At 42.3% G+C, this 1,153,433-nt stretch overlaps 6 protein-coding genes across 9 annotated transcripts in view; 2 read left to right on the plus strand and 4 right to left on the minus strand.

Moving 5' to 3' along the window:
• Positions 1–36,596: 36,596 nt before the first annotated feature.
• On the minus strand, positions 36,597–592,160 carry MYO16 (myosin XVI). Of its 3 annotated transcripts, none has more exons than XM_077482903.1 (35): positions 591,548–592,160; positions 419,638–419,901; positions 416,446–416,516; positions 408,095–408,238; positions 382,536–382,644; positions 369,903–370,027; positions 368,773–368,898; positions 366,446–366,521; positions 362,618–362,768; positions 339,075–339,225; positions 330,155–330,265; positions 320,517–320,582; positions 303,526–303,653; positions 284,754–284,859; positions 280,970–281,087; positions 251,397–251,544; positions 239,421–239,523; positions 235,467–235,584; positions 230,017–230,088; positions 226,866–227,007; positions 195,288–195,360; positions 187,245–187,397; positions 164,229–164,429; positions 145,996–146,071; positions 143,014–143,186; positions 140,947–141,027; positions 140,616–140,821; positions 129,785–129,887; positions 115,955–116,051; positions 102,932–103,172; positions 100,091–100,401; positions 97,495–98,643; positions 87,644–87,790; positions 71,574–71,659; positions 36,597–38,152 (listed from the first exon to the last, which is right to left on the minus strand). In XM_077482903.1, the coding sequence occupies exons 2-35, from the start codon at positions 419,861–419,863 to the stop codon at positions 38,000–38,002; spliced, it is 5,541 nt and encodes a 1,846-aa protein (XP_077339029.1). In that variant the 5' UTR covers positions 419,864–419,901; positions 591,548–592,160; the 3' UTR covers positions 36,597–37,999. The 3 variants fall into 3 exon arrangements, with proteins under 3 accessions (XP_077339029.1, XP_077339028.1, XP_077339027.1); XM_077482902.1 differs by having other exon boundaries at positions 591,544–592,160; XM_077482901.1 differs by lacking the exon at positions 591,548–592,160 and adding an exon at positions 483,209–483,595.
• A 69,905-nt stretch (positions 592,161–662,065) lies between these two features.
• Positions 662,066–683,073, minus strand: LOC143983338 (inosine-uridine preferring nucleoside hydrolase-like). The gene is made up of 7 exons (XM_077482904.1): positions 682,949–683,073; positions 682,802–682,865; positions 675,782–675,975; positions 674,676–674,855; positions 671,427–671,538; positions 669,884–670,020; positions 662,066–667,816 (listed from the first exon to the last, which is right to left on the minus strand). Exons 3-7 carry the CDS (start codon positions 675,962–675,964, stop codon positions 667,469–667,471), a joined length of 960 nt encoding a protein of 319 aa, XP_077339030.1. The 5' UTR covers positions 675,965–675,975; positions 682,802–682,865; positions 682,949–683,073; the 3' UTR covers positions 662,066–667,468.
• Positions 683,074–772,087: 89,014 nt separating this feature from the next.
• Positions 772,088–812,384, minus strand: TNFSF13B (TNF superfamily member 13b). The gene is made up of 6 exons (XM_077482905.1): positions 811,907–812,384; positions 810,685–810,772; positions 802,751–802,807; positions 786,826–786,938; positions 775,837–775,987; positions 772,088–773,506 (listed from the first exon to the last, which is right to left on the minus strand). The coding sequence occupies exons 1-6, from the start codon at positions 812,222–812,224 to the stop codon at positions 773,394–773,396; spliced, it is 840 nt and encodes a 279-aa protein (XP_077339031.1). The 5' UTR covers positions 812,225–812,384; the 3' UTR covers positions 772,088–773,393.
• Positions 812,385–823,336: 10,952 nt separating this feature from the next.
• On the minus strand, positions 823,337–857,719 carry ABHD13 (abhydrolase domain containing 13). 2 transcript variants are annotated; one of them, XM_077482908.1, is made up of 3 exons: positions 857,577–857,719; positions 852,839–853,000; positions 823,337–830,210 (listed from the first exon to the last, which is right to left on the minus strand). In XM_077482908.1, the coding sequence occupies exons 1-3, from the start codon at positions 857,581–857,583 to the stop codon at positions 829,180–829,182; spliced, it is 1,200 nt and encodes a 399-aa protein (XP_077339034.1). In that variant the 5' UTR covers positions 857,584–857,719; the 3' UTR covers positions 823,337–829,179. The 2 variants fall into 2 exon arrangements, with proteins under 2 accessions (XP_077339034.1, XP_077339035.1); XM_077482909.1 differs by having other exon boundaries at positions 857,551–857,698.
• A 216-nt stretch (positions 857,720–857,935) lies between these two features.
• LIG4 (DNA ligase 4) lies at positions 857,936–870,313 on the plus strand. Its single transcript, XM_077482906.1, has 3 exons — positions 857,936–858,049; positions 863,188–863,260; positions 867,257–870,313. Exon 3 carries the CDS (start codon positions 867,265–867,267, stop codon positions 869,998–870,000), a length of 2,736 nt encoding a protein of 911 aa, XP_077339032.1. The 5' UTR covers positions 857,936–858,049; positions 863,188–863,260; positions 867,257–867,264; the 3' UTR covers positions 870,001–870,313.
• A 255,638-nt stretch (positions 870,314–1,125,951) lies between these two features.
• Positions 1,125,952–1,153,433, plus strand: part of NALF1 (NALCN channel auxiliary factor 1) — a 648,204-nt gene continuing 620,722 nt past the window's right edge. The window contains exon 1 of the mRNA XM_077482910.1: positions 1,125,952–1,127,551. Within this exon, the coding sequence (XP_077339036.1) occupies positions 1,126,814–1,127,551 (738 nt within the window). The 5' untranslated portion in view covers positions 1,125,952–1,126,813. The remainder of the gene's footprint in view (positions 1,127,552–1,153,433) is intronic.

Raw genomic sequence — 1,153,433 nt, forward strand, 5'->3', positions numbered from 1 at the left:
AAATTGTAATTTTAAATACTCAGCCAACGTCATCTCATGAAGTTTCATTGTGATCAACCTCTGGAGTAGTTTCTTTAGTTTACGTGTAAGCTGTAGCAATGAGTCTTGTGTCAAAAAGTCTCTTAATCCCATTGTACCTGTGTAAATCCGGGAAGTATCTGCCTCTGTGAAGGAGAAGGAGCCATTTGTTGCCATCTTGCTGAGGGTTCCCAGTAATGCCGTTGCACGTTCACATAGGCATATAAAGGTATACAGGTGAGGCAAACGACATTCAGATGTCTTCCTAGTACATGCAATCAGCCCTCCCACAGGCAACATATAAGAAAAAAGCCTGGGATTGCTGTACTCGAATTTATTGAAAAATAAAGAAAAAATAAGTACAAATATACAAATATAAAGCCGTTCCATATGAACAGTTTCAGGCTTAGATTGTGCCAATCATCTTTTTTTGTTTATATTATTAAACGTCCATGTGGCTTTTTATATGTGGGGGGGGGAGACTACACAGAAAGTGAAAGACCGAATAGCTAGACACACAGAAATTATTCCATACATGATAAATTAATCCAGCTTCCATTAGCAAGACATTTTGTACAAATGAAACATACAGTGGCACAGCTCCGCTTTATCTCTATGGTTATAGATGCAGTTCCCCATGACAGACGGGGGGACCGAAGATTTCAATTACAGAAACGTGAGGTTCAGTGGATAAATCGTCTGGACACATTACAGCCCAGGAGGTTAATTTCCAATTATGACTTACATCTATTTCTATAAAAAATGTATAGTTTTGATACCTTTTTTCTTTTAGCAGACTGGTAATTTAAGTTTGTGTGCAATGTTTTTATTGAGATTTTTCGTATAGGGATTTGCTATAAGAGATGTAATTTTGTACCTGTACCTATTTAATGGTTACTTGTTTTTTAACCAAATGTATGTATTTTTATGGTAGGTTTGAGACAGAATTTCTTCTCTAATATTGTGGAGAGTGAACACAGCTTATTCAGCCACTGATTTGATATTAAGGATACTAGAAAATAGAAGGCTTTTGTTTGTTTGATTTAATTTATTAATGAGTAAATGAGTAAATGCTTAATTAGTTCCCGGTGTAAGATGATTTTATATTGAAAATGAGAATTGTTGGTCATTTATGTGTGTTCCTACCTGAAGAAGGGGGATTTAAAGTGGTTGTATAGTACATTTTTTGACTTTAACCTACAGGAAAGCCTATAATAAGGCTTACCTGTAGGTAAAAAAAATATCTCCTAAACCTGTACAGTTTAGGAGATATTCCCCTCGCAATGTGCCGCTGACTGCAGCGGCACATGCGCACAGGGGATTCTCGGCTGAAAGTCCGGCAGGCGCCGGACCCTGCTGGAAAGAAATCGTGGCAGGGTGCGGAGCCTCGATACCCAGAAGAAACGTCGATGGGAACATGTAAGCTCCCTTGGCGTGGATCGGGCCAGATGTCGGTGCCTCGTTCTAAGGTAAGTATTTCATAATGAGCTAGTATGTAGTATGCGGGGCATACTAGCTCATTATGCCTTTTTCTTTGCAGGTCAGGAAAAAAAACAACTTCAGCGGGTATACAACCGCTTTAAGCCCAAAACTGTTGATATGGAACAACTTTATATTTGTTTCTATGTATATATTTTTTTCTTCTATTTTTCAATAACATTGAGTGCAGCAATCCTGTTTGTCTCACCTGTATATATATAGGGCTGTTATTGATAAAAAAAATTAACGTTCGATTAATAATTTTTTTTAATCGATTAATCGACTAATTTCGATTAATCATAACGCACATACAGATCCAACTACTTTTAGCTGATCTCCTTGCATTGCAACTCTGCATTAGTCAGTGGTAAATGTTGTATACACTATATACAATCACCCGACACTAGTTAGTTTCAACAATCCATGACTTAACTTCACAGTTCACACAAATATGTTTTAAATTCAAACTGTAGCACTAAAGTAATTTTTTTTCCACAGTAGCGTGCCAATCCATCCACCTCCGGTCTAACTAATCATTCTCACCTTATGGCATGGACCCCTGTGCAAAAAGGTGGACATGCAAGCAGGTTTCAAAAGGGTTAACATGGACCATAAACTTCTCTCATGTCTCCTTAGATCTCAGCAGGGACGCCAGATCATGGGTAGAGAGAAAAGATTTAAGTGCTCACCGCTTAAGTATAAGATTTCATTTTTGTATTCAAACACAAACTACTCACATAAAGATGATAAAAACACAGCATGTAAAGCCGACAATCATGTTAGTTCCGTAGGGCAGCAGCAGGTGACGTCATGCATAGCTCTTCCACTCAATCAGAACTTCAACATCACTGGACTTCTCCCCCCTTCCCTTCGTTAGCAGACTGAGGTACTTGGGGAAGGGGGAGGAGTCCAGTGGCTTCAATTCTGTGACGTCACCGGAGATCTCCGACGGAACTCCCTGAAGACCCAGAAGCCGGTGGAGAGGTGACTACCAATCAAAAGAATTTTGATCGCTCAAAAAAATGAATAGATTAATTGAGGAATTAATATTTAATTTCCACAGCCCTAATATATATATATATATATATATATATATATATATATATATATATATATATATATATATATATATATATATGTATGTATATATATGTATGTATGTATGTATGTATATATATATATATATATATATATATATATATATATATATATATATGTATATATATATATAAATATATATATATATATATATATATATATATATATATATATATATATATGTGTGTATATATATATATATTTATTTATATTTATGGTTCAGATCCCTATGACCGATACGTATAACGATGACAAACAGGGTTAACATAAACTTACCACTTGAAATAGACCTGAAGGTGTGCCCTGGTCTAACGTACGGTATACCAAAATAAGGGGGCAAAAACATACTGGTAGGGAATTGCTCTTTAACGATTGAGTTTGACCACTGAGTGAGTTTAACAGATGACTGAGCTATTTCCACCTGAGGATTGTGGCTGTACTGGGTGAAGCAGGCAGACTCCTACCTGCCTAGCTATTCAATGACATTGTCTGGGGACCCGCTGTTACCGATTCTGTAAAAGTGATCTTTGTATCAGGCTAAGTAGCGTCTACATAGCTCTCGGCCTGCTGGATTACCGCAGGTAAACTCTCCAGGTCACAGGAACCTGTAGTAGGCCAACACCTGGCTGCTTGTAGGACCATGCTAGGGGAGAGAACAACGAGGGGATAGTCAGGATGGTCGGAATACCCTTAAGGATGTCGCCCGTTTGGGTAAGCATTTGTCACCGACCATCGGTTGGATTTCCTGGACTTCACAAAGCACGGTTCAACCAGCGTGGGACATGAATAAAGAAGGTTTGCGGGGTCCGGCAAGGACAAGAAATGTTGCCTGCCGGCTATGGCCGAACAGTGTTATGGGATAGGCAGCTGGGTATGACAGTATGACGGAAAGGCCAGTAACTGCCGGATGTAGGAGGTTTCATAGGAGTGGTGTGTCCGGAATTTCTGAAGGCCCTCCAGGCCGTCTGGTAGTTTGAGCATGTTGCGAGAAAGTGAGATGTTTACGAGTTTGGTCGCTGTTTGTAGATATCGTACTACACCGGGGTTTAGGTGAGACCGACCAAGGACAATGGCTGACACTGGATCGGCTCCAGTCAGATACGACAGCGCATCTGCTACGAGATTGCTCTAGGCCAGGAACAACGTATAGTCAACTTTAAACTGAATTACAACGACAGCTGTACCAGCCTACCCAGGCAGGACATGACTGCTAGGGATTTAGACCTATCTTGCAATAATCTCTGCTGGTTGCCTGATGGTGGCCAAAAATTGCAGCGATGCCTGTGATGGTCGCTTACATCTGTCCCTAGCTGGGGTGATAGGGGCGAGATAGACAGTATAAACATGATATACCGATCTACGTAGTACGGAACCTCTGAAATTGAAAGATCCGTGGCATCCAGATTAAGGGTCTGACAGGGGCCCTGAATCTGGGAGGGGAAGACGAGGATGCATGACATAAAGACCAACCCTGGGGAATGAACATATGCAGAACTGAGCATACCCGAAACAGACTGAAGCTGCTTCTAGGTATACCCCTGTGTGTGGGTGAAGTGTTTGAAAAACTGACCTGATAGGGTCAGCTTGTCAAGGGGGAAACTGGCGTGCGAGGATGTTCTACATGTCCCTAAAGATGGCAGTTGTGATGGGCAAGCGTCTAGCGTTGGCTACGGGCCGATGTTTCTGGATACCCGTTAGAGGGGATCTTACTGTATGGGCCATCAACAGACGGCTCACCGGGGTCCTGTAAGGATAGAAATGTCGGGTGCTGGCTAGATATAGCCTGACCGTGTTACGAGAAGAAGCCAGCTGCGTGTGGCAACTCAACCTCTGGTGTAGGACGGAAGCTGAACTCAACTGCCCAACGGGAGGAATGAGCGTCAGGAGTGGCGTAGTCACTGGGGCTAAGTGGCCGAATGAGTACCGCTGAAAATGATGTGTGGCTGAGTGCCAACAAAATGCTTGCAACGATCACAAGTTATGCTAAGTTGCACGCCTAGCCGTGATAGCAAGTGTTGCGCTTAAATGTGTGCACACAATGATAGCAAGGGAGTTAACGTCACTGGAGATGTGTTTGTGGTGGCTGGACTCGGTGGTGTCGCAGACGTCCGGACACCGGGCTGTGAGCAGTAAGACCTGAAAAGGCTGAATAAGTTATGCCAAGATGCGTGCTTGCTGCGATTGCAAGAAGTTATGCTAGGATGCGTAGTTAGCTAGGTTGAAAAGACAAAGTCCACCCAGCCCACGACAAAATCAACAATTTAGACAAACATTGCACAACCCGACACACCCAATGCTAACCCCACAGCTGATCCAGAGGAAGGCAAAAAACCCCCGCAGAGCATGCTCTAATTAGCTACAGCAGGGGAAAAAATTCCTTCCTGACCCCTCGAGTGGCAATCAGATTTCTCCCTGGATCAACCTACCTATGATATAGCACCCCATTATACTACGTACGTTAGGAAGATATCCAGGCCTTACCCAGCAATGCACTGAGCCAGCCAGAACTGCCTGCCAGCAAGGATAGTACTACATTTGTGCCTGGGGCTTGCTGGCGACAACTGCAAAGTTTGTGCTAGGATGTGTGCTAGCAACTATTGCCAGAAGTCTATGCTTGGATGCGTGTTTGCAACGATTGCAAGAAGTTTATGCTTGGATGTGAGTCTGCCACGATTGCAGGGAGTTATGCCTAGATGTGCTTGTGGTGACTGCAGGATGTTTGTGATTGGATGCGTGCTAGCAACGAGCTTGCACAGAGTTGTACTTGGATGCGTGCGAAATGAATCCGATATGAACCCGGATGTAGGTGTGAAATGAATCCTATGAATTGGTTATGTGATAATCCGACCCAAACGATCGTGGAGTAGATGACAATGAATCCGATATGAATTGCTGAGTTATACCCATAAGGCTAACAAGACGGGTGCGGATTAATGCGTTGCTGGTTTGAGGGATTTGAGTTGGTAAGCGATGAATATGTGGAATGAAATAAATTAAACGTTTGCCGTGATATAGACAAGAATTGGTATGTTTATGATTAATGATGAGTTGGAACTGCGGAGCACAGAACGAAATGAGGTCAAGACACCTGGGGCATGCCTAGATGAATCAGTGCATGGAGTGTGCTACTGGACTTGACTGAGCTGTAAACACAAAGGCAAAACCAGTTGAGGATTCCATACCTGTCATAGACAACTGGCCAAATGGTGACTCCTAATGGGAGTGGTGAGCTTTGAAATGAAACGAAATTACATAAAATAAAATGAAACGAGACAAACAAACAACGAAATGTTTTTTTTTATTTTTTTTTAAGATATACATTTTTTTTCCCTTTTCCTATTATTATTATTTCTTCTTTCCCCCCCCCCCCTTTTTTTTTTTTAAATGAAATGAAATGAAATGAGACGAACAAACATAAACGAAATGTTGCCTTTGATGAGAACCTGCCATGGCAGAAGCGCAGCTCGGTCGTGTCACAGGGGCCACTGACAGCGAGCCGGACTCTGGAGCATGTACTGAAATGAGGCAATTAGTGAAATGAGGCCAAATGAGCATGGCCCCCTGTCCAGAACCCGAATTTGTAAAACAACTGGGTTTGAACCGAGGTGCAGGAGGTGACAGTGAGATGAGTGAAATGAGTGAATCCGCCATGACAGAGGCCCGAATCGCCATGCCGTAACTTTGCGACTGAGCACGAAACGGACTCTGGAGCATGTACTGAAATGAGGCCAGTCCTGGGGCACGCCGAAACGAATTAGCACATAGGTGGGACTATTCGTGTCGGAGCGTGATAGGTGAAACCAAATGATACCCATGACAAAGACAGGGATCAACGGCTGCGCTCAAGAATCGACAGTGACCCTGTTCTCTGGAGCATGTACTGAAATGAGGCCAGCCCTGGGGCACGCCGAAACGAATTAGAACATAGGTGTGACTATTCGTGTCGGAGCGTGATAGGTGAAACTAAATGATACCCATGACAAAGACAGGGATCAACGGCTGCGCTCAAGAATCAATGGTGAACCCTGTCTCTGGAGCATGTACTGAAATGAGGCGAAGCAGCTGGGCACACCGGAACGAATCCGTGCATATAACTGCGACAGGATTCGAATCGGAGCGTAATAAGTGACATACCATGACAGAGACCGGAATCAACGAGTAGCCCACCGATTCGGTAAAGAATCCGTCTCTGGAGCATGTATAGAAATGAGGCCAAACAACTGGGCGTACTGAGGCGAATCGGTGCATCGATATAATGCGACTGGATTCGTAACGGGGCGTGATAGGTGACCAGAAATGATATGCCATGACAATGACAAGAATCGAAAACCGTGGCTGAACCTGCAAATGATTCTGTCACTGGAGCATGTATTGAAATGAGGCCGACAACTGGGGCACACCGGAGCGAATCGGTGCATCGGAGATGCGACTAGATTCGAATCGGAGCGCGACTCGTGACCGAAATGAAATGAAATGATTGAAATGATCGAAAATGATTGAAATGATCGAAATGATAGAAATGATCGAAACGACTGAAATGATTGAAACGATTGAAATGATTGAAACGATTGAAATGATTGAAACGATTGAAATGATTGAAACTCTCCGGTTAGTTAGAATTTAGGACGTCTGATTGGGAATTTCCGAAATGATCCGAACGATTCGGACGTAGGGACCCGTGATTTGGTCGGTATGCGGAAGGTTTGAAAAATGAAACGCTCGATGTGGTGTCATGAACGAGTGACCACGACTTCTTTCGAGAAGAATGAAATGAAATGCCATGATTAAAATGATTAAATACCCCTCCGTGCTCCTCCCATAAATTCCGGCCACCGTACTGGCTGATAAGGAACACAGCTGAACGGGCTGATCAATTACTCCTCCGGGCTCCTCCCATAAATACAGGCCACCATACTGGCCTTTCAACATATATGTGTGTATATATATATATATACACTTTATATTGTAGCAGGAGGACCACGTGCTACTCTGTAAATGGATGGTTTAGATTCCCAGATTCCTGAACATTCCCAGATTTTGGGAGAAGCAAGCACACTGATTACTAAGTGAGGGAGCTCAGTGTATTTGAGGGAAGCTATGCAAGATGTTGTTGTGCATCAAGGTCAGGTTGGGACAGAGGAAGGCCCAATCCTGAGAGGAAGTCCAGGAGGGACAAGTGCAGCTAGGGAGCAGCAAGGAGAGACCCAGAGCCAAGTTCAGTGTCTGCGCATATCACTGGGATATGTTTGATGTTCAGGAAAACCGAAAGGTGTTTGATGGTCAGGAAGATCCTGCAAAGGTACTCGATGCAGACAAGAAAGCCAGGAGGCTGACTGTTATTTTTTCTCAGTGATGGTGAGAATCCCCCTGCAGGAATCCCCCTGTGGGAAAATATATCTGTATGAACTGTGGCTTGCATTTAAATAGAATTGGGCTGTCAGGCCCTTAAAATACAGTGTTGAACTGGTGCAACTCATTGTAAATGTGCCTACAGCTTGAGTCTAATCACCCCAATCTTACTATATATATAAATATATATATATATATATATATATATATATATATATATACGCTGTACATACATGGAATGTTCAAATATTTCATTCTCAATTTTTAAAGGAAGTCAGCAATGACAGACCGTATAATACCTTTAATACATGTTTTATGTAAGGTATCTGCATATTATTTTTTGTATGGATGCTGGTTGTACAATGTACAATTCAGCTGCAGGAGGTATTTCTAATGAAAGATTAATGTACAAGCAAGCGCATTTGTATTTCTTTTTCTGTACTTCTTATTAGCAGAAGCTCATTTACGTTAATTTATTTTAAGACCTGTGTCAACAAGCTATTTTCCATTCTTAATATTGATTAACTAATTCATTTTTACATGGATTTATCATGACCCCTTGGCATGCTTAATCCATATTTTTCATCAATGATAACATATTGTCATTGCTATATATGATATTCTTAACCAGTTCAATACAGGACACTTTCCCCCCTTCCTTTCCAAGCCAATATTCAGCTTTCAGCGCTGTTGTTGTTGAAATGACAATTGTTGTTGAAATGTCATGCTACACTGTACCAAAGCAAAAATTGTATCATTTTGCTCCCACAAATAGAGCTTTCTTTTGGTGGCATTTGCTAAACAAATAAAAAAAGACCAAAAATGTTGAGAAAATATATTTTTTTGTTTCTGTTTTAACATTTTATAAATAAGTAAGTTTTCTCCTTCACTGATGGGCACTGATGGGCACTGGTAAGGTGGCACTTATGAGCATGGATGAGGTGGCACCAATGAGGTGGCACTGATGATCATTGATGATGGGCACTGATATGCAACAATGATGGGTACTGATAGGTGGCACTGATATGCAACACTGATGGAAACTCATAGGTGGCACAGATGGGCACTCATAGGTGGCACTGATGGGTACTGATAGGCGACACTGATGGGCACTGAAAGGCTGCACTGATGGGTACTTATGGGTGGCACTGATGGGCACTCATAGGCAGCACTGATGGGCATGGATGGGCAATGATAGGTGGCAATGATGGACACTGATGAGTGGTACTGATTGGCACTGATTGATGGCACTGATGGGCATCACTGATTAGGAGGTACTGGCAGATATTGCTGGTAGGCACTGATTGGCATCATGTGTGGGCACACATTGGTATCATGTGTGGGCCCACATTGCCACCCATGGACACCAGGAATGCCATACCTAGTGGTCACCAGTAGTGGCCATCCCTGGTGGTCCTGGTGGCATCCCTGGTGGTCCTGGGTGGGCATCCTCAGGGACCTGTGCTGATAAACAATCAGCACAGACCCCCCCTCAGGAGAGCAGCTGATTGGCTCTCCTCTACTCTCGTCTGTCAGACACGAGTGAGGAAAAGCCGAATAACAGCTCTTCCTGTTTACATCATGATCAGCTGTGATTGGACACGGCTGATCACATGGTAAACAGTCTCCATCAGAGACTCTTTACCTAGATCAGAGTTGCAGTATGTCAGACATGCCACAACAATGATCACCACAATGCGCGCCCCCAGGGGGATTGTTATCCTGATCACATCATATGACGTCGATCAGGATATCACAACCACTTTGCCACTGTCATTTTGCTATATGGCGGGCGGGAAATGGTTAAAAGACATCTTAGAAGACACTGGGCCTGTAAGTATAAAGCACTGTGTTCTATGCTTTACAGCTTATTCTAATTATTTGTGTTTTCATGCAATGGAATTAACATATTTAGCATATATATATATATATATATATATATATATATATATATATATATATATATATATATATATATATATATATACAGTATATATATATATATATATATATATATATATGATAAATTAAGAAAGGAGAGTTCTTTATGGACCCAACAAATGTGGGTTGATTTACTAAAGCAGTAGTGAACTTTTGCTTTGCAAGCGTGCCTATTCACCTAGGTAAGGGATTAAAGTAAAGCTTTAAATACCCAATTTTGTGCAAGTAAAATAAAAGTATTTTGCTTGCACGTGATTGGTTGATTAAAGTAAACATAAACATAAACATTTAGCTGCTGTGGCGATGAAGATTAACGTTGTACACACAATACAATTTTCCAACAGGAATTGTGTGGTGACACTCTGTTGGCGGAAAATCTGACCGTTTGTATGCTCCATCGGACAATTGTTGTCGGATTTTCAGTGGACAAATGTTGGATGGTAGGCTGTAAAAGTTTCCGTGGACCAATGTCTGTTGTCAGATTTTCCAAGCGTGTGTACACAAGTCTGTCAGACAAAAGTCCAAAGTACAAACACGCATGCTCAGAAGCAAGGACGAGCCAGAAGCGATCGGTCTAGCGTTCATAATAGAGAATTAACATTCGTGACGTTGCAAATTATGAAATCTCGAAATGCAGAGCACATTCTCTTCTTCTTTAATGGGATAATATTGAAGCTGCTTTGCTGGTGATACTGATGGAGTTATTGCAAAAGAATTTTCAAAGGCTTTTTTTTTCTAGTATATCAAGAATAATATTATTATGCTTGCTATTTTATTTTTTGGGTGCAAATTACCACAACACCATTATCCTATAGTTTTTAAGATCAAAGATACAACTATGTTGGTGTCCCTTGTTAATTTTACATTGTATTTTTTTTAAATGTAACTGCCTACTCCCAAACTGTCATTTGAAGTAAAACACATAGCCAAGTATAATTCTCTACAATTTTTTTTGTTGTGCATTAAGAAAAGAAAACAAATAAAATTAGACATGCTATCTGCCAATAGAACTTAACCAAAAAGTGCAATCTATGCATCCAAAAATATAGAAATTAAATCAAAATATTATTCAACCCAAAAATTCAATAAAAGCCTCATGCATGTGTCCTGCATCTTAATAAAGGAGGTCAGCAATACCAAAAAAGCAGGAGTCCATCATCCAGAGATAATTATGAAAATCATCTGGATTATTCTCCAGAAGCTCTCCTGGAGCTTATGCCCTATGCAAAGGCATAGGGCATAATTGGTCATGATTAATAAAGCAACCAATTTTTGGTCCAAGAAATCTTCCTCCTGTTGCTGGACTGGATTTGGGTCAAAGCAATAATGCCAAGGCCAATAATAAATAACACATTATCTCCTCTGATTCCGCAACATGGCTGGTTGACGATTGGCCGTTCAGAAACAAACTGAAAAGCGTGAAATGAAAAGCGCAAAATGAAAAGCGCAAAATGAAAAGCGTGAATCAACACTCACCAAACTTCTATTAACATGAGATTAGCAGAAGGAGCACAAAGTTTGATGCTTAAGAGCTGAAAAAACACGTAGTACATCACTACATTTGGGTTTGTTGGCCGACAATTCCTTGCCATTTGTATGCAAGACAAGTTCCTGGCCAATGCCCTTCGGACAAAAGTCCAAGGTTTTGTCTGCGGAAAATCTGATCATGTGTATGAGGCTTAAGAGTTTGAATTGGCAGTGAGTCGCAGTCAATGGTTTGTTATTAAGGAGAGCTACAGTCAGATCTGGGATTATGGGTGTATAAAAAAGAGTTGATAGGATCTGGAACACTTCAGTCCAGAAGGCTTGTACAACGGGGCAGTCCCATCAGATATGTATGTGAGTATCTAGGGTTTGACAGCCAAGAAAGCAGTGTGCAGAGCATTGGGGAAAAAATTTGATGATCATGGCGGAACCCAGGTACCTTCTGTTAAGCACCCTGTAGTTGGTTTCCAGGGCTAAAATGGTGGGAGCACTGGATTTAGTACCCTGCCAGACATATGACCAGTTGGGTAAGATTGAGGTCTATTTTCCACTTGATCACATACGCTAGAGGTCAGGTTATGGGTATACAAGGAGTTGGGCATATAGATCAGAGATAAGACCTCTTCTATATGGGTTTATTTTTAGGCCCCTCTAATTCTTCTGACTGTTCTTTTTTTATTGGGTATATTTTTTACAATCTGCTCTCACTTTGGTATTCCTTTGGCTTTTGAAAAGACGGCTTGGCCCTCAACTTGTTTGGAATTTTTGGGTATAACTATTGATACTAATTTGATGGAGTTTCGACTACCTGATGAAAAAGTAAACACGCTTAAGGCTTTGTTATTGGTTGTAATTTGCAAAAAGAAAGTATTTTTAAAAGAAATGCAGTCACTTCTAGGTCTTTTGGCTTTTGCATCTAGGAATGTGCCAGTTGGGAAAGTGTTCTCTAGAAGATTATATCTTGCAATTTCTGTTTTAAAATCCCTATTTTCTCATATTAGGATTACACATGATATGAGGGGAGATCTACTAGTTTGGCTGTAATTTCTTACTCATTTTAATGGTAGGGTTATGTGGCAGGAAGAATTTAATTTAGACAAAGACTTTTTCTATTCACTGACTCCACTGAGTCTTTTTGTTTCCCTGCAATCTGGCAACCCTATTGGTACGCGGAATGTTAGAGTCCCAAATGGCAAGTGAAAGGTACTGTCACAACAATCACTTACCGAGGCCGAGATGCCGAGAGTGGTTAGCCCTTGCAACTACACGCACCTCGTCGGGATACAGGGAGCGGGTGGCACGCAGAAGCACTGGCCACCAGCAGACATGGGTTCCTGAAGAAGCTGAGGAGCTGAGTAGTGGGTTTACTGGGAATCAGGAACTGGCTGATGATCCTGTGCATGCTAGTAAACAGTCCCGGAGGTAACAGGGAATCGGGTAACAGAATAGCAAGTCCCTGAAACAGGCCAAAGGTCAGATCAGTGAAATCAGGCAAGGAAGGCAGAACAAGGGTCAAATCTGGGTAATCAATCAGAGAGTCCGTGAGGCAGATCAGGAGAGATCCGTTAAGCAAGCCAAGGGTCAATCGAGGATGAGAGCAGTATAGTCAGGGACAGTCCGGGTCAAAAACAGGTAATCAGGCAAACAGCAGGTAACAGGCACAAATGGGAAGCTGACAACAAACCAGCAACCCATTTGGATGCCAGAGCTGCCTAAAATAGCCACGCCATAGCGTGTGCGCCATCGTGCACACCCATGCGCCATCGCGCACACTCGTGGGCCACTGCGCGCACATGTATACCATTGCACACATGTGCACGCCGCACCATTGGGCCGGGCATGTGCATGCGCTAAACCGCTACTCTGCCACGCATGCGTGCAATAGCATGGCGAGCATGGCCGGCCAAAGTCCTTTTCTGACAGGTTATTTAAAAAACATAGTTCTTTTAGAGTTATTCCTAATTATTGTGGCCTTGGAGATTTGGGGTCTTTATTTTAAAAATACGCGAATATTGGTCAGAACTGATAATAAGAGAGTTATGTATGCCATTAATTGCTTAACATCTAAGTCCCCACCAGTCATTGTCCTGTTGCGACATTTGATCTTCAAATGTCTTAGTTTGAATATTTGGTGACTGCCATTCATGTTGCTGGAAATTACAATGACTCGGTGGGTTCATTATCTTGCCTCTCCTGGGTCTCATGTGCCAGCCCTCAAAAATCTAGTTAAATATGGATGTAACTGGCCCCTGACAGGGCTATAAAAAGGGGGTTCCATCCCGTCAGGCTCAATCACCACAGAATATGTAGCTGTAGTGTTCCCCTCCCCCCTTTTTGTCAAGGCTGTAGTTATGTGGTGGCGTCACCTTTTTATAGCACAACATACATGCAAAAGGGGGCAAAAATGTGTAAATGAATTAAGTCAGATGATATATTTATATTGTGTGGAAAGTTATAAAGTTGAGAATATATTATATGCAGCCTGAGCCGTAGTGGCTAGGTTGCTTAAAGTTTATGTGTTTAGTCTGTATATGATGAATTAATATATTGTTTTTTTTAAACCAATAATAAACAGTCACGGCCTTATAAAATCCAACTCTTGTCTGTGTTTCTTTTATCTTAAATATAGTTTGTTGTTTAGGGTTCCTGCCTGCTGTCCCATGATGCACACAACCACTATGAATCCTCTTTGACTATTTATTTCTATAATTTTAATTCTTAGTCAGATCTGATTTACTGAAAACTGTACGCAGTCTACATATGTTACCGAGATCTTCTTTTCAAAATGTGCTAATTGGGGAATGATTCCAGTGACAGATACCCCTTTAATGACAAATCTTCAAATAGTAGATACAATAATACAATATATAACAGCAAGCAAGAAAAATGTGTAAATTCCGTTGATACAATTCATAAAGCCTGGGAGTGAAAGTATCAACTTTTAGAATGCATGTGAGACACTTTTGTAAAATGTGTGCCAATTTCTCTCTCTCTCTGCATGCCAAAAGAGAGTTGGTCTTAATTAGCTCAATTTTCATAAGATACAAACTGTTGGTATGTTATTTTGAATTTGGTGCATTGTAAAAGTGTCACATTGTAGTATTACCTAGATTTGGTGCGCAAGTCGCTGTCAGAACCAAAACAGTCACAAGTGCTTCATGAATTGAAAATAGGTTACACTGTTTACTCTGTTATATTTCTATGTAACACTAATATCAATAAAAACATTGAAATAAAAAAAAATATCATATCATGCATATCGAACCAATGTATCCTATGAGCCTATCTTTCATGTTTACCCTGTTGATTCTGTTTACTCGGTTATATTTCTATGTAACATTAAATAGGTTGCACTCAGGTCCATAGCAAATATATTAGGATAATTATAAGCAAATCCACTGAATTTTGCTGCAAGATTAAAACAGGGCCCCTATTATCCCTTAAAAATTCATGCATGTTTCTTCTTCAAAATTTAATATATGAATTACCCATTTTTCTTTTTTAAAGGAAAAAAAAATCTATATACATTTGCAAAATATAAATGAGATAATGTTTGGTAAGCTTAGTAGTGCCTCAAATGTCAGATTATATTAGAGAGGATAGCTTCGTTCTGTACAGGATGTGATATGAACCTAAATTATAGAATAGCAGTCAGGTAAGGACACAGTAACCTCATAAGTCATGTTAAATGTGTACCTTTTGTACCCCCTGTAGAGATTCTTTAATAAAATAAAATACCAAATTGTGTGCAAGGTACAGTATTGTTTTTCCATATAAATCATTTTTGGCCATCTAGTGAGTGTTATATATTTGCATCACGGAATATTTATAAAGATATGATTTATCCTGTCAGGAAAAGGTTATCAAACACGTTCATGCTGGTATTAATATAAAGCTGTCTGAAATCAAAGTGTGTGCTAGAAGGAACATTTGGTGAAGGGTTAGGCTGTCTGGGTAGGGTTTTAGAAATTTCTATTTAACAACATGCCCTCCAATATCCTTTGTCAGAATGCCAGCTCTTATTATCTGTCTGAAAATGCACTAGATTTTCTCCTGTCCTGCAAGGATACACAAAGATGAAGCTGGAGATTATCTGCTCTAAACCTTTTCATCACTGGGGCTATTTCATACCTAGGTGATGAGAGTATATTTTACCATTTTGCAGTATGTAGGCTCTACTGCTAGTAACTTCTTAACTGCTTTGTAATTTAAACAAAAAAACGATTTTTTTTTCTTTGAGAATGGAGTTGTAGTTCTTTTGGTAGTTTACACCAAAACGTTTTTTTTTTTTTTTGTAGAAGATACTGGATTTTGCAATCAGTTATTTTTCCTATCCTGGCACAATGCTAAGCAGATTTTCATATTTTTTCTGTATGCTATTCACATCTTGTATTATAAACAATAAATAAAAATACCTCTGTGCTGCCTCTGTAGTATGTGAATGAAATAATGTATATACTAATAGGTGCACAAAAAATATTCTGGTGCGGTTGCTGCAAACACCACACTGTGCTCCTACTAGTAATAAAATATTAAATATAAATAAGTGTTGCGCAAACCAAAAAAAAATGATATTTAAAACCATTAACCTCAAATTATCCGAGATATAAATAAATAATCAAATCATCAGACAGATAAATTCACACAACAGTGCATAAAAGTGATACAATTTAAGTAAAGTGTATGTGTTAAAAAGTGCAAAATAGTCCTTATCAGATGATAAATAAGGTGCACAGTTTTCTTCCTTCAGTGTAAGCAGCTTCAGTACGACAACATAAAGACAAATGGTGTACTTCCACCCGATAGTGACACCTCAGTACTCCCAGTATTCTCACCTTAACCCTTTAACGTTCTACTCCACTGCTTGGTAGAGCACATTTTGAGTCACGCTAACTCATTGAAAAATGTGGACTTTAAAGGGTTAATGAGTAATGAAATAGGCTTTTCTTTACATGACAAAATCATCCTCTAGTGATGCTACCCCACTTGTTGTCCTTCTCAGTTGATTTGCCTATCCTATGGTGGTGGTCCCTTTAAGAATCCCTCACATGCGCATATAGTGTAATATTGCTAATAACATTTAAATTTTTAATAAAAGAAAAACTCTTACATCAACAGCAAACAGTAAAAATGCCTTTGGTATCATATACAGTGGTACCTTGGATTACAAGCATAATTCATTCCAGAAGAATGCTTGTAATCCAAATCACTCGTATATCAACGCAAGTTTGCCCATAGGAAAAACTCAGATAATTCATTCCAGTGTCACTGCTAGTGTATGCAGTACCACATGTGGCTAGAATTGGGGGGGAAACCGGAGACATTCACAAACATTCGGAGACCAATCAGACACTCAGAGGCATGCGGAGACACTCAGAGGTGCTTAGAGACACTTGGAGATGCTCAGAGACACTCAGGAACTGAGTGTCTCTGAGCGGCTCTGAGTGTCACCGAGCGTCACCGGTGACCCCGGACCTCTGGCCACATGCAGTACTGCACATCGTAGAGGCTTCAATCCTGCTCGTCTTGCGAGACAAGGCTCGCGGACCAAGTCAAGATTTTTTTTTCTCAAATAGCTCATGTTGGGAAGCGTTCGTAAACTGCGTTACTTGCTATCCAAGGTATTACTGTACTCAGCAGGAAAATGCTCTCCAAGCATCACTTTCGGGATGCCCAAAACTTTTTCTTTTTCTTAAGAAGATACAGGATTTTGCGATTAGTTATTCTTCCTATGCTGACACAATGCTAAAGATATTTTCACATTTTCCTGTATGCTATTCACAGTTTGTATTGTTACTTGATTTCACCATTTGGATGGCTGATATGAGAATTAATGATGGAGCAAGTGTTTGGTTTGAACATAGGTTTGGAATGAAATTTTTCATGGTGAAATGCTCTGCCAAGCATTTCAGAATGAATTGCCAAATCCATCATTGGCCAAACCCTTGCCCCTGACCTCAGTTGTAATATTTTAATTAATGATGGTTTTTGACCTAAGTTCCATCCCAAACATTTTCACACTATTCACTTGCTTTCCCAGTCTGCCATTTGTCAGCGTGTTGGAAGTTTATTAAGGGGCAGCTGACACTGTTTTTAGGGAGAGAGAATTATTATTATTTTTATTATTATACATTATTTTTAGTACAGTTTGTATAGTATAGTGGCAACAGTTTGTACAGCGCTTTACAACATTAGGGCAAACAGTACAGTTACAATACGATTCAATATAGGAGGAATCAGAGAGCCCTGCTCGGTAGAGCTTACAATCTAAAATCTAAAAGGATTGGTTAGAATAGTGTGCTAGTTTGCTTTGTTCTTCATACAGTAGTCATTGCTATATTGCTATTTGCAGCACATGGGCTTCCTCATGCAGCGAATGCAACATCTGGTGAATTCGCACTACTGAGAAACCTGTGTCATTCATTTCCAGAGGCTGGCAGGATAATGTTTCATTGAGAAGGTATTTCTGAGCCTCCAGTTAGTGAAAGGAGGAGCGGTGGTGGGGGTGGCTGCCTGAGTGACCCCTTTAAAAAATGTTTTGAATTTTAAAAATGTTTCACCCAGAACTGTCTTCTGTCAGCACCTATGAGCAGTGTCTGCATCCCATGGTGGCCGATTATCTGGAAGCAAAAGTAGATGTAGAGCACCTCTAAACAGATGACTACCAGGTCACAAGGATGGACCATTGGCCAGAGCAGCTGCGCTGCTGGGCTGTACTGCAGCCAGTGTGGTCTCGGAACATGCATTCAGTGCTGTAGGTCACTCACCAAAGTCAGGAAGTTACTTCCTGAGGACGGCCAATCTGATAGGCCGAAATGCATAGAGGTTGAGTCACTTTATCGCGGCACACTTCCGCCCACACATTCAATCCGGAAATCAAGCCTTCACTGAGCCAGCAGATGTATGAACTAACCAGGAGGATTTCATGGATTTACGTATACCTGCTGTTCACTCCGGGTGCCAGGACAAAAAGCACTCATATATGTGAGTTTAATACCTTTATTTTTTTTGGAATAAAAAGCTCTTTATCAACGGCACTGCGCAATGAGGCTTTTTCTATTATATCTATTTATATGAGGAACATTCACCGCTGCCAATCATTGGTCCAGAGGATATCCAAAGGGGTCGCCCCACAGGCACATTTGACCTAACTAGCGATAGTTGGTCCACTCCCAGGGGTGAGTGCACATCTATTAGGGGGGCACCCTATTTAAAGCACTTAAGAAGCACGGAATTATCCATCTATTATTCAAGTCACAGCACTGGATATTGTTCCACTAGCACGAGCACCTTTTTTTCACTAGGGACTGTTTGATTAATTTTATTAATTTTTACCAATGTATCATTTATTACCTGTATGTAATTTTTTTTAGCATTTAGCACGGTATACTTTTTATCATTTAGTAATTGTTCACACCAATTTCACACTGCAGCTGCTTTAATTATGTGGTAAAGCAATTCATTTTCTTTATCCATATTAACACATACATTAGGTTTTTTCACTTACTTTCATCCTTTGGTGCTTTGGTTCATTTTCATATTTTTTAACAGACATGTTATACTTACCTCCTCTGTGCAATAGGTTTGCACAGAGCAGCCCAGATCCTCCTCTTCTCATGTTCCTCTTCAACACTCTTGACCCCGCCCTCCTGTTAAGTGCCTCCACTGTAAGCAGCTTGCTATGGGGGCACCCAAGCTGAGCCACAGTTCTCTGTGGCCATTCAGACACAGAGCCATGGCCCGGCCCGCCCCCTTTCTATTCTCATTGGCTGACTTTTGCTTTCTGCTGTCTCAGCCAATGAGGAGGGGAGTCCTAGGCAGGTGAGATATTCCTACAACATCACTGGATCTAGATGGGGCTTTGGTAAGTATTAGGGGGGCTGATGGAGGCTGTTGCACATAGAAGGCTTTTTATATTAATGCATAGAATACATTAATGGGCAGTGAGAGATGAATTGACTCTCTCTTTATCAACTCTTCCACTGCCAGACCCTGCGCTACACATTTAAACTCAGTTGGCCAGACCATTTTTGCAATTTTTCCATTGCTTTTTTATTATAAATTATAAAAGACCCCCAAGCACAGTAGAAAAAAAGAAGGTGCTACTGATTTTTAAGGCTCCACAATATGTGCGCAAATAATTATCAAATTAAATTTTTTGCAAAAAATACACTAAGATCATTATAGGCAGATATGAACACAAATTTTTACAAAATTCCTGTGAAACTGCTAATAAATATAAAAGCCTTACCTGTATTGAGTTAATAAACAACAAATATTTGTAAATTTAAAATTGTGCTTTTTTTTGCAAAATTATGAAAATCGAATGTACACAAAACTACATTTCTCTAAACATCTGAAGGTTTTCATTGTTCACTTACAGCTTTCAACATTTGTAAAATGTTTGGCCTAACTTGTGACTATTTTGTTTAATCTCTGACGATCTTGTTCTCTTATCTAATATCCTATGAGGTATGGGTGACTGGTCCTCTATCTGCATTGGTTGGAGGGATTTCTGGGGAAATGTTTTCTTATCCTCCTAGTGGATAATTCAAGATTCTTTATGGATTGCTGATCTCCCATATTATATGATGCTGGTCAAGTTTTCTGATGATATTTGACACTGTGCTGGAGATGATTGATGATTGATAGTGGAACCTGTGCCTCCATGTGTATTACCTTCCTGTGATGGAGCTTCGTGATTGGATGATGATTCCAACGGTAGAATACTCATCAGTATATTTTGAAAAAAAGTACTCAAGGGTTGCAGCATCAGCTGATTTGACTGGCATGTACTCCTGAGGAAAAAACTTTTGAAACATGTCAAGTTTGCATGTGGAGCTTCTTTATATATTTTCATTCAATATGAACCATGAATAGACATATTCTACATTTCAAAGTGTTTTTTGTTTGTTTAATTTTTAATCAGCTCATAAAACCATACCGTATATACCACATGACCCAATCCTTGCCGGTATGGTATTCAGAGTTTTACTTCCATGAAGCACAATTTCTACATACAGAATTCAGGATGCAATGATGACATTATATGATATCATGTGATACATAAAAAGGTGGCACCTTCTTATGACATATTTCTAAATAGGACCTAAGTTCCCACTTATGGGTGTATACATTCGCCCCCACAAGTGCCACCCTATCTATGTGTTAATATTACTAAAATATCATTATATTCTTACAAACAGTATTACTTTTACTGAAAACATTCTGCAAGCTTGTTCTTTGTGGTTTAGCTAGTGCAGGAGGAAACTTCCCCTTTCTCATGTTAGCTAGTTGTCTACAAAATACAATTTCATGTCTGCTTATTAGCAAGTTCAGCCTTTTCAATTTAACAACTGCAAGTAGATTACCAATATATATATATATATATATATATATATATATATATATATATATATATATTATATATATATATATATATATATATATATATATTCAAACTATTCATAAGCCTGAAGAATAGAAAAGCCAGATTAGACTTTGTCAAAAAACATCTAAAAAAAAAGCCAGTAAAGCTCTTTTTTGAACCTTTCAAGGATGACAATTTTTCCATATACTGTATTGTAAAGCAAGACAATAAATAGTAGTAAACAGTACATATGGGGGTGGATGTTGTAAAGACTAAATGTTCTTTCCTGAAATTGAAAGCATTCATTTTTAGCGTCACAAAGAGGTTCTCATAAAGAACGTCCTCACCTGCAGAAAAACTGTACTTTCATGATGTCACTTGTTTGTTTTAATGTTCTGTTAGTTGGCATTTAACCACTTCAATACAGGCACTTTCACCCCCTTCCTTCCCAGCCCAATTTTCAGCTTTCAGCGCTCTAGCGCTTTCAGTGACAATTGCGCGGTCATGCTACACTGTACCCAAATGAAATTGTTATCATTTTGTTCGCACAAATAGAGCTTTATTTTGGTGTTATTTATTCACGACTCCGTTTTTTTTTTTTTTTTGCGATATAAGCGCAAAAAAAGCGGAAATTTGGGAAAAAAACAATATTTTCTTTTTTCTATTTGAAAAGAAATCCAATAAAATCAAATTTTGTCATAAATTTAAGCCAAAATGTATTCTGCTACATGTTTTTGGTAAAAAAAATTCCGTTAAGTGTATAATAATTGGTTTGTGTGATCACGGACATATGTACGCAAATGATCATGTACATATGTGTGCAGGTGATCACGTACATATGTGTGCAGATAATCATTGGGACATGTGATTTTAGTGGGACATATGTGGGGGACAAGTTTTTATTATTAGGGACATGTGTTTTTATTATTTGGGGACATGTATGTTTTGGGGACATGTGTGTTTTGGGGACATATGTGGGGACTGTGTTTTCACTGTGTGGTGTGTTGTGTGTTTACACTACACTGATGATCAGTGAGTAAAAAGCTGTGAAAAGCAGCCCATACTCACTGATCATCAGCCGGCTGCAGCGATCTGCTCTCCTCTCCTCAGCGGTGACTTCCGTGTGAGGAGAGGAGAGCCGATTGCCTAGCAACCGGCTGTTTGTTTACATCACATGACGGCCGTGATTGGACACAGCCGTCATGTGATCAGGAGGGCCAATCACAGAGCCCTCCTGCCGATCTGAGATGTGCCGTGTCCGGGTGACACGAGCACATCGGGATCGCGCCGCTGCGCGGGCGCGCGCGCGCGCAATCCCGCTACTCCTGAAGGACGTTCCTGAACGTCCTATCAGGAGCAGGCGGCTCCCACCCGGCCGTATATATACATTGGCCGGGTGGGAAGTGGTTAAGGATGAGCCGAACACCCCCCGGTTCAGTTCGCACCAGAACCTGCGAACAGACCTAAACTTTGTGTGAACTTTAGAACCCAATTAAAGTATATGGGACTCATAGAGACTTGGAGCTGTATTAGCCACAAAAGGTGGCTCTGCAAAGTATTGACTTTAGGGGGGTGAATAGTTATGCACATTGACTTTTTCTGTTATTTTGTCCTATTTATTGTTTGCATCACAATAAAAAAAAACCTTCAAAGTTGTGGGCATGTTCTGTAAATTAAATGATGCAAATCCTCAAACAATACGTGTTAATTCCAGTTTGTGAGGCAACAAAACACAAAAAATGCCTAGGGGTGAATACTTTTGCAGGGCACTGTATAATAAATAAATTAGAATGCCAAATTTCCTCACCTGTCCCACAATTGCTTTTTGAATATTTGCAGTTTACTTACAACTGCACCAGCCTATTGTCATTATCCAATCTGCCACACAGGGTTGTCCTCAGGTTGTGATTTAAGGTCAAGTTTATCAACATTACTTATCCCTTGATAGCACTAAAGAAAAAAATAAATTTTATCTAAGCATCGGGCATATAAAGCAATTTGAAAATGAAAAAAAAAACACTAGTTTAAATCTAATTTAAGCATATACAGCAGCATTTACCAACCTGGCTGTGATGTTTAGCAGTTTTATTTTTTATTTTTAAGACAAATTCTTTAGCAGGTAAAATAGCTTCCATATATGTATTCCAACTTTGTATTTAGATGTTTGCCTGGAATTCAGCTTTACTCACTAACATTTAGTAGCATTTTGATGGCAACGAGCTCAAGGTTACAAGCTGTAGAGCTGACATATGTTATTTGAAGTGAATTCCTTCTGTAACAGACTCACAAAAGAAAACTCTTTGTAAATGCCAAATATTTAATTGCTCAATCAATATTTATTACAGAATGATAATTTTTAATCAAGAGCTTTTAAAAACAATATGCACTCCTTCCAGGAAAGTTATTGATTTTGCTTTTTTCAGAGGAGATTGGAATAATGTAACAATAAATAAACTAGTGGTTTCTGATAAATAACAGCAGTTCTTGTAAAAGCATTAAGGCGAAATGTGTCCAGACGGCAATCTAAACGGACTATTAAAATTAAACAATAAATGTGTACTGCCTTGGGAAAAATATATGACTGCTTCTCATCTGTGGAGGACTATTGTTCCTTTAAATGAGCTGATAAAGTTGGACCTTGTTTGACTTACTTTTTGCACAGAACTGTAGACTTTTAATTAAATGGGTTAATACAATCTTACAAATACATGTTTACATATACAAATGTCTGCAGCCATTAAAATACTGATGCAGCCTCTGGACAGTTTGTTGATGAAGAAATCATAATAAAGAGCAGGTATACATTTTTTTAACATTTCTGCTTAGTTTATTCTGTGCTAGCTGTATTTTTTTTTATTACATTTCATTATTTTGCCTTCCAGTACTACATGTTGTTGCAATGATTAATATTTCTGTGTATGACCTCCATCCATTTTTTCCCCTGAATTATTTTGTTTTTTTTGGTTGCTCTTTGGGGATTGGCTTATTTACAATGATTTGTTCATAAAAACAAAAGAGAAGAAATGAGGAAGTGGAGTTGTTGCCCATAGAGAACATTCCGATTTCTCTTTTGATTCTACAAATTAATAAAAGATAAGACCTGAATGATCACTATGGGAAACAAAACCATATAAGTTCCTTTTATCCTTTTTTTATTTAGCCTACATATACATAGACAAAATCTCCCTTGGTATCACACAAACTGGCTAGTTTAGCTTAGGAGAGAAGCAGATTCCATAGAGACATGTCGGTGTGACAATGTGAGCGGTCTGTATTAAGAAAGCTGCACAATAAAAAAGTACTGGAACACCAAAACACCAATAGCCTAAACAATAATACAATTATGTATGTTATGCGTTTAAATAACAAACACACTAATTAAAGTGCATATATGTGCAATACTAAACTATCCCAAAAAAAAAACATAAAACAAATTTCAATATAAACATAATGTGCTAAAAGATCTGTGATCTGTGAAAAAACTGAAAACGTGAATCCACTGCAAGCTAGTGTCATCAGTGAAAAGGTAAACCTGTGTATTCACTGCAGGGTATTGACATCTGCTTTGCAGAACAAAAAATCTCTTTAAAAAGTCAAAAGCGCTTGTAATCAATGGAGACAACAGCCACTGTTTCTCCCAGGATCAGTATTCACATACACTTCATATACCAGGATCCTCACTGTGGCGACTCTTACCCGCCCTGCAAAGTATAGTGGAGGTAATAGACAATGCAGTAAAGAGACTAGAACACACTATAGTGCATTACTAGTATGCAACATCTTTTATTAATAGACAATATTTAAAGTGGTTCTAAAGGCTGAAGGTTTTTATCTTCATGCATCCTATGCAAGAAGGTAAAAAAAAAAAACTTCTGTGTGCAACAGCTCCCCCCCCCCAGCGCCTCTAATGCGCACCTGAGCTCCATCGTGATCCAGCCATGTGCACGAGTGTCTCAGCTCTCCCTCCTCATTGACTGAGACAGCAGCGAGAGCCATTGGCTGCCACTGCTGTCAATCACAGCCAGTGAGCCAATGAGGAGAGAGAGGAGGTGGGATCGAGCCATGGCTCCATGTCTGAATGGACACGCAGAGCAGCATCTCGGGGGTTTGCCTGCTTGGGTGCCCCATTACTGTTTGCTCTGGGGAACACATCAGGAGGCAGGATCCAGGAGCACTGGCAGCGGACAAAACCGCTGCACAGAGCAGGTAAGTATATGTTTGTTTGTTTTTTTGTTTTTTTACAATCTGTGCCCTTAATATCACTTTAGCAACTCCATTTGCTTACATTGTCACTATGCAGGAAAGGTATTCCAAACTCACCCATTGCAGTCCTCTTGCTGTCTCCAATATACAGAAAGCATTATCACAGGCCCACCAAAAACAGGTAAGAATCTGTGAGCTATCTGGCTTCAGTGATTTACAGAGAACACATATAACATCTATATTGCTGCTGGTTTACTTTGCAAATTTGATCCATAAATAGCACTGAAGTCATTGGGTCACTATAACAAGCAGACAACTAGCGTTTTCAGAAGATAAGAAATGGTATTTATCAAATATTTCCAGACAGGATGTATTGTATTATGCACAAATTAACTGTTTATTGAACAGCATTAGCAGTTCCTGCGTTTTAAATTTCACAAATGTGAATAACAACATAGATTCAGATTCAGTTTTATTTACTTAGCCATTGCTTCAGGTCTATATTAATTTTGTAGTGTATTACTTAAGCCATAGCAGATGGGAGGCTGAAGTCATATTCTTTCCAAACTGTTTTCTGATCCTAGGAGCTAAACCGAAGATGATCATGGAAGCATCCAGTCAAAGGTGTACTGTACATTAAATTCATAGAGGATCAATTGAATGATTTGCATCATCAACCAGTGCAGTTTTTGAAAGTCTACAGCTTCCATAAATCTGCAATCATAAAGCAAAAGTCTTGTCTGTAGACCATTGAGAGATATTCCTGTATCTTGCGCTAGATTATATGAACATTATAGTAGTGCTGACAGTAAATGATTATTATTCCTCATTTTAGCTTTGATACAGTTTGTAAGGGCACTCTGAACTTCAGGACAAAGCAAAAACCGATGTCTTTATGAACCAGAAAGTCTATAATAGGGTATCTTCCCCACTTAGGGCTGCACTTATGGAGAGAAGCAATCTCTGAATAGGAAACAGAAAAACAAAGAAAAAGCACCTCTAAGTGTAGAATTAAAATCTGTTTAATTTCCCCCAAAAAGGGTTAAAAACCACTTACAAGATATGTAGACTGGCAGAGCATATCATTAATATCCATGTAGGTGGTCCGGCATGAATACAGTGGTCACTGGCATATACAAGTTCTTTTGGCTGTGTGTGTCCAGTAGCGGGGGGTCCAGGGGATGCCAACGGGAAAACCAGCAGGGAGCTCCAAGAGAACTGACAGGCCAGCCCGCAATCACAGTCTCAAAACACAAGGATCCCGGAAGTGATGTCAGCGGCAGGAGACAATAAACAGCAACCAGCGTACACCACAAACAGGAAGCAAAACAGGAAGCAGTCATCAAAGAGGGGCGGGTTTTGGAACATCTCATTGGTTCCTTTATCAACCTTCCTTTATAGCTTTAACTGTTGTCTGTGAAACCCCAGGACTGACAGACTTCCTCTTGTTACATTATATGTCACACAGAATATACTGTGCCTATCTGCGGTATTTTAGCTTTTACAGTTTTTTTTTAAGTTAGGCAATTGAAATCAGGCCCTGTAAAGCAATGCAGACAGTTCTAAGAAAACAAACTGTAAGTGGTTCTCAGGTAAAGAAATATAGCACAACAGAGGCAAAGAACCCTTTTAGAAGAGCAGGTAGTTACATATCTCATTCCATCACATATCCCCAAAAAAATAAAGGGATTTTTTTTTCTCTTTCTAGGATAGTGGACAGACCCCTACAGATCATGGCTTTGTTCCCCATGGCTAACTTTACACCCAGAACCACTGTTGTATGACATGCATAGAGCTTAATGTTTTATTGCCATTTTTTCCAAACTGAATACAGCTGTCTCAAGCTTGTTGGCCTTCAGCTGTGCATTGTATGGAGGTAAAAAAAAAAACTTTTGCATGCTGTGTACTCTGCACCCCCACTTATTCTTACCTGAGCACAATCTCAATCCAGTGATTGAAGCACAAACGTTGCACTGCTCCAGAGGAAGTATGAGATCTATTGTCAGGTCACCTTGAGGCGAGGTGACAGATGCACACCGAAGGGATCAGGAGTGCACCGCAAGGTTGTGGACCCTAAGGCTGACTGCTGCGTATGGGAGACAGATCCCACCTAGGTTAGAGCGTAAGATTCCCTGGGGCGCGGAGTCTAAGAGCCAGCAGGTGTTCACCAGAGCCTCTAGTGGTGAGCATGGACTTGGCTGCAACTGACTCCAGGTCGCGACCCCCAGGGTCCCCCAGCTCGCACCCACAGTAGGCAACAGGAGGATAGGGATAGTGAGGTATAAAGCCAAGGTCGGGACCACAAGCAGACAGGAAGAGTCAGGGACACGCCAATAGGTCAGGATCACAGGCAAACAGGGATAGTCAAGGACACGCCAAAGTTGGTAACGGAACAACAGAAGAGCACACGGCAGGTAACAGGAAGCTAAACACACAAAGGAATACACAATGGTTGATCAGCAGGGTTGGCCTACAGTGCACAGGTTAATATAGAGTTCTCTGATAGGAGCTAGGGTGGAGTCATGCCAGAGGATGGATTACAAAAGCAGTCAGGTGAGGGTCAGCTGGTCTCTAGAGATGAACACATGGAAACAGGTAAGCAGACAAACACTATTGCAAAACCATGACAGTACCCTCCCTCTTACGAGGCCTCCCCCTCCCCCCCCCCCGGGTCCAGGCTTAAAGGGAAACTCCAGATGGAACCTCCTCAACAGACTAGGAGCAAAGACCTCAGATGCAATGATCCAAGACCTCTCCTCAGGGCCAAACCCTTTCCAATGTACGAGGTACTGAAGAATGCCTTTATGGAGCCGGGAATCCAAAACTTGACTAACCTCGTATTTTAGATTATCCTCAGAGACTGGAACCGAGGTAGGGAGAGGACGAGAGGACTTGGGGATTAAAGGCTTTTTAGGAATGGGTAAGGGCATGAGAAGATCAGGAGCCTGAGCAGGGTCCCCCAGACCCTTAAAGATGAGCTGGGCATCCAGAACAGGACCACCAGACTGGGCAGAGGTCAGTGGATCCCTGAGGTCAGGTTGGTTAGGAGGTGACATGTCACAAGAGTCAAGCTGGATAGCTCAAACACAAACAGAATGCAGAGAACCCTACTGACATCTTAACAGGAAGGGTCTGGAAGCGGATAGGGCCCCCTGGGAGAACAGTGCCATCAATCACCAAGGCCACCAATGGCGTTGTAAGGGGCAAAAGGGTAAAGCCCCATACACACTATCAGATTTTCTGCTGATTTCTTCCATCAGATTTACCAAAACCATATAATATGAGGTCAAACCTTAGGAGTTTCAATGTGTATGCAATCAGGCAGGCCCTTGCACTACATGGTTTTGGTAAATCTGAAGAAAAAGATCAGCAGAAAATCTGATGGTGTGTATGGGGCTTTAGTCTCATGGAGGATGCAGTTTCCCAATCCATGAAATTGGCAGCGGCTCTGGAATCCAGATGTGCTGAGACCGAAAGAGAGGAAGCACCGACATCAAGCAACACAGAAAAGAGAAGACGAGAAGGTGAAGGTGATATTTCAGGGTCTAATACTCCACCTTCCAGATGTAGTAGCCCTGAGCGTTTTTCCGGACGAAGAGAACAAGTGTCACGGAAATTACCTTTGGCCCCACAATAGAGGCATAGGCCCAGTGTTCTGCGCCTAGCACGTTCTTCGGGAGATAACTTAGTCCAGCCCAACTGCATAGGTTCCTCAGTAGGCAGAGGGTGCTCCTCGGATCGAAGAGAAGGGACTGGGGGCTCAGGCTGCCTAAAGAAAGGGAAGTGCTGGCGTCTTTTTTCCAGGGCCCTCTCCTGAAAGCGAATATCAATCTGGTTACACAAGGTGATGACACTGTCCAGATCAGCAGGAAGGGATCTTCCTGCTAATTCATCCTTCACTCTATCAGAGAGGCCATGTAAAAAGGTTGCAACTAGGGCCTCATTATTCCAGCTCAATTCAGCTGTAAGGATACGGAACTGAAGAGCATACTGTCCCACAGAAGCGGACTCTTGACGGAGACGTAAAAGAGCGCTAGCCACTGAGGAGACACGACCCGGTTCCTCGAAGATATTCTGAAAAAGTTTCAAGAAATCAGACAGGCTAGAAACCACTGGATCATTCAGTTCCCACAGAGGGGCAGCCCAAGCTAGCGCCTCGCCGGACAGGAAGGATATACTATATGCTACTTTCGCCCGATCGGACAGGAAGTTTTGGGGCTAAAGTTCAAAATGAATTGTGCACTGGCTAAGGAACCCCCTGCAAGCCTTGGAGTCCCCAGAGAAACGGGCCGGAGCTGGAAGTTGTAATGAATGTGTGGCTGCGACTGATGCAATAGGTGCAGAGGCAGATATCGGTTGAGGTTGAGGTTGTCGAACCAAGGGTCCTAATGAGGCCTGAACCTGTTCAACACGGGATGCCAAATCCTGAAGGAATCACATCACCTGGGTCTGATGCGATTCTTGGGTCTTAAGTCTGCAAACTAAGCCCTGCAATGGGTCATCTGTGGATAGCGGCACATCAGCTAGGTCCCTGGCTGATCAAACTGTCAGGTCACCTTGAGGCGAGGTGACAGATGCACACCGAAGGGATCAGGAGTGCACCGCAAGGTTGTGGACCCTAAGGTTGACTGCTGCGGATGGGAGACAGATCCCAACTAGGTTAGAGCGTAAGATTCCCTGGGGTGCGGAGTCTAAGATCCAACAGGTGTTCACCAGAGCCTCTAGTGGTGAGGATGGACTCGGCTGCAACTGACTCCAGGTCGCAACCCCCAGGGTCCCCCAGCTCGCACCCACGGTAGGCAACAGGAGGATAGGGATAGTGAGGGATAAAGCCAAGGTCGGGGCCACAAGCAGAGAGGAATAGTAAGGGACACACCAATTGGTCAGGATCACAGGCAAACAGGGATAGTCAAGGACATGCCAAAGTCGGTAACGGAACAACAGAAGAGCACACGGCAGGTAACAGGAAGCTAAACACACAAAGGAATACACAATGGTTGATCAGCAGGGTTGGCCTGTAGTGCACAGGTTAATATAGAGTTCTCTGATAGGAGCTAGGGTGGAGTCATGCCAGAGGATGGATTACAAAAGCAGTCAGGTGAGGGTCGGCTGGTCTCTAGAGATGAACACATGGAAACAGGTAAGCAGACAAACTCTATTGCAAAACCATGACATCTATCTTGCTAAGATGATTGCTGGGTGCCAGCCTTTGTCTGCAACCAGAGCATGTGAAAGAAAAAAGGAAGTGGCAGCACTGACCAGCATTCAAATATTGGTTTTATTTCAAATTCATTAAAAATGAGGACACCGCCTGCACACACACCTCATGTGGCTTCAGCAAACATGTTTCACATACCTGTGCTTAGTCATTGTGCATTTGAGCATTTTTCTTTCAATCCAGCGATGTTCATGAGAGTTGAAGCTCTTTCAGCTCTCTTACTCCTCATTAGCTTAGAGAAAGAAGTGGGAGCCATTGACTCCTGCTGCTGTCAATTATGGCCAGTAACGAGGGGGCATGGGTGGGGCCAAGATCAGGAGCGAGCATTCATGAGTGCCCCCATAGAAAGTGGTTTGCTATAGGGGCACTCAGCGGGGAGCAGGATCCAGGAGCACTGGCAGGGGACCCCGAGAAGAGGAGGATTGTGTCTACTCTGTGCAAAACCATTGCACAGAGCAGATGAGTATAATATATTTGTTATTTTAAATAACAAAAAAAACTGAACATTTAGTATCACTTTAAGGTATGATAATTTATAACCCAGAAGGTTATAGTGAGGAGGGGCTAAAGAATCAATGGAGTGTTTTTTTTTTCCTTTAGTCCCTCCTCACCATAATCAACTGGATTATACTTGCTATATAGGGCTATGTAAAAGAGATATGTACATTACATTTACTGTGTACAAAAATGCTTTTCCTGGTGCCTCCATGGCAGCATACCTGTGACAAGCTCCGCCTTGGCTCCTCCCTCAGGACTAGTGAATATTATAAAAGAAATCGTTAGCACAGCCCCAGCATTCTCCTTTTTTTCCTCATACCTCATGGCAGTGAATCCTGGTCGGCGTCCTTACCTTCTGCATTCGGCAGCTTCCGTCCGGGTTCAAGCCTCTCCCGGACGCAGTTCCTTCTCTTGGGCAGCTAAACGCGCTTATAAGGTTGGAAGTCCCTTCTGTAGTATCTTTTGGGACAAGCAGTTTGTCTCTTAAGTAAGAGCTTTATCTGCAAGTTGATCAGGCACCAGCTCGTTCATGGTAACAGAGGCAGCAGCTATTTCTACATTTCTTTTTTTCCCTCCTTCTTTCCTTCCCCTTTTAGGTTTTACATCTTTGTCTTTTTCTCTCTCTCCCCTTCATCCTTTCTCTTTCTTCTTCCCTCTCTGTCTTCCCCTCCTCAACTTTCCATTTCTGTCTTTCTTTTGACCTCTCATTTTTCTTTTATTTTTCGTTGCTGCTTTTAGAGGAAAAACCCCTCTCCTAGCCCCTGCCATTGTTAGCTCCGTAGGAGCCGCGCGTGCTCAGCCCCGGCACTTTATTGGCCCCCTCGGCGTTCCCCGCGGTGCTCTGCGCATGCGCCGGCGGTGCGAGGCTTCCGGGTTTCCGTTCCGCCGGTCGGCGCATGCGCAGTAGTTCCCGGGGGCCGCCGCGGCCATTTTGGATAAGGGCATGGTGACAACTATGCCATTAAAACATTAAGGACAGGATAGAGGCGTGCCCTGCCTCTCCTGTTTCACTATTTATCTCCCTGTCGGCCTCAGTGGGACACCTGTGGCTGCAGGGAGTACTGCGTCTGAGAGCTCCAGGGAGCAAATACCCATTCCTTTTAGGTAAAATAAATAAATAAATAAATGTAAAAAAAAAAGAAAAGGGGGAGCGATTAATTAAATAATTTAAGATAAATATATTAAATTATTATATAAACAAAATTAATAAAAATTATTTAAATAGATGTTCATCTGGGTTTAAAAAAAAGACAAAAGTAGAGAACCCATTATTTATAGAGGTAATTTCACTTTTACCAAGTCAAGACATGGTGGGTTGATCTTTCTTCTCTAAAACTCTTTTCTTAGCTGCTGCTTCTGCTAATCCGTCTAGTATGAGCCATTTGCCGCCCGCACAAGATCCTACTCTACACCTGAGGTAAGGACCTACGTCCAGGTAAGTCGATACACTTTTTCAAAAAATGGATAAAAGAGTGCACTGTGGCTGGTACTTTTATGTATTTCAGTCCTGTATGCCAGAAGACGTCTAAGAAGACCTCAAGGCAACATGGAGACGATGATGACTCTCATCACAGCAGGTCATCCAGGGGAAAGCATCGGCCCAAAAGCGCCGTCATTCATGCTCCCCGAGACTTAGATCTCCAAGATGTCAGCCCGGTGGGGCTACCCCACTTCCAGACAAACTGATCTGTCGAAATTGCATCAGGGACTATGCAGCGGACAGAGACTCTGAAAGTCTCCAAGTGGCGGACCTACTTAAGAAAGCAGTAAATGATTCCCCTGCAGAATTGGTAGCTACAATGCCGACGCAGCCAGCATCTCCTCCTCAGGAGCAAACGGCTGAGGCTCCCATTCCCGGGCCGTCCACAAGTGGAATTTTCTTGTCCGACCCTTGCATCTTCCTCTAAAAACATCAGGAAGAGAATGCCATCTCAGTGGAATCATCTGATGACCTAGATGCCTCTGGCTTTGCTTTCGCCATGGTACAGCTTTCTGTACAGGCAGTTAAAAAAGAGATCGGCTGGGAAGAGACCAACACAGAGGTTAAAAGTCTAAATCGTACTTCCCCTTTCTCAAATGCCAGATATCCTTTTTCCCTCTCATGGACGAGATCAGGGATGTTATTGAAGAAGAGTGGAAAAAGACAGAGAAAAGATTCTCCATTAATCAGTTGGGAACGTTATACCCTCTCTGAGGCTAGTTCCGCAATGCTGGAGGGTTCTCCAGTGGTCGATGCAGCAGTGGTAAGGTTGGCAAAGAATGTCACGTTGCTCCTGGAAGACTCATCGTCTTTAAGGTCCCACTGGACAGGAGGATGGATCTCGATCCAAAAAGGCTTACCAGATGGCAGGCAACGCCTGTAAATCTGTGATAGCTCTGACATCAGTGTCAAATGCACTACGTGTCTGGATTAATAATATAGATTCGGCAGGCCAACAGGAAATCCCAAAGGAGGATGTAATCAAGGCCTTGGATGAGCTGAAGCTCTCAGCAGACTTTATTGGTGAAGCCGCCATTGATTCAATTCGTTGCTCCGCAAGGGCAATGCTCTTGGAAAAGCACACAGTCTACGTTCCTCAAGACCTGAAGGCAGAGACCAGTGCCTACCCCACAGGATTCCACTAAATCCTTTGGACGCCAGGCCAGCCCAAGCTATGGGGGCCAGGTTAAAACACTTCTCAAAGATCTGGGAACAAAAGTGCAGGGATCCTTGGGTAGTCTCCACAGTCAAATACAGCCATTTCTGGTTGTCCCTAGACAAATCTCCCAAGGACTTCTTCTCCCCGAAAAGGGTGTCAAGGTTCCCTCCAAATAAAAAAAAAAAAAAAGAGTGGAGGCACTACAGCGATTTCTTCTCTCCTTGCAAGAACAGCAAGCAGTAGTCCCAGTGCCTCCATCAGAGAGTTTTTCGGGTTGTTACTCCTGTATTCTAGTCCCCAAGAGAAATGGAGGGTGGAGACCTGTGATAGGCCTAAAGAGACTAAACCCCTTTATCTTCCTAGAAAAATTCAAAATGGAGTAACTACAGATGATTATTCATGTAGTCCAACCAGGGGACTGGTTATTGTCAATAGGCTTGCAGGACGCTTACCTGCGTATACCCATACTCCAGTTCCAGAAGTATCTGAGATCCATTTGGCCTCGGCACGTCGCCAACAGTCTTCACAAAGACCCTGATTGCCATCATAACCCCTCTGAGGGAATTGGGGCCTCAGGTATGCCATTACTTGGACGACACTCTACTCCTGGCGGAGGATCCAGCCCAGTTAGGGGAACACAGGAACATTCTTTTGACAACTCTAGCAGAATTCGGATGGAAGATAAACCAGGAGAAAAGTCACCTTTCTCCAACCTAGGAGATGGTTTATTTGGGTGCTCTGTTCAATAAAAGGAACAGAACAGTGGCTCCCCCACCTCAGAAGGTGACATCCATTATTCAACAAATGAAGAAAGTGAGTATGAGATCCTACCTGACAGCCTCAAACTGTTTGGGCCTGATAGGCCAGATGTCGTCATGTATCCCTATGGTCCCCTGGGCCCATTAGCATTTGAGACATTTCCAGCTGGAGTTCTTGAGACTGTGGAACAGGCGGTATCTATCCCAAACCATACACTTGACGACCTTGATGCTCAGGAGTCTACGTTGGTGGATGAAGAAACAGACACTTCTGATTCCGCGCCCATTAGGGCATGTCGACTGGATCACAATTACTACCGATGCCAGTGCAGCAGGTTGGGGAGCACACTTCAACCAGATTTCAGTGCAGGGAAGACGGTCCTTCCATACAGCAGGCTTGGTGTCAAATGTCCTGGAGGTCAAGAATGGCCTACCTTGCAATTCTATCCCTAGAGTTCAAGATTACAGGGAAACTAGTTCTCCTCCAAATGAACAACAGGGCTGCAGTATCTTATGTACACCGGCAAAGGGGGACACACAGCAGGTCCCTCTTGAAGGAGGTGGAACCCATAATTCTCTGTGCAGAAAGGAATCTAAAGGACCTGAGGGCAGTCTATCTGCCCGGTCATCTCAACTCGAGGGCCAACAGCCTTTTCCACAGGTTCATTGATGCCAACGAATGGTCTCTACACCCGGAGATTTTGACTGGATAGTGAACTAGTGGGGTCCCCTCGAGCTAGGCCTATTTGCAACAGCATTCAATACCAAACTCCCAAGGTTCATTTCAGGGCTTCCTCACCCCCAGGCGGAGACAATAGATGCCCTCTCAGCCCCCTGGGCATGCAACCGGGCCTATGCCTTCCCTCCACGGCCTCTCATTCCAAGATTCTTGTCAAGACTTATGACGGAAACCACGACGGTCATAGCGGTCATACCGTACCGGCCAATTCCCCACAGCAATGTATCTGAGTACCCGGCCTCCAGTCAAGGTTACAATAATACCTCTTCTCCTGTCGCAAGGATGTCATACCCATCCAGGCCCCCGCAGGCTGGACCTTCACATCTGGCAGCTGAAAGAGAAAGGTTCCAATCCCTAGGGTGTTCCAATAAAGTGATCGCAACCTTGCTCAAGGCAAGAAAACCACCCACAAACGGCATATACGATAAAGTGTGGAACAAGTTCAGGGCCTTCATGCTTGGCAGAAGCTGTGATCCAGGTTCCCCATCATCCTCTCAAATTCCTGAGTTTTTGCAGGCAGGCCTAGACCTAGGCCTTGTAAGAGGTACACTAAAGGTACAGGTATCAGCGATTTCAGCAGCAACCAGTAGAAGATGGGCCGAGGATCCTTTAATAATCCAGTTCTTCAAAGCTGTCAAAAAGATCCGACCGCCAACAAAACAATCCTTTCCCACTTGGGACCTTGCTATCATCCTTATCGTCCTTAGCCAATCCACCTTTCTGCCCCTTCGGAGTCAGCATCACTCTGGAATCTAACCTTGAAGCTAGCCTTCCTGATAGCTATAACCTCTGGCAGACGGGTTTCAAAGCCCCAAGCTTTAGGAACAGATCAAATTCACATGATATTCTATCCGGTCAGAGTAGAACTCAGAACAGTGCGAGGATTTATTCCCAAGGTTGCATCATCCTTGAACATGTCGGAACCTTGGGCACTCCCAACATTTTCTGAACAGGACTCTGGCTCTTTTCATGAGCTGGACATTGCCTCCACTTTGAGATGCTATCTTCAGGGGATCCATCAGGCTGTTTATAATTCCCTGGGATAAAAAAAAAAAAAAAAAAACAAAAAAAAAAAAAACAAAGACAAGGAGGCATCAGCAAGAACGATTGACTCATGGATCGTTAAACTCATCCACAAGGGGTACAAGACAAATGGGCTGGAACCCCCTTCGGCGGTCAGGGCGCACTCCACCAGAGCGGTTTCTGCCTCTTGGGTGGTAAGAGCGAATGTGTCAATTGAAACTATTTGTAGGGCAGCGACTTGGTCGTCCCAACATACGTTCCGAAACATTACAGGGTGGACCCAGGGGCTCTCTCATCAGTGGAGTTTGGCATATAGGCAGTCACATCAGCTTTTGCTTCTTATAAATAATAATTTCTTTAAAATAAACTTCTAAGCATCATCCCACCCATCTTTAGCTAGTTATTTGTCACAGGTATGCTGCCATGGAGGCACCAGGAAAACAGAAAATTGTACCATACTTACCGTAATTTTCTTTTCCTGGTGCCTATCCATGGCAGCATACAATCCCACCCTCGGTATTCTATATTACGGAGAATGCTGGGGCTGTGCTAACGATTTCTTTTATAATATTCACTAGTCCTGAGGGAGGAGCCAAGGCGGAGCTTGTCACAGGTATGCTGCCATGGATAGGCACCAGGAAAAGAAAATTACGGTAAGTATGGTACAATTTTCTGTTTTTGTGAAATGCAACTAAGAAGTAAACTTTTCCCTATAACAAAATGTTTCTCTTGTAAACACCGCAGCAGGGAACGCAAGATAAAACATAACAATACAAAATTGAATACCAGCATTTATTAACTGCATCATTAAGGAAGAACAGCAGCACCATTTCTCAATAGGTATAAAATCTGGCAGTAAACATGGATAGTGATTGAAATTGTACTTGTTTTTTTTTTTTGCATTTTCAGGTAATACACAAATTAACAGTGGAAAGTATGTAACATGTTCTTCTTGTTAACGTCTGTCATCATGGAACTCATTCTATATATCCTGGAACTCTTCTAATATTATTATATTCTAATGTATCAGTAAGTCATTTTTATAATACATAGGTGTTTCTAATTACTACTAAAGTGATGATGTCAATGAAAGGCAATATTACAGGTGATGGCATCACCCAGAACCATTTATACAGATAATATTTACAGCGATTTATACATATATTAATTTTACTTGTACATTATTTAGTAATCAAACAAAGCCCTCTGTATGTGGTAGAAGGTGGATATCTTTTTGACAGAGGTGGATATCTTGTTGAGCTGAATTGTGCTTAAAAACCAAACATAAAAAAAAAACTGTGCTTTGATTTGGTGAATAAAAACACTCAGCCTCCTTATTTTCACCTCTGATGTTCCTACAAAAGTGGATCATCATACCAGTGTCCTGCAAGTGTCATTGCCCCACCCCTACGAGAACCAATTGTATCCATGATATTATCAGTAATAGTGATTCAGGTGGTTTTCAAAATACTGAAGGTAGCATGAATGAAACTGAAGATCCAATTGTGGAAGACCAGAAATGTTTAAAAAGTGTAAAAGGATGCTGAGGGCATTTTCACCACATTTTCATTGTTGAGTTAAATTTTATTACAATACATTATGGGTGAAATGGATATATACTATGTGACATATTTACTCACTTAATTCCCAAAGAGTAACAACATTTATTTTAAACTTCCTCCTGTTTGCTAAGTGAGTGCATAGAATCTTTTTCTGTTTTTTTTTTCCCGTGTGCACAGGGTACAGACACACAGGCACACTCACATCAATTATACAGTGTTCATCTGTATTGAGAACAGCACATGATTCAAAATTTTAATGATATAAAAACAATCATTGAAGACATTCACCCTAACATCTGAGAACTATTCCATATATTGTCCTTTTACATATTTTTTTTTTTGCTGGGAACCTCTCACTTTAGATTATATCTGAAACACAATGCACATTGAGTATATCACCATATATATAAACACACAGATTAACACCGAGGCATTGAACTAATTCATGCTTTCCGTTTTCAAAGATTGTTACACCGATTTAAAAACATGTTTTATATTATATAAAGTGAACAGTCTTTATTGGAACATGGATATTCACGTAGACAAAGCCCTGACAGATAAAAAGTTTCTTTATCAAAGGAGGTGGTAGCTTTAATCTTCACTAGAGTACAAATTCCACCTAAGAGGATTGAGTAGAAGCAGCATTTGTCTGTTCAGTCTTTGTCAAGTCTTTCTGCCACTCCTCCGAATCTTCACAAAGCTTTCGTCTCCAATCCATTAGCTCTTGTAATGCAGCACTCTCATTCTCAGACAACCTTAACTGATGAATAACCTGGAGAAGAAAAATCCAGTTTAGCTTTTTACTTAACCAAGTCTACATTGTTAATACATCTGTATTTAATCTGAGAAGATTGAATAGTTAAAGTTCCAAGAAGAAAACAGACCAGACAACTTTACACTTTGTGAGTGTTGACTGTTCTTCCCCCTATGTTAAATTCTTTGTTGGCTTTAGTTGTACCCAAATATATGAAAGGCTTGTTGCTTGAGCTTACACTCATGTCTATGGTCATCAGCAACACGGTCATAAGTCTTTCAAGAAATTATTCTATTTTCCTCAAAGACAAAAATTGGCAGGGGTGTCTGCTTGCTCCTCCTAGCCATAACAGATGTATTTGTGATTTTCTAAACCTTTAGACCTTTCAGGAATGTTAGTCTGCATAAATAAATCTTAACATATTGCAATATATAGAAAACAGTATAATTAATTAATCCACAGTTCATGAGCTAAAGATGCATTCTTTTTCTAGGTTGAGATGTGGTCATCAGCTTTCTCCAGTCAAGCAGAAGAAATTGCTCTATCTACTCTTCACTGGTATAAGACTGCAACATAGTAACTTTGTATTAAGTGATGAGGATAGGCAGCAGTTGGAGCTGATCTCTTTGAGATGTGAACACAACAAAGAACTGCGCAAGCATCAGGATTTACATGATAGTGTAATTTCTGAGCCAACATCTCTTTGCAGGAAGTAGAGGGTGACTTTAGATAATGCCTGAACAATAATTTTTCTGTCTTTCTGGTGTGAAAAAAATAAATAAAGTCATTGTCAGGGGAGAGCTGTGATCTCTGTGAATGGTAATAAATACCTGGAAGTGTTATACTTATATAATATTTAGCATGCATGTTTATAACATCGTATCCCATCCATTGCATTCATTTTTTAAGATCGTCCATTTTTAAGATTTTTTTTGCAGTATACAGCTAACTTAACTCTCCCCAAATTGCTCAGCAGTAAGGATGATAGGAATAATTTCATTTAATTACAGATTTTGACAGGTGCAAAATTTCACCAAAACCCAAACCCATACATTTGCTCACTCAGCTGCTTATGTAAAATTTGCTCCCATAATGTTTAGTAGTTGTTTAAGGTCAATTGCTCTCTTGAAAAAAAAAAACACCACAACATAGCATACTTTTATCTAACTAATTGACTGCAATGCATTTGCCCAAAATGGCAGAGTAGGGGAAACGAAAACTCTTGATTCTTGCTCAACGCTACTACAGTTTCATTTTACAGCATGTGCACACTGTGTTCCGTCAAATGGAATGGAAATGGAAATGAGGGATTGCTGATCAATAGCTACTTGGGCAAAAAGCTCAGAGAGGCTTTAACCAGTTTCTATTTTGTAAGGTATCTTTATTTTACTACATTAATGTCCTAAACCATTAAATGTGAGTGGCCTGTGTGATTATTATAGCAGGCATTTAATATTGTTTCATGCATGGATGAGTTGCAGTAAGTTTCAGGCCTCATTCCAACTGGGAATTATGGCCAGAATTGGCGCTATTCTTCCAGTGACTGCAAATGACACTAAAATTATGGAAAAATGTGTGGCACATATCTGGGTGCTCTATGTTCCTTAAAGGCACCCCAAATGTGGTGCATTTTGCCGTGATTGTTGCTTGGCAGAAGCATGCAGCAATCGTGGAAAATTACACAAATCTTGTATCCCCAAAAAGGTGCAGGAGCTTCTTTTTGCGCATAGGGAAGCTCATTCAAGTGAATAGGCTGCTCTGTAAGCGACATATGGAAATAAGTGTAAATCGCCCACACAAAATCATTAGCAGGAATGCGCATTCCTACTACACAAAGTGTGAATAGGGTTTTAAAGAAGCACTGCTTGATTAATATTGTATATGCATCTTTAGGCTTCTTGCACGCAATCACAAGAAGCCATACAGTGTTGGAGTATAAACAGGTAGTGTAAGGGATCCATACAGTAGGTGTAGTGTTTAACCTTCCATTGCATTGAATTCCAAGGTTGCACGGCCATGTACATTACCAAGTTCATGAAAGTGTTGGTGTAGGTCATCATATAGCAGTGTATTCATTGGAATGGGAGGCTGTTTGCTGCACCATAGCTGCCATATGCCAGCTGTTTACACTCCATGCATGTTGCACTCTGTCTTGCGGCCATGTGCAGTCCATACACTATTGTGAACATCTCTCTTCATATTTTAACTACTATGAAAAAATAGATCTGTCATTCATAATGAATGAGGAGCCAGTACACGCTGATCATTTCTATGCATTTGTATACAGCACAAATTCTGATGCACAGTATGTAATGTTTGTACACAATGTGCTATTCTGAATAAATAAAAATCAATTGTAACTTCTAGCTTGAAGAAGACAAGAGAACAGCATGACTCTGTTTAAATTAATACAATCATTAATTACAATATATTGTTTTACAGCCAAAACGTGATACAGACACAAAGCCCTTTATATCCTAAAATATGCAAGAACTAATTGTAAGTGGTGAAAAACACGAAACAAAATAAGTATATTGCCTTTCATGGAAACATATGGTTTTACATTTTAAGTTCCAGAACACTTTTAAAATTTTCTTCCATCAACATGCACATTTGGATTGGTTATATACTGTATATAATTGATGGCTATGAAGGAATTGAAAACAGGAGGTTTTGCCTAACACTAGCTTATCCTAAAAAGACATGCTTAACTTGCCCCTTCAAGGGAAACTTACAGTTTCTTTGAAAGGGGGCACCCCCACCCACGGATACTTACATTGCTCTGTCTTCTTCTTCTGTTACAGCTGGAAACAATAATCAGTGCTTGGGTCTAGGAACCATCTGCAAAGCCCTAGCACTGTCATCTGACAGAGGAAACACTGTGACTTTTATTGCTGGCTGTGACAGGTGAAGAAATGTGGTTGGTGCACTGGCAAGGTGAGTATCTCTTGGTCAGGATGGAGATGGGGGGACTTTCCAAAGACACCCTGAATGTTTGATTTGACAGTGTCTTAATAAAATTTCAGGCCAAAATAATACCAACATAACTCCAACAGGGACTGTAGCTTATTCCCCAACAAACTGGTCAGCTAGGGATATTTGGTTTACTGCAGGGGCCTACAGATATGGGAATAATGATCTAATCTAGGCAAACTGCCTCTGCCGACTTGCCTTCTTATACAGCATCCTGGTACCATTTCTTTCCCATGTAAGTGATGCATACGCATCTGGCCATCCACATAATGTAAAAGAAAATGTGATTCATCAGACCAGGCCACCTTCTTCCAATGCTCCATAGTCCAGTTCTGATGTTCATGTGACCATTGTAGAAGCTTTTAGCTGTGGACATGGGTCACCATGGGCTTTACAGCCCCATACACAACAAACTGCAATGCCCATTTTCTTGTTCTGCTTTCACCACATCAACTTCATGGACAACAAGTTCACCTACTGCCTGATATATCTCACAAATTTTCAGATGTCATTGTAACTAGATACCTTTACCTGTCAGTGGTCATAATGTTATGGCTGATCGGTGTATTTATATAGCACCAACAGTTTGTGCAGCACTTTACAACATGAGGGCAGACAGTACACTTACAATAAAAATAAATACAGGAGGGATCAGAGGGCCCTGCTCGTTAGAGCTTACACTCTAGAAGATTAATGCTCTCCTTGCCTGGCCTGTCAGTTTAGGTGGACGGCCATGTCTTGATAGGTTTTCAGTTGTGCCATACTCCATTTTCAGATGATGGATTGAACAGTGCTCCGTGAGATGTTGGGACAATTTTTTTAAAGGGTTTCACAGAACAGCTGTATTTATACTGAGAATAGATTATACACAGGTGGACTCTATTTACTAATTAGGTGACCTGTGAAGGCCATTAGATTTTAGTTAGGGGTATCAGAGTAAAGGGGGCTGAATACAAATGCACGCCACATTTTTCAGATATTTATTTGTAAAAAAAATTGATCAAATTATCTTTCCACTTCACAATTATGTGCCACTTTGTGTTGGTCTATTACATAAAATCCCAATAAAATACATTAAGTGCTAGTTCACACCAGACGCAGTTCCGTTCAGTTCCGTTCAGTTCCGTGTGCTTTTTTTCTGCACTAAAAATGCATGCACAGTGTTTTCCATGTATTCCAATGGCTCTAGTTTACACCATGCAGTCAGTTTCCGCTGCAGAAACGGACCGGAAACTGACCGAAAACTGACTGCATGGTGTGAACTAGAGCCATTGGAATACATGGAAACCACTGTGCATGCATTTTGTGCAGAAAAAAAGCACACAAAACTGAACGGAACTGTGTCTGTTGTGAACTGGCCATAACATTTTTGGTTGTAACATGACAAAATGTGGCAAATTTCAAGCGGTGAATACTTTTTCAAGGCACTGTAATATAAACCACTAAGGGCCAATTCACACCAGATGCAGTTCTGTGCAGTTCCATTTTTTCTGCACCAATACAGTCAGTTTTCTGGTGCAGAAACTGACCAGAAACTGACTGCATGGTGTGAACTAGAGCCATTGCAATACATGGAAAACACACTATGCAGTCAGTTTCTGGTAAGTTTCCAGTCAGTTTCTGGTTTAGAAACTGACTGGAAACTGACCAGAACTGACTGTATTGGTGCAGAAAAAACAGAACTGCAAGGAACTGCATCTGGTGTGAACTGGCCCTAAGGCTGGATTCACACCTATGCATTTTTTGTGCTTTTTGCATTTTGCAGATTTGCACTACAGAACGTGTTCCATAGGAAATCATGTTAAATGGACTGTAGTGCAAATCTGCAAAATACGAAAAGCACAAAAAATGCATAGGTGTGTATCCAGCCTAATAGAGAATTAAACAAGACTTTGTTATATTGTTTTGGTCTCATATCCTCATTTTTATTGTCAATGAATACATTTGAAAAACTAACATTTTCTTAAAGAAGACAGGCAGAAACTTTCAGCTGCTTTTTCTAGACTGAATTAAACAAACCATATGTTCCTAATCATGCTTAGATATCACGATTAGATTGAATTCTATTACAATAATTAAGCACGTATAAAATAAACTTAAGAGAATGGCTCTATAGAGAGTTATTTCATGCTCTAAAGAATGTGCCTGAAGATATATGGTTGTCTTCCAGGCTCCCATCAGTACTATAAATATAATGAATGTTTTATCGACTATTTTGGCAGTACAGATACACAGTGGGCAATTTATTTATTTTGTCATGCTGTAGTTTCTATCCATATCTCATGTAGCTATTTGTAAAAATAAGTGGCTGCTCCAAGCCACTTCTTAAGTTACAGGGAAGAAGAAGGAAGGAAGATGCCCCAGCATTTATTTCCACATTGGAACACAAACACCTCAAATTCAATCACCATGGAATGTGAAGATGTTGATTGTCCAAATACAAGAGGTGTGAACATCATAGAACCACAGTGTTCCAGCTAAATAATTATTGGCATGGGTTGTTTTAAATTGTTGTTAAATCGCAAAGGTAGAACTGTTAAACAGTATTATATGTAGAAGGCAGATGGTGTTGGAAGCTCTCACCCCTGCTCAGGAATGATTGTTCCAGTGAGATGTAAATGGCTTCTTTCATTTGTCTTGTTAACTTGATGCCCTCTCTGTCAATAGTTTTTACCTCACTGTCCTAGAAAGACTGTCCTTAAAGTGGACCTTCCTCCCCTGAGTGACTTAAAGTTTCAGCACTCCTACCTCCTCTGCAATGTAAAATGGTGATTAAAGTTTAATATTTTTGCTTTGCTACTCTTTTATGTGTTTCTTAGTAGCATTGTCCCTTACCACCATTCTTGCCTACATGAGAATGGAGTGTCCCTGCTCCAACAGCTTCCTGGGATTAGCCAATCACATATGCTAGGAGGCTTTGGAAGTAAGGAATCATAGTGACTGATAGGCAGAGTTGGTGGGTCAGATGCTTAAACCCAGAGGGGGAAGCCAGATCAAGACAACCGAGGAGGGCCAAGATGGCAGTGTGGGACTCAGGGCTGTGACACCAGAGCAGCAGATCACAGCAAGGCAATATTGTATCCACTGAGCAAGAGGGGGTTAAAAATAAAAAAATGCAGGATGGGGGGTGAAGTTTCTCTTTAAGATGTAGTGGACTGTTGAGTCCTGGCCTGTGGAATTTGCAGCTGATTGTGACTAACTACTGCTAGCTTTTCTTTTGTCTGTTAATTGCAGCCTGAGTTACTGAGACTGTAAACAAAAGGATTTTTTTCAACAGTTAAAAAAAGAGAAAAACATTTGAAAAGAAACCTAAAGTTCTACCAGCTGACTGAATAAAAGGCTATGTAGTATTTTTATGCAATAATTCTTATTTACCTGGATAAAAAAAAATTATAATAATTTTATTTCTAGTTCCCATCTTAACAAATAAATACAATTATGTACAAACCAATTATATATATATATATATATATATATATATATATATATATATATATATATATATATATATTCACACACACAAACATACATATATATATATATATATATATATATATATATATATATATATATATATATATATATATATATATTCACACACACACACACACACACATACATACATACATACATACATATATATATATAGATATATATATATGTTAGAAGGCCAGTATGGTGGCCTGAATTTATGGGAGGAGCCCGGAGGAGTAATAGATCAGCCCGTTCAGCTGTGTTCCTTATCAGCCAGTATGGTGGCCGGAATTTATGGGAGGAGCCCGGAGGGGTATTTAATCAGCCCATTCTGCTGTGTTCCTTGTCGGTTCCTGTGTGCAATAGTTGCTACGTCACAGATCTAGGGCCGACTATTCAAGACCGTTCGATAAAGTGAGTGCAGTGTTCGTGAGTTCCGTCTTCATTGGAGTCCTGTCTTCGTCCCCGTGTTACAGTCTGTTTTTGCCGTTGTGAGCGTTTGTGTATTTGTCTGAGTCGCAATACTCGAAAACTTGCCGGTGTCATGCAACGCATCTGGTCCGGCTGTCGCAGGTAGGGCTTCGGCTCCCATTTCTCATTTCATGTTATTTCATGTCACTAAACTGTGATGCGTTGAACTCACGTACCACTCACTGAAATGTCACCTTCGTATTTTTCCGATATTGTTTCACGCATCCGTTACCTCTAAACATTTGTGCTCCTTGCTTCTCGAAAGAAGTCGTGGTCACCCGTTCGTGACACCACATCGAGCATTTCATTTCACAAACCCGCTATACTGACCAAATCACTGGTCTCTACTAAAACGTCCGAATCGTTCGGATCATTTAGAAAATTCCCAATCAGATGTTCTAAGTTCTAATTAACCGGCTCATTTCAATTATTTCAATCACTTCATTTCATTTCATTTCATTCTTCTCGAAAGAAGTCGTGGTCACTCGTTCATGACACCACATCGAGCATTTCATTTTCAAACCTTCCGCATACCGACCAAATCACGGATCTCTACGTCCGAATCGTTCGGATCATTTCGAAAATTCCCAAACAGACGTTCTAAGTTCTAACTAACCGGAGAATTTCAATCATTTCGATCATTTCAATCATTTCAATCATTTCGATCATTTCAATCATTTTCGATCATTTCAATCATTTCGATCATTTCAATAATTTTCGATCATTTCAATCATTTCATTTCATTTCGGTCACGAGTCGCGCTCCGATTCGAATCTAGTCGCATCTCCGATGCACCGATTCGCTCCAGTGTGCCCCAGTTGTCGGCCTCATTTCAATACATGCTCCAGAGACAGAATCATTCGCAGGTTCAGCCACAGTTTTCGATTCTTGTCTTTGTCATGGCATATCATTTCTGGTCACCTATCACGCCCCGTTACGAATCCAGTCGCATTATACCGATGCACCGATTCGCCTCGGTACGCCCAGTTGTTTGGCCTCATTTCTATACATGCTCCAGAGACGGATTCTTTACTGAATCGGTGGGCCAGACGTTGATTCCGGTCTCTGTCATGGTGTGTCACTTATTACGCTCCGATTCGAATCCTGTCGCAGTTATATGCACCGATTCGTTCCGGTGGGCCCAGCTGCTTCGCCTCATTTCAGTACATGCTCCAGAGACAGGGTTCACTGTTGATTCTTGAGCGCAGCCGTTGATCCCTGTCTTTGTCATGGGTATCATTTAGTTTCACCTATCACGCTCCGACATGAATAGTCACGCCTGTGCACTAATTCATCTCGGCGTGCCCCAGGACAGGCCTCATTTCAGTACATGCTCCAGAGAACAGTGTCACTGTAGATTCTTGAACGCAGCCGTTGATCCCTGTCTTTGTCATGGGTATCATTTCGTTTCACCTATCACGCTCCGACACGAATAGTCACGCCTATGCTCTAATTCGTCTTGGCGTGCCCCAGGACTGGCCTCATTTCAGCACATGCTCCAGAGAACAGGGTCACTGTCGATTCTTGAGCGCAGCCGTTGATCCCTGTCTTTGTCATGGGTATCATTTCGTTTCACCTATCACGCTCCGACACGAATAGTCATGCCTATGTTCTAATTCGTCTCGGCGTGCCCCAGGACTGGCCTCATTTCAGTACATGCTCCAGAGTCCGTTTCGTGCTCAGTCGCAAAGTTACGGCATGGCGATTCAGGCCTCTATCATGGCGGATTCACTCATTTCACTCATTTCACTGTCACCTCCTGCACCTCGGTTCAAACCCAGTTGTTTTACAAATTCGGGTTCTAGCCAAGGGCCGTGCTCATTTGGCCTCATTTCACTAATTGCCTCATTTCAGTACATGCTCCAGAGTCCGGCTCGCTGTCAGTTGCGCCGGCGACACGACCGAGCTGCGCCTCTGCCATGGCAGGTTCTCATCAAAGGCAACATTTCGTTTATGTTTGTTCGTCTCATTTCATTTCATTTCATTTCATTTAAAAAAAAAAAAAAAAGGGAAAAGGAAAAAAAATAATAATAATAGAAAAGAGAAAAAAAGGGGAAAAAGAAAGGAAAAAAAAAATAAAAAATATAGGAAAAAAAAATATAGAAGAAAAAAAAAAAAAAAACATTTCATTGTGTTTGTTTGTCTCATTTCATTTCATTTCATTTGATTTCGTTTCATTTCAAAGCTCACCACTCCCATTGGAGTCACCATTTGGCCAGTTGTCTGTGACAGGTATGGAGTTCTCAACTGGTTTTGCCTTTGTGTTTACAGGTCAGTCGAGTCCAGTAGCACCCTCCATGCACTGATTCGTCTAGGCATGCCCCAGTTGTCTTGACCTAATTTCGTTCTGTGCTCCACAGTTCAAACTCATCGTTAATCATAACATACCAATTCTTGTCTATATCACGGCAAACATTTCATTTATTTCATTTCACATATTCATCGCTTACAAAGTCGAATCCACTCAAACCAGCAACGCATTAATCCGCACCCGTCATTTCAGCCTTACGGGTATAACTCAACAATTCATATCGGATTCATTTCATGTACTCCACGATCATTTGTGTCAGATTTATCACATAACCAATTCATAGGATTCATTTCACACCTACATCCGATTCATATCGGATTCATTTCGCACGCATCCAAGTACAACTTTGTGCAAGCTTGTTGCTAGCACGCATCCAATCACAAACGTCCTGCAGTCACCGCAAGCACATCTAGGCATAACTCCCTGCAATCATGGCAGACTCACATCCAAGCATAAACTTCTTGCAATCGTTGCAATCACGCATCCAAGCATAGACTTCTTGCAATGGTTGCTAGCACACATCCTAGCATAAACTTTGCAGTTGTCGCTAGCAAGCCCCAGGCACAAACGTAGTACTATCCTTGCTGGCAGGCAGTTCTGGCTGGCTCAGTGCATTGCTGGGTAAGGCCTGGATACTTTCCTAACGTACGTAGTATAACGGGGTGCTATATTGTAGGTAGGTTGATCCAGGGAGAAATCTGATTGCCGCTCGAGGGGTCAGGAAGGAATTTTTTCCCCTGCTGTAGCTAATTAGAGCATGCTCTGCGGGGGTTTTTTGCCTTCCTCTGGATCAGCTGTGGGGATAGCATTGGGTGTGTCGGGTTGTGCAATGTTGTTTGTCTAAATTGTTGATTTTGTCGTGGGCTGGGTGGACTTTTGTCTTTTCAACCTAGCTAACTACGCATCCTAGCATAACTTCTTGCAATCGTAGCAAGCACGCATCTTGGCATAACTTATTCAGTCTTTGCAGGCCATACTGCTCACAGCCCTGTGTCCGGACGTCTGCGACACCACCGAGTTCAGCCACCACAAACACATCTCCAGTGACGTTAACTCCCTTGCTATCATTGTGAGCACACATTTAAGCGCAACACTTGCTATCACGGCTAGGCGCGCAACTTAGCATAACTTGTGATCGTTGCAAGCACTTTTGTTGGCACTCAGCCACACAACATTTTCAGCGGTACTCATTTGGCCACTTGGCCCCAGTGACATTTTTCATACGTCACTCGCCATTCCTGACGCTCATTCCTCCCATTGGGCAGTTGAGTTCAGCTTCCGTTCTACACCAGAGGTCGAGTTGCCACACGCAGCTGGCTTCTTCTCATAACACTGTCAGGCTATATCTAGCCAGCATCCGACATTTCTATCCTTACAGGACCCAGAGGAGCCGTCTGTTGATGGCCCATACAGTAAGATCCCCTCTAACTGGTATCCAGAAACATCTGCCCGTAGCTAACGCTAGACGCTTGCCCATCACAACTGCCATCTTTAGGGACATGTAGAACATCCTCGCACGCCAGTTTCCCCCTTGACAAGCTGACCCTATCAGGTCAGTTTTCCAAACACTTCACCCACACACAGGGATATACCTAGAAGAAGCTTCAGTCTGTTTCGAGTATGCTCAGTTCTGCAATATGGTCATTCCCCAGGGTTGATCTTTATGTCATGCATCCTCGTCTTCCCCTCCCAGATTCAGGGCCCCTGTCAGACCCTTAATCTGGATGCCACGGATCTTTCAATATCAGAGGTTCCGTACTACGTAGATCGGTATATCATGTTCATACCGCCTATCTCACCCCTATCACCCCAGCTAGTGACAGATGTAGCGACCATCACAGGCTTCGCTGCAATTTTTGGCCACCATCAGGCAACCAGCAGAGATTATTGCAAAGATAGGTCTAAATCCCTAGCAGTCATGTCCTTCCTGTGTAGGCTGGTACAGCTGTCATTATAAATTCAGTTTAAAATTGACTATACCATGTTCCTGGCCTAGAGAAATCTCGTAGCAGATGCGCTGTCGTATTTGACTGGAGCCGATCCAGTGTCAGCCATTGTCCTTGGTCGGTCTCACCTAAACCCCGGTTTAGTACAATATCTACAAACAGCGACCAAGCTCGTAAACGTCTCACTTTCTCACAACATGCTCAACCTACCAGACGGCCTGGAGGGCCTTCAGAAATTCCGGACACACCACTCCTGTGAAACTTCCAACATCAGGCAGTTACTGGCCTTTCCCTCATACTGTCATACCCAGCTGCCTATCCCATAACACTGTTCGGCTATACCTAGCTGGCAGGCAACATTTCTTGTCCTTGCCGGACCCCGCAAACCTTCTTTATTCATGTCCCACGCTGGTTGAACAGTGCTTCGTGAAGTCCAGGAAATCCAACCGATGGTCGGTGACAAATGCTTACCCGAACAGGTGACATCCTTAAGGGTATACCGACCATCCTGACTATCCCTTCGTTTGGTCTCTCCCCTAGCATGGTCCTACAAGCAGCCAGGTGTTGGCCTACTACAGGTTCCTGTGACCTGGAAAGTTCACCTGCGGTAATCCAGCAGGCCGAGAGCTATGTAGACGCTACTTAGCCTGATACAAAGATCACTTCGTACTTCACCTAGCGGTTTCAAAGAGCAGCAAGTAAGCTCCAGCGTAGACATCCACTTTACAGAATAGGTAACAGCGGGTCCCCAGACAATGTCATTGAATAGCTAGGCAGGTAGGAGTCTGCCTGCTTCACCCAGTACAGCCACAATCCTCAGGTGGAAATGGCTCAGGCATCTATTAAACTCACTCAGTGATCAAACTCAATCAATAAAGAGCAATTCCCTACCAGAATGTTTTTGCCCCCTTATTTTGGTATACCGTACGTTAGACCAAGGCACACTTTCAGGTCTATTTCAAGTGGTAAGTTTATGTTAACCCTGTTTGTCATCCTTATCCATACCGGACATAGGGCTCTGAACCATAAGTTAGAAGGCCAGTATGGTGGCCTGAATTTATGGGAGGAGCCCAGAGGAGTAATTAATCAGCCCGTTCAGCTGTGTTCCTTATCAGCCAGTATGGTGGCCGGAATTTATGGGAGGAGCCCGGAGGGGTATTTAATCAGCCCATTCTGCTGTGTTCCTTGTCGGTTCCTGTGTGCAATACCCACCCTCCCATCCCCTTTTTAGGGCATTTCTCAAGGCATCATACTCCTCACAGAGTACTCATTTCACTTCATTTCATGTTCATTTCATTTAATCCTCATTTCTTATCTGGGGTATGCCCCCTTATTTTGGTATACCGTACGTTAGACCAAGGCACACTTTCAGGTCTATTTCAAGTGGTAAGTTTATGTTAAACCTGTTTGTCATCCTTATCCATACCGGACATAGGGCTCTGAACCATAAAAAAAAAAAAAAATATATATATATATATATATATATATATATATATATACACACATAGTACTCTGCAAAAAAATATATATATATACTGTATATTTTATTTGTTATTATTATTATTATACAGGATTTATATAGGGCCGTTAGCTTGCGCAGCGCTGTACAACATTAGGGCAGACAGTTCAGTTACAATACAATTCAATACAGAAGGGATGAGAGGGCCTTGCTCGTTAGAGCTTACAATCTAAGAGGCAGGGTTGAGTTATACAAAAGGGTAATAGCTTTGGGGGATGAGCTAATGGAGAAAATAGTACAGTTGTTAGATGAAGGCAGGATAGGCTTCTCTGAAGAGGAACGTTTTCAGGGATTGCCTAAAGGTGGATACATTTGGAGACAGTCTGACAGATTGGGGAAGGGAATTTCAGAGGATGGGCGAGGCTTGGGAGAAGTCCTGGAGGCAGATATGGGAGGAGATGATGAAGGAGCTAGAGAGCAGGAGTCTTGGGAGGAACAAAGGGGGCAATTAGGTTTATATTTTGAGACTAGACTAGTGATGTAGCTGGGGGCAGAGTTATGGATGGCTTTGTAACCTATTGTTAGTTTTTTTAATTTAATTTGTTGGACGGGTGGCAGCCGATGGAGAGATTGGCAGAGAGGGGCAGTAGACACTGTGTAGTTTGTAAGGTGGATGAGTCTGGCAGCAGCATTCATGATGGACAGAAGAAGGCATAGTCTATTTAAAGGTAGGGCAATGAGGGGGGAGTTGCTGTAGTCAAGGCGAGAGATAACCAGCAGTTTTGTGGTTTCATTGGTTAGAAATGGACGTAGTTTAGAGATGTTGCGGAGGTTGAGGAGGCAAGCTTTGGAAAGTGATTGGATGTGGGGCCGAAAGGAGAGTTCAGAGCCCAGGATAACACCTAGCACTCTCACATGTGGGGATGGGTGGATGGTTGTGCCATTGCTCTTGACAGTCAGGGGAAGCACGTAGGGAAGGAAATGTTATAAGCTCAGTTTTGGACAAGTTGAGTTTGAGGAAGGGGTGTGACATCCATATAGATATGTCTGTTAGTAAGTATGTGATGCGTGAGGAGACTGATGGAGTGAGTTGAGGGGTGGAGAGATAGATTTGGGTGTTGTCAGCATAGAAATGATATTAAAAGCCATGAGAGGCTATCAGCTGACCCAGGGAAGAGGTGTAGATTGAAAATAAGACCCCAACAGAGAATGGAAGAGGCGCGGAGGAAGTAGAATTGTAAGTGACACTGAATGTGCGTTGGGATAGGTAGGATGAGAGCCACTGAAGAGCACAGTAATGGAGACCGATGGAGTAAAGTTTTTTGAGGAGGAATGGGTGGTCAACCATGTCAAAGGCAGCTGAAAGGTCCAGAATTAGGAGTACAGAATAGTGTCTGTTGGTTTTTGCAGTTAGTAGATCATTTGTGAGTTTTAAAAGAGCAGTTTCTGTGGAGTGCTCCAGATTGAAGGGGATCAAAGTGAAAAAATTGTAGCTGGATAGCCGCACTCCAAAGTATTCAACTTTATTGCAAAAATATGATTAAAATCATGGCATCTAGGCTAATGTACAGACTAACTGCACAGCCGCTGACATGTTTCACACCAGACTTGGTGCTTAGTCATAGATATTGAAGGGGATCAAGAAGTTATTTTATCAGTTTACAAACTGCAAAGTGAGCAAACAAAACAGAAATATAAATCAAATCAATATTTGGTGTGACTACTCTTTGGCTTCAAACCAGCATCAATTCTACACTTGCTCACTTTGTACTCTTGCACAAAGTCAGGGATTTTGTAGGATTAGAGTTGGGTGTATGACTAATCAATTATACAAAGCAGATACTAATGATCATCAATTTTATATGTAGGTTGAAACACAGCAATTAGCTGAAACAGAAACAGCTGTGTAGGAGGGTTAAAACTGGATGAAAAACAGCCATACTCTGCTACTAAGGAGGAATCGTGGAAGACAGTTTCATGTCACAGATCATACACTATTGCAAGACTGAGCACAGCAACAAGACACAAGGTAGTTATACTGCATCTGCAAGGTATATACCATGAAATGATTTCAAAGCAGACTGGCTTTTCGAAATGTGTTGTTCAAGCTTTTTTCAAGAAGCACAAAGAAATGGGTAACTCTGAGGACCGTAGATGTAGTGGTGGGCCAATGGAACTTTATGCTTTAGATAAAAGACACACCATGCTTACTTCCCTTCATCAATACAGATATGGCAGAAACCAGTGGGATCCAGGTACACCCATCTGCTGTCTGAAGACGTCTGTCCAGGAGTGGTCTTCATGGAAGAATTGCAGCAAAAAAGCCACACCTCTAATTTGCTAACAAGGGTAAGCAACTCAACTATGCATGAAAACATAGGAACTGGGGTGCAGAAAAAATGGCAAAAGAAGCTCTGGACTGTTGTGTAATATTTGGCTGTAGCAGGGGGTAGGTATGAGCCCGCGGTTTGAGTTGAATGTAAATTTGACTCGAACATCGGGTGTTCGACAAATACCGAACATTATGGGGCATGCGCGGAAAATTCAAGCGCCTGCGGAACGCACCATAATGAATGGTGAGATTGTCAATGCACTGCGAGATCACGCACATTTTTTGCCTGTTCGCAAGTTATGGTGTGAACCAAACTGGGGGATGTAAGGCTCATCCCTAGCAGAGGGCAGTTTGTTCACCAATGGGCTCGAGAGGGGTACAATAATGAGTGTCTACAGGCAACAGTGAAGCATGGTGGAGGTTCTTTGCAAGTTGGGGGCTACATTTCTGCAAATGGAATTGGAGATTTGCTCAGGGTCAATGGTGTACTCAGTCCTGAGGAATACAGGCAGATACTACTTTTCCCATCATACCATACCATCAAAGAGGTATTCCGTATTCTGCAGCAGGACAGCAACCTCAAACATACAGCCAATGCCATTAAGGACTGCCACCAACGTAAACCAAGAGTACTGGAAGTGATGGTTTGACCTCCACAGAGCCTTGATCTCAAAATCATCGAGTCTGTCTGGGATTACATGAAGAGATGGAAGTTTTGAGGCAGCCTACATCCACAGATGGTCTGTGGTCAGTTCTCCAAGATATTTGGAACAAGCTACTTGCCGAGTTCTTTCACAAACTGTGTGCAAGTGTACAAGAATTGATGTTGTTTTGAAGGCAATGATTGGTTACACCAAAATAATGACAGGTATTGGATTTCTCTGCTGTTCATTTGTTTTACATTTTGTTAATTGATAAATTCTTAATTTACAGCATTTTTTCACACTTGCCTAAAACTTCTGCACAGTAGTGTGTATATATACACTCATCGGCCACTTTATTAGGTAACCTGTTCAATTGCTTGGTAACACAAATTGCTAATTAGCCAATAACATGACAGCAACTCAATGCTGGGGAAAGGGGATTTAAGTGGCTTTGAACAAGGCATGGTTATTTATGACTCTCTGAATGTAAAAAGAATTGTATTTTGAAGGTTGCAAAAGAATATGTTAGACGGGCTGGGGGTTTATGTAAGGAAAGGGAATGTTCTGAGAACACCCTACTGAACAGATCTCTAGCCAGAGAACATGGCAGTCAGCACGTTGACTCCAAACTTGAAACAATCCTATTAAGGTGTACAAGTTGTAACTAAGGGTGAACAGGAACCTTTTTCTTCAGTACCTGGAACGTTACTGCGCCTCGGACCAGCCGGTACCGAGACTCGGGAACAGACGGATCCCTGCCCCAGACCAGACGGGTCTATTAGGGGCATCTAACAGGAACATGTTGCGGGATGTCGAACACCCCGTGACTGGGACTCCTCACGGGGCTACACCGGTCCTGGAACAACAGACCACACGGGCCTCACAAACTCCTCTCTTGAACACGTGACCCACACATCTTAAGTACGCCTTCCCAGACTCCCCAGCGGGGCCCGGCACTCCCACTGATTGGTTCCAAGAAGGTTGATATTCAACACGTCCAACCAGGCCTGGTTGTAGCCTGTCATGTGCACCTCACTGTTCCCATGACCAGGCAGAACTTCTATCATAGCCCAGCCAGACTGATTTCAAGGCCAATTTACATAATTAACCCTCAGAACCCCTACTGTTCTGAGGCAAAAACTACATTTTCATCTGTATGACACTTTGCCCAAACTGTCATCTGCTACACCTATTATTTCCTTTCAGATGGGGGCTTGACCGGGATAGGACAATCATCCATGTTGGGTAGACCTTTGTCTATTTTGGCAAATTCTTCCTTACCCTGACTTTGATAAAGTCTTAGCCTTTTAAATTTAAAGAGAATGGAGAGACAGAACACACAAATAGACACCCTCACAGGAGTGTGACATTGTAGGGTCTTTGGGAGACTCGAGTCTTTAATTAAGGCTCAGTTCAGTAGCCTTTTGGGAAGGGTATTTAGGTAACCAACAGTGCCCACTAAATCTTTGGATAACTTGTGATTGCTGATATTGTTTTGTTGTAGCAGCTTGGGGTTTCTATAATGTTATGCCCAGGTTGGCTTTAGGCATTTTGGGAACGCTGTAGAAACGTTTTTGGAATGCTATGAAAAAATGTATTTGCCCATTGGAAGCTTGGTGCTCATGGGAATAATGGTGATTGATAAGGTAGGTAGGAATTTTAGTCAGAAATAGGGAAAAAGTAAATTATAAATTTCCCTTGCTTATATCCAAAATATTGTGAAAGTGGTGAGTACTTTTGTATGTATGTTCATATAATCTACTAAGTTTTCTTTAAAGAATGAAAGAAGGTATGGGGAAAATTCAAATGTGTGTATGTCATTACTTACACCCCTTTCACACCAGGGCGTTTTGCAGGCGCTATAGCGTTAGAAATAGCGCCTGCAAAACGCCCTAAAGAAGCTGCACCATTGTCTGTAGTGTGAAAGCCAGAGGGCTTTCACACTACAGCGGTGCGCTGGCAGGACGTCAGAAAAAAGTCCTGCCAGCAGCTTCTTTGGAGCGGTGAAGGAGCGGTGTGTTTACCGCTCCTCCACCGCTGCTCCCCATTGAAATCAATGGGGCAGCGCTGTAATACCGCCGGCAAAATGCCGCTATTGCGGCGTATTGCCGGCGGTTTTAACCCTTTCGCGGCCGCTAGCGGGGGTAAAAGCGCCCTGCTAGCGGCCGAAATGCGCAGCAAATCCGCCTCAAATCCGGCGGGAAAATGCCGCTAAAAATAGCGGCCTTTTACCGCCCACGCTATCGGCGGTGTGTTGTGAAAGGGGTCTTAAGATGTTAAAAAGAAATTAAGAAATGTTGTTTCTGTGGTGCAGATGAAAAAAAGGGTTTTTTTGGCTATGCGATTTAAATTTGAAATGGGTATTTATATTTTTGCTGAGTGTCAACAAATATCTTAAGAGAACAAAATAGACATACAGTGTATAAAGAGAATGAATATAAAATGGCCAGTCAGTACAGTAAAGATACAATAGTATATGAATAATATGATGTCTCCCCTTTGCTAATATTTGTTTATAGAATTGTAATTATAAGTGCTTAATTTTGTATGAAAGATTGTAATTTGCTTGAAGTACATGTTTAACATGTTTGATGTCTCTTTGAATGTAAAAAGAATAGTATTTTGAAGGTTGCAAAAGAATGTGTTAGATGGGCTGGGGGTTTATGTAAGGAAAGGGAATGTTCTGAGAACACCATACTTTATGATGAGGATAAAGGTGTTTTTAATGAAAACATCATACATTGTATAGGGTAAAGCAAGTTAAGTTTTAAAAGGGTAGCATAAGAGAGGAGGTATTTATTAATGAAAGTATTACGATCTTGGGATTGCAGTAGAAAAGTTAATAGAACTTACCACTCCTGGGGCCAGGTAGAGCTCACATCTAGAAATTTAGGAACACTGTGTCTGCAGTTAAATCCATTATCGAAGGTGAATTAGTATGCTACTTATATTTCCGCCATATAGTTCAGAGACAAGATACGCAGGAGTAAAATTTAGTTTTAAAAACAGGAAGTGACATTACAAAGCTTTTAGGGGTTTAAAGAGACAGCGGAGAACATTAATGGCGAAGCATACCAATCATGGCAAAGTGTCCATGTTTGCTGTAGCATCGCAGTAAAATTCATTTTCATGTTTATTGATTATTAAAAATATTTGAACCAAAAGCATTCGATAGACTCGGTTGGCCTTACATGTTTGCCACACTAACGTGTTTTGGTTTTTCAGGCTCCTTTATATCGGCCCTTCAAGCCTTATATTCTCGACCCACATCCCAAGTTCAACTGGCATCTTTTATATCTCCACTGTTCACTCATAGCAATGGCACCAGACAAGGTTGTCCCCTCTCCCCCTTGTTGTTTATATTATGGCTTGAACCCCTAGCTGCAGTCATCCGAGAGAACCCTGGATATAAGCAGGGTCTCCCTGAGACAGAAGGAATACAAATTGTCTCTTTTCGCAGACGACATACTTCTCACTCTAACGAAACCACACGTTTCGCTCCCCAACCTCCACGCTATATTAGACACATTTGGCAAACTCTCGGGCTATAAAGTCAATATGGCCAAGACGGAAGCTCTCCCTATCCACATCCCCCCACGCTTCTTGCCTCCCTACAAAATAACTTCCCCTATCCTTGGTGCCCTGTGTCTCTCAAATATATTGGCATACATTTAATGGCGTCTTATCACTCCCTATACCAAGCTAACTTTCTCTCCCTAATCTCGGAAACACATAGCTTACTCCATAAATGGATGGACTGTCCCTTGTCTCTTCTGGGTAGGATAAACGTCCTCAAAATGGCTATACTCCCAAAATTCTTATATCTTTTTGAAACCTTGCCAATTGTGCTCCCAATGCCGCAACTTAGGAATATCCAACGGGCCTTCACTAAATTCATATGGGGAAACAAATCACATAGAATTGCTAACACAATTGTCTTCGCTCCACGCTCCCACGGAGGACTGGGAGCACACGCTATTGTAAAGTATTATTATGTTGCCCACCTCTCAGCGACCATCTCCTTGCAACAAGTAGATGATCAGAGCTGGAGATGAGTGTTACCAGCCCCGTTCATCCTTGTTCCGTGCTCTGGTCTGACTTGACCTCTTCCATGGCACAACTTAAACACATAAGCCTAGGACCAATGTTATTTACTCTATCCATTTGAAAAAAAAATGTCACAGGAGGTTCTCTCTCTCTTCTCCCCTTTTAAATGTTATTTTCAATCCAGACATGCCAGACAGTCTTTCTTATGTGAATATGTCTCCATGGTCTCAAGCGGACATCTTTCAACTCGGCCACTTAGTCCATCCGGGGACCCGCAAGCTACTATCCTTTCCAGATATCCAAAAAAAATCGATATATCAAAGAAGTTTTTTTTTACTTACCTTCAATTCAAACACTATTTTCACTCCATATCACCTACCATGGCCTTAGAAAAACCTAATGCCTTTGAGGCTTTATGTACCCATGGCCCTTACCAGAAGGGTCTCATATCCTCTATATACAAGATCCTCCATGACTCATCATCACCCACGTTAGAATCGCATCTATACATGCAGAGATGGGCCAAGACTTTACCTACTCCTTTATCTCTTCCTCAATGGAAGGAGATCTGAACTTCCATTTCTAAGGCTTCCAGGTGCGTGGAACAGAGAGAAACAGCCTATAAGGTTTTGATGTTTTTGTACAAAACCCCTGAAGTTTTGCATAAGTATGACCCCTCATTATCCCAGCTATGCTGAAGATGTTTCCGTGATGTGGGCATGCATTACCATATCTTTTGGGATTGTCCGTTAATTATACCTTTCTGGTCCTCGGTTCAATCACTGCTCCAATCGATGTTGGAGATAGATTTTCCGATGAACCCAGCACACTACTTATTGGGCCTCCCGGTCCTGGGTATACTTAAACATGCCAAGAAGCTGATGTCTTTCATTCTTTTAGCTGCCAAGAGAGTAATACCTACCCACTGGTTGTCTTCTGCTCCTCCTACTCAAACCCAGTTAGTCTCAACCATTGCGCAGATATGCAGAATGGAGCATATGACAGCAGTGGTCCAGGACTCCTTGCCCCAATTCTCAAAGATATGGGATTCCTGGGACAACTCCTCATTTAATCCAGAATCCATATCCTGACATGCTGCCGGATGCCCCTTGGGCAATTTACTGCAGTTACACCTTAGAGTTTATATTGCATACCTCCATTACATGTTTTATCATTATGCAGTTACTGTATCCAGATCCGTGGTGTACCTCCCCCTTCCCCTTATTTTTTGCAACATGAAGCTCACTTAAGGATGATTCCTGTGCTGTGATTATGATGACAGTAATGATTGTTTGTATCGTATTTGCTTTCTTTATGTCTTGCAAATTTTTTTTCAATAAACACACATTTAAAAAAAAAAATATATATATTTTAACCAAAGAATGGTCAGGAATTACATTAAATTGTCAAAGACTGTCTAGATTGATAACCGGTTTAATATGACAATGTTATTTTTTTTGCAGCCTGTCTCAAATCTATGCAGTAGATATTGAGACATTTCAAGATATGTGTAAGCCCATGTATTACTATAGAGAATATAGAAAAAGAATGGGGAACTTTCCATTCAGCATAATAATTGTTACTTGTTTTAAATGATTAGCCAAATACAGACGTGAGTGTTTTAAAACATATAACATATAACATTGCCATCTTTGTTCTGATAATTCAATGATAACGTTTGGAATGGAAAGGTAAGAGTTAAGAGGTTAACCCGAACATAGCTTAAATGTAAGCCCTTGTACACATGGTCGGACATTCCGACAACAAAATCCATCAGATCTTTTCCAACAGATTTTGTCCGAAACTGGTGTTGCATACACATGGTCGGACAAAGTTGTAAGAAAATCCGATCGTTCGGAACGTGATGACGTTATTTAGTTACGACGGGACTACATTCCGGCTAGTATCCAATAGCTTTGGTCTAGGAATCTGATCTGAGCATGCGTGGCACTTATCCGACAACGCGCGCCGATCGGACATTTTCCGTCGAAATGTCCAACCATGTGTACAAGGGCTAAGAAGTATTGTATATCAGAGCTTTGGAGTGTGTATGTGTGCAGGGCACACACAAGTGGTATCACTGGTAAAAATTTTTGAAGCTCGTGAACTACTGGGGAATTACTGGTTAGGTAAGGGAAAGTTGTTTTTAATAGAGAGAAATGCTTAATTGTATGTGTATGTGAATTTTTGTCTTGTCCTGAAATTCCAATTTAGAGTATAAGATTGTTTTTTCTAAATGCAAATAGATTGTTAGGTAGTTGATATTTGTCGTATGATCCTACGGAGAGCGTTTCTAAAGTGGGCAGGTGAGAGGGACAGAGTAGGGTATTCATCTGTGCGTGGTGCTTTAAGAGGATTGAATCACAGATTTGGACATGGACAAGTTACTATTTGAGTGATTTCTCCTATCCAAAGTATTGTTTACCCAAATACATGTACATGGTACATGTCCGCTTGCACTATGTTGCTTAAGGTGAAAAAAGGGGATCAAACTGCTGACCTTCGCCACCGCTTTTGCATTACATATTCAGTGAGTTTGACAGACTTGCTGAGGTGGAAAGTGAATATTAAAGAAGGATTTGATTCAGAAAAGTTATCTATAAAAAGACATGTTTATTGTTAAAATGTTGCAACTATTGTCAGTCTATTAATGAAATGTATTGGGCACATATTAAGCCAATGCTTAGTTAATTGGGAAAATTAAAAGGGGAATGTGACATATCACTGTTAAATTACATGTATGCGCTGGTACCAAATGTTTTTCTTTGCGGAATCTGATCAGATACAATTTTCAAATAGTATTTCAATTTATGTATAGGGTATTTTGATTATTTCAGTTGGAGTCTGACTTTAAGGATTGTTTTAGCCGTAATTGCCTATCCTTACGTTATTGAAGTTAAAAGGTTTTTTTTTTCAATGGCAGCAAATGTGCTATATTTGTGCAAATGGTTTTAATTGTGTTTGGGCTATATTAACAAGGATCAGGGATTTTAAAATGTTTGATTTTATCTTTTTTTGGTTAAATACAAGTTTAGGAATATTTTATAATTAGGAAGTATATATCTATGCTATTGAAAGAATAAGGAAGTTATGTATTCCAGGTTCTACACCAGAGGAATTGTGGTTAGTAGAGAAAGAGAAGTGACTGTGTTGTATAATCCTATGCACTGGGGAAAACATATACTTCGGGTGAGATAAGGATTTAAAAATATGGAAAAAGATGTTCAAAGGTGTTCGAGGGAAAAATAGGGAAAACAGGTCTAAATGAAGAATGAATGGAATGGTCAAATGAATGTGGAATGAGAAAGTGGTTGTATTGTGTTTAATAAATGCACAGGGTATTATTATCTTAAAGTGTTTGTTTAAAATGTACTCAAAGAGTTGTCTCATATTGTGTTTTCTTGTTTTGGGCCTAGAGGTTATTGTTCCTGATAATGTATATTTCCCTAAAATGTTGGGGTTAAATTAAAATTGATAATGGCATTTTGGTAAAAAAGAGTGAAACTATAAATGTTTGAAAAGTTACTAAAATTAAGTAACCAGGACCAAAATAAATTGCTGCATGTATTGAGTCCATAAGATACTAAAATATTGAGGGGAAAGTTTGTTTGAATAACAGTCAGAGTGACTATTCTGGATATATTTACCTTTTGAATTCCCAGAGTGTCAATCGCAAAGTGTTAATGATGTAATGTCGTTTATCCATCAATGTTTTGTTTGTTGCTGATGATCAGATATATTTGCAAAGTTGGGAGGCTGACTTCTGAGTCAGAATATGAGTTTGGGTAAAATGTTCTGTTCGGAGACCTTTGGGTCCGCTTGGGTCCCAAGGACAGAAGGAACTAAAAGATCTTTAAGTTATGTTGAAATACTGGATTTGAAGGAAAAAATGTTTAGATAAATATATGAATCTATATAATGAAACCTCTTGCTGATAATTTTTATTTATTTATCCATGCTTTACTTATGTATGAGTCAATAAGGAATATTATTTGTAATACAATCACATCCAATGGTTAAGGCCCGAATTGATCAGGTAGATTCTGTGATTATTCATGTTGAATGAGGAGTATCCGCCCCAGTCAGCCAGCATTCACCCCTAGCCCCATGCACATGAAGAAATGCCTACCCCATTCATACCCTGTACCCCATTCATAACCTGCTCTTTACCCTATTCGGATGAAGTATCTCTTCACTACAGCTTTTACATGGAAATCTTCATTGTTCATCTTTGTAGTTCAAATACCATAGGAGGTGCTTAAAAATGAGTAAAGGCAGACTTATGCTGGAAAATGTTCTTGGGAATGACACCTTGAGGGTTAGCCCATGACATACACCCAAGGTCTACGGAATTCCAGTGTGCATCATAAGGGAGAGATCCAGATATGCCAGCCCAAAGACCCAAGTCTAGCCCATTGCATCAGTTCCAGTCTGTCTGTGAATAATGAATTATATCCTTACAAAGAGAGGCAGGGTTTTTGGGGTTGAGGATCTCTGTAAAATATGGGTGAGCACAGAATCGAACCATACGTTTTGGGAAAATTTAGGAGAATGAGAATTATAATGTAGACATTTCCTTTTCGTTCCTTTTTATGAATTTAATGGACATTCAGAAGCCATACAAGAGACTTTTTTGTGCTTTTCTTTGGGACTGTTTTTATTTGGCCTAAGGGCTGCCATGCCCCTCCCATTTGCTTTTATGGATTGTCATGCCCCTTCCCCCTTTATATTTTCATGGACAATTGCTATGCAGCTGAGATTATGTGTTTATCTATTTTTACATGCATAGTGTGGTTTTAAATTTGTGGGAAAGTAGTCCAGGGGAATGTCGGGGGCACATTGGGTTTGTGTTTGTCACGGTTGTGACTAGGGATGAGCCGAACACCCCCCGGTTCGGTTCGCACCAGAACTTGCGAACGACCCCCGCGTTCGGTACGAACGTTAGAACCCCATTGAAGTCTATGGGACTCAAACGTTCGAATTGGAAAGTGCTAATTTTAACGGCTAATATGCAAGATAGTGTCCTAAAAAGGGTTTGGCGACCTGCCTCCTGCCTCAGGGGACATGGGTCACTGCAAAAAAAAGTTTTAAAAACTACCGTTTTGGCGGGAGCACTGATTTTAATGACGATTAAAGTGAAAAAAAAAGTGAAATATTCCTTTAAATATGGTGCCTGCGGGGTGTCTGTAGTATGCCTGTGAAGTGCCACGTGTTTCCCGTGTTTAGAACAGTCCCTGCACAAAATGACATTAAACGGAAATGACATCATTTAAAACTGCTTGCGGTTTTAATGTTATATCTGGTTCCTGCAATATGGTTGAAAATCATTGAGAAACATGGCATGGGTAGCCCTCCCTGCCCATTACCAGCCTATTTGGGTCTTGTACGCATATTAAGGGGAACCCCGTACCCATATTAAAAAAAGGAAATGCGTGTGGCCCCCAGGCCCTATATACTCAGAACAGCAGTATACAGGCAGTGCAAACAAGACAGGGACTGTGTAGGTTTGTTGTGTTAAGTTGAATCTGTTTGTCATTTTCAACCGGTACATTTTTAAAGTGTAGCTCCAGTCAAAAAAACTATCTTTAAGCTTTTTGGAAAACATAGGGAAGGGTTATCACCCCTGTATAATTTGTTTTGTCGTCCATCTTTTTTCATCTCACTTGCTGCTGTCTCCTTGCGTTTGCAAGTAGGAGATGTTTGTAAGTTGGATGTTTGAAAGTAGGGGCCTGCCCTATATTATAGCGGTATGTACTGGGTACAGAGCACGCAGACAGCACGCACTATCTCCTAACACTACTGACTGCAAGCTCTATTATTAACCACTTGTTAGCCCAATGTTTGCATAAAGTGAAAGATGAAGTTATGCTGAGTAAATAGATATCAAACATGTCACTCTTCAAAATTGCACATGCCCGTGGAATGGCGCCAAACGTCGCTACTTAAAAAATCCCCATAGGCGACGCTTTAAATATTTTTTTACTGGTTACATGTTTTGAGTTGCAGAGGAGGTCTAGGACTAGAATTATTGCTCTCGCTCTAACATTCTCGGCGATACCTCACATGTGTGGCACATGCGAGCACATGGGGACATGGGCGCTTTAATTTTTATTTTATTTTTTTATTGTTCATTTTACTTTATTTATTTTAGTTTGACATTTTTTTTCCCAAAAATATATTTTTGATCACTTTTATTCCTATTACAAGAAATGTAAACATCCCTTGTAATAGGAATATGGGGTGACAGGTCCTCTTTACAGTGAAATCTGGGGGGTCAATATGACCCCACATCTCACCTCTAGGCTGGGAAGCCTGAAATAAAAAATAAAAAAAAGATTCTGGCTTTGATCGTACTGGCGAGTTGGTAGAAGCACCGGAGGGCGGTGAGGGGTGGGGGGCGTCTATGGATGGGTATTTCAGGGTATCACCGAGTATGGCTGGGTATCTCTGAGTATGGCTGGGTATGGCAATTTATGGCAGGGTATTACAGAGTATTGGCGGGGTATTGGCGGGGTACTACAGAGTAATAGCAGGGTACTGCAGAGTATTGGGGGTACTGCAGAGTAATGGCGGGTACTGCAGAGTATTGGGGGGTACTGCAGAGTAATGGGGGTTACTGCAGAGTAATGGGGGGTACTGCAGAGTAATGGCAGGGTACTGCACTGCAGAGTAATGGCAGGGTACTGCAGAGTAATGGCGGGGTACTGCAGAGTAATGGCGGGGTACTGCAGAGTAATGGCAGGGTACTGCACTGCAGAGTAATGGCAGGGTACTGCACTGCAGAGTAATGGCGGGGTACTGCACTGCAGAGTAATGGCAGGGTACTGCACTGCAGAGTAATGGTGGGGTACTGCAGAGTAATGGCAGGGTACTGCACTGCAGAGTAATGGCAGGGTACTGCACTGCAGAGTAATGGCGGGGTACTGCACTGCAGAGTAATGGCGGGGTACTGCAGAGTAATGGCGGGGTACTGCAGAGTAATGGCAGGGTACTGCAGAGTAATGGCAGGGTACTGCACTGCAGAGTAATGGCAGGGTACTGCACTGCAGAGTAATGGCGGGGTACTGCACTGCAGAGTAATGGCGGGGTACTGCAGAGTAATGGCAGGGTACTGCACTGCAGAGTAATGGCAGGGTACTGCACTGCAGAGTAATGGCGGGGTACTGCACTGCAGAGTAATGGCGGGGTACTGCACTGCAGAGTAATGGCGGGGTACTGCACTGCAGAGTAATGGCGGGGTACTGCAGAGTAATGGCGGGGTACTGCAGAGTAATGGCGGGGTACTGCAGAGTAATGGCAGGGTACTGCAGAGTATGCACTGGTATTGCAGAGTATTGGCAGGGAATTGAGGGGTTAAATTCGGTGAGCAGCGATGTGGGCACTGCAGATGCAGCCCACATCGCTGCTGACACCGATCTCTTTCCCCTCCGCTGTACCGATCGGTACAGAAAGGGGAGGGAGGAACAGGCGTCATAACATGACGCCGGTTTGTTTCCAAGTGATCACTCCGTCATTTGACGGAGCAATCACGTGGTAAACGGCCGCTATGAGCGGCCGTTTACCGTGATGCGCCGGGTCCTATGGACCCGGCGGTCACAGATGCTCTCGAGTGCGCACACCTCGGGGCACGCGAGAGCAGAATTCTGGGAGGCCGTTAATTAACGGCCTCTCAGAGTTAAACAACCGCCCTGAAGCCGTTAATCGGCAATGGGCAGTTGTTAAGTGGTTAAAGCTAGATCACTAGCTATATAGGTGAGGTGAATATAGTGGTGTATACTGCAGTCAGGGCACAGACAACAACCACTACACAGCAGCAAGATAGGAAATCAGCCAAAAACAATTGGTGTGTACTGTGTTGAAGGTACACAGAACACCCACTGCTTCAGATGCAAAGTAACACACTACAGGAGGCCGCCTTAAAGGCGGCCTTATATAGTGTGGGGCGTTCACTACACAGCCTGAGCTATGATTGGCCACAGGCATCCTGCCATCCATGTCGGGAAACTAAACTTTAGAACACTTGTAGGATACTTGGATCTTTCAGCCTGCTTGGCGATATCCACAAGACGGGATTCTCTCAGTTACTTCAACCCTTCCAGGCTCTTGCTAAGAAAACCAACCTGTACGTGTTCTTCTTCTGAAGAGTCCTCCCCTGGAATGCTCGAAGTACACTGGTTCTCTCCCGAACCAGAGACGGCACCCAACCACCTCAGAATCCTCCTTTAGTTTCCTTGCCTTGGACTAGCCAGCTCCAAGACATTAAAGTCAGGTGGATCCGCACCCCAGGCCATAGCCTTCATGGGGGCTGGTCAGGAGGACCAGGACCATGTAATTAGCACATCATACTGGACCGGGACCCCGAACCACGTGACATCCGCATCTTATATACCCTCTCCCAGAAGCACAGCAAGAGCGCCACTCCCACTGGGTGGGCTCAGAGAGAGATTAAATTACGCGCCTGACCAGACCACAGTTCCATGCCTGCAAGAAGAGACAGTGCCCCCTGTGGCCAGGCTGAACATCTCACAGTCCAGTCAGACTGATGCTGAGGCCCAATTTAGATAATTACACCCAAGCCAAACTGCAGTTTAGGCAACTTTAATTTTAGAAAAACCGCATAGCGCGTGCTCTTCAGGAACCGCCACTATATAGAAAGATAGAGAAATATATATATATATATATATATATATATATATATATATATGCACACACACAGTATATACAGTTGTGCTCATAAGGTTATATACCCTGGCAGAATTTATGATTTCTTCACCATTTTTCAGAGAATATGAATGATAATACCAAAACTTTTCTTTCACTCATGGTTAGTATTTCGCTGAAGCCATTTATTATCAATAAACTGTGCTTACTCTTTTTAAATCATAATGATCAGAAACTACCCAAATGACCCTGATCAAAAGTTTACATACACCAATACTTAATCTTGTGTATTGCCCCCATTACCATCAATGACAGTTTGAAGTCTTTTGTGGTATTTGTGGATGAGGCTCTTTATCTTCTCAAATGGTAAAGCTGCCCATTCCTCTTGGCAAAAAGTCTCCAGTTCCTGTACATTTTTGGGCTGTCTTGCATGAACTGCATGTTTGAGATCTTCCCAGAGTGGCTCAATGATATTGAGGTCAGGAGACTGAGATGGCCACTCCAGAACCTTCACTTTATTCTGCTGTAGCCAATGACAGGTCGACTTGGCCTTGTGTTTTGGATCATTGTCATGTTGGAATGTCCAAGTACGTCCCATGCGCAGCTTCTTTGCTGATGAATGCAAATGTTCCTCCAGTATTTTTTGATAACATACTGCATTCATCTTGCCATCAATTTTGACCACATTTTCTGTGCCTTTGTAGCTCACACATCCCCAAAACATCTGCGATCCACCTCCATGTTTAGCAGTAGGATTGGTGTACCTTTCATCACAGGCCTTGTTGCCTCCTCTCCAAATGTAGCATTTATGGTTGTGGCCAAAATGATCAATTTTGGTCTTATCACTCCAAATGACTTTGTGCCAGAAGGTTTGAGGCTTGTCTGTGACATTGGCGTAGTAATGGCTTTGGTCTGGCGACTCGACCATGCAGCCCATCTTTCTTCAAGTGCCTCCATATTGTGCATCTTGAAACAGCCAAACTATATGTTTTCAGAGAGTCCTGTATTTCAACCGAAGTTATTTGTGGGCTTTTCTTTGCATCCCAAACAATTTTCCTGGCAGTTGTGGCTGAAATTTCAGTTGGTCTACCTGACCGTGGTTTGGTTTCAACAGAACCCCTAATTTTCCACTTCTTAATTAGAGTTTGAACACTGCTGATTGCCATTCTCAATTCTCAACCTTTTCCCAGAGATCCTTTGACAATTCTTTTACTTTCCCCATGACTCAGAATCCAGAAGCATCAGTGCAGCACTGGATGAAAGATGCAAGGGTCTGTCAGGAGTGTATATATATATATATATATATATATATATATATATATATATATATATATATACAGTTACTTGTGCTCATAAGTTTACATACCCTGGCAGAATTTATGATTTCTTGGCCATTTTTCAGAGAATATGAATGATAACACAAACATTTCTTTCACTCATGGTTACTGTTTGACTGAAGCTATTTATTATCAATCAACTGTGTTTATTTTTTTTAAATAATATTTACAACATAAACTACCCAAATGACTGATCAAATGTTTACATATCATGGAATGTTTGGCCTTGGTACAGGAACAGAAAGTGGCACACACAGGTTAAAATGGCAATTAAAGGTTAATTTCCCACATTTGTGACTTTTTAAATCACAATTAGTGTCTGTGTATAAATAGTCAATTAATTTGTTAGCTCTCACATGGATGCAGTAAGCAGGCTAGACACTAAACCATGAGGAGGTAGAAAAGAACAGTCAAAAGACCTGCATAACAAGGTAATGAAACTTTACAAAGATGGAAAAGGATATAAAAAGACAGCCAAAGCCTTGAATATGCCAGTCAGTATTGTTAGGAGCTCTTTTGATACCAAGCAAAGGTCATGTAGACCAATAAAAATTGCAGCCACAACTGGCGGAAGAATTGCACAGGGTTCAAAGAAAAAGCCACAGGTAACCGCTGGAGAAATACAGGCTGCTCACCAAAAATACATTATGGTTGTTTTTAAGGAGCACAAATCAACGATACTTGAACAAAAAAAGAGCTGCATAGTTGAGCTGCCAGAAGGAAGTCTTTACTGCGCCAATGCCACAAAAAAGACAATGAGGCATGTCAAGGTATTGTTGGGCATATTGTAACCAGACTTTTTTTGGAACTTGTACAGTAAATGCTTCTTTCTGGCAACTTGACCGTGTAGCTCTTTTTTGTTCAAGTATCATCGTATTGTGTGCCTTAAAAATAACCACACCATCTTTTTTCCAGAGCAGCCTGTATTTATATTTAGCAGGTACTGGGGCAGTACGGTGGCTGCCCAAGGTTAGGGAGCTGAAGCATTAAGGACAGAACAAACCCCTGCAGGGGAAAACTTTAGTCACTCATCTCATGGATACAGGTGAAGATTCTCGGGCTGCCATCTCGGCTCCTTCTCCCAGTGCAGTCTTTTGCATTTTCAGCCAGGGAGGAGTTAGCCACACCCCCATCCCCCACCATCTCGATCAGCCTGGGAGAATCTACAAGCTGCCAGCTCTACGAGGCTAATCGCTGGGTACTTCAGCCGAAGACCAAGTAAGAAGCTGCTCCTGCTAGTCCCTTTTTGACCCGACAGAATGAAGGACTAAGCACCCACCTGGCACTGCCCCTGGCCCAGGGAGAGGGGAGGGATATGCCTGCTCCTTCTCTCCGCCCAGCTACTCTGTACCAGTAAGAAGCCAGATAGAGCCGTGGGAGCTGCCCCTCTTTCTGCTACCCTCCGCACCATGCTACAACCTACCGGGGGGGTACTGATCCTCTGGAGGGGACCCAGGAGCCATGGCAGCGTAACTAGGTGGCTGCCTAGTGGTAGCGCCAGCCCTGCCACCTCTTGGGGAAGGGTGTAACATTTTTTCTGTTCTTTTTTTTTTTTTTACATTTAAAAGTTTTTATTCAAAAATATAAGCAATACAGGAGAAAGTACAGACGGGTAAATAAGGCACAAAAAGTTAGACACATTAGACCAAAAGTTAGCGTAAACTGCCAACAATAAAGTGCAAAACTACTATTACCCTTCGGCCCGATTCTATACGAATGTGCAGACTGGTTACAGAAAAACAACACCAAATGTCACACGAGAAGTGGTAATACCAAGCTGCGGGCAGCAACTGTACTTCTTGGGGAGATGGAAATTCAGAGGAAAAAAGATAGAAAAAATAGAGAGAAAAAATAGAAAAGTGAAGACCGTAGATGGAGTGTGAGATTTTTATCGCATGGGTGCTGCACCAGGCAGCCTATAGTAAGTAGCGTGTAGGTCGGTTCTGTCAACCTGTCAGTTTTGGCTATCCATGCCCACTTTTTCGGTGATCAGATCACCCAACCAGTGACCCATATTCTTGAGAATACCGGTACTCGAACCAGGGAGACCAAGTTCTGTGATACCGTGCTACGGTTTCTTCTGATTGTGCCTTAGTATCCTCCATTTCACATATGTAAGAAATCTTTAGCAACCATTCTTTCAGAGAGGGGGTGTGCGTGGTTTTCCAATAGAAGGGGATAAGCGATCTAGCCGCATTTAGCAGGTGTCTCGATAAAGAATTTGCATACTTCTTCAAAGAGAAATCAGAAATGTTAAGAAGGCAACATGCAGCGTCTAAGGTAATATTGGTCTCCGTGATCCGATGCACCAACCTCTTCACTTCACTCCAATATGTACTTATTTTATCACAACGCCACCAGATATGAAGCATAGTGCCCCTTTCTTTGAGACAGCGCCAACACAAGTCACTGGACTGGGGGTACCATTTATGAGTCTTGTCAGGTGTGACATACCAACGGGTAAGTACTTTATATGCAGTTTCCTGCAGTTTCTTGTACTGATAGAGCATTTGTGGGCTAATATACAGGCCTTCTCCCACTGAGCATTTGTAAAATCTATTTCCAAGTCTGCTGACCATCTCTCTCTAAACCGATCTCTCGTCCCCGTCGCCAGGTGTTGCAACCAGTCGTATGCCGTGGAGGTAGTTTTTAATACCTGTTCCCCTTTGAGGCACACCGACTCCAACTCCGTGAGTTCTCTAATAAAATGTTCCTTACGCGGTGGTTTGTTAACGAATGATCGTATCTGGAAGTACGTCCACAAGGGCAAGGAGGGGATGTCGTTGTCTGACTTCAACACTGCGAAGTCTTTCATCACTCCATTATTAAAGCAATGTATTGCTAGAAGTGGGGGTCGTTTATCGGTAGGTCGTAGTGTTTGATTCCCCATTCCTGGAGCAAAGTCAGGGTTGTGTTGTAATGGAGTAAGTGGACCCACAGGGGAGGAGAGCATGTTTTGCTTAGACAACTGATGAAAAATTTCTAGGGTGGTCCCTATTAAAGGGTGTTCCGTCAGTGTTGGAGGATATGTGGATTTCGGAATCCACGGGGAGAAAAGCAGGGGTGTCGGGACTGAATCCCTCTCCAGCATCACCCAATCCTTCATTGCAGAATGACAATGCCAGTCCATAATTCTCGCAATGTGGGTTGCTCGGTAGTAATTCCGGAAATTTGGTATCCCCAGCCCACCCAGACTCTTGGGTCTCATCAATAAGGAGAATTTAATACGAGGTGTTTTACGAGCCCATATAAATCTCAACAATATAGCCTGGAGAGACCTAAAAAAACTTTGTGGAATTCTGATGGGTAAGGCTCGAATCAGGTATAGGACCCTGGGCAGGATGTTCATCTTACAGGTTGCCGCCCTTCCAAACCAGGAAATAGGCTTAGTATGCCAGTGCTGTAGATCTCTATCAACATTTTTTCTGTTCTAACAGTAAAGAACCCTCGCCACAATCTAAGGTTAATTTTCTTTCTTATATATATATATATATATATATATATGTATATGTATATATATATATATATATATATATATATGTATATGTATATATATATATATATATATATATGTGTGTGTGTGTGTGTGTGTGTGTGTGTGTGCGCGTGTGTGATTGGTGCAGTCAAAGTTCCCAAATGCATGTTTGTGGTTTCTGGCCCAACATCTATATGAATAGCTGTTTTGCATATAATTACTGTATGCTAAAACAATAGCATACTTACTTTATATCGGGAGAGAATGAACATGTAATGTATGTCTTCCAATACTTGACAATCTATTTACCTGGCTACTGTAGTTTTCTTTGTTCCTTGGTACTGAAGCATTTGTTGTGCTGCTACGATATTTACAGTTCAAATCTTCTTCTAGACCTAAAGCAAATAAAATACACAGATATGTTTTTCAACTCTACTCATAAAATAATCACATAAAAACAAAGCAAAGCTTTTTGGCAATAAATGACCAATTAAATATATAACTGCCATTTACCAGAAATATCACATTACAGTGTATTATAGTGTTTTAGATGAAAAAGACTTAAAGCGGAATTCCACCCAAAAGTGTGACTTGCGCTCATTTGTCTCCTCCCCCCTCCGGTGCCACATTTGGTACCTTTCTTTGGGGGTTGGGGAGGGCATGCCTGTCTTTGACAGGTACCCTATCCCCACTTCCGGGTGTCTGGGCCACGGCGCATTACGTCAGCATCTCAGCTCCCACCTCCTCCCTCCCGCTGCCATGCCAGAAGGAGAGCACAGCGGTGGCTTGCGTATGCGCAGTAGGGATCCTGCTTGAAGCCATAATTCTTCACTACTGGGTTCCCTTACTGGCAATGGCAGTGGCAGCACTCAACAGCTGATGGAAACATCAGCTGCGGTGCTAACATCAGTGGACTCCAGAACAGGTAAGTGTTGTAATATGTAATAAGTCAGCAGCTGCAAGATGTGTAGTTGCTGGTTTTTCATTTTTGCAGGGGTGGGAGGACCTCCGCTATAAGGAGGATGTAGTCTACAGCATTGTCAGAGTTAACCCTAGTACACGCTATATTTTTTTTACCTTCAACCCTGCAGGGCTAAATGCAAAAAAACTGACAGCTCAGGTCAGAGCTGCTCTACTAACAATTTGATGCTAGTAGAGTGAACTTCCCCACTGAGCTATTATGTTCTGACAAGGGGACTGCCCCCTCGCCAGAACACTCCAGTCAGCACTTTCCACCATTGGTAGTCAGCAGACCTTTTTCAGTCATGCCCCTGCAACAGAAGCTAGGAGTGGCTAGCAGTGAGAAATAGAACTCCTGGAGGTTTGGTGCTGGTTTTGTTGCCAACAGGGTCATGTGGCAGTCCAGTGTCCAAAACAGGATGAGCCAATGGAATGTGACATGGGTTGGCATTGTTCCAACAGGTGGGTGTCATCTGTGAGCATTGTGATCTGAAAGATTATTCATTGGCCTGTGTAACCTTGTGCTCCACCAGGAACTGCTACGCTTAAAATTCTGGTGATCCTGGGATTGCCACATGAATGATCGGACAAGACTGCCCCTTATTTTGGGACTTGTATGAACAAAATCTGAAAGGGCCAGAAGCCTCCCCTAAAAAGGAGGAAAAGAAGTATGAGGTAGTTCATACCATACTCCAGCCTATAAATAAGGATGATAAGTGTCAGGAGATGTGTGAACCTGCAGAGACTGACCCATATTTCCTGGTGGTGTTTCTGAGATTAAAAGCAGAGACTTCCTCCTCTGAGCCAGAGCTGTCAGATTTTAAGGGTTACTGGGAAGATTTTCCTAGTAGTCTAGTTTCCTAGAAGTTTCCTAAATTGCCCCATATATCCACATCCGTGATCAGGTCTGTATTGTTGGTAATCAGTAGATCCAGTAACGCTTTATTTCTAGTTGGTGCGTCTACCAACGCTTTATTTCTAGTTGGTGTGTCTACCATCTACCATTATGTACATGTGATTTTTTATTTTGAATACATTTGCAAAGATTTCAAACTTCTTTCCTATTGTCATTATGGGGTATTGTTTGTAGAATTTTGAGGAAAATAATGAATTTAATCCATTTTAGAATAAGGCTGTAACATAATAACATTTAGAAAAAGTGAAAGACTATGAATAATTTCCGGATGCACTGTATATGGGCCAATGGAAGTAAACCAACTTGCGTCTATGTACATCACATTATCTCCAAAACAGTGGCGGCCCATCCATTAGGGTCACCCAGGTTTCGTCCCCTCTTTCCACACCGCCCCCCTATATGCAGTGGTTAGATTCATGTATAGCATGAATTTATCCATGTCCGCCCCCTGTTCATGCATCCAGCCCCTTTGAGGGCACTGGGCACATGAATTACAGCGGCCAGGGTTTATTTTGAAGCACCTGGTTAGAGCCAGAGGCTCTAATAGGCTTCAAAATAGGGTGGGCTTGAGTCGCAGAGGATGCGCTCCGATGCCACTCATGTGTGCTGCAACAGCGAATGAACACTAATCCTCCTCCCGGCCAATCAGGAAGCAGGTATGAAACCCATTTCCTGACTGGCCAAAAACATCAGGCAATCCTATTGGACGCCTAGTGCTGGGAGGAGCAGAGAGGAGACGCACCAGGAAAGGACACCGGAGCAGCTTTCCCTGAGCCCTCCACACAAGGACAGGGGCAACCTCGCTGGAAGATGGCCACATCAGCTCTGACCGCTACTCTCACACCTGCATCCAGGGTGAGGACAGCGGGTTGGGAGGTTGCTGGGGGTGTTAGTGCCACGCCATATGTGGGGGGTAAGGGCAGTTGTGCTAGTGCCTCTCCACCAGAGGCCGGGGGGGTTCATTGCCACCCCCCCCACAAAAAAAACACCAGCCACCACTGCTCCAAAATGTCAACTTCAATTCTGAAAAAGCAGAACTGGCTGCAGATCTTTTTATATTTTCCTCTGGAACTGAACAACAGGAAATGTGAAAGATAAGAAATAGTTAGACATGAGCAGAAGTTCAGTTCACTTAACAATAATGCACACATGACCTTTGTACAATAATCAATATTTTAGACCATGTGATCATTATTTTCAGCTGTCACTGGCAAAAAAAACACAATTGTTATAGCTTAGTGATTTAAGAATTTCACTTATGGCCAGGCTGTGTTTACATTCTGTAGTATTCCAGAAATCCTATGTACGTACTTTTCCTGTAAGACCCCTTTCACACATGCGGACGATATGTCCGTATTTCATCCATCCGTTTGCGGATGAAATACGGGCATACATTCATCCCTATGGGATAGCGGGTGTCTGCGGATGAACATCCGCAGACACCCAATATCGTCCGCCTCCGTTACTGTCCGATTCTGCAGACGGAGGAAAATCCTATTTTTCTATCCATTTGCAGAGCGGATCGGATGAACATGGACAGGCGGTCCGTGCTCATCCGATCCCCATAGAGGAGAGCGGAGAGCTGACAGGGCGGTCCCTGCACAGTATGCGGAGACCGCCCTGTCCGCCGCCGGCTTAGCGGGGACAACGGAGCGATCCCCGCTGAGCGAGTGGATCATCACGGGGCGGATCATTACTGATCCATCCCGTGTGAAAGGGGCCTTAGTTAAAAAATATCATCCATAGTGGTTTGGTGCATTATTATTACTACCGTATATACTCGAGTATAGGTCGATCCAAATATAAGCCGAGGCCCCTAATTTACCACAAAAAAATGGGAAAACTTATTGACTCAAGTATAAGCCGGGGGTGGGAAATGCAGCAGCTACTGTAAGTGGCAAAGAGGGTCAACAATGCCCATCTGCAGCTGCATGTCTCACTGTGTCTATTGCATGCCTCCCTGTGTCCTGTGCAGATCTGCCTACCTCACTGTGTCCTGTGTATGCCTCCCTGTGTCCTGTGCAGATCTGCCTACCTCACTGTGTCCTGTGTATACCTCCCTGTGTCCATTGCAGCCTAAATGTGCTAATCTTCATCCTTTGTGTCCTGTGCATGCCTCCGTGTGCCCATCTGCAGCCACCGATCAGCGTGTCATAAAAACATACAGCGGCCATTCCAGTATTCAAAAGCCGCGCCTCCTCTTCGTCTGTGATAGGCAGAACACTCAATTTCCCAGCAGTCAGTTTTCAGCCTATCACGGACATCCCCTCATCCTCGTCTGAGGTATGAAGATGAGGGGATGTCCGTGATAGGCTGAAAACTGACTGCTGGGAAATTGAGTGTTCTGCCTATCAGACGAGGAGGAGGAGCGGCTTTTAAATACTGGAATGGCCGCTGTATGTTTTTATGACACGCTGGCCACCGTCTGTCTACATGACATGCCTGATCAGGTAGGCAGACGGCGGTGACTCGAGTATAAGCCGAGGGGGGCACTTTCAGCCTAAAAAAAAGGGCTGAAAATCTCGGCTTATACTCGAGTATATACGGTATTTAAAATGTATTCTGGCACAGATTAAAGCTATTCTTTACATAAATATAAATTCACATTAAAAAATATATTTCCAAAACTAAATTTCACAATTGAACATAGTTTCCCATCATATACAGTATATGTGTTACTAAAATTATAGAAAAAAAAAGTTTAGAAAAAAATTATTTCTTGTTGCTTTCTGTGGTGGTTTTCTGCATCAGTATTTTTTCTAATGTCCTCCTGTACAGAATAATGAATTAAATTCACCACATATTCCACAGTGAGGAAACACCTAGTGGGGTAGATTTACTAAAACTGGAGAGTGCAAAATCTGGTGCAGCTGTTCATGGTAGCCAATCAGCTTCTAACTTCAGCTTGTTCAATTAGGCTTTGAGAAAAAACTTCCTCAGCAGCCATTCATCTGAAGGCTATAGAAATCCTGAGGCCCCGTACAGCCTACCTGACGGGGCCCCCTTTAGCCCCACACCTGGTCCCACCCCTGGTCCCTCTATCAGCCCCACCCCCTATACTGAGAGGCTAGGGTATATAGACAGGCCAGAGTATATAGGCAGGCTAGGGTATACAGAGAGGCTAGGGTATACAGAGAGACTAGGGTATACAGACAGGTTAGGTATACAGACAGCAGACAGGTTAGGGTATACAGGTTAGGGTATACAGAGAGCACACCCCCCACCATTTTAACACAACAAGAGGATGATCGAATGAACTGGAATCAGTATACACAGGTTTACTTCTTCTGAGAGATATTAAAGGAACACTCTAACCACCATGACCACTTCAGTGATTTGAAGTGATCAAAGGTGGTAGGAGACAGTATGTGGGATGGCATGAATATACTAAGGGCTACACAGAGATCAAAATTTGGCCGATACCTGCTACATTGAATTTTGATGTGTGTGTGCACCCAGCTTTATCTAATTCCTTGCTTTAGCTGGCTTCTTCTAGCGCTGACTGATTCCCCACAGTGCCTGTGTATGTTTTACTGACTATCCTCAGTTGCTCACACATCAGCACCCTTATCATACCATACAGGGTTAATGTTCCTGTATGGTATGTGATGAGGCTGAGGTTTTGGTGGAGGGAGAGGGCTCTGCAGCTGGCTCGAGCATGGAAATGGGTAAGTGAAAGAGTCTACCCCCCCCCCCCCCCCCCCCCACACACACACACACACACACTGAAAGCTTGGACTTTATTTAAATTCCTGGAGATGGGCTATATTTTATATATATATATATATATATATATATATATATATATATATATATATATATATATACACACACATTCTTTGCTGTCAATACTCAACTTTATGAATATGTTAAGAATATACTGGCACTTTTCAGGTGCTACATAAATATATTATACATACACATATATTAAAGAGAATGATTTTGTGAAATGCATCTGTATGTAGTACCTGAAAAAAGGCCCATTATATTCCTAACATATTCAGGAATTTTGCTTTCACTTTGACCATATCTGTCCTGCTGAGGTACAGGGCAAGTTTACAGCACACATTTGTAGAGATGGCAGAACAATGGTGACTCATAGGAGAAGAATGCAATCAGTCATCTGTTATCTTGCCTTGAGGAGAGCTCCAGTGTGTTGTCCTCCTCTTCCAGAGGAGGGGGAAGGAAGCTCTGGTGCTGACAGGAACATAAGTCCACTCCTCTCTTATCCATAGACCCGAGGGGTGTCTTATCTGAGCGGTGGCAATATCCAGGCTCCTGGGTTGACGCTCTTCTCCTCCCTCGGTAAGCCCCATGCAGTCACAGACTTTTTTTTTTATTCTAAACTCTGTTCCGATTGACCGCCCCCCCCCCCTCCCCGCTGACCGGGCCCGGTACAACAGGGCCAGTTGTGCTGGCTTATCAGTGGCCTTGGCTATAGATACAGTATACTTTAACACTTTAAATGTGAAAGCTAAATTAAAGATACTATGCTTTGCAACCAATATATGATAGAAGGTTCTGCTTCCCATAAGGAAACTGAAGCTAAATAACTCTTTTTTTTGATCTGTAATTGTAGCACGTTTTTTTTTTATATTATTGTAAGTACATTTTTAATAAATGCTCATTGATCATGACAGTTTCTACTCTCTTTCTGAGGCATTTTTAATAGAGTAACCACTAGCTCAAAACTCTGCAGAATGGATGTATGGCTCCTTTGGATGGCCTACGCATGCTCTTCTCAGTATTTACATTTGGTATCCCTGACCCCAAGTGATAGGGTGACTTGACTGTACTGCTGCTGTAGTGGGTCTTCATTCCCAATCACATTTTCTTCTTACTGGTTACATGGGGAAGAGAATGAGAGCTGTTGGAACAGGAGGGTATATACCTTACCAGTAATTCTCACTCCCTTTATCCTGCTACACCCCCCCCTTTTTGCTTTCTTCTCCCCTACATCTTCACCGGGAATAAATATACCAATGATTATATAATATTTTGGGATCCTCACTCCCCCCACACCACCCTTGTAACTTCTTCCTAATATTATTAATGAGAAAAACCTTTGTGCATTATGTTGATTCAACCATATTTTTCCTTCATTAGATCCAAGGCAAGTAATACCAGTGTATGGAAGCCACATCTGGTCTTGGACTGGTTATGTATATCCCCTTGTTGGGAGGTATACATTAGCTAACTCAGTTGTAAATTTCTGGAAGCTCTACCGCATGTATCAGTGTTATATACATGTATTAACCTTCTGATATTGGTAGTATTTTTCAATATAAATAAATAAATGCCCATAATGAAAAAAAAAAAAGACCCATAAGTTGTTTGGGAATGTGAATCATTGCCAGAGAGTTTTTTTTTCCTAAAAAATGTACACATTTCTAGTAAGAATGCATGCATTTGTTTAAATGCAGGTTCTATTTTCTCTTTTCTTTCGACGTTTATATTTACTTATATATTTTCTGATGTTTTCCCTAAGATAAAATTATAGTCATTTGTAGTATGTAAGCAAGGACTGCACAGTTAATGTTTAATCTACTAGTTAAACTCTGTTAAATTTAAAAATGATTAGTTAGTGATGTTTATTTGAAATTATATTTTTAATTACAATAAAAGAAAATGAGTGAAATGTCAAATACTTTGACAAAAACTGTTTCTTGCCTAGATGTAATTTTCTGAATTATTACAAAATCAGCTGTGAATTTAAAAACCAGAAGATATTTTATTGTATCATATTTCTCATAGATTCTGAAAGAAACAAATATACTGTACAGTATACATTTCTGGGACTTATTTGAGAGTGAACCTGTGTCGAGAAATAAGTTACAAAACTAGGAGCTGACGTATACAGCTGAAACCAGAATGAATGTACTGCAAAGTATGTCTATGTGCCAAATACTGTGTGTAATGCACCACAGCGCACCAGAAAGTTGTGAAAGGAGGTTTAAAATAACGCAGGTTCATAGTAGATCAGCTGACTGCCATCTCAAATCTATGGTAGCAAGCCTGTAATGAGTAAATAAAGAGGTTGATATTGCCGATCTCCTCTTTTTAACCACTTCAGCCCCGGACCATTTTGCTGGTCAAAGACCAGACCACTTTTTGCAATTCGGCACTGCGTCGCTTTAACTGACAATTGCACAGTCATGTGACGTGGCTCCCAAACAAAATTGGTGTCCTTTTTTCCCACAAATAGAGCTTTCTTTTGGTGGTATTTGATCACCCCTGCGGTTTTTATTTTTTGCGCTATAAACAAATAGAGCGACAATTTTGAAAAAAACGCAAATGCAATTACTTTTTGTTATAATAAATATCCCCCAAAAATATATAAAAACATTTTTTTTACGTCAGTTTAGGCCTATACGTATTCTTCTACATATTTTTGGTAAAAAAATTGTAATAAGCGATTATTGATTGGTTTGCGCAAAAGTTATAGCGTTTACAAAATAGGGGATCGTTTTATGGCATTTTTATTAATAATTTTTTTTTACTAGTAATGGCGGCGATCAGCGATTTTTATTATGACTGCGACATTATGGCGGACACATCGGACATTTTTGACACATTTTTGGGACCACTGTCATTTATACAGCAATCACTGCTATATACATGCAGTGATTCCTGTATAAATGACACTAGCAGTGAAGGGGTTAACCAGTGGGTGGCAGTGTAGGGGTTAAGTGTTCCTAGGGGTGTTTTACTAACTGTGGGGGGCTGGGCTTTCATTTAGTGAACACTGATCTCTGCACCAATCACATGGAGCAGAGATCAGCGTCACTAGTTGCTAGGCAGAACGGGGAAATGCTGTTTACAACGGCATTTCTCCATTCAGCCGCCCCGTGTGACGATCGCGGGTATGCCCGCAGCGATAGAGTCCGCGTGACCCGCGACCGGACTCACAGGGGTCCCGACCAGCTCGCAATGGCAGGGTGGCATTAAAGATTGGACGTACCTGTATGCCAATATGCCTGCCTGTACATCAGCGTGCGCCGGTCGGGAACCGGTTAAGCACTGGTGGTTTGTTATGCTGATTCACAGGTTTTAATATTTTCTGAATCAATGACCAAAAACAAGAAAGGATTTCTGAATTTTCCTTTGCTTCACTAGTGTAATAGTTTCTGTTTGTCTGTGACTCAAAATATTGAGGTAAAAAAAGCAATTTTCCTGAATAAAGTCAGCCATGGCTACTTTTATAGTTCATCTAGTTCAGTTTTCTTTTGAATGTCATTGTCCAAATAAAACACATAAAATAAAAAAGAATACTGTGCACTGTCTACAAGTTTCGAAAGACTTCAAAACATCATTTACACTTACTACAATACTCACATATCAATGAAAGCCTTGATCTAAGGCCACAGCATCAGTGATTCATCTGCTCATTTCTATGAACGGCAATATGATAAGATGCCTTATCAAAAAAGTAAAGTTTCCATGTGCTCAAAAGTTCATTGAAGTACGTCAACACAGATAAGTGACTTGAAGTCAGAGCCAGTACGGTTTGGAAAGATAAATTAAAACTGTTGATTATATTCTGAAAAATGTCCTTTGCACACACTTGTGTAAACACCATGCTATCACTATCACAACTATGTACATAAAGAATCTTTATAAAGGTACATGTAAAATCATCTGTGACATACTTAATTTGATAATATGATTTTATAAGCCTTAAAGGTAACCTACACATGCCCTTTGAAGTTCAGGGGCATCACTGCTTTAGCAAGCTTAAAGTAGTTGTAAAGTTAATATATTTTTACAATATAAAATATTTAAATATAAAATATTTAAAATATATTTATATTTTTTAATACATGTTATACTTACCTCCACTGTGCAGCTCGTTTTGCACAGAGTGGCCCTGAACCTGGTCTTCTGGGGTCCCTCAGCGGCTGTCTCAACTTCTCCCACCTGCAAGTACTTCTCACATTAATGCGAGCTCCCGTGTTACAGCCGGTCGGCTATAGCCGCTCACTGTATCACTCGGCCCCGCTCCCGGAGCGCCACATCATTGAATGTGATTGACAGCAACGCGAGCCAATGGCTGCGCTGCTTTCAATCCATCCACTATAGCCAATCAGCGGCCAGGCTGAGCATCGCAGAGGATGTCGGGGGCGAGAGCGGGACTTTCGATGGGTCAGGCAAGTAAAACGAGGGGGGGGGGGGGCTGAGGGGGGCCAACACTGTCAGATGTTTTTTCACCTTAATGCATAGAATGCATTAAGGTGAAAAAATATTTACCTTTACAACCCCTTTAAGTATATATTTTAATGTTTATGTTGCAATAAGCAAAGACTTTGATCCAAGTTACAGCTTGGCTGACTCTGCAGAATTATATTTATCCACTCAATGGCTAGTGAATGTCTATTAGTAGGTATTTTCTATAGAAAAGTGCAATATCTTCAATTGGCACTTTACTGGAGTGGAAGTTTATTGAGAGTTTACCATTTATGGGGAGTTCATCTTTTAGATTAGACCTAATCTGTTCAGCTCATTATTGTTCAATGCACCCCTGCAGCCAAACATTACCTATTTGAATACTGAATAGATAGAATGGAAAGCCCAGTAGCAATATTACCACCCATGTCATTGCTTCTGGTCAACGTACAGCTCTTTTTTCTGTACTGTCATGATCTGAAAGTTTGATTAAATAAATGAAAGATCCATCCAACTATTTCATGGATTACCTTCAAATTATGTCATGTTAGGATGCTTTAATATACCAAAATACCAAACTGCCTGAACATCAATATGTCAGAGCACAGAACTGCCAAAAATGTAATTATTTCTGAACATACAAAATGTTACCAAGTAAGACCTTGCCTATATGGCCAACAGTATATACTGTATTTAGCCAGAATGCACCTTCCCTTACAAATTTTAAATATAAATATATTATTCATGCTATGAGTGGATTATCAGTTTAGAGGAAGTTCTTAGATCAGGTGAGTGGTTATGGCATAAAGGTGGGTGTGGATGATTTTTAATCTGAAGGTATAGGTTGTTATGCTGGCCATACGAAGCTCAAATTCAAGCCATGGATGGCCCTGTTGGCACCACTAAACTCAACAAATTTTGGTCTGAAAGTTGAAGGAGTTGGGAGCAGAACAGTGACCACAGCCAGTCAGATTCAGTTACTGTTTGGGCATTCTCGCAGCTGTTTGTTCTGCAGCTGTCTGAATACAACAGCCAGCGGGGGTAGACTCTATGACCCCTTTCACACAACTGTTCTGATCAGGTACATCCATCAGTTTTTCAGGTGGACCTGATAAGACGATCTATTCACCCACTGGCAGGTGTAAACAGAAGTAGATGTACACCCACCTACTTCCAAACCGATCTGGTCTGCTAAAAACAGAAGGTGGATCAGATTGGGGATGGTCTGGTGGAAACTGTTTTGGGAGTCCATTTATACACAGCTGCACAAAGTGCAAGGCAGACTGTGTCTGTGTCCACTCTGAATAAACTGAGCAGATATGGACTTGTCATCTGCCCACTCTGACCTGATCAACAGGGGTTTATCGGCAGACAGATCCCCTGCTAATCACACCAGAAGCTGCCCCTGTGAAAGAGGCCCCAGACTCTATATAGTGATTGTACTCAGACCTACATTGGTCTAGGGCAAATGGTTATGATAGCTAGAGTTAGTGTTTGTAAAAAAAAAAAAAATCCTCAATTTTTGTATATACTAAAACTATTTCCTAAACCTAACCAAATTCTTGAACCAAAAAGAGATCATCATAGCTTTTAGCTAGAGATATATGCATTTTGGAAAGTCTATGTATATAACCTACTACTGCCAATATTCTATAACTATTTGTTCTTTCTGTTTCAATTGTTTTTTTGTTTCTTTTGGTTTTAACAAGTGGTTAACATGCAAACGTGCTGCCCACATAGGGGCTAGCATTAAAGTTGGAACAGGTATTAGCTCATAAAAAGGGCAAAAATAAAGCGAGAAAAACAGAAAAAGTGGTGAGAGCTAACTCAACAGTTGTAAATTTAAGTGTGAATGATACCGTCAGGATCCAGGGGTCCCACAAATCACTTTCCGTGTTTGATGATGGATTTCCCCACAAATCACTATCGCTCAATTCTGCAAGTGATTCTAATTCATCATCGTTGTTTTCTAGCTGGTCTAAAACTGCTTTTGATGTAAAGGGACGGTTTTGGTTACTATGGACAATCTCCAGTTTCCAGGCATAAAGAACAGTATTTATTATATAAAACTGCATACATGGCACTGGAGAAGCCACTAGGGACAAAAGGGATGTGAAATAATTTGATACAGTAATGTAATCTGTAAGATTACAGTGTAATGTGTGTTTCACTTTTTGAATTTGGTGCCGTGCTCCGTCCCCGTGCGTCACAATGCTCGCAGGGAAAGGAGCCAAACAATGTTATAAATTGAGCTGAGGAGGGCTTGCACACACAGAACGGGAAGACATCGCAGGATCCTGGGGACAAGGTAAGTAAGCTTTTGATTCTGAAAACCCACTCCGAGCCACACTTGGGAATACCGCCAGGGAGGTTAAAATAAAATTACAACATTATAAAAATATGTCAATATATTACAAAATGTTGATGTCAACACACAGCTCTATTTCAGAATATGTGCCTTCTATATGTACAGTGGGGCAAAAAAGTATTTAGTCAGCCACCAATTTTGCAAGTTCTCCCACTTAAAAAGATGAGATTGGCCTGTAATTGTCATCATAGGTATACCTACCTATGAGAGACAAAATGTGGAAACAAATCCAGACAATCACATTGTCTGATTTTTTAAATAATTTATTAGCAAATTATGGTGGAAAATAAGTATTTTGCCAATATCAAAAGTTCATCTCAATACTTTGTTATATATCCTTTGTTGGCAATGACAGAGGTCAAATGTTTTCTGTAAGTCTTCACAAGGTTGTCACACACTGTTGCTGGTATGTTGGCCCATTCCTCCTTGCAGATCTCCTCTAGAGCAGGGATGTTTTGGGGCTGTCGCTGGGCAACACGGACTTTCAACTCTCTTCAAAGGTTTTCTATGGGGTTGAGATCTGGAGACTGGCTAGGCCACTCCAGGACCTTGAAATGCTTCTTATGAAGCCATTCCTTCATTGCCCAGGCGGTGTGTTTGGGATCATTGTCATGCTGAAAGACCCAGCCACATTTCATCTTCAATGTCCTTGCTTATGGGAGGAGGTTTGCACTCAAAATTTCACGATACATGGCCCCATTCATTCTTTCATGTACATGGATCAGTCGTCCTGTTCTCTTTGCAGAGAAACAGCCCCAAAGCATGATGTTGCCACCCCCATGCTTCACAGTAGGTATGGTGTTCTTTGGTTGCAACTCAGCATTCTCTCTCCTCCAAACATGACGAGTTGTGTTTCTACCAAACAGTTCTACTTTGGTTTCATCTGACCATATGACATTCTCTCAATCCTCTTCTGGATCATCTAAAGCTCTCTAGCAAACCTCAGACAGGCCCTGACATGTACTGGCTTAAGCAGGGGGACATATCTGGCACTGCAGGATCTGAGTCCCTGGAGGCATGGTGTGTTATTGATGGTAGCCTTTGTTAGTCCCAGCTCTCTGCAGGTCATTCACTAGGCCCCCCCCCCCCCCCGTGTGGTCCTGGGATTTTTGCTTACTGTTCTTGTGATCATTTTGACCCCATGGGGTAAGATCTTGCGTGGAGCTCCAGATCGAGGAAGATTATCAGTGGTCTTGTGTGTCTTCCATTTCCTAATTATTGCTCCCACAGTTGATTTCTTCACACCAAGCTACTTGTCTATTGCAGATTCAGTCTTCCCAGCCCGGTGCAGCTCTACAATTTTGTTTCTGGTGTCCTTCGACAGCTCGTTGGTCTTCACCATAGTGGAGTTTGGAGTGTGACTGTTTGAGGTTGTGGACAGGTGTCTTTTAAACTGATAACAAGTTTAAACGGGTGCCATTAATACAGGTAATGAGTTGAGGACAGAGGGGCCTCTTGAAGAAGAAGATACAGGTCTGTGAGAGACAGAAATCTTGCTTGTTTGTAGGTGACCAAATACTTATTTTCCACCATAATTTCCAAATAAATCCTTTCAAAAATCAGACAATGTGATTGTCTGGATTTGTTTCCACATTTTGTCTCTCATAGAAGAGGTATACCTATGATGACAATTACAGGCCGCTCTCATCTTTTTAAGTGGGAGAACTTGCACAATTGGTGGCTGACTAAATACTTTTTTGCCCCACTGTAAATGAGGTCGTACCGACATAACATTTTCCTGGCATTCTTTAACCACTTCCCACCCGGCCAATGCGTATATACGGCCGGGTGGGAGCCGCCTGCTCCTGATAGGACGTTTGGGAACGTCATTCAGGAGCAGCGGGATCGCGCGCGCGCGCGCCCGCGCAGCGGCGCGATCCCGATGTGCTCGTGTCACCCGGACACGGCACATCTCAGATCGGCAGGAGGGCTCTGTGATTGGCCCTCCTGATCACATGACGGCCGTGTCCAATCACGGCCGTCATGTGATGTAAACAAACAGCCGGTTGCTAGGCAATCGGCTCTCCTCTCCTCACACGGAAGTCACCGCTGAGGAGAAGAGAGCAGATCGCTGCAGCCGGCTGATGATCAGTGAGTATGGGCTGCTTTTTACAGCTTTTTACTCACTGATCATCAGTGTAGTGTACACACACAACACACCACACAGTACAAACACAGTCCCCACATATGTCCCCAAAACACACATGTCCCCAAAACATACATGTCCCCAAATAATAAAAACACATGTCCCTAATAATAAAAACATGTCCCCCACATATGTCCCACTAAAATCACATGTCCCAATGATTATCTGCACACATATGTACGTGATCACCTGCACACATATGTACATGATCATTTGCGTACATATGTCCGTGATCACACAAACCAATTATTATACACTTAACGGAATTTTTTTTACCAAAAACATGTAGCAGAATACATTTTGGCTTAAATTTATGACAAAATTTGATTTTATTGGATTTCTTTTCAAATAGAAAAAAGAAAATATAGTTTTTTTTCCAAATTTCCGCTATTTTTGCGCTTATATCGCAAAAAAAAAAAAACGGAGTCGTGAATAAATAACACCAAAATAAAGCTCTATTTGTGCGAAAAAAATGATAACAATTTCATTTGGGTACAGTGTAGCATGACCGCGCAATTGTCACTGAAAGAGCGAGAGCGCTGAAAGCTGAAAATTGGGCTGGGAAGGAAGGGGGTGAAAGTGCCCTGTATTGTAGTGGTTAAAGAGACATTGGGGTTGATTTACTAATGGCAAATAGACTGCGCACTTTGCAGAATGCAGTTGCACTCTGTGAGAGCAGTTGTTCCAGAGCTTTGTAAATGAGCAGAAGCTCTACTGACTTCCATGTACAAGCAAAAATTCAGTTTTTTTTTTTCTTGAATTTGATTGGGTATTCTTTATAAAGTGAAGCTTTACCTCATTTACTAATCTCTGCAGCAACTGCACTTGATGATGCACAGTCTATTTTCCTTTAGTAAATAAACCCGATTGTCTTCAAAACACCGCTCAGGCTATTCACATAGAGGAAATGTTTACAGTTAGCAATTGCTGGTGCTGACCACGCAAAGCAGTTCCTTATCCTTGTTTACAGTGATGGATATGTTGTTTTCATCCTCCAACACTTCCAGTCATTGCTGCTCCCTCCTTCCTGGGCCACCATGGTGTCCACCTACAACCCTTAAAGCCTCCAGTGCTTTGTGAGTGATATTGGGGTACAGGATGAGTTTTTTTCTGCATGTGCAGATCATCTGTTCTTAATGCTGCCACTGATAATGTGCAGACATTCTCCCATACACAGCCTCAGGTTCTGGAAGCTTTACAGCCAACAGACAGTTAGCTTAGTGACATCTAGGCCAGCACAGGGCCTAAAACAGAAAGTCTGTGACACTCCTAAAAAAAGTGGCAGAGTGTGAAGAAAACTACATGGCTATTATGGACAAAAGACATAATGAATTGCTATAGCAAGTGTAGGATCAGTGAGTGCAAATTTTAAATATTTTATGTGCACGAGTAGCAAAAATGTGTTGCCTGATAACAGTGTCACTACAACAAATGTTTACAATTAGATATACTTGCAATAAGCCCACAACATGCAAAAAAAATAATTTGAAGGTCACATGTGCATCATTGATGGAATTGGACTTCTGTTCCACTGAAATGATTGCTCTGCAAAAGTGTGGGAACTTTTTATATACATGGAATCCTTTTGTTCTAACAAAACAATGATTTTTCCATAGTGATGTAAAGGGACAGGTTGCTGTTGCTTATTACTAGCTGACTGTACATCTTCTAAAAGCAGCAAATCCCCTTTTTAAGAAAAGATAGAGATAGAGAAGTACAAAATATACATTCAAAAGAAGTTTGAAACTAACAAAAGACAAGTTTTTTTTCTTTTTAATGAGGTGCATACATGCAGGTTTCTTCCTTTTCTTTCAATGTTAACTTACCACTAGAAACAGAGTTTCCATTCTCACATGGTTCACATGTAGATAAAGTGCTTAATGGCTGGTTATCTTGATTATTTGCATTTGTATCTTGAGTATCTGGCATTGCAGTATCTTCCCCAGTGCTCGTATTCAGATTCACCTCAACACCTTGGAAATGAAAAGAAGTTGCTGAATGGGTGCACTGTACTGGCAGCCTGTCTTTCAATACATAAAATATCTATCACAATTTTACAGATTATGAACATCAGATGACAGATATTTGGCTTTTGTCTATTTTTTCCATAGAATGTTGCAACTGAAATGAAAAGAAAAAATGCTATAGATAGCATTTATAACAGGCAAATTGAATGCCCTCATTCCCTTCCCATAAAACTACTAAGGGATGAAAAATACATTTTAGTCTCTAGCATGATAAATACACTATTGCTAATCATTCAAATATTCAACATACTCTTTCAATGAGTTTTATTTAGCTTTTATTGATCCTTTTATTATTAAGCTACTCAGATTGTGTTTGCTATCAGGCGTAGTAACCATGTCTTTTCTAGATATGTGCAGAGTGAAATTTTTTGTTTCGGAAATTTCGTTTTCGTCCGAAAAATTAATTTATTTAACTACTCCTGAAATTCGTTTTTATTTATTTCGTTTTTCGTTCAAAAATTGCATTTGTCTTAAAATCCACATGCATTACAGTTGAATCTGTCTTTGAAGGCTTATGGTGTCTGTCGAAAGTATAAAGAAGATTCGATGGAGCTGCTAAACTCTATATAGCCTATAGGCGGAGCATTTGACTCTGGAAATGTACGATTGCAGCGCCATACAGTTTCGATGCTCCGTTGAATATTATTATAAACGTGTGTGTTTTTCGTTGATTTGTTGAATCTCCATCATTCATGTTGAATGAATGGTCTAAGTCTCACAGTGTCAGGTGTCAGATAGTGAGTGACTGATAATAACCAATATGGCGGCAACCCATTGTGAGAGTGACATGGAGGTATTGGAGGACGTTCCTGGGCCATCTACAAGTGTTTCTGTATACATATTATATACTCGTTCAAACAGAAACAGGTGGACTGGGGAGAGCGATCACTGATCAGACAAGTAACAAGATTCTATAATAATAAATCCTCCCCCACAACACATGCAGCCTCTGAGGCTATCACAACAACACTAGCAGCAACACTAGTATCACTATAAGGTTCTCACACTAACACAATAGAAGCAGATTATCAGGAAAAAGCTAAGTTGAACTGTAGCTTGCTTCACTATTGTTCTGCCGCTGTGCTTATGCTTAATAATAATTCGGGTTCTCTGACAAGTGACAATTCAAAGGGACCAGCTAAGATTGACTGTCTTCTGAAATGATTCAGTGTGTGTGTCTCTCTCTGCTAGCAATCGTAAGTGAAAGTAAGTTGGCTGTATGTGTGTACTTAGTTCTAGCTATTTTACTGCTCTTCCTCTTTGGTTACAATCAGCCAATAACATTCATCAACATCATTATTTTTATTTTACTTCCCCCACCTAATTCCAGAATCTTTTCTCTCTGTCAAATCTTTTCTCTCTATGTTGAATATTTTCTCTCTGTCAAATCTTTCTCTATATAATCTTGGACTAATAGAGGTAAGGTTAGGCACATTCGACCACAGGTTCAATAGACACACATTGTTATTATCAAAGTCAAGTCGAATCTCCTATTCTATATCGAACTGTTGTAACAACGGAAGTGAAAATAAAGCATTTATTTATGTTGGATTTTTCGTTTTTCGTATTCTGCACTTTCGTTATCATTTGTCTAAATAAAAATGAAAATACCTGAAATTTGAACAAAAATGCATTCGGAAGAAAACGAATGCACATGTCTAGTCTTTTCCTACACATGACTGTATGTGAAATTGACTTCTATATAATGTATGTTTTATATGTATATAAATATATGTGTATATATGTATATACATGTATATAGTTATATATAACTTATGTAAGTTGACATTGTGAATCCTACAGTATCCTATTTTTTCCACATTTCATTTCTTTCATGCATTTCGGGTACTTTACAGAAAGTTTCTATGAAGTAAAAAAGTAAATTAGCAATGTAAAAAGAAGGAAACAACCTCTGATTTCAGGACTGAATTATAAGCCCGTGGCAGAAATGTCACTTGCAGTAAAAGTAAATTATTTTAATATCCAAGAACTAGCATGAAGCCCAGGACTCAACAAACAGTAATTCCCTAGAAACCCTAATTTGTGACAGGTTCTTTTTAAAGGGTTCATGTACTTTCAGAAAGTGCAGAAGCTTTCAGTGTTGGAAATGCCCCAAAAAGGGAATGTTTTGCAGTCTGCTGCAAGCATATGCAGACATCTCTAGGTTGTTGTGCTTTATATTTGTATTGATTTTTTTATTTAATTGTAATGCTGTTTATGTTCAAACATGCATAAATACTGACACTTAAAAACATCTCAAAAATACATTTTATGGAAATCTAACTTATAATAATAATATAGGTTAAGTGAAGGAGATTGCTAAATGCTATATTTGAACAGTACACACATACACAGACGGACAAGGAGAGATTTCCCTCCATAGTATTTCCAAAGTTTCTTGGAAGATATACTCTGTGAAGTTGTTATTATTATTATTATTAAGTCAAGTATTAACTAGAAAGAATTGTATGATAGTATATTCTTTGCCAAGCTGTGTCTTCTTAAGAAGCTGTCATCAAGGTAATTAGAAGTTGTCATGCTCAAATCAAAGTGCAACGTATTTCAGAAGACCTGGTTCCAAATGTGGAATTTGAATTGGATTGGATTAGGGGCAGCATAAAGATACAACATCTCACAAAAGTGAGTACACCTCTCACATTTTTGTAAATATTTTATTATATCTTTTTAACAAGAAATGACACTTTGCTACAATGTAAAGTAGTGAGTGTACAGCTTGCATAACAGTGTAAATGTTCTGTTCCCCTCAAAATAACTAAACACACAGCCATTAATGTCTAAACCACTGGTAACAATAGTGAGTACACCCCTATGTGAAAATGTCCAAATCGGGCCCAAAGTGTCAATATTTTGTGTGGCCACCTATATTTTCCAGCACTACCTTAACCCTCTTGGGCATGGAGTTCACCAGAGCTTCACAGGTTACCACTGGAGTCCTCATCCACTTCTCCATGATGACATCACAGAGCTGGTGGATGTTAGAATCCTTTCACTCCTCCTCCTTCCGTTTTAGGATACCCCGCAGATGCTCAATAGGGTTTAGGTCTGGAGACATGCTTAGCCAGTCCATCACCTTTACCCTCAGCTTCTTTAGCAAGGCAGTGGTCATCTTGGAGGTGTGTTTTGGGTTATCATGTTGGAGTTCTGCCCTGCGGCCCAATCTACAAAGGGAGGGGATCATGCTCTGCTTCAGTATGTCACAGTACATGTTGGCATTCATGGTCCCCTCAATGAACTATAGCTCCCCAGTGCCAGCAGCACTCATGCAACCCCAGACCATGACACTCCCACTACCATGCTTGACTGTAGGCAAGACACGTCTTTGCACTCCTCACCTGGTTGCCACCACACACGCTTGACACCATCTGAACCAAATACGTTTATCTTGGTCTCATCAAACCACAGGACATGGTTCCAGTAATCCATGTCCTTAGTCTGTTTGTTTTCAGCAAACTGTCTGCAGGCTTTCTTGTGCATCATCTTTAGAATAGGCTTCCTTCTGGGATGACAGCCATGTAGACCAATTTGATGCAGTGTGTGGCGTGTGGTCTGAACGCTGATAGGCTGACCCCCCCACCCCTTCAACCTCTGCAGCAATGCTGGCAGCACTCATACGTCTATTTCCCAAAGACAACCTCTGGATATGACGCTGAGCAGGTGCACTCAGCTTTTTTGGTTGGTGAGGCTTGTTCTGAGTGGAACCTGACCTGTTAAACCGCTGTATGATCCTGGGCACCATGCTGCAGTTCAGTTTCAGGGTCTTGCCAATCTTCTAGGCCATCTTTATGTAGAGCAACTCTTTTTTGCTCAGAACCTCAGAGAGTTCTTTACCATGAGGTGCCATGTTGAACTTCCAGTGACCAGTATGAAAGAGTGAGAGTGATAACACAACAAATTTAACACACCTGCTGCCCATTCACACCTGAGACCTTGTAACACTAATGAGATGTATGACACCGGGGAGAAAAAATGGCTAATTGGGCCCAATGTGGACATTTCCACTTGTACTCACTTTTGTTACCAGCGGTTTAAACATTAATAAAACAACAAAAATCTCCTGTTTAAACATTAATGGCTGTGTGTTGAGTTATTTTGAGGGGACAGCAAATTTACACTCTTATGCACGCTGTACACTCACTACTTTACATTGTAGCAAAGTGTAATTTCTTCAGTGTTGTCACATGAAAAGATATAATAAAATATTTACAAAAATGTGAGGGGTGTACACACTTTTGTGAGATACTGTGCCTACTGTATAAACAATCAAGCCGGCACAAGAAGGGGATGTATAAAATCCATTGCAGCCCAAAATATTTATGACAAAGACTAAAATTAGGACGCTAAAACCGCATTTAATAATTCACACCTCTGAAAGGTTTAATGGTTTTCATAGAACACTAAACTACAGAGGGCTTAAAGTGGAATTCCAGGCATATATAAAATGTCCATACCCCCCACTTCCCCAGCTGATGCATAAAATAATATTCATTATATTATGAAGGATGTAATACAAAGGATTACTGTTTTGCAGCAACCGGCTGTGCATTCACTCTACAGCATCTTAATGTGGGTGGGCACTCCTAAGTCAACACATACAATGCAAAACCAGCAGTGACTTCTGGTCTTGCACTTTATGTGAAAACACTTACGATAGAGGCTACAACAAAAAAAATTGAAGAGGCAGACTGTGGAACAGTGGTGGATTAAGGTAGGTGTTTCTCAATGTTACATCATTCATTACAAAATTGCCATTATTTTCTGCATAAGCTGGGGGGAGGTGGGGGGGAGACAGTTATATTTATATATAGTTAGTCTTTAGAGTTTATATTTTTGTTGTGTCTTTAGGGGTTTGTTTTATTTATTTATTTTTTATTACACTGATATACAGAAATAGACTATTTACACTATTCTAAAGTGAAAACATATCTCTACAAAGTAATTTAAATGAGTTACAGTTAAAAATCATAGAAAATGCACAGGCATATGTTTCACATATCTAAACACTGAAACTATCCCATTTTCCGCTTTAGAAAACTGCCAAAGCTTTGTCAGGTTGCATAAGGATTGTAAAAAAAAAAATATATTTTTTAATCCAGCCACATATTTCATATTGGATTGTGCTCTGGACCCTGACTTGCATATTCCAGGACATTAGCATTGGTATTATTACAGTATATATAGAGCCATACATTTTTTCAGTTTTGGATGAAGTAGGGAATGATGAAAAGCTCTGTCATGCTATTTTTTGCCATGTGCCCAATTGGGAAGATTCCACTTCAAAGTGAGAGAAATGCTAATCTTGTACATTTGTCACCCAAACAGGTTCAGCCTCGCATGTTCTGGTGACAGCTTAAAAATTTTGAATTTCCTCTTTTTGTTTTAGTGATAGTGGCCACCAGGATAAAAAAAAAGGGGAGGGGGGTGATAGAATATTCAACAAACTTGACTTTAGGTTCTCTTAGGATTTTTCTTATGGCAAACTAATGTCATGTATGTTTTAGTAGACAATGGATTTCATTTATTTTCTCCTCCATAAAGCTGCAACTGGTGAAGTAGCCAGGCAACAGTTGTATGCATAGTCTAACCTAGTGGTTCTCAACCTCAGTCCTCAAGTACCCCCAACAGTCCATGTTTTGGGAACTTCCCTTAGATAAAATAGCTCTTATCAATACCAAGTCATTGATATTGATATAAGACAGCTATGCAAAGTAAGGTAAACCTTAAAACATGGCACGTTGGGGGTACTTGAGGACTGAGGTTGAGAACCACTGGTCTAACCAAGTTCAGCCATATAGGTATATATTTCTTTCAGGGATTTCACATGCCTCTTTATTGTCTCCAGCACTAACCTCCTTATGATTTCTTACTTAACTTACTACTTTACTATCTGTTCTTTGCAGCTTTAGAGTTGTGTCATACTCTTTCCACCCCTTAACTATGCCACACTCTATCCATCCCTTAACCAGCGATTCAACTAAATTTCAAGGTTTATTTGATAACTTTTGATAAACATATTTAATTCCATTTTGTACTTCTTAATCAGATCTTCACATAGATGCTTAATGTGTTCTTTTATCTTCATTGTGTATGCTATACCTTGATTCTAAGAGGGAGTCAAGTGCAGAAAGTAAAACAAGGAGCCAAAGTAATTATAAAAGTCACACTGACCACTGCTACCACACTCAGGTGACCAAATGTGAAACAGACAAAAACAACAGAATTGGGAAGCTCAGAGCCAGGAGGTGGCAAGAAATCAATTTGAGATCCATGTGAAATTTAAAACAGTTCATTGCTGATAAAATATGTAACGAATACACAGTACAAATTGGAAAAATCACCACAATGGCCAAACTCATGGTGATAGTGCCCGCAATGGAGCCAAAGATGGTAGAGAAATGTCTGTCCCGCTTCTGTGAGAGCTGTGGACAGAGGGGCTGCAGACCAAAAATGTGAAGCCTGAAAACACTTTCCAACAGCTGGGAGTGGTGACCATAACTACATCAGGGAGGGGAAAAGCTGAGCACAGATCCAGGAAGCACAATCACTGTATGACCAGAGTGGAAGATGGCAGAGCCGCTGATCATATACTGCTTAAGCTCCGGCACCTGCTGTGATACACATCACATCCCCTGCTCTAAACCATTTGATCCATCAGGCTTTGCCAGTGTCTGCCTGCGGTCGTAGTTTGTGACGCGGCTGGGGAAAAGTCCTGTAGTGTCTGAACACATTGCAGCTCAGCCTCATTCCCGCTCCTGCTGCCCCTCCAGCATCCATCTCTGGTCTTACCAGCCGCTGCAGTGGCTCTGCTATCTTCCACTCTGGTCATGAACCGATCATGCTTTCTGGATCTGTGCTCAGCCTTTCCCATCCATGATGTAGCCCGGCTTTGGTTATGGTCACCGCTCCTACCTGTTGGAAAGCATTTTCAGGCTTCCCATTTTTGGTCTGCAGCCCCCTCTGTCCATAGCCCTTATGGAAGTGGGGCAGCCTTTTCTCTACCACCTTTGGCTCCATTGCTGGCACTATCACAGTGAGTTTGGCCATTCTGACGATTTTTCCCATTTGTACTGTGTATTGGTTGCATGTTTTATCAGCAATACACAGTTTTAAATTTCACATGGATTCCATCTCCAATTGATTCCTTGTCACCTCCTGGATCTGTGCTTCCCAATTCTGTTGTGTATACCTTGATTCTGACTCACCAGCAGGTGGACTATAAGATCCAACTTCTGGTGAGTCAAAATCAAGGTAAATGTATATTTATACTAAAATCACTGGAAACCCCTTAACTACATACAATAATCTCACTTTAACTAGCTATGGGGGTTATTTACTAAAGGAAAATCAACTTTGCACTACAAGTAAAAACTACAAGTGCAAGTGCACTTGAAATTTCACTTGGAAATGCAGTCACTGTAGATTCGAGTGGGACATGCAAGGAAAGTAAAAAACACCATTTTAGCTTGCACATGATTGGATAATAAAATCAGCAAAGATGTATTTGTATGACAGTTATTTTGTGTTTTTCATTGTAATTCATTTAAACAATTTTGGAGAGATCCGTTTTCACTTTCACAGTTACAAGTTTGTGTCTACTGATCTGAGTAAACAAAATATTAAATCCAATGTGAGTCAATGAGGTGTTGTTAACATTGATTCAAAGAGAAATGGACACAACGTTTACCCATTTTTCAACCAATTTTCCACATTCTCTGTATCAATAACAATGTTTTTTGCTAATTTTAAACAGGATTCACCTTGTTCCATTACCATTGTTGCCTATATTTGGCCTTGATCCAATATGGATAGGTAAACATTAGTTAACAAAGTAATAAGGAAATTATTTAGTGTACTGTGGTTTTATTGGTTATGACTAAGCAAATAAATTTGTGAAACGCGTCAAAAATGCTCTCCTCCATGTATGTCATGATGCTGTTGTAAAAATATTTTTTGATGTTTGATGATTTTATGCAATAACGCATTTTCCTTGCATTTCTGGAGTGCGGTCACTTAATTTGCTATTGGATTACAATTATTCTCAATTTATGGTACAGAACTGTGTTTATACAGTTTCAGAACCATGGATAGCAGTCATCAGCAAGTGAATAAATGAGGGCTTAGGGTCTGGGCACAAGTTTTCAAGGAAGTCAGGGGTTTTGAGAAATTGATGAATGTCACATTTGTATGGCTCACCATCTCATTAGAGGGGAACCATTTTTTGTATCTCAGATATGAGTCATGGGGACCCTTGGGAGACAAAGTCTAACTGTGTTGCCAGTTGTGCATACAAGGGGAGACATCTGGTTTATCTATGACTGGTGTCATTAGTGAAGTATATAAATGATAGAGACAAAAAAAGTTAATTGCTTGTACTACCTTTAGTGTTGTGCCTATCAGACAGGGGAGTTAAACTGCAAGAGGAAGATTTTTAAAGATCTATGTAAGGATGACAGAGGGATGTCGGAGGCTTCCTGTTCTATAGCTACTCATTTGTTAAACGTTGCATGTTTACAGCAGTGAAACATTTGGGCAAGGTGTATGGCTCGATCATAGCGCACATGGCAAGCAATGTAGTGTGCTATGTTGGATGTTTTCTTTTTTGCCCCCAAAAAATGTATCAATTCATTTTTAATAGAGTGGAGAAAAGTAGGATGTATTGTGATAGGGGAGGATTTGCAGCATCAAGGGGCATTATATTAATTTGCAGCATGTTGCCTTTGTCACACAAAGTGCATATCTCCATTTCTCCATTTTCCATCTCTTAAGGTCTTGTTTTATTGTTGTTAAGGGAGAGGGATTTCACCTGAAAAATGTATGAAAATGCCAGGGTGACATGGACTCCAAGGTATTGCTTTTTTTCTGAATTGTCATATTAAACTGGAAGTTTGGAAGTATGGTGGGCAATCATTAGGTGGGAATATTAATGTTCAGCAATTTAAATTCAGAAAGACTGATTTTGCAATTTACCAGGCTGGTATTCCTCCAACACACTGGGCTCATCCAGTCAATCAGTCTAGATAAATATGTAGAACAAAACCTATAAAGTCTAGTGTAATGATTCATAGATACCCCTGCAAAAGTTGATATGGAGCAGAGGGGCTATCTCAACACAAATTCAATCATTATTAATTTTGTGTTTGGCAAAAAGCATATGAAAAGCATCTACAGCCAGCCATACATGTCTATCCAACTTGTAAACATTTTATTAACCCCGCCTTCCTGGACATTGGTGGGAACAAAACGTCTTGCAGTTGCTGAAATACCTAGCACACTAGGTCTGGGATACAGGTGTAATTTTTAAATTAAAGAGTAACTGAAAGACTGAAAGAACTTCTAATGGAATATACAGTATAATATAAAAAATATAATTTACCACAGCAAACAATACATTATCAGGGCTAGATTTGTGTCACTTGAGCCTGAAGGCACACAACCAATGGCACTCAAAGAATGTAATAAATTGTATAACTATGAAATTACAAACATTGGAGAAAACTATAGTAAAATAATTTACATTTTTTTTGCTTTATATGAAAAACGAAACCTGACTATCTGCATTGCGCAACTGCTGCATTATTTTTTGTGCATTAATATCAAAATTTTACAAAAAAGTCACTGTATTTCTTTCATACCTTCCAGTTCACGAATTTTCCTGCCAGCTGCCGATTTTCTCAGTAAACTCCTCCCTGAGTTAAAGAGGGTTGTTAACTCATCCAGAGGACTTGTCACATTGCTAATGTTGGTTACACTGGCTGGAAACACAGAAGGAGATTTAGTTTGAATAGTCCTTGGAATTTTTACCGGTGAAGAAAAGGGCAATTTGGTCACTGTGCTAGAAGAAGTATCAGTTACAGAAGGACTAGGTCTACAAAGCGTTTTTAGAGTATCTGTATGAAGAGACCTCTTTGCAGAGTTAACTAACAAGGCATATGGAGTCTCAGTGGGAAAAGTAAAGTGTGTAGTCGAACTGTAAGAAGCTGATGTTGGTTGCAATGGAGGCGTAGAAGGTGGGGACATCTTGCTTGTAACACAAAGTGCACTCTGTGCTGGTGATGATGGTCTTTCACTGTCCCCTTTTTGATATTTTGCACACTGAGGAGATATTGGACTTGAGCATTCCGGCTGTATAGAAAAGTTTATGTTGGTTTCAAGTACAGGAAGTTTTATTACTTCTAATGGAGTCAAAGGGGACTCGTCAGATGCAGGAGAACAAGTAACTGGGGCAGGAGGAAATACCAACAGAGGAGGTCGATGAGGAAGGAGGTTTGGAAATGGAGCTGGTATGTCATACGTTTCCCTGCACTGGCCATTCACATTTTTACTTATGGCACAGCCATCAACTAAGTTCATATTTGCCAAAAAAGTTTGTGAGGCACTGGTCTGCACAGTGTTTCTATTTATTTGATCAGGATTGAAGTATTTCATTTCCTCATATACAGCTTCTCCTTGTTCTGGACTGCAGGCTTCATGTGGACAACTCTTCTTAGCATTACCAACCATTTCTATATACACAGGTTCATTATCATCTTCCTCCTGTGACATATATACAGATAACATCCCTGGATGTGGTCCATCTGCAGAGGCGGCTCTTTGCATGATTCCCATGTCCCGACTGCATTTTCTGACTAGCACACTTAATGATTTCACTTCACCAAATCTATGGACAGATATCTCCTCATAGGAGCCACTCAGCTTTGTATTGGGACTTCTCTTTGGTTTTGGTGGTGGAATTTTTTTCATGGTGCTGTAATCATCACTATGTGGTCTTGGCCGATAGAGAGCTAAAACAGGAAAACAATATACTAGTTTAAGAAAGAGGGAGGAAGAGAATATAAAGAGGAGGATAACAGAAGAAATAGAACAGAAATAGAAGAACAGAGGGGGTACGAAAGAAGGGGGAGGATTATAGAGTGTGGAGAAGAGAGGAAAAGGGAAAGAAAGAAGGAGAGAGAAAAGGAAGACGAGAAGGAGAAGAGAGAATGGAAGAGAGGACAGATGATAAGCAAACATTAAAACATATATTAAAATGTGTCTAAAACCAAAACTTTTTTTTTTTTAATAATAAAATCTCCTCTCATTTCTTGTTGGCTGTAGAAGGCAGGGTGCAAAGACAAATTTCCTAAAAGAGACACAGATTAAAAAAAACAAACAAACAAAAAAAGAAAAGTGTGTTTTAACCCCTTCCCGACCAACCGCCGCAGTTATACTGCGGCAGGTTGGCTCCCCTGTGCGAGTCATCGTAGATGTACGTGGGCTCTTTAAAATGCTGTAGCAGACACGTGCAATTGCTCATGACAGAGCAAGAACCGCGATCTGTGTGTGTAAACACATAAATCCCGGTTATGTCAGCAGAGAGGAGAGAGATCATGTGTTCCTACCTAGTAGGAACAACAATCTCTCTCCTCCTTTAGTCAGCCACATACCCCCCACAGTTAGAACACACATGGGGGAGCACACTTTACCCCATGATTGCCCTCTAGTGTCAACCCCTAGTGTTGTAACTGTCCAGTTATCAGTGGCTATTTTTAGCTCTGATCACTGTATAAATGTCACTGGTCCCAAACAAGTGTCATAAGTGTCCAACAAGTCCATCGCAATGTTGCAGTCCCGATAAAAATGGCAGATCACCATAAAAAACAATAATAAAAATGGCATAAATCTATCCCCTTTGTAGACACTATAACTTTTGCACAAACTAATCAATATACCCTTATTGTGATTTTTTTTTTACCAAAAATATGTAGAAGAATACATATTGGCCTAAACTAATGAAGATATTATTTATTTATTTTTTTGGGATATGTATTATAGCAAAAAGTACAAAATATTTTGTTTGTTTTGAAATTGTCACTTTTTTGTTTATATTGCAACAAATAAAAACTACAACATTGCATGACCATGCAATTGTCAGTTAAAACGACGCAGTGCCATAACGCAAAAAATGGCCTGGTCAGGAAGGGGGTAAATCCTTCCGGGCCGACATGTTTAATTATGCTATAGTATATCCAAAGTGCTCTTCCAGTCAAACCTTACCCCAACCCTTTATTTATATGCATACTTGAAAAACAACTTATCAAATAATTACATTACTTTCAAATTAACATTTTATTGTTCTAAAACACACATAAATTGTGTAAAAAAACCATACATTGTATTTCAGCAGTTTTATTGATGCTACGTGACTACTTGTGCTGTATATACTTAAAAGTCCATAGAAATAGTTCTCACCATCATTATCAAGATCCTTAGCTGCAGCAATAAGACACGCACTAACAGCTTCATAAGAAGCACTTAATCTTGTAGTAGGGTTTCTCTTTGGTTTTGGAGGAGGTTGTTTTCGAGGTGACTGTAGATTACCACTGTCATCTAAACTTAAAACTGTGTGCAGAGACATGGATCTGCCAGATGTTCCAGGTGCAGACTGTGCCAAGCTACCCACACTTAGTGGAATTGTAATGGAATCTGAATGAAACAAGTTAGGTGTAGAACGGTATCCTCCAAAGGTGCTTTTCAACATCCTTTTACCCATGTCTTCATTTCTAAAATAAAGAGAATTTCCAATGGTATTGCTTACAAAACTTTAGAATTTAATTCTGGCAAACAGCTAACTAGACAGATGAAATACACCTATGAGAGTTGTTGTAACTGTCCAAAAGATTTTGATGTTTATCTATCCAGCTACATCTACAATCTTGTCTCCAAATATCACCCAAACCATAAAGACCTCCTGTTCTCTAGCTCCCTTATTTCCTCCTCCCATGCTCATATTTAGGACTTCTTCAGAGCCTCTCCAACCCTCTGGAACTCCCTACCCCAATATGTCCAGATATCTTCTACTCTATCCACTTTTAGGCACTCCCTGAAAACTAATCTCTTCAGGGAAGCCTATCCTGCCTTCAGCTAACAACCAAATCTCCTATTTCTCCCATCAGTTCATCCTTTACAGTTACCTTTTGTTCCCCCAGCCCCTCTCTATTCGACTGTACGTTCCCAGGAGCAGGGCTCTCCTAATCCTTTTGTATTGAATTGTATTTTTGCAGTTTTACCTCCCTTTATGTTGTAAAGCTCTACGCAAACTGTTGGTGCTATATAAATTCTATATAATAATAGTAATTCAGCCCTGATATTTAGACAGATCTGCCACACCAGATAGTCCTATCTGGCGTGGAAGTGGACCTATTCATTGCAGTTTCACTTTCACTTAACTGGACAATGAAAGGAGAAGCAGAACAGTAATAAGCACAACTCTCTGTCAACTCTGCTCTTTCCTCCTATCATCACCTTTCTTGCACTGCGACAGATCTGATTAGTTCCCTGTGCTAATTTTTCCCCTACCTTGAGCTTTGCTATACAAGTACTGTAAGAGGCTGATATCAAGTCAAATTAGGAACCTTACACTGCTCACATGTTAAATAAATACAATTTATCAAGTTATTTTTTGCAAAGGTGCTTTCATTTTTATTTGCCCAGAGTTCAGCTTTCAAAAAATGTAATTATAAATGTAAAATCTACACCTATCCCAGCTCAGCAACCTGGGTGTCTCGTTTGTCTCCACTTCAACACAGTTCTCAGGATTGCCACTATAGAGACCATTATTAATACCATTGTTTCAATCTGTCTTACTTGACAAAGACATGTACTTAGCTAAAATGATTGAGAATGATCAGACCAGATCTTTATGTGGCTAGCTAAGAAATTCCCTTTCCCTTTTTGTCAATGGTATATAAGTGTAGCCAAATAAATGAACTCCCCTTAGATGGTAATGAAATAAATTGATTAATGTCCCAGTATGGGCACCCCTATGAAATAGGAGCCATGCTTCTATTTAGGCATTGTTATTTAGAGCTAACTTTGTTTTTATTATTTTTGGATGATTTTTTTTAATATTTTTTATAAATGCTTTATTTCCTTTTTATAAGAGCACTGAGTAGAGAACACAGGCAGTTACAATAGAATTACAGAAAGGTAATAGCCAAGACAATATGTAATTAATATGCTTTAGCTAGCCTTGTCCTTGTCTTTGCTAGTTTTTTTTTTTTTATGTATGTCCTAGGGTAACAATGATATCCGAGGCTTTGTTTTTAAACTTTACTGTTTTTAATTGAGCTTTTACCTAACCTTTTACCATCTGCCATTCAAACTTTTCACTTTATTTGAACAGAAAACTCAGCTTATAATTCGTGATCAGTTGACTGTACCTGAGTTTGGTTAGGGACAGGTTCATTGAACATGACTAAAGTTCAGGTGCCAAATCCAAATTCCTGTGAAGTCAATTGGAGCTGAAGGTTAAAAAACAGTAATGGCCATTTTCTGGACCAATATGTAGAGGATTGTCAAAAATGGCTTGGTACTGCCCTGAGGGACATGTAACAAAGTAATACATTCTTTTAAAATTTGAATTTGGCGAGGAGCAGGGAATTTTAATAACGCTTAATAAATGTTATTAATAATTAATAATAATAATACAAAATAACATGCCTGGGGGGTGCCATGAACCTGTCTGTGAAGTGACAAAACCTTGCAATGTGTACAACGTACTACAGAAACAATTAAATTTATGAAGAAATAAAGTGTGTTAAAATTTCCAGCAAAATTAAAGCTTCCGCTGATTTGTTATGTTTGTGAACAACATGCAAACATGACTGAATTGCAAGTGCCAAATCCCAATGAAGTCAATGGGAGCAGAATATTAAAAACAGTAATTTCTGAATCTTTTTTAAAGCCAACTCTTATTTAATGCTGATTATCCCCAAATTTCAAAGAGATTCTGTGGACAGTGATATAGATATAATGGAACCCTAGAATACAATTTCAGTAAGGGCATTGCTGTAACATTTAATGTAAAGAAAAGGTGAACCAATGAAAATGTCTTTGATGCTTGCTTTGTATATTAGAAATGACTTGTCATAATTGCCAAACTAAAATATGGGCATATCCTTACAATGTGCTTGGAGGTCAAGCAGCCACATTTCCAATAAACTGATTTTAAAATTTATGAATAGCAAATAAATATTCTTCTTTATTTTTATCTACAGGTGTTGTGTACTTTCATATCCTGTAACCATTTACCTGTTTGGATTGACTTCCTTATCCAAAGCCAGTACTGTTGTGTTGCTAGCGGCCTCTGAATCAGAGTGAAGTCTGTCTTTTTCTCGAGCAGTGTCAGCTGCATTTTGTATAACCAGGGAATTGTAGGTTTGTTGCCCCGTCTGCTCTACAGACAGAAGGAAGTCTTCTATGCAAGTAACTTCATTTTGTTTAATATTCATTCTATGCCGCAGCTGATGGCGAGCTAAAAACATCCTTATAACTAATTAAAAAAAAGAAAAGGAAATTAGAACTAAAATGATACTTGCTAGTGTTGTCCTTTACTTTTAACATGTCTACAGGTGGCCTGCTTCTGCTACACAGTGTCAGTCAGCAGGTTTGCACAGCCTTGCTGAGGAAAGAAAGAGCAGGTTTGCACAGCCTTGCTGAGGAAAGAAAGAGTCTACATTAAAAATTTCAAGACACTACCAAATAAAAAATACTCAAATATTGATAATATAGATAGAATGATAGAAAAGAGAAGCTGCGCTAATATAGTCCAATATAAAAGTATTTGATTGTAGGAAATATCATCATCTCTCTATAGGCAAAAATGTGTGGAATGATAGACCAAATTCTTCTAATGTTGCCACCACAGTGAGTTCATTCAACAAAGTGTGCCACCACCTTTAGAAAAACTCGCTTACCAGATGGCAAGCAAAGCCAGCATGTGGCTATAGCCCAGCCAAGGCCTTTGCTTGCACAGAAGATTGGGGGTATGGACTCTGGATGGATGGCTGCATGGATATCCCAGACTGATAACATCACTCAACCAGGACCTTTAGTTCAGCTACCCACTCAGAAGTAAACCCAAAAAAGAGAGAACCACTATAGTGTAATATTGCCTCACTAAGTATTTAGTTAAGTAAAAAACAGTATTGCACTTACAATGTACAGCATTAAAAATTTGCGCATAAAAACTAAGCCGTCCATCTAACAAGACAGCGCGGTAATGTCAGCAAGGATCTTCCTCCAGACGCGTTTCATCATATGTGACGTTGTCAATGGGGAATTTATATTTGTCAGTGTGTGCAATCAGGGCCGCTGATAGAAACCATGGGGCCCCATACAGCCTACCTGACGGGGCCCCCTTCAGCCCCACCCTTAACCCCACCCCTGCCCCCCGTCCCCTGCCTTAAGATCCGGCGAAAGGGCTGAGATGGGTGGGAAGAGGTTAATGATGCCAAGAGGTCATCTTGCTGTGCATTGGCATGTGGGATCATGTACAACCAGTACATCACTGCAGTTATGCCTACTCAACACTGATTGACATTTAGCAGACATTATGCCTATCTAAACTAATACATACAGCCTTGATTACATTTGAACAGTAGACGACAGTGGATGACAGTAAATCAGATGCTGTCTGTTATATTTGTTTGCAGTAGAAATCACATTGCACAGTACAAGACACTAGTCTAAACATTCCTTACATACCCCTTTCTGTTCCTGTATAAGTTGCTAATAAAACATACAATATCACCTCATCCACTAAAGCTGCGTACACACGTAGCCGTCTATCCGACGGACTTAGTCTGGCGGACTTCCCGCCAGACTGCTGGTGGACCTTCCGCCAGACTGTGCGCCGTACTTTCCGAACGGGCTACTTGCCCACACACGGCACTTTTTCAGCAGACTAATACGGCGTACTGAACGGACTCGCCCACACACGCGGAGGAAAGTCCGCTCATTTCGAGTGCGTCTCCAGGTAGGCGGGGCCCGTGGAGGAGACGCCGCTGGCCCCGCCACCTGGTATGGACTTAAAGGGGAACCCCAACGCCGAAAAAAATCGGCGTGGGGGTCCCCCCAAGTCTACAACAGACCCTTGTCCGAGCACGCTACCCGGCCAGCCAGGAAAGGAGGGACGAGCGAGTGCCCCCCCGCGCCGTACCAGGCCGCGTGCCCTCAACATGGGGGGTGCCTTGGGGAAGGGGGGGCCGCGCGGCCCCCCCTCACCCCAAAGCACCTTGTCCCCATGTTGATGAGGACAAGGGCCTCTTCCCAACAACCCTGGCCGTTGGTTGTCGGGGTCTGCGGGCGAGGGGCTTATCGGAATCCGGGAGCCCCCTTTAATAAGGGGGCCCCCGGATAACGGCCCCCCACCCTATGTGAATGAGTATGGGGTACAATGTACCCCTACCCATTCACCTGTAAAATAAAGTACAAAAAAACACAAGATAAAATAATTTATTGCACAGCTCCGGGGGTCTTCCGTCTTCGGGGGTCTTCTCGCCGGACTCCTCCGCTATCTTCTTATAGCTCTTTTGCTAGCGAAGGAGCCCGGCATTCTTCTTCATCGCCGCGGCCTCTTCTTCCGACTTCGGGGGTCTTGTCCCCCTCTTCGGTTCTTCTGCCGGGCCACCGCGCCTTCTTATAGCTCTTTTACAGGCGGTGGCCCGGTCTTCTGTCGCCGCCGCCGCTGCCTTCCTTTCTTCTTCTTCTTCTTCTCCTGGAGATGTTGACTCAAAGCTCTCTCCGGCCGCAATGCCAGGGACGCGCTGCGCGGGGACTTATATAGGGACAATGGGCGGGGTCATCGGTTGATGTCACATGGGTTGATGTCACGTGGTGACCCCGCCCCCGTACGATGTCACAGTCCCGGGGGATGCTGGGAATGTCGCCATGTGACATCAACCCATGTGACATCAACCCATGTGACATCAACCGATGACCCCGCCCCTTGTCCCTATATAAGTCCCCGCGCAGCGCATCCCTGGTATTGCGGCCAGAGAGAGCTTCGAGTCAACATCTCCAGGAGAAGAAGAAGAAGAAGAAGAACGGAAGGCGCGGCAGCGGCGGTGGCGACAGAAGACCGGGCCACCGCTGTAAAAGAGCTATAAGAAGGTGCGGTGGCCTGGCAGAAGAACCGAAGAGGGGGACAAGACCCCGAAGCCGGAAGAAGAGGCCGCGGCGACGAAGAAGAATGCCGGGCTCCTCCGCTAGCAAAAGAGCTATAAGAAGATAGCGGAGGAGTCCAGCGAGAAGACCCCCGAAGACGGAAGACCCCGGAGCTGTGTAATAAATTATTTTATCTTGTGTGTTGTGTTTTTTTTTGTACTTTATTTTACAGGTGAATGGGTAGGGGTACATTGTACCCCATACTCATTCACATAGGGTGGGGGCTTATTAAACGGGGCTCCCGGATTCCGATAAGCCCCTCGCCCGCAGACCCCGACAACCAACGGCCAGGGTTGTCGGGAAGAGGCCCTTGTCCCCATCAACATGGGGACAAGGTGCAAGGGTCTGTTGTGGACTTTGGGGGGGACCCCAACACCGATTTTTTTTGGCGTTGGGGTTCCCCTTTAAGTCCATACCAGGTGGCGGGGCCAGCGACGTGTCCTTCGCGGGCCCCGCCTACCTGGAGACCCGCTCGAAATGAGCGGACTTTTCTCCAGGAAAAGTCTGTTCATTTCAAAAGTACGGCGGACTGGCATACACACGGCCGGATTGTCCGCCGAAATGCGAGTCCGGCAGGAAGATTGGAGTGCAAAACTACTTTCTAAGTCCGCCATACTTTCGGGTCAAAAAAGTATGCTGGAGGCTACACACGGGGGGATTGTCCGGCGGACTTCAGTTTGCCTGACTTTTCCACCCGCTTGTTTGATCGTGTGTACGCGGCATAAGAAACACAGCGAGTCAGTTCTACTCACTGAGAAGCAATACTGCATTCGCATTTGGAGAGCAACACAGCAATGTACAATAAACTGTCTCAGGCCCCAGATTTAGTATGCATAGGGGGTGGGATCTGCAATAACTGTTTCTATCCAGATGAAACTGGCTCTTTGGAAATCGTGTGCACCACATAGGATAAAAAAGCAGAGATTAATATCCTCTAAAGCCCTGGGGGCATGTCCAAGATACAGAGTACAGGCATACCCCACTTTTAAGTACACAATGAGGTTTATTTACTAAAGCTGGAAAGTGCAAAATCAGGCTCACTTCTGCAAAGAAACCAATGAGCTTCTAACCCCAGCTTGTTCAATTAAGCTTTGGTAATAACACCTGGAAGCTCGTTGGTTTCTATGCAGAAGTGAGCCTGATTTTGCACTTTCCAGCTTTAGTAAATAAACTCCATTGTGTATTTAAAAGTGGGGTATGCCTGTAATTCTTGTGGAAGACAACTTACAGACAGGAGGTGAGCCTGTTCCAATGCCCTTTAATAAAAATTCAGAAGCTCATATTGTGAAAGAAATCAAAAGAAAATTAAAAAGCAGCACCATTTTTTTAACTAAGCACCAGAGGCAGCACCAGATAGGTTAGAAACAGGTGCTGCTTTAAAGAACAACTTTGCCACTTTAACAAATCTAAATGAATGTGTTCAGGAGAAAAGATCACTGACAGAAACTTTTGCTAAATTCAGAGGACAGCAGTGTTTAGCAGACTGATTGGCTCACAAACCATGGATCAGCTAATGAAGTGCAGCACACAACAGATATACAATAAATGAGGAAACATAAAAATATAAGGACCGTCTGAAACAGAAGTACGTTGCCTTTATAATGTTAAAGTCATTACAAATATCATCTGTTATACATCACTTAAAATATCATTATTTACCTAGAGAAATTAGGACTACCATGCAACCAAATATCCAAAACACCAATCCAAATGGAAAATCTTTATCACAACAAAGTAAAAGAAAATAGTTTATATGCACCTACATATAAAAACCTTTAGGAATAGTTTATGCAGCATATACAGTACATAAAAATGAATACCATCTTCAACCCAGAGGCCCTACAAATATTGTACTTAACCAAATACAGTAGGTTTAATATTTCTCTATGCACAGCATAAAATATCATAAAATGAATTCACTTCCTCAGGTAATTAAGGATGAATAATGTGTGATGAAATACTAGTACCATACAATACATATATATATATATATATATATATATATATATATATTTTTTTTTTTTTTTTTTTTATCAAATCATAAATAGCAAGCACCAGTATTTGCTAACATTTATGTTGGATAGAAGATAGACCTTTAATAAAAAAATAGCCTCCTAGATTTCAGCAAAGCGTTGTGTATCATCAAAGGACACAATATTTTAAGAGGGAACCAAATAGGTTACAAGACAGTACGACTGCAAAGAACTCCCACAGAGACAAACTATCTGTAAAAGTCAATGTACATATTTGCCAGCACACCACAGATCATCCAATGTCATCTGAAAAGTTTATTGAAGAATGATTATAAAGCATAAAGTACAAATTTTTGGAGATGCACAGGAACCCTTCGTCAGGCATGTGAAGGGGTCCTGTGCAGCTAAGAAAATGTTGACATTGACTTGTGATGTCTCCAGTCTACACCTGGCTGTTTCTGCAGCACCCACTACCTCTGAGTCTTTTCCAGGAAAGTTTGTGATGGGAATATTAACATTACTATCTGTAAAAGTGTCAGAACATATTTTTAGTTAGTCCATAGAAGGATTTAAAAACAATGTAAATATAATGGTATAGTACTTAGCTAATACCTGTCATCCAATGGTACTAAAGATGATATTGCAATCTCATATATGGAATTATAAACTAAACACTATCCTATGTGGAAGTATCTGATATACAGAAAAATGTAGTATTTACAGCTCTAGTACAATACAGTTGCCCAGCCACTGTTAACGGATCAAGCTAGAAATACATGCTTATAATTATAACATATGAATGATTCCATAGGAGGGCAGAGTATAAATACCCAGTCAGGCTGGTGTCTTTTGAACAAAAGGGATCTCATGATCCATAACAGGCCTATGTTATGGGCCAGGTGAATGCAGGCTCTTCCCCTGGGTGGTGATGTGTGACCATTGGATCTGTTCTTGTGGTAAGGATGTCTGACGTTGCAGTTATTCTGTAATATTATGACATCAGAGTGCTCAGGGGCTGTGGTCTTGGTAGCTTGGTTCAGTGCCATGGGCAGGACGGGGGTATAAAGTAAAGCCATAATCTGGCCTGGAATCATTAACCACTTGAGGACCGCCGTATTGCCATTGTACGTCAGCACAATGGCACAGGCAGGCACAATCACGTACATCTACGTGATTGCCTTCCAGCGGGTGGGGGGTCCGATCGGACCCCCTCCTGCTGGTTACGGTGGTCCGATTCGGTCCAGGAGCGCTCCGTGATGAGGGGATGGCCGTTGGTTTTCGGCCACCCCCTCTGGATCGCTCCTGGCCAATGAGAAGCTTCCTCCCCTGTGTATTGTTTACACAGGAAGGAGGAAGTGATGTCATTCTCCTCGGGGCGGTCTTTTTGACCGGACTACGAGGAGAACAGTAAAAGTAAGTGTGCACCAACACTACACTGACATGTAGGTACACACAGGCACACAAACCCCCCCGATCCCCCCCCCGATCGCCCCCCGATCCCCCCCCCCCCCCCAGTCACAGTGTCACTGATTGCATTGATCATTTCTTTACTGATCAATGCATTCAGTGTCAGTTGTGACAGTAAAAACTGTCAGGACAGTTAGTGTTAGGTCCAGGGTAGCCCCCTATCACCCCCCAATAAAGATTTAACCCCCTGATTGCCCCTAGAGTTAACCCTTTCACCCCCTTTTGCCAGTGTCACTAAGCGATCATTTTTCTGATCGCTGCATGTGTCGCTAGTGTCGCTAGGTAGCTAGTAATTTTTTTAGGTTCACCGCCAGGTTTTTATAGCGCTAGGTACCCCGATATACTACCCAATAATGTTTTTAACCCCCTGATTGCCGCTAGTTAACCCTTTCACCCCCTTTTGCCAGTGTCACTAAGCGATCGTTTTTCTGATCGCTGCATTAGTGTCGCTACAGTCGCTAGGTAGCTAGTTATTTTTTTAGGTTCACCGCCAGGTTTTTATAGCGCTAGGTACCCCGATATACTACCCAATAATGTTTTTAACCCCCTGATTGCCGCTAGTTAACCCTTTCACCCCCTTTTGCCAGTGTCACTAAGCGATCATTTTTCTGATCGCTGCATGTGTCGCTAGGTAGCTAGTTATTTTTTTAGGTTCACCGCCAGGTTTTTATAGCGCTAGGTACCCCGATATACTACCCAATAATGGTTTTAACCCCCTGATTTCCGCTAGTTAACCCTTTCACCCCCTTTTGCCAGTGTCACTAAGCGATAATTTTTCTGAACGCTGCATCAGTGTCGCTAGTGTCGCTAGGTAGCTAGTTATTTTTTTAGGTTCACCGCCAGGTTTTTATAGCGCTAGGTACCCCGATATACTACCCAATAATGGTTTTAACCCCCTGATTGCTGCTAGTTAACCCTTTCACCCCCTTTCACCAGCGATCACAGTATAAGTGTCACTGGTGACGCTGGTTAGCCAGTTAGTTATTTAGGTTCCCCGTCAGGTTTTTATATAGCGCCAGGGACCCCCATATACTACCTAATAAAAATTTGAACCCCCTGATTGCCCCTAGTTAACCCTTTCACCACTGATCACCGTATAAGTGTTACGGGTGACTCTGGTTAGTTTGTTTTTTATAGCATTTTATATTCAAATCCGGAAGGCAGTGCTTGGTTTTCGGGGTCCCGTACGTGGCTAGGCTCCCAAAAAGTCCCCCACATGTGGTATCCCCGTACTCGGGAGAAGCAGCAGAATTTATTTTGGGGTGTAATTTGACTTCTGCACATAGCATGTGTGAGCAATATATCATTTAGTGACAACTTTGTGCAAAAAAAAAAAAAGTTTGTAATATTCCCGCAACTTTTGGCAAAATATAAAATATTCCATGGACTCAACATGCCTCTCAGTAAATAGCTTGGGGTGTCTACTTTCCAAAATGGGGTCATTTGGGGGGGTTTTGTGCTATTTTGGCATTTTATGGCCTTCGAAACTGTGATAGGTAGTGAGGAGTTAAATCAAAAATTTGCACCCTTAGAAATCCTGAAGGTGGTGATTGGTTTTCGGGGTGCCGTGCGCGACTAGACTCCCAAAAAGTCCCACACATGTGGTATCCCCGTACTCGGGAGAAGCAGCAGAATGTATTTTGGGGTGTCATTTCACATATGCCCATAGCATGTGTGAGCAATATATCATTTAGTGACAACTTGGTGCAAAAAAAAAAAAGTTTGTAATATTCCCGCAACTTGTGGCAAAATATAAAATATTCCATGGACTCAACATGCCTCTCAGTAAATAGCTTGGGGTGTCTACTTTCCAAAATGGGGTCATTTTGGGGGGTTTTGTGCTATTTTGGCATTTTATGGCCTTCGAAACTGTGATAGGTAGTGAGGAGTTAAATCAAAAATTTGCACCCTTAGAAATCCTGAAGGTGGTGATTGGTTTTCGGGGTGCCCTGCGCGACTAGACTCCCAAAAAGTCCCACACACGTGGTATCGCCATACTCGGGAAAAGTAGCGGAATATATTTTGGGGTGCAATTCCACATATAACCATGGCATGTGTGAGCAATATATCATTTAGTGACAACTTTTTGTAAAAAATATTTTTTTTTTTTTTTTTTGTCATTATTCAATCCCTTAGGACAAAAAAAATAAATATTCAATGGGCTCAACATACCCATCAGCAATTTCCTTGGGGTGTCTACTTTCCAAAATGGGGTCATTTGGGGGGGATTTGTACTGCCCTGCCATTTTAGCACCTCAAGAAATGAGATCGGCAGTCATAAATTAAAAGCTGTGTAAATTCCAGAAAATGTACTCTAGTTTGTAGACGCTATAACTTTTGCGCAAACCAAAAATATACGCTTATTGACATTTTTTTTACTAAAGACATGTGGCTAAATAAATTTTGCCCTCAATGTATGACTAAAATTTAGTTTATTCGATTTTTCTTATAACAAAAAGAAGAAAATATCTTTTTTTTTCAAAATTTTCGCTCTTTTTCCATTTATATCGCAAAAAAAAAAAATCGCAGAGGCAATCAAATACCATCAAAAGAAAGCTCTATTTGTGGGAAGAAAAGGACGCAAATTTCGTTTGGGTGCAATATTGCATGACCGCGCAATTACCAGTTAAAGCAGCGCAGTGCGAAATTGCAAAAAGACCTCTGGTCCTTAAGGTGTTTATTGGTCCGGAGCTGAAGTGGTTAAAGTGCCAATGACAACATCATGAGTGATTGTACAGTGTATGTGACATTCAAAAAGGTATGTTACACTTTGAAATTGTGTTACTGATAGATAGGGAATAGCATACCCTCACAATTAAACTAGGAATCTACACTCTATACCACCATGGAATCATTCATGAGTCATAACTATAAGCATGTATTTCTAACTTGATAGATAGATAGTGGCTGGCCAACTATTTTATTACTAAATGACATACATGGGTTTTCAATATCATCCTTAATACTCCAGGGGGACAGGTATGGGCTGAGTACTATACCATTATATTTACACTTTGTGGGATCCTTTGGGAGACTGACCGAAAATAGCCTGTGGCACTTTTACTGATAGATTGTTTGCATTGGTGCATTTTGGAGCCTTGTATCCTGTTTGGCTCTCTCTTAAAGTGGTTGTAACCCTTGCTAGTATTAACACCATACAACACCAAATCAAGCTTATGTACTGTGATCTTTGTTTTTTTTTAAATGCACTTCATACTGGACTGAACTCTGCAGCCTCATACCTGTAGGTCATGTGATCGCAGTGATGCATGGTTGGCATGTTCAGTGTCAGGTTATTTACGTCAGGACAGGAACTGATATTGCCGACCAGTGTCTGCGGTTCAATGGCTATGGAACGATCTCAGACTACGCAGCAGACATCACTTTCTCTTTTCCTCATCCAAGAGCAGGAATGCAAAGGGAGACGGCTCTGCACTGACTACGGAAAATACAGGCACACAGTGCTTTTACACAGCGCGCCTGTATCATAAGCGGGATTATGCAAGACACAAACTGACCATGGCAGCCTGGACTGCCTGCCATACTACCGTGCTCAGTTTACTTGTAAGAGGACCGACACAGGCATGATCAATCAGGTATATCAGAACATTTGCAGCCAGAAATGAAATACCAATAAGAAAAATCACATTAAACTCATTTTAATGAGACAGTGCAGTATTTTTTATTTTTACCTTTACAAAAAAGTTTAACCATTGTGTTCTTTGATGCTATACATAGCTTTGCAGCAATTTAGGAGGTTCTTTTTATTATAGGACTATCTTCTATGCAACATGAATGTAAGTAAATACTGGTGCTTGTTACTCATGTTTTGATTCAAATATATATGTTAGATACAAATATTTCATAATACAGTATTCATTCATATTCTCTTGAGGATGTGAATGAATTTCACAAAATGCACACATAAAATATAGTCCCACTACAATATATACTGCATTAAACCTATGTGGTTAGGTACAGTGGTGTGAAAAAGTGTTTGCCCCCTTCCTCATTTCCTGTTCCTTTGCATGTTTGTCACACTTAAGTGTTTCGGAACATCAAACCAATTTAAACAATAGTCAAGGACAACACAAGTAAACACAAAATGCAATTTGTAAATGAAGGTGTTTATTATTAAAGGTGAAAAAAAATCCAAACCATCATGGCCCTGTGTGAAAAAGTGATTGCCCCCTAAACCTAATAACTGGTTGGGCCACCCTTAGCAGCAACAACTGCAACCAAGCGTTTGCGATAACGTGCAATGAGGATTTTACAGCGTCCTGGAGGAATTTTGGCCCACTCATCTTTGCAGAATTGTCCTAATTCAGTTACATTAGAGGGTTTTCCAGCATGAACGGCCTTTTTAAGGTCATACCACAACATCTCAATAGGATTCAGGTCATGACTTTGGCTAGGCCACTCCAAAGTCTTCATTTTGTTTTTCTTCAGCCATTCGGTGGTGGAATTGCTGGTGTGTTTAGGATCATTGTCCTGCTGCAGAACCCAAGTTCGTATCAGCTTGAGTACACGAACAGATGGTCGGACATTCTCCTTCAGGATCTCTTGGTAGACAGCAGAATTCATAGTTCCTTTTATCACGGCAAGTCTTCCAGGTCCTGAAGCAGCAAAACAGCCCCAGACCATCACACTACCACCAACATATTTTACTGTTGGTATAATGTTCTTTTTATGAAATGCAGTGTTCCTTCTACGCCAGATATACTTGGACACACACCTTCCAAAGAGTTCCACTTTTGTCTCATCGGTCCACAGAATGTTGTCCCAAAAGTCTTGGGGATCATCAAGATGTGTTGTGGAGAAATTGAGACGAGCTTTGATGTTATTTTTGCTCTGCAGTGGTTTTCTCCTTGGAACTCTGCCATGCAGGCCCTTTTTGCCCAGTCTTTTCCTGATGGTGGAGGCATGAACGCTGACCTTAACTGAGGCAAGTGAGGCCTGCAGTTCCTTGGACGTTGTTGTGGGGTCTTTTGTGACCTCTTGGATGAGTCGTCACTGCGCTCTTGGGGTAATTTTGGGCGGTCGGCCACTCCTGGGAAGGTTCACCACTGTTCCATGTCTTCGCCATTTGTGGATAATGGCTCTCACTGTGGTTCGCTGGATTCCCAAAGCTTTGGAAATGGCTTTATAACCCTTTCCAGACTGATAGATCTCAATTACTTTCTTTCTCAATTGTTCCTGAATTTCTTTGGGTCTCGGCATGATGTGTAGCTTTTAAGGATCTTCTGGTGGACCTTACTGTGTCAAGCAGCTCCTATTTAAGTGATGCCTTGATTGTGAACAGGTGTGGCAATAATCAGGCCTGGGTGTGGCTAGAGAAATTGAACTCAGGTGTGGACAACCACAGTTATAGTATGTTTTAACAAGGGGGGCAATCACTTTTTCACACAGGGCCATGATGGTTTGGATTTTTTTTCACCTTTAATAATAAACACCTTCATTTACAAATTGCATTTTGTGTTTACTTGTGTTGTCCTTGACTATTGTTTAAATTGGTTTGATGTTCCGAAACACTTAAGTGTGACAAACATGCAAAGGAACAGGAAATGAGGAAGGGGGCAAACACTTTTTCACACCACTGTATAATGTCTGGAGAGACTCTGGGTTGTAGATGGTAATCATTTTTATGTATATGCTGCAACAACTAGGGCTAGGCCTATGCATTTTTATATGTGGATGCATATAAAACATTTCCTTTTATTATGTTGTAATAAAGATTCATACTTTCAATTTGGATTGATGCTTTGGATATTTATTCAGTTGCCCGGATAGTCCCAATATCTCTAGGTAAATAGTTGTAACCTTAAATAGGGATGTCGGCACCCTCTTGATACTTACCCATTAGAGTGACTTTCAGTATCATTTTATAAAATGGGGCTTATACCAATGCTAAACAAAGAATATAGAATTAAAAATACATTTCCTAATATGATTGGGTGGGAGGTTACCACTGCAATATGACCAGGTTTGTGATTCTACATAACCAATTTCAAAGCATGTAAAAAATAAACCATCAAATGTTATATACAGTTGTGCCTGTCCTTACTTGCTTCTAATATTACAGACTGTGCATACAGTGCAATACAAAGTTTCCATATTACCCATGAGCTAACATATAGGAATTATGGGATTTATGAATATTAATTCAAAGGGGTGCTCATTCCAGAGCTTAACAGGAATTGACAAGTATATATATTTTTTTAGATAAATAGTAATTTAGTACAGTAGGGTAAAAACCTAATTACTTTTGCCCCATGGGCTGTGTATATTGCAGCAGAAGATATAGTTGTGTGAAATGGTTGTCATGGAAACTATCTACCAATACACTTCTGTGCTTACTGAGGAAATCATACAAACGGATGCCTTTAAAAATGTAGCTGCATTTGTGTTGAATATCTAACACTAGCTCCCGTAGTTACTAGTTCTTTGATATCATGTTAAACTCATTTTGCAAAATGTATTTCAAAATAATTGTCTAAAAATAACTTTTGCAAGGTTACATTTACATCATATAATTTGGTATCCAGTAAATCAGTACAAAATTACCATTTAGCAAATTAATGGGTGGTGGTGATTACATGTAGTAAGTTACACGTGGAAATCAGCTGTTTGGTAGTAATAATAAAATGAATATGGAAAACAATCTTACCTTTCTGACACAGTATAATTTTTCTCTGCAGCTGAACACACATGTCATTAAGTTGATCAGCTTGCCAATATTTCATAAACACTTTGCGAGTTCCAATCTGCAACATGTAAATATATGTGTTACTGCTACAAATCCTCTAATAGTAGTATATGTCCATAGATAAGAAAACCCAACAGCATGACCTTGACTTGATTTGAGAGAGATCTTTGTAGAAGACAAATACGTCTCCATTTCTGTGGTTTTGGTGACTACTATGGCATAAAATAAGTAATACTTTATCCAGCTGTGCTGGTCAATTTTCTTCTTTGATGCATGGTGAGATTTTGAGATAATCCTTGCTAAATTGTACTGGGAGTGTTCTCTAAAAAATGTTGGGTTGGTTATGTTTGCTTTTTTCAGTAACTGACTTTAGAAGAGCCATATATTGCAAATCCTTCAACCATGATGCAAGACAGGGTATTTGACACTCTCTACTTATCACTCAGCACCCATATGGACAAAAGACAAATTCATTTGCACCTGTGTTATATTTGATTTTATTATATTGCTTTCTGGGCAGACTCAGTTTCTGTATATATATATATATATATATATATATATATATATATATATATATATATATATATATATATATATAAATCAGACAATTAAACAAGCTTTTTATTGTTGGTATTTTTTTTTCAGTGAGCAAAAAGTTTGTTTGTAGCTTTATAAAAGTGAATGCCTTGCATTATTTCTTAGTGATCAAAACACTTATAGAATTTTAATTTTTTACAAATGTTTAACCTCTTCCCGACCGGCACACGACGATGTGCATTGGCAGAATGGCACGGGCAGGCAAATTGACGTACAGGTACGTACATTTAAAATTGCCCTCGTGGCATCACGTACGCACCGCTGCCGGCGCACAGGCGTGTCGGCCGGGACCCCCATGAGTCCAATCGTCTCACGGGGAGGGAGAACGGGGAGATACCGATGTAAACAGCATCTCCCTGTTCTGCTAGGACACAATTAACCCCTACACTGCCACCTCCTGGTTAACCCCTTCACTGCCAGTGCCATTTTATAAATGACAATGGTTCCAAAAATGTGTCAAAAATGTCTGATGTGCCCGCCATAATGTCGCAGTCACAATAAAAATCGCTGATTGCCGCCATTACTAGTAAAAAACAAATTATTAATAAAAATTGCATAAAACTATCCCCTATTTTGTAAACGCTATAACTTTTGCGGCAACCAATCAATGATAGCTTATTGCGATTTTTTTTACCAAAAATATGTAGAAGAATTCGTATCAGCCTAAACTGAGGGAAAAAAAAATGTATATATATTTTTGGGGGGTATTTATTATAGCAAAGGGTAAAAAATAATGTGTTTTTTTCAAAATTGTTGGTTTTTTTTGTTTATAGCACCAAAAATAAAAACCGCAGAGGTGATCAAATACCACCAAAATAAAGCTCTATTTGTGGTAAAAAAAGGGTGTCAATTTTGTTTGGAAAACCATGTCGCATGACGGTGCAATTGTCAGTTAAAACGACGCAGTGCCAAATCTCAAAAAGTGCTCTGGTCTTAAGCCAGCAAAATGGTCCGGGGCTTAAGTGGTTAAAACTTTCACAAGTATAATGTTCTGGCACTGGGTCGGAACTCAACCCAGGAGCACAGGTGTTCAGATATCCTAATTGCTCGATACTACAGTGACAAAACATTCTGGTTGTATATACATGTAGGGATCTTCTGCACTCTACTGTTAGCTGTGTTATGCATAATTATGTATTAGCACATCTCATCTCAGAGAGGTTGGCTTTGAAACCCCAAAGAAGAAGGAAGTGAAGAGACAGACAGAGAACTGAACACCATTGCCATATACACACATGAGCACAGACTATTATGCTAGTATTTCAATGTTCCAATCAGTGGCGTAACTAGAACCTTCAGGGCCCCGATACAAGAAACCATGAAGGGCCCCCTTGACAGGGCCCTTTACTCCAAGTTTGGTGGCGGAACAACAGGACCCGGTTGCAAGTGGGTGGCTACATGTAAAGGAACCAATTTCTCCATTTGCCGCCGCTTCTCCACCTCTCCCTTCCACAGGCATTAAGCGGCTGCAAGAGGAAAATGGAGAGATGGGTTCCTCTATGTCGGTGTTTCTCAAGCTTTTTCCAGTCAGGGCACCCTTTAAGTACATCCCTAGGTGAATGGGGCTGCACTGCAACCACCCTGCAACTGTGTGCATTGCATGCAGTTGCAGCATAGTGATGATGCATTTAAGGGGTTGTAAACCCTCGTGTTTTTTCACCTTAATCCATCCTATGCATTAAGGTGAAAAAACACCTGGCAGTCACCGGAACCCCAGCCCCCACCTTTTTACTTACCCGAGCCCTGGAACTTCACCAGTTGGAGATGCACTCTTCCTTTGCCCGGGGTTCTCGGCTCCTGATTGGATAGATTGATAGCAGCTCAGCCATTGGCTCCCACTGCTGTTAATAATATCCAATGAGGCGGGCGTCGGGGGCGCCTGCAAGGTAACCCCCCCCCCCCGGGAGAGTGCTTCTCCTAGGGGGTTGTCTGATAAGAGGAGGAGCCACGAGAGCCACCGAGGGACCCCAGAATACAAGGTTCGGGGCCACTCTGTGCAAAACAAGCTGCACAGTGAAGGTAAGTATAACGTTTGTTATTAAAAAAAAAAAAAAAAAAAAAAAAAAAGCAAACCTTTACAATCACATTAAGGGATTAAAACAGGTGGTCAGGAGGCAACATATTGCCCCTTTACCAGCTGTCAAATGCCTCTGAAAAGCGATCTGAGCACAGATCGCTTTTCAGAGTAATAGCATTTTGTTGCTGCTACTTTGAACAAGCAAGAAAAAAAACACAGTTCTGATTGTACACATATGGGGTAGGGCTGGGGAAAAAAAATCGATTTGAATCTTGAATTGAGTTGAGAGGTCAAATCGATTAAAATTTTCAGCAAATAGTTTTTTGTAGATATTTATTTTTTTCACCAGGATCAGTGCTGACACCGCACCGGTCCTGAGGAGCTGCATGCAGGAGTTTTTAGGTGAGGCCGTGGCTTCGGCCTAGCCCGCGAGGCCGGACCTGCGGACTAGTACGAAGCCATGGCCTCACCTAAAAACTCCTGCCCGCAGCTCCTCAGGACTGGCGCGGTGTCCATAAAAAAAAAAACTGGATTCGATTTGTGAATTGAGTTTTTTTTTTTAAATGACAACATTTTTTTTTTTTGAAAATCGCCCAGCTCTAATATGGGAAGGGGGGGCAGGATTAAACGCAGATACATAAAATGTGCATACATACATCTAAACAGCGGTGGCTGGTGCTCAAAATTTTTGGGGGGCACAAAATTTTTTATAAACCAAATCATCAAATGCAGCCACTGTGCCGTCAAACGCTGCCACTGTACCCTCAAATGCAGCCACTGTGCAATCAATCGCAGCCACTGTACCCAAACGCTGCCACTGTGCCATCAAACGCTGCCACTGTGCCATCAAACGCTGCCATTGTGCCATCAAACGCTGCCACCATGCCAAACGCTGCCACCGTGCCAATTTAACACTGCCACCATGCCCATTTAACACTGCCACTGTGCCCATTTAACGCTGCCACTGTGCCCATTTAACGCTGCCACTGTGCCCTCAAATGCTGCCATTGTGCCATTAAAGGCTGCCACTGTGCCCATTTAACGCTGCCACTGTGCCATTAATTGCAGCCACTGTGCCATCAATTGCAGCCACTGTGCCATCAAAAGCTGTCACTGTGCCATCAAACATTGCCACTGTGCCATCAACTGCAGCCACTGTGCCCATTTAACGCTGCCACTGTGCCCTCAAACACTGCCACTGTGCCATCAAACGCTATCACTGTGCTATCAATTGCAGTCACTGTGCCAAACGCTGCCACTGTGCCACATGCTGCCACTGTGCCCTCAAATGCTACAACTGTGCCATCAATTGCAGCCACTGTGCCATTAAACACTGCCAGTGTGTCATCAAATGCTGCTAGTGTGCCCTTGAATGCCGCCAGTGTGCCCCCCCTGCCCGCTCGCCAGCTACACACATGCACATACACATACGCACACATACACGCACGCATACACACACACACAACTACACACACACATACACACACAAATGCACACACATAAAGTCTTTTCAAAAACGGCAGTGCTTTATCTTACCTCTTCCTGCCGGGTACTGCACTGTAGGGGGGGACAAAGAGCACACACTGCTTTCACTTTAGTTACAAGCAGTGTGATGACTCCGAGCTCCCCGCAGTGTCGATTACACTTCGGCTGAAGATCGGGGAGCTCGGTCTCAGCCGCCCACTCCTTCAGATATACAGGGGGGCCCTCAAGGCCCCCCTGCAGCACGGGGCCCGGTCGCCTTGGCGATCTCAGCGACCCCTATAATTCCGCCACTGGTTCCAATAGTTTAACTGCAATTGCCCATAGCTCCTTGAGTGTATTTCTGAATCCCTGTGACATACAAGTCTGTAGCCTATTGTTGTTATCTCACATGCACAGTGCCAGATAGTTAGGTCTGTGCTACTGTATGTGTATAGTGATGCATAATGGTCACCTTCCGATATATTAGTAGATGAACCTGTTTATTGCAATATCATTTTTGTGCAGATTCTGTTATTCTAGTTAACCCTGTCCCTTCTGGTCTGGGATTCTATAGCTAATTTTAGATTAGGGCTCAAAAACAAGCACACGCTAAAGCCAAGTTAGGAATCTGATGACCACTTCTAGTAGTTAGAGGTCCGGTTGCATGTCAGGTTAGAAACTAATATGGAGGGTCTAAAGTGCAGATTATGACTGTTCCAGTGCCACACCACATTTGCTGCCAGAATTAAAGTGCAGAGGATGACTCTGAGTTCCGATGCCATGCCACAGTCCCTCCCGGCCACAGTCCCTCCCGCTTTGAAGCTGCTTAGACAACAGTTAGAGGATTCCCGGTGCCGGCTGATCTTGTCTCCAAGTCTCTGACACAAAGACAGATGTTGCATCATCCTCAGGTGCCCCTGCAACTAGATTTTTCTGGAACATTCATCTGGAGGTATCTCTATTAATAACCGTATATATCTCACAAAAATGAGTACACACCCTTACATTTTTGTAAATATTTTATTATATCTTTTCACGTGACAACACTGAAGAAATTACACTTTCTACAATGTAAAGTAGTGAGTGTACAGATTGTATAACAGTGTAAATTTGCTGTCCCCTCAAAATAACTCAACACACAGCCATTAATGTCTAAACCGCTGGCAACAAAAGTGAGTACACCCCTAAATGAAAATTTCCAAATTGGGCCCAATTAGTAATTTTCCCTCCCCAGTGTCATATGACTCGTTAGTGTTGCAAGGTCTCAGGTGTGAATGGGGAGCAGGTGAGTTATCTCTCTCATACTGGTCACTGGAAGTTCAACATGGCACCTCATGGCAAAGAACTCTCTGAGGATCGGAAAAAGGGAATTGTTGCTCTACATAAAAACAGCCTAGGCTATAAGAAGATTGCCAAGACCCTGAAACTGAGCTACAGCACAGTGGCCAAGACCATACAGTGATTTAACAGGACAGGTTCCACACAGAACAGGCCTCACCATGGTTGACCAAAGAAGTTGAGTGCATGTGCTCAGCGTGATATCCAGAGGTTGTCTTTGGGAAATAGTCGTATGAGTGCTGCCAGCATTGCTGCAGAAGTTGCAGGGGTGGGGGTCAGCCTGTCAGTGCTCAGACCATACGTTGCACACTTCAAAAAATTGGTCTGCACGGCTGTGGTCCCAGAAGGAAGCCTCTGCTAAAGATGATGCACAAAGCCTGCAAACAGGTTGCTGAAGACCTTCAGACTAAGTACATGGATTAGGACCATGCAGAGTGTATTACTAATGTTCAAATAAAGGAATACCTGGGTAGCAGTGAATATAACATGATTTCATTTGATGTTAGCTGTTAGCAAAAATCACATACGGGAAAGATAAAAACACTTAATTTCAAGAGAGAAAATTTTCCAAGGATGAAGGCTGCTCTCCAGGACTTAGACTAGGAAAGAATATTGGCATCAATGGGCACAAAACAGAAATGGGAATTCTTCAAAAAGAACGTTTGTGAACTCACTGAAAAGTATTATCAAATTGTGGTCCAGACTACTATATAACACCCATAAGACATAGGCACCTCATCTCCTATACATGCTAAATTTGAAATGTAGAGAGAGAAAGAAAGGGGGATCTTTACGGTGCCGTAGTACAAATTGAATACATCGAATATAATAAAAAATATTTTTTTTGTTTATTAAGGTACAATTAAAATATCGCATATGATGCAATAACACAGAAATATGTACAAACAAATTATACATAAGAGGGGTCCTTAACCACTTAAGGACCGCCCTATTGCCATTGTACGTCATCGCAATGGCACAGGCAGGCACAAGCACGTACATGTACGTGCCTGCCTTCCAGCGGGTGGGGGGTCCGATCGATACGGATACGGCGGTCCGGTTCGCTTCAGGAGCAATCCGAGATGAGGGGATGGCCGTTGGTTTCTGGCCACCCCCTCTCGATCGCTCCTGGCGAATGAGAAGCTTCCTCCCACTGTGTATTGTATACACAGGCAGGGAGGAAGTGATGTCATTCTCCTCGGGGCGGTCCTTTTGACCGGACTACGAGGAGAAGACAAAGTAAGTGTGCACCAACACTACACTGACATGTAGGCACACAAACCCCCCCCCCCCGATCCCCCCCGCCCCCCCCCCCCCCCCCCCCAGTCACAGTGTCACTGATTGCAGTGATCATTTATTTACTGATCAAGGCCTTCAGTGTCAGTTGTAACAGTAAAAACTGTCAGGGCAGTTAGTGTTAGGTCCAGGGTAGCCCCTACCACCCCCCAATAAAGGTTTAACCCACTGATTGCCCCTAGAGTTAACCCTTTCATCCCCTTTTGCCAGTGTCACTAAGCGATCATTTTTCTGATCGCTGCATTAGTGTCGCTAGTGTCGCTAGGTAGCTAGTTATTTTTTTAGGTTCACCGCCAGGTTTTTATATCGCTAGGTACCCCGATATACTACCCAATAATGGTTTTAACCCCCTGATTGCTGCTAGTTAACCCTTTCACCCCCTTTTGCCAGTGTCACTAAGCGATCATTTTTCTGATCGCTGCATTAGTGTCGCTACTGTCGCTAGGTAGCTAGTTATTTTTTTAGGTTCACTGCCAGGTTTTATAGAGCTAGGTACCCCGATATACTACCCAATTATGGTTTTAACCCCCTGATTGCCGCTAGTTAACCCTTTCACCCCCTTTTGCCAGTGTCACTAAGCGATAATTTTTCTGATCGCTGCATCAGTGTCGCTAGTGTCGCTAGGTAGCTAATTATTTTTTTAGGTTCACCGCCATGTTTTTATATCGCTAGGTACCCCAATATACTACCCAATAATGGTTTTAACCCCCTGATTGCTGCTAGTTAACCCTTTCACCCCCTTTTGCCAGTGTCACTAAGCGATAATTTTTCTGATCGCTGCATTAGTGTCGCTAGTGTCGCTAGGTAGCTAGTTATTTTTTTAGGTTCACCGCCAGGTTTTTATAGCGCTAGGTACCCCAATATGCTACCCAATAATTGTTTTAACCCCCTGATTGCCCCTAGTTAACCCTTTCACCCCCTTTTGCCAGTGTCACTAAGCGATCATTTTTCTGATCGCTGCATTAGTGTCGCTAGTGTCGCTAGGTAGCTAGTTTTTTTTTTAGGTTCACCGCCAGGTTTTTATAGCGTTAGGTACCCCAATATGCTACCCAATAATTGTTTTAACCCCCTAAATGGACCTAGTTAACCCTTTCACCCCCTTTTGCCAGTGTCACTAAGCGATCATTTTTCTGATCGCTGCATTAGTGTCACTAGTGCTGCTAGGTAGCTAGTTATTTTTTTAGGTTCACCGCCAGGTTTTTATAGTGCTAGGTACCCCGATATACTACCCAATAATGGTTTTAACCCCCTGATTGCCCCTAGTTAACCCTTTCACCCCCTTTTGCCAGTGTCACTAAGCGATCATTTTTCTGATCACTGCATTAGTGTAGCTAGTGTCGCTAGGTAGCTAGTTTTTTTTTTTAGGTTCGCGCTAGGTACCCCAATATACTACCCAATAATGGTTTTAACCCCCTGATTGCCCCTAGTTAACCCTTTCACCCCCTTTTGCCAGTGTCACTAAGCGATCGTTTTTCTGATCACTGCATTAGTGTCACTAGTGCCGCTAGGTAGCTAGTTATTTTTTTAGGTTCACCGCCAGGTTTTTATAGCGCTAAGTATCCCGATATACTACCCAATAATGGTTTTAACCCCCTGATTGCCCCTAGTTAACCCTTTCACCCCCTTTTGCCAGTGTCACTAAGCGATCGTTTTTCTGATCGCTGCATTAGTGTCACTAGTGTCGTTAGGTAGCCAGTTAGTTATTTAGGTTCCCCGTCAGGTTTTTATATAGCGCCAGGGACCCCCATATACTACCTAATAAAAATTTGAACCCCCTGATTGCCCCTAGTTAACCCTTTCACCAGTGATCACCGTATAAGTGTTACGGGTGACTCTGGTTAGTTTGCTTTTTATAGCATCAGGGCACCCACCATTTATTACCCAATAAAGGTTTAACCCGCTGATCACCCGGCGGGTGATATCAATTAGGTTTTAGGGTCAGGGTCTGCGTCGCCCCAGGCAGCGCTAGGTTAGTGCCAGTACCGCTAACACCCACACGCAAAGCATAAACCTCCCATAGTGGTATAGAATCTGAACAGATCAATATCTGATCTGATCAGATCTATACTAGCATCCCCAGCAGTTTAGGGTTCCAAAAAAACGCATTGTTAGTGGGATCAGCCCAGATACCTGCTAGCACCTGCGTTTTTCCCCTCTGCCCAGCCCACCCAAGTGCAGTATTGATCGATCACTGTCACTTACAAAACACTAAACACATAACTGCAGCGATCGCAGAGTCAGACCTGATCCCTGCGATCGCTAACAGTTTTTTTGGTAGCATTTTATATTTAAATCCGGAAAGGCAGTGCTTGGTTTTCGGGGTCCCGTACGTGGCTAGGCTCCCAAAAAGTCCCCGACATGTGGTATCCCCGTACTCGGGAGGAGCAGCAGAATTTATTTTGGGGTGTAATTTTACTTATGCCCATAGCATGTGTGAGCAATATATCATTTAGTGACAACTTTGTGCAAAAAAAAAAAAATTGTAAAATTCCTGCAACTTGTGGCAAAATATAAAATATTTCATGGACTCAACATGCCTCTCAGTAAATAGCTTGGGGTGTCTACTTTCCAAAATGGGGTCATTTGGGGGTTTTTTTTGTGTCATTATTCAATCACTTGGGACAAAAAAAAATATTCAATGGGCTCAACATGCCTCTCCACAACTTCCTTGGGGTGTCTACTTTCTAAAATGGGGTCATTTGGGGGGGGGGGGTTGTGTTATTTTGGCATTTTATGGCCTTCAAAACTGTGATAGGTAGTGAGGAGTGAAATCAAAAATTTGCACCCTTAGAAATCCTGAAGGCAGTGATTGGTTTTCGGGGTACCGTACGCGGCTAGACTCCCAAAAAGTCCCACATATGTGGTATCCCCGTACTCAGGAGATGCAGCAGAATATATTTTGGGGTGCAATTCCACATATAACTATGGCATGTGTGAGCAATATATCATTTAGTGACAACTTTTTGTAAACTTTTTTTTTTTTTTGTGTGTCATTATTCAATCACTTGGGACAAAAAAAAATATTCAATGGGCTCAACATGCCTCTCCACAACTTCCTTGGGGTGTCTACTTTCCAAAATGGGGTCATTTGGGGGGATTTGTACTGCCCTGCCATTTTAGCACCTCAAGAAATGAGATAGGCAGTCGTAAATTAAAAGCTGTGTAAATTCCAGAAAATGTACTCTAGTTTGTAGACGCTATAACTTTTGCGCAAACCAATAAATATACGCTTATTGACATTTTTTTTACTAAAGACATGTGGCTGAATACATTTTGCCCTAAATGTTTGACTAAAATTGAGTTTATTCGATTTTTCTTATAACAAAAAGTAGAAAATATCATTTTTTCTCCAAATTTTCGGTCTTTTTATCGCAAAAAATAAAAATCGCAGAGGCAATCAAATACCATCAGAAGAAATCTCTATTTGTGGGAAGAAAAGGATGCAAATTTCGTTTGGGTACAACATTGCATGACCGCGCAATTACCAGTTAAAGCAGTGCAGTGTGAAATTGTAAAAAGACCTCTGGTCCTTAGGCTGTTTATTGGTCCGGGGCTGAAGTGGTTAAGGAGGGGTCCTTTAGGACCCTTCTTATGTATAATTTGTTTGTGCATATTTCAGTGTTATTGCATCATATGCGATATTTTAATTGTATCTTAATAAACGAAAAATTATTTTTTATTATATTCTATGTATTCAATTTGTTCTAAAGCACCGTAAAAATCCCCCTTTCTTTCTCTCTCTACATTTCAAATTCACTGAAAAGTATATTCCCATGGGCAGTAAGTTTAAAAGGCTAAAAATAAAACCTAAGTCAAAATTAAAAAGCTATAAACTTGTCCCTATATAAGTCGCCGCACAACGCGTCCCCAGCATTATGGCTGCGGCGACTTATGTAGGGACAATGGGCGGGGTCACCGGGTGATGTCCCCACCCATTATGATGTCACAGTCCCAGAGGATGCTGGGACTGTAACATCATAATGGGTTGGGACATCACTCGGTGACCCCACCCATTGTCCCTATATAAGTCACCACGCAACACGTCCCTGTCATTACGGCCAGAGACAGCGTCGAATCAACATCTCAAGGAAGAAGAAAAGAAGAGAAGAGAAGGCGGCGACAGAAGACCGGGCCTCCACCAGTAAAAGAGCTGGAATAAGGAGCGGAAACCCAGCAAGAAGAACCGAAGAGGGGGACAAGACCCCTGAAGTCGGAAGAAGAGGTGGTGGCGGCGACAGAAGACTAGGCCACCACTAGTAAAAGAGCTAAAGGAAGAAAGCGGAGGCCCAGCAAGAAGAACCGAAGAGGAGGACAAGACCCCCGAAGTCGGAAGAAGACCTCAGGGCGGCGACGAAGAAGACAGCCGGGCTCCTCCACTAGTAAAAGAGCTAGCAAAAGATAGCAGAGGAGTCCGGTGAGAAGACCCCCCAAGACGGAAGAAGACCCCCGGAGCTGTGCAATAAATGAAACCCTTGTGTGTTGTGTTTTATTTAAATTTTTTTCACAGGTGAATGGGTAGGGGTACATTGTACCCCATACTCATTCACATAGGGTGGGGGCCGGTATTTGGGGGCCCCCCTTTTTAAAGGGGGCTCCCAGTTTCCGATAAGCCCCTCGCCCGCAGACCCCAACAACCAAAGGCCAGGGTTGTCGGAAGAGGCCCTTGTCCTCATCAAGATGGGGACAAGGTGCTTTGGGGTGGGGGGTCGCACGGCCCCCCCTTCCCCAAAGCACCCCCCATGTTGAGGGCATGCGGCCTGGTACTGCTCAGGAGGGGGGCCGCTCGCTCGTCCCCACTCCCTTTCCTGACCGGCCGGGCTGCGTGCTCGGATAAGGGTCTTATATGGACCTTGGGGGGACCCCCACGCCTTTTTTTGGTGTAGGGCTTCCCCTTTAAGTCCATACCAGGTGATGGGGCCAGCGACGTGTCAATCTCGCTGCCGAGATGATTTGGGTCAAACAGATGACTGCATGGGCAAAAGTTTGGGCATTTATCTGAATGCGCAAACAGCCAAAGTTCAGGCTGAACCTAGGTTAGGCTAAACCTTTGGCTCATTCCTAGTTACAGGCAGAAAAACCAAGGGAAAATAAAGCAGAACAAAACTAAAGTAGTAAACAAATCCATCTATCGTATCTGCTAGTAAGCTGTAATATATCAAATGTTTGTTTTTGGTTTTACAGGGTTGTGCTGTGTGATAGGGCTATGTAAATTTCAGAAATTGATGAGGAAAATTACAGTTCAACTAAATATTTAACTGTGCGTCTGGAGTTCAGCTTTAAGATAATCAGAATTTGAATCAATTATTCATCACTGATCGCATTAATCTTGCATTTCAACACAATCATCAGAGCAGTATTCTTTGACAACATGATGGAGGGTTTTAGTGTTACATCTGGAGGAAGTCTTTACCTATAAAACCACAGAGAGACCATGGAATGCAACATAATTATTAATAAAACTCATCCTTAGCATTTTTTTTAGGTGTCAAATTAGGAAAAGCAGTTGTGGGAAAATTTTCCAGTTCTACTCTTAAAGTGATTGTAAAGACAGATTTTTTCTTTTTATCTTAATACATTCTGTGCATTAAGATAAAAAGCCTTCTGTGTGGAGCCGCCCCCCTTATGCCCCATACAGGCAGTCGGACATTCCGACCACAAAATCCGCCAGATTTTTTCAGACGGATTTTGGCCGAAATTTGTCTTGCATACACATGGTTGCACAAAGTTGTTGGAAAATCCGATCGTTCGAAACGAGGTGACATTCGTAAAGTACAATGGGACTACGTAGAGGCCAGTAGCCAATAGCTTTCTTCTCCAAATTTTTTATGAGCATGTGTGGCACTTTGTGCGTCAGAATTCACTACACATGATTGGAAAAAGTCAGTCGGAAAATTTTAGATCCAGCTCTCAAACTTTTTCCGTTGGAAATTCCGACAGAAAAAGTCAGAGCCCACACACGATTGGATTTTCCAACCGCATGTATGGGACATTATACTTACCTGAGCCCCATCTCTATCCAGCGATGACCACGAGTCCCTCAGCTGTCTCTCCCTCCTGATTGGCTGAGACACAGCAGCGATGCCAGGCGAGGCCGAGCCATGGCTCCATGTCTAAATGGACACATGAAGCTGCGGCTCAGGTGCCCTCATAGCAAGCTGCTTACTGTGGGGACACTCAACAGGATGGAGGGGTCAGGAGATCTAGCCAGGCACCCGAGAAGAGGAGGATCCAGGCTGCCCTGTGCAAAACCATTGCATAGGGCAGGTAAGTATAACATGTTTGTTATTTTAATAGCAAAAAAAATAGACTCTAGTATCACTTTAACCCAGCCATAGATGGATTGAAATGTGGTCAGTTCAGCAGGAACCGAATTGTGATCCATCTATAGACAGGCTGCTTTTACTGAAGTCAGTTTATCAATCAACTTGAGTACAACCAGCCTGTCAGGCTTTTTTTTTGTATGATCACTGCCAGAAGTTATAGCCACCAGCAGTGATTATTGCATTCTGAAGGCAGGGAAACCTCCCGATGTCAGAATACAATAGCGCAGCTGACTGTGTTGATGGGGGAATCGAGTAATTTTCTTACCAAGGAAAGAAAATTGCACAGTCTATGGCCAACCTTTATACCACAGAGAAACCCTTGAAATAACTTTAGGTCTTAGGAAACTCTTTGCCAATAACTAATTATATCTACCACTTACTGTACATTACTGTGTTGGTCAGTGAGAAGAATGCTTCTTACATTGGCAATCAGTGGGAAAAAAAATCCCACTTACTGATAGCTAAAATGATAACCGGTACATGAGAGGTGGAAATGTCTCATTGCTTAAACAAACCCCTACCATCCTCTGGAGGAACCCTAGGTGAGAATGTCTGGTCTAGACACATTCTCAAATTAAACTGATTGAAAAAATGATTTCCCAATGGGCAGCACAGAGCCTTACCTGGAAAAGATGACCTCCATGGAGATACTGTACACTAAAAAGTATGTGACCTAGAGCTAAGAACAACATGAAAAAAGAATGGTATATGCTAAATCGATTTACCATGCATAAATATATTTTCATTATGATTTACCTGCCATCCCTGCTGTTTGCATTGCTCAAGAACATGGCGACATTTCTCTTCTGGTGATGCTTTGTGTTTCTCTCTTGTTAACATTTCTGTTAAGTGCTTATACCTGCAATTCAAGTGAAGGGTTAGTATGTAAGGCTGATGGCAAATAAGGATCCATTGGTAGAAGCAGTTCAAATATGAACTACCATGCATTTAATAGTATAAAACATAAAGGTTAGAATCACAGTATAAATATGCTCAATGTACTTAAAAAAAAAATACATTTATAAGCACATGATCTTAGGCTTATACACTATTTTGACATGATTTTTTACTGTGGATGAGACTTTGAAACAAATCCATGAAAACCTGAGAGTAATATCCAAAATATATGTAAAGAGGAATGCAAAAAACTAAATGAATACCAGAAACCAGGTCTTCAGTGCTGCAAGGCAAAAGGGCTAATCACTGCATAGTCAGAAAACATTATGGGTATGATTTTAAATCAAGGATACTGATGAAAATACTAGTTTCAGCACATATTGCTATGAGATAGAATGTGTTATCTTTCTCCTTTTAGAAGTGAAGCAAGCATTCTCCCAACACAATACGGAGGAGAACTTTATAATTTATGTGGGTCAGGTCACACAATCTCTAGTATATAATTTCTACACAAAATTATTCATATGAGTAGTTGTGTCAGCAAATTATCATTTATGATTTGTATAGTCAAATATTATTTAATAAATCATCCTTGGTTCTCTTTTTTTAAATAAACTCTTATCAATCGCAGACATTCATATAGTGTTACAAAGATGACTGGGAAATTAATCTGAGCCATGAATTTCTTAACAGCTATATTTATAGGCTTAGCCAATTGTCCACTAGCAGTGATAGCTATATGCTGACTTAGGAAAAAAAGAAAGACAAAATACATCTAAAAAAGATACGATGAATAATTGTAATCTGTTATAATCTTCTACACCCACACATATATTCTGTATATTTTTCTTGACAAAATGTTCGTAAAGAGAAAGTATATATTTTTAAGTTGTTTTTTTTTTTTGCTTTTAAAAAAACATTGTATTAACACCCTTGTTTCTAAATGTATTGTGAAATTCTCTACATATTGTGGCCTGCAATGTTTACTCATTACATATTCAGACTTTGTTTTCTGCTTTGCATAAGTAGAATTCTAAGTCAGACAACGCCATGAAAAAAAATTTACTCACTATGTTAGTGTTATTTCTAACACCAGAGTTGATAGGACTAAGCCCTTCACAGGTTATACTAGTGGCTAATCTATAAGTTCCTCTATTTATTATAGTAAGGAAGGAGGAAAAAGGAAGACAAGAGTGCAGATTTCAGAAGAAGAAAGAAGAAGAAACGGGGTTCAGGGGGTTCAGTAGCATGCATAGATTAGTGGTATTTGCAGGGGTTAGAAGTATGTAAGGCAAAAAACAGGGGTCAGTAGTATGAAGGTCAGAGTGCAGAAGTTAGTAGCTTGTAAGGCAGAGCACATGTGTCAGTAGTGTGTAAGACTGAGTACAGAGGGTGAGTGATATGTAGGGCAGAGTACATGGGCCAGCAGTGTTTACAGCAGAACACAAGGGTTAGTAGTATGTAGGGAAGGATACAGGGGTCAGCAGTATGTAAGGCAGAGTACAGGCATCTTTGGTCAGTGGGAGAAAACTGCCCAGCATCATTGTCATTGGTCATTTGGAAAAAAAAATTCCTGCATCATTGGTCACTGGGAGGAAAGAAATGCCATAAAGCTAGGGGGAGAAAAAAAGTACTTTGACATTAACAAGAGTTAACAGATTAACACAGAGTACAGGGGTCAGGAGTAAGTAACACAGAGTCCAGGGGTCAGTAGAATGTAAGGGAAAGCACAGGCGTCAGTAGAATGTAAGGCAAAGCACAGGCGTCAGTAGTATGTAAGACAGAATACAGAGGGTCAGTAGTATGTAGGACAGAGTACAGGGGTCAGCAGTGATTAGGGCACAATACTGGGATTAGTATTTTGGAGGGCAGGATATAGGGGTCAGTAGTATGTAGGGAAGAGTACAGGGGTCAATAGTATGTAAGGCAGAGTACAGAGGTCAATAGTATGCAAGGCAGAGTACAGAAGTTTGTAATATGTAGGGCAGAGTACAAAGGTCAGTACTGGAGATGTCAGTAGTATGTATGATAGAGTACAGGGTCAGTAGTATATAGGGCAGAATACAGGAGTCAGTAGTATGTAGGGCAGAGTGCAATTTCAAGTAACCCCAACTCCCCCCCTCAAACCTCAGCCCTATGCAGAGTGGAGCAAGAAAGCAGCAGAGAGACAGAAATACCTTTTCCCCACATATCCATCTCTTACATCCAACCCAGGAGCTTGTATGGTGAATGTGTTTGGAAGCAAGCACTTATGCATATGTGGAGAACAGCAGCAGCTCGCCCATACGGAGTGCACAGTGCCACCCCTCCATCCATGCATCCATGTGGGGCACCAGACACATGGATTCCAATCTAATCCATTCAAAAAAGGGTGGGCACTGTTTGCCGCCCCCTCACAGAAATGTACCACCAGATGCCACTGGTCCACTGGGGAAGAGCAACCCTGTCCTAAACAGAAGCTACTAGTCAAATTTAGCTTTGCTAACTTGTAGACAACCTAGCTGATTTATATTATTATTATTATACAGGATTTAAATAGCGCCGACAGTTTACGCAGCGCTTTATATTAGGGGAGACAGTACAATTACAATACAATTCAATACAGGGGGGAATCAGAGAGCCCTGCTCATTAGAGCTTACAATCTAGGAGGGAGGGTCAAGTTATACAAAAGGGTAATAGCTGTAGGTAGGGATGAGCCGAACACCCCCCGGTTCGGTTCGCACCAGAACTTGCGAACGGCCCCCACGTTCGTTACGAACGTTAGAACCTCATTGAAGTCTATTGGGGGGGGGTACTACAGAGTAATGGCAGGGTACTGCAGAGTAATGGGGGGTACTCCAGAGTAATGGCAGGGTACTGCAGAGTAATGGCAGGGTACTGCACTGCAGAATAATGGCGGGGTACTGCAGAGTAATGGCGGGTACTGCAGAGTATTGGGGGGTACTGCAGAGTAATGGCAGGGTACTGCAGAGTAATGGCAGGGTACTGCACTGCAGAGTAATGGTGGGGTACTGCAGAGTAATGGCGGGTACTGCAGAGTATTGGGGGGTACTGCAGAGTATTGGGGGGTACTGCAGAGTAATGGCAGGGTACTGCAGAGTAATGGGGGTTACTGCAGAGTAATGGGGGTTACTGCAGAGTAATGGCAGGGTACTGCAGAGTAATGGCAGGGTACTGCACTGCAGAGTAATGGCGGGGTACTGCAGAGTAATGGCAGGGTACTGCAGAGTATGCACTGGTATTGCAGAGTATTGGCAGGGAATTGAGGGGTTAAATTCGGTGAGCAGCGATGTGGGCACTGCAGATGCAGCCCACATCGCTGCTGACACCGATCTCTTTCCCCTCCGCTGTACCGATCGGTACAGAGAGGGGAGGGAGGAACCGACGTCATAACATGACGCCGGTTTGTTTACAAGTGATCACTCCGTCATTTGACGGAGCGATCACGTGGTAAACGGCCGCTATGAGCGGCCATTTACCGTGATCCTGTGGACCCGGCAGTCACGGATGCTCTCGAGTGCGCGCCCCAGGGGGCGCGCGAGAGCAGAATTCTGGGAGGCCGTTAATTAACGGCCTCTCAGAGTTAAACAACCGCCCTGAAGCCGTTAATCGGCAATGGGCGGTTGTTAAGTGGTTAAAACTCGATCACTAGCTATATAGGTGAGGTGAATATAGTGGTGTATACTGCGGTCAGGGCACAGACAACAACCACTACACAGCAGCAAGATAGGAAATCAGCCAAAAACGATCGGTGTGTACTGTGTTGAAGGTACACAGAACACCCACTGCTTCAGACGCCAACACACTACACGAGGCCGCCTCAAAGGCGGCCTTATATAGTGTGGGGTGTGCACTACACAGCTTGAGCTATGATTGGCCACAGGCAGGATGCCTGTGGCCAATCATGGCTCTCCTCGCTGCTGGCGCTGCGATTGGCCAAGCATGCGGGGTCACAGTGCATGCTTGGCCAATCATGAGCCAGCAATGCACTGCGCCAACGCAGTGCATTGTGGTCCGTGCGCGCCACACGAATTTTGACGCGAACGGACCAAGAGTTCGAATTTCGTCGAACGGACGAACAGCCAATGTTCGAGTCGAACGTACGTTCGACTCGAACACGAAGCTCATCCCTAGCTGTAGGCGATGAGCTAATAATGCAGTTGTTAGATGGAGGCAGGATAGCCTTCTCTGAAGAGAAATGTTTTCAGGGATCGCCTAAAAGTGGATACATTTGGAGACAGTCTGACAGATTGGGGTAGCGAATTCCAGAGGATGGGCCAAACTCGGGAGAAGTCCTGGAGGCGGATATGGGAGGAGGTGACAAGGGAGCTAGAGAGCAGGAGGTCTTGGGAGGAACAAAAGAGGGCAATTAGGTTGGTATTTTGAGACTAGACTAGTGATGTAGCTGGGGGCAGAGTTATGGATGGCTTTTTTACCTATTGTTAGTTTTTTTAATTTAATTTGTTGGGTGAGTGGCAGCCAATGGAGAGATTGGCAGAGAGTGGTAGCAGACACTGTGCAGTTTGTAAGATGGATGAGTCTGGCAGCAGCATTCATGATGAACTAAAAGGGGGATAGTCTATTTAAAGGTAAGCCAATGAGGAGGGAGTTGCAGTAAGGCGAGAAATAACCGGGGAGTGAATCAGGAGCTTTGTGGTTTGATTGCTTAGAAAGGGATGTAGTTTGGAGATGTTGCGGAGGTTGAGGTGGCAAGCTTTGGAAAGTGATTGGATGTGGGGCCGAAAGGAGAGTTCAGAGTCCAGGATAACACCTAGCATGCTGACATGTGGGGTTGGGTGGATGGCTGTGCCATTGCTCTTGACAGATAAGTCAGGGAAAGAGGCACATGGGGGAGCAAATATTATAATTTTGGTTTTGAACAAGTTGAGTTTGAGGAAGAGGTGTGACATCCATATAGATATGTCTGTTAGTAAGTTAGTGATGTGTGAGGAGACTGATGGAGTGAGTTGAGGGGTGGAGAGATAGATTTGTGTGTCGTCAGCGTAGAAATGATATTGAAAGCTGTGAGAGGCTGACCCAGAGAAGAGGTGTAGATTGAAAATAAAAGAGGTCAAAGAACAGAACCTTGGGGGACCCTGATGGAGAAGGGAAGAGGAGTGGAGAAAGTTGAATTGTAAGTGACACTGAAGGTGCGTTGGGATAGGTAGGATGAGAGCCACTGCAGAGCACAGTCACGGAGACCAAAGGAGTAAAGTTTTTTTTTGAGGAGGGGGTGATCAACCATGTCAAAGGCAGCTGAAAGGTCCAGAAGTAGGAGTACAGAATAGTGTCAATTGGTTTTTGCAGTTAGTAGGTAATGTGTGAGTTTTAAATGAGCAGTTTCTGTGGAGTGTTGAGGGCAAAAACCAGATTGAAGGGGATCAAGAAGGTTAATGAGGTGGTCATTCAGTTGGTTGTAAACCAGGCATTCAAGGAGTTTAGAGGAAAAGGGGAGTAAGGAGATAGGGCACAGATTGTTAAGATTGGTAGGGTCCAAGGACGGCTTTTTAAGTATGGGGGTGACCAGTGCATGTTTTAAAGCTTTGGGGAAAATGCCATAGGTGAGGGAGAGATTAAAGATGTGGGATAGAGTCAGAGGGCGACGTAGTGTTTGAAAGGGAATAGGGTCCGGGGACAGGTGGTTAGGTGGGCGTTAGAAAGGAGTTTATCAACTTTGTCTGTAGTAGCAGATTTGAATAAGGGGAGAGTCAATTGTAACTGTTGATAAGGGGTCTTAACTGGGGGAGATACCTTTCATCATGGATTGTATCTTGTTTTTGAAGTGATTAGCAATCTCCTGGGCAGTGAGTGAGTCAGTGGGTGGAGGCGGTGGAGGACGACGTAGAGAGTTGAAGGTAGAGAAAAGTTTACGGGACTGGATCAGAAGGTGTTAATAAGAGTTGTAAAATAGGTCTGTTTGGCAGTGTGGATGAAATAATAGTATTTTTGGAGGGCAGATTTGTATTGGCTGAAGTCTTTGAGAGACTTAGTCTTGTGCCACAGAGGCTCAAGAGTGCGACTACGTTTTTTGTGAACTTTAGTGTCATCTGTTTGCCAGGGTTGTAGGGGTCGAGGCCTGATTTTGCATGTAGTGAGGGGAGCGAGCTTGTCCAGGGTGGAGGACAGGGATTTATTCTAGATGGAAGTGGCTTGGTTGGGGCAGGACAGAGGAGAGATTTTGTCATAGAGGTGGTCAGTAGCAGAATAGAAGAGAGAAGAATTGAAGTTGTGAAGGTTTCTATGGGTGATGGTTAGATGATTGGAGGGAAAGGTGGTGGAAGACAAGGAGAGAGAGAAACTAATAAGGTGATGGTCAGAGAGAGGAAAAGGATTGTTTGAGAAGCTGCGTAGAGTGCATAGGTAGGAGAATACAAGGTCAAGGGTGAGTGAGTAGAAGCCTGTATCCATTGCTTCAGGTCAAATGAAGAGGTTAGACTAAGGAGTTTAGAAGTAGCAGGAGTGTTTGTATTAGCAGGGGGGGGGGGGGGGGTTGTTGAAATCACAGAGAAGGATTGTGGAAATTTCAGAAGAGAGAAAGTAGGGTAGCCAAGCAGAAAACTCATCAAGGAAAGTTGATAATGGTCCAAGGGGCCAGTAGATCGCAGCAATTCTTAGGGAAATTGGAGAGAATAGACATATACAGTGAGCTTCAAATGATGACAGGGAAAGAGGGAAGCTGCTTTAGGGGGATAGGAGGTGTCCCACTCCACCTCCCTTACAACCATTAGGCCTTGGGGAGTGAGACCAGTGAAGGCCACCCTGGGAAAGGGAAGCAGGAGAAGGGGTGTCAGATTCGTGGAGCCAGGTTTTTCGATGAGAGCAAGTAGATTAAAGGAATTAGTGACAAAGAGGTCATGAACAACGGTCAGTTTGTTGCAGAAAGAGCGAGTGTTCCAGTGGGCACAGGAGAGGGGGAGGCTGGCATTGGGAAGAAGAGGAATGGAGACTAAACTGCGTAGATTGCGACTACTGCCAGAGGGTGTAGGGTGATTGTGATGTGTGTGTTGTCTACAGTTAAATAAGGGAGGCCCAGGGTTTGGGGAAATATCTCCAGTGGTTAGGAGAAGCAGAAAAGTAAGGGAGGTAATATGAGAATACGATTTGTATGAAGGAACATTCTTCAGTATACTGGGGGCTTTGTTAGCAAGTGGGCTTAGAGCTAGAAAGAGGTGATGAGTGCAGTAATAAGGAGAGGGAAGAACTGAGGGTGATATGTACAAATTGTGGGGTGGAGCAGAGGGGCCTGGGGTGGGTGTGAAAGAAGCAGATGAGTGGTTAGGCCTGAAGCCTGTACATGTGCTTGGAGCAGAAGAAATCTGCTCTGTGGGCTTAAAGCCTGACCGAGCACAGGAGAGGAACAGATGATGTCTGAAATGAAGTACCAGAGGTCACTTGGCCACAAGTCCTGGGTGAGCTCTCCACAAGTCCTGGGTAAGGAACTTGTGGAGAGCTCGAGAAAGCATCAAGATAAAATAATACTTCTGCTGACACTTGGAAAGATTTGTTTGCTAATGGAGATGGCTGCTATTACATATGTACAGATTGCTGGAATCAGCTTAAAGGCTCTTTCCTGTACTGGTGTCTCTTCTTTTTTGTGTTATTAAATCTGAAGGCCAGTATTGAGTGTTCTGAGCTCCCTACCCCTTTCTTCCAGGAGTTTTGAGTGAGAGCCAATAGACTCCTTTTTGAACGTACTTTAACCACTTCAGCCCCGGACCAATTGTCAGCCTAAGGACCAGAGGTCTTTTTACAATTTCGCACTGCACTGCTTTAACTGGTAATTGCGCGGTCATGCAATGTTGTACCCAAACAAAATTTTTGTCCTTTTCTTCCCACCAATAGAGCTTTCTTTTGATGGTATTTGATTGCCTCTGCGATTTTTATCTTTTGCGATATAAATAGAAAAAGACCGAAAATTTCGAGAAAAAAATATATTTTCTACATTTTTTTTAAGAAAAATCAAATAAACTCAATTTTAGTCATACATTTAGGGCAAAATTTATTCAGCCACATGTCTTTAGTAAAAAAAATGTCAATAAGCGTATATATTTATTGGTTTGCGCAAAAGTTATAGCGTCTACAAACTAGAGTACATTTTCTGGAATTTACACAGCTTTTAATTTATGACTGCCTATCTCATTTCTTGAGGTGCTAAAATGGCAGGGCAGTACAAAACCCCACCAAATGACCCCATTTTGGAAAGTAGACACCCCAAGGAAAATGCTGAGGGGCATGTTGAGCCCATTGAATATTTTTTTTTAAGTGATTGAATAATGACAAAAAAAAAAAGTTTACAAAAAGTTGTCACTAAATGATATACTGCTCACACATGCCATAGTTATATGTGGAATTGCACCCCAAAATATATTCTGCTGCTTCTTCTGAGTACAGAGATACCACATATGTGGGACTTTTTGGGAGTCTAACCGCGTACGGCAGCCCGAAAACCAATCACTGCCTTCAGGATTTCTAAGGGTGCAAATTTTTGATTTCACTCCTTACTACCTATCACAGTTTCGAAGGCCATAAAATGCCAAAATAACACCCCCCCCCCCCAAAAGACCCAATTTTGGAAAGTAGACACGCCAAGGAAATTGCTGAGGGGCATGTTGAGCCCATTGAATATTTTTTTTGTCCCAAGTGATTGAATAATGACACAAAAAAAAAAAAGTTTATAAAAAGTTGTCACTAAATGATATATTGCTCACACATGCCATAGTTATATGTGGAATTGCACCCCAAAATGTATTCTGCTGTTTCTCCTGAGTACGAGGATACCACATATGTGGGGCTTTTTGGGAGTCTAGCCACGTACGGGACCCCGAAAACCAATCACTACCTTCAGGATTTCTAAGGGTGCAAATTTTTGATTTCACTCCTCACTACCTAGCACAGTTTCGAAGGCCATAAAATGCCAAAATAGCACAAAACCCCCCCAAATGACCCCATTTTGGAAAGTAGACACCCCAAGCTATTTACTGAGAGGCATGAAATATTTTATATTTTGCCACAAGTTGCAGGAATATTACATTTTTTTTTTTTGCACAAAGTTGTCACTAAATGATATATTGCTCACACATGCTATGGGCATAAGTGAAATTACACCCCAAAATAAATTCTGCTGCTTCTCCCGAGTACAGGGAGACCACATGTGGGGGACTTTTTGGGAACCTAGCCACGTACAGGACCCCGAAAACCAAGTACTGCCTTCCGGATTTAAATATAAAACGCTACCAAAAAAACCTGTTAGCGATCGCAGGGATCAGGCCTGACTCTGTGAATGCTGCAGTTATGTGTTTAGTGTTTTGTAAGTGACAGTGATCGTACTTGGGTGGGCTGGGCGGAGGGGCAAAACGCAGGTGCTAGCAGGTATCTGGGCTGATCGCGCTAACAATGCGTTTTTTTGGAACCCTAAACTGCTGGGGACGCTAGTATAGATCTGATCAGATCAGATATTGATCTGTTCAGATTCTATACCACTACGGGAGGTTTATGCTTTGCGCGTGGGTGTTAGCGGTACTGGCACTAACCTAGCACTGCCTGGGGCGACGCAGACCCTGACCCTAAAACCTAATTGATATCACCCGCCGGGTGATCAGGGGGTTAAACCTTTATTGGGTAATAAATGGTGGGTGCCCTGATGCTATAAAAAGCAAACTAACTAACCAGAGTCACCCGTAACACTTATACGGTGATCACTGGTGAAAGGGTTAACTAGGGGCAATCAGGGAGTTAAAATCTTTATTAGGTAGTATATGGGGGTCCCCGGCGCTATATAAAAACCTGATGGGGAACCTAAATAACTAACTGGCTAACCAGCGTCACCAGTGACACTTATACGGTGATCTAACACCCATCTGTTGACATCACACTATTGCCTAAGTAATCCACAATCTGAGATAAAATATCAGCCCATCGTGTCTCCAGGTTACCAGCATGCTTCCAGGGTACATGTGTTTTAAAGCAAAATTTGATTTCTGTGAGATGTACATATTTGCTTAAAACAAACATTGTTAAAAAAAAAGAGAGAGAGAGAGAGAGAGAGAGAGAGAGAGAGAGAGAGAGAGAGAGAGAGAAAGATACTGCTTATTTTGCACACATTAAAATGTTAATTGAGTGAATGTTACCTTTGGAAACTGTAAGCTCACTGTTAGTGAAGCCGTGAATACCTAATCATGTATGAGGGGAAAAACAGGATTTTTACTAGCACATGGTTGGATATTCAATAAACATCTTCCAAATTGAATGTACTTTGCTATTTTTTCACAAAGCTCATTTTTATCAATTATATGTTATATAATAATATATTCCAAAATAAAAAATATGTGTTCTACAGGGGGAAAAATAAGAATATACTAACATACACGTGTGCACACATACTCAAATGCACAAAATACATAGTGCCAATGCATGGAACTTGGAATTTAGTTGTCATAGAAACAGAGAGGTTTTGATAAGTCTACAATGTTGATAGACTCTTCATTTGCTGCAGTTTTGGACCCATGGCACAATTAATAATATTATATTCAGTGTTTCAGATTAGTCAAATTGTTATTTCTATTCGTGACTGCTAGGATATGAGAGATGTAAAAAAATATATATGAATATATATACACACACATATACAGTACATATACATATATATATTATTGTCCTATTACTAACAACAAAATACATTTTAAATCTCACCTTGACAGAAAGTCAGGGAAAGCCAAACGTACTGGATAACCATGACGTATAATTTTCACCATCTCCAACACTCCTATATATTGTAGTTGAGCTGACACATAAAAATTGTCAAAGGTTTCTGCCAGTTTAGAACTATTAGGCTTAATACAATGCATAAGATGTAGCGTGCTGCCTTGTAACTTCCCGATCAATTCTGTGAGAGATTTCTGCATAATAAAGACATTAGAAAGATTAATAATGTATACAGTGTACGTATAATCTTCCTTTCCTTGCCATCAAATAGAAGGGAACACTCTGATTTTACAAAAAAATATTTTCTGAATTTGCTTACCCTGAGTTGTATAGTCACAGTAGTGGGGCCTCCACGTTCCAACTTTTGAAGAAATGAGTATGATCCTTTTTTTTTCAACAACTGAAGGAAACAGTAAGTAATATATATTTTATTTTCATCCACTATTAAGTAACAATATATTCCTCAGTACTTTAGGAATATAAAAATGAATGTTCAACACAATGTTCTATAAACTATGGATCATGACCCAAATAGAGCTGTGAATGTGTTTGGGATAAGACACCACTTGAATGCAAATGCCCCACCTGCCATATTACTTGTGCATGACACTGTCCTTTCTGCAGTTTACAGTCCTGGATCAGCCCATGGATGATGGTGGACATAGGATGACACTATCACCTTGTCATTTTATTCCACCACCAGCACTCCTGCAACTGCATGTATTCAAATAGGCAGAAACTGGAGTCCTATAAAAAGACATTTCTTGATCCTGCACAATACATGACCATATCAGCCAGGTCATGGCCTGCCAACATCTTTAGCTTTTGTGAGTCACTATCACTTTTAAGGAAACAAGCAGGGAAGGCCCGATGGCTGCATACAGGGTGCAGCTGTGTTTGATTTCTTCACTTAAAATTATTTTGAAAATGTACCCTTCTAGGTGTTTGTTTAGAATAGGTCTCAGGCAGACTGCAAGCTACTCTGAACAATTTGACATGAGAAGAAACTGGATCTGTCCCCAGCATATATAAGGCAGCGATGACTGCCCCTATGTACATATTCATTTACTTTGACTATATATACAGTAACAAGGTATTTATTGTTTATATGAAAATGCTATTAAGCTAATCAAAGCTACAGTATGTATTGAGGTGCAAAATGGTAAAGAGACTATAGGATCTCTCTACATATTTAATACTTTTGTATAGAGCCTACTGGATTGTAGAGTTCTGCAGAAAACCCTCATGCAGCCCATCTTTGGTAACTGATAGTTCCAGCCCAGCACTGAGAATATGTGTTGAGGTGTGATAATATTAGGGGAAACATTGTCCAAGCCGATGCCATGAGTTAAGAGAAAGTTGGTTGCTCTTCTAACCCATACCTGGGCACTCATACTTCCTGAAGAAAAGGTGGAAACAGAATATGGGCAAGTTATTTAGTGCTAAGATGCTATGCCACATCTCTGCTGATGTGGTTAAATATTGTTAGTGGGAAAAGCTTGCAGTTTGGATTAGTAAAGTAAAATGTTATTAAAGTGGGGTGTTTTTTTTATTAATTAAGTTTTATCCAATGCTCTGCCTATCTTCTTTCTGCCCATTCCCACCAGAATAATGGTCTCACTTGACTAGCCTAAAGATTAATGCTATAGTAAAAGCGAATTTCAGACTTGGGTTTTGTGACCTATGTGAAAAGGTCTATAAAAGTTGAAGAGAGTTACACTCTGCATTCAGAGACCAATGTGTTAGCAAAGTGATATTAAAGCCTTAAAAAATAAAATAACAGACATGTTATACTTACCTTCTCTGTGGAATGGTTTTGCACATAGCAGCCCAGATCCTCCACTTATCGGGTCCCCTACTGGGGATCCTGGCCCCTCCCTCCTGCTAAGTGCCCCCAGAGCAAGCAGCTCGCTCCTGAGCCAGGACTCTGCATGTCCATTCGCACAGGGGTGACTTGGCCCCGCCCCCTCCCTCTCCTGATTGCTTCCTGGCTATGATTGACAGCAGTGGGAGACAATGGCTCTTGCTGCTGCCTCAGCCAATAAGGAGTGAGATTCTCTGAACGTTGGATTTAGATGGGACTCAGGTAACTATTTGGGGGGGGGGGGAGGGGCGCTGCACCCAGAAGGTTTTTTACCTTCATGCGTGAAGGTAAAAAACCATGAGCCTTGAGACTCACTTTAAAAGAAAAAAATGAAATTAACCCAAAACCATTATTTTATTAAGGATAGCCTTGGGTATGTGTTTCTATGCTTGCAATAGAAATTAATAATAAAGCATAGCTATCTGCTATACTGTTGCAAGTGTAAGCAATAAACATCATGCACTGATGCATACAAAACTTATAGGAAATATTATAACAGCACATAACCTTGTTGGCTCTTACCTTACTAAGTTCCAGGATCTTTTTGGTCTCTCCATTTGATGTGGTTAGTGTTCTTTTAAAAAGTAAGGCTGCTTTGGGTCCTCTGAGCTTCAAAGGCGGATACGGGGGTATAAGTGATCCTGTTTGAGTCAGCTTTGACTGAAACATCTGGTTGATTATCACATTTTCACTGGCTATGAGAAAGCAATAATAATTAGTAATGTATAAAGGGTATGCGCCTCAGTACTCTTTATTACAGTAAGTAAATAGTTGCAGGGCTCAGGCTTTCTGTGAATGCATGTTTTTTGGGTTAATGTACATACTCTTCTGTCAGCTATTAGTGGCATATAGTACAATAAGAAGGATGAAACATCCTGTGTAGTCTTGTATGTGGATGGATGTTGGTACTGTGGGTGAGACATATGGCATTTAGGGGGAAAGGTTACATTCAGACACAGCAAAGACAGCGATGATGGCTCAGAACTGGGCAAAATTTGGAAGAACTGATCTAAATCATAATAAAAACAAAATCCTTTCTAAGGGCTCATGCACACTGCTGCTCAAAAAAAAAGAAAAAACTGCTTTTTACAGACATTTGCAATGATATTTCAGCTTGAAGAAGCTTGTACTTTTTGGGTCCTTTTGCAAATTTGTATTGAGTTTCTTTGAGCCCTTTTGAGCATGTGTTTTTTTTTTCACAAACCCTCCCCTCAGCTCTTTTTTCCTATTTCTGTTGTGTGTTTTCGAGCTTCTTTGAGCTTTTTTATGCTCTTTTTCTTTTTTCAAGCATTTTCGTGTGTTTTTGGGCACTTGGGCATCTTTTCTGCTTGAAAGCTCCTCTCAAAAACATGAGTTTGGTGATTTTTTTTTCTGCCTGTAAGAGCATATCCCTGTAAACTCATGAAAAAGCTACAGTATATATGGACACATTGGGGGTCATTTACTATAGCGCCGCTGGCTAATTAGTGATAATTAGCGTTAATCAAGCTAATTAGCGCTAAAACAGTATTCACTATAGTGCTGTTAAAAAAAATACTCCCAAAATCGAACTATAGTTCCCTGAAAACAAATAGCACCCAAACTCTTACACTGCTAAAACCTGGAGTAGTGCACATGGAAATAATGTTTAGAGCATGATATATTTGCTTTCACATATATTTGCTGTCACAGTCCCAGCATCCTCTGAGACTATGACATCATAATGGGCGGGGACATCATCCGGCGATGTCCCTATATAGGTTGCCGCACGCTGCGTGCCTGTCACTGTGGCCAGAGACAGCGACGAGGCAACAGCTCAAGAAGAGAAGAAGAGAAGAACAGAAGGCGGCGACAAAGCAGCGACAGAAGACCAGGCCACCGCTTGTAAAAGAGCTAGAAGAAGGCGCGGTGGCCTGGCAAGAAGAACCGAAGAGGGGGACAAGATCCCCGAAGTCGGAAGAAGAGGGTGACGGCGGCGAAGAAGAAAGCCGGGCTCCTCCGCTAATAAAAGAGCTAGCAGAAGATAGCGGAGGAGACCGGCGAGAAGACCCCCGAAGGCGGAAGAAGACCCCGGAGCTGTGCAATAAACTTTAAATGTTAACCCTTGTTTGTTGTTTTTTTTTACATTTTTTTCACAGGTGAATGGGTAGGGGTACATTGTACCCCATACTCATTCACATAGGGTGGGGGGCCGGTATCTAGGGGCCCCCTTATCAAAGGGGATCCCGGATTCCGATAAGCCCCCCGCCCTCACACCCTGACATCAACATGGGGACAAGGTGCTTTGGGGTGGGGGGGAGCGCGGCCCCCCCTTTCCCAAAGCACCCCCCCATGTTGAGGGCACGCGGCCTGGTACGGCTCAGGAGGGGGGGCGCTCGCTCGTCCCCACCCCCTTTCCTGGCCGGCCGGGTAGCGTGCTCATATAAGGGTCTGATATGGACTTAGGGGGGACCCCTACGCCGTTTTTTCGACGTAGGTATTCCCCTTTTAGTCCATACCAGGTGATGGGGCCAGCGACGCTTCCTTCGCTGGTCCTGGCTACCTGGAGCCGCGCTCAAAAAGTCCCATGTGTGGGCAGGTCCGCTCATTCGGACAGTCCGGCGGACAGTCCGTTGGTTTTATCCGCCAGACTAAGTCCGCCGGATAGTCTGACCATGTGTACACGGCACAACTATCATAATGTCAACTGAATCCCACTAAGAATTGCAGTGGGTTTGAGAGGGTTTATGTACTGGGAGATGCCTAACTGCATGTTGTCAGTGAGAAAACTATCGATCTCCAGATCATTTATAGAAAAATTCCAGGTATGTACATTTTATACATACTTACATTGGCCTAGCTTGAACCAATGTAACTTTGTATATACCACACCCGGGTGATGCCCCTGTAAGCTGGAAATCACTGATGCAGACATAGCTTGTCCAGTGCTCTCCACTTTTTCCAGATCCTATGTTGAGTGGCTGGCCGGATGCATTCTGAACATAGTTGGTCTGCCTCTTGCCACGGGTGTCATTCAGAGAATGCTTTGCATTTTTTGAATGAATGCAAGGTGTCCTTTTATTGGACGAGTTGCAGAGGTGGGGTGGTGACATCAAGTTCTCCACATTGTTCAATCAGAGAATTCTTTGCATTCATTCAGAAAATGCAAAGCATTGTATGGATGGTATTCCTACAGTGGGGTGGTGACATCAAGCTCTCCACGTTGTTCAATCATAGAACACTTTGAATTCATTCAGAAAATGCAAAGCAAAGCATTGTATGGATGGTTTCCCTGCCTAGCCACCAACCTCCTGTATTCAGAATGTAGCAGGGCAGCAACTCAGCATGGGACTTGGAAGCTAGTGGGGGTCACTAGAGTAGCGGAGTCTACCAGTTTCCAGGGGCATCTCGCAGGTATGGTAAATACATAGTTACATTAGTCCAAGCTGGACCAACAGCTACTGTATGTAAAAATATAACATACCTGAGTTCTTCTTTAATTGTGTGAAAACAAAACGAGAAACACAATGAACATTATTAACTTACTTTTCATGACAAAAAGAAGATTCTGAGATAGTACATCTTTGTTTTTCTCAATTGCTCCAAAAATATCATAAGTTACCTGAAAACACAAAGTCACAATTATTACTGCTTACAAATGTGTGATTCATACCTTGAACAGTTTTTTTAATCATAATGTGTACTATTGCAGTCACAGTGTATCTGTTTACATGTAGATATTACTATATAGGCTAAATTAAATAGTGAGAATTACATGGACAGTGAAAATCTAACTATATCTGTCTGTAGCTCTCAGGAGATACACTACATATATGAGTCATTACTGAGAGAAAGACACATATCTTTACTACACTTATTAACAAGTTTTGCACTGTATCTGTTGCATGGAGAGAAAACCTAAGGAGGCAATGTAAATGCCTTCTCATTTACAGTGTACATATTTATGTTGGACTCCTTTAGAAGATATCAGATCAATAAGTTCTTAGAATACTATAACATATGAAAAACTGCTGTTTGTAAAATTTCCTGAGCAAGAACATGAATAAATATGCAATATAGTTTTCTAAATCCAGAGCCTTGTTTTTTTCTAGTTTAAGTTTCACTGGGATTAAACAAATTGACAGCTAACATATAACTTATAAATTTATATAATTTTCACATGCATATGAACTATTTTATTCATTAAAAATAATTACATGTTACAAGCATATTCAATAAGTCTATACAAACAATACTGTCTAGTGCGGGATTCTCCTCTCTTGCCTGATCACTGAAAAGACAGTGCCTAATGCACTTAGCTTAATGCTCGTGTCACATGCTGTAAATCTTTTAATATTAAAAAGTCAACAAAATCTACCTGTTGCAAGAGACAGAGTGAAGTGTTGGTTTTATGATATTGCCCCAGCATCAAGCCATTTATGTAGATCAACCCAATGTATTTTGCTTTTTAAACAGCATACTTGTTTGTGCATTGTTTGAGTTTGCAGGTAGGTGTTTGGCCACTGCAACCTTTATCCATCCGTGAGAGTGCCCCTTGGAGCACCCTTGAAGTTCCCCTGGACTGGACATATCACTATTTGGATCATACATCAACTGTTCTCCTGGGTTTCCTACACCTCCATGTGCTGTTTACCTTTTTGACACTGAAAATCATCATGTCTGTCAATGAGAAGGTATCTGGGACTCTCTGGGAAGAACGGCAAGACAATTAGTTGTAGAAGAGCCGGTATTGCAGTTAAAGCCAGCAAAAAAGACCAGGCGTTCTCACGGCCCAGTACTTCCCTGATGAATACACTGCTGTACGGTCAACCTGTCAGCACTGCAGGAGGGATCATTGGATCACTAGATCTCCCTAAATAGGAGAACGCTGGATCTGGCATCGTTCCTACAGGGGGGCTACAACAGATGGAGACTTTCACCACCCGAGACTGGGAGACAAGCCTTTTTAACTGGCTATCTAGTAAGCCTACATCTATTAAGGTGGTGGATACACATTGTTGCACATCATATGAGGAGTCATCATTGGGTGTCTTATCAATATCAACACATCGGGTTGACATCAACTGTCGTGGATTTTTCCTGTGTTTGTGCACATTGAACTCTATTATTTAGACTTTTATTTTGGAGAGTGTATACATCACGGTATATTGTGGTGTGATATACCCACTTGAATTTTGTGTATGTGTTAGCTATCATCATTTCTTTTATTTACACACGTTTCATTTATATATATAATTTATTACAGCGCAGCTCCTTATGTTTTATTTGTTTGTGCATTGACTAAGCACAATCTTGCCCTTTTAGTTATAAATCTCTTTTATGAAACTTTTTTTATTAGTTATGCTAGCACATGTCTCTTCTCCTTAAAGCTTTCCTGACATTTGCTTTCTCACCCCTTTTTCATTTGCTTTCTTATCCCTTTCTTCCATGCTCGCCTCCAGGACTTTTCCATAGACTCTCCTATCCTCAGGAACTCCTTAACTCGAGCCATAAAAGGTATTTTCTACTATGTCTGTCTTTAGGCGATCCCTGAAAGCTCATGTTTTTCAGGAAAGCCTATTCCACCTAACAACTGGAAAGCATATTTCTACCTAACTTTTACTACCTCCATCTGCTCATCCCTCACAGTTATTACATTTGTATCTCTTGCCATTCCCTTTTAGATTATAAGTTCTCATGAGATTGGCCCTCCTTGCCATTTTTTCTTGAATCGTATTGTAATTGTACTGTCCCCCTTTATTTCTTAAAAAGTTCCACAAGCTGTTAGTGCTATATAAATAATGTACAATGTTATTAAAATAATAATAATAATAATAATAGCTTTCATTAGCAGTGTTTCTCCACTCTGATAATGTAGGGATATAACTTGTATTGTTTTCTCTGTGTTCATTCAGTTATGAAATACATTGGACTAGGTTTCTGAGAACAGTACTCCATCTGCTAAAAAATCTCACTGAATAAAAGCTTTACAGAGATTAACTAAAAAGATTACATGCAAATGAGATTTACAGTGGTGTGAAAAAGTGTTTGCCCCCTTCCTCATTTCCTGTTCCTTTGCATGTTTGTCACACTTAAGTGTTTCGGAACATCAAACCAATTTAAACAATAGTCAAGGACAACACAAGTAAACACAAAATGCAATTTGTAAATGAAGGTGTTTATTATTAAAGGTGAAAAAAAAATCCAAACCATCATGGCCCTGTGTGAAAAAGTGATTGCCCCCCTTGTTAAAACATACTATAACTGTGGTTGTCCACACCTGAGTTCAATTTCTCTAGCCACACCCAGGCCTGATTATTGCCACACCTGTTCACAATCAAGGCATCACTTAAATAGGAGCTGCTTGACACAGTAAGGTCCACCAGAAGATCCTTAGAAGCTACACATCATGCCGAGATCCAAAGAAATTCAGGAACAATTGAGAAAGAAAGTAATTGAGATCTATCAGTCTGGAAAGGGTTATAAAGCCATTTCCAAAGCTTTGGGAATCCAGCGAACCACAGTGAGAGCCATTATCCACAAATGGCGAAGACATGGAACAGTGGTGAACCTTCCCAGGAGTGGCCGGCCGCCCAAAATTACCCCAAGAGCGCAGCGACGACTCATCCAAGAGGTCACAAAAGACCCCACAACAACGTCCAAGGAACTGCAGGCCTCACTTGCCTCAGTTAAGGTCAGCGTTCATGCCTCCACCATCAGGAAAAGACTGGGCAAAAATGGCCTGCATGGCAGAGTTCCAAGGAGAAAACCACTGCTGAGCAAAAAGAACATCAAAGCTCGTCTCAATTTCTCCACAACACATCTTGATGATCCCCAAGACTTTTGGGACAACATTCTGTGGACCGATGAGACAAAAGTGGAACTCTTTGGAAGGTGTGTGTCCAAGTATATCTGGCGTAGAAGGAACACTGCATTTCATAAAAAGAACATTATACCAACAGTAAAATATGGTGGTGGTAGTGTGATGGTCTGGGGCTGTTTTGCTGCTTCAGGACCTGGAAGACTTGCCGTGATAAAAGGAACTATGAATTCTGCTGTCTACCAAGAGATCCTGAAGGAGAATGTCCGACCATCTGTTCGTGTACTCAAGCTGAAACGAACTTGGGTTCTGCAGCAGGACAATGATCCTAAACACACCAGCAAGTCCACCACCGAATGGCTGAAGAAAAACAAAATGAAGACTTTGGAGTGGCCTAGCCAAAGTCCTGACCTGAATCCTATTGAGATGTTGTGGTATGACCTTAAAAAGGCCGTTCATGCTCGAAAACCCTCTAATGTAACTGAATTAGGACAATTCTGCAAAGATGAGTGGGCCAAAATTCCTCCAGGATGCTGTAAAAGCCTCATTGCACGTTATCGCAAACGCTTGGTTGCAGTTGTTGCTGCTAAGGGTGGCCCAACCAGTTATTAGGTTTAGGGGGCAATCACTTTTTCACACAGGGCCATGATGGTTTGGATTTTTTTTCACCTTTAATAATAAACACCTTCATTTACAAATTGCATTTTGTGTTTACTTGTGTTGTCCTTGACTATTGTTTAAATTGGTTTGATGTTCCGAAACACTTAAGTGTGACAAACATGCAAAGGAACAGGAAATGAGGAAGGGGGCAAACACTTTTTCACACCACTGTAACAGCAGCTTTGGGGAGAACTAATCTAATTTTGCTAGAAAGTATGTATTTGTTAATTATCATTCTCTGTGGAAAATGTTAATATTTAGCTGACTTGAAATAAGCAAATGAAATATATTTTACAGAAAGAAGATACGGTAAGCAAAAAGTACTCAGTAAAAAAACAAAAAATGTACATCTATTATGGAACCTGTCCTGATAGCATTATACCTTTTATAGCTGAGACTCCGAATACTGAATGTGGTGATTGGACTGCCCAGGGACAATTATATCTCCTGGAAGTTATTCAGAGGTACTCTCCATTATTTAAAGAAAGAGGGTGATATTGCGCTATGGATTACTTACAGTGGGTAAGAGCTGCCTCTACCTTATATGTCCACCCAGTCAGGGTGGACCTATGTTAGTATAAAAATAAGTTAAGTAGAATTGGCACTATACCTTTAAATGGAACAATATTTCCAACCAATAAAAAATATTAAAACTAAAAAGTTATTATTTATGTTCCTTTATACTGTGGAGATGCTACTCCTATAATGTGCTACGTTGGAAATCTCAGTGAAAATGTTTAATCAGTCAGGGCCCTATGCCCTCTAAATTAATTTAATGCCATGAGTGCATCCCTTTTTTTTCCCTTCATTTGTGAGTACCTTCTCCAAGGTTGAGGGGAAGCACATAATTTGTTAACAATACATTTATATGAAACACCCAGTAGTGGGGTGCACTCATGGCATTAAATTAATTTAGAGGGCACAGGGCCCTGACTGATTAAACATTTTCACTGAGATTTCCAACGTAGCACATTATAGGAGTAGCATCTCCACGGTATAAAGGAACATAAATAATAACTTTTTAGTTTTAATATTTTTTATTGGTTGGAAATATTGTTCCATATAAAGGTATAGCACCAATTCTACTTAACTTATTTTTATACTCTCCATTATTATTTGAGAGTCTCAGCTGTGACAAGTTAGAAGAGTAATGACAGGCTCCACCTAATACATTTTAAGTTAGAATTAGACCAATTGCCTTTTTTTTTTTTTTTTTATAAATAGTCATTACCAGCATTTTTTTCCACTTATCATCTTTGGCAATTCAGTATACATTTTGCTAATCAATTACTTTTAACACAACTTTTAAAGGATAATTGTAATTTTGTAGAGTTATCCTTTACCTAGCTCCTAGCACCTGCTACCTGCCACAACCTGCCTCCTAGCACATCCATCACCCTCAATGTCTTATATTTACCTGTTGTCCTTGGCCCTGTCAAACTCAAATGCCTCATACATTGACCCCTCTGACACATGCACTGATCCCCCTAACATGTACACTGATCCCCCTGATACCTACATTGACCCCCCTGACACATACATTGATCCCCCTGACAAATACAGTGAACCCCGACACATACATTGCCCCCCGACACATACACTGATCCCCCTGACACCTACATTAATCCCCCTGACACATACACTGACCCCCCTGACACATACACTGACCCGTTGGCACATATACTGACCCCGTTGGCACATATACTGACCCCCAGCACATACACTGACCCCCTGGAACATACACTGAACCCCCTGACACAAACTGACCCCCGACACATACATTGACCCCCCTGACAACTGCACTAACCCCCCTGACACATACATTGACCCCCTGTGACAGATGACCCCCCTGACACATACACTGACCCCCCCCCCCCCCCCGAAAACTGCACTGACCCAAATGACATACATTACCCCTCGTAACACTCCTGCAGCTCAGCCTTACCTGTCTAATGTAGCCCATCTCATTCTGACCACACCACAGCAGGCTACATGCACCAGGGTCAGAGAGCCAGAATAGGAGAGCCACTGCCCACCCATTTACACAGAGCAAACAGGGATCTCCCTGTGCTCCGTGCAGCCGCAGTGTCATTCCCACCTCCTCCTGGACCCGGCGGCACCTATGATGGACGTCACACATCCCGCGGTCTCGGCATTAGACTAGTGGGACGTCCATCATAGGAGTTGGGTCCCGGAGGCGGGACTTTATGTACGTCACTTGGTCTCGCTGGATAAGTGGGAGATCGTTCCCTGTTGCCTATGGAAATGGCTAGGGGCTAATAATGAATTTAGTACTATTGAGACCCGGGGCTTTTTGGGTGCACACTCGGGGCTCCAGCCCCCGTCAGCCCCCTCTCCTGATGCCACTGCTTTCTAGTATTTCTTTAAAAGGGAACCTCTCATTATAGGTATCTGGAAGCTGACATTTTTAAAAAGCTTTTTTCAAAATAAATCTTGAAATGCCAATAAGAATTTCACTTCATATAAACTGTTACCTTACTGTAGTGCCAAAGAGTTAGCTGTAATTAAAATTACTTAATGCAGCCTTGATTTTGGTGGGGAACCTTAAAGAGGGATTCCACCAAAAAAAAAAAATATTAAAAGCCAGCAGCTATAAATACTACAGCTGCTGACTTTTAATAAATGGACACTCACCTGTCCCGGGTTCCAGCGATGCCGGCAGCCGAGGCCGATCGATCGCTCGGCCCTCGGCTGCTGCTGCCACCATTCTAGGTGAGGGAATCAGGAAGTGAAGCGAATCGGCTTCACTTCCCGGTTCCCTAATGCGCATGCGCGAGCCGCGCCGCGCAATAGGAAATCTCCGTGCTGTCACTGGGACCCGTGTGTGTCCCAGCAGACAGCGCGGCAGGGCAGGAAATGGCTTGGACTCCCGTGGTAGTCTATGCCTGGAAGTGGGTGAAAATACCTGTCTTTGACAGGTATCTCCACCCCCCTCCCCCCTGAAAGGTGTCAATTGTGACACCGGAGGGGGGGAGGGATCCGATCAGCGGAGGTTCCACTTTAGGGTGGAATCCCGCTTTAAGCAAAAACAAAACAAACAACAACAAATGACAAGGGGTTCCCTCCAAAAAGGAAAGGGAGATGTCATAAGAATGCCCCTTCCTTCTTGATTCATACCAGACTATGCCCTCAACGCTGATAGGGACGATGGCCTTATTTCTACATCCCTGGTCAGTAGATGCAGGAATCTGCAAGGGGGACACGTAAACAAATTTGGAAGCCCCCTTTAGAATAAGGGAGGGGGAGCAGATATCCAGCTGCCCCTATGCAAATGAATATTAGGCAAAAAAAACACAATGTCATCGATCACATCATGCAGTGATGTGAATCTATTGTCAATAACAGTGAAAGACTCACCACTGACACAAACACAACAATAACCCACACCGATGAACGTTTGCTGTGTCACATCCTTTAATAAAAGACTGGCTTCCTCAAATATATATTTTGTTTTGAGTCCCCTCTGGCAATTTCCAGATACGAATGCCCTGTTTTACTAAAAACCTTAAAAATAAGCTAAAAAAAAAAATACAAGATGATTTGGCTGTATAAGGCTGTATAAGGCTTCATGTACATGGGACGTTTTTTATGATTACTCCTGAATGATTTAACTTGACAAATAGTAGCCAATGTTTAAAACTTTTGTTTTGCTGCATTTTGCCGCATTTGTGTTTAGAATTTTTTTTTTTTAAATAGCCAAAAATGAAAAACGCCTGTAAACGAAATGCAGCTAAATGCAAGTTACCGTGTTTACACACATTTACAAGCTGTTACAGGCATTTGACGTTTCAAATGCTTCTGAACATCCGTCCTAAACACATTTTTTTTGTGTTCCAAAACATGCTTCTAAACTCAACTGCCTAGAAACTACTATAAACGGCCCTGTGTACATGTACTCATAAGATAACAGAGGAGAGTTCAAGGGCAGCTGAAAAAAATGCCCAACTGCTCTTAAACATCCATTTACTAGAAGCAGTGTACATGAGGCCTAAGAGGTTCATGATTTTCAGGCTAGGGTTTGCCGATCCTTCTGTAAACCAAGCCATAATTGAATTCCCTCCAAAAAATTGTCTGCTTTAAAGAAAAAGTTGGGCAGAAAATGGTACATTGATAAAATCATGTATATATTACATTGTCCAAACCTTGTTTGTAGAGCTTATAAGCATTTTATAGATTAATCAAAATTGAATTAAATTAAAACAAATTTTTATTTATTTATTTACTCTTTAATGAGAAAATTTGAAGAGGACAACACTTAAAGCTCTGTGATCAAAACATTCATTTGAAGGGCTTGTAAAAATAAGAAGACACAGGCTGACTAAAGAAGGTCTTGCCTGCATGCTCAAATAAATAATTGCAGTTATTGATTGCATTATAGATTCATATGCATTCCTATTTGGTCATTTCAAAAAAATCTTTTTTTTCTGCAGAAACACATTCCTAATTTATGAACACACTTTGATTTCTCATCACAGATCAGAATAACAAATATCCATTTGGTTGCTTCATTGATACAATCAAACTTCCTCAAGTATTTTGTTTTTGAGATGTTGTATCTCATTCTTAAGAACCTGATTAATTAGATCTGTGAATGTCATTGGTAATATTATTTTCATAAACTTGTTTACACCATAGTACTGCTTGCACTATGTTTAAAAAATGCAAATCACAGTATACTTCAGTTTGCACAGAGGGATAAGTAGGCTTTGGTGTTAGTCCTGCTGGCAATTTACTCTTGCTAGAAAGACTAATTCTGTTTATACATAGGAGAGAATTTTGATGTAAGAAAATAATCTAATTCTTGATTGAACAGTACCCTAAACATCCCCAGTTCTGCTTTCTCCTGAAGATGGCACTAGTAAATTTCTGAAGTAGTACCTACACTGCTTAATCACTTTCTTAGTGGTGTCAGAGCTGACAGTATGTATATAAGTACAAGCCATTTTTATGACACCACAAGCCTTCATTTGTATTTCATGGAATTTGTAGAAGTTTAATTTTATTTTCATGGTCATATCTTAATAACAGACCGATACCAGCTGAAGTATAAGGTCTTTTAGGCCCCATGGGGGCAATAGTACGCTCCACTTTTCTTCACATTGGGATCACTACTAGTTTTCCACTTATGTAAAATAAACTTATACACAAGTATAATTCTCTAGTTATCACCCAAATTCACACACCCACAGATATGAAATGAAAAATGCTAATTCCAATATTTTCTAAAGGATCTGTTCCCAGTGGATCCTTGGGAAAACAAGCAGGTGTGCTAGAAAGCTTGTCCCAGTTGCTATTAACCCCTTGCCGACCGGCTCACGTTGATATACTTTGGCAGAAGGGCACATACAGGCATATTAATGTATCTGTACGTTGCCCTTTAAGATGCGGCATTGTGGGACGCGTGCCCGCCGCAACCTCCGTGAGTGTAATCGCGGGTCCCGCAGACTCGATGTCCATGGGGATACCCGCGATCATCTCACAGAGAGGAGGAATGGGAAATGCTGATGTAAACAAGCATTTCCCAATTCTTCCTAGTGACAGGACACTGATCACTGTTCCCTGTGATCGGGAACGGTGATCAGTGTTGTGTCACACATAGCCTACACCCCCACAGTTAGAATCACTCCCTAGGACAAACTTAACCCCTGCAGCTCCCCCTAGAGGTTAACCCCTTCACTGGCAGTCACGATTACACAGTAATGCGTGCATTTTTAATCGCACTGATCACTGTATAAATATGAATGGTCCCAAAATAGCGCCAAAAGTGTTCGATCTGTCTGCCATAATGTCGCAGTCATGATAAAAATCACAGATCGCTGCCATTACTAGTAAAAAAAAACGTACCAAAAATATGTAAAAGAATATGTATCGGCCTAAACTGAGGAAAAAAACATTTTTTACATTTTTTTTGAAGATATTTATTATAGTAAAAAGTAAATAATATTGCGTTTTTTTCAAAATTGTTAAATAGTTACATAGTAGGTGAGGTTTAAAAAAGACACAAGTCCATCAAGTCCAACCTATGTGTGTGATTATATGTCAGTATTACATTGTATATCCCTGTATGTTGCGGTTGTTCAGGTGCTTATCTAATAGTTTCTTGAAACTATCAATGCCTCTCGCTGAGACCACTGCCTGTGGAAGGGAATTCCACATCCTTGCCGCTCTTACAGTAAAGAACCCTCTTACAGTAAAGAACCCTCGTAGTTTAAAGTTGAAGCTTGTTTCTTCTAATTTTAATAAATGGCCATGAGTCTTGTTAAACTCCCTTTTGTGGAAAAGTTTTATCCCTATTGTGGGGTCACCAGTATGGTATTTGTATATTGAAATCATATCCCCCTCTCAAGCGTCTCTTCTCCAGAGAGAATAAGTTCAGTGCTCACAACCTTTCCTCATAACTAATATCCTCCAGACCCTTTATCAGCTTTGTTGCCTTTCTTTTATTCACTCCATTTCCAGTACATGCTTCCTGAGGACTGGTGCCCAGAACTGGACAGCATATTCCAGGTGCAGCTGGATCAGAGTCTTGTAGAGCGGGAGAATTATCGTTTTATCTCTGGCGCTGATCCACTTTTTAATGCATGCCAATATTCTGTTTCCTTTGTTAGCAGTAGCTTGGCATTGCATGCCATTGCTGAGTTTATCTACTAGGACACCCAGGTCCTTTTCCATCCTAGATTCCCCCAGAGGTTCTCCCCCCCAGTGTATAGATTGCATTCCTATTTTTGGCACCAAATGCATTATTTTACATTTTTCTACATTGAACCTCATTTGCCATGTAGTTGCCCACCCCATTAATTTGTTCAGATCTTTTTGCAAGGTTTCCACATCCTGTGGATAAGTTATTGCCCTGCTTAGATTAGTATCATACAGAGATTGAACTGTTTACCCCATCCTCCAGGTCGTTTATGAACAAATTAAATAGGCGATAGCATTATAATATATGAGTTAGCTTGATTAAAACATAATAAAAAAATATAAATAAATTAAATAGGCTTGGTCCCAGCACAGAACACTGGGGGACCCCACTACTCACCCCTGACCATTCCGAGTACTCCCCATTTATCACCACCCTCTGAACTCACCCTTGTAGCCAGTTTTCAATCCATGTACTCACCCTATGTTCCATGCCAACGGACCTTATTTTGTACAGTAAATGTTTATGGGGAACTGTGTCAAATGCTTTTGCAAAATCCAGATACACCACGTCTACGGGCCTTCCCTTATCTAGCTGGTAACTCACTTCCTCATATAAGGTTAGTAAAATCTTGTATATAGTCCCTTATCATCCCCTCAAAGAGTTTACATACTACTGATGTTAGGCTAACTGGTCTGTAATTCCCAGGCATGTATTTTGGGTCCTTTTTAAATATTGGTGCTATATTGGCTTTTCTTCAATCAGCTGGTACCATTCCAGTCAGTAGACTGTCAGTAAAAATTAGGAACAAGGGTCTGGCAATTACTTGACTGAGTTCCCTAAGTACCCTCCATTGCAAGCCATCTGATGCCAGTGATTTATTAATGTTAACGTTTCCCAAGTCTAATTTTAATTCTGTTAACCATGGAGGTGCTTCCTGTGATGTGTCTTGAGGATAAACACTACAGTTTTGGTTACTGAAGCCCCACGATTCCCTCATGAAGACTGAGGAGAAGAATAAATTCAATACCTTCACCATCTCCCCATCCTTTGTAACCAGATGTCCTTCCTCATTCTGTATGGGGCCAATATGGTCTGTCCTCTCTTTTTTACTATTTACATACCTAAAGAATTTCTTGGCATTATTTTTGCTCTCCTCCACTATGTGTCTTTCATGTTCTATCTTAGCTGTCCTCATTGCACCCTTACATTTCTTGCTGCATTCTTTGTAAAGTCTGAATGCTGATGATGATCCCTCAACCTTGTATTTTTTGAAGGCCTTCGCTTTTGCTTTATATGCATTTTTACATTGAAGTTAAGCCATCCAGGACTTTTTGTTTGCTCTTTTAAATTTATTACCCAATGGGATGCATTGGCTAATGTCCTTATTTAATATGCTCTTAAAGCAAACCCATCTCTCCTGCGCGATCTTTGTTCCTAAAATGTTATCCCAATTTATGCCTTCTAGTAAGGTTCGTAATTTAGGGAAGTTGGCTCTTTTGAAATTCAGTGTCTTTGTATTCCCCTTATGTTTGCTATTTGTGTGATTTATACAGAAGCCTTGTTCCCTAAATTGTCCCGTATTTCCACATCTGTGATCAGGTCTGTATTGTTGGTAATCAGTAGATCCAGTAACGCTTTATTTCTAGTTGGTGCCACTACCATCTGACCCATAAAATTGACATTTAGAAACTGGCTAGCCTTAGATGAATGCGCGGTTCCTTCTGCCCAGTCTATGTCTGGATAATTAAAATCCTCTATTATGATAACACTTCCTATCCTTGCTGCTAATCCAAATTGTGTTAGCAGATCAGGCTCACCTTCCTCCCTCAGGTTAGGGGACCTATAGCATACTCCCAGTATTATTTTCCCCTTAGCTTCATCCCTTTGGAGCTCTACCCATAAGGATTCCACCTCCTCCCTAGCTCCCTTAGTGATGTCATCTCTAACATTCACTTGTACATTATTCTTGATATATAGGCATACCCCTCCCCCTTTTTTACCCTCTCTATCCTTGCGATAAAGGGTATACCCTTGAATGCTTGCCAGCCAATCATGAGAGCTGTTGAACGAGGTCTCTGAAATTCCCACAAAATCCAAATCCTCCTCATACAATAGTATCTCTAGTTCACCCATCTTGTCCGCTAGGCTCCTGGCATTGGTGAACATGCCATGTAGTTTAGACCAGTCACATATTATCCTCTTATTGGGTGTTCCGAGATTGCAACTAGGACTTGCTACTATACTTACCTTGGGTTTATGTGCTTTGGTCAACCTACCACTAATGCCCCCAATAATACCCTCTGGAATATGTTCTAAGCTGACTATCTCTACCTCTGCACCCTCCCCCCCCATTGCCTAGTTTAAAAAACCCTCTATCTTTTTGGTCATCTTCATTCCCGGCTGATCTGCACCTCCTCATTTAGATGCAGTCCATCCCTTCTATAGTACCGTTTATCAACTGAGAAGTCGGGCCAGTCCTCCAGGAACCCAAATCCCTCCTTACTACACCAGCTCTTCAGCCACTTGTTTACTTCCCTAATCGCCCTCTGCCTTTCTGGTGTGGCTCGATGTACCGGTATTATTCCTGAAAATACTACCTTGGAGGTCATTTTCCTTAATTTAGCTCCTAAGTCCCTAAAATCGTTCTTTAGGACACTCCATCTGCCTCTGACTTTGTCATTGGTGCCAACGTGCAGCCCCTCCCAGTAATCTGTCCACCAGATCCGTGATGTGCCGAACCCAAGTGCCCGGTAGACAAAATACTGTTTGACGCTTCGGGTCTTTGTTACAGATTGGCCTCTCTGTCCTTCTAAGAATTGAGTCCCCTACCACCAGAATCTGTCTTTCCTTTCCCTTCACTTCCCCCCACTCTCACTGGAGGAGTTCTTTGCCCGGCAGCTAGGAGAGTCCCTCAGCTCCAGCAGTGCTGGTCCCTGACTGGGATCACCAATGTCACTTATTGGGATGCTCCAGCCCTGGATCGGCCTCCCTGGCACTTGCCCCTCTACCCTTCCTGATTGTCACCCATATACTCTTTGCTAGTGCCTGCACCTCTTTGTCTCCAGCCACCTTTGTGCTGGCCCCTCCTTTAGTATGGAGGGACTTCTCAGTGGTGACAGTTGCTTCCCCAGATTCAGAACCTGGGCTTCCAGGGAAACAATGCGCTTACATTTTGCACAGCAGTATTCACCCTCGATCAGATGATCAAGGAATGCATACATGCCGCAAGATGTACAACAAGTTGCCTCTCCACACCCATCGGGCATCGTACCTATTAAATTTAATGAGGTTTGGGGATTATACCCTGATCAAATTACCTAACAACTAGCTTCCTGACACTAATATGCAAGACAATACACAGGTACTTAGCAAGACAATACACAGGTACTCGCAGACCTACGTGCACTCTTGTGGCTCTTTTTTTATAGCGCAGTAAATAAAAACTGCAGAGGTGATCAAATACCACCAAAAGAAAGCTCTGGGGAAAAAAGGACGCCAATTTTGTTTGGGAGTCACGTCGCTTGACCGTGCAATTGTCAGTTAAAGCGACACAGTGCCAAATCGCAAAAAACGATCTGGTCTTTGGGCAGCCAAATGGTTCAGGGCTGAAGGGGTTAATCATCTTTACACAAGCAGCACCAGCATCATCTATTGGCAATGGTCAGCTCCCCATCCCACCATAGACACAACCCTGATGCTTGGCCAAGCACAATCACACTTACGGTATGTCTACACCAGATGAAGATATTGACTGTGGAGAACTCCCCATGTATGTCTATCAGCAGTTTAAATTTCCTTGAATATAAGACTAGATTATTCATGATAGTTCTGCTTACAATTTACATTTTCCAGATTTAGAAGGCCATCAAAACAATTCTCGTTTCATAACCATGGGCTCTAGAGTTCTTCACAGAATATTTAAGGAGCATCAGGGTCAGCCTGGACATATATAATCCATCCAGGATGTTTTAAATCATAATCTGAGACAGCCATACTGATTACTCAACCGACAGAAATGTGAGATTGCTTCAGTGCTTACAAACAATAAATGCATTACTTATTAAAGAGCACTTCCCCACTACATATTTTGAAGGTATTAATAAATACATTTTGCTTTAAAAACAACCTTTAATATTATATTAAATAAGATCTCTTATCAAGTTTATAACATTAGTTTAACAATGAAAGCATGCCAGAAACTGAAAAGAGTATTATTCACTTTCCAAGAAAACACAAAATAGCTTAAGTAACTGTGAATCAAAGGCAAAGACAAGGTTGAACAGCAGAAGTCTGGAATGTACCTTGTGACTGTCACAAGAACCCAAGAAAAAATAATTAGCAGCGCTTACACGTGTTTGAGAAAATGGCAAATCTCCTTGAAGCTAGGTATTTGCTGGCATTCGCATGTTTCAAAGTTAAAGGAAACTACAATTAAACTGGAAGTTGCTCCTGGGAAAAAGTCAAGCTTCATAAAATCCTAAACAGAATATTGCTGTGCTTATATGTGCAAAATTATGCTAAAAAAAAAAAAAAAAAAAAAAAAAAAACATGATAGAGAAGACAAACACTGGATAATTTCATGTAATGTAGGTGGAAAGGAGCTCGGCTGGAATGCAGGATGGGCCATCAAGTAAAAAGAGGAGGTGGTTCACAAGTTGTTGCAGTAATATTGTAATTGTTTATGCCAAAAAGCAATAATAGTTACTTTAAAACTTACAAGTAATCATAAAACTACTCTGAGAAATTTCTTGGCAGTAATCAAGTAGCAGGAGCCAACATCTCATTTTAATACCTGATATACGGTCAGGGCTAAATTAACCATTAAGCATATTAAGCACATGCTTAAAGGCAACAAGGCAACAACCCCTAGCTATCATGCTTCTAAAGGATCGATTAATTTAAAAACAAAGTGTGCTTATGCTTTTGCCCCTTTGTCCTGATCTACCCAATCCCCCTCCATCAATGTATATTTATCAAGATCTGACTCTCAAAGGCTTCATTTGTTACTTACATTTCATGCTGTAGGATATTTTAAGAAGGTAGTACTTTTTTAACAATGTCCAAAAAATAGAGGCTTTATGCACCTGGGTCAAAAGTAATACAGTTTAACTTTTACCCTGGGTTTTTCTTAGGAATGGGACTACCAATTTTTTGGGGATACTGGAGTGAATAAATATAGTCAGTATTGATAAGGTTATTTCCTTGATATGTATGGCATAACACTTGGGAATTAACGTCACCTGGAGAGATTTACCTTGTTACATAGGTGCTATTTTACCATATGCCATGTTATTGAAGTCCTGAATATCACACTAATAAGGTGGTATTTAGGTAGTATAATATATAAACGCCATGTTACTATATGCCATGTTAATGAATTGTTATGTTAGACAAGTGTCATATTTCTCGATACCATGTTTTGAGAGGCAATATTATTCAGTGCAAATTTGCCAGAAATCATAATATTCTTTCCCCACAAATGTATTCTACCACAACCAGTGTAGAATCCATATTAATCCCAAGGAGAAAGGGGTATCCTCTACCGAGCAGCAGCATATAGCATTCCATCTAACTCTGGACTTGAATTATTTGAGTTGTGTGTTCACTTTTAAAAATGAGTTACAATTCTGCAATGAAACCAATCAGTTTCCGGGTTTTATTGCTAAAGCTTAATTAAACAAGCTGAGGTTAGAAGCTGATTGGTTGCTCTGCAGATTTGTGGCTAATTTGAATTATTGAAGTGGTTAAGGGGAGCCCTATGAGAGAATTCAGAAAAAAAAACATGGGTTCCCCTCATCCATACCAGGCCCTCTAGGTCTGCTATGGATTTTGGGGGGGACCCCCATGCCATTTAAAAAAAAAAATTGGCATGGTGTTCCCCTTAATATTGATACCAGACCCAAAGGGCCTAGTATGGACTGGGGGGGACCCACGCTGTTTTTGTCAAATATTTTTTTTATGTATATTGCCAGGATCTGACAATACATTACAGCTGTGAGCAATTTTAAATTACATTTTTTTCCTTTAGAAATTTCCTTTTGCTGCGGTACTGTTCCAAACATGGGTAAAATGTGCTACTTCACAGGCAGATTAAGGGGACCCCCCAGGCACAATATTTAAAGGAGTATTTTATTTTCATTGTTTCACTTTAAGCATTCTTAAAATCCCTGCTCCTGAAAAAATGTCCGTTTTAACAATTATTTTCTGCATTGATACATGTCCCCTGGGGCAGGACTCGGGTTCCCAAACACTTTTTATGGCAATAACTTGCATTTAAGCCTTTAAAATTAGCACTTTTGATTTTTCATGTCCGTGTCCCTTACACTTTAACAGTGTAAAAAATGTGTAGCACTGTGCAAAAGGGGGGGTAAATGCCATTCTAAAAAGGAATGTCCGAAACTATACTTTCTTCTGGTTTCTATGCTATGTTACCTGATGTGGGGTTTACAAACCTAATATATTCATTTCAATGAATGCGTAAAAACACATGAACATTTATCCAGGGAGAGCAGAGCTCTGGATGCTAGTTTCTTGTGAGCAACAGGCATACAGTATATACTAGTACACAAAAGCACAGGCATATTTTGCATCATTACTCTTGTATGAAGAGAAGAGTGCAGGAGCAGTTTCATTAGCAAGGCTAGTGAGTAAGCTGGAATTCCGAATGGCACAAGAATAGTTAATATGACTACCCATTTAAAAAACAAAAAAACAAAAATAAATGAAAATAAAATACATGAAAATAAACACCCCCAAAAAATAACCTTTAAAATACACTTTAAGTGCAAATGTGCACTAAAAATATTGTATTGGTTCCTAAACTAATTGGGGACATTAAAATATGAAATAGCACACAAAAAAGAGTTGCATATGGACTTTTTTTTTTTTATTTCAACAGGATTTCAGGAAAATACATCCTATATATAGTTAATAGTATTTTCACTACTCAGGTTTGTTTACTCTTATGGTTTCTTCTTGACCTGAAATAAGAAATGTACTCATACATGGCTCATAAATTCTGGTTCCAAGTATATGTGGACATTAGTGGACATCAGCTTCAAGAAAGGCCCAGTTTATAAAAGAAAATTATAATAAATAATAATTGGTGTCGCAGTTTTTTCGGATTGGCTCATCTGGCATATCATGACACATATTTCACTAATGATCTGAAGACATGTTGTGGCAGTAGCATCATTATGGAGATGGAAATGCTGTGTGTTCATACACTCTCCTGCCACTTGCAATGCTTTAATACCATGACAATTTTGAGCAGCTTAAAATGCAGAAGCTAATCAAGTTCAGAGGCTGCAGAACTAACAAGGATCCAGTGAATGTCACCCTAGTGGTTAATTAGGTCTTTTCCCCCAAGCCAGGGGCTGTGCCATCAAAATGAAGCGAATACATTTATGCTGCCTCTAAATGAATGATGATATTATTAAGAAAGTAAATCAATATTTCAGCACCATGACACCCTTTGATAAATCTTTCAGGGGCTGGGAAATTGAAATTAGTATGATTGCAGAATAAAGTTGAAATATTCATATAAAAAGGTAGCATAAACTATAACATAGGTATATGTTACAAAGAAACATTCTTTCTTTAGTGCAGGATCCTGTTTACACAATTCATACTTCTTACCCTTCCTGCATAATGCATAATTGTGAAGACGGGACCTTGATCCTTAGATGTGACATTGCCATTGCCGTCCTTTGCTGATGTGTACACTGTATTTGAATTTGATGTTTCCAAGAGTGACTGCAGTCGCTTGGAGAGGCTTTGTTCCATGGAATGAATGGACTGACTTTCCTCATCTAGAACAGACAGAAAACCTAATGGCTTCTGAAAAACAAACACATTTTATTTGGTTTTATTAATATAACAAAGTATTTTGTGTAAAGTTATTTTATACAATTGTTGCAATCTTATATAGTATTATATACAGTTATATATAAATAAAAAAAAACATTGTTACTTAGCATTTTGTATACCTATTGTCTGTAATACATATCATTAGCAAATTAGTAAGGAGTCATTTTGAAGGAGGAAAGGCTTGTATGGATAACAACAGAAAAGCTCTAATATTTTAGAAGTACTGCCTACCTACTGTATTCCTGCACAATACGCCTGAGATACAATAATATCTACATTTAGTTTTAGTGGAAAGCAAGCTGGGATTTACTGTCCATCAGATCTTAGCAACCACAAATCACTTCTGCTTTAAATCCATAAACAATATCTGATGGATGCAATGCGCTGATCACATTCTAGCGTTAGAAATAGGGTTATGCTGTGAAATATCTGCAAGACTGATTTTGCTGTTGTTGGAATTTCAGTAAAATGCACCTCCAATTTACTCCAATGCATTTCACAGCAAATGTCCCAAGCTATTTTTTCATTCCTAGAGGGATGAGGATAAGTGCAGTTCTTTTTAGGTGAAATTTGTCAGAAATGTGCTTAAATCAAGTGTACAATTAGCTTCATTCTAATGTATAAGTTGAATGAATCTGTAAAAATATATCTAAATTACACATCATGGATCCATTTGCAATGTTATTAGTATTAAAGTGGTTGTATACTCTTTTTTTTTTACTTTTACCTACAGGAAAGCCTATAATAAGGCTTACCTGTAGGTAAAAAAAATATCTCCTTGCAATCTTATATAGTATTATATACAGTTATATATAAATAAAAAAAAAACATTGTTACTTGGCATTTTGTATACCTATTGTCTGTAATACATATCATTAGCAAATTAGTAAGGAGTCATTTTGAAGGAGGAAAGGCTTGTATGGATAACAACAGAAAAGCTCTAATATTTTAGAAGTACTGCCTACCTACTGTATTCCTGCACAATACGCCTGAGATACAATAATATCTACATTTAGTTTTAGTGGAAAGCAAGCTGGGATTTACTGTCCATCAGATCTTAGCAACCACAAATCACTTCTGCTTTAAATCCATAAACAATATCTGATGGATGCAATGCGCTGATCACATTCTAGCATTATATAATAAAATATATCTAAATTACACATCATGGATCCATTTGCAATGTTATTAGTATTAAAGTGGTTGTATATTCTTTTTTTTTTACTTTTACCTACAGGAAAGCCTATAATAAGGCTTACCTGTAGGTAAAAAAAATATCTCCTAAACCTGTACGGTTTAGGAGATATTCCCCTCGGTATGCGCCGCTGACTGCAGCGGCGCATGTGCACAAGGGGATTCTTGGCTGAAAATCCGGCAGTGGCCGACCAGCCGGGATGAAATCTCCCACGCGCATGCGCGGGAGTGACGATATCGCAGCTCCGGACGATCACAGCGCCAGAGCCGCGATGCCCGGATGAAACGCAGAGGGAGCATGTCAGCTCCCTCGGTGTGGATCGGGCCAGATGTCGGGGCCTCGTTCTAAGGTAAGTATTTCATAATGAGCTAGTATGCGGTGCATACTAGCTGATTATGCCTTTTGCTTTGCAGGTGGTAAAAAAAAAAAAAAAAACATTAGCGGGTTTACTACCGCTTTAACTACTTAACCTATTATAAGAGGTGGCTGTTGATTTCTCATTTTGAAAATTCCAACTTCTATATTGCCTGGCTTACCCCTCTGGATTTTAATACTTTAGATCACATAACGTAGGACAGATATGCAGATAAGTACAGGTGCATGTCAAAAAAATTTGTATATCATCAAAAAGTTTATTTATTTCAGTAATTCAATTCAAAAAGTGAAACTCATATATTATATAGAGACATTAAACACAGAGTGATATATTTCAAGCATTTCTTTCTTTTCATTTTGATGATTATGACTTACAGCTAGTGAAAACCCAAACTTCAGTATCTCAGAAAATTAGATTATTGTGAAAAAAAATCAATATTGTAGACTCCTGGTGTCACATTCTAATTAACTCAAAACCCCTGTAAAGGTTTATTTAGTCTTTAACCAGTTGCCGACCGCCGCACGACGATGTACGTCGACAGCATGGCACGGGCAGGCATATGGGCGTACCTGTACGTCCCTGCCTTCCCGCGGGTCGGGGGCCCGATCGGGCCCCTGCCCGGTGCCTGCGGCGGTCGGTTTTCGTCCGGGAGCGATCCGGGACGAGGGGGCGGCCATTCATTCATGGCCACCCCCTCGCGATCGCTCCCGACGAATAGAAATCCCCCGTGACATCACTTCCTCTCCTGTAATGTAAACACAGGAGAGGAAGTGATGTATTCTCTCCTCCGTGTCGGTATTTTTCGTTCTGACACGGAGGAGAGCGGATCGGTGAGTTGCACCAACACTCTACACACACAGTAGAACATGCCAGGCACACTCACACCCCCCCGATCACCCCCCCCAATTACCCCTGCCCCCCAGTCACAGTGACACCAATGTCATTTTTTTTTTTTTTGCATTGGTGTCATTTGTGACTGTAATAACTGTTAGGGCAGTTAGGGTTAGCCCCCTTTAGTTCTAATGTGCCCCCCTAACCCCCCCAATAAAGGTTTAACCCCGTGATCACCCCCCGTCGCCAGTGTCACTAAGGCTGGGTTCACATTGCAGCGGTTTATGAGAACGAATGTGATTCGCACCGCACTGCAGTGCAAATCACATCCGATCTTTGTGCGATTCGAGTTCAGCCATTCGCCGCACCCGCCACACCCGCCGCACCCGCCGCAAATTCGCACGGGACCCTTTTTTTGGCCCGCAGCAGAATCGGATCGCATGGGTGTTCACACCATGCGATCCGAGTTTGCAGATCGCACTGCGATATGCGAACTGATCTGGGGGTGTCAGTAACATTTCACTGACACTCCCAGCAGTTCGCATAGGGCAGTGTGAACTGCCGCCGGGAGGCATGCGATGCGGGAACCCGCCGCGGATTCGTGGCGTTTCCGCATCGCTCCAGTGTGAACCCAGCCTAATAAGCGATCATTTTTCTGATCGCCGTATTAGTGTCACAGGTGACGCTAGTTAGGCAGGTAGGTATTTAGGTTCGCCGCAGCTTTTTATAGCGCCAGGGACCCCCATATACTACCGCATAAAGCCCCCTGATTGCCCCCTAGTTAACCCTTTCACCAGTGATCACCATATAACTGTTACAGGTGACGCTGGTTGGTTAGTTATTTTTTTATAGTTTCAGGGCACCCGCCATTTATTACCTAATAAAGGTTTAACCCCCTGATCACCCGGCGGGTGTCATTTGTGACTAATAACTGTTAGGGCAGTTAGGGTTAGCCCCCTTTAGTTCTAAGGTACCCCCTAACCCCCCCAATAAAGGTTTAACCCCGTGATCACCCCCCGTCGCCAGTGTCACTAAGGCTGGGTTCACATTGCAGCGGTTTATGAGAACGGATGTGATTCGCACCGCACTGCAGTGCAAATCACATCCGATCTCTGTGCGATTCGAGTTCAGCTATACAGATAGTATGGCTGAATTCGTGTCGCACCCGCCGCACCCGCCGCAAACTCGCACGGGACCCTTTTTTTGGTCCGCAGCAGAATTGGATCGCATGGGTGTTCACACCATGCGATCCAAGTTTGCAGATCGCACTACGATATGCGAACTGATCTGGGGGTGTCATTAACATTTCACTGACACTCCCAGCAGTTCGCATAGGGCAGTGTGAACTGCCGCCGGGAGGCATGCGATGCGGGAACCCGCCGCGCATTCGTGGCGTTCCCGCATCGCTCCAGTGTGAACCCAGCCTAATAAGCGATAGTTTTTCTGATCGCTGTATTAGTGTCACAGGTGACGCTAGTTAGGCAGGTAGGTATTTAGGTTCGCCGTAGCTTTTTATAGCGCCAGGGACCCCCATATACTACCGCATAAAGCCCCCTGATTGCCCCCTAGTTAACCCTTTCACCAGTGATCACCATATAACTGTTACAGGTGACGCTGGTTGGTTAGTTATTTTTTTATAGTTTCAGGGCACCCGCCATTTATTACCTAGTCTCACTAGTGTACCCCTAAATTTAGGGGTGTCTACTTTCCAAAATGGGGTCATTTGGGGGGGGGTTTGTGCCATCTTGGCATTTTATGGCCTTCAAAACTGTAACGCCCTTAGAAAGCCTGAAGGCGGTGCTTGGTTTTCGGGGCCCCGTACGCGGCTAGGCTCCCAAAAAGTCCCACATATGTGGTATCCCCGTACTCAGGAGAAGCAGCAGAATTTATTTTGGGGTGTTATTTCACATATGCCCATGGCATGCGTGAGCAATATATCATTTAGTGACAACTTTGTGAAAAAAAAAAAAAAAAAAAAGTTTGTAATTTTCCCGCAACTTGTGGCAAAATATAAAATATTCCATGGACTCAACATGCCTCTCAGCAAATAGCTTGGGGTGTCTACTTTCTAAAATGGGGTCATTTGTGGGGGTTTTGTGCCATCTTGGCATTTTATGGCCTTCAAAACTGTAATAGGTAGTGAGAAGTGAACTCAAAAATTTACGCCCTTAGAAAGCCTGAAGGCGGTGCTTGGTTTTCGGGGCCCCGTACGCGGCTAGGCTCCCAAAAAGTCCCACATATGTGGTATCCCCGTACTCAGGAGAAGCAGCAGAATTTATTTTGGGGTGTCATTTCACATATGCCCATAGCATGTGTGAGCAATATATCATTTAGTGACAACTTTGTGTAAAAAAAAAAAATATTTTTTTTTTGTCATTATTCAATCGCTTGAGGCAAAAAAATAAAATATTCAATGGGCTCAACATGCCTCTTATCAATTTCCTTAGGGGGTCTACTTTCCAAAATGGGGTCATTTGGGGGGGTTTTGTACTGCCCTGCCAATTTAGCACCTCAAGAAATGAGATAGGCAGTCGTAAACTAAAAGCTGCGTAAATTCCAGAAAACGTACCTTAGTTTGTAGATGTGACAACTTTTGCGCAAACCAATAAATATACAATTATTGACTTTTTTTTTACCAAAGACATGTGGCTGAATACATTTTGGCCTAAATGTATGACTAAAATTGAGTTTATTGGATTTTTCTAATAACAAAAAGTAGAAAATATCATTTTTTTTCAAAATTTGCGGTCTTTTTACGTTTATATCGCAAAAAATAAAAATCGCAGAGGCAATCAAATACCATCAAAAGAAAGCTCTATTTGTGGGAAGAAAAGGACGCAAATTTTGTTTGGGTACAACATTGCATGACCGCGCAATTACCAGTTAAAGCAGCGCAGTGCCAAAGTGTAAAAAGACCTCTGGTCATTTACCAGCAAAATGGTCCGGTCTGAAAGTGGTTAAATGGTCTCAGTCTGGTTCAGTAGGTTACACAATCATGGGGAAGACTGCTGACTGGACAGTTGTCCAAACTCCAGAAGACAGTGATAGATACCCTCCACAAGGAGGGTAAGTCACAAAAGGTCATTTCTAAAAAAACAGTGCTGTATCCAAGCATGTTAATGGTAAGCTGAGTGGGAGGAAAAAAGTATTGGGGAATAAGGTGCACAAATAACAAGGATAACTGCAGCCTCAAAAGGATTGTGAAGCAAAGAGCATTCAAACTTTGGGGGAGATTTACAAGGAGTGGACTAGGGCTAGTGTCAGTGCTTCAAGAGCCACCAGACACAGACATATACAGGACACAGGCTACAACTGTTGCATTCCTTGTGTCAAACCACTCCTGAACCAGAGACAGAAGTGTCTTACATGGGCTAAGGAGAAAAAGGACTGCACTGGTGGCCCAAAGTCCCCTTTTTGGATGAAAGTAAATTTTGCATTTCATTTGGAAATCAAGGTCCCAGAGTCTGGAGGAACAGTGGAGAGGCACAGAATACAAGTTGCAAAGGGTCCATTGGAAAGTTTCCACAATCATGTTATCTGCTGGTGTTGGTTCACTGTATTTTATCAAGTCCAAAGTCATGCAGCCCTCCACCAAGAAAATTCTAGAGCACTTCATGCTAACCAGCTGATGCTGATTTCATTTTCCAGCAGGACTTGGCACTTGCCCACACTGCCAAAAGTACCAATACCTGGTTTAATGATCATGGTATAATTGTGTTTGATTGGCCAGCAAACTCGCCTAAGCCCCATGGAGAATCTGTGGGGTTTTGTCAAGTTTGGGTGGCACAGTGGTGTAGTGGATAGCACTTTCACCTAGCAATAAGAAGGGTTGCTGGTTCGAATCACACTACCTGCCTGGAGTTTGTATGTTCTCCCTGTGCCTGCATGGGTTTTCTCTGGGTAATGCAGTTTCCTCCCACACTCCAAAGACATGCTGGTATGTTAATTGGATCCTGTCTAAATTGTCCCTAATATGAATGTGAGTTAGGGGCCTTAGAGTATAAGCTGCTTAAGGGTAGGGACTGTTGTGAATGTACAATGTGTATGTAAAAGCGCTGCCTAAATTGTGCTATATAAGTACCTGACATAAATACATAATGAGAGACACCAGACCCAACAATGCAGACCAGCTGAAGGCCACTATCAAAGCAACCTGGGCTTCTGTAATACCTCAGCAGTGCCACAGGCTGATTGCCTCCATACCATGCTGCCTTGATGCAGTAATAATTGCAAAAGAATCCCCGACCAAGTATTGAGTGCATATTATACTGTACACGGACATACTTTTCAGTAAGCCAACATTCCTGTATTAAAAATCCTTTTTTTTATTGGTCTTATGTAATATTCTAATTTTCTGTGCTAATAAATTCTGGGTTTTCATTAGCTGTAAGCCATAATTATCCAAATTAAAAGAAAGAAATGCTTGAAATATATCACTCTATGCTCTATACCCTCTAATGTATCTTTATAAGTTTCACTTCTTTAATTAAATTACTGAAATAAATTAACGTTTTGAAGCTATTCCATTTTTTTTAAGATGCACCTGTACTTCATCTTTCTTTTCTTTTAAACCATTGAGACCAAAGGTCAGCAAAGCTTCCAGACATCTAGCAATTTCTGGGCAGCAATGCAGCCTTGCACAGAATTGAAAGATAATTGGTTCCTGCATATGCCTTTTTGAATAGGTCTGATAGAAATATGAGAAACAGTTCTGGGTGGTTCATCTTAATCAAAGTATTTAAGGCAATGTTCAAGGACAGCAAACCCCAGCTTTTACATGAAGCTCCCAGTCTGTGCACCTTTCTCCAGTTGTTTCTCTTCACTTTTCTATAGCAAAAAATAATGACAAAAAATATATAATATACACCAGGCAACATTCAAGAGGCAGAAATCTAACTGAACAACATGAAAGAGATCAAAGATTACCGAGGTTTGATGTCTTTTTTTTTTTAAGAAAGTAACTAGCTAAATATTAAGGAAATAAAAGAAATGTCACTGTAAAAGTATAATGGTTTTTTTATGCAGACAGCGCTACGACCACTATATGTACTGTGTAACATTAGAAACAACAGAAAATAATGTTCTGTAATTTACATATCTTAAATATATTAAAAATCAAACAACAATTCATGTAATATCTTCAAATAAAGTGTCCCGTGCATAAAAAAAGTGATGTTCTGTAATTTGCATATCATATGTATAATAAAAATCAAACGACTATTTATATAATACCTTCAATTAAATAAAGTGTCCTGTGCATTAAAGTTTTTTTCAAAAAATCCACATCCAAAGTGAAAGAAAGAGCTGAGAATCCCGTCTCTAATCAAGCAAATGACATGCTCCACCTTCAGTGTTGAAACCACCACCAAAATATGCTAAATCACTCACCAGAACTAATGACTGATAATAAAATCAGCATTTATATCTATATGCATTATTCATGGGCACCGGGGATCTTTCCACTAAAAACATTTCATATAATCATTCAACAACGATGAAACTCCATACTCCAAAAACTTTTATAAACAAAAGAGGGAGCTCTGTATAAAACTATAAAAACCTTTTATTTAATAAATCAACTCAATCCACTTACACTGGAATCACACAACCCACTGGACTGTTTTTTTTTTCTTTCTTTTTTTATGCTTGGCTTTGTGTGTGGTTATTTGTTATTTTTTATTTAAATGTTTGCAAGGATTGATTGATAGTCACGTATATTCCTTTTACAATTTTTTTCATATATGAACTAATTAATATCAGCATAAATTGTTGGGCTACACTAATTTTGTTATAATTTATAATGATGACACTTTATTTAGCTGAAGATATTATATGAATGGTCGTTCGATTTTTTCTATATTTATGATATGTAAATTACAGAGCATTATTTTCTGTTGTCTCAACTAGGGATGGGCCAAACTGTTTGCACCAGAACTTTCAAACACACTAAAAGTTTGGACCCGAATAACGAACCCCATTAAAGTCAATGGGACCTGAACATCAAAAGTGCCCATTTGGAAGGCTTATATGCAAGTAATTGGGCATACAATGGTTATAGGGGTCTGCACTGGGGGACATGTATCAATAAAAAAAAAGTTTGTGAAAAATGTAATTTTTAAATGAGCGGGGATTTTTAGATTTCCAATATAGTGCCTGGGGGGCTCCCTTAGTCTACCTGTAAAGTGGCAGATATGTGCCATGTCTAGAATCTGCTGCAGCAATAATTACATTGATAAAGCCAAAGAAAACAACATTTTCCCTGAAAGCTGCCTTTATTTTGCTCAGCAACAGCTAGGGAGCCAGTGTGTATGATGAGACCACAATGTAGTGCACTAGGAAAAATATTGGAGCTTTTTTGGATACATTCTGGTGTCACTTTGACTTTGGATAGAAGTAACAGGTGTGTAAAAATTGGTCTTTGAGTGTTGGTGGCACCTTCCCACCGTAACCCTATAGAGGTAATCTGGATGAAAGCAAGAATTGGCCTTGCTGTGGAAAAATTGCAATGATATGTACCTGTCAAACAGGTGCAGAAAAATTGGTCTTTGGGTGTCGGTGGCACCTTCCAACCATAACCCTATAGTGGTACTCTTGATGAAAGCCAAAAAAATTGCAATGATATGCACCTATCAAACAGGTGCAGAAAACTTGGTCTTTGGGTGTTAATTGTGCCCATTAAACCTATACCAAAAACATTCTTCCAGAGGAAATGATTGAACACCCTCAAATCTAGGTAGCCTCGAAGTCCTGCAGAGATTCCACATCCCAAAAAGACTTAATCAGTGACTTTGGCATCAGAGGCTTCATAGCTAATGATCCAGCACTGATTCATTTTTATAAAAGTCAAATGGTCCATGAAGTCTGTGGACAGTTGTGTTCTATGATCAGTAATGAAACCTCCTGCAGCACTGAATGCCCATCCTGAAAGCACGCTGGATGCAGGGCAGACCAACAACTCAGTAGCATACTGGGCAAGTTCTGGTCAGTGGTCTTTTCTCATGACCCAGTAAGTCAGTGGATCATCAGCTGGAAAGCTCTCCATCTCTGTTTTGGCCCCGAGGTAATCGCCCACCATGTGATCCAGATGCTGCCAATGGGATTTGGAAGCTGATAGCCCCGGGCGGTGAGGACTAAATAAATTCTGAAATGCCTCACTTAGGCGGACGCCTTCTCCAACACTCCTCTCTTGACCAACAGAAGATTCAAAACTATGTTTTCTACAACACTGTAACCTACTGGAGTCAGGAAAAACGTTCAATAAAATCCTCTTTAACGTGTCCTCAAGAGATTTTATCTTCTGCACCCTCTGTGGGGATGGGATGAGTTCTGAGACCTTCACCTTATAACGGTGGTCAAGGAGGGTTGCCAACCAGTAATCATCCTTTTCCTTTATGCCACGCAGGCTTAGAAGCATGAGGTTGCCCATGCTCCCCAAATTTGCAGAGGCTTGAGAAGCAGACTCCTCTGGGTCACTCAGGATGACAGCATCTGGAACTTCCTCCTCCCAGCCACGAACTACTCCCAAGTTGATCCTCCTTCTCATCCTCCTTCCCTCTCTCCTCCTGTGTGTTCTGTGACATAGGAATGATGGTGTCTGGATAAAGTGGCCCTTGAGAGGAAAGGAAGTTCTCCTCTTCCTCCTGCTGCTCTGCCTCCAGTGCCCTGTCCATAATGCTGCAGAGTCTGCTCCAGCAGGAACACAACAGGGATTGTGTCACTGATGCATGCACTGTCACGGCTCACCAACCTTGTGGCCTCCTCAAATGGTGCCAATACAGTGCATGCATCCTTAATTATCTGCCATTGGCGTGGGGAAAAGCTGAGGCAGCTTGAGTCGGTCATTGTGCCGTACTTGCACAGGTACTCATTGACGGCCCTCTGCTGCATGTATAGCCGCTTCAGCATTGCCAAAGTCGAGTTCCACCTGGTGGGCATGTCACAAATCAGGCCGTTTATGGGCAGATATAATTCCTGCTGAATTTCAGCCAACTGAAAACTGGCTGTGTATGACCACCTTAAATGGCTATAGACTCTTCTAGTGAGCTTTAGCACATCTTGCAGTCCTGGGGACATATTTAGAAAACGCTGCACCACCAAATTGAGGACATGTTCTAGGCATGGGACATGTGTCAACTTTCCCCGTCTAAGGGCAGACAGGAGGTTTGAGCCATTATCGCACACCACCATTCCTGGCTCCAGCTGGTGTGGTGTGAACCACCTCAGGGCCTGTCCCTGCAGAGCTTCAAGAATCTCGGTTCCGGGGTGGTTCCTATCCCCTAAACACACCAGCTGAAGCACTGCATGGCACCTTTTAGCTTGACTCATGGAATAGCCCTTTGAACGCTTAGGGGGTACCTGATATTCATAGAACTATTCTGCAGAGACGGGCATGGAGGTGGCAGAGGAGGAGGGGGGGTAGAGCTCACAGGTCTGGCATCATCACCACCAGCTGTATGGAGACATGGGGGCACAACAAGCTACAGCACCAAGCCCTGTCCTGCATCCTTTTGAGTTGCAAGAAGCATTACCCAGTGTGCTGTGAACTAACTATATCGTCCCTGTCCATGCTTGCTGGACCACGTTGTCAGCAGTAATGTGATTTTATGGCTGACTGCCTTGCCCAACGATGCCAGAACATTTCCTTCCACATGATAGTAGAGAGATGGAATGGCCTTACGTGAAAAGTAGTAGCGACTGGGAACCTGCCATTGTGGTACAGCACATTGTGCGAATTCACGGAAGGGGACAGAATCCACCAGGCTGAAAGGCAGAAGTTGGAAAGCCAACAGCTTTGACAAGCTTGCTTTTAGACGCTGGGCATGTGGGTGGCAGGGACTGCATTTTTTTTTTCGGCTGCAGCAAACGGGGCAGAGAAATTTGCTGGATATAGTCTACAGCTGATGGTGTGCTGCTGGCAGATGTGCTTCTAGGACCTGGGACGTGGTGTGGTGTTTGGTGTTTGGTGGTGTTTGGTGCACTTTAATTCAAGTACTTACTACAGACACACTCCACGGATACACTATAATATACTGCAATATAATGCACCAAACATACAGTAACGCACACAGAACTATATGGAGTTAAACTGGCAGTAATGCACACTGAACTATATGGTGTTTAACTGGCAGTAACGCACACAGAACTATATGGCGCTAAACTGGCAGTAACACACACAGAAGTAAATGGCGTTAAACTGGCAGTAATACACACAGAAGAAAATGGCGTTAAACTGTCAGTATGGCAATCAAATAAACGGTGTTCAACCATCACTACACTGACGCTATCTGAACTGTCCCTATTCTAGCCATGCACTAATGTAAAGATTACATTTGTGTATTGGGACACGGTCTGACTACACTACAGTGAAACTATTTGCACTGTCCCTACTCTAGCTGCACACTATGCAAAGTTTGTTGATGGACCTCCTCACTACACTCACACTATCCCTAGACTAATGTTGCGTACACACAGTCGGATTTTCCGATGGAAATGTTGGATGTGAGCTTGTTGGCCAACTGTGTGTATGCTGCATTGAACATTTTCTGTCGGACTTTCTGCCAACAAATGTTGGCTAGCAGGTTCTCAAATTTTCCGCCAACAAAACTTTGTTGTCAGAAAGTCCGATCGTGTGTACACAAGTCCGGGCACAAAAGTTCATGCATGCTGGGAATCACATACGACCAGGAAGCGTGCGGTCTTGTAAAACTAGCGTTCACAATGCAAATATCACATTCGTCAAGCAGCAAATTATGAAATCTCTCAATGCAGCGCATCCTCTTCTTCTTTATAAGGCTATAATAATGAAGTTGCTTTGCTGCTGATATATACACAGAGTTCTGAAAAACTGATTTTTTATTCTTTATAGTGATCTCCTGAATAATATTTGTTTTTGTTGGTTTCTTTTACTCGTGATCTCCAGAATAATCTTTTTTTTTCTAGTGATCTCCATAATTTTGTTTTTCGTTTTGTGTGTCAAGTTACCACAACACCATTATTATCTTGTATTTTTTAATCTCAAAGATACAACTATGTTGGTGTCCCTTGTTAATTTGTCATTGTATTTTTGAAATGTACCTGCCTACTGACAAACAAACTGTCCCTTTAGAAGTAAAACATATAGCCAAGTATTTTTCCAAACAAAAATTTGAAATTTAATAGGGGGAACAAGGTCAATAAAAAAATAAAGAGGAAGGCAACGCTGGAGAAACAGTTGGAATTGGTGAAGCCTTTGTACCCCAGGGCAGACTTCAATTATTTGACCAATAAATTAATAAAATCTAAATTGGTAACCTGAGGAGTCCTTTTAATAGGGAGCACAATACGGTCAAGGACTCCAAGAGATCTGGAGCAGCAGCAGATGAAATATATGTCCTGAGGCTGTGGCCTTACAACAGCCTGAGTTTTTTGGCAGACCACACCAAACCCAGGCCATCACTCTCAACACTTCCTTCCATGCTTCCTTCCATGCTGCTGTGGTGGGTCGGGGGGCTGTTGTGTTGGTGGGGTTGCTGGAGGTGGTGGAGGAGCATGGTCCAACTCACACAGGTGGGTTTTAGTTGTGAGTTCACCCCTCATACCCTTGTTTAGGGCCTTCAAAATAATTTCTTCACAGATTGTGCGTTGGCCCTCCTCCATGTGTTCCAGTTTGCTTGCAGTGACAAGTCCAAATGCCTTATGGCCACCAGAGATCAAGTTAAGTGTCGCATTAACCTGTTTTAATAAAGCAGCCACGGACTCTTGAAGATTCCTTGCCTTTCTGGTCCTTTTGGTTTATGGGTGGAGGGAAGGAACTTGGGATTCCATCAGGCTGCTTGCCACAGTCTCCTCCTGGGTGAGACTTTCCTGTGTATGAAAATAGTACATCGTTTTAGGTTTTTGGTCATCATTCACACACAATTTTGAGCTCATGACTGTTGCAAATTGAATGTTAACAAATAGAAAAGACTATCATTCTGGCCCCAGCATTTTTCATTCTTGTCCCAATAATTTTTGACTATTACTGTCTATTGATATGTAAACCACTTTGTTAAACCAGAAATTAGTGATCAATAACATCTAGTTAACATCATTCAATTTGTGACAAAAAATATGTTCAACAATGCTATACCTTGGTCAAGATGGGCTTCTCCACATCTTCTTCCTGGGGGGAAGGCCCAGGTTGGACTTCAGGAGCCTCAGCTGATGTGTGAATGAAGGAAGTGTTGATAGTGATGGCCTGGGTTCCGTCTGGTCTGACAAAAAAAACACCCTGTCATAGTACTGCAGCCTGTGGACATATACGTCATCTGCTGCTGCTCCGGATCTCATGGAATCATGAACCTTCTTGTGCTCCTTATTATATGTGCTCCTCAGGCTACCAATTTTGGCCTTCAAATAGTTGATGTTTGCCATGGGATACACAGGCTTCACCAATTCCAACAGTTTATCCAGCGCTGCCTTCCTTTTTTGCTTGTTCGAATAGGCCCTGCATTGGACTTACCAGTGACATGGCAGCTCCCTGTAATTGTATATGATGTTGGGCAGGAAGTCAGGGTCTGTGAATTTATCCACCATTTTATCTGGAAGACACAACACAAGAAAAAACCCTAATGTCAGGCTAAACTCTCCTAATCTTGTCCCAATGTAGACCTCAATCTCTAAGCAGTATAAGCCACTGACCACTGATGGCCCAAGTTACAATTGTACCTTCATTTGAACGATCGGCGCTAACGATCCTCCGTCCTCCACTCACAGATCCTACGTATGTCGCCTGCATGTTCTACTTTTTATACACTGCTCATGCATGAAACTCCATCCCTGTCTTTCTTTCTAGTGTATTCCCCGCCTCTTCCCTTTTGAGGTAGTGGGAGGGCACATGGCAGAGACACAGCAGGTGTGTGCTGTTCTCAGCAACGATGAGGAAAGCCTGGAGCAAGGCAGTTCTAGATCCAGGAAGAGATATATGTCCTCAAATATGTCCGTTGAAGAGATGGTGGACATCTTTAAGAGGACAGACTATGATGGAAATCATGGACTATACAGAAACCCAAATGTGAGAAAGGCCAAGATCATGACCACTTTGCACTACAAGTGCAATGCAAGTGCACTTGAAAGTGCGCTTGTAGGGCAAAGTGGATTGTCCTTTCTGTATTAAGGCCCAGTGTGTCAACATGTGCTAGCTCCCATCATGGGGGATCAATGGATGTGTGCAACTCCTTCCTCTCACCTACTTTAGTTTTGAGGAAGGGGTTGCACCCACAAAATGCATACATTGATATCCCATGATGGCAGATAGCACATGTTGACACACTGTGTGTTTTGTGGCTTTAGAAAAATAGAAGTAGGGAAAAGACACACATTTTAGTCATGGGATCATGAGAGAAATGTACATTTTGAGTCACAATTTGCGTGCATCTTCAAAATGTGGCTTTTACAAGGCTGAGATCACCCCATCTGATGAAGGCAAAATCAACACAGCTTTGACATACTAATGTCTCATATGGCATTCACTTTAGCAAAGTTGAACTTTGTAAGTTCCTGAGTTGGGGATGTGTATGTTCTGGTTTCAAACAAATCCACCTATGCAATACAAGTGCATTGCAAGTGCACTTTCAAGTTCACTTGCAGTGCACTTGTAGTGCAAAGTGGATTTACCTCTAGTAAATAACCCCCATTGTGCTGTAAAATTTGCCAAAATCAGGCCATTTTAGGGACTACAAGCAATTAATTCATGGAGTTGAAAAGGATGATTATTTGTATCATTAATGCATTCCATACATTAACAACAAAAAACATTGTGTGTGTGTAGCAGGCCCACAGCACAGCATATTAGTTAGCTGAAGAAGAGATTGTCACCTCATGTATCAAATAAGTTACATGTGCACTATTGAAGAAAACGGCCAAAAATAAAAGGCCATTGGAGAATCTAGGAGACAGATAAGAAAACAAGCAGTAAATTAAATGAAATATGAGTTTAGTTTAAATTTTTTCTTTTTTAAGATCTTCCACATTCTCTGGTAAATCAATTGCCCCCCTGCCCACAAAGTATTCCACATAGCTTTGCCGTACTTGCGGGCGCTTCGGGGAGGCAAGCCAGGACGGACAGTTTCAAGCGCCATCATTGTTTGTGCCGATTAAACGGCCTCAGTTGCAACTGAGGCCAGATAGTCAGCTGCATTCTTCTGTAAGAAATTATGAAGAATGCAGCAGCTCATAATGATATGGTTGAGTTTGTATTCACCATATTGATGGCCATTTGGAAAAGCCGCAACCAGCTGGCCATTATGCCAAAGGCATTCTCGACCACTCTTCTGGCTCTGGCCAGCCGGTAATTAAAAACTCTCTGCTCTGGGGTCAGGGTCCTCATGGGGAACAGCCTTATCAGATGGTCCCCCAGCGCAAAGGCCTCATCTGCCACAAAAACAAACTGGAGGTCCGCCACGTTATCTCCTGGAGGTGGCAAGCCCAAGCTGCAATTCTGGAGACACCTGTAGAATTCCATCTGTATGATAACTCCACCATCTGACATACGGCCATTCTTCCCGACGTCCAGATATAAGAACTCATAATTCGCCGTCCCCACCGCCAACATCACAATACTACTGTACCCCTTGTAATTAAAGTAGTATGACCTCGAGTTAGGGGGTGGGATGATCCGGATATGCTTCCCATCTATCACACCACCGCAGTTGGGAAAGTCCCACTGTTGGTCAAATTGGGAGGTTGGAAGGAAACAAGAAAAACAATGGTACTTGTGCACATAACGTTGCAAGCAGATTAGACACAAACATTCTTAGACAACATAAGTAGAATATTTATTGAAATTAGTATTTAAAGACAAAAGCATAAGGTCCACTTATCAGAATCCTCACTCGCTCTGATGGTCCATTGTAAAAATTTTATGCTGGGGGGATGTTTTGGACAGGTACTCTCTCCACTTCATTGAGAGCTTAAAGTGGTTGTAAACCCTTACAAACCACTTTGACCTACAGGTAAGCCTAGAATAAGGCATACCTGTAGGTCCAAAAAATATCTCCTAAACCTATACGATTTAGGATATATTTACAAAAAGACAGCCACCGCTGTCTATGGCGCATTGCACCGTAGACAGCTGCGCGCAGGCTCACTGGGCAGGCCGCAGATCGTGGCGATATGCCACTCGTGTCGGCTCCCGTGCGCATGCGCGGGAGTGACATCATCGTGGCTCCGGCAAATCACAGCGCCGGAGCAGCGAGACCCATAAGTCACTCCGGGATACGTGGCAGTGGCGAACAGTATACGTGGCAGCGGCGAACAGCTAGTATGCTATGCATACTAGCTCATTTTATGCCTTTGCCTTGCAGGTTGCTTTTTTTTTTTTTCAACTGCCTTTACTTCCTCTTTAATGCATAAATAATGTGTGTTACTTTGGCCAGCCCCTGCTTACTTACACTATTGGCTACCCACTGGACAGGTGAATTTAGGACAACAATAACATTTGGACACATTTTAGGGGGTGTTTAGGGTAAGCACTACAATGAAGCTAACAAAATACATTGTTAAGTGACTAGGCTAGGTATGTATGGGCCCAGGATAGCATGCTGAGGAGGTTAGTGAAGGCAAATATGCATGAAGGACAAAAAAAGGAGCATTAAAAACTTACAGGATGCATGAGGACAAAGAGAACATTCACAGCATATTACAATCATGGTAATTATGGATTGATGAAATAAATACAATACATTAGCAAACATTAAATACATAGAATGTGTTGTTAAAGGATAAAACTTATCTTAATATAGTCCTTCTGCAGGACTTGAATGATGGCAGGTCTCTGGAATAATGATTCCCAGAGCCTGGGGGGAGTTCCCAGACGTGAACTTGATATCCTGGAGACTCCTTTCCGTCGCCCAGTACCGCAAGGAGGTGACGAGCCTTTGTTCAGGAATGATGACTTGCCGCACGCAAGTGTCCTGCTTCATAATATAAGGGGACAGCAAAGCCAACAGACGGTGAAAGATGGGGTCAGTCATCCGGAGATAATTCCTGAAATCATCAGGATTATTCTCCTGTTCTCTTGGAGCTTCCGCAACAAAGGCATGTGAGAGAATTGGTCACGATTAAGAAACCAATTCTTGGTCCAAGAACTCCTCCCCCTGTTCATGGACTGGACTTGGGTCAAAGCAATAATTCCAACACCAAACCCAACAACAGCACAAACTTTATGACAAGTACGTAACTGCAACATGGCTAGAAAACAAACGGCTGCTCAGAACGAACTGACAGAACGCAGTGAAAAATCAGAAAGGACCTGAGAAGAACAAGATAAAAATCAGAAACGAGAGGACAAGAAAGCACTGAAAATTAGCAATGAACTATAAACAGAATGCACTGAAAGACAGGAATGGATTGACCACACGCACTGAAGAACAGATATGAACTGACAAGCACAAACTGAAAAGCAGAAATGAACAGAAAAGCATGAGGCTGAAAAGCATGAACCGTCTCTCACCAAACTTCTACTAACATGAGATGAACACGAGATTAGCAGAAGGAGCCCAAAGGGTGGCACACTGGCTATTACACTTCCTTTTTATCTGCTCGTCATACGTGTTGTATGTCACCACGTTCCCATGTTCGTAATTGGCACAAGTTTTTAAACTTAACCAGCCTTTAAAATGGACAGTGCCAGTCAGTAGAATAGTGGACGGTGTGTGGATAGTGTCCGTAGGGTAGTGGGTGATGTCAGTAGGGCAGTGGATGGTGTCAGTAGGGGAGAGGACAGTGTAAGTGGGCAGTGGATGGTGTCAGTAGGGCAGAGGTTGGTGTCAATTAGTAAATAAGCAGACGGTGTCAGCCAGTAAAGCAGTGGACGGTGTCACTAGAGCAGTGAACTTTGTCAGTAGTGCAAAGAATGGTGTCGGTAAAGCAGCAGATGGTGTCAGCAGGGCAGAGGTTGTGTCAGATGGGCAGTGAATGGTGTCAGTAGTTGTTTAGTTATTTTTTATTTTTTAGCCTCGCTGTGCCCATTTGCAGCCTCACTGTACCCACCTTTATCATCAATGCCCATCTGCAACTTTATTGTGTCAATCTGCAGCCTGATTGTGCCCATCTGCAGCTTCACTGTGCCCATCTGCAGCCTCACTGTGCCCATCTGCAGCTGTACCTGTGATAACTAAAATAGCGTGTTTCTCCCACTGTGTCATGCAGTCTGTTCGCCGGCCGTCCATTTTAACAAAGCCCTGTCCCCTCCTTATCCATGATAGATGGAACACTGATACAGTTTCCAAGAATTGTATCAGTGTTCTGTCTATCACGGACAAGGAGGAGGCGGGGCTTTGTTACAATGGATGGCAGCACAGACTGTATGATACAGCAGGAGACACCTGCTGTTTTAGTTATCAAAGGTACAGCTGCAGATGGGCATGACAGCAGGAGACGCCCACTGTTTTAGTAATCACAGGTACAGCTGCAGATAGGCACCCTCACTCGAGTATAAGCCGGGGGGGGTTCAGCCTAAAAAATATGCTGAAAAACTCGGCTTATATTCGAGTATATACAGTATTATTTTAGCGGGTCTGTTGGGGGGGCTTTGGTGAAATATCAGAAACTCGATTGAGGACACAATACTCAATCTCTATCTCTGCAGCCTCGGCTGCACAGTAAGAATGAATAGCAAGAGCTACCGGTTCATTCACAAACTGAAGTACAGTAAACACAGTTTACTATGCTTCCTTTATGAATGAACACAGTGAGTGCACTACGTACTTACTGTGTTCATTCATAAAAGGAAGGGGCTGGTAAATTACATATGTACTGTACACCTCCCCTGCTCCCTGCTCTCCATTCTGAAACGATCACCAGCAGAATCCAGCAGGATGGAAAGGAGAGAAAGCCAGCAGTGTTGTGCGGGGGGAGGGACCAGAGAAGCACACGGGGGGCCCAGACAGCAGAAGGCAGGGGAAGCTGGGTAGGAGGGATGGCATTTACTGAAACTGATCCCCTGTATTTTCCTCCTGCAGCAGCTGAATTCTGGTGGGAATGAGATAAGGAGAAGCAGCTTCTGTCCAGGTTCTGGGAGTTGGAAAGGAAGGCACACAATTTACCTGTCACCTCGCTGCGATCGGCGGGTAGATCACAATTGACGGGTTGCTGACCCCCGGTGTAAAGTTTATCACTGTTTCATTTGTGGGCTCCTTGAGGGTAGGGATGTGTGATGTGAGTGTGAAATGTACAGGGATAGGGGCAATTGTTGAACTGGATGGACTGGTGTCTTTATTCAACCTTACTAACTATGAAACTATGAAACTATTTGATTATGTGTTTTTCACCATTTATCCCAGTAACAAAGTGTCTACAGCTTTAGTGAATATTCAGGGTCAAATACTAAATGCATAGCAGACACACATTGAACAAGTTCCTACACAGCAATGTTTAAAATACTGCATATCTACAGTCAAAATATGTTTCATATTGGATAGAGGAGAGAGTCAATCCCACTGTAATTTTTTTTTTGCCATCTGTGTGTGTGCTTTTGTTTCCTGTAGACTCAACAGGAAGTATGGTAAGAGGTTATATTTCCAATGTGAGGGAAATCCCTGCCTAGATATTTTTTATGAGAACAAGTGGTGCCCATTTGAAATTTTCCAACCCATTACTATTCTGGTAGCAACTCAAAATTGTGGTATAGCCTAAATTTTATTCCTGGTATCATTGGTGAATACGACAATCAGAGCGAGTACAGCTCCCTAACAGAGAAATAAGCAATATATACCTCACAGTCGTTCAAACCCCTCACCACTCTATCTGAAAAAACAAAAACTTTGCCTTTAGCTATACTTTAAATATGTGTAGCCCAAAAAAGCACACAGAGAAAGAGGCATGCTCTTTCTCAATGAAATATCCTTCCCATATTCTGAACAGCAATATTTAAAAACTTGGGAAAGGGGCATGCTCTTTCTCCCTGAAACATCCTTCCCATATTCTGAACAGCAATATTTAAAAACTTAGTAACATATTAATTCCTTTATTTCTTTTTAGTCTGCTTTATCCAAAAATAGTTTTCAATTACAGTGCAATTATACACACAGGTGCATTTTTTAAGTCTTTTGTATTTTAGGTCCTCATAAGACTTTATGTAAAAACCCCACAAAAAAACTCTGACTACCGCTATACAATAATGTATTACCAAAAAAAAATCCTCACGAAAACATCCCATTAAGATTATGCAGTCAGGAAACAGGAAGAACCAATCAGTAAAAGAACAGCTGGCACCCTCCTGTGCAGAAGTGTGCCCTGCTAAATACTATTATACTAGGAGTCGCTTGTAACCTCCAACATTAAACAGGATCTGTCAGATAGGAGCTGGAAAATGAGACCACAGTCGGCAAGGGATAACTCAAAAAGAATAATTGAAAGTTGCAACATTGCCAAGTCCTTAATCATTGGTTCAGATGGCGATGGGGGTGGCAAATTCTTGATGCACAAATATTGTCTTAAAACAGACCCAAACTAATGCAGCCTAATCTCTACTATTAAACCATTTATTTAATATGTATGCCTTAATACATGGTTCTTACCATGCACTAACCTTTGCTAATGCAATGCAGCAAAAGTAATCCATCAAGATTTCCCAGCCATTTCCAACCCACTGGAGCCACAGTGAGGTCCTTCTGGCTTTGGGATACCAACCATTGATGCTGTAACTTAAACAAAATTATACATTCCTGGCACCCCCTGAGCCTGCATCTTCCCATGTATCCCATTAAATGTTTAATACATTTAACATGGTTCTAAAGTCAAACATTTTTTTACCTTAATGTATTCTCTACATTAAATTAAAAAATTTCCCAGTAGCAGTATGCCACCCTCCTTCTCCAGCCAGGATACTTACACAAGTCCTCACGTGATCCTGCACTGTGCCCATCTGTAGCAGCTCTTTCCTCTCTCTGTGCATTCACAGAGGCAACAGCAGGATCCATTGAATCCTGCTGCTGTCAATCAAATCCATTGAGCAGGGAGTGGGGGGTGGGGCTGAGCCTTGTTGTGCATGTGTGTGTCTATGAATGCACACAGCCTGACTCAAGAGCAAGCCTGCATGTCTGTCCCCTTAGCAAGACACAGAAGAGGAAGAGCAGAGAGTGCAAGTGAGGGACCCCAGAAGAGGTGGTTCAGGGCCATACAGTGCAATACCATTGCAAAGAGAAAATATAATGGGGTTGATTTACTAAAGGTAAATCCACTTTGCACTACAAGTGCACTTGGAAGTGCAGTCCCTGTAGATCTGAGGGGAAGATCTGAAATGAGGGAAAGCTCTGCTGATTTTATCATCCAATCATGTGCCAGCTAAAATGCTGTTTTTTATTTTCCTTGCATGTCTCCCTCGGATCTACAGTGACTGCACTTCCAAGTGCAGTTTCAGTGCAATTTCAAGTGCACTTGTAGTACAAAGTGGAGTTGCCTTTAGTAAATAACCCCCAATGTGTTTTTTATTCTAGTTAAAACATGCTATCTTTTAGAACCACTTAAAAATATTGCTAAAAGATGTTGTTTTCAAACCCTTACATTTAATACATTTAAGTTGGGCAACATGAAAGAAGGCCCTTTCCTTGCCAGTATGATTTACAAAAGTAGGGCAGAGAAACTGTATAAAGATGCACCATTTGATACAGTCAGGATTCCTGAGAAATTATCTTACAGTCAGGGTATTCAGACATTTATGAAAGATGCTTTCCTGTGAAGGTAAGACTTGTCTGCACAGGTCAAGGGGGAGAAGAGAGATGTCAATTTTCCAAGGCTTTTTCAAAATCCGTTGCATTGCTTTGGATATTTACATTCACTGAGAATTGGTTGAATTCCACTGTGTGACATGTAAAGTATATTTAAAACATCTGTTGGGAATGTGACTGGCATTTGAGTTTAAAAAGCAATAGTAAATATAATATTGTATATAAGAAACAAGGTTAATTGAAATAGAACAAATTTTACATAATATTTTTTTTTAAAACTGACTGGGGTGCGACAACAAGTGTTGATAAATGGACAGGTTGAGTTTTATGATACAGACACTGGAGAGCAATTTAGCTTCTAAAATATAAAGCAGGTTAAATATTACAGACCTTAGCATGTAGGTTGGCTTACAACAAAAAAAAAACATTGATCCTCCTGCTCAACCTTATGTTAGTATATTTTAATATTATTTATTTACACATGCATCATATATGTATGCCATGAGTACAGAAATCAAATCAATAATGTACAGTCAGATTGAGGATTTTTACACAATTGTAAAATTAAGGTAATCTATTGTTATTGAAATAAAGTAAAGTACCATATTGCGTGAAAATACAAAGCACACAATTTCATATGGGTAGCTGGAGACTGTCTGCATAATATTTACAGTTGTATATAATGAAAAGAGAAATACCTGGAAGAAAAAATCCAGAACTGTTGTGTGGTTTCCAGGACAATACATGGTTTCCATGGAAACTCCCTCTTGTGCACATTCAGTTTGTTCTTGCAGGAAAAGCAGTTCATTCATATACTGGTGTATTTTTTCATTGGCCAGATTAATGCACAGCTGTTGATATAAATGAAAAAAATTCAAGTAACAAAATTACTAAATAAAATATTATTTTTTTCATTTTACGTGCGTGTGTGCATGTGTTGGTGTGGTTGTATATGCTTTAGACCATTTTATCTATATAGTGTTAACTAATTATTTTATTACTTAATTATGTAACTTTTTCCTAGATTATTGGGGTATAAAAATGTGTGTAGGACTACATCATTCGTAACCTCTAACGAGCAGGGCCCCCTGATCCCTCCTGTATTGATTTGTATTGTAAGTGTACTGTCTGCCCTCATATTGTAAAGTGCTGCGCAAACTGTTGGCGCTATATAAATCCTGAATAATAATAATAATAATAATAATTAATGATAAAGTATATCTTGGTCTGATACAGTCTTCCGACCTCCTGATTTTTTCAGTTATGACACATGCTCCTGATGTTATGGACTGGTGATCATCTGCTTTAAAATAAAGATGTGGATGTCAAAGTTAAGTGTTTTGTGACCAGTTCTCTGTTTGTTGAAATTGCTTATGTAACATACAATATGTATAGAGAAAGAGAAAGAGAGAGCAACAAGTATTGTAGGTACTCAAGGAGCTTCTACAAGTGAACAAGATGTAATAGCTTTATTGCACTGAAATTTGTCAAGTCACAGACTGTATTTCTTAAGGCAAGAAGTAGAAAACACAATGCCACATACGACACCACAAGGGCTAACAAATGTATAAACAGTGAACATGACATAATGCATACTACAGAGCAGATGTCCCAATGTACTATAAAAAAAGGCAAAAACACTTACCACACAGAGGGGGCATATATTCCAGCTAGCCACCCAGCATAAATTGTGCTGGCAGCCAGAAACATAGTAAATCAGAACAAGGTTTTGATGAAAATATAAAACATATGTTTTACATAAGATAAAACAAATACAAAAAAGTGGAAATAGTACAGTGACTCCCTTGCAAGGTACCCTCCCAATGAAATGCGGCCTGGTGAGGTTCAAGATCAGGGGGGTGCAAACTGACTGTTCCTTATTTTTTATGGTTAGCCAGGCTGCATGCCTGAATAAGGGTATTTTATTGTTTATTAGACAGAACCCACACTGTGGAATAACCCCTTCATGGTGTTACCTCCCAGTCCTTTAAGAGTTTCTAAATGCAGAAAGGGGAAGGCAGACGTTCAGGTCATGTGACCGCTATGATTGGCTGTCACATCAGTCACCTGATTGGAAAGTTCCTGATTCGCAAGTGTGCATCAGGAGTTTTCCAGTCACCGGTGGTGACTGTGCTGGGATTGCTCTCTCAGCACAGAAAAGTGTTTACATAGCCAAAAAGATGCAGCCTCTCACCATTAAAACCAACCCACCAAAAGGCTGCATCTCTGCATCTCTGCACCACGTAAGTGCGAAGAGGTTAAATGGGTCAGTACATGAGATAAGCCCTAAAAATTCATAAAATAAATATTATCCAGACATGCGGTCTGGCTGGTCAGGAAAACTGGGTCAGCAATTGTACACCACACCTCCTGAACCATATCAGGCTACCTTCAACACTGGCAAAATACCTTGCTGGGGGGGGGGGGGGTGTAAAAAGCTTCCATCCCTTGCAAGACATCTTGTGGCCATGTTAATAAAATAAGATATGTGGGGTTTTGTGGGGGCCTTAATGGAATCTGTATACACCCTTTAGAATAAGAGGGCCCTAAGATACCTATCCCCATATGGATGTACAATATATGGGGTACACAGAAACCCTTGTTCCTTATTCAAAAATAAAATGTAAATAAGAAAAAAAAACACCCATGACATGAAAAGTCCTTCATTAGATAAAAAACAACAATAAACAATGTTCCTCAATGTAAATCCAAGTGCAATCATTTTGTCCAGTGGTGGAGATCAAAGTCAATCCTGATGAGCAATGCCCAATGATATTGACTCACCGACGCAATGACAAACATGCCTGACATGCCTGATAGTGTTTGCCTGCCACTCAAATATGGTCATGACCAGTATATCCAACCAGTTTGTTTACAAAGAGAAGATGGATAAGGATCTGTAATTTTGAGAAGGTAGCTCTACTGCTGCAAAATAACACATCTCCTAGTTTGTTTATAAAAAGAAGCCAGCCAGGGATCTTTAGTGGTACCATTGATAATGACAGATCCCCGCATGCTGATTACAAGAATGCATTTTTCAAGGAGTACATCCAGCTGCATCCAACTTCCTGGGCGGGTTTAAGGTATCCCTAAAGAATGCTATTTAAAGAATTAGCGTATTTTTCATCTTTAAGCCACAAAAAGACCCTCTCCCTGCTGAATGGTATTTTTTTTTAAAGTTTGCATTGGTACAAGATCCTCAGTTTTGTTAAATTATAGGTGTATGTTTCTAAAGAATAATTATCACTACCTTCTAAAAATCGAAATCCATGTAGCGCTTGGTTATGCTTTGATTTGAGGCCCTGTTGTGTGTTTACTTTTTAATTCTGTTTGTGATGGCTGTAGACCCAGGCTAAAATTAAATTTGAGAGTATGTGGCAGCTGCAGCCAGTGCTGTAGCTACCAACCTTTTCCTTTACAGATGTGATATGCCACTTCTCCCCTCATCTAATGTGACAGAATCATTTGTATAACTTTATAGAGAGTCTGCAGAGCAAGTTATACAAACTTTACTGTCATAATCAATGCTGGGCGGGCTGTGTGATCAACAGCTGCTTATAATCATTTGATGTCCTCTGTTGCCAAAGTAGATCTTCTGCCACAGTCAGTGCAGTCTACGTTTGAAATAGCAGCTGATCACACAACCCTGCCAGTGCTGCCTTTGGCAGTATAGTTTGTATAACTTCTTCAGCATCACAGTTGCCTGGACTTGGGGAAGTTACATAAACTATTCGCACTTGCAGGGATGTGTAATCAGTGCTGCTTGTAAACATAGGCTGGGCTGGCTGTGTCAAACTAGTTTGTATTTATGTTTTCCATTGCAGGTAAACTTTTTTTGTTAATCACCATTATTGTGGCAAATTCACTTTAGGTTTGTCAGAGTGATGTATTGTAACAGATGTATTACTGGCCTGAGGAAGACAAGCTTAAAACCATTGCCAAAAGGAATGTTGTGCTAAACTACATTTTGCTGAAAACACAGATTAATACATTTTCACTGTGAACCCATTTGGATCACTTGTATATACTGGACCACTGGGCCTTTTTTTTTTTCTAAAGTAAACATTGTGCTCATTGTGTTATCATCAACCACCTTATCAAATCCATATTGCATCTGTGCTACAGAAACATTGCACCATTCTCCGCCAGCCAGCAGGGGGAGAGCTAAAGCCAAACCAGCCAATAGACTTCTATGCAGAATGCTAAGGCTCCTGGGAGTTGTAATTTGAGATGGCAGGGAGGGAGTTAGATCATCTCTGTCAGAATATTCACCTGCCAGAAGAACATACCAGCAGAGATCCATGAGACAGGGAGTAAGGACACCTGGGGGCAGCACAGAACCTCCTACATCACAGCACCTGCACTTTTGCACCAGGGAGACTGCTGATCACCAGAGCCATTTGGGGGGAGACTGAGGAGGCACCCACGTCTACAGCAAGAGGTCAGAGTAGCATCTGAACCTTTACCCCATCTGAACCACATCTACGCATCTGTGCCAAGAATATATTGTACCAATAATGCAGGTTAACTGGGACTTTCATTAAGTTCACTGACTCTCTTAAAGTGCCTCAACGATAGCCGGCCAAAGAGCATCTTAAAGTACTGCCCTACCATAAATATTATTCTGCAAGCCCCCTTTGTTCCTCTGCCCCCTCTGCTACCATCCACATTTTTGTTTTTTTGGACTGTGCATTCCTAGTTCATCTAGGACTAGCCTCATCGCTATAATTGCACTCTGTCAGTGTAGTCCAGCACTCAGTAGATTAAACTTTACTACTGCTCACTGTTGCATTTGAGGTGGCCTTGGTACTGTTTATGCTGATCTGGGCACCAAATGTCATCTTACCTATTCCCTGCTGTTAGTCACCCTGTATGCTAAATTGTGTTATTATCACTATTAATCATAATATATTAATTTTAATATATAATTTCTAATATAAATATATAATATATATAATATATAATAATTTTATGCTCACCTAGTTACCAACCATATTGAGTGAAAATATATTCAGTTTGCCTTCACTACCTGATTTGGTGTCTGTTCTCGGTGATATGCCAATACATTTTGGTACTAAGTGTTATTTTCAGTGAATTCCTGTGATAGTGTACATTTGTACACTTAATATGGTGTGTTGGAGGGGCTGAGGTTCTTGAGAGGACCCATCCTATCCAGCAGCTCCTACAGGGGCAGCAAGATTATATATATATATATATATATATATATATATATATATATATATATACACCGTATATAGAAATATATACAGTGGTGTGAAAAAGTGTTTGCCCCCTTCCTCATTTCCTGTTCCTTTGCATGTTTGTCACACTTAAGTGTTTCGGAACATCAAACCAATTTAAACAATAGTCAAGGACAACACAAGTAAACACAAAATGCAATTTGTAAATGAAGGTGTTTATTATTAAAGGTGAAAAAAAATCCAAACCATCATGGCCCTGTGTGAAAAAGTGATTGCCCCCCTTGTTAAAACATACTATAACTGTGGTTGTCCACACTTGAGTTCAATTTCTCTAGCCACACCCAGGCCTGATTATTGCCACACCTGTTCACAATCAAGGCATCACTTAAATAGGAGCTGCTTGACACAGTAAGGTCCACCAGAAGATCCTTAAAAGCTACACATCATGCCGAGACCCAAAGAAATTCAGGAACAATTGAGAAAGAAAGTAATTGAGATCTATCAGTCTGGAAAGGGTTATAAAGCCATTTCCAAAGCTTTGGGAATCCAGCGAACCACAGTGAGAGCCATTATCCACAAATGGCGAAGACATGGAACAGTGGTGAACCTTCCCAGGAGTGGCCGGCCGCCCAAAATTACCCCAAGAGCGCAGCGACGACTCATCCAAGAGGTCACAAAAGACCCCACAACAACGTCCAAGGAACTGCAGGACTCACTTGCCTCAGTTAAGGTCAGCGTTCATGCCTCCACCATCAGGAAAAGACTGGGCAAAAATGGCCTGCATGGCAGAGTTCCAAGGAGAAAACCACTGCTGAGCAAAAAGAACATCAAAGCTCGTCTCAATTTCTCCACAACACATCTTGATGATCCCCAAGACTTTTGGGACAACATTCTGTGGACCGATGAGACAAAAGTGGAACTCTTTGGAAGGTGTGTGTCCAAGTATATCTGGCGTAGAAGGAACACTGCATTTAAGAAAAAGAACATTATACCAACAGTAAAATATGGTGGTGGTAGTGTGATGGTCTGGGGCTGTTTTGCTGCTTCAGGACCTGGAAGACTTGCCGTGATAAAAGGAACTATGAATTCTGCTGTCTACCAAGAGATCCTGAAGGAGAATGTTCGACCATCTGTTCGTGTACTCAAGCTGAAACGAACTTGGGTTCTGCAGCAGGACAATGATCCTAAACACACCAGCAAGTCCACCACCGAATGGCTGAAGAAAAACAAAATGAAGACTTTGGAGTGGCCTAGCCAAAGTCCTGACCTGAATCCTATTGAGATGTTGTGGTATGACCTTAAAAAGGCCGTTAATGCTCGAAAACCCTCTAATGTAACTGAATTAGGACAATTCTGCAAAGATGAGTGGGCCAAAATTCCTCCAGGACGCTGTAAAAGCCTCATTGCACGTTATCGCAAACGCTTGGTTGCAGTTGTTGCTGCTAAGTGTGGCCCAACCAGTTATTAGGTTTAGGGGGCAATCACTTTTTCACACAGGGCCATGATGGTTTGGATTTTTTTTCACCTTTAATAATAAACACCTTCATTTACAAATTGCATTTTGTGTTTACTTGTGTTGTCCTTGGCTATTGTTTAAATTGGTTTGATGTTCCGAAACACTTAAGTGTGACAAACATGCAAAGGAACAGGAAATGAGGAAGGGGGCAAACACTTTTTCACACCACTGTAAACAGTATCTCACAAAAGTGAGTACACCCCTCACATTTTTATTATATCTTTTCATGTGACAACACTGAAGAAATTAAACTTTGCTACAATGTAAAGTAGTGAGTGTACAGCTTGTATAACAGTGTAAATTTTCTGTCCCCTCAAAATAACTCAACATACAGCCATTAATGTCTAAACCGCTGGCAACAAAAGTGAGTACACCCATAAGTGAAAATGTCCACATTAGACCCAAAGTGTCAATATTTTGTGTAGCCACCATTATTTTCCAGCACTGTCTTAACCCTTTTGGGCATGGAGTTCACCAGAGCTCCACTGGAGTCCTCTTCCACTCCTCCATGACGACATTATGGAGCTGCTGGATGTTATAGACCTTGCGCCCCTCCACCTTTCATTTGAGGATGGCCCACAGATGCCCAATAGGGTTTAGGTCTGGAGACATGCTTGGCCAGTCTATCACCTTTACCCTAAGCTTCTTTAGAAAGGCAGTGGTCGCCCTGGAGGTGTGTTTGGGGTTGTTTTAAATGTTGGAATACTGCCCTGCGGCCCAGTATCCTAAGGGAGGGGATCATGCTCTGCTTCAGTATGTCACAGTACATGTTGGAATTCATGGTTCCTTCAATAAACTGTAGCTCCCCAGTGCCAGCAGCCCTCATGCAGCCCCAGACCATGACACTCCCACCACCATGCTTGACTGTTGGCAAGACACACTTGTCTTTGTACTCCTCACCTGGTTGCTGCCACACACGCTTGACACCATCTGAACCGAATAAGTTTTTCTTGGTCTCATCAGACCACAGGACATGGTTCCAGTAATCCATGTCCTTAGTCTGCTTGTCTTAAGCAAACGGCTTTCTTGCGCATCATCTTTAGAAGAGGCTTCCTTCTGGGACGACAGCCATGCAGACCAATTTGATGCAGTGTGTGGCGTATGGTCTGAGCACTGACAGGCTGACCCCCCATTCCTTCAACCTCTGCAGCAATGCTGGCAGCACTCATACGTCCATTTCCCAAAAACAACCTCTGGATATGACGCTGAGCACATGCACTCAACTTCTTTGGTCGACCATGGCGAGGCCTGTTCTGAGTGGAACCTGTCCTGTTAAACAGCTGCATGGTCTTGGCCACCGTGCTGCAGCTCAGTTTCAGGGTCTTGCCAATCCTTATATATATATATATATATATATATATATATATATATATATATATTAGCAATAGTGTATCTAATTCAGTGATGGTATATCACTGAAAATACATTATAGCTTCCCTTTAGGTGCAGAAACCTCAACAACCATATAGCTACACAGAGCAGACCACTGTATGTGGCACCGGACTCTTCCACAATCAAATATCCTTAAAGTTGCCATATACAATCTGATAAGAGCTTATTAATGCATCCCTCCTCTGCAGAAAATGCATGTCTTCTTTTCAAAATTCCTAGTAATCTATTCAGGTATCCTTGAGCAAAATGAAAAGCTCCTTATTAACTATGAAAAGCCAGAGTTGTAGCTTACACAGGGCCAATGATGTTACAGTAATAATAGGTCCAGTCGCCTACTACTCCATGTCACCTATTTTCTTCAGTTCCTGGCAATGAACTGTGTAACAGGAGAGTGAAGAAGTTCAATCTGTGCTGTTGGAGTCAAGGAGAGATATACCTATAGCTTTAACCTGAATGGGCAAAGCACAGGCTAACTACAATGGTAGGGGAGACAAGACTTTATTTGGGGCAGTATTTTGTGTTCTCCAAAATTATAGAATAATTTACGGTAACTTCTGACACCAGTAGTTTGGCTTAATCCTTTAATAAATAGAAATACATTAAATACATTTATTTAAATAAAACACACTTACTTGTTCAAATGAATTTTTTTGAAATTCTTCAAAACCAAACATGTCCAACATTCCAATTGTAAGGGGTGGATAGCTAAAATGTAAAAATAAAAAAGTTATCTGACAACAATATGCAGAAATAATTGTTATATTTAGGGGGACTTAAATAATAATAGAGCTGCCAAGAATGAGTTGCTCAACGGGTCAAAGCAAAATAAACTGAAAGATCACTGTAGCAACACAAAGGATGTTGGTGCACCAATCTCCCTCACTGTGCTATTGTATTCTGCCCCCCCCCCCCCACCCCCCACAGCAGAAAACACTGGTCAGCGTTCGCAGCCATTGGCTGATTTTCCAGCATGTCCCTCTGACAAAAGCTGGTCGGTCAGACAGATTGCTGACACACTGACTGAACCAGCCAATTTTTGTGTACCCAGCTTAAGTGTTCAAAATGTTAGACTTCACTGTCTGTATACTTGTTCTACGGTTGTAACTCACTACGTATTGTATTGAATTTAAAATATGGATGATGGTTAACCAACTTACCTCAACAGTCTTTTAGGGATGGATAAATAAAAAGGAATAAAGGGTTAAAATATTTTTCTTTCAAAAGAAATTGTGCTTGATCCTGCACTGGTCACATGAAGCAAGGCCTAGATGTATGGTCATAATATCCTATGCCCCAAGATATGCGATCATCAGCCAATGTATTAAATATTTTCTCCAGGAAGGAATTTCAACCATTTTATTACTTGATATTTATATATATCAGTAGAGCTTTTAATATAACTTTATTATTAACATTTGTGTATAGCATAACTTGTACAACTTGAATTGTAAACCACAAAGCTGAATATCTTCAAATAAAACCAAAATATTGAATATCTCTAGCTAATATATTTTCAAGTCATAGAAGACTTTTTGAAACGGAAGGGCAAAGATCTCTACATTTTTATTTTATTCACAGGATTAATATCAAGAATAAAAGGATATTACTTTTTACATATAACTGCTACAACATTCTATTGAAAGAAAAAACAAATCTGAATTTTTATTTGATGCATCATGAATGAAAAGACTATTAGATTACTGTTACTTCACAAGCAATACATTAGTTTGAATTTGATCATTATCATGAATGAAAAGAAAATCAAAGGATCGCCATCCATTAGCAAAATTGTCTTTTTGTTTGCAAGAATGCTGCAAAGGTTCTAATGGTCTGTTGTAATGGAAATTTGCCCTACTTTAAACCATTAGGGACCTTGTTAAAGAGGGTCTTACTACAAGTTTTATGCATAATGAGAAAAACATTATAATGTCATTCTAAAGTATGCATGCTTTTGTTTTTTAGCTACTTTTTTCACAATGAATTCACAAACAATATTACTTAAAAAATAAAACCCTTTCACAACAAAATGTAGATATGGCAGTGTTGCAGATATAGTGGCACAAACAGATTTGACACCATCAAAAAACATTTGACATTTATTTGTGGCACCTGTCACATATGAAAATTTTATGTCCTCTGCTGAATTCTTGCTCTGCCTTACAGGCTATATAACAAAATATATATGATAGGTTAGGCATATATATCTTTGTCGTCGGTGTATCTTTAATGTTGCCCTATAAAATGTGTCACAAAGCAATGGGAAACACAAACCTATTAACTATGTGATTTATCATTATGGTAAATTGTATTATTTTTCTTATTATTGCATAACTGATACTGACTGCATGATTATTAATTGCCACTGATTTAATGTCATACAGTTCTCTCTAAATGCATTGTTTTGTTTACTGCCTACATTAAACAAATAAATTGATTATGGGTATATAGTACATGATGGGATCCATTTTTATGTGTTTAGTGCCCTCTGCAGTTGTGTTGCTAATAAATTTAGAATTTGTTACTAGGATGTAACAAGCCTGGGCTGAGTTTTACCTTTTATTGGTTCTGCATGTTTTCCCCAAGCTCAGGGGATAGATTGCTTGTGTCTGTTATTGGGAGAAGGCTGTATTAATTATTTTGGGATAATAATGTTTACCAGACCTAGGTAATTTCTGGGCAACTATATTTGAGGTATAATCTGGGAAGATAAGAAAAATTTCTGGAAAGGTGTCCCCAAAACTTTCCTCCCTGGGAGGAGGACAATATTGCTGTCCGTTCCTGGTCTCAGTATGAGCCATATGCAGAGGGTCCTGAATACCAAGCCAATTGCTAAAGTTCACATCTGAAGAGAGCGGGATTGAACAGAGACACTCTTTTCTGAAGAGGGTCACAGAAGAGCTACTGTAGGTAGGAGCTGCTGCCTTGTTTTTTGAGAAGCCTAAAAACACCCTAGTGATTGGAGCCTGATTATTGTCATCGCGCTCTGTGAATGGGTGGTGGAATGACAAGATTCCACCACCCATTCACAGAATGTGATGCATTGTGTGAGGAGACACAGCAGAGGAGATTTTTAGCACAAGTAGCAGTCTACTGGTTTAGGGGGATACACACAAATACACATAAACTGTGTTACTTGTTTAAACGCATGTAGAATGTCCTTGCTAGCTATTGTCTTCTACCTACTAGAACACCATGATGATTTGCTATTAATACAGATGGTATGCATCTTAAGAACTACTTAACCTCCATGGTGGTATGATTATTTCAGATTTTAGGTGCTGAAAGCAGTACTATTACTTTACATGGAAATTTGTCATTTTATATTGTAGGCCTGTAATTCTTAGGAATAACTTGCTTAAATCTGACCAAACCAGAGTCTAATAGATATCTCGGGCAAGTTTGAAACACAAAATCATAAATTAATAATAATATAATAATAATACTTTTTATTCAATACATTTTAGTAAATAAATCAAAAACACTAACATTTTTTTTGCCAAACAAGGGTGCAATATTGGTAGTCATATTACTTTCATAAACGTCCCAGGTATCGAACATTTTAAAACATGGTACAGCACAAAGTCCGACGTCACAGTCAGGACAGTAGAACCTGGTTTCTTTTCTGATTTTCCTTCCAGTGTCATCATGCTTAGAGCAGCAAACCACACACATCCTTGTGGGTGCTGCCTTCTTTTCTGTTGGTGGAATGTGGTCCAAAAAGTGACAACCAGTCAGGCATTCTGAGTTCGCAATGCCAGCAGCACGACATCCAGATCTATTTACAGTCACTGTTTGGTGCTTGAGAAATATAAGTTCGGCAACTTTCCAAAAAAGTCTGCATGAACCACAGGCTTGTCACTTTTTTTTAGAATGAAAGCATTCCACGGGCACTGCTCCAGAAGGTGCCTAAAGATTTTTTTGTAATATTTTTTTTGTTGCTTTCTCATGGCTGGATAAAAAGTCATGGCCTGGTCAGCTCAGTCAACACCTCCCATAGTATGGTTGCAGTCCATCACGACTTGGGGTTTCATTAGGGCTTTTCCACCTTTTGTGTGTACCATGACAGTAGAGGTGTTGTGAATAGTACTCATTAGGCACACATCTTTTTTGTCATGCCATCTCAGTGCCATCATTTTGCCTTTCTGCTGGGCAACTATTTCTCCTGCCTTGAGCTTTTTATTGCCAAAGGTTGGTGGCATGTCACGCCGGTTAGCTCTAAAGGTCCCATATGCATCTGTCTTATGCTGTAAAAAAAACTTATAGAGTTCTGGAGAACTGTAAAAATTATCTGTGGTTACACAGTAGCCCTGATTCAGCAGTGGTTCAATCAAAGTAAGAACGGAAGCAGTTGCCATTCCATAGTTACTGAATCTTTCCTTGAACTTGGTTCCTTTCCCGGTGTAAAGGATCAAATTCCATATGTAATCAGTGCTGGATTCACAGAGCATGAATGATTTTATGCCGAATTGTGCTCTCTTAGATGTGATATACTGTAATCAGCTGAGTCTTCCTTTGTAGGCCATTAGACTTTCGTCAATACTGATGTCTCTATCTGGTACATAGGTCTGCTGGAAATTTTTCTGAATAATTTGATAAACCTCCCAAATCCTTTTCAGTTTTGGTGCTGGATGAGAAGTCTCATCAAATTCTTCATTATTTTGAAAGTACCAATATTTCATTATAAGTGAAAATTTGTACTCCGACATGACGATGCAAAAAAAAAGAATGGCTAGTAATTTGTTGGTTGTCCAATACCACTTCTGCAGGAGTTTCTCCACCACTCCCTGAAGAATTATGAGGCCCAGAAACTTCCAAATGTCCTCTTTGGTCACTGGTTCCCACTTTCTGCTCCTTGCAAACCTCTGATGCATAGCAGCTTGTTGTTCCTGGTACTGATTTGTCTTCGTAACAATTTTTTTTATAACCTCATCGGTCAAAAAGAGTTGGAGGTATGCCAGTGGGTTGTCATCTTCCACATCCACTTTGATACCAGGTGCTCCAGTAAATGAGAATCTTGGGGGTGCTGTGTGCTCTGTACTGCAGTCAATCGAGCATCGAGTCCGCACATCAATGGGCACAGTTGCAAGATCATCGCTGAAATTGCTTTCCATGCCTGATGACGAACTTCCCCACGAATCACTATCACTCAATTCTGCAAGCAATTCTGTATCACCGTCACTGTTTTCCAGCAGGTCATATGCAGCTTTTGACGTAGAGGCACGCTTTTTTGATGCTATGGTCGCTCAGCAGTTTCCAGACAGAAAGTACAAGCAAGGGCACTGGATAAAGCACTGAGGGCAAACTAAGGTCAATTTTACTTTATTTAGTAATGTAATCCAATAGTATTACAATGTATCAGTGTGTTTGTGTTTTACACTGTTTGAATTTGCCGCTGGTTCCACCTCCCTGTGTCGCGACACCCTCAGGGAATGGAAGCCTGGGCACACAGTGCATCAGACAGAAGATGCAGAAGATCCAGCCGCCATACACAGTGGGAATACATCGCGGGATCGCGGGGACAAGGTAAGTAACCTCTTCCAGGATCCAGCGATGCGATCCCGAGTGTGGCCCGGGGTTACCGCTAATGGTACTGAAATCTCACCCCGAGTCATACTCGGGAATACCGCCAGGGGGGTTAAAGACACTTTTATTGCACAAAATATTCTTAAAAACATTACTTTCCCACCAACATCTTATGATCCTTCAGGCTAAGTTCTTCCTTGGAAAATGTTTCCAAGCCCTCTCTTTTATATACGGTAATTGAAGTTTAGAACAATTGTTTACAAAACAGATTAAGCTTTTCCTAAAGAAAGTAGAGTACAACATTTACTAAGCATTCAACAACATCCCTAAACTTATATTGTTGTTAATATCTGTGACAGTTGCCTATATTGAAAAAAATTCTTCTCAAAGAAAGAGTGACCATATGAAACCCAATACTGTATATTAAAATAAGTTTAACTAGCGAACGGTTTCCAGTGTCCTAGGACAATAACAAGCTTCCCTGGCAGTTGTCATAATGTCATAATTTCACACTGAGGTTGATTTACTAAAACTAGAGAGTGCAAAATCTGGCGCAGCTTGTTCAATTAAAGTGATATTAAAACCTTGTTTTTTTTTAAATAACAAACAAGTTATACTTACCTGCTCTGTGTAGTGGTTTTGCACAGACCAACCCAGATCTGCAAGCGCTCCTGGCCCCTACCTCCAGCTGCTTGCTGTGGGGGCACCCAAGCAGGTGTGCTCTTGAACCACGGCTCTGTGTGTCTATTCATACACGGAGCCACGATTTGGCTCCGTTCCCTTTGTCTCCTGATTGACTCACTCGCTGTGATTGACAGCAGCGGGAGTCAATGGCTCCTGCTGCTGACAAAAGCCAAACAGGAGTGTGAGTCCCTGGAGAGACAAGGTACTCGTGGACATCACTGCATTGAGAGGGGGCTCAGGTAAGTATTAAGGGGCTGCTGCACACAGAAGGATTTTTTATGTAACACTGTACCCAAACAAAATTTTTATCATTGTTCACACGACTAGAGCTTTTTTTTGGTGGCATTTAACCACTTGCCGATCAGCTAATGCCGATATACATTGGCAGAATGGCACGGCTGCACAAAACAACGTATGGGTAAGTTTTTCCCTTTAAGAGTCGCCAGAGGCATGTGCATGTGCCTGTGGCACAGGGGGGGACCCCATGCAAGTGGCTGGAGGGCGAGATCTCCGCCGGTCACCCGCAATCGCATGCATGAGAGCCAGCACAGGGGTTTTGTTCTGTCAGGGGAGAAGAGACATATCGTTTGTTCCTACTAAGAGGGAACAATGATATGTCTCCTCCCCCAGTCACTCCTATCCTCATACGGTTAGAAACACTAACTAAGGAACACATTTAACCCCTTGATCGCCTCCTAGTGTTAACCCCTTCCCTACCAGTGCCATTTACACAGTAATCAGTGCATTTTTATAGCTCTAATTGCTGTATAAATGTCAATGGTCCCAAAAATGTGTCAAACGTGTCTGATCTGTCTGCCACAATGTCGCAGTACCACTAAAAATCACAGATCACTGCCAATACTAGTAAGAAAACAAAATAAAAAATAAAAATTCCATAAATCTTTCCCATAGTTTAACTATACTACTTTAATTTACTTTTGCGCAAACCAATCAATATATATATGCTTATTGCAATTTTTTTTACCAAAAATATTTAGAAGAATATATATTGGCCTAAACTGATGAAGATATTTGTTTTTTAAAAACATTTTTGGGATATTTATTATAGCAAAAAGTAAAAACAAATATATATATATTTATTTAAAATTGTTGCTCTTTTTTATTTATAGCGCAAAAAATAAAAACCACAGAGGTGATCAAATGCCATCAATAGAAAGCTCTATTTGTGGGGGAAAAGGGACGCAAATTTCGCTTGGGTACAGTGTCGCACGACCGCGCAATTGTCAGTTAAAGCGGCACAGTACCAAATTGTAAAAAGTGCTCTGGTCAGGAAGGGGGTAAAATCTTCCGGGGCTGAAGTGGTTATTCAAAGCTGGGAATAAAAGAGTGAAAATTTTTGAAAAAAATACCCTGTTTTTCTTCATTTCTGTTATAACATTTTGCAAATAAATAACTATTCTTCACAGATTTAGATCAAAATGCATTCTGCTATATTTATTTGGTGAAAAAAAACCAAATCAGTGTATATTATTTAGTCTGTAGGAAAGTTATAGAGTCCACAAACTATGGTATATATTTGAAAATTGATTGATGTCATTTCTTGAGGCCTAAAAACAACAGGACAGTACAAATATCCCTCAAATGACTAGTTTTTGGAAAATAGTCAGTCCAGGGTATTTAGTAAGAGACAAGATGTGAATTTGTGTCTGGTGGACACAGTCGGTGACAGACCGTGCCGCTGTGCAGTCTCGCAGTGGCGGCCTCCCCGGACACAAATGCACAAATTTTAGACAATACACAATATTATGTAGTCCTAACACACACCCTATTTTAAGGTGACAATGCTACGCAGTTTGGTTGTCATCCTAAGGCAGGAAGGGAATTAATGGCTGGATTACCAGATAAAATTAAAAGCAAAAGGTGGAAAAAAAAGAAAACAAATTAATTTAGCACACCTGAGGCACCATACTGCAATGCCCCTAGTAAAATTTTATAAAATGTACTTGCCACTTTAATGAAATGTATTTCTATATTTAATATGTGTTAATGTGTGTTGCTTTCTTATGAGATGTTATATGTGTCCTTTTTTTGTTAACAGATTATTAGATCTGTGTACACAAGACATGGGACTTCTATACATGAATAAAAATTACATTTTTTGGGGAAAGGAGGGGATCACAGACAAATAGGGTTAAAGCAACTTTTATTTATAAATAGAATTAGCTTCTTTTTTTTTTAAGTACTTTGCAAAGCCAAAACTCCCCCTCTGACAACCTTGTTATTACCCTCCAATTGTTTATCTGCCAAATATATGCTACAGGGTTTATTCCCAAAGGCATGTCACATAATTACCCCTGTATACAGAGATATTGATCTTTGATGGAGTAAAGCCACATTTAAATAAATATGGGGGGGGGGGGGTCTATGATTTCAGTCACATGTATCTAAAAAAAATATAGAAGCAAGTATGGAAACAGAATTATACCCAAGACATGCAATTTATTAAAGGCAAACAGATAAAATCTGAGAAACTGCCATATACAGAGGCTGATCTGAAATTCAACTACTGTGATTAAACTAAAAGGAAACCAAGATATAAAAAACAATGGAAAATATGTGAATGTACCAGATTTTAAGATGGCAGAAAAAGAGATCTGTGGGATGTATAATAAAACACTGGAAATACAGTATCATTTGATGTGGTCCATACACCTGGGAGACAAAAAGATATGTGCAGATAAACCACAGAAAGAAAATATGACCTTGATGAATTCATTAATACCTCCTATTACCTAACACTGCATAATATTATCCAAAGGTACAGATATCACTGTGAATTTAATGAATTTTCATGCACAAGTAATGAATTCTCTGGTCTCTCTTTTTCTACAGATATTAAAATCTATCGCAAAGGAATCTAATAACTATTTGTTCCTGAATACAGAGAGTATGCAAAAACATTATAACTTACTAGTATAATTTTAATATCTTCAAATTTGGAACACACAGTATAATCAAAATATAATATATAAAAATATATATTTAAAAAATATCAAACATAGTATGCACCTAAGTAAAGTAGCACTGTGTAATGATATATACAATACAAAAACAACACATCTCAGTTTATGAAAACAGCAGTACAGCAGGGCTGAGACTTTAAAGAAAGAAGCAGTGCAAGATGTCATTCTGTTCATGCCCTGGCAATGGCTCACTGTGCAGTTGTCACAGGCTGGGAACAGGTTCAGGATGACCTGGGCTGAGAGAAAGTGGCTTGAATGATGCTGCCCATTAGAGATGAGCCGAACACCCCCCCCCCCCCCCGGTTCGCACAAGAACTTGTGAACAAGCAAAAAAATTGTGCAAACACCATTAAAGTCCATGGGACACGAACATGAAAAATCAAAGTTGCTCATTTTAAAAACTTTTATATGCATGTTATTGCCATAAAAAGAGTTTGGGGACCCAGGTCCTGCCCCAGGGGACATGTATCAATGCAAAAAAAAGTTTTAAAAATTGACTGTGTTTTCAGGAGCAGTGATTTTAATAATGCTTAAAGTGAAACAATAAAAATGAAATATTCCTTTAAATATCATGCCTGGGGGTTGTCTTTAGTCTGCCTGTAAAGTAGCACATCTTTCATGTGTTTATAACAGTACCACAGAAAAATTATATTTCTAAAGGAAAAAATGTAATTGAAAACTGCTTGCTGCTGTAATGTATTGCAATCCCTCAATGCATTGACGGTTTTGCCATTCATTATGGGTCGTTCGGACGGGCGCTTTCATTTCCCACAAACGCTCCATAATGTTCTAAATTCAGTGAACATCTGATGTTCGAGTTGAACTTATGTTCGACTTGAACATCGGAGTCATCCCTCAGCCAAAGAAATCTAGCTTACGGGGGGGGGAGGATCTAGTTTTCTGGGGGGGCGAATGTTACTTCAAATGTTGATTTTTTTTATTTTCAACTTTCAATAGAATATTTCTATTTATCTTTTATTTTTGTGTAAAAATGTTAGGCAGGTGTAAACCTACCTGCCGAGTTCCTTAAAGCCAGCAGCTACAAATACTGCAGCTGCTGACTTTTAATAAATGGACACTTACCTGTCCAGGGCACCCGCAATGTCTTTAGCCGAAGCCGAGCAATCGCTCTTCTCTTGGCTGCCCCGCCGCCATCCTCGGTGAGGGAATCAGGAAGTGAAGCGCTGCGGCCTCACTTCCTGGTTCCCTCCTGCGCATGCACAAGTCACACTCTGCTTCCTCACTGGTCCCCACTATGTTCTGGGATCTGTGTGTTTCCCAGAACACAGCAGGGGGAGACACAACGCGGCATGACTGCCGCAGGAGTCTATTCCCGAAAGTGGGTGCAGATACCTGTATTATGCAGGTATCTGCACCCCCATGAAATGTGTCAAATGTGACACCGGAGGGAGGTAGGGGTCTGAAAAGTGGAAGCTCACTTTTTGTGTGAACATACGCTTTAAATTACTGTGTGCAAGTGTACCTAGAAGAATTGATGTATTGATACTGCTTTGAAGGCAAAGGGTGGTCACACCAAATATTGGTTTAATTTGGACTTTTCTTCTTTTCATTTACTTTCCATTTTGTTAATTGGTTAAAAAATAAACGATTTAGAGTCCATTCACACAGGGGCAACACGACTTCCAGCGCGATTTTTAGAGGCAACTTGGACACGACTTGAGTATGAACAACAGTGCGACTTGGAGCAACTTCAACACGACTTGGGGCTACTTACAATGTGACTTTAAGTCGCCCCAGGCCAGGCGACTTTGGATGTGGCCAATCAGAGAATAATCAGCTCTCGGAAGGGAATTCCCACCAAATTTTAAATAAAAAAACGGCATGGGACGGGGGGCGTGACCGGATGTGATTGCGGCAGCCAGCTTTTCTCCACAGCTCCGCTCATTCTGCTAGAATTCGCAATCTTGGAGCACAGACAGCCGGGAATACTAGGCACCATAGTCCGGGGGAAGGTGAGCAGACTCGGGACATGCGTTCATCGGCCTCTAAACAACAGCGCAGGGCCCAGAAAGAGCAACGCCGCACTCGCTCCACGAAGGGCACGGATGGAAGTCCCGCCCCCGCCATCTTGTCTTCACAGAGGGCTGAGCAGCGTGCAGCGCGGCCGTGGGACGGGATGGAGCAGCATGCACATGCGGCGGAGCTGGGTGCAGATGGTGAGGGAGCTGAGGACCATCCTGTGGCGGTAGACACAGAGGCGATCACACGGCCTATATTGGAAGCCATAAATGCCAGCAAATCTGAGCTGATGGGGCGCATTGATCACTTGTCTTCAGAATGTATCCTGATAAGGCACGACCTAGACAAGATCCGGGGCAGACTCACCACGGTGGATGACCGGGTGTCTGGAGTTGAAGATACCATGCACACGCAGGAAGCCCATATAGCTGAACTCCGCGACATGGTGCGGAACCTCCAGCGCAGAGCAGATGACGCCGAAGACCGTCAAAGGAGAAACAACATAAGGGTGGTGGGCCTGTCAGAAGGATCAGAAGGGGACAGGCCGGTGGAATTTGCAGAGGCTTTGTTCAAAAAATTATTTTCTTTGGAAGAATTACCCCCCACATATGTGGTGGAAAGGGCGCACAGGGTCCCGACGGGCAGGAGGCCACCGGGGGCGTTCCCGCGACCTTTTCTTGTAAGATTCCTGAACTACAGGGATAGGAGGGACATGATCCTGGCCAAGTCTAGAAGAACACAAGAGCTGTTTTATGAAAACTCCAAGTTGATGCTCTTCCCTGATTTTTCAGCAGCCACGCAACAACAATGTCGCTCCTTTACTGATGTCCGCAAGAGGCTCCGTGCAAACGAGATTCAATACAGCATGCTGTACCCGAGCAGGCTCAGAATTCAATACAAAGGCAGTGTGAAATTCTTTGACAACCCTGCAGAGGCCTGTGACTGGATGGACAAGGAATTGGCTTAATGGCACAGGACTTTGGGCGCGGGGATGCTAACCTGACACGTCTGCTGCGGTATGTTGTGCCTGTTGCACAATTCTGAGAAAGTTGTACAAGACGAGGACCGGCCTCCTGAAGCCTTGTGAGTTGTTCCGCCACTTGCCAGTTGAGACACAGACATGTGTCGGGGGACCCCCGGTGGCGCAGCCCCACCAGATGATAGTGGATTAGAGCGGGAGCCTCCCGTTTTCCCCGGAACGTTGCTAGACATACTCGCTGCAAGGGAGGAGGACGCTCATGGCGCATATTGCGGTATTCTGGGGTTGCCCGAGGGGGGGTGGGTTTTTCCCCGGAGCAATCGGGGAGCCCACTGCCCCTTTTTTTTCTTTTCTTTCCCTCAGTTTTTATACTCATTTTTACCCATTGATATTCCTCATTGTTATTTTCATTTTTCTTTTTCTTTTTTCCCTTTCTCACTCACTTGCCCGGAAATCTGTTGGCACGAGTCTGTGCCCTGGTGCTTGCTGTGCTCCAACTGTTTACTTACTTCCTGGAGCTTAGGACTGAGGAAGACATGACGGAGGAGACATTGCCAGACTTTCGATTGCAGCGGTTGGACCTCACCGCAAGTTTTTGCTGTTTTAGTTATGGGAGGAAGCTTAATATCAGGACACTTTGGTTTGGTTCTAAAATAGGTACTGGTATAAGAGCAGGGGGGGGGGGGGATTTCGGTTTGTCACGACTCAGAGTCTCGGGGATGAGGTATGGTTCCTTATGTTAAGGTATTCTGGCGTGGTACCGGTAGTCCGGACTGCGAGGGAAAGGTATATCCTGAACAATCTATGTGTTAACCTGTTGTGGGATAATGGTGGATAGATTGGAGATTGTGTCTTGGAACGTCCGAGGCCTGAACCACAAATTTAAAAGGGCCTTGGTTTTCCAATATTTGAAACAATACAAACCGCATATAATACTTTTCCAAGAAACCCATCTAGATGGAGCCAAAGTGTTGACTGTGCGGAAGCCGTGGATTCAGAAAGCTCTACATTCCACATACTCTACTTATGCAAGGGGAGTGTCAATGCTTATTAGCAAGGCCATTGCATGCACGGTACATCAGGTTATTACTGATCGGGGGGGACGGTATGTGGCGGTGGTGATGGAAGTGTATTACCAGAAGCTACTGTTGGTCAATGTTTATGTACCCCCCCATTTCAGGTTCAACTATTATATGATATGTTTGCCTGCCTGGCGGAATTTTTACATTTACCCATGGTGGTATTGGGGGATTTCAATGCTACACTGGATGCGGTGTTGGATTCCTCCAACCCAAGTAGGGGAGGTTCAACGGAACTGGTGAATTGGGCTTCGGTGGTGGGGCTGACGGAACTGTGGAGGTGGAAGTATCCAACGGCCAGATGTTATTCTCACGTGTCATCCGCCCATGGGTCAGCGGCGAGAATTGATCTGGCCTTTGGCAATGGTAGGTTGATGCACAGTGTGGAAAGGGTGGAATATTTGCCGGGGGGCCTGTCGGACCATAATCCTCTCTCCCTCACCCTGTCCTTTCCGACCGGATCCAGGAAGAGGGGATGGAGGTTATCTGCAAGTTGGTTACAGAAGGAGCACGTGCTCTCCCAGCTTGAACCTGCCTTTAAACATTACTGGTCAGAGAACATGGACTCCTCGGACCCACCCGTGGTCTGGGATGCCTTTAAGGCAGTTGCAAGGGGTGAATGTATATCAGCCATAAAAACGGCTCGGGTTAATGATATGGTAATCTTCATATTAAGGAGTTGACTAGCGCTGAATGGACTAATAATGCCCATAGAGTGTTTGCTGAAGGGGATAAAAATGGAAAGCTCCTGGCTATGTTGGTGGCTGATTAGCCACCCCTGGTTCACATTCCCAAAATTAGAACTATCTCCGGTGACTTGGTTACTGACCCGACATTAATAATGCAAGAGTTTGTGGCCTTTTTCTCGAGATTGTACCAGCCCATCCCTAGGTATGACCCTGGAGCTCTGGATTCCCTATTAGGGGGACTGCCCATCCCACGACTGGCGGAGGAGGACTGCTTGACCCTTGATTCCCCTATTAGGCTTACGGAAATTCAGAAAGCCATCTTCTCGTTTCCACCCAATAAGGCCCCGGGCCCAGATGGTTTTCCCATAGAATTTTACAAAACCAATGTAGAGTTGCTGGCCCCTCGTTTTAATTGGCTGCTACAACACTGTCTTGACGTGTCCTCCCTGCCGCCTTCCATGATGGAGGCTTATATGATTCTACTGTTGAAACCGGGGAAGGATCCTACAGAGTGTGCATCGTATCGTCCCATAGCTCTTCTAAACACGGATCTTAAGGTCCTCACGAAAATTCTAGCGACCAGACTGGCCAAAGTTATTCAGACGATAGTCAATAGTGACCAGACGGGGTTCATGCCTGGCAAATCGACGGACACGAACATAAGGAGACTTTTTACACATCTAAAACTTCCGCCAACGGACTCTGACAGTAGAATTGTAGTGTCCATAGACATAGAAAAAGCATTTGAATCTATTGATTGGGAATATATGCTTAAAGTGCTAAGAGTCATGGGCTTTGGGCCGCAATTTTGTAAATGGGTATCCATGTTGTACACAAATCCTAAGGTGGCCGTTAGAATAGGAGCATGGACTTCTGAGTTTTTTGCGGTGGGCAGGGGCACCAGGCAAGGTTGCCCGTTGTCTCCCTTTCTGTTTGCTCTGGCCATGGAGCCCCTGGCCATCGCACTCAGGTCGGCGGAGAGGGTACAGGCCATCAGGGTGGGGTCTATTAGAGAAACATTAGCCCTCTATGCAGATGATATGCTGTTGTTCCTTAATGACCCAGAGGAATCGCTGAAAGAGGTGTTGGCTGTTTTCGACACGTTTGCCATCTATTCGGGTCTTAGAGTGAACTGGACAAAGTCGTCCATCCTGCCGGTGGATGAAAAGGCCAAGAGCAGGATGGATCCAGACTTGCCACTTCAATGGGTGGAATCTATTAAATATCTAGGTGTAACGGTCACTCCCCGGGTGCAAGACTATTTCTCCCTGAACCTACTTCCCTTAGTGGGTCTCCTTAAGCATAAAACGCAGGCCTGGACCAGACTGCCCCTGTCCCTTATGGGCAGAATCAGTTTACTTAAAATGAAACTGCTTCCGGTAATCCTATATTTTCTCCGGCATGCGCCGGTCTGGATACCAATGTCCTTTTTCTAACAATTGGAGGGGGTTATTAATACATTTCTATGGTTGCCAAAATCACCTAGGATAGGGTTAAAGGTCCTACAGGAACCAACGGATGGGGGTGGCCTAGCAGTACCGGATTGGTTCAAGTACTACCTAGCGGGCCAGATGGTGTTTGCGCGCCGGTGGCTAATATCCGACGAGGGTGATGCGGCTACTGTACTGGAAGTCACCCATCTAGGATCGTACGAAAGCCTACGTCTGGCACTTTTTCGGGGAACCAATTCGGATTTGCCCATCACATTAACCATGACTGCCACAATTAGGGCGTGGGAGAAGGCGCACAACTTGGCTGCCCCTAGCTATAAGGGAGTATCCCCATCCACCCCACTGTGGATGAATAGGAAGCTCCCCCATTTCTATGGTTTACCTGATCCCATGCTATGGGCGATTAAAGGCATAAAGACGCTCGGGGACATCACAAACCTAGGGGACTTGCAATCGTTTTCGCAGCTACAAACTAGGCATGATTTGCCTAACTCGTATTTTTTCAGTTTTTTCCAAATTCGGCACGCGTATCAAGCTCAATTTGAGGAGTTGAGGGTGGAATCTCTACCCTCGATGCTCAAATCATTGCTGTCCTGGGAGGACCTGTCTAAAACGCTCTCCGTAACCTATAAGGAACTCTTTAAACGTTTGCCTAAGGCGGTAACTAGGTGCAGGACTAAATGGGAAATGGAAGTCCCTGATATTCAGGCGGAGGACTGGGATGATCTCTGGACACAGCCCTTTCAGCATCTTGTATCAGCCAGGGATCGATTAATACAATTTAAGTTCTTACATAGAAGCTACTACACACCGGCCAGAATAGCCAGGATATATGGACTGACAACGGCAGAGTGTTGGAGATGTGCTTTCTCTCCAGCCGATGCTGACCATGTATTCTGGAGCTGTGCACACATTAGGGGGTTTTGGCAGGAGGTTATCACGTGTATCTCGGATGTAGTGGCGGTACCGATCCCCCTGACGGTGAGGGTTTGCTTATTGGGACTGGTAGAGGAGGTGGTTCCGTCCAGGGCACTACGAACGCTGATCACCATCCTGCTATTTTATGGTAAAAAGGCCATACTACTTAAGTGGAAGAACAAACAGGCCCCGGACATTGGTTTTTGGAAACATCTAATCAATTCTATGTTGCTGTACTATAAAACAACATACAGGGTGCGAGGAACTGTGAAGAAATTTGATAGGGTCTGGAGAGCCTGGTACGAAACGGAAGGCACTGTGGGCTAGTCCCGGGGGACATGATGTGACAGGGATGGAAATGGCAACAAGGTCCTGTTGATGGCAGCGTGAAGGTAGCTTAGAGGAGATGAAATGGGGAGTGTAAGCAATGTAACGAACTGATGCCTGTAATTTGTATTATATTGAGGGTTGCTGGTATGTATGCACATGGATATAGTTTTTGAAGATGATGCGGGAACCTGGAACTGAGGTAACAGTCCGAGAATTTGGAGGGCTGAGTCGTGACAAACAGGGGGATGGGGAGGGGGGGGGAGTAGATAGTAGAAAATGTTATTACTAGGATGTTAGGCCCTGCGAGGCCAATGGTTGGGATACTGTTATGTTAACAGGGCCCAACTTGTGTTGTATATGTTCTTATAAAATTGAAAATTTCAATAAACAGAAGTTATAAAAAAAAAAACGGCATGGGTTCCCCCTCCAGGAGCATACCAGACCTAAGGGAACCCCCCTACACCAAAAAAACTGCGTGAGGGTCCCCCCAAGATCCATACCAGACCCTTATCTGAGCACGCAGCCCGGCCAGTCAGGAAGGGGGGTGGGAGCGAGCAAGCACCCCTCCTCCTGAACCTTACCAGGCTGCATGCCCTCAACATGGGGGTTGGTGCTTTGGGAAAAGGGGAGCCCTGCGGCCCCCCCCACCCCAAAGCACCTTGTCCCCATATTGATGAGGACAAGGGCCACTTCCTGACAACCCTGGCCATTGGTTGTCAGGGTCTGTGGATGGGGGCTTATCAGAATCCGGGAGCCCCCTTTAATAAGGGGACCCCCAGATCCCAGCCCCCCACCCTATGAGAATGAGTAAGGGGTACATCGTACCCCTACCCATTCACCTGGGGAAAAAAGTGTCAATAAAAAAAACACAATACAGGTTTTTAAAGTAATTTAAATAATCAGCTCCGGGGGTCTTCTTCCGACTTCTGGGGTCTTCTTCCAACTTCTCCGCTCTGTTCGGCCTCTTCTCCCGGTGTCCGGCCTCTTCTCCCACTCTCCGGCGTCGTCTCCCACTCTCCTGCTCTTCTGCCGGCTCCTCCGCTATCTTCTTCCAGCTCTTTTACTAGCGGAGGAGCCCGGTCTCCTCCGTCCTTCTTCCCTCTTCTCTCTTCTTTCCTCTTTCTTCTTCCGATGTTGACACAATGCTCTCTTCTGATGTAATGGCTTGTGCGACATGCGCGGTGACTTATATAGGTATGGGGCGTGGTCACCAGGCGATGTCACACTGTGACCCCGCCCCTTATGACGGTAAGTCCCGGGGCATGCTGGCGATGTGACGTCATAAGGGGCGGCGTCACCGTCACAGGTGAATGGGTAGGGGTACCCCTTACTCATTCACATAGGGTGGGGGCTGGGATCTGGGGGTCCCCTTATTAAAGGGGGCTCCCGGATTCCGATAAGCCCCCCTGCCCGCAGACCCCAACAACCAACGCCCAGGGTTAAGAGGCCCTTGTCCTCATCAACAAGCACCCACCCCCCCATGTTGAGGGCAGGTGGCCTGGTACGGTTCAGGGGGGATGCTCACTCATCCCCACCCCCTTTCCTCACTGGCCAGGCTACGTGCTCGGATAATGGTCTGGTATGGATTTTCGCCATAGGGGGGTTCCCCCTAAAATCCATACCAGACCTAAGGGCCTGGTATGCTCCTGGAGAGGGGACCCATGCTGTTTTTTTATTTAAAATTTGGCGTGGAATTCCCCCTCAAGAGATGATTATTCTGTGAGAGAGGTGACATTGTCGCTTCAATAAAGATGGAGATCCGACTTGGAGGCTACTTCCTTTGAAATCAAAGGGTACAAGTCGCCTAGAAGTCGGATTGAAGTAGTATAGGAACCTTTTTTGAAGTCGGAGTGACTGCTGTAGTGTACATTAAGATGGCTCCATTAACTAACATTGATTTTATCAACAGCGCGACTTGGGGGGACTTGGGGCGACCTGAAGTCGGATCCTGAGTTGCCCCTGTGTGAACGGGCTCTAAACACCTCTATTTCTGAAAGCATTCTTAATTCACAGCATTCTTCCCACCTGTCTACGACTTTTGCATAGTACTGTACATTCTTAAAGCTGAGGTTTAGCTAAAATAATTCTATAACTTTAGCCACATCACTTACCTGTAATGAAGTATGTCCCACATTGTGCAGAGAGTTTGATCCTGAAGAAACCTTCACTGCACTGGTGCTCCACCCCCTTCCTGTCTCTGAACTTCGAGAGCTGCAATGGTTTACAGCTTCGGGTCTTCAGGCAGTACAGACGGTTCAACAGGGACCCCCCCATCCTTCTCCATTGTCAAAAGCTCTTTCATTGATTACATTACGTGTAACTTGATCTATGAGGGAGAATCTGATCAGTCACATGATTCCCTCATTCACAAATTATGTTATAAGCAGTGCAATCAATGAAATAACTTTTTTTTTTAATGGAGGAGGAGGATGGTGAGGGTGGGATTCCATTGGAGCATTTGCAGTGATGTTCTGCCTGACTACCCAAAACTGTTAACCATTGTAGTGCCAAAAATTTGGAGACAGGAAGAGGACAGACATTTTTGCAGTGAAGATTTCTCCAGGATCCAGCTGCCTGCACATCATGGAATATACTTCATTACAAGTAAGTGATGTGACTGGAGCTGCAGGGATTTTTTTTAACCTAAACTTTGGAGAGGCATGACCTAATAATAAAATTATATATACAGTATATCCCTGAGTTGATTTTATGCTTTCCGTTTTCAGTGAATTTTGTTTTTCCAGAATGCATGATGCAATAAGCCGATGTTTATTATCCATCTTTTGAAAAATATTTACTTCTGTTTGTGCTTTGAAAATTTTGATCAAACGAGACAAGGCTGCACTGTAATTTTACAGTAAATGACAGTTGATGTCTAAGCTCTATTTTTTGGCAGCTAAGTGTCAAGCATCCATGACTTACAGTAATATTCCCTAGTAAGGATACAGAGAAGCCTGCCAGCCTGGAGAGGATTCCCTCATGACTGGTACTGCTGTAGAGCAGTGCGTTTCTCCTGGCTGTGTTCCTTGCTGCAGGGTTCACTTGAGGATACTGTACTGTTTTTGCAGGTAAAACCAAGTTAATGTACTATATCAGTTAAAGGAAACCTAGGCCTGAATTGTACATTGCTTAATATAAAACATTTCTGCCACATCTTGCTTTGAAAATGGGTACTTGCTATTAGACATATTTAAAGAAAAAAATTACCTTTCTTAGTAAAAGAAAAATGAAGCGTTGTTTCTGATACCAGATGGATTTGATTCCAGCAGCCTGAAATCATGATTTTTAAAACACTAGCTTCCTTAAAGTATGTTCAGAAACAAAAGTGGTAATGGAAAAGAGCAAAGAGCAAAGATAATTCAGTGTTATATAAAAGTAGGCATTCCTAACATTTCTTTATTACAGGTATTTAGATGGCAATGTATGCAACATATATATATATATATATATATATATATATATATATATATATATATATATATATATTGTATATTGACATCAGTCCCTGCCTCAGGGAGCTTACAGTCTATGATCCCGTAATCCCGATGTCTGGTGCATACACATACTAGGGCCAGTTTGAAAAGGAGCCAATTAACCTACCAGAATGTCTTTGGAGGAAGATAGGAAACCCAGGCAAGCACAGGGAGAACAAGAAAACTCCATGCATATACTGTCCTGACAGAGATTAATACTGTAAGGCAAAAGTGCTAACCACTAAGCCACTATGTCTCATTGAACTTTCATACTTTCCGCTAATTCCTAACAGACAGGGTCCATTTGGTTTTGTTGCAGGCTAGCTAGTAAGTAGGGAGGAGCTCGATGTTCGGGTCGAACATAAGTTCAACTCGAACATCAGGTATTCACCCATTTGCAGAATAGCAAACATTATGGGGCATTTGCAGGAATTAGAGCACCGTGAAATTCCCCATAATGCACTGCGAGATCGCAGTGCATTGCTGTAGGATGATTGCCCAAAGCATGCACCTGACCTGCATGCTTTAGCCAATCACAGCGTGCTCTGCTGAGAGAGCCATAATTGGCCAAAGGCAGGGTGCCTTTGGCCAGTCATGGCTCAGGGGGATTAAGTCCACGCTCCACACTATATAAGGCTGTTTACACAGTGGCCATGTGTAGTGTTCTTGGTGTAGACAGAGAAATAGCTTGAGTTAGATTAAGCAGGCAGGTTATACAGTTATGCCGCGTACACACGATCAAACAATCCGGTGGAAAAGTCCGGCGAACTCAAGTCCACCGGACAATCCCCCCGTGTGTAGCCTCAGGCGGACTTTTTTTTACCCAAAAGTATGGCGGACTTAGAAAGTAGTTTTGCACTCCAATCTTCCCGTCGGACTCGCATTTCGGTGGACAATCTGGTCGTTGGTATGCCAGTCCGCCGTACTTTTGAAATGAACGGACTTTTCCCGCACGGAGAAAAGTCCGCTCATTTTGAGCATGTCGCTAGCCCCGTCACCTGGTATGGACTTAAAGGGGAATCCCTACGCCGAAAAATCGGTGTGGGGTCCCCCCCTAAGTCCACATCAGACCCTTGTCCGAGCACGCTACCCGGCCGGCCAGGAAAGGAGGGGACGAGCGAGCGCCCCCCTCCTGAACCGTTCCAGGCCACGTGCCCTCAACACCTTGTCCCCATGTTGATGAGGACAAGGACCTCTTCCCGACAACCCTGGCCGTTGGTTGTCGGGGTCTGCGGGTGGGGGGCTTATCGAAATCCGGGAGCCCCCTTTCATAAGGGGGCCCCCCGATCCCGGCCCCCACCCTATGTGAATGAGTATGGGGTACAATGTACCCCTACCCATTCACCTGTGGAAAAAAGTAAAAAAAAAAACACAACACACAAGGGTTAAAATAGTTTATTGCACAGCTCCGGGGGTCTTCCGTCTTCGGGGGTCTTCTCGCCGTACTCCTCCGCTATCTTCTGCTAGCTCTTTTGCTAGAGGAGGAGCCCGGATTTCTTCTTCACCGCCGCCGCCCTCTTCTTTCAGCTTCGGGGGTCTTGTCCCCCTCTTCGGTTCTTCTTGCCGGGCCACCGCACCTTCTTCTAGCTCTTTTACAGGTGGTGGCCCGGTCTTCTGTCACCGCTGTCGCCGATTTCGCCGTCTTCTATTCTTCTCTTCTTCTCTTCAGATGTTGCCTCGTCGCATCCTCCGCTCGCAATAGGACGGACGCGACGCTCGGCGAATTATATAGGGACATCAGTGGATGATGCCCCCGCCCACTATGGTGTCACAGTCCCAGAGGATGCTGGGATTGTGACATCTCGCTCCCTCGCTCGTCCCCCCCTTTCCTGGCCGGCCGGGTAGCGTGAAGGGTCTGATGTTAACTTAGGGGGGGACCCCCACGCCGATTTTTCGGCGTAGGGATTCCCTTTTAAGTTCATACCAGGTGACGGGGCCAGCGACGCCTCCTTCACTGGCCCCGGCTACCTGGAGACGTGCTCAAAATGAGCGGACTTTCCTCCGCGTGTGTGGGCGAGTCCGTTCATTTCAAAAGTACGGCGGATAGTCCGGCGGACTTAGTACGCCGTATTAGTCCGCTGAAAGTGCCGTGTGTGGGCAAGTAGCCCGTTCAGAAAGTCCGACGGTAAGTCCGACGGATAGTCCACTACGCGTGTACACGGCATTAGTGGCAGTGTATTTGATATATATATAATATTTATATATATATTTATTTATTTATGTATATATATATATATATATATATATATATATATATATATATATATACTCTGCATTAGGCTATATATTCAGTGTTTGCTCGGTATTCAGTCAGTGCAGGCAGCGTATAAATATATATATATATATATATATATATATATATATATATATATATATATAATACATACAGTCTTGTGTGTACTCTGCATCCAGTGTAGCCTATATCTACAGCAGTGCATTCAGTGGTGTACTGTTTCTAATACACTTCAGGCGATGTATTAATTATATGTATATATATATATATATATATATATATATATATATATATAAACAACAACAGGTATATTTTAAACGGCCTATCATATACCTCTCTGCGCCAAACTAGGACCTTCACACACCTCCCAAAATTATATATATATATATACTTACGTATATGCGCTCACCTAAATGGAGAGCGCACACACGTGAACAAAAAAAAAAATATATATATATATATATATATATATATATATATATATATATATATATATATATATATATATATATATATATATATACTTCTTTTTATGCAGATTCCTGCATATATAATAAACGCTAGAACCACAATATACTAAATAACTGCTGAGTATATTAAGACCCAGCAGTACGGACAATAATAGCAGCCATTAAACAAATTTTATAGTAAAAATATATAAAAAGTCATACAAACAATTCATCAATATATATGTGAGAATATCAGTATAAAAACAGTGCTTTTTTAAAAAAAAAGTCCTTTGTAGAAACCATAATATACGAAAAATCACTAAAAAGTCCCAAGTGTGCAGATAAAGTGTCTATAGTGATCTAATCAGCGTGGAGGAATAGGATAGTCAGCATAGGCAGTCTTCAAGGGATTCCAGATCCATAGCAAATTCAATCAGCTACATCAGCATCAGGTGCTTGATAGCTGCTGATCCAAGATTGATTCATTTTTATGAATATGGACCTATCAACGGAGTCTGTGGACAGGTGCACTATTTGATCCGTTACAAACTCTCCATCAGCAGTGAATGTGCATTCAGAAAGCACGCTGGACAATTGCATTTTGAGCAAGTTCTGGCCAGTGGTCCATCCTCAAGACCCAGTAACCCAGTGGATGCTCTGTTGGAAAGGTTTCCAAGTCTGCTCATGCCCCTAGATATTCCTGCACCATATAATGCAGACGTTGGTGATGGTTGCTTGAACTCATCAGACCTTGGCGCTGAGGACTGAAAAATAGTTTAAAGGCATCGGTCAGCCAGCCACCTTCTCCACCGCTCTTCCTCTGACTGAACAAAGCCTCAGCAACATGTTGCCCAACACCAGGAAATGGTAACCTTCCAGGGTCTGGAAATGCGTTACACTAACCTTTCTTTAAGACCTCCTTAAGATGTTTCATCCTCTGCTCCCTCTGCAAAGGCAGGATGAGTTCTGCAACTTTACCCTTGTAACGTGGATCAAGAAGGGTTGCCAGTCAGTAATGATCCCTCTCCTTGATATCACGAGCCCTAGGGTGTTAGGCTACACTGCAGAGTATATATATATAAATAAGAGACTGTGTGTGTATATATATATATATATATATATATATATAAAAAGTCATACAAACAATTCATCAATATATATGTGAGAATATCAGTATAAAAACAGCGCTTTTAAAAAAAAAAAAAATCCTTTGTAGAAACCATAATATACGAAAAATCACTAAAAAGTCCCAAGTGTGCAGATAAAGTGTCTATAGTGATCTAATCAGCGTTGCAAGGTGATCAAAGTGCTATCAACCTTTCTTCCACCATGAACCGGGAGTGCTTCACCACATGCGATGCATACCCCCCTCGGGGGTTAAACTCACCAGACACTGCTGATAAGGTAAGCCTTAAGGAGTAGTCACTTCATTGGATATAGTAAAAGTCATATATATCCCCCTTAGCGTTGCAGTCCCAAGCAGTCTTCCAAGTTTATCATGAAAAATTAAACAAAGTGTGCTCATAGCATAATACTGTTTAATTTTTAAAAAATTTCACACAGATCCATAAAATCCCCCACTTCAATATATGCGTACATTATCATAAAACAACATCAGCGTTACAAAAACGTGTACTTCACCGAGTTTTCCGATCCCAGAACCATTCGTCAGTGTTCCACTGTGTACCCTGTGTACCACTTCCTGGTCTGTGGTCAGCGGTGGAGCGCACACCTCACTTCCGGTAGCGTCGTGTAGGCCACGCCTTGACGCGTTTCGTCACTTCCGACTTCTTAAGGCTTACCTTATCAGCAGTGTCTGGTGAGTTTAACCCCCGAGGGGGGTATGCATCGCATGTGGTGAAGCACTCCCGGTTCATGGTGGAAGAAAGGTTGATAGCACTTTGATCACCTTGCAACGCTGATTAGATCACTATAGACACTTTATCTGCACACTTGGGACTTTTTAGTGATTTTTCGTATATTATGGTTTCTACAAAGGACTTTTTTTTTTTAAAAAGCGCTGTTTTTATACTGATATTCTCACATATATATTGATGAATTGTTTGTATGACTTTTTATATATATATATATATATATATATATATATATATATATATATATATATATATATATACACACACAGTCTCTTATTTATATATATATACTCTGCAGTGTAGCCTAACACCCTAGGGCTCGTGATATCAAGGAGAGGGATCATTACTGACTGGCAACCCTTCTTGATCCACGTTACAAGGGTAAAGTTGCAGAACTCATCCTGCCTTTGCAGAGGGAGCAGAGGATGAAACATCTTAAGGAGGTCTTAAAGAAAGGTTAGTGTAACGCATTTCCAGACCCTGGAAGGTTACCATTTCCTGGTGTTGGGCAACATGTTGCTGAGGCTTTGTTCAGTCAGAGGAAGAGCGGTGGAGAAGGTGGCTGGCTGACCGATGCCTTTAAACTATTTTTCAGTCCTCAGCGCCAAGGTCTGATGAGTTCAAGCAACCATCACCAACGTCTGCATTATATGGTGCAGGAATATCTAGGGGCATGAGCAGACTTGGAAACCTTTCCAACAGAGCATCCACTGGGTTACTGGGTCTTGAGGATGGACCACTGGCCAGAACTTGCTCAAAATGCAATTGTCCAGCGTGCTTTCTGAATGCACATTCACTGCTGATGGAGAGTTTGTAACGGATCAAATAGTGCACCTGTCCACAGACTCCGTTGATAGGTCCATATTCATAAAAATGAATCAATCTTGGATCAGCAGCTATCAAGCACCTGATGCTAATGTAGCTGATTGAATTTGCTATGGATCTGGAATCCCTTGAAGACTGCCTATGCTGACTATCCTATTCCTCCTCAATCTTTATGATGCTAGCTTCCAACAATATTTTTGATTTAGGGCACCACCACCACCACCCAAGGCCCAATTTTTCTGCCCCTGTTTAATAGGGGCATGTAATTTAAATTTTTGACATAATATTTCACAGCAGGGCCCATTCCTGTGCCCAACAAGAGTATCTGTGAGGGGTTATAGTGTTGTGGCACCACCACCCAATACCAAATTTCTGCCCCTGTTTAAGAGGGGCATGTATTTACAATTTTTGATATAATGTTTCACAGCAAGGCCCATTCCTGCTCCCAACAAGAGAACTTGGGGAGGTTACAGTGTTTTGGTACCACCAACACCCAAGTTTTTCTGCAGATTATATAGGGCAGGCCATATAGTATATATAGTATATATACTGGTGTTCAGAGTATATAGTGCCTGGGGGCCTGAGGGACATTTAAAAAAAAATTGGTGTGGGGTTCCCCTTAATATCCATACCAGACCTGAGGGGCATGGTATGGATTTTGTGGGCAACATACATGCCTTTTTTTGGTATTTTTATCTATATTCCCGAGATCCAACAATACATTACAGGCACAAGCAGTTTAATTACATTTTTCCTTTTAGAAATGTAATTTTTCTGTGGTACTGTTATAAACATTGTTTTTGATGTGCATTGCCCTTCCATGCGCTCCTTACTGCAAATGCTAGTTATAGGTTGGGGTGGTTGCCATTTGTTTGCAAAGGTTGTGAACTGTTATGGGCACGCACATGATACCATCAGTTGCCATTGTGCTCTTGCTGGGTTTCCTGTGCAACCCTATGTCTTTAGGACTTGTTCACACCATATGTGCGTGAAAACTTATGGAAATTGATGGGAAAACCATGCAGATTTCACTTGCAGAGACATCCATTTCAGTTTTTATGCATGTTGACATCAGTTTTCATGTTCATCAGTTATGTGCTCTATTCACACCAATGTTGATGTCTGCATACACGTTGCAGATTTCTGCACAGAAAAAATCTGCAGTGTGGTGTGAACAGGGAACAAAGAGAACCGTTGTTTTTTTTTTTGGGCCCTTGCAGAACGCTTGGCGAAAAACTGATGTCTCTGCACCATGATGTGAATGAGGCCTTAAAGGGGTTGTAAACGCTCGTGTTTTTTCACCTTAATAAATCCTATGCATTAAGGTGAAAAAACACCTGCCAATGACTGGCCCCCCAGCCCCCCCATTTTACTCACCCGAGCCCTGGAATTTCACATGCTGGAGACGCGCTCTTCCTCTGCCCGGGGTTCTCGGCTCTTGATTGGATAGATTGATAGCAGCGCAGTCATTGGCTCCCGCTGCTCTCAATCAAATCCAATGACACCGGCGCCGGGGGGGCAGGGCCGAGTCTGGCATTCGTGCCTATGGACGCAAATGCTGGACTCGGGAGTGCACCCGTAAGGTAACCCCCCCCCCCCCGGAAGAGCGAGCTACACAGTATGTATGATATTTTTGTAAAGGCTAGTTTTTTATTTATTTTTAAATACCAATCACTTTAAGGAGGTGTGAACTCCTTGCAAGCAAGCCTGCTTTTAATCTATCCTACTACTATGTATGTGCTCCAATTTGGGGCGACTCAAAACAATAGAGTTAGGACTGCAGTAAATTGGGGTTCCTTAACATGACCACTGCAGCTTACACATATGTGTGCGACTAAACCCCTTGTTTTTAACTTGAACTGTTAGACTGGGACAATTCAGTTTTGTCATAAGCTAGCTGGTTAGTGAGCTGGGAATTGTTGTTTGTTTTTGATGTGCATTTCTATAACTCCCAGTATTTATTGGCCTCTGGGATTTCATGTTTTGAATTTGAACAGATATGTCGTTCATCGCCCAGGAATAAAGGCACAATCTATATTATCTTTAATCATTGTAATGGGCTGGGCCTTCCTGCTAAATCCTCCTGGATGATTCTTTGGGAAGCTGAGACTGGCCAAGAGTTTCCCTCAGGCCGCGTACACACGGGCGGACTGTTCGCCCAACCTTGTTCGTCAAACAGTTTGACAAACAGTCCGCTCAAAATTAGCATGAGCGGACTTGACCACACACGATGAACGAACAGTCCGCTGAAACCGTGCGCGATGACGTGAACGGCACGTACGACGGGACTAGAAAAACGACGTCCTATACACTGCAATGCAATCTTCGGCCGTGTAAATCCTTTCTGAGCATGCGCGGAACTTAGTTTGACGAACAAGCCTACACACGAGCGGACCGTCCGCTCAAACCAAGTTTCAGCGGACAAAACCAAGTTTCAGCGGACAAAACCAAGTTTCAGCGGACTGTCTTACGGAAATTCCGAAAAACTTTGTTCGTCAGACTGTCCGCTGAAACTGTCCGCTGAAGCCCACACACGAGCGGACTGTCCGCTGAAACACTGTTCAGCGGACAAAGTTGGGCGAACAGTCCGCCCGTGTGTATGCGGCCTCAGATTATTGGATGGATATGCTCTCTAATATACATAAATGTACATGATCTACAGCAGTCAAAGAGATGGTTATTAACCACATCTGATGGAGGCTCTTTACCATGTGATCAGCAGTGTCCAATCATGGCTGAGAGAGAGAGAGGGAGAGAGAGAGTCATTTATCGGCTTTTCCTCATTCGCTTCTGACATGCACAAGTAGAGGAGAGCGGAATGGCAGCTCTCTTGAGAGGGGGGTCTGTGCTTATTGTTTATCAGTGCAGCCCCCCCCATGGATGCCCACCCAGGACCAACATAGATGCTGCCAGGACCACCAGGGATGCCCACAAAGGACGCCCACCAGGTAGGCCATGCTGGACCACCAGGGATATGCCAATCAGTGCCCAGGCAGATGCCAATCAGTTCCCAGGCAGATGCCAATCAGTGGCCATCAGCAATGCCTGCCAGTGCCACCCATCAGTGCCCATCAGTGCTGCCTATGAGTGCCCATCAGTGCCCACCAGTGCCACCTATGAGTGCCCATCAGTGCTGCCTATCAATGCCCACCAGTGCTGCATATCAGTGCCACCTATCAGTGCCTAACAGTGCCACCTCATTGGTGCCACCTCATCGGTGCCCATCAGTGCAACCTCATCAGTGCCCACCAGAGAAGGAGAAAACTTACCTTTTTACAAAATTTGATAACAGAAACAAAGAAAACATATTTTTTTTCAAAATGTGCAGTCTTATTTTTTTTTGTTTATCAAAAAATAAAAAATGCAGAGGTGATCAAATGACACCAAAATAAAGCTCTATTTGTGGGAACAAAATGATAATAATTTTGTTTGGATACAGTGTAGCATGACCGCACAATTGTCATTTAAAAAGTGACATCGCTGAATGCCGAAAATTGGCTTGGGCAGGAAGGGGGGAAGTGGCAGGTATTGAAGTGGTTAAACTTCATACCAGATGGTACTATACTCCAGCTAGGTTACATATGTTCTTCCCATTGGTGCTGGAAGCCTGCTTTAAGGGCTGTCCAGATAGGAGAATGCTTTTTTTTCACATATTTTGGAGCTGTAAGGAGCTTAGGCCACTTTGACAAAGGGATTCCACTAAGGTAGCTCACATCACAGGAATCCAACTTACACTGCTTATTCTTTTTAATGTTACCAGATGTATCACTGCTGTGCCAAAGATTAGTTCATACTTCATTTAATGCTATTCACTGGGCTATAGCCTGGAATTGGCACTCCCCTACTGTTGTCTCATCTCAAGTGTTACAAAGAATGGGTGCCATAAACCTTGTGGAAAGAATTCACCGTACCATCATGGATACCATGCATATCTTTGAATGCAAATGGGAATCTTGGTCATCTTATTAAAGTGCTTGTACTTTTTGTAGTTGACTGTGATATGAATTTCGGTGAGATAATGTACCCTTTCATTTTCTATCCTGGATACCTTGTAACCTTTTACTGTATGAGGTCTAATTGGGACATTTTCTCTATTTTATATATTTGTTTCTATATCCCCATTGGGATGTGGTTTCTTGTTTTCTCTACAATTTATGACTTACAGATGGAGAACTATGATACCACTTGACTAGGCTTTTATGTACTATACAAGGAATTATTCTTTTTGCTCTATATTTGAGTGTAATTGCATCATATGCTCCAATAAAAAGGAACATCCTGCATATTTACAGTCATCTAAATTTATTTTTGTTTACCAAGTGAACTTTCAGTATTCAGTGATATCTACTATGTTCACTGGCCCACATAATGATATATTTACCTGTGTGTCATGACACCATAAATATGCCATTTAATCTATGTGATATTTACATCTTTTAACAACTCAACAATGATCCTATAAGATATAATATTAATCATGTTGCACTACAATCGTTTAAATAAAGGAGAAGTGTGGGATTAAAAAAAAAAAACAACACACACACACATACTCACCTTCATGCTGCAGCATTGATGTGATGCTGTTCTATCGGCTTTAACACTGAGAAGTGATCAATCACTTCACCACGGATCGCTCAGTTCTCGATCAGTCAAAGCTCTCTTTTCTGCTCCACTAGCGCTCATGGGAGTGTCAGGCTGGACAGAGGTAGGAGCAGTTGGCTCCAGCTCTCAGCGGTGAGCTGAGAGGCTGAGCAAGCTCCCCATTAGGCATCTAGGTGGATCTGACAATGTTATCAGGATCCTTGCAGAGCCTGGGGTGGCTTCGCCAAGTTCTCTGATAATCAATATAGTCTTATTTTTGCTGACCCTGGGTCACAGGAGAGCCAAAATAAGTGTACTTCTGTGACCCACAAAAGAAGTATGGTCAAAAAGCTTTGGTTATACTTCCCTTTTAAGCATTCAACTTAAATGATACAATCAGAAGATATATACAGACCCTCACTTCTAGCAAAGGGCACAAAAAAGAACTTAGTTTCTGCATATCGGTATTGGAGCAAAGTCATACAAATGATATCTTTTTGCCTCTTTAAGCCAAATGAATATCTAGAACCACTAGTACAGATATATCGTGTTTAGCACAGATGAAGCTATCAATTTATAAGAGACAGTATTATCAACTTTTATAAAGCTATTTAAGAGTCCAGGAGAACAGTACAACCACTATTGTCACTGTGAGGCAGTACAATAGGAGCAACAAATCCCAATTCTAAAGTGCTGTGTGTCGCAGCATTGTCTTCTTATAACAGATGGTATATACACATCCTCATTTCTGGCGCAAAGCCCAAAAACAATGGCTAAAAGAGGCAAAAAAATAATACTTTGAATGACTCTGCCCATCTACCCATAAACAGTGACTGAAAGACTCTGAAGTTGGGTTTAAGTTTGTTTCTAACATTGGCAGATTGCTAAGATCTGTTCTCAAAACATAGTGCATGTGTTGTGAACTTTAAAGTGATTGTAAAGCCTTGTTTTTTTCTTTTCATTAAAAATAACAAACATGTTATACTTACTTGCTCTGTTGCAGTTGTTGGATTTGTACATAGCAGCCCAGATCCTCCTCTTCTCGGGTCCCTCTTCGGTGCTCCTGGCCTCTCCCTTCTGTTGAGTGCCTCCACAGCAAGCAGCTTGCTATGGGGCACCCAAGCCGAGCCACAACTCCTTGTGTCCATACAGACACTGAGCAGTGGCCAGCCCCCACCCCCTCTCTCTCTCCTGATTGGCTGATTGACTTTGATTGACAGCTTCTGTGTCTCAGCCAATCAGGAGGCAGAGCCTCGGACTACCGAGACACTCATGGACATCACTGGACAGAGATGGGGCTCAGGTAAGTATTAAAGGGTGCTGAGGAGGCTGCTGCACACAGCAGCCTTTTTATCCTAATGCATAAAATGCATTAAGATAAAAAAAAAAAAGTTTGACTTTACAACTCCTTTAACAATTCATTTCTACACAATACTTATAGGTGCAAAGATAAATTAGGGCTTGTTTTAAAGGGCTTTTCCTGCTTGTATAGAATCTTTAAATATTTTTAAATCTTTAGTGTGTATGTTTTGGTGCATAGATCACAGGTTCACTTTAAGTATAAGAAACAAAAGGATTAGTAAAATCCACCACTCATCATTTGACTACCGTATATTAGACATAGCCAGGCTTTTACTACAATACTGAAAGGCATGAAATGATATATGTTAAAAGTCTTTCATACTAGCATTTATTACGTGTATATGGTTCTAGCAAAGCTGCCTGGAAGGAAAATGTCAGAAAGATGTTAGTAATGTTCTGATCGCTGTATATATGTTTTTCTTTGTTATATTTTCCACAGACATACACATTGACTTACATGCATGCCCTATAACAATGCATTTAATGTACATATGCTTAACAGACATCTTTATCTAAAACAATATATTGACATAATACTTCTGCTTGGATGAATGTCTTTTTGAATTCCAAGTTGTGCTTCCAAGACTGTCTGCTGAGATTGGAGGATACTTGCAGACATTTTGATAGCCAGAGGTCCACGGCAGGGCAACAATCACCTTTTTACTTAGAATAATTTAATGGGCAAAGTCATAATTGGCATGCTCAGCTGTCACATGATATGTTTGCATTCATAGTATTATGGGCTGCGCAAATCAAATGCTATATGTGATCCTGCTATATCTTTTATTTTTCTTACCTGCTTTGATCATTTTGATTTTGGAGGTAGAAATTGGCATTATTTACTAAATAGCTAAACAGACGACAATACAATGATTTTGCAAGTAGGTCCCGATAGAATTCTGCAGTTTCCACAGAATGTCTACGTGTAATCATATCTCCTGTATATTGGACAAAGAAGTACAATTCATTGATATATCCATACTACTATCATTTGAGATATACATTCATGTGCTACTCATTTCATCCTTTTTATTGATACAGTCCAGTCTCATGTATGCTCTATTATTAGTACCACAATTTAGCCTCCCTGGCGGCATGATTATTTCCGATTTTTGGTGTTGAAAGCGGTACAATTATTTTGCGTGGAAATTTGTCATTTTATATTGTAGGCCTGTAATTCTTAGGAATAACTCACTTAAATCTGTCCAAACCAGAGTCTAGTAGACATCCCGGGTATGATAAAGTTTGAAAAATGTATCATAAATGATAATATAATAAATAACTATAAATAATTATAACAAATAATAATATAATAATAATACAAATGATTCAATAATGTAATCAAATCAAAAACACTGAAATTTGCTCAGTTGCAGAATTGTCGCTGTCATTAGATTTAGTGTTTGATGACGGATTTCCTCACAAATCGCTATCGCTCAATTCTGCAAGTGTTTCTAATTTATTATCACTGCTTTCTAGCTGGTCTAAAACCACTTTTGACATAAAGGGACACTTTTTGGTTGCTATGGGCAATCTCCAACTTCCAGGTAGAAAAAACAGTATTTATAATATAAAAGCCAATGCAGGGCACTGGACAGACCACTAGGGACAAAAGGGATTTGTAATTTTTTTTATACAGTACTGTAATCTGTAAAATTACAGTGTACTGTATATGTACTGTGTTTTTACTTTTTGGAATTTGGCGCCGTTCTCTGCCCCCGTGCGTCGAAAAGCTCGCAGGGAACGGAGCCCGGTGGCACTTGGCACTGTGTGAATCGAGCGAGGAGACAGCTCGCACACACAGTGGGGAGACATTGCAGGATCCAGGGGACAAGGTAAGCAACTTTCCCTGTATCCTGTGATGCGATCCCGAGTCTGGCTCGGGGGTTACCGCTAATGTTACTGAAATTCCACCCTGAGCCAGACTCGGGAATACCGCCAGGGAGGTTAAAACAGGGAACATTTTAGGCATTCCTACCAATTGATACTGCAAAACCATTTGAGTCTACACATTAATACATTTAAATTCCTCTTATTGTAGCTTAATTTTTTTCTATGGTAGCAAAACAATATTATAAAGATACAAATATATAGTATTTACATGTATTACAATTACATTGTATATACAGTGAAAATATATATATTTTAGAATTTGAATGATTAGTTAAAATCTCTGTTAGAGTTATATTTTTTTCTCTACCAAGAGTGCCCTATTGATGAGATTTCCCTCCACTTCCTGTCCTGTAGAAACAAAAAAAACCTAAACTCTGAGGTCCACCCTAAAGTGGAAGCTCCGCTTATCTGCCTCCCCCCCCCGTGCCACATTTGACACCCTTTCGGGGAGAGGGGGGTGTGGGCACTTGTTTTTGACAGGTTTTTGAAGTCCCCACTTCCATCAGATCTTGCCATGGCGAGGTACGTCAGAAGTCCAGCCCCCTCCTCCTCCCTCCCTCCTTCCTTCTCCTTCCCCCACCACCGGGCCAGTAAGAGAATGCAGCGCGCTCTGCACATGCACATTAGGGAACCGGCTGTGCTGGTTTCACTTACCGGCTATGGCGGTGGCAGCACCTGGGAGCCGATGGAAACATCGGCTGGGGTGCCCACATCGCTGGACTCCAGCACAGGTAAGTGTCTTATTACTAAAGGTCAGTAGCTACAGAATGTGTAGCTGCTGACTTTACATTTTTTGTTGACGGGGGGGGGCACCACTTTTGTCCATGGAACAAGTGCCCCTATTAGAATCTGTCCAGTGATTCCCTGCTGGGCAGAGCAGGTGGATGACAGGTCTGGAGCTGTTCAGTTTCTGCAGAGTGGAGAAAGACAGACCCTGCTCTACTCTATGGGCAGCCGGGAGTAAATGGACTGTCTATTTACACTCAACTACCCTCCGATCTGATCCACCTAGACAGAAGGTGGACAGATCCCCTTCCACTTTTTGTTCTTTTAGAGGACCGGATTGGAATGGAGGTAGACGAGTGTGAATTAACTTAAGTCCTTTACACCCACCACTCCATAGGAGTGAAGGAACTGTCTGATCAGGTTTGCCTAAAAAATTGACATGTGAACCTGATTGGATCCTTTGTGTGAAAAGGGTCTTAATGAACATGTTTCCTGTAAATTACTAACAGATTAACATTAGATAATGCATCTCCTTAATAAATAGCAAATATCCACTAGTCAAAACATGTACAGTGGAACCTTGGATTACGAGCATAATCCGTTTCAGGAGAATGCATGTAATCCAAAACACTTGCATATCAAAGCAAATTTCCTCATAGAAGTCAATGGAAACTAAGATAATTCTTTCCACATTGACTTCTATTGCATGCAATACCACATGTGGCCAGAGGTGGGGGGTGCCGGGGAAACTCGGAAACACTCAGAGATCGCTCTGATGCACTCAGAAACCCTCGGAAAGGCTCGGGAGCTGAGTATTTATGAGTATTTCCTCGTGTTTCTGAGTATTTCTGATTGGTTCAGAGTGTCACCAGTGCCCCTGCACCTCTGGCCAAATGCAGTACTATACACCGCAGAGGCTTGAATCCTGCTAGTTTTGCTAGACAACACTCACAAACCGAATCAGGATTTAAAAAAAATAATAGCTTGTATTGAGAAACACTCGTTACTCGTGTTACTCGCAATCTGAGGTTCCACTTTGCATATAGCAGGAAATACATCCTATAGCTGTATACCAGAAATTCACACTTTGCAGATATTTATGTACAATATATATATATATATATATATATATATATATATATATATATATATATATATATATATATATATATATATATATACACACACACACACGCATATGCTGTTGATAATACATGAGATTTTCGTTTACAGCTAAGAGGCTGGATTCATCATGCAAAGTAACCAAGTACAACCACACTTCTGTTATTATACATACATAGATTCCAAGATTACTACTGGCTACTTACCTTTAAAGTATTGCACATCTGTTGTTAAGGCAGTAGATAGCTCATCTGGTAATAACTGCAGCATTCCTGCCACTGAAATGAAATAGGATAAAAACACAATTACCTAATATTTGTTCTGCCTAGTTGTAACGATATCACACAATTTTCTATACATGTATCACATATGTTTAATCAACGGTAATGCAAAATTCTATAACAGATCCCTAGTGGAGATGTAAACACACCATCTCAAAGCTATAACTCGACTGATATTGATATATAGTACTGTATGTGTACTATAGTGCCAAGACATACATTTACACAACCACATTGTAAGACATTTCAATGCCCAATTTGCAATAAAAATATTCAAAGGCAATATGTGGCACTGTGAAATTATCAATTTTCCACATGCAGAAAAAAAAAAAAAAAACAGTGTGACGCGTTGCAGTGCCATTCATTCGGCACTCTACACACTTTACACAACACACTAATGTGCATGAAAAAAAAAAGTTGCAATTTTGGTTTAAGTGTTTAAGCTTTGGCAATTCATAATAAATGATCTGTCTAACACAAGGCACATTAAAAGCACAATAGTAAATGTTAAATATAAGTGTGCTACCTCAATGCACTGGTGTGAACGACCCTTAAAGCAGTACTAAACCCAAAATCAAAAATGTAGTATATTTCAGTTTACTAATTCCTAAATGTGGTGACTGCACATTTACAATAGCATTTTTTTTCTTCTTGTGGGATAATGATTTTACATACCTGAATAAAAGCTGATCATTGTAAGCTGCTCTTTTTTTCAGTACAGCTCAAAAATAACAAACTTACTGGCTGGATCACCAGGTGAAATTAACAGAAAAAGCCCCCAAAAAAGAGAAAAACTTATTGCAAACACCACATTTAAGAATTGGTAAGCTTCATTATTTATTATTATTTCATTTTTTTTGTGGGGTTTAACACCAATCTAAAATCAAGAAAAGGAGTCAGATGATAGTATAGTAATCACCCCGAGGACATGGGAAGAAGATACCTTCAACATAGACCTAAGTGAGAGCTGCAGGTTCTTTTATAAAAGATGTACAGGTAACATTTAGCAATTTAATCTGGAAAATAAATTGGAGCCTGCTTAATAGCAAATAAAGTTTGGGCACAGGCACTAAATCATTTTTAACCTTTAAATTCTGATTCCCCCAGACATCCTTGGTGTAAATAATTTGATAAAACCGTATTTTAATAGATAGTTCATTTAAAACTGTCTGCTTTTGGCCCAAGTGACAGTGTGTTATTAACCAGGTCTGAAAAACAGGTAGAAAGTACTCTTCTACAGCATAGGAATAAAATATGTGGATTTTCAGCACCAAATTATCCCATTATAGGCACCAGGGTGGCATACAACAGCAGTGCAAATACTAGACGCTTTCCAGGTCAAGATAGATGAGTACATAAAAATATAATCAGAAATAAATTGAAACAAGAGCTTAGTAAACGAGTTTGGGAAATAAAAAAAGCTTTAATAGTGGAGGTTTTGTGTCTAATAATAAAACAAAAAATAATAAAACAAATACCACAATTTAAATAAATGTTCTGAACACAAAATACATTTGAACAATAAAATACAGTATGTATTACGGTGAAGCATAAAAACATACAGAGGGGCGCATGTGCGGCTTTCGGTCATGGCGAAAGTGTAAAAGCTGAGCTCCAGATCCCATCTGCTCTCCAGGCCCCCGCACTGCTTCTAACCTACTCCATTCACCACTGGGGTAAGCACAAATACTCCTTGTATGCTTTCAGAACCCCTATGGGTAACATTGGCCAGCAAAAACACTGCTACAGGCCGCTGCTGGACCCACGCTATCAAACTGCGATGGACAGATACCTCACTAGGCCGCAAACTCCATTTTTGCCTACGCTCGCAGACCCATTCGCCACTATTGATCCCTCGCTGGGGACCGATGATGCGGACAATGGCGCATCCCTCACACAAGACACCCCTGCAATGTCCCTCCGAGCTAATCAGACTGTTTTAACCCCCGAATTACTGGACGAGAAACTTCAGGCTCTTCTCCATCAATTGACATGCAACATTGCTGCAGAGGTGGGTGAACTATCACAAGAATTATGGGGGAAATTGCCCAGAACGAGCAGAGGCTTTAGAGACTAAGTTTGATAATCTCATCCAATATGTACAGGAACTGGAGGAAGAATCCTCTTCATTGAAACACCCTGTGTCCCAGCTACAACTACAACAGCAGGACCTGGAGAAAAGGGAGAGACATCAAAATCTGCGTTTTCGTGGCATACCAGGGAATGTGGGTGATAATACTAATACTTCTACCTGCTGGGCCTTTTTAATACACTGGCCCCAAAAATTGCTAATATTGATTGGAGACTGGATAGGGCCTATAGATTCCTGGGCCCCAAACCACCCTCTGGAGCTAGGCCTAGAGATGTCAAAGTCTGCTACCCTTTTAATGACAGCAAGGAGACTCAGACCCTCGCTACATGCAATAAATCATCCACTGAGTTAAAGGGGGAAAAAATCCAGATATACAATGATCTCTCTCCTATTTCTCTTGCTAAACTGAGAAATTTTCATCCAATCACCTCCCACTTGCAAAACCATCACATTCAATATTTCTGGGGCTTTCTGTTTTCCCTGATTGTCCCCCGCGATGGTTCTCAACACTGCCTTTGCAGTGTTGAAGGAGAAGCATTAATAAAAATCTTGGGACTACCTCCTCTACCCGAAGATTATCTGCTCCCACCTACTGTTCCATCTGGTCATCCAGCTCCTACTACGCCTAACCGGATCTGGACCCCTGTTCAAAGTAAACAAAAGAAATCCTTCTCCACTCCTTAATGCTCTCAAACAACCAGATGTCCTCCTAGACATGATGAAAGTTGTAGATGGCTTCAAGTTTACTCACTCTTATGGCGCAGTTATACAAAAACCTGGTAAGGACCCCTCTATACCTGACAACTACAGACCTATAGCCCTATTAAATTCTGACTATAAGATATTTACTAAAATCCTGTCATCTAGGCTATCCAAATTTATATCCAACCTCATTAATAAGGATCAAGTTGGTTTTGTGCCGTCCAGACACAATCTGGGAATAACACAAGGCACAATATAGATCTGATTGACCTATTGAACAAATTCCCTCACCCGGGGATTAGATTAAGTTTAGATGCCCAAAAGGCATATGATTGATTAAGCTGTCCCTACATGTTTTCTATGCTTATAAGATTTGGGTTCAAGGGTCCCTTCATTAAAGCTTTACAGGCTTTCAATTCTCAAACATCTCCTTGTTTTCCCATGTCAAATGGTACCAGTCAGGGATGCCCTCTGTCCTCCCTCCTTTTCTTCCTCTGCCTGGAGCCTTTGGCAGAAGCAATCCGAAGTCACCCTAATGACTAGGGTGACTTCGGATTGGAGGTATTGATGAGACAGCGGGAGTACAAGTTATCCCTCTTCGCTGATGACATTCTTTTGACACTGATGAATCCTATCATATCACTCCCTTACCTGCATGCTCTTCTACATTTCTTTGGGTCCATATCAGGCTATAAAATTAACACTGCTAAAATTGAAGCCCTCCCCTACACATATCAGCAGATTCATTAGAGCAACTTAAAAGTATGTACCCTTATAAATGGTGCCCTCAGTCTCTTAAAGACCTAGTTATTTAACTCACTTCCTCATACTTTAGCATTTACTCAGCTAACTATCTGTCCTTATTTCAGGGCATCTATCAATATCTCCACTAATGGGCTACATACCCTGTCACCATGTTAGGTAGAATTAATGAAATGAAAATGTCAGTGTTACCAAGTTTGCTATATTTCTTTGAAACTGTACTGGTTGCTGTACCTATTAGTCAGTTTAAAGCTCTTCACAGAGGTTTTTTGAACTTCATATGGAATAACAAGACACATTGTATTGCCAGCTCGATGGTCTTCTCTCTAAAAACTCTGGGTCTAGGAGCACCTGATGTCATTAAGTATTATTATGCCTCCCAACTCCGGGCTGTCGTTTCCTGGTCCTGTCAGATGGCTCCAAATCGGTGGCCAGAGATTGAGCGAGGTGCTCTCTATCTGGAACACCCATGTTCCTTGGTTTGGTCCCGTTCTCTACTAATTGACCCCATATTAAAGCACATGTGTCTGGCACCAATGCTATTCACCGTGTCCATATCGTGTAAATGTGTTCTGAAGTACTCTCTCTCCTTACCATGTCCTCCTCTATCTAATGTATTGTTAAATCCAGTCCTACCAGATAGTTTGTCCTTTGGACACCTGTTGCCACGGATGCAGACCCCTCTCTTCCAATTACAAAATCTGGTAAATCCAGTCACTCGCAAACTACATACTTCTGCGACACTGGAGGAAAAGTTCTCTATCACTCAAAGCTTATTCTGCTTTTACCTACCGGTCAGACATTCTTTTTTTCACTGTCCCCATCTCGCACCCTAGATGTACCTACCCTTTTTGAATACTTATGCGCTGAGGGTCCACACCAACTACATTTAATTTCCACAATATATCTTATACTACACGCCAATGTACTAGATGACACCCATTTACTAGATGATACCCATTTATACATGTGTAAATGGAATGTACTATTGGGGTGTTCTATTCCATTGCAAATATGGGCAAAAATCTGGTCATCAACTTTTAAATCCTCAATGTGTGGTGCAGAGAGACAGCTGTGAAGATCCTAATGTTTTGGTACGGGGCCCCAGAGCTTATTCATAGATCATACCCTTTCAGCTAAGTGTTGGAGGTGTGGGATGGAGACTCGCACTTGCATATTTTTTGGACTTGTTCTCTTCTTTGGGCATTCTGGTTAGAGATAATGCAAACACTTCAGTGTGTGGCAGGCTTACCACTCCCCTTAGACCCTATCCATTATTTCCCAATTACAATTTTTGCAACTTGTAGTAGAGATCAGATGGATAGAATACGTTACAGCCACTATTCATGAAACGGTTTCCCAGTTTAACAAAATGTGGGAGCCCTGGGATCAATCTGACTATGGGGATCACATAGATTGACCACATTACTGGAGTCTACTGTCTTGTTGTGGATCGTTTATGCTTTTATTTATTATGCTCTCCTGGAGGTCCCTCTATTATAAGACGACGTTCTAATATATATGCCCTATACTGTGTACTTCTGCCTTTATTAATCTTTAATATCATTAATTTCAAAGTACGTTTGAAATGTTCTGATAATGTTTTACGGCTATCTGTTCTCATACCATGATATTTTGTGATGTATGTTATATACGATGCTGTATATCTGTTTTTCTTTTTCCTTCTAAACTAATAAAAATACACTTATAAAAAAAAGAAAAGCATACAGTATATTCTGGCTGAGATCCCTGCTATGTATATCAGTACAATATGATCACCATCTAGTGGACAATATCATGCATTACATCACTTACTGACCTTGTTCCAGAAGCTGCAGGTCAGACACAAAGGCTGTTTCTGCATCCGTTAGAGCTGTAAATCGGATGTCCCCAATGTGCAGAATAGCTGACAGAATCATGAATATATTCTCCACTTCCTAAACAAAAACAGATATATATGTATATATAATTTATCATCATACATTGTATAATCTTTAACTCGCTCATTGTTTTGGGTTTGCATTAGCGAGGCTAATGTCAGCTGAATGGATGTGTAGTGAACAGAAAAAGTGGCCGCATTCTGATGACACCAGTATTAACAAAGCTTTACTGTTCTGGATAAGATCACAAAAGATTCCCCTAGACCCTGCTCACACTAATGCATTTCAATCAAAAAGGGCTTAATTGTAGAGATAAGGGAAAAAAAACTATTTATGCAGCACTCATTATTCAAAAATGACCTCAATTCACTAGTCAATAAATAAAAACATGGGCTACAAAAAATGAAGCCACAAAAAAAAAACCTAATACAGATCTGATAGGGATGGGAGGAGAAGAAAAGGGAAGGAGCTTATTCATAGTAGTGGGTTACTGCCTATTCAAAATGCATCCCTCTAGTGTCTAACATGATCCAGTAAACCTCCTTTAAGATCAACATAGAAGAACAATCCCAACCTGCTTTGCTTTGTGTTTCCTACCTGTTTAGCCCTTGCTTTTCCACCATACTAGTGTGTATGTGAGAATTAGCCCCCTTTGCCAGTATAAATAATATATGTTGAGTTGGTGGCCATGAAACGAGATACTCCCCCATTTAAATGGGATCTGCAGTTAGTGACAGCTAATGGCATTATAAAGCTGACTGTTGCATGTTCAGACCTGTAATCTCTGATGTTTTTCAGTATTGGCAGTTATGTGATGTTATGTGACTGAATGTAGAGAGATGCAGTGAATGTCAATGCTGGAAAAATGCAAAACTATGAAGTGTGCTGGGCTCATTTGTTAAAGGAAGCTGGATAATGAATATTTGTGAAGACAGTGCATTATTTTATTTACTATTTTTTTTAGACTAGTCCAAATCATAGGTGTGCGCAGCCTATTGCATTAGGCCGTGCACCCCAAAGCTCAAACACACACGCCTTCCACTGTAGCCCCAGCTGCACTGGACACTGCATGAATGGGAAGTGCTCTGTGCTGAGCGGCTTCCTGTTCATTCATAAACTGAAGCATAATAAACACGTTCAGCTCTGGCTCACTAAAACCTCTGGCTCTTAACCCTTGATTTTGGTTAAAGAATATTACTTTTTATGCTATGTTCCTGATCCCAGCCTCACTGATCTAATGAAGTAGTTACCAGATTGACAGGTTTTCTTGAAAGAAAATATATGGATATCCACCACCTTTCCTGTTATCTCCCACCTCTCTGTATCCAAACTGGCATGTCACTAATGGGCAAAATGACATATTATCTTTAAGGATTATTCTCCCTACTATCTCCAGTGCCCATCCACCGGTGTATACCCAGTGTATGCCAAGACTACACTCCCAGTGCTGAACAGGAAGAGAACATTTCTAACACGATGTGCACTTTCTAAAGATTATATCAAGCTGAAGACAGCAGGTATGCATGTAAAATTTATGTACCGATATTTGTTTCATCCCTGTGTATCATCTAAGGGTGTTCACTTCACTGGGTATATGTGGGGGTTTATGGCCACTTGAAGGCTAGAGATAATTAAAGCAGTAGGATTGCCAGTTCATCACTTTTTGATTCCCCTGACCTGCAGAGATTTATTGGATTTAGGAATACAGGAATAGTGATTTGAAGTTGATTGGATTGGACACATTTCTGTTTAGGAGAATCAAAAATAAGCACAATGTACAGATTCACCTTTTAGTTTGATTTGGTTTTCAATCGTTATTTAAGAGACTGTATTTTTATTTATCTGCTTAGTGTAATATTGAAAGATGTAATATTAGAAAGAATACATGAGGGTTATGCAAACAATGATCAAAAGTTGAGCCAGCATAAAACACTATTACTCAAGAAATACATATTACAAATGTTAACAGAACTTAGTATACTGCCTTCTCTTGAGTTTTATTTGCCTTTAAGTAATAGAAAAAAATATTACTATTAATATATCATTAAATTATTTAACAAAAAATGTGTCAACACGGAATGAATTCTCAAGCTTTCACACCAGCTTCAAAGTGGGCTGTGGATTCACTCACATTAAGAAATAAATTATACACTACATCCCTCTCTGAATATTTAAAGAATGTGTTGCTCCTATCAATCTATTTGTCAGATGCATTCTGAATGTTTTCAGAATGTAATTGTCATACGATTCAGCTTTCTCGTAATGAGATTATAATGTGATAGGTGTACGGAACAAAGAGATGTAAATCGTTTGGTGCTGCAGTAAAAATATACCACACATAAGTACATAAACTGGTGTTATTATTTTGGCAATATATCAAAACAGTTGACATTCGGATGCTTTATACAATAATCGCATTACAAAAAAGAAACAGTTAAATAACTCATTAAAAAAAAAAAAACATATACTGCACCTGTTGTAAAAAGCTACAAAGCCCATCCATTACAGCTGAACTAAAGTATCTTTTTAAAAGCAAAACGCTCAAAAATGTTTAAATTAAAAATGCACAGCTGTGTTATATTTTGCTTAATCCATATTTACTGTATGCTATCTATATGCCCTTAACAGATGTTGTTCCATTGCTTCAGCATAGTGAATGTTCATGAAGGTGGTGATGAAGTGTCTTAATCATTCCCGTAAGGTAAGTTTTCTGTTGTAATTACCTAAATTCTTTGCCAGAAACCAGGTGTGTAATAGGGTGGTTCCAGCCTTATATATTCAAGAATCAGTAAGAGAAAACACAGATCCACAGAATTAATAATGCATAACCAAGGAGGTGCTTGCATTGCAGATCCTTTGTTACAGATCCCTCTCCAGCAAGGAGAACAGTGAGCACCAGAGCATTACCATCACCAATTCTTACCCCAAATCCCATGAGACTGGCTTTAGGATGCAGCTGTATCTTAAAGTGGTTGTAAACCCTTACAAACCACTTTGACTTACAGGTAAGCCTAGATTAAGGCTTACCTGTAGGTCCAAGAAATATCTCCTAAACCTACACGGTTTAGGAGATATTTACTAAAAGACAGTGACAGCTGTCTACGGCGCATGCGCCATAGACAGGGGCACGCAGGTGCACTATCGCTGTTAGCAGCATGTCCTGCTAACGGCAGGACATGCTGCTAACGGCGATAGTGCGCCTGTCCTGCTAACGGCGATGTGCCGTTAGCGGCAGCTTCCGTGCACATGCGCATTAGTGATGTCATCGCTGCTCTGGCACTGTGAGTGGCCGGAGCAGCGATACCTGGAAGAAGATGGATGCTCCGGACTACAGCAGACAGCGGTGACATCGCTGGCTCCTGTGCCAGGTAACTAACACGTAATGGGCTACTATGCGATGCATAGTAGCCCATTATGCTTTACCTTTGCAGGGAGACAAAGAGGAAGTAAACCCATCAGGGTTTACTTCCTCTTTAAATAATCGTATTTCTCTCACTAAAGCTTCATAGCAGATTAACTACTATGAAGCTTTAGGCAGAGAAATGACTAGGCACACTAGGGACAGCCACATGCCAGATAGTACATGCTTTGTTTTTTTAATTTTAGTCCACTTTGATTAGCTGAAGCTGGACTTATTAGGGGCCTTGATAGTCAAGGCCAATATACCTCATAGTGTAATTTTAAGCTAAATCAAGCAAAATATAAGCATGTATAAAATTCATGAAATACATAGGTTCTTTAGCTCAGGTCAACAGAACTGCAGCTGGTCTTTTCCTACCTTAAAAAGAAAAAAAAACTGAACACTTCAAAGCTAACACCTGATTAATGCAGACTCTTTTATATACATCATTCGTTTTCATTTATACATTAAGAGTCATACAAATATCACTTACAAGACTATTGAACCCCAGAGCATTTAGCGCTTGTTTGAAGTTAGCAAACTTCTCTCTGTTTTGTGTGCTGTGCAGCTCCTCTGGCTTAGTCTGATTCAGATACCTGTGCAGAGATAAATTGCATAATGAACATCTTTGAATTACAATCAAGATAATGTGGTTATCTGATATACTTACTACTATATGAGACAAATGTATGTTTTTACATTCTGCACACACTGGTCTCTGTCCCAAAAAGCGATAGAGAATAAAAGCAAACAATTTATTTGTTTGACCATGTATCCTGAATAGGGATGAGCTTGATGTTCTTCGACTCGGACAGCGGGTGTTCGCCCGTTCCCTGAACAGTGAACATTATGGGGCATTCGCGGAATGCCCCATAATGCACTGCGATATTGCAGTGCATTGCTGTAGGATGATTGGCCAAAGCATGCACCTGACCTGCATGCTTTGCCAATCACAGTGCACTCTGCTAAGAGAGCCATAATTGGCTAAAGGCAGGGTGCCTTGTTTGGTGTTCGCTAGAATATCCGAACAACCAAACTTGGGCCCGAACTTATTCTCGAGCCGAACCATTTGCCCATCCCTAGTTTAGCGACATGGCACTGCCTCTGGTGTTACCTAGTCCCTTAGGACCCATGTAGTGATTATGGACAGTTGGGCTGAATCACTGAAAACTAACTCATACTTGGTACCATTAGGCACCATTTTAAATATGACATCACCACCATTTAGTAATACTAGCATTTAAGGCTGAGGCGACAAATCGTTGGCAATATTCGCTAACTTCTTGCTCCCACCTTTTCAGCCTACAGCAAGTGACTTTGCACTTCTGCTCCTGCCTTTGCAGTGCTTTGTGGATTCACCATTCTCTGGTCTTATGCCACTACCTACTTTCAGTGTCTTGGTCACTTTCTGCCATCTACAAACCTCCTCACCATCAGCTGCCTGGGCTTGTGAGTAAGTAGGACATTGCCTTTCTTGAGGCATATGTACAAAAATGTATCTTACAGAGGATAGGTTCATGGCATCTGGTTACCTCAGGTTCTATTATTCCATTGTGGATAGGTGCGATTCCTCAGTATCCCAAGAAAGGTCCAATATTAATCCTGGGACCCCTATTCATTTATTATAGCGTTGTCCTCATCAAAACCTTAAATAACTCCAAAGCATGAAGCTGATTCCGTGTACACATCACCGGACTTTCCGGCAGACTAGGTCCGACGGTCTTCCCGATGGACTTTCCAAACTAATGGATCACACAATCACACCAAAGTGCGACGGATTTGAACGTGATGACATATGACTGGACTAGAATAAGGAAGTTCATAGCCAGTAGCCAATAGCTGCCCTAGCGTCGGTTTTCGTCCATTGGACTAGCATACAGACGAATGGATTTTTCGACCGGACTCGAGTCCGTTGGAAAGATTTGAAACATGTTCTAAATCTAAAGTCTGTCTGATTTTTAGACAGTAAAGGTCCGATGAAGCCCACACATGATCGAATTGTCTGGCGAATTCGTTCTGTCGGACCTTTGCTGTCAAAAAGTTTGGTCGTGTGTACACGGCATGAGTCTTCCCAGCCACAAGACCTTTAATATCCAATTTGGATTGTTTTATTGGTTAATGCTCAATTAATGTAAAATGGGGGTTCCCTATGTGCTCTGACGACTACCACAACTAAAAACTTTTTTTATCCCAGTGGACCTCTACCTCCGAGTGTGCCTGAGGCCCTTATTGCTATCTGATTCAGACTCAAGAGTCTTCACATCCTTCTCCTGAGAAGCCTGTGTTTCAAAAATTCCATACAAATCAAGGATCAGCCAGCTGTTTCAGGCATAGGGTTTTTTAGAGCTGTTGCTTCTAAGAGCTTCACTCTATATAAAAACGTTTTTTTAAATCTTGGCGTGGGGTTCCCCTTAAAATCCATACCAGACTTGAAGGGCTTGGTATGGAATTTGGGGGGAACCCACACAATTTTTTTTTAAATTTTGGTTCTGGTTTCCTCTTAATATTCAGACCCAAAGGGCCTGGTATTGGACTGGGGGATCCCATGCTGTTTTTTTCAATGACTTTTATCTGTATTGTCGAGACCCGACAATTCACTATAGTCGCTATTACTTTTAAATTACTTTTTTTCCTTTAGAATGTCATTTTGTGCAGGTACTGTTCAAAACACGGGAAAAATATGCCACTTTACTATACTATAGACACCCCCAGGTACGAAATTTTAAGGAATATTTCACTTTTATTGTTTCACTTTAAGCATTATTAAAATCACTGCTCCCGAAAAACAGCCGCATTTAAAACTTTTTTTGCATTGATACATGTCCCCTGGGGCAGGACCTGGGTCCCCAAACACTTTTTATCACAATAACTTGCATATTAACCCTTAAAATCAGACTTTAATGGTGTTCGTTAAAAGGGTGTGAACTGGTGTGAAAGTTGAAATATGTATTAACCTGGTCACTGAGAGTGCCAAAAACCCAGGTATTTTGAATATGTTGACAGGAGGCAAGAACAGGATAAGCAAAGGGATGACCTCATTAGCCTGCTCCTAGCAAGCTGACAAGGTATGACTGGGTTATTCTGTAGTCCTGTAGGGACAATGGAGGTTTCACACCTGGCTAAGCTGTGTGACAGTGGTGCCTGGATCAAAAGGCTGGCTGCAGAGTAATACAATTATTCTTTGGAAGGTACATACACTGTAAATGTGTTTCAACCATGTAAAGCATTTTTTCTAGAGATTAGCTTTTGTGCTGAAATAGTGTAAAAGATAAAGCAACAAAAGCTCACCTGCTGGGTGCAAGTGGTGAAGAATAAATTTGATATGCATAAAACATAATGAAAATGTTTATGCATATTTCAGAAAAATAAAAATAAATACAAAAATACATATTTTTTTATTTGAATATTCACCCAAAGTCACTGACAATGCACATGTACAATTTTATAAATAAAACACATGAAACTAAATGTTTACACATGTATCCTTATATCTGAATTGTTTACTTTTTGTAAATGGCTTTTCATCTTATTTTGAGGTTTTTTGCTTTGCCGAAATCTTCCCAGAAACTGGGCATTTTAGCAATATAGACAATGGAATGAAAAATTAAGGTGGGTTTTCAATAGTACAATGGATTCTATGGGGTTGTTTAACTAAAAGTAAAAAGACTGTGCACTTTACAAGTGCAGTTGAGCTCAGTTTCCCCAGAGCTGAGTGAAGCTCTGCTGATTTCCATCATCTAAGCACATTCAAGCAAAAAAACTTATTATTTTCTTCTTCCTTGCACCTGATAGAGAGGCCCGAGTCAACCCCTAAGACATAACAGAGGTCGGCCCATTGACAACGGGGACGGGGACATCGCCTAGTTTGCCACAGACAGCCCCAAGGGCGGCAACTTCCTCAGGAGCAGCGGCGGGGCAGATGCCCCCAGTGAAGGATTGTGGTGTGGCTGACAGCGGACAAGTTAAGGCAGTGGATAGGGAGGTGGATCGGGTTAGTTGGTGGACTCAGCAAAATGTGAGGTTTACGTTTGTTTAGAAGGGCCGCTGGGAATGCACTTCAAGCCGGAGGGTTGAGTATGTTGAATTTTTTTTCCTTTTTTCACTGGAAAAATTTAATCTGGAAAGAGGTAAGTTGGATGATAGCAAGAAGGAGGAGGAAGAGAAAAGGCACTACAAGCTCATTCCCAGGTCGTTTACCAATTGGCTTCAGGCATTTGCAATTTTGGCCAGCGTTATAGTTGAAAGGGCACCGGAGAATTGCTCCGCTCTCTTCTGTTATTTGGATGAGATCGTGGAAGCGTATCGAGTCTATAGGGGTCTGGCAGTGTAAGGTAGTATGTCCTTCCTTGCATTGGGACCACAAAGACATTAGTCTTTGGATGTGGCTTATGACCTCGGCACGGGCTGGGACTTAGTTTTTTCAGTCAGGGGGCAGCAGCTCTTCTTTCTCTGGACAGCCGACCAACAAGAGAAAGGAGTGTTGCTGGGCTTTTAATGAAGGGACTTGCAAGTTCCGAGCGTCTTGCAAGTTTAAGCATGCATGCTCTGGCTGCGGGAGCTCACACTCCCTGAATAGATTCATGCAAAGAGGTAAGGGCAGAATCGGGGAGCTTGCGGGAAAAAGGGAAGACTCCAGTGAGCATAGCAAGGATGCAAACATTTCTAGGTAGGTTTCCAAACCGGGAGGTGGTAGACCTGCTAGTGGCTGGATTAGATGAGGGCTTTTGTATTGCGAGTAGGCTCCCCTGTCTCCCCCAATCTGTGGACAATTTGAAATCGAGTTGGCTCGACAGGTGGTGGTGTCTGAAAACTGGTGAAAGAGGTTGAGCTGGGCCGCATGGACCGTTTATCTCTCCGCCACTGGATAATCTGGTGGTTTCTCTTTTTGTAGTGGTCCCTAAGAAGGAACCCAACAGGTTTAGGTTGATATTGCATTTGTCGCACCCCAGAGGGGGTTCGGTGAATGAGTTCATAGATCCAGGCTTGTGTTCCATTTAATACATGTCTTTCAATGCGGCAGTGCGTTGGGTTCGTGTTTATGGTAGGGGGCCTTATTGGCAAAAATGGATATTGAATTCACTTTTTGCTTGTTGCCGGTGCACCTGGACAGTTTTCACTTGCTGGGTTGTAAGTGGCAAGGGCGCTATTTGATTGATCAGTGTTTGCCTATGGGGTGCCCCATTTCCTGTCCCTTGTTTGAAACGTTTAGTTCATTCTTTGAGTGGGTGGTCAGGAAAGTGTCTGGGCTTCTGTCGACCACTATCTGGATGATATTCTGTGCATTGGGCCGGCTGCTTCCAATCAATGAGGGTGTTGTTGGCGATGGTTCAGGACATGGTGGAGCACTTTGGCATTCCACTGGCGATGGACAAAACGGAAGATCCAGCTATGGTTCTGAGTTTTCTGGGTATTTAAATTGACACAGTGGCCATGAAATGCCGCCTCCTGGGAGACAAGCTGATGGACTTGCGGGCAGCGGTGGTTTCAGCGGTGGAGGGGTGGCAAGTTGGGCCTGCGTCAACTTCAGTTGCTTCTGGGGAAGCTCAACTTCTCAACTTTGCATGTCGGATTATGCTGATGGGCAGGGTTTTTAATTGCCAGGTGGCGGCAGCCACTGCGGGGGCTCGGGCACCCGGGCATCACATTTACTAACCCGGGAACATAGGGCAGACCTGCTAGCTTGGGAGTCCTTTTTGGATTCTTATAACGGACGGTCAGTTTGGATGTCCAATTTTGATTTGGAGCTATTTACGGATGCCACAGGATCGGCGGGCTATGGGGCATACTTTGGGGGGCAGTGGAGTGCGGCCCCATGGTCTCTGGAATGGAGGGAGGCTGAGTTTACCAGGAATTTGGCACTGTTGGAACTGTTTCTGATTGTGCTGGCAGTTGAGCTTTGAGGTTCTCAGGTTAGCAATAAGAAGATACATTTTAATTGTGATAACATGGCTATTGTACAGGTAATTAATAGTGTGTCAACTTCATCCAGGGTACAGGTGAATCGGGAGGTGGCACGCTTTCTGATGCGCAATGGGGGCTTGGCATTAAGCCATCATGAGTTGGAAGTTGAACCCTGGCGATATTTACGAGGGGACAGCATTCATTTGAATGACATCGGTATCAACATGTGGTGTCTGGGGTTGGAGGAAGGTATCCAGAGGGTCCTGAGGGTGTGGAGGTCCGCTAAAACCTAAGGTGTCAGATTTGAGAGGTGGTGGCAGAGTGCAAGATCCTTTTAGGTCATGTGGACAATTAAAAGGTATGGTGTAGGAACCCATCTGAGGTACAGCTCCCAGTTGGTATGATTCTGGCTTATGCCATTGAGACCTTGGGCTCCATTTTTGTTAATAAAGCTGTATGTTATGTTTAAAAACTCTTGGACCCACAACAATCAGGTTTCCACCCTGGCCACGGGACAGAAACTGCACTCCTCAAAATCTGGGATGACACCCTCGAAGCAGCAGATGAAGGAGAATCGTGTCTCCTGGTGCTACTGGACCTCAGTGCAGTGTTCAACACAGTAGACCACAAAACCCTGCTCACTCGTCTCACAGAAGTAGCTGGAGTTGCAGAGTCAGACTTGGCCTGGTTCACATCCTTCCTAGAGAACCGATCTCAGAAAGTGAAACTAGGAAGGTTCACTTTGGAAGCACAAAAAATTACATTCGGAGTCCCTCAAGGATCCCCCCTGTCACCCATGCTCTTTAACCTCTATCTCCACCCACTCCTCAAAATCATCAGCAACCAAGATCTACTTTATCACTCCTAAGCAGATGACATCCAACTCTACCTATGCATCACCAACAAAAAAGACTAATACCCAGCATTGGAAAACTGTCTCTCATTGATTGACGATTGGATGATGGAGAGCTCCCTTAAACTCAATGGATCCAAAACAGAACTACTCTTCCTTCACGCAAACTAAACAAAAACCCTGGCACGATGTCCACAGGACTCACCATCCTCGAACAACCCATCACCCCCAGCACTAAAGCCAAAAGCCTTGGAGTCATCTTTGACTCAAACATGATGATGGATGCAAAATAAAGGATCAGTAATCAGTGGATCCCACTACCTTCTTCGCCTACTGCGTAGACTCATCCCCTTAATCCCAGAAGGAGATACCGCAGCAATAGTTGGAACAATCAATTCCTGACTCAACTACGAAAATTCCCTCTACCTAGGACTTCCAAAATACCAAATTTCACACCTACAAACCATCCAGAACACAGCAGCCAGACTGGTAACTGGAAAAAAAAAACCATGGGAATCAATCACCCCATCCCTGAGGACCCTCCATTGGCTAGCCATGAAGGATCGTGTTACATTCAAGACCCTCTGCCTCACTCACAAATGTACACAAGGCAAAGCCCCACAATACCTTTGCGAGAAAATAAAGGACTACACCCCAGGTCGCACTCTCCGGTCTACTAACCAGAACCTCCCCAGAACATTCCCAAGACCCGTTACAAATTAAAAGGCGAACGAAGGTTCACAGTCTAAGGCCAACGCTATGAAATGCTCTAACCGTGGACATTCACTCAGAGGAAAACTATCTGGCCTTCAGGAAGAAGCTCAAGACCCATCTCTTCTGAAGACCCAGACGGACACTGGCAGCAAAAGCGCCCTGAGGTGATTTAGTTTGCATATGTAGCGCTATACAAGTTATTAATTCATCCATTCATTCATTAAAAAGGTTATTGATATGTTAATTATTGGATATTTACATATTTGGTTAATAAAATGGCTGCTACAGCCAATTTACCCCAGTTATGTGTGGCGTGGTCATTAGAGGTAAAGGGGGGTGGGTCATTGGCATAGCAGGTAACAAGCCATGGTTAATACCATAGTCATGAGTATTTATTACAAAGGGAAGCGTTACCACATTAACTAAGCTCTGGGGAAAAGGAGTGCATCTGCACAGTCTATTTGACTTTAGTATTTTTACAGTTATGCCAAAGATCTGTAGAATAGGAATTGCTGCCCACATCCCAACAGTGTTGTAAACATATTTATATTTTATTTGGAAAGTTAAAATCATGGAAGTATATCATGATAAAAAATCAAACTTGTATACATATACAACTAAAGTGCAATATCAAAAAATATATACAGACAACCACAGGACTCTGTCAAATATGAAGATAGGACAGAGGATGGCCTATCTTCATATTTGACAGAGTCCATTGGTTATCTCTATATATTTTTTGATATTGCCCCTTAGTTGTATATGCATCCAACTTTGATTACCTCCATGATTTTAACTTTCCAAATAAAATATAAATATGTTTTCAACACTGTTTGATTGCTAAGGAGTTTCCGCCCTTTCCCATAGAGGAAATTGTCTCTGTATTTGACTTTAGTAAGTCAATCCCAAAGACTCTAATGGACTCCTATCTACCCTGAGGGATAAGAAAATTAATTTTAGCTACTCGGGGCCTGTCATACTAAAAAACAGCTCCACATTAGCTGGAAACATGACACAAGACACTGTAAAAACAACTGCTTGTTTGTTATCTGTGTATTTTAACAATTGCCTGTTTGTTGCCTACATAATGTAACAATTTTCCATTTCTTGCCCACATGACATGTACCTGTTTGTTGTGTTTTTAGTGTAAAATTGCATATTTCTTTCCTAGTATTCTCACGATTGACAGTTTGCTTTCCACATATTGCATTGGGGTGACCACAAGTTCTAACTGCTCACAGTTCACTAAAAGATAGAAATAAAATGCAATTTTCCCACCCACGCTACTCCCCTGTTTATTTAGTGACAAAAAAAACAAAAAGTGGCCTTCCATAAATCCATATTAGACTCATATCCAAGCATGCAGCCTGGCTGCACAGGAAGGAGAGGAACTTCCCAGCAAGGCACCTACCTATGATAATGGGGCTTTATTTTCCCCATTTGTAGCCCAGTAGATGTTAGGGCTCTTTTTTTGGGGTGGGGATATCAGGATTTTGAAGCTCCATTTAAAATAGGGGAATTCCCAAATATATACCACATGGATGAGTGTGTTTACAAACAGGAGCAGACAAGGGAATAACTGTCATTTAGTGGCAATTGTTTTCTTTTTTTATGTCAATTTTGCAGGAGTATGCCAATTCATATGCAGGTTTAAGGCAGTCCATGAGCTTTTTATTTAAGGACTCATCCACAATGCTGATGTGCTAAAACTTCATTTTAACACGTGGGCAGCTGTCAGTTTTACCGTGCAGTGAGCTGTAGTCAGGCATGGGCATTTCAGCACATTGAATTGTCTACTCTTCTCTATACTTTCTATGTGCCCTTGCAGAAACCACCATTTATCCAGTGTGGGATAACACTGGTCACTGCATATAGTGTAAACAAGCCGCCAAATTATTTGTGTATTTTAATGTTGCTCTTGAAGCTGCATTATAAGACGTGCTCTTCACTAAACTGTATTTTTTTTAAAACTTGTTTTACATCCGTACATATCCCTCATGGCAGTGCCTAGCTACCCATACCCTTTATTACCAAATGCTTGCAAACTGGCCTTGAAATGTCCAGGAAAGAAATTACGAGATTTGCTTCTATAGACTTCAATGGGGTTCAGCGCTATGTTTGAGGTTTGTGGTTTGTGTTTTTTTTTTAATGTTCAGCAAATGTCAAGTGAACTAAGATTTTCCCAGTTCACTACCCATACATTGCAACTACTGCCCATCTGTTGTCAGCATATTGTGAGGATCAGCTATTTATTTGTGTATTTTAAAAATTGTCAGTTTATCACCTATGTATATTGTAGCAAATGCTCATTAGTTGCCAGTGTACTTCTCACACTTGCCCATTTTTTGCCACATATTGTTACATTTGCCTGTTTGCCTTATTGTCATGATCACCTGTCCTCTTGCCTGTGGAGTGTAATAATTCCTCATATGTTGCCCTTACATTGCCACTATAGCACATTGCTTGTTCACATGCTGTCTAGTTTGCCCATTAATTGCTCATGTACTGTAATGTACCATTTTTGTTTTTCAGGTTTTTTTTGTTTTTGATTTTTTAAAGTGTTTTTCCACTTTTGCAGTCAAATTTGAAGGAAAAAAAATAAATAAAAAAAAAACTATATGGTATCACACAGCATAGCTCTGTGAATAAGAACATATAACAAACATAAGGTAAGTATCAATGCTGAATTGTGTCCCCTGAATGTTTAAAGACAAAAGCAGAATAATGATAATTGAATATTAGAGATGTTCACTTACCACAGCTGTCAAATACATTTAAACCTGTCCTGAACAATAACTTAAATAATAAAGTCTGATTCTGATTAGTGGATATGGGGTAGTACTGATATCCATCTACTGTATATGAATTACTCTTTTGTCAATTCAATTATTATTGATGCATGCTTTATTTTCCAACAATTATTAACTGTTGTATATAGAAACCTGTGTCTGTAATTTTATATCTGTGCAGGAATCTTAACCTAAAAAAAAACTGGAAATGTAAAAAAAAATGCTTTTTCTTGCCACCAGTAATCTATTTCCTTACATCCATGGCTGAGCACGCTTTTGCATCACACAATGATTTTCTACAAATTATCCCTGAATAGTGATGTTTAGCTTCTGCACATATGACGCGTTGTTTACAATACGTACAATTTTGTGCATAAATAGAAGCAGCCAGTGATAGCCGAATGCTACACTAATTGCATGCCTGCCTAAATAAAGAAAATCATAGGTTCTAAGCTGCAAAGTTCTCTGTTTTGTTTAGTTTTCACATTTGTCATGCTATTACGAAAGGCCAGGGGAACAATGTAATCGGTATAACAGGCACTGCTACCTTGTAGTTAGAAGTGTTTGATGTGAAAACACAAACTCCGTACAGATAACAATACACTTGTCTTTGGTACAAATCACAAGATGTACTGGCTGGTTATTTATTTATTTTTAATCATGTATGCAAGTCATTTTCTCCTGTACTTGTAAGAAATGTGAAACTGAAACCTCCAACAGGAATAAACTCAGAGCACAGTATGATAAAAATAAACCTGCATAGTGATTAGGAATTAGCAAAATGTGTAAGCCCTTGTACACATGGTTGGACATTCTGACAACATAATCCGTCGGATTTTGCCCAACGGATTTTGTCCGAAACTGGTGTTGCATACACACGGTCGGACAAAGTTGACGGAAAATCCGATCGTTCAGAACGTGATGATGTTATTTCCTTACGACGGGACTACCTTCAGGCTAGTAGCCAATAGCTTTGGTCTTGTAATTTGATCTGAGCATGTGTGGAACTTTGTCCGATCGGAATTCTCTACTAACGATCGGACAAAGTCCGATCAGACCATGTTGGCGGAAAATTTTATAGCCCAGCTCTAAAACTTTGTTGGTCGGATATTCCGACGGAAACAGTCCGATGGAGCCCACACACGGTCGGATTATCCGACAACACGGTCCGATCGGACATTTTCCGTCGGAATGTCCGACTGTGTGTACAAGGGCTAAAAGATGTGGTTATCTACAGCAACCTTAATGTTGACCTGTTCTTCAAGGAAACTTGGACCTAAATGTGTGGGGCCATTTCTGGTGAAAAGGAGGATCAATGATGTGGCTTATGAAATAATGTTGCTACATTCTTTCAGGCTTCCCCCTGTCTTCCATGCAACATGCTGAAGCCTGTAATCCCGATCCTTTTACTAACTGGAATACTGGGCCACCTGAGCTGCTAATGATTAAAGGGGAAGAGGAATATGAAGTTGAAGCAATTCTGGATTGTAGAAAGAGAAGCAATCAAAAATACCTGAATAAATGGAATGGGTATGGACATGAAGAGAACTCTGGGGGGCCTGAAAAAAATATATATCCATAACAAGAGACGTATTCAAGCATTCAGTTGTGCCCACCCAGAGAAGATGATCCAGTAGGGCATCTGGAGGTTGCCTATTGGGAAGGGGCAATGTCAGGAAGGGCATGCTAGCAGACTATATGGCTCTTCTAGACATTTCATGTTCCTTTACACGAATATAGGAAATGTGCACGCGCTCATGCACATATGCACACACATATTCATGCTCACATGCGTGCATCTGTAGCTCGCAGTGGCACTAAGTGGGCTATTTAATCTAAGCCTGTGCTATGCTTCAGTGCTGTCTTGTGTACAGCATTCCCATGCATATCTCCAACCTGTTACACTGCATCTGACTACTGTTACTGACCTGGCTTGTCTTGACTACTTTTGAACTACACCTGGACTGACCCCAGCTTCTGACCTTGCTTCTGCCTGTGCCCCTTGCTGCTTCTCCTTTGATCTGTTACCTACCCGGCCTGTATCTCCAGCCCTGCTGCTATCAAGACCAAGAGGCACCTGTGCCACTCTGTACTCATGCACCACCTGTCTGCTCTATCAGGGGCTCCGAGTCAGAGGTGTAAGAGAGGCCTTCCTCATCATGTCAGGCTCTTCTACAAGGTATGTGACAAACATGAAGAGGCTGTACATTACCTGTGTGCTGATGTGCTCCTGAGATACAGGTTATATTTCTCTTCAGCAGACAGGCCATCCATCATTAGGTAGAATATTAAGAAGTTGCTTTGGCCTTGAGCTTGATCAATGAGACGGGTCTTCTCCAGCATATATGTGTACAGTCTGGCTAGAATTGGAAAAGATTTGTGTGAGAAACCATTTTAGACTTTTATTCAGAAAATGAACTGCCATACTCAGGTAATTACTGAGTGATAATTATCCATCAGAATGACACGGATCATATTTACATTGTACATTAGGGTTCATTTTATTTCAGAATATGTAAAGAGATACATTTGAGATATAACACAATAAAACACGCTTTTAGAAAAAAATTGTTGGTTAAATGGAATGTATAGTGGTTTGTACATATTTTCTATGGTCAGGCAAATATAAAATACTGCTTATCAATAGATAGGTGCAATGAAGCAATGGTTTTGGAAATTAGCAAGAAGCCAACATGTTCAAGTTTTCCTGTAAATGTTCAACAAGTCTGCTATCAGCTATTTACTGACATCAGCCTTTCCTTCAAATTAGGCAGATCATCACTGCTCCAATGTCGAGGAATATGCGATTTTGTTAAATTGAATACGTGAATAGTTAGTGCTTTATTTGTAGGTGCATGTTTGATAGGAAGTGTCATGTAAAAGAACAGTCTATGGGTCGTAAGGGGGAATTGTTCTGTTATCTGGTGGATCAAGTTTCTGACCAAGTTCCAGAAAAGGGTCATTTTGGGACACTACCGGCATATATGTAGGACAGAGCCAGGAAGATTCAGAGGCATGGTGGGAGAGTTGGTGAAGTATCTGTGAAGTACTGTACCACGCAGATAACAGTTTACAGGCAGACTTTTGGTATCTGGTGCTGATAAAGCAAGTATAAGTTAAAATGCTTATTTTTCCTTATTGGGAATAGGTTAACTGAGTCATGTGTCCGTTGTTTCCTAAAGTAAGGTGTAACTTTACTTTTATGAATGAGAAAATGTTTGCTATGCAATAGGCAAGCCAGTGAGACATATTTGTACCAATTGTGTGACAGGGTTGAAAAACATTGCTTATATTTGTAGTTTTATTTTATTATTCATATCATTTTTATAGAAAAAAAAATGGTTTTACAGTTTACAAGACAAAGGAATATAAAACAATTCATCTTAAAAAAGAAAAAAAGAAAAAAAAGAAGGAAAAGGAAAAGAAAAAGGAAAAGACATGCCAATCTCAGGTTAGTAATGCGATTTCCAGGTTGTTATTTAGGACTTTTCAACATATCAATAAGTTATATATATATTTTTTCTGCCTTTCTTATTATGTAGCACTAGTGGTGTTATATATCACTCAGGTATATTTAATTAAGCAGATACATCTCAAGTGTATATATATATAGAATATATATATATATATATTCAAAGGCACAGATCTATCCCACTTTTAGTTTCTACAGCATCAACAGTTTATTCAGCAAATTACATAGACAGATTGGAGTCTAGTCAAATTTTCTGAAAATTTTCAGGGCATTTCCTATATTTATATGTTAATTCCCCCTTTCTTAAATTATATTTAATTGCATCAGTCCATTGAGCAGTTGTTGGTAGGGATTTTGATATCCATTTCTGTATTATAAGTTTGCAATCTGTGTACATAGACTGCAACCACATTTTGTGCATTTCGAATGGGAGTATATCTTCCAATATAATCTATACCTAGTATAATAAAATATACCTAGTAAAGCTATTTTTTGATCAAAATGGAAAACGCGTAAAGCATAAAGTATTTAGAATATTAAATATATTCTCCCAATGCAATTTAGGCCATTGCCACATCATATGTATGAGTGTTCCCATATCAGTAGCACATCTTGGGCAATTTCGTGTGGTTGCTTTACCCCAGGAACGCAACTTTAGAGGAATAGAGTGAGATCTATGAATAATAAATAACTGGGTCAACCACTGTGAGGAGGATAGGGAGACTCTGGTCAGATTCTTAAGAGCTTGATCCCACTCCTCCTCCTCCATACTCCCACTCCTCCTCCACCTCTCGAGACTACTATCCTGTGTATTTATGCTAGCTGTTATTTGTAAAGAAGAATATACAGTATCTCACAAAATTGGGTACACCCCTTACATTTTTGTAAATATTTTATTACATCTTTTCATGTGACAACACTGAAGAAATGTCACTTTGCTACAATGTAAAGTAGTGAGTGTTTTTTTTTTTTTGTGTTTTTTTTTTTTTTTCATGTCTTGTTTTGTTTTGTTTTTTGTTTTTGCCTGAAGGGAAATAATGCTGTGAAGTCAGATAATTGTTAAAATTATGAAGGATTGACTGTACCCTTGACGATCTAATGGTTTCTTTTTTTTTATATATATGTTTAAAATTTTGATATAATATGATATAAAGATTGTATTTATGAAGAAAATGAATAAAGAATACTTTAAATAAAAAAAAAAAAAGTAGTGAGTGTACAGCTTGTATAACAGTGTAAATTTGCTGTCCCCTCAAAATAACTCAACGCACAGCCATTAATGTCTAAACCACCGGCAACAAAAGTGAGTACACCCCTAATTGAAAATGTCCAAATGTCCAAATTCGGCCCAATTAGCCATTTTCCCTCCCCGGTGTCATGTTACTCATTAGTGTTAAAAGGTCTCAGGTGTGGATGAGGTGTGTTAAATTTAGTGTTATCGCTCTCACTCTCATACTGGTCACTGGAAATTCAGCATGGCACCTCATGGCAAAGAATTGTTGCTCTACATAAAGATGGCCTAGGCTATAAGAAGATTTCCAAGACCCTGAAACTGAGCTACAGCATGGTGGCCAAGACCATACAGCAGTTTAACAGGACAGGTGTCTTTGGGAAATATACATATGAGTGCTGCAGGCATTGCTGCAGAGGTTGAAGGGATGGGTGGGTCAGCCTGTCAGTGCTCAGACCATATGCTGCACACTGCATCAAATTGGTCTGCATGGCTTTCATCCCAGAAGGAAGCCTCTTCTAAAGATGATGCACATGAAAGCCCACAAACAGTTTGCTGAAGACAAGCAGACTAAGGACATGGATTACTGGAACCATGTCCCGTGGTCTGATGAGACCAAGATAAACTTATTTGGTTCAGATGGTGTCAAGCGTGTGTGGCAGCAACCAGGTCAGGAGTAGAAAGACAAGTCACACAAGACTGTAGAGAAGTCACACAAGACAAGTGTGTCTTCTCTACAGTCAAGCATGGTGGTGGGAGTGTCATGGTCTGGGGCTGAATGAGTGCTGCCGACATTGGGGAGCTACAGTTCATTGAGGGAACCACAAATGCCAACATGTACTGTGACATACTGAAGCAGAGCATAACCCCCTCCCTTCAGAGACTTGGCTGCAGGGCAGTATTCCAGTATGATAATGACCCCAAACACACCTCCAAGACAACCACTACCTTCCTAAAGAGGCAGAGCGTAAAGGTGATGGACTGGCCAAGCATGTCTCCAGACCTAAACCCTATTGAGCATCTGTGGGGCATCTTCAAACAGAAGGTGGAGGTGCGCAAGGTCTCTAACATCCACTAGCTCTGTGATGTCGTCATGGCGGAGTGGAAGAGGACTTCAGTGGCAACCTGTGAAGCTCTGGTGAACTCCATGCCCAAGAGGGTTAAGGCAGTGCTGGAAAATAATGGTGGTCACACAAAATATTGACACTTTGGCCCCAATTTGGACATTTTCACTTAGGGGTGTACTCACTTTTGTTGTCAGCATTTTAGACATTAATGGCTGTGTGTTGAGTTATTTTGAGGGGACAGCAAATTTACACTCTTATACAAGCTGTAAACTCACTACTTTACATTGTAACAAAGTGTCATTTTTTCAGTGTTGTCACATGAAAAGATAGAATAACATATTTACAAAAATGTGAGGGCTGTACTCACTTTTGGAGCATCTTGTGGACACTGCCATAGTCAAGCTCGGGGAGGGATTGTATTTAAATGGAAAAGTTGCTGCCTGGATCTTCAGAGCATGCTATAACTGCAGGTACTGATAGAATAGTTTATTAGACAGATGATATTTCTCTGCTAGTTTATTAAATGGTTGCTAATCCTCATTGTCGAAAAGCTGATGAGGAAACATAAAGCCAGCCCTTTTCCATCAATCAAAGTTTTCAAGCTTTACTACCTCAGGTAACCGCAAGTTATTCCATATGGGCATATATTGGGTATATCCCTCGTGGGAAGTACGTTTTTGGACAATAGTCCAGACTTTATTAATTTAAATAAAATGTGGGAAAACAGCTTTTACTATAAAAATTATGAGCTACTATTAGCTGTGCAATTGGCTCCACCGGAAATTGAGAAAGTGGAATTTGTTGCATGGGTTCCTCGGAATTTATAACCTTCCAGCCACATAATTGCTGAATTTGTGGTGCCAGGTAATACAACTTGGTATTACGAACACCTAAACCTCCTCCATCCTTGGACAGCTGCAGGACTTCCAATCTAATTTGGGGGTGTTTATATCACCAGATAAGATCCCTAAAATGGTATCCACCTGCTGAAAAATTCTGAGGTGGCCATATTGGATAATTATGTAGAAGATAAAGCAGTTGTGGCATCCCAACCATCTTTATCAGATTGGCACTGCCAACTATCGTTAAAGGTGTCTTACTCCATATTTTCCCCATTTGTTTAAATCACTTAATCAATGGGTCTAAATTCCTTTCTACATATGTCATCACTTCTTTTATTTGTAGTTAACTATAAAAAGTCTACATTGCAAATAATGCTAGTTAGAAAGCATACACAATAAACCTTTTTTTTTCTAAGCCTACTTTGTCACAGAGTTTACCCCTATCTATAAAGTCACTGACTAATACATGTCTGTGAAAACAGTTTTTGAAGGATAGCTCTAATTGAGATCCTGTAGGAAATTCAGGGTTGTCTATTAAGGTGAAGACCAGTCTGAAACTAAAATCTCTAAATCTACTTGCAGGCATAGTCTAAGGTTAAGCTATCTAACCCAGTAAAGCAAAACTTGCTGGGATGGCAGCGGGTGACATTAGAATGTAACTCCTCCCCTGTATGCATTATGTTCACAGGAACTTTGTCCTTTTTTTATGTTCCCCACCATTGGGGGTTTGAGTTCGCTAAAAAACCTTCATCCCGTTCCTCTATCATATAATGATGTAAACCGATTAGTAATAGGCATAGGGGCTTCCTGGTGATAATTAACTTTCCAGCCAGGATATTGAGGAGTATTTTGATAGTAACCTTCTATCGGCTTATATAATTGAATACTCCACCCCTTGACAAATGATCATTCTTTTGGTCACAGTTCCAGTTTGGTGGGAAAGGAACCAGATAGGGGGGTGGGAGATAAGCATAGCACATCCCCCCACCCCCCTACCAATGTTCCCTCCTCCCCTCTGTTGATAAACTGGATGGCCATAATTACTCCCATAAGATGGAGTGTGGGGTTTAGGACTAGGTCTAGGTCACAGGACAAAGTTCTTGTGCATGTAATGCATACGGGGGAGGAACTACGTTCTGACATCACCTGCTGCCACCCTGAAACTATATGCAACTCAGATCACTTAGATCTCTTCATTTATCCATTTATCTTTGGGGGAATTGTTTTGGAGATCTGGATTTCCAGTTCCTGCTTTACTTCACCCTTTTTGGGACATGCGCTGTTGACCAACTGTTAGGTCAGGGGTCCATTTCATGAGGTAAGTGAAGCGAGTGTCTTGGAGGTGGAGGGATTGTCACTTGATGTCTATGTTCTTGGACTTTTTTTCAACACGTGGATACTCTTTGTTGGAGCTATCTGGTCTTTGTAGTTCAACTACTTATTTATGGACTTTTTTTATGTTGGTTGCATTTTGATTGAATTTTATTGTGCTGCACTTCCCTTTTTATTGTTGCATACTATATATACTGTACACACACACAAAAGCATACAAGCCAGTGACACACCACAAGCAAAAAAATAAAAAATCCTGGCATTCTAATTACATGTGCATCACTGCTTGAAAAAAAAAAAAAGGCTGATCTTACTATACTTATCTTGCTATACTGATCTTATTACCTTTTGCATTGCGAAAGTACTAATTTAACCTGTATCCCTCATCCCTATATCCCTCCCCTGTTAAAGGTACAAAATATGGGGAAAATCCATAGCCATTTAACACTTCTTCTGTACTGCCCTCCTCTCCCAAGTCTATTTGTGTTGGTTGTTACTATTTAATTGTCTTTAGTGGCTCTTTATTATATTTGCTTGTTAATTGGTCAGGGCATGCTGTTAAATGTTTGTTCCATTTATACAATGTAGTATAAGTCAATTTAGGTCTCAGATGTATAATGCTTTGTCCTTTAATAATGAAGAGCTCACACTACTGTTGACAGTCTACTGGCCTTGACCCTGCCATGCTGCCAATAAATGCTATTGAACTGATTGTACTAACAATCCTGAGGTGTAACTGCACTGTTAATGAGCTCTGTTTTTTTTTTGACAAGTGTATTCCATAACACACATTATAATCTTTAAATTTGTCTGTACCTAAGAATCTTTTCAACGTTTTCATAGTGGATTTCTGAGTAAGGCAGTCTTAATAACACAATCATTCATAATATATCATATTTATCAGGTATATATTTAAACTATTGTATGTAGCAAGGGAGGGGTCAGCCTTTTTCCTTGTCAAATTTGTTTATTGTTTTAAAATAAAATAAAGGAGAACAATCAGAATTTTACAAAGAGTGTGGTACATATTCACAGGGTAACAAACAAATTACTTCAATTGGAAAGAGACAAAGAAAAATTCAAATGCAATATCACACTATATAAGCATCAAATAGACCATCAAAGTCAAATGTCATATAATTGAAAAGAAAGAGAAAGGTAAATTGTTCACAGTCAGTCTGATTAAAAACAAGGTGGTTAACAATAGGGATGAGCCCGATGTTCGAGTCGAACGCCAAATAGAGAACAATTTAGGGGGTTCGCTGCAAATTTGAAAGCCATGGAACACCCTTTAAAAGTCTATGGGAGAAATCAAAAGTGCTAATTTTAAAGGCTTATATGCTTGGTATTGTCATAAAAAGTGTTTGGGGACCTGGGTCCTGCCCCAGGGAACATGTATCAATGCAAATTTTTTTTAAAAACCACAGTTTTTTAAGGAGCAGTGATTTTAAAAATGAATAAAGTGAAACAATAAAAATGAAATATTCCTATAAAATTCATACCTGGGGGGTGTCTATAGTATGCCTGTAAAGTGGCGCATGTTTCCTGTGTTTAGAATGGTCCCTGCACAAAATGACATTTATAAAGGAAAAAAAGTAATTTAAAATTACTGGCGGCTATAATGGATTGTCTATGGGAGAAATCAAAAGTGCTACATTTAAAGGCTTACCGTATTTGCCGGCGTATAAGGCGACTGTGCGTATAAGACAACCCCCTATTTTTCAAGTGAAAACATAGGTTTTGGGCAATACTCGCGGTATAAGACTATCCCCCTTCTGAGGTAACACCATTTAAAAAAACCATTAGAACCATTAAAAAACACAAAGCAAGAATGCCAACTACTCATCCGCCATGCTGTGATATGTCATAAAGTAAATCAAACAATAATAACACAAACAGAGATCTATTGAATGCCACAACTCTGGAAAGTAGAATTTTTCACTAACCAAACCTATACCACTTTTGGGTTACATTCTATGGGAATTGTCCACCAAAATGCATTTAATAACCCCCCTGTCATATTTCCCAGATATACCTGTCCCTCTTGGGTGCCTGGGACCTCAAAGGCAAACAGCAGGATGTATAGTAGTAGGAGATCAGTGAATGGATTTACCCAGGGAAGTATGGTGAGCGGTGTATTATTTTAACCACTTCAGCTCCGGACCAATAAACACCTTAAGGACCAGAGGTCTTTTTGCAATTTCGCACTGCGCTGCTTTAACTGGTAATTGCGCGGTCATGCAATATTGCACCCAAACGAAATTTGCGTCCTTTTCTTCCCACAAATAGAGCTTTCTTTTGATGGTATTTGATTGCCTCTGCGATTTTTTTTTTTTGCGATATAAATGAAAAAAGAGCGAAAATTTTGAAAAAAAAAGATATTTTCTTCTTTTTGTTATAAGAAAAATCGAATAAACTAAATTTTAGTCATACATTGAGGGCAAAATTTATTCAGCCACATGTCTTTAGTAAAAAAAATGTCAATAAGCGTATATTTTTTGGTTTGCGCAAAAGTTATAGCGTCTACAAACTAGAGTACATTTTCTGGAATTTACACAGCTTTTAATTTATGACTGCCGATCTCATTTCTTGAGGTGCTAAAATGGCAGGGCAGTACAAATCCCCCCCCAAATGACCCCATTTTGGAAAGTAGACACCCCAAGGAAATTGCTGATGGGTATGTTGAGCCCATTGAATATTTTTTTTTTTGTCCTAAGGGATTGAATAATGACAAAAAAAAAAAAGAATTTTTACAAAAAGTTGTCACTAAATGATATATTGCTCACACATGCCATGGTTCTATGTGGAATTGCACCCCAAAATATATTCCGCTACTTCTCCCGAGTATCGGGATACCACATGTGTGGGACTTTTTGGGAGTCTAGTCGCGCACGGCACCCCGAAAACCAATCACCACCTTCAGGATTTCTAAGGGTGCAAATTTTTGATTTAACTCCTCACTACCTATCACAGTTTCGAAGGCCATAAAATGCCAAAATAGCACAAAACCCCCCAAAATGACCCCATTTTGGAAAGTAGACACCCCAAGCTATTTACTGAGAGGCATGTTGAGTCCATGGAATATTTTATATTTTGCCACAAGTTGCGGGAATATTACAAACTTTTTTTTTTTGCACCAAGTTGTCACTAAATGATATATTGCTCACACATGCTATGGGCATATGTGAAATGACACCCCAAAATACATTCTGCTGCTTCTCCTGAGTACGGGGATACCACATGTGTGGGACTTTTTGGGAGTCTAGTCACGCACGGCACCCCGAAAACCAATCACCACCTTCAGGATTTCTAAGGGTGCAAATTTTTGATTTAACTCCTCACTACCTATCACAGTTTCGAAGGCCATAAAATGCCAAAATAGCACAAAACCCCCCCAAATGACCCCATTTTGGAAAGTAGACACCCCAAGCTATTTACTGAGAGGCATGTTGAGTCCATGGAATATTTTATATTTTGCCAAAAGTTGCGGGAATATTACAAACTTTGGGCAGAAGTCAAATTACACCCCAAAATAAATTCTGCTGCTTCTCCCGAGTACGGGGATACCACATGTGGGGGACTTTTTGGGAGCCTAGCCACGTACGGGACCCCGAAAACCAAGCACTGCCTTCCGGATTTGAATATAAAATGCTACCAAAAAACCTGTTAGCGATGGCAGGGATTAGGCCTGACTCTGCGATCGCTGCAGTTATGTGTTTAGTGTTTTGTAAGTGACAGTGATCGATCGATACTGCACTTGGGTGGGCTGGGCAGAGGGGCAAAACGCAGGTGCTAGCAGGTATTTGGGCTGATCCCGCTAACAATGCGTTTTTTTGGAACCCTAAACTGCTGGGGACGCTAGTATAGATCTGATCAGATCAGATATTGATCTGTTCAGATTCTATACCACTACGGGAGGTGTATGCTTTGCGTGTGGGTGTTAGCGGTACTGGTACTAACCTAGCGCTGCCTGGGGCGACGCAGACCCTGACCCTAAAACCTAATTGATATCACCCGCCGGGTGATCAGGGGGTTAAACCTTTATTGGGTAATAAATGGTGGGTGCCCTGATGCTATAAAAAACAAACTAACCAGAGTCACCCGTAACACTTATACGGTGATCAGTGGTGAAAGGGTTAACTAGGGGCAATCAGGGGGTTCAAATTTTTATTAGGTAGTATATGGGGGTCCCTGGCGCTATATAAAAACCTGACGGGGAACCTAAATAACTAACTGGCTAACCAGCGTCACCAGTGACACTTATACTGTGATCGCTGGTGAAAGGGGGTGAAAGGGTTAACTAGCAGCAATCAGGGGGTTAAAACCATTATTGGGTAGTATATCGGGGTACCTAGCGCTATAAAAACCTGGCGGTGAACCTAAAAAAATAGCTAGCTACCTAGCGACACTAGCGACACTGATGCAGCGTTCAGAAAAATTATCGCTTAGTGACACTGGCAAAAGGGGGTGAAAGGGTTAACTAGCGGAAATCAGGGGGTTAAAACCATTATTGGGTAGTATATCGGGGTACCTAGCGCTATAAAAACCTGGCGGTGAACCTAAAAAAATAACTAGCTACCTAGCGACTGTAGCGACACTAATGCAGCGATCAGAAAAACTATCGCTTAGTGACACTGGCAAAAGGGGGTGAAAGGGTTAACTAGCGGCAATCAGGGGGTTAAAACCATTATTGGGTAGTATATCGGGGTACCTAGCGATATAAAAACCTGGCGGTGAACCTAAAAAAATAACTAGCTACCTAGCGACACATGCAGCGATCAGAAAAATGATCGCTTAGTGACACTGGCAAAAGGGGGTGAAAGGGTTAACTAGCGGCAATCAGGGGGTTAAAACCATTATTGGGTAGTATATCGGGGTACCTAGCGCTATAAAAACCTGGCGGTGAACCTAAAAAAATAACTAGCTACCTAGCGACTGTAGCGACACTAATGCAGCGATCAGAAAAATGATCGCTTAGTGACACTGGCAAAAGGGGGTGAAAGGGTTAACTAGCGGCAATCAGGGGGTTAAAACCATTATTGGGTAGTATATCGGGGTACCTAGTGATATAAAAACCTGGCGGTGAACCTAAAAAAATAACTAGCTACCTAGCGACACATGCAGCGATCAGAAAAATGATCGCTTAGTGACACTGGCAAAAGGGGGTGAAAGGGTTAACTCTAGGGGCAATCAGGGGGTTAAATCTTTATTGGGGGGTGATAGGGGGCTACCCTGGACCTAACACTAACTGTCCTGACAGTTTTTACTGTCACAACTGACACTGAATGCATTGATCAGTAAAGAAATGATCAATGCAATCAGTGACACTGTGACTGGGGGGGGGAGGGGGGCGGGGGGGCGATCGGGGGGGGGGGGGATCGGGGGGGGTTTGTGTGCCTGTGTGTACCTACATGTCAGTGTAGTGTTGGTGCACACTTACTATTAGTCTTCTCCTCGTAGTCCGGTCAAAAAGACCGCCCCGAGGAGAATGACATCACTTCCTCCTTCCTGTGTAAACAATACACAGTGGGAGGAAGCTTCTCATTGGCCAGGAGCGATCCAGAGGGGGTGGCCGAAAACGAACGGCCATCCCCTCATCACGGAGCGCTCCTGGAGCGAACCGGACCGCCGTAACCAGCGGGAGGGGGTCCGATCGGACCCCCCACCCGCTGGAAGGCAATCATGTACATCTACGTGATTGTGCCTGCCTGTGCCATTGTGTTGACGTACATTGGCAATACGGCGGTCCTGAAGTGGTTAATGAATACAACGCCTGCTTGGATTGGCAGAGGCTGTAGCATCATCAGCCCTTGCCTCTCTCTCTCTCTCTCTCAAAGCCAATCCGAGCAGGCTACTCTATGTAGCCTGCTCGGATTGACAGAGGTTGTTACTCCAATCCAAGCAGGCTCTGTATTCATTAATAGAATACATTGCTCGCCGGGATTGGCTCAACGGCGTATACTGTTTGTAGCTGAAGCCACATACAGTATTAGCAGACATTTGGGGGCTGACATCCATCGGGCAGCATTGCATACCCGGCGTATAAGACGACCCCCGATTTTTGGGCATTTTTTTTAAGTGTAAAAGGTAGTCTTATACGCCAGAAAATACAGTATATGCATGGTATTGTCTTTTATAACTGAGGGCGGGGCCAAACGGTGACGTACTCAGGTGATCCCACCCCCCTCTGATGCATGTTAAAGGGGGCTTCCAGATTCCGATAAGCCCCCCACCCGCAGACCCTCACAACCACCAGGTAAGGGTCGTGGGGATGAGGCCCTTGTCCCCATCAACATGGGGACAACGTGCTTTGGGTGGCTACCCCAAAGCATCCTTCCCATGTTGAGGGCATGTGGCCTGGTATGGTTCAGGAGGGGTGGTGCTCTCTCATCCCCCCTCTTTTCCTGCGGCCTGCCAGGTTGCATGTTTGGATAAGGGTTTGATATGGATTTATGGGGGGGACTCCCACGCCATTTAAAAAAAAAATTGGTGCGGGGTTACCCTTAAAATCCATATCAGACCTAAATGGTCTGGTATGGATTTTGAGGGGGACCCCTACGCTATTTTTTTAAAATTTGGCGCAGGGTTCCCCTTAATATCCATACCAGACCTGAAGGGCCTGGTATGGAAATTGGGGGGACCTCACGTTTTTTTTTTTGGTTCGGGGTTCCCCTTAATATTCATACCAAAGGGCCTGATAATGGATTGGGGGGATCCCTTGCCATTTTTTTCAATGACTTTTATCTGCATTGCTGAGACCCGACAATTCACTATAGCCACTATTACTTTTAAATTACTTTTTTCCTTTAGAAATGTCATTTTGTGCAGGGACTGTTCTAAACACGGAAAAACTGTGCCACTTTACAGGCATACTATAGACACCCCCAGGTATGAAATTTAAAGGAATATTTCACTTTTATTGTTTCACTTTAAGCATTATTAAAATCACTGCTCCCAAAAAAACTTCAGTTTTTAAAACTTTTTGTTGCATTGATACATGTCCCCTTTGGGCAGGACCCAGGTCCCCAAACACTTTTTATGAAAATAACTTGCATATTAACCCTTAAAATTATCACTTTAGATTTTTTACGTTTGTGCTCTATAGACTTTAACGGCGTTCGTCTGTTCAAACAAATTTTTTTTGTTCTGCTGCGAACCGGGGGGTTTTCAGCTCATCCCTAATTAACAAATCAGTAAAGCAAAAGTACATTTCAATGGGTCTGGAGAATAACCCTGTGAGTACTTTTTTTAAAATAACAATAGTTTTACTCACATTTGCAATAAAAAATACGATCAATGTAAAAATGAGCACGGCGTTCATTTTTACATTGATCATATTTGTTATTGCAAATGTAATTAAAACTATTGTTATTTAAAAAAAAAAAATACGGAGTTTTTAAATACTACACCTAGAAGGCTCTATATATCCTCTTTTATATGCGGACCTGTGTATATCTGAGCACCATCTCCTGGTACTATACTGGAAAGGAGGCTCATACACACACTGAGGATCCATAGGAGGGACGCGCAGGAACTCCCCACACTATTCCCTGAGTGATTTGTTCCACAACTCTCAATGCTGTTTACCTTACAGCAGTAAGGTAACGATTTAGCACACCTACGGGTGTTACATACACTGAAGATTCACTTGACTTGCCACTGAAAAGTCACGGAAGATTGTGTATTGCTACTGGATGCTCTTGTAGAACACCATCACTCTGCACTTTGCACTTTACCCACTATATGGACACTTTATACTTCATGCCACTGATTTATTTTTAATATTTTTAGCATTACATCTATGAGAGAATTATTGATTGATTTATAACTGTATGTGTCAAATCGCACCAATTACCCTCTGGTTAGAATTGTGGATTTTAGCCATTTTTAGATGTATTGCTTGGCACAATCTGCACTGTGATACTTATTGCACTTTAACATTTAAAATGTGTTTATTTACACTACATATTTTATATATACTTGTAAAACTGTTTCCTTTGTACATAATTTTATCAAGAAGCGCAACACCAACCTTTTTTTGTATTCATGACACATCCTTACCTCTAAAGTGCCCATCAATGTTTCACAAAAGTGTAATAGGTAGTCAAATTAGATTTGAAATGTATGTCCCTGATGGTGCTCCCTGCATGTTTGGCCTCTGTATGTGGCCAGGCTGTGCAAAAGTCTCCCACATGTGGTATCTCCATTCTCAGAAGGAGTAGCAGAATATATTTTGGGGTGCCATTTTTGCTATGTACATGCTATGTGTTAGAAATATCTTAGAAATGTACAACTTTGTATAGAAAAAGCATGCGTTTTCATTGTCTTTCCACATTTTCCAAAAACTTGTGGAAAAAAATGACAAGTTCAAAAGACTCATTATACCTTATAGAATATACATTGGGGTGTTTACTTTCCAAAATGGGGTCATTTCGTGGACGTTTCCATGCTCCTTGCATGTTGGGTCTTTGTATGTGGCCAGGCTGTTTTACTTACATTTGCAATAACAAATATGATCAATGTAAAAATCAACACCGTGCTCGTTTTTACATTGATCGTATTTCTTATTGCAAATGTGAGTAAAACTATTGTTATTTAAAAAAAAAAAATACAGAGTTTTTAAATACTACACCTAGAAGGCTCTATATATCCTCTTTTATATGCAGACCTGTGTATATCTGAGCACCATCTCCTGGTACTATACTGGAAAGGAGGCTCATACACACACTGAGGATCCATAGGAGGGAGGGACGCACAGGAACTCCCCACACTATTCCCTGAGTGATTTGTTTCACAACTCTCAATGCTGTTTACCTTACAGCAGTAAGGTAATGATTTAGCACACCTACGGGTGTTACATACATTGAAGATTCACTTGAGTGCCACTGAAAAGTCACGGAAGATTGTGTATTGCTACTGGATGCTCTTGTAGAACACCATCACTCTGCACTTTGCACTTTACCCACTATATGGACAATTTATACTTTATGCCACTGATTTATTTTTCGTTTCAAATATTTTATTGAAAAGTCAAGTAAGACATATAGAAATAAGCAGAACAGTTTACATTAATAACCGTGACAGAATATAATTAAATGAGCTGCTACTAAATTTTGCAAATGCAGATATTCCAAACAATGTTAAAGCACGCTCACGGGTCCTTCGCGTAAGAAAGCTAGCGAACAAAAAGCATCCAAGAAGGGGGTCAGAATAAAAAAGAAAGCTAACAATTTCCAGAGGAGGAGAAACATGTAACAAACATTGCTGTAGTGGCAGCTATTACCACAGATGATGCCGTAGAATAAAGTTCCGCTAGGTGAATTTTACACATATAATAGAGAGAGAGAAAGGAGAAGAGAGAGAGAGACAGGATGAGAGGAAGGAAGAAGAATAGGAATAGAGGCACAAAATGAGAAAGGAAGCAAAGAAAAAGAAGTAAGAGGTATGGTCGGAAGGCCCGGAGGAGCCCCAGATCCCAAACCAACAATCAGCGTGGGCTAAGGAGCCATAAGACGTGTATCAAAATCTTTTGGTAGAAAATGGTCCACCCAAGGTTGCCATATTCTATTAAATAATGGGATTCTATCCAGCACAACTGCTTCTATTTTAGCATGGATCATCGCCTGTGTGATTCTATGTTTAGTTTCAGTTATATTCAGGGATGGTGTCCTCCAGGCTTTCGCAATCGTTTGTTTAGCTGCAGTTGTCACTTGAAGGAAAAGTCGCTTTTGGGCTTTATTAAGATCTTGGGGCAAACAGTTCCGCAAGGCTGACGCTGGGTCCGGGATCACAGGGTATTGCAATAATGTAGTCAGCAAATGGAAAACCGAGGACCAGAAATTTGCCACGACGGGACAAGTCCACCAAATGTGGAGGTGGGTGCCCCGCTCCTTACAGCCCCTGTAGCAGTCAGGCGAATAGCTAGCTACAAATTTGGAGATTCTAGAGGGGACCAGGTACCACCGCATCAGGACCTTGTAATTTGCTTCAGACGCCACAACATTTTGCGATGAATTTTTAGTATTGGTCCATATATCAGTCCATGATTCTGCGTCAAGGTTAAGTGACAAATCTCTGGCCCATGCGGTAGCATAAGGTGGGAGGTCCTCAGATGTATTGGAGAGGCAAGAATATAGACATGAGATAATGCCCGGGGCATGTGGATCAGAGGAGCATATGGATTCAAATGGGGACATGGAGTTAAGATTAGAGTTAGGGGTAATATGTGCTCGGAAAAAGTGAATTATCTGTAGATAGTGAAAACATTCTCCGGGGGGTAGATGGGCTAGTGTCTGTAGATCAGAAAATGTTGCAAGGGATCTTCTCGAGGAGAAGTCACAAACTCTGGTAAGGCTTGCTCGGGACCAGGCTGAAAAAGTGCCCGGCTCTGCAAAGGCCGGATAGAAATTTGGGTGACCCATAAATGAGAGCAGGGGGAGATGTGGGGATAGAAGTTTGAAGGGGGTACGTACCTTGTGCCAAATTTTAAGGGAGTGACTCGTAATGGGGTTCGTAAGTGATCTACATGCCTGCGGGGGAAGCCAAAGTAAATTGGAAACAGAGATAGGATGTGCCTCCACTGCTTCCAGACTGACCCACAGTGGGATTTTGGACACGGCGTGGTATAAGGTCAATTGCGATATCTGAGCTGCATAATAGTAATTCCTAAAGTGCGGAATTCCCAGGCCCCCATGAAGTTTATGTCGGAAAAGAACAGCCTTAGAAACCCTGGGTCTGATATTACCCCATATGTATTTGAAGGTTCGACTTTGAATAGCCTTATGAAAGTATAATGGAACCATGACCGGGAGCACTCTATATAAATATAATAACTTGGGTAACAGAGACATTTTAACAGCCGCAATGCGACCAAGCCAAGAGACACATAAGGGTTGCCAGGAATTAAGGAGGGATGATAATTTACGAAGCATGGGTAAATAATTAATTTGGTATAAGTGGGCTGGGTTACTGGTTAATTTCACACCTAGATAGGGAATATAGGAGGTGGACCACTGAAACATGTAATTCGTGCGTAAAATTTGAAGCGTCTCTGTAGGAAGGGATACCGCTAGAGCCTTGGACTTAGCCTGATTCACCTCGAGGCCTGAGATTTGCGCAAACGAGTCAAGGAGTTTAAACAAGTTAGGTAAAGTAGTATGGGGTGAGGTTATAAATAATAGGGCATCATCTGCAAAAAGACATAGTTTATGGGTTGTGGAGGCTATCTCTAATCCTCTGATGTCGGGGTTAGATCTGATCAAAGCTGCCAGGGGCTCAATGGCAAGGGCAAAGAGCAGGCGTGACAAAGGGCACCCCTGCCGAGTGCCTCGCTGGATCGGAAATCTATTAGAATTAAAGCCGGAGTATCGAACGAATGCCTGGGGATTGGCATATAAGGCTTCAATCCAACGAAGGAAGTGAGGGCCAAAGCCCCATTTAGTTAAAATATACGTAAGATAAGGCCAGGAGACGGTGTCGAACGCTTTTCGAATGTCGAGAGACAGAAGATGCATAGGGACACCCCGAGCTCTCGCTAAATATTGTAATAGAATGACCCGGCACACGTTATCACTGGCTTGACGTTTGGGAATGAATCCTACCTGATCTCTATGAATCAACCCTCCAATATGTGGATTCAGGCGTGTGGACAAAATTTTTGCTAAAAGTTTTACGTCTAGGTTCAAAAGTGATATTGGCCTGTAGTTGGACCATACAGAGTGGTCAGCATCGGGTTTGGGTATCATAGAGACTGAGGCCGTAAGCGTCTCGCTACCGAAGACTCCCCCTTTCAGCAGAGCATTAAAGGAGTTCGCCAAGAGAGGGGCCAGGACTTCCATATATTTTTATAGTATAGCCCTGTAAACCCGTCAGGGGCAGGTTGTTTATTAGGTTTAAGCAATTTGATGGCTTGAATTACCTCAGAAGGCGAAATCTCTTCCTCAAAGGCATTGCGAATAGGGGTAGGGAGGGAAGGAATCGGTAGATTACAAAATAAAGCCTCGGCCTTATCATGAGGAAAGGGGGCAGGGGATTCATACAATTTAGCGAGGCATTTAGAGAATTCATTTACTATTCTGGCCGGGTTACTAGTGTGGGTCCCATTGTGGAGTTTAAGTCTAATCGGTTTATGGGTACGCTCCGGTTGTCTAAGGCGAAGAGCTAAAAATGTGTCAGGTTTGTTAGATTTTGTGTAAATAGAATGATAGGCCCTGCGCAAGGATTTGTCAGCCGCTTCAGAAAAGAGCAAGTCCAATTCCAAACGGATGTTATCTAATTTAGACTTGTTCGCTTCCGAAGGTGTAGCCTGAAACAGCAGGAATTGGCGTTGATATTCGGATTCTAGGTGCTGTATACGTTTTAGGCCTCATGCACACGAGACGCAGTTAAACGCGCGTTCAGATGCAGTTGGACAGTTTTTTCAACTGCCCCTGAACTCATTCAATGTTATCCTATGTGTCCATGCACACAGTCTCGTTTTTTTCCGTTTTTATGCAGTTGCGTTTAATCTCGTTTTTCCAGAAGCAAAAAAATGCGTTCAGAAGCAAAAATTTCCACGTTTCAGACGCAAAACACGGCAAAACGCGGCAAAACGCCGCTACCGCGTTTAGACGCGTTTGCGTTTATATGCGTTTTTAAAGGTGACCTTTTTTTTTACATTAAAAATCTCAAAAATGATTGCAAATGATGAAAAACCATTAGAAAAATATTTTAAACAATTGCATTTGCAAGTGGACAATCCACAACTTGTGGCAAGTGACATGGCAGGTGGCAAGTGACATGGCAAGTGGACAATCCACAACTTGTGGCAAGTGACATGGCAGGTGGCAAGTGATGTGGCAAGTGGACAATCCACAACTTGTGGCAAGTGACGTGGCAGGTGAAGTGGCAAGTGACGTGGAAAGTGGACAATCCACAACTTGTGGCAGGTGACGTGGCAAGTGACCTGGCAGGTGACGCGACAAGTGACCTGGCAGGTGACGTGGCAAGTGGAAAATCAACAACTTGTGGCAGGTGACTGGCATGTGACGTGGCAAGTGGACAATCCATAACTTGTGGCAGGTGACGTGGCAAGTGACGTGGCAAGTGGACAATCCACTTGTGGCAGGGGACGTGGCAAGTGACGTGGCAAGTGGACAATCCACTTGTGGCAGGGGATGTGGCAAGTGACGTGGCGAGTGGACAATCCACAACTTGTGTCAGGTGACGTGGCAAGTGGACAAGCCACAACTTGTGGCAGGTGATGTGGCAAGTGATGTGGCAAGTGGACAATCCACTTGTGGCAGGTGATGTGGCAGGGGACGTGGCAAGGGACGTGGCAAGTGGACAATCCACAACTTGTGGCAGGGGACGTGGCAAGGGACGTGGCAAGTGGACAATCCACATCTTGTGGCAGGTGACGTGGCAGGTGACGTGGAAAGTGGTGTGGCAAGTGGACAATCCACAACTTGTGGCAGGTGATGTGGCTGGTGACGTGGCAAGTGGACAATCCACAACTTGTGGCAGGTGGCATGGCAGGTGACGTGGAAAGTGGACAATCCACATCTTGTGGCAAGTGACGTGGCAGGTGATGTGGCAAGTGACGTGGCAAGTAGACAATCCACAACTTGTGGCAGGTGATGTGGCAAGTGACGTGGCAGGTGATGTGGCAAGTGACATGGCAAGTGGACAATCCACAACTTGTGGCAGGTGATGTGGCTGGTGACGTGGCAAGTGGACAATCCACAGCTTGTGGCAGGTGATGTGGCAAGTGATGTGGCAAGTGGACAATCCACTTGTGGCAGGTGACGGGGCAGGGGACATGGCAAGGGATGTGGCAAGTGGACAATCCACAACTTGTGGCAGGTGACGTGGCAGGTGACGTGGAAAGTGATGTGGCAAGTGGACAATCCACAACTTGTGGCAGGTGATGTGGCTGGTGACGTGGCAAGTGGACAATCCACATCTTGTGGCAGGTGACGTGGCAGGTGACGTGGAAAGTGGTGTGGCAAGTGGACAATCCACAACTTGTGGCAGGTGATGTGGCTGGTGACGTGGCAAGTGGACAATCCACAACTTGTGGCAGGTGGCATGGCAGGTGACGTGGAAAGTGGACAATCCACATCTTGTGGCAAGTGACGTGGCAGGTGATGTGGCAAGTGACGTGGCAAGTGGACAATCCACAACTTGTGGCAGGTGATGTGGCAAGTGATGTGGCAGGTGATGTGACAAGTGGACAATCCACATCTTGTGGCAAGTGATGTGGCAGCTGACGTGGCAAGTGACGTGGCAAGTGGACAATCCAAAACTTGTGGCAGGTGATGTGGCAAGTGACGTGGCAGGTGACGTGGCAAGTGACGTGGCAAGTGGACAATCCACAGCTTGTGGCAAGTGACATGGCAGGTGGCAAGTGATGTGGCAAGTGGACAATCCACAACTTGTGACAGGTGACGTGGCAAGTGATGTGGCAGGTGATGTGGCAAGTCACGTGGCAAGTGGAAATCAACAACTTGTGGCAGGTGATGTGGCTGGTGACGTGGCAAGTGGACAATCCACAACTTGTGGCAGGTGGCATGGCAGGTGACATGGAAAGTGGACAATCCACATCTTGTGGCAAGTGACGTGGCAGGTGATGTGGCAAGTGACGTGGCAAGTGGACAATCCACAACTTGTGGCAGGTGATGTGGCAAGTGATGTGGCAGGTGATGTGGACAATGCCCAACTTGTGGCAGGTGACGTGGCAAGTGACGTGGCAAGTGGACAATCCACAACTTGTGGCAGGTGAGGTGGCAGGTGACGTGGCAAGTTGACAATCCACAACTTGTGGCAGGTGACGTGGCAAGTGACGTGGCAGGTGATGTGGCAAGTGACGTGGCAAGTAGACAATCCACAACTTGTGGCAGGTGATGTGGCAAGTGACGTGGCAGGTGATGTGGCAAGTGACGTGGCAAGTGGACAATCCACAACTTGTGGCAGGTGATGTGGCTGGTGACGTGGCAAGTGGACAATCCACAGCTTGTGGCAGGTGGCATGGCAGATGACGTGGAAAGTGGACAATCCATATCTCGTGGCAAGTGACGTGGCAGGTGATGTGGCAAGTGACGTGGCAAGTGGACAATCCACAACTTGTGGCAGGTGACGTGGCAGGTGATGGGGCAAGTGGACAATCCCCAACTTGTGGCAAGTGACGTGGCAAGTGACGTGGCAAGTGGACAATCCAAAACTTGTGGCAGGTGACGTGGCAAGTGACGTGGCAGGTGATGTGGCAAGTGGACAATCCACAACTTGTGGCAGGTGACGTGGCAGTTGGACAATCCACAACTTGTGGCAGATGACGTGGCAAGTGACGTGGCAAGTGACGTGGCAAGTGGACAATCCACAACTTGTGGCAGGTGCCGTGGCAAGTGGCACGCTAAATACACGTACACTGCAGCTCTCACAGCTGCTGCTACTCACTCTGGTCTCACAAAATTGCTGAAATAGTTAATAATACTGTTTTTTTGAGCTGGGGAGGGTCTATGATGTTTAACTAAACGCTTCTAGACGCAAACGCGGTAAAACGCGGTAAAACGCAGCTAAATCGCGGTAAAAATCGCTGCAAAATGCGCGTTTCTAAACGCGGGTTTCAACATGTGTCCAGCAGCGTTTGCATCTGCGTCTCGTGTGCATGAAGCCTAAGGCCTCTTTCACACTGATGTCCCGTTCAGGCCCGCCTGTCAGTTTTTCAGGCGGACCTGAACGGGTGCTCCATAGAGGTCTATGAAGCGTCGGATGTCAGCGGTGACATGTCCGCTGACATCCGACCCGCTCCGATCCGAAAAAGTGTAACGGAGGAAAAAGCTATTTTTCCATCCGTCTGCGGATCGGATCGGATGACGACGGGCACTGCGGTCCGTCGTCATCCGATCTCCCATAGGGGAGAGCGGCGCTGTGACAGGTCCGTCCCTGCGCAGTGTGCAGAGACGGAGCTGTCATCTCCCTGCTCAGCGGGGATCGGCGGAGTGATCCCCGCTGAGCAAACGGATATCCACGGGGCGGATCAGAACTGATCCGCCCCGTGTGAAAGGACCCTAAGTCTATCTTTTTTGAGGAAAGAGGCGGTAGAAATGCATTTGCCCCGTATGACAGGTTTATGCGCTTCCCATAAAAGAACAGGGGAAGTGCCTGGGACGGCATTGTGCACGAGATAATCACGTAATGCTACTTCGATATCAAGCCGAAAAGATTCGTTCGTGAGATATTTATCGTTCATACGCCAAAACCTTTCATTGGATTGCGGTATAAGTGAAGAGATAGTGGTAATCACTGCACAATGGTCGGACCAGGTGATTGGGTGAATAAAAGATTTAAGCAGGACAGGGGAAGATGCTACAGGGATAAATATGTGGTCTATTCTAGAAAATGAATTGTGGGGGTTGGAGTAAAAGGAGTAATTTTTCTTTGTAGGATTACATTCCCTCCAAGTATCTAATAGGTAATATTGTTGGAGTAGAGATCGGAACTGAACCGATAATGATAGGTGGTCCGGTGCATAGGGAGATTTATCAATAGATGGGTGTATGACTAGATTTGAGTCCCCACACATAATCAAGGTGCCCCTAAGATGAGTTTTAATTACCTGGAAAAGGTGAGAAAAGAAGGGGATGGGATTGGAATTGGGAGCATAGTAGGAAACTAGGGTTACTTCAGATTCTTGAAGGGAGCCCGACAGGATAATATAACGCCCCTCAGGGTCCTGGATAACTAAGGCAAAGGTAAACGGGAGGGAACGATGGAGAGCCAGGAGGACCCCTCGTTGCTTTGTAGCCGCAGAGGCTGTATACACCAAAGGGTAACTGCTGTTGAAGAATTTAGGGGTACTACGTGTAGAGAAGTGTGTCTCTTGTAGGGCTACTATTCCTGCTTTTAAGGACACGAAAGAGCGGAATGCCTTGACCCGTTTATTGGGGGAATTAAGACCTTTTGCATTAAGTGACAATATATACAAGGGGGCCATGGGTCAAAACATGGGTGGAAACTATAGTGAAACCCGGGGTCCCCCCAGGCCAACCGACCATAAGTAGTAAGAAAGGCATAAAAAGAGAGCGAAGTGGGAGCAAAAAGAGTGTAGGGAAAGAAAGATAGAAAAACATCAGAGTAAGTATGTAAGGCGAAAAATAAGTAAGTTGGTACGAATCGGAAAAATCCGTATCGCCCGACTCTAATGTGCGTGGTCCTGACGGCAGACAGTTCCGCCATGGGGAGAGCGCACCAGGTAGGGGGGAAGCAGTGGCTGTCCCCCGCAACATACCGGGACAGGAAAAAGCCTTGTAGGTATTAACATAAAACATGCCAAGACAGCTTAAAATCACTCTATTAAGGGTATAAAGCATACACTTACAATGAACTTTATAGAACATAGTGTAACATAGGAATATAGATAACAATATTAATGTCAAATCCTGTGTGAAGGGGAAAGATGGGGGGTGGAGGAAAGGGGGGGATGAGGAAAGGGGAGGGGGGAGAGGAGGGGGGGAGGGGAAGGGAAGGGAAGGGGTAATTCACCTATGAAGGTGACACTGAAGAAGGTCATTAAACACAGCAGGTGAACTCTCCTTGGCTAGAGATGGCTCATGTTCCATGGACCTTAATGATAAGCAGAAAATCAGCATAACAGACAGGAGGGTCCATGGGTGTAGTACAGGAAAAGGAGAGAAGACCTGCCGCAGTGCGTAGAAGTATAACCAAAATCAAAAGCAAAAAATCAAGAATCAAAAATCAAAAATCAAAAAATCAAAAATCAAAAATCAAAAACCAAAAACCAAAAACAAAGAACAAAGTCAAAAGTTTTCCGAACACACAGGTGACTGATAAACGTAACAAGCTATTCAAGCCAATGGGCTAAGGCTCAGAACACCCGCAACAAGGGTGAAAATAAGAAAGTAATCGATGAGGTGGTAGAAGCCGTTCAACGAGGCACAAACACTCTAGGACTATAGAGGTTTGAGGCAGAGGTTTTCGCTGGTGTACCCTTCCGGATAGATCTTGGAGAATGCATGTCCCTGGGATCTCGTTTGGGGGTCGCTGTGTGAGGATAAGGGGTAAGACGAGCAGGGGTGCGTGGAAGTGAAGCCTCAGATTGTTGTTCTGGAGTTGTTAGACATAGAGACTCAAGGAGGCGTTGGAGAGCATCTGGGGAGGCACAGGTGTACTGTTGACCATTATAAGTGAAGTGAAGAGCAAAAGGAAAACGCCACATGTATTTGATTTGATGATGGATAAGCACCTGTAGCTGCGGTTTCATGGCCCTCCGTTTCGCGATTGTAAGAGGGGCTAAGTCAGTAAATAACTGATACGTGTGACCTTGAAATGTGAGGGTATCTTCTTTGCTGCGGGCAGCTGCGAGAAGTTGCTCCTTAGATCTGAAAAAGTGAAGTTTTACAATGATATCTCGCGGGGGACCGTCAGGTTGGCGGCGCGTCAGGGCTCTGTGTATCCTATCAAATTCCAGGCGTTCAATCGGGATCGATGGGGAAAGCTCTTGGAATAGGGCTGTAGTAAAAGATTGTATATCTTGCACCGTTTCCGGAATGCCGCGGAGACGCAAATTCGCCCTCCTAGAGCGATTCTCGGCATCTTCAAGCCGAGAAAGAAGCATTGCGTTTTCCTCACGAAGGGCTAGATGCTCCTGAGCATGATCTTTAAGGGTCAGTTCCATGTCGTCCGCCCGGGTTTCAAGGTCAGCAGTGCGCTGTCCTAACTCACGTATCTCACGTGTCAATTTGGTAGTTATTTGCTCTGAGGTCACTTTCAGGGCCTTATGGAGCATTTTTTCAAAGTGGGCAAGAAGGTCAGCTTGTGGCATACCTGGAGATGGGAGTGCAGGGAAGTCCTCCATGCTGGGTCCACCATCCTCATCAGAATCGTCGCTGCGAGGGTCAGCTGTGTCAGCGGGAGAGCTGGGGCGCTGTGAGAGAGCCTGAGCTTGTGCCTTCATGGCCATCTTGGACGAGGCCCGCGCGAGCGCTTCCTTGATCGGCTTCGGCTTCGTTTTACCCCGGTGTCCCGTTAGGACCATCCCGGGGGGTGCTCGGCGGTATCGGCAATCCGTACCGGCGGGATGCCTGTTTATTGTGCTGGCGGTGGCTCAGTAAAGTCCCGGAACCGCTGCGGGGAGTGCGGAGCTCTAATGGCAGACGTCCATCACGTCGAGCTGCGCGCATGCGCCCCCCACTGATTTATTTTTAATATTTTTAGCATTACATCTATGAGAGAATTATTGATTGATTTATAACTGTATATGTCAAATCGCACCAATTACCCTCTAGTTAGAATTGTGGATTTTAGCCATTTTTTTGATGTATTGCTTGGCACAATCTGCACTGTGACACTTATTGCACTTTAAAATGTAAAATTTGTTTATTTACACTACATATTTTATATATACTTGTAAAACTGTTTCCTTTGTACATAGTTTTATCAAGGAGCGCAACACCAACCTTTTTTTGTATACTTTATCTCTTACGGGTAGTGTTTGACCCCTACGGTGTCTGCAGCAACCTTGTCTTCACCCCCTTTTTTTGTGCTAGCGCAGGAGTACCCCTTCTTTACAAGGATGTGTCATGGATGAGAACGGATGTGGCATGGATGAGCACTGATGTGGTACGAATGAGCACTGATTTGGCATGGATGTGGCAAGGATGAGCACTGCTGTGGCACGAATGAGCAGTGATTTTGTAATGGATATGGCAAGGATGAGCACGGCTGTGGCACGAATGAGCAGTGGAGGAGGCAAGGATGAGCACTGTTGTGGCATAGATGAGCACAGATGAGGCATGGATGGGCATAGATGAGCACAGATGGAGCATGGATGAGCATGGATGGAGCATGGATGAGCCAGGGATAAATGGTATGGATGAACACTGATGGAGCATGGATGAGCATGGATTGAGCACGGATGGAGCACGGATGAGCCAGGGATGGATGGAGCATGGATAAGCACAGATAGAGCACAGATGACCCAGGGATGGCTGGAGCATGGATTAGCGTGGATGGATGGAACACAGATGAGCAAGGGATGAATGGAGCATGGATGTGCCAGGGATGGATGGAGCATGGACGAGCAAGGATGGAGCAGAGATTGAGCATGGATGAGCAAGGGATGGATGGAGCACAGATGAGCCACAGATGGATGGGGCATGGATGAGCCAGGGATTGATGGAGCATGGATGAGCCAGGGATGGGTGGAGCATTGATGAGCCAGGGATGGATGAGCATGGATGAGCCAGGAATGGAGGAGCATGGATGAGCCAGGGATGATTGAGCATGGATGAGCATGGATGTAGCACGGCTTGAGCATGGATGATCCAGAGATGGATGGAGCATGGATGTGCCAGGGATGGATGGAGCACAAATGAGCCAGGGATGGATGGAGCATGGATGAGCCAGGAATGAATGAAGTATAGATGGGCACATATGTGGCATGGCTGGGTGCATATGAGGCATGTATGGAGCATGGATGGGCATGGATGGATGTTACATGGATGAGCACAGATCAGTACTATGGGCACTCCAGAGACAGCCCACAGAGCTGCTGCCCCCTGCTTCCTTCTCTCCTCGCACACTGTATCGATCAGTGTGAGGACAGAGGAGGAGCTGCACCAGACAAGCTCCAGTTTGTTGACAAGTGATCACTCTGTCATTGCATGGATCAATCACGTGGTAAAAGGCCTCTGCCGTGCTCCATCTGTGCCCTTTACCCCGTTCTGAGTCCATCACGGGCATTCTCGGCTGCGTGCTCAGGGAGGCGGGGGAGCGTGATAAGCCAACAATGCTGTAGCCTTCTTTCGGCTATGGCCCAGTCGGCATGTGGTTAAGGAATGCTCTCTACATTTGTGGTCAGTGTGGTAAGAATATCCTTCTTACAGATAAGCAGGGAAGATCATTGTTGCCAGTGGTGACTTATCTAAAGGATGACATTTTTAGTTTCTCAGAGAATCCATAGCACTCTCTCGTTGAACCTAATGCCCTGTACACACGATCGAAATTATGGTCGGAAAAAGGTCTGATGGTTTTCCCGACGGAATTCCTACGGAATTCCTCTCAAGCTGTCTTGCATACACATGATCACACCAAATTCCGACTGTCAAGAATGCGGTGACATACAACACATACGACGGGACTAGAAAAAGAAAGTTCAATACCCAGTAGCCAATAGCTTCCATCACATAGTTGAATCTGAGCATGCGTGAGTTTTTGTGCTTTGGAATTGCATACACACGATTCGAATTTCTGATTTAGAACATGTTCTCAAATTTTTGCTTGTGGGAATTCGGGCAGCTAAATTCCAATGGAGCATACACACGGTCCCATTTACCGATGAAAAGCTCTCATCGGTCTTTTGCTGGCCGAAATTCCGATCGCGTGTACGCAGCATAAGAGTTTAATCAAAGTCAGGCTGCTCTAGGTGTTTTGTTTTTTTAACCTGTTTTAGGTAGGGTTGGAACATACTCTAAAGAATGTGTTTTTGCATACATTTTCTTTTTTAGAACTATAAGATAATGTAAGACTGATTTAAAAAATATGTATTTTTATTATTTATGTATTATCAATTTACAAAGTGCAAAGTGAGTGAACAGAAGAAAAATCGAAATCAAATCAATATTTGGTGTGACAACTCTTTGGCTTTAAACCAGCATCAGTTCTTACACTTGCACACCTTGTACACTTACCAGGATTTTGTAGGATTAGAGTGAAGTATATGATTAATCAGTTATACCAAGCAGAAAATTCATATGTAGGTTGAAACACCTGGTCATTAATTGGAACATAAATGGGTGTGTAGGAGGCTTAAAAAACAGCCAAGCTCTGCTATTAAGGTGAGGTTGTAAAAGATAGTTTCATGTCATGGGTCATACACCATGGCATACTGCATCCACAAGGTCTCTCTCAGGCATTGATTTCAAAGCAAAGCAAAGTAAATCATTATTTACCCCCATTTTTTCTTATAATTGATTTCAAAGCAGACTGGAGTCTCAAGAAGTGGTGTTTAACCTATTTTGAAGAAGCACAAAGAAACAAGTAGCATTGAGGGCTGCAGATGCAGTGGTCAGCCAAGGAAAGTTAATGCAGTAGATGGACACATCATGCTTACGTCTCTTCGACATCGAAAGATGTCCAGCAGTGCCATCAGCACAGACCTGGTGGAAACCAGTGGGGCCCAGGTATATCCATCTACTGTCCAGACAAGTCTTGCCAGAAGTGGTCTTTATGGAAGAATTGTGGTCAAAGAGCCATACCTGTGATGTGGAAACATGGCTAAGCAACTCAGCTATGCATAAAAGCATAGGAACTTGGGGTGCAGAAAAATGACAGCAGATTCTCTGAACTGATGAGTCAAAATCTGAAATATTTGGCTGTAGCAGGAGGCAGTTTGTTCATCAAGGGGCTGGAAAGAAGTAAACCGTAGTGGAGGTTCCTTGGAAATTTGGGGCTGCATTTCTGCAAACAGAGTTGAAGATTTGGTCTGAATCAATGGTGTCCTCAATTCTGAGAAATACAAGCAGATACTTATATATCCTGCCATACCAACAGGGAAGCATGCCCCAAATTTATTCTGCAGCAGGACTAGGACCGCAAGCATACAGCCAATGTCATTAAAAACCATCTTCAGCATAAAGAAGAACAAGGAGTCTTGGAAGTGATGGTTTGGACCTCACAGAGCTCGGATTTCAACATCATCAAGTCTGTCTTGGATTGCATGAAGAGATAGAAGGATTTGAGGCAGCCTACATCCATAGAAAATCTATGGTTAGTTCTCAAAGATGTTTGCAGAGTTCCTAAAAAACTTTGTACAAATGTTCCTGGAAGAATTGATGCTGTTTTGAAGGGAAAAGGTTGTCACACCAAATATTAATTTGATTTGGATCTCTCTTATATTCATTCCATTTTGTTAACTTATTAAAATAAACTAGTAACACTTCTATTTCTGAAAACATTCTTAATTTAGAGCATTTTTTCACACCTGCCTAAAACTTTTGTACAGTAGTGTATATACGAGGTCTGCCTGGAAAGTATATATTAATATATGAAAAATAGAGGCATTATTTGAAGAAGATACAAGGAACATTGTACATAGGGCAATAATGCCTTAGTCCCCTTTAAAGTAGGCACCTTGGGACCTGACATAGTTCTCTCAGCATCTTTTCCACAAGATCCTGCATCAAAATCTTGGACAAAGTCATTTTTGGAATCCACAAATCAGCTTCTAGTTCTCGCACTATCAGTTGCCGATCTTAGTTGAGTGCAGCCTGTACATGTTCAACATTTTTAGGGGTTCTCCTCGTTGAAGGCCTTCCAAAATATTGATCTCTTTCAACAGATTCCCAACCATCTATGAAGCATTTGTGCCACACTCTTATTTACACTGCACTCATTGCATTGTCACTGACAGCCGAAAACCTTCTGGATCAACCTGAATAGCTTCCACAAAGGAATGTTCAAGCTTAATGCAAAATTTGATGCAAATTTGTTGCTCTACGCATACAGTAATTTTTAATGCGATAGCCACACAAAAAAAACATGCTCACTCAACTGTGTCTAGTGCCCCCACCGACTAGTACAGGAAAGTTGTCATTGTTCATGTGTGCGCATTTCAGTCCACTCTCCTTGGTTTCCAGGTTACATCGATATCATGCAAACTGTTCTTATTGTAGTAACAAAGGCTGGACTCTTTCAGACCTTCTATATACAAAACTGATTACCTTTCTCCAATTTTTAACTGAAGGTAAAATGCCCTTTTAATTCTCAAATAGAGTCAACAGTTCTGAAAAACTTGAAAGCAGTATTAAAAACAATTATTTCAAGTAGATGATAAATATATTTTACCTCCCCATAAAGTTGATGTCCTTTCACAAAACTGTAGCTCAAGAAATTTTATGAAACGACTAGAGGAATTATTAAGTGTTGTTTTGGCATGCCCAAATGCTTCTAGGATTGTGTTTACCTGTAATGTAATAAACAAAAACAATTATAGTTTCCTCTACTATCAAAAAATCTCTGTCATAGCAAATGTACAGAACTAGTAAAAATATTACTAAAGCATAACAGACAATGGGGGAGATTTACTTTAGAATCTTAGTGCCATTTTGTGCATGGTAGCAAATTAAATTCTAATGCAGGCCATACATGGGTCGAATTGCCCAAAAATGTATTTCAAAATTGAACCAACCAAGCTTTAATTTCACCTCATGTTGCTACAGAAAAGAATGTTTGTGGCTGAGAATATTCTTTCCCTTCCAAGTCACAGCTCATTTCTTTTTCGATTATATTTCTTGCGTGATTCTCCCATCCCATTTCTTAATTAGAAATTTGTTAATTTTTCCCAAAATTTCCAACATGCCTGATCACTCAAATTTGATGGCCGCGGCGGAAATCAGCCATTGCTGTAGCCCACTAATGGTGCAAAATTCAAACAAAAATTTTTAGTTACGATTTTCTAAAAAAAAATTCAGTTGGAAAACAAGCCATATGTATGGCCAGCTTAACTTCAGCTTGTTCAATTAAATTTTAATAAAAGCTGGAAGCTAATTTTTACACTCTCCAGTTTTAGTAAACTCCATGTTGTGAAACAGAATTTATTTTATGGTGACTTTGTGCCTCTGAAGCTGGCTACAATCATTAAAGGAGAAGTACAGCCAAAGCTCGTTTGGCTGTACTTCTGTGGATCACAGGAGTGCAGTTTGTTTGTTCTGCACTCCTGTGGCCCATTCTAGGCAGACAACAGGCTGAAGCACGTCGGTTGACGTTACAGTGCTGGTTCAGACTCCGGCAAGATTGTGGCAATGAAGATGGGATCTGCACACATGCCTTGACTGGCACTCAGCTCAGCCTCTCAGCGAGCCGCTAAGAGTCTGAGCTTCCCGCTTCTGCCCCCTCCACAGTCCAGCACTCCAGTGAGTTGGGGGGGGGGGGCAGAGCAGACAGCACTAACAATCACCAGTTCTCTGCTCATGGAGCCCTGAGAACCGAGCGATCAGTGGTGTTTGATCATTCAGTTCTAAGTCTTAGCCCTTGTACACACGGTCAGACATTCTGACAACCAAATCCATGGATTTTGTCCGACTGATTTTGTCCGAAACTGTTGCATACACACAGTCGGACAAAGTTGTCGGAAAATCCGATTGTACATAACGTGATGACGTTATTTCGTTACCACGGGACCACGTTCAGGCTAGTAGCCAATAGCTTTGGTCTAGGAATTTGTTCTGAGCATGCGTGGCACTTTGTCCGTCGGAGTAGGCTACACATGATCGGAGTATGTCCGATCGGAGCATATTGTAAGTAAAATTTTATAGACAAGTTGGAAAACTTGGTCCTTTGAATATTCCGACGGAAACAGTCCGATAGAGACCAGACACAGTCGGATTATCCGACAATACGGTCCGATCGGACACATTCCGTCAGAATCTCCGACCGTGTGTACAAGGGCTAAGAGCCTGCTGGGGACAGATGAAGAAGCGGACCGATGCTGCATCCACCTAGGTAAGTATGAGTTGTTGTTAGTAAGTTGTTGGACATACAGGTGCCATCTAAAAACCTTAATATTTTAGGTGCCTTCTTATTGCATAACATAGATAAAACCCTCCCCCTGAAGAAGATACAAATTTCCCTTGTATCGTCATGCGCAGGGGTGGGACAGGACAGTGCAGGAAGCAGCTGATCTGCTTCACAGAGAACGGACATACAACCTCAACCAAAACCCAGCGTTTTAAGGCACATTACAGATTGGTGTACTTAATGCACTTAACCCATGTGAGTACCCTGTACTGGGGCTTTTTGTTTGTACAATAAAATTGTATTAAACTGTATCACACTATGGAGTCTCTTTCTACTGTTTGTATATGAGGACGGTGAATGGCCATTGCCCGAGGGTGGGGAGCACCTTAGTGTTGACACCGCAACACATTGCTTTCATGTTTTTATGAAGTCACCATTATACCTTTAATAAGGACTATATACCGATTATGTTGGACTGATCTGCATTTGATTAGAACGTCACTGTTATAAGCACTATAGCACTTTATGATTCACATTTGTGACACCATATATATAACTTTTATAAGTTTGCTTAGTATTTTTATTTTGTCTGTGGAATGTGACATTTAACACAGAATTTATCATCGCTGCACTCAAAGGACTCTATATACAGGTTTGGAATATATTATAATTTTTGTCAGTTTATCAAATTTTTTTATTCTTTTTCTCATTATTGTAAAGTTGGCACTTTAAAATTATTGTTAGAACTAATATAGCACATCATAGTAGTTTTCTATTTATATTGTTTTCACACAGCTTTATGAGACATGATCAGTGCTAGTAGCTGCCGATCATTTTTATATATACAGTATCTCACAAAAGTGAGTACACCCCTCACATTTTTGCAAAAATGTTATTATATATTTTCATGTGACAACACTGAAGAAATTACACTTTGCTACAATGTAAAGTAGTAAGTGAACAGCTTGTATGACAGTGTAAATTTGCTTTCCCCTCAAAATAACTCAACACAAAGCCATTAATGTCTAAACCGCTGGCAACAAAAGTGAGTAAACCACTAAGTGAAAATGTCGAAATTGGTCCAGTTAGCCATTTCCCCTCCCTGGTGTCATGTGACTCATTAGTGTTACAAGGTCTCAGGTGTGAATGGGGAGTAGGTGTGTTAAATTTGGTGTTATCATTCTCACTCTCTCATTCTGACCACTGGAAGTTCAACATGGCATCTCATGGCAAAGAACTCTCTGAGGATCTGTTGCTCTACATAAAGATGGCATAGGCTATAAGAAGATAGGCTTTACATTGTAGCAAAGTGTAATTTCTTCAGTGTTGTCACATGAAAAGATATAATAAAATATTTGCAAAAATGTGAGGGGTGTACTCACTTTTGTGAGATACTGTATATATTTTGTCACTTTCAAAACAGGTAGCTCGCAAGATCCTCATAGTTTGTTTTATAGATAAAAGTTGCTATTTTCTAATTCCAACTATTCCTTGTTTCAAAACAATATCTTGCTTTTTAGTTAGACAAGAACTATTTACAGATCATTTTCAAATCTCTAATCATGAACAATGGGCAATGAAATATCTGCCCATCTTAAAAAGTCACAGCCAGGAGTACTTGTCCATGATACATTTTTACATTTTCAGGACAAGCTTTCAGGGTGCTCACTACTTTTTGGTCCCAGCATTACTGGCAGTCCAAGCTCCAATAGGAGATCATTATTTATGAGGTGTGTGTACAAGCACTCATTTTTCAGTACCTGAAGCTAGGTCTGAACAGACACAACATATAGCTGAACTTGTGGTACAGCAACAGCAGGATAAAACTATATAATGCTTTCTCTAGCCACCTTTGCGCCTGTCTCTATAAAGCTACAATCATCAAGGCATGCACATATTCACTGTAAGACTGAGGTCTGTTACCAGCAGCCCCAGCCTGTCCCACAACCTTCTGACTGTCTTGCAATGGCTAGGTGCAACACAATGCAGTTCATGCAGTGGTACACTTTGATTTATGTGGTGATGATACGTGATTAGGTAAATGTATACACTCTGTGGGGCAGATGTGTTGAGAAAAAAAGGTGGTGATAATCATATCACTGAATTAACTTACGTGTTTAATCTTTGAATTAAAGGAGTATTTGCGAGAACTACACCTGAGGGCCAGATGTTTAATAATATGCTTGTAGGCTTCTGTCTTCCCAGAACCACTTTCACCACTAGCAATGAAACAGAAATGATTTAAGTTAGAGTAAAAACTTGCATTTTAGAAGGCATCACAATTAAGCTTGGATTGTATATAGTGAGGTTTTGTATTCAGAATAAGTTTTGTGTAAAATGACAATCGTTAACACTGAAATGTGCTGCTCACATTTGCTTCTATGTAATGAAAATATAGCAGAACAACAGAGCCACCTTGTGGTAAAATACCAGTAATAGCTTTTTTATGCTATGAAGAAACTAGCATTTCCTTTCAGCTATGTACATCAAACATGTGGGGAAAAAAATGAAAGGCGCTTACATGAAGTTCAAAGGGTATACAATCCAAAATCCAAAATGTAATATTTTGTAGCTTACCAATCATTAGATATGGTGCCTGCGGCCCTTTTCTTTTTTTGCCTTTTCCCCTCTGTTTTCACCAGGGCTGGACTGGGACAAAAATTTGGCCCTGGACTTCATCCAGACCAGCCCACATTAATTTTGTAAACAAGCACAAAAACAGTATATAAAACTATACGCAATTGTGCAAATAAACATAAGTAGCACAACATAAGGAGTCCTCAGTAACCTCTTTTATTATTTCACTTATTCTCCTCTGTATTTTTCTCATCTTTCTCACATCACTGCGTGAAGTTGAGGGCGAGCTGGGCAGCCATTACTTTGTCACTGAAATTGGCCCACTGAGCCATCGGCCCACCGGGAAACTCCCTGCACTCCCATTGGCCAGTATATGCCTGGAATTCACCTGATGATCTGACCAGTAACCAGACATCGCAACCTGCAAATCTCATTTCAGGGAGGTGGCGCTCCGCGCCTGCAACTTTTTCAATATTTTTTCACAGTGCTTATGGGGAAGGGGGTGAGGGGTATGTGGCAGTGGAAAGTGTCAGTAGTTTTTTATTTTTACATATTGATTTATTTACGATTTAATTTGTTTTTATTTATTTTTTTCATAATGCTTTTTGGGGGGAAGGGGTTGTGACAGTGGATAGGTTTGATAGGGCAGGAGGGAGTGGTGTCAGTAGTTTTTTTATTTTATATATTTTTTTACACTTAAATGTTTTAAAAATTTTTTACAATAATTTTTTTTTATATTTTTTGGGGGCTTTGGTAACATATCAGGGGTCTAAAAAGAACCCTGACATCTCCCCTTTTCTCAGCACTGAAGATGAATGAATAGGATACAGTCTCCTGTCCAGTCATAAACTGAAGAGTAACACACAGTTTACTCTGCTCAGTTATTACAGGACACAGGAGCGAGCTCACTCACTGTGTCCAATTCATAACAGGAAAGGGCCGGTAAATTAAATTTTTACTCAGCCCCTTTTGGTGACTAGCATAAGGCTGTCTCCCAGGGGCCACACATCATTGTCTTAATATTCAAATTTTGCTGAAAAATTGTGGAAATCTCTCAGTCTCATATTTGGACTATTTTCCCGTTGGGTGCCCACTTTGATTGGTGGGCTTTTTAGCCAATATTTGGCTCCCCTCTTTGGCACTGAATCCACTCTTTGTGCATTATTCTGCCCCTGTCCCTGGAACCATCTGGCTTTTCATGCTCTTCACTTACTAGCAGATTAGGCTGGCCTGATCTATCTGTGCATAGATCCTGACGGTGGTGTAGTAGAACCAGTTTCCAGTAGGATGGTACCCTCTGAACCAGTTTCCAGATACTTATAAGTGAGACTTATCTCTTTGTAAGACAGTGAGGTCCATTCTCTTTATTTGCTATCTATAGAACCTTGAATGTATCCTGAAGAAGCCTAACGGTGAAACACGTAAATACACAAGGGCTCACGGCACATTATGTATTAGTAGACATGATTTTTAATTTTTCTGTACTGTTGTATTCATGTTGTGTATTTTTAAATATATAGTGTTTATTTTCATACCTCTTCATTGTTACCTATGCCTTCAAAGTCCATCCTAGGTTTACTGTTATAGTACACCTTTTTCTTGTTTATACCCAGCCCCTTCCTCTGCTCTCCATCCTGACAGATCCCCCCTGCACCTGGTAGGACAGGAGAGGAGGGAAGCTGGCTGCGGAGGAGAACACGGAGGGGGCAGAGAAGAACACAAAGGGGACCGGAAGAGGAGCACACAGGGAGCAGCTGGGAATGTTCAGTGCAGGGGGAACAGCTGCGAAAACCAATCTCTCTGTATAGCTTTTTAGCCAACAGCCGCGGGAGGGAGAGAAGAAGAAGCGTTTATCGACTAAAAAGCTATACAGGGAGATTGGTGTTCACAGCTGTTCCCCGCCGCACAATCATTCCCGGGATATAGCAAGGCACTTGTGGGTGTGCGGGAGCAGCAGCAGAAATGCGGGAGACTCCCGCACCTTGCAGGAGACTTGGGATGTCTGAGTAACACATCTCTTGTATTAGAGTGCCCCCACTCTGGATGAGGGACAATTGGGGCACATCTGGACAGCATTGGGGCACATCTGGACAGCAGCATTGTCAGTCTGGGGGCAGTGTAGTGTTATACTAGTAGATATAGATACACTAAAAAATGGAAGCCAGACTCCAGCTAGCACTTTTTAAGCAGTTACAGCAAAAGTTTTGTTCCTTTCGAGATAAAGGTTTTACATCAATAAAAGCTGATCACTGTAAGCACCCCTGTTAATGTTAAAGTGGTATTAAACCTGGACATGTTTAAAAAAAATGTAAATCTGCAAATTAAAGATATAATGAAATATTTACATTAGAACAAAGCCCTCTACCGGCACACTGTCAGTGTTGACAGGGTTTCCATCTTCATCTGGTCTTCCTTCCGGGTTCGCGTGCTCTGGCCACCTGACTGGCCAAGCCGCGGTTACATTACTGCCACGCATACATGTGGGAGTCATGGGAATTGCACACAGCTCTGAAGGAAGGTCATGGATATGCCAATCTTTGACATCATTGGCTGCATGCTGTATGAATATATCCTGAACACTGCAAGTTTAGGAGATATTCACCGTACTTACAGGTAAGCCTTATTATAGATTCAAAAAAGAAGTTTACTACTGCTTTAAATAATCTGTCTCAACAGTCAGGGTCTAATCCTTTAGTAAATCAACCCCTTTGTCTAAAACTGCAACATCTGCAGAACATTTCGTTCTGTTGAAAAACAACAGACTTCGACCCCATACACACTATTAGATTTTTTGCAGATTTTTGTCTTCAGATTTACCAAAACCATATAGTGCAGGGACCTGCCTGTTTGCATACACATTGAAACTTTTATATCACGTACACACGGTCAGACTTTCCGTCAGGAAATGTTCAATGTGAGCTTGTTGTCGGAAAGTCCGACCGTGTGTATGCTCTATCGAACATTTGCTGTGGGAATTTCCAGCCACAAATGTTTGAGAGCAGGTTCTCAAATTTTCCAACTTCACTTGTTGTCAGAAAGTCCAATCGTGTGTACACAAATCCGTCGCACAAAAGCTCACGTATGCTCGGAATCAAGCAGAAGGAGCCGCATTGGCTATTGAACTTACTTTTTCTCAGCTCATCATACATCTTGTACGTCACCACGTTCTTGACGTTTGGAATGTGGGACCATGTGTATGCAAGACAAGTTTTAGCCAACATCCTTTGGAAAAAAATCCACGGTTTTGTTGTTGGAAAATCCAATTGTGTGTAAGGGGCATAAAGGTTTGACCTCATATTATATGGTATTGGTAAATCTGAAGACAAAAATCTGCAGAAAATCTAATAATGTGTATGGGGTTTAAAGAAAGAAAGCCAAAAAAGAAAACAAACACAACCATCAAATCTAAGAATTGGTAAGCTACAATATAATAATAATTGTTTTTGGGTTTAATACCATAATTAAGCCGATTTCTCATACCTTTATCTGATTTATTCTTACCAAAAAAAAATGTAGATTTAGTTTGTATTTTATTTTTTTTTATTTTTTATTTCTAAGCATTTAAACATTTTTACTCCCTAAAACATAGCGACTCAGTAATCCAAGAGCATTTAAATTGCAAAATTTTAAAGAAAAAATCGTATTTGATTCTCAAAAGAAATAAGAGGAAGTGCAATCAGTGAAAGCAGTAGGCTTACACCTTACAATGTTTAGGAGATATTCCCACTGGATGCACCCGGTGACGTCACCAACGCATGCACTCTCAAGGTCCGGCATACTCTGCCAGACCCTCAGAGCTCCATATCGCAGCCCTGGCCAACACAGCCGGATCCCGTAAACTTGGAAGGAAGACCATGTGAAGATGGAAGCCCTGTCAGCGGTGACAGTGTGCCTCTGGAGGGCTTCATTCTAAGGTAAGTATTTCATTATACCGTATATACTCGAGTATAAGCCGAGATTTTCAGCCTCTTTTTTGAGGCTGAAAGTGCCCCCCTCGGCTTATACTCGAGTCATCGCTGTCTGCCCGCTCGATCAGCGTGTCGAGCAGACAGACAGCGGCCATTCTATTCAAAAGCCGCGCCTCCGGCTCCGCCTTCGCCTGTGATAGGCGGAACACTGAATTTCCCAGCAGCCTGTGTTCCGCCTATCACGGACATCGTATCATCCTCGTACTACGGACGAGGATGATACGACGTCTGTGATAGGCGGAACACAGGCTGCTGGGAAATTCAGTGTTCCGCCTATCACAGGCGAAGGCGGCGGCGCAGCTTTTGAACTTTACAATGGCCGCCGACGAAGAGGGCACGGGACGGAGGCAAGGGAAGGCACGGCACGGGACGGGACGGGACGGCGGCGGCAAGGCACGGCACGACACGGGACGGATGCAAGGAGGCAAGTCACGGCACGGGACGGAGGCAAGGAGGCAAGGCACGGGACGGAGGCTCGGGACAAAGGTAGGCTGGACACACACACACACACACACACACACACACACACACACACACACACACACACACACACACGGATGGAGACACACACAGGGATGGATGGATGGATGGATGGATGGAGACACACACACACACAGGGATGGATGGATGGATGGATGGAGACACACACACACAGGGATGGATGGATGGATGGATGGAGACACACACACACAGGGATGGATGGATGGATGGACACACACACACACACAGGGATGGATGGACGGACACACAGGGATGGACGGACACACAGGGATGGACGGACACACAGGGATGGACGGACACACACACAGGGATGGACAGGCATGTCTCACCCTCGGCTTATACACGAGTCAATAAGTTTGCCAGTTTTTTTGGGGGTAAATTGGGGGCCTCGGCTTATATTCGGGTCGGCCTATACTCGAGTATATACGGTATCCTAAAATGTGATGTATACTAGCACATTTTTTCATTGCCTTTGCAGGGGATTTTTTATTTTACCAGCTGCAGGTTACTACTGCTTTAAGGTCATGATGCTATGTTCTTGATTCACATGTAAAATACTGCCCTCATGAACCTTATTGACACCTAACATATTTAAAGGTTTTTGATCGTGTCTTCCCATCTTCCTGTCTGTTATGCTGTTCAAACTTAAATTAAAAAATGTATTTCCCTTATTTCCAAACCCCATCTGACTATATGCTTTCTTAATTTGATTCTTTCCCACATTATTATCCATTAATCGTACCCTGTAATTCCTTATAATTGCCTAACATCTCATCTAAACCTATTCCTTTCCATGGGCAGTTTAAAGTGTATTTTTCCATACCATTTCATATTTCTGATACATGTATGTGGTACCATGTACTTAAAAAAGTGAAAAAAAAAAAGTGTTAAAAAGGCTAAAAAGAGTCCTGTTCTTTTTTATCTCTTCCTTTGTGTGAAATATCTGGTGATCCTGACAGTTACCCTACTGTCCTATTTCGAACTGACCACACTAGACACTAGAAGCACATCCATCTCAGAGTGGTCAGTTTTCTGGCAGTGCTGAGAGCATAACCAGCCTGTCCTCTAATGGCCAAGACTTGTGCTGACATGACCCCCCCCCCCCCCAGCAGTCTTCACCCAAACTCCCTAAGCCTCTTAAGCAGCTGAGAACAGAGATCATGTGATCTCTTATAAAAAAGAAATAAAGAGGTATTTATAAATGTTTTATATATTTACACACACAAATGTTTGCCTTGCACTTTTATTTTAAACGGAATGGGTTGTTTTACAAGATGAATGTTCACATATACTTTAAGTTCACCATTCAATGTAGAGCCACAACTTAAAAAGGCATCAGAATCATTCAGCTCCCTTCAACTCCTGCACTGTCTCATTTCCCTTTAAACCCTGATTCACTAAATTACAAATTTTTTCAGAATTAGAAAGTATTAGATTGATTTGAATGAATGAATGAATGAATGAAAGAATGATTTGTATAGCGCTGCAAATGCGAAGTGAATCGCCTCAAGGCGCTCGATCTGTCCTGTGTTGTCTAGCTTCTTAGAAGAGGTAGGTCTTTCATTTTTTTTCCTGAAGGCCTGATGGTTTTCTTCCATGCGGATGTAAGTTGGTAGAGCGTTCCATAGCCGTAGTCCTTGGACTGCTCATCTTTGTTCTCCCTTTGATTTGTAGCAGGAATTGGGATCGAGGAGGAGGTTTTGGTTAGATGATCAGAGATTGCAATTGGGTGTGTAGTGTGTTATCTTCTCACATAGGTATTGAGGAGAGTTTCCTTGTATGTATTTGTGGGTGAGGCAGAGGGTCTTGAATGTAATCCGATTCATTACAGTTAGCCAATGTAGGCTCCTCAGGGCGCGGGGAGATGGATTCCCAGTTTTTTTTTCCTGTTATCAGTCTTGCCAACGTGTTTTGGATGAGTTGTAAGCACGCAAGTTGATATTTGGGTAGTCCTATGTAAAGGGAGTTTGCGTAGTCGAGTTGGGAATTAATGATTGTTGGAATGAAGGGGATGAGTCCATTTACTAATGGGAAGTAGACTGTTCACTTTGAGAGGGAATTCTTCCCAGGGCTTAGTAAATGAGGTGCAGCTCTTTTGACTTGAATCATGCAACCGTGTGCAAGCAAAAATGCTGTTTGTTTATTTTCCTTGCTAGGCAATGGATGTTCTTTGCCAGTTAAAATGTTATCACATTCACTAAGTTCAATCCATTTACAAATTGAAATTTTTCAAGCCTAATGCCCCATACACACGGTCGGATTTTCCGACGGAAAATGTGCGATCGGATCATGTTGTTGGAAAATCCGATCGTGTGTGGGCTCCATCGGTCTTTTTCCGTTGGATTTTCCGATAACAAAATCCGATCATTTAAATTCTGATCACGTGTAGATAATTCCGACGGACAAAGTGCCACGCATGCTCAGAATAGACTAAGAGACAAAAGCTATTGGCTACTGGCCTCTTTATAGTCCTTTAATACGTGTTATACGTCACCACATTCTGAATGATCGGATTTTCCAACTTTGTGCGACGGTGTGTATGCAAGACAAGTTTGGGCCAACATCCGTCACAAAGAATCAGATGGATTTTGTTGTCGGAAAGTGCCAGCCACGTGTATGGGGCATTAGACTTTAACTTACACATTAACTATGTGCGGGAAACTGTGTTAAATGCTTTTGCATAGTCTATGTAAACTATATCCAGAGCCACTTGGTTGCTTACTTTCTCATAAAAAAGAAAGCAGATTTGTTTGACAACTTCGGTCCTTTGTGAATCTATGCTGCCCGTTGCTTAATCACTTCAATACCAGGCACTCTCCCCCCTTCGTGCCCAGGACAATTTCAGTGCTGTCACACTTTTAATGACAATAACGTGGTCATACAACACTGTACCCAAACTACATTTTTATAATTTTCTTCCCAAAAATAGAGTTATCTTTTTATCTTTTGGTGGTATTTGATCACCACTGGGTTTTTTATTTTTTGCTAAACAAACTAAAGAAGACCAGAATTAGAAAAAAAATAAAAAATCTTAGTTTCTGTTATAACATTTTGTTTTCTCCTTCACTGACAGGCACTGATGAGGTGGCACTGATAAGATGGCACTGATGAGGAGGCACTAATATGTAGAATTTATGGGCACTGATATGCAGCACTGATATGCAGCACTGATGGGCACCGATAGGCTACACTGAGATGCAGCACTAATGGGCACTGATAGGCAGTACTAAAGGGCAATTATAGGCGGCACTGATGGACACTGATAGGTGGCACTGATAGGCAGCACTGATGGGCAGTAATAGGTGACACTGATAGGCAAAACTGATGGGCATTGATAGGCAGCACTGATGGGCAATGATGGGCACTGATAGGTGACACTAATGGGCACTAATAGATGACACTGATAGGCAGCACTGATGAGGAGGTACTGACAGGCATTACTGATGGGCATCTGTGAAAGGCACTGACTGGCAGCTGACGGGCACTGATTGTCATTGTGGTGGACACCTCTAATGGGGACAGCACTGAAAATCAATGTGCTGATTATCAGTGCACACCCCCCCCCCCCTCTGAGAGGTAAGCAACTGATTGGCTGGATTGAGATGGGCACATCTAAGTATCAGGGGTACCACTTCTGGCCGTCATTTTGCTATAGGCCGGGCGGGAAGCGGTTAAAAAATAGCTTTCTAGCAAAAACCCTTCTATGTGATCTTTTACCAAAATGTCAAGTATCTTCCTGACTATAGAAGTTAAAATAAAATATCTGTAGTTACTAGTTAAAACTTTAATCCCTTTTTAAATATAGGCACTATCCTGTGCTAATCTTGGGGCACCAAGCCAGTCCTTAAGGTAGACATGTGCATTTTGTTTCGTTACGAATTGAAATTCGGACGAATTTTCATTATTCGGACATTCGGACGCATCCGAATTACCGAATTGCAATGTTAACGAATTCAAACGAAATTCGAATCAAATTATAAAAAATGACATTTTGCGACCCGACTTTGGGGCCATGTATCTCGGGGCCACTTATAGCTAGGAACCCCAATTTGGTATGCAAACACAGTAGAACTAGCACTACAACATATCCAAATTTGGGGTTGCTAGCTATAAGTGGCCCGAGATACGGGGCCCCAAAGTCGGGTCGCAAAATGTCATTCTCTGCTTCAGAAAAGTGCTTGACATTTTGCGACCCGAATTTGGGGCTCCATAACTCGGGTTCACTTGGAGCTAGAAACCCCAAATTTGGTATACAAACACAGTAGAACTAGCACTACAACATATCCAAAATTTGTGTCATTCTCTTCTGCATAAAAGAAATATAAATGAAATAAGATGTGGGTGTTTTTTTGCATTGGTACACTGCAAGTATGAGAAGTTGATTTGACAGATGTATATAAGTAACTAACCATCTTCCAAAATTTCTAATTCAAATAGAAAAGATTAGAAAAAAATATAATTTAATAGAATAAAATAGAAAGAATACACAACCATCTTCTGAAATTCAAATTTCAAATAGAATAAATTTGAATTTCGAATAGTATGAATTCAACATTTTTAATGAATTACTATTTGTTTCCATACGGTCTCCTGCAGACTATTAGCATCTATTTAAATTTTTTGCAGATCTCCTGCAGACTATTAGTATCTATTTTGTTTTCTAATCAGATCTCCTGCAGACCATTAGCATCTATTTTTTTTAGCAGATCTCCTGTAAACTATTAACAGCCATTTCACTTCTTTTTTTTTTTGCAGATCTCCTGCAGACTGTTAAAATCAATTTCATTTTTTTTTTTGGAGATTTCTATTTATTTCCATCAGATTTCCTGCAGTATAATAGCATATATTTAATTGTTTGCAGATCTCCTGCAGACTATTAGCATCTATATCTAAAGGAAATGGCTGTTCTAATGCAAAAAAATAAAAACAAAAGTGAAATAGATGCTAATAGTCTGCAAGAGATCTGCAAAAAATGAAATATATGTTAATATACTGCAGGAGATCTGATGGAAATAAATAGTAATCTGCAAAAAAAAGAAAAATGAAATTGATTCTAACAGTCTGCAGGAGATCTGCAAAAAAAGAAGTGAAATGGCTGTTAATAGTCTACATGAGATCTGATAAAAAAGAATAGATGCTAATAGTCTGCAGGAGTTCTGCAAAAAAAATGAAATAGATGCTAATAGTCTGCAGGAGATCTGGTGAAAAAATGAAATATATATTAATTGTCTGCAGGAGATCTGCAAAAAATGAAATAGATGCTAATAGTCTGCAGGAGATCTTATTAAAACAAATGGTAATCTGCAAAAAAAAATAAAAATGAAATAGATAGTATCTATATTCTATTCTGTTCTATTGTGTTCTATTGTTCTAGTCTATTCTCTATTTCTAATCTTTTCTATTCAAATTCGAATTCATTCTATACAAAATTCAAATGTCGGAAATATATATATATATATATATATATATATATATATATATATATATATAAAACCATCTTCCGAAATTCGAATTTAGTATATAATGATTTTGATTTTAATAGAAAAGATTTTAATAGAATATAAAAGAATAGACTAGAAAAACAATATAACAGAACAGAATAAAATATAATATATTCTATTCTGTTCTGTTCTATCGTTTTTTCTAGTCTATTTTCTATTTTATTATAATCTTTTCTATCAAAATGTAAAATTAATTCATTAAAAATTTTTAATTCATACTATTCGAAATTCAAATTTATTCTATTCAAATTTGAATTTCAGAAGATGGTTGTATATTCTTTCTATTTTATTCTATTAAATTTTTTTTTATTATTCTGTTCTAATCTTTTCGATTTGAATTAGAAATTTTGGAAGATGGTTAGTTACTTATACTTACTTATATACATCTGTCACATCAACTTTTCATACTTGCAGTGTACCAGTGCAAAAAAAACACACATATCTTATTTCCTTTATATTTATGGTATCAATGAAGTTGTCAGCATTCCTGATTGAAGAAGTCACGGATGTCGATCGCAAGGCAAATGCATATGCTGTATGTCATTGTCCACTTGCCAAAAGTTATGTATTGTATTTGTCCACTTGCCACATCACCTGCCACAAGTTGTGTATTGTCCACTTGCCACGTCACCTGCCACAAGTTGTGTATTGTCCACTTGCCATGACACCTGCCATGAGTGCCACGTGACCTGTCACATGGCCGGACACGAGTGCCACGTGACCGGCCACGAGTGCCATGTGACCTGACACGAGTGCCACCTGACACGAGTGCCACGTGACCTGACACGAGTGCCACGTGACCTGATACGAGTGCCATGTGGCCAGCCACGAGTGCCACGTGGCCTGACACGAGTGCCACGTGACCGGCCATGAGTGCCACGTGACTTGACACGAGTGCCATGTGACCGGCCATGAGTGCCATGTGACCAAGTTGTGGATTGTCCACTTGCCACGTCACCTGCCACCAAGCGACCCCAGATATGGGCAATATGAAAGTACTTTTCTGCAGCAGAGAATGACATTTTGTGACCCGAATTTGGGGCCACATATCTCAGGGTCAAATTTAGGGTTTCTAGCATCAAGTGACCCCGAGATACATGGCCCTAAAGTCGGGTCACAAAATATTTTCGAATCCAGTTGAAATAGTTTCGAATGCGGTTGAAATAATTTTGAATCATGTTGAAATCATTTCGAATTCGACAGAAATATTTTTGAATTTGGTTGAAATATTTTCGAATGTGACAGATTTTTCGAATTCGGCAGAAAACTAAACGAAATACAAAAACGAATTTAACAAATTTAACGAATATAACTAAACAAAATTAATTAATTAATGAATTAAAACAAAACGAAACTAAACACATTTTTTCCTTTTGCACATGTCTACCTTAAGATGGTTCTAACAGTAAAAGTTTTTTTATCTTAATATATTCTATGCATTGAGATTACAAAACCTTCGGTGTCCGGCAGCCCCCCTCAGCTCCCCTAATACTTACCTGTGCTCATCTCGATCCAGCAATGTTGCACAAAAGGCCTGGCTGTCCGGGACTCCCCCTCCTTATAGAAAGTAGGTGCCATTGGCTCCTGATTAGGGATGGGCTCTATGTTCGGGTCGAACATGAGTTCGACTCAAACATTGGCTGTTCACCCGTTCACCGAATAGCGAACAATTTAGGGTGTTTGCAGCAAGTTTGAAAGCCGTGGAACACCCTATAAAAATCTATGGGAGAAATCAAAAGTGCTAATTTTAAAGGCTTATATGCAAGTTATTGTCATAAAAAGTGTTTGGGGACCTGGGTCCTGCCCCAGGGGACATGTATCAATGCAAAAAAAGTTTTAAAAATGCCAGTTTTTTCGGGAGCAGTGATTTTAATAATGCTTAAAGTGAAAAAATAAAAGTGTAATATTCCTTTAAATTTCATACCTGGGGGGTGTCTATAGTATGCCTGTAAAGTGCTGCATGTTTCTCTTGTTTAGAACAGTCTGAGAGAAAAATTACATTTCTAAAAGGAAAAAAAGTAATTTAAAACTACTCGTGTCTATACAGACATACCCCACTTTTAAGTACACAATGGGGTTTATTTACTAAAGCTGGAAAGTGCAAAATCAGGCTCACTTCTGCATAGAAACCAATGAGCTTCCAGGTTTTATTATCAAATCTTAATTGAACAAGCTGGGTTTAGAAGCTCATTGGTTTCTATGCAGAAGTGAGCCTGATTTTACACTTTCCAGCTTTAGTAAATAAACCCCATTGTGTACTTAAAAGTGGGGTATGCCTGTAATGAATTGTCGGTCCCGGCAATACACATAAAAGTAATTGAAAAAAATGGCATGGGATTCCCCCACATATATATATTGTTTGAAGGATCCAAAGAATTTTCTAGCGATGTTGATTTTAACATGTACTCATAAAATTAGAATTAGAATATCATCAAATAGTTCATTTAGTTTAGTAATTGAATTGAAAAAGTGAAACTCATATATTTTATATAGATGTGTTACATACAGAGTGATATATTTCAAGCATTTTTTTTCTTTTAATTTTGATTATTATGGCTTACAGCTAGTGAAAACCCAAAATTCAGTATCTCAGAAAATTTGATGACATCAGACCAATAAAAAAAAGGATTTTTAATACAGAAATATTGGCTTACTGAAAAGTATGTCCGTACAGTATAGTATGCATTTAATACTTGGTCGGGGGGCCCTTTGCATGAATTTCTGCATCAATGCGGTGTGGCATGGAGGCGATCAGCCTGTGGCACTGCTGAGGTGTTATGGAAGCCCAGGTTGCTTTGATAGCAACCTTCAGCTCGTCTGTATTGTTGGGTCTGGTGTCTCTCATCTCCCTCTTGACAATACTCCACAGATTCTCTATGGGGCTTAGGTCAGGTGAGTTTGTGGTTAAACAAGCATAGTGATACCATGATCATTAAACCAGGTATTGGTACTTTTGGCAGTGTGGGCAGGTGGCAAGTCCTGCTGGAAAATGAAATCAGCATCTAAATAAAGCTGGCCAACAGAGGGAATCATGAAGTACTCTAGAATTTCCTGGTAGAGGGCTGGACTGACTTTGGACTTGATAAAACACAGTGGACTAACACTAGCAGATGACATTGCTCCATCATCACTGACTGTGTAAAATGTTGCATTTCATTTGGAGATCAAGGTCCCAGAGTCTGGAGGAAGAGTAGACAGGCACAGAATCCATGAGGTTCAGTGTGAAGTTTCCACAGTCAGTGATGATTTGGGGAGCAATGTTATCAAAAAGTTATCAAAAAGTAATAAAAACACAGAGATAGTTTTTGCCAATTCTTTTAATAAAAAAAATCAAAAAAACAATGTCCCCTGATGCAGACCCATTGTCAATCATGACGTTGCTGCTGCCACCGCCAACCTGAAAAAAAACAAAACAAAAAAACGGTCCACTGTCATCTAAGACAAACCGCCGAATGCCTGGTTTGACAGTTCTTATATAGGTAAGGGACAGAGTCACCTGGTAATGTCACCTGGTTCTCTGATGAGTCCATACTATGTACCCCATACTCATTCACATGGGGGGGCCAGATCTGAGGGCCCCCTTGTTAAAGGGGGCTCCCAGATTCCAATATGCCCCCCATCCACAGACCCCCAAAACCATAGCCCAAGATTGTGAGAAAGATGTACTTCTTGATGGGGACACAGTGTCTTGGGGTGGGGAAGCAGAGCCCCCCTGCCCCAAAACACCCCCTATGTTGAGGGCACAAAGGGGGGGCCAGGATACTTGGTGTAGGGTTCCCCTTAAAATCAATACCAGACCCCAAGGGCCTGGTATGAATTGGGGGGCACCTATACCGTTTTTTTAAAAACATTTTTCTGATTCTGGCAATGGTATTGTATTGCCGGAAATTTAAATGTAATTTCATTCATTTTTTTTTTTTAATTCAGCTTTACTGCAGTAGGTTCTATCCATGGAACAGATGTGTCACTTTACAGGCAGACTAAGGGGACCCCCCAGGCACTATATTTAGAGGATTTTTAAATTGTTATTGTTTCACTTTAACCACTTCAATACATTTCAATTCAATACATACCACTTCAATTTATTTATTCACCCTTCCCTCCCAGATCAATTTTTTAGCTTTCAGCGCTCTCACACTTTGAATTCCAATTACTCAGTCATGCAACACTGTACCCAAACAAAATTTTTATCATTTTATCATTCTTTTTCATACAAATAGAGCTTTCTTTTGGTGGTATTTAATCACCACTGGGTTTTTTATTTTTTGCGACATAAGTGAAAAAAAGAGCGAAATTTTTTTTTAAAAACTATTTTTTTTAGTTTCTATGATAAAACTTTGCAAATAAGTAATTTTTGTTCATAAATTTGGACCAAAATATATACTGCTACATCTCTTTGGTAAAAATAACCCAAATTAGTGGATATTATTTAGTCGCTTTGAAAGTTATAGAGTATACAAGCTATAGAGAAAATCATTGAAAATTGATCACATCTGATCACACCTGATGCATCTCATTTCTTGAGGCTCTGAAATGTCAAGAAAGTACAAATACCCCCCAAATGACCCCTTTTTGAAAAGTAGGCAGTACAAAGTATTTAGTAAGAGGCATGGTGAGTTTTTTGAAGTTGTCATTTTTTCCCACAATTCTTGGGAAAATTAAGAATTTTTTTTCACAAAATTGTCATAATAACAAATTATTTCTCACATACAACATATGCATACTTCCAATTACACCCCAAAATAAATTCTGCTACTCCTCCCGAGTATGGCGATACCACATGTGTGGGACTTTTACACAGCCTGGCCACACAGAGAGTCCAACATTGAAGTAGTACCTTCAGACGTCCTAGAAGCATAAATTACATTTTTGAAGGCCCTGGTTTTGAAGCACCAGGACAATGGAATTACCCACAAAATGACACCATTTTGGAAAGCAAACACCCCAATATGTATTCTATGAGTCATGGGCTGCAAACAGGAATTCGGATACTCTGATGGGCTGGAGACAGGTACTTGGTTACTCCAATGGCCTGGTGACAGGTACTCGGGTACTCCGATGGGCTGGTGACAGGTACTCGGGTACTCAGATGGGACGATGACGGGTATTCGGATACTCAGATGGACTGTGACAGGTACTCGGATACTCAGTCGGACTATGACAGGTATTCGGGTACTCAGATGAACTGTGACAGGTACTCAGATGGACTGTGACAGGTACTCAGGTACTCGGGTACTCAGGTGGGCTTGTACAGGTACTCGGGTATTCAGATGGACTGTGACAGGTACTCAGTTACTCGAGTACTCAGATAAACTGTGAAAGGTACTCAGGTATTAAGATGGGCTGTGACAGGTACTCAGGTACTCGGGTACTTAGATGGACTGTGACAAGTACTCAAGTACTCGGGTACTTAGAGGAACTGTGACAGGTACTCAGGTATTCAGGTACTCAGATGGGCTGCGACAGGTACTTGGGTACTCAGATGGGCTGTGACAGGTACTCAGGTACTCAGATGGGCTGTGACAGTTACTCGGGTACTCAGATGGGCTGTGATGGCTGATGACAGTTACTTTGTGGCTGGTGACAGGTCCTCTTTATTAGGGGGGGTAATCAGTGTGTGTTGGTGTACACTAAGCAGTAACGAGATGTTACCCCAATCACACAAGCGGACTGGGGATGGGCTGTGTCCGAGGGACATATCTCATCCACGATCGCCATGCTGCAGGCCCCTGGTGGCCCGCAGGAGCGGTGAGATACCGAGGACGTCATATGACGCCCACCCATGATGGGAGATCCCATCTGTGGACATCATTTGATTATGGCCCTTTATTGAAGTGGTTAAGCATACTTAAATTCACTGCTCTTGAAAAAAAAATGTTTGCATTAATTCATGTCAAGATTCAGGGCAGTACCCAGATCCCCATACCCTTTTATGGCCAATAACTTGAATATAAACCTTCAAAATGGGACTTTTGATTTTTCAAGTCCCATAGACTTTAATAGGGTTAGCTGTTTGGGTCAGAACTTTTTCTCTGCTTGGAAGTTCTGGTGCGAATCGAACGGGGGGTGTTCAGCCCATCTCTATTGCTGGCCAGTGAATTTAGGTACATTTTAATATTTTACAATTACCATTTATATCTGTCAAAGTGCCCCCATAGATGAAGGTGTGACCGCTTTTGTGGCCTTGGCCCTGGACTTCAGTTTGACATGCCTTCCCTAGACTAACCCCTTATACCTCTATATTTTTTCCATTGTAACTTGCTTTTCTATCTTGCTATCTTGCTTTTTTGTTTTTTCTATACAATTGGATGTTGTATAGACAATTGTTTGAAACACATTTGCATTGCATGTATTATTCTTGTTTCTATCAGATACATTGTACACTGCCGGGCTGCCCGAAGTAAATTATTAATGCTAATAATTATAATACCAATAATACACATTCAGTTTACTGTATTTTTAAATTTTGTCTGGAATATTCAGTCTGGTACATGGAAAACACACAAATCTCTAGAGGAATGTTACACTGATGAAGCCAATGACAGCTGAGTAAATACAATCTAAAGTGCATTCTGAATAAATAGTGAGAGAGCAGTTTGACTATAAAAGTGAGTGTAAATATGTATAAGATATTAGCATAGCAGGGGATGAATGGCACGCTAGCTCAGCAATTATATGGGGAATTGTAGAGAAAAGTATAAAAATTGCATGAGGCCCCTCAAGAGAACAAGGAAGAACTAATCTCCTGGCAGAACATTTTATACAGTGCACCGACCTATTAAAGCAGCACTACACTCCTCCCTCCCATCCCTCTTTGTTATCTCCTAATCCTATTTTGTAGTATGCAGTAAGTTGGTTTTCTTTTTTTCGTATTCAAATTGAGATACCAAAAGTCTGTCTTCTGTTTCCTGCCAAAACTTAGAATTTGGTCTGAATGGCAGTGACCGGCATTACAATGTGATACCTTCATTGGTGGCTGAAGTCTTTATGAAAGCTGATAAAGTCCAATGTGGTGTGTACTGTAGAATTCCCAATCCTACCCAACAGGAAAACTTGTGCAGTTACTAATTAAAATGTAAAATAGTGGAAGAGTTAATAGATAATTGAGCATTGATGTTTTATGAATGCATTATAATTTTATATAAAAATGTATATTTATTTATTAATATAAAAATTTGATAAAAATTGAAACTAATTAAAGGGGAACTATATTGTTTAAACTTTTACATTTGCACATGTGCACTCCTAAAGTAAAGCCCAACAATGAATATGTATTTTTCGCTCTCCTTGGTCTGTTAAACATACCGCAGAAAATAAATTATTTGTATCTGTGTATCAATGCAGAAAAATACCCAATGATCCAGCTATTGAGTTGACAGCTTCCTGTGCTCTCTACCTCTACTGCAAGGTTATCTGTTAGCTTTGTTCCCAGCTTTCTCGATAGACAACACAACCCCCCCCCCCCATCATATAGCAGCTAAGTGGGGGAGATGTTCTGCAGTATTAGAACACTTCTTGTTCTAAGAGATACAGTACAGTAAATTAAGGCTGTCATCCCAAGGCTGGGAGGGATATTTGAAAGGATCACAGGGCAAAATAGAAAAAAGGCATGAAAAAAGAAAAAAAATGCAGCCACCATATCTAAGAACTGGGAAGCTGCAATATATTACATTTTGTCCTTGGGTTTATATACATGTTAGAAGACCCATACACATAGGATGTTTTATTAATTTTATCTACAATGTTAGACAATAGGTGGGAAAAGTACCAAAGACTGCAAGGTGTAATCTCTGCATACCTTGCATAGGAGATGGAATAGATGTTTTTTTCCTTGTTCCCCTTTAACAGTTCTGAAAATAACATGAAATCACAGTGCGTGGTACACTCACAGTTTGAGAGTTTATGCAAATAGGTGTCTTTATGAAGGAGAATCTAAACATATGGCCAGCTATAATCACCTTTATAAAGTCAGTTCCATAATGTTCACTTAATTATGCAGAAGCAACACAAAGAGTTCATCAACAGAACACTACACACACCTAAATTCTGAGCCCAATCTGGAATTGCTTCGCCAGAGTAATTTTATGATATTCTAAGTGTCAAGCTAGTATTGTAAACTATAAAAATAAAATGTATGTATTGACAAGCTACAATGGTACAAACATTTCTTATTATTCTGAATTACCGCAATAGCAAGCAAACCACCCACCTTTCTTTCTTACCGTTTCTGTTGTCATTCTGCTCTAACAAGGCATGGTGATAATGAATGCACAATGTCCAATACAATCCCTTTCAGTGCACACAGAAATTAAATATGCTAATACCAAGCAGACGGTACCTTAAGATAAAGCACTGCGGTCTCTTCTCTTGGAAAACCATATGGTAAGCTCTCTCCGAACAGGCAAATATGTGAGGAGGAAGAGAGGAACATAAGCGGCCAGAGATGTTATAATACAACTGTGTAACCTAAAATGATGGAAAATAAAGTTGGTTTGTTGCATTTCATTTTTTTTTTCTGCACGTTAACATTGTAAAAAAATGCACATTTTACTATTTTGTTACTTGTTTTACAGTGTGTCCACAAAATTCCACACCTGTGAGTTATCGGGTTACATTTTGCATCATTCGCTACCAATCAGGCCTAACCATGTTATAGCGAAGTACAGTGAAATGAGTCTGTGTGTGCTTCAAACATCCAGTCATGGCTGAGAGAGGATGTTCATATCATTACAGTTTATCTATCTTTGGTAAGGCAGACCTAGAGAGAGGGCAGCATTGAACTACTATAGAATGATACACTGAAGAGATAAAATACTCTTAAAGGACAACTATACTTTTGGAACAAGTTGTCTTTTAAAACATGGCCCCACCCTCTGAGTGATGCCCACCTGGCCTGATAATTACCCCTGTTTTCACTCCAACAATATTCACTGTGCAGTCCTGCCAAAAGCCTCACAACCATTCTTCAGAAAGCATATTTCCTGAGACTTCTTCCTCTGGCACATCACACCATGGTGTCACTTATTCCAATGAGAAGCTGTGCACATGGTGGCCTCCAGTGCCCCTGCGGAATGTAGTTCTTCCCACAGGAGTGAATAGGGAGGCAGCATACATACACAGAATAAGGGAAGCCTGGTGAGGGCCCTTTCTGAAGCAAGGCTCTTCAGTAGCAGAGTTGCACAGTAAAGATTGCTGCAGGGCGGGCAAAGGTAGGTATGAGGCAAGGGGTGAGGCCATGCCTTCAATGACAACTTGTAGCAAACATTCTTTTTTGGCAGGGCTCTAATATGTTCCATATTCACTCCTTATATAAATGTAGTTGCAGGATAAAAATCAGGAGACTTAACGTGGCACTTTTTTTCTCTTTCTTTTTTTGTTGTGCTTCACCAACATACAAAGAGAGAGGTGGCCAGGGTAGCTGGAGGGGGAGAAATGGGGGTGTGGGGCACGGGGACCAGGGGTTAGGCGGGATAATCTGACATCCTCTGGATTAAAGGCTCATACATACTATAAGAAAATCAGGTGAACTTCCCTGAGGACATATGAATTATAACTCACCATATTGTTCAATTCAGATTTCACTATCTAGACTAATGATCCCCTCTGGAAATATTCCTCACTTCTCACCCTCTCATCGCCTTACCTCTATACTCATTTAATTTACTCCTCCTTTATAAACTAGTTTCTCCTGTTAAAGTAAGGGTCATTCGGCATAGTCGGGAATATTGCTTTATCTCCAGATAAGGGCATGCCACACTGCAGGAACTTGGCCCTGGAAAAGTCTATTTCCTTCTCCTAACTATCCTGTACCATTTTTGACCCACCATTTCAAGCATATTTTAACCCCCTTCAAACTCTGACATTGGGGCATCCATTTTGTTGGTGGGGTCTCGCAGCTCCGCCGCTGTCATTCGGCAAAGCTGCGATGTCACTCCCGCGCATGCGCACGGGAGCCGATACGCGCGGCAGCTCCGTCACTGAGAATGCCGCGCTCAGTGCGCCTGCGCGCCGCTGTCTACAGTGCATGCGCCATAGACAGCGGTGCCCGTTTTCGGGCAAATATCTCCTAAATCATATAGGTTTAGGAGATATTGCTTGGACCTACAGGTAAGCCTTAATCTAGGCTTACCTGCAGGTCAAAGTGGTTTGTAAGGGTTTACAACCACTTTAATAATTATGTTTGCTGTTGCTGATAGCTGAAATCACAGCCTTAGACACAGTATATTATATCTTGAATGCTCTTTACTTGAGCTCTTTATTCATACTCTTCACCAGAGAAGCTTTACTATTAATTCATTTTCTCATGTGGATGTGGATGTGGATGAAAGGTGCTGGTGGGGATATGGCCAGAGGGGCACTTTTCTTCATTTATGGTGGTAATGCCCTTTGATTAGAAAGTTTTGGCAAGAAATTGCTACGTGGATTGAAAGACTGTCCCAGGGAAAGATGGAATTAACACTTTAAACTTTCTCTTCCATGGATTAAAGATGACACGTAGACTATATAAGAATAGCATAGTACCATATTTGTTAAACACAGCAAAACTACAGATACCTAGATTTTGGAAACAGATGAAATGCCCAACCCTGTTGGACTGGAAGAAAGAAGTCAATGTAATTATGGAGGCCGAAAGATGGATACACAAAATTAAGAATAGAAAGGAGAGGTTTGTGCAAATCTGGATAGATTGGGAAGGTTGCTTAATAGAGATTGAATAATAAGTAGAGTAGTAAATATTCCACGAAAATGGTCAAAAGAGAGGGGAGGCGGGAGGGTAAGAGAGGAGAGGTTTAAGAAATTGTACTTATTTTTCTCTCTTCTCTCTCCTCTTTCATTTTCTTCCATAAATAAGAAGGGAGGTGGAAAACGATGCACTAGGGTTATGGCAATAAGGAAGGGGGTTGGGGGAGTGGGAATTCGGGGGAATAGGTTAAAAAGGGATCATGACTTTATAGAAGCCTCATACACTAAGTTTGATGTGTTTTTTTTTTTTGTGGTTTGTTTTTTTTGGTTAATTTTATATAAGTCACATAGGAGGTGGGGAGGGTTATAAAAATACTCTATTATATAGGGGAGGGGGTGGTGGAGGGGGGGAGATCGAAGGAAAGAGAGAGGAAACCTCTAGGAAAAAAAAATAATAATTCATTTTCTCATTGCATTGTATTACCACGAATGATATTATTTTATTGTTGATATTAAACCTTGAAAAACATAATAAAAATATTTAAAAAGAAAATAAGAGGAACATTTTCATTTGAGGAACTTTTGTATGATTTTCATATAGTGTGTATACAACTTTCGACAGCTGATTCCCGACTTTTTGTATGAAAATTTTCGAAGGAAAAAACTCCAAAAATGTTCTCGTACGGGAACAGAATGAGCGATTATTGTTCAATGTGTACCATTTTTGTATGATCTTGATCCAAGAAAAATTTGAAAAGAAAGACTGCGCATGATCAGAAATGTCGTACGAGAATTTTCATACAAATTTTCGTTCAATTACGTTTTGCTGTGAAACAATGAGGAAAATCAGGCGATCGTTCGCCCGGTTTTCTTATAGTCTGTACCCCACATAAGAGTATTAGTACTTAGAAGAGGTATGCTTCCACCTCTTGCATGTCATCTGCCTCCTTTCTTGGGGAAGAAATATGATATCTATGGCTATAAGGATAAGCTCATCGGGGATACACCTTTAGTATATATTACAATCTTTTTTTGGTGTCTATAAAACCCACATGGTTTTCTATTGGGCTTTTTTATTTTGCTTATTTTTATGAAGGTTGCTTAAGTTTCTGATTGTGTTGTATTGTTATGGATACTTTATAAATGAATAAAAATAATTTATACACGTAACGTGGCACTGAAAATTGTTATTCTCCAAACAAAATCATCCACTTCTTATTTTCATGAAATTGTTTTTTACTGTGTTTTTCTACCTCCTTATAACATCCCCCAAGAGCTCCTAAACCTCTCCTATCCCTCCTACTTTTATTTGTTTGGAATGAGCAGTAAATATTAGCTGCAATCATGTGTACTGCTTTATGCACACTATAAATCACACAGTCCATAGTTCGTAATCCCTCTCAGGCGTAAACAAGAGAGGGTAGCTATGTTCCTGCATACACTGGGACCAGGAAGAATGAACATAGCTACCCTTCAAGACCCCTTTCACAGTGGGGCCGTGGGCGCATTAGCGCTAAAGCACCGCTCATTTTATCAGCGCTTTGGTGCTGTTTAAGGCCTGATTCACACCTATGCATTTTTAGTGCGTTTTTTTGCAGATTTGCACTATAGTCTATTTAAAATGGTTTCCTATGGAACACGTTCTGTAGTGCAAATCTGCAAAATGCAAAAAGCACAAAAAATGCATAGGTGTGAATCCAGCCTTAGCGGTGCTTTTCAGCTACTGACAGGGTGCTTTTAAACCTAAACAAGGTGTTAAAAACACCTGTATTGCGGCGCTTCCGAAGCTGTTTTTAGGTGCTTTGGAAGCACTGCCCATTCCTTTTAATCCAAACTGCCCCAAAGATGCTGCTTGCAGGACATTACCTAATGTCCCGCAAGCGCACTGCCCCAGTGTGAAAAGTCACACTGAAATAAATGAGAAGCAGTTATTAGGCACATTACAGGCGTTATTTCCAGCACTAAAATGCCTGAAAACCACCTCAGTGTGAAAGGGATCTTACAGGTAGACAGACCACAGAATAAAAAAAAAGGAATTTGGAGGAAAGAAATAGAATGCATTTTTTTGAGTTAAGAATACATACTTAAAAATAGAAAACATATTTAAAAAATAGAATTCTCTTTTTTAAGCTGTACGTTTGTTTGGCGGTGTCCAAATCCATAGTGTGCACTGTGCAGTTGGGCTTGGTTTAATATGATTAGGAGAAATGGGCTGCCCCCAGCCATATTGGCCCTTAATTTATCCATTGCTCTATATGCTCCAACTTGGAGACTTTCACAGATAAAGCTTGGTACACACTACAGTAATAGTTTATTTTGGGTTGAACGAAAAAGAAACTGACAGCTCCGGTCAGAGCCACTGTAATCTAATGATCTGACGTGAGCACAGCAATCTTCCCCGCTGAGCTGTTGTGTTCTGACAGGGGGACAGCCGCCCCCGCCAGAACACTCCGATCAGCGCTCTCTGCCATTGGCTAAGAGTGCTGAACAGGAGCCAGTCAGTTGCTGGTTTTCCAGCTTGCTCGTCCAATAGAAGGTGGCTTATGTTGGATCGCCTGACATACACACTTACATTATGTGGAAGCCACACTGCCTTATGGAGGCTCCTCCGAATGTCAGTTGGTTTTTATTGGACTGGCCAATGTCTCTGGACATTCAGCCTGTTTTTACTAGGCATAAGAGTTAGAGACACTTTTTACATAGGAGCCTCAATAAGGGCAGTGTGGCTTCCACATAATGTCTATTTGCAAATGTGTGCAACTAAATCCTCTGATTTTAAAATTGTTAGACAGTGCCATTTTGTTAGACAGTGCCATTTTGTTTTGTATTTTGTTTTGTTTCTTTTGGGGGGGGGGGGGGGGTTAAGGTTAGCTGGTAAGTGTGCTTGGAAAACTGTTGATTGTTTGTGCTGTGCAAAGCCCTTCTATGTGCACCTTCCTTCAAAGGCTAGTTCTAAATTGGGGTGGTTAGCTTGGGGACACATTGGATGCCTTCAGCTGCCATTGTACTCTACTGGGCTTCTAATGTGTCCCGGAGATATGAGCTCCCTCCAGGCATGCCCGTCCTTAATTTATTCGCCATAAATGCTCCAATAAGGAGACTCTAAAATATAGGAGATAAGACCACACTTTAAAGAGGGGTCATGAGAGGTAGTGCAGCTTCCACATATATTTTCAAAAGTGTGCAACTAAAACAATTTAACACAAATTGGTAGATATACTGTATATACAGTGCCTGGAAAAAGTATTCACACCCCTTGCAATTTTGTCATGTTACAAACAAAAACGTAAATGTATTTTATTGGGATTTTATGTGATAGACCAACAAAAAGTGACACATAATTGTGAAGTGGAAGAAAAATGAAAAATGGTTTTCAACATTTTCTACAAATAAATAGGGGTGGGCTTTATGTTTGGGTCGAACATGAGTTCGACTCAAACATTGGCTGTTTACGTCGAACATGAGTTTGACTCAAACATTGGCTGTTTACGTCGAACATGAGTAATTTGGGGTGTTTGCGGCAAATTCAAAAGCCGCGGAACACCCTTAAAAAGTCTATGGGAGAAATCAAAAGTGATAATTTTACGGGTTAATCTGCAAGTTATTGTCATAAAAAGTGTTTGGGGACCTGGGTCCTGCCCCAGGGGACATGTATCAATACAAAAAAAAGTTTTAAAAACTGCAGTTTTTTCAGTTGCAGTGATTTTAAAAATGTTTAAAGTGAAACAATAAAAGTGTTTATAGTATGCCTGCAAAGTGGCACATGTTTTCCATGTTTAGAACAGTCTGAGAGCAAAATGACATTTCTAAAGGAAAAAATGTAATTTAAAAGTACTCACGGCTATAATGAATTGTCGGCAATACACATAAAATTCACCAAAAAAAACAGCATGGGATTCCCTCACAGGAGCAACCGAAAAAACAACCGTTTTTAAAACTTTTTTTTTGCATTGAATACATGTCCCCTGGGGCAGGACCCGGGTCCCCAAACACTTTTTATGACAATAACTTGTATATAAGCCTTTAAAATTAGCACTTTTGATTATTCATGTTCGTGTCCCATAGACTTTAACGTTGTTTGCGTGTTCGAACAAATTTTTTGCCTGTTCGCATGTTCTGGATGTGAACCGAAATGGGGGGTGTTCGGCTCATCTCTACAAATAAATATGTGAAAAGTGTGGTGTGCATTTGTATTCAGCCTCCTTGAGTCAATATTTTGTAGAACCACCTTTCACTGCAATTACAGCTGCAGGTATTTTTGGGTATGTCTCTATTTTTGACCATTGTTCTTTGCAAAATAGCTCAAACGTTGTCAGATTAGATTGAAAACGTCTGTGAACAACAATTTTCAATTTTCAAAGTCTTGCCAAAGATTCTCAATTGGATTTAGGTCTGGACTTTGACTGGGCCATTCTAACACATGAATATGCTTTGAGCTAAACCATTTCGTTGTAGCTCTGGCTGTATGTTTAGGGTTGTTATCCTGCTGGAATGTAAACCTCCGCTCCAGTCTCAAGTTTTTTGCAGACTCGAACAGGTTTTCTTCTAAGATTGCCATGTATTTGGCTCCATCCATCTTCCCATTAACTCAGACCAGCTTCCCTGTCCCTGTTAAAGAAAAGCATCCCCACAACATGATGCACCATGTTTCATGGTGGGGATGGTGTGTTCAGGGTGATGTGCAGTGTTAGTTTTCCGCCACACAAAGCGTTTGGCTTTTAGTCCAAAAAGTTTAATTTTGGTCTCACCTGACCAGAGCACCTTTTTCCACATGGCTTAATGCAAACAGCAAATGTGATTTCTTATAGCTTTCTTCTTGCCACTCTTCCATAAAGGCCAGATTTGTGGTATGCACATTTAATAGTTGTTCTGTGGACAGATGCAACCACCTGAGCTGTGGATCTCTGCAGTTCCTCCAGAGTTACCATGGGCATCTTGGCTGTTTTCTTGATTAATGCTCTCCTTGCCTGGCTTGTCAGGTTAGGTGGACAGTCATGTCTTGGTAGGTTTGCAGTTGTGCCATACTCTTTCCATTTTTCGATGGTAGATCGAACAGTGCTCGATGAGGTGTTCAAGGATCTGGATATTTTTTTATAACCTAACCCTGCTTTAAACTTCTCCACAACATTATCCCTGACCGTTCTTGTTTGTTCCTTGGCGTTTATGATGCTGTTTGCTCACTAAGGTTCTCTAACAAACCTCTGAGGGCTTCACAGAACAGCTTTATTTATACTAAGATTAAATTACACATGTGAACTTTATTTACTAATTAGGTGACTTCTGAAGACAATTGGTTACACTGGATTTTAGTTAGGGGTATCAGAGTAAAGGGGGTCAAATACAAATGCACACCACACCGTTCACATATTTATTTGTAAAAAATTTGGAAAACCATTTATCGTTTTCCTTCCGCTTCACAAATATGTGCCACTTTGTGTTGGTCTATCACATAAAATCCCAATAAAATACATGTATTTTAGTTGTAACATGACAAAATGTGGAGAATTTCAAGGGGAATGAATACTTTTTCAAGGCACTGTATACAGTATCTCACAAAACTGAGTACACCCCTCACATTTTTGTAAATATTTTATTATATTTTTTCATGTGACAACACTGAAGAAATTATACTTTGCTACAATGTAGTGAGTATACAGCTTGCATAACAGTGTAAAATTCCCATCCCCTCAAAATAACTAAACACACAGCCATTTATGTCTAAACCGCTGGCAACAAAAGTGAGTACACCCCTAGTGAAAATGTCCAAATTGGGCACAAAATGTCAATATTTTGTTTGGCCACCATTATTTTCCAGCGATGTCTTAACCCTCTTGGGCATGGAGTGCACCAGTGCTTCACAGGTTGCCACTGGAGTCCTCTTTCACTCCTCCATGACGACATCACAGAACTGGTGGCATCTAAGGATGCCCCACAGATGCTTAATAGGGTTTAGGTCTGGAGACATGGTTGGCCAGTCCATCACCTTTACCTTCAGCTTCTTTAGCAAGGCAGTGGTCATCTTGGAGGTGAATTTGGGGTCCTTATGTTGGAATACTGCCCTGCGGCCCAGTCTCCAAAGAGAAGGGATCATGCTATTCTTCAGTACCTCACAGTACATGTTGGCATTCTTGGTTTCCTCAATGAACTGTAGCTCCCTAGTTTCGGCAACACTCATGCAGCCCCAGACCACACTCCCACCACCATGCTTGACTGTAGGCAAGACACACTTGTCTTTGTACTCCTCACCTGGTTTCCACCACACATACTTGACACAATCTGAACAAAATAAGTTTATCTTAATCTCATCAGACCACAAGACATGGTTCTAGAAATCCATGTCCTTAGTCTGCTTGTCTTCCGCAAACTGTTTGCAGGCTTTCTTGTGCATCATCTTTAGAAGAGGCTTCCTTCTGGGACGATAGCCATGCAGACCAATTTAATGCAGTGTTGTGCGGCGTATGGTCTGAGCACTGACAGGCTGACCCCCCCCCCCCCCCCCCACTCCTTCAACCTCTGCAGCAATGCTGGCAGCCCTCATACGTCTGTTTCCCAAAGACAACCTCTGGACATGACACTTAGCATGTGCACTCATCTTGTTTAGTCGACCATGGCAAGGCCTGTTCTGAGTGGAACCTTTCCTGTTAAACAGCTGCATGGTCTTGGCCACCATGCTGCAGCTCAGTTTCAGGGTCTTGGCAATCTTCTTATAGCCTAGGCCAGGGGTGCTCAACCTATGGCTCTCCAGCTGTTGCAAAACTACAAATCCCATCATGCCTCTGCCTCTGGGTGTCATGCTTGTGGCTGTCAGAGTCTTGCTATGCCTCATGGGACTTGTAGTTCCGCAACAGCTGGAGAGCCACAGGTTGAACACCCCTGGCCTAGGCCATCTTTATGTAGAGCAACAATTCATTTTTTCAGATCCTCCGAATGTTCTTTGCCATGAGGTGCCATGTTGAACTTCCAGTGACCGATATGAGTGAGTGAGAGCGATAACACCGAATTTAACACAGCTGCTCAACATTCACACCTGAGACCTTACAACACTAATGAGTCACATGATACTGGGGAGAGAAAATGGCTAATTGGGCCCAATTTGGACATTTTCACTTGGGGGTGTACCCACTTTTGTTGCCAGCGGTTTAGACATTAGTGGCTGTGTTTTGAGTTATTTTGAGGGGACAGCAAATTTACACTATTAAACAAGCTATACACTCATTACTTTACATTGTAGCAAAGTGTAATTTCTTCAGTGTTGTCACATGAAAAGATATAATAAAATATTTTTAAAAATGGGAGAGGTGTACTAATTTTTTGCTATACTGTATATATATATATATATATATATATATATATATATATATATATATATATTGGCTGGCTAGCTGGAAAGTGTGCTGGGGAAACTTTTGTTTGTTTGTGCTTTAATATTGTTAAAGCTGTATTTTCTCACTTTATATACTGGTGCAGACAGTCTATGTGCAATTTAAATGAGTAATATAAAAAAGAAAGCACAGCCACTAACATATAGCTGTACATGAAGCATTTTTATGACTGAGTTTTTGTGTTTTATCTGCTTGTTTAACTAAGAGTATACTTCTTGGTAGTAGTTGTAAAAGGAATTTATGTCTACCTGCCAGCACTTAATAAATCATAGTAGATGATTTGTCATATTAAATAAAAATAAACATCCTCATGCCTCCAATTCAATAGCTCTTAACACTGACACATGTAGAAAGCCCTAAGCTTCACTCAACAATTTATATTTATGCATGGTACATCATAAAATACTGCAAGCAAACACACTATTTACATGAAATTGTAGACATTCCAAATAGAATAGAGAGATCTATTTATTATACCAATCCAACACACAAAACAGAAGCTCGTTGTGGCCTATATAATAAATGGTTATAAAGAAAATGGGCCCATGACAAATGAACAAGATACAGCATCTATGGATAGATTAAAAGCTGAGTTCACCCAGAACAAAGGTATTATATATTTGTAGACATTACTGAGGCGAGTCAATCACTGTATTATTTTGTGAAACTTTATTTTTTTATTTATTTGATTAAATGTAATCTGCTTTTTGTCAATAATGTAGCTATTATTATAAAGAAGAATATTTAAAAGTTTTCCCTTTAGAATGGGAAGCTTTGGGATTACAGTAAAATCTTGGATTGTGAGTAACTTGGTCTGCGAGTGTTTTACAAGATGAGCAAATGTTTTTTATAAATTTTAACTTGATAAACAAGCAATGTCTTGCAATATGAGTAGCAACTGAATAGATGCCTGCGGTCACACTAAAGTAGTGCAATTTAAAGCCCAACCTCAACCACTACTTTAGCACTACTTCAGCACTACTTCATTGAGATTTGTAATGATTTGATATGACTTCAGTGTTACTTCAATGAGAGGGGCTGTCCATGTCACAGGGAGGAACAGTGATGTTATGAAGAAAAGTTTAACTAGCAAAGGGTTAATATTTAAATTCTTTCAGGCTCAAGTAAAAGAGGTGCCTCAGCAATATGGTTACATTTAATGAAGATACAACATTTAGCAAATCACATGCTTGATGATTAAAATGGGCACATCTAAGTATACAGGCATCTGGGGTAAAGTTGTCCACATAGACCGCCCTCCTCACCACCGGCTCTCACTGCTGTCTGTCTGCAATCATGACCAAGAAGATTACCCTGCAGTAGAGCAATCTGAAAGCAAGGCTTGAAGCGCTCATGGAGCTCAGCGTGGAAGGGATGACATAGATGGCAGTGCGGAGGATGAGCTATGTGGACAACTTTACCCCAGATACCTGCATACTTAGATGTGCTTATTTTAATCATCAACCATGTTACATAGATAACTAATATCCTCCACACCCTTTATTAGTTTAGTTGACCTTCTTTGCACTCGCCCCATTTCCAGTATATCCTTCCTGAGAACTGGTGTCCAGAACTGGACAGCATACTCTAGGTGCGGCCAGACCAGAGTCTTGTAGAGCAGGAATTATCTTTTTATCTCTTGAGTTGATCCCTTTTTTAATGCATGCCAATATTCTGTTTGCTTTGTTAGCAGCAGTTTGGCATTGCATGCCATCGCTGAGCCTATCATCTACTAGGGCCCCCAGGTCCTTTTCCATCCTAGATTCCCCCAGAGGTTCTCCCCCCAGTGTATAGATTGCATTCCTATTTTTGCCACCCAAATGCATTATTTTACATTTTTCTACATTAAACCTCATTTGCCATGTAGTTGCCCACCCCATTAATTTATTCAGATATATTTGCAAGGTTTCCACATCCTGCAGAGAAATGATTGTCTTGCTTAGCTTAGTATCGTCTGCAAATACAGAGATTGAGCTGTTTACTCCATCCTCCAGGTCATTTATGAACAAATAAACGGGACTGGTCCCAGCACAGAACCCTGGGGGACACCACTACCCGCCTCTGACCATTTTAAGTACTCCCCATTTATCACCAGCCTCTGAACTCGCCCTTGTAGCCAGTTTTCAATCCATGTACTCACCCTATGGTCCATGCCAACGAACTTTAATTTGTACAGTAAACATTTATGGGGAACTGTGTCAAATGCTTTTGCAAAATCCAGATACATCACATCTACGGGCCTTCCTTTATCTAGATGGCAACTCACCTCCTCATAGAAGGTTAATAGATGGGTTTGGCAAGAACGATTCTTCATGAATCCATGCTGATTACTGCTAATGATACCATTCGCGTTACTAAAATCTTGTACATAGTCCCTTATCATCCCCTCCAACAGCTTGCATACTATTGATGTTAGGCTAACTGGTCTGTAATTCTCAGGAATAAGCCAACCAGGACTTTTGTTCCCTCTTTTAAATGAATTACCCAATGGGATGCATTGGCTAATGCCCTTATTTATTATGCTCTTAAAGCAAACCCATCTCTCCTCCGTGTTCTTTGTTCCTAAGATTTTATCCCAATTCATGCCTTCTAGCAAGGTTCGTAGTTTAGGGAAGTTGGCTCTTTTGAAATTCAGTGTCTTTGTAATCCCCTTGTTTCCTATTTGTGTGATTTATACTGAAGCCAACTGATTGCTGTTTTCTAAATTGCCCCATATTTCCACATCTGTGATCAGGTCTGTATTGTTGATAATCAGTGGATCCAGTAACGCTTTATTTCTAGTTGGTGTATCTACCATCTGAACCATGAAATTGTCCTGCAAGACATTTAGGAACTGGCGAGCCTAAGCTCTTGTACACACGGTCGGAGAATCCATCGGAATGTGTCCTATCGGACCGTGTCATCGGATAATCCGACTGTGTGTGGTATGCATCGGACTGATTCCGTCCGAATATCCGTCGGACCCAATTTTCCAACATGTTGGAAATATTTCCCGACCCACTGGTTCGATCGGACATACTCCAATCATGTGTAGCGAATTTTGATCGGACCAAGTGCCACGCATGCTCAGATCAAATTCCTACATCAAAGCTATTGGCTACTAGCCTGAATGTAGTCCCATCGTAACGAAATTACGTCATCACGTTCTGAAAGATCGGATTTTTCGACAACGTAGTCCGACCGTGTGTATGCAACAGTTTCGGACACAATCCGTCAGACTAAATCCGACGGACAAAATCCGACGGATTTGGTTGGCAGAATCTCTGACCGTGTGTACAGGGGCTTAGACAGGTTTGTGGTTCCCTCTGCCCAGTCTATGTCTGGATATTTAAAATCCCCCATTATGATAACACTTCCCATCCTTGCTGCTAATCCAACTTGTGATAGGAGATCCGTCTCCCCCTCCTCCCTCAGGTTAGGGGGCCTATAGTATAATCCCAGTGGTATTTTCCCCATAACTTCATCCCTTTGGAGCTCTACCCATAAGGATTCCACCTCCTCCCTAGCTCCCTTAGTGATGTCATCTCTCACATTCACTTGTACATTATTTGCGATATATAGCCAACCCCTCCCCCTTTTTTGCGATAAAAGGTATACCCTTGAATGGTTGCCAACCAATCATGAGACCTGTTAAACCATTTCCATAAAATTTCCACAAAATCTAAATCCTCCTTGTACAACAGTATCTCTAGTTCACCCATCTTGTCTGCCCGGCTTCTGGCATTGGTGAACATGCCACGCAGTTTAGACCGTTTGACTATCTCTACCTCTGCCCCCCCCCCCCCCCGACCATTGCCTAGTTTAAAAAAAATGTGCCCACCCTCCTCATTTAGGTGCAGTCCGTCCCTTCTATAGTACTGGTGATCAACTAAGAAGTTGGCCCAGTCCTCCAGGAACCCAAACCCCTCCGTACTACACCAGCTCTTCAGCCACTTGTTTACTTCCCTAATCTTCCTCTGCCATTCTGGTGTGGCTCGATGTACCAGCAATATTCCTGAGAATACTACCTTGGTGGTCCTTTTCCTCAATTTAGCTCTGAAGTTCCTAAAATTGTTCTTTAGTGGACGCTACATCTACCTCTGACTTTGTCATTGGTGCCAATGTGCAGCTGGGTCTTCCCCAGCCCCTCCCAGTAATCTGTCCACCAGATCCGTGATGTACCGAACCAACATACCGTTTGGCGCTTCAGGTCTTTGTTACCGATTGCATTCTCTGTCCTTCTAAGAATTGAGTCCCCCTACCACCAGAATAGTTTTTTCCTTTCCCTTTGTTTCCCCCCAGTCTCACTAGAGGAGTTCTTCCCCCAGCAGCTAGGAGAGTCCCTCAGCTCCAGCAGTGCTGGTCCCTGACTGGTTTCAGCAATGTCACCCAATCGAGCGTACTTATTGGAATGCACCAGCCCTGGATCGGCCTCCCTGGCACTTCCCCCTCTACCCTTCCTCACTGTCACCCATCTACTCTTTCCTAGTGCCTGCACCTCGTTGTCTCCACCGCCTCTGTGCTGGTCCCTGCCGCCACCTGCTGTGTACGTTCCTGGCTCTCCTTTTGTATGGAGGAACTTCTCAGTGCTGACAGTTGTCTCCCCTGATTCAGAAACTGGGCTTCCAGTGAAAAAATGTGCTTACATTTTACACAGCAGTATTCGCCCTCGATCGGATGATCAAGGAACGCATACATGCCGCAAGATGTACACATCACATCTCCAAGTCACATCTCCACACCCACCGGCATCGTATCTACTAATTTAATGAGGATTGAGGATTATACCCTGTCCAAATTATCTAACAACTAGCTTCCTGACACTAATACTCAACAAGACAATACACAGGTACTCAACAAGACAATACACAGGTACTCACTGACCAACATGCACTCGCTGACCATGTGAGTTCCTACATTTTGTACCTTCATCAAATGTCACCATATTGCTACACTTAGAGGTGCCTCTCCTGTTTAATACTCTGTAGCGCCTGCTGGATTCTGCTTTATATATTACCTATTGACACTTTTTTTGGGGTTTTGGAACAAATCATATTAGTTTTCTTTATTTCCTATGGGTAAATTCGCTTTGATATATGAGTGCTTTTGACAAGAATGTTTCCAGAATTAAATATTTTTGCAATCCAAGGTGTTACTGTATTTGTAGAGTTGCAAAGTTAAAAAGGAAATCTTAAGAGAAACATATTTTTAAGCATAACATAAAGGCCAGGACATATGTGAAAACAATCAGGGCAATTCAAAACAGTCCTAATGACAGATTCCATCAGCAGCTCCCTTTAGAACTATCTGCATCTAATTCAGGCAAGAATTTGTGTCAGTGTCAGTACAATTACCAAAACATGCAAATTCAGGTAGTTCTTAGCACTGCCATTTTAAGAACTTGACGCTATGGCAGTGACAAATAATGATAGAATTACCACCAATTCTAAAATTAATTAGGACCAACTCTGAGCTAGTGTAAACACATGCTCAAAGTGATTCAGGTCTGTGCTGGGAAGCTGTGATGTATGTGACAGCTTCCTGTACACATATCTGTCCCATTTAGCTATCAGCTAGAAGATTCCCTGTCCAAACACTAAATTTAAACATGGATACAGGTGATGTCATTATTTGGGAAATGTCTTGTCACAGGGTGGGTGGAGCTTAATGGGGAACGGGGAGAGTAGTTTCCCATCAGGTCCACTTTACTTTTGATTGATAGGGCACTACAGTGGGCAGATTCAAAATCCACGAATGGAATTTTTATTATTATTTAAGGTACTTATATAGCGCTGTCAATTTACACTTCGCTTTACATATACATTGTACATTCACAATTGTACCCTACCCACAAGGAGCTTACAATCTAATGTCCCTAACTCACTTCATATACTAGGGCCAATTTACCTACCAGCATGTCTTTGGAGTGTGAGAGGAAACTGGGGGAAACCCATGCAGGCACATGGAGAACATGCGACACAGATGGTGTCGTGGTTGGGATCCAAACCGGTGACCCTTTTTACTGCTGGTCAAGAGTGCTACCCACTACACCACTGTGCCACCCAATAATCAAAAGTACAGATGACTGCAACTAGTCTCCCACTTCACCATCAGGCTCCACCCAGCCCTATTACAAAAAACTCAGCAGCCAAGTGTCTGTCAGTGTGACAGATACAGAGATGACTAGGAATGCACTGAGGAAGGAATGTTCTGTATGAATGATCCTTGCAGTGCAGACAATGAACAGGTTCATGTAGCTACAGTATCTGTGACAGGTACATGAATTGGGCTCAAAGACCAATACTTTCAGTGCTGCTCCCTGACAAAAATCGAACCAGTGTATACAACATTGTTTATGAATTCCCCTGATTGAATGTTTCTGTATAGCCATGATTGGTTCTGTAAACCATGTGTAGTATTTCTGCTTTGCGTTAAAATCTAAAGGTAATATTGCCAAATGTATATGTGGTGAGATTCACCTCTCCTTCAATAAACGTAGACACCACCCAGACACTCCCAACCCTAGAAATAGAATGCTGATTCAGCAGCAGAATGAAGTGACAACAGACTAGAATACTAGTAAAATAGTGCCACTTTTCCTATGTTCCCTAATTTTAGCCATTTGTGTGCCACTGCAAATGCTGCAGCTTTTTTGCAGGTGTTCAAGAAATTCTTCCAGGCCGTTTATTACTGTCTCATCTGTTTTGCTCTCTTCATATATCTCCATGCTTTTGGAAGCCATATCTGCAAGCAATTGTAGTGTAAATATGATCACGCCTCAAAAAGTTAAGAAATTTGTCTTTCAAATAATCAGTAAATATTGGGGTGTAACCTAGTGAGGAACTCTAACAGCAGGCATTGTAAAGGTGGCTATGTTGCAATTTCCACGTTATAGTTATACCCAAGCAATATCGTGATAACCATTTAGGGGTCATATGGGCAGTGACAAGTAGTTGGAAGCACTTGTCTTTGCCTGTTGATTTTTTTAACTTAGAAAATGTATGCAATGCAGAAAAAGGACCTATTATTGCATTGTGCTGTCATGTGGCAATATAATTGTAGCTGTCTGTCTTCTGTCATGTAGTGAAGAAAACATTCATCCACTTTTTGTATTCATACCAAACTATAACAATAGTAAAATAAACATCTGCAGTTATAATAAGAACTTGAGGACAAGAGCAGTAAAGAGATGTAACTCTGTGGCATGCTGAGATAATGGTAAAAAAAATGATACAATTTATTAAATAATAATATTGTACACATGTATAGGAAAGCAAGCTCTTACCAAGGATGAGTAGATGGGAAGATCTTTGTATGGGTTAACAAGCAGCAGAATATTTCCAATATAGGTCTGGAATAAAAATTAACAGGCCGTGACATGTGAGAGACCATTCTACAGTATTACATATGCAAACTGCTGTTATACACAGGCAAAGGCCAACACTTCTAGTTGTAAAAAATCTGAAGTGATCTTGTAAATGGTGACATTGTAAATAGCCTAAGTAGACTAGACATACCACACTAATAATAAAATATAAAAAATATACTCATATAAAAAAGGAGTATATTAAAAAAATATATTTCTAAAGCATATAAAAGGATATGCTTACGTGCTGTCATATCCAACCTATAACAGTCAACTAATACAGCTAGAATGCACCACTCCGTTGGCAGGTATAAATACACATAAAATAATTTAATAAATACATGTTTACATACTGTACACACCACCTTGTGGCTTAGTATATCCATGTATCAGACTCATTATTTTTAGCTGATCGGAGGGAAAAAATCCTTGGCTCTGATTTATATTAATGCAATATAAGGAAAGCCTTATGTGGCTTAAAGCATGGTAAAATGGCCTACGATTGATAACATGGGTTAAGAGGCCATTTTTTTCATGCCTTAAAGTGGTTTTATAGTCAATTTTGGTACTTTAACCTACAGGAAAACCTATAATAAGGCTTACCTGTAGGTAAAAAAAAATCTCCTAAACCTGTACAGTTTAGGAGATATTCCCCTCGCAATGCGCCGCTGACTGCAGCGGCGCATGCGCACAGGGGATTCTCGGCTGAAAGTCCAACAGACGCTGGACCCTGCCGGGAAGAAATCGCGGCTCCGGCCACTCACAGCTCCGGAGCCACTATACCCGGAAGAAACACTGAGGGAACATGTCAGCTCCCTTGGTGTGGATCGGGCCAGATGTCGGGGCCTCGTTCTAAGGTAAGTATTTCATAATGAGCTAGTATGCGGTGCATACTAGCTCATTATGCCTTTTTCTTTGCAGGTGAGTTAAAAAATAATAATTCAGTGGGTATACAACCGCTTTAAGTAGATCTAAACCCAATCACTCAAACTCATGTCATCGCAAAATCTTTTAAAATCTGCAGCTTTTATTAAAACAATATTATGTCACCCTGCCTTCTCCAAGTTGGGTTTCTACATTGCCACCCTCTCAAATGCACAGGAAATGCCCAAATACACAGGCATGGTCTATTGTTCTACCATTAAGAAACCAGTCCAGAATAATGATATTCAGCTGCCAGTAAATAGCTGAAAGGGGCTGCAAAGATATCATTAACACTGATATGCAAAAAAGGATGAATAAAAGATTAAAATAGTATAACATTAAAAAATGTTTTTTAACAAAATGTATTACTTGCTCCCATTTAAAGAGTAGTGCTATCGCCATTGCTTTATAAATAGCTCTGCATATTTCTAAAGCACAACAATTGCTTTTAGAAATGAGCACTGCTCTACACTGGCTTTAGGAGTCCAAAGCCAGCGATGCACAGAAAAAAATAATTATGGAGTAGCAGGAGTAAAAAAAAAAAAAAAACACCTTTGGCTTAAAATTTCTCTGTTGTCATATCTAAAAGACACAGACCACCAGCCTGGCCCACAATGCAATACTGTGTGCCATAGCAATCCTCCTGCAGGTTTAGAGATTGTCAGGCAGTCTAAAGCTACATTGCCCATGACTATGTAGAATGATGTTTTAAAATAAACCCATCAATCACAAACCTGGGCACACTTAACTGGGCATATGATGAAATAAAATCACAAGCAGAGGTTAACATCAATGAAGGCCACATATAAAAATGATCAGAAGATCCAGAGAAATAGGCAATATTCGTCATATACATTCATTTAGAACAACATTGCCTTAGTGTAATTGTGATTATACAGATGTATTCATCTTCGAGAGCAATGTAGCTGACAACTGGGAAAGAGGAAGTACCACACCACGCTGAAGAAAAGAGGATCTGTTAAAAATGTAAGTCCTTTCTGGTAATGAATAAAGAACATTCTACAGATCACAAAATCATTTTTACATATTTACAGACATCAGTTGTGACTGCACTAAACTGATGTGTAATTCTGAACTTTCTGCCAATTGTTATTAGTCTCAGAGTCAGTGGTGCAGCATCCATATAGCTGCCTGAATGATAATCCTGGTAACAACTAGAGAAAATCATGTCTCAGTTGGGAGGAATAAAACTTTCACCGAGCCATATTTTGTTCTATTGCTTTCTTGCAGTTGTCAGATCACATCAATCATTTAGAAATCGCAGGCATGTTTTGCTTCATTTGAAACTGTACAGTTATAAAATTATTAGGATTTCTGACAGTGACATACAGTAAAATAAGCCTAATACATTCAAACCTGCATGCAGATAAATGATATGAGAAACAGAATTACATCTACAATATAGTCTAGGCAGAATGATATTCAGTACTGCCAATTTAGTTATATTTCGCATAATTATAATATTATGCTGCTATTTTTATTTCTCTGCGGTTCTTTAGTATACAACTGTATATTTTTTGTCTTAGGGTGGGCAATGGTCATTATTCAGCAATGATTCATTAAAGTGGAATTCCAGGATAAACCTTCCCCCTTCCTAACACCTATGCTGACTTACCTGTGTAAGAAAGATGCAGAGGCGGCTCTTCAATTAGGCAAATTAGGCGATTGCCTTAGGCCTCGCCCTCAGAAGGGCCTTGCGGGGCGCGAACGCCTAATTTGCCTGACAGGAAACAGTGTGCGGACTCGGGAGTGGAACGGTCAGTGTGTGTTGCGGGGTGAGCGAACGGGCGGGTGCTGCACATAGACACCACGCCGCCTGTCTGAGCTGATAAACCTCCGCCGCCGCGGACGAGTTAGATGACATTAATCATCTCGGCTCAGTCAGGCTGCATCCAATAACAGGCTCCACCGCTGAGGCGCTGTCCTCCTAGCCTTTCCCCAGTCGGCGGCCCCAGTGCATGGCGGGAGTTGTAGTTCTTCACAGCACAGACAACAGACTTGGGCCTCTGGTGCCTGTGCTGTGCAGAGACTACAACTCCCAGATTGCACTGTATGAGGCCAGGGAGCGCAAAGACAACATCACCTGTCACCGGCTTCATTCTTATGCTGCCTTTAGTAGTGTAGAAGACTGAGGAGCAGGTACAGTACATACATCATCATGCTGTCAGCTGTCTGTACATAATACATTACCCGGTCTTGCTATGGTCTCATGGCCAGTACCCTGACTGTCACAGTCTCATGGTCTGTCTCTGTCTCACTGCCTGCCCCCGGTACCCTGTCTGTCTCACTGTCTGCCCCCAGTACCCTGTCTGTCTCACTGTCTGTCCCTAGTACCCTGTCTGTCTCACAGTCTGCCCCCAGTACCCTGTCTGTCTCACTGTCTGCCCCTAGTACCCTGTCTGTCTCTCACGGTCTGCCCCCAGTACCCTGTCTGTCTCTCACTGTCTGCCCCCAGTACCCTGTCTGTCTCTCACTGTCTGCCCCCAGTACCCTGTCTGTCTCACGGTCTGTCCCCAGTACCCTGTCTGTCTCACGGTCTGTCCCCAGTACCCTGTCTGTCTCTCATGGTCTGTCCCCAGTACCCCGTCTGTCTCTCACGGTCTGTCCCCAGTACCCCGTCTGTCTCTCACGGTCTGTCCCCAGTACCCTGTCTGTCTCACAGTCTGTCCCTAGTACCCTGTCTGTCTCTCACGATCTGTCCCCAGTACCCTGTCTGTCTCTCACGATCTGTCCCCAGTACCCTGTCTGTCTCTCACGGTCTGTCCCCAGTACCCTGTCTGTCTCTCACGGTCTGTCCCCAGTACCCTGTCTGTCTCTCACGGTCTGTCCCCAGTACCCTGTCTGTCTCTCACGGTCTGTCCCCAGTACGCTGTCTGTCTCACGGTCTCATGGTCTGTACCTTGTCTCCATGCTGTGTCTTGGCCTAGGCCGACAAGGCCCAGGCCTAGGGCAGCACTTTGCAGGGGCACCAAAATAGCCGCCCCGCACAGTGGCAACATTTGACGGGGCACAGTGGCACTGCATTTGATGGGGCACAGTGGCGGCTGCATTTGATGGGGCACAATGGTGGCTGCATTTGATGGGGCACAGTGAGGCTGCATTTGATGGTACAGTGAAGCTGCAATTTGTTTTTGTTTTCTCATTTTCTTTCAAAAATTTTGAGCACCAGCTGCTACTGGGTGGGATCATCATTGTGCCGCTTTTCCTTACTCACACAGTCTCTGACTGTCTCCTGCATCATTGTCTGCACAGTGTCTGACCGTCTCCTGTATCATTGTCTGCACAGTGTCTGACCGTCTCCTGTATCATTGTCTGCACAGTCTCTGACCGTCTCCTGTATCATTGTCTGCACAATGTCTGACCATCTCCTGTATCATTGTCTGCATAGTCTCTGACCGTCTCCTGTATCATTGTCTGCACAGTCTCTGACCGTCTCCTGTATCATTGTCTGCACAGTCTCTGACCATCTCCTGTATCATTGTCTGCAAAGTGTCTGACCATTTCCTGTATCATTGTCTGCACAGTGTCTGACCATCTCCTGTAGCATTGTCTGCACAGCGTCTGACCGTCTCCTGTATCATTGTCTGCACAGTCTCTGACCGTCTCCTGTATCATTGTCTGCACAGTGTCTGACCATCTCCTGTATCATTGTCTGCACAGTCTCTGACCGTCTCCTGTATCATTGTCTGCACAATGTCTGACCATTTCCTGTATCATTGCCTGCACAGTGTCTGACCATTTCCTGTATCATTGCCTGCACAGTGTCTGACCATTTCCTGTATCATTGTCTGCACAGTGTCTGACCATCTCCTGTATCATTGTCTGCACAGTGTCTGACCGTCTCCTGTATCATTGCCTGCACAGTGTCTGACCATTTCCTGTATCATTGTCTGCACAGTGTCTGACCATCTCCTGTATCATTGTCTGCACAGTGTCTGACCGTCTCCTGTATTATTGTCTGCACAGTGTCTGACCATCTCCTGTATCATTGTCTGCACAGTGTCTGACCGTCTCCTGTATCATTGCCTGCACAGTGTCTGACCGTCTCCTGTATCATTGTCTGCACAGTGTCTGACCGTCTCTTGTATCATTGTCTGCACAGTGTCTGACCATCTCCTGTATCATTGTCTGCACAGTCTCTGACCGTCTCCTGTATCATTGTCTGCACAGTGTCTGACCATCTCCTGTATCATTGCCTGCACAGTGTCTGACCATTTCCTGTATCATTGTCTGCACAGTGTCTGACCATCTCCTGTATCATTGTCTGCACTGTGTCTGACCGTCTCCTGTATCATTGCCTGCACAGTGCCTGACCATTTCCTGTATCATTGTCTGCACAGTGTCTGACCATCTCCTGTATCATTGTCTGCACAGTGTCTGACCGTCTCCTGTGCACAGTCTCTGACTGTCTCCTGTATAATTGTCTGCACAGTCTCTGACCATCACCTGCATCTTTGTGGTTTGATTGTCTGTCAGCACCCTGTCTGGCTCCAACATTTGTTACCGTGTTAGCCAGGTAAGAGTTTGCTTGTCATTACCATAATAAAACCATCTCCTGTATCATTGTCTTCAAAGTCTCTGACCTTAAAAAAGTTTACTACTATTATAACCTCACAGGAGGTTTGTGTATGAGCCTCAACTATAGTTAGCACATATATTGTGGTATTGTATTAATATTGTTGTATTTTGAAGCAAAGTGTTTTTTTTTTAGTTGGCTTTCAGTAAGTGCCTGAGAAAGGACCCTGGCGTAAGTCTTTGCTAATAGGATACCCTTACACCAGGCTGTTTTCCTGCAGGCACCTTAAATAGACACCTGTTCAGAATTGATAGGTATTTGTTGGAGCAGCACCATGGTATTTGTAGATCAAACAGAATCATCTTCCTTGGCTGTAAAGGATAGGAGAGTTTAATTCCACTTTAAGGCTGTCAGCAGATTGGCCTCTACAAACTGTAGAGTGAATGGGGCCTCATGCCTAAGTTTTGTCTAAGGCCTCACAAAGTCTAGAGCCGCCTCTGAAAAGATGTATATAATTAACAACTTTTATGCCGCGTACACACGGTCGGAGAATCCGTCGGAATGCGTCTTATCGGACCGTGTCGTCAGATAATCCGACTGTGTGTGGTATGCATCGGACTGATTCCGTCCGAATCTCTGTCGGACCCAATTTTCCAACATGTTGGAAATATTTCCCGACCAACTGAGCCGGTCGGACGTAATCCGATCATGTGTAGAGAATTTTGATCGGACCAAGTGCCACGCATGCTCAGATCAAATTCCTACATCAAAGCTATTGGCTACTAGCCTGAATGTAGTCCCATCATAACAAAATTACGTCATCACGTTCTGAAAGATCGGATTTTTTGACAACTTAGTCCGACCGTGTGTATGCAACAGTTTCGGACACAATCCGTCAGACTAAATCTGACGGACAAAATCCGACGGATTTGGTTGGCAGAATCTCCGAACGTGTGTACAGGGGCTTAGGCCTCTCCAGTCAGTCAGGTGATGCAGAGGCAGTATAACGCCTCTTCACTGTCTGTCAAAAGTTCTGAAGAGCGATCTGAACATGGATGGCTCTTTAGAGAGCATTGCACACGTGAACAAGTCCTTATGGTGACACTGTGATTGCTGTGTCAGTGATCAGGGGATGCTATAACTGATGTGGCAGTGATCAGGGACACTGTGACTGCTGTGCAACAACCCTTTCACACGTTTGGGTTGGTGCGGCTGCTGGATTCCTGCAGCAAGAATCTATGGATTCCTTTTGAAATAACTGGGTTATGTCATCAGCAGTGGCTGATAAACCCATTTAAACTAATGAGCTAATAGTAATTCTTGTTTTACTGTTGTTTACTATTGTGATGATGTGATTGACCACAGCTAGCACATGGTAAAGGGCTGATGTGATTGGCCCTGTACACCATGTGAGCACTGTGACCAATGACAGAGATCACAATAGTAAAAATGTACTCATGAATGGCTGCCATTCATGACAATTATTGGTGAGCACGTGATCACTGTGATTGGTCACAGTGATCACATAGTACCTAGGCCGATACATGTGCAAGCTTTTAGGACCTGAGCACAGGTATTTCCTATTTCTGTTGCATTACAAGTCAGTGACCAGACCTGAACCTAATGGCTCTCTCCCAATTTGTGTCTGTTGTTGAAGAACGGGTTAGGGACTGGCCATACAGGGATTACTTTGGCGCAGTTGGCTAACTCATGTATATGTAATGTATTGCAATGTGTGTGAGCTAAAAATCCCTTTTTTTTATTGCAAATCTTACTGGAAAGGGTATATAGCAGTATGCAGAGGATTCATCCAGAATTTTCAGGGGCCACATGATAGGCTGGGATAACATATGAAGTCTACCCGGGATAGTAGGGCACCCACTCGGCTGGTTAAAATTAGTTAGGGTTTAGCTTGGAATTTCTTTCTAAACCATAACAAAACAAAAATGTAATTTTGCAGCTTGCCAGTCCTTAGATGTGGTGATTGCATTCGTTTGAATTTTTTAGGCTAAGAACATTTTCAGCAAGTACAAAAAATACCTCTTGATCTTGCTAGAAATGTGGTGTCATTGTCAATTCCTGTCAACTGAGCAGCCTTATCTTTCTTGTATAAATTACTAATCTTCAATGTACCATCACTATAACGGAGAAGAACAAAGGTAGACATATTTGTAGAACAACCTGGGTGACAACCATGGCTCCTTTCATAGATAAAGTAAAAGCAATAAGTGTAGGAGGGACATGGAGTGTGTTATTTGCAGGTTTACCAGGTAAAATTAAAGAAAAAAAAAACTAAAAGGAAAATGAATGCAGCCACTTTGGACTAGTAGATATATACAATATACAATATATTAAATTTTTGTTTTTGAAGTTAAATATGTTTCATGAAACCTGAGGTTACTTCAAGCATCTCCAGTATAAAAAAGTGTAATCCATAATTTGAATTGCTGGATAATCTGTTATTAGGCCATGTGGTAAGCTTAGCATGTCTGTTGCATAGTGAAATGTGCTATGTGTGCACTTTAATTTTTACCAGTGATGATAAAGGGTTTGATGTCTGCTAAACTAAACCTGTCACACAAGAGAAATATGGCAACTGACATAGTTGTCCTTCTTTCAGCAAATGCTGGACACCTGGTGGTTTCCAGCTTCAGTACTGATTACAGACCCAGGATAAGCATGCAGCTGGTGAACTCAACAAATTCAGAAGTCCTGATCTGCATACCCAGGCCAATGACTCAGGAGCATCTTTTTTAACACAGCAGTAATGACGACTTCAGTTTTTTCCTTCTGACTGTCCACAGACGTGTTTTCTTGTGTTTTGACAGTTCATGCATATCTGCTTAGATGATATGAATTACAGCATATCTGTAGTTCACTGAAGATTGCACAAATGGAAATAGACAAAAAATGAGCATTGGTTTAAGAATGTTTCTTCCCACCAGCATAGGGTCCATACAACTGAACTTTGAGAAAATCACAATCTCAATGCTCCAGTTCTCCCCTCAGTTAGGCTGCCAGCTAAGGTGTCTAGGAACCCTGCCTCTACCTTCTCTATAAGCAGACATTTAAATACTTGGACAATTACTGCAGCAAATCAGATTCTCCCATACTGTACTGAAGATATTAAGGGGACACTGTGGTTGCTACTGGTAATGGAAATAGTTCCCAATAACTTATTTTGCATTATAATTTGTTGTGTTTACATTAAAGTTATTTGATGTGACTTTTATATTGTGACATATTGTTTTGCTATTGTATTTACAATAGAAAGTTGTAGATTGCCACACAATGGGGCAAACACACAATTTGCAATTCCTCTGCCTTTTTCTTAACGGCTATTGAAATAAGGTATCAGCCACATACTGTAGGAAGTGCATTGATTTTAATGAGTTAACAAACTCATATACTTGCATTGTGAAAAGGATTAATAAACCATAGCTATTTTTTCACACAGCTCTTAGCAGAGCCAACATATGCATTGGGTATACAAGGTTTCCTCCATGTAGGGTGTCTAAACAATTAGGCTTCATGTACACTGCTGCTGGTACATAGACGTTTAGGAGCAGGTTTTCAGCTGCTCCTGAACTCTCCTTTATGCCATCTTATCAGTAAACGTACACAGGGTCGTTTATAGTCGTTTCTAGGCAGTTGAGTTTAAAAGCCTTTTTTGTGAAGCAAAAAAATGCGTTCAGGACGGATGTTCAGAGGCATTTGAAATGCCAAATGCCTGTAATAGCTTTTAAATGCGGTAACTCATGTTTAGCCGTGTTTCGTTTATAGGCGTTTTTAATTGATTATTGAAAAAAAAATGCTTGTAAACGTAAATGCAGCTAAAAACGGCTAAACGCGGCAAAACTTACGTTTTTAAACGTCAGTTACTATCTGTCAAGTTAAATTGTTCAGGAGAGGTTGTAAAACGCACCGTGTACATTAAGCCTAACAAATATATAAGGGTTTTTGAAACTTCAGCACACAGGGCACTTGGAAGTCCGTAGGAAAACATTTAATTTAAGAAGCTTTAAGAAGCTTTGTATTAATGAGCATAAAATTCACACATTTTTATTTGAATTATTACACATGGTAAGCGACTTACATAAATTTGGTTGTTTTTGAACCGTTTCTGTATCTCATACAATAGGCTGCTATCCGTGAGTTCACTGAGAGTTGCTAAGTCATCATTTGGAGCTGCTGGCATTAATTTGATCTGAGCAAACAAAAGAAAGAATATTTAACTCAATGTTCATTATAAAATACTCACAACATATTATTCAACAGAGAAATCAAGTCAAGTCACAAAGCAAAGTAATAAATAAATACTACTACTACTACTACTACTACTACTACTACTACTACTAATAATAATAATAATAATAATAACTAATTAATAATACATTATATATATTTATTTGTATTGTATACCTAAAAGCAGAACTAAACCTAACTTGTCAAAACTACACAAGAGACATGCTATATCTCATCTGTAACAATAAACACCAGTCTTTTTATAGTTTTCTATTGAATGTACACTGAACTGTGCACACGTAGCTCAGAGTGCATTTCAGGCACATGCCTGCTGTGCCAGAATGACTGAATTCCATGCGCATGTGAAGGATGATGTCATGGCCAATTAAGAGGCTGAAAACTTGTCACCCAAGGAGAAGATGACAGCGACCAGTGAGGAATGTAACCACTGCATCACTGGAAGGTGGAGTTTAGCATATTGAGGAGTTTAGTTTTGCTTTAGGCACTCTCTGTTCACTGAACCCCGCTTAGCTGGCAGATAGCTGGTTTGTGTCTATACCGCTTATGCAGAGCAGACAAAGACATAGCCCATTTTCCTCTATAGGTGGTCATATGTGAACGGATCACCTGTTCATTTACACCCAATTGCCATTCTATCTAATATGCTAGATGGGTGGGGAAGAGATTCTCATCTGTTTGTTTTTAGCGTTATTAGATGTTGGTGGGTGTAAACAGAAACATGTTCAATTACATCAGATGTTCCAAAGAGGACAATGGAAAACTGACAGGCAGACAAGATTAGTCTGCTTGTGTGAAAGGTACCTTAAGGGTCCAAATTGCCTCTATATCTGAGCCTGGCCATACAAAAAAAAAAAAATTATGCATTTCTTTCATGGAAAAATCTACTTTTTCAGGAGTATTGGGGCAGTATACATCATACTGTACATGACTTGGGCACCTTTGGGCATTATGCTATTCTTCTTTGGTATTTCCCTTCTCTGGCTCCTCCCTCCAGGTATGTTATCCAATAAAGTAATATAAATATATCTGTGTCTCCAATTGGTGTCTTTTCAAATATTACACCTTCTATTTCTTTTGTATGTTAGAAAATGGCAATAAAAATGACCTCCAAAAATATAGACTTCACCTAAGACAACAAATAATGTATCAACCTAGGCACCAGGGTGGCTTGTCAGTTCCCCACATGGTGAACTATTATGCCACTGTGCAAATGAACTTATGTGAGCTTATTATCTGGGGAATGGGCCTATAAACCGGGTAACATTGGAGACTGCAGAACTTAATCCTATCTCATCCGAGACACTCTTCCAAAAGGTTCACTAACAAATTATGAATCTGATCATTTGTCTTTCTTTACAAATATGAAACAGTTTGAAAGACTTTGGCAAATTGATGTTTCCAAATGCATTTGGAAACGTCAATTTACCAAAGTCTTTCAAACTGTTTCATATTTGTAAAGAAAGACAAATGATCAGATTCATAATTTGTTACATCCTTGTTACAGGCCCTGATGTAATTTTAACATTATGTATATATATATATATATATATATATATATATATATATATATATATATATATATATATAATACACACACACACACACACACACTAAAGATCCACCTGCATAGAGTCATTATATCATCGGTTTATAAAGTCCTGTTAGAAAGCCATCTCTCCAAGCCAACAATATGTTGAGCACCGGAAAAATGCCTTGGTGAAATCATAGACCAATGGTATACCCCGTCCAATTGTTCAATAATTGCTTCATCTATAGAACTATAGATAGTACATATATTTTTTGTTTCTGTATTTTCAGTTTTTTTCCTATGTTGAATATACATAATGAATGTGTATATGTAATTTTTGTGAATTGTTTTTCTTTTTATTTTTCTTGTTGAAATGTAAGACTGTTTTTCTATGAAAATTTTCCAATAAAAGAATTAAAAAAAAAATCGATAGAATCCAACTTTAGATTGATCATATGCAGCTAGATGGTGCTGCGACTTCAGTTTTAGGATTTTGTTTTAAGGGCTGTCAAACCCTAAGTACCCATTTTCATATTCAGTAGGTTCTTATATAAGAAGATTTTGGAGCAGGGTATACCAGATGGTCTACATCCTTCTGAGCAGAGGTATCCTAACAAATCCTAAAGATGCCTTACTAAACTTGAAACCTGGGCACCGCACAAACAATATCTCTTGAATGAAAGATGTCTGTGATTCTAAATGATAAGTTATGTAAGTTTCAACATGTCTGGACTGCTTAAATTAAATATTATTTCCTTAGAGCTCTTTCACACTGGGGCGGATGGGCATCTGCGGTAAAGCAGTGCTTTTTTTTACTGTCCTGCAAGCACACTGCTCCAGTGTGAAAGCCCTCCTCACACTGGAGAGACAGGAGAGGCTCTTTACAGGCGCTATGCAGGCACTATTTTTAGCACTGTAGCACCTGTAAAGGGCCTCAGTGTGAAAGGGGTCTTAAGGATGTTAATCACGCACTACAGACCATCTGCTTATCCTCTGACATCTAGGCCACCCTGCTTGGTCATCAAGTGGCTTCTACCCACCCCTGGAGGATTTTTACCCTCTACCCTCATCCACCTTGTCCTCCTAGTGTGCCCCGCTCTTCTTCTTCTTCTTTTTTGTTCTCTTAGGCCCCTTTCACATGGGACGGATCAGTAATGATCCGCCCCGTGATGATCCGCTTGCTCAGCGGGGATCGCTCCGTTGTCCCCGCTGAGCCGGCGGATAAAAGGGCAGTCCCTGCACACTGTGCAGGGACCGCCCTGTCAGCTCTTCGCTCTCCTCTATGGGGATCAGATGAGCACGGACCGTCTATCCGTGTTCATCCGATCCTCTCTGCAGACGGATAGAAAAATAGGATTTTCCTCCGTCTGCAGAATCGGACAATTGCAGAGGCGGGCGATATCGGGTGTCTGCGGATGTTCGTCCGCAGACACCCGCTATCCCATAGGAATGCATGTATGTCCGTATTTCATCTGCAAATGGATGGATGAAATACGGACATAATGTCCGCATGTGTGAAAGGGGCCTTACTCTCCACCTTTCTAATTGGTCACTACATCACAGTTAGGCTTTCAGGGTTTTTTTTTTTGATCAGACTCCCTGAGGGTACCTAATACATTGGATACAGAAGAATTTTTCCCGGCCTCAGATTATTATTGTTATGTGCACTGATTTACGTGTATTTACCCTCTTTGATTGGAATTATGATTGCTGTTCTTAAAGTGGAGGTTCACACAAAAAAGGAACCTCCTACTTTTCGGAACCCTCCACCCCTCCGGTGTCACATTTGGCACCTTTCAGGGGGGAGGGGGTGCAGATACCTGTATAATACAGGTATCAGGTATTTGCACCCACTTCCGAGCATAGATATCCACAGAATCTTTTTTCATTAAATTCTTTAATGAAAACTCGTTAAAACTGAAAAAAAAACACAAGTACACACAATCTGACATTTTTTTTAGCTTAATTTCTTTTTTTTCTTTTTTTCATTAACTGGAGCTCTTCTTTAAGCTTTTATCTTGACAAAACTTAAGCAATGTCATATTAGTAGGATTACTAAAATCTCCCATTGAACTACCCACTTACAGTGTTTTGGTGACCACTCAACCTGTCTATGTAACAATCATCTCCCAACTTGTCTCTGATCCTGAGTAATTTCCTTTAAATTATTCTAAGATCAAAACGCTCCAATACCTATCCTAGTCCCCCTGCCCCTAAATACTTACTTGGCTTTTTTCCACCAATCCAGTGCTGTCCTGGCTACAGCACAACTTCTCCACATTCTGCTTTCAGAGGAGACTCCTGTGAGCTGGGGCATGGCTTGCTGGTTCTATATGTGTCTATGGATGCACAAAGTCCACGGTGAGAGCACGCCCATACAGGCTCTCCCTTAGCACATTGCTTGCTAAGGCGGTATCCAGAGAAAAAAAAGGAGAGAACAGCTCCAGCAGGGGACTCCATAAGTATGGGATTTATTGTGCAATATCACTGTACAGAGCAGGTAAGTGTAACTAGTACCTAGTCACCCTGGGGCGCGAGCATAGAAACATATAAAAATTATGGCAGAAAAAAAACTGAGTAGTCCATTGAGATAATAGCTACATTTCCACATACATGGAGAATGAAAGTAGCCACCCTGCAACAAAGTCAGGTCATAGCAGCAAAGCAGCAGCAAGCAAGAAAAAAAAAAAGGAATTCGGAGAATGGGAGAAAGCTGCGAACAATAGAAGATTTTTTTCTTTCGATTTTGTTCTTTAAATTTAGTGGCACTTTACAGTAATTTAGGACTATAGCAGTTTTTTTTGCTTTTTTTGTTTTTTTATGGCTGGGTTTAGAGTAAACAGGCGGAGGGTTAGGGTTTAGATGAGAATTCAACTTAGAGGTATGACACCCTAAATGCAAGCTTTAGAAATGTGGGCAGGGAGAAGGGATACAAAGATAGCCATGTGCTATTACCTTAATAAAATCTTAAAATGTTGTTATCAACCCCATTGAGGTTAATTAGGCCAAAAAACAAAGTGAGCAATGAAGGAGATCAACAGAAAAAACATACAGTGCAACATTGGCTGTTGCTAAACAAATACAGTAGTTTTGGGTAAGCTCTTTGTTATAGAATGGCCTGTAGCAGATTAAACCTCATATATGGGAAAAGGCATGTGTTAAATCAAATTAGAGGTTTGACACAAAGAAACAAAAGGTGGTGAAGTCTACAGCAATAATCTGCTATATCCTGAAATTTGCAATTTGCACCCTCTTGTATAGATCCTGTGGCTTTTGATGAGCATTTTCTGTGGCTGAAGTGACTTTAGGGTTAATTTTTAGAGGACTACCTTTGAGGTGGACTTGAAATTTACCCTGACAGAAAGATGCACAAAACTCCAAGTGTCTTGCAATAATTTTTAATGATTGCACCTAAACAAGAAGCCTGTGTTCCCAAACAGGCATTAAAACAGTATTGAACCCAAACCCAAAAGTAAACATTTAATATATAATGCAGCTTACTGATTCTTCGATGTGATCTGTGCGTTCTTTTTTTTAGAATGTCTTTCTTCTATTTTCATCTGGTGATCCAGGCAGCAAGTCTGTTGTTTTTTCAAAAGCACAAGCTCTCGAGCAGAATGTATCAGTTTACATGGATGAGACAAACCCTTTAACACTGGCTGTATAAAATGATCAGATTTATTTAAAACCTTTATCCCAAAAGAAAAAAAGTTTGCTGTAACAGATTATAAAGTGTGAGCTGGAGTTTGGCTTCCCTCCACCCAGACTGACAATGATGCTGACTGCTGTGCTTTCTGTGCTCATTCATCCGTAGTCTCGCTAACACCGGAAGTGTGTTACTGGCCAGATCACCAGAGGAAAACAGAGGGAAAAAATCCAAAAGAAACAAAAACTGATGCAGCCACCACATCTAATGATGGGTAAACTGTAATTTAATACTTTTTTGTTTTGGTTTTTCTACTACTTTAAAATCTGTATAAATAATCTTCAAAGGTATTAATATGCAACACATACATTAAAAAAAAACGTTTTGGGTATTAACCACTTCAGCCCCGGACCAATTAACAGCCTAAGGACCAGAGGTCTTTTTACAATTTCGCACTGCACTGCTTTAACTGGTAATTGCGCGGTTATGCAATGTTGTACCCAAACAAAATTTGCATCCTTTTCTTCCCACAAATAGAGCTTTCTTTTCATGGTATTTGATTGCCTCTGCGATTTTTATTTTTTGCAATATAAATGGAAAAAGACCGAAAATTTTGAGAAAAAAATATATTTCTACTTTTTGTTATAAGAAAAATCGAATAAACTAAATTTTAGTCATACATTTAGGGCAAAATGTATTCAGCCACATGTCTTTAGTAAAAAAAATGTCAATAAGCGTATATTTTTCGGTTGTCCCAGTGATTGTATAATGACACAAAAAAAAAAAAGTTTACAAAAAGTTGTCACTAAATGATATATTGCTCACACATGCCATAGTTATATGTGGAATTGTACCCCAAAATATATTCTGCTGCTTCTCCTGAGTACGGGGATACCACATATGTGGGACTTTTTGGGAGTCTAGCCGCGTACGGCACCCCGAAAACCAATCACTGCCTTCAGGATTTCTAAGGGTGCAAATTTTTGATTTCACTCCTCACTACCTATCACAGTTTCGAAGGCCATAAAATGCCAAAATAACACAAATCCCCCCCCCCAAATGACCCCATTTTGGAAAGTTTTCCACACGTTGCAGGAATATTACAATTTTTTTTTTTTTTGCACAAAGTTGTCACTAAATGATATATTGCTCACACATGCTATGGGCATAAGTCAAATTACACCCCAAAATAAATTCTGCTGCTTCTCCCGAGTACGGGGATACCACATGTAGGGGACTTTTTGGGAGCCTAGCCACGTACTGGACCCCAAAAAACCAAGCACTGCCTTCCGGATTTAAATATAAAACGCTACCAAAAAAAACTGTTAGCGATCGCAGGGATCAGGCCTGACTCTGCGATCGCTGTAGTTATAAACTAAACTGCTGGGGACGCTAGTATAGATCTGATCAGATCAGATATTGATCTGTTCAGATTCTATACCACTACGGGAGGTGTATGCTTTGCGCGTGGGTGTTAGCGGTACTGGCACTAACCTAGCGCTGCCTGGGGCGACGCAGACCCTGACCCTAAAACCTAATTGATATCACCCGCCGGGTGATCAGGGGGTTAAACCTTTATTGGGCAATAAATGGTGGGTGCCCTGATGCTATAAAAAGCTAACTAACCAGAGTCACCCGTAACGCTTATACGTTGATCACTGGTGAAAGGGTTAACTAGGGGCAATCAGGGGTTTCAAATTTTTATTAGGTAGTATATGGGGGTCCCTGGCGCTATATAAAAACCTGACGGGGAACCTAAATAACTAACTGGCTAACCAGCGTCACCAGTGACACTTATACGGTGATCGCTGGTGAAAGGGTTAACTAGGGGCAATCAAGGGGTTAAAACCATTATTGGGTAGTATATGGGGGTACCTAGCGCTATAAAAACCTGGTGGTGAACCTAAAAAAATAACTAGCTACCTAGCGACACTAGTGACACTAATGCAGCGATCAGAAAAATGATCGCTTAGTGACACTGGCAAAAAGGGGTGAAAGGGTTAACTAGGGGCAATCATGGGGTTAAAACCGCTATTGGGTAATATATCGGGGTACCTAGCGCTATAAAAACCTGGCGGTGAACCTAAAAAAATAACTAGCTACCTAGCGACACTAGTGACACTAATGCAGCGATCAGAAAAATGATCGCTTAGTGACACTGGCAAAAGGGGGTGAAAGGGTTATCTAGGGGCAATCAGGGGGTTAAAACCGTTATTGGGTAGTATATCAGGGTACCTAACGCTATAAAAACCTGGCGGTGAACCTAAAAAAATAACTAGCTACCTAGCGACACTAGCGACACTAGCGACACTAATGCAGCGATCAGAAAAATGATCGCTTAGTGACACTGGCAAAAGGGGGTGAAAGGGTTAATTAGGGGTAATCAGGGGGTTAAAACCATTATTGGGTAGCATATCAGGGTACCTAGTGCTGTAAAAACCTGGAGGTGAACCTAAAAAAATAACTAGCTACCTAGCAACACTAGCAACACTAATGCAGCGATCAGAAAATGATCGCTTAGTGACACTGGCAAAAGGGGGTGAAAGGGTTGACTCTAATCAGGGGGTTAAATCTTTATTGGGGGGGGGGTAGGGGGCTACCCTGGACCTAACACTAACTGCCCTGACACTTTTTACTTTTACAACTGACACTGAATGCAGTGATCAGTAAATAAATGATCACTGCAATCAGTGACACTGTGACTGGGGGGGAGGGGGGCGGGGGGACATCGGAGGGCGATCGGGGGGGTGATCGGGGGGGGTTGTGTGCCTATGTGTTCGTTAGTGTCAGTGTAGTGTTTGGTGCAGACTTACTGTGTCCTCTCCTCGTAGCCCGGTCAATAAGACCGCCCCGAGGAGAATGACATCACTTCCTCCCTGCCTGTGTATACAATACACAGTGGGAGGAAGCTTCTCATTCGCCAGGAGCGATCGAGAGGGGATGGCCAGAAACCAAGGGCCATCCCCTCATCCCGGATCGCTCCTGAAGCGAACCGGACCGCCGCATCCAGCGTGAGGGGGTCCGATCAGACCCCCCACCCGCTGGAAGGCAAGCACGTACATGTACGTTCTTGTGCCTGTACATGCCATTGCAATGACGTACATTGGCATGCGGCGGTCCTTAAGTGGTTAATAGGAGAAACACCCAAGACTTACCCAAAAGGGGAAGTTCTGCTTTTCCTCTCCCCCTTCCTCCTTTATAATTGGCACATTATTTAATTTGGGGTGGTGCAAGTACCTGATTTGGACAGGTGCCCCCACATCCAGGCAGATTGCTGTGGCGATCTGAGTGGAAGTTTGGCCCCCTCTCCTTCTGGGAAATTTTACAGGTACCAGAAGACTGCTGGACCAATCAGAAAACGCAGCGCCTCGTATATAGCCATTTCCCTTAGTGAAGATACAGACGCCTGCACCCAAAACTGATTGAAGAATGAGCTAAAGACATCCCTGGATCCAGGGGAAGGAAAGTGTCTATATATTTAAAGTCAACAGCTACAGTATTTGTAGCTGCTTACTTTACATTTTGGAGGGGAGACTGGAGCTCCTTTTTAACCCCATCTTCTGTTCCATTACATACCTGTTCCAGTTTAGCAGAACTGGTCATATTGATTCTTTCAGAAGCACTGTCTTGCGAATAATGCTTGCTTAATGTCTTTGTTGAATCTTTGAACATTGTGTCTTTTTCCAGCAAACTATCTTGCTTAGAAATTGGTATTGCCAATGGACGTCTACAAAAAAAAAAAAGAGAGAGAGTGTATTAGAGATAAGTGAAATTAGCTCAGCCAGAATCTCCCTAGAATAGAAACAATTAATATGGAGGATTTTGGATGAACTTGTGCCCAGACTGAGGAAGGCAAAAGACATGCAGCTAGTAATATTTAAAATTCCACTCAGTGCCAGCCATGCCTACGTTGGCAGAATAATCATGGAACTAGACTGTGCTAAGAAAACAGATCAATAAGTCATCTAATATTTTTGAGGTGAAGCTACCAGTAAATGTGAATCTTTTAAAAGGACAGTGCAAACATTCATCACAGGCTACAAACTGGCCATTTTCTCCAAACTGATCAGCATTTATCTTTGACAACAGGTAAATATTAAGTGAAATTCTATATATTTAGCAAAGTATAAAAATTTCCTGATTTTCAGCATGCATTGGTTTTATAAGTATCTTTCAAAGTATTGTTAAATTTGAAACAGGAAGTATACAGTTTTTAAAGGCTTATATTAAAGATATTTGTTCAATATATACTGTATGTATAATGTTAGTAACTTGCCCACCTCTATCAGGTATAGCCTCTCTAATCAGCTGAGGTCTGTCCTAACTCAATATTTGTATGTCACTTCTATGCATCATAAACTATGAAGCAACTGATGGGTGTCATAGCTCTTAAGTATCCATATTTGAAAAGAAATTGTGGGAAAAGTAAAAAAAGGCAAGGCTCAGAGAGAGCAGGGCCACATGGGAAAAGGGAACAAGGTTCAGGCTAGTCAAGCATGCAACCCACAGCAACCTGCAATCAACACCACTCCATGGGAGCCCACATCTTAAGGATATTTTACCTGTAAAGGTACACATGGACTTCTACCTGTAAAGGTACGCCTGGGCAGCTGAAAAGTAGTCAGTTAGGTACTTGAGAGTTTTGGACTGTACTGCTGCAGCTTCTAAGTAAATTTTGTTAACTGTTTCTGAGCCTGGTCTGAAGTTATTCAAAGGGGTGCATGGTGGTACATGGTGTATTAGAAGAACAGGGCCTGTAAAGCTAATTGCATATTGTACTTATTTGTAGCCTAAATCAAATCAAATACTGAAATTTGCATTTACAACTGTAGTTTTGCAAATTTTGGAAATTTCTGTAAAAACTTGGTAGTGGCAGTAACTTTTGGGTGTCGTGTCAGTAAATTGCAATCTGATAGGTTGGCAACACTGGGAGAGTTGGAGCAGGAGAGTAGTTGCCATGGGTAACCATGAACTGGTGAATGTGTACAGCAGCCAGACAGTGAGGACCGGTACCAGGCTCGGTTGACATGTCCTCCGGTAGTGGGGGGGGGGGGGGCAGTATTCTGCCTCCCTCCCTAGGGGTTGGTTCCCTAAAAAAGGGTCGCAACCATGGTATGGAGATCCCATGTATCCAGCTGTATGGTACAGGAGAGAGAAGGAGATAATTATGTGCACGTATGAGGTCTGCGCTAGTGCACAGCAGGACCCTATTCTCTCACTGGGAGTGAAGTGGCAGAGTTCTGCTGGATTGGTGGAGAGGGCATGAGCTCAACGTTGTCACTCCTAAATGCAACATTCATAGAGCAAAGTTGTGCAGTAACATAGCACAGAATGTTTACAGAGAACCTGCATACACTGTACGGCCCATCTCTAAGCTGGGGTTCTGCCTCAATGTAGACTTTCACACAATGACATGTAATAGGCACTTTGCTATATTTTTAATACTACAAAAGAATTATGACAGGACAAGCCACCCAATAGCTATTTTAGCTGATAGATAAAAGGGACATACAAATTGTATGCAGTTGTAGTGAGACAACCGTGATCCCTTTATGTTCAAGGCAGATAAGATACAAACAGATAAATACAAACAAGAAAAGATGCCTGGGGAAAACAGGAAAATATAATATGTAAAATGTTAATGGAATACCAGCTAGAGAAAGAAGACAAGCAAATTAAGAAAGCAAATGCACAGCCCACAGGCCAAGTGCTGCAACTGAAAACAAAGGCAGAAGGGAGGATTGGTGTGATGAAGAATGTCAGATGTTAAAAGAGAATTGAAATGAAAATGTTAAATAGTTGAAGAAGAGCAAATGAAAATAAATATAGAGCAGCATCAAGAGGAGTTAAAGGTTTTCAGAAGAAAAAAAAAGAGGAAATGGGAAGGTTAGATAAACATATTTACTAAAAGCATAAGAGCAAAAAGTTGTAAGAAGTATTACAATATGGTAAGTGAAAATCATTTTCTTGGAGTATATTACAGGACACAGGAAGAGAATTCAGAAAAAATGGATTATGCAGCCACTTTTAGAAGATTGGGCTCCTTCCACTCCACTCTTAACATTCCTTTATTTTTTTAGTAAGCAATAAAAACACCAGGAAAAATATTTTACGATAAGTGAAAAATCCTACTTTCTTAATTGTACACTAAAGAACACAGGATTGGTATGCAGGAACATTTGGCTATCCAAAAGCAGTCCAACTGAGGGATGGGCAACAGAATTAACAAGGACTAACAAACCCATAAAAAACAAAAAGGTAACTGAGGTGGCTCAACCTGAAGAACCTTACAACTGAAGCCAGCATCAGCAGAGTCTGGAACATTCAACTGGTCGAACTCAAAGATCATGCGAACAGAAGACCAGGTTGCAGCTTTGCAAATTAAAGAAAAAGATGCTAGAAAAGAGGGAACCTTGCCCTTGAGGTCATAAACTAGAATGTTGAGCTATCACATCCACCTAGGGATAGTGGAACGAGAAGCAGGATGTCCCTTATGGGGACGAGTAGAAATGACAAACAGGGAATCAGGCTATCAAAAGGCAGCTGAGAGATAAACTCAAACAATGCATACCATAGCCAGACATTTGGGGGGGGGGGGGGGGGGTCTTCTTAGGAGGTTTAGAAGAGGTTTAGAAGAACAAACAGATGGTAGAAAAATGTCATGGGTGGTCTTCGAATTACTGATAAAACCAATTTGATATATCACAAAATAACTGGGGAAAATACAGGAGAAATAATGTAAGCGGCACCCTGTAAAAATGAATGCTCTCTAGAAAAGAATAGCTAAAGTCAAGATTTTACCCTTGGCACTTAAGGCCAAATGCTGATCCAGACCAAACAAAAAAAATAAAAAAAATCATCTCATGCAGAACTTCCTGGAATGGAGTTTCCTCTTACACTAAGAAATACAATTTCCAAGTGCAATAGACTTTTTGAGAAGTCAATTTCCCAGCTTTCAAGAATGCAGGGATGACTGAATCTGATATCTGTCGGGACCTGGGCTTCAGACAACTAATTAAATCCAGTAACTGAGCATCAGGGGGGTAAACTGCCCTTGGGACAGAAGCTTTGGATGATCTGGGAGGGCCCACAGAGAGTCTGCCAAATGCCTGATGAGGTCTTAGCCCTTGTACACACAGTCGGAAATTCCGACCACAAAATCCGTCTGATTTTTTCAGACGGATTTTGTCTGAAACTGGTGTTGCATACACACGGTCGGACAAAGTTGTCGGAAAAAACTATCGTTCGGAACGTGATGGCGTTCATTCGTTACGACGGGACTACGTTCAGGCTAATAGCCAATAGCTTTGGTCTCGTAATTTGATCTGAGCGTGCATGGCACTTTGTCCGATCGTAATTCTCTACAAACTTTGTTTTCCAATGGAAAAAGTCCGATGGAGCCCACACACGGTCGGATTATCCGACAATACGGTCCAATCGGGCATTTTCCGTCGGAATGTCCGACCGTGTGTACAAGGGCTTAGACCATGCCCCTTAGCCCAGATTGGTGAAAATAAGAATGTTTTCCATCTTGATCTTGCAGGTGAGAAAGGAGCTTCAGAGGGGGAAAAGCATAGATCAGGTTGAACTGTATATGGGACAAAAGAAAGACTGGTTCAAATAAATCATTAGGCCCAAGACCCTCATAGAATGGAATTTTAAATGGCTTCTGGACTGCAAAGTTCCAATGTAGGAGTTGAGAGATTGGAATTAGTCCAAGAACAGCTAAACCTTTGACACAGGCATGTCTAAAATTAGGCTCAGATACTCCAAGCAATGGGGTGGTTCAAGCACTGATTTCTGAAGATTAATGCCGCATACAGACGATCGGAATTTTGGTCGGAAAAAGCTCGGATGGTTTTCCCAATGGAAATATGTAATGAACCTATGGTCTACACTGAGAGCTGTATTGCACAAAACATTTGTTTTTTTTCTTGCATTTGTGTAAGTGAGGCAAAGGATCTCTTATGCTGCGTACACAAGACTGGAATTTTGGTCAGAAAAAGCTCTGATGGTTTTCCCGACGGAATTCCAACGGGATTTCGCTCAAGCTGTCTTGCATACACACGGTCACACCAAATTCCGACCGCCAAGAATGCGGTAACATACAACACGTACGACGGGACTAGAAAAAGGAAGATCAATACCCAGTAGCCAATAGCTTCCATCTCGTAGTTGAATCTGAGCATGCGTGAGTTTTTGCACATCGGAATTGCATACGCACAGTTGCATTCATCGGTCTTTTGCTGGCTGAAATTCTGATCGTGTGTACGTGGCATTAGGATGAACCTGAATCTCTGCAGGGTCTGTACAGTCCATTTGACAGGACCAGAGGTGACTTTCTCTCAGAAAGAGGTTGCCCAGATATCCCATTATGGGTATGCCTGAGAGCAGCACTTTGGTGAAGACCCATGGTACAGTGTACCAAAGTGAAGGGCAACAAACTGGTAGTGTTCCATTTCTACAAAAAAACACAGATAGCATAAATGAACCTGGAAAACGGCAGACATGCAAGTAGACAACCTTCATGTCCACAGAGGCCAGAAGGTGGCCTGGATGGAGGAAGCAATGACTGATCAGGAGGATTCCATATGAATTTTTTGTACCCAGAAGAAGGTCTTAAGAACCTTTTGATCCAATAATGCCACGTACACACGTAGCCGACTATCCGACGGACTTAGTCTGGCGGACTTCCCGCCAGACTGTCCGTAGGACTTTCCGAACAGGCTACTTGCCCACACACGGCACTTTTTCAGCGGACTAATACAGCGTACTAAGTCCGCCGTACTATCCGCCCTACTTTTGAAATGAACAGACCCACGCACACACGTGGAGGAAAGTCCGCTCATTTCGAGCGCGTCTCCAGGTAGGCGGGGCCCGCGAAGGAGATGCCGCTGGCCCCGCCACCTGGAATGAATTTAAAGGGGAACCCCAACGCCCAAAAAAATCGGTGTGGGGGTTCCCCCCAAGTCCACAACAGACCCCTGTCCGAGCACACTACCCGGCCGGCCAGGAAAGGAGGGGTGAGCGAGCGCCCCCTCCTGAGCCGTACCAGGCCATGTGCCCTCAACATGGGGGGTGCCTTGGGGAAGGGGGGGCCGCGCCCCCCCACCCCAAAGCACCTTGTCCCCATGTTGATGAGGACAAGGGCCTCTCCCCGACAACCCTGGCCGTTGGTTGTCGGGGTCTGCGGGCGAGGGGCTTATCGAAATCCGGGAGCCCCCTTTATTAAGGGGCCCCCGGATACCGGCCCCCCACCCTATGTGAATGAGTATGGGGTACAATGTACCCCCTACCCATTCACCTGTAAAATAAAGTACAAAAAAAACACAACACACAAGATAAAATAGTTTATTGCACAGCTCCGGGGGTCTTCTCGCCGGACTCCTCCGCTATCTTCTTGTAGCTCTTTTACTAGCGGAGGAGTCTGGCTTTCTTCCTCGCTGCCGCCCTCTTCTTCCGACTCCGGGGTCTTGTCCCCCCTCTTCGGTTCTTCTGCCGGGCCACCCCGCCTTCTTATAGCTCTTCTACAGGCAGTGGCCCGGTCTTCTGTCGCCGCCGTCGCCGCCGCCGCCGCCGTCGCCTTCTGTTCTGTTATTCTCTTCTTCTTCTTCTTCAGATGTTGCCTCGTCGAGTCCTCCGCTCACAATGGCTCTGACCGGGCACGCAGCGACTTATATAGGGACATCACCGGTTGATGTCCCCGCCTATTATGATGTCACAGTCCCAGCATCCTCTGGGACTGTGACACCATAATGGGCGGGGACATCATCCGGTGATGTCCCTATATAAGTTGCCGCGTGCCCGGTCAGAGCCATTGTGAGCGGAGGACTCGACGAGGCAACATCTGAAGAAGAAGAGAAGAACAGAAGGCGGCAGCGGCGACAGCGGCGACAGAAGACCGGGCCACCGCCTGTAAAAGAGCTATAAGAAGGCGCGGTGGCCCGGCAGAAGAACCGAAGAGGGGGGACAAGACCCCCGAAGTCGGAAGAAGAGGGCAGCGGCGAGGAAGAAAGCCGGACTCTTCCACTAGTAAAAGAGCTACAAGAAGATAGCGGAGGAGTCTGGCGAGAAGACCCCCGAAGACAGAAGGCCCCCGGAGCTGTGCAATAAACTATTTTATCTTTTGTGTTGTGTTTTTTTGTACTTTATTTTACAGGTGAATGGGTAGGGGAATGGGTAGTACCCCATACTCATTCACATAGGGTGGGGGGCCGGTATCCGGGGGCCCCCTTATTAAAGGGGGCTCCCGGATTCCGATGAGCCCCTCGCCCGCAGACCCCGACAACCAACGGCCAGGGTTGTCGGGAAGAGGCCCTTGTCCTCATCAACATGGGGACAAGGTGCTTTGGGGTGGGGGGGGCCGCGCGGCCCCCCTTCCCCAAGGCACCCCCCATGTTGAGGGCATGCGGCCTGGTACGGCTCAGGAGGGGGGGGCGCTCGCTCGCCCCTCCTTTCCTGGCCGGCCGGGTAGCGTGCTCGGACAAGGGTCTGTTGTGGACTTGGGGGACCCCCACGCCGATTTTTTTCTGCGTTGGGGTTCCCCTTTAAGTCCATACCAGGTGGCGGGGCGAGCGGCGTCTCCTTAGCGGGCCCCGCCTACCTGGAGACCCACTCGAAATGAGCGGACTTTTCTCCGGGCAGGAAAAGTCCGCTCATTTCAAAAGTACGGCGGACTGGCACACACACGGCAGGATTGTCTGCCGAAATGCGAGTCCGGCGGGAAGATTGGAGTGCAAAACTACTTTCTAAGTCCGCCGTACTTTCGGGTCAAAAAAGTATGCCGGAGGCTACACACGGGGGGATTGTCCGGCGGACTTGAGTTTGCCGGACTTTTCCACCCGCTTGTTTGATCGTGTGTACGCTAATGCCGCGTACACCCGAGCGGATTGTATGGCGTACTTAGTTAGTCATACAATCCGACGGACAGTCCGTCGTACTTTCTACTGAACGGACTTGACCACACACGGATGCACAAACAGTCCGTCGAAAGCTTGCGTGATGACGTGTACAGCACGTACGACGGGACTAGAAATAGGAAGTCCAAGACACAGCAAAGCACCCTTCCGCCGTGTAAATCCTTTCTGGGCATGCGCCATTCTTAGTCCGTCGAACTAGCATACTGACAACCGTATTGTCCGCTGAAACCAAAGTACGACGGACAGAATTTCGAAAAAAACAAAATTCTTAGTACTCCGGACTGCACGCTGAAAAAGTCCGCTGAAGCCCACACACGAGCGGATTGTCCGCTGAAATGTGTTTCGACGGACTAAGTACGCCATACAATCCGCTCGTGTGTACGCGGCATAAGACGCTAAGACATAAGAGTATTCATCCAGTATGCTTTTACCTTCTTTTTTACAGTGTTACTTTTCTGGCCAGTGATTTCCTTAATGAAGTTGTCCAAGTATTCACCAAAGAATTATTCACCAAAGAGCCCCTTTGAAGAAGTCAAAGCACCAACACAACATGTAGGGCACAGCCTCTATTTTATTGTGTGCTGAGTGGAGGTGAACCCCTGTATTATAATGGCTGCAGCCTGTGATTACCAGCATCCTAAGCTGTCAGCCAGAGGCTCCTGTGTCAGTGGTGAGCCATGGGTAAACCTCACTCCATTTTAACTTATTTTTGTGAACACATGTTATTCTGTGTAGTGTTCCATTTGTAATAAAGAGACCTAAGGCCGCGTACACACGGGCGGATTGTCTGCCCAACTAAGTTCGTCAGACAATCGACAGACAGTCCGTTCAACTTTTGAATGAACGGACTTGACCACACACGATGAACAGACAGTCCGCTGAAAGCTTGCGCGATGACGTGTACAGCACGTACGACGGGACTAGAAAAACGACATCCACTGCAATGCAACCTTCGGCCGTGTAAATCCTTTCTGAGCATGCGCCATACTTAGTCCGTCCCACTTGCCTACACACGAGCGGACTGTCCGCTGAAACCAAGTTTGGACGGACAAAACCAAGTTTGGACGGACAAAATTACGGAAATTCCGAAAGACTAAGTCCGTCAGACTGTCCGCTGAAAAAGTCCGCTGAAGCCCACACACGAGCGGATTGTCCGCTGAAACACGGTTCAGCGGACTAAGTTGGGCAGACAATCCGCCCGTGTGTACGCGGCCTTAGGCTTTTAAACAGGTAAAACTATTGGGTCAGAAATAGAAAGACAATCCTGTGAACCACCAATTCCTAGATGCTAATCGTAAATAAATACCTAAAGCTGCTAGCGTTACACATGTCACATATATCATGCAAAAACAATTATAAGTATATACAGTATACCTTGCACTAAAAGGTATGTATAAGAAATGCACAGTAAATAAATGATCTCAAATTAAATAAATAATGAACCAGTGAATTATAAATGTTAATACGCACATATCATACTATGGATATAGTTAAAGTGCCTAGTGCATAACTGTGTATTACAAGCCAAAAAATAAAAATATATAATATATAGATATTAAAAAAGCAGCAATATATCGAAGTGCTTCTGTGCTTTCATATAGTGTCCAGTAAGTCAGTAATGACCATGCTTTCATACAATGTCCGAATATATTAATAATGATCGTGTTGAAAAATGATGCTGTAAGTGATTTAAATCATATGTGCTCATGTGCATGTAAGTAGCGACCAATTGCATCACTAATCCAGTATTGATAAAGGTCTGTGTAATCCAAAAGCTGTGATCCAAGCCGTGCTAAGGTGTCATCACTCAGGTGCCCCCCTTAAGTAATAAATACTTACCTTGGAGCGTGCGACTTTGCGATTAAGCTAAGTCAAAACATGCATGTGAACCGCCTCTGGGCTCTATGATGGTATTGGGCTCCTGGATTCCTCAGCATACACCAACCGGGATATGAAACAGGAAAAACTCGATAGTGCAAGTACAGTTTGAACCCTTTATTAAATAAAGCAAAAAAGATCCCCTTCAGGGGTACTCACACAGATAAGGTGCGTCAGGGCACTGCTCTATAGTAAGCCTGTACTGGTGTATACCAACAGTGGTATCGGGATGATGCGGGTGTCCTCCCCAGTACACTAGATGCCTGATGTGCCATCCTGATCCCTCACCAACGCGTATCGATGCAGGGATTGCACGTCTACTTCAAGGGGAAATAGGGGGTATTTCCCCCTAAAGTAGATGCGTAATCCCTGCATCCCCTTAATAGTTGTAATGATTATTCATGGGTATATTTATTGATCTATTTCATTATACACTTAGTATTTCTGCATTAGGGCTCCAAAGACTAATATTGGAGCCCAAAGGGACACATCCTGGATATTTGGAAAATATTATCTGCTAGCCATCTACACAGTAGAGTAGGGCCACTAGCATGGACTCTATTTGCTCAAGAACAGCAGGATTTTTCATGATAGATCCAGAATCCCAGGAAAAAACCTTTAGACCAGGCAGCTAAGGTCTCAAAGATAACAATGGTCTCAACAGCAGAGTGCAGGACAGAACCTGCAAAGTCAGAGTCTTGATAAGACAAGAAATGGCATTGTAAATGATTTAACAGGTTGAGGGTTCTTCAGAGAACCCAAGGCTAGACCTTTAAGGTGTAGCTGATGCAGACAGCTCCAAAGCAAGTGCGGACTGCATCAATAAGGACCAAGATGGTATCCTTAATTTTGGAGTAATATCTACAGACTGTGACACCTCATGTATCAAGCCTGCAAATAAGACATAGGTTCAATTCCTGTTGCACTGTGTAGAACTCTGTAGAAGAGTCTAGGTAGGGAAGTACACTTGCAGCCCCTACATTCTGAGTTAGCTATCGCTGCTGTAGTTTTGCCCTGAAAATACCTTGCTAAACATAACGGAGAAAGGGTTAAATCCAGAAAGGATCAGGAAGACACAGAGGAGTGCTGCGGCCGACTGTCAGTGCTGGGTCCTATAGAGAGGGCACTGCAGGCCCTCCCAGCACTGTTAGTGAATTGAAAACTGACCAGACACCCAGTACAATTTCCTCTGCACTAATAATCTGCCATAGGAGTCCAAAGTATGATGTGGTTCACTAGGGTACTCATGAGTCACTTCCAGACCAGGAAGGGTCAATGCTGTCTAAGACTAGGTTACTAAGAAGACAGCAGGAATCCCAAGGTTGTCCTGAGGATTGCAGCATGGGTGCAGCTGTAGGAGCTGGTGGGAATTGTGGAGTTGGGTTGCATGTGCTCCTAAAAAAAAGTACAGGGGGAGCATCCTTATGGAGGCTGTGCAGTATCATAAAGGTGCCCAGCCCTTAAATTAGAAAAATATATTGCTAAGTCTGAATATGGCACTGCGCTCAACCCACCAGACTGGGACTAAACATGTCCATGCTGGTGTTCTAGTGTTAACCACCTAGGAGGACAGTAAACAGCCCACTAAAGCATCTAGGCTGCCTTGATTTACTGCAGCAGTGGTCCTGTGCCATCCTGCAGTCTCCTAATACAGTTTACAGCAGGCAGGCTCTACACAGCCTTCATCCACCCAGTGAGCATACTCCTTCAGAAGTCTTCAGGGACAGGGTTCCACAAGAAGTGTGAACCACATCCCTAGCCCTGTAAAGCACTCTACAACTAAATCCCACTTTATACCAAAGGTGTCAGGAGAAGTTACCTAATGTAGAGTCCAGGGACCAAGGGCATATTACAAGTTGGACCTACATTTTCCCCACAGTGGGGTCTGGGTACAGCCTGCAAGGCTTTTCTGATGATCAGCCAATCTGGAAACCTGCAAAACAAGTCTCAGTAACTCTGTAGCAACTGACCAAAACTTACAAAAAGATTACCGCTCCAAAGTAATGACCCGTCCCAAAGCAGCTGTCTCACAACTGACCAAAACTTGCTAGAAAACGTCTTGGTAGAAGAAAGAAATGAGTCCATTCTCCTATGAAACTAACAAATCCTTGGGGTATACTAGGAATGGAATATGTTATACTGGACTGTCCTTTTAGCTTTTTTGCCAGTGCCCAATCTCCCAAAGGCAGCAGCATAGTCCAATATTACCAAATACCTTTTCTGTGTCCCATAATGTACAATTAAGAAAGAGGTGTTTCAACATCGACTGACTTGTGTGAAGAAGAGACAGTGACCTCATTATACATAAAGGCCAAATTAAGGAAAGACAGAAGGATTTCAAGTAGTGCTAAATAGAGACAGCACTAAAGTGGGAGAAATTGAGATTGTTAAAAAAAAAACACAGAGAGACAGAAGTATTAGGCCGCGTACACACGGGCGGACTGTCTGTCCAACTTAGTCCGCTGAAACGTGTTTCAGCGGACAATCCGCTCGTGTGTGGGCTTCAGCGGACTTTTTCAGCGGACAGTCTGGCGGACTAAGGCCGCGTACACACGGGCGGACTATCCGTCCAACTAAGTCCGTCAGACAATCCGACAGACAGTCCGTCCTACTTTTGAATGAACGGACTTGACCACACACGACGAACAGACAGTCCGCTGAAAGCTTGCGCGATGACGTGTACGGCACGTACGACGGGACTAGAAATTCGACGTCCAATACACTGCAATGCAACCTTCGGCCGTGTAAATCCTTTCTGAGCATGCGCCATACTTAGTCCGTCGAACTAGCCTACTCATGAGCAGACTGTCCGCTGAAACCAAGTTTGGACGGACAATATTACGGAAATTCCGAAAGACTTAGTCCGCCAGACTGTCCGCTGAAAAAGTCCGCTGAAACCCACACACGAGCGGATTGTCCGCTGAAACACGTTTCAGCGGACTAAGTTGGACGGACAATCCTCTCGTGTGTACGCGGCCTAAGTCTTTCGGAATTTCCATAATACAGTCCGTCCAAACTTGGTTTCAGCGGACAGTCCGCTCGTGAGTAGGCAAGTTGGACGGACTAAGTATGGCGCATGCTCAGAAAGGATTTACACGGCCGAAGGTTGCATTGCAGTGTATTGGACGTCGTATTTCTAGTCCCGTCGTACGTGCTGTACACGTCATCGCGCAAGCTTTCAACGGACTGTCTGTTCATCGTGTGTGGTCAAGTCCGTTCATTCAAAAGTAGGACGGACTGTCTGTCGGATTGTCTGACGAACTTAGTTGGCCAGACAATCCGCCCGTGTGTACGCGGCCTTAGGGTTAGCAGAAAGTTGGAGGAAGAAAAGCAAGGGTCTGTATAAGGATGAAGTTAAAGTGGTTGTATACCCACATTTTTAACTTTTACCTACAGGAAAGCCTATAATAAGGCTTACCTGTAGGTAAAAAAAATATCTCCTAAACCTGTACGGTTTAGGAGATATTCCCCTCGGTATGCGCCGCTGACTGCAGCGGCGCATGCGCACAAGGGGTTTCTCGCCGTCAAAATCCGGCAGCGGCCGAGCGGCCTGACTGAAATCTCCCCCGCGCATGCGCGGGAGTGACGATATCGCAGCTCCGGCCACTCACAGCGCCGGAGCCGCGATACCCGGAAGAAACGCAGAGGGAGCATGTCAGCTCCCTCGGCGTGGATCGGGCCAGATGTTGGGGCCTCGTTCTAAGGTAAGTATTTCATAATGAGCTAGTATGCGGTGCATACTAGCTCATTATGCCTTTTGCTTTGCAGGTTTAAAAAAAAAATAAAAAAATGTGCGGGTTTACTACCGCTTTAACTGGAAATGTTGGCACATACAGAATATAAGCTGTGAAGTATGGGAGGAAGAAAAGATGCCAAAGGACTGGGAAAACGTTTTTTGTTTTTTTAATCCAAAAACATAAAATAGTTATAAGAAAAAAGTAACAATTTACAGGGGCTATTGGATAATTATATTTTACAAAAATAAAAGATAACGAGACTAGATAATTATATGGAGGAACCTATTAGTGTGGATTCAGAGGGGCTGCAGAGGGGCTCCAGCAGTGCTCCCCCAATATGTCAAACAATAGCATAGCTCTGTGATTACATTGTGGCTCTTCACATATATAAGTATTTCATTCATATTATAGGTTGGTTTTAAAAAGGCATATGACTGCATCAATCATGAAAATGAAAATAATACCAATAAGGTAAAAAGGTTAAAATAATTCTTGAAGATATAAAAGGGAATATATTGATACAGGGAGTTCTTATGGAAAAATTTACTGTCTGTGGTACAGGACTCAATCTACAAAATAATATTTCAAGAATTCGTTTGTATTTAACCTCATTCTAATGTCTGTATTGAGAAAACCCTAAAGGCATAATAGAACAGATCATACTGATGATAATGTGATAATGGGAAAAACCTTAAGATTTTCTATGTGAAAATAAGAAATATTTAAAGCAAGAACCAGAAAACTCTTACTGAATATTATCAGTGCATTTATATGTAAGCCAAGCATATGAGACATGAAAAAACTCACAAGTGCAAATATGTAAGGAAAAATACTGATGAAAGAGCAAATATTCAAAGGTAAAAGGAAGAAGTTTATATTCCCTGAATACAGTTATGAAATCAAAGATTTTATCATAGAATCTAAAATTTAGATTTATAGAATAGTTCTCAAGTAGCGGCCTGTGCATTAGGGGTTCACAGGCGCACGGGTGCCGCCCCTCCATCCGTGCGTCCGGCCCCCTGATTTACATACAGGGACGTTGGATGCACGAATTCCAATGGGGGGGAGTGTGTTTCTGGAAGCGGGTCTGAGACCCGACACCCAATTGAATGAAAGGACAGGCGATCCTATTGGATGCCTGGAGGGGAGAGAAGAGACACACATCGCCTCTATGAGATGACACAGGAGCCGCTGCCTGGGATAGAGCTTGCCACCTGTCACCTATTGCCTGACCCGCAGCCCATCACTAAGATGGGGTAAGTGCTGGGCAGACAGCAAGGGGTGAAGTTAAGTGCCGCTGGCCGCTGGGGGGGATGTCGGGACATGCTGGGTTACTGCCATATCGCTGGCTGCCTGAAGGGAAAACCGCTACTGGTTCTCACCCCTATTTTTATGCAAGCAGCACTTAGGGGGTTAACAAGAGTAGATGTGAACAGATTTAAGAGGGAGAAAAGAAGGTTTTGTACAGTAATTTTGAGGGGTAATAAATGGAAAATAACAACAAAGAATTACATAACTACAGAAAGATATAAGAAGTCTGTGTCTTAGGTAGCTTGGTAATACATGTGGAGGTACTGTAATGCCGCGTACACACGATCGAATTGTATGACGTACTTAGTCCGTCATACAATCCGGCGTACTTTCTACCGAACGGACTTGGCCACACACGGATACACAAACAGTCCGCCGAAAGCTTGCGCGATGACGTACAGCTCGTACGACGGGACTAGAAATAGGAAGTCCAAGACACAGCAAAGCACCCTTTGGGCTCCTTCTGCTGACTTTGCGTTAGTGGAAGTTTGGTTAGAGACGATTCGCGCTTTTCAGACTTCAGCTTTATTCGTCCGTTTTTGTCCGTTTTTGTTTTTTTAATTTATTCTCGAATTGGAATATTAATCATAGGATGAGGATGAATAAAGACATTTGTGATAACTCTGTGTGAATATAAGCAGCAAAGCAACTTCACTTTTCTTGCATTATGAAGAAGAAAAGAATGTGCTATATTAAAAAAACACAAAATTAGCAGCGTGACGAATATGCTAGCTTCAATACGAACACTAGTTTTAAAAGACTCTCAGCTCTCAATGAAGTGGAGAGGGTTACCTGTCCAAAACATCCCCCCTCCCTAAAACAATGGGCCATCAGGGGGGGGGGGGGGTCTGATAAGTGGACCTTATACTTTTGTCTTTAAATACTCCTTAAAATAAATGTTATACTGATATGGGCATGCGCCATTCTTAGTCCGTCGGACTAGCATACTAACGACCGTATTGTCCGCTGAAACCAAAGTACGACGGAAAGATTGTTGTGCAAACCGAAATTCTTAGTACTCCGGACTGCACGCTGAAAAAGTCTGCTGAAGCCCACACACGAGCGGATTGTCCGTTGAAATGTGTTTCAACGGACTAAGTACGTCATACAATTCGACCGTGTGTACGCGGCATAAGAATTTTGAAGTTGATTGTTGAAAGAAATGCAGAGGATGAAGTAAGTGGGGAAGATCTTGCAGACTTAAGATAATGTAAGAGCGTTATATTTTAGACAGCTAGAAGTATATGTAAAGTATATTTAAGGCCAAAGTTTTATTTTAGGTTTTGGATAGAGTGCTGAGGGGCTACAACCTCTATTGGGTTATCATTATTGTCTGAGGTTCACTTTTGTCATTTCTCCTGTTACCAATGTCAATTGGACTAAAAGTAAGGAAGAAGCCAATGTCATGCGTTAGAACAGGACTAGAAAGGAAATCTTCCAGTGGTGACAACTGATGCTGCGTACACACGATTGGAATTTCGGCCAGCAAACGACCGATGAGAGCTTTTCATCGGAAAATGTGATCGTTTGTATGCTCCATCGGAATTTAACTAGCAGAATTCCCACCAGCAAAAATCAGAAATTCCGATTGTGTGCATGCAATTCCGATGCGCAAAAACTCACACATGCTCCGATTCAACTAGATGGAAGCTATTGGCTACTGGGTATTGAACTTCCTTTTTCTAGTCCCCTTGTACGTGTAGTACGTCACCGCTTTCTTGACGGTCGGAATTTGGTGTGACCGTGTGTATGCAAGACAGCTTGAGCGAAATTCCGTCAGAATTCCGTCGGGAAAAACATCAGAGTTTTTTCCGACCAAAATTCTGATTGTGTGTACGCAGCATAAGAGATCATTTCCCTCAGTTACACAAATGCAAGAAAAAAACAAATGTTTTGTGCAATACAGCTCTCAGTGTAGACCATAGGTTCATTACATATTGTATACTGTATATTTGGATATTCATCAAATATATTTACAGTGAAAAGCACCTATAAATAATTTTAATGTTAAGTTAACCACATTTTTTTTATTTTAAATAAAAAAAGTAGAGTTAGATCTCCACTGGGTCTACTACTGCCCATAATCCCAGACCACAACCCTCATTTTACAACACAATGCTGTGAGTTAAACCGCATGGTTCTCCCCTCCATCATTATAATGTGCTACCGCTAAGGATTCTCCCTAGGAATTTATGGAAAATTACATCTAGAGATGGGCAGTAGGTAGTTCCGCTCACATAATAGTCCTGACTCTGGTTCAGCAATGATAGTTAGGGCCATTATGTGAGCTGGACTGCCTACTCGGTAGATTTTTACTTTAAGTATTACCTATAAGACTGTGCTAAGAGAAATATGTACATTATCATTGTTTACTTTCTTCTGAAAATGTAGCTTGCCAGGCTCCCAGTCTTATCATTGACTCAAAAGAACAAGCATGCAGCAAATGAAGTCAGAATTCCTGATCTCTATATGTGTTTTAAGTCAGTGTCTTAAATATTACTAAAATCACTGTCTGCAACCAAGCAACTAGCATTTTCTTAAGGTGGGGTCGGCAATGGTAGCCTACATATTTCTCACAAAACAGGTTTCCTTTAACATCCTGCCTACAAAATGACTGCAGGAACAAGGTAAACCATGCTTTATAATTATGACAAAATGTAAAGCTATAAAAAAGGACAACAATGCCCATTTACATTCCCCAAAATATAAACTGTATGTGAACCCCATAACATGAAGCCATTAATATGTCATCAACCACAAATCTTTTTTTCACAATGATGTGTAATTATAGGACATACACTTTGCCTCTACTGCCACCATTTACTCAGATATTAAAGGTTAAGTGCTAATTTTTTTTTGCTCGCAATTTATTTCCTATCCTTGAAGATTAATTTTCAGTAAATGTGTCTGACACAGCATGGTGGCAGATGTTATTGAGCTGAATCCTGATCAGTATTTTTTTGCATTTTTATACACTTTTCATTATGCTGTTTTTGTTTTCCATTTCTAGCATTTCTATTCATAATATACTAGGCTAGAAATTAGAATCAACAACAGATTACAATAGGCTAGTATGGCAGGAAAATCAGTAAATATCCACTTAAAATTTCCAGGAAGCAGACAACCAGGTTGGTTATCAAGGATCCAAAGACAAATGAAAGAACGGGCATGTGTCAGATGCTGCAAGGAAAGTGCCAGGAATTAAGAACTCGTTCCTGGTTTTGAATACTGACCAATTTTCAATTAAAAATATAGTTTAATTGAATTCTCTTCAAATGAGCTTGAAGTTTAAAAGCAGATCTCTCAGTCATTTTAAATATTTAAAAGTATTTAAAAGTGGAAGTGCTACCTAAAAGCAGGCATCACAAGAGGATTACCATTACCTTTATTTGCTAGAAAACCCTGCTTTCTGTGTTTCACATTTTGAGTATGGCCTTATCTTCTCTGACCTTAAGGCTCAGTTCACACCTATGCAGTTTGCTTTAGATCATTTTTGCAGTGCTTTTTGCTGTGCATTTAGCATTTTTGCACACATGATTTTACTGTGATTTTGCCGCAATTTGCGGTTTGCATTTTTTTACTTTTTCTGGCCAATTTGTTGTTGAGCAGATTAAAAAATGCAAAAAACAAATTGCAGCAAAATCGCAGTAACCTCCTGTATGGTTAATCTACCGCAAATAATACAGAAAGTGTGTATGCCCTTGTACACACGGTCGGAGAATCCATCGAAATGTGTCCTATCGGACCGTGTCGTCGGATAATCCGACTGTGTGTGGTATGCATCGGACTGATTCCGTCCGAATATCCGTCGGACCCAATTTTCCAACATGTTGGAAATATTTCCCGACCAACTGGGCCGGTCAGACATACTCCGATCATGTGTAGAGAATTTTGATCGGACCAAGTGCCACGCATGCTCAGATCAAATTCCTACATCAAAGCTATTGGCCACTAGCCTGAATGTAGTCCCATCATAACGAAATTACGTCATCACGTTCTGAAAGATCAGATTTTTCGCCAACTTTGTCCGACCGTGTGTATGCAACAGTTTCAGACAAGACCCGATGGACAAAATCCGACGGGCAAAATCCGACGGATTTGGTTGTGGAAATCTCCAACCATGTGTACAGGGGCTAAGTCACAGTTAGAGCACATCACAATTTCTTATTTCTCAAACAATTAGTACAGTCTTTCTCAATTAAAGTTCCATCGGAGGTTGCTACAGGTTTCTTGAGTAGTGTGCAATTCCTGTAAGATAAGTTTCCAGTGACACCAGTGACACCTATCTGTAAGGGGAACATTCTTTTCCCCTACTACCATTGTAATGGGGACCTTCTCCCATCTGCCCCCCATGCAGGATGTCGGATGCATGGATTCCAATTGGGGGGGGGGTGTTTTCCTTGATTAGAGCTAGAGGCTCTAATAAGCTTCAAAATAGGGTGGGCTTAGGGCGCAGAGCACTGCGAACCAAGCCCACCCAGTTGTGTGATAATAGCGAATGAATATTCGCTATTTATACACTGATCCTCCTCCTGGCCAATCATGAAGCGTGTCTGAGAACCATTTCCAATATGCCGAAAAAGGAAAAGCATTCTGATTGGCTGCCTAGGAGGAGGGAGGAGACGGAAGCCACGGTGATGCCCACAGAGGAGAGCAGGGGAAGGGGAAGCCACCGGTGATGCCCGCTCCCTGTCACCCAGGGGAAGTGCTTCCCACCTGGGGTAAGTGCTCCGGGTGGCCTGACCAACTGGGGGGGTGGTGGTGCGGGTTACTTGACCGGGGGTGGAGGGGGTGGCTGTGGGTGCACTGTTTGCTGCCCTCCCAAAAAAAAAAATTACCACCAGCCCCCACTGGATTCAGGTATGTATTAGGGGGACTGAGGGGGCTACTGCGCACAAAAGGATTTTTTATCTTAATGCATAGAATACATTAAAGTGGATGTAATCACATATACCCAGTGAAGTAAACAGCCTCAGATGATGCACAGAGATGAAACAAATCCTCCTTCATAAGTTTTGCCTGTATATCTGCTGTGTGCAGCTTTATATATTCTTTAGGAAGTGCACATCATGTTAGAAATTTTCTCTTTCCATTCAGCACTGGGAGTGAATTCTTGGCATACAGCCAAGACAGCTGATTGGAGGAAAGGCACGCACCTCCCTCCACATAGGCAGATACTTGAAGAACTATGCTGTGACAAGGCAAGCTCTCTGCTAATCTATTTATAGCAACCGTGACACAAATTTCAGACTGACATTTATCTCGGTTGACAGAGAACTTGTCAGAAATTATCATGCTAATAACAGAGCAATGAAACAGCAGAAAGACATGGGACTTTGGAGAGAGGCAAGAAAACACTACAGATATATAACTACTAATATCACTGAACAATATAAAAATATTCCTCACTGATCCCAGCGCTCAAAACTAAAGGAAGTCAAATCTCATCCGATTGTAAGCTGCTATCATAAATTAAATCACAAATCATATAAATATATAGTATATGTCATTCCTTAACCCTTCATATAAAATATACTATATTGACAGCGCTAAATATTTGGAAAATTTCAAACCAATATATATAGAAAATATATATAAAAAAGATGACAGTTCATAAATTGCAAGGAATCCACCAAAAAGTTTTTTTGCAGCCCAAACAGGTGTTTATAAGCCATCCATTTCAGTGTTCACGAGGTGAGGAAAAAGACAGTCCATCTCCAGGCCAAAGACACCAGTGCGCAGTAGCTTCACGATCAGTGACACCCCTTATGGTAAAACACTTACCAGAACTCAAAGGGTTACAGGCACATCACAAAAATCATTGGTTCCTCGGATTCCTTATAGCAATGCTTCCAATTAAACCAATACCTATAAGGTTGTCAGCATGAATAGTTAAAGGTTCCTTGATTTCCTTAAAACTATATCTTTGGTTCAATAGTACTCCCCTCAGCAAAGATTCACATGTAGGAAAAATGAAAAACATATTCCATAGTGCAAAAATGGGTGTGACCAAGCGGCTGTACGTCATCGCAGAGGAGAAGGTTTGATTGTTTGCCTGGGACCCCCGTGGACGCTGAGATCATGTACTATCTCTTATTCTCAGGACTGCGGTGAGACAAGCCTGATCGTACTGCGAGTGATTAATGATTTTACAATTTTAATTTGTGTACGTATGTTTTATTAGCGTATGAGAAGTTTAAAAAATAAAAAACGGTTTGCACTATGGAATATGTTTTTCATCATTAATCACTCGCAGTACGATCAGGCTTGTCTCACCGCAGTTCTGAGAACAAGAGATAGTACACGATCTCAGCGTTCACGGGGGTCCCGGGCAAACAATCAAACCTTCTCCTCTGCGATGACGTACAGCCGCTTGGTCACGCCCATTTTTGCACTATGGAATATGTTTTTAATTTTTCCTAGATGTGAATCTTTGCTGAATGGAGTACTATTGAACCAAAGATATAGTTTTAAGGAAATCAAGGAACCTTTAACTATTCATGCTGACAACCTTATGGGTATTGGTTTAATTGGAAGTATTGCTATAAGGAATCCGAGGAACCAATGATTTTTGTGATGTGCCTGTAACCCTTTGAGTTCTGGTAAGTGCTTTACCATAAGGGGTGTCACTGATCGTGAAGCTACTGCGCACTGGTGTCTTTGGCTTGGAGATGGACTGTCTTTTTCCTCATCTTGTGAACACTGAAATGGATGGCTTATAAACACTTGTTTGGGCTGCAAAAAAACTTTTTGGTGGATTCCTTGCAATTTATGAACTGTCATCTTTTTTATATATATTTTCTATATATATATTGGTTTGAAATTTTCCAAATATTTAGCGCTGTCAATATAGTATATTTTATATGAAGGGTTAAGGAATGATATATACTATATATTTACATGACTACAGATATATAGTTGTGCTCATACGTTTACACACCCTGGCAGAATTTATGATTTCTTGACCATTTTTCAGAGAATACAAATGATAACACAACAACTTTTCTTTCACTCATGGTTAGTGTTTGGCTGAAGCCATTTATTATCAATCAACTGTGTTTACTCTTTTTAAATCATAATGACAACAGAAACTACCCAAATAACCCTGATCAAAAGTTTATATACCCCCGTTCTTAATACCGTGTATTGCCCCCTTTAACATCAATGACAGCTTGCAGTCTTTTGTGGTATTTGTGGATGAGGCTCTTTATCTTCTCAGATGGCAAAGCTGCCCATTCCTCTTGGCAAAAAGCCTCCAGTTCCTGTAAATTCTTGGACTGTCTTACATAGACTGCATGTTTGAGATCTCCCCAGAATGGCTCAATAATAATGAGGTCAGGAGACTGAGATGGCCACTCCAGAACTTTCACTTTATTCTGCTGTAGCCTATGACAGGTCGACTTGGCCTTGTGTTTTGGATCATTGTCCTGTTGGAATGTCCAAATACGTCCCATGCACAGCTTTCTGGCTGCTGAATGTAAATGTTCCCTCCAGTATTTTTTGATAACATACTGCATTCATCTTACCATCAATTTTGACCAAATTCCTGTGCTTTTGTAGCTCATACATCCCCAAAACATCAGCAATCCACCTCTGTGTTTCACAGTAGGAATGGTGTACCTTTCATCATAGGCCTTGTTGACCCAAAAAGCTAAATTTGGTCTCATCACAAATTACTTTGTGTCAAAAGGTTTGAGGTTTGTATCTGTGCTGTTTGGCGTATTGTAAGTGAACTACTTTGCGGCATTTGCGTAGTAATGGCTTTATTCTGGCGACTCAACCATGCAGCCCATCTTTCTTCAAGTGCCTCCTGTTTGTGCATCTTGAAACACCACATGTTTTCAAAGAATCCTGTATTTCATCTAAAGTTATTTGTGGGTTTTTCTTTGCATCCAAAACTATTTTACTGGTAGTTGTGGCTGAAATTTTAGTTGGTCTACCTGACCGTGGTTTGGTTTCAACAGAACCCCTCATTTTCCACTTCTTAATTAGAATTTGAACACTGTTGATCGGCATTCTCAATTCTTTGGATATCTTTTTATATCCCTTTCCTGTTTTATACAGTTCAACTATCTTTTCCCCCAGATCCTTTGACAATTCAGGTGAGGATGGGTAACTTTAATAGCCATTCAAACCCCTTTGTGTCAACTTGTGTGCATGTTATCAGGCCAAAATCACCAGGGTATGTAAACTTTTGATCAGGGTCATTTGGGTAGTTTCTGTTGTGACTATGATTTAAAAGGAGTAAACACAGTTGATTGATAATATGTGGCTTCAGCCAAACACTAACCATGAGTGAAAGAAATGTTTTTGTGTTATCATTCGTATTCTCTGAAAAATGGCCAAGAATGTGCCAGGGTGTGTAAACTTATGAGCACAACTGTATGTGCTTAGGTCAAATTTCATGAATCAGGTTTACATCCACTTTAAGATAAAAAAACGTCTGCCTTTACAACTACTTCACCTTTCCATATTGTGTTATAATTGACACAACATGGGTCTTCTGCAATACTATTTACTATACCTGCAAATCTATTATTTATTTGTACTATTATTGGGCTTGATTTACTAAAGGCAAGTAGGTTGTTCCCTTCCAGGGGCATTTTACTTTTGAAGAGAAATTTCCCTTATCTTATGAATGAGGTGAACTCTGCTGACTTTCACCATCCAATCATAAGCAATACTGATTTTTCTTTTTTCCTTTCAAATGATTGGGAACGTTTTGAAAAGTGAATTTTTGCCACAATCACTAAGCTGAAGGAAAAATCCTTTGAAAAGTGAAAAGCCTATTTGCTTTTAGCAAATCGATCCCATGTGTTTGTCCTTTTTGTCCTCTTCTCTGTGTTTACCAGGGAAGACCCAGTGCATAACTTTTATTATATATAATTGTAATGAAGATACTTCTATTTCTTCTCAGATCACACTCCCTGAAATGGTGTTCCTTGGCCAGACTGGTCATTAGACAACAGGGTACTTCAAACCCAGCTGTTTACAGGCAGTGGATGTCAAGAGAGGTTAGATATATATTCTAAAGGATGGGGGGCTGACTATTGCTGTATACTGATGCTCTTCTTATACCATTACATTTCCTAGTGGATTTCAGTCTGAATTATTTTTGTTATAGTACAAAGAATACAGCAGGAACACTTTCCTCTTTCTGTAGGAGCAGGAGAGTAATTCTATGGCCCAGGCACAGAGCCAGAAACTCAGTTTTGCAAAGCAAAATCCATCATATTATACAGTAGGTAATTTCAATGGTTTTGTCAAATCTTACAGTTTACTGGAAGCCAGCGGAAGATCCTGTAGGCTTTCTTCATACTGATCTTCTTGGAAAATAGAGGAAAAGGAAGGGTCCTTTTTTCTTTCTTCTAAGATATCTTCAGCTTTGAATAACATATCTTGTATGAATTCTGTTGCAGCAATGTCTACGGATACATGTGCAATTAGTTGGAATCAAATATTCATAAGAAAAAAGATTAATACATTTCAAAGATCGCAGGATTGGCATTCACAAAGCTCTGGGCTGTTCATAGGTCAGAGAATGCTTTTAACAATAAAATATTAAAAGAAAAAACTAGTCACCAATATACATGTGTAATAGTCTCCACTTTTGATATAATAATTGATATGAATGATATATCATTGATATTGATTGATATAAATAAATGTTTTATATCCATTAAGGATGTCCTGCTTTCTGCCTGTGCTTAACATTGATAACAAATACTCAAAAATTTGTCACATGACAAAGGTGCTGTCCAGATTTCATGAAAGGAAATGCCACGTACACACGACCGGATTAAACAAGGATGTTCCAGTAGCCAATAGCTTCCCTTGCATCGTATTTGGTCTGTCGGACCAGCAGACAGACGAATTGTTTTCACGATTTTAGTCCGTCGGAATTGAGTCCATCGGATAGATTTCAAACATGTTCTATTTCTAGGTCTGTTGAATTTATTTTTCGAAAAATGATTGGACTAGCCCACACATGATCGGATTGTCTGACGGACTAATCCCTTTGGACCTAGTTTTCCAGAAAGTCTGGTCATGTGCACACGGCATTAAGGGTTTGTTAATTGGCAGGGATATCCTCCTCCAGCAGACCAGACAGTGTCAGTGTCAGTTAACAGCCATAGGTTTCCTTCACATGTGTAGTAAGGGGCAGTAAAACCAGGAGACCCAGCAGAGATTAAACAGCATTGCGTTCTACAGGCATTACGGTTCTCAAAGATAATATATGCAAGTCTGCGGGGCTGCACCTCAACCACTCCTCAATCGAGTACAATGCATGCAGTTGCATTGCAGTTTTGAATCATTTACAGGGTTAAATTAGGTGATGGGGAGGGGAGATATCTCCTCTTCAACAACTGTCAAACATTTCTGAAATGCAATCCACTGCTGATCTTTCTTTAGCGAGATGGAAAGGGCTACAAGCCCTTAAACTCATGTAGGATTTAGATTAGCCTCTATAGGCGCCTTGCGACTGGAGATAACATTTCGGCTCTGACATGCAAAAAAATACATATGAAAAAAAGGGCACTTATCCCTGAGAGACAAGGATGTGTTATAATAATGTGGCTATCCAGATTATTTTAAATGGCTGCTTTGAATTGGTTCTCTTAAAAAATGTGGATTTAAAACAGATTTCTCAAAAATGAAATCATTTTAAAAATAAAATATTCAAAGAAAATTAGGCACTAGTACGCATATGCAATAATCCAAATCCTAAAGTGGCATTAAACCCCAAAACAAACATGTATTATATTACAGCTTACCGATCCTTAAATGTTGTGGATACACTTTTTTAGGCTTTTTTTCCTTTATTTGGACAAGGTGATCCTGCCAGTAAGTCTGTTATTTTTCAACTTTCTTTAACAAACCAAGCTGTCCCACAAAAGTTGAGACAAATCATTAACACTAACAGGGGTGGGTACAATGGTCAAATTTTATTCATTTATGAAAAAACTCTTATCTCAAAAATGAAAAAAACTGTTGATGTAACTGCATAAAAAATGGGAGCTGGAATTCTAATTCATTTTTTTTAGACAAGTTCATCCAAAGCTGCTAGTGCATCTAACACTACCCTATCCCAGATTGACAATAGTGCTGTTCTAAGGTGTCTACTTTATCCAGAGTGGAGATACCATAAGACAGGAAATGTGTTACTGGCCAGACCACCAGACAAAATAAAGGAGAAAAGCCTAAAAAAGGAAAACAAATTCAGCCACCACACCACCAAGACTGGTAAGCGGCAAAAAAAAAATATTTGTTATTTTTCGGTTTAATACTGCTTTCAAGTGATACTAAACGCACACTGTTTTAATTTACATTGCCCCTTCTATTTCTGTATGTGGACGAGGGAACTGTAATTATTTTAATAAAAAAAAAACATATAAGTACATTTTTCCTAATCAATATACAGCTGTCACATGATCCATCTCTTTCTCAGACTGTCTACAGGGAAACATAAGCATGAAGATAAACCCATTTTTTGCAGGACACAGAAAATGAATTCCATAGTGACTGAGGGAATATGAATAGGATGTAATACACCATTTATTGAGAGTTTTTTTTATGATATGGGTTTAGTGACACTTTAACACTGTTAAGTCATGTCCAGGAAGCCAGATATTCCACTTAACCCTGGCTGAGAATTTGGGAGGTTAAAGAGCAATATTTGAACTATGACAAAATAACTAATCCTAGGATTGTGAAAACACAGCTGCTTGTCTTCTTCACAGCCTGGAGTGACAGTTCTCTTCCCCATGCAAGGGCAAAATCAGAAAGACTATTAGTGATTTGAGTCACACCCTTGGCTTTATGTGGTAATATAATAGAGGGCCACACATTGTAACTCTCCAATTCAAGGGAATGCATCAAACGTGTTTTCACTGGGCTAAGAAAACATCAGCATTGGACTTCTGGGAAATTTGGAGTTTAAGTATGCTTATTGGTTCACTCATGTTATTAAAGATGTAATCTTACACCTTTAGGTTCCATTCTTTAGGGATTGTATGACCACAGAAGAGGGAAGGGTCCTGAAACTTTGCATGTTTAATACCTTAAGTTAGCCAAGATAGCACGTGCTATCCCCGCTGGTGGCCTCATCCATCTTCGCCCATCTTCCTTCTCGGGTCGCGGTCCCTGGCTCTGTGACCGGCTGGAGCCACGTGACGTCACTCCAAGCAAGTGCACAGGAGCCGCCAGTCAAGGCAGGGCGGGTTCTTCACATCGCATGCACCCGCTGACATCATTGGCACAATGTACAGCAAATATCTCCTAAACAGCGCACGTTTAGGCGATATTTCCACTACTTATAGGTAAGCCTTATTCTAGACTTACCTATAGGTAAAAGTCGCAATCAGAGGTTTACAACCACTTTAAACCCCATTGGAAATATGTGGAATGACTTGAAATCTGCAGTCCAGAAACGGTCACCATAAAATTTAATTGAACTTGAGCAGTTCTGCAAAAAAGAGTGTGCAAATATTCCATAGTCTAGATGTGCAAAGTTAGTAGAGACATATCCCAACAGACTAAGGGCTGTAATTAAAGCAAAAGGTGGTTCAGCAAAATACTGAAATATGGGGGTGATCCTTTTTTCAACTCAGTGATTCTGTGTTTGAATGTTTTTGTTTTTTTTAATTTGTGACATGTTGGTGTTATATCTTACAGTTGGATTAAACAAAAACTGTATCTTTCGTGATGCTGCAAAACAACCAAATGTAATTATTTTTAAGGGGAGGTGATTCTTTTCTATACCCACTGTATGTGAAACGAATGTCTAGTTAGTAACTCTATAATAAATTAATGTTCATTTGTGTCAACATATTCTGAGGCATCATCAGACATATAAATACTGCTGAGCTGTATTAAAGTGAGAGAGAAAAAAGATGTGATATCTGGGGGTTTTGAAACTTCGACAGAGAGAATGAATTAACACGATAAAAATAAGGTGATAATCACAAACAGAAACCATGGAAAGCACAAGAAAGCTTGGGAAATGAAATGTGAGCATTACAGTTGCTTCTCCCAGTACAAGTTATTAAAAAACAAATTCCAATGAATACATTGACTTACAGATCAAAAATGACTGACATACCTGAAGGTTTATCCCCATTGCAGTTGATAATATTTGGATTTGCTTGATGCACCAAAATAAGTTTTACTAGGCGTGTCTGTTAAAATACAAATGTCCACGTTTTATGTTTGAATATTACATTGTTGGGCTACAAAAACACCGGCAGAATAAGTATAGCAACAATAAATTGCAAATTATAGAAGAGATGACCAGCATACCACTCTCCATTTGTCTTGTTACTAGGTCTCAAGCTATGTTGTGTTTTATTTACATACATGGTGTAAAACAAGGTGATATGTATTTAAGACACACTTTGTACACGTTTAAAGCTGTGTGTTTGTCTACCTAGTATCTAAAATCAATCTTTACATTCCTGTATGTTAACATTTTCCCTTATTTTCTGTTAGGCCGCGTACACATGCGCGGACTGTTCGCCCAACTTTGTCCGTCAAACAGTTTCGGCAAACAGTCCGCTCAAAATTAGCATGGACGGACATGGCCACACACGACGGACGAACAGTTTGCTGAAACCGTGCGCGATGACGTGAACGGCACGTACGACGGGACGAAAAATACGACGTCCTATACACTGCATTATAACTTTCGGCGTGTAAATCCTTTCTGAGCATGCGCGGAACTTAGTTTGACGAACAAGCCTACACACGAGCGGACTGTTCGCTGAAACAAGGTTTCAGCGGACAGTTTTTCGGAAATTCCGTAAAACCTTGTTCGTCAAACTGTCCGCTGAAACTGTCCGCTGAAAGCCCACACACGAGCGGACTGTCCGCCCAAACACTGTTCAGCGGACAAAGTTGGGCGAACAGTCCGCCCGTGTGTACGCGGCCTTACAGTGGTTTTATCAGACAGGAAGTAATGGAAAGTCTGCACTGAGGACACAGAAATAAAAAGCTGGGTTCTACTCTATTAAAATGCATTTGCCTACTCTATTAAAAAGCATTTTTTATTTCTGTCTGCGTTGTTTCAGATTTTCTCCTACTTCCTGTCTGGTGAATCTATTGTCGCACGGACAGTAGGAAAGCTCTATAATGGAGCCCGAGATAGCAAAAAAAACAGAAAGAGGTTCTAATCCTTCTCCACTCTAAAACGATTGAAAAAAGTTCTGTCTGTCAATACACTAAATAACACAGGACTACATGATCATTCTTGACAACAATTTTGGTATTAATACAGTATGCATTAATGCAGCAGTCCGGTCCCTGTGTAGATAGCTCCAGTAATAATCTTATCTCAGCTAGGAAATCCATTCTTGGTGATTGATTCTTCTTTTAACTGGTTGGCCTGTGCTGTCAGCACACGTTAGGAGCATTCCACAGATTTGATTCCCTGATCCAACTGATATCAGCCATTTAGGGTAATGATGACCTTATGTCTATAACTGAATGTTGCCTAGTCATTTTTGTCTATGGCTAGTCTGCAGTGCTGGCACAAGATCAACCAAATTATTTCTGAAAACATACTACACAATCCAATACATGCAATACATACATGATCATATTAAAGTTAGAAACACTTATTTTGAACACAACATATTTAAACTGCAGTTATTGAATGTCTGACTCTACATTATTTATTATTCTATTTATTAAAAGGTACTTATATAGCACTATCAATTTATGCAGCATTGTACATTCATTTCAGTCCCCACCCTCAAGTAACTTACAATCTAAGGTCCCCAACTCACTGTCATATATATTTTTAGGGCCAATTTAGAGAGGAGCCAATTAACCTACAGGCATGTCTTTGGAGTAATAAAATGTGTTACAATCTGTAAAATTTACCATAGTGTAAATTAAAAACGAATGTGCAAAATACAGAGGCTTCTGATACAGAGGCAAATTGGCATCTGATATGTTATACCAACTCATATTCTGCTGTTAAACTGGAAAGGGCAAAATCTGGTGCAGCTCTGCATAGAAACCAATCAGCTTCCAGGTTTTTTAGTTAAACAAGCTGAACAACACACTGAGCAGTTACCAAAGGCCTGATTGAGCATTTTTAGTGCTTTTTGCATTTTGCAGATTTGCACTACAGTCCATTTAACATGGTTTCCAATGGAACACCTTCTGTAGTGCAAATCTACAAAATGCAAAAAGCACTAAAAATGCATAGGTGTGAATCAGGCCTAAGATCTCCAAATGTCTGAGATGAGCTTCTCTGTATGTATTATGGACTTTGTACAAAATCAAGACACTTTTGATCATATTACTGAATACCAGCTGGCAACTGTTTTTATTTTATTTTATAATTGACCAATTAGGACTTTGTTATTAATTACATGAAATGTCATAGCCAAAAGCAAGATCTTTGGGGTGAATTCAACACATTACCTGTCCATATTTTGCAGCCAAATGAAGAGGAGTCCAGTACTGGTTATCCTGAGCATCAGGATCAGCATTGTGCTCTAATAGCTGGCAAGCAACATCTTTATAGCCACCAGCACAGGCTATGTGAAGCTGTTGAAACATGTGTGGTCATTATAAAAAAAAAACTGTTTTGTATAATTATACAAATTAAAAATGTACAGATAAAAAAAAAAAATCCTCTACAAAAGCCGGTAACATAGTAAAACAGATATGTGTCTACTTCACGCAACTGCTTTGTATATAAAAGTCTTGTCCATATATCAATAACAACTCCTGTAAGTGTGATTTTTCAGACAAAGTAGTAATAACATAGCTCTGCTGTTCCTGCATTGGAATACAACATGTCATCAGCAGATGGCGCTGCAATTGATGGTAATTGCAGCTCCTATACTGTATATGATATAATCCAAGAGCTATGAGAAGTTGGGCCCCACCATGTTATCATATACCAGCAGGGTTTTATTTATGGGCTGGAAATCCCCATTATCTGATGTAATAAACACCTAAATGTGTGGTCTTAATCCTTCAGTGTAACTGGTACATTAAACCAATTACTTCAATTGAATTTGTGTAAGCATTTAAAAACTAGCAGCTGAATCCAATATATGGACACTACTGTTGACTAAGATGACATTGCTGTGCAATGCAGACTCTAGTAATTTAACAGAGCAATTTAACAGATAACAAATGTGACAGGCATTCGTATCCCATTGTTATAAATAGAGCTTTTTTATTTTATCCACAGTCTGCATGTACAGGAAAAGAACAGATGCTTATTCATTGCATGGTAGTTAGTTAAAATCCCAATAACAGCTGCCCCAGCTCTCCAATGAAACGCAGCACTGTAGGTAGAAACAATCTGCACAGAATGAGTAGTGGATGAACCAAGCATGACACCAGTTACAGCTTAGCTAACCCCATGCAGGACTCCCCTCTCACTGACAATTTATTTTAAGCCTTAATACTGTGTGGGAGTTAAATTATTAGACAAATTGCTACTTGATATGTGACCATATCTAACAAAAAAGCTGCTTGATGAATATAAAGCTTCAGAAGGAAATCTTCATGTATGCTGAATTTATAGAAAATCTTACAAGAGTCACGCCATCATCATTTTTCTCATTAACGCTTCCCCCAGCAGCCAGCAGCTGCTTCACATCAGATAACATCACTGCTGCTCTCTGGGTCCTTATCTGTCGCAATGAGGTCAGATCAACACCTACAGAAGAAAACAAGTACATATGATTCCAAGAAAATTGGGAAATAAATCCAATCAAATCCATAGCCCAGGTTTTAATGAAACTAAACGGAGGCATACATGATAAAGGAAAGTCAGCCTTTATGAAACAACCTAGCCAACAGAAGTTTTCTAATATGAACATCTATCCAACATACTACATTAATGCAGTTGTAATTAGGTCACCAATATCATTGGATTATTGTTGCCTTATAATGCCAATATAAATAATTGGTTTTGGTGGGAAACCTGTTGACCAGATTGTATTTTTAGGGGGGTTGATAACCTATTGTTTCACTAAGATAAGAGTTATAATAGTTGGGTTTTCAATTATAATAAAAATTGCCAAAGTATATATCTGTTGGGAGGGTGAGATGCACTTTGGAGGCCAGATTGTTTTTTGACTGCAGTAGGATGTTAAAGAAGAACTTAACTGTATGTGAGCACCACAAACTGAAAATGCTATTTAATTCATTTTAATAATCAGTGGAAACTCACCCATTTATCCGTGTCTACATTCTTAATTTTGTTGAGAAATCACTTTGAATCAACACCTGTATACATGCATTCCTCCCAACAGTCCCAGATTGGGGGGGACTTCCCCGCCTTTATACTTCTGTCCAACTGTAGAAGTGCTTTGTCCTGTATCACTGCATCAGTTGATCATATTGTAATTTCCAGTGCAAGTCTTAACATTAAGCACAGCCAGGGATTGGCCAGAAAACCCACTGGATGTGCTCTGCGCAGCTGCAGCTGTCACAAGCGGGGATGTCGGGTATGGGCGGGATTGCTACTCATACCCACTCCTTTATCAAGCAATCAGCAGTATAGGAAAACAGGCCATGCATTGCTGACCAGGGTTTTTTCCAGCTACAGTAAGTGGTAGCTCTGCACTCACAGCACAGCTTCTGCAGTTACAAAGTTAAAGGTAACATCTCTCCCTCACTATAGCGGCCTCCCTGCTCTGCACTGAGAGCCGAGACACGTGCTGGTCTGGCTGACTGAAGAATGATTGAGGGGAGGAGTGGAGGAGAGGCGTGAACTGCATTGTAATTCCTGTCTCCTTCCTGTTGGGTGAGGGGAGTTTAGGAGCTGAAAATGAGAACAGTGTGCACTGAAAAATAAAATGAAACTGTGACAGAGCCAGCTACAGAAAGGTACGTTTACATAGATAACCATGTGGCATATGGTAGAGCTTTGGGGAAGAGGAGGGCAGAGGAGAGGTGTTTGTATGTTTGTGTGTTTTGTATGTGTGTGGTTTTGTATGTGTGTAATTTGTATGTGTGTAGTTTGTATGTGTGTGTTTTGTATGTGTGCGGTTTGTATGTGAGTGGTTTGTATGTGTGTGTTTTGAATGGACTCTGTACCTAGCGCTCTCTTGAACTCTGCATTCTGTGCATAACTTACTCCAGAACCCACATTTCTGTATGCAACATACTCCAAAACCCTGCATTCTGTACATAACGCACTCCATAACCCTGCACTCTGTATGTAAAGCACTCCAGAACTCTGCACTCTGTATGTAACACACTCCAGAACCTTGCACTCTATATGTAATGCATGCCAGAACCCTGCACTCTGTACATAAAGCACTCCAGAACACTGCACTCTGTACATAACTCACTCCAGAACCCTGCACTCTGTACATAACTCACTCCAGAACCCTGCACTCTGTATATAACGCACTCCAGAATCCTGCACTCTGTACCTAGCATTCTCCTGCACTCTGTACATAATGCACTACAAAACCCGGCACCCTGTACATAACATACCCCAGAGCCCTGTACTTTGTACATAGCACACTCCAGAACCCATCTTCCTGTACATTTAGCACTCCAGAACCCCACACTCTGTATCTAGCACTCTCCTAAACTCTGTACCCATTAAGCCCCTCCCACTGTTAAGAGTTCATTCACACCGACTTTTGCCGTTATACGTGTAGTGCACTGCCAGTCGCTTCCTCCCATAAGTGTTCATCATTCTGAAGTTCAAAAGTTGGGAGGTATGTACATGTAGTAAAGGTCTTACACATTTCATTTGAATGCCACACATGGAGTAGTTGTCACTAAATTTCTGTCCTGTACTGCAATATCCAGTTGTCTTAAGTAAATGTGTAACACATTTATCCTTACAGTACATTCAGCAGTTATTCCCTTACTACTGTTGTGTAACTGACCTACTATACACTTGTTGATTAATGCTTCCAAGATTCTTTATCCTCTGAAGAAAATGATTAGAAAGTTGACATACAATGACCTTACATGTCCTTGAAAAAGGAGAGTGAATTGACAGATTTGAACATTTATTATAGTTAGTGCTCTGAAACAGGAATTATTCCCTTGCCTATGGAGAGAAGTCAACAAAGCCTTTATCTGACCCAACTGGGAAAAAGATTGCTGCAACTGCAACAGTACATTCAGGTATGAGTCATTCAGATATGAGCAGATATCTCTCCCCCCATAATTCTTGGTGAGACATCTGCAATAATGTATATGGCCAGCCTTAACAGGAAGGCTACACGCTGAGGAACTAGGGGAGGGAGCAGATTACATGCCATGTAGCCACAATCCACCTGCACAATGGATGATGTTTAACATAATTTTATAACAGACATAGCATATAAGCAAATTCCTGTGATTATTATTACATTATAACTAGTGTAGTTCTTAAACTCTTCCAACACAATGTGTATTTCTCCTACATACAAAAGCCTTTTAGCATCTGTCAGACGTGATGAATTACCACCCCTCTTCAGAGACATTGTCTGCAGGCTCTAGGACCTTGGCTGCTTGAGCAGTCATGGTTTAGGATTTTGATTATATGTAAAATGGCCTCTAACGGTCCTCCAAGGAATGCAGCCACAATTTCTGTTTTAAAATGCAAATGTGTTTTTGTGTCATTTAACCACTTCATAGCCAAGTCATGCCAGACCAATTTAAGTATCTCATTATTATAACTATTATTATACCCTTAAATTAAGGGCTATGTTACCCATGAGGCAAGGTGAAAATCTTGTTTTAGAAAGCACCTCTTCTATCTTTGCAGTGACAGCTAAATTTTGCCCTCTGACAAGAGAGCTTTAGCAGTGACACTTAATTTTTTTATTAAACAGTAATACACCGGCTTGGAGCAGCAGATAAAAATCGGCTAGTAGTTTGCTGTGGCTGTTAACAGAAGTAAAACTCTAATGCCACAGTCAATTTCTATTAAGCTCTCTAAAATGATAAACAAGGTTGAAATTTAAAATCAGTAAAAAGTGGTAAAAATGTACTAGAAAAAAAGTACAGACAGGTATTTTACTATATGAATTAAAAGAGAAGTATAGGGTTTATTTCTTTTTTATAAATTTTTTTAATTATACTTACCTAGGTGGGCCAGTGCTGCATCTCCTGTCAGTCACCAGCTTTCTGCTCTGCTCCCCTTCATGCTCACTGGAGCAATGGGCAGTGGAGGGGTGGGAGCAGCTGGTTCAGGCTCCCAGCGGCACACTGAGAGGCTGAGCCAGGTGATGGTCCAGGCATGTGGGCAGATCCCAACTTCATTGTTGCGATCTTGCCCCAGCCTGGACTAACTCTGTAATGTCAGCTGATAGTGGGCTTCTGCCCGCTCTCTGCTGAAAACAGGTCAGAGGAGTGCAGAATGAAATGCACTCCTGTAATCTACAGGAGAAGTAATGAGATTTGGCTGTACTTCTCCTTTAAGAAACTGCAGATGGCACAGCAGGCAAAAATGTAGCCAACAGCAGGATAATTGAAATAGTAAGACAGCCTCAATTTGCTAGGGACAGAAATCACAAGTTGGGGCTTAACTACAAGAATGTAAATACTTTAGATGATACAGCAGTGCAAACCTGGCCAGCAGCAGGACAGTTTTATTCAGGGATAGTAGGCCTAACTGGTGTATGCCTAACTTTATTTTATCTATTTGGATAGGGGGTGCAATGAATGTGAATGGTATAATGTGAGGTGGTTTTGATGCTCACTGTTTTTTTCCTTCCAAATGATGTTCTGCAAACACAAGGCAGCTCCAAGAACAGATGGCCATTAACAAGGCAATGCTGTGCTTTGAGCACCCCCAAACTAAAAATACAGAGCCTTATTGGCATAAAATAAAAATGAAAAAAAGGCATAAAACACAAACCTTTATTTTAATAAAGGGTATATTTGATTAGAGACCAGGAAGACATTGTATATCTATATCTATATCTATATCTATATCTATATAGGTATTCTGTATATGGAAGTTTTCAGTTTATTTATTTCATTTTTGTTTATTAGTTGAACTCAATAAGCTTGCTTGTGTACCTCAAAACAAAGGTTCTATCAATAAAAATTTCCTGGAGAAGCTTCCAATTCACTGACACAATGGCTGTTGTGTGCACCCCTCCCCCTTTTGTAGTGAGCTGGCTTGCAGTTATTGGCCTTTTTAAGCCTGCTGACCATAGTTTGAAGGCCATGAAATGCATTATAGTTTTACAAATTTATCCTGGGAAAATCTGCACATAAATTTACCAGGAATTCGACTCTCTAACTTGCAGGTTTCACCTCAGACCCCCAGTAGTGACCAACTCAAACCTTATTCCTTCTTAACATCATTAACTGTTTGTGTCACATGCCGTAGTGGGTAGGCATGGGCCGAATTACCTCCTGTTCGGTTCACACTAGAACTTTTGAACATCGCAAAAGTTTGCAATGGAATAACAAACCCCATTGAAGTCTATGGGACCCCATTTTGAAGGCTTATATGCAAGTAATCGGGCATACAATGGTTATGGGGGCTTGGGTACTGCCCTGGGGGACAAAATCAGTGAAAAAACGTTTGTAAAAAATGTAATTTCTAAATGAGTAGTGATTTATTGATGCTTAAAGTGAAAGCATAAAAATTAAAAATTGCTTTCAATATAGTGCCTGGGGGGTCCCCTTAGTCCACCTGTAAAGTGGCACATATGTACTGTGTATAGAAGCTGCTGCAGCAATAATTGCATTTATAAAGCCCATAAAAATTAAATTTTCCCAGCAAGCTTCCTTTGCCTGCAAGCAACGGCTTAGGAAGCCATTCTGTATGATGAGGCCATAATTTAGTGCACTGGAAACAAGATTAGAGATTTTTTGGATACATTTTGGTGTCTCTACCACAGACTTTTGTAATGGGCTTGGAAAAATTGTTATTTGGGTGTCGGTTGGGCCTTCATACCGTAACACTGTAGAAGTACTCTTGATGAAAGCAAAAATTGGCCTTAATGTCAAAAGTATACAAGTATAAAAAAATGGTCAACACTAGGCAGCATAGAAGTCCTGCAGAGATTCCACATCCCAACAACACTTAATAGGCAACATCGGCATCAGGGGCTTCAAAGATGCTAGTAATCCAGGACTGATTAATTTTCATGAAAGTAAGATGGTCCACGGAGTCTGTGGACAGATGCGTTCTATGATCAGTAACAAAACCTCCAGCAACACTGAATGCCTGTTTGGAAAGCACGCTGGATGCAGGGCAGCCAAATAGCTCAAAAGCATACTGGGCAAGTTCTGGCCACTGGTCTATTCTCATGACCCAGTAATCAACTGGAAAGCTCTCCATCTTTGTTTTTGCCCCTAAATAATCATCCACCATGTGATGCAGACACTGCCGATGGGATGTGGAAGCTGACAGCCCTGGGCAGCGAGGACTACAAAAATTGAGAAATACATGACAGAGTCGGGAAAAGTGTTAGATAAACTCAATTTTAAGATTTCCTCGAGAGATTTCACCTTTTGCACTCACTGTGGGGACGGGATGAGTTCTGAGACTTTACCCTTATAACAGTGGTCAAAGAGGGTTGTCAACCAATGGGGATCCTTTTCCTTTATGCCACGTATTCTTGAGTCTTTTCGCAGGCTTTGAAGTATGAGATAGCCCATGCACTGCAAGTTTTCAGAGGCATGAGAAGCAGATTCCTCTGGGTCACTGAGGATTATAGTATCTGCAACTGCCTCCACCCAGCCATGTACTACTTCCATCTGCGGATGTCTTCCTCTGCTTCAATGCCTCCAAAACTTCCAGAATCCTCCTCCTCCTCTCTCTCCTCTTGTGTGTTCTGTGGCATAGGAATATTGGTGTCTGCATAAAGTAGACCTTGAGAGGAAAGGAAGTCCTCCTCTTCATCCTGCTGCTCTGCCTCGAGTTCCCTATCCATAATGCCATGCAGAGTCTGCTCCAGCAGGAAAACAACAGGAATTGTGTCACTGATGCATGCATTGTCACGGCTCACCCTCCTTGTGGCCTTCTCAAATTGTGACAGTACAGTTCATGCATCCTTTATGAGCAGCCATTGGCGTGGGGAAAAAAAGCAGAGTCAGCCTGAGCCTGTCGTTGTGCCATACTCACACAGGTACTCATTGATGGCCCTCTGCTGCATGTGCAGCCGCTGCAGCATTGCCAAAGTCGAGTTCCACCTGGTGCTCATGTCACAAATCAGGCAATTTATGGGCAGGTAGAATTCCCACTGAATTTCAGCCAACCAAGCACTGGCTGTGTAGGCCACCTAAAATAACTACAGACTCTTCTGGCCTGCTTTAGTAGATCTTCCAACCTTGTGTACCTATTTAGGAAACGCTGAAGCACCAAATTTAGGACATGTGCCAGGCATGGCACATGTGTCAACTTTCCTTGTTTAAGGGTGGATAGGAGGTCTGTGCAATTATCATACATTCCTGGCACCAGCTGGTGTGGCCTGAACCACCTCTGGGCCTATCCCTGCAGAGGTGAAAGAATCTTTTCTCCAGTGTGGTTCCTGTCCCCTAGACACACCAGCTGAAGCACTGCATGGCACCTTTTAGTCTGACCCATTGAATAGCCCCTTGAAGGCTTAGGGAGTACTTGAGGTTTATAGGACAATTCAGCAGAGGAGGTCATGGAGGAGGAGGAGGGGGTAGAGATGACAAATCTGGCATCATCACCAGCTGTATGTGGGGGCACAACAAGCTGCATCACTGAGCCCTGTCCTACATCCTTCCAAGTTGCAAGCAGAGTTACCCAGTGTGCTGTGAACTAAATATATTGTCCCTGCCCGTGCTTGCTGGACCACGTGTCAGCAGTAACGTGGACTTTGCAGTTGAATGCCTTGCCCAACGATGCCACAAGATTGCCTTCCACATGATGGTAGAGAGCTGGAATGGCCTTATGTGAAAATAAATAGCAACTGGGAACCTGCCATTGCGGTACAGCACATTTTGCAAATTCACAGAAGGGGCAGATTCCCCCAGGCAGAAAGGCAGAAGTTGTAGAGCCAGCAGCCTTGACAAGCTTGCATTTGGATGCTGGGTATGTGGGTGGCAGGGACTGTTTTTTTTTTTTGCTGCAGCAGATAGGGCAGAGAAATTTGCTGGCTATAGTCTACAGATGGTTATGTGCTGCTGGCAAATGTGCTGCAAGGATCTGGGACACTCTGCACTATACCATCATCCCTGTCAGTGGAGACTGCTGAGAGGTTATGAGGTATAGCATGGACAGACTGAGGTGTGTAAGGAGGAGGGACAGATCTGTGCCGCTTTCGTGTGGCTTTTAGGTGCTCTTGCCAATGGGCTGAGTGGTGGGAGGTTAAATGACTTGTGAAGCATGTGGTACCCAATTGGTTGGTGTTTTTGCCACACTTGATGTGCTGGAGACAAAGTTTGCAAATAGCAACGGCGTGATCAACTGCACATATACTAAAAAAGGCCCAGACAGCTGAGCTGTGGCAAGTTGGCCAGGAGATAACAGCTCCGAAATGTGATGGAATAGAGTGGCTCCTCTCTACTCTTCCATGATGGCTGCCTCGTTGGGGTTGTGCCTCTGCCTCACTTTCTTCCTCTGCTCTATCTGGCACCCAAGTAAAGTCAATGACCTCACCATCATCATCTCCTCCATCCTCATTACCACTAGAGACAACTTGGCAATACCCTGTGGCTGGGGGAACATGAAAGCAAGTTTGTGTACCAATGTTGTCCCCTCTCTGTAGACTCATGTTCCTGCCTTCCTCAACTTCAGAACCAACATCTGAATTGAGTAATGGCTGTGCATTGTCAAGGAGCAAGTGGCTGACTCTGTGTTCAAATAACTCTGCTGACTCCTCCATGCCTGATGCTGGGGCTATGACAAGAATAGCTATGGACAAGGAGGCAGGTTTTGCCACTCTGGCAGCTGCTAGGGACTGTGCACTAGTCTCTGCTTGGGTGAAGGAGGATGAGGAGGATGAGGGCAGTTTGGTAAGCCAGGCCACCACCTCCTCTGCATGATGTGGCTGGATAGCAACTGGCAACATCACTAAACAGAGGAAATTATGCCCTGCCTGAGGACTGACCTCTTCCAACTTTGCCTACAGTACCATGGGAATGTCTGCCACTCCTTGCTGTCCTCCCAGATATGATGGGGGGAGTGGAGGGTGCTTATTAACAAAATGTAATAAAGAGGGGTAAATGTGTACGTGGATGCACTTTAATCTATGGAAAGTGGTGTTTGGTGAACTTTAATTTGAGTATTCACGACACAGACACACGCCACGGATACACTATAATATACTGCAATATACTGTGTCAAATGTGCAATAACGTACAGAACTACGTGCAGTAACGCAACAAAATATACAGTATTACACTTGCAGTAACACAATGAAATATAAGGTGTTGAACTTGTAGTAACACACAGAACTATACAGCGTTAAACTTGCAGTAATGCACAGAACTCTACGCCGTTAAACTTGCAGTAATGCAATGAAATATACAGCGTTAAACTTGCAGTGATGCACAGAACTATATGGAGGTAAACTTGCAGTAATGCAATGAAATATACAACGTTAAACTTGCAGTGATGCACAGAACTATATGGAGTTAAACTTGCAGTAACGCAATGAAATATATGGCGTTAAGCTTGCAGTAACCCAATGAAATATACGGCATTAGACTTGCAGTAATGCACAGAACTATATGGCAACTATACGCAGACTATATGGCGTTAAACTTGCTGTAACACAATGAAATATACAGCTTTAAACTTGCAGTAATGCAATGAAATATATAGCATTAAACTCGCATTGATGCACAGAACTATATGGCATTAAACTTGCAGTAATGCAATGAAATATACAGCGTTAAACTAGCAGTGATGCACAGAACTAAATGGAGTTAAACTTGCAGTAACATAATGAAATCTACAGCGTTAAGCTTGTAGTAATGCAATTAAATATACAGCATTAAACTTGCAGTAACGCATAGAGCTATATGGTGTTAAACTTACAGTAACACACAGAACTATATGTCGTTAAACTTGCAGTAACGCAATGAAATATACAGCTTTAAACTTGCAGTAATGCAATGAAATATATAGCATTAAACTTGCAGTAATGCACACAACTATATGGCGTTAAACTTTCAGTAACACAATGAAATATATGGCGCTAAACTTGCAGTAATGCAATGAACTATGCGGCGTAAAACTTGCATTAATGCACAAAAATATACAGCGTTAAACTTGCAGTAATGCTTAGAACTATATGGTGTAAAACTTGCAGTAACGCAATGAAATATATGGTGTTAAACACTTCAATACCAGGCACTTAAACACCTTCCTGCTCAGACCAATTTTGAGATTTAAGCGATGTCGCACTTTGAATGACAATTGCGCGGTCATGCTACGCTGTACCCAAATGAAATTTTTATCATTTTTTCCCACAAATAGAGCTTTCTTTTGGCGGTATTTGATCACTTCTGCGGTTTTTATTTTTTGCTAAACAAATAAAAAAATACCGAAAATTTTGAAAAATAATGTTTTTTTTTGTTTCAGTTTCAAAACTTTGTAAATAAGCAAGTTTTCTCCTTCACTGATGGGCACTGATAAGGCGGCACTGATGGGCACCAATGAGGTGGCACCAATGAAGTGGCACTGATGAGATGACATTGATGGACACTGATATGTGACACTGATAGGCGGCACTGATAGGTGGCACTGATGGGTGGCACTGATTGGTGACACGGATGGGCACTGATAGGTGGCACAAATTGGCACTGATAGCTGTCACGGATTGGCACGGATGGGCGGCATGGATGGGTATGGATAGGCGGTACAGATGGGCATGGATAGGCGGCACAAATGGGCATCGATAAGTGGCACAGATGGGCATGGATGGGCACTGATAGGTGGCACGGATGGGCACCGATAGGCAGCACAGGTGGGCACTGATAGGCGGCATTGTATTATATTAAACTGTACTAATGGATGCCAATCAGTGCCAAACAATAATGCAGGCCAATCAGTGATGCCCATTGTGATCACGTCATATGACCTGACCGGACGTCATATGACGTCCGGTCAGGATTTTGAAACCACTATGCCGCTGTGTATCTGTTATAGGGCGGGCAGCAAGTGGTTAAACTAGCAGTAACGCACAGAACTATACAGCATAAAACTTGCAGTAATGCACAGAACTATATGGCATTAAACTTGCAGTACCGCAATGAAATATACAGCATTAAGCTTGCAATAATGCAATGAAATATACAGTGTTAAATGGTCACTACACTCACACTAACTGAACTATCCCTACAATCACTAATGTAAAGATGAATAGTCACACTACACTCACACTGAACTATCACTAGCTTCACACTAAACTGATATTCTACACTGACAATAGAATCACTATAGCACACTAACTGTCTAACAGAACTGAACAGAGCCCTGTTCTATCTCTCTTCATGCCGCTATCACACTACAAATGGCCGCTATGGAAAGAATAGCTTCATATTGTTGGGGGCGAGACTAAGAGAAATGAGCCATGACAGTGTTGTGTGCCCTGATTTGGTGAAATTTTCATTGCTTCAGCCAATCAGGGCTTTCAATGCACTGTGCAGGGGCGCAGTGCATTGTGGATGCATTGTGGTAGTCCGAACTACCCTATATTTTGGCTGTTCAGAGAACTTACGAACAGCCAAAGTTCGGCCTGAACCCATGCTTGGGCCGAACCATTCGCCCATCCCTAGTAATGGGTAAGGGGAGCTGGGGACACTTTCCAAAAGTTCAGCTCAAGTGACAGAATTACTTGGAACCCCCCTATCAAAAGGTAGTGAGAATACAATAATGAGGCAAAGAACACTAGTATTCCAAATATACTAAAATTTGCTATATAATACTTAATGATTCCTCCTAATATTTGTGACACAACAAATGCCAAAGGTTACAGTTACCTCTGCATAGTTAATATGCACATTAAATCAGCAATTTCCCTATTTAATTGCCGGAATAAAACTGTTATCTTAAAGGGCAATGTGCTAATGAGAATAAGAATGCATACGCAACAAAAAAGATTAATAGGATGAAATAGCAGTTTTAATTAAGCTATTAATGAACCATGCTTAACCATTTAAAAAGCCTTTACATTGGACATAAATTCTGTGTATTTCCGGGGGAAGATATATGGCCACACGTTATAGGTGTTGACCTATTTCCACCCCCCCCCCACTTGGATTTAGAAATTCATTATTTCTCAGAATTAAACTTGTTCTTTCAAATTCTGTCTAGATTTAGTAGCAGATTGTTTTTCATCCATGTTAAAGGATCACACAACACCCATGCCATTAGCAGCTAGAAGCCACCAACAATTTTTGCTATTATTATCAGTCTTCGCTTAGTTCTGAATTAAAATTCTGACACATTTTCGTTATTCAGAAATTTGGATGCATTCAATTAGATTAGAATAATACAGAATTTTAACAAATCTGAAATAACGAAAAAAAAAATCAGACAAAATTTAAATTTGAATAGTTTTCGAGTAGTTTTTGAATACTTTTGGAATTTGAATATTTTTCAAATTTGATTTCCAAAACTTTGGAATTCAAATAGTTTTCAAATTCGAATTTGAAATCTTTTCAAATTTGAATAGTTTTCCAATTTCCAAACATAAAAGTAGAAAAGAAAATAAAGGATTAGTATAGATAAAAAATCTATTCTATTCCTTTATTTTCAATTCCATTTTATTCTTCTTGGAAATTGAAAAACTATTTGAATTCCAAAGTGTTTCAAATTCGACATTTCAAAATTGATTCGAAAATTTATTGAATTGATTCAAAAACATTTTGAATTGATTACAAAACTAATAAACAAAACAAATTCTGAAAACAAATTAAACAAATTTAACTAAACAAATTTATGTAAATAATGAATCAAAACAATTTTTTGTTCTGCTAATGTCTAATTATCAGCTATTTTAAGCAGGAGAAGGCTGACCATATGCTTCAAAAGGATTATTTCTACCGTAATTTATATATATCAGTAGAGGAAGCTATTATTTTTGATATTTCAAAGACTATATATATTTCAAAGAGTATCCAATAAAATAAGACATGCTGTGGCTCATTGTCTATATACAGAAAGATAGAAATACAAAGATATAGTATATATAAAAGGTTCTTGCATCATGCACACAAAACCACGATATGCAAAGCTATTTGATATCTGCCCTATGTCTTTTATTACCTACCATTTTCTTCTAAGTATGTCAGAAGTATAGAATTGGACTCTGTTCCCTCTGTGGCATAGTCAAGTGCAATGTTGCCATTCACATCTTGCAAAAGTACATTTGCTCCAGACTAGAAAAAAATAATAAAATAAAACAATATTAATATACAAACAGACTATGTGAAAAATAACGTTGACTATAATGTTACTGTATTAAAACCCTGTAATTAAATAAGAATGTACAATGTGGGTGCAATGGCAAATTTAAGTACAGTATACCACTTTCAAATGGGGAGAGTGTGCTTTTATAGTCCTTAAGAAATATTAATCTAGTCAGTAATTTATTTTTTTAGCATTTGCATAAAACCAAAATCACAATGCTTGAAAGACCTACCCTTTAATACATACAAAAGTCATCCTTCTATGGCTATTTTTCATCAAACACCTAGATAAAGTTCTGTGATTCATATAAGGCCCCATTCACATGGGGAGATTTGCTCCATGTCCTGTGCAGAACCATCTTTTACTGGAACGGGGATGCACATGTGCTGCATGCATTCCAGTGTCCCATTTTAGTCTATTGGGATTGCACAGACATAGCTTCTGTGTCCCTATGTAACATACAGGTGTGGATCTTTGAACTCCTCAAACTCACTCTGTGTGACCCCTGGCAAAGCACCCTTTCCCCATGTTGATAAGGACAAGGGCCTCTTCCCCACAACCCTGGCCAGTGGTTGTGGAGATTTGGGAGTGGAGGACTTTTCAGAATCTGGAAATCCCCTGGAGTACACCTACTCATTCATAAAAAAGTTGTAACCTAGAAATAAAGAAGCCAAAAATTTTGAAAGGTCCTTTATTCCAAAAATAAAAATCCCCAAAAAAGTCCCTTGTAAATCCATTATAATTCATATCATTCAGTGGTACAAATGAATGTCAATCTATGCCTGATGGCTGACAACTGTCATGACTCTGCAGTAATACTTTCATGTCCTGTCTGTCTCTTACCTGGTCTGTGTATCAGCCTTAGGGCCTGCAATCTCAAACCTGTATCATTATGTGATCTTCCACCCTAGCCTTAACAGGAACCCCTATTTAACACTGTGTTCTCCAAGCCTGCTTTGCCAAGCAATATTTGGTGTTTGGTTTCCTGTCTCCTGCTTGCTATGTGCTCTACGTCTGTCTGTTACTGATCTTGGCTTGTTCTTTGACTATCCCTGCCTGCTTGTCACCCTGACCTTGGCGTGTTCTCTGTCTATCCTTGTGTGCTAGTTGCCCCATCCTTTGGCTTATCTCCTGACTATGCCTTGTTGTCCTGGGCTGCTGCTTCCTCTCTATCCTCCTGTAGCCTACTATCAGTGTGAGCTGGGAGACCCTGGGAGCCACAACCTGGAGCCAGTTGCAGTGCAGTCCATCCTCACCACTAGAAGCTCTGGTGAACACCTGCTGGCTCATAGACTCCATGCCCTGGGGAATCTTATGCTCTAGCTCACAGTGGGATTTGTGATGGTGCTCCAGTGGACCTGCCTTTCTGAACTACCCAGAGTTCCATCCTCAGCAGTCAGCCATAGAGTCCACTACCTTAGCAGGTGCACTCCTGACTCCAATGGAGTGCATCTATCCTGACAACGACCCACAGAAAGAAAAATAACATGCCACAGCCCAGATATATCCCATTTGTTTGTCACCCACCCAATGGAAGGTCTGGTAGATGACAGCTGTAATATACATGTTGGGGGGTTTCCTGGACATGTCATTGACCATATATGTACATGACCATGTATAGTCAATGATGTCAACTCTATTGCTTACATGGTGGGGATTCCTGGTCATATAACTGAATGGGGCTGGTGACATCATTGATTGATAAGGACTCAATGGTGCACCTGCTGGCATCCTTAGCAACCAATGACTGCAAGAAGTTGTCATATATAATAACGGTAGTAATATTTTTTTATTATACATGACATTTGGCTCACGCCAAATGGGCAATTGTTTGGGTGTTCATCCTTAAGCTCCTCCCTAATTATAACATGAAAATTTAGTAAATATTTGATAATCTTTATAGTTTTTATCTACCCAAAGTAAAATTACTTCCTTTAGTAATTGTATAAATGTACATTTTTACCAAAATAAAGGGTGATTTTCTGTCAGTTTTGCCCCAAATTTCAAGGACAGACCCAGATATTTATGGAAAATGGTTTGGTAAATGACAGTAGCAATAAGGATCATTAGCAGTATGAAAACAACACAATATTTTATATGTAAACCTTTTCCAGGACTAAAATGGGTAAAAAAAACCCACAGAACTAAAGTGTTTAAAGGGGTGCTTGCGTACAGTTTCATTTGTTGTGTCATGCTCTTCTGAAACTTTGAATTGTAGTGCCTTAGGTGATTTTTTGGGAAACAATGCTTCAGTTAGTTTTATTTATAGTTATATTTATAAAATCCCATATTTTGCCAACAGACAACTGTTTCACTCTAGGCAACAAATGTTCCTGTAAATAAACTAGGTTAAATCTTGATAGCTTAGCTTTCATTACTTGTTGCAGTTACAGCATTGAAGTTGACACAAACACAATGCTTAGAACAACAGCAAAACGACTGATAAGTATTTTCATTTCAACACTATTAGCCTCACAGCTGGCTTTAAGGGAAACTATGAACCTAAATGTCCTACACAACCTCATTTAGGATATAATATAAAAAAGAGTCTTGAAGAGTACATATTTAAAAAACAAGGAATCTGCCATTTTAAAATGGCAGCATATGCAAAGCATTATTGGTTCTCTAAAATAAGTTTAACTGTTGTCATAATTGAATTAAATATGTGCTAAATGCTAACATAGCTTACTGTAGCTACACACAACTGTCACTTGTTTTTAAATTTAGTGACTAATTGCATGATTTTACATTCAGTTAAAAGGGATTCCTGTCTGTTTAGTTGAGGCCTAAAGATGGCATCACAAGCGTCACAATTGATTATCATAAAAGCGCAGTATTTCACTAGGCTGGTTCTAGGTGCTTGTTACAATTTAATATATCTGTTAAAGTGTAAATTTTACACAGAGTGATAGAACCAAAACATTTCTTATTATTGCTATATAACAGCTTTTTTTTAATCAGTTTGAGGCTTCAAACTGGACTTTTAGCTAACTCTCTTATGCCGTGTACACACAACCGAATTTTCTGGCAGACTAGGTCCGACGGTCTTCCGAACTGACTTTTCAGCAGAGTTCCGATGGACTTTCGGAACAAACAGACTTGGCCAGACACAATCACACCAAAGTCCAACGGATTCAGACATGATGACGTACGACCGGACTAGAATAAAGAAGTTCATAGCAAGTAGCCAAAAGCTGCCCTAGCGTTGGTTTTCGTCCGTCGGACTAGCATAAAGACAAATGGATTTTTCGTCCGGACTTGAGTCCATCGGGAAGATTTGAAACATGTTCTAAATCTAAAGTCTGTCTGATTTTTTGACAGCAAACGTCCGATGAAACCCCCACACAGTTGAATTGTCCAACGGATCCGTCTGACCTTTGCTGTCGAAAAGTCCGGCCGTGTGTACACAGCATTAGACTCCTTTCCTCCAGACAGCAGTGTTTTGTCAGAAAAACTTGCTTGACACTTGTAGACTCATGTAACATGTTTGGGTTCATTTAGGCATGCCAAACTCTTGGGGGGGGGGGGGGGCAATTCAATTCAATGGGCAGAATTATCATTTTATTTCAATCCTAATGAATTAACACTCTTAAGCATTTAGGCAGGTATGTCAATGCTTTTTCTGCCAAAACTCTGCTGCTCCTGGATGCACTGGCTGTGGGTTTTTTTCTTCTGCCTCTAAACGCCTCTAAATGCATGGACACATAGGCTAACATGCAGGGATGTTTAGAGGCAGGAAAAAATACCAAAGCCCCTTGGAGCAGCAGAAAAAATGTCCAATGTGCATGAGACAATAATGATGAAATCAATCTATTAAAAATGTTCACAAATTATAAAATTGCTCGCAATTGTAATTGTAATAACAATAACTATGGTTGTATGGCATTTTAGCTCCAGTGATCAAAACACATTTCTCTGTATTTATCAAGACTGTAAGTATAAATGATTATTTTAAAATATTGTAACTGTTTCACCTACAAAATGATCTGGTAAAATTATCCTTCGCACCCAATCCCAGTTCACCATAGATCAGTACACCAGTGTGTGAGTTGTGGTGCTACTCATAATGGCAAGTTCCATAGCCCTTCACTCATGATTGAAGGAATTACTGATACTTGTGAATATAAAGTTATAAAACTGTGGTTTCAGATAGAATTAATGTCATGCAGAATTTGGGGGTTGATAGACCAAAAAAAAAAAAGTAAATTATGGTAATAACATTTACTGCAGATAGATAATAAATAAAAAGAACAAAAAATATTACCACGCACTCATTGTGGGGATCATTTATATCTAGGTTTCACAGTGAACTGATAAGGGCACTTCTCCAATTCAACTGGGACTCACCTTTATGCGGTACCACCCCTTTCCTTGATTATCTCCTGTGAGGGCGAACAGGACCTGAGGGAGTGGAGGGCTTCTTCCTTCTCTGCCCCTCACCTGTTTCCTGTACCAACTTTTGCCTCTGGCCCCCTTCCCTCAACTCCCTCTCTTTTTTATCCTCTTCTTTTTCACTTTTCCCCATGCCAGTACAGCTTTTTTTTACCCTGAATGGTGTCTGTTTTATAATTCCCTAGGGCTCCTTGTGCTGACCAGAATACTTACCTGTCATAGTTCCAAGACCAGAGGAGATGTCAGTTATAACCCGCCTGTCATATCTTCTTGGATACTTGAGGGGGGTTGTGAGTTCAGTACCCCCCTGACTATATATGACTACATATAAGATCTCCACTTTTAATGTGTTCCTTTCCAAACTGCCTTTTTTATGTATGTACTGTTATGCTCTGGGACAGTCTTGTAATACTGTAATGTCCCCATGTATCCTATACTTTATTCCTGGAAAATATATTGTAAATGCAAGGTAATAAAGAAATAAAATGTAAATGTCTGTTTGCTTTAATGCTTTAGATGCTAAAACAATGAAGTGAAACCACATAATATGTATCCACTTCATATTACAAAGAATCCATTTTGATGGATTTAGCTTTAAAGATAATGCTAAAAAAAACGTTGATTTTACGTTAAGTCAGACTTTATAAGAAAATAAATCTCAAAAAAGTCAAAAATACACATTGGAGAAACATAAAAAAATAAAAAATAAAATAAATTCATATGTCATTTAAAAGCAGTAAAAAAAAACATAATAAAGGTATCAGCTAAACATTTTTGTGTGATTTTAGGTATAGATGGAAGTACATAATTTTACCTTGGACTTCCTCATTTAATTTAGCTATACATTCCAGTCTACAGAATATGACAAATGGTGAATTGTGACTTTCCTTGTTGCATTTAACATGACTGTATACATGAATGGATCTTATTAGAAATGTTAGATTAGATTAGAGGTGTTACACACATGATTAGAGCCTGATACACACTGCTAGTTTTTTGTTTGTTCAACCCAGCAGATTGAGCGGAAAAAAAAGCCAGACAGATCGCACTACCAATACAAACGATGTTGGTGCAGCTTCCCCCCACCATTGTGCCATTGTATTCTGACAAGCAATATCCCCCCACCCCCCGCCAGAACACACTGATCATATACTGATTTTCCAGCAAGTTCCTTTGACAAAAGCTGGTCATTATATTAGCTTCTGTCAGAAAGACAGTTGTACACACTGATCAAATGTCAAACGGTTCCTGCTGAATCAGCTGATTGGCTTTTTTTTTGTACCCAGCCTAAGCCCCATAAAAACTATTTGCACTGGTGATCTGATTATCCTTGTGATTCTCTGTCACAATTTCTGGATTTTTTCCTTATAGGGATATTTTTGAAATAAAAATGCTCTACATTGAGTTTTCACATCCATCTCTTGCTTTTTGACCTAAATATGCATCTTGGAAGATAAAAATAGAGAACAAAAAGATGATCTAAACAATGTTGTACTTGTGTCAATTTTGTATATGTGTTGGCATGAAAAATGTTTATTTCTATTTTATTTTGTGGCAACAGAATCAGGGTAACACTGGCATTCATTTAAAGATAAAGGTCTTGGCAAAAGCAGCATAGGGGCAGCACCAGAAGCTAGTAGACTGGAAGGTGCTACAAAGATAATTTTTTTTTTTGTACAGCACTAATTTTCCAGAGCTTCCTTTGTTGCATCTCCTGTGTAGTCTCTATGCAGTCACTTATGTTTATATCCATTTACTCCAGCAACAGCTGAATGCCATTTCTCAGGGCGGGTTTCCTTATGGTGAAAACAACAGACAGTGCTTGCATAATTTGTGCTTAAACAGCCACCTGTAACATCCATCGGATACGAGAGTGACCCAATGAAAGATCAGGAGCACATTTGAGAGACAAGAAAAGAGCATTGTCACCCTATAACATAAAGAGCCTGAACAAGGCACCATATTAAAGAGAGCTACATATAAAAAAAACATTGGCATGTAAAGTTGGTATGAAATTTGTATGGAATTTTAGTGGTTTATTGACATTTACTTTACATTGATCTACTGGGAAACCCAGCTCCTTTCTCCGCATTGACATACCCAGCTTTATTCCCCTCAATTGTATGTGCATAATTTTTAATTTGTTAACCTTAAACCTTATGTAGCACCCTCTAGTAGTGCTAGAGTGAAACAGGGTTTTTTCAGTACAGTCAAATGTTTGCAGGCTTGGCTGATAGCCAAGCCTGCCTCTGTTTTGATTCCTGGGTTGGCAGAAAGCCAGAGAGAGCTGGGTGAATCACAGACAGCATCACATAGACCCCCCCCCCCCCCCCAGAATATGCTGGAATCTTTTGGATGGGAAGGAGGAAAGGTGGAGCTGCCTGGAGTATTCTAAGGGCCCTGTCCAATCCCCAACTAGGATTGGCAGGGGGCAGGCCCCCTCAAATACTAAAGGTCAGCCCAGGTGGTGAGGAGTTGTGATCAGGTGAAAGATGGAGACGGAATGTTAGGCTGTCAGGGCCGTTGAGGGGGCTCCCCAGTCTGGGGGGGGGCTGACCTTGGGCCTGGGCTTGAGTGTGGACAGGACCCTCTTACAACCCACAGAAGTGTCCTGACCAGAAGGCATAGGAGGAGCAAGAGAAGACAGCAGGAGAACACTGCTGGGAAGGTCTCCGGGGGTTCCACAGAGGCAGCAAGGAGGGCTAGTGAATGTTCACACATTCAGGAGGATTGGGGAGGCACATCTGAGAGGACTGGGAGAGTGCAGTCTGGGATGGGTGCAGAGCCAGTGGAGTGGACTGTGGCTGACAGCTGTGGCCAGGGTGGCTGGCAGGGCCTGGGGATGGGGTGCTGGGATCAGTAGCCATGCGGACAGCTATCACTAGGATTACCACAATTTTTGCTACATCAAAGGTGCCCACGGTCCCTGCCTACAAAGGGCATTTGCTAAGGCCTGGCAGGACCAGTGTCAGGCCTAAAACATTGTGATAGCTGGTCCTGGAAGTGAGGAATTAAGTGATGTGCTGAAGAGTGATATCAGCAATCGAGTGATGTGCTGAAGAGTGAGATCAGTAATCAAGTGATGTGCTAGAGATGGAAGTGAGGAGGTGTTAATACAGAGACTGTATATAGTTTGAAGTCACAATTCTTTATCTTTTTCTTCAATCAAGTGGGCAACCCATATCTCTCTTATCTCCATCCAAGTTTATTCCCTTTTCAAAAACATCAAAACAAAGTACAAGGACTGCTTCTTGCTCCTGAGTGTCTGAATATTGTGTGCCTGGTTGTGCAGGGTGAGAGACAGACCACAACAACCAGCAGACCCTGCGGGGGTACCGCTACACTTATTTGTCATGCACATGCCCAATTAAACAATGCATCTGGACAAACTTGTAGGTATTAGACACCTTGTAGGTATTGTCTAATCTGCAAAGAAATGGTAGCATTTTTAAACAATGACCTCCCCAAAATTGAACCCTGGGGTACCCTTTCAACAACTCTAGACTATTCATAGAATAGATCTGTATTCTCTACTGTCTGAATGCAAACTTTAACACACTTTGCTATTTATTTACAGGCTAAATTTTCTTATTACACCTAAATATTTATACATTAGATTCCTGTGAGGGACCATGCTTTAGAAAAATTCAAATATACTTTATCCACAGCTACAGTTTTCCCTGAGTTTCAGTTTACTTCTATATAAAAAAGAAAGTAGATTTGTTTGATTTGTTTGCACATGCTTTTTCAATTTTGTAAATGCCTTTTTCTAATTGATTATCAACAGCAGGGTCATCTTTACTACTCACTTTTATATTGCTTTTCACACACAGACACCATCACCTTGTCTCTCTGAAAGACATCATAACTAGGGATGTTAACAGCCCAGTCACAAAGGACCAAAGAACCCAGCTCTCCAATTCAGCTTGCTAGACCTCTGGCATTTGTGAACATACACTTTGATTAATCATTATATATTTTTTTATTTGCAATATAATTGTTGCTTCATCGTGACTGCCTTTAATAAAAAAAAAAAAATTAAAAAAAAAATTAAAATACTGCAATATAGCTCCATTTTCCTTCTGTAAACATCGTTTTCCAGATTGGATGATACTGCAGAAAGCAGATTACGAGGCATGGGAATAATAAGGAAGGTAATGTTGTTTTTTTCCTTAGAACACAAGATTTCTGCAGTAGAACAAGACTGTCAGCGCTCCACAACTTTTGAATGCAGAAAACTGTGTTCTTAGCATTTGAGTTATATTTTTTAGAATACAAAATTAAGAGAAAACAGATAAGAAAATATTGACAATGGAGCAAGTCTTTTTTTCCCCAGTGTGAACATCATATATTAATTCAATTATTGTATAGATTCTAATTGGACACCTCCAGAGGCATACTCATGATATCATACAGCAAGAATACTGAAGGTGAAAAGGACAGTTTGAATATGTGAGTCGACTAAAATGTTCCTTTCTGCTAATTTCTGCATTCTGCACTTATGTACAATTATATGGGAATGCTTAATGTTAGTCTAAAAGATGCAGATGTGGGAGGCTCTGCTCCTCTCTTTTACTGGCCCGGCAGCTGGGAGAGGAGGAGGGAAGAGGAGGGAGACCGGGTGGTGATGTCAATACCCTCGGCCGAAAGTGGGAACAGGATACCTGTGAAAGACAGACATTCTTTCCCCCAACGCTCCCCCTCTCCCCCAAAAGGGGCCAAATGTGGCATCAGAGGGGGGAGAAGTACAAAGAGCAGAAGTTCCACTTTTGGGTAGAATGTCCCTTTAAGGTAAGAAACCTTTCACCTTTAAAACTACTTTAACTGCATTTACACTATATACTATAATTTAGGTTCATGCATTAGAAATTTCTGATGTATCTATATAAAAAGATTTATGAATTGTGACTTTGTTTTATACTTGAATTGTAAACTGTGCAGATAAAGGCACATCTCCCAGCCATCTCACAACTAGGTTGATTGTTTTAATTATGGTTACAGGTGGTCATGTATGTGTTGCATGTCACAGAACACACCAATAATACCTTAACCATATGTTAATATGTTTTTGATATTTAATGAAGATGTCCTTATATCAAGGTATGATAGGCATTTTTTATTTAGATGTAGCAGTTTCATGTTCTGGGGAGTTTGGTATTTTTTGAGCATAAACATACAGTACTGAGAGACCTCTTTCTGCAGGTTTGCAATCCCCTTTAAGTCTGGGTTCACACTATCTTCACAAGCGGCTCCCAGTAGGGGTCTAGTGCATCCCTGTTCACCGTTTCAGGTCCGACTTCAAGACATTTTGGCAGAATTCGGACTTGAAATGGACAAAAGACTCACAGGGTTCCTGGGCAAATTCGCACCGGAGCCGCAGAGGAGATATGTGAACCGGCTTCATAGAAAGCCGGTCACAATCACCTGCTATTGCAAATTGGCAATAGTGTGAACCCAACCTAAAAGTCTTCTTGTACTACCAGAAAAGTAGAAGCCAAACAACAGAGGAAAAATAAACGGCATGAATCATACAGATTATAGCCAGTGATGCAGCTTGTATATTTTGTTTATTTATCATTTTCTTTCCTAACATGCTTTAGATAAAGCACAATGGGGAAGATTTACTAAAACAGGCGCACACAGAATCTAGTGCACCTGTGCATGGTAACCAATTAGCTTCTAGATGTTATTGTTAAAACGTAATTGAACAAGCTGAAGTTAGAAGCTGATTGGTTACTATGCACAGCTGCACAAGACTCTGCATGCACTAGTTTAGTAAATCTCCCCCAAAGTCGGAACCTGATTGGCTGACATGGTGAATACATTAGGAAAATTAGAAATCAGACCTAATATTAAAAGTTTACATTTTTCTTTTCAAAATGTGTTGTATGAGTTATGGCCCCAAAAACAGGCCTCTAAAGGCCCTCTAGCAAAAATGTGATAAGTTATCCTCATCTTTTCATGCTAATAATGATAACTGAATAACATCACTTAGGCTCTATTCACATCTAGTAATGGCAGAGCGTCATGTTTTTAATGCATTTTTAAATATGCTTTTTTTATGCATTTTTGAAGCAGCACCATTCATTTGAAAGGGCTGTTCTATGTTTCAAAGACGCAGACGTCCAAAGACGTTTTGTCACGCCGCAAAATGTTTCTTTTGTGTGTTTGGGGTGCCATTAAAAATAACAGCACCCAAATGCATGCTGTGTGTTTTGCCAGGAGTTTACCACATTCCAGAATTGTGGGCAGAATTGTACAAATTTAGAACACTCAGATTTGAACTGGGCCTTAGACCCCATTGTAGTTATAAACCCAAGACAAATCTCTCAGGCACAGCTGACGCTGACTACTAGTCACACAAGATTCAGAATATGATTGGATGATGTCACTACTGTTCTGCTCCCTCTTCTTTTTACTGATTAGGAGAGGAAACAAAGCTGCGCCTCTACCAAGATGGTTACCTCCATAGACGCACAGTGCAAAACAAGGCAATGTGTATCAGTAATGAAAAAAAGATCAGCTGCATGGAGACCATAGGCAATACTGGTGACTCTGTGCTCTGCTTGCCTTTTGTGGGAACACCCTCCACAATTCAGGTCCCCTTTAAAAAGAATACATTTTTACTATTGTTTCAAAAAATGGAATACACCTTCTGTGCAAATTCTAAGAGAGGTCCTTTTTTTATCACTGCCTTTGGCCCCACTTAGCTTATGTAGCCCTAATGATACCTAATGTTTTTTAAACTTCCATTAAACTTTTCCGAATACCAGGGGTCTCCAAACTTTCTAAACAAAGGGACACTTTAATGTCTTTCAGACATTAAGGGGGCCGGACTTGGGCCAGTGGAGGTATAAAATGTCCTCCATTGGTGTCAATGGAAGGAATAGTGGCCTATTGTTGGCATCAGTGGGAGGAATTGTGCCCTTTCGCTGGTGTCAGTGGGAGGAATAGAGGCCCACTGTTGGTATCAATGGAAGGAATTATGCCTTTCTCCTGGACCTGAACTCTGGCCTGTTAAATGGATTCCGCTTATCTCCTGTGTTTGACCCTCTGCCTGTTACCCGGACCTGCCTCCTGTCTCCTTGCCTTGACCCTCTGCCTGTGACCCGGACATGCCTTATGTCTACCAGACACCATACCTCCGCCTGTGCTTTACAGATCTTCAAGTGTTTGACCCTCAGCCTGCTTCTGGACTTTCTGTCAGCAGTTTATCCCATCTGCCAGTCTCTGCACTGGTGCTCATCACTACAAGAACCTTCACTCAAGGCTTCTCCTGCCAACTGGGTAGCCTGTGCCTCTTTGTGCCATTCACTCCCTGTATCACCTCCAGGGGGCGAACTGCGCTTAGTCGCAAGGGTGAACTGCTCTCAGCATTTCGGCCTTGGTATGTACTTCTCTGACAGTGCTCCATTTTTTGTGCCAGTGGGAGGAATTGCTCACAAAACCTGTGAGCAAAGAGTAGGGGGCAGGGCAGAACCAGTCTATAGAGCAAGCCTAGAAGTCTAGAGCTAGAATTATTGTTCTCTCTATAATGTTTGCGGTGTTACCTCACATGTGCGGGGAGAACATATGTGTTCACCTCTGCCTGTGAGCATGAGGGGACAGGGGATATTCTTTATTTATGTTATTACATTTTTATTTTTACATTGTCCCTTTATTTTTTTTATCACTTTGATGTTTTTTACAAGAAATGCAAACATCGCTTGTGATAGCAATAAAGCATGACAGGTCCTCTTTATAGAGACATCTGGGGTCTATAAGACCCCAGATATCTCCTCTACCCTTGAAAGCACGAGCTAAAAAAAAACATTGATCTCATGCTTTAAAAAAAGTCTGTGTTTACATTTATTATAAGAAGAATACTGCGAATGTGTAAAAACATAAAAATAAATAATGTCAGTCACCACTATTACAGTGTAAATTGTCCAGCAGCACCACAAAAGTGAAATATAATCAGTATAAACAAAATGTAGAAAACAATTATGCACTAAACCCTTCATAATAAAGGGTCCAGGCTCTCTGGTAAGACTCTATATTGCCTGTGGTGACGGTGCATGCATGAGGTGGATTTTTTTTTAGGATTCACGGATTTGTGTTTTCTACAGTTGGATTTTAATAACCAAATATGAGATTTTTGTTTAGCACATTCTTTTTTTATACACTGTGCTTACATTTGCCCTAACCAATAGTGACAAAATGCATGTCGATTCTGGTTTCCTAGATAATACAGACAGTCAGAGATGTCTCAGTCTCCAATGAGCTCTATGATCAGTTGGCAGAACTACCCGCTTCAGTGCCAGGCTTCCTGATCACACGGGAAAGCCCAGGGAAGTGCCGGTGGACTATGGGGGGGGGGGGGCCCTATCGGTCACTCAGGGAATCTAGGGAATCGCTGACTGAAAATTGTAATTCTGGGGTTATAATAGACAGCTGCAGACACAACCCTGGTATAACCACTTGAACACAATCACGCATATAGTCAGATCAAGCATATATATGTGTTTGTGCGGCGAGTATTAAAGCAAGTGAAGCTGTTTTTCGGAAAATACTCCAGAATTATGCAATGTTGTCAGTTATATAACACATTGAGGATAACTTACCAAAGGATTTGAAAACATTTAGATAATAAATTGAGTTATCCAATTGTGTGAAAATAAAATCCCTGTGTACTTATTTCATCTGCACATGATTGTATAACTGCAGTGAATCTTCATGCAATTTATTGGGTGAATATTCTCGCATCATATGGTAAATCATTCTCAGAGTATACAGCAAAGCTCTCCTTTAAGTATCAACAGAGACAAAATACACTTATTTTTTTTTTTTTCTAGACACACCATGAAAGAATAAATGTAAAATGTCAACAGAAACAGGTATTACTAATGTCAAAAACCAAGGATGTCATATCTGTACTCATTTTAACATGATATTGGCATACCATCTGCTTGTCTACACACAGCATCTGACAAGAAGCAGCTCATAAATATAGAGCATGGGCCAATTGCTCAGAAGATAAACCTAATTTATTCTGTTTTAACAATTTAACTAGCTGGAACAACCTGTGACTTAGCTGGACAGAAGCCAAAACATTTATTTCAATAAAATTGTAGCCATGGAATCAAATTAAATGGTAGAGGGTTCTTGTGTGCATTCAGTATTTTGACTTTTAACACGACACAAATCACTAAAGCAATTCCCTTCAATAGTATACATTATGTAGACAATACTTTGACAACATTACAATTTTAAGCATTGCTGGATGAAGCTGCTGTATGTAAAGCAATAATTTTTCAAAGTGTGATCTCCCTATACATGACTAAGTTTCAAATATGAATTTTATTGTAAATGTGTATACTTTTAGTGAGTAGCCTTAATACATACTGCAGTATTATATGGGTCCCATCATATTACCAGGTCTGAAATTCCAGCATTTAAAATGAACAGACTCTTGCTTTGATTGACAGAACAGGACGCAGGAGGCAAGTAGAGCAATTTACCAGTAAATTTTGAAATTCTTAGGAAATTAAAAATGTACATTGCCTTTTTACAACTTTAGTATTTCCATGCAGGGTCCAATAAGATGCAAGTAGTGTGACCTCTTCAAGCACTGATGATGGATAGTTACTATTCCCTTTTAACTAAAGAAGAAAGAACATGGCTTTAACAGTGTGTGTCTGCATCTCAGGTATTGGAACCCTATAGGGTTGGAGGGGAGTGTGCTGGTTTTGGTGGGCGGGCCCGACCCCTGGTCTGCAGCTTGATCCCGTTTGGGGCGCCAGGGGGCTTGGGGCTTGTGTGCCTTGACTGGACATACTCCATTGCGGGGAATTGAATAGATGATCGGGGTCCACGATATTACAATTGATATATCAACATAATGCCTGATTGTTTTACAGGTCTGTTCTGTTAGGTTATTGTCTAGATCTATGTTTGTCTAGAATGGCTATGTATATGCAAAGATGGATTTTACTTATTTGTTATACGGAATGTTCGTCTTTATTGTTCTGATGAAAATCTTCAATAAAAATTATTGAAAATTAACAGTGTGTGTCCATGTGTTGTATTGGGAAAAAGATCAAATCAAAGATCCAAGTGGGCATTACTGCTACCAGGACAGGCAGATGTCCTCATGGCACTTTTCAAAATTATAGTGAAAGCATTGGATATACTTGCTGTGTATTCAATTATCTATTTTCAGCAAGGTCAGTTATCTTGGCCATAGAGTCCCTAAACAGTTAGCTATGTATGGATCATTTTTAGCTGCTCCTCCTCCTGATGATGATTTCTCCACTGCCCCCTCTTCCTGGTTCAGCCTGGTAAATTTTATACTGCTCGTCCCTTCCCCCTATTGAATCCTCTTGCACTCCTGATTATCCTCTTGTGTTCTATTTATGCGCTCATTTATCCTCCCCACCTAACAGAGACATGGCCAAGCAGGCCTAGTGGTACTCTTCCTGCCTGGTTGAGCTCTCAGGCTGTCCATTATAGAGCTTGTTAGTCTATAAGTATAAGTATGATATCCTAACCTGTTCTGCTATAAGATGTAAAGTACTTACACTAACCCAAATGTTATTTTTTAGATTTATGTTGGAGAATATACAGGATCAATCCCGTGCAATTTAATAGTTGAACAAGGTCAAGGACTTAGAAATCCCAAAAGAGAGGAATGATCTAGTTATAAAACCTTCAGACAAAAGAGGTGCTATAATGTTTGTTTTGTAAAATAGTCCATCCTATTACACCTTTATTATAGCCTACCAAAAACTCATAACAATGTGCTGGATCCATTGGGTCATCCTATAGTTCCAGACATTAATTGCTTGAACCAGCATGTGAGTAGGACTGTGGAGGACTACCTGTGCCCTAGGTGGATGACTCCTGTCCTAAATAAAAAGATACCATTCATGTTTTGACTATTCTGGATAACTTGCACATCTTCCTTGAAGCTTATATTATTATAGAACAGGAGTCTCCAAACTTTCTAAGCAAAGGGCCAGTTTACTGTCATTCAGGCTTTAGGGGGGCCGAACTGTATCCAGTGAGAGTAGAAAATGCCTTGGTATCAGTGCTCCATCATTGATTTTAATGAGAGAAATAGTGACCCATTGTTGATTTCAATGAGGAGAAAACTACGCCATTGATGGTGTCAGTAGCAGTAGGGGGAATGGTGCCCCATCATTGGTGTCAGTTGGTGGAATATTGCCCCAAGGGCCAGATAAAGGCAAGCAAAGAGCCACATCTGGCCCCCGAGCCACATTTTGGAGGCCACTGTTGTAAACTGATGTTGAAACATTCTATTTGACCATCCCCCATGCTCTGGCATTAAATGTAATTGCCTCTTTCATCAATGAATTAAGTCTTGATCTGCACAAACATAATGATTTCATTTTGTGGTTAAGTTTATCTTCACTCACAATGTTTTTTCAACAGCTCCCATTACCACCAGGTGCAGGGGGTGGGGATCAGGACTATGTGTGCCCCATCATATGTGAGTGTGTACCTGGGGTTTGGGAGGGTTGACTCATTTTCAAGGAGGAATTATTGGTGTACTTGTGCCTGGCATGGGTACACCAATGATATCCTCATAGTATAGTCAGAACTGAAAGCTCTTTTACAAGATTTTCTATAATCTGCTAGACATGTGCGCCGTCAATAAATTTGTTTTGTTTCATTCCATTTTGTATTAGCCGTTAATTCGAATTTTTGTAACAATTCCAAATGTTCGTTATGATGAATTTAAAAAGCAAAAAATACCTTTCTCAATATGGCAGTCATCGACTCACTATGCTCATTATGAGGGGCTCCCACCATCCCTGTACTGTGCTGACTTCCTGGGTTTGTACCCTTGCTGTGCTCATTATGAGGGGCGTAATTATTATGACAATAATAAAACAATATTAACGAACATTCTTATTTTGTCCGATTCTGAATCTCCCATCGACTACCAGTACCAGTCTCCCACTCCCATATTAAAAAAGGTAATTTTCCCAACCCTGACTCAGCAGCAGAAGAAAACCACTGATTGGTCATCAAAACATCAGTCACGTTTCCGTTGTAATGGAATTTGGATCTGAAATTCGTCATTGAAAATTTGTATACAATTCAGAAGCATAGAAATTTGTATTTTGGTTGCTTCCGAATGTGCAAATTTTGGGAAATGTCTATTTTAAATCTACACATAAATCCTTTTAATCTAAAGTTCATTACAAGGTTCAATAAGGCCACCTTATCTTTTCTTTAACTTGATGATTTTCAGTAATTAAGATAATTAAATACAGAATAAATTATACAGAGAACACTGCTACATGTGCAACTTTCCCAAAACACCTTATACAGTGCCTTGCAAAAGTATTCACCCCCCCTTGAATATTTACCTATTTTGTTACATTACAGCCTTTAGTTTAATGTTTTTTTTTTTTTATCTGAATTATATGTGATGGATCAGAACACAATACTCTAAGTTGGTGAAGTAAAATTAGAAAAATATATACATAAAACATTTTTTCAGAAATAAAAAACTGATAATTGGCATGTGCGTATGTATTCACCCGCTTTGTTATGAAGCCCATAAAAAGCTCTGGTGCAACCAATTACCTTCAGAAGTCACATAATTAGTGAAATTATGTCCACCTGTGTGCAATCTAAGTGTCACAATCTGTCATTACATACACACACCTTTTTGAAAGGCCCCAGAGGCTGCAACACCTAAGCAAGAGGCACCACTAACCAAACGCTGCCATGAAGACCAAAGAACTCTTCAAACAAGTAAGTTACAATGTTGTTAAGAAGTAAAAGTTAGGGTTGGGTTATAAAAAAATATCCAAATCTTTGATGGTCCCTAGGAGCACCATCAAATCTTTCATAACCAAATGGAAAGAACAAACCTGCTAAGAGATGGCCACACACCAAAACTCACGGACCGGGTAAGGAGGGCATTAATCAGAGAGGCATCACGAGACCTAAGGTAACCCTGGAGGAGCTGCAGAGTTCCACAAGAGAGACTGGAGTATCTGTTCATTGGACGACAATTAGCTGTATGCTCCATAGACGTGGGCTATATGGCAGAGTGGCCAGAAGAAAGCCATTACAGCAAAAAACAAAATGGCATGTTTTGAGATTACAAAAAGGCATGTGGGAGACTCCCAAAATGTATGAAGAAGTTGAACATTTTGGCGATCAAAGAAAACACTATGTCTGGCGCAAACGCAACACATCACATCACATCACCTAAAGAACACCATCCCTACGGTGAAAACATGGTGGTGGCAGCATCATGCTGTGGGGACGTTTTTTAGCAGTCGGGACTGGGAAACTGGAGTTGAGGGAAAGATGGATGGTGCTAAATAAAGGGATATTCTTGAGCACAGGGATATTCTTGAGCAAAACCTGTACCACTCTGTGTGTGATTTGAGGCTAGGATGGAGGTTTACCTTCCAGCAGGACAATGATCCCAAACACATTGCTAAAGCCAACACTTAAATGGCTTAAGGGGAAACATGTAAATGTGTTGGAATGGCCTAGTCAAAGCCCAGACCTCAATCCAATAGAAAATCTGTGGTCAGACTTAAAGATTGCTCTTCACAAGTGCAAACCATGCAACTTGAAGGAGCTGGAGCAGTTTTGCAAAGAGGAATGTGCAAAAATCCCAGTGGTAAGATGAGGCAAGCTCATATAGACTTATCCAAAGCTGTGATAGCCGCAAAAGGTGGCTCTACAAAGTATTGACTTTAGGGGTTGAATAGTTATGCACATTGACTTTGTGTTATTTTGTCCTATTTACTGTTTGCTTCACAATAAAAAAAAAATCTTCAAAGTTGTGGGCGTGTTCTGTAAATTAAATGATGCAAATCCTCAAACAATCCATGTTAATTCCAGGTTGTGAGACAACAAAACACGAAAAATGCCAAGGGGGTGAATACTTTTTCAAGGCACTGTATGAGAGATACCTATTGGTCAATATATACTTCTAAAATATATTTGTACAATGGATGAAAATTTTGAAAAGGAAGCCAGTGGGTTACATGACAGACTTTATAAATGTGGATAGAGAAGATTTTAACTTGTGCGCACAAATGCACAAAAAAAATTCAACATCTTCTACTTTTTAAAGTAGGATTGTCCATCAATGCAATGTAAAATCTGTTTATTTAACCAAGTCAGATATGTGTAATGCCGCGTACACACGACAGGACTTAAGTCCGGCAGACTTTCGACGAAGTTCTGACGGAGTTCTGACAGAGTTCTGACGGACTTTCCGAATGAACGGACTTGGCCACACACAATCACACCAAAGTCCGACGGATTCGACCGAGATGACGTATGACTGGACTAGAATAAGGAAGTTCATAGCCAGTAGCCAATAGCTGCCCTAGCGTCGGTTTTAGTCCGTCAGACTAGCACACACACAAGCGGATTTCTGGGTCCGGCAGAGTTCTGGCGGAAAAATTTGAAGCATGTTCCATTTCTAAAGTCTGTCGGATTTTTGCAAATCAAAAGTCCGCTGCAGCCCACACGCGATCGAATAGTCCGCCGGAATCGTTCCGTCGGACCTTTGATGTCGAAAAGTCCTCTCGTGTGTACGGGGCATTACAGAAACATTGACATGTGTTAATGGAAAATCCAGTTATCCAGCGTTTCAGAAAAGCAAGTCCTTACAAAATCGGTTGGTCCCAATTTACTTTTGAGGGGCAAAAGATATGACCATATATATATATGATTTTTCCAATGGAAATCTTCAAAATGTAGTTGCAAGGTAATTTGCTCAAAATTTCACAACTACCAACCACAGGGATTTCGCTGAACTTTAATTTACCTTCCTTGAGGCATTGCTGTTTACCTCTATATACATGAGTGTATTTCCATGCATGGTTTAATTTTAAGACCCACTTTGTTCTACCCTTATTTTTTTCTTTTTCAGGTTCCCTGATGTGTATAGCTGACCTGTGGTCTAAACATGCCACTGACAGAAAGGGTGTTCTCTGATTTGCCAGTGTCCAAGATGGCAACCATGTTAAGGGTTTCCTTGCATGCTGTGAGCAGACGCTGATACCTTAACCTTTATGGGGCACAGTGGTATTTCATGGCGTGGGAGCCATAATACAAATCTTTTGGAGCCAAGAGAAGATCTTGACTGCAGCATGTAGGGTGGGATCTGTTAGGGGGATTTATTAAGTGGGTAGGGATTTGCATTTCTCCATCCCCTAAGTGTAACCTAAAGATGCCATTGGTTTCAACCTGTATTGGTGCAGCAATCAATGAAGAATGCAGTGAAGCTTTTTATTTTTTTTAATTTTTTGCTGCTTCCCTGACCCTGTGTGTTTTTTTGTCCAATAAATCCCCCATACAAATCTTTTAGGATGCTTCTTCTGTGTATTCTGGGTCTCTTTTCTGCCTGAGGTGGTCGATGGCATGTAGGGATAAAAAAATACATTTAAACATGACTTCTTCCGCTAAATACCACTATAAAGAGCCCTTGGTTTCACCCTGGATTGGGGCAGGCACACAGCCGTTTATTGTGCGAGTGAATACAAATTACAGTGTGTCCCTGTCTTTGTTTTCATATAGAAATTTTAGTTTACTGACATCTACACATGAGCATTTTGACAGGTTGCTTGTTACACAAGCTAATTATTGTACAACTATTGCAAGGAGCAACACTATGAACACATTAAGTATGTGTATATAGGGACACTGAGCATAACTTAAGTATAACCTGAGCTCCATTCATTGTAAGTATTCCAACTTCATTTTGGGAGCTCTTAGTGAATACAGAAGCATATTTCATCTTACAGACAACTCCTTTTTGTCTTGAGTTTCTTTACTGGTAACTGTAATGTCCAGATATAGCTAAGAAAATTGCTAGGGATTTTGTCTAGTGTAGGGACTGGCTAGAACATCTTTCGGGGGATAACTTCACTTAAATTCCTGTCCAGAGAATAAAACAAGAAGAGAGAAAGAGAAACCCTCTTGGGTGTTTTCTTTTCTTTCTCACCTACTGTTCCTATGACAACTGTATAATTCGGATTTCCGATCATTTTCTGTCTCAGTGGCAATGATCACAGGGACAAATAGAGTGAATCTCCCCAGTGGGGATCCAAACAGCAATAAAAACCTAGACATACATGTTAAGAAGCCTGAGACTCCAATATTACTTCATCACTTAGAGAATGTTTAACATATTGACACTATCTAAGAAGACTTCTCATAGGGCTAAGACAATGGTTGAAAAAGGTAGGGTGGTATTACATAAATGTTTGAACAAGAAATCTAGTTAAGAGTATTGTCAGAAGAATCACACCATACAGCTAGTATCAGCTGTTTTACTTTAGATAAATCCATATTTTCACATATTAATATTAAGAAGGATTGTACACATTAGCCTTGTGCATTTCTAGTACCTGAAAGCACAATTTTTGATGTTATATGGCAACTAGGGATGAGTCGAACACCCCCCAGTTCAGTTAGCACCAGAACATACCGAACAGGCAAAAAATTCGGAAGAACACAGGAACACCGTTAATGTCTATGGGACACGAACATGAAAAATCAAAAGTGCTAAGGCTTATATGAAAGTTATTGTCATAAAAAGTGTTTGGAGACGTGGGTCCTGCCCCAGGGGACATGTATGACTGTATGATTTTTTTAATGCTTAAAGTGAAACAATAAAAATGAAATATTCCTTTAAATATTGTGCCTAGGGGGTGTCTATAGTATGCCTGCAAAGTGGCACATTTTCCCCGTGTTTAGAACATTACCACAGCATTACATTAAAGGAAATTTTTCATTTAAAACTGATTGCGGCTGTAATGAATTGTCGGGTCTCGGCAATATAGATCAAACTCATTGAAATAAAGAGCATGGGTTCCCCCCCAGTCCATTACAAGGCCCTTTGGGTCTGATATAAATGTTAAGGGGAACCCCGAACCAAAATAAAAAATATTGCAAGGGGGTCCCCCTAAAATCCATACCAGGCCTTTCAGGTCTGATATGGAAATTAGGGGAACCCTGCACCAAATTAAAAAAAATGGCACAGGAGTCCCCCCAAAATCCATACCAGACTCTTCAGGTCTGGTATGGATTTTAAGGGAAACCCTGTGCCAGAATTAAAAAAAATCCCTCCCAAAATCCATACAAGACCCCTAACTGAGCACGCAACCTGGCAGGCCACAGGAAAAGAGGGGGGGCATACCAGGCCACATGCCCTCAACATGGGGAGGGTGCTTTGGGATCTGACCGACCCCAAAGCATCTTGTCCCCATGTTGATGGGGACAAGGACCTCATCTCCACAACCCTTGTCCGGTAGTTGTGGGGGTATACGGGCAGGGGGGTTTATTGGAATCTGAAAGACTCCTTTAACAAGGGGACCCCCAGATCCTGGCCTCCCTCTATGTGAATTGGTAATGGGTTACATTGTACCCCTGCCATTTCACAAAAAAAGTGTCAAAATGGTAAAAAATACAAGAGACAGCTTGGGACAGGTCCTTTACTAAAAAATAAAAAATAAAAATGTCCCGCGATGCAAATTCACGCCACTCAACGGACTAAAAAAAAAAGCTGCAACAGTTCCGCCTCCATAGGAGGCTCCCGCCGACTGACGCTGTGACAATTCTGATATAGCTGAGGGCGGGGCCACCTGGTGACGTAAATGACCCCACCCTCTCTGACACCACTGGGAAGCCCCGTTGCATCAGAGGGAGCAGTGTCACCTATTTACATCACGCCCTGCCCAGAGCTATATAAGAATTTTTACAGAGAAGAAGCATCAGTTGGCAGGAGCCTCTCATGAAGGCAGAACGGCTGTGGCTTTTTTTCGGTCCATCGGCAACATGAATTTATATTATTTTTTAATAAAGGACTTGTTCTAAGCTGTCTCTTGTATTTTTTACTATTTTTGACACTTTTTTGTTAAATGGTAGGGGTTCAATGTACCCCATTACCAATTTACATGGGGGGAGGCCAGGCTCTGGGTGTCCCCTTGTTAAAGGGGGATTCCAGATTCTGATAAGGCCCCCCACCTGCATACCTCCACAACCACCGGACAAGAGTTGTGGGGATGAGGCCCTTATCTTCATCAACATGGGGACAAGGTGCTTTGGGGTTAGAACCCCAAAGCACCCTCCCCATGTTGAGGGCATGTGGCCTGGTACTTTTCAGGAGGGGAGGCGCTCTCTTGTCCCACCTCTTTTCCTGCAGCCTGCCAGGTTGCGTGCTCAGATGAGGGTCTGGTATGGATTTTGGGGGGACCCATACGCCATTTTTTTTTAATTTTGGCACAGGGTTCCCCTTAAAATCCATACCAGACCCTTCAAGTCTGGTATGGATATGGGGGGACCCCTACGCCATTTCTTTTATTTTGGCGAAGGGCTCCCCTTAATTTCCATATCAGACCTGAAGGGCCTGGTATGGATTTTAGGGGGACCCGACACAATTTTTTTGCCGAGACCCAACATTGTAGCCGCAATCAGTTTTAAATGCCAATTTTTCCTTTAGAAATGTAATTTTGCTGTGGAACTGTTCTAAACATGGGAAAAATGCTCCACTTTACAGGCATACTATAGACACCCCCAGGACATGATATTTAAAGGAATATTTCATTTTTATTGTTTCACTTTAACCGCTTGCCAACCAGCTCACGCCGATATACGTCGGCAGAATGACACATACTGGCATATTAACGTACCTGTACGTTGCTCTTTAAGAAGCAGTTTGTGGGCACGCAAGTGTGATCACGGGTCCCGCAGACTCAAGGCCCACGGGGTTACCTTCGATTGCCTCACGGGAGAAAGAACGGGGAGATGCTAATGTGAACAAGCATCTCCCCGTTCTGCCTAGTAACAGTGTCACTGATCTCTGATCCCTGTGATCGGAGCAGAGATCAATGATGTGTCATACAGAGCCACACCCCCCGCAGTTAGAAACATGCCCCTAGGACACACTTTACCCTTACACTGCCACCTAGTGGTTAACCCCTTCACTGCCAGTGTCATTTACACAGGAATCAGTGCATTTGTATAGCATACTGTATAAATGACAGTGGTCCCACAAATGTGTCAAAAATGTCCAAAGTGCCCACCATAGTGTCACAGTCATGATAAAAATCGCTGATTGCTGCCATTAAATTTTTTTTTTTATAAAAATGCCATATAACTATCCCCTATATTGTAAAGGCTATAACTTTTGCGCAAAGCAATCAATAATCGCTTATTGCGTTTTTTTTTTACCAAAAATATGTAGAAGAATATGTATCGGCCTAAACTGAGGAAAACATTTTTTTTATATATTTTTGGGGGATATTTATTATAGGAAATTGTAAAAAATAATATGTTTTTTTCAAAATTGTCGCTCTTTTTTGTTTATAGCGCAAAAAATAAAAACTGCAGGGGTGATCAAATATCACCAAAAGAAATCTCTATTTGTAGGGAAAAAAAAGGACATTGATTTTGTTTGGGAGTCAATTGGCACAACTGTGCAATTGTCAGTTAAAGTGACGCAGTGCCGAATCCCAAAAAGTGCTCTGGTCAGGAAGGGGGTAAATTCTTCCAGGGCTGAAGTGGTTAATCGCACTAATCGCTATATGAATGTGAATGGTCCCAAAATAGCACCAAAAGTGTTGATCTATGCGCCATAATGTCACAGTCACGATAAAAACGCTAATCGCCGCCATTACTAGTAAAAAAATATATTAATAAAAAATGCCATAAAACTATCATAACCACCACCGCAGAGGTGATCAAATACCACCAAAAGAAAGCTCTATTTGTGGGGCAAAAAGAACGTCAATTTTGTTTGGGAGCCACGTCAGTTAAAGTGACGCAGTGCCGAATCGTAAAAACTGCTCAGGTCTTTTGACAGCCAAATGGTCCAGGGCTTAAGTGGTTAAGTATTAAAAAAATCACTGCTCTAGAAAAAACTACCATTTTTAAAAACATTTTTTGCATTGATACATATCCTCACGGGCAGGACCCAGGTCCTCAAACACTTTTTAATGAAAATAATTTGCATATAAGTCTTTAAAATTAGCACTTTTGATTTTTCATGCTAGTATCACATAGACATTAAAGGTGTTCTTGCGCCTTTCGAATTTGCTGCAAACTCCGCATATTGTTCACTTTTCCGAGAACAGGGGAACACCTGATGTTCGTCTCGACCTTATGTTCGACTCGATCATCGGGCTCATCCCTACTGTCAACCCTGCATGTATATTGTTCACAAGTTTGGCCTGGTTGTCCATGGCAAGCCAACTCTGTATGCATACCTCCCAACTTTTGAGATGGGAATGAAGGACATCTCTATTAGCAAATGTATGTTGGCATAGGACACCCCCTGCCATGCCTCATTAAAGGAGAATTAAACAAAAAAAGATTAGTTAAACCCACAAGTGTTTTTTTTACCTTCCAACAAGACAATGACCCTAACCACACAGCTAAAATAAAAATAACGAAGGAGTGGCTTCACAACTCCTTGACTGTTCTTGAATAGCCCAGCCAGAGCCCTGACTTAAACCCAATTGAGCATCTCTGGAGAGACTTAAAAATGCCTGTCCACCAACGTTTACCATCCAACCTGACAGAACTGGAGAGGATTTGCAAGGAGGAATGGGAGAGGATCCCCAAATACAGGTGTGAAAAACATGTTGCATCTTTCCCAAAAGACTCATGGCAAAGGGTCTGAATACTTAGGACCATGTGATATTTCAGTTTTTCTTTTTTAAGAAATCTGCAAAAATGTTAACAATTCTGTGTTTTTCTGTCAATATGGGGTACAGTGTGTACATTAATGAGGAAAAAAATGAACTTAAATGATTTTAGCAAATGGCTTCAATATAACAAAGAGTGAAAAATTTAAAGGGATCTGAATACTTCCAGACCCCACTGTATATTGACATAAATTTTGGGGGATGGCACCTTGCAAGAGCTTGCATTTTTTGATTCCCCTGGTTGCCTGAATCTTCAGTACAGTGTCATGTTAAAACCAACATAACATATAAAGAAACAACTATTTCCATGTATTTCATGAATACTTACAAAAAGAAGTAGAAGAACAATATCAGGGTTGTCACACGCACAAGCAACATGCATGGGAGTCCAGAAATCCTCATCCTGGTGATTTACATTAACTCCTCGGTCAATGAGGATTTCTGCTGCAAAGGCATTATCATACCGTGCACACTGCAAAAGAAAAGGATAAAATCTCATGGCTGGAAAGGAATATTTACATAATACACTTCAAGGGTTGCCTTCACAGCACAGAGCTATAATTGACCATGTGCGGAAAGTCACGGAGGAAATGGAGGAAGATAATATACAATTTAAGACAATTACACACACTTACAACTAGATGAGGATGACTTGGAAGCAGGCTAGACATTATTTAGTATGAAGGGGTCAAAATAAAATGATGTTGTATTTCAAATAGCATGCTAATGCTTGTATATGTTAGCAAATTTGTGAAAATAAATGCAGATGCCTGAAAGCAAAATAATATGTAGTAATGCAGTTCCTTAGAGCAAAGCACTTCTTTGATAAGTAGTAGGGCAAGATAAATGTAAGCTGGCGAGAAAACAAGGAAAAGCTCCCCATTTTCATAGCAGGATGAAGAAAAACTGATGCAATAGCATGGCACATATAATATTTAAATGCTAGACAGCAGTGGCAAATGGTGCTACAAGACAGATCAATTAATCTGATTGGTTAAGAAACCAACACGCATATATTTTGCACATGTTCTCCTGCCCAGTATGTGATTTTTCTTCTCTTCCATATAGCTCTGATATAGTTATATTAAAAAAAACACACACAATCATCTCTTGGTCAAAGGTAAGCCTTATGCCCTGTACACACGATCGGATTTTCCGACAACAAAACCATGGATTTTTTTCCGAAGGATGTTGGCTCAAACTTGTCTTGCATACACACGGTCACACAAATGCTGTCGGAAATTCTGAACGTCAAGAATGCGGTGACGTACAACATGTACGACGGGACTATAAAAAGGAAGTTCAATAGCCAGTGTGGCCCCTTCTGCTTGATTACAAGCATTCATGGATTTTTGTGCGTCAGACTTGTGTACACATGATCAGACCTTCCTTTGTTGTCGGAAAATTTGAGAACCTGCTCTCAAACATTTGTGTGTGGAAATTCTGACAGAAAATGTTCAATGGAGCATACACACGGTCAGACTTTCTGACCACAAGCTCACATCGAACATTTGCCGTCATAAATTCTGATCGTGTGTACGCGCCATAAGAGTCAATTTTAAACAAGATTTAAACTTTTTAACCCTCCATAAAATACAAATGTAGCTTCCTAATTATACATATAGACTAACTTTTTTCATATTCAGGCAGAAAATTTGAAACGAAAATGTATCAACGTGACCCTTGTAATAAATAATAAGGACCTTCAGGTGGCTGCACAGTGCCCTTGTATTCACCAAAACCCAGGGACTTCTACTATCCAATGCCAATAAATCACCTATGGTGATAGGTGCTAACCCAGCCCTGAGAAAACAGTAATGGAAGTTTTCGGTGCATCATTTCAACTCTGAAACCTATAGAGATTTTAATATTCGGCCTGTAATGCCGCGTACACACGATCGGACTATCCGGCGGACTGTGTGTGGGCTCCGGCAGACTTTTTCTTCCCAAAAGTCCGGGGAACTTTGAAAGAAGACTTGACTCAAAATTGTCCGCCGGACTCGGCTTTCTGATGAACAATCCGCTCGTCTGTGTGCTAGTCCGCCAGACTTTTCAAATGAACAGACTTGCCCACACACGGAGTAAAATCCATTCAGTTTGAACGTGACTTCAGGTACGACGGGACTAGCGAAGGAAGTCAATGTCGCCGCCTCCATCGGCTAGATTGACACCTTGCTAGCCTCGTCGCCTGGTATGGATTTTAAGGGGAACCCCTACGCCGAAAAAACATTGTGGGGGTCCCCCAAAGTCCATACCATACCCTTATCCGAGCACGCAGCCTGGCCAGTCAGGAAAGGGGGTGGGGACGAGCGGGCGCCCCTGCTCCTGAACCGTACCAGGCCACGTGCCCTCAACATGGGGGTGGGTGCTTTGGGGAAAGGGGGGCACCCAGAGTTGTCGGGCCTTTTCCCGACAACTCTGGCCATTGGTTGTCGGGGTCTGTGGGAGGGGGGCTTATCGTAATCTGGGAGCCCCTTTAATAAGAGGGCCCCAGATCCCGGCCCCCCACCCTATGTGAATGAGTATGGGGTACATCGTACCCCTACCCATTCACCTGGGGGAAAAAAGTGTAAATAATAAAACACACAACACAGGTTTTTAAAGTAGTTTATTAGTGAATGGGTAGGGGTACAATGTACCCCATACTCATTCACATAGGGTGGAGGGCCAGGATCTGGGGGCCCACTTATTAAAGGGGGCTCCTGGATTCCGATAAGCCCCCCCACCCGCAGACCCCAACAACCAATGGCCAGGGTTGCCGGGAAGGGGTCCTTGTCCTCATCAGCATGGGGACAAGGTGCTTTGGGCACGTGGCCTGGTACGGTTCAGGAGGGGGGGGGGGCGCTTGCTCGTCCCCACTCCCTTTCCTGGCCGGCCAGGCTGCATGCTCAGATAAGGATCTGGTATGGACTTTGGGGGGGACCCCCACACCGTTTTTTGCCATAGGGGCTTCCCCTTAAAAGCCATACCAGGTGATGGGCTAAGGTGTCAATCTCGCAGATGGAGGCGGCGAGATTGACTTCCTTCTTTAGTCCCGTCGTACCTCAAGTCACGTTCAAAATGAACAGACTTTAGTCCATGTCCATTCATTTGGAAAGTTCGGCAGATCGTCCGATCATGTATACTCAGCGTAACACTTTAATACACCTAATCCAGCCATAAAGGTAACCCTTTAAGAAAACCAGTAGGTTAGTCATACTACCATATTACTAAAGACACTGCTCCCGCATACTGCTACATCACTCTCCCAGCAGCCCAAATCTGCTGGCACAACCTCCCTGCACATGCCATGCCCAGGACTTAAGTAGTTGATGGATAGGTCCTAGTGCAGCCATGACCACTGGTTTCCCTAACATCTCTGATCATTCATCGCTGGCGCCATACCAACCACAACAGCCTTTATTATTACCTCCCCCCTGATATCCAGTACAGTGAGATCAGACAGTGTCAGGCATTGTACTGACATATCCCTCGATCCCTGACATTGTATCCATTGAAGATCCCACAATCTCAGCCAAACCACTTATAGAACATGTCTTTTTTTCCAATCTTCTTCCTGTCAGTGAGGTGAGCATGAGATGGACAGGGCAAGGAGCCAATTACCATAGGTGCAGTGGCTCCCTATGACTGTGCATGTGTGGCGAGGCTTTCTGCTGTCCGGAGCAGAGTGTGAAGGGACTAGAAAGTTGATACATTTGAAGCGAGAAGTGTAGAGTGTCCATTGTGTGTCTGAGAGAGAGAGATGGCTGCAGGCATGGGGAGAGGAGAGAGCCAGGAGAGGAGAAGAGCCATGACCTGGAATGTTATTTTCCCAGGCACACTTGCTGCTGGAGGTGGGGAGAAACGGCAGTGTGGAGGGGAGGAGTGGGGGGCTGGGTGGACCATAGGAAGAGGGCATGGGCTGTGACCGGGCTGGAGTTAACCCTTCCATTGCCAGAGGGGGCCTTCCCCACTATGAAGACCTGGCTTCTGTCTTCTAGTACTGTTCTCCTTATATAATGGAATATATTCACTTCTCATCATCATCATGATCTGAATTTATAATTACTCTTCAGGCATGAACGAGTTAATTAACCCCTTTGTGACTGGTCACTTACACCAGATGCAGTCAGGCACATTTTTAAACACAGCATAAATACAATGTGAACGTGTATGTGAGAAAAACTTATTCCAGAGCTGCATTTTTCCACACTGTAAATGTGCATGAACATGTACAAACCTGCATAAATGCAACTAAGTAAAGAAAGTAAACTGAAATAAATGAAGAAATTATTACAACAAAAAATACTGAAAATCTCAAAGAGGAAGGCCTGGCATGCCCCACAACAGGCCCAGGAAGTGAGAGCCGATGTCAAGGCTTCGCAATCAGAACATACAAGGTTTCTGTGATCCCAGTGTGGCACAACGCCAGACCCCTTCTGGGCATGGCACAAAGTACAGTATCCAGAGAAACATCACGGATATCAAGTGAGTTAAAGAGGGACCGTGACATCCAAGCTACAGGCTGTTTTAATATTCTCTATTGTTTTAAAAGAAAATTAAGTTAGATTTTTTTTTGGGGGGGGGGGGGCTGTGCAAGTAGCTGGCCTTGCCTACGGGAAAAATAGTCTAGCTCCAGCCCTGTATGTGTACACCTCAATTCACATACAGTATATCGTATAAAAAATTCACCTAAGATATGATGCATAGCAACACACAGATGAGAACACTACTTGTGGTGCTTCAATGTACGAAAACATGTGTGTAAATGTGCATATGCTAAAATCACATTCAGTGTGATTTGACCTTAATGTTTTAAACAACTTGTTTCTTTATCTAGTTTTATAATATTTTTTATGTACATGAAGGAAGCAGTATTTACTCATTACATATGTAGGTTCTGCTTTATGCTGTGCAATGATAAACAAAGGTTGTAACTTACTGCTTCTTCTCACAACTCAGGTTCATGAATAGGCCAAAAGAATGTATTCCCTGTTTGTTGGAAATATTTAAAGTTGTTAAACATCCACAACTCTCTAGTGTCTAGGTCCCTTTCACACAATTGGCCCAATTGTATCCTCCGGTTTGTCTTTCAGACAGATCTGAGCCATTGACTTCTATGTGCAGGCAGATGTCAGCGAATATGTGTCTGCTGATACCCACCTGCCATCCGACAAGACCTGCTCAAAACAGATCGATTGCGATACGATCGCCATCTGACAGGCTGTCCATTTTCATCCAAACTCCCCACACAGAACAGTGGGGCTCTGACAGGTCCGTCTCAGCAACAGTGAGTGGAAACGGACCTCTCACCCACCTGCTCAGTGGGGATCAACCTAGAATCGAACCTAGAAATAAAGACACCCAAACATTTTGAAAGTCTTTCATTAAAGATTCTCACTGACTTGCTACTATTAAAAAGCCTGACGGAGTCGGCACATGCAACAGATCCTGGTTGTACTGCTCACTGCATGACATCTTCACAAGCTGCCTAAACAATATAAGGGAACAGAAAGAATTTGGATTGAGTGGGGCAGCAGGATTATGTACCGTCAAAGGACAATACAAGGTTTATTAAAATCAATAAAATGTATTTGCATACAAATACAATATATAAAAACAGTCCATCAGGACAAAAGAGTACAAACAAACAATTCTGTCTTAGCATGTCCTACATCCCCACAGAGGGAACCACCTCTACCTGAGGAGTTACTCCAGGGGGGTTTTGGTGTAGGCCATCAGGCTCTCAACACGTTTCATGGTTACCTGCTTTTTCAGGAGAATATAGAGGGAGTAAATACTAAAATGCAAATAAAAAATGTAAATATATGTACTGTATATGAATAGAATCATCATAACAGATGCATATCATACAGTTATTTTAAACCATGTTAAAGAATGGGGTTATATGGGGTTATTTACTAATGGTAATACCACTTTGCACTACAAATGCACTTGGAAGTACATTTGCTGTAGATCTGAGGGGGGAATGCAAGGAAAATAAAAAAAACGCATTTTAGCTTGCACATGATTGGATAATAAAATCAGCAGAGCTTCCCCTCATTTCAGATCTCCCCCTCAGATCTACAGTGACTGCACTTCCAAGTCCACTTGCAGTGCACTTATAGTGCAGAGTGGATTTGCCTTTAGAAAATAAACCATAATGTGGGGACACTCACCCCAAGATTTGGATCAAGCCAACGAACAGCCACAGAAGGGCATCAAGGCAGAGGACCCGGGCGAGCTGGGAGAAAATAAACCAGAGCCACTGTGCATATTATACAGACATACATAAGTATATATAATATCCATTTAATTATGAAGGGTACATTTTATGTAGAGTATAAAAGGCAGGATATTAAGAATAAGAATATATTAGAAGAAGATGAAGAAGAAGATATTAAGAATAAGGATAGAGTGTCCCCACATTACTATGTTCTTTCACATATTTTAAAAGAACTGTATGATATGCATCTTTTAGGATGATTCTGTACATATACATATTCTTACATTTTCTATTTGTATTTAGTATTTACTCTTCTATATTCTCCTGAACCCCCCTGGAGTAACTCCTCAGGTAGAGGTGGCTCCTTCGGTGGGGATGTAGAACACACTAGTGCCGCGTACACACGACCGGACTTTCCAGCAGAAAAGGTCAGACGGAATAATTTCATTGGATATTCTGATCGTGTGTGGGCTTCAGCTGACTTTTTTTTCAAAAGGTCTGATGGACCTAGAAATAGAACATGTTTTAAATCTTTCCCACAGAATCAATTCCTAATGGGAAAAACATTTGTCTGTATGCTAGTCCGATGGACCAAATATGATGCAAGGGCAGCTATTGGCTACTAGACATGTGCATTCATTTTCGTCTGAATCCATTTTCGTCCGAATTTCGGATATTTTCATTGTCGTTTTAACAAACGATAAAGAACGTGCAGAATCCAAAAACCGAAAGATCCGACATAAACAAATGCTTTATTTTCATTTTCGTTTTGACAATAGTTTTATATAGATAAGAGATTCGACATGACGCTGACAATAGCAATCTGTGTCCATCAAACCTGTGGTCGAACGTGCCTAACCTCAGCTCAATTAGTCTTATTTTTTTATATAATTAGATTATTCTACATAGAGAGAAAAGATTTGACATAAAGAGAAAAGATTCGACATAGAGAGAAAAGATTCAACATTATAGTGACAATAGCAAAAAAGGTTGAATGTACCTAACTCTATTAGTCCAAGATTATTTGACATAGAGAGGAAAGATTTGACATGAAGATTCGACGAAGCAGTCGCTGCAAGTGGACATTTATGGACAAATGCTCCACCCATAGGCTATAGAAGAATTCTAATGTTGGTTGACTAGTAATAATAATTAATAAATATAATTACTAGTGTCTTACAACATTAGAATTCTGCTATAGCTTGTAGGCGGAACATTTGACTGGAAATGTACGATTGCGGCCTCGTACAGTATAGCTGCGCCGTCGAATCTTCTTAGAACATTCGACAGACACCATGAGCCTTCAATGACAGATTTGACCTTAATTATTTTGGATTTTCGGACGAATGCATTTTTTAACGAAACTAAATAAATAAAAACGAATTTCGAGATTACCTAAATAAATTTATTTTTTGGACGAAAACGAAATTCCGAAACAAAATATTTCAGTGTGCACATGTCTATTGGCTACTGACTATTGAACTTAATTTTCTAGTCTCGTTGTACGTCATCATGTTCGAAATGAACAGACTTTGGTGTGATTGTGTGTAGTCAAGTCCGTTTGGTCGGAACTCTGTCAGAAACACTGTCAGAAAGACAGTCAGAGTTTATTCTGACGGAAAGTCTGGTTGTGTGTTTGTCGTGATGAACTGGATTTTATATATACTGTATTTGTATGAAAATAAAATGTATTATGTTTGTTGTACCAGGAAAATTCTGCTACCCCCACTATATCCAAATTATTTCTCAATATTATATTTATTATAGTATATTTTTACATAGCTGCATTGGTCCAATGTAACTTTGTATATGCCATACCTGACAGATGCCCCTGGAACCTGAAAATCACTGGCAGCATTTACTTTCCATTTTCTGAATTAATTCAAAAATGTTCTCTGATTGAACAATATGGAGAGAGCAATGATGTCACAATTAATACCACCCCCCCCCCCCCGACCAATGCCATCATTTCTATATATATATATATATATATATATATATATATATATATATATTATATATAAAAACATTAATAGGGAGAGACACAAAACTAGGAGCTGGGAACCTAGCTAAAAGATCATATCATTGGAGCCCCTGAAGTATATAAGCTTGGGATGAGTCAACCTACAAGTGCCTCCAGAAAAATGAATTAAATGTAAGTAGTGATAAGTAAACAGTAGTATGGGCCTCAGTATAAAATATGGACCAGCGCTCCCCTTGCAGAGCACTCCACAAACATTACTGCTTCATTGTTACCCACCCCAATGCGAAGTGTGCTTAGCTGGTGTACTGTACAGGGAGGCTTCATGTGTAGGGATGCCTTCCTACGAGTACCCTGCATTTGGTCACATTACCAGGTGAAGCAGATAGTTAAGGAAGTACTTCTGCACAGCTCTGCCTTCCAGAATAGCCAGGAACATTAAAATAACTTTATCAAATACATATTTATTATATTTCTTCTTCCATGTACTCACCAAGTGAAGCAGACATCCCCCAGATGCAGTTGGAGTATGAGGATCAGCTCCATCTTTAAGTAACTGTAACACTGAAACATAAATGATAAAACATTTCTTGTAATAAATGTAACATGGACAATAAATTATAATTGACATATAATGAGTCAACCAAAATTAAAAGCTATTACACTAGGCTGTTAAAAATCACGTGGCAAACATATTTGAAATTTGAACCATTACAATTAATTTGCTATTTTTAATTAAATTAAATAGTCCACCTTGATAGAGTGCGTCTAAAGTACTGTGTGCAGAAGTTTCAGTGTACTTTACATGCAATACAGTAGGATTCATTCTTGGACATCTCAGCATCACGATGAAACCTCACTTTAAAAACCACAGAATGGTTTGATATGTAGTTTTGTAGCTGATAGTGAATAGTAATGCATAATATATAACAACACTTTCTGGGGTTATAATGTAGGTGCACCATTAGATATCAGGTTTATGCAGCTATGACTTATAGGCACAAAACCATTGGCGCCCCACCCAGATTCTTTCGGGCAGAAAAGCAAGTTGACTTGTACTCTCTTTCATTTCTTGTCAATTTTGTTCTAGCTTATGTTAAATATATGAAATATATTTTTCCTGACACAAGCTAGCAGTAAAATCTGTCTCTACGGAATTGTATTGGAAAAAGAGTTCTAAGAGAAAAAGGATTACTACTCTTCTTCTGAAAATGTTAGTTGTTAGTTTATGTTTGAATTCAGTACTTTTACTGATGCAGAAGAAGTATGCAGATCGGGTAAGTCAGAATGAAATCCAAGTGTTTGATTTGCATACTACTATAGTTCCATGTCAATTTATCCGAAAGTAATGAAGGCATTGGATCTTTAGTACATTCATTATTGCAGAAAGGCTGGTGAGAGATGTCAGCCTCCATTTTCTCATTACACATTTTCATTATTAGTGCAGTCAAAGATTACTCCCTGCAAATCAACAAATTCATCATTACAGATACAATGCATGCCAGTGTATTTTTTTGTATATGAAACAGGAATTTAATGTTTATCTACATACTTTAGACCAGCCTTTTTCAACCAGTGTGCCCAGGTACACTGGGGTGCCTTTAGGTTTCTTCAGGGGTGCCTTGGCAAAATGCTTACAAATTGCCCAAAAATTGTATACAAGCCAGTGGATTGATCAAGCACGCGGCCCTCCCTTCCCCAAGGCACTCCCCATGTTGAGGGCACGTGGCCTGGTACGGCTCAGGAGGGGGGGCGTTCGCTCGCCCCCCCCCCTTTTCTGGCCGGCCGGGTAGCGTGCTCGAACAAGGGTCTGATGTGGACCTGGGGGGACCCCCACGCCGATTTTTTTCGGCGTTGGGGTTCCCCTTTAAGTCCATACCAGGCGGCGGGGCCAGCGACGTGTGGGCGAGTCCGTTCATTTCAAAAGTAGGGCGGATAGTACGGCGGACTTAGTACGCCGTATTAGTCGGCTGAAAAAGTGCCGTGTGTGGGCAAGTAGCCCGTTCGGAAAGTCCGACGGACAGTCTGTCGGGAAGTCCGCCAGACTAAGTACGTTGGACAGACGGCTACGTGTGTACGTGGCTTTAGTTACACAAAGCCACAGACTTTCATTGTGCACCATTACAACTGCCCAAGCCGCTGGCATCCTAACAAACAATGATGTCATCAGTTAATAAGGGGAATTTCAGGTGCCTGCCCGGCATCCTTGTTTTCCCCTCCCCAACCCCCTCCATCATCACTGGGATCACATTAGCTGAGTGAGGGGGAGAAACTGAGGTAGAAGAGAAACATTGGAATACTAGTCAGTACCAATGTGCAAAGGTGTATTTGATTTGGAAGAATAAATCACCTCTAACGCTTTTGTGCCCTACATGTGTGGATTTTGACCAAATCCTTTTGGGCAGGAGCACCCCACTCCCTCATCAGTGCTTCTCTTTAGTGTCCAACTGTGTCATGGGTGGAGACCTTCAGTTCTCCCATATAGAGGAGTGTATGGCACCCATGGTTCAGAGAAGCATAATCTCCTAGTCTATGGATAGTATAGGACCCACTAATCATGGGGTACTTTGTCGCAGTAAGTGGGCTTAAGCACCATATAACAATATGGTGTGACCAAATCCCTGTATTTTTTGATAATGTTTTTTGAAAATGTCTAGGTGTTTTAAATAGCCCTGCAGGAGGTAAATGTATTTTTTGCATGTGTGCGCTGTAATATTTTGTTCTGTTCTACATTTGTGGATGTCTCTACGTTATGCAAAACTATTTGTTTTGTTTTTTTACATTTTAATGTGGGGTGCTTCGAGATTGTACAGAATTTTAAAGGGTGCCTTGACTGAGAAAACATTCAGAAACACTGCTTTGGACACAAATTAGCAGTAGCTTGCAAATCCATTTGATTGAGAACTAAGCCAAAAGAGGATGGTTTATTAAAGTCAAAAATGTTGTTCACTTTTCCCAGAGCTTAGTAAATGTGGTGCAGTTTCACTTTATAACTGTCTCACTGTTTCACTGTCCAATCACGTGCAAGGAAATAAAAGGAAATTGTCAGTCAGAATATAAAACGAATATATGTAATACAGTTTATTGGCATATCGATGTATTATATTTTTAATGTTTTTTTAGTCCTATATAGAGCGAGGATGATTACATTCTGCTATTTTTGTTATCTGTGTCCCATTGGGAAAATTTCCCTCCAATTTCTGTCCTGTAGACCCTATAGGAAATGAAATATAAATTCTGCAAAGTGGTGGACAGTTGTCACAGCAACAAGTGTCCCTAAAGGAAGATGTTCCCTTCATTTCTGTTCTGGTGACAACTTAAAAGTTTGGATTTTTCCTTCACTTTCATTCCTGTATTTTTTTTAACTGTATTTTTGCTTGCACATGATTGGATGATAGAAGTCAGCAGAGCTTCACCTCATTCACTAAGTTATGGAGAAAATTCACTTGCAAGGTGAACAGTCAATTTGTCTTTAGTAAACTAACCCCTCTCTATAGCCAAAACCCTGTTTCTTGTTTTGGGTACTTTCCTTTGTAGACTTTGTAGACTTTAATTAGGTGGCAATAATTTTTAATGAGTAAGCTTTTAAAAAAGCAGACCAACAGTATATTATAAAGGTTCAAGATCATATGTTGAATGCATCAAGAAAATCCAGTTAGTTCATCCTATATTTTATGGCTCTTACCTTCTTTATCATCATGGTGGATTATTGCATCTTGTATCTTGTCAGAAAATTGGAAATTAACTTTGTAGTTTTTTCTTTGCTTACTTTTTCTCCTGTATGCATCTTGTTTTTGCAGAGTCTTTTCTCTCTCATAGTAAGCCTTGATTTGGTTGCAGCGCATACGTCTCACCAGACGCTGTCGCTGGCCCAAAGGAAGAGACTCCAGCAAGCACTGGTCAATTTCCATGTCATGTGATCGAAAAACATTACAAAGCTGGAAACAACCTACAGGACAGAAAGAAAAATAGGATAATTTTCTAATTAGATTGATTTAAGTTTTCAAAGAGTTATACTAGACATCGGTCACAATTACTTTCTAATATGTTAACAGCATATTAATGACATTTAAATGATTTTCACAAACATGCTTGCATTACTTTTGGGGCATGGTGTATTGATTACTGACAGTATGATATTACGCCTACATTTTGGATGTTAAAAGTGCTTTTCCTGGTATTTAAACATATCATATCTGCAATGTAGTAACACAAATGCATCCTCCCAAACACTGAGCTATTCAATTTAAAAACTGCTCTGAAAAACATGTTATTTCAATGCTAGCTTAAGAGCTGATAGAGGCTCCACTGGCAGTTAGGAAGTCCACCCGCTCTATTAGTATAAGGGTCAAAAGCATAAGTAATAATAAATAATTATGTAAAAAATCTAGAGAGGTTAAAAAGAACATATCAAATATGTAAAGAAAATGTTTTCTGGTGTGAAAGGTATGTCATAACAGCTATAGATTATTGTGGCAGCAGCTTCACCCACTAGTGTTATGATTAACATTTAGAATCAGTGATTTAACATACGTAGAGAAAATAAAATCATTTTCTATATATGGTTAATATGATCAGACATTTGAAAGCCCCCTATGTAACATCTATGTAGACATCTTAGTATACCTAGGTTATCTTGGACGTGAAGATGTCTGATGTTTTATGGTTCATCTGTGGCCCTGGATTAGCTGTCCTTGCAGCCAGAAATTGCTTTTAGCAAGGGACCAGGATGGGGGGACTTAGACGAGTATAAAAAATAACACGTCTTGCGGTATGGGTTGAAATGGAGGGGAGATCATATTTTGCTCTGGGCTTTAATGTCATCTGCAGAAATAGAACTTTTATTCCTACTTACAATTTTTACATTAATCTCTTCATGCAACTATTCCAACAATTTTCTATTCATTTACAAATTGAATTATCAAAATCTATACATCTTAACTTACATTAATGATCTGTGCGGAACCTCGTCAAATGCTTTAGCAAAGTCCAAATATATTACACCCACAGCTACTCCTTTAAGTATCTCCATAGTCCTTTACAGTACAGTGGTGTGAAAAAGTGTTTGCCCCCTTCCCCATTTCCTGTTCCTTTGCATATTTGTTACACTTAAGTGTTTCGGAACATCAAACCAATTTAAACAATAGTCAAGGACAACACAAGTAAACACAAAATGCAATTTGTAAATGAAGGTGTTTATTATTAAAGGTGAAAAAAAATCCAAACCATCATGGCCCTGTGTGAAAAAGTGATTGCCCCCTAAACCTAATAACTGGTTGGGCCACCCTTAGCAGCAACAACTGCAACCAAGCATTTGCGATAACGTGCAATGAGGCTTTTACAGCGTCCTGGAGGAATTTTGGCCCACTCATCTTTGCAGAATTTTCCTAATTCAGTTACATTAGAGGGTTTTCGAGCATGAACGGCCTTTTTAAGGTCATACCACAACATCTCAATAGGATTCAGGTCAGGACTTTGGCTAGGCCACTCCAAAGTCTTCATTTTGTTTTTCTTCAGCCATTCGGTGGTGGACTTGCTGGTGTGTTTAGGATCATTGTCCTGCTGCAGAACCCAAGTTCGTTTCAGCTTGAGTACACGAACAGATGGTCGGACATTCTCCTTCAGGATCTCTTGGTAGACAGCAGAATTCATAGTTCCTTTTATCACGGCAAGTCTTCCAGGTCCTGAAGCAGCAAAACAGCCCCAGACCATCAAACTACCACCACCATATTTTACTGTTGGTATAATGTTCTTTTTATGAAATGCAGTGTTCCTTCTACGCCAGATATACTTGGACACACACCTTCCAAAGAGTTCCACTTTTGTTTCATCGGTCCACAGAATGTTGTCCCAAAAGTCTTGGGGATCATCAAGATGTGTTGTGGAGAAATTGAGACGAGCTTTGATGTTCTTTTTGCTCAGCAGTGGTTTTCTCCTTGGAACTCTGCCATGCAGGCCATTTTTGCCCAGTCTTTTCCTGATGGTGGAGACATGAACGCTGACCTTAACTGAGGCAAGTGAGGCCTGCAGTTCCTTGGACGTTGTTGTGGGGTCTTTTGTGACCTCTTGGATGAGTCGTCGCTGCGCTCTTGGGGTAATTTTGGGCGGCCGGCCACTCCTGGGAAGGTTCACCACTGTTCCATGTCTTCGCCATTTGTGGATAATGGCTCTCACTGTGGTTCGCTGGATTCCCAAAGCTTTGGAAATGGCTTTATAACCCTTTCCAGACTGATAGATCTCAATTACTTTCTTTCTCAATTGTTCCTGAATTTCTTTGGGTCTCGGCATGATGTGTAGCTTTTAAGGATCTTCTGGTGGACCTTACTGTGTCAAGCAGCTCCTATTTAAGTCATGCCTTGATTGTGAACAGGTGTGGCAATAATCAGGCCTGGGTGTGGCTAGAGAAATTGAACTCAGGTGTGGACAACCACAGCTATAGTATGTTTTAACAAGGGGGGCAATCACTTTTTCACACAGGGCCATGATGGTTTGGATTTTTTTTCACCTTTAATAATAAACACCTTCATTTACAAATTGCATTTTGTGTTTACTTGTGTTGTCCTTGACTATTGTTTAAATTGGTTTGATGTTCCGAAACACTTAAGTGTGACAAACATGCAAAGGAACAGGAAATGAGGAAGGGGGCAAACACTTTTTCACACCACTGTATATTATCCTATCTTTTCCAAATCCGAGCCTGCTATTGTTAATTATGTTATTTTCTAACCGATAGTCTTGTTCGAGGTCCATTATTAGTCCTTTAAAAGTCTTATCTAAAATATGATAATCTAACAGGTGTGTAGATATCGGGTTAGCACCTTGTTTTTTGGAAATACATATTTTGGTAGTACATTGGTAACAAGCCAGTTTTCAGAGTCATTAAAATTATAAGCAATGAAATTGGTTTACTAAAAGAGTAAAGTAAGTTCAGTTTCAAAGTTATAATTCACTTTGTGAAGAATACTTAACTATGTGCAAAGGCAAAAAAAAAAACGGGATTGTTGCTTGAAAAGAATTGGATGATTGAAGTCAGCACACTTAAAGTGGTTGTAAACTCTGTTACACCACCTGTACCTACAGGTAAGATTATAATAAGTCTCAAAGTGACTGAGTGAGTATGAACAGCATGTAATACAGCATTTATTGATAGTTTTTTTATGATGTGAGTTTAGTGACACTTAAATGCCACCACTGGCCTCTGTATACCCTTCGCCCAAGGGACCAACTATTAGTTCTAGAGGGCCTACATGATCATGCTTATTCTTTTTACTATTATATATTTAGCCACTTAAGGACCGAGCCTCTTTTTGACACTTGTTTTTTCTAGAAAATTACATAAAACCCTCAAACATTGTACATATTTTTTTTAAGAGAATAAAATGGCGGTCATTGCAATACTTTATTTCACACCGTATTTGCGCAGAAGTCTTACAAGCTCAATTTGTTTGGGGAAAAATACACTTTTTTAACTTACAAAAATAAGACAACAGGAATGTTAGCCCATTTTTTTACATTGTGAAAGATAATGTTACGCCAAGTAAATTGATACCCAACATGTCATGCTTCAAAATTGTGCCCGCTCGTGGAATGGCGACAAATTTTGCCCCTTAAAAATCTCCATAGGCTATATTTAACAATTTCTACAGGTTACATGTTTAGAGTTACAGAGGGGATTTAATGCTAGAATTATAGCTCTCACTCTAATGATTGCGGTGATGCCTCACATGTGTAGTTTGAACACCATTTTCATATGTGGGCACAACTTAAGTATGCGTTCGCTTCTGTGCGCGGGCTCGGCAAGATGGGGCACTTAAACATTTTTTTTTATTTATTTTACTTTTTATTTTTACACTGTTCTTTAAAAAAAAAATTGTGTCACTTTTATCCCTATTAAAAAGAATATAAACATCCCTTGTAATAGAAAAAAGCCTGATAGGACCTCTTAAATGTGAGATCTGGGGTTAAAAAGACAAAAGACTTCAGATCTAAACATCTAAAATGCAATAACGTTTGATGTCGCTTACGCCATTCAATGTTATGGAGCTGAGCGGGGGCCATCTTTCCCTCACTCGGCTCCAGGCCTGTCATGGGGAAGGACGCGGTCCTCTCCACGGCTACCAATGACTCCAGTAAGCGAAGGAGATGATGCAATGTGGCGGAAAGGGGGGAGCGTCTCTCGCCCCTGATAAAAGTGAACTTGCGACAAATCTGCCATGGAAACCACTTTCATCTGATAGAGCGCTGCTCACCGTTTAAAATACTGAGGTTATAGCGGCTATCTGCTGTCATAACAATGGTATTTAGTGTCAATGTACCTACGTACAATGATAACAATTTGCGCTGAGTGCAAAAAAGTGTCTGGTCATGAATGGGGTGAAAACTTTTGAGGCTGAAGTGGTTAAAGCCCCCTCACCCCTAGAAATACATAGTGCCTGATGCCACCCACATAGATGATAGTGAGCAATGTGTTGTGTGAGGAATAGGTGGGTGTACAAATGATCCAAAAACAGAAGATCAGGTTTTCAGGGAACCTGAAGTGGTGAACCAGTTGAAAGTATTGAACATGTAGTAATTTACCTAGGCAGGTTTACTTTCCATGTTAAACTTAAGGCAGTAGTTGTTTGCTGACTGAGTTTAATTTCCAAATCAGAGTTACTTTAACTATAGGTCTGTCATAACTCTACAATGCAGTAATGAAATTTTAACATCTACGTGAAAAGATAATGGGCAATAAAAGTCTAAAAAATACAAACTATATGATTAAGCCTACTTAGTAACAAATAAAGAATGACCTTTCAGCTTATTAGCACACTAGCAATTGCCCTACTTAGAGAGTAGTCACTTCTGCTCTAATGATATTTTCAGCTGCTACTGAGGCGCTGATTAGCCATCACATGGTGATGCATAGCTGGAACCATGACCAATTATTTCATAAAGGTCTTTAACATCCACATTTCTACTGCCAATGAACCCAAACTAATTGTTCATACTATGGTAAATATTCTGGAAACATTATGTTCTTCATGTTTGTAATACCAATTTAAATATTTGTGGACTAGTATTAACCAGTAAAATTACATAATTAATTAAAATACTTTAATTCATATACACCTTATATTTGACATAGGATAAATATGGAAGCTACCTCTGTTGACCTTTTATTCTAAAAATGATAGCGGACGTCAAGCTGGTGCTTTAGCTTTAAATGTTTTTAAATCATAGACCCAGAACCAACATAAAGATTTCTGTTTTTCTCTTTTGTTTTTTTGCTTCATGCTTGTTTTGACTCTGTGACTCCATATGAAGAAGCCAAAAATCCAGCACAGAAAGGTTGATGTGTTTCAGCCTCTATGCACCTTACTTATAATGTCAACTGCGTTTTGTCCAGGGGAGAGTGAAAGCCTATACATACCCGATCCTCCATTCCACAGCATACAGTGCTCCACCAGGATCCAGCGGTGGACTGTTCATCCAGAGCAGGGCTCTGGGCTTCATGACATCAGGAACAGTCCACCACAAAAGACCGCTAGACTGTGGGGAGGGGGAAGATGACGCAGGGACTGGTCTTGTCCAGGGACAGCCCCACTGCAAAAGAAAACTTTTTTTTTTATCTATATTTGGGCTTTATTTAGTGTATATACTAGACTTTATTCTTCAGATATTTATTCATATAGTAACAAACAGCATATTGACTGTACCCAACTGTTCACATGGGCAAATTTGTGAACAGTTCAGTCAAAGTTTGTCTGTTTGTTTAGTCCATTATCCATTAGGAATGTGCAGTTAGGGCACCACTGAAGGGCTGATTTATGGAGAAATCTTCAATTATCCAATAATGTGATGATATTTATTCCATCTGCAATAACAGGGTATTCTCAGACAGACACAGGCAGATTCAGATTTCACAAACAATCTGGTGCAACCTAATGGTTGTGTGGTAGTTAGGTGAAACTCACACACCCACTGCCTATATGTACATCAATCACACATACCCCTGTCTACTAATGAGAGTAGCCCCTTCCTATGGCAGACAGAAAATCTTCTACACACTGGTACGAATCTGCATGCAATCAGATTTGCCTTAACCTCAATCAACTGATGCAATTACAAGGAAATGGAGAGCACAGACAGTGCAATCATCAGTTCAAACACAGATTAGCAATGATGCACTACCTAGTTTATAGACAATGACAATATAATACATCTACATACACACAGCGGTCACACAACAAATACATTCCTTAGAGAAATCAAAAGCCAGCTTATTCATTTTATATATTTAAAGTGTTACTAAACCCACAGCAGTAAAATCAGTGTGTATATGCTGTAAAGCAGTGGTTATCAACCCTGTCCTCATGGCCCACTAACAGGCCAGGTTTGCAAGATAACTGAAATACATCACAGGTGATATAATTTGCTGCTCAGTGATTGCAGTATTCTAGTCTGCATCTCCCCAAGGTAATACATAAAACCTGGCCTGTTAGTGGGCCCTGAGGACAGCATTGATGACCACTGCCATAAAGCATGTTTGTTATACTCACCATGGAACCTAAGGGGTTAATCCTCTGCATTGTGTAAAAGGGCTGCTTGATCCTGTCTTCTCTTCCTCCCCTTCTTCCACAGTCCCCAAATCATCTCCTGATAGAACAGAGTCTAGGGGACAAGCTGCACATGCTCAGTTTGGTGTGTATTGCTAGAGAGTTTTTTTTCTTGGGAGAGTGCATGTGTTCAGCACAGGGCCAATCAGCACTGTCCAGACAGAAGGTCAATGGTCATGCAGCCTTATAGGACAGTCAGAGCGGAATGAAAACCCATCCCACAAGCTTTAACCAGATGCTGATAGAAGTCATGAGGCTATTCTAACTGCTGATGAAAAAAGGTATTTAGCAATTTCTATTCACTAAAACTATTGCATTTCCATGTTCTGTGTACTATGGGTAACCAGATATAGTGAATACAGGGTCCAGGGTTTAGTAAACCTTTAATATCCTTAGGCTGGCAGTGCATGGGAAAGGTACAGAAAGTTACAAAAACATAAGTTTAAAAAGTGAGACTTCCAAGCAAAGAGTATTAAAAGTCAAAAGAATAACCTTATAGAAAAATGTATTCTCCTGCTTCTGTGATTGGATAAAAAACAAAGACACATCGCCACATCAATGGAACCTATTAGGTATGATGCAAAGGGAATGGCATATCTCAATTTTTCTACCCATACAGCTCAAGGAAGAGTTAATACCTATTCAGACTATTCAATTGGAGGGAAGCTGCTGGCCGCTACATGTTCTCTCATTAGCCTAGATGTAATTTTTCTACTAACAATCTTCAAAACCAGATAACTGTTTCCTATTATTAGTTATATATCCAAATGTGAGTAATGGTTCCAGATGTTTTCTGCTATACTCCAACTTCAGCACTATATACCTACCAGAACTGGAAGCACTATAAAAAGACCCAAGTATCATAACATCCTCATGTCTTATGATTATGGGCTGCACAGAATGAGACTTATGGGATTTTACCATTTTGCTCATTTTTTTGAAGCTTGCATTATACACATTTGTCTCAGGTGCTAAGTGGGACTTTTTTCAGTGGGCGCTGTAAATAGAGATGAACCAAATACACCTGAGTTTGGTTTGAGCAGGGATCAGTTGCATGAGTGAAGTTTGGGTGCCAAATCAAAAACCTCATTGAAATCAATTGGAGCCAAATGTTAAAAGTCAATTTGACAATTTCAAAGAATAATAGGAAAATGATTGTCAAACAAATTGCATCGGGGACTAGGGAACTGCCATGGGGGATATGTACCAAAACAAACAACATTTTTAGAAAACTCTGTGGGAGCAGCATTTTTATTAATGCCTAAACTGAAACATTAAAAATGCAAAGCGCCATTAAATAACATGTCTGAGGTATGCCATGACCCTGCCTTTTAAGTGGAGCGCAATATCTGATCTATTACAGCAACACTGACATTTACAAAGAAAAGTGTGTTTAACGGGTGGCACTTTACCAGTAAAGCTCGGGGGCCCCAGTGTGAAAGGGGTCTAAAACAAAGTAATTAAAAATATACTTAAGGAAGTCCTGGGTACCTGTGTATATATGATGTGATGGGATGTATGTTAGTTCTTATAAGCAGATCTAAAGTTATAAGTGCTTTGCTAAAGTTGATGAATGAGCATAATTTGCAGAATGGGTGACTTTATTGCCACTACTTCACCCAATGTCTTTCAATTGAAAAATCAAAGGAGTCAGGCAGAAACATTTTGCTCGAACAGTGGCTGGATACAAATCAAAATACCACAGGAGCAGCCGGAGATTTATCCATTTGTGCTATCTAGTGTGGACATAAAGTTGTTGGATTTTTTTTTTATGTTCAGCAAGCAGTCAGAATGAAAATAATGCATGTAATATTGCATGACCAGCTTAAGTAATGTTTTTGCATAATTGTTAATGTCAATTTCTAAGGTTGCATAGAAGCCATTTGTAGTTTCTAGCCCCCAAAGAGATGCTTACTCGGTTTAAAAGTCTTGTTTGTTTCAATGGAATTCAAGAAGCCTGCTGGGTTGAATGAATTCTTATACTGTTTTGGTTTTTGAAATTGGATAGAATGTTGCAGAGTTGCAAATTCTCAGAAAGTCACCCGATTTGCCACTTAGCTTTTGGGGGTCTCAGGCCTCATTATCATTACAGAATGCATACATACTATCGGAGAGCTTAGAGACTTGGGACTTGCTGCAAGAGGTAGTCAGAAAGTGGGAACATGCTACAGAAGATGGTTAGAGACTGTAGACATACTGTACTACATAAGAAGTGATCAGAGAGTGCAAACATATATACATAAGATGTCTATAATCTGCCATTTAAGTATCTTTACAAATGAATGCTCATACATTTATTCTCCCTAAATATTACCAGTCATATTAAATTTTTCTTTCAAAAAGTTCCAGCAAGTTCCAGCAAAAACAGATGAATTCAGAGATGTCTTGTGATTTTTGCACACATCCTGTTATCTCAAGCACTCTCTTGTTCTCATCTTGGACTAGAGAATGATCATTCTCTGCTTCATGTATACTTGAGAGTAGGAGTGGTTCAGTAGTTTATCAAAAGACAAAGTGCATGCGCTGTGTTTTTTTTTTTTGCTTTCGCTTTTTTATATACTCATTAACTAGCAGAAACCAGTCTAAGAAATAGACCCATTTATTCCTCTTATTACTCTGTGAAAAATATCTAAATCCAGTAAAGAATAAAAACAAAATAATATATATATATATATATATATATATATATATATATATATATATATATATATATATATTGTAGTCAGAGTCTTCGCTTGGAAATGTGATAATCCTAACTATCAAGACCTGAGGTGTGCCTTGGCCTGGCTGGTCAGTATGCTTAAAAGAGGGCATATCCTGAATGTATGAAATGTGAATGAAAGGATAAAAGTATGGGGGAACGAGTGGGTGGGAACCCAGAAGTGAGCCAATGAAGGATCTGATGAAGGAGGAGGAGGGATATAAAGCCCTCAGACTCCTCCTACAAATTCAGGCCAGCCTTCCAACTTATAGTCAGGGTCTTCACTTGGAAATGCGATAATCCTAACTACCAAGACCTGAGGTGTGCCTTGGCCTGGCTGGTCAGTATGCCTAAAAGAGGGCGAAAAGATACACAAAATATGTGTGTTGTGAAAGCTACAAAGAAGGGCCAGCAACAACCATCAGTCCAGAAAATCTGAATGCCCAGATGACTACAGAAAAGGGGTTTACGTATGGGGCTGCTAAAAACTGAGGATCTCTAGCGCCCCAAGAACCTGATGATAAAGAAGGGACCCCCTGTGCAGACCTGCAAAAGTTGCCTCTGATCCAGATGAATATCCAGAAAAGCAGTTTAGGTTTCGAGCCTGGTTTGGCAAGTAACCTGGACATGAGAATGAACTATTACATCACTATTTTGTAGTGAGAGGATGCATGAGGAGAGGGAGGAAGAGCAGACCAAGGAATGTTGAAGAGAAGGACAAATACTTTAATCCAATACCATTACTGTGGTATAGTAATATAACCACAAACCCCTGGCTTGTCTATCTATTCTAATGAAGGGGAAGTTGTAAGGGTGGTAAAAGAAAACTGCCTAGAGCACTAACTGGGAACTGCACCAAGGGTAGGAGATAGGAAGACTGAAACACCACGAAAACCTGGCCAGTAACTGGTAGCCATGCCAAAAGGAACATCCCTGAGTCCCCTTTACGGCTTAGAGAGGGTGAGCTGCAAAAAAAGGACAGACTGACAGGAGTTTGTAGGTCCTAAAATGCTGGTCACCTGATAGATAGTGTTGTTAGATTGCCGAGGCGATATGCAGTGAAATCCGGAGACATGAACCCATGAAACCTTCCCACCCTTGGTAGAAGCCCTTGGAATACTCTGGATAAAGCATATAACCAAGCTTGCCCCCGGTTCTACATGCCACTGTAAAGAAATTACAACATCACCTGCAGGAGTACTGAGAAAAGCAGGAGCCACCTCTGACATGATCCCCTCCATCCTGTCTAACAATTGTAACATGGGCGTAAGAGCGCATTGATGAAACTGGGTTGAAGAATTATGCATAGAAATATACTGCCCCCCCCCCAGCTGAGGCTGGGAAAGGGATACACCAGTGCACTGAACCCCCATGTGGCAATGTGAACTGGCTGCTCCTGAAACACACGACATGCCCTGAACTGCGGAAACACCACTAGAGAAATGAGAACAGACAACCAACCCACGAAACAACAACACCCCTACGTACCTGACAAGTATGAGGATGTAGATGCAGAAAAGACAAGACCAACAGTGCGTGAATGTGAACCTAATGCTGACACAACCCTAGTGTATGTAGTGAGTGAGCCCGAGCAACCTGCAGTGACAAGACAGGTAATTAAAAACACTCAGGGCTGAGGTACCCACAGACCATGGCTGGTAGTAGTAAAGGTATGGTGAACGTGCACGTATGACATATGGTATATGGGCGAGTAGATTGTGGGACGACAATCAATTAAAAATGAAACCTCAGCCTGTATGGGTCCATAGATGTGACAGACTGTGAATGTGAGCCCTAGCTAACAGGCATGCTACGAATGAAAATGCTATGAGAGAACAACAGAGACAGATAGCGAACAAACCCTCAGGGCTGGTGTACCCACAGACCATGGTGGGTAGGCATACAAGTGTAATGAAATAAGCATGCAACATATGACGTATGGTATACAGGTGAGAAGTTTGTGGAACGACAGTCAATTAAAAACGAAACCTCAGCACATATGGGTCCGTAGGCATGACAGACCCTGGATGTGAGCCCTGGCTAACAGAAATGCTACGAACGAAATGCAATAACAAAAAAACAGACAGGTAGCAAAACAACCCTCAGGGCTAGTTTACCCACAGACCGTGGTGGGTAGATGTACAAGTATAATGAAATGAGCGTACATCGTATGACGTATGTTATACGGGTGAGAAGATTGTGGGACAACAATCAAATAAAATAAAGCCTCAGCCTGTATGGATCCGCAGACTTGACAGATCCTAGATGTGAGCACTAGCTAACAGAAATCCTATGACCGAAAAAAGCTACGAATGAAATGCTACAAATGAGAATTGCTATGACAGGAAATTTATGACAGAATGCTTCGAACAAAACTACGATGACAGAAATGTTATGAATGAAAAATGCTGACAATGAAATGCTACGACAGTAAAAGCTGCAACAGGAAAAAGCTATGACAGGAAAATGCTGCGACAGGAAAAAGCTACGACAGGAAAAAGCTGCATCAGGATAAAACTGACAGAATGCTACGAACGTAAAGCTACAATGACAGAAATGCTATGAATGAAAGCGTTGATAGAACATGCTAACGACAGACCTGTTATGACGGAACACACTAATGACAGAACTGCTATGACAGAACAGCTATGAAAGAACATGCAACTGAGAGAACCGCTATGACAGAACATGCAACTGACAAAAATGCTATGACAGAAAATGCTAATGACAGGACCGCTATGACAGAACATGCTAATGACAGGACTGCTATGACAGAACACACTAATGACAGAATTGCTATGACAGAACCCCTATGCCAGAACACAGAGCACTTCACCCCACTCTCAATGAAAAGCTTGTCAGCTTCTCAGTGATATAATAAAAACAGAGCCACTCATGCAGAGAAATAAAAATATACCATAGTGCTCTCCATATGGATATTTATTAATAACAGACAGCATAAAAACATTCCCATGTACAATGGCAAAAAACAGTCTTCCATAACATGTTCCAGACAAGCATTTATTGTGTATCAGCACTGTGAAACTTGGCTCCCCGTATAGCACTGCCCAGAGTGATGACGTCATAGATTCCCCCATCTGATTCATTGTGTACTGATTGACTTCCTAAGAGATAGGAGAAAGTCCAGGCGCATAACGCTCTTATACATCCCAATTTCAGTTTCCATAACCACATACAAACGTGGTTTCATAAGTCACTGATAAAAAAACAATTAAAATCAAATTCTATATTGAGACCTCTGGGGGAAAGACCTTAAATACCACCTCCCAGAATGCACAGCAGGAGAACACTCCCACTGGGCTGGTTCAGAGAGAACAGTGGCATTCAATACACCCAGTTAAACTGCATTCTTACTCTTACCAGTGGTGACAGCGACACCTGCGGCCAAGGAGAACCCAGTGCAACCCAGCTGGACTGGCACTGAAATCATAAATTTAGAAAATTAGCCCCAAAACCCAACTGTGGTTTCAGGAAAATTAACTTTGAAAAAAAACCATAGCGCCTGCTCGTCAGGAGCAAGCGCCACATATATTTGTTCCTTATTCACATAGCATAACTTAAAAAATATTTAACTTAATGCTACCATAATGCTTACCATTTTAAATGCTCTTTTCAGATAACCCCAACACTTCTACTTAGTTCTCTTTCTTTGTAAAGGTAAGGGGGAACTGTGTTTGTCATAATCAACCCTGTCTGTACTGTGCTGTTAAATCACATTATCAATTGAAAACTAGATTTGAACACTGGTTGTCCTAACACAGGGTTAAAGATCTAAAGGTTGACCTCCTGTATGTTAATTAGAGGAAAATTGGTTTGTCCTTGGGACAGACTCACTCTGACATTGTTCAGAAATACTTGCAGTCAGCCATGAAGCCTTCTCCTAAAAAAAAAACATCTAAAAGAAAAGAAACCTTTTGTTAAACAAATGTTATATTTGCTGTGTTAACTGGAAGACATAAATCATATAGTGGGGTTTTCTAAAATTTGACTGCATAAGTGGAAATAACGTTAACAATATACTGACCTAATATATGTATGCTATGGTAAAAACTGACTTGTCTATATTCCTATGGCACACCTTCCTGGAAACAAGGCTCCTCAGTAATTGGTGCTGCAGTGCTTACTAGCTGAATACTGTAAAAAACAAGTCAATGTACATATTCGCCAGCACACCAGGAATCTTCAGCTGATGTCCAAAGGTTTTTATTGCAGATAGATCACATCACAAAGGCAAGTGCAATGTTTCAGAGCCACGTAGGACCCCTTCATCAGGAATGTGATCACGTGCCTGACGAAGGGGTCCTGTGTGGCTCTGAAACGTTGCACTTGTCTTTGTGATGTGATCTATCTGCAATAAAAACCTTTGGACGCCAACTGCAGATTCCTGGTGTGCTGGTGAATATGTAAATTGACATGATGAAAACTGAGAATGAGCCACACTATGCCCAGTGAATGGTCCCACAGTCTCCTGGGACCTGTGAGGTGTCCCAAGAGGCTATGGGGGAAGGAATGGGGCGAACTTCTGCTCGGATTACCATGGTGATTTGACCAGTAGTGGGAGCGTCTACCTGTCAAAATCAGCACATTCCAAATGTGGGAGAGGACGGAGGAGAAAAAAAGCAAAAAACAAGGCCTTTTGGGTGAAGTTCCACTTTAAAGAGGTTCTTTTGTGTTTGATTTTGCATTTGTCTCATAACTATGTGTGTTCACTCTGTAATTGAGCAGAGTTATCTGAAGCTAGTAGTAAGCATTTTGTCTTTTGACTCACAAACCATTTAATAGCCTTCTAATGCTTCCCAGACAGAGTCAAGCATGCTAAGTAAGATTTGACAGGGTCATCACCTAACTGATCTTCCTTTTGGCACAAAGAAGCATGAATATGAATCATAACAGAGGAAATCTTTATACATGAAAATATGCACAGTAAATAGCAATTTAACCACTTTCAGACCGGACCATTTTGCTGGTAAATGACCAGAGGTCTTTTTACACTTTGGCACTGCGCTGCTTTAACTGGTAATTGCGCGGTCATGCAATGTTGTACCCAAACAAAATTTGCGTCCTTTTCTTCCCACAAATAGAGCTTTCTTTTGATGGTATTTGATTGCCTCTGCGATTTTTATTTTTTGCGATATAAACGTAAAAAGACCGCAAATTTTGAAAAAAAATGATATTTTCTACTTTTTGTTATTAGAAAAATCCAATAAACTCAATTTTAGTCATACATTTAGGCCAAAATGTATTCAGCCACATGTCTTTGGTAAAAAAAAAGTCAATAATTGTATATTTATTGGTTTGCGCAAAAGTTGTCACATCTACAAACTAAGGTAAGTTTTCTGGAATTTACGCAGCTTTTAGTTTACGACTGCCTATCTCATTTCTTGAGGTGCTAAAATGGCAGGGCAGTACAAAACCCCCCCAAATGACCCCATTTTGGAAAGTAGACCCCCTAAGGAAATTGATAAGAGGCATGTTGAGCCCATTGAATATTTTATTTTTTTGCCTCAAGCGATTGAATAATGACAAAAAAAAAAATTTTTTTTTTTTTTACACAAAGTTGTCACTAAATGATATATTGCTCACACATGCTATGGGCGTATGTGAAATGACACCCCAAAATAAATTCTGCTGCTTATCCTGAGTACGGGGATACCACATATGTGGGACTTTTTGGGAGCCTAGCCGCGTACGGGGCCCCGAAAACCAAGCACCGCCTTCAGGCTTTCTAAGGGCGTAAATTTTTGAGTTCACTTCTCACTACCTATTACAGTTTTGAAGGCCATAAAATGCCAAGATTGCACAAAACCCCCACAAATGACCCCATTTTAGAAAGTAGACACCCCAAGCTATTTGCTGAGAGGCATGTTGAGTTCATGGAATATTTTATATTTTGCCACAAGTTGCGGGAAAATTACAAACTTTTTTTTTTTTTTTTTTTTTTCACAAAGTTGTCACTAAATGATATATTGCTCATGCATGCCATGGGCATATGTGAAATGACACCCCAAAATAAATTCTGCTGCTTCTCCTGAGTACGGGGATACCACATATGTGGGACTTTTTGGGAGCCTAGCCGCGTACGGGGCCCCGAAAACCAAGCACCGCCTTCAGGCTTTCTAAGGGCGTAAATTTTTGAGTTCACTTCTCACTACCTATTACAGTTTTGAAGGCCATAAAATGCCAAGATGGCACAAAACCCCCACAAATGACCCCATTTTAGAAAGTAGACACCCCAAGCTATTTGCTGAGAGGCATGTTGAGTCCATGGAATATTTTATATTTTGCCACAAGTTGCGGGAAAATTACAAACTTTTTTTTTTTTTTTTTCACAAAGTTGTCACTAAATGATATATTGCTCACGCATGCCATGGGCATATGTGAAATGACACCCCAAAATAAATTCTGCTGCTTCTCCTGAGTACGGGGATACCACATATGTGGGACTTTTTGGGAGCCTAGCCGCGTACGGGGCCCCGAAAACCAAGCACCGCCTTCAGGCTTTCTAAGGGCGTTACAGTTTTGAAGGCCATAAAATGCCAAGATGGCACAAACCCCCCCCAAATGACCCCATTTTGGAAAGTAGACACCCCTAAATTTAGGGGTACACTAGTGAGACTAGGTAATAAATGGCGGGTGCCCTGAAACTATAAAAAAATAACTAACCAACCAGCGTCACCTGTAACAGTTATATGGTGATCACTGGTGAAAGGGTTAACTAGGGGGCAATCAGGGGGCTTTATGCGGTAGTATATGGGGGTCCCTGGCGCTATAAAAAGCTGCGGCGAACCTAAATACCTACCTGCCTAACTAGCGTCACCTGTGACACTAATACAGCGATCAGAAAAACGATCGCTTATTAGGCTGGGTTCACACTGGAGCGATGCGGGAACGCCACGAATGCGCGGCGGGTTCCCGCATCGCATGCCTCCCGGCGGCAGTTCACACTGCCCTATGCGAACTGCTGGGAGTGTCAGTGAAATGTTACTGACACCCCCAGATCAGTTCGCATATCGCAGTGCGATCTGCAAACTCGGATCGCATGGTGTGAACACCCATGCGATCCGATTCTGCTGCGGGCCAAAAAAAGGGTCCCGTGCGAATTTGCGGCGGGTGCGGCGGGTGTGGCGGGTGCGGCGGGTGCGGCGAATGGCTGAACTCGAATCGCACAGAGATCGGATGTGATTTGCACTGCAGTGCGGTGCGAATCACATCCGTTCTCATAAACCGCTGCAATGTGAACCCAGCCTTAGTGACACTGGCGACGGGGGGTGATCACGGGGTTAAACCTTTATTGGGGGGTTTAGGGGGGTACCTTAGAACTAAAGGGGGCTAACCCTAACTGCCCTAACAGTTATTAGTCACAAATGACACCCGCCGGGTGATCAGGGGGTTAAACCTTTATTAGGTAATAAATGGCGGGTGCCCTGAAACTATAAAAAAATAACTAACCAACCAGCGTCACCTGTAACAGTTATATGGTGATCACAGGTGAAAGGGTTAACTAGGGGGCAATCAGGGGGCTTTATGCGGTAGTATATGGGGGTCCCTGGCGCTATAAAAAGCTGCGGCGAACCTAAATACCTACCTGCCTAACTAGCGTCACCTGTGACACTAATACGGCGATCAGAAAAATGATCGCTTATTAGGCTGGGTTCACACTGGAGCGATGCGGAAACGCCGCGAATCCGCGGCGGGTTCCCGCATCGCATGCCTCCCGGCGGCAGTTCACACTGCCCTATGCGAACTGCTGGGAGTGTCAGTGAAATGTTACTGACACCCCCAGATCAGTTCGCATATCGCAGTGCGATCTGCAAACTCGGATCGCATGGTGTGAACACCCATGCGATCCGATTCTGCTGCGGGCCAAAAAAAGGGTCCCGTGCGAATTTGCGGCGGGTGCGGCGGGTGTGGCGGGTGCGGCGAATGGCTGAACTCGAATCGCACAGAGATCGGATGTGATTTGCACTGCAGTGCGGTGCGAATCACATTCGTTCTCATAAACCGCTGCAATGTGAACCCAGCCTTAGTGACACTGGCGACGGGGGGTGATCACGGGGTTAAACCTTTATTGGGGGGGTTAGGGGGGTACATTAGAACTAAAGGGGGCTAACTCTAACTGCCCTAACAGTTATTACAGTCACAAATGACACCAATGCAAAAAAAAAAAAAAAAAAATGACATTGGTGTCACTGTGACTGGGGGGCAGGGGTAATTGGGGGGGTGATCGGGGGGTAAAGGGGGGGTGTGAGTGTGCCTGGCATGTTCTACTGTGTGTGTAGAGTGTTGGTGCAACTCACCGATCCGCTCTCCTCCGTGTCGGAACGAAAAATACCGACACGGAGGAGAGAATACATCACTTCCTCTCCTGTGTTTACATTACAGGAGAGGAAGTGATGTCACGGGGGATTCCTATTCGTCGGGAGCGATCGCGAGGGGGTGGCCATGAATGAATGGCCGCCCCCTCATCCCGGATCGCTCTCGAAGGAATGCCGACCGCCGCAGGCACCGGGGGGGGGGCCCGATCGGGCCCCCCACCCGCGGGCAGGCAGGGACTTATATATACGCCCATATGCCTGCCCGTGCCATTCTGCCGACGTATATCGTCGTGCGGCGGTCGGCAAGTGGTTAAAGCAATTCAAGCTTCAAACGCGTTGATTTTCTAAAGGCAAAATGACTGTGCACTTTGAAAGTGAAGTTGCTCAAGAGCTTAATAAATTAGGTAAAGCTTCACTTTACAAAGAACACCCAATCACATGCAAGCAAAATTTAAAAAGAATGTTTGCTTGCACGTGATTGGATGAAGTCAGCAGAGCTCCCCCTCATTTACTAAGACCCCTTTTAGACTGACAAAATCATACTTGGGGCACACCTTAAAGATGCATTTACATTCAAGATGGTGCTGCTATAAGACCAACAAACAGTAGAAAATAAATAACAGCAAACACATACAAAAATTACATTTAAATCCTCAAGGCTATTTAAAAACACCTGAACATATTCAAAAAAATATGAGGATTTGGTCACACTATATGGTCATATAGTGCCAAGCCCATTTACTCCATCAAAGTACCCAATGTTTTTAAATAGCCTTGTAGTATTTAAATGTAATTTTTGTATGTGTGTGCAGCAATACATTTTTAGAGTGTGCCCTCCATATATGATTTTGTATGCATATTGTATGAACTCTGACCAGGTTCCTTGGGCCATAGCACCCCATCCCCCCTTCATCACCTCTTATTAGTGTCCACGAGTGTTATAGGAGGAGTCCTTTCAGTTCTTCCATAAAGAGGAGTTTGTCTCCCATGGTTGAGATGCAGGATCTTTCATTCCATTAATAGTGTAGGACCCACTGATATTGGGGTACTTTGATGCAGTAAGTGGGCTTAGCACTATATGACCATATAGTGGGACCAAATCACACATCTTGAAACAGCATCTTTCACATCCAATGTCACTCACCGCTCTTCCCCTGTTAAGTCGTTTATTACATGTGCTACAACTAATATTGTATATTTGATAACTTGCCCATGTGGTAAACATTATGTGGGTAGGACCACACACAGCTTTTCTACTAGGGTTAATGAGCATATTTCTAACATAAGAGTAGGAAAAAATAAACACAGTGTCATTAACCTTCCTGGCGGTATGATTCATTCTGGTTTTAGGTCCTGAAAACGGTACAATTATTTTGCATGGAAATTTGGCGTTTTTTATTTTAGTCCTGTAATTCTTAGGAATAACTCTCTTAAATCTGTTCAAACCAGAGTCTAGTAGACATCCCGGGTATGATGACGTTTATAATATAATAAATAACAATAACAATTATTCAATAATGTAATCAAATCCTAAAACACTGAAAAAGGGACACTTTTTGGTTGCTATGGACAATCTCCAAATTTCAGGCAGAAAAAACAGTATTTATAATATAAAAGTGCATGCAGGGCACTGCACAGACCACTAGGGACAAAGGGGGTGTGTATTTTTTAATACAGTACTGTAATCTGTAAGATTACAGTGCTGTGTGTGTTTTGTGTCTTTTTACCTTTTTGAATTTGCCGCCGTTCTCCGCTCCCGTGCACTGCAACGTCGCAGGGAACGGAGCTCGGCGGCATTCGGCACTGTGAATCGAGCGGAGGACAGCTCGCTCACACAGCGCGGGGGACATCGCTGGATCCAGGGGACAAGGTAAGTACAGTGGTGTGAAAAAGTGTTTGCCCCCTTCCTCATTTCCTGTTCCTTTGCATGTTTGTCACACTTAAGTGTTTCGGAAAATCAAACCAATTTAAACAATAGTCAAGGACAACACAAGTAAACACAAAATGCAATTTGTAAATGAAGGTGTTTATTATTAAAGGTGAAAAAAAATCCAAACCATCATGGCCCTGTGTGAAAAAGTGATTGCCCCCCTTGTTAAAACATACTATAACTGTGGTTGTCCACACCTGAGTTCAATTTCTCTAGCCACACCCAGGCCTGATTATTGCCACACCTGTTCACAATCAAGGCATCACTTAAATAGGAGCTGCTTGACACAGTAAGGTCCACCAGAAGATCCTTAAAAGCTACACATCATGCCGAGACCCAAAGAAATTCAGGAACAATTGAGAAAGAAAGTAATTGAGATCTATCAGTCTGGAAAGGGTTATAAAGCCATTTCCAAAGCTTTGGGAATCCAGCAAACCACAGTGAGAGCCATTATCCACAAATGGCGAAGACATGGAACAGTGGTGAACCTTCCCAGGAGTGGCCGGCCGCCCAAAATTACCCCAAGAGCGCAGCGACGACTCATCCAAGAGGTCACAAAAGACCCCACAACAACGTCCAAGGAACTGCAGGCCTCACTTGCCTCAGTTAAGGTCAGCATTCATGCCTCCACCATCAGGAAAAGACTGGGCAAAAATGGCCTGCATGGCAGAGTTCCAAGGAGAAAACCACTGCTGAGCAAAAAGAACATCAAACCTCGTCTCAATTTCTCCACAACACATCTTGATGATCCCCAAGACTTTTGGGACAACATTCTGTGGACCGATGAGACAAAAGTGGAACTCTTTGGAAGGTGTGTGTCCAAGTATATCTGGCATAGAAGGAACACTGCATTTCATAAAAAGAACATTATACCAACAGTAAAATATGGTGGTGGTAGTGTGATGGTCTGGGGCTGTTTTGCTGCTTCAGGACCTGGAAGACTTGCCGTGATAAAAGGAACTATGAATTCTGCTGTCTACCAAGAGATCCTGAAGGAGAATGTCCGACCATCTGTTCGTGTACTCAAGCTGAAACGAACTTGGGTTCTGCAGCAGGACAATGATCCTAAACACACCAGCAAGTCCACCACCGAATGGCTGAAGAAAAACAAAATGAAGACTTTGGAGTGGCCTAGCCAAAGTCCTGACCTGAATCCTATTGAGATGTTGTGGTATGACCTTAAAAAGGCCGTTCATGCTCGAAAACCCTCTAATGTAACTGAATTAGGACAATTCTGCAAAGATGAGTGGGCCAAAATTCCTCCAGGACGCTGTAAAAGCCTCATTGCACGTTATCGCAAACGCTTGGTTGCAGTTGTTGCTGCTAAGGGTGGCCCAACCAGTTATTAGGTTTAGGGGGCAATCACTTTTTCACACAGGGCCATGATGGTTTGGATTTTTTTTCACCTTTAATAATAAACACCTTAATTTACAAATTGCATTTTGTGTTTACTTGTGTTGTCCTTGACTATTGTTTAAATTAGTTTGATGTTCCGAAACACGTAAGTGTGACAAACATGCAAAGGAACAGGAAATGAGGAAGGGGGCAAACACTTTTTCACACCACTGTAACTCTCCCTGTGTCCTCCCCTGCATCCAACGATGCGATCCCGAGTCTGGCTCGGGGTTACCGCTCCTGTTAGTAAAATCCTAACCCGAGCCAGACTCGGGATTACCGCCAGGGAGGTTAAACACTATGCTCGGTTTTATCAAAAGAATCCAACCGGTACTCAATTTTTGGTGATAGATCGCTTCACCCACCCTTGGCGTGGGGATCAATGGCCAACCATACTTTTTTCTTGCGTGCACTTCATGATCAAGTATCTACTAAAGTTTATCACTTAATTTTTATTCATCACATATGGACCTCCTTTTATACTATTATTGTATATGGTCTATTAAGATGGACTAATATGTTATATCTGATATGTTATATTTGATTAATTATATTTTGTTTCGCTTTTCAGGTGCAAAAAAAAAAGCACTTGAAAAGCTCACGAAAACCTATTTTTAGTAAAATCAATGAATGCTTTCACACTGTGGCGGTGCACTGGCAGGGTAGTGAAAAACTTCTGCAAGCAGCATCTTTGGAGAATGTTTGGAGCACTAAGAAAAGGCCCTCTCCATTGAAATGAATGGGAAGCGCCTAAAAAACACACGAAAAAATGCTTCAAAATCCCCTCAAAATGGTTGAGTCAGGTGGACATGAAAAAAGCATACCGATAATGCCACAAAAAGCATTACATAAGTGCCGGGCGTTTTAAGGGCAGATTTCAAGCACCTCAGTGTGAAATGGCTCTTAGCTCTTGGGCAACTGTACCTGCAGAGTGCAACTGCATTGGCAAAAGTGTATTTGCCTTCAGTAAATCAATCCCAAATGTGCCAAACTTAAAAGTTTACTAAGTTTACTTTAAATAGACAATGTCACCAGCTTTAAAAACTTGCAAGAAAAATCAAGTATTTTAAACACTTAAACACAAATTTGACTAGTGAACTCCCTAAGTATAGCTTCCTCCCTTCTTGCATGTTATAGCCTTCTCCACATTTTGGGCTGTCTAGTTATGGGCTAAAGCTTGTTTGGCTGCACTTCTCCTATGGATCACAGGAGTGCAATTCGTTTTGCACTCCTGTGACCTGTTTTCAGAAGAGAGCAGACTGAAGACCGCTCTCTGATGACGTCACCAATGTCAGTCCAGGCACCGCATCATCCCCACCACAGAGTCTGGATCCGCCAGGTGCCTGGACAGACAACCGGCTCAGCCTCTCAGTGAGCCCCTGAGAGCCTGAGATGGCCACTCCATCCACTCCACAGCTCAGCGCTCCAATGAGCGAGGAGAAGGAAGAGCAGAGAGCTCTGACTAACAGTCTACAGCTTTCTGCTTATGGAGCTCTGAAAACCAAGCGATCAGAGGTATTCAATTGCTCAGATCTCAGTACAGAGGTGCTGGGGGACAGATGCAGCATCGGTCCATGCTGCCTCCACCTAGGTAAGTATTAATAAGAGAAAAAAAAATCCTTTACTTATCTTTTAATCTCTGTGCTGGACAAACTCCTCCACCCCCCTTCTCCTCCCTATTCATAAAGCCATTTTTTTTTTAATTCTCTTTTCTCCCAGCACCATTAATCACAATAAAACAGCCATGGCTGCCATTTCAGTGAGAGAGATGTGATAAAAGACAGGGCATTAGAATGATGTAGGCAGTTGGTACTATGTTCTGTTAAAGAACCTGGGGATAGCCTGCAGATGTTGCCAGAGAATGACTACTATCATGAGACAATGGAGCTACTGTGGAGGGTGTGGAGAGCCCTTACTAAACTTGTTGTCAACACCTAGCCATCTGCTACCTTGTGTTGCTATGGCCATTAGTATAGGGACTTTATTTCAATTTATTGCAATAATACAGAGTTAGCTTTAGTAAGAGCATATTTTTTGCAGAAAAGCTGCCTACCCCCCCCCCCCCCCCTCCACTGATATTTTAATAAACCAGTTGGATAGGTTTTGGAGCTGAACAGAGGAAGTTGGTTTGCCGGAAGTTGGTGGTAGGGGCTTGGGGTCTTTTGAAACAAGCTTTTGAAAGAAACATGTGTACAGAGGAGAGGTGTTAGGAAGGACATGTTAGGAAGGACGATGAAGTAACACATGGCTTCCGGAAGCTCGATAACTTTGGAGACATTTTAAGTTGGACTGAGCAAGGAATCATGCACATGGACATTACATCTTGACCCCTAAGTTGAGCAACTGTTTAGTTTAAGAACCCTAGAGCTACCTATCAAGATTGTCTGTACTGCACCTCCAGGCCAGAGCACTGCAACAGAGGAGGGTGAGACTTCTAGGGTTGGGAGTTTGGTAACAGTAAGCTCAGTAAGCACCTTTAGCCCCATTAAGGAGAAAATGGAGATGTCAGACTTTTAGCAGGGGAGGAAAGGCACCAGAAAAGGCTAGATGGCAGGATCAGAGAAGGCCAATCAAGTTGCCATTATTTGGACCTCTGATCCCTGACCAGCCTGCTTTTAAAACAGAGTCTAAGAAAATGCCCAAGTTGTAAAAGCTTTTTGGGCTCCGTATGCCAACAGATGCTCCCCCATGCATAGCGGCCACAGCCCTATCCCAGCAGATGGCAAACATGTCCTTTATTAAAAAGTCTCCTGATGCATGTGTCCTGCCAGGCTCATGGAATGCTGCAGACATGACAGGATTGTCCCAACATCAGTCGATAGTCAGCAAAAATGATATCAAGGACTATGGGTACAAGTTCCTTTATGTACGGGAGGTTATATTGAACAAGAATTGTACATTGAACAAGAATAGAAAGCTTGTCAAAATGCATAACATATTTTATGTGTAGTGTGCAGGGAGGGTCCCCTGTATAGTAAGAATTGCAGTCTTACTATAGTCGCGGGGGGGGGAGTGGCGATACCACATCCGAGATCATACTTTCTGTCAGCCCAACTCCAGCATTTAGCTGGGGCTGGGCTCCAAGATGGAGGGTGCCCAAACCACAAATTGATGATTGAGAATGCGCCCCATAAAGTATTGGCTGAAGTTTTGGAGGCCAATTCATTTGCCCATAGGTGCGCTACCAGTGCATTAATGAGGAAGGTGTGGCAGATAGCAAAGCAATTTATGGGAAATGTGGGAGTGACCAACTATACTACATTATGGCACAATAGAAATATGGCTGAATTAAATAGCATAGACAGATCCGTGGAATGGGAGAGGCAGGGGATTAGTAGGCTAGTGCAATTATATGAAGGGAACCTAATGAAATCCTTTGAAGATCTTAGGCAAGAATTTAGTATTTCCAACAAGACATTTTTTAAATACCTACAGTTAAGGCATGGAATTCAAGCCCAGTTTGGGTCATTAGTTATTGAGAGGTCTGAATCCCCCTTGCTCCAGGGACTTATTGAGCGGAAGCAAGTAAAAGGTCAGATCTCTAGGTTATATATTAAACTTAGGGATAAAATCCTGAAGGGAGAGGGACCTGAAAAGAGCAGGAGGGGATGGGTAAGGGATGTAGGACTGATATCTATGGAACAATGGGACAAAATCCTAGAACAGGGGAGCTTGGTATCCATATCTCCATCACAGCGAGTGTCCCACTTGCTCCTTATCTATAGAGCATATTACACCCCACAAAAGATGTGGAAAATGGGCAGGAAACCTAGCGATGATTGCCCTAGATGTGGGGCGTCAGGGGACCTTCTCCATATGGTGTGGAAATGCCCAAAACTGTATAGGTACTGGATAGAAATAGTAGATAGAATAAACAGGATCTTTAAGACTACTTTGAAACCAGAAGCTAAGATTTGCCTACTGGGGATTTTAGAGGGTGGAGCTCCCTCCCCAACAAGGACGTCTGTATTAAGGTGCCTGTACCAGGCTAGGCGGTTAATAGCAATAAACTGGCAAGCCAGAAATCCCCCCGCATTTGAAACATGGGTCAATGCAATTAGTTCTACAATTTGGTGTGAAAGAGTGATGTTTATAAAGCAAAACAACTTAAAGAAATTCGGAGCACTGTGGAACCCTTGGTTGAGCGACATGGGCTACCCCTTCGGTGGGGCCACTGAGGGGCCGGCTTAGCACCCATCCGGCTGGTTTGCATTTGGGGGGGGGGGCTTCTGCCGCTCTGCCCCTGTTGGACCACCCTATGGGTGTGTCGCTCGGGGGTGTGGGGGGGGTTTGCCCTTTACCCCCTTTTCCCCTGCTCTTGGTGGCGTCCTTTACTACCCAACCAGTCAACCATTACTGGAGTGGCTGGAGCTAACAGTGTGTATTCGAAGAGGGGGTTGAGTTGGGGGATAATTATATTGCGAGTTTTTGACAACTTGTGTGTTGAATACAGCTTTGTTTTTGTGATATTTATGCACGAGTTGAAGGCTTTTATGAAGTGTGAAATTTATTGTTTATTTGTGCTTAGAAATTTAATAAAAATAAATTATAAAAAAAAAAAAAAAAAAAGAATTGCAGTCTTGATATCCACATAACTTTAAGAACATTATGGACTTTCTATTCTTAGTAGAGGCACTGCTGGTATATTTTGAATCGGGACATTAAGGTACCATGATGTCACTGTTATTTGTAGAAGCTGTGAAGCAGTAGACCATCTAAAAGGACATTTGCTGTACTGTTTGCACCAGTCTCCATGAGGACCAACAGACTACAAGAGGCACTAAAAGCTTATGAAATCCTGCAGTATGCCACTCCTATGGATAGAAGAAAAAAATATGAGAGTTATGAACTCCATACCTGCTATCTCTGTCTAAGCGAGGTGCCTCTAAATCCAGTTAAAGGGCCTTTTTGCATATATGCCAAATGGACTAAATCAACTGGCTGTGCTGCATTTTTTCCAGTATTGTTATCTGGTAGTATGAATTCAAGTGTTTTTTTTTCAGTAGGAGCTGTTGGGTTACCAAGCAGGAAACAAATATTGAGTATCTGCTACTGAAAAAGTCGCTGAAGTCACATCTCAAAATTAACATGCTGATTCTCATCACATGGTAAAAGGTTTTTTTTTCAGGAGTGCAACCTGTTTCTTGCTGGTGAATAAAGCTTTGAGGTGTGGAAAAATGTTGCACAACAGGTAATGGAGGGACATACCTGCTTGTGAGTACCACTGCCCAAGCTTATATTAATGTACTAACATATGCTTATGGGCTGCACTAGATTCTTGCCGATTTTAAAACATAAATAGAAAAAACATGTTTATGTGTTTGTGAGAAGGCTGTGTGCTAAGCAAAAAGGATGCAGCATTGGTTCTTCTCTCAGCTAGCTTCCAGATTACAGGGCAACAGTATCCAGCCTTTCAGCCCTGTACATCGATTGGAGGTGTCTTATTTAAACTTCATCAACCTGTGCTTCATTTAAGCATCATCAACCCAGGCCTTAGAACTTGCAGCTTTTTCTGATGATCAGGTGGGCCTGCATCTTTGGCTGTTTATTTCTGCTACTGACCTTTTTCTAAATTTAATGGATGTTTCCTTTGCCTGCGACCATCCTGACCTTTGCAATGTTTAACGAAAGCTTCTCTTGTTTGTGCCTGTCTTGACCTTTGCTACTTTTAACAGATACCTCTACTGTATGCTGCCTGCTCTAATCTTTGCTATGTCCATGGATTTCGAATGCTACCAACTGTCAGTCTTGACTTTTCCACAGTGACTTTCATCGTGTTTCTCTCATTGCTGTGCGGTGCATCTACTCACTTCTACCTTCCTCTAGTGACATTCTAGGTCCCCTAGTGACATTCTACAGTCAAATTAAACACAACATTAAGTCCCAGGGGCAGCCTGTCTGGCCTTCTTGCCTTAAGGGATGAGGGACTGCTAAGGTAAAGTTACGCTCACCTGCTATTTACTTTAAAAGGGATTTCTGCATCTAGACTTTACACCCACTTGCTTTGCAGTCTGTAGAGACCATGCCTGTCTATGGTATAGGAGAAAATCATGTCTTAATGGATGGTTACCTAGAAGTTGAGCTTTGTATTTCTCACATGGTAGTTCATGAGGACCCCCCACTTAAAGTAGATGCCAATGTGAGCCCACCATCTGAGGGTAATGAGACTGTTCCTACGATTGTGGGCTCCAATGTCAAAGTAGTTGAGGCTGCTTTCATATAATTTCAGGAGCCACAGAAAGGGACCCCCTACTTGCACTTCATTTAGCTCCAGAACTTCAAGATATTTGTCAAACTTATGCTTCTGGGATTATGTAGGGAAAACCTGGTGTCTGGTTTTCACCAAGGGGAGTAAGTCCCAAGGGGTTTATGTATAAATCTCACCAGGGGCAAATGGCAGAATTTTTCTGCTAGAGATTAATCACATAGCAATAAATGTCTGGTAGGCAGTACCTGGAAAAAAAGACTATTGTTGTCAGTTGTTTGCTGGAGATGCAACTTAGCCAAAAGAGACCTATTCCATATCCTATGGTCATGCACCTCTATACAACAACACTGGAAGACTATCTTCAACATACTCTCAGACATCACAAACAGCAAGATTCCCCCCACACCGGCGTTAGCACTACTCAACCTGACAATCGAACCGATCCCCAATCCAATAAGGAAGGTGACAACAAATGTTCTACTAGCGACGAGACTGAGCCTGAACAGACTCTGGAAATGCAACCATATACTTACTTTAGAACATACCTTAAAACTGGTCAATCTGCATTATAACTACGAGCTTATGTTCGCCTCCAGTAAGGGTTTAGTGTGGAAGGCACAAACAGAATGGTACCTCTGGTCCCGGTGGACCAGAGCAATGAAATTCCTAGAATCCAAACTGGATAGTAACTCATAAGCATGAACCTACACCTGGTTTACTTGTTGTCCTTACTGTTTCGTTCTTATTTTGGTTAAAGAACTTCAATCTTGGAAAACCATTTGTATCTCTGAAAGTATTGATTACTTGTTGTCCTTACTGTTTCGTTCTTATTTTGGTTAAAGAACTTCAATCTTGGAAAACCATTTGTATCTCTGAAGGTATTGATTACTTGTAACTATAACAAACTTCAAAAGTCTGTAATATATTCATCTTTGTTAAACTTGAAAACGAATAAAAACCTATTGAAGAAAAAAAAAAAACTATTGTTTTAAATTTCCAAGAATGGATCTTGTTATTGACTGGAATATTGCCACCTACCTAGTTCTGATACCAGCCTGGAAGGAAGTAGCATATTGTAACCCTAGGTAAACATTATTTTGTATCCTGCCAAAGTTGAGGAGCAAGAAACTATCTTAGAATTTCACCTGGATGATGCTAATACTCCTGCAGCACAAGCAGTTTTCTCTACTGATATGGATGTTGGGTTTGCTAAAAACATTCAGGACAGTATTTGCCTAATGGATCACACCCTTTTAGAGAGTGAGATCCAGATGAATGACGCCCAAAGATTTGGATGATATTTAAAAGTGCCTGCAAAATGTGAAAAATCAAAACATTATTGTTAATTGTCTAAAAGCATCTAAAAACATTAGCGTCCTCAATAGTGGTGGCATGGAATATATGTTGATTATGGAATTCTGAAGTGACAAACTGATCAAGATCAAAACACTCTACCTCACACTGAGAAAGTTACTCATGCCCCCCAAGGCAGCAAAGGGTTCATGGTTATGGAACTACAAACTACCCATGAGTGAGGGAGATTACGAAAAGACAGCTTTTATTTGTTCACCGGGGCTTTTCCAGCTCACTTACATGCCCCAAGGGGTTACTGGTGCTCCCGTATTCTTCTAGTGTTTAATGGAAAAGATTTTTGTCCTGGGTGATTTTCTTTCCTTCTCTGCTATTGTATACCTAGATGAAATAGTTGTTTTTGACTCTACCCTGAAGGGACATGATCAGGGACTGTTTATAGTGCTTAGAGAAAGCATGGTGTCCTCAATTTTTGTATCCAGGCACCATGTCATGTTTTAGTAAAAAAACATTTAATCATTTAATATAAAGGGATTTTTGAGGTGTTTGTCGGTGTTATTGTTCCAAACAATGACTACGTGTATTTTTATTTACAATCTCAATGTAAAACATCATATCACAATAAATTAAAGATATTGCATCAGAGTGCATATCCATGGAATGTTACATTTATAAAATGTGCCCATATTCTTGCCATATACCAATTGTCTGATAGTTTCTTTCACTCACACAAATCAAACATAATTTCTACTGCAGATAGCTCCGATGGTTTCACAGCGAAATGATGACTATAGCTGTTATGCGTTACACAGATAGGCTCTGATTCTTTAGACAGGAATAGGAGTAATAAACTATGATTATGTAACTTTATATTAGAGCATAATTATGGCAATGCAATTTCGTATATTAAAACAAAAGCCACCCATTCTACAAGTAGATGACAGTAATGATGATTTAGGAGGACTTCTGCATCAGGTGTATCCAAACAGACTGCGGCCTGTTGCTTATATCAGTCTGAGTCTTAGCCCAGCACAAAAGAACTATTCTGTACACAAACTGGAATTTCTCTTGCCCTGAACTGGGCCATTGCAGAAAAGCTACTTTTATGGAGCTTAGTTTAAGGTGAGTGACAACAACCCTCTCATTTGTGTTTTGCCTATAGCCAAGCACTGGTCATAAGTGGCTTAGCATCCCAGATAGCAAGCAATTGTGCTGCAAGTTTGAAAATGGCTTGCTAAGCTATTGCTAGACTTGCCAGGATTCACATGTTTGTTGCACAATTGCAGCAAGTCCACGTTGCATGACTCCAAAACAACTTTCTTTGCAAACACTCTGCAAATCTGCTGCAGGTTTTGGTTCAGTTATGTTGTGCAAACGTGTTCTACTCACTATGGGGCTACTAGAAAACATCCTGTTACAAAACGATGCTATGATTCTTCTACAATGGGGAGATCCAGTATTCAGTCATGTTAAAGAGCCTTTTATCTGCAAAGACCCTAAATACATAAAAATAACCTTGCATGAGCAGAGTTCCTGCCATCTCAAGGAATGGTAAAAGCTCAATATATTTAATGGACTTCTATAAGGACTAAACTTGTTCTATGATCATCCTAGAGGAGAAAGCTAGTGCTCCCTTTGAATGCCCATATGAAGACTGTTTTGAGAAGTTTGCATGATAACATGGGTGGCTGGGAATTGAGAAAATCTATAGACTGATCCAAGACTGTTTCTTTTGGCCACAAACAAGGGAAGCTGTTGCAGACTATTGCATCTGTTGTGTGAGATGTCCACAACATAAAACTCTGCCTACTTAAGCTGCCACCATGGCAAAGTTCTTGCCTTAGTTTGTATGGACTCGTTGTGTGTTAATGACAGGAGTAGGATGGGCAATGTTTTGATTGTGATCAAGCCTACGCTACCAAAGACTTAAAGCGGAGGTCCACCCTAAAATGGACCTCCGCTCATCGGAATCCCCCCCCCCTCCGGCGCCACAATCGGCACCTTTCAGGGGGGAGGGGGGTGCAGTTACCTGGATAATCCAGGTAACTGCACCCACTTCCGGGCTAGCTCTCTGCGGAAAGGGGCGTACGCGTACGGCCCCTTTCCGCAAGCGCCCGCCCCCTTCAGCAAGTGCCCCGCTGCCTGCTGGGAAACACACAGCTCCCAGAGGCAGCGGGGACCGTCCGGATTGCGCCGCGCGGCTCGCGCATGCGCAGTAGGGAACCGGGAAATGAAGCCGAAAGGCTCCATTTCCTGATTCCCATACCCAAGATGGCGGCGGCACGAGCGAGCGATCGGCTTCGGGTGCCGACATCGCGGGCGCGCTGGACAGGTAAGTGTCACTATTTAAAAGTCAGCAGCTGCAGTATTTGTAGCTGCTGGCTTTTAAAAAAAAAAAAAAAACGCGGAGTCCCGGTGGACTCCCGCTTTAAAAGCAGCGACTATAACTAAAGTTTTGTGGGAGAATTTATTCCTCCATTCTGGAATGCCAAATAAAATTCACACCTTGTCATCAAGATGGGGGATGCCCTCACTGAACATGTCACATGCATCGTGCTGGGCATGGTAGGCAACCTCCCTTGTTAAAGTATTACTAAAGTCAAACCTTTTTTTGTGGAGAGGGATTAGAACCTTATCATGTTTTATTGCTGCCTGTGCCCCTGGGACTTTAGATGAGGTGAGCACCACTAAGCCAATAAAAGTAACAAAAGTACAGTATATGTTTTTATTCAGTAAAAATATTACAAGCATATTGTCAAAGAAAGCCACTTAGTACAAGGTACATAAAACTGAATTGAATACAATTGGTAGTAGTAGTAGTAGTACAATTGTGCATGTAGTAGTAGTAGTACAATTGTGTATGAACAGTCACATAACATACAAACATCAGGTGTACCCGACATGTCCCAGCTCACTCTTCAGGGGTAGATGTGTATGAATTGTACCTAAGGTGAAAGGATACAGTTTGGTATATGGCAATATACTTGGTATTTTAAAGGCAGAGAGTAAGAGGGGCCTAATAAGTAGAGGCCCCATACTCACCACTACACATAGCCGAGCCAATAAATGCGAAGCCTTCAGACAGTGGCAGCAAATGTATCGCCAGGGAGCTGAGGAGGCAGAGCCAGAAGAAACCCCACACAGGGCAGATTGGAGGGAAAGCATTGCATGGATGGGAAATGTGTATCCCTATTGGTCTCACTATGTCAATGGTAAGTATTGACTGTAAACATAAAGGAGTATATCAGATAATCTGAAGTAGTAGGTAAAATATTTATTTTTTCCCTATTGGTATTCAGTTGGTTGTGCTTTCTGATGAAGTAGAATGTCAAAGTCACTACCAGTATGTTGCATGGCTCATAATAATTAGAAAGATGCCTATCAAATGGCTGAGCAAAATGCAGCAAAAATAAACGCTCCCAACATAAAATTTTAATGCAAGTAGGTGAAAACCTTGTGAGCTTCTAAAATGAATAAATGCAATGAAAAATAAATAATAAACTAGTACGAATAACATAAAATAAAATAAAGATAAAAATAAAATAGACAGCTGCCAGCACTCCCCACACTTCCCTAAATGTGATTTGACAATACAAAATTACATAACAAAATGTGCGGCGCTAAGACCAAACAGTGAGTGAATAGATGACATAACTATAAATATAAATATATATATATATATTACCCAAATCTACTAAAAAATATATTAAATAAATGAATATATAAAATTAATAATAAATGCCTCCTGTTAAACAAATCCAAAACTGTGCAAATAACATTCAATTATTTATATCTAAAATTAAGTGTAAGTGCTCCATGTGCTGCACAATATCCTTAATATATATGTTGGATTAGATTATTTTACAGTCCATCATAAAAACACAGATAAAAGTAATGCTGGTGCCTTCATGCAGTGCGCACACAGTCCTTGTGTACCCCTCCACCAGATGTACCCTCACCTTAAGGGCTTTGTATAAAAGCCTGTAGTATGTTACCAGCATTAAGAGATCCCCCTGTGATTCCTCCTTCCTGTGGTAACTATTTGGCTTAAAAAAAAACAATTCCTTCCTCCTGGTTTAGCAACCTCCTTTCACATATATCACATGTAGAAACAACAGAGGCTTGCAATAGTGTGATATGGTTTTTAAAAAGATTTATTACAACTTAAACTCCACAAGAATTACACTCACATGTCATGCTAAAAAAAACATGTGACATGTGTGATGGGGTGATAGCGTCACCTGAAACCGGATCTGCAGCCCCGGTCAGCTGCGTTCACCCCGTCCTAAGCCTGTGCTCCAGAGAACTTCCTGATTCCTTCCACGTCAGGAAGTGTTCTGGAGCACAGGCTTAGGACGGGGTGAATGCCGCTGACCGGGGCTGCAGATCCTGTTTCAGGTCACGCTATCACCCCATCACACATGAATATACTAAGGCGTGTTTTTTTATCATGAAATGTGAGTGTACTGTAATTCTTGTGGAGTTTAAGTTGTAATAAATCTTTTTTAAAACTATATCACACTATTGCAAGCCTCTGTTGTTTCTACATGTGACATATGTGAGAGGAGGTTTCTGATAACCAAGAGGAAGGAGTTGTTCTGGATCCGCATTGTAAGCCAAATAGTTACCACAGCAAGAAGGAATCACAGGATCTCTAGATGCTGGTAATATTTACTACAGGCTTTTATACAAAGCCCTTAAGGTGAGGGTACATCTGGTGGAGGGGTACACTAGGATTGTGTGCACACTGCATGAAGGCACCAGCATCACTTATATCCATGCCTTTATGATGGACTGTCAAAGAATCTGATCCAACATATATACCGTATATACTCGAGTATAAGCCGAGATTTTCAGCCTCTTTTTTGAGGCTGAAAGTGCCCCCCTCGGCTTATACTCGAGTCATCGCTGTCTGCCCGCTCGATCAGCGTGTCGAGCAGACAGACAGCGGCCATTCTATTCAAAAGCCGCGCCTCCGGCTCCGCCTTCGCCTGTGATAGGCGGAACACTGAATTTCCCAGCAGCCTGTGTTCCGCCTATCACGGACATCGTATCATCCTCGTACTACGGACGAGGATGATACGACGTCAGTGATAGGCGGAACACAGGCTGCTGGGAAATTCAGTGTTCCGCCTATCACAGGCGAAGGAGGAGGCGCGGCTTTTGAATTTTACAATGGCCGCCGAAGAGGGCACGGGACGGAGGCAAGGCAAGGCACGGCACGGCACGGGACGGGACGGGACGGGACGGGACGGAGGCAAGGCAAGGCACGACACGACGGCAAGGCACGGCACGGCACGGGACGGCACGGGACGGAACGGAGGCAAGGAGGCAAGGCACGGGACGGAGGCTCGGGACAAAGGTAGGCTGGACACACACACACACACACACACACACACACACACACACACACACATGGATACACACACACACAGGGATGGGTGGATGGATGGAGACACACACAGGGATGGGTGGATGGATGGAGACACACACAGGGATGGATGGATGGATGGAGACACACACACACAGGGATGGATGGATGGATGGATGGATGGAGACACACACACACAGGGATGGATGGATGGATGGACACACACACACACAGGGATGGATGGACGGACACACAGGGATGGACGGACACACAGGGATGGACGGACACACAGGGATGGACGGACACACACACAGGGATGGACAGGCATGTCTCACCCTCGGCTTATACACGAGTCAATAAGTTTGCCTGTTTTTTTGGGGGTAAATTGGGGGCCTCGGCTTATATTCGGGTCGGCCTATACTCGAGTATATACGGTATTAAGGATATTGTGCAGCAAGCACTTGCACTTGCGGAGCACTTGCACTTGATTTTGGATATTATAAATAATTGAATGTTATTTGGACGGTTTTGGATTTGTTTCACAGGATGCATTTATTATTAATTTAATATATTTGTTTATTTAATATATCTTTTGGTAGATTAATAAGTAATTTTTTTTTATAGTTATTTCATTTATTTATTCACTGTTTGGTCCTAGCGCCGCACATTTTGTTATGTTATGATATTTTAATGCCTAACTTTTACAATTACAAAGACTTGGTCTTAAAATATGCCTCCAGAATTTAGGTCCTTAAGCCAAACATAAATAAGCTGGTCACTGAAGAGGTTGTTGTAGAAAAGCTGACAGGATTTCCAGTCTACAGGAATTGATAACCTGAAGGTTGAATTATACCTGACATATAAACCACTAGCTTCAAGTACCACAGGTTGCTACTTTTGATGAAGAGTTACAATCTTTTTTTTATACAGACTCTAATGATGTGCCTTGTACAGAGCAAAGTGATGACAGTGAATGGTTTAGAGCTCCACATGAGTCTCCCATACAGGCTGTTATTAACCACTTCAGCCCTGGAAGGATTTAACCCCTTCCTGACCAGGCCCTTTTTTGTGATACGGCACTGCATGGATTTAACTCACAATTGCGTGGTCGTGCAACGGTGTACCCAAACAAAATTTATGTCTTTTTTTTCCACACAAATAGAGCTTTATTTTTATTGGTATTTGACTACTGTGGTTTTTATTTTTTGCACTATAAAAAAACAAAGAGCGACAATTTTGTAAAAAAAAAATGAAATATTTTTTACTTTTTGCTACAATAAATATCCCCAAAACATATATTTCTTCTTCAGTTTAGGCCAATATGTATTCTTCTACATATTTTTGGTAAAAAAAATCGCAATAAGCGTATATTGATTGGTTTGCTCAAAAGTTATCGTGTCTACAAAATAGGGGATAGATTTATGGCAGTTTTATCATTTTTTTTTTATCAGTAATGGTGGTGATCTGCAATTTTTATCATGACTGCGACAATGCGGTGGACAGATTGGACACTGTTGACACTATTTTGGGACCACTGTCATTTATACAGTGATTAGTGCTATAAAAATGCACTGTGTTAATGTCACTAGCAGGGAAGAGGTTAAACACTAGGGGGCGATCAAGCGGTAACTGTGTTCCCTCAGTGTGTTCTAACTGCAGGGGGGATGGGCTCACTAGAACATGACAGGGGTCACTGTTGTTTACATAGGCATCTCCCCGTTCTGCCTCTCCATGCCACGATCGTGGGCCTGCTAGCCGCTAATAACGTATGTGTACGTCGTTTTGCGCACCCGTGCCACTTTGCCGACGTACATAGGCATGAGCCGGTCGGCAAGTGGATAATGAAGGACTTCCCCAGTGGGGGCATCTGGAATTTACAGGAGAAACACCAAGGAGTCTACATTATGTGTGTTTGGCAATAGCAAGCCTGCTTCACAATCTGGAGTTTCTTGATCAGCAGATGATCGCCAAAAGCCATCGGGGTGATGCATCACAGCAATACATTTTTAATTTTGATGGAAGATTCAGTTAAAACTTATTTTCTAAGCAAAATGAATTGAAAAAAAAAACTGTAATAAAATGCTACAGGTTAACATTATGACCAGCAAGAAAGCCTTGCCACTTACTGAAGGACTGAGGCTACAGGAATATATAGCAGAGTATGGAGAGAAGGCAATCACATTCAAGCCACTCAGCTGTATGTGAGCTGCATTTAGATCAGATTACATACAGCCTGCTCATACTGTGAACACATCAGCAAAATGCAGCATGAAGCAAAAAGCCTAAATAAATCTGTTTCTAGCAGACCTCAATATCAACCAATGGATTTACAGTGGCATTCACAGTCAGATCATATCACATATACATTTAGTGTGTTACATCTGCTTTATTTAACAGAATTTTTCCACTTCATCCATTTAAAATGTATATTTACTACATATCGATTTATATTAATACATTAGGTAAAATTACAAAATCCATGAGAATATATATATATATATATATATATATATATATATATATATATATATAGCTATATATATATATAGATATATTGCTGTGGAGAAGTATTTGCCCCTTTCCTGATTTTTGTTGCATATTTGTCAGATTCAGGTCATCAAAGCTTAAAATGACACAAAGATAACCTGAGTCAATCCAAAATACAGTTTTTAAATGACGATATCATTTATTAAAGAAAAAAAGCTGTCCAAACCAGCCTGGCCCTATGTGAAAAAGTAATTTTGGAAAGTGAATTTAAATTTCATTTGCCACACCCATGCCTGATTAGTGCCAGACCTGTTGAATCAAGAAATCTCTTAAAGCGGTTGTATAGTCCAATTTTTTACTTTAACCTACAGGTAAATCTATAATAAGGCTTACCTGTAGGTATGGTTTAGGAGATATTCCCCTCACAATGAGCTGCTGACTTCAGCCGCGCATGCGCACAGGGGATTCTCGGCTGAAAGTCTAGCAGAAGCCAGACCTTACCGGGAAGAAAACTCCCACGCGCATGCACGGGCGTGACGACATCACGGCTCCGGCCACTCACAGCGCCAGAGCCACGATAACCAGAAGACACACCGAGGGAACATGTCAGCTCCCTCGGCATGGACCGAGTGAGATGCCGGTTCCTCGTCCTAAGGTAAGTATTTCATAATGAGCTAGTATGCTGTGCATACTAGCTCATTATGCCTTTTCCCTTGCAGGTGTAAAAAAAAAGTCAGCGGGTTTACTCCCGCTTTAACCGCTTCAGCCCCGGAAGGTTCACCCCCATTCCTGACCAGGCCATTTTTTGCGATACAGCACTGCGTTACTTTAACTGACAATTGCACAGTCGTGCAATGCTGTACCCAAGTTTCCCACAAAATAGAACATTTTTTTAATGGTATTTGATCACCTCTGCTGTTTTATATTTTTAGCGCTATAAACAAAAAATGACAGACAATTTAGAAAAAAACAATATTTTTTACTTTCTGCTATAGAACATACCCATTAAAAAAAGTAAAAAATTTAATTTTTTTATCAGTTTAGGTCAATAGGTAATCTGCTACATATTTTTGGTAAAAAATAAAAATACCAATAAGCATATATTGATTGGTTTGTGCAAAAGTTATAGTGTCTACAAACTATGCGATCAGCGATTTCTGGCGGGACTGCGACATTGTGGCGGACATATCAGACACCTAACTGACATTTTTCGGGTACCAGTGACATTATTACAGTGACCAGTGCTGAAAAAATGCACTGTCACTGTACTAATGACACTGACAGGGAAGGAGTTAACATTAGGGGCAATCAAAGGGTTAAGTGTGTCCCTAGGGTGTGCTTTCTAACTGTGGGGGGGGGAGTGCTTTGACTGGGGGAAAAAAAGAGATACGTGTTTTTGTTTAGCAAAAACACAAGATCTCCTTTTTCCCCTTTGGCAGAATGTAATCTGCCTTGTTTACATAGGTGACAGCTGTTCAGCCTCTCCTCAGAATTTATCGGCGGGTCCTGGTTGATATTGTGTCCACTGGACCCACTGATTGGCTCCCGCTATATCCAATCACATGCTCGCCCCAGACTCCATGCACAAAATCAGTATATCTTCGTGGGGCGGTCTTAAAGAGGTGTTCCCCTTAAAAAAAAAATCGAAGTCAGCAGATGCAAATACTGCAGCTGCTGACTTTTAATAATCGGACACCTACCTGTCCCAGGTTCCAGCGGGCACCCACTGCGCATGCACGAGCACCATGATTGGCCACGCAGTCATCTGGGACCTGTCACGTGTCCCAGATGATTGATAGGAGGGAGGGGGCAGGGCTGAGCTGAGGCCTTCCTGCACCGAGGGGAAGTGATGTCACCAGCCCAGGCACTGAAGGAGCCCTAAGGACCCCTTAGCAACAGGCATTTAGAGGTGAGTTAAAACATTTTTTTTCAAATGTTTTGTTTTAAAAAAAATTAGGAATTTTAATAATTTTTTTGTGTGTGGAACACCACTTTAAAGAGGTTAAATAGATGCTGTCTGACAAAGTGAAGCACACTAAAAGATCTCAAAAAGAAAAACATCATGCCATGATCTAAAGAAATTCAAGAACAGATGAGAAACAATTGACATGTATCCGTCTGGAAAGGGTTACAAAGCCATTTTTAAAGCTTCGGGACTCCATCAAACCATGGTAATAGCCATTATTCACAAATGGAGAGAACATGGAACAGTGGTGAATCTTCCCAGGAGTGATCAGCCTACCAAAATTACTCCAAGAGCACGATGACTCTTCCACAAAGTGGTCATAAAAGAACCAAAAGAACAACATCTAAAGAGCTTTAGGTCTCACTTGCTTCAGTTAAGGTCAACGTTCATGATTCAACAATAAGGAGACTGTGCAAAAATGGCATCCATGGGAGAGTTCCAAGGCTAAGGGTCCATTCACACAGGGGCAACACGACTTGTAGGCGACTTGAGTGAGGCAACTTGGACACGACTTGAGTTTAGATCACAGCGCGACTTGGGACGACTTCAGCTCGACTTGTGATGACTTCAACCTGACTTCGGACGACTTACAAGTCGCCCCAGACCAGGTGACTTTTGCCGTGACCAATCAGAGAATGAGCTCTGAAGGGGGAACTCCACGCCAAATTTCTGAAAAAAAATTGGCGTGGGTTCCCCCTCCGAGAGCATACCAGGCCCTTAGGTCTGGTATGGATTCCAAGGGGAACCCCCTACGCCGAAAAAACGGCGTGGGGGTCCCCCCAGATCCACAACTGACCCTTATCCGAGCACGCTACCCGGCCGGCCAGGAAAGGGGGTGGGGGCGAGCGGGCGCCCCCCCCCCCTCCTGAGCCGTACCAGGCCGCGTGCCCTCAACATGGGGGGGTGCCTTGGGGGAGGGGGGGCGTGCGGCCCCCCCACCGCAAAGCACCTTGTCCCCATGTCGATGAGGACAAGGGCCTCTTCCCGACAACCCTGGCCGTTGGTTGTCGGGGTCTGCGGGCGGGGGGCTTATCGGAATCCGGGAGCCCCCTTTAATAAGGGGGCCCCAGGATACCGGCCCCCCACCCTATGTACCCCTACAATGTACCCCTACCCATTCACCTGTAAAATAAAAGTACCAAAAAAAACACAACACAGGGTTAAAATATTTTATTGCACAGCTCCGGGGGTCTTCCAGGGTCTTCTCGCCGGACTCCTCCGCTATCTTCTTGTAACTCTTTTACTAGCCGGCCTCTTCTCCCGACTTCGGGGGTCTTGTCCCCCTCTTCGGTTCTTCTGCCGGGCCACCGCACCTTCTTATAGCTCTTTTACAGGCGGTGGCCCGGTCTTTTGTCGCCGCTGTCGCCGCCGCCGCCTTCCGTTCTTCTTCTTCTTCTTCTTCTTCTTCTTCTTCTTCTTCTCCAGGAGATGTTGCCTCGACGATCTCTCCGGCCGGAATGCCAGAGCCGCGCTGCGCGGCCACTTATATAGTGACAATGGGGCGGTGTCACATGGTATATGTCACATGGGTTGGTCACATGGGTTGATGTCACATGGGGACTATGACATCGTAAGGGGGTGGGGTCACCATGTGACACCAACCCATGTGACATATACCATGTGACACCGCCCCATTGTCACTATATAAGTGGCCGCGCAGCGCGGCTCTGGCATTCCGGCCGGAGAGATCGTCGAGGCAACATCTCCTGGAGAAGAAGAAGAAGAAGAAAAAGAAGAAGAAGAACGGAAGGCGGCGGCGGTGGCGACAGAAGACCGGGCCACCGCCTGTAAAAGAGCTATAATAAGGCGCGGTGGCCCGGCAGAAGAACCGAAGAGGGGGACAAGACCCCAGAAGTCAGGAGAAGAGGCCGGCGGCGGGGAGGAAGAAAGCCGGACTCCTCCGCTAGCAAAAGAGCTACAAGAAGATAGCGGAGGAGTCCGGCGAGAAGACCCCCGAAGACGGAAGACCCCCGGAGCCGTGCAATAAAATATTTTAACCCTGTGTTGTGTTTTTTTTGGTACTTTTATTTTACAGGTGAATGGGTAGGGGTACATTGTACCCCATACTCATTCACATAGGGTGGGGGGCCGGTATCCGGGGGCCCCCTTATTAAAGGGGGCTCCCGGATTCCGATAAGCCCCCCACCCGCAGACCCCGACAACCAACGGCCAGGGTTGTCGGGAAGAGGCCCTTGTCCTCATCAACATGGGGACAAGGTGCTTTGGGGTGGGGGGGCCGCGCGGCCCCCCTTCCCCAAGGCACCCCCCCATGTTGAGGGCACGCGGCCTGGTACGGCTCAGGAGGGGGGGCGCACGCTCGTCCCCACCCCCTTTCCTGGCAGGCCGGGTAGCGTGCTCGGATAAGGGTCTGGTATGAATCTGGGGGGGACCCCACGCCGTTTTTTCGGCGTAGGGAGTTCCCCTTGGAATTCATACCAGACCTAAGGGCCTGGTATGCTCTTGGAGGGGGAACCCACGCCAAATTTTTTTCATAAATTTGGCGTGGAGTTCCCCCTTCAGAGCTAATATTTCTGTCAAAGTCGCCTCCGTATAGACAGAGATCCGACTTGTAGGCGACCTCCATTGAAATCAATGGGTACCGGTCGCCTACAAGTCGGATTGAAGTAGTACAGGAACTTCTTTTGAAGTCGGAGCGACTTCAGTAGCGTGCATTAAGACAGCTCTCATTCACTTACATTGGTTTTTAAATGTTGTCCTACCTGAGGCGACTTGGGGCGACTTGAAGTCGGATCCCAAGTTGCCCCTGTGTGAACGGACTCTAAAGCCAATGCTGACCAAAAAGAACCCAAAGGCTCATCTCACATTTGCCAAAAAACATCATACCAATAGTCCAACATGGTAGAGTGAGGGTCTGGGGCTGCTTTGGCAATAGACATGTGCACACTGAAATATTTAATTTCGGAATTTCGTTTTCATCCGAAAAATACATTTATTTGGTTACTCCCGAAATTCATTTTTATTTATTTAGTTTTTCGTAAAAAATTGCATTAGTTCGAAAATCCAAATTAATTATGGTCGAATCTGTCATTGAAGGCTTATGGTGTCTGTCGAATGTTCAAAGAAGATTCAATGGAACAGCTAAACTGTATGACTCCGTATAGTTTAGCTGCTCCGTCGAATCTTCTTAGAACTCCGTATAGTTTAGCTGCTCCGTCGAATCTTCTTAGAACTTTCGACAGACACCATAAGCCAAAGATTCAGCGTTTGTATGTTTTTCGCTGCTTTGTCGAATCTTTGTCGTTCATGTTGAATGTATATAGTTCAAACAGAAAATGGGCTGGTGATAGTGATCACTGATCAGACAGGTAACTCGATAGGGTATATAGAATCTATATAGAATCTCAATCGATAATATATAATGTATAATAATAAATCCCCCCCACAACACAGGCAGCCTCTGAGGCTATCACAACACTAGCAACACTAGTATCACTATCAGGTTCACAACACTAACACAATAGCAGCAGATCATTATGAAAAAGTTAAGTTGAACTGTAGCTTGCCTCACTATTGTTCTGCTGCTGTGCTTATGCTTAATTGCTAAAATATTTTGGTTCTCTAACAAACGGACCAGCTAAGATTAACTGTCTTCTGAAATGATTCAGTGTGTGTGTGTGTCTCTCTCTGCTAGTAATCGTAAGTGAAAGTAAGTTGGCTGTATGTGTGGACTTAGTTCTAGCTATTTTACTGCTCCTCCTCTTTGGTTACAATCAGCCAATAACATTCATCATCATCATTATTTTTATTTTACTTCCCTCACCCAATTCCAGCAGCGATCTTTTCTCTCTATGTCGACTCTTTTCTCTCTATGTCGAATCTTTTCTCTCTATGTAGAATAATCCTGGACTAATAGAGTTAAGGTTAGGCACATTCGACCACAGGTTTGATGGACACAGATTGTTATTGTCAGCGTCATGTCGAATCTCCTATCTATATCAAACTGTTGACACAACGAAAACGAAATTAAAGCATTTGTTTATGTTGGATTTTTTGTTTTTTGGATACTGCACTTTCGTTATCTTTTGTTAAAATGATAACGAAAATACCTGAAATTTGGACGAAAATGCATTTGAACAAGAAGAGCATGTAGCCACTGTAGCACCTCTGCTTTCACATCATTATCACATGAAAATCTTCTTCCCCCTTAAAGCTTCTTTAACCTCCCTGGCGGTACCATTATTTCGGATTTTAGGTGCTAAAAGCGGTACCATTATTTTGCATGAAAATTTGGCGTTTTATATTGTAGTCCTGCAATTCTTAGGAATAACTCTCTTAAATCTGTCCAAACCAGAGTCTAGCAGACATCCCAGGTATGATAAAGTTTGAAAAATTAAATCATAAATTATAATATAATAAATAATTATAAATAATTGTACCAAATAATAATATAACAATAATAAAAATTATTCAATAATGTAATCTAATCAAAAACACTGAAATTTGCTGAGTTGCAGAATTGTCACTGTCATTACTTTTCACTATTTGATGACGGATCTCCCCACAAATCGCTATCGCTCAATTCTGCGAGTCATTCTAATTTATTATCGCTGTTTTCTAGCTGGTCTAAAATCATTTTTGATGTACAGTGACAGTTTTGGTTGCTATGGACAATCTCCAGTTTCCAGGCATAAAGAACAGTTTTTACAATATAAAACTGCATGCAGGACACTGGGCAGACCACTAGGGACAACGGGGATGTGAAATATTTACATACAGCAATGTAATCTGTAAGATTACATTATACTGTATGTATACTGTTTATTTCACTTTTTGAATTTGGCGCCGATCTCCGTGCCCGTGCGTCGCAACGCTCGCAGGGCACGGAGATCGCCGATGTGATGCATCGAGCGAGACACGGCTCGCTCGTACAGCGGGGAGACATCGCTGGATTCGAAGGAGAAGGTAAGGAAACCTCCTCCTGGATCCAGCGACGCTGTCCCGAGTCTGACTCGGGGATACCGCTTTTGGTATAAAAAATCCACCCCGAGTCAGACTCGGGAATACCGTCAGGGGGGTTAAGTGATCCAAAAAGATGGAAATCAGATTGAGCTACATCCAGACTATAAGATGGGTGTTCCATTACTTCCCGCTCTTAAATGAGTCTATGAGAGAGAACTCTATCTCCATGCTGAACACACATGCAGAAATAAATTTGTGCTCCCGGCATACCTTCTGTCCACAAAGAGCATACTGTATGACAGAATACTGTTCCTCTTTGGTGCAATCTATAAGTTTTGTAGCCATCTTCACCACAGTGTGACAACTCTAAAGGCCCGTACACACGGTCGGACTTTTTGACAACAAACATGCAAATTAGCTGTTTTGGAGCAACATCCGACTGTGTGTACGCTCCATCGGACAAACTTTTTCCGTTTTCATCGGACTTTTGTTGGCTGTGCGAACGGACAAACTTTCTGGCAACAAAAGTCCGATGGAGCAAAGTCCGACCGTGTGTATGCAAAAGCATCGGACTTTTGTACAAGGTACAAACACGCATGCTCAGCACCAATGCAAACGATCGAACTACAATACAGAAGTTGACCAAAGGTGGCGCTGGAGTCATTGAACGTCCTCTTTTGAAGCGGCGTCAGTACGTTGTGACGTCATTACGTTCGTGTTTGTTGTCAAAAAGTCCGACCCTGTGTATGCAATACAAACTTGTGGACCACGCCCTTTGTACAAAAGTCCACGGAAAAGTTTGTACAAAGTCCGACCGTGTGTATGAGGCTTTATACTAAACTGCAAGGTCAGCCGATTTGCCAGACAGACTAGTCATATGACACTCTCAGACACGACCAATTACTACTCTTCCCGTCCTTACCAGTTCCAACAAAAATACTAGCACAGAAACTTTTTGAAGATATCTATCTATCTATCTATCTATATATAGTATACAGTAGATATATATATATATGTATACAGTGTATGTATATATATATATATATATATATATATATATATATATATATATATATATATATATATATACAGTGTGTGTGTGTGTGTATGTATATATATATATAATATATATATATATATATATATATATATATATATATATATATATATATATATATATATATATATATATTAATTATACACACAGATGAACACACAACTGATAACATAGATAGGCTGAGTCAACCCTAAACTTCTGAACACTCACCTCAGTGAGATCTCCGCACTGCTGTAATTCCTATGTTCCTGTCTACCTGGGGTTTCTGATGCTCCTGTTCACCTTTGCATATTCTAAGTGGGTAAGTCTCCCTCATGGCACACAGACAGCACAAAAACACAAAACACCCTAGAGAATAAAATGGTGGTCATTGCAATACTTTCTGTCACACCGTACTACATTGAATTAAAAAATAAGACAACAGTAAAGTTATCCAATTTTTTTATATTGTGAAATATAATGTTAAGCCAAGTAAATTGATACCCAACATGTCACCCTTCAAAATTGTGCCCGCTTGTGGAAGTGGAATGGCGACAAACTTTTATCCTTAAAAATCTCCATAGGCGACATTTAAAAAATTCTACCGGTTGCATGTTTTACAGAGGAGGTCTAGGGCAGAATTATTGCTCTCGCTCTACTGATCGTGGTGATACCTCACTTGTGTGGTTTGAACACTGTTTTAATATGCGGGCGATACTCATGTATGCGTTCGCTTCTGCACACAAGCTCGGCGGGAAGCGTTTAACAAAAAAAAAAATTCTTATTTATTTTACCTTTTAATTTTTATTTTTACACTGTTTAAAAAAAAAATGTGTCACTTTTATTCCTATTACAAGGAATGTAAACATCCCTTGTAATAGAAAAAAGCATGGTAGGACCTCTTAAATATGAGATCTGGGGTCAAAAAGACCTCAGATCTCATATTTGGACTTGAATACAAAAGAAAAAAAAAAGTTGTCATTTTGAAAAAAATTACATAAAAAAATGTGCTTTTAAGAAGTATGGATGAAAGTATGGATGCTAGCTGCTGTCATAACAACGATATCCATCCCCAAAGTAGGGACATACATCAGCGCACGGCGGCCGGCAAGTGGTTAACCATACACAAGTACTGAGGCTGCATTTAAGCTGCTTTGTGCTGCATTGCACTGCATTTCTGAAGGCAGAACATTCCCCAAAAAGGCGCATTGGAACTGGAGGTAAAGAAGGTTTAACAAAGCCTTTGAATGGAAAATATAGCATTTATCTATTATGCCTGCAGAAACGATCCCCTTAGTTTCAGATAATCAAATCTGTGACAAACGGAGCAAACTAGTCATTTGGCACCCAAGGTGACCTTGAGAAACGCGCAAGGTAAGATGGATGTGATCCTTTCATACAAATAACATGAAAAGAGCCACTGTTTCACACAATCACCCCTGCCGATACAAGCTAGAAACGACAAAACCAAAAGGAGCAGGATCCTACTATACAGAAAAATGGACCCACAACTGCCAGAGTCCTACAGTTTTCTAATTTGCTGTAAACAATTCTCTGGAGAAACCACTACAACTGCTATGTCCTGACAAAATAAAAATGACCAATAAAGTTTTCTGACACTAGAACCCACACAGTAAATTGCAATGACAAAATATCCCTGCAGACATTTTATTTAGTACAAAGCGCTTGGCAGTCTCTAACAAATGTAATATAAGTGCCAAAAATGTATCGGCTTCAGCACTTGGTACTTGATTACACATTCAGAATTCTCTACAAAGATGATGACTAGACACAATTTTAATGAACACATTGAAAAGTGCTTGATTAGTTATGACTCATTCATGTATAATTTATTTATCTTTTTATTGATTCAGGGATTTTATTTCCTTATTATGTGCATCTTTTATTTGTGTTTTTAAGAGAAAAAAAAAGTGTGCCTTTATGTCAAATCAGGTTTGCTGATTAATTTATAAATTACTTATTCATTCAGATATGCTGTTTGTGTTTAAATGTATCAACACACTAGAAACTATAGCTAACCAATAACTGCAGTGTGTTAAATTGTTACTGAACGATTAAGGGGATTTCCAAGAAAAATGCAAATGGCCTCGTTGGTTGAATGTTTCAGTAAATTGAAATAGCTCATTTATTTTTAACTTGCGCTACATGCAGTATAATTGCCTGTACTCACTTTAAGGTCAAATTTGTCAAAATTTCTTGCACACTAGCTGACATATCAAATTAAAGTAAGATGCCTATAGACAATAACAATCCAGCCACCAAAACATGCGATGATCACTTTCACTAAAAGCACTGTGTATGTAAACTCTAACAATATATTTCCCTTCTTTTTTTATTTAGTCAATTAAATCTATTATTTAAAGTTTTTTATCATATCTGCTCAACAAGTGCAAAAAAAAATAAAAGTAGCTATTCACTCAGCCAGAAATCTTGTGAACTGATAACTTCCTGTGCGCTCTGAAACTGGACTGTTATCAGTTAGCACTGTTCCCTGATAGCTCCACGGACTACAAAACACCTCACCTGTTATGGAGAAGGAAATTTGGTGTTTTATAGTCCCAACACAGTGGAATTACTTTAATAAACCTAGAGAGTGCAAAATTTGGTGCAGTTCTGTAGTTTCATAGAAACCAACCATCTTCCAGGTTTTTTTTTTGTCAAATCTTAATTGAACAAGCTGAAGTTAGAAGCTGATTGGCTACCATACACAGCTGCACCCGATTTGGGTCCAGTTTTAGGCCGGGTTCACACTATACTATACGACAGTAGTACGACTTTCATCCTTCTTTGCTCTGCAACAACAGTCCTGCATTGGTCCTATATTGGTCCTACATTGGTCCTACATCCATCCGACTTTCATGAACAGGATACTTCTTTGATCCGACTTTTCAGATAGTACGACTTGTCCTTTGACCAATCCAAACTAACACGCAATGGGAGGGGCTACAGCAGGGGCAGGAAATAACACAATGTCGGATGCCAAAGGATGGTTAGGACAAGGATCTGACTTTGATCCTACTTCAGTGATAGTCAATGGGCTGAAGTAGGATCAAAGTCGGACCAAAGTAGTGCAGGGAGCATTTTCAAAGTCGGACTAACTTGTGTCGGACCAGTTAAGACAGCTCCCATAGGGAAACATTGATTTTCACATGTCATGAGCTCCCAATGTCAGAGCGTTTGTCGTGCCAGTGTGAACCCGACCTTAATAAATCAACCCAAGTGTTATTTGGCCCTCATACACTCCATGTCCTGGGGTGATAATGCTGCTCCCTACAACAGGATTACCCTGTTAAAATAAAATAAAAATGGTGTAAAAAGGAGTACTAATGCAACCACCACATCTAAGGACAGATAAGATACAATACTATAAATTTTTCAGCTTGAATACGCTTTAATAAAAAATAAAAAGTCTATACTTTGTTACTAATGTATCATAAACAAGAAAAAGCACCTAATACATTATTAAAAACGGTAGCCTGAAATGTATGTGTTGTGTTCCTTTTGCTCAATCTAAATAAAGAATTTTGTAAATTCTCTCTCTTCATGTATAAGGCAGCCTCTCATGGTATGGAAAAATACTCATCTCTTCAAAGAACATAGACCCAGATTTGAACATATACATAACAAACAAGTCATCAATAGTATTCAGCTGAGTACACAACAACGTCAATCATTTTGAGACACAACTATTAAATTACCGAAATACTGAAAGTAAGAAAGGAGAAGAAGGAAAGAGAAATGCTTGGTGCCGTGTAAATAAAGACTAAAGTGAAAGTGGTTAGGCAGTAGAGAAAACAAGAATGCATACACAAAAAAGCTTAAGGGAAACTAAAGCCTGCTCGGGTGTGTTCCAAATGTAAAACTGGTGATTGCCAATTTTTATTAAGCTTCTGGTCTGGATTTGCTTTATTTTCTTTTTTGTATTCAGTTATGTCGTTTATAGATGGTTCAATATATAATATATATATATATATATATATATATATATATATTTTTTTTTTTTTATTTAGATCATACCATGCTATTTCTGCAGTTTTAATCGATCCTATGACATAGAGTATAATTGGTTTACATTATATACTACAATGTGCTATGTTGTTATCCTTATCTATAAGAACTGTAATACATTATTGGTATACTCATATACAATTCATATTCATGTACAGTATCTCACATGAAAGATATAATACATTTTTGTAAATATTTTATTTTATTATATCTTTTCATATGACAACACTGAAGAAATGACACTTTGCTATAATGTAAAGTAGTGGATGTACAGCTTGTATAACAGTGTAAATTTGCTGTCCCCTCAAAATAACTCAATACACAGCCATTAATGTCTAAACCGCTGGAAACAAAAGTGAGTACACCCTAAGTAAAAATGTCCAAATTGGGCCCAATTAGCCCTTTCCCCCCCCCCCCCCCCGTTGTCATGTGAGGCGTGTGTGGTGGCAACCAGGTGAGGAGTACAAAGACAATTGTCCTGCCTACAGTCAAGCATGGTGGTGGGAGTGTCATGGTCTGGGGCTGCATGAGTGCTGGGGCGCTAAAGTTCATTGAGGGAACCATGAATGCAAACATTTACTGTGACATACTAAAGCAGAGAATGATCCCCTCCCTTCAGAGACTAGTGCACAGGGCAGTATTCCAAAATGATAATAAACACACTTCCAAGACAACCATTGCCTTGCTAAAGAAGCTGAGGGTAAAGGTGATGGACCAGCCAAGCATATCTCCAGACCTAAACCCTATTGAGCATCTGTGAGGCATCCTCAAATGGAAGAAGGTGGAGGAGCGTAAGGTCTCTAACATCCACCAGCTCCGTAATGTAATCATGGAGGAGTGGAAGAGGACTCCAGTGGCAACCTGTGAAGCTCTGGTGAACTCCATGCCCAAGAGGGTTAAGGCAGTGCTGGACAATAATGGTGGCCACACAAAATATTGACAAATATTTGGGCCCTATTTGGAAATTTTCACTTAGGGGTGTACTCACTTTTGTTACAATGTAGCAAAGTGTAATTTCTTCAGTGTTGTCACATGAAAAGATATAATAAAATATTTACAAAAAAGTGAGGGGTGTACTCACTTTTGTGAGATACTGTATGTACAAACTGAAATGTATCATGCTGCTTATTGTTCAAAAAAATAAATATATATGTAATTTTCACATTGAACATTTATCAAGTATCAAAGGATTGAGAACGTGATCTAGACCAGTGTTTCTCATCTCCAGTCCTCAAGGCGCACCAACAGGTCATGTTTTCAGGATTTCCACTATTTTGCACGGGTGATTTGATCAGTTTGACTGCCTTAGTAATTACCACAGCTGTTTCTTCTGAGGGAAATCCTTAAACCATGACCTGTTAGTGCGCCTTGAGGACTGGAGTTGAGAAACACTGATCTAAACTTTCTCCAAAATTTTTGACAAGCATGCTTGGAGGAGACCTGGACCTGACTTTTTGATATCTATTCATATTTCTTTGTATATTGATGGACTTCTATACGCTTTACATACTGTAATTGGATCCATGCCTTCGTGTTTGTAATTGGGTAGCTGTTGAACTACTAAGCAGGTGTTGTAGTGATTTTATTGTTATTAAAGTAATAAAGATTTAATATTGTAATAAAGATTACTTTGTTTTTACATGTACAGCCTCATGCTGTGCCCACAAAGTCTGCTATTTTTTCGAGGAAGTCTAGCTCACTTTTTCAATCCTTTTTTTCTGTTTTGGAGAACGGTTACAATTAATGAGTTTAGTTCCGCTTTAAACATCTATTAGCACTTTTACATTAGGAGTCCCTGAACTGCCAAGTAAAGAAGGGAGGAGACAAACTCAAATCTGCAGCCTGGGTGTGTTTAACTGAAGGTTTGTCATTCTTATAATCCAGCCCCTAGGCAGGAAAAGGTGCTCAAGCTAGTTTCAGAGTTCAAGCAGGCCAAGAGTGTTTCTGGAGGTAAAGTAGAGAAACACAGATAAAGAACATATAGAAAAGTGAAAGTGTCATTGGTGTGGTCATTTACGTCAAAGAACAAACAGACTTGAGCTGTCCATACATTAATTGAAATCTGGTCAGTTCAGCAGGGACCAGATGAATTTCGATCAGTATGTGGTAATCCCTGCTTGAAAGATGGTGATCGTTTTATTAACTTCTCGGACGTGTTGGAAAATTTTCCCCGATCAACTGCCAACATTGATTAGTGTGTTCTGACAGCAGCGGGTGCCTGCTGGCTAAATGAGAAAGAAAACGAATGTAGCGTACACACAAGCGGATTTTCCATCAGAAAAATCTTGGATGGTTTTTCCGACGGAATTCCGCTCAAGCTTGATTTGCATACACACGGTCAAACAAAAGTTCTCTGAACTTTCGACCGTTAAGAACGCGGTGACGTACAACACTACGACGAGCCAAAAAAAATGAAGTTCAATGCTTCCGAGCATGCGTAGGAATTGTTTCCAAGCATCCGTAGGAATTTTGTGCATCAGAATTGCTACAGATAATCGGAATTTCCAATCAGAACTTTTTCCGACTGAAAAATAGAGAACCTGCTCTCAGTCTTTTGCTGGCTGGAATTCGACCAGCAAAAGTCAGATGGAGCATACACACGATTGTATTTTCTGACCAAAAGCTCTCATCGATCTTTTGCTGGCCGAATTTCCAATCATGTGTACACGGCATAACAGTGTATAACCAGCTTTAGAGGCATAGGAAAGGCAAAATAGGCTGTACACTTTGCAAGGGAATTTTGCCTTATCTTGGTGAATATGGGGAAATTAACTTTGCAACGAATATCCAATTACATGCATGGAAACTAAAAAAAAAAACTGTAATTTTCTTACACATGATTGGATAATGGAGGAAAAATATCCTGACAAACTGAAAAGCCTATTTGCCTTTAGAAAATTACACCCATGGAGTTTAAGAAGTGCTTGGTCTGCACTGCAGTGAAAGATGGCAAGATGCAGCAACACAGAAACCAGAGATCAGTCTGAGGTTGTAACCGATGTAGCCAACAGGTTATGTGGGTCAGGATATGCAAAAAAAAAGCAGGTCATTGAGTGCTCCACATTTACCTTTGGTTTGACCACTGTCTCAATACACCAAGGGTTGGTTCACATAGGCACTTGGTTTAAAGGCTTACTGAAAACCCACGTGTTTATCCAGCTCTGACACATCGACATGTATTTGTGATACATTCAGAAAGTGTTTGACAGGTTTTTCTGATTCCTGTCAGCAGCCAGCTATGTTAACTATTGCCTCCTGAATCATTGAAATTTAACATAAGAATCTTCTCAAACCCTTCTTAAACACTATACGGGAAGTAAAGGCCCATTCAACGTATGCGTTGTGCTGTGCTAGTCGGTTGTGCATAACATACTCCCAACACATATACAAGGCAATTTGGCCTATGTCTTAGTTCAGTTCATACAACCCTGCTGCAATGGACTGTGCTGAAAATCAGAAAGACATGCTGCATTTATAAAGCAGTGCAGCATGTCCAGGGCCAGATCACAATGCTCTGCGATGCATAGGGCCTTGTTCACATGGGTGTTGAGGATGGTATATCTCAGTGCCCATTTGAACAAGGCCTAAAGATTAATGTCATTTTTTTCACTTAAATCAACCTCTTAGTGCAACACATTTGTGTACCAAAATGTAAACAAACCTGAGCAGAGAGCACACACCCTACGCATTCCCAGCAGTCACTGGCAACTAACGAAAAGTTCCTGATCACTACTAGCGGTCGGGAGCTTTACTGTCATGTGACCGCTATGACAGCCAATCACGGCGGTCACATGATCATAAACCCCATCTCACCTTCCAGCATCAGAAACACCTTAAAAGGTCAGAAGGTGGTGGAATTAAGGGGTTAAAAAGGTTCAAACAATGCAGAGCCCCTTCACAATGCACACCATTATTCAGAGTACATTGTGTACTGTCGGTGTGAATGAGCTCTTAATGTTCCCATTGACTTCTATTAGGAAGTGTCTACAGGCTTCAAAACCTGCTGGATATGGCTTCCTAATCAAATCACAGCACTGAAAATGTATGCAAAACAATGCAAGTGCTTGTTATACATGGGGTACTCACACATTAGTTTACTTTGGCTGTAAGCATGTTTCTAAATTGCAAAAGCTTTTGAGCCCAGTCTGAGTTTATGATGTCTGCTCCTTCTCTTTCAGTTTGAGTCTTGCTGTGCAAATGATTATAGAATGGTAATATAGATACATATTTGGATATATACAATAGCTGTATTTGTTATATTTTCCTTTTTTTCTAGTAGTAGAATGCAAACTTCTTAAAAGCAAAGAGGAAAAATCATTCACAAACTGGAATTTATATTTTTGACCTTTTCTTATGGCCTTTTAATGACAATAGTTTCTAATAATTGCTCAAAATAAAGTAATATTCCTATGGTATGAAATTACAGACTTATTTTAAATATTTTCAGGTGTATACTAATTGCAACATTAGTGCCACTTCTGTGTAATACCAGTGCCACAAATATGACTGTACACTAAGTTTGCTGTTCTATTTGGGACACTGGGAGCCTCAAGGAAGGTTGTTATGTGCATTTTAAACAGCTCCCATTGTTAAGAAGCTGGCCCTGTTGGCTCCAATCTCCTGCACCCTACTACTGGGTGAGTGGCCTCATTGGTCAATAAAAAGTCATGGGAGGGACAGGGTCCCCTTATTGGTCAATAAGAAGGCAAGGGAAGGGTAGAATCAGACTCTTAACTAAAGGCCAAAATTTCCATATCAAAGCACCCCAGGAATCCTGGCTCTCTGGTTGCAGAATAGTGCAGAGGCATCTTGAGGTACCATATGACACCTGCTATTACCTTGCCAGCACTGTTCGATACTTCCCATCCCATGCTAAATCCTCATGTACCACCTAACTATGTGGATTCTGGGCACACAGGCTCTTCCCCGCTCTCCTTGAGTCCTTTCTTTTTTTATGACTTAAAGATTTTTATTATTTTTCTTAGTGCAGGTATACATATATACAAGCCAGTCGTACAATAATGTCAATACATCCCATATTAAGATATACAATCACTTTTAATTACTTTTGGTTCTTTATAGTAACATTAAATTACTCTATATTTATTGTAGTACCTGAGGAAGCATGTCAGAAAGGAGTAGATATCACAAAGAGCCCGTCACCCCGATCGGGAACAAACTGTGATCAGGCTAGCTTGATATGATCTCAGGAGCTGTGATTGCGGCCCACCTCATGGCCAACAATTTCAGACTTAAATAACATATCATAACATTAGTACCAAGACCAAGTGATACATTGATAGAGGAGAGAAAGGCTACAGTTGGTTAGAGGATATAAGGTGGCTTGTATACCTTATAGACATGTAATTATAAATCAAAACAACCAAAATAACCAAACAAATTCCTCTGCAATGGTGTTGTTGTTTCACCAATAGATGCGATCAGTTATGCAATACTCCGGTATTTCTTGTATGTGGAATATCAACTCTAGAGGTTAAGTTAAGGTGAAATCCAAATATCCCAAAATTTATGGAAGGTGTCTGCCCTTCCTTCTTTATATGGCAGTAATTTTTCCATGAGATTTTTTGAAGAGTCCTTTCTGCCTGAATGATCTATTGCCTGGCCAAATACAGTCACTTGAGGGGTGGGGGGACATGTTTAGTGCTTTGCGAATTTAGAGTTTCAGAAAGTTGTTCTTTATATAGGATTTATGAGGGGCTGCAATAGTGAAATCTGGACATAGACTCTGCTGGAAAGGTAGGTGAAAGTAATTGCTAAATTGATAAGGTAGCTCATTTCAGGTCATTCAGACAATATGTGAGGAGTGAAACTGGTGAAAGAGATTATAAGACAATCGTGAGACCAAAGAGAGATAACAAGTAAATCCACTTAGTATAAGTGTGAGGAGTTGCTTGCTATGCTATAGTAAATGCAAGGATGTTGGTAACAAATTGTAGGGGGTAGATTGTTGTAAATGAAAGATGATACTAAACATTCCAAAAATGTAAACATTTTTGTCCAACATAACGGATGGCAACAGACTTACATATCACACACAGGAGATAAATCAGTGGGTCTGAAAATGTAACAATAAGAAGCACCTCTGCTGTCCCAAATCAATTAATCAATGTTGATCTCCATTTAAATACTTGATTTAATATACTATATTTGTTCATTTCATTGTGAAGCTCTTTTAAGAGTCCAGTCATTACACAATATAATGCATATGAATTATTTTACACATTAAAACAAATTCAAAGTTTAATTTACTAAGCTATACTATGGGGTTGATTTACTATAGGCAAATCCACCATGCACTACTAGTGCACTTAGAAGTGCAGTCTCTGTAAATCTGAGGGAAAGATCTGAAAGGAGGGGAAGCTCTGCTGATTTCTATGATCCAATCATGTGCAAGCAAAAATGCTGTTTTTTATTCTTATTGCATGTCCCCATCGGACCTACAATGACTGCACTTCCAAGTACACTTCCACATGTACTTGCGCTGCACTTGTAGTGCACAGTGGCTTTGCCTTTAGTAAATAAACCCCTATGTGTGTTTGCTAATAGTAGCATTAGTTTCAGCCACGTGACTGTTATTATCAGATCTCATTGGTTCACAGACTGTTGAAAATAACAGGCTTCATGTCCAATTGATATCATTATATATTAAGGGCTAGAGTTATTTAACCACTTCCCACCCAGCCAATGTACATATACAGCCGGGTGGGCGCTCTCTCCTTCTGAGTGAACGTTCAGGAATGTCCTTCAGAAGGCAGGGGATCGCGCGTGCCCGTGCAGCGGCGCAATCCCGACGCGCTCATGTCACCTGTACACGGCGCATCTCCGATCGGCAGGAGGGCTCTGTGATTGGCCCTCCTGATCACATGATGGCCGTGTCCAATCACAGCCATCATGAGATGTAAACACAGAGCCGCTAGGCATTCGGCTCTTCTCTCCTCACACGGAAGTTGTCGGTGAGAAGAGACCAGATCACTGCAGCTCGCTTGTGATCAGTGAGTATGAGCTGTTTTTTACAGCTTTTTACTCACTGATCACCAACCTAGTGTAAACACACAAGTAAAACACAGTGTAAACACACATAACCCCACACAATGTGTCCAAAACACGTCCCCCACATATGTCCTACTAAAATCACATGTCCCAATGATTATCTGCACACATATGTCCGTGATCACCTGCACACATCTGTACATGATCATTTGCGCACATACCCTGTTTCCCCAAAAATAGGACCTAGCGTGATTGTCGGTGATGGCTGCAATATAAGCCCTACCCCCAAATAAGCCCTAGTTAAAGTCCTTGTACGTTTTATTTTCAGGGTAGAGCTTATTTTCGGGAAAACAGGGTAGGGCTTATTTGGGGGGTAGGTCTTATATTGCAGCCATCACCGACAATCACGCTAGGTCTTATTTTCTGGGAAACAGGGTATGTCCGTGATCTCACAAACCAATTATTATACACTTAACAGAAATCTTTTTACCAAAAACATGTAGCAGAATACATTTTGGCTTAAATTTATGACAAAATTAAATTTTATTGGATTTCTTTTAAAATAGAAAGTAGAAAATATTGTTTTTTTTCACAAATGTCTGCTCTTTTTTCACTTATATTGCAAAAAATTAAAAACAGAGTCGTGAATAGACTAAAAATACCAAAAACACCAAAATAAAGCTCTATTTGTGCAAACAAAATAATAAAAAGTTAATTTGGGTACAGCGCAGCATGACTGCGCAATTGTCATTGAAAGTGCGAGAGTGCTGAAAGCTGAAAAATAGTCTGGGAAGGAAGGGAGTGAAAGTGCCCAGTATTGAAGTGGGCATTTACATCCCCTTCCTGCCCAGGCCAGTTTTCAGCTTTCAGCGATGTCGCACTTTGAATGACAATTGTGCAGTCATACAATTCTGTACCCAAAGAAAATTGTTAGAATTGTTTGAGACAGATAGACCTTTCTTTTGGTGGTATTTAATCACCATTGAGTTTTTTTTTTATTACCAAACGATAACAGACCAGAAAAAAGTTTGACTTTGTTTCAAAAGTTAGTTTTCAAAATTTTGTAAATAAGTATTTTTTGTTCTTCATTGATGTGCACTGATGAGGCTGCACTGATGGGCCCTAATAGGCTGCACTGAGGGGCACTGATGAGGTGGCACCAGGGGCACCATTAAGAGCGCATGGGCGCCTCTCCCTCTATCCATGCCACCCCCTATATGAATAATGGATAGATTCATGCATAGCATTCATGCATAACATGAATCTACCCATAGCCACCACAGCCACCCCCTATTTATGTTTCTGTTTTTGGCCCCTTTCAGAATGCCGGCGCATGAATTACAGTGGTGGGGTTGTTTTTTTGAAGAACCTGGTTAGAGCCATAGGTTCTAATAGGCTTCAAAATAGGGTGGGCTCTTGGCGCAGAGCATTGCGCTCAGTGTGTTAGAAAAGCAAATGAATATTCGCCTCTCCGCCAATCAGCAAGCATGAGTCTGATACCAATCACCCGATTGTCTGAAAGGACAGGCTATCATATTGGACGCCTAGCAGGAGGAAAGAACAGATGCACGGCAGAAGCATGGAGGGCACAGGATCCACCACCTGACCTATCGCTCATCCCACAGCTTACCACTGCCTGACCTGCTGTCTGACCCACCACCCACCCCTGGTTAAATGCTGATGGGAGTGTTTAGGGTTTTGCTGGTTAATTGGTGGTTAAGTGCCACTGGGGGGATCATAGTGGCTGCAATTGATGGACACAATGAGGTTCAAATTGATGTGCACAGTGGTTGAAATTGATGGGCACAGTGGTTGCAATTGATGGACACAGTGGCTGCAAATGATGAACACAGTGGTTGCAATTGATGGGCACAGTGGCTGCAATTAATGGGCACAGTAAGGTTGCAATTGTTGGGCACAGTGGCTGCAAATGATGGGCACAGTGAGGCTGCAATTTATGGGCACAGTCAGGCTGCATATGATGGGCACAGTGAGGCTGCATATAATGGGCACAGTGGCTGCAATTGATGGGCCCAGTGGCTGCAATTGATGGACACAGTGGCTGCAATTGATGGACACAGTGAGGTTTCAATTGATGGGCACAGTGGCTGCAAATTATAGACACAGTGAGTCTACAATTAATGTTTTTTTCAGTATTTTTAAGAATTTTTCAGTTTGTTTGCACCCCGCCAAAACTTTTGAGCACCAACTGCCACTGGGCTGCACTGATAAGGTGGCACTGATGAGGAGGCACTAAAATGCAGCACTGATGGGCACTAATATGTGCCACTGCTAGGCTTCACTGATGAGCACTGATAGGCAGCACTTATGGATACTGATAGGTGGCACGTATGGGCTGCACTGATATGCGGTACTGATGGGCAGCACTGATGGGCACTGAAAGGGATCACTGATGGGCACTGACAGGCAGGACTGGTGGGCAATGTTAGGGCTGCAGTGATAATCAGGACATTGTTAAACAGTGCCTTGGTTGTCAGTGTAGATGTCCCCACTGAGGAATGCCACTTACCGACTCTACTCTCTTCACACACTATAAGCGTAAGGAGGGGAATGCCAATAGCTGGCATTTCCTGTTTACACTGTGATCAGACACAACTGATCACATGGTAAAGAGCCTACATCATAGGCACTTTACCTTAAACAGGGATGCCCTGTGTCCCAGGGACATGGTGCACCACTGATCGCCGCACTGCACGCCCCCGTGGAAAAAGACAGTGCTCCCGCCCGTTTATCATTTTACTATACAGCGGGCGGGAAGCAGTTAAAAAGTACTAAAATACTCCAGATATGAAAAGGTTAAGAAAAAATATAACGTTTATGATGTTGTTTTGTCCTTGAAAGTGCAAATGATTAGGCTGCTGCTGGAATATGCATGTTTCTAATTAATATAACAGAGATGAAAATCTAGAGCAGAAAATTGCTCTGAGAAATTGAAGAAGCTAGAGAAAACATGTTTCAGGAGATGTAGTATTTGAATTTGTTTAAAATTGTTTAAACTTAATCTCATTTCAGCTGATGTTAATTACATCTGGCACTAGTAAGAAAGTGAAGTGGACATCAGTCAGCTAACTACACACAGTCAGATTCTTTTTGGATTGGATCTTTCAGATTGCCAACATTTCTCAATGGCTATGTAAAGAAAGGCCTACCAGATATCCCTTGCATTATGCATCTGTTCATATATCCAATATGATTCTGGTCCACAGTCAGACTAAAGCCAGGTTGTAGAAAACAGATGAGATGAAGTTCCCCTTTTAATATGTAGCAATCAAATGGGTGAATATACTGGAACTGCTTGTGTCTATTCCCATTAAAGCCAAGTACACATGTGCCGAATGTCGGGTGACATTCAGCCTGCGTGTACTGCAGCCGGCGAAAGGTCCGTTCGGGCCAATGGCTGAAAACGCTGACCAGAGTGTTCTGGATGGGGGGCTGTCCCCCTGTCAGAACACAATTGCACAACAGGGGAGATTGCTTTACTAACATTGCATATTTAGTACAATGACTCCTCCTGAGCTGTCAGCTTTTTTTCATTCCTCCTTGCTGGGTTGAACAAAAAAAAACTAGTAGTGTGTACCAGGCTTAAGTATGCCAGTTAAAGTGTTTGTTACCCTAGCATTTCATATTATTGATATGTGCCTGCTGTATCATGTACTTGTATGAAAAGGTTTCCTGTTCTATTTGTATTGCTTCCTTTGTGTGAAATCCCTGGTGTTTCTGACAGTCCCTCCCTATTAAACTGACCACACCAAGTAGGAGAACACACCATGGTCAGTTCTCTAGCTATGCCTGCTCTCCTCCAATTATCAGACTTGTCCTGACACACCTCCCCTGCACAGCCTTTCACTGGAAATATCAGTGTACTGCTGCTTCTCCTCCCCCCAGCTTCTTTGCAGCTGAGAACAGAGGGAATGTGATCATAATAAGGTACTTTTGTTTTTTTTGTTTATATCTGTACACAAATGGTTTGCCTTTCATTTGAATTTTAAACTGAATGGGTTGATTTACAAGGTGATTATTTACAATCACTTTAACATCTGCAACTCTGGATTTAGCTTTAGACAAAAAACCTTTAGTCTGGTTGTATGTTTTTGGCTAAAGGTGAGTGAACTCCTGAAAAACTCAATCAGTTTTGCATCAACCAAACTGTGTTAAAACTCAAGAACATCCGAAATTCAAAATTTCTGAGCCAAAATTTGCACTGAAGCTAATCAGAACGTGAACCAGGCTCCACAAAAAAGTGTATTACAGAGCAGCAAATTATGCAAAATTGTTCGGAATAGTTTGGGAAGCTCCTTGCAACCCTGTCGGTCAAAATTATGTGGCCTGAAAACAGCCTGAAACACACTTAACCTGGCCTTAGATTTATCGATATTCGACCAGTTCAGCAGGGACTGCACACATTTTTATCCATATATGGGCATTGTGATTGTACATAAGTTGATCTACTGGTCATCTTCTGTACAATCTCTCTGTCAGATTTTCCCCACTCGATTGTGCTGTAGGCTATAGACTGCAGAGCTGTTCTGTGTATTCTGATGGTGGGGAAGTCTCACACTGTCAGAATACAATGACACAGCAGGCAGGATGCCGTCTTCCACCACAAATGTGTGTGGGTTTTTTTATTTAACCCGCTAGTTGAACGAAAAAAAAAACTGCTTTTCTTTAGCAATCTTCCAGGGATACTAATATAGAGGAATGGAACCTGGTTTCACTAGCAGTCATGTAAAGGATGCATAGACAACAGCAGAAGAGGATATTTGGTAGAAACAGTCTTGGGAGCAGCTTTGGGTCCTTGCAAAAAAAACAAAATGAATGAATTTTTATTCGGCTTGGAACACATATGTGGTCTAACATATTCCAAAATTTGGGATCAACTCTATTTATGGTAGATTGTTTGCCTAGGTAGAGTTGCATTTGGGCATTGGGAGGGCTAAATCGGGGTGCAAAACAATTATTAATTAAAAAGTTCTAACTGGCATATGGATAACACTCATTAATTAGTTCTGTTATGTTAAAGCGGAACTTCACCCAAAAGGTGAAGTTCCGCTCCCCCCATGCAATGCCACATTTGGTCTTTTTTGGGTGGGGGGAGCGGGTTTTTGGCACACATCACAGGTCCCACAAGATTATGGGACCATTCAAGAGGAAGTAAACTCTCCCACTCTGATGTTTCTTTTCATTTAGTCCATTATAATAGGTCATTATCAGACTATAGCCACTGTAATCCAGCCCAAATCACATATTACTTACTGTTTAAAGAAACTTTAAAAATCTTGTTTCCAGGGGTTAGTCAGCGCCATCTTAAGTATTGTTTTCTGAGTCCACACTGGAGTGTATTTCCACCCTTACATTGAGCAGTTCCTGTACTGTTAACCAAGCCTCCTTCTCAGTCCAACGTTTCTATGGCAACCCTGCTTCCCTGTTCATAGCTTACTTGTTTATTTCATAGTATTTACCTGTGCCTATGTCTAATGTTTGCCTTTGTCAGACTTATCAGCTTCAGCTGATAAAACTGCAGTAATGGCCAAGTTTAGACTGTATGTGAGGTCACATGGTCACATGGTGTGTAGGAGGAAGCAATGAGTGATTAGCAGAGTTCAGTGTTGTGCCGTAGGAAGTCCTGATAATAGATAGATAAGCACATAGAGAATGTGCCATAAATCAGGGGAGATCTGGGCATGCTCAGTGACTTCATTCTACAGAACAACAAGGATTACAACAATACTAAGCAAGTAAGGAGATATCTACAAGCAGTGTTCATTAGAGTTTTTTATGCTGATTTACATGGGACAAAGTTGTGGGGGAGGGTTTACAACCACTTTCACAAGGTGCAGTGTGGCTCAGACATGCACAGTAGGAAACTGGCTGTGAAGCCACAAGGCTTCACTTCCTGTTTCCCTTAACAGAGGCACTAGTGTATGCACCCGAAGGTGACAGAAGAATTGGCTTGGGTGAGGACATCACTGGATCCCTGGAAAGGTGAGTGTTCTTATATCAAATGTCAGCAGCGACAGTATTTGTCGCTACTGACTTTTAATTTGTTTGGGGGAGCCTGGAGCTCCTCTTTAAGAATGGGAACAAATGATGTGTAGGAGGAGATCCCATACAGAAAATTGGCAGGACAGTGTTACAACAAGACGATTCTCTCCATAGAAGGTGTCTACAAATGTGTTTTTGATGTGAGGTGGTGCAAAGTGATTAATAATAAACCTGGGATAGCTAATAAAAAATAACATTTTGCACTAATTATGGTATTGCCATTGGATTCTGCAAAAGATGATGAAATAACCAGTGCTAACCAAGGGTGTTCTTTAGAAGATATAAAAGCATTTTCTTCATACATAGTCTGCTTACAAATCACATAGTATACTATAGTATAGAAATGTCTGAATTAGGTAAAATAATGGGTAAATTCCCTAAGGTCCTGTTATCAACAATGTCAACCTTACTATAAGGGTAACACAAGGCTACTGGTAACAATTGTATTAAATTGTAAATGTTCTCAATATTTATGGACAGCCATAAGAGGCATAAGTTTAATGGGTGGAGCTTACAGAAGACTGCATATGTGCTTCTTTATAGTAAAGTCACAACATGTTATTATCCTAAACAACTATAGCTTACCATGTCCCCATATTTTGGTTTTGTGGTACTTGCTGTAGTAACATTACTAGGCATTAGGATTCAAGCTCAATTATGTGCATGTTAAATATTAAACCTAGCCGATATTTATATATATATATATATATATATATATATACGGAAATGCTATTAATTGTTGTAAAATGTATAGCAATACATACTGTGACAACTTGCCAGCCCCTTAAAAGCCCAATCATGTTAAATAAAAGGCATAAACATAGACATTTTTCCTGGGTATTTGACATAAACTCAGTTTAGTTTGGCTGTCATAAAATGTACATAATTTAGAAAAACACACCATTTCTATCAATATTACAGTGCATATAAGTTACTACTAGCCACAAACTAAGCCTCCTTGCTAAAAAAATAATCACAGGTATATCCAATCCCAATTAGTAAAATACCAGTTTGCCTTAGATGCAACGGCTTCTAATGCCTGAGCTGGCACAAGCCATAACCCTGACAAGATTTACTATTACAGCAGAATCCACAACCATCTAATGCCCCTACCCCCCCCCCCCCCTTTCAGTTCCATTGCTCTCAAATTTGAACTACCAATAGTCTGATCTTAGGTATTTGATGTGAGCATTGACCACACAATCCTATGTATGTTTGAATGCTTGGTGCAACAAGGAAACACAAAAATCTAAAAATGTAAAAAGATGAATCACAACAGTATTATAATAGAATAAAACCTGGTAGCTATACAGCTGCTTCAAAGAAAGAATATCTGTCTGTCCATCACAGACATCAAAGGAATTCATTCCTCATGATGATCCCCAAGAATTACAATATGCAGTAGATATTATTATGAATGACCTTGACAGAACACACTTAGGACAAATGGACCAGCACAGTGTTTACCAATTTTCACATGAAACCTAACAAGCTGCCTTGATTGTGGCTCATTCTATCTATTTTAAAATTGCATTTTTAGATTTCAAGTAAACTGCAGTCTTGTGTACTACACACACAAGGCATGTATTATATACACTGGAACAATATATTATGGAATATAATCACATTTCATTATTCACACTATACACATATTTGGTTGCATATGATTTAGTACAGGCTAATAAAACATAAGCTTGATAGTTGCTACAGTTATGCCAAGTATACAGTACAATGCAGGTACATAAAGCTTGTGCTTCTTGTAACCAACAGCACTGGCTGCTTCAGTAATCGCAGAGCATCAGCCTGTGAAACACAACATTTTCATTCATCCCAATCATAAACCATATAAAGCCCACCAATTAAACACATACAGACTCATAAAAGAAGTACTCACAGCATTTAATAAAATGATAGTGAGACATTCTTCAATCTTGCCCGATAGCCTAGGTCCAGTTGTCTGCATTCTTCGCTGCTAAAACTCTTGTGTATAGACGTGCATTATTTAGACTCCTCCATCAGGTATCCGATTCACCCCTCAATGCATTATTTATTCAATACAGCTTATATTCCAAGGTACTGAAGAGGCTTTCTATTCATTTTCACCTGTCTGTTGAAGTTACCATAGACCTGTACGTGTGTCTTGAAGCATAGCCACTGCACGTGCCAGCGTAGTATATGTGCTATGTGTTCCTATTAATCCCACATCATTGGGAAGAGAGGGATATGACTGGTGTGCAGGCTCATTCCTTCAGATTAGAGGTGTGATGCTGCTTCTGCTTCTGCAGCACTGCGGCTCTCACAATCTTGTCTGTTAATAGCTTGCTATAGTGTTCGGATAGCAGCAAAGAAATATTGCTGGCTTAATTGTACGAAGTTGCAGAAAAAAAGGGGGTGTCACATTGTACTGCTGAAGCATGCCTTCAGTCATACATGACTAGATTCCTTGCTGCTGTTAATAAAGATTATTTTTAGGCACCAGCAGTTGTTGTGTGACACAGGCTGGTATAACAGCTGCTCAAAATAATCTCTATTCAGCATTTTGAATTTTTATCCATTTGTCAAAAGAAAGGTTCAAAGTGAAATCTGACTCCACAGATGTAACACTAGGATGAACAAAAGAGTCTTGGCAGAAGAAGGCAAGCAGTGTTTGTTTTAGACTGCCATGTCTCGTGTTGTGCATTAACTTCATAAACCGTAGATTGTCCCAAAAGCATAAAATAACAGAACTTAGAATGTTGGCCAGTGAGACGTATACCCCATCTTCAACTTTGCAGGACCCACTGCTAATTATCTTGCAATTTGGTTGATGGATAAACATAGCGCATGTGCAGTGAGCGCTCACTTTTCTTTTTAATAGTCAATAATACCAAGGCTTTTCAACAAGTTGCAAAATACCTTTGGGATTAATAAAGTATTCTGAATCTGAAATGCCTGAATGTCAAAACACTCTGAGTGTGTGATTAGGAGAGCCTAGTACAGACAGCTGCACAACTTGGTAGTAGTCTTTTATTGGTTTAGAACTTTAGATGATAAGGTGACCTCACCCAAACATCGTGGTTCAGATGATGGGATGACCCCATCACCTGAACCACTAAGAGACTTCAAAACAAATTTGAATGTCATAACACTCTGGGTGTGTGACGAGGAGGAGAGCCTAGTACAGACAGCTGCACGACTTGCTAGTAGTTTTTTATTGGTTCAGAACTTTAGATGATTAGGTGACCTCCCCCTAAACATCAAGGTTTAGGTGATGACCCCATCCCCTGAACCACTAAGAGACTTCAAAACAAATTTGAATGTCATAACACTCTGGGTGTGTGACGAGGAGGAGAGCCTAGTACAGACAGCTGCACGACTTGCTAGTAGTTTTTTATTGGTTCAGAACTTTAGATGATTAGGTGACCTCCCCCTAAACATCAAGGTTTAGGTGATGACTCCATCCCCTGAACCACTAAGAGACTTCAAAACAAATTTGAATGTCATAACACTCTGGGTGTGTGACGAGGAGGAGAGCCTAGTACAGACAGCTGCACAACTTGCTAGTAGTTTTTTATTGTTTCAGAACTTTAGATGATAAGGTAACCTCCCCCTAAACATCATGGTTTAGGTGATGACCCCATCACCTGAACCACTAAGAGACGTCAAAACAAATTACTGAGTAGTATGACTGTCTGTAAAATGAGCTCCTCACCACACACTCACAGATTAATTGTCTGATGAACTAACTCCTCTCATCTCCTCCTACAGGTCTATCCGGGGGGCAAGTAGCCAAGTACTGTAACAAGGTTAGGTTCCCACACATGAAAACCACTACACCCTTATCAAGAGCACAACTGCACAACAAAACCTCAATCAGAATGCATTGGGGGAGATTTACTAAAACTGGAGCATGCAGAATCTGGTGCAGCTATGCATGGTAGCCAGTTAGCTTCTAACTTCAGCTTGTTCAACTTTGACAAAAACAAAAACTAGTCTCTATGCAGAGCTGAACCAGATTTTGTACTTTCCAGTTTTAGGAAATCAACCCCCCTTAGCATTACTACCACATACTGTACCTAAGATACTTGAATGCCATAACTAAAATTTCCAAGAGCCAGTAGCGCATGTTGCTGCCTCCAAAGAAAGCCCTGCATGGTCCAATGCTCACATGAGGTTCCTAGACAATGCTCAACTTTGGCCAGACCCATCACACATAGTCACCAATAGAGGAACATCTTGTAAAGTTGGATTATTTGCAAGTACAGCCTAATTTCTTCTTTTTTTTTAATCACTCTAACCTTTCTATTAGTGCAAAGAGCAGTGATAAGAGGTTCAATGCATTGCACACTATGGCCATTAAGATTTGAGTTTTCTATCCACAGATTTATAAACATTGAATGCCAATTGGTTGCAATGTTTTTTGTTTGTTTTTGTTTTTTTGCAATTTGCACATTGTCATTATCCTTTATTTTGCTTTACTGAATAATCCTGGAAGTAGTGAAAAAATAATACTAATTCTTTACATACATCAGCAATCTTCTTAAAACAGAACAGGCCAAATCCTTCAAACCCCTTCAAATCCTATGTGTAAATATTTATCTAGTCATATCGCAAAAGCCAGCAAGAGCAATCTATAAACACAAGGAGAAATATAATAAAATAAATATGATAATAGCAGTTGAGCTATTTTTTGGAAAGCTATGTGTTATTGTTGGGAATTTTATGTTTTCAAAAAGGCACCTCTAGAAATAGACATATAGACAAATAGACAATACAGATAATGTATTTATTTGAAAGACATTAAATAGTTTGTGGTTTGCATACATTTATCAAAGAAATAGACAACATTTCAACCAATGATGGCCATTTTACTGGAATACAGGAATATTATGAACCACCTGATTATTACTTACAGACAGCAAAACCTTGCTCCATCAATCTGAACTGTATCTAGTCCTGGTATATATATATATATATATATATATATATATATATATATATATATATATATATATATATATACACACACACTGAAATTAAAAACAAATGATAGATACTGCTTATATTAATTGTATAAGTGATATTAAAACATTGGTTTGTAAGCACTCTCTGCAGCTAATTTAATAACTTACAGAGTATGTAACTTATTTATCTTTTAATCCTCGTCTATGGTCTATGTAGGGTGGCTCTTTTCTCTAGTAGGATCCTATAAAGCTACCCTTACATGCAGGGATTAGAGCTGTGTCTCCCTACACTGTATGCATCAATAAAAACACACAGCCCCATAGCTTAAGATGGCAAAGCACTCCCCTGCTTCTCTTTCCCTCTCCCTTCTTTTAACTAACAAACTGGCTTGAGACTGCACTGTCTTTTAATAATGCTATTCTGTAATGATTGGAAGTTTGAGGTTGCAGTACTGAGAGAGCAAGAGCCAGCTAAACTCCCCAGTAAACTTGAAAATAGTTACTGGGGAATGTTTATCTTATCCTGCTCAATGTGATAATCAGTCATTGTTGTACAAGGCCAGGTGGGACTTTACTTCATCTGGGTGGATGTCATATTATGTCCTTCCAGATGTGCAGTGATCGTTAGTGAGCAGTGTCCCTCAGACACAGAGCATCATCGATCAAAGTAAAGAGCCAATGACAACGGCTCTTTACCACATGATTGTTGTGTCCAATCACAGATGATCACAAGTGTAAACACAGGCCGGTAAATCGATGTTGCTGACTTCTTCTTTTCACACACAGATCCTGTGTGAGGAGAAGAATCCAAGAACAGTGAGGTATCAATTTAACCCCTTCTTTACTGTGCACAACATTACCCTGATTGCTCTGGAATAAAGTGTACCTATCACAGCCGCCATCAGTGCAGCCTATCACAGCTGTCATCAGTGCAGCCTATCAGTGTACCTCTCACAGCTGTCATCAGTGTAACCTATCAGTGTACCTGTCACACTAGCTATCAGTGCAGCCTATCAGTATACCTGTCACAGCCACTATCAGTGCAGCCTATCAGTATACCTGTCAGAGCTGCCATCAGTACAGCCTATCAGTTTACCTGTCACAGCCGCCATCAGTGCAACCTATCAGTGTACCTGTCAGAGTCCCCATCAGTGCAGCCTATCAGTGTACCCATTACAGCCAGCATCTGTGCAGCCTACCAGTGTATCTGTCACAACCGCTATTAGTAAAACGTATCAGTGTACCTGTAACAGCCACCATCAGCAGATTACCCGTCACAGTCCCCCATCAGCAGTTTACCCATCAGAGCCACCCATCAGCAGTGTAAACGTCATACAGCTGCAACCAGCAGTCTAAAAAAATAATTAACGCGGGTTCAGCGCAATGACTATTTAAATGCTGTCACAATATGTATGCTGCTTCCACTAAAAACAACTACCAGGGTAGAGTTTTAGTTTGATAAAATTGAGTAGTGAGTATGGCTTGCTCTGTGGGATAATGTGCAAATGTATAAAAAAACAGATGAACAAACTCAATATATTCCTGTGCATATGTATTGATTTTTAGTAATCGATTAGTGGTTGCATATACACTAATGAAAAATGGGTTTCCAACACTGACAAATGATTTACAACACGTGTTACTTATTTAGTGTAAATAAACAGGAATATATTGAGTTTGTACATTTTATATATATATATATATATATATATATATATATATATATATATATATATATATATATATATATATATATATATTTGCACATTATTCCACAGAGCAGCGCCACACCCACTACTTAATTTTAGCAATCAGCAGTTTACCGGTCCAGGTATAACCAGAGCCACCATGTCCAAAATGATCGATAAAAGCAGCAGGGAGCCCTCACCATCCGATTCTGATTCGGAGTATGAGCCCAGCGAGAGTAGTGGATCAGTGATCAAATTGAAGGATGAAACAGTCCCTCCCAAAAGGATAACATGCTCAGAAGATCAGGCAACCACCAACAGCACCGTACACCCCAATGGGAGGAATCATCGAGTCTGAAGAACAACAAAGTGTTGGCCATAAAGTGGAGGGATAAAAGAGATGTGGACATCCTGTCCACCATCCACAATGACACCTCAATAGAAATTCACAGAAGATGTGACCCCATGCAAGAGCCTGAGTGTATCCATGATCATAATCAGTTCATGGGGGGGTGGTTGGATTTAAACGATCAAATGCTACAGCCCTATTTATCAACAAGAAAGTCCCTATACTGGTATAAAAAAGTTACAATTTACCTTTTCCATTTGACCATTTATAATGCGTACGATACCATTACCTATCACAAGTTCACGCAAAGACCGACTACCTTTCTCAAATTTATAGAAGATGTCATCACTGCCCTTATCTACCAGCAGGGATTTCCACCAGAAAACATTCACTCTGATTCTGTGAGCAGACTTTATGAGCTCCATTTTCCTGAGAACATTCCACCCACAGAAGCAGGTTGATGCCCAAAAAAATTAAATTATGTAGCAGAGGAGGAGTTAGGAGAGACACCAATGTCCCTTCCAGCTTTGCATCGTAGCCTGCTTCCGACGTTACCACATGTCATTAAAATTTTAGGTATAGTACTCATATTTCTAATAGCCTACCATTTTCCCATTTCTAATATATGTCCGTATCATTTGTTTATGAATCACATTTCTGCCTTCCATCTGAATTGACCTTGGCCTATAAATTGACGATACATCGGGCCTGCCGTCTGAATTGTTTACGAACCCTATTTCTTCCTTCCACCTAAACTGACCCTGGCCTGTGTATTGACAATGGCTCTGCCTGCTGTCTAGATTGCTTATGAACTACTTTTCTGCCTTCCACCTGAACTGACCTCGGGTCAGGGTTTGGAGTCCAGAGGCTTCCAAAAGATTTGGGTGGGAAGAAGCCTCTACCCCTGTGCCTGGTCTTGCCTACCAGAAGTCGTAAGCCTGATATTCCTGCCTGTTGCCTGGACCAATATTGTGGCTATGCTGACCATACAGTATCTCTGCATGCTGCCCCTAATTACCCAGGACCCTTTATGGGCCATGTTCCTGCCTGCCGCTATTATTCTACTGCAAGAATAATACTGTGTTCTCTGCTTAATAGCTAACCCTGTTTCTACATCAATGTGAAGGCAGCAGCAAGCCTTTATTCATTACATGTGCACTAGATGATTATTTCTGAGACACTGTAGTGCAAGTGAGCAGAGGAAACTTGACTTTAGTACATACCACATGGACACATTTGAGGATATAGTTAATAATGATTTGGACAGTACTCTAAAGTGAGAACAACAAATACAGCTAATTGTAAAAATACAATTATTGCCTAAAATATACAGGTAAATGGAGATAATGCATTATGAGTTACATACTGTTCCTTCTTCCCCCACTCCCTTAGCCTTCTTAGATGTAACTTGTGAAGGATTGCAGTCATATATATGAAAACCGGTGTGTTATAATCTAAGTGGTCAGCAGCTTCTGCCTCTTCAATAAGTAACCACAGACAACAATGATCTTTTTAGCTATCTGTAAGAGGGGGGATTCCTCCCAATGACCACAAATGTAAGGAGCATTCTTCCCACTAACCATCATATTTATGTACCATGAGCTATAGATATTATAATTTTTAGCTCAAGTTCCCTGTCCCCATAAAAATATTCCCAGGGTTCCTCTGTGTTAAAAAAAATGTAGAAAGGCTGGTCATGGATAAAGGAAAGCTATATTTTGCAATGCAGTAAATACACAAGAATTAGACTGTGATTGCATTTTTTTCCACAAAGAATTTTAATTTAATTCGCAAAAAATAGTACAAATCAGCAACAGGTTGCAAACTAAGTATGAAGGCTCCTGGTGAAAATATGCATAGAGAAGCAATTGACATAATTAATATCTGTAACAGAGACCTCAGTAAAAAAAGAGTAAAGGAAAATACTACCCAGAGCAGCGCTGCAAGTACTATGTTTTTTGGGGGGGTGGTAAACAAGGGTTACACGACAAGTGAAGGTAACGGGGGATTATACATAACCACTTGCCACCCGTCATATAGCAATATGACGTCGACAAAGTGGTAGCGATATCCTGACTGGACGTCATATGACTTCGCCAGGATATCAAGGAGATCGTGGCGATCGTTGCTGCGGTGTGTCAATCTGACATACCGCAACTCTGATCTAGGTAAAGACTCTCTGACAGAGACTCTTTACCAAGTGATCAGCCACATCCAATGATGGCTGACCATGATGTAAACAGGGCTTTTCCTCACTTGTGTCTGTCAGACGCGAGTAGAGAAGATCCGATTGGCTGCTCTTCTGACGGGGGGTCTGTGCTAATTGATTATCAGCGCAGCCCCCCCAGAGGATGACCCCACTGGACCACCAGGGATGCCACCAGGACTACCAGGGATGCCCACCACTAGTTACCCCCAGGTATGCCACCCTAGACCACCAGGGATGCCAATGAGTGCCCACAATGGGCATCAGTGATTGGCAGGGATTATTGTTTGGCACTGATTGGCATCCATCAGTACCATCCATTAGTGTACATCAATGCCACCTATCAGTGCCCATCCATGCACCTATCAGTGCCCATCCGTGCCACCTATTAGTGCCCATCTGTGTCACCTTTCAGTGCCCATCTGCGCCGACTATCAGTAGTCACCCTAATAGACAACTACTGTCAAAAAAGCATAGGAAGCTGGACACTGCCATAGGGGACATATATAAAAAAAAAAACACCATACTGTAGGGAGAAGGAAAGTTCAGTCAGCTTTGAAGGAGACATGGAAAATACACAAATCTTTCAAAACACAGGTTTAAGGGATGCCCTAAATCTGCATGTTGTATTGTGAAACCAACATGGTCTTATGGGACATGCTGGGTCAGTGTACATTAGCAGTGTATTTTTTTAATAAAGAATTACAGACAATAACGCTCCTTGACTGCTGTGTATAATTATTTATCTATCTTACTATCTAAATGTACCAATTTATCTTCTTTATGTATCTTAATTATAAATCTACTTGGACCCCCACCCCAATATCTATGCCGGCCAGGCCCCCTCAACTGTCACCTACACCTAGAGATGGCGAAATTATTGTGCTCCATTTCTGCTCCATGGATAGAGTACAGCAATCATGCAGAAGCACCATCCTTTGAGGGATCATGTCAGGGATATCATGCTAGCGATCTGACTCAAGTACATGCACATAAGTGTACACAGGTTTCTGTGCATGGAACCCTGAAAAAATTATTAAAAGAGCAGAGAAAGAGAAGGCGGGATTTGAGTCTGTCATCTCCCTTGAAGAGGCCACACTCTAGGCAGAGGGCAGCCATGTTGCAGTACCATCCTGTGAAGAACCACTTGAAGAACATCATGCCAGATGGAAGATTCATGTACATTAGCATAAGCCTGCACATTTTTCTTTGCATGGAAGCCTAAATGGACAGGGGCTTTACATCACACAGCATGTGTGCAAGTATGTGTGCACATACACCATAGACACTGTCACTAGTTAAACTTAAGTTGTGCACAGGTTTATTGCTGAATGATCTTTCAGTCAGATCTTTTCCTATAATTCCTGACCTTTATTGCTGACCCAGCTTCAACCTGACCTATTTGATTTCCACTGTCTGCTAATGTTTGCTGTCCACTTTTGTTATCGACCTCCCCTAGATTTCTGCATTTCTATTTGATACGTCACTGTATGCACATTGCCAACTTCTGCTTGATCCTGACTTTGATTCTGCCTACAATTTGGTGCTTCACTGTTCACTTACTACCAACCCATACTTGTGAACCAACTTTGCTTGTATCTGAATTTGGTGTACTCTTGGTGCATTATCAATTGTACTTCTGCATATCTGATACCAGCACTTCTAAATTCCAGTTACCAGTTTCAGAGCTTGTGCTCTTTTATCAGCCTTTCAGGCCCTGTCTTAACTTCCAGGGGTGCAGGAGAATACTATTGTCTTCTTGAGCTTCTCATACAGATACATGACAGACCAGCAGCTGGTGCTTTCTGAAAGCTTGGCCCCAGTGAGCAGTATGAAGATAACATATCAGACTGCACTTGTGTGGCGAACATCAAGACATCCATAATGAAGCGGTAGCAGTGGGAGAGCAATGATATGCTAGAAAAGTGTGATCAAGAAGGGGAATGGGCATCTGCTGCCATATGTAGATGCAAACAGTACAATATAACAACCACAAGTTAAGAGTCCCACCTTGCCAAACTCTCTGTGCTGCAACCTCAACACCGACAACACCCCCCCGCCCCCCAACTCCACCACAATTGAGTGTAGATCACCTAATATATAGCAGCAGTGCACATGAATGGTACAACAAAGGGAGGAGCTCATGTACCCATGAATGATAGCTGGTGATGAACTGTTGCAGAGGTTTTGATGTGATCACCCAAGAAAACATTTACTGCAGTTCCTTCTGTATTTAGTAGTAAATTGCTGCCCTGGCTGGCTTCACAATAATTAATTACCAGACTCCATAAAAACATTTTTAATACATTTTATTATTTACATATTTACTAAAAAATGTTAATACTTTAATTTAATTTTGTTGTTTATTTTCATTGTAAGGCCATCCCATTGGCACCAATGGCGGAGAGCACTGACCGGTGTGTTCTGGCAAGGTGGGGGGGAGCTGTTTTCCTGTCATAACACAATAGCACAGCAGGGGAGATTGTTGTACTAACATCAGCTTGTTAGTACAGCCACTCCTCCTGTGCTCTTCAGTTTCTTTTCGTACAGCCTGCTTGGGTAAACGAAAAAAAAAATACTAGTGGGTATAAAGCTTTAACCCAATATGCCTTCAGTCCTTGTTGGTCTTTTTCAAAAAACAAAAGGGAAAGGGCAAACAGCAGCAAAAATTATATACAATCATGCGGCCATGCCCGCCTCCCTCAGAGCGAAGCCTTGAAACTCAAAGCAGCACTTATCAACACATACTGTAGCACTCGTCAAAATCCATGACATTGTCTCCAGTACCAGCCTTCCCATGCCAGGTTTCTCTTTACCTGGTTGCTGGAGTGGAAAAAAGAAATGTCCTCAAACCACTACCACATCCGGCACCAAAATGCTAGCATCGCGAGACTGCTTATCATTTCAACTGCTTCCATACCAACTGGTGAAAACAGCCCCTTTGTTCCAGTCTGTGGCTTGGAGGATCCCAAAATAACATATTCTTACCTGCCAACATTTTTTCTTGTATTATACTGTATTTTCATTACTATGGAATTAATTAAGCTTCTTCGTTTAGGCTTGAGAAAAATCTTCAAAGACAAATCTACCGAGTCCACAATTGCCAGGCAAACACAAACTTTTGTGTGTGTATGTGTAGAGTATTTTTATTAAATTTACTGGAACACTTTCATTTGTTACATGACAAATAGTCCAATGATTTTTTTTTTTAAGCTGCAACCTGAAAGTTACTACACGTGAAAAAAGACACTTTACTTTTGCAAGAGAACTCTGGGAAAACAAAATTATTTGTGTCAGCTAACAGCAAAGACAGAAAACTAACAAGAATTGCTCGACAGTAACAGCATACCTCCAATTAGTGTGTGACAAAGGCAACAAACCTGTGACAGTGAGAAACAGCGGGGATTAGTGATGTGTTAAACGTTGCAACTAAGTATACCACTGTAGATCAAAAGACAATGATGATACAATTAAGGAAGGGGTGGCCATCCTGTTGCAGAAAACTTCCAAAAGTTGCTAGATAGCCACATCAGTTGGCACAACTGAACAGTTCAAATCATGGTTCTTGCAAACATATTCACTAATCTCTAACTATAAACTTTTACATTCTGACAGCTTGCTAACATCTCTTTTGTGACTTTATATAAATCAAACAGCACCTTCATCAAAAACATCAACACTTTAAAAACTTCAAAGTATGTCTGTTCTCGATCAATGTTATGTCAAATTGTCACCCACGATTGTTTCTGATTAACTGGGGTGATTCACTAAAAGAGCTGACAATCTTCACACGATAAATTGTATGAATATTCACTCACAATTATCCAGTCACGAGAAAAGCAAATTACGGTTTACTTATTTCATCTGCACATGACTGGATAATTGAAGAAATATGTATATAAATAATTGTGTGCAAACTCTCAACACCTTTAGGGATCATTCACTCCTGACCGCACGCATTATGTTTTGTATAACATGCGCATGCTGGAGTACATTGTAAAAGGTGGTGTGTTGTTACAATGCATTGCACTGTTCACTTTTTTTGAACTTCATCAACAGTGACAAAAAAAAACACTTCATTCAGAATTATGCAGCACAGCATTTTGTAACACATTGTTGGGCATTGACCTGAGATGACGTGCCCTGTGCCCAACACCAAACATGTATTGTGTAAACAAGAAACATAGAGAAGAATTGTTTTATATGTGCTCTTGCACTAATCGAGGTAGATCAATACAACTGAATGCATCTGGTGTGAATGAGCCCTTAGTAAATCAGCCCAATTGCTTCAAACAGTTTATGGCAAAATGAGTGGAGTCACTGATCAAAGTGCAAGTACTCTGACATACTTTATGTCCTAAAGGCCAAAAAGGTATTTTTTCAGACCAAATTGTACCTTAATAGGTAAAGTTAAAACGGAATTTCAAGGAAACAAAAATAATTAAGGGGGGCAATATAAGCCATAATTTCTGAGAACTTAGATTAGATGAATAAATATTGTTTTGAATGCATGTTTTATTGAGAAGATAGATTGCTTCTTCAAAGAACCATTAAACATAAATACTACTGTTTTCAGATAAGTACCATGTACCATATACTATGAAGGTAAACTACATTGTTCACAATTATTCTCATATATACAGTAGCTGCAGTTGTGACACATAAAATATTATATTCACTCAATTACATTACTTCAATCACAACTTAGTAGCCTTTGTTAATGGGAGAATAGTCAAAAAACTGAGACTAGAGTCAGTTGAGCTATATGGTCTGAGTAGCATTTTTCCTTATCTGAGGGGATAAAGAGATGCTCTTGCAGTTTTGAGGACTTTTGTCATTGTATGCATACCTATGAGGTGATTAAAAAAACACATTTGGACAGCTGGAGTAAAAAAGCACATTAGCCCAGTTCATAGTTTATTAAAAAAAATTCCTTAAGAGATGGTTTGACACTTCACATCACCTCATCCATAGCCCAAGAGGCCTTGTTCGACAACTTTCTACTGATTGCTGTTTTATATACCCCCTAAGCATCTCAATCTGTATTTTTTGAATGAATGGGATTTACCTCATCTATTCTGATGTACGTGGTCTCCGCAACTTCTGGTAGACTCTTGTATACCGTTTTTTGCTGTTTTTTTTTGTATATATTGTAAATATCAATACAAATTATTGAACAAGGAAAATAAATCCTTAAGAACAACAATGTACAGGACATTAGTTGCAAAAAAGTTAACCTAACATGAAGAAGTTATTTAACATATGTTTGGAAAAACTGTTAAGGGTGGCAAAAAAAAAAAAAAAGATAGCGGCTGAAATGAAAAACATCTTTGTGAAAAACTGAGAAACAAAACATATGAAGGCAGGGGGGTTAAGGGGGTGCCTCTAAGTCAGCTCTGGAGGAATTCAAGGATACATAAAGCAGCATAGGCCTACCTGCCATTCACTTTGTGACTCTATCCACCCACAGCAACCACATTCAGTATCTCTACATGGCATGCACAGCAACCACATTCCCTACAGGGTCTAAGGAATTGGTAGACTTGGACCAAACATCAACCATATCAGAAGCCATCTTAGTCAAGGCATTGCCGACCAAATATGTCATAGCAGAAATGCTACTACTACTGAAGCACACTCTGAAACCTGATAGGATATCCATGAGAAATGACCACACACACACTCTGAAAAGAGTGGAAGACAGACTCGATTCAGCAAACTATTGCTGAACTGCAAGAATGAGAATATTCAATTTGGATAACCATTGGAACAGCTTTGTACATAACTGAAGATCAAGAGGACAGAAACAAGCACATTAACTTGTGCATCCTGCACAAAGTACAATGGGATCAAACCTAGCAGATTGTGTAAGGGGGCATCTTTAACTCCTTACTAGACAGCTTACCTGCATGATGGGATTTATTGGACCCTCCAATCCTGAGGTTTTACTGGCAATAACCCCAGAGAGGTGATTGTGAGACTCCACTCTTAGGAGTTGAAAGCATTCATTCCTGTACTAAACCATGTACCAGTGACTTGATGCAAACTTTGAATGGTTTGACATAGCCATTAATGCAGTTGATTTACTAAAGGCAAATAGACTGTGCACTTTACAAAGTGCAGTTGCACAAGAGATTAGTAAATGAGGTAAAGCTTCACTTTGTAAAGAATACCCAATCACATGCAAGGAAAATTAAAAAAAATGCATTTTTGCTTGCACTTGATTTGATGAGGAAAGTCAGAAGAGCCTCTGCTCATTTACTAAGCTCTGGAGCAACTGTAGTTGCACAGTGCACAGTCTAGTTGCCTTTAGTAAATCAAGCCCATTGTGTTCCTTATAACAGTGCATGTATTATATCTAGTTTTATGCAATGACCCAGCTACTTTACAAAAATCTTTGCATCTGTAAGAAACTGAGCATGTGGTGAAACATCCATAAACAGATGATACCTGCAATAAAAAAAAAATCAAAATGATCGGTAAATCCAGAGATAATTACAGCTGAAATTATATGCAAATATTGACTGTATCTTTACATCTTATGCTTGGCCATATCCCTTTACCTCCATAGTTCCCTTTGATTATCTGATACAAGTAAACTGAACCAGCCCCTAGATATATCGATGAGAAAACTAAACTATATGTATGGCTAGCCTTACTCTTTGTGCCTGACTTGCCTGACTTGACAGTGCTACAAGGATAGCATGAGTGAGGTGTAATAGGTTCAATGTCATTCAGCCCCTCAGAAACTTCCTCAAAGTGGTCATTTAACAAAGGTATCTGGGTTTAATGTTAAAGGGCTTTAATGTTATTACAACTCATAATTAAATCTCAATCACACACTCTCAATGTAAGAGACTGGCCATAGTACCAAAGTGCAGTCACCAAACACTACAACTTCAATACTTCCTGTCCAGCACGTCCTAATAGCCCTTGTACACACAGTCTGAGATTCCAAAGGAATGTGTCCGATCGGACCGTTTTGTCGGATATTCCGACTGTGTGTGGTCTCCATCGGACTGTTTCCGTCGGAGTATCCGACGGACCAAGTTTTCCAACTTGTTTGTAAAATTTTCCGACAAAATGCTCCAATCGGATATACTCCGATCATGTGTAGAGAATTCCAATCGGACAAAGTGCCACGCATGCTCAGATCAAATTCCTACACCAAAGCTATTGGCTACTAGCGTGAACGTAGTCCCGTCGTAACGAAATAACGTCATCACGTTCTGAACGATCGGATTTTCCGACAACTTTGTCCGAACGTGTGTATGCAACAGTTTCGGACAAAATCCGTTGGACAAAATCCAACGGATTTGGTTGTCGGAATGTCCGACCGTGTGTACAAGGGCTTAGGCAGATGCCTGATATCTGCATTGTAGCGTTGTAGCATGTTTTCTAACTTTAGCATACTAACAAGTTCACTTACTTACTTTACAGCACATCTAAACAGGTCCTTTTTTTAAATGACTATTCCAATTATTGTACTCTCCAGACCAAGGCTGTTACCTAGAACTTTTATCATTCTCAAAAGAGTAATACTAAGGATATGTTCAAACCTCCTGCAAATGTGTTGGCGGCATACACGAAAGGCCTTCCATTAAAAAAAAAACTAAATTTACTGCAAGAAAGCCTCTAGACCTGTCAGTAGCTCTGTTCTGCAGTGACATGTTTGAACAGTATGATCTCCCTCTGAAGATAAAGGGCATTTATAAAAATTTGTTTTAAAAAATCAAACCTCATTAAACAAAGCACAATCTACCTGTCATCAACTTAAAGTGGAATTTTACCAATGACAACTTGATAAAAATAATGTTCTTTAGCAAGGAACATAATTTCCACATTAAAAGAGAAGTATGGGGTTTTGGGTTTTTGCAGATTTATACTCACCTAGGTAGATGTAGCATCGATCCAAAGTTGTATCTGTTCCCCGCCAGTTCTAACACTGAGAACCAAGCGCTCTAAGAACGCAGATCGCTCGGTTCTCACAGTTCCCTGAGCAGAGAGCTGGTGACTGTCAGTCACCACTCTCTGCTCTACCCTCCTACCCCCCTCTGTGCTCATTGGAGCGCTCAGCTCAGGCTCTCAGTGGCTAGCTGAGAGGCTGAGCCAGGTGCCAGCCCAGGCATGTGGGCAGATCCAGACCCCAGTGTTGTGATCTTGCCCAAGCCTGGACCGTCTCTGTGACGTCAGCAGACAGTGAACTTTAGCTCATTGTCTACTGAAAGCAGATCACAGGAGTGCAGAACAAACTTCACTCCTGTGATCTATAGGAGAAGTACAGCCAAGCAAGCTTTGGCTGTACTTCTTCCTTAATAATTATGCTACCAAAATGAGTGTGTGCTGTAAATTGCCTCCAGCATTGCTCCTGCTTCTTCTTGCTGTAGGCTGCCATTTTGCTGAAGCCCAGAACACCTGAAAACTGTAAATAAAGCAGGAATAAACCCATTGATTTAACGGCTTCAAAAAACATGCCAGGATTGCTAACTGTCACATTTGCTTGTGTCCTCAACCAAACTGTCAAACCATCAAATGGCTAATATTACAAAATAAAGTGCTAGTGCGCACAACCCTAAAACTAGAAAACTCCCTACCCTAATACTAAAACAAATGTTGAAGGAAGCTGCTAACATAAAATAATGCTCTCCACACTATCTGATTAAACAAATAAAAAAATATGTAGCGCTACCCTCTTTTTTAAATAAATAAAACACCTATCAAGTGTAAATCAATAAACTAACTATAATCAATACATATAGTGCTGTGCAAATATAGCAAATATACATGCAAAACACAATTATGTGTAAAAAAGTGCAAAAACGCCTATATCTAGCGTGATACATACAAATAGCGTAGAATGTGCAAATAACGCAAAACACTATGTGACTAAATCACAAAAAAATCCAAAAAAGAAATAACTAAAGTGATAAAAATAATAAATAAATAAATAATTTAAAAAGTCCATAAAGAAATGCAGAGATTCAAACGAATATTCCAGTGCTATTCAGTAGCTCAGCATCCAGATGTGATAGTGTGTGAAAAAGTCATGCCGTGTAAACACCAATGCGTTTTTGCACTTTTTTACACATAATTGTGTTTTGCATGTATATTTGCTATATTTGCACAGCAATATATGTATTCATTATAGTTAGTTTATTGATTTACACTTGATAGGTGTTTTATTTATTTAAAAAGAGGGTAGCGCTACATATTTTTTTTATTTGTCAAATGGCTAATGTCATAACTGATCACATATGCGGCACATAATTGATCACATATGGCAGTTGCAGATCAAACAGAAGCAGCTTCCTTCGCTATAAAGGACAGGAGGGTTTAATCCCGCTTTAAGGCTGTCAGGAGATTGACCGCCACAAACTTGTCAGTGCCTAAAAATAGAGAGCGCCTGAGTGTGCAGTACAGGGTGAGACAGTGTATTAAAGGATTTTAAACAGCATAGGCACTTCTTTTTTTAATGTTTTACATAGATATATCTGAAAAAGGGGCCAGCCTGAAGTCATCTAGCAGGATTTAATTTTCTGACTAAAGTTCCACTTTAATCTAGAAGAAAACCAAATGTCTTTTGGTAAGTATGGAAATGAAGGCAACCATAATCTCATAAGTAACCACTAACTCTGTAACATACAGTAGGTTTACAAGGTTGTTCCTGCCAGTAGAGCATTTTATTCTTACGTTTTTTCAACATTGTGATAGTGCTATACGCATTGCAGTGAAATAGCTGCAGTATTTTTATCCTGTGGACATATAGATTTAAAAAAGTCTTTAAGTAAGTAGAAAACAAATAAAAGCACAACGCTTTTTAAAGCAGGACTAAACCAAAATTGCCTGCAGGTAGCATATCTATAAAAAGAGGATCCAACCTATAAATCAGATTCTAACTTTGTGTAGTCAGATGATGGTCAAGGTCCTTCTTGCTGGTTACTTCTATGTATCATTATACTTTGGTAATACTAGGTGATGCTTTATTTTATGCTATTTTACCAATAATTACCAATATTTAGATTGGTCAAGTTTAGGTTTTTTCTACCAGTAAAATGTATTTCATATCTTGGAATTTCTCTGTGTGCACACATGCACCCACAATGCAATTGTATTTACATTTTTTTATTGACAGTAATAGTTATTGCATATTTTAACAGATGATTTCCAGTACCGGTCTCTGACTTGATGTCATTCAGAGGCCAGGAGGCGGGATAGGAAAAGAGAGTGACCCCGGGAGGGAGCATGTATGTTCAAGTAATCAATAACTTAAAATTCAGGCACTTAAAAGCAGCTGGCACATCTTCACCTGTCGACACATTGAAAGTGTAATTTGGTGTGACAGTGAGGTCATTTTATGATGGGGGGGATGAAGGGGTTCATTCATAATGACATTAAAGCGGAGGTCCACCCTAAAGTGGACCTTCCGCTCATTGGAATCCTCCCCCCCTCCGGCGCCACAATTGGCACCTTTCAGGGGGGAGGGGGGTGCAGGTACCTGTACAGTACAGGTATCTGCACCCACTTCCGGGATAGCTCTCTGCGGAAAGGGGCGTAGATTACGCCCCTTTCCGAAAGTCCCCCGCTGCCTGCTGGGAAACACACAGATCCCAGAGACAGCGGGTCCATCCTTATTGCGCAGCGCGACTTGCGCATGCGCAGTAGGGAAACGGGAAATGAAGCCGAAAGGCTCCACTTCCTGATTCCTTTACCCAAGATGGTGGCGGCAGCACCCGAGAGACGATCGAGAGATCGGCTTCGGGTGCCGACATCGCGGGCGCGCTGGACAGGTAAGTGTCACTATTTTAAAAGTCAGCAGCTGCAGTATTTGTAGCTGCTGGCTTTTAAAAAAAAAAAAACGCGGACTCCCGGCAGACTCCCTCTTTAATGATGTGCCGCATGAAGGGGTTAATGTACTGCCACTGGTCATTGATGCCTTAGTGATCAGCGGCACTTAATTACTCCTTTGTGCTACATTATAGGCATCAGTGTCAGTGTTAATTAATTGCAACATGAATGGGCTTCATAAAAACACTGCCACTGGCCGGTATTGCAGCAAAAAGCATTTAGTTGACACTGCCACTGCCCACCAATAGGGACGGTTAGTTTTAAACGCTACCACTGACCATCAGTGCAGAAAGATTAAAGTAAAATTTCAGCTTGAACCGACCTAGGCTTAAAAATGACTCCTCCCCCTCCTAATCCCTTAGCTTACTAACCGATTTTCAGGCCGCTCCTATCTGGTCACATTATCTGACCTAAGTAAGTCAACAGCATATGCAGTGGAGAGGAGGGAGCACCAACAACGGCTAAGGCATGGGAACCTATGGGTGACATCACCACTCTAAGCTTTACCAGCTGTTGTCAACTGCTTTCTCTTCTCCCCTGCAGCTGCCACAAGCTGACACAGGGGATCACATGACCTGACCATGGCAAGCTCAAAATAGGTAAATATATACATCCTTTTTTTACAGTCACATTTGTTTATTATATTTTTATAGGTTTTCTTCATGCTATCCTTTTTACTGGGGCCTTGCTAGTTTATTTTTATTTTTTTAAGTGAGGGAATGCTGCATTCCCGTGATCTTTAATCTCTTCCATGTTGCTTGGGTATAGCTCTTCCTTCTCAAAGGTTGTTGTGATGTAATTGGATGTTTTAAGGAATTAATTTATTAAAGGAAGTATAAGAAATGTATATCCTTTCCATTTAAATATACATTTATGATTTCATTCTACTTTTCTTTACAGAATAGAGTACAATGTGTTGTTTTATGTTATTACTGACACTGAAGTTATTTGATCTTACCACAAATGTGGTCTGCAGGATACAGCATCCAATATGTCTGGCAACTTAAAGATTTGCTTGCAGCAAAAGAAAAAGTATTTGCCATTTTGCATTAAATGAAGCCAAATGAAAGGATTTTACTGATGCCATATGCTGTTGAAGAAATGAATAGAAGGGAATCTGTAGTTTTAACTTCTTTATCCCCGGAAGATTTGACTGCTCAATGACCAGAACATTTTTTGCGATACAGCACTGCGTCGCTTTAACTGACAATTGCACGGTCATACGATGTTGTACACAAACAAAGTTGACATCCTTTTTTTCCCACAAATAGAGCTTTGTTTTGGTGGTATTTGATCATCTCTGCGTTTTTTTTTTTTCCGCTATAAACAAAAAAAGAGAGACAATTTTGAAAAAAAACACAATATTTTGTACTTTTTGCTATAATAAATATACCCATTTTTTTAAGATTTATATTTATGGCATTTTTTATTATTATTTTTTTTTACTAGTAAAGGCGGCGATCTGCAATTTTTATCATGACTGCGACATTACGGCAGACACATAGGACACTTTTTGGGATGATTGACAATAATACAGCGATTGGTGCTATAAAAATCCACTGATTACTGTATAAATGTCACTGCCAGGGAAGGGGTTAACACTAGGGGGTGATCAAGGGGTTAACTGTGTTCCCTGACTGCTGTGTGTTCTAACTGTAAGAGGAGGGGACTGACTATAGGAGATGACAGATTGTGGTTCCTAGCTATTAGGAACTCACGATCTGCATCTCCTCTGAGAACAGAACAGGGATTTGTGTGATCCCTGTTCTGCCTCTTGTGCCTGTGATCACTCGCCCCCCCCCCCCCCCCCCCTCCTGAGTGCAGCAGGTGCATACACATGCCTGCTTTACCGCTTAAAGGAGCTGACATATAGCTACGACGGCTCACGGGATAATGCTGACCTGCCCCAGTATAATGACTGTGGCTGGTCAGCAAGTGGTTAAAGTAACACGGATGTGATGTAAATGTGAAAGTTTAAGGTAGATTATTCTATTCATAACGTTACAAATCTGCATGAAAAAAATGCTGGCTAGGCCACAATAAACAATAAACCTGCAATTAAAGTGATTGTAAAGTCTTGTTTAAAAAAATAAAAAATAAAAAAAATAACAAACATATTATACTTCCCTCCTCTGTGCAGTTGGTTTTGCAGAGAGCAGTCCTGATCTTCCTCCTCTTGGGTCTCTCTTTGCTGCTCCTGGCCCCTCCCTCCTGTTGAGTGCACCCACAATCAGAAGTTTCCTATGGGGGCACTGGAGCCGAGTCACAGCTCCGTGTGTCTATTCAGACATGGAGCCCGACCCAACCCTGCCCCTTCTCTCCCCTGATTGGCTGACTGACTTTGATTGACAGTAGCGGGAGCCAATAGTGCCACTGCTGTGTCTCAGCCAATCAGGAGAAGTGTCTCAAATGGCTTAGACATTTGTGGACATTGCTGGAGAGAGATGGGGCTCAGGTAAGCAATTAGGGGGTGCTGGGGAGGTTGCTGAACACAAAAAGTTGTTATCTTAATGCATAGAATGCATTAAGATAAAAAAAACCTTCTGCCTTAACCACTCCTTTAAGCATTTCCTTAATCTTCCCTCCCCACCATGATCATTATATTCAAAATAGTGTTCTGCAGGTAACAATGTAGGAGGAAGTAAGGGCAGTGGTGTAGCGTGGGTGGTCAGCTCCCGGGGCAGGGCATGAGATTTGCGCTCCCTAACCCACGGATTGTTAGCACTCTCTGAGTCTCTTCCGCTAGTACAGTAGTACCAACCAACCTGATTCCTACACCGACCTACCTGACCACTATACTAACCAACCTGATTCCTATACTGACCTGCCTAATTCCTACACTGACCACTAAACTGACCTGATTGCTATACTAACCACTACACTGACCTAACTGATTCCTACACTGCCCACTACACTGACCCACCTGATTCCTATACTGCCCACTACACGCATTACTATTGCTCACTGATTGGTTGCTAGATGATACTGCACATAATTACCGCTTACTCATTGTGTGCTAGAGGTTACTGCACATCATTACTACAAACTGATTGGTTGCTAGAGGTTAAGATTACAGCAGATCATTACTGTTCACTGATTGGTTGCTGAAGGTTACTGCACATCATTACCACTCACTGGTTGCTAGAGGTTACTGCACATTATAAATGCTCCCTAATTGGTTGCTAGACATTGCAGCACATCATTATGGCTCACTGATTGGTTGCTAGCGGTTACATCACATCATTACAACCCACTGATTTGTTGCTTAAGGTTACAGCACAGCACATCATCTCACTGCCTGCACACCACTGACTGCGGATGTGATGGGACCCACCAATGACAGAAAAGAAGAATTAGAACGAATTATTAGCAATTAGGGTTGAGTGGTGAGCTGTGTGTGGAGTGCAAGGCTTAGAGATGCGCTTTGTATGGAATGCAGGGTTTAGAAGTGTGCTATGTACGGAATGCAGGGTTGAGGGGGTGCGCTGTGCATAGAGTGCAGGGTTGGGGGTGCACTTTGTGTGGCTTGCAGGGTTGAGGGGTGTGCTGTGTGTGGCGTGCATAGTTGAGGGGGTGCACTGTGTGTGTGTGGTGTGCAGGGTTGAGGGGGTGCACTGTATGCAGTGTGCAGGGTTGAGGGGGGTGCGCTGTGTGTGTGGTGTGCAGGGTTGAGGGGGGTGCACTGTGTGTGGCCTGCAGGGTTGAGGGGGTGTGCTGTGTGTGGCTTGCAGGTTTGAGGGGTGCTCTGTGTGTGGCTTGCAGGGTTGAGGGGTGCGCTGTGTGTGGCGTGCAGGGTTGAGGGGGTGCACTGTGTGTGGTATGCAGGGCTGAGGGGGTGCGCTGTGTGTGGATTGCAGGGTTGAGGGGCACATTGTGTGTGGAATGCAGGGTTGAGGGGGTGCGCTGTGTATGGCATGCAGGGTTGAGGAGGGTGCGCTGTGTGTGGCGTGCAGGGTTGAGGCGGGTGTGCTGTGTGTAGTGTGCAGGGTTGAGGGGGAGTACGCTGTGTGTGGGGATGAGGGGGTGCTCTGTGTGTGGCATGCGGGGTTGAGGGGGTGCACTGTGTGTGGCGTGCGGGGTTGAGGTGGTGCGCTGTGTGTGGCATGTGGAGTTGAGGGGGGTGCTCTGTGTGTGGCGTGCAGGGTTGAGGGAGATCCGCTGTGTGTGGCAAGCGGGGTTCAGGGGGTGCACTGTGTACATCCCCCCAAATACAAAGCTTTCTTTCCCACAGATCCCAGTTCAGAGCTCAAGCCCCCCCATCCTCCGGGTGCCATCATCTCATACAGAGCTTTCCTCTGTAGAGGAGTACTGATGTCTGTGTAGCTGCCGTAAGGAGGGGCTTCTGTCTGTATGGATGATGCCTCATCCTTTTCCTCCTTGCCCTGGTTTCCTCCATTCCTGGGGTGGTTGGTGCAGGGTCAGAGTGTTGGGCCACGTAGCAGGAACAGGCAGGACTCAGGAGAAGTGGCGGTAGTTGGAAGTCCGGGCTGTGGGGCGGGCTAAGGGGACAAGCTGGGATCCTGGACCTCATGTGTGGGGGAGTGGTGTGTAATGGAGAGGATGCCCGTGAATCGCCTGCCCTCCTCCTTCCCGCCAGTGTCCGCATGGTCCCAATCCCTGGGATCATCACGGATGGTCTCTTCAGTGTACATTTACTCAGTGTGTCAGTGTCACCGCTGGAGCTGACTAAGCCAGGACTGCACCGTAACTTTTTTCTCATAGTAAAGCGGAGGAGCTCACAGTCTCCTAGACTGCACAGCGCCAGAGAAGAGCTGCAGGTATTCTGCCGCTGCGACCCTCTAAATTTTGCGCCCGGGGCAAATTCCCCCACCCCCCCACGCTATGACACTGAGTAAGGGGACTAATATGTAAGACAGTGACAGAGTTTTAAATTGGTTTATTACAGGATGAGGGACACCAAAATAGAAATTAAAGCATTTGTTACCCCAACACTTCATAGTGCTGATATGTGCCTGTTGTACCATGTACTTGTATCTTAATCTTTTGAGCTCTGTAATTAACAGACTATTTTTCAACAAAGTAGAAAGCAATAGCTTTGAAAACATAAGAAAAGAAAATTGCTCTAACTGCAGGCTGGTAATGAGAATACAAAATATGTTTATGCAATATTTCACATTTATCTGACTTTTCTAATCCTGGCTATAATAAAGAAAATATAAAAAACACATCCTCTGTAACACAAGTGGGAAAACTATCACTGAGGATATTGGATCTTAGCACATGCACAGAGAGCAAATAAATTAATAAATACTAAAGCGCTGATATGATTCAAACTATGGATAAATCATTTAAAAAAGATACCTAAATGATTACAGCTGCAACCAAAATAAAAAGGGCTCTTACACTATAAATTCAGTGATAAATGTAAACAATTACTTGTTGACAATTGGTTGCGCTATTATCAACCTTGATTAAATGCACAGTTCTCCTTTAAATAAATAAATAAATACGTGCTAACTCCTATAACAATATGAAGCTGGGTATGTGTGAGTGTATATTGTGAGCTTACATACACAGTTTGGTATAAGATAGTGTTGCGCGATTAGTTTTTTCTCTCTTTTGAGATCGGCATTTTATGATGGATACTGAGGAGAGAGAGATATATAGATATCAAAGTCTGAGGAGTGAAACGAACACCTGAAAGGGGTGTGTGCTTCTTACCATTATTGTTTCCATCCATTTAAGCAAACTGATCGGCATAAATGTATGTGGACTTTTTATGCAGAGATCGCAAGTTGAATGTTTTTTTTGTGTTTGAAGAAGTGCCCACATTGCATGTAACACATTGCAACACACACATTTTTTGTGATAATGTATGTATATATGGAAGATTCATGGACTGCACATATTTATATATTATTATTTTTTATTTTTTGGATTTATAAGAGCTAGCACTTATTTATTTATTTATTTGAAGGAGAACTGTGCATTTAATCAAGGTTGATAATAGCACACCACTTGTCAACAAGTAATTGTTTACATTTATCACATGCACAGAGAGACTGTCATTACTCTCTATTGTAGTTCAGCCTTGTACCAGGCTCTAGATGTGGAATTTCAGTACATGGGAACGTCACTCAATTGGCTATTGACAGACCATACACCCCAAAGGTGACATTCACCAAATGTAGTGAAAGGTATGGCCTTATGGCTTTTCAGCCCAACATAATTATAAAAGTAAGCATAGCGTTTCTCAGTTTAGTTGTGTGTTACACAATATCTAATGAACAAAGTTCAAGTTCCTGGATGGCAGCAAAACAAAATCTGTTAAGGCTACTTGTGAACTGGAATTGGGATGCAATGCATTATTATATATTTCATAACAAGATTTGTTAATTTACCATCTAGTTTCTATTTGCATATCATAAAAGTATTATAACAGAACAGCTGTTGAGATAAAATTAGTTAGGCATACACAGAATACATGTGTAGTACTCTATATATCAATCAAAAAAATTGTGTTTCACTGTGAATATACTCAAGCAAACATATATTGAAATAATCAAAATCATATAGTGCTTATACATTAATGAGAATAAAGTGCTAGCGAGTTTTGATCATCAGCTAGAAGAGGAAGGTCTTGAGTTTTTTCCTAAAAGCCAGGTGATTTTCTTCCAGGCGGATGTTGATTGGTAGAGCATTCCATAACCGAGGTCCTTGGACAGCGAATCTCTGATCCCCCTTGGATTTATACCGGGCTTTGGGCACGACGAGGAGGTTTTTGTTGGCTGATCGAAGACTGCGGTTTGGTGTGTAATGATTTATTTTCTCCATTAGGTATTGCGGAGCTTCTCTATGCACGCATTTGTGGGTGAGGCAAAGGGTCTTGAACGTGATCCGATTTTTTACCATTAGCCAATGTAAGCTCCTCAGCAAAGGAGCGATGGATTCCCAGGGTTTTTCCCTGTTATCAGTCTCGCCGCCGTGTTTTGGATCAGTTGTAATTGCGCAAGTTGATATTGTGGTAATCCTATGTAAAGCGAGTTTGCGTAGTCCAGTCGTGAATTAATGATTGTTCCAACAACCACTGCTTTGTCATTTTTTGGGATAAAAGGGATGAGTCTGCAAAGCATGCATAGCAGATGGTGAGATCCACTGACTACAGATCCTATTTGCGCATCCATTGACATTTGTGCGTCTAAAATAACCCAGAGACTCTTGGCCTTGGTCTTTGGGGAGATAGTCTGCCCAAAGACGGTGGGTGGATACCAGGAGGTTTTGGTTGCGGGATTACGATTTGGGTGTAAGATAAGAAGCTCTGTCTTTGATTGGTTGAGTTGGAGGGAGTTAGTGGTCATCCAGTCCTCTATTGATTTGAGGCAGTTTTCAAGTTGCTGTTGGTGATCTTTTTTTCCATTGATCCACAAATAAAGTTGCGTGTCGTCAGCGTAAGAGTGGAAGCAGAGGTCTGAGCATCTGATGATTTGGAGGAGTGGGCAGATGTAAATGTTGAAGAGAACAGGTGACAAAGGAGAGCCTTGAGGGACTCCGCAGGTGACTGCCCGGGATTCAGAGAGGAATTTTCCTAGTTTCACTGTCTGTGACCGATTTCCTAGGAAGGACGCGAACCAATGGAGATCTCCGCATTGGACTCCGGCTACCTCTGGGAGGTGGACGAGTAGAGTATTGTGGTCTACTGTATCAAACGCTGCACTTAGGTCTAACAGTACGAGGAGACACGGCTCTCCGCTGCTTCGAGGGCGTCGTCCTAAATCTTAAGGAGTGCTGTTTCTGTTCCGTGACCCGGGCGGAAGCTTGATTGCAGCGGGTCCAGGAGTTTGTGAGTATCCATGTGGAGTTGTAGCTGATGTACTACTGCTTTCTCCATGATCGTCGAAATGGTGTTGAGGCTCGTAATTGGCCTACGGTTGTTTGGGTCCTGAGGGTCCAGGTTTGGTTTCTTGAGTAGAGGTTTGACGATGCCTTGTTTGAGGATGCTGGGAACAATCCCTTCTTGGAATGGTCGGTTTATGAGGTGGGTTATGGTTGGAGCCACGATGTCGGAGCATTCTTTCAGTAGTTTTGTGGGGATGATGTCAATTGGTGAGGTGCTGTCACGAAGTTTGTTAATGATGTTTTCTGTTGTGTCTGCGGTAATTGGCGTTAGTGAAAATTTTGGCGGTTGCGGAATGTTGGTGCAGACATCCTCTTTGTGTATTTGCTGGCTGAGGTTGGATGTTTTCTTCTGACAAATTGATTCCCTGATGGTTTTGACTTTATTGATGAAAAAATCCGACAGTTTGTCACAGTAATCCTGGGATTCATTTTCTGGGGGTTCTAGACACTCCGGATTCATTGATTGATTGACTAGTTTAAACAGTTCCCGAGGTTGGTTTGTGGTCGTTGAGATTGTAAATGCGAAGTGATCCTTTTTGGCTTTAAAGATTGCTTTCTGATAGTTCTCTGTGAGACCTTTGTAGTTAAAGTGGTTTTCCTCGGTGGGATTTCTTCTCCATGTTCTTTCCGCTCTTCTGCGTTCTTGTTTTAGTAGGGAGAGTGAGCTATTAAACCATCCTGAATTTTTCTTCCTGATGAGAGCCCTGCGTTTTGGAGCTATCGAGTCTGCTGATTGCAGTAATGCCCTGTTCAGGGAGTTGAGTGTTTCTTCCACAGAGTTGTTTAAGGTTATTGTAGTTATCTTGTTGGATAGAGTGGTTTTGAAGGATTCGGAGTACCGTTTTTTATGTGATCTGGTCCAGTGCATTGTTGTTACAGGTTTCCGTTTTTCGTGGGTGATGTTGGTAGCGATTTTGAATTTGATGGCGCAGTGGTCTGTCCATGGCAATGTTATGTTGTCGAGTATGTTGAATTCAATGTTCTGTTTGAAAATTAGATCCAGGGTGTGTCCTGACCCATGCGCGGGAGTCTTTATCAGTTGTCGGAGACCCAATTCTTCTAGTTGATTGATGCAGGCAGTTGGGTCTTTGGGCTCATCTGCCCACAGGTTGAAATCTCTGAGTGCCAGGAAATTTTTGAATTTTAGGGTGTGTATTGCGAAGGATTCCGTGAGGGGTGAAAGAAGATTGGACTTTGGTCCCGGTGGTCTGTAGCACAGTAGAATATGAGTGGTGTCATGGGGTGTTGATTGGAGATGTAGCGTCAGGGTTTCCATAAAAGGCACTGGGTTCTGTGATGATGGTTTGGTGAGCCCCAGGTGAGCTTTAAAGATCACTGCTAGGCCTCCTCCTTTTTTCCCTATCCAGTGTTCGGTTAGGATCCTGTTGTTTTTCGGCACCAATTCAGTGAGGATGGTGTTGTAGTCAGAGGTTAGCCAGCTTTCGGTGACGAAGAAGCAGTCTAATTTGTTCTCGATGATGAAGTCGTGTACTTCCAGTCTGTGTTTGACTGCAGACCTGGCGTTAATCAAGGCGCAAACTAATTGTAGTGGTTGAGTAGATCTCTTCCTGTGGTTGGGAGTTGCTTGTCTTCTGGTTTTTAATAGTTGTTCTCTTTGAAGTATTTTTTGTATGGAAGATGGCAATGTGGTGTTGATGTCCCTTAGTCTGTGGAGAACTTCTGCTGAGTATTTGAAGTAGAACATGGTTTGTTGATGCGGTTGATGGTACTATGGGCCTAAAGGTGATGATCCTGGTCAGGGTATTGACCCTGATGACGGGCTAGGTATCAGACTTGCCGCCATGCTTTAGGCTATTAGCGCGCAAGTTGATCAGGGGATGCCTATACAGACGTGGAGTTGTTGTATTGGGTTGCTGGCTGTTCTGGCTACCTTTACTTGAGGTGAGGATCCCCGCTCAGAAAAGAAGTCTGGCTGTGATCCGGAGTAGTCGTCCTAGGATAGCGTTAAAAATGGAATGGAGGCCAGAGGTAGGGGTATGCTAACCTATGGTTGTTCCTGATTGTTCCAGAGGAAGGTGAAAAACCCCCTGGCAGTAGCAGCCAAACGCACCAGTGGGGCAAAAATTCCTTCCTGACCCCCGGAGGCGGTCGGACGGAGTCCCTGGAACAATCACTAGCGGGGGTGGGACTGGAGGTGCGAGCTTACCTGGTTGCGGTGGTCCCCATTAACTGTTTGGTTCCGGGGAATCTGGCTTGCTGTAAGCCTGATGTTTATGGAGAGCGGTCCCGTTGCCCCTTGCAGTGGGATCTTTAAGATGGAGGGGAGGATGGAGGTAGGATAGCGGGAGGAGAATTTTTTTTTGTGGTTCTGCCGCAGCCACCAGTCTATGTGTGGCTAAATGTTTAGACCATTAGGGGTGATGACAGGGTGGCTGCGGTGTGGTCACTTTAAGGGTTCTTTAGGGTTGCTTGAACAGGGGTGGGAAGTTGATCATTTCCACAGAGAATGGGTGGACCAAGATGGCCGCCGGCAAGGCCGGAGCCCCAGGCTTTCCTAATTCACACCCCGGGGCCCGGTACTGTGTGGGGGGTGGAAGTGGAGGTGCGAGCTTACCTGGTTGCGGTGGTCCCCGTTAACTGTCTGGTTCCGGTGAATCTTACTGTAAGCCTGATGTTTCTGGAGAGTGGCTTGGTTGCCCCTTGCAGTGGGATCTTTAAGATGGAGGGGAGGGTGGAGGTAGGATAGAGGGAGGAAAAAATGTATTTATTTTTTATTTTTTGTGGTTCTGCCACAGCCACCAGTCTATGTGTGGCTAAATGTTTAGCCCAATAGGGGTGATGACAGGGTGGCTGTGGTGTGGTCACTTTAAGGGTTCTTCAGGGTTGCTTGAACAGGGGTGAGAAATTGATAATTTCCACATAGAATGGGTGGACCAAGATGGCCGCCGGCAAGGCTTTCCTAATTCACGCCCCGGGCCCGGTACTAATTAAGATCAGGAGCCGGGGGCATGCAGTATGCGAGCCCTGGACTGCCGAGGTTCAGGGGGATGGTGCAGGCGGCTGCACGGTGAGTGACTGCGGTACGACCGGACTAGGCTGGAGCTGTGGTCTTGCATAATGCCTACCCGAGCGGGAGGCCGGTAGTCCGCGGCGGAAGATAGGGAGAGGTGGATAGGTGACTAGGGGGGATTGTTCACAGCCCCCGTGTCACTATCCTCTCTAGAAGCCGGGTGAAGCCGGGTGAAGCCAGGTGAAGCCGGGTGAGTATGCAGGTTAGTTGGTGGTTGGTAAGGTGCCTGGGGGAGAGCTGGGAGAGCCAAGGGGAGGGAAGGGGAGATTGTGGCTGGAGCTGGAGCTGGGATGGAGCCTCCAGCGCACGTCTGCTCTGCTGCTCTGCTCTTTGCTGTTCGGATAGACCGGATAGAATGTGCTGTCTAACTTGACAGGTGAGGTATACAGATTGAATATTTTCAATTAAAGTGCCAATTATTCTGTGCCAATTATTTATGTATACATGCTTTGCACAGAATAATTGCCACTTTAATTGAAAATATTCAATCTGTATACCTCACCTGCCACTTTATTGAATAATATCATTTACGAATGCACATGTTTACAGTTTTACATTTATAAATGTTGGTTTGAGTATATTCACAGCGCAACACAATTCAGTTTTTTTGATTGTTATATTTTAGTATTGGAGTGTGCAATACAGTGAGTGCAGCTGTTTATTAATCATTCATTACTGATTTTAGATCACGACACTTAGCGCAGATTATTTTCTTTGTTTAGTACTCTGTATACATTCCTCTATATAGTACATTTTCTCTTAAAGTTTAATAATAAACTTGCATTGAGAAGGAAAAACAGTAATCATAATCAATGTGCAGCATGTCTAGGCAGGTACAGTAGCACAGCCAATGCATGTGATATGCACATATGCATGTCTATATATACATGTATATACTGTATCTAAATACATAGAAACAACAATTCTTGATAAGAACATTGGCATTAGGCTGCTAAAAGTCATATGCATCTATAATATACAAAAAAAATATTGATTTCCTTTAAAATGAAAATGAGAAGTAAATGAAATGCATTACTATGTGTCAGTCATTTAAAACCATATTACTTGAAGAGAAAAAGTATTGTGATCACTAATTCCTCAGAAGCGGTTTATTGCTAAAAGCATCCCACCGCAATCATTCTTTTCCAAAAATGCCACCACAGACATTGACCAGGCATTGTCCAAAATAGACTCACTGTGCCTGTCAAGAGACAATTAAATAATTGAGTAACATGAAATAAATCTGTGCTGGTAGTAGATGATTACAATCAGCTTTAGAGATGTAAAATTTGTGAAATCACCCATAATCCATAATGATCATGTACAATTAACAACTACTGTGACACAATCCATGGTGATTGGATTAAAAGGACTGTGGTATCTTCGACAATATAACTGCTGGGGTATGTTCCTGACACTTTTTAGAACTGAGGAAACTACTTGGATGGATAGAAAAATGTATTTAACATTACAGTAACTAACTGTTAATAGTTTTACCATGACCTCGGTAAATGAAAACTTTGATTATTCCCTATAGGGTCCTGTACTATTCTCTGTGTGGGCCTGTTCCCCACTTGTCTCACACATCCCTGTACTGAAGCATTCAGTGACCCGTTCCAAAGGTCAGAAAATGTCACACCATCAGGCAAAGCCAGTGTGGACATCCTACCTGTTGTAATGGTGAGGATTAGAAGTAACTTTGGCTTCCATTTTTTAAATAATGAATCCAAATCAGTCTCATATTAAAAAAAAGAAAGCTTTGACAATCCGATACTAACAGTTTTTGTTTTTTTATCACTTCAATTTCCTGCTATTCATTTTGAAAATTTCTATACTTAAATACTTTCACCAAGTAAATTAAAGTGAAGCTATAATGATTTTTGGATACATTTTGTTTAAATGCTTATATGTTTTGCTGTTTTTTCTCTTATTTACTATTCATTTAAAATCGTTATTTTTATTTTGATATATAGCAGAGCCTGTTGGTTTACAAGCTTTTTCTTCTCTGATAATTATTATTATACAGAATGTATATAGCACCAACAGTTTATGCAGAGCTTTACAACATAAGGGCAGATAGTACAATTACACTTTAATACAGTAGGAATTAGAGAGCCCTACTCGTTAAAGCTTACAATCTAAGAGGGAGGGTCAAAAGATACAAAAAGTAATAACTGTGGAGGATGGGCAGATGGAGAAAACAGAGTAGGAGGTAGTCTGACAGATTAAGGTATAAAGTTCCAAAGGATGGGAGAGGCTCTGGAGAAGTCCTGGAGGTGAGCATGGGATGAGGTGACAAGGGAGCTAGAGAGCAGGAGGTCTTTGGAGGAACAAAAAGAACAATTTGGTTGGTATTTTGAGATTAGGTTAGTGATGTAGCTGGGGACAGAGTTGTGGATGGCTTTGTAATTTGTTATTAGTATCTTGAATTTCATTTGTTGGGTGAGCGGAAGCCAGTGGGGGGATTGGCAGAAAGGGGTAGCAGACACTGAGCGGTTTGATACTCAGTGGTACTAAGGTGGATGAGCCTGACAACAGCATTCATGATGAACATGAAGGGGGCATAGCCTATGTAAGGGTTTAACCAATGAGGAGGGGGTTGCAGTAGGTGAGGTGGGAGATGACCAGGGTGTGAATTAGAAGCTTTGTGGTGTCATTGGTTAAGAAGGGGTATATCTCAGAGATGTTGCGGAGGATGGGATGGCAAGCTTTGGACAGTGAATGGATGGGGGTGAAAAGATAGTTCAGAGTCCAGGATTACACCGAGAACCTTGGTGTGCGGGGACGGGTTAATAGTTGAGCCATTCATTTTGACAGAGAAATCAGAGGAAGAAGCAAGTGGGTAGGAAATATTATGAGCTCGGTTTTGGACAGATTGAGTTTGAGGTAGTAGTGTGACATCCAAGCTGATATGTCTGTTAGTAAATTAGTGATGTGTAAGGAGACTGATGGAATGAGCTGAGGGGCCGAGAGATAGATTTAGGTGTCATCAACATAGAAGTGGTATTGAAAGCCATGGGAGGCAATCAACTGATCCAGGGAGGATGTGTAGATTGAGAATAAGAGATATCCAAGAACAGAACCTTGGAGAACACTGATGGAGAAAGGAAGAGGAGAAGAGGGGGTAGAAGCGACACAGAAGGTGCGATGGGATAGGTAGTACAAGAACCAGTGAAGTGTACAGTCATGGAGACCAAAGGAGTGGAGGTTTTTGAGGAGGGGGTGGTCCAATGTGTCAAAAGTAGCAGAGAGGTCTAGGAGTAGAACTAAAGAATAGTGTCCTTTGGTTTTAGCCATTGGTAGATCATTTGTGAGTTTAAGGAGAGCAGTTTTCATGGAGTCTTGAGGGCGAAATCCAGACTGAAGGGGATTAAGAATTTTGTTCTCAGATGTTTTGGAGAGTTGAGGAAGATGCCAGAAGAGAGGGAGGCATTGAAGATGTGAGTTATAGTTGAGGAAGATCCCAGAAGAGAGGAAGGGATTGAAGATGTGAGTTAGAGAGTTTAGAATAGAACCAGGGGGTGACTGTAGCATTTGAAAACTCGTTAATAGTAGCTGGGTTGAATGATGGAAGCATTTATTGTACCTGTGGACATGAGGTGTTAAGTGGGGGAGGTATCTACGCATTGAAGATCTCCTCATGAATTGTATCAATCTTATTTTTGAAGTGATTGGCGATCTCCCGGGCAGTGAGTGGGTTGGGGGCAGTGGTGGACAAAGAAGAGAATTGAAGGTAGAGAAGAGTTGACGGGGACTGGATGAGAAGGTGTTAATGAGAGTGATAAAATAGGTTTGCTTGGCCGTAAGGAGGCAGAAATTGTATTTTTGGAAGGCAGATTTATATTGGTTGAAGTATTTCTTGGACTTAGTTTTGCACCAGAGTCGCTCAAGAGCGTGGCTATGTTTTTTGAGACTTCTGGTGTAATCTATTTACCAAGGTTGTAGGGGTTGGGGCCTGATTGTATGTATAGAAAGGGGGGGGAGGGGCAAGCTTGTCTAGGGAGGATTACAGTGAACTGTTGTAGACAGAAGTGGCTAGGTTTGGGCAGGACAGGGGTGAGATTGAATCATAGAGGTGGTCAATAGCAGAGTAGAGATGAGAAGGGTTGCGGTGGACAAAGGTGTCTACGGGTAACTGTTAGGCAGTTGGATTGAGAGTCAGAGAGGATTGTTGGAGAGGTTGCACAGAGTAGATAGATAGGAGAAGAGGCAGAGAGAGAAAGAAAGTGTGCAGTCATAATTTACAACTTTAACAATTAATCGGGGTGATTTTATAAGCATGACTGCTGCCCAAAGAATCACAATCATGTACTCACAACCTCATGTGCCTGGCAATAGCTAAGGAGTCAGAAGCTCTGTATATTTGCTGGAAATTAAATATGAAATAGTGATGAGCAAAGTTTCATCCGACGTGAAATAAATATTTTTTAAATATATTTTTTTAGTTCTGAACATAATTACCAAAGAAAGCATATCTTTACCAAAACTCACCCTCTTCAAAGGCTACAAACTTGGAAAGAATAACTGAACCATTCTGACAAAAGTCATCACAATTAACTAGTAAATTATAGTATATACCTTATATGTTAGATAATACCTTCTTATCATAACAATTACATACAATAATATTATATATATATATATATATATATATATATATATATATATATATATACACAGAGAGCGTACTGTATTTATCATGTATTGTGTTTTTGTACCAAGGCTGCCAACCTGTGTTAATTTGAGCACAGAGAACTGATTCAAGGAACCATTCTATATCGCACACCAAGAAGCACACTAATATTACTCCACACATTCTAACACGCTGACTGAGAATCACAAAGATTCCATAAACAGCAATAGGCAATATCCCATTAACTCCTGTTATACAAAACCACAATTTTTGTCCCAAGAAATCAATTACATTAAATGAATTACAATATAGATTTACAACAAAATGTAAGATACACATGTTCAGTAATGCTTCCTTCTATGAAAAAAGCAAACTCTCTAATATTTTAGCATCTGCTGTATATTCAGACATGCATGTATAGTCTGTAGCCAAGGCATAATTTAATTTGGCTGCATCCTCTCTTTTCCGCACATTATTTATGGAAATAAATTGAGAAATATAAGAAAATTCCACATTAAGAGTAAATAAAGGCGTACATCTAGAAATTGATTATTTTGATTAGGAAGAAACATGCACAGTTGTGATAACATTAGTAAAAATAAATGGTATTCCCTACCAGAAATTGCATCCTGAAAAATAATCAGTTCTACATTTTCCTGTGTACAACTGAATCAATTTCACACTTACTCACCTCACTCGTCCCTTTTGTGGTTTATTCATTGGTTTGTTATTGCCATGGAAACGGAGGTAACATGGTGCAATGCTGCTCACGTCTTAATGTATGGTGAACAGATGTCTGTTTTTCACACTGCATCAGAGGCAATGTTACTCTTTGTGTGAATTCCCTTAATTTGAAATCATTCTACATCTTGAGAAATGTATCTATAAAAAGGAGCATTTGCATCCTATTATTGGAAAGTATGTAATTTGGCAAAGGTTTGACAGAGTGGAGGATTAACAATACATATTATTTGAAGAATGCATATTTTTTCTATATTTTGATTTATTATTTTACAGGACAAGTGCTGTTAAAACCCCTGGGGGGATATACAGGTCACACATTTAGAGATCAACAAATAATATAAATACCCGGTGGAGCACAAAAGCTGGTTAAGAAAAAAAAAAACGATGGCGTCCCTTGCCCTTTCCCCTCCCCTAGCATGCCGCTGTAATTCGGTGAAATTTCCACTTTCACTGAGAAAAAAATATATAAAATTCATATGCTCTCGTTTCACATATTAGTACTGGCAACAAGTCCCATTTTTACCAGCTAGGTGGCAAACTTTAAGGTGGGGTCTGTGAGATGTTGTGTCATTCCCATTATGAACAACCATACCACAAATTCCACCTTCTAGTAGCACAAGTTCCACCCTTTGGATGTTTAAAGGGAGGAGAACTTCACCAATTTCTGGTTGTTAAAGCTTCTGAGCACTATCTGTTTTGAACTGGCATTTATGCTATAACAGAAACTTGCCATACTTTTAATCATTCATCAAAACTAATTTTTTAATTCACCAAAAGGTTATAACATCATGTGTATTTGAGCATTTGCTTCTGTAAGTCTACAAAAAAAAACTCCTGCTAACATGGTTGGCTTGCTGCATTAATGTATTTATATAAATTATATACAGGCATACCCCACTTTTAAGTACACAATGGGGTTTATTTACTAAAGTTGGAAAGTGCAAAATCAGGCTCACTTCTGCATAGAAACCAATGAGCTTCCAGATTTTATTACCAAAGCTTGATTGCACAAGCTGGGGTTAGAAGCTTGTTGGTTTCTATGCAGAAGTGATCCAGATTTTGCACTTTTCAGCTTTCGTAAATAAACCCCATTGTGTACTTAAAAGTGGGGTATGCCTGTATATCATGCTACATCCTCAAAGTACCTTATTCCTACTGTTTGGTCACATGATATTTCCGAAATCGTTGCCATCTGCAGAGAAAGATCCTTGAGTGCTGTGCTGGTCACGTGACTTAGAAAAAACATTTCAAAAGAGGTATACAAATTAAATTATAAATTAAAAAAAAATTGTTCTACAGCTCTCTATAAATCTTTAATAAGCATCAAATGTGTATTTTTGTGCATTTATATGGTGCAGTCAGAGTCAAAGATGATTGAGACTAGCCTTTATTTTGTTCAGATGACATCTACATTCAATTTTTTTTTGTTTTTACGTTACTGGTATTAGAAATGAAATTTGATATATTTATTGCTGATTTATATTAAAACGAAGTGTTTTTGTAAGTTTCTTAGTGACTGTAATCAATCAGCATATTATATCCCATCCCTATACAGTTAAGCAATAGGAGGACATAGTTAGCTATAGTAGTTAGTAAGGTTGAATAAAGACACCAGTCCATCCAGTTCAACCTGAGTGAGTGTCTACAATTGTCACTATCCCTGTACACTCTCATCGGTCCCTACCCTCAAGGAGCCACAATCCAAGGTCCCCATTCATATACTAGGTCCAATTTTGGAAAGAAGCCAATTAACCTACCTGCAGGGCTGGACTGACCATTGGGCCACTCTGGCACTGCCCGAGGGCCCCGTGCCACTAGGGGGCCCCATCAGAGTTGCCAGCCTCAGTAAAACCAGGGAAAGTATGTAAAAATCTGTGGTTTTTTTTTTACATCTGTCTCTGAAATGTCTCTTACCAACATCCTTTTGGTCTAAAAATCCTTAGATTATAGCTACCCCACCTCTCCAGTACCTTCTCAGCTAATAGAAACATGTCTGTGTATACTGTGTGATTGTACACTGTGTGTGTGTGTATACTGTGTGGCCCCATAATGTCTGATTGCCTGGGGGCCCCATGATCTCCTATTGCTTTGGGGCCCCATGAGTTGTCAGTCCACCTCTGCCTACCTACATGTCTTTGGATTGTGGGAGGAAACTGGAGTGCCTGGAGGAAACCCGAACAGGCACAGGGAGAACATGCAAACTCCAGGCAGGTAGTGTCCTGGTTGGGATTTGAACCAGCGACCCTTCTTACTGCTAGGTAAGAGTACTAACCACTACACCACTGTGCTGCCCAAATCAGCATAGGAGAGAGGGGAGTGTAATTTGGACGAGGAAGGAGAGAGGGGAGTGTAATTTACCACTGTGTATATGCCCATGTGTGTGAATATAATCATGTGTGCAAAAAAAAGGAGGAAATGAGGAACTTAGAAGGGGCCTGAAACGTGAGCATGATTTGTAGATGACAATAGTTGGTCTACACAATCTCAGACTGCAGTGGGGATACAGAGAAGATGGGAGGGACAGCTGAAGGCAGGATCAACCAGGTATATTTCACTCTACACAAAACAAATGCTTTAGTGGCTTTGTGAGTATGTACACTCTGTTATGTAACATGTAAGAGTTTTTCAAGGTCTGAGATTAATGACACTTTAAGTCAGATAATTTAAATGTTGCTGAATTCCTGAAACCTGTACATAGGCTGTTCACTTTGCAAGGGAAGTTTCCTTTAGCTTAGTGAACTTTGGTGAAAATTCACCAAGCAAAGAATTCCCAGGACAATAAACAGTATTTTTGACTGCACATGATTGGATGAAGGAAGTCAGCAGAGCTTCACCTTATTCATTAAGCTAAGGAACAATTCCCCTGAACATCATATTTGCCTTTAGTAAGTCAACCCAATAGAATTGGGTTTGCCTTTAGAAAGATGACCCAATAGAATATTACAAATAGTTGAAATAACATACAAGGCTTTTAAATGAAATAGTCTTCTTAAAAAAAACAGTTACTTGATGGGATAATAATAAGTACTAAGCATGCGCAACTGCAGGTATGGGATTGTGTATATAGGATTTGATTTTATTTTCTCCTGATCCCCTCCCCCCCCCCCCCACACCTTTTTTATGGTTGAACTAGAAGGACTTGTGTCTTTTTTCAACCAGAATAACTATGTACGGTAACTATGTATATCTACCCTTTACCCATCTTGAAATAAAGCCATACATCATGTAGATCTATAGCTGTTAGAGGTATTGGCAGCCAATTACATCAACAAAGTGGAAAAATAATGACTTATAAGAAACTCAAGGCAAGGCAGGTTTTCTGCAATATTGATCACTTCACTATAATTGTATTTTAGAACATATTTTTTTCTTTTGTTTCTTGTTTGCTTGCCTAAAGCCTAGTACACAATGCTATTTTTTAGTTCAACCCAGCGGACTGAATGGAAAAAAACTCACAGCTCAGGTCAGAGCCGCTGTACTAACAACTCAGTATTAGTAAAGTGATCTCTCCTGCTGTGCTACTATGTTCTGACAGGGGAATACCCCCCTCCCCGCCAAAATACTTTGGTCAGCACTCTTAGCCATTGGCTGAGAGCGCTGTTCGGGAGCTGGTCGGCAGACCTTTTTTGGTCCTGCCCCTAGCCGCCGGCTTCTGTCGGACCAGTTGTAGTGCACATGGGCCAAATACCAGCCAGGTTCTATTGAATTGTATGGGACTTAAGGCCCTTATACATTAGATGCCTCGGAAAGACATACATTGTTGTGTTCTGTGCAAGGCAAATAACCCCTTAAAAGGCCAACAATATACATGTGCCTCACCCTCTAAGTCAGTAAACAAGTTGTAGTCAGCATTTACTAAGATAGCAAACTTATACATTAGATGCCTCGGAAAGACATACATTGTTGTGTTCTGTGCAAGGCAAATAACCCCTTAAAAGGCCAACAATATACATGTGCCTCACCCTCTAAGTCAGTAAACAAGTTGTAGTCAGCATTTACTAAGATAGCAAACTTACCAGCCCTCAAGAGGGTCATATATGTAGTACAAGAGAAAATCAAGTTGAATAAAGTTAAACAGCCAAAGGTGAAGAAAATGAGGCAGATTTACTAAAGTAGTTGAGAACCTTTACTCATAAAATTGTGAATATATACATGTTGATTATCCAATCATGTGAAAAGCTAATTTTTGTTCACTTTGAATTCTTAGTTATATGCAGATACTGTTTACATGATCAAACAACTGAAGAAAATCAAGTCCTTTAGTAAATCAGTAATAATGTCTCCTTCCCAAGTATAAGATCTTCAAAGAACCTTGGTGATCCAAGAATCGTTTCAAAATATCTAATTTATGCAAAGATGTGACTTTTTTCTGCTTAGGTTATTGCACCACTTAGCCAGCTCACATCTAGTAGTGTTACCTGTGCTGTTCAATGTTTGATGAGTTTGGCATTCTAAGGTCATTCCAACAATTAAATAGCAACACATTTTTTTGGTTTACTTACTACAGGTTTTTATAAAGCTTGGAGTATTGTATAAAGGAACATTTTTTTAAATAAATAAGCCTTTTTAGTTAGATGCCACTGGAAAACTTCCAAAAATATTTTTTTTAAATACATTATGGTTTAATAAATTGTTGTATAGTGAACTGTATTACAATAACACACCATCTAATTTTGACTTGTGTTCTCTGCATGTTACCACATGAAGATGATTATCTCTGTCTCTGCAAGATTGCTTTCACAATGTGTTCCCAGCTCCCTCAAGCTCTAAATGATAAAAGTACACCTTGTATAAATTGGTAGCCTCATTTTTCATACAAGGATAATTCCAATCTAAATGAGAATCTGCATAAACACTCACAAGGTCTGAAACAGCATATAGCTACTCCCAGATCCTCCTCATCGGTACAAAAGTAGGGCTAGCTCCTCAGGTCTTTATCCAGCTTTGGGTATCCCTGGCATAACTGAATCACGCGAATAAGCATTTATCTTTACAATGAAACTTGTTAGCTAAAACAGTATTTCTAAAGTCGTAACCTTATCCAGAATGAACTGCTTACCTAGATCGAAACAAGTTTATAAGACTGCAAATTTAGCTTTTCTAACTTGAAGTAGTTTCCCTGACTACACCTGCTTTTTCTATTCCTAGAAGACTCTTAGAAATAGATTGCATTTTTCATTATTAATTCCCCTGACTTACCCAAGCATAAAGTGCTACTCTTGTCGTGCAGGTGTAATTGTCACATATAAACGTGACCTTAAAAGGGAATGTGAAAACCAATACACGCTTCATTGCTAATGGGACCACAGCAAATGACATTTGGAGATTTCTTTTTATGTTTACGCAATAAATTAGAAAGAAATATCAAAATTTGCAAACATTCTAAAAATATTTATGTTTGCGCAGCCAAGTTAGATATTTTACAGGGGAAAATGATAACCATCAATTTTGCAAAGATAAATCATTTTGAATCAAATTGTACGTCAGAGCAAAATGTATGTAAAAAAAAAAAACATATACAGTACATTTCAGCAATTCATGTACACTTTCCCATGTTTTATCCCTACAAATACAATAAAATACCCATTAATCCTGACAGAAATGTGCTTAACTCCTAATTTCCTGTTATGGGTTAACACAACACAGTGCCTTTGTTGGACTGAAATTGCAAGGAATATTGTCAGCCCAGTCCATTTTTTTTCTAAACTTCAAAATACCTCCCCATCGCCTCAGCTCCACAACTTAAGGGAAATATGAGCAGAAGTTAATCACATTCAACTTAACTTGATTTGTAATGTTGAAAATGTTGCATAGCTTACCAACCCACTTCTTCAGTTCCTAGTGTGTCAGGAAGTTACCCCAGAATTTCCATTTACACCGTGGGGAACATTAATCAAATCTCTATAAAATGTGGAAATGTCGAGTGTTCGAGAACAGAATGGGAAAATGTGTGCGGAAGTTGTGATGCCATGCTGTCCTGGTTACACAACCCTAAACCTAACCCTAAGCCTGCAGGTTCTTGATTTACATTGCTAAAAGTGTGAATTGTTGTCAAATTGTTAGTGTAGAGTAGAGATGGGTGAACGGTTCGGCCCAAGCATAAGGCTTGGGTCAAACTTTAGCTGTTCCGACGTTCGACATCTTAGTGTAGTGAGAGTGTAATGAGACAGTGTCAATAATCTTGACATTAGTGTATAGCTAGAGTAGGGAAAGTTCAGATAGTGTCAGTGTAGATGAACACGTCTATTTGATTGAGTTACTGCCAGTTTAACGGTATTTACTTCTGTATGCGTTAATGCCAGTTTAATGCCATTTACTTCTGTGTGCATTATTGACAGTTAAGCACCATATTGTTTTGTGTGCGTTACTGCCAATTTAACGCCGTATCATTTTGTGCATTACTGCCAGTTTAACGCTATTTAGTTCTGTGTGTGTTACTGCCAGTTTAACGCCATGTAGTTTGCGTGCATTACTGCCAGTTTAACGCCATATCATTTTGTGTGCATTAGTGGCAGTTTAATGCCATATAGTTTTGTGAGTTACTGACAGTTTAACGCCATTTACTTCTGTGTGCATTACTGCCAGTTTAACGCCATATAGTTTTGCATGCGTTACTGCCAGGTTTATTGTTTGTGTGCGTTACTGCCAGTTTAACACTATATAGTTTTGTGCGTTACTGCCAGTTTAACACCATTTACTTCTGTGTGTGTTACTGCCATATCATTTTGTATACGTTACTGCTAGTTTAATGCCATATCATTTGATGTGCATTATTGCCAGTTTAACGCCATATTGTTTTGCGTACATTACTGCCAGTTTAACGTCATAAAGTTCTGTACGTCACTGTATGTTTGCCCCAATATATTGCAGTATAGTATAGTGTATCCGTGGAGTGTATCTGTGTAGCTTGAGTACTCAAATTAAAGTGCACCAAAACACCTCTTTGCATTGTTTAAAGTGCATCTACGTACAGATTTCAACTTCTTCTTTACATTTTCTTATAAGCACCGCCCCCTCCATCCCAATAATTTCTGGGAGGACAACAAGGAGAGGCAGTCATTCCCTTGGCACTGTAAGGGGCACAGCAACAAATGTGTCCGCAGGCAAAGGTGGATGAGGTGGTCACTCCTCAGGCAGGGCATCATTTCCTCTATTTAGTGAGTTTACCTTTGCTATCCAGCCACAGCATGCAGAGGAGGTGGTGGACTTGTTTACTAAACCTTCCTCATCCGCCTCATTCTCTGTTACTCAAGAAGAGACAAGTGTGCGTTCCCCTTCATTTGCCAGAGTGGATAAACCTGCCTCCTTGTCCACATCTATTCCTGCCATAGCCCCAACATCAGCTATTAAGGTGTCAGCTGAGTTATTTGACCACAGCATCAGCCACTTGCTCCTTGATGATGCCCAGCCATTACTGGATTCAGATGTTGGTTCTGAGGTTGAGGATGACAGGAACATGAGCCTAGGGACAGGCAGGAACACTGGTAAACAAACTGGCATTCATGTTCCCAAAGCCACAGCGTATTGCCAAGTTGTCTCCAGTGGTAATGATGAAGATGAAGGAGATGGAGATGATGATGTTGATGAGGTCACTGATACGACTTGGGTGCTAGATAGAGCAGAGGAGGAAACTGAAGGTGAGGCAGCACAACCCCAAGGAGGCCGACGTCAAGAAAGAGTAGAGAGCAGCCATCCTATTCCATCACAATCTGCAGCTGTTATATCCCGGCCCAAATCTCCCCAAAGCTCAGCTGTCTGGATCTTTTTCAACACATCTGTAGCAGATCACACTGTTGCTATCTGCAAACTATGTCTCAGGCACATCAAACGTGGAAAAAACACCAACCACTCAGCCTATTGGCAGGAGCACCTAAAAGCCACACAAAAGGGGCACAAACCTGTCCCCCCTCCTCATCCTTATCCACTTCAGTCTGCCCCTGCTATACCAAATCTTTACCTCTCAGCAGCCTCCACTGACAGGGATGATGGTATAGCACAGGGTGTCCCAGGTCCTTGCAGCACCAGCTGTAGACTGTAGCTGGCAAACTTCTCTACCCCATCTACTGTAGCGGAAAAAAAATACAGTCCCTGCCACCCACATGCCCAGCGCCTGCATGCAAGCTTGTCAAAGCTGTTGGCTCTCCAACTTCTGCCTTTCAGCTTGATGGATTCTGCCCCTTTCATGAATTTGCACAATGTGCTGTACCACAATGGCAGGTTCCTAGTCGCTACTACGTTTCACGTTAGGCTGTTCCATCGCTCTACCATCACATGGAAGGTTATGTTCTGGCATTGCTGGGCAAGGCAGTCAGCCATAAAATCCACCTTACTGCTGACATGTGGTCCAGCAAGCATTGGCAGGGACCATATATTTCGTTCACAGCACACTGGGTAACGCTGTTTGCAACTCAAAAGGATGCAGGACAGGGCTCGGTGCTGTAGCTTGTTGTGCCCCCAGGTCGCTATACAGCTGGTGGTGATGATGCCAGACCTGAAAGCTCTACCCCCTCCTACTCCTCCACCACCTCCATGCCCTCCTCTGCAGAAGTATCCTATGAACATCAGGTATCCCCTAAGCATTCAAGAGGCTATTTGATGAGTCAGGCTAAAAGGTGCTATGCAGTGCTTCAGCTGGTGTGTTTAGGGGACAGGAACCACACCGGAGCAGATATTCTTGCAGCTCTGCAGGGACAGGCCCAGAGGTTGTTCACACCACGCCAGCTGGAGCCAGGAATGGTGGTGTACGATAATGGTTCAAACCTCCTGTCAGTCCTTAGACAGGGAAAATTGACACATCTGCCATTCCTGGCACTTCCTCAATTTGGTGGTGCAGCGTTTCCTAAGTACGTACCCAGGGAGGCAAGATTTACTAAAACAGCCCAGAAGAGTCTGTAGTCATTTTAGGCAGTCATACACAGCCAGTGCTTGGTTGGCTGAAATTCAGCAGGAATTCCACCTGCCCATAACCCGCCTGACTTGTGACATGCCCACCAGGTGGAACTCAACTTTGGCAATGCTGCTGTACATGCAGCAGAGGGCCGTCAAGGAGTACCTGTGCCAGTACAGCACGACAACGGGCTCAGGCTGCCTCAGCTTTTTTCGCCACACCAATGGCTGATCATTAAGGATGCATGCACTATAATGTCATCATTTGAGGAGTGGCGATTCTTGCTTTCATCAAGAGTACCTCTATAGGGTTACGCTGGGAAGGCACCACTGACACCCAAAGACCAATTTTTATGCACCCAGTACTTCTATCCAAAGTGTCACCAGAATGTATCCAAAAAATCTCTAATCATGTTTCCAGTGCACTACATTGTGGCCTATCATTCACAAAGGCAGATTGCAGGGAAAATGTCATTTTTTTTTACTTTATAAATGCAATTATTTTTGAAGAAGATTCTAGACATGGTACAGATCTGCCACTTTACAGGTAGACCAAGGGGACCCCCCAGGCAATATATTGGAAGGATTTTTTTATTTTTATTATGCTTTCACTTTAAAAATCAAAAAAATCACTGCTCATTTAAAAATTACTTTTTTTTTTTACAAATTTTTCTTTTATTGATACATGTCCCCCAGGGCAGGACCCGGACCCCTATAACCATTGTATGCCCAATAACTTGTATATAAGCCTTCAAAATGGGCACTTTTGATTTTTGACGTTTGGGTCCCATTGACTTTAATGGGGTTTCGTTATTCAGGTCCGAACTTTTGCCGTGTTCAGAAGTTCTGGTGTGAGGTCTGTTCGGCCCATCCCTAGTGTAAAGATGTTAAAATGGCATTATAAGGACTTCCAGTTCTGGCACCACATGGAGTAGCTGTAATCGACCTCAGCTACGGCTACCCCATCCATACATCCGCCTGTAAAACCAGCCATGACACCCATCGCCGCCCGCAGACCTTTCTGCTACCTCCCCACACTTTTGTAATGATTAAGCACAGGATGAATGTGTAAAATGCATATACTTGACTCTATGTTGGTGTCTTTGGTGTTACCACAGTGATCAATAAAAAGGCAATTGGTACCTCTGAATGTGCAGCCATTTCTTTTTTTTTCAAGTTTCTCATGGAGGCGGGCTGGGGCTGGCACTCTGAGAGAGGTTCCATTTAGGCTTGATATATGCACCTGCAGCAGCAGTACTCTTTCTTTGGACCCCGCACCGCCCTAATGGACCATTTTGTGGAAAAACTGGAGTACCGCCAGCCCAGTGCATCAGACGAGCCTAACATTGAGGTGAGTAGCGGGCCTTGTCCTCCGTCACAACAGGGGGAGGCAGACAATATTGAGCATATTGCTCAAGCTGGGGAAGAGATATTAGCCCCCACCATTGCAGCAGTAAACGCTGGTATGCTGCAAATAAAGAGCTGGGGGAACATGCTTCTTGCCTTAATGAAGCTGAAAACAAAATTGCAAGCATGGAGGTAGAACTTTACCAGGCACAAGCTATAGAGCAAGCCCAGGATAAGACAAATCGATATGTAATTCAGAAATTGTAAGATTTTGGAGAACAGATCAAGACACAGCAACTTGAAATTTGTTGGAGTACCAGAATCGCTGAAATCTTCAGCCATATCAGAATTTTGCACCTGTCACATTCCTGAAGCCCTGAGTCTAACCGGATCATGCACGGTCGAACGAGCACACCACATGGGGGTATACTCCTCTGAACGCACATCCTCATGTACAATTATTGCCAAGTACCTGAATTATGCAGATAAAGCAGCCATATTGCAGAAATACCGGCAAGTCAGATGCTTGCAAATTGACGGAATTACAATTCTGATCTTCGCCGACTACTCAATTGATGTCTCCAAGAAAAGAAAAGCCTTCCAGCACATCTGTGCAGCGCTTCAGCAACAACAGATAAAATTCACATTGGCATTCCCGGCTACACTTTGCCTAATGGGAACCATCTCACCTTCCAAGACCCAGCGAAAGCAAAAAGGTTCATGCGCTCTCTTCACTCAGATGCACAACCCAACTTTCAATCCAGGGCAACCTCGATCCTCAGACCCCTGGATCAAAGTAGCCCATGCAAGGACTCATCTAAATGCCTTATATCCTCTGGCCAAATAATCGCTACAACCCTCACTGACTCCTTGATTATGGTACTTTTCCATTCACTACTCTGGGTAATATCAAGTTTATTTTGACTTCAGTACTGATTTGTGTCGCCTGTTGCATCCGCTCTAATGCTACCTCTTAAGGTCCGTACACACGATCTGACTTTTTGACAACATGCAAATGAGCTGTTTTGGAGAAACATCCGACCATGTGTATGCTCCATCGGACAAACTTTTTCCGTTTTCATCTGACTTTTGTTGGCTATGCGAATGGGCAAACTTTTTGACAACAAAAGTCCGATGGAGCAAAGTCCGATCATGTGTACACAAAACCATCAGACTTTTGTACAAGGTACAAACACGCATGCTCAGAACCAATGCAAAAGATCAGACAACAATACAGAAGTTAAACAAAGGTGGCACTGGAGTAATTGAACGTTTTTTTTTGAAGTGTCGCCAGTATGTTGAAACGTCACTACATTCGTGTTTGTTGCCTAAAAAGTCCAATCGTGTGTATGCAATACAAACTTATGGCCAACGCCCTTTGTACAAAAGTCCATGGGAAAGTTTGTACAAAGTCCGATCGTGTGTATGAGTCCGATCGTGTGTATGAACAACTTGTAATTACCCACTAAGCTTCGCTATTTATCGTTTCCTATGAGCCTTAATATTAGCTAATTTTGAAGGCTCATGCTCACCCCACTGCATCTCCACACCTAACGGACAATCATTTATACTATCTACAGGGTCAGTCGAAGTTAGTTGGCTTTTACTGAGTACCCATGCAGAAAAAAATTGAATTCCTCTGTTAGTTATGTTCACTGGTTCATTTTCGGTTTCCCCACATCAAATTTGCAGGACAGGAGACTGTGACCGGCTCCCAATGGAGCCAGTTCATACATTTCTTGGGTGGCTGCAGAGCACATTGCACAGGGGTTCTGTACTTGTTAGACTTCGTTTCAGGTCTGAATTCAGGCAAAAATTCAGGTCTGATTCATCCCTGAAATGGAGAACATGGACTTATCGGACCCCCCGCTATGAGACGCATTCACAATAGGTGTGAACCCAGCCTCACAGACATAGGCGAGAGTTCTGTAGTTCAAGGAAGTGACCTAGACAGAGCTGATAATGAGAATGAGTGCAGAGAACATAGGATATGCAGGATTTCTTACGGAATAAATTGGTATTTTTTGCACGGATCTGCTAAAACATTTTTAACTGTATATTTAACAGACCAAAAGGAAATATATATAAAAAAAGATCATTATTAGGGTTTACAAACACTTTAATGTTTTTTTTTTCTAAAGGGTGACAGTGCCATTGGTGGAATCTAGAGAGAAAACAACAAATTATCCCCCTCCCTCTTCTCGCTACCCATAGACTGTGAAAGTAATGTTTATGTGCTGATAGACTTTTCTTTTAAAGTTTTAGCGACATGGTTTTTTTAAGTGATCATTAAAAAAAATGGAGCACAGAAAAGAGATAAAAGACATTTAAGCACCTAACTGAGTAGTTATTAGTTGAAAATCACAACTGAACTGAAAAATGATGCCAACATGTGGTCAATGGCCAACCTAAACATAACAGAAATTGGATTGTTGACTTACCGGTATAATCCTTTTATTAGACCATTTATGCAGCTGCCCTTAGTTCATTGGACACTGGCAAGAAAAGCTTTAAAGCCCATCCCTGGGAAACTTAAACGTTATCCTTTGTTATCCGGCTACACTCAAACTGCAGGGGTTAATTTCTCATTTAGTATAAATATTCACCAGCACGGTCATCCATACCATGGATCTTCAGAATAAGTCTGAACGTTTTTTTTTATTGAAGAAAGAAAAATGCTTGAACTTGCCCTAGGGACTTCAAATGAGGCACAGCACACCAAATGGTGAAATATAATATACAGTATTATTGATACATACAATACCAACAGATCAACAACAACAGATACCATATTGTAAACAGACTTTTTGTTTTGAACATAATATATTCCATGACCAGGTACGGTATTCAAAAAATGATCCATAGTGGTTGTGAGAATGCCTCTTTATGAACCGATGTGTTTCACGTCCTCAGAGGTTGATACATTCCCGAAAAAAAGTAAAACAGTCTTGAAATATGTAACGGAAAATGGTACAACTCTAATAAAAAAATTGAGAGCAACCTCAGGGGGTCCATACTTAAAAATCTGCTAATACTAAGGTCACATGATCATACTCCACTGGTACCTGTCAGGAATGTTTGACCTGCAAGCTGTGGGCATAGGATCCATGAGGGCTAGGCAGGACAAACAGGACAGGATATGAATCCAAACTAACATATTTTAGCGTGCACAGTGATGGCTGTGAAAAATATATCTGTGTATTAGGCTCACTTGTCTGATATATAAGACTATATTGTCAATAAAAATACAGTATTGCTATAGTGTACCATGAATAGAAATAAAAGCTGATATAACTAAAAGTATGCCTGAATACATGAAGTGTGTCCTACTCGCACTAGGTCAGTGCTGAGAAAGGAAAACCGAGAGGGAAAGGGTGAATACAAGTCCACTGTGTAAAATGAACATTTTACACTTGAAATAAAAATGTGTAAACAGTAGACCAGGTGGCATCATTAAAAATCTGGGAAACAGATGCCTGATGCTGAAAAGGCCATGAAACTCTAACAGATCTAGTTAAAGTGTTGTAAACTCCCATCACTAATTTTTACCTATAGGTAAGCCTATAATAAGGATCACCTATTAGTAGTGTAAATATCTCCTAAATGGGCACTGTTTAGGGGATATTTACTGTACATGCAGCCAGTGACATCACTGGCGCTTGTGCTCTGAAGGGCCCTGTGCCATGAACTGAGGCTCCCGCGCGCATATGATGCATACTAGCACATTATGACATTATCTTGCAGGGTAAAAAAAAAAGTACTTTAAGTATATTGAAAAGGTTGGAACCTTATCCTTAAGAAAATAAACTTGATTGATGAGTTGTCTAATATACCTTTTAAATAGTTGAAGGAGAAGCAGGTTTAGAAGCTTCAGGAATGACAAAGAGCAAGTCTGAATGTCTAAAAAAAAAAAAAAGTATCTAATAGGTAGACTCACACAGCGTGGACTCCAGAGACTGGAAATAAATCACCCTATAATGTTTTGGAGGAGGATAGAGAGAGGGGAGAATGACATTCTGTTTAAGGTAGAATAAAAAAAAACACTTTGGGAAGAAAGGAGGCCTTAAAATCACTCCATCCCTATGCAATACTAGGACGTTTTCTTCACAAGATAAAGACTCGCCTTGCAGATGGTGATACAAATGCGGAAGGCAATCTTGTCATGAGTGTAGACTGGGAAGTATCCATGGTAGGCTCAAAGGGCAATTTCTGAAGGACTGACAGAATCAATTTGAGTTCCGAAAGTGCCACTGGGGTGTGTATGGGGGGAACAATGTGAGCAAAACCTTGAACAAAGGCTTTCACCAAGGAGTGAGAGGTAAGAAGTCTTTGGAAAACAATAGCTAGCGCAGAGATTTGACCCTTGACAGAATTCAATAAGGCCATTAGTACTTGGTGGTACCAATCCAGCCTGAGGTTTATCCAGTGAGCAATGAACATTTAAACATATCGTTCACCAAAGCTGATCCTGATATGAATGTATACATGTGAAAGCTTTGGTCAATACTGCTCGTATTGCCACGCTCCATGACATGTTTCACCTCACCCACCGGGCAGGGCAGGACTTAGGGTGGTAAGGGCCCCTGGGCTTGAGTCACTTTCGGGCCCTACCTTCTATACATTATCGGATTTATCGCCATATAGCACGCACCGGCGTATAACACGCACCTGAAGTTTAGGAGGGGATTTTAAGGAAAAAAACTTTTAGGAGGGAAGTTTAAGGAAAAAAAATTACATTTAAATGCCCATCAATGCAACCTTATCAGTGTCCATCTGCAGCTTTGTCCATCCATCTGCAGCCTTGTCAGTGTCATTTGAAGCCTTGTCATTGTAGTCTTGAAGTTTAAAAATGGTGCCCCCCGAGATAGAGAGTCCTGTGTATCTTGGCAGCTCTCGGGTCCGAGTGTACTCAGCTTGGCTCACGGTCACGCCCAGTCCCTGTGTTATGTCCATCATAGGGCGGGACTGGGCATGACTGTGAGTGGAGCCGAGCCTAGCACACTCGGCTATGTATCTTTGTGGGGCCCATGGGCTTGAGCCCAGTCAAGCCCAATGGTAAGTCCTGCCCTGCCACCGGGGCTTAATCATAGCCCCCAGATTAGGATTGGCATTTTTATGTTTAAATGATAGTATTCAAGGCTGAATGCAAATCTAGACCAGATTGGTACCTCCTGGGAAAGATTTTCCTAGGTTCACACCATGAAAAAGCTTAACAGTAAAACCTTGGATTGTGAGCATAACTCGTTCGGGAAACATGCTTGTAATTCAAAACACTTGTATATCACAGCGAATTTCCCAATAAGAAATAATGGAAACTCAGAGGATTCATTCCACAACCATTTATTCATAACTCCTTCAGTTTATAGTTCATATAAAAAGATTATAGCAATGCGATAGGTTGTGTAACCATACAATGTTCATTTACAAATGGCAGCCTCCACAAGGGGATTAGAAGCCAAATCCAGCAGGAGCTACAGTGTATTAAAGAGAAGAGAGGCACCTCTAAGCCCTTGTACACATGGTCGGAGATTCCGACAACCAAATCTGTCGGATTTTGTCCGAAACTGTTGCATACACACGGTCGGACAAAGTTGTCGGAAAATCCGACGTGATTACGTTAGTTCGTTACGACGGGACTACGTTCACTCTAGTAGCCAATAGCTTTGGTGTAGGAATTTGATCTGAGCATGCGTGGCACTTTGTCCGATCAGAATTTTCTACACATGATCGGAGTATGTCCGATCGGAGCATTTTGTCGGCAAATTTTACCAAAAAATTGGAAAACTTGGTCCTTGGGATACTCTGACGGAAACAGTCCGATGTAGACCACACACAGTCGGAATATCCGACAAAACGGTCCGTTGGAATCTCCGACCGTGTCTACAAGGGCTAAGTGTAGCAATATGGTTACATTTAATGAAGGTACAACATTTAGAAACTCACAGTGAAGATTAAAAGAGGCACAAGTATGTAAGCAACTGGGGTAAAGCTGACCACATAGACCTTCCTCTCTACCGCCAGCTCTTACTGCTGTCAGTCTGCAATTGTGACCAGGAAGACTACCCTGCAGTAGAGCGATTTGAAATCGAGGCTTGAATCGCTCATGGAGCACAGCGTGGAAGGGATGACATCAATAGTGGTGTGGAGGATGGTCTATGTGGACAGCTTTACCCTGGATGTCTGCATACTTAGATGTGCCTGTTTTAAGCATCAACCATGTGAGTCGCTAAATGTTGTACCTTCATTTGTTCTGTTTTATACTCAGCTGTGACATGACGCTACTTGTATATAAAGACATCGCTTGTATATCAAGTTAAAATCTATTAAGTTTTGCTTGTCTTGCAAAACACTCTCTAATCAAATTACTCTCAAACCAACATTTTACTGTACTATTTTTTAAGAGCATAGAAAGGAACCTGATGACCCCTGTCAGGTCCAGGGTTTCAACAGCCAAGCCATTAAAGCCAGTGACCAAGAAAGATGGTGGACCAACCCCTGTGACAGAAGATCTGGGTGAGTCTGTGGAAGTTTGGCCATATTTGTGCACCACATTCTCCTCGGCCAGTTTGGTGCAATTAGGATTGATGGAATGACCTAATTCTCGATCCTGCACAGTATGTTAGGAATGAGCTCTAGAGGGGGAAAGGCATAGATCAGGTTGTGCTGGGAAACACCAAAGCCATCTACTGCAGAGATGAGAGGATCCCTGGTTCTTGTGAGAAAACCTGGATGTCAGGAAGTCCACATCTGGTGTGTCCCACCTAGGACAGAGTGCTTGATACACCTCTGAATGAAGAGACCATCTTCTGGATTCCAAACATTCATGGCTGAGTAAGTCCACCTGCCAATTTTCCATACCTTGGATGTGCATAGTGACCAGGGTCAGAAGTTCTGCTCAAGCCAGGATTATATTTACTTCTCTTTGAGCTGTGTGACTTCTAGTGCTTCCCTGATGGTTAATGTAGGCATGTTGTGGCATTGCTCAGCTAAACCTTGGCCAGGTGAACCTGCAGTTGAGAGGCCCAGCATTGAAGGGACAACTAAATTACACTGAGTTTCAGGATATTGATTGCAAGTCAAGCATCTTATCATGACTAAGTTCTGGCAGGCTTACTTCCATTGTTTGCTCCTCCAAGGTTATAAAAAAAAAATGACTTTCCTGATTCCAGAGCCAAAAATTGTAAATTCACAATGCCAGGGTAAGCCTTGTTTTACTGACCAAGTGTATGGGGCCATCTAGAGATTGAGTCTTCTTGTACCAGGCTGCCAGAAGTTACAAAAGCCTGGATTAAAACTGGGTATAAGGTGCTTAGTCGAAAGATGCTACCATTAGTCACAGAACTGTCAGAAACCATGAATCAGACAGAAGTGAAGTTAAACCACACCTGTTTATTATTATTAATAATAATAATAATAATAATAATAATAACAGTAAAAGATAAACACAGCAACGTAGTCAAATCATAGCCAGAGTTCGGTAACCGGAATGGATAGTCAGGCCAGGAAATCAGGAAACCGAAGAATCAGGGTAGTGGAACAGGAAGCAAGATCAGGAACCAGTCAGCCAAGCAAGTCTCCAATAGGTACACAGGAGAGAATCTCTGGGTGTGTTGACCAAGGCAAAGGCAGAGAGGAACTGAATGGAACTGAACACCTTAAGTAATCAGCAGGACTGACAAACAGGATATTATCATCAGTCATCGTGGAAAAGATTGGAGCTGGCAATTAACTGACAGCTGAGTCCAGCCCTGACAGTACCCCCTCCTCAACGACTCCCCCCCCCCCTCGAAGGACCACCAGGTTTGAGGGGAAAATGTCTATGGAAAGCCTGGAGGAGGACAGGGACATGTACATTCAAGAATGAGACCTAAGAGCGTTCCTCCAGACTGTATCCTTTCCAATGCACGAGGTACTGTATGCATCCATGGAACCTATGGGAGTCAACAATGGACTGTACTTCATACTCCTCATGGTTCTCAACCTGTACTGGGTGAGGATGTGGCACCGAGGTGGTAAAGCGGTTTCAGACCAAAGGTTTTAATAAGAAGACATGGAATCAGTGGCAGTGCATCTATAAGGGCGCATGGGAGCCGCCCCCTCTCTCCAGCCACCTCTCTATCACCACTAGATAGATTCATGCATTGCATGAATCTATCTTTGGCCGCCGCTGCCACCCCCTATTCAGGCGCCTGAATTACAGCGGCAGGGTTTTTTTTTTTTAAGCATCTGGTTAGAGCAATAGGCATCAAAAAAGGTGACCTAGGTCACTCAGCTGTGTTAGAAAAGTGAATGAATATTCACTTTCCTAACACCAAACCGCCTCTCCGCCAATCAGGTGCTCAGATCTGTTAGCCGTCCCCTGATTGGCTCAAATGACAGGCGCTGTGATTGGACATCTATCAGGCATCCAACCATAGCAGAGGACGGGAAGAGAGGATGAGAAAAGACAGAGGAGCTGTCCCATCGCCACCGAGACAGGGTAGGTACAGATGGAGGGCGGGGGGCACACCGGCAGCATTTGATATGGCAGAGTGGCTGCATTTGATGGGGCACAGTGAGGCTGAATTTGATGGGGCACAGTGAGGCTGCATTTGATGGGGAACAATGAGACTGCATTTGATGGGGCACAATGAGGCTGCATTTGATGGGGCACAGTGAGGCTGCATTTGATGGGGCACCGTGAGGCTGCATTTGATAGGGCACAATGAGGCTGCTTTCGATGGGGCACAGTGAGGCTGCATTTGATGGGGCACAGTGAGGCTGCATTTGATGGGGCACAGTGAAGCTACATTTGATGGGCATAGTGAGGCTGCATTTGATGGGGCACAGTGAGGCTGCGTTTGATGGGCACAGTGAGGCTGCATTTGATGGGCATAGTGAGGCTGCACTTGATGGGTACAGTGGCTGCATATGATGTCCCAGTGGCTGCATATGATGGGCACATTGGCTGAATTCGATGCTGCACAGTGGCTACAAAAGATGGGCACAGTGGCTGCATAAGATGGGCACAGTAGATTTATTTGATGGGGCACAGTGGCAGCATTTGATGGCACAGTGGCAACATTTGATGGCACAGTGGCAGCATTTGTTGGCACAGTGGGAGCATTTGATATGGCACAGTGGCTGCGTTTGATGGGCATAGTGGCTGCATTTGATGGACACAGTGGCTGTATATGATGTCACAGTGGCTGTATATGATGTCACAGTGGCTGTATATGATGGACAAAGTCTCTGCAATCGATGCCGCACAGTGGCTGCATAATATGGGTACAGTAGCTGTATTCGATGAGGCACAGTGGCAGCATTTGATAGCACAGTGGCAGCATTTGATGGCATAGTGGGAGAATTTGATATGGCACAGTGGCTGCGTTTGATGGGCACAGTGGCTGTGTTTGATGGGCACAGTGGTGGAAATTGATGGGCACAGTGGCTGCATTTGATGGCACAGTGGCAGCAATTGATTGGCACAGTGACTGCGTTTGGTGGCACAGTGGCTGCAATTGATGGTACAGTGAGGCTGCAATTGATGGGGTTTTTTTCAGAATTTTTCAGTTTGTTTGCTCCCCCCAAAAGTTTTGAGCACCAGCTGCCACTGCACGGAATACATTTGAGATATCAAATTAGAAGGAACGTCTAAAGTGTAAGCCACAGGGTTAATCCTGCAAAGAATACAGAAAGGCCCAATAAACCAAGTTGCCAACTTCACTGAGGGAACACGGAGTCGGTAGTTGCGAGATGACAGCCAGACTCTGTCCCCAACCTAATAGGAAGGTGCAGGCAGGTGTTTGCAGTCCGCATGGAGTCTGTACCTATGGCATGTCGCAAAGCCTCCTGGACTTGTGCCCAAATGGAAGACCACAGGGATGCTCTTCTAATGCAGGGATGCTCTGCGGAACAAATGAGTCAGGTAACGTGGAAGGTTGAAAACCATAGCTCGCCATAAACAGGGACAATCAGGAAGCAGAATTCAAGGCACTATCGTGAGCAAACTCTGCCCAAGGTAAGAGGTCTGACCAGTTATTATGATGGGCAGAAATATAGCAACGTAGAAACTGCTCCAAGGACTGGTTTGCTCTTTCTGCGGCCCCATTAGACTGTGGGTGATATGCAGAGGGGAAAAAAGCGTGAATTCCCAACTGTGCACAAAAATCTCACCAGAACCAGGACACAAACTGACTGCCCCTTTCCGAAACGTTAACCTTGGGTAGTCCATGTAATGCAAAAGATCTCCCACGCAAACATGAAAGCCAGTTCCTTAGATGTGGCCAACTTCTTAAGTAGAATAAAATGAGACATCTTCAAGAACCAATCAACCAACATAAGGATAACTGTGTTGCCCTGATAGTTGGGTAACTCCACAATGAAATTCGTGGACAGGTGGGTCCAAGGCCTCTCTCCATTGGGTATGGGTTGTAGCAGGCCCACTGGAAGGTTTTGTGTACTCTGGGCACACACGGAACAAGCAGCTATGAGGCGGCAAAATCAGCACATAGACTAGGCTACCAGAATTGTTGGGAAATGGCCCAAAAGTGTTGATTCTTCCCAGGGTGGCCAGCAGCCTTGGAAGAATGGTAAGTCTGGAGAATGGCAGTATGGAGATTCTCAGGGACAAAGCAGTGGTCACAAGGTTTCTTAGGAGTAGCATGGACCTGAGCAACAAGAATTTTGTCTCCCAAAGGAGACGTGAGACTGGTGCGAACCATAGCCAGAATACAATCATAAGGAATCACAGGAACTGGAACCGATTCCATCAAGTGGAGGAAAGTTGTCACGACAAAGCGTCATCCGGGTGGCTCTCCTGTTCTCCTACCCTGCACAGGACTTTGAAGCTATGGAAGTGCCTAGACATCATCTCCGGCCGTGAACCTAAAGCCGTGATCGGGACCTCATCATCACACCTAAAGACAGCCATCCGGGACCTTGCCATTGTACCCAAGGTCAACCATCCATGCGCATTTGACCCACTGCAATATGGCATGTGTGTCCACCTCTGCTGGTAAGAGTACCTCATTGAGTGTTTTAAGCATTGATGTTCTCTGTGTCACAAGCTTTACATCCTTGTGCAGTCACCATCTCCGAGACATTATGGTTGATCTCGATTTGGATTTTAATCCTCCAGACAGACTTGTATTTACCAGTTTCACATTGGTCACTGGACTTTCACTTGCATATTGCACACTATTGTTCACTTTGTGATTTTGATTCATTTTCACATGGCCATTATTAGCCTTAGCGCTACACAATTTTGATTTGTATTTGCAGAGGACATTTACCTACGGGTCAGAGCCACTGTAGGACTGCTGAAAGTTTCTCTGGGTCCATCGAAAAAAAACGGCAGTGGAAATGACATAACCCATGAATTTAACCTGTTCACGATGGAACTCGCACTTCTTAATTGCGAAACAATTGAGACCCCTATAATCAATACAAGGTCTCAGTTCATCACTCCTCTTCTTCACAAAGAAGAAACCAGAACCAGCCGGAGATGAGGACTTGCGGACAAATCCTCAAGAAAGTGCCTCTGCAACATACTCCTCCATAGCCTTATCTTCTGAGACCAACAAAGGGTAAACCCGGCCACGAGGGGGTTTGTCACCAGGTTGAAGGTCAATTACACAATCATTGATCTTTGTCAAAGACATCACTAAATTCTCGGTACTCCTATGGCAGGGAGGAGAGTGAAGAGGTTCATAGGACCTTAGTCACATTCTGGAAACATGTCTTGCTGCATTGTGGCAACCAGGAGAGAACCTCAGCACAAAGCCAATCAAAAGATGGGTTGTGCCTCTTTAACCAAGGATAACCAATAACCAGCGGAAACTTAGGTGAGGAAATAACTTGGATTATCTCATGGTGAAGAGCCCCTATGGCCATGGGCAATGTAACAGTCTCATGAGTCACATGGGCAGGCTGTAAAGGTCTCCCATCAAGAGCCACGATGGCAAGTGGAGTGGTATGAAGCTGCAGCTAAATTGAGTGTTTAGATACAAAGGCACCATCAATGAACAGGCCTGCAACTCCAGAGTCGATTAGAGCCTGTATCTCGACGGGCGACTCAGACCAAGAAAGGATAACCAGGATATGCTTCTGGATAACTGGGGATTAAACAAAGCCACCTAAGGTCTGTCTGCTACAGGACCCCCACGTTCGGGCGTTCCCTGGACGGGTAGGACAAGACTTCAAAAAGTTACCTGCCTGGCCACAATAAAGGCACAATTTCTCCCTCCTCCTAAAGGTTCTGTCATCCGCAGAGAAATGTGTGAAGCCCAAGTGCATGGGTTCATCTTCACAGGCTGACTCAGTACCAGGGGGAACAGAAGGTGAGGGAGGCAAGGGTGGGACTGTAAAGCTTGGAGACAAATGTACAGGAGGCTTCCGTAAGCACTGCTTAAAAGAAAGTCTTTCTTTGATTCTGGAGTCAATGAGGATGGCAAACGTGATCAACTTCTCCAGCTCAGTGGGTATATCTCGGGCTACTATCTCATCTTTGATGGTATCCAAGAGACCATGAGAAAAAGCAACCATGAGGGCCTCATTGTTCCACGCAACCTCTGCTGCCCTGCTGAGTATGGAATTCAATGGCGTAATGGACAACAGTTCTCATACTCTGTTTGATGCACATGGGGCACTTGGCGGCAGAAGCAGAGCATGTGGGAAAGTCAAATACCCTTTTAAAGGAAGCCACGAACTCTGGGTAACTCAGGGCAACGGGTTTTTGTGTCTCACATAGAGGGTTTGTCCAGGCCAAGGCTCTCTCAGAAAGCAAAGATCTCATGAAACCTACTTTGCTTCTGTCCGTTGGAAATGCCCGGGGCAGCATCTTGAAGTATATCTGACCCTGATTGAGAAACCCTCTGCATTGAACTGAATCACTCCCAAATCACTGGGGAAGTGCATCAGAACCAGAGGTAATACTCGAGGCGGGTGCCTGCACAGATACTGGAGCAGCAGCAGGGACAGCCTGAAACATAGGTTGTACTGGAGCAGCCACAGTGGGAGATTCCAGATGAGTTGTGTGATTCAGGAGCGCCTGTAACGCCAAGGCAAACTGATCCATATGTTGATCCTGCTCATCCAACCTGGAAAAAATATTACCAACAAGTGGATTGACTGCATCTTCTAAACTCATGGCCTTCACCCACTGTCAAAAACCATGAATTGGGCTAAGACAGAAGTGCAGTTAAATCACATCTGTTTAATTACTTCAGGCCCAGAAGATTTGGCCAGGCTTTAACTGACAATTGCACAGTCATGCAACGCTGTACCCAAAAAATAATTTACTTCCTTTTTTCCCACAAATAGAGCTTTCTTTTGGTGGTATTTGATCATCTCTGTGTTTTTTTTGTTTTTATTTACGCTTTAAACCAAAAAAGAGCAACGATTTTGAAAAAATGTATATTTTGTACACTTGGCTATAATAAATATCCCCAATTTTATTTTATTTTTTTAAAAGCTAATTTATTTTCTCAGTTTAGGTTAATATGTATTCTTCTACATAATTTTGGTAATAGAAATCGCAATAAGTGTATATTGATTGGTTTGCGCAAAAGTTATAGCATCTACAAAATAGGGGATAGATTTATGGCATTTTTATTATTATTATTTTTTTTTACTAGTAATGGCAGTGATCTGCAATTTTTATCGAGACTGTGACATAATGGCAGACACATCAGACACAGATGATTTTTTGGGACGATTGACAATTACACAGCGATCAATGCTATAAAAATTCACTGATTACGGTATAAATGTCACTGGCAGAGAAGGAGTTAACACTAGGGGGCGAGCAAGGGGTTAACTGTGTTCCCTAATGTGTATTCTAACTGTAGGGGAAGGAGACTGACTATAGGAGATGACGGATCGTGGTTCCTAGCTATTAGGAACTCATGATCTGCATCTCCTCTCCTCACAGAACAGGGATTTGTGTGTTTGCACACACACGTCCCTGTTCTGCCTCTCGTGCCCGTGATCGCATGTGGCTGGCGGTCATAGCGACCGCCGGTCACGAGCATCGGCACCCCCCTAATGCAGTGCACGTGGCTGCTTACCCGCTTAAAGGAGACAATGTACAGCTACGATGGTTCATGGGATTGTGCCGACCGGCCACAGTATAATGACAGGGGCTGGTCAGCAAGTGGTTAATAATAATAATAATAAAAGGTAAACAGAGCAACATAGTCAAATCATAGCCAGAGTTTGATAACCGGAATGGATAGTCAGACAAACCAGGATGTCAGAGAGCCAGAGATCAGCATACTTCAGGGAAGGCCAGGAAATCAGGAAACCTGAGAATCAGCATAGTGGAACAGCAAGCAGGATCAGGAACCAGAAGAGACGTCAGCCAAGCAAGTCTCCAACAGGTACAGAGGAGAGAATTTGGATGTGTTGACCAAGGCGAAGGCAGGGAGGAACCGAAATGAACAGCTTAAGTAACCAGCAGGACTGACGAACAGGATATTATCATCAGGTGAGTCATTGTAGAAAAGATTGGAGCTTGCAATTAACCGACAGTTGAGTGGCCTGCTCTGAGAAGGAAGGGCTGAGCCCAGCACTAACAAGAAGCCTCATGCAAAAGTGAATGGTTGGATGGCTCCTTGACTGTAGGCTCTGAATGTGGAAACAGAGAGACAGGAGTTTTTATGGGGGAAGGAAAACCCTGGACAGTGCCATATTTAACATTAGGCCTAGATTGCAAGCAAAGATACTGATCCAACATTAATTTCTGGAGATTTAATCTGGCTATAGATCAGTAGAATTTAATTAGAATTTTTTAGTTTTAAGAACATTTGTTTGATTTTATAATAATTAATGGGGTCAAATTGATGTTTGTTTTTGACAACACTGATGAGAAAATTCAGAGATGAAATTTTTTTTTCTTTTAACAGTGAATGTGGTTTTCATCTGGAAAAGTCATTTTGCTCCAAATTTAATAGACACAAGTGGATTTGTGGGATTTGTAAGGTTCAAGTATAATACAGTGATCTCAAAAAAATAGTATAAAATTATTTTATTAAACAGAGATAAAAAACATTGTCTAAAAACAATTATAGCAAGTACACAAAACATGGTTCTTATGGATACAGCACTTTAGATAAAATTCCCAACATGTTTCGCCCACATCCTGGGCTTCCTCCAGGGATGCTATCCACTTGAGATACAAGCCTTCTAATAAAGAAAAAAATATATATAACAATCATTATCAATACAAAACTTGTAATTATATAAGAACACAAATTTATTTAAACAGCGAAAATACATTTTTCTAGAAAGATAAGTATTGATATACATGTGCACATTCAACCCGAGAATATCTTTACTCACCCGTTCTTTAAGAGCAGTGTATACTACAATCAGTAATAATTTCGAGGGTCTGCAGCCATCACAGAAAACTAAGAACTACAGGTGACCGCAGGGGGCATTCAAGGACCAGCTAAAGCCCCATACACACTATCAGTTTTTCTGCTGAGTTTTTCCTTCAGATTTACCAAAACCATATAATATGAGGTCAAACCTTAGGAATTTCAATTTGTATGCAATCAGGCAGGCCCTTCTACTACATGGTTTTGGTAAATCTGAAGGAAAAAGACAGCAGAAAATCTGATAGTGTGTATGGGGATTAAGAGTAAAATAAATGATATAAGTATAATCAGATTATATATCAAAAGATGGGAATTAATCTCCAAAAGGCAAAAATCAAAAAGCAAAAAATAAATCAACTCGCAAAGTTTGCAAGAAAGCTCAACAACCAGGGATTTAGACTCTCCAAGGCAGAGTACTTGTGTCTAGGACTTAAAAAACAGATAGCAAACAGAGTTTTAGATATATGTAGTGAAAAAGGGGATCACTGAAATGAATCGTTCAAATTAACTCTCCACAATCTTTCCGGGTAACAGAAAGAAAAACAAAGATGTTCTATTCAATGCAGATATTGCAAGGACCTGGTATCCTGCAGTGGTGTGTGTCCCTGTTGTTCTAGCAGCCTGCCAGAATGGATGTGGACAAGTTGACCTCACCACGCACACGCAAACTATGTCACATCCCCTGCTTGTCCAGCCACCGCTGGGTCCTAACGTTTAGCCTGCAAAAGTACGTGACACGCTCCCTCTGGTGGTTGGATGGGAACACTCCAAATGCAAGGGCCAGACACAGGAAGCAAGGGATATCCAAGGAGAGGGAGACGAGAAAAGCACGAACGGCACAGGAGAACAGGCACTGTCCAGGGGATCCCCTAGATCATACACCCTGGGCGTCCTTATGTACACCCCAAGCATTTAAGGGAAAAACAGGACGATATGCAGACTATCCCATACCAACTAATGTGTTTCATAGGTCAAAAAGAAAAAAAAACAATGTTTTCTTAAAGGGGTTGTAAACCCTCATTTTAAAAAACAAAGCAAAAAAACAAACATGTCATGCTTACCTCCACTGTGCAGTTAGTTTTGCACAGAGTGGCCCTGAACATCCTCTTCTGGGGTCCCTTGGCGGCGCTGGTGGCTCCTCCGTGCATCGTGCTTCCACATTGGAGAGGCCTTCTCCTCGGTGGACACCCGCGTGGGTGTGCTTTCGAGTCCCGCATCTGTGTCCATTCACACAGAGTGCAAGACTCGACCCTGTCCCCCGGCACTGCATCACTGGATTTGATCGACAACAGCGAGAGCCAATGGCTACACTGCTATCAATCTATCCAATTAGGACACAAGACACCAGGTAGAGCTGATGTGCTCTTTCCCAGCTGGAGAATGATCGGGGTCAGGTAAGTAAAACAGGGGTTAGAAGGATTCGAAGGGGCTGCGGCCCCACAGAAGGTGAAGAACCATGAGGGTTTACAATCGCTTTAAGTACTTTTGAAAAACATTCATGATGTCACCAAGTGTGCTGACAATATTTTTTAAACAAATGTTCACACAAACATTTATTTGAAAATCTACTAGTGTATGTCCAGCTTTTGTAATCATCCAAGTCTCTACAGGGTTAGCCATTGTCCAATATTCATTGATATAGATCTGATTGCTCCTTTAGCAGGATATCCTAAGACAGGCGATAGCACCTTGGTGAAAACCTAAGGGGCTATTGACAGGCCAAAGGGAATGGCAACAAATTAGTAATGTTAAATGCCCAAAGCAAAAAGTGAATTGCGTTGATGTTGTAGGAAAATGGGAATGTGAAAATAAGTATCCTTGATATCCACAGGCCAAAAAAGCATTTACTGACTTGGCAGATTAAATGCAGATTTTTTTTTTTAATTCAAAGGAATCTGTTGAGAATCTTTAGATCTAGAATGGGGCACCCGCCTTGGGGATGGTGAATAGGTTTGAGTCGAAACCCTCAAACTTTCGAGCTCTGCGTCAGGGACTTTGACCCACTGAGAAAGGACCTGCTGGAGAGCAAAGTTAAGACATGCCTTCCTTTGTGAGGAAGCTGGCATATTTTATAGCATGAAGCAAGGTGGAGGCAGAGACCTAATCTCTAGTTCGTAGCTCCTGGACACAATATTCCTAACCCAAATGAGGTATTCTGGGACCATATGGCCATAAAGGCCGAAGCAGTTCTCTCACTCTGACAAGTGAGAAAGCTCTCTTATTGAGAGTGGGGCTTGACCACAGAATTTGTCTTACTGCATTCCAGGCTTGGACTTGGGTCCTGATGCCTAAGAGAAAGGAAATAAACTCCATTTCTTCTCCAGAGTTGAATGCTTATCTGTAAAAGCGTTGACCTTCAGTTTCTGGAGTACAGGGTACCACCCCATGACCTCCTTGATGTAGGTGTTCAAGAAGTCACCAAAGAGATGTTCCTCATCAAAGGGCATACACATGAGTCATTTCTTTCACAGACATTTCATAGGCCAAACTTGAGCCAAAGGATCCTTCAGTATGTACTGAAAAGAGGCCCATCCTGGATATTTAGCAAAACATATCCAATAATTAGCACAGGCAAAAACACCAGATGCATCTGTCAAAATGGATCCAGGTTCATATGTCATGTTTTTGGTGCAGATAGCTAAAATATTGCCTTAATTAGGGCTTCTAAACTCTTCTCCACAGGGTCCGTGAACTCTAGGACAGGGAATGTTTCTAAGGATACTGATAAAAAACAAGGCTTGCTGGAGTGGTAGGGGTTATATTAGAGCTGTCCTTACAGCTCTGTTGCTGGTGTTCAATCACCTAAAGGCATGTGCATAACCCATGGTCTAAGACTCTGATCCGGTTGCCTGTAATGTACAAATATGAAAATCGTATTTCAGGTAAAGGTATCAATAACTGTAAGTGCAAAAGACAGTTCAAATGTAAACATAGGATAGATCATATGCAGTTCATAAGTCCATAAAGAGGGAATGATGGCATTATAAAGGCAGCAGCTGTCCTCAGAGAAAGCCAACTCTGTATATGGGATACAAAAGGGAAGACACAGGAAGCGCCACCTAAGTGTAGTATTAAAAGCAGGATTTAATTGCAAGGTACATAAAATACCTCACGATATAGAGATAAACATAAGCTCATCTGTTGTCTGGTTGTCCAGGTTGCTCCTAGAGTCCACACATGGGTGCTGTGTTCGGACTCTAGGAGCAACCTGGACAAGCAGACGAGGGATGAGCTTATGTTTACCTCTATCTTGTGAGTGATTTTATGTACCTTGCCAATAAAGCCTGCTATTAATTCTGCACTTAGGTGCCACTTCCTGTGTCTTCCCTTTTGTATTTCAGTTAACGAGGGCAGAATTACTCAGTAGGCTCCATTTACAAAGCTTTAAGGCAGGATTAAAAATTTAAATTTTAGCCAGGTGACTGTGACATTCTGGGGTAAGGCTTAAAGTCCCAGTAGCTGACACAGCAGACACTTGTGTGTCTATACACAGGCCAGGTTTGGTATACAAGTAACAGTACCAGCAAGCAGAAATATAGTTGGAGATCAAGCTGAAGTCAGTAGCCAAAGATATCCAGTTTGAAGTGGAGTGTTATAAAAAGTGGTCAGTTGATCTGTCAAGTAGCTACATGAGTAGTGGTAGATAAGAAAGAGTGTAGCAGTAGCAACAAAAGGCAAATAGTGGCATAAGCACAATACTATAATTGCAAACAGTAAGTGGAGTAGCATGGCTTAAATAGGAAGTTTAGAGGCGGAGAAGGGAGTTTAGAGTTCAGCAAGAAACTGGGTATTAATGGCGAACAACCAGGAGAGCAGGCAAGGAGCTACCCAGAGCTTCAGGTGGCTCAGTAGGAAGAGCCATTGCCAGACACAGCAAAGCCTTGGGTTTGGATCCTGACAGTGACTTTAATTTTAAAATCTCATTGGACCGTCACTTTGTGTGAAAACAAGGAATCATATCCCTGTATATTGGATTTGTAAAATGAGCCTAATTACTCCATATAGCTTCCTGGGACTCCAGCACTGACACCTTTCTCCTGGAATTCCTGGCTTTTACAAAGTTTAGTATGAATAAGGCAGGCCATATACAGTAAAACCTTGGTTTGAGAGTGTTTTGCAAGATGAGCAACATTTTTAAACAAATTTTGATATATAAGCAATGTCTTGATATACAAGTAGCGTCATGTTACAATTGAGTATAAAAGAGAAGTGCCTGTAAGTGTAACAATATGGTTACATTTAATGAAGGTATAACATTTAGCAACATATTGCTACACTTGGAGACGCCTCTCTTTTCTTTTATACTCTGTAGCTCCTGCTGGATTTTGCTTCTAATCCCCTTGTGGAGGCTTCCATTTGTGGATGGACCTTTTATAGTTACACAACCTGGTCACATTGCTATAATCTTTTTATATGAACTATAAACTGAAGGACCTATGAATAAATGGCTGTATAACAAATCATTTGATTTTCCATAATTTCTAATGGGGAAATTTGCTTTGATATACAAGTGCTTTGGATTACAAGCTTGCTTCCGAAAGAAATAATGCTTGCAATCCGAGGTTTTACTGTATTAGTCATTTATTTTCATTCAACCAGTAGGTTGAATAAAAAAAAAATCCTCCATCCACAACACTTGATAGCGAGCTATTGTGCTGACAAAGGTTCAATTTCCCTGAACACACTGATCAAACAGGGAAAAATCTGACAGGGCAGTTGTATAAGTAGAGAAGTCTGACTGCTGTACAATCTCCCTATCTACATGGATCTAAATTCGTCTGGTCCCTGATAAACCGGCCAAGTTTTGATCCATGTATGGCCTTGCTTTACTCATGTCTCCAACTCCATTCTCATTTACTGTTTCCCAATCCTGTTATCAACTTCTGCAAACCGTGCATGTTTTCCAGGTAATCTCACATAAGCAATGAGAAAACAATTAGTGACTTAGCGGTGAATTTAGCTGTGGATATACATACCTGTTGGTGGGGCAGATTTGGAAAATGCTGCTCAATTAAACTAAAAGCATAAAACAAGAACCCAATTGTGAAAACAAAATTACCTCTTAATGGCTTTGACAGAAGATCAGGCTACATGCAGGGATATCACAGCTGGAATCCATTTACCACTATTATCATTGAATTTATTCTGTTATTAATCAGCTTCCTGAAACAAATGAAATCTTCTAAGCTACCCATTCATATAGGCTCACTTCTGCTTGGGCCTTGTAACAACTAATCGTTGTCACCTCTTTAACATACCAGGAGAGACTGCAGAAATGTAATATATACAGTCTTGAGAACAAAAGGGAAAGAGGGGCATGACTGCAACTTTAAGTGACTGTAAACACCATATATCTTTCCACATTGTAAGGATAAAATGCATAACCATTGATTCGTTTACAGAGCAAACACTTTACAAATAATAGGCTAAACACAGTTCCTTTTTTTATAGTCATGTGACTGCTTCTGTTTCTTTCTACTCAGCATGTCCTATGCTGGGGGCTGGTTAAGTGGAATGACATCACAGGCCATGCAGAGCAGAGTGGAACTATCCATCAGGCATTTGTTCCACCCCTTTGGCGTTGCCCAGTTATGCAGCACTATACCTAAATTCCATATTTTTTAATTTTTATACAGTGCGGAGGTTATAGAGTCTACAAACTATGGTATATATATTTTAAAATAAATCAGGCCTGATGTACTGACTGCCTAACTAATTTCTTGATGCCCTGAAATGCCTGGGCTGCACAAATAGCCCCCAAATGACCCATTTTTGGAAAGTAGACTTTTGAAGTTATATTTTTTTTGGAAAATTAAGAAATGAATTATTCTTTTCATAAAGTTGCCATTTTAACAAGTTATTTCTCACACACAGCATGAGCATACTTATGATTATACCCCAAAACACATTCTGATACACATTCTGAGTATGGGGATACCACATGTGTGAGACTTTTTCACAACCCGGATGCATAGAGTGGCCCACAACCCAATGAGCACCTTTAGGCATTCCAGGGGCATAAATTACACATCTAATTTCCTGACTACTTATTCAATTTTTAAGGCCTTGGAGCACCAGGACAATGGAAACAACCATAACATTTTGGAAATCAAACACTCCAAGGTATTTTCTGAAAGGCATATTGAGTCTTTTGAAAATTTTATTTTTTGCCACAAGTTTTTGGGAAACACAGAAAAGGAAAGAAGATGACATTTTTTTTTTTTTTTTTTACACAAAGTTATCAATTAATAGGATATTTCTAACACACATCATAGGCATATTTAGAAATAAACCCCAAAACACATTCTGCTACTTCTCCCGAGTATGGTGATACCACATGTGTGATGCCCTGTACACAGGGTCGGATTTTCCAATGGAAAATGTTCGATGGAAGCTTTTTGTCAGAAATTCCGACAGTGTGTAGGCTCCATCTGACATTTTCCATCAGAATTTCTGTCACCCAAAATTTGAGATCTGGATCTCAAATTTTCTGACAACAAAATCTGTGTACACAATTCCGACACACAAATTTCCATGCATATTTGGAATCAAGCAGAAGAGCAACACTGGCTATTGGACTTAATTTTTCTTGGCTCATAGTACGTATTGTACGTCACCGCGTTCTTGACATTCGGAATTCCCGACAAGATTTGTGTGACCATGTGTATGCAAGACAAGTTTGAGCCAACATCCGTCAGAAAAAATCCATGGATTTTGTTGTCGGAATGTTCGATCAATGTCCAGTCGTGTGTATGGGGCATTACACTTTTTCACAGCATAACCACATAGAGGGGCTCACAATCCTAGGAGCACCTTCAGGGGAATAAATTACACATCTGATTTCCTGACTACCTATCACATTTTTGGAGGCTCTGGAGCAACAAGGCAGTGAAAATACCCATAAAATTACCACATTTTGAAGCATAAACACCCCAAGGTATTTTTAAGAGGCGTTTTTAGGAAATGCAGAAATAAAATGAAAAAAGTTGCCAATTTAACCACTTCAGTCCTGGACCATTTGACTGGCCAAAGACCGGAGCATTTTTTGTGATTTGGCACCCCATCGCTTTAACTGACAATTGCGCAGTCGTGCGACATGGCTCCCAAACAAAATTACCATCCTTTTTTCCCCACAAATAGAGATTTCTTTTGGTGGTATTTGATCAACTCTGCGGTTTTTATTTTTTGCGCTATAAACAAAAAAGAGCAACAATTAAAAAAAAAAAAAAAACGCAATGTTTTTTACTTTTTGCTATAATAAACATCCCAAAAAATATATAAAAGTTTTTTTTTCCCTCAGTTTAGGCCGATACGTATTCTTCTACATATATTTGGTAAAAAAATCACAATAAGAGTTTATTGATTGGTTTGCGTAAAAGTTATAGCGTCTACAAAATAGGGGATAGTTTTATGGCATTTTATTAATGATTTTTTTTACTAGTAATGGCAGTGAGCTGTGATTATTATTGTGACTGCAACATTATGGCAGACAGATTGGACACTTTTGGTGCTATTTTGGGACCATTCACATTTATACAGCGATAAGTGTGATTAAAAATGCACTGATTACTGTGTAAATGTGACTGGCAGTGAAGGGGTTAACCACCAGAGGGCACTGCAGGGGTTAAGTGTGTCCTAGGGATGTGTTCTAACTGTAGGGGGGAGGGGCTACGTGTGACATGACACTGATCACTGCTCCCGATCACAAGGAGCTGTGATCAGTGTCCTGTCACTAGGAAGAATGGGGAAATGCTTGTTTACATCAGCATTTCCCCGTTCTTACTCTCTGTGAGACGATCGTGGGTAACCCGCGGACATCGAGTCCGCGGGACCAGTGATCACACTCACGGAGCTCGCGGCGGGCACGCTCCCACGATGCTGTATCTTAAAGGGCAACATACGGGTACGTTAATATGCCTGTATGTGCCCTTCTGCCGATGTATATCAGCGTGAGCCCGGTCGGCAAGGGGTTAATAACATATTTCTCACACATAGCATGGGCATACTTATTATTACACCCCAAAACGCATTCTACTACTCCTGAGTATGATGATACCATATGTGAGATTGTTTCAGTGTCTCATCTGACTATATACCAAATATTGTATCTTGTATCACATAAATCAACAAATTGTGTCAAAGACAATGTACTGTAATAGAGAGAGTGTAAATAAAAATAAAAATAAAATAAATTAAATAATAAACTTTTTTTTCTCAAAGAAGATTATTAGAAAACAAAACAAAAAAAAAACCTTACAGCTCACAATTAAACATCAGCATCTATCATACATTCCAATTACAATTACAGAGAGTTTATTAGCACGGTGAACTCAACAACAAATACCACCTCACATTGTGTAATCCAGGTATTTCCTCCCCGCATACCAATGGTATGCACATCATCTTAAAATCCTGGACTCTACAAGGCAGGGGTGTTCACCCCCCTCCAAAGACACCCCCAGGCCACCCGACAATATTATTTAATTCAACAGTCTATCCAGTATGAGATCTACAGGGCAGAGGCCTGTGGTATCCAGCCAGGGTGACCAAAGTTTGTCAAACTTTCCTGGGCGTCCCCTATGTTGCATGATGTATTTCTCTAACCAAATGGTGTCTCCCATTTGAGCAATCCATTCCTTCAACGTTGGAGGTTTAACCGCCTTTCAATGCCTAAGGATCAGCTTGCGGGCTTGAAACAGGTCCCTGGCTGTGGCCTGTTTTGAGTTGTCATCCATAGGGATGTCGTCCACTATCCCCAATATACATGTTTTGGGTCTATTGGTATAGTAACCTGGAAAACTCTGCTAATGGTGGATAAAACTCCTGTCCAGAATAAATGAAGAAATAATAAACTTAAAAAAATTATGAAATTGCCCCTGTCCCCCCGATCTCACACGCAACTACGAACATGTATGTTGGTTCAGGAGGACAATACGATCAAGAACACAGGGATATTACCTCAGACTAGCACGAGGAGGAAAATTCCCAACTATCCTTAGAAAGATTTATTTTACCAAAAGAGTAGTTGATGCTTGGAACAGACTTTTCGGCACAATTGGTCAGTCAACAATAAATACATTTTTAGCATGTGTGGTACAAATTTAAATCCATGCTCAGACAAAAAAAGTAAAAAAAATAAACAAAGTAAAAAAGACAGACTTAATGGACCACTTAATATGTTTCTCCTATTTCTGTTTCATAAGTTTAATACGCACTATACTTTATATAGGTGTTGTCTTCCACTGACTCTCTAAACATGATGTAAATAAGTATGATTTGCTATAGGAAATGTTATTACATCCATCGTTCATAAAAGATTGCTTATTACCCTTGCCACCAAGAAAACATAAATACCCTATCATTCTGTACTCTGAGGTTTAAATATGCAAATAAATATTGACTGTTTCTGAAGTGTTATCAAAAGCTAAATACTATCGATTTTTCAGCGATGGACTGACAAATTAATTAGTGTTGAATGAGAATCCTTGAAGGCTGACTCCTTAATTAAATACAGACGCTGAATCTTAAAATAGTTTTTTTTTTCCTCTCTGTTAATGACATTGAAGATTTTTTTCTAGGCAGTCAGGCAATGCTTTTCACTTTCTAAATAATCCAAATGCAAAATTGTTTTGGTCCTTTCGATGAAGACGACACTTTGGTGAGTTTGGGTGCCCTATCTGGCAAGTCTTTCAGCCTCTAAATAAGGTTGTGGTATCAAGGGTTCGGCTGTTCAAAACATATGAATACACTTTATATGTTTCAATTATAAACAGATTAGCAGCAATTACGCGGTAGAAGGCTAAAAAAGTCTCATGAGCATTGAAAAATGACATGTTACAGTAATTCATGTTATAATACCTTGATATGTTTTTCCAAGGAAAAATTGGTGCATTGCACAGAAAATTCCCTTGTTTGTATGTAACCATTCCTGTAACGAAAGGCAACCAGTGCTAAATTCCAGTTCCTATGGAACCATGCAGCCTGCAAGCAATGATTTCTGTACTAAATCTTCGCCCTTGTACACACGGTCGGACATTCCGATGGACAATGTCCGATAGGACCGTGTTGTCGGATAACCAGACAGTGTGTGGGCTCCATCGGACTGTTTCCATCGGAGTATCCGACGGACCAAGTCTTCTAGCTGGGCTATAAAATTTTCCGACAACATGATCCGATCGGACTTTTTCCGATCATGTGTAGAGAATTCCGATCGGACAAAGTGCCAGGCATGCTCAGATCAAATTCCTAGACCAAAGCTATTGGCTACTAGCCTGAACGTAGTCCCGTCCTAACGAAATAACGTCATCACGTTATGTACGATCGGATTTTCTGACAACTTTGACCGACTGTGTGTATGCAACAGTTTCGGACAAAATCCGACGAATTTGGTTGTCAGAATGTCCGACCGTGTGTACAAGGGCTTCCACCTGCAACTTCTCTTCTCAGCACTTCTGTAGTTCAGAAGGTAGGCTTTGTGAAATGTGTGACGCAGCAGTGCCTACTCAAATAGTGAATATGTGTCACAGAATTCAAGAAGTAAATGTGTGGGGATTGTCAAAAGAAGCTTTTACTGCAACGGCTTCAGGACTTCTGTCATTGTCATATGTCTCAAAGCATTTTACTGTGACGTTTCCAGGGCAGCTTGATCTGTATGTAGATGTGGATTAAAATATAAATGTGAAATAAAAAAAGGAATTTATCATCTGACAATTGTCATTACATATGACTTCAGAGATATATAGTTATACCATACCAAAAAGGTATGCTGTATTTCCAAGACAGCTCACATTCAGAATTATCACTACAATATTTTCTTTGAAGTACAGTGGGGCAAAAAAGTATTTAGTCAGCCACCAATTGTGCAAGTTCTCCCACTTAAAAAGATGAGAGAGGTCTGTATTTGTCATCATAGGTACACCTACCTATGAGAGACAAAATGTGGAAACAAATCCAGACAATCACATTGTCTGATTTTTGAAAGAATTTATTTGCAAATTATGGTGGAAAATAAGTATTTTTTCAATATCAAAAGTTCATCTCAATACTTTGTTATATATCCTTTGTTTGGCAATGACAGAGGTCAAACGTTTTCTGTAAGGCCGCGTACACATGGGCGGACTGTCTGCCCAACTAAGTTCGTCAGACAATCCGACAGACAGTCCGTCCAAACTTTTGAATGAACGGACTTGCCCACACACGGCACTTTTTGAGCGGACTAATTACAGCGGACTAATTCCGCCAAACAATCCGCTCAACTTTTGAAATGAACGGACTCGCCCACACACGCGGAGAAAAGTCCGCTCATTTCGAGCGCGTCTCCAGGTAGGCGGGGCCCGTGAAGGAGACGTCGCTGGCCCTGCCGCCTGGTATGGACTTAAAGGGGAACCCCAACGCCGAAAAAAATCGGCGTGGGGGTCCCCCCCAAGTCCACAACAGACCCTTGTCCGAACACGCTACCCGGCCGGCCAGGAAAGGGGGGCGAGTGAGCGCGCCCCCCCTCCTGAGCCGTACCAGGCCGCGTGCCCTCAACATGGGGGGTGCCTTGGGGAAGGGGGGGCCGCGTGGCCCCCCCACCCCAAAGCACCTTGTCCCCATGTTGATGAGGACAAGGGCCTCTTCCCGACAACCCTGGCCGTTGGTTGTCGGGGTCTGCGGGCGGGGGGCTTATCGGAATCCGGGAGCCCCCTTTAATAAGGGGGCCCCCGGATACCGGCCCCCCCACCCTATGTGAATGAGTATGGGGTACAATGTACCCCTACCCATTCACCTGTGAAAAAAAGTACAAAAAAAACACAACACAGGGTTAAAATATTTTATTGCACAGCTCCGGGGGTCTTCCGTCTTCGGGGGTCTTCTCGCCGGACTCCTCCGCTATCTTCTTGTAGCTCTTTTGCTAGCGGAGAAGTCCGGCTTTCTTCCTCCCCGCCGCCGGCCTCTTCTCCCGACTTCGGGGGTCTTGTCCCCCTCTTCGGTTCTTCTGCCGGGCCACCGCGCCTTCTTATAGCTCTTTTACAGGCGGTGGCCCGGTCTTCTGTCGCCGCTGTCGCCGCTGTTGCCGTCTTCCGTTCTTCTTCTTCTTCTTCTTCTTCTTCTCCAGGAGATGTTGACACGACACTCTCTCCGGCCGGAATGCCAGAGCCGCGCTGCGCGGCCACTTATATAGTGACAATGGGGCGGTGTCACGAAAAAAATCGGCGTTGGGGTTCCCCTTTAAGTCCATACCAGGCGGCGGGGCCAGCGACGTCTCCTTCGCGGGCCCCGCCTACCTGGAGACGCGCTCGAAATGAGCAGACTTTTCTCCGGGCGGGAAAAGTCCGCTCATTTCGAAAGTACAGCGGACTGGCACACACACGGGCGGACTGTCCGCTCAAACCAGGTTTGGACGGACAGTTTTACGGAAATTCCGTAAGACTTTGTTCGTCAGACAGTCCACTGAAAAAGTCCGCTGAAGCCCACACACGAGCGGACTGTCCGCTCAAATGTCTTTCGGCGGACTAAGTTGGGCAGACAGTCCGCCCGTGTGTACGCGGCCTTAGTCTTCACAAGGTTGTCACACACTGTTGCTGGTATGTTGGCCCATTCCTACATGCAGATCTCCTCTAGAGCAGTGATGTTTTGGAGCTGTCGTTGGGCAACACAGACTTTCAACTCCCTCCAAAGGTTTTCTATGGGGTTGAGATCTGGAGGCTGGCTAGGCAACTCCAGGACCTTGAAATGCTTCTTATGAAGCCACTCCTTCATTGCCCTGGTGGTGTGTTTGGGATCATTGTCATGCTGAAAGACCCAGCCATGTTTCATCTTCAATGTCCTTGCTGATGGGAGGAGGTTTGCACTCAAAATCTCACGATACATGGCCCCATCATTCTTTCATGTACATGGATCAGTCGTCCTGTTCCCTTTGCAGAGAAACAGCCCCAAAGCATGATGGTGCCACCCCCATGCTTCACAGTAGGTATGGGGTTCTTTGGTTGCAACTCAGCATTCTCTCTCCTCCAAACACGACGAGTTGTGTTTCTACCAAAAAGTTCTACTTTGGTTTCATCTGACCATATGACATTCTCTCAATCCTCTTCTGGATCATCGAAAGCTCTCTAGCAAACCTCAGACGGGCCCCCGACATGTACTGGCTTAAGCAGGGGGACACGTCTGGCACTGCAGGATTTGAGTCCCTGGCGGCGTAGTGTGTTACTGATGGTAGCCTTTGTTACGTTGGTCCCAGCTCTCTGCAGGTCATTCACTAGGTCTCCTTGTGTGGTTCTAGGATTTTTGCTCACCACTCTTGTGATCATTTTGACCCCATGGGGTGAGATCTTGCGTGGAGCCCCAGATCGAGGGAGATTATCAGTGGTCTTGTATGTCTTCCATTTTCTAATTAATGCTCCCACAGTTGATTTCTTCACACCAAGCTGCTTGCCTATTGCAGATTCAGTCTTCCCAGCCTGGTGCAGGTCTACAATTTTGTTTCTGGTGTCCTTTGACAGCTCTTTGGTCTTCACCATAGTGGAGTTTGGAGTGTGACTGTTTGAGGTTGTAGACAGGTGTCTTTTATACTAATAACAAGTTAAAACAGGTGCCATTAATACAGGTAATGAGTGGACGACAGAGGAGCCTCTTAAAGAAGAAGATACAGGTCTGTGTGAGCCAGAAATCTGGCTTGTTTGTAGGTGACCAAATACTTATTTTCCAATATAATTTGCAAATAAATTCTTTCAAAAATCAGACAATGTGATTGTCTGGATTTGTTTCCACATTTTGTCTCTCATAGTTGAGCCCCTTTCACACATGCGGACGATATGTCCGTATTTCATCCATCCGTTTGCGGATGAAATACGGACATACATTCATCCCTATGGGATAGCGGGTGTCTGCGGATGAGCATCCGCAGACACCCGATTTCGTCCGCCTCCGCAACAGTCCGATTCTGCAGACGGAGGAAAATCCTATTTTTCTATCCGTCTGCAGAGCGGATCGGACGAACACGGACAGACGGTCCGTGCTCGTCCGATCCCCATAGAGGAGAGCTGACAGGGCGGTCCCCGCACAGTGTGCGGAGACCGCCCTGTCCGCAGCCGGCTCAGCGGGGACAACGGAGCGATCCCCGCTGAGCGAGCGGATCTTCACGGGGCGGATCATTACTGATCCGCCCCATGTGAAAGAGGCCTTGAGGTATACCTATGATGACAATTACAGGCCTATCTCATCTTTTTAAGTGGGGGAACTTGCACAATTGGTGGCTGAGTAAATACTTTTTGCCCCACTGTAAGTTATCATAGGCCCCTTTCACACATGCTGTCCGTTTGTCAGTTTTTCATCCATCCATTGACGGATGAAAAACGGATATCAGCGCATCTCTATGGAAAAACAGATGATCATCCATTTACATCAGTTTACATCCTCATCCGTCATCATCAATTTTTTTTAAATGATCAAAGCACTATTTTTTCTTCCGTTAAAAAAAATTTTATTGAATGAAATATGGATGTAAACTGACAAATGGTCAGTGTTTCACCTGTTGTTGCATTGATAGTGGATGTAAAATAAGCTAATGAAAAATTGATGGGGACTGATGAAAAACGGATGAAAAACTGATAAACATTGATGAAAAACGGATGAAAAACTGTTGAGGACTGATGAAAAATGGATGAAAAACTGATGAGCACTCTTTCACAGGGGCGATCCACCTGACCGACTCTGCTTTGCTCAGTGGGAGATTGCTCTGCTGATCCCCGCTGAGCAGGCGGAAGACAGGTCTGTCTCTGAAAGTGAGCATAGTGACCTGTCAGAACCCCATCAGGATTTTACAGACAGGATCAGATCAGATAGCAGCAGGTGTCAGCAGACATGTCACAGCTGAAATCTGCTACCTTAGGACCCTTTCACACATGCGGAAATTATGTCCGTATTTCATCCATCCGTTTGCGGATGAAATACGGACATACATGCATCCCTATGGGATAGCGGGTGTCTGCGGATAAACATCTGCAGACACCCGCTATTGTCCGCCTCCGCTATTGTCCGATTCTGCAGACGGAGGAAAATCCTATTTTTCTATCCGTCTGCAGACCGGATCGGATGAACATGGACAGACGGTCCGTGCTCATCCGATCCCCCATAGAGGAGAGTGGAGAGCTGACATGGGGCGGTCCCTGCACAGTGTGCTGGGACCGCCCTGTCCGCTGCCGGCTCAGCGGGGACAATGGAGCGACCCCCGCTGAGCGAGTGGATCATCACGGGGCGGATCATTACTGAACCGCCCCATGTGAAAGGGGCCTTATAGAGATTAACCTCCCTGGCGGTATGATTCAGTCTGGAATAAGGTGCTGAAAGCGGTACAATTATTTTGCATGGAAATCTGGCGTTTTATTTTGTAGTCCTGTAATTCTTAGGAATAACGCTCTTAAATCTGTTCAAACCAGAGTCTAGCAGACATCCCGGGTATGATAAAGTTTATAATATAATAAAGAATAATAAAAAATATTCAATAATGTAATCAAATCCTAAAACACTGAAAAAGGGACAAGTTTTGGTTGCTATGGGCAATCTCTAAATTCCAGGCAGAAAAAAACAGTATTTATAATATAAAAGTGCATGCAGGGCACTGCACAGACCTCTAGGGACAAAGGGTGTGTGTATTTTTTAATACAGCACTGTAATCTGTAAGATTACAGTGCTGTGTGTGTTTTGTGTACTTTTACTTTTTTGAATTTGCCGCCGTTCTCCGTTCCCGTGCGCCGTAACGTCGCAGGGAACGGAGCTCGGCAGCATTCGGCACTGTGTGAATCGAGCGGAGGACAGCTCGATCACACAGCGTGGCGGACATCGCTGGATCCAGGGGACAAGGTAAGTAACTCTCCCTGTGTCCTCCCCTGCATCGAGCGATGCGATCCCGAGTCTGGCTCGGGGTTACCGCTCCTGTAATTAAAATCCCAACCCGAGCCAGACTCGGGATTACCGCTAGGGGGGTTAATGTAGTGTCCGATCAGGTCTACCTGAAAAACTGATAGGAGGACCTGATCGGAAAGCCCATGTGAAAGGGGCCTACGTATACTTCATCCATTTTGACGTGACTGAACTGATGAAATGAATGGTCTGCATGTGTGAAAGGTGCCTAAAACTTTTTTTAAGCTTGTTGTTGCACATTTTGTTTTTGTAGTAAATATAGAGAGTTGTACATTAGCCACAAACTGGAGCTCTGAATGAGTTTGTGCATTAACTGTTTTTTTTATTGTCTATTCACACCACTCAGGTCCATTGAGGTACGTGTAACACAAGGATGTTAGTGTGTTGCTTTTCATTTGAATGGGTTGTCTAATGCACCTCAATAAACCTAAAACTGGACCAGCAGTATTGTTTGTACCACAGCACACCATGACACAGGGTTAGTGCTGGTGTGTTGGGGAGCTTTTCAGAATGAATGGAGCTGCAGCACACTAACACTAATACCGTGTACACACGACCAGTTTTTGTCTTGCATACACACGATCACACCAAAGTTCGACCATCAAGAATGCAGTGACGTATAACTTGTACAACGGGACTAGAAAAAGGAAGTTCAGTACCAGTAGCCAATAGCTTCCATCTCGTACATGCTTCAGAGCATGCGCCGTTTTTGGTACGTCGGAACAGCATACAGACAAGCAGTTTTCCCAATAGGCATTAGTTCCATTGGAAAAATTTAGAACATCTCTTTCTAGGTCCCTCACAATTTTGGACGAAAAAAGTCAGATGGGGCATACGCATGATCATAATATATGATGAAAAGCTCCCATTGGAATTTTTCTGTCGGAAATTAAGCTCGTGTGTACATTAGTAAGGCATTAGTAATGTGTGTTATGAGTGTTTCTGCAACAGGCTAATGTGAATGGAGTAAAGTGGGTGTTTCTAAATGAATAGTGGATGTAGACTACAGGAAAACATTCCTGACTTTTCACAATATACATAAACAATGTAATTTTTTCAAAGAAGCTGTACATTAACCACTTTTTTTTTCTAAAACATTACTTAGAACCCCCAAACATTACACATTTTTTTTCTAACACCCTAGAGAATAAAATGGCGGTAGTGGCAATACTTTCTGTCACACCGTATTTGCGGAGCGCTCTTACAAGCACACTTTTTTGGGAAAAAATACACTTTTTTGAATTAAAAAATAAGACAACAGTAAAGTTAGCCTAATTTATTTTTTGTATTGTGAAAGATAATGTTACACCGAGTAAATTGATATCCAACATGTCATAATTGCACCCGATCGTGGAATGGCGACAAACTTTTACCCTTAAAAATCTCCATAGGCGACGTTTAAAAAATTCTACAGGTTGCATGTTTTAATTTACAAAGGAGGTCTAGGGCTAGAATTTTTGCTCTCACACTACCGATCGCAGCAATACCTCACATGTGTGGTTTGAACTCCGCTTTTATATGCAGCACTAGTCACTTATGCGTTTGCTTCTGCAAACGAGCTCGTCGGGACGCGGCGTGTTTAAAAAAAAAATGTTTTTCTTATTTATTTTACCTTTTTTTTAAATTTTGACACTGTTTAAAAAAACTAAAAATTGTGTCACTTTTATTCCTATTACAAGGAATGTGAACATTTTGCATTTTGGCTGTGGCCATCTTTAGTAAAGCAGATGATTAATGTAGCATTTACTTCCTGGAATGCATCTGCCCTTAGGCAGGAGGGTGTACATAGCTCTGAAAACCCCTACTTTCCTCCTGTAAACTCCTGGGATGTATGACATCGTTTGTCTAAACATGGAAACCAGGAAGCAACTGAAAAATGATAAAAAAAAAAGTAAAACAAATATATATGCGTTTCTATCAATTTATTAAGGTTACAAAATAGTCAATGTTGATTGAGAGAGTGGAGGATTTAACTAATATGTCCAGAAAGGAAGTATGTTAGTATTTTTACTTGGCTGGCTGAACTGGGCAAGAGTTAAATACCAGCAAGAGACTGTAATGCGAACAGGAATGTCATGCTTGAAATGTTAACATACCCCAGCCCCACAAGATTGTGCTGATCTGTATGCATTGTGGCTCCTCCAATGCTCTATAACTGTATATAGGATAAGACACCCAGGAATGCTTCCTTTTGTTGAAGTAATAAATCATTTCATTTTTTAAAAACATTTGAATAATAAAAAATTTTAAGGGTGCAGTTAACTAAAAGATAGAAAACATTCCATCTACTCAAGGGTGTTTAAAGCATCAGGAATATAAAGGTAATTCAATGTTAATAAAGCCTATAATTCTTATTATACATTAACGTGATGCAGACTTGACTATCTATTTGGTGGTCATCTCCGCAATGATTCTTTGAATACCACGAAGATAGTTACTGCGTCATTCTCAATTAGTTGTATGTGTTATCAGCTTTGCCAAATATATATTCATTAAAATAACCCTTTAACTGCCAGCATCCTGAGCACCTGGACAGCCAAGCCAGATTTCACATTTTTCAGAGGATCCATTCGAGCAATAGTATTGATGCTTCTCTACCTCATACTGTACAATATTCCTACAAATGTCAAATCATTTAGTAACTATTGTATAAAACCCGTTATTAGTGCATACAAATACAATACATACTAATATGAACTACAAAAATTGCTAACAGCAGTATGTGAAATTGCAAATAAGCAGTCTAAACCATTTGTAAGTTTATTTTTAGCACTAGAATAATAACCTCTAAATGTGTAACTTCTAATATGTATTAGTATTTTGTATTTTGATGTGAGATTAGTATTTTGATAGTGTAGATTATAGATTTTCTGTGTATGTGTGAATGTATATTTTGCACATATGTTTATGTTAATGTAATATATGCATGTACACTATTTTGTTCTATATTACCTTTGAAGTTTTCCTTTTTTTTTATTGAATGAATGACAATATGCCTCCTATATGACAGTTTCTATGGTTCCCTATTAAAAAGCCTCATGAATCTCTAAAGGGGGCAGTTACCAATCGAATGGAATCACTCCCAGGAGGATTGATTGTAAACACCCTATGGCTCATCACCACCAGCATGGCACTTGTGACTGCAGAATGAGAATTAGCCTAAAGAGACCCTCAATATTTCTGCTGTGCTAAGGAGATGCAGATCAATGTCTCTTGCCCCTGGTGATCAAACTCTGACAACAAGCCTGAGCATTGAAGGCTTTTTCATTACAAAGTAACGGTTAGTGATTTGCCTGTGTGCTTGTAACAAGAAAATAAAACCCAGTGATTTAACTTTAATAGCCATGGTATTTTGGAAATGGTTCTTGCTATTATTAAAGCGATTTTAAAGCTTTTTTTTTTTTAAATGACAAACATGTCATACTTACCTCCTCTGTGCAAGGGTTTTTCACAGAGCTTCTCCGATCCTCCTCTTCTGCCCCCCCCCCCCCACGGCGCTCCTGGCTCCTTCTCTTTTTGAGTGCCCCCTCGAAGAGCAGCTTTTCATGGGGGCACTCATGCGGGTGCGCTCCAGAGTCCTGTTGCTGTGTTCATTGACACAGACAGTGGGACTTGGCCCCGCCCCCACGTCACTGGATTTGATTGACAGCAGCAGGAGCCAATGACCAATTTGTACAACCCCTTTAAGCTTAGGTCCTTGGCAAGGTAAGGGTTAAACACATCTAGGATATCTTAAAAATTGACTTATTATTTGAGGATACTAATAGACTTTACAAGGTATTTCATACTGGGGATTTAAGCCCCTGAATGATAGGAGACAGCATTGGTACAGCACTACTAATTTTGATCCCAAAATCCCATAACTGAAATACTGATTCATTAAAAAATTACTCTGTCTTGCACCTTTGTCCCCCCCCCCCCCCCCCCTTCACATTACAAAACTGAAAATCTCTGACAGTAGCCTCTGATGCAGAAAGGGACCTTTTCCCATCAAGGGGTGTGCGTGCTTAATGCCAGGTTCTGACTGGTCCCCATCACCAACCGAGTCAGCATTGAGCAGTCACAAAACTTTGGAGAGTACTGAGTAATGTTAAAAGGATGATTGGAGAGCTCTGCTTTTAGAACCTGGAATGAACATACATGCACACAAAGGGGGTTATTTACGAAAGGCAAATTCATTTTGCACTACAAGTGCAAACTACAAGTGAAAGTGCACTTGGAAGTAAAGTCGCTGTAGATCCGAGGGGGACATGCAAGGAAAAAAAAAACATTTTAGCTAGCACATGAGTGGATGATAAAATCAGCAGGGCTTCCCCTCATTTCAGATCTACCCCTCAGATTTACAACGACTGCACTTCCAAGTAGACTTTGCACTTGTAAGTTTGCACTTGTAGGGCAAAGTGGATTTGCCTTTCGTAAATAACCCCCATAATGTTATCTATGCAGGCAAATTTGGGCATCAGGTCCACCAATATTGGCCCTTGGCTGGCTTTTTTTCCTTTTAGTTTTTTTATTACAAAAAGCCAGCAGCTTAATCTTCTGCTAAACTAAGCATTGACTTGTTTGTGATTTAATGGTTTCTTTAAATTATTTGGTTAAAAAAGTAAACATTTTCTTTGGTTATACTAGTAGTGTGTGTGTGGGGGGGGGGGGGCACTACTTGTACATGAGCAGACAGACCCCTCCCAAGGTCCCACACAATACATAACAGACCCTTAGGGTTCTGACATTTACATTGAGGGACCTCTAGGGTCTGTGTCATTTTTTCTTTCATAAAATGCAGCCAGTAGGGAGATGTAATTTTCCACCAATTGAGGAGTGCTTTTTTCCTTTGTAACTGTCAGGGCTTTAAAAGACCCTGGCTAAATTGATTTTTCTTAAAAATATGTTTGCATTGGTACATGTTCCCCATGGCAGTGCCCACCCCCTATGCTATTTTTGACACCCTCTTACCTATTAGCCAATCATGCATTTTTAATTTGACAATTCCTGCTCCCATTGATAGTAATGGGGTTCTGCATCCGAACTTCGTTTAAGTTCAAGATTTCAAACTGAAACCTAAGCATGTTCGCTCATCACTAGTTGTAAGTTTCCTAACCTAAATAGAGGCTTTTGACTCTTTCAGCAGTTCTTGCACCCAATTATGGTAGCTACTAAAGAAAAGGATTGAAATTAAACCACATGCAATGTAATGTCATGGGTTGCTGCTGACTCTTTCTCCTTACCTTTGGTACCCTTGGTGTCTTACAGTAAATATGACCCATTGCATTGACAAACTAGACATTCCCAACACGGAAAAATTCAGATACAGGCAAATAGTTCACTTTATCCAGCCCCTTCATTCACCCCCTACAGAGTTGCTTTCGATCACAGAGTATGAAAGGTGGTGTGGTCAGGCTGAGGATCAGAGGGGTGGGATCTCGGTAATATACCAATCACTAGCTAAAGCTGCGACCAAATCATTATATATGAGAGCCTGGGAAACTGACCTGCAACACTCATGGAGTATTGCAGACTGGTATAGAGCCTCCAAGGCAGCATCTCAGGGCATTTTAAATATAACATTAATTGAAGCGAATCTGAAAGTCCTTATGAGATGGTACATGGCCCCTCTAAAACTCTCCAAAATCTACCCAAATGTCTCTCCCTTATGCTTTCGCAATTGCGGATATATAGGAACTATGTTGCACATATGGTGGGACTGTCCCAAGCTCAGAGGCCTCTGGAATAAGATATTTAATATTATCCGGAAAATTACGGATTATCCAATCCAAAAATCCCCGCAATTAGCGCTTCTCAATTTTCCTTGCCCAAATACCCCAAAAATAGTACAAAGATTTATTATGTTAATTTTTCTTGGGACTAAACTCACAATTGCGCAAGCTTGGAAAAAAACAACGGTATCCTTTCTTTCGGTTAAAAGAAAGATATAATGGATTATGGCCCAAGAGAAAACTGTTAGCATTTTTCTGGACAATACCTCTAAACATGATGCCATCTGGGCACCGTGGATTGGTTACATTTCTCCTCAGCCCGCCATTTTGACTTCAGCCAGGCTTTCGTAGGCGAGTGAGTATCGGACTGTATTAACTTCTCTATACCCTTTTTTTCTCCTTCTTCTCTTCTTTATTCTTTATATACACTTTCCTTTCCTATTCTTCATATTATCCTCTTAGAGGTTATAGGTTTTACACATCCTTTGGAAGTGTCACTTCAGACTGATACTGCACTACAAGAGAAAGACTTCTTGAGCCTATTACAACTGAAATTTTGATTCTGATCGGACCCGTATTCCATTTCATCCCACCTGTCTGGGCACAGTCTTCATGTTAGAATCTTGTTTTTAGCTTAGCTATTTATTTCCTCCTATTTTCAGGGTAATTTTTGAAGGTTGTATGCCTTGACTCTAGATGTTCGGCCAAGTCTGGGGGGGGGGGGCAGTCCTCCTAGTCCCGGCACAGCAAGTTCCCCTGAGGGGTGCTGGGTTGGGGGTGGTGGTCCCTCTTTTCCAGGTCGATCTGTTTGAATTTTTTTTACTTTGGTCAGTAATATATAGGCCTGTCATCCATTATATTGTTTGCTACTGCTGGCATTAGTTGGATAGAAGTCTCATGTCGATGTTACCTGTAATTTTTCCTTTTTTGCTTTTACTATCTTTGCTGATAATTCAATAAAAAACTATTGAAAGTAAATATGACCCTTACACTAATACAACCTTGTCTTTAATATATGAGATAACTACTGAAACCATATATAAAAAAGGTCTTAAAAAAGTTTGAAAAAAAAGGTTTAGACAGTGCATTTGTAAATTGTAAAACATTGGCTGTCGAATAATAACAAGCTTAAAAGGTAATATTGTATTTTGAATTCAAGTCTTATTCATATTGTAAAAGGATATATTCACTGGACTATAGAGAGCTTGCCATGTTTTTTATCCCTTCTTTTATCTCTTCTGTTTAAAGAAGCCAATCCTGCTTCTAATTAATACAGCGTTTTTACTTTCTCTATCAGCTCATCCCCCACAGTTATTACCCTTTGTATCACGTGAGCCTCCCTCTTAGATTGTAAGCTCTAACAAGCAAGGCCCTCTGATTCCTCTTGCACCTAATTGTATTGTAACTGTAATGTCTGCCTTAATTTTATAAGGCACGGAGCAAACATTTTGGTGCTATATAAAGCCTGTATTAAAATAATAATAATAATATCCAAATACTGAAAGTCAGTGCCTTGTTATTTTACTGTTCTGAATGAATTGATATTTACAGTAGGGATGCAATTAGCCTTGTTAGCTCATATTAACTAATTTGTGCATTCACTAGTGAAGACAAAACCACAGTAGTCGAGATTTATGCTTTTTTGAAAAAAAAAAAATATTATTTACTTAATTTTAATTTTATAATTAAATACAGTTGGGTCCCCCTACTACGCCCCAATATACCATTGTTTTTTTTTTTAAATTAAAATGTTATATTTAAATAAAATATATATGGTTTATAGAGTTTGAGCAAAAGTTCAGCCCGAACATTGCCTGTTCACCAGTTCGGTGAACATGTAAATTCACTGGGCCTGGTATGCATTGGGGGGGGGGGGGGGGGGTTGGGGGGAGAGAGAACCCTCATGCTGTTTTTAAAAAAATATATTTTTTATGTAATGCCAGCCATTTAAATGTCTTTTTTTTCTTTATAAATGTCAGTTTGGCGGCAGCAGGTTCTCTACACAGTACAGATGTGTCAATTTACAGGCAGACTAAAGGGACCCCCCAGGCACTATATTTAAAGGATTCATCATTTTTGTTGTCTCACTTTAAGCATCATTTAAATCACTGATCCTGTAAAAAAATTATCTTTTTTTTTCTTTAAGAATTTGCATTAAAGCGGAGGTCCACCATAAAATGGACCTCCGCTCATCGGAATCCCCCCCCCTCCGGCGCCACAATCGGCACCTTTCAGGGGGGAGGGGGGTGCAGTTACCTGGATAATCCAGGTAACTGCACCCACTTCCGGGCTAGCTCTCTGCGGAAAGGGGCGTACGTTACGCCCCTTTCCGCAAGCGCCCACCCCCTTCAGCAAGTGCCCCGCTGCCTGCTGGGAAACACACAGCTCCCAGAGGCAGCAGGGACTGTCCGGATTGCGCCGCGCGGCTCGCGCATGCGCAGTAGGGAACCGGGAAATGAAGCCGAAAGGCTCCATTTCCTGATTCCCATACCCAAGATGGCGGCGGCAGGACCCGACAGACGAGCGAGCGATCGGCTTCGGGTGCCGACATCGCGGGCGCGCTGGACAGGTAAGTGTCACTATTTTAAAAGTCAGCAGCAGCTGCAGTATTTGTAGCTGCTGGCTTTTAAAAAAATAAAAAAAAACGCGGAGTCCCGGTGGACTCCCGCTTTAATACATGTCCCCCAGGGCAGTACCCAGGCCTCCATACCTTTTTTTATGGCCAATAACTTGCATAGTAGCCTTCAAAATGGGAACTTATGATTTGTCAAGTTTGAGTCCCATAGACTTTAATGGGGTTTGCAGCTGGGGTCAGCACTTTTGCCATGTTCTAGAGTTCTGGTGCACACCAAACCAGGGGGGGGTGTTTTTCGTCCCCGCTCTAATTGTTTGGATAAAGGACTGAATATTGCATTTGACATCACACAAATGCTCTAGTTGATAACTATGTGATTTTTATATTTATAATGAAAGCAATTCCAAAATAACGTCATGTCTGTCTTAAGTTTAAAGGAAATGTATGGGCTCAAACCATAAAAGCTGAGATCAGGAGCTGAAAATGGGCACTGAAAGGGATGCACTGCAATTGGCATGATTTCTTGGGTAGGGGAATACAAAGATCAGTAAAGGTACAAAAAGGCATCTTCATGCATGCTTGTGACTGCTAAATTGTAGTTTATTTAAGGCTACAAAAAATATAGAATTTAAAGCAAACCCATACAAATAAACAAAACAAATATATAAAAATCCATATCTTTATTCAGCTGCTCCTGAGCAAACTGCACAGCTGTATTTCATCATTATGGAGGAAACACAATTTATCAGTCTAAAAATCAATCATGAAATTGCCTACTTCATCTGCCCTTCATATATTTCATGCATAATTTATCACTTAATTATGTGACAATGATTAATTTGCTATATTGGGTTTTCTATGCAAATTAGATTGATATGTTTATATATCCACAGCAATTCATATTTTAAAAGGATTTAAAGAGGTTCACTGTCATGAAGAATCACACCTTTGTGATTAACGCTGATATTTCCAGGACTGCAAACTTTGTTCACCCTAGTTTCTCTTCCTAAGGTTGTGAGCATGAACTACAGTAAAGGATAATACCATATTTCTATTAATATGTTGTATAAAACTACTTTTACTATGTCTATTTGGGTTCTCATTTTCTCAGGTAACGGTATAGCTACTTGTAGGAAATCACATTCAGCTGGATTATGCTCTGTAATGTTGAAGAGCTTATGTAGCTTCTCTGAGCCACGTCTTCAGTTCTAATGAGTGTCAGGAAGATACCCCAGCACTAGTAGGACAGATATGGAATGTGTAGATGTTGATCATCAAAGAACAAGATGGAAGGTGTGAAAGTTGCATTACACATTACATTTTTTTGGTGTACATAGGTGTTAATTCACAATGTAAATTGTTGTCAAATCAGCAGGACAGAGATGTTAAAGAAGCATTATATGAAGAAGTGTTGTCAAAGGCCCTTGCCCTGTTCAGGGATGGTTGCTCCAGTTTGATGTGGCCTCTTTCAAGCCTTAAACTAGTTGGCCTCTCTGCTCAAAATGTGTACCTCATCATCCTCAAAAAAAAATTCCCTTTATCTTAAGGTATAGGAAAAATGTTGATTCTTGGCCTGTAGAATGCTGAGCTGTTAATTTGTTGAGAGGTTGTTTTTTTCTCCCCAATGTGCAGGTCTTTGCATTCCTCACTACACTGCACTGTATATATTGATTTCCTTTGTTCGCATTTGGGTGTTCGAACTTCGATGTACATTATTCAATCTCAGTGTACTGCTGGGCTTGTAGGACACTCCACTCTAGTCTTCTCTAATCTGTTTTTTTATTCTCCCTATACTGTGAAAAGAGGAATCACTCTCTTTTAAACGCTCTTGGGCTGTTTAGCAAACTTTTCCAAAATGTCTACTTTAGCTAAAAGCTACTCAATGGAGTTAGCCCTTCTCCATCTCAATATTTTCTCCATTCCCAAATCCACTAGGGTTATCCACATTCTCCTATCTGTAAAACTACACATTACATATCATTGCAAAGCCCGTGAAGTCCCTAATGTATCGGATGTAATCAGTGACTTAAATTTAACTTGTAAACTTGAGCGCATACATGCCATCAAAAGTGAGTCACTAGCTAGATTTACAACTCTCTTGGTCCTCTTGGCTCACCAACAGATTGAGTAATTTTTTATAACCATCTTTTGTGTACCAGGTTTAATGCTCCTGAATTTATCAGTGTTTAGCAATCCAAGACTCCCTTATATTTTCTACCCATGCCAAATATGGGTTAATTAGCCTGACGATACTAAACAAGCCCTTAACTTATATGTGTCTTCTATGTATGGCTGTCCCTCAATTTATGTACTTGAGTGACTTGTATTGTGGCTGTTCTTTCTTTGTTTTACATACATCTACAGTTCTTAAGCCTATGTTTTCTGTACCTTTTGTTTATTTTGAAAATCTTCAACAAAAAAGATTGGAAATAAAGATCTTTCTGAGTCTTTGTGACATTTCAGCTATATAACCGATGACTGAATTACTCATATTTTCTGCTTTTCTCCTATATTGGATGGTTGCTGAGTTTTGTTATGTCCTACCTGCACAGACCAGTATCTGCTTTGTACCTGGTACCACCCACTAGAATACATACTAGGGGTTTTACCAGATCCAGCAGTTGGCCTGCATTTACAAACACCATTACATTTATGCTGCGTACACATGACCGGACTTTTCGACGGACTAGGTCAGATGGACTAGGTCCGACGGTCTTCCTGACGGACTTTCGGCGGAGGTCCAACTGACTTTCTGAACAAGTTGACTTGCGTACACACAAACGGACTTTCCGGCAGACTAGGTCTGATGGACTTCCTGACAGACTTTCAAAATGAATGGACTTGCCCACACACGGACTAAAGTCCGTTCATTTTGAACGTGACTCCAGGTACGACGGGACTAGAAAGGGAAGTCAATATCGCAGCTTTCATCGGCGATATTGACACCTTGCAAGCCCCGTCGTCTGGTATGGATTTTAAGAGGAACCCCATGCCAAAAATGGTGTGGGGGCCCCCCAAATTCCAGACCCTTATTAGAGCATGCAGCCCGGCCGGTCAGGAAAGGGGGTGGGGGCGAGCAAGTGTCCCCCTGAATCGTACCAGAACGCATGCCCTCAACATGGGGGTAGGTGCATTGGGGAAGGGGGCACCCTGTGGCTCCCCACCCCAAAGCACATTGTCCCCATGTTGATGAGAACAAGGGCCTCTTCCCAACAACCCTGGCCATTGGTTGTCAGGGTCTGTGGGTGGGGGGGCCCCCAGATCCCGGCCCACCATCCTATGTTAATAAATATTGGGTACATCGAACCCTACCCATTCATCTGGGGGTAAAAGTGTCAATAAAAAAACACACTACACAGGCTTTTAAAGTAGATTATTAGGCAGCTCTGGGGGTCTTCTTCTGACTTTGGGGGTCTTCTTCCGACTTCTCCACACTTTCCGGTTCTTCTCCTGGGCTCCTCCGCTATCTTCTGCTCTTTTGCCGCTCTTTTGCTAGCGGTGGCCCAGCTTTCTCCTTCGTCGTCATCGCTGTCTTCTTCTTCTGATGTTGACATGATGCTCTCTCCCACTGTAATGCAGTGGACACGGAGCACGACGACTTATATAGGCATTAGGGGCGGGGTCACTGGTGACGTCACCCGGTGACCCCGCCCCTTATGACATCACAGTCCCAGCATACCCACAATCCTGGACCTGCAACCGCTCCCTGGCAGTAAAACTTTATGGCCTCACTACCAAAAAGTACTGGATCCCAGGGTCCAGCTCTCTGAAAAGAGAAGCATTCGCAAGCAAAAACCTTGTTTTTTTGGACACGAGGCCCGGGTACCATTCCTTTAGCCTATGAAAGGACACTCTGAATGGATCCGGTCAGCATGGCTAGCCCCAGCAAGGATTGCTTCCAGTGGAGCTCAGCACAGCACATCTTTACTCGTGACCAACACCTTAGACACTGGTGAAAAAACTGAGGACTCCCAGTAGGGGGAAAAGTTATATAGGAAGTGCACTTCTTGCCTTAGGGTGTGTGTCCATCACCTATCACTGGCCCTATAACCCACATAGTAAGTACCATGGCTCTGTGTCCCCTGATGTAAGAAAATAAATTAAATTTTTAATGCAGGGGATGCCAAAAATCTGACTTGTATCTTAGTGTAGACTTCTGGAAAAATCAGTGAGCCAATCACACAAACAGGAAATGGTGTTTCTGTTTACAGAATACGTCCAGGAAGCCATATTGCATTGCATTTTACAGAAAATTACAGTGACAGCAGATTGGAAAGAAAAGGTGATGTTTAATAACATTCAGTTACAATATTACTTTTTTTGCAGTTGTATACTGTATGCTATATTATTATTATTTTTTTTATCCCATAAAAGTGGAGTTACCATTTAAGTTCCAAGACTACATTTGCCTGTGCTAACCAATGCAGCTTCAAGTCTGTCTCTATCTGATCTTCATGAATCAACTCCAAATATGCATCTGACTGTGCCACCTGATGCAATTACAAATTATGACCTCTGTCAATATGCATTATTCTGCTTTATAATCTTCTATATCTACAACCTAATCTAGGCTATAATATACTAATACAAAAATAGTAGAAGCATCTGGAAGCCACTTTAAAATGGGTCATACTATTATGTCTCTGCTGGCTCAGCTATAGATGTAGCTTCTTAAGTAAATGGCATGTGTCAGTAATTTGTCAGCCTAATGAGATATGCGTACCAATTGCGCTCTCAATCTCTTTTAACTAATCTCAGACTACTGAACATTGTCTGACCAAGGTTTTCTACACTTCTCTTTCTAAAATCCTATTCTTCATCCAAGACTGTTAGAAACAGATTCTTCTATTGCTAGAATCTCAGAGCTGCATGATTTCTAGGAAAGACTTACATATCCGAGGCACAGAAGTTACTGGCACATAATAAAGTGATTATAAAGCTAAACAGAGGTGGGGTGTTACTGTTACAGGGGTTGACAGTTAAGGGACAAATAATATGCCAACTCAGTTCCCAAGAGGTGTATCTATGATGTTTAAGGGTTCCATAGAAGTGAGTAGAGTTATGTTGGTTTAAGAAAATAATAATATGTACATCCGGGCACAGAAGAGCATGTGAGTTTTAGTTTTTGGTGACTTGACAAACGTCATCAGTCCTATGTACACTTCTATTGGAGAACCTTGAACCTCACATAAGGCTATCTTTCCTGTTGTTCTGTGTTGGCAAACCACAGATTCACTTTAACGTAGGGGCTTTTAAAGCTGAACCTTAGGCAAACAAAATTTACAGTTAAAATACATATAAGGGTACTGTTTTATTTGCCAAATGATTTATATTTCTGTCCATCTAGCCCTGAGATTTACAATACTCTGCCACATAATACAGCCCTGGCTACTGCAGTTAAGTAACGCTTACAGGTCTGGCCCCTCCCTCAGCCTGTGACTAGACAGTAAAATCATGAGCAGCACACTCATGAGCTCATCTCTCTTGTCACTCTGCTCCCACGTCCTATCACCATGTTCCACGTTAGCATATGAGTAATGCAGTTCATTGGTTCCTTGTGCTGATTCTTAATTTCACAGTGTGAGCTCTGCTGTACTGGGACTATAAATTTCAAATTCACATACTTTCACTATTGTTACTGAGAAAAATAAAATAAAATGCATAGCTGCATTAATATGTGCCATTTATATCCACCTCGAGTTAAGCTTTCATGGCGAGCGAACACATTTTTTATTTATTTTTTGCCACCAGGATCCTAAAGAGATACACACATTTCAACATATACTCAAACTCTCCTAAAGCAAATATTAAAATACAAACATTCAATAGTTGTGTCAAAAAATTAACATACTAACTACATAATATATATGCCATACCGTAAATCAGTCACATGGGAACAGTTCATGAAGAATAAGGTACATTTAAACCCCTATTTTTTTCTACATTAAAATGTTCAATAACTAAAGTTAAAAAAAAACCTTCACCACCTTATGTGCAAATACCATACAGCACTGACAGCAAAAAAAATACTTTTTTTTTTACTGCAAAGATTGGCTCATTTAATCTTGATATACCTGTAAATTATCTTTAAAATATAATATAGCGGCAGAACTAAGCTTAATATCTTCTACAAAGTGTGGAGAGGCGACCCTAAGGCCTCTTTCACACGGGGCGGATCAGTAATGATCCGCCCCGTGATGATCCGCTCGCTCAGCGGGGATCGCTCCGTTGTCCCCGCTGAGCCGGCTGCGGACAGGGCGGTCTCCGCACACTGTGCGGGGACCGCCCTGTCAGCTCTCCGCTCTCCTCTATGGGGATCGGACGAGCACGGACCGTGTGTCCGTGTTCATCCGATCCGCTCTGCAGACGGACAGAAAAATAGGATTTTCCTCCGTCTGCAGAATCGGACATTTGCGGAGGCGGACAATAGCGGGTGTCTGTGGATGCTCATCCGCAGACACCCGCTATCCCATAGGGATGAATGGATGTCCGTATTTCATCCGCAAACGGATGGATGAAATACGGACATACCATCCGCATGTGTGAAAGGGGCCTAAGTCACGCTGTGGGTTAGGAATGTACAATTTTGGTAAAGCCAGGCATGCTAATTGCACACCTATGGGCTGGGTTCATAGTCTTCCCAGAGTCAGAGCTCAGGGCTCACACTTAGAGGCAGATCTGCCCGACAGACAGGAGGTCTGGCCTAGGAGGTCTGGAGGGTCCCAGTAGGAGACGGCTCCATGAGAGAGAGATAGGAGGTTTTGAGGAGTCTAAGGCTGCAGGTGGCAATCTGAGCGTGGATGTCTACAGGAGGCAGATGTGGCCCGCGACCGAGCAGCATGAAGCTGACAAAGTAACCTACAGGAGGGAGCTTGACTAAGAAGGAAAGAGTGCATTTGAGGAGCAGACCTAAGGCCTAGGCATGAGACTTGAAGCAGCCATGTGGCTAGTGGGTAAGCCAGGAGGCTGAAGCAGTGTGTGTGTGCAGTGATGGTGGAACCCCCTGCGAGGGAAATTACTGTTTATTTTGAACTTTTCCTTTTATAAAATTGGGTTGCCATGCCCTTAAAAACACAGTGGCACGTTTCTGGAAATCACATGCAACACTTGATTCTAATCACCCCGCTTATTGATAAAAGATACTGAAAGACACCATTCTGTAAATCCATATAGATGTTCAAAGCTGACAAAGTATATTGACCCCCCCCCCCTTTTTTTAACCTGCAGTATACCATCGAGATGGCTATCATCTCTTGAACCCATGGCCAGTTACCAGCCCCTGGGTAATATATTACTGGCTCTTGATCCTTCCCTTCCATGAGGATGCAATAAGACATCATAACATTTTTTTTTTTTCCACAAAATTTTATTGATTGCAGAAAACAACAAAAACAAGCAAGTACATGTTTACATGTATGTTTACAGAGCAAAAGGAAAATTATGATAAAGAACATATACTTTAACGTATAAAAGCAAAGGTGTTATCAAAACAGGTGAAATATAAGGCTAGGTTTATAATCAATGAAGGTCTAATGTAAGAAAAAAGACAAAAAAGATAGAATGACTATATTCTTAGAGACGGTGGTCACTAAAGGATTGAATTGTATTGATTTAAAGTAATTTATATTGCTATCTTATACTGTAAGCAATAGGAACATTTTATTACAACCTTATATGTATATGACTGCTATATGTGTAACAGGTATGTAATGTAATTGTGGTTTTAAAAACAAAGCTGTTTTTCATGTCAAAAATCTGTTCTGAAAAAATGGAACTGGATATCATTATGTCTATAATTTTAGAGTTTCACTGTGCTTGCCTTCCAGATGAAACGGGCCGTTGATCCGCGAGACACGACACAGTTTCAGAAAGAAACTCATCACCTTGAGAGGTCATGGATGATGAGTAAAGCATGATGTGATATGCAAATAAACGAAAGCTATATAATACATGCATTATTAAAAATTGTAATACATTTCAACAGTTTTAACATTTGTAAAAATAAAACATATCTTTTTATAATTTGCGTGGTACTGTTAAAGCCCTGATTTTCTGTAGTTAGGTTTTTTCTCTTGATATATTAATAGATAAACTTCAAACAGATAGATTAGATGGAAAAATACCAATGAATGCTTGTATCTATTCATTAAAATAATGAAATTCATTTTTGCATTACTTTTTAACTCAGCTAATGCAATTACCTGAATGTTCCATGTCACTTACTGTAGAACAGCAATCAAACTGGAAGAGGGAGGGTCAGCATCAGAAACCATTTAGACCCAAGTGAATATTTTTATTGTTAAACCTAAAACCAGAACTCCTGGCAATTGATCCCCCCCCCCAACCCCCCCCCCCCCCCCCCAAAAAAAACATATGAAAAAAATATATTTTCTGTGGGTTTTTAGTCAGTTCATTTGAAGTGGTTCTAAAGCCTAAACTTTTTTTTACCTTAATGCATTCCTTACATTAAGGTAAAAAATGTTTAGGCAATAGTAGCCCCCCTCAACCACCCTCCAGTGCTGTGCCAGTCTGTAGCCCTTCTCTCCCCTCACTTCCTGGGTCTCAGCCTTTTCTAAGGCAGTGGGAGCCATTGGCTGCTGACAAAGCCAGTGACGTGTGAGCAGGGGGCAGGGCCGAGTTCCGCTGTCTGTGTCAACAGACATCAGGCTTTCTCACAAACCTGCATGAGTGCCCCCATTGAAAGCAGCTTTCTATGGAAGGCACTTGCTGGAGGGGAGAAGCCAGGAGCACTGGCTGGGGACCTGAGACGAGGAAGATCGGAGCCACTCTATGCAATTCAATTTTACAGAGCAAGTAAGTATAAAACTTTTTCTTTAAAGAAGCATTTACAACCACTCTAAGTCACAACAGCTACCCTATCCTTTGGCGTTAGGGACCAAGTATTCTTTCTGGACTGAGTGGCACTCACTGGCATGTGAGTGCCTCTCAGTCCAGGAATACTGTAAGGTAATTAGCAACATGGCATGACAAATGTTCTACCTGAAAAGGGACTGCCAGTGTTGCTGGATAGATGTTGAAGCTGGGGACAACACTGGAGCACAGAAAGGGTAAGCAGAACTTGGAAATGTTTCCACAGGAGAGGGAAGGGGAGAAGCTAAAAATATAAACAAAAATGTCTGGTGTTCAACTTTAAAGTGAATTTCTAAATTTCAAATAAATGCAGGTGTCTGCATTTAATGCTCATTATTGATTTTTTTGTTGGTAATTCTATGGCACTTGCAAAATATGCAGTGCTTTACTGATTACCTAGATCTATTAATATATTACTGCAGGTTCTCTGATGGTGCTCACAATCTAATATCCCTACCCCAATACAGGAGGAAGGCAATTAACCCACCATTATGTTTTTGGATTATAGAAGGAAAAAGGGACACCCACGCAGACACAGTGGAAAATACAAACATCCTTCAGACAATGTCCTAAGTACATTTCAGATCCAGGATCCAGAGACAAACACCGTAACATTTCTTCTACTGTGACTAAAGATTTGCATACGCAAGTTTCTGGCAGAAATCTATATGAAACCATTAAATCAGACCGTATCAAATGCGAAAAGTAACCCCCCCCCACACACACACACACACACACAAACACATACATTTGGTTAAAGCATATCAAACTGGCCATATACAGACAAACATTTCATCAGTTGTGAGGAAAGATCTTAGAAGAATTGCCTTTTCTAGTTATGATATCTGAAGCTTTGAGATGAAGCATTGACTTAAAAAATATAGCTTTCAAAAGCATTTTGCTCTATGGTCTAACTCTGAAAATATTTCAGTAAAATGTGGCCAGATTTATTGAACTTAATGCCTTTAAGGAACTAAATGCTTCAAATAAGCAAAGTAAAGGGTCACAACTACACTTAACATGCAATACCCACAGAAGCTCTAAGATTTGTATTGATCATCAATCTCCAATAATAATATTTTCAATATTTAATGCAGAATATACTGCATTGCTACTACAGGGAATTGCAGAATGTTTAGCAATGATGTATTTGGTAACTAAGGCAAAAAGACTAATCAGTGCCACTCGGGTGGTAATTAAACTTCATAACTATCAATCCATAATGAGATATCACACAGTCTTAGATTCATCTTTATGGAAAAGAACATGTTCTCTGTTACCTTTTTATTAATTATATTTCAAAATAAATGAGATATGCTGGAATACCTCATTATTGATCTATAGAGCAACCTAAAGTTAAGTCAAGTATTAAATATTCTAAATAAGGCGGAGATGAATTTAAAGCAACACTAAACAAAAACACTATTCAAGTATGTATTCCCAATTTTTGAAAAAAAGTACTTTCTATTTCTCTCAGTATATATGTGTGTATATGTATATATATATATTTATTTATTTATTTTCCTTTTTTTAACTGCTTCAATCTGATTTTCTGTTAGAGGGTGGCTACGTCCATTCTTTTTTTGTTTCAATATGTTTATTAGTTTTCCGAAGGTTAACAAATCATATATAACAAAACATGGAAGACAGTATGATTTTATTACTATCTATCACTAGTATATTATTTTTTATTGTATCTATTCATCCAAATCAGCCAGTTTCTATCTAAAAATTTGCAAAGAATAGAGTTTATTTCTATAAGGAGTCAAAGGTATAATTTCTATGTACAGCCTTTACCACATCCGAAAGGTTAATAGAGGCAGTATCTTTCCAGTTGCGAAGTAGTAAGTTCCTAGTTTCTAAAAGATTGTGGGCTATCACTGATCTAAAGTGAGGTGGGAACTTCTCTATACCCAAGTGGAGAACCGCTAACGCTGGGTTAGGAGGTATGATGATACCTGTGAGCGATGCGATCAATTGGAATATTTGATTCTTTTGATTGCTTTTTATGCTCGGACAATGCCAGAATATGTGTAGTTAATGTCCTATGTTTCCACAATTCTTCCAACAGTGAGGCAAGTGTTCTGGGTAGAAATTAGCCAGTCTGAAGGGGGTGTAGTGACATCTATTTGTAATTTTGACCGTTAAGTCCCAGTGTTTGGTGCAATGTGATGCTTTCTGGATTTCTTTGTGTACATTGTGCTCATCTCTGTTTCCCATTTTTGGATTGCTATCGTTTTCCTAAAAATGATTTATCTTGAAAGAGGTTGTAAAAGAGTGATATCCCTTTGATGTTGTTTTGGGGTGTAGAGTAGAATGACCATGCTTTAGTAGGCATCTTTGTCTTTGGAATAGGGTTCGTTTTCAGAAAATGTGATATATGTACACAGGAGAACGGTGCTTTATTTGACAGATTATATGCAGTTAGAATTTATTCTTCAGATTTAGGCTGTTGGCCATTAAAGAGATCGGATACTTGTGTGATTTAGGAGTGTTTTAACTGATAGCATGGGGATTTTGGCTTCCAGGATGACAATTGGAGGCGGTTTGTTTATCACAACTTCCTCTGTGTGCTTTAGGGTTAAAAGGTATCTCCACGCTTGGATCGACACTTGAATTGGTTGTGAAAAGTGTTTGCTATCCCAATGTTTTCAATTGTCACCCATGATAAAGGTTTTTATGTCCTTTTTTGGGATCTGCGTCTCTTCTATGTCTACCCATAATGGTTTATTATTCTCCTGGAACCAGTGTTTGAGTTGGTCCAGTCTTACTGCCCATAAGTAGTCATATAAGTCTGTTAGGCCCGCTCCTCCAACCCGTTTGTGTAGCGTGAGGTTGTGTCTGGGGCATCTAGCTTTTTTGCCATTCCATAGATATTTCCATTTAAGGTTGGATAGTGTTCTAATATAGTGTCAAGATATGTGGGTTGGTAATGTTCAAAATATGTACAAGATTTGTGGCAGAAGTGACATTTTGAAGGCTGCTAGTTTTCCTTTCCATGAAAGTTCTTTTTTGGAGCTTTCCTTTAGTTGGGAATCTAGTTTGGCCCTCAGTGATCTGAGGTTGACATCTGTTAATGAGGTGATTGTATTTGTTAATGTAACTTCTAGGTATGTCTTTTTTTCTCCAGGTATATGGAAGTTTTTTTTGGAAGTTTTTTCTGTAGAGTGTCTTGAGTGTGTACTGGTACACCCAGGCTTAGAGATTTGGAGAAGTTGACTTTGTAATTTGAGATTTCCCCAAAACCATTAGGAATTTGTGGGCTTGTTCTAGGGATTTGCGTGGATTAGTTAGTATCAATATAACATTGTCTGCAAACAAGTTGATAGTATGCATGCCAGAACCAAACTGGAAACCTTTAATTGTGGGATGTAATCTAATGGCCTATGCTAAAGGCTCTATCATTAGATTGAAGATAGTAGGTGACAGGGGCACCCCTGGCAGGTCCTGTTATGCATGTTGAAGAGTGAGGACAGGAAGCCTGAGGAAAACTCCTGTGCTGAGGGGCAGGAGTACAATGCTAAGATAGCCTTCAATATAGAGCCCTGGAATCCAAACTTTGCCATTACCATTTCCATGTAGTTCCAGTGTACCCTGTCGAACGCCTTCTCTGTGTCTATGGACAACAGCAGAGAGGGCGTTTGACTGCTCATTGCTAACATTAACAATTCTCCTAGTAGCATCTGAGGTTTGTCTCCCTTTCACATATCCCATCTGGTCACGCTGGATAATGGAAGGAATGATATTCATAATTTTTTGGCCAGTAGATTTGTGTAGACTTTGATGTCTGAGTTTAAGAGGAAGATTGGTCTAAAATTAGCTGGTGTAGTGGGATCTTTGCCCGGTTTGGACATGTTACTATATTTGTTTTAAGATTCTACCTTACAAATTTCTGTAATTAGTGTATTGAGAGTGGACCCATAGAGTTTCTTTCCCCTGGCTCCCATTTGTATGAAAATGCCCCTCATGACGGCCTTGTGTGCATTCCACAAAATATGTGGGTTGGATACTGACGTCTCATTGGTGAGAAAGAAATTTTGGAGATGCTGAGATATTATGGAGTGATTTTTAGGTTCTTGTAGTAATTTAGTGTTACAGCGCCAGATAGGGGAGGAAGAGGAGACACCCTGCTTTTTAAATTACATAGAAATCGCTGCATGGTCAGACCACGTGATATCATGAATTTAAGCTCCTTCATTCAATAGAGCTTCCTTGAGTTGAAAGGAGAGGGTATTTTTTATAGCAAAAAGCACTCCTCCATTTTTATGGTTAGGCGTGCAAGCTAGGAAAATGCTTGGAAAGTCTCTGTGTGTACAAGGTGGGGTTTTGGACAGTTGGAAGTTGATTTCTTGCACACAGAGGCCGTCAGCTCCCTGACTGCAGGCCTCTTGCCACATAGAACATATTTTAGTGGGGGGCTTGAGACCCCTGGCATTAATTGAGAGGCATTTGATGGTCATAGCTGGTGTGAAGTGATTTGTTGTAATGATGTGCAGATACTCACTGCGGTCACTCGGTCTCCTTTGGGGTGCCACTTTATGAGATGGATAGGATGTGTGGAGCTTGTATTCTTTCTCAGATTGTTCATTGTGGGTGTAGCTGCGTGTATCAGACAGATAACAAAAGAAACAAAAAACATATAAAATTAGAGAAGTGAACATAAGACTTGGATCGTACAACTAATCCCTGGGCAGATGTAGCTACATCAATGCTAAGGGTAAAAAGGAGATAATAATCATTAGCTCCTAAACAGGAGATGTTGGTTAACTGAGGACGTTTACTTGTGAGCTTCAACATTGTTTTTCTTGTTAGAGTGTTTGTGGGATACTATTTGCCACTCATTTTGGACTGGCTGTGGCCTTGTTCGGTGCGTGATGAGAAGCTTGGTCCAGGAGTATACCCCACTGGCGAAAGGCTGCAATCCCTTCCTCAAGCGTTGTTACTGATGTTGTGAGCCCATTATGTTAATGCACAGAGTTGCGGGGTATTTCCACTTGTGGAGGACTTTGTGATTTCTTAAGGCTTTAATAGTTGTCACCAAATTGCAGCTGCCTTGGCACGTATGCCAGGAGAGGTCAGGGAGAAGCCTTATAGTGGTGTATTGTGGTGGGATATTGTTGGGTCTGCTTGACGCTTGCAGGATCTGATCCTTGATGTGGTAAAAATTCACCCATAGTAGGACATCCCTGGGAGTCCCCTCAGGGAGAAAGGAGGGTTTTGGGGACCCTGGGAATCCTGTCCACTATAAGGTCCTGTGCTGTCAGAGACGGTACTAAAATGGAAAACAGTGTATGGGCATATTGAAGAAGAAGATTTGGTGTGACAGATTCTGGGATGCCCCTGATTTTGATATTGTTCCTTCTAGACCTGTCCTCTAAGTCTACAATATTGTCTTTCAGCCACGTTTTGTCTCCCCCATGTGCCGTGTGTGCTTCCACCATTACCTTATATGAGGATGTATATTCTTCCATCTTTTTTTCCACAACTATTCTGAGGCTTAGGGTTTGTACTTCCCTTGTGCACTTATTTATTCCTGTGATCATGTCTGCTTGTAATGATGAGCGCAGGGACAGCAGCATTTCTTTCAGTATAGTGTCTGATAGGGGTCTGTCTGATGTGGGGAAGTCAGCTATGGGATCCCCCTCCTGATCTTCTTGGGCTGTGTGTGGGTCATGCGGCCTGCTTACCGCCATCTCTGGGTCAGGCTGTGGCTTAGCTAGAGACTCGCTCCTGGGTCTTGATTTTGCTGGGCTCCTCATGGAGAGGCTGGAAGTCCAAGAGGACGATTCACTGTGCAGCTTAGTTATGTGAGGGGCCATGGATGTCTGTCTGGGGCCCCGTTTTGCACAGTGGCCTTGTCTTTGTGTTGCTGATCTCGGGCGCGCTGCAATTTTGTCATTGTCTGTGCGAGGATGTCGTAAAAAAATCCGGGAGTTTGAGTGGCTGCTGCAGATTCTTTGTTCTCCTCTGCATCCCTGTGGTGTGCAGTGGACCGATGTGTGTGGTTGTGGCTCTGAAAGGTGCCGGTGAGCTCAGATGGCGATGGATTTTCTCCGGTGGGCTGTGGAGCATCCATCTTGGAGCCCGGTAGCCAGACCCCTGCTATGTTCGTTCTTCATGGTTCCACTGTATGTAGGAACAAAAGCACCCTCTCTTGCTCACTTTCAAGAAGGACTGGGCACTATGGACTATGGGATTTGTAATACAATACTTACTAATGTGCACTGCTTGTTCCAACAAATGGAAGTCAGGGGAAAAAGGTAGATGTTTCGGGAGACCATGAAGGGTGTTACAAGGGAACAAAATAACATTGTAAGAAACAATTCATTGAAAAATAGATTACAAGCCCGTAAGCATAGATGCATATGGATTCTTTTTGGAGAATAAGGATATTGTTTAGTGTCACTTTAAAGGTCACTTATGTAAGAGTCCTGTGATTATAGTCACAAACTGAACAATTTTAGGTAATTCTGTTATCTTCTTCCTTCTGCCTGCATTAGGTGTTGGACCCAAGTGTAGTCTACACTAGAGGCCTTGTTTATAAGGGATGGAAATTGCTATAGTAGAATTTTCTATCATTTATTTATTTAGTACAATCTACAACATTTTAACAGATGGTGCTATGGTACACAGGCCATTGGACCCAGATTTCTTCATCAGTAAAACTGGTCTGTCAGACAAATGTGGACACTGAGATGACTTTTCTAGGGACATAAAAACTCTGTCAGGAGGGCAGCCTGACAGTTCTGTGGAACATTAGGGTTCCTTTACCGGTTGCTAATGGTTTCTTAAGCAATGGGCAACTTCTGACACTTAGATGAGAAAACCACTGACATGTGCAGGAAATTAAAGGAGGATTCTTTGCAGTAAACATCACATTATTGTACCAGGATATCTGAATATGGTAATTATTGTTAGAGCTTCCTTTAGTCCAGAAACTTATTTCAAAGGTTCTTCTGTATTAAAAAGTTTGAGAAAGGCTGACCTAGAAAATTAAAGTCAGAGATCCTTATCTGCATATTTGTTTTTGCTCAGTCCTTCAAAGCAAGAGCTTGAGCTGGTTCTGGCCAGCTCAGGTGATTGTTTTAAGAAAGGCCTGGATTACTTCCTAAATACATAAAATATAACAGGATACCAATATGTATAGGTAAAGTTAATCCAGGGAATATCCAATTGCCTTTTGAGGAATCAGGAAGGAATCCCCCCACTGGAGTAAATTGGAATATGCTTTATTGTTTTTTGTTTTGTTTTTTGCTTTCCTCTGGATCAACTGTGGATATAGGATTGTGTATATGGAGGTTTCAATTTGTGTGTGCTTTGGTATTTTTTTTTCTGTGGGTTGAACTTTGACTTTGTGTCTGTTTTCAACCAGTTTAACTATGTAGCTATGTAGCAGTATCAGTAATACAACCAAGCACTGGCATTTTTTTTTAGAAGCTGTCAGCTTTGGCAGCCCCCATTTATTCTCAGGACAGTTTTACTTATCCTAATGCTGGCCATACACTATATGAAAAATTGGCCAAACCCATTTTCAAAAAATGAACATTTGGCCGTGAGCGCAAATGAGAGTGCCATCATGTAATGACCGATAAATCATTCAGTGGACATGAATAAATGCATTTTGTGTTCGTTTTTTTACATATACCTAGCTCAGACAGTTCGGACGGGGAAACACATTAACCTTTCAATTTATCGTTCGTTCGCCAGAAAATTTCCAAACTTGTCCTTCATTTTTTCAGCTCAAAAATGTCCCAATGATTATCGATTTTGTGCCCATTAACTGACCGAAAAATGAACAATTGTCTAAATGAACGAATTTCGGACGATTTTTTGTATAGTGTATGGCCAGCATAACAGTCCTTGTTGAACATTTAGTATCTCTATGGTCCTGGAGCAATTTCAAATCAAATTATTTTTAGGCATCTGAGAATGGGAGACCTTGTTAGTTGCCAATACTCCCCCAGTTTTTATACCATAAATGTTACTGTGTGCTATCCTCGCATCTCTCAAGTCACAGCCTCCAAATTCCTTTTCTATTTGTACTGGCTTTGTGCTGGTAATGATGCAAAATAGTACAGGCATGGTAGATCTGCTGCTAAAATACATAATTTTAATGTAACAAAGACCAGCCAATCATGTGTGAGAAAGGCAGAATTTGCATCAAACGTTACAAATTTTGAGTTTTATTGTGTGTTTGGCAGCTTTACAAAGCAGAGCAGCATAAAGCAGTAGATAAAAGAAAATAAAAATGTCTTTTAGCTCCTACGCACTTACTATTCATGCCTTGTATAATAATGACAATTACTGTCAGATAAAATCACAAGTAAAAGTTGTACAGATTGTCTTAACATACCTTTAAAAACACTGATTCATTATATATATATATCATAGCAGAGATCCTAGGCACTCAAAGGACTTCAGAAAAAGGAGCTTGGGGTTGTATTGAGGCTGTACCCCAATGAAACATTGGTACAGATTAAACATTTTAGGGTTGACTTCCTAAAGCCAAATAGCCTGGGCACTTTACAATGTAATTTTCCCCAGAGATTAGTGAATGTGATGAAATTACACTTTGCAAAGTATACCCAATCGCCTGCAAGAAAGCAAAAAAAAAAAAACGCAACTGCATTTTTGCTTGTACATGAAGTCAGCAGCCCTCCCATTTACTAAATTCTGGGGAAGATTCCCTTTACAAAGTACAACTTCCCTTGCAAAATAAACATTCTATTATTTTTTTTTGTAACACACCCATTATCTTATACTTTGCTCCTTTGCTGAAGTCCTTTGAGTGCCCATAATCACTACTGCTACTAATACTTCATCTTTGAGCACACCAAGTCAATGACCCAGTGATAAGTGAGATTACCACTGCCTATTTCCTATCCCAGAACAAAAAGTTAAAAAATTATAATAAACAGACTCAAAAGGGACAACTGGGAGTGTATAACAAGCAGCCACCTCCACTTCCACTAAATTTACTAAGAAAGTGAAGTAATATAACCAGTACCAGGCATACAGAAATATGTAAATGACTCCCACGAAACAGTATTGGTGCTTAATGAACGGCCACTGAAGCACCCTTGGGTGGGGGGGGATAGGGGTTGGGGAGTGGGTGAGTAAAGAGTCCTAAGCTCCGAGATGCCATTTAGAGGTTTCACAAAGCCCATTTTCTTCACTCCCAGGAGCCAACCGAAGTGTCAGGGAATCAAATGCAAGTCAAGTATGTGCAACCGGTGAAGGCAACATTTAAGTGACCCCTTCACCACAGGATCAGTTGTACACACAAGCCGTTCTGTGATAGATGAAGAGGCCATTTTGTAGCTCCCTGATCACTACAATTCACACTTCCAGATGTGTAAAAGTACCTGCTCCCTTGCTGCAGGCTGTAGATCATATAACAATATTTTGTTATCCTATTCAGCCATGTAGTAAATGAGGTATACCTTGTGATTTGCTTTTACACTTAATCCCATTCGAGCCATTTCGTATCATGGAGGTGCCCAACACAGGCATCCAACACAGGGTAAACAGATAACTGGGCTGCACTAAAGGAATCAGGCACAAAAGTAAGTGAAAAATATATATTTATTTAAGATAAAGACACACGTGCATAACCAATCAACAGCAAACCATAAACAAGCAAAGAAATACAAAGAATACACAGCAACCCAAAACACCTAATCTAACTAATATATATATACACAAGGAAAGGGAACACATATGCATCAACAAGGGACGAGAGACAAGGGGAACAGGAGGCCAGACAGAGGGAGCCGTAAGCAAGGGGGAGCTGGAAGCAGGAATCAGAGGACAAATCTCAGGAACAGGGTACAGGAAAAAGTCCAGGACAGGGCACGAAGCGGATCAGGAACAGGTTCAGGCAAACGCACCAGGTCAGGCAGGGACAAGGCTTGCAGAGAGAATACTGAAGCCTGAGCCTCAGTGAAGGGCAGGCTTATATACCCCCATCAGCTCACATCAGGTGCAGCTTGATCAATGAAACATCCATCTGCTGGGAGACACCCGCTGGTGGCCACCAGAACTGCATACTTTGGTGCTGAAAGAAATAGTGCCACCAGCAGGTGACCCAAGCAATAACACTGATCCTGACATTTTGTTTCTGAGCGGTCGTTCGTCAACCAGCCATGTTGCGGAATCAGAGGAGATAACGTTTTATTTATTATTGGCCTTGAAGTTATTGCTTTGACCCAAGTCTAGTCCAGGAACAGGAGGAGGAGGATTTCTTGAACCAAAAATTGGTTGCTTTATTAATCGTGACCAATTATGTCATATGCCTTTGCTGCGAGAGCTCCAGGAGAATAATAAAGATGATTTTCGGAATTATCTCCAGATGACGGACCCCTGCTTTCACCATCTCTTGGTATTGTTGATCCCGACAACAGACTTTTGTCCAAGGAAAATTTATAAACCTGCCATCCAATATTTGTCCACAGAAAGTTGGCCAACAATTGTCTGATGGAGCATATAAAACGGTTGGATTTTCCACCAACAGCCTGTCATCACACAATTCCCATCAGAAAATCTGATCATGTGTACGAGGCTTTAGGGGCTATAGGCTCAAAATGGTATTTAAGAGGAAGGAAAAGGGTGTAAGAAGTAAAAGGAGAATTCTGTTTTATTCTGTAAACAAAATAATGTCTGAACTAATTGAACGTTACAGACTATACACAACTCAAGTGGATACCGGGGTTTTCAGCCTAGCCATGCTTTGGTGTCCCCTAAGGTCTTCTCTATGGATGTTGTTTACTGCCATACAAGTCCACGTGGACCTTTATACATCTATACACCTTCGTACACCCATATCTGTATCTGAATACCCATATTTATGTCTGGTCTGGAATTTTCTCAAAGCAGTGCTGATTTTGAGACTACTCTGGACTGGGTGATGTACACATACCCTTCATATAGGCTTTGTTTGGAGATTTTGAAGTGGACATTGTTAGGTAGTTAGTTCTTCCTGGATTTAGTGCACACATATTTTTTCAATATCTGATATCACAGGAGTAAATATTATTTGTACTATTGACAAGATGCCTTGTCCTCGCTGTGGATTCATGTTTAAGATTACATATTATTCTGATCCTCCATTGCTTTGATAACTCAGAGTGACCACATGTATATTGAAGTATACTGATGATTCATTATAATTGTCATTTATTGTCATATCGATGTAGTTACTGTGATGATTTACAAATGTATATTTAACCCTTTAACTTTCTGCTCCACCGTTTGGTAGCGCACATTTTGAGTCATGCTACCTCATTGATAAATGTGGACTTTAAAGGGTTAAGGCTATTAAATCATCCCAGCCATTGCCCATGTATGTTGGATTATAACTGCTTAAGGACCACCTCCTGCACATATACGTCAGCAGAATGGCCCTGCTGGGCACAAGCACGTAACGGTACGTTGCTTTTTAAGTGCCCAGCCGTGGTTCGAGAGCGTGCCGCCAGCGGCACGCTCCCAACCCGGTCCTGAGCTCAGTGACTGTGGCTGTGGGACCAGCGGACCCGATTGCCACTGGTGTCCCGCGATCGGGTCACAGAGCTGAAGAATGAGGAGAGGTCTGTGTAAACAAACCTCTCCCCGTGCTTCATACTGTGGCTGCCACCGATCGTCTGTTCCCTGTTAAAGGGAAAGACGATCAGTGACGTTACATGCCAGGCCATGCCCCCTACAATAAAAAAAACATAAAACACCACACATAACCCCTCCTCGCCCCCTAGAGATTAACTCATTCACTGCCAGTGTCATTTACACAGGTATCAGTGCATTTAAATAGCACTGATTGCTGTATAAATGACAATCACAAAAATGTGTCAAAAATGTCTGATGTGTCCGCCATGATGTAGCAGTCACAATAAAAATCACTGATCACCGCCATTACTAGTAAAAAAAAAATATTAATAAAAATGCTATAAACTATCCCCTATTTTGTAAACGCTATAACTTTTGCGCAAACCAATCAATAATCACTAATTGTGATTTTTTTTATCAAAAATATGTAGAAGAATACGTATTGGCCTAAACTGAGGAAACAATTGCCACTCTATTTTTGTTTATAAATCGCAAAAAATAAAATACCACCAAAAGAAAGCTCTATTTTTGGGAAAAAAGGATGACAACTTTGTTTGGGAGCCATGTCGCATGACGACGCAATTGTCAGTTAAAGTGACGTAGTGCCGAATCGCAAAAAGGGGCCTGGTCCTTTGGCTGCAAATTGGTCCGGGGCTTAAGTGGTTAAGAACTATAAAAAATTGCAATAAGTTGTCACTTTACTGCTCAATGTTTCAGATTCAGGAATTATACGTGACGTATCTTTGAACTCTACGCTCATCTTGTCCTGCTACCCTTGCAGCATTCCCGATGTACAGTAACTGTTATTATTGTTATTGCTTTGAAAACTCCCAGAGTGACTACATGTATATTTATGTATGTATTTATTTATATATGCTGCATGGTTACAAACAATGTTTGTCACACAAATTTTTTGGATTCAAAAATAGCACGGGAATCTTTATTGGTGATTTCTGGTTATGTTTATATTGGACTGCCACTTTGAGGCATTTTTGATATGCAATAACTGTTTTCTGTTTTCGAACTAGGATTTTCTTTGAAAATGTGGCTGTATACTGTATTTTTATTTTGTTTTCAGCTCTAAAAGGGGTCTTGCACTTATAAATAAGAACATTTGATAAAAGAAATAAAGATTGTTCTACTAATTTTGTTTTACTCTAAGGAACTCTAATATTCTGAAACCAGAGTACACCTCAAGCTAACTTTTTTGATTACCTTTCGCTCCTATAAGCATGAAGAATGGCATTAGTTTTTAATTCACCTCACTCTTTTTTGATTAGGTTTTCTTTTTTTCTTTTTTCTTTTTTTTTAATGTGGCTTTTTGCTGGCTGGGGTCACACTAAATTCGGATGCGACTCACAGCAGTGCATCCCTGTTCTCCATTTCAGGGAAGAATCAGGCCTGAATTTTTGCATGAATTTGGACTTGAAACGGACCCAAAGATGCACAGGTCCCCTTTGCGATCAGCTCTGCAGCCGACACAGAGATGTGTAAACCGGCTCCATTGAGACCCGGTCACACTCTCCTGCCATGCGAATTGGATGCGGAGAAACCGCATTCAATTTGCATAAGTGTGAAGCCAGCCTGAGAAAATTTGCTATATTACAGTGATGGAAAACCTTGGCACCCCAGATGTTTTGGAACTACATTTTCCATGATGCTCATGCACTCTGCAGTGTAGTGGAGCATCATGGGAAATGTAGTTCCAAAACATCTGGGGTGCCAAGGGTTTGCCATCACTGCTATAAGAGGTTCAGAACTAAAACAGGGAGGTCTTACTGCTGGAGTCAAAAAGAAAAAGAATATATGATAAACAAATATAATGCAGTATTGGGTAGCACAACCTATAAGCATCCATCATTTACACATTCTGCTACCACCATTAATATAGGGTGGCATATTTTAAAGACAGCTTACTAGCCTTTATTCATACATATATGACTTCAGTTATTGTGCAACCCTTAATAGAAAGCTAAGCTAATGACTTTGAAAGCCTTTATTATCTGTATACAGTATTTTACAATAAGGCTTGCAGTATTCTATCTACTGTATTTGACAGATGTAATGTATGACTATAGAGCAAAGGGTTGAAAAGCCTGTGTATCTGTATTTAAAATACATATTAACCCTAACAGCATCTCTCTAAATATACAATCGAAAGTGTTTGGTTTATCAGTTCAATATAAAAATACCTGTTGATTCTGCCAAAAATTGAATGCACTCTGCAATGTTATCCAAGGCAATCTTATCAGCCCTGCACAGTTAATCTCTATGGACTACACAACACCTCTTTTCAAATGTATGGACATTAGTAGAGGGGGAGGTGATTTGTAGTCCCACCACATTCTTTCCACGCCCTCTCAGTGTCACAATGCTATTATAGATACCATACAATTAGTGAGTGTTGTCACCTTAGGATTTGAAGCATGTTAGTGACAGGATCTCCGTTAAAAGTAAAAAGGAAAAAATCCTGAAGAAAAGAAAGCTAAAGCAGCCACCACATTTAAGGACTTGGGATAAAATACACTTTAAATGAATTTATTTGTAACACAACAACTCCCATTACAAAGAGGTAGTGATGACAGGGGCACGTGTGCTAACTGCATTCTGAAAATCTACAAAATATCTGAGCCTTCGCTGAGGGAAGCATTGACAGAGTATATTCTCACTTCAATATTGCTTTGATTCTGGCCATGCAGCTTAACCAATCATGCAAAAATTAAATTGCAACGTCATAAAGACAGTGGAGTTTTCCAAACTAGTCCAAGTCCCGCTACAGATTCTTGCATCGTGTACTCTTGGAAGTGACACTGCTCAACACAATTTTAAGAATGCTTTCAAACTTTGCAAGTCCTGCATAGTTTACATGCTGCCGAATGCCAAACACATTGCTTTCGGATCCCAAACTGCAAAGTTTTTCTTCTCCAGATGTTTTTATTATCCAAATCCTGCTGATTTTAACATACACAAAATGTTTCTGACAAGGAATGCATTGTTCTGCAAAATGTACATCTCTTTAGTGTATTACTACCCTTTAAAGATGCATAAAAAGTGGTACAATCAATAACATACTGTACATACTGCACCCATTACTGGCATTTTAAGGACACTTTATATAAATCAGACCAGCTTGTAAAATATATAATGCACCAAGTGACCTCTGATATCACCCCAGCCTTGTAATTGTTACCAAATCACTTTTAACAGGTTTCACTGACATAACCCATTGGGGGCTTTTTCTTGAGACCAACCTTTGACCTCCAGGTAAACATTAAAAGGCAGTAAAATATAGTGTATTTACAATTCTCACTGTGTAATATATTTCCAGCAAATGAGCTCAGCCTCTGTCTATATGTGACATTCTGATCTCTGAGCAGATCCTGTCCATGGCAACAAGGAAATCTAGCTCTCTCAAGCTTTCATTAACCCAGCACTAGCAGATATGTCTCCATTCCCGGCTGTAAAGAACACTAGAATCCATTCCTGACCTTCATCGTAATTTATGAAATGTCATGTTTCAATGTTTTGCATAGCATTAACTTCAGAGGGAATACATGTGTGGAACATATAAAAGGCATATATGTTAGAATATCCAATGACATTCATGCTGGAGAATGAAATATTAAGGTAGCATTACCCATATCACTTGCCATAGGTTTATTAAATACTTAAATTTCTCTTACCTACTTTGCACGGTAGATATGTCCCTTGATTAGAAAAAAAAAAGGCTGAAATCTCCCCACAGCACCAATCAATTATTTTCCTAGACCACAAAGCTTTCAATCTTCAAAGAAATCCTGCAAGACCAGTTTAATCCATGGTGGAAGTAGAGGCGAGCACCCTGCACATTCACACAAAGATGAAGCTCTAATTGCAGCTGCTTATTGGCAATCCAAGAGCAGTATCAGCAGCAACCAGAACAGGCACTTCACACTGAAGGGGGTTTGGCTCATAGACAGTCCTTTTCTTTCTGTGCTCAGGAGTCTTCCTCTACCTCTTTTGTTCAAATTTGTGTGGGAGCTGAGCATCTCACTCCTTACAACTTGCTCAATATTTATTTTAAAGGCTTTACGGAAGGAAGAAGGGTAAGAAAGATAGTAGGAAGGAAGGACGGCGAGAAAAGAAAAATCATCTTATGTTAGGCTGTTTCTAATCACCATGAGAAAGGACTCCCGTTGATTTCTGGCTGTCACACACAAGCAAACAAAAGGAGCAGTGGGAATGTTGTAATAGTGACTATGTTTCTAGGATGGAGGGAATCTCTGCTTCTTAAAAATGCTGATCCTTTTACACCTCTTACCTGCTGTTAGCTTTTTATGCAAAGCGCACCAGAATCCAAGCACCCATGCTGAAATTTTGCAAATGAAACTAATACAAACACATACATAAATATTACATTTTTTTCAGTTCTGTATATTCAGTATTATAACACTTCACAGAGCAGTAACAGAACAAGAATTAGCAGATGGTGAAGATATAGGAAATTGCTGAAAACATAACCACAAGCGCAAACAATCCATTAGTCTTATTACAATGGGTCTATGCTTATTTTGAACTGGATTGGAAGCCGCGTAATCCCAAAACCACAGAACTGGACATACACAGTCAAATACACCAAACTACAATTTTTTTGCTTAATGGATAATGTATACAGTATCTCACAAAAGTAAGTACACCCCTGACATTTTTGTAAATATTTTATTATATCTTTTCATGTGACAACACTGAAGAAATGACACCTTGCTGCAATGTAAAGTAATTACAGTGAGTGTACAGCTTGTATAACAGTGTAAACTTACTGTCCCCTCAAAATAACTTAACACCCAGCCAATAATGTCTAAACGGTTGGCAACAAGTGAGTATATCCCCAAGTTAGAATGTCCAATTTGGGCCCAAAGTGTCAATATTTTATGTGGCCACTATAGTTTTCCAGCTCTGCCTTAACCCTCTTGGGCATAGAGTTCACCAGAACATCACAGGATGCCACTGGATTGCTCTTCCACTCCCTCATGATGACATCACGGAGCTGGTGGATGTTACAGACCTTGCGTTCCTTCACCTTCTGTTTAAGGATGCCCCACAAGTGCTCAATAGGGTTTAGGTCTGGAGACATGCATGGCCAGTCCATCACCTTTATCCTCAGCTTCTTTAGCAAGGCAGTGGTCATCTTGGAGGTGTGTTTGGGATTGTTATGTTGGAATACTGCTCTGCAGCCCAGTCTCTGAAGGGAAAAGATCATGCTCTGCTTCAGTATGTCACAATACATGTTGGCATTCATTGTTCCCTCAATGAACTGTAGCTCCCCAGTGCCAGCAGCACTCATGCAGCCTCAGACCATGACACTCCCAACACCATGCTTGACTCTAGGCAAGACACACTTGTCTTTGTACTCCTCCCCTGGTTGCCGCCACACACAGTTGACACCATCTGAACCAAAAATGTTTATCTTGGTCTCATCAGAACACAGGACATGGTTCCAGTAATCCATGTCCTTAGTCTGCGTGTCTTCAGCAAACTGGTTGTGGGCTTTCTTGTGCATCATCTTTAGAAGAGGCTTTCTTCTGGGACGACAGCCATGCAGACCAATTTGATGCAGTGTGCGGCATATAGTATGAGCACTGAAGGGCTGACCCCCCCACCCATTTAACCTCTGCAGCAATGCTGGCCACACTGATACAGCACCAAAGACAACCTCTGGATATGATGCTGATCACATGCACTCAACTTCTTTGGTTGACTATGGCGAGGCCTGTTCTGAGTGGACTTGGTCTTGGTCAAGGCCATCGTGCTGCAGCTCAGTTTCAGGGTCTTGGCAATCTTATCATAGCCTAGGTCATCTTTATATAGAGCAACAATTCTTTTTTTTATATCCTAAGAGAGTTCTTTGCCATGAGGTGCCATGTTGAACTTCCAGTGGCCAGTATGAGAGCGTGAGAGTGATAATACTTTTTTTTACTTAGTGGTGTAATCACTTTTGCTGCCAGCGGTTTAGACATTAATCGCTGTGTGTTGAGTTATTTTGAGGGGACAGCAAATTATGCTGTTATACAAGCTGTACACTCACTACTTTACATTTTAGCAAAGTGTACTTTCTACAGTGTTGTCACATGAAAAGGTATAATAAAGTATTTACATGTCTGTGTAGTGTGTGTGTGTATATTATATATATATATATATATATATATATATATATATATATATATATATATATATATATATATATACACACACACACACACACACATAGATGTGTTAAACACAAAGTAATATATTTCAAGCCTTTTTTGAATTTTTCATGATTATGGCTTATAGCTAGTGAAAACCCAAAATTCTGTATCTCAGGAAATGTAAGTATTATATAGAACCAATAAAACATTTATTTTTAATACAGAAATGTTAGCTTACTGAAAAGTATGTCCATGTACAGTATAATATGCACTCAATACTTGGTCGGGGCTTGTTTACATTTATTACTGCATCAATGTCGCATGGCATGGAGACGATCAGCCTGTGGCACTGCTGAGGTGTTATGGAAGCCTAGGTTTCTTTGATAGTGCCTTTGCATTGTTGGATCTGGTGTCTCTCATCTTCCTCTTGACAATATCCCGCAGATCCTCTGTGGGGTTTAGGTCAGGAAAATTTGCTGGCCAATTAAGCACAGTGATACCATGGTCATTAAACCAGGTATTGATACTTGTGGCAGTGTGGGAAGGTGCCAGGTCCTGCTGGAAGATGAAATCAGCATCTCCCCAAAGCAGAGGGAAGCATGAAGTGCTCTAGAATTTCCTGGTAGAGGGCTGCGCTGACTTTGAACTTGGTAAAACCCAGTTTACCAACACTAGCAGACAAGAAACAGGAAGTGGGTTGTATAAGGTATTTACTGGCAGAAAAAAATAATGTTTTACTATCCAAAGTTAAAACAACAAGGGCAGAGGAGTTAATAGATGTAAATATGAAAAAATGACAGAATGTTTGCTTTAAGGAAATATTTCCACACTAAATATCGGGAGATACTTAGAGGTAAGTAATGTGACTGAACCTAAATCCTAGAAATAAAATATTTTACTAAACTTCAGCTTTAACCTCTTGCAAATCCCATAACTCATATACAGTATGTAGCAACAGGAATGCACTCTCACTGAAAGTGGTCATGGCTTCTGATTGGGAGCCAGTGGAATAGGCATCAAAATATATCGCTCAAGTGAGAGCCAATCACAGTGGTCAAATGATAGAGAAGCCAAACCACATCCCTGGCATTAAAACCCACTTAAAGGGCCCTACAAAGGCAGCATGAAGGGGTTAGATTTAGCTAAGTGTATTTTAAATGGAACTAGCCCAAGTAGCCTCTCGAAATCCCTTGTACAGTTAGAACACAGACTGCAAGAGGGAGGAGAAATACAAGGAAAAACTGAAGTGAGCAAAGGGTTTAGCTCATCAGTCTTTCACTTCTTCACAGCCCAGACACAGACTCGGGCAGATCTGCAACCAAGTTGTTTTGTTCTAACTATGGTAGAGAAAAATCAGGTCACCATGCTAGCTTTGTTGTATGGCAGAGTTGTGTAAATCTCAGGGCTGGATGGGCAAAAATGCAACTCTTTTGACAGGCTAACCAGTTATTACTTATGTATTCCTATTGTTTATTAGGCTGTTTTCCTATTGGATTCAATTCTAACTGTGCCGAGAGAAAAAAAAGAAGTTGCCATTTTTTACTTTTCAAACGATGATGCCTCAGGGCTCTCACCTCATTGTGCATTTAATAATCAGTAAGTAACTGACCTGGAACAATCATGAAGCCAGTAAAGTCTAATAAGCAAGTAAGTAGCTAACTAGCTAGTGAAGCCAGCATTTGGATGCAAGCCCTGAAGCCTACATCGCTAGAAATAAGTCATAGGGTTAATGGCACACCAACACTCTTGCTCACTGCATACTGGTATAAAGCTTATAAAATGTAGTAAATATTTCCTATAGTGTATATTTAACGTGGACATTTTTTATATCTAAAATAAAATTGAAACACAGCACTGCTTTGTACTAAGACATTAAAGCATTTATAAAGTTTATTTTTTTTTTATAAAAATAACAAACATGTTATACTTACCTGCTCTGTGCAATGGTCTTGCACAAAGTAGCCCCAAACCTCCTCTTCTGTGGTCCACGGGTGGCACTCTTCTACTAGGTGTGCTGCTATAGTTGAATCTAAAGCAGCCGACGTATGTTGTTTGTAGGTTGTTAGTTTCACTTTGAATTAATTGTCTGTGCTGCATTATTTTGCAAAAATCTGCTATTGTGACTACTAAATGTTTAAAACTGTCCGTTTTTGGGCACAGTCCTTTTAACTCCTGTTAATTTCCTCTGCAAAATTGTCAGACGTCAAAACCATATTCTGTTAAGCCCCATACACACTATCAGATTGTCTGCTGATTGTTTCCATCAGATTTACCAAAACCATATAATATGAGGTCAAACCTTAGGGGTTTCAATGTGTATGCAATCAGGCAGGCCCTTGTACTACATGGTTTTGGTAAACCTGAAGGAAAATATCAGCAGACAATCTGATAGTGTGTATGGGGCTTAAGTGTCTCAAATTAACACGTTTTTTGCCTTCCTTTCTCTTTTTCAAGTCCTGTTTTGTTGACCAATAAAATTTGTAGCAAATCTGTTTTGCAACTGCATGCTCAATCCAAGTAATGCATTTAACACCCCCCCCCCCCCCCCCAAACAATTTTCATGCAACAGATTTCCCAGCTGCATCTTAACTAGGCTGATTGGCATGGCAAAAAAACTGCTTTCACACACCAAAAGCCACAGCAAAAAAACAAGGCCAGAACAACGCAAATGCAACTAGTCCGATGGGACAAACACCCCCCGGTCCAGGGGGGGAAACAAAGAGCCTAACATGGGCAAAAGTTATACAACAAATACCATTGCAGTCTATGGGAACTGACTTGTTAATTTTGCTAGTCCCCACTTGGATGGCTTATATTCTAGTTATTGGCCTTAAATTGGGTATGGGGACCCAGGTCCCACCTTGAGGGACATATATCAATGTCACCAATTTAGACAACCCCAAAAACGAAACAAGGAAAGGTAGCTTTAAAAATGCAAAATTGCTTAAAAGCTAGTAACTTGGGTGGGGGGCTCACACTGCCTGTAAAGTGGTGCATCTGTAGCATGTTTCAAAGATGTACTGCTTTAGAGAAAACTTACAAATCTACATTGCAGCTGCAAGATTTTAACCCCCAAAAAAATAGACTGCCCCAATACATACAAGGCCGTTTTGGTCTGTTAAGACTTAAAATGAGAACCCCAACATGAAAAATACCACCCCAAACTAAAAAAATATTGTGCCCTTCGCACACACACTAACAAACCCCTAGCCAAACACACAGCAACACCACCCCATGAAAGGGGGCCGGAGGGGCTCAGGCACCTCAAAAGTCAACCACCTTGTTCCCATATTCCGGGGGAAAAGGGCCTCTTCCTCACAATGCTAGGCTGGGGTTGTGGGGGGCTGCAGACAGGGGGCTTTACGCAATGTAGAAAGCCTCTTTAAACTAGTGAGTAGAAGGTGCTTTGTCGTTAGTATTGGGCTGAGCCCAACATGCCCCAAAGGCAGCCAGCTATGTTGAGTGCATGTGACCTTGTATGGTTAAGGAGGGGGTTGGACAATCGCTCTTCTCACCCCTTTCCTAGCTGGCCCCATTGTATGCTCTGAAAAATGATGTGATTTTGGTTGGTGAAGGCAGCTCACAGCCTTTTGAGAATAGAGTGAAGTGTGGAGTTTGAATAATAAAAAAATTATATATTAATGGGGATTTCATACGTAAGGAAAAAAAAACAAATTTGGAAAAACAAGAGATCTAGACACTTACATCTCAAACTTTTTTCTTTTTTTTTTTTTCCTTAAATAGGGAATCCCCATTAAAATATCTTTTTTTATTATTCAAATTTATAGATATCATTGACATCACACTCCTAATGAGAGGATGGATCCTCAAAACACGTAGAGTGTTTTTTTGTCAGATTTTTTTAACTAGATCTACCATGTACCTGCTCATTTATGTTATCATGTATCTACAATATGAAATCAAAAGAAGAGAAAAAGAGAAAAAAATGTAACTCTTGTATGTCAGCTCTCTATGGAATTTTTTTTTATGATTGTATCATGTATTTTGAGAATATTTGTTCTTGTCTGTATAATAAATACATTTTTACTTTATATACTTTCTGTACCTTTACCTGATTTAGTGACTCGCCTCACTCAAATTCCTGGGACCATTGTTTTTTGCATATTCATGAATGAAAATAGGATTAAGTATAAAGAGGAGTAAAGAGGTCATACAAACACTGGAATACTTTCTACCTTAATGCGGAGAATTCATTAACATAAAAAATGTCCGTGCTTGAGAACCACTTTAAATTGAAAACAAATTATGTACCTAATAAATTGCACAGATTATGGAATAAATTATGGAAGTTGGAATGTCCATGAGATAACATTTGTAGAGTATTTACGTGATCACACCTTTTATAAAGGCAAAGGTGTGTGTATAAATATCAAATACCCACACATGCATAAACAGAAACACACTGTTGCTTTTGCTATATAAATATATCTTGACACAGTCTAAGCTTTATGGTTTGTGAAAGGAGATGTTTGTGGAGAACAAGGTTTTGCGAGTGTAATATTAGGAAATGCTGCATGGCCATGGTAACATGTAAGGAGACACACTGGCTCTTAACAAAATGAATTAAGTGACCCCTGACAGAAAAGTCACACTGCAGCCACATACAAAGGTTTGAGGGCAAAAACAATGACCTTCTGGAATTGTGGTGACAGCTGGTTGAACAACAAATAGCAAATAAAAACAGCAGAATTTGTAATGATCACTAGAAAAAAAATGTAAAAATCTGACGATAGAAAAAACATATTTACACATCCTAAAATGGAAAAGTCGAAATAATAGATATAGGTCTAGTTTCATAGACATTGCAAGAATAACAATGACCAAATAATAAAAATATTACTATTTGTTAAAATGGTTGAAGGATTAAAAGCTTAAAATGAAGTATGGACAGGTATAAAATCCATCTAATCCATTTAATCCAGTTATGTATTGATTAAAAAATACTTAAAGTAAACATGTCAAAGACCTTGACCACTGAAACCGAGCATATTTTGAAGCTGCATATTCAGAGATCACCTTCAGTAAAAAGTGCATATCAGAATGATTAGCAGATCATAGGCAAATTAAATCTCGTATGGGAGGTTCATACCGGAAGCCTTGCCCTGATGCTAACCCCATTCTTGGTCACTGCATGAGCAGATATATCAGCTCTATGGGTTGTCATCACATACTGTAGATCTTTCCTGGATGTTAACCAAGATGAGTCCTGTTTGCATCAATACAGAATGCAGAATACACCTTGTTTATCCTAAAATATGATCACTGGCTTTCAAATATAACAGCAAGAAGAATGTCCAAAAAGGTGAAATTAAACATATCATCAATGAAAATGTCAATGAGTTTGCTCTATTCCTGTAAACATATTACAGAAAAGCAGTGAAGCTTTACCTTGCTCAGGTTGCTTCAGTCTGAAAAAACAATGCAGCACCGGCTGTGCACCTATGACGTCATCTCTTTGTAAAATCTTTATTCAGTCACAAACAGCATACAGGATGCCCCATCCAGGAAAAACCTGGCATGAATGAGGATAAGATTTTGGAAGGACGCGGGGGGGGGGGGGGGGGCATAAAGCGTAACAGTGAGAAAAGGACAGTTATCCTTTATTGATGCAAATACTTAAAGAAATAAACAGTAATGACATTATTATGTACCATTACTATTTTCCTTATAGCATGCCTTTAACAGAGTGGGCTCATTAAACTGGGACAATATTCATAAATCCATCAAGAAAGGCTTGACAGACTCTGACAGTATACCAATCACTGCATAAGTAATTTGCACCTTTCAAGTACAGAACAGAAACATTTCACAGAATCATGAGACAGATTTAACTGACAGATGATTAGATGTCATGGTAGACCTCTCACACACTTCTAGAAGTGAAGAAGTTGTAGTCAGATACATTTTTAACACAGAACATATGGTATAAGAAAATGGCTATTTTTATCATGTGGTTTCTGTATCAGAAAAGTAACGATTTTTCCAAAGCCGTGATGCAAACCTCAAGGAAATGAAAACTGGCAATGAACATACAGACCATTCACTAGGTATATTCAATTACTTGAGTTACTTATTATTATTAGTTTATCCAACAATATCCGAAAGGGAAAAGCACGAACATTTTTCTCAGACGATAGCAGAGCGAACAATTTTCGTTTAAAGTGGTTGTAAACCCAAAAACAAAAAAAAAGTAAAAAATTACCATGTATGACAAAGGCATAATGAGCTAGTATGCATCGCAATATAAAAAAAAAAACGCACAGGGTTGTGACCGGTGACATGTCTCCTAGAGTTATTTCCGGGTTTGTGGGCTCCGGTACTGTGGTTGGCCAGAGCTGCGATGACATCACTCGCACATTCGCGCAGGAGCCACCTGTCACAGCAGAGCTGCTGAAGAAACGGCATGAGTGAGCCGATTCTTCAGTGCACATGCGTCGATGATGTCGGTGCAAGAGTATATGGTAAATATCTCCTAAACCCTGCAGGTTTAGGAGATATTTACAATATTAATATTATATAGGATTTATATAGCGCCGACAGTTTACGCAGCATATCGCTTACCTACAAGTAAGCCTTATTGTAAGCTTACCTGTAGGCACAAGTGGTGTAACAGGGTTTACAACCACTTTAACCACTTAAGGGCCGAGCCTCTTTTTGCGATTTGTTGTTTACAAGTTAAAATCATTTTTTTTTACTAGAAAATTACTTAAAACCCCCAAACATTATATATTTTTTTCTAATACCCTAGAGAATAAGATGATGGTTGTTGCAATACTTTATGTAACACTGTATATGTGCAGCGGTCTTACAAACGCACTTCTTTTTTGGAAAAAAATACACTTTTTTTTACTTAAAAAATAGGACAACAGTAAAATTAGCTCAATTCTTTTTTTTTTTTATATTGTGAAAGATAATGTAAATTGACACCTAACATGTCATGCTTCAAAACTGCCCCTGCTCGTGGAATTGCGAAAACGTTTAACCTTAAAAATCTCCGGCGATATTTAAAAATTTCTACAGGTTACCAGTTTTGAGTTACAGAGGAGGTCCAGTGCTAGAATTATTGCTCTCGCTCTAACGATTGTGCCGATACCTGACGTGTGGTTTGAACACCGTTCTCATATGTGGGCATGACTTACATATGTGTTTGCTTCTGTGCATGAGCTCGGCAGGACGGGGCATTTAAAAAAAATGTTTTCTTATTTATTTTACTTTTTATTTTTACACTGTCCTTTTACAAAAATATTGGGTCACTTTTATTCCTATAACAAAGGAATGTAAACATCCCTTGTAATAGAAAAGAAGAATGACAGGACCTCTTAAAAATTTGATCTGGGGGTCAAAAAGGTTTCAGATCTCATATTTACACTAAAATGCAAAAAAAAAAAAATGTAATTGAAATGTAATTTATAAAAAATAAATAAAATAAAAATTCCCCTTTAAGAGCATTGGGCGGACATGAAATTTGATGACCCCCTCTCCCGCCCCTGATAAAAGTGATCTTTTGGCGAATCCGTCGCTGAGACAATTTTTGTCTGAAAGTGGACCTCTCTCTGCTGCCATAACAACAGGATTCCTCTTCAAACAGCCACTGTATAATGACGGCGGGTGGACCATAAGTTGTTAAGCAGTACAGTATTCTTCTGAAAAAAAAATCAGAAGACCAAGGCCACGCATGCTTGGAAACAAAATAATACAATACAACACATTACAGAACTTCCGAAGTTCTACTCTGCTACCTAGTTCTCTATTATCATCATGAGTACATTCTGACAGGTTACCCTGACACCAAGTGAAAAAAAATGTGTTAGGGGAGGGATCTCCAGCACACAGTCTGCGATTGACAGCCTCAGCTCTGCTCCTGTGTCAAAATCCTTGCAATGTACGTAGATCACCCGGAGGGGAATGTATTTTCTCAACAAAAGTGGAGTTACGTTTTTAGTGTTACTTTTTGCTTTTTCATGTACATGCTATGGCACTTTATTGTTCTAATGTTTGCTGTTGTGCACCTGTGGCAAACCTTCTGTGGATTTTAAGACTTTGACACATCCAAGACGGCTTGCGTCTAAGAAGGGAGGAATGTACGCAGGTTGAAATTATGCCAGTTAGGTGCTGCCCTGCACAGGCGGGTAAGGGTTAATGTCTTTCCCAGTCCTTTGGTTTTAGTGTGTTCCCTTTAAATCTGCCCACTGGTTCTCCTGATCAGAGGAGGCCCCAAGCCCAGAGGAGTAGTCAGCCCAGAGGAGTCAGCAGCAAAAGGGGAAAGAATCAGAGGGCTACACTCATAAGGAGTGAAAAAATGTTGCCTGCTGCTATTGCCATCATGTAAAGGGTCATCAGGACATGGGGCTCATCCTTGAAGACTCCAGCACTGGGAAATGCCACTTATTGACCCCTAAATATACATGGACTCTACCTTTGCAGGTATGCCTGGGGCAGCATAGTCCGAGTTATAACTATTGATGTAGGAAGAAATATTTTTCTTAAATTTGGGCTTAGTAATATTTTGCACTTTTAGAACTAAAGCTTTTGAAACCTTGTTCCCGTCTGGTCTGAAGTTACTAAAGGGGTGTAATGCAAGTGACCGGAACCTTTCTACAGTTTAGGTCACTAAGGTACTTTGGGGTATGAAGACACCAGTACAAGCAGATCAGGGTTTATTTTTTGTTACACTGTTATTGCTTATAAGCAATAACAGCAATAATTCTAGTTATATATGAATGGCTTTCATTCATGACGGCTTGCTTACTATTGTGCTGTGTGATTGGCTACAACGAATCACATGGTACAGGGTGCCACAATAGTAAGCAAGCAATCATGAATGGAAGCCATTCATGACTGTTTTGTTTATATTGCAATCATGTGATCGCAATGATTGGTCATAGCGATCACATGATACCCCGGCTGCTTATAGTGGTTGGGTACCAAGCGTTATTATTGCCTGTGTTCACTAGACACAGTGGTCACAGGATCACACCGCTGTGTGTCCCAGACATGCTCCTGTGCACATGCTCAGCGACATACCGGTACGTTGCTAAGCCTGTAGCTGCCACCCGTTTACAGTGGATGGGCGGCAAGTGGGTAAAGTTTATGTAAAGGCTAACATTGAACCTCTTTTATTTACTATATTAAATATACTAATAATAGCATTTTGTTATATCTGTTCCATAAATGGAAAAATATTTAATCCTGAAACACTGGGGCAGATTTACTAAAACAAGAGTGTGCAAAGTCTGGTGCAGCTCTGCATAGAAACGAATCTTCCAGGTTTTCCAGTTGCACCAGATTCTGAGTGTTCCAGTTTTAGTAAATCCCCTCTAATGATTTACAATTGCCTGTATTCATACTACTGTAATAATTATTCATATGTAACACTACTATGAATGCGAGACAAGTCTGATATCTGAGCAACCACACTTGCTCAGATATCTAGTGTTTATGAAAAGAGGTGAGCCTTAGATTAGTTTATGTTCCCGTTGTTTTACACTAAGCTGAATAGTCAGAAAATGTCAGATATGTTCCCGTTGACATTAATACACAAAGGGGTTAAAATAAAAATGTAGGTGACCTAGTTCTCTGCTTAATATAGGCAATTTTGAACTGATTCAAGTATATAAATAATTTCCAGATATCCCTAGGTGTCTTGTTCGGGAGAAAAGTCCATCCACAACACTTAGAGGTGTTATCTAGAAAATTTCAAAAACTTCTAATCATTAATGATTATTTTTGGGCAAATCTTAATAACTATTGTATGTACAAAATATGTACCAAGACCATTTAAACAAAGCAAAGTGTATGCACAGTCATCACAGTGCACTACAGAAAGCAGAATAATAGACAACTGAAATGCACATATCTTAACTGTTTTACCTGCCAAAAACGAATGCTGTACTTGTGATTTCAGAACCCTTGTGAGATAGCATTTCTATTTACTGGACCTCTAATGCAGTGGGAGCAAAGCTTGGTCAAGAACACACTTCAGCCTGGTCAATGAAGGAGCAGTAACACATTATTTAGGTTTTTACTTCGCAGTCCGCACCTGTCAGCATGTTCTATGAAAGCACGTGCACTTCCAAGAGATTCAGATTGGCTGAGAGTCAGCCAGGATATTAGAGGAAGTTGATAGCAAGACTAGACTAAGCACAGTAATTGAATTTAAAATACATGTAAACTCTGTTAACAGATGTAGAAAAAAATATATGGATAGAGAAAGGTTTGGAAAAGTTTATTTCCATCAAATATTGTTATGTTGTATTGCTGGCAACATTTTCCATCTTTCCTGATTTTTTTAAATGTGTCAAGCAGGACAGAAAGTGATAGAATATCTACCTTAAAAGGAGGACACAAATAAAGATCTAGAATCTTTCCCAGTTTTTAATTGCTTTTTGTGCTGCATGAGATGTTCCCTTACTGTTGGGTCACCTGAGACCAGGTGATAGATGCATTCCATAGGAGTCGGAAGTGCACCACTAAGATAGTGGACCCTAGGACTGACTACTGCGGATTCAGGTTCAGGAAGCAAGTCTACTGGATCACTAACACAGATCGCAGTGGGAACTAGAGCATAGATTCCCCAGGGTGCAGAGTCTAAGAGCCAGCAGGTGTTCACCAGAGCTTCTAGTGGTGAGGATGGACTGCGCTGCAGTCTGGCTCCAGGTCACGGCCCCTAGGGTCTCACAGCTCACGCTCATGGTAGACTAGAGGAGAAGGAAGCATCAGGCTAGAACAAAAAGGGATACTGCAGAGGTCAGGGTGACTAGCAGACAGGAACAACAGCGTACACACCAAAGGTTTAGGGTCACAGGCAAGCAGGGATAGTCGGGGACATGCCAAAAGGTCAGGGTCATGAGCAGACAGGAATAGTCGAGAACACACCAAGGTCAGTAACAGAGATAAATGAAGATCACAAGGCAAGCAGGAAACAGGAAGCCAAACACACAATGAATACACAACAGTTGATCAGCACTGCTGGCTTGCAGTGCACAGGTTAAAATAGGGTTCCCTGATAGGGCCTGGGGGGAGCCATGCTTAGAGGAGAGGTTATAAAAACAGCCAGGTGAGAGTGGCTGGTCTCTTAGTCTGAACAAATGAGGAGAGGTAAGCTGACAGAGAAAGATTACTGCATAACCATGACACTTACTTTAATCCAGGTGACATGTCTGAAGGGTCACACAGTAAAGAGAAACACACAGAACATTTAAAATTCAATGGAGTAGAACTTAGTACTTAGAACTTAGTAGCCTTCCCTGGTATTGGAAAGTGCAATATTTTTCTATCTCCTAATAAATGTCTACAAAATAATTCAAAACCAGCACATCTCTAAAACAAAAAATATACACTCACTGGCCACGTTATTAGGTACACCCGTTCAATTGCTTGGTAACACAAATTGCTAATCAGCCATTCGCAGTTGTGTTGACAAAAATGTGTTGTTGATGTCAGAGGTCAGAGTAGAATGGGCAGACTGTTTTGAGCCAAATTGCGCAATCGGGGGAGAAGAGCACTCTGAATGAGCTCCAAAGATCCTGTGTGGAGATGGGACAAAGAAAGACAACCATCACAGCAGCCCTCCACTGATCTGGGCTTTATGGCAAAGCGGCTAGATGGAAGCCTTCATGTGCAAAACACATGAAAGCACGCTTGGAGTTGACAAAAAAGCACCTCAAGTACTATCAGATTGTGAGGAACAAGATTTTCTGCTCTGATGAAACCAAGATTTAACTGTTTGTTTCTAAATGGTATGTCTGGAGGAAACCAGGCGCTGCTCATCACCTGCTTAATACCATCCAAACAGTGAAGCATGGTGGTGGCAGCATCATGCTGTGGGGGTGTTATTCAGCAACAGTGACTAGGAAACTGGTCAGTGTGGAGGGAAAGCTGAATGGAGTAAAGTACAGAGATATCCTCAATAAAAACCTGTTCCACAGCACTCAAAACCTAAGACCGGGCCAAAGATTCACCTTCCAGTAGGACATTGATCCCAAGAACTTAGCCAAGACAACACAGGTGTAGCTTAGGGACACCTCTGTGAACGTCCTAGTGTAACCCAGCAAGATACTTGACTTAAACCTTATTGAACATCTCTGCAGAGACCTGAAAATGGCTGTCCCCATCCAACCTGATTGAGCTTGAGTGGATTTGCAAGGAAGAATGGCAGAAAATCCCCAATCCAGGTGTGCAAAGCTTGTCATATCATACCCAAAAAGACTTGAGGCTGTAATTACTGCCAAAAGTGCTTCAATAAAGTACTGAGTAAACAGTTTGAATATTTAAGTACCTGTGATATTTCATTGTTTTTCTTTTTAAATTAATTTCTAAAATTATATTTTCACTTGGTCATTATAGGATACTGATCGTAGAATAATGAGAAAAAAATTATTTTAAATGCCTGTAGTTTTAGGCTACAAAAAGACAAAATTGAAAGAAGTGAAGGAGGTCTGAATATTTTAGGAAAGCACTGTACAAAACTTAATATCAACAGCTGCTGCAGAAAGCTGAACAGGAACTAAATGAATATTGAATGAGTCATTCATTAGTTCCGCCTTCCTCCCCTCACTCTGTTGTAAGAGGAAGGGGAGAGCTCACCAATGTACACACTACACTGTCTTCATTGATGATCGCTGTGATTGGTTAATGGTATAATGTGCCTATAAACCAAGACATCCAATGGCAGCTTGGTTCACAGCCATTAGCAACTGTATCAGCTGCTGTAGGATGCTTTGTCCAGTGCTGGTACTAGGTAAGTAACAGTTGACCACTCTGCCACTAAAAAACATACCATTACAGACAACCAAAAGTGAGTACACCCCTAAGTGAAAGTGTCCACATTGGGTCCAAAGTGTCAATATGTTGTGTGGCCACCATTATTTTCCAGCACTGTCTTAACCCTCTTTGGCATGGAGTTCACCAGAGATTCACAGGTTTCTACTCTTGCACTCCTCCTCCTTCCGTTTGAGGATGCCCTACAGATGCTCAATAGGGTTTAGGTCTGGAGACATGCTTGGCTAGGCCAACACCTTTACCCTCAGCTTGTTTAGCAAGGCAGTGGTCGTCTTGGAGGTGTGTTTGGAGTCTCTATCATGTTGGAATTCTGCCCTGCAACCTAGTCTCTGAGGATTGTGTTCAGCTTCAGTATGTCTCAGTGCAGTCGCTGCAGCATTGCCAACATTGAATTCCACCTGGTGGGCATGTCACAAATGAGGCAGTTGCTGGGCAAGTTGCATCCCCCTTGATTGTCAGCCAGCCGAGCACTGGCATTGTATGACCGGTGGAAATGACCACAGACTTTTTCTGGCCTGCCTCAGGAGATCCTGTAAGCCTGGATACCTACTCAAGAACAACTGCACCACCAAATACATGGACAAGTGTCCCTGCTGGAGGGCGGAGAGTTGCCATTGTCGCATACAACCATTCCTGGCTGAAGCTGGTATGGCATCAACCACCTCTGAGCCTGCCCCTGCAGATTTGACAGAATCTCTGCAACAGTGTGGTTCCTGTGCCCTAGGCAGACCAACTCAAGCACTGCATGGCATCTTTTAGCCTAACTGCTTGCGTAGCCCCTTGAACGCTTACGGAGCTGTCAGGGAACTCACCATACGTATGCCCGTCCCCGTATAGCGACAGTTTCCCTTCGTTCCAGGCGGCATGCGCGGTGTCCCCGTCAGAGGCGTACGAATTCCAGGACGAACGGACGTATGCTAATCCGAACACGTGGACGTACGCCAATCCGAACACGTGGACGTACGCCAATCCGAACACGCGAAGACACCCGCGCAAACTGAACGGATGTACGTATTCACGCACGGACGGCCACTTCCACCAATCCTGGCTCACTCCCCTCTATATAAACAGGATCCTGGCCTGACATCAGTGCTGGATCGTCTTCAGCTACTCCTGTAGACCTGATCGTTGCTCCTGTGACCTTGCTCCTGTGACCTTGCTCCTGTGACCTTGCTCCTGTGACCTTGCTCCCGTGATCCTTGTTCCTGTGACCCGGTTCCTGACACCCGCTCTTTGGATACCCTGTGCTACTATCTCCTGGACTACCTTTGACCCCGGCTTGGACTTCGACTTTGGCTTGTCTCCTGAATCTGTACCTCGTTTGCTTGCACGTTGCCAGACCCTTGCTTGTTCCTGATTACGCACCTGCCTCCTGTTATTATACCGCATTGCCTGCCAGTTGCCGACCTTGCCTGTTACAGACACGCAGTGCTTCCTGCACACCTGCTGATCTTCCGATGCCTACCTACAACATCTCTTCTACCGTGAGGACCCAGCATCTCCAAGGTCTGCTACCTCCACCTTCAGGCACCTGCACCCTTTCGTGTCCTCACGCGCCCTGTCCCCATCCTCAGGGGCGTGGAGACCGGAACCGTGCGAGAGGCCACCCTCAGCAGTCTGACTCCACTGTAAGGTACGTGACAGTACGATCCAGCCAGAAACATGGAGTCAGACAGGGGGGCCTCACCTTTGGAAGCTCTGTGCCAACAAATCTCTGCCCTTACCCAAGCAGTTCAAGGCCTGCAGGATGGTTACCATCAACTCGAGCAGAGGGTGGAGACATTAACTCCAAACACTACTGCCTCCCAAGGGGCTACAGCATCTCGGTATTAATTTTTACAGATCATAAAAATTTGGAATATCTCAGAACAGCTAAGCGTCTCAGGCCCCGGCAGGCAAGATGGGCTCTCTTCTTCTCCCGTTTTAATTTTCACATAACCTACAGACCAGGATCCAAGAACAGTAAACCCGACGCATTATCCCGTATGTTTTCTGAAACCGAAGCCTCATCCCCTCCAGACACCATTTTGCAAGCCGGGAACTTTCTATTAACACAAACCAGTTTTCTGTCACAGGTTCGGCAGTCGTCTCAAGGTGCATCAGTCCCTCCAGATATTAACCTCCAAGAAAAAGATGGTCTTCTCTGGCGAGGAAGTAAACTATTCATTCCTCAAAATCTTCGCACTTCCGTTCTACAGGCTTGTCATGACTATCCCCTGGCGGGTCACTTTGGGGGTCACAAGACGATAAGTTTAGTTCAAAGGCATTTCTGGTGGCCAAACCTTGCGAAAGATTGCAGGAACTATGTTAGCTCTTGTTCAACCTGCCTCCGGAATAAAAACAGCAAGAATAAAGCTTGGGGATTGTTGAGGCCATTACCTATCCCTGAAAAACCATTGGATAAGATCGCAATGGACTTTATTGTTGAGCTTCCCCCCTCTGAAGGATTCTCCTCTATCTTCGTGGTGGTGGATCGCTTTTCCAAAATGGCACATTTCATCCCCATGAAGGGAACTCCATCTGCAACCGAGACAGCCAGAGTATTCATTAAAGAAATTGTCAGACTCCATGGAATTCCCGGTGATATTGTCTCTGATCGTGGAGTCCAATTCACGTCAAAATTTTGGAAATCATTATGTGAAGCTCTGGGTATCAAGTTAAATTTCTCTTCAGCCTACCATCCCCAAACAAACGGGCAGACTGAACGCACTAATCAAACGTTAGAACAATATTTACGTTGTTTCACTTCTTTTTCTCAGGAGGATTGGGCTTCGTTACTACCCTTAGCAGAATTTGCATTTAACAACTCTACTCATTCCGCCACAAACCAGTCACCATTTTACTCCAACTATGGGTTCCATCCCTCCTTCCTGCCAACATCCTTACCGGATTCTCCTGTACCAGCCGTCCAGGATAGGCTGAATTTCTTTGTTCTCAACAATCAGGCACTTAAAGAAACCCTCTCTAAGGCTCAGGAGGACGATAAAAAAATTTTTGACAGGAAGAGAAGGGGGGAATTGGATTTAAAAATCGGTGATCGTGTGTGGCTGTCAACTGCAAACCTAAAACTGGCGTGTCCCTCTAAAAAATTGGGACCCAGATATTTGGGACCTTTTCTAATTAAGAAGAAAATTAATTCAGTAGCCTATGAACTTGAACTCCCCGGCTCATTTAAAATCCATCCTGTATTTCACACTTCTCTACTTAAGCCTGATGTACCTAATTCCTTTCCAGGTCGGGAGTTAAGCCCTCCAGAAGCTATATTGGTAGACGGGGAGGAGGAGTTTGAAATCGAAGCCATTCTGGATTACAGGAAGCGTCAAGGACAAAACCAATACTTGATTAAATGGAAAGGCTTTGGCCCTGAAGAAAATTCCTGGGAACCCGAAGCAAATCTTCATGCCCAGAGGCTTATACGGGCTTTTCATCGCTCTCAAAGGTCGGTTCTAAGGGGCACCCGGAGGCTGCCCTTAAGGGGGGGGCACTGTCAGGGAACTCACCATACGTATGCCCGTCTCCGTATAGCGACAGTTTCCCTTCGTTCCAGGCGGCATGCGCGGTGTCCCCGTCAGAGGCGTACGAATTCCAGGACGAACGGACGTATGCTAATCCGAACACGTGGACGTACGCCAATCCGAACACGTGGACGTACGCCAATCCGAACACGCGAAGACACCCGCGCAAACTGAACGGATGTACGTATTCACGCACGGACGGCCACTTCCACCAATCCTGGCTCACTCCCCTCTATATAAACAGGATCCTGGCCTGACATCAGTGCTGGATCGTCTTCAGCTACTCCTGTAGACCTGATCGTTGCTCCTGTGACCTTGCTCCTGTGACCTTGCTCCCGTGATCCTTGTTCCTGTGACCCGTTCCTGACACCCGCTCTTTGGATACCCTGTGCTACTATCTCCTGGACTACCTTTGACCCCGGCTTGGACTTCGACTTTGGCTTGTCTCCTGAATCTGTACCTCGTTTGCTTGCACGTTGCCAGACCCTTGCTTGTTCCTGATTACGCACCTGCCTCCTGTTATTATACCGCATTGCCTGCCAGTTGCCGACCTTGCCTGTTACAGACACGCAGTGCTTCCTGCACACCTGCTGATCTTCCGGTGCCTACCTACAACATCTCTTCTACCGTGAGGACCCAGCATCTCCAAGGTCTGCTGCCTCCACCTTCAGGCACCTGCACCCTTTCGTGTCCTCACGCGCCCTGTCCCCATCCTCAGGGGCGTGGAGACCGGAACCGTGCGAGAGGCCACCCTCAGCAGTCTGACTCCACTGTAAGGTACGTGACAGGAGCACTGCTGGTTGAGAGGACAAATCTGCAGAAGAGGCCATAGAGGAAGAAGAAGAGGAGGGGGTGGAGGAGAGAGCTGTGGCAAAATCACCACTAAAATTTTGGGGGTGTGTTGGTGGAACAAGCCCCAACAACACTGAACCCTGTCCTGCATCCTTCCCAACAGCCAGCAGAGTTACCCAGTGCACCATGAAGGAAAGGTAATATCCCTGCCCATGCCTGCTGGACCATGAGTAAGCGGTAATATGAACCTTACTGCTGACTTCCTGTCCAACGAGGCCACAACATTGCCTTCCACATGCCGGTAGAGAGCTGGAATGGCCTTCTGTGAAAAGAAATGGCGTTTAGGAAACCTGTCACTGGGGGCAGAGTCTACCAGCTGAAAAGGCAGCAGTTGCAGTGCTATCAATTTGGCCAAGCTAGCATTTAGACGCTGAGCATGTGGATGGCTGGGACCAATTTTTTTTTACAGTTCAGCAACTGGGGTAGGGAAATTTGCCTGCTAAAATCAGATGGTGATGTATTGCTAGCAGGTTGGCTGCAAGTACTTGGGACACCTATTGTTATACCTTGATTCCTCTCAGTGCAGGTTTTTGAGAGGACCGGAGGTATAGTAGGGTTGGAGATCCCAGATGAGGAGCAAGAAGTCCGCCTTTTTCTTTCATGTGGGTCTTTCAAGTGCTGTTGCCAACGGACTGCATGGCAGGTCGTCATATGTCTGGTCAAGCATGTGGTGCCCAACCGGCTGCTGTTCTGGCCATGCTTGATCCACTTCAGACATAGGTTGCAAACAGCAACGGTGTGATCTGCTGCCCACGTGTCTAAAAAGGCCCACACAAAGTAACCTTTAAAAGTCAGCGGGGAGTCAGCAGCGATCTACACCTGTGGAGCTCTGCTGTGTGATGCAATAGGGTGGCTGCCCTTAAGCTGCCCCCTAGAGGACATCCTGCTCTTTGAAGTTGTGCCTCCTCCTCTCTTCTTTCAGCACCCAAGTACAGTCAGTGACCTCTCAAACGGCTGCACTATATTTTATACTGTGTACACCACCAGAAGTGTAGTGGAAACTGTACACACTGTATTAGATACTATGTACAGCACCAGAAAAGTAGTAGAGACTGTACTATGGGTGCACTGTATTGTGTACACCACCAGAAGTGTAGTAGAAACTGTACACACTGTATTAGATACTGTGTACACCACCAGAAAAGTAGTAGAAACTGTACTACGGCTGCACTGTATTGTGTACTGTGTACACCACCAGAATTGTAGTAGAAACTGTACAGACTGTATTAGATACTGTGTACACCACCAGAAAAGTAGTAGAAATTATACTACAGCTGAATTGCATTGTGTACTGTGTACACCACCAGAAGTGTAGTAGAAACTGTACACACTGTATTAGATACTTCATTCTCCTCTCCTGCAGCCACAACAGATTCTCTGGTAAGAAGGGGGCGTCTGCTTCTCTTCCTGTCCCCCCAAAATAGTTTTTTTCCCTTTGGGGGATAAGATGCCAAACTAGACCACGGCCGTTCAGCAGAGAATTTACCGCCCATGTTCCGTGTGGGAAAGCACTGTCAGACACTGGCCACACAGGAAGTTAATTTTAGCGCTGTATGTGTGAAAGCTGCTGCTGGCTGTGGAGGGACAGAGTAGAAGGATGGCTTGTTCAGGTTAGTGACACAGGCTTTATCCCTTTTACACATTATGCTTTACCAGGCTAGAATTAATAGCAGCTAATGGCATGAACTATAGCCAGCAACGTACATTATTTTGCATAGTTCCTGGTAATGGTACCAGGAACTTCTCTAAAGGGGTCAAACATTTTTTTCACTATAAACTGAATCCATTTCCAAAAGAATGTCATCCTCCTCTGAGAGGGATATGGATAGTCAGATTGAGCCGTCAGGGGAAACTGTTGTTGCATAAAACACTTCAGTCTCTGTATATATCAGACAAAAGGATTTTTCTTCCACCATTTGTAAATTGGAAAGAAGATTGATGCTATGATGTCTCTCCATAGTGGGGCTAAACATAGCAAATTCCCATGTAGTCCTCAGGACCCTTTTATTGAGGTGCCGGAGGCTGGGGATCAGGTTGATCTTCCCAAATATTTGGAAGATACTTATTTATCCTCTTCTGAGTATCCTAATGTAGAAGGAGTAGCATCACAAGACAGGTTGCTTGTGTACTCCCTTACTCAACCTTTTTTGCTGCCTGCAGCACAGGCTTGAGGAATCTACCTCTAATTGGATTCATTAGAATCTCCCCCATCTGGGGATGTTTTTTCCTATTCATGCATGGCTAAAAAAGCTTATGTATTCTGAATGGGAACATCCAGATCTTTATCTATGAAAGAGGATTTCAATGAACAAAATGGGGGGTTCCAGCAATTGATGCTGCAATCGCCTCAGTGAGCAGAGTCTCACATGTCCAGTGGATAATGCACTGATGTTAAAGGATCCAACAGATAAAAACGTGGAACTTAATATGTCTTTTGCAAGTTCAGTAGCGCAGCCGGTTCTTGCTGCAATGGGTGTATCTCAATCCATTAAGGAATGGTTTGTGGCGATACCTTCAATTCTGCCTGATCAGCAGGCCCGGCAGCGGGCTGGTGTATCTGACACACAGTAGATGCTATGAAAGACTATCATTTAAGCCTCATGGCTTATGCTTGGACTAGTGCATTCTCACAGAGTTCTATGGCTGAAAAATTGATCAGCCGAAGCACCATGTTAAAAGCTCTTAGCCAGTTTTTTCCCCTTCATGGGGTATTGCTATTTAGAGACGATCTGCATAAGTACATCTAAAAGGACCTCTAATGGGGAAAGCTCTCTTTAACCAGTAAAGAAGGTTCAAACATTTCTCCTTTAATTGTGCAGCCTCTCCTATGCCAGGGGCATCTGCCTTTTAAGCAGTCTCGACGGCCTCAACCGTCAGGAAAGTCCCCAAGGGCAGCACCAGGGTCAGAAGAGATCTTGGGGCAGAAAGCCCACCGAGCAGAATGCTAAAGCCTTCTCAGGAAGGGGCACCCCCACTCGTTAAGGTGAGGGGAAAGGTCCTGCGATTCTCAAGATCTGGCAGGAACAATGTCAAGACAGATGGATTTCTGCATTTTTTTTCTCTAGGTTACAACTAGAGTTCCCGAGAGTTTCCATCTCCTCGTTTTTTCTAAGAGAAAATGTTCCCAGGGATCCAGGGAAAAAGAAGTTTCTCTTTTCGGCCTCTTGATCAGCTATTATCCCAGGCGGTGATATCAGAGGTTCCCTTAGTGGAACAGGGCAAAGGGTTTGGCTCAAACCTTTTACGGTTCCAGAACCAAACAGAGAGGTAAGACCCATTCTAGATCTCGAAGATCTGAATTGGCACTTAAACATCGGATCTTTCCATAATCCGTAATCGGTTGTATCCATCCTGCAAGGAGGGGAGTTTTTTGGTTTTAATCAATATCAAAAATGTATATCTCCATGTGCCAAATTTTCCCGCTCAACAGAAATTTCTGCATTTTGAAATATAAAAATTATCTTTTCAGTTGTGGCCCTGCCATTTGGTTTAGCCACAGCACCACGGGTGTTCTGAAAGATTCTGGCACCTCCTTTAGCCAGATAAAGGGCTCAAGGCATAGCGGTCCTAGTCTATTTAAAAGATCTACTTTTAATAGATCATTCAGTCTCAGGTCTAAAACCAGAATCTGATCACAGCCGTAACTACCTGAAATCTCTGGGTTGGATACTCAACCTAGGAAGATTCTGCTTAAAACCATCAAGGAGATTACAGTACTTGGGGGCTGGTTATAGATACTATACAGAAGAAGGTTTTCTTACCCCAGACAAGAATCAGTTCCATTGTAGGACTAATTCAACTTATCAAAACAAAGGAAAATGCCTTCCATTCGGCTGTGCAGGAGATTGTTAGGGAAAATGGTGACCTCCTTCAAGGCCGTCCCTTACACGCAGTTTTTACCCAAAAATTGCTTCAAAACACCATCCTGACGGTCTGGAATAAACAGATTCAAGCCTTGTTTGTTTCCAATACACTTGGCTCCCGCTGTAAGTCAGAGCCTAAGTTGATGGTTGTTATCCAGCAAAAGGGAAAATCTTCATCCTGGAAGGTGTTAACAACAGATGCCAGCCTTCTAGGCTGGGGAAGCAGCCCTGGAAGAAGATTCTGTCCAGGGGAGATGGCCCAGGTTAGAGGACCTTGCCTATCAACTTTTTGGAAGATTCGGGCAGTATGTCTGGCCTTAGAATCTGGGACAGTCAGACTACGGGACTGTCCTGTCAGGATTCAGTCTGACAAGGCCACGGCGGTGGCTTACATCAATCACTAGGGGGGCACGAGAGGTCGTGCAGGCCATAAAGAGGTGAATAATGTTCTAGCTTGGGTAGAACACAACATTCCTTACCTATCGGCAATTTTCATTTCAGAAATAGAGAATTGGCAGGCGGACTACTTGAGTCGCCAACAATTATTTCTGGGAGAATGATCTCTTCACCCCGACATCTTCCTAGAGATATGTCAGAGAGGGGGTATTCTGGACATGGACCTATTTGCATCCAGATTCAACAACAAAGTCGACAACTTTGTGTCAAGAACAAGGGATCCGCTAGCAGGCAGAACAGATGCATTAGTCTTCCTATGGGATCAGTTTTCACTGATCTATGCATTTTCTCCAGTTCTGCTACTTCCGCTACTTTTTTGCAGGATTAAGCAGGAATGAAAGGAGGTGATTCTGGGAGCCTCAGTGGGTCCCAGAAGATCTTGATTTAACGAGATCTTAAAGATGGCAGTAGGAGTCCTTCAGACTCTGCCATTATAGCCAGACCTTCTCGCACAAGGTCCGGTATTTCATCCTACCTTACGGACAAAAAATTTAACAGGTTTGACTGTTGAATCCCACTTTATAAAAGGATCATGGGTGATCTCCTTCGGTAGTGTCTACTTTGATGCCAGGAAGCCAGCTTCCAGAATCATTATAGTCTCTGGAAGGAATATGTTTCTTGGTGTGGATCCAAGGGATGGCACTCCAGGAAGTATGTCAAAGGTAGGATCCCTGATTCCTGAAAATGGGATCTGAAATAAAGCTGGCCTTGACTTCTATCAAGGACCAGATCTCGGCCTTGCTTCCCAATCTTGGTGCGTAGCTTATTCAGTGGGTAATATGGATTATTCCCCCTATCAAGGCACGTCTAAATCCTTGGGATTTAAATTTGGTCTTATCAACTTTGCTGAATCTGCCGTTTGAACCTTTACGAGAAATTTCCTTGGTTCTTTTGACAAGAACGATAATCTTTCTGGTTGCCATTTCTTCTGCTAGAAGAGCATCGGAACTAGCGGCTCTGTCTTGTAAAGAGCCATATTTGATCATGCATAAGGATGAGGTGTTTTTTTTTTGTCCCCATCCTGAATTCCTACCAAAAGTGGTAACAGGTTTCTTCATTTAAACCGAGATATTATTCTTGCTTCTTTCTCCCCAGAGCCTCAATCTAGGGAAGAGAAAGCACTACATTCCCTTGATGTAGTAAGAGCGATCAGTGTTTATTTAAAGGCGACCACTCAGGTTCACAAAACACATGTTTTGTTTTTACTGCCACAAGGTCCAAAATGTGGACAGGCAGTGTCAAAATCTACTATTTTTCCAAATGGATTTGTCAAGTGATTGTTCAAGCTTCGACTTAAGAAGAGAATTCTTCCTTCTTATGCTAGAGCACACTCATCCAGGGCAATTAGTGCCTCTTGGATGGTGCATCATCAGGCCTCTATGGCTCATATCTGTAAGGCCGCGACTTCGACTTCAGTTCATAAGTTTATCAGATTTTATCAAATCGATATTAAAGGTCACGAGGATATTGCCTTTGGCTGCAGTATATTGCAGGCTGCAGTATGAGTCCTCTGGCCCCCTATTTTTTTGGTTGTGTCTCCCTCCCTTCAGTTGCCATTGCTATGGGATATCCCACATAGTAACTACTATGGCTCTGTGTCCCCTGATGTAAGAAAAGAAAACAGGCTTTTTAAAACAGCTTACCTGTAAAATCCTTTTCTTTGATGTACATCAGGGGACAAAGAGGTCTCTCCTTTCTTGGTATACACTTGTATTGCTTGGCTACAAAACTGAGGACTCCCAGTAGTGGGAGAGGTTATATAGGGAGTACACTTCTTGCCTTAGGTGGCCCTATAACCCACATAGTAACTACTATGGCCCTGTGTCCCCTGATGTACATCAAAGAAAAGGATTTTACGGGTAAGCGGTTTTAAAAATCCATTTTTTTCCCTTAATAAATTAAATAATTTAAAAACTGCATCTTGGATTTACTTGGGTTATCTTTGTGTAATATTAAAATTTGTTTGATGATCTGAATAATTTAAGTGTGAGAAATATGCAAACAAATTAAAAATCACGAAGGGGGCAAATACTTTTTCACAGCACTATACATACATTTTATATATATATATATATATATATATATATATATATATATATATATATATATATATATATATATAAAATGGCTAAATTCTATTTCACAATAAAAGCCTGGCCTGACACTTCAGAGCCTCTCAAAATACAGTACAAAACTAAAATACCAGCTACAGCCCTCTGGAAAACAGTCTGACCACCATTATTATTGGTTCTTATCAGATGTCCTGGCAATGAATAACACACACAAAGGAAATATTTCATTTTATTCATTAAACTCCTAGAAAACACATTCCTAGACATTGGTATAGGCATTTTTATTACTGTATAGTATAAAAATAGTTGTATAAATTTCAAGGATTCATAAATAAAATGTATTGAGTTGTCCATTACCATGGAGCACATTTAGAAGAATGCATAGTGATTCTTTTAGTGTAGAGCATTTTTATATTTTCTAAAGTGCTGAACACGTCAATATGCTTTCCAAACAGAAGAGTGTGTGTTTATTTTTAGAGCTAATAAACACAAAATGTGAATAACATACACATTTGCTACATAATTCAGACGAAATTGAGGGGTGTTGCATATTTTACATATTTTTCCTCTGTATTTCCCTGAATACATACATTAAAATGGTATTATTTAAAAGTATGCTACTAAAAGAAAGACACACGTGTGTCAATTTTGTGTTAATACACAAAGGGGTTTAAAAGTTATTAGCAGTTGAAGCTACTCACTGCGAAATTACATAATTAGCTGTGTTCATGGATGTGTGAAATAGCCATAGCCACTAAGGGATAGTTAAGTGTTTTATTTATTTTTTATAGCCCGGAGTTCAACTTTATGAGAGAAATATGGGGACCACCATTGTTGGCGTACTATACCTAAAGCAAACATTAATCTTATTTCAACTTACCATTTTATAGATGTAATCGCTGCATTAATTTACTTTTAGACTTTATTTCTTCTATGTTTGTCTGGTGATCTAGCCAATAAGTCTGCTTTTTAAAAGAACAAGTTCTTTAGCAGAATTTATCAGTTGAACAGGCGAGACAAACCATTTAACACTGCTAGGGGTGCTAAGAGTAATCAACTTTTATTTATTCATGTAAAATCTTTATCACAAAAGAAAAATACTGTGCTGGAACTGATCACAGATTGTGAGCTGGAGTTTGGTTTGTCTGTTTAGTATATTTAAATCTCCTAGTACATTTAACACTCTCCTCCTCTCAGAGTGGCAATGCACTGTCTGCTGTACATTCTATGCTCCTTCATCCACACTGGAGGCACTATAATATGGGAGGTGTGTTACTGGCCAGATCCCCCAGGCCTAAAGGCCTAAAAAAAAAAAAAAAAATGAATGGAGCCATCACATCTAATGATTGGTAAGCTGCATTATAGTACCTTTTTGATTTAGGTTTAAATACCACTTTAAGATCTAACTGCTTATCACACTGACCCACAGCAAGCTTACATTAAAAAAATAAGTTCTTACTGCCTATATTTTGTAAATTAGTGACTCCAAAGAACTGAAGCCAGAGGTCAGCATGACAGTCAGATAACTTTCATTTCCAGGAGATCTCAGAAATGGCAGCCTTTAGTTTGTTAATGTCTGGTTCCTTTGAAAGCAACCCTGTCACCAGGGAAATTAGTTTGGGCTGGGTGTACTCTGTATACTTGGATAGAAACAGAAGGCTGTTTACTTAATGTCCAGACAAGTAGAGCAGGGGTAGGCAACCTTTGAGAGGTAGTGCTCTAACCTGAAAAACATGAAAGAAATCAAAGGGTTCAACAGTCCCCTCTTTTTTTAAAGAAATGAACTAGCAAGGCCTAACTAAATAGTAAGGTAAACTTTAATAAAACAAATGTCACTGTAAAAAATATAAACTTAGTGTAGCGGATGACATTTGGGATCACATGTCACACGCATTGTAAATTTAGTTTTTGCCTCAGGACCTTACAGTACTGAGGGTTAATTGTGTAGGTAAGCCTTAACACCAGACTGGCCAGGCCATGATTGATGTTGTGTCTGGTCAGGTGAATGGTGAGGTGCACATGACAGGCTAGAACCAGGCCTGGTTGGATGTTTGGATATGGCCCTCTCAGAGCCAATCAGCGGGAGTGCCGGGCCCGCTGAAGAGTCTGAGAGGGGGTACTTAAGCAGGTTTGAGTCACGTGTTGGGGGTTCCGGAGTTGTTCGAGAGACTCGTGTGGTCTGTTCTGGTTCCAGGACCGGGGTAGCCCCATGAGGGGTCCCGGTCACTGGGTGTTTGACATCCCGCAGCATGTTCCTGTCAGTGGCCCCTGATAGACCCGACTGGTCTGGGGTAGGGATCTGTCTGTTCCCAAGTCTCGGAACCTGCTGGAACCTGATGGAGGGAGGATTCAAAGTGTCCGGGTGTGCTCTTGGCTTGGAGGGGCACCACAGCTCGTACAAGTGACCCGGGGAAGGACTCTTCGGAGGAGGGCTGGCAAGTGGCATCCTGAGAAGTGCCTGGTTACTGAGTTGCCAAGGACATTGATGAGTCCACACTTTTCCAGTACCTCAAAAGGAAGCGGGAAACGTTCCAGGTACGGTTGGAAAAAGGTTCCTGTTCATCTTCAGTTGATTGTTCAAGTTTTGAGTCAACGTGCTGACTGCCATGACCTCTGGCTAGAGGTCTGTTCAGCCTTGAAGTACCCAGCTGTGAGTGGCTACTCTCTGGGTGGAAGTAGAGACTTTGTGTCATGGTTATGCAGTGATCTTCCTGTGTTTGCTTACCTCCCCTCATGTCTTCAGACTAGAAGCCAGCCACTTCCACCTGGTGGTTTTTATAACCTCTCCTCTAAGCAGGGCTCCACCCCAGGCCCTATGAGGGAGCCCTATATTAACCTGTGCACTGCAGGCTATCAGTGCTGATCAACCATTGTGTATTCCTTTGTGTGTTAGCTTCCCGTTTCCTGCCGTGTGCTCTGCTACTGGTTTCCGTTACCGACTTTGGCGTGTCTTGACTATCCCTGTTTGCCCGTGATCCTGACCTTTTGGCGTGTACTCGACTATTCTTGCCTGCTTGTGGCCCCGACCTTGGCTTTGTCCCTCACCATCCCTATCCTCCTGTTGCCTACTGTGGGTGTGAGCTGGGGGACCCTGGGGGTCGCGACCTGGAGCCAGTTGCAGCCAAGTCCATCCTCACCACCAGAGGTGCTGGTGAACACCTGCTGGCTCTTAGACTCCGCGCCCCAGGGAATCTTACGCTCTAACCCCAGTGGGATCTGTCCCCCATCTGCAGCAGTCAGCTGTAGGGTCCAAAACCTTGTGGTGCACTCCTAAGCCCTACAGTGTGCATCTGTCACCTCGCCTCAAGGTGACCTGACACTTTGTTAAAGCTGCAGTTCAAGGCACCTGTGTTCTTCACCCGTGCCCTCTGTTCCCAAAGAGACTGTTTTGTGAAAGTTCTACTGCAAAATAAAACCTTTCGAAAGGACTTTATCTGTGTCAGTGTACAAGTCGTTGGGTATCAACCCTGGGAACCCCTAGACGCGGAAGAGCAGGCCAGGAGAAGGTAACCGGTAAGCCCATTCAGTCAAGACCGCCCTGCAAGGGGTTATGGCTGCTACATTAGCCCACCTAAAATTGGACAGTGTTAATCAGTAGTACAGTGGACGGTGCCAGCAGAGCAGTGGATGGTATCAGTAGTTATTTTATTTGTATTCATTTTAATAATTGTAATTATTAATGATTTGTATTAATAATTTGAATTATGAATAATTGTATTTTTTACAATTTAGTTTTTTACAATAATTATTTTTTATTGTTTTTTTTTTAATTTTTATTATGAATCTTGTTGGGGGGCTTTGGTGAAATTTCAGGGTTTTAGACAGACCCCTGGTGTCTCATGTTTAAGACAAAAAAAAGGGACTGAGGACAGAGATTCCGAAGCTCCTTTCTCTGTCCACTCAGCTGCATTGGAAAGTGAATGGATGAGAAGTGCTCTGTGCTGAGTGGCTTCCTGTTCATTCACAAACTGAAGCACAGGAAACACAGTTTAATATGCTTCAGTTGGGAATGAACACAGTCGGTGATCAGTACTGATCACTGACAACGTTCATTAAAAAAAAATAAGGGGCTGGTTAAAGACACTTTATCGGCTCCTTCCTCTGCGCTCCATCCCAACACATCCTATGCATATAAAATAAAGACAATTCCATAGCTCAACTCACCAACCAGTCTGCTGACCAACCAAATTAACTTGTCCAACTGTCTGTTAAAAGCAGGGGTTTAGTTAGCACACATTTGCAAACGCATGTGAAAGCTGCAAGGCCCTGTCACAGCACCCTGCGTTGCTTGCAGTCCTAACACTACAAATTTATAAGTGTCTCCACAGTGGAAGCACATGCATTGAATTGATAGATGTGGGACAGGTGCCTGGAGACTGCCCAAGCCCCCTTAATGGAACAGGAGCACACTGGACACCCAGCAAGAGCACAATGGCGGCGAAGGTGCCCAGTGTGTTCCCGGACCATATATACAAACAGTAAAAAAAAGCTGGCCACTGCTCACACCCATAACTGGCCTTCACAGTGAGGAGCCCATGGAGGGCATATACATAGAAAAGCAGACGGTTAGACAGGTTAATTTAGTTGGTCAGCAGATTGGTTGGTGAGTTGAGCTATGGAATTGTCTTTGTTTTATAAACACTCGCTCTCCTGGAACCTTCTATGAACATTCCAATTACTTAAAGACTACCGTATTATAGTACATTCCTTTAGACGTAGACCTACTCCTCCAAGTGCATTCTTTTTGTTGTAGTAATAAAAAATGTGAAAGCATTACAACCTGACAGAGTTTTACCTCTTCCAACTTTTATAGTTGGGCTTTACTGATGACCCTTAAAGTCGTGGACCATATGATCTGTGCCTAGGAGTTAGATCATGTGAGGGCATATGGAATCAGCACTTTTTATTTAAGAAAGAAAAAGTTGATCCAACAGCATGCTTTGGTAAATACTTTTGTTGCTAACATGTTTCTGCTGGTTTAATGTAAGATGTTTGAGGATAGACACACTAAGCAATAAAGCTTGATATCTGAGCCACCCCAGCCTGCTGGACAAAAAGTAAATTACCACACAAGATTACCTATTTTCTGTGTTTGATCTTTCCTCCTTAAAATGACAACACTGAAAAATGTAGTGAAGCCTGACTGACTCACAGGGGGTCATTTACTATAGCGCCGATAAATGATCCAGCAGTCCTGGAAAATAGCGCCCAATTAAGGCCAATTAAGACTTAAATTCTCAGAAACTGGGCGCTAATGCAAACGAAAAGCCATGTTTGCTAGCAAACATGCCTGTCAGATCACATATGCAGGAATAGTGGAAGTCAATGGGTCTAGAACCTGCAAAATCCAAAGTTATCACTGAAGGCTTATATACAAGTTCTTTGCCATAAAAAGTGTATGGGGACCTGGGTCCTGCCCCAGGGCGCATGTATCAATTGGAAAAGATTTTTTAAAAATTTTCAGGAGCAGTGACTTTAATAATGCTTAAAGTAAGACAATAAAAAGAAAACATTCCTTTAAATATTGTGCCTGGGGGTGTCCTTAGTATGCCTGTAAAGTAGTGCATCTTCACCGTGTTTATTACTGTACCGCAGCAACATTACATTTGTAAAGAAAAAAACATTATTTAAAATTTCTTGTGGCTGTAATAAATTGTCGGTTCCTGGCAATATAGAGTAAAAATCTAAGAAAAAAAGGGAGTAGGTTCCCCCCACCAGTCCATACCAGGTCCTTAGAGTCCGGTATGGATATTAAAATGGCATAGGGGTCACCCCCAAAATCCATACCAAACCCTTATCTGAGTACACAACCTGTTAGGTCAGGAAACACCTTATCCCCATATTGATGGGGATAAGGGCCTCATACCCGCAACTCTTGTCCGGGGGTTGTGGGGGTCTGCGGACAGGGGGCTTATCAGAATCTTGAAGCCCCCTTTAACAAGGGGGCCCCCAGATCCTGCCCCCCCATGTGAATGGGTATGGGGTACAATACCCCTACCCATGCACCTAAAAAAAGCAGTGAAATGTGACAAAAGACAATAGCCGGTTTTTGACAATTCCTTTATTAAAAATACTGTTTTATTCTTTCCCCCGCTTCTTCCTCCATCTTCCTCCAGTCTTCCTTGAGTTTTCTCCTACTCCCTCAGCTGTTTCTTCCCCCTGCTTCTTCCTACATCTTAGACCCCATTCACACCTGAGCGTTTTGTAGCTTGAAGCCTGAAGCTACAAAAACGCTAGAGGGGAAAAATGTTATTATTCTCAATGGAGATGGTTCACATCTCCACTCCATGTCGCCTGAAGCCGAACGCCTGAAGCTCAAACAAGTTCCAGACCCTTTTTTGTCGCTCGAATTGAGCAGATTTGGGCGTTTTTCTTCTTTTAACATTGGTGACGTTTTGCCCTGCACAAAATCGCGGCAAATCGCGTTAAAAAAACGCAGTGAATCGCGGTATAAAATGCCACAAAAAACGCCACAAAAAATGCTTGAAAACGCTACGCTCAGGTGTGAATGCAGCCTTAGTCCACTTCTTCATATGGTCTTCTCCATCTTCCTCTGGCTCCTTCTTCCCCAGTTTCGTCCTCCGGTCTTTCTTCTCCGCCGCTCCCGCTGCCTGAACATTCAAAAAACGAACCTCCTCCGATTCTAAAATGGGGTGCATGATGTCACATCGAGACCCCACCCCTTGTGACTTCACCGCCCGGGGCATGATGGGTCAGTGATGTCACAAGGGGGCTGGGTCTATTGCTGATGTCATCCATTGGCCACGCCCCACAGGTATGGGGACCTGGGTCCTGCCCAGGGGACATGTATCAATGCAATAGAAAGATTTCAAAACAGGACCAGTGATTTTAATAATGCTTAAAGTAAATGAAATATTCCTTTCTAAATATCGTACCTGGGGGATGTCTTTAGTATGCCTATAAAGTAGCGCATCTTTCCTAAGTTTAGAACAGTACCACAGCAAAATGACATTTCTAAAAGGAAAAAAAAAAAGTCTTAAAACTGCTTGCGGCTGTAATGTATTTTTGGATCCCGGCAATAGAGATAAAAATCATTGAAAAATGGTGTGAGCCCCCCCCCCAGTCCATTAACAGCCCCTTTGGGTCTGGTATGAATATTAAGAAGAACCCCGCACACAAAAAAATTGCGTGGGGGTCCCCCCAAAATCCAACTTCCTCTGTCTTCCTCCGTTGTGTTGTCCCCCACTGTCTGGCGTCTCTTACACAGTCATGGGGCGTGACCATCCATTGATACCACACAGAAAGCCTGCCCCCTTTTTTCCACAAAATAAATGGGGGCAGGCTCTGCGTGTGGCATCAACGTATGGTCACACCCCATGGCTGTGTAAGAGGCACCAGACAGCGGGTGACAACACAGGAAGACTGTGGCGAGGTAACACGGTGGCGAGGAAGAACACAGCAGCGGGAGAAGTAGGCAGTGGCGGGAGAGATGGCGACAAGATGGTGGCAAGATAGACAGCACCAGCAGAAGATGACTGTGGGAGACACGGCTCGGAGGAGAAGATCACTGAGAGCTATTTTACAATAAAGGAATTGTCAAAAACCTGCTATTGTTTTTTTATCACATTTCACTGCATTTTTTTGGTGACTGGGTAGGGGGCCTCCAGATTCTGATAATCCCCGCCCGCACACCCCCACCGGGCAAGGGTTGTGGGGATGAGGCCCTTGTCCCCATCAACATAGGGATAAGGTGTTTTGTTAAGGATGTGGCTTCCCGGCCCCCCAGTTAGCAACCAGCTATATACAGTGCTAAAATAAGAACCGCATAACAGGTTGGCTAGGACTTGGGGTAGAGAACCCTCGCCCGAACAGTATTCCTCAAAGGTGGTTATCTGTCGATCAAAGCTGTGAGGATTCCATTCCAAAATGTAAGTTGGAATGTGCCTGATGGGTCTCTCAGTTCCGGAATTGTGTGCCATTTTCCTTTTGTTACAAATTTGGATGCATATTCGCAATCAGCAATTTGCAACGTTGGGAATTCTTTGGGTGAGTCTCAAATAGGGGTGTCCTATGACCAGGGTCAGTGGTGATGATTTTGTCATTAGTAAAGTCGGTAGTGTGGCCTGATAACATTGCTGTAATGTGTTTCCTATCAGTGGGTGACATTTTATCTCTCGGGGGAGAGTCATAGTACCAAAGTGCACTTTTCAGGGGGATGTCATTCTAGCTTTGTTCTATTTGTGCCCATAATTTTGACTTGAAGTGACGTCGCCAATCAATGGACCTGCCAAGGTGGATTGCGTGGTAGTACCTATGGATGTCTGGCAGTGCCAGGCCTCAGAATGATTTCGGGAGGGATAATTGGGTGCGGGGGATGCGGGGTAGGGCCTGAAAAAGGTATAGATATTGTGGTAGAATGCTTATTTTTAGTAGGTCACTGTCAGAGATGTTACCTGGTTGGTCGCAGTGCTGGGCGTGCAGGTGTGCGGCGATGCGCGACAGTGCGCGTTGTGGTGCGTGCCCCTGCGGGCATTGGTGTGCTCCGATGTGCTCCTGTTAGCGCTGGTGCGCGCCGGTGCACGCTGTTGTGTGCACTCCTGGTGGCACTGGTGTGCGCGCTGGCCACATACTCCATTCAAGTGCTCCATTTAGGTCTGCCGCATACTCCATTCAAGTGCTGCCTGATCATCAGCTCCCCCGTTCCCTGCTCCGTTGCCTGTATCTGCATTCCTGTATCGCCGATCTCCTGACGACACGGCTCGCTCTTTGGACACCCCAGATCTCTGCCTGCACCTGACCTCGGCCTGTTCTGACCTCGCTCCTGCCTGTTGCCGAATCCTGCCTGTACCCGGACCCGCCTGCTCAGCCCCTGCTCCGCACCCAATTGTCTGTGTTTCAGCCTACTCACCTGCTGCTTCGGGGTTCATCCTACTTCCAGCTCCTGGACTCTCTTCATAGGCTCTCATACCACTCCGCACTCCCAGCCACCTGTCTACTCTACCAGGGGTTGTGAGTCGGACACATATGGGAGACCACCCTCTGCCCAAGCGGACTCACTGGTCTGGTAAGTGGAAGTCTGACAGTCACACCTCCTGAACCAGGAGTGCAGCCCTTTGTGACATTTTTCTAGCAATATCCGAGTCTTCCTCATTAATAGTGGGAAGTTGTGTTCATAAACACGGTATAGTTCTAATGGGATGTGTGTGCCTAGGTACTTCAGTGTGGATGTCTTCCATTTGAAGTGAAAGCTGGATTGTATCGCTAAGAGGGTATGCGGCAGTAATGTTAATCCGATTGCCTCTGATTTAATATTTAATACCTTGGTCGTGTTGTCTCTTGCTTCCCTGGAACTCTTAAAGCCAGCTTGGTCTAGGTCAGTGATGGCGAACCTTGGCACCTCAGATGTGTTGGAACTACATTTCCCATGATGCTCAACTACAATGCACGAGCATCATGGGAAATGTAGTTCCAAAACATCTGGGGTGCCAAGGTTTGCCATCACTGGTCTAGGTGGACTAGTTTAGCCAAGGTAGCCAAGATCTTGGTGAACAACTTAAGGTCCACGTTCAAGAGTGATATTGGCCTGTAGCTCCCACAAGATGTAGGTTCCTTTCCCTCTTTGTGATTTACTGAGATGTGAGCTCTCAAGGTATCCCTAGTAAAATTTGTATCCAAACCTACCGCATTAAATAGTGTGACCAAATGTGGACCCAAGATTGGTAAAAGCATCTTGCAATATTGAATCGTAAAGCCATCAGGGCCTGGGGCTTTCCCTGGGTTCATTGCCCCTGTGGATTGTTTAATTTCCTCCAAAGTTATTGGAGAATGTAGGGTAATTGAGACGCCTCTATGTCCGATTGGGATGGTGATGTATTTGGTAGGTTATATAGACTGGACTAAAAGTTTTTCAATTCCTGCATGATTTGTGTGGGTAGTGCTACTTTTTGGCCTCCGGGTGTCACTATTTGAGGGATGTATGCAGAGAGCTTATGTTAACTAACCATTCTCGCTAACTGTTTCCCCCATTTGTCCCCTGCCTTGTAGCTCATTTTGCGGCAAAACTGTAAGGCCGCTTTGACTTTGTAGTGTAGGAGGTCTGTGATCTGCTTATACAGTAGCATAAGTTTGTGTTCTGTCGAGGTGGAGGGGGCATGTTTATGACTAGCTTCAGTAGTGGACAGTTTATATAGCAACTCAGATAGTTGTTTGTTTTGTGATAAATATCCCTCTAAGTACCACTTTGTGAGCTTCCCATGTGTTGCCCGGGTCATAGTCGGTTTGGTTGTTTGTCTGAAAATAAAAGTTTTGTTCTCTGGTCACATCTGCCAGTAATTCTGGGTTCTGCAGAAGGCTCTCATTGAGATGGCAAAACCGGTGCTTGGGTGAGGATTTCTCTAAAAGTGCGTATGTCAGGAAGATAGGTAACATAACTTGGTCAGACCACGCACCTATCAATGTTTCCTTTGGTGCATGGAGTTGGGTGTGGGGTATCAATAAGTAGTCTATTCGAGTATAGACCTTGTGTGGGGTAGATTAGAATGTATAGTTACGCTCACCTGAATGTTGTAGTTGCCACACATCTATCAGTTGAGCTGTAACAGTGGAGGTATCTGTCAAGGGGATTAGGGGAGTATTAAAGTCCCCTCCTAGAATCAGTTGTCCTCCCGTGAATCCCAGAAGCTTTTCTATAATGTCATCAAGGTAAGTATCTTGGCGGTTATTAGGGGCCTATACCGTCGCTAGGGTTACTTGGCTGTCTCCAATAAATCCCTTTAGGAAGATATATCGTCCCATTTAACAAACGTTAACGAACGTGCATAATCCGAAAACCGAAAGATCCCAAATAAACAAATGCTTTAGTTTTGTTTTTGTTTGCAACAGTTCGACAGTAGCAATCTGTGTCCAATTTACTAGTTCAAGATTATTTTACATAGAGAAAAAAGATTTGACATTATAGAGACAATAGCAAAAAAGGTCGAATGTGCCTAACCTAACTATTAGTCCAGGATTATTCGACAGAGAGAAAAGATTTGACTTGAAGATTCGATGAAGCAGTCGCCGCAAGCGGATATTTATGGTCCAATGGACCATATTTATGGCCATAGGCTATAGAAGAATTCTAATGTTGGTTGACTAGTAATAATAATTATTACTAGTGTCATACAACATTAGAATTCTACTATAGCTTGTAGGCGCAACATTCAACCAGAAATGTACGATTGCGCTGTCGTACAGTTTAGCTTCTCCGTCGAATCTTCTTAGAACATTTGACAGACACCATAAGCCTAGAATGACAGATTCTGCCTTAATAATTTTGGATTTTCAGACGAATGCATTTTTTAACTAAATTAAATAAAAACAAATTTCGGGAGTAACTAAAGAGATTTATTTTTCGGACGAAAACGAAATTCTGAAACAAAATATTTCAGTGTGCACATGTCTATTACTCATGCACTCCCTCTCCTCTCATGCTGCCGCCCGCTACTCCGCCAGCCAGATGTTAAGTCAGACCTCCACATGAGAGCTACGAATGGTGGCAGTGGCCGCGAGGAGGGTTTTCCACTCCAGCCCTCTTTAAAAGGAGGCATGCAAAAAACCCTGAGGTATAATTAGTGTTGTTTACTGCAGCATTAGCTGCAAGGGTTGCTTCCCCAGCAGAGGGTTCCCAGAGAGTAGATTGTTCCATGAGTTCTTATGAGGAGACAGTATGCCATCTAAGGTAGTGTTCCAATGTAAAAGGGGTTTAAATGGGAGTAATAGCAGCAGTGTCAAAAATGGCCATAGCGGGAGATGTTCGAAGTATGCTGGGGGGGGGGGGGGGTAATAAGCATATTGTCTGAGTGGTTTATGACTCAGCCATACAGTCCTCCATGGACTGTGCTCTGGGTCGTGGCGGCTTCTTTGTGGTCTCAGTGAGAAATTTTCTCCGCTCGTGGATGCGTTCCTGTGTCTGGGGGTTTTTCGGCAGGATGGCAAGTCAGTTCAGAACCACGATTGGCTCCACATTCAGAAAAGCAAACAGCGCTGGCAGGTAGGGTTAATGATCTGTGGTTGTTGGGGAAAGTGACCGATAGGGGATAGCCCCATCGGTATATGGCATCTCTCCTTCTGGCAAGGTCTAGAAGAGGTCTCCACATGGCCCAGCGGTGCAAGGTGGCTCTGGATAGGTCCGGGAGGATTTTAAATAACAGCCCGTCGAATTCCGATTCTCCTGCCTCCCAAGTTTTGCGTATAATGTGCTCCTTATGCACATAGTGATGCAGCCAGCAGACTAGGTCATGAGGTCTTGTGGGATTCGGTTGATCTGGGGCCCAGTGTCCTGTGTATCCAATCTAGTTCCACTCAATCAGGTAATTCTGTGCCTGCCAGAGTGTGGAATATAGATACTGCTGTGGTGGCCAGGTCCTCTGCTCCAGTGGCTTCTGGTAGGCAAATTATTTCTTGCGGCTCTGGTCCTCCATATCTTCAAGATTTGAGGATTGAAGTTCCCCCAATGCTGACACCCAGTCATCTAGTACAGACAGGGTCATTTCCCCCTTAATAAGTCTCATAGAGATCGCCAGCATGTCCGATTTCACCTCCTGCAGTTCTTTCCTGTGTGACGCTTCTACTCTCCTGATGAGAGCCTCAATCTCAGCTTTACTTGGTAGTGCTTGGAGAAGAGACCGTAGCTCCATATCGCCTAAGTAAGAGAGATGGGGACTGCGATTGTCCCCCTGGTTCCCAATGAAAAGCCTGTGGGATGTCAAGACAATTTTCAGAGCCGGGGAACGCTGCAGGTGAGTCTGACAGGGTGGGTATAGTCTGAGAAGACCTCATCACATATAGACCTATCATTTGCAAACACAGCACTCCTTAGTGAGATCCAAGAGGCATGTTATCTTCTCTCTGGCCTTTCAGATCATAACCTGCTGAAATTGAATTGTCAGTCCAACCAATCTCAGCATAGGATGTTAGCCATTATATAATGAGTTACAAACATAATAACACAATTAGGCTGAAAGTCCATAAAGTGTTTTATATCATACACCAAGATATGGTCACCATCCAAGATGGTACGTCTGCTTCATATCTGGCCGTTATATTTCAGCTTTTCAGGGTAATCTGCTTTTAAATTTTTATTTTTTCAGATTATATGTTGTGTGTCCCCACAGTGCTCATTATGAACTATCCTGATGATGCATCCGCTGTGTCACTCTCTTGACATCACCCAGACATGCCGTTTTTTGCATGCTGTTTTCTCCTCTTGGTTGTCGTTATTTTTATATTTTATGCCTTTTTGTGTTTTTAAGATTCATTCATATTGAGCCCCAGAAGAAGCGTTATTCAGGACGTGAAACATGTCGGGCATACCAACCAGTTCCAGTACTCTGTCATCTTGGATGGTGACCATATCTTGGTGTATGATATAAAACACTGTATGGACTTTCAGCCTAATTGTGTTATTATGTTTGTAACTCATTATATAATGGCTAACATCCTATGCTGAGATTGGTTGGACTGACAAATGATTTCCTTCATTTGGGTTTTTAACCTTTGTATGTTGTTTTTGTACTAATAAAAAAGTTGTGATAATGAATTTGGTCTCTATAACCAGTGCCTGTAAAGTCCATAAGTCCCCTTCTTTCTTCTTTTTCACAAATGTAGTTTGTCAGGACGTGGCACTTTTTACCTATTATATTTGACTTGGGTTATCCGCCCCACCACTAGGTGTTTCTGATATACCCTTCCTAGAGTCTCGTTTCTAAAATTGATTTATGGGTGGAAGCACCCGAGCATTAATGCTTGGTGCTAGAAAAATAGTTATTGCCTTATTGATATTTCTGTGTATAGATCTTCTGGACACGAGTATATTTATCTTTATGATTTGATTGATATTGACGCAAATGAATATGGAGTTTACAGGCACTGCATGGACGGGATACATGTCTGATATTCATACTGAATGCAATGTTGACACTGAGCAGGAGATTGGCATAAACCAATTTATGGCGAAAATGAAACGCCTTTTAAAGAAAAAGACGAATCTATACTGGCATATCGAATTTTTCAATAAATACATTCAGGAGAATATTAGTCCCCTTGGCCTGAGAACGCAGGTCTTTCCATCTATTCACAATGTTTCCCCTGAATTTAAAGTTGCTTGGGAAAATGCTTTAATTACATGTAGTATAAACTTAATGAAACTTCTAATTATACAACACCAAACCGAACTGGATACACTAGAGCAGGAGATCTCACTTTTACAATCAACTAGTGAAACACTGAAGACACATACACTATATGAAAAACGTCTTCAAGACCTCAGGGACTATATTACCAGGATTACTAAAGACATAATCTTTAAGAAACACAACAAACTCTCTAAAGATAGACTCGCTTTTAGTGAAGGCTTTGCCTACCGCTGGCAATCTCCTGCTCATAATAGGACTAGACCGTATCATCGCACTCCGAAAAGTAATCAACTTGTATACTCTACAACAGATGATGATACTGAATCAGATTATACTCTTTTTCCTCCACAGCGCCCTTTTCGGAAAGGTGGTAGTTCCATCTATCCTTCTCACTCGGAAGCGGGATCTTGGTGGCGGGGCTCACACACCATACACTAAAAAGCATCCCCCTACTCTTGACACTACCCTCACTTTGCACAGACCTTTACAAGAAAACTCCCAACCTTCAGGCACTAACACTCCTTCACAGGGTAAATATCTAGGAACCACGGCCCTACAAGTCATTCCCCTTCTAAATTCACAAACTCAACCCAAAAACTGTTCACAAAATATGACGGCTACAGTTCCTCTGGTCGGCTCTTCTACACTTATACCCACATCTATGGGAGTTTCATCCCAGGAAAATAATGCAGGGTCTCTGACCAACTCACTACCATCTTTACCACCCCTTACACAGCTACAGATGTTCACCCGTCAAAGTACTTTGGATGCACATATGGCTCAACCTACCTCCTTACCAAATTTTCAGATACCTTAACAGACCACACCCCTCACTTAGCCTTGAACTCTGATGTAATTAACCTTACCCCCTACACATTTACTTTGCAAGAATTGGAGGTCCTGCGTTTAGGCCTAAATTTCTGTCCATCTACTGACATTGATAAGTACGAAGCAATTAAAGATCTTCATCTCTTTGCACGTAACTTAACGTATAAGTTTTTGTTTGATAATGATTGCCTTCGTGCATTACAGGACAAACAAGTTTCAGAATGCGTAAAGAATTATACTATGGAGGATTTTAGGGCTCTTCGCGATCTGAAGCTTCTCCTGGAGGAAAATTCCTCCGGGGAGTCATTGGACCGCGAAGCCGATAATACTCCTAATCAGTCATTGCTGACGACTCCTGCGTTTAAACCAAAATCACAACGATTTCCAAATCTCATGTCGAATCCTAATATTTGGGCCTTCTTGAAAAGCTCTGTGAATGCAATTAAGCAAATGCATCTGACCCCTAAACCGAGTAATATCCCTCCTTCCCAAATACAATCAATCCAACGTCTAAAAAATCACCCTGACTTAGAAATTAAAGCCGCCGATAAAGGCGGTAACATTGTACTCATGACTAAACCTATTCCAGCATCATCTATCCAATCATTTAGAAATGAATATCTGCACATTATTGGTCTTGCCTATCAGAATGTCTTGCTTGATAAAGATATGTATGATTTTCTGAATATCAAAAATCCCAAAGTAGCAACTTTCTATGCCTTACCTAAGATACATAAGCACCCTACCAATCCCCCTGGAAGACCCATCGTATCAGGGATAGGTTCACTTACAGAGAACTTAAGCAGACTGGTGGATTCCATACTGATGCCACATGTGCTTACCTTACCATCATACATTAAAGATACCTTGGACTTGCCAAAACATATCGAAGGAATGGTCATGCCTCCGGGGCCCTGCTCGTGACCTTGGATGTGGAGGCGCTTTACTCCAGCATCCCTCATAAGCAGGGCGTTGGGATAGCCCGTACCTTCCTTCTCAAACAAACCCATCACCATTGGGAATTCTGTGAATTCATTTTGGAATTATTGCATTTTATTCTCACACTCTTATTTTTAAGGAATTCCATTACCTCCAGGTGCAGGGGGTAGTCATGGGTACTGTCTGTGCCCCTGCCTATGCGAACCTGTACCTGGGGGGGGGGGGGTGGGAACACAATATTTTTTCTGATGATGCCTTGTCGATGTACACCAGCCATGCGATCTGCTGGCTGAGGTACATCGACAACGTGTTCGTCATTTGGACTGGCACCAGTACAGAGTTAGAATCATTTGTCACTAAACTAAATAATAACTGTTTCAATTTGAAATTTACAGTAATCAGCCATGCGTCAAGAATCACCTTTCTTGATCTTACCATCTTTAAAGACGATGATGGATGTATTGCCTCTATTCTTTATCACAAGAAGACAGCGGGTGACACACTCTTGCATGCAACAAGTGCACACCCTGATGCATTGCTGCGCAGCATTCCATATGCCCAGTATGTCAGGTTGCGTCGGAACTGCACACATACTGATGAATTTAAAATTCAAGCCAACCTACTACAAGAACGTTTGAAACTTAGGGGTTATAACAAATCTATTCTACGCAAAGCTTATAACAGAGCCCTGCGACAATCTCGCAGTTCTCTTTAATACACTCAAAAAACTGTCAATCTTCTACTGTTAGATTTATAACTAAAATTCTCTAATTACCATGTTGAATTACGCAAAGTATTGGCCTCTTTTTGGCCTCTACTACGTGAGGACCCCATTCTTGCAAAGTACATTAATTCCAGATCAAACATTACTTTTCGGAGCTCTAGATCCCTACGAGATCAATTAACTTCTAGCCACTTCACCCAGATGCCCCAGCACCGCCCTCGTTGCGGAATTTTTAGATGTGGCAAGTGTCCATTCTGTCCTTTGATTTGAACGGGTCAACGCTTTATATTACCTAATGGGGAAATGTTTGTCCTCAAATTCTATGCAGACAGTGACACCTGTGGAGTAGTGTACCTTATGTCTTGTAAATGTTCTGTTTTTTATGTAGGAAAAACTATTAGACAATTTCGCGCTCGCATAAAAGACCATGTTTACTACTCCACGGGTGGCAAAATGGTCACGTCCGTTAGTAGACATTTGGACCTCTATCACAAATTTGATGTGTCAGTGATATCATTTATAGCGTTAGATGTAACTCCTCCAAATATACGTAGCGGTGATTGGGATAAATACATTTTGAGGAAAGAAACCTTATGTATCGAGAGGCTCAATGCGACACTTGCCCCAGGTATTAATGAATCTCAATCTTACAAACTGTTTCTATAAACTGCAGTGCCTCTCTCCTATCCATTGTTGCGCCTTATAACTCTTCTTTTATGTATTGTACATACATTTTGATTCAATTTTTTTTATTTTTTTTTGTCCATTAGATCTAATATTTAATTTTTTTGTCTACTTATAGTTCATTCACTTATTTGCTTGATTTGGTTGCCCCTATACTTGGGCAATATTTCTATAAGGGCTTTCAGGGTGATGCTCATCAAGTTTGATACTTGTGCTGCATCTGGATGGTTCCGAGCACTGTTGCGGCCGCCCAGCGTCGCAGGCTATATGCCGTGCCGACGAATCCGACCACAAGCGGCCGCTCGCTTTTCCATCGCATGGGCCGCTGTGGTCTCCTCCGATGTCGCGCGCACCCTCTCTCATCCTGTCAGGCATTTCAGGCATGTCAGGCATACCAACCAGTTCCAGTACTCTGTCATCTTGGATGGTGACCATATCTTGGTGTATGATATAAAACACTTTATGGACTTTCAGCCTAATTGTGTTATTATGTTTGTAACTCATTATATAGTGGCTAACATCCTATGCTGAGATTAGATGGACTGACAAATGATTTCCTTCATTTGGGTTTTTAACCTTTGTATGTTGTTTTTGTACTAATAAAAATGTTGTGATAATGAATTTGGTCTCTATACCCAGTGCCTGTAAAGTCCATAAGTCCCCTTTCTTCTTTTTCACAAATGTAGTTTGTCAGGACGTGGCACTTTTTACCTTTTATATTTGACTTGGGTTATCCGCCCCAACACTAGGCGTTTCTGAAATACCCTTCCTAGAGTCTCGTTTCTAACATACAAAATGACGCAATTGAGCCCTTTGGAGATTGCAACCCCATTGGATTAACCATGAGTCGGTTCAAGAATTCCCCCTCAATTGAAGGAATACTGGGTAGCTAATGCAGTGTCAGCCTCCCCAGAGGTGACATGGAATGCGTTCAAGGCTCACAGCAGGGGACAGTGTATCTGTGTGCTGTGAAGCCGGAGCATGGTGATATGGTCTGTTCACTGCAACACAAGGTTGATAAGACCTTAGATCAGTACTCTGCATCACCCACTGCCCCAAACTTTGATCACCTCTCTTCACTTAGAAGGGAATTGCATCCTCACGTCTCTGAAGTCACTAAACTTTGCATACAGTCTTGTAAACAGGAGTATTTTGAGTATATGGACAAGAACAGCAGATTGCTGGCACTACTAGCACAACAAGATAGACCCCTTGCAGTTGTCTCTGAAATCCTCAAAAGCAGATGGCATGACTACCGTCTCACAGGAGGACAACTTTACTGAATTCACTACACTACACTGTACACTTTCTCCTTGCCAGATGCCTTAGACTCTGCGCCCATGACCTCTGTTTCAGACACCCTGGCATTGGGCTGGCTCTCTGATTCTGAGAAGAATCTTCTGGTTGCAGACTTCATCCTGGAAGAAATCACACTTGCCATACAGTCTACAGTCCCCAGGCCCTGATTGCTTACCCATTGAATTCTATAGAGCCCACACTGAATTACTTGCTCCAAGACTGGCTGAGTTGTTCAAATCCTGTTTACAAGCAGGCTCTTTACCCATCTCCATGAAGAAAGCTCATACTATCCTAATACCTAAGCCCAATAAAGATCTCAAGCTGTGCTCCTCAAACAGACCAATTGCATTTCTCAATTGCGATCTGAAGATCCTTTACCAAGTTGCTAACCACCACACTAAACAAAGTTATAAAATCCCTTATAGACCCGGATCAAATGGGCTTTATGCCAAGTTGGTCCACAGATATTAACATACGCATATTATTCCCCAATATCCATGCCCCCCACACAAATCGGGATACTAGAACAATTGCCACCCTAGACATGAAAAAGCCATTTGATACTGTGGAATGGGCGTTTATATTGGAGGTGATGAGGAGGATGGGATTCCCACTAAAATTTATTGACTGGGTACTATGCTCCACACTGGCCCCCTGGCAAGCATAAGGATTAATGACTTAATGGCTCGCTATCTGCCCCCTTTCCCCTACAGAGGGGTACCTTACAGGGATTCCCTCTCTCCCTGGCCCTATTCACCCTGGCCATGGAACCCATTGCTGAAACCCTCAGAATTTCACACAAGATGTGCGGCCTTCGGGTGGGGTGGCTGGAGGAGAGAGTGGCTCTCTGTGCCGATGACTTACAGCTTTTCTTGAATGATGCTGGAGCCTCTCTGCAGGGTGCCCTTAGAAGTATGAACCCCTTCTCAGCCTTCACAAGTTTATGGGTGAATTGGCACAAATCCCAGCTGTTTTCAGTGGATGAAGAGGCTAGATCTTCCTCACCCCCAACTGCAGTGGGTCGACAACTTTACCTATCTGGGAACTGGGATATTCAGACATACTAGGGACTTTGTGAAACTCAACCTGGATCCTGTGCTGGCTGGGGTTAAGACTAGACTGAAGGCATGGAGCAATCTATCCCTCTCACTAATTGGATGTATTAACCTCCTAAAAATGAATGGAGGAATAAGGTTTTTGGGATTTTAAGGTGCATAGTTACAACAAGGTTATTAAAAAATATACATTTATTAGAAAAACATTAAAAACAAATATCCACAGATGAATATCTGATGCTACAGTACATTAATAGGTGCAAACTGATTCGATCTCTACATGTTTCCCCTTAGTTAATGGTTTCTTCAAGAGAATTTAATATCAGGCACAGTATACACTAGAAATAGAAAGAGCTTTTAGAAAAAGTAACAATATAAACAGTCAAGACACACAACGAGTATTCAAAACATATACAACTTTAAGTATTCATGGATTGGTATGGATTAAAGCATCAGATTCCAGCATGGTCATATAAGTTACCAAATTTATAAAAAGATATTTATATGATTTGAGGCTCCGGAGTCATAGGGGTGCAAAGGATTGGATCATCAGGTACAACCATAGAGGGGGATGTATCGTTATATACAAAACCCACTTAATAGTCAAACTGAAAGGGAGAGTAATAAGGACCAAATAAACTTGGAAATCTGAAAATGATCCCCAAACCATTAATGTTGAAATTCAGAAAAAGGTTAGTCACTAATTTTACCAAAAAATTATTTTGATGTATTCTGAGACTTCAGATTGATTCATAACTTAACCAATCCCAGAGTAGATAGATAAATCAAAAGGAATGGTGAGAGATGAAATGGATGTGTTTGTAAGATTTCAGAGACTCAAAGGTGACCCTTGAATCAAAAAAATTAACAATCCAGTCACTAATAAGTTCTTCCAAAAGCTTCAAGACAATTAAGAAGGTAATGCTGTAAAAATAGATAAAATTAACTTAAACAAAGAGTTCCATGATATGTCTGACCTTCCTATGCCAGACCGCAAATAAAGACTGAGGCCAGTATGCTTATATACCCCCCTCCACCTCCTCACTGTGAGCTAAGAGAGGGGAGGACGCTGTGTATGCGCCAACTTGCGAGCCAGAATCACGCCGGAAATTAGGTCTGTGACATGAGGGACACAATGGAAGAGATGCCGAGGTAATGGTGCCCCCCCCGGCAGTGACATGAAGGACATTAGACCCCAGACCATCAACCAAACCACCAAGACGTAGGAACATCTAGCATCAGTAGATGTTTTAAGGAGGCATCAACCTAGCAAATTAGACGTCTGGCAATGTGAGGAATGGTAGCATCCCAGCTGGGGGTTGCCTGGATCAACCCAAACCAGCTAACCCAAGGGAGAAATATCAGAACAAGCTGCTGGCGAAGAGCGCCACCTAGTGGAGTCAATTAAGACAACACTGAGTGTGACACCCTGGGCATCCCTATGGTTACCTGATCCAAAAAGAACCCCTGTATTGTTAAGTTGGCGCATACACAGCATCTTCACCTCTCTTTTGGCGCCATAACGTTTCACAATGGGGAGGTGGAGGAGGATATATAAGCACACCAGCCTCAGTCTTTATTTGCGCTCTGCAAAGCTTGGGAGGCAGGAGAATCTGAATTTTAATGGGCTGTTAAAATCCTCCCAGGAGAAAAAAGTTATGAAGGACAGGGCCTAATGCCCTGTAGACGTTTTATATATTTAACAGTGTACAACTCTCGGGAGGCAAACAAAGAAGTACCCCTGGAGGTTACGCTAACTTACGTGAGAGAGAGGCTGGTCAGGGCTCAAGAGGTGAGGACCCGACCCTCTCCCCCACCCCAACAATGAATAACATATTGCAGCGATAAATTTTTATTTCATAAGAGAAGAATGAAAGGAAAAAAACGATATTTAAAGTCTGTGCAAACAGTCAAAGGCTCCCACATGATCTTCATACAGCTCACCAGGCATCTCCCACCAACACCCATCCAGAAAAGAAAGATTTAAAACATGTTCTATTTCTACGTCCGTCAGAATTTTCGAAAAAAAAGTCAGCTAAGGCTCACACATATCCGATGAAATTATTCCGTCTGACTTTTTCTGTTTATATTGTTACTTTTTTCTAAAAACTCTATTTCTAGTGTATACCGTGCCCGATATCAAAATTCTGTTGAAGGAGCCATTAACTAAGGCAAAATATGTAGAGATCGAATCAGTTTGCACCTGTTAATGTACTGTAACATCAGATAGTCATATGTGGATGTTTGTTTTTAATGTTTTTCTAATAAATTTATATTGTTGTAAATGTGCACCTTAAAAATTCCAAAAACCTTATTGCTCGATTTATATATGCATTTATTAGGGGATGTGGTACAGAATTCATGCTAGATGATAAGTAAAAATTCCTTCGCCTAAAAATGAAGGTGCTCCCAAATTCAAGTATATTTTTAGGAACTCTCCTCAGTGGCTTTCAAAATAACTCTTTACCTCCATTAAACTAACTTTTCACGTCCTTTTCTGGTGATCAAAACCACCCAGATACAAATATACCACTTTGACTAGGCCTGTGGATGGGGGGGGGGGGGGTTTGGCTCTTCCCGATTGTTATTTCCTAGCTACCCAGCTAGTGACTGCCCATTGGTAGCTTCACCCTGATCTAACCAATTCTGCTACAGTGCTGGAGGCAGCAATTGTCAAATCTCTGGAGGCCTTACAGGGGCTGTTATTTAGGGGGGAAAAGTCCCCACACCACCTCACCCCTTCTATGTGCACCCCCATACAATTGTGGAAAATGAGTGAAGCTCTGCATGCGCCCCAGCCGAATTCTCTCTCTCCACATACACCATTGTGGCTGAATCCCAATCTCCCGCATTTCTACACCATCCCAGACCCACAGGCTTGGGCCAAACACAAAATTGTGAATCTAGAACACATTATCACTAACATTGAATTGTCTTTTTTCAGTACTCTGCAATCAAAATTTAATGTACATGCACATTTTAGATACCTCCAGATTGCTCATGCCTTCAGGTGCCAATTGCTGGACCAAAAGGTAACTATCATACTCAGAATTTGAATCTACCCTGAGTGAAGGACTTGGGGAAGCCCAGGTCTCAACTTTATGGCTACCTACTCATGGCTGCTAGTCCTGAACTGTCCTCCCTCTGCAGGAAATGGGTGGAGGACATCCTGGAACTGGATGCAGATGACTGGAGGGAGATTTGGGATTATCCCTTCTCCCCCTTGGTCTCAGCCAGGGATAAGATGGTTCAATACCTCGCAGGCTCCACAGGATGTCTGCAGCACATTCCCCATTGTGTTGGCGATGTACACACCAACCTGGAGAGTTTTTTTTTTTTTGCGACCAGTGGCGGAATTATAGGGGTCATTGAGATCGCCATGGTGACTGGGCTCCTTGCTGCAGGGGGCCCTTGAGGGTCCCCTGTACTCTTCAATAGGAGGAACTGCAGGGGCGGCTGAGACAAGCTCCCCGATCATCAGCCGATTCCGAACTGTAATCGGCGGCACTGTACAGGGAGCTCCTCACATTAACCTAAAGTGAAAGCGCAGTACTGTGCTCTTTGTCTCCCCCTACAGTGCAGTACCCGACAGGAAGAGCCAAGGTAAAGGACTGACATTTTTTATAAGACTAGCTACTGTATGTGTGAGTGTGCATGCATATATGTGTGTGTACATGTATGTGTGTGTGTTTGTGTGCATGCATGTATGTGTGTGTGTGTGTGCGCATGTATGCATATGTAAGTATATGAGTGTGCATGTGTTTATCAGTGTTGGCGGTGAGTCCATAAGGGTGCATAAGCGCCGCCCCCTCTCTCCAGCCACCCCCTCTATGAACAATGGATAGATTTATACATAGCATGAATCTATCCATGGCCACCGCTGCCATCCCCATATTTAGGTGTCCAGCCCCTTTTCCGGCACCTGAATTACAGTGTCGGGTACTGTTTTTGAAGCACCTAAATAGAGCCATCGGCTCTAATAGGCTTCAAAATAGGTGAACTGCGAGTGCCATGCTTGATGCTCACAGTCCACCCAGGTGTGTTAGAAAAGCGAATTAATATTCACTTTGCTAACACTGAACCGCCTCTCCACCAATCAGGTGTGCGGGTCTGTTACCCGTCACCTGATTAGTTGAAACAATAGGCACAGCTATTGGATCTCTATCAGGAGGAGAGGACTGGAAATGAGGAACGCAGGAGACGCATGGAAGACCCCGCTCGTTGCCCTCACCCTCTGCCCCACCAAGACAGGGTAAGTGCCGGGCAGATGGCGAGTGGGTGGGGGGAAGGGATTCAAAGTGGCAGCATTCAATGGCACACTGGCAGAATTTAATGTGCACACTGGAAGCATTTGATGGGCAGAGTGGCGGCATTTAATGGCCACAGTGGCAGCATTTGATGGGCATAGTGGCGGTTTGCTTGCGCCCCCCTATAAATTTTGAGCCCCAGTCACCATTTTTTTTTTATATGTGCGTGTATATATGTACATATATATAATATATGTGCGTATTATGTGTGTGTGTGTTTACATGTATGTATGCACATATTATGTATGCACTTTTAATCCTGACCCCCTATATGTGTACAATCAGAACCGATTTTTTTTTATTATTTACTTGCTTATTCATAGTACCAGCAAAAAAAAAAATGCTGTTCCTCTGAAAAGCGATCCATGCCCAGATTGCTTTTCAGAGGCATTTGGCAGCCAGTGAAGAGGCAATATGTTGCCTACTGACCACCTGTTTTAACTCCTTAAATGCATCATCACTATGTTGCAACTGCATGCAATGCACACAGGGTGGTTGCAGTGCAGCCCCATTCACCTAGGGGTATACTTAAAGGATGCCCTGACTGGAAAAAGATTTAGAAACACCAAGATAGAGGAACCCATATCTCCATTTTCCTCCTGCTGCCGCTGAATGCCTGTGGGAGGGAGAGGAGGAGAAGCAGGGGGAAGTGGAGAAATTGGTTCCTTTATATGCAGCCACCCACTTGTGACCAGGCCCTGGTGTTCCGCCATCGGGCTCAGAGGAAAGGGCCCTGTAAAGGGGCCAGGGGGCCCCTCCATGGTGTCTTGCATTGGGGCCCTGAGGGTTCTAGTTATGCCACTGCATGCAAACCCAAGATATTGTTTGTTAGGATTGGTTGCCAGTCTATCCTACCTATGCGAACAGGGGTTGCACCAATACATTTAATAATGTTTGGGAGTGTTGGCTTGATGACTCCACTACAAGAAGCGGCGATCAAGCGTTTTCTGGTTAAAGCTTAGTCTGTGAAATTTGAAAATGCAATAAAAAAAAGTTTTTTCCTTTTTTTGAAAAGACACTTTAGTTACCTCCCTCTATGATCTCTTCAACTAAGCTGCTGCCTCCTCCTCCTATACCCAAACCCGGAAAAGACCCAATATAGCCATAGAACTTTCGTTCGATATCCCTGCTCAATGCAGACCTAAAATTGTATTCTAAAATTCTAGCTTCTAAGTTAATGTCCATTCTCCCTTCACTTATAGACAGCGACCAGGCTGGGTTCATTAGGGGACGGCAGTCCTCCGATACTACCAGGTGCCTGATTACTATAACCCATCTGGCATGGATCTCTGGACTGCCTTCTCTGCTTCTCTCCTTGGATGCAGAGAAGGCGTTTCGACAGAGTCCACTAGGGCTACCTGCCAAATTTGGCTTCTCTGAATCCTCTCAGCCATCATGGCCCTCTATTCAGTCCCCTCAGCAAATGTACATATCAGAACTTCCAAATTGATCTCAGGATTTCATGTGGGTAAAATGGAGCATGAAATCAGCCTCTTCACTGATGATGTCATCTTGATGTTGACAAACCCCCAGTCCTCCATGGCTACAGCCCAATCTCTTTTAAATAAGTTCAGCGAAGTGTCATACTACAAGGTGAATGCCTCCAAATGCCATATATTGAACCTAGGTATAGAGAGTGTTACCAAAAATCTTTTAGCCCACCAAATTCTGTTCCAGTGATCAGAGAGGGGTCTAGCTTACATGGAAATCACCCTTACCAAGAACCCAGATGACTTATTTAAAGCAAACTACATCCCCTTTAAAATTTTAGAAATTTACCCAGTCCCTTGTGCATCTCTCTAAGCACGAATTCTCATGTGCTGGCAAGTTAACGGCGTTTAAAATTACAACTCTCCCTCAACTCCTATACATGTTTCGGTCGCTTCCCATGCCCAGCCCAGGTTCCTATCTCAGCTCTCTGCAATCTCTCCTAGCTAAATTTATCTGGCAATGCAAGAAACCCAGTGTCACTTGAGGTTGGCTTATCAAACACAGATCTGTGGGCGAATCAGGCCTAGTAGATATAAGAAAATACTATCATGCCACCGTCCTTACCCAACTTAAAGAATGGTTCTATACAGAAGCACAATCCTTTTGGGGAAGTTTAGAATGCCATTTCATACCCAACAGAAACCTCAAAATGTGGCTCCATAGCCTCCCCCTGAAACCTTTGCTACCCATGCACCTTCCCCTCACCATCCAAGCTTCCGTCAGAATTTGGCAAAGATTTGTCTCCAAGCTTTGGTTAGAAACACCTAAATCACCCATAAAGCCCTCCATCTCCATCCTAAAAATTATAATTCCTGACTTATCACTCAACTCATGGCCTAAGGACACCTCTACCTCACTTAATGACCTGATCCTGCACAACTGGGTAAAACCGTCCCCAAGTTACAAGCAGATTTAGAATTGCTTAACACATCTTACCACCAGTACCTTCAAATTGTTCATGGCATCCAAAGTAATCTCCACGTCCTAACTTCCATACCTGACCGAGTTCTAACCTATTACTTATCCAGCACTCAAGCCACAAAGGGAATCTCATTATTCTATAACTTACTCCAGGAAAAAATGCTCTTCCAACATATTCTGACTTTGGAAACGAGACTTCAAGCAAAACTACGCTGCACACCAGTGGAAAAAAGCACTGCACTCTATCTACAAAGTCACTATCTGCTCTTCCCTTTGGGAGCTTACACAAAGTATAAACCACCCCCTAAAATTGCCACTTTTGACCATAATACCTCCCCTGAATGTTGGAGAAAATGCGGAGCCAACGGTTCACTTCTCCACATTCTATGGAAAATGCCCTCTCTTAACCTCCTTTTGGTGGGAAATCTACTCCCTGATCTCACAGATCATTGATATAACCATTTCACCAACACCTGACCTCGCACTTCTGAATCTAACTATAAAAAATATTCCCTATAGATTTCACAAAACAATAACATTAACTATTAGCAGCCAGGCAGAACATCACAAAACAATGGAAATCGCCCTCCCACCATCGGTCTTAGATGTTCTAAAACAGGTCCAAGAACACTATATTTTTGAATCCACTCTAGTGGCAGATAGACGTGATTTTCTTAAACTGTCCCAGGCATGGGAACCCTGGTTGATTTGGTATAACTCGCATATAAACTGCTGAATACACATTAACTTCTAAGTGCACAGGGAAAACCCTACTTCCTCCCCTCTTCCTTCGTTTCTTCCCTCCCTCCTTCACATTCTCTTACGCTAAGGCTCCACTCCCTAGTACCTTATAATGCCCACATTCAACTCAGACAGTACCTCCTTCGTAGCTAAATCTTAGTTTAGTATAGTATTGTCCTGAAGGATCTGTTCATGCACCCCCAGACAAGTCTGCCTTTATGTTGGTTTATTATTGAGATGTTATAACTATGTTTCGTTATGTTTGTCACCTTTAGCAACCCTATTATCCCCCAACTAGAAGGGGTACAATTCAAATATTTTTGTTTTGTTTTTGTTACTAACTGCACCTTCTTGTTCTGTATGTTGAACCATTGTGATATAAACTCTGTTGCTTGTTTTTCTGTAAAATTTCTCATTACAAATTATTTAAAGTAAAGAAGACCTCTTCTGCTTCTGATGCTTGGTGGAAAACTGACACTAAACTCTGGTTTATGAAAACAAATTATATTCCAGTATGTATTCCTAAATTGAAAAAACAGCTTATATTTGCTCTCAGCCTCCCAATCTTAGATTTTTTTTCCTTTGCTGCTGTGATCCAACTTCTTGTTAGAGGGTGGCTACATTTGCCTACATACATGGTCCCACTGTATGTAGGAACGTAGTACCCCTCTTGTTTCTTGCTCCAACAATGGACTAAGGACTATGGGATTTGTAGTGTGCATAGAAAAGTACACATGACCACAACTAATGTGTGCTGATTGTACCAAACAAACAGAAGGGGAGGTTCAGCAGCTCACAGGGGAAAATTATAAGGAAGCAGAAAAACACAGAAAGCCTCCGACACTTCTGGAGGTGTCACAGGTGGCAAAAAATAGAAGAGCTAAAGCCATTAAAATGTAAGAGAAAGTAACTGTTCTGTACCTACATCAAAAAAGTATGCTGAACTCATTATATGGTATCAGGGAATAATTAATAATATATACCACGTTTCCTCAATGCAGCGATTGGTCATTCTAGTAGCTCCTCTAAATAAATAAAAAAAGTATTATATATATATATATATATATATATATATATATATATATATATATATATATATATATATATATATAAATAAAAATACACATACGCAGTATTTCACAAACACGAGTACACCCCTGTCATTTTTGTAAAAAAAATTTTTTATATCTTTTCATCTGACAACACTGAAGAAATTACACTTTGCTACAATGTAAAGTAGTGAGTGTACAGCTTGTATAACCCTTTCATGACTAAGCCTATTTTTGGCATTTGGTGTTTACAAGTTAAAATCCATATTTTTTGGTAGAAAATTACTTAGAACCCCCAAACATTATATATATTTTTTTAGCAGAGACTCTAGAGAAAAAAAACGGCGATTGTTGCAATATTTTATGTCACACGGTATTTGCGCAGCGGTGTTTTAAACGCAACTTTTTGGGAAAAGGGACATTTTCATGAATAAAAAAAAAAAACGAAACAGTAAAATTAGGCCAATTTTTTTTGCATAATGTGAAAGATAATGTTACGCCAAGTAAATAGATGCCAAACATGTCACACTTTATAATTGCACGCACTCGTGGATTGACGACAAAGTACGGTACCTAAAAATCTCAATAGGCGACACTTACAATTTTTTTTGCGGTTACCAGGTTAGCGTTACAGAGGAAGTCTAGTGCTAGAATTATTGCTCTCGCTCTGACGATCGCGGTGACACCTCACATGTGTGATTTGAGCACCGTTTACATATGCGGGCGCGACTTCCGTATGCGTTTTCTTTGCTTCGCGAGGTCGCGGGGACGGCGGGCACTTTAAAAAAAAAATTTTTTTGTTTTTATTTATTTTAAAATGACTAAATTGTTTTTAAAAAAAAAATAAAAAATGTGATCACTTTTATTGCTGGTCACAAGGAATGTAAACATCCCTTGTGACAGTAATAGGTGGTGATAGGTACTCTTTATGGAGGGATCGGGGGTCTTAAAGAGCACTGGAAGGCTGTGTTGCGTTTGTTAAAATGATTTTTTTCATATTAAATCAGACATAACATTACATGGGACAATATTACAATAGTAGTTGGTCATAGAAATCTGATTACTGTCAGGTTTTGGCTGGAGTAGATATTTCTCAAACAAATGCTGTTGGATACACTGGGAACATGGATACCATTGTTGTATTCAATTGACAGGTTGAATAGGCTATTGTCTCTATAGCTAAAGTAAACAAGAGAGGGTTTCTCAAACTGAAAGAATGACCTTTGGTCAGTTGTTAGAGAAAACAACCCAAAGCTATATAAAAAGGTTGCCAGGCATAAGCTGGAGCCCACTCATCATGGATTAACACCAGAGCAGGAGGAAGAATCTGTAATAAGTGAAGAAGGTACCTGGTCTCCAGGAGCAAAGGAGATCATGATTACACAGTAACCGGAGTTAAAGGGGTTCTGCACTCATAATACAACATTTGCCCATTCTGTTGCCTCTAGTTAATATATCTCATAATGCCACCTGTTTTTTTTTTTTGATTCACCTACCTTTTGTAATCTTCAGTAGTTTATTTTAAACCCCTGCGGCGATGGGCGGTCTCTTGCGGGGATCAGCGTCATTTCCTGTTGAAGCCCGCACTGTCTCCTGGGATCTCGTTCGTGTAATCCCAGGAGACATTGCGGCTAATGCACCCGACATCTCGCGAGATTTCGGGTGCTACACCCGACATCTCGCGAGATTTCGGGTGCTACAGCCGACATCTCGCGAGATTTCGGGTGCTACAGCCGACATCTCGCGTGATTTTGGTAATTACAGCCGAGATCTCGCGAGATCTCGGCTGTAATTACCGAAATCACGCGAGATGTCGGCTGTAGCACCCGAAATCTCGCGAGATGTCGGCTGTAGCACCCGAAATCTCGCGAGATGTCGGGTGCATTAGCCGCAATGTCTCCTGGGATTACACGAACGAGATCCCAGGAGACAGTGCGGGCTTCAACAGGAAATGACGCTGATCCCCGCAAGAGACCGCCCATCGCCGCAGGGGTTTAAAATAAACTACTGAAGATTACAAAAGGTAGGTGAATCAAAAAAAAAAAAACAGGTGGCATTATGAGATATATTAACTAGAGGCAACAGAATGGGCAAATGTTGTATTATGAGTGCAGAACCCCTTTAAGTAACTTTTAAGTGTATTTCTACTGTTAGAGACCATAGGCTATTTACTAGGCATTTTGCTTGCTATAGATATCCGTCAGTCCCCCCACCCCTTGAACCTCTGCAGCAATGCTGGCAACACTCATATGTCTATTTCCCAAAGATAACCTCTGGATATAACGCTAAACACGTGCATTCAACTTCTTTGGTCGAACATGGAGTGGAACCTGTCCTGTTAAACCGCTGTGGGACCTTGGCCACTGTGCCGCAGCTCAGTTTCAGGGTCTTAGTCTTATAGCCTGGGCCATCTTTATGTAGAAAAATAATTATTTTTTTCAAATCCTCAGTGAGTTCTTTGCCATGAGGTGCCATGTTGAACTTACAGTGACCAGTATGACACCAGTATGAGAGAGTGAGAGTAACACCAAATGTAACACACCTGCTCCCAATTTACACCTGAGACCTTGTAACACTAACGAGTCACATGACACCGGGGAGGGAAAATGGCAAATTAGGCCCAATTCAGACATTTACACTTAGGGGTGTACTCACTTTTGTTGCCAGCGGTTTAGACATTAATGGCTGTGTGTTGAGTTATTTTGAGGGGGACAGCAAATTTATACTGTTATACAAGCTGTGCACTCACTACTTTACATTGTAGCAAAGTGTAATTATTTCAGTGTTGTCAGATGAAAAGATATAATAAAATATTTACAAAAATGTGAGGAGTGTACTTACATTTGTGAGATACTGGAGATGTGTATATATACACACACACACACACATATATATATACACACACACACACACACACACACACACACACACACACATAAGACATGTGCAGAGTAAAATATTTCGTTTCGGAATTTCGTTTTCGTCCGAAAACTTAATTTATTTAGTTACTCCCGAAATTCGTTTTTATTTATTTCGTTTTTCGTTCAAAAATTGCATTCGTCCGAAAATCCACATGAATTACGGTCGAATCTGTCTTTGAAGGCTTATGGTGTCTGTCGAATGTATAAAGAAGATTCGACGGAGCTAGTATATAGCATACTTTAGAACCCTATTAAAGTCTATGGGACTCCAACGTTCAAAATCTAAAGTGCTCATTTTAAAGGCTAATTTGCAAGTTACTGTCCTAAAAAGTGTTTGGGGACCCGGGTCCTGCCCCAGGGGACATGTATCAATGCAAAAAAAAGTTTTAAAAACGGCTGTTTTTTCGGGAGCAGTTATTTTAATGATGATTAAAGTGAAACAATAAAAGTGTAATATTCCTTTAAATTTCGTAGGGGGGGGGGGGTTGTCTATAGTATGCCTGTGAAGGGGCTCATGTTTCTGGTGCTTAGAACTGTCCCTGCACAAAGTGTCATTTATGCAGGAAAAAAAGTCCTTTAAAATCACTCGCAGCTATTATGAATTGTCGGCTCCGTAATACAAAGAACAATCATTGAAAGTCATTAAAAAAAAAAAAAAAAAAAAAAAAAAAAAAAAAAGCATGGGGGTCCCCCAAATTCAATTACCAGGCCCTTCAGGTCTGGTAGGGATATTAAGGGGAACCCTGCCTCAAAATTTAAAAAAAGATTGACGTGGGGTTCCCCCTAAAAATCCATACCAGACCCTTTATCCGAGCACGCAACCTGGCAGGCCGCAGGAAAAGAGGGGGGGGACGAGAGAGCGCCCCCCCTCCCTCCTGAACCGCACCAGGCCACATGCCCTCAACATTGGGAGGATACTTTGGGGGTCTGTGACCCCTCAAAGCACCTTGTCCCCAAGTTGATGAGGACAAGGGCCTCATCCCCACAACCGTCGCCGGTGGTTGTGGAGGTCTGCGGGCGGAAACCTGCCTGTGTTACATCAGAGGGGTGCGGGGTCACCCATACGTCACAGGGAACCCCGGGTTTCCTCTTGCATCAGAGGGGGGCGGGGTCAGGTGACGGGTGGCCCCGCCCTCCGTATATAAGAAACGTCAGCCGCCGGAATGCCTGCAGTGTCTCCCCCACGGAGACAGAAGGATGGAGGATTCGCTGCGCTGGATGAGATGAGCCATCGCTGGAGAGATGACCATCCATCGCTGGATAGCAAGAGTGGATTACCGCCGCTGGAATCTTTTTTTTTATTTTTTTATTTTTAATAAAAGGAATTTTTCAAAAGTGTGTTTGTTTTATTTAACCATTTTTTACACTTTCTTTGTGAAATGGTAGGGGTACTTTTGTACCCCCTTACCATTTCAAACAGGGGGGGCCGGGATCTGGGGGTCCCCTTGTTAAAGGGGGCTTCCAGATTCTGATAAGCCCCCCGCAGACCTCCACAACCACCGGCCAGGGTTGTGGGGATGAGGCCCTTGTCCTCATCAACATGGGGACAAGGTGCTTTGAGGGGTCACAGACCCCCAAAGCATCCTCCCAATGTTGAGGGCATGTGGCCTGGTACGGTTCAGGAGGGAGGGGGGGGGGCGCTCTCTCGTCCCGACCTCTTTTCCTGCGGCCTGCCAGGTTGCGTGCTCGGATAAAGGGTCTGGTATGGATTTTTAGGGGGAACCCCACGTCAATTTTCTTTTAAATTTGACGCGGGGTTCCCCTTAATATCCATACCAGACCTGAAGGGCCTGGTAATTGAATTTGGGGGACCCCCACGCTTTTTTATTTATTTATTTTTTTATCAATGACTTTTAATGAGTGTTCTCTGTATTACGGAGCCGACAATTCATAATAGCTGCAAGTGATTTTAAAGGACTTTTTTTCCTGCATAAATGACACTTTGTGCAGGGACAGTTCTAAGCACGGGAAACATGCGCCCCTTCACAGGCATACTATAGACAACCCCCCCTACGAAATTTAAAGGAATATTACACTTTTATTGTTTCACTTTAATCATTATTAAAATCACTGCTCCCGAAAAAACGGCAGTTTTTAAAACTTTTTATTGCATTGATACATGTCCCCTGGGGCAGGACCCGGGTCCCCAAACACTTTTTAGGACAGTAACTTGCAGAATCTTTTCTCTGTCGAATATTTTCTCTATATAATCTTGTACTAATAGAGGTAAGGTTAGGCACATTTGACCACAGGTTCTATAGACACAGATTGTTGTCAGAGTCATGTCGAATCTCCTATTCTATATCGAACTGTTGTAACAATGAAAACGAAAATAAAGCATTTATTTATGTCGGATCTTTCGTTTTTCGGATTTTGTGCTTTCGTTATTGTTTGTCAAAACGAAAACGAAAATAGCTGAAATTCGGACGAAAATGCATTCAGACGAAAACGAATGCACATGTCTAATATATATATATACATACACACACACACACACACACACACACACACACACACGGTCTATAATTTTCAGCATAGGTGTATTTTAAAATGATAGAGACAGCATATCAACCAAAAATCCTGAAAAAACACATAAAACAAATGCTATAAAATGAGTTGCAGTTCAGTAAAATAAGTATCTGATCCCCAAGCAAAACATGACTTAGTACTTGGTGGAGAAACCCTTGTTGGCAAACACAGAGGTAAGGCATTTCTTGTAGTTAGGCGACTAGGTTTGCACATATCTCAGGAAGGATTTTGGTCCATGTTGGAACAGAAAGGGGACATCCCCAAACTGTTCCCATGAAGTTAGGAGCATGAAATTTTACAAATAGGCTTGGTATGCTGATACCTTAAGAGTTCCCTTCACTGGAACACACCATAATCCCCCCCTCCACCAAATGATTTGGACCAGTGTACAAAGCAAGGTCCATAAAAGACATGGATGAGCAAGTTTGGGGTGGAGGAAATTAAATGGCCCGCACAGAGTTCTAACCTCAACCATATAGAACATCTTTGGGATGAATTAGAGCGGAGACTGTGGGCCAGGCTTGCTCGTCCACATCAGTGCCTAACATCACAAATGTGTTTCTGGAAGAATGGTCAAACATTCCCATAGACACACTCCTAAAACTTGTGGACAGCCTTCACAGAAGAGTTGAAGCTGTTATAGCTGCAAAGGGTGGGCCAACTCAATATTGAACCCTATGGACTAAGGCTGGGATGGCATTAAAGTTCATGTGCGTGTAAAGGCAGGCATTCCAATACTTTTGATAATATAGTGTATATATAATCCCAAGCCTTTATAACTTTTGCTGTCCTCATTAAAGGACAAGTTCACTTTTGGAACCTTTTACCCATGCCATTTGTTTGTTTTTTTTAGGGTGAAACATGTAACATGTGACAGCGGGTCAGGAATCTTCTCCCTGCACCTGCTGGCACCATTTGAAAAAAGCATGGCAATACCGGGCTCTACCCACACAGCCACCTCATTCATTCATTCATAGTTTTCTGTGAATGAATGCCTACAAGTACCAACATCCATTACAGCTGACGGCTTGTAGTTTTCAATGAGCTGTGAGGGCGCTGGTAAGCATCCTCGTAGTGCAGTAATTATTCCTACTCAGGTAACTGTCTGCCTGTACAAGGTATGGGCAGATAGCTATGCTAAGAGTCTACAGGAGCTGGGCATTGCACCCGTGATCTGCTGATTGCAGGTGCAATGCTTTGCAGACTCCTAAGAAAAAAAAAAAAATATTAAATGCAAAAAAAAAAAAAAATGCATTTATTAATTCTTTTTGAGGCTTGGTTTCTCACTATTGTGAATTGGATGCAGGTTTATCCGCATCCAATTCGCACATCAGAAGACTGATCGGCTCTCAATAGAGCCGGTTCACACAGCTCCGGTACAGCTGTGAAGCGAATTGCACAGGAGCCCTGTACATCAAATTCAGCCAAAAATTTAGACCAAAACCAGACCTGAAATGGTGAACAAGGATGCAGCAGTGTGTGTGTGAACCCAGTGAAGCAAGCAAACAACCGTGCCTAAATATGTAAATAACATCAGTCGATTGTCTATTATACACAATGGTTAATCATAATAATGGGTTAAGTCCCATTTAGAAATCAAGCCCTTTGAAATTCTAGTTTGCAAACGAAAAATCCAATATACTTTATTTTTACACAATATCCTAACTCAGACCTGAAACGGTGAACAGGGATGCACCGGACCTATGCTGTGAGCCGCTCCACACGACAGTGTGTGTGAACCCAACCTTAAGGTGAACCTATCCTTTAAGCTACATTTGTAAGAGCGTTCATTTGATTTTCAACCAGAAACAGTGCTGGATGAAGAAACAGGCTGATCTTTTAGTTTTAGAGTGGCACGCAATATGTCAATAAGAGCCTTTTATTTACTAATATATAGCAGAAGACTGCGACGCCTCAAATTTAGTTAATTAGTCAAGAACTTGAGTGTCTCAGAATCAGAGTCTCTGCAGTCGATGGCTCAAAAGCCACAGATACATCAGATGCAGAATCTGCTGAAGAAGGTGCAGAAAAGCCTGCTTGCGGCCACTGAGATCGAAGTCAGTAAATAACAGAAAATTTGCGTCAAGTCTTGCGTGACTGTAGTAAAGACCTCAACCAAAAGCCAGAGGACCTAGCCCCACCCGGAAAAACTTAAAGGGATTCAGAAATAGCTGGGAAAGAGTTGTTCTAGGCTGCAAATGCAGGCACTTTCAGTAGGCACGTTGCAAGTAGCCTTTTGCCGCGTACACACGCCGCCAACTATCAGGCGGACTTAGTCTGGCCGACTTCCCCCCGGACTTTCCGAATGGGCTACTTGCCCACACACAGCACTTTTTCAGCAGACTAATACGGCGTACTAAGTCCACCGGACTATCCGCCGTACCTTTCAAATGAACAGACTCGCCCACACACGCGGAGGAAAGTCCGCTCATTTTGAGCGCATCTCTAGGTAGCCGGGGCCAGCGAAGGAGGCGTCGCTGGCCCCGTCACCCGGTATGGGAGAAAAAAAAAAAAAAAAAATCGGCGTGGGGGTCCCCCCAGGTCCACATCAGACCCTTGTCCGAGCACGCTACCCGGCTGGCCAGAAAAGGGGGGGGGGGGGAACGAGGGAGCCCGCTTATTAAAGGGGGCTCCCGGATTCCGATAAGCCCCCCGCCCAGCAGACCCCCGACAACCAACGGCCAGGGTTGTCGGGAAGAAGCCCTTGTGCTCAACATGGGGACAAGGTGCTTTGGGGTGGGGGGGCATGCGGCCCCCCTTCCCTAAGGGACCCCCCATTGTTGAGGGCACGCGGCCTGGTACGGCTCAGGAGAGGGGTCCTTTCATATACCAGAGGTCCTTTCATATACTTTGCTTAGATACTTCTCTACACAGTCACTTTCATTCAAAGGGAAAACGAACAGGAGAGCTGTAGCAATAAAATTTTCATGTTAGTGGAGTCAATCAACACATCGATGGAATTTTGAAAAGTATTTTTTTTATTATATTTTTCACATTTTTTAATACCATGCATGGTCCAAAATTTCCAATAGAGTGATGTGTGTGTGTGGATTGAATGGATGGTGCGGATGAGTACATATGTTAGACACCGGTGTCTCATTACGACCTTGTCTTAAATTGTTTGTATTGGAGGAGTTCACTATATTAAATTTTTGTACTATTTATCTGTGGTGTGAGAGCTATCAATAAAAAATTTTGTTTTATCCAGTATACCCTCCTTGAAGAATATCTTTTTAGAAATTTCCAACCCTTTTTTAATATATGCTTTTTGTTCAGAGGGTTACAACCCCGGGGGAGTGTTTACTGTTTTTGACACCAATTACTCCCGGCTGACTGTGCGTACAGATCGTTTAATAGAGTGACTGAATAGGGTTAATTCCCTTAACCCTATTGATCTGGACAAGATTAGGATTAGTCAAGGTGTTCCTGCCTTTTTTCTTTATCAATAGTCTTTCTGTGTCTAGAATCAGAAATGTTGCAGGAACGGTGAGGTAAGGCAATGTGTGGGCACAGGGTATAAGGCAAGGTCTTAGATATGCAAGAAACATGTATACTGGTAGCAGGTGATCGTTGGATTGCCGGAGGTGACCCTGTTCCACACACCCCAGAAAGAAAACAAAAAAAACAAAAAACAAACAGTCACTTCTTCCCCCTGTGCATACCCCGCCTTGCTTTCCAGGCTCTGTGCTCCCACTGGTGGACCCGGGGCCAGCACAGTGGGTGCCACCAGGTAGAAGGAAGGGAGATTACCGAATGGAGGTTTGCTGATCTTAAAAGTGACTGTCACTTTCCCTGGCCAGTCTGGGCTCCATTAGCTTCAAATTGGAGGTAGATGAAAAAGAAACTGTCACCAAAAAAGAAAAATCAAATGGAGGAATTTTTGTCCACTATGTAATGAAAAATAAAAATTTGTGAAAAATGAAAAGTTACAGCCAAGCACTTAAACCCCCACCCTCAATTTTTTTTTTTATTCATAAAATAGATTTTTATTTGGACTTTGATTAAACAAATGCAAACTTGAACCAGGTCAAATTATTACAAGTAGAGAACAATCAATAGAAAGTAAGAAAAAAAAAAGCCTGTAATTTACAGTAAGAACATGTTTTTGCAGCGTATACAGAAGAAAAAAGAAAAAAAAACAGACATAGAAATAGATAGACATGTTGTCTGGGCAGACATTAAGGTATACATTGCCTTAAAAAAAAGTATTCATACCCCTTGAATTTTTCCACATTGTCATGTTGCAAACAAAAAAATTAAATGTACTTTGAGATTTTATGTGTTAGACCAACACAAAGTGGCACATAATTGTGAAGTGGAAGGAAAACGATAAATGGTTTTCAAAATATTTTACAAATAAATATGAGAAAAGTGTGGCATGTTTTTGTATTCAGCCCCCTTTACTCCGATACCCCTAACTAAAATCTAGTGGAACCAATTGCCTTTAGAAGTCACCTAGATAGTAAATACAGTCCACCTTTGTGTAATTTAATCTCAGTATAAATACAGCAGTTCTGGGATGCCCTCAGGGGTTTGTTAGAGAACCTTAGAGAACAAATAGTATAATGGAGGCCAAGGAACACAACAGACAGATCAGAGATAAAGCTGTGGAGATGTTTAAAGCAGGGTTAGGTTATAAAAGAAAACATCCCACGGAGCACTGTTCAAACCATCATAAAATAGAAAGAGTATGGCACAACTTTAAACCTACCAAGACATGGCCACCCACCAAAACTGACAGGCCTGGCAAGATGAGCATTAATCAGATAAGCAGCCAAGACGCCCATGGTAACTCTGGAGGAGCTGCAGAGATCCACAGCTCAGGTGGGAGAATCTGTCTATAGGACAGCTATTATGCCCTGTACACACGGTCAGACATTCCGATGACAAAATCCGTCTGATATTTTCTGACGGATTTTGGCCCAAACTTGTCTTGCATACACACGGTCGCACAAAGTTGTCAGTAAATCCGATTGTTCAGAATGCAGCGACGGGACTATAAAGAGGGCAGTAGCCAATAGCTTTTGTCTCGGAATTTATTCTGAGCATGCATGCACTTTGTCCGTTGGAATTGTCTACACACGATAGGAATTTAAACGATTCGATTTTGTTGTCAGAAAATTTTAGATCCTGCTTTCAAACTTTGTATGTCGGAAATTCTGACAGAAAAAGTCAGATGGAGCCCACACAGGATCAAATTTTCCAACAACAAGATCCGATCGCACATTTTCCGTCGGAAAGTCTGACCGTGTGTACAGGGCATTAGTTGTGCACTCCACAAATCTAGCCTTTATGAAAGAGCTACAAAGAGAAAGCCAGAAGTCCCATTTGCAGTTTGCGAGAAGCTATGTGGGGGGACACATCAAACATGGGGAAGAAGGTGCTCTGGTCAGATGAGACCAAATATTGAACTTTTTGGCCTAAATGCAAAATGCTATGTGTGGTGGAAAATTAACACTGCACATCACCCTGAACATACCATCCTCAGCGTGAAACATTGCGGTGGCAGCATCATGTTGTGGGGATATTTTTCTTCAGAAGGCACAGGGAAGCTGATCAGAGTTCAGGGGAAAATGGATGGAGCCAAATACAGGGCAAGCTTACAAAACCTGTTATGCCCTTTACACATGACCGGTTTTCTCGTCAAAATAAACACTGAAGGTTTTTCCATCTGAAAAATTTAGAACACGTTCTCTAAGTCCGTCTGAATTTTTGACAGAAAAAGTCAGATGAGGAATACACAGGGTCAGATTATACAATGAAAAGCTTCCATCAGACTTTTTCTGTCAGAAATTTTGACCGTGTGTACACGGCCTTAGAGTCTGCAAAAGACTTGAGACTGGGTCGGAGGTTCACCTTCCAGCAGGACAACTACCCTAAACATACAGCCAGTTGAAATGGAATGGTTTAGATCAAAGAACATCCTTGTGTTAGAATAGCCCAGTCAAAGTCCAGACCTTATTACAATTGAGACTCTGTGGCAAGACTTGAAAATTGCTGTTCACAGCAGCTCTCCATCCAATCTGACAGAGCTTAAGCCATTTTCCAAAGATGTCACTCTCTAGATGTGCGAAGCTGGTAGAGACAGCCACAAAAAGACTTGCAGCTGTAATTGCAGTGAAAGGTGGTTCTACAAAGTATTGACGCAGGGAGGGGGCTGAATACAAAGACATGCCACACTTTTCACATATTTATGTGTGAAAAAATAAAATGTGGAAAACCATTTATCATTTTCCTTCTCTGTCACAATTATGTGCCACTTTGTGTTGGTATATCACATAAAACCCCAATAAACTACATTTAGGTTTTTGGTTGTAACATGACAAAATGTGGAAAATCACAAGGGGTGTGATTACTTTTTCAAGGCACTGTACGAAGCCAGATAATCCAAGGTTTCCACGCTTTAAGAAACACTGGGCATTTATCCCGTTGAAGAGCTAGGAGTCATTTACAAAATTGGTTTTGCCCAATTTAATAGTTTGAGAGGCTAGGTGCCATTTGTTTCTTTCATATTTGTGACCCTAGCGCCTAGGAGTTTATGGGTTACTACAGTTCAGAAGTATGGAAGAAATATGTCTATACCACCCTCAGATACAAACACACGTGCCGGGAGCACCCATGCACGAAAAAAAATCAATTGCATTACATGTTGCATATTACTAAGCATGACCGAGTGAGAATAATAATTCTAGTCAAATACAAGGAGATTTCCAAGCTCAAACTTTCCAACCAGCCAGCGAGCAATCAAATTGACCTGTCTAACAATATGCATTAAGAACAGGGGTTTAGTCGGCACACATTTGCAAATACATGCGTAAGCTACAGGCCCCATCAAGGGGCCTGTAGCCGTTTTCTGTAGTCCCTAACCCTTACTTCTGGGTCTCCACAATGGGAGTACATGGATTTTTATGGATAAGTGAGGACAGGTGGCCTGAAAGGAGCCCAACCCCTCCTTAAGGCTAGGTTCACACTACAGCATACGGCAGCTCACAGCAGGAGTCCAGTGTGTCTCCATTCACCATTTCAGGTCCAATTTCAGCCTGAATTCAGACCAAAAGACGCACAAGACTCCTGTGCAATTCACACTGGATCCGCTGCAGAGATGTGTGAACCAGCTCCATTGAAAGCTGGTCACAATCTCCTGCTATGCGAATTAGATGAGGGGATACCTGCATCCAGCTCGCACTGGTGTGAACCCAGCCTAAAAATAAAAAAATAAAAAAAAATAAAAAAAAGGTACAGGGGCACACTGAACACCCAGCCCACTGCACTATGGCAACAAAGACATCAGTGCGTTGCCTGACCAAAATACAAACAAGTGACCACTACCCCCACCTATAGCTGGTCTATTGCAGCAAGGAGCACTGGAAGAGCGATGCATGTCAAACAAATACAAGGAGATATAAAAGCTCAAACTTACCAAGACAGTGACCAACCAAATTGACCTGTCTAACAATATGCATTAAGAACAGGGTGCCTTGATAGGGCCTATAGCTTACGCATGTATTTGTAAATGTCTGCAATTAAACCCATGTTCTTAATGCATATTGTTAGACAGCGCTCAGAAAAACTGTAAGCTGTACATTAAAGAGATATGTCCACAAGGTGACATGGACCTCGTTGGACTTAAAGTGGTAGTAAATTTTCCCAAAAAAAAAAAAATTCCCCCTGCAAGGTAATACCATAATATGCTCGTAGTCAGAGTCTTCAAGCGGGAAATGCGATACTCCTGAGAACCAATGCCTGAGGTGTGCCTTGGCCAAGCTAGTCAGTATGCCTGAAAAAGAGGGCATACCCTGAATGTAATAAGAACAAAATACTATGAAAATGTATGAAAAAAACTGGGAGAATGGGTGGGAGGGAACCCAGAAATCCTGACAACACTGGTCCTGACAGGAGGAGGTTTAAATAGCCCTCTCAGGCCCCTCCTACAAATACAGGCTGGTCTACAGCCAGCCTTTCCATTTGTAGTCAGTCTTCAAGCGGGAAATGCGATATTCCTAAGAACCAAGGCCTGAGGTGTGCCTTGGCCTAGCTGGTCAGTATACCTGAAAGAGAGGGCAAAAAGACACAAATGTAGGTGAAGGGAAGGTAATGAACCATCACGGATAACGGCGTGCTCCCAGACAGCAACAGTAAGTATCCAGCAAGTAAGCGGAAAGTATCCGCTGTGACAAAAAGAACACACGGACCCCTGACTGGATGATGAGAAGGGGCCCCCTATAAAACCTGTGAAACTCCCTTGAACCCAACTGAACCTCCCCTGAAAGACTGAATTGAGCCATGACGCCCGAGACACCCAGACCCGAGAGTGAACTGTTTAAGAAATATGAGAATACGTGGGGGGAAAGGAACAAGGCCTGGCCCGAAGAACCCCTGCAAATGACGGCAAAAATACCTCAACAAACACCAGTGAAATAGCTCAGACATATCACCGTCCCCCCCCCCCCCTCCCCCCAAGAGGGTGAGAGGCAAAAAAGACAACTAGCAGGAGTGCGAAAAGCTGGATACCTAGTGGATGTGATGGAGTAAGCGGATAAGGCCCATGAACCATAGCAATAAAATCGACCAACATGGAGAAACCATGCCGGACACAGGACCCTGGTCCTACCGAATATGCTTGGGTCATGCTATAGCCTGAGACCTAACAGCTGAGTCATAAATCCTGAACCCAGGAAGGAGGGCCAGACTCCCTCCCGGGGAAATAGTCCCATGGCATGATATCTACCTGAGGTGGCTGAAGCCCCCCTACCTGGAACAGGCTGGGGATCGGAAAAAGACGACTGGACTGAGGTCCTAACGTAGAACTCCAGGCAATATGTTAGACAAGATCAGAGCCAAGAGCGGAATCCAGAATCATTATGACGTCTGCCCAACCTACCACCCAAGGACCGTCACGGGGACGTGGCTTAGCACACAACCTGAGAGAGACTATACATCCCTTGGCGGTACCAGGGCATCAACTGAAGAATTTTTTTTTCGACTGCTTCTGACCCAAGGGTGAGCCCAGTGGTGAAAACGACATCAGCACCAATCAACTAGCCCCCCAACAATGGCCGGGCTGACGGAAGTGAGTGCAAGCATGGTTGATATCGGTATGGATGACAAGACGGCCCAACCTGAAACACAAACTAGAGAAATGACAGACAACCAGACAGGAGAACAACAATGCGCCCCCCCCCCCCGCCTACCTAAGAATGAAACATGAGCAGAAATGTCAATACCACTGCGTGTGAATGAACCCGACTACGAACCCCGCTCCCCCCCCCCCCCCCATGTAAGAGGTAAATGAGCCTGAGTAACAGCGCAGACAGGTTATTAACAGAAAACTCAGGACTAGTGTACCCACAGGCCGTGGTGGGTAGTCGTATGGATGTGGTGAATGAAAATGCATCGTATGATGTATGGTATACGGGCGTGAAGATTGTGGACAACAATCAATTAACAAACGAAAATCTCAGCCCGTATGGATCTGTAGACGTGACAGATCCTGACGTGCGAGTCCTAGCTACCTGACCCAGGTACAACCATGACACAGACACGAAGGGACATGACAAAACAACGAAGACAAAGGACTACCAGAGTATGCAATCAAGGCTGAAATACTAAAACAGACATGCTGGCAGCAACACAAAACATCAATGCCATGACAGAGACAACCGATATGACAGAAAAAGCTGAAACTGAATGCTGATGCAGAAACGTAGAGACAGAAAACCAGGGGCAGAACGCAATGACAGCAAAACCAAGACTGAAACGCTGAGGCATAAAAAGCTACAACAGAAAAACTGAGACAGCGAAGCAACAGCAGAACCTTGGCCAGAAATGCAGTGACCGAAAACCCGCTGAGACTGAACGCTGAGACAGAAATACAAAAGACAGTAATCCTGGGGCAGAAACGCTATGATCGAAATGCCGCCAGAATTACTGAGACTGAACACCGAGCCGAACACTGATAGAAAAGCACGCAATGACAGAAATGCTGGGGGGGCAGAACACTATGACAGAAATACAGGGGTAGAGATTCAAAGACAGAAAATGCTTGGCAGAAAACAAATGACAGACTGGCCCTGACAGAGGAGGAGGTTTAAATAGCCCTCTCAGGCTCCTCCTACGGCCAGCCTTTCCACTAGTATGCATCGCAGAGTAGAACATTATAAAAAAAATAAAAAATAAAATAAAAACTTACCGTAGAATGAAGCCCTCCAGTGGCGCGCTTTCACAGACAGGGCCTCCGTCTTCACCCAGCCTTCCTTCTAGGTTCACAGGCTGGGGCCACTTGAATGGCCGGGCCATGATGATGTCACACCCACACATGACGTGAGTCACAGCCCCAGCACAAAGCTCTGAAGAAACACTACGAGTATGCCATCTCTTCAGAGAACCTGTGACGGTGACATCACCGGCTGCAGAAGCAGAGAATATCTATTAAACATTGCATGTTTAGGAGATATTCCTGGTACCTACAGGTATGCTTTATTATAAACCTACTTGTAGGTACAAGTGTACCAGCAGTGTTTACTACCACTTTAACCTCTACTAATCCAGCGCATTTTACAAAGTAGCTGAATTCCTGGAGTTCAGCTTTCAATTAACCCTAAAAATACTTTTTTTTTTACCAGGTTTGGAAAAAAGGCAAAAATGGCACTGCCAGAGTTAATGGACAAGAAAGAACATAACATGCATCTTAGTGCTAGTGAAATGATCCTAGTATGAAGTTTTTCACTTGATATTTGTGGACTTTTAGTTGTGTGGATGTACACGTATTGTATGTGTATAAATAAATACATTGGATACAGAAAAGGTTAAAAATGAAAAAAATGTCAACACAGGAAAGCATGCACTGAACAAACATACAGTATTAAACACTATGTTTTTTATTCAAAATAATTCTATTTGTGTAAACCACATTTTAGAAACAATAACTAGATGTAAACATCTTAAAAATGACCTTGAAATACAACTTCTGAAATTAGCAAGACAATATTAAGGTTTATGTAAAGCCCAAACTAGTTTCAGACAACCGTGACAAAACGCGTTAGTGAGCAGCGACCAGATGCGGAAGTGAGGCAGAGTCTCATTTAGGGTACCTGGAGGTGGTGGGACTTTTCAGTCTATCACATAGTTGGATGATACCCGAGGCCATTTCATTGCTATGCGCTAATTTGATTTTAAATGCTTCTGTGGCTTTATTTTTTTAAATAAATTTCATTTGTTTGGCCACTGTACCATTGGAAGCATTTTTTTCCTTCTCTCACATGTATATGGCCATTTAGAAATTCTGTGGAGATACATGGTGATGCTCACCACATGATCTGACAACTGAGATTTGAGACATGAGAGTTTGGCGAGTGCTTTTCTTTTGAGGAGGGATCACCTGTGCACGCGAGGTGGTGTGTGGACAAAGCAGTTTCAGACTGAACCACAAGTGACATAAACCACAGTTTATGTCACTTGTGATTATATTTTTGAGAACACTTATAGATCAGAGCGCCCTTTTGAAGTGGAACATTCTGCACTTTGACGTTGTATACGTTTACCTTTTACAGTGGCAGCAGCAAGATAATAATAGATTCATTTTATATGTATATATAAAATTTTATATGCACAATAATCTTGTGACTATCTTGTGGGATTGCATATATATAAAATTTAGAATTGTATTTTTACATACATTTTTTTATTGTTAAGGCTTTGATTAGATTCTTTACGGTACAAAGATTTGTTTGTATATTGTTTCAGATAGTGTAGGAATGGATCAGAACCCCTCTCAGGTTTTTAATGCCCTATATTTCATCAATGAGAAAATTCATCCCATCTATCCTGGTGACTATTGTCAAAGGTACAGAATGTAATGGGACATCTACATTTTTAAGTTGTCAGTGTCACTTAGAGTAGAGCTCCGGCGCCCCCACCAAAAAATTAAAAGACAGCAGCTACAAATACTGAAGCTGCTGACTTTTAAGATTAGGACACTTAGCTGTCCAGGGATCCCACAATGTCGGCGCTCTAGACGATTTTTCAATCGGCTCTCAGGTGCTGCCGCCGCCATTCCTTGTAAGGAAAACTGGCAGTAAAGCCTTGCAGCTTCACAGCCGATTCCCGACTGGGCATGCCCAAAGCTTGCTGAGCTTTCTAAATGGTCTTAGCTTTATGAGTGTGGCAGCGGAGGGGGGGAGGAAGCAAACAAGTGGGTGGAGCTTTGCTTTAATTAGGTGAGGGTCAATCTGCCAATGGGGCAACTAGTTCTGGTGGCAATTGTCTGAGGTGAATTCACCTCACTTTGGAGAGATGTCCTCTAAATTACTGATGCACCCGAGGTAGGAAGAGAAGAAAAATCTCCCCTATGGGACAGAGAAAGGGAAACAAAAAAATATAAAAGTTATAGGGAAAGGTTTCTATGGTAAAAATGTAAAATCATATTCCATATATTCAAATAATTTCTGGCCTATTTCTAATAATCTGAATAATCTTGAAATTCGTAAACTTACTTTGATATGATCTTCACTTATTTACTTCCTTGAAGGCTATGACACATATTCGCTATACCCTGTGCGTGAACACTGCTGTGCCACACATATCAGAGCCTGTCGAAAGAGGCTCCATTCACATTGCCATTCTGCCCGTTATCTAAAATCGCTCTACAATCGCATAACACATGTTTGGATGCCATTCAATGGCACCTAAATGTGGTGCCGTTTTGCTGTGATTATTTGCGATAAATTACATGGTGCACCATATTGTGTAGAGCTTGTCGACCAAAAAGGACCAGGAGCTTTTTTGGGGTGAAAAGCTCCATGCAATGTGGTTTACTGTGATTGCAACATGACAATTAGGGATGGCCTTGCGGTTCGCAGCGAATTTTGTGCGTTCGGGATTCGCCAAACCGGCGGACTTCTGCCACTGTTCACGCGGCGGACATATGAGTTTACATTGTGAAAGAACTTTCACCCATGATGACACATCCATCATGAGGTACAGGACAGCCAATTGAGACATTTCAGCACATTGCCAATTGGACATTCCCCCTACCTTATAAATAGACCTGATCTGGCGGCCATTTTACATTCTGTCTTTTGTCAGTGTAGAGAGAGGTTGCTGTGTGGAGCAGGGAGAGACTGTAGTGACACAAATCACTAGCTATTAGGTCCACAAAAGTCCTTTTAAGGACTGGTATAGGTGTACAGTATGTAGGGTTCTGGTGCACTGCTGCTGACTGATTCTGCAGCTGTCTTTTGTTAGTGTAAGGACAGGACGCTGTGTGGAGCAGGGACAGTCAGTTTAATCACTAGCTATTACTATTAGGTCCACAAAAGGTCCTTTTAAGGACTGGTATAGGTGTACAGTATATAGGGTTGTACACGTATAATATACTTTCTTTCAAATATAGAAAGCCTATTATACTTGACTGTTGACCGATTCTGCAGCTGTCTTTTATCAGTGTAGGGCCTGAGGGACAGTCTGCAAATCACTAGCTACTAGGTCCACAAAGGTCCTTTTACCGGTATAGGTTTACTATTTGGTGTGCAGTATATAGGGGTGTAATACACGTATAAAATACTTGCACATATAGAAAGCATAATATAGTGTATTTCCACTGTGCAGCATTGTGACTGCTGAGCGGTTCTGCAGCGATACTACAAAGAGTGACAAACGCAATAAAAAAAAAAAAAAAGTATTATAACTGGTGTGATAGACCAGTGGCCAGGCGTGGACTGGGACAAAAAATAGGCCCGGGCATTTTGCATTGAGCAGCCCATGACATATTAACCGGCCCCTTCCCCACTGTCCTCCCTGACAGATCCCCCGAGAGGGGGAGGGGGTGAGGTGGGACCAGAAAAGAGCATGGGGGGTTGGAGAGTACAGGGAAGAACCTTGAGACCATGGGGTGGGGTTTTAGGGAGCACGGGGGGAGGTGGCAGAGGAGCATGGGGGGGTTGGAGAGCACAGGGAAGAACCTTGAGAACATGGGGGGGTGGCAGAGAGCACGGGGGGGGGGGCAGCAGAGAGCACGGGGGCCTTGGAGAACATGGGGGGAGGTGGAGAGCATGGGGGGGTGGCGGAGAGCACGGGATGGCAGAGAGTATGGGTGCGGTGGAGAGCAGCAGAGAGAAGCAGGATAGGAGGAGGGCTGGGGGCGGCTGCATATAGAGGAATAATTCTCTCCATCTTCCTCCTGCAGTCTCAGAATGCTTATCCTCTCCCTCTCGCAGGCATTCCGCTACTGCAGGAGGAAGATGGAGAGAATTATTCTTCTATATTCTATATTCTTCTGTATATATTCTACTCACATTTTCACCAGCTCCAAGGTGTCTCATCTAGCTCCTCCCCCGGCGCCGATGGCTAAGCAGCCGAGGAGAGGCTGGATGAACGGCAGCAGCTCAAGCCCCTCAAGGACTTGCAGCCTGGCGGCCCCTGGCGGCCGTGGCCCACCGGGCAAGTGCCCGGTTTGCCCTATGGCCAATCCGGGCCTGCCAGTGGCCCCCAAAAACAACAAATTGAAGCAGGGTGTTATATACCTTCTTCCACATACATACTGCACTTCGAGAGACTTTTGTCACAGGGTCATTTAAAAAAAATGACAGGCAGAGGAAGAGGCAGGCCCTTCCGCAGGGGTGGTAGGGGTAGCACAGGAGCAACAGACTTGAGCCAAAGTGGCAAATTGCAGAAGATGCGTGCGATTACGGCAAAGGACGCACCAGACTTGGTTGAGTGGCTCACTCAGCATTACTCTTCTACACCCTCCTCATTCTCTCGATCTGCACCCTCTCCTTCACTCTCTGCTGTGTGCACCCCCAAAGACACTACCACCAACACCACCACCACCATATACCTTCCGCTTGAGTCACAGGAATTATTTTACGATACATATCAAGACATTTCCTATGCACAGCCATTCTTGGCATTGGATCAGGCAGAGGAGGTAGCAACTGCCGCTCAGCAGTCTGACGACAGTACCCAGATCAGCCCAAGGAGGAGGTTGGTCTCCGCTGTTGCTGCCTACTCAGAGATCTCCAATTATAGCGGTGGGGAAGGTGACGTCGATGATGACGTGTCTAGTGATGTCACGTGGGTGCCCACCAGAAAGGAAGAGGAGGGGAGTTCAGAGGGAGATATTGACCAACTCAAGCACAGGTTGGCACACTGGCACAGGACTGCGCTGCCCTGACTGTAGCACTGATCATCTCCTGCACCCCCTTCATAGCCTGCCCTGACCTTGCCTCTCCTCCATGGCCTTCATGCGCTCCTGAATTGTCAAAATTTCAGATAAAAAAAAAAAGAATGCTGGTCGTTGTCGATCCCAGATTCACTTAATACTTTTGTTATGTCAGTGTCCATGTGGTGGGACTATGTGTGCACAGCTAGTAAGTATTTTGTGGCTGAAAAGATTACCTGTAGGTTTTTAAGGTTCGCCTGCCGCCTGCTGCGAACTTTTCAGTTCGCAAACTTTTGGCCACGTTTGCGGTTCGCAAAACGTCCCCTCGGAAGTTCATCCATCACTAATGACAATCATGGCAAAACCGCACTGCATTTTGATGCCATTAAAAATGAATAGCACAAAAAGAAGCGCACTGTGTTTTTAGTGCCATTTGGAATTGCAGGCAGAATCACGACAATTCCGCCTCAGTCCCAAATCTCTAGATGTAAACATGGTCTTATACTGGATTGCCAAAAATAACTATTGTCTGTATTGACATTTCAATGCCAATTATAAAGTGAAAGAGTATGCTGTGACCAAAGAACTCCTTTAACCCATCCTTGTGTAAATCACAGCTTTTTATCAAAAATACAAAGTTTTAACAAAACATACGCTTTAAATATGAAAGGCTGGAGTATTTGCATGCGAGTTTAGAAATGGGCAATTTTTATTTCAAAGTACTTCAGTTGGTTTCTTAAGGAAGCAAGCTGACCACTTCCAGAATCAGGATTAGTGATTTCTCTAAGATATGGCCTTAGGAAAGCCCTACGTGGCTACTTGCATAATCTACACAAATACATGATATGTTTTCTGGTTTTATGTTCCTTGAACTCAGGGAATAAAGTCTGTATATCACAGCTGAATAAGCAATACCTTCTATATTAACTACTTTTGGCTTTCCCTCCTGAGTTAAATAGAACAGTGTTATTTTTAAGAATTAACTGATGGGGGCTCCCTGTTCTGGTGCAAACATTGGCATGATTATTGTGCTCTTGTGGTTAATAGCAGTAGAGAAGTGAAGTGATCACTTCCTCACTACAGTCTGGTACATTGAGGTAGGTTATTTCAACGCTTCCATTAAAAGACTTTTCAACTTCTCTGTGTCACATTTTGTCAGGATAAAAGCTTTATGTTTTTTTTGTAGTGTCTCCCGCAGATCCAACACCATCATCCCTCGAGTCAGTGCGCCACTGAGCTCTACGCTTACCGCACAGTGAATGACACTGGTAACAAAGCTTTCGTCTATGGCTGCTGCCATGGCATAAGAATCACATGGCACAAAACCTTCAGTCCATGCTTCCCCTGCTTTGCCAGTGCATCTTTCGGTGTATTTCTCAGAATGAGCTGAAATTTTCCTCATAAAGTCTGCCTTCTGAGTATCCTGGGCGAGCCACTCCTTGTAAAATGTCTAGGAAAAGACATATGGCATTACGGATTGGTAGTGGATTCCTGTTATGTACCAACATGAAAGACTGATATCCTGCTAAAGGTGACTAATAAGCAACAGCAGGAGCCTCATCCAACCATTCACAACACTTGACTAACAGAAGTATGAGCTTTTAGATATAATGGAGCTCTTCACTGTATGTCAGAACTAAAGCAAACCTGAGACTGTTGGAAATACTTTGAATGCTAGCAAGTTACTTTTAAGCCCTTGTACACACGGTCGGAGAATCCGTCGGAATGTGTCCTCGGATAATCCGACTGTGTGGTATGCATCGGACTGTTTCCGTCGGACCAAATTTTACAACATGTTGCAAATATTTTCCAACCAACTGGTCCAATAGGACATACTCCGATCATGTGTAGAGAATTTCGATCGGACAAAGTGCCACGCATGCTCAGATCAAATTCCTACATCAAAGCTATTGGCTACTAGCCTGAACGTAGTCCCATCGTAACGAAATTACGTCATCACGTTCTGAAAGATCGGATTTTTCGACAACTTTGTCCGACCGTGTGTATGCAACAGTTTCGGACAAGATCCGATGGACAGAATCCGACGGACAAAATCGACGGATTTGGTTGTCGAAATGTCCGACCGTGTGTACAAGGGCTAAGAATTTTTGTATAAATTAGCAGCTCTATTCTAACCATATGTAGAAATGCTTGGTGAACAATCAGAGATCTCTATCACAATTATGATCTCTGTAGAAGCTAAATGAGGTTTACTTACATGCATACAATATGTATAAAAAGCAACAATCAACATTCTAGCAATCAAAATGTGTACATCATATTGTCCCCAAGACACAAAAGAAAGTGAAATAATCAAAGTGAGATAAAAATCCCATCTTACACAGTTTTCACCAGTACAGGTATCCTCATTAGAAGATGCCTGGGACCACTTGCAAGAGGTGGTCCCAGACACAATTCTCTTATGGTCCAGTATGGTTTGCTCCAGTGTGAGTGCAAACTGTGCAAGAGTACCGTTCTCTCCATAGAGGACTGTGTACCGATTCAGGGATCTCTGGTCTGGTTTGTAGGAGTGTGTGCCCATACTACAAACAGCAGAAGGGGTGCTTGGGTCAGCAGCAGGATCATTAAGAACCAAAGAAGATATGGCCAGCATTAGTATTACCAGTCCCAGCCCATGGGATCACGTATCATGGTCCTGTTTGAGGCACCTAACAAAACTGTCTGCATAGTAATCAGATTCTTCCTTTCATATTCTGATCTGCCTTAGGAACCCTAAAAGAAGAAGCAGCTAAAAACCATAATCTTCCCTTACAGTCTACGATTCAAATCTTAAAGTATACTAAAAGGCAAAAAATTTCAATTTTGGATAGAGTGAAGTTGGGATTAGAATACCCACATTTTTGGTTGTTCACAGAACAGGAATAGTGGAGCTATATTCCCATGGGGACACTAGTTCTGATGACCCCTTGTGACAACCAGGGGTTCCCTAACTTTAGAGGGATATTCCCTCAATTCCTGTTTTGGTTATGGGACAGAACGTGAAGTCAAATCTCCTTAATGAGACCCAGATGGCAAAAATAAACATTAAAAATCAGCAGCTACAAATACTACAGCTGCTGACTTAATAAATCGGACACTTACCTGTCCAGGGATCCAGCGATGCAGGGGATCGAAGCCCTGCTCGTCTCCCCCCTCCGTTTGGCGGAGCTGGCATTGCAACTGTGGGCGCCCGACTGTGGCTTCACAGCCGGGCACCCACTGCGCATGCGTCGCGATTAACCGCTAAATAATCTGGGACTTGTCATGTGTCCCAGAGGATTGACAAGAGGAGGGGGCAGAGCTGAGCCCTTCCTGCGCCGAGGGGAAGTGATGTCAAGAGCCCAAGCACTGAAAGAGGCGGACTACGAGGGACCTAGCAACAGCCATTTAGAGATGAGTAAAAAGAAAAGAAAAAAAAAAAATTCACAATGTTTTTCTTTTAGGCACATTCATGATTTTTTTTTGGGTGGAACACCATTTACTAATCGGTCGCAGGCCACAAAGTATTTCATCTTACCCAAGGTAGCATGTTCTTGAAAGTGAACTCCCAGGTGGAAATGTGCGTTGGACAATCAAAGCCATTTAGAACCGCATATGCAGCTTCTGGATCACATAAAAAGTTGAATTCGCCACAAGCTGTAAAGTTTCCTCTAGCTAAGAATTGAAATTAAAATGAATTAAATAAGAAAGAATTTGTTTAAGAAAGCAGGACTCACAACCCAAAATATACTTTAACTGATAATTGCCTAAAGCACAGCCAACTTAATTTTAAACAGAATGACAGTAAAATGCTTACGACAATTGCTCTCTTTTTGAAACAAAGCTTAAACGTCACCTCCATAGGAGTTTGCACTTAAAGATGTGAGAGTGTCAGCATGTGTAGAACGCACTCAGTTTAAGTTATATACACATCTGGCACACTCTGCTTTCCCCCATGTAATAGTTATGATCAAAAATAGATATGTTTGAATTCCAGTCTGGGTGACAGCCAGAGCCCCCTTCATAGATAGCCACCCAGAGACAGGAAGTAATATTTGCAAGATTACCAAGTGACAAAGGAAAAAATAAATAAAAAAAAATAAAAACTAATGTAGACACAGGGGGTTATTTACGAAAGGCAAAACCACTTTGCACTGCAAGTGCAGTCGCTCTAAATCTAAGGGTTAGATCTGAAATGAGGTGAAGCTCTGCTGATTTTATCATCCAATCATGTGCAAGCTAAAATGCTGTTTTTTTATTTTCCTTGTGTCCCCCTCGGATCTACAGTGACTTTACTTCCAAGTGCACTTTCAGTGCAAAGTGGATTTGCCTTTAGTAAATAACCCCCATAGTATCCAAAAACTAGGAAGTTGCAATATATATTTTTTATTTTTGGTTTAGATATTCTTTAATCTGATTTTATTATATTTGTTATAATTGCATAAAAGCTTTGTTTTACAATGAAACATGTTTTTGTTGTACAAGAGCCTCCACAATGTCAAGTATTCTGGGTTTAAATTAAAAGGATACGTTTGTAACATGTTACACCCATATTCAGGATGTAACCTGTTACAGATGCACTGGCCCCCACACCCATTTTTATGACAGAGAGAGTGTATATATATATATATATATATATATATATATATATATATATATATATATATATATATATATATATATATATATATATATATATATATATATATATATATATAATATATTTTTTTTTTTAAAGTGGGTGCTGGCTTCACCCCAGCATTCTTCATCATGTAAAATAAAAAAAATAAAAATGTAAACAATTACATGGCCCCCCTCATAATATCCACAGTAGGTGTGTAGACCCAGAAACTCGGGTGAGCAGATTTTATCAATAACATTTCTAAACAATAAAGATAAAGGTTAGTATGGGGTGGGTGGACCATCAATGGAATTAATCAATTTCTGTAGAATGATCTCTGTTTAAAGAATAATACACACCAGAGGCCAAGGAACTTTTTGATGCCAAAATTAAATGACTAATATGTTTACTATAGGAGTTGGTTTATGTGGCTTATTCAAAATAAACATCATATACTTACACTCCATGTTACCTCCCATAATGAAAAGGCTTTTGATCTTTTGTGGGAAAGTTGGATCCATATTTAAAGCTAAAGCCAGGTTTGTCAATGGACCAGTTGCAACAAGAGTGACCTAAATTTAAAAATATGTATGATGAAATACATAGCAGAAGGACATCCGTTTTTTTCTATAGATAAGGATTTACTCTGAATATTCTTTCAAATACGTGGAATAAACACTGTCCATTGATTGGACTAACCCAAAGATACAAATTAACAAGCAAATTGCTTGGTGGTTAATAGTTCTGTGAACCACAAAGACACTGTTGGATAATCCTGTGGATGTCCAATTACTATGCTAATACACGCAGACTGGGGTTTTTGCGATTAAAACATGTCATGCATTACAGCTTAATTAACTCTTACCTAGTTTATCAATTCTCACAGAATCAGCGACACAATGGGATTGATGTACTAAGGGCAAATCCACTTTACACTAAAAGTGCACTTGTAAGTTCAGTCACTGTAGATCTGAGGGGAAGCTCTGAAATGAGGTGAAGCTCTGCTGATATTATCCAATCATGTGCAAGCAAAAATGCTGTTTTTTTTTCCCTTGCATATCCCCCTCAGATCTACAATGACTGCACTTCTAAGTGCACTTGTAGTGCAAAGTGGATTTGCAATTTAATATCCCTACAAACTAATGCATAAAATGCATGCTCTACATAAAAGGACGGACAAATGAATGTTGAGCAATATGAAGGTAAACCTTTAGTGTTGTCAAAAAAAATAGCAACTAAAGCAATGGTTGGCAGGTTTTTGACTATACAGGTATGATTTTGCAATTATGGTGCCTGTAATCCAAAAGAAGCCTTATGCTGGCCATACACTAAAAAAAAAAAGCGTCTGAAATTCGGTCATTTCGACAGTTTGTTCGTTTTCGGCCAGGTATGGGCACAAAATCAAACGTTGGGAAGTTTTTAAGCCAAAAAAACGAAGGACGAATTTGGAAATATTCTGCCGAACAAACGATAAATTGAAAGGTTAATGTGTTTCCTGTCTGGACGGTTTGCACTAGGTATATGTAAAGAAACAAATTAATGTCTGTCCACTGAGCAATTTATCATTCATTACACGATGGCACTACCGTTTTCTCTCACGCCCGGATTTTATTTTATTTATTTATTTTTTTTTTTTTTCGAAAATGGGTTCAGCCGTATAGTGTTTGGTCAGCACTAGTTTATAATGTATGGCCACAGCAAAGGATTGCTTTAACCACTTGCCTACCACCGCATACACACATACGTCGACAGAATGTCACAGGCAGGCAAATGGGCGGACCTGTACGTCCCTTTGAATTTGCCGCCTATCGGGTGCGCCACGGGATCGTGCCCGCGGGTCCCGCAAACTCAATGTTCGCCGGCGGCCTGCGATTGTGGTGAGGAGAGGCAGAACGGGGAGATGCCTATGTGAACAAGGCATTTTCCTGTTCTGCCTAGCAACATGACAGGGTTTTATTGCTCCCCGTTTTCGGGAGCAGTGATATCAGTCATGTTGTATTGAGCCCATACCCCCACAGATAGAATCACTCCCTAGGACACACGTAACCCCTTGTTCGCTCCCTAGTGTTTAACTTATTCCCTGCCATTGTAGCTCTGATCGCTGTATAAATAACAATGGTCGAAAAAAAAAAAAGTGTCCCCCATAATGTAGGAGTCCAAAAATAAATAAAATCGCAGATCATCGCCATTACTAGTAGAAAAAAAAATAGTAATAAAAATGCCATAAATCTATCCACTATTTTGTAGACGCTATAACTTTTGCGCAAGCCAATCAATATACAGTTATTGCAATTTTTTTTACCAAAAATATGTAGAAGAATACATATCGGCCTAAACTGTGTAAGAAATTCATTTTTTATATATTTTTTGGGGATATTTATGATAGCAAAAAGTAAAAATTATTGCTTTTTTTTTTTTTCAAAGCTGTCGCTCTTTTTTTGTTTATAGCGTAAAAAATAAAAACTGCAGAGGTGATCAAATACCACCCAAAAGAAAGCTCTATTTTTGTGGGGAAAAAAAAAAAAAAAAAAAAAAGGATGTCAATTTTGTTTGGGTACGTCGACGCACGATCGCGCAATTGTCACCTAAGTGGCGCAGTACAGAATCGCAAAAAATATTCTGGTCAGGAAGGGGGTAAATCCTTCCAGGGCTGAAGTGGTTACGGACCTTTAAATTAAATGCAAATAAGGCTTTAAACACTATGATTTCCAGGTATGACAGATTTGCCCTAGTCCAATTGTATGATTGTATGTGTAGAATTGTATTTGTTTTTCAGTAAAGGAATGTTTTTTTCTTTTGAATATCTCACAAATAAAATTATTACCGCTATAGAATTAGGTATGTTTATAAACGGCATTTGTTGCGAAACCTGCTAACTTAGCAGTTCTTTACATTCCTTTAACATGTTTCCAAGCAATTTACATTACCCTATGATGGCAAAAGTACTCCAATTTTTCAGAGTAAGAAAGAATCTGAACTCTGCAAAAAAGGTCCACTGACTCTACAGCTGAGAATAAAGCTAGAATAATTCCAAAGGTTTGACAAAACATGAAATAATCATGCTTCCTCTTTGATGAGGAAAGGCAACAAGGACATTGACTGCTCCTGAAAGCTGGGCAGCACTGATGTGTATTTGAAAATGTTGCACTGAATTGGAATACCCTTTAAATAGGATCTTCATCCTAGAGAGAAAAGAAAATACTGCAGCTACTGACTTTTATGAAAAGGACACCAATCCGTTTAGAGATCCAGTAAGTGCTCAACCAGACCAGTTCTTTGCTGGCTTTCACGCCCTCAGTGCTAGCATGTTTACTGTGGGACTCCTTCCAACTTCCCAGCCGGCTTTCCACTGTGGATGTGCGAGGCACACTGCACTTTGTGAATGGTTCCACAGCATTCCGGGACCTGTGACATGTCCCACAAGGCTGCAAAAAAAGGGGGTGAACGTCTGCCAAGATCGCCTAGGCGATTTGAGTGGAAGTTGGAATGGGTACCTATCAAAACTAGGTACATTCTCCCCCAAAAAGATGTGCCAAATGTAGTAGAGGAATGAGGAGAGGACACAAAGCTGAATTTCCCCTTTAGGGTTGAAGTTCACCTTTAAAGTAAAACAAAACCTTTTTATTTAAATGCGCCTCTTTAGGAGGAGAAGGGAACTATAGGTTCACCCAAGCAAAGTTATAAACCTACAGTACAGAACAGGTCTCACCTGCCCAGGGTGTTCATTGGCTATCCTCAGCATTGCAAGAACTGCATTCTCTTTGTTCAAGGCTTCGCGACCAGGGAACGCAAGATCTGATACGTTACCCAAGCCATCTACTCCATGATATTCGCTAGCATAGATATTTTTTCCAAGTAGCGGTCTGCTTGCTCCACCATAAACAGGAATCTAATATGCAAAAAAAAAAAAAAAAAAAAAAATTCACTTATTAGATGAAAGTCAATTCAATAAATGTGAAATATATACTTGTTGTAAAATAGATAACTAGGATTATTGTTTTCTGTGCCTGTCCTGCTTTAGAATGAACATGTCAACTGAAAATATGTGATGTGGGTAATATACACACACAATATATAAAAAAAAAAAAAAAAAAAAAAAAAAACACACACACATTTACATACATAGACACACACTTAATTTTTTAATTTATAGTTTTTCTGTGGATTTGGCAAGCTCCTAGAGCTCAGGTCCACACTAGACATAGGGACTAGACATATGTCTGACACAAAACTAAACTCAGATGTACATAGGCAGGATGTGTTGGAGTGCTAATAAGAATGAATGACACTAAAGTGCTCCAACGCACCTACAGCATGTTTTCGCACACTGACATAACACAAAAGTCTGAACTGGGCCTAATGCTGTGTAAGGGCCTGGAATCTAGCAGTTTTAGCAAGTCCACAGAAAGCAGCTGGGGGTTCACAAACAGATTTGCAGGGACTCCAAGAAGCTTACATTCTGACACTATTGTTAGCTTAATTACCTGAAATATCTACTAAAGTAAAAAAATAAAAATAAATAAATAATACACTTATAACTATTAGATGCAGAGGGAGAAGGGGCACACCCAGATTCTGATAGTTTTTAAAAAAAAAATTATTATTAACCCAACTGCTGTCAAAGGCACAGTTTCCATAAACCAATCATTTTCACCAAAATATGTATTTTTACTAAAATTAGCATGAGACAGAGAGAGAAAAAAAAAAAATGAAAAAGGAGTGAACAATGAGGAAACGTTACTGAAAGCATAGCATCTTTTATAAACATAACTTTAGACAGTACTTAAATGTAGATATCTGAAATCCACAGTCTACCTCAAGTCTATTGCAGCATTTCAGAACACACAGGACATTCCTGCAGACATTTTCCAAGGTAGAGTTTCCATGACAGCAGGTTATACCCAAGATTTTGACATCAGGAGCTGCCAGAGCCAACATAAGTGCTTGGGCATCATCCACCCCACAATCCACATCCACCAGCAGTAACTTCTTAGACATGGTGTGTAATTCTGAAAAAAACAAAAGCAGTCCTGAGTTGAACTGGAGAGGTTACCTTCCCAGGTTTCAGGTCAGAGAGGGTGAAAAAACCATGAGCATGTAGAGAAAAGTACAAGATAAACTCTCCCAAAACCAATATGTTGTGTCAGATCATTTAAATGAATAACGCAGTAAAGCACGTCCTGCTCGCGAGTCACATATCTAGTTATTGTGAAACACACCTCTGATTTTCCTGTACTCTTTCTAACCTTTGCTTTAGATAAAAAATGAAAACTAGGTTTGATTAAATTGTTAGGATAGCTACAGGTCACATCATTTAGGAATAAAAGATGTTAATGCACTAGCATTTTTTTTCATTCTAATGTCCACTACATTGTGCTGACAGCAGACTTGTGTAGTTCACATTACATCATCATGGGAGTATTTTTTTTTGTTTGTTCACACCTTCTGAAAAAAACTGAAGAGTGGCGACCACACTCAATTTTTTGAATTTCTGAATGTTTCCACATGGAACTCACTGATATAGGTATTCTGAGCCTGTAGGACCTCATGTACACAAGCATACAGTGTGCAGAGCCTGTGTAATGCCTTCCCCAGCACCTGCTGCATATACCCTCATGGGTGCTGATGCGTGCTCCAAACACAGATAGTTTGCCATGTGAAGGCGCTTTACAGAACAGTACAACTGCCTCTTCCCATCTATGCACTCACACCCACGGATGGCACATTGGGAGCTGCAATGGGGGGGGGGGGGGGGGAAACACATCCAAGAGGCGCTGGGACTGATATGAGTTTAATCATATGACATTTGTTCTTTACAAGTTTAAATTAGTATTTTTAGCTAGAAAATTATTTAGAAACCCCAAACATTATATTAAAAAAAAATTATATATATATATATATATATATATATATATATATATATATATATATATATAAAATTTTAGCAGAGACCCTAGAGCAGGGATATGCAATTAGTGGACCTCCAGCTGTTGCAGAACTAGGAGTCCCATGAGGCATAGCAAGACTGACAGCCACAAGCATAACACCCAGAGGCAGAGGCATGATGGGACTTTTCATTTTTCCAACAGCTGGAGGTCCGCTAATTGCATATCCCTGCCCTAGGGAATAAAATGGCGGTTGTTGCAATATTTTATGTCACACTGTATTTGCACAGTGGTGTTTCAAGCAAAATTCTTTTTGGAAAAAATACACTTTCATTAATCAAAAAAACAAAACAAAAAAAATCTGTAAAGTTAGCCCATTTTTATTGTATAATGTGAAAGATGATGTTACATTGAGTAAATACATACAGAACATGTCGTGCTTCAAAACTGCACTTGCTCATGGAATGGCGAAAGACTACGTAAAAATCTCCATAGGCAATGCTTTAAATTTTTTTTACAGATTACCTGTTTAGAATTAGAGGAGGTCTAGTGCTTGCATTATTGCTCTTGCTCTAATGATTGCAGCGATAACTCACATGTGTGGTTTGAACACCGTTTACATATGTGGGCACGACTTAGATATGCGTTTACTTCTGGGACAGGGCGCTTAACCTTTTTTTTTTTTCTTATTTAATTAACTTTTTATTTTTACACTGTTCCATAATAATAATAATAATAATAATAATAATAATATTATTATTAATAATAATACCACATTTTTTTCCTATTACAAGGAATGTAAAAGGAAGAAAAATCCAGTCCTCCAGGGGCATAGAGGGGAATGGGGGCTATCTTGCCCTCAATCGACTTCCTGCCCATCGCTCCACAGGATCGGAACGTTTTTGCCACTACAGACTGCTCTGGTAAGCGGGGAACACAACTGGGAAGCGGTGGCACCTCTCCCGTAAAAGTGATCCCGCAGCAAATCCGTGACCCCTTTTATGTGAAAGAGGATTGCCCACTGTTTAAAAATACCAGTGCTATGGCAGCTAGCTGCTGCCATAACCACGGTATATAAACGTCAAACTAATGATTAGATAGATAGGACGGACACTGTCACTAGGCAGAACGGGGAGATTCTTATTTACATTAGCATCTCCCCGTTCTTCCTCTCCACAAGGCGATCATGGGTATCCCTGTGGACATAGAGTCAGCGGGACCCGCTATCGGACTCACGGAGCTCGCGGCGGCGCCAAGCCTCACAAGATCACATACAATAACGTGATTTCGTGCAGCGGAGCCGGCCTGCCGCAGTAAAACTGCAGCGGCTGGTCCGCAAGCGTTTAAAGCACGACATGTTCGGTATCTATTTACTTGCCGTAACATTATCTTTCACATTATACAAAAAAAATTGGGCTAACTTTACGTTTTTTTTTTTTTTTGATTCATGAAAGTGTAATAATTGTGTTGGAAAGACCCTTGCGCAAATACAGTGTGACATAAATTATTTCAAAATGTTGTGTGTGCGTGTGTACACATACATCATTTTTGGGGGTTCTACGTATTTTTCTACCAAAAATACTCATTTAAAATGTGTAAACAAAATGTTTCAGAAAAGGCCTATTCAGCAAGTTGTTATTTATGTAAAACCTTTTTTCCAAACAGAAAAGATCCTTTCTCATCTCCTTTTCACAAAAAAATACAAAAAAACATTAGCAGACACAAACACAGCATACCTTACAAAATTTCTGCCGGGACTCCGCGTTTTTTTTTTTTTAAAAGCCAGCAGCTACAAATACTGCAGCTGCTGACTTTTAAAATAGTGACACTTACCTGTCGGCACCTGAAGCCGATCTCTAGATCGTCTCTCGGGTCCTGCCGCCGCCATCTTGGGTATGGGAATCAGGAAATAGAGCCTTTCGGCTTCATTTCCCGGTTCCCTACTGCGCATGCGCGAGTTGTGCTGCGCAATAAGGACGGTCCCCGCTGCCTCTGGGATCTGTGTGTTTCCCAGCAGGCAGCGGGGCACTTGCGGAAAGGGGCGGGCACTTGCGGAAAGGGGCGTAATCTACGCCCCTTTCCGCAGAGAGCTATCCCGGAAGTGGGTGCAGATACCTGTACTGTACAGGTATCTGCACCCCCCTCCCCCCTGAAAGGTGCCAATTGTGGCGCCGGAGGGGGGGAGGGTTCCGATGAGCGGAAGGTCCACTTTAGGGTGGACCTCCGCTTTAATCTAAAATACAGAACTAAATTGAGTCAAGAGATATTTTTTTTTAATGTAGTTGGAGCTGTGTGCATGCAGTCTATGTTATGCTATGGGGATGCAGCAACTGTGTGAACACAGCCGCAAGTCCTAGTTTAAAGAGGGATTCCGCCAAAAAAAAAAAAAATATTAAAAGCCAGCAGCTATAAATGCTGCAGCTGCTGACTTAATAAATGGACACTCACCTGTCCCGGGTTCCAGCGATGCCGGCAGCCGAGGCCGATTGACCGCTCGGGCCTCGGCTGCTGCCGCCGCCATTCTAGGTGAGGGAATCAGGAAGTGAAGTGAATCGGCTTCACTTCCCGGTTCCCTACTGCGCATGCGCGAGCCGCGCCGCGCAATAGGAAATCTCCGCGCTGTCACTGGGACCCGTGTGTGTCCCAGCAGACAGCGCGGCAGGGCAGGAAATGGCGTAGACTCCCGTGGGAGTCTATGCCCGGAAGTGGGTGAAAATACCTGTCTTTGACAGGTATCTCCACCCCCCTCCTCCCTGAAAGGTGTCAATTGTGACACCGGAGGGGGGGGGGGGGGTTCCGATCAGCGGAAGTTCCACTTTAGGGTGGAGTCCCGCTTTAACAAGCGTGTGGATGCATGTTGTGACAAGAAGCCAGGAAAAACGATGGGTTGTGTCTAGGATGTGGGATATTTGTCCCAGATGAATGCTGTATACAAACCGTTTTTCTTGTTGTGCTTTGTAGCGAGTAGGGTCGCCACCTCATCCCTTTAAAACCAAACACATATTAATTACATAGGTCCTGGGGCTAATTTAATGCACATCATTTATTTACCACCTTAAAGCGGGAGTCCACCGGGACTCCGCGTTTTTTTTTTTAAAAGCCAGCAGCTACAAATACTGCAGCTGCTGACTTTTAAAATAGTGACACTTACCTGTCCAGCGCGCCCGCGATGTCGGCACCCGAAGCCGATCGCTAGGTCGTCTGTCGGGTCCTGCCGCCGCCATCTTGGGTATGGGAATCAGGAAATGGAGCCTTTCGGCTTCATTTCCCGGTTCCCTACTGCGCATGCGCGAATTGCGCTGCGCAATAAGGACGCTCCCCGCTGCCTCTGGGAGCTGTGCGTTTCCCAGCAGGCAGCGGGGCACTTGCGGGAAGGGGCGGGCACTTGCGGAAAGGGGCGTAAGTTACGCCCCTTTTCGCAGAGAGCTGTCCCGGAAGTGGGTGCAGTTACCTGGATTATCCAGGTATCTGCACCCCCCTCCCCCCTGAAAGGTGCCGATTGTGGCACCGGAGGGGGGGGGAGGGTTCCGATGAGCGGAAGGTCCACTTTAGGGTGGACCTCCGCTTTAATCAGCCACAGAACCTGTGTAATTATTATGTGTTGAGGATTAAAGGGATGAGGTGGCAGCCCTAGTAGTGAGCCTGTTTGGCTCACTGAGGGGTTAAAGAGGAAGTAAACCCTCTCTGTAAAAAACACACACAGACACACATACACACACACACACACACACACAACCCTGCAGGACAAAAGGCATAATGAGCTAGTATGCAAAGCAGAAAGGCAACAGCAATTTAAATACCCACGTATTACAACATGCAGAATACCATCTCTGAATGCACAACACATCAAACCTCGAAGTAGATGGGCTACAGCAGCATAAGATCACACCAGGTGCCTCTCCTATCAGGTAAGAACAGGAAACTAAGGCTACAATTCCCACAGGCTCACGAAAATTGGACAACAGAAGATTGGAAAAACGTTGCCTGGTCTGAGGAGTCTCGATTTCAGCTGCAACATTCAGATGGTAGGGTCAGAATTTGGCATAAACAACATGAAAGCATGGAGCCATCCTGCCTCGTATTAATGGCTCAGGCTGGTGTAATGGTGTGGGGGATATTTTATTGGCACACTTTGGGCCCCTTAGTACCATTTGAGCGTAGTTTAAATGCCTTGGCCTACCTGAGTATTGTTGCTGATCATGTCCATCGCTTTATGACTACAGTGAACCCATCTTCTGATTCCAGCAGGATAATGCATTTGAACATAACAATGAGTTCACTGTACTTCAATGGCCTCCACCTTCACCAGATCTCCATCCAATAGAGCACATTTGGGATGTGGTGGAACAGGAGATTCGCATCATGGATGTGCAGCAACTGTGTGATGCTATCATATCAATATGAACCAAAAATCTCTGAGGAATGTTTCTAACACCTTATCGAATATATACTATGAAGAAATAAAGGGGCTGTAAACCCATCATATGCATGAAGGTAAAAAAAAAAAAAAGTTCTGTAGTGCAGCAGCCCCCCAGTTTTATACACCCATTTGTTCCCTCAGTGGAGACACGCTCTACCTCTCTGCCAGTTGTCTCCGCCCTTGATTGGCTAGATTGATAGTAGCACAGCCATTGGCTCCCACTGCTGTCAATCAAATCCATTTTTTTTTTTTTTTAAAAGCCTGGGGCGTGCAAAACACACTAAAAGGATGCGGGTGCCGGGGCCGAGTCGTGCATTGTGTGTGAATGTACACAGAAGCATTAGGCCCCTTTCACACTAACGTCCCGTTCAGGCCCGCCTGTCAGTTTTTCAGGCGGACCTGAACGGGTGCTCCATAGAGCTCTATGGAGCGTCGGATGTCAGCGGTGACATGTCCGCTGACATCCGACCCGCTCCGATCCGAAAAAGTGTGACGGAGGAAAAAGCTATTTTTCCATCCGTCTGCGGATCGGATCGGATGACGACGGGCACTGCGGTCCGTCGTCATCCGATCTCCCATAGGGGAGAGCGGCGCTGTGACAGGTCCGTCCCTGCACAGTGTGCGGAGACAGACCTGTCATCTCCCTGCTCAGCGGGGATCGGCGGAGTGATCCCCGCTGAGCAAACGGACATCCACGGGGCGGATCAGAACTGATCCGCCCCGTGTGAAAGGACCCTTACTCAGGAGTGCACCTGCACGGGTGTCCACCTTAGGAGAGAGCTTCTCCAATATGGGCACTCGATGCGGGGGGAGGAGCTACCAGCTCCACTGGGGACCCCAGAAATCGAGGATCGGGGCCACTCTGTGCAAAAGGAACTGCATAGTGGGAGGTAAGTATGACATGTATGTTAAAAAAAAAAAAAAAAAAAGTGTGTATATATATATATATATATATATATATATATATATCCCTTTAAGGCAGTTCTGAAGCAAAAGGGGGGTCCAACCCTGTACTAGCAAGGTGTACCTAAAAGTGGCCAGTGAGTTTATATAATAATTCACAGGGAAAAAAAAAAAAAAAAAAAAATAAGTATTTGATCCCCTGCTGATTTTGATTGTTTGCCCACTGGCAAAGAAATGATCAGTCCTATCATTTTAATAAATAGCAGTTAAAATGCAAATCAATTTATAACTTTTTTGATATGTGTTTTTTCTGGATAATTGTGTTGTTATATACACACACACACACACACACACACACACACACACCAAAAAAAGTTATAAATTGATTTGCATTTTAACTGAAAAAATATTATTAAATTTTATATTATACACACACACACAAAGAAATGACTGAAGTCTCTATGTACAGTTGGTTGTTAGTGGGTGCTATCAGTAATCAGTAGGGGTGACTGATAGGCTCAGCACTGGTCCCCCCCCCCCCCCCCCATGTAAACATATTACATAACATTGTAGGACCCAGTACAAAGAAGAGAATGATGCCAGGCACTGCTCACAAGTCACACTCACCAAACACTTCACAGGAATCTCCGCTGACTACACAACTTCTGTCACCACCCCGGGAAAGTGTAACCTGGAGACACAGAGGATATCATAAGAACATACAGCACGGCACTGTGTTCCGCATGTGACCACCACTCTGTTCTACACACCTACCTGAACCGTCCCGCCGCACCTACACCTCTATACAATAGTCCTTCACATTAACTCGCCCCCAAATTTTATTGGCTTAACGAGAACCAACGCGCTGTCAATCACAAGGCATTTATTCTGCCCGCCCCCTGGCTGCGATTGGGCTGACGGGAAACCAGCTTGCTGTCAATCACCGAATCCTTTTTTTCTTTTTTTTGCCCGCCCCCAGCTGTGATAGGCTTATTGAGAATTAGCGCGCTGTAAGTCACAAGTTATTTGTTGGCTTGCATGATGAGGTTGTAGAAGGCTGCGGGGGGGGGGGGGGAGAAATTAGTACAAGTAACGTGAGCTGGGAAAAGTTGCAAGTCTTTCTTAGGATGTAAGCCTGTAGATCTGCCCATTTCCATGTACCCAGCACACGCATTTCCACATGTATGTATATATATATATATATATATATATATATATATATATATATATATATATATATATGGGCTCTGACACTTGTTTACGAGTTAAAATCCGTATTGTTTTGCTAGAAATGTACTTAAAAGTTCTAAGTAATATTATAGCAAAAATAATGATTTTAACTTGTAAACAACAAATGTCAATAAAAGGCTTAGGCATGAGGGGGTTAGAACCCCCAAGCATTATATATACATATTAGGGCTGTTACTGATTCAAGTTTTTGCATTCAATTAATACATTTTTTTTTTTAAATCAATTAATTGACTAATTTTGATTAATTATAACGCACATACAGATCCAACTACTTTTAGCTGATCTAACTCTGCATTAGTCAGAGGTAAATGTTGTATACAATCACCCGACACTAGTTCGTTTCCACAATCCATGACTTAACTTCACAGTTCACACAAATACGTTTTAAATTCAAACTGTAGCACTGACGTAAGTATTTTTTTCCGCAGTAGCGTGACAATGCCTCCACCTCGGGTCTAACTAAACACTCTCACCCCCCTGTGCAAACAGGTGGTCATGCAAGCGGGTATCAAAAGGGTTAACGCGGACCATAAACTTCTCTCACATCTCATTAGATCTCAGCAAGGATGCCAGGTCATGGGTAGAAAGAAAAGATCTAAGTGCTCACCGCTTAAAGAGGAAGTAAAGGCTATTTTTTTTTTTTTAATGCAACCTGCAAGGCAAAGGCATAATGAGCTAGTATGCATAGCATACTAGCTCATTATGAATAACTTACCTGAGAATGAAGCACCCAAAGCGGTCCTCCTCCTTTATCTTCGCCGCTGCCATGTATCCCAGAGTGACTTCCGGGTCTCGCTGCTCCGGCACTGTGATTTGCCGGAGCCGTAATGACGTCACTCCCGCGCATGCGCACGGGAGCCGTCACGAGCGGCATATCGCCGTGATCTGCGGCATGCTCAGTGCGCCTGCGCACCGTTGTCTATGGCGCATGCGCCGTAGACAGCGGTGCCTGTCTTTTTGTAAATATCTCCTAAACCGTGTAGGTTTAGGAGATATTTCTTGGACCTACAGGTAAGCCTTAATCTAGGCTTACCTGTAGGTCAAAGTGGTTTGTAAGGGTTTACAACCACTTTAAGTATAAGATTTTTGTGTTCAAACGCAAACTATTCAAATAAAGATGATAAAAACACAGCATGTAAAGCTGACAATCGTGTTAGTTCCGTAGGGCAGCAGCGGGTGACATCATGCGTAGCTCCTCCCCTGTACACGTTACATTCAATCAGACCTTGCCTTCGTTAGCCGACGGAGGCACTTGGGGAAGGGGGGAGGAGTCCGGTGACATCGATATCCGTGATGTCAATGGAACTCCCTGAAGACCCGAAAGCTGACAGAGAGGTGAGTACTGATCAAAAGAATTTTGATCTATCAAAAAAATTAACAATTAATCGAGGAGTTAATTTTTAATTTCTACAGCCCTAATATATATATATTTTATTTTATTTTACCAGAGACCCTAAAGAAAATAAAAAAGCGATCGTTGCAATATTTTATATCACACTATATTTGCACAGCGGTCTTTCAAATGCAATTTTTTGGAAAGAAATACATTTTCATGAGTTAAAAAAAAAAAAAACAGTAAAGTTACCCCAATTTATTTATTGTATAATGTGAAAGATGATGTTACGCCGAATAAATAGATAGCTAACGTCGTGCTTTAAAATTCTGTACACTCGTAGAATGGCAACAAACTATGGTACTTACCTCTGTAGGCAACGCTTTACATTTTTTTTACAGGTCACCAGTAGGGATAAGCCGAACACACCCACCCGCCCCCCCCCCCCCCCCGGTTCGGGTCGCAGCAGAACGTGCAAAAAGTTTGTTCAAACATGCAAACACCATTAAAGTCTATGGGACACGAACGTGAAAAATTAAAAGTGCTAATTTTAAAGGCTAATATACAAGTTATTGCCATAAAAAGTGTTTGGGGACCCGGGTCCCGCCCCAGGGCACATGTATCAATGCAAAAAAAAGTTTCAAAAACATCAGTTTTTTCAGAAGCAGTGCTTTTAATAATGCTTAAAGTGAAACAATAAAAGTGTAATATTCCTTTAAATATCGTGCCTGGGGGTGTCTATAGTATGCCTGTAAAGTGGCGCAGTTTTCCCGTGTTTAGAGCAATAACACAGCAAAAGGACATTTCTAAAGGAAAAAACATTTACCAAAAACTGCTTGCGGCTGTTATGATCAACACTGAAGAAATGGCTGCACTCCAGACACTAACAGGTGCATGTAATGAATAAGCGCACCTGTTATTGTGTGAAACGCGTCTACCATTTGAACTGTTTTTAGCACTTGGGATGTTCATTTATGAAACAAGAATTTTGATGGATCCTGGACTGCAGCCATTTCTACAGGGTTTACTTCCTCTTTAATATTAGGACACTTACCTGTCCTGGAATCCAGCGAAGTCAGCACCCCAGCCAATGTTTCCATTGGCTCTCCGGTGCTGCCACCACCATAGCCTGTAAGGGAAACCTACTGTGCATGCACAAAGCATGCTGCGCTTTCTGGGGGGCCCAACTTCTGATGTACCTTATCAAAAACAGATAAGCGGAGCTTCCACTTTTGGGTGGAACGCCACTTTAAGAGCTCCAGGACTGACTTCCAACCTACAATTATTATTTGTAAAGCTTGTACTGGTGGCTTTGCTAAAGGATACTAATCACTTGATTACTACCTATAGTATCTATCTATCTATCTATCTATCTATCTATCTATCTATCTATCTATCTATCTATCTATCTCAAATTGTATTTCTTAAAGCAAACCCTTACTAATTCTTAGATGATGGCTGCATTTGTTTCCTTTCTTTCTTTTAATTTAACCTGGTGATCCAACCAGTAAATTTGATGTTTTTAACAGAACAAGCGCTCCTGCAAATGTAACAGTTACAGGGATGAGACAACCCATTTAACCCTGACAGGGGTGCTTACAATGATCAGCTTGTATTTATGTATAACCTTTATCCCCCCCAAAAAAACAAAAAACGTTTTGCTGTAACTGATACTGAAGTATTAGCTGGAGTTCAGCTTCAGTTTGTTAGTGTATTTAAATCTCTTAGTACCTCTAACACTTCCCTCCTCTGACACTGACAATGCTACTGTCCAAAGGTGCCCCTGTGCTCCTTCATCCATAATGGGGGCACTCTAATACAAGAGGAGTGTTACTTGGTGGATCACCAGGTAAAAACAAGAGGGAAATAAAGCCTAAAAAAAAAAGAAAACGAATAGAGCCACCACATCTAATGTTTGCTAATCTGATATATATTACATTTTTAGTTAATCAGTAATGGGCATCACGGTTGCTAAGTTGTTCGCACTTCTGCCTAGCAGCACTAGGGTCACCAGTAGTAATGGGCCAAACCACCCCCATGTTCGGTTTGCACCAGAACTTTCAAACATCGGGGAAGTTCGGAACGGAATAACGAACCCCATTAAAATCTATGGGATCCGTAAGTGAAAAATCAAAAGTGCCCATTTTGAAGGTTTATATGCAAGTAATTGAGCATACAATGGTTATGGGGGTCCCGGCACTGCCCTGAGGGACATGTATCAATGAAAAAAAGTTTGTAAAGAACATAATTTTTAAATGAGCAGTGATATATGGATGCTTAACTGCTTACCAACCAGCGCACGCCGATGTACGTCGGCAGAATGGCGCTGGTAGACAAAAGGGCGTACAGGTACGTTCCCTTTAAGAAGCGGTGTCGCGGGTGCGCCCCCACGGACGGCAGTGTGGGGGCGCGCCTGCCGCGGTCTCCCCGACCGTGGGTCCCACGGACTCTATGTCTGCCGCATGTCCGCGTGTCACGAAGAGAAAGAACAGGGAGATGTTTTGTAAACAAAGCTCTGTCTAGTGACAGGACAGTGATCACAGCTCTTTCTGTCATCGAGAGCAGTGATCACTGTCCTGTGTGTTGAAGTCCAGCTCCCTAACAGTTAGAATCACTCCCTAAGACACACTTAACCCTTTTACTGCCCCCTAGTGGTTAACCCCTTCACTGCCAGTGTCATTTACACAGTAATCAATACATTTTTTATAGCATCAATCGCTGTATAAATGACAGTGGTCCCAAAATAGTGTCAAAAATGTCTGATGTGTCCGCCATAATGTCGCAGTCCCGATAAAAATTGCAGATCACCGCCATTACTAATAAAAAAAAATTTAAAATAAAAATGCCATAAAACTAATCCCTATTTTGTAGACGCTATAAATTTTGCACAAACAAACCAATATAAACTTAATTCGTATTTCTTACCAAAAATATGTAGAAGAATACACATCGGCCTAAACTGAGGGAAAAAAAAGGATATTTATTATAGCAAAAAGTAAAAAATATTGCGTTTTTATGTTCAAAATTGTCGTTTTTTTTTTTTTGATTATAGCACAAAAAATAAAAAAACACATAGGCGATCAAATACCACCAATAGAAAGCTCTGTTTGTGGGGAAAAAAAAGGACGTTAATTTTGTTTGGGTACAACGTCGCACAACCGCGCAATTGTCAGTTAAACCTACGCAGTGCCGAATCGCAAAAAGTGATCTGGTCAGGAAGGGGGTAAAATCCTCTGAGGCTGAAGTGGTTAAAGTGAAAGCATAAAAATTTAAAATTCCTTTAAATATAGCGCCTGGAGGGTCCCCCGAATCTACCTGTAAAGTGGCACACCTGTACTGTGTATAGAAGCTGCTGCAGAAATAATTGCATGTATAAAGCCAAAACAAAAATGACATTTTCCCTGCAAGCTTTCTTTATTTTGTAAGCAGGCACACAAAAGCTCTTGCCAACAGGCTGAGTGGCGGGAGGTTAAATGCCTTGTCAAACATGTTGTACCCAAATGGCTGGTGTTTTTGCCACGCTTGATGTGCTTGAGACAACGTTTTCAAATTGTAACAGTACGATCAGCTGCACATGTGCTAAAAAAAAGGCTCAGACAGCTGAGTTGTGGGCCGGGAGATAACGGCTCCACAATGTGATGCAATAGGGTGGTTGCTCTCTACTCTTCCATTATGGCTGCCTCGTCAGGGTTGGCACCGAAGTCAAGTCAGTGACCTCATCATCATCATCTCCTCCATCCTGATTAGCACTGGAGACAACTTGGCAATACACTGTGGCCGGGGAACATGAATGGCAGTTTGTGTACCAGTGTTCTCCCATCTCTGTAGGTTCGTGTCCCTGCCTTCCCCAACCTCAGAACCAACATCTGAATCAAGTAATGGTTGTGCATCGTCAAGGAGCAAGTGGCTGGTGCTTTGTTCAAATAATTCCGCTGACTCCTCCATGCCTGATGTTGGGGCAATGGTAGGAATAGCTGTGGACAAGGAGGCAGATTTAGCCACTCTGGCAGCTGCAGGGGACTGGGCACTTGTCTCTGCTTGGGTGACAGAGCATGAGAGGGATTAGGACAGTTTAGTAAGCCAGTTCACCACCTCCTCTGCATGATGTGGCTGGATAGCATGGGCAACATCACTAACAGCGCCACCCCAGCGCAGATATACGTGTAAGTCTGTGGATCAAATGTACATATGTGGGGGCTTTTTTCATACTGTGCATTTGTCCACCTTTTCCCAGACCATTTAAAATATGGTTGTTTTTTCTATCTATAGGTTACCATTATGGTTTTGCTCCTGACGAGTGGCTATAAGGTGACAGAATGCGTACAACTGCCGTTTTGTGTACACAGTTTTCAACAAAGCATGGACGTTCCTTCTTGACCTATTTCTCCTTGTTTTTGCTTTTTTTTCCCTTAAGTGACACTGTAATGTGTCACATATCTACATATAATTTGTGTTTACGAAATATCAAGTTCTTCATGTATTTGCCATTAAGTCCTTGTTGGAATGTATATCTTGATGAAACAGAAAATATTAATATATAGCTATGTGCAATAACATGTAAATATATGACTATTTATTTATTAAAACCTGTTTTTTTACCAAGTTTTATGCTTCTGCTTCCGTGTGCCTCATATAAAGTCCTGCCCTTCGCTCTTTTTTTTTAAATATTGAATCGGGATGGAGGAGGGGATTTGAATGGCCCCTATCACCTCATTTAAAGTTCCAAATAATCCCCCCCCCTTTTTTTTTAAATGATGCCCTGCCTGAGGACTGACCATGTCCACCTTTGCCTGTGGACACATACGCTGCTTGCCCCCTTACAGTGCCATGGGAATGGCTGCCTCTCCTTATTGTCCTCCCAGACATGATGGGGGGGGGGGGGCTTATTAACAAAATGTATGTGTAAATGTGTACGTGAATGCACTTTAATCAATGGAAAGTGGTGTTTGGTGCACTTTAATTTGAGTACTCAACTACTACACAGACACACTCCACGGATACACTATAATATACTGCAATATACTGTGTCAAACGTGCAGTAACACAAAAACATATGGTGATAAACTTGCAGTAACGCACAGAACTCTATGGCGTTAAACTTGCAGTAACGAAATTAAATATATGGCATTAAACTTGCAGTAATGCACAGAACTATATGGCATTAAACTTGCAGTAACATACTAGGTTAATTGACCCTAGTATGTGTATGAGTTAGGGACCTTAGATTGTAAGCTCATTGAGGGCAGGGACTGATGTGAATGTACAATATATATGTGTAAATTGATGGTGCTATATACGTACCTGTAGTAAATAATCACACGAATGATTCAAAAAGAATTGTGTCTGATTTAAAAAAATTAAAAAATAGACCGCGTTGGTGTATTCAGTGTTATGGCACACATAAAATAATTTATTCTTGGAATTCCACACTTGTGTCAAATTACAGCTCAGGTTCAATGCTGTAAGAACAGCTAACAGCTATGTGACTTGTACCTGGAAGAAACATACGCTGAGTTGCCAATTTAAGCCTGTCAACTGTGATAGATGGCTTTGGTAACCAAATATTTCCCACAGCATGCAAAATGATTTTGTTTGCGGCATCCTGGTCTCAAACCAATTACTTCTGAAGCTAAGGTTTTCATTCTGTAAGGGTAAAGCACTTCAAGCAATGGTTTTATCATTTTTAAGCAGTCAGTCAATATTCAATAGTGTCCCTTAGAGATATCTTGCATTCATATAAAATGAAGTAAAGAAGATTAGGACACATGAATAAAATGTTTAAGTATGCTATAAATGACTTTGCTATTCCCACATAATATCTTACTAAATATTTATTATGAAGCTACAGCAGGTGAGCTTACTGTAAAACATAAAATAACAAGGGATCATGTAATAAAGACACCCAAGCACAGAAGGTTTTTTAAATTCAAATGTGAGATCCAATTCTCAGAAGATCTTTAGATCTTTGCTTTTCTTCCACCGATCTTCAGTGCATATTGCATAAGTCATTTGGATTCATGGAAAGACCTCATGGGCTCAGGCCATGATCTTACCATACACATACCTCCCAACTTTTGAACTTCAGAATGAGGGAAACTTGAGGGAAGAAGTGACCTGTGGCACGTGTAGCGAAAATGTGGGTAAAATGTGGGTGTGGCCAAACAATTAAAAGTAGGAGCGGCTTAAGGGGTATGGCTAAACAAAACCTAAGCTTTCTTATACTGATACAATATGCTTCGATTGCTTTGTCTGAGTCTACCTTAAAGAAGAACTTAATTAAAATAGTCAGGTACTGCATAGTAACCAGCAACTGCTGAGACAATTAAAACTTTGGTATGAAGCATGTAATGTACAGTATTGTGTATATAGTGCAAGAGTGTGTAAGGCAGAGTTCAAGGGTTGCAGTACAAGAGTGCTGTAGTCAGTGTCAAGTTTAGGATATATAACACAGACTGCAGGGGTCCAGGGTTTCGAATGCATTGTGTTTAACCACCTCAATACAGTGCACTTACACCCCCTTCCTGACCAGACCAATTTTCAGCTTTCAGCGCTCTCACAGTTTGAATGACAATTACTCAGTCATGCAACACTGTACCCATATGAAACTTGCGTCCTTTTTTTTTACACAAATAGAGCTTTCTTTTAGTGGTATTTAATCAATAGTGGGTTTTTTTATTTTTTGTGCTATAAATAAAAAAAAACGTACATTTTGTGAAAAAAATGCAATTTTCTTTGTTTCTGTCATAAAATTTTGCACAGCCTGGCCATATACAGAGCACCAGCATTGAAGTAGCACCATCAGGCGTTCTACGAGCATGAGTACTTGAGTACTCCGATGGCCTAGTGACAGGTACTCGAGTACTTTGATGGCCTGGTGACAGGTACTTGGGTACTCTGATGGACTGTGACAGGTACTCGGGTACTCAGATGAACTGTGACAGGTACTCAGGTACTCATAAGGATTGTGACAGGTACTCAGGTACTCGGGTGGACTGACAGGTACTCAGGTACTCAGATGAACTGTGACAGGTATTCAGGTACTCATATGGAATTTGACAGGTACTCAGATGAACTGTGACAGGTACTCGGGTACTCAGATGGACTGTGACAGGTACTCGGGTACTCTGATGGGCTATTTTCATCGGACCAAGTGCCACGCATGCTCACATTCAAATTCCGACACGGAAGCGCTCGTTCAGGTAAAACTACTGCTCGTAAGTGATATAGCACATTCGTCACGATGCAATGTTAAAAAATCATTCATCAAGCGCATTCTCTTGTTCTTTACAATGCTGCAAGAACCAACTTCTTTTGATGCTCATAGTCACACACACTTCTCCCGAACGTATTTCATTACTCTTTTTTTAACCATTTCAGCAATACAATTTTAGTTTGCGTCACATCTACACAATGTTTGATTTGTTTTTTTTATTTTTGGGATGTTTTTTTTGGGGGGGGGGGGGGTTCCCTAAAAATCTCCTTTAAAGACACTTTGCTCATTTCTCCTTTTTTTTTACTTTTTTTTTGGGTGTAAACTTACAACAACAACATTATTGTATTTTTTAGATTTTCTTTTTCTTTTTTAATCTACAGGAGGTTGTTTAGTGTTGGTACTCCTTGTTCTTTAGTTCACTTTGTATTTTGGAAATGCACCTGCCTGCTCACAAATAAACTCTACTTTTTGAAGGAAAACACATTACACAAGTATTTCATCAAACAAAAATAAAATTGATTTTGTTTGCTCGAAAATAAAAATAGAAACGCAGCACTGGAGAAACTTCTTAACTTTGGTGCAGCCTTTGGCCCCCAGGGCAGACATGACTAAATGAGATATAAAAAAATTGGTGGCCTGAGGGGTAGATATCTCAGGGAGAGAAGTCTGCTCCTGAAGTCCTAGAGAGCAGGAAATTCAGATGCCATTTCTGTCCCCAGGATGGTAATCTTCAAGAGGCTGCATCTTCTGGCACACCAGACTCAACCCAGGCCATCACTCTCTGGTCTTCCTTTGTGACTTCCCACCAGGCATCCTTTAAGGCTGTGGCTGGGCTCCTGTAGCTGGGGCAGGAGGAGAAGGAGGGCGTTGGTGGACCTCCTGGCTGCCACTTGCTACAGCCTCCCCCCGAGGTCTTCCTGTGTATGAAAAGGGGACATAGTTTTAGTTTTTTGATCATCAATCACAACATTTTGTGCTCCTGGCTTTTGCTATTTGACTGTTACCAAATAGAACAGACTATCATTCTGACACCAGCATTTTTCTTTCCCGTCCCAATCATTTTTGGTCACTACTGTCTATTGAGATGTAAACCACTTGGAAAAATCTCAACTTACTGATCAATAAGAACATCTAGTTAACATCATTAAATGTAACACAAGAAATATGTTCAACAATGCAATACCTGTCTCAAGCTGGGCCCCACCACATGGTGCTGCCTGGAAGGCCCAGGTTGTACATCAGAAGCCTCAGCTGGGGGTGAAGGATGCCTAGGAGGAAGCCTGGAGAGTGGTGGCCTGAGTGGTGGCCTGGGTACCCCTTGGTCTACCAGAAAATGCAGCCTGTCAAAGTGCACCATCCTGGGGTAATAAACAGCATCTGGATCTCCTGCTCTCAAGGACTCCAGGTGCTTCTTTCTCTCCCTGAAATATGTAAGCTTCATGGCCACAATTTTGCGATTCAGATATGTCATGTCTGCCGTGGGGACCCTGATCTGCACCAAAGCAAGCAGATTCTCCAGTGCTGCGTTCCTCTTTGATCTGTCATAATAAAACTTGTTGTGGAACTGCCACAGGCCGGGCATCTCCATGTAGAGCTCGAGGAATAGCCCCATAAAGTTGGCATTGTTTAATGGGTCCATTTTGTCTGCAAGACACTACACAAGACAAACCCTCAAATACTAATAATGCAATTAAAATCCCTTCTAATCTTGTCCCAACAGCGGCCTAGATACAAGCAGTCTAGTCTAGTGAAGCACAAAGTTAAAAATGTTACCTTCATTTCCACGTTCGCCGCGTCCGTGACTCACACTCTCCTCCCAGATCGTACGGACGATACACATGTGTGGCGTTTTATATACAGTGCACATGCATGAAACTCCGCCCGCCCCTGACGTTCTTTCCAGACTATTCCCTGCCCCTTCGCTTCCCGCGCAGTGGGGAGAGCACATGGCGGAGAGAACGCAGGTGCGCAATAATAGTTCCACTAACGAGGAGGAGGGTGAGGAAAGCCCGGAGCCTGAAACGTCCCGATCCAGGAAGACAAGATTTAAGGCCTCAAATATGTCTTTTGGAGAGATGTTGGAGATGGTCGACATATTGAACAGGACCGACTATGATGGGAAGTATGGACCTTTTCCAAACCCAAATATCAGAAAGGCCAAGATCATGAATAAAGTTGTGAAGAGTCTTCTGAAGAATTTTGGGGTACGCCGATCCAAGGATCAACTGAGAAAACGCTGGTCAGACCTGAAACTGAGGGAGCACGAGCAGTACCTAAGGATCAAGCGTGTTCTTAAAAAAAGTAAGTAGTTGTCGTGTGTTCATATGATTATTCTTGCTTGCGTACATGGTCCATGTGCTTTGATTTCATGTTGTGCATTTTAAAATGGCCACTTTCAAGGTCATGGTTTTGTTCGTTTGTATGAAACATCGTTCTGCAGGGAAGTATTCCAGCTTAACAAAGTGGCCCCAATAATGTTCTCACCTTGTAACTCGGCCCAAAAACACAATTGTACAACACTTCCAAGCAATGTTTCAGATTCCTATTTCTGCCCTCTGTGTGCTAATTAATCTTTGTTTACATTCTCATAGGGGAGAGAAGACTCTGCAAGTATGAGGACACCAGGGACCATGAGGACACCAGGGACCACACCCCTCCCAAAGAAGGGCAACTTCCAAAAGAAGAAACAGAGGAGCAGGAGCAGGAGCAGGAGGAGGAAGAAGGAGAGATTGTGGAGGTTGGCCAAATTGTCACCACAACAGGTGAGTGTCGGAGAACACAGGTTCCGGTAAGCTCATCAATGTATATCACCATATTTGGATTACATGGTGTGTTTGTTTTTTTTCTAGGTGATGTGGAGGAAGATTCCCGTTTTACCAGTGAAAGTGCCCAGATCTTGATCGGGGAGATAATGGTGTGCAATAGGGATTTGGAAATTGTACAACAAAACATCAATGATGTTAAAAATAAAATGAAGAACATCATTGATGTTTTGGGGAGAGTGTGAAAACGAAAAAACTAGATAGGGTTTTATTTTTGCTTTTTTTTTTTTAAATGTTGTATTTTGCATAATTCCAAATTTGGAAGATGCACAGAGTGTGTAAACATGCGCTATCTCACATCATGGGTGATCAATGTACATGTTTTGTGTAAAGTGTCTGAAATGAAGGGGTTGCAGTCCCAAAGCATGTACATTGATCCCCCATGATGGGAGTTAGCACATGTTGACACACTGTGTGCATCTTCCAAATTTGTATTTTTCAGGGGTCACACCCCATGTGATGAAGGCAATATCAGCCCAGTTTGAACATACTCATGTCTGATATTGTCTTCACTTTTCCAAGTTGAACTTTGTAAGTTCCTGTGTTCTGTATTTTACGCTTTGATACATGCCTGTTTACACAAAAAAAACAAGTAAAAAATAAATATGATTAAACTCGGTTTTGGATACCCAAAATATCTTGGTTTGTTGTAAAAAAACCTTTACTAAATGCACATATAAATGTGCTTGTATTAAAAAGTTGAATTCTCAACAATGTGTGGCTTCCTTTTTCATTGGGCTTAAAATGTATTTGTAGTGAAATTTTGAGTTTGTGCTGAAAAGGAGTGCGATTTACTAAAGGCAACTCCACTTTGCACTCCAAGTGCAGTTTCAGGTGTACTTTTGCAGTGCACTTGTAGTGCATAGTGGATGTGCCTTTAGTAAAAAAGCACCCACAGTGATGTTTAAATTTGGACAATCATGCCATTTTCCTGCCATGGTGCTGAAAATTAGCATGATTTAGATCAGTAATGCACTACACATTAGTTAACAAAAAGAAGGTGTGTGTGTAGCAGACCCACAACATAATAAGATTATCTGAAGAAGAGACTGTCCCCTCATCTCGCTCTGAACTTGGGTTTGCACTGTTGGTGAAAAAGGCACAACTTGACGAAAAATGGCAAAGTGGGAGGCCACAGTCTGCCATTTTGCGTTGAAGGACACTGTGTAGCGACACAAGAAAAAAAAATAGTAATTTTACAAATCAACATTGCATGCAGATTAGACACCCACATTTTTTGACAAAATTAGTATAACCTTTTGTTAACTGAGTATTTAAAGCCTAAAGTATAAGGTCCCCTTATGAGAGTCCTAACCCCCCCATCCCCCCCATCTGATGGGCCCTTGCTAAAAAATGAGGGGGGATGTTTAGGACAGGTAACCCTCTCCACTTGATTGAGAGCTGAATGCCTAAATAATGTCTGATACTTTGTGAAGCCCCTCCTTAGTTACACTAAGGACAGGTAAGAAGTGTCATAATAACAAAATGGAAGCACATTTTGACATTCTGCTATTACATAGCAAGAAAATTAATGTGTTAAAAAAATCAAAATAGCATTTGAAAGTATTGAGGCAGGCCCTTACACTACATGCTTTGGTGAATTTGTCCATAAATGTTATCATGAAAAAGGTATTTAGAGTGTGTATTGGGTTGGGTCAAGTCATCAGATAGAAGATTGCTATCAGCTGAGGTAGCAGTTGGGGAGAGGGGGGTTCCTAATGAGTTTGGCACAACTCCAAAAAACACAAAAAAGGTCACTTTGCATGAATTGAAGCACACACATCACATTTGTAGAGATTTTAGGGGGTGTTTAGGGGAAAGCAATACTATGGAGCTGACAAAAGACATTGTCGAGTGACTAGACTATAGTTTTAGGGGCCAAGAAGAGCATGGTGGGGAAGTTAGTGAGGCAAATATGCATGAGGACAAAGGGGCAGAGCATATGAATTAGAGCATATTGCAATGATGGTAATTAGGGAATGAGGAAAGAAATGCAAGACATTAGCAATCATGAAATACATAGAATGTGATGTTTAAGGATAAAACTTAGCAGAATATAGTCCTTCTGTAGGAGCTGAATGATGGCAGAACAGGTCTCTGGAATAATGATCCCCAGAGCCTGGGGGGAGATGCCTGTAGAGAACTTGAGGTCCTGAAGGCTTCTCCCTGTCGCCAAGTAGCGCAACGTGGCCATGAGCCTCTGCTCCAGAGTGATGGCTTGCTGCATGCAGGTATCCTGCCTGGTGATATAAGGCGACAGCAAAGCCAGCAGACAGTGAAAAACGGGGTCCGTCATCCTGAGAATAATCCAGAAATGATCAGGATTATTCTCGCGGATCTCACGGAGCAAAGGCATGTGGGAGAACTGGTGATGCTGGCGCAACCAATTCTTGGTCGTTCAAACATGTTTCGTCTACGTACTCATCGTACAGTTTGTGCTGTGCAGGGGTTCTTACTTTGACTTTGACACAAGCCCTTTGGCTTGTGTCAAAGTCAAAGTAAGAACCCCTGCACAGCACAAACTGTACGATGAGTACGTAGACGAAACATGTTTGGAAAACGGTCGGCTGGTCAGAACGGACACCAGAAAGCAATGCTAAACAGCAAGGCCTGAAAGGACGACCTGAATAGCAGAAGCAAGCAGACAATAAAAAATGCCTTTCAAAGCGTACTACACCAAGATAGAGTCCACAATGAGAAGCAAATAGTTAATGACTGCACGCACTGATTATCAGATACGCAAAGACAAGCACAAACTGAAGAGCAGTAGCGATCTGAATGAATGAATGAATGAATGAAATACTTGTATAGCGCACAATGTGAACTGAATCGCCTCTAGGCGCTGTGGCGAGCTTTGATCATCTGCTAAAAGAGGAAGGTCTTGAGTTTTTTCCTAAAAGCCAGGTGATTTTCTTCCAGGCGGATGTTGATTGGTAGAGCATTCCATAGCCGAGGCCCTTGGACAGTGAATCTTCGATCACCCTTGGATTTATACCGGGCTTTGGGCACGAGGAGGAGGTTTTTGTTGGCTGATCGAAGACTGCGGTTTGGTGTGTAATGATTTATTTTCTCCATTAGGTATTGCGGAGCTTCTCTATGCACGCATTTGTGGGTGAGGCAAAGGGTCTTGAACGTGATCCGATTTTTTATGGTTAGCCAATGTAAGCTCCTCAGCGAAGGAGAGATGGATTTCCAGGGTTTCTTTCCTGTTATCAGCCTTGCTGCCGTGTTTTGGATCAGTTGTAATCGCGCAAGTTGATATTGTGGTAATCCTATGTAAAGCGAGTTTGCGTAGTCCAGTCGTGAATTAATGATTGTTCCAACTACCACTGCTTTGTCATTCTTTGGGATAAAAGGGATGAGTCTGCGAAGCATGCGCAGCAGATGGTGAGATCCACTGACTACAGATCCTATTTGCGCATCCATTGACATTTGTGTGTCTAAAATAACCCCGAGACTCTTTGCTTTGGTCTTTGGGGAGATAGTCTGCCCAAAGACGGTTGGTGGAGACCAGGAGGTTTTGGTTGCGGGCTTATAATTTGGGTGTAAGATAAGAAGCTCTGTCTTTGATTCGTTTAGCTGGAGGGAGTTAGTTGTCATCCAGTCCTCTATTGATTTGAGGCAGTTTTCAAGTTGTTGTTGGTGATCTTTTTTTCCATTGATCCGGAAATAAAGTTGCGTGTCGTCAGCGTAAGAGTGGAAGCAGAGGTCTGAGCATCTGATGATTTGAAGGAGTGGGCGAATGTAAATGTTGAAGAGAACGGGTGACAAAGGAGAGCCTTGAGGGACTCCGCAGGTGACTGCCCGAGTTTCAGAAAGGAATTTTCCTACTTTCACTGTCTGTGACCGATTTCCTAGGAAGGACGCGAACCATTGGAGATCTATGTCTTGGACTCCGGCTACTTCTGTGAGTCGGACGAGTAGAGTATTGTGATCGACTGTATCAAACGCTGCACTTAGGTCTAGCAGTACGAGGAGACACGGCTCTCCGTCATCTGCTGCTTCGAGGGCGTCATCCCAAATCTTGAGGAGAGCTGTTTCTGTTCCATGACCTGGGCGGAAGCCTAATTGCAGCGGGTCCAGGAGTTTGTGAGTATCCAGGTGAAGGTGTAGCTGATGTACTACAGCTTTCTCCATGATCTTAGAAATGGTGTTGAGGCTTGTAATTGGCCTATGGTTGTTTGGATACTGAGGGTCCAGGTTTGGTTTCTTGAGTAAAGGTTTGAGGATGCCTTGTTTGAGGATGCTGGGAACAATCCCTTAGTGGAATGATTGGTTTATGAGGTGGGTTATGGTTGGAGCCACGATGTCGGAACATTCTTTCAGTAGTTTTGTGGGGATGATGTCAATAGGTGAGGTACTGTCACGCAGTTTATTAATGATGTTTTTTGCGGTGTCTACGGTAATTGGGGATAGTTTTGGCGGTTGCGGTATGTTGGTGCAGACATCCTCTTTATGTATTTACTGGCTGAGGTTGGATGTTTTCTGAATCACTAATCTGAAAAGCGCGAATCGTCTTTCACCAAACTTCTACTAAAACACGAGATCAGCAGAAGGAGCCCAAAGGGTGCCGGACGTGGTGCTGAACTTCCTTTTTCTAGTCCCGCCGTACATGGCTTACGTCACCGTGTTCTTGGCAACCGCGAAATCAGACAACTTGGCCCAACCGTGTGTATGCAACAGTTTCAGACACAATCCGTCGGACTAAATCCGACGGGAAAAATCCGACGGATTTGGTTGCCAAAATCTCTGACCGTGTGTACGTGGGCTAAGAGTCAGATGTACAAAACTAAAAGTGTGCATGTGTAACGTAAAGTGTAGGGGCAAGGATCGTGCAAAATGCCACCCCCCCCCCTCCCCCCACACACACACACACACACACTTTATCCTTTCAGCATAAAATCCCACTCTTTCCCCTGCATAAAAATAAATAAATAAATCCAGCACTAATTTGAACACCCCCACCCAGAACAAATCCTCCCAAGCAAATCCCAAAATCTTCTTCCCCCTTCCTCAGCATCCTCCTCTACCATCCCTAAATTCATTTGTTCCGGCACTGGGCTCCACTCTGGAACTAAGCCTTGATTCAACAGAACTTAAATCCCAGGACAGTCGCAGCAAATCTGTGATCATTTGGAGGTATGCATATACTTGGCTACAGTTTTTCATCAGATTGAAGTGAAGACAGGAATGTGTGCAATAAAACAGTCCATTGCAATCCAATTTCTGGCTTTGAGCAACCAAATAATCATAGCCCCCAACCAGTTCCCTCTGTTCCTGTGCAGCCTCAGTTGTCCCTCTGTTTTGATCTGATTTATGCATCTCTATACAAAGTGTACTATTTTACTACCAAAAGTATTATGCCGTAATATTTGTTTTATACAACTTCTATATTAATGTATTTGTTATTTTGAAAAGTCAATATAAAGGAAAAATAAAGGTCAAAAAAGCACTTGCGTGGTTTAGCCAACTGTTTTCTGCATATTGGACTTTTGTGGTCCATGTACCTGGGGCTGTGGCAGGGATGTGTTCTTTGTCTGCATAATGTGTGATATAAGGTGTCCCTCTTTATTCATTTCAGAAAGTTGGGAGGTATGAAATGATCAAAGGACTCAAATTGGTGGAATATGCCATTAGACTTGTATTGTGGTGGAATTTATATATACTACCTCAGTTTTTATCATTTACTGCATTTATTGGCGTATAACACTCACTTTTTTACCATGAAAATCGGGTGCAAATAGCGCGTGTGTGTTATACGCCAATATTTCCAATTTAGCTGCCTCAGAGGGGACAGGGAGGGGGCGGGGTGAGCGCCATCAGATTACAAACAATGAGAATCTACTGTTTACTTGGCGACCTATGTAATAGGAAGTCCTGTTTCCTGGGTCACCATTGGACCACTGTTCTGTCTATCATAGGAGATTCTCACTCTATATAATCTGTCGGCGCTCATCCTGCCCCCATCCCTGTCCCCTCTAGCCTTAAGATGGGCATCGATCAGGCTGCACTGATGGCAATGGTGAGGCTGTTGCATTGATGGCAATGGTGAGGCTGCTGCATTGATGGCAATAGTGAGGCTGCTGCATTGATGGCAATAGTGAGGCTGCTGCATTGAATAAATGAATGAATGAAACACTTGTATAGGGCACAATGCGAACTGAATCGCCTCTAGGCGCTGTGGCGAGCTTTGATCATCTGCTAAAAGAGGAAGGTCTTGAGTTTTTTCCTAAAAGCCAGGTGATTTTCTTCCAGGCGGATGTTGATTGGTAGAGCATTCCATAGCCGAGGCCCTTGGACAGCGAATCTCCGATCCCCCTTGGATTTATACCGGGCTTTGGGCACGAGGAGGAGGTTTTTGTTGGCTGATCGAAGACTGCGGTTTGGTGTGTAATGATTTATTTTCTCCATTAGGTATTGCGGAGCTTCTCTATGCACGCATTTGTGGGTGAGGCAAAGGGTCTTGAACGTGATCCGATTTTTTACGGTTAGCCAATGTAAGCTCCTCAGCGAAGGAGAGATGGCATTAATGGCAATGGTGAGGCTGTTGCATTAATGGCAATGGTGAGGCTGCATTGATGAGGTTGCATTGATGGGCACTGATCAGGCTGCATTGATAACAATGGTGAGGCTGCAGATGGGCACTGACCCTTACTTTACTTCAAAGTTCCTTATTTAAAATGTATGTTTTTTCCCTGAAATTTCCCTATTAAAATTAATGTGTGTGTTATATGCCTGTGCATGTTATACGCGATAAATACGATAGTTACTCAAAAAAAGGAAAACAGTGGGTGGTAGATTGCTGCGGACTGTTTAATTCCAACAAATCTTTTGTTTACTAAACACTGATAGAGAGATTCCAAATTGCCAAGTGTCAGGGCAGCTTAGGGCTGTAAAGTAAACTAAACTTAGGAGCCACAAGCATTTGTGTTCACTATAGTGGCATGTATCATTCATTTTTAAAGTGGAAGTAAACTGCTACAATAACAAAAAAAAAAACAAAAAAACTGCTAAATAATAGCATAATGTGCTAGTATGCATCACATACTAGCACTTTATGAAATACTTACCTTAGAATGAAGTCTTCCAGCGGTCTTCCTTTCGGGTTCAGGGACTCTGGCTGTGTGAGAGGCCAGAGGCACAATGATGTCACTCCCGCCTTATTATAGGCTTACCAGTAAAAACCACAAAGCAGACTTTACTACCGCTTTAAACATAAGACAATACTCTTCTGCCAATCTCTTATTTCACTATTGAAAATAATTGGAAATTTCCAGCCTTCTTATTCATCTTGTGTAGGAGTCTGTTAAATTGGTCTGATATGAGCAAACCTATCCTGAATATAACCACAATGCCCAACAATTGCACAGATGTGTTAAAATGGTTTCAATCAACTTACATAATAGTGTACTCTATATCTGATTACAATTCTTCTGTGTATATATAACATACAATGTGCATTATGTGCAATAGGTTTAATAATTTTATACTTTCCATTATTCCTAAATAATAGTGTAGCGTTAACCCTAAAGGAGCCACTTGTTCTGCACCTCAACTCCAAAAACAACCTCAGCCCTACTGACACACCTGGCAGTCACTGCAAGCACTTATAACAGGAGTGTATATACCTTTACTTGACTGTGGGTTAGCACCAGGAAATAGACACAAGACCATTTGGAGGTAACTTAACCCAATGTATTGGTAGGGGGTAGAATAAATGGTGGTTTGAGCATAGATGAGTACATAGAAGGCAGATTCAGACACAGTCTGCTAGACAGTATAATCACTATGCCAAAGTAACTTAGAATAGAGTTTTGTACCACTCGACTGAAATCAACACATAAAGCAGCAAGGTCAGCAAAAAATTGTGCATATAAGCATCAACTGCAATGTAAATAATAATACTATAGCTAGTCTAGAGTGCATTCTAAAAGAATGGCTAGGATATGGTGCAATGTCCACTGAGAGTTACCTCTCATCAAAAGTTCTCTGTATAGCAGCTATAAAGGGACATTCTTTACTTAACTGTTCAGCTGGCCATCGCTGGGGCCCTGTTGTTCCATTGGTGTGCATGAGAATCATCCAAATCAATCCTGCAGACGGCAATAAGGCTACTAGATGGCTGCAGAGTCAGTTTCTAAAGGGTTTAGTCTCTATAGTAGTGGTTAGTAAATCCCTACAGCAGCAGCTCACCTGTCTCAGCGATATTTCAGCTCACTATCCGGTCACACACATCGATCAGTCCACTCTATGATCAGCATCCAGGTGACTCTGGCTGTTTGCACTCCCATACTCATCATGCTGGATCCCACTCAGGCTGCCAACATGCAGCAGTGAGTACTAACTGGACAGCAAAGTAAAGTCTGTAAAGTCTGCAGTCTTTCTCCTGGCAAAAGAGGAAGCTGTGTCCTGTACAGCCTGGGAAAATGCAGCTCTTTGCCCTCCAACCAGAAATCTTTTTCTGGGGAAGGGAATGTAGTTCAAAAGCTCTAGATTACACAATACAATGTCTCCTTAGGACTACAGTTCCCATTGTGCATTGCTGCCTGACTCAGTCTATTGAACTCTTCCTGCTCAGCGGCTTCCTCCTCTTGTTGATACAGTTGTTAACTGGTTCAGCACTGCAGAGCAACAGCTAGTGTTTCTCTCATCCTCATTCTTAGCAAATCACCTGGCTACAATAATTTGCTGGGTCCACCTTTTCTTCAGCCTGCCATACACAGATCAATCAGAACCACATCACTGATACATTTCAAAGATTTATTTTTGTGTAATAACATTAAAATGCTGTATTTCAGTACCAGCATAATCTATGTGATCCATACTCATAAGCACATTGCACAAAGATATCACAGGGAAACGATAAAGAAATTTTGCTTGATATTTGCTAATGAATAAACACAGAGATTTCTTTCCTGTCTATGGATTGTTTGTTCTGGAATGTATTAGGTTCTTTTGTATAGTATCAATGTCTGTAGCTCTTCACAATGAACAATTCAAGCTTCACACACAGAGCCTATTTATAACGGAGATTACAATCATTGTCCTTACATCAGTCCTACATTCACACTAGGGTCAAACTGGGGAAATTAATATATCTTATGGCTTTGGATTTTTCAAACTTTTACCCTCATACTGCATAGTGTGCTCTTTAAGATGGAGCTGCCTTGATTTCTATGAGGAGCAGTCTTCTACATTTACACTAGAACTGTAGTCAGCAAATAGATTGCATCTTAGCAGTCAATTTCAAACACATACTGAATAGAAAGCCAGGCTGTTGGTGAGACAAGGAGAAACAAACAGGCGAACAGAAAAATTAAATGCACTACCTACTAGAGAGCCTCCGGTATTGCAACCCATGCCCTAACCCATACTATGGTTAATTCCACCCTATTTCCTCTTAAAATAAAAACAAAAATGTGGGAAAAATTCAGGAACACCTGGTTCCATTGGACTTTCAATACATGTTATTGGGACCATGATACTTTTATGGCAGCAGAGGTGTGAATTGTTCAATATTTTGGGGCCCTAAGCCTTCCCCATCCCTATTTCTTTCCCCTTTTCCTTCAGTCCTCTAACCCCCTACCCGTATTGTGTTTTTGTTTTCTCTCCTTTTCGTTCTCTCTCTCTTGCTTTCCCTCTTTCCCTCTCCTTCCTATTTTCAGCTTGTTTTAAATCTTTCTCTGTTTAGCTGTCTTAGATGTGTGCTGCTGTTCTGAATGTTTAGAATCTGGGCAAACGTAATGATACCATTATTACAGATTTGCACAGTTATGCTGACATGTGCCTGTCAAGACTGATTCCTTTAGGGCTTTATTTTTTTAAATTTAATTTTGTGTTTTGTATCTGTGCCTCTTTCAAAGATGATTTGCTTTCTGTTATGTAACCAGACTCTTGTGGTATACTTTTTGTAAAGTCTTAAAGTAGAACTATAGGCAAAACTTTTTTTTTTCATTATGGATAGAGCAAGAGAGTGTTACAGTATAACTCTGGTAGATTTCTTTTTCACCATCTGTTTTCCATTGCAAAGATTTCCCTTCACTTCCTGTCCCATAGCCCAAACAGGAAGTGAGAGGAAATCCCTGCAAATTAAGGTAATTCTTTGGGAACCCAAGGTCACCAGAATTAGTGTCTCCATTGGAAGATTTACCCTCCGTTACTTATCTGGGGACAATCCAAAATTGTATCTTTTTTTTTTTTTTTTACTTTCACATTCAATGATAACAGTAAATAGGACAAATAGAGAAGGTGATTCTTCTTAACAGGGGCACAGACAGCAATAAAAACTGACAAGCCTTCTAATCCCCTCCACTCTATTCAAAGCTAAACAAAATGGGTTTAGTTATACTATGAATAAGTAATTTAAAACAAAACTGTGTAGCTGATTACTATAATTATTAACATACGTATTCTCTTTCCTTCTATTATTAACCCTAGGGTACATTCATACCATAACACATAATACACACTGGGGCTGATTTACTACGACTAATGCAAATGTACTAGTGATTCAGTAATTTGCAAATGCCAAAATATGTATAATACGCAGGATTTATGAAACTGTGGAATACTGTTGCTAAGCCACCAGAGCAGGTCAGCATTGTAACAATGAATTAATGGGGGTGTTTCAGCGTGTGTCTGAGGCTTAAGAAGATCCACCAATAGAGCTGCACGATTCTGGGCAAAATTTTTTTTTTTGCTTAGACTAAAACCATCACGATTCTCTCATGATTCTCACGACATAAAATCTTTCACATCATACAAAAAAAATTGCTAATCTTACTGGTTAGTTCTTTTTTAATTCATTTTTCCAAAAAAATTGCATTTGAAAGACTGCTGCGCAAATACAGTGTGACATAAAATATTGCAACAACCACCATTTTATCCTCTAGGGCAGTGATGGCGAACCTTGGCACTCCAGATGTTTTGGAACTACATTTTCCATGATGCTTAACTACACTGCAGAGTGCATGAGCATCATGGGAAATGTAGTTCCAAAACATCTGGGGTGCCAAGGTTCGCCATCACTGCTCTAGGGTGTCTACTAAATATAAATATATATATATATATATATATATATATATATATATATATATATATATATATATATATATATAATGTTTGGGAGTTATAAGTAATTTTATAGCAAAAAAAAAACATTTTTAACTTGAAACCAACAAATGTCAGAAAAAGGTTTAGTGTTTAAGTGATTCCATTTTTTTTTTCACTTACAAAGGAAGTCTATTCCATTGACAAATTGTTACAATGTTTATACTTAAGTTCAACTGATAAAGAAAGTTTTGATTCTTAGCAGACTGCCCAGTTTTTCTCTTCCTTTCTTTTGACTGCTGTGGCTTCAGAAGCGAGAGAATTCTTTGCATAGAAAGAATTGTGAAACACTTTAGTCAAGAACACGATAACGATTCTGGATGATTAATTGTGCAGCTCTATTCACCAGGTATGTATTTGTGAGCTATAGTTTGAAATTGATTTAGCATGCTGGCCCATGAGTTTTTAAGCACAAGATTTGTAGCTGTATAATGTGCTAGGTATAGACCACTGTAGTAGTGAGAAACTGAATGACCAAATGAGCAACACAGCATACAGTGTAGGGGTTTAAGGAAGAAACTATTGAACAATTAAAATTCATATAACATCCTCCTTTGGAGGTAAATGGATAAGCACAAAAACAAGATGTAAATCCAGTGGCTACTGTGCTAAATAGTCAATGGATAGGGCAACACACACCACAAATGACATGAACAAAAAACAATAACACATAAAACATGTATACAATCATCCGAACACCAGATAATATATGTGCAAATGGTCATACCACAGCAAATCGCTGTATATAGCAATAAAAGGTGAGATATAAAAAAACTGTAAACACTTTTCCACGCTATTAGTAATAATGTGAAAAAAATTATCAAAAAAAGAAAGTAAAGTTCCAAGAAACAATAAAATTTAGTGCCATGACAAATATAAAAAGGAACAAACGTGCAAAAAATGTGACGGTCCCAATATTTTGAATAGTCTTCACTGTACAGTGTTGAGACAGAATTCATGACCACCAAGTGAACCGTCACCACTATTAACTCTTACAAGAGCGAACAGACCCTATTAGGTTCAAATTAGTCTGTAGATGATAATATCATAGAAACGTTTTGAACACTACTCCATTGGCATCCTATAGTGTCTCCAGGTCTCCAGTATCATTCATATGTTGCACAAGATCAACCATAAAATTAGAATAGGGAGACCCACATAGTGTAAAACCGCATACAACTTTTATTGCAAGCCAAACAATATGTGGAACTGTTCACACTTTTAAAACCAAAGAACGCTTATAAGTAAAACTTTCCCGGGAGATGTTGCAGGTAATCCATACATTACCAAACATGTTCCTCCCTACACGTTTCATCATAACTGAGGGGCAGGAGCCATTCTGGGAGGAGGACTCTATCTATGGTACACCTAAAGAGGAGTTATTCATCTGGCAGCACTATATAGATGATACCCTGTTGATCTGAAAGTGTTCAGAGGAGAGTTTACATCATTAACGATGGAACTGAACTCTAAAACACTGGGGATCAAATTGAATTATGGTTATAATCCTTCTGAAATCAATTTTTTGGATCTCACCATTGTTAGGGATGGAAATGGGTTTAGTACTAAAACCTATTTCAAGAAAACTGATAGAAATGGTTATATTCCATCACATAGCTGTCACCAACCCACCTGGTTATGGGGCTTCCCTAGAAGTAAATTTTTGAAGATCCAACGTAACTGTTCTAACATGAGATATTTTATTGCGTCAGTAACTCGCAATCAAACAGCAGTTTGTTGGGAAGGGCTATTCAAATCAATTTAAAGAAAATAGTGTAATCCTTTGCACCACTAAGTGAACAAACAAATAAAATCAAATATAAGTGAATAGAATATACATGAAAATTGCTCAAATAAAATCAAATATAAGTGAATAGAATATAATCAAATATAAGTGAATAAAATATACGTGAAAATTGTTGCTAGACCTTTAGCGTGCAACAAAAAAAATGGGTATACATGTAATAGTGATCAGCGCAACTTCCTATAATTGAATAACATACACTGAAATGATTACTGTGACAAAGTTTTATAGGAAGTTGTGCTGATCACTGTTACATTTATTCAAATCAATTACTTGATGACACCATTCAACAAGTCTCTGGATAGAAATTATCTCTTGGTACCCAGGGAGAGGGTGAGGAATAATAATCACTGGGAAATTTTTAAAAATTATGATATATTGGGCCCGGCTGTTCCAGAGGTGATTTTTTGGAAGGCATCTGCCCTTAGGAAATTTGTGGCACCTAACATTATAGAACCACCAATTAAGCCCCCTTAGCAATTTGCAGGGTTTTTATCCTGTGCAGGTGCTGTGGTTCCAATTCAATTAGTTGTAGACTACAGTATGTAGGGAGAACCTTACAAATACTTACAGGGGAATATCTTGCTAACATCAGATTAGGGTTTAGTGCACAGTCTTTGGAGACATTTTGCCCATAAACATGGTAGAAACCTATCAGTTAAAGATGGTGGTTATAGAATCTTTCTCATTCCACTGACGGAGGAGCAAAGTAGTTCCTCATATTTCCAGGCATAAAACCCACTTGATTTATGAGCTCAAAACCCATTGCCCACATGGGGTTAAAGTGGAAGTTCAGGCAAAAACGGTTGAGGTTATATGCATTCTCCACTGCAAATGCACTCGCTCTCCGATTAGATGCTAGAACCCCAGCGGGCGTTCCCACATATTATTAGTGCCCCCCTTAAGACGTGTCAGCACAAAATATGTCAATGCAGAGCTATAAGCTGATGTTCAAATCTGGAGCTGGCAGCCATCTGAGTAAATGCACTGCTGTACATGGTTTTGCCAGATTAGCTATGGGAGGCAGCCCCATTGAAAGCTGTGGGAGGTTGCTGGCTCGCACAGCTAAACTGAGACCACTGGCATGTAACAGCTCATGCAGCAATTACATGCGAGTGATCAGCCCCGGATGCAGTACAATAGATGCACTGTCTACTTTTTTATGCATTATTGAAGTGTCACAAGATATGGACATCAGCATGGCATGTGAGTGCACTACATTAACCTCTTCACGCCAATGTAGCACAAATATGCGGCCTTTGGCTTGAAAGGGTTGTACCGGGGTGATGCATGCAGCTGCATGTATCACCCTGGTACCATCTTTTAGAGCCGATGTTCAGCTTTATTGGGATAACAACCGATGCAGCTAAGCAGCCTCTTGGATGTTATCATGAGCAGCAGGAGGGGACGGTTCTGTGGCTGGCTCGACTCTCCCATTCCACCAGAAGGCCCGAGCAACCAGCTGACACGTCCGCCAGCTGGCCGGAGACCCAATCGAAGCCGATTCTCAGATCTAATAACTGGAAGTGATGTCATGACATTGCTTCTGGATTACTGAAGACTTACAGGTGCCAAAATGTAAAAAATGACAGCATTCAAAACAGCCAAACTTGGTGTTTTGAATGCTTTTAGATGCAAAAGAGGGATTTGGGGTCTTATAGACCCCAGAGCCCTCCATAAAGAGTACCTGTCACTGCCTATTACTGGCGCAAGGGATGTTTACGTTCCTTGTGACAGCAATAAAAGGGACCAGGACATTTAGGACATTTTTTATTTTTTTTAAAGGGACAGTGTAAAAATAAAATAATAAAAAAATGTAAATAGTGTTCAAACCATACATGTGAGGTATCGAAACCACCACTATAGCAAGAACAATAACTCTATCACAAAACCTTCTCTGTAACTCATTAGGCCTGGTTCACACCTGCATTTTTTAGTGCATTTTCAGTTTTGCAGAAACACACTACAGTCCATTTAACATGGTTTCCTATGGATGTAGTTCACATCTGTGCATTTTATGGAAAGGGCCAGGGACTTTTTTTGGTTCCAGCGGTAGGGAGCCTTTGGCCAATCATGGATCAGGGGGACTAAGTCCACACCCCACACTATATAAGGCTGCCTACACATGGCGGCCGTGTGTAGTGTTGTTGGTGTGGATGGAGAGATTGAGCTTGATAGAGCTTGATTTCGATTAAGCAGGCAGGTTATTCAGTTAGTGGCAGTGTATTTGATATATATATATATATATATATATATATATATATATATATATATATATATATATATATATGCAGAGTATATATATATATATATATATATATATATATATATAAATACTCTGCATCCAGTGTAGCCTATATCTACAGTGCATTCCGTGGTGTACACAATACAGTGTAGTGTGGTGTTGAAAAACAAAATATACATCAAGGCCACCAAGGAGAAGCAGACCCTCACAGGCCACTAAAAGAGGGCAAGCAGCCTCTGTGTCTACAGTCAACAGTGCTGGTCGTGGACATGGTGCATCCTCTGCAGGTGGCCATGAGGCATGCTTTCCTTTTTTTTCTGCTGCTGGCCATGTTATTGAACCAGAACATGCAGAAGAGTTGTTGGAGTGAATAACAAAGCCGTCCTCATACTCTGTCACCCAAGCTCAGACTAGTTTGCCTTCCAATGCAGCTGCCAAAGCGGCCTATTCCACCGGCTCCTTGTCCACAGTCATTCCTTTCATAGCCCCACCATCATGCAAGGAGGAGTCCCTCGAACTATTCGATCACAGTGTCGGGTACTTGCTGCTGAATGATTTGCAGCGATTTGAAAGCTCCGATGTTGGTTCCCAGGTTGAAGAAGGAAGTAACGTGAGCCTAGAGGGGGGGGTGCCCAAGAAGGACAAGAAACTGTCAGTCCTGTTCCCCCAGCTGCAGCATACTGCCAAGTTTGCTCCAGTGACAAGGAGGGAGGGGATGATGAGGTCACTGACTCTACTTGGGTGCCTGATAGAAGAGAGGAGGAGGCGGCACAACTCCAACGAGGCAGGATGTCCTCTAGAGCAGCCACCCTACTGCATCACACCACAGAGCTCTGCAGGTGCATGACTCCCTGGTGTGAGCCTTTTTTGATACATGTGCAGCAGATCGCACCATTGTGGCTTCCAACCTTTGTCTACAGCGGATCAAGCATGGTCAGAACAGCAGCCGCTTGGGCACCATATGCTTGACCAGACATATGACGACCTCCCATGCAGTCCGTTGGCAACCGCACTTGAAAGACCTACATCAAAGAAAAAGGCGGACTTCTCTTTGCTCCTCATCTGGGATCTCCAACCCCACTATACCTCCAGTTCTCTCAAAAACCTGCACTGAGATGAATGAAGGTATAGCAATAGGTGTCCCAAGTACTTGCAGCCAATCTGCTAGCAGTACACCACCATCTGATTTTAGCAGGCAAATTTCCCTACCCCAGTTGCTAAACCGTAAAAATAAATTCGGTCTCAGCCATCCATATGCTCAGCGTCTGAATGCTAGCTTGGCCAAATTGCTAGACTGCAACTGTGCAACTGCTGCCTTTTCAGCTGGTAGACTCTGCCCCCTTTCATGAATTTGCGGAATGTGCTGTACTTCAGTGGCAGGTTCCAAAACACCATTTCTTTTCATGGAAGGCCATTCCGGCTTTCTACCGGCATGTGGAAGACAATGTTTTGGCCTTGTTGGACACGGCGGTCAGCAGTAAGGTGCATATTACCGCTGAATCATGGTCTAGAAGACATGGGCAGGGACGTTACCTTTACTTCATGGCACACTGAGTAACTCTGCTGGACAGGGTTCAGTATTGTTGCAGTTTGTTCTGCCACTGTGCCTCCAAAATGCTAGTGGTGATTCTGCCACAGCTCTCTTCTCCACCCCCTGCTCTTCTTCTTCCTGCATGGCCTCTTCTGCAGATTTGTCCTCTGCTCCATGGTGCTCTGTAAGCATTCAAGGGGCTACACAAGCAAAAATATGCCATGATGTGCTTGAGTTGGTCTGCTTTGGGGACAGGAGCCATACTGGGGCAGAGATTCTGTCAGCTCTGCAGGGGCAGGCTCAGATATGGTTGATGCCATGCTAGCTTCAGCTATGAATGATTGTATGCAACAATGACACCAACCTTCTCTCCACCCTCCGACAGAGACACTTGACCCATGTTCCATGTTTGGCACATGTCCTAAATTTGGTGGTGCAGCGGTTCTTGAGCAGGTACCCAGGCTTACAGGATCTCCTGAGGCAGGCCAGAAAAGTCTGTGGTCATTTCCACCGGTCATACAATGCCAGTGCTCACCTGGCTGACATTCAAAGAGAATGCAAACTGCCCACCAACCGCTTCATTTGTGATATGCCCACCAGGTGGAACTCAACATTGGCAATGCTGCAGTGGCTAAACATGCAGCAGAGGGCTATCAATGAGTACCTCTGTGAGTATGGCACCAGGACAGGGTCAGGGGAGCTTGGCTTCTTTTCGCCACGCCAGTGGCTACAGATCAAAGATGCATGCACTGTCCTGTCACCATTTGAGGAGGCCACAAGGATGGTGAGCAGCGACAATGCATGCATCAGTGATACTGTCCCTCTTGTCTTCCTGTTGGAGCACATGCTTCATGGAATAATGGACAGGGCACTTGAGCCAGAACAGCATAAGGAAGAGGAGGACTTCCTTACCTCTCAAGGCCCCATTTATCCAGATAGTATACCTGGGGGCCCACCAAACACACAGGAAGAGGAGGAGGATTGTGTTAGCGTGGGCGTGGAGGATAACACTCAGCGGCAGTCTTCAAGGGATGGTTTTCAGTCCCCAAAAACCCAAGGAGTTGTATGTGGCTGGAAGGAGGTTGTTACAGATCATGTGATCCTTAGTGACCCAGAGGACTCAGAATGGAATGCCTCTGCAAACTTGCGCTGCATGGCCTGATGATTCTACAAAGCCTTCAAAAGGACCCTAGGATTTGTGGTATCAAAGAGAGGCATCATTACTGGCTGGCAACCCTTCTTGATCCACGTTACAAGGGTAAGGTTGCAGAACTCAACCTGCCTTCGCAGAGGGAACAGAGGATGAAACATCTTCAGGAGGCCTTGAAGAAAGATTTGTGTAATGCATTTCCAGACCCTGGGAGGTTACAATTTCCTGGTGCTGGACAACGTGTTGCTGAGGCTTCATTCAGTCAGAGGAAGAGCGGTGGAGAAAGTAGCTGGCTGACCGATGCCTTTAGACAATTTTTCAGTCCTCAGTGCCAAGGTCTGATCAGTTCAAGCAACCATAGCCAGCGGCTGCATTACATGGTGCAGGAATATCTAGGGACAAGAGCAGACTCGGAGACCTTTCCAACAGACCATCCACTGGGTTACTGGGTCTTGAGGATGGACCACTGGCCAGAACTTGCTCAATATGCAATTAAGCTACTGGCCTGTTCTGCATCCAGTGTTCTTTCTGAATGCACATTCAGTGCTGCTGGAGGGTTTGTAATGGATCATAGAGTGTGCCTGTCCACAGACTCTGTTGATAGGCTCACATTCATAAAAATGAATCAGTCTTGGATCAGCAGCAGCTATCAAGCACCTGATGCTGATGTAACTGATTGATTTTTCTATGGATGTGGGATCCCTTGAAGACTGCCTATGTCGACTGAGTATCCTATTCCTCCCTCCTCAATCTTGATGATGCTAGCTTCCAACGATATTTCTGGTTTAGGGCACTATGACCATTGCCTAAGGCCCAGTTTTTCTGTCCCTGCTTAACAGGGACATGTAATTACTATTTTTTATCCAATATTTCACAGTAGAGCCTGTTCCTGCACCCACCAAGAGTAACAGTGAGGGCTTACAGTGTTGTGGCACCACCACCACCAAACGCCCAATTTTTCTTCCCCTGTTTAACAGGGGCATGTAATTACAATGTTTGATATAGTATTTCACAGCAGGGCCCATTCCTGTGCTCACCAAGAGTAACTGTGAGGGCATACAGTGTTCTGGTACCACCAACACCTTAGGCCCAATTTTCTGCAGAGTATATAGGGCATGCCGTATAATATATATACTTCTGTTCAGAGTATATAGTCAACACTGATGGGTTTACTTCCTCTTTGTCTCCCTGCAAAAGTAAAGCAAAATGGGCAGCTATGCATTGCATAGTAGCCCATTATGTGTCACTTACCTGGAGCCAGAGATGTCACTGATGTCCCCTGTAGCACAAAGCATCCATCTTCTTCATGGTATCGCTGCTCCAGCGCTGTGAGTGGCTGGAGCAGTGGTGATGTCACTACCGCGCATGCATACGGGAGCCACCGCTAACAACATATCGCCATTAGCAGCGGCATGCTCAGTGCACCTGCGCGCCGCTGTCTATGGCACATGCGTCGTAGACAGTGGTGCCTGTCTTTTTGCAAATATCTCCTAAACCTTGTAGGTTTAGGAGATATTTCATGGACCTACAGGTAAGCCTTAATCTAGGCTTTCCTGTAGGTCAAAGTGGTCTGTAAGGGTTTACAACCACTTTAAAAGTCAGCAGCTACAGTATGTGTAGATGCTGACTTTTAACTTTTCCATGTGGGGGCTGGAGCACCGCTTTAAAGTCTACTTTGGCAAACATGATGACCGTAGTATAAAAATAAAATGTAATTTCCTTTCTCTAGCATAACACTATTTCTGTGAAGCCTTCATACCTGAGAGAGTAAGTTCGACCATGAACAGTGTTGAAGAGGACATCATGTTACTACTGGTACGTATGGTACCTTAGTTGCACACATTTGTGCTGTTCAAATGTGGGGCCAGCACAGAGGGGAAATCAATATCGAGGGCCACTGTAACCTTCAAATCTCATGCTTTCCAATACAGTGGGAAGTTGGCTGCCTACTTGTATCTGATCCTGTTGACCAGGAAGGCCACCCATCATATTTATAGATCAATAAGAGTAGGCAAGAGATAGGCCAGCCTTTAACACAATTCTGGAAACTAGCATATTAGAGCACACCCAATATTGTAGTTCTCCCAGCATTGTAATACTTTTTTTTTTTTCTTGTTTAACATGTTATTGACGTTTAACAAGGTGAACAGAAAGAATAAGCATGAATTGCAATCAGTAAAAAGGCAGTAATAGGCAGTGCATGGAAAGGTGTAAATGCCAAATCTGTAGATTTGAAACCCAAATTGCTATAGGCGCAATAAGGTTTTGTCAAAATTTGAGAGTAATAAATGGGTCACCCAAGGGCTCCAGAGCATCTGCAATTTTGGAACGTTATCTAATAGAGTTGCTTCAATTTTAGCATGGATCATGGCTTAGGTGATTCTATGCTTTGTTGCGATGACACAAAGGGAGGGGGATTTCCAGGTTTTTGCTATGGTCTGTTTGGCAGCTGTTGTGACTTAACAGTAGCGTAAATTGACGATGGGTGAAAGTCCTGGTTTTGTTGTTAAGGAGGGCCACAGTGGGATCCAATGTTAGGGATGAAGTAAACCGCTTTGATAAGACTGAGGAAATCTCCAACCAGAAGACTTGTGTTATAGGGCAATCCCACCATATGTGAAGGTGTGTTCCATCCACACTACAGCTGCAAAAGCAATGCGGTGGATATTGAGGGAGGAATTTGTGTATCCTGTAAGGGTCCAGGTACCACCTGGTAAGCACCTAAGAGTTTGTTTCCAAAGCAGCAATGTTTGGGGAGAAAGATTTAGTCTCCTGCCAGATAGAGGCAGAGCAGTCAAGTGTGAGGTTAAGATCTCTGTCACGTAACCGGTAGGTGGAACCTGGTATGCAGAGGAAGGCTTCTTACTCCTCTGACTCGGGGCCCCTGGTAGAGCAGACAGGTGGTGCAGGAGTGCAGAGTTGCACGAGGGCTGATAGTCGTGCTATTTGCTGGGCTTCCTGTCGAGTGGTGTACCAGATGACAGCGGATGCAGAAATGCTGCCGATGCAGGACAGTGGATGCAGGTAAGCTGTAGATGCAGGGCAGTGGATGCAGGTATGCGGTGGATGCAGAATAGTGGATGCAGGCAAGCTGTAGATACAAGACAGAGGATGCAGGTATGCTGTGGATGCAGGTCAGCAGTACCGGAACTACAAAGGCTGGAAACAGAAGACTGGAGCAGGGTCAGACAAGCTGGGTCATACACAGTGCGGTCAGATAAGGTACAGATGCAGAGACTGGAGAGTGGTCAAAGTTCAAGACAGAGTCGATGCAGGTGGAGAGCAGGAATAGTCAAAGCAAGCCAGGTAGGAATCAGATGCAGTTAAAAAGGAAACGGGTCAGTCACGGGAACGCTGTAGACAAGACACCACTGGATCTGTGTACTGATCTGGTTTAAATAGCCCATTTGGCATCCTCCTCTGTCAAAGAAAGCACAGCGTGTGCTAATGCGTGCATGCGCATAATCGTTCACATTCTGGCTCATCTTTGTGCGCATGTGCTAATGTACATTTGTTCCAGATAAAGGAGGAAGTGCGGTGCTGCAGAATTCGCAAGTAGTGTGAGGGTACCGTGATAGGGAGTACTTGGAATAGGTAGAGGAGTTTTGGGAGGATGGACATTTTTACAACAGTAATTTGACCCATCCAGAATATTGGTAGCGAGGTCCAATTGGACATAAGGGATATGATGTAGGAGAGCATGGGGGGATAGTTAGCAGTATATAGGTCTGAGGGATTGGCGGTTAGCTTGATACCCAGATAGGGGAGATGTCTGTTGGCCCAAGGAAAGGGGAGACCCTCACTGAGGTGGGATTTGGGATAATTCAGCAAGGATATGTTGAGAGCTGTAGATTTCTGAGTAGACTATAAGGTTGAAAATTCGGTCCAAAACTAGAGAGTGTGTCTAACAAGTTAGGGGCTGAGATCAGGGGGGAGATCATGAAAACAAGAATATCATCCACGAAAAGGCAGAGCTTATGCTGGTGTCCTCCAAGTTCTACGCCTTGAATGTTAGGTTTCAAGCAGATAAGAAGGGCCAAGGTTCAATAGCCAGGGCGAAGAGAATTGGGGAGAGTGGGCAACCCTGTTGTGTGCCCCATTCTATGGGGACGAGATCTGAGCAAAAGCCAGCGTATGAGACAAAGGCTTTGAGGTTCTAGTATAAAGCTGAAGTCCACTGCATAAAATGCTTGCCAAACCCCCATCGGCGCAAGATGAAGTTCAAGTAATTCCATGAAAGCATGTCAAAGGCCCTGTGAATGTCTAGGGAGAAGAAGCAAGATGGGATGTGGCATGAGTGAGCAGCATGAGACAGAAGTGTTGCTCATCGAATGTTATCACTAGCTTGGTGAGAAGGAATGAACCCAACCTGGACTCTGTGTTTTAGGGAGCCAATGTAGGGATTGAAATGGGTGAACATGATTTTTGCCAGGATTTTGACGTCTAAGGTAAGGATCCAAGTGGGTCCCCTGATGATGTCATTCTGTGACGAAACGACATAGGGAGGAGTCGGTGACGTGATGCTGTTGTATGCTGTGACACGGTGGCCATCTTGCTGGTGGGGACTGCTTGGACTCTTATACAAACAAACAAGATTTTAACTTAGAGCATGTAAGTTTATCTCCTGTTTTACTTATAATAAACGCTGGTTGATGTACTGCACCATGAGGTTTATTTTCTTTTATCTACATGGGATGGAATAATTTGTGGTGATCATTATTGGAGCATTTGAAAAGGAAAGAGGATACTGGGGGTTGGTACTATATCTATATTCCCATTTGCTGTTTCAAGACCAGGATGTATGGAGACTGAAGGGCTTCCTTTATTATTAAATTGCTTAAGTGGCCTTTGTAATGAGGGTTCACTAAGGAGGGTAAGCGGCTGTGTGATTGGGTGCCAGTGATGGTTTCCTCTATTTTTTAACTCCCGCTAACCATCTTGTGAACCAGGTGTGGATTGACTGGAGATTTAGCTAGAAATGGGTATAAAATCTGGTTAGAGTCACCACAGATTAGGAGGGTGTCTTTTTTTATGTGATTCAACTACATTTAGCAGATGTGAAAGAAATGAGATTGGGTGTTTATTGGGGGCATAGTATGAGACAATGGTAACTTCGCTGTCAAGTAGGTGACTGGTCAGGAAAAGGTAGCGTCCTTCTGGGTCTCTGATCTCCTCCAGGAGAGTGAAAGGGGTAGTACGATGAACTGCAATGATCACCCCTCTCTTTTTAGAGGAAGCTGAAGCTGTAAATGCTTGAGGGTATTGGTGGCCGAAAAATGTAGGTGTGGCTTGAGCAGTAAAGTGCATCACCTGTAAACAAACTAAATGTGCCTTCGCGGAAGCAAATGAACAAAAAGCTTTGGTGCGCTTGTTGGGGGTGTTGAGACTCTGGACATTGAGTGTGAGTATGTTTAGCGGAGCCATGCCCCAATTAGAGGAGGTCTAATGACCAGGTAGTATAGGAAGCCTGAGGTCTGACAACACACCCCTAGGTGGGAAAGATGGGGAGGAGGTCTGGGGGAAGGAGAAGGGCCGGTTTAAGAAAGGGGAAAGACAATAGTTGGAGAAGGAACCGCAGCAAGGGTCAAAGGAGGAGTGAGGAGGGGGAGGGAGAGGAGAGTATTAAATAGGTATAAGAAAGACCTGAGTGTCACAGTATGGGGAGGGAAAGATGTCCTCCAGTTAGTCTGGAAAAATGACTACCAAGGACAAAAATAGGACCGTGAGATACCCTATTAGGGTACTAGTGGACTTAGTGTGGGCAGCAGTGAACAGTCTTCAAGATATGTACTGCCCTCATAATGGGATATGCAAATATATGAGTATGTGGAACCCGATGATGGAATGTTGGAAGAGACCCAGGCAACTGTAACGGGTCCCCTAGAACAGTGGTCATAAACCCTCAGGGCCCACTAACAGGCCAGGTGTGCAAGATAACTGAAATACATCACAGGTGATATAATTTGCTGCTCAGTGATTGCAGTATTCTAGTCTGCATCTCCCCAACGTAATACATAAATCCTGGCCTGTTAGTGGGCCCTGAGGACAGGGTTGTTGACTACTGCCCTCGAACATTGCTGATAATGGGTCAACAGTAAAGAAGTAAGATGCCTTTTATGGCATCCTGTCACATTCCGTGAACACAAAAGAAGCTTCAAAGGTCAGAGTGAGTCTTACTGCATAGGCCGGGGATAAATATCCATCAACCCAGCCCAGGCAGTAAGCACAGTAGGAGGTAAAATTACCTGTAAAAAAAAAGGCAAAAATCATCAATTACCGTATTTATTGGCATATAACACGCACCTTCATTTTAGGAGGGAATTTCAAGGAAAAAAACTTAAATTTTAAATAAAAAACTTTAAAGCAAAATAAGGGTCAGAGTCCATCAATGCAGCCTCACCATTGCCCATCTGCAGCCTGATCAATGCCATCTGTAGCCTCACAATTGGCCATCAATGCAGCTTGATCAATGTCCATCTGCAACCTCACCATTGCCTGAATGCAGCCTGATCAGTGCCCATCTGCAGCCTCACCTCAGATCTCCTGTTTACTCAGCGGCCTCTGTAGTCCCCCCTCCTGGACCGGCTTCTATCTTAGACAGAACACTGGTTCAATGCCGGGCCAGGAGACAGGACTTTCTATTACAGAGGCCACTGAGTAAACAGGAGATTCTTGCTGTATGTAATGTGACGGCTCTCGTCCCACCCCCCTCCCCGTTCCCTCCTAGGCAGCCCAAATTGCAGTATCCGTGTATAAAACGCACATACTATTTGCACCTGATTTTCAGGGTGAAAAAGTGTGTGTTATACGCCAATAACTAATAGAAACTGTGTAAACTAAGTGGCTCAAGGACTGAACATGAGGCACTGTGTTCAGAATTGGACACGATGACTCAGGAAATTTGACAATGTGAACAATAAAACATGTCACTGAGTATGGTAGTTAGTCCTGAGGTTACAGGGTATAGATATGGTAGGGTGGAAGTCCCATGAGGATGCTCCAGGAGAGTGAAGTGGAAAATGATGTCTTCTTGTGAATAGGTGGTCAATCCATGGAGTCTTCATGGGCAGGAACAGGCGAGGCATATCGTCCACATTAATGGATGCTTGAGGAGGCTTGGGGTTTCCTGGGAGAGTGAGAGGCAGATCTGCTGCAGTATCCCATAGCAATGGGGTCCTGAGGCTTCAGGTGAAGTTCTTGGAGTGTCAATTGGATATCTTCAGCCGACTTGCACTTGTAGGATGAATATTTGTAAAGAGAAGCGAATGGAGAAGGGAAACCCCCAATGGTAGGCAATGCATTGCTTATGGAGAATCTGTAGGAAAGGTTTCATGGCTTTCTGTTTCACCAGTGTTACCTGGGAAAGGTCATGAAAGATCTGGTAATGGTGCCCCTGGAACTCCAGCAATGCTCTTTAATGTGATGCTGTCAGCAACTGCTCCTTGGTACGGAAAAATTGGAGCTTCACAACAATTTTGCGAGGGGGACCATCTTCAGGACACAGTGCCAGAGTGCGATGGATCCTATCCCTTTCAAGGCGCTCTATAGGAATCGGGGGTACTAGTTCCTGGAATAATGCAGTAATAGTGGATTGCAAATCCGTGACTGTTTTATGGATGCCACGTATGCGCAAGTTGAAACACCTGGCCCTATTCTGGAAGTCTTTCAGACAGGACTGCAGGGAGAGGTTTTCCTCATGCAGGGTTTCTAATTCCTTGGAGTGGCTGTGTGTGAGGATTACTCTAATTTGCTCTCTGTTTCAGCCCTGAGGTGTGGCACTCTAGATCTCTGATCTCACATGTCAGCCATTCTGTGATAGTGTCAGAGGTCTGCTTCAGGGCTTTTGTGAGCATCTGTTCAAATTTCTTTATGAGATTGGGCTGTGAGCTGTCAAATTGTAAGGCTAAGGGGGTAGTCCCAAATTCAGTGTCCAACTCACCCTCATGTGAGGTCCCTGGCTGGGATTGCATAGAGACGTGCGGCATCCATGGTGTCCCTGGATAGGAGGTGGGGGTCGGCGCCATCTTGGAAGATGCCATGAGGAGAATGTCCCTGATAGATTTTGCCTTCATTTTCTGCTTGGAATCGACATACAAGTCGGTTACACATGTTCACGGAAGCTTTCTGAAGTAGCTGTGACCCAGCAGCAGGATGGGTAGCGCCGCTATTGGACTGTGTATTCCCTGGAGTCATGGAGCTTTTAAGCCAGAGCGTTCAGCTGGGACGACTCCGCACATGCACGCCCACATTGTAATACTTTAATCTGAACTCCAAACAGATATAATGTATACAGTTTAATGCAGCACAGTAATTATAAATACATTATTAAATGTTTTTTAATACAAGTAGTGTGACATTTATCAAAACATATAGATAATATATTCTTCATTCTTATAAATCAAGAATAGAGCTGTCATTGACCTTGAGTGTTAAATGATCATTCTAAAGTGCCTGTATGCTTGAATGTATGGTTTATTAACTACCAACTGGGCTGGTCCTAACTATGTTTATAGCTAAACAAATTATTTTACTAATAGAAAAAAAGTGTTAGCTTGGGTCACACTATAAAACAAATGGTGCCACAGATGGCGATGATAATAAAATTACCTAGTAGAGATCTAGAAAGGGGGGGTTGTTTTTTTTTTTTTAAATAATTTATGTTGTATGAGTGTGGTGATTCTGTGCCATACATACAATCTCTAGAACCTACAAAGAATATATTGGACGGATATTCTTACATTCTTAAATGAACCTTGTGCAGTCCACTGTATATCAGAGCTCAGGTTGGGGAAGGGAGAAGCAGCATCGGGAAGCAGTCAATTCATATGCTGAGAAAAAAGAGAAGTGAGCAGAGCGCCAGAGATCAGCATATCAGTCTGCTTTTCTTCTTTTTGTTGTCCAGTCATAGGGTGGGAAGTGGTAAGGATGCCTGTAAGTGAAAGTACAGGAGACAAAGATCAGGTCCACTCCCTGCCATGCAAGCCTATGCTGCGTGGTATAACAATGTAAATATCAGAACTGTTTGAACAGCAATACAAAACCTTTTGGCAGGTAAAAGAGCTTTCATATTCATATTTTATTTATCAATTTAGCTGTTTGCCTGAAGTTTATCTTTGGGGCCTGACTCACACAGTCTTCAGCATAGGTGTGCACAGCCTATTGCATTAGGGTGTGCACCCCAAAGCTCAAGCACACATGCCTTTCTCTGCAGCCTCAGCAACACTGGACAGTGAATGAATAGGGAGTGCTCTATGCTGAGCGGCTACCTGTTCATTCACAAACAGAAGTATAGTAAACACACTTTACCATGCTTCAATTCTGAATGAACACTGTGAGTGTTCACTGTGTTCATTTAGAAAAAGAAGGGATCTGTAAATGGCATATTTACTAGCCCCTTTCCCCACTCTCCATTCTAAAACATCCCCCACAACAACCAGGGGGAGAGGAGGGAAGTCAGCAGCACTGCAGGGAAATAGGGGGAGCGCAACACGAGGGAGGTCCAGGCAATAGGGGGAATCCCAAAGTAACAAGTGCTGATCAGATGAATGCCAGAAACTCAGAGTGCTCTTGCAAAGAAAATACTTTATTGGCCACATTTATAAAAACACAATACAGTAGATGCTAACACATTTCAGCTACACAGCCCTTTTGCCTTATATGTTGTAGAGTGTCCTTTTGGCCTCCAATGTATAGGGAGGAAAACAAGGAAGTTAGCCATCCAAGTCAGAGAACGTACTTACAACATTATTAGGGGCGGCACAGTGGTGTAGTGGGTAGCACTCTCGCCTTGAAGTAAAAAGGGTCGCTGGTTGGAATCCCAACCACGATGCTACCGGCCTGGAGTTTGCATGTTCTCCCTGTGCCTGCGTGGGTTTCCTCCGGGTACTCCGGTTTCCTCCCACATTCCAAAGACATGTTGGCTAATTGGCTTCTGTTCAAAATTGGTCCTAGTATGTGAACAGGGACCTTGGATTGTGGGCTCCTTGAGGGTAGGGTGCGATGTACAATATACAGGGATAGGGACAATTGTAGACACACACCCTCACACAGGTTGAACTGGATGGACTGGTGTCTTTATTCAACCTTACTAACTAACTACTAAATCCATGTGGCACTAATGTATTGGCCTCATAGATCCACCAAGTTTGTCCTTTGGATAAGGCCCTTTTAAGATTTCCTCCTCTCCAATGTCTGGAGACTCTTAATGCCTCAAATTTTCAGACTACTTGGGTTTCTGTTATGACACATACAAAATGTGGACCCTGACCTCAATTGTTTTATTGGCAATTTTTAATACTATCTGCCATTAATCACTATATATATATATATATATATATATATATATATATATATATATATTATACATTTTTAAAATTTTTAGCGGAATGAAAGCTTGATAGAGGTTAATCTTTTTATTGTGGATAGTCAAATATAATAGATTTTTTGTGCACATTTTCTTTTTTTTTGTACACATTATCTTTATCTGGATATATATTTATTCTATGATATTTATGTGCTGTATATTTTGCTTGTCATTACCTGCCACACCACTGAGTAAGTTCCAGAGTAGTAGTGATTACAGTGCATGGCCACTGGAAGAAGACATGCAAGTTGGTGATTTATATATTTTTACACATGACCTTTAATTGTTTGTTTTGTTTTTTAATAATGTTTGGTATTGCTGTACATATCTTTGGGAGCATGCTCTCTCTTTTAGCATTGGTTTTGCTTTTTGTATTGATCATGGAATTGATAGCCCTGTGGTGGTGCTGAAGTTCTCAGAGATGTTTAAAGCTTAACTGACGAAACCAGTAGGTCAGAGTTTTGCAATATCAGTGAAATGCTGTGGCTGTGTGCAGAAGAATTACAGTGGTTGGCTGGTGTCCTGTGACTAGGATTTCACATGATCTTACCCAGTGCTTTGGCAGTTTGTATTTGTGCCCAGTAACTATTGGAGAATGTGAGTGTAACCTATCTATGATTGTTTTTATAAATAAATGCAGCAGTGGGCACTATATATTCTCTATTGTCTCTTCTTTTAGCATGATGTATGTGAAAGACTGAGCTTGACCTTTGCTACCCACTAATCCTGTGATTACAAGCTGGGAGTCATGTCTGGAGAAATATCCATCCCTGCTGGAGGTGTTTGATGTAGAGCTTGAATCCCTGGATTTTAATTTAAAGGCACACACTATCTGATCTTTCTAATGAGGGTCAGATATTAAAGGTGAAAGCGCATTCAGGAGGTAAAATTAAAGTTCTGCATGAAGAGCATTCCTAAGCATAGTTTCTACACAAGGAATTATGGACAGGTTTGCACTTTGAAGTTTTACACTATTCATTGCACTTATTGTTTAAGCACCTTATAAAAACAAATGGCATATATTGGACTGTTTTTGAACTTTATATTCTTGCACTGCACTTGCATTTTTCACATTATTCTTTTTGGCACTACATCAATGTATATGATATATCAAGTTTATTCTATTTCAGAAGCGACAAAGCATGTCTCTTCTACAATAAAGATTCAGTTTTTTCACAATTGTTTTATGTTGAGTTTAATTCCTCTTTAAGATCAGTTGTTAAATGATCACAGATTTCAAAGGAATATAGACCTTAATAGAAATGCACACAAACTTAACTTCCGGCAGCATTAAAAAATTTCAAGTGCAATAGTGTTTTTTATTTACTTTTTTTTATAACAAATTAAAGCGTAGCAGTTTTTTTCCCCTGAATGTTAATATAAACACAAAGATCCTTAATACTTTGAAAAACAAATAATGCAGGCAACTTCTGCCACCTTGTGGTCCTCCTAAAGATTGCTTCATCTTACATGCTCTGAAAAATTTTAGTTTTCTGTAGGGTCTATTCATACAAACATATTGAAATAAGCTCAGTTCCAAATAAGTCACACTGTTCAATTAAATTTAGTCCTACAAAACTGTGAAGCATTGGATCCATAATTGCAAGGCAATGCACATTTAACTTTTAGAAAAAGCCAAAAAATGTAAATCACTTCCGTACCGTTGTAGGCTATTCAAAAATATAAAATGTTTCAATAATTGAGACAATTCGTACAATAAAAGACTGATTTTCAAAAATAATGTTGATGGAAGGAGTTCAAAAATCACACAGACAATGCAGTATACTGTATCCTGTTCATTGAGTGCCCACCAGACAGTGCAATCCATATGCTAAAACTAGCCTGAAAAAAACAAACATCAAGATGTTTTCATTTTGTATTGCCTAAAAAATTTAACTAGCAACAGAACTGGTTGCTGTGGGAGTCTTTCTCTTCAGTGATATACAGTATATATGTGAATAGAGAGAGGGGGGGGGGGGATGTGCCCCCTGACCCCAAAAACACCTCCAAGACGACCACTTTCTTGCTAAAAAAAGCTGAGGGTAAAGGTGATTACCACCTTTACCCTCAGCATACTTGGACTGGCCAAGTATGTCTCCAGGCCTAAACTTTATTGAGCATCTGTGGGGCATCCTGAAATGGAAGGTGGAGAAGCGCAAGATCTCTAACATCCACCAGCTCCATGATGTCATTATAGAGGAGTGGAAGAGGAATCCAGTGGCAACCTGTGACGCTCTGGTGAACTCCATGCCCAAGAGGGTTAAGGCAGTGCTGGAAAATAATGGTGGCCACACAAAATATTGACACTTTGGGCCTAATTTGGATATTTTCACTTAGGGGTGTACTCACTTTTGTTGCCAGCGGTTTAGATATTAATAGCTGTATGTTGAGTTATTTTGAGGGGGCAGCAAATGTACACTGTTATACAAGCTGTACACTCACTACTTTACATTGTAGCAAAGTGTCCTTTCTTCAGTGTTGTCACAAAACATGTAATAAAATATTTACAAAAATGTGAGGGGTCTACTCGCTTTTGTAAGATACTGTATATATTGTAAAGTTTGGGGATTATTTAGCTTAATTTAGAGCCTACTAGTGAGCTGAGTCCATGCCAGTTGTGCAGTTTAATGGCTTGTTGGCCCACTTTTATTAATGGAAAAGAAAAACAAGTCCAATAACAGTTTCCCACGCAGGGGTTTCAACTTCACACAGCAATAATGTTAGCCAAAAATACCAAGCCACCTGGATCTCTGGTCAGCACTGCTGCTTAGGCTTTGACCTCAGTCCTCGTGACCCTGTAACAGTGTCCCTGTTCCATACACACTCTGTAGCTTTGCTGGCACTCTTTTACAGCTTCTTTGTTGCTCCAGCCCACATGGGCGTGGTTTCAGTGAAATAGTGGGCATGGCTCTAAGGTGGCGTGGTTAGCGTCTGAGATGAACCAGGGATGGAGGGAGAGGGAGAGAGGGATGGAGTTACAGCGGCCCAGATCCTACACAACAATAGAAATGTGTATTCTAGAAAGTTTAACAATTAGCAGATAAAGATATTCCAAACACCTGGTGTTAGCACTTCAATAATCCCGGCACCATGGTTGTTATGGTGTCAGGATGATTGAAGCGCATTATTTCTATTTTTACATTGTAATATAAAAGGAAATCATTAAAATAACCATAATGCAGAATCAGTGGCAGCCCTGAGCATGTCACTAGCCACGTCGCCTGCCACCAGATGCCATCAGGTGTCCCCAGCCGCGTCCGTCCTTACATCAGATGCCCCCAGCGGAGTCCCTCCTTACATGCAGCCTGTGTCCCACCAAATGCAGCCTGCATCCCCCAAATGCAGCCTGTGTCCCCAAATGCAGAGTGTGTCCCCCAAATGCAGCCAGCCTGTGTCCCCAAATGAAGCCTATGTCCCCCAAATGCAGCCAACCTGTGTCCTCCAAATGCAGCCAGCCTGTGTCCTCCAAATGCAGCCAGCCTGTGTCCACCAAATGCAGCCTATGTCCACCAAATGCAGCCTGTGTCCACCAAATGCAGCCTGTGTCCCCTAGATACAGCCTGTGTCCACAAAATGCAGCCAGCCTGTGTCCCTCAAATGAAGCCTGTGTCCCCCAAATGCTGCCAGCCTGTGTCCCCCAAATGCAGCCAGCCTGTGTCCCCCAAATGCAGCCAGCCTGTGTCCCTCAAATGCAGCCTATGTCAACCAAATGCAGCCAGCCTATGTCCCTCTAATGAAGCCTATGTCCCCCAAATGAAGCCTGTGTCCTCCAAATGCAGCCTGTGTCCCCTAAATGAAGCCTGTGTCCACCAAATGCAGCCAGCCTGTGTCCACCAAATGCAGCCAACCTGTGTCCACCAATTGCAGCCTGTGTCCACCAAATACAGCCTGCCCCCCAAATGCATCCCATGTCCACCAAATGCAGCAAGCCTTTGTCCCCCAAATGCAGCCTGTGTCCATTAAATGCAGCCAGCCTGTCCCCCAAATGCAGCCAGCCTGTGTCCCCCAAATGCAGCCTGTGTCCACCGAATACAGCCTGTGTCCCCCAAATGCAGTCTGTGTCCACCAAATGCAGCCTGTGTCCACCAAATGCAGCCTATGTCCACCAAATGCAGCCAGCATGTTTCCCCCAAATTCAGCCAGCATGTTTCCCCCAAATGAACCCTGTGTCTCCCAAATGCAGCCAGCCCCTGTCCCCCAAATGCAGCCTGTGTTCACCAAATGCAGCCTGTGTCCCACCAAATGCAGCCTGTGTCCCACCAAATGCAACCTGTGTCCCACCAAATGCAGCCTGTGTCCCCTAAATGAAACCAGCCTGTGTCCCCCAAATGCAACATGTGTCAACCAAATGCAGCCAGCCTATGTCCCTCTAATGAAGCCTATGTCCCCCAAATGAAGCCTGTGTCCCCCAAATGAAGCCTGTGTTCCACCAAATGCCGCCTGTGTTCCACCAAATGCCGCCAGCCTGTATCCACCAAATGCAGCCAGCCTCTGTACCCCAAATGCAGTCTGTGTCCACCAAATGCAGCCTGTGTCTACCAAATGCAGCCTGTGTCCCACCAAATGCAGCCTATGTCCCCCAAATGCAGCCTGTGTCCCCCAAATGCAGCCTGTGGCCACCAAATGCAGCCTGTGTCCCCCAAATGCAGCCTGTGTCCACCAAATACAGCCTGTGTCCACCAAATACAGCATGTGTCCACCAAATGCAGCCAGCCTGTGTCCCTCAAATGAAGCCTGTGTCCCCCAAATGCAGCCAGCCTGTGTCCCTCAAATGCAGCCTGTGTCCACCAAATGCAGCCTGTATCCCTCAAATGCAGCCAGCCTGTGTCCCTCAAATAAAGCCTGTGTCTCCCAAATGCAGCCAGCTTGTGTCCCCTAAATGCAGCCTGTGTCCGCCAAATGCAGCCTGGGTTCCACCAAATGCAGCCCTTGTCCACCAAATACAGCCTGTGTCCACCAAATGCAGCCAGCCTGTTTCCACCAAATGCAGCCTGTGTCCGCCAAATGCAGCCTGTGTCCCCTAGATACAGCCTGTGTCCACAAAATGCAGCCAGCCTGTGTCCCTCAAATGAAGCCTGTGTCCCCCAAATGCAGCCAGCCTGTGTCCCCCAAATGCAGCCAGCCTGTGTCCCTCAATTGCAGCCTGTGTCAACCAAATGCAACCAGCCTATGTCCCTCTAATGAAGCCTGTGTCCCCCAAATGAAGCCTGTGTTCCACCAAATGCCACCTGTGTTCCACCAAATGCAGCCTATGTCCACCAAATGCAGCCAGCCTGTGTCCACCAAATGCAGCCAGCCTCTGTACCCCCAAATGCAGTCTGTGTCCACCAAATGCCGCCTGTGTCTACCAAATGCAGCCTGTGTCCCACCAAATGCAGCCTATGTCCCCCAAATGCAGCCTGTGTCCCCCAAATGCAGCCTGTGTCCACCAAATGCAGCCAGCCTATGTCCACCAAATACAGCCTGTGTCCCCCAAATACAGCATGTGTCCACCAAATGCAGCCAGCCTGTGTCCCTCAAATGAAGCCTGTGTCCCCCAAATGCAGCCAGCCTGTGTCCCCCAAATGCAGCCAGCCTGTGTCCCTCAAATGCAGTCAGTCTGTGTCCCTCAAATGCAGCCTGTGTCCACCAAATGCAGCCTGTGTCCCTCAAATGCAGCCAGCCTGTGTCCCTCAAATAAACCCTGCGTCTCCCAAATGCAGCCAGCCTGTGTCCCCCAAATGCAGCCTGTGTCCCCCAAATGCAGCCTTTGTTCCACCAAATGCAGCCTTTGTTCCACCAAATGCAGCCCTTGTCCACCAAATACAGCCTGTGTCCACCAAATGCAGCCAGCCTGTGTCGACCAAATACAGCCAGCCTGTGTCGACCAAAAGCAGCCAGCCTCTGTCCCCCAAATGGAGCCTGTGTTCACCAAATGCAGCCTGTGTCCCACCAAATGCAACCTGTGTCCCACCAAATGCAGCCTGTGTCCCCCAAATGCAGCCAGCCTGTGTCCCCCAAATGCAACATGTGTCCACCAAATGCGGCCAGCCTATGTCCACCAAATGCGACCTGTGTCCACCAAATGTAGCCTGTGTCCCCCAAATGCAGCCTGTGTCCCCCAAATGCAGCCCGTGTCCCCAAATGCAGCCTGTGTCCACCAAATGCAGCCAGCCTGTGTCCCCCAAATGCAGCCAGCCTTTGTCCCCCAACTGCAGCCTGTGTCCCCCTAATGAAGCCTGTGTCCCCCAAATGAAGCCTGTGTCCCCCCAATGCAGCCTTGTCCAACAAATGCAGCCAGCCTGTGTGCCCCAAATGCAGCCTGTGTCCCCCAAATGCAGCCTGTGTCCCCCAAATGCAGCATGTGTCCACCAAATAAAGCATGTGTCCTCCAAATGCAGCCTGAGTCCACCAAATGCAGCCAGCCTGTGTCCCCTAAATGAAGCCTGTGTCCACCAAATGCAGCCAGCCTCTGTCCACCAAATCCAGCCAACCTGTGTCCACCAAATGCAGCCTGTGTCCACCAAATACAGCCTGCCCCCCAAATGCATCCCATGCCCACCAAATGCAGCCAGCCTTTGTCCCCCAAATGCAGCCTGTGTCCATTAAATGCAGCCAGCCTGTCCCCCAAATGCAGCCAGCCTGTGTCCCCCAAATGCAGCCTGTGTCCCCCAAATGCAGCCTGTGTCCACCAAATGTAGTCTGTGTCCCCCAAATGCAGCCTGTGTCCCACCAAATGCAGCCTGCATCCCCCAAATGCAGCCTGTGTCCCCAAATGCAGAGTGTGTCCCCCAAATGCAGCCAGCCTGTGTCCCCAAATGAAGCCTATGTCCCCCAAATGCAGCCAACCTGTGTCCTCCAAATGCAGCCAGCCTGTGTCCTCCAAATGCAGCCAGCCTGTGTCCACCAAATGCAGCCTATGTCCACCAAATGCAGCCTGTGTCCACCAAATGCAGCCTGTGTCCCCTAGATACAGCCTGTGTCCACAAAATGCAGCCAGCCTGTGTCCCTCAAATGAAGCCTGTGTCCCCCAAATGCTGCCAGCCTGTGTCCCCCAAATGCAGCCAGCCTGTGTCCCCCAAATGCAGCCAGCCTGTGTCCCTCAAATGCAGCCTATGTCAACCAAATGCAGCCAGCCTATGTCCCTCTAATGAAGCCTATGTCCCCCAAACGAAGCCTGTGTCCTCCAAATGCAGCCTGTGTCCCCTAAATGAAGCCTGTGTCCACCAAATGCAGCCAGCCTGTGTCCACCAAATGCAGCCAACCTGTGTCCACCAATTGCAGCCTGTGTCCACCAAATATGCATCCCATGTCCACCAAATGCAGCAAGCCTTTGTCCCCCAAATGCAGCCTGTGTCCATTAAATGCAGCCAGCCTGTCCCCCAAATGCAGCCAGCCTGTGTCCCCCAAATGCAGCCTGTGTCCACCGAATACAGCCTGTGTCCCCCAAATGCAGTCTGTGTCCACCAAATGCAGCCTGTGTCCACCAAATGCAGCCTATGTCCACCAAATGCAGCCAGCATGTTTCCCCCAAATTCAGCCAGCATGTTTCCCCCCAAATGAACCCTGTGTCTCCCAAATGCAGCCAGCCCCTGTCCCCCAAATGCAGCCTGTGTTCACCAAATGCAGCCTGTGTCCCACCAAATGCAGCCTGTGTCCCACCAAATGCAACCTGTGTCCCACCAAATGCAGCCTGTGTCCCCCCAAATGCAGCCAGCCTCTGTCCCCCAAATGCAACCTGTATCCACCAAATGCAGCCTGTGTCCCCTAAATGAAACCAGCCTGTGTCCCCCAAATGCAACATGTGTCAACCAAATGCAGCCAGCCTATGTCCCTCTAATGAAGCCTATGTCCCCCAAATGAAGCCTGTGTCCCCCAAATGAAGCCTGTGTTCCACCAAATGCCGCCTGTGTTCCACCAAATGCCGCCAGCCTGTATCCACCAAATGCAGCCAGCCTCTGTACCCCAAATGCAGTCTGTGTCCACCAAATGCAGCCTGTGTCTACCAAATGCAGCCTGTGTCCCACCAAATGCAGCCTATGTCCCCCAAATGCAGCCTGTGTCCCCCAAATGCAGCCTGTGGCCACCAAATGCAGCCTGTGTCCCCCAAATGCAGCCTGTGTCCACCAAATACAGCCTGTGTCCACCAAATACAGCATGTGTCCACCAAATGCAGCCAGCCTGTGTCCCTCAAATGCAGCCTGTATCCCTCAAATGCAGCCAGCCTGTGTCCCTCAAATAAAGCCTGTGTCTCCCAAATGCAGCCAGCTTGTGTCCCCTAAATGCAGCCTGTGTCCGCCAAATGCAGCCTGGGTTCCACCAAATGCAGCCCTTGTCCACCAAATACAGCCTGTGTCCACCAAATGCAGCCAGCCTGTTTCCACCAAATGCAGCCTGTGTCCGCCAAATGCAGCCTGTGTCCCCTAGATACAGCCTGTGTCCACAAAATGCAGCCAGCCTGTGTCCCTCAAATGAAGCCTGTGTCCCCCAAATGCAGCCAGCCTGTGTCCCCCAAATGCAGCCAGCCTGTGTCCCTCAATTGCAGCCTGTGTCAACCAAATGCAACCAGCCTATGTCCCTCTAATGAAGCCTGTGTCCCCCAAATGCAGCCTGTGTTCCACCAAATGCCACCTGTGTTCCACCAAATGCAGCCTATGTCCACCAAATGCAGCCAGCCTGTGTCCACCAAATGCAGCCAGCCTCTGTACCCCCAAATGCAGTCTGTGTCCACCAAATGCCGCCTGTGTCTACCAAATGCAGCCTGTGTCCCACCAAATGCAGCCTATGTCCCCCAAATGCAGCCTGTGTCCCCCAAATGCAGCCTGTGTCCACCAAATGCAGCCAGCCTATGTCCACCAAATACAGCCTGTGTCCCCCAAATACAGCATGTGTCCACCAAATGCAGCCAGCCTGTGTCCCTCAAATGAAGCCTGTGTCCCCCAAATGCAGCCAGCCTGTGTCCCCCAAATGCAGCCAGCCTGTGTCCCTCAAATGCAGTCAGTCTGTGTCCCTCAAATGCAGCCTGTGTCCACCAAATGCAGCCTGTGTCCCTCAAATGCAGCCAGCCTGTGTCCCTCAAATAAACCCTGCGTCTCCCAAATGCAGCCAGCCTGTGTCCCCCAAATGCAGCCTGTGTCCCCCAAATGCAGCCTTTGTTCCACCAAATGCAGCCTTTGTTCCACCAAATGCAGCCCTTGTCCACCAAATACAGCCTGTGTCCACCAAATGCAGCCAGCCTGTGTCGACCAAATACAGCCAGCCTGTGTCGACCAAAAGCAGCCAGCCTCTGTCCCCCAAATGGAGCCTGTGTTCACCAAATGCAGCCTGTGTCCCACCAAATGCAACCTGTGTCCCACCAAATGCAGCCTGTGTCCCCCAAATGCAGCCAGCCTGTGTCCCCCAAATGCAACATGTGTCCACCAAATGCGGCCAGCCTATGTCCACCAAATGCGACCTGTGTCCACCAAATGTAGCCTGTGTCCCCCAAATGCAGCCTGTGTCCCCCAAATGCAGCCCGTGTCCCCAAATGCAGCCTGTGTCCACCAAATGCAGCCAGCCTGTGTCCCCCAAATGCAGCCAGCCTTTGTCCCCCAACTGCAGCCTGTGTCCCCCTAATGAAGCCTGTGTCCCCCAAATGAAGCCTGTGTCCCCCCAATGCAGCCTTGTCCAACAAATGCAGCCAGCCTGTGTGCCCCAAATGCAGCCTGTGTCCCCCAAATGCAGCCTGTGTCCCCCAAATGCAGCATGTGTCCACCAAATAAAGCATGTGTCCTCCAAATGCAGCCTGTGTCCACCAAATGCAGCCAGCCTGTGTCCCCTAAATGAAGCCTGTGTCCACCAAATGCAGCCAGCCTCTGTCCACCAAATCCAGCCAACCTGTGTCCACCAAATGCAGCCTGTGTCCACCAAATACAGCCTGCCCCCCAAATGCATCCCATGCCCACCAAATGCAGCCAGCCTTTGTCCCCCAAATGCAGCCTGTGTCCATTAAATGCAGCCAGCCTGTCCCCCAAATGCAGCCAGCCTGTGTCCCCCAAATGCAGCCTGTGTCCCCCAAATGCAGCCTGTGTCCACCAAATGTAGTCTGTGTCCCCCAAATGCAGCCTGTGTCCCCCAAATGCAGCCGGTGTCCACCAAATACAGCCTGTGTCCCCCAAATACAGCATGTGTCCACCAAATGCAGCCAGCCTGTGTCCCTCAAATGAAGCCTGTGTCCCCCAAATGCAGCCAGCCTGTGTTCCTCAAATGCAGCCTGTGTCCACCAAATGCAGCCTGTATCCCTCAAATGCAGCCAGCCTGTGTCCCTCAAATAAAGCCTGCGTCTCCCAAATGCAGCCAGCCTGTGTCCCCCAAATGCAGCCTGTGTCCCCCAAATGCAGCCTGTGTTCCACCAAATGCAGCCCTTGTCCACCAAATACAGCCTGTGTCCACCAAATGCAGCCAGCCTGTTTCCACCAAATGCAGCCTGTGTCCACCAAATGCAGCCTGTGTCCCCTAGATACAGCCTGTGTCCACAAAATGCAGCCAGCCTGTGTCCCTCAAATGAAGCCTGTGTCCCCCAAATGCAGCCAGTCTGTGTCCCCCAAATGCAGCCAGCCTGTGTCCCTCAAATGCAGCCTGTTTCAACCAAATGCAGCCAGCCTATGTCTCTCTAATGAAGCCGGTGTCCCCCAAATGAAGCCTGTGTTCCACCAAATGCCGCCTGTGTTCTACCAAATGCAGCCTGTGTCCACCAAATGCAGCCAGCCTGTGTCCACCAAATGCAGCCAGCCTCTGTACCCCAAATGCAGTCTGTGTCCCCCAAATGCAGCCTGTGTCCACCAAATGCAGCCTGTGTCCACCAAATGCAGCCAGCCTGTGTCCCCCAAATGCAGCCTGTGTCCCCCAAATGCAGCCTGTGTCCCCCAAATACAGCCTGTGTCCCCCAAATACAGCATGTGTCCACCAAATGCAGCCAGCCTGTGTCCCCCAAATGAAGCCTGTGTCCCCCAAATGCAGCCAGCCTGTGTCCCCCAAAATGCAGCCAACCTGTGTCCCTCAAATGCAGCCAGCCTGTGTCCCTCAAATGCAGCCTGTGTCCACCAAATGCAGCCTGTGTCCCTCAAATGCAGCCAGCCTGTGTCCCTCAAATAAAGCCTGTGTCTCCCAAATGCAGCCAGCCTGTGTCCCCCAAATGCAGCCTGTGTGCCCCAAATGAAGCCTGTGTTCCACCAAATGCAGCCCTTGTCCACCAAATAGAGCCTGTGTCTACCAAATGCAGCCAGCCTGTGTCGACCAAATGCAGCCAGCCTCTGTCCCCCAAATGCAGCCTGTGTTCACCAAATGCAGCCTGTGTCCCACCAAATGCAGCCTGTGTTCACCAAATGCAGCCTGTGTCCCACCAAATGCAACCTGTGTCCCACCAAATGCAGCCTGTGTCCCCCAAATGCAGCCAGCCTCTGTCCCCCAAATGCAACCTGTATCCACCCAATGCAGCCTGTGCCCCCCAAATGAAACCAGCCTGTGTCCCCCAAATGCAACATGTGTCCACCAAATGCAGCCAGCCTATGTCCACCAAATGCGACCTGTGTCCACCAAATGTAGCCTGTGTTCCCCAAATACAGCCTGGGCCCCCAAATGCAGCCCGTGTCCACCAAATGAAGCCCGTGTCCACCAAATGCAGCCAGCCTTTGTCCCCCAACTGCAGCCTGTGTCCCCCTAATGAAGCCTGTGTCCCCCAAATGAATCCTGTGTCCCCCCAATGCAGCCTTGTCCAACAAATGCAGCCAGCCTGTGTGCCCCAAATGTAGCTTGTGTCCCCCAAATGCAGCCTGTGTCCCCCAAATGCAGCCTGTGTCCACCAAATAAAGCATGTGTCCTCCAAATGCAGCCTGTGTCCACCAAATGCAGCCAGCCTGTGTCCCCTAAATGAAGCCTGTGTCCACCAAATGCAGCCAGCCTGTGTCCACCAAATGCAGCCAACCTGTGTCCACCAAATGCAGCCTGTGTCCACCAAATACAGCCTGCCCCCCAAATGCATCCCATGTCCACCAAATGCAGCCAGCCTTTGTCCCCCAAATGCAGCCTGTGTCCATTAAATGCAGCCAGCCTGTGTCCCCTAAATGCAGCCTGTGTCCCCCAAATGCAGTCTGTGTCCACCAAATGCAGCCTGTGTCCCCCAAATGCAGCCTGTGTCCACCAAATGCAGTCTGTGTCCCCCAAATGCAGCCTGTGTCCCCCAAATGCAGCCGGTGTCCACCAAATACAGCCTGTGTCCCCCAAATACAGCATGTGTCCACCAAATGCAGCCAGCCTGTGTCCCTCAAATGAAGCCTGTGTCCCCCAAATGCAGCCAGCCTGTGTCCCTCAAATGCAGCCTGTGTCCACCAAATGCAGCCTGTATCCCTCAAATGCAGCCAGCCTGTGTCCCTCAAATAAAGCCCGTGTCTCTCAAATGCAGCCAGCTTGTGTCCCCCAAATGCAGCCTGTGTCCCCCAAATGCAGCCTGTCTGTTCCACCAAATGCAGCCCTTGTCCACCAAATACAGCCTGTGTCCACCAAATGCAGCCAGCCTGTTTCCACCAAATGCAGCCTGTGTCCACCAAATGCAGCCTGTGTCCCCTAGATGCAGCCTGTGTCCACAAAATGCAGCCAGCCTGTGTCCCTCAAATGAAGCCTGTGTCCCCCAAATGCAGCCAGTCTGTGTCCCCCAAATGCAGCCAGCCTGTGTCCCTCAAATGCAGCCTGTTTCAACCAAATGCAGCCAGCCTATGTCTCTCTAATGAAGCCGGTGTCCCCCAAATGAAGCCTGTGTTCCACCAAATGTCGCCTGTGTTCCACCAAATGCAGCCTGTGTCCACCAAATGCAGCCAGCCTGTGTCCACCAAATGCAGCCTGTGTCCCCCAAATGCAGCCTGTGTCCGCCAAATACAGCCTGTGTCCCCCAAATACAGCATGTGTCCCCCAAATGCACCCAGCATGTGTCCCTCAAATGAAGCCTGTGTCCCCCAAATGCAGCCAGCCTGTGTCCCCCAAATGCAGCCAGCCTGTGTCCCTCAAATGCAGCCTGTGTCCACCAAATGCAGCCTGTGTCCCTCAAATGCAGCCAGCCTGTGTCCCCCAAATGCAGCCTGTGTCCCCCAAATGCAGCCCTTGTCCACCAAATACAGCCTGTGTCTACCAAATGCAGCCAGCCTGTGTCGACCAAATGCAGCCAGCCTCTGTCCCCCAAATGCAGCCTGTGTTCACCAAATGCAGCCTGTGTCCCACCAAATGCAGCCTGTGTTCACCAAATGCAGCCTGTGTCCCACCAAATGCAACCTGTGTCCCACCAAATGCAGCCTGTGTCCCCCAAATGCAGCCAGCCTCTGTCCCCCAAATGCAACCTGTATCCACCAAATGCAGCCTGTGCCCCCCAAATGAAACCAGCCTGTGTCCCCCAAATGCAACATGTGTCCACCAAATGCAGCCAGCCTATGTCCACCAAATGCGACCTGTGTCCACCAAATGTAGCCTGTGTTCCCCAAATACAGCCTGTGTCCCCCAAATGCAGCCCGTGTCCCCAAATGCAGCCTGTGTCCACCAAATGCAGCTAGCCTGTGTCCCCCAAATGCAGCCAGCCTTTGTCCCCCAACTGCAGCCTGTGTCCCCTTAATGAAGCATGTGTCCCCCAAATGAAGCCTGTGTCCCCCCAATGCAGCCTTGTCCAACAAATTTAGCCAGCTTGTGTGCCCCAAATGCAGCTTGTGTCCCCCAAATGCAGCCTGTGTCCCCCAAATGCAGCCTGTGTCCATCAAATAAAGCATGTGTCCTCCAAATGCAGCCTGTGTCCACCAAATGCAGCCAGCCTGTGTCCCCTAAATGAAGCCTGTGTCCACCAAATAAAGCATGTGTCCTCCAAATGCAGCCTGTGTCCACCAAATGCAGCCAGCCTGTGTCCCCTAAATGAAGCCTGTGTCCACCAAATGCAGCCAGCCTGTGTCCACCAAATGCAGCCAACCTGTGTCCACCAAATGCAGCCTGTGTCCACCAAATACAGCCTGCCCCCCAAGTGCATCCCATGTCCACCAAATGCAGCCAGCCTTTGTCCCCCAAATGCAGCCTGTATCCATTAAATGCAGCCAGCCTGTCCCCCAAATGCAGCCAGCCTGTGTCCCCCAAATGCAGCCTGTGTCCCCCAAATGCAGTCTGTGTCCACCAAATGCAGCCTGTGTCCCCCAAATGCAGCCTGTGTCCACCAAATGCTGTCTGTGCCCCCCAAATGCAGCCTGTGTCCCCCAAATGCAGCCGGTGTCCACCAAATACAGCCTGTGTCCCCCAAATACAGCATGTGTCCACCAAATGCAGCCAGCCTGTGTCCCTCAAATGAAGCCTGTGTCCCCCAAATGCAGCCAGCCTGTGTCCCTCAAATGCAGCCTGTGTCCACCAAATGCAGCCTGTATCCCTCAAATGCAGCCAGCCTGTGTCCCTCAAATAAAGCCTGTGTCTCCCAAATGCAGCCAGCTTGTGTCCCCACAATGCAGCCTGTGTCCCCCAAATGCAGCCTGTGTTCCACCAAATGCAGCCCTTGTCCACCAAATACAGCCTGTGTCCACCAAATGCAGCCAGCGTCCACCAAATGCAGCCAGCCTGTTTCCACCAAATGCAGCCTGTGTCCACCAAATGCAGCCTGTGTCCCCTAGATACAGCCTGTGTCCACAAAATGCAGCCAGCCTGTGTCCCTCAAATGAAGCCTGTGTCCCCCAAATGCAGCCAGTCTGTGTCCCCCAAATGCAGCCAGCCTGTGTCCCTCAAATGCAGCCTGTTTCAACCAAATGCAGCCAGCCTATGTCTCTCTAATGAAGCCGGTGTCCCCCAAATGAAGCCTGTGTTCCACCACATGCCGCCTGTGTTCCACGAAATGCAGCCTGTGTCCACCAAATGCAGCCAGCCTGTGTCCACCAAATGCAGCCAGCCTCTGTACCCCAAATTCAGTCTGTGTCCCCCAAATGCAGCCTGTGTCCACCAAATGCAGCCAGCCTGTGTCCCCCAAATGCAGCCTGTTTCCCCCAAATGCAGCCTGTGTCCACCAAATACAGCCTGTGTCCCCCAAATACAGCATGTGTCCACCAAATACAGCCAGCCTGTGTCCCTCAAATGAAGCCTGTGTCCCCCAAATTAAGCCAGCCTGTGTCCCCCAAATGCAGCCAGCCTGTGTCCCTCAAATGCAGTCAGCCTGTGTCCCTCAAATGCAGCCTGTGTCCACCAAATGCAGCCTGTGTCCCTCAAATGCAGCCAGCCTGTGTCCCTCAAATAAAGCCTGTGTCTCCCAAATGCAGCCAGCCTGTGTCCCCCAAATGCAGCCTGTGTCCCCCAAATGAAGCCTGTGTTCCACTAAATGCAGCCCTTGTCCACCAAATACAGCCTGTGTCTACCAAATGTAGCCAGCCTGTGTCGACCAAATGCAGCCAGCCTGTGTCGACCAAATGCAGCCAGCCTCTGTCCCCCAAATGCAGCCTGTGTTCACCAAATGCAGCCTGTGTCCCATCAAATGCAGCCTGTGTCCCCCAAATGCAGCCAGCCTCTGTCCCCCAAATGCAACCTGTATCCACCAAATGCAGCCTGTGTCCCCCAAATGAAACCAGCTTGTATCCCCCAAATACAACATGTGTCCACCAAATGCAGCCAGCCTGTGTCCACCAAATGAAGCAGGTGTCCCCCAAATGCAGCCAGCCTGTGTCCCCCAAATGCAGCCAGCCTGTGTCCCTCAAATGCAGCCAACCTGTGTCCCTCAAATGCAGCCTGTGTCCACCAAATGCAGCCTGTGTCCCTCAAATGCAGCCAGCCTGTGTCCCTCAAATAAAGCCTGTGTCTCCCAAATGCAGCCAGCCTGTGTCCCCCAAATGCAGCCTGTGTCCCCCAAATGAAGCCTGTGTTCCACCAAATGCAGCCCTTGTCCACCAAATACAGCCTGTGTCTACCAAATGCAGCCAGCCTGTGTCGACCAAATGCAGCCAGCCTCTGTCCCCCAAATGCAGCCTGTGTTCACCAAATGCAGCCTGTGTCCCACCAAATGCAGCCTGTGTTCACCAAATGCAGCCTGTGTCCCACCAAATGCAACCTGTGTCCCACCAAATGCAGCCTGTGTCCCCCAAATGCAGCCAGCCTCTGCCCCCCAAATGCAACCTGTATCCACCAAATGCAGCCTGTGCCCCCCAAATGAAACCAGCCTGTGTCCCCCAAATGCAACATGTGTCCACCAAATGCAGCCAGCCTATGTCCACCAAATGCGACCTGTGTCCACCAAATGTAGCCTGTGTTCCCCAAATACAGCCTGTGTCCCCCAAATGCAGCCCGTGTCCCCAAATGAAGCCCGTGTCCACCAAATGCAGCCAGCCTGTGTCCCCCAAATGCAGCCAGCCTTTGTCCCCCAACTGCAGCCTGTGTCCCCCTAATGAAGCCTGTGTCCCCCAAATGAAGCCTGTGTCCCCCCAATGCAGCCTTGTCCAACAAATGCAGCCAGCCTGTGTGCCCCAAATGCAGCTTGTGTCCCCTAAATGCAGCCTGTGTCCCCCAAATGCAGCCTGTGTCCCCCAAATGCAGCCTGTGTCCACCAAATAAAGCATGTGTCCTCCAAATGCAGCCTGTGTCCACCAAATGCAGCCAGCCTGTGTCCCCTAAATGAAGCCTGTGTCCACCAAATGCAGCCAGCCTGTGTCCACCAAATGCAGCCAACCTGTGTCCCTCAAATGCAGCCAACCTGTGTCCCTCAAATGCAGCCTGTGTCCACCAAATGCAGCCTGTGTCCCTCAAATGCAGCCAGCCTGTGTCCCTCAAATAAAGCCTGTGTCTCCCAAATGCAGCCAGCCTGTGTCCCCCAAATGCAGCCTGTGTCCCCCAAATGAAGCCTGTGTTCCACCAAATGCAGCCCTTGTCCACCAAATACAGCCTGTGTCTACCAAATGCAGCCAGCCTGTGTCGACCAAATGCAGCCAGCCTCTGTCCCCCAAATGCAGCCTGTGTTCACCAAATGCAGCCTGTGTCCCACCAAATGCAGCCTGTGTTCACCAAATGCAGCCTGTGTCCCACCAAATGCAACCTGTGTCCCACCAAATGCAGCCTGTGTCCCCCAAATGCAGCCAGCCTCTGCCCCCCAAATGCAACCTGTATCCACCAAATGCAGCCTGTGCCCCCCAAATGAAACCAGCCTGTGTCCCCCAAATGCAACATGTGTCCACCAAATGCAGCCAGCCTATGTCCACCAAATGCGACCTGTGTCCACCAAATGTAGCCTGTGTTCCCCAAATACAGCCTGTGTCCCCCAAATGCAGCCCGTGTCCCCAAATGAAGCCCGTGTCCACCAAATGCAGCCAGCCTGTGTCCCCCAAATGCAGCCAGCCTTTGTCCCCCAACTGCAGCCTGTGTCCCCCTAATGAAGCCTGTGTCCCCCAAATGAAGCCTGTGTCCCCCCAATGCAGCCTTGTCCAACAAATGCAGCCAGCCTGTGTGCCCCAAATGCAGCTTGTGTCCCCTAAATGCAGCCTGTGTCCCCCAAATGCAGCCTGTGTCCCCCAAATGCAGCCTGTGTCCACCAAATAAAGCATGTGTCCTCCAAATGCAGCCTGTGTCCACCAAATGCAGCCAGCCTGTGTCCCCTAAATGAAGCCTGTGTCCACCAAATGCAGCCAGCCTGTGTCCACCAAATGCAGCCAACCTGTGTCCACCAAATGCAGCCTGTGTCCACCAAATACAGCCTGCCCCCCAAATGCATCCCATGTCCACCAAATGCAGCCAGCCTTTGTCCCCCAAATGCAGCCTGTGTCCATTAAATGCAGCCAGCCTGTGTCCCCTAAATGCAGCCTGTGTCCCCCAAATGCAGTCTGTGTCCACCAAATGCAGCCTGTGTCCCCCAAATGCAGCCTGTGTCCACCAAATGCAGTCTGTGTCCCCCAAATGCAGCCTGTGTCCCCCAAATGCAGCCGGTGTCCACCAAATACAGCCTGTGTCCCCCAAATACAGCATGTGTCCACCAAATGCAGCCAGCCTGTGTCCCTCAAATGAAGCCTGTGTCCCCCAAATGCAGCCAGCCTGTGTCCCTCAAATGCAGCCTGTGTCCACCAAATGCAGCCTGTATCCCTCAAATGCAGCCAGCCTGTGTCCCTCAAATAAAGCCTGTGTCTCTCAAATGCAGCCAGCTTGTGTCCCCCAAATGCAGCCTGTGTCCCCCAAATGCAGCCTGTCTGTTCCACCAAATGCAGCCCTTGTCAACCAAATACAGCCTGTGTCCACCAAATGCAGCCAGCCTGTTTCCACCAAATGCAGCCTGTGTCCACCAAATGCAGCCTGTGTCCCCTAGATGCAGCCTGTGTCCACAAAATGCAGCCAGCCTGTGTCCCTCAAATGAAGCCTGTGTCCCCCAAATGCAGCCAGTCTGTGTCCCCCAAATGCAGCCAGCCTGTGTCCCTCAAATGCAGCCTGTTTCAACCAAATGCAGCCTTTGTCCCCCAAATGCAGCCCGTGTCCATTAAATGCAGCCAGCCTGTGTCCCCTAAATGCAGCCTGTGTCCCCCAAATGCAGTCTGTGTCCACCAAATGCAGCCTGTGTCCCCCAAATGCAGCCTGTGTCCACCAAATGCAGTCTGTGTCCCCCAAATGCAGCCTGTGTCCCCCAAATGCAGCCGGTGTCCACCAAATACAGCCTGTGTCCCCCAAATACAGCATGTGTCCACCAAATGCAGCCAGCCTGTGTCCCTCAAATGAAGCCTGTGTCCCCCAAATGCAGCCAGCCTGTGTCCCTCAAATGCAGCCTGTGTCCACCAAATGCAGCCTGTATCCCTCAAATGCAGCCAGCCTGTGTCCCTCAAATAAAGCCCGTGTCTCTCAAATGCAGCCAGCTTGTGTCCCCCAAATGCAGCCTGTGTCCCCCAAATGCAGCCTGTCTGTTCCACCAAATGCAGCCCTTGTCCACCAAATACAGCCTGTGTCCACCAAATGCAGCCAGCCTGTTTCCACCAAATGCAGCCTGTGTCCACCAAATGCAGCCTGTGTCCCCTAGATGCAGCCTGTGTCCACAAAATGCAGCCAGCCTGTGTCCCTCAAATGAAGCCTGTGTCCCCCAAATGCAGCCAGTCTGTGTCCCCCAAATGCAGCCAGCCTGTGTCCCTCAAATGCAGCCTGTTTCAACCAAATGCAGCCAGCCTATGTCTCTCTAATGAAGCCGGTGTCCCCCAAATGAAGCCTGTGTTCCACCAAATGTCGCCTGTGTTCCACCAAATGCAGCCTGTGTCCACCAAATGCAGCCAGCCTGTGTCCACCAAATGCAGCCTGTGTCCCCCAAATGCAGCCTGTGTCCGCCAAATACAGCCTGTGTCCCCCAAATACAGCATGTGTCCCCCAAATGCACCCAGCATGTGTCCCTCAAATGAAGCCTGTGTCCCCCAAATGCAGCCAGCCTGTGTCCCCCAAATGCAGCCAGCCTGTGTCCCTCAAATGCAGCCTGTGTCCACCAAATGCAGCCTGTGTCCCTCAAATGCAGCCAGCCTGTGTCCCCCAAATGCAGCCTGTGTCCCCCAAATGCAGCCCTTGTCCACCAAATACAGCCTGTGTCTACCAAATGCAGCCAGCCTGTGTCGACCAAATGCAGCCAGCCTCTGTCCCCCAAATGCAGCCTGTGTTCACCAAATGCAGCCTGTGTCCCACCAAATGCAGCCTGTGTTCACCAAATGCAGCCTGTGTCCCACCAAATGCAACCTGTGTCCCACCAAATGCAGCCTGTGTCCCCCAAATGCAGCCAGCCTCTGTCCACCAAATGCAACCTGTATCCACCAAATGCAGCCTGTGCCCCCCAAATGAAACCAGCCTGTGTCCCCCAAATGCAACATGTGTCCACCAAATGCAGCCAGCCTATGTCCACCAAATGCGGCCTGTGTCCACCAAATGCAGCCTGTATCCCTCAAATGCAGCCAGCCTGTGTCCCTCAAATAAAGCCCGTGTCTCTCAAATGCAGCCAGCTTGTGTCCCCCAAATGCAGCCTGTGTCCCCCAAATGCAGCCTGTCTGTTCCACCAAATGCAGCCCTTGTCCACCAAATACAGCCTGTGTCCACCAAATGCAGCCAGCCTGTTTCCACCAAATGCAGCCTGTGTCCACCAAATGCAGCCTGTGTCCCCTAGATGCAGCCTGTGTCCACAAAATGCAGCCAGCCTGTGTCCCTCAAATGAAGCCTGTGTCCCCCAAATGCAGCCAGTCTGTGTCCCCCAAATGCAGCCAGCCTGTGTCCCTCAAATGCAGCCTGTTTCAACCAAATGCAGCCAGCCTATGTCTCTCTAATGAAGCCGGTGTCCCCCAAATGAAGCCTGTGTTCCACCAAATGTCGCCTGTGTTCCACCAAATGCAGCCTGTGTCCACCAAATGCAGCCAGCCTGTGTCCACCAAATGCAGCCTGTGTCCCCCAAATGCAGCCTGTGTCCGCCAAATACAGCCTGTGTCCCCCAAATACAGCATGTGTCCCCCAAATGCACCCAGCATGTGTCCCTCAAATGAAGCCTGTGTCCCCCAAATGCAGCCAGCCTGTGTCCCCCAAATGCAGCCAGCCTGTGTCCCTCAAATGCAGCCTGTGTCCACCAAATGCAGCCTGTGTCCCTCAAATGCAGCCAGCCTGTGTCCCCCAAATGCAGCCTGTGTCCCCCAAATGCAGCCCTTGTCCACCAAATACAGCCTGTGTCTACCAAATGCAGCCAGCCTGTGTCGACCAAATGCAGCCAGCCTCTGTCCCCCAAATGCAGCCTGTGTTCACCAAATGCAGCCTGTGTCCCACCAAATGCAGCCTGTGTTCACCAAATGCAGCCTGTGTCCCACCAAATGCAACCTGTGTCCCACCAAATGCAGCCTGTGTCCCCCAAATGCAGCCAGCCTCTGTCCACCAAATGCAACCTGTATCCACCAAATGCAGCCTGTGCCCCCCAAATGAAACCAGCCTGTGTCCCCCAAATGCAACATGTGTCCACCAAATGCAGCCAGCCTATGTCCACCAAATGCGACCTGTGTCCACCAAATGTAGCATGTGTTCCCCAAATACAGCCTGTGTCCCCCAAATGCAGCCCGTGTCCCCAAATGCAGCCTGTGTCCACCAAATGCAGCTAGCCTGTGTCCCCCAAATGCAGCCAGCCTTTGTCCCCCAACTGCAGCCTGTGTCCCCCTAATGAAGCATGTGTCCCCCAAATGAAGCCTGTGTCCCCCCAATGCAGCCTTGTCCAACAAATTTAGCCAGCCTGTGTGCCCCAAATGCAGCTTGTGTCCCCCAAATGCAGCCTGTGTCCCCCAAATGCAGCCTGTGTCCATCAAATAAAGCATGTGTCCTCCAAATGCAGCCTGTGTCCACCAAATGCAGCCAGCCTGTGTCCCCTAAATGAAGCCTGTGTCCACCAAATGCAGCCAGCCTGTGTCCACCAAATGCAGCCAACCTGTGTCCACCAAATGCAGCCTGTGTCCACCAAATACAGCCTGCCCCCCAAGTGCATCCCATGTCCACCAAATGCAGCCAGCCTTTGTCCCCCAAATGCAGCCTGTGTCCATTAAATGCAGCCAGCCTGTCCCCCAAATGCAGCCAGCCTGTGTCCCCCAAATGCAGCCTGTGTCCCCCAAATGCAGTCTGTGTCCACCAAATGCAGCCTGTGTCCCCCAAATGCAGCCTGTGTCCACCAAATGCTGTCTGTGCCCCCCAAATGCAGCCTGTGTCCCCCAAATGCAGCCGGTGTCCACCAAAAACAGCCTGTGTCCCCCAAATACAGCATGTGTCCACCAAATGCAGCCAGCCTGTGTCCCTCAAATGAAGCCTGTGTCCCCCAAATGCAGCCAGCCTGTGTCCCTCAAATGCAGCCTGTGTCCACCAAATGCAGCCTGTATCCCTTAAATGCAGCCAGCCTGTGTCCCTCAAATAAAGCCTGTGTCTCCCAAATGCAGCCAGCTTGTGTCCCCACAATGCAGCCTGTGTCCCCCAAATGCAGCCTGTGTTCCACCAAATGCAGCCCTTGTCCACCAAATACAGCCTGTGTCCACCAAATGCAGCCAGCGTCCACCAAATGCAGCCAGCCTGTTTCCACCAAATGCAGCCTGTGTCCACCAAATGCAGCCTGTGTCCCCTAGATACAGCCTGTGTCCACAAAATGCAGCCAGCCTGTGTCCCTCAAATGAAGCCTGTGTCCCCCAAATGCAGCCAGTCTGTGTCCCCCAAATGCAGCCAGCCTGTGTCCCTCAAATGCAGCCTGTTTCAACCAAATGCAGCCAGCCTATGTCTCTCTAATGAAGCCGGTGTCCCCCAAATGAAGCCTGTGTTCCACCACATGCCGCCTGTGTTCCACGAAATGCAGCCTGTGTCCACCAAATGCAGCCAGCCTGTGTCCACCAAATGCAGCCAGCCTCTGTACCCCAAATTCAGTCTGTGTCCCCCAAATGCAGCCTGTGTCCACCAAATGCAGCCAGCCTGTGTCCCCCAAATGCAGCCTGTGTCCCCCAAATGCAGCCTGTGTCCACCAAATACAGCCTGTGTCCCCCAAATACAGCATGTGTCCACCAAATACAGCCAGCCTGTGTCCCTCAAATGAAGCCTGTGTCCCCCAAATTAAGCCAGCCTGTGTCCCCCAAATGCAGCCAGCCTGTGTCCCTCAAATGCAGTCAGCCTGTGTCCCTCAAATGCAGCCTGTGTCCACCAAATGCAGCCTGTGTCCCTCAAATGCAGCCAGCCTGTGTCCCTCAAATAAAGCCTGTGTCTCCCAAATGCAGCCAGCCTGTGTCCCCCAAATGCAGCCTGTGTCCCCCAAACGAAGCCTGTGTTCCACCAAATGCAGCCCTTGTCCACCAAATACAGCCTGTGTCTACCAAATGTAGCCAGCCTGTGTCGACCAAATGCAGCCAGCCTGTGTCGACCAAATGCAGCCAGCCTCTCTCCCCCAAATGCAGCCTGTGTTCACCAAATGCAGCCTGTGTCCCATCAAATGCAGCCTGTGTCCCCCAAATGCAGCCAGCCTCTGTCCCCCAAATGCAACCTGTATCCACCAAATGCAGCCTGTGTCCCCCAAATGAAACCAGCTTGTATCCCCCAAATACAACATGTGTCCACCAAATGCAGCCAGCCTGTGTCCACCAAATGAAGCAGGTGTCCCCCAAATGCAGCCAGCCTGTGTCCCCCAAATGCAGCCAGCCTGTGTCCCTCAAATGCAGCCAGCCTGTGTCCCTCAAATGCAGCCTGTGTCCACCAAATGCAGCCTGTGTCCCTCAAATGCAGCCAGCCTGTGTCCCTCAAATAAAGCCTGTGTCTCCCAAATGCAGCCAGCCTGTGTCCCCCAAATGCAGCCTGTGTCCCCCAAATGAAGCCTGTGTTCCACCAAATGCAGTCCTTGTCCACCAAATACAGCCTGTGTCCCCCAAATGCAGCCAGCCTCTGCCCACCAAATGCAACCTGTATCCACCAAATGCAGCCTGTGCCCCCCAAATGAAACCAGCCTGTGTCCCCCAAATGCAACATGTGTCCACCAAATGCAGCCAGCCTATGTCCACCAAATGCGACCTGTGTCCACCAAATGTAGCCTGTGTTCCCCAAATACAGCCTGTGTCCCCCAAATGCAGCCCGTGTCCCCAAATGAAGCCCGTGTCCACCAAATGCAGCCAGCCTGTGTCCCCCAAATGCAGCCAGCCTTTGTCCCCCAACTGCAGCCTGTGTCCCCCTAATGAAGCCTGTGTCCCCCAAATGAAGCCTGTGTCCCCCCAATGCAGCCTTGTCCAACAAATGCAGCCAGCCTGTGTGCCCCAAATGCAGCTTGTGTCCCCTAAATGCAGCCTGTGTCCCCCAAATGCAGCCTGTGTCCACCAAATAAAGCATGTGTCCTCCAAATGCAGTCTGTGTCCACCAAATGCAGCCAGCCTGTGTCCCCTAAATGAAGCCTGTGTCCACCAAATGCAGCCAGCCTGTGTCCACCAAATGCAGCCAACCTGTGTCCACCAAATGCAGCCTGTGTCCACCAAATACAGCCTGCCCCCCAAATGCATCCCATGTCCACCAAATGCAGCCAGCCTTTGTCCCCCAAATGCAGCCTGTGTCCATTAAATGCAGCCAGCCTGTGTCCCCTAAATGCAGCCTGTGTCCCCCAAATGCAGTCTGTGTCCACCAAATGCAGCCTGTGTCCCCCAAATGCAGCCTGTGTCCACCAAATGCAGTCTGTGTCCCCCAAATGCAGCCTGTGTCCCCCAAATGCAGCCGGTGTCCACCAAATACAGCCTGTGTCCCCCAAATACAGCATGTGTCCACCAAATGCAGCCAGCCTGTGTCCCTCAAATGAAGCCTGTGTCCCCCAAATGCAGCCAGCCTGTGTCCCTCAAATGCAGCCTGTGTCCACCAAATGCAGCCTGTATCCCTCAAATGCAGCCAGCCTGTGTCCCTCAAATAAAGCCTGTGTCTCTCAAATGCAGCCAGCTTGTGTCCCCCAAATGCAGCCTGTGTCCCCCAAATGCAGCCTGTCTGTTCCACCAAATGCAGCCCTTGTCCACCAAATACAGCCTGTGTCCACCAAATGCAGCCAGCCTGTTTCCACCAAATGCAGCCTGTGTCCACCAAATGCAGCCTGTGTCCCCTAGATGCAGCCTGTGTCCACAAAATGCAGCCAGCCTGTGTCCCTCAAATGAAGCCTGTGTCCCCCAAATGCAGCCAGTCTGTGTCCCCCAAATGCAGCCAGCCTGTGTCCCTCAAATGCAGCCTGTTTCAACCAAATGCAGCCAGCCTATGACTCTCTAATGAAGCCGGTGTCCCCCAAATGAAGCCTGTGTTCCACCAAATGCCGCCTGTGTTCCACCTAATGCAGCCTGTGTCCACCAAATGCAGCCAGCCTGTGTCCACCAAATGCAGCCTGTGTCCCCCAAATGCAGCCTGTGTCCGCCAAATACAGCCTGTGTCCCCCAAATACAGCATGTGTCCCCCAAATGCAGCCAGCCTGTGTCCCTCAAATGAAGCCTGTGTCCCCCAAATGCAGCCAGCCTGTGTCCCCCAAATGCAGCCAGCCTGTGTCCCTCAAATGCAGCCTGTGTCCACCAAATGCAGCCTGTGTCCCTCAAATGCAGCCAGCCTGTGTCCCCCAAATGCAGCCTGTGTCCCCCAAATGAAGCCTGTGTTCCACCAAATGCAGCCCTTGTCCACCAAATACAGCCTGTGTCTACCAAATGCAGCCAGCCTGTGTCGACCAAATGCAGCCAGCCTCTGTCCCCCAAATGCAGCCTGTGTTCACCAAATGCAGCCTGTGTCCCACCAAATGCAGCCTGTGTCCCACCAAATGCAGCCTGTGTCCCACCAAATGCAACCTGTGTCCCACCAAATGCAGCCTGTGTCCCCCAAATGCAGCCAGCCTCTGTCCCCCAAATGCAACCTGTATCCACCAAATGCAGCCTGTGCCCCCCAAATGAAACCAGCCTGTGTCCCCCAAATGCAACATGTGTCCACCAAATGCAGCCAGCCTATGTCCACCAAATGCGACCTGTGTCCACCAAATGTAGCCTGTGTTCCCCAAATACAGCCTGTGTCCCCCAAATGCAGCCCGTGTCCCCAAATGCAGCCTGTGTCCACCAAATGCAGCTAGCCTGTGTCCCCCAAATGCAGCCAGCCTTTGTCCCCCAACTGCAGCCTGTGTCCCCCTAATGAAGCCTGTGTCCCCCAAATGAAGCCTGTGTCCCCCAATGCAGCCTTGTCCAACAAATGCAGCCAGCCTGTGTGCCCCAAATGCAGCTTGTGTCCCCCAAATGCAGCCTGTGTCCCCCAAATGCAGCCTGTGTCCACCAAATAAAGCATGTGTCCTCCAAATGCAGCCTGTGTCCACCAAATGCAGCCAGCCTGTGTCCCCTAAATGAAGCCTGTGTCCACCAAATGCAGCCAGCCTGTGTCCACCAAATGCAGCCAACCTGTGTCCACCAAATGCAGCCTGTGTCCACCAAATACAGCCTGCCCCCCAAATGCATCCCATGTCCACCAAATGCAGCCAGCCTTTGTCCCCCAAATGCAGCCTGTGTCCATTAAATGCAGCCAGCCTGTCCCCCAAATGCAGCCAGCCTGTGTCCCCCAAATGCAGCCTGTGTCCCCCAAATGCAGTCTGTGTCCACCAAATGCAGCCTGTGTCCCCCAAATGCAGCCTGTGTCCACCAAATGCTGTCTGTGCCCCCCAAATGCAGCCTGTGTCCCCCAAATGCAGCCAGTGTCCACCAAATACAGCCTGTGTCCCCCAAATACAGCATGTGTCCACCAAATGCAGCCAGCCTGTGTCCCTCAAATGAAGCCTGTGTCCCCCAAATGCAGCCAGCCTGTGTCCCTCAAATGCAGCCTGTGTCCACCAAATAAAGCATGTGTCCTCCAAATGCAGCCTGTGTCCACCAAATGCAGCCAGCCTGTGTCCCCTAAATGAAGCCTGTGTCCACCAAATGCAGCCAGCCTGTGTCCACCAAATGCAGCCAACCTGTGTCCACCAAATGCAGCCTGTGTCCACCAAATACAGCCTGCCCCCCAAATGCATCCCATGTCCACCAAATGCAGCCAGCCTTTGTCCCCCAAATGCAGCCTGTGTCCATTAAATGCAGCCAGCCTGTCCCCCAAATGCAGCCAGCCTGTGTCCCCCAAATGCAGCCTGTGTCCCCCAAATGCAGTCTGTGTCCACCAAATGCAGCCTGTGTCCCCCAAATGCAGCCTGTGTCCACCAAATGCTGTCTGTGCCCCCCAAATGCAGCCTGTGTCCCCCAAATGCAGCCAGTGTCCACCAAATACAGCCTGTGTCCCCCAAATACAGCATGTGTCCACCAAATGCAGCCAGCCTGTGTCCCTCAAATGAAGCCTGTGTCCCCCAAATGCAGCCAGCCTGTGTCCCTCAAATGCAGCCTGTGTCCACCAAATAAAGCATGTGTCCTCCAAATGCAGCCTGTGTCCACCAAATGCAGCCAGCCTGTGTCCCCTAAATGAAGCCTGTGTCCACCAAATGCAGCCAGCCTGTGTCCACCAAATGCAGCCAACCTGTGTCCACCAAATGCAGCCTGTGTCCACCAAATACAGCCTGCCCCCCAAATGCAGCCCATGTCCACCAAATGCAGCCAGCCTTTGTCCCCCAAATGCAGCCTGTGTCCATTAAATGCAGCCAGCCTGTCCCCCAAATGCAGCCAGCCTGTGTCCCCCAAATGCAGCCTGTGTCCCCCAAATGCAGTCTGTGTCCACCAAATGCAGCCTGTGTCCCCCAAATGCAGCCTGTGTCCACCAAATGCTGTCTGTGCCCCCCAAATGCAGCCTGTGTCCCCCAAATGCAGCCAGTGTCCACCAAATACAGCCTGTGTCCCCCAAATACAGCATGTGTCCACCAAATGCAGCCAGCCTGTGTCCCTCAAATGAAGCCTGTGTCCCCCAAATGCAGCCAGCCTGTGTCCCTCAAATGCAGCCTGTGTCCACCAAATGCAGCCTGTATCCCTCAAATGCAGCCAGCCTGTGTCCCCCAAATGCAGCCTGTGTCCCCCAAATGCAGCCTGTGTTCCACCAAATGCAGCCCTTGTCCACCAAATACAGCCTGTGTCCACCAAATGCAGCCAGCGTCCACCAAATGCAGCCAGCCTGTTTCCACCAAATGCAGCCTGTGTCCACCAAATGCAGCCTGTGTCCCCTAGATACAGCCTGTGTCCCCCAAATGCAGCCAGTCTGTGTCCCCCAAATGCAGCCAGCCTGTGTCCCTCAAATGCAGCCTGTTTCAACCAAATGCAGCCAGCCTATGTCTCTCTAATGAAGCCGGAGTCCCCCAAATGAAGCCTGTGTTCCACCAAATGCCGCCTGTGTTCCACCAAATGCAGCCTGTGTCCACCAAATGCAGCCAGCCTGTGTCCACCAAATGCAGCCAGCCTCTGTACCCCAAATGCAGTCTGTGTCCCCCCAAATGCAGCCTGTGTCCACCAAATGCAGCCAGCCTGTGTCCCCCAAATGCAGCCTGTGTCCCCCAAATGCAGCCTGTGTCCACCAAATACAGCCTGTGTCCCCCAAATACAGCATGTGTCCACCAAATACAGCCAGCCTGTGTCCCTCAAATGAAGCCTGTGTCCCCCAAATTCAGCCAGCCTGTGTCCCCCAAATGCAGCCAGCCTGTGTCCCTCAAATGCAGCCAGCCTGTGTCCCTCAAATGCAGCCTGTGTCCACCAAATGCAGCCTGTGTCCCTCAAATGCAGCCAGCCTGTGTCCCTCAAATAAAAGCCTGTGTCTCCCAAATGCAGCCAGCCTGTGTCCCCCAAATGCAGCCTGTGTCCCCCAAATGAAGCCTGTGTTCCACCAAATGCAGCCCTTGTCCACCAAATACAGCCTGTGTCTACCAAATGTAGCCAGCCTGTGTCGACCAAATGCAGCCAGCCTGTGTCGACCAAATGCAGCCAGCCTCTGTCCCCCAAATGCAGCCTGTGTTCACCAAATGCAGCCTGTGTCCCATCAAATGCAGCCTGTGTCCCCCAAATGCAGCCAGCCCCTGTCCCCCAAATGCAACCTGTATCCACCAAATGCAGCCTGTGTCCCCCAAATGAAACCAGCTTGTGTCCCCCAAATACAACATGTGTCCACCAAATGCAGCCAGCCTGTGTCCACCAAATGAAGCAGGTGTCCCCCAAATGCAGCCAGCCTGTGTCCCCCAAATGCAGCCAGCCTGTGTCCCTCAAATGCAGCCAGCCTGTGTCCCTCAAATGCAGCCTGTGTCCACCAAATGCAGCCTGTGTCCCTCAAATGCAGCCAGCCTGTGTCCCTCAAATAAAGCCTGTGTCTCCCAAATGCAGCCAGCCTGTGTCCCCCAAATGCAGCCTGTGTCCCCCAAATGAAGCCTGTGTTCCACCAAATGCAGCCCTTGTCCACCAAATACAGCCTGTGTCTTCCAAATGCAGCCAGCCTGTGTCGACCAAATGCAGCCAGCCTCTGTCCCCCAAATGCAGCCTGTGTTCACCAAATGCAGTCTGTGTCCCACCAAATGCAGCCTGTGTTCACCAAATGCAGCCTGTGTCCCACCAAATGCAACCTGTGTCCCACCAAATGCAGCCTGTGTCCCCCAAATGCAGCCAGCCTCTGCCCCCCAAATGCAACCTGTATCCACCAAATGCAGCCTGTGCCCCCCAAATGAAACCAGCCTGTGTCCCCCAAATGCAACATGTGTCCACCAAATGCAGCCAGCCTATGTCCACCAAATGCGACCTGTGTCCACCAAATGTAGCCTGTGTTCCCCAAATACAGCCTGTGTCCCCCAAATGCAGCCCGTGTCCCCAAATGAAGCCCGTGTCCACCAAATGCAGCCAGCCTGTGTCCCCCAAATGCAGCCAGCCTTTGTCCCCCAACTGCAGCCTGTGTCCCCCTAATGAAGCCTGTGTCCCCCAAATGAAGCCTGTGTCCCCCCAATGCAGCCTTGTCCAACAAATGCAGCCAGCCTGTGTGCCCCAAATGCAGCTTGTGTCCCCCAAATGCAGCCTGTGTCCCCCAAATGCAGCCAGTGTCCACCAAATAAAGCATGTGTCCTCCAAATGCAGCCTGTGTCCACCAAATGCAGCCAGCCTGTGTCCCCTAAATGAAGCCTGTGTCCACCAAATGCAGCCAGCCTGTGTCCACCAAATGCAGCCAACCTGTGTCCACCAAATGCAGCCTGTGTCCACCAAATACAGCCTGCCCCCCAAATGCATCCCATGTCCACCAAATGCAGCCAGCCTTTGTCCCCCAAATGCAGCCTGTGTCCATTAAATGCAGCCAGCCTGTGTCCCCTAAATGCAGCCTGTGTCCCCCAAATGCAGTCTGTGTCCACCAAATGCAGCCTGTGTCCCCCAAATGCAGCCTGTGTCCACCAAATGCAGTCTGTGTCCCCCAAATGCAGCCTGTGTCCCCCAAATGCAGCCGGTGTCCACCAAATACAGCCTGTGTCCCCCAAATACAGCATGTGTCCACCAAATGCAGCCAGCCTGCGTCCCTCAAATGAAGCCTGTGTCCCCCAAATGCAGCCAGCCTGTGTCCCTCAAATGCAGCCTGTGTCCACCAAATGCAGCCTGTATCCCTCAAATGCAGCCAGCCTGTGTCCCTCAAATAAAGCCTGTGTCTCTCAAATGCAGCCAGCTTGTGTCCCCCAAATGCAGCCTGTGTTCCACCAAATGCAGCCCTTGTCCACCAAATACAGCCTGTGTCCACCAAATGCAGCCAGCCTGTTTCCACCAAATGCAGCCTGTGTCCACCAAATGCAGCCTGTGTCCCCTAGATGCAGCCTGTGTCCACAAAATGCAGCCAGCCTGTGTCCCTCAAATGAAGCCTGTGTCCCCCAAATGCAGCCAGTCTGTGTCCCCCAAATGCAGCCAGCCTGTGTCCCTCAAATGCAGCCTGTTTCAACCAAATGCAGCCAGCCTATGTCTCTCTAATGTAAAAAAGTAACAGTACAGCGCATAAATAAATAATCTAAGTAAATAAAATGACACTCTATTAGTGCATCAAAACACAAAAGTCCATAGATTTAAAGAACAACATGTAGAGATGTCAGAAGAAAGATCCGCTTGTGCAATGTGCCTTCAATCGACAAAAATAAGTGATGATGTGATTCCTTCACCAATGAGCAAGATGGACTCTCACCTCAAAATATGGACCCCTGATTCAACAGACAGGTCAGAAAACGCATGTTCCCATCATGGGTAACTCACAGCATTCAGTAGATATAGCGGTAGTGCTCAAAGATTGAATCCTTTTCAGTATCCTCAATTTAATATGATTCCATAAAAAACATAAAAAACAAAATCTAGTGCTCTCTGTTTCCACAAATTTATTTAAAACAGAAGTAAAAGAGATACACTCACATTCTGGTGCACTGATCTCCAGTGCTGAGTGCTGGGCATGAAAACAAATGTATCACAGCGTCCATGCATGGATCAGTATAGCAGCTTGCGGATGACGTCACGGCTTAGGTCACGTGGTCCGTACGCGTTGCGTCCCCAAAAGTAGGCGGGACTTCATCAGCGGCGACGGCGTGACGTCGGACGGCCGCTTTTAAGCTGGTATACTGATAATGAGCCAATGAAAAAGAAGATAGTGCGCAAGGCAATTTCACAGAGATAACACACATCAAGCGTGACTCCGGAAGCCAAATTAACACTTAGATAATTACCAGAAAGAGAGGAAAAGTTATAAAAACTGATAAAACTAATAACACAGAGGAGTGCATATGAATTGAACCACATCAATGGCAACTTACATACGCACCAACCCGGTGCCCTCAAATGGGGCTTATTAGGTAACAAAAGAATTCCTAATTACCTTTAAAAAAGCAGTATTATAGCACAAATGCGGGGACACATAAGTATATCTCAACCCATCATTGCACCACTGCAAAACATAAAATAAAACCACAATGCTGCCGACGCCATCAGCAAGCAATACTGATCCATGCATGGAAACAACAACTTAATACAAATAAGTTACATAATAGAAATAAATACCAAAATAAATAACAAAATAAATGAAATATAAATAAAAAATATAATAAATATGAAAATAAGAATAAAAATAAAAATAAAAATAAATATATAAAAATAAAAATAAAAATAATAATAAAAATAAAAATAAAAATAAAAATAAAAAAATATAAAAATAAAAATAAATGACACATACATAAGTGAAATTAGCAAAACTATCTATCCGAAATGAAGCAATTTAAATCAAAATCAACGTTCAAGCCACTTGGGGCAAGAACCTTTGTTTCATGTATCCAATGCGACTCACGTCTGCTCAATTGGCGTATGAAGTTACCTCCACGCCAATGTTTCGTAACCTTCTCTATCCCCCAGAAACTCAAACTCTTGGGATTCTGAGCATGTACCAATTTAAAATGACGAGACACATTGTGTGTCCTCAGTCCCTTCTTAATATTATTCACATGCTCACCTAGCCTCACATGGAGAGGCCTAGACGTCCTGCCAATATATTGGAGGCCACATCCACATTGTAACATATATACCACCCTTACCGTGGAACAAGTGATCAATTGATCTATCATGTACTCCCTGTTATTACTAGTAGCAACGAAGGATTTCCTCTTTTTTATATTACATCTGGAGTGTTTGCAAGCAGTACACCTACCACACGCATAAAAACCGGACAAAAAAGAAAAAAGCCTGCTTTCAGTTTGTACAGGAGGATCAATGACACTGGGGGCTATCTGATCACGCAACGAGGGAGCCTTTTTATATATAAAAGAGGGACGTGCGGGTAACAGAGGTCCTAATACTCGATCCTGTTTCAGTATAAACCAGTTTTTGGCAACTCATTTTTCGAATTTCTTGTACTGGACATTATAGTCCAGAACCATTCTAAAATTAGCACCTCCATCTACTGGTTCTTTTATTCTATCTCCTAATAAAAGAGATCTATCTAACTGTTGGACTAGAGCTACTTCATGATCTAGACTAGATCTGTCATAGCCTTTTTCCTGAAATTTAGAGGATAGAATTTGAGCCTGAAGTGCAAAATCGTCCACTTTGGAACAATTACGTCTCAATCTTACATACTGTCCTCTGGGGATGTTGCACAGCCAAGACTTATGGTGGCAGCTCCCCAGAGGAATGTATGAATTACGATCGGTTGGTTTAAAATAATTCTTCAAAGACAACCCATCCACATCATTACTGATCTCCAAATCGAGGAATACCATACGTTCCTGACTAATGTTCCAAGATAGCTGGATGTTCCTATCATTCGTGTTCATAGTCCCAATAAAATCATCCAGATAGCCCCCAGTGTCATTGATCCTCCTGTACAAACTGAAAGCAGGCTTTTTTCTTTTTTCTTTTTTGTCCGGTTTTTATGCGTGTGGTAGGTGTACTGCTTGCAAACACTCCAGATGTAATATAAAAAAGAGGAAATCCTTCGTTGCTACTAGTAATAACAGGGAGTACATGATAGATCAATTGATCACTTGTTCCACGGTAGGGGTGGTATATATGTTACAATGTGGATGTGGCCTCCAATATATTGGCAGGACGTCTAGGCCTCTCCATGTGAGGCTAGGTGAGCATGTGAATAATATTAAGAAGGGACTGAGGACACACAATGTGTCTCGTCATTTTAAATTGGTACATGCTCAGAATCCCAAGAGTTTGAGTTTCTGGGGGATAGAGAAGGTTACGAAACATTGGCGTGGAGGTAACTTCATACGCCAATTGAGCAGACGTGAGTCGCATTGGATACATGAAACAAAGGTTCTTGCCCCAAGTGGCTTGAACGTTGATTTTGATTTAAATTGCTTCATTTCGGATAGATAGCTTTGCTAATTTCACTTATGTATGTGTCATTTATTTTTATTTTTATATTTTTTTATTTTTATTTTATTTTTATTTTTATTTTTATTATTATTTTTATTTTTATTTTTATATATTTATTTTTATTTTTATTTTTATTCTTATTTTCATATTTATTATATTTTTTATTTATATTTCATTTATTTTGTTATTTATTTTGGTATTTATTTCTATTATGTAACTTATTTGTATTAAGTTGTTGTTTCCATGCATGGATCAGTATTGCTTGCTGATGGCGTCGGCGGCATTGTGGTTTTATTTTATGTTTTGCAGTGGTGCAATGATGGGTTGAGATATACTTATGTGTCCCCGCATTTGTGCTATAATACTGCTTTTTTAAAGGTAATTAGGAATTCTTTTGTTACCTAATAAGCCCCATTTGAGGGCACCGGGTTGGTGCGTATGTAAGTTGCCATTGATGTGGTTCAATTCATATGCACTCCTCTGTGTTATTAGTTTTATCAGTTTTTATAACTTTTCCTCTCTTTCTGGTAATTATCTAAGTGTTAATTTGGCTTCCGGAGTCACGCTTGATGTGTGTTATCTCTGTGAAATTGCCTTGCGCACTATCTTCTTTTTCATTGGCTCATTATCAGTATACCAGCTTAAAAGCGGCCGTCCGACGTCACGCCGTCGCCGCTGATGAAGTCCCGCCTACTTTTGGGGACGCAACGCGTACGGACCACGTGACCTAAGCCGTGACGTCATCCGCAAGCTGCTATACTGATCCATGCATGGACGCTGTGATACATTTGTTTTCATGCCCAGCACTCAGCACTGGAGATCAGTGCACCAGAATGTGAGTGTATCTCTTTTACTTCTGTTTTAAATACATTTGTGGAAACAGAGAGCACTAGATTTTGTTTTTTATGTTTTTTATGGAATCATATTAAATTGAGGATACTGAAAAGGATTCAATCTTTGCGCACTACCGCTATATCTACTGAATGCTGTGAGTTACCCATGATGGGAACATGCGTTTTCTGACCTGTCTGTTGAATCAGGGGTCCATATTTTGAGGTGAGAGTCCATCTTGCTCATTGGTGAAGGAATCACATCATCACTTATTTTTGTCGATTGAAGGCACATTGCACAAGCGGATCTTTCTTCTGACATCTCTACATGTTGTTCTTTAAATCTATGGACTTTTGTGTTTTGATGCACTAATAGAGTGTCATTTTATTTACTTAGATTATTTATTTATGCGCTGTACTGTTACTTTTTTACTTTGTAATGTGGGATTTGGTATTTTGACCTATAGTATTCGAGCTGCATGTTTTTTAATTAATTGTTTAATTTTTCACTTATTTGTTGTGTTCAGCGCTGATTGATTCGTTTTATATGTCTCTCTAATGAAGCCGGTGTCCCCCAAATGAAGCCTGTGTTCCACCAAATGCCGCCTGTGTTCCACCAAATGCAGCCTGTGTCCACCAAATGCAGCCAGCCTGTGTCCACCAAATGCAGCCTGTGTCCCCCAAATGCAGCCTGTGTCCGCCAAATACAGCCTGTGTCCCCCAAATACAGCATGTGTCCCCCAAATGCAGCCAGCCTGTGTCCCTCAAATGAAGCCTGTGTCCCCCAAATGCAGCCAGCCTGTGTCCCCCAAATGCAGCCAGCCTGTGTCCCTCAAATGCAGCCTGTGTCCACCAAATGCAGCCTGTGTCCCTCAAATGCAGCCAGCCTGTGTCCCCCAAATGCAGCCTGTGTCCCCCAAATGAAGCCTGTGTTCCACCAAATGCAGCCCTTGTCCACCAAATACAGCCTGTGTCTACCAAATGCAGCCAGCCTGTGTCGACCAAATGCAGCCAGCCTGTGTCGACCAAATGCAGCCAGCCTCTGTCCCCCAAATGCAGCCTGTGTTCACCAAATGCAGCCTGTGTCCCACCAAATGCAGCCTGTGTTCACCAAATTCAGCCTGTGTCCCACCAAATGCAACCTGTGTCCCACCAAATGCAGCCTCTGTCCCCCAAATGCAGCCAGCCTCTGTCCCCCAAATGCAACCTGTATCCACCAAATGCAGCCTGTGCCCCCCAAATGAAACCAGCCTGTGTCCCCCAAATGCAACATGTGTCCACCAAATGCAGCCAGCCTATGTCCACCAAATGCGACCTGTGTCCACCAAATGTAGCCTGTGTTCCTCAAATACAGCCTGTGTCCCCCAAATGCAGCCCGTGTCCCCAAATGCAGCCTGTGTCCACCAAATGCAGCCAGCCTGTGTCCCCCAAATGCAGCCAGCCTTTGTCCCCCAACTGCAGCCTGTGTCCCCCTAATGAAGCCTGTGTCCCCCAAATGAAGCCTGTGTCCCCCCAATGCAGCCTTGTCCAACAAATGCAGCCAGCCTGTGTGCCCCAAATGCAGCTTGTGTCCCCCAAATGCAGCCTGTGTCCCCCAAATGCAGCCTGTGTCCACCAAATAAAGCATGTGTCCTCCAAATGCAGCCTGTGTCCACCAAATGCAGCCAGCCTGTGTCCCCTAAATGAAGCCTGTGTCCACCAAATGCAGCCAGCCTGTGTCCACCAAATGCAGCCAACCTGTGTCCACCAAATGCAGCCTGTGTCCACCAAATACAGCCTGCCCCCCAAATGCATCCCATGTCCACCAAATGCAGCCAGCCTTTGTCCCCCAAATGCAGCCTGTGTCCATTAAATGCAGCCAGCCTGTTCCCCAAATGCAGCCAGCCTGTGTACCCCAAATGCAGCCTGTGTCCCCCAAATGCAGTCTGTGTCCACCAAATGCAGCCTGTGTCCCCCAAATGCAGCCTGTGTCCACCAAATGCAGTCTGTGTCCACCAAATGAAGCCTGTGTCCCCCAAATGCAGCCAGTCTGTGTCCCCCAAATGCAGCCAGCCTGTGTCCCTCAAATGCAGCCTGTTTCAACCAAATGCAGCCAGCCTATGTCTCTCTAATGAAGCCGGTGACCCCCAAATGAAGCCTGTGTTCCACCAAATGCCGCCTGTGTTCCACCAAATGCAGCCTGTGTCCACCAAATGCAGCCAGCCTGTGTCCACCAAATGCAGCCAGCCTCTGTACCCCAAATGCAGTCTGTGTCCCCCAAATGCAGCCTGTGTCCACCAAATGCAGCCAGTCTGTGTCCCCCAAATGCAGCCTGTGTCCCCCAAATGCAGCCTGTGTCCACCAAATACAGCCTGTGTTCCCCAAATACAGCATGTGTCCACCAAATACAGCCAGCCTGTGTCCCTCAAATGAAGCCTGTGTCCCCCAAATTCAGCCAGCCTGTGTCCCCCAAATGCAGCCAGCCTGTGTCCCTCAAATGCAGCCAGCCTGTGTCCCTCAAATGCAGCCAGTGTCCCCCAAATGCAGCCTGTGTCCCCCAAATGAAGCCTGTGTTCCACCAAATGCAGCCCTTGTCCACCAAATACAGCCTGTGTCTACCAAATGTAGCCAGCCTGTGTCGACCAAATGCAGCCAGCCTGTGTCGACCAAATGCAGCCAGCCTCTGTCCCCCAAATGCAGCCTGTGTTCACCAAATGCAGCCTGTGTCCCATCAAATGCAGCCTGTGTCCCCCAAATGCAGCCAGCCTCTGTCCCCCAAATGCAGCCTGTATCCACCAAATGCAGCCTGTGTCCCCCAAATGAAACCAGCTTGTGTCCCCCAAATACAACATGTGTCCACCAAATGCAGCCAGCCTGTGTCCACCAAATGAAGCCTGTGTCCCCCAAATGCAGCCAGCCTGTGTCCCCCAAATGCAGCCAGCCTGTGTCCCTCAAATGCAGCCAGCCTGTGTCTCTCAAATGCAGCCAGCCTGTGTCCCTCAAATAAAGCCTGTGTCTCCCAAATGCAGCCAGCCTGTGTCCCCCAAATGCAGCCTGTGTCCCCCAAATGAAGCCTGTGTTCCACCAAATGCAGCCCTTGTCCACCAAATACAGCCTGTGTCTACCAAATGCAGCCAGTCTGTGTCGACCAAATGCAGCCAGCCTCTGTCCCCCAAATGCAGCCTGTGTTCACCAAATGCAGCCTGTGTCCCACCAAATGCAGCCTGTGTTCACCAAATGCAGCCTGTGTCCCACCAAATGCAACCTGTGTCCCACCAAATGCAGCCTGTGTCCCCCAAATGCAGCCAGCCTCTGTCCCCCAAATGCAACCTGTATCCACCAAATGCAGCCTGTGCCCCCCAAATGAAACCAGCCTGTGTCCCCCAAATGCAACATGTGTCCACCAAATGCAGCCAGCCTATGTCCACCAAATGCGACCTGTGTCCACCAAATGTAGCCTGTGTTCCCCAAATACAGCCTGTGTCCCCCAAACGCAGCCCGTGTCCCCAAATGAAGCCCGTGTCCACCAAATGCAGCCAGCCTGTGTCCCCCAAATGCAGCCAGCCTTTGTCCCCCAACTGCAGCCTGTGTCCCCCTAATGAAGCCTGTGTCCCCCAAATGAAGCCTGTGTCCCCCCAATGCAGCCTTGTCCAACAAATGCAGCCAGCCTGTGTGCCCCAAATGCAGCTTGTGTCCCCCAAATGCAGCCTGTGTCCCCCAAATGCAGCCTGTGTCCACCAAATAAAGCATGTGTCCTCCAAATGCAGCCTGTGTCCACCAAATGCAGCCAGCCTGTGTCCCCTAAATGAAGCCTGTGTCCAGCAAATGCAGCCAGCCTGTGTCCACCAAATGCAGCCAACCTGTGTCCACCAAATGCAGCCTGTGTCCACCAAATACAGCCTGCCCCCCAAATGCATCCCATGTCCACCAAATGCAGCCAGCCTTTGTCCCCCAAATGCAGCCTGTGTCCATTAAATGCAGCCAGCCTGTGTCCCCTAAATGCAGCCTGTGTCCCCCAAATGCAGTCTGTGTCCACCAAATGCAGCCTGTGTCCCCCAAATGCAGCCTCTGTCCACCAAATGCAGTCTGTGTCCCCCAAATGCAGCCTGTGTCCCCCAAATGCAGCCGGTGTCCACCAAATACAGCCTGTGTCCCCCAAATACAGCATGTGTCCACCAAATGCAGCCAGCCTGTGTCCCTCAAATGAAGCCTGTGTCCCCCAAATGCAGCCAGCCTGTGTCCCTCAAATGCAGCCTGTGTCCACCAAATGCAGCCTGTATCCCTCAAATGCAGCCAGCCTGTGTCCCTCAAATAAAGCCTGTGTCTCTCAAATGCAGCCAGCTTGTGTCCCCCAAATGCAGCCTGTGTTCCACCAAATGCAGCCCTTGTCCACCAAATACAGCCTGTGTCCACCAAATGCAGCCAGCCTGTTTCCACCAAATGCAGCCTGTGTCCACCAAATGCAGCCTGTGTCCCCTAGATGCAGCCTGTGTCCACAAAATGCAGCCAGCCTGTGTCCCTCAAATGAAGCCTGTGTCCCCCAAATGCAGCCAGTCTGTGTCCCCCAAATGCAGCCAGCCTGTGTCCCTCAAATGCAGCCTGTTTCAACCAAATGCAGCCAGCCTATGTCTCTCTAATGAAGCCGGTGTCCCCCAAATGAAGCCTGTGTTCCACCAAATGCCGCCTGTGTTCCACCAAATGCAGCCTGTGTCCACCAAATGCAGCCAGCCTGTGTCCACCAAATGCAGCCTGTGTCCCCCAAATGCAGCCTGTGTCCACCAAATACAGCCTGTGTCCCCCAAATACAGCATGTGTCCCCCAAATGCAGCCAGCCTGTGTCCCTCAAATGAAGCCTGTGTCCCCCAAATGCAGCCAGCCTGTGTCCCCCAAATGCAGCCAGCCTGTGTCCCTCAAATGCAGCCTGTGTCCACCAAATGCAGCCTGTGTCCCTCAAATGCAGCCAGCCTGTGTCCCCCAAATGCAGCCTGTGTCCCCCAAATGCAGCCTGTGTTCCACCAAATGCAGCCCTTGTCCACCAAATACAGCCTGTGTCTACCAAATGCAGCCAGCCTGTGTCGACCAAATGCAGCCAGCCTGTGTCGACCAAATGCAGCCAGCCTCTGTCCCCCAAATGCAGCCTGTGTTCACCAAATGCAGCCTGTGTCCCACCAAATGCAGCCTGTGTTCACCAAATGCAGCCTGTGTACCACCAAATGCAACCTGTGTCCCACCAAATGCAGCCTCTGTCCCCCAAATGCAGCCAGCCTCTGTCCCCCAAATGCAACCTGTATCCACCAAATGCAGCCTGTGCCCCCCAAATGAAATCAGCCTGTGTCCCCCAAATGCAACATGTGTCCACCAAATGCAGCCAGCCTATGTCCACCAAATGCGACCTGTGTCCACCAAATGTAGCCTGTGTTCCCCAAATACAGCCTGTGTCCCCCAAATGCAGCCCGTGTCCCCAAATGCAGCCTGTGTCCACCAAATGCAGCCAGCCTGTGTCCCCCAAATGCAGCCAGCCTTTGTCCCCCAACTGCAGCCTGTGTCCCCCTAATGAAGCCTGTGTCCCCCAAATGAAGCCTGTGTCCCCCCAATGCAGCCTTGTCCAACAAATGCAGCCAGCCTGTGTGCCCCAAATGCAGCTTGTGTCCCCCAAATGCAGCCTGTGTCCCCCAAATGCAGCCTGTGTCCACCAAATAAAGCATGTGTCCTCCAAATGCAGCCTGTGTCCACCAAATGCAGCCAGCCTGTGTCCCCTAAATGAAGCCTGTGTCCACCAAATGCAGCCAGCCTGTGTCCACCAAATGCAGCCAACCTGTGTCCACCAAATGCAGCCTGTATCCACCAAATACAGCCTGCCCCCCAAATGCATCCCATGTCCACCAAATGCAGCCAGCCTTTGTCCCCCAAATGCAGCCTGTGTCCATTAAATGCAGCCAGCCTGTCCCCCAAATGCAGCCAGCCTGTGTCCCCCCAAATGCAGCCTGTGTCCCCCAAATGCAGTCTGTGTCCACCAAATGCAGCCTGTGTCCCCCAAATGCAGCCTGTGTCCACCAAATGCAGTCTGTGCCCCCCAAATGCAGCCTGTGTCCCCCAAATGCAGCCGGTGTCCACCAAATACAGCCTGTGTCCCCCAAATACAGCATGTGTCCACCAAATGCAGCCAGCCTGTGTCCCTCAAATGAAGCCTGTGTCCCCCAAATGCAGCCAGCCTGTGTCCCCCAAATGCAGCCTGTGTCCACCAAATGCAGCCTGTATCCCTCAAATGCAGCCAGCCTGTGTCCCTCAAATAAAGCCTGTGTCTCCCAAATGCAGCCAGCTTGTGTCCCCCAAATGCAGCCTGTGTCCCCCAAATGCAGCCTGTGTTCCACCAAATGCAGCCCTTGTCCACCAAATACAGCCTGTGTCCACCAAATGCAGCCAGCGTCCACCAAATGCAGCCAGCCTGTTTCCACCAAATGCAGCCTGTGTCCACCAAATGCAGCCTGTGTCCCCTAGATACAGCCTGTGTCCACAAAATGCAGCCAGCCTGTGTCCCTCAAATGAAGCCTGTGTCCCCCAAATGCAGCCAGTCTGTGTCCCCCAAATGCAGCCAGCCTGTGTCCCTCAAATGCAGCCTGTTTCAACCAAATGCAGCCAGCCTATGTCTCTCTAATGAAGCCGGTGTCCCCCAAATGAAGCCTGTGTTCCACCAAATGCCGCCTGTGTTCCACCAAATGCAGCCTGTGTCCACCAAATGCAGCCAGCCTGTGTCCACCAAATGCAGCCAGCCTCTGTACCCCAAATGCAGTCTGTGTCCCCCAAATGCAGCCTGTGTCCACCAAATGCAGCCTGTGTCCACCAAATGCAGCCAGCCTGTGTCCCCCAAATGCAGCCTGTGTCCCCCAAATGCAGCCTGTGTCCACCAAATACAGCCTGTGTCCCCCAAATGCAGCCTGTGTCCACCAAATGCAGCCAGCCTGTGTCCCTCAAATGAAGCCTGTGTCCCCCAAATGCAGCCAGTCTGTGTCCCCCAAATGCAGCCAGCCTGTGTCCCTCAAATGCAGCCTGTTTCAACCAAATGCAGCCAGCCTATGTCTCTCTAATGAAGCCGGTGTCCCCCAAATGAAGCCTGTGTTCCACCAAATGCCGCCTGTGTTCCACCAAATGCAGCCTGTGTCCACCAAATGCAGCCAGCCTGTGTCCACCAAATGCAGCCAGCCTCTGTACCCCAAATGCAGTCTGTGTCCCCCAAATGCAGCCTGTGTCCACCAAATGCAGCCTGTGTCCACCAAATGCAGCCAGCCTGTGTCCCCCAAATGCAGCCTGTGTCCCCCAAATGCAGCCTGTGTCCACCAAATACAGCCTGTGTCCCCCAAATGCAGCCTGTGTCCACCAAATGCAGCCAGCCTGTGTCCCCCAAATGCAGCCTGTGTCCCCCAAATGCAGCCTGTGTCCACCAAATACAGCCTGTGTCCCCCAAATACAGCATGTGTCCACCAAATGCAGCCAGCCTGTGTCCCTCAAATGAAGCCTGTGTCCCCCAAATTCAGCCAGCCTGTGTCCCCCAAATGCAGCCAGCCTGTGTCCCTCAAATGCAGCCAGCCTGTGTCCCTCAAATGCAGCCTGTATCCACCAAATGCAGCCTGTGTCCCTCAAATGCAGCCAGCCTGTGTCCCTCAAATAAAGCCTGTGTCTCCCAAATGCAGCCAGCCTGTGTCCCCCAAATGCAGCCTGTGTCCCCCAAATGAAGCCTGTGTTCCACCAAATGCAGCCCTTGTCCACCAAATACAGCCTGTGTCTACCAAATGCAGCCAGCCTGTGTCGACCAAATGCAGCCAGCCTGTGTCGACCAAATGCAGCCAGCCTCTGTCCCCCAAATGCAGCCTGTGTTCACCAAATGCAGCCTGTGTCCCATCAAATGCAGCCTGTGTCCCCCAAATGCAGCCAGCCTCTGTCCCCCAAATGCAACCTGTATCCACCAAATGCAGCCTGTGTCCCCCAAATAAAACCAGCTTGTGTCCCCCAAATACAACATGTGTCCACCAAATGCAGCCAGCCTGTGTCCACCAAATGCAACCTATGTCCACCAAATGTAGCCTGTGTCCCCCAAATACAGCATGTGTCCCCCAAATGCAGCCTGTGTCCACCAAATGCAGCCTGTGTCCACCAAATGCAGCCAGCCTGTGTCCCCCAAATGCAGCCAGCTTTTGTCCCCCAACTGCAGCCTGTGTCCCCCCTAATGAAGCCTGTGTCCCCCAAATGAAGCCTGTGTCCCCCAAATGCAGCCTTGTCCAACAAATTCAGCCAGCCTGTGTGCCCCAAATGCAGCATGTGTCCCCCAAATGCAGCCTGTGTCCACCAAATAAAGCCTCTGTCCTCCAAATGCAGCCTGTGTCCCCTAAATGAAGCCTGTGTCCACCAAATGCAGCCAGCCTGTGTCCACCAAATGCAGCCAACCTGTGTTCACCAAATGCAGCCTGTGTCCACCAAATACAGCCTGCCCCCCAAATGCATCCCATGTCCACCAAATGCAGCAAGCCTTTGTCCCCCAAATGCAGCCTGTGTCCACCGAATACAGCCTGTGTCCCCCAAATGCAGTCTGTGTCCACCAAATGCAGCCTGTGTCCACCAAATGCCGCCTATGTCCACCAAATGCAGCCAGCATGTTTCCCCCAAATTCAGCCAGCATGTTTCCCCCAAATGAACCCTGTGTCTCCCAAATGCAGCCAGCCCCTGTCCCTCAAATGCAGCCTGTGTTCACCAAATGCAGCCTGTGTCCCACCAAATGCAACCTGTGTCCCACCAAATGCAGCCTGTGTCCCCCAAATGCAGCCAGCCTCTGTCCCCCAAATGCAACCTGTATCCACCAAATGCAGCCTGTGTCCCCCAAATGAAACCAGCCTGTGTCCCCCAAATGCAACATGTGTCCACCAAATGCAGCCAGCCTGTGTCCACCAAATGCAACCTGTGTCCACCAAATGTAGCCTGTGTCCCCCAAATACAGCCTGTGTCCCCCAAATGCAGCCTGTGTCCCCAAATGCAGCCTGTGTCCACCAAATGCAGCCAGCCTGTGTCCCCCAAATGCAGCCAGCCTTTGTCCCCCATCTGAAGCCTGTGTCCCCCTAATGAAGCCTGTGTCCCCCAAATGCAGCCTGTCCCCCCCCAATGCAGCCTTGTCCAACAAATGCAGCCAGCCTGTGTGCCCCAAATGCAGCCTGTGTCCCCCAAATGCAGCCTGTGTCCACCAAATAAAGCCTGTGTCCTCCAAATGCAGCCTGTGTCCACCAAATGCAGCCAGCCTGTGTCACCTAAATGAAGCCTGTGTCCACCAAATGCAGGCAGCCTGTGTCCACCAAATGCAGCCAACCTGTGTCCACCAAATGCAGCCTGTCCCCCAAATGCATCCCATGTCCACCAAATGCAGCCAGCCTTTGTCCCCCAAATGCAGCCTGTGTCCATTAAATGCAGCCAGCCTGTCCCCCAAATGCAGCCAGCCTGTGTCCCCCAAATGCAGCCTGTGTCCACCGAATACAGCCTGTGTCCCCCAAATGCAGTCTGTATCCACCAAATGCAGCCTGCGTCCACCAAATGCAGCCAGCATGTTTCCCCCAAATTCAGCCAGCATGTTTCCCCTAAATGAACCCTGTGTCTCCCAAATGCAGCCAGCCTGTGTCCCCGAATTTCAGTCTGTGACCACCAAATGCAGCCAGCATGTTTCCCCCAAATGAAGCCTGTGTTTCCCAAATGCAGCCAGCCTGTGTCCCCCAAATGCAGTCTGTGTCCACCGAATATAGCCTGTGTTCCCCAAATGCAGCCTGTGTCCACCAAATGCATCCAGCCTGTGTCCCTCACATGCAGCCTGTGTCCACCAAATACAGCCTGTGTCCCCCAAATGCAGCCTGTGTCCACCAAATGTAGCCTATGTCCACCAAATGCAGCCAGCATGTTTCCCCCAAATGAACCCTGTGTCTCCCAAATGCAGCCAGCCTGTGTCCCCGAAATTCAGTCTGTGTCCACCAAATGCAGCCTGTGTCCACCAAATGCAGCCAGCATGTTTCCCCCAAATGAACCCTGTGTCCAACAAATAAAGCCTGTGTCCTCCAAATGCAGCCTGTGTCCGCCAAATGCAGCCAGCCTGTGTCCCCCAAATGCAGCCTGTGTCCACCAAATGCAGTCAGCCTGTGTCCACCAAATGCAGCCTGTGTCCACCAAATACAGCCTGCCCCCCAAATGCATCCCATGTCCACCAAATGCAGCCAGCCTTTGTCCCCCAAATGCAGTCTGTGTCCATTAAATGCAGCCAGCCTGTCCCCCAAATGCAGCCAGCCTGTGTCCCCCAAATGCAGCCTGTGTCCACCGAATACAGCCTGTGTCCCCCAAATGCAGTCTGTGTCCACCAAATGCAGCCTGTGTACACCAAAGGCAGCCTATGTCCACCAAATGCAGCCAGCATGTTTCCCCCAAATGAACCCTGTGCCTCTCAAATACAGCAGCCCGTGTCCCCGAAATTCAGTCTGTGTCCACCAAATGCAGCCTGTGTCCACCAAATGCAGCCAGCATGTTTCCCCCAAATGAACCCTGTATCTCCCAAATGCAGCCAGCCTGTGTCCCCCAAATGCAGTCTGTGTCCACCAAATGCAGCCAGCCTGTGTCCCCCAAATGCAGTCTGTGTCCACCGAATATAGCCTGTGTTCCCCAAATGCAGCCTGTGTCCACCAAATGCAGCCAGCCTGTGTTCCTCACATGCAGCCTGTGTCCACCGAATACAGCCTGTGTCCCCCAAATGCAGTCTGTGTTCACCAAATGCAGCCTGTGTCCACCAAATGCAGCCTATGTCCACCAAATGCAGCCAGCATGTTTCCCCCAAATGAACCCTGTGTCTCCCAAATGCAGCCAGCCTGTGTCCCCCAATTGCAGTCTGTGTCCACCAAATGCAGCCAGTCTGTGTCCCCCAAATGCAGCCTGTGTCCACTGAATATAGCCTGTGTTCCCCAAATGCAGCCAGCCTGTGTCCACCAAATGCAGCCAGCCTGTCCCCCCCAAATGCATTCTGGGGTTAACGGCCTCCAGGAAGACAGACAGCCTATAAGACAGGAAGTAGACAGAGAGGTGGTGGTGAGGAGGAGATGGAGATGAACACCTGTCTGAGGAGCTGTCTGGCTGTGTTGTTGTATTTGCTGTTTGCTGTTTTGGAGGCTGCAAAAATATCTCTGCAAGGATTTTTTTTGGTGAAGACCTGTCTACAGAACTGTAGGTGCTTTTCTTTTTGTATTATTTTGTGCTGAAGATAAGCGGACTTTAATTTATGGTTTTTATATGCTGAAGAAAAGCTTTATTTTTGATTTAATTAAAAATAAATATATTTTGGTTTCACCTGACAACGGTTTATGCACTTAATCCCGCGGAGCTAGTATCCCCAAACTTCACAATATATATATAAAATATAGATATACAGTGGGGACGGAAAAGTATTCAGGCCCCCTCAAAATTTTCACACTTTGTTATATTGCAGCCATTTGCTAAAATAATTTAAGTTAATTTTTTTCTCATTAATGTACACACAGCACCCCATATTGGCAGAAAAACACAGAATTGTTGACATTTTTGCAGATTTATTAAAAAATAAAAACTGAAATATCACATGGTCCTAAGTATTCAGACCCTTTGCTCAGTATTTAGTAGAAGCACCTTTTGATTTAATACAACCATGAGACTTTTTGGGAAAGATGCAACAAGTTTTTCACACCTGGATTTGGGGATCCTCTGCCATTCCTCCTTGCAGATCATCTCCAGTTCTGTCAGGTTGGATGGTAAATGTTGGTGGACAGCCATTTTTAGGTCTCTCCAGAGATGCTCAATTGGGTTTAAGTCAGGGCTCTGGCTGGGCCATTCAAGAACAGTCACTGAGTTGTTGTGAAGCCACTCCTTCTTTATTTTAGCTATATTCTTAGGGTCATTGTCTTGTTGGAAGGTAAACCTTCATCCCAGTCTGATGTCCTGGAGAAGGTTTTCATCCAGGATATCCCTGTACTTGGCCGCATTCATCTTTCCCTCTATTGTGACCAGTTGTCCTGTCCCTGCAGCTGAAAAACCCCCACAGCATGATGCTGCCACCACCATGCTTCACTGTTGGGATTGTATTGGATAGGTGGTGAGCAGTACCTGGTTTTCTCCACACATAACGCTTAGAATTAAGGCCAAAAAGTTCTATCTTGGTCTCATCAGACCAAAGAATCTTCTTTCTCACCAGTTTGGAGTCCTTCAGGTGTTTTTTTTAGCAAACTCCATGCGGGCTTTCATGTGTCTTGCACTGAGAGACTTCCGTTGGGCCACTCTGCCATAAAGCCCCGACTGGTGGAGGGCTGCAGTGATGATTGACTTTCTATAAATTTCTCCCATCTCCCGACTGCATCTCTGGAGCTCAGCCACAGTGATCTTTGGGTTCTTCTTTACCTCTCTCACCAAGGCTCTTCTCCCCTGATAGCTAAGTTTGGCTGGACGGCCAGCTCTAGGAAGGGTTCTGGTCATCCCAAATGTCTTCCATTTAAGGATTGTGCTCTGAGGAACCTTAAGTGCAACATCATTTTTTGTAACCTTGGCCAGATCTGTGCCTTGCCACAATTCTGTCTCTGAGCTCTTCAGGCAGTTCCTTTGACCTCATGATTCTAATTTGCTCTGACATGCACTGTGAGCTGTAAGGTCTTATATAGACAGGTATGTGGCTTTCCTAATCAAGTCCAATCAGTATAATCAAACACAGCTGGACTCAAATGAAGGTGTAGAACCATCTCAAGGATGATCAGAAGAAATGGACAGCACCTGAGTTAAATATGAGTGTCACAGAAAAGGGTCTGAAAACTTAGGACCATGTGATATTTCAGTTTTTATTTTTTAATAAATCTGCAAAAATTTCAACAATTCTGTATTTTTCTGTCAATATGGGGTGCTGTGTATACATTAATGAGGAAACAAATGAACTTAAATGATTTTGGCAAATAGCTGCAATATAACAAAGAGTGAAAAATTTAAGGGGATCTGAATACTTTCCATCATCATTGTGTGCCTTCCTTGGATTTTAAATCTCAAGGAAGGTTTTATGTATGTATGTGTAGCACTTACCCCCGAAGGAGCTGCTTAATTTTTCTGGGCTTACCGATTACCTCCTCCAGCTCATCCTTGTCTAGGGGTTCCCAGGGTTGATAACCCAGTAACTGTAGAGACTGGCACTTGAATTCCTTGTTAGGATTTTTATTTTGCATTTAACGATTGAACAAACTCAGTCTCTAAGTTGGGAATAGAGGGTATCAGGGTAAAGTTTAGCTCAGGTACTTGAAACTGCTGACTCCATGAAAGTCTCTCTCTAAGTACACAATCCAGGGAACAGCCACCCGCAACTGGATTCTTTAACTGATAAATCCTTTTAGTTTAGTTTTGGGTTTAGTAGCCAACAGATAATTCTAGCTTTTCAAAGTCTCTCATATAGACTTGGTTGGAAACTTACTTACAACTGGAAGGGTAGAAGTAGGAACCTTTCTTACTGTACCAGAATCTTTCAGCCGGTCCAGCGATACTGTAAGAATTGTGGATTCAGTCAATGTCCATGGTAGCTCAGCTTCCAGGTCTTACCGAGCAGCCAGCCTTGTGTGTGGCCCTCTTACTGAAGAGTTCTCCCCTGGTCGCATTTAGAGTTGCTGGACCTCTCCAAACCCGAGACGGCCCCGGAACATCTTAGAATCCTCCTTCCAGTTACTGCGCCTCCAACTAGCCAGTTCTGAGACTCAAAAATGAATGGATCCGCACCCCAGGCCATGAGGGCCCCCGGGGGCTGGTCAGGAGGACCAGGACCATGGAGTCAGCAACAACTTCTGGACCGGAAAGCAGAACCACGTGACTTTGGCACCTTAAGTACCCTTTCCCAGATTATGCAGTGAGACAAACGCGCTCACTGATTGGTTCCCAGCTAGAGATTGGTACCCAATGTGTCCAACCAGACTGCATTCTAAAGCCTCCCACAGGTGTACAACCCCACCTATGACCAGGCAGAACTTCTATACAGCCCAGCCAAACTGATCCCAAAGTACAATTTAGCACAATTAGTCCAAAAACTCATTACAGTTTTGAGCAAAAACAAAAATGTAAACACATATCGCGTACTCATTAGGAGTACCGGCGCTACTATGCATTTATCTCACAGTGATCAGAAGCCATACATTCTGACTGTATTGAGCCTGAAAAGCAAATAATAAACTCGTCTTCCCGCTACCAACCCTCCCCCCTTCAGTGGGACTCCTGTGGAGTGTCCTCATTTCTCAGTTCGGTCACCCTGGGAACCCCACTGACAATGGATCCAGAGAGCGTTAACTCCCATTTGTGTGATATACTAAGTCCTGTTGGTGTCGCCGGCTCTCTTGAAATCATAGAGTTTTTGTTCTTGCATTCTATAATAATATTTTAAATTCAATAAGCTTAAACAAGGAATGGGTTCTCACTTAGGCCGCGTACACACGGGCGGATTGTCTGTCCAACTTAGTCCGCGGACTGTCTGACAAACAAAGTCTTACGGAATTTCCGAAATTTTGTCCGTTCAAACTTGGTTTTGTCCGTCCAAACTTGGTTTCAGCGGACAGTCCGCTCGTGTGTAGGCAAGTTGGACGAACTAAGTATGGCGCATGCTCAGAAAGGATTTACACGGCCGAAGGTTGCATTGCAGTGTATAGGACGTCGTTTTTCTAGTCCCGTCGTACGTGCTGTACACGTCATCGCGCACGCTTTCAGCGGACTGTCTGCTCATCGTGTGTGGTCAAGTCCGTTCATGCAAATTTTGAACGGACTGTCTGTCGGATTGTCTGACGAACTTAGTTGGCCAGACAATCCGCCCATGTGTACGTGGCCTTAGAATGCCCAAATCAAAAACTTTAGTTCATGTTTACTTATATTGATCATTTGGGTTAGCATGGGTCAATTTAACCAAAACCTAAAAAAAAGGTTCAAACTGGAGTTGGGATCTAAAAACAAGAACATTGTATTTAAAATGAAAGATTTTCACAGTGGTAAAAGTTATGACATACTCATGTTTACAGAATGATTGTATAAAAAAAGCACACTTTAATGTGTAAATACTTTTCTCAAAACTGAAAATGATAAATATTTTACATGTTATGTAATATAATATAATTCTTTAATCACAAACACTGTTACTGTTTAAACCAGCCTTCCTCATTTTTAACATACAGGAATTCTTAAAATAACTTTCCCATCACAAGGAACCTCTGCTAATAATTTTTATAGCTACAGCTCATTGTACATTAGCATAAAAGTCGATGGGAAGAATGCTCTTTAAAGTGGTAGTAAAGCCTGATTTGTGATTTTTACCTACAGATAAGCCTATAATAAGGCTATAGTTGTGAACAAGCATGGTACGCTCATGTGAAACACGTCAACTATCTGTATTCCTGCATGTTTGACTGGCATACGACAATAAAGAACTTCTTATCAAGCATTTTGATGGTCTGGTGTGCAACCAATTTCTTCTTTTTTCTTTGCATTGTGGACAGTGGTGAGCCAAGGTTGGCATCTGAAACCCAGTGCACCTGTTTATTACCTGATACGGTGTGTGCTTCTTGTTTGGACTATAATAAGGCTTACCTGTAGGTAAAATGAATATATTCTGAACGTGCACCGTTTAGGAGATATTCACCCTGGATGCAGCTGGTGACATCACCGGCGCACGCGCTCTGAAGGTCCGAAATACCTTACTGGACCTTCAGAGCTTTGTGCCGACACTGAGGGCTCCTCCCACATCTGCAGAGGGTGACGACATTGCCGCTCCAACCAATCACACAGCCGAAGCATGTGAACCGAGAAGAAGACCGGGAATGATGTTAGACCTCTCAACGGTGACAGTACACTGCTTGAAGGCTTTGTTGTAAGGTAAGTGTTTCATAATGTGCTAGTATGCAATGCTTACTGGCACATTATGCGATTACCTTAGAGGTGTTTTTTTTTTCTTCTTTTCTTTAACCAGCCACAGTTTACCACTGCTTTAACTCTCTAGCTATTGGAAACTATTTCCCCCTACAGATAAACAAAAGATCGTGGTGGTCAGTGGTTACTTATCTAAGAGACAGAAATTGCTCATTATTCAAGAAACATCTGGCAACTCTGGAGGAACCCTAGGGTTACACAGAACTCTTATTGAGAAAGGTTGGTTTATGCTGGTTCTGGATTTCCAAAAATACATTGCTCCCTTCTCGTAAATTAAATGACATTTTATGTATATTCCTGTTTTTTATTTCTCTTAATTAGTAGGCTTATCTTGCGTCCTTGAACTTTGGTTTAAAAAGAACATTTTCTGTTTCTGTTTCACAATAGTTTGATTGCGCCGAAGAATGTGCCATCACCACTCAGAAATATTTTAATATCACTTTTTGGTATTGTAAGGAAGAGCTCATCGCCTTCTTCTAATTTTGCAAGCCCTGGAAAACAGAATAGCGTATTAAGCAGAATATTGTAATAATAGTGACTACTTCAGACACATATAAGAATCTAGCAGGTGACTACTGACATCTAGTTCAACTGAAATGGCAGTTTTAGATAAAACTAGATTTTATTTTTGTTTCTACGTATTTATAAATGTGAATTAAATGAATGGGCTGTGTTGATGGCCTTTGTCCTTTGGTCTTGTGTTGATGCCATCTGTTTGGGGTAAGTTAGAGATGAAAGCCAGATAATTTGGAATTCATTGACAGGTGCATTTGACCTGCAATTGACTTCCTTCTAACCTGCATTTGACCTGTTTCTAGCAGTTTCTGCCTTCCTATTAGACTTAAATTTGAAACTAAAGGCAAAATATTTTTTAAAAATTTATGATAGAATAAGGGAAGATTATAACCCCTGTTATTTTTTTTTTTTTGTCATTTGTGTCGCATTGGGGAGATTTCCCTTCACTTCCTGTTCGATAGCAGGAAGTTAGAGGAAAGTGAAAGAATCCAGGGTTGTCATAATTTTTACCAGAACTAGCATCCCCATTGCAAGAGTTCCCCACTATTAGTGTTCTGATGTCAACCCAAAATTTGGGATTTTCTTTTTACTTTCCACCATATACAAAAAAAAACTTTAATGGGAATGAAATGCCCACTCTATGTGATAGACCAACACAAAGTGGCACATAATTGGGAAGTGGAAAGAAAATGATAAATGGTTTTCAATTTATTTTTACAAATAAATATCTAAAAAGTGTTGTAGCATGCATTTGCATTAAACCCCCTTTACTCTGATACCCCAAACTAAAATCTAGTAGAACCAATTGCTTTCAGAAGTCCCCTAATTAGGAATTAGAGTCCACCTGTGTGTAATTTAATCTCAGTAAAAATACAGCTGTACTGTGAAGCCCAGAGAGGTTTGTTAGAGAACCTTAGTGAACAAACAGCATCATGAAGGCCAAGGAACACATCAGAAATGTCAGGGATAAAGCTGTGGAAAAGTTTAAAGCAGGGTTACGTTATAAAAAAATATCCCAAGCTTTGAACATCTCACAGAGCACTGTTCAATCCATCATCTGACAATGGAAAGAGTATGGCACAACTGCAAACCTACCAAGACATGGCCGTTCACCGAAACTGACAGGCTGGGCAAGGAGAGCATTACTCAGAGAAGCAGCCAGAAGGCCCATGGTAACTCATCTAGAGAATTTTTGAAAACCATTTATCATTTACCTTCCACTTCACAATTATGTGCTACTTTGTGTTGGCCTATCACATAAAATTCCAATAAAATACATTTTTGCTTTTGGTTGTAACATGAGAAAATGTGGAAAGGGGTAAGAATACTTTTTCAAGGCACTTTATGTGTACAAATTTAAATCATTAAATGAAAAACTCCAATGAAAGTAAACATATATATTATAAAATATATATATGTGTAATTTAAAGTGATTGTAAAGGCAATTTTAGACTAGCATCAGGGTCGCTTTAAGTGCCCTGACATGGGGCAGTTCATTTTCTACAAAACAGAGGCAAAAAAGTATCTCCAGTAAAGCTAAAATTCTATGTTTAGTTCTAAATCTTGAGGGGATTTATTTTAATCAACAAAAACAGATTTCCATGTTATATTCCATTTTCGTGACATTAAATAATAGACACCAATGCTTACATTTTGTGTTAATCACAATGAAAGATGCATGAAATGTCTATCTTCAAATCAATTAAAAAAATTAGCAATTGTCATTCTCCTCCCATCTTTTAGCTTAAAAATCGAAAAGACCTTTTAAAGCGGAGCTCCACCCAAAAATGGAACTTCCACTTTTCCGCTTCCTCCCCCCGTGTCACATTTGGCACCTTTTAGGGGATGGGGGGAGCAGATACCTGTCTAATACAGGTATTTTGCTCCCACTCCCGGGCATAGATATCCGAGCCACCCACGGGTATCAACCCCCCCCCCCCCCCCCCCGCTGTCTTCTTGGAGATGCACAGGTTCCAGGAGACAGCAGGGCCCAGTAGTATAGCGCAGCGCAAGTCGCGCATGCACAGTAGGGCAGCAGGAAGTGAAGCCGCACTTGCTATGTGGCAACCGAGCAGGCTTGCTCCTGAGCCACTGCTCTGTGTGTCAATTCACACTCAGATTGGCCCCACTCTCCCCTTTCTTCTCAATGGCTTACTGGCTGTGCTGCTGTCTCAGCCGATGAGGAGGGAGAGTCCCCAGAGAGCCGAGCCTTTAGAAATACTTTTAAAAAAAATGGACATTTACCTCAGAAATATGCCTTTCAAATAAGATCTCCCCTCAGCATTTTTCTAATTACATTACTTACCACCTGTAAAACATGTGTTGTTTGGGTCTGACTTTGGCATATTTTGTATACATCTAAATAAAGTAACCACATTTGGATCATCCCCCACAGTCTGCATCTTCTTCCTCTGTACTAAATGACCCGCTGCAAACACTTCATCTGTGTACCAAACCTAAAAAGAAAAAACAAAGATTTTGCAATATTTAATAAACATAGGGACCACAAATAGAATATGCGTCATTGTCATTAGACGGTTACAGTGGTTGTTAAACCACTCTAACCTGTATACACCATCAGCACTGCCTCCTATTGTAGTGTCCCCCTCTGTGTGTGATTTATAAAAATAAATGCTGCAAATAACTATTTACGAGACTGTGATCACATGACTGGCCAGCTTTCTCCTTTCCTCCTCTGAGAGTTGCAAGGGGTGGGGCTGAGATTCCTCTGCTAATTTCAGTCTGGAGGGGAGGAGGAGAGGAGGAGAGAGATGGCTGTTTGTGATTGCAATCTCGGCTCTTAAATTAGGTATTTACAACATTTATATTTATAAATCATTCACAGAGGGGAACACTGCAATAGGAGGCAGTGCTGATGGTGTATACAGGTTAGTGTACAGGTTAGAGCAGCAGGAGAGGGGAGGGGTGGCTCACACACAGACAGAGAGGGAAGGGGGAGGACACAGGAGCAGAGAGGAGAGCAGATAGCAGGCTGCTGATGACAGAGGCACGAAAACTGATCATGGTGTCTTGTCTCAGCAGCCATGATACATCGTGGCCAATTTACAGAGGGGGGAGGAGAAACTGGCAGGATCAGCCAGGTTTTTTAGGTGTTACAGGGGGCCAAATAATACTTCATATTCCCATCGCACACATTCCTGGATGAGCTCTCGAGTTGCTGTAGCAACAACCAGCTGGATACTGGTTCAAGTCACAGTCACATCTATACAGGGGGCCAAATGACACAGGACAAGCACTGTGTCATGCAACATGCTTTAAAGGAGCGGGATCCTTTTTTTTTTTTTTTTTTTTTTGGGCTAACAAATGCTTTAAAGGATAAGTTCGCTTTTGGAACATGTTACATGTTCTACCCATTTTTAGAAGGGTCAATGCCATAGAAGTATCTGGGTGTTCTGGTACATCATGAATTTGATAGCAGCCCAAATTGCTAATCTGCAGTTTAATAGAGGTATATACTTCAGAGAAAGAGAGAGAGAGAGAGAGAGAGACAAATAGACAGACAGGCATAAACTAGCCCACTGCAAAGCATCAGTAAAACCTTGTCTGGAATATACAGTTCCGTTTGGGCACTAGTTCACAAAAAGCATTTTGTGGAATTGGAGAGAGTGCAGAAAAGGGCAACTAAGAGGCATGAAGGACCTCAGTTATTAGGGACATTTTCTGTTATTAGTAAAGTTTAACTTAAAGTAGAACTATAAGCTTTTTTCTTTTCAGTTTGGATAAGGAGGGGTTATAACCCCTGTAAGGTTTATTTTTGCCATCTGTCTCCCATTGGGGAGATTTACCTTCACTTTCTGTCACATAACCAAAACAGAATGTGAGAGGAAATACCTGAAAAATAAGATAATCTCTTGGGGCCCCCCATGTCAGCAAAACTAGTGCCTCCATTGGAAGATTTCCCCACTTTTACTTTTTTGGGGACAACCCAAAATGTGAGATTTTCTTCTACTTTCACTTTCAATGATAATGGTAAACATAACAAATAGAGAGGGTGAATCTTCCTAACGGGGACACAGACAGCAATAAAAACTGACAGGTGTTCTAATCCTTCTCGCTTTTATCCAAAATTAAAAAAATTAAAAAGTTTTCCCTTTAGTTATACTTTAACTGAATTTATTCTTCCTATAAGGGGATATTTAAAAAAAAAAAGCTCCATATAGTAAACTTAGTTCAAAGTAAGGTCAAAGCGACTGACAAGGGGATGCTCTTTGCATTATGAGGAAAAGAGATTTAACCTCTGCATACAGAAAACTCAAGTTGTTACCTGATAACTCCAGGAATCCTTCAGGGCAGTTGACTAAATATGGCTTCACCCACCTGACAGGAGACTAAAGAGCTTAAAGGGGCTCCCAGGAGCCAGTGACCTCAGTAGTAGAAAGGTGGGTGGGGCTTATCGCCCAATGTGGGGCCCCTTGCGAACACTCTCGCTAATGGACAGGGCTGCAGTCATGTGAAAATCAGTATTAAGGAGGTACCTCAACATAGAAGTGAGACGTTCACCTTGTACAGTTTCACTGTAATATGCCAAGCACTTCTCTGTTAAGCACTCTTTCTCCTACAGGGTATGTGCCACTCCAACAACACAGCCTTGATTGCCACCTCACTCCCAGTGCCATTGTGAGAACACAGCACAGTTCTATGTTGCTAACAAGCTTGAATACGTTACGTAAGTATTCATGGGACAGCAGGCCGGAATTTTATTTAAAAACTTGAAATAAGACAAGCAGACAGGTATTTGGATAATAATGGCCGTGGTTGTTTATTACTGGTTTAAAAAACTATTGTACATAACTCATCAAAACTCATCCAATAAACTTAAAGCTAGCCCAGTCACTACGGCTCAGGCAGCAACACAAAATACCCAACACTTGAAACACTATAAGTAAAAAGCCATAATAACTTGTCCCCCTTTGCTGTAACAATTCTGTATATTATTATTTTTTTTTGCAAAGGTGACTTACCACATAACAACAACCGCAACAAAATACATTAACATAACCATACCATACAGAATTAAAATACATTTAAATGCAAGTTTTTTTTTTTTTTTAGGGAGGGAGGGGAGAGAACACCACAGCTCTTCTTCTGAGGCGAATGAGCCCCCTCAGCAGAACCCCCTTTATATAGCCCCACAAACCCCAAGAAAACTGGTTTAAAACAGTTCTTCCCGGGCTTTTTCACATGTCATGAAGAGGGGTCACCTGTACCCCTCCTCAAAAACACGTGACTAACAGCTGTTTCCCCGCTGGCCACAGGCTCTGCGGGGGAACTTGAAACAGCTGATCCAGCCGCTCTCCCATGAGGAAAAGGGGGGGCATGAAACTGCCCTCTCCCTTTTCCTGTCATTCTGTACCTTCCAGGATAGGTACATAAGTTCCCTGTGCAGTAAGACCAGTCCAGAAAATGTGGGGGCCATCTCACTTCTCCTCTTCATCCCTCTTTTTAGTACAAGTCTTGTTCTTTTGATACGCTCTTAAATGCACCCCTTTGTAGGCACTTCGGACCAGACATTTGGTAACTTTATAAACTTGGACGTCTTGCAAATTACATAGTTAATGTGGAACAGTCCCTCAAAGATTCTTCCATTTACAGCTGTAGTTTACCCTAACTTAGGCTGCCCAAATCATACCTGCCATATAAGAAAAGTCCTTTCATAAGAGTCCATATCCCTATTTTTGTACCTTGACTAAGTACCACAAAAGGGGGGCTATGTGCTCAGTACAGCTTCACATAATGCAGCACTCCTTCCTCTCTGTTCCCATGCTAGAGCTCTTTCTCTCACACTAATCTCTTTTTATGTTTCTCCAGCAGGGGGCAGGGCTCTGCAGAAAACCCAGGAAAGTCTGCTAGCAAGGTAAAACCCCAGCATTTCTGCTGGGAAACATTAACTAAGTAGTACAATTAACAAACAACAAAATACACTTAAAGCAGGGTTCCACCCAAAAGTTCTACTTTAAGGACTCCTCACCCCCTTACATGCCACATTTGGCATGTCATTTTTTGGGGGGGTGGGTACCTAGTTTTGAGAGGTACCCAGCTCTCATTTCTGCTGGGGCCACCTAGGCGACTTGAGCAGAAGTTCTCATCTCCCCTTCCCTCCCTGCAATCTTCTGGGACACTTCACAGGTCCCAGAAGATTACCCAGGCCATTGAGGAGGTGCAGCATGCACCAGGCTGTGAAGCCGCAAGCTTTCACAGCCAGGTGCCCACACTTGTGATGCCGGCGCTGGAAAGAGGAGAGGGATAGGTTCGGGCGGCTACATTGCTGGATCGTGGGACAGGTAAGTATGTGTTTATTAAAAGTCAGCAGCTACACTTTTTGTAAAAAAAGTTTTAATAAACACAAAATCGAATGGAACTCTGATTTAACCCCAGAAATATTGAACACAACCAACACTGTAATACCTTAGTAAGCACCTGCTTACACACTTAAATATGCAGAATAACAATAATAAACACCACCATCCTGCAGGATTCCAAGAAAAGGAGTTCTCAGGTAAATACTTGAATTTTTCCAAAATTTCTCTTCAGGTTGGTTGACTAGGAAAACACTAGCAAAAGGTTATCTAGTGTGGGAAATCTGCTTGAAGCACCTTTCTCCTGAAGGCCTGAGCTTAACTAGAGAGGATGTCAATATAATACTGTTTGTCAAAATTGTTGATGCACATCTAGGTGGCAGCTCCTCATATCTGCTTAGTTGAGGCACTGGCTTTCTCAATGTAGACAGGTCTCTGATAAAGTGTGCTGTGATCCTCATGGGTCAGGTGTTACCTGTCGAGATATAGACTGATTGCCATATAAATCCAGTGGACCATGGAGGCTTTGGGTGTTTTGCCACCTTTGCTGAGGCCATTAACATATGAACAGGGAGTTTGACTTACTGATGTCTCTAGTATTTTGGATATATCAAACTATACATCTGAAAATGTCCAGTTGTCCTTGTTTTGTAGCAGGATAAGAAATAGTTCTTCAACGAAAAGGGTCTGTCATTTGGAGACTTTATGGGCTGAGCTAATGGCCACAAGGAAAGTGAGTTTTTAAAAGTTAGTTATTTTAAAGATGTTTTCTCCAAAGGTTCAAAGGGAGCTTTAATTGTTCACCCAAGAACTGAAGGAAGGTCCCTAGGGGAATCATTAAGCTGCAGGAGGCTTGAGTCTGAAAAGTGTCTTGAATATTTTTTTCAACTAAAGTATCCCTGGCCAGGGTTTTGTCTAGAATACAGATAGTGCTACATGCCACAGGGTTTTTTATGGGGCAATTTATGGGCATTCCTGTGGGTGAGCCACATCACAACACTGAGGCCAATTCCCCCTCTTCACCTGAACACCTGTAGCTCTGCCATGTAATATTACTTTTTGGCCTATTTTGCTCTACTTCTCTGCCATCTTTCATCTACCTTGTACACAAGAGGAAAGACTAAGCCCAGACCTGCCAACTAGACACCAGCTGGAGAAAGAGACTAGAGTAGTACCTTTTGGCTTGAATTGTAGTAAATGACCACACTAGAGATGATTGCTTGTTTTTGTGGATGTCTCCAGTTCACCAACATGAGCAACATTAACAGCAACATAAGCAGCCACATAGTTCCCTAGTCTCTCCAACTTTCTTCAATAGTGATGAATTAATCTAGCTCACCTGTGTATCAGGGATACTGTCTCCATAGCCTCATAGCTTCCCTCTACTCTGTGTTTCATCTTGGCGGCTTTCAAAAGAGGTGGAGTTTAATTGACATCTCCACTGTATGTACTGTTTGTCATGCCCTCTTTCTTCTGTGTACCTCTCAACAGATCTTATTATAGATTTGTCCACTTGTGTGGGGCAGTCTACAAACTGATGTTTCACATAATGAGGATCTCATAGAAGGACATCTATACTAGGTGAGGAAGTTGCAACAGGCAGTCAGACATCTGAGGAAGAGTAAGCAGGATTAAATGTTGGATGGGTTGAGTTAAAACTTTGTTGAATAATCTATTAGGTTCATTTCTTAAGCCAAAATGTACTATTACAACTTTGGTAATCATTTTATAGATTTATTTTCACTTCTGCTGATGTTGCCTAAACAATAGCACCTCTGCTTAATCCATATCTAAGTAGTCCGTAGAAGCAGCATTGGTAGTAAGAGTATTTGGTTTGTTGCCAAAAGCAACCAAAAAGAGGATTGTTCTGGAATGTTAACATTAATTTAGCCAAGATATAGGCCTAACAGTGGTTATAATCTTCTTCCCTCAGCATCTCCAGCTAGATAGAGGATTAATAAACAGAGAGGTGTGAATGTGTGAGAGGTGCCAATTATGTATGGCTTTATGGTATTAGGCATGGGTAAATGGATTGTCCTGTATACAGCCAACTTGTTATGTGTAGGAGATGCAAGTATCTTCTAAAAATTCACAGAAGGTTGGAGGTTTAAAGAGCTACATAAGAGGGTTTGGCTGGCATTAATGAAGGATTTATTATATGTCAATCAGCTTCTTTGCATAGAGGAGCACTTTAGCACATTCCTCTTTGCTGTTATGCCAAGTGCCACGTGCGTATATGCAGTTTAAAAACAGTTTTTATATTTTATTATTTTTCCTCTGTAGCAGGATCAGTAATCAGCAAAATGGTCAAATAGTAAATAATGTAATATACTAAATAGGTGCAAAAAGAATCAATAATGCACAACAAAATGGGAAAAAACATGCATGCACTGCAGAGTAATACACACACATAATAAAAGCTGCACAAACAAGGGCTCACAGTGATTTCTCTGTGGATTAATCAGGGTAAAATATTAGCTGGGTCTTATAGAGAAGCTGTGTGCTATTAGATTCTGTCCTGGCTGCCTGCCCACCAGTTTTGTCAGTGGATGGCCTCCCAACTAATTGCAGATAACTCTGCCTTATCAGGTGTGGCTCCTTTGAACTATAAAGGCAGGGAAGCAGAGAAACCTTACTTCCCTAGGCATGACCAGAAATTCAGGGAGTTGGGGACTTAGGAGTAAGTGCCTGTTCACATCAGAACGAGGTGTGTTTCCCGCACAGTGATCAAAAAGGCACTACAGCTGTGATCTGCAGCGAAAGTCAATGCTAAGTTAACGACATATCAAATGTAGGTAACAAACGCAGTGTGAAAAATGTGTAAGGGGGCACTATTAAAATAAACTGCTACCTATAGCTTATCAACTTATTATAAACATGTGATGACATAAAATGCAATTATTAAAGCATAAATGATTAATACCGTGACATAATTTATAAACTGCAAAGTGCTAAATTGATAGTGCAACACATTGACCAAAGTGATAAAAAATGTCCTCTAGAACAGTTCATAAAGTCTTCAATATTAAGTCCTCAATATGGTATGATGTGGGAGACCATCACCAGCTTAGCACATATCCCAAAGCACCTCAAAGTGCTCAGTATGGTGTCATATTCGCCAAAAGACCATAATCGCTTTGGTTAAAAAGAGGGTCAATTAGCGCTGAGTCATGGCTCCTGTAAGGTTTTTCTCTGAAGTGGATCAAGAATATCTCCTCCTCTCCTCCATAAAATCACATTGAAATGAGAGAAAGGGCAAACACTAGCTTGATACCATTTATTATAAAATAATATAAAAACCAAATGCCTGCTTGTCCCCACATCTCTCTACAAAAGCTATTCCTTCCTAAACATCAGGGGTACGCCAATCTACCAAATTTTCAAACCTATAACCTGTCTTGCCTCCTCAGAGTGGGTCTGGACTGGTTGACTCAGGCCTCCAGGTATTCCAACTTTGAAATGGAGTCCCAGATGGCAGACCCGTGTGGATTGGCCACTCTGCTGCACTGCAAACTTCATTCTCTTCCTCCCTCCCTGAAACACAATTTACTTTTACGTGACTCTTTAATAGCCGGGAGAGAGGTCAGAAAAAATTAGGGATATCGCCCTTTTTATCTTGATACCTTCCGATAATCAGGCATCCTCTTTTTCCACAAGTGCGGCAATATGCAGCATTTTCCACATGGGTCTCCCATGGGCTCACCAATTTTGCCCATCTGTTCAACCATTCCACCAGCAATGCCCTCCCCTTCTCTCAACTCACCCACAATCACATATACGTCCAGCAAGCAGTTAACTTTGCAGTCAGTCTCTGCCCTGCCAGAGACCTGCGATTCCATACCTCTCTACTGGACACAATCCTAGACAGTAAGCTATTCAAAATCCCAGCCATCTACAAATCTTTGTCCTCTCAACTCACCAAAACTTCACATCTCAATCCCACCTCCCCATAGAACAAAGACCACATACTAGTGGGCTATAACACCAACTCAAAATCATACCTCGTGCCTACATTCCCTTGTCCATGTCCTCTCCAAACCCAGCAACAGTGTTCATGGTGCTTCCTTCATAGACCCTCCCTATTCCACAGAATGTGGGGCTGTCCTTTCACCTCTCGCTTCTGGGACCAACTGGAAAACTTTGCTGGTATGGTTATGGGGTACACCCCATGTAAAGATCCCTTTCCTCTCCTATTCGGCTTCCTGGAAAGCCCCTCTCCTGGCACCGCAAAATTACAACCATTGGTTAAACGTCGTAACAAAGCTTGGCTTTCCATCTGTTTCATGGCTGCAAGGAGGGCTATTCTCAAACAGTGGACTCCCATCACTCCTCCAACCATCACGGACGTGAAAACAGATCTCAATAGTCTCCTATGTAAAGAGAAACTTGACATGGCTCGCTCTCCTTGCAACCTCTCCTCCCGCTTCCACACCAAATGGGACTTCTGCATATCGAAATTTCTGCCAGCTTTGGACACCTTTTTTTCTGGGCCCTCTCCACTGGATTGTGGGATAAATATGCTTCACAACCCTCCCAGCAAGTTTGATGCCACACCTCCATCTTCCTACTTAAACATGTTGTCGGATAATGATACCTCATAGACTTTGCTTATATCCGGTTTATCCCCCCCCCCCCCCCCTCGGTATTAAGTGCCACCTATTTTGATGTTTGTACCGCTTTTCTGAAAAATAATTGATTTCTTCTCTCGAGCTACATGATAGCTCTCCTTCGTAAGGTCCGCGCTCTGGTCCTCCCTTTCCCTCCCCACCTCCCTCCTTCCCTTTGTTAATTATTATTTACTTTTTGTATGTTGGAAATACCAATACCAAGTATATTTAAAAACAAAAAAAGCCTGCTTACATGTATAGGTGCCTAACACGGCACTGAGAATTGCCCACATTCAAGGTTGAAGGGAACTACCGCCACCCAGCTCGCGCTCAAGGGCCGGCATGCGTTCCACTGCCAAGTAAGTAAAACCAGATGCCAGTGATCCGGACATGACCGGAAATGCGCCTCGACATACACTTCGTTGACGTACGCTCGTCTTCCTTATGACGTTGCAAGACAAAACATACATCGAGGCGCCCTTCCGGTCACATCATGTCCGGGTCCCTGGCTTCCAGTTTTAGTTACTCGGCAGTAGAACGCACCATGGCCCTTGAAGGCGAGCCGGGCGGCGGTGGTTCTCTTTACGCTTGAATGTGGGCAATCCCCAGTGCCTGTTAAGGCACTTATACATATAAGCAGGCATTTTTATGTTTTTAGATTATTTTATAATGGTATCATGCTATTGGTTCCCCTTTTCTGATTTTATGGTGGAGAGGAGAAGATATTCTTGATCCACTTCAGAGAAAAATCTTACAGGATCCATGACTCAACCACCTAAGCGCTAACTGGCCCTCTTTTTTAGCTAAAGGGGTCATGGTCTTCAGGTGAGTAGGACATCCTACTGGGCATTCCGGGGTGTTTTGGGATATGTGCTCAGCTGGTGATGATCTCCCACATCATACCATATTGAAGACTTAAAATTAAAGACTTTATGAACTGTTCTAGAGGACATTTTTTATTACTTTAGTTTTGCTTTGCTGCACTATCAATGTAGCCTTTATTATTTTTTTTGTCTCCTCCTCTTAAATCCCAGTTTGAGCCATTAGGGGGAGTGGCGTGTGGAATAGAGATGGTGCTAAGTGCGTGCGCGATACCCACAGGCGGCCAGAAGTGTTAGGTGGAACGCACAATACACCCGCACTTCCGGGCTGCGTTCCTGCTACGATAGTCTAGGGTGCGTGCACAGGTATGGAGATGGAGTCCAAGTGAGCCGGAAGTGCGGGTTGGAACGCAGAGACACCAGCACTTCCTGACTCTGTGTTGGCATGCATTCCAGTAGGGGAGAGAGCGGCACTTCAATGGAACTACATAGATCAGATGGCAGCGATTGCCTAAGTAGTGGAGTGAGAGAGATATAAGGGTCAGTCCTTTTGGTGGGTTTGGGCTATATACTGATGTTAATATATATACTTGTACATTGATCATTTATGTTGTAAAGTGGCAATGGTTAACGGTTAATGCAATGTTTACTAGTTAGCTGGTGTTTTCACATACACTCTTAAAGTACTTTTTTGATGCAACATCAATATGGCCAATTGGTCTGTCTATTGTCATCTCCCCTCTTTTTGTAGGTTTTGAGATTGATATTAGGTTACGTCCCTCTGGTTGGAGCCAGCCCATGTAGATGGGCATGGCCTGACTGGGGAGTGGCATTTGGGGGCATAGGCATATGGGTGCATATAATGGGGCTCACGGGAAAGAGTAGTCACTGACCGACTAGGCTCTGAGGAAAGGGGTGCGCCCCTGAAACGTGTCAGACGTTCAAGTCGTTTGGGGTACCATCCGATCTTCCTGTCATCAGGTCTTGTCTGTAGTTACCAAGAGATGCAGTTTGACCGATAAGAAAAGCTTGTCTTTATGCTCAATTTGTGAGTAGTACTATTGCTTTTATACATTTTTAATAAAACTTTTAAGTGGTAATGCACTAGGTAGGTGCGCCCTCCTTCTTTTCTTTTTTACAATGCCATTGTATCTATACAGACAAACTATACAGTATTCCTCCTCAGAATATTTTGATAGTTATTTGGGACATGCTCGCCATTACAGTATATGTTATAACAAGTATACCTGTGACCCACTTTCAGGGAGAGTGTGCTGTCAGTAATGTTTAGAGGACTGATGGTATTAGCTATTTATTATAAAGCACAGGTAGCAAGCAAATCAAGTTGCTACAGGTTTTTAACAACTGTTTCAGATAAAAAGCAGAATCAACATCTTGTGAGTTTAACATTTTAACAAAAATATTTTCTAAACTTTTTTGCTACACGATGGACTGATAATCCAAATAGGCTGATTTTCAGTTAAAACTGCCCTAACTACTTTAAAATCACAGAAGTAATTAAATTATCTTGGGCATCTAGGCCTCTTACCTGGCTGTATATGAAGAATAACCCATTTTCTTTTATTAGTATTTTATTTTGTTTTTTCTCAAGGGCAGTCCCATGTTTAACACTAAGAAGCCAGTGTATTACGGTACTGTCACCTAAACAAAGAACGAATAAGTTATCTTAGGGCAATGCATTTTTATTTTTCATTAATTGCTTTAAAAAAATGACATTTCAAGGAAACTTGTCATGAGAAAAATGCATGAACCATCACCTCTTACAGGAGACTAGTTGCTTATCTATCTCCGGCTTTAGTCCTTTCTGAGTCTTTAACCCAAAGCATGAATGTAGCAGATAATGTCATAAATATTAAATAGGTATTCAGGGTCATTTGACACTAGTATTCAACCAGCAGAGCAGCATGACAGGCAGCTAGAACTTTCAGAAGGTCGGTAATGGCTGTTTTCATATTTTCCCATGACAGATTGCAATTCTTCAAATAACTAGGTATGCATATTATACTGTAACCACATTTCTTCAATAATGTCAAACATGTATTACTAAGGCAATGGCTCTCTGCTAATTCTGTCATTTGTCAGTTAGACTGGTGGTGAGAAAATTCTCTGAAAGCCAATTCCTTTATGGGCAACAAATTACAGTTGAGTAGAGAAGTGAAATTGTGTGTCAACAAAGGGTTTAGTGTCTGGTATGTGTTTCCTGTTACTAGACATATGTATTATTTAGAAAATGTGTGGATACTGGGGGTAGTACATTTTTTTCCAATGCCTAAACCCAGAGTACAAGTGCACGCAGGATTTTTTGTGCCAAAACAAACATGCTTATCAAAGTTTCCTATGCTTAACCACTTGCTTACTGGGCACTTAAACCCCCCTCAGTCCCAGACCAATTTTCAGCTTTCAGCGCTGATGCACTTTGAATGACAATTGCGCGGGCATACAACACTGTACCCAAATGAAATTTTTATCATTTTTTTCCCACAAATAGAGCTTTCTTTTGGTGGTATTTAGTTACAGCTCGGAGTTTTATTTTTTGCTAAACAAACAAAAAAAGATGCAAAAAAATAAAAATAAATAAATCATGTTTTAATAGTTTGTTATAAAATTTTGCAAACGGGTCATTTTTCTCCTTCATTGAAGTGCGCTGATTAGGCGGCACTGATGGCTGCATTGGTGGGCACTGATGGGCTGCATTGGTGGGCACTGATGGGCTGCATTGGTGGGCACTGATGGGCTGCACTGGTGGGCACTGATAGGCATAGTTAAGGCGGCACTAATAGGCACAGATAAGGCGGCACCGATGGGCACAGATAAGGCGGCACTGATGGGCAAAGATGGGCACAGATAAGATGGCATGGATGGGTGGCACGGATAAGTGGCACGGATGGGTGGCACGGATGGGCACTGATAGGTACCACTGATAGATGGGACTGATGGGCACTGATAGGTGGCACTGATAGGTGGCTCTGATAGGTGGCACTGCTGGGCACTGATGGGCGGCACTGCTGGGCACTGATGGGCGGCACTGCTGGGCACTGATGGGCGGCACTGGGTCGCAGCACCTTTGAGGCAGATTGTGGGCACTGTGGGTGGCACTGTTGGTGGCACTGCTGGATGGCACTGTGGGTGGCATTGTGGGTGGCACTGTAGGTGGCACTGTGGGCACTATGGGCACTGATGGGGAATAATAGCCGATTACCAGCTCCGTTCTATCACATGATCAGCTGTCATTGGCTGACAGCTGATCACGTGATAAGGGGTCGGGATCGACCCCTTGCACGGATCGGTGATCAGGCGAATCTCACGGACTCGCCGATCACAGAGCGCGCCGCGCGCGCCCCTCAGGGGGCGCGCAGGCCGCTCGTATCCGGGACGACGTCAATAGACGTAGTCCCGGAAATGTAGGTCCGCGCTGATGCCGTCATTTGGCAATAGCGCGGATCTGTAGTGGTTAAAGTAGTTATAAAGGCTCAAGGTTTTCTACCTTCATGCATTCCATACATGAAGGTAAGAAGATCTTCTCAATGCAGCAAGCTCCACCCCCCCCCCCCCCCCCCATACCTATTGTGACCAGTGATGTGCACAAAAGCCTCAGCTCTCCAAGGACTCTCCCTTCTCACTGGCTGAGATAACAGTGGGAGCCAAAGACCAACAAACCAATTACAAGAGAGAGGGGGAGGGTAAAGCCACAGCTCTGTGTGTGAATGGACACACAGAGCAGCGGCTTGGGAACAAGCCTGCTCAGGTGCTTCCTTAGCAAGCGGTTTCCTCTAGGGGCACTTGGCAGGAGGTCCAGGAAGAGGAAGATCAGGGGTGCTCTCTGCAAAATCACTGCACAGAGCAGGTAAGTATAACATGTTTGTTTTTTAACTTGCCTTTAATATCACTTTAATAGTTAACCATACCCTCACACTTAATCTACCCCTCTGTCTAATATAAACTTTTGAAATTAACCCCTAACATAATGATTCAGAGAATTGACCATTAATCCTTAATCTACCCTAACATTTAACCCTTGATAAGCCTCAAAAAAATAACCTTTCCCCTAAACTAAAGCCTGATACACATGTACTGAAATTTGGCTCATTCCTACTGAATTGGCTGAATTTCGATATGTGTGTACTGCTGTCTGCTCAACAGAAGCTGTTCTAATGACCGGCTTCTGTCAAACGAACATGCTGGAAAACATGCATTCCATCAGCATCTGCAGTCAATGAAGATAGGTCACCCCTGTTAGAATGCAAAGACAGTGGGACCCACAGCGGGAGAGATTCTTGCAGAAACATTGCTTATGTTGATGCAGGGATATATCAGTCTTTTTCATTCAGCCTGCTAGTTATATGAAAAAGAAAAAAACTGTGTGTATAAAACGCTGAGCACTTGACCTAAGGATAGCATGTCATTTGACACTTGAACCAGATGCAGTAAATGTTGTTCAGCTTCTGGAATGTGGCTATATTTTTAGTTATAGCCAAGCTCCAGAAATTTTAAGAAAAAATTCAACCTTGTAGTGGACTCCAGGGGTCCGGGCTCTGGGCCCACACCCTGCATTGCAATGATTAAATGCTCATTTTGTATAGGGGTGTATAAATAAAGAGTAAATACCTTTTTCCTTGCTCTAGCAGGGTCTCCCCAGCACTGGGACTGGTGCCTTGCAGGCTGACTTTGTAAAACCCCAAGTCCAAAAATATTGGGATGCTGTGTAAGTTCTACATAGAAACATAATGCAATGATTTGCAAATCTTATAAACCCTCAATAGAAAATAGAAAACATCAAATGTTTAAACTGAGAAAATTTAAACTTTTAGGAAAAAAATAAAGTAATTTTGAAATTGATGGCAAGAACATGTCTCAAAAAAGTTGGAACAGGGCAACAAAAAGCTGGCAAAGTAAATGGTCCTAGGAAGGAAGAACTGGAAGAAAAAATTGCAACTAATTTGGTTAATTGGCAACAGGTTAGCAGCATGGGTATAAAAAGTGTATCTTGGAGAATCAGAATGTCTCTGAAGTAAAGATGGACAGGGGATCAACCAAGCTGCATCTAAAAATTGTCAAACAATTTCGGAATAATAAAAATAAAAAATTCGGATTAATGTTTCTTAACATACATTTGCAAAGACTTAGACAAGTAAGTAATAACATCAAAATATTCTAAGAATCTGCAGAAAACTGAGCGAGGAACAAGGCCAAAGCCCATTAATGGATGCCCATGATCTTTGGGGCCTCACACTGCACTGCATTAAAACAGACATGATTCTGATGGGCATGATTCTGATGCAATTGATGGACACAGTAGCTGCAAATGAGGGCACAATGGCATCATTTGATGGGCACAGTGAGGCTGCAATTGAGGGGGTTTTTCTGTATTTTGTTTTTATTTTTCTGTGTGTTTGTGCCCTCCCAAAAATGTTGAGTGCCAGCCGCCACTGGTCTGTTGCAAAGTGGAAAACTGTTCTGTGGTCAGACAAATTAAAATTTGACATTCTATTGGTAACTATGGGCGCCACATCTTCTGGACTAAAGAGGAGAGGGACCATACAGCTTGTTATCAGCACTGAAAAAGCCTGCATCCCTGGTAGTATGGGGTTAAATTAGTACATATGGAATCGTCAGCATGCACATCTCGAAAGGCAGTCAATGCTGAAAGATATATCCAGGTTTTAGAACAGCATATGCTCCCATCCAGACAGCATCTTTTTTCAGGAAAGGTCTTACCAATTTCAGCAGAACAATGCTTATTAGCATACTGCATCTATGCCAGCAGCACGGCTTCATACTAGAAGGGTCCTGGTGCTTAACTGGCCTGCCTGCCGTCAAGACCTTGCACCAATTGATAATATTTAGCGCATCCTAAAACAACAAATATGACTAAGGCCGCGTACACACGAGCGGACTGTCTGGCCAACTAAGTCCGTCAGACAATCCGACAGACAGTCCGTCCTACTTTTGAATGAACGGACTTGACCACACACGATGAACAGACAGTCCGCTGAAAGCTTGCGCGATGACGTGTACAGCACGTACGACGGGACTAGAAATACGACGTCCAATACACTGCAATGCAACCTTCGGCCGTGTAAATCCTTTCTGAGCATGCGCCATACTTAGTCCGTCCAACTTGCCTACTCACGAGCGGACTGTCCGCTGAAACCAAAGTTGGACGGACAATATTAAGGAAATTCCGAAAGACTTAGTCCGCCAGACTGTCTGCTGAAAAAGTCCGCTGAAGCCCACACACGAGCGGACTGTCCGCTGAAACACGTTTCAGCGGACCAAGTCCGTCAGACAGTCCGCCCGTGTGTACGCGGCCTAAGAAGACACAGGGCTGTGGAGCAGTTAGAATCCCATATTAGGCAAGAATGGGACAACATTCCAGCAACTGGTCTGTTCAGTTCCCAGATGTTTACAGAGTGTTAAAAGAAGAGAGGATTCTACACCATAATAAACATGGACCTGGCCAAACTTTTTGAGACGTGTTGCTGACATGAATTTCAAAATTACCAGATTTTTTTCTTAAAATGCTGAATTTTCTCAGTTTAAAATGTGATATGTTTTCTATTTTCTGTTGTGAGTAAAATATGGGTTTATGAGATTTGCAAATCATTGCATTCTGTTTTTATGTAGATTTGACACATTACAACTTTTTTGGAATTGGGGCTGTAAACTGCAACCAGCTCTCCATTCTCCACATTGTCACACAATTAATGTCCCTGTATTGTATATGAGAAATGCTGAGGCTCCACCCGCAGACCTGAATATTGAGCAGAAGGGAGAAGGAGAGCAGCGGATCAGGGGTATAGAGTACTTAATTAATTCGACCTGTACTTTAACACCTACACAGCAGCCTAGGGTAAACATTTTATTGAAAGAATTAATCATTAATTGTATTGCCACATAGTCAAATTCCTAAAAAGGAAAGCATCATAAAAACGTAACTTGTTTCATGCATCTTCACTACCTGTAAAAAATCTGTAAGAAACCAGCTCGATAACACTGAACCTGCTTGCTCAATTTCGGATATTTGTGTGGCCATGTGGCTGGATGGATCTCCCATATTATTGGCAACAGGTGGGACTTTGGATTTTCATATTCCATCTTTATACCTCCCTGTGCTGCTCTTTGGTTATCCTGGTGGTGTGTACCGTACCCCTTCCACAATTCCCAGGCCAGACACTATGTGATGGTCGCCATTTGGAGGTGCCACAACCATGATATTGTTTTCAAGCTGGGTTCTTACAGAGTTTTATACAAGTGGCATCTTCTCCTAAAGAAGTCAAGATTCACAAAATACATTGAGTTTTTATGATGCCTTCCTTTTTAGTAATTTGACTATGTGGCAATACATGTATGGATTCATTCATCAATACAATGTGTACCCTAGGCTGCTATTTGTGGAATTTAACTAACCAGCTCTGGGAGCTCTTCATGTAATGAATTGATAATAAATAATAAATTGCTATTTTTTATATATAATCTACTCAATGTTATGTATTATTTAAAGTCCTATTGCCATTTGTTTTGGTTTCTGTATGTTCAGATAAGGGATAGAGGCATAGCATTTAGGCACCAAATCACAACCTATTTATTTGTTACATAAGGTAGTAAGTTAATAATCACACCAAAATAAAAAAGAAACTAAGAGCTATGACATTATGTGGGATCTTATTTATACATGTCCTCCATCCAGCAAGCCCTCATACTAGAATTCCTTCATTACACATATAGCCTTGCCTTAAGCTGATGTAACAGGCAGTGGCTGTTAAAATCTAAATTTGTTATTCAGAGAGCACAAATTACCTACTGAACACAAAACAACTACAATGACCCCATGAAAACATTAGTCAAGATGCAGCATAAATCAAGCACTCAAATAATGTAATTCAATTGAATGCATCCTACAGATATTTAATTGAATTTATGAGTGCGCATATTTTATTTAATGGACATAAATGAAACTTAAAGTAATAACCTTGCAATGTGATTTTACCAAGTCATTATATATTGAGCTTTATTTAACTAAAGTTGCCAATGATGTATTGCAACAGCAAATGTTATTGTTTTATGATTCTTGAGCATAGATTGCACCATGACTTGCAAATAAAGGAAATGATTGCAACTTTTTCTGACAAACCAGCAACAACATTAAAAGAGAACAAAAAAGAGAAAGGGGATGTAGACTGATACAGCCAGGGCCGCTGATAGGCCAGTACGACTGGCCCTGTTGTACTGGGCCCCGGCCAGCAGGGGGGCCCGGGCAACCTGAACAGAGACCGAATTAATGTTAAAAAAAATAATAATCCCCCAGCCACCTTGACTGAACACTATCTGTCTGCATACACCAAACCAACTGAACACTAGCCGTTCTTTTTAAAAAAAATGTTTTATGCCGATAGCTCAATATGCAGGGGGAGGGACTATTTTTTCTATTTCGGACACGGAAGAATGTCCTCTCCGCACCCGCTCCTCATGCTGGCTCAAGTTCCGGCCAGCGCGTCCTCTATATTGCCTTCCCTGGCGCGGAGTGATTCCTCCCCTTCTGCTCTGTTCTTCACTCGGACAGAGAAAAAGCAGAGAGACGAGCGGCGGTGGCGGAAGAAAAAAAAGAAAGGGCTTGATCTGGCATCTGACTCGCACTCCAGTCCAGACAGCAACCAGCAACAGGATGAAGGAGGAAGTGACTCCTGGGGCCCAGCTAACACAGAACACAGGTGTGTGCTTGCTTGGGGGGGTGGATTCAAGATCTACTACTACTGCAGCAGCATCTTTACATTATGCCATTGGCAACATGGGTGGCACTGTCTGCAGGTAGCACATGCGTTATGGGCAATAACGCATGCGGCATGGGTGGCACCGTTACAGCAGAATATGGCATTGGCGTCATGGGTGGCACGGTCTCTGCAGGCAGCACATGCATTATGGGCCATAACACATGTGCTGCCTGCAGAGACAGTGCCGCCCATGCCGCCAATGCCATAATCTGCTGCAGACAGTGCCACCCATGACGCTAATGCCATAACGCATGTGCTGCCTGCAGAGACAGTGCCACCCATGCCATTATGCCATTGGCAGCATGAGTGGCACTGTCTACAGCACAATATGGCATGGGTGGCACTGTCTGCAGCACATTATGGCATTAGTGGCATGGGTGGCACTGTCTGCAGGTATCATGTGCTGCCTGCAGAGACCGTGCCACCCATGCCGCCAATGCCGTAATGTGCTGCAGACAGTGTCACCCATGCCGCCAATGCCATATTGTGCTGCAGACAGTGCCACCCATGCTGCGCATGCCATATTGTGTTGTAGACAGTGCCACCCATGCCGCAAATGCCGCAATCTGTAGCAGACAGTGTCACCCATGCCTCCAAAGCCATATTGTGCTGCAGACAGTGCCACCCATGCTGCCAATGGCACTTTGCCATCGGCGGCATGGGTGGCATTGTCTGAAGCACAATATGGCATTGATGGGCAGCATGGCATTGGTGCCACTGTCTGCAGCACAATATGGCATCTGGGGAAGGGCCAGGGATGGGGCTAAAGGAGGGACCAAGGGTGGAGCTAAAGGGGGGCCCCGTCAGGTAGGCTGTAGGGGGCCCCATGATTTCTATCAGCGGCCCTGCATATCATTATACCACCAGTTTGAACTGTTGATACAAGGCAGGATGGATCCATGCTTTCATGTTGTTTATGTAAAATTCTGACTTTAACATCTGAATTTTGCAGCTGAAATCAAAACTCATCAGACCAGACATTTTTCCAATCTTCTATTGTCCAATTTTGGAGAGCCTGTGCAAATTGTAGCCTCAGTTTCCTGTTCTGAGCTGATAGGAGTGGCACCCGTTGTGGTCTTCTGATGTTGTAGCCCATCTACTTCAATGTTCGATGTGTTGAGCTTTCTTTCAAAGATGGTATTCTGCATACCTTTGTTGTAACAAGTCTGCCCATTGTGCTCTGACATCAACTAGGCCTTTTCCTCCACACAACTGCCATTTACCAGATATTTTTTCTTTTTCTGGCCATTATCTGTAAACCCTAGAGATGGTTGTGTTTGAAAATCCCAGCACAGCAGTTTCTGAAATACTCAGACCAGCCCATCTGGCACCAACAACCATGCTACTTTCAAAGTCACTTAAATCCCCTTTCTTCCCCATTCTGATGCTCAGTTTGAAATCCAGCACGTCGTCTTCACCGCATCTAGATGCCTAAATGCATAGAGTTGCTGCGATATGATTTGGCTGATTAGCAATTTGTATTACCAAGCAATTGAACAGGTGTACCAAATAAAGTGGCCGGTGAGTGTATATGTAAACCCAAAAACAAAAATGCAATATATTTCAGCTTACCAGTCTTTAGATGTGATGGCTGATAAAATTAACTTTTTTCAGATTGTTTTTCTTTATTTTAATCCGGCAGATAAATGCATATAAGCATATCTGCCTTTATGCATCTTCACTACATGGAGCTTGGGGAATTTAGAAGCTTACACCACGTTTAAAGACCAGCAGAATTATGAGGGCTATAAGATGATTTTTCAGGAGGTATACCATGCGATTTAGGTTATAACATTATTATCTATTAAACTCTGCCAAAGAGTGTTGTGTTGGGGTTTTGAGTCTAGAACCACTTAAAAAAAAGAAAACGAATGTAACCACCACATATAGGGACTGGTAATATTTGACATTTTTTTTGCTAGGTTTAGTTATCCATTAATTCCCAAAAGGTTACTCTTAAAATTGATAATACAGTTGTGCTCAAACGTTTACATACCCTGGCAGAATTTATGATTTCTTGGCCATTTTTCAGAGAATATGAATGATAACACAAAAACTTTTCTTTCACTAATGGTTAGTGTTTGGCTGAAGCCATTTATTATCAATCAATTGTGTTTACTCTTTTTAAATCATAATGACAACAGAAACTACACAAATGAGTCTGATCAAAAGTTTAAATACCACAGTTGTTAATACCGTGTTTTGCCCCCTATAACATCAATGACAGCTTGTAGTCTTTTGTGGTATTAGTGGATGAGGCTCTTTATCTTCTCAGATGGTAAAGCTGCACATTCCTCTTGGCAAAAAGCCTCCAGGTCCTGTAAATTCTTGGGCTCCCTGTGGCTCAATGATATTGAGGTCAGGAGACTGAGATGGCAACTCCAGAATGTTCACTTTATTCTGCTGTAGCCAATGACAGGTTGACTTGGCCTTGTGTTTTGGATCATTGTCATGTTGGAATATCCAAGTACGTCCTATGCGCAGCTTCCTGACTGATGAATGCAAATGTTCCTCCAGTATTTTTTGATAACATATTGCATTCATCTTGCCATCAATTATGACCAAATTTCCTGTGCCTTTGTAGCTCACACATTCCCAAAACATCAGTGATCCACCTCCGTGTTTCACAGTAGGAATGGTGTACCTTTCCTCATAAGGCTTGTTGACTCCTCTCCAAATGTAGTGTTTTGCCGCGTACACACGTAGCCGACTATCTGACTGACTTTTCCCGCCCGGAGAAAAGTCCGCTCATTTCGAGCGAGTCTCCAGGTAGGCGGGGCCCGCGAAGGAGACGTCGCTGGCCCCGCCACCTGGTATGGACTTAAAGGGGAACCCCAACGCCGAAAAAAATCGGTGTGGTGGTTCCCCCAGGTCCACATCAGACCCTTGTCCGAGCACGCTACTCGGCCGGCCAGGAAAGGGGGGGACGAGCGAGCGCCCCCCCCCTCCGAGCCGTACCAGGCCGCGTGCCCTCAACATGGGGGTGCCTTGGGGAAGGGGGGGGCGCGCGGCCCCCCCCACCCCAAAGCACCTTGTCCCCATGTTGATGAGGACAAGGGCCTCTTCCCGACAACCCTGGCCGCGTTGGTTGTCGGGGTCTGCGGACGGGGGGCTTATCGGTATCCGGGAGCCCCCTTTAATAAGGGGGCCCCTGGATACCGGCCCCCCACCCTATGTGAATGAGTATGGGGTACAATGTACCCCTACCCATTCACCTGTAAAATAAAGTACAAAAAAACACAACACACAAGATAAAATAGTTTATTGCACAGCTCCGGGGGGTCTTCCGTCTTCGGGGGTCTTCTCGCCGGACTCCTCCGCTATCTTCTTCTAGCTCTTTTGCTAGCGGAGGAGCCCGGCTTTCTTCCTCGCCGTGGCCTCTTCTTCCGACTTCGGGGGTCTTGTCCCCCTCTTCGGTTCTTCTGCCGGGCCACCGCGCCTTCTTATAGCTCTTTTACAGGCGGTGGCCCGGTCTTCTGTCGCCGCTGCCGCCTTCTGTTCTTCTGTTCTTCTCTTCAGATGTTGCCTCGTCGCTCGCTCCGCTCACAATGACGGGGACCGGGCGTGCGGCGACTTATATAGGGACATCACCGGATGATGTCCCCGCCCATTATGGTGTCACAGTCCCAGAGGATGCTGGGACTGTGACATCATAATAGGCGGGGACATCATCCGGTGATGTCCCTATATAAGTTGCCGCACGTCATGCCGGAGCCATTGTGAGCGGAGGGAGCAACGAGTCAAGATCTGAAGAGAAGAAGAGAACAGAAGAACAGAAGGCGGTGGCGGCGGTGGCGGCGGCGGCGGCGATGACAGAGACGACAGAAGACCGGGCCACCGCCTGTAAAAGAGTTATAAGAAGGCGCGGTGGCCCGGCAGAAGAACCGAAGTGGGGGACAAGACCCCCGAAGTCGGAAGAAGAGGCCGCGGCGAGGAAGAAAGCCGGGCTCCTCCGCTAGCAAAAGAGCTAGACGAAGATAGCGGAGGAGTCCGACGAGAAGACCCCCGGAAGACGGAAGACCCTCGGAGCTGTGCAATAAACTATTTTCACCCTGTGTTGTGTTTTTTTTTGTACTTTTTTCACAGGTGAATGGGTAGGAGTACATTGTACCCCATACTCATTCACATAGGGTGGGGGGCAGGTATCCGGGGGCCCCCTTATTAAAGGGGGCTCCCGGATTCCAATAAGCCCCTTGCCCACAGACCCCGACAACCAACGGCCAGGGTTGTCGGGAAGAGGCCCTTGTCCTCATCAACATGGGGACAAGGTGCTTTGGGGTGGGGGGCCGCGCGGCCCCCCTTCCTCAAGGCACCCCCCATGTTGAGGGCACGTGGCCTGGTACGGCTCAGGAGGGGGGGGCGCTCGCTCGCCCCCCCTTTCCTGGCCGGCCGGGTAGCGTGCTCGGACAAGGGTCTGATGTGGACCTGGGGGAAACCACCACGCTGATTTTTTTCGGCGTTAGGGTTCCCCTTTAAGTCCATACCAGGTGGTTGGGCCAGCGACGTCTCCTTCGCGGGCCCCGCCTACCTGGAGACCCGCTCGAAATGAGCGGACTTTTCTCCGGGCGGGAAAAGTCAGTTCATTTCAAAAGTACGGCGGACTGGCATACACACAGCCAGATTGTCAGCCGAAATGCAAGTCCGACGGGAAGATTGGAGTGCAAAACTACTTTCTAAGTCCACCGTACTTTCGGGTCAAAAAAGTATGCCGGAGGCTACACATGGGGGGATTGTCCGGCGGACTTGAGTTTGTCGGACTTTTCCACCCGATTGTTTGATCGTGTGTACGCGGCATTAATGGTTGTGGCCAAAAAGCTACATTTTGATCTCATCACTCCAAATGACTTTGTGCCAGAAGGTTTGAGGCTTGTCTCTGTAGTGTTTGGCGTATTGTAAGCAGGATACTTTGTGGTATTTGCGTTGTGCATCTTGAAACAGCCACACCACATGTTTTCAGAGAGTCCTGTATTTCACCAGAAGTTATTTGTGAGTTTTTCTTTGCATCCCGAACAATTTTTCCTGGCAGTTGTGGCTGAAATTTTAGTTGGTCTACCTGTCCGTGGTTTGGTTTCAACAGATCCCCTCATTTTCCACTTCTTGATTAGAGTTTAAACACTGCTGATTGCCATTCTCAATTCCTTGGATATCTTTTTATATCCCTTTCCTGTTTTATACAGTTCAACTATCTTTTCCTGCAGATCCTTTGACAATTCTTTTGCTTTCCCCATGATTCAGAATCCAAAAATGTCAGTGCAGCACTGGATAAAAGATGCAAGGCTCTGTCAGGAGTCCAGAAACTCACTGATCTTTTATACACACACACTAATTACAAGCAAACAGATCACAGGTGAGGATGGCTATGTTTAATAGCCATTTGAACTCATTTGTGTCAACTTGTGTGCATGTTATGTGATGTCATAAGCCTAGGCTTTTTACCAGACAAGAAACAGGAATTGGGCTGTATAAGGTTTTTACTGGCAGAAAAAATACCTGTAAAATACCATGTTAGAAAAATCCAGTGTAAAAAAGATTAGATCAATTTCACGTGTATAACAAATAATAACTCTGCAGCATATATACGTAATAAAAATCAGTATTCAGAATAAAAATGCACCTCTCTTTGACTAAACCACGATCAAATGACTCACAAATATTAATTGCCAAAGGAATCAAGATAAATTGAATTAAGTCCGGTGTTCAACACTCAGTCCCATACACATTGTCCGCAAACACCAGGCTGGGAATGCTAGCAAAAAAACGACCCCGCTACGGCACATATGCTCCTTCAATCTTGATCCACAATCCATTGGCTAGACCCATTATGATACAGGCATACAGTAGCAAAGGCAAAACGTCAGGTTACACTCTTCCTCACGGCCTCTCCGTGTCTCCAAACACTACCGGCTTGATGTCACTGGCTCCTTCTCCCGACGCGTTGCGTCACAGGTCATATGATATTCTCCAGGGAAAAAGTATTTCCCTTGAAATGCTTGGAGAAATGCTTGGCCAGTCCATCACCTTTACCCTTAGCTTCTTTAGCAAGACAGTGGTCATCTTGGAGGTGTATTTGGGGTCGTTAAGTTGGAATACTGCCCTGCGGCCCAGTCTCCGAGAGGAGGGGACCATGCTTTGCTTCAGTATGTCACACTACATGTTGCCATTCATGGTTCCCTCAATGAACTGTAGCCCCCCCCCCCAGTGCCGACAGCACTAATGCAACCCCAGACTTAGACACTTCCACCACCATGCTTTACTGTAGGCAAGACACACTTGTCTTTGTACTCCTCACCTGGTTGCCGACACACATGTTTGACACTATCTGAACCAAATAAGTTTATCTTGGTCTCATCAGACCACAAGACATGGTTCCAGTAATCCATGTCCTTAGTCTGCTTTCTTTAGCAAACTGTGTGCAGGCTTTCTTGTGCATCATCTTTAGAAGAGGCTTCCTTCTAGGATGACAGCCATGCAGACTAATTTGATACAATGCTGGCAGCACTCGGTCTTGGCCACTGTGCCGCAACTCAGTTTCAGGGTCTTGGCAATCTTCTTATAGCCTAGGCCAGGGGTGTCCAAACTTTTTTAAAAGCGGTCCAGATTTGATGAAGTGAACATACGCGAGGACCAACCATTTTGCCTGGAATTCTTTGAACCATTAAAATTAAATGCAATTTAACTAATACACTGTCCAACAAGAATTCTCTGGCCTTTGTGACTGTGTGTGATGAAGAGTCTAATGCCTTGTACCGATGGAAATGGTCTGATCAGATTATATTGTCGGAAATTCCGATCGTGTGTGGGCTCTATTGGACTTTTTCCGTCGGAAAAAATTTACGAACGATCGGATTTTCCGACCGCGTGTATGTAACACAAGTTTATGACAAAGTCCATCTGAAAAAAATCAGATGGATTTTGTTGTCGGAGTGTCCGACGAGGCATATTGATGAGCTCGGGCATGTTATTTGGATATATATATCTTTTGTGTCCCCCAACGAATCCCTGAGTGCCACTTAGGACTAAGGATGAGCTTGGGCGTGTTATTTGGATATACCGTATTTATCAGCGTATAACACGCACAGGCATATAACACAAACCTCCACTTTAAGAGGAAAGTTTCAGGAAAAAAAACATACATTTTAAATAAAGAACTGTGAAGCAAAATAAGGGTCAGTGCCCATCAATATAGTCTTATCAGTGCCCATCTGCAGCCTCATCATTGCCATTAATGCAGCCTCACAAGTGCCATGAATGCAGCCTCACCATTGCCATAAATGCAGCCTCACCATTGCCATGAATGCACCCTCACCATTGCCATGAATGCAGTCTCTGAATGCAGCCTCACCGTTGACATGAATGCAGCCTCACAAGTGCCATGAATGCAACCTCGCCATTACCATCAGTGTAGCCTGATCCATGCCCATCTGCAGCCTCAGAGGGGACAGGGAGGGGGTGGGATGAGTGCCAACATATTACATAAAAGAGAATCTCCTGTTTACTTGGCAGCCTCTTTAATGCAAAGTCCCGCCTCTTATGATAGAACAGTCATCCAATGCCAGCCCAGGAGACTGGACTTCCTAATACAGAGGCTGCTGAGTAAACAGGAGATTCTCCTATATGAAATCTGATGGCACTTGTCCCGCCCCCTCCCTGTCCCCACGAGGAACGATAAATACAGCGCCGGGATTAGTTGGGGACCACGAAAGATATATATATATACAAATTACCAGTGGGGTCATATAAAACCGGAACACAGGCCACAATTGGCCCGCGGGCGGGTCTTTGGACATGCCTGGCCTAGGCCATCTTTATGTAGAACAACAATTCTTTTTTTCAGATCCTCAGAGAGTTCTTTGCCATGAGGTGCCACTTTGAACTTCCAGTGGCCAGTATGAAAGAAAGAGTGATAGCACCAAATTTAACACACCTGCTCTCATGACAACTGTAACATTTTTGAATTTGCATCACTTTATGCTGTGGTAACAGTGGTCATTAGGACAAACAGGTTAAATCTTCCCAAAGGAATCACAGGCAGCAATAAACACCTGTTAGAAACTTTCAAGCACTCTTCACTAAACAAACAAAAGATTTGTCACTTTCCAAACTAAAAAAATGACACTTAAAGTATATCTTAACCCAAGTACAAAAATGTAATGCATGGATGATCAACCTGTGGCCCTCCAGCTGTTGTGGAACTACAAGTTCCTTGAGCCATTGCGAGCTGCTGACAGTTTCAAGCATGACCCCCAAAGGCAGAGGCTGTAGTTCCGCACCAGCTGGAGAGCCACAGGTTGAGCACCCAGGATTTAATGTATTGCATCCCACCTTTCCTTAGTTGCTGAATTTGGCTTATTTTTTTAAATATTTTTTTTCTTCTTTATTTTCACCTAATTATCTTGACAGGAACGTGCTTCCTATCTTAGAGTGACCTGCTCCTCCTAGAAGGTTTGTCACCCTAGGAAGGAAGTGTGTCATCACCAAATAACATTTCCCCCTATTCATAACATAGGGGGTAGTCAACAGAAATAGCTGAGAACAATACAAACTGATAATTGTTAACAGAGGAAAAGAGCACAGAAAAATATCAGCTTACAAGATTTATGGCTGAATGAACAGCTATTAAGCTATATGTTTTACTAATAAACGGTTTTGCAAATTAAACTATAGCAATAAATGTATATTTCGTACCTTCATTTTCAGTACTTTTTGTTTTGTCTAGAATAAGTTGCAAGCAAGATGGGTAAGCTGAAATAAAACAACATTGATTTTAACAAGAGCAGTAAGCTCATTAAGCTGCTATCTATAATAAAAGCTATATAAATGTTGTTGTTTTTTTGAGTAGCGGCAGTAATTGATATCCACAGGTATCAAACCTTTATCATTTACCATGCACTCATTGCTGTCAAAAGTTAGATTCATAAAATAGGTCACATTTCTTGTTCATACATCATGGGACACAGAGGCTTGGTAATTACTTAGTGGATTAGATAGTACCTTCAGGTGATTGGACACTGGTAATCCTAATTACAAGTTAAGTTCCTCTCCTATATAACCCCTCCCATATGGAGAGTACCTCAGTTTTTTCGCCAGTGTCTAAGGTGTGCTAAGAAGAAAGCTCTGCTTGATGGTCTCTGTGAGGGCCTAGGAGCTATACAACCGGATCCATACCTCGGGCAATGCTAAAACGCCTAAGATGGATGGTACTCGGGCCTTGTAATAAGAAGAAACAAGGTTTTGCCTGTAATGTCTCTTCTTGGAGGTCTGAGCTCTGGGATCCAGGCTTTGGTGTACTAATATAACAGTGGCACGAAAAGTTTCTGGCAGAGTCTTCTACAGGTCCAGGTTAGAGCTTCCTGTGAGTAGGAACCCAGAACCATGAAGGTTGGCACAATGCTACCCGCCGTGATGGGTGAATGCTGGAATCTGTCTGTTCTCAGCAGTTCCTGCAGGGGGGATAAGGTAAGTGAGGACAGTCCTAAAATGTACACATTATGGATTATCTTCTGTGAGTAGTTGTATGTCTTACCTGGTTTCCGTCATTAGAGGGAGTAAGAGACATACCTGGTGTATACTTACATGCCTTTCCAGTATACACACTCAGTGAAGCTGGTTTGTGAAGCCGCTCACCTTCTCTGCTGCAGGCTCTGCTACATAAACCGAAAGGGGGGGACCTCACACAGTCTGGGGGTCCCATGCAGTTCTGAAGTGGTCTCCCTTTTCCCCCCTCACCTGTCCCCCATCATGATGGTTCTACGCATGCGCTCTTTTACAGCAGGGTAAACGGGGAAGGAGGGGGAGTTCTTACGGAGCCGTGCACGGCACACCAGTGCACAGTCGCAAAGCGGCCGTTTTTACAGCCAGAGCTCCTGTAAGCGGTGAGACACAGAGCTGTGGGCAGTAAGCATCTCAGTGGATTGGATCCTGGCAAACCTAAGACACCTACTTGGCGTCAGGTTGTGCAGTTTATAGCTAATGTTTATACTGTAAGACTATAGCATGTCAGTGATTGCTCTTTACACTAGTACATCTGCTTTGCTGCTAAGGAATATGTCTCCTCATAAGAGGGCTTCAGGGGGAGGTAAAAGAGGCACCAGAAAATCAGGCTTATATCATCTTGGCCATACTTCATTGGATGTGCTTTTGTTTATTTATGATTGTACAAATACTTCTGACATTACTGTGATTTTTGTATCTTGTTTTATTGTGTATTAAAATAGGTTTTTTTTTAAATATATTTCTCTGTCTTTGATGAATCCAGGCACCACAATAATCCCCTTTCCCTCCAACTACCTCTTTTTTTCTTTATACTGAGTTGGTACGTACCACATACAGATTGCCATCTGCCGAGGCTGCCATTTCTCCTGTTTCTCCCTGGGGTCCCAGAAATTCCCACAGGCTGCGTACACCTTCCCAACTCATCCTTTACTGGATGAATTGTTATATAAGGACTGGGGTCACCCAGATAAATTATTTTCTCCTCTTAAAAGGTCTTCTATGCTTTATCCGGTGGAGGAAAGTTTCACCAAGAAATAGGGAGTCCCTGTTTCTTGTGTGAATAAGAGCCTGACCTGTCCTGTGGACAATGCCACTTTAAGAGGGACATTTTGATGTTGTTTCCGCCCTGCAGTGTCATGGAGATGGATCGAGGCTATCTTCCCCTCACTCGTCTCCATGCACAGCTAGGGAACTAACCGGATCACCTCTGCCACTGCCGACGGCTCCGGTAAGCGGCAGAGGGCACCGGAGTGTGGCGGGAGGGGGGGCCTCTCCCGCTGCCGATAAAAGTGATCTTGCAGCGAATCCGCCACAGAGACTGTTTTTTTTTTTTTAAAGAGAATTGCCAGCTCTTGAAGAGGATACCGGGGTTATGGTAGCTAGCTGCTGCCATAACAACTGTATCCCTCTTCAAAGACAGGACGTTCAGGAACGTCCTACAGGAAGGAATTTAGTTAAAGCCTCTTTTTTCTCTGTGGCAGTCGCTGTGGTCCAGCCTACGGTTGCAGCAATTGGCATGTGCCAGTTCCTCAAGGAACAAATGAAGCAGGTGCTTAGCCTCCTTTCCACTGAGTATTTAACTGGGTCCCCTGTTTCGAGAAGAACGCCTGTTTGGAGATGATCTGGACATATATCCAGAAGATTACCGGGGGTAAAACCACATTGTTACGAGTTAAAAGGAAGAGTAAACGTCCTTCATTTAGACATTCTCTGTCCCCAACCCCTGGAGCCTCATCCTCCAGGCAGTGGTGATGGGCTCCCCAATCAAATACTAGGGGAAAGGTCCAAGGTCAAGCCCAAGGGCAAAAGAAACCTTGGAGTTCAAAATCTGGTAAACAGAACCTCTAAGCCTCCCTATGACAAAACGCCCCCGCTCGGCCAAGTGGGGGGGAAGGCTTCTGCAGTTTGCAGGCGCCTGGCAGGAAGAGATTCAGGACAGGTGGGTAGTCTCTACAGTGTCTCTAGGCTACAAGCTAGAGTTCCGGGAGCTTCCGCCATCTCGTTTCCTAAGGTCAAGAGTCTCCAAGGATCCAGAAAAAAGAAGGCCCTTACTTCTGGCCTTAGAACGTCTGTAATCCCAAGGGATAATTATAGAGGTGGCCCCGGAGGAGCAAGGCTCAGGGTTCTACTCAAACCTCTTTATGGTTCCAACACCAAACAGAGATGTCAGACCTATTCTGGATCTAAAAGACCTGAATCAATTTATAGACATTATTCTTTCCACATCCATATCCTCTCAGTAGTCTCCACCCTTCAGGGGGGAGAATTCCTAGCATCAATAGACATCAAAGATGCATATTTCCATGTGCCAATATTTCCTGCTCACCAAAAAATTCCTAAAGTTTGCGGTGGATCTACACCACTTTCAATTTGTGGCCCTTCCTTTTGGTCTTGCTACGGCTCCTCAAGTGTTCACAAAAGTACTAGCCCCACCCCTGGCAAACCTAAGGGCTCAGGGCATAACTGTGACAGATTATCTGGATGATTTGCTACTCACAGAACAGTCTGTAACATGCCTAAGCCACAATGTGCTCTGTACGGCAAAGTACTTAGAGTACCTAGGCTGGGTCCTCAATCTAGAGAAATCCTCATTACAGCCCATAAAAAGGCTGGAGTATTTTGGCATGGTCATAAACACAGTCCAAAGCAGATTGTTCTTACCCAGATCAAAGGCCAGGGCCATAAAAGATTTGGTCTGGGTAGTTTCTGCAAGGAGAAATCCCTCCATATGACTATGTATGAGACTATTGGGGAAGATGGTCACCTCTTTCGATTCTGTCCCTCACCACCAGTTTCACTCGAGGCCTTTACAAAGCAGCATCCTCTCTGTCTGAAACAAGAGGGTTCAAGCCTTGGATCTTCCAATGTGTCTATCCACTGGGGTGCACCAGAGCCTCAACTGGTGGCTACTGACCAAGAATCTTCTAAAAGGAAAGTTCTTTGTCCCAGTTACTTGGAAACTAGTAACCACAGATGCCAGCCTAATAGGCTGGGGAGCAGTTTTGGGAGAAGCTTCCTCCCGGGGAAGATGGTCCTGATCCGAAAGACTCTTGCCCATCAACACTCTGGCAATTCAGGCAATTCATCTAGCCCTCAAGGTCTGGACTTTCAGACTACAGGGTCTTCCTATCTGGATACAGTCTGACGATGTTACAGCTGTGGTTTATATCAATCACCAAGAAGGCACCAGGAGCCTGGATGCCCAAAAGGAGGTGAATCACATTTTTCTTTGGACAGAAAAGCTTACCTGTCTGTGGTCTTTATTCCTGGGGTAGAAAATTGGCAGGCGGATTTTCTAAGCTGCCAGGAGCTGTGTCCAGGAGAATGGTCTCTACACCCCGACATATTTCAGACCATATGTAAAAATTGGGGTACCCCGAATGTAGACCTTTTCAACAGAAAACTGGGCAGCTTTGTGTCAAGAACAAAGGATCTGCTAGCACAAGGTTCAGATGCCTTAACGATTCCATGGGATACGCTTTTTCCGTGGTTCTTTCTGGGGTTCAAAAGGGAAGCACAGTCGGTCATTCTGATGGCCACGACTTGGGCCAGATGACCTTGGTATGCAGAGATTGTAAAGATGGCAGTGGGGAGACCTTGGGTTCTTCTGCTGCATCCAGATCTACTCTCACAAGGTCCAATATTCCATCCTGCCTTACGAAGTCTAAATTTGACAGTTTGGCTGCTGAGACCCACATTCTGAAAAGCCATGGGCTCTTGGAATCAGTCCTTTCCACTCTGGTTAATGCTAGGAAGCCGGCCTCCAGGCTCATCTACTACAGAATCTGGAAGGCATATGCTTCCTGCTGTGAACCCAGGGGATGGCATCCTAGAAAGTGTGCCCTTAGCAGGATTCTTGCCTTTCTTCAATTGGGCATTGAAATGGGGCTGCAGAAACAACCCTTTGAACCATTGCACCATGCTTCTTTAACTCTTCTGACAAATTTGTATTTTTGGTAGCCATTTCCTCGTTTAGAAGGGTATCAGAATTCGCGGCTCTTTCTTGTAAAGAGCCATACTTGATTATTCACAAAGACAGGGTGGTGTTGCATCCTCACCCGACTTTCTAACCTAAGCTAGTTTCTGGATTCCATCTGAATCAAGATGTGGTCCTACCGTCCTTTTTTACAGATCTGTAGTCTGCAGAAGAGGAGTTGTTACACTCTCTAGATGTTGTAAGAGCAGTCAGTATCTATCTGCAGGCAACTGCTCAAATACAAAAGACTGAGCGAGTGAGTGACTTGTATAGCGCTACCTATGCGAACTGAATCGCCTCAGAGTGCTTTCTTGCCACCAGAGTCCATCTGTGGCTTGCATGGTCCTTTACCCCGTAAGGTCCCGACAAGCTTACAAACACATACAACATTGACATACACATACACAGGCCAATTTTTTAGACAAGGTCTAATTAACCTACCAGCATGTCTTTGGGGTGTGGGAGGAAACTGGAGTACCCGGAGGAAACCCACGCAGACACAGGGAGAACATGCAAACTCCAGGCAGATGGTGTCGTGGTCGGGATTCGAACCAACGACTCTATTGCTGCTAGGTGAAAGTGCTAACCACTACACCACAGACTGATTGTTTATTCTGCCAGAAGGCCCCAGAAAGGGCCAGGCAGCGTCGAATTCACTATTTCTAGATGGATTTGGCAAGTTATTATTCAGGCCTATGGCATAAAGAAGAAGATTCCTCCTTTTCAGGTTAAGGCACACTCAACTAGAGCAGTTAGTACTTCATGGGCAGTGCATCACCAGACCTCCAAGGCTCAGATCTGAAAATCTGCAACTTGGTCTTCAGTCCATACATTCACTAGATTCTATCAGATGGATGTAAGAGGGCGTGAAGATGCCGCCTTAGGGCGCAGTGTGCTGCAGGCAATATATAGATCTTCTTGTCTGTTGGCGGTCTATGTATTTTCTGATCTGTGTCTCCCTCCCCTCAATTTGGGCATTGCTTTAGGACATCCCACTAAGTAATTACCAAGCCTCTGTGTCCCGTGATGTATGAACAAGAAAATAGGATTTTTAAATACAGCTTCACGTGACACAGAGCTCCCGCCCCTCTTTGGGATTATATGTGGGGTACTTATTGCTTTGCTACAAAACTGAGGTACTCTCCATATGGGAGGGGTTATATAGGGGAGGAACTCAACTTGTAATTAGGATTACCAGTGTCCAATAACCTGAAGGCACTATCTAACCCATTAAGTAGTTATCAAGCCTCTGTGTCCCATGATGTATTCCAAAAAAAAGGATTATACAGGTAAGCTGTATTTAAAAATCCTATTTTTCTACCGTTGAGCATGCTGGCTCAAAGCATGCATGGGCACATATACTGTCAAAAATGTATATCTCTAATGCACTTTAATACTATATATAATGAAACAAAAGGCTTACACCTTTACTCAAGTGTAATCAAAAAGATATCCAAATATAATGTATTTATGGATCACAGGATGCAGAGAGCTCTGAAGTGACCCTGTCACTACCGTAAAAACAATGAAGACACAAATTTACACAAAAAAATAATATTTAAAGTGGAAGTTTCATTTGCTTATATTTTGCCTTCCCTGGTTCCCCCTTACCCTCCTCATCAACATGTAAATTAAAATTTTAAAGAAAAGCTTTCAGCTCTCCTTACATCTTATTTTAGGACCTGTGAAGTCACTGAACCTATGCGATGCAGGCAGACCATAGCTGGTCGGAGGGGCTAGCAGAGTTCTGCACATCAGTACTCCTATCAAAACCATCAGCCCTGATACAAGCAGCTCTCTTGATGGGAGTTATGCAAATATTAAAATGCCTTGATGAGTGGATGACAGTCTGGAGTAGTTGGTGTATATAGGAGGGCTGCATTTGCATATAGACTCTTCTAGGACATCTACATGTAATGCTGAGCCTCCTTGATTAATAAACTGTTATCACTGTAGGGTATATATTTTGCTATTTAAGTACATCTCATATTCAGCAAATAACTATTACGTATGAGGCCTATAGGATTACATATTGCAGCACCTACAATTTACAGTGCAAGGCCTTACGCATTAGATTACCCTCATTCAATTTCTAAGGCCATGTCTAGCCAAGACTAAAACTGGCGTCATACATTGTACTCCAGTGGCTGCACCCATGGCTGTTAGAATACATTGATCAGCAGCTGCAGCCACTTGGCTTTAGCCATGAATTGAGAAACATTTTTCCAACATGGCTCATTGACAAAAGTTGATCAAAGGATGGACGCTGTGAGCAGGAATGCTCATGCACTGAACAAAATTTGCCAGGTCTCTGCTGAACCAGCTAAAATTCAATCATTGTATGGCCAGCTTTATACTTTAACTTCAGCTTAAATATTTTTTTTCTCCTCCACAACTCTACTTGTAAAATATCTTTGTATACATTTCTAGCTTTTCCTCACAACTTTAAAATGAAATAGCAGTTGTGTGGCTATCCATTGTAGATATTGGAAACAGTTTATGGGGTATTCTCAGACATATGTGAAGGTTATGCATACACCAGGTTAGGAACCACTGGAGTCTTGTATTGTACTTTTAGGTTTCATGTTTGAAAGTGTTAAAAAAAAATATGAAAATAGTTGATAAACAATTCTATTTATTACCTAATATTGTTTTATTACCTTAAAGCAGAGCAAAAAGTCAATAAAGTCCTAGTATGCACTGATGTATTCCAAAAAGAGGACAATGCTCTGCTATGGGAACACATTCAACTACTGCTAAACACAGACCCAGACAACCCTAAGGCTGGGTTCACACTTCTGCGAATTGGATGTGGCTTTTTCTGCATCCAATTCGCATAGCAGGAGATTGTGACCGACTCTCTATGGAGCCAGTTCACACATCTCCGGAGCGGCTTTGAAGAGAATTGCACAGGAGCCCTGTGTGTCTTTTGGTCCATTTCAGGTCCAAATTCAGCTCAAAATTTGGGCTGAAATCGGATCTGAAATGGTGAATGGAGATGCACCAGACTCCTGCTATGAGCCGCTGCGTTCTCAAGTGTGAACCCAGCCTAACTGAATAGTCCGGGCCTCATGACTACAACGCGTACTGGCATCACTAGGTATTTAACATAATCTTATCCTACATTAAAGAGATCATTTATTGGATTTACTTTTTTCTTCAGATGCATATCTGCGTGATCGACTTTTCAGCAGTAAATTGGTGGCATCTTCCTTGTGGACTTCTAATGATTTACCTGTCTGTTAATGGTAAACACAAAATTAGGCTGAGAAATAAAAAATACAAATGGTTTTATATTGATTGATACACTGTAAGCAACACAGCAAGCATAGAATGGTCCTGTGCCAACTGGAGAGCTTGAATGAAATTGTACACTACAGCCATTACACGTGCATTGCAGCCCACTACAATGTGCAGGAATGCATTGCTGTGCATTGTGGTCAGCTTCATATAAAAAAAAAACATTGTGCCTTTTTTGGTGTGTTTTGATGAGTTAAGCAGCTCATTAAGATGAATAGTGTGTTTAATGCATGTGTTTTTAATGCATGTGAGAGAAATAGCTGACTTTTGGTTGTCATGGCTTCACTGACAAAGAACAAGCATGGAGATCAAGAATTCTGACTTTGCGCTGACGTCATTGGCTACATAATTGGTGTGGGTCAGTGACTTAGAAGTATTAAAGCCAGAGAAGCTCAGTCAACTTGCATTTTCAAAAGAATGCAATCTATAGTGTCCAGCAGGGCTGTTTTTACTATTGAGAACAGAAGAAAGGACAGCAATTTAATATTTGAAAATTTCCTAGCAAATTCATTTTTTCTCTGACAGAGCTTTCCATATATAAAGTATTACCCTATAGACAACCTGATTATTTACCAGTCCTGTAAAAGTTCAGGCATACTTCCCAACTTTCTGAAATGGAAATGAGGGACACCTATTAGCAAAAATAAGTAGGCATAGGACACACCCCCCACCATGCCCCCCCTTTAAGGAAAACTGTACAAAAAAATGATTGGTTAAACCCACAAGTGCTTTTTACCACTACTATTCCTTTATATTGGCTTTTAGTATTTACAAATGCAGCTATTTAGAAATTGGATGAAAGGTTTAGCACTGGGAAACACTTTGATAGATAAATAGTGCATTTTATATACGACTATATAGATCAGACCAAAATGAAGGACAAATGAGGAAAGAGGGACAGAGGGACATTGTTCCAAATCACGGACAGTCCCTCAAAATCAAGGACAGTTGGGAGCTATGGTTCAGGCACTGGGCGGTGTGTACTAATCGCTACAGATAATTTTAACAACTGCTCTTTATCCATAGAACTATGTCGTATATCCCACTTGATGATTGCTATTGATGAAACTTACCTCCTTCTTTTCTCTCCATGAGAGGTATGTCTCATCGCTTGCTCCTTTACTTTTGTCATCCATCAGCATAGTAGGAGGAAGTGGAATGTCAGGTTTCCTGTATGATGTCAGCTCAGCTCGCAGGGTTTTAAGCTCCGTTTTTAAAGCAATTACATTATAAAGGAGTACAGCAGTAAGACCTGTAAACGTGAGGATAATGAAAGGTAGGAATGCCGTCCATAAAATGCCTTTTGGATAGATGTAATGGTAGTAAAAATAAATCCTTTTTCTTTTAATAGCAGAAGGAATGTAATTCTTTGTCATAATTTCTGATTTCATTGTGTAGTTTTTTTTCAAAGAATAAGCACACTATGCTTCAGTAGTGTATGTTGTGCCAGAAATCTCGAAAGAGAGCATACCGGTAGTATTTGCAATATCACCCAGCTCAGTGCGAAGTTCAGAACTAAGTCAAGAAGAGTTTCATTTAAAAGTTCAGTACATTTTATCATAACTGCTTTTTATATGGTTGGTTTCCTGAATTCCCTTTCTATCACAATCATTCTTTGTAATCTATGTATAGTTAGCTAATACTCTGTCAGCTACACTCATGACTTCTTCTTTTTAGGAAGGAAGTAAAGTTTGTTAATAGAACAAGTTTATGCATGCCATGCATGGACTGTTCTATCACTTTTGTTTAGCCCTATAATAATGCGATAAGGGCTCATTTATCAAATCTGGTGTAATATTCTTGTATATATGCTTCAGATTCCAGTTTACACCTAACTAGCCTTAACACTGTCCCGCTTACCCCCTCCTGGCACCTATGCTGTCCAACTTGTGTAAAAAAAAAAAACTATGTATACACTTACCTATTTTCAGACTAGTTCCAGTCCAGACTCATGATCTCCCGCATCAGCCAGCCTGGCTGCAGGGGAGAGGAGGTTGTGCTGACAATGAATGGGCAATGAAGCCTATGGGTAATGTCACCACTCAAAACATTACTAGCCATTGTCAGAGCGCTCTCTCCTCTCTGCTGACGCCACCACCACTCCCTGACAAAAAGGGAGATCACATGACTGAACCAAAGTGGCCTAAAAAAAGGTACTGTAAGTATATACATCTTTTTTTTACACAGGTTAATTAGCATAGGTGTTAGGAGGGGAGAGTGGACATTTTTAAAGCTAGTTATGTATAAGCTGGAATTCCACTTCACTATGCATGAAGCACTGTACATCTTGGCTTATTCTGCTTCACTATTTATATTAAAGTTTAAGACAGGGTAAAAGAACATGTGCAAGTACAAAGATAAATCAAAATCAACATCTGCAAGTACAAAGATAAATCAAAATCAACATCTGCAAATACAAAGATAAATAAAAATCAACATCTGAAAGTAGGGTACCTGTCTCACAAATGTCATACTCAGAGACAGTTATTAATCAAAAATAGTGCAGTAACTCCAGTACCCTTGACCACAATTATACAAAAAAGAGAGTTATATTTTGTTTGCTCAGGGAAGGAAGGATGGAAGGTGGACATAGGTACTATTAGAATTAAACAATGTGATACATATGGCGCCAACAATGTGAAAAACATTTATATACAGTATCTCCCAAAAGTGAGTACACCCCTCACATTTTTTAAAATATTTTAGAATATCTTTTCATGTGACAACACTGAAGAAATTACACTTTTCTACAATGTAAAGTAGTTAGTGTACAGCTTGTGCCATTAAATTGGAAGTCCATGCAAAAAATAAAATCCCTTTGCCTATAGACACCACAAATTTAACACTAACCCCTCTATCCCTGTAAAGGAAAAATTTGTATACATACCTTTTTGGAAAACGATCTGACCCGCTCCAACTGGATCCCACGCTGAGCTGTCAGCCATGGCTTCACTGTAGAGGCAGGTGCAGAGGAGAAGGAAGACAATGGAAACCCCATAGTAACTCTATGGGTGACGTCACTTCCCATTCATTTTACAACCGCTGCCGGCCATGTCCTCTTCAGAGCTTCCGCCACTCGAGATCGGGTCGGAGCAGGTCAGATCAGCTTCCAAAAGGGTATGTATACAAAATGTTTTCTTTACAGGGATAGAGAGGTTAGTACTAGATCTGCGGGGTCTATAGATGCAGGGATTTTAGTTTCCTAAAGTGTCAATATTTTGAGTGGCCACCATTTTTTTACAGCACAGCCTTAAAACCCTCGGGCATGGAGTTTACCAGAGCTTCACAGGTTGCTACTGAAGTCCTCTTCTACTCCTCCATGATGACATCACGTAGCTGGTGGATGTTAGAGACCTTGCGCTCCTCCAGCTTCCATTTTAGGATGCCCCACAGATGCTCAATAGGGTTTAGGTCTGGAAAAATGCTTGGCTAGTCCATCAACTTTACCCTCAGCTTCTTTAGCAAGGCAGTGGTCATCTTGAAGTTCGTTACAATGTTGGAATACTGTCCTGTGGCCCAGTCTCCGAAGGGAGGGAATCATGCTCTGCCTTAGTATGTCACAGTACATGTTGGCATTTATGGTTTCCTCAATGAACTGTAGCTCCTCAGTGTCGGCAGCATTCATACAGCCCCAAACCATGACACTCCCACCCCCATGCTTGACTGTAGACACACTTGCCTTTGTACTCCTGACTTGATTGCCGCCACACACGCTTGACGCCATCTAAACCAAATAAGTTTATCCTGGTCTCATCAGACCACAGGACATGGTTCAAGTAATCCTGTCCTTAGTCTGCTTGTCTTCAGCGAACTATTTTCAGGCTTTTTTGTGCATCTTCTTTAGAAGAGGCTTCCTTCTGGGACGACAGCTATGCAGACCAATTTGATCCAGTGTGCAGCATATTGTCTGAGCACTGACAGGTTGACCCCCCCACCCCTTCAACCTCTGTAGCAATGCTGGCAGCACTCATACATCTATTTCCCAAAGACAACCTCTGGATATGATGCTGAGCATTTGCACTCAGCCTCTTTGGTCGACCATGACGAGGCCTGTTCTGAGTGGAACCTGTCCTGTTAAAACGCTGTATGGTCTTGGCCACTGTGCTGCAACTCAGTTTTAGGGTCTTGGCAATCTTCTTAGAGCCTAGGCCAGTGATGGCGAACCTCGGTACCCCAGATGTTTTGGAACTACATTTCCCATGATGCTCATGCACTCTGCAGAGTGGTTAAGTATCATGGGAAATGTAGTTCCAAAACATCTGGGGTGCCAAGGTTCGCCATCACTGGCCTAGGCCCTCTTTATGTAGAGCAACAATTCTTTTCAAACTTTTAAGCTGATTATGGCAAAACTCACACACATAAAAAGTTCACTTCTACTTTTATGTAAAATGGAAGATAATCTAAGATGGAGTCAGTTCGGGTTGTCGAACCGTTCGTTCTATAAATATCTCCAGGTCAGACATGCAATCCAGGCACAATTTAGATCTCAAAGTGTGCGGTTGATTCAGATTCCGGTGATTTCACAAATTATGTCCCTGGATACGCTTAAAGGACTGATTTCACTGAATTGGGGAGAAAATTTTAGATCGTAACGGTATGATTGAAAATAAGAAGAGATGGGAGAGGGACGTGGGTCCACTGTCCATTCCCGATTGGGATAGGATAGTGGAACAGGGAAGTAAGGTTTCTATCTCTCCTTCACAGAAAGCCTCTCATCTCTTCTTTTTTCATCGAGTATATCACACTCCCAGGAAAATGTTTAAACTGGGTTGGAGAGATAATGATCAGTGTCCCAGATGCGGCCAAGTCGGAGATTTTATTCATATGTTTTGGAGGTGTCCGAAGTTGTTTAGGTATTGGACACAGGTTGTAGACCATGTAAATGGAATTTTCGGTTTAACACTGGAGGCAACTGCGAGGACTTGCTTATTGGCTATACCGGAGGGACATACAATCCCAAAAAATACGTTTACACCAGTTATTAGATGCCTCTTTCAGGCAAGAAAGTTAATTGCTCAAAATTGGCAGTCACACTCCAGCCCGCTAGCTGAAACTTGGCTAGGTAATACAATTAAAATAATAATGAAAGGTTTTTTTTCGTCAAACAGGGCAATATTAAGAAGTTCGCAAGGATATGGGGTTCCGGGCTGGTGAAACTGGGGATTCCCCCATAGGTAGATGAGACATAATGAGTGCTCTCACAGGCTACAGCTTTCTCCTAGTCGTCTTTGGCGGGTATATTTACTGTGCTTCCTTTGGTGGTGGGGGGGATTGGGAGGGGGGGGGTGTGGAGGGGTGAAGCGGGTAGAAAATAGAGCATATGCCTGCAGGAGTAGAGTTACGAGAATAAGTATTGAGTTTAGTTTAATAAGATTAACAGGTGGCGGGGCTTGATATTTTGTTTGTCCATCCGGTCTTGATTGGATTTTAACTTTGTTTAGAATAAAACATGAGAAAGGATATATGCCACGATGATGTGGAATTTGGGAGGAGATATAAATGAGCTGTATGGTGAATGTAGTCTCCTACATAAACTCACTGAGGTGGCAAAAAAAAAAAAAAAAAAAGATGGAGTCAGTTGTTTATACATTCTATTGCACTAGGCATAACCTCAGTGTCCAGATTGTTGTATGAAAAACTCCTCCATTACTTCCTGGAAGGCCCTTAGGTTATGAAAACCATTAAGACACAGGAAGGAGTTTACCAGCTGACCTCATTAACACACAACCTGCAGGAAATCGCTCTCCGCCCTTCTGCAGGTGCTTGGTTTTACAATACAATCAGCGATCACTGTTCTCACTAAATACACAGCCATCAATTTGAATACCTTACTTTCATCTTGCATAGATTGTTTATTTGGCAGAGTGTGCAGAAGCTGAGCAATCAGATAACAGTCTATGTGGAGCAAAGCTTTAGTATTGAAAACAGAAGTGTTTCATGGAAGTCTGTACAGCTCACCATACACTATACAATCTGATTATACAATCTCTGTACAATTTAGTTTAGATTTACGAGAACCATGGAATTGGCGGGCACACCTAAACAATCCATTACATTTTTTATCAAATCAGACAGGCTCTTGCACTACATGATGGTAGCTATAAAGGAGATTGTACAGTTTGTACATAAAGTGGGTGGAAATAACTCAAGAGGTTGTGTAGTATTGAGGGACATGTGGTCCAGAGTGGAGAACATGCACCATCATGCCCTCTTCTGAGATGCAGCAAGCCAGTGATTACTGGGATATGATCTACAGGAAGTGATGGAATCAAAAAGCATTTTTAACAATCCAAATGGACAGATGAAAATGTAAAGCTTCTATAGAGGAGGTAAGTGATAAGCAGAGTGGGTGGTTTGGGAAGAAATTACATTAGAAAAAGGCTTCTATTTATTATGAAAACTGAAATTCTGCTCGAAAAGGTAAACTTATGCCCCGTACACATGATCGGAAATCCCGCCAGCAAAAGTCTGATGGTCGAAAATTCCAACTGCGTGTATGATTCATCTGACTTTTGCTGGTGGAATTTCTGCCAGCAAAAGACTGAGAACAGGTTCTTAATTTTTCAGACGGAAATTCCGATCGTTTGTAGCAATTCCGATGCGCAAAATTCCTACACATGCTCGGAAACAATTCAAAGCATGCTCGGAAGCATTGAAATTAATTTCTCGTCTCGTAGTAGTGTTGTACATCACCGCATCCTTGACGGTCGAAAGTTACGAGAACTTTTGTGTGACCGTGTGTATGCAAGCCAAGCATCAGCAGAATTCCATCAGAAAAACCATTTTATTTATTTATTTTATTTGTCCGCCGAAAACTCTGATCGTATGTACGTGGCATTAGTCTTAAAAAAAAAAAAAAGAAGCACTCATAGTAACATATATCATATATGTATTTCAGGTCCTTCCCTATTATCAGTTAACAAATCAATTAGGATATGATTATTTTGAAAGTGAAGTACACTGTTTACCTGTTAGAAAGGTTATTGACCGCTTTTATAGACACATAATTAGTTTTACAATTATTATTTTTTTCCCCTTACAATACATTTAGGACATTCATTTTTCATTAAGATGCCATTTTTGTGTAGAGTTGTTTTCATACCATAAATGGCAGAATCGATTCCCACATACCAGATTTTCATTACCAGGATGACCAGTTGATTATATTTATGGGCAGCCTGTAGTAAACGGACTCCATTGTCCGTTTAAACCTGACTACCCTCCAATCCATTCTAAATGCCGTCTGCACACAATGGGGTTGATTTACTAAAACTGGAGAGTGCAAAATTTGGTGCAGCTGTGCATGATAGCCAATCAGCTTCTAACTTCAGCTTGTTCGATTAAGCGATGACAAAAAAAGAAAAAACGGAAAGATGATTGGTTTCTATGCAGTGCTTGACCAGATTTTGCACTAATAAATCAACTCCAATGTGTGTAAACAGCAGTGGCTATCAGAATTGTACTCTGAACAAAACAATGGCATTTGAGCAGTTACATGCTAATAGAGCCTGTGACCGACCCTGGATGCAGGCAGAGGGCTTCCAGAGTTGACGTGTCTGCACAGCTTTGGCCACACAAACTGACCACAGCTAACCATACAGTTTACCCATATCTGCATGCAGCATACCCTGTGCCCCTTCCATCCCATGTGAATGTAGCCTTAAACATGCTTAACCACTTCATTACCTGGCCATCATCAAATGACATCCGCAGCTGGGATCTCCCAGTTTTGGCGGGCAGTATAGGGGTCGCGTACGCCGCCGCGTCACTGAGATGCTGATGCACGTTCCCAGTGGCCGCGATGTCTGCCTGGCTCCCACGATCGCTTGTAACAGAGGAGGAACGTGGAACCGTGTGTGTAAAAACACAGATCCACATCCTGTAAGAGGAGAGGAGACAGATCGTGTGTTTCTAGTATATAGGAACACTGATTGGTCTCCCCCCCAGTTAGAACACACAGTCAGGGAACACATTTAACCCCTTTATCTCCCCCTAGTGTCAACCCCCTCCCTGCCAGTGACATTTAGGCCCCTTTCACATGGGCGGATAGAATTGTGCTTTTAGCTGCAGACAGATGATATCTACCACAGCTAAATGCACACAATGCTTTCCTATAGCCCCATTCACACACTGCGTTTAGTGACGGTTTTGTTACATGCGGTTTTGTGCAGATAGAAAAAATAAAGTTGACTGTGTCCAGGAACGATTTACTGCAGCTAACTGCACATAACTGCAGGTAATCACAGTGTACTATTTCTCCTGCAGATAGCAGCGGCAACAAGGAAAGAAAAACAATAGGAAGCACATCAGAAATGGCAAGAATTTTCCAAATGCAGCTAAACGCAGCTAATCACAATGTACAACTGCACGTTAACACTGTGCCAGGATTCTCTGAATTTCAGAATAACAAAAAATAACAAAACATGCTTTTAACAGCGGCAGAACAGCCGTCCGTGTGAAAGGGGCCTTATACAGTAACCACCTCAATAGAGGGCACTTACACACCTTTCCTGCCCAGGTCATTTTTCAGCGTGACAATTACACTGTCATGCTACACTGTAACCATGTGAAATTGTTATCATTTTATTCACACAAATAGAGTTTTCTTCTGGTGGTATTTAATCACTCTTGTTTTTTTATGTTTTCCAAAAAAATAAAAGACCAAACATTTTGAAAAAAAAGAAAAGAAGTTTCTATCAGTAAATTTTGTAAACAAGCAATCTTTCTCCTTCTGATGGGCACTGATTAGGTGGCACTGATGAGGAGGCACAAATATGCCACACTTATGGGCACCGATAGGCAGCACTGATAGGTGGCATTAATGGGCAGCAGTGATGAGCAGCACTGATAGCCAGCACTGACTGGCATCACTAATGGCCACTGATTGCTGGCACTTGTGGGCACTGGTGGGCTCTTTACATAGATCGGAGTTGTGCCCTGTCCTAGCAACACGGCGGTCATTCTGGGGAGCTGTCATTTGACAGTGGGCAGACGACAAGTGGTTAATCAATGGCTATTTATAGTTCTGATTGCTGTATAAATGTCAATGGTTTCAAAAAAAGTGTCCGAGCAGTCTGCTGCAATCACAATAAAAATCGCAGATCACAGTTATTACTAGTAAAAAAAAAATAATAATAATAATAAAAATGCCATAAATCTATCCCCTATTTTGTAGACGCTATAGCTTTTGCACAAATCAATCAATATACACTTATTATGATTTTTTTTATTTTTACCAAAAATATGTATAATACATAACGGCCTAAACGGAGGAAAAAATGTGTTTAAAAAATAAATAAAAAATGCTTGCTATTTTTTTGTTTATAGCACAAAAAATAAAAACCACAGAGGTGATCAAATACCACCAAAGAGCTCTATTTGTAAGGGAAAAAAAGGACATATATTTTGTTTGGGTACAATGTCACACGCCCGCACAATTGTCAGTTAAAATAACGCAGTGCCATATCGCAAAAAATGGCCCGGGCAGGAAGGGAGTAAATTCTTCATGGGCTGAAGTGGTTAAAGTTGAAGTTTATTTTTTTGGATACAGCCCCAAACACATTATTTGTGTGTAATCATGTATATTTCATTACCTGCAGGCGCCTGTTTCTGATAAAAGACTGCTCTAAACATCTGTCTTCCAGCACCGTGAAGGTTACGGTAAGCTGCCGATACAGAGAAAAGTTGTCTTGCCCTCTCCTCCATGTATACTGCTTGTCTTACTACTATCACACCACACACAATGGAGAATGAAGAGCTTAATAATAGCATTAACTTTGCCTATTGCATGATGCATCGTGTAATAGTGGCAATACAGAAGAAGGCAGGAGGCACAACATTTCTGTGCGACCTTCCCAGAGCCAGAAGACAGACAAGCAGGGCAGATGTGAAGCAACCACTTGCATTAATCATCAATATAAAAAAAATTGTATGGCGCTGTTGAAAAACTATTCAAACTTTCCACATTTTGTCATGTTCTATAACCAAAAAACATAAATGTGTTTTATTGGGATTTTATGTAATAGACCAAATACAAAGTGGCACATAATTGTGAAGTGGAAGGAAAAATGATAAATGGTTTTTCAAATATGCGGCATGCATTTGTTTTCAGCCTTCTTTACTCCAATACCCCTAACTAAAATCTAGTGGAACCAACAGCCTTCGGAAGTCACCTAATTAGTAAATCAAGTCCAACTGTGTGTAATTTAATCTCAGCATGTTCTGTGAAGCCCTCAGAGTTTTGTTAGAGAACCTTAGTGAAAAAACAGCATCATGAAGGCCAAGGAACAAACCAGACAGGTCAGGAAAAAAAGTTGTGGAGAGGTTTAAAGCAGGGTTCGGTTATAAAAAAAAAAAAAAAAAAAAAAAAAAAAAGTCTCAAGCTTTGAACATCTTACGGAGTACTGTTCAATCCATCATCCGAAAATGGAAAAGGGGAGTATGGGACAACTGCAAACCTACCAAGACATGGCCCTCCACCTAAACTGACAGGCAAGCTATGGAGAGCATTAAATCAGAGAAGCAGCCAAAAAGCCCATGGTAACTCTGGAGAAGCTGCAGAGATCCACAGCTCAGGTAGGAGAATCTGTTCACAGGACAACTATTAGTCATGCACTCCACAAGTCTGGCCTTTATGGAAGAGTGGCAAGAATAAAGCCATTGTTGAAAGAAAGCCATAAGAAGTCCCGTTTTCAATTTGCGAGAAACCATGCAGGGGACACAGCAAACGTGGAAGAAGGTGCTCTGGTCAGATGAGACCAAAATTGAACTTTTTGGCCTAATAGCAAAACTATGTGTGGCGGAAAACTAACACTGCACATAAATCTGAACACACCATCCTCACCATGAAACACTTTTCTTTAGCAGGGACAGGGAAGCTGGTCAGAGTTGATGGGAAGATGGATGGAGCCAAATACAGGGCAATCTTAGAAGAAAACCTGTTAAGAGTCTACAAACAACTTGAGACTGGAGTGTAAACTTACAGCCAGAGCTACAATGGAATGGTTTAGACCAGGGATCTCCAAACTTTCTAAGCAAAGGGCTAGTTTACGGTTATTCAGGCTTTAGAGGGGCTGTACTGTGGCCAGTGGAAGTAGAAAATTCCCTGGCATCAGTTCCCAATCGTTGGTTTTAATGGGAGGAATAGCACCCCATTGGTGATATCAATAAGAATAGTGCACCATTAATGGTTTCAGTAGGGAGAATGGTGCTCCATTATCGATGTCAGTTAGTGAAATAGTGCCCCATGGGCCAGATAAAGATAAGCAAAGGGCCACATCCAGCCCCCAGGCCGCAGTTTGGAGATCAGTGGTTTAGATCAGGACAACGACCCTAAAAGAGCTACAATGGAATGGTTTCAATCAAAGCATATTTATGTGTTAGAATGGTCCAGTCAAAGTCCAGACCTAAATCCAATTGAGAATCTGTGGCAAGACTTGAAAATTGCTGTTCACAGATGCTCTCCATCCAATCTGACAGAGCTTGAGCTATTTTGCAAAGAATGGGCAAAATTTCATTCTCTAGATGTGCAAAGCTGGTAGAAACATCCCCAAAAAGACTTATAGAGCTAATTGCAGTGAAAGGTGGTTCTACAAAGTATTGACTCAGGGCGGGTGAATACAAATGCACGCCACACCTTTCAGATATTTGTAAAAACATTTATCATTTTCTTTCCACTTCATAATTATGTGCCACATTGTGTTGGTTTATCACATAAAATCCCAATAACATACATTTACGTTTTTGGTTGTAACATGACAAAATATGGAAAATTTCAAGGGGTATGAATACTTTTTCAAGGCACTGTCATTTCCAGAGAATATATTGCTGTGCTGGAGGAGTCTTGGCCTGGACTACAAACTTGAAGTTAAACCTGGAGGCCAGGATGTCCACTTCTGGAGCCCTACCCCCACTTCTGAAATAGGAGATGGAAGACTTCGGGATGAAGGGAACATTACCCTTGGTCCAGATAGTGATGCCTGAAGAAATTTGCCTTTTTACTTGTCCATTGCTGGGATGTATGCTGCAAAGAGGGCTGGGCGGTATTTCTCCTGCCTTTGGATGATCAAACTCCTCTGAAATGTAGGATGTTGATAGGGAGCTTAGCTTTCTTGTGTTCCCCGAACTGTGAGGTATTGTAACACACTCCCCAGTCTGTGAGGCTGCTATTATCACCCTCCATGGGAATGGCAGAAATGACTTACTCAGTGTTTGATATTTCCCCCAAACGATCAGATCTACTACCTGCCAGACATATTTATGAAAACTGAAATTTAAAGCCTCTGTTAAATGTGGCTCTAGAAGTTTGATAAATCTGAGCAGAACATAGAAATAAAATATTTTCTTTGGGAAAATGCTGAAAATATCTGGATTCTTGAAGTCATTGAATTCTGAAGAATGTAGGCTTCGAAAGTATGGATTTCAGCAGTACAATTATACTTTACTGAAAAAGTTTGCCATAGCCAGGAAGACTTCAAAAGCAGAAATAACTCTTCAGCAAGCAGTTTGAAAACATGAATAATTTATTCTAAATATGTACATTGTCACATGAATAAAAGTGTGGAGTTAAAACAGCTTTCGTACAAAGTGAACATTCTTACAATTATGTATAAGCCCTTGCAACTTGTTTATGACTACAGATTGACTTCAGCCATAATACTTCTGTTTTTCTGAGAGTGTGGTATAGGAAGGTATCATCAGTTACATATAGGAAAATCTCCCTCGTGAGACATAAATGGCTAAAAAGCCTCTCGTAAGCCATCCAAAATAGGAAACGAAAAAGTGTTGGCTTTATATATACTTGAATTCAATATTTTACTGTGTACTGTCAGTATCACATATAATTATATACCTTGCATATCGTCCTGGTATTCTTGTTTTATTACAATGCCATGTGATTCACCATAAAACTTTAAATAATTGTTTTTAACAGGTCCTGAGATACAGATGTACGGTACATTGAACAAATGAATAAATATATAATGTAGAAAAAGTAATGTTCTATACTAAAGGTCTATAACTAAACTCCAGCAAAGCAGGCGAAGTATACAGTTAAAATGAAAACCCACCTATGGCTTTGTAATTCTGTACAGCCAGTTTTGAGATCCACCCCCCCCTGCCAGGCAGATGCGTTTACCTTTGCTCCATCAATAGCAGAGCTGTTGGATGATGAAGGAGAAGCAGCACATGCACTTGATTCCGACTGCCTGTTAATGCTGGCCTCATCTTCCACAGAGGAGATTGCAGAGGTTGATAAATAAATTTGATAGCTGCTATAGTTTTTTTTTTTTTCCTGGAGTTTTGGTTTAGGCTTAGAAAACAATGGGCTCATTGATTTTAGAGGAATCTGACCCATTTAAAATATGCTGTGTGTATGTATATATTTTTATGTGCATCAGGCAGTCAAATGCAAGAGGTTACATAAAACTGCACACTGCGTTAGTTCCAAATATCAACCTGGTGTAACAAGAACAATTTTTCTTTACTGCATAATAAATAAGGTTTCACAACTCAGTTTGGAGTCCTATGAGTTGTATGAAAGCACACTGCTGGCTATGACTCTGTACCTAAGTGTATTTAAATGTCGTAGTCTGTTATTTTACATGTGAACACAAATTATTGTAATGTATCTGTAAAGGGCTGAATTCTTAAAGCAGTATCACATTTTCTTATTTTTTTTTTTACATCATTAGGTTGTACTCTGTTCCATCTTCCTAGGTGCCTATAACACTTGCATTGATATCAGACAGGGCACTGCCCTCCTCCATTGCGCAAGGCACTACAGCTTGCAACGAGATGGCTTCTTTGATAGCAGGCATTTGTCTCCAACTGCCAGCTCTTGCAGGAGGAATGCAGATGGAGGCAAGACCTGGTCAGCCCCCAATCTCCCTGCATTCCTCTTACTGGTGCTTGCCTTGGACAGGTGTTGAAGGCTGAAGACAGGCACTCGCTTTAAAAAAAAAAAAAAAAAAAGACATTTGTTAGGCTTGGTTCACACATATAAGAATTAGATGCAATTTGAACCGCATCCAATTCGCACGACACATGAAAAACAATGCTTTCCATTGTGCCTGTTCGCATATGTCTGATGCAGTCAGAGTGTGGATTCAGTGCGAATTGAAAAAGAGTTTTCTGAGCAATGGTGCAATTTTAGGCCCATTGACTTCAATGGGAACCCTTCTGAATCACACGCCATTCAGTTGTGAACAGGATAAAAACCTGACTTGATCCTGATGTAAACTTGACCTGAAATGCTGAACTACTTTGTCATTTAGCTGTTAAAACAGAGCTTCAAATTTGCACTGCACATGTGTGAACCCAGCCTAAGCTGCAGTGTTGGGCAGCTATGCAGCAAAGGTCTGACATCAGCAGCTAGTGTTACAGGGCACCTAGGAAGATGATAACACATTTTGTTCCATGGCAATATCAATAATGTAAAAACCTATTGATAATTGTCAGTAAATGTCCATAACATCTACAAAAGAACTACACAGATTTTAGCAACCCCTTGCTGTTTCCTAACACATTTTTTTCTGTTGTACACAAATGCAGGATATGCATAACAAATTCCCTCTTAGAACAGAAAAGCATTTTAGAAGTAGAAATAAATTTGAGACCTCTGCAGAAATTTTCTGAAATCTCAAAAGATCTTTTTTTCTAGAAAGGAATGGGGACCATAGGTTCTCTCTTTTGAAGAGAAACATGCATTATAAAGGAATAATTTATCACCTAATGTAAAATAGGGGCAATAGGGGATCGCCTTGGACTGTTATGACCTCAGCTTACAATCTAGTGCTTTAACACAGTAATGAATAAACTTTTGTAACAGTGGTACATATCTCAGGACCTGTGCATGCATGCTAATAAGCAACTATTGCTTAAACTTTGGGATTTGACCATTTATTGCAAAGGATAAAATAAAAAAAATATAAAATTGTAACACAGAAGTAAATTTAAACCACTTTTTGGACAATATAAAAGAAAAAAAAAATCTTAAGAGGACATCCATCATTAAACAAGCCCAGATAATCCCCAGGTAAATAAGTCCACACATGGATGAGGCGAAGAGGTCAGTCGTACAACGAAAACAAGGAAACCTGAAAATAATATGAGCATGCATCACAACAGCTGGATGGATAGCACACATAATATTATAAACCAATGGATGGCTTTCACAACACGTTGAAGAATGCAGAATGGTAGATTTCACAAATTTTGTCAACCTTGCATCAAAATAAATTATAATGCATACCTGGAAGTTTTAAAGAAGCATTGTTATAACATTTGTTTTATTGCCATTGCCTTTTTATGATGTATGCCTTTATAGCAAAATTCTGTTGCCCCCCGCCTTTCCCAGGGCACAAATATACTTAATCTAAAACACTCATGCAAATGTGCGCAGAGGGCCCCTTAGCGTACAAAAATGGCTGTAATTTGTGCATGAGATTTACAGGTGTTACATGCAATGAGGAAGGCTTTTGCCGAAACATGTTAGTGTTTTGATGTCGCACTGCTGTTTGTGCTCAATAAAGATTTAAGAAGAAGCAATCGAGTTGCCGGCTTTCTTTTTGCAATTTTGGTGTATGGGACACAATGACCTGAGCACCGTTATTCAGCTCATCATCCTATAAACGTGTGGTAGAGCTTGGGTGAGTTTTTGTCTATGTTACATGCAATTAGCAGTAGAAATCAATGACAGGATGCAGCGGTAGGCAGGAAAAAACAGATGCGAGATTGTCTGAATCCAGGGGTGTACATCTGTACATTCAGATCTGATCTTACCAGAGCACAGCTGCATCTTTTCATTGATTTGTGCAGGTGGCTGTACACAACAGCTGTTACTACCCGGCGCAAAAATACAGTTTTTACACTGTATGACCCTCTGTGCTTAAGCCCTAAGGGTGTACTATGTTTTGGTATAAGCTACCAATTTCTATTAAATATTGCACCTGTCATTTTTTTTCAGGCTTAAAGGGAACCCGTCAGAACGATACAAAAACTGCTATTTCCAGATGTGTTTTTTTTTTTTTTAAAAGGTACATGCACTAGGGCTGTCATCTTTAGGCTTGCTTCACTACAAAGAGCTGGAGGAAAGCAGCTACAGACACAATCTACATATACGGGAATTGGTTTATCTTTGCAGCCACTTTGACCTTGGACCAGAACACTGGTAGGCACACCCCTGCCAATTGGGAAGCAGCGCATTAAAGAGGCCGTCCTACTGAGGACTGTGCTCTCTTTTCCTGTTAGCACGTCCACTGTAGGCACACATATAGGGCAGCCAACTCTTTTCAATTCTAAAGCCCAGTGCACACTATAAAAAAAATCTGACAAATGATTGTCCGAATATCTTTAGCCCCATACACACTATCAGTTTTTCTGCTGAGTTTTTCCTTCAGATTTACCAAAATCATGTAGTGGAAGGACCTGCCTGATTGCATACAAATTGAAACTCTTAAGGCTTGACCTCATGTCGTATGGTTTTGGTAAATCTGAAGGAAAAAAACTCAGCAGAAAAACTGATATAGCGTGTACAGGGCTTTAGATGTTTCCAAGCACTGAGGATGGTACGAATTGTACAAAAAAAACCCATACGACAAAGGCTATTTTTATTTTTGTTGTTTATGATTTCTGATCATGCGCCGTGGTTGGCATCAGATTTTTTGCATATGAAAACAGTACACATTAAATGAAAATCATTAGTTCTGTCGATGTATGAGAAAAATTTTGGAGTTTGTCCCTACATAAATTTTAATTTGGAAAGGCTGAATCCGATGTCGAAGGTTGTGTACACACTATACGAAAAAGTGATGATCGTGCTTCCTACAGAATTTTTCTTCTCCTTTTCTCAGTGTGTACAACACTTAAATGCTGCTGTAAGATGCCAATATCATGACAAATTTAGGTACTAACCCCCATTGCATTTTAAAATACACTACTTTTTAAATTTATGAATAACTGCATGAATTGCATTTTTAGTTCAGTTTTAAAGCGGAGTTCCACCCAAAAATTACTTACTTACGCTTTAAGTACTTGTGACCCCCTGACATGCCACATTTGGCATGTTTGGGGGGGGGGGGGGGGCGGGTTGACAGGTACCCAGCTCCCACTTCCTCTCTTAGGGCCGGGGCACAGAGCAGAAGTTCCTCTCCTTCCACCCTGAAATCTTCTGGAGCACATTACAGGTCACCTGGCCATTCAAGACGAGGCAGCGCAACTCGTGCATGCGCAATGTGCACCCAGCTGTGAAGCCACAAGCTGTCACAACCAGGTGCCCACACTTGCACTGCCAGTGCCAGTGCCGTGTAGAGGAGGGGGAGAGGAGCGAGGCTTCAGGCAGTTGCATCACTAGATCATGGGACACTTTTTGTAGCTGCTGACTTTTAAATGGTTGGAACTCCGCTTCAATGAGTCTTTGAGCCACAACATGCATGTAGAAAGAAAAAGGAGGTTCTTCTGACAAGCACAATTTTTTAAGGCTCCTTGACACACCAAGTACTGTAGCAAGGCCGAGGATGCTGATGATTGCAACATTTAACACTTAATCGTTAATATTTTCTTTCTCTGATATGACAAAAATCTGGACATCTTTTACAATAACCTCATGGATAAGTAGCAAACTATGTCAATACATCTCACTACAAATGACAAAAATCATCAGTAAATTTTTTTTAAAAAGCTACCGTAGGATTATTTAAAGCACCAAGTTGCAAAAGTTGCATGAGAATTTTGCAAGAAAAGAAAACAAAACACAACATGGGTTCAATCTGGTCCTCACATTGAAAAGGTGACTGAAGAAACAAAAGATACAGTTGCCCACAAATGTCAGCAAGATGCTCCCTTTCATTTCTCCAGCGTGGTGTAGAGCAAAAGGAAGATTATCATGGTTACCCCTGAAAATAAGCACGGTCCCCCCTTAAACACTTTCAGTCATGAGGCCACCTGCAGAATACCAAAATGGAAAAAAAATAGCCATTTAAGTTAGCAGAAATATATAATTAGCCCAATGTCAGCTTTTCACCTGGATCTGGGGCATTTACATTTATGAATGTGGAACATAAAAAGACAACATTTGAGGTCATTCCAAATAATTCCAATGCCATCTTTGAAAACCAAAGCAGCATTCTGGTGACAATGAACGATATGTTAAAACAGTGCATGCACTGAACATTAGTTAATGTAGAGGTCTATAGAGAAGTAGAAAAACCTCTAGGGAGACAAAGCTGAAAAGTATCAACTACCTCCTGGATGCACTCCCTCCTCTTCTGTTTAGATAACAAACAGTACAAATGACATTCTTTTCATCACTCAAAAACTTTATATACAATAGTGCAAAGGAAGTTGGCATTCATATTATCGTCACATTTGAGGTCTTTGTATTTTCCTCTGGACAGTGATTACTGGTCAGTTCTTTTATAAATTGTTCAAGTGCAGCAAAGTAGCCTTGGCACTGCCAGGTATCGTTATGAGTCCCGTCAGGAAAGATGGCCAATCTTTTAGTCCGTGATGGAGAGAGTTCATAGAGCTGTTTCATCATAAAAGGAGGAATTAACTGGTCTGATAAGCCAGAGATAAACAAAGAAGGCATTCGGCATTGAGAGATTTTCCTGTAAGACAAGAACTTATTCTTGTAGCACCATAATGGAAGATAGCGCATGGGAAGAAAAGAAAACAGAGTGCTGGCCATATGAGGAATGCTAAGAAACGTATTTTCTAACATGACTGCTGAAATCCTGTGTGCATTTTCTGAGGCCAAATGAACAGCAACTGCTCCCCCTAGTGACCGTCCAAATAATATGATCTTTGTTTTATCAATGTCTGGTCTGGTCATGACATAGTCTAATACAGCCTCAGAGTCGAGATAAAGGCCTTCTTCACTTGGCTCTCCTTCGCATTTTCCATACCCTCTGTAGTCAACTAAAAGCAAGTTCACCTTAAGATTGACCAGCATTAATAATGCATTCGGTAACCTATGACCAATATTTCCAGCATTACCATGAAAATAAATTATAGTTGGAGAAAAGCTTGAGTTATCACCCGTGTATCTCAGAAGGATAAGATTGAGATGTAAGCCATCTTTTGTTTTAATGAATATATTTTCATGTGGTATTCCTGTGGGCATTGGGACATAAAGTCGTGATGAGGAAGGCTGATCAGGAAAGTACAGCAAAACATCCTGAAATTTAAATAATATTCCAGCTATGGAGACAAATATTAGGAGGAGCAAAATAATGCCACCATACATATTAAAAGTTAATATTAACGGCAGAAGACATATCCTACACAGTCCCCATGACCAGGATCCCAAAGTTAATAGCCATTTCTCTGCGCAAGCCCAAAACACCCAGTGCTTTTCCATCTTTTTCTTCAATAGTTTACCTGTAAAACATAAAAAAAAATAAAAAAATAGAATGACAACATACTGTATATATAAACACATTTACATAGGACTTACTGTTAGCCTGTGTGTGTGTGTGTGTATATATATATATATATATATATATATATATATATATATATATATATATATATATTTTTTTTATTATGCATAATCTGAAGCATACTGGTACCCTCAGAGGATGCCAAGCACTGCTAAACAGTTTGGCATCCCAAAAGTCACTTTGTGTAAGAATGCGTGATTTTAGTTACAGAAGTAAATGGTTACCATTGGGTGCCAGCAGGTATCAATGCAGCAAGCTACATCTCTTCGCAAATTCATATTTACCATTGGACATGAGCCCTTAGAAGGCACTCTACATATGTGAACTGTTATAGTACCTTTGTATGGGCACACTGTAGACTAACTGTACCCTGTTTGTGGCTTTTAAGTCCCTTTGATGATGCTTACTCTAGCTTCTAAGCAACTGGCTGTTATATTGTTACCATATGCATGCAACCACACAGAGGTTATGGGAAAAAAAAAACCAAAAAACTAAGGTTTATAGCCAAACAGCTGGTAATCCTGCTTTAGGGATAAGCTGGGCATGGGCTTGATACAACTACCCCCAGGGTAGAAAATATTTATGCTTATACAGTATATACACATACATATACACACCCTCCCAGACACCCCGCTACTGACATTTGCCTGTATGAATGTTTATATATATGTACACTCACATACATTATTAAAAATGGCCTAAAAGCTGGCCTCAGTCAAAACCTCAAATTAGCACATTTCCTAACTTACTAATAGCTATAAAAATGGAAATCACTGACTCAACCACTTGACACTTAAACCCCCCTCATGACCAGACCAATTTTTAGCTTTCGGTGCTCTCAAACTTTGAAAGACAATACTCAGCCATGCAACACTGTACCCAAATTAATTTTTTTGTCTTTTTTTTTTTTTTTCATAAACCGAGCTTTCTTTTGGTGGTATTTGATCACCTCTGGGTTTTTTTATTTTTTGCGCTATAAATAAAAAAGACAGAAAATTTTGTTTTTGTTTTCTTCTTAAATTTTGGCCACAATGTATACTGCTACATATCTTTGGTAAAAATAACCCAAAATTAGTGGATATTATTTGGTCTTTGTGAAAGTTAGAGAGTCTACAAGCTGTGGTGCAAATCCTAAAAAAATTATCACACCTGATGTACTGGTGGCCTATCTCGCTTCTTGCGACCCAAACAAGCCAGGAAGTACAAATACCCCTGAACTGACCTTTTTGAGAGTAGACATTCCAAAGGTATTTAGTAAGAGGTATGGTGAGGTTTTTGATGTTGTAATTTTTTCCTGCAATTCTTTGCAAAATTAAGATTTTTTTAAAAAAATATTTCCACAAAATTGTCATTGTAATAGGTTATTTCTCTCACATGGCATGTGTATACCACAAATAACACCTCAAAATAAATTCTGCTACTCCTGAGTATGGCAATACCACATGTGTGGGACTTTTCCACAGTCTAGCCACTTAGAGAGGCCCAATATGCAGGGAGCGCCATCAGGTGTTCTAGGGGCATAAATTACACATCTAACTTGTTAAATAACTATTACACTTTTGAAGGCCCTGGAGCACCAGGACAATGACACGTGACACTGACGTGGCACTGATGACAGATGGCACTTGTGACAGACCTAGCCGGGACAGAGGCAGTTGGAGGGGACTGAATGCCAGCCTCTTGGCTTGCGATTATGGGCCCTGGCATTTGGGGGAACGGTGCTCTTTGTGAGCTGTATGCCTGGGGACCCCTGAGGTGTTACTTGGATTCAGGTCCATGCCGCAATAGACTGAATCACACTGTTGGGACACAAACTGTTAGATGCCAACTTCATCAACTCAAGCCGCCTGTCGGTTGTGTAAAAGAGCATAATCTGGCATGTTAGAATATTCCACACAATGTTGTTGTGCTAATTAACCCTGTGTTGATGTTTATGGTAATATGGTAATGTGTATTGAATAGTCAGTCAGTGAGCTAGTCTGGGTCAATGATTAGATAATTAGCTCATACTAATTAGGTTAGGTTTTAGTCATCTTGCTGTATATATCTGTGGGAGATCTCAAATAAAAGGCTATTCCTGATGTACTCCAAGACTGGTGTTGTCTAGTTCTTGGGGGTTCCTATAGCCAGATCCATTGTTCCAGGATTTAGGAAGCGGTGTACTGACGGAAACACTCAAGCGGAGTGTGGGGGATAGGTTCCGTCACAGCACTGATACATGGCACTGATGGCAGATGGCACTAATATGAGGCACTGATGACACATGGCACTAACAGATGGCTAATACGTGGCACTGATGACAGATGGCAGACACATGGCACTGGGGACATGTGGGCACTTCATTTTCCACTGCAGTGTTCGTCTCTCCCTCCTCACACACTGTGTGAGGAGGGAGAGCCGGCAATGAGAGATGATCTCATATGTTTACATATGAGATCATCTCTCATTGGACACGCCGATCGCGCTGTAAACTGCTGCTGTGATTGGCCATTTACAGCGATCTGTGACTGACTGTGTCCAAGGGATATGGCCAGCACAGAATTTCCCTGATGCGTGCACGCAGGAGCCCGCATCGCAGAAGTAAACAGCAGGACATCCAGGGACGGCCTCCCGGCAATTGGCGTCTGCGCTGCAGCCGTTTTCGGCTATAGAGCGGACGCCTAGTGGCTAATAATAAAAAAAAGTATGCTGAATGTTTAACTGTATCAACATGAATGACTGTACAAAACATAGTTGAAGAACTTTTTCATTTTAAAATGTGCTGCCTAATAAGGGGGATAAGTTGTATGCCACCTTGTGGATTTACCTCTTTTTATTTACAATTTAAGTGCTTTGACAATGGACCTTCAGGTCTCCTCCACGTGGAGTGGTTTTCAGCTGCTCTGCCTGCCTCTCCTCTCTATTCAAGTTTGTATTATATCAACCCATTGGCAAAATTCAAAGTATAATATACTGTAAATGGACAGCAGAGAAGAGGGGCAGGCAGAGCAGGTGCTTGTATAACAATGAGTTTCTCCCAACCAGGATCAGGCTTGTAAAAGGTAAAACATATTTGGTGGATTATAGGCAGAAATTTTGATTGTGAGAATTTGGGAGTGAAACACTGCCTTCTAAAAAGTGAATACTCAACCTAAAGCTCATAGTAACAGTGGGCACTTATGAAACGCATTAAAATAAAAAAAATGCACCCATACCGATTATAAAAATGTGCGTTTAGAATTATTTTTGCATTGGAGCCTACAAAATATTGCAGCCACAATCAGTAGATCTCGAGTGCAATGCTCTGGTTCCTGCAAATTCTTTCTACAGCTCAGGGTCTGTACCAAAATATGGACCATCAGTGACAAGGCTGGAGGAAGTATCAATGGACTAAAAGTGTCCCACTGGTGTGACGATAGATGGGACCTGTAGTTTTTTCCATTCACATACATCTGTGAATGAATGATGTGGCTGTGGGGGTCGAGCAAAGTTAAATTTAAATAAATGATAGGTTGCTGTGGTTGGAAAAAAAAAACCATGGATTCCTTAAGGGGAGAAGGGGAGCTGCAGACTGTAACTTTATTTCATGTTTACACCCTGAATATGGGTGTAATATGAAACACTGACAGAAAGAGACTTTTAATTTTGAAAGGAAAAACTACAAGATTTGGGGCCAACTTAATATTTATTTTTTAGAAATAAACATATGATACATAACAAAAGTATTTCCGGAGCACTCATGTACAGTTCCTCTCATAAGTTTACATACCCTGGCAGAATTAATGATTTCTTAGCCAATTTTCAGAGAATATGAATGATAACACAAAAACTTCCCGATTGCTCTGATGCTGCGCCACCGCTAGACCCACTTTCTCCAATGGGAGAAAGACTTTCTTCTCTGTTGAAGATATCCTGTAACCCAGGTACTATACTTCCTGGGTTGGGATTAGCCGGGACTTGTCCAGATTGATCAGCCAAAAAGGACAGTCCTGAGACATGAAGCTCCACAGGTTGCGAACATGCTTGCTTCCTGTCTGGTAGGAAACACAAAATTGAAGGGGAAGGCCTGAGGACCACCTTTAAAAAATTTGGATGAATGTGTTTCCTGTCCCAGAGGGAGGAGCCCTATGTTTTAGAGGTTGCCCTGGAAGACAAAAAGGAGAAAAAAAAAAAAAGGCTTCTTCTTCGGCTCGTCCACTCTTGAATTATAAAATCTGTCAGGATCTTTCAATGGGTATAAATAATCACATTTTGTTGCCTTGCAACCTGAAATGAAGACAGACACTTTTTTTTCCCCTAGATAAACAGACTCAGTGCAACTTATAACATCCAAGTGAAAGATAGAACATCATATCAAGAAAAATAAAAAACAGAATCATCGAGCTGGAAAAGGGATCACCTTCTTCCTAAAAATGACTTGTAAACTTATTCAGGTGTAGCTAAATTAGTTTCTTAATGGTACACAAGGTGTGATCAGCTGGGGTCATTTTGATTAGCTCAGCATGAAAAGAGCTTTCCTGGGGCATTTCAGTCCCTAGTAGTGCATCTGAAGCAAACAACTATTGGTGGCAAGGCACTGTCAAAAGACCTCTGGGATAAAGTTGTAGACAGGCAGGAGATGGATACAAAAACACTTCAAAGGTTTTATCAATGCCTAGAAGCACAGCGAAGAATTAAGAAGTGGAAGATATTTGGTACAACAAAGACCCTCCCTGGATCAAGACGTCGCTCCAAACTAGATGAAAGAGCAAGGAGGACACTGCCAAGTGGCCTACGGCAACTCTAAAGCAGTTGCAGGAATTTATGAAGAGTGGCCATTGTGTGCATATGACAACAATATCACAAATTCTCCACGAACGTGGCTTGTATGGGAGGGTTTCAAGAAAAAAGCCCCTCCTCGAAAAAGGCCACATGCAATCATGACAGATTTGCCAAAACGCACCTTGAAGATTCTGAGGCCACATGGAAAACCCCCGTTAGAGACTTACCAGTAATGGTACTTCCATGAATATTCCAGGACAGCTACTTCAGATGATTGGCTCCACCCTCTACAGAAAACACAAATCCAATACAATTTTAAAAGCCCCCCCCCCTCTCTTCTGACCCTTGTTGTTTGAAGATCAAGTAAACCTCCACCAAAAGTGCACTCGACAGAGGAATAACAGAAACTCACTAAAACACCACCACCAGGTAAACAAAGGAGACCAGTGAATACAGACAAGGTTGGGAATATAGACGCTGTCCTGGAATATTCATGGAAATACCGCTACCAGTAAATCTGACGGGGGCTCCCCCCCCTCATCTTCCAGGATAGCTACTTGAGAGGATAAGCAAGATTCTATACCTTAGGGAGGGACGACAGCCTGAAGTACTTTCCTATCAAAGGAGAGGTCCTGGCTGGAGAGCAATCTGGATTCTATAATGCTTGATAAACGCATAAGGACCAGACAGCAGCTTTAGAAATGTCTTCCCATGATGCTCCAGCTCTTTCTGCCCATGATGCCGCCGTGCATCTCATTGCATGAGCTCTAATTCTAGGAGGGGTGTGACCTGACACTCAGTAAGCTTCATAAATAACTTCCTTAATTAATCTGGAACTTCTAGACGCTTTGGTCCCCTTCTTGGGGCCACTGAACAACACTTTGGGAGTATCTCCTAAACTCACTAGACCTTTCGAGAAAAAGCGGAAGGCATCTTTTCACGTCCAAAAAACTAAATCTTTCCTCTTCCGCATTCTTGGGGGGGAACAAAAACTAGAAATAACTACCTCCTGGTACATGTGAAAGCTGGAAGAAATTTTGGGAAGGAACGGGCTTAATCACTACCCTGTCCTCTAAAATCCTCAGGAAATGGTCCTTACAGGAAAGGGACCCTAGATCAGAAATCCTTCTCCCTGACGTTATAGCCAAAAGAAAATAAATCTTCAAGGAATTCAATTTCAGGGAAGCCTCAGAAGGAGCCCTAGTCTGAGCATTTAATACTAAACATCACATTCCGGGGAGGAATCCCTTTAACAGCCCTGGGTGTACGCCTAGATCTGTCTGAAAGGAACCTCCTAAAGAAAGGGTTCTCAGCTAGTCTTTTCTCTGTAATCAAATATAGGGCAGCAACCTGAACCCTAAGGGTGCTGACAGAAAGTCCTTTCTCCAATCCACTCTATAGAAAATCTAATATATAGGGAGTAGAAAATTAATCTATTCCTGTCTTCTGCCAGGAAACAAAAAGTTTTCCAAAAACGTTCCCATAGATCTTTCTTATCACCAAATTACAGCTGTTTAGGATATCTCAATAACCCTCTCTGAACACCCTCTTAGCTGTAGGACGTGCCGCTCAGCCTCCAGGCCGTCAAATGGAAGGTCTGAGGGTTTGGATGGAGAACTAGCCCCTGACGCAGAAGATCTCTCCGTTCCAGCAGGTACCAGGGGGGATTCTATTGAGAGAGCTATCAGCGAAGAGAGCCAACTCCTCCTGGGTCACCAAGGAGCAATCAGGATAACTTCTGCTTGGTCTAGGAGGTACCTGCCAACAAATGTGTATGTATTTGTGTCAAGCATACTTCTAAATTTCTGGCTACACAAAGGCCAGAGCTGGTTTAAGATTCCTAATGGCTGAGTCCCAAGCTCTGTGAAGAAGGATATCTCCTCTTTTATCCATCGGATCACTAAGCAAGCCCATATTGTCAAAACGCTAGGTCTGAGTTTTTTGAACATTTTGAAAGAGGTGCGTCTAGTTTAATATTTTTTTTCCATGGCTGTGCTGTGTCCGCTTCAAACAGAAACCTCCTTTTTAGGTTACCGGAAAAATAGGATTTTTTTGTACTCACCGTAAAATCTTTTTCTCTGTAATTCACCGACTGACACAGCTCATCTCTTTAGCCATTGGGTTGTTACGACACCTTTAGGAGAGGACTAGGCATAACATGTTAACATGTAATGAAAAAACTCAGAACTTCATTTCTGCCCAAGGGGCGGTCCCTTAGGTAACAACCCCTCAGCCTGCCATGCAGCTTCAGTACGTCAACAAGCAGTATAACGTAAAGAAAAATAGGAGGGGCGGATGCTGTGTCAGTCGGTGAATTACAGAGAAAAGGATTTTACGGCAAGTACAAATAAATCCTATTTTCTCTTATATTCACCGACTGACACAGCTCCTCTCTTTAGCTATTGGGACGTCCGCAAGCAGTGCCAAAATGAGGGGTGGGAAAACAGCATAAAACTTCATCCACCATGGCATGTGGGAACTAGTATAAAAACTTTACCCACAAAAAACGACAGTGTGTTGGATAACCAAACTTTTGTACCCACAAAAATCAGCCGATGCACTGACATCTGCCTTGTAGAATTTTGTAAAAGTGTGAACAGATGATCGAGTCGCCGATTTATACACTTGAGCGGCAGACGCTTGATGTCGGAAGGCCCAAGATGTTCTGATTGCTCTTGTGGAGTGGGCTGTGACAAGAAAGGGGGGCACCTGCCCCTTCAAGGCGTAGGCCTGTACTACAATCTGTCTGATCCACCTGGAAATGGTGGCCAACGAGACTGCCATGCCTTTTTTCGGACCAGCCACCGAAACAAACAAGAAGTCCGACTTCCGAAAGGGAGCCGTGGCAGACAGATACAACCTCAGAGCCTGAACCACGTCCAGGGCATGAAGGGCCACTTCCTTAGGATGTGACAGCTTAGGACACAGAGATGGTAACACAATGTCTTCATTGATGTGGAATGCCAAAACCACCTTCGGCAGAAAAGAAGTTTGCGGATGCAACACCGCCTTATCCTTGTGGATAACCAGATAGGGCTACTTGCAGGACAAGGCCACCAGTTCTGAAACACTCCTGGCAGATGTAATGGCCACTAGAAAGACCACTTTCTGGGAAAGAGTACACAGGGGAATCTTTCTGATGTTCTCAAATGGCGGTTTTTGAAGCTCCGATAACACCAGATTCAGATACCACGGGGGTAATGGTGGATGCACCGGAGGAACTACATGTCGGACCCCTTGAACAAAAGTACTCACTATAGAGTGAGACGCCAGGGGTTGCTGAAAAAAAAAGACAGACAGTCAAAGCTGATATTTGTCCCTTAATGGTGCTCAAAACCAATTTCTGGTCTTCTCCTTGCTGAAGAAACAGCAGGACCCTGGATATAGAAAAGGAGCGCGGATGCCACCCTTTCTCCTCACACATGGAGATGCAAGCCTTCCAGGTACGATGAAATATCTTCCGAGAAGAAGATTTCCGTGCTCTCAGCATAGTTGGATCGAGTCCAAAAGACCCCGGTTCCTCAATACCTGGCTCTCAATAGCCATGCCATTAAAACTAGCATGGTAAAGGAAGGATGGAGAATTGGACCTTGAAACAGAAGGTCTTCTTGCAACGGCAGTCGCCAAGAGGGCTTTTAGATCCAAGATTGGACGTACCCCTTCCTTCTTGGGGACTACAAATAGGTTTGAGTAGAACCCCTGGAAATGTTCCGAGTCAGGAACAGGTATTATCGCCCCACGACTCAGGTCCCTAAAAGGGCTTCTCAGCGAGCCGGGAGTATGGGTATGCTGGAGGGGAAGAATCTGTCTTGTGGCCAAGAGAGGAACTCTATCTTGTAGCCGGAGGAAATCAGATCGCAGACCCATTGGTCGGACAGCCGAGAGGTCCACCGGGCTGCAAACTCCTGAAGGCGAAGGTGAAACCTTCATGTGGTAGCACTTTTGCTCCCAGGCTTGTTAGGCTTGCGTTCCAGGGATGCTTTGGTCCTTCAGAAGTCGTTCTGTCGGGCTGGGGATGCTTGGTCGAAGCCCCGGGCGGATGAAAAAGCAGTTTTTGAGCTGAGAAAGAGGACCCTTGCCTACGGCGTGGCTCCTTAGCCTTCCTGGCCTGTGTGAGTAGAGTACCACCAGTGGCATTTTTAATAATGTCATCCAAAGAGGCTCCAAAGAGCCGGACTTCAAGGAAGGGAAGATCAGTCAGGGCTTTTTTGGATGCCTGGTCAGCAGACCAGCATTTTAACCAAATCAGGCGCCTCAGCACCACTGCTGATACTGAAGCCCTGGATAACAGAGGGAGGGTATCGAGGGCCGCGTCATAAAAACGTACTTAAGGCCTTGCACTAGTTGGTCTGCTAGTTCAACGCAGACAGAAGTCTATTGTTCCCCCAATTCACGGTGCAACAGTTTTGCCCACTCAGTGTCTGCGACACAAGTGCGGATGCCAGTACTGGTCGCATGGTCGACCCTACAAAACGTAAACAAGGAACGAGCCACTGCCTCTGCCTTCCTGTCCGTGGGATCCTTAAATGCAGGAGTCCCCTCTACTGGGATCGTGGTTACTTTGTTGAACCTGGATACTGGGGGGGGGGGGGGGTCCATGACCAGAGGAGCCAACCACTTTTTGAGAAGGCTTTCCTCAAAGGGGGGTAATGCACTGCCATGTATTTGGAGACCGAAAAGGTCCATTGCGGTCGACCCCATTCCTTGTCAATGAACTTATCAAAATAAGTCAGATACGGGAACACCTTAGGTGAACGGGCAGATACGGGAACACTTTAGGTGATATTTGTCCCTTAATGGTGCTCAAAACCAATTTCTGGTCTACTCCTTGCTGAAGTCCCTGGATATAGAAAAGGAGCGCGAGTGCCACCCTTTCTCCTCACACATGGAGATGTAAGCCTTCCAGGTATGATGAAATATCTTCCGAGAAGAAGATTTCCGTGATCTCAGCATAGTTGGATCGAGTCCGAAAAGGGGGTTAAGGGACTGCTACATCAGCAGAGGGATCTGCTGGCTCCTGAATATTCAGGGTATCACGCACAACTGTGATAAGTGCTCCAACAAGCGCTTTGTCGCGCGTGGACCCAGAAGGGGACTCATCCTCACTGTCCGAACGGACCTGGTCAGCCTCATCTGAAACGACAGAATAGTGGTCACCAGCCTCAGCAGGGCCCGAGTCTGCGTCAGAGCTCGCCCCGCGGGACAGGGCCGTGTTTTACCACCTTTGCGCCCACGCACAGGCTCCATCTTGGCAATGAACGAATTGAGGACCGCCGACAAAGCATCCAGAGGCACTGCACAGTCTGCAGGCGAACCGGTTGCAATTGCCTGGCTTTCGGGGGAAGAAACACTAGTTGCTGAAGCCATGCTGACCCTACCCTGTCTGCCACCTGATGGGGACTTAGGAGAGTGATGGTCCCACCCTCCTAATTGCTGCTGGCTGAGAGGCTCTTTCCCACAGGACTCACCACCCTCACTGGCTCTGCGCTGTCCAGCTAGTAAAGCCTGTGTCCCTTGTCAGCTCCCAGGTGCATAGGATACCACACTGCGCTGTCCAGAGATGCTGCCTATGGCGCTGAACTGATCCTCAACATGTTCAGACTCCAAGAAAATGGCCGCCGAGCGTCTAGTATAAAGGACATAAACTCAGGGAAAATGGCCGCCGAGCTACAGGAAAGCATGCGGCTCCTTGCCCTTACCTAAGATGGCCGCAGAACACTATATACCATGAGGGACAATGGTAGAGAAATGGCAGTGAACAGCGCTGCAGCGATCAACAGGCACAGTCACCAGACACCCCCCAGGGAGAGAACCACACACATCAGGGCACAGCCAGCCAGCGCAGACCCCCCAGGTCAGAGCCCCCTAGAGAGCCCCTGCATATGACACACACACACCGCTCAGCAGCCTAATGCAGCATCCCCCACAGGCGGGGGGGGGGGGGGGAGATAAGGACAGGGAGAGAAAAGAGAGGGAGGCGAGGGACCCCCGAATCGACCTCCCAGGGAATGCCCAGCTGCTCAGCCCCACCAAGGCTGGGAGAACTGTACTTACCAGTCCTGCAGACCTGGGAGACATTCCACCACAGACCGACTCTCCAATCAGTATGGGGTGGCTGCTGGCCCGGCACACTGTGACGCAGACATCAGTAGCCCGGTCATATGTGTGCATTAATGCTCACCGACCACCTCTGGAGCGGAGGCACGTTGTGGCCGACCCAGAGCGTAGCTCTGGTCTGCACACGCTCACTGGCCAGGCGGGGGAAGACTACAAGGATAAGGGTATCCAGCCTGTCACCCAGCTGGCTGGTGATAGCAGATCACAGGATCTGTAGTCTTGCGCAAAAAGAAAAGCTTTTGCAGAAAAAAAAAAACAACACAAAAAACACATGGACCGATGGGCCCGCAGGGTTCCTAGGTCCTTCTTCACGAAGCAAAATAAAACTGAGGGGTTGTTAAATAGGGGACCGCCCCTTGGGCAGAACTAGAAGTTCTGAGTTTTTCATTACATGTGAACATGTTATGCCTAGTCCTCTCCTAAAGGTGGCGTAACAACCCAATGACTAAAGAGAGGAGCTGTGTCAGTCGGTGAATATAAGAGAAAAAGGTTTTGCCACCTCAGCTTAATAGTATCAAGGGAACTATGCATGGGAAAAACCTCTAGCCTTTTTCTTATGCAAACCCTTGTATATAAGGTCATGAACGTAGTCAGCATTTTCTGACAGGAGACAACCGGGTCATCCTTAACTAAGCTGTCTATCCATGAGGAGCTCAATTTGTTGCCGCAAACCGCACATTTCCTTTTTAGTGGCTGCGCTTGGGCCACGTCCTGAGTCTTGGCCTTCAAGAGAACAAACGACCCCAATAAATTTTACACCACATACACCCCATAACACCCCATGCAGGAGAAAAGAAAAATGTGCTCCCTTCACCTACTCCCTGCTGGTTACAAGGGGGAGAACACTCACAGGATGTGTAAGCAAGTAAAATACACATCTTGTGAGGTGCTGGTGCCTGCTTCCACTGCCTGTGCAGGTATAGTAGAGGAGTCCATCCTGCTCCTGTAGTGGTCCGCAGCCTCTGCTGGGTTTCACTGTTTTTTAAAAAACCACCAGCCTCCCTGTTCGCGTCGTTTTGAGACCGGAACTAGCGTCTCCGTCACCCGCTGATGACGTCACACGCCCCAGAAGTAACCCCGCCGGGTACTTCCTGTGAGCCAGCTTGAAACGCAAGTTCCGTCCCTCCACACACGCAGCTTCTTCTCTTCCACTACATGCTCCAGCCAGGCTGTTTAGCAGAGAAAACAAGCCGACTGCCGCCATGCGGCTCGCAGGCAGGAGCTCAAACAAACACTGCGGTGCTGGCATTCCCCATGCACAGAGAAGCAGGCACAGCTGCCACAAACCTACTCCCCTGATGGATGTGCCGCTCTGGGACATAAGAAGGTAGGAATACCACCCCATCACCATAGGAGCCACGCGCAAGAGACTTAGAGGAACCAGTTCCAGGAAACATGTTGCACCCCGTCTGGAGGAAACACTAATACGGACATGGGGCCTGGAGGACCACCCTTTTATCTGGTGGGGGTTAGAATAGAAGGAAAAATGGATGGGCAAAATACTATCACATTCTTGAGGAAAATCTGCTGTCCTCTGCCAAAAAGTTGTCAATGAGAAGAAGGCTTACCTTCCAACATGACAATGACCCAAAGCACACAGCAAAAATGACCACACAGTAGTTGAAGGTGAAAAAATTGAATGCCCTTGCATGGCCTAGTCAGATCCCAAACCCATTGAAAATCTAAGGAATGACGTGAAGACTGCAGTACGCAAACAGTTACCATCAAATTTAACTGAATTTGAGCAGTTCTGCAAAGAAGATTGGCAAATATTGCAAAGTCTAGATGTGCAAAGTTAGTAGAGACATATCCCAATAGACTAAAGGCTGAAATTAAAGCAAACAAAATGCTTACACAAGGGGGTGATCCTTTTTCCAACAGTGATTCTGTTTTGAATTTTTTTTTTTTTTTTATTTCTCTCTCACATGTTGTTATATCTTTCACTTGGCTATTATAAAGTTGCACTGAATAAAATACAGCTGAATAAAACAAAAAAACTGTGTCTGCTTTCACATAAGGCTGCAAAGCAACAAGATGTGCTTATTATAAAAAACGGGAGCGATTCTATTCAATAGCCATTGTATGTACTGAAAAAAAAAAAAAAAAAAAAAAAAAAAAAGCAGACTTTCTTTTGCTGCCCCCAATTCATAAGATCTTGTCTAGATAGCTGCACCTTTTCTTCAATCTCCAAGGTACATAAATCGCTGGGAGCACAACCCATGGAAAGAGGATACTATAGAAGGACTCATGGACCATGTGTTACGTTGATATCAATTTATCAATTACATTTCTGTCATCTGGACTGGCATGGTAGAGGAGCTTGGTACATTTTTTTTTTTTTTTTCAAAAAAAACAAACAATACCACCATTTATAATCCTAAAAATTTACACGATCACATGATCCGCACATAATCACGTTTCTGGCCCTTGAAATCTTTGGAGATTCTAATTCATGCCTAGCTACTAACCTCTATCGCAAGGACACAGCAGGGAATATATTGCTACATGCAAGGGGCGCTCACTCCCCAACATTGGTTTTTAGTATTCCCTTGCGCCTAAGACGTAATTGTACACAATTACAAGATTGCAAATTCCAGGCAGCACAATTGCGCTCTCGGCTTCTCCTTAGAGTAGGGGTAGGCAACCTCGGCCTTCCAGACATTTTGAATCTACATGTCCCATGAAACATTGCAAGACCCTGACAATCACAGCCATGACTGCTAGAGACAGAGGCATGATGGGATTTGTAGTTTCACCACACCTGGAGTGCCAAGGTTGCCTACCCTGCCTTATATGAACACTCTACTATATAGGGCTCACACTTGAAATACTACTCCAACAGTCAGATTCATAACCCAATTTTCATCACAGGATCAGGAATTGCGAGGTATTCTTAAAAGACATTGGCACATTCTCCTACAGGATACCTATATTTCCAAATATATTAAAGGATATCCTGAGATGGTGTTCCGTAAGGCCCCCTTGATTAAAGACAAATTGACAACCAGTCACTATGTACCAAACTGTAAATATACAACACCCCAAGGTATCTACAGATGTCGAAAATGTGATCTGTGCCCCTGGGTCAACCAGGGTACACAGTTCAGATTACCAAATGGTGAATTTTAAACCCGGCTTTCATGCGGGATTGTGACACATAGGAGGTGATCTATTTGAGGTCTTGTCGACGTGAGTCCTTCTAACAAACACTGCGGTGCTGGCATTCCCCATGCACAGAGAAGCAGGCACAGCTGCCACAAACCTACTCCCCTGATGGATGTGCCGCTCTGGGACATAAGAAGGTAGGAATACCACCCCATCACCATAGGGGCACAGATCGAAAATGTGATCTGTGCCCCTGGGTCAACCAGGGTACACAGTTCAGATTACCAAATGGTGAATTTTAAACCCGGCTTTCATGCGGGATTGTGACACATAGGAGGTGATCTATTTGAGGTCTTGTCGACGCGAGTCCTTCTACGTTGGCAAGACAATCAGACCGCTATTATGCCTCCACTGACAAAATGATTACCCCAGTTAGTCAGCACCTTGACTTCTACCATTGCTTCGATACTTCTTGTGTATCTTTCATTGTATTGGAAAAGGTCCCCAAAGATCCCAGGGAAGGAACCTGGTATAAGACAATTCTCCAGAGGGAAACCCCCTGGATTGGGAGTGCTACATATCCACCAGGCCTCAACGAAGTCTGTTCCCATCAACCTTTTTTTATAAAATTACCAATTGACGCTGATAGGATTAGGTGCCTCTGTAAAATAACCCTGCTCTTATGAAAAGTTTAGAGCATGTTACGCAAGAGTTATATACCATCAATGTCTTAGTTTGACTTTACATCTATGTACCCTCTATCTAATGCCCTGACTTTTATATGCTTGCACTTTGGACCTATTACTTGTTTATTCTAGCCAAATATTCATAATTCAAACTATTGTTTGGTTATAATAATACGTATCACTTGTATGCATAGATCTCTTTTTGGATAGGAAGTTTGGTTAACCTGGATGGGTCATTGAGCCCCCTCCCCCTCTAGTGGTGTGGTAGATATGTGGCTGGTACTGCGGGTGGGTTTCCTCTTGCTTGCCCTCTGTGCGGTGTGAGGTGCAGCACACCCAGGCACCTCCAGAGGGAGCGGGGCCGTGCGATGCCAACCGCACATATGCGGCTGCCTTCTGGGGCGTGCACCTCCAGTCGTGCCAAATGACGCCACACGTGGGCGCTCACAGCAATGGACACCTCGGTTGGGACACATAAATTGAGAGACTGTACAGCGCATATAAATGTAAATAAATAAAAATGAATCGGTTAATAAAGTAACACAAAAGTCTATAAGTGAAAAAGCAAACAAGTGAAGTTATCAAGAAGAGTCCGCTTGTGCAGTGTGTCTTCAATCAACAAAACAGGTGATGACGTGATCCCTTCACCAATGAGCAAGATGGACTCTCACCTCAAATAATGGACCCCTGATATACCAGACAGGTCAAAAACGCATGTTCCCATCAAGGGTTAATCACAGCAATCAGCAAACGTAACAGCAGTACTCCAAGGATAAATCCTTTCTCATGTCCTCAAATCAATATGATTCCACATAGAAGTATAAAAAAACAGAATCTAGTGCTCTCCGTTTGAAACGAATTTATTAAAAAAGAAGCAGGAATAAAAATGGTACACTCACATTCTTATGCACTGATCTCCAGTGCCGAGTGATGGGCATAGAAACAAATACAATCCAGCGTCCATGCACGGATCAGTGTAACAGCTTGCGGATGACGTCACGGCTTAGGTCACGTGGTCCGTACGCGTTGCGTCCCCGAAAGTAGGCGGGACTTCATCAGCGGCGACGGCGTGACGTCGGACAGCCGCTTTTAAGCTAGTACACTGATAATTAGCCAATGGGGGAGGAAAATGTGCGCAAGTCAGCTAACCAGGGACAAACACATCGAGCGTGACCCCGGAAGCCTGATTTATGCCTAATGGATAACCAGAGAGAGAGGAGATATAAAATAACAGAAAACACCTAATATTAGAAAAAAAACCAGAGGGACACACAAAGATCGTGACATTCAGTAGTGATACACATACACTACACCTCCAGCTGCCCTCAAACAGAGCGTTTAATTAAGAAATAATAATTAAAACAACAATTAAAAAACAATTATGCAGTATTTAGCACATATGTGTCTCACAACTCATCAGAGCAACCCTGCTAAATATAAAACCACATAGCCGCCGACGTCATCCACCAACGACACTGATCCGTGCATGAAAAAAATATATACAGAAAAAATTATATACAGAGAAAATTGCAAAGAAGAAAAATAAAAAAAACAAAATAAAAATAAATATAAAATGAAAAAAAATAAATAATTTGTATATATAAAATTAACAAATTCATCTATCCGAAATAAAGCAATTTAAATCAAAATCAACGTTCAAGCCATTCGGGACGAGAACCCTCGTTTCATGAATCCAATATGACTCACGTCTACTTAATTGGCGTATGAAGTTACCTCCACGCCAATGTTTCGTAACCTTCTCAATCCCCCAGAAACTCAAACTTTTGGGATTCTGAGCATGTACCAGTTTGAAATGACGAGACACATTGTGTGTCTTAAGACCATTCTTAATGTTATTCACATGCTCACCTAACCTCACATGGAGGGGCCTGGACATCCTACCAATGTATTGGAGGCCACATCCACATTGGAGCATGTATACCACCCCTACCGTAGAGCATGTAATCAGTTGGTCGATCTTATACTCCCTATTGTTACTTGTAGCAACGAAAGATTTTCTCTTTTTTGTGTTACATCTGGAGTGTTTGCATGCTGTACACCGACCACACGCATAAAAACCAGACAAAAAGGAAAATAACCTACTTTCCCTTTGAACAGGAGGATCAATGACACTGGGGGCTATCTGATCACGTAACGAAGGAGCCTTTCTATAAATGAAAGAGGGACGTGCGGGTAGGAGAGGTCCTAATACACGGTCCTGTTTCAATATAAACCAGTTTTTAGCAACCAATTTTTCAAATTTCTTGTGCTGTACATTATAATCCAAAACCATTCTGAAGTTGACACCTTCTCCTATAGGTTCCTTCACTCTATCTCCAACTAGAAGAGATCTGTCCAACTGTTGGACTAAAGCAACTTCATTATCAAGGCCAGATCTATCATAGCCTTTTTCCTGAAATCTAGAGGAAAGAACTTGGGCCTGAAGCGCAAAGTCATCCACATTGGAACAATTACGCCTCAGTCTTACATACTGTCCTCTAGGGATATTGCACAACCAAGACTTATGGTGGCAACTCCCCAGAGGAATGTACGAATTGCGATCGGTTGGTTTGAAATAATTTTTCAATAACAACCCATCTTTATCTTTACTGATCTCAAGGTCCAAGAACACCATCCGTTCCTGACTGATATTCCAGGACAGCTGAATGTTCTTATTATTGGCATTCATAGTCCCAATAAATTTATCCAAACCAACCCGGTCACCCTCCCATATCATGATCAGGTCATCAATAAACCTTTTGTAGCAGATTAATTCCTGGGGGCGGCTACGGAAGACAGCATCCTCCTCCTTCCTTTTAAAAACCTCCAGGAACTTATTATCAGTATTTAGGGGGTTAAACGTAGATTTGTTGCGGAGATTAGAATGTTGGTTCTCAAATGTCTTTACCTGCTTAACTGGATTAGACAAAATTTGTCTAATCCAGTTAAGCAGGTAAAGACATTTGAGAACCAACATTCTAATCTCCGCAACAAATCTACGTTTAACCCCCTAAATACTGATAATAAGTTCCTGGAGGTTTTTAAAAATGTTGTAGTAAATGATTTAGATACATTAAAAATACGTAAAGTGAAAGACCCCCAGTATATTAAACTGGGTGTGGAATCTTTAAAAAGTAGGGATGATATCATCATACGCCCCGCTGATAAAGGTGGGGGGCTGGTTATTTTAGATAAGACCAAATATATCCGAAATGAACAGACTTATTAGTGACACTGACACATACCAAATTTTGAATAAAGGCCCCATGTTGCAGTATAAGGATGAATTACATTGACTAATAGAGGAAGGAAAAAATAAGAACATCCTAAATAAAAAAGAGGGACTCTATCTTGATCCGTTGTTTTGTAGAACCCCCATTATATATAGCCTGCTGAAGATACATAAGGATTGTGTTAATCCTCCCGGCAGGCCTATAGTTAATGGTATTGACTATTTCATCTAGGGTGGGTCAATATATTGACAGTTTTTTGCCGCCCTTAGTGTTGAAAACCAGGGCATTCCTCAAGGATACCAAACACATTATTCAAATTCTTGAATCACTAGAATGTTCGGCATCTTGCTTTCTTGTGACTGCTGATGTTGGCTCTCTTTATACAATTATTGGGCATAATGATGCGCTGGCTTCAGTCCAGTGGGCCATGTCTAAATTTTCTGATCTTACTGATGGCCATAAAAAGTACCTCCGAAAGTGCTTAGACTTTTGTTTGACTAGAAATTATTTTTGGTTCAACCATCAGTTTTATTTACAAACAAGAGGGGTTGCTATGGGTGCCATGTTCGCTTCCAGTGTGGCCAATTTATTTATGGCCCACTGGGAGGAGGATGCTGTCTTCCGTAGCCGCCCCCAGGAATTAATCTGCTACAAAAGGTTTATTGATGACCTGATCATGATATGGGAGAGTGACCGGGTTGGTTTGGATAAATTTATTGGGACTATGAATGCCAATAATAAGAACATTCAGCTGTCCTGGAATATCAGTCAGGAACGGATGGTGTTCTTGGACCTTGAGATCAGTAAAGATAAAGATGGGTTGTTATTGAAAAATTATTTCAAACCAAACGATCGCAATTTGTACATTCCTCTGGGGAGTTGCCACCATAAGTTTTGGTTGTGCAATATCCCCAGAGGACAGTATGTAAGACTGAGGCGTAATTGTTCCAATGTGGATGACTTTGCGCTTCAGGCCCAAGTTCTTTCCTCTAGATTTCAGGAAAAAGGCTATGATAGATCTGGCCTTGATAATGAAGTTGCTTTAGTCCAACAGTTGGACAGATCTCTTCTAGTTGGAGATAGAGTGAAGGAACCTATAGGAGAAGGTGTCAACTTCAGAATGGTTTTGGATTATAATGTACAGCACAAGAAATTTGAAAAATTGGTCGCTAAAAACTGGTTTATATTGAAACAGGACCGGGTATTAGGACCTCTCCTACCCGCACGTCCCTCTTTCATTTATAGAAAGGCTCCTTCGTTACGTGATCAGATAGCCCCCAGTGTCATTGATCCTCCTGTTCAAATGGAAAGTAGGTTATTTTCCTTTTTGTCTGGTTTTTATGCATGTGGTCGGTGTACAGCATGCAAACACTCCAGATGTAACACAAAAAAGAGAAAATCTTTCGTTGCTACAAGTAACAATAGGGAGTATAAGATCGACCAACTGATTACATGCTCTACGGTAGGGGTGGTATACATGCTCCAATGTGGATGTGGCCTCCAATACATTGGTAGGATGTCCAGGCCCCTCCATGTGAGGTTAGGTGAGCATGTGAATAACATTAAGAATGGTCTTAAGACACACAATGTGTCTCGTCATTTCAAACTGGTACATGCTCAGAATCCCAAAAGTTTGAGTTTCTGGGGGATTGAGAAGGTTACGAAACATTGGCGTGGAGGTAACTTCATACGCCAATTAAGTAGACGTGAGTCATATTGGATTCATGAAACGAGGGTTCTCGTCCCCGAATGGCTTGAACGTTGATTTTGATTTAAATTGCTTTATTTCGGATAGATGAATTTGTTAATTTTATATATACAATTTTTTTTTTTTATATATTTTTTTTTTCCATTTTATATTTATTTTATCTTATTTTTATATTTATTTATTTTTTCTTCTTTGCAATTTTCTCTCTATATAATTTTTTCTGTATATATTGTTTTTTTCATGCACGGATCAGTGTCGTTGGTGGATGACGTCGGCGGCTATGTGGTTTTATATTTAGCAGGGTTGCTCTGATGAGTTTTGAGACACATATGTGTCCCCACTTCAGTGCTAAATACTGCATAATTGTTTTTTAATTGTTGTTTTAATTATTATTTCTTAATTAAACACTGTTTGAGGGCAGCTGGAGGTGTAGTGTATGTGTATCACTACTGAATGTCACGATCTTTGTGTGTCCCTGTTTTTTTTTCTAATATTAGGTGTTTTCTGTTATTTTATATCTCCTCTCTCTCTGGTTATCCATTAGGCGTAAATCAGGCTTCCGGGGTCACGCTCGATGTGTTTGTCCCTGGTTAGCTGACTTGCGCACATTTTCCTCCCCCATTGGCTAATTATCAGTGTACTAGCTTAAAAGCGGCTGTCCGATGTCACGCCGTCACCGCTGATGAAGTCCCGCCTACTTTCGGGGACGCAACGCGTACGGACCACGTGACCTAAGCCGTGACGTCATCCGCAAGCTGTTACACTGATCCGTACATGGACGCTGGATTGTATTTGTTTCTATGCCCATCACTCGGCACTGGAGATCAGTGCATAAGAATGTGAGTGTACCATTTTTATTCCTGCTTCTTTTTTAATAAATTCGTTTCAAACGGAGAGCACTAGATTCTGTTTTTTTATACTTCTATGTGGAATCATATTGATTTGAGGACATGAGAAAGGATTTATCCTTGGAGTACTGCTGTTACGTTTGCTGATTGCTGTGATTAACCCTTGATGGGAACATGCGTTTTTGACCTGTCTGAGATATCAGGGGTCCATTATTTGAGGTGAGAGTCCATCTTGCTCATTGGTGAAGGGATCACGTCATCACCTGTTTTGTTGATTGAAGACACACTGCACAAGCGGACTCTTCTTGATAACTTCACTTGTTTGCTTTTTCACTTATAGACTTTTGTGTTATACGCACTTTATTAACTGATTCATTTTTATTTATTTAAATTTATATGCGCTGTACTGTTACTTTTTACTTTGTTATGTGGGATTTGGTATTTTGACCTATAGTATTCTAGCTGCATTTTTTTCACTTTTTTTTCATTATTTCACCATTTACTATTATTGTGTTCAGCGCTGATTGATTTTCGATTACATAAATTGAGAGACGACCAGCTGGGACTCAGAGAGACCCGCTGGTGCATCTGACTGACATGGTGCTAACGCTAGAGAGATGGTAGAAGCACACTCTTCGCTAAGACATCCATGGTAAGCAGCCTTTTATAAGGCTGACCTGACCCTGTGGACTCTGCTCTGTGAAAAAAAGATAAAACAGCAAAGTGTATACTCACAAACGAGTATTGATAGAAGGCATAATCAATAAAGCAAATCCACTGTTCTGAACATCGACAAGCCAGGACCTGATGTTGAGTGGATTGAACGAAAGCTCAAGAAGGCCGATGCATTTCAGGGGAGAACCCCTTTCCTCAGAGCCTAAACGTGCAAATAATTTCAGAATAGTGGATTTGCTTTGATTATGCCTTCTATCAATACTCATTCGTGAGTATACACTTTGCTTTTTTATATATGAATAAAGCTTTACTAGTGGTAATGCACTAGGTCGGTGCACCCTCCTCCTTTTCTTTTTTTCCTTTAGTGTATGAATACCCATTATTCAGAGGAGGACTGCAAGACATCAGGCATTACTATATGAAGCTGGTCACATCACGCATTGAGGAACTAGACACCAAAGTGCAGGAGAGATTTTTTTGTGTTCGTTTGACCCTGCTCTGTGGCCGCCTTGTAATGATTTTTACGGTCTGGTTCTAAGCATGTCAATGCATGCGTTTGATACCCACAGAGGGAGGACCCTGGCCATAAAATACTATACTACAGGGTTATTTGACACTAGCCAAAATATTTGGTTCTAATAATACAATAAAAGCACGATATTGATGATAATCTGTCTATACATCTTTTTTTTTTAAATTTCAATAAAAATAGTTTGTTTAAAAAAAAAAAAAAAAAAAAAAGTATCTCAAATGTGGTGCCATTAAAGTACAATTTTTCTCCCATTTACCCAATATCTTGATATTTTGGACAGGGCACAGTATACCCATACATGTCCACAGTACCACTCTGCGCTGACATGATTTTTTTTGAATGATGCTTTTAGCAAATCGTCCATGTCTTCTATGGGATAATGTGTATTTAGATACCTTGGAGGACACATCATCATACCGGGTTCAGCTTCTCTAGATGAATCTGCTTCTGAGGATGAGAAGGCAACTGATGCCTCTAACATTCTCCCTAGGCAAAACTTCCACAAACACTTACAAAGTAGCAGCTGTCAAGGACTTAGGCTGACTAGGAGGAAATGAAGAAGAGGTCTTCAAATCCACAAGTAAAGACGGAAGAGAAGGCATGGAATGTGGAGGCCAATTTTTCTTTTCTGAAGATAGTAGCTTGCTACAAGATATAGTGTTTTTTGCTTGATTAGGTTATTTATTCAAGAGCGAAAAAGTGTATCCTGTCCCAGTGGGTGGAACGCTTTGTCTCATGGGCTGTCCTGGAAGGCAACTTGGGAAAACATGCAGAAAAGCCCAAATTGACATCTACAGGCCAAAAAGATGATTAAATATTTCTATGCAATATGATTACCCAATTAAAAAATATATTTTAGTCCACACCATTATAAAGAAATAAAATATATACAGAGCCATTACTCTTCTCCTTCAACACGTACCTGATAAGCAAAAATCCAGTATGGAAGTGTTTGTAATAGACAGAAATAATGCGGCTGTACAGGTCTTCAGCTTTCTGTAGTTACAATGATCGTTCTGAAAAGTTGTTTGCTCTGCAGCCTCAAATGAATCAACTGCCACGGTTCCAGAACAGTTAACAGGACCTGTATGGGTTATTGGGATAATAAAACGTTAGCTAGATCTTTATATTTGTAATATCACTGCATTGCACAGGTTATAAAACAAAGAGGAAAGCTGATAGTTCTGGACCCATAGGCTTATTTTACTGGTATTGTTATCTTGAGGTATTAATGTTGGTGTAAATGATCTGGTTCCTGGGCAGGTGGCTTCTACACCCCAGAGGATCGCTACAGTCTCCTTGGCTTGTAGTGTGACAAACAACAAGTTGCTGAAGCGCTAGAAACTATCAGTAAGACCCCTTTCACACCACACCGCCCATAGCGTGGGCGGTAAAACGGCGCAATTTTTAGCGGCGTTTTACCGCCGGATTTGCGGCGGATTTCGGCCGCTAGCGGGGCACTTTTACCCCCGCTAGCGGCCGTGAAAGGGTTAAAACCACCGGCAATACTCCGCAATAGCAACGTTTTGCCGGTGGTATTACAGCGCTGCCCCATTGATTTCAAAGGGGAGGAGCGGTAAACACACCGCTCCTTCACCGCTCCAAAGAAGCTGCTGGCAGGACTTTTCCCTGACGTCCTGCCAGCACACCGCTGTAGCGTGAAAGCCCTCGGGCTTTCACACTACAGACAATGGTGCAGCTTCTTTAGGGCGGATTGCAGGCGCTATTTCTAACGCTATAGCGCCTGCAAAACGCCCTGGTGTGAAAGGGGTCTTATATGTGGATAAAAATGATACCCAGTGCCGCTGCCAACCACTGGAGAAATGGGAAACAGAAATCAAAAGACAAAAAAAAACAAAAAAAGCAGCGCTCTATGGGTAGGAGCCAAAATTATATAATATCTATCTTTTTATATACACACATACATACATGAACCATGGACTGCATTCAAAATTAGTTTATTGCACTGTAGACAGTTACCCGTCAAATTACAAAAGGCTGTTAGTGCTGGTATAAACTGCAGCAGATAATAAAAATCATATAGCTATGTAACTGTATTATGTTAAAAAACGGTACCACCATAATGTATGGGTGAAAAGGGGTTAAATGCTCAGGAGGCTCGGCAATCACACCTGGAGAAAGATCATTCCAAAGCGTGTGAGGAATAGTATTTTCCCGATGGAAGAAAATGGGGTAATGGACCGCCTTTTACTTCTGACGCGAAGTCAGGTTCTATTAGAATCCAGAGGATTACCGTGTGAGCAGGGAGACACAGACTGGCTGCCATGATGGCTGGAACTGACCTCTGTGATCCAACAGCGTTGTACCAAGCTGTTTGGGTGTAGTGTGTCTGCCAGTGCTGGAGGATGGAGCCGGGGAAGCCAAGCGTAGCTACAGGAGCCGGACACACAAGATGACGTCAGCGCTATTCCGGAAGCAGGAACCCCGTGTATGTCTGTATTTCATCATAATACAGTTACATAGCTATATGCTTTTTATTATCTGCTGCAGTTTGTACCAACACTGTTGTACTTTGCTGGGTAACTTTCTACAGTGCAATAAACTCATTTTGAATCCAGTCCATGGTGTATGTATATGTATATATATATATATATATATATATATATATATATATATATATATATATATATATATATATATATACACACACATACATACACACACATACACATATATATATATATATATATATATATAATATATGTTGGCTCCTACCCATAGAGCGCTGCTTTTTTTTGTCTTTTGATTGGCTTGTAGTGTAACATAACAAGGTTGAAATTTAAGCGCCACGCCACTGCCATAGTCAATGTGCCTGTGAAATTATGGCTAGGGGATAAAACACCTTTTTAGGCACATTGTGTAATCATTTAGGCCTCATTCACACTGGCATTGTCAAACCTGTGTGTTTAGAGGACATTTCTAAATGCATATAAATGCATGTAATGATTGTTCAGTGGTGTCATTCACACTGAGCACTTAAGTGCATTTAGGTGTAATCAGTATAGATGTGTTTAGAGAAAACAGAATTATGTGGGTCCAGGATCTAACTATACACGTTGGAAGCAGATAAATGCATGCAAATGTTGTCTATGCTTCCCAGATCGCCTCTCCTATACTGTATATAGAAAAACTAAAATTCAGGAGTGCCATTGAGATTGAATCTTTATACACATGTGCGTTTGGGTCTACTACATTTTCTGCAGCTAAAAATGCTAGAAAGGTGTTTTTTAAAGTGATTTCTCAGCAGAATAAAGCATGAGAAAATGGATGGATGTGGGATTTTGCTTTGTATATTATTAACAAATTCAATAGTGTTTTCAGTTTGTGATGATCAGACACAGTTAAAGTAGTAGCAAACCTACTTTTTCATCTTTTACCTGTAGGTACTGTGAATATGTTCCTTAACATGCACTATTTAGGAGATATTCAGAGTGCAGGCAGCTGGTGATGTCACCAGGGCATGCACTCTGAAGGTCAATTATACCATTCTGGACCTTCAGAGCTCATGCCATAAATGGTGGTAAAGAGGTCATTGTGCCCCCGGCCACTCATGTATCTGGAGGACCCAAACCCGCAAGCAAGACCAGGTGAAGATGGAAGCCCGCCCATCGGTGACAGCGCGGCACTGGAGGGCTTCATTTTAAGGCAAATTTATCATAATGTGCTAGTATGTGATGCATACTAGCACAATATGACATTGCCTAGCAGAGTTTTTTCCTTTAACAGGCGGTTTACTACCACTTTAAGGGAATCCCTTGGGGACCCCCAGGTCACCATAACTAGTGTCCCTATTGGAAGATTTCTCCTCTATTACTTTTCTGGGGACAACCCAAAATTTGGGATTCTCTTTTACTTTCAATGACAAAGGGAAATGAGGGCATTCACAGGAGTGACGTTATCGTGCCCTGGGCAACTCATGTAGCTGGAGGCTGCAAACCTAGAAGACAAACGCCCTCTCAGCGGTGACAGTGCTAAACTGGAGGGCTTCGTTTTAAGTTAAGTCTCTCACAATGTGCTAGTAGAGTGACGGCAAACCTTCGCACCCCAGATGTTTTGGAACTACATTTCCCATGATGCTCACCTACACTGCAAGGTGCATGAGCATCATGAAAAATGTAGTTCCAAAACATCTGGGGTGCCAAGGTTTGCCGTCACTGTGCTAGTATGTGTTTTTATTATTATTATTCCACTTCTAAAAGAGCACTTTCCAGACCCATATCAAATCTTTGGGTGCACTTGCAGTCAGGTAACATTTGATCACCTTTGATCTGCCATATTTAGGTCTAATAAAAACAAACACAAAAAAGGGGGGGGGAGAATAGACACAGACCTTTTGCATTTTGTTCACACCTGGATGTATGCCTGATCAGGTCCGTCTTAACTGTTAGTCCTTGTACACGCGGTCAGAGATTCCGACGGAATGTGTCCTATCGGACCGTTTTGTCGGATATTCCAACTGTGTGGTGTCCATCGGACTGTTTCCATCAGAATATCCGACGGACCAACTTGCCGGTAAAATTTTCCGACAAAATGCTCCGATCGGACATACTCCGATCATGTGTAGCCTACTCCGACAGACAAGGTGCCACGCATGCTCAGATCAAATTCCTAGACCAAAGCTATTGGCTACTAGCCTGAATGTAGTCCTAAACGAAATAATGTCATCACCTTATGTACAATCGGATTTTCCGACAACTTTGTCCGACCATGTGTATGCAACAGTTTCGGACAAAATCCGTCGGATTTGGATGCCGGAATGTCCGACCGTGTGTACAAGGGCTAAGGTTGACCTGTTTAGACCGCTGGCCAGGGGCAGACTGACAACTCATGGGGCCCCTGGGCAATAGGCTAGAGCCTAGCCTAGAGGCGATTCAGTTCGCATTGTGCGCTATACAAGTATTTCATTCATTCATAGGAGATTATGGGGCCACACCGTATACACAGACATGTTTCTATTGGCTGAGAAGCTACTGGAGAGGTGGGGCAGCTATAATCTCTGCATTTTTAGACCAAAAGGATGTCGGTAAGGGACATTTCAGAGACAGATGTAAAAAAGCAAACTGATCTTTACATACTGTCCCTGGTTTTACTGAGGCTGGCAACCCTGATGGGGCCGCCTAGTGGCCCGGGGCCCTCGGGCAGTGCCCGAGTGGCCAAATGGTCAGTCCGCCCCTGCCGCTGGCATAAAAGACACCTTTGGCCTCATTCACACGGTATTATAATACCAGTTTTGGCAAATAATCCAGCGTATTCCTGAGGCCGGGTGTGCAGGTGGATGTGGATAGTTGTGGTCATTCTGCAGAAAGCAGTGTCCAAGTACACATCTTTGGTACAGACAATCGCCTCTGAATGCACAGCTTGCAGCTTTTGGTATAAAGAGGTGAATGTCATTTCGATGCTGATCTACTATAAATGGAGCATTAGCTGAGATCCTGCACGCACCATGGCACCCAGAACTATGTATAAAACGAAGGAAGCAATGACAAAGCATGAGCCCAATGTCATCCTCAGTAGACGGGGCCCGTGCACAGACATAGCACTCTCCATCACAGAGCAATCACAGCTCGTGGGCGATCGGTGTGTCCGCACTATTACCCGGTGCCCCCTGCTCACCCACTCTCCCACCCGGATCAGCTCACGTGACATGAAGGGTCGGCTCTGCGGCGTGCTCTCATCCCATCGCGCTATATCTCGCCCCGATATCACGTCCCGCTGCTCTTCCGGGATCCGGATCCAAACGTCACTATGGCTCAGCTGTCACCCGGGCCACGTGATTCGATCCGCGCCGCCATCTTGGTTAATGGATACCTCCAACAGCAATGATATTATCGCACGTCGTATTAGTATCCAATAAAGACTGTACTGTTTATACACCATATGCGGTGACAAATGGGCGCCCAGTCACCATAGCCTGATACAACAAGTTCCATTTTACAGTAAGTCAGGATTTTCAAAGGTGGCCGAGTAGGGCGTCGCACGGGTGACGTCAGGAGGGCAAAGGTTGGCGGTTCAGGTGGGTGTTGGCGCTTAGTGATAGCGTAGTCTTCCGCGTTGCTCGTGTCAGTGATGTAGCACGGCCCTCTAAGTGTGACAGATAAGAGAGGGGCAGCAGGTGAGAGGAGGAAGATGGGTGATTGGAATGAAAGCTTAGGGGGCGAGCCTGGGCATGTCTGTGTTTCTGTGTCATGCTGCTTGTCTCTGGGATTGCCTCTGTTGTTACCATAGTAACTGCTCCATCACATTTCTCTTCTATTGTCTAATATTAATGATCAGGCTGCTATTTGATTTTTACTACCACATGAAGATGCACAACTGTCACTGCATTCTTATATATATTTATTAAACCGGAAAATGTATCTACATAGAAATAACAGAAGTGACCCAATCCTAACGTCTGTCACCTGCCCATACACTATACAATCTGCTTTAGATCTACCTTATACTGATTGAATGCATAGCTCCCAACTGTCCTTGATTTGGAGCAATGTCCTGTCCTCCTCATTTGTCCCTCATTTTGGTCTGATCTATATAGATGTATATAAAATGCACTTTTTTTTTTAGCTATCAGAAATTGTTTCCCAGAGCTAAACATTTCATCTGATTTCTAAATTGCTGCATTTGTCAATTTCAAACAGCCAATCTAAAGGAATAGCAGTGGTAAAAAAAAAGCATGTGTAGGTTCAACCAACAATTTTTACTCTTTGTGCAAGTCTCCTTTTAAGGGGGGCGTGTCCCATGCCTGCATACTTTTGCTAAAAGATGTCCCTCATTCCCATCTCAAAAAGTTGGGAGGTATGTGAATGGATGTCTTAGATGTGTCCCCCTTTTACCTAATTTTGTTACATTGGAAGGAATTTGCACATAGATTGCCCAGTAGGATTATATAGTGTATGGCCAGTTTAAAGTTGACCATACTAGAGCTGCCACGACGCGTCGACGTAATCGACTACGTCGACTAAGAAAATACGTTGATGTGCGTGCAGGGCGTCGATGCGTCACAGTGGTGGCAGTGCTTAGTATCTACCGCTGCCCTCCGTGCCGCCGTCCCCCTCTTTTCTCCCCCTCCGTGCCGCCGTCCTTAGGGGTGCAACGGATCGTCACTGATCCGGGATCCGAGCGCACATGCCGCGATCCGCGGATTGCTCCGCGGTCTCGGCCTTAGGAGAGGCCGCGGCTTCGGCCTAGCTCCGAAGCGGCGGCCATCTTTCTACACCCAGGCGTTTACAATGTGATCGCTCCGACGGAGCGATCACTTGTAAACAAACCGGCGTCATGACATGACACCGGTTTCTCTCTCCCCTCTCTGTACTGATCTGTGCAGTGTAGGGGAGAGGTCAGATGGAAGCAGCCATCCCTCCATACCCTGCCAATACTCTGCCAGCCTGATACTCTGCTAGCCAATGCAATACAATACTCTGCCAGCCAATGCAATACTCTGCAATACAATACTCTGCCAGCCAATGCAATACAATACGCTGCTGCAGTACAATACTCTGCTAGCCAATGCAATACGCTACTGCAATACAATACTCTGCCAGCCAATACAGTACAATACTCTGCATGCCAATACTCTGCATGCCAATACTCTGCATGCCAATACAATACTCTCAAGGTTATCCAAAGGATTAATTAGCTAATCAAAAAAAAAACTACTAGATTCATTAAAAAATAAAAATAAAAAAAATAATCGGATAGTCGTTGACTAATCGAAAAAATAATCGATAGATTAGTCGACAGACAAATTAATCGTTAGTTGCAGCTCTAGACCATACACTATACAACCAAATTGTACAATCTCCATTAGATCTATCTACCATAAACTATGTAGTGCCGGGGTCTGCCTAATAGGGTACTATTTCAATGGATTTTTACTGTAGCTGTGTCCTCAAGCTACATAGGTTTAGTAAGTATCAATGAGATTGTATAGTGTATGGTTAGATTTGAATCTAACAACTGTTATAACGGGACATAGTTACATAGTAGGTGAGGTTAAAAAAAGACACAAGTACATCAAGTCCGACCTACGTGTGTGATTATATGTCAGTATTATCCCTGTATGCTGCGGTCATTCGGTGCTTATATAATAGTTGCTTGAAACTATCAATGCTCCTTGCTGAGACCACCGCCTGTGGAAGGGAATTCCACATCCTTGCCGCTCTTACAGTAAAGAACCCTCTACGTAGTTTAAGGTTAAACCTCTTTTCTTCTAATTTTAATGAGTGGCCACGAGTCTTGTTAAACTCCCTTCTGCGAAAAAGTTTTATCCCTATTGTTGGGTCACCAGTATGGTATTTGTATATTGAAATCATATCCCCTCTCAAGCATCTCTTCTCCATAGAGAATAAGTTCAGTGCTTTCCTCATAACTCATATCCTCCAGACCCTTTATTAGCTTTGTTGGCCTTCTTTGCACTCGCTCCATTTTCAGTACATCCTTCCTAAGGACTGGTGCCCAGAACTGGACAGCATACTCTAGGTGCAGCCAGACCAGAGTCTTGTAGAGCGCGACAATTATTGTTTTATCCCTGGAGTTCATCCCCTTTTTAATGCATGCCAATATTCTGTTTGCTTTGTTAGCAGCAGCTTGACATTGCATGCCATTGCTGAGCCCATCATCTACTAGGACCCCCAGGTCCTTTTCCATCCTAGATTCCCCAGAGGTTCTCCCTGCCAGTGTATAGACTCTTTTCGCTCTTATTCAGAAGGTAATCGGAAGATAAAATATTCCATTGCAAAAGTAATTCTGATCGCTCCCTACTTACCCAAGAGGGTGCGGTTCATGGAGTTGCTCAAACTGAGTGTGACAGACCCCTGGAGATTGCCCTGCATGCCAGACCTCATCCTGCTGTGGACTAGCTTTCACAGACGGCCTGGCTTCTGAAGGGGAAATTCTTCAACAAAAAGCATTGTCACAGAAAGGGATTGAAACCATCCTTGGCAGCAAGAAAGCTCCTACTAACATCCAAAGTGTGTTAAATAATCTATAGATGGCATAAAACTAATGGTAGGATGACGGGGCCGATCATACCTGCAGCATTAGACTTTCTGCAACATGGGACGGATCGAAGTCTGGCTGTCAAAACACTAAAAGTCCATGTGGCTGCTCTTTCTATAGCAATCAGCCTCAAAGAAAACCCAGTAACTATGGATTCACGATGTGGGATCTGTTCAACAAAGACCCATACCTGAAAACGTTTCTCTTGGTGGCTCTTGTCAGCAAGATCCAGGCTCTCTTGATTGCAGAACCTTGTTGCGCTATCCTTCAAGACAAGAGGGAGATCCAGCTCTCTTAGGCTAGAATCACACTGCATTCACATGCTGCTTACAGCAGGGGTCTGGTACGTCCCTGTTCTCCATTTTAGGGAGGACTCGGGCCTGAATTTTTGCCTGAATTCGGACCTGAAACGGAGCCAAAGACACACAGGACTCTTGGGCAAATCGCTCCGCAGCCTCCACAGAGATGTGTGATCCGGCTCCATTGAGAGCTGGTCACAATCTCCTCTTATGCGAATTGGATCCGGGGGAAACCCGCAATCGGCTTCATTCCAGTATCCTAATAGTAAACACGGAGGCAACGTCATGACGTCACTTCCCGTTTACTCGGCTGCCAATGGTGCCTGTTTAAAAAAAATATACGGTATTCAGAATCGCCGTTTTTGGCGATCTGAATACATTGAAGTGTAAAGGAGGGGTGGGGGGTCTTTTAGACCCCCGATCCCTCCATAAAGAGTACCTGTCACCACCTATTACTGTCACAAGGGATGTTTACATTCCTTGTGACAGCAATAAAAGTGATCCAATTTTTTAAAAAAAAACAATTTATTCATTATCAAATAAATAAAAAAAAAAAGATTTTTTTTAAAGTGCCTGCCGTCTCTGCGAGCTCGCGAAGCAAAGAAAGCGCATACGGAAGTCGTGCCCGCATATGTAAACGGTGTTCAAATCACACATGTGAGATATTGCCGCAATCGTCAGAGTGAGAGCAATAATTCTAGCACTAGACCTCCTCTGTAACGCTAACCTGGTAAGTGTAATTTTTTTTTTAAAGCGTCGCCTATTGAGATTTTTAGGTACGGTACTTTGTCGTCAATCCACGAGTGCATGCAATTATAAAGTGTGACATGTTTGGTATCTATTTACTCGGCGTAACATTATCTTTCACATTATGCATAAAAATTGGGCTAATTTTACTATTTCGTTTTTTTTTTTAATTCATGAAAGTGTCCCTTTTCCCAAAAAGTTGCGTTTAAAACACCGCTGCGCAAATACCGCGTGACATAAAATATTGCAACAATCGCCGTTTTATTCTCTAGAGTCTCTACTAAATATATATATATATATATATATATATATATATATATATATATATATATATATATATATATAATGTTTGGGGGTTCCAAGTAATTTTCTAGCAAAACATATGGATTTTAACTTGTAAACACCATATGCCAAAAATTAGGCTTAGTCATGAAAGGGTTAAAGTGGTAACAATCAATGTTATTTATGTTGTGTGCATACTTTATTGGATACATTTGAGTTGAGAGTGTGTATCATTAGCATATTCACTGAGTATTTAGCACCGCTCGTTCTACACTGCTTGGTAGGATTTTTGCACATTATTATTTATTTAGCGTGGCAGCAAGGTTTATTATTATTTTTTTGTGTAAGCACAGTGGTGATACACAGGTGTGAGGGAGGAAGTGTGTATAATTGTTTTTGAGTAGATACAATTGACTGGTTTTAGTCTTTACTCATTTCCATATGGCTCTTGGACCAATCAGGTGAACTCTTCCCACCCCCCCCCCCCCCCTCTCCTCTTCTATATTCCTGTCTATTTCTACTCTCTTCTTTTCTGCTACCTATCTTTCTTTTTCTCTATTGCTTGTGAACATGGTATTACATAAGTTTATTGTTCTCTTTATAATGTAATGAATCGTTTCCACTGTATATCTCAAATTCTTAGTTTCAGATTGGCTGATTAAATCAGCAATAATATGCAGTCTTTAGATTCTCCACATTTATTCCTTTATGTATACAATGTAATCTTTGAATATGCTCTATTTTTTTTTCTCTTTTACTTATCTTAAATTTTCTTATAAAATAACCAAAATTTTGAATTTATCTGTTTATACATGATTAACCAACATGTGTGTTTTGCTGATTGCTGTATACTCAATAACATTTTTTGACAAGGAAAAAAGACAGAAGTCCAACATATATAAATATTTTGACTTTGTTTTCTTTCCAGGTTTTTGTGGATGTTCTTTTAACACTAGAGACATTAACCAGCCACTACTACAGAAGAGTCCCTCCCTGATCAGGTTTGTCTCATCCATGTCATCTGATTTTTATTTATTTTTTCATCAAGAAAGCTATAAAAAAGAGCAAAGCTGTTTTGTACCAAATGGAACAAAATCCCTGTGAAAATATGTATACCGTATATACAGTATTTGTGTATATATAAATGTGTGTGTGTGTGTGTGTGTGTGTGTAGAGAGAGATCTTCACACACAAAATGCCAGTTTAGGGTGGTTTTGAGTGTGATGCTCCACTGTTCCATTATAGGCAAGGTTGTACTGAAAACAATACAGGTACTCCTTTACCTGTTTCTGAAATACCTGAAAGCAACATTTTGGCTTTGCTTCTGCAAAGTAAAACAGATTTGCTGTAATGCTTAGCAGTTCAGCAGTAGTCACTATTTAGGTACAGGATTGCCTAGGCACACTCACATACCAGAACATGCTCTGCTAGTTTGTGGGAGGAATTCTAGAACCCACATTTTTAGGGTACTGTTTCATGTAGCTGACTTACCTACAGGCCATTTAGGTGACCTTTAACCACCTTCAGACCGGACCATTTTGCTGGTAAATGACCAGAGGTCTTTTTACACTTTGGCACTGCGCTGCTTTAACTGGTAATTGCGCGGTCATGCAATGTTGTACCCAAACAAAATTTGCGTCCTTTTCTTCCCACAAATAGAGCTTTCTTTTGATGGTATTTGATTGCCTCTGCGATTTTTATTTTTTGCGATATAAACGTAAAAAGACCGCAAATTTTGAAAAAAAATGATATTTTCTACTTTTTGTTATTAGAAAAATCCAATAAACTCAATTTTAGTCATACATTTAGGCCAAAATGTATTCAGCCACATGTCTTTGGTAAAAAAAAAGTCAATAATTGTATATTTATTGGTTTGCGCAAAAGTTGTCACATCTACAAACTAAGGTACGTTTTCTGGAATTTACGCAGCTTTTAGTTTACGACTGCCTATCTCATTTCTTGAGGTGCTAAATTGGCAGGGCAGTACAAAACCCCCCCAAATGACCCCATTTTGGAAAGTAGACCCCCTAAGGAAATTGATAAGAGGCATGTTGAGCCCATTGAATATTTTATTTTTTTGCGATTGAATAATGACAAAAAAAAAAATATTTTTTTTTTTTTTACACAAAGTTGTCACTAAATGATATATTGCTCACACATGCTATGGGCATATGTGAAATGACACCCCAAAATAAATTCTGTTGCTTCTCCTGAGTACGGGGATACCACATATGTGGGACTTTTTGGGAGCCTAGCCGCGTACGGGGCCCCGAAAACCAAGCACCGCCTTCAGGCTTTCTAAGGGCGTTACAGTTTTGAAGGCCATAAAATGCCAAGATGGCACAAACCCCCCCCAAATGACCCCATTTTGGAAAGTAGACACCCCTAAATTTAGGGGTACACTAGTGAGACTAGGTAATAAATGGCGGGTGCCCTGAAACTATAAAAAAATAACTAACCAACCAGCGTCACCTGTAACAGTTATATGGTGATCACTGGTGAAAGGGTTAACTAGGGGGCAATCAGGGGGCTTTATGCGGTAGTATATGGGGGTCCCTGGCGCTATAAAAAGCTGCGGCGAACCTAAATACCTACCTGCCTAACTAGCGTCACCTGTGACACTAATACGGCGATCAGAAAAATGATCGCTTATTAGGCTGGGTTCACACTGGAGCGATGCGGAAACGCCAAGAATCCGCGGCGGGTTCCCGCATCGCATGCCTCCCGGCGGCAGTTCACACTGCCCTATGCGAACTGCTGGGAGTGTCAGTGAAATGTTACTGACACCCCCAGATCAGTTCGCATATCGCAGTGCGATCTGCAAACTCGGATCGCATGGTGTGAACACCCATGCGATCCGATTCTGCTGCGGGCCAAAAAAAGGGTCCCGTGCGAATTTGCGGCGGGTGCGGCGGGTGTGGCGGGTGCGGCGAATGGCTGAACTCGAATCGCACAGAGATCGGATGTGATTTGCACTGCAGTGCGGTGCGAATCACATTCGTTCTCATAAACCGCTGCAATGTGAACCCAGCCTTAGTGACACTGGCGACGGGGGTGATCACGGGGTTAAACCTTTATTGGGGGGGGTTAGGGGGGTACATTAGAACTAAAGGGGGCTAACCCTAACTGCCCTAACAGTTATTACAGTCACAAATGACACCAATGCAAAAAAAAACAAAAAAAAAAAAATGACATTGGTGTCACTGTGACTGGGGGGCAGGGGTAATTGGGGGGGTGATCGGGGGGTGTGAGTGTGCCTGGCATGTTCTACTGTGTGTGTAGAGTGTTGGTGCAACTCACCGATCCGCTCTCCTCCGTGTCGGAACGAAAAATACCGACACGGAGGAGAGAATACATCACTTCCTCTCCTGTGTTTACATTACAGGAGAGGAAGTGATGTCACGGGGGATTTCTATTCGTCGGGAGCGATCGCGAGGGGGTGGCCATGAATGAATGGCCGCCCCCTCGTCCCGGATCGCTCCCGGACGAAAACCGACCGCCGCAGGCACCGGGCGGGGGCCCGATCGGGCCCCCGACCCGTGGGAAGGCAGGGACGTACAGGTACGCCCATATGCCTGCCCGTGCCATGCTGTCGACGTACATCGTCGTGCGGCGGTCGGCAACTGGTTAAAGCTTGGCTGCAAAATTCCCACATTGTTTGTTTTGTCCCACACTGGATAATTGATGGGGCAAAAAATCTGTTGTCCACTGGCTGTCAGCAACACAATAGCAATTGTGCACCCATGTTCAAATGCCATGCTTGCACAGTATGCTCTCCCTTCCATTATCCCTACAATGCTGAGGTCAGCTGCTGCTACAGGAGAAAGAGAGCACACTACACATGTGCAGCATGTGAACATGGGAGTGTAATTTTTCCTGTGGTGTTGGGGGCCAACAGGGAGGGACAGCCAATACAATTGTGAGGGGCCCAACCAGGCCGGGAGAGGGCTGATATATATACAGGTGTGAGAGGGGCTTACCTATATACAGCATTTAGGGGGGGCTGATTTTATTTATTTATTTATATATATATATATATATATATATATATATATATATATATATATATATATATATATATATATATATATATATATATATATATATATATATATATATAATATTTGTGTGTGTGTGTGTGTGAGGAGATGACCTGAGTGCATACAGGAGTGAGGGGGGCTAAGTGTGGATTCGGTGAGATTGCCCGTGGTCAGGCTGGGGGGGGGGCCCAGGCCTGAAGCTGTCTAAGGGGCCCAAAAAATTCTGATGGCTGCCCTGCCTACAGGTATACAGAACTGCACTAATCTATTTGAATTCCTTGCCTGCATAGCACTTTTTACTCAAAAGGAAAACTTAGCCTGTCATGGTAATCACTGTGACCAGAACTGAACATAAGGGACATTTTTAAAGGTGTCACTGGTTCCATTGATAATAATCTAAAATACCATATATGCCGATGTATAAGATGACTTTTTAACCTTAAAAGAATACCCCAAGAATTAGGGGGTTGTCTTATACATGGAAGGAAAGGAAGGAAATATGACACAAATTTAAAGCTGAAAGTTGTAAACTTTCCCCAGGAACATAATCACTGGGCTGCTGCAAAACAGTATGGAGTAACAGAAAAGATGGTCCAAGACTGGAAAGCAAAACAAAATGCATTAAAGAGTATGCCAAGGAGTAAATGTGCATTAAGAGGAGGCACCCCACATTGGCTAGAACTCGAAAATCATGTCGCAGACATGTTTACATAGTTACATAGTAAGGTTGAATAAAGACACCAGTCCATCCAGGTCAACCTGAGTGAGTGTCTACAATTGTCCCTATCCCTGTACACTCACATGGGTCCCTACCCTCAAGGAGCCCACAATCTAAAGAATTCAGATATACTTTAAAATTATCGTGTTTCGTTATTAAATTACAATTTCATATTTGTGTGTTTGGCTGGAGACTCAATTTCAGACAAATATTTCAGGCTGATTTCTTTTAATTTACAGAATTCCTGATGTCTGCATCTAGCTCCTCAAGTTCTTCGGTCAAGGGCACTGTAGCATCGGAAGTCCCATTTGCTGATCTTTGCCGTACTTTGGAGAAAGTTCAGGGGACGAAGAACCGAACTGATAAAGTAAATATTTTAAAGCAGTTTGTTGACTCGTGGAGGAAATTTCATGATGCTCTACATAAAAATAACCCCAAGACAACAGACTCTTTCTATCCAGCAATGCGACTTATCCTGCCACAGTTGGAAAGGGAGAGAATGGCATATGGAATCAAAGAGACTATGCTTGCCAAACTATACATCAAAGTTCTGGGCTTGCCCAAAGAAGGTAAAGATGCTTTGAAACTTTTAAATTATAGAACTCCTACTGGCTCAAGTTCTGACGCTGGAGATTTCGCTGCGATTGCTTACTTTGTTCTTAAATCACGGTGTCGAAAAGATGGGAACTTGACCATACAAGATGTCAATGATCAGTTGGATTCAATAGCAAGCAACAATGCAGCTAGAAAGAAAGAACTAATAGAGAAAAGCCTTCTGCATTTGATTGCTAATACTACTGCACTAGAACAGAAGTGGCTTATAAGAATGATTATTAAAGACATGAAACTTGGCTTTAGCCAACAAACTGTGTTTTCCATCTTTCACCGTGATGCTGCAGAACTTCACAATGTCACCACAGATCTTGAGAAAGTGTGTGTTCAACTACATGACCCCAGTGTATGTCTAAGTGATGTGTCCATCTCTATATTTTCTGCTTTCAAACCCATGCTTGCTGCTATTGCCAATATTCAACGAATAGAAAAACAGATGAACCACCAGAGTTTTTACATTGAAACTAAACTTGATGGGGAGAGAATGCAGTTGCACAAAGATGGTGACGTGTACAAATACTTTTCCCGAAATGGATTTGATTACACTCAACAGTTTGGGGGGTCTCCCCTTGAAGGTTCCTTAACACCATTTATTCATAATGTGTTTTATAGGGATTTGCAGAACTGCATTTTGGACGGAGAGATGATGGCTTACAATCCAAATACGAAGACGTTTATGCAAAAAGGGAACAAATTTGATATAAAGAGAATGGTAGATGATTCTGATCTCCAAACTTGTTACTGTGTGTTTGATATCTTGATGTTTAATAACCAGAAATTAGCTCATGAAACACTGAGAAAAAGGTATGATATCCTTCATGAAATATTCACTCCAATTACTGGGAGAATTCACATTGTTCAGAGAAAAGAAGCTACCACCAGAAAAGAGGTTGTGGATGCACTAAATGAAGCCATTGATAATCGTGAAGAAGGCATAATGGTAAAAGATCCTATGTCCATTTATAAACCAGATAAACGTGGGGAGGGATGGCTGAAGATCAAACCAGAATATGTTAATGGACTAATGGATGAGTTAGATCTTCTAATTGTTGGAGGTTACTGGGGAAAGGGCCAGCGAGGTGGGATGATGTCTCATTTTTTATGTGCTGTAGCTGAAACCCCAGCACCTGGAGACAAGCCATCTGTTTTTCATTCTGTGTGTCGCATAGGCTCTGGCTACACCATGAAAGAGTTATATGACCTTGGTATAAAGTTGGCTCCACACTGGAAGGTTTACCGCAAGAGAGATCCTCCTTCTGATATTCTGTGCGCAATTGAGAAGCCTGAGGTTTATATCCAACCTTGTAACTCTGTCATTATTCAGGTAAAGGCTGCTGAAATTGTTTCCAGTGATATGTACAAAACTAACTGTACTCTCCGTTTTCCTCGAATTGAGAAGATCAGAGAGGACAAGGAATGGTATGATTGCATGACCGTTGACGACTTGGAACAATTTCGAGAAAAGGCTTCTGGAAAATTGGCTTCAAAGCACTTAGATGTAAATGATGAACCTCAGGAGAAAAAGCGGAAAAAAGCCCCTAAAATTAGGAAGGTTATAGGAGTGGTTTCACATCTAAAAGCACCAGATTTGTCTAACATCACAAAACAGTCCAATATGTTTGAAGACGTTGAATTTTGCGTAATGAGCGGAACAGAAAAACATTCAAAGGCTGACCTGGAGAGCATGATCGCTGCATGTGATGGCATAGTTGTACAAAATCCTGGGCAAGACACCTATTGTATCATTGCTGGGGCTATAAACATTCGTGTAAAGAACATCATTTCATCAGATAAGCATGATATTGTTAAAGCAGCCTGGCTTCTTGAGTGTTTTGAAAGCAAGGAGATTGTCCCTTGGCAGCCTCAGCATATGATTCATATGTGTCCATCCACCAAAGAGCACTTTGCCTCTGAATATGACTGCTATGGAGACAGCTATATCACAGATACTAATGAGAGCGAGCTGAAGGACCTGTTTAGCAGAATGCCTGACACCAAAGAAAAAATTCCTCTAGACATGATTGCTGACCTAGAACAACGTTATTCGTGGGAGGAGACGTTCCACAGTATATTTCGCCAATGTGTTGTATACATAGACATGTTTATAACTGTTAATGATCCAGACACTAAAATTCCAACTTCTAGTTTAAATATAACTGCATTACAGCTGCGATTTCATGGAGCCAAAGTGGTGAATCGCCTTCAAGAAGGAGTTTCTCATGTAATTGTAGGTGATGACAAGTCTCGATTAACAGAGATGAAAACTCAGAGGAGAACATTTCAAAGAAAATTTAAAATTGTTTCCACTTCATGGGTTTTGGATTCACTGAAAATGGGGAAATCCCAGATGGAACAAAATTATTTATTGTAAAGCAATCTATTTTAAAAAGAAAAAAAATGAAGATGTTTTAATAGTGTATTCAAAATATTTTATCATAATTCTATTTTAATAGTTTTTGGACATTTGGATTTAGGTGAATATAATTTGTGTCTGTTATGCATTTATTCTTGCATACATTTTATATATACACTTGTTTTAATTAACTTTCTTTGTATCTTAGCCTTGAATGAGCAAACATCTGTTTCTGCCTTTTAAAATAGCTACATTTAATTGTAATTTTGTGTTTACATTTTGACTCCTGTTTTAGAATTATCAAATAAAAAATATATTTTTTTATCATGAATGATGGTGATACATAGCGTTGCAGGTTCTCTTTACTTACCTGTCTTGTTTGTGGGATCACTAATGGTGCTTTATTCATGAAAGATGAGCCCAGGTGTTTGTGTGTGTGTGTGTGTGTGTGTATGTGTGTGTATATATGTGTATATGTATATATATATATATATATATATATATATATATATATATATATATATATATATATATATATATATATATTATACTGCACACTTGCCATTCTGTCATAAACCGTATAAAATTAAATAAAGCATATTATTTAAATACCATCACTTTAAAAAGTCAAAGAATTAAGTTAATAAATCAAATGTGTCCCTGCACCACGTGTCTTAATTCTCGTGGATTCTCTTCCTCACCACCATGCAATATGCTGCAACATTCTGTGTAAAATCATTTGATAATAATGCACACTCACCAAAAAGTGTTTACCCCTTCAAGCAAGAAGGTCAGTTTACGCTTTTTGTAACCCAAGGCACTGTGGAATCCACTGTATTCAAGGCATGCATTCTCCTAGGAAGCTTATATGGGACCCCCAGGCTCCACTCTTTTTCTCAAAGATAAGGCCACAAACACTGACGTTTCCTAAGGACGCCGTACGACAAAATACGTTGACGGCAGGACTTGGTCATCATTTCTGGTTAAGTGATGACATCACATCCAGGTACGATCTTCTTGTTAATCGAGCATAAGCAGGCTCCAGAGTGAGTGGAGCAAATGTAAGTACAATTATTTTATGTGTATTAGCTGATATTGGAATAATAAATTCTACACTATGAGTATGTTACGGTGTATGTGTAGTTATCTTTGATCTTCTTGCTTAAAGGGGTCAACACTTTTTGGCAAGTGCATTACTATCATGATGTGGTGATTTTACATCTCGCATGGTGGTGAGGAGGAGGAGTATCTATGAGAATTAAGACACGTGGTGCAGGGGACACATTTTGATTTATGAACTTAAAGCAAAAGTAAACTCCTGTGCATAATTTGTACCCATAAGTAAGCCTATAATAAGGCTTACTTAATATGTACTGTAAATATCTCCTAAACGGTGTACATTTAGGAAATATTTACATTACATGCAGCCAATTACGTCATTGGCGCTTGCACTCTGAAGGAAAGGCCACCCGTTCGGCTCCCCGAGCATGCGCGGGAGTGATGTCATTGCAGCTCCGGTCTGTCACAGAGCCGAAGCCGGGGACACAGAAGGAAGACTGATAGAAGATGGACGCTGCCTCCAGCAAGTACATCGCATTGCTGGAGAGCTTCGTGTTCAGGTCAATTTAAAATAATGTGCTACTATGTAATGCATACCAGCACATTACGCCTTTTACCTTTGCAGGTCCTAAAAAAATTATTTTAGTAAAGATAAACTGTTAAATATCCTTTCCCATCAGCATTTAGAGCAGTCTTGTGACTGTCCAGCCAAGCACTCATTTTTTTTAGGAGGAGTTTTCATTCACCTGAGTGTCCTATAAATGTCTGTGGGACCCCTAACCCTCTAGATAGTGCTAATTGACCCTGGGCTCACACATGCTCTCACTAGCAATATGCACCAAACTGAGCATGTGCAGCTTGCCTCCAAGGCTCTGTTCTATCAACAGATTGGGGGGCTGTGGAAAGAGAAGGATCAGTGAAGCCAGGATCAAGCAGCCTTTTTGCACAATGCACAGCATTAACCCCTTCAGTAAATATAACCAGCATGCTTTACTGCATATACAGACTGATTTTACTGTTGTGGGTTTAGTAACACTTTTGAATTTTCTGAAATTTTGGGGATTTATTTAACTCGTATGGTTTTCTTTAAGGTGGTGTATGAGTATATGAAAGGTTCTTGGTGTTAAACGCCTACTTTTTGGTCTATGAAATCTGTCTAAAAGTGCACTTATACTTAAAGGCAGACCTAAATGAGTTGTTACACAATTACAATTACACAAGCCCTTAAAGAGGAAGTAAACCCTGATGGGTTTACTTCCTCTTTTTTTCCCTGCAAAGGTAAGTAAAGCATAATGGACTACTATGCATCGCATAGTAGCTTATTATGTGTCACTTACCTGACACAGGAGCCAGCGAAGTCGCCGCTGATCCCTGTAGTCCGCCGCATCCATCTTGCTGGTGGCGTCTCGCAGCTCCGACCAATGACAGCGGCGAAGCCGCAATGACGTCACTCCCGCGCGTGCGCACGGGAGTCGCGTCTCGCAGCTCCGCCGCTGCCATTCAGCGAAGCCGCGATGACGTCACTCCCACGCATGCGCACGGGAGTCGACAAATTAGGCAAATCCATTCTTGGACTTGCCGCATTTAGTGCGCCTGCGCGCCGCTGTCTACGGCGCATGCGCCGTAGACAGCGGTGCCCATTTTCGGGCAAATATCTCCTAAACCATATAGGTTTAGGAGATATTGCTTGGACCTACAGGTAAGCCTTAATCTAGGCTTACCTGTAGGTCAAAGTGGTTTGAAGGGGTTTACTTCCTCTTTAATGTTGTTGGTAGACCTACAGGTCAAGTGGTCAACTTTAGACACTATATAGGGTTAAAGCAGTGTTCGAAAATATTGGTGGGCACACAAAATATTGACCCTTTGGGTATTTTCACTTAGGGGTGTACTCATATTTGTTACCAGCGGTTTAGACCTTAATGGCTGCGTGAGTTATTTTGAGGGGACAGCAAATTTACACTGTTATACAAGCTGTACACTTGTTTATATATTTGAGTATTTAGTTTATTTGTTTTTGTTTGTTAGGGTATTTAAAAAAATAAATACATCTGTCACTCACTGGGGCAATTTCAACTGGGCATATATTAAGCCCTTCATGCCTAAGCCTTTTTCTGACATTTGTTACTTACAAGTAAAAAAAAAAAAAAAGTAATCATTTTTATTGCTGGCACAAAGAATGTAAACATCCCTTGTGACAGTAATAGTCAGCGACAGGTACACTTTATGGAGTAATCTAGGGTCTATAAGACCCCAAATCCCTCCTTTTGCACTTAAAAGCTTTCAAAACGCCAAGTTTGGCAGTTTTGAATGCTGTCATTTTAAAAAATTTGGCACCTTTAAGGCCGCGTACACACGGGCGGACTGTTCGCCCAACCTTGTCCGCTGAACAGTGTTTGGGCGGACAGTCCGCTCGTGTGTGGGCTTTCAGCGGACAGTTTCAGCGGACAGTTGGACGGACAAAGTCTTTCGGAAATTCCGAAAAACTGTCCGCTGAAACTGTTTGAGCGAACAGTCCGCCCGTGTGTGGGCCTGTCCGCTGTACTTTCGAAATGAGCGGACTATTCCCGCTCGGAAAGTCCGCCCATTTCGAGCGCGTGTACAGGTAGGCGGGGCCCGCGAAGGAGACGTCGCGGGCTCCGCCGCCTGGAATGGGCTTAAAGGGGAACCCCAACGCCGAAAAAAATCGGCGTGGGGGTTCCCCCAAAGTCCACACCAGACCCTTGTCCGAGCACGCTACCCGGCCGGCCAGGAAAGGGGGGCGAGCGAGCGCGCCCCCCCTCCTGAGCCGTACCAGGCCACGTGCCCTCAACATGGGGGGGTGCCTTGGGGAAGGGGGGGCCGCGCGGCCCCCCCACCCCAAAGCACCTTGTCCCCATGTTGATGAGGACAAGGGCCTCTTCCCGACAACCCTGGCCGTTGGTTGTCGGGGTCTGCGGGCGGGGGGCTTATCGGAATCCGGGAGCCCCCTTTAAGAAGGGGGCCCCCGGATACCGGCCCCCCACCCTATGTGAATGAGTATGGGGTACAATGTACCCCTACCCATTCACCTGTGAAATAAAGTACAAAAAAAAACACAACACAGGGAAAAAATATTTTATTGCACAGCTCCGGGGGTCTTCCGTCTTCGGGGGTCTTCTCGCCGGACTCCTCCGCTATCTGTGTGTAGCTCTTTTACTAGCGGAGGAGTCCGGCTTTCTTCCTCCCCGCCGCCGGCCTCTTCTCCCGACTTCGGGGGTCTTGTCCCCCTCTTCGGTTCTTCTGCCGGGCCACCGCGCCTTCTTGTAGCTCTTTTACAGGCGGTGGCCCGGTCTTCTGTCGCCGCTGTCGTCGCCGCCGCCGCCGCCTTCCGTTCTTGTTCTTCTTCTTCTTGTTCTTCTTCTTCTTCTCCTGGAGATGTTGACTCGACGAGCACTCCGGCCGGAATGCCAGAGCCGCGCTGTGCGGTCACTTATATAGTGACAATGGGGCGGTGTCACATGGTATATGTCACATGGGTTGGTCACATGGTGACCCCGCCCCCTTACGATGTCATAGTCCCCATGTGACATCAACCCATGTGACCAACCCATGTGACATATACCATGTGACACCGCCCCATTGTCACTATATAAGTGACCGCACAGCGCGGCTCTGGCATTCCGGCCGGAGGGAGCGACGTGTCAACATCGCCTGGAGAAGAAGAAGAAGAACAAGAAGAAGAACAAGAACGGAAGGCGGCGGCGGCGACGACAGCAGCGACAGAAGACTGGGCCACCGCCTGTAAAAGAGCTACAAGAAGGCGCGGTGGCCCGGCAGAAGAACCGAAGGCGGCGACAGAAGAACGGAAGGCAGCGGCGACAGAAGACCGGGCCACCGCCTGTAAAAGAGCTACAAGAAGGCGCGGTGGCCCGGCAGAAGAACCGAAGAGGGGGACAAGACCCCCGAAGTCGGGAGAAGAGGCCGGCGGCGGGGAGGAAGAAAGCCGGACTCCTCCGCTAGTAAAAGAGCTACACACAGATAGCGGAGGAGTCCGGCGAGAAGACCCCCGAAGACGGAAGACCCCCGGAGCTGTGCAATAAAATATTTTTTCCCTGTGTTGTGTTTTTTTTTGTACTTTATTTCACAGGTGAATGGGTAGGGGTACATTGTACCCCATACTCATTCACATAGGGTGGGGGGCCGGTATCCGGGGGCCCCCTTCTTAAAGGGGGCTCCCGGATTCCGATAAGCCCCCCGCCCGCAGACCCCGACAACCAACGGCCAGGGTTGTCGGGAAGAGGCCCTTGTCCTCATCAACATGGGGACAAGGTGCTTTGGGGTGGGGGGGCCGCGCGGCCCCCCCTTCCCCAAGGCACCCCCCATGTTGAGGGCACGCGGCCTGGTACGGCTCAGGAGGGGGGGCGCGCTCGCTCGCCCCCCTTTCCTGGCCGGCCGGGTAGCGTGCTCGGACAAGGGTCTGGTGTGGACTTTGGGGGAACCCCCACGCCGATTTTTTTCGGCGTTGGGGTTCCCCTTTAAGCCCATTCCAGGCGGCGGAGCCCGCGAAGTCTCCTTCGCGGGCCCCGCCTACCTGTACACGCGCTCGAAATGGGCGGATTTGCCTCCTCCTTACGTGGGCGAGTCCGTTCATTTCAAAAGTTGAGCGAACTGTTTGCCCAACCTTGTTCGTCAAACAGTCCGCTCGTGTGTGGGCAAGTCCGCTCATGCAAATTTTGAGCGGACTGTTTGCCGAAACTGTTTGACGAACAAGGTTGGGCAAACAGTCCGCGCGTGTGTACGCGGCCTTAGTCTTCAGTAAACCGGAAGTGATGTCATGACATCACTTCCGGGTTACTAGATCCAAGACCCAATCAAAGCTAATTCTGGCTTAGTTTTGGGTCCCTAGCCGATGTTTCGGCTGGTCGCTTGGGCCTCCCGGTGGGAAGGGAGAGCCAGAGTGAGTCGCGAGAGTAGGGGGGCCAATTAGATATTAATTTGTAAAATATTTTGAAAATCATTTAACATTTCTTTCACGTACATCACGGGACACAGTGACTCAGTAATTACTGATGGGTTATAGGGTATCACTAGGTGATTGGACACTGGCACACCCTAGACAGGAAGTTCAATCCCCCATATAACCCTTCCCCCTACTGGAGGTACCTCAGTTTTTTTCGCCAGTGTCTTAGGTGTTGGTCACAAGTAAGATGTGCTGTGCTGAGCTCCGCTGGAATATCTTTACTGGGGCCAGCTATGCAACCGGATCCATTCAAAGTGTCTTTTCCAGGCCGAATTGGATGGTACCCGGGCCTCGTGTCTGAAGAAACAAGGTTTTACCTGTAACGCTTCTCTTTTTAGAGAGTTGGACCCTGGGACCCAGTATTTGTTTTTTTTCAGCCATATTCCTGGCAGGGTGCTTTACGGGACCAGAACTGCGGATCCCCCTATTCATGGGGGCCCCAGTCTCTGAAGGTTTTTTCCTAACGGAGCCCACCGTGAGAGGTGAAGATTGAAAGTGTTATTCGGACCCTGCCGCTGGATAAGGTAAGCGAGACTCCTCAATAATTTTTCTAATTCTAGTAGGTTTTCTCCTTGTAAGTAAATGTATGCTATGCCTATAGTCACCACCGTGGGCTGCCAAGAGCACACATACCTTTCATGCCTGACTGTCTGCTTGGTGTCCACGCTTTATGCTCCTCCAGCCATGCTCTAGGAAAGATGAAGGTAAGGGTTTTTTTTCCTTCTGGGATTCTCCCTCCATGGATTAGGGGACTGAGACAGGCCTGGGCAGAGAGCGGTAACATACCACACCACCTGCCGCTGTTCGCAGCTGCCATTACAGCGGCTTCAAATCCAGCGGCTTCAAATCCCCCGGCCCTTCCCTCTCCTCTGCCGCAGCCTCCCCTCCATGCTTGCCAGCAGGGTTAGAGCCTCTGCTCGCGTGAGAAACGCTTGTTTTTAAAAAGCGAGTGGGGGGGCGGAAGTGGTCGGGGAGGGGCGGAGCACTAGGCTACACAGGCTTTAAAGTGCACTCTTTTTCAGATGCACACAGCCTATGGAGGGACACAGAGCTGACAGGCGCATGTGAGTGGAAAACACAGGCATTCCCAGGCAGCATTTACTTAGGCACCAGTCTTGGTAGCAGCGGCAGTTGCTGAACTACAGTGCTCAGCAGTCAGTGCATTTTTTTTGTGGTACCTCTACCTTTTGTTGCTTTGCACTATGGGTAGAAGAGGTACAAGTACCCCAAAGAATAGGGGCTCTAAAAAGTCTCCTTCAGGCTCTGAGGACCCGGGAGGCTGGCCAGAGAGAGCCATTGAGGTCGGGCTGCACCTGCTACTGGCACTTCAGTTCCTGTGTACATTACACAGGAAGTTTTTTCCTCAACCATAAATGGTTTAGAGGAAAGATTAGTGGCCTTAATAGTATCTTCACTCAGTGGAAGAAAACGCACTAGGCCTCCCTCTGTCACCCAGGACCCTCAGAGTGAGGAATTCTGGGATAAAGGAGAGGAATCCCTCTCAGAGGATTGGGAGGAGACTGATAATTCCACTTCTGAGGAATCTAGTGGAGAAGGGCCCTCTTCAGCTTTTCAAGATGATAAGATGTTGGTGCAAATTCTTGCTGGATTGGTCCGTTCCACGTTTAAGTTACCCATACCTGAGTCAGTTAAATAACTCACTTCTTCTCTGGGTTCACTCAAACATCCTGAAACTGCACATGTTTTTCCTGTTCATGGGTTGCTGGAAAAGCTTATCTATTCTGAGTGGGATAACCCACATAAACATTCTTATCTCCTAAAAAGTTTTCTCCACTTTATCCTATGGAGGAAAAATGTACTAAGATGTGGGGTATACCGGCAGTTGATGCTGCCATTTCCTCCGCAAACAAAAGCCCCACTTGTCAACTTGTCCTGTTGACAACGCTCAGATGCTTAGGGATCTAACTGATAAGAAAATGGAATTCCTATTAAAAAAATGTTTTCTCCTTGGCAGGTTCAGTAGCTCAACCTGCAGTGGCAGCAATTGGAGTCTGTCATATTTGAGAGACCATATTAAACAGGTGCTTAAAGCTTTACCTGAACAGCAAGCCCGGGGGTTAGCTAACCTACCAGCGGCTTTGTGTTTTGCTGTTGATGCTATCAGAGATTCTATCCTTCAGACCTCTCGCCTTATGCTTGGATTGGTACACATGCGTAGAATCTTATGGCTGAAAAATTGGTCAGCCGAGTCACCATGTAAGAAACTCCTGGCGGGATTTCCCTTTTGTGGTGCAAAACTGTTTGGAGAGGATTTGGACAATTATATCCAAAGGATCTCTAGTGGGAAAAGCACTCTTTTACCAGTCAAGAAAAGGAGTAAACGTCCTCCTTTAAACGGTCGCTTTCTCCAGTGCCAGAGTCATCAGCCTCCAGGCAGTCACGACGGCCTTCTCCATCAGGCTCAAAGGTTAAAACTCAGTCAACCCCAGGGACAAAAGAAATCCGGGGGAGAAGGCCTTCAAGACAAAACGCTAAGACTTCCTTATGAAGGGGCGCCCCCGCTCACTCGAGTGGGGGGAAGACTACTAAAGTTCTCAAGGCTCTGGCAGGAGGAATTTTGGGACAAATGGGTGGTCTCCACAATAACTCTAGGTTACAAACTAGAATTCCGAGAATTCCCTTCTCCTCGGTTCCTCAGATCACATGAACCCAGTGACCCAGAGAAAAAGAAGTCTCTCCTAGCGTTGGAGTGACTATTTGCACAAAAAGTTATCATGGTAGTTCCCATACAAGAGCAGGGAATGGGGTTTTATTCAAACCTTTTCACGGTACCAAAGCCAAACGGAGATGTCAGACCCATTCTAGATCTCAAAGATCTAAACCGATTTCTAAAGCTACGGTCCTTTCGCATGGAATTGATCCGATCGGTAGTCTCCGTCCTACAAGGAGGAGAACTTCTGGCGTCAATAGACAGCAAGGATGCGTACCTGCATGTACCTATTTCCCCTGCTCATCAAAATTTCCTGTGTTTCGAAGTAGAAAAACGCCACTTTCAGTTTGTAGCTCTGCCTTTCGGGCTAGCTTACTGCACCTCGGGTGTTTACAAAGATCTTGACCTGGATCTGGCCAGATTAAGGGCCCAAGGTATAACAATAATAGCATACCTAGACGACTTGCTCTTGATAGACCAGTCGGTAGACCACCTGGACCAAAATTTGGTCACCACAATCAACTACCTGGAATGCCTAGGTTGGGTCCTCCGCTTAGAGAAGTCTTCATTAAAACCAGTAATAAGTCTAGAGTATTTGGGTCTGGTCATAGATACAACCCAGCAGAGGGTATTCCTACCCCAAGCAAAGATCGGTGCTATAAGAGAACTGATTCAGGTAGTCAGGGCAAAGAAGGGTCCTTCGATTCATCTTTGTATGAGGTTGTTGGGGAAGATGGTGGCTTCATTCGAAGCAGTTCCCTACGCTCAGTCTCATTCAAGGCTACTGCAAAACAGTATCCTATCGGCCTGGAACAAGAAGGTTAAGGCGTTCGATTTTTCTGATGCATCTGTCCCCTAAAACTCGTCGGAGCCTCAGCTAGTGGTTGATACCCGAAAATCTGCGGAAAGGAAAATCTTTTTACCAGTTACCTGGACAGTGGTAACAACAGATGCCAGTCTTTCGGGTTGGGGGCAGTCCTGGACTAGTCGACTGTCCAAGGGAGAAGGTCCAAGACCGAGAGGGCTTTACCCATCAACATTCTGGAGATCCGTGCAGCGTATCTAGCCCTAAAAGCCTGGACACTCAGGTTGCAGGTTTGCCCTGTCAAGATCCAGTCTAACAATGCCACAGCAGTGGCTTATATCAATCCTCAAGGGTACACCAAGAGTCGTGCAGCTCAGGGAGAAGTAAACCAGATCTTAATCTGGGCAGAAAGACATGTGCCATGCATATCGGCAGTCTTCATTCTGGGGGTAGAGAACTGGCAGGTGGACTGCTTGAGCCGCTAGCAGTTAGTCCCAGGGGAATGGTCTCTTCACCCGACATCGTCTTGGCCATATGCGAGAGATGGGGGGTTACGGATGTAGATCTCTTTGCGTCCAGGTTCAACAACAAGGTCGACAGCTTTGTGTCAAGACTGAGGGATCCTCTTGCATGCGGGACAGATGCGTTGGTAACTCCATGGCATCAGTTCTCTCTGATTTATGCATTCTGCTACTGCCAAGACTTCTTTGCAGGATCAGGCAGGGGAAGAAGTCTGTGCTTCTGGTGGCCCAGAAGAGCTTGGTATGCAGAAATAGTGAAGATGGCGGTAGGCTCCCCTTGGACCCTACCGTCCCGTCTAGACCTGCTATCCCAGGGACCGGTATTCCATCCTACCTTACAAATGCTAAATTTAATGGTTTAGCTATTGAAAACCACATTCTGAAGAATTGTGGGCTTTCGGGCCCTGTGATATCTACCTCGATTAATGCAAGAAAGCCAGCTTCCAGAATGATTTATCACAGAGTCTGGAAAGCATATGTCTCCTGGCGTGAATCCAGGGGTTGGCACCCCAAAAAATGTCATAAGCAGAATCCTCAAATTTCTGCAAAATGGGTTAGAGATGAAACTGGCCTTGAGTACCATCAAGGGGCAAGTCTCGGCCTTATTGGTTCTGTTTCAACGTCCACTTGCTTCGCATTCTTTGGTCCGAAGCTTTATAAAAGGTGTAACGTGCCTTAATCCTCCAGTTAGGGTGCCTCTGAACCCCTGGGATTTGAATTTGGTTCTGTCAGCTTTACAGAAGCGGCCTTTTGAACTGATACATCAAATTCCCTTAGTTCTGTTGACAAGGAAATTAATTTTTCTGGTGGCCATTTCTTCTGCCAGAAGAGTATCAGAATTAGCGGCCCTCTCTTGTAAAGAACCGTATCTGATAATGCACAAGGATAGAGTGGTGTTACGCCCTCATCCTAGTTTTCTACCGAAGGTGGTCTCAGGTTTTCATCTAAACCAAGATATTGCTCTGCCTTCCTTTTTTCTAAATCCCTGCTCTATGGAAGAGAAGTCACTACATTCTTTGGATGTAGTGAGAGCAGTCAAATCCTATCTGGAAGCGACTGCTCAGGTTCGCAAAATAATGTTTTGTTCGTATTGCCAGAGGGTCCTAAGAGAGGACAGGCAGTGTCAAAATCTACCATTGCTAAATGGATTTGACAAGTAATTGTTTCAAGCTTATGGTTTGATGCAAAGAATTCTGCCTTTTCAGATCAAGGCACACTCCACTAGGGCTATTAGTGCTTTGTGGGCAGTGCATCACCAGGCCTCCATGGCTCAAATCTGCAAGGCTGCAACCTGGTCATCAGTCCATACATTTACCAAATTTTATCAGGTGGATGTGAGAAGGCATGAGGACATCGCCTTTGGGTGTAGTGTACTGCAGGCAGCGGTACAGGGTCCTCAGGTCTGATTACACCCTATGTTGTGTGGTTCCCCTTCCCTCAGATAGCATTGCTTTGGGACATCCCATCAGTAATTACTGAATCTCTGTGTCCCATGATGTATGAGAAAGAGAAAATAGGATTTTTATAACAGCTTACCTGTAAAATCCTTTTCTTTTGAGGTACATCACGGGACACAGAGGCCCCCTCCCATCTTCTAATACACTTATATTGCTTTGCTACAAAACTGAGGTACCTCCAGTAGGGGGAGGGGTTATATGGGGGATTGAACTTCCTGTCTAGGGTGTGCCAGTGTCCAATCACCTAGTGATACCCTATAGACCATCAGTAATTACTGAGTCCTTTGTCCCGTGATGTACCTCAAAAGAAAAGGATTTTACAGGTAAGCTGTTATAAAAATCCTATTTTTTCTTCCACTTCATAATTATGTGCCACTTTGTGTTGGTCTATCACATAAAATCCCAATAAAATACATTTTATATTTTTGGTTGTAACATGACAAAGTGTGGAAAATATCTAGGGGTATGAAAACTTTTCCAAAACAATGTAAGTGCCATATTCAGTTATTATATGATGCACTGTACAAGCCTCATCTGAAAAAAAACCCAGAAAATTGTGTCATACTTACCTTACTTTTTTTTACCTGGTGCCTATTCATGGCAGTATACCTGTGATAAGCTCTGCCTTGGCTCCTCCCTCAGGACCAGTGAATATTATAAAAGAAAAGGATTAGTGCACTCCTAGCTTTCTATGTAATATAGCTTACGGAGGGTGGGATTGTATGCCACCATGGATAGGCACCAGGAAACGAAAATGACGGTAAGTATGAAACAATTTTCTGTTTTCCTGGTGCCTCCATGGCAGCATACCTTTGACAAATAACTAGCTGAAATGGGTGGGATGATGCACAGTAAAAGATTTATTGGAAAAAATCATTTAAAATGGGCAAATGCCGGCACAATAGCCTGTCTGCCAGTTTCTACAGATGCTAAATCCTTCCATTTCTTCCATTCCTTCCAGGTCTACTCTGTAACGTCTCCTAAGCATGTTGGGATGACCATGATGCTACCCTTTAGATTGTTTTGATGGATATGTCTGCTCTGGCCATCCAAAAAGCAGTAAATAAATCAGGTGGAATACAGCCCAACTGAAGAGGGGGTTCCGGTCCCCTATCCCTGTACACCTTCTTAACCAACTTGATTATCCATGAAACTATTGTACTAGAGCAGGGATCTGAAAACTATGGCTCCCTAACTGCTTCAGAACCACATGTCCCATGAGGTATTGTAAAGCTCTGCTATTCAGACATGAGTAAGCATGATGAATATTGCATTTCCGGAATGGCCGGAGGGGCCCAGATGATGCTTCTTTGCCCTTGTTATTTTTTATTATTTTGGAGTATTGCAAATAGGTTAGATGAAAGAAAGTCTGAAGGGAGTTGGGGCTTGAAGATAGTGTCTTAGTACCGAAGTAATTTAGTCTTTGTGAAGAAGGTCAAAATTGGATCTGAAAAGATTGGCAGGGTCCAAGGCTTGGAGATAGTAGAGGAAAACCTAGGGATGCATCCATGTACCGTTCTAAGTTCCACTCTGAGTACAAAAAAAATGATTGTCTTCTGATCCCAGAGCCTGAAGTTCTGATACTCCCCAGCCCGATGCCATTGCCACAAAGAAAAATAGTTTCCAAGTGATGCTGAATCAGATGGGGCAAAAGGCTGTTTGGATAAGGGCTCCAGAGTGATAGAGAGATCCCAAGTGGTAAAGATTTGTTTTGATGGGTGGGCTTACCTTCTTGAATGTCTTAAAAAATTTGATTATTAAAGGATCTTTACAGCAGAGCTTGCCCCCAGCTGTACCTTTTTTAAATGTCCTAATCCTAAATTGAGGTCTGCTTGCAGGAAGTCAAGGAGTTGGGAGGAAGAGTGCACATCAGGATCGAAGTTCTGCCGTTTGCGAAAGATCTAAACTTATTCCAAACCTTGTCACACATATTGTTCATTGAAGGCTCCTGTGCTTCGAGCAGAGTTAAAACAACTCTGGAGTAACATCCTAATGATTAAAGCCTCTGTTTTAACATTCTAATGTGAAGATTCAATCTGTGAGGATTCTGATGTGTGTGATGCCTCGAGCCAGAAGAAGGGTTATTAGAGGAATATTTACCAGAGGCTGGACGCTAAGAAATATTGCCCTAGGGAATCATGGGTCTCCCTGCAAATATAGCAGAACTGTTATCCCTGTTTATTGTTGATATTGCAAGTCTCAAGAGAATTTTCGAGGTAGGAGGCCGGAGGAGGCCTATATTGGATTGCATGCCTAAGGACTTGACAGGGCATCTATTGCTTCTGCCCAAGAATGAGATAGATGTGAAATAAATCTCTGCAGCATGGTATTTCTTGCTGTAGCAAAAGGATGCAGTTCAAGAAAGGTCCACTGGCTCACAATCCAACTGAATAACTTTGGTTGTAGGGACCATTTTTTGGGATCCACAAATCCTTGGGCTAGGTGATCAGCGTCTGTGTTTTAAGTAGGCTGGAAGATAATCTATTCTTAGGTCCTCCAAATTCCCCTCTGCCCAAATGAAGATGGGTTCCACTTCCCTTAATAAGGAACTGTTGTTGGTTTAGCCTTTGTGATTTATGTATAATATTGCAGCTCTATCGTCTATCCGAATCAGAACTGATTTGTCCTTGATCTGAGAGAGCTGTGGTCCAGAAGTCATGCCTTAATGGACGTGGCTTTACAAGCATCTCCCTCTTCATCCATTAGTGCAGACCCCTGTGCATCAAACTTTTGATATATAGGACTGGGATAGACGGTTTGCTCCATTGTTTCAGGAATTCTGTGCCTAAGGTATCCACGTGTCCATGGGCCCGTCTGCATACAAAAAGACAAAAATCCCTATTAAGTTGAGTTAGCTCAAGGCTCTTATGTATGTATTGTGTCCTCACTTTCCTTACTTTCTGAATGATCGCCCACACTTTCTGAGGTGGCAGGGACGCTGTCCCTTTTTCGATGTTGAATAAGGCGCCTAAAATGGAGAAAAGATGAATCATTTGATTTACCATCGACCCTTATCTTGATAGTGTAGGCCACATCATCCACCTGTGTTCCACTAGCTGGGCTGGATCTTATGATAAAAGGAGGATATTGTCTGGTTAGTGATAATTACCTTGGATAGAAGCTTGGATAGTGATCCGAGTCCTTGCGAGGACTCTAAAGGAAGGGCAGGGCCCAAAGGGGAGACTCTGGAATTGTGGCTGGGCCTAATCGACTGAAGATCTCTGCTTCTGTAACAGTTGTAGTATGGGTGCATGCAAGTAAGTATCCCTGAATCCCCAGGTACATCTAATTCTGCAGTTCCGGGGAATCAAGTCTGACTTTCCTCCTGTGACATGGGAAATTGCTTTCTGTAACCTTTCTGCAAAGAGTGATTTGCCATCAAAAAAGGGTATTTTATACTAATTTTGTTTTGACACAGTGTCAGCTGCCCGTAGTTCTGACCACAATACCCATACGGCTATCACAAGTAGTGACATTGATCTTGCGAGGTAACAAATTGTATGCATCGCCGACTCACCAGTGAAGTTTGCTGAGAGCCAGCATTCGTCCAAAGCCTTGACTTTATTTTCCCTAGGAACATTTTGTTGAATCACTGTTTTTGGTCCATGCCCACAGGGCTTTGGACACAGGCAATTGCTGACTTCCAGGAGTTTACCCGCCATTTGGTAAGCTCCTTTAAGTTGGGGTCTATTCATCTGTGTAAAGGATCCTCAATTGAGGCTGAATTATCGATTGGTGAGATGAAATTGGACCACCTGGCGTAGCGGAATCTTGGTGCGACCGTGGATAAAGTCTTCCTAGGCAATTGAGAGGAAAAAACATTCTTTTTTATTTTTTCCTTTCCTCTTCAACAATGTCTCTGATATCCTCCATCGGAGGAAGCCTATGTTTCCACTATTTCGACCTGAAAGTCACACGATTTTTGATGCAACTTGAAACAATGCCTGTGTATTCTCGAGGTCTATGGACTTCAAGTTGCATGAAAGTGGGACCAAAGTAGGGCAGGGACTATGAAGTCACTGCGACTTGAAATCGCACAGATAAACGGTACTCATTGGAAATCATGGGGTATGACTTGTCATGGGACTTTGCAGTCGAGAGTCGCATGACAAGTTGCACTAGTGGAAACCGGCCCAAAAAAGGAAACCTGCTTCTTTAGAAATGGGAAGTACACAGCTTTTTGACAACATAAGTATTGTGTTTTATACAGATCATTAAACATATAAAATGGAGGCAGTATTCCACACAGTTAGTTATTTTTCAGTTTAATTCAAAGCCTAAGAGACCTTATGTATGATTAGTGTGGTGTGTTTCTTGGGCTACTGTCTCCTGCTTTAGTGGAAATCGTCCTCCTCTGACACCCATCCCCCATCCCTGCAATCTTCCAGTGCGCCTGGGGTTAATATAATAGAGGAGTTTTAACAGGCACTTATCAAGACTGCCCTTTCTGCTCACCTCTTCTATTCAAGCTGTACTATTGCTTTTAAGAATGAAACATGATCTATAAATACATGAGACATACCTTTCAATCAGTCTGCCAGTCTGCCTGGCCTTCATTCATGAATCACTTTTCATTCATGGTAGTTGAAGTAGGGCTTCTATGATTGGAAGAGCTGGATGGAAGATGCGGGATATAGTTGCGCACTCTTGATGAACTCCCTCAGCTCTATTAAAGAGGAAGTAAATCCTGGTGGGTTTTACTTCCTCTTTACTCTTTATTTAACTGCAAAGGTAAAGCATAATGGGCTACTATGCATTGCATAGTAGCCCACTATGTGTCACTTACCTGAAACCGAAGCCTGCAATGCCACTAGCAGGAAGTGTCCATCTTCAGCCCCTCTTACTTCCAAGGCCACAAACTCCGGCTCTGTGACTGGCTGGAATCTCGTGACATGACTCCCTCACATGTGTGCGGGAGCCGCCAGTCAAGGCATGACCCCTATTAGAAACGGCACGAAGTGTCCTTTCTAAAGTGTGTAGCCATCAGTGCTCGGCTTTTTTCTAAATATCTCCTAAATCGTGGAGGTTTAAGGGATATTTTAAGCACCTACAGGTAAACCTTTATATAGGCAAAAGTGGTTGTACAACCACTTTAACCCCTGCTGTACTGTATGATTACAGCAGCAAGGGCAAGGAGGGATCTGAGGGAAAAGATTTCTCCTAAGCCAGGAGATAGCAGCACAAAAGACTCATCACTAAAGCCTCAAAAATATGAATGCAAACTACTCACTAGGGGGTTAACCTCTGGGGGAATCTAGGATGGAAAAGGACCTGGGGGTCCTAGTAGATGATAAGCTCAGCAATGGCATGCTGCTGCTAACAAAGCAAACAGAATATTGGCATGCATTAAAAAAGGGACTAACTCTACTCCAGGGCTAAAGCGATTATTCTCCCACTCTACAACACTCTGGTCCGGCCGCACCTGGAGTATGCTGTCCAGTTCTGGGCACCAGTCCTCAGGAAGGAGGAACTGGAAATGGAGCGAGTACAAAGAAGGGCAACAAAGCTAATAAAGGGTCTGGAGGATATTAATTATGAAGAAAAGTTGCGAGCACTGAACTTATTTTCTCTGGAGAAGAGACGCTTCAGAGGGCATATGATTTAAATTTACAAATACCATTCTGGTGACCCCACAATAGGGATAAAACTTTTTCGCAGAAGGGAGTTTAACAGAACATGTGGCCACTCATTAAAATTAGAAGAAAAGAGGTTTAACCTTAAACTACATAGTGTTCTTTACTGTAAGCGTGTGGTCTCAGCAGGGGGCATCGATAGATTTTTTAAACTATTAAATAAGCATCTGAATGACCACAAGATACAGGGATATACAAGATAATACTGACATACTGTATAATCATACACAGGTTAAATTAAAAAAAATCTGAGACTAAGATGGCAACTTCCTTCAGGAGATCAGTTTGATAAGATGCTTTGACAGATTGGTAATGTCTCCATTAGACCGAAACCAAAAGTGACAAAACAATTGTCACTTCCAGTTTCTTAGATAATAATTGGGGACATTCTGGTCCTCCATTATCTCTATGGTAAGCCGATGGAACTGCTGGCATCAGTCCCGGTGTCTTATCATATAAGGTCCCCCTTTAGATAGCGTCCGCTGTGTACTGCGCATGCACAGTACACAGCAACACTGATTCCGAAAATAGCCGAGGATGATCGGCGCCTGCGCACTGAGTCCAGGTTCTAGCCCCACCATCCAAGGGGCCGTCAAATTTTCACAACCCTATGTCCGCTTGGATGGTGGGGCTACCACCCCCACTCACGGCGCAGGCGCCGCTCAGCTTCGGAAATTTTGCAAAGCTTCTTCTGCCCCGTACTGCGCATGCCAGAACACTGGCTCCCTGCTGGGATGGGGGAGTTGCTAGGATTGCTTTTACATTGTAGAGAAACAAAACAATAAAAACAATAACAGGGGCATCACTGCAGCCATGGCTCCAGTATATCCTCTTCAACCAGAGGACGTATGGATATGTCCTATTGGGGAAGGGGGTTAAAGAGGAATCAATATCTTAACATTGATCGCTGGATAAAATGACACCTCTTTAGCCAGTCTTTTATAATTTCAATGATAATACACCGCAGATTGATATCACAAATAATGTCTCAAACACCCTGGGGGAATATAGTTATACACCCTTTAAGTGAATTGACACATTTTAATTAATTTATGGATAAAGTTATTTTATCTTCTTTAGATTGAATCAAATCAATCCACTTTTATTCAGAGACAACCTAATATAGGGATTTCTAGCCCTAGAGTGCCATCTGGTGGACAATCTACTTATTCAATCTATTGGCTGTGCAAATAAATAGTTCATCTGTAATAATACTCACCAGAGGTAAGTGAATATCCAAACTACACCCTCTGGGATAATAGATTATTTGGGAACAAAATGGGAGGCATCTTGATCCATCTTAACTGATCCATCTATCCCCATCTTGAAAGATATCCATCTAACACGGTTCCATATTGAGCTCCAGTTCCGTCTTGAATTGTAATCCTTCTCATCTCTCATACAGCTCACTCTCGGTCTGAGGCACTCAATTGATCTCCTGGAAGGTTTTACCAGGGCGTGGCTCTAAACGCCAATATCTCTTTGGGTATAGTATAATTTGCGAAATTCTATCTTACTGCTGAATGCATCTGACCTAGATATATTGCCTGACAAAAACAAAAGTTTTACATTTTTAAAAGGACAAATTTTGCTGAAATGGGAACATTTCTAAAAAATGAATTGAAAGGTTGGCATAAAGCGATAGGAGTAAGTAATCAGTGGCCACTATTAAATTCTACCATCCTGGAGGCAACTAGATTATATGTCAGGCAAGTTAGTAAGAATACATGGAAGAAAAAATAAATATGGTTCTGAAAAAAAAAGGTAGGTAGGATAGTAAAGGAGAAAAAATTTGCAAATAGAAGATTCAAGGAAGCAGGAGCTGTAGCTGACAGAGAAGACTATAAAAATAGACAAAAGGAGGCCAGACGCATTATCAGTATTGCCAAAGCACAGAAAGAAGAGGAATAGCTAAATCTATTAAGAAAGGGAATAAAAACTTTTTTTAGGTACATTCGTGATAGAAAAAATACAGTGGGTTCACTAAAATTAAAACTGGGCAAAAAATTGAAAAAAATTAAAAATTATGTTGAGGGAGAACTAGATGTAGCAAAACATTTAAACAATTACTTCTGTCCAGTCTTCTCAGAAATAAACAGTACTAACCATACAAGTTGGGGAATTGTATTGGTTCTAGTAAAAATAGAAGAACCTGTGCTTTGGTGTGATAAACAGATCCAGGTAGTATACATAACCCACATAGATAAAAAAACAAAAAACAAACAGATAATGTGTAACGCCACTCAATAGTGCAAGTAAAATTAACCAGTGTATAAAATAATTCAATCAGCGCATAAAGTTAAACAGACGAAGAAACAAAATTCTATTTAGCTATATCAAGTCCAAAGTGATGAAGTATATCAAGCAAAGAAAATGCAACACCTTCACATGTGCAAAGAATTCTTCTGTGAGTGTGTTCAGAGGCCAGTTACCATCTCCCTAAGTAGTCAACACTCACTGAAACTGATGGCTGCCGTTACAACAGCATATACACCCACAACATGTGTTAAAGCATCCACAGCGGGCATAAAAACTCTCCCCAGATCTACATCAGGTGACACTTTTCAATGGGATGTTACTCAGATAAATAAAGCTCACCAAGAGCCAGAAGATAATCTCCAATAGTGTAGTATTTTAATGGAAATTTGATGTTTGCCACAATGATGAAAAAGCAAGCGCAATTACAGAAACAGCCACTGCTGACACAGGATCGCTTCAGTGGCATAACTTAAAGAGGAATTTCCCTTAAAAAAAAATAAAAATTTAAGTCAGCAGCTTCAAATACTGCAGCTGCTGACTTTTAATAATCAGACATTTACCTGTCTCAGGGTCCAGCGATGCGAGGGAGCGAAGCCCTGCTCATCCCCCCCCCTCCTCTCGGCGGTGCTGACATTGCAACTGTGGGCACCCGGCTGTGGCTTTGCAGCCAGGCACCCACTGCGCATGCGCGCTTGGCCACGCAGTTAACTGGGACCTGTCACGTGTCCCAGATGACTGACAGGAGGGAGGGGGCAGAGCTGAGCCCTTCCTGTGCCAAGGGGAAGTAATGTCACCAGCCCAGGCACTGAAGGAGGCAGACTACGAGGGACCCCCTTGCAACAGGCATTTAGAGGTGTTTTTTTTCCAAATGTTTTTTTCTTTATTTTTTTAGGAATTTTAATCTTTTTTTTTTTTTGTGTTTGTGGAACACCACTTTAAGCACAAGAAACTTTGCCTATGTGCTCCTTGCTACAATGACCAGTTATTTGTGGGGGCAGTGGCCTTTTGTTTGTACTGTTGGAATACCTTTGCTGCCACTGTGCAGTATGCTGGGTGTCCTCCAGGCTCACCTGCCCACTGCCTATCCATTATCATGCATGTGCTTCCACTGTGGAGGCTCTCAAAATACAGAGTTAGGACTGCAGATAATACTGGGGTGCCAGGAAGTGGCTCTGCAGCTTACACATATATTTGCAAATGTGTGCAAACAAAACCCCTGTTTTTAATGCATACTGTTAGCCACAATCATTTGGTTGTTTGTAGGCTGGTTGGTACGTTTAGCTGGGAATTTTCTTTGGTTTTGTTTGACAATCTCAGTGTTTGCTGAAGATACAAAGCTAAGCAGGGCAATAACTTCACAATGGGGTATAGAAATTTTACAAGCAACCCCTTAATAAAATAAATAGGTGGGTAGCTATATGGCAGATGAGGTTCATTATTGAAAAATTTAAAGTAATCTACTTCGGCAGTAAAAATATGAATACAAGATACATGCTAGGGGGAGAACCCCTGGGGGAATCACGGATGGAAAGGGATCTGGGGGTCCTAGTAGATGACAGACCCAGGAACAACATTCATTGCCAGGCTGCAGCAAGCAAGGCTAGTAGACTATGTAGAATACATTAAAAAGGGTATTTACTCAAGAGATAAAACAATAATTCTACCATTTAAAAGAAAAACTGTGGTTTGGCTGCATCTTGAGTATGCAGTAAAGATCTGATTGCCAATCCTCAGGACATCCTTAAACTGGAGAGAGTCCAGAGAAGGGCAGCCTAGCTAATTAGGGAGGCTGAAGGATCTCGGCTATGAGAAATGACTACAAACATTACATTTATCTTCCCTGGAGAAGAGGCACTTTAGAGGGGATATGATATGCACATCTTTAGATGGCCACTTCAGCATTGGGAGAAAACTATTTAACCTAAGATCTCTAAAGAAGCCACATAGTCACGTAATGAGGTTGAATAAGAAGCAGTTCAATCTTAAGGAAGAACTGCAGTCTGCTCACATAATTTGTAATAAAAACATCTTTGCCATTCTGAAGCTTCCCTCTAGCCACTTCACATATTATTTTATATATAATGGGATTGTATACTTGCCAAATATGCTGCAGAAATCTCCCTCTACTGAGACTGGCTGCAACCATTTTAACTGTGCACCTGAAGCTGCTGCCTCTTCACTTCCTGTATTTACACAGAGGCCCACCTCCAGCTCAGCAGCCCCACAGAGCCTTCATTGTCCCTCTTATAACTTCCTTCCTTCCTTACAAATTCTCACGAGAGTGAGAGAGAGAGCCTGAAAGAAGTGCACAATGTCATACGCTTAGGCTTTTTACCATACAAGAAACAGGAAGTGGGCTGTATAAGGTATTTACTGGCAGAAAAAAAGTTAAAACAACAAGGGCAGAAGATTTAATAGACAGATGAAAAAATGACCACAGGTCCACATTATACTGCATAAGGAGTTCTTTACTGTTAAAGCAGTAAGGATGGGTAGATCCCTTTCACAGTTGGTGGTGTCAGCAGTGAATGTAGATAAATTAAAAAACAAAGAAACCTTTGGATGTTTCTTAGTGAGCCTAATGTGCAGGGCTACAGAAAATGGTGGTGACATAAGAACAAATGCATGCATTCAGGTTGAACTGGATGGACTGGTGTCTTTATTCAACCTAACCAACTATGTAATTACCATATATATCAGTGCATAATGCAAATTTTTTCCCTCTTAAAATAGGGGGCAAATCGCGCGTGTGTGTGTGTGTGTTCTACGATGATACAGGGCTGCCTCGAAGGGGAAGGAGGGAACGAGCGATGCTGCTGTTTTCTTGGCCCAGCTCGCAGTCAAGCCCTAGCGTTGACGCCCCGGCATTGGACCGGTGTTATGTCCATCATAGGAGCCGAGCCAACGGGTGGCTTGGCGTGACTGCAAGCTGAGTTCACGGGAGATCCGGCTCTGCCTATTCTGGCAATAACAAGGCTGAAGATGGGCATGGATTAGCCTGCAATTATGGACAAGGCTGCAGATGAGTACTGATTAGGCTATAATGATGGGCAAGGCTGCAGATAGGCACTGAGTAGGCTGCAATGATGGGCATGGCTGCAGATGGCCACTGAGTAGGCTGCAATGATGGGCAAGGCTGCAGATGGGCACTGATCAAGTTGCAATGATCAGCATGGCTGCAGATGGCCACAGAGTAGGATGCAGATGGGCACTGATCAAGTTGCAATGATGGGCAAGGCTGCAGATGGGCACTGATTAGGCTGCAATGATGGACAAAGCTGCAGATGGGCAGTGATCAGGCTGCAATGATGGGCAAGGCTTCAGATGGGCACTGATTAGGCTGCAATGATGGGCATGGCTGCAATGATGGGCAAAGGCGAAGCTGCAGATGGGCGCTGATCAGACTGCAATGATGGGCAATGGTGAGGCTGCAGATGGGCAATGGCAAGGCTGCAGATTGGCACTGATCAGGCTTCATTAATGGGCAACAGCGAGGCTGCAGATGGGCATTGATAAGGCTGCATTGATGGGCACTGACCCTTATTTTGCTTCAAAATTCTTTATTTAAAATTTGAGTTATTTTCCTGAAACGTCCCTCTTAAAATGAAGGTGCGTGTTATACGATTGTGCATGTTATACGCCGCTAAATACGATAATTAATTATGGGTGCATGTGTGTGTGTATGGATTTAGTGAGGAGGATGTCTGTGGGTGTGCGTGTGCAGGGGATGGGTGTATGTGTGTGTGGACTTGAAGGGCAGGTGTGTGGATTTAAGAGGGGGATCTAAAAACTGCCCCCCCCCCCATTCTCAGAGCCTATAGGAGAAGAAGAGGTATTACATTAGAGCAGCTGGATAAATCTCCTCAGGATATGCAGGGAAAAAGGTAATCTTTAACATAAGGATTTTTCTTTGTGTGGCATGTCCATGTGTGTGGATTTGAGGTGTGAGCTTATGTGTTGAGTTTTGGAGGCAGGTGTGTGGCTGTGAGGGGGGACATGTTTGTGGGTCCATAAATCCCCACTTCATCAGAGCCTTGGAGAAGAAGAAGAGATATCTCACAAAGAAGCTAAATAAATCTCCTCAGCAAAAGCAGGGTAGAAGGTGATCCTCGACAGGTCTGACTTTTCCTTAACCATATTAGGGCGAATTTAGATAAGTGTGAGAGATTGGGGGGGGGGTGTAATTTGGTTATCCAAAAACTACCTCTCCCCCTTCTTTAGAGCCTAGTGGAAATGGGAGGAAATGAAAATGAATCTCCTCCACAAGTAGGAAGCAAAATATATATTTAACAAAAACAGTAGGACCTTTGTGGAACCATAATTTGTAATTTGGTGTGAGTATTTTTTTTTTTTGGGGTGAGGGGTGTTGGACTTGGGGACTGAGTGGAGTTTGGCAAGCAGCCCCTGTCAGTCCAGAGGAGAGTTGTGGGTGGAGTATACCTGCTGCAGAGGTTTTGACGTTTCATAAAATAACTGGTGTCAGGGAAGGTTCTGTAGCAGTATACAGGGTGTTAAGCACTGGCCACACCTTGTTCCCCACCTAGAGTGTAATTGTCTTTCCCTGTGATAATCGTTGTTGTTGGAGAAAGGATGCATGTGGGATTTATTGGATTATGACTGCATGTTTGAGCAAACCCAGTGTGGTCTTGCTACTAGTCATGAGGCTAAATAACTTTTGCTGGATTTTGGACTGTAATTATGGTCTTGTTCGGTCATGTTTTCTGCAATGCTTGTGAATAAACATGGGCAGGAAGCCTTTAAACATTAGCATATAGGTTACCTCTCTGCAAGCTCTCTGCTTGAAGCTGATTGCCCATAGGTAATATATTGACTTTTCCATTCTGGACACTGATGATGTGATCTGGAAGCTATTTAATATTAATGTCAGACGTCACACACGGTTTTAAGAGGTTGGTCTATGCATTTTAGCACATTTAAACCTGGATGAAAAGTGATGGCACTAACTTGGAAGATGTTTTTTAATGTACAAATTTTAGAGGGAAATGCATGCTTTGGAATGGACAAATACAATGAAGCATGCTGTTAAATCAAGTGTGCTTAAAAATCCAATTTTCTTACAGCCACCACACTTGGATAAAATGCAGTATCCATGGTAACAAGACATTAGCTAGATCAGTTTCTTAACAGATTTCACACCAGCCGAAGCACTGATGAAAATATGCAAAGCACTCCGAATTTCAATCACTAGATGGGGCTGTAGAGGTCAAGCAACATTACACATTTAAAAAAACACTTAGTAGTTTTTTTTCCTAAGAGCTTCCTGCTACATAGTAACCCCACCTCTAAACAGAGTACGGTACTCTCACGTGTTTCCTCTTCTGCAAAGAGAACTAAGCAGAAGACTAACCATTAATGAGAACCAGTAAGTATACATCTTCATTCATAATTGATAAATTAGGGAAGGGTTAGACCTGTGGTAAGGTTTTAAAGAACCATTTACATAGAAAACCAGCAAACCGCATGGGTGAAGCGCAAAAATACAAGTAAAACTTAAAAATAGTTGTCAGAAAGTGCACTTTACAATTATGCATTTACAAGTAAAAAGTAACTTCAATACATTGCATTTTTGAGATTCACCCATGTGGTGTGCTGGTTTTCTATGTGAATGGGCAACAATGTGCTGGATTTTTATGTGAATAAGTTATAATACAATAGCACCATTGGCCATGGCCCTATGGGGCAAGATAGGCGTGGTGCTGGGTGTGTATTGGACTTATTCTGGTTTTTATTGCTGTCTGTTACCCAGTTGTAGAGCTAAACAATATTTTCTCTGGTAAACTAGGACCAAAAGTGATAGAAGGTTGAAAATTTTACTATTGTAACCAGAACAGGAGGTGAGGGGAAATCTTCAAATGGGGACACGTGTTCCAGTGACAATTTTCTAAGCTGTGAGTTAACCCCCTTGTGACAATGATGGGCCAGTCATCAATTATAGAGCTGTCACATGCTCCTCCATAACAGGAACTGAACAGCTCAGTAGTTCTAACTGCCCCACTTGTCAATTCCATCTTATATACCCAACAGTACGCATCTTGGAACAGCTGCATCCCAGTGGTTCTGCAGACTTCTACAGGGTGCTGGCAATGCGGCCTACTGGGCATGTATAACTTTTAAATGTAGGCTCTAATGGGGAGGCTATGTCCCTGCAGGCTTGTTAGTGACTGGCCTCTCTATTAGGGTCTAAAGTAAAAAGCAACACAGTACACATTGCCCATCAACTACCTGAAGAGGACTGCAAAAAAACATCATAGGTGATTGCCACTGGAGGAAGTTACTAAGTGATCTAAGGTGAGAAGTGTTAAATATATTTAACAACCACATCAAATAATTGCCTGCATCTATTACCTTTTGTACCACCACCCCCTCCTTTTAGAATGTAAGCTCTACGAGCAGGGCCCTCCTGTCCCTTCTGTATTGAACTGTACTGTAATTGTGCTATCCCCCCTCTACATTGTAAAGCGCTGCGTAAACTGTTGGCGCTATATAAATCGTGTATACTAATAATAATAATATATTTAGAATGGGGCGGGAAGTTGGCCCCAAGTTGTCTAAAAGGTGTGTTGCCTTTTAAATGTAATGGTCAACCCAGAACCTAATTTTCTATGTATTTATCTAATCTTCAAGCAACAACATTTCATTTATTTGTGTCAGTTATCTTAATTGTGTGCTTTAGCTTCTTGCAGCCTTGTGTGTAGCAGCCCTCGGACTGGGTTAGGTTGGTTCATGTAAATGTATATACAAGCAGTAAACTGATAAGAGGTGTCAATACTATATTCCTGGAGATGGCCCTACTAGGTTTGCTGCAGCTATTTTACTGTCCAATAAGTGCACTAGGATCAGGGAAGTGTCACTAATATATTCCTTAAATTTAAAGTGTATGTTACCCCAACATTTCATATTCCTGATATGTCTATGTCACTATGTACTTGTAATAAAAAGTATCTTGTTCTCTTTCTTTGCATTACTTCCTTTGTGTGAAAGACCTCATGATCCTGCCAGTGCCCCAGCTTTACTCTTTGAAACTGATTACACCATGGCATAGAAGCACATCCATTCCAGAGTGGTCAGTTTGTTTCTTTGCATTCTACTTGGGAGCACAGTCTGCCAGTACTCCAGTGGTCTGCACAGCTAATCATTGGGAAGATCAGTGTACTGATTTTTCTCTGCCTCCTACTGACATGTACCCCCGTACAGCCCTTCACTGTGAAGGTCAGTGCACTGTTGTTTTTCTGCCTCCTACTAACACACACACACACACCCCTGTGCTCTCTGACCCCACCGTGTAATCACTTACTGTATATAAAATAAACAAATATTTATATTTTGTATTTCTACTTTAAACTGACTGTGTTAAGGTCAGGGCTCATAAAAAAAATCCATAGGGAGAGCTAAACCAAATGGTGTAGTAAGATAGCAGGCTCACTAGATCATGTGCAAATTCACAGTTTAATAAAATGTGAAGCATGCTCGCAAAGTTTGTTCCAGATGATGGTGCAAAAACAAATGAGAGAACAAGTCAAACTTGCATAAGTGAGTCTCCTTTCTTACCACAACATTTGGATCAGTCATCCATGTGGATGTTTTTATTGCTTCCTCATTTTGGTTACATGAGTTGGGGCAGCGTTCTGCATGGTCCTTTCAACATATCCGCTTGGGAATTCGTCCATGCGCCTGGTTCTGAGGTTTTTGTTTTGGACCTTTTCATGGCAGCAAGATTTTTTTTCCCTGTGGACCTAATTTATTTTCTTGCCCTGACACTGCTATTCCTGATACTGGGACAGCTATTATAACTTCCCATGATCATCTGCAGCACTCTCTGTTCATATAGAGTGAATAATGGACATTATTTATCTCCAAACCATTATCTCCTGGTCTACAATTTTAGCCTCTATAGTATTAATTTGTGTTCTTGTGTGCCCCCCCCCCCCCCCCTTTTTCATTTTTAAGATTTCTACTGACAGAGTAACCAGACTTAATTCACTGTTTGGGTCACTTCAAGTGGCCACCAACAATACAAGGGACGATATTCATCATAATAAAAAGTCCAGCCTCCTGGTAAAATTATCAACAAACCTCAACCCCCTTACTCTTAGGAGTTATAGATTTGTATGAGAAAGGCCTTTTTCGCTTTACAGAATGCTCGCCGGTATGCATATATTCAGTGGCTGGAATTTTGGTATTTAAAATTACTGCTAGAGGTGTGAGTATCGAAAAACAGTGTGTTTTATTTTGATGTGGACCTTAAGAATGATTGGCATCTTTTTTTCAAACTTTTGCACTATAAAGTGAATCCAACTCATTATAAAACAATGGGACACGAAACTTGAGAAAGCTTAAAAAAATGGTGTGGACCATACAAATATATTTAATGCTTTATATCTTTCTGTCTCTTTGAAAAATTGTATATTGAACCACTTCCCGTCTGGCGCACAACGATGTACGTTGGCAGAATGGCACGGGCAGGCAAATTGGTGTACAGGTACGTTCATTTGAAATTGCCGCCCTGCCATCACGTGCGTGCCGCTGGCGGTGCGCGCGCATGCCGGTCGGGAGCCCTGTGAGTCCGGTCACGGGTCCCGCTGACTCGATCGCCGCAGGGATACCCACTGTCTCACGGGGTGGCTGAAAGGGGAGATGCTGATGTAAACAGCATCTCCCCGTTCTGCCTAGCAACAAGTGACACTGATCTATGCTCCCTGTGATTGGAGCAGAGATCAGTGTTCACTAACACACAGCCCAGCCCCCCACAGTTAGTAAAATGCCCCTAGGACACACTTAACAACCTACACTGCCACCCCCTGGTTAACCCCTTCACTGCCAGTGTCATTTACACAGAAATCAGTGCATTTTTATAGCACTGATTGCTGTATAAATGACAATGGTCCCAAAAATGTGTCAAAAATTGTTTATAGCACAAAAAATAAAAACCACAGAGATGATCAAATACCACCAAAAGAAAGCTCTATTTGTGGGAAAATAAGGATGTCAATTTTGTTTGGGAGCCACGTTGCACAACCGGCAATTGTCAGTTAAAGCGACGCAGTACCGAATCGCAAAAAGGGTCTGGTCTTAAGCCAGCAAAATGGTCCAGTCTGAAAGTGTTTAAGCATGATCTGAGTGACTATAAGGAGGGTTGTGTCTTCAACTGGAGACACTCTTTACGTTTCGCTCAACCCATTTCCACTAAAGGTTATAACGCTGCTTCTCCCCATCCTCGAAAAACAATCCAGACCCATAAGCCCCCTAAAAAAAACACTCAACCCGGGAACAAACAACAATATTCCATCGTTAGTTTCCCCCTAGGTCGTTTCTTTAAATCTTGGGTCCACACCACATATGGTTGCACACACCCTTAATTCCACACAACCTGTTAGGGAAGTTCTGGTACAGCTCAATAATCCCAGTACTGGGGACTCTCCCCATATTCATACCACATATGATACGCCTGGTCCTTCTACAGATGTTTCGGACAATTGTTCTCCAGCCCATACCACTCCCATTGAGGGATCTTTCTCCATTCCCACTTTACTAAAGAGGGGACCTGTTCCAAGATCCCTATGTGTCAAGTTCCAGGTCCATCAGTTCAGGGGAACACAATATCCCTAATAGTCCTTTTTTAGAGAAGTCCTTCCAAATTTAATGGAAGGAAAAGGAAAATGCATAGTAGGAACATGTGGGAGAAGGCGAATTAAGATTCAACAAAAAAGACAGGAAGGTGAACAGTTAGACCCCGCCAACAGTACCATTAAAATATATAATCTTTCTTCTCATACATAGAGTGAAGCAGAAATTTTTTTGTTAATAAAGGCCATCAGTTTTGCTCCCCATGCCACAGCTAACAAATTTAGTCTATTCAAATTTTAAACCTCTTTATTCACAACCTAACGAATAAAGTTAAACGTCATTATGGTTAAAGATCCAAAGACTAATATAGTTTCCCAGGATGATCCCTTGATGGATCATGATTTTAAGGTTGATAATGACACACTGTTCAAAATTTATGGGAACTTTGGGAAGATGGCCACATTGATAGCCAACCCCTTGAGAAATGTTTTGATCCACCTGTTAAGCACACTAAGTTCTGCCCCAGTTCCACATTCTATCCCTCCCAATCGAGAGGGCCCTTTTTATAGACCTATTATCAAGTAGTTTATAGGGATTTAATAAGCCTGTGGGATAAGGCCTCTAGCTCCAAATCTAATCTATCCCTTTCTGAGTGCCAAGCCTTACTCACTTTGGAGTATAATTCCAACATTGTCATCAAACAGGCAGATAAGGAGGGTAGTCTATTTATTTGAGATCACACTGACTATTTCATGTCCTAGACACCAACACCTACATGATACTGTCTAAAGGCCCCCTTTCCTGAGTTCCAATAGGACCTAAGGGAAATTGTGAATGAGGCAAGTAGGGACAGGGTGCTCAATAAAGAGAGACAATTCATTTTACGTTTCAAATGAAGCACCCCATAATTTTATCACCTACCCAAAGTGCATAAGTCCCTTCAAAAACCCCAGATAGATCCATTGTGGCAGGCACTAGCAGTTTAACCAGAGGATTGTCCCAATATATAGGTTTCTTCAAGCAATCATCCAACAACTTCTTTCCTACATCAGGGACTCTGGACATGTTATTGAGGTTCTCCAGAATTATGAACTGGATAGTTAATGCATGTGGGCGTCCCTTGATGTCAGTTTACTTTATACTTCAATCCTCCTCAAGGTAGGTCTCAGGGCACTCAATCATTTTTTGTGTAAAGGATATCAGATGAATTACCACCGGGCCCAATTTTTACTAGATGGTACAACATTCTGTTTAGAACATAACTACTTCTTTTTCCCTAACAGATGTAACTTACAAACCAGAGGCACAGCAATGGATGTTAGCCTCGCCCCCTGTTAAGCCAACATCACCATGGGGTCTTGGGAAGAACGTTCCATATGGAATAATAACCCCTATGCGAGACACACCATATTTTATGGAAGATATATCGATGATGTTCTCCTTATATCGGCTGCTGGCATGAATGTGTTTCTGGCCTTTGTTACTCATTGCAACAACAACTACCTAGGCCTTAGCTTTATCCACATTATCGATTCTGACCATCTGTTGTTTCTGAATCTTAAATTAACACATGTAAATGGTTACATTGTTGCTAAAAATCATTCCAAGTTGGTTGGTGGCAACTCTTTTTTGCATTATGCCAGTTGCCACCATCCGGGATGAAAGAATAATATACCCAAAGGTGAAATGCTTAGGCTTAAAAGGAATTGTTCTAGGATCCAAGATTATGTCACACAAAGTAAGACACTAAAAATGAAGAGAAGGGGTACCCTGAAGACAGTTACAGCTCACCAGTTATGAAAAATAACTGGCATATTCTGGCCCCTATAGTCTAGCTTCTGGCCACAACATTCTACTGAATCTGCCCTACTAAAACTCACCAATGACCTACTAACTGCTAAAACCAATGGGCACTACTCCATACTCATACTTTTAGACCTCTCTGCTGCCATTGACACAGTTGACCACCTGCTCCTCCTCAGCAAATTACACTCCCTTGGCCTCCGTGATTCTGCTTTATCCTGGTTCTCCTCCTACCTATCACTGACCTTTCAGTGTCACTTACAACTCCATCTCCTCCACTCCCCTTCCTCTTTCAGCTCCATCCTTAGGCCTCTCCTATTCTCACTCTATACCTCTTCCCTGGGACAGTTGATAACCTCCCATGGCTTCCAATACCACCTCTATGCCGACTACACCCAGATCTATCTTTCCACTCCTCAATTCACCCCCTCGATCGCCTCATGGATCTCAAACTTAATGAATGACATATTGAAATGGATGTCACACCACTTCTTCAAACTCAATCTTTATAAAACTGAGCTTGTTATACTTCCTCCTTCACGGTTTCCCCCTGTCAGAAACCATAAAACAGACTGAGACAGAAGTACAATCAAATCACACTTGTTTATTAATAAAAATAAAAAGGTAAATAGAAAAAAGCGCAGTCAAGCATAGCCAGAGTCCAGTAGCCAGATCAGGTAGTCAGCCAGTCCAAAGTTCATAAACCAGATCGGGTAATCAGCCAGGCCAGAAGTCAGGGATCCAAGGAGAGCAACTGCAAGCAGGATAAGAAGCCAGGAGGGATGTCAGCAAGCCAGTCTTGAAACAAACAGCAGGAGATGGTTCCTTGTGATGTGACCAACGCGAAGGCAAAGGAAAGAGTGAGCTGGAAGGCTATAAATAGGCAGGTCAGACGAGCATCATCGGGAACAGCTGGTAACTGTGGAAAGAGAAGAGAGCTGGCAATTAGTTGACAGCTGAGTGGCCAGCCCAGAGGAGGAAGGGCTAAGCCAGCCCTGACACCCCCCTGTGACTTCACCATTAATATCAACAACACAACCATTGGTCCCTCCACACGTGCCAGGGTGCTGGGTGTAATCCTTGACTCTGACCTCTCCTTCAGTCCCCATATCCAATCACTGGCTACATCCTGCCACCTTAACCTCTGCAACATCTCCAGAGTTTGACCCTTCCTGACTAATGACACCACAAATCAACTTATTCACTCCTTGATTATTTCCCATCTTGACTACTGCAACTTTTTCCTTTATGGCCTACCCTTAAGCAGGCTATTCCCCCTTCAGTCTATTATGAATTCTGCTGCTAGATTAATATGCCTCACTAACCGATCCATGACTGCTGCTCATCTCTGCCAATCCCTTCACTGGCTTCCCCTACCCCACCATGTAAAATTCACAATGCTAACCATAACATACAAGACCATTCACAACATCGCCCCCATCTACATCACCAACCTCATCTGCAGATATTGCCCAAATCGTCCCCTCCGCTCCTCCCAGGACTTCTTACTCTCTAGATCCCTTATTACCTCCTCCCATGCTCGACTTCAGGACTTCTCCAGTGCCTCTCCCATCCTCTGGAACTCCCTGCCCCGGTATATCCGATCAGCCCCTACCCTGTCCACCTTTAGGAGATCCCTGAAAACTCATTTATTCAGGGAAGCCTAGCCCAAACCCACCTAACAACTGTCCACGAGCCACCCCCATCAAATCATTTTCTGCAGCTATTACCTTTTGTACCACCACCCCCTCCCTTTAGAATGTAAGCTCTACAATCAGGGCCCTCTACCTTTTGTATTGAACTGTACTGTAATTGTGTTGTCCCCCCTATACATTGTAAAGCACTGCGTAAACTGTTGGCGCTATATAAATCATGTATAATAATATAAATAATATTCTATGCACCAATCTCAAACTAGGTCCCCACCTTCCATCTGTACCTATAAGTTGTATTCAGACTGAAAAATTTAATTGCACTGAGTAACCTTAAAAAAACTGAGACCAAGAGATCCGCAGACATTAGATGTTATTTTGACAACCGTGTTGGCATTTTCCAGTGCAGAAAACAAGGTCGTTTAACTTGGCAATTTATTACACATGGTCAATCCTCCAGTGACAGTTCTAGTAATCTTTATTCCATCAGACAGTTTATCACCCGTTCCACTCAATATGTAGTATATGTCCTACGTTGCAATTTACTCTGTGGGGTATACTATACACACTCTACGCACAAGAGTGGGGGAACACCATAGGCTGATAAAAGAGGGAAAAGATAAACACAGTATTCCCTGCCATTTCGCCGCACACCATGGTAAAAATTATAAAGAGCTGTCTGCATTACTGATTGAGCATATAGCCAAGGGATCTTTCATGGATTATCCTCCTGGGCTGCATGATAAACTTGACATTCACACTGTCATGTGATTTACACATTCTTTGATTAACACTCCATCCCCCTTCCTTCTTTTTGTGCTGGTCCACATTTTCTATTGTAAATTTTCTTCCCGTTTATTTGTTATACAGGATTTAACTGTTTGTATTGTTTTTATAGCTAGTGCTTTTTGTTTTTGTTCATTATGTCTATGCTGTTTATCAGTATATTAATCATGATGATATTTGACACACATAGCCATATCTGCAAATGATTTATATGATCAGTGTCTTAAAAAAGTATACATACCCCTTTAAATTTTCCACATTTTGTAATGTTACAACCAAAAACGTAAAAGTATTTTCTTTTCATACATCAGGGAACACAGAGCCATAGTAGTTACTATGTAGTTATAGGCCACATTCAGGTGATGGACACATGTACTAAGACAAAAAGTGCACTCCCTATATAACTCCTCCCACTACTGGGAGTACCTCAGTTTTTTTGCCAGTGTCTAAGGTGTTGGTCACGAGTAAAGATGTGTTGTGCTGAACTCCACTGGAGCAATCCTTGCTGGGGCTAGCCATGGTGACTGGATCCATTCAAAGTGTATTTTTTTGGCCAGATTGAATGGTACCCAGGCCTCGTATCTGAAGAAACAAGGTTTTGCCTGTGAATGCTTCTCTTTTTAGAGAGCTGGACCCTGGAATCCAGTACTTTGTGGTAGTATGTCAGGGCAGCACAGTGGTGTAGTGGTTAGCACTCTCACCTAGCAGTAAAAAGGGTCACTGGTTCAAATCCCAATCATGACACTACCTCCCTGGAGTTTGCATGTTCTCCCTGTGCCTGCGTGGGTTTCCTCACACAATCCAAAGATATGCAGGTTGGTTAATTGGCTTCTGTCCAAAAATTGGCCCTAGTATATGAATGGGGACCTTGGATTGTGGGCTCCTTGAGGGTAAGTACCTACATGGGTGTGCAATGTACAGGGATAGGGACAATTGTAGACACTCACTCAGGTTGAACTGGATGGACTGGTGTCTTTATTCAACCTAACTAACTATGAAACTGTTGCAGTTCCAGGATTGTGGGTTTCCTCGAGGATCCCCTGCTCCTGAAGGTTTAACAGAACCATGAAGGGCGAAGATTGGGTCCGTTGGTTTATCACAGAAAACCCTGTAGCGGGAAAGGTTTTCTAATGCCGCGTACACACGATCAAACAATCTGGTGGAAAAGTCCGGCGGACTCAAGTCCCCCCTGTGTGTAGCCTCCGACTGACTTTTTTTACCCAAAAGTACGGCGGACTTAGAAAGTAGTTTTGCACTCCAATCTTTCCATCGGACTTGCATTTTGGTGGACAATCCGAACGTTGGTATGCCACTCCGCCGTCCTTTTGAAATGAACGGACTTTTCCCACCCGGAGAAAAGTCCGCTCATTTTGAGCGCATCTCCAGGTAGCCGGGGCCAGCGAAGGAGGCGTTGCTGGCCCCGTCACCTGGTATGGACTTAAAGGGGAACCCCAACGCCGAAAAGGTCCACATCAGACCCTTGTCCGAGCATGCTACTCGGCCGGCCAGGAAAGGGGGGGACGAGCGAGCCCGTACCAGGCCGCGTGCCCTCAACATGGGGGGGTGCCTTGGGGAAGGGGGGTATGGCGGATAGTCCAGCGGACTTAGTAAGCCGTATTAGTCCACTGAAAAAGTGCCATGTGTTTCGCAAGTAGCTCGTTCGGAAAGTCCGGCGGACAGTCCGGTGGGAAGTCCGCCAGACTAAGTCCGCCGGATAGTCCGCTACGTGTGTACGCGGCATAAGAAATCTTTTAGAATTTTCTTATGAATGTCTCCTTTAAACATAATAATGTTGTCATGCCTATGTGGACCACAGGGGGTTGTATTGAGCACTCACCACCTTATGCTGGAAACAGCGCTGTGTCAGGAGCGGAAATACTTTCCTTCTCCTCCTCCTACAGCCGAGCAGCAGATCCTCCGGTAAGCTTTAGGGGGGGGGGGGTTTGTCTCCCCGCCTATCGCCCCCGCCTATACTGGTATTCTCACCCCTCGTGGGGTAAATGCGCTTGGATTTGTTTAAAAAAAAAGAGCGCGATCAGCGGCCACTCAGCAGCTTATAAGCCCCCCCGCCATGCTCTCTCTGTAGGTCTGAGAAGACCAGTAGTCCACCGCTCGCGTGGGAAAACCCTTTGTTAAAATAGGGGGTGGAGCCGTAGGCAACGTAGGAGTGGGGCTTAGCAGCATCTGCTTTCTCCGACACCAGGTGCGCGAGGAGGCAAGTTAAAAAGCACACTGTGTGCTACTGCAGGCTGTGGAGGGATACAAGCACAAAAGAGGTGGCATTATCAGGTTTGGTGACACAGGCATTTCCTTTGACACGTTGTTACTGCTGCATCAGGCTGGGCGTTAATAGCAGCAATTTTTCTGGACTATAGCCCTAGCAGTGTATGCATTCCTTCTGGTAGTGCCTCTGCTTTGTGCAATAGGCTATGAGCTGAAAGGGTACAAGGAACACCTCAAAGGGTTCTAGAGGATCGATTGTTTTATGACAACCGAAATCCATGTCCAAGAAAATGTCATCCTCCTTTGAGAGTAATGCAGCCGGTCAGAGTGAGCCGTCAGAGGGGACTGGTGTTGCAGCAGCTCTGGACACTTCAGCCCCTATATTTATTACTCAGGAGGTTTTTTGTTCTACCATTTTAAGTTTGGAACAGAAGATTGATGGTATGTTCCCTTCCCATAGTGGGTCCAAGTGTAGCAGATCCCCATCCATTGCTCAGAACCCTCATACTGAGGAGCAAGGGGCAGGGGATCATGAAGTTCTCTTAAAAGAATCAGGAAGACGCTGATGTATATATGGAATATGGAGGAAGCAGTCTCACAAGAAAGACTGTTGGTACACTCCCTTACTAAGTTGGTTCGCTCAACTTTTTTTACTGCCTGTAGCGCAGTCTATTGATGAGCCCACCTCTGGTTTGGGATCACTAAAGCCCCCAATCTGTGGATGCCTTTCCTATCCATTCATGGATAAAAAAGCTGATGTATTCTGAATGGGAACACCCAGATAAACATTTTTTTCCTCCAAAAAAGTTTTCTTTACTTTATCCTATGGAGGGGGAATTCTATAAGAAATGGGGGATTCCAGCAATTGATGCTGCAATATCCTCGGTAAATAAAAACCTCACTTGTCTTGTAGACAATGCAGAAATGTTGAAGGATCCAACAGATAAAACACTGGAATTTCTTTTTTAAGAACAACATTGCTCTTACAAGTTCAGTGGCGGAGCCGGCTCTTGCGGCAATTGGAATATCTGAGTCCATAAAGTTTGTGGAGATACTCAAGATTAATCCTGATCAGCAGACCCAGCAATGGGCTGGCATATCAGAAGCACTATGTTTTACGGTGGATGCTATGGCAGATGCTATGAAAGATTCTATTATTCAAGCCTCACAGCTTACGGTTTTCACTGATATATGCCTTTCCTCCATTTCTGCTGCTTCTCCGTCTTCTTTGCAGGATCAAGCAGGAAGGGAAAGAGGTAATTCTGGTGGCCCCAGCGTGGCCCAGAAGATCTTGGTTTGCCGAGATCATAAAGATGGCAGTAGGGGACCCTTGGACCCTGCCGTTGTGGCCAGACCTTCTAGCATAAGGTCCGGTATTGCACCCTACCTTACAAATGCTAAATTGAATGGTTTGGCTATTGAAACCCACATTCTAAAGGACCATGGGTTATCTCCTTCAGTAGTGTCTACTTTGGTTAATGCTAGGAAACTGGCCTCCAGAGTCATATGCTATAGAGTCTGGAAGGTAGGTATATATCTCCTGGTGTGGATCCAGGGGTTGGAACCCCAGAAAGTATGTCATGTGTAGGATCCTTTGAATTCCAGCAGGTGGGATTTGAAATTAAGCTAGCCTTGAGTACTATCAAGGGCCAGGTCTCGGCCTTATCAGTATTCTTGCTTCTCACTCTCTGGTTTGTAGCTTTATTCAGGAGGTAACGCGGATTAATCCAACTGTCAGGGCACCCCTGAATCCTTAGGATTTGAATTTAGTCTTATCAGCTTTACAGAAACAGCCTTTTGACGAGAAAGATAATCTTTTTGGTTGCCATATCCTCTGCCAGAAGGGTATCGGAACTGGCGGCTCTGTCTTGTAAAGAGCCATATTTGATCATTTATGTAGTGCCCACCCCATTTAGGTGGGTGCTTAGTGTGTTCCTGTGGTTAGTGATAGGTAAATTTAGCCAGGGCCTTGCACTTTTTCTAGGCCTGGTTGTTTATTTGGGAGATGGGAGTGTTAGAATAGAGGGGGTGTGGCCAACTACACTCTGGCTCAAGGAAGTCCCCTCATCCCTCTAGTGGAAATGTTCTGGAAGGGAGGCAGGATTTGGGACCTGAGTGGCAGGCAGCTTATGTGGAGAGCTCTGGACCAATCATTAAATTGTATTGGCAGGGGCGCGGACTGGCATATAAGCTTGGAGAACCCAAGATGTAGAGAGTGCAGCAGAAGCGGGCTTGAAGGCCTGGGGGTTCAGAGACCCCAGCGCTGGATAGCCTGAGCAGACGTCGCTATGTAGACGAGAGGAGAAACCGGGTATCCCAGCCGGGAATGCGCCAGACCAAGGAAGTAGGAGTAAAGCGGACAGAGCAAACTGGGAAACATGGGAAACATGGACTGTCGATTAGGAGTGAGCAAAGTGGTGCAACCCAGTAGTGCTTATCCATAAACTTGCTGTGTCCAAGGACCTAGTGAGAGACACTTTCCAGAACTGATAAGGGCTGATTGCAAGAATCAAGGAATTAGGAGGTGAAAGCCTGGGACTTTGGAATCTGCACCCACGGTATTATTCAGAGTGATGCTGGTCAGTTCACGAAAGGCGAATACGCAGGATCAGAGCCAGGAACCAAAATCTATTGAGGTATCTCATATCTTCTATCTACTTGTTCCAATAACACAAGTTCAAGAATAAAGCTTTACAGAATATAAAGACTATCTGGTGTTTGTGAAACTTTGCACGGGAAGGAAGAACGGGGGGCTATTAACATAAAGGTAATGAACAACTTTGCAGCTCCCAATATAGCACTACATTCATAAGGCTAAGGTATTGTGGCCTCATCCTGAATTCCTACCAAAGGTAGTGACAGGTTCTCATTTAAACCAGGATATTGCTCTGCCTTCCTTTTTCCCAGAACCTCGATCTAGGGAAGAGAAGTCACTACATTCCCTTGATGTAGTGAGAGTGGTCAAGGTCTATTTAAAAGAGACCACTCAGATTCGCAAAACAGATGTTTTGTTTGTATTGCCAGAAGGTCCTAAAAGGGGATAGGCAGAATCAAAATCTACTATTTCCAAAATGGATTTGTCAAGTGGTTGTTAAAGCTTATGGTCTAAAGAAGACAATTCCTCCTTTTCATATTAAAGCGTACTCCACCAGGGCTGTTAGTTATGAGGATATTGCCTTTGGGTGCAGTTTACAGCAGGATGCAGCATGAGTCCTTTAGTCTCTTAATGACCCACTTTTTTGTTGTGTCTCCCTCCCTTCAGTTGCTGTGTCTCCCTCCCTTCAGTTGCCATTGCTATGGGACATCCCACATAGTAACTGCTATGGCTCTGTGTCCCCTGATGTATGAAAAGAAAGCAGGATTTTTAAAATCAGCTTACCTGGAAAATCCTTTTCTTTGAAGTACATCAGGGGACACAGAGGTCCCTCCCTTCTTTGGTATACACATGTATAACTTGGTTACAAAACTGAGGTACTCCCAGTAGTGAGCATGCCAGTGTCCATCACCTGAAGGTAGCCTAGGACCACATATTAACTACTATGGCTCTGTGTCCCCTGATGTACTTCAAAGAAAAGGATTTTACAGGTAAACTGCTTTTAAAAATCTGGTTTTATTGGGATTTTATGTGATAGACCAACACAAAGTGGCACATAATTGTGAAGTGGAAGGAAAATGCTAAATGGTTTTCAAAATTTTCTATAAACAAATATCTGAAAAGTGTGACATACATTTGTATTCAGCACCCTTTACAATGATACCACTAACTAAAATTTAGTGGAACCAATTACCTTCAAAATTCACCTATGTAGTAAATAGAATCCACCTGTGTGTAATTTAATCTCAGTATAAATACAGCTGTTCTGTGAAGCCCTCAGATAAAGTTGTGAAGTTTAAAGCAGGGTTATGTTATAGAAAAAAATATCTCAAGCTTTATACAGCTCACGGAGCACTGTTCAATCCATCATCCGAAAATAGAAAGAGTATGGCACAACTGCAAACCTACCAAGACAAGGCCGTCCACCTAAACTAATAGGCTGGGCAAGGAGAAGCAGCCAAGAGGCCCATGGTAACCCTGGAGGAGCTGCAGAGATCCACAGCTCCGTTGGGAAAATGTGTCCATAGGACCTACAGTATCTCACAAAAGTGAGTACACCCCTCACATTTTTGTAAATATTTTATTATATCTTTTCATGTAATCACACTGAAGAAATTACACTTTACTACAAGTGGTGAGTGTACAGCTTGTATAACAGTGTAAATTTGCTGTCCTCTCAAAATAACTCAACACACAGCCATTATTGTCTAAACCACTGACAACAAAATTGGACACAATTAGCTATTTTCCCTCCCCGGTGTCATGTTACCTGTTAGTGTTACAAGGTCATAGGTGTGAATGGGGAGCAGGTGTGTTGAATTTGGTGTTATCGCTCTCACTCTCTCATACTGGTCACTGGAAGCTCAACATGGCCCCTCATGGCAAAGAACTCTCTGACGATCTGAAAAAAAAAAGAATTGTTGCTCTACATAAAATGGCCTAGGCTATTAGAAGATTGCCAAGACCCTGAAACGTAGCTGAAGCACGGTGGCCAAGACCATACATCGGTTTAACAGGACAGGTTCCACTCAGAACAGGCCTCGCCATGGTCGACCAAAGAAGTTCACATGCTCAGCAGAAATTCCGTAACATTTTCTTAAAAAAAGCAATATACAAAATGTAACAAATACACATCACCCCCTTCTCTGTCACACTTTAAAACTTGATACAATTATTTAGTACATAGTCAAATGCCTGGGTAAAGTTTTGGTGTGTTCTGAATGCCGCCAAGCTCCACTTGCTAATTCATGAGAGTATCAAGGGTTGGCTGGGCTTCCAGATGTTTGTGGCTGCATAGTAGGCCTAGATGTATCATCCCAGGTAAACCAATTGGAAGTAGGGCCTTGCCCGACTAAAGAATCTTGAACGAGTACTGAGCTGCTCACATGCCTGCCAAGTTGATCCATTCTCTATCCTTTAGGTGGCTGTTAAATTGCACAGGATTAAAGAGACTCAAGTAAACTTTGTTGGCTTTCTTATCTTCACACACTGACCCCATATGAGTGTAGTTGTCAGCGTTTCTTTTTTGATATAACAATAAGGTTTTGCTTTGACCTGGTACCTCTCCACTCTAAGTTGCAGGCTTAAGGTTTTTTTTTTCCCTTTTTGGTGGCTTCAAACTCATCAGTGTGGCTTGTAGATCACAACTGCTAGTCCTGCAACTGGCTGAGCAGCAAAGTGAAGCCGCTTTAGGGGTCCAATCACATGGAGAGGGGGAGCAAGGAGTGAGGTAAGTATTTCTACTTATTCCTTTCCCACTTAGCCAAATGAACATTTAACCCATGCAGTGTGGGGGGTCTCCTTGTATGAGTACATTTAAGCCAAAGTAACATAAACCCAGGACCCAGGATTTTTTTGATGTTTTTACTTCAGCTCTACAGGCTGAACAGTCCTCAGGTTATAAGTTTCCCACCCCCTTTCTTTAGTATGTCATTATATATCTGCATAAGGAGCAGAGACCATTACTGGACAGAACAGTTCGACTTCTCCCAGTTCTGTTCCGTGTTCTGCCTTCTCATGTGTACACAGTTTTATGTAAAACCTGTAACAGAGTAGGAGAAGAGGAGGATTTGTTGAGGATAGAATTGCCCTATTAAATGTGATATTCTTGGCAACAAATTAAAAAGCAATTGTTCCTAAAGAGAATATTCTGTAAGGAAATTATTGAATCACTTTCTTAGATGGCAGAACCCGTTCATCACCTCCAACTAATGATAAATAACAGACCAGGCAAGTTGGCCAAAGAGACAAGCAAAGGTTTTATGCCCAAAAAAACCTTTTCCTCTTTCCTCTAACAATTTTTTTTCATTTTTTGTAAATATGCATGTGTCGTGCAATGTACCCTCCCATTGTGTAAATTGCTCCAGGGACGATGTAATGGCTATGTGCATGCACAGGAGTTACATCAACTGTTGTCCAGTGGCTGAAGAGAACAATTGGGAACCTGAAAGAAGCAGCAGAGGAGATGGACAATGACTGACAGCTAGATCAGATGGTACTGGAGAAGGGTGAACTTGTAACTTACATGCGCCTTAATGTGTATTTGTGCTGCGCATACTTGCACAGTAAGCTGAATTACAGTGGAATGTGGTTGCCTTTCTCATGTATACAGGTTAAAATGCTTGCTTGTTCTAGAAGGTTTTTTTTTTAGATGATCCTTACCTTATGCCATGGTCCTGCAGGCTCCCAGTTCCTGTATTGATCACTTGTTCCTTGAATCTACTGCTCTTCTCCGGTCATGTCATCGCCCTCACATCGTTGTCACTATGTAGTATGTGGGACCAGCAACTAATGCTGTCCCTACATTGTTTGTGATGACTTTGAGGGCCCACTTATATTCTGGGGCAGAAGTGAACAAAACTGGTGCCTTGGAGGCACTCTGCACATGCTCAGTTCAGTGTGTATTGCTAGAAAGTATTTTTCTCTTTTTCTTGGGAGGGTGCATATGATCGGCACAGGGCCAATCAGCACTGTCCAGACAGAAAGTCAGGGGTCATGCAGCCTCATAGGACAGTCAGAGAATGAAAACTCTTCCTACAAGCTTTAACCTGTGCTCAGCGGGACACTGAAAGAAGTCACAAGACTGCTATATACTGCTGATGAGAAAACATATTTAGCAGTTTATATTTTCTAATATAATTGCATTTCAATGTTCTGTTTACTGTGAGGAACCAGATATAGTAAATGCAGGGTCCTGGGTTTAGTAACACTAAAGATATTCTCAGATATTTGTGTAATCACATGAGGACCTTACATTACCTGCAGCTTATGGAGTGATTTATTAATGTAATGCAAAGAGCAATGGGGCTGTGAAAAGTGCAGTAACCTAAAGAATACTAATCAGATGTCAATTTACTAAAGTGGGATAAGTGGATGATTTCTAGTTGTTGCCTATTAGTTATTTGGCTTTGTGCAATGGTAAAAAATTCTAAAAGAACACGTGCACAGATTTTGAACCTTAAACTATTTGCATATCATTAACCAGCAGTAAAAGCATTTTAATTGCAGTGAATTTTTCTATAGTTTGAATCACTCAACTCTTTTTTTATAAAACTGTTTCCCAAATTAGATTTTTGAAAGAACAAAAACTGACCTCTGTGTATAATTGCAGTGCTATTTCTTGCTTGTTACACCAGCACATAAACCATGGGTGCATGTTGCTGATTAGACTACGATTTCCAGTGAGCATTTTGTCAGGCTGGGTTCAAACATGCTGCGGCCGCGTTTCACAGCATGGGATTCGATGCATCCCTGTTCACTGATTTAGGTGAGAATCAGGTCAGAAATTTGGCCTGAATTTGCACCTGAATCAAAAAAGCAAAGACACATAGGACTCTTTCCAAATGGGAACTGTGGCCGCCTCGGAGGTGTGTGAACTGGCTCCATCGCGAGCCAGGCACACTCTCCTGTCATGCGAATTGTACGCGGGTAAACCCACATCCAGTTCACATAAGTGTGAACCCAGCCACAAGGTGCAAGATATAAATGTGCAAGCATCCTTCTGTTCCTCCTCTCACAGTCTGTACAGCAGAGAATGAGCCAATACTGAAATGGATGCGGCAGGGTTGACTGAGAAGAAGACTATGCCTAGAAATGTTGGGAGTTGCAAATGGGGGGGGGGTTATGCCTGTGAACGCATTGGCACATAAAAGTGTTGTTTACTTCAGGAATGAGCCTCCCCGGGTAACATCCATGCTCCTCTTGACTGGATGGTGTCATTAGGGGAACGAATACATCTATTTAAGGGAAATGGAAGGACAAGGTAGGAAATACTTTGGGAGAATAAAAATCTGACCTTTAGATACACTTTAAGGCCAAACGTATTTATTCTCAAAGATTACAAGACTCCATAGTTGAGATTCAGTCAGTTTCTAACAACTTATGCTGCGTACACACGATCGGACTATCCGGCGGACAACCGGCCGGACTTTGCAGTGGAGGTCCGCCGGACTTTCTCCGAACGAGTGGACCTGCCCACACACGACCGGAGTTTTCCAGCGGACAGTCCGCCGGACTATGGTGGACTGCTGGACTTTGGAAATGAACGGACTTGCCCACACACGGAGTAAAGTCCATTCATTTTGAACGTGGCTCCAGATAGACGGGACTAGCGCAGGAAGTGAATTTCGCTACCTCCATCAGCAAGATTGACACCTCACTAGCCCCGTCACCTGGTATGGATTTAAAGGGGAACCCCTATGCCAAAAAACAGCCTGGGGTCCCCCTGCGGCCCACCCACCCCAAAGCACCTTGTACCCTTGTTGATGAGGACAAGTGCCTCTTCCTGACAACCCTGGCCATTGGTTGTTGGGGTCTATGGGCGGGGAGTTTATCAGAATCCAGGAGCCCCCAAATTCCGGCCCCCTACCCTATGTGAATGAGTATGGGGTACATTGTACCCCTACCCATTCACCTGGGGAAAAAAAGTGTACAGAAAAAAACCACAACACAGTTTTTTAAAATACTTTATTAGACAGCTCTGGTGGTCTTCTCTTCTTCCGTCTTCGGGGGTCTTCTCGCCGGACTCCTCCGCTATCTTCTGCTCTTTTGCTAGCTGTTTTACTAGCGGAGGAGCCTGGCTTTCTCCTTTGTCGATGCTGCCATCCGAGGGTCTTTTTCCGACTTTGGGGGTCTTGTCCTGCTCGTCGGGGGTCTTGTCCCGCTTTTCAGTTCTTCTTGCCGGGCCTCCGCTTTCTTCTTCCAGCTCTTTTACTAGCGTTGGCCCAGTCTTCTGTCGCCACAGCCTTCTGCTTCTTCTTCTTCTTCTTCTTCTTCTTCTTCTTCTTCTTCTTCCTCTTCTTCTTCTTCTTCTTCTTTCATCCGATGTTGACACAACGATCTCTCCGGCCGTAATGCTGGGGACGCATTGTGCGGCTTATATAAGGACAAGGGGCGGAGTCACCGGGTGATGTCACATGGTGACCCTTCCTCTTATGAAGTCACAGTCCCAGCATCCTCCGGTTATTTTTTATAAAACGTTGTCCTCTTCTGTGTTGTAAAAAATGAGTAATACAGTTAATCATGCATAAAATATTTCTGCTGACAAGGAAATGCTGTTGTATAGGAACATTTTTGCAGCAAAAGATACAGATCTTTCGTTTTAGGTGCAGTACTCTCAGTACCTTTATTCTGCTTTTTGTCCGTAAACGCAAAAGATCCTAAATGTGAGTATCACTCAGTACAATGTTAAGGCCCACTTGGCTGCAGTGTGCCTGGATGCCTCACCGGTCCATTCTTGGTGCACCAAAATTCAGTAAGAGATGCATTGTGGCTAGAAGCACATGCGTGCAAGGGGCCTAAGATGTAAAGCCAAAATTTAGGCACAAAGCTCTGTTAGGAACTCTTGGTTTCAATCAACTTTCTATTGTGGAAATTTTGAGGTACCAAAATGCTGATTTCTGATGTTGGCTAACAATAGGGTGAATGTAAAATATAAATTTGATTTCAGATTTGATACACAATGGTCTACAACACAGTGATATACTGTAAGTTCACAGGTAATGGAATTGCTTACACAAAATAGAATATTTATCTCCACTCTTTTTATTTGAGCATAAACAGAGTTGATAAAGTCTTTAAGGATACTTTTTTGATTGTATTATATTTTTGACCACCATTAGTGCAATATATTCAGTGATGTATTTTTCAGTTCTGGGAAGCTCAGATAGATAATAAAGGAAAGGGATGGTTGGCACTCCACCCATTACTAAGGACCAATGTCCAAAATGCGTAGGCTATTTTACAGGATTGTTCATGTCCTTTCAATAAAGGAATACTATTTTTTGGATGTCATCCTGAGTGTCGACTATTCCTTTCCTTATTCTGGTATTGGAGATGTCGGCAGCCTTGAGGTCTGAGCTATGGGCGGAGAGGTTACGTGAAACAGTTTTTTCTAGATATCAATAACCACACTATTTCCAACACTTTTGTCATGACAAGTGACTGAAAGTACATTGTCAGAATAGAAAAAAAGTTTATACTGATAGTGATCAAATACACTATATTTTCAAAAGTATTGTGACGCTTGCCTTTACATGGGTCACCTTCATCCGCAGGGTTTAATATTGAGTTTACCCACCCTTTGCAGCTATAACAGCTTCAGCGCTTCTGGGAAGGCTGTCAACATTCCCATAGACACACTCCTAAACCTTGTGGACAGACTTCTCAGAAGAGTTGAAGCTATTTTAGCTGCAAAGGGTGGGCCAACTTAATATTGAACCCTATGGACTAAGACTGGGATGCCGCTAAAGTTTGTGTGTGTGTGTGTAAAGGCAGGCATCCCAATACTTTTGATAATATAGTGTATATTTGTTTGTATGATAGTCTATTAGGGTAATATGGTACAAGGCATTCTTTAAAGACAGGAAATTTGCATTATGCATGTTTGTCTTTAAAAGCTATGAAAACATCAATACGACTTTTACTATTTCAACCTTCCACAATACCAGTCAGTCATGCATTAGTTTCAATCTCGCTATTACCTTTGTTTTTCTTAAATGAAATCTCCACTTCAGTTTAAAAAAAAAAAACTGTTTAATTCTGTTAAATTAACTTTTACATTTCAGTGTAAGAGTTTCCTAAACTGCCAAATCTCACTTCCATAGAACAATACCGACAGATTATTTGGAAGGATTCTGTACACAGTTGACTATGTTCACATAAATTCTCATCCAGTGCCCATGTAGTTTTGTTTTCCATCCAGCTGTTGCTGCCAGAGTCCCAGTGGGAAACCTGCCATGGAAAAGTGAATGGATAAGCATAGCCCAAACAATGGATACCATCTTCAGGTCAGTGCAGCACTTTGCTTCACCCAGAAAACATGGTTCGGATTTGCATATCCTTTCAGGCCACAGGGCTGGAGGAGTGCTTGGCAGGCACCGTAATCTTCTGTCAAACGCTATCTCTTATACCCCATACACAGATCGGATTATGTTGTCGGAAAATCCAATCGTGTGTGGGCTCTACCGGACTTTTTTTGTTGTAATTTCTGACCAAAAAAGTTTGAGAGCTAGATCTAAACAAGAAAATCTGATCTGACTTTTTGGATCGTATGTAGAGAATTCCGACGCACAAAGTGGCACGCATGCTCAGAAAAAAAGACGAAAGCTATTTGGCTACTGGCCTCTACGTAGTCCCATCATACGTTTTGTACGTCACCTCTTTCCGAACGATCGGATTTTCCGACAACTTTGTGCGACCGTGTGTATGCAAGACAAGTTTCGCCCAAAATCCATTGGAAAAAATCAGACGGATTTTGTGGTCGGAATGTCCGACCGTGTGTATGGGGCATAAAAATTCACGCAAACCTAAATTAAGTTAGAAAATCTGAAAATTTATTCAGATATTACGGTCATTTTCTTTTCCCAACAAGCTCCATTTTGGCATGCACATGAGTAGACTCTGCCCTCCTTGATCCCCAGCTGTAGGAGTTGGAGCTGTCAGAAAAATCAGAAAACCAAATTAAGTTACGGACTGCAATTTTCCATTCCTGACCAATGCCATGTCCACATGCAAATGGAAAAAGAGAAGAGCAGAGTATGCCCACTTGTAAGCTAACATGTAGCTGTTAGGACATTTCTTGTTTGTGTGGTTGTTTTTTTGTCCCCAAATAGAGCTAAAAGTAAAAATTCCAGCACCCCTAGGGTTTGCTGTAATAAACCTTTTGTCTTTAGTGACAATTTGTCTAGACATCTACAAGTGAGCTGGGGATGTAGAACTTCCCTATTACAACACTAGGATTCATCAGATGATTATGGCAGACAGACCCTCCCACTTACAGTGAGTTTAAGAAAATTATAGGCGGAGCCTATGTTTTTTAGATAAATAATTGGGTTGGAGAGATTTTTCTTCTTAATAATAATAATAATAATAATAATAATATTAATAATGGATTTTTACATTAATCCTTCAAGGCTGCAGATGTTGGCTAGCTCTGTCGAAATCAGTAAAATCTGTATCCACACACAGGTTTATGCTAGGAGTAATAGCTTTATCATGTAGCTGGTTCTGTGCATTGTATGAAAAACTAGGCTGTAAAGATAGTTATGAGATCCATCCATTTTCTTTGGGCACAGCCACACAGTTTTTTGCCAAGAGATCTTGGAGGAAATTGTAATTGTTCTTTTTTTAAGTGACAATCTCAAACCTTGGTTAAATATTCATATTCTGTAATGTCCTATTGTCTGAATAAAAAGTTTATGCCCCTAAAATGTTATGTTCATCTTTTAGGAAAGTTCAGAGAAGAAATAATATACTGTAAGTTGTAAAATCACTGTGGGCAATAATGAGTACTCATGAGAGTTGGAAACCTTGACTCCCTCCAGGGAAAGCCTTCACAGCCAGCTCTGTACCCATTCAATTTCTGAGGCATTATCCTTAAAGATTGATGTTATCATTTATTTTATTACCCATTAAAGGTATCACAGGCATAAAACTGTATTTTTTTCATTAAATTACAACAATGGCAACATTCAGCCAAGTGCAAAAACAACCATATTGGTTTCAATACATCTTCAAGTGAAAAGACATATACAACAACTGCCCATTCTGGCATCTTTGTGTGTAAGTTCAAACTCCTTTTTCAAATGATTCTGTTTGTGAGCAGCATTTTGTTGAATGCTCTGCTTTTGGTCTGTGACCAACAACTTATCTCAAAGAGTATTTAGTTAACATTTAAGATAGCAGAGAAATAACACATCAGGATAAGAATTCTCTTGTCCAAAACAATGATATCAAATAACATTTGAAAATGTAAACAGCTAAAATAACTGACATTTACATGTGTAAAATAAAGCCTTTACCCTTGTGTTAAAGCTTTGTGAATTGAATCCTTAGAATATTCCTTAAAGAGGTACTTTTTTTTTTTTTTTTAAATACTGTAGTTGCTGACATTTAAAAAAAAATCAGGTACTTATCAGTGCCTTGTGTCCAGTGATGTCTTCCCACAGTCAGTCCTTACTGCTGTGGGTCCCCACACTGCTATCTTGGATCTTCCTAAGGAACCACAGCCAGCACCCCACTGCACATGCGCAAGCTCATGCAACACTTTATGAATGGGAAAAATAAGGGGGAGGCCGATTTAGGCCCCCCTTTCCTTATGGATTGCGGCATCGGCATTTAGGCAACATTTAAAGGGGTTTTTAATGTATTTTAAAGCTGATTGGCTAAGTAGGGTCAGGTGATCTAAAGGGTTATAGAAGGTTATTAGATTGGTTGGAGATTGGTCAGTTAGGGTCAGGTTTCATAAAAGATTCTGGAAGGTGAAAAGTTCAGTTAGGGATTGGTCTGTTAGGGTCAAGTGTTTAGAGGGTTCTAGAAGGTTAAGAGTTCAGACAGGGATTGACTAGTAAAGGTCAGGTGACATTTTAGAATATTCTAGGAGCTGTTCTGTAACCTGCCCCCTGCCTCATCCCAGGACATTTGACTTAGAGCAGGAGGTGTTGGGACACAGATTGTACAGTGAGGACAGACCTAAGTCTTCTAGAAGATGGTAAGATGAAGAGCTGTAGTCAGTGGCATAGCTCCCAACAAGAGGGTACAGGAGGCCCTCTCGTGTGTGTCCCCATCATGTCAGCAGGGAGTCTGTGCCCAGCAGGAGCTGCCTATGCCAGCCTGCTTTTTTCCTTCCCTATTCCGACCAACTCCAGTATCACAGATCATATTCCTATTCCAGTGTACAATAAAAAAAATGATTGGTGCAAAATGTAAGTACCTTTGTCCAAGCCTGGAGTTCTCAGAAATATTCAACTGTTAAGAATTTCAAGTCCATTTAATATACATGGAAAGTCCATAAGAATGCTTGCTATAGTGGCAGCTCAGGGTAGAAGCAAGAAGCAGCTCTGAGAGACAACTGGGAAGAGAACACAAGAGCCTACTAAGTGTAACAGTTAGTGTATTTTAATAGAGGTAAAAGATGTATTACTCACATGAGTGTTAAAATCAAAGAGCACATAGCACTGCAGATAGTGGTCCTCAACATCATTGTCCCAGGGGTTCTTCAGGCCTGAAGGAGTGCATGTTTCGCAGACACGTTGCCTACGTCTATACATCACATCCAGGAAGTTACATCATGATTACCTTCCTGTGTGCATTCCACGGACCCAAAAAGCACTGAAACCCACCGGCTATACTGATTGTGGGAACCCAGCAACCCACCCCAGTTGGGCACCCCTGAGACAGTGATGTTGCGGACCACTATCTGCAGTGCTATGTGCTCTTGACTTCAACACTCTTGTGAGTAATACTCATTTTATCTCTATTAAAATACCCTAAAAGCTACACTTAGTAGGCACTTGTGTTCTCTTCCCACTATTTCAGTGTAGTCTGATAATGAAATATCGTTAGGAGCATGAGACATGCAGCTATTTTCTCTCTTTCTACAGACAGAAAGAGCAGCTGTAGAGTAAGAGAGAAGACCAGTGTGTCTAATTCTCTGAACGTGTATAGGGAGATGCCCTCCCTTGACATGGGACACCATGCCTACTTCCATCACTTGTCATTCTGCAGTTTTGGTGGCCCTATAGCTTCTCAACTGTCCCAGTGCCTGGCAAACAGAATTACAGTTCCTTGATTGTGTGCTGTAAAGAAGGCATAGTGCTGGCAATAAGAGCTTCAGCATTCCCAGATGAGGGCCCTGTGTAGGGGATCCGGGAAGAAGGCCTGCAGTGAACCTTACAGAGTTAGGGTTGTCGGTGACCAATCATGCTCTCTGGGCTGAGTGCAGGGGACAGGTAGAGGGAGCTTTCCTTGTAGGGTTTGCTAGCCAGCAGCAAAGCACAGCATTCCACTGAGCAGCTGGAATACAGCAGAATAATTATATCTGGACACTAAACTGTAATTTGTGAATGCACAGATCTTTATAATTATGTATAATTCTTTTTCACTGTAATGTTCAGTGCTAGCATTGATATACTGATTGGTCACTGGTTCTGAGTATTCAGTACGATTACTTGTACAGTAGTTTTATCACAGCACATCTCCATAAAAAGTGGGTTATTAGCTAGTCTTTTATTGTGACACTAGAATCTTCACAAAAAAGCATATTTATGATCTAGTGTCTGCTAAGCTGCGTGTGTTCATTCTACACACCAAACTGCACAGATATATTTCCAGATATAAAATGTAAGGGAAGCAATATACGGAGATTTGTGTAAACAGTTCCATGGACTTTTAAAACAAAAGAAAAGAAACCGTGTTAAAACAGAAATTATGAAAAAACCCTAATAGTGAATCAGGAAACCTCCCGTGGAACATATACACAGTAAATCACATAAACAAAACAACAGGATTTTTTCTATTCAATGAATGTTCTAGGACATGTCTAGGACAACAAGTCTATGGAACTAAACAAAACAGGTTGCGCTAATAAGTATAAATCAACAAAATATAAGAATTAATATTTGCATGTGTAATGCATCAATAAACAGTCCATAAATGTTGTGAGAGTGAATACTGAAGTTATCTTCACCAACCACCACCAAAGTGTTAACAATCAGTGCCTCCACCAATAGCTGTAGGGCCGGCTTACCTTCAGGAAGCAAACACTCTGCATGTGTCTTATACCACCATACACTACTGTACACACTATCACAGATCATCTGGAGCCGGTGTAAAGGCCTTGGCTGGGCTATAGCCACAAGAGTTATTGATCCCTTGTAATGAGTCGGTAAACAGGCCCTACAGTTATTGGTGGAGGCACTGATTGTTAACACTTCAGTGGTGGTTGATGATGATAATTTCAGGATTCACTCTCACAACATTTATGGACTGTTTATTGATGCATTACACATGCGAATATTAATTCATATATTTTGTTGATTTATACTTATTAGCGCAACCTGTTTTGTTTAGTTCCATAGACTTGTTGTCCTAGACATGACCTAGAACATTCATATAATAGAAAAAATTCTAAAGTATGGCCTGTCTTTCTATTTATTTATGTATTTTTTTTATTATTGGTCGCATGCATATTTTAAGGCCAGTGTTCTATTACTACACTAGTGTCAGGTCTGCCAGGAGACTCTAACCGTCCCTCCGGTTTCCTGGCCGGTAGCCTTCTTATCTCAGTAGGTGAAAGGATGGTTGAGATCCTGCAGCCAGAAATATGGCACCACAATAGGAAGTACAAACAGGCTATATCAGGGAACACCAAACAAGCAACTCACTGTTAGTAGAGAGTGCAGTCAGCAAACCAGGGCAGCAGTCCACGGGGGTATACCAGGAAGATGAGGCGGGAACAGGCAGAGTCAGCATCCACGATCAGCATTAATCCAAAAGAGTAGTCCAAGTGGCAAGTTTGGGAACAGGCAGAGTCTGCAACAACGATCAGCAAAATCCAAAGGAGTAGTGCAATAAGCGTAGTTGGGAACAAGCAGAAGTCAGCAACCAGAAATACAATATGTTTAACACCAGAAACCAGGAAATGGGACCTATACTAGGGCGAAGACAGGAAGGGGAAGTGATGATTTATAAGGTCACTAGATCATGTGACTGCCTACAGCTGATCACTGGGTGGAGCCAGCATCCAAACTCAAGAAGCCGAAAACAAGGATTCTACCCAAATGGAAGTTCCCCAGTGGCTCAGGCAATAGGGAACTGTCCAAGGAACACTTGGTCACAGTATTGAATCTTGGACACAGTGTGACAGTATCCTCCACACAGAGATACCCCCCAACCTATTTGGGTTTGGATGGGTGCCTATCATGGAAAGACTTGACGAGCCGTGGGGCATCACAAGCAGGCACCCAAGTCCTTTCTGCAATGGAGTAGCCCTTCCAGTCCACTGGATACTGCAATTGTATACCCCTACACCTGGAATTCAGAATCTTACTAACTTCGTATCATGATGGTCATCCACCAAGACCAGGGAAGGACGTCTACAGGATAGAGCCAAGCTGGGGGCAGAAGGTAATGCGGGCATAGGGATTAAGTGTGTGAACTTAAAAAATCGGTCGACTACAACTCAAATGACAGTATTCCCACTGGAGGTGAGTAAGCCCACAAAAAAATTAATTTTATTATGAGTCCAGGGAGCACGAGGAACAGGTAACAGTTGTAGTAGACCTTGTGGAACAGATGGATGCATTTTGATGGCCGCACAAACTAAACAAGCTCTAACAAAGGCTATAACATCCCTCTTTAGAGTAGGCCACCAAACCAAGAATTTTAAGCAAAGGAAGGTTTAATTGATACCAGGGTGTCCAGATACCTTCTGCCCTTAGGCCCATTGCAAAACTTCTTTCCGTAGTTCTAGAGGAACAAACAAGGTATTGGGCAGAACCAAGCCATTAGAAGGTGCCCAAGATTGTGCAGCCAACAAGCTCCTTTGTAGAGTTGTATCCAGTTGAGCAATAATTCGTTAAGGAGCAACCATATTGTCCAGAGGTACTTGCGGATTCTCACAAGTGAATTGCCAAGACAAGGCATCAGCCTTGGTGTTCTTGGTGCCTGGAATGTATGTTACTACAAAGTTGAACGGGGAGAAAAAAATGGCCAGCACCTGGAATTCAGTCTTTGAGCTTTCTCCAAGTAGGTCAGATTCTTATGGTAAATTTCTTGGAGAAGAAGATGACCGGATGAAGTTTGTTGGAAGTAGGTTCTTGTTGAGATAATACTGCTTCGGCACCTACTTCGGAGGCATTAACCTCCAAGAAAAATTGAGCAGATGGCTGAGGCTGGCGGAGTACAGGAGCAGAGCAGAAGGCAGACTTTAAATGATTGAATGCCTCCAGAGCTTCCAGAGGCCACAGAGAGCAGTTGGTCTCTTTGTTAGTGAGAGCAATAATGAGAGCCAGAATCTTGGAAAAATTCTTGATAAACTTCCGATAATAATTACAGAACCCAATGAAACACTGAAGTGGTAGGTCTGGGCCATAGTAAGATGGCATCGAGCTTCTTGGAACCCATCTGGAATCCTTCGGACTAAATTATATAACTGAGGAAGGGTATTTCTGGTAGTTCAAAGGAGCACTTGGAAAGTTTTGCGTATAACTTGCGATCCCTTAAACAGTGGAGAACAGTGTGTACATAGCAACAATGTTGCTGTATATCCTTAGAGTGAATGAGTATATCGTCCAAGTATACGACAACAAAAGTGTGTGTAAATCTTCAATATTGTGTTTATTATGGACTTTCACTAATAAGAATATTTTGCACACTGTATGCTATGTAAAGTTTTAGCTCAAGCACTTTTTGCCTTGATATGGTATATATTTTTTTATATGAATTTTGTAAAAGCACTTTATCTATACAGTAATTTGCACGCTATTTATAACTAATTGTTTAGTGCAACACTTTTTTGTATGTATTTATTTTTGCATAATATGGGACGGTGAACAGTGTCAGCGGCTTTATCTATGTATGCATGTGTATATGTACATCTTTTATTGATAAACTGGTGGAATCCAAGGAATAGCTCATAAGACCCTAATTTTATAATTTTCCCTGTAACTTATGCTGGCCTTACACTATACGAAAAATCGGCCAAACTCATTTTCGAAAAACAAATATTCGGCCGTGAGAGCAAACTATAGTGCCACCATGTATTGACTGATAAATCGTTCAGGGGACATAAATTAACCAGTTTTTGGTTCATTTTTCTACATATACCTAGTGCAAACAGTTTGGATGGAAAACACATTAACCTTTCAATTTATCATTCGTTCGGCAGAAAATTTCCAAAAATTAACAAACTGTCCAATTGATGAATTTTCAGCCAATTTTTTGTTTAGTGTATGGCCAGCATTAAGCTTCTGTTGCACAGCCGGACCTGGTAAAGGACTCCAGGATGTTACGGTATGTATATTGCATCATATATGTCATTTTTATTTTCCCAATAGTTACATTTTCAAATAAACATATAAAACAAATTTATAAAATCAATGTTCTGTTCCAATTTACCTAAAACTGCTACTTGGAGAAAACAGCAGTTCAATACTTTTTTTTAAACATAGACATTTTACTGTAACAGCAGTAGTAGAGTATTGTAGATACTTAGTTGTCATTTATTGCAGAAAGTTTGAAGTTTAGGTGATACCCTTCATTGGCTTAAGGTATTAGGTGAGACAGTTATTAAGGTATTGGTAAAAAGGTAACCCAATTCACATTTGCCACCCAATCAGAATTGTTTTAAGTGAAGTCACTGTTGTTTTAACAGTGTATCAGAATGTCATAGTTTACATTAGCATTACCTAAATAGAAAAAGATTACCGTATGTACAGTGGATATAAAATGTCTACTCACACCTATTGAAATGTCAGGTTTCTGTGATCTAAAAAAAATGAGACAAAGATAAATGATTTCAGAACTTTTTCCACCTTTAACGTGACCTATAAACTGTACAACCCAATTGAAAAACAAACTGAAATATTTTAGGGGAGACGTAAAACTAAAAAAAAATAAAAATAATGTGGTTGCATAAATGTTCAATAACTTCCCACAGCCCCTTATAACTGGGGATGTAGCTGTGTTCAGAATTAAGCAATTACATTCAAACTCATGTTAAATAGGTGTCAGTACCCACCTGTCATTATTTAAAGAGCTTCTGATTAACCCCAAATAGAGTTCAGTTGTTCTAGTAGGTCTTTCCTGACATTTGTTTTGTCTCATTCTACAGCAAAAGCCATGGTCCACAGAGAGCTTCCAAAGCATCAAGGGGATCTCATTGTTAAAAGGTATCAGTCAGGAGAAGGGTACAAAAGAATTTCCAAGGCATTAAATATATTAAATATACCATGGAAGAACTACTAGATTACAAATCCTGAAACAACACTGGACGAGGGATATACCTGAGCTTTCAGAGGATAACTGGGAGGAACTCCTGGATACGCACTGCTATCTCCGCCAGAGATAGAATGATACAGATACGTATTTTTCACAGGATATACTACACTCCTCTGCGTCTTTTTCGTATGCGGAAAATACCTACCCCAGTGTGTCATAAGTGTGGTAGAGGGGAAGGAAACTTGCTACATATGCTATGGGACTGTGAGAAGATAAGACCATTCTGGTCTCAGGTGACCCACTTTGTTGCGGTCACTTTTGACCTGCCCAATATATGTAGTCCTAAATGGTGTCTCCTCTCGGTATTTGAGGAAGTAGAACTTAGTAGTTACCGCAAACAGTTTTTGCGCTTTCTGCTATATTATGCTAGGAAGACTGTACTCTTACAATGGACACAAACCGCAATGATCTCCTTAAACAGATGGAAAGCCTTGATTAATCAAGACATACTGATATACAAAATAACCTATGAGGCAAGGGGAAGGGCAGGAAAGTTTCTTAAAATATGGGGAGATTGGGTGGAAAAGGTAGAAACGTGTGGAACTGCTGAATTGTGAACCTAACATTATATGAGAGTAATACCATGAGGCTCTCTTGTGCCTAGGGGAATGGGTTTGCGCTTAGAACTTCTTCCCACCTGACTATCCTAAATATGCGTGCTACAGTTTGTATGTTTGTTTATTGTTGTTTGGGATTGGGGGGGGGGGAAGTACACACTTACTGAATAAATGAAGTACAGGGAAACTAAAAATGTAAGAATTGATACCCTGCATGATGTCCTGTTTGTATTATACCCTGATGTAAAATGTCTGTTATAACATACCTGTCTGTACCAATTACTAATAATAAAAAAAGAAGTTTAAAAAAAAATATATATATACCATGGAACACAGTAAAGACAGTTGTCATCAAGCGGAGAAAATATGGCACAACAGTGACATTACCAAGAACTGGATGTCCCTCCAAAATTGATGAAAAGACGAGAAGAAAACTGGTCAGGGAGACTGCCAAGAGGCCTACAGTAACATTAAAGGAGCTGCAGGAATATCTGGTAGATACTAGCTGTGTGGTACATGTGACAACAATCTCCCGTATTCTTCATATGTCTGGGCTATGGGGTAGAGTGGCAAGACGTAAGCCTTTTCTTACCAAGAAAAACATCCAAGCCCAGCTTAATTTTTCAAAAACACACCTGAAGTCTCCCAAAAGCATGTGGGAAAATGTGTTGTGGTCTGATGAAACTGAGGTTGAACTTTTCGGCCATAATTCCAAAAGTTATGTTTGGTGCAAAAACAACACTGCACATCACCAAAAGAACACCACACCCACCGTGAAGCATGGTGGTGGCAGCATTATGCTTTGTGGCTATTTTTCTTCAGTTGGAACAGGGGCCTTAGTCAAGGTAGAGAGAATTATGAACAGTTCCAAAGACCAGTCAATATTGGCACAAAACCTTAAGGCTTCTGCTAGCAACCTGAACATGAAGCAGAACTTCATCTTTTAGCATGACAATGACCTAAAGGATACATCCAAATCAACAAGGGAATTGCTTCACCAGAAGAAGATTAACGTTTTGGGATTGCCCAGCCAAAACCCAAACCTGAAACCAATAAAAAATCTGTGGGGTGAAGAGGGCTGTGCATAGGAGATGCCCTCGCACTCTGACAGATTTGGAGTGTTTTTGCAAAGAAGAGTGGGCAAACATTGCCAAGTCAAGATATGCCATGCTGATAGACTCAGACTCATACCCAAAAAGCCTGAGTGCTGTAATAAAATCAAAAGGTCCTTCAACAAATTATTAGTTTAAGGGTGTGCACACCTATGCAACTATATTATTTAAATATTTTTACTTCCCTCCACCTAAAAGATTTCAGTTTGTTTTTCAATTGAATTGTACAGTTTATATGTCACATATAAAGGTGGAAAAAGTTCTGAAATTATTTATCGTTGTCTCAATTTTTTACATCACAGAAATCTAACATTTTAACAGAGGTGTGTACACTTTTTATATCCACTGTAATTTCTATATATACAGTGCCTTGCAAAAGTATTCACCCCCCTGACATTTTTTGGACCTGGAAGTAACATGGGTTGTTTTTATTATTGTAAAGCAAACAACAAATAGGACAAAATAACAGAAAAAGTCAATGTGCATTATTATTCACGCCCCCCCCCTAAAATCAATACTTTGTAGAGCCACCTTTTGTGGCTGTCACAGCTCCAAATCACTTTGGATAAGTCTATGAGCTTGCCACATCTTACCACTGAGATTTTTGCTCATTCCTCCTTGCAAACATGCTGCAGCTTCTTCAAGTTGGATGGTTTGCACTTGTGAACTGCAATCTTTAAGTCTGACCACAGATTTTCTATTGGATTGAGGTCTGGACTTCTAGGCTATTCCAACATATTTACAACAACACGTTTCACCTTAAACCACTCAAGTGTTGCTTTAGCAGTGTGTTTGGGGTCATTGTCCTGCTGGAAGGTGAACCTCCATCCTAGCCTCAAATCACACACAGAGTGGTACAGATTTTGCTCAAGAATATCCCTGTATTTAGTATCATTCATCTTTCCCTCAACTATGACCAGTTTCCCAGTCCCAACTGCTGAAAAACATCCCCACAGCTTGATGCTGCCACCACTATGTTTCACTATGGGGATGGTGTTCTTTGTGTGATCTGATGTGTTGGGTTTGCGCCAGACATAGCGTTTTATTTGATGGACAAAAGTAAAATTTTTGTCTCATTAGACCAGAACACCTTCCTCCATACATTTTGGGAGTCTCCCACATGCCTTTTTCGCAAACTCAGAACGTGCCATTTTGTTTTTTGCTGAAAGTAATGGCTTTCTTCTGGCCACTCTGCCATAAAGCCCAACTCTATGGAGTGTATTGTCGTCCTATGAACAGATACTCCAGTCTCTCTAGTGGAACTCTGCAGCTCCTCCAGCATTAACCTTAGGTCTCAGTGCTGCCTCTCTGATTAATACCCTCCTTGCCCGATCCGTGAGTTTTGGTGTGCGGCCATCTCTTGGTTGTGCCATGCTCTTTCCATTTGGTTATGATAGATTTGATGGTGCTCCTAGGGATCATCAAAGATTTGGATATTTTTTTATAACCTAACCCTGACTTGTACTTCTCAACAACATTCTCAACAACATTGTCCCTTACTTGTTTGGAGAGTTCCTTTGTCTTTATGGCAGTGTTTGCTTAGTGGTGCCTCTTGCTTAGGTGTTGCAGCCTTTGTGCATATGTAATGACAGATCACGTGACACTTAGATACACTGCAGACGGGTGGACATCATTTCACTGATTATGTGACTTCTGAAGGTAATTGGTTGCACCAGAGCTTTTTATGGGCTTCATAATAAAGGGGGTGAATACATATTGTGAGGGGTTAGCTCGGCAGCGGGTGTGTGTGACCCCCTGGATGGGTTCACAACACAAAGTCAGGCACAGCAGACAGCGGTGTAGGTTCAAAAAACAAAAGATCCGGTTTATTTATGCTCCATGCAGTGATACATATAACAGCCAAACAAAATAAAACAAGAAAATAAATCCTGGTCAGCTTGACCTCTAACTACACACATAGACTCCCTGTCTAACAACTGGGTACAGCCTTGTGCTGTACCAGTCCCTGCCGTTGTTGTAAAGGTTTTGCCACACAGGCGTTAACTCACCGCACAGTACAGGTGACACACTCCCCAGTCTATACAACACAAAACTGGTTCCAGGATGGAGCATCTCCCTATGCATGCTGGGGTTTTTTGTAGAGGCCTTAATGAGCCCACTTACTACAGCTGGGCTCATTAACTCTTCCCCTCTAATTGTAAAAGTCTGCATAAAGCCTGAATCTAGGACACACATATTTCCCATCCTGAATACAACCAGGTGATTTTACCTGCGTGCTGCCACATACCCCCCCCCCCCCCCCTTGTTTCAACCTTGGGGTTGTAACACAAGCAGCCAGACACACATGTATCCGAGACAAAGCATCCACATTCCCCATTTTAACACCAGGGCGATGCTTAACTGTAAAGTTAAATTCCTGTAGGGCTAGGAACCACCTATTTACTCTTCTATTGGTCTCCTTGTTCTGAGCCATCCACTTTAAAGGAGCGTGATCAGTCACCAGGTCAAAGTGCCTACCTAGCAGATAGTACCGAAGGGAATCTAGAGCCCACTTCACTGCTAAACATTCCTTCTCAATCGTGGAGTAATTTACCTCATGGGACTTCAACTTCCTGCTGAGGTAAATGACTGGGTGCTCTTCCCCGTTCCAGACCTGGGATAACACTGCTCCTAACCCAACGTCTGATGCATCAGTTTGTACCACGAAGTCCTTAGAGAAGTCTGGTGAGTACAACACTGGCTGGCTACATAAGGCTGTTTTTAAGGACTGAAATGCTTCCTCAGCCTCTGGGGACCATTTAACCATAACCGACTCTTTCCCTTTTGTCAGGTTGGTGAGGGGCACAGCCTGAGAAGCAAAATGGGGAATGAATCGTCGATAATAGCCAGCGATTCCCAGAAAGGCTCGTACCTGTTTCTTGCTGTTGGGACGTGGCCAACTCTGTATGGCCTCGACTTTATTGACTTGGGGTTTTATCACCCCCCTCCCAATAGTGTACCCAAGATATTTGGCCTCCTCCTGTCCAATGGTACACTTCTTTGGATTGGCCGTAAACCCAGCTTCCCGGATAGAGTCTAGGACTGCTTGTACTTTTGGCAAATGTGAGACCCAGTCTGTGCTATGGATAATCACATCATCCAGGTAAGCTGCAGCATATTTATGATGGGGCCTCAGAATCTTATCCATTTTCCGCTGGAATGTTGCCGGTGCATTCTGTAACACAAACGGCATTCTCTTATATTGGAATGCCCCATCTGGGGTTACAAACACAGTTTTCTCCTTGGCCGACTCGGCCAGGGGAATTTGCCAATACCCTTTGGTGAGATCAAGAGTTGTCATATATCGGGCTGTTCCCAGCCGGTCAATCAACTCATCTATACGTGGCATGGGGTAGGTGTCAAATTTTGTAACTTTATTTAATTGTCTAAAATCGTTACAAAACCGCCAGCTCCCATCAGGTTTGGGCACTAGTACGATAGGACTGGACCAGTCACTCTGGGACTCCTCTATCACACCCAATTCCAGCATCCTTTGAACCTCCCCACGTATTGCCTCCCGTCGGGCCTCTGGTATTCTATAAGGTTTTAGTTTTACCCTTTCTCCTGGCGGGGTGATAATGTCATGCTCTACGCCAGATGTTTGTCCCGGAAGCTCAGAGAAAATCTCTTTGTTACGAAGTACAAACTCTTTTTTTTTTTTTTTTTTAGTAAAAATAAAATAATGATGTTTATTAAAAATAGTCATGTTACATTCAGTAAGTAAATAATCACTTAGCAACCGCAGACACAGAACAGCACACAGGCTCACCACATCACCTCCGGTCCAGCTGTGCCCCACGCGTTACGTCACGTGACCTGCATAGAGCATTGCCGGACCGGAAGTGATGCAGGAAACCCATGCACCACCCTGCACCTGCAGCCACCAAGTGGCTACACACCCACCGAGCGCAAGATTACCATTTTTAAATTTAAATTTTTTATTGAAGTATAGCAAATAATACATGAACTTAACTCCCTCGCAGGGGATTACAATGACGGTGTTGCAAGACAGGATTGAAAGCTCGGAGAGCAAAAAGACAAACCTAAGACAAACACTGAGAGACCTAAGGAGGAGATATGGACCCCTCCCAATAAGGAGGGGGTTCCCCGCCCGACATCAACAGTAGCATCCGAATATTAAATTTCGGAGTTCTAAGAAAACATCAGTACGTGAGAAAATAGAAAAAAACAGAAAGAAACCTCCAGTCAGCATAAAGAAGTACAAACTCTTTAACCTCCTGTTGTTGGGGTTTCGATAAGGTGTCTGCTATTCCAACCTCAGGAACTAAGCAATCAGGCTGTACTTGTGACAAAGTCTCTGCGACTAGGGATTCCCTATCCCTCCAGGCTTTCAGCAGATTGACGTGATAGATCTGCTCCGGCTTTCGCCTTCCTGGCTGTCTAACCCTGTAGTTCACCTCACTCATTTTTTCAATTACTTCATATGGACCTTGCCATTTGGCCAGAAATTTGCTTTCAACCGTAGGGACTAGCACCAAGACCCTATCCCCCGGGGAAAAAGTACGGGTCTTGGCCCCACGGTTGTACACTCTCTGCTGTGCTAACTGCGCTTGGGTTAAATGTTCCTTTACAATTGGCATTACCTGTGCAATTCTATCTTGCATCAGGGCGACATGCTCAATCACACTCCTGTGAGGAGAACTCTCATTTTCCCAAGTTTCCTTGGCGATATCCAGCAGCCCTCTTGGGTGTCTCCCATAGAGCAACTCGAAGGGTGAGAAACCCGTAGAGGATTGGGGTACCTCCCTAATGGCAAACATCAGATAGGGTATTAGACAATCCCAATTCTTTCCATCTCTATCCACCACCTTCTTTAACATTTGTTTTAGGGTTTTGTTGAATCTTTCAACCAACCCATCTGTTTGGGGGTGATACACAGATGTACGCAATTGCTTCACTTTGTACAACTTGCATAATTCTTTCATAACCCGGGACATAAAGGGTGTACCTTGGTCCGTAAGCAGTTCCTTACAAATACCCACGCGGCTAAAAACAAGAGATAGCTCTTTGGCTATGGTTTTGGCCGAGGTATTTCGGAGAGGAATTGCTTCCGGATAACGGGTGGCATAGTCCAAAATAACCAAAATGTACTGATGCCCCCTAGCAGACTTCATTATCGGACCTACCAAATCCATTGCGATCCTCTCAAAGGGGACCTCAATGATAGGAAGAGGTACCAGTGGGTTACGGAAATGTGGCATAGGTGCCGACTTCTGACACACAGGGCAGGAGGAACAATACTTTTCTATTTCCTTCATGACCCCAGGCCAATAGAATCTCTGCAGTACCCTCTCTCTGGTTTTCTCTGTCCCCAGATGACCTCCCAGAATGTGTCCATGAGCCAATTCTAACACCAACTTCCTGTAAGGTTTGGGCACTACAAGTTGCTCAATGGTTTCTTCTGCCCTTTGAGCCACTCGATATAGCAGGTCCCTTTCCATAGTGAAGTAAGGATAAGGGCAAGTCTTATCTGGGTTCACAAACTTGCCATCTATTTTCACCACATTTTCCCGTGCCTTTATTAGGGTGGGGTCTTTTAACTGTTCTGTGGCAAAAGTTTCCCTGTGAACCTCAAGATCCGAAAACTCCACAGACGGCATGTTTTCATCTGAGGATGTTGGCTGCTCCCCAGTTTCTCGAGTTTCCCCCGCCAATACCGACAAGGGAAATTCAGGAGAGTCCTCACCACTCCCAGAGGAATTCTGATCATCTTCCTGGTTTATAGGGGCACCAGTGGGGGGCTCAGGACAATCCCAGAGTTCCCAGAATTTTGGAAAATCCCTTCCCACAATAGCATCATGTGGTAATTGAGACACTAACCCCACCTGATGAGAGAGGTTACCTTTGGGGGTCTCAAAAAACACTGAAGTTACAGGATACTCTCGGGTGTCCCCATGCACACAAATAACAGCCACCCTGTTCTTCCCAGAGACCTCTGTAGTAACTAATTCAGCTTTTATCAATGTTACCAGGCTACCTGAATCTAGCAACACATCAACATGTCTACCATTAATACACATTTTACATAAATGTTTCTCAGGTCCCCGAATGGCAGTGCATGCAACTGTCGCAAACAGCGACTGACGTCTCTCCCTTATAAAGTCACATTGCATAGGCTCATCCACAACTGGGCAATTGGCTGCAATATGTCCCTCTTGCTGGCAGCGGTAGCAAATAATCTTTTTCGCTGCCTCTTGCAGCATGGGCTTCCTGGGCTGCTCCCGCCAGACCTTAGGTAGAACTCCCACCCTCTCACTCTCTCCACCCTCACCCCTTGGAGTCATCTTACCCGCCACTGGGGATGATCTGGTCTTAGGGGGGAAAGTCCGTGAGTCCCTGGAAGAGGTGGTCAGGTTCTCTGTAGCCAAGTACCTCTCAACCAGATCCACAAGTTTATCTGCATTTTCTGGGTCTCCATGGCTTACCCATTTTTGGATGGCAGTAGGAAGAGCTCTCAGGAAACGATCCATAACCACACGTTCCACAATGTTTGGTGCAGTCAAAGTCTCTGGCTGCAGCCACTTCCTGCTCAGGTGAATGAGATCATACATTTGAGACCTGGGAGGTTTTCCAACCTGAAAAGTCCAGTTATGCACACGCTGAGCCCGGACGGCCAGGGTGACACCCAGCCGTGCCAATATTTCTGCTTTTAGCACCACATAGTCTTTTGCTTGGTCAGGCTCTAGGTCATAATAAGCTTTCTGCGATTCCCCAGTTAACAGAGGGGCCACCAGTCCAGCCCATTGCTCCTTAGGCCACTTTTCCCTTTCAGCAGTCCTTTCAAATGTGGTCAAAAACACCTCCGGATCATCCTCTCCAGTCATTTTTGTCAGTAAACGGCTCACACCAAAGGATGCGGTATTATTGTAACCACTTGCTTCATTGGTCTGCGGACGTTGCTGTATTAATGTCTCTATTTTCTGTTGAAAATTCTGCTCTTGCTTCTGCAACAGGTCTATGAAGCAGGCTTCAGATCGCTGCTGGGCTTGTTGCTGAGCTTCCAAACTCTGCTGGTGAGCCTTCTGCTGATTTTCCAAACTCTGCTGCAAAGTTGCATTTATCTGCTGCTGGGCTGCAAGGCTCTGTTGTTGAGCTGCAAGGCTCTTTTGTAAAGCTGCATTTGTTTGCTGCTGATTTGCATTTGCTTGTTGCTGGTTTGCATTTGCTAGAGCCAGCTGTCTCAGTATCTCCTCCATGCTGGCCTTCAAAAAAAAAAAAAAGTGCCAAAATTCTCCACCAACTGTGAGGGGTTAGCTCGGCAGCGGGTGTGTGTGACCCCCTGGATGGGTTCACAACACAAAGTCAGGCACAGCAGACAGCGGTGTAGGTTCAAAAAACAAAAGATACGGTTTATTTATGCTCCATGCAGTGATACATATAACAGCCAAACAAAATAAAACAAGAAAATAAATCCTGGTCAGCTTGACCTCTAACTACACACATAGACTCCCTGTCTAACAACTGGGTACAGCCTTGTGCTGTACCAGTCCCTGCCTTTGTTGTAAAGGTTTTGCCACACAGGCGTTAACTCACCGCACAGTACAGGTGACACACTCCCCAGTCTATACAACACAAAACTGGTTCCAGGATGGAGCATCTCCCTTTGCATGCTGGGGTTTTTTGTAGAGGCCTTAATGAGCCCACTTACTACAGCTGGGCTCATTAACTCTTCCCCTCTAATTGTAAAAGTCTGCATAAAGCCTGAATCTAGGACACACATATTTCCCATCCTGAATACAACCAGGTGATTTTACCTGCGTGCTGCCACAATATGTAGATGGCAATCATCAGTTTTTTATTTCTGAAAAAAATTTTTATGTATATATTTTTCTAATTTTACTTCACCAACTTAGACTATTGTGTTTTGATCCATCACATATAATTCAGATTAAAAAAAACATTCAACTAAAGACTGTAATGTAACAAAATAGGTAAAAAGCCAAGGGGGTGATGAATACTTTTGCAAGGCACTGTATATATACTCTGTATATCAATCAGCACAGAAAGTAAATACACCTAATATGCCATCTGTTTACCTATGTGCTAGTTCTAAAGTAGAATTATGGACAAAAATTACACATATGATGTGGTCTGTAAATAGCATTAACACATACTTTTTTTTCTGGGCCCCCATCCCCATTTCCCATCAATAACATAATTTTGATGCTGCCAGTGGATCCATTATTTTTAAACCCCCTTTAACAGACCAAGGTGTCCAATTATAGGATAGGGATTTAATCTAATTTATTTAACATATTTTTTTCCAATACAAAAAAAAAATTTTGCTGTAAGGGCTCATTCACAGGGAGCACTTTTCTGTGAGCCCTGTGCAGGTCTGTCTTTACCCAGCAGCAGGATGCACATGTGTTGCGTTGTGTTACTATGGCTCTTTTGGTGTTTTTATAGCATAGATATGTGAATTGTTACATTATAGACCATATATTGTTTAGAAGCTAAGATCCCCCTATCGATATGCTACTAAACCTGTTAGACTGATTTGTGAAGCTCAGGGCAAGAAGTGATGCTACAGAAAATGATGCTACATGTAGTAGGGGGAGGAAAAGGACTTGAACAAGCCATGTGGGGAAAAACAAAGGAACAGTTGTTTGCAGTTGTTTTTGGAGAAGCAAGAAACAGTCTGGAATATTCTGAACCCTGGAAGATTACTCCATCATTAAGAAAGACTGAAAATAGGAACTTTACCTGGGATGACACTAAATCTACAACCCAATTAGACTCCTTCACACCAATAGTATGCAGAAATTCTGCCTCATTAGACTGGGCTTTTTTTTCCATGGATACGCATATCTGTGTATCTGTCTTTGTGCTGGGAGTGCACTACCAACACAAAGCCTGGGGTCTCAGCGGGAGCCCCAGGTCCTATACTAATGATCAGTCCCCGGATGTCAGTTATGGGTCACCTGATCGCTGTGATAGCCTCTGATTGGCTATTACAGTGATCAGTCACTATGAAGCTGGCCCCTATGTTTCTCTCTGTGAATGGAGGGGAGAGATACACTGTATCTCTCTCTCTCTTCTTGCAGAGAAAAAAAAAACTGTGTGTAAAAAATAATAATAAATAAAATAAATAGAAAATAGCTAGAACAAGGTTTGATCTAAGTCAGTACCAGGGTTAGTGTTTGGGTCAAATAAGGCTAAGGGTCAAAGGTCATGGCGGAGTTAATTTACTAAAACTGGTACATTCAGAATCTGGTGCAGCTGTGAATGGTACCCAATCAGCTTCTAACTTCAGCTTGTTCAATTAGACTTTGGCAACACAACCTGTAAACTTACTGGTTTCTATGCAGATATGCACTGGGTTTTGCACTCTACAGCTTAAGTGAACCCCAGTGTTGTCTAGGTATCTAGGTAGGATAAAAAAAGTAAAATGTGCACTATTGATTTTGGGCTGTACTATGAGTACATACAATACCTAACATACACATATGTGGTATGGCTGTGATTGTCCAGAGCAGGAAAATGTATTTTGGGTTCTTTGGTGGTAGGTTATAGCAGTAACAACAAATATACAGCTATAAATAAAAAAAAATCAGAAGATATCCTTTACTATTTACCACCAAATGAAAAGCCAATTTGTCCTGAAAAAAAAATAAGGTATAATCATCCTGGATGCACAAAGTAGATGTGATGATATGTACAGTTTTACTAACATATGTCAACAGTGTGCTTAGGCATTAACATTTGTTAAGTTAAGGGGTTAAGTTTTTTTTTATATCTCCCTCTTGCATACATTATCCATGCTAATTTGCTGGGAAAGATAGATAGATAAGATAGATAGATAATATTAATACACTACAGAGGTTTCTTTGCTTCCTTGGGTTTCCTAAAAAGAACCTTAAAGGAATCAAAGCAAAACATGCATGCATTCCTATGCTAGCGTACCGTTTATTCCTATTGGGACATGCGGCTGCATGGAAATAGCCACTGTGTCCTAATATGGCATGCAGGTGAGTGCAAGTACAAGTCCAGAATGCACCCTGTATGCAAGAGGAGACCCTCACCTGCACTCACCCACATGTCATGGAGAGTCAGTGGCTGTTCTTCCCCCTGCTGGAAAATCATGGACCTGCACAGGGACTACTAGCCCCCAATGTGTAGAGCCATAAGTATTTTAAAAAGTGTTCCACAGGAAGTGGAAAATATGATTTTCCCTTATGCCGCGTACACACGACCGGACTTTCCGGGAGACTAGGTCCGACGGAATCAGTCCGCCGGACATTCCATTCATGTGTGGGCTAATTCGATAATTTTTCATAAAAAAATCTGACGGACCTAGAAATAGAACATGTTTCAAATCTGTCCAACAGACTTAATTCCTATCGAGAAAATCATTTGTCTGTATGCTGGTCCGACGGACCAAATACGACGGAAGGGAAGCTATTGGCTACTGGCTATTGAACTTCATTTTTTAGTCCCGTCTTATGTCATCACGTTCAAAACGAACAGACTTTCGAACGGAGTTAGTCCATTCATGTGTGTCCAAGTCTGTTTGTCTGGAAGTCCATCGGAACTCTGCCAAAAGTCTGTCGGGAAGACCGTTGGACCTTTTCTGCCGGAAAGTCCAGTCGTGTGGACGCGGCATTAGTTGCACTTCAAATTGCAGTGAGCCTGAATGCAGGTTTGCAATATCAGGGAAACGGCAAAGCAGTGTGTGCATGTCTATTACAATACCACAAATTCATTCTTATACACAGCAGTCAATCCTCCTTACTTGTGCTATTATTATAATGTGGCAAAGCACATTGTGCTTCTTCTGATGATGATGATGAACCAACTTGCTTTTATCCTGATGGGTAGAGGTAAAAAGGAGAATGAAATCCAGCTACAAATGTTTAAAAATATATATACTGGACATCTTTCATTTTTACAATTTTACTGTGGAAGTCGGTTGACATAATACTTTAATGCAATGGACATTTTCTACAAATCTAAGGAAATCATAATCCTGTGTAATCTTTCTTAAAACAGGTTTATATAAAAAATGGTCTTTCTGCTTTAGACAACATAGCAATTAATTATTCAGCAATAAACTGTAATTTTTAACCCAGGGCAAATAATTTATGTAAAGTCATCTACAGTTATTGACTGAGAACATAGTCATATACAGTATAGTGAAACAATATAGTAAACTATATTGTATTCTGTATCTGGCTAATACCTGTAATGATAGCATTCAGTGTACAAATCCCAGCAAACATGACAGTTGTTGTGGTTACAATTAACACAACACATAGGTACCATCAGCCTAACGTATGTAGGTTTTTGTTTATATTTTAATTTAGAATTATTGTAAGGACTGTAAAATATATATATATATATATATATATATATATATATATATATATATATCTCTGTGCAGAAAAGTGCATGCACACTATAGAGACTTATACACTTACATAGTTCATAGAATCCCCCAAAGCCACAGTTCACAAAGTGCGAGAAGTGCTTCAGAAACCACAGTCTTTATAAGAAGATCTTTCAGTGAATCCACACAACGCCAAGAAGGCAGAAGAAACCTTGTGCTCTGTGTGACCCCTTTTGGCTGTGCACTTACCCCTTCAAGGGTTAATATCAGGCGCTTCAAAAATCACCCAGTGTATCAATCAGAAGGATGCCACCAAATAGGAGCGGATATATGCTTGTCAGAATATTCCTCAGCTGAAGGTTCACTCTCACTGGGATCTCATTAAAATTCAAATGGTCATGCGAAAAAACACAAATACAAAAGTATCCTTAGTGTAACCCATTTAATTGTTAAATTGCACTCAACACACAATAAAATCTGCTTACAATCGGCTAAGTCTCACCGCTACCTCGCTGAAGATTGTTAACAAGCAGTGGGCGTGACTATGCTGCTGTCTTGTGTCTACGCGCGACCATCGGTTATCCCGGGACTGGCCGCCACTGCTAGTTAACGATCTTCAGCGAGGTAGCGGTGAGACTTAGCCGATTGTTATCTGGACACATACGAATTGTGTTTTATGCAAGAACTAATGGTTTACATTGTGAGCAGGTTTTATTGTGTGTTGAGTGCGATTTAACAATTAAACGGTTGAGTTTGTATTTCTACATATATTTAAGTATTTGATATATGATTTATAACAGCTGCTTTTTTAGGGATATTTGTTTGTTACATTGATGCACTAGGATCAGTGATATAATTTTATTGTACTACTGATATTTTTATCACACACACAAACATATATATATATATATATATATATATATATATATATATAGTATTTCACAAAAGTAAGTACACCATGTACAAAAAATATTTTATTATATCTATTCATGTGACAACACTGAAGAAATCATACTTTGCTACAATGTAAAATAGTGAGTAGGGATGGGCCGAACACCCCCTGGTTCGGTTCACACCAGAACATGCCTAACAGGCAAAGAATTCGTCAGAACACACAAACACCGTTAAAGTCCATGGGACACAAACATAAACAATAAACAAAAAAAGAGCAACAATTTTTAAAAAAACGCAATATTTTTTACTTTTTGCTATAATAAATATCCCCCAAAATATATTAAAAAAACTATTTTTTTCCTCAGTTCAGGCTGATATGTATTCTAAATATTTTTGGTAAAAAAAATAGCAATAAGCGTATATTGATTGGTTTGCAAAAAATTCATAGTGTCTCCAAAATAGGGGATAGTTTTATGGCATTTTTATTATTATTTTTTTTTATTAATAATGGTGGCGATCTGCAATTTTTATCATGACTGCAACATTATGGCGGACACATTGTCATTTATACTGTAATCAGTGCTATAAAATGCACTTATTACTATGTAAATGATACTGGGAGGGAAGGGGTTAACCACTAGGGGCGATGAAGGGGTTAAGTGTGTCCTAGGGAGTGATTCTAACTGTGGGGGGTGACCTTAAAGGTTAAGTAACCTTAATGGTTAAGTTCACTTTTTTTTTCTAAATGCCATTTTACCTATGTACCAATATACCATTAATATACCTCTGTTGCAGAAAAGAAAAAGCTTTTCCTGTCTTTTAGGATAGGCATCAACTCAGTCTCCAGTCTCCCTATAGAAATTACCTGCCCTAAAATTTGGGATTTATGACAGAAAAACTGTTAGAAGGAAGAAGTTCACCAGCTGACCTCATTAACACACACCATGCACCTGCCCTCCCCCTCCTGGAGATTTCCCCCTCCCACCTCCATAGTTACATGCATTTCCAATGCAGACATTCAGTGTTCTCTAAACACAGCCATCGATAGTTTTGTACTTTACCTTCATCTTGCCTAGATTGTTCATTTGGCAGAGTGTGCAGATGCTGAGCGATCACACACACTATGCAATCTGATTGTACAATTTACTATATGAGGACCTACCTGAAAAACCTATTCAATATGTATCAAATCAGACAGGCCTTTGTACTACATAGCTGATGGTTGATCTAAATTAGATTGTAAAATCATATTGTAATATATATGGTCAACTTAATCGAAGAAGTAGGAAAAGGGGTTGAAATAAAACTAAGCATGTAGTAATGAGGGAAATGTGGTCCAGAGTAGTAATACCCTTGCCTATCCTGTGATGCATAAGCCAGTGCATAATAGGATATGATCTACAGGAAGTGATAAAAGCAGAAAGCATTTTTTTTTATTTAAAATAATTGAGCTGAAAATTCAAAGCTGCCATGGACAAGGTAAGTGAGAGATAAGCACAGTGAGATGGTTTCGGTTTGGGCATAAAAAACAGAAAATGCATCTATTTATTATGAAAAGTTAAATTCTGCCTGAAAAGGCGAATAGAGCCTTTAAAGCAGAACTGTCAGCAGCACTTACCTCTCCTCCAGAGATGCAAAACCTGCAAGCTCCCATGTCACTGATGACCTTTGCTTTGCCTTTTGAGTTCCATGTTTCTGTCTATTATGATTGACTGGTCCAGGCTGTGAAAAACTTTTTTTAACTCATTTATTTTTTATATGTAAATGTGACAGACAGAATTGAGCCTTGAGTAGTCGTTTCTTTCCAGAATACAAACAAAAGGGAGTAAAACTAGCATGCAACCATCATGTTCCATTGAGCTCAGTACATGTAAGCTTATAATCAGTTTACTATAGATTTTTGCATTTTTCTCATATATATATATTTTTATATATATATATATATATATATATTTTTTTTTAGTGCTGCCCTACTGAATAAGCCTGAAAATGTAAAGCAGTAATTTGCTCATTGGAATCAGGAAGCAACCTAGTGTCATAGTTCTCACCTTGCTTGTGCTTTAAATAGAGGGAGCATATATTTAACATATTCACATTTAGTAACAGCAGCACTATCTCATATCTTACCACGCAATATGTTTGTAGACGTCTAAAGACATGCAAGTGTTTCTCAATATCTAATGAAATTTAAATATATCTTTTAATTCTAAGACCATTTTTGAGAATATTCATATCTATTGACTAGATACATGTCTTTTATTGTGAGTTGTATTGGGTGCTGTATTCCTTGCAGCAAATTCAGAAATGATTTAAGTGCACTTTCCTCTTGTATGGATTTAATTTAATAGTTAACATTAATGAAAACCTTTTTCTAATTGTGTTCTTTTTAGTCTAATGAGAAAATAATGTATCTTACCCCTGCATAGATTTCCAAGCACATATTTCCTTCCATTTCTCTTTCCTTGCGCTTCCTTTTTGAATTACCATAATGAAAGTCATTATTGCCGTCTGCAAATTAGCGATGTTAACTTGAGATGTACTCTGTTATACCAGATCCCACATGTAATAACTGTATAAGTTGTGCCAATCAAAAATGCATCCTACTCTAATTAAACAAAAATTTAGCATGTTAACCGTATTTACTTCCATATTTTTCAGCATCTTGCTTTATTTAAAGAACTTCTTCACCACCCCCAGAGATAATGCTGCAAAAGTCTGGTAATGCTGTAGCTCTAAAATGGCATCCAAGTAGTTGGAGGATTTGCAGGCTAGTTAGTCTCTATTTTGTAAAATAAGAGATGTACAGTACTTCCAGTGCAAATTTGTTGCTGATTTAGAGCTCATGCACACAGGACACTTTGCAAACTCTGCTAGAAGACTTTCCTCCTGAGAGAGCAGCGTTTTAGCAGAAAAAATGCCTGACGCTTGTAAATCTATGTAATGCATTTAGGCAGCTTTACAGGCACTTGGGCGTTAATTCATTCCATTGGCCAGAAAAATATTTTTTATGGCTATTGAAAAGAATTAAAGTTGATGTAAACCCATTTTTTTTAAAGAGACAGAGAAAGAGACTGAGGACACAGATTCCCCAGTCTCTTTCTCTGCATTGAAGATGAGTGGAAAGGAGACAAAGGCTCCTCTCTATTCATAAACTGAAGCAGAGCAACACACAGTTTACTCTGCTCAGTTAACACAGGACATAGAGAGTGATAGGTAGCGAATGCTCTCTATGTTCCTTTCACCTTCCTCCATTGTCCATCCTGACAGATCCCTCCCGTGGGAGAGGAGAGGAGGGAAGCCAGTTGCGAGGGACGAGGGGGGGCGGAGGAGGAAGACACAGAGACACAGTGGGTAGATGAGGAGGACACATAGTGGGGCCAGAGATGAAAGGGGGTGTGGAGGAGAATACGGGTGCTGGAGGATGAGGAAGACACAAGAGACAGTCGGGGATGATTGGTTCAGCAGGGGGACAACTGTGAGCACCGGTCCCCCTGCATGGCTTTTCATCAGCAGCTTCTCCTTCTCTCCCTCCCGTAGCTTTCAGCTGAAAAGCCATGCAGGGGAATCTTTGCTCACAGATGTCCCTCTGCCGCACTGATCATCCCCAACTGTCACTGGACATGTATGCAGGAGTTACAGGGGGCCATGATCACGCTCTGATTTTACCCAGAATGCGCTCTGCCTCTCCTGTGCACGCTCTGGCCAAGGGGAGTGTAGAGGTGGGCAGGGAGTCTGCTGACAAATAGAGAAAGGGGAGATATTTGAAAGGTAAGGATACATGCAGTAGGCATGTATATCCTTATAGTTCAGCACTATGGCAGTACTTTATAATTGATGAGAGTGGGTTTACATCCACTTTAAGGCTCAGGCGGTATTCTGCTGTAAACATTTTTACCTGCCAAAAATCTGCTGCTCCTGGACACGCTGGCAGTGTTTTTTTTTCCTGCCACTAAACACCTCTGTCTCCAAACTCCTCTAAAATGTTTGCGTGGACACCTAGGCAAACATGCAGAGGTGTTTAGAGTCAGGAAAAAAATGCCAAATGCCCCTAGGAACAGCTGAAAAAATGTCCAGTGTGCATGAGGCTCTAAAGCAAACCTATCATAAAAGAAAAATCTCAAACCCCACCCTGTGCTATGATGTATAAACTCTCTGGAGCCTATTTTCATTCTAGCTTTGCTCTCTTGTTGTTCTATTCCCTGCTGCCCCTCCCAATGTCACCAACAATTACAGCACTGTTTACTGGCAGTAACTGCACACTCTATGACCTAATGTACATGGATTTCTATTGGCTGCAAAGTCATCTAGCATAAAATCCCTGATGCTTTTCTGTGCTCTGCCCATAAAAAAAATGCATGGCTGTATTTGAATCAACAATGATGGCGTCTGTCTCAGCATTTATGCAAGTATGCTCATACAGTATATTTCCCCAAATCCACCACTTTTGTGTTTGGGGAAATACACTGTGCACATATGCATGGGTAAATGCTGATGCAGAAGCCATTGACGTTTACATAAGTGTGGCCATGTACAGCTGTTCACTTGTTTGGGCGTCTGTAAGCAGCACATACAGCCCCAGATGCAGGAAAGCACCAGGGCTTTTACGCTAATAGACTTTGCAGCCTCCCCATGTAAGAGGCCCTACTGGGCCGCCCAATTTTAGAAGCTTCACAAAGCATGCAGAAATTGATCTCTTTTGCATTTTGGTGGCCCTCATTGCAATAGAAAAGTAATGGAGATTCCCCGTGATACTGTTTGACCTGATTAAGGCCAAGTTATCCTGGATAATGATAAACGATAAACTCTCAGCTATCCTCAATGATAAAATTGCACAGTTCGAAAAGATTTTGGAACATTGGATTAAGCGCCTGATAGGGCACTTGTAGAGTCTGAAGGCGCTTCTGGAGTCCAAGCTTGGAGTATCATTATCACACCAAACACCTAACTTACCCTTTACTTTACCACTTTTCCTTTCTATTTCTTCTTCCTCGACTGCACCCCCAGACTGGTTATCTGGAGCCCGGGATTCTTCTATTTAAAGGGGCGGGGGGGGGGGGTAGGTGCAAAGCCTTTTCGCAGGCCACTTTTAGTTTTTAATGTTATCACTGGTTGATCTTGACTGATATTCATTCTCTCTATTACACATTTGTCTTTGTTTGATATGCTTTACCTGAAATTTACAAATACAAATTATTGGAAACAAAAAGACCAGTTTAGCAATAATATATTTGAATGCATGTTATTGTTTAATATGTAAGTATTTGCATATTCTGTTTCAGCAAACTTTTATGTAGGGGAGAGACAGCATAAAAAAAGACCAAGTGGTCCGTCAAGTCTGCCCTATTTTTCTGTTTTTTAATTTAAATATAATTTTTTTTTAATAAGGTTAACAAATTTATGGCTACAATTTTATTAAAGGCTTTTCTCTTACGTTCACTGACTGACACAGCTCCTTTCTTAGACCATCGGGTTGTTACTCCACCTTCAGGAGAGGACTAGGCAGAACATGTTAACATGTACAACAAAACCAGAACTTTCTAGTTCCGCCCAAGGGGTGGTCCCTTAGGTAACAACCCCCCAGCCTGCCTCCTGCAGCCTCAATTTTTTTCTGACTAGTAAAGGAGAAGGACCTAGGAACCCTGCGGGCCCATCAGTCCGTGGATTTTTTCTGCAGAAGTTTGCCTTTTTGCGCAAGATTAAGATCCTGTGATCTCTAAATTAACTGGGGATGACTTGTGTCTGGTATAACCGATGGTATCCCACCTGTGATGATGTGTACTTCACAGATCTTTCTCTGTGAATGCAATTCTGGTTTGACAAGGACATTGCCCGAATGTATGCTGTAATATGATATGTTTATATGCTGCTTAGCCCAGATTGGACTTTTCTATCTGAATACTTTCCATGATTTACCACTGTAAACTGCCATGATGATCACTGCTGAGATTGTACCACTGTTCTGACATGTACTGTACAAATTTAATAAAATCTTATGTTAAAAAAAAAAGATCCTGTGATCTGCTATCAACAACCGGCTGGGTGACAGGCTGAATACCCTTATCCTTGTAGTCTCCCCAGCCTGGCCAGCGAGCGTGTGCAGACCAGAGCTCCACGCTGGGTTGGCCACGACAGACCCCTCAGCTCCAGGGGTGGCTGGATGAGCGTAATGCTCCGGGGCACACATGTGATCGGGCTACTGATGCTGCATCACAGTGTGCCGGGCAAGCAGCCACGCTGTATTGATCGGAGAGTGGGTCTGTGATGGAATGTTCCCCAGCTCGTCAGGACTGGTAAGTACAGCTCTCCAGTGCATCGGTGGTTCTGAGCAGCTGGGCATTCCCTGGGAGGTCAATTTGGAGGTCCCTCACCTCCCTCTTTTCTGTCCCTGTCCCTATCTTCCCTCCCTCCGTGGGGGATGCTGCATGGGCTGCTGAGTGGTGTGTGTGCCATAGACAGGGGCTCCCTGGGGGGCTCTCACCTGGGGTGGGGGCTGTGCTGGGTAGCTGTGTCCCGGATGTCTGTAGGTCTCTCCCTTGGGTGTCTGGAGGCTGTATCTGCTGATCGCTGTAGCGTTGTTTGCCGCCATTTCCTCTGCCTGTTTTCACTGGCCCTCACTGCATACAGTGCTCAGCTGTGATTTTTGGTGTGACCAGGGAGAAGCATGGTCTGACTCCATGTTACTGTAGTCCGGCGGCCATTTTCCCTGTGATTATGTCCTTTATATTGGACGCTCTGCGGCCATTTTGTTGAAGCCTGAACAAGTTTTTCATGCACAGCGCTGTACTCTGGTCCTCAGCACAGTGCGTTTTTCTCTCACAGGCATCTGGGAGCTGACACAGGCACACCTAGCTGGATAGCACAGAACTCGGTCAGGGTGGTGAGTCCTGTGGTGGGGGCCCCTTAGCCTAAGGCAGTTAGGAGGGTGGGACCATCACTGTACTAAGTCCCCAACAGGTGGCAGACAGGGTAGGGTTAGCATGGCCCAGAAACCAGTGTTTCTTCCTCCGAAATCCAGGCAATTGCAACCGGTTCACCTGCAGACAGTGCATTGCATCTGGCGCTTTGTCGGCGGTCCTTAACACGTTAGTTGTCAAAATGGAGGTGGTGCGTGGGCACAAAAGTGGTAAAAAGCGGCCCGCCCCCCGCCCTCCGGGAGAGCTCTGACGCAGACTCGGGCCCCGCTGAGGCTGGTGACCCCTGCTCTGTCATTTCAGATGACACTGACCAAGACCGATCGGACAGTGAGGATGAGTGGCTCATTCCTTGTTTATGGTTGTGGGGTCAGCAATGCGACCCGTACTGGCATCCACACTTGTGTCACAGACACTTATTGAGTGGGCAAAACTTTTACACCATGAATTGGGAGAACAGGCTTCCCCTGTCTATGTGGAACTAGCAGACCATTTAGTGCAAGGCCTTAAGTATCTTTGTGACGTGGCCCTGGATACCCTCCCCCTGTTATCCAGGGTTTCAGTGTCAGCAGTGGTGCTGAGGCGCCTGATTTGGCTAAAATGCTGGTCGGCTGACAAGGCATCTAAAAAAGCCCTGACGGATTTACCCTTCCTTGGTGAGCGGCTCTTTGGAGCCTCATTGGATGACATTATTAAAAATGCCACAGGTGGTAAGAGTACTCTACTCCCACATGCCAGGATGGCTAAGGAGCCACACCGTAGGCAAGGACCCTCATTTTCCGCTCACAAATGGCTTTTTTGTCCACTCAGGGCTTCGGCTAAACGTCCCCAGCTCGACAGTATGACCTGTGAAGGACAAAAGCGTCCCTGGAACTGCAAGCCTAACAAGCCTGTGAGCAAAAGTGCTACCGCATAAAGGTTTGCCCCCTCCCGCAACACGGGTGGAGGGTCGCCTTTGGGAGTTTGCAGCCCGGTGGGCTTCTCGGCTGTCCGACCAATGGGTCTGTGATCTGATTTCCTCTGGCTACAAGATAGATTTCTCTCTTGGCCACCAAACAGATTCTTCCCCTCCAGCATACCCGTACTCCCGGCTCGCCGGGAGGCCCTTGGGGGGGCGGTAAAGGACCTTCTGAGACGCGGGTGATAGTACCAGTTCCAGAGGTGGAAAGGTTCCAGGGGTTCTACATCAATCTGTGTGTAGTCCCCAAAAAGGAAGGGGTACGTCCAATCTTGAACCTAAGAGCCTTCAATTACTTTGTAAAAGTACAGAGGTTCAGAATGGAATCAGTTCACTCAGTAGTCGCTGCACTCCATCAAGGGGACTCCCTGGCATCTTTGGACATCCAGGATGCGTACCTGCACATACCCATATGCCTTCGGCATCAGAATTTTCTGCGATTTGCAGTTGGGGAAGCCCACTACCAGTTTGTGGCTCTCCCTTTTGGCTTGGTATCAAGCCCCCAAGTCTTTACCAAGGTAGTTGCTCCTGTATTGGCGTTGCTGCAACAGCGCGGGATCAAGATCGTAGGTTACCTAGACGATCTCCTCCGAGAACATCTTCCATCTCAGAGTTAGAGGAGGATGTGGCGATCACGATGCAAACTCTGCAGGAATTTGGGTGGCTGTTTAACCTAAAGAAGTTGGTGATTGTACCAACTCAGCGCTTGGAGTACCTAGGCTTACTGCTGGACTCCATGGAAGCGAGAGTGTTTCTCCCTTCAGACAAGCTGCAGACTCTCAGAGCCGCGATAAAACTGCTGATGAACCACAGGTGGTCGTTGCTCCGCTTCTGCATGCAAGTCCTGAGACTCATGGTGGCATCTTTCGAGGCAGTACCGTATGCCCAGTTTCACATCAGGGTGTTGCAGAAGGAGATCTTGACAAAATGGGACAAATCTCCATTATCTCTGGATCGGCAGATTCAGGTAAGCCAGTCAGTCAGGGACTCCCTGCTCTGGTGGCTGAGATCCCCGACACTTTGGGCCGGGAAGTCGTTCCTACCTCTGAATTGGACAGTGTTCACAACGGACACCAGCCTAACTGGCTGAAGTGGAGTAATGGGAGTTCAGTTGACCCAGGGCCTCCGGTTGGAGGAGGAATCCAAGCTGCCGATCAATGTGCTTGAGCTGCAAGCGATCAGGCAATGCCTCTCCACATGGTTGATAAGACTTGAGAGTGTCCGATCAGGATCCAGTCAGACAACGCCACGGCAGTGGCATATGTCAATCATCAAGGAAGAACAAGAAGCTTGGCCACCACATGGGAGGTTGCTCACATCCTTCAGTGGGCAGAGCAACAGGTACCGTCCCTTTCAGCCATTTACATCCCAGGAGTGGAGAGCTTCAGTTGCCAGATGCTGGACCCAGGAGAATGGGCATTGCATCCGGAGGTGTTAAGGCTACTGTGCCTGCAATGGGGCACTCCAGATGTGGATCTTCTGGCCTCCTGTCTCAATCAGAAGGTGCCGAGATTCGTGTCCAGGACAAGAGATCCTTGGACAGACGCGTCAGACGGTGGCTCGGTGGGGTCAGTACCAGCTGATCTATGCCTTTCCTCCGCTAAAGCTACTACCACGTCTGCTCCGCAGAGTGGAGTCTGAGGGGATTCCAGTAATACTGATTGCCCCAGATTGGCCCCAGCATCCCTGGTATGCAGACCTAGTGCGCCTGGTGTCGGATGCCCCCTGGCAACTGCCGTTACGAGAGGACCTTCTGTCTCAAGGTTCGATTCTCCATCCTGCCAGGTGTTGAGGAATCGGGTCCTTTCGGACTTGGTGATTCCAACTATGTTGAGAGCATGGAAATCTTCTTCTCGGAAGATATATCATCGTACCTAGAAGGCCTACATGTCCATGTGTGAGGAGAAAGGATGCGTCCGCCCTCCTTTTCAATATCCAGGATCCTGCTGTTTTTTAAAGTGAGGAGTAGACCAGAAATTGGCCGTAAGCATCATTAAAGGACAAATTTCAGCCTTGGCTTTTTTCAGCGACCCCAGGTGTCTCACTCACTAGTGAGCACTTTTGTTCAAGGGGTCCGACATGTAGTTCTTCCGGTGCTTCCACCGTTACCCCCCCCCCCCCCCGGGATCTGAACTGGAACTGGCAGCCTTGTCTTGCAAGTCGCCCTATCTGGTTATCCACAATGATAATGATAAAAATGATAAATGATAAAAACGCCTATAATCCGCCCTGAGCTGTAGAAAAAGTCACATGATCTCAAAAAAAGTAAACATGCAAGTAGAAAGAGAGCATCTACAACAACAGTGCAAATGGAAAAAATTATTCCGCGCTAGGAAAGAAACATGAAAGCAAATAAACTAAATGTGAAACAGGCAGCAGCAATAGATGTGATATAACACCAAACAAATATGCAAAAATAAAAAACTGCGCCAACCCTATAGTAAAAAATGTCAAAAAGTAATATCAAAATGAATAGACATTGACCTTAAATAATTATCACAATGAAAAAACACCTTAAGTGCATAAAAAACAAAACAATGTGTAAAGTGAAAAAAATATAAATCAAAGTCCATTCAAGGAAAGTTCCTGTGTGGATCCAAATAAGAGTTGGTGTCACCACGGTGATTTAAACACGATCCAAAAACTCATAAAAGTGCCCGTCACCGTACAATGAATGTGCTTACCAGAAAAATAAGCAATTTGGGCGTTTGTAAATAATCGATGGGTCCCGTCAAAAGATATCCTCCTTTTAAATGGGTCAAATCTCCATCTCCCAATAATGCCCTCCAGATATTAATGTGCCTCGTGGAGCTCAGTGATTCCCGAAAAAGAAAGGGGCTTACTGTCCTCCATCCATTATTTCAAACGTATCTATTACTTCTGTTTTACGTCCTTACAGACTGTAGGCCATGGCACACAGTCTGTAAGGACGTAAAACAGAAGTAATAGATACGTTTGAAATAATGGATGGAGGACAGTAAGCCCCTTTCTTTTTCGGGAATCACTGAGCTCCACGAGGCACATTAATATCTGGAGGGCATTATTGGGAGATGGAGATTTGACCCATTTAAAAGGAGGATATCTTTTGACGGGACCCATCGATTATTTACAAACGCCCAAATTGCTTATTTTTCTGGTAAGCACATTCATTGTACGGTGACGGGCACTTTTATGAGTTTTTGGATCGTGTTTAAATCACCGTGGTGACACCAACTCTTATTTGGATCCACACAGGAACTTTCCTTGAATGGACTTTGATTTATATTTTTTTCACTTTACACATTGTTTTGTTTTTTATGCACTTAAGGTGTTTTTTCATTGTGATAATTATTTAAGGTCAATGTCTATTCATTTTGATATTACTTTTTGACATTTTTTACTATAGGGTTGGCGCAGTTTTTTATTTTTGCATCTACAACAACAGGACTGAAATTGTGGAAAGGTCACAATGATTTCCAAGCCATCAAAGTGCCAAAGAAATCGTAGAAAAATGTAGATTTGAAGTAAAACAAGACACTGCATTTACTTTATATAAACTGCTTGTTTTTACATGATCTCACAAACAAAAGATAAACATGCAAACAAAAAGATAGCATCCACAGCAACAGGACTAGCTGTGGGGAGGTAACATGATCTCACTGAAGCGTAGGATGCTGGTAAATCAGGAAATCCTGTTTGTAGAGGTGGATAGGAGCTAAGAGAAGATGGAGGTTGAAAGAGACCAGGGATTTGGGACCAGTGGGAGTGGGATTAGGGTTGGAGATTAGGGTTCTGGGACCAGTGGGAGTGGGATTATGGTTCTAGATTTGGGTTTTGGGACCAGTGGGAGTGGGATTATGGTTCTAGATTTGGGTTTTGGGACCAGTGGGAGCGGGATTATGGTTCTAGATTTGGGATTTGGGACCAGTGGGAGTGGGATTATGGTTGGAGATTTGGGAGCAGTGGGAGCGGGATTAGGATATAGATACTTACGTTCCAATGCTCATTCGAGTATCGTTTCGGAATTTGTCTGGGTGCACTCTTAGGTGCTCATATAGCAACACAAATTGCCCGATAGAGCTGTGTGTTTGTAGGATGGGATGAACCCAATACCGACGTTGCTGCCTCTGTTGGTGGATATTTTCCCAATACAGTAGCACAAACATCAAGAACAGCTCCATGAACTCCATCTTCTTTCTGTATCCTCTGTCACCTCACAAGATCCCAGGAAGTAAACAGGAAGTGATGTAGGGAGGTGAGGTGGCTCTTTGACGCCCAACGCTTGTAAAACGCTGTAAAAACGCCCACAGCGTTGCAGTAATTTTAACGCTAGCGCCCCAAAAACGCTGTAAAAACGCTGTAAAAACGCTCTAATAACGCTGTAAAAATAGCAGCGTTTTACCGCTGACGCTATGGGCGGTGTGGTGTGAAAGTGCTCTAAATGTTTCTAGGTGGAAAAAAAAGGAAACCAAAGAAAGAAAAAGAAAGAAGGTACAGTAAAAGAAAAGAGAGAACTCTAAATGGGTAAAGAGGGTAGCAACAGAGTGGTGGGGTCAGAGAGGAAGAACCCAGGTCAAGGCAACCCTCTCTTATCATTGATAGCAGCCAAACACCTGGGTGAAAATGTTGAGGCTTACGCATATATTTGCAAATGTGTGTCAACAAAAACCTCTGTTTTTAATGTAAATTGTTAGACAGGATGAATTTGGTTGTTTTGCATGCTGTCTGGTAAGTGTGCTGGGAAATTTTTTGTTTGTTTGTGTTGTCCGTTGGCCTTCCATATGCACCTTACTGCAAGGGCTAGGTTGGGGTAGTTGCCACTTTTTTGTACAAAAAAAAAAAACATAGAGAGAATGTACAGTAACAGTGAAGAGGGAAAGATCTGAATAGGTAAAGAGGGTAGTGAAGGGATGGTGGGGTCAGAGAAGAAGAACTTGGGTCAGCCCCCTTTTATCACAGATAGCAGGGAAACACATGTATGAAAAACATATTATATATTTAACAATACATGTTTGAAATTGTTCAGATAATAGTGAGGTATCCAAAAAGTCCAGACGTTTTAAATTACTCATTGATTTACATGACATAGCAGCCATCTTCTTGTTTATTAAATATCAGGCCATTGTATTTTTAACAAACAGCCCTAACATGCTAAATTGAAAGTACGTTGATGGTACCAATAAGATAAAAAAAGTATTAAACGATTTACTTATACAAATTTAAATTATTAAGATATACACATGTACCACAAACATGAAAAACAACAAGCAATGTAATGCTCAGCTTAGTGTTGATTCTTGTTGACCCCACTGCAGTAGGGGATAAGAGATTTGCTGTAGTTTCGACGCAGTTGCGTTTCACAGGGCATAGCCCGCTTCTTCAGGAAAATTGCAGTGGAACACTAAAAAAAGAAATATTGTAAATAACACTGTCAATCTTTATTAATCAATAAATGTAATGGCTCAATTTTTGTAGCCAAATAACTCAGAGTTCCTACAAAAACATATAAATGGAGTCATAATTCATGGTCCTCCTACAGCCAGCCACTGTCAATCCTCAATTAACATTGGAAAGTCCTCACATAATTCTTTAGGGATACCAAGCACCCATTCACAATTGCAAGTGAATGTCTGAAAGAATATCATATAGAGATCCTCATACTATGTGTAGCTGATAAGATGCAGCAAAATATACAGTATAAATGTGTTGTCCCCTCAAAATAACTCAACGCACAGCCATTAATGTCTAAACTGCTGGCAACAAAAGCGAGTCAGTAACTAAGCAAATGTTGAAGACAGACACAGATGAAATACACATAAAGGTATATTTTTCTAATTGCCAAAGGTTTTCTATTTATGTGCATCCAGTCCAGAGATGTATTCAGCCCAGCTCTAACTAGCAGGGTAGAAGACCTTTTTTCCCTTCTAAAACTAAGTAATCTGAACAGACCTGGTTTGTTCCCTACATATGATTGGACAATAAATGAGAAGCGGCAGTCTGATTAACTCATCTTTCTGTCACTCTGATATCTACTTCTTTTAGGATTTCCATTGATAGCATACGTAGGTTTGGCTTGCTTTCTTACTCCTATTGCTGGTACAAGTCATATGCAGCTACTTACATTTCTTGCATTTAAAAACATACATTTGCATCTATTGATAAATGTGTCTTTTATATCTGCCCGGAGTTTGGATTTAATGTAGCTTTTCCTTGAGTTTTTTTCTAAAGAGCACATACTTCTTTTCACACTCTAGCAGCATGACAGTCTGCTCATACAAATCTTATACAGAAGGATAGCAGAATGATGAAATAAATATATAGGGTAGCAATTTTCTTTTCAAAATATAGCCATCTTAGGTCTTCCTGAAAGAAATGGTTGAGTAAAAAAAAGAATGCGTTTGGTTAACTTTATTATTTTTTATGATGAGGTCCATTAGAGTTAAGATCTCACTTTAACTTCCTTGTCAGCCCATAAAGTGCAACAGTGACAAACCTGAAATGGAAACTACGGCGTGACATTTCATGTAACTGAAATCAATGGAATAATGCTACTATGTGACAATGAACTCTTCATTGCTAAGAAAAAAGATCTCAAGCAGTAGAGACAAAATCATACGCTTCACATTTAACTTAATTAAATTAAAGGGCAACAGACATTCTTGACCCTTGAGACTGTGGACTTCCTAAAGTTTTTTTTATTCTTGGATGGGCTAGCATGCTTGCAGTGTTTTTCCATGCAGCTAATGATCATTTTTGCTAGCACATACAGAAACATCCATATGCTACTGACAGAGGCCCCTATTTCTGTATGGTATTTCAGTTGGCTGTCTTAGTTATCCCAGATTCGCCTTCTCTCTTACCCTTACTTTTAGGACAGAAAGCAAAGGGAAACCCAACATTTTACAGTTGTCATTGAAAACTGTGGTGAGGGGAGGTGAATGGAGGTGTTTCAACTGGGCACATAATTGATTGCATTTCAAGAAATATCTAGTATAAACTTATAATGAATCATTAATGCTCTAAATGGGACATAACTCCACCCTAAATATTTTACTTTTTTTTAAAGAGAAAACAAATGCAGATTTATTGGCTTTCTTTAGTAAATCAATCACAGTTCTATTCTAGTTGCATTTTTCTTATGAAGCCCCGATGTAAGTAGAATGTCATCCCTTATGCTGAATTCTTCCTTTTTTTCTTATGTACATAGAAGCATAGCAATCGGCAATCCAGCTGTGAGAGACAAAACATATTGTTGCCAGTGGAATGGACCAAATTGTTTTCAAGGGAAAACATACATTGTACTGTCGCATAATATTTATTCATTTCTCAAAGCTAAGAAGAACCCATTGGATCAAAAAATGTCAGTTTTTGCATTTTAGAAAGTAGTATTATTACAATGTTTACATAATAGTAATTTCTGACTTTCACACTTTTACATTATTGTTTTCCCATATTTTTGTTATTACATTTAATATAGCTATTTGTAGATAAGGTTTCATAATGAGAAAAAACACAGTTTGCTATCACTGTGCTTTTCCTATTATTGTGTACAGTATGTAGGTCCAAAATCTGCTTTTGAATATATTTGCTATCCTGCATCACCATGTAAAGTTTTCTGAAAATCCAACTGAACCCTTGTTATTTATTATGGTACAGCAACAAGAGTGCATATGCAATCATAATTATGGGTCTTTTTCACCTAATATAAATAGCTAAGCCCCATAGCAAGGGTTTAAATACCCAGGGCAGATGCTAGACTATTCTTTGTCCTAGGCAAGAGCAGCTACTTGAACCATCCTCCCACCCCAAAAAAAAGGACACTTAATTTTTTTTTTTAAAACAATAGAAAATTATCTAGTATATAGACAGGCCTGTGGCTGTCCCCATGTACTGTATTAACTATAAACAGTAACGGGTAATATAAAATTATATTGGTCTAAAGCCAAACATAGATGGAACGAAATTCAACCAATTCAGCAGGGGCTAGACAAATTTATGGGCAGGTTGATTGTGCAGAAGTTGATCTCTTGTGCAACCAGCCTGTCGGGTTTTTTCACCCGATCAGTCCCGCCAGCTTTAGTGGGCAAGACTGATCATTGTAGCACTGTGGGAGTAGAATGTGTGGCTGGGGAAATCGGCTCATTTATTTATTTTTGTTTAATGCGATGCTTGAATGAAAAAAAAAAATATATGGCCTGCCTAAATTTTCTACTGAGCCAAGAACATATGCAATACATCAGGCAATATGATAGTACTGGTATGGCAATATTATATGGTATCACTATATATACTGACAAGTTTTCTTGTACAATTGCTTGGTTTCAATGGTAAGGGTCTTGGGTCAATTATATTTTAGTTTTATGTTTAAGTTTTTTTTTAAACTATCTAAAATCTTTGTTTAACAAATAAACATAAAAACATTCTAAAGCACTAACTGAGTACTATGGATTGATTAAAGAGACAGCAGAGCAGGTCTGGCTTTTTTGACGGATGACCAGTCTTTAGCAAACTGTTGAACTTCAGGCAGGCATCCATTGCGCTCCTGAATCCAACAATCGTGTGACCATGTGTTTCTGTGGGCACTTTGGCCCATAGGTCTGTGGAAACGCCAGGTACAACTGAACCTCGCACATGCCATATTGCCTTGTGGGTGTTACAGTGTAGTGTGCAACTTCCTAATACCTAGAAAGTGTCACCGTTCTTGGAAGGAACTCACTTTCAAAACAGGGTCCCTGATCTGAATGCGTCGTCTGCAGATGTCCATAAGAAAGACAGAAGTATTTCCACATCATCTGGGCAGTGGCTTTGGCCATCTGGCTGCAGGGGGTTACGGCCTCCTTAAACTTAAAAGTAGTCCACTGTAACTAGAGCCTTATGGTATCTATCATCTGATATGTTCAGTGTAAGAAAATCAGTTGTTGTCAGTACTTCCAGTGGGGCCAACGTTGCAAAGTCAGAAATGGGATCCAGGACTGAAAAATCGTTAAACTTCTTATATTAATTGGAACAGAGAAGACACATGACCTGCCAGGTCAATGATGAATCATGGGAAAACATTAGTCTTTGGTACAGTATACCATCCCTCAGAATGAGATGGAACCATTCACATAGTTTCTTGGCTTCTAGAAATAGCTTTGATTTTCTCTGGGAAATGGGCCACCTCAGTAACCTTACAAAATAGATTACAGCACACACATACAAAAATGACATTTAAATCCTGCAAGGCTATTTAAAAACACCTGAACATATTAAAAAAATATGGGGATTTGGTCACACTATATGGTCATATAGTGTTAAGCCCACTTACTGCGTCAAAGTACCCCATTATCAGTGGGTCCTACACTACTAATAGAATGAAAGATCCTGCATCTCAACCATGGGAGACAAACTCCTCTTTATGGGATAACTGAAAGGATTGCTCCTATGAACTGGTGGCCACTGATAAGAGGTAATGAGGTGGGCGTGGGGTGCTCCGACCCAAAGAACCTGGTCAGAGTCCATACAATATACATACAAAATCATACTTAGGGGGCACACCCTATAAATGATTTTACATGAAAGATGTTGCTGCTATAAGACCAACAAACAGTACAAAATAGATTAAAGCCACACATACAAAAATTACATTTAAATCCTACAAGGCTATTTAACCAGTTCCATACCGGGTCATAGGAATATGATGCCGGCAGGAACCTTCTCTCCCTCTAGGTGGGTGTCATATGCGGCGATTGGGGACAGGGCTTGACCCTTGGACAAAGCCCAGCCCCGATTAAGATACAGAGCCATTCTTTACCACGTGACCGGCTGTGTCCAATCACAGCCGGTCACAAGTGTAAACAAAACAGACTGTAATGACTGTTGCTTGATTCTCCTCCTCATATGCCATTCCAGTATGAGAAGGAGAAATCGGAACAGTGAGTTACAGTGTTACCTAAGATCACCTAATAAAACTTCTAGAAAAAAATGAACCATTCAAAAAACTCATTATGCCTCATAGATTATATGTTGGGGTGTTAGCTTTCCAAAATGGAGTCATTTTGTGGGCGTTTCCATTGTCCTGGTGCTCTAGGGTCTTCAAAATTGTAATAGGTGGTTGCGAAATGGGATGTGTAATTTATGCTTGTAGAACACCTGAAGGTGCTACTTCAATGTTGGGCCTCTGTATGTGGCCAGGCTATGTAAAAGTCTCACACATGTGGTATTGTCATACTCAGCAGGAGTAGCAGTATGTATTTTGGGGTGTCATTTTTGCTATGCACATGCTATGTGTTAGAAATATCTTATAAATGGGCAACTTTGTTTTAAAAAAAAAATTCGTTTTAATTTTTTTTCCACATTTTCCAAAAACTTCTGGAAAAAATGAACCATTCAAAAGACTCATTATGCCTCATAGATTATACGTTGGGGTGTTAGCTTTCCAAAATGGGGTCATTTTGTGGGCGTTTCCATTGTCCTGGTGCTCCAGGGTCTTCAAAAGTGTAATAGGTGGTTGAGAAATGAGATGTGTAATTTCTGTTGCTAGAATGCCCGGAGGTGCTACTTACATGTTGGGCCTCTGTATGTAGCCAGGTTGTGCAAAAGTATCACACATGTGGTATTGTCATACTCAGGAGGAGCAGAAAAATGTATTTTGGGGTGTCATTGTAAGTATGCATGTGCTGTGTGAGAGAACTAATTTGTTATTATGACAATTTTGTGTATAAAAAGAATTCTTAATTTTCCCAAGAATTGTGGGGAAAAAATGGTCATTTGGGGGGTATTTGTACTTTCCTGGCTTGTTAGGGTCTCAAGAAATTAGATCAGTCAGTACATCAGGTGTGATCAGATGTGATCAATTTTCAATGATTTGCACCATAGCTTTTAGACTCTATAATGTTCACAGAGACCAAATAATATACACTAATTTGGGTTATTTTTACTAAAGATATCTAACAGTATACATTTTGGACCAAATTTATGAGGAAAATGATTTATTTGCAACATTTTAAGATAGAAACTAAAAAAAGTGTTTTTTTTTCAAAATGTTCTCTCTTTTTTTGCTTATATTGCAAAAAAAAAAAAACAGTAGTGATTAAATACCACCAAAAGAAAAACTATGTTTGTGAGAACAAATTGATAAACATTTTGTTTGGATACAATGTAGCATGCCTGAGTAATTGTCATTCAAAGTGTGAGAGCGCTGAAAGCTGAAAATTGATCTGGGCAGGAAGGGTGTATAAATGCCCTGTATTGAAGTGGTTAAAAACACCCAAACATATTAAAAAAAATATGGGGATTTGGTCACACTATATGGTCATATCATGCTAAGCCCACTTACTGAGTCAAAGTACCCCATTATCAGTACCTCAGTAACCTTATCGCCTCTATTAGGGAGACAACCACTGCATCCTGTCTGTGTCTTTCTGCAGCTATACTCTTCCAGTAAATGCATGAGGTTCATTCCAGGCCTACTCATAGGCCTTCTAGTTAGGGACTTCTATCTCTTCAGCTTTTTCATCCACATCTCCCATTTTTTGATGGGAAGTCATTCTATTTTGCTGTCCCACTACTTGACAGCACCAGCCCAGGGATGGTGACCTTGTCTCCCTCTGATGTATTTTTTACATTTTCTATGAAGGGGCATTCCCTCCATGCCCCATGACGACTTTATCCTGCCTGCACTTGAGGTGAACCATCCCTTCTGTCAGTTTTCAGGTGGCTGCCTCCCATCCTAGATAGCAAGAAATCATGCTGCAAGTTTGAAAATGACTTGCTAAGCTATTGCTAGACTTGCCAGTTGGTGCACAATTGCAGCAAGTCCACTTTGCATGACTCCAGACCAACTTTTTTTGCAAACATGCTGTAAGTTCTAGTTTAGATATGTTGTGCAATAGTCATCCCACCACAGGGGTAACTGTGCCTGAATTTTCACGCTGTAGACTTGCAGAGCTCTTGCTTTAGACTGGCCATGCAAATTTGCTATGAATTGGAAATGTGTCAACTAGAACGTATGCTTTACGTGCTCTGCAAGTGTACAATTTGCCTATGAAAATGTGCAGCTAATAGACTTACAATTCAACACTGCCACAAATTTGTGGCAAGTTATCCTTGCTTTCCAGGATGGAGCCATCTGTTGCCCACTTACAATGCCTTGAAAAAGTATTCATACCCCTTGCAATTTTCCACATTTTGCCATGTTATAATAAAAAATGTAATGTAAATGCATTCTATTGGGATTTTATGTGACAGACTAGCGGCACATAATTGTGAAGTGGAAGGAAAATGATAAATGGTTTTTAAAATTCCTTACAAATAAATATCTTAAAAGTGCGGCGTGCATTTGTATTCAGCCCCTGAGTCAGTACTTTGTAGAACCACTTTTCCCTGCAATTACAGCTGCAAGTCTTTTTGGGTATGTCTCTGCCAGCTTTGCACATCTAGAGAGAGACATTTTTGCCCATTCTTCTTTGTAAAATAGCTCATGTTCTGTCAGATTGGATGGAGAGTGTCTGTGAATAGTACTTTTCAAGTCTTGCCATAGATTCTGAATTGGATTTAGCTCTGGACATTGACTGGGCCATTCTAACACATGGATATGCTTTGATCTAAACCATTCCATTGTAGCTCTGGCTGTGCGTTTAGGGTCGTTGTCCTGTTGGGTGGTCTGGGTTTGCAAATAGGACTTGTTACTATTCTTACCTTGGGTTTATTATCATCATCCAAAAATGGAAAGCGTATGGCACAACTGCAAACCTAACAAAGACATGGCTATCCACCTAAAAGGCCTGGCAAGGAGAGCATTAATCAAAGAAGCAGGACAATTTCTTGGGTCAGTTGTTAAATGCACCAACTAGAAACAAAGCATTACAAGACTTTCTGATTACCAACAATTCAGACGTGATCACGGATGTGGAAATATGGGGCAATTTAGATCATAGGTCAATTTGTTTAAGTATAAATCACACAAATAGGAAACATAAGGGGAATACAATGACACTGAATTTCAAAAGAGCCAACTTCTCTAAATGATGATCTTTGCTAAGGGATAATAATTGGGATAAAATCTTAGGAACAAAGAACACGGGGGGAAAAATGGGTATGCTTTAAGAGCATATTAAATAAGGGCATTAGCCAGTGCATCCCAATGGGAAACAAATTTAAAATAGCTAATAAAAGTCATGGGTGGCTTAACTCCAACATAAAAATGCATATAAAAGCAAATGAGAAGGCCTTCAAAAAATGCAAGGCTGAGGGATCATCATCAGCATTCCAACTTTACAAAGAATGCAACAAGAAATATAAGGGTGCAATCAGGGCAGCTAAGATAGAACACGAAAGGCACATAGTGGAGGAAAGTAAAAAAATCCCAAGAAATTCTTTAAGTACATAAATAGTAAAAAAGAGAGGTCAGATCATATTGGTCCCATAAAGAATGATGAAGGGTATCTGGTTACTAAAGATGGGGAGATGGCAAAGGTATTGAATTTACTCTTCTACTCAGTCTTCGCAAGGAAAATGGGGGGCTTCGATAACCAAAACTGCAATGTTTATCCTCATGACACGTCTCAGGAAGCACCCTAATGGCTAACAGGGGACAGAATTAGAAATAGACTTGAAAAACCTAACATTAATAAGTCACAGGGACCAGATGGCTTGCACTCGAGGGTAATTGCATGACCATTGTTCCTAATTTTTACAAACATTCTACTGACTGGAATGGTACCAGCTGATTGGAGAAAAGCCAATGTAGCACCAATATTTAAAAAACGGGCACGATACATCCCTGGAAATTACAGACCAGTTAACCTAACGTCAATTGTATGCAAGCTCTTGGAGGGGATGCTAAGGGACTATAAACAAGATTTTAGTAATGAAAATGGTATCATTAGCAGTAATCAGCATGGATTCATGAAGAATTGTTCTTGCCAAACCAATCTATTAACTTTCTATAAGGAGGTGAGCTGGCATCTAGATAAAGGAAGGCCCATAGACTTGGTGTATCTGGATTTTGAAAAAGCATTTGATACACTTGCCCATAAATGTTTTCTGTACAGAGTAAGGTCTGTTGGCATGGACCATAGGATGAGTACATGGATTGAAAAGTGGCTATAGAGGCGAGTTACTCACAATGGTCTGGGGTGGAAAGTGGGGTCCCCCGGGGTTCTGTCCTGGGACCAATCCTATTTCATTTATTCATAAACGACCTGGAGGATGGGATAAACAGCTCAATATTTGTGTTTGCAGACAATACTAAGCTAAGCAGGACAATAACTTCTCCGTAGGATGTGGAAATCTTGCAAGAAGATTTAAAAAAAAAAAATAGTGTGGTGGGCAACTACATGGCAAATGAGGTTTAATGTAGAATAATTTTAAATAATGCATTTGGGTGGCAAGAATATGAATGCAATCATCTGGTGAGGGGGAGAACCTCTGGGGGAATCTAGGATGGAAAAGGACCTGGGGTCCTAGAAGATGGTAGGCTCAGCAATGCCAAGCTGCTGAAAGCAAAGAAAATGGAATATTGGCATGCATTAAAAAGAGTATTAACCCCAGAGATAAAACAATAATTCTCCCACTCTACAAGACTTTGGTCCGGCAGCACCTGGAGTATGCTGTCCAGTTCTGGGTACCAGTCCTCAGGAAAGATGTGCTGGAACTGGAGAGAATCCAGAGAAGGGCAACAAAACTATTAAAGGGACAGGAGGACCTTAATTATGAGGAAAGGTTATGAGCAACAAACTTGTTCTCTCTGTAGAGGAAATTCTTGAGAGGGGATATGATTTCAGTTTACAAATACCATACTGGTGGCCCCACAATAGGGATAAAACTTTTTGCATAAGGGAGTTTAACCACTTAAGGACCAGGTCTCTTTTTCAGACTTGGTGTTTACATGTTTAAAACAGTATTTTTTGCTAGAAAATTACTTAGAACCCCCAAACATTTTATATTATTTTTTTCTAACACCCTAGAGAATAAAATGGCGGTCATTGAAATACTTTTTTTCACACCGTATTTGCGCAGCGGTCTTACAAGCGCACTTTTTTTGGAAAAAATGCACTTTTTTGAATAAAAAAATAAGACAACAGTAAAATTAGCCCAATTTATATTGTGAAAGATAATGGTACACCGAGTAAATTGATACTCAACATGTCACGCTTCAAAATTGCGCCCGCTCGTGGAATTGCGTCAAACTTTTAGCCTCAAAAATCTCCATAAGCGACATTTAAAAAATTCTACAGGTTGCATTTTTTGCGTTACAGAGGAGGTCTAGGGCTAGAATTATTGCTCTCGCTCTACCGATCGCGGAAATACCTCACATGTGTGGTTTGACCACCGTTTTCATATGCGGGCGCTACTCACATATGCGCTCGCTTCTGTGCGCAAGCTCGTCGTGACGGGGTGTTTTTAAAATAAAAATAAAAATAAAAAAATGGATCACTTTTATTCCTATTACAAGGAATGTAAACATCCCTTGTAATAGAAAAAAGCATGACAGGTCCTCTTAAATATGAGATCTGGGGTCAAAAAGTCCTCAGATCTCATATTTGGGCTAAAATGCAAAAAAAAAAATAAATAAATAAAATCTGACATTTAAAAAAAATATACCTTTAAGAGGTATGGGCGGAAGTGATGTTTTGATGTCGCTTCCGCCCTCCTATGGTATAGAGACGAGTGGGGGCCATCTTAGCCTCACTTGTCTCTATGCCCAGCTAACGAAAGGACCCGATCGCCTCCGCCGCTACCGACGGCTCCGGTAAGCGGCGGAAGGTGCGGGAGGGCGGCGGGAGGGGAGGTGGCACCTCTCCCGCCGCCGATAGTGGTGATCTCGCGGCGAATCCGCCGCGGAGACCACCGTTATCGTACAGCCGACCGCCTCCTGAAGAGATGGATATCTCGGTTGTGGCAGCAGCTGCTGCCGTTACCGAGATATCCCTCTTCAAAAATAGGACGTACATCGTCGTGCGGCGATCGGCAAGTGGTTAATAAGACACGTTGCCACTCACTAAAATTAGAAGAAAAGCCTAAACTGCGTAGAGGGTTCTTTACTGTAAGAGCGGTTAGGATGTGGAATTCTTTTTCCACAGACAATGGTTTCAGTGGGGAGCTTTGATAATTTAAAAAAACTATTACATAAACACCTGAATGACCACAACATACAGGGATATACAATGTGATACTGACAAAAAAATCACACACATAGGTTGAACTTGATGGTCTTTTTTCAACCTCGCCTTCTATTGTCAGGATATTTCTATATGAAATTACAAAAGCAATGAACTATGATTTTGCAATAATTGAATTCTTCTCATCCTGGGACCACTTAAAACAAGGATAGAAAGAAAAGCCCAGAAAATTATTTTTTTTCAGACAATCAAGTTGACCAATGCAAAGATAATGCTAAATTAAGCAACTACTCAACCCCTATGAACAATGGTGAAACTGGTGTTTTGAGCTCCAGATATCAAGGTCTTTGATCAAGGAAAAGCCATGATGATAAGTAGCCCCATTGTTTCAAAGGGTGAGACAACTCTTCAGTAAGAACCTAGTGTCGATGAGACAACTCTTCAGTAAGAACCTACTGTCGATGAGACAACTCTTCAGTAAGAACCTAGTGTCGATGAGACAACTCTTCAGTAAGAACCTAGTGTCGACTCTGCTTTTGCCCAGAACAGTGATGCAGACACACAGTAAATCATTCACCATATGTAGCCCAGTTTTAGCACAAACAGAAACTACAATATGTATAACTGGAGTCATCCACATATTGGACAAGGACTTTACACCAGTCTGTTATGGTTAAAAGGTTGTGTTGTTTGATTGTATAAATCTTTGTCAATCCCAATATATTTGGTTAGGTTTAAATTTCTTATAGCCAGCAAAATAAAGGAGATGGGGACAGCGTATCACAGGACATGAAGGCAAGCAATCACCATATTATCTTAACATGAAACATATTAAAATACATTTCATAATAATACTAGACACGTATTCTGATTACACCTTTACCATCATCACAGATGGGCAGGTGAGAATTAAGGCAGTTACCTCCCATATTTGGAACAAAACAATCACGAGATGGTAAACATGAGGAGAGGTAGGTAACAACACAACAATGGCATTGCACCCTACAAAAGCAGAAACACACATGATTCATGGGACCGAGGACCGCACATCCACATGTTGACATAAACTCTCTGGACAAACACAAGCTTGGTGATAAGTGACCACTCCCCATCTCGTTGGACGTTGCTGTTAGGACAAATCGAATATACCTCTTTGCTTTTTAAACAGTGGTGAGATACTGACCATATAAATATTAATCAACTTTTTCTTCCCAAAATTATAGGAATCATATCTTACTGTTTATATTTTAATCTTATAAAGTACTGTGTGAAGGATAGTTTAGTATTTAATAATTGTCCCACATTATTTGTCTTGCTGTGTGCTGAAGCCATGTCTGGGTGAAATTAAGATCAACCTGTATTAAAACTAATTTCGCTATTGTGGTCCCAGGGAAATTATTTATTGCCCAATCCAATCTGGTAGCCCTATTAAATTAAGACTTCTTTCAAATAGATAATATCTATCTGTGGCACCTCAAGACATATTTTTGACATATCTTTCTTCTGGCCGGGGAGAGTCAGAAAATTGTCTTCTGAGCGGCAAGAGATATTGTGTTTTTTTTTTTCATTTAAGGCGCAGTGAACCATATCCTTTTAAAACAGTCGGTTGGGGCTACCCTAGGGTTATTTTTAATATATTAACCACTTGCCGACCGCCGCACGACGATGTACGTCGACAGAATGGCACGGGCAGGCATAAGGGCTTACATGTACGTCCTTGCCTGCCCGCGGGTCGGGGGCCCGATCGGGCCCCCACCCGGTGCCTGCGGCGGTCGGTATTCGTTTGGGAGCGATCCCGGACGAGGGGACGGCCATTCATTCATGGCCACCCCCTCGCGATCGCTCCCGACGAATGAAAATGTCCCGTAACATCACTTCCTCTCCTGTAATGTAAACACCGGAGAGGAAGTGATGTATTCTCTCCTCCGTGTCGGTATTTTTCGTTCCGGCACCGAGGAGAGAGCATCGGTGAGTTGCACAAGCACTACACTACACAGTAGAACATGCCAGGCACACTCACACCCCCCCTTTACCCCCCGATCACCCCCCAATTATCCCTGCCCCCCCCAGTCACAGTGACACCAATTGCATTTTTTTTTGCATTGGTGTCATTTGTGACTGTAATAACTGTTAGGGCAGTTAGGGTTAGCCCCCTTTAGTTCTAATGTGCCCCCCTAACCCCCCCAATAAAGGTTTAACCCCGTGATCACCCCCCCTCGCCAGTGTCACTAAGGCTGGGTTCACATTGCAGCGGTTTATGAGAACGAATGTGATTCGCACCGCACTGCAGTGCAAATCACATCCGATCTCTGTGCGATTCGAGTTCAGCCATACAGATAGTATGGCTGAATTCGTGTCGCACCCGCCGCAAATTCGCACGGGACCCTTTTTTTGGCCCGCAGCAGAATCGGATCGCATGGGTGTTCACACCATGCGATCCGAGTTTGCAGATCGCACTGCGATATGCGAACTGATCTGGGGGTATCATTAACATTTCACTGACACTCCCAGCAGTTCGCATAGGGCAGTGTGAACTGCCGCCAGGAGGCATGCGATGCGGGAACCCGCCGCGGATTCACGGCGTTCCCGCATCGCTCCAGTGTGAACCCAGCCTAATAAGCGATCATTTTTCTGATCGCTGTATTAGTGTCACAGGTGACGCTAGTTAGGCAGGTAGGTATTTAGGTTCGCCGCAGCTTTTTATAGCGCCAGGGACCCCCATATACTACCGCATAAAGCCCCCTGATTTCCCCCTAGTTAACCCTTTCACCAGTGATCACCATATAACTGTTACAGGTGACGCTGGTTGGTTAGTTATTTTTTTATAGTTTCAGGGCACCCGCCATTTATTACCTAATAAAGGTTTAACCCCCTGATCACCCGGCGGGTGTCATTTGTGACTGTAATAACTGTTAGGGCAGTTAGGGTTAGCCCCCTTTAGTTCTAAGGTACCCCCCTAACCCCCCCAATAAAGGTTTAACCCCGTGATCACCCCCCGTCGCCAGTGTCACTAAGGCTGGGTTCACATTGCAGCTGTTTATGAGAACGGATGTGATTCGCACCGCACTGCAGTGCAAATCACATCCGATCTCTGTGCGATTCGAGTTCAGCCATACAGATAGTATGGCTGAATTCGTGTCGCACCCGCCGCACCCGCCGCAAATTCGCACGGGACCCTTTTTTTGGTCCGCAGCAGAATCGGATCGCATGGGTGTTCACACCATGCGATCCGAGTTTGCAGATCGCACTGCGATATGCGAACTGATCTGGGGGTGTCATTAACATTTCACTGACACTCCCAGCAGTTCGCATAGGGCAGTGTGAACTGCCGCCGGGAGGCATGTGATGCGGGAACCCGCCGCGCATTCGTGGCGTTCCCACATCGCTCCAGTGTGAACCCAGCCTAATAAGCGATCGTTTTTCTGATCACTGTATTAGTGTCACAGGTGACGCTAGTTAGGCAGGTAGGTATTTAGGTTCGCCGCAGCTTTTTATAGCGCCAGGGACCCCCATATACTACCGCATAAAGCCCCCTGATTGCCCCCTAGTTAACCCTTTCACCAGTGATCACCATATAACTGTTACAGGTGACGCTGGTTGGTTAGTTATTTTTTTTATAGTTTCAGGGCACCCGCCATTTATTACCTATTTATCTCACTAGTGTACCCCTAAATTTAGGGGTGTCTACTTTCCAAAATGGGGTCATTTGGGGGGGGGGGGGTTGTGCCATCTTGGCATTTTATGGCCTTCAAAACTGTAACGCCCTTAGAAAGCCTGAAGGCGGTGCTTGGTTTTCGGGGCCCCGTACGCGGCTAGGCTCCCAAAAAGTCCCACATATGTGGTATCCCCGTACTCAGGAGAAGCAGCAGAATTTATTTTGGGGTGTCATTTCACATATGCCCATGGCATGCCTGAGCAATATATCATTTAGTGACAACTTTGTGAAAAAAAAAAAAGTTTGTAATTTTCCCGCAACTTGTGGCAAAATATAAAATATTCCATGGACTCAACATGCCTCTCAGCAAATAGCTTGGGGTGTCTACTTTCTAAAATGGGGTCATTTGTGGGGGTTTTGTGCCATCTTGGCATTTTATGCCCTTCAAAACTGTAATAGGTAGTGAGGAGTGAAGTCAAATATTTACGCCCTTAGAAAACCTGAAGGCGGTTCTTGGTTTTCGGGGCCTCGTACGTGGCTAGGCTCCCAAAAAGTCCCACATATGTGGTATCCCCGTACTCAGGAGAAGCAGCAGAATTTATTTTGGGGTGTCATTTCACATATGCCCATAGCATGTGTGAGCAATATATCATTTAGTGACAACTTTGTGAAAAAAAAATAAAAAAAAATTAAAGTTTGTAATTTTCCCGCAACTTGTGGCAAAATATAAAATATTCCATGGACTCAAAATGCCTCTCAGCAAATAGCTTGGGGTGTCTACTTTCTAAAATGGGGTCATTTGTGGGGGTTTTGTGCCATCTTGGCATTTTATGGCCTTCAAAACTGTAATAGGTAGTGAGAAGTGAAATCAAAAATTTACGCCCTTAGAAAGCCTGAAGGCGGTGCTTGGTTTTCGGGGGCCCCGTACGCGGCTAGGCTCCCAAAAAGTCCCACATATGTGGTATCCCCGTACTCAGGAGAAGCAGCAGAATTTATTTTGGGGTGTAATTTCACATATGCCCATAGCATGTGTGAGCAATATATCATTTAGTGACAACTTTGTGTAAAAAAAAAAAAAAAAATTATTTTTTGTCATTATTCAATCGCTTGAGGCAAAAAAATAAAATATTCAATGGGCTCAACATGCCACTTATCAATTTCCTTAGGGTGTCTACTTTCCAAAATGGGGTCATTTGGGGGGGTTTTGTACTGCCCTGCCATTTTAGCACCTCAAGAAATGAGATAGGCAGTCGTAAACTAAAAGCTGCGTAAATTCCAGAAAACGTACCTTAGTTTGTAGATGTGACAACTTTTGCGCAAACCAATAAATATACAATTATTGACTTTTTTTTTACCAAAGACATGTGGCTGAATACATTTTGGCCTAAATGTATGACTAAAATTGAGTTTATTGGATTTTTCTAATAACAAAAAGTAGAAAATATCATTTTTTTTCAAAATTTGTGGTCTTTTTTACGTTTATATCGCAAAAAATAAAAATCGCAGAGGCAATCAAATACCATCAAAAGAAAGCTCTATTTGTGGGAAGAAAAGGACGCAAATTTTGTTTGGGTACAACATTGCATGACCGCGCAATTACCAGTTAAAGCAGCGCAGTGCCAAATTGTAAAAAGACCTCTGGTCATTTACCAGCAAAATGGTCCGGTCTGAAGGTGGTTAAGGAAAATTTATTTATTGTTGTGTTGATGTCTTTGGTAATGTGTATGAAATATTAATCACCAGAAATTCCAGTTTTGTATAAAGTTGTATAATTATATATTATATTAATAAAAGGTATTTACTTATTAATTTAATTGGGAGATATTTATACATTGGTAAGAATTCCCCATAGATTAACGAACTCAGGAAATTATTGTGGTATGTTACAAATTGTCTGAACAAGTTCACTTTTTTTATTAACTGTGATAAGTGGCTGGAAGCACTTTAATTCATTGTACATATATTCAGACTTTACTCTTTTATTCGTCATGTACCGTTTGTCAAAACACTTTTTTTTTTTTTTTAATTCCCCATACTTATTATCATTAAAATTACATACCACACTCACAACACTATGTAACTATGTAACTCACTGAACAGTGCTATGTGAGATGTTCAAAGCTTGGGATATTTTTTATAACCTAACTCTGCTGTAAACTTCTCCACAACTTTATCCCTGGCCTGTCTGGTGTGTTTCTTGGCCTTCATGATGCTGTTTGTTCACTAAGGTTCTCTAAAAAACCTCTGAGGGCTTCACATAACAGCTGTATTTATATTGAGATTAAGTTATACACATGTGGACTCTATTTACTGATTAGGTGACTTCTGAAGACAATTGGTTCCACTAGATTTCAGTTAGGGATATCAGAGTAAAGGGGGCTGTATACAAATGCATGCCACGCTTTTCATATATTTATTTGTAAAAAAAAATTGAAAACCATTTATCATTTTCCTTTCACTTCACAATTATGTGCCACTTTGTGTTGGTCTATCACATACAATCCCAATAAAACACATTTATGTTTTTGGTTGTAACATGACAAAATGTGGCAAATGTCAAGGGGTATGAATACTTTTTCAAGTCACTGTACCTATAGGTGTGTCTGGGTCTGTTGTGCCTCTTCTGCCGCACTATGGCACTATGGCAGTTTCTAACAGGTCAATGACATTTTAATTAGGGTTGCTTCTATTTGTATCTTTTTCTTTCTTTGGAACAGCAGTCCATTGTACAAATTGTTCTTTCAACCATCTTTTCACCTTACCCCAGCCAGGCCATCCTATTCAGCTAATTTCCTTACAGAAAACCTCTGCTGCTATGTTTTTACACTTCCACTGCATATTGTAGAATGGATTCTACTGCTGTCTGCCTTTTGTACCTAAGGGTCTTAAGGCCCCCTATTGTGAACTCCTTGTCTATACATTGTTGTGGTTAACTATCTTGTTAAGCGAAACCTTTAATCTTGCTTCCTTCTCTAGGAATTAGATCCCATCTGATCCCATCAGACCTGTGATCTCTTGACCCAATCATCCAAGTCTTGACCTGGCCCTGTGTACTTGGGTAATTGTTGCAGCAGGAATCCAAACAGGAATGAGGGGATCACTATTGCTGGAGTGGTAGGATACCAGCTTCCTTCTGGAATAGTAATGCTGGACACTGCTATTGCGTCATGCCATCACCATTGTTTGACTTAACCAGTCCTGTCGTAGATGCCAAGTTAAACAGAATGGGTAATTGGCCGAAATATCAGAAGAAGAGTAACTGTAGGTGAGAATAGAATCAGTAATACAAGACAGGGTCAGAATGGTAAAGAGCTATACACTACTGTAAACTGTAAAACAGATTAAGAAAGCTACACAAATATGAATGGTTCATAGGTAAATATCTCTGTGGTGCAATCAGTTAACATTTGACTGCAGAGTTGCTATAGAGTTGCTATAGGTCTCTATGGCAACAGACAATTTAACTGAGAATCACAATTGGGAAAGGTCTTCCCATAGTAACCTCCAGAGAAGCTGCATGCTATTAGGCTCTAGCTCAGCTGCTCACACAGTCTGACAGCGAAGGACCAATTGCCCAACTGCAAATAACTTGCCCAGCTACTTATTATTATTATTATTATTATTATACAGGATTTATATAGCACCAACAGTTTACACAGTGCTTTACAATATAAAAGGGATACAATGCAGTTATAATACAATAAAATACAAGAGGATTAACAGGGCCCTGCTCAGAAGAGCTTACAATCTAATAGGGTGGGGCAGGTGGTACAAAAGGTTGTAACTGTGGGGAATGAGCTGATGGAAGTGGTAAAAGATTTGTTGGAGACATGATAGGCTTTCCTGAAGAGATGAATTTTCAGGGATCGCCTGAAGGTAGCAAGAGTAGGGGATAGCTGTACAGGTTGAGGTAGTGAGTTCCAGAGGATGGGAGAGGCTCTGGAGAAATCCTGGAGAGGAGCATGAGAGGAGGAGACGAGAGCGCTTGAGAGTAGGAGGTCTTGAGTAGCGCGGAGGGGACGATTTGGGTGATATTTGGAGACAGGATTGGTGATGTAGCTCAGGGCAGAGTAGTGAATGGCTTTGTATGTTGTGGTTAGTATTTTGAATTTAATTCGCTGGGTGATTGGGAGCCAGTGTAGGCATTGGAGGAGAGGGTTGGCAGACACTGAGTGGTTGGTAAGGTGGATAAGTCTGGCAGCAGCATTCATGATAGACAAAGAGGGGATAGCCTATGGAGAGGTAGGCCAATGAGAAGGGAGTTGCAGTGGTCAAGGCGAGAGATAACAAGGGAGTGAATGAGGAGCTTGGTGGTTTCATTTGTTAAAAAAGGGCAAATTTTAGAGATGTTACAGAGGTGAATTCTATAAACTTTTGACAATGATTGGACTTGACAAAAATGACAAGTCAGAGTCTAGGATTACACCTATTACCCTGGCGTGAAAGGAGGGACTGATGGTTGCATTGTTGATTTTGATGGAAAAGTCATGGAGGGGGGCATGGGCAAATATTAATAGCTCAGTTTTAGACAGATTTAGTTTAAGGAAGTGGTGATGATATGTCAGTTAGTAAGCTGGTAATGCGAGAGAAGACTGAAGGGGTGAGGTGAGGAGTAGACAGATAGATTTGGGTGTCATTGGCGTATAAGTGTTATTGGAAGCTGTGGGTGAAGTGACCAAGGGAGAAGGTGTAGATAAAAAAGATAAGGGGACTGAAAAAACATGGAAGAAGCAGGGAGGGTCTAGCTAGGACGGATCTAATTAGAAATAAACAGGAGGGGAGAACAGAGAGAGATACCAAATACAGAAAATGAACACATTGTAGTGGCACTAATCCACTACAAGATGTTAGCATACATCAGAACATCAATAACATAATGCAGTTCAATGAAACAACAAAAAAGTCATCATAAGTTTTAAAGCGGAGGTCCACCCTAAAGTGGACCTTCCGCTCATCGGAACCCTCCCCCCCTCCGGTGCCACAATCGGCACCTTTCAGGGGGGAGGGGGGTGCAGTTACCTGGATAATCCAGGTAACTGCACCCACTTCCGGGACAGCTCTCCCGCAAGTGCCCCGCTGCCTGCTGGGAAACACACAGCTCCCAGAGGCAGCGGGAAGCGTCCTTATTGTGCAGCGCAATTCGCGCATGCGCAGTAGGGAACCGGGAAATGAAGGCTCCATTTCCTGATTACCATACCCAAGATGGCGGCGGCAGGACCCGACAGATGACCTAGCGATCGGCTTCGGGTGCCGACATCGCGGGCGCGCTGGACAGGTAAGTGTCACTATTTTAAAAGTCAGCAGCTGCAGTATTTGTAGCTGCTGGCTTTAAAAAAAAAAAAAAAAAACGCGGAGTCCCGGTGGACTCCCGCTTTAAGTGCAGATGTGTACTTTATATTTATTACATTTTGTAGAGAAGCAAGACTTACTTTTTCCACAAAAGTTTGATAAAAACGTGCACTTGTACCATGAAACATGTACGTTTTTTCAGGTTATATAAAGTATGAAATAGGAATCATAAAAACAAAAAAAAATTAAATTACGTTTTCTAGGCAAATAGCCATGCACATTGTAAAAATTAGTCATTAGCATGCAGAAGACCGGGCCAGTTCTACATACCATACAGCACGACTGTGAAAGACAGAAGGGCAAAATCATTGTTATTAAAATTAAGTGATTTATTATAATGCTGAGACGTTTCATGTACAAATACAAAACTTTAAAATGGAAGACTTTAAATCAAATCACTGTGCAATGATCTCACTGCAAAAAATCGGCAAAACCCTATGCCAATTAACCTTTTCTCTGCTGGGCCCAGCTTCCTTTTTTTTATCTTTTCACTCCCATTTTTCAATTCAAATTATATTATCAATAACAATAGCACACAAGGAGACAAGGTCTGCTTGTCAACTGTAAACCTAAAAATGCCATGCCCATCAAATAAACTAGGGTCTTAACATATTGGTCCCTTTTCAGTCAGGAGAAGGATCAATCCAGCAGCAAATGAACTTTTTTTTACCAGATTCTTACAAGATTCACCCTATGTTCCATTGCTAAAACCTACTGTACTGACTGTTTCCCAGATCAGGATCCAGGACCTCCAGCACCAATTGTAATCAATGGGTCTGAGGAATATGAAGCAGAAACTATCTTGGACTGTAGAAAGAGACAAGGGACTGTACGGTATTTAATTAAATGGAAAGGTTTTGGCCCAGAAGAAAGTACCTGGGAGCCAGAGTCCAATGTGCACACTCCCGAACGTTGTTGGCTTTTTTCACTGCTCATCCAGAAAAGAAGCTTCAAGTTGGCTTCCGGAGACTGCCTGTAAGGAGGGGGCACTGTCAGGGAAATCATACATAATCGTACACAAAGATGCGCAAGAAGGTGTGTACTTGCTAATAAGAATTCTCTAGTGACAGCTAGGGGTCCTGTAACTCAGACACATGCGCATCTGTATCCAATTCTGTACCTCTGCTGCTTGGCTGTTACTGACTTTAGCTTGCCTGACCACCCAAGACCTTGCATCCGCCTGCTCTCCAGCTGGACTGCTGTCTGCTGTCCTGCACCTGCCGCTGTGTACCTGCATCTGCCAGTCCACCAGTCTGCCTGCTGTTGTGCACCTGTTGGCATATATCTACATCAGCCATTCCACCAACTTGCCTGCTGTTTGGCACCTGATGAAAGTATCTTCTCTCCAGGATCTCCTACCAGGCACCCGTGCCACATTATGTCCTGTTATATCCTGTCACCACCTTCAGGAGAAACAGGAAAGGAGGTGTAAGGGAAAGCCCTCCCATCTGCTCGGCCTTAACCAGGTACGTGACAGCACCCATGAACTGGAAGGGACAGGTTAAGGGGATCCAGTTTTGACCCCAAAATTGTAAAGAAAACTCTAGTTAAAACTAAGCAGGTTTTTAAAGAGAGAGCAATAGACTCCAAGGGAGTCATAGTTCAGCCAATAGCTACTTGTGTATCATGACTCAAAGCCAGGGAGCTCCAAAAGGCCAGTACCATAGTTCATGATCTAATAAAAGAATGCACTTATGCATGAACTGGTGTACTGGAAAGAAAGGTGGTAGAAACCAAACTGGAATTCCAGGAACAAAGTCACTCAGATGATGAACAAGCTAGATAGTAGGTATTGCCAGGTATCGACTAGCAGGCATCCAGCCAGGTCACTTCAGCATCCGGCGTATGTCAGAAATGGACTGTTGTACCATCCACTACTTTCAACTTGCTGGGAAATAAAAGGCAGTATTTGATTCCCTTTTCATTGAGCCTTTTATGAACTTCAGTAAAGGTGCATCTTCTCTGTTGCACCTCAGGGAAATAATTCGGGAAAATCAAGATTTTGGAATTTTCATGGCGGAGATCCAGTGTATTTCTAGCAACCACTACGATCATATCTCCGTCCCTATAGTTAAAGAGGAAGTAAAGTCTTCCTCTTTAATTGTACCTACAGGTAAGCCTATAATAAGGCTTACCAGTAGGTACTGTAAATATCTCCTAAACTTGCACCGGAGGAGGAATTTACTATATACGCTGCCGCCGACATCCTCGGCGCATGCACACTGTCCTTACGCCCTGCTTGTGCCATTTCTTCAGGGCCCATGCTGTGACCGGCGACTCCCGCGTGCATGCACGGGAGTGATGTAATCACAGCGCCGGAGCCCGTGAACACAGAAGTAACTCTGGGAAACACATCGGCCATGTATGCGGTGTGCCGGCGCCGATCCAGAGCATCGCTCTAACTTAAGTATTTCATAATGAGCTAGTATGCGATGCATATTAGCTCATAATGCCTTTGTTTTGCAGGTTTTTTTTTAGAGGGGGATTTTTTTGTCAGCGGCAGAATGGCTCCCCTGCGTGGATCGCCATAGCTGTATTTTTAAGGGGTATAAGGGCGCAAATGCGCCCCCGCCACGGTACTAAGGAGCTGATGCATGTTAGTTTTTTTTTTTTTTATTTGGGGATATTTATTATAGCAAAAAGTAAAAAATATTGTGTTTTTTTCAAAATTGTCGCTTTTTTTGTTTATAGCACAAAGAAGAAAAGAAGAAGAAAAAGAAGACCTGAAGAAGAAATGGAGGAGAGGGTGCTGCAGGTATTGGTGGAGTAGGTGGGACACAACATCTGTTGAATACATTGACACAATATCACTAAAGAAGATATAAATGTTTAAAACTCCAGGCAAACAGCTAAATGTAATGTACTGTAGAGTTGTGAGTCCGGGCATAGAAGATAAGCCCTAAAATTTTTTACCATAATTCTATTCCTAGGCCATATCTCATACTCTTTGCTACTTATTCCCTGCTGTGGCTCCCTGGTTGCTATTACTGGCAAATTCCAACTGTTCAACAGTCAAGACTTGCTCTGTGTGTCTACAGTGGCTGTAGCTGCTCCTGTGTAAAATTACATTTGCAGATAGTGTCTGCAAGTGTCATTGATTATGGACTAAAATTTAAATACTTTTTAACTAAACGTTAAAAGCCTAAGCTGCAGCAACCTTACAAGCAACAAAAAAAGTTGTTTTAAATAAATGTGTTCCTATTTAATCCCTTTTTAAACCTTAGTTAACTCTAATGAGCGCTAATTAACTCCCTCATCTTCTTCCCTCAGCTATTATTGTCTGCCGTTTTGTTTTTATTCTTTTTTCCATTTATTATTTTATCTTTTTGTTAGTATTTAATTTTTCTTTGCATTATTGTTCATTTTGTTTGTTAAATCTCACAGTGTCACTTTAAGAGAATGTGCAAAATGAAATAACTTATTCATGCCTTTGTAAATAACTTATTCCTGTCTTGTATCAGAAATTTAATTTTAGTATCATTTTAAACAGGACAAATTAAAGAATTAAATGTATACTAACTGACTTTAAAACTAGCACTTGTTAAAGTAGGAAAAAAATAAAAATGTTCATATCTTTTTCTTTATAGGTTGCATAGAAAATAAAACAATGTTTGAAACATACGGTAATATTGCCAAAAAACTAGTTTGCCCCTCTCCCTCAACAAAAAAACCCAGCATGTATTACTTTGTTATCTTATACTATGACAATGTTATCGATTAATAAACAGACATCAGTATAAAAATGAACAAAGGAGTTTAATATATATTTATTGATTTACCTTATTCATTATTCTAATTCTTTTTATCAAACCTTGTGATTTACTCTCCTCTGATATACTGAATAGCTAGGAATAGGGATGAGCTTCATGTTCGAAGTCGAATGTAATTTCGACTTGAACTGCTGTTTGATCATTCATCGATTTACGAACATTATGGACCATTCGCGCCAAATTTGAGCGACACGCCACGGCCCATAATGCACTGCGCACTGTGCATTACTGGCTGATGATTGGCCAAGCATGCACTATGACCCACATGCTTTGGTCAATCACAGCGCCGTAAGGAAACAGAGCCATAATTGGCCAAAGGCAGGGGACCTGTGGGCAATTATGGCTCAGGGGGTTAAGTACACTCCCCACATTATATAAGGCTGCCTGCATGTCGGCCGTGTGTAGTGTGTTGGTGGTGTTTGTGAAAGAGAGAGACAGAGAGACTTTCATTTAGTTTCAGCAAGCAGGCAATTCCTTCTTGGTGTTCTGTTGCTAATATACTTCAGGCAGGCAAGACCGTTAGATAGCTGCAGTGTATTGTGTATATATATATATATATACACTGTATACAGTTTAAATCCATTTCACTGCAGACCATTCCTGGTGTATTGTTTCTAATACACTTCAGCCAGGCAGGTGACTCACTGAGCTCAGTGAATTTAAAATATATATAGTCTAGCCAAGCCTATGCCTGACTAGGCCATTGCCTGAGTGCGTGTTCAAAGACCCTTTCAGCCAGGCAGGTGACTCACTGAGCTGCCAAGACTATACCTTACTGTAAGCCTATCCTGGTGTACTGTTTTTAGTAAACTTCAGGCAGTTTTGCTAATCTAATTGTACAGTATGTCTGTAAGGCCAAGGAGAGGCAGACGTTGACAGGCCACCAAAAGAAGGCCAGCAGGCTCTGTGTCTACAGCAAACGGTGCTGGTCATGGACATGGTGCATCCTCAGCACGTGGCTGTGGGGCACGCTTGGCCTTTTTTTCGGGAGCTGGCCGTGTTGAGCCACAACATGCAGAAGAGTTAGTAGAGTGGATGACCAAGCTGTCCTCATCCTCCTCATCCTCTCTCACCCAGGCTCAGGCTACTTTGTCTGCCAAAGCAGCTGCCAAAGCGGCCTCTCCCCTCGGCTCAATGGCATCAGTCACTCCTTCCCTAGCCCCACCATGTCCTGAACTGTTGTCCGAACCATGTCTGAACTGTTTGACCACAGTGTTGGGTACATGCTGCAGGAGGATGCACAGCATTTTGAGGGCTCCTATGATGGTACCCAGCTTGAAGAAGGCAGTTACGTGAGCCCAGAGAGGCCCAAGAAGGATAGCAAACTGGCAGTCATGTTTCCCCAGCTGAAGCATACTGCCAGGTTTGCTCCAGTGACGAAAAGGGAGGGGATGATGAGGTCACTGACTCTACATGTACATGGGTGCCTGATAGGAGAGAGGAGGAGGAGGCACATCTCCAATGAGGCAGGATGCCCTTCAAGGGCCAGCTTAAGGGCAGCCAACCAATTACATCACACCGCAGAGCTCCGTGTGTGCAGGGCACTGCTGTTTCTGCGTTATTCCAAAAGTTCTTTGGTGTGGGCCTTTTTTGAGATGTGTGCAGCAAATTTCACCATTGCTATTTGCAACATATGTCGGAAGCGTATCTCCCATGGCCAAAACAGCACCACATGCTTGAACAGACATATGTCGACCTGCAATGCAGTCCATTGGCAAGCATACATAAAAGACTCACACCAAAGAACAAAGCGGACCTCTCCTTGCTCCTCATCAGCTGGGATCTCCAACCCCACTATACTCCACTATACCTTCAGTGCTCTCAGAAACCTATGCTGAGAGAAATGAAGGTGTAGAATTAGGTGTGTCACTGCCAAGTACTTGCGGACAATATGCTATTGGTACACCAATGTCCGATTGTACCAGGCAAATTTCCCTGCCCCAGCTGCTGCACCGCTGAAGAAGTTCACTCCCAGCCATCCACATGCCCAGTGGTCGAATGCTAGCTTGGCTAAATTGCTAGCACTTAAACTGCTGCCTTTTCAGTTGGTAGACTCTGCTCCCTTCCATAAGTTTGTGGAATGTGCAGTTCCTCAGTGGCAGGTTCCCAAATGCCACTTTTTTTCACAGAAGGGGATTCCTGCTCTCTACCAGCATGTGGAAGGCAATGTCTTGACCTCGCTGGACAGGGCTGTCAGCGGTACGGTGCATATTACTGCTGACTCATGGTCCAGCAGGCATGGACAGGGACGTTACCTATCTTTCACGGCCCACTGGGTGACTCTGCTGGAGGCTGAGAACGATACAGGAAAAGGTGCAGTAGTGTTGGAGGTTGTTCCACCACCACGCCTCCAAAATTCTACTAGTGGTGATTCTGACACACCTCTCTCCTCCACCCCCTCCTCTCCTTCTTCCTCCATGGCCTCTTCCTGTGCTGATTTGTCCTCAGAACCAGCGGTGCTCTGTAGGCGTTCAAGAGATTACGCAAGGACGCAGGCAAAAAGATGCCATGCGGTGCTTGCGCTTGTGTGCTTGCGAGAACAGGAGCCATGCTGGTGCAGAGATTCTGCCAGCTCTGCAGGGGAAGGCTCAGAGGTGGTTGATGCCATGCCAGCTTAAGCCAGGAATGGTGGTTTACGACAATGGCCCCATTCTCCTCTCCGCCCTCCGACAGGGATACTTCACCCATGTTCCCTGTTTTGCTCACGTCCTTAACTTGGTAAAGCAGCGGTTCTTGGGCAGGTACCCGGGCTTACAGGATGTCCTGAGGCAGGCCAGGAAATTCTGTGTGCATTTCCGCCTGTCATATAATGCCAGTGCTTGGCTGGCTGCACACGCAGCAGAGGGCCATCAATGAATACCTGTGTGACTATGGCACCAGGACAGGGTCAGGGGAGTTTGGTTTTTCCCCATGCCAGTGGGCTATGTCAGGGATGCATACACTGTCCTGTCACCATTTGAAGAGGCCATGAGGATGGTGAGCAGTGACAGTGCATGCATCAGTGACATTGTACCTCTTGTCCACCTGTTGGAGCAAATGCTGCGTGGAATAATGGACAGGGAACTTGAGGCAGAACAGAGGAAGGAAGAGGAGAACTTCTTTACCTCTCAAGGCCCCCTTTCTCCAGACAGTGTTCCTGCTGGCCCATCGATCACACAGGAAGAGGAGGAGGAGAAGGATTGTGTCAGCATGGAGGTGGAGCCTAGCACTCAGCATCAGCAGCAGTCTTCAAGGGATCATTTACAGTCCCAAGAAACCCATGGACTTGTACATTGTTGGGAGGAGGTGGCTGCAGATCATGTCATCCTTAGTGACCCAGAGGACTCCGGACCGAATGCCTCAGCAAACCTATGTTGCATGGCTTCCCTGATCATGCAAAGCCTGCGGAAGGATCCTCGCATTCCTGGTATCAAGGAAAGGGATCATTACTGGCTGGCAACCCTCCTTGATCCACGTTACAAGGGCAAGGTTCCGGACCTTATCTTGCCATCACAGAGGGAGCAGAGGATGAAACATTGCAGAAAGGTTTGTGCCTGGGAGGCTTCGGTCAGTCACAGAAGGAGTGGTGGAGAAGGTGGCCATCTGACCGATGCGTTCAGACAATTTTTTAGTTCGCAGCCCCAAGGTATTATCAGTTCAAGCAACCATCGCCAGCGTCTGATTTACATGGTGCAGGAATACCTAGGGGCAAGATCAGACTTGGACACCTTTCCCACCGAAAATTCTCTAGGTTACTGGGTCTTGAGGATGGATCACTGGCCAGAGCTTGCACAGTATGCAATTGAGCTACTGGCCTGTCCTGCATCCAGCGTTATTTCGGAATGCACATTCAGTGCTGCTGGAGGCTTTGTAACCAAACACAAGGTGTACCTGTCCACCGAATTGGTCAATCGGCTGACCTTCATAAAAATGAATTAGTCTTGGATCACCAGCTACCAAGCACCTGATGCTGATGTAACCAAATATTTTTTTTTTTTTAATGTGAGATCCCTTCAACACTGCCTATGCTGATGCTGAGTCAATATTCTGTTATGCTGAGTGACTATCCTCTTCCTCCTCAATTTTCATGCTGATAGCTTGTAAGAACATTTTTGGTTCTGGGCATCTGGTGGCTAGTGGCTAAGGCCCAATTTTTCTGCCCCTGTTTAACAGGGGCATGTAATTAAATTTTTTGATATAAAAAGAAACAATCAGCGCCCACTAAATCCTAAAATACACATACAAATTGCAAGCTGAACGCCATAAGACAAATCACGAATCCTTAGAATTAGATAAAAGAAATGGAAAAAGTGCAGCGCAATAAATAAAAATTTGTTCAATTAATAAAATTCATGAGCTATTAAGGTGCCAAAAACACTATAAAAAGACACCCAATAGGGAGCAAGCAAAACTTGTCACACAATGAATACAGTCCATACAGTTTATAAGCTGATGAAAGGCTGAATACTGCTGTGAGAAAACACCCGGTGCATGCCACACTTAGTATTATAACATCTCAATGGTAATTCCTCCACCATGTAGATAGGGTACTCTTTCAAATATGTAGGACCACTGAATAAACAAATGGTCAGAAAAGCTTGTTTCCACTCATAAGTGAGGGCGATGCTCCAATCCAGGAAAAAGAGCGTTCCCAAAATCAGCCATACAGAAAAAGAAAAGAAATGATCTCAGTGTAGACTGTACCAATTGATTTATTAATAAAAATAGCAGCAAACAAACGAACAGCTGGGAGAGTAAAGTGCTTCCAATATTGCAATATAACAAAGTGACAAGTGCAAAAAGGTCCAGATGATACGCGGGTGATGACCACGATCAGTAGCTCCTCCCCCGTACGTATGTTACGTCCGAACTGACTTCGTCAGCGGTGGGTGGAGCTACTACGTCACCCAGTGATACCTATATAGTTGCCTCAAGTCCACATCCGGTGTCCACAATGGGAGGAATGCCGCTACCGGAAACCCATAAAGCGGAAACATCCACACTGCGTAGGGACATCCATAGGCTGAAATTTACATGTCATTCATAACAGTGCGAACTCGCTACTATCATATGAAATTACAATTCGTAAGACATTTTTATATAATAATTCATAAAACAAACAATATAAAAACATATATATGTAAATGCAATACTTTGCAGCAGTGCTCATTCCTGCGCTCCAACTAGAGTATCTGTGAGGGGTTGCAGTGTTGTGGCACCAGCACCAGTGCCTAAGGCCCATTATTTCTGCCCTTGTTCAACAGGGGCATGCAGTTACAATTCTTGATCTAATAGTTCACAGCAGGACCCATTCCTGCGCCCACCAAGAGTAACTGTGAGGCCTTATAGTGTTGTTGCAACACCACCACTCCGTTCACCACCAAAGGCCCAATTTTTCCGACCCTGTTCAACAGGGGCATGTAATTACAATTCTTGATCTAATATTTCACAGCAGGACCCGTTCCTGCACCCACCAAGAGTAACTGTGAGGGCTTACAGTGTTGTGGCAACACCAACTCCTAAGGCCCACATTTCTGCAGAGTATATAGGGCAGACCCCTTCTTTCAAACATCCAACTTACAAACGACTCCTAGATAGTCCAATCGTGAATAATATGGTGAAATATCACAACCAAGTAAAATAGTGCAGTTGTGTGTTCACAGTGCCAAGCCAACTCTCTCCGTTTAGGTGATTTTCACGTGTTAGTGCTGGCCACACCAGGTAATTACCTTACTGCTGTAAGGTATACAGCGAAATAGCCTTTAATAAGGAACACTTGAATTCGGGAGATAGACAGGGGGGGACTTCACACTTCTCTAGCGTCACCGTCATCCATCAAATTCCTCCGTGGATACTATCAGCATATACACTCAAGGAATAGATAGAGTCCACCATAGTGTAGTAGATAATAATAATATACATTTTATTAAAACAAATATCAAACTACTCACAAAGGTAGAGAAGGACAGAGCGCACAGCAAAACAGACCAACGAGCATGTCGCTCGGGTGTAGGCGTCACTTCCGGTTTCCTACGCGTTACGTCACACAGTGACTTCAACTGGGATGTTTCCATAGCTGCCGGAAGTGGCTTTTTGAGAGGACTGGGCAGGTATACCCCGCCCATCGTTTACATATCGCGTCACGCTCAAAAGACATTACGGAAAGAGCGAGCGGTCAAACGGACACAGAACGAGGACTCAAAACAAATAATGATAGAGATTGATAGTAAAAAAAATTTCATCTAAATAAAGAGCACACTGCTTACTACACAAGCCCAATAAATAACTAGGACTAACCCTTATAAATTATAATAAGGAAACGCTCGCAGCCATTTTCTAGGAGACTACATATATGTCTCTACAATGGTGAGAGCAGCCATTGTTTTGGAGGTAAATGTCTAATTATGTATTAGACAAAGGGTATTCGTCTCGTTGTCATTTTGTTGGTGTCAGTATCTATTAGATGTAAGTGCCATGATCTTTTAGTAATTATTAGTTATGACATCATTTAGAAATGATTCTAAAAGGCGGATTAGAGGTAAGCAGGTGCAGAAAAAATTATATATATAAAAAAATATAATATATATATACAAGTGGTCATGTAGACCGCCATAATTTAAAATTTCAAATGTAAGAAGCAATGGGAGATAAAAATTATTATATTAAATATTAATTTTACTAAAAATTATGAATATAAAAATTATAAAAACAACGATAGAGAAGGATCACGGAAGTGACGTATACATTACAGATCATATGATATATATATATAAAATCTAATAATATATATAAAAAAATCCAATAATATATATATAAAAAGGTTTATAGTGCATAGCAGAGAGAGAAATAAATGGTGGAGGGAGAGAGGATGTCAAGGGGGCACTAGAAGTTACTGATAAAACAATTTAGATCGAATTCCACATTCAGTCCTCTAGGGACAAAGGTGTCAAGGGAAAATATCCATCAAAAAGCCACTTCTGGCAGCTATGGAAACATCCCTGTTGAAGTCACTGTGTGACGTAACGCGTAGGAAACCGGAAGTGACGCCTACACCCGAGCGACACGCTCGTTGGTCTGTTTTGCTGTGCGCTCTGTCCTTCTCTACCTTTGTGAGTAGTTTGATATTTGTTTTAATAAAATTGATATTATTTTAATCTACTACACTATGGTGGACTCTATCTATTCCTTGAGTGTATATGCTGATAGTATCCACGGAGGAATTTGATGGATGACGGTGACGCTAGAGAAGTGTGAAGTCCCCCCCTGTCTATCTCCCGAATTCAAGTGTTCCTTATTAAAGGCTATTTCGCTGTATACCTTACAGCAGTAAGGTAATTACCTGGTGTGGCCAGTAGGGATGAGCCGAACACCCCCCGGTTCGGTTCGCACCAGAACTTGCGAACGACCCCCGCGTTCGATACGAACGTTAGAACCCCATTGAAGCCTATGGGACTCGAACGTTCGAATTGGAAAGTGCTCATTTTAACGGCTAATATGCAAGATAGTGTCCTAAAAAGGGTTTGGGGACCTGCCTCCTGCCTCAGGGGACATGGGTCACAGCAAAAAAAAGTTTTAAAAACTGCCGTTTTGGCGGGAGCACTGATTTTAATGACGATTAAAGTGAAAAAAAAAAGTGAAATATTCCTTTAAATATGGTGCCTGGGGGGTGTCTGTAGTATGCCTGTGAAGTGCCACGTGTTTCCCGTGTTTAGAACAGTCCCTGCACAAAATGACATTAAACGGAAATAACACCATTTAAAACTGCTTGCGGTTTTAATGTTATATCTGGTTCCTGCAATATGGTTGAAAATCATTGAGAAACATGGCATGGGTAGCCCTCCCTGCCCATTACCAGCCTATTTGGGTCTTGTACGCATATTAAGGGGAACCCCGTACCCATATTAAAAAAAGGAAATGCGTGTGGCCCCCAGGCCCTATATACTCAGAACAGCAGTATACAGGCGGTGCAAACAAGACAGGGGCTGTGTAGGTTTGTTGTGTTAAGTGTAATCTGTTTGTCATTTTCAACCGGTACATTTTTAAAGTGTAGCTCCAGTCAAAAAAACTATCTTTAAGCTTTTTGGAAAACATAGGGAAGGGTTATCACCCCTGTATAATTTGTTTTGTCGTCCATCTTTTTTCATCTCACTTGCTGCTGTCTCCTTGCGTTTGCAAGTAGGAGATGTTTGTAAGTTGGATGTTTGAAAGTAGGGGCCTGCCCTATATTATAGCGGTATGTACTGGGTACAGAGCACGCAGACAGCACGCACTATCTCCTAACACTACTGACTGCAAGCTCTATTATTAACCACTTGTTAGCCCAATGTTTGCATAAAGTGAAAGATGAAGTTATGCTGAGTAAATAGATATCAAACATGTCACTCTTCAAAATTGCACATGCCCGTGGAATGGCGCCAAACGTCGCTACTTAAAAAATCCCCATAGGCGACGCTTTAATTTTTTTTTTACTGGTTACATGTTTTGAGTTGCAGAGGAGGTCTAGGACTAGAATTATTGCTCTCGCTCTAACATTCTCGGCGATACCTCACATGTGTGGCACATGCGAGCACATGGGGACATGGGCGCTTTAATTTTTATTTTATTTTTTTATTGTTCATTTTACTTTATTTATTTTAGTTTGACATTTTTTTCCCCAAAAATATATTTTTGATCACTTTTATTCCTATTACAAGAAATGTAAACATCCCTTGTAATAGGAATATGGGGTGACAGGTCCTCTTTACAGTGAAATCTGGGGGGTCAATATGACCCCACATCTCACCTCTAGGCTGGGAAGCCTGAAATAAAAAATAAAAAAAAGATTCTGGCTTTGATCGTACTGGCGAGTTGGTAGAAGCACCGGAGGGCGGTGAGGGGTGGGGGGCGTCTATGGCTGGGTATTTCAGGGTATCACCGAGTATGGCTGGGTATCTCTGAATATGGCTGGGTATGGCAATTTATGGCAGGGTATTACAGAGTATTGGCGGGGTATTGGCGGGGTACTACAGAGTAATAGCAGGGTACTGCAGAGTATTGGGGGGTACTACAGAGTAATGGCAGGGTACTGCAGAGTATTGGGGGTACTGCAGAGTAATGGCGGGTACTGCAGAGTAATGGCGGGTACTGCAGAGTATTGGGGGGTACTGCAGAGTAATGGGGGTTACTGCAGAGTAATGGGGGGTACTGCAGAGTAATGGCAGGGTACTGCACTGCAGAGTAATGGCAGGGTACTGCAGAGTATTGGGGGTACTGCAGAGTAATGGTGGGTACTGCACTGCAGAGTAATGGCAGGGTACTGCACTGCAGAGTAATGGCGGGGTACTGCACTGCAGAGTAATGGCGGGGTACTGCAGAGTAATGGCAGGGTACTGCAGAGTATGCACTGGTATTGCAGAGTATTGGCAGGGAATTGAGGGGTTAAATTCGGTGAGAAGCGATGTGGGCACTGCAGATGCAGCCCACATCGCTGCTGACACCGATCTCTTTCCCCTCCGCTGTACCGATCGGTGCAGAGAGGGGAGGGAGGAACAGGCGTCATAACATGACGCCAGTTTGTTTCCAAGTGATCACTCCGTCATTTGACGGAGCAATCACGTGGTAAACGGCCGCTATGAGCGGCCGTTTACCGTGATCCGTGATGCGGCCCGGCGGTCACGGATGCTCTCGAGTGCGCACACCTCGGGGCACGCGAGAGCAGAATTCTGGGAGGCCGTTAATTAACGGCCTCTCAGAGTTAAACAACCCCCCTGAAGCCGTTAATCGGCAATGGGCAGTTGTTAAGTGGTTAAAGCTAGATCACTAGCTATATAGGTGAGGTGAATATAGTGGTGTATACTGCAGTCAGGGCACAGACAATAACCACTACACAGCAGCAAGATAGGAAATCAGCCAAAAACGATTGGTGTGTACTGTGTTGAAGGTACACAGAACACCCACTGCTTCAGATGCTAAGTAACACACTACACGAGGCCGCCTCAAAGGCGGCCTTATATAGTGTGGGGCGTGCACTACACAGCCTGAGCTATGATTGGCCACAGGCAGGATGCCTGTGGCCAATCATGGCTCTCCTCGCTGCCGGCGCTGCGATTGGCCAAGCATGCGGGGTCACAGTGCATGCTTGGCCAATCATGGGGCAGCAATGCACTGCGCCACCGCAGTGCATTGTGGTCCGCGCGCGCGTCACTCGAATTTTGACGCGAACGGCCCAAACGTTCGGAATTCGCCGAACGGCCGAACAGCCAATGTTCGAGTCGAACGTACGTTCGACTCGAACACGAAGCTCATCCCTAGTGGCCAGCACTAACACGTGAAAATCACCTAAACGGAGAGAGTTTCACTTGATTGTGATATTTCACCATATTATTCACGATTGGACTATCTATGGGTCACTTTGATTAAACCCAATCGGTTTTTGAAGTTTTTTTGCTGTATGCACTTTACCACTTTATATTATATGTTTTACCACAGCACTACTACCGCTGATATTTGAATTACTTGTATATTACCTTCAAGTCTTATTCTAATATTTTGATATGCTATGCACAGACGCACTTTGTTCTACTTTTTCTTGATATCATTATTTTAGATTTATTAAGCACGTTTGCACTTTGCTTTTTAGTTTTTTACACCATTATTTACACTTTTATATCTTTGACACTTTTTTAAGATATAGATTGAGTATTTAGTAGCTGCCGAGTTTTATTTAGGAGCGCAACACCATTTTTTATTTTATTCATATTTAAATGAGAGCCAACTCATAAAGTGTTTGCTGCACCTATTGGAATAGAACTGTGCTTTCCATTTTCTATATATAGCGCAGGAGCCCTCATATATACATTTACAAACGACTCCTACTTTCAAACAGATGGAAGTGATAGGAAATCTACCCCTTGGAAGGGAAATTCTCTCCTGTTAGCCCTCGTACACACGGTCAGAGATTCCGACGGAATGTGTCCTATCGGACCATTTTTTCAGATAATCCGACTGTGTGTGGTCTCCATCGGACACTCGGATACTCCGACGGACCAAGTTTTCCAACCTGTCCGTAAAATTTTCCGGCAAAATGCTCAGATCGGACATACTCCAATCATGTGTAGCCTACTCTGAAGGACAAAGTGCCATGCATGCTCAGATCAAATTCCTAGACCAAAGCTATTGGCTACTAGCCTGAACGTAGTCCCATTGTAATGAAATAACATCATCACGTTATGTACAATCGGATTTTCCGACAACTTTGTCCGACCGTGTGTATGCAACAGTTTCGGACAAAATCCGTCGGACAAAATCTGAATGTCCGACCGTGTGTACAAGGGCTAAGAGTTCCTCATTTCACTAAAAACCCCAAATTTTCAAAATCCAATTGTCGTTGGGACAGAAAGTGAGGTGAAATCTTCTGAGCAGGTGCAGAGACAACAAAACAAAGGTTACAGGGGTGAAAACCCTTCCCTATGTTTTCCAAAAAGCTTAAAATTATATTTGGTTGGAGCTACACTTTAAAAAATGTACCAGTTTAAAATCCTCAGCTCCCGCAAAAGTACCACAAATCGGCCTAGAAAACCAGCCTGAGTGGCCCAAAACTCCCTCAGCCACCTCTGGATACGTCCGCCGACATATGGACCAGTTTGTGGAGAAAAATGGCTCCCGCTCCCAAACAGGCCTAACGGCGCTGCCGACCCAGCCGCTAATTGAGGCCCAAGTCTCGGCCTACATGGAGACTCAAGCAGAAGTACAGGCTGACCCACAGGTGGCAAAAATGGAGGTAAGCGGCTGCTCTGCCTCCTACTCCTCCGCACATGCCGTATCCTCTCAGGCCTCTTCTTTACATGCCTATGCCTCCCAGGTCACCCCTCCACACGTCTCCATACCACAATCCATTGGAGACAACAACACGGAGAGTATAGCGCAGGCTGTGGCGGCTTTCCTATTCCCTATGATAGCTGCCTCTGTGGAGAAAGCTGTAAACGCAGGGATGAAACAGATCAAGGCCCAGCTAGGGGAGCACACCACCAGGCTGAATGATCTAGAACACCGCCTTACCAGTGTGGAAGAGGAGCTCTATCAGGCCCAGGCCACAAAACAAGCTCAAGACAAATCCAACCAGTATATCCTCCAAAAATTGGATGATTTAGAGAATAGGTCCAGAAGGAGCAACTTGCAATTCGTGGGTGTCCCAGAGTTGCTTCAAACAACGGACCTCTCCGAATTTTGCACCAGACGTGTCCCTGAAGCCCTAGGTATCCCAGCCCTCTGTCCAGTGGAATGGGGTCATTCAACTCGGAGCGCAAAACGGCCCGTCCAATTATTGCCAAATACCTGAATTATTAAGGCACTGATCCTACAAAAATTCAGACAGACCCGCTCCCTCCAAATTGATGGAATAAGGGTCCTGATCTTCGCCGATTACTCAATAGAGGTCTCAAAGAAACTAAAAGCATTCCGGCAGGTATGCATGGAACTCTATAAACAGCAAATAAAATTCTCGTTGGCATTTCCGGCCACTCTCCACCTCAAAACCCCAAATGGAGAGCAGTTATCTTTCCAAGACCCCTCTGAAGCAGAAGCCTTCCTACAGTCTCTACGCACAGACCCACATCCTCACACCCCTTCCAAAGCTGCTCCACGAAATCGCTCCCTGGACCAAAGGAGCCCACGCAAAGACTCTCCTAAATGCTTCAGGCCTTCGGCCCCAGACTACCACCGGTACACCCCCCGCTGAAGGGAGAGTCGCATCCCGTGATCCCACTGCTCACTCTCTAAAGGTCACATCCAATGCTACACCTCAGGTCTGCCTTTTTTTTTCTTTGCTTCAGATTTTTTTTCTCTCTTGGATTATGCATCCCCAGACCCTCCTCACTCACCTTCATATCCCTCTAGCTCTGTTTATTGCAGCCACTGTTTGTATGTCTACCTTTTAGGTGGCCAAGCGGGCCTTTGACTCCTGGGCAGACACCCTTGAGTTAACCAAAAAGGCACATTTAGACGCCACCCTCCATAAATATGGAAATAAAGTGGGAAAGCTACTGTCCAGACTTTGCAAGGGCTCTTTCTGTCTGACACACATTACCTCCCTCTGTGACCCTCTCGGAAGCATCAACTCCACGCCACAATTAATCAACAACACTATGCTTCAATTCTACTCAGCGTTATATGCGTCAGACCCTATAGACAAACAAAAAGCATGCTAATTTCTAGAGAAGGTTGACATTCCTACCATCACTTCCACACAACTCGAGGCCCTCAATGCTCCCATCTCTCTCTCTCTCCGAAATTTCCTCAACTATCCATAACCTAACCCCTCCAAAGCCCCTGGTCCCGACGGTTTCCCTAGTGAATTCTACAAAACCCTACCAAATATCACAGAGCCCACTCTCCACAAAGTCTACAATGGTATCTGGGCCGGAGGCACATACCACCAGACGGGAAACCAGGCCATTATCAAATTACTCTCTAAAAAAGGCAAAAACCCCCAAGGCTCCTATAGACATCTCACTACTAAACCTGGATGTCAAAATCCTTTCCAAGATTGTTGCCACTAGACTTGCTGCCATCATACCCTCCCTAATTCACCCTGCCCAATCTGGCTTTGTAAAAGACAAAACTGCCACCCTGTTTATATGTAAAGTCATGATGGCTGTAGAACATGCTAAACAAATTCCAGGTGGTGACTATGCCATTATTACATTAGACGCAGAGAAAGCCTTTGACAATGTGAGCTTCGAATGGCTCTCCATGGCCTTGTCAAAAATGGGATTCACAGGCCCCTTCTGCCATCTTATCAACTCTATGTACATGGCCCCTACGGCTAAGCTGGAGGCGGCAGGCCAGCATCAGACAACTTTTGCCTTCACAAGGGCACATGTCAAGGCTGCCCCTTATCCCCACTCCTCTTCAATATCCCCCTAGAACCCCTATCCAGATACCTAGCCCAACTAGCCCCCCTGCATGGCATTTCAATTGGCAAAATCGATCTCCGCAGCTCCCTCTTTGCAGATGATATTCTCATCTTCTCAGCTAACCCCTCCTCTGACATGTCCACCATCAAAAATATATTTGACGAATTTGGATCCTGCTCAGGTCTCCACATCAACTATGGAAAAATCGAAATACTTCCCATAGGCACTCTCTCCAACCCTCCCTGGGCCTGGGCCCACCATTCCATCTTCTCAATAGCTAAGTCCCACATCACTTACCTGGGAATCAAAACAGGGAGGCTCCTCTCCTCCTTGTACCACCTCAAATATCCCCAGCTGATCACAAAAATATCTCAAGAATTAGCCAACTGGATGGATCTTCCCCTCTCTCTCCTGGGAAGATGGCACTTAGTAAAAATGGTAAGTTTTGCTAGAATATAGTACCCAATGCAAACCATTCCTCTACTCTTACATCACAAAGATGTCAAACTTCTCAATGCTTCCATCTCAAACTTCCTATGGCAAAACAAAGACCGCATATTACATTTAAGAAATTATTTCTTCCCAGACGCGAAGGGGGTATTAGTCTCCCAAATGTTAGGACTTATAACTTGGCATGTCTGTTGAGAACAACTCTAGACTGGATAGTACAGTCCTCCCGCTACTCCAACTATCTTATGGAGTCTGAGATGGCTCATCCATACTCTTTAGTGGCCCTTCTCCACTGTAAATGGAAAACAATCCCTCCCCCCCTCTACCAACACAATCTATTGCTGATAGACATAGCTATAGCCTGGAGAGAAGCTAGAAAGATCCTAGCTATCGCCTTTCATGTCCAGGCACCTACCGATACAAGGGAATCCAAGTTTCCCCCCTGGATTGGAACACAAACCCTTCTCCGTCTGGAATTAAAGAGGCCTCGCAAAATTTTCCTCCCTATGCAACACGGAAACAGGACGACCTCTACCTTTCTCGATCATAGCCAACACTTTCTTGCTTCCCAAGGCTCATGTATTTTACTATGGACAATGTATCAGCTTCCTAAATGATGCCTGTAAAGATCATCACAAGAGATTCCAACCACACATCACAGACCAAATGCTCCTGGATGGCTCATACAAGGTATCAGACACCTATAAACCCCTTTTACGGGAATCCACTAATGGCATCAACTGTGGAAAATTGGGGCAAACACTTCCCGGACCCCTGCCTGGTGGGAAAAATTCTACAAGGCCTCAAAAAGGTGCATCAACTAACTCCAAATGAACTTTGGAGGTAAACTCAATTAAAAATCGCCCATCGAGCCCACATACCCTTCCTATCCTGCAAATCGGATCAGAGCAAAGCCTTCTGCCCCCTCTGCAATCAACCGAAGCCGACTCTGGCCCACCGCTTTTGGACATGCTCTTACATATCCACTTTCTGGGTTCAGGTCCTTGCTCACATCTTCGAATAATAACCTTACTAAAGCTCCCTAAGGATCATCTACTTCTCATCTTCGGTCCCTGGGACCCCCAACTGCTACTATGGTCCCAAACTTCAAACCCAAGTACCTCTGGAACATGCAACAGGCCCCCCTCACACAAAGACTGGTCTTTGATCCGTTTCCTCATCGCTCTAAGATCTATCCTGAAAAACGGAACCTCAACACTCTTCCTTAACACCACTCAGATTAAACATGAGCTACTTCTCCTATTATACAAGGACTGTCTCAACACCGACTTCAAGCAGGAAATCTCCAAAGCCCGCTTCTATACCAAGTGGCGAACCTTAATGCTCCCAACACTCCCTCCAGGAGAAATAGCCATCTTCAAACAGTACTCTTTCTCCTACTTCAGACAGTCGCCCTCTAACCCAGAGGAAACGGACCCCCCCAACTGGAAAACCCACAGCCCGTGAACCCCTACACTGGATGGTAACACCCTTCACCGCAAGCCTTTCCACAAATTCTCTTCTCAACAAGTCCATCCTTCTTTCCCAACATTGTGAATAAACCTACCCAAATACAGTCTCAACATCGGACATGATGCTCCCCCCTCTCCTCTTCCTTCTCCTCCTCCCCTCCCACATCCTGTTAATTTTTTTACTTTTCCTTTTGCTCTATTTAGCAATTCTAGGGAATCCTTGTAGACAGATCCATCCAGCAACCTCTCGTAGTATTCAAAATTTGCCTCTCAGGTTATGTTAGGTTTACCCTTCGCCTACTGGTACATATGTCTACAACCCCTAGACCATATTTACAGAACTTTCTATTACCTTATCTACCTTTATTTACTCTGGAAAAATGTTCTTACAAATGTTGTTATCAATATTTACGGTTTTTATATCTCAATAAATACTTTTTGAAAACCCATGCCTTTTTTCTCAATGATTTTCATCCATATTGCCAGGACCAGACATTACATTAAAGCCGCAAGCAGTTTTAAATTACTTTTATTCCTTTAGAAATGTAATTTTGTACATGGACAATTCTAAAGACGGGAAACACACACCACTTTACAGGCATACCATGGACACCCGCCAGGTACAATATTTAAAGGAATATTTCACTTTTATTTTTTCACTTTACGCATCATTAAAGTCACTGCTCCTAAAAAAAACTTTTTTTGTATTAACCACTTCAGGACCGCCGTATTGCCAATGTACGTCAACACAATGGCACAGGCAGGCACAATCACGTAGATGTACGTGCCTGCCTTCCAGCGGGTGGGGGGTCCGATCGGACCCCCTCCCGCTGGATACGGCGGTCTGGTTCGCTCCAGGAGCGCTCCGTGATGAGGGGATGGCCGTTGGTTTTCGGCCACCCCCTCTGGATCGCTCCTGGCCAATGAGAAGCTTCCTCCCACTGTGTATTGTTTACACAGGAAAGAGGAAGTGATGTCATTCTCCTCGGGGCGGTCTTTTTGACCGGACTACGAGGAGAAGACTTATGCCCCGTACACACGAGCGGACTTTTCGACATCCAAACTCCGACGGACTGAGTCCGGCGGACTATCCGATCGTGTGTGGGCTGCAACGGACTTTAGCGAAGCTAAAGTCTGACGGACTTTAGAAATGAAGCATGCTTTAAATTTTCCCGACGGAACTCCGCCGGACCCGGTCCCCTTTGAAAAATCCGCTCGTGTGTGTGCTACTCCGACGGACTAAAACCGACGCTAGGGCAGCTATTGGCTACTGTCTAGGAACTTCCTACGTCGAATCCAGTCGTACGTCATCACGTTCGACTCCGTCGGAGTTTGGTGTGATGGTGTGTGGTCAAGTCCGTTCGGTCGAAAAGTCCGCCAGAACTCCGTCGGAACTCCGGCGGAACTCCGGCGGAACTCCTTTGGAGGTCTGTCAGACTTAATCCCTCTCGTGTGTACGGGGCATAATAGTAAGTGTGCACCAACACTACACTGACATGTAGGTACACACAGGCACACAACCCCCCCCCGATCCCCCCCCCCCCCGATCGCTCCCGATCCCCCCCCGCCCCCCCTCCCCCCCCAGTCACAGTGTCACTGATTGCATTGATCATTTCTTTACTGATCAATGCATTCAGTGTCAGTTGTGACAGTAAAAACTGTCAGGACAGTTAGTGTTAGGTCCAGGGTAGCCCCCTATCACCCCCCAATAAAGATTTAACCCCCTGATTGCCCCTAGAGTTAACCCTTTCACCCCCTTTTGCCAGTGTCACTAAGCGATCATTTTTCTGATCGCTGCATGTGTCGCTAGGTAGCTAGTTATTTTTTTAGGTTCACCGCCAGGTTTTTATATCGCTAGGTACCCCGATATACTACCCAATAATGGTTTTAACCCCCTGATTGCCGCTAGTTAACCCTTTCACCCCCTTTTGCCAGTGTCACTAAGCGATCATTTTTCTGATCGCTGCATTAGTGTCGCTACAGTCGCTAGGTAGCTAGTTATTTTTTTAGGTTCACCGCCAGGTTTTTATAGCGCTAGGTACCCCGATATACTACCCAATAATGGTTTTAACCCCCTGATTGCCGCTAGTTAACCCTTTCACCCCCTTTTGCCAGTGTCACTAAGCGATCATTTTTCTGATCGCTGCATGTGTCGCTAGGTAACTAGTTATTTTTTTAGGTTCACCGCCAGGTTTTTATAGCGCTAGGTACCCCGATATACTACCCAATAATGGTTTTAACCCCCTGATTGCCGCTAGTTAACCCTTTCACCCCCTTTTGCCAGTGTCACTAAGCGATCATTTTTCTGATCGCTGCATGTGTCGCTAGGTAGCTAGTTATTTTTTTAGGTTCACCGCCAGGTTTTTATAGCGCTAGGTACCCCGATATACTACCCAATAATGGTTTTAACCCCCTGATTGCTGCTAGTTAACCCTTTCACCCCCTTTCACCAGCGATCACAGTATAAGTGTCACTGGTGACGCTGGTTAGCCAGTTAGTTATTTAGGTTCTCCGTCAGGTTTTTATATAGCGCCAGGGACCCCCATATACTACCTAATAAAAATTTGAACCCCCTGATTGCCCCTAGTTAACCCTTTCACCACTGATCACCGTATAAGTGTTACGGGTGACTCTGGTTAGTTTGTTTTTTATAGCATCAGGGCACCCACCATTTATTACCCAATAAAGGTTTAACCCCCTGATCACCCGGCGGGTGATATCAATTAGGTTTTAGGGTCAGGGTCTGCGTCGCCCCAGGCAGCGCTAGGTTAGTGCCAGTACCGCTAACACCCACAGGCAAAGCATACACCTCCCGTAGTGCTATAGAATCTGAACAGATCAATATCTGATCTGATCAGATCTATACTAGCGTCCCCAGCAGTTTAGGGTTCCAAAAAAACGCATTGTTAGCGGGATCAGCCCAGATACCTGCTAGCACCTGCGTTTTGCCCCTCTGCCCAGCCCACCCAAGTGCAGTATCGATCGATCACTGTCACTTACAAAACACTAAACACATAACTGCAGCGATCGCAGAGTCAGGCCTGATCCCTGCCATCGCTAACAGGTTTTTTGGTAGCATTTTATATTTAAATCCGGAAGGCAGTGCTTGGTTTTCGGGGTTCCGTACGTGGCTAGGCTCCCAAAAAGTCCCCCACATGTGGTATCCCCGTACTCGGGAGAAGCAGCAGAATTTATTTTGTGGTGTAATTTGACTTCTGCCCATAGCATGTGTGAGCAATATATCATTTAGTGACAACTTTGTGCAAAAAAAAAAAAAGTTTGTAATATTCCCGCAACTTTTGGCAAAATATAAAATATTCCATGGACTCAACATGCCTCTCAGTAAATAGCTTGGGGTGTCTACTTTCCAAAATGGGGTCATTTGGGGGGGTTTTGTGCTATTTTGGCATTTTATGGCCTTCGAAACTGTGATAGGTAGTGAGGAGTTAAATCAAAAATTTGCACCCTTAGAAATCCTGAAGGTGGTGATTGGTTTTCGGGGTGCCGTGCGCGACTAGACTCTCAAAAAGTCCCACACATGTGGTATCCCCGTACTCAGGAGAAGCAGCAGAATGTATTTTGGGGTGTCATTTCACATATGCCCATAGCATGTGTGAGCAATATATCATTTAGTGACAACTTTGTGCAAAAAAAAAAAAGTTTGTAATATTCCCGCAACTTGTGGCAAAATATAAAATATTCCATGGACTCAACATGCCTCTCAGTAAATAGCTTGGGGTGTCTACTTTCCAAAATGGGGTCATTTTGGGGGGTTTTGTGCTATTTTGGCATTTTATGGCCTTCGAAACTGTGATAGGTAGTGAGGAGTTAAATCAAAAATTTGCACCCTTAGAAATCCTGAAGGTGGTGATTGGTTTTCGGGGTGCCGTGCGCGACTAGATTCCCAAAAAGTCCCACACATGTGGTATCCCCATACTCGGGAGAAGTAGCGGAATATATTTTGGGGTGCAATTCCACATATAATCATGGCATGTGTGAGCAATATATCATTTAGTGACAACTTTTTGTAAAAAAAATTTTTTTTTTTTTTTTTTTGTCATTATTCAATCCTTTAGGACAAAAAAAATAAATATTCAATGGGCTCAACATACCCATCAGCAATTTCCTTGGGGTGTCTACTTTCCAAAATGGGGTCATTTGGGGGGGATTTGTACTGCCCTGCCATTTTAGCACCTCAAGAAATGAGATCGGCAGTCATAAATTAAATGCTGTGTAAATTCCAGAAAATGTACTCTAGTTTGTAGACGCTATAACTTTTGCGCAAACCAAAAAATATACGCTTATTGACATTTTTTTTACTAAAGACATGTGGCTGAATAAATTTTGCCCTCAATGTATGACTAAAATTTTGTTTATTCGATTTTTCTTATAACAAAAAGAAGAAAATATCTTTTTTTTTCAAAATTTTCGCTCTTTTTCCATTTATATCGCAAAAAAAAAAAATCGCAGAGGCAATCAAATACCATCAAAAGAAAGCTCTATTTGTGGGAAGAAAAGGACGCAAATTTCGTTTGGGTGCAATATTGCATGACCGCGCAATTACCAGTTAAAGCAGCGCAGTGCGAAATTGCAAAAAGACCTCTGGTCCTTAAGGTGTTTATTGGTCCGGAGCTGAAGTGGTTAATAACCCTGGGGCAGGACCTGGGTCCCCCAACCCTTTTTAGGGCAATAACTTGCACATTAGCCTTTAAAATTCGCACTTTTGATTTATCACGTTTGAGTCCCATAGACTTTAATGGGGTACGAAAATTTGTACAAACTGTTGGTCCGTTCGCAAGTTCTGGTGCAAACTGAACCGGGGGGTGTTCGGCTCATCCCTAGCCAGGAAGATCACTCACTTTAAAGGAGAATTCCAGCCTGAGCTTGTCACAGCCTGAGCTTGCAATTCATTTTGCACTCCTGTGACCCATTTTCAGCAGAGAGTGGTCTGGAGTCTGCTCTCTGCTGACGTCACAGGAATCAGCTTACGGTAATCACCGCATCATTGTGACAATAAAGTCTGGAGCCACCCGGTGCCTGGACTGATGCCTGTCTCAGCCTCTCAGCGAGGCTCTGAGAGACTGAGATGGCTGATCCCCGCCTCTCCACAGCTCAGTGCTTCTATGAGCATAGAGGAGCAGAGAGGAGAGCTGAGTTGTGTTTCGATGGTTCAGTTCTCAGTGTAGAGACAATGGGGGACAGATGCAGCATCAGTCCCATGCTGCATTCACCTAGGTAAATATATAAAGGGGGGAAAAAAGAAACATATTTCTCTTTTAACAGTAAGCGTTACTATTTCTGGGACCACTTCAATGTGAATTGGACAGAAGTAATATTACTGATTTATTGGCTGTTTTATATTTAGTGGTGTGTAGGGTAGTGGTGTAGAAACAACCTAGGAAATTGCATTGCTACCCTAATAAACCCTTTGGTTGGAAAGTCCTTAAACGTATGTATTGAAATTGTATGTTTAGCTGTGTGCTGGGGTTACACTTCAAACTCCCTTTCAGGCTGCTGCACACATATCTTACTTATAAATGGAAAACTGAACGACACATGAGGTAGTGTCTAATGGATTATTAATAGCCTTGGTAATATTTATTTCATACTTTTCTTTAAAAAAAGCAATCTCAGTTGTGTGCTTATTTATTGTACTCAAAATGAGTTTTCTGGTGCTGCATGTGAGGAGCTCTGATATGTTCACGTATGACATAGTAAAGTAGGTAACAAATATTTTAAGAGAATATCATTAGACAATGAATTTTGGATACCAAAATAGTTATCAATAGAAATCTATACAGTGCATTGCTCCATTATTCCTTGACCAATATTTTACAGCTAAGAGAAGCACATTAAGCATTTTATGCAATGAAACAAGTTATTTATAGACATCGTCAACTGAAATAATAAAATAAGAAGGATGCCGCCAAATGACAGCTCCTGCTGTAGATAGTAAAAGAGTGATGTCAAACATGTCTAATGCATTAAACTGCAGCATTGTCTTCCACCCCAAGGACAGTGCAGAGGGCTAGATGCATTAGGATGATTATAAAGGAAAATCTGAATTAACTCTACTAGCAGCTGCTTCCTTCTGCTAGTCTGTAAAATACTATATTCGGCAATGACTATTTTTTTCTTTTGTTGTTTTCCGGGAACTGTTATTTACTCTTTTTTTATATGAGAATGAACATTAACATCTCTTTTTGAAGTACTGCACAAGAGGGAAAGGATGAAGTAAATCTGAATAACGTTTTGCAATAGGGCTAGCTTTTAATATTGGCATGTCTTTAAAAATAAAACTGAAGCACAAAAAACGATGAGGGAAAAATGTAATAACAAAAGCATTAGCGAAGTCACAAGCAGAAAATATGAATTCATAAATGCTAAACATTACCAAAAAGCTAAAATTGCTCATTGTGGGAAATTGCTATTACTTTGAATCTTAAAAAACACAGAAATTACCCTTAGCCCCATGCTCTATCAAAAGCCCATGACAGGGGTTAAACTCAACATAAAGAAAAAAAAAATCTGTGTCCAAAGTTCAGCCTAGTCCTAGGATCCAGTTTAAAGATATAGACAGGCATCTCAGGTCACCAAAAGGTACTTATACCTTAGCATGCTTTTACTGTAGATCAGCATTTTCTTAACCTACTTACTATGGAGGAACCCTTAAAAATAATTTCCCAGTCCAAGGAAACCCTTCTAAAAATGTCTGTATCTACAAATTACAGTATATTAGCATGGGTGGTACATTGCAGATTTAACAGTATTACATTGTTTTAAATCCTCAGACATTGAAGAGAAACAGCAGAGGGGAGCTGCAAAGTATGCAGGGAACTTTTTTTCAAGTAAGGTTGTATTAGATTGTCAAAAATAACTATTGTTTGTATTTTTTACAAAGCTGATGTTATAAAATGAAAGTATATGCTGTGACAATATAACTCCTTATAAATGACCTAAACTGTGGAATCACCATAAAAAAAGAGGACAAATAACTAGCCAAAAGTATAGCCTGCAATTACTTACTACAACTGTTCTTTTCCCTGTTGTTGATTTACCATGTATTGTTCTGCACTACGTCTCTGTATATAGACAGTTATTTTGAGAGAGGAGCATGGCTTTGCTTCCTCATATCTGAGCTGCCTCCTTCCCTGATTAGTGGTGATGTGATGACTGATAATCAAGAAGCAAAAGGAGAAGCATATAAAGCACAGATCCACAGAATGGATGAAGAAGCATGCAGCACAGAGCAGTGAGCAGTGCAGTAGTGATATCACCAAATCTCTCTTCAAATCTTATAAGGGACAACGGTACCTAAGATTATATCACATTGCAGATGTACAGCTATGGGCCTACAGAAAAGGCGTGCCAAAACAAGAAATGCACCGTTATTTTTCAAGTGGGAATTCAAGACAATAGTTAGATTTCTCAGGTCCACTTTAAGGACTAAATTTATGGGTTAGGTTTACAGTTAGGTTTGGGAATTGCATTAACTATTACTTTTTCAGTAATAATCAAATTCAGATCAGATAGCTATATAATACCTGTGATTAAAGCAAACTTAAAATGTCTGTACTGGGGCTATTTCAGTGTTTTTCAATTCCAGTCCTCTAGGCGCACCAACAGGTCATGTTTTTAGGATTTTGCTCAGATGTGATAATTACTAAGGCCGTGAAACTGATCAAATTACCTGTGCAAAATAATGGAGTGCCTGAAAACATGACCTGTTGGTGCACCTTGAGGACTGAAATTGAGAAACACTGGGCTATTTTATGCCAAACCTACCACACCAGATTTCACAAGTTAGCTTTCTACTAAATAGTTGAAACCATATTTTTATTATTATGCAGAGTTAAAATATAGATTTTTTTTTTAATGAACATGTCACCGTAGTATATCACATGGCAAATATAAAATATTCTGGTGTCCTTTTATGAAGCAGTGAAATCTATTCACTGCTTCATTCTCCGGAGTGTGCCACTTTATGAAGCGGAGTAGATCGCTTCACCCTTGGAGGAGTGAAGCGATCTACAAACGCTTTTAACTCTGGAGAACGGCCCCTAATACTGGAATCTCGTGAGACTTTATGAGATTACAGTACTAGAAATTCACCAATACACAGAGATGTCAATTTATTAAGCAGTGAAAAATTATCACAGCTCAATACACTGACACACGGTGTGATCAATGTTAGTGAAATAAAGAGTCCCCCTACACAATATATACATGTATACACACACAGACATTATACATACATGTATATACACACACATTATATATATATATATATATACATATACACATTATATATATATATATATGTATATATATGTATACACATAAATATGACAGGGGGACATGGTTACAGTGTTGGGGGGTCTGAACGAGGCATAAGGAAGTTAATTATCTCAGGATTCTCAGTGTGTGGAGATAATCGGCGGGAGAACAAGTTCAAACACTTCTCCCCTGATTATCTCTGGTTTATATACTGTTTATGGGCTGTGACCAACGGCGTTCCTCTGGATCTCCACTGATCACTTCTTCATAAATGGACACCTCTGTCAAAAAAAAGAAAAAAAAGTCATACGATAGAGAGAACTGAGGCTTAAGGTGTCTGAAGGTAGCTTTCTTGCAAACCTTGACTCCTTATAACACAAACATTTCATGTTTGAGAAACTGAAAGTTCTTTTTTTTTTTTTTTCGTTTACACTTACAGCTTTATGAACTGTGAAGTTTGCCTTCTTTAATATAACTCATGTTAAAGTACAGCATATGTCAGACTGAAGAAATGTTTGTCTTTCTATCCTGGCACTTATGTGAAGGTTTTAGGTTGACAGTTTCTGAAATGTTTCCAGAATTAATGGCTTAAGGATTTCACTTCTGAACTACAGCAGGGTCTGGAACTCAAAGTGGCACTGTAGTTACGATTAAGCAGAAAAATGTTGGCGGATGTCAAATACAAAACCCATAGGTTGCACTGAGTATGTTTAGTTATCTTCTACTATGCCCTAAAACCTGATGTGCTTATTTAAAATATGTGTGTCAAAGCAGAATAGAAAAATTCATTACATTTCTGCAATGCATGCACATTTCCCCATATCTTTTACAATGTAAAGACCTTGCAAGTACAGACAAATACCAGGTAATGTGCCAGAAATGCACTCTGTATATAATACTGTGTGTTGTCAGTTCACTAGTCTTAGGAGTTGAGCAGCGTCAGCCCTGTCCAAAATATTTTGCTAAACTACTCAGACCTTCCCATTTCCACAACATGGGGGGGTCCCAAAAAGGCACCAGAAAATCAAAAAACAAGGGAGAGGCCCAAAGATTTCAAGTTGGAGAAACTGGGGGAAAAAGGGGAGGATATGGTAATATTATATATCAATTATGTACTATATCTTATATATCACTTGTGCATCCCCTGGGAGCACTCCCGAACAACCAAAAGAAAGGGGGAGCCACCAAACCCAGGGAAGGCAAAGACCCTGCAATGAGGGAATTACCTAATCCCTCGGAAAAAGTGCCCCCAATACTAGGAAAAGCAAAATACTAGAAAAGCACAAAAACCTACATATAAAATGTAAAGCAGATACTTACTTAGACCAAATGTCCTATATATTAAGCCCAACAGGATAAGAAAGAAGTGATGGCCACATGAATTTCAATCTAAACTGGGTTGTTAACAAAAAAATCCCTTAGACAAAATCCATCTGACTGAAACACCCTCCTGGCAAAATGATGAAGGAAGGAATGGCAACACAAAGTGCCTCCAGCGTCTTCCTTAAATATCCCCATGTGGACCGCCAAATGCTGTTGCCGCATTGCGCGGGGACCGTGACACCCTATGTACCATGCACATAGGGATGCATCACACAGCGGTATAATAAAAACAACAATACTGCGCAGTGGTCAGCGAAAAAGAAATACAGCTAAACTAAAGGCTGATAACACGCTAAAATTGGGATCTTTTTAGCTGGCAAAAATGTCAAAGATATAAAGTGTAAGCGCCCAACTTATGTGTATATAACTCTTGAAGTGATACAACAATATACAAACATATGTGCACACATCTGTAACAGATGAATACAACGTGACCCCAAAAAATTGGGGATGATATTGGTATATGAACCAAAAACAAAATAGTGAATATAGTGACAATCTAAAATATATATATCAAAATGACTGAAAATATGAATGCTTATCTCAGGGAAAAAAAAAAGAAAAAATCAATATAAACACATAAAAGTGTGACTAATAGAAGTGATAAAGTCCATAATGAAAATTAGACGTGCAAAATATAAGTCCCAATGTACTTCGGTGTCCACCGAGGTCCTGTATTACTGTAACCAAAATGGTGTTCCACCCTGTGAAGCTCACAGTGGGAGGACTCCGCCACTGCCTATTTTCCTCTGACATGCTTTGTTGACCATTTTGGAAATGTGAGTTTGAACAATTTTTATTAAAGTTCCTTTTTTTTTTAAAAACGTTATTATGCCATGTTTGCTCTATTTCTTCATCTTCCATGCCTGAGCTGTTGTCGGAGTTGCCCATCTATATGAAAAACAGTGATTATACGCAGTCGTCTGTATGAACCGTATGTGGTGCGATTGGAACGCCCAATTCGGGACTACTTTAGCCGGGATTACAAGCCATTGTTGACCCCTGAGGCATATGTCTACTTGGGTCATATCCATCCGGTAAGCCTGCGCTTCTTAATGTGGTGGGAGCTTCACAGGGTGGAACACCATTTTGGTTACAGTAATACAGGACCTCGGTGGACACCGAAGTACATTGGGACTTATATTTTGCACGTCTAATTTTCATTATGGACTTTATCACTTCTATTAGTCACACTTTTATGTGTTTATATTGATTTTTTCTTCTTTTTTTCACTGAGATAAGCATTCATATTTTCAGTCATTTTGATATATATATTTTAGATTGTCACTATATTCACTATTTATTTTTATTTTTTTTTGGTTCATATACCAATATCATCCCCAATTTTTTGGGGTCACGTTGTATTCATCTGTTACAGATGTGTGCACATATGTTTGTATATTGTTGTATCACTTCAAGAGTTATATACACATAAGTTGGGCGCTTACACTTTATATCTTTGACATCACACAGCGGTATGACACACAGACATAATACGTTGCACAGAGAGTGGCGTCACCGCGCAGACGGCTCCAGCAAAGATAGATTATGTCGCGCGGCAACAGAGATGCAGTACAACAAATCCATTTGCGATCTAATGAGTGTGGAGACACAACCCACCAAAGCTGGAAGACATGACGTACATCAAAAAAGGATGGACGCAGTCCGCCGGCCCGATTGAGGGGAAAAAATGTGAGAGGAAAAATCCCCAACACATAAGGGCCCAAACTCCACTCCAAAAACGGACAAACATATCCAGGAATGGAAACTTGAGGGGCCAAAAAAGATTACAAATTACATTACAAATCAAAAAAGATAATACAAAATATATATAGAGCCACAAAAACACAAAAATATGGTTGATAGGCTTAATTAAATAGTATACAAAACCCCAATAAATGTAGCCACTTCAAATTCAGCATATAGGACACATGGTTAGAAAGGAGTTTTAAGATGGAGGAACAGGGCAGATAAATATATCAAAAAGTACCTGAGTATTTGTCACAGTCCATCTGAGTACCAAGTACCTGTCACAGTTCATCTGAGTACCCAAGTACCTGAGTACCTTTCACAGTCCATCTGAGTACCCGAGTAGCCGAGTACCTGTCACAGTTCATCTGAGTACCTGAGTACCTGAATACCTGTCACAGTCCATCTGAGTCCCTGAGTGCCTGTCACAGTTTATCTGAGTACCAAAGTACCTGAGTACCTGTTACAGTCCATCTGAGTACCTGTCACAGTTCCTCTGAGTACCCAAGTACCTGAGTACCTGTCACACTCCATCTGAGTACCTGAGTACCTGTTACAGTTCATCTGAGTACCTGCCACAGTCCATCTGAGTACCCGAGTACCTGAGTACCTGTCACAGTTCATCTGAGTACACGAGTACCAGAGTCTAGCAGACACGTCGGGGGCATGGCCGGATGTGAATGGGAGTGAGCACGAGTGAGGAGTGAGAGCATGGTGCAGCTCTTCCCCTCTCCACCCTGCCTAGCTTGAGACCTTCGCTCTGACCCTCTATTCCCTGAGCTATTTGACACTGGCTGAAGGCCTCCCTCTACCTCGTTCTTCGGTGGCCCCCATGCACAGGCAGATACCGCTTACCTGAGTCGCTGTGGTTTGCTGCCTTTGGAGTTCCGGTGTCTGTCGGGCTGGAGCGCAGCCCCCGCTGTTGCCGGTAAGCTATTGGTAGAGAAGGGGCTGAGAATCTCGCAGAGGATCTTGCGAGATCTTTAATGGCTCCTGCGTTCCCGCAACACCGTAACACCGCCGCTACTGTTGAGATAGGAGGTCCGGAGATCCCCACATACTGCTCAGTGCTGCTCAGTGTCGCTCCATGTTACAGAGGTAAAATCTACATTAGGAGTCCTGCTGGTTGGTGCTCTAGGTTCATTCTGTGCTGAAGACAATCTAGGGAGACCTTCTTTTGGATCTGTGGCATGGCTTTGATCTATTGCATACATCTAAATGCAACTTGATGCCTTGCTGAAATTAACTGCAACTGAGTAACTTATAGGAGAGAGGAGAATGGAATCAAACTGCTTGAGGGCATAGATTCTAGTGCTATTTTATCTCTATCCCACTCTCTTATTTTGACTGCACCGCCAGACTGTATCATGTACATCAGCTCCTACATAATTATTTGTTTCCTTCTGTTTGTGATATCCTGGTTGGGGTTGATGAGATAATGTACTTCTGTGCTGCTCCTCTCCTCTGTTTCGCTTCCTAAAGCTCAAGGTTAAGTTTAACAGAGTCGCATATGCCGCTCTCCGTGCTCTTGTTTCATATACTGCCTGCATTCCATGTTCAAATAGTGCTGAGAACTTCTCTACTTGCTATATTGCTGGAGCTACGATCCAGCTCAAGGTTTTTTTTTTTTATTATTATTTATTTATTTTTTTATTAAGGTTAATTATGTCTAGAAAAAGATCTCCTGAAGAGCAACCTCCCCCGGAGGGGTCACAAATTACCCGCTCCGCAAAAGATAAAGCCAATAATATGGCTTTAGCTGCGGCCGCAAAACTAGAGCCATATGCACACCCAGGCTTGGTTTCACCTTCTAAATCAAGCAGTCAGCAAATTACCTTACAGAATAAAGATCTTAAAAACTTGTCTGTAGATAGAAAGCGTCAAGGCCATTCTGCGGCTAACCCTCCCACTCCATCAGCTTCTAAATCTGGTGGTAGTAAGGGAACAGGGGGGGAAAACGGCAATGACTACAACAAATACGGAAGCAATTGCTATGTCAGCCAGTACCTATACATCTACACCGTTTATGCTGGAGGGGGAGCCAACACTAAGAGACATATTGAATGTGATTAAAGATTGCAAAGCCTCAATTTCTAGCTTTGACAGTCAGTTAAGAACTATCAAAGAAGAATTAGTATCTATGAGACAAGAATTAAACAGGACTTTATTAAGGACCTCGGATCTTGAGGAACGCATAGGCGTGATAGAGGATGAGCTGAGCCCTGTGAAGCATGAAGTCGAATCGCTTAAAAATATAATCAACACTCAAGCGGCTAAGCTGGATGAGATGGAGAATAGCAGCCGAAGAAATAATATTAGGGTGATAGGCCTCCCCGAGCATTGCGAGGGTACTAACTTAATAGGTTTTCTGGAGGGGTGGTTTCGGGACCTTTTTGGGGCTGCTATCTTTAGCCCCTTATTCGCAATAGAACATGCACATCGAGCTCCTTCCAAAATTCCCCATAGGGGGGTCTATCCTAGGCCCATATTGATCAAAGTCCTTAATTACAATGATAAAGTGTCCTTACTGCGAGAAGCCAGGGAGAAGGGTGACATTAGATTTGAGGGAGCTAGGGTCTCTTTATATCCTGATTTCTCGCCGGATCTCCAGAAACGAAGAGCCGAATTTATTTCAGTCAAGCGGAGTATGATTAAGTACAAGATAGATTACGCTCTCCTCTATCCAGCCTGCCTGAGAGTAATAGCTCTCGGTAGAACGTTTTTTTTCAATACACCGAGGGAGGCAGCCCTATGGCTAGAAGAAAACAAAAAAGAGTTGTAGATCTATATAACTGGGCTGTTTTCCATGATTTAATAATTCTATAGTTTTCAATTTGAGGTGTGGGGGTTGAGGGGGGAGAAGATAGGATATGAGATATTAATGATCATTTAATAATTATCTGCACGTTTATTTCACGTATAAAGGGGGGGGGGTTGCACTGTGTGAGAGTAAGGTTTACTTGGGTGAGTGTGGAGGGGTGCGTTGGTGCCCCTCGCTTTGGGTTTGGCTTTTGATTGAAGTACTAAGAAGAAATAGTACAAGTAAGTGGTGGATGGGGTGTAAGAAGGTCACGGGTCAACCCCCATGGGGGCGCCCAGCAGGGCAAGATAGGAGGGTGGGGAGGGGGGTGGTTTCAATTCTTGGCTTTGGGAGGGATAGGGAGGGAAGGCTGATAAATATCGCACTAATACATGTATACACCAGATTGAGGATTTACCTCCGGGGAGGAGGCGGGAGAAGGTATCATAATTGGGGGGATAAGAATCTAATTTATGTATTTGGGAATGGCACGATTGTAACTGTGTGGGAAAGGAAAGGTCTCTTGTTTTTCTTTTCCTTTCTTCTACTATTATTTTTTAGTCTTATTATTTTTCCTTCTGTTTTTATTGGCCCGTTATATAGGTTGATAAGATGAAATGCTGGTAAAAAGAATTAGGGTAATGTCATGGAATGTCCGGGGTTTGGGAGATCCGACCAAGAGGGCGGTGGTATTATCAGCATTGGAGGACTTAGGGCCTGGATTGCTCTGTCTGCAGGAGACACATCTGACTGCTGAGACGGTTGCGCTCCTTTGTGGCCGGAAATTCCAAACTCAATTTCATTCGATATTTTCTTCATATGCAAGAGGGGTGAGCATTTTGATCGATAGGGAGGTTCTGTTTTCTTGTTATAATAGTTGTATAGACACAAAGGGTCTTTTTTTATATTGTTGTATTGAAAATAATCCATATGTGATAGCAAATATATATATCCCACCTCCATTTGAGTTGGAGATTTTACATGAGTTAATATTATTCATAATAGATAAACCTGATATTCCCGTAATAGCAGTGGGGGATTTTAATGAAGTTTTGGACAAGTCCCTAGATAGATTTCCAACGGTAATTTCAACAACGGCGGGGGACGAGACGAGATTATCTCGCTATCTCCATGAAGTGGGGCTATGCGACTCGTGGCGCACCCGGTATCCGTTGGAGTGACAATACTCTTGTTTTTCAATGTCTTTTCTTACTTTATCCAGACTTGATATGGCCCTGGTGAACAGCCAAGCTTTGCCCTTAGTGGAGGCAGTACAATATGGTCCAAGGGGGATATCAGATCATTCCCCTTTAACATTGACGCTTATAGTGGGGAAAAAGCAGTATTCTGGGCAATGGAAAATTGACCCTTCGTGGTTAGAGATTTTGGATTATCCAGAGCGATTAACATCTGAATTGAAACATTTTATTCATATTAACATGGGTACTGCATCGGCGGGAGCGGTTTGGGATTCATTAAAAGCTTTTTTAAGGGGACTCTTTATCCAGCAAATTGCTGGATACAGAGCTGAGATGAAGAACCGGGAGGAGGAGGAGGCTAGGAAGATTGTGCAAGGGGCAGAACAGCAGTATATTGTCAATCCAACTCCACTCACTCAGAAGATATGGCTAGAAAAGCAGCAAGAGTATAAAATGACCATTAGGAGAAAGATAGATAACAGACGTATATTTCAGAGACAAATGAATTTTAGGGAGGGAGAAAAAGTGAGCCGTTTATTGTCTCTATTGGTTAAAACAAATACTGCCCCTCCAATGGTATTAGCGGTTAGGACTTCACAGGTGGAAATTACTTCTGAACCCACTATTATTAAAAATATATTCCACCATTACTATTGTTCTTTATATAAATCTCAGAGGGGGGGAGTGGGGGGAACGATTGCTGCTTTCATGGGGAAAGTAAGCATACCAACTTTATCAGTGGAAGATTCTATGACAATGGAGGCTCCAATAACTATTGATGAACTACGTAAAGCTGTGGCGGAGATGCCCAACTTAAAATCACCAGGACCAGATGGAATACCTATTGAGGTCTATAAGAAATATGGCGAGGTTCTGTTGCCAGAATTGCTGGAGGCATTAACTCAGGCTCTGGCAGTGGGGACGCTACCCTCCTCAATGTTGGAAGCTACCATAGTGGTTGTCCCCAAGGAGGGAAAAGACCCCATGGATCCTGCTTCATATCGTCCGATTTCGCTGTTATGTACGGATGTAAAGATCCTAGCGAAAATATTGGCAACACGTTTAAAAAAGTGTGTCCATAAGCTCATTCATTCTGATCAGGCGGGATTTATCCCGAACAGGTCTACCAGTATTAATATACGTAGAGCACATTTGAATATTCAGTACCGGCAGACAATGGAGGCTCCAGGGCCATATTAGCCCTGGACGCAGCCAAGGCCTTCGATTGCCTTGAGTGGGAATATTTGTTTGAGGCCCTTGGTAGATTCGGGTTTGGGCCTACCTTTATCAAATGGACAAAGATGCTCTATACTAATCCAAGTGCAAAAATAAAAATTAATAATGAGTACTCTGAGGTGCTCCAATTGGAGGGTACGAGGCAGGGTTGTCCTCTTTCCCCTTTGCTTTTCGTTCTGGCAATGGAGCCATTGGCCATTGCTATTAGGGCTAACCCTGATATTCAGGGATTTAAGAGATGTCAGTTGGAGGAAAAGATCGCATTATTTGCTGATGACATTTTGCTCTTTTTGGGTGAGGTCCAGACATCACTAAAAGCGGCCATGAGAATGATTAGAGAATTCGGCCAAATATCCGGATTGACTATCAACTGGGATAAATCTGCACTACTTCCGATAGATGGTGGGGTCACTAATGTATTACAAGATAGCTTTAATTTGAAGGTGGTGGAGAAATTTAAGTATTTGGGGGTTTGGATGGCAAGGGATGTAAAGGAGTATCTGGAAGATAATTTAGCCCCTCTCCTGCTAAAGCTCAAATGTAAGGCGGATATTTGGAGCCGCCTCCCCTTATCGATGGCGGGACGTTGTAATTTGGTCAAGATGGTGTGGCTCCCCCAAATTCTATATTTTCTTCATAACTCGCTGATATGGATCGGTTTGAGGTGGTTTAAGAAAATAGAATCTCTGTTTAAAGATCTTATATGGAGAAAGGGGCCACCTAGAATCAGTTTACGGTTATTACAGCTACCGGTGGAGAGGGGGGGTGGCGGTTCCATGCCCTAGACTCTATTATCTGGCGGCACAGTTGCAGCATCTAGCAGGAGTAGGAATATCAAGCGAGGGTACGCCTCGCCACAGTCTGTTAATGTTAGGAAGACCACACAATACACTAATTGAGGCCCTTGAGGCTAACTCGTTCGGTACAAGCTGTCCAACGATTAACCAGATTGTTAAACTCTGGAAAACAGCCAAGGATATATTAGGATACCAAGGGGTATCTGTACTGGCCCTGTTATGGAATAATAGAAACTTGGTCGAATTAGCCAAAGTTGAAAGATGCAGAGAATGGGAGAACCAAGGTATAAATCAACGAATGAAAATATTTCAGGGCTCAGATATTAAATCATTCAATAGTTTAAAATTGGAGTTTTCATTGTCGAATCGTTCGTTTTTCAAATACCTTCAGATTAGACATGCAGTTCAGTCACAATTTGGATCTCAAAAGGTCCAGTGGATTCAGATTCCTGTGCTATCACAAATTATGCTCCAGGACACGCTTAAGGGACTGATTTCCTATATGTATGCTAGACTAGGGGATAAAATGTTAGATCACGAAGCCTTGCTTAAAAGTAGGAAAAGCTGGGAGAATGACGTGGGTCCACTGTCCAACCCTGACTGGGATTGGATAATCGATTATGGAACCAGAGTCTCGATTTCTCCCTCTCAGAAAGCTTCCCATCTTTTCTCCTTTTATCGGGTATATTATACCCCTAAGAAAATGTTCAAATTGGGCTGGAGAAATAACGATCATTGCCCTAGATGCAGCTTGACTGGCGACTTCATCCATATGTTTTGGAGGTGCCCGAAATTATTTAGATATTGGACACAGGTTATAGCTCAGATCAACAGAATTTTTAATCTAACATTGAAAGCAACGGTCAGGACTTGTCTCCTGACTATACCTGAGGAATCTATAATTCCCAATGCTACCAAAATACCAGTGATTAGATGTCTCTTCCAAGCAAGGAAGCTAATTGCTCAACAATGGCATTCACACTCAGGCCCGTCAGTCGAAACCTGGCTGACAACCATAAAAATGACAATTGGCAATGAAAGGGTCTTCTTCATCAAACAGGGCAATAATAAGAAGTTTATGAGTTTATGGGGGCCTAGTCTATGGAAGTTGGGGATTCCACTATAGGTAGACGGGCTGCATTAGCTTTTTGCCACTGAAAACTGATTCTCCTCATGAATGTCTGGGGTCTCTTTTCCTTTGGATGTGACTCCTTTACTATTTCTTTATCTTTAACCTATTTAGTTTTTTAAGAGTGTCTCTCCCGTTTCATGAAGGGTGGGCCCCTCCTTCTCTTTAGGTCTTCTCTGCTGGCCTCTTCATAACTCTGACTGTTAGTCTGAGAAGGATACGGTTACAGAACTGCAGAGCGGAGGGAGGAGGCTATAGCTGAATTGAGTGTATGAGGTGATCCTGTGGGGATTGAGGGGGGGAGGAGCAGGGGGGATTGGGGGGGGGGGGCAGGGGGAGGGAAATTGAACCTAGGTTTGAGATGCCAGGATAACATATATAGTCATGGTGCATACTTAGAGAACACTAAGAGATTTTATCACTTTGCTTATTTCCCTTTTTGTATTTTTCAAATGTTATGAAATACTTACGTGATCACAAGTAATCCTTAAATTTATGTAATTAAATATGCCACGATGATGTGGAATTGTGAATGAGACGCAAATGAGCGGCAAGCTGAATCTTGTCTCTGGTAAATCACTGATGTGGCAAAAAAAAAAAAAGAGTACACGAGTACCTGTCACAGTCCATCTGAGTACCTGTCACAGCCCACCTGAGTACCTGTCACAGCCCACCTGAGTACCTGTCACAGCCCACCTGAGTACCTGTCACAGCCCATCTGAGTACCTGTCACAGCCCATCTGAGTACCTGTCACTGCCCATCTGAGTACCTGTCACCACCCATTAGAGTACACGAGTACCGTCACTAACCCATCAGGGTACCCAAGTACCAGTCACGAGGCCATCAGAGTACCCAGGTACCTGTCAGCAGGGCATCAGAGTATCCGAGTACCTGTCCCCAGGCCATCAGAGTACCCGAGTACCTGTCACCAGGCCATCAGAGTACCCGAGTACCTGTCTCCAGCCCATCAGAATACCCGGGTACCTATCTGCAGCCCGCGCCTCATAGAATATACATTGGGTTGTTTGCTTTCCAAAATGGGGTCATTTTGTGGGTAATTCCACTGTCCTGGTGCTCCAGGACCTTCAAGAGTGTAATAGGTCGTTAGGAAATTAGTGGTGTAATTTATGCTTCAAGAACGTCTGACGGTGCTCCCTGCATGTTGGGCCTCTGTATGTGGACAGGCTGTGTAAAAGTCTCACACATGTGGTATCCCTATTCTCAAGAGGAGTAGCAGAATGTGTTTTGGGGTATCATTTTTTCAATATACATGCTTTTAGTTAGAAATATCTTATAAACTGACCACTTTGTTTAAAAAAATTTTTTTAATTTTCTTTCCGCATTTTCCAAAGACTTGTGGGAAAAAACAAACCGTTCAAAAGACTCACTATTCATCAGATTATAGACGTTGGGGTGTTTGCTTTCCAAAATGGGGTAATTTTGTAGGTAATTGCACTGTCCTGGTGCTCCAGGGCCTTCACAAATGTAATAGGTCCCTAGGAAATTAGAGGTGTAATTTATGCTCCTAGAACCCCTGATGGTGCTCCCTGCTTGTTGCACCTCTCTGTGTGGCCAGGCTGCATAAAAGTCACACACATGTGGTATCGCCATACTCGGGAGGAATAGCAGAATGTATTTTGGGGTGTAATTGGAAGTATGCGTATGCTGTGTGTGAGAAATAACTTGTTGTTATGACAATTTTGTGTCTTAATTTTCCAAAGAATTGTGGGGAAAAATTACAGCTTCAAAAAACTCACCATGCATCTTACTAAATACCTTTGACTTTCTACTTTTCAAAATGGGGTCATTTGGGAGGTATTTGTACTTTCCTGACATTTCAGAGCCTCAAGAAATGAGATAGGTCGTCAGTGCATCGGGTGTGATCAATTTTAATGATTTGCACTATAGATTGTAGGCTCTATAACTTTCACAGAGACTAAATAATATCCACTAATTTGGGTTATTTTTACCAAAGAGATGTAGCAGTATAAATTTGGGCCCAAATTTATCAAAAAAAAAGACTTATTTGCAAAATGTTATCATAAAAACTAAAAAAAGAGTTTTCAAAATGTTTTCTCTTTTTTCACTTATATCGCAAAAAATAAAAAACCCAGTGGTGATTAAATTCCTCCAAAAGAAAGCTCTATTTGTATGAAAAAACTGATAAAAAGTTTGTTTGGGTACAGTATTGCATGACTGAGTAATTGAGATTCAAAGTGTGAGAGCGCTGGAAGCTAAAAATTGGTCTGTGCAGGAGGGGTGCATAAATGTCCTGTATTGAAGTGGTTAAACTCTTTTGTCTGATATTCAGATGCATTTTAGACAATTCATGACTGATTGACATGTTGACCAATTTTTGGGCCAATTTATTTGGCCCCTATGATATTCGGTTTGTTATCTGGCTAATTTCTTGGCTGTTTTCTTTCTTTTTGATATATTTATCCTTTCTATCCATGGGGGTTATTTACGAAAGGTAAATCCACTTTGCACTACAAGTGCACTTGGAAGTACAGTCACTGTAAATCTGAGGGGTAAATTTAAAATGAGGTGAAGCTCTGCTGATTTTATCATCCAATCATGTGCAAGCTAAAATGCTGTTTTTTATTTTCCTTGCATGTCACCCTTGGATTTACAGTGACTGCACTTCCAAGTGCACTTGCAGTGCACTTGTAGTGCAAAGTGGATTTGCCTTTTGTAAATAACCCCCAATGTGTCCTATATGCTGAATTTGAAGTGGCTATAGCTATTGGGGTTTTGTATACTATTTAATTAAGCCTATCAACCATATTTTCACATTTTTGTGGCTCTATATATATTTAGCGTTATCTTTTTTGATTTGTAATGGAAGGGGCATTTCCCTTCGCCAATATAGTTATCTGTCTGCAAGTCCCATCGCATATCCATCACACCCAAGCCCATATGCTTCAGATGCATTTGGGCAATTTTTTTCTCCCCAGTTTTTTTATGGGCTGTGTATAGTTCCCCTTTTACTGGGTGAAATATTTGTGTGTTGGTGGTTTTTGTTTTTCCTTTTGGGCCCCTTGAGTTTCCATTCCTGGATATGTATGCCCATTTTTGGAGTTGAGCTTGGCCCCTTATGTCTTGATTATTTTTCCTCTCACATTATTTCCCCTCAATCTGTCTGGCAGACAGCATCCATCCTTTTGTGATGTGGGTCATGTCTTCCAGCTTTAGTGGGTTGCGTCTCCACGCTCAGTAGATAGCGAATGGATTGGTTGTGTGGCATCTCTGTTGCCGTGCGACATAATCTATCTTTGCTGGAACCGTCTGCGTGGTGACACCACTCGCCACGTAATGTATTATGTCTGTGTGTCATACCCCTGCGTGACATATTGCATCCCCACGTGCACAGTGCGTGGGGTGCCACAGTCGCCGCTCCATGCGGCAAGAGTGTTTGGCGGTCCACATATATAGGACATTTGGTCTAAGTAAGTATCTTCTTTACATTTTATATGCAGGATTTTCTGCTTTTCTCTTATATTGGGGGCACTTTTTCCCAGGGATTTGGTAATTCCCTCATTGCAGGGTCTTCGCCTTCCCTGGGTTTGGTGATCTCCCTTCATAAGGTTGGCTCCCCTTTTCTTTTTGTGGTTCGGGGTGCTCCCAGGGGATGCCCAAGTGATATAAAATATACTAGGTAATTGATATATAATATTACCAAATCCTCCCCTTTTTTTCCCCCAGTTTCTCCAACTGGAAATCTTTGGGCCCCTCCCCTGTTTTTTTGATTTTCTGGCGCCGTTTTGGGAATTATTCAGTGACTCCCATTTGTGGTGAAAGACGTATTTTCTACAGACTGAAAAGATGATTATGAGCATTGAAGGAGTGCCCTTTTCAATATTATATTGATATGTTATATATAAGTTTTGTACTTTGTAAATACTAACATGTTTCTTATGACCCATATTTTTGTATGAGGTTTTCAACATTGTATTCATATCTTACTCTGTATTTTCAGACGTGGCATCAGTCTTTGAAGAAGATTATTTTCATACATATATTGAAACGTGTTGGATACCCCCACTACCCATCATCATTCATTTACTCTGTGGATGGTATTCTGTATGTAGTGGGTTGATGCCATTTGTGTTATATTCTGTAATATGATACATGTACATGTGCGTTTTTCTTGTCTTTGAATTCCTTTGGGAAAATGTTTTTATCTTGTTCTATACTGTATTAATTCATTTTCAACTTTTTTTATGAAAATACTATCTTTATTGTTTCTAATTGCCCTTAAAACCCATTCATGGGGTATTTTGTATTTCTATTATAACTGGGATGAGGCAATTTACATGTCGACTTACATGAGTCTAATCTTTCTAGAAATGTATAATGTTTCACTTCAAGGTGACTAAAACCACTACTCCCTGTCAATAAAAGTTTCTAATAATGTATTTTTAGTACATGTCCCCCATGGCAGTGTCCAGCCTCCCATGCCATTTGGCAATCCCTTGCCTATTATCCTAGAAAATAGCCAATATTGTTTTTCTTTAACATTAAGCTCCCATTGACTTCAATAGGGTTTGGATTTGGCACTCAAACTTTCAAAGTGCTTTTTGAAAATGCAGAAAACCAAACCTAGGCACATTCATTAGTTGCTGTGTAGAGGGTACCATACATCTGGCAGAAGTCATCTAGTGGTGTAGAGAACAGTATGATTTATTTACCAAAACTAGAGAATGCAAAATCTGGTGCAGCTGTACATGGGTAGTCCTTCAGCTTTTAGCTTTAGGCCCCTTTCACACTGGGGCATTTTTCAGGTGCTACAACCCTAAAAATAGCACCTGTATAGCACCTGAAAAAATCTGGCCCCTTTCACTCCAGTGTGAAAGCTGGAGTGTGAAAAAAGTCCTGCTAGCCACATCTATGGAGCGGTGTATTCACCGCTCCTAAACCGCTCCTACCCATTGAAATCAATGGGGCAGTGCGGCTATACCACCGGCAAAGCGCCCCTGCCCCAGCGCTTTGTGGGTGGGTTTAACCCTTTTTCAGCCACTAGCAGAGGTTAAAACCTCGCCGCTAGCGGCCGCATACCACTGCTAAAACGACAGTAAAGTGTCGCTAAAAATAGCACCACTTTACCGCCGACGCTGCTCCCGCCCCAGTGTGAAAGGGGCCTTAGCTTGTTCTATTAAGCTTTGACAAGAAGGCTGGAAGCTGATTGCTTCATATGCAGATTTGCTGCATCAGATTTTGCACTCTCCAGATTTATTAAAGCAATCCCTGTATATGCTGTATGGCTGCACTGGGGGGGGGGGGGGGGGGGGGGGTCTACATGCCTCTAATTAAAGCTGCGTTATTGCTTGCTACCAATGTTTTGGAATTGGCCCTTACATTTGTTACATTTTTGGAAAAATGTTAAAGGGAATGGTTGTTTATACCAGCCTTTTTGAACCAGGGTGCCCAGGGGTGCCTTCAAGACTCTTCAGGGGTGCCTTGGCAAGATGCCTTAAAATTGCCCAAAAATAGTATACCAGCCAGCAGGGGGATGAAGCCTGACTTTTAGTTACAAAAAGCAAAACATTGGAATACTAGTCAGTATCAGTAAAGGTGTATTTGCTTTGCAAGAATAAATCACCTATAACCTTGTGTGTCCTACATGTGTGGATGTAGCTGCATTATGTAAAACTATTTGTTTTGTTTTTTACATTTTAGAATGGGGTGCTTCAGGATTGTGCAGAATTTTAAAGGATGCCTTGACTGAAAAAAGGTGGAGAAACAATGGTTTATACGATGTGTAGCAAAATATTTCTAATCATATTGAATGTTTTATATGGAGTTATGGAATAGAAAAATTGGGTCTCACAGACATCCAGTGCATTGAGCAAAGTGGTGAATATATATTTTACATCCTATGCACCTGGAGTATATTACTGTGTGGTGGTTGCAGCCATGTTCTGTTATAAAAGCTTGTTGTAACTAGGGATTAACTTGAAAATTCTCAGCAAATGTTCAAAATGTTTCTAACTTGGGGAAATGTTGCCAATTTGTCTTTTTATTTAGCCTTGCAATAATACAAGGCATCGTTGGGAAAAAAATTCAAGTAATTTAAAGTTTCACTGCAATTAAGAAAAATACTGATCCTGATTCCGAGTCTTATCATGGAACATCTTCTGAACTGCCTGTACACTCAGGTTAATTATTTACATACAGATAAGGTAAATGGGTACATGAGATGAATAATTCTCATGTGATCATTTTAAACTAGGCTAAAGCCAACCATACCTGGATTGAAAATCAGCCATTTTAGCCGGGACTGGACACATTTTGATCTATGTATGAGCAAGGCGGTCTCACAGAAGTCGATCTATCGATCAACTTCTGTACAACTGCCCTGTTGGAAAATTGCTGCTCGATCAGTGTATTCTAATGACGGGGACGTCTCCCCACTGTCAGAATACAAAGGCTCATATGAAAGTGTGTATGATGAACAAAAATAAAATAACAGCTGTTTTAATCAATGAATGACATTTTTTGATAAAACAAAACTATTCAATGTGTTAAAGAAAAGAAGTAATAACAATTGAATATGTATATTATTATTATTTTTTTTTTATTTATTCACTTTTTTGTGTCCTTTGTTATTTGAAGTTTTTTTTTTAAATTTTATCTTTTTTTTAGAAAACAGTAACACAAGGATGTGCTCAGTGTTAATAGTGCAAAGATGGCTATTTTGACCTTTTTGCTATTGTCTCATATTCATATCAACTCATATCATATCAAACTCATATCAATAAATTACACCAAAAACAAAACAAGAAAAGAAAAAAAGAAAAAAAGAAAAACGTGATAAGGGACAAAACATGTAAAAGAATATCTATTTTTTAGGAGTATTCATTTTTATGTTTTTTTACAATCACATCATATGTGTTCATAATCACTGATCATTACCATGCCTGCTATGATGAAAAAAAATGGCAACGATGTTTAAAAAGATTCTGCTAGGCCATTTTTTTTATATTGCGTTTTTATTGAGTATATAAAATAAGTACAATGCAGCTTATACAGCACAACATGTGCATGACACATACATGTCGGTAAAAAAAAATCTAATTCCAATACAAGAAGAAGGAAACAATTGGGTAATACAATTATGACCCTTTGTTCTGGTTAGGATGAGTCAAAGCTGTATACAGGAATACAATGAATAATACAATATAAAAGAGATGACGTCATGGACAAAAAGAAAACAAAAAGGAAACAAACCAGAAAAACTTCTTTACTCAGAGGTCCAAAAGAGAAAGCCTTCAGAGTGTGAAGTAAGTATCAGTAGCTTAAAGCTGTGCAAACCATTGCCTTTCCAAGCGACTACTGTAAGTGCCCCTATCACGACTTTTAGATCAGATAGTAGAACATTCTAGACCCTAGATGTTATACAGGTCCCATTACTTTTCATGCACAGAGATAGCAATTTAAGGATCAGGTAGATCTCATGTCAAATAGTTCCATCCACCATCCCCAGATCGTATCAAATTTATGGGTGCACCCCTGGCTTCATAGATCAACTTATAGATGGGTAGTACATGGTTAATCAGATTCTTCCACAGGTTAATAGAGATGACCTCACAGTGAATCCACTGTAATACCACTGTTTTCCTTGCATACAACATATAACAAATAAATAGTTTCTTATACGAGCCCAAATCCATGTCCTCCAGCACCCCTAGAATGCACCACTTCAGATTGCAGATACATGAGGAGATCAAAATGTGCACCAATAAAGTGGGTAACGTGTGACCAGAAGGGTTGGATCTTATCACAGCTCCATAGCATATGAGGAAAATTTCCTCTAGAACTATGACATTTATGACAGTCAGGATTATCTTTCCTATTCATCTGAAAGAGCCGGAGTGGTGCATAATAGGTTCTATGAAAGATACGTAGCTGTATTAGTCTATCTCTTGCTGAAATATTTATGAAGGATCTCATCCCAATTATCATCAGACAGGTCTGGAATATACATTTGCCATTGGGCTCGAAAAATATGTAAATGTGTAGGTTTACTTTGTATTAGAGTACCGTAATATGAGGTAATGAGTTTAGAGTGGTCATTGCACAACAATTCTTTTTTCTAATATCAAGTTACTAAATTGGAATGCCCTAAGTCCTAGCTGAACCATGGCTGCATGTCTCAGTTGATGATATTTATGGTACCAGGAGTTTGGAAGTTGGAGTTCCTGCTACAATTGAGTGAAGGATTTGAGGGTGCCATTATCATAAAGTTTATGTATGTATTTTAAGAGTTTTTGCACCCAGAGACTTGCGTCTGGCAATGTAGAGAATGTGGGAGCATAGGATTAAACCACAATGGTTAATTAGGTGAAGTGGATCAGGAGTCGCCTAGCCAGGTCTCACATTGGATATATATTTTAAGTGAGACTTTCAACATTTCCATACCATCTGTAAAGGGGGTGGATTGCCTGTATATTAAGTTTGTCAGTGTTTCGTATGACGAAACCAGAGCTGCTTCTACCACTGTGTCTGAATTATTCAAGCGCAGAAAAAGCCACCAGTGTAAATATACTAGCTGTGAGGCATAAAAATATAAATGCAGATTAGGGAGAGCCAATCTTCCTTATGAGATTGTTGGAGTGTAGCTAGGGAGATTCTTGGTGTTATAGGATACCAAAGCAATGCAGAGAGAAGGGAATCTATTTCCTTAAAAAAATGTTTTGGCATATATCCTGGGCAATTGGTTAAAATATATAAGAATTTGGGTAAGAAAACTTTTTTGAAAAGATTTATCCTCCACTATAAGGTCAAGGGCAAGGTTTTCCAACTAGCGCTTTTAGTTTTAATAAAGTAACGGGGATGAGGTTATTGGATACATAAGTAGATAATGAAAACTGTATTTAAATCCCCAGTTATCTAAAGGATGTAGTTATCTGCAAAGGACAATCTGATGGCAAAATAAGTGGGGTATTCAGATCTAATGAAAATGCGCTAGATTTGGACCAATTAACTCCAAATCCAGAGAAGGTTCCAAAGTCCACATTTTGACTTTTTGGTATGGTTTGTTGTTTTCTTTTATGCCTTTTAGAGAATACTTTAAAATATTCAGCAACTTGAACATTTTAAAGATACATTCATAAAGCAGTATTTTCCTCTTTAAATTTTGCAGTAAAATAGCTCATAGCGTTTTTTAGAAAGTTTTTTGACATGCACGAAAAAATGCTATTAAAATAAGAGATGTGATATTTTATTGGAATATGCAGTATTTATCTCATGACACCATACTGTATTTTATCTCATGCAATATTTAGGGTAATGGATACAGCGGAGAAGAATTAGAAGCACCGTCAGTTTTTAGCGCTAATAAAGAGGTAAAATGGTTTAAACAGTAAAAATATGCCAACTCACTAATCAGTGCGGTCCCTGCAGAAAATGTGTTACTACAAAGAACAAAGGCGACAAGAATACCAGTCAAGGGGAGCTGCTTTCACAGGACACAACACATGGTATATCAAAAACAACTAAGTTAAATTAAGTAAATACAAAATATCTTTCCAAATTTCAAATATTTAAAGAAAATAGTATACAAAATCACACACATATATAAATACCCTTCTTCTGCAACGTTGTCTTTATTATTGGTGGAAGAAAGGTATTTACACAGTATATCATCTGTGATTTGTGATACTATTTTCTTTCAATATTTTACATTTAGAGGGATATTTTGTATTTATGTGAAGTATAACTAAAGGAAAAATGTTCTTTTTTGGTTTCGGCTAGGGTGCAGAGGTATAAGATCACCTATTAGGTTTTCATTGCTGTCTGTGCCACCATTAGGGAGATTCACCCTCTCTATTTGTCCTGTTTATCATTATCATTGAAAGTGAAATGAAAAGAAAATCCCACATTTGTGGCTGTCCCCGGAAAAGTAATAAAGGAGTCTGGAGTTCTAACCCTTTCTCACTATTGAAAATGGAAAAAAAGTGTTGCATATAGTCACACTTTCAAGTGTGTCAACCCCTGCTAAAAATTTCTATATCTACCTCATGATACATTAGTGTGATGGGCAGTGGGAAGAATGCCCCTTACACTTGTGGTCACTAGGAGGAATTACCCCCTTATAGAAAAAAAGATCATTGGTATCAGTGGGAACTTGTCAGTGGGAAGATATATCTAAAAATAATTGTGAAAAAGTAAAGTATCCCCACTACATATGATGTACATTATATTATGAAAAGTATTGGGATACCTGCCTTTACACACACATGAACTTTAACCTCCCTGGCGGTAAGATTATTTCGGATTTTAGGTGCTAAAAGCGGTACCATTATTTTGCATAAAAATTTGGCGTTTTATATTGTAGTCCTGCAATTCTTAGGAATAACTCACTTAAATCTGTCCAAACCAGAGTCTAGCAGACATCCCGGGTATAATAAAGTTTGAAAAATGAAATAATAAATTATAATATAATAAATAATTATAAATAATTGTACCAAATAATAATATAACAATAATAAAAATTATTCAATAATGTAATCAAATCAAAAACACTGAAATTTGCTCAGTTGCAGAATTGTCACTGTCATTACTTTTCAGTATTTGATGACGGATCTCCCCACAAATCGCTATCGCTCAATTCTGCAAGTGATTACAATTTATTATCGCTGTTTTCTAGCTGGTCTAAAACCATTTTTGATGTAAAGGGACAGTTTTGGTTGCTATGGGCAATCTCCAGTTTCCAGGCATAAAGAACAGTTTTTATTACATAAAACTGCATGCAGGACACTGGGCAGACCACTAGGGACAACGGGGATGTGAAATATTTACATACAGCAATGTAATCTGTAAGATTACATTATACTGTATGTTTACTGTTTGTTTCACTTTTTGAATTTGGCGCCGATCTCCGTCCCCGTGCGTCGCAACGCTCGCAGGGCACGGAGATCGGCGATGTGATGCATCGAGCGAGACGCGGCTCGCTCGTACAGCGGGGAGACAACGCTGGATCCGAGGGAGAAGGTAAGTAAACCTCCTCCTGGATCCAGCGATGCGGTCCCGAGTCTGGCTCGGGGATACCGCTTTTGGTATGAAAATTCCACCCCGAGCCAGACTCGGGAATACCGCCAGGGGGGTTAATTGTATCCCAGTCTTAGTCTGTAGGGTTCAATATTGAGTTGTCCCACCCTTTGCAGCTATAACAGCTTAAACTCTTCTGGGAAGGCTGTCCACAAGGTTTAGGAGTGTGTCTATGAGAATGTTTGACCATTTTTCTAGAAGCGCATTTGTGAGATTAGGAACTGATGTGGACAAAAAGGCCTGGCACGCTGTCCCCACTCTAATTCATCCCAAAGTTGTTCTATCAGGTTGAGGTCAGGATTCTGTGCAAGCCAGTCAAGTTCCTCCACGCCAAAATTGCTCATTCATGTCTTTGTGGACCTTGTTTTGTGCACTGGTGTGCAGTCATGTTGGAACAGGAAGGGGCCATCCCCAAACTGTTCCCATATGAACTGTTGGGAGCATGAAATTGTCCGAAATGTCTTGGCATACGGACGCCTTAGGTGTTCCCTAAACTGGAACTAAGGGGCCAAGCCCAACCCCTGGAAAACAACCCCACACCATAATCCCCCCTCCACCAAATTATTTGGACCAGTGCACAAAGCAAGGTCCATAAAGACATTGATGAGCAAATTTGAGGTGAAGAAACTTGACTGGCCTGCACAGAGTCCTGACTTCAACCCAATAGAACACCTTTGGGATGAATTAGAGCAGAGACTGGAGGCCAGGTCCTCTCATCCAACATCAGTGCCTGGCCTTATAAATGGGCTTTTCGAAGAATGGTCCCATAAACACACTCCTAAACCCTGTGGACAGCCTTCTCAGAAGAGTTGAAGCTGTTATATCTGCAAAGGGTGGGACAAATTAATATTGAACCCTACGGACTAAAATTGGGATGCCATTAAAGTTAACCACTTGCCGACCGCTGACGGCATATATACATCGGCAGACTGGCACGGCTGGGCAAAGTCACGTACCCGTATGTAACTTTGAAATTCCCGCTGTGCGTGCGCACGCACACCTGCCGCAAGCTCCCTGACCGTGCCTGCGGGACCCGCGGACTCGATCGCCACGGGCATACCCGCGATCGTGTCATGGAGCTCAAGAACAGGGAGATGTTTTAACCACTACAATACAGGGCACTTTCACCCCCTTCCTTCCCAGCCCAATTTTCAGCTTTCAGCGCTCTAGCGCTTTCAGTGACAATTGCGCGGTCATGCTACACTGTACCCAAATGAAATTGTTATCATTTTGTTCGCACAAATAGAGCTTTATTTTGGTGTTATTTATTCACGACTCCGTTTTTTTTTTTTGCGATATAAGCGCAAAAATAGCGGAAATTTGGAAAAAAAACAATATTTTCTTTTTTCTATTTGAAAAGAAATCCAATAAAATCAAATTTTGTCATAAATTTAAGCCAAAATGTATTCTGCTACATGTTTTTGGTAAAAAAAATTCCGTTAAGTGTATAATAATTGGTTTGTGTGATCACGGACATATGTACGCAAATGATCATGTACATATGTGTGCAGGTGATCACGTACATATGTGTGCAGATAATCATTGGGACATGTGATTTTAGTGGGACATATGTGGGGGACATGTTTTTATTATTAGGGACATGTGTTTTTATTATTTGGGGACATGTATGTTTTGGGGACATGTGTGTTTTGGGGACATATGTGGGGACTGTGTTTGTACTGTGTGGTGTGTTGTGTGTTTACACTACACTGATGATCAGTGAGTAAAAAGCTGTAAAAAGCAGCCCATACTCACTGATCATCAGCCGGCTGCAGCGTTCTGCTCTCCTCTCCTCAGCGGTGACTTCCGTGTGAGGAGAGGAGAGCCGATTGCCTAGCAACCGGCTGTTTGTTTACATCACATGACGGCCGTGATTGGACACGGCCGTCATGTGATCAGGAGGGCCAATCACAGAGCCCTCCTGCCGATCTGAGATGTGCCGTGTCCGGGTGACACGAGCACATCGGGATTGCGCCGCTGCGCGGGCGCCGCGCGCGCGCGATCCCGCTGCTCCTGAATGACGTTCCTGAACGTCCTATCAGGAGTAGACGGCTCCCACCCGGCCGTATATATGCATCGGCCGGGTGGGAAGTGGTTAACAAGGGATTAGACCATTGTGATATGCTTAGACATTGTATTATGTTTTAAATGATTGGAAGTTTTTTTTAAGAAAATTATATATATATGCTTGTATATTAACCCAAAAAGTCTCTAAAAATGACAGGAGAAAACAAGTATATTTTACTACATTTAATAGGGTGGATTTACTAAATGAGTGGGGTTGATTTACTAAAGTCACAAAGACTTAGCACTTTGCAAGTGAAGTGGCTCCAGAGCTAATAAATGAGGGGGGGGGGGGGCTCTGCTGAATTCCACCATCCAATCATGTGCAAGCAAAAATGCTGTTTTCTTTTTCCTTGCATGTGAGTGGGTATTCCTGTAAAGCTGTACCTCATGTACTAAACTCTGGAGCAAATTGCAAACTATAGGCAAAACTTTTTTTTTAACAGTGTCAGGTTTTTTTTTTTTTTGCCATCTGTATCCCATTTGTATCCCCATCTGTATCCCAATTGGAAGATGTATTTCTTTACTGGAGACAACCCTGAATTTGGGATTTTATTTTAATTTCACTTTCAATGAAAATGGTAAATAGGACAGAGAGGGTGAATCTCCCTAATGGGGACATAAAGGCCTGGCAGATGTTCTAATCCACCTCGATTCTATCCAAAGGTAAAAAGAGATGTCTTTAGTCATTCTTTAACCACTTCAGCTCCGGACCAATAAACACCTTAAGGACCAGAGGTCTTTTTGCAATTTCGCACTGCGCTGCTTTAACTGGTAATTGCGCGGTCATGCAATATTGCACCCAAACGAATTTTGCGTCCTTTTCTTCCCACAAATAGAGCTTTCTTTTGATGGTATTTGATTGCCTCTGCAATTTTTTTTTTTGCAATATAAATGGAAAAAGAGCGAAAAATTTGGAAAAAAAAAGATATTTTCTTCTTTTTGTTATAAGAAAAATCGAATAAACTAAATTTTAGTCATACATTGAGGGCAAAATTTATTCAGCCACATGTCTTTAGTAAAAAAAATGTCAATAAGCGTATATTTTTTGGTTTGCGCAAAAGTTATAGCGTCTACAAACTAGAGTACATTTTCTGGAATTTACACAGCTTTTAATTTATGACTGCCGATCTCATTTCTTGAGGTGCTAAAATGGCAGGGCAGTACAAATCCCCCCCAAATGACCCCATTTTGGAAAGTAGACACCCCAAGGAAATTGCTGATGGGTATGTTGAGCCCATTGAATATTTATTTTTTTTGTCCTAAGGGATTGAATAATGACAAAAAAAAAAAAAAAATTTTTTTACAAAAAGTTGTCACTAAATGATATATTGCTCACACATGCCATGGTTATATGTGGAATTGCACCCCAAAATATATTCCGCTACTTCTCCCGAGTATGGGGATACCACATGTGTGGGACTTTTTGGGAGTCTAGTCGCGCACGGCACCCCGAAAACCAATCACCACCTTCAGGATTTCTAAGGGTGCAAATTTTTGATTTAACTCCTCACTACCTATCACAGTTTCGAAGGCCATAAAATGCCAAAATAGCACAAAACCCCCCAAAATGACCCCATTTTGGAAAGTAGACACCCCAAGCTATTTACTGAGAGGCATGTTGAGTCCATGGAATATTTTATATTTTGCCACAAGTTGCGGGAATATTACAAACTTTTTTTTTTTGCACCAAGTTGTCACTAAATGATATATTGCTCACACATGCTATGGGCATATGTGAAATGACACCCCAAAATACATTCTGCTACTTCTCCCGAGTACGGGGATACCACATGTGTGGGACTTTTTGGGAGTCTAGTCGCGCACGGCACCCCGAAAACCAATCACCACCTTCAGGATTTCTAAGGGTGCAAATTTTTGATTTAACTCCTCACTACCTATCACAGTTTCGAAGGCCATAAAATGCCAAAATAGCACAAAACCCCCCCAAATGACCCCATTTTGGAAAGTAGACACCCCAAGCTATTTACTGAGAGGCATGTTGAGTCCATGGAATATTTTATATTTTGCCAAAAGTTGCGGGAATATTACAAACTTTTTTTTTTTTTGCACAAAGTTGTCACTAAATGATATATTGCTCACACATGCTATGGGCAGAAGTCAAATTACACCCCAAAATAAATTCTGCTGCTTCTCCCGAGTACGGGGATACCACATGTGGGGGACTTTTTGGGAGCCTAGCCACGCCCGGGACCCCAAAAACCAAGCACTGCCTTCCGGATTTGAATATAAAATGCTATAAAAAACAAACTAACCAGAGTCACCCGTAACACTTATACGGTGATCAGTGGTGAAAGGGTTAACTAGGGGCAATCAGGGGGTTCAAATTTTTATTAGGTAGTATATGGGGGTCCCTGGCGCTATATAAAAACCTGACGGGGAACCTAAATAACTAACTGGCTAACCAGCGTCACCAGTGACACTTATACTGTGATCGCTGGTGAAAGGGGGTGAAAGGGTTAACTAGCAGCAATCAGGGGGTTAAAACCATTATTGGGTAGTATATCGGGGTACCTAGCGCTATAAAAACCTGGCGGTGAACCTAAAAAAATAACTAGCTACCTAGCGACACTAGCGACACTGATGCAGCGTTCAGAAAAATTATCGCTTAGTGACACTGGCAAAAGGGGGTGAAAGGGTTAACTAGCGGAAATCAGGGGGTTAAAACCATTATTGGGTAGTATATCGGGGTACCTAGCGCTATAAAAACCTGGCGGTGAACCTAAAAAAATAACTAGCTACCTAGCGACTGTAGCGACACTAATGCAGCGATCAGAAAAACGATCACTTAGTGACACTGGCAAAAGGGGGTGAAAGGGTTAACTAGCGGCAATCAGGGGGTTAAAACCATTATTGGGTAGTATATCGGGGTACCTAGCGATATAAAAACCTGGCGGTGAACCTAAAAAAATAACTAGCTACCTAGCGACACATGCAGCGATCAGAAAAATGATCGCTTAGTGACACTGGCAAAAGGGGGTGAAAGGGTTAACTAGCGGCAATCAGGGGGTTAAAACCATTATTGGGTAGTATATCGGGGTACCTAGCGCTATAAAAACCTGGCGGTGAACCTAAAAAAATAACTAGCTACCTAGCGACTGTAGCGACACTAATGCAGCGATCAGAAAAACGATCGCTTAGTGACACTGGCAAAAGGGGGTGAAAGGGTTAACTAGCGGCAATCAGGGGGTTAAAACCATTATTGGGTAGTATATCGGGGTACCTAGCGATATAAAAACCTGGCGGTGAACCTAAAAAAATAACTAGCTACCTAGCGACACATGCAGCGATCAGAAAAATGATCGCTTAGTGACACTGGCAAAAGGGGGTGAAAGGGTTAACTCTAGGGGCAATCAGGGGGTTAAATCTTTATTGGGGGGTGATAGGGGGCTACCCTGGACCTAACACTAACTGTCCTGACAGTTTTTACTGTCACAACTGACACTGAATGCATTGATCAGTAAAGAAATGATCAATGCAATCAGTGACACTGTGACTGGGGGGGGAGGGGGGCGGGGGGGATCGGGGGGGGGATCGGGGGGGGGTTTGTGTGCCTGTGTGTACCTACATGTCAGTGTAGTGTTGGTGCACACTTACTTTTAGTCTTCTCCTCGTAGTCCGGGCAAAAAGACCGCCCCGAGGAGAATGACATCACTTCCTCCTTCCTGTGTAAACAATACACAGGGGAGGAAGCTTCTCATTGGCCAGGAGCGATCCAGAGGGGGTGGCCGAAAACCAACGGCCATCCCCTCATCAGGGAGCGCTCCTGGACCGAATCGGACCGCCGTAAACAGCGGGAGGGGGTCCGATCGGACCCCCCACCCGCTGGAAGGCAATCACGTAGATGTACGTGATTGTGCCTGCCTGTGCCATTGTGCTGACGTACAATGGCAATACGGCAGTCCTGAAGTGGTTAAGGCTCGATTCACATCTATGCATGCTGCTTTTGAGCGTTTCTGCAGTGCTTTTTGCAGAGCTTGCCGTCTTTTTGGACACGCATTTTTTACAGCGATCTTACTGCGATTTTGCTGTGATTTGCTTTTTGCTTTTTTTTACACTGTATCTAGCTGGTTGCTAAGGAGGGGGCTGGCAAGCCGGCCGCCGCGTCCTTAGCAACCAATGAGTCATCAGCTGTTAGCTGACTTCCTGCTGAATGTAAAAAAAAAATGCCGGCAAAAAAAAAAAAATCTAGAAAAAAATGCTATGGGGTCTCCCCCAGGTCCATACCAGGCCCTCGGGTGTAGTATGGATTCAGAGGGGACCCCCATGCCAAAATAAAAAAATGGCATGGGGTCCCCCCAAAATCCATACCAGACCCTTATCCGAGTATGCTGCCCAGCGGGTCAGGAAAGGGGGGGGCGAGCGAGCTCCCCCCTCCTGAACCATACCAGGCCACATGCCCTCAACATTGGGGGATGGGTGTGGGTGGGCTCTGCGCCCACCACGCCAAAGCACCTTGTCCCCTTGTTGATAAGGAAAGGACCTCTTCCCGACAACCCTTGGCCGATGGTTGTCAGGGTCAGCGGGCGGAGGGCTTATCAGAATCTGGAAGACCCCTTTAACAAGGGGGCCCCCAGATCTCGGCATCTCCCCCTGTGTGAATGTGTATGGAGTACATCATACTCCTACCCATTCACCTGGAAAAAAGTAGTGTAGTGTAATTTTAAAAAATACAGTAGACAGTTTTTGATAAGTCTTTTATTAAAAATCTTCTTCGCCGCTTCTTCCTCCATCCAGTTTACATGTAAAAATGCGGTACTTGCGTTTTGGATACAGGTCCATTGAGTTCTATTACATGCGGCCTTTTCCAAAAACGCAGAGGCACTAAAATGCATTGATGTGAACATGTTCCATAGGAACCCATGTTAAAAACATTTCTCTGCATTTCTGCAAAATGCATCAAAAAATGCATTAGTGTGAATCAAGCCTAAGTAAATGAACCACAATAAATTCCATATATAGGTTTCTATGCATTTCTGTTGAGAAAACTGATCCAAAAAGGCAGAAACTACTCAAAATCTTTACAAAATACCGTCACCATCCTAAACACCCCTGATTTCACATTCTCCATTGCATTTTACTGAAAAGGTGATATCGTCATCCTCACTTATAAGAAACCAGCCCTGGATACATGGACTAGATACAAGTGACTTATGCATTCAGACTAATCCTTTAGGAGTTGATTTACTAGGTGCAGGGGAATTTTTACTTTACAAGGGAATTTTTCTCTCTTTGTAAAGAACACTCAATAATTGTGCAGAGAAGATTACAAAAAAAATGTTTCGCTTGTTCATGATTGGATGATGAGTGTCAGCACAGTTTCATCTCATTCACAGAGCAAAGTTAAAATTCCATTGCACAGTGAACAACCTATTTGCCTTTAGTAAATGAACCTGTTAGTATCAAGCAACCATGTGGGCCATCGCATCATTCTAGACTGCTACCATCTGTAATAGAACTGGGTTTACTGGACCGTGTGTGGGTTCTTAGGACAGACTAAAAACTATGGTTTGTATTAATCAGATCATCTGGGGGGAATATATGATCGTCAAGGGATCAGTGTACAATGCTTATATATATTCAGCTGGCACACAGGCTGCAATGGCTGGCTGTTTTAACTGCCACATGGAAATCAATATAAATTGTACTGTGAAAGTAAACAAATACACCACCTACACTGAAATAAAATGCCATCAACAGAGCTCAACTGCCCTTTAAATTAAAATGTCAAAAAAGCAAAAAGTAAATTAAAAAAAGTGTCAGTGCCCAGATTTGAACTCAGATCTTAGACCGTGCAAGGCAATGTCTCTTCTTGCTGAGTTACCTGGAAGGCTGGACAGGTCCTTGAATGATTGCTAATATCCTGGACATTTAAAGAAACCATAGTTTAGCAAGGAATCCAGAAACAAAATGCAGAACTATGCAAGTTATTCATTTTATAGAAACCTTAGTTTAGCAAGGAATCCAGAAACAAAATGCAGAACTATGCAAGTTATTCTTTTTAAAATGTATAACAGAATTTTGTGTTTTTTTTAAGTCAAATGTAGCACCAAAAAACCTTATTATCTTAGTAGGTTTTTCTGGTTAAAATGCAAGAACCTGGGATCCCTTTTGTAAATCTACACCCAGGGAAATTCTTTATGGCATAAAATGTCCCAGTCCCAGTCAGTAAAAAAAATATGACTGTATGCCTAGGCTTCAATGCTCAACCTGAATCTACAGCTTCCCCCTCCTGCAGTACCTCTTTTTTTTATCAGAAGAGATCCTGAGTTTTCAGGGTGAAATGATGGCCTGAGGGGGCATAGCCATAATTCCATTCATTTATAGCAGGGTTCTCAAACTGGTGGCCCTCCAGATGTTGTGAAACTACAAGTTCCATCATGCCATTGCCTTTGGGAGTCTTGCTCTTAACTGTCAGCCTTGCAATGCCTAATGGGACTTGTAGTTTTTAAACAGCTGGAGGGCCATCAGTTTGAGACCTCTGATTTATAGTGTATTGATGCAAAGAGTGGGACTGGTGTCAGTACAGCTCACTACATCTGGAAGATCGCCCACTACCAAGAGAAGACTGAAGAGGAAGAGGGCGCTGCATATGACATGACTGGCCTGAAAACTTCAGACAATGTAATATAAAATAAGCATAACATAAAGAACAAACTACTAGTTTGGTATTAGGAATTTTCTTGTGTGAATTACCTCCAGTCAAAATTGAAAAACATTAAAAAGGTAGCTCATCTTGAGTGTCTCAGTCATAACTGCAAACCTAAAACAAGGGGTCTTCAAATTTATTCCACAGATTACACAAGCTGGAGCACTCAATGGTCAACTTGACTGTATTGTGAAGATGAATGAATCTGAAAGTATATTCTTACACAGGAAATGGTCATTGCTTGATCAGAAGAAATATGCAAAACTTAGGATTTTCATTTCCAAAAAGTATCAAAGATTTCTGTAACATTTTGTCATTTTGTCAAAATGCATTGAAGACAATGAAAAATAGTAAATTAAAGCTGTTCTTAAGGTTTTCATATTGATAGGCTTTAAAACAGGAGCAAAAAACAAAACAAACAAAAAATTACTTACTGTATATGATGCAGTCCTCCCTGTCACATTATTACTATCCAATACAATTTTTTTTTAAATTCTGAAATTCAAACTCTGACTACTAGGATTGATTTATCATATTTTTATATTCCCTGAATTGAGTTCTCTAGTCTCTTGATTTTCTGTGTTTGTTTCTCTATAAGTGACTGCAACCTTTTTTACAATTTGCCCTAGCTTGCTGCTGACTAGACATGTGCACATTAAAATATTTTGTTTGCGGAATTTCGGTTTCGTCTGAAAAATACATTTATTTAGTTATTCCCGAAATTTGTTTTTATATATTTAGTTTCATTAAAAAATACATTTGTAGGAAAATCCAAATTAATTAAGGTCAAATCTGTCAAGTGAAGGCGTATGTTGTCTGTGGGATGCTCTAAGAAGATTTGACGAATGCAGCTACAGTGGTGTGAAAAAGTGTTTGCCCCCTTCCTCATTTCCTGTTCCTTTGCATGCAGCAGTGGTTTTCTCCTTGGAACTCTGCCATGCAGGCCATTTTTGCCCAGTCTTTTCCTGATGGTGGAGGCATGAACGCTGACCTTAACTGAGGCAAGTGAGGCCTGCAGTTCCTTGGACGTTGTTGTGGGGTCTTTTGTGACCTCTTGGATGAGTCGTCACTGCGCTCTTGGGGTAATTTTGGGCGGCCGGCCACTCCTGGGAAGGTTCACCACTGTTCCATGTCTTCGCCATTTGTGGATAATGGCTCTCACTGTGGTTCGCTGGATTCCCAAAGCTTTGGAAATGGCTTTATAACCCTTTCCAGACTGATAGATCTCAATTACTTTCTTTCTCAATTGTTCCTGAATTTCTTTGGGTCTCGGCATGATGTGTAGCTTTTAAGGATCTTCTGGTGGACCTTACTGTGTCAAGCAGCTCCTATTTAAGTGATGCCTTGATTGTGAACAGGTGTGGCAATAATCAGGCCTGGGTGTGGCTAGAGAAATTGAACTCAGGTGTGGACAACCACAGTTATAGTATGTTTTAACAAGGGGGGCAATCATTTTTTCACACAGGGCCATGATGGTTTGGATTTTTTTTCACCTTTAATAATAAACACCTTCATTTACAAATTGCATTTTGTGTTTACTTGTGTTGTCCTTGACTATTGTTTAAATTGGTTTGATGTTCCGAAACACTTAAGTGTGACAAACATGCAAAGGAACAGGAAATGAGGAAGGGGGCAAACACTTTTTCACACCACTGTAAACTGTACGATGCTGCAATTGCAATACTGCAGTTGAATGCTCCGCCCACAAGCTACAGTAGAATTCTAATGCTGTTTGACTAGTATTAATTATAATTATTAATTATTATTACTAGTCAAACAACATTCAAATTCTTCTATAGCCTATGAGTGGAGCATTTAACCGTAAATGTCCACTCGCTGCAATCGTATGTTTTTAGCTGCTTCGTCGAATCTTCATGTCGAACGGTATTACCGCAGGTTTGATAGACACAGTTTGCTATTGTCACCGTCGTGTTGAATCTTCTATCTATCTATATTGAACTGTTGTCACAACAATACAAAAATATAACTCCTTCCTGTGTCATGTCCTAAGGTCCGTCCAGGAAGTAATGGAGAAGTTTTTTTTCATCTAGCCAACAGAGCTGGTAAACTCCTTCCTGTGTCATGTCCTAAGGTCCATCCAGGAATTAATAAAGATGTTTTTTTCATCTAGCCAACTGGACAGGGAGGATGAAGCCAACGGCACTGACAGACAAGAGCATACAGCCTGAGAGGATCATCTCCTGTGTTGTCCATCCTGCTGTTCATTTGGATTTCTTTTATGATATGCTTGCTTACATCTTACACAGAGTAAGTGCATTTTAAACTATAATTAAAAGCATGTTTGAAACTACTACACTCAGGTTGGCGCTTCTAGTTCTCTGTTTTTATATCTATCTATATTGAACTGTTGTCACAACAATACAAAAATATAATGGATGCAAAAATAAAGCCTTTTTTTATTATTTTTGGATCTTTTGGATTTCGGATTTTGCGCGTTTGTTAACGTTTTGTTAAAACAAACACGAAAATCATTCAGATGATAACGAATGCATATGTCTACTGCTGACTCACCTCATAATATTCCCTGAATCACTGAACCCATTTCTTTGCCCTGCACTGGACCTTTGTTTCACAATCTTCCCCAACTTGCTACTGACTCACCTCTGAATCTTCTCTGGATCTCTTTCCTTGCCCTACACTGGACCTATTTTCTTACACTGCACTGTGAAACAGTGGACATTTTATTTCCCCTACTGTACCCAGCTGTCTGTCATGCTGCTCAGGTACACTGCACTGGAACTAAAACAGATGCATATGATGCATATTGGGAGAGATACATGCTTTATGGCACTAGAAGCCATTTCCTCTCTTAAAGTACCCTGCATCTTAAACATCAGCGTAAGGCTGCAAAACAATCTCGCACTGGCACTGACCTCAAAAGCCTACTTTTGTACAGGCTAGCGACTGTGTTATAGCTGCTAGCAATAATCACTGTGTTCACCCAGTGGGGATGACTTCCCCCGCCCCCTACAGAGAGAACACAATGGCGGGAGGGATTCCCCATCAACACTGACTGTGTTGATGGGGTAAATCGCTCAGTCTATGGCTTTAGTTTTAAGAGAATCTTTATCTTTGGGAATTTTAATATACACATTGACTCAGAGTCTTCCAGTTTAGCTAAAGATTTTTATTGGCTTTACTGGGATGCTTTGACCTAACTCAATTTGTTTGCATTCCGAAACATATCAAAGGAAACACCCTGAACCTTATCATTGCTAAGGGATCTTTTGTCTCTGACTGCTCTTCCCTTCATTTAGGACTGTCTGACCACCCAGCAATTTTTTTCCAATCTGGAATTAGCGGTTTCTAACAGCTTCATCTCTTGATCTGTAAATGATCACAACTGGGCGTCTATTGGTCAACCCAAATTTTCATATTTTGTTACTTCTTCCCTATCCTGCATTTCCTCCTCTGACCACCATAGATGCCTTTAATCATGCACTTTCATCCTCCCTTGGTACCTTTGCCCCATTAAAAACTCTAACTGTCTCATTCACCCGCCTGGCTTCATATAATAACCACATTTGCTCAATGAAGGCAGTCTTTTTGAGAGTTCAGAGTTGTTCTGACCTAACTTTTCATGATCAAGTTTGGAAGGATTGTTTGTGTGTCTTTAAGGGTCAAATTAAGACTACTAGATCAAACCATTTTTCCCATGCCATTGAAAAAAATCTTAGCAAGCCTAGAGATCTCTTCTGCAGCATTGATAGATTATTAAAACCTCACTGTCACTCCCCTTTACCACCATTCTCCTAAAAATTAACAAAATAAGGCATTAAACTCTTACTTCACCACTCTTTTCTTTCACATCAATTCCAGACCCACCCCGATTTACTGGTTCTTCTCTCTCTCACTTCTCTCTACATTACTCTGCATCTCTGATTAACTTGGATTTAGCCAGTGATTGGATGTGGGGGCTGAAGGAGAGGCCAGAGTCAAGGATTACACCCAGCACCCTGGCATGTGTGGAGGGACCAATGGTTGTGCTGTTGGATGGTAAAGTCATGGGGGGGGGGGGGCAGGAGGGAGGAAATATAACAAGCTCAGTTTTAGAAAGATTGAGATCCGTGAGGAGATCAAGAAGGAGAGTTGAGGAGTGGAGAGATAGATCTGGGTGTCATCGGTATAGAGGTGGTATTGGAAGCCATGGGAGGTTATCAACTAGCCCAGGGAAGAGGTATAGAGCGAGAATAGGAGGGGCCCAAGGACGGAGCCACACTCATCAGTTGATATGGCATGCTGCATGTGCCACTTTTTAACCAGGAATAGTTTTTTGGTTTTGGGGAGGGGAAGGGGGGTGTTTTTATTCTTTGTATAATACATTTTTATTGAAAGATATGAAACAGTTCACAATAAAATATGGGTACAGTTCCCCAGTAGGCACAATAAACACAGATCTCTACATGGAGTAGGAATAACTCGTGGAAGCAGTATGCTTACACTTGGCATCAATGGGACTAAGGGCCGGTCATTAAGCATAGACCAGTGTGTCTCATTGGTTTGGTAGAGTACAAAATGCAAAAACCCTTGCCATATAAAGGCAAAACGTACCACATTATGAGGATTACAAAATAGAAAACCGATATAACAGAGAGAGGGAGTAGGAATAGATAGCAAGAAAAAGATAAGAAAAAGTGAGGTAGATGAGAGGGGAAGGGATGAGGGGAAGATTATCCTGCCTCAGTAAGACTCCAACTTGTACAGTAAATGACTAATCGACAGTTTACACCGTTTGAGATATGATTTCCGCATATGTAGCTGTAAATTTAAAGGCAAGCCAACAGGACCATATCTTCTTGGATAGTTTGGATTTATTTCTAAGAGTGTAAGTAATATCTTCCATATTGTATATGTGATCTACTTCCATTAGCCATTGGTGTAATGTAGGAATGGTCTGTTGTTTCCAAAGTCTGGGTATAAGCCCCTTGGCCACATTCAAGAGGTGGGGTGTTATGGATTTTTTATACGGTCCTATTAATTTGCCTGTGCAATTAAACAGTATCACCCATGGATCATTTGGGATTGCATAGCCCTGAATCTCTTTGCTCCAATACAATATAGTAGCCCAATATGGGCCTAATGTGTGGGCAGAACCACCAGATGTGAGCATGTGTCGCCTGTTCTCCACATCCTCACCAACATAGCGCTGATATGGATTGAAAGACTTTGTGAAGCACCACAGGGGTATAGTGCCACCTTATCAACATTTTATAGTTCCCCTCTACAGTTTTTGAGGATATTGAAGAAATGTGGGTTCGTTTTTTATTTAAATTTAAGCAGTTTAATGTCTTAATGTACTTAATGAAAATAAAGCATAGAATAAATAAACAATTGGACATAAAAAATAAATTGTGGAATGGTTTTCTTTAACAAAATGTAATCTAAATGTTTGTCTCATCAAAGTAGCCACCTTTTGCATATATAACAGCTGAACACACGTGTGTCATTCTTACTACAACGGAAATCAAATATTGCTTGGAAAGTTCTTCCCAACACTGTTGCAGAAGTTCCCATAAATGTGTTGCACTTGTAGGTTGCTTTGCTTTCACCCTTCTGTCCAGCTTATCCCTAACCAGCTAGATGAGGTTTAAGCCCCATACACATACACATGCTGATTTATTTCCTTCAGATTTACCAAAACCATATAATATGAGGTCAAACCTTAGGAGTTTACATTTGTATGCAATCAGGCAGGCCCTTCTACTACATGGTTTTGGTAAAAGACAAAAATCAGCAGAGAATCTGATAGTATGTATGGGGCTTTAGGCTCCATGCACACAAGCAATTTTTAGAAGCTCAAGAAACACTAGAAAAAATGCTGAATGAAAAACGCTGATAATAGCATTTTTGTGCCATCTTGTAATAGTAGTTTAGTAGCTTTTAGGAGCATAAGCAATTTATAGTACATGAAGAAAAAAAAAGCTGTTAGGAGAGTTTTAGGAGCGTTTAGGAGCATTCAGCAATTTTGTTTCTGCTGGGAAAATGCCCCCAAAAAAACTCTAGTTACATAGTAGGTAAGGTTGAATAAAGACAATAGTTCAACCTGTGTAGGTGCACATGTGTCAGTGTCTATAATTATTTCCCATATCCCTGTATGTTGTGTTCTTTAAGATGCACATCCAAGAGTCTCTTAAAAATATCCATACTCCCCGCAGCCCCCACCGAAAATATTTTTTTTCTGCTCCTAGACGCTGACTAATAGCCTAAAGTAGTGTGCATGGACATATAAGATAACACTATTTAGCTTCTAGGAGCAGGAAAAATGCTAATAACAGCTTCTTTATTTTTTCAACTTAGGTAGTTCTGACACAGCCTGGAGATATGTTTTGTGTCATTATCTTGCTGTAGTATGAACTCCTGACCAACTAGGTGTATTCCAGTTGGTATTGCATGGCACTGCAAAATGCTGTAGAAGTTAAGGTTCAGGGTGCCACTCTGAATCCAGCAAAAGAGCCCCAAACCATCACTCTTCCTCCTACACATTTGACAGTTGGCATTACACATGGAGGAACAATCCTTTCACCTATTTGATGGTGTACAAAAACCTTGCCCAATGAACCAAAGGTCTCTGATTCATGGCCCAGGCATAAGTTTTTTTTTCTCATTTGGCCATCTTAGGAATGGCTTTCTTACAGCTACTCAATCTGTCAAATCTGCAATTCAAAGACTTCTCTTCACAGTTGAAACTGAGACTTGCTTACTTTGATCAGTGTTAAGCTGTGCTTGAAGCTGTTGTTCTGTCACCTGCCTGTCACACAAGCTGTTGACTCTCAGAAACTCGTCTTCTGGTTCTTTATGGGTCTGCCAGACCTCCTCTTGTCAGAGTTTCCTCCAGTTTACAAGAGCCCTTTCATGGTGTAGGAAACTGTACTCACTGACCTTGGCTAAGCTCAACTTCTCCATTTTAAGCCCTGAAATGAACTCTAGGGAGTGGACTGACCCCCTCTACATTTGATGCTAATCCCCTATTGTGTCTGCCTACCTCACAGTCCAAAGCTGCTTCTGATACTGCTTTTGTAACTTCTGCAGAAAAAGAGAATGAAATAAATTAATATTGTAGGTATCAAAATGACTTCAGTGTTACAAACTGTGTAAACCTTTGTAAAACATCAAGTAAACTTCAACCGTTGTGCAAACTTTGAAAAAAACAGGGAAAGGGAAGTGGGACTTTAGATGAAGCACATAGATACTAATAAAAAGTTTTAATATGTATAAAAATTGAATGTCGATAACAATAATGGTAATAATGGTACATGTAAAATCTCCAATACAATTCATGTATATACAAACATACATACACATATGGTAGAGGCAAGTATTCACATGGTTACAAACAGTTGATATAGTATAGCATATAAAAAGTAGCTGGTAGAACACACAAGAATTGGAACACGGCATATATCATCTCTACGCATTTCATGGATTGATTCAATCTTCAGGCGCATTCACGTGATTCGGGTATATATAATGTAGATGGTAAAGAATTGTATTTGGTCTGACCCTGTCAAGGAAAAATAATGTAATAGGAAAAATTGTAAATTAAATAAAATAAAGATTAATAAACCCAAAGAAACACTCACTTTTAATAGTACTTACAGGGATGACTACATAATGAGGGTGTGGCACCCCCTAGGGTTTGTGAACTTAGTTCACAAATACAATCATGTTCTTATAAGCTTGGCCTGTCTGGTCAGCTCTTTATTTCTAATGTGGCACTGAATAGGGTTAATTGAGGATCTTTTCTTATTTTACTTAGCTATAAATTGCACAATAGTACTTTCCAGGTCTTGCATCTGCATATCATTTTCACAGTGTCTACACTGTTAGTGGAAGCCAACTTGAGGCCAAAGTATAGGGCGAGAACCTTGCATCATACTGAACTTAGAGCATGCCACATTAGGCCCAATTCCGATTGTGAGTCAAGAATCGTTATAGCATTGTACTTTGTGAACAATTAAATTACAGCAACTTTAGAAGTTAAAAACAGTACCTCTAAAGCCAGAATTATTGATGAATATGTGTTTGTATATTTTTAAACTTGTAGGAAATGTCCTTTTTAATTTTTAATGTGGATTATTTGGGGTGATTTTGATGGGCCTGAAAATTCCTTAGAGTGTTGCCCATGAAAAATAAGGTAATTTATACAAACTTTAATCTATTCTGATTCATCCTTAGACACTGATTTACATATCTGCCAGGCCTCAGTGACACTGAATGGGTTATACAAAATTTGCATGTATTTTGAAAATGCCATTGATGTATTTTTTATGCAATGCTCATTTTATTATTTGCATTAGGCATGTATGTTGAATGACTGACATCTCTTTTGGTTTTGAAAGTGTATAATCATAATTTGTTAACCCCTTCTACGTTATAGAACACATATAATATAGAGAGGGATCATTGTTTCATTACAAATAATTTGCTAGTGGATTATAGAAAGATATGACAGGAAAAGGAGCATAATCTCATAATTGGTGATAATAATCAGATTGTGAATCTAACTATATTAAAAAGAAACAATTAGAAATGCTAGTAATGGCAGCCCATGGTTTAATGTGGTAAATTTATGAAAACCTGAGGAAAGAACAGCGATTCTATAGGAGCCAATCAGGCAATTGCATTTATTCTAACTTGCACTAGAGAGATTTTCTCTGTAATGGGATTGGTTGAAATGATTGTTAGAGATACTATTCTTGTGTTCAGATTTGGATAACCTACTATAGACTCTCCATCTCTGTAGCTTGTGGACTTGAATTGGAATTTCTCTGCTCAGAGCTCTCACAAGCAGAACTGAAGCTGAGTTTTTTGTGAATTTTAAAGGTTCGAGGAATAACCTGGGCACGGGTCAGCACTATTTCACTCAACATAAATCAGCTGCATACACAGGCATAGCATCAGAGCCCATGCTCCAGGGAAGCGCTGCAGCCTCCCTGTCACATGTGGTTTTGCATCTGGACAGGAGGGGTGGCAGGGTGGCATATATAGGAACCAATTCCTCCATGTTCCTCCTGCAGCTGCTAAAAGCCTGCTTCCCTCATCTTTCTCCAAAAATGAATAGGATCGGATCCTTGTCCAGGTTTCTCTTATTTCATGTTCTCCTATTTCCTGCTGTCCGGGCCCCCTGTTGGCTCCTCTTACTCCCCTGCAGCAGCAAGTGAGAGAGGAAAAGGAGGGAAGCCTGTAGTGTTTCTTCAGGATAGAGAGTGGGGAAGGAGCAAGTAATAATGTTATTTACTGCCCCCTTCCTTTTCTTAATGAACACAGTGAGTAATCGGTACCGAACACTCACAGTGTTCATTCATAATTGAAGCATAATAAATGGTGTTTACTATGATTCAGTCTGTGAATGAACAGGAAGCTCTGCACAGAGCTATTCCTGTTTATTCATTCTGTGCAACTGAGGCAGCAGAGATGTCTTAAAAGTGAAATATCAGGGGTCTGTTTAGATCCAATCAATTCACCAAAGCCCCCCCCCCCCCCCCCCCAATGCAGCTGCTAAAAAATTGTAAAACATAATATATAAAATTGTGAACAATAAAATAAAATGTTAAAACATAATATAAAAATACTTCTGACACCATCTTCTGCTCTACTGACCCAATCCCCTGCTCAACTAACAATGACCACTGCCATACTGACACCATCCACTACTCCTCTCAATTCTCTTTAGCAAGCATTAGACACTCATCCCTGCTGCTTTCTGATACATAAATGGGATGAGTGTCTAGTGTTTACTAAGGAGGATTAAGAGAAGAACCCAAAAGGAACAGCTGCAGTGGGATAATAACGATAAACTTGTTATTATGCTATTGAGGTGAACAGGCCCTTCACCTGGTGGAGGATATGTACTGATAGTGACACTTAGTTTTTTATTTTTTTCTTATATATTTTTTGTGCATATACATATATTGGTGGACTTTGGACATTATATATAATATATATATATATATTTACACAATAACTTTTTGTGCACTGATTATTCATATTAATATTTATCATTTTTATAATAGGTGTTTATTTGGTATATTGTATTTTGATAGTGTTGTGAAATCACTATACAGTGTTTGGCTGGGAAACAGAATTTTCTTTTTATATTCAGTAAGTTATTGTTTACTATAGAATCCTATATTCTCCTGGTCCCCTTGTGATTACTTTTCTACTATGTTACACACGCCCCCATGGTGTTCCTAACCAACTGTCCTCTTATGCACCTGTGTTCCCTGTTCCTAAATCAGACTGCACTAAGTATATCTTATGTCATACCTTCATATTAACTAATATTATAGTTTGTGAATACTTTGTTTGTTGTTCTTATTATTTTTTCTATTTTGCTAGTCAGTCATAACAAGCTCCGGAAGAAGCGTGAAGACACGTGAAACATGTCGAGCATAGTATCATCTTTCAATTGTTTTTGATGTTCTGCAACTCTGGATTATATACTACTTCATTTCTAAGCCCTTGTACACATGGTCGGAGAATCCGTCGGAATGTGTCCTATCAGACCGTGTTGTCGGATAATCCGACTGTGTGTGGTATGCATCGGTAGTGATGGACGAACTTCCGACGGGACGTTTCGCGAACGCGAAACGCGAACGGACACAAACGTTCGCGAAAACGACCGTTCGCCGCGGGCTCCATTGACTTCAATGGGAGGCGAATTTCGCAAACCTTTAGGTCGAATTTGCGGCCACGGGGTAATTATTAGGGGGTAGCACGTAGTCCCACCACCTGGACAATAGCATAATACATGTATGAGGTGAATTTGGGATCGATAACTACAAGCATTTTTTTTTTATTTGGGAAATTGTTCTGACAATTCAGGACTATGGAGCTAATGAAGGCAATGGAGGAGAGGGAAGGTCAGGGACCAGGGTAGGCAAACAAGAGGGTGCAGGAGATACAGAGCACTGACAGCAGCACCGTAATACAGAGCACTGACATCAGCACCGTGACATACAGCGCTGACAGCAGCTCCGTGACATACAGCGCTGACAGCAGCTCCGTGACATACAGCGCTGACAGCAGCTCCGTGACATACAGCGCTGACAGCAGCTCCGTGACATACAGCGCTGACAGCAGCTCCGTGACATACAGCGCTGACAGCAGCACCGTGACATACAGCGCTGACAGCAGCTCCGTGACATACAGCGCTGACAGCAGCTCCGTGACATACAGCGCTGACAGCAGCTCCGTGACATACAGCACTGACAGCAGCTCCGTGACATACAGCGCTGACAGCAGCTCCGTGACATACAGCGCTGACAGCAGCACCGTGACATACAGCGCTGACAGCAGCTCCGTGACATACAGCGCTGACAGCAGCTCCGTGACATACAGCGCTGACAGCAGCTCCGTGACATACAGCACTGACAGCAGCTCCGTGACATACAGCGCTGACAGCAGCTCCGTGACATACAGCGCTGACAGCAGCACCGTGACATACAGCGCTGACAGCAGCTCCGTGACATACAGCGCTGACAGCAGCTCCGTGACATACAGCGCTGACAGCAGCTCCGTGACATACAGCGCTGACAGCAGCTCCGTGACATACAGCGCTGACAGCAGCTCCGTGACATACAGCGCTGACAGCAGCTCCGTGACATACAGCGCTGACAGCAGCTCCGTGACATACAGCGCTGACAGCAGCTCCGTGACATACAGCGCTGACAGCAGCACCGTAAGCAGCCCCAGGAGGAAGTCAGCACAGCACAGGGATGGTGTGATCCCCTCATAATAAGAACCCCCAGGAGGAAGTCAGCACAGCACAGGGATGGTGGGAGCCCCTCATAATAAGAACACCCAGGAGGAAGTCAGCACAGCACAGGGATGGTGGGAACCCCTCATAATAAGCAGCCCCAGTAGAAATATGACACCGCTCAACCTCTTCAAAGAGGAGGGTAGGGGCATATAGTACGGTGTGCTTTTTTGGGTCAGGGAAGTGAGCCAAATGAATTAAGAAGGTCTGTGTGCTTGATTCCAAAAATTGTTTATAGACATATACATGGTCTACTGATCACATGTGTTGAATTCCTCCGAGATCCATGCCTCATTCATTTTTAGAAATGTGAGGTAGTTAACACTGTCGTGAGCTAGGCGAGTACGCTTATCGGTCACAATCCCCCCTGCTGCGCTGAACGTCCTTTCGGACAGGACACTGGATGAGGGGCAAGCCAACAGTTCGATTGCAAATTGGGCAAGCTCTGGCCAGAGGTCAAGCCTGCCCACCCAGTAGTCTAGGGGTTCATCACTCCTCAGAGCGTCCACATCGGCCGTTAACCCAATGTAGTCGGACACCTGACGGTCTAGGCGTTCCCTGATGCTGGATCCGGATGACACCTGTCGATGGGTCGGCTGAAAGAATGACCTCATATCCGAAGTCACCAACACATCTTCAAACCGGCCTCTTCTTGCAGGCGCTGTTGGATTGGTACCCGCAAATCCTTCTCTGGGAGTGGGAATTGCTCCTCTGCCAGCGCACGCAAAAGCAGAATGCAGCATTTCTCGAAGCAAGGCCTGGAAGTGCTGCATTCTGACAGCCCTCTGCGACGGCGGTAACATTTCCGCCATTTTGTGTTTGTACCGGGGATCTAAGTACGTTGCCACCCAGTACTGGTCCTTGACCCTCATGCTTTTTATACGGGGGTCCCTATTAAAACACTGGAGCATGAAGGCCCCCATTTGCACTCAAGCGGAAGGTATGTGGTGGTGGTGGTGTTGTTGGTGGTAGTGTCTTTGGGGGTGCACATAGCAGAGAGTGAAGAAGAGGGTGCAGATCGAGAGGATGAGGAGGGTGCAGAAGAATAAGGCTGAGTGAGCCACTCAACCAAGTCTGGTGCGTCCTTTAAAGTAATTGAACGCACCTTCTGCAACTTCCCACTTTGGCTCAAGGCTGTTGCTCCTGCCCTACCCCTACCACCCCTGCGGAAGGGCCTGCCTCTTCCTCTGCCTGTCATTTTTTAAATCACCCTGTGACAAAACTCTTAGTCCCTATACCGCTGAAGGACTGCTGCAGTATAGGGCAGCGGTCAGCAGTAGTGCACGTCAACCCTATGTATTGTGGACCGATAGCGGTCCTTACAGAACAGCAGACTGTACTGCACTCAGGCCTATGTACCGTAGCACCCTATACCAAGTTACCAGTCCTTATAAAAACTTTTGTGGACCAAGCAGGTTGTGTGTTAGTGTTTAGCAGACTGTGCGTCAGTCCCTATACCGCTGAAGGACTGCTGCAGTATAGGGCAGCGGTCAGCAGTAGTGCACGGCAACCCTATGTATTGTGGACCGATAGCGGTCCTTACAGAACAGCAGACTGTAACGCACTCAGGCCTATGTACCGTAGCACCCTATACCAAGTTACCAGTCCTTATAAGAACTTTTGTGGACCAAGCAGGTTGTGTGTTAGTGTTTAGCAGACTGTGCGTCAGTCCCTATACCGCTGAAGGACTGCTGCAGTATAGGGCAGCGGTCAGCAGTAGTGCACGTCAACCCTATGTATTGTGGACCGATAGCGGTCCTTACAGAACAGCAGACTGTAACGCACTCAGGCCTATGTACCGTAGCACCCTATACCAAGTTACCAGTCCTTATAAGAACTTTTGTGGACCAAGCAGGTTGTGTATTAGTGTTTAGCAGACTGTGCGTCAGTCCCTATACCGCTGAAGGACTGCTGCAGTATAGGGCAGCGGTCAGCAGTAGTGCACGGCAACCCTATGTATTGTGGACCGATAGCGGTCCTTACAGAACAGCAGACTGTACCGCACCCAAGCCTATGTACCGTAGCACCCTAGACAGACCAAGTTACCAGTCCTGATAAAGAGCTTTGTGGAACAAGTGAGTTGTGAATGATTAGCAGACTGCAGCAGAAGGGCAGCAGTCAAGTATAATATTCTTTCTATATTTGGAAGAAAGAATATTATACGTGTACAAGCCTATTACCGTACCACTGATACCAGTCCTGAAAAGAACCTTTGTGGAACTAATAGTAACAGCAAGTCTTTAAAATTATCCTCACTGCCTGACACACTGCTTCCTGCCTGTCCCTATACAAATTGGCAAAAAAGAGTAGGCTGGAACGATTAGCTGGAACAGCTCTTTTGTGGACCTGATAGTAACAGCTAATGATGATGATGATGATGATGATGAAGAAAGACTAATCTGGCTGAGCTGTCCCTAAAATAGCAGCATACAGCGCTCTGTCCCTTTATCTAAACTGACAAAAGAAACTCAGGCTGCTGACCTAACACCTATACCAGTCCTGAAAAGAACTTTTGTGTACCAAATAGCTAGCGTTTTCTCTGTCCCTACTCCACACAGGATCCTTTCCCTACAGTGACAGAAGAAAGAATGTAAAATGGCCACCGGATCGGGTGTATTTATAGGTTAGGGGGAATGTCCAAGTGTCCATGAGCTGTCATGTCTCAATTGGTTGTCCTGTAACACATGATAAACGTGTCACGAAAGGTTAAAGTTCTTGTATACATTAAACACGTAAGTCCGCCGGGGCGAACGACGGAAAAAGGCGTTCGAACCCGCGGACGGCGAAAGTCGGAAATTCGCCGCGAAACGACCGCCGGGCGAAACGTTCGTCCATCACTATGCATCGGACTGATTCCGTCGGAATATCCGTCGGACCCAATTTTCCAACTTGTTGGAAATATTTCCTGACCAACTGGTTCGATCAGACTTACTCCGATCATGTGTAGAGAATTTTGATCGGACCAAGTGCAACGCATGCTCAGATCAAATTCCTACATCAAAGCTATTGGCTACTAGCCTGAACGTAGTCCCATCGTAACGAAATTACGTCATCACGTTCTGAATGATAGGATTTTTCGACAACTTATTCCAACCGTGTGTATGCAACAGTTTCGGACAAGATCCGACGGACAAAATTCGACGGACAAAATCCGACGGATTTGGTTGTCGAAATCTCTGACCGTGTGTACAGGGGCTAAGAGTGATTTGTGGTGATTTTCCACCAAAGTAGTATTATTATCTTACAATAGCGGTAACACAATTTGGGATCAATTTTTGACTACTGATGTTGGTTTTCTGTATTGATTGTGTTTTTTAATGTTTTTGTAAATAAACATTTATATTTTTAACCAATAAGTTGTTGTATCTGTGCCTAGAAAGTCCATAGCCCAATTTTTTTTCTCTTTTTTCTATTAAGTTTCAAATTTAGGACATGGTACGGTATTACCTTTATTTTGTATCCACCATACCACATGGTGCTCTGATACATTTCAAGTTTTTTGGGAAACAGATTTTATTCTTATTTGCATTTTCTATATTGTGGTGATTTTGTTTGTACATGGATTAAATCACTGATTGTGATTGTCAATTTATTTTTCTCTAAAGACTGACATTGTTCTATTCACTGCCCTACTGTCACCAACCCTACTGGCACATCCACTGCTTTGCTGACACTGGCCACTGCCCTACTGACACAGTTCACTGCCCTACTGACACTATCCATTGTCTTGCTGACACTATCCATTGCTCTACTGACATCATCCATTGCCCTATTGACACTATTTACTGCCCTACTGACACTGTCCACACACCGTCTACTGTCCTACTAACACTGTCCATTTATAAGGTAGGCTAAGTTTATATTTTTTACAGTTGCATTTGTTTTATTATATTTTTCTAAGGTTTCCTCATTATTTAGTTAGGCCTTGCTAGTCAATTTCTTTAACCACTTTAGTAGCTTGCTATAGCCAAAGATGGCTACACCATGGTAGTATAGTTCTAGGAATGTCCTCCCAGAACCCCGCCCCCTGCAGTGCGCATCCCACATGCTCTATGACTGCTGTGTCCTTTGAACACAGCTGATCACAGATCAGGGTAAAGAGCCAATCACAGTGGCCCTTTACCATGTGATCAGCTGTGTCCAATCACAGCTGATAACATGTAAACAGACTTGCCAGTTATTGGCAGTCCTTTCCTCACAGCTGTGTCTGTGTGAGGCAAGAAAGGACAATAACCATCAAGGCTGTCAGCATACTGTTTGGCACTGATCAGTGCCCTGATTATCAGTGTAATCAGTGCCCATCAGTTATGCCTTATCACTGTTTATCAGTGCAGTCTCATAGGTGCCCATCGGAAGAAAAATTACTCATTTGCAAAATTGTATAACAAAAAGTAAGAAAAAAGTTCAAAATGTTTTGGACTTTTTTTATTTATTTAGTAAAATAAAAAAACTCAGTGGTGAATAAATACCACCAAAAGAAAGCTCCATCTGTCTAAAATAATATATAACATTTTGCATGACCGCGCAATTGTTCACAGTGCACAATTGAAAGCTAAAAATTGGCCTGAGCAGGAAGGAAGTCCCAGTTATGTTTGATCTCTTTCATGTTGCTCAGGTACATTTCTACCTCTTAGGCCTCTTTCACATGGGGCGGATCAGTAATGATCCGCCCCGTGATGATCCGCTCGCTCAGCGGGGATCGCTCCGTTGTCCCCGCTGAGCCAGCGGCGGACAGGGCGGTCTCCGCACACTGTGCAGGGACCGCCCTGTCAGCTCTCCGCTCTCCTCTATGGGGATCGGATGAGCACGGACCGTCTGTCCCCGTTCATCCGATCCGCTCTGCAGATGGACAGAAAAATAGGATTTTCCTCCGTCTGCAGAATCGGACAGTTGCGGAGGCGGACAATAGCGGGTGTCTGCGGATGCTCATCCGCAGACACCCGCTATCCTATAGGGATGAATGTATGCCCGTATTTCATCCGCAAACGGATGGATGAAATACAGACATACCATCCGCATGTGTGAAAGGGGCCTTAAAGGTTGCCTACCCCTGCTCCAGGATATTCCCAGAATTGGAGAGGTATGTCAGAATGTGGACAGTTTCTTCAAAATATTTTGAATTACTCTTTCAATATGTAAATATGTAAATAAAGATCTGAATGAACTCTTTAGCCACTTTAGCTACAGACATAATTCACCTGCTCTACTATGGAAAAAGGCAGTTTCGGCCAAATCTTGCTCTTTGAATTTATTAAGAGGAGGCATGAGATTATATTCTAAACAAACCTCGACTTTGGGAGAAACCCAAATATCTAGCTACTTAAGAGGTTACAACTTTAATTTGTTGTGAACATTGTGGGTATGTCTAGAGAAAGAAGGACTAACTTATCCCAGTTAATATAGAACCATGAAAATGAACCACAAGTGTCAATGACATGAGACAAGTAAATGAGCTGTCCGTGTCTTTAAAAAAAAAGCGACACTTTGTCCATTCTTTTTCCCCTTTGAAACTCTACTAAGGTGTCCAATTGTCAAATTGCTGTTGCTAGAGGTTGTATTGCTAGCACAAATAGGAGTGGGGATAGTGGGCAACCTTGATGGGTGCCTCTATGTAAAGGAAAAAGAAATGGAGCTATTCAATTGCATGCAGGCTCTGGGAGTCAAGCACATCAATTTATTCCAGTGCCTAGACCCAGCAACTCCAGAACTTCGCACAGGTACAGCCATTCAACGCTTTGGCTGTGTCTAGTGATAGTAGTACTCTAATGCCCTGGTTGTCCATGAGGACTTGAAGGTTAACAAACATTAACCTTAAGTTGATCAAAGTGGACTTGGTAGGGATAAACCCAGGTTGATCAGGGTGTACTAGGTGTTGCAGAGATTGGGTGGTAGGATTCTGAATAGAACACATCTTTATCAGGTTTCAGGAGGTAAATACTAGCATTGTTCATAGGTTGTTCATGTATGAAGATCTCATAGGCTTGATTAAGAACTGATAATAGTTCAGGGAGCAGCACTTTCCTATACGTTTTATATATTTCCAACGGGAGCCCGGCTAAGCCAGGGGCCTTCCCGGTAGGAACCTCTGCCACTGCTTGAAGCAAGTTGTCTAAAGTAAGAGGGACATTTTAACATTTTCATCTGGGGACAGCCAAGGAAGATGTAGATGTTGTAAGAATTATTTTTTACTTTAATATGGTATAAATTCCTGTAAAAATAAAATAAAATAAAATAAAATAAAAGAATCAGTAATAAGTTTGATGAATAGACACTGTGCCATCTGATGTCTTTATGGGGTTAATATAATCTGAGGGGGATTGAGAGCTTTCTACCACAGCTAACAGGTGACCTGTTTGTTTGATGCTATTTAGCCGCTGGATGGCTTTTACAGGCAGCGGGAGGGGCGGCGACGGATTACCATAGAGTTTGCCATAAACAGGATGGTCAGCCATCTCTATGACCCTGAGAAGGTGTAAACACTGCCAGATTTTTCCCCTGGAAAGCAGAGATTAAAGAATTTTTTTATCTCCTGCTTTTCAGGGTAAAGGTGATATCTGGGGTCTTATTGACCCCAAATGTCTCCATAAAGAGGATCTGCCATGCCTAGTTCCTATTACAAGGGATGTTTATATACATAGGAAAAAAATAATAAAAATAAAATAAAGGGACAGTGTAAAAATAAAAATATTAATAATAAAAACATTTTTTAAAGCACCCTGTTTGCATGCAGAAGTGAACGCTTACATAGGTTGAGCCTGCATATGCAAACACACTACCCATATGAGGTATCTCTGTGAAAGTTACAGTGAAAGCAATAATTCTAGCACTAGATCTCCTCTGTAATGCTAAACCGGTAACCTGAAGAAATGTTTAAAGCATAGTTTATGGAGATCTTTAAGTACCGAAGTTTGGTGGCATTCCACGCGTGTGCGCAATGTTAAAGGTATCTATTTACTCGTCACAATTTTAAAACATGACGTGTTAGGTATCTATTTACTCTGCATACAACATATTTTATGATTTACCAAAAATTATTTTATATATATGTATATATATATATATATATATATATATATATATATATATATATATATATATATATATATACACACACTTTTTTTGCAATAAAATGAATTAAAGTTAAAAAAATTGCGTTGGAAAAATTGCTGAGAAAATATTGTGTGACATAACAAATTGCAATTTTAATCTCTAGGGTCTCTGCTAAGCAATATATATATATATATATATATATATATATATATATATATATATATATAAATATAAATAATTAATGTTTGGGGGTAAAAAAAATATGATTTTTAACCATGTAGAAGACAAATGCCAGCACTGAACTGGTGTGAAGTGGTTAAAATATCCAATTTCTTGAAGGAGTCTTTAGACCCTCTCACATTCTAGGATGTTATGGAAAATTGTGTCAATATGAGGGAAGACAGTGGACCCCTGAAGGAGTCATGAGCCAGCTACACATTTGATGCATGGGAAGAGCAGAATCCAGAGAAAGACACTATTGCAGGATTCAAAAAACAATAGTACTTGACAGGTGTTAAGCACACTAAATGGTCAGCATTGACAGTCCATCCTAGACCACAATGATGGAAAGCAGGAAAAAAAGATTTCCGTACAAAAACCAAACAAAAATAAAATGAAAAGAGTTCCCACAGGCTTAGTCCACTGCTCACCATTCTCTCTCTTGGAACGATATATCTCCACTTTGCCTTTTGTGTGAGCCAGCATTAGTAAGGTGTCTCGATCCTTGTAATGTAGAAATTTCTGAATGAATGGTCTAGGAAAGTTTCTGGAAAGGGGGGGGGGGGGTCTGACCACTATCCTATAGATTCATTCTGCCGCAAAGAACAAAGTAAAATTATGGTGATCAAAAGTATCAGCAAACCACTTTTCAATGAACACCGTGGGGTGCTTGCCTTCTATACATTCAGGGAGGCCTAGTATTCTGACTTTACTTCTACAAAGTCGGTTTTCTATATCATCAATGCAATTAACATGATGGATGGTTTGAATCCCCGTAGACTTTATGTCATGTTTAGTTGGAGTGAGTTTTCTGTGGAGCTGACGTGGACTTCTAGCGCAGCCATGTGTTCCTGTACTTGCTGCATGTCATGTTGAATAAAAGTGACTTCCTCTTTTTTTTTGCTGTAATTGAGACATGAGGGCAGATAAAGTGGTGTGGGTTCAGGTGGTGGTGTTGTAAGTACTTGTGTATGAGGTGGTAATGCAGCCCAGCTTCCCTACTCATCCCTGTCTGACGAATTCCAGGATCCTGGCTCAGTCCCCTCCATTACCTCAGATACAAGAAGATCAGCCTGTGCAGGTTTGGATCTCTCTGGTGCAGATGACAGGGTAGCAAGACTGTCACCAGAGTCCTTTGCTGGTGTGTGGGCAAAGCAGTCCAGATTTGCAACAGTCTCTCTGTGCTTTTCTACAAGCACAGGGAAGAGTTCTGGTGTCGTCTTCAAGGGGCCAGTCCGGCACCACTCTGTCTTCCTTGTTAAGGTAGGACACTAGATGTGGGGCTCCGGGTCACCTTGAAGCTGTGCGAGGTAAATGTACCTTGCAGGAAAGTCTCCACAGCTGGTTTGCAGCAGGTGATCAATGGAAGCCAGAGGATTAGCGTCCACTGATAATGCCCAGACACATATTCATTAGCAGTAAAAAAATTAATTTATGTAGAGATGCATGTGAATTTTGTGGACTCATTTGGAGTTCCATGGTTTTTATAGAAAAAAATAGAGCTTTGCTTATCTGTGTATTTCCTCATCTAATTTGTACTCCTTTTTTCTGTCATTTTTTTTTTTTTCTAAAATACTTGAGTTATCCAGGGGACATATATGACCAATATCATTAGTGATTTAATTATATCATTGTAGAAATAGCCAGACCAGTTCATTCGGCAAACTGTTGGTGATCTGGCTTGCTTCCTGTTCTGGAAATAGAGTAATGGCTATCATATTGATTCACCTTTAGCAGCCACCTTTCCCTTAAGGCTAGTATGCCTTACAGTACTCAAATGCCCCCAGAACTTAGGCACTATATGTACAAAAAACTGAAAATTTATGTCAAATACTTACCGTAATTTTCCTTTCCTGATGGACTCCATGGCAGCCTATGTGTGGGTTTAGTCCCGCCTCCATTACCCTATAGGACGATACTCCCATAAATCTTTGCTCCCTGCCAGAGGCCTTGTTCAGTAACTATCCCACTCCAGCCATTTGGGAGGGAACTCCTGCTGTCATGGAGTCCATCAGGAAAGGAAAATTACGGTAAGTATTTGACATAAATTTTCAGTTTTCCTGACAGACTCCATGGCAGCCTACGTGTGGGAAATAACTCGCCAAGACACACCCGGGTGGACAAAAATGCTGCTTAACAAAGATTTATTTGACACCGTCAACCGACAAAACTTTAACTCCAAAGTCAACTGAGGATAGAGCCGCCGGCTCAACACAATAATGAAACATAAAGGTGTGTATTGAAGATCACGAGGCCGCCCTGCATATCACGTCAGGAGCCACGTGGCGAGAGGCCGCCCACGAGGTAGAAAGCCTTCTGGTCGAATGCACCGTCACCGCCTGAGGAGCCAAGCCCTTTTCTCTGTATGCCCACTGGATTGCTTGAACTAACCTGCCACAATTGACCTGACTGATGCTCTCGTGCCCTTGTTCTTCCCACAGAATAGAACGAACAGGAAGTCCGACTGCCGGAATGGAGCTGTAGCTTCCAAATAGAGCTTTAATGAGCGCCCAACATCAAGTGGATGAATTTCTGAGGAATCCGAGGATCTGAATATGGGTAGAGAGATTTCTTGATTTTCATGAAAAACCGAAGTGACCTTAGGGTTTGACCCCAACTATGGAACTAGGACCACTCTGTCCGGAAAAAAGGTTAGAAAAGGCTCCTTGACTCCTAGAGCTTGAATCTCTGATACTCGTTTCGCCGAGGTGACCGCCACCAGGAATGCAGTTTTTTAAGGTGTGTTCTCTTATGGAAAGAGCCTTACCGAAAAGAGAAAAGAAGTCCAGAACTAGAGGCAGATCCCATTTAGGGAATCTGGGTTTTTTCTGGGGTCTCAATCTTACTGCGCCTTTGAAGAACTGCTGGATAAGGGCATGCATGGCCCACTGAACCCCAGTAAATGCGGAGATAGCCGAGACTTGAACCCGAAGGGAGCTAACTGACAAGGGTAAGTCCAAGCCTGATTGCAGGAAACCCAAAACGTCTTGAACTGTGGGTGAAACGTAGGAACTGGTTTTGGAGGACACATAAGATACAAATTTTGCCCAGATCCGTTCATACACCTTATTAGTACTTCTTCTCCTTGCACTTAAGAGGGTGGAAATGGCTTCCTTAGGACACCCTAGTGCTTCCAGCCTTCCCCTCTCAAGAACCAGGCCCTCAACGGAAGGTGAGCCGGACATGGATGGAGAATCGATCCCTGGGAGAGCAGGTCCCGTCTGTATGGAAGAGGAACTGGGTCCCGAAAGCTGAGGAGGGATAGGAGAGGAAACCAAGGCCTGTTGGGCCAATGTGGAATTATTGCCAACACCTCCACTTCTTCCCATCTGAGTCTCTTCAGGAACTGAAAGATAATTGGAATTGGAGGGAAGGCGTATGCCTTGTGGAACCACCACTGCTCTGTTAGGGCATCTATCCCGTAGGCCTGCGGATCCTTGAACCTCGAATAGAACCTAGTTAGCTTCCTGTTGAAACGAGATGCGAAGAGATCCACTTCTGGAGACATCCCCAGGGATAGAACCCACTGAAACACATCTTCGTGAAGGGTCCACTCGTTGTTGTCCAAGTGGACTCGTGATAAAAAGTCCGCTTGGACATTGAGAACTCCAGGCACAAAGGCTGCTGTTAGGTTGGCCAGATTCCTCTGAGCCCAACGCATTATTGGATCCACTTCCCTCAGCAGAGACCGACTTCTGGTGCCCCCTTGCTTCCTTACGTATGCGACCGCAGTCGTATTGTCCAGCCTGAGGACTACGGATGCTCCCACTATCAGATGCGGAAATGCCAACAGCGCTAGGAAGGCTGCTCGTAGTTCTAATACATTTGACACTATTCCCAGAGAGGGAAAGTCCCAAATGCCCTGAGCCACTTCCGATAGACAATGTGCCCCCCAGCCCTTGTTGCTGGCATCTGACGTCACTGAGATCCATTTGATTGGAAGAAGAGAGTGGCAATTCAATAGGTTCTCCCGACGAAACCACCAGAGGAGGGAACCTCTCATGGTCTGAGTAATCTCAATGGACTGGACCTTTTCTCCCGACCATTGGCGAAGAAAACCCATTTGAAAGGGGCGCATCCTCCACTGTGCCCACTTCACCATCGGTATAGTAGACACCATGGTGCCTATGATCTTTAGGCAATGAAGAGCGCTGAGACGAGACGAAGAGATCCAGGTGGATCCTGTCCCGTACTACTGCAATCTTCTCCTCGGGCAGAGAGATGGTACCTTTTGCCGTATTGAACAGGGCGCCGAGGAACACGAGAGACTGTGTAGGAACTAACTGGCTTTTCTCTAAATTCAGGAGCCATCCGAATTCCTTGAGGGTTGTGATGACTTGATCCCTGTGTTTCAAGAGACAATCCTTGTCCTGAGCAAGAAGAAGCAAATCGTCCAGATAATGATGAATCCGGATTTTCCTGACTCTCAACAATGCTACGACTGCTAGAAGGACCTTCGAGAATGTGCGAGGGGAGGTTGACAGACCGAAAGGAAGGCAGGTAAACTGTAAATGAAGCTGGCCAATGGAGAAACGAAGAAACTGTTGGAACTCTGTGGCCACTGGGACGTGAAAATAGGTGTCTTTGAGGTCTATTGAGACAAGCCAGTCCCCTGGCTGCACTGATTGTTGAATCGTGGACAGAGTTTCCATTTTGAATTTCTCCTTTTTTATGAAGCGATTTAGACGCGTCAAGTCTATTACGGGTCTCCACGTACCGTTCTTTTTCTGGACCAGGAAAAGAGGGGAATACATTCCCATGCCGCGTTGGTTGTCTGGAACAGGAATAGCGGCGCCTTGATCCAACAAAGATTTTATTTAGGTTAAAAGAATTTGTCTTTTTTCTTCCGACCTTGGAATGGATGCGGGAACACACTTGAGTTTGGGGACACTGCTGAACGACCAAGTGTGCCCGGAGGAGACCGTCTTGACGGTCCAAAAGTCCTGGATCAAGGCCGCCCAGACGAAAGTGGAACAAACAAGCTCCTACCCGGACTGCCTGGACGGGCCCGATCTCAAAAGGACTTAGTAGGCTCCTTTTCCCCCATCGAACTGCCCTTTGCAGATTTTTTTAGAGATATCTGTCTGGACCTCCAAGATCTGGAAAATTCCCGTCCAGGCCTGTAAGTGCTTGCCTCCCTGGCACGATCTTGACCCTGCTTTTTTGGGAACGATCTCCTTTGATTCTGCAGGCGCCTATCCTGTAGGAGAAACCCCGACTTACCCCCGGTGGCTCGAGTTATAGCACTATCCAGCTTATTGCCGAAAAGGGAAGAACCATCAAAAGGAATATGGCACCAAACCTGCTTAGAAGCGGGATCGGCTAGCCAAGGACGGAGCCACAGGGCACGCTTGGCAGTTACAGACGAGAGCATGACTCAAGCCACCAGTCGAATAATATCGATCGAGGCCTCTCCTAAAAAAGGTGAAGCCAGTCTTAGTTCTTGAATGGGAGAACTCTTGGCCAGATCTTCTGAAACGTTCCTGAGTGTTTCATCAACACTATCAGACCAAACTTCCATCGCTCTAGACAGAGCCGCTAAGGCCAGGGCCAGTTTACAGGCCATGCCAGCCGTAAGATAGATCCTCTTCAGGTCAGAATCAATTCTCCTATCCAGAGCGTCCTTAAAAGAGACTGTATCCTCAAGAGGAAGGGTCACATGTCTGACCAATCTCATTACAGCCGCATCCACCAGAGGGGAAGACTCCAAATTTTTAACTTCTTCCTCCTTAAAAGGGTAAAGTCTCTGGATCTTAGATAGAAGAGAATTCTTTTTCTCTACCTTGCTCCACTCATCCGAGATCTCTTCTCCCAACTCTGAGAGGAAAGGGAAGCTAATACGCTCCTTCTTCAACTACTTAAAAAACGTTCTTCGCTTCGCCGGGGCCACTACCGGCTCTTCCCAGTTCAGCGTTTCCTTGATGGATTTGATCAAAGGAGGAAGCAGGGCAAAGTCAAAACCTGAACCAGACTCTTCTTCCTCAGATTCACTATCTGAGAGGACAGCAGACGGATGGCTAGGCAACGAGGAATCCCATGTGTCCTGGGCCTGAGCATCCCTCCCCGGAGACCTTGGAGACTCTATGGGAGACAACTGGGGGGCTTCAAATTTCTTTAGACTGTCCTTGACCAATCTTTCCACCATAGACTTCAGCTGTTGGTCAGAGTCACTCCTTTCACCCGTCGCTTTAACATAACAGGCATCACAAAGGGACTTGTCAGCAGGAACCTGCGTCCTGCACCCCCAGCATAAACCTTCAGCTATGTGACTTGGGCAAGCTGTTGAAGGGCGGGAAGATTCCCGGCTACGGAGACTGGTTCTCGCAGGAGAATCATATCGTCTGGATCTGGAAGAGGAATTCCGGCGGTGGGACTTAGACGAATCACTTCCTCGGTGAGAACTCCGGCGCTGAGTAGACCTAGAAGGGCTGAAAAAGGGAAAAACCCAGCAGTGTTAGTGGAACATCCCCTAATGTTCCACTGCCCCCCCCCCCCACCCCCGGGCAGGTATCCCAAAAAAAAAGTACCTTCTCCGAGAGGGCTGGCCACTAGCAGGCGGCGAGGCATCTAAAGGATCCATCAGGGCTGGAGATAAAACAGCCTCAATTAAACCCAGAAAACAGCTAAAGAAGCAGAGATAAACTAACCTTTTCAAAGACACATACCTAATGCTGAAAAAACCAGGGCTCAGGAATAGCACTGCAGGCTTCACAAGCATCCCAGATTCACTGCACGCTGTTTTCTGTTTTTAAAACTGCCGCCTTGACGTCACAAATTTCATCATGAAAATGCTAGTGCGCATGCGCGAAGCCCGCAACGCACATGCGCGAACCAAGCCTCGTCCTCGCGCCGGTCTCGCGCATGCGCAGAAAAACCGAGCGGTGAACGAGGAAGTAACTGGGCGGCTGGAACGCAAGGAAACCAGCCGCCCAGCAAGCCAGATACACCGCACAGCGCTGTATGGGGGAAGAAAAGACACACTGCAAAAAAGAAAAGAAACACACAGAAAATGACACAGAAAGGCTGCCATGGAAAAACAAACAGCTCACCACTCCTGTAGACGGACACCAGCCGAGGTAGGTCCCCAAACACATGCCGGACTTCTGGGAGGAGGGGAGGGGGTGAAAGTCACCTGCTAGTAGCTAGGCTCACGACTAATCACGCGGCTTCACCTGTCAGTGACCAGGCATACACCTCTTCAGCGCCTCTTCCATATGCCCCTTTTCCATACTCCGCTAGTAGCTAGAGCTTATTGGAAATATGCGACTCCAAGTCGCTTGGCCGGTTCGTATCGCAGAAAAAATGCAAGTCTTCAGGGTAAAAAGACACATGCTAGGTCCTATGGAGGAGGACAAAAAAAGAACACGACCTCTGGCAGGGAGCAAATATTTATGGGAGTATCGTCCTATAGGGTAATGGAGGCGGGACTAAACCCACACGTAGGCTTCCATGGAGTCTGTCAGGAAATGGGGTGTAGCCAGAACCTTCTCCAGAAAAAGAGTTCAAGTACCCATAAAAGATAATCCAAGGCTAGCTTTTGGGTAGGAGCTTTCCAAATAGAATCTGTTAAACAAGCAGTGGTTTGGGCTGGCAGTGTTCAGAGAGAGGAAGTCCATTAACCAAGGATAGGGTCAAGACAGGCAGCGTTCAGAGAGAGATAGTCCTTTATCTGAAGCTAAAGTCTATGCAGGCAACTTTCAGAAAAAGGTAGTACCATATCCAAAGCAAAGAGTCATCAACCGTAGAGATAGGCAAGGTAAGGTAGACAAAAACATGGGTTGGAGCAAGGCAGCTAAACACTATCACAAGCCCAGTTCTGGGCTTGTCATGCTTGAATAACTGTGGTGCTGGGGCACTCTAATCTGGCGTGAGCGAAGGCAGGGTGGTTTAAAGTTGTTGTAAACCTTAGTAATGAAATCTGAACAAAGCTCATATAGCTGTTGTGTTTACTTGTCTCTATCCAAAGCTTTAATGTACACACGATCGGAATTTTGGTAGGAAAAAGCTCTGAGGGTTTTTCTGACAGAATTCTGACAGGATTCCGCTTGAAACTGTATTGCATATACACGTTCCCACAAAAGTTCTCTGAACGTTCGACCGTCAAGAACACGGTGACGTACAACACTACGATGAGCTGAGAAAATGAAGTTCAATGCTTCCGAGCATGCGTTGAATTGTTTACGAGCATGCATAGGAATTTTGCGTGACGGAATTTGTACGGACGATCAGAATTTCCTATTGTAACTTTTTCTGACCGAAAAATTGAGAACATGCTCTCAATCTTTTGCTGGCCGAAATTCCATCTGCAAAAGTCCGATGGAGCATACACACAAATGCATTTTCCAACCAAAATCGCTCATCGGACTTTTGCTGGCGGAATTTCCTACCGTGTGTACAGGGCATAAGTGTTGTTTCTCTCTGGTGCTTTGTTCCCGTTATCAGTATGTCTCACTTCTAACAAGTTTTTCCAACACTTGAGATAAATATCCCTGAGCACACAGCTTGTCTGTTCAAAACACAGCTCTGCATTCTTCCTTTGTTCCTGTGCCATGTGTGAAGGGGGTGTGTCCCTTTCCTCCAATCAGCTCTCACACACTGTACAAGAGCTCTAACTGCAGCACTCTACCCCCTCCTCTGTGCTCCTGACAGATGAAGAAGGATTTTATCTAAAATAAGCACTTTTGAAGGGATTTAAAAAAAGAGAAGACTGCAGTTAAACAAGTAAACCTTATGTAGGAGGATTTTTTCATCTCTGTGTATCATCTGAGGCCAGTCACTTCACTGGGTAAATGAGAGGGTTAACAACCACTTTAAGCCAACTGCTGTCTATCAACTGGGATGCTGCCTGAAAGTGGGCCACTGCTGCTCATTTCAAGCTGGGGTGGGGGGAAAGTGTGTCAAAGCAAGTGGCCACAGGCTAAACAGGAGAGTGACTCACTCTCCCAGCAGTGACAAGAGTAGAAACTGCAGCTAGTGCAGCTCCTTTAACCACTTGCTTACTGGGCACCTAAACCCCCCTCAGTCCCAGACCAATTTTCAGCTTTCAGCGCTGATGCACTTTGAATGACAATTGCGCGGGCATACAACACTGTACCCAAATGAAATTTTTATCATTTTTTTCCCACAAATAGAGCTTTCTTTTGGTGGTATTTAATTACAGCTGGGAGTTTTATTTTTTGCTAAACAAACAAAAAAAGATGCAAAAAAAAAATCATGTTTAATAGTTTGTTATAAAATTTTGCAAACAGGTCATTTTTCTCCTTCATTGAAGTGCGCTGATGAGGCTTTGGTGTCGTAATTTGATCTGAGCATGTGTGGCACTTTGTCCGATCGGAATTCTCTACAAAGGGATCACGTTGTCAGAAAATTTTATAGCCCATCTTTAAAACGTTGTCGGTCGGATATTCCGATGGAAACAGTCCGATGGAGCCTACACACGGTGATTATCCGACAACATGGCCCATCGGACATTTTCCGTCGGAATATCCGACCACGTGTACAAGGGCTCACAGTGAAAAAGGAAGTGAGGGAAAGTCTTTAACTTGACAGACAGAAAATGTAAAGCTGACAGGGGTTCTAGCCTACTCCTACTCTATTAAAAGAAAAAAAGTTGAATCTGTTTTACTGTACAGGTTAAGAAGGAAACAAAGTAGCTGCATAATGAATAATGACCACAGTATACATGTTTTATTCCATAGGGTTTACCAGGTAAGTGTGCTGGTTCACACTGGGGTGGCTTCAAAGTTGCCTAACTCTCGTCCTACTCCGAAGCCACCCCATAGAGTGCAATTTCAGCATGGCTTGCAAAATTACTTCTGTATAGTCACCCCCAAGTAGTACAGGAACCTATAAAGTCCAAGGGGGCTTCCCCAATGCATTATTGTGCATGTTTTTTCATATAACGCTATTAGGCTATTGTAAGTAATAACACAATAATCAATTTCTCAAGATTCCCTCTTTAGCACAGGAACCTTTTTCTAAGTCTAAGTTCTAAGTCGCTTCTATTAGAACGGTTCCATTGTACTGAATGGAGCGCCACTTCTCAGGCTGACAAGTCGCCTAATGTCCCGTACACAGGATCGGACTATCCAGCGGACCAGAGTCCGCCAGACAATTCGCCCATGTGTGGGCTTCGGCTGACTTTTTCTTCCCAAAAAGTCCGGCGGACTTAAAAAGAAGTCTTGATTCACAGACTCCACCCATCTGTGTGCTAGTCCACCGGACTTTTCAAATGAATGGACACACATAGAGTACAGTCCGTTAATTTTGTACGTGACTCCAGGTAGACGGGACTAGCGAAGGAAGTCAATGTAGCCGCCTCCATCGGCGAGATTGACACCTTGCTAGCCCTGTTGCATGATATGGATGTAAAGGGGAACCCCTACGCCCAAAAAATGGCGTGGGGTCCCCCTAAAATCTATACCAGACCCTTATCCGAGCATGAGTGTGTGCCCCCCCACAAGCCAGGCCGCGTGCCCTCAACATGGGGGGTGGGTGCTTTGAGGAAAGAAAATTGTCCCCATTTTGATGAGGACAAGGGCCTCTTCCCAACAACCCTGGCCTTTGGTTGTCGGGGTCTGTGGGTGGGGGCTTATTGGAATCCGGAAGCCTCCTTTAATAAGGGGGCCCCCAGATCCCAGGCCCCCACCCTATGTGAATAGGGTATGAGTAGTATGAGTACCCCTACCCATTCACCTGGTGGAAAAAGTGTCAATAAAAAACACAACACAGGTTTTTAAAGTAGTTTATTAGACAGCTCTGGGGGTCTTCTTCCGACAAAGTGCTTTGGGGTGGGGGGCCCACGTGCTTGGATAAGGGTCTGGTATGGATTTTGGGGGACCTCCACGCCATTTATTTGGCCTAGGGGTTCCCCTTTAAATCCATACAATGCAACGGGGCTAGCAAGGTGTCAATCTCGCAGATGGAGGCGGCGACATTGACTTCCTTCGCTAGTCCCATCGTACCTCAAGTCACGTTCAAAATTAACAGACTTTACTCCGTGTGTGGGCAAGTCTGTTCATTTGAAAAGTCCAGCGGACCTCCGCCAAAAGATCCGGCGGAATGTCCGCCGCACCTAGCCAGAAAGGTCCAGTCGTGTGTGGACATGTGTGGGCAAGTCCGCTTGTTCGGAAAGTCTGGCGGATCTCTGCTGGAAAGTCCGGCAGATTGTCCGCCGGACTAAGTCCGCTGGATAGTCTGATTGTGTGTACACGGCATAACAGGTCGCCCCTGTGTGAACTGTCACTTAAGTTAAACTGAAGCGTAAACTTTGAAACAAAATATGCAAGCAGGCTATTTATTGTTGAAGAGACATGATATGTTGTATATGCAGTACAGCAAACATACCTGCCTGTTTGCATTCTGCTGTAGAATGCACACTGAGCTGCACATTTCCTCAGTATACATTGATACCAGAATGAATGAATGAATTAATGTGCAGTGTGCACATGCATAGAAGTTATATCATTCCCAGGCAATGAAGAAAATGTTGGCGGCAGAGAGGAAGCAAGGGGATGTGATTGTCTGTGGATTTTAGTTATGTTTTAAGCTATATCAAAACATGAAACATAGCTGATATACAGCTGTTATAAGCCATTCCAATGTCTCCTTTTTATTTGTTCTAAATAAGCCCTGTTTTTTTAAATTGTAGCAACTGAGAGGATAAGATGTTATTATTGTGCACCAGTCAGGTACATTTGCATTAACTCTTCTTTGGATGAACTTGCTGAAGATGTCATCCATCTTGTTGCATAAAACTCCATATTACTGCCCATGGTTCAAACCCATGTTAGATATCCTCCCCACTTTGTGGCTTCAATGCCCTTCATTTTTCACTACAAGATTTAGGAATGTGTCTGTAGCACTTTGTGCCTGTTCAGCCAAAAGAACACTTGTGAGGTCAGGCTCCGCTGTTGAATCAGAAAACCTAGCTTGCAATCAGCATTCTAAAGACCCATACGCATGATATGAAAATCAAATTGAAAATTTCATACAACGAGGATTTTCGGATCGTTAGTACAGTACTTTTGACAGCCAATTTCGCTTTTTCATCAGACAAAAGCTGGATGTGCAGACAAAAATGTTTTTGTCGGATATGAACTCAGCATCCGATTTTGGTTTCATTAGTACAGTTTTTGTATGAAAAAATTGTAACAGCAAGACTACACATGCTCAGAAATGAAAGAGTACATACAAAACTATTCAACACATTACTGTCAGGGCTAGCTTAGCCCTTCCTCATCTGGGCTGGCCGCCATGCTGTCGGCTAATTACCAGCTCTCTTCTCTCTCCACAGTTACCAGCTGTTCCCAATGATGCTCGTCTGACCTGCCTATTTAAAGCCTTCCAACTCACTTCTCCTCTGCCTTCGCGTTGGTCACATCACAAGGAACCATCTCCTGCTGTTTGTTTCAAGACTGGCTTGCTGACATCCCTCCTGGCTCCTTATCCTGCTTGCAGTTGCTCTCCTTGGATCCCTTACTTCAGGCCTGGCTGATTACTCGATCTGGTTAATGAACTTTTGACTGGCTGACTACCCGATCTGGTTACTGGACTCTGGCTATGCTTGACTATGCTTTTTCTATTTACCTTTTTATTTTTATTAATAAACAAGTGTGATTTAATTGTACTTCTGTCTCAGTCTGATTCATGGTTTCTGACAGTACGCAAAGGCCATGAATTCAGAAGATACAGTCAATCCACTTGTTGGTAATATTTTTTCCAGACTGGATGAGCAAGATCACCGCATGGATCAGTTTGGCATTACAAACGCTCCTGAATCGCACGGCTCACCTGGAATCCCACATGGTGGCTGCTCTGGTACAACCTGAGTCGCAGGTCATCCCTGCTTCTGCGCCCGTCTCTGTGCAGGCACCCGCCTCGAGTATTACCTCTATAAGAGGTATGTCTGGTTCTGCTCCACTTCCCCAGCGATTTGGGGATGATCCAGTTCAATGCAGAGGGTTTCTCAATCAGGTTGAGATATACTTCGAAATGCTGACCCAGGCGTTTCCCACGGACAGAAACAAAGTAGGTTTTGTGATATCTTTGCTTTCTGAGAGAGCCTTGGCCTGGGCTAACCCTCTATGGGAGATGAAAAAACCTGTTGTCTTGAGTTACCCTCAGTTTGAGGCCTCCTTTAAAAGGGTTTTTGACATTCCTGCATGCTCTGCTTCTGCTGCCAAGTGCCTCATGTCCATCAAACAGTACGAGAACTGTTGCCGACTATGCCATTGAATTCCGTACTCTGGCAGCAGAAGTTGCTTGGAACAATGAGGCCCTCGTGGCTGCTTTTTCTCATGGTGTCTCGGATTCCATCAAGGATGAGATAGCAGCCCAAGATATCCCCACTGAGCTGGAGAGCTTGATCTCGTTTGCCATGCTCATTGACTCCAGACTCAGAGAAAGACTTTCTCTTAAGGAGTGCTTGCGGGAGCCTCCTATACATTTGCCTCCGAGCTTTGTAGTCCCACCCATGCCTCCCTCACCTTCCATGCCTCCTGGTACCAAGTTGGTCAGTGAAAATGAACCCATGCACCTGGGCTTCACGCGTCTCTCTGCAGGTGAGAGAGCCTTTAGGAGGAGGGAGAGATCGTGCCTTTATTGTGGCCAGGCAGGTCACTTTTTGAAGTCTTGTTCTACCCGTCAAGGGAACGCCCGAAGCTTGAGGTCCTGTCATGGACCGACCTTAGGAGGCGTTGTTTCGTCCTCAGTTATCCAGAAGGATAAGCACCTGGTTTTGGTCACCCTTTCTTGGGCTGAGTCGTCCATCGAGATACAGGCTCTAATCGACTCTGGGGCTGCGGGCCTATTCATTGATGCTGCATTTGTTTCATAGCACTCGATTCCACTGCAGCTGCATGATACTCCACTTGCCATTGAGGCTCTTGATGGGAGACCTTTACAGCCTGCCCATGTGACTCATGAGAAGGTCCCATTGTCCATGGCCGTAGGGGCTCTTCACCATGAGATAATCCAATTCCAAGTTATTTCCTCACCCAGGTTTCCACTGGTTATTGGTTATCCTTGGTTACAGAGGCACAAGCCCTCTTTTGATTGGCTCCGTGCTGAGGTTCTCTCCTGGTCACCACAATGCAGTGAGACATGCTTCCTGAAGGTATCCAAGGTCCGGTGCACCGCTTCACTCCCCTCCCTGCCGGAGGAGTACTGTGATTTTGGCGATGTCTTTGATAAAGGTCAAGCCAGTAGTTTGCCTCCACACCGGTCTTATGATTGCGCAATTGACCTTCAACCTGGTTCCATACCTCCTCGTGGCCGAGTGTACCCTTTGTCGGTCTTGGAGGATAAGGCCATGGAGGAGTATGTTGCTGACGCACTTTTTCGAGGTTTCAACCGCAAATCCTCATCTCCTGCTGGTGCTGGTTTCTTCTTTGTGAAAAAGAAAAGCAGTGAACTGAGACCTTGTATAGATTACAAGGGTCTCAATCATGTCACGATTAAGAATGCCTACCCGATTCCATTGATTACAGAGTTATTTGACCGCCTCAAGGGAGCAACGGTTTTCACAAAGCTTAACTTGAGAGGGGCATACAATCTCGTGTGCATTAAGGAGGGCGATGAGTGGAAAACTGCGTTTAATACCAGAACAGGCCATTATGAATACCTGGTAATGCCTTTTGGTCTTTGTAACGCCCCAACAGTTTTCCAGGAATTTATTAACAACTTCCTCTGAGATTTGTTGCAATTGTGTGTGGTGGTTTATCTAGATGATATCTTCATATTTTCCAAGTCCCTGGAGAGCCACCACACAGATGTCTTTCGTGTGCTTCAGAAACTAAGAGAGAATAATCTCTACTGTAAACTGGAGAAGTGTGAGTTCCATCATGAACAGGTTACATTCCTGGGCTATGTCATTTCCACTGCTGGTTTTTCGATGGACCCAGGGAAACTTTCGGCAGTCCTACAGTGGCCTCGACCCGTGGGTTCACATCCTCTGCAGCATTTCCTGGGCTTTGCCAACTACTATCGAAAGTGTATCCGTAACTTCTTGTCTCTGGTCAAGCCTCTGACTTATATGACCAGAAAGCACGGTAACCCACAGAGTTGGTCTCCGGAGTTCATTAAGGCCTTTGAGACTCTCAAGGCTGCCTTTGTTTCTGCTCCTGTGTTGGCACATCCTGATCCTACGTTGCCTTTTATCCTAGAAGTTGATGCTTCTGAGACTGGAGTTGGCGCCCTTCTGTCTCAACGTCCTAACTCTGAGAGCACTATGCATCCATGTGTCTACTTTTCCAAGAAATTGTCACCTGCTGAGTGCAATTATGAGATTGGTGACAGAGAGCTGTTGGCGATCATTTTAGCCCTGAAAGAATGGAGAAGGTACCACTGTGCCCGTTCTTATTCTTACTGACCATAAGAATCTTACATTCTTGTCTGAGGCTAAGCGACTCTCTCCCAGAAGGGCACGATGGGCTCTTTTCTTGTCAAGCTTTAATTACATTGTCTCATTCTTACCCGGTACTAAGAATGTAAGGGCTGATGCCTTGTCATGACAATTTTCCTCCACTTCCAAATCGGAGTCAGTTCCGGTTCCTATGATTCCTCCTGATCGTATCTTGGCTACGGTTCACATCAGTCTTACTTCTCCTTTGGGTGACAAAATTCTTGCTGCTTAGGTCCATGCTCCTCCTGATAAACCTTGTGACCACTGCTTTGTCCCAGAGAGTCTCCGTACTGCAGTGCTCCAGACTTACCATTCTCCCAAGACAGTTGGCCATCCTGGGAAGAATCAACTCATTTGGGCCATCTCCCAACAATTCTGGTGGCCTAGTCTATGGACTGATGTTACTGCCTTCGTAGCTGCCTGTTCCATGTGTGCTCAGAGTAAGACTCCACAACACTTTCCAGTGGGCCTCCTACAACCCATACCCAATGGAGAGAGGCCCTGGACTCACCTGTCTATGGATTTCATTGTGGGATTGCCCAACTCCCAAGGCAACACTGTTATCCTTATGGTGGTTGACCGGTTCTCAAAGATGTGTCATTGTATTCCACTTAAGAAGTTGCCCACCTCTAAGGAACTGGCTTCTATTTTTGCTCGGGAGATAAGTTTGTCTCCCGGTTCTGGCGAGCCTTTTGTGCACAGTTGGGAATCCAGCTTGCGTTAGCTTATGCGTATCACCCGCAGTCTAATGGGGATGCAGAACGAGCCAATCAGTCCTTGGAGCAATTCCTACATTGCTATATTTCTGACCATCATAACAACTGGTCTGACCTATTACTTTGGGCAGAGTTTGCTCACAACAGTGCCTTGAATTCTGCCTCCCGATTGTCTCCATTTATAGCGAATTATGGTTTCCAACCCTACATGTTGCCTGACTCATTTGTTCCGCAGAGTATTCCTGCTTTAGAGGAGCATCTCCGTGGTCTTCGTTCCACTTGGGTACAAGTCCAGGAGGCTTTGCATCATGCTAATAATAGGTACAGACTCAATGCTAAAAAAGTAACAGTACAGCGCAAATATATGGTATAAATAATTAAATAATTGAATAACATTCAGCAAAAGTGCATAAAACACAAAAGTCCATAAGTGAGAGAACAAAAGGTGCAATAATCAGGAAGAGTCCGCTTGTGCAGTGTGTCTTCAATCAATATAACAAGTGATGATGTGATCCCTTCACCATTGAGCAAGTTGGACTCTCACCTCAGATAATGGACCCCTGATATATCAGACAGGTCAGAAAACGCATGTTCCCATCAAGGGTAAATCATAGAATTTCAGCAGACAAAACAGGAGTACTCCAAGATAAAATCCTTCTCCATGTCATCAGATCAGTATGATTCCATGCGTAAACATAAAGAACAAACAAAATCTAGTGCTCTCCGTTGGTACGAGTTTTATTAAAAAACAAATAGTAAAAAAGTAACACTCACATTTGGAAGCACTGATCTCCAGTGCCGAGTGCTGAGCATGAAAACAAATGCAGCCCAAAATCCATGCGCGGATCAGTGTGTTAGCTTGCGGGTGATGTCACGGCTTAGGTCACGTGGTCCGTACGCGTTGCGTCCCAAAAGTAGGCGGGACTTCATCAGCAGCGACGGCGTGACGTCGGACAGCCGCTTTTAAGCCAATACACTGATATTGAACCAATAAGGAACAAGGTTATGCGCAAGACAAGTACCCGGGGACACACGCATCAAGCGTGACCCCGGAAGACAGATCTACGCACAATAATGTTATAAGAGAGAGAGGAAATATGTTTAAAACCACAATATGAGGGAGAAACAAAGGGGTGTGCGCAAATTATGCCTTCTAAATGGCAATGTACACTACTCCTCTAGTTTCCCCCACACGGAGCATATGAAAAACCTAAAAAAAACTATATTAAATTGCCAAAGAAAGTAATGTAATATTTTGGCACTGAAGTGGGGACACATATGTGTCTCTCACCTCATCAGTGCAACGCTGCTGGCAATAAAGAACATAAAATATAAAACCACATAGCCGCTGATACCATCAGCAAGCTACACTGATCCGTGCATGGAAAAATCAAATAAAAATAAAAATAAAAATAATAATAATCATAGACATAAAAATATAAAAAAATATGAAAAATAAATATAAAAATACTAATCAAATTACTATACTAACTATACTAATCGAAATAATTATTATCTGTCTGAAATGAAGCAGTTTAAATCAAAATCAACGTTCAAGCCTCTCGGGGCGAGAACCCTTGTTTCATGGATCCAATAAGACTCACGTCTACTTAATTGGCGTATGAAGTTACCTCCACGCCAATGTTTCATTACCTTCTCAATCCCCCAGAAACTCAAACTCTTGGGATTCTGGGAATGTACCAATTTGAAGTGGCGAGACACATTGTGAGTCTTAAGACCCTTCTTAATATTGTTCACATGTTCACCTAACCTCACATGTAGGGGCCTGGACGTCCTACCGATGTATTGGAGGCCACATCCACATTGTAACATATATACCACCCCTACAGTGGAGCAGGTGATGAGTTGATCAATCTTATACTCCCTATTGTTACTGGTGGCGATGAAAGATTTTCTCTTTTTTATGTTGCATCTGGAATGTTTGCATGCTGTACACCTACCACACGCATAAAAACCAGATAGAAAAGAGAAAAACCTACTTTCAGTTTGCACAGGATCAATAACACTAGGTGCTATATGATCACGTAACGAAGGAGCCTTTTTATATATAAAGGAGGGCCGTGCGGGTAAGAGAGGTCCTAACACCCGATCTTGTTTCAATATGAACCAGTTTTTAGCGACCACTTTTTCGAATTTCTTGTGCTGTACATTATAATCCAAAACCATTCTGAAGTTAACCCCTTCAACTGTTGGTTCTTTTACTTTATCTCCAACTAAAAGAGATCTATCCAACTGTTGGACTAGAGCCACTTCATGATCAAGGGCAGATCTATCATATCCTTTTTCCTGAAATTTAGAGGATAAAGTTTGAGCTTGAAGCGTAAAATCATCCACATGGGAACAATTCCGCCTCAGTCTTACATACTGTCCTCTGGGGATGTTGCATAACCAAGACTTATGGTGGCAACTCCCCAGAGGAATGTACGAATTCCGATCAGTTGGTTTGAAATGATTTTTTAATAACAACCCATCATTAGCTTTAGTAATCTCCAGGTCCAAGAACACCATCCGTTCCTGACTGATGTTCCAGGACAACTGGATGTTCTTATCATTGGCGTTCATAGTCCAAATAAATTTATCCAAACCAGCCCGATCACCTTCCCATATCATGATCAAGTCATCAATAAATCTTTTGTAGCAGATTAGTTAGTGGGGGCGGTTACGAAAAACAACATCCTCCTCCCAGTGGGCCATAAATAAATTGGCCACACTGGGAGCAAACCTAGCCCCCATGGCAACCCCCCTTGTTTGTAAATAAAACTGGTGGTTGAACCAAAAATAATGTCTGGTCAAACAAAAGTCTAAACATTTACGAAGAAACTTTTTATGGCACTCAGAAAGATCGGAAAATGTGGACATGGCCCACTGGACTGAAGCCTGCGCATCATTGTGCCCTATGATAGTATAAAGGGAGCCAACGTCAGCAGTTACAAGGAAGCAAGATGGCGAACACTCTAATGATTCAAGAATTTGAATAATGTGTTTGGTGTCTTTAAGGAATGCCTTAGTTTTCAACACCAGGGGCTGTAGGAAAGTGTCAATGTACTGACCCACCCTCGATGAGATGGAGTCAATACCATTAACTATAGGCCTGCCGGGAGGGTTAACACAATCCTTATGTATTTTCGGCAGGCTATATATAATGGGGGTTCTGCAAAACAATGGATCAAGATAAAGTCCCTCCTTTTTATTAAGAATATTCTTATTTTTTCCTTCTTCTATTAACCAATGTAATTCATCCTTATACTGCAACATAGGGTCTTTATTCAAAATGTGGTATGTGTCAGTATCACTGACAAGTCTGTTCATTTCGGACATATAATTAATCTTATTTAAAATAACCAACCCCCCTCCCTTATCAGCGGGGCGTATAATAATATCATCCCTACTCTTAAGGGACTCCACTCCCAATTTGATATACTGGGGGTCCTTCACTTTACGCACTTTAAGGGTGTCTAGATCATTTATTACAACATTTTTAAAAACCTCCAGAAACTTATTATCAGTGTTTAAGGGGTTGAACGTAGATTTGTTACGGAGATTAGAATGTTGATTTTCAAATGTTTTTACCTGTTTAACCGGATTAGATAAAAAATATATTTCTTCATATTCAGATTCCTAATGAACTTCTGAATATTAACATAGGTATGAAATTTATTTAAATTCCTAACAGGAGCAAATTTTAAACCCCTATCTAAAACTTTTAGTTCATTGTCACTTAATGAGCATCCACTTAGATTATAGATACCAGCTCCTACTGGGGTTTTTGTCTTTTGAATTCTCCTACCCCCTCTCCTTCCTCTCTCTCTTTTCTTTTTCGAACCTGACTGCCTGACCGAGGGGTTCCGTAGGGTTGCTGTTTCCACCACTCCTGATGGATTGGTGGTGGTACATAAGGTGGGTTGATGGGTTGGTGGATAGGTGGTTGCACGTAGGGACCCCTCCCAGGTCCACTCTGTGTGCCGGAAAAATCCCCTCCCTCACCAGCTCCACCATATTGTAATGGCGCAAATCTATTAGACACAGGTAAGGAGTACCTAGGTTGACCACCATAAGGAGCCCCCTGGTGGGAACCATGTTCATACTGGTATCCTCCCTGTCTGGGGAATGGTAGCCATAATAGTACTGGGAGTCATTACCAGGGACTTCCCTAGGACCCCAATTCCTATCATAATTACCATTACCTCTGCCCCTTTTTTTCCCATAGTTGTTACGGGATCCCCTTCCATGCGTACCACCCCTAGGGAAATCACTCCTATTGTTAGTTGGCCCAGGTCGAGGATACTCTGGGGTGGGGATGGCTTGAGAACCAGAAGGGGGTAAGGAGGTTGTGACATCAACCTCAATAGGAACATTGTGAGAGATATCTCCCTCAGTTTGGTTCATCTTCTGCCATTTGAACACATTCCCTCCATTAAAATCATCAGAGTCTCTCATAAATTTTTTCCTTTTCTTATTTTGGACCTCAAGGTCCCACTTGGTAACCTTATCCCTTAATTCGGCAGAGAGTCTAATGAAATCAGGAGTATCTTTAAACGATTCAATGGAATTCCTGATATCATTAATCTGGGATTCTAAAATGGTCATTTTCCTTTGTTTTCGTTTCAACAAAAAATCCATCAGTTCCAGATCTTTATCTAAGAAAAAACCTTCCCATTCCAACATGGAGTCTCTATCGAGAAGTCCGTCATTGGGGGGAACATCCCATCTCAAACGACGGGGTATTAATCTGGCTGAAATATATTGCTGAAAGGAAACAATATCCCACCAAGCTTTAACCTTTTTCTCAAAAACATGACCATGTTTCCTAAAGGCTAGAACTACATCTGGGGATTGTTCTAAAGAAGGGGTACGTGAAAAAATATCACTCAACTTAACTTCCCTTTTTTCCAAATATTGGAATACATCCATGTTAGCTGCTGTAATTGTAGTAAATTGGTGCAAAAACTATAAACGAAAAATCAACCAGCGCTAAACGCAATAAAATAAGTGAAAAAGTGAAAAAATGCAGCTATAATACTATAGGTCAAAATACCAAATCCCACATTACAAAGTAAAAAAGTAACAGTACAGCGCAAATATATGGTATAAATAATTAAATAATTGAATAACATTCAACAAAAGTGCATAAAACACAAAAATCCATAAGTGAGAGAACAAAAGGTGCAATAATCAGGAAGAGTCCGCTTGTGCAGTGTGTCTTCAATCAATATAACAAGTGATGATGTGATCCCTTCACCATTGAGCAAGTTGGACTCTCACCTCAGATAATGGACCCCTGATATATCAGACAGGTCAGAAAACGCATGTTCCCATCAAAGGTAAATCATAGAATTTCAGCAGACAAAACAGGAGTACTCCAAGATAAAATCCTTCTCCATGTCATCAGATCAGTATGATTCCATGCGTAAACATAAAGAACAAACAAAATCTAGTGCTCTCCGTTGGTACGAGTTTTATTAAAAAACAAATAGTAAAAAAGTAACACTCACATTTGGAAGCACTGATCTCCAGTGCCGAGTGCTGAGCATGAAAACAAATGCAGCCCAAAATCCATGCGCGGATCAGTGTGTTAGCTTGCGGATGACGTCACGGCTTAGGTCACGTGGTCCGTACACGTTGCGTCCCAAAAGTAGGCGGGACTTCATCAGCGGCGACGGCGTGACGTCGGACAGCCGCTTTTAAGCCAATACACTGATATTGAACCAATAAGGAACAAGGTTATGCGCAAGACAAGTACCCGGGGACACACGCATCAAGCATGACCCCGGAAGACAGATCTACGCACAATAATGTTATAAGAGAGAGAGGAAATATGTTTAAAACCACAATATGAGGGAGAAACAAAGGGGTGTGCGCAAATTATGCCTTCTAAATGGCAATGTACACTACTCCTCTAGTTGCCCCCACACGGAGCATCCCAAGAGTTTGCGTTTCTGGGGGATTGAGAAGCTAACGAAACATTGGCGTGGAGGTAACTTCATACGCCAATTAAGTAGACGTGAGTCTTATTGGATCCATGAAACAAGGGTTCTCTCCCCGAGAGGCTTGAACATTGATTTTGATTTAAACTGCTTCATTTTGGACAGATAATAATTCTTTCTATTAGTATAGTTAGTATAGTATAGTTAGTATTTTTATATTTATTTTTCATATTTTTTTATATTTTTATGTCTATGGTTATTATTATTTTTATTTTTATTTTATTTTTCCATGCACGGATCAGTGTAGCTTGCTGATGGTATCAGCGGCTATGTGGTTTTATATTTTATGTTCTTTATTGCCAGCAGCGTTGCACTGATGAGGTGAGAGACACATATGTGTCCCCACTTCAGTGCCAAAATATTGCATTACTTTCTTTGGCAATTTAATATAGGTTTTTTTAGGTTTTTCATATGCTCCGTGTGGGGGCAACTAGAGGAGTAGTGTACATTGCCATTTAGAAGGCATAATTTGCGCACACCCCTTTGTTTCTCCCTCATATTGTGGTTTTAAACATATTTCCTCTCTCTCTTATAACATTATTGTGCGTAGATCTGTCTTCCGGGGTCACGCTTGATGCGTGTGTCCCCGGGTACTTGTCTTGCGCATAACCTTGTTCCTTATTGGTTCAATATCAGTGTATTGGCTTAAAAGCGGCTGTCTGACGTCACGCCGTCGCCGCTGATGAAGTCCCGCCTACTTTTGGGACGCAACGCGTACGGACCACGTGACCTAAGCCGTGACGTCACCCGCAAGCTAACACATTGATCCGCGCATGGATTTTGGGCTGCATTTGTTTTCATGCTCAGCACTCAGCACTGGAGATCAGTGCTTCCAAATGTGAGTGTTACTTTTTTACTATTTGTTTTTTAATAAAACTCGTACCAACGGAGAGCACTAGATTTTGTTTGTTCTTTATGTTTACGCATGGAATCATACTGATCTGATGACATGGAGAAGGATTTTATCTTGGAGTACTCCTGTTTTGTCTGCTGAAATTCTATGATTTACCCTTGATGGGAACATGCGTTTTCTGACCTGTCTGATATATCAGGGGTCCATTATCTGAGGTGAGAGTCCAACTTGCTCAATGGTGAAGGGATCACATCATCACTTGTTATATTGATTGAAGACACACTGCACAAGCGGACTCTTCCTGATTATTGCACCTTTTGTTCTCTCACTTATGGACTTTTGTGTTTTATGCACTTTTGTTGAATGTTATTCAATTATTTAATTATTTATACCATATATTTGCGCTGTACTGTTACTTTTTTACTTTGTAATGTGGGATTTGGTATTTTGACCTATAGTATTCTAGCTGCATTTTTTCACTTTTTCACTTATTTTATTGCGTTTAGCGCTGGTTGATTTTTCGTTTACAGACTCAATGCTGACCGCAGACGCCTGCCTGCGCCTTCCTACCAGGTTGGGGACAGGGTCTGGCTGTCATCTCGCAACCTCCGGCTTCATGTTCCCTCACTGAAGTTTGCACCTCGGTTTATTGGGCCTTTCTGTATCCTTCGCAGGATTAACCCAGTAGCTTACGCGTTGGACCTTCCTCCTAGTATGCGCATCTCAAATGTGTTTCATGTCTCCTTATTGAAACCGTTGGTCTGTAACCGATTTACCACCTCGGTGCCACGTCCTTACCCTATTCAGGTTGAGAACCATGAGGAGTATAAGATACAATCCATTGTTGACTCCCGTAGGTTCCGTGGGCGCATACAGTACCTGGTGCATTGGAAGGGGAATGGTCCGGAGGAACGCTCCTGGGTTTCATCCTCTGACGTACATGACCCTGTCCTCCTCCGCAAGTTCCATAGATGGTTTCCCCTCAAGCCCGGTGGCCCTCCGAGGGAGAGGGGTCATTGAGGAGGGGGTACTGTCAGGCCTGGCTTAGCCCTTCCTCCTCTGGGTTGGCCGCTATGCTGTCGGCTAATTGCCAGCTCTCTTCTCTCTCCACAGTTACCAGCTGTTCCCGATGATGCTCTTCTTACCTGCCTATTTAAAGCCTTCCAGCTCACTTCTCCTCTGCCTTCGCGTTGGTCACATCACAAGGAACCATCTCCTGCTGTTTTTTTCAATACTGACATCCCTCCTTATCCTGCTTGCAGTTGCTCTCCTTAGATCCCTGACTTCAGGCCTGGCTGCTTACCCAATCTGGTTAATAAACTTTGGACTGGCTGACTACCTGATCTGGTTACTGGACTCTGGCTATGCTTGACTACGCTTTTTATATTTACCTTTTTATTTTTATTAATAAACAAGTGTGATTTAATTGTACTTCTGTCTCAGTCTGATTTATAGTTTCTGACAATTACATTGCTTCTGACGTTGTATTCTGTCATATGAAAATTTTTGTATTGTGAGTAACCGCTTTACTTTCAACATGAGACTAGCATGCCACAAAAAACGAACGTTTGGTCGTCCAAAAATCTACAACGTGTGTCATCTAAAATTTTACTTTTAAAAGAATAAAGCCAAAGCCCTCAGCAAAGCTTAGTAAATTGTAGCTACACTCTATAGTAAACAAATTCTAAAAGTTAGATTCAATTAAGAAAATTTATGAGACTAATACTTTCCACTTTATAAGCCAGATGCTTATAATCGCATGGTTTTGCAAGAGATATTTTCATTAGGAATACAAATTAGAACTTTATTGTCACAGTGTTTATCCATTTTAAATTGAGATTTTTAAACCATAATCACATGGTGCAGATGGAACATTATCATTTATGTCTGTTAACTGTGGGCCTTGATGGTTTGCAGGTGGCAGACAGAAGCGTGATCAGAGTGATCTGTATCAAGACAGGGTCAGGGCAGACAGCAATCTGTAGCATAATATGTTTTCTGGGCAAGGCTCAGGGCAGTCAAGCAGAAGAGTAGTTTGTTATCCAGGCAAGAGTCAGTAACAAAGCAATTCAGCGACAAAGGCAAGGTACTGTAGGGTGCAGGGCACATGAGGCAGGAAGAAAACACTAACACAAGCCCAAAGCTCTGTGCTTGTGATGTACAAATGTAGCATCTCAATGCCACAAACTAATCAGGGCAAAGTGAGAGGAATAGGCAAAATTAGGCTACTACTTAGCAATGAGAATTCAGAAATGCCTGTCAATCAGGGCTAAGTGGGAGCAACAGGGAACGCTAAGCAACTGCTTAGCAAAGAAGACGTTACTCGCTTGTGAGAGTGGTGGGGAATATGTTGGCCGAGAGAGAGGCTGTGTTGGAGCATGTCTCACACTCCTAATAGACGTGTGCACATATCATATAGTCAGGTGTGTTGGTCTCTAAAGTTCCAATTCATTTTACTCAGGCATGAGATGTTTACATCACTAACGGAGAAATGTAGGGAGCAATATAAGTATTTACTCAGGGGTGGGATGTGTACATCACTAACTGAGAAATGTAGGTAGCAATATGAGTATTCTCACCTAGATCATGAGGATATCATTTAAGACTCTTGGATGAGTTAGCATCAAATGTCATCAAAAATTGGAATTAGCGGTTATATATTAGTAGAATTACATATAAACATGCTCATGGAAAAAAAACAAAAAAACAAACGAAACCCCATCAAATGTTTCACAAATGCACTGATATGCAGCTAACAAAATGCATTATTTTGCAATGTGAAAGTGTGACTGAGGTCTAAGACCATTATTAAAAGGGTATAGCCATGTAAGTGGAAGGACAGAGCCGTACACCCACTAGATATAAAAACCAGAAAGTTAAAAAGAAAGGAGTTGCTGTTGGCTTTCCATGTACTGACACAATACCATTGCCTCTTTACACATAGGGGTATGAAATGCATTCTTGCAGATTTATGTTCCTCACACTCTATTCAATCTTCTGATTGTAGATTGGTGGTGTTCAGTTTATCCAACACTCATACTTGATGTAAAAAGGCTAAAAGAGAACAGATATCAAGGTAACCCTCTAGTCACTTGGTGACCCAACTTGCAGCCCCTTGGCGATTGTTGGACCTCAGCATAGGGAGTACTGATATTGAAAGGGGGTGTAATGAAAAAGATCTCTAGCATTCTGATGTAACATGTTCACAGTCTCTGACTGTCTCCTAGAATATGTCACCAATTACACCTGTAGCATGTCCACAGTTTCTGACCTTTCCTTCTAGCAGTCTGACAGTTTTATGTAGCATTTAGGGATGAGCTCGGTGTTCGACTCGAACGCATGTTCGACTCGAACATCGGCAGTTCGTCTGTTCGGCGAATTCAGAACTTTGTGGACCGTTCGCACCAAATTCGTGTGGCACGAACGGTCCACAATGCACTAGGCCATCGCAGTGCATTGCTGGTTCATGATTGGCCAAGCATGCACTGTGACCCCGCATGCTTGGCCAATCCCAGCGCCGGCAGCAAGGAGAGCCATAATTGGCCACAGGCAGGATGCCTGTGGCCAATTATAGGTCAGGGGGTTTAGTACACGCCCCACACTATATAAGGCTGCCAGTGCGGGACAGTGTGTTCTTTTCTCAGGCATCTTAAAGTTAAAGTGGTGTTGTGTGCCTCCAGCACAGTATACACCTGTATCTACCCTTTATCGCTGTTTTTCTCTAATTAAGGCATCTGCAGGAGTTAGTGGGTGTTGTGTGCCTCCAGCACAATATACACCCGTATCTACCCTTTATTGCTGGTGTTCTCTAATACAGGCATCTGCAGGAGTTAGTGGGTGTTGTGTGCCTCCAGCACAGCACAGTATACACCTGTATCTACCCTTTATTGCTGGTGTTCTCTAATACAGGGATCTGCAGGAGTTAAAGTGGGTGTTTTGTGCCTCCAGCACAGTATACACCTGAAGATACCCCTTATTGCTGGTGTTGTCTGTTGCATATCTTGCATATTAGCTTTTAAAATTAGCACTTTTGATTTCGAACGTTCGAGTCCCATAGACTTTAATAGGGTTCTAAAGTTTGTATGAATTTTAGGTCCGTTCGAAGGTTCTGGTACGAACCGAACCAGGGGGTGTTCGGCTCATCCCTAGTAGCATTACATATACTAAATAGCATGCGCAACTTATTGGTGACATTGCCAAAGGTTAAAATCTAGCTTTTTAATTTCATGACATCTCCATTTCTGCAAAACTCTATTTAAAAATAAATACATGTATTTGTGTGATACTTTCTATACTACTTATGATTCTAAGGAGTCCCTCACGACCTGATAAATTAAAGGAAACTGCAGTCTGATATGGCCCAAATCAACCAACACCATTAAAAAAACAAGACAAGACTGATTTCTCACAAAGCAACAGGGACATTTGTTTTTGGCTTGCGAATCTTGCAAACTGTCAATTGTTATTTTCATCAACTGTTTATCGCACATAATGAACATTGCTTCTTACATACATCCCTAATGTAATGTGTAACTTAATCACTTCATATCCTGTAGCTTTATGCCCCTTGTTACTGAGCATTTTTAGCTTCAGAGATGGTTAATTTTCTCTTTTATATATTTGGCTTTTATACTAGTGAATTATGCATTTTTTTTGGAGTAGAAAAAAAAATTGTTCCAAAGAGGCCAAACTATAAACACACAAACTGCTGGATTATCAGTCTGCATCACAAAGTCCATCCAATTTTTTTATTTTATTTTTAGTTTAGCTACAGAACGGAAGGGTTACAACCTCAGGCATAACAACTTGACAGGGGTTCTGATTGTTCCCCAGGGACCTCACAAAAAGTGAGGAAAATATCCTCAAACAGGTATCACCACTCAGAGGTTGAATGGTGGGTACAAAATACATCTACATTTTTACTTTTAAAAGAATAAAGCCAAAGCCCTCTGCTTTGTACAAATTGCCCAGTGGCAAAACACAAAACCACATTCTCTGGACCCCCTCCCATCACCATATCTCCAATTATTCCCAACATATTCAAAACCCAATATTCAGATATGTGTTTGGTAGAAATTGGCTAGCATCATGACAGCACCAAAAGAGACAAGGTAGGTTTTATAGTGCAATAAAAAAACTGAATGTTTTACAGTATCTGAGATGATAGCCACAAATATTGTTTAGTAATTGGATAGTATGTAAGCAGCTTGGTTGGTTCACAATATAAAAGGTAGAGGGGTGGCAGGTTTTCTCTTGAAATCAACATTAGAGTGTATTATTTAACAGATAATAGCCGCAAATTATGTACAGTGCTTGGACAGTGCAGCTCCAGGACATGTTTACAATACCTCTTCTTTGCCAGTGTAATAATGGTCCCAGGCCTGGGAACCTCGGACAACTTCTGTCTAGGAGAGCAAAAGGAAAAAGGCAGTGGAAACTGGAGGAAAAGCTGCAGTAATCCCCTGTCCTGAATACACCAAGGAGGATAAAGAAACTGCCTTGACGTTTATTGATGCATCACTAGACCCATTGGGGTCTATCCTTAAGGTGAAAGGCTAGCACTACTGGGGGAGGATTCTGAAATATTTTTTTATTACCTTACATTTAGAAATTGGACTCCCTCATCTGTCCCTGTCCCACTTATCTTGGCTTGTTTGCATGAGAACTTACCGATTTAAAATCTTGATTAAGAGATTGACTTGACTTAAGCACTTTATTTCTGGTCACTTTTAAATAATTATCGCTGCTTCACTATACATATATAACCCAACATTTATAGAGTTAGGACTGTAGATATAAGTGGGGTGCCATGAAGTGGCCTCTGCAGCTTACGTATGTATTTGCAAATGTGTGAAAACTAACTCATGTTTAATGTGAACTGTTAGGACAATTCAGTTTGTTGCAGGCTGGCTGGTAAGTTGAGCTACAACATTTTTCTTTGTTGTTGTTTGACATGCGTCACCCTTCCATGTGCCCCTTGCTGTTAAGGCCATTTATAGGTTGGGGCAGTTGCCATTTGTACTGTTGTATGGGTATCAGATCTGGAGGATTTGGAACCCAAATCAACACCCCAAATTCAAAGAATCATTTTTGCAATGTGACAGGGTGCATTGTCATACTGAAAGAGTCTACTACCATCAGAGAATACAGTTTCTATTAAGGGATGTACTTGGTCACCAACAATGTTTGGGTAGGTGGTACATGTCAAGTAACATCTACCTGAATGGCAGGACCCAGAGTTTCCCAGCTGAAAATGGCCCAAAGCATCACACTAGCTCTGTCTGCTTTCCTTGTTCCCATACTGCATCCTGGTGCCATCTCTTTTCCAGGTGAGCAACACACACACACCCGGCCATCCACATGATGTAAAAGAAAGTATGATCCATCATACCAGGCCATTGTCTTCCATTGGTTTGTTTTACAATTATGATGCTCATGTCCTCATTGTAGGTGCTTTTGGCTTTGGACACGGGTTATACTAGGCACTCCGATCAGTCTGTGGCTTTGCAACACTATACACAACAAACTGCCCCATTTTTTCTTCTTTCAACTCCAGGGACAACATGTTTACTTGCTGCCTCATATATCCCACTGACTTTCAGATGCCATTGCAATGAGATAATCAATGTTATTCACGTAACCTGTCAGTGACCATAAAGTTATGGTTGATCAGTGAATATACTGCGGACACAGTTACTGTACATATTGTACATTCACATCGGTCCCTGCCTTCAAGGATCTTTTAATCTAATGTCCCTATATCACACGCATGCATACACATACTAGGGCCAATGTATACATTAGCTAAATAACTTACCAGTATGTGTTTGGCCCAAACCCGAATTTCATCCCTAGTGACAGATATGCTAGATATGCCACCAGTATAAAGGCCAAGAAATAGCAGTCATTCTGCAAGACCAGATCCTCTGCAAGACCAAATCCTCCCCATTGGGCAAACAATATCCCTGGATTCTGAAATTGTTAAAAAATGTAATGGCATTTTCCTGCAATATGGAGGCAAACTGTAATTTTCTTTTACATTATTGGCTCATTGTTTGTGATTTCAGAAGTCTAAACTTAATACAATTCAAGGTATCTCATGCAATAGGAATTTTATTTTTGGTAAAATACTCTATGCGGCGTATCTACTTCTAAAGTGCAGACATGACAGCTTTTGTATCACAGCATTGATATTGCACCAGGTAGATATAATAATGCAAGACCTTCTGTTCAGAAATAAGGTGGTTCAGAGAGTGGTAACAAACTGCAAAATGTCTGTTTAAGTCATTGAAATTAGCATAGTTTACCTTTAGGAGTTTTTTTTCCTCTCATTAAAGCTGGAGTTACATTTTAAGTGCTCATATTTCCTACACTTTTATGTAGCTGTCAAAGATACTGTTGAAATGTACATGATGTCTGAGCAAACTGAGTTTAGTAAATATTGTAGTGGTAGGAAGAAATAGATAGCAAGCTTCAGTATGACAAATGCTGGTGACCCTAAAAAAGGTAGACATAGCTTTTAAATACCAAGCTTAAAACCTGATTCATATGTATTTGTATCCAGTTTAAAAAAAAGTAAGTTTGTTTCAATATTTAACAATGCATGCATATAATATGTATTTGCAATCATTATTTAAATTATATTGTCTTAAGGAAGATCATGTAAAATGTACAGCTTGTGCAGTAAGAGTAGTAAAAGACAGCCAAGCTTCACGCAGGCAGTCATTGAAAAAAAAACTTACTGCAGACATTTAAAGATAAGAGATAAGATATAAGTTGTAGGTTAGTGGAAAAGTAATCGCTTTGCTAGAGGACGCTAAAATCAATGGTGACATTTTATGGGAAAAAGCAGACACATTTTGCAGTTGTAGGACACAGCTTAATGATGATGAGAATTTAGTACCAGATGAATGTACCACTGGCATAGGGAACTCTGATTCTATGAGTTCAAAGGTTAAATGTGTCTCACCAAAAGGAGAGGCAGATCAGATTTAGTTCAATCCAGCTTTGATTCCTAGAGACCTCTCAATGACAGAAGAAAACAGACCATATTGAATAATCACTTGCAACAAAGGAGTCTTGATTGATTTTCATGCAATATTCTGCAGTCATAGATACATTTTAATTATAAAAATAAATTGACACATAAGCACAAATTTGATAGAATTAGTAGTAAAGTTATAGGAAATATCTATACGTTTCTAATTAGAATAATTGTGTCACATAATGCAGAAAGACATTATAAATAGTCAGTTATAACATTGGGTACATTTATTTAAAGGAATAAAAGACAAAAACAGAACACTCCATAGCTCAACTCACCAACCAGTCTGCTGACCAACCGAATTAACCTGTCCAACAGTCTGCATTACAAACAGGGGTTTGGTTAGCACAAATTTGCAAATGCATGTGAAAGCTGCAAGGCCTCTTCATGACACCTTGTGCATGCTTGCAGTCCTAAATGCTACTGAATTTATGAGCGTCTCCAAAGTAGGAGCACATGCATTCAATGGATAGATGAGGGGAGAGTGGGCCTGGAGGCACCCCAATCCCCCTTAAAGGAACAGGAGCATACTGGACACCAAGCACGTAACACAGTAGCGGCAAAGGTGCCCAGTGTGTTCCATGCATTTGCAAATGCGTGCTAACATTCAGTGTCCCCATCAGCAGTGTTCCCATCAGCCGTGTCCCCATTAGCAGTGTCTCCATCAGCCATGTCCCCATCAGCAGTCTCCCCATCAGCCATGTCCCCATCAGAAGTTTCCCCATCAGTGTCCCCATCAGCAGTGTCCCCATCATCAGTCTCCCCAGCAGATGTCCCCATCAGAGTGTCCTCATCAGTATGTTCTCATCAGCAGTCTGCCCATCAGTCGTGTCCCCATCAGCAGTGTCTCCAGCAGTCCCCCCATCAGCCGTGTCCCCATCAGTAGTCTCCCCATCAGTAGACTCCCCATCATCAGTGTCCCCATCATCAGTCTTCCCAGCAGAGTTTCCCCACCAGCAGTGTCCCCATCAGTGTGTCCCCATCAGCAGTCTCCCCATCAGCCATGTCCCCATCAGCCGTGTCCCTAGGAGCCATGTCCCCAGGAGCCATATCCCTATCAGTAGTCTCCCCATCAGTGTCCCATCAGAGTGTGCCCATTAGCTGTGTACTGTACATGTACATCTTCAGCACTTGCCTCAGTACTAGAGCTGACTTCAGCTCTCCTGCATCTTCTGACTTCCGCCCGCTGCCAGACACGCAGAAGGATCTTTAATACAAAGAGCGGGTAGGTAGCTGGGAGGTGCCGCACCAATGAAGTCACTGGCTCCTAGGACATTGGCAGTCCCAGCAGCCAAACCTAACGCACAGCGTCACAGCATGTGCGGGAGCGGCTTTGTCTGCCGGACCAGGGTTTGGAGACCCCTGCACTAAGTAGTTGTGATGATATGTATATTTACTAGCACATGTCAAATGTGTAAAACTGTGTTCAGAAGTTAAGATTTGTTTTTCATTTAGGCATTAAAGTATAGGTTCCCCTTTTCTGGCAGAATTTCTCTTTTCATAATACATAGAAGCATTTTCCAATGCCATTTTTTGGCCCAGCCATCCCAATGTGCTTTTCACACACTTACCTTATCCACAGGAGGTTTAAAATCTTGTCAGCTGATTTGAATTTTTAAAATGCTTTTCAGACTTCCTGTAGATCGTCTCTCAGCATTCACTTCCTATAGGTCATCTCTCAGAAGCCTTCACTTCCTTGTTGCATCACAGAAGAGGCCATAATAGGGTGTGCTCACCACTCTGGACCACACCTCTCTCATTACAATACCACTTCCACCCACTTTCTATACAATCTGATTGTACAATCCTCTTTAGATCTCCCATCAGCTATGCAGTACAAAGGCCTATCTAATTTGATATGAATTGAATGGATTGGTCAGGTAGGTCCTCCTCTTTCATAGTTCTGATAAATCTACATAAAGATGAGCTACATAGTTCTGATAAATCTACATAAAGATGGCTATAGATACACTATGCAATCTGACTGCACAATCTCTTTAAAATCTCCTTTAGATTTTTAGATTTACCAAACTATATAATAGGAGGGCACACCATCTATCTAATCACTCTGTATGCCATAATGCAAGCCTTTTCACTACATCAGGGGTGTCCCGTGGACTGCATGTGGCCCAGGGAGTTTAGCATGTGGCCTGAGCCCATCTGGAGTGACGCTGGGGAAGCCGGACAAATGCACACGTGGAGGGATGCTGGGAATGCTGTGCAAACATACTTGGTGGGTGAAGGGTGTGTGCTAATGAGGTCAGTTGGTAAACTCTTTCCTGCCTCTTACTGGTTTCTCCATCCCAAATCTACATATCAGCAAGTGATGAAGTTTTCTAACAAATACAGCAAGGCAGCTTGTAAAGCTTGTATTTTTCTGCACAGGTACATTAATAGTATATTAGTTCCTGAGTAAGCTGAATTTTAGAAAAAAAATGTAAATTAAGCCTTTAAGTGGTTAACGCATTTTAAATCCAAAACCAAAATGAAATAAATTGCAGATTACCCATTCTTAGATGTAGTGGCTGTGTTAGTTTTCTTTTTTCAGGAGTTTTTCCCTTTATAATCACCTGGTAATCTGAACGGTAAGTTTCTTATTTTTCAGCTTCCTTTAAAAGTGACAGTTAGTGGGTTGAGTCAAATCATTTTACTGACAGGGGTGCTTACAATTGCTAGGCTTTTATTCATTTATGTAAAACCTTTATCACAAAAAGAATTTTTTTTTGCTGTAACTCCTCAAAAAGTGTTAGCTGGAGTTCAGCTTTAAAGCGAACCATTAGACACACTCACAGAATAAGGGTTAAAATTAGTTAATGTTGATTAATTTCTACTATAATTTTTTTGTCAAGTTCATCGAAATCTTCTAGTGGATCTAACACTACCCTCTCACAAGACTGACAGTGCTGCTGTTCAGAGGTGTTCTCCATTCAGAGTGGAGACACTGAGACAGGAAGTATGTCACTGGCAGGATTACCAGATGAATATGAAGACACCTTAAAATAGAAAAGCAATGCAGTCACCAAATTAAGACTGGGTTCTTACTATTGTGAATTGGATGTGGTTTTCCCTGCATCCAATTTGCATAGCAGGAGATTGTGACCGGCTCTCTATGGAGATGGTTCGCATATCTTTGGAGTGACTCCTGTGCGAATTGCACACGAGTCCTGTGTGTCTTTTGTCCATTTTTAGGCGCAAATTCAGCCCAAATTTGAAATTAGACCTGAACCAGCGAATGGAGACGCACTGGTTCCCCTGCTGTGAGCAGCTCCATGCTTTATCATGAACCTAGCAAGGATTGGTAAGCTGCAATATATTACATTTTTATTTTTGGATTTAATATTGCTTTAATTTAGTAAGGAAATGTAGTTAAAACATTGGGCAATTGGTGAATGCCAGAGCATGACATACCTAGACATTTCCTTGTCAAACGTATTTTATTGAGTACAAAGGAATATATATAAATAACATAAATAGACTACAACATGTTCAATGAAAGGAAACTCCGTAGCTAATATACAAATATGAAATTATTTGCAATAAAATGAAACAAGACAATTTATAATGAATGATAAAAAGAAAGAGAATGAAAAATAAAAAGAAGGAGTGTTTAACACTCTATTTATTTTGAAAGAGAGAGAGAAAAAAAAAGGAATTTTAGAAATGTAAGATCTATTGAGATCATTGTCCTGTTATTTTTTGTGTAAGCAGACAAATTATTATTTTGATAAAGATTAGAGCTTCACATTCATAAAAGGAGGTAGTATATAAGGAAAATTAATAAAGAGTGAGAAAGAGGAAAGGTAGGGAAAAAGAGAGAGAAAAGTAAGGAAAAAAGAAGAGAAGAAGAGTCCGAGGCCAGGCCGAGAGGCACCACTATGACCTAAGTTAAAATGAATTGACTTTTACCCACCGTCTAATCTACCATGGCAGCAATACATTTTTGTCTATGGTTGGTATTGAATAAGTAATCCAAGGTTGCCAAGTCTTTTCAAATCTGGGGATCGTGTCCATTTCAATAGCTATCATCTTGGCATTGGTCATGAAGTAATTCATTTTGGTTTTTACTTCATTTGGAACTAATATCGGTGTTTTCCAAGCTTTTGCTAAGGTTTGTTTAGCTGCTGTGAAGAAATACACTAACAGTTTAAATTGAGAATACATTATGAAGTCAGGCTTCAAGTTGAGTAGAGCTATTGCTGGGTCAACAGGAACTGTTATACCAAGCAATTTAGTTGCTATTTTAAATATTTCCTTCCAAAATGTTTGAGCCGTTGGACACAACCACCAGATATGAAAATACGTGCCCAAATGCTGTTTTAATTGTAGACCAGATTTGGTTCCAATCTGATGTATCCGGTGTGCACTCCAAGTCTTCTTCCCATTTCTGGACATAAGGTGATTTATTTTTACTAGAATAGACTAGTAAGTGAGAATATATTGTAGATATTATGCCTCTAGCATGTGGATCTTTCACACAAATGTTTTCAAAACTAGACATATGTGTTAATGAGGATGTTGTATTTACTAATGGTGTATAGAAATTTTTGATTTGGAGATATCTAAATATTTCTGATTGTGGCAAACCGTATTTTTCACAAAGAGTTGTGAAAGGGATAAATGACGAGGAATGTATGAATTTATACATAGAACATTATGGGATGTCCATTCTTTGAAAGATTTAGGGGATACCCATGCTGGATAGAACACAGGATTTTTATAAAAGGACAATAGCGGATTGTGTAAAGATTGTAGCTGATTACTTTTTTTTAATCTATCCCAAAGGGATATATAATGTTTGGTGATAGGATTTCTTAAGTCTTTATGATCTTTTGATGAGATCCATAATAGATTATTATATTAGATATTGATATAGGGTCACAATCTGTGGCTTCATTTGATACTCATATTGGAGCTTCTTGATAAGTATGGTATTTAGCAAGGCTTGCTATATGAGTAGCCCTGTAATAATGTGCAAAATTGGGGCAACCTAGACCTCCATTAAGCTTAGGGAGATAAAGTGTATGCATCTAGATTCTTTGTTTGGATGAACCCCATATAAATGACGTAACTTTTCTTTGTAGTATTCTCAAGTGATGAGCAGGGATCGGGATTGGTAGTACTCTAAATAAATAAAGTAGTTTTGGTAATATCATCATTTTTACTGAGTTGATTCTTCTGAACCATGATAGTGGAAGATGTGACCATGAATTATGTAAGTTTGAAAGTTTTTTTTAAAATTGGGGGATAGTTGACTTTAAATAGATCCTCTAAGGATGCTGTTAGGTGTATTCCTAAATATGGGTTTGATCTGTCCGACCATGTATAGGGGAGACAAATTTTTGCAGAATTTAGTTCTATGTTTGAGGGAGAAACATTTAGCGCTAGGCATTTTTGGGGTTTATATGTAAGCCAGAAATATTTGTGAATTTATTAAGGGTTGGGATTAGGTTTGGGCCTGATACTTGAGGAGAGGAAAGGAATAGGAGTATGTCGTCTGCAAAAAAGACAAAGCTTATGTTGGTAACCTCCTATTTTGATTCCGGTTATACTTGGGTTTGATCTGATTGATTGCACAAGTGGTTCTATTAAAAGGGCGAATAATAAAGGAGAAAGAGGGCATCCTTGTCTTGTGCCTCTTTCTATGTTAAAAAGGTTGGATTTATATCTAGACATTTCACTAGTACATGTATGCTTATATTTATTTATGTCATAAAATTGGAACATTTGACCATTTCGGAAGCCCTAGATCTGTCTCTGTTTCACTTTTTTTTCCTATAATTTACTTGTTTAGGGACCCTTGAGCTGCTATAGTCTACAATATGTACTAGACTTGTTAAAGATTTTTTTTTTATGTTAAGAGCTGAACCATGTTTGCAGAGTCACGCACAATACTGCATGCTACTAATAGCTGAATAAAATCAGTATTTTTTTCACTCCTTTGAACCTGTCTTTAACTCTCATGAGATATCGTTTCACTTCAGCGGCTTATAGAAGTCTGACAAGGAGTTTTAGACACACAAGGGAACATTTATGTAAACTATTGCTTGGACACAAGTAGCACATCTATAATTCTGCTGAAAAATGACCACTTTTTCTGTTCTATATCTATAAAAATGTTGCACTGTTGATATGAATGTGCCATATGATGAGCATAGTTTAACAAACAACCTTATCCACAAAAAAAAAAAAGCACAGTAAAATGGAAACTCAGATATGATAACAAAGACAAGCTAGAGTCCTTATATCATTATTTCAGAGCGAAATCTGTATTGAACTCATTACAATAAAAGGCACATTAAAGTATGTATAAAACCAAAATATATTTGTTAGCATGTTTTGCATCATGTTTTAGGCCCCTTTCACATGGGCTGGATTAATTTTTCTCAGCATGGGATCTGTCTGCTGATCCCCTGCTGAACTTAGCGGAGCTGGTAGATGACAGGTCTGTGTCCACTCCACTTATGCAGAGTGAACACAGACACAGCCTGCTCTGCTCTATGGGCAGTCAGATGTAAACAGACAATCTGTCCATCTATAGCCAACTGCCCTCCAATCCAATCTGGCCTGACAGAGGGGAACAGATCCCCCTCAGTTTGTTTTCGACAGATCAAATCAGATTGGAGGTAGGCAGGTGTAAACGGACACAAGTCTGTTTACATCCACCGCTCCATCAGGGGGAGAATGGAGGGTCTGATCGGGTCCACCTAAACAAACAGGTGGACTCAATCAGACTGCTTGTGTGAAAGGGGCCTTAGTCAATACAGTTTTCTTAAACTTTAAATTTTTTGGGTGAATCTATTACACTTTTTCTTATTTGGAGCTCCTTTCATTAAGCACTTCCCATGGTAGTCTGACAACATTTATTCCCTGCCTAACAATCAGGGATGAGCTCAGTCGTTTTCAGACACTCCCTTCCCTGCAGCTGCACATATAGCTGTGGGGCTGGGAATTCCTCTGATTCCTATAATTGGCCATCGGCTTTGACGGGTTCAGGCTTGTGTCCAAACATGTCTGAGCTCACCCTTACTCACCATTATGAGCTGCAATGTCAGCTGACCAATGGGCTTCCTACCAGGTGTATCAGTTAGGCAGCCTTACAGCCAACTGAATGAGCTCACATGACAGGCTCACAACTCTGCTACCAATTGCAGGGTAGTTTCTTAGCATTGTCAGACTGCAACAATAATTGCTGTTCATGGCTATGGATCAGACCAAACCTTGGCTATTTGAATGCCCAAACATTTCCCCTTTCGACATTAGCCAAACATCATGCATAATAGCACTATTATTACCACTAATATACATGGCAGCTTCCTAATGTCAATGTATGTTAAGGATACTGGAAGTTGCAGGTCCTTAGTTATCAGCCCCATTGACTTACATGGCCAGGAATCCCTGTCCATGTAAGTAAAAGGCTGCAGTGGCAGTGACATTACTGAACAAATATGGCCATAGCCATAGACCAAATATGCCATGTCCATATTTGGTCAGTGATGTCACCACTTCCCTGCCCCCTAGTGTATAATCACAATGGAAAGCTGTCATTAGTAGTGAGAGTATAGCACAAATGGATTGGTCAGCATATCAACTAATCTTTTCTTTCAATGATCAGTGGGCAATGATAGGTGGGCGGAATTCATTGTGACTAATGCTAGATTTACAATGCTGGATTTTTTTTTTAAGACTTGTCAAAACCTTGTGTGTCTTTGTGAATATGTAGGGGTACATTCCCATAGGTGCAGGCTGGATATCTGGAAAGCCGTTTATGTTAAAGAGGGCTTCCAAATTCTCCCCCTGTACTTCCACAACCTATGGACCACAATTGTGGGGAAGAGGCTCTTGTCCTCATCAAAATGAAACACTTCCATGTTAATGGCATGTGGCCTGATACGATGATATGATTGAGGAGGGGGTGGCGCTTTAAGGAGAAATAGAACATTTAGCTCAGGTATGTCCTTTCCTTGCGAGGAATTACTTTTTCATGACAAATCTTCACAATAATACTTAAAACTAGACAGGTGTTTACCTGGAGGTACATTGGGTGCATGCACCACACTCTCCAAATTCCGGAATAACACCAGCTAAGGCCTACAGTATACCTACCTTGTGGAGAATGATATCTCCAGCAAACTAAGCTTTCTCTCTCTGGTACCTCAAGATCTTTTAACATCACAGAGTACATGCACAGCCTGTGTCTGTTTCTATAAGCTCCCTGTGGACACACTGCTCAAGGTAATCGGTAGCTGATAAATGAAAAATAAGGGAACACAGATAAAAATTAAGCCAACAATTATACAATGATTTTTTTAAACACTATGATGTTTTTATTTATTTTTTTACACAAATCTTCTGCTTATCTACAGGGAAAGAACATTTTTCTCCAGTCCTAAAAACTTCCACACAACATACACATCCATTCCTTATAGTAAATAATCACTGTGTCAGGGGATTGGTGAACTATGGCTTACCCTCTCTATATAACAATCAAATTGGTCATACAAAATCATAATATTGTTTTTACAAGTGACATGAGATTAGCAGTTAAAATAAACCTGTGTGTTTTCCATGCACTGCAAAGCAACAGATCAATGGCAGTCCCATTATCTCCACAAACCTTTCCTTTGTTCACCATCTAAGTTGTTAAGCTTGGTTAGAGGTAGTATTCTCTCCACACCAAGGTGCTGTCTCATAAGAAAGGATCAAGTGACCTATCCTCCATGCCTGAATGGAGGCAAGGGTATGAAGGCAGAGTCACTATGGTTTGCTGGTGGGCTCACCATTATAATGAACCTGTTGCACAGGTTTGTTTTATGCCAAAACTTTGTATGGGTAGGAGATAACTAGATTAAATAGAGTTACTTTTTTCCCATATAATGATAGTTTTCTTTTATTCTCATATTGTGATCCTAAACACACAGACATCAGATTTTCACCATAATGATAAAATAAATGAATTGATTGCAAGCATGCTCAGAAAACAGAATGTGGACATTGCTCATCCTAAGTAATATAACAATAAAATGAGGTTCTCTTGAATATAATTTTATAAAAGATCTATTCATTTATTTGTGTAGCATGCACCCTGCTAATCTATTATACCTCTGTTATAGAGAAACTAGCCCCCAAAATGTATACAATTTTTTTCCTTTTTTTTAAATACAGACCAGCAGACATACTTACTGTCTATTTGTAGCTAAAGTACACAAGTACAGTTTTTATACTTACCATCTATTAAATTATGTTTAATAAACTTGGCACGGTTTACCTATGACAGGAAAGATCTCAAGCGATGACTAAAATGCTTTGTCTAGTATCCCATAGCTGTAACTTGTTGGACTGTTCTAGAAAGCAAATGACAAATAATGTTAATGCTTGAGTTCATGCATACAGTCTTTTAATATTTCATAGGTTTGTTTTTAACATTTTGGAAATGTTGCATATTTTATATTCAGCCTAAAACAATGAAATCCATTCTTCAATGGTGAACACATGGGAATGACCGAAGATAAACACGAGTCTTGCTTCAGTGCCTCTTGCTTTTCTCACCATTCCTCCCTTAAGCTACTGGTGAATCTGTGCAGCATAAAGATGTATACACAGAGTGCAGACGTTTGCCACTAGGCACTATAGAGGCAGGATATTGTGCTGCAATCTGATAACTCAATGAGCATCTGAAAAGATATCTATTTTAGTGGCATTTTGCAAGCATTGATACTTTCAAAATATTTTACAGATGCATAGCTCTGTGACCTAGTTCTTAAGTCTATACTAACTGCACAATCTAAGGCCCATTTTCCCAAGCTGTGGCCTGGGGGCTGCATGTGGCCATTTGATACTTGTTGTGTAGCCCGTGTAGCCAGTGATTTCCTTTCCTAGTTGCATACTCAGGACTTTTGAAGAAACAAACACATATATTTGTTTTTAATAGATCACTAGTAACTTTAAAAATATAAACTGCAGCTCTCACTGCAATACTCAAAAACTCACCTCCTGTTCACACTCACTGCCCCCCCCCCCCCCCCCAACACAAGTGGTTCTGCACCTAAAAAAAAATATTAAAAGCCAGCAGCTACTAATATTGCAGCTGCTGATTTTTAATAAAATCACACTTACCTGTCCCAGGGTCCAGCGATGTCGGCGGCAGATGACGAGCGATCGCTCGTCTTGCTGCTGCCCCCGCCGCCATCCTCTGTCAGGGAATCGGGAACTGAAGCATGTCGGCTTCACTGCCCCGTTCCCTACTGCGCAAATGCGCGAGTCGCGCTGCGTGTCTCTTCAGATCCCCCGGGGGGGGGCGTCTGCGGGGGTCTGCGGCGGTCTGCCCGGAAGTGGGTGCAGATACCTGGATTATCCAGGTAACTGCACCCCCTCCCCCCTGAAAGGTGCCGATTGTGGCACCGGAGGGGGGGAGGGATCAGAATAGCGGAACTTCCCCTTTAGGGTGAAGAGCCGCTTTAACTTCACAATTCACTCAAATACATTTTAAATTCAAACTGTAACACTGACTTAAGTAATTTTTTTTTCCACAGTAGCGTGACAATCCCTCCACCTCCGATCTAACTAATCACTCTCACCTTATGGCATGGACCCCTGTGATAACAGGTGGTCATGCAAGCGGGTATCAAAAGGGTTAACATGGACCATAAACTTCTCTTACGTCTCTTTAGATCTCAGCAAGGACGCCAAGTCATGAGTAGAAAGAAAAGTTCTAAGTGTTCACCGCTTAAGTATAAGATTTAATTTTTGTGTTCAAACACAAACTACTCACATAAAGATGATAAAAGCACAGCATGTAAAGATGGCAATCGTGTTAGTTCCGTAGGGCAGCAGAGGGTGACGTCATGTGTAGCTCCTCCCCCGTAGACGTTACATTCAATCAGAACATTCAACATCACCGGACTCCTCCCCTCTTCCCTTCGTTAGCAGATGGAGGCACTTGAGGAAAGGGGGAGGAGTTCAGTGATGTCGATGTCTGTGACATCACTGGATCTCCGACGGAACTCCCTGAAAACCTGGAAGCCTGTGGAGGAGTGAGTACCGATCAAAAGAATTTTGATCGATCAAAAAAAGAATCAATTAATTGAGGAATTCATCTTTAATTTCCACAGCCCTAATGAATACCTATACATTTAATCCTCAATGAGTTTCTTATCTCTTTTCACCTCTCTGGTGAGGACCCCAATCTAGAAGATTGATAACTGAGCAGGGTCCTCTGATTCCTCCTGTATTGAGTTATATTGTACTGTCTGCCCTCACATTGTAAAGCATTGTGAAAACCGTTTGCACTATATAAATCCTGTATATACACCTATAAATATTTGTCTCCAGACCTTGCTGTTGCCATTTCAGAATATATACAGTGCCTTGAAAAAGTATTCATATCCCTTGACATTTTTGAGATTTTGTCAGGTTACAACCAAAAAAATATAAATGTATTTTATTGGGATTTTATGTGATAGATCAACACAAAGTGGCACATATTTGTGAAGTGGAAGGAATGGACAAATAGTTTTCATCATTTTTTACAAATAAATATGTGAAAAATGTGGTGTGGATTTGTATTCAGCCTCCCTGAGTCAATAGTTTGTAGAACCACCTTTCACTGTAATTACAGCTGCAAGTCTAGAGAGTGACATTTTTGCCCATTGTTGTTTGCAAAATATCTCAAGCTCTGTCAGACTGAATGGAGAGCGTCTGTGAACAGCAATTTTCAAGTCTTGCCACAGATTCTCAATTGGATTTAGGTCTGCACTTTGACTATGCCATTATAAAACATGAATATGCTTTGATCTAAACCATTCCAATGTAGCTCTGGCTGTATCCTTAGGGTCATTGTCCTCCTGGAAGGTGAACCTCCGCCCCAGTCTCAAGTCTTTTGCAGACTCTAACAGGTTTTAGTCTAAGATTGCCCTGTATTTGGCTCCATCCATCTTTCCATCAACTCTGACCAGCTTCCCTGTCCCTGCTGAAGAAAAACATCCCCACAACATGATGCTGCCACCACCATGTTTCACAATGGGGATGGGGTATTCAGGGTGATGTGCAGTGTTAATTTTCTGCCACACATAGTGTTTTGCTTTTAGGCCAAGAAGTTAAATTTGGATCTCATCTGACCAGAGCACCTTCTTCCACATGTTTGCTGCATCCTCCACATGGCTTCTCACAAACCGCAAACAGGATTTTTTATGGCTTTCTTTCAACAATGGCTTTCTTCTTGCCACTCTTCCATAAGGGCCAGATTTGTGGAGTGAGTGACCAATAGTTGTCTTGTGGACAGATTCTCCCACCTGAGCTGTGGATCTCTGCAGCTCCTCCAGAGTTACCATGGGCCTCTTGGCTGCTTTGCTGATTAATGCTCTCCTGTCCCTGTCTGGTCAGGCGAGGCAACCTACATATCGGCACCATGTGATCATGCCTACCGTACTATTGAGTGGAATGTCAGCATGTGTGACTTGGGGGCATCCACGCATTTGCACCCTATTTGGCCGTGAGCATCATTCACGTTTGGGTGCCTTGTCGCACACACATGGCATTGGAGGCGGAGCTCACTGGGCCCTCTGGGGATATAAATTGAGGGCTAGTCATGGCTGGAATCTGTTTGTCACTTCCTATTTCACTCACATGCAGCAGTTTCCCTTTATTCAAGGTGTGTCCACACTCCTTGATGGATGCTAATCATCCATTCATTCCCTTCACATTTGAGCACTTAACTTTAGCATGGTCTGCCATATATATTGTCTCACACATTATTATGTTCACTCTCATGGTTCATTCATGCACACACCATTACACATTCATCTCATTTATTTCCCTGTCTCTGAGTTTCCAAGTCCATATAGCTTTGAACAACATTGGTTCATATGCGTATATCTATATGTTTCATTACATTGTATACTTCTTCATGGTTACTCTGTTGGTATAGTACCAACTGATACACATATATTCTTATCTTAGCTGACATGTACAATGGACTTGGATACATGCTATGCGGGACACACACTCTATCACACAGTTTTTTGTAATTATTTAAATTTACACTTTTTGTATTATTTATTTATTTCTCTATTGTCCCCTAGATTCCAATGCCGCTTACACACGATCAGAATTTCGGCCCGCAAAAGACCGGTGAGAGTTTTTCATTGGAAAATGCGACCGTGCGTATGCTCCATCAGTCTTTTGCTGGTGAAATTCCAGCCAGCAAAAGATTGAGAGCATGCTCTCAGTTTTTTGGTCTGGAAAAGTTCCTATCCGAAAGTGCGATCGTCTGTGGCTATTCCGACTTGCAAAATTCCTGTGCATGCTCAGAAACAATCTGATGCATGCTCGGAAGCATTGAACTTCCTTTTCTCGGCTTGTCGTAGTGTTGTACATCACCGCATTCTTGACGGTCGTAATTTAAGCAAACGTTTGCATGACACTGTGTATGCAAGGTAAACTTGAGTGGAATCCCATCGGAAAAGCCGTCATATATTTTTCTGACAAGAAATCCGATCGTGTGTACATGGCATAAGCCCATATCATTATTTAACCAGATTGGTTCATGCATATACATACTTATATCATATGCTACTTTACTTCTATACTGTTATGACAGAATCTATTGATACATATGCATTTATGTTTCAGTTGACATTAATAATGGATGCTGGGAGATCTTTAATGACACATTTCCCCATCCCGGCCATGTCTGCCTCCTCAGCTCCCAAGCCAGACGCTCATTACTGCTGCCTCTAGTTATCCAGCTATTGGTATTCGGATCCAGCCTTTGGTGAGTATAGGGCCATGCGTTTTGGACCCTCTTCACTTATTATCACAATACCATCTCTGTGTCGATACTTATTTGGTTCATTATACCCCCTGCAGATATGCTACACATGCATCTACCCCTGATGAAGTGAGCATGGTCTTGCGAAACACTTTTTTTTTTAACTTTATCTCTTTATAAATTTTTTTTCAATTTAAACATAGCATACAATATTCCCATATAAAACAACAGAGACACAATACAGGTTTTATATAACCCTTTTACACCCTTCCGTTCCCCGCATTCACCTCATTTCTCCACTCACACAAACCCACTCCTCATACTATTTCTTACCTAGCAGCCCTTCACACATTTTCTCATACCACAACTTCCAAATCTTATCGAATTTTTTAATACCTCCCTGTCTTATGTATGCTACCCTTTCCTTAAGGATAACCCTATTCATATTCTGCACCCACTCTCCACTTGTAGGGGGTGTAGAGGACTGCCATTTCTGAGCTATAAGTTTCCTAGCTTGAAAAAGGCACCTTAGTTTTGCTAATTTTCTATCTTGGGGGCCACTACCTCCCTCGATCCAACCCAATACACACCCCAGAGGTTCCACTTCTACTACCATCTCGAATATTTGAGTGATTATCGTCACTACCTCGCTCCAGTACCGATATAACTTGGAGCATCTCCAGAACATATGTATCATATCTCCTTCTGTCCTTCCACACCTAGGGCAAGCAGCATCACGCCTTCTACCAAACAAAAAGAGCCTCTTGGGAGTATAATATGCTCTGTACAGTAAGAATAAGTGAGAAAGCTTTTGAGGTGAAGAGAGGGACACCCAAGGTGCCAGCTCAAGAATCCTCTCCCACTGATCTTCCGAAATGCTTCCCACATCTGTTTCCCATTTTTTTCTATTTGTTTGCTCCTGCGTTCTTACCTGAGTCTTCTTACACAGATTTACATAGATTTTAGATATTAACCCTTTCCCCGATTTTACTCGCAGTATATCCTTAATTACTGGCATCTCGCACCATTCTATTGCATCCTCCCCAAACTGTTTTTCCAAAGCGTGTCTAACCTGCAAATATTTAAAAAAGGACTTTTTCGGGATTGCAAACTGATCCCTTAGCTCTTGAAATTGTTTCAGATTGCCATTCTGGTAAATCTGGTAAATAAACTTTATGCCGCTTCTTTCCCATTCCCTTATTTGTCCTATTTTTTGTATCTCATCTAGCTTATTATTAGCCCAAAGGGGGGAGTACTCCGTAAATCCCCTGTATCCCAGTATTCTTTTAGTTGTTTCCCACACCTTTATCATCAACCCTAGAGTAGGAATACCTCGCATAGAGATCTCTGACTCTAGTGCCACTACCAACGTTCTACCGAGAAGTTGTTCAAGGGGGGTTTTCTTTTTCTGTCCACCATCCTCTAAGCCCTCTCCTGCCAGGTGTTGTATCTGAGCCCCTAAGAAATAGTTAAATGGGTGTGGAAGTGCCACTCCCCCTCCATTGCTTGGAAGTTGCAAAGTCTTTAAGCTAATACGTGCTTGGCCCCCTTTCCAAATCAATTCTCTAAATATGGAGTCCACCTTATAGAACCATTTCTTGTAGATCCATACTGGAGAATTATGTAAAACATACAAAAGTTGCGGTAGGAATATAATTTTAATTAAATTACATCGGCCTGCTGTCGATAAAGGTAATTTCTTCCAGACATACATTTTTTGTTTAAATTTAGATAGCAATGGAACCAGGTTATACACTATGTACTGTTTGGGGTCTTTAGTGATGCATATGCCTAGGTATTTCATTTGGCTCACTATCTGGATATGTGCAGCTTCGCAAGGTAAAGGGCTATCCAGGGGATCAATAGGCAATATACAGGATTTCTCCCAATTTATCTTTAATCCCGCTAGGTGTCCAAAATGTTTAATTCTATACATTACTTCCCCTATAGAATGCTGTACACTTCCGAGAAGCAGAAGGAGGTTGTCTGCAAATAATACTATTTTTTCTTCCTCCTCCCCTCTCCTAAATCCCTTTATCCCCATGTTTGATCGAAGGGACACGGCCAAGGGTTCAATTGCCATAGCAAACAAGAAGGGAGACAGAGGACATCCCTGCCTCGTACCTCTCTTCAGTCGAATCCCGGCCGAACTGTCATTATTTATTCTTATCCTTGCTTCCGGGGATCTATATAGCATTTTTACCCATTTTATAAATACCAGACCCACATGGAATTCCTTCAAAACCCTCCACAAATAGCTCCACTCTAGAGTATCAAAGGCCTTGGCGGCATCCAAAGAGAGAACAGCTCTCTGATCATCTCCATCCGCTGGTATTTGAAGATTTAAAAAGACCCGCCTTATGTTTATGTTTGTGGATCTGCCAGGAATAAAACCTGATTGATCAGGATGAATTAGCTTTTCTATCACTCCATTTAATCTAGCCGCCAAGACCTTTGCTAGGATCTTTACATCCAGATTCAATAAAGAGATAGGTCTATATGATGAGGGGTTAAGAGGGTCCTTGTTTTCTTTCGGTATCACTATTATATTTGATTCCATCATTGAAGACGGAAGCTCCCCTGTTCTTATCGCCCAATTAAAAACTTTTAGCAGTATTTTGCAAATAATGTAACACCGGACATGTCCCCTTCAAATGTTTGGATGGCACATAAGGCTGTGATTAGAGGCCATTTGATTAATATCGCATCATTCAAAAACAAGTCCAAACTAGCAGACATCAGGTCCCTCACAAAGGATCTAGACCATCTATATCATAGAAATAACCAGAACCCGTCTAGCGACCTTCTTAAACAAATCCAGGAGAAACGCACAACCTTAGACTCTTTATTAACTTCTGATACTGAAAAAGCCCTTAGATGGTCTGAAAGCTAGATTTCTACTTAACAGTAATTCATATTCCACTATGTTCGCTAGAAAATTAAATCAATCCATGAAACCGCCCCACACATATAAATTAAGAAATACATCTGGAAACACAGTGTCTCACCCTAAAGAAGTCATGAAACTGTTTTTAGACTACTATAAAAATCTCCTCTCTACCCCACAACCCTCTCCTAAACAAACCTCTTTAGATTGGCTTAACGACATTACACTACCTACCCTCTCTGCGGAACAAGTTGAATCTCTCAATGCCCCTTGCACTGACACTGAAATCAATAAAATCATTGCCACTTTAAAGATATCCACAGCCCCTGGCCCAGATGGCTTTTCCACGTCATATTATAAAAAATTTTCCTCTATTATTACTCCTCACCTTACTAAACTATATAACAATATTTTACAAGGCGCCCAGTTTCCATCTGAGATGCTCTTAGCCAACATGTCCCTTCTTCCCAAACCAAATAAAGACCATACGGCCCCCCAAAACTACCGCCCAATATCAGTGATAGATAATGACTTGAAAATATTTGGTCGTATCTTGGCAGATAGACTATCCAGAGTTATCTCTCCTTTAGTTGACCCTGATCAAACGGGCTTCATTCCAAACAGGCAAATTACAGATAACATAAGATTGACCTCAAACATTATTCAAGATTCCAACTTACATTCCAAACCTACCCTACTACTTAGCCTAGATATACACAAAGCTTTTGATAGCGTATCCTGGTCATATCTAGACATTCTACTTCCCAAATATGGCATTAACAATAACTTCATACATGGCTTTAAGGCTCTGTATCACAACCCACAAACACGTATTAAACTCCCTGGCAACAATTCTGAATTCTTCCCCCTGACCAAAGGCACAAGACAGGGATGTCCCCTTTCCCCTCTACTTTTCGCACTTGCAATAGAACCCCTAGCCTGCGCTATCAGAAACAACCTAGATATTAAAGGATACTCCAAGGGAACCAGAGAGTATAAATTAAGTCTTTATGCTGATGACGTGCTTCTATTTATAACCGACCCTCTCATCTCTCTTCCCAACCTTACAAAAACCCTAGACATCTTTCATGACTTGACAGGTCTTTGTGTAAACTTGTCCAAGTGCTCGGCTTTACCGATTAATATTCCCCCAACCTTAATTTCTTTGCTTAAAGACAATTTCTCATTTAACTGGAATGAGGACTCATTCAGATATTTAGGTATCCAGATTACACCATCATATAAATCACTATACCAAGCAAACTACCCCTCACTAATCAACAAGATTAAAAATCTACTTAAACTTTGGTCGTCATACCACATCTCATTCTCGGGCAGAATAGTTGCCGTGAAAATGATGATTTTACCAAAATTATTGTTTTTTTTTAGAGCTCTTCCCATTGCATTAGCTAAAAAAACATTAGACTCCCTACAAAGGGACATCAATAAATTTATTTGGCTTAACAAAAAAAATAGATTTAGCAATTCTCTTATGTTTAGACCCCAAATAAAGGGAGGTCTAGGTATCCCCAACCTCTGGCAATATTATCTTTCGGCCAGATTCACCCAATTAGCTCAATGGTATGCACATTCACTTCATATCCCTTGGCTCCGCTTTGAAGAAGAATCTATCCTACCCTATAATCTACAAGGACTCCTCTGGTCCAAAGCTATTCCTCCACAGAAACTAAGGCATTTAAACTCTATCGTCACTCACACTCTTCAACTATGGAATAAACAGGCCACTAAATTTAAATTGTCCTCAGATACTCCCCCCCTTGCTTCCTTTCTAGGCGACCCTCGCTTTTCCCCCCCAGAAAGAGCTCATGATCATAATTCTCTATCGCATTGGAAGCTACATAATCTAACGCACCTAAAATCACTCTCTCACAATAACTCATTTCTCACCTTCACTAGTCTACAAATAAGATATGATCTCCCACCCTCGGAATTAGAGAACTATACCAATATAAAACACTTCTATCAGAAATTTTATTCACTCACACTCCACCCCCCTTACACACAATTCGAGCAAATTTGCATTTCCTTCCCTCGAGATAGGGGCATAATCTCCAAGATTTATAAGTGCTTAAATGAGTCCAATATGCCTGAGAAAACACTCCCCATGCTACAGTGGGAATCTGATCTAAATACCACATATACTTCTGAACAGTGGGACTCTATCCTTACAAACCTACATAAATGCACAAAAACAACCTCAATTAGAGAATCTTCCATCAAATTATTACATAGATGGTACCTTACACCTGCCAAACTTAACACTTTCTATCCCTCAATTTCTCCTCTTTGCTTTAGGGGTTGCCCCTCCCAGGGAACCCTATTACATATCTACTGGGATTGCCCTCACATAAAAAATACTTGGCATAAGGCCAGCAAAGTTATAGAAAAAATAGCCGGTAAAAAGCTCTCTCTTACGCCCCAAATATGTCTCCTATTCTTCCCTTTACAAGATATCCCAAAGAACAACATTACCCTAATCCATACATTCCTAAGCACAATACATTGGGCCATAGCCTTTAATTGGCGCTCCACTACGGTACCTTGGCCACAAATCCTTAACCGCATGATGGACATCAAACTTTCAGAAAGAATTCACCACATGCTATACGACTCAATGCCCCTTTACCAAAAGAAGTGGATGCCATGGGATACCGCTCTTTTAATTTAAGAGAGAATGGGAGATATAGGGTGAGAAAAGGTGAACCTAGACTCAGCTTTTTACTATCTTCCACCCCCCCACCGCAACATGCAAGTATCAATCGCTATATAACCCTTCCCACCTCTACCACTTATATATAGCCAACATTACAACAATGTGCAAATCTACAGATTTTCTTCTATTATTCATTTAACCATAATCCTTGTTATATTCCTGTACTACATTTATTGTTATTATCATATGCTTTTATACCTGTACCTTCGCTTAACTGTTTTATATTCTGACCTTACAAATAATAAAAATCGTTTGTAAACAAAAAACTTTTAACACCTCGCCAAAATGGCGGTAAACCTCCACCGGGAGGCCATCTGGGCCTGGGGCTTTTTGTCCTGCCATTTCCTGCACAATGCGCTGAATCTCTTCTAGCGTTATAGGGCCATCAAGGGTATCTCTATCTTCCTTAGAGAGGGAAGGAATTGTCAGCTCGCTGAAAAAATGCATCCATTTCTTCCCCCTTCTCAGCCTGATTAGAATGATATAAATCCTCATAGTAGGCTCTAAATCTCTCTAGTATGTCTAACTTATTTGTGGATATCCTACCCTCTGCCATACTAATCCTTGGTACCATAGAAGGTGTTGAGTTTGTTTTCACCAAATGCGCTAGCATCCGACCAACCCTTTCACCTTCCCCAAATGCTAATTCTCCACCCTCGTTGCTGATTTCCCTCCCCTATCTCCAAGGAGGCTATCATTGCTGAGTGGTCAGAAAGGCTTCTTGGCATATATTTTATTTTACTTACTAATGCAACTGCCTTGTCATTCCCCAAGATCATGTCTATCCTTGACAAGGTTGAGTGTGTAGTAGAGAAACACGAGAAAGAACGGGATTATGGGTTCTGAATCCTTCAGACCCATTTCTCCCATAAACTGCGAAAGACGGCTTTCAGTTATAACTCCTTGTTGTATCCTCCCGTTGGAGAACCTGTCCATTATTTTATCAATAACCAAGTTAAAATCCCCCGTTACTATCAATGGGACTCCCGGCTTGTCCAACACAAACTCAACCAGTGCATATAGAATATCCATAGAAGAGGGTGGTGGTATAAAAATATTGGCCAAAATCTGAGTTTTTTCCTCTATTTTACCATATAGAAAAATATACCTCCCCTGCTCATCAATCTTAGCCTGGAAACAATTAAAGGGTGTCCCTGCTTTGATCAGAATACTAACCCCCCTAGAAAAGGAGGTGTAAACTGAGTGGTATTGAATAGGGTACTCCCCCCAACCTAGCTGCGAAATAGAAGCATTTGTAAAGTGTGTCTCCTGTAAACAAAAAAACGCTACCCCATGTGACCTAGCCATTGACTTAACCGCCATCCTCTTCCTCGGATCTCCCAAACCTCTAACATTCCAAGAATATAGGGTGAAACTTTTCCCTTTTAACCCTGTAAATTCACTCATTGATAATTATAGTGTCCATACTTATTATAAAATTTTTGTAATCCCCCTTTGTTATTCAGTTTTGTGTGGCTATCTTTTACCCATTGTTTCATTGTGGTTAAATGTGCTTTATATAGTGCTCTTCTAATTAGAATGTGCTTCTCCCACTCTTCTCTACATCCTACATACCAACCAACCCTTATACACCTTTCCCTCCCTTCTCTCTAGTCACACCCACCACCCAACTCACACACTTCTCCTGTTGCCTCTCTAGGCACCTCCTGGGGCCTTCTAATGTGACCTTCCCATACACACCTTATTTGTAAAACTTTGCACACCATTCTTCCATGAGTTAATCCCTTCCCTCGCCCCCTTACCTCCACCCCCCACCCCAAAAACCCTCCAAACACAAAATATACCCCATACAACAAACGTGGAAGGAGAGCAGCCCGCTAGCCTCCCCATAAAAAGGGGTATCATGCGTGCCGTTCCCCTCCTTCTCTATCTCGCCCTCCCCTCTCCCCTCTCTCCCCCACCAGTAGTAAAGACAACATCTTACCAATTATCCCCCCCCTCCCCCCCACTACAACAAAAATGAACCCATAATTTTCCCCCTCTCCCCCCAGAACAGGGAGAGGAGAGGGAGGGGGGGAAAGACCTAAGAAGAGAGCAAACATAACAGTCCGCCACTACTATAGTCTCTGAGAATGGGACTCCAACCACTCCTCAACACCTCTAGGGTTATCAAATATTATAGCCCTTTCAGGGGCATTTAACCGTAGTCTTGCTGGATATAATAGAGCATAAGTCACATTTATCTGATGAAGTTTCCGCTTTCCCCGAATTTAGCTCTCCTTTTTTGAAGATCTGGCGAAAAGTCCGGAAAAATCGATACTCGAGAGCCATTATATATAATCTTGCCTATTTCTCTAGCTTTGCGTGTGATAATCTCTTTGTCTTTATAGAACAATAATTTGGCCAGGAATGGTCTTGGGGGGGCTCCAGTTTGTGGAGGTCTTGCGGGGAACTCTATGTGCCCTTTCAATAGCAAAGAGTGATGAAAAAATATCCTGACCAAACATATCCCCAAACCATTTCACTAGAAAAGCTATGGGGTCTGATCCTTCACAGTGTTCTGGCAAACCCACTATCCGGATATTCTTCCTCCTCATCTTGTTCTCCATTTCATCTAATTTATTTTCCTGTTTGGTTAGCTGTTCTTGCATAGACCTGACTTCCCCGTATCAGAGGAGCCAGGTCGTCCTCAATCCGACCAACCCGGCCCTCTAAGGCTGTAGTCCTTTCCTGAACTTTTTGGATATCCTGTCTAACATAGGATAGTTCCTCCTGGATGGTGATAAGTTGAGTACTCATTGCTCCTAGGGATTCTCTACATGCATTGACTGCCATCAGAACCTCTTTTAACGTTGGCTCAGGTTCAGATTCCAACACTCCTTGAGGCCCCTCCTCGAGTGGCCCAAGTGCCCCTTCCAAACCTACAGCGGTGGCCTGACCCTGGATGCTTTCCATATCTTCACCTCCTTCCGAGGCCATCGAGGGATGGCTTAACCCGTTGCTTTTCCTAATGCCCTTAGCACCTGATAGCCTATTAGTTTGATTTTGCTATCCCTGTTGGATACCCTTTGGGGGGTCTGGCTAAGCCCCTGGCCAGGATTATGGGCATATTTTTCTAATTTTGAGGCCGCGGCTGCTTGGCTCACTTTAGTCGCACAATGCGACGGCATAGTGACTTTGCCTTTGTTCAGGGCTAGTATTCAAAATAAATATAGACACTTAGTTTCCTTCTCAACCCCGGGTCCGATCGGATAATATGCCAACTGTCCTTCAAAAAAAAAGGGAGGGGGGGAGGAGAAGGAAAGGGAGAGCATACACGACAAAAGAGATATCTTTTCTTCACCTTTATCTTCTCCCAAAGCAAATAGTAATTTATCTATTTGGATTCAGTTTACAAGGTATCTCGTGGTAGCTTTAATTGCCTGGTGTGTTACCCCAAAGGGGATCAAACCCTGGGGGAGGACAATGCCTCAGTAAGTCCAAGTGAGTCCAAAAAAAAAACTCCACCCAATACTATGCACATAGACAGGCTCTTTAAAACACATTAGCAACTCCTCCAGAAAATACAGTTCTTAATGTTATCTCTTAGGCCGCGTACACACGGGCGGACTGTTCGTCCAACTTTGTCCGCTGAACAGTGTTTCAGCGGACAGTCCGCTCGTGTGTGGGCTTCAGCGGACAGTTTCAGCGGACAGTCTGACGAACAAAGTTTTTCGGAATTTCCGTAAGACTGTCCGCTGAAACTTGGTTTGAGCGAACAGTTCGCTCGTGTGTAGGCTTGTTCGGCAAACTAAGTCTCGCGCATGCTCAGAAAGAATTTACACGGCGAAGGTTGCATTGCAGTGTATCGGACACCGAATTTCTCGTCCTGTCGTACGTGCCGTTCACGTCATCGCGCAAGTTTTCAGCGGACTGTTCGTTCGTCGTGTGTGGTCAAGTCCGCTCATGCAAATTTTGAACGGACTGTTTGTCAAACTGTTTGACGAACCTAGTTGGGCGGACAGTCCGCCCGTGTGTACGCGGCCTTAGGCAAAGTGCTTAGTTGTCAGGGCTGAGGTAGGGGAAAAGCACCAAGCAAGCAAATATATAGGGTTGGAGTTTATAGATCTGTTCAGCGTCCTTCCACAACATATAATATCTTAATCACAATTCACAGTTCAGTTCAGGGTTCACTGGACGATACACACTCACCACCCTGTTTAAGGCAGAACTATTCTTCACTCAGCTGTTTCTCACCACAATCTCTTGAGATCACCTGCATGCCTCTCCTGTCATGTTTCTTTAGCAGTGCATATGCAGAGAGCTTGCTCCTCCCATCGCTTCTCCAGTCTCAGCGTTCAGCGCCCAGGTCCCGGGTCTCCTCGGCCCCCAGATCAAGCCACCCAGCAGGAGACAGGGAGAAAGCTGTCCCTGTCCCGTCCACTATTCCACCCACTGCCGCCGAATCACGATCTCCGCCGCACGGCGGGATGGCAGGCAGGGGGGGAGAGAATGACTGTTCAGCGTGGTGTCAGCTTCCCAGGCTGCTATCCACCAGTGTGAAGGCAGGGCTAACGGGGGAAGACACCGCTCATTGTGGGGGCATGGAGGGGAGAGCGAGACGCCGGCTCACTCACACACACATAGCCTCCTACTCCTGCATCCGGCCACGCCCCCCCCCACCGCGAAACACATTAGTATTCTTTTCATGCCTGTGTACTTTGCAATTTGCATTTTGTACCATGATACCTGTAATGACATTTTTTACTGTATTTATAATTTCAGTGGCTTGGCTATGATTCATGTTTATGTTTGCATGACAATTTTAATACATTTTGAGACTGCATTTACTCTGTCAATTGTTGGCTAACTGCATTCACCTCATTTAAACTCCTGGGGCGATTTCCTGTTTTTTGTTGCATATGTGAATACCTCTGAATAAAGTGCGTACTGAAATATCAAAATACACTAATTAGAACATTAATCCTACTGTGCAATTAAATATCACCATAAATAAATATGCATTGTATATTAAAAGATCAGTGTCTCACACAATTACTTAAATATACTGAAACAGATAATAAAACTGTATATAATAATATTAGCCCTCAGTAGTGACAACACACACGACACCCTTGAAAGATGTGACAGGGTACACCAAGGAAAGATCCTCTACCAAAAAAATTACTGCTGCTTACCAGCTGGCCAGATCTCTTTTTTAAGAAGATCCAACATGCCTGTGGCTTATCCCCAGCCAGGGTCTTTGTGCAAAGGTAGCAAGATGTATCCCAAATGTTCCACTTAAATCAGCAAGAAACTTCTGACTATTCAAGGTGACTGGATGTTTGCCAAACTTTCAACCTTTCACCACAGCCATCCACAGTGTAACTGATAAGTACAATCATTTGATGTGATGCCTGCATTTAGTTTCTTTCCCTCGGTTTTTACCTGGTGATCTGGCCAGTAACACACCTCTTGTATTAGAGTGACCCCCACTCTGGAAGAAGGAGCTCAGGAGGCACAGCCACCAGTTGATAATGGTATTTCCATGAATCTTCCAGGACAGCTACTTGGGAGATGATTGGCTTCACCCTTTGCTTCACCCCACCCGGAAAACTCAGTGACTCAGTGCAAGGCTTCGCTCTGTATATAACGTGGTGAGTCACTGTATTGCCTGTTCCCCATTGATAATGTCTGTTAATGACGAAACACGTCTGGAGGAAAAACACGTCACCAAATGATCTAACTAGGAGGACTGGCTCCATGTGTTTGTGCTGGCTGGCATCTTTTTAATATGCATGCAATCTTCTATTTAAATGTAAGTGCATTACCTTACTTTTAATAAATACAGTTTAGATAGTATTACACTATGGCCAGTCTGTTTTCTTCTGGGGCACCCATTTGAGTTCAGGACGAATACCATAGGTGGAGAGAGGAAGTGATCTGTACAATGCAGCCCACCAGCATCAGTGTTGACATCTACAAGCTAAAGGCCTTGGCTAGGCTATAGTCATCTGTCCTTTATGCTTGCCATCTGGTAAGCAGATATTATTTATGGTCATTGGGCACTCTCATGTCTGTGTGTATACACTGTGGTGATATAAAGATTTACAAGTGTTTTGGATGGATTATTTTTACATTATTTTCCAGCACTGCCTTAACCCTCTTAGGCATGGAGGTCACCAGAGCTTCACAGGTTGCCACTGGAGTCCTCTTCCACTCCTCCATGACTACATCCTGAAGCTGGTGGATGTAAGAGACCTTGCGCTCCTTCACCTTCTGTTTGAGGATGCCCCACAGATGCTCAAGAGGGTTTAGGTCTTAAGACATGCTTGGCCAGTCCATCACCTTTACCCTCAGCTTCTTTAGCAAGGCAGTGATCGTCTTGGAGGTGTATTTGGGGTAGTTTTCAAGTTGGAATACTGCCCTGCATCCCAGTCTCTGAAGGGAGGGGATCATGCTCTTCTACAGTATGTCACAGTACATGTTGGAATTCATGGTTCCCTCAGTGAACTGTAGCTCCACAGTGCCAGCAGCACTCATGCAGCCCCAGACCATTACACTCTCACCACCATGCTTGACTGTACACACTCGTCTTTGTACTCCTCACCTGGTTGCCGCCACACACACTTGACTCCATCTGAACCAAATAAGTTTATCTTGGTCTCATCAGACCACAGGATATGGTTCCAGTAATCCATGTCCTTAGTCTGCTTGTCTTCAGCAAATTGTTTTCAGGCTTTCTTGTGCATCATTGTTAGAAGAGACTTCCTTCTAGGATGACAGTCATGCAGACCAATTTGATGCAGTGTGCATCGCATGGTCTGAGCACTGACGGGCTGACCCCCCCCCCCCCCCCCCCACCCCTTCAACCTCTGCAGCAATGCTGGCAGCACTCTATTTCCCAAAGACAACCTCTGGATATGATGCTGAGCACATGCACTCAACTTTGGTCGACCATGGCGAGGCCTGTTCTGAGTGGAACCTGTCCTGTTAAATCACTGTATGGTCTTGGTCACCATGCTGCAGCTCAGTTTCAGGGTCTTGGCAATCTTCTTATAGACTAGGCTATAATGGATCTTTATGTAGAGCAACAATTTTTTTTTTTTCAGATCCTCAGAGTTCTTTGCTATGAGGTGCCATGTTGATCTTCCAGTGACCAGTATGAGGCAGTGAGAGCGATAACACCACATTTAACACACCTGCTCCCCATTCACACCTCAGACCTTGTAACAGTAACGAGTCACATGACACCGGGGAGGGAAAATGGCTAATTGGGCGGTGTGTGTTATTTTGAGGGGGCAGCAGGTGTGAAGGAATGCTGTAAAGTAAGAATACTTTCAAAAATACACATTTTTATTGTTTATTTTTATGATTTTTTTAAAATGCAAAGTGAGCGAACAGAAGAAAAATCAAAATCAAATCATTATTGTCATCACCCTCTGGCTTCAAAACAGCATTCACTCTTCTAAGTACACTTGCATACAGTTTTTGAAGGAACTCAGCATGTAGGTTGTTCTAAACATCTTTGAGAGCTAACCACATATCTTCTGGGAATATAGGCTGCCTCAAATCCTTCTTCTTTGTGTAATTCCATGTAGACTCAATGTTGTTGAGATCAGGGCTCTGTGGGTGTCAAACCATCACTTCCAGGACTTCTTGTTCCTACACTGAAGATAGTTTCTAATGACATTGGCTGTATGTTTGGGGTCATTGTTCTGCTTCAGAACACATTTAGGGCCAATCACACACCTTCCTAATGGTATGACATAATGGATAAGTATCTGCCTGTATTTTTCAGCATTGAAGAAACCACTGATCAGGCAACCTTGAGGGCCACATATGCAGTGGTTGGCCAATGAAACTTAATGCAGCAGAGTAAAGACACATCATGCTTACTTCCTTTCGACCAGTGCCTTCAGCACAGAACTGGTGGAAACCAGTGGGACTCAGGTACACATATCTACTGTCCAGAGAAGTCTGGCCAGAAGTGATCTTCATAGAAGAATTGCAGCCTAAAAGCCATACAAGACTAAGTGACCCAACTATAAAAGAAACTGGGGTACATTTTGTTACAATATTGAGTGTCATCAGGCAACAGTGAAGCATGGTGGAGGTTGTTTGAAAGTTTGGGGCTACATTTCTACAAATGCAGTTGGAGATTTTGTCAGAATCAATGGTCGAAGATATGGTCAAACATGTCAAAGATAGAGTTTTTGACCCTTGTACTACTGCAAAGGCCACATAGATATAATCCATTGTGGCAGCACAAGACAAAAACCTAATGAAGCCTAAATGCTGCATGTACTGATTGTTTGCAAGTAGGCTTCTTATTCTGCATTTCTGCTGTGACTATGTGAATGACCTATGGAGATAGCACTGGGGATGCATCTTTTGGCTTGCAGAGTTGCTAAGCTATTTTGTGTATCGTAGCACAAGGGACATTACAGGTTAACCACTTCAGCTCCAGAAGGATTTGTCCTCTTCCTGACCATGCCATTTTTTGCGATATGGCACTGTGTTGCTTTAACTGACAATTGCATGGTCGTGCGACGTGGTACCCACACAAAATGTAAGTTTTTTTTCCCACAAATAAAGCTTTCTTTTGGTGGTATTTTATCCCCTCTGTGCTTTTTATTTTTTGTGCTATAAACAAAAAAATAGCGAAATTTTGAAAAAAAAAATAGTTTTTGCTATAATAAATATACAAAAAAAGTTTTAAAAAAAAAATGTCTTCATCAGTTTAGGCCGATATATATTCTACATATTTTTCGTTAAAAAAATCACAATAAGCGTACATTGATTTGTTTGTGCAAAAGTTATAGCATCTTCAAAATAGGGGATAGATTTTTGGCATTTTTATTATTATTATTTTTTTACTAATAATAGTGGAGATCAGCGATTTTTATCAGGACTACAACATTGCGGCTGACAGATTGAACACTTTTAACACTTTTTGGGACTATTGACCTTTATACAGCGATCAAACCTCAAAATAGCCACTGATTACTGTATAAATGTCAGCAGCAGGGAAGGGGTTAACACTAGGGTGCCGATCAAGGGGTTAACTGTGTTCCCTCAGTGTGCGTTCTAACTGTGGGGGATGGGAGTGACTGGAGGAAGAGACCAATCACTGTTTATAACTAATAGGAACACACAATCTGTCTCTCCTCTCCTGACAGAACTAGGATGTGTGAGTTTAGACACACAGATCCCTGTTCTGTCTCTCGTGCCCGCAATCATGGGTGGCCAGTGGAGACACATCAGGTCCCCCACTGTGCAGTGGGCGCATGTGTGCAGGGCTGCCAAGGCTCTTAAAGTAGCCAACATACCTGTATGTCGTTTTGTGCAGGACGTACAATATATGTACATGAGGCGGTCGGGAAGTGGATAAAGCACAAAGCTGGGCTTACTCCCACCCCTCATTGATATTCTTTGCTCCCTGTGTTTTTTGCTTTTAACCACTTGGCGCCCAAGCTACATCATATGACGTTGTGGGCTTTGTGGTGGTATATCTGAATGATGCCTGAGGTTGCAGACATCATTCAGATATCGGCATTTTCAGCTGGCGATTCCCTGCACCATAATAATGATCATAGTGGCTGTTCCACCGGTTGATCATTCTTACGGGTGGCGGGAGGGGATGCCCCCCCTCCCGCCGCCCTCCGGTGCTTCTACCGACTCACCGCTTCCATCTGTGAGTCAGTCACAGGATCCGCTGAGGTGAGATGTGGGGTCTTATTGACCCCATATCTCACTGTAAATACGTCCAATCATGCCATATTCCTATTACAAGGGATGTTTACATTCCTTGTATTAGGAATAAAAGTAATCAAATTCTTTTATTTTTTTTTAAAGTGTCAAACTAAAAAAAATAAATGTAAAATTAAGAATAAAAAAATTAAAACATTTTAATTGCCCCTGTCCCAGTGAGCTCGTACACAGAAGCGAACGCATACGTAAATTATTGCTCTCGCTCTAACGTTCGCGACGATACCTCACATGTGTGGTTTGAACACCGTTTCCATATGTGGGCGGCCACATATGAAAACGGTGTTGAAACCACACATGTGAGGTATCGCCGCGAACGTTAGAGCAAGAGCAATACTTATAGCCCTGGACCTCCTCTGTAATCCAAAACATGTAACCAGTAAAAAAATGTAAAGCATTTCCTTTGGGGATTTTTAAATACCAACATTTGGCGCCATTCCATGAGCATGTGCAATTTTGAAGCGTGACATGTTGGCTATCTATTTACTCGGCATATCTTCCTCTTACACATTATGCAAAAAAATTAGGCTAACTTTACTGTTTTTTTTTTTTTAAAGCATTAAACTGTTTTTTTTTCTGAAAAAAACGTGTTCAAAAAATTGCTGCGCAAATACCGCGTGAGATAAAGAGTTGCAACGACTGCCATTGTATTCTCTAGGATCTTTGCTAAAAAAAACATATATAATGTTTGGGGGTTCTATGTAATTTTCTAGCAAAAATAATTATGAATTTTACATGTAGGAGAGAAATGTCAGAATTAGCCTGGATGCGAAGTGGTTAATTATACGTACCTTTTTTCAAAATCTTCAGGATAGAGACAAGATGTTCAAGATCCTCTTTCTATTTGAATTTTCTCCCAGCCATGGGTTTTTTTCAATGATGAGAGAGCGAGGCTGACATGATGATCAATATGCCACTCTCTACATCATTGCCCTGTTATTCCAGGGTGCCCAGCAGGTGGGTCCATGACATCTTGCACTCATAGTATGTCATTAGTCTTCCAAGTAAAACTCTGTGCCTCACTTAAACCATGAGATTGAGGACGTCTATTGGGAGAGAAGAAGTTCTGTTGGAGACAGTGCTAAAGAGAATGTGAGTATTGCAATAAGAACAACTTTTTTTTATTTTCAACAATGGGCAAGGTTCCTTTAAAAAGATTTGTAAAGCCCTAAGGCTAACTCTGCGCTATAACCAAGGTGAAAATTGTTGAATTAAATTAAAATACTAAATAAGCTGCTAACATCAAAAAGTTCAGTACAAAAACACCAAACAAAGTCTATATATCAAAAAAGATGCAGCGCCAAATAAACTCATAAACAATATTGAATCAATATATAAATATAATCAATATAATAATATATATGTGAAAAAATACCAAAGTGAAAAAGAAAAACATGAAAAAGGAAATCTAAAGTAGAATACCATCACTGATAAAAGTCCATTCCTAGCAGTGTCCATCCAATTAAGCAAAAAGAATTATGAGTTGCAAGAAAAAATGTGTGACAAACTCTTCAAAACAAAACAGAGTGTGCGTGCAAATCGCCACCCAATTTGTTTGAATAACCTGTTTACCAGAAAGCAATGACCACCACAGCAGTCTCGCCTAGCATAGCGAAGTAAGGTCTCCCCTAAACCTTAAGGAATATCCAGAGCGCCCGCTGTTGCTATTGATACTCAAATACATAAAGCAAAAGAAACTTCCATGGTGTAGTATGTTGATAAAAGTAGATTTAATAAAATAATATGTTTACACTTATAAGAGATTGGTCATCTAGCAGCAAAAACGATACAGATTCAGTTTGCCAGAATTGCGGTATCACAGTCAGTCTCGGTATACTTCCTTTATCATGTGCCCATCCACTGTCCCGGAAGAAAACAAACGTGATGATGTCACCGCCAATAAGCACTGGGATATACTGAAAAACTACAACATACTTGGCTCAGTGATCCAGAGATACAGAGGAGCTTCCTCTCTTAGCCCTTGTACACACAATGGATTTTGTCTGAAACTGTTGCATACACACAGTCAGACAAAGTTGTCAGAAAATCCGATCGTACTTAATGTGATGACGTTATTTCATTAGGACGGGACTACGTTCAGGCTAGTAGCCAATAGCTTTGGTCTAGGAATTTGATCTGAGCATGCATGGCACTTTGTCCGATCGGAATTCTCTATACATGATCGGACAAAGTCCGATCGGATCCTGTTGTCGGAAAATTTTATAGCCCAGCTGGAAAACTTGGTCAGTTGGATACTCCAACGGAAACAGTCCGATGGAGCCCACACACTGTCGGATTATCCGACAACACGGTCCTATCGGACGTTGTCCATCGGAATGTCAGACCGTGTGTACAAGGGCTAAGACAAAATATAGTTCCAAATGTGATTGACCTTCCAAAAACTTTTTCATTTTTCCAATCAATGAAAGGTTTTTTTCCATTCCGCAAATGTAATATTTGTCAAATAAATTCTTTCAGAGGGCGAAAATGTGAGACCTTCCAATCTTCAGTAACAACTACGTCTTATAATATCGAATTCTTTGTGACTTGCTCAACTCGATTTGTAGTCTACATGATACAATGTCCTTGTTCTAAGCAGTACATTGGACATACTAAAAGGGACTTACATGTGCAGAACATGTGGGGAACATCAAGCGAGGCTTTAAAAAACACAATTTATCAAGACATTATGATAAATACCATGACAGAAACCTTAAGGGAACATTTTTGGCCCTTGATAAAATCCAACCTCATTGGAGGGGGACCAACACAATTAGATCCATCTTAAAACTTGAAACAAGTTTGAAACAATGGATTGGCTTTTTGTTCTTTCTTTTGTTCTATTCAAAATTTAAATTTTTATATTATAACTTTTATGATAAAACTTATTGTTATTAATATTGTTCTTAATTATGGTCATCTTTTTAATTTTTAATATCTAATGTTCTTTAAATGTCAAACTGGCGGAGTTTGTGATTCACTAAGGTTTCCTTTCTTCCTGTGTCTGGAGACTATATGTTCGAATATTATTGCCCCATTGTCTATAATTATTTTGTTATTCTTTGAAATAATTCCTAAATCTCCACTAGATGGCATTTTTCCTCCATCTTAATTACTTCCTATTTTCTATTTGGCCCTATTTGCGGTCAGCAGCTAAAATGGCAGTGATGGTTTTCCAATCATTTCATTTAACCTGCAGTTTCCAATAGTTAAAATGGCTCTGAGGAGTATTTAAGCATCTTACGTATTGACAGTGTCACCTGGCCAATCCCCAGATGACGTCCTATTGATGATGAAACGCGTAGGGTGGAGCCTCTGATGGTGATGTCATCATGTTTCCAATAGTTAAAATGTCTCTGAGGAGTATTTAAGCATCTTACGTATTGACAGTGTCACCTGGCCAATCCCCAGACGACGTCCTATTGATGATGAAACGCGTAGGGTGGAGCCTTTGATGGTGATGTCATCATGTTTGTTTCCTTCTGGGATGGGCGCATGATATAGGAAGTATAGAGAGACTGACGGTGATACCACAACTCTGGCAAACTTAATCTGTACTGTTTTTTGCTGATAGATGACCAATCTCTTGTATGTGCAAACTTATTATTTTATTAAATCTACTTTTATCAACATGGCGGGAACAAATTTTTTCTTGCAACTCATACTTTTTTTTTTTTTGATTAATTGGATAGGCACTGCTACATAGGAATTTATGGACTTTTAAAAGTGATGGGATTCTGCTTTAGTTTTCTTTTTTCACTTTTTTCTTTTTCACTTTGGTATTTTTTCACATATATATTTTATATTTATATATTGACTCAATATTGTTTATGAGTTTATTTAGCGCTACATCTTTTTTGATATATATTCTTTAAAAAGAAATTTTGCCTGGAGTTGGGTTTTACCTGTATGAGACAGCAAAAGCCTTCTTTTGTAATGCCCTCTTCCTGTTATTGTAAAGCCGCGTACACACGGAGCGGACTGTCTGGCCAACTTAGTCCGTCAGACAATCCGATGGACAGTCCGTCATACGTTCGAATGAACGGACTTGCCCACACACGGCACTTTTTGAGCGGACTAATACGGCGTACTAAGTCCGCCATACTATCCGCCCTACTTTTGAAATGAACGGACTCGCCCACACACGCGGAGGAAAGTCCGCTCATTTCGAGCACGTCTCCAGGTAGGCGGGGCCCACGAAGGAGACGTCGCTGACCCCGCCGCCTGGAATGGACTTAAAGGGGAACCACAACGCCGAAAAAAATCGGCGTGGGGTCCCCCCCAAGTCCACAACAGACCCTTGTCCGAGCACGCTACCCGGCCGGCCAGGAAAGGGGGGCGAGCGAGCGCCCCCCCTCCTGAGCCGTACCAGGCCGCGTGCCCTCAACATGGGGGGTGCCTTGGGGAAGGGGGGGCCGCGCGCCCCCCCACCCCAAAGCACCTTGTCCCCATGTTGATGAGGACAAGGGCCTCTTCCCGACAACCCTGGCCGTTGGTTGTCGGGGTCTGCGGGCGGGGGGCTTATCGGAATCCAGGAGCCCCCTTTAATAAGGGGGCCCCCGGATACCGCCCCCCCACCCTATGTGAATGAGTATGGGGTACAATGTACCCCTACCCATTCACCTGTGGAAAAAAAGTACAAAAAAAAACACAACACAGGGTTAAAATATTTTATTGCACAGCTCCGGGGGTCTTCCGTCTTCGGGGGTCTTCTCGCTGGACTCCTCCGCTATCTTCTTGTAGCTCTTTTGCTAGCGGAGGAGTCTGGCTTTATTCCTCACCGCCGGCCTCTTCTCCCGACTTCGGGGGTCTTGTCCCCCTCTTCGGTTCTTCTGCCGGGCCACCGCGCCTTCTTATAGCTCTTTTACAGGCGGTGGCCCGGTCTTCTGTCGCCGCCGTCGCCATGTCAACATGTGCAATCTCCCATCATAGGGGATCAATGTACGTGTTTTGGGGGTGCAACCCCTTCATATCAGCCAATTTAGTAGCGAGGAAGGGGTTGCACCCACAAAATGCGTACATTGATCTCCTATGATGTCATGTGGCACATGTTGACACACTGGGGGTTATTTACTAAAGGAAATCCACTTTGCACTGCAAGTGCACTTGGAAATAAAGTCACTCTAGATCCGAGGGGGATATGCAAGGAAAATAAAAAAGAGCATTTTAGCTTCCACATGATTGGATGATAAAATCAGCAGAGCTTCCACTCATTTCAGATCTACACCTTAGATTTAGAGTGACTGCACTTCCAAGTGCACTTGCAATGCAAAGCAGATTTGCCTTTTGTAAATAACCCCCACTGTGTGTATCTTCAAAATTTGGCTTTTCTAAAGATTTAAAACTGTTTTTTAAAATCTCAAATTGATGCTAGCTAGTTTTGTGTGTGTTAGATTCTTCCTAAAACATTGATGATGTTCTTCATTTTTTGTTGTACATCATTGATGTTTTTCTTTAGATTCTCTAAATCGTGATTGCACCCCATTATCTCCCCGATGAGGATCTGGGCACTTTCACTGGTAAAATGAGATTCTTCTTCCACAACATCCACATCACCTAAAAATAAACAAAAAACACACCATGTATTATAAAAATGCAGGCATATATCTATTACCTGAAGCTGTTGTCTGAGACACTCTCCTGTTGTGGTGACAATTTCGGCAATTTAAACAACCTCTCCTTCCTCCTCCTCTGCTCCTGAGTCTTCTCTCCCCTATGAGATTGTAAAAAAGGAATACTTAGCACACCGATATTTGAGGGCAGAAATAGTAATATGAAACATTGCTTGGAAGTGTCGTACAATTGTCTTTTTTGCAGAGTTCCAAGCTAAAAACTTTATTTTTTACACTTTCTAAAGCTAGAATACTTATCTGTTTTGTACAAGTTTCACAGATGGAGACACCCCTATAGTTTCCACTGGAGCACATGTGTGGGACATAACATAAAGGTTTTTTTGTTAAATAAATACTTGCCTATGTGTTTTACTTCAAAAAGGACAGTTTATTTGTGAGTAGGCAGGTACATTTCAAAAATACAAAGTCAAATTAAGAAGGGACACCAACACCAAACAACCTCCTTGAGATTAAACGCACAAAAAAAAATTATGGAGATCACCAAAATAAAAAGGGAGATCTTGATTAAAAAAACAACCACAAAATTTAAAAAAAAATCTTAAATCATAAAAATAAAAAATGAAATAATAAAGGAAGGGGGGGCGCATGCGCGAGGCTCGGCATGGCAGACGTGCTTCCATAGAGCTCCGCACTCCCCACCGCATTACCGGATCATATCTGCAGATATAAAACGTAATCTTGCTGCAAACAGACCGGGATCGCCTCCTGATACTCCGCTGCATCTAGCGGTATGGTTCTCACGGGACCTAAGGGCAAGAACAAGCCAAAACCCATTAAAGAAGCTCTGGCCCGGGCCTCCTCTAAAATGGCGGCGAAAGCTCTAGCTAAACAACACGCGGAATCTCCGGCGGCCTCGGATAGTGGAGAAGAGGAGGACACAGACTCTAATCTTGGCTCCCCACCCCTACCCTCCACAGGTATGTCGCAAACCGCATTCCTTAAACACATGGAATCCATGCTCCAGAAAGCTCTCAAGAACACTTCAGAGCAAATAACAGACAGGCTCTCACGGGAAATTCGTGAGATAGGCCAACGCACCGCTGACTTAGAGACGAGGGTGGACGACATGGAGCTTACCCTCCAAGAACATTCCCAGGACTTCTCTGTGCTCAGGGAGGAGAATGCCACATTGTTATCCCGCTTAGAGGATGCCGAAAACCGATCCCGTAGGTCCAACTTGCGCCTACGTGGCATTCCTGAATCAATTGACGATATACAATCCTTTACGACCGCTCTGTTTCAGGAGCTTTCACCCTCCATTCCCATCGAACGCCTCGAATTTGACAGAATTCACAGAGCCCTCACTCGCCGCCAACCCGACGGTCCTCCTCGAGACATCATTATTAAGTTGCACTTCTTTCGTACGAAAGAACAACTGCTTAACGCCGCTCGCCAGAAAGAGGAACTGACTTTCCAAACCCACAAATTCCAGCTTTTCTCCGATCTGGCTCCTTTGACTATCTCAAAACGCCGTGCTATGAAACCCCAGTTGCAAGTTTTGCTACAACACCAGATCAAATATACCTGGAGGTTTCCCTTTGCTCTGCAATTCACCCACCTGGGCCAGCAGCACGCCTGCTCTTCCCCTGAAGCCTTTCAACACCTTCTGGAATCACTTCGTTTGACCCCATCGGCTCAACCTTCGGAGACAGCCTTGCCCCGGACCCCCGCCCGGTCCACGGCTCATCCATATACGGCTACGCCTAAACGCGCATCACTGGACCCGGTGTCGGTCCGCAAAGGGACTCCATCACGTCGGCATAACGACCCGTTTCTCAGTCTGAAGTCTCGGATCCCATGATCTGGTTCCGTGAACACTTGTCTTTCTTTTCTCCCACCTTCCTCATCCGTTCGAGAAGCTCGGTGTGTCTCCCCTGAGTCCGAAGGTTCCAGTAATGTATATCCGTCTTGTAACCGTTGGCTATGACACTGGACCCTATCTGCCTTGATCTCTTATTTTTCTGTTTTTTTTTCTTTTTTTTACTTTACTTACTTACTTTTAATCTTCTTAATTGCCCTTTTTGCTATTGTTTTTGTCTGTTTTCAGCAGAAAACTCAGGGGCCCACACCGATGTCTGGTCATAGTGCCCGGATTGAGGCGACCCGAACGAATGGCACGCCCCTTGGGGGCCTTCGTTTTAGGTCCAGTCCTTCTTGGTTTGTTTGTATTTTGTTTATTAATCCTCCTAAACAAGTTCGTTACATGCATAACAGTTTTAAACTTCGTTCCTGCAATAGATAAGCACACTCAGCGAGTAACGTTCGCTTTACTTTGTGGCTTCGTCCAGATGCCTCGGACGGTCTGTCCGTTCGTTCATAATCCAATGTGTTTAGATACTTGCTGTTTTTTCAATGGGGGCCCTATGCATCACAGTTTTAGTTTATGTGTTCATGGCAACCCATTTTAGTTCCCCTGTTTTAGTTTTAATGTGACGACTTATGTGTTTGATCCGTCTGCGGTGGGGAGCTGTCACTGCTCCCCCACCTTACAGCGTTCTTCCTCTGTGGCCGTTTTTTGTTGGCTACAGGGTTGGCACGCTATTTAGTCGGGCTATATAGTAGTCCAACTATATTTCTTCATTGTAATGTTATGCCCTACGCCTATTCTTCTCTACTTGTTCTCCTCTCTTTCTGTCCCCTCTCCTTCTTCTCTTCTTCTTACTGCCTTCTTCCTTTCTTCCCCTGGTCGGGTTGTCCACCACTATCTCCCACTATATTTCGATAAGTTCCTCATGCCGCTCAAATGGCCCCCTTAAACATCCTCTCCCTTAATGTTAAGGGACTAAATTCTCCAAATAAAAGAGTCAAGGCCTTCCGCACCTTTGTCTCGCTGAAAGCCGATATTGTGGCTCTACAGGAGACTCACTTCTCCATCAATAATACCCCTAAATTTTTCAGTTCCCGTTACCCCCAAGTGTACACTGCCTCTGCTGATTCTAAGCACAGAGGGGTCTTGCTGGCCTTTCACTCTTCCATGCCCTTTAAAGTGACCACCGAAATCAAAGATCCAGCCGGCCGCTATATTATATTGGTTGGCTTCCTACAGGATGTGGAGACGACCTTGGTTTCCTATTACGCCCCTAATACTAACCCTCTCCCGTTTTTTTCGCATCTACTGCAGGTTATTAGAACACACGTTAAAGGTACGCTTTTCATGTGTGGCGATTCTAATCTAGCTCTCCACCCACATCTGGATAGATCCCCATACTCTCCAGACCATTACTCCCCCTCATCACAACTACGTAAACTCTTTCAACAATTTTCTCTTTTGGATACGTGGAGGGAGTGTAATCCTCTAAAGAAAAACTACACTTATTACTCTTACCCACATAACTCCTTCTCCAGAATTGACCATATCCTTGTCCCAGTCTCATCCGCTCCAATCCTTCAATGCTCAATTATACACCCCATCACTTGGTCGGACCATTGTGCTGTGATCACCACGGTCTCCTCACTATTATCTCGCCCTACCACGAACACATGGTGCATGAACGAATCACATCTAACCAATCAGTCCTATTGTCTCGATATTCAATCCGCTCTCGATGACTATTTACTACACAATGTCACCCCTGATATTTCACCAACCTTGCTTTGGGAAGCGCATAAACCGGTAATCAGAGGCACTTGCATCTCTGTTGCCACCCATCTTAAACGTATTAAAAACTCTAAAATACATCAATTAGAATCGGATTTTCATCACTATTTTTTATTGTTTCAGAAATCTCCCTCAGTCACTAATAGGAAACTTCTAGAGAAGACCAAGCTGGAGTTGGACCTGCTTTTGGCCGAGTCGGCGGACAAATCCATCCGCCGGTCCGGCCACAGGATCTACACCAAGGCCAACAAGCCTGATACTTTCCTGGCTCTTCGCCTTAGTAGACCAGATCATGCACGTAAACCTATCAGACTTCGGCTGGCCAACGGTACTCACTCCAGTAACCCTGTTAGGGTACTCTCGGAATTCCGTAAGCGTCTTACGGATTTATATGAAGGGAAGGGGCCTCTTCCCTCTACGGAGGCAGAGGCCCTTTTCCAGGACATACAGCTACCAAAACTGCCGGATGCCAGCCGTGAGTCAATAGACAAACCAATTTCGGTTGAGGAGGTTCTTGGTGCTATCAAGTCTCTTAAACCTAATAAACGTCCAGGCCCAGATGGTCTTCCAAGTATATACTACAAAAAATTTGCACCCACTCTGGCCCCACTCCTCGCCACATCATATAACGCCCTGCTAAAACAACAATCTCTAGGTCGGGATACGCTGACAGCCATTATAGCCATGCTCCCTAAACCCAACACGGATCATGCCCTTTGGTCCAATTATAGGCCAATCTCTCTTTTAAATTTGGACGTGAAAATCTTAGCTAAAATTCTTGCCCTTAGGCTTAACCCAATTATTGGGGGTCTGATTCATAAAGACCAAGTAGGTTTTATTCCCCGTAGACAGGCCAGTGATAATATTCGTAGGATTATCCTCTTGCAACACATAGCGAAATCCCGTAAGATCCCTATGCACCTTTTATCACTAGACATCAGAAAAGCCTTTGACACTGTCTCATGGCCTTATCTCCACTACATCCTGGCGCGTTGGGGCTTTGGCCCCAATTTTCTACAATGGGTGAGCGCCCTGTATACCCACCCACAAGCCTATGTGAAGTATTCTGGCTATAGTTCAGCGTGCTTCCCCATCCGAAGAGGTACAAGGCAGGGCTGCCCCTTATCCCCATTAATATTCGCTTTAGTAATAGAACCTCTCGCAGCCCTAATTAGATCTAATCCAGACATTCATGGTCTAGACATAGCTTCCACTTCCCACAAACTTTGCCTATTTGCCGACGACGCTCTTTTATTTGTTACTTCCCCACATATTTCCCTACCTAACCTTCATCTACTCTTAACAAAGTTCGCTAGGATCTCAGGGTTGGAGGTTAGCCAGGCGAAGTCCAAAGCCCTTAATGTATCTCTCTCTAATGATGAATTGAAACGCATACAGAGCAACTTTCCCTTTCAATGGTCCCCTTTATCAATCCCATATTTGGGCATCAAACTAACTAGTGATCCCACCCAGCTGTTTCAATCCAACTATCTGCCTATGTTAAGGCACTTGTCCTCTTTGCTTAATAACTGGTTACCCCTCCACGTCTCCTGGTTGGGACGCATTGCTGCTGTGAAGATGTCCCTGTTACCCAAGCTCCTGTATCTTTACAGAGTCCTTCCTGTTACAGTACCTTCCTATTTCCACAGGGTGATCCAGAGTCGGGTGTATAAATATATATGGGGCACCAAGACCCCCCGTATCTCTAGAACCACTTTACTTCGCAGTACACTTAATGGGGGATTGGGAGTTCCCAACTTTCTCCAATACTATCACTCTGCCCAACTGGCACAACTAACCTTGTATCATGCAAAGACGGAAATCCCTATCTCCATTGCCAACGTCCTGTGGCTCCCTGCTTCGGCTAGGGGCATGGTCACTAACCCCCTAACCCAACATTCTTTACGCATCTGGGATAAGTTATGTAAGCCCTTTAAGCTACTCACGCCTTACCTGCCCTTACTCTCGTTGATAGGTCAACCGTTATTTTATCCGGCCTTCTCTCACCCAGTTTCCTTTCAGGCCTGGACTCAGGCCGGCCTGATTCGAATACGTGATTTTATTTCTAATGGCGCCATCACACCTTTCCCAGTTCTACAGACGCAGACCCACATCCCTTCACGGGAGTGTTTTAGATACCTCCAAATATCCCATTTTATTCAAACAATTCTGGGCTGTCATAGGGTAGTGAGCAACCTTTCCATATTCGAGAATATCTGTGACTCGGATCCTCATGCGCCGGGTATCATCTCTACCCTCTATATGCACCTTATTTCTTCCCCCTCCCCGATACCATCCTATGCCGCTGCTTGGTCTAGAGATTTATCTAAGGATTGGGACTCGGGGGACTGGACAGAGATATGGTCAACTACTAAAATGTCATCGCAGAATGTGGTGGCATTGGAAGCCAGTTACAAGGTCCTTATGAGGTGGTACCTGGTTCCCGTAAGGATTGCTAAATACACTCCAACCTTGTCTCCCAACTGTTTTCGTGGATGTGATGCAGGGGGTACTCACCTTCACATATGGTGGACATGCCCTGTGATAGAACGCTTTTGGGCACTTATTTTCCAAATGGCCTCCACCTTGTTTAATATAACCCTTGTTCCGGATCCAGCTCATGCATTGCTTAATCTCCCCCCACACGACCTCACTAGGACACAGTTGCGGCTTTTTCTTCAGCTCACCACTGCCGCCAAACAGACTATTGCGAAGGCTTGGAAGTCCCCTTTTGTGAATATTGTGGAAACTAAAAACAGAGTCACTTTGGCTATGATACACAGTAAAATCGAAGCTACCACTTTAGATAAGATCCCCCGATACCTTAAAATTTGGCGCCCCTGGGCAGATCACTTTCTTCCTCCAGATTTTGATAGTCGTCTCCTAGAGCCTTAACCCCATTTCTTTTTTCTTTTTCTTTTTTGGAGTGGAGGGCTGCTCTCTGCTTCTTTTTGTTTTTTCTCAGTTTTTTTTCCTTTTTTCCGTTTTTCATGGAGATGGTGGACGGCCTGGCCAGCTCTATTTCTTTCCCAACTCTGCTTGTTCTCTCTTTTTCTTTCTCTTCTTCCTTTTTCTCTCTCTTTAGTCTTTATTCCTCTTTTCTTTTTAGTCCTCTCTTCACTCTTTCCCCTGTCCTTTCCCCCAACCCACTTTGCCTTCCTCCTTCACTAACTGTTCTGCTTATGATGGCATGTAATACACATTATGTACCCATTACTGTTGCCCGGATTGCTTGGGCAGAGTATCCCTGCTTTGTGTATTGGTTATGGCTTTCAAATTCACAATCATTTCCCTCCCCCATGGATGCTATAGGTTGATTTTTGTCTCATTCTAAGGGGGAGCCAAAGGTACAAATTATACTTCAATACATGACCGTGTTTTTTTTTATTACTCTAATGCTCTGCTGGGATGTACTTTTATGTCTATAACATCTGTAACTGTGCCTGTTACTTATTCTTGATTATTGTCAATAAAATATTTGAAAAGAAATAATAAAGGAAGAAGTTTGTGAGAAGTCTGTGTGAATATGAGCAGCAGAACAACTTCATTCTTCTGGCATTATAAAGAAAAAGAGAATGTGCTGCATTAAACAATTTTTAACATTGCAGCGTGAATGTGCTATATCCATTGCAAACGCTAGTTTTACCAGACCGAGCGCTTCCATCTCGTAATTTATTCTGAGCATACGTGGCACTTTGTGTGTCGGACTTGTCTACACACGATCAGGATTTATGCAATCGGATTTTGTTGTAGGAAAATTTTAGATCCAGCTTTCAAACTTTGTGTGTCGGAAATTCCCATGGAAAAAGTCAGATGGAGCCTACACATGGTCGGAATTTCCGACAACAAGCTCTGATTGTGCATTTTCCGTTGGAAAGTCCAACCGTGTGTACAGGGCATTATGCTCTTGATCATTGGAATTCCTATCAACCTCTCACCACAAGTGGCCTTGCTGGGACTAGGACTTGAAGCCTAGCCTACTACTTTTCATTGAATAATCACACGTTATTATAGCAGCTATTTCACACAAATGGAATAACGACTCTTCCTCTACTATTCAACAGACTATCAATATTTTGAATGACCATTTACTTATGGAACTTAAGATCGGCAAAGCCCATGTTTGCTTTGTGCACTGGTCCAAATCATTTGGTGGAGGGAGGGATTATGGTGTGGGGTTGTTTTTAAGAGGTTGGGCTTGGCCCCTTAGTTCCAGTGAAGGGAACTCTTAACACATCAGCATACCAAGACACTTTAGACAATTTCATGCCCCCAATTTTGCGGGAAAAGTTTGGGGATGGCCCCTTCCTGTTCCAATGTGACTGCACACCAGTGCACAAATCAAGGTCCATAAAGACATGGATGAGCAAGTCTGGGGTGGAGGAACTTGACTGGCCTGCACAAAGTCATGACCTCAACCCAATAGAACATCTTTAGGATAAATTAGAATGGAGACTGCAAGCAGGGCCTTCTTGTCCAACATCGGTGCCTGGCCTCACAAATGCACTTGGAAGAATGGTCAAACGTTCCCATAGACAGACAGAGACTGATAAACCTTGTGGACAGCCTTCCCATAAGAGTTGAAGCTGTTATAGCTGCAAAGAGTGGGCCAACTCAATATTGAACCCTACGGACCAAGACTGGGATGCCATTAAAGTTCATGTGCGTGTAAAGGCAAGCGTCCCAACACTTTTGGTAATGTTTATAAAAGACTGAAAGAGAAAAAGGCTAACAAATGCCATACAAAGTTTCAAAGGTTCTGGTATTACTAAATTAGTAGAGTAAAGAAATAAACCATCAGATCATGTGTGTTAGTGTAGCTATTACAACACATTCAAAATGAGGACAATCAAGTAACTACTTCTTGCTGGGAATAGGAGACTTTTACCTTCTGCTTTTGGTAACATAAAGTGTGTATATATATATAACATGAATTTTAATGGCATACCAGTCTTAATTCGTAGTTTTCAATTTTTGAGTTGGCCCACCCTTTGCAGCTGTAACAGCTTCAACTCTTCTGGGAAGGCTGCCCACAAGGTTTAGGAGTGTGTCTATGGGAATGTTTAACCATTCTTCCAGAAGCACATTTGTGAAGTCAGGCACTGATGTGGACAAGAAGATCTATCTCGGAGTCTCCGCTCTAATTAATTCCAAAGGTGTTCTATCAGGTTGAGGTCAGGACTCTGAGCAAGTCAGTCAAGTTCCTCCACTCCAAACTCAATCATCCATGTCTTTATGGACCTTGTTTCAATGCAGGGCTCGAAACGCATGGATTCCAATTTTTTTATGCTTTTTGTTTTTATAGAAGCACAGATTCTAAAAAAAATAAAAAAATAAAAAAAAAAAAGGTGGTCACCAGCCCACCCAGTTGTGTTCATCGCTATTGTCTTCCTGATTCTCCTCCTGATGCCACCAGCCGCCGCTGCCTATAAATGTTAGTATCCAGTTATGTTATGTACATTTAGGAAATAATCCAGGCCTTTTTTAAAGCGATCTACTGGGCTGGCCAAAACCAGTTCTTAATTTCCTCAACTTACCTATTACCAATTTTTTTTTATAAAACTTGAAGTAGAAAAAAAAGAAAAGAAAAAGCATGCATGTATATGCTGTTAGAAATGTTCTCTAAATACATAACTACCATCGTTGGCCCAGGCCTTTCATTCATACATACATATCTTTATGCTAATACTTATTGATTCTACTTTACTACTTAGATGCCCAATAAACATACCTATGTTCACAGCCTATACTCTTTATGGACTAACGAGGTCCCTAGGGATACATCACTACACCCATGCCATGCCTGCTCTCTGTTTGGCCCCTGGTGGGGTCCCATCTGACTCTGTCCCCTCAGCTCCCTGGTGAGGCACCTGCTGCCGCCATCTTGGAGCTGCACACTTCCTGCCATAGTCAAGCTGAGTGGTGAGTATGGGACCCCTAACCCCTCCTACCCTGTACCTTATAATCAAAACTGTGCCATATTGACAAAAATATATACTTTTTTATCCTAGGTACATTGTTACACACATCCACCCCACGAAGAGCGATCTGGATCTTGCGAAACTAGTCAAGTAGTATGATGCCCGTGTACTATGAATACTGTTTTACTTATGTACCAATATTCCTGGTTTATGTATCTTTTTTAAATTGGCAACTGTTGGTGATATCTATGCTTGTAAACAATTTTACTTGAATAAACCATATACTGTATTTACTACTGTTATGTTTTCTGGTGGAAACGGTACCTACTTAATTTAAATGAATCCTTTGTTGTACTATATGTTACAGGGATGGAAGTGTGTTACTGGGGATACCAGACCTTTCCCTTTTTCTTTTCTCTAAATACATAAAAACACATTTCTGAATGAAATCTTACACAATGTACACTGATGTTGGAAATACTAATATAAATATATATATATATATATATATATATATATATATATATATATATATATATATATATATATATATAATCTATCTATCTATCTATCTATCTGTATATATATATAGATCTATATATATATATATATACATTATTCCATTATAGAGAGATTTAGCTTCAGCTCATCCCTTATAACATCTGGGAGTTGTATAAGGTCACTTCAGGGGATTCTAAGACATTGACTTGCATGAGGAGGATGTTGTAATGCTGTATTGGTGTGCCTGCAGTGCAGGGGAGTAAACCATGAAGCCTGGGCAATGTATGTAATGAAGGTGTAAAGTCAAGAGTCATTGGCATGCATGTCAGTGCTGATTTAGAAATCCTCCATTCATGTAAAAGCATAGTGATCAGAGCCTAATCACAGCTCCAGCTTAGCACTTTGGGAGAGGAATGTGCATGAACAGCAGCAAGCAGCAGAGGAGCATTCTGTAGTGGAATGCGACAAGCTGGGAGAGGGGCTTTCCCCTGCTCATCATTTGTGCTTTTCCGTTAATTTCCCCAGCGTTGTCACTCAGCCACTAATCTCTTCCATCAATAGCGTCACAGCGGAAAGAAAGTCAATCGGCTCGCCTGCTGCTCCTTTTAAAGTGCCGAGGAAACAAACCTGCTAATAAATAAATAAAAAAGAGAGAACACACACATAATAATAGTACATCATGACAACAAAGACACAGCAGCAGTAGATCTCAGGCATGACATAAGGATATCTTGCAGCACAGCCTTTGATAGAACTGTTGCTTGTGTGTAGTAGTACTGCTGTTTTTTGTGTTTTTTTTCCTCCTGTTGATGGAACACTATGGGGCAGTAGAGAATTGGACTGCAGCAGCAAGCAAGCATATGCTGCGGAAGTCCCTGGACAACTCGAAAGAAGGGAAATTTATAAGAAAAATTACTTAATTCCTTGTTTTTTTGGTGAATTTAGCAGCTGATGTCCAGTTGTCACCCCACCCCACACCCCACACCCTCCCTGTCACCAGTGAAGCTGATCCGTTCCATAATGTAGATTTGTGGAGCTGCCTTTCCATCCATCATTCTTGCAAATAGTGTGTTTAATGACACATCCTCCAGAGAGAGAAGGTTTAAGAGCGCTCCTGAGGGACCTGAAAACTTCTGGGAGTGCGCAGGCAGCGGCGGTCATCCGCCTGCTCCATGTCCGATGAGGAATAGTCTGATTGCAGCAAGTTGATGAGATGCGGCGGCTGCTGCCTGTGTGATTTCTGTGCTGCTGCTGCTGCAGCTACTGCTGCTTGCTGCCTCCACCTCCTCTCTCTCTCTCTCTCTCTCTTGCTTCTCCCTCCAGCCCAGCGCTGCCAATGCGCCAGGATAGAGAGATCTCGGTGCCGGGGATGACGCAGAAGAGCGAGCTCCCCCCAAAAAGTGTTTCAGGACGAAGATGGCGGCAACTTAGCACAGGACCAAGATGACTGTGACCATCGGGAGGCAAAAGCCAGGCTATTCCGCCAAGGAGAAGACGCCCGGCTGAAGGAGCAGTGCAGCCAGCCAGCCAGGGGGAGCCGTACCGTGCCGTGCCGCGCTGTGCCGTGCTGCAATCTGTGTCAGTAGGAGGAAAGGGGAAAGGCTCTGCGGTAAAAGCGGAGCTCTCGGCACGGACAAGAGGCATGCAGTCAGTGGCAGGTAGCAGCATTGTATGTGTGAGCGCTATGGAGAAGAAGCGCGATGTGCCCGTGCCTGCCTTCCTCTCTTTATTCCCTCTAATTGGATGGATCTAGCTGATCAGCGGCACTGCGAGAAGAACAAGTCCCATCGTGTGCCGTCGGCAAAAACGCCGTCCAAGGCAGAAAAAACAAGGCAATCCATCCTCAAGTCAATGAATATTGGGGTCACACTGGCCAAGGAGCCGTCACGGTGGAGTCGGCCAGGGCAGCGCCTTCCCAAAATATGACCAGGGGTGCTTGGATGTGTCGGCAGTTTGATGACAGCTCCAAAATCTGGTTCGCACCCCGGGAGAACGAGAAACCTTTCACGGATTCAGAGAGGGCTCAGAAATGGCGACTGTCTTTAGCATCCCTCTTGTTTTTCACAGTTCTGCTCTCTGATCATTTGTGGTTCTGCGCCGAGGCGAAATTGACAAGGACCAGAGACAAAGAGCAGGGCACCTTAATGTCACCTACTAGCATGGCTGATCCATTGCCATCAGTGGAAGGACCTTCACTCTCACCTACCATTCAATCATCTCAAGAGAGCCTTAGCCAAGGCAAAAAAGCTATTTTTCTAGGAAATTCTACCAAACCTCTGTGGCCGCCACAAGCCTGTTCCCCACATAGTCCTTCTGGCCGATGTTTGGTGGTGGACGATGCTGACTCTGTCTGTAGGAACTTGAGTGAGGGGCCATGGAAGGATGAAGCCACTCACTACAACTTGAGTCATTTGTACCTACCCTTTTGTAATTCCTATACACTTTGGGATTTGTTTTCTGGCTTCTCCAATCCGGACACGTTGAACTGTAGTGGGGACCTGATGGAGAATTGGGATGAAGCTGGTTGCAGGCAATGTGTCCAGGCTTACAAAGGCTACGACCAGCAAGCTCAGGAGAAATACCAAGAATTTGAAATTTTGCTACAGAAATATTTACAATCGGAGGAGTATTCGGTCAAATCCTGCTCTGAAGACTGCAAGGTAGGACAACTGGCTTCTCCACCTTACTTCCTATAGGGATGTAGCTGCTGGCCCAACGTTAAAGTTGGCTCTGGTTGAGGATGTCCAGGCACTGACAGCCGGTACCTATCACTTGAGAAAGTCATTATGTACGTTCTCCTGTTCCATATTGATGTGCTAAGCTTGACTTTGGCCTCAACTCAGATGCTCAACACCTGATGTTTGCAAGCTTTTTAGCATGCATTGTTGTCACGGTCTGCAGAATCTAGACTGCCTTTTAAGGTCTATCCTGTGCTATTTTATTGGATCTTCCGTAGTGGATTGTAATCAATGATTCTGATGCATTCGTGCACTAAGGGCAAAGTGGTTTGCACTGCAGGTTAGATTAAAGACCACTGCACTAGTTTACAGGTGGTATGCTTGTGATCTGAAGAAATGGGGACCAAGCTGTTTATGACTCTGGTTGCTCTGCGGTCTGCGTTCATTGATTGTCTTCTCCTTGTGTATCTCCAATGTGAAGGGCTTTAGAGAGTGTATTATAATGATTATTAAACACAGGGACACCATGAGTGGTGGGTTTGCAGTGCTACTTAATCTGCAATACGCAGACTGTCACAATAGGTCTTGAACTCTATAGATCTGCTGCTCTGTGGATTTACAGTTCAGTGCTCTTGCAAGGAAAAGACTGTTGTAGAATTTCTAAAAGCTTTGATTTTCAAGCCTGTTGTAATAAATGACTATGTGGCAGTGGTGATAAGCAGATTATCCGAAATTTCCGTACCACCTATTAAGATATCTGAGGTTGTTAGTGCTTTTGATACAGAGGTGATAAGTTGGCATTTGTGATATAAAAGCAGTCTCAATTGTTTGCAGCATTCTTGTATTGATTGTGACAGCTGCGTATGTGTGTCTTTGAGTAAACAGAAGCATGCACTCCTGTGTCACACTGGTGAGCTAGAATGCACAGGCGGAAGGCCTGCTTACCAGAATGTGCTATCAAGCCTCATTGTAATTATAGGCACATATCAGTGCTCCATCAGACAGGCCTGTCTCTAGAGGAGTGTAGCTTACTGTGTGTGCTGATTTAATACACCGTTTCTATATAATTATAAGTGACATTTTGTATCTGTAGATATTTTTCTATCCTGTTTTTTTTTAAGTATTATTAGTATCTCTTATAATATTTCACAACGCAAAATAATCAGGTCTCACATTTGCACTTGTCATGCCTTACTTATTAAACATTTACTGTATATTATTGCTATTTAGTAACGTCTTGTGTAATTGGTCGTCTGATCAGTACATCAAGTTACATGTGCTGATTAGAGTTCACTCAATGAACTTGTATTGCTGCTGCCGAGCGCTGTCCACGGTGCTGATCAGGGTTCATTCAATGTACTTGTATTGCTGCTAACGTGCGCTGTCCATGGTGCTGATCAGAGTTCACTTAATGTACTTGTATTGCTGCTGCCGAGCGCTGTCCATGGTGCTGATCGGAGTTCACTCAATGTACTTGTATTGCTGCTGCCGAGCGCTTTCCAAGGTGCTGATTGGAATTCACTCAGTGTACTTATATTGCTGCTGCCGAGCACTGTCCATGGTGCTGATTGGAGTTCAACCAATATACATGTATTGCTGCTGCCCAGCGCTGTCCATGGTGCAGATTGGAGTTCAATCAATATACGTCTATTACTGCTACCGAGCGCTGTCCATGGTGCAGATTGGAGTTCAATCAATATACGTCTATTACTGTTACCGAGCGCTGTCCATGGTGTTGATTATAGTTCACTCTGGGGGGGGGGGGGGGGTTACTTAAGGCAAATACACTCTGCATTACAAGTGCACTTGCATTGCACTTGGAATTGTAGTTGCTGTAGATCTGAGGGGGACATGCAAGGAAAACACAAAACATAATTTTAGCTTGCACATGATTGCATGATAAAATCAGCAGAGCTTCCCCTCATGTCAGAACTTCCCCTCAGATCTACAGCAACTGCAATTCCAAGTGCACTTGCAGTGCACTTGTAGTGCAGAGTGGATTTGCCTTTAGTAAATCAACCCCAATGTACTTGTATTGCAGCTGCTGTTGAGTTCTGTCCATGGTGCTGATAGTAATTCACTCAATGTACTTGTATTGCTTCTGTTGGTGAGCTCTGTCCATGGTGCTGATAGTAAATCACTCAATGTATTTGTTTTGCTGCTGTTGGGTGATGTCCATGGTGTTGATTGGAGTTCAATCAATATACGTGTATTGCTGCTGCTGCTGAGCGCTGTCCATAGTGCTAAATCGTAGTTCACTCAATGTATGTGTATTGCTTCTGCTGAGTGCGGTCCATGGTGCTGATTGCAGTTCAGTCAATGGGGTTTATTTAATAAAGGCAAATCCACTGTGCACTACTAGTGCACTTGGAAGTGCAGTCACTGTAGATCTAAGGGGGACATACAAGGAAAAGAAAAAAAAAAACAGCATTTTTGCATGCACATGATTGGATGATAGAAATCAACAGCGCTTCCCCTCATTTCAGATCTCCCCTCAGATCTACAGCAACATCACTTCCAAATCCACTTGTAGTGCACAGTGGATTTGCCTTTAATAAATACACCACAATGTATTTGTATTGCTGCTGCTGAGCGCTATCCAAGGTGCTGATTTTGATTAGAGTTCACTCAATGTACTTGTATTGCTGTTGCTGAGCACTGTCCACAGTCCTGAACGTTCAGCCTATGCACTAAAATTAAGCTATCCATTATCTGGGAAGCAAGGGATCACTTCAGGGGTTTTATAATAATTTCCACCATTAGTAAGTACACAAAAGGTACTAAGTTCATGTGGTAAGGCAGTCAAAAAGTGGATCTTTACATCAACAAGTTTCTAAATAGTTTTAAAGGGTGTTTAACACTTTTATGTGCAGATCTATTATATTAAAAGTTCTTGTTGCTGCACAGTTGTCTGTTTGAAATTAAGGTGATGCTTAGTCTGCTTTTTGGTTTAGCTAATGCTGATTGATGAATATTGTTGTCTCCTAATGTTCATGCACTGGATGAAATTTCACTGCAACAAATGCTTCAATATTACAATTCTGTTTTTATGTTTGGCATTGCAAGGAGTTACTGAAAGTAATCTAGGCATGTGTGGTACTCTTTTAAATGGGACTGCAATAATAAAATCGGATCACATACTAAAATGGCTACTTACTACAGAGCAATACAACGTAAAATGCTTCTGTAGCTCTCTTGCCATTAAATCCCTTTGATTGTAGTAGTTCAGAGTGGCTCATATATGTTAAAGACCATAGAATACTTTTTTAAAGTGTGAATGTTCTTTCAAAATATATACAAACAAGAAATATAATACACGCCTCACTGTTTGGGAAACACTTTTTGCTTTGCATGGGACTACAGTTGTATTTTGGAATTGGTAAACAGTAAACAGCTAATAAACAATGCCTGCATGAACATAAAGCACTCAAATGCAACATAAAAACCTGCTGATCTGTTCATGCATAGAACAGTAACCCATACTGCCCAATTAGCAACCATAATTCAATCATTTAATTGTTTTAAACTGATAAAAAGATAACATCTAATTGGTTGTTTTGTATTATTACATTTTCCAGTGTTATCATTCTTCCTTGCACTGTCCTAGAAAGAGCCTGAGAATGGTGTGAGGAATGAAAATAAAGAAAGATAATATGTAACAAAATATGCAATAGGAACTGTAGCCATGCCTTGGGCAAAGACTGTTTTCTGTTTATGATGTACAGCTTTGCACATTATTAAAAAAATCATAAAGGCAATCTTTCTGAGATGCATTCATAATGCTCCTTTGGCACTCTTACACCACCCTTTTGTCCTTGTCCTCATCTTTAGTTCCATGTAATTAAATTCTAACTTTTTGTTGTATCCAGGTGCTTCTTTGAATGTGCTGTATGTTGCTTTGAATTTGGATGATGTGTGGAAATGATAATTGTTTTTTTGTTTTGTTTTTTGGTTGAAATCGAAAGAAGTGCAATGTAAATGTTTGAATGAAAGTAATTACAAAGTATATAGTCAGATTCTGAATTTTTAGCAGAAGCTGCTGGAGGTGACTAATTTTGGCTTGCTGTAAGGCCTCGCCATGTAGGGTACAGTTTACTATGGTTCATTTTCACAGTAAGGAGAACCTGTGTACACTACAAAACATTAATTGATGTACATAGTTCCCTTACTGTTTTATAACTTTTGTACATGATTGACAGGGAACATGCTAATTTTACCATTTGTTAATACTTAATTGTACTTCTTTACTAAATCACCCATGCAGTACTGAATAACAGAGCAGTAAAAGGAAGTTTCCTGCATTAGGAAAGAGTTACTGCAACATGTCCTTGACTGTAATGGCATAATTCCATTTCTTAGGTCTTAATTGGAACTACAGTTATATTTTTGCCAAGCAGTATATTATATGCAGGCGGTAATCATGTTAGAATGTCATAGTGGTAGTACTAATGCAATCATCTATTTTCTTTTTAAGCCATCATCATAGTCTTTTAGGTCTGGGCACTCCTTCCACTTTACATATCATCAAGACATGTTTATCTAAGAGTTTGCTGCATAGTCAGGCACACACACACACACACACACACACACACACACACACACACACACACACACAAATAGTGAATTATGCTTGTTGTAAATGGCCATATATATTTATATTATTTTTATTATTTAATTTATTATAGTTATACTGCTAACTTTTAAAGGTATGTGTTGTTTAGAAAGCGTAAGGCTCATTTACACTACTGTTATGCCATTTGTTGCAATTTACAGTGTGAGTATGTGGAGCAACTTTGATGCGACTTTGCGTATTCTTTGGGGTCAAGTTGCACTGAAAATTGCACCAAAGTAGTGCAGGAGCCTTTTCCAAAATCACAATGTTCTGAATCACATTGAAAACAGATTTCCTTTCAAATGTGGTTCTGTGCGACTCAAGTCACATCAAAAGTAGCACTAGTGTGAACCAGACCTAAACCTTACAAAGTGACAGTTGAAAAAAAAAAACGTATATGCTTTTTTATCTAGCTGCAGATTAAATTTATTTACAGGTAATTTATCTTTAGCAAGTGACAGGTATGCTGAAAAGCAGCTCCGTGAGACAATTATCAGAACTGGATGGAGAAATCATTTAAGATCATTGCTTTTACTTTTTTGGTGATGGTAACTAAATATATCAGTTGATGTACTTCAAATCTTCTACCATTGTGTATTTCCTTGTGAAAGCTGTACACATCTCTTAGCATACCCAATTCCTGGTTTACAATATATACACCAGATTTATTTTCTCCTTCTAAATATAGTTTTTGTCCTCCACCAATGCACAACCTTACCACAGTGTGCTCCTTTGCCATAGTAATTAGAAAAGTACAGAAGGATAATAGAAAGTAGGACATGACCTACCATAATTAGGACAACCTTTCATTACCCACCACCTACTGAGGATGGTTACAAGTCATTGCTAAGCAACTTACGTATGAAACACTACTGAGGAAAATAAGTGGTTACAGCTTTGGTAGAGATGCTCCATATTAGTCAAATGAAAGGTATTAAACTATAACATTTTTGTTGGTATGACATGCTACAAAATAATTGCATAGGAAAAGAATACATTTTGGTAAACAGTCAATACCAAAAAAAAAATAATAGAAAATGGAGTTTAGCATACAAACATACCATGATGTTAGGCCCTGAAAGTTTATCATTGGTTTAATTATTTCAATATCTATACCTATTAAATGTGTATAATAAGTCATAAGACTCATTCATACAATTTGGAAGAGAGGAAAGATGATGTTTTGTCTATGGCAACACATTGGCTTTGATCTTCACATTTTTAATGGTAAATGGAAAGAACCAGCTCAAAGTACAGAGCAGCAGAAATTAACAGTCTTCATTTGCTCCATGCTTTATAAATGAAGCTTAATATTTAACAGAAACTGTTTATTTTTCTGAGTACTTAGTCTGCTTTTATTTATATAGATTTAGCTATAGATATGTGAAAATATGTATCTGTATTGTAGACATAGGTATTACTCAGGGATTAGTGAAGACTAGATGTGCAGCCTTTATGAATTTCATCTGGGGAAATATATAATTAGTAAACTGTATAATGGGCACTTCCATTATAATAAATTGGAAGCTGATATAAAAATTACAGTGTTGATATTTTTATATGGTGTCTCTTTAGTTCAACTCAAATTTGTGTAATTAGATTGATTCACAATGACTGATCCAGTTTACTTCTTGTTAATATAAAATGTAGCTTTGTTTAATATCCCTGTAAAAATACTTTGTAAAAGCTTTGTATTAAGTAGCTGACACTAATGTAATGTATCCCTGTAAACAAATTATAATAGTTAATTACGTTATATTAGGATAAATGAGTTTTAAACATGAAATCACAAACAGCAATATTTAGAGTGTTTTATTACAAATTATCTTTATTAGGTCAGAACTGTCATGGGATTTAGTAATCTATTCCTCTTAGCAGCCAATTAGTCATAAACTGGGTGTAGCTTATGTGAAGCAGTAATTTGCCTATATTGTTTTATGTTAATCATTTATATGATTTAGAATTTTTTGTTATCTGTATAACATATATAATGTTTGAGTTGTTGTATCCCTAATGTGAGTTTTTTTTAAACGTGATGTTAAACCTGTAAATTATAACCTTCACATCAACTATGGACACATTTACACGTATGATACATTCTGGCACTAGTATAAATGCAGCAGTTTTTGTTTTTCTAAGTCCCCACCATTACATAATTTATTATTGTACTTGTTGGTCCTGTCAGTAGAACCATTATTTCGACATTTCCTTTAAAAGGGTGACACCACTGTTTGTTCTGTAAGGAAATCACAAAGCATATTGCCACTTTATAGACAGTGTAATCTTAAATGGACACGTAAACAAAAGTTGTGCAACCCATTGTATAATTCTTGGTGTAAGGATAATTAACTCCTGTGGGCATGTGTGAAAATGATGTCGTCCCACACTGGCAAATCAAAATGACCGAAGACTGCCATGTCAGCACTGGTGAGGGAGCTTGTGGATGTTGCATTGCTGGAGCAGAGGTGAGTATAGGCATAGTTACATTCAGGGCTCAAGTCCTGCAGGAATGCATGGGAACGGAGTTCCTGTACTTTTTCCACAACAGGAACTCAGTTCCCATTAGCAGCCGTGTCCTGTAAGACTTTGAAGTATGCAAGCTTTGTGGCAGGTGCTACACCAGCAGCTGCTGACACAGCTTGTAATAGTAAGTGCCGCACACCTGACCATTCAGGCATTGCCAATAGGGGGCCCCATGACCACGATCTACCTGTCAATCACAGTTAGCTGATGGGTAGATCAGCTATTCTGCTCACAGGACATGCAGGGAGAGAGGTGAGCTGAGGGAGGAACATCAGTTTGGGGTGGTAAGCTGAGCACAATACCTGGCAAAGTTTAATGCCTGGAGGGAAGTTTATGTGGAAATATATGAAGGGTTGGAATAGCAGCGAGTGTGTATTGGAGCCTTGCAGAGTTTGCAGCCCCCCAAGCTAACATACATCTCCTAAGCAGGAACACGTCACTATCTCCCCAAGCATTCTGTCCAGATAATGTGCAGTTCATTTATGATGCTTCCGTTTAACCCTGTGTTATCCAAACTCTGTTCAATGAAAAGTGTAAACTCACCACATAAACACTCTATATACAAAATAAAATTCCCCAATAAAGATCAGAACATGATGTTCACATTTGCATGAAAGCACAATTGAATGAATGCTGATTATTCAGAGAATTGCTGTATTTATGTTTATTGAGGATTGTTTTTTTATGTACTAACAGTTAAGCTTCATACACACAATACAAAAATTGGATGAAAAATACCACTTATGAAGCGTTCGTGCATATGAGCGCATTTTTTTTTTGTTGTCGGTGGGGGAGTGGATCTAGGGTGGGAGTTCCCACACTTTTTTCCCCAGGACTTGACCCCTAGTTACATTTCACTAAAAGTAAGTCATAAACAAATTTAAGTTCAAACCTATCTTACATTTTTAGGCAGTTACAGCAACTGTTTTTTTTTTTGTTTTGTTTTGGGGAAAATAGGTTCAACCCCTACCCTTTAAGTGTGTCTTAATCCTGGGAGGCAGGACAGACTGTAATTGCCTGCACATTGGTCATAAGATCAGGAGCCTGTTCCATCAGCTCCCAATCATAAACAGAGGATGGGTGCTGTATTACTGCTAGTGACAGACTACAGAAAAAATGTCAATTTTGATTGTGTCCATAGTTACACTTTAAGCCTCAGTCGCATGTCAAAATCAGTTGTGGTGTGGCAAATATTGTGCAAAAAAGTGGTGTTTGGATGCTGGCTTTGCAATAACATCTGAACACCAGTGGATAGCTGTGGCCGATGTCAGCCTGTCATTGCTTTGTACAGGCTTCTTGGCTGTGGCTTTCCGGCCAAACCTGTGCTCCCAGATTTATTTTATCACAACATACTTGCTGCTCCACAGCCAATGTGGCCCTGTGAATGAGACCTTAAAGCTGAGTGGGACTTGAGACTAGCAGAAACTCTTATAAAAAAACAGTGGTGTGTGAGAATAAGTAAGCTGCTTATAATTATATCCAGAAAACATGTGATGGCTAGGTGCATTAAATTGCCATTTAGAAAAAATTACATTGTAGTATACAATACAATGTACCATGCAATATGATGCCAGAATGAACAGGGAAATGCATGCATTCCTGCATTGCAGAGATCTGAATTTAGACTAAAATACAAATGTGTACTACAAATAATTCACAATGTGGCTAAGTCCACAATCTCTCTGTGTAACATTCATCACACAAAAAAGTCCTCAAAATCACATCGGATGTCATCCAGCTGTGTTATTGGAAACCACCTTCAAAATGTTCTCTCACCGATAGGATGGACCTCAAATTATAAGTATTACACTATTACCGGTAGATTGTACTATGTTTATTGTATTCCTACATTGAGACAATATATGGAGATGAAGTTGGAATGATAGAAAGATATCCTTTATGCAATAATTGGGTAATGCTATCTTAATTTTTTTCTATGAGATATCTAGGGATAACAATGAAAATTCACATCTAACCTTTATAATTTAAGGTGTAGAAAGTAGCCTTTCTGAAGGTGGCAGGGATAACACAGTTGGAGCCCATTTGATATAGAGTTCAGAACACATGTAGTGCTGTGGATAGTTTTACCCACTTAAAGGTGGTAGATTTATTTCCAAGGACATTCTTTGTGAGTTGAATGAAACACAGCCACACAGAAAACTGTAGTTCTGGTTGTGTATGTGGATATAATATTATATTTATTTATTCACCACTGCTTTTCGCATTATAAGGGTTCATATCACTTGCTGATTTATTGGATAACACACTTGTAGGGAAATTAAGTAGGCTTCTTGGCTTTCACTTTGCATTTATTCCCTTTTATACCCTTCAAAATATTATTATATGCATATAAATAGCACATTGAATAGTTTTTGTTGCATGCTTTGAGCATATGTTGCTGTATCTTGGATAGCAAGGAGCAGGCATAGGGACATTGTCCCCTTGGGTGACACTGACATAAAAAAAATCCCTGACCCTGGAACAAGTATTTGGATATTCATTTATTTTTTATTGTTATATTTATTTTGTGATATCACTTGCTGTGTGCTTGTTCTTGATTCATTGCTTAGAAAATATTATAGCCAGATAAGTGGGCTGATATCATTTTTAGAAAAGGGTCAGCAATGGCCCCACATTTCTCTTATGTCAAATGTCTTTATGTTCACTGCAGCTACTCATGTTTCACAATGCAAACAACATGAGAACTATAGCTCTGAAGCAGAGCAAGCGTGTTGCAGGGCTTTTCCCCCAAAACTTAGTTGATTCAATCTTTCCTGTTTGCTAAAGAATATACTGTGTTGGGGGTTCATAATGGACATTTCAGAAAATATATATGTAATAGATGCATCCTTTGTTCAGCCATAGTTGTAGCTTTAGAAGAAATGTAATAGCAATGGATGTGTGATTGTTCAGTGTTGCTAGAATATGTTATAAACCCTATTTAGGGCACCTGTGGTTTGATAATTTGGGGCCTTTTTGATGGTTGGAACTGAGAGGTGTGGCCGGGGAGCATGCTTGGTGCTTTTGAGGCATAACACAGTGTTCATGTAAAGAAAGGTATTTTTTCTTCTAAATAATGTATTAAATGTAGACCTTTTGAAATCTTTCTTCTGCCAGCTGAGTCTAGCAGTGAAGTTACAACATAAAAGATAAGTGATAAAGGTGCTGCTACTGTATAGCCAGGATTTCTAGGAGACATTAGAAGACCCTTAGTACTCTTTTAAACAGACAGCAGAAGGGGGCAATACAAATCATAAATTTACTGTCACCCTAACCGCTCACCTAAAAAATAATTTGGCAGCCAAAGGGGCTGTATATGCTGAAGCTGTGATGCTTGCTTCTAAGCTGTGGCAATTTTAATTTGAAATGCTGGGTTTGACTGGTGACACTGTCTCTGAAACGTTCCTATTGACATTAGTGTGGCCATGAGAGCCAACTGCTTTGTTGTGGCATGATTTGTCTATACAAAAACACTACCTCCAATAAAAGCAAAAAAACAAAAACAAAAAAACACATTCATGGCAACACCAAGAAGCCACTGCTCTGCCACCCTCTGAAAAGTTACACACCCTCTGAAAAGTATCACTGTCTCTGAAATGTTCCTATCAACATTAGTATAGCCATGGGAGCAAACTGCACATTCATGGCAACACCAAGAAGCCACTTTGGGTGGTGATAAGTCTCCAATCCTGTGTCCAGGTCTTACTGAAGACCTACATGTTGTGTGAGTGTGCAGGTGTATACTCATTTGTTATAAGCGAGGCCTGGCCAAAACTTTAGGGCTCCCATCAAAAGACAGTTGTTTGCTCCATCCAGCAGGCAGACATACTCTTATTATGAGAGATGCTTTACTCAGGAGACAGTACTCCATGTTGCAGAGATTCCTTACAGATGGGACTGGGACAGCTGAGCAAGTCTAGAAGACTTGGAATGCTGAGGTGACTAGGTGAGTCCAGGGGACTGAGGGTGCCTGTAAGTCTTGGAGGAGTGAAAGAACCTTGGGTGGTAGGAGATCCCTATTGAGAGGTCAGGGAGTGGGTATGTGCATCTGGGTGTTGTAACTAAAGGCTGAGTAGGCCAAGAGAGCCAAAAGAGCTGGGAGAGCTGGGTCTGAAGGATCCTGACAAAAGCAGTGGAACGACTAAAGAGAATGCTGTTTTGATAATGAAAATCCTCTATTTTTGTGGACTTTACTCTCATTTTGTTTATTAAAAGTGGGGCAGCAAGCCCCTAACCACAGTTCAAACTGACATAGACTCACTGAAACACATCTGCGACTGAACTAAAAAACTCCATATGCACAAGATAGATACATTGTTTGGATAAGCAGAAGTAAAAAATCTTCAACTATCCTTCCATTGGGGCGGCTCAAATTTGAGAACATTTGATAGATCTTTACAGTATTTATAATCTTTCTGGAAACAAGACACTAACGTAATTGTCTGATTACTCTACATTTTCCTGTTGAGTTAAAAGGAAAGGTTTAGATTCCAGTTTTTACTCTGAAAAATACTTCCTGCATTAGTACCTGTAAAGGAAAAAGACAACAGTAAAACCAGTGTGCACTTAAATTTTCAGTTACGTTATAGACTTGCCTGTTCTAAATAAACCTTATTTTTGAATTTGAAAAAATTCTAATAGCTCTTACCTGAAAATAAAAAAAGCTCCCACATATGTCCTGATAATTTTCTACTTAACCGCCTCCGTCCTAGAAGATTTTACCCCCTTTCTGACCAGAGCACTTTTTACAATTCGGCACTGCATCACTTTAACTGATAACTGTATGGTTGTGTGACGTTGCACCCAAACAAAATTGACATCCTTTTTTTCCCACAAATAAAAATTTCCTTTTGGGATATTTGATCACCTCTGCGGTTTTTATTTTTTACGCTATAAACAAAAATAGAGCAACAATTTTGAAAAAAAATTATATTTTTTACTTTTTGCTATAATAAATATCCCCCAAAAATATATAAAAAAAACACATTTTTCCCTAGTTTAGGCTGATATGTATTCTTCTACATATTTTTGGTAAAACAAAATCACAACAAGCATATATTGATTGGCTTGCTCAAAAGTTATAGCATCTACAAAATAGGGGATAGTTGTACAACATTCTTACAATAAATGTTCTTTATTAGTAATGGCGACAATCTTTTTAATGTGCAAGATATCCTTGAAAAGTCCATAGGAGCTGGATACTGGTTGGAAAGGTTGGAGCCTGGCTGCATGATCTATCTTGGGAAACAGTATCGGTACATCAAGCCTATATGCTATGTGATATAACCCTGTAGGGGTTATTGGAGCTGGTCAGTGGGGACCCAAGAGGGGGAGCACTTAAATGTCCCCTGGATTTTGTTCCTGTGTTTATCGTCACCAAGAAATTAATTATCACATAAGACTTTGGTTTGATTGATTTTTTTTGATGTATTGATTGGACTTGGCATGCAAATTTTTTGGGGTGGTTTTATATAATTTCAACCATTTTTTATTATTTAATATTTGTCTTACACTTTTGGGACTATTTTTATATATACATTTATTTAAATTGTTTTATATACTTGCATTTTTGTTATTGGAGTATCATGGTTTATGTATCAGTTTTAAACATTTATTTATATCAAGTACATTTTTATTTGGCAACCTAGTGAGGTTTGCACCACTGGTATATGCACATTGATAATTTATTAGGATTGCACTATTGGTATATGCACTTTTATTAGTCACTATAGAGGCACATAGCACCTAACAAGTGAACAAGGTCTGTCGCCTTTCATTATATAGGTAGCACCATTTACCCTTATACTTGCACTATTATCATTCTAGTCCCCTATTGGGGACCTAGCAGGGTAGGTTGCACACTTTATTTCCCTTTTGGCCTAAGCGCGGATACATTATTTTATTTGAATTTGGAATATGACTTTGATGCAACTTTGAGTGCAGCGTTGATCCAACTTTACAGTCTCTGGATCAACGTTGCATCAAAAGTTGCATCCAAGTAGTGCAGGAACATTTTCAAAGTCACTGCAACTTTAAGTCGCATAGATGGGAACGGATGCCATTAAAATGAATGGGCTGTGACTTATGCAACTTTATGTTGCATAACTCAAAGTCACATGACAAGTCGCACTAGAGCCTAAATGATCTAATAAACTTCTAAAACTGATCTCAGATGCAAACAAAATACACCTGAAAGCAATCTGAATTTGCCTAACCAACAAACACTCAAATATAACTATGACACTAAAGCCTAGTACACACGATCGGATTTTTGGCCAACAGAGCGTCAGATTTTTGTCCAAAGGGGGTGTGTCAGAAACTTGTCTTGTATATTAACAGTACACAATTTTCGGCCTACAAACACAAACGTAGTGACATACTATGATGAATTTGAGGTCCTGAGTGCCACCCTTTGGGCAACTTCTGCTAATTTCATGTTTGGTGAGCATTTATTTCCGAGCATGCGTGTATGTACTTTCAACGTGTGTGTGTGACGGACTTGTGTACAGACAATACGAAAATCTGACAACAGACCATTGTCCACCGAAAATTTACTAGCCTGCCATCCAACATTTGTTGGCCGAAAGTTTGACAACAATTGTCTGAAGGAGTGTACTAACGGTCGGATTTTAGGACAACAGTTGTCAACAGACAATCCTCGGCCAACAATTGGATTGTGTGTACAAGGCTTTAAACTTAACCCTCAGCTCAACTGAGTTTTGGAATTAAACTCATGCACTGTGTTGCACTGTGTGTTGTGTTTGGAAAGCCTATTTATTTTAATGCACTTAATAATATGCACTGATTTCTAGTGATCTTTACCCTATTATTACATCCAGCAATGATACCAAAGAAGATACTCTATACCTTATTTTTGTTCATGATCTTTTGATTCCTTTTTTTATTTTTTTTATTTATATGTATGAAGATCTATGTACACACGTAGTCTATCCTTTTTGCCCTCTTTTGTACTGCCTTTTTGTTTGTATTCACATTTTTGAGACAATAAAATCAGATTAAAGGGGTTGTAAAGGTAAATTTTTTATTTGCTACATAGGTTCCTTTAAGCTAGTGCATTGTTGGTTCACTTACCTTTTCCTTTGATTTCCCTTCTAAATGTTTTTTTGCTTTGTCTGAATATCTCACTTCCTGTTTCTCCTCAGTAAACTTCTCACCATCATCCGAGCTGGTGGTTAGTCAGCCAGAACAGCTTACTGAACAGCTTACTGAGGAGGAACAGGAAGTGAGAAATTCAGACAAAGAAAACAAAGAAAAAAAAACATTTAGAAGGGAAATCGAAGGAAAAGATAAGTGAACCAACAATGCACTAGCTTAAAGGAACCTATGTAGAAAATAAAAAAATTACCTTTACAACCCCTTTAAACATTTTTATTTTAATGGACTGCCCAACACACCACAACAAAACCAGAAATCAAACATGCAGATTTTTTTGGTAGCACACTGCAATGCATGTTAAAGCCTAGCCACTGGAAAGGTGCTTTGGGTTGTGTTGTATGTGAATGGACCTGGAATGTCATGTCCCTGGGTAAGAAGCAAGGAGATTTCTTTGCTGTTCTCAGGAAAAAATACAGAAATTTTAAGGCTGCTGGGAAGAGTTAGAACATCTGTCAGGTTTTATTGAGATCTCCCATTGAGCAGATCGCAGTTACTTTCTGTTGTGTCACTTGGACAAGAAGTGAGGGGTACATTTCACTAACTGGCACATATAAAGCAATACAAACCTGACAGAAGTGTTGCCTGATTTTTTTAATATTTTTATAAGAAAGCCTGATAATAACAGAGCATGTATTTTGGAAACTTCTTATATATCTCATACTGTTTTGGGCCTAATGCACACAGACACTTCGAGAGTTAAAATCAGCTTTGACATAAAACCACTGAATTTTTTTCCCCTGCCCAGAGAGCCGCAGGTGGCAAGTACAGCCAGCCATAGAAGTTCTCATCTCTGGATGGTGCAATAGCCACCTGCAGCTCCCTGGGTGGAAAAAATGCTCACATTTTACAGTAGAGCAGATTTTAAGCCCCAAGCTCTCTATGTCCATTAGGTTTAAAACAGCAATGGATATACAAGTTTCCTAAATGCATGTTCTTTTATTAGCAGGTTTTCCAAAAAACATTTAAAGTCAGGCTACACAGCATATTGCCACATTACAATTTTGTCACTGCTTCTTTGAAAATTTGCAGCATATCTAAATGCAGATTTTAACTGTTTATGTGCATGAAGTTTCTGCATTCTGGGAATATGTAATACATGCATATGTGTGTTCACACCAATACACAAAAAAAAATCAAAAATCTGTGTATGCATACAACAATTCATTTCTATGGGCAGCTGTATGCGCCACCTGCGACTCCCCAGGTAGGGAAGAACACTAGGATTTTATGCTAAGCTTATTTTAGGCCCTTCAACTGACCATTTGCATGAGGCCTTACACTAAGGAACAACATACCTTTTCTCTGAAATAAAATAATATAGGAATACACTTTGGATTTCTGCAAAGCATACATGAGTCTACAATATATATAATGTTTTCTCATTAAATTGAATATTGTAGACGTAAAAATAATATGTTTACAGTATACTGTACAATATATGTATATCCTTAGGCAGGCAATTTATCATCATGTGGAATGTAGTGAAGGCAGTTCTAATAGGTACACATTCCAATATTAAAAACTATCACTGTAGATAAAATATGTGTGTATATATGTGAATTTTTGTAGCAGAAAATGTGTGATTGCCATTAGAACATTACACAAGGAAGGAAATTTGGTCTCTGACATTGTAAAATGGCATTTTAGAGGTCATTTAAGCATTTTCTTATCCTCTGAGGAGTTCCCTGTGACCCTTATACTCTTACATACTGTATAGATTGGAATTAAGAGGGGAAATAATAGAAGCCTACTCGCCATATATCATGAACTGTTATTTTGCTCCTGAAACATGATTCTGTATAAAATAGCTATATCAATCACATCCCATGTTTGAATATGTGCATACAATGGGTGAATAAAGTCAAAAGTTACCTTTGTAGTAGGGTCCCCCCCCCCAACCGCAAGGGTTAAATGCTGATTTTTGTTTAGGGATAACATTAAAAGGAGTTTTAATTATCGTATTCTTTGCTCCTACAGGCTTCCTTTTAGCTGAGCTGCACCACCAGTCTGTTAAAGTTTCTCCAAACGAACTTTTGTAGTGATGCCTATTATTCCGATTACTAGAGTGTATTATACCTGGATTTTTCTTGAGGAAGCCATATTTATAGATCTAGCACCCACACTTGTGCTATTAACTCTTTATGTACTGTTATTTTGATTTGGGTGTGCATTATCTTTTTTGTGTAACTTGATTTTAACCAGAGTTTAACTTTAAACCTGGATCTATAAATCTGTGTGTATAAGTGTGGACCTTAATTTAGTATTTTTTTACTTACTGAATTTATGCACATTGTGTACTCTCTAAAGTTCATGTAATTATGTAATCTCTGATGATCATCTCATTGTGTACTCCCGTGATGAGATCACCAGTTGCACCACTGTGCATGTTTTGCCCAAAAGAACAGGACGGAGCTCCTTCCCATGGCACTAGGGGAGCTGGTCCCAGCAGCTGCTCTGTCCCTGCAATAACTCTTGATGGAGCCATCGCAGACTGCAAAGGATTTTAATATACTTATTTATATGCAGTTTTGGACAACATTTTCGAAATAGAAAGAGTGACCTTGCTGGTAGGTAGGTTTGGCACACTATGCTGCTATACTCATATGGGACAGCATAGCATGCTTTTTGGTAAAGCTGAACACTTTACCTTCAACATGCACAACTTTTGCAAAACACTCCACACTAAAGTGAATAAACAGGAGGTTTGCCACTAAAAATAAGGGAGCAATGCACTTGTGGTGTAATATGACTGGCTATGTCCTACTCTATCCTTTTTAGACAATCTCCAAAAACTCATCTCTTTAGGAAAGCTTATCTCTCCCTTTCCTAAGAACTGAACTTTTACTCTATAGCTTAAGTCATCCCCACGCAAGTATTACTTTTTGTATCACTTGCCTCTTCCTTTTAGATTGTAAGTTCTCACAAGCAAGGCCCCCCTAACCTCTTGTCTTGCATTGAATTAGAACTGTACTGTCTCTTTATTTTGTAAAGTGCTATGCAAATGGTTGATGCCGTAAATCATGTATAATAATAATGGATATGTCCCATTAGGACAATAGAGTCTACATATATTACATACACTTTTCTTTCTATTTTATTGAGGGAAACTGATGTAAGATTCTTGTTGATAATTTTTTCATTAGATATTGTGGACAAATCCAAAGCATACTTGAAATATATGTGAAAGCTTTGTCAGTGTCACACAAAGTTGAACTATTTGTAACAGATGTGGGCATATTAATCATCTGCAGTTCCTGCTACATGATCTAATCTGGCTGTGCCTGTCAGTGGTGTGCATAATTTATAAAGGATTATTTGAATGTGTAATAGAAATACGTAAGATTGACAAGCAACTTAAAAATAAGGTTGTGAAGGTAAAGAATAGAGGTCATTAATTAGCAAGCATCTGTTAAACAGAACAGGTTTTAATTCTTAAAGAGTCCCTTTCACCACACCATTATTTTCAATATTTTGGTCAACACTTGAAAAACATAGTTGTCAATGCAGAGCAATAGACTGCAAAGCAAAGTTCAATCTATATCAAGTGTATTATATTCTGTACTGGCACAGTAACTATAACATACATAACAGCAAATGTTAAGCTGGAGTTTTGTTACAAAAACAAAATTGCTACAGCTGCAGTCGCATTACTTACCTGTAATGAAGTATGTCTCGTGTTCTGCAGGCTTATTGTTCCTATAGAAACCTTCTCTTTAGTGATGCCCAGTCCTCTTCACAGTGCCAAACTGTGGCGTTGTGTGGGTTATTAGCTTTGGGTCTAACATTGTAGTACATTAAAGAAGGTCCTAATGGCTGCCTGCCCCTTTTTGTCCTATCCATTATTGACAAAAGTCTTTGCATAGTTTTCACAGAATTTAACATGTTCTGTGAAAGGGGTGAGATGGATGAATGAGAGAATCCTATTCCCATTCATAAAATGTGTATATAATAATGGAAGGACTTCTGTCAATGGAGTAAAAAAGAAAAAGGGCAGGGCATCATTTTGGGACCTTTCTCAATGTACTGCAATGTTAGACCTAAAAGTATTAACACTAGAAGTTAAGCTCTTTAAAGAAGATGTTTTTTCTGCTGCTGCTCTATTTATTTAGTAATATTCTGTTAAAAAATATTTGTTCTTAGCATTATTCTCTGCACTGGCATGGCATGTATATATATCTAAATTTCTTCTGGGTCAGACCTGTTTTACTAAAAAGCTTAGAACATAGGTATAAGTGCCATAAGTACAATTTATGGACAACCCACCATCTCTCTCTCTCATACAAACTGGAATTCATTAACTAGCAATTCCCAGCATTGCATGTAGATAGCAAGATGCTAGTAATTGGGTTTAGTTCCCTATGCCGTCAGTGTAATTTTATTTAATGACTCCCAGTGTTCTTTAAATTCCCTTTTGCATTGTGTTTATCACTCCGGGATACATTTTCAGTTAAGTTTATAATGCAATAAACTGATGTTCCTTTTTCTTGCTGGGACAGTATTAATTGAAAATGCACAAATGTATCTATAAACATTGTAAAGATCAGGATGATTAAACTCAAGTGGTGCATGCATTTTCAAGAAGTTGTGCTAGGCCAGGGCTGCATTTTTAAGAGCATGGCAGCCCATTTTTATTTACAGGAACAGAAAAACTTCACAAAAGACAGCAATTTCCCATGCAGGGGTTCCACTATTACTGTAACTTGTACAATACTTCAAGCCTCCTGGCTTACTCACTTGCCACATGGCTGCTTCAGGCCTCAAGCCTAGGCCTTAGGTCTGCTCCTCAGACCAACATAAAGGTTTCCTTCAGTCAAGCTCTCTCATAGCTTACTCATGATCATGATTGCTGCTCTGCCACAAACTACATCTGCCTCCTAAGGACCTACACGCTCTGACTTCCCCACGCAGTCTCTCTGACTCCCATGCACAGACCTCCTGGCTGTTGGCCCTGAACTCTATCCCTGTGTCCAATATGAACCCAGCCCACACCTGTGCAATCAGCATGTCTGCCTCTCCAAAAGTCTGGCTTAAACTGGGTTAAAAATAAACAGTGGCACGAGCTGTCATCTCTACATATCCCCCCCTTGTTTCCCACCAGAGGAAGAAACATATCAGCCTTCACACTGGTACCTCTGTGCCTACTACCACCCCAGAGGTCCAAACCTGTCTGAACTTCTTCCTAAAGGAGCACTCCACCCATATTTTTTTACCGGCACTTCTATCTCACCCCTGGGATCCCACTTATATCTCTATCATCCCATCTACCTTCTGGTCCTGGGTTCCTACATTTCTTTTCACCCTCCCCAGACCTACTCTCTCAGGACTGTAGATGGACTACTTCTATTACACCTGTCTCACTACCTGACTCAAGCTCACCCAGCAGTATCCACGTTTCGACTTTCCACATTGACACCAAACATTGCATTAATTGATTCTGACATTGGCTATCTCTGCACAGTACAGCCTGCAATATCTGGCTCCAATCAGCCATACCCCATAGTACAAGTTCTCCTACCGCAGGAGAGGATGGCAAGATACACACCAGCTGTACACTCCATGATGCTAGCATTTTTTTAAGCATGTCTGTCATCACAAAGTACACATTATTTTTCCCTTTATGCATCGTGGACAAAATTTCTGCTGTGTGTTTACGCTCACTCTGACCTTCCATCATGATGGGGTTAATCTCTGCAACAGCCAATGCACCCTTCATGTGTCGCTGTGGCACTTTTCCCCGGTGTATTCCCCCATGCGGTCACAAGGTGAAACAACAAATGCCCTCCTAGGCATCACAGGCTCTTAGGCATTCCAGCCCTCTCTCTGAAAATTATCAGCCATCTCTCCACTACCATCAAGATCACACTTCATCCCTTGTTGCCATGGGAGACCGCACTCTCCCAGCAGAACTTTTCCAGCACTCTCCAACTGGCTGTAACAGTTCCTCTTGAGCCCACCAGCCAGGACTCTCACCAGGATCACTCCACCATCCACAGGTCTCACAATTGATCTTGCCTTTGTTACTATGGGCAACAACATCCATCTTTTTAGTCAAGGACACACAGTTCCTTCGAATTTTTTGGGGGCGTACTGTCTCTTTAAGGATGAGAGACAATACAAACCTGGCTGCTTTCACAGCAATAGCACAAAAAAACATCTTTGGCAATTGCTGTTTCTGCCATGCAAGGATCTGGACCACTGCCATCTGTGCCCATAGCATTCCCTTCACCAATTGTAAAGATCGGGTGATTAAACTCAAGTGGTGCATGCATTTTCAAGAAGTTGTACCAGACCAGGACTGCATTTTTAAGGGCATGGCAGTCCACATTTATTTAACTACTTAAGCCCCGGACCAATTTGCAGCCAAAGGACCAGGCCCCTTTTTGCGATTCGGCACTGTGTCGTTTTAACTGACAATTGCGCGATCGTGCGGCGTGGCTCCCAAACAAAATTGGCGTCCTTTTTTTCCCACAAATAGAGCTTTCTTTTGGTGGTATTTGATCACCTCTGCGGTTTTTATTTTTTGCACTATAAACAAAAATAAAACGACAATTTGGAAAAAAATGCAATATTTTCACTTTTTGCTATAACAAATATCCCCAAAAAATATATAAAAAAACATTTTTTTTCCTCAGTTTAGGCTGATATGTATTCTTCTACATATTTTTGGTAAAAAAATCGCAGTTAGCGATTATTGATTGGTTTGCGCACAAGTTATAGCGTTTACAAAATAGGGGATCGTTTTATAGCATTTTTATGAATTTTTTTTTTTTTTACTAGTAATGGCGGCGAGCAGAAATTTTTATTGTGACTGCAACATTATGTCAGACACATCGGACATTTTTGACACATTTTTGGGACCATTGTCATTTATACAGCAATCAATGCTATTTAAATGCACTGATTCCTGTGTAAATGACACTGGCAGTGAAGGAGTTAACCACTAGGGAAAAATATTGTAGATGTTATGTATGACGTGATGTTTTTTTTATTGTAGGGGGGCGTGGCCTGGCTTGTGACGTCACTGATCGTCCTTCCCTATAAAAGGGAAGAGACGATCGGTGACAGCCACACAGGGAAGCACGAGGAGAGGTTTGTTTACACAGACCTCTCCTCGTTCTTCAGCTCTGTGAGCCTGTAGGATCACGGGACACCAGCGGCGATCGGATCCACTGGTCCCACGGCCACGGTCATGGAGCACAGGACCGGGGGTGTGGAGGCGCGCTCCGGACCCACGGCTGGGCACTTAAACAATCACGTAGCGGTACGTGATTGTGCCCAGCCGTGCCATTCTGCCGACGTATATCGGCATGAGGCGGTCCTTAAGTGGTTAAAGGAATTTCACAAAAGATAGAAATTTCCCATGCAGGGGTTCCACCATTACTGTACCTTGCACAATACTTCAGCCTCCTGACTTACTCACTTGCCATACTTTGCTTTGGGCCTCAAGCCTATGCCTCAGGTCTGCTTCTCAGACCAGCACAATCATTTCCTTCAATCAAGCTCTCTCGTAACTTACTCATGATCAGCTCGTTGCTGCTCTGTCATGGACTACATCTGCCTCCATCATGATTTGGCTTCCCTATGCAGTCTCTCTGACTCCTAGAGAGGATGGGAGTCCTCCTGATTCCCATGCACAGACCTCCTTTTGGGTGGAGCCCTGAGCTCTATCACTGGGTCAAAAATGAAACAGGCCTACACCTTTGTAATCAGCATGCCAACCTGTGCCGCTGGCATCTCTACAACATTTATGTACATTTATATCTGTGAACTGTCACACACCACTGTATTAAATATAAACACATATGCCAAAAGACAACTTTTTTTCTACTAGCAGATTTGCTATTTAAATTAGATTTACAAACTAGCAAGCTATGCAAAAACTTTGAGCACATAGTTAGATTTATTAGTTCAGTGTTTGCTTTACAATTTTATATGACATTTTTACAAGCTTTCTCTGTATTATCTTTTTTATTTAAAGATAGACTTCGGAAAAAATATGCTGGGTTCCACATGGTTAAATCTCAGGAGGTGTATGCCTCCTGGATTGCTGCTTGTTATTTACAATTTAAAATTTCATTGGGCACCAATGGTATAGCTTTCAATATACTTCTGGCGCTTAAACACCAGACTTTTGGATAATATGGTCATTTGACCATATTAGGTGAATGATGTCATGAGCAGCCCAACTCCTTAGTGTATGTGCAGCTGTATAGCAGGGAATGACCGGACCACAGCTGATTGAGTTGGCACTAACAGCTTTCCTCTGGGTTTTTTCAAACATGGAAATGAACCCAATGTCATCTCTGCCACTACAGAAAAACAATATTTTTAGGTACAGGGAGTGTTAACCGTCATTAGTTAAAGTGATACAACATGCATGAAGGTTGTTATAGCCCATTCAGTCTCTGTTGCCAGGGCATGACGTGCTTTGTGGCTGCTAGCCTCAGAGTTGAACCAGCTCTATAGAAATGACAGAAAAAGAAGTTGGGGTGCCACCTAAGTGCAGTGTTAGAGAGCAGCGATGGAGGAATGGATGTGCCATGGTGTGGAGGTAGTCCACGCCAACCAGATTGGAATACTTGGACGGACATGACGTCACCAGGAGAGGAAGAAATGTTGTGGAATGCAGGCAGGCTACACCCCTGGAGCTCTCTGCTCCTTCTGAAGTCCTGGGGTGGTAGTGCAGCCTACTTCTAAGTGTAGGTGGAGGAGTATGTGGCCTTATTCATGGTACCACAAGGATCAGCTATATGAAACAAATGTAAAAGGACAGAGTTTCAAGTGGTAACATGATGGATGCAATGCACAAGCTCATATCCAGACAGTAATATGGAAATAGCATACAAAAGGGAACAGATACTTGAGGAATCTTATCAATAGAGGTGGAGACATATAACAACAGTAGAATATATGGATATTCATTAAAACTATATAAAACGTGGATCTTTAAGCAAATTAACATGTACGCCACCATAAGCTTGCAATTTCTTACATTTTCTAAGTGTTTTTAACCATGTGCCCATTAAACTTCTGTGTGATAGTTGGCGCTACCCCCCTCTTCTTTTTCTGTCTCTACCACTAGCCCAACTGCAGAATTCTGTTAAAGTCCATAATTCATAGAATGTTCTCATTCACATGATGTCATGGGAGATGACAATATTTTACAACTTTGATATGCTGAAGTAGAGCAGTAGAAACACAGAGATTAGAGCCCAACTTTTGCTTAGAGGTAGAGAAATAAGTTGGAATGCTCCACTCTAGCCCACTAGTGGTGCTACCTTCTTATAAAACATCCTCTCTAAGTTACTCCTGACCCCAGTCCTTCTCCTGCCTGTTCTATGAACATTGCAGGGATAACAGCTCTGCATTGTATGCGAGTATGCTGAAGGACTGCCCAAAGTGCCGGAATGAGAGTAGGAGAGCACTGGAGTCAACCAGAACAAGGGTAAGGTAAGTAATGCAGCCTTCTCATCTCCTAGACCTAACAAACATTTAACTCTTGCAGTGCTGGGGGGGGGGGGGGGGGCACTGCTATGTTTTTTTTTCATCCAGCCTAGAGTTGGGATTTAAATGGTCAATGAGGAGTTCTATGATCACAGTATATAATTTCATTTTACATTATGAAAGTATTGTATTATCTAATAAGCTTAAAAATAGGGTGGGCTCATGATGCTGTGGATGCGTCTGGAGCCCACCCAGGTGTGTTGCAACAGCGAATGAATATTCGCTATTGCAACACTCATCCTCCTCCCAGCCAATAGCAAAGTGGGACTGATATCATTACCTGATTGACTGAAAGGACAGGTGATCCTATTGGATGCCTAGGAGGAGGGGAGGAGATGCACAGTGGAAGCGAGGAGGAGAAGAGCTGCCCGGTCCCTGCTGCCACTGCATGGATGCCTGGTCCCCTCCCCTGCTGCATGGATGCCTGGTCCCCGCCACTGCTGCTTGGATGCCCGGTCCCCACCACCTAGATGGGACAAGTGCCAGTGGACAGTGGGGGTGGGGGGTTGTGGGAGGTTTAAGTTGCTGCAGGGGGTTCCGTTTTTTTCCGCCCACCCAAACAAAAAAATACCAGCTGCGACTGCTTCTGGCCATCTCTTTACACAACTTCCTGGATTCCCTGTGTGCTTTGCAACTTCTCCACCCTTGTTTAGTTTCAATTTCTAAAGGCTACATATCCCATGATACCTGGTTGTCTGCAATCAGTGATTCCTAAACCGACTCTGCCTCCTGAAACTCCTCAGAAGGCAGGCTTTGTGAACTGGGTGAAACAGCAATGCATATTCACAGGCTATAGGGAATACATGTCACAGAATGCAAGAAAGTAAAAGAGAGGATTATTCACAAGATACATTTTCTAGCTTCAGGATCATTCAGATTTATAAGAATAGCATAGGTCAATAATTGAAATTCAGTGTGGAAATTAATGTATTATTTTTATATTATTTACATTATTTATTATAATTATTTAATATATTATTTTACATTCTGGCTATAGATACACTTTATTTGAAGGTGACTGTTACAGACACGGGCCCTATATACATACAGTATTACTTATTTGGCTATTTTTTAGCATCATCCAAATTACACTTCTGAATGGACATTCCTGTCAAAATTGTTTCCAAAAAGTTACTATTAATGAACATTAATATACAATATAAGTAGCATTACTATGAGTACATGAATAACTATGATGAAGCTTTCTGATATAAGTGCTCTTTTTTAATCTAATTTTCTTACACAAGAAAATTGGTTTAAAAGTGAGTACCATAGAACAAGTGCAGTTCTATCTTAGCTATAAAATAAATCTGGAAATAAAAGTTGTGTCAAAATAACAGAAGTAACCTAGGGTAATACCTTTAGTCATAAAGGCAGTGCAAATTATACTAAGCTTGCCAGGCATAAGGTTCCCTCATTAGCCAGTTATTAGTCAGATGAAGGTGCTTTGTGTCTTTGAAATCTTTCTATGATTTCCACTGCAGTTAGGTATTAAATGTATTACCCTGTGCTTGATGAAGGTTGAATAGAACCTAGCCAGTGATGCAAATAGGGGACGTAATGCTTTCATTTCAGCACTGATATTAAATCAGCAAACAGTGTATTACTCTCGCTTAGCAACTGTATGAGATATATATATATATATATATATATATATATATATATATATATATATATATATATAGTATCTCACAAAAGTGAGCAAACCCCTCACATTTTTTGTAAATATTTTATTATATCTTTTCATGTGACAACACTGAAGAAATTACACGTTGCTACAATGTAAAGTAGTGAGTGTACAGCTTGTATACCAGTGTACATTTGCTGTCTCCTCAGAATTACTCAACACACAGCCATTAATGTTTAAATTGCTGGCAACAAAAGTGAGTACATCCCTAAGTGAAAATGTCCAAATTGGGCCCAAAGTGTCAATATTTTGTGTGCCCATTATTAGTTTCAAGCACTGCCTTAACCCTCTTGGGCATAGAGTTCATCAGAGCTTCACAGGTTCCACTCCTCCATGACAACATCACAGAACTAGTGGATGTT

Source organism: Lithobates pipiens, unplaced genomic scaffold, assembly GCF_037356315.1.
Source record: "Lithobates pipiens isolate NorthernLeopardFrog02 unplaced genomic scaffold, aLitPip1_a1.2 Scaffold_16, whole genome shotgun sequence".
Lineage (NCBI taxonomy): Eukaryota > Metazoa > Chordata > Amphibia > Anura > Ranidae > Lithobates > Lithobates pipiens.

What these genes read in the sequence shown, in the direction of transcription:
- MYO16 (XM_077482901.1), bottom strand. Translation starts at nt 483,236, where the DNA reads ATGTCTCACTATCATTTTATTAAATGCT. An exon ending in TGGCTGCAAAATATGGACAG is followed by an intron (nt 366,522 to 368,772) that starts GTAATGTGTTGA and finishes GTATTTTAACAG; the next exon opens with ACACGCCTAGTAAAACTTAT. An exon ending in CCGCAGTGCTTTATCTTAAG is followed by an intron (nt 284,860 to 303,525) that starts GTACCGTCTGCT and finishes TTTCATTGCTAG; the next exon opens with TGGTGAAAGTGGTTCTGGGA.
- LOC143983338 (XM_077482904.1), bottom strand. Translation starts at nt 675,964, where the DNA reads ATGTCTAAGAAGTTACTGCTGGTGGATGTGGATTGTGGGGTGGATGAT. An exon ending in TATGGGAGGTAACATGGAGT is followed by an intron (nt 670,021 to 671,426) that starts GTAAGTATATGA and finishes TTCAATTCTTAG; the next exon opens with CTAGAGGAAACTTTACAGCT. An exon ending in TCAAGAACATGCTACCTTGG is followed by an intron (nt 667,817 to 669,883) that starts GTAAGATGAAAT and finishes GTCTTTTCCTAG; the next exon opens with ACATTTTACAAGGAGTGGCT.
- TNFSF13B (XM_077482905.1), bottom strand. Translation starts at nt 812,224, where the DNA reads ATGAAATCAGAAATTATGACAAAGAATTACATTCCTTCTGCTATTAAA. An exon ending in AAAAAGTACTGAAAATGAAG is followed by an intron (nt 786,939 to 802,750) that starts GTACGAAATATA and finishes TTCTTTGTTTAG; the next exon opens with GTGACAGTACCGTAATACAC. An exon ending in CAACACATGTTTTACAGGTG is followed by an intron (nt 773,507 to 775,836) that starts GTAAGTAATGTA and finishes TCTGTTTTCCAG; the next exon opens with GGCTTGCAAAATTAGAAGAA.
- ABHD13 (XM_077482908.1), bottom strand. An exon ending in ACTGGATTTTTGCTTATCAG is followed by an intron (nt 830,211 to 852,838) that starts GTACGTGTTGAA and finishes TATGTTTTACAG; the next exon opens with GTAAACTATTGAAGAAAAAG.
- LIG4 (XM_077482906.1), top strand. Translation starts at nt 867,265, where the DNA reads ATGTCTGCATCTAGCTCCTCAAGTTCTTCGGTCAAGGGCACTGTAGCA.